Source organism: Homo sapiens, chromosome 2 (genome assembly GCF_000001405.40).
Source record: "Homo sapiens chromosome 2, GRCh38.p14 Primary Assembly".
In the NCBI taxonomy this organism is placed as follows: Eukaryota; Metazoa; Chordata; class Mammalia; order Primates; family Hominidae; genus Homo; species Homo sapiens.
This window is the reverse complement of record NC_000002.12, coordinates 18141667-19295099: the sequence shown is the minus strand read 5'-3', so window position 1 is coordinate 19295099 and position 1153433 is coordinate 18141667. Positions and strand designations below refer to the sequence as shown.

General features: G+C 38.8%; 3 protein-coding genes, 6 long non-coding RNA genes and 1 pseudogene across 28 annotated transcripts, besides 25 other annotated features; 6 read left to right on the top strand and 4 right to left on the bottom strand.

The window, feature by feature from the left end:
• Positions 65569 to 66768: an enhancer, noted in NCBI's record as "MED14-independent group 3 enhancer chr2:19428093-19429292 (GRCh37/hg19 assembly coordinates)". NCBI's record gives its function as "activates an origin of replication core promoter dependent on BRD2, BRD4, P300/CBP and CDK7 cofactors, and independent of MED14, by STARR-seq in HCT116 cells {active_cell/tissue: HCT116}" and the evidence as "EXISTENCE:reporter gene assay evidence [ECO:0000049][PMID:35650434]".
• Positions 65938 to 66484: an enhancer, noted in NCBI's record as "OCT4-NANOG hESC enhancer chr2:19428377-19428923 (GRCh37/hg19 assembly coordinates)". NCBI's record gives its function as "activates a minimal SCP1, AML or CMV promoter by ChIP-STARR-seq in naive and primed H9 embryonic stem cells {active_cell/tissue: H9 hESC(naive and primed)}" and the evidence as "EXISTENCE:reporter gene assay evidence [ECO:0000049][PMID:30033119]".
• Positions 90133 to 90632: an enhancer, noted in NCBI's record as "H3K27ac hESC enhancer chr2:19404229-19404728 (GRCh37/hg19 assembly coordinates)". NCBI's record gives its function as "activates a minimal SCP1, AML or CMV promoter by ChIP-STARR-seq in naive H9 embryonic stem cells {active_cell/tissue: H9 hESC(naive)}" and the evidence as "EXISTENCE:reporter gene assay evidence [ECO:0000049][PMID:30033119]".
• Positions 109343 to 109842: an enhancer, noted in NCBI's record as "H3K27ac hESC enhancer chr2:19385019-19385518 (GRCh37/hg19 assembly coordinates)". NCBI's record gives its function as "activates a minimal SCP1, AML or CMV promoter by ChIP-STARR-seq in naive H9 embryonic stem cells {active_cell/tissue: H9 hESC(naive)}" and the evidence as "EXISTENCE:reporter gene assay evidence [ECO:0000049][PMID:30033119]".
• Positions 109843 to 110344: an enhancer, noted in NCBI's record as "H3K27ac hESC enhancer chr2:19384517-19385018 (GRCh37/hg19 assembly coordinates)". NCBI's record gives its function as "activates a minimal SCP1, AML or CMV promoter by ChIP-STARR-seq in naive H9 embryonic stem cells {active_cell/tissue: H9 hESC(naive)}" and the evidence as "EXISTENCE:reporter gene assay evidence [ECO:0000049][PMID:30033119]".
• On the bottom strand, positions 194607 to 198274 carry LOC124907738 (uncharacterized). The gene is made up of 2 exons (XR_007086235.1): positions 197278 to 198274; positions 194607 to 195385 (listed from the first exon to the last, which is right to left on the bottom strand). It is a non-coding gene; the product is annotated as an uncharacterized LOC124907738 (long non-coding RNA).
• A 7469-nt stretch (positions 198275 to 205743) lies between these two features.
• On the bottom strand, positions 205744 to 734924 carry LOC105373456 (uncharacterized). Of its 13 annotated transcripts, XR_007086231.1 has the most exons (9): positions 734409 to 734924; positions 731074 to 731279; positions 650800 to 650930; positions 629985 to 630076; positions 615974 to 616091; positions 607907 to 608029; positions 606772 to 606891; positions 375723 to 375887; positions 351157 to 351251 (listed from the first exon to the last, which is right to left on the bottom strand). It is a non-coding gene; the product is annotated as an uncharacterized LOC105373456 (long non-coding RNA). The 13 variants fall into 13 exon arrangements; XR_007086234.1 differs by lacking the exons at positions 351157 to 351251; positions 607907 to 608029; positions 615974 to 616091; positions 629985 to 630076 and adding an exon at positions 205744 to 205863; XR_001739304.3 differs by lacking the exons at positions 607907 to 608029; positions 615974 to 616091; positions 629985 to 630076 and having other exon boundaries at positions 349643 to 351251.
• On the bottom strand, positions 210248 to 219265 carry LOC124907739 (uncharacterized). Its single transcript, XR_007086236.1, has 2 exons — positions 218834 to 219265; positions 210248 to 218537 (listed from the first exon to the last, which is right to left on the bottom strand). It is a non-coding gene; the product is annotated as an uncharacterized LOC124907739 (long non-coding RNA).
• Positions 216158 to 216452: a silencer, noted in NCBI's record as "tiled region #11737; HepG2 Repressive DNase matched - State 23:Low". NCBI's record gives its function as "represses a minimal TATA promoter and a strong SV40 promoter by Sharpr-MPRA in HepG2 cells {active_cell/tissue: HepG2}" and the evidence as "EXISTENCE:reporter gene assay evidence [ECO:0000049][PMID:27701403]".
• Positions 235225 to 235724: an enhancer, noted in NCBI's record as "NANOG-H3K27ac hESC enhancer chr2:19259137-19259636 (GRCh37/hg19 assembly coordinates)". NCBI's record gives its function as "activates a minimal SCP1, AML or CMV promoter by ChIP-STARR-seq in naive H9 embryonic stem cells {active_cell/tissue: H9 hESC(naive)}" and the evidence as "EXISTENCE:reporter gene assay evidence [ECO:0000049][PMID:30033119]".
• Positions 235725 to 236226: an enhancer, noted in NCBI's record as "NANOG-H3K27ac hESC enhancer chr2:19258635-19259136 (GRCh37/hg19 assembly coordinates)". NCBI's record gives its function as "activates a minimal SCP1, AML or CMV promoter by ChIP-STARR-seq in naive H9 embryonic stem cells {active_cell/tissue: H9 hESC(naive)}" and the evidence as "EXISTENCE:reporter gene assay evidence [ECO:0000049][PMID:30033119]".
• Positions 268129 to 308649, top strand: LINC01376 (long intergenic non-protein coding RNA 1376). Its single transcript, NR_135287.1, has 4 exons — positions 268129 to 268459; positions 272613 to 272766; positions 299736 to 299781; positions 307232 to 308649. It is a non-coding gene; the product is annotated as a long intergenic non-protein coding RNA 1376 (long non-coding RNA).
• Positions 517069 to 517838: an enhancer, noted in NCBI's record as "NANOG hESC enhancer chr2:18958528-18959297 (GRCh37/hg19 assembly coordinates)". NCBI's record gives its function as "activates a minimal SCP1, AML or CMV promoter by ChIP-STARR-seq in naive and primed H9 embryonic stem cells {active_cell/tissue: H9 hESC(naive and primed)}" and the evidence as "EXISTENCE:reporter gene assay evidence [ECO:0000049][PMID:30033119]".
• Positions 629173 to 630372: an enhancer, noted in NCBI's record as "CDK7 strongly-dependent group 2 enhancer chr2:18845994-18847193 (GRCh37/hg19 assembly coordinates)". NCBI's record gives its function as "activates an origin of replication core promoter dependent on BRD2, BRD4, P300/CBP, MED14 and CDK7 cofactors, with strong dependence on CDK7, by STARR-seq in HCT116 cells {active_cell/tissue: HCT116}" and the evidence as "EXISTENCE:reporter gene assay evidence [ECO:0000049][PMID:35650434]".
• Positions 651443 to 651737: a silencer, noted in NCBI's record as "tiled region #8729; HepG2 Repressive non-DNase unmatched - State 24:Quies". NCBI's record gives its function as "represses a minimal TATA promoter and a strong SV40 promoter by Sharpr-MPRA in HepG2 cells {active_cell/tissue: HepG2}" and the evidence as "EXISTENCE:reporter gene assay evidence [ECO:0000049][PMID:27701403]".
• Positions 654761 to 655261: an enhancer, noted in NCBI's record as "H3K4me1 hESC enhancer chr2:18821105-18821605 (GRCh37/hg19 assembly coordinates)". NCBI's record gives its function as "activates a minimal SCP1, AML or CMV promoter by ChIP-STARR-seq in primed H9 embryonic stem cells {active_cell/tissue: H9 hESC(primed)}" and the evidence as "EXISTENCE:reporter gene assay evidence [ECO:0000049][PMID:30033119]".
• Positions 655262 to 655762: an enhancer, noted in NCBI's record as "H3K4me1 hESC enhancer chr2:18820604-18821104 (GRCh37/hg19 assembly coordinates)". NCBI's record gives its function as "activates a minimal SCP1, AML or CMV promoter by ChIP-STARR-seq in primed H9 embryonic stem cells {active_cell/tissue: H9 hESC(primed)}" and the evidence as "EXISTENCE:reporter gene assay evidence [ECO:0000049][PMID:30033119]".
• On the top strand, positions 705531 to 732229 carry NT5C1B (5'-nucleotidase, cytosolic IB). 5 transcript variants are annotated; one of them, NM_001199086.2, is made up of 10 exons: positions 705531 to 705661; positions 707508 to 707597; positions 707978 to 708106; positions 708709 to 708846; positions 710122 to 710586; positions 710845 to 711012; positions 712103 to 712232; positions 718205 to 718327; positions 718732 to 718916; positions 730981 to 732229. In NM_001199086.2, exons 1-10 carry the CDS (start codon positions 705632 to 705634, stop codon positions 731302 to 731304), a joined length of 1782 nt encoding a protein of 593 aa, NP_001186015.1. In that variant the 5' UTR covers positions 705531 to 705631; the 3' UTR covers positions 731305 to 732229. The 5 variants fall into 5 exon arrangements, with proteins under 5 accessions (NP_001186015.1, NP_001002006.1, NP_001186017.1 ...); NM_001002006.3 differs by having other exon boundaries at positions 707927 to 708106; NM_001199088.2 differs by having other exon boundaries at positions 707927 to 708106; positions 708709 to 708852.
• Positions 705531 to 740377, top strand: NT5C1B-RDH14 (NT5C1B-RDH14 readthrough). Of its 2 annotated transcripts, NM_001199104.2 has the most exons (11): positions 705531 to 705661; positions 707508 to 707597; positions 707927 to 708106; positions 708709 to 708846; positions 710122 to 710586; positions 710845 to 711012; positions 712103 to 712232; positions 718205 to 718327; positions 718732 to 718916; positions 730981 to 731255; positions 739292 to 740377. In NM_001199104.2, the coding sequence occupies exons 1-11, from the start codon at positions 705632 to 705634 to the stop codon at positions 739314 to 739316; spliced, it is 1809 nt and encodes a 602-aa protein (NP_001186033.1). In that variant the 5' UTR covers positions 705531 to 705631; the 3' UTR covers positions 739317 to 740377. The 2 variants fall into 2 exon arrangements, with proteins under 2 accessions (NP_001186033.1, NP_001186032.1); NM_001199103.2 differs by lacking the exons at positions 707927 to 708106; positions 730981 to 731255 and having other exon boundaries at positions 708709 to 708852.
• Positions 711632 to 711733, top strand: RNU6-1215P (RNA, U6 small nuclear 1215, pseudogene; annotated as a pseudogene).
• Positions 734038 to 734257: an enhancer, noted in NCBI's record as "active region_15360". NCBI's record gives its function as "activates an Ori minimal core promoter by ATAC-STARR-seq in GM12878 lymphoblastoid cells {active_cell/tissue: GM12878}" and the evidence as "EXISTENCE:reporter gene assay evidence [ECO:0000049][PMID:35858748]".
• Positions 734268 to 734317: an enhancer, noted in NCBI's record as "active region_15359". NCBI's record gives its function as "activates an Ori minimal core promoter by ATAC-STARR-seq in GM12878 lymphoblastoid cells {active_cell/tissue: GM12878}" and the evidence as "EXISTENCE:reporter gene assay evidence [ECO:0000049][PMID:35858748]".
• Positions 734378 to 734427: an enhancer, noted in NCBI's record as "active region_15358". NCBI's record gives its function as "activates an Ori minimal core promoter by ATAC-STARR-seq in GM12878 lymphoblastoid cells {active_cell/tissue: GM12878}" and the evidence as "EXISTENCE:reporter gene assay evidence [ECO:0000049][PMID:35858748]".
• RDH14 (retinol dehydrogenase 14) lies at positions 734447 to 740377 on the top strand. The gene is made up of 2 exons (NM_020905.4): positions 734447 to 734920; positions 739292 to 740377. The coding sequence occupies exons 1-2, from the start codon at positions 734528 to 734530 to the stop codon at positions 739907 to 739909; spliced, it is 1011 nt and encodes a 336-aa protein (NP_065956.1). The 5' UTR covers positions 734447 to 734527; the 3' UTR covers positions 739910 to 740377.
• Positions 734518 to 735027: a silencer, noted in NCBI's record as "silent region_11196". NCBI's record gives its function as "represses an Ori minimal core promoter by ATAC-STARR-seq in GM12878 lymphoblastoid cells {active_cell/tissue: GM12878}" and the evidence as "EXISTENCE:reporter gene assay evidence [ECO:0000049][PMID:35858748]".
• Positions 735238 to 735287: an enhancer, noted in NCBI's record as "active region_15357". NCBI's record gives its function as "activates an Ori minimal core promoter by ATAC-STARR-seq in GM12878 lymphoblastoid cells {active_cell/tissue: GM12878}" and the evidence as "EXISTENCE:reporter gene assay evidence [ECO:0000049][PMID:35858748]".
• Positions 744283 to 744577: an enhancer, noted in NCBI's record as "tiled region #12735; K562 Activating DNase matched - State 7:EnhWF". NCBI's record gives its function as "activates a minimal TATA promoter and a strong SV40 promoter by Sharpr-MPRA in K562 cells {active_cell/tissue: K562}" and the evidence as "EXISTENCE:reporter gene assay evidence [ECO:0000049][PMID:27701403]".
• Positions 747956 to 748476: an enhancer, noted in NCBI's record as "NANOG hESC enhancer chr2:18727890-18728410 (GRCh37/hg19 assembly coordinates)". NCBI's record gives its function as "activates a minimal SCP1, AML or CMV promoter by ChIP-STARR-seq in primed H9 embryonic stem cells {active_cell/tissue: H9 hESC(primed)}" and the evidence as "EXISTENCE:reporter gene assay evidence [ECO:0000049][PMID:30033119]".
• Positions 758731 to 758931: a silencer, noted in NCBI's record as "peak3612 fragment used in MPRA reporter construct". NCBI's record gives its function as "represses an SCP1 promoter by STARR-seq MPRAs in K562 erythroleukemia cells {active_cell/tissue: K562}" and the evidence as "EXISTENCE:reporter gene assay evidence [ECO:0000049][PMID:32103011]".
• LOC105373454 (uncharacterized) lies at positions 759708 to 908559 on the bottom strand. The gene is made up of 8 exons (XR_001739302.1): positions 908339 to 908559; positions 907809 to 908074; positions 897329 to 897423; positions 891061 to 891169; positions 802433 to 802556; positions 793554 to 793641; positions 780502 to 780585; positions 759708 to 773758 (listed from the first exon to the last, which is right to left on the bottom strand). It is a non-coding gene; the product is annotated as an uncharacterized LOC105373454 (long non-coding RNA).
• Positions 838418 to 838994: an enhancer, noted in NCBI's record as "OCT4-NANOG hESC enhancer chr2:18637372-18637948 (GRCh37/hg19 assembly coordinates)". NCBI's record gives its function as "activates a minimal SCP1, AML or CMV promoter by ChIP-STARR-seq in primed H9 embryonic stem cells {active_cell/tissue: H9 hESC(primed)}" and the evidence as "EXISTENCE:reporter gene assay evidence [ECO:0000049][PMID:30033119]".
• Positions 842644 to 842908: a silencer, noted in NCBI's record as "fragment chr2:18633458-18633722 (GRCh37/hg19 assembly coordinates)". NCBI's record gives its function as "represses an EF-1alpha promoter that drives an FKBP-Casp9 reporter gene in an ReSE screen in HepG2 liver carcinoma cells {active_cell/tissue: HepG2}" and the evidence as "EXISTENCE:reporter gene assay evidence [ECO:0000049][PMID:32094911]".
• Positions 907178 to 907307: a silencer, noted in NCBI's record as "silent region_11195". NCBI's record gives its function as "represses an Ori minimal core promoter by ATAC-STARR-seq in GM12878 lymphoblastoid cells {active_cell/tissue: GM12878}" and the evidence as "EXISTENCE:reporter gene assay evidence [ECO:0000049][PMID:35858748]".
• Positions 962496 to 963132: an enhancer, noted in NCBI's record as "H3K27ac-H3K4me1 hESC enhancer chr2:18513234-18513870 (GRCh37/hg19 assembly coordinates)". NCBI's record gives its function as "activates a minimal SCP1, AML or CMV promoter by ChIP-STARR-seq in primed H9 embryonic stem cells {active_cell/tissue: H9 hESC(primed)}" and the evidence as "EXISTENCE:reporter gene assay evidence [ECO:0000049][PMID:30033119]".
• LOC105373451 (uncharacterized) lies at positions 983609 to 1022730 on the top strand. 3 transcript variants are annotated; one of them, XR_001739301.2, is made up of 4 exons: positions 983609 to 983738; positions 993316 to 993456; positions 1006985 to 1007159; positions 1022616 to 1022730. It is a non-coding gene; the product is annotated as an uncharacterized LOC105373451 (long non-coding RNA). The 3 variants fall into 3 exon arrangements; XR_939766.3 differs by lacking the exon at positions 1022616 to 1022730 and adding an exon at positions 1014239 to 1014431; XR_939765.3 differs by lacking the exon at positions 1022616 to 1022730 and having other exon boundaries at positions 1006985 to 1007766.
• The last annotated feature ends 130703 nt before the right edge of the window (positions 1022731 to 1153433 follow it).

Sequence of the window (1153433 nt, the reverse complement as noted above, 5' to 3'; positions counted from 1 at the left end):
CAAGCCCACTTAATCAGGCCAGCCACTGGGACTTTGAGAAAGACCAGTGTAATGTCACCTGACATGAGTGGGAAAGGGACCCTGAGTGGCTCCCAGGAGCTGTCTGTGCCATTATTAACTGCACATACCAGGATGAATTTGTGGGGACATGAAAAAGGACCAGGCTGGGAATGAAGATGTCTACCTCTTGGTCTAATCTCCTACTATTTGTAGGTCTTGGGATAATTTATTAACTTATTTGAGTGTGTTTTCTCATTTGTTTAATAAGGATAATAATACCAATGCCTTAGAATTATAGGTGGAGATATAAACTCACAATGTAGTGAACGCAAAAATATTTTGCAAAGATTACAAAATACTATATAAAGGATTAATTCATTCTATGTAACTTATTGACATTTAAATCCTTCCGAGATCTGTACACGGCATAATGAATTAGAGCAATGGTGGTCTTGGAGGTCATCTCATTCATAGCTCTAATTTTACATATAGGAAACTGAAGGACAGAAAAAGAGAGAAAGAAACTTGTCCACCGAGTAATATGGCATGCTAGTGCCAAAGCTAAAACTGGAACAAGGGGACTTGACTCCCCTAAGATACTCCCCTCCCCACTTTCATACAACAGTGGCTCTTATAGAAAAGGCATATAAATAGTTGAGTTCAACCAAAACAACTTCAGGCGTTGTTGAAATTCAAGGAGAATTAGGTGAGGATGTCAAGAGAATAAATTTTCAGGACAACCTACCTTTCTTGGCAGATTGATGACAAGCTCCACCCTTATAGGGAAGCATATTCTTCAAGGCTCCTGTCTCCATCATCTGAACTCACACATCATTGTAAGGCTTTGGGGACTCTCAGCACACAGGACTTTGAGTTGTTGGTCACTTACAGATAGATCTATGCTTTACCTCCCCGTTTGAAAGAAGGGAATGTGACTGTGATAAGGCCAACCTCTGAGGAAGGACTGGCTCTTAGCTTAGGAGGGTCCCATGTACATAATGTATCTTTTTCCATAATAGGAAGGGCTCTGAAGAGCAAAGTTGGGACAACTTTGTGCTGATGGCTCTTCCTTTCATTCCAGGTTCTGTTCTCCATAATGGACTTGTGGGTTAACCCAGCCCAAGAATCCCAGATTCATGCATCCTAGAGGCCATGCTATAAAATGCAACCAACAGTGGCTAGGCAGTAGGTTTATGGGGTAGTTGGTAGATGTTTTGGTTTTTCTGATGCCATTATAAATGGTATAGCTTTGAAGTTTTAAATTTTCCAGTTGTTTGCTGCTGGATATAGACATGCAATTGATTTTGGTACATTGACCTTATATTTGTGACTTAATTAAATCTACTAATTAGTTCTAGTAGATTTTTCTAGATTTCTTTCATATACCACCACTCTATTTGTTTGAAAATAAGAAGATTTTAATTATTTCTTTTTGATGTTTCTGTATTTCTTTTCTTGACTTTTAGCACTATCTAGAATCTCTAGTATAATGTTGAATAGAAGTTGTGAGAGTGGACATCCTTGCCTTCTTCCAGACTTTTGAAGGAAAATATTGACTGTTTCATCATTAAGTGTTATGTTGGTTGCTGGAATTTTTGAAGATTATCTCTTCTATTCCAAGATTGCCATTTTTTTCTAACATGAACCAATATTGAATTTCATTAAATATTTTTCTCTTATCTATAGAGATAACATATTTTTTTCCACCATTACGCTGTGAGGTGGTAAATAACCTTGATAGATTTATAAATGTTAATCTAACCTTGCATTTCGGGATAAACCACACTTGATTATTCTTATCTTTATTGTGTTTTGCAAAATTCTTTTAAATAATGCTTTATTTAAGATTTTCAGTATAAGTTCATGAAAACTATTGATCTGTATTTTTTTGGTGAAGATCTTATCAGATATTTTTATTTAAAGTACTGCTGGCATCACAAAATGAGTTAGGTATACTTCCCCCTCTTTTATCCTCTAAAATACTATGTTTAAGATCATCGTTATTTTTTTCCTTACATGTTTGGTAGATTTCACTAGAGAAGCCATCTGGGCCTGAAAATCCTTATAATTAAGAATGTTTTCAAACACAGCTAAGACTTTTAATTTTTTATTTCTTTCTGCACTATTTTGAAAAGTTGTACTTTTAAATGAATATGTCAATTTTCCCTACTTTGTAAAAATTTTTTGGAACAAAGTTGTTTGGAATATCCCCTTTCTATCTTTTTGAAATTTGTAGAATCTTTGTAATGTTTTCCCTTTCATTTCTGATATTGGTAAGTTTATATTCTCTCTGTTTTAATCTTGATCATTCTTGCTAGAGATTTATTAATTTTTGGCTTTGTTGATTTCTAAAATCTTTGCCTGTTAAATCTGTAAATTGATTTCTATTCTTCTACTAATTTTTCTCCCTTCTACTTTCTTAATGTTTAATGTGCTCTTTTTCTTGTTTCTCTCAGATTTTATTTGCCAAAAAGCATTTTTATTTCACTTTCATTTTTGAATGACATTTTCACTAGACAGTTTTTTCCCTTCCTTTAAACATTTTGAATTTATTATTCAATTGTCTTCTGGCTTTTGTTATTTCTGATTAGGTGGTGGGATTTGTGATAAGGAAATTTGGAAGGGAAATATATGGTTGTATGAATCAGCATGGTTCTAGAGTATGGGGATATTTCAATCCCATGACAATTTACCTCCCAATATGCCCTCTGTAGAGGGAATCTTAGTAATTGAGTAGACAAATGACCCAGTTCGTCGTTGTTGGCCAGCCTTCTCTTGGGCTCTGCAGTTCTGGCACAGGGGACTCATAAGCAGCATGAGCATGATGGCTGTCGTGGTGATTGTGCATGGACTTACAAACACGACTTCCTTCTACCAGGGCTGGTTTGGCTGCTGCCACTGCTGAGTACTCGATCTTCCAGCAGTGGATGTCAACACTGAGCAGTCACCATGGCATCATATTGTGGATTGGCTGTTGAGAGATTGCTAGCTGTCCATTTGGTAGTAGTTCAATAATAAACATAGAACTCCTTCAGTCACAGCAGGGGAAACAAATTGTCTTCAGTGCAACACTATCTATGGACTTGCTGAATGCCTGATCACCACCATGAATTATAGTGCTCCATTGCGTCAGGTCAGAACCTCTGAGAGGCTTTAGAAGAATGTGGGTAACAGGTTGTGCTGCTTATTCTCCACGTGTGTCTCCAGATAGAACTATTTTCTAATCTTCTCTCTTTGCTCTATTGCTCAGAAGGCTGACTCTTATTGACTGCTCCACTGGGACACTTTTCATCTTTCAGCTGGGTTTTGCCAAGTGCTGGCACCACCAGGAAATGGAGGGTAAGAAGGGAGAGATCTTAGGGCTTTCATTCCAGCTCCTCCCCTGACCCCCATCTCTCAGCTTCTGGTAGTGGCTATGTTTCTCTACATATGATAGCAGCTTCTGGATAATATGTTGAGAATAGACTCTAGGGAGGAAGGACACAGAAAAGAAATTTAGGAGAAATGATGTGGTACCTCTCTCATGTCTACAGTTCTACCTGGATTCTAGAAACCCCTTTCTCTTGGCCTTTTAGGGCCAGAGGTAATAATGGCCCTGGCTGTTGCTACCCCCAATAAACTACCATTTTGGAGTGTATCCCTCCCCAAATGACCTATTCAATAATGCTTTGATTGTGTTACCTTTTTCTGCTAGGACCCTGACTAACACTTAAGTCCAAAACAGAACATCAGGGCAAATTAAGAGCATGTTCCTAAAAGTCTCTGTTTGATGGTAGCTAATAGTAATAGTTAATATAGTTTATACCAACTATGTGTCAGTAACTACACTAAGATAGGCTTTTACATGAATTACCTAATTTAATATTTATAATCCCCCTTAAAACATAATTACTATAGTTCGTCTCTATTTTACAGATGAGGATACTGAGAGTATAAGTTATGAGAACTTGTGGGGTGGGAGCTAGTCCTGGGCGGCTGGGCTCCAGAGCCCTAACTCCATTCTTTAAACTATGCCACCTGACCAGGCAGCTGGCAAGTGCTTGAGAGCACAGACCTGGGAGCCAAACTGTCTGGATTTCAATATTGGACCTGCTATTTACTTGTTGGCTGACCTTGGACAGAGCTTTCTGTGCCTCAGTTTCATCATGTATAAAGTGGGAAGATAATTATTCCTGACTCCTAGGGTTGTGATGAGGATGAAATAAATATCAGTAAAGCACAAAGAACCCCACTTTGGATGTGGCGTATGTGCATAAATGTCCAGAGCATAGTGGTTCACAGCATCCAGGTCTACCTCTGGGTAGGTAGACCTGGTTTGAATACATGCCTTGCTATAGTCAATGTGTTAAAAGAGTGGAACTCTATATGGAACAAGAATTTAAAAAAATTATTTTCCCCACTATCTCTTCAAGGCCATTCAGTGGGCTATTTTGTCTTGTTTCTGGATAAAGCATTGGACAGGTCTCATATTTTCTGGTCACAGTCAGATAAGGAAAACCCTCTGTTCATTTTTAATCACAAAATAATCTCATTTTAGTAATTAATTTGTTTAGTCCTCTATAATACCCAAATCTTGAATTTCATTTTATATTGAAGTTTCTCCCCTTCCCCAACTCAATAATACTTCAGGCAGGGAAGCCTACAGTTGGGGGCGGTGGGCCTCGATGGTCTTCTTTCTTTCCTATTTTGCGCAACTCTTCCCTCCCACCAAACCCCCTCTCCCATGTGCTTTGGCTCCTCTAGGGGTAAAAAGGAGGGCATGGGAAAGAGTTAAGGAGAGAAAAAGGTGCTACTTGGTGAAGCTTGGCATGATCAAATATTGTTACCCTCAGGGCCTGGTGGACATTTGAAGCTTAGTCCTTTTCTTACAGAATGTTTCTTACAGAATGTTTTTGCAGATACCCCTATCCTGGGGATCAACTGCTGTTCTCTTAACACAGTTAAGAGGCCACTTACTACTTAATCACAATGTCTAGCTTTTCTTTAGCCTATCTTGCCAGCTTGCTTCCAGGAGGACATGAACATTATTATTATTGGGCATGAACATTATTATTTTTTAATGTAAATAAGAAAATTTGAATGTATAAAATAAACAGTGATTTCTATCCTTGAAAATACACTTGCTAAATCTTTAGTGGGTATTGACTGGTATTTTTGGTCATTAAGGCAATTCATTAGCCAACAGTGATTTCCAAGATCAGCCAGGTTCAAACCACATGCGTCTCTCTTTAACAGAGAAACTGCTTTTATTAATGCCTGATCATTTTCTTGTCAATGAAGTGGTGGGTGCCAGTGACTCATGACAAGTTACTGGTAGGCACAGATCAGGAATATTTCACCGTGACCTTTGATATGAATTTTTGGTACCCTACAAAGACAAAATATGTGTTTGCTGTTTGCAAAGGAATCCCAGACCTTTATGGGCACTAAGAACTCATAAAGCCAATGAGCCATATATATGAAAATGATCCTTGCATCTAGTCTTCAACAAGCCAGTATCTGCTAATCAGTTTGGGAAATAAATATGAGCAAGTAGGGCTTTGGGAGAGTGTGGTGTCTGTTGGTGACTGGGATTTCTCTTGAAATCATCTTGCCTTTCCTTATGCTTTCTCTATGGAAAGACCTGAGTGTCGTTCTAATTTGCTGAACAATAACAAAGTAGGTAGAACAGAAACAAAGGATTGAATGTAGGCTTTCAATTCCTAGTTTTCAAATTTTTAAGTTTTCAGTTATAATCAAAAGATACTTCATAGCACTGTATACTTTTGCTTTTACATATCACAGATGTGTAATAGAATGATTGACTACCAGAATGAGCATCTTGAATATTTACTGATATTTCTAAATCAAATTCAGATGTATTATAATACCACATCTTTTATTTCTTTTTCTTTGTATGTGATAGACTGGAAATGTTGACTCTCTCTCTCTCTCTCTCTCTCTCTCTCTCTGTGTGTGTTTATGAACACACACAGAGAGAGAGAGAGAGAGAGAGAGAGAGAAGGTCTGGTATGCAAGTTAATTCTGTTAAAAAGTTGGCACAGGTGGCTGGGTGCAGTGGCTCATGCCTGTAATTCCAGCACTTTGGGAGGCTGAGGCAGGCAGATCACCTGAGGTCAGAAGTCCGAGATCAGCTTGGCCAACATGGTGAAACCCTGTGTCTACTAAAAATACAAAAAATTAGCTGGCATGGTGGCGCGTGTCTATAGTTCCAGCTACTTGGGAGGCTGAGGCAGGAGAATCTCTTGACCCTGGGAGGCAGAGGTTGCAGTGAGCTGAGATCATGCCATTTCACTCCAGCCTGGGCAACAGAACAAGACACCGTCTCAATGGCAGTCTCAAAAAAAAAAAAAAAGTTGGCACAGGATTTCTTATGTGGCCTCTAATGTGACTAAGTCTGCCATTCAGACTTTCAACAAATATTCATTGTTTCTCACGTTCCAGAAACTTCACTAGTTTCTGGGCTGACACAGTTAATTAAATGCTGGTCCCCCCAGGTGCTTACATTAGAATGCAATCTCTTCCACTGTTGTGTATAGAGCATGGGCCTTGAAAATTATTCACTGTGATATACATTGATTCCCTATTCGGTGCCCAAACAATGAGATAATCCTTGTTTAAATGTTTTTTAGAACTTTCATTTGAAAGTGCTTTTTCATATAACATTTCTGTATGTGGAGAGCTTAGTTTTATGAGGAGTGGGGATTTTTCTTATGCAGATTTCCTTTGTAAATTTGGAGTCACTGATGAGGTGGCAAGGGTGGGAGATTTAGTGGATGATGGGAGATATATACAACTTCTTTGGAAGTTGCCAAAATCAATACAAACAAGATGTTTGCTATCACAGCTTTCAGAATTTGGATCCATAAAAGTATTGTGGTTTTGTCTAGGACCAAGAGGCACTGATTTTTATTTTACTATAATATTGCAGATTGCGCCATTGGCAACAGAACTTATCATACAATTCTTTTGGCAAGATAAAGTCTGGTTCTACTTCATTCTGAAGTTGGGTTGTCTATGGATTTGGGGTGGATTAGCTCCATTGGTGGGAGTCTAGGAACATTGAGACTTAGCTAAAACTCTGATTCCCAATTAGACATCAATCACTGCCACACAAAAGAAAAGGAGTTTCTTCTTCGCCAGTGGATGACACATAACATGGGCCACCATAGATAAATCATAGCTAAACCTCATCAAGGTTATAAGGAGGATGTGATTATTTGGTTTCTCCAATCACCTCTCCCAAAGGGATAATTCAACATATTTTACACGTTGACTTCGGCAGTATGGTTTTCAAAGTTTTTGTGAAGCAAACCTTGAAAGCATACTAGAGAAATACCTAGCAAAATCCAGATCCACTGGCAACTTCTGTCAGAGAGGGTGATTAAGTTTGACCCCAGGGGCTAACTCTGCCTTGGTTCTTCCTGAGAAAAGGAAACGGCATTCTTACAGTGCCAGAACTAGCATACTTATCATCAGGATATGATGATGGTCAGTATTTGGCTCTCCCATCCTGGATATCTTTTGTGAATCAAACCTATTTATACTGAGGAGGAGTGGAGTAGTGTTCAAGAAGCAGGCCTCTAGTGTCTACTTTTCCAAATGTTTCCCAAGGTTGTAGACATGCCCTCAGGCATGATTTTTTTCTCAAGCCCTCACAGTTTTTGCAGTTGTCTTGGGTTGAGAAAATGACATTACTCAGCCATAACCAGTTTCTTGCCAAGACCTTCCATAAAATGCATAATAAAGAAACATTTTAAAAACATGTTTATTTGGCCTTTCTTTTTGGTAGAGGAGACACTGAAGGCCTGATTTTTCCAGGAAGATAGGGAACAAGAGGGTGATGGTCTAATGGCCACACTGAATTGAGGTAGGTGGGAAGAACTAATAGATATAGATATTAAGAATTTGCAAAAGAAAGCAGGTAGTTTTTGGCACCAGAGAAGGGAATAGAAGACAAGTGAGAAGTTGGTATGCCATGTGTTCCTATTCAATGCAGTTCTATAGTCTATGGCAGGGCACTCAGGAGACAGAAGCCGGAGGGTGACTTATGGCAATGAAATACACGTTGACTTAGTAATGCCCATTGACTTTGCATGGGACAGGCTGTAGAGGGCTACAGTAGATGATGATATGATACTCTTTCATATATGTGTACACGCAGAGACACACACAATTTTTTGTTATTGTTCCAAACTAAATTATATGTTATGCAGTAAATATAGAGAAAAGATTCCTGGTTCAGACCTTACCAGCATGAATTACTTTGCAATCATTCCTCTGTGACTGATGATTCATTTTTATCATCTTCCAAAAAACAGCAACCATGCCCATACCCTATTGAGACAAGGCTAAGGGTATATAAGAGTATCTGCCATACCATTCCCCAGCCTGGGCCTAATCCAAGGATGCAAGCCACTCCCAATGTGGCATTTCATAAAAATTGCATGTGACACATGGAAGCCCCTCATTAGCAGGTGGTCCCATTGACCAGAATCCCAGCACAGAGGGTAGAAAAAAACTGCAAATGATGCCCCTGCTTCTTGGGTATGGTTTTCCAGAAGAAGCAAAAGCTGTCATTAGCCAGTTGATTCCTTTGTGGGATCCTCTGAAGGCTTGGTGTCCATTTTTTTACTGATCGGACCTAATTAATACCGTTAGGAATCACCACCTTCTCTTTTCACTACAGACTCATAAATCACACATATTCTGGATGGAGACAGTTAGAATTTGCCTATAGTAGGTGTGTGTTTGCTCTAGTGGCTCTTTCTCTCCGTGTGTGTGTGTGTGTGTGTGTGTGTGTGTGTGTGTTTTAAGCAGCTTACCCTCTGGCTTAGCTGAGGCCACAGTTTGAGGAAAGGACTTCTTGAGGAAGTGGAGGTAAGGCATTTAATCTGGAAGAGTTGTGGCTTCTTGGGCAATTACAATTTGTCTCCTAAGCATTTATGTTCATACACATGCTCGGATGTCATCAGTGGGCAGTCTAGGAGTATCCACCACTAGGCGCCATGATGAGAAAGTCTGGAGGTTTTTTGTCATCCTGTAGGCAGATTTTGCCTTTACACCCTAGGTGCCCATAAATGTGTCTCATTATTATAATTGTTTTTACAGGGGTACCAGTAGGCCAATTAGCTCCTCAGAGTGAGCCTCACCAGGCAGTACTGGCTGGGCAGGAAATCCCTGAAAAGTATGGTTGAGCCGGGGTGATGTGTCCTTGCCCTGGGAGACCTGGTTCTGAATCTACTGTTTAAAGACAATGGGAAAAGCAAGGCTAGCTTAATATCTGGACGCGTGGGCTTCTTTCTTTTAAAAACTTTTATTTTAGGTTCAGGGATGCATGTGCAGGTTTGTTATATAGGTAAACTCATGCACAAGGGTTTGTTGTACAGATTATTTCATCACTCAGGGACTAAGCCTAGTACCCAATAGTCTTTTTTTTCTGCTACTTCTCCCACCCTGTACCCTCAAGTAGGTCCCAGTGTTTGTTGTTCCCCTCTTCTTTGGGTCCAATTGTTCTCATCATTTAGCTTCCAGTAAGAACATGTGGTATTTGGTTTTCTGTTCCTGAGTTAGTTTGCTAAGCGTAATGGCCTCCAGCTCCATTCAAGTTCCTGGAAAAGAGATGATCTCATGCTTTTAATGGCTGCATAGTATTCCATGGTGTATATGTACCCCATTTCCTTTATCCAACCTACTGTTGATGGGCATTTATGTTGATTCCATGTTTTTGCTGTTGTGAATAGTGCTGCAATAAACATTCATGTGTACGTGTCTTTATAATAAAATGATTTATATTCCTTTGGGCATCTACCCAGTAATGGGATTGCTGGGTTGAATGGTAGTTCTGTCTTTAGCTCTTTGGGGAATTGCCACACTCCTTTCCGTAGTGGTGGAACTAATTTACACTCTAACCAACAGTGTATAAGTTTAGGCTTTTCTCTACAACCTTGTTAGCATCTGTTATTTTTTGACTTTTTAATAACAGCCATTCTGACTGGTGTAAGATCATATCTCATGGTTTTGATTTACATTTTTCTAATGATCAGTGATATTGAGCTTTTTTTTCATATGCTTTTTGGCCTTATGTATGTATTCTTTCGAAAAGTGCCTGTTTATTTCATGTCCTTTGCCCACTTTTTAATGGGTGGGGTTGTTTGATTTTTTTTTCTTGTAAATTTGTTTAAGTTCCTTTTAGAATCTGGCTATTGGACCTTTGTCAGATGCATAGTTGGCAAATATTTTCTCCCATTCTGTAGGTTGTCTGTTTACTCTGTTGATAGTTTCTTTTTCCGTGCAGAAGCTCTTTAGTTTAATTAGATCCCATTTGTCAATTTTGGCTTTTGTTGCAATTACTTTTGGCATCTTTGTCATGAAATCTTTGCCAATTTCTAGGTCCAGAATGGTATTGCCTAGATTGTCTTCCAGGGTTTTTATAGTTTTTGGTTTTACATTTAAGTCTTTAATCCATCTTGAGTTGATGTTTGTATATGGTGTAAAGAAGGGGTCTAGTTTCAATCTTCTGCCTATGGCTAGCCAGTTATCCAAATACCATTTATTGAATAGAGATTCGTTTCCCCATTGCTTGTTTTTGTCAGCTTTGTTGAAGATCATGTGGTTGTAGGTGTGCAGCCTTATTTCCAAAACCTCTATTCAGTTCCATCAGTCTGTGTATTTGTTTTTGTACTGTTACCACGCTCTTTCGGTTACTGTAGCCCTGTAGTTTAGTTTGAAATCAGGTAATGTGATACCTCCAGCTTTGTTCTTTTTGTATAGGATTACCTTGGCTATTTGGGCTCTTTTTGGGTTCCTTATGAATTTCAAAACAACTTTTTTCTGGTTCTGTGAAGAATGTCATTGGTAGTTTGGTAAGAATACCATTGAATCTGTTAATTGCTTTGGGCAATATGGCTGTTTTAACAATATTGATTCTCTCTATTCATGAGCATGGAATGTTTTTCCATTTATTTGTGTCATCTCTGGTTTCTTTGATCAGTGTTTTGTAATTCTTATTGTAGATATCTTTTACCTCCCCGATTAGCTGTATTTCTCAATATTTTCTTCTTTTTATGGAGGCCTGGGCTTCTTTACTTTGTGTCATGATCCTTTGTTAATCCACCTAAGAGAAGAGAATGCAGACACCAACCTACTTTGGATGACACAGGTGTGCAAACTAACTCTTTCCCCCTTCTTTCCTGACATATCTATGATGATCTTGGGCATGTTACCTAGGAAGAGTCAGGAGGGCAAACTGTAAAGTCCACCTTACAATAGTTCATTTCTTGAAAGAATTTTTATGCATGTATTTTGGACAAGCTCTCATAGAGTGGCTGACTCATTCATTATTCAGTTACTTTTTTCTTTTTTGGACAGATACTATCTGAAAGACAAGTCAAGCTTCTGAAAAGTGACTTCCAAATTATAAAACAATTTCTGATTTGAACAAAGTTGTACTTAGGAAAGCCCATTCTTTCTTGTCTTCTACCATACATCTTTGGGGAAGAAATGAGGAGCCAGTTGCCACATGGCCCAGCTCAGCCCAATCCATTTTGAAGCAGGTGCTCTGGATGAAAGAATAGCCAGAAATGAAGGCTGTGACCTGTGTAGTGCTATGACACACATACACATGGGATGCACTGGGGACTTGTTTTCCAAATAATGTGCCCTTTATCCCTCCTGACCAAGACAGGACTCTTGGGAAGATGCCTCCTTGAATACAATTAACATATGGAACACTTTGCTTCTGGACCATTGGTATTTTTGGGGTCATAGCAATTTGTATTGAGTGGGGAGGACTCATACCTTTGTAGGTGCAGACCAGAAGATCGACCCACTGATCTGCATTTATTAAGCAACTACAGCGAAGCAAGCAGCATGTGAAACATTGTGGGAGTGCATAGGCATGAGGCGCAAGGCATGAGTCTGCCTGCAGGTGGATAGGTCAGTCTGGAAAATAGATAAGTGAAAACAACTGTGCACGTACCTATTCAGTCCCTGGCAATAGAGAGGATGGATCAATGGAGATAGCAATGGTCAGGGATGACTTTGCAGGAAACTGGGTCCAAGGGTGGTAAAGGAATGAAACAGAAGAGAAGGACCTTGCCCCCTTATGCAGATGGGTAATGATGGAACATGGTGGGGCCTGAGATTCTCATCTGAAATCGGCACAAGCACCTAGTTTTCCAGGACAGTGTTCATCTGAGGGCTACCTTCCCTGCAGTGGCAGAAGAATGGCTTTAAAAATGAACATTGTGCTTTTTAACTGGGTGCTTTGCCTCCATGGGTTTAGAGAATTCCTAGGGATCAGAGACTCAGGAGCCACTCTTACTGCTCACCTTGAATTGCCACTTTTGAGCTTTCCAGGGTTTTCTTTGACCATTTCAATGACAAAAGAAAATTATCGTGGAGGTGGGAAGTATATTTTTAGAATAAAAGATATTTTAAAAATGAGACAAAACTGCAAAATTTTGAAATTTGACAGAAGCAGACAACATTCTCCATTCCTATGATAAAACTCTGTCCAGTTTCTTGGCCCTTTGAATACCACAGATAAGCTTCCGTTTCTGGCCAGAGGGGAAGGGGCTCATGCAGAGATCTGCAGAGGCTCAAAGTGACACCTGTGCAGAGGCTGCCAGTGCTGTGGTATTGCAGGCCCAGATTCCCTTCTTTTACCTTAATTAGCTGGACGTATAGGATTTGGCTCCAGAAAACCCAGTTTTTAATGCAAGCTTCGACCATCTTACTTGCTGTGTAACCTTATGGAAGTGAGTCCACCTCTCTGAGTATTTGTTTCCTCATTTGTACAACCAGCCTGAGCACTATCTAAACTCTCATAGGTTTCATGAGGTTGTTTGTTTTGTTTTGCTCTATTGTGGGTCAAGTTCAGTGAGAGAAGCCAGGTACAAGGAGTGGAGCTTGCAGTCGAATTAAAAAACAATCAAAGCAATAATTTTAATGCAACATGAGGAATGTGAGAAAAGTGTTAAAAGTGATTTAATAAATGCATATGTGCATAGTGTTCAATAAAGCCTGAGGGAAATATGTGGTGTAGGCAGAAACGACGAATCAGGCAAAGCTTATGTGAAGTGGTGCTTCATCTGAGGATGGAAGGTGAGGAGTCAGGTCAGGGAAACACAGTGGGAGGAACATCAATCTAGAGAAGCTTCAGTGTTTGGCTTATTTCACTTAGCACAATGTCCTGCAGGTTCATCCATCTTGCTGCAAATGGCAGGGTTTCCTTCTTTTTTTATGCCTGAATAATATTCCATTGCATATGTACACCGTATTTTCTATATCCATTCATCTGTTAATAGACTCATAGAAGCAGAGAGTAGAATGGTGGTTTTCCAGGTCTCGGGGCTGGAAAAAAAAGGGGCATATTGGTCAAAGGGTACAAAGTTTTAGTTATAAAATGAATAAGTTCTGGGGATCAAATGTACAACATGATGATTATAATTAATAATACTGCATTGTTTACTTGAAATTTGCTGAGAGTAGATCTTAAGTGCCCTCACCCACACATATGCACACACATGTTATAATTATGTGTGGGGAAGGATGTGTTAATTGCTAATAGTTTGCTTGTGGTGGTCATTACATAACATATACATATACCAAATCGTGTTGTACACTTTGAACATATACAATTTTTATTTGTCAATTATATCTTAATAACTCTGGAAAAAATAAAGAGAAGGTTCTGTCTGAATAAAAGTATAGAAATGTGGAGGCAGCTGGGCATGGCTGAAGCATACCATGAGGGTATAGGTGGGTGGGCGGGGTGGGAAGGTGTGTTGGTGGCTTGCCTCGTGGAGCAGGGCGTCAGACTCTGAAGACATCAAGCTTCTTCTCAGTCACATCTCTCCTGCCCAGCTTTTCTGAAATCTCACCATTCGCCCACACTCTCTAGCCACCTTCTCTGTCCTCTTTTCTTCAGAGAAGCTCTCACCATTGGAAATTAAATTTAACTTTTAATTTAAATGTCTTATTCAATGTACCAGAATTTCCAGGACACAGCTAAAGCAGTGTTAAGAGGGAAACTTACAGTATTAAATGCCCACATCAGGAAGCTGGAAAGATCCCAAATCGACACCCTAACATCACAATTAAAAGAGCTAGAGAAGCAAGAGCAAATAAATCCAAAAGCTTAACAGAACACAAAAGATAACTAAGATCAGAGCAGAACTGAAGGAGATAGAGATATGAAAAACCCTTCAAAAAAGCAAGGAATCCAGGAGCTGGTTTTTAAAAAACTTAACAAAATAAATAGACCACTCACTAGACTAATAAAGAAGAAAAGAGAGAAGAATCAAATAGACCCAATAAAAAAATGATAAAGGGGATATCACCACTGACCCCACAGAAATACAAACTACCATCAGAGAATACTATAAACACACTGTGCGAATAAACTAGAAAATCTAGAAGAAATGGATAAATTCCTGGATGTATAAACCCTCCAAAGACTAAACCAGGAAGAAGTCAAATCCCTGAATAGACCAATAACAAGTTCTGAAATTGAGGCAGTAATTAATAGCCTGCCAACCAAAAAAAGCCCAGTACCAGACGGATTCACAGCTGAATTCTACCAGAGATACAAAGAGGAGCTGGTAGAATTCAGAAATTATTCCAAACAATTGAAAAGGAAGGACTCCTCTCTAACTCATTTTATGAGGCCAACATCATCCTGATACCAAAACCTGGCAGAGATACAACAATAACAAAAAACTTCAAGCCAATATCCCTGATGAATGTCGATGTGAAAATCCTCAATAAAATACTGGCAAACCGAATCCAGCAGCACATTCAAAAACTTACACACCCCGATCAAGTTGGCTTCATCCCTGGGATGCAAGCCCTGTTCAACATATGCAAACCAATAAATGTAATCCATCACATAAACAAAATCAATGACAAAAACTACATGATCATCTCAACAGATGCAGAAAAGGCCTGTGATAAAGTTCAACATCCCTTCATGTTAAAAACTGTCAATGAACTAGGTATTGATTGAACATGCCTCAAAATAATAAGAGCTATTTATGGCCCAGCGCGGTGGCTCACACCTGTAATCCTGGCACTTTGGGAGGCTGAGTTGGGTGGATCACGAGGTCAGGAGATCAAGACCATGCTGGCTAACATGGTGAAACCCCATCTCTACTAAAAATACAAAAAAAAAAAAAAAAAATTAGCCGGCCGTGATAGCAGGCGCCTGTAGTCCCAGCCACTCGGGAGGCTGAGGCAGGAGAATGGCATGAATCCAGGAGGTGGAGCTTGCAGTGAGCCAAGATCGTGCCACTGCACTCCAGCCTGGGCAACAGAGTGAGACTCCATCTCAAAAAAAAAAAAAAAAAAAAAAAAAAGAGCTATTTATGACAAACAGCCAATATCATACTGAATGGGCAAAAACTGGAAGCATTCTCTTTGAAAACTGGCACAAGACAAGGATGCCCTCTCTCACTACTCCTATTCAACATAGTATTGGAAATTCTGGCCAGGGCAATCAGGCAAGAGAAAGAAATAAAGGATATTCAAATAGGAAGTCAAACTGTCTCTGTCTGCAAATAACGTGTTTCTGTATTTAGACAACCCCATTGTCTTGGCTCAAAAACTCCGTAAGCTGATAAGCAACTTCAGCAAAGTCTCAGGATACAACATCAGTTTGCCAAAATCACAAGCATTGCTATACACCAACAATAGACAAGCAGAGAGCCAAATCATGAATGATCTCTCATTCACAATTGCTACAAAGCGAATAAAATACCTAGGAATGTAGCTAATAGGAGATGTGAAGGACCTCTTCAAAAAGAACTACAAACCACTGCTGAAGGAAATAACAGAGAACACAAATGGAAAAATATTCTGTCCTCATGGATAGGATAAATCAATTTTGTGAAATTTCACAATCAATATTGTGAAAATGGTCATACTGCCCAAAGTAATTTACAGATTCAATGCTATTCTCATCAAATTACCATTGACATTCTTCACAGAGTTAAAAAAAAACTACTTTAAGTTTCATATGGAACCTAAAAAGAGCCTGTACAGCCAAGATGATCCTAAGCAAAAAGCAAAAAGAGCAAAGCTGCAGGCATCACGCTACCTGACTTCAAACTATACTGCAAGGCTATAGTAACCAAAACGGCATGGTACTGGTAACAAAACAGACATATAGACCAATGGAACAGAATGGAGACCTCAGAAATAACACCACACTTCTACAACCATCTGATCTTCGATGAACTGGACAAAAATAAGCAATGGGGAAAGGACTCCCTATTTAATAAATGATGCTGGGAAAACTGGCTAGCCATATGCACAAAACTGAAACTGGACTCCTTCTCTATACCTTATACAAAAATTAACTCAAGATGGATTAAAGACTTAAATGCAAAACCCCAAACCATAAAAACCCTGGAAGAAAACCTAGGCAATACCATTCAGGACATAGGCATGGGCAAAGACTTCCTGACAAAAATGCCAAAAACAATTGCAGCAAAAGCCAGAATTGACAAATAGGATCTAATTAAACTAACGAGCTTCTGCACAGAAAAAGAAACTATCATTGGAGTAAACAGGCAACCTACATAATGGGAGACAATTTTTGTAATCTACCCATCCAACAAAGATCTAATATCCAGAGTCTGCAAGGAACTTAAACAAATTTACAAGAAAAAAAAAACCCCATCAAAACGTAGGCAAAGGATATGAACAGACACTTCTCAAAAGAAGACATTTATGCATCCAACAAACATATGAAAAAAAGCTCAACATCACTGATCATTAGAGAAATGCAAATCAAAACCACAATGAGATACCATCACACACCAGGCAGAATGGTGATTATTAAAAAGTCAAGAAACAATAGATGCTGGTGAGGCTATGGAGAAATAGGAATGCTTTTATGCTGTTCTTGGGAATATAAATTAGTTCAAACATTGTGGAAGACAGTGCGGCGATTGCTCAAGGATCTAGAACCAGAAATACCATCTGACCCAGCATTCCCATTACTGGGTATATACCCAAAGGAATGTAAATCATTCTGCTATAAAGACAGATGCACACGTATGTTTATTGCAGCACTATTTACAATAGCAAAGACATGGAACCAACCCAAATACACATCAGTGATAGACTGGATAAAGAAAACATGGTACATATACTCCATGGAATACTATGCATCCATTAAAAGGAAAGAGATCATGTCCTTTGCAGGGACATGGATGAAGCAGGAAGCTGTCATTCTCAGCAAACTAACAAGGAACAGAAAACCAAACACTGCATGTTCTCACTTATAAGTGGGAGTTGAACGATGAGAACACATGGACACAGGGAGGTGAACGACATACACCAGGGCATGTCAGAGGGTAGGGGGAGAGGGGAGGGAGAGCATTAGGAAAATAGCTAATGCGTATGGGGCTTAAAACCTGATGGTGGGTTAATAGGTGCAGCCAATCACCATGGCACACATATACCTATGTAACAAACCTACATGTTCTGCACTTGTATCCTGGAACTAAAAGTAAATTTAAAAAAATTCTTATTCATAACTGAAAACAAAAATTAATTGTCTTCTTTACTAATGTCCCTCAGTGTCTGTACATGTAGTTTGGCATACAGGAGACACAATTATTCTCCTATGAAGACAGTATTATTGGGTGCCTACATCCTAGATTTTAAGAGATGCTCTAAGACACATAGTCAGTGTCCCTGGGTCTATTGTAGACAGGACAGGAAGCATTCACCTTGTCCTTTGCTGCAAAGCCCTTTGAGGTTAGAAACTGAATGTGTTTTAGGGAATGATAGAATAAATGTCTATTCCTCTTTTGGCTTCTGCAACGAAGAAAGGCAGAGGGGGAAGTGGTCAACTCATAGGACCTAAAGAGTAGATAAAAGGAATATATAGCCTCTCTATTTTTGTCACAGAGTCCTTTATGATTTTAGCAGTGGAATAGATGTCTGCTTTGAGCACCTGGTATGTCCTAAGGTTTGACATGCCTCCTTTACTCTGCCACATCGTAAAATGCCACAATGTGTTGGGTTAAAGTGGCTTCACCAGATGTATCCCAATTAAGTTCATTTCCACTTTCATTTGTAGTAGCTGCTACTGTCATATTTTATGCTTCCTTTGGGAAGGAATATACTGAAGGACTCAAGTGGCTGAGTCCTTGAATTTTCTGACCCCTCTGAAATTGCCAATTTATAATGGAATAAGAGAGGAAACATTTGGCATCTTTACTACTCCAAGAAAGTTGGTGGCACATACTTTCAATGAGAACTTTATCGAATTTCAATTACACCTGCCTTCTGTAATAATTGCAATCCTAGAAAACATGTTAATTGAGTCTTAGTTTTTCCATTGACTTTTTTCTGTGTGTGTGACAGTGTCTTGCTCTGTCATCCAGGCTGGAGTTCAATGGCGGAATCATAGCTCACTGCAGCCTCAAACACCTGGGCTCAAGCAATCCTCCACCTCAACCTCCTGAGTAGCTGGGACTACAGACACACACCACCACCCCTGGTTAATTTTTAATATTTTTTTTTTGTAGAGATGAGGTCCGACCATGTTGACCAAACTGGTCTTGAATTCCTGGCCTCAAGTGATCCTCTTTCCTCAGCCTCCCAAAGTGCTGGGACTACAGGCATGATGAGCCACAGTGCCTGACCTCCACTGACTTTTATTCAAATACTAGAGACTCGTTTTCTGTATCTCTAGTAACTCTTAAAGGCAGCTAGTGATGCTTAATGCTGACTCTTCCTCAGCCTTTCCCCTGGCCAAATAGCTAATGGCTTGTGATCTATTCTAGCAGAGAATTTAATGATGAGATTACATTCAGAGAAGGCATGGGGTTAGGGAATCCAACAGAGGCTCTGCACCCAGGGGTTTGTAACCATGGGAAACCATTAAACCTTGAAGTTTAGGAGGAGAAGAGCAGTAGTGTTACTGGACCTTGGTGAGAGCTGGAGCTGCAGCAGAGGAGCTAGGGCTGACATAGAAAGCAGCCAAAGCCAGAACCAAGAGGGGAATGCAATGCGAGGGTAAAAGTCTATACCCCAGCCTCTGTCTCTTCCTGTCCTTTGCTTTCCTGCTAGTGCCTCTCAATGACCAAAATGGAATGGAAGCTCCAGGGCAGAGAGCAGAAAGAAGGTCAGAGGATGACTGGGGACTGTGGCAAACAGAGGATAACCAGCTATGAGCATAAGCATGCATTAATATACCCAGAAGGTCCTACAATAGAACCTGGCAGTGAGTTCCTTTGTAAAATGAAAAGCTCCAAATATCTAAATAAATAAATTTATTCCTTCAAGAAACATGCATCAAGTGCCTTCTCTTGCTAAGATCTCTATTTGATGCTTGTAGATTTTACTTTGGGTTTTCGTTCAGTGACTTCTCTGCAGAGCTAAGCTAACCTGGATAATTTACAAAAATAACAGGGAATCTTCCGGGATTGCTTTAAAAAAATCTGGCCCCAGCTTTGAGGATGACCTTCATTTCTGTTGGTATTCCTCACATCTGGCCAGGTCTAGGCATTGTTTTGGTAAGTGACTGAAGTCTTGCCACATTCCAGGGGTCTCGAGTATAGGCTATGTTTGCATTTATTGGGCCCAGTCTTTGGTACTCTGCAGAGACTTGAAGAAAAAGAACCTCAACTCTCTGTCTGAGAACTTGTGAGCAACTCCAGTGATACCAGTGAGGAGAGAGCAGAGCTGGGGAAAGGTCTGGCTCAGATATTTCTAAGCTCATCCTTTGCCTGGGTGGAACTGTTTGACCGGCCACAAGGAACCTACTGAGAATTTGAAAGATTCCATCTCCCATACTAAGAGAGTATGTTTTGGGTCTCTTTTATGTTAAATGATGTTCATGTAATTCCTGGGTATTTTGCACCAACTGCTCGACATTTCTCAGTGGGTTTGTATAAGTTTCTCTAGGAATTGGTGAGGATTGTTTTTCACAGTGGGGGAAGAGTAGTAGGTACAATAATTGAAAAAAAAGTTAAGCTTGAAGAGATGTAGGAAATATTTAGACCAGCGTGTTTTTTTATGGATGGATAAATTGAGGGTCCCAGAGGGCTGGAAATTTGTACAGAGTCACATGGTAAGGATGAGGCCAGGCAGGGACACAAAGTGGGATAGAAATGGCTGAGAAGCAGGCTGGCTATTGCCAAGAGACTCAGCAGTGCTGCCGTGGAATCCACACTGCTCCTCATGGGGTGTGTTCACTGGAAGGTGAGGATTCCCAGAGTGCAAACAACCAAACAGGTGTGTGTGCTGTCCTTACAGGTTCTTGAGACTCCCCTTACCTGGACCACTCTCCATGAATACTCAGAGATGAGAAGAAAGTTCCCATGATATAGTTTAGAAACTGAACTTGAAAAAATGGAACATTGTTTAAACCCCTACATTATCAACTGTGTGAAGCTTGCAGGAGAGAAAGATCCTGAGATTCATGCCTAGTGACTCAGGCTGCTCCAAGATTTACAAACTCCACCACCAAACCAGCAGTCTGTGCTTGCAATAGTGGAATAAGAGCTAACATTTAGTGGGTATTCACCATGCACTGGTCATTATTTTAGGCAATTTCCATTGTTAACTAATTTAGTTCTCATGAATACCCTATGAGGTAGATACTAGTATTATTCCTGTTGTATAGATGAAGAACCTGAGCTCAGAGGTCAGGTGACATGTTCACAATCACAGAGTTAGTAAGTAACCCCACTGGAATTCAAATCTCAGTATTTAACTGCTCGGCCCATGTACTTGATCATGGAGCTCTAGTGCTTTCTTTTTGTTGTCTTACCACTACTATATCCATAAGGTGTATTTTGTTTTCTGAGGACCCTCCAGTGCATAGGTCCAAGTACTTCTGTCTATTTAAAAAAAATCAAGAGGAATAAGTTTCTGAGCTATTATCATTGAGTACATATGGAAACAAATAAGAGAACAATAGTTACTGGGGTTCACTTGAGGTGGGAAGGTAGGAGGAGGGTGAGGATAGAAAAACTACCTGTAGGGGGAGGGTGAAGATAGAAAACTACCTATCGGTGACTATACTCTCTACCTAGGTAATGAAATCTTTTGTATATCAGACCCAGTGACATGCAATTTACCCATGCAACAAACAGCACATGTACCCCCTGAAGTAAAAGCTGAAAAAGAATAAAACAAGAAAAAACAAAAGTTTCTGAGTTATCATCACTGAGTATTCTCTATGCCACACCAGTCTCCACCTATAAATGTATGGCTTCAAAGCCAGTATGCAGTTAGTCTAAACAGGCTTTCACCAGCCCCTTAACTGGACAGCTTTATGCAGTGTACAAATTTCATGTCTGAACAGCCCAGTTCAAAGTGTACTGGTTCGATGGCACAAGTAAAAGTTACTCAGTGTTCTTAGGCTCCCAAGAATCTTTCCAGGACTTTTCAGTAAGAACATTATTTAGTGATTATTAAAGTTTTGGAAAAGATAATTATAGTGAAGTTTCTTCTTATACAGCATTGATATCCAGTGTATCAATAATACCACGGTATTATTGTTTCTGTGTTATAGCTGGAGAAACAAAGACCCAGCAATGGAGATCAAAGGATTGTGAGTCAGCAACCTGCAGGTCCCATCCTGGATCTGCCTCTGCTCCAACTAGCTGGGTGACCATGGGCATGCCCTTTTCTCTCTGGGTTTCTATCTTACCATTTGTAACATATGAGGCTGACTTTGATCCCTGAGTTCTGTTCCAGTTCTGAAATCCCATGGCTTACTAAGATCAAAGCAAGTTGATTATTAATTGACGTGTTTTGTAGATGGAGGGCTCAAGAAGGACTTAGGTTGGCTTATAGAATTAAAATACACTTAAATCAGGATGGTTAAAAATAACAACATAATTAAAAATAATAAAAAGTGATGGAAAAGAGATGCTTCAGACACCAAGACTGAGTTAGTCACTGATGGTCTGTGCTATGTTTGGAATCCTAGAATCCTAGGATGTTGCAGCAGAAATCAACCCAAGAGAACATGGGCTATCCACATGCATCCCAGCTTCTTAAGTTTCTGCTCTGGAGCATTCTGCTAGTTAGAATATGCTACTTCCAAATGAACAGACTTGGGTATATCTTTCTGACTCACAGGATTGGTGAGTTCAGAGCATCCTGGCTGTTATAACATGAAAAGATTTGTTAGCTCCACCAGGAGTGGACTTTGTGTCTGATTTTCTACCTGCTGCTGTATCCATAGCAGCATTCCACTTTCTCCAGTGACAATGATTCTTCTCCATGTGGTATACAGACAGGAGTTTGTGTTATAGATAATTTTCTATAAATATAATCTTTCTTTGTTCTCTTAATTTCCTGGTGAAAAATTGGCAAAGGCGGTGTTATTTTCATAGTATATCTGAGTGAACAGGCCCAGAAACGTTGAGTATTTTGCCCAAAAGAGTGCACTAGCTAATTAGTGGAGAATTGCATCTGGGACCCAGTTTGTTGACCCTGGAGTGTCCAGTGCTTGCCTTGGGGCCATCACTATGGCCCGGGCCCCTGGTGACTCCAGAGTTCTAATGTTGTAGGACTTTCTCCTTACTTCAGCTAAAGATGGGGTCCTTGTCACACAGCCATGAAATATTAGGCTTACAGACACTTTGAAGAATGAGAAAAACATGGAATTTATTGGGCAAAGAAAAGCGGGGGTGGGGGGAGGGAGAAACAGGGACCTTCAGCAGGGTAAGACTCCTGCCAGTATATGCTTCCCACCTCGCAGATTGCATCCCAGATTCCGCCCAGGAAGAAGAGGAGCCAGGCTCCTCCTCACTGCAAATGGTGCAGACTTCTGTGGCACCACTCCAGTGCTCACTCCTCCCAGTGCAAAGGCTGGTTTGAGTTTTTCTGGGAACCCCTTTGCACTTGGCTGTCTCACTATGTTGATGTGTCAATGGTCCACTTATTGAGAAATAAAGCAGCTTGTTTAAGGTAGTCTGACCCTTATATGGCTCAGTGACTACCAGAGCGCACCTCTGGAAACAGAGTGCTGGTGGACTCCCCAGAATGTCTCCCTGCTGCAATGCAAGGGCTTGAGTTTGAATGGTATCTTCTCAGATTTTATTTTAAGCTCCGCAAGTATGTAAAGCTTTGTTATGTGCTGCACAGGTCTTGGAATTGAGACTGATGGTATTGTGAGAAAGCCAGAGTTTGAAGCAGGTTAAACCTTTCTGAGCACAGCAGGGGCTTTTCATCAAATTGAGCTGCAGGAAACCATTTAACTGGACCATATTGCTACTGAAAATGTCATCAATCAATCAACAAGTATTTCTTGAGACAGCAATGTGAGAATTCAATGAGATCATCTAAGTGACAGGTATGGGAAGGCAGCATAGTACAAAGAAAAGACAGGGACTTTAGAGACATTCAGAAGCAAGTTTGAAGACTGGCACCATAACTTATGAGCTATGTAAGCTTGGCCAAATCACCTAACCTCACTAAGCCTCAGTTTATTCATCTGTAAAATGGGCAAAATAGCTACTTCATCAGGCTTTTGGAAAGCACTTCTTTCCCATTAATTTTCTATTCCTTGTCCAACATTTAAAAAATTGGCCGGGAGTGGTGGCTCACACCTGTAATCCCAGCACTTTGGGAGGCTGAGGCGGGCAGATCACGAGGTCAAGAGATCGAGACCATCCTGGCTAATCTCTCAGATATACTGTGACCATCACTCAGATATACTATGAAAATAATACCACCTTTGCTAACTTTTCACCGGGGAATTAAAAGAACCAAGAGAGATTATATTTAGAGAAAATTGTCTATACCACAAACCCCTGTCTGTATGGTGAAACACTGTACAAAAAATACGAAAATTAGCTGGGTGTGGTGGCACACGCCTGTAGTCCCAGCTACTCGGGAGGCTGAGGCAGGAGAATGGCTTGAACCTGGGAAGCAGAGGTTGCAGGGAGCCGAGATCGAGCCATTGCACTCCAGCCTGAGTGACAGAGTGAGACTCTGTCTCAAAAAAAAAATTATAAAGTGATAAATCATTGATAATTGTCAGTTAATCATTTCTATGTACTTGGCATTGTGCAAGGTGATGAGAGACATAGGGAAGAGGGAAACATGACTTCCTTTCTTCTTATAGAGAAAAGATAATCCAACAAATAAGGAAAGATACAGGGAGAGAAGTGATTGAGGGTTAGCAACAAATTCATGGAAAAGATGAGGATGAAACTTGTTGGATGGATGAGAACATGCCATGATGAGGGAGATAGAAACTCCAGGTGAGCGAGATAGTAGAAGCAAAAGCTGAGGTATTTGTAGAATAGCATGAAGGCTAGTATAACCAGAAGGGACAGGAAATGAAGGAAAATAATGATAAATATTGCTCAATGAATGAGACAGGAAGAAGAGTATTTAAAGTTGGTCCACAAATTTAGACTTACTACACTACCCGGTACAGAATGTTTTTAGCTTTCAGGTTGAGTATTAAGCCTGGGGGCTGGAACAATGTCTTATCTCCTGTACTGAATTTTCATAAAGTTGTTAGCATAGAGCTAATTTTTAAGGGTGCTCAGTCGTCCTGTATGAGATAAGAAACAGGTGTTTTTGGAGGGCCAGCCTGGTAATCGTGTATGCAATGTAGACCGTCATACTAGACACCACATGACTAACCTGGGCCAAGGGAAGCAATTAATGAGGCCAAATGAAGTTTGTGTTTCCACATTGATTCAGGCTCACTGGAAATGATTTCATTGAAAGTTTTAAGTTATGCTTTTTTGAAAATACAAAAAGTGTATGTTTGTTGAAAAAACAACAATACAGAAGGTTCCCACTCATTTTATTCTCTTCCAGCCTCTGCCACTTTAAAAGGTTTGTTGTGTTCCCTTTCAGATTATTTTGTAGACCTGAAAATCCATACATAGCATACACTAATGAAAATATATACAGGCTGGGTGCAGTGGCTCACACCTGTAATCCCAGCACTTTGGGAGGCTGAGGCAGGTAGATCACCTGAGGTCAGGAGTTCGAGACCAGCCTGGCCAACATGGTGAAACCCTGTCTCTACTAAAAATACAGAGAAAAAAAACCATTAGTCGGGTGTGGTGGCGGGTGCCTGTAATCCCAGCTACTCAGGAGGCTGAGGCAGGAGAATTGCTTGAACCTGGGAGGTGGAGGTTGCAGTGAGCCGAGATCGCACCATTGCACTCCAGCCTGGGCAACAAGAGCAAAACTCTGTCTCAAAAAAAAAAAAAAAAAAAAGAAAAAAAATATATACATACATAACATATATACATAATATAAAATATATAAATAACTTAATATATGACTAAAATACATAACAATTTACATATAATCCTTTAAATCAGTTGTACTGAGGTATAATTTCCATAAAACAACATGCACTGATTATATTTTATATTTCTTTTTCTATTGATACATAATAGATGTATACAGTTTTGGGGTACATACAATAATTTAATATAATTTGTAAAGATCAAGTTAGCATACTTGGACTATCCATCACCCTAATATTTACCTTTTTTTAATGCTAGAACTATTCTGATTATTCTCTTCTAGCTATTTTGAAATATATAATAGATTATTCTAAATGATAATCAACCTACGGATCTATCTAACACCAGGTCTTACTGTTAGATAAGTGTTAGGTTTTCTTCTATCAAACCACATATTTATACCCATTCAGCAACTTCTCTTCATCTTCCCTACAATCCAACCCTTCCTGGCCTCTGATAACCACCAGTATATTCCCTGTCTTCATGAGGTCCACTTTTTTAGATCCCACATATAAGTAAAACATGTGATATTTGTCTTTCTGTGCTTAGTTTATTTTGTGTAACATAATGACTTCCAGTTTCACCCATGTTGCTGCATATGACAGGATTTTATTCTTTTTTCATGGCTGAATGATATTCCATTGTGTATATATACCACATTTTCTTTATCCATTAATCTGTTGATGAGCACTTAGGTTGATTCCATATTTTGGCTGTTCAGCATAGTGCTGAAATAAACATGGGAGTGCAGATGTCTTTTTGATATATTGATTTCCTTTCTTTTGTATACATACTCAGTAGTGGAATTGCTGGGTCATACAGTTCTATTTTTAGATTTTTGAGAAATCTCCATACTGTTTTCCATTTTGGCTGTACTAATTTATATTCTTTTCAGCAGTGTATGAGGTTTCCCCTTTCTCTGTATCCTCACCAGTGGCCATTATTGCCTTTCTTTTTGATACAAGCCACTGTAACTAGGATGAGATGATATCTTGTTGTAGTTTTGATTCACATTTCTCTGGTGATTACTAATGTTGAGCATTTTTTTGATATATCTGTTGGCTATTTGTATTTCTTTTGAGAAACATCTATTCAGATCTTTTGCCCATTTAAAAAATCAGATTATTTGTCTTTTTGCTATTGAATTGTTTGAACTCCTTATATATTCTGGTTATCAATCCCTTATCAGATGCATAGTTTGCAAATATTTTCTCCCTTTCTATGGGTTGTCTTTTCACATTGTTGATTGTTTTCTTTGCCATGCAGAAGCTATTTAGCTTGATGTAATCCCATTTGCCTATTTTTGCTTCTGTTGCCTATGCTTTTGAAATTTTACACAAAATAAAATCTTTGCCCAGACCAATGTCCTGGGGCATTTCCACAATGTTTTCTTCTAGCAGATTCATAGTTTCAGGTCTTAGATTTAAGTCTTTAATCCATTTTATTTGATTTTAGTGCATGATGAGAGATAGGGGCCTAGTTACATTCTTCTGCATATAGTTATCCAGTTTTTCCAGCAGCATTTATTAAAAAAAAACTTTCCTTTTTTCCATTCTATGTTCTAATACGCCTTTGTTGAAGATGAATTGGCTGTAAATACATGGGTTTATATTTGGGTTCTCTATTTTGTTCATTGGTCATCTATGTGTCTGTTTTTATGCCAGTACTGTGGTGAAAATGCTGATTTTAAATTTAGTGTTTGATGAATTTTGACAAATGTATATACTTCTATATAGTTTTAAAATATAAAAATTGGATCAGGCTATACATACTATTTTGCAACTTGCTTAGGCATTCAGTAATATGTCATGGACTTTTTTTCGTGACATTGACTTTTTAAAAATTATTGCATAGTTCCTTAGTATGGATTCCCCACTAACTTACTTAACCATTTTCTAATAGACGGATATTTAAATTCCCTTTAGTTTTCATAATTCAAATGGAGTAATAAAATGCTTTTACACTTACCTTTGACATGTTAACAAATATTTGTATAGACTGTATTCTTAGAAGTTGAATTGTTTAATCAAAATCTTTGAAATTTTTTAAAAAAGGTGCTGAAAAATTGCCTTCCAAAGAGATTATAACAATTTCAGCTCCTATAGTATGAGAGAACACTCTTTTCTTAAAATTTTTTGTAGTTTTGCATATTATCAAACTTTAATGTTTTGCCACTCTGATAGGTGAAAAATGATATGGAGCTGTTGTTTAAATTTGCATTTCCTAAATCACTAGAGAAGATGAGCTTTATTTATGTTTATTAAAGTTTATTTGTATTTTTTTCTGTAAATTGCCTGTTCTTACATTTTGACTATTTTCTACCTGTTTTTCTTATTGATTTTTATAATTCATTTTTTATTAGGTCATTTTTAGACCCTAGTAGGCATCCAAGTTAATATGCTATAGGATACCCTAGAGTGGTGACGGTCTAACTTTACCAGTATCACTCTGGGATCTTGTTAAGATGGAGTATCTGATGCACTGATCAGTATCTGTATTAGTATCACTTTGGGATCTTGTTAAGATGGAGTATTTGATGCAGTGGGTCAGGGAATGGGGTTGAGAGCCTTCATTTCTAACAAATTCCCAGGAACTTCCAGTGCTACTCCTCCACACACCCTACTTTGAGCAGCAAAGTCTTTGGGTTTATAAAAGTTTTGTCTGGCAGGATTCTATCATGCTCAAGGAGCAATCTGTGGTAGGTTTTTCTTTTGTTAAATAAAAGCTCTAGTAGTGATTGGATGAAAGTGATCTGTGTGGCAATAAGAAGCCATCTTAGTTGTGGAGATGACTGGAATTGCAGTCATTCTAGGGCACTGATGGGGTGCTGATATGGGGGGAGGATGGCCTTTGAATTTTGAGTTTAAGTCCAGTCTCTGCATACTTTTAGGTCCTGAGGCTTACAGTTTCCACCATCACATTTTTTTAAAAAAACAGGAAAGCAATCTCTGTTCTGGTTATTACAGTTTCTTTCTGAAGATCAAAGAATGATTGATATGCTTTTTAAACTCTAACAAATTAGGATATAGTAGTTATTGCACCTGTCCATGCCTTTGAGAATCTGAACAGCAAATATGAAGTACATGGAAACGCAGTCTGACCAAGGTGCACAGTGAAGCCACAGTTCTTGCCAAAGTTTTGTATCACTCCCCAAATTCTTACTTAGGCAAACTCTCTGATTTAGAGTTTGGATTGCCGCAGCATATCTGAACCACGTTGGACTTGACTTTCAGGTGACTACTTTGGAAGTTGTCCCCTCAGGACTTCCTGAATGTTTAGCTGCAGCAAATGTCAGATGTTGAACTCTGTGTATAATTCTCAAGCTAGGCCATTGTAGTCATGTTATCTGGATAACACACAGGCACATACACCCTGAGCTAAAATATAACTCCGAAATTACCATGACAATTATAATGCAAGTAAAATTTAGGGTATGGATTGGTTCAGTTGACTGTCTATGGCAGACAGTAGCAAGCTTTTCACTAACCTTGTTTCCTCCTCTTTCAGAACACACAGCTATACAACATTCCCCAGCCTTCTTTGCAGATGGATGATTAGGTCCTAACCAATGGATTATGAGTGGAAGTATGTGTGTCATTCTGGACTGAGATTTTTCAGAAGTGAATTTGCCCTTTCCACCCTCTGATCCCCTGTGTTCTGGCTGAATACTGAGGACTCTATGGCCCTAGCAGAGAACTGAGCATGTGGAAGGGTCAAAGGTCTCTGAATCCCATGTGGAAGGCCTGCCCACCAGTCTGTATCACCTATTTTGAACTTTATGTGAGAAAGTTATTTAGCATATTGTGTTTGACACAGTATATATTTTTGGGCTTGTTCATTATAGTAGAGTTACCATAAACTGATGCACGCTCTAATTTGTGTAAATCATTGGGATATTTTCTGATACCTAGCATAAACATTCCAGTTCCCTGAATGATCTGGGATATAGGACAGATAAGTAAAAGCAAAAAGGCGAGCAAGATACCCTCATGCAACTATGAATAGAGGGTTTTAGTTTGAGAAATGGAGCATTTGACATATGGAGGAACTTCTGGCTGTTCTTAATATCAAAACTTCATTGATTTGTCAATAATTGTTGTGAAACTGAGAAACCAGGCAGTGAGAAACAGTTAAAAATGCTCCATGTGATTCCTCCCCACCTCATCTCCCTTTAATTTCATTTTTTCTCCTTAGGCCTGGAACAAGATGGCTGTTTTTTGGAGAGTGAAACTGAGTGCAAGTCATGTAATGTTTCTGTATGATGTTTTTGGCAGTGATGATGAAAATTCTAGACTGAAATGATATTGCGTGAAGTCTGGACCAATTGCTGTGTTAAAGTAGAATGAATTTCCTCCCTTTCTGCTGTCTGGATCAATTTTGGGGGCAGTTAGAGAATTTAGCCTTTCAGTTGAAGCAACATATTGTACTGATAACATGCAAAAGTACAGTCAGTCTGATTGGACTCACTGGGCTTTTCCAACTTGCTGCTAATGTGATCATTAGGAGAGCTTCTGCAAAATAAATATAACTCACAGAGGTTTGTTAAGAAGGGTTCCAGATTCCATTGACCAACAGAGGAATGTTTAATACTCTACTATAAATAACAACAACAAAAAGATGCTATCCCCTCCCCTGAAAAAAAAAAAAAAACCTTGGAATTCTGAGTCCCACCTGTTAAATTATTTGTTCTTCTAAAGCCGCAGAAATGAAAGGCGTATGTTCAACATCATTTTGGACCCATTTTCTGTGGCGGGAAACCAAGGTAAACACATTTTTCCTGATGTAATTGTTGATATTAGTTCAGCTCATATGATGCAGGCATAGCTGTGTGAACCATTTTATTTGAACCTGTCCTCGGCTGGAGTTGGACACAATAGTGGGAAAGCCTAAAGCCACTATTCTGGGGCTCCGGATCTTTTAGGGAGCACCACGCCCAGACATTGCTGCTGTCAAGGTGTCCTTTGGATTCCTGGTCTTGGCTCTGTTTTCTTCTCATTTGTGTTTGGGAACATTCAGCTTATTTCCTCACATGGGTTATCTCTGATTTCTTATTTGTCTCATGCCTGGGCATTTTCATTCTCCTTTTCAAATTATACATAGATACATATATATGGTTGTTTACAGTTTTTTTCTCTTCCCCCTTTTTATCTTCTCCTCCAACTCTTTCCCCTCCTTTAATATAGTTAATAAACTAATATGTTTTCTTTTTCAAGATTCTCCATGCTTACATATTTACAACAAACACATTTGCTCACCTATATTTTCATTTTTTTGATGTCAGTTAAAAATCCTCTTTTCTTTATTCTTCTAGTTTAACAATAGTTCCCAGGCTAGCATATGGGTTTTGTTCTCAGGCTAGCCTCCCAAAGCACATTTAGCCTGTGCTATAGTTTATTCCTTTATTTGTTTATCCCACAAATATTTTTTGGACCACTTTGAGCCCACAATGGCCCAGACATTGTGGATACAAAGATAAAATTGGTACAGACCCTGATTTCTGGGAGTTACAAGTGTGTGTGCATAGTGCTGTGATAGAGAACTCAGAGAAGGGGCATCTGACCAACCTGGAGGGCTCAGACCCTGATGATACCACTGAGCTTACTGCTTTTCTGGAAGAACGTGTTCCCAACTCCAGTTTTGGCTCAAGGTGGGAAGAGGATTTGGCATGAGCAGGAGAGGGACTGTGATGCACGGGGTGAGACTCCTCCTGCCAAGGAGTCCTGGACAACTGTGGTAGTGGAAGAGATCAGATGGGCAATGGCTGTTGAGCACGAATTGTCTACAAGTCTTGCATTTGTAAATCAGGCACCTGACATGAGGATGTCTGTCCTGCATTGCCTGTGTGGTTACTTCACATGTGTCCTGACCTTCAAATCAGACTGTAACTGGACTGCACAGAGGAGACACATGAGGCTGTGTCTCATGTGTCTTATGCTTTTCCTGCAGCACATAACCATGTGGTCCTGGAGCAATTACATTAAATGCTTGTGCTGCTGACCAAAGAAATAGAAATAAAATTGTGAATGAACATTTACATATAAAGCTACATTTCCCATGGACTTTTCAATATGTTTTTTTGACATAGCTTCTAATAACAGAAATGTCTTTACTTGTGAAACATTTATAGATCACAAAATGTTTTCTAATACGTCATAGCATCTTCACAATGAACTTGGGAGGCAGACGTCTTTGTTAGTATCACTGTTTTACCCTAGTGTGAAACATCTGAAGCGTAGGCTTTTAATCCTTCAAGACAGAGGGGCGGTTGCTGGGAAGACCTGGGGCTCCAATTCTGGTCTTCTAGCTTCAGGGTGGGCTCTTCCCAGTGTGATTTGCTAAATTACACAAAAGTAGCTCAGAGAATGAGGCAGCTGTCATGGTCCTGATTTGGTGCAGCGTCTCTTAAACTTGTAGAAACTCAGCCTGCAGTGTCAGGGAGCTAGCCTTCACCACAGTGCGTGTGGACAGCTGCAACTGTGGGTGATGGGGGGCACTCACTGGGGCCCCAGAAAGCCGGGGATACAGCCATGGTCCCAGGCACCAGACTAGGATTGCAGTGCCAGGAATTTCACCGTTGGCAAAGCCATCTGTTGAGTTAAATGTTGCCTGCCTCAGTCTTCTGTTCAAACCAGAGATGTCTGTAAGAGGGGAAGATGATAAAGGTTGAAGTCACCAATTAATGTCCCAGCAGTATCAGTTGGGTTATAAATTACTCTCCTCTAGAGCCATAGGGAAATGATCTAGCCCTAAGGTGATACAAATTTGTTTGTTTGTTTTAGGAAGATTTTGGAGCCTACAATGTGATTCAGGAGAACAGAACAGTGGGCCACATTGGGGAAAGAAGTGGAAGGGGAGCTTGGGGGAAGATTTTGCTGCTTGATTCTTGTGCTCTTAGCCAGGAGGCTTTGAGGTCCATCTGATTTTGGACAACTGCTCCTTGGAGTGTCCCTCAAACATCATCTCCATGTTTCTGGGGCTGCTCTGGGAGAAAGCAAAGCAGGCAGGACTAGGACTTTCTTCCTGTTGAGGAGATGGGTGTCAGGCAGGCAGGAGGAAGCATAGAGCCTAGGTGTGTTCTGGGAGAGAAGGTAGCTGGGCTGTGGTTACTCTGGGGAAGCAACCACAGGTTTCTTGATTTTGGAAACAGGGCAGCCTCCTGTGCTGAAGTGTCTGATTCCCAGTATGGCAAGGTCACTTCGGTGCCAGTGGCCACCCCCAGGTTTGTAGGTGTGTCTGTTGTGGCAGGGGTTGGCAGCCATCCTCAGCCCACTGTGGACCCTACAGATACTCATAGGCTGCTTTTCCACTACTTTCAGGAAAAACAAATAATCCTCAGCACTGAAGTTCAAAGCCATGGTTCCTGCGTGTTCCTTAACATGACACAGGTGGGCCTTCATTGAAAACACCTTCAGCTCCTCCAGCTCAATTCTCATGAAAACAAACAGCGGTGCCCTTTGCCCAAGGTGGAAGAGGTGGCCGTGAAATCCTCATCAGCTTCCTGTATATTGCAGAACCTCAATCAGGCCGTGCTGCAGGGGTGAGGACCTGGTCGTCCACCTGGAGCTCACCAGGGGAAATAGGGGCAGTGTCCCGCAGGCAGTGAACTGGCACAGCACCCCTGCCCCTGACCCTCGCCATTGCCATTGTGATGGGGGAGGGGTCAGGGCCCCTCTGCACAGTCCAAGCCACAGCAAAATCTGGGAAGTCTCCTGGTCTTTGCCCAGGAAACAGCCTTCCTAGACAGGCTCTGAATTATTCACCTCTTCCCCTTCATATTACAACTGCCACTCAGACGTGAAGGTGCAGCACAAAGCTTCAGAAACAATGGAAGAAACTGAAATCAGGATCCTGACTCCTGCATGGGAAAGCTATAGCTGTGTGACTTTGTGCAAATCACACACCTGTTCTGTGTCTTGCGTCTGCATCTGTGAAATGCAGGTGAACCTAGCACTTACCTTTGAGGGCTCCTTGGAGAATTAAATGAATTAATTCATACAAAGGACTTAGAGAGATGTCCGGCACTGAGTAAACACTCAGTGCTAGCTGTTATGATGATGATTAAAGATAATCAAAGCTTGTGCTTTTTAATAGACAATTTTTTTTGGAACAGTTCTAGATTCACTACAAACTTGAGAGGAAGGTACAGTGATTTTTCATAGCCTCCCTACCTCCCCCCATCATCAACATCCCCCACCAGAGTGATATGTTTGCTACAACTGATGAACCTACATTGACATACCATCATCACTCAAAGTTCATAGTTTACATTAGGGTTCACTCTTGGTGCTGTGCATTCTATGGATTTGGACAAATGTATAATGCCAGGTACCCACAATTATAGTATCATACAAAATATTTTCACTGCCCTGAAAATTCTCCATGCTTCTCTTCTTTATCCCTCCTTCCCCGTAGCCGCAAGCAACTACTCATCTTTACAATCTCCATAGTTTCGCCTTTTCCAGAATGTTACATAGTTGGAATCACACAGCATGTAGCCTTTCAGATTAGCTTCTTTCTCTTAGTAATATGCACGTATGCCTCTTCCATGTCTTTTCATGGCTTGATAGCTCATTTATCTTTAGTACTGACTAATACTCTGTTGTCTGGATGTACCACAGTTTATTTATTCACATACTGAAGAACATCTTGGTTGCTTCCAAGTTTTGCCAGTCATGAAGAAATCTGCTATAAACATTGTATGCCTGTTTTTGGGTAGAAAGCCTTATTTTTTATTACATTAAACATGTAATATATGGAGTTTACCTCTGCCATTTCAGAGTGCCCAACACACAGCAGGATTGTTACTTGGTTTTCAACTCCTGACTCTTTTCCAAATGTCTAGTGCAGATTTCTGTGCCTAGGTGGGTAACAGTGGGAACTTCTGGGACCCCCAGCTGTTGGTCTGACCTTCATTCAGTATCCTTCTGGTCAGTCACATCTCTCATCTTTGCATTTGACTCTGCTCTTAATGCCAATGAATCTAAAAACTCAGACATAGCTTGTCCCTACATCTTTAGTGAGTTTGTTCATGCTTTCACAATAGTCTTGAATTTCAGGAAAAAAAGTATATCATTCAATGATGGCAACATAATGCTGCAGAGTTTGGTTACATAGAATATTCTGATGCATGAAAATGATGTGCAAATAAAAAAGTGATAAAGATGGTCAAAGATATACAGGAGGCACTACTGATAGAAATGAGTTTAAATTTAGGAAAAAGGGCAAATTTACTTAGGGAATAGAGGTGCTAGAAATCTATAATGAAATTGCCACATTACTCTTGAGTATACACAGATTGAAAGACTGTGAAGTGGTGATTGCAAATGTTCAGGGTTTTTTAATTATACTTTAAGTTTTAGGGTACATGTGCACACGTGCAGGTTTGTTACATATGTATACATGTGCCATGTTGGTGTGCTGCACCCATTAACTCGTCATTTACATTAGGTATATCTCCTAATTCTATCCCTCCCCCTCCCCCCACCCCACAACAGGCCCCAGTGTGTGATGTTCCCCTTCCTGTGTCCATGTGTCCTCATTGTTCAATTCCCATCTATAAGTGAGAACATGCAGTGTTCGGTTTTTTGTCCTTGCGATAGTTTGCTGAGAATGATGGTTTCCAGTTTCATCCATGTCCCTACAAAGGACATGAACTCATCCTTTTTTATGGCTGCATAGTATCCCATTGTGTATATGTGCCACATTTTCTTAATCCAGTCTATCATTGTTGGACATTTGGGTTGGTTCCAAGTCTTTGCTATTGTGAATAGTGCCACAATAAGCATACGTGTGCATGTGTCTTTATAGCAGCATGATTTATAATCCTTTGGGTATATACCCAGTAATGGGATGGCTGGGTCAAATGGTATTTCTAGTTCTAGATCCCTGAGGAATCGCCACACTGACTTCCACAATGGTTGAACTAGTTTATAGTCCCACCAACAGTGTAAAAGTGTTCCTATTTCTCCACATCCTCTCCAGCACCTGTTGTTCCCTGACTTTTTAATGATCACCATTCTAACTGGTGTGAGATGGTATCTCAATGTGGCTTTGATTTGCATTTCTCTGATGGCCAGTGATGATGAGCATGTTTTCATGTCTTTTGGCTGCATAGATGTCTTCTTTTGTGAAGGGTCTGTTCATATCCTACACCCACTTGTTGATGGGGTTGTTTGTTTTTTTCTTATAAATTTGTTTGAGTTCTTTGTAGATTCTGGATATTAGCCCTTTGTCAGATGAGTAGATTGCACAAATTTTCTCCCATTCTGTAGGTTGCCTGTTCACTCTGATGGTAGTTTCTTTTGCTGTTCAGAAGCTCTTTAGTTTAATTAGATCCCATTTGTCAATTTTGGCTTTCATTGCCATTGCTTTTGGTGTTTTAGACATGAAGTCCTTGCCCATGCCTATGTCCTGAATGTTATTGCCTAGGTTTTCTTCTAGGGTTTTTATGGTTTTAGGTCTAACATTCAAGTCTTTAATCCATCTTGAATTAATTTTTGTATAAGGTGTAAGGAAGGGATCCAGTTTCAGCTTTCTACATATGGCTAGCCAATTTTCCCAGAGACCAATGACTTTCTTCACAGAATTGGAAAAAACTACTTTAAAGTTCATATGGAACCAAAAAAGAGCCCTTATTGCCAAGTCAATCCTAAGCCAAAAGAACAAAGCTGGAGGCATCACGCTACCTGGCTTCAAACTATACTACAAGGCTACAGTAACCAAAACAGCATGGTACTGGTACCAAAACAGAGATATAGACCAATTGAACAGAACAGAGCCCTCAGAAATAATGCCACATATGTACAACTATCTGATCTTTGACAAATCTGACAAAAACAAGAAGTGGGGAAAGCGAATATTCAGTTTTGATGAAGTTGCTTTAAATGATTCGTTTGGAGATGAGGCTGAATTTTTAAAAATATCCAAACAATTTTAAGCAAAAAGAGCAGAAATAAATGCCTGAAAATTATGTATAGAAAAATAGAAAAAAGTAGGACAACTTTATCACCTCAAACCAAGAGTTTAATGAGATATATAAAGCTGCATTAAAAAGCTGAAAATTTGAGAAACTGCTCACATGATGCACCAAAATTTCCAGGAAGAGGAAAACTAGAGATAAGAATTTTCATTTGGCACAAATTTTCCTCTTGAACTACTTGTTTTCAATTAAATGATCAGTTACTCCCTGGAGTAACAATGATGTTAGACCCCTTGAGGTTGACTCTAGATCATTCCTTGGGAAAATGGCGGTGATCCCTTCTCACATGTGAGATGAGGCCAGTCTTACTGGATGGGCTTCCCAACAGCTTTCTCCTTCCCTTACACTGTGGCCTTGGGTAGGTCTCTTTTGCTTTAGGAGCTTTAATGCCTCTATCTGGGCAATGAGGAATGAGGGGATTTGACCACATATTCTTTGAGGGTCTTCTTCCCTTTTATGAGTTTTCAAACACTACTGTGCACCATCAATCTCAAAACAATTACCCAAGACATAATTTTAAAATTATTTTATTTCAGTAGTTTTTGAGAGACAGGTGGTTTCTGCTTACATGGATAAGTTCTCTAGTGGTGATTTCTGAGATTTTAGTGCAGGCATCACCTGAGCAGTGTACACTGTACCCAATATGTAGTCTTTTATCTCTCACCCCACTCCTCACCTTCCCCACCGACTCCCAAAAGTCCATTATATCACTCTTATGCCTCTACATTCTCATAGTTTAACTCCCACTTATAAGTGAGAAGATATGGTATTTGGTTTTCTATTCCTGAGTTACTTCACTTAGAATAATGGCCTCCAGTTTCATCCAAGTTGCTGCAAAAGGCATTATTTTGTTCTTTTTTTTATGGCTGAGTAGTATTCCCTGGTGTACATGTACCACATTTTATTGATCCATTCATTGGCCATTGGGCACTTAGGTTGGTTCCATATCTTTGCAATTGCGACTTGTGCTGCTATAAATATGCATGCACAGGTGTCTTTTTAATATAATGACTTCTTTTCTTTTGGGTAGATACCTAGTAGTGGGATTGCTGGATTGAATGGTAGTTCTACTTTTATTTCCTTAAGGAATCTCCATATCATTTTCCATAGTGGTTGTATTAATTTACATTCCTACCAGCAGTGTAAAAGTGTTCCCTTTTCACCACATCAATCCCAACAGCTATGGTTTTTTTGACATCTTAATTATGGCCATTCTTGCAGGAATAAGGTGGTATCTCATTGCGGTTTTAATTTGCCTTTCCCTGATGATTAGTGATGTTGAACGTTTTTTCATGTTTGTTGGATGTTCATATCTTCTTTTGAAAAATGTCTATTTGTGTCGTTTGCCCACTTTTTGATGGGATTATTATTATTATTTTTTCTAGCTTATTTGAGTTCCTTGTAGATTTCGGATACTAGTCTTTTGCCAAGACATGATTTTGTTAGTCACAAAGTTCCTTTGCCTTATTTCCTCCAGTCAAGGATCATCTTAATGATGAACTCACTAATGCCCAAGCTCAAAAGTGACAGAGAGGATTCTGGGGAGGTACACAGAGAGGCTTCTGATTGTGATCAAAAGAGGTGGCCCACATGTTGAAAATAGCAGAAAGTTTACTCATACAATAATCCCATAAATTGTAATAACTCCCATCAAAAACTGTAAAGGTTGAACTGCTCGTTATACTTTCATGCCCAGCCTTCAGACTGCCATTTTCTGATTGTTTTACCTCCACGGCTGTCCTTAACATACACTGTAACCAATTTTTACTTTGAAATAATCATATACCATTGTGTGTGCGTGTGTCCTGCTATCTGTACATCTCTTGTTCAAGGCAATGTTGAATTGTGCTTGTTTGAGTACATTAACATTTCCCTCTCAAATGGACTTATTTATAAAGCACAATATGTTATGCATAGGCTGACCACTTTATCCCTGTCTTAAAATGAGTGAAGTATATTGGGTGCATGGATAATGATCACTTTTAATTTTTCTTTTTCTCCTCTTTATGGCAGTGTCTGGCAACATTCCCCTATGATTTTATATTGAATGGAATAAACATGTTGTAGGGAGAAAGGGAAATTTGGGATGGAGGGTGATATGAGCAGTTACCCACTCCTTTGTGCAAAGAGAACACTATCCTTGCATCATACATTGAACAGCAGTTTACCAATGATGTCAATTTATTTTACAATGGCCTCAAAATGAGTAGGGATTATTATTCCTTTGAACATGTGAGAAAACAGAGGCCAAGAAAGTTACATTAACAGGTCAAGTATTTCCAACATATCCGTGTATGTAGGCATGAGCACACACTGAGTAATTTGTCCTGAACCACCCCTTTTCTAAGGAAGTCCTTCCTAATGTAATATATCCTGAAGGGCAGCTTCTAGGGCAAAGTAACATGATAGTAGATGGCAGTCTTCCAAGGAGTTACTGGTTTCCCTAGGTCTCTAGTTCCTTGCTTATGTGAGTATTAAGGCAAATTGAGTGGGATATTGCAGCACTGGGTTATCACTCACATGCTAACTTGCGTGGGAAAATGTCTCCCCTGCAAAGATTAATTAAGAATCAGTCCTTTGGAATTCTGTGCTTTAAAGTGAATTACTGGTGGTTTCTGTGAAGTTAAAGGGACAGACACTGCTTTTAATGGTTGTTAAATGGAAACTACAGAGGAGTGTAAGTGGGCGGTACAGCTGCATTTGTAAAAATTCAGGTTGTTTTTAATTAACACCACATGAAGCATCCAGCCACAGCATATTCCCCCAGTTCAATGATGTCTGTAGGTACTGGAGGCCAGAATTCTTAAAATTGCTTCCATGTTGTGCTAGATGCAGCAGTGATTGAGTACTATTGCTCAGGGCAATTGGGGTAATAGGAACCTCATCAGTTAGCTAAAGAGGTGTGGATAGGAGATTGGGGTAAAAAGGTCAAACCTGGTCCAAGGCTGGTTTCAGAGCCAGGTATCCCCACCTGGCAGTAACCAGGGAGTAAGGATTTACCCTTAACAACTCAGCTGGCCTCAAGCCTTCAAGGCCTGGAAAAGGAAAATGCTTCTGGGTTCACATGGCCAGGCAGGCTGGAGTCTAGACACAGGAGCACTGATCATTGCTTTTCCTTTCACAGATGAAGAACTCAAAAGGCACAAGGAGGTTACACCAGTTGTTCAAGGCATGGGGGGGTGGCCCACAATCCTGCTGCTGCTGCTCTTCCCTTCAGGTGGATGACTCAGTCTTTTCCACAAATTTAAGGTAGAAAAGGGTAGTCAGTTTTAATGCCATGCAGAGCAGACTCACTTTGCATTTATCATTGAAAAGTAGGAGGTCAAAGAATTGACAGTAGTTGAATAATCATTATACAGGCAGTCAAGCCTCACTGATTTGAATCAGTGGAGTGGGACTGGTCTGATTATAAAGATTTACAAGAAATGCATCTCAATAAATTTAGGATGCAATTAGGGTCAGATAAGTATGAGATAAGTGTAGGTAAAAAAGCATACTAAGTGAGTGTAAAAAGTCCTCCATGCTTTAAAGTTTTTTTTTTTTTTTTTTTTTTTAACTAGGTCAAGCACAACCCATGCTAGCTAGTTTACACTATTAATTTACTTCTCAGGTAGCTATTGCAAAGATAAATGTAAGCCTGGATTTTGCCCAACTTTTCAGAAATTTGGACTAGGGGAATCTGGACCAGGCTTGAAATGGTGTATGATAAAAGCAGGATTTCATTAGAGTGGGTCAAAAACTAGGGCTCTGAAATAAAGATAGGCATATGAAATTCAATTCAAAAATATTTAATGACATCTACTATGTGAAAAGCACAGGGCAAGGCTGTAAGGGGTATAGAGATGAAGCATATATAGAAAGCAACTTATACAGAGTGGATATAACCCTCACATATGCAACTGTGGTTAATGTGCATGGTAAGAATGGGAGACTGGGATGACCTGACTAGCCTTGGGTGCCTAAGGAGATGATGGGGAGCCAGGGAAAGTTTTTGATTAGGGGAACAACATGACCAGAGCTGTGGTTTTCTTTCTGAATATTTTAAGTTCCAGGGTACATGTGCAGAATGTGCAGGTTTGTTACATAGGTATACACATGCCATGGTGGTTTCCTGCACCCATCAACCCATCATCTACATTAGGTATTTCTCCTAATGCTATCCCTCCCCTAGCCCCCCACCCCTAAACAGGCCCCAGTGTGTGATGTTCCCCTCCCTGTGTCCATGTGTTCTCATTGTTCAGCTCCTACTTATGAGTGAGAACATGCGGTGTTTGGTTTTCTGTTCTTGTGTTAGTTTGCTGAGAATGATGGTTTCCAGCTTCATCCATGTCCCTGCAAAGGACATGAACTCATCCTTTTTATGGCTGCATAGTATTCCATGGTGTATATGTGTCACATTTTCTTTATCCAGTCTATTATTGATGGGCATTTGTGTGGTTCCAAGTCTTTGCCATTGTGAACAGTGCCACAGTAAACATGTGTGCATGTGTCTTTATAGTAGAATGATTTATAATCCTTTGGGTATATACCCAGTAATGGGATTGCTGGGTCAAATGGTATTTCTAGTTCTAGATCCTTGAGAAATCATCACACTGTCTTCCACAATGGTTGAACTAATTTACACTCCCACCGACAGTGTAAAAGTGTTCCTATTTCTCCACATCCTCTCCAGCATCTGTTGTTTCCTGACTTTTTTTTTTCTTTTCTTTGAGATGGAGTTTTGCTCAGTTGCTCAGGCTGGAGTGCAGTGGCGAGATCTCGGTTCACTGCAAGCTCTGCCTCCCAGGTTCACACCATTCTCCTGCCTCGGCCTCCCGAGTAGCTGGGTATACAGGCGCCCGCCACCATGCCCAGCTATTTTTTTTTTTTTTTTGTATTTTTAGTAGAGACGGGGTTTCACTGTGTTAGCCAGGATAGTCTCAATCTCCTGACCTTGTGCATTCTGCCTGCCTTGGCCTCCCAAAGTGCTGGGATTACAGGCGTGAGCCACCACACCCGGCCCTCCTGACTTTTTAATGATCACCATTCTAACTGGCGTGAGATGGTATCTCATTGTGGTTTTGACTTGTGTTTCCCTAATGACCAGTGATGATGAGCTTTTTTTCATCTTTGTTGGCTGCATACAGAATGGGAGAAAATTTTTGCAATCTATCCATCTGACAAAGGGCTAATATCCAGAATCTACAAAGAACTTAAACAAATTTACAAGAAGAAAACAACCCCATCAAAAAGTAGGTGAAGGATATAAAGAGACACTTCTCAAAGAAGACATTTACACAGCCAGAGCTGTGTTTTAAGAGCAGTCACAGATGTGAGAATCTGAACAGGCGGTTAAGGAATTGCTGCATTGTTTGAATGAAAAGCCTGGTCCAAGAATTATAAGCCATGGAAGTTAACTGGATGTGAAGAAAGGAAAAGGCCTCAAAAGAGGCCCTGAGACTTTCAGCCTGGGAGATTTGGCATGATGATAAGGGTCGGTCATGTAACCAGGGAGGGGACTGCATTGAAGACAGTTTTGGCTTTGGACATTTGACTGTGATCCCCGTGGGTTGCACAGTTGGAGACATGCAGTGCACTTGGTATATGGTCTTGACTTTGATGAAGCTGGATCTAAATTACAAATTTGAGAATCAGCTGCACAGAGGTAAGATATGAATGTGGGAATTAGAGGTAGAGAGTGAATAAAAGCAAAGAGCTGGGGTCTGAACAGTGGGTAATTAATCCTATGTTTAGAAAGTGGTACATGTGGTCTGTTTATTCTCTGTACCTCTAACTCTGACTGAGGATAAAAAAGGGACCAGTGAGTTTTTCTGCAACGAGTTATACGATTACGTGGTGCAGTCAATGACTACATTTCCTCTATGCTGACAGATTATCTTTAAATTACAATAAAAATGATCCTATGGTCATTCCCAGTTTTTGCTTTTCTTTTCTCTGTCTGTGCTAAATGCACTTTGGGCTCTTGATTTACTGTTAGAAATTTCCTGTGTAGTTTGGGGCCGAGAGTCAGGGGGTCAGGTTTTGGGATTTGAAACCCAAACAAATCTTTCCCTGCTTCCTACAGTACTCTCAAATTAATTTAGGGGTCAGAGGATATCCTGTGAAAATATCAAGAGGAACCTAGACTTTTGTTTCTGCGGGGATCTGAAAGAAACGCACATTTGAAGAAACGCATGAAGTTCATTCCAGGGTAGTCAAATTCTACTAATGACTGAGAACATTTATGTACCAACTATCAGAATCAATTTCTGAAATAAATATGTGAAAAGATAAGCATGCTTAACTTTACTGAAGAAGTTACAGAAGATGAGATGCAGTACAGGAAATCCAAGAACCCAGATCAAACATTAAAACATAAACAAAATAAGAAAATTTTATTTTGGCCCATCCAATTTAACTAATGTTTACCAAGTGCCTACTACACTTTTTGTGCTTTGACCACAAAAAACATAAAGCGTTACCAGAATGTGGATGGGTACTCTACAAAATTAGTCATGATTTCTGTTCTCAGGGAGTACACTAATGTGTGAACTTATATATAAATAACAACAATAGCAAAGACAACAATAAACCAACTGTAATGCAATGTAAAGTGAAATCAGTGGTGAGCTGAGTCAAAGAAGCACAGAGTATGAGGGGTGATACCATTAGTTCTGACTAGAGGATCAAGAAGGTTTTCTCGGGAGAGGTGGCCTTTGAGCGACATCCTTGAGGATAGTAATGGCAAGCACAGTAGTAGGTGGTGGTGGTGACGATGATGATGATGGTGAAAAGAGCAGCTGCCAATCACTAAATTCTTATGATTTACCTAGCTCTATATTGTTTGCTGAAGAACTTCTATGTTATTAATATTTTAACTGGTAAAGCACAGGAAGGGGATTTCAGATAATAAAAAGAATGGAATAAACATGTTTGTGTGTTGGTAGGTGTAGAACGGAGAGTCATTTGGTGTGTTCAAGGTCCACTGTGCATGGTGGGTTGTAGTACAAAATAAGATTGAAAGAGGAGTAGGAACCAGAGCAGCAAAAAGCTGCCAATGCTTTATGAATTACACAAGTCATACGTAGAGCTCTCTGGTTACTTGTGTGGAAAGTTGACCCCACTGAGCTAAGCAGGATGGGCTTGTGGTGTGTGCATCTGTCCTCTCAAACCGAATGAAATGCTCTCTGGCATTGCATAATCAGCAGCAAATCTTCCTCCTCAAGGCTTATGAAGAAAAGACCTTGAACCCAGTCTTCTGGTGGCTCTAGTAAAGACAGATTTGGTGACGGCCTAGAAGATTTCATTAACAAAGGATGGCCAATACATTACAATCAAAGAAAAAGCTGGGCATTGCTTTCTCAGATGATATGGTTCTTTTCCACTTTAATTCACATGATTCCTAAAGCATCTGGCTTTCCTCTATTTTATTTTAGGAATTCCATATATAACTAAAATAACCTACAAGCACCTCGACATTTTGCTAACAAAAAAAATACTTTTTATTATTTTTGAAATCAACTGATTCCACAGTTTAAAACACAGTGGGGAAAAAAAAGCCTATTCATGCTGTAGGTGTCTTTATGGGAAAAAATTCAGAGAATTCTGATAGCTCTGAAAGAGATAGGAAAACAGAAAAATAATGACCCCAGGGAAAGATATTATATTTTTAAAACAAGTTGAAATATCTTCAAGATACTAATTGTGGTCTCTTTCTTTAAAGTATGTGGTCATTTGGGGAATAGGGAGGGAATGCATGTGTGTGGCGGGAGGGTTTAATCAGCTTGATAAAGCTCCTCGGTTTATTCCAGTTGGGCTGAGTCCAGTTGAGATTAGGAAGGAACAGAAAGGTTTCTCTATAGAACAATTAGTGGGGTATGAGGAATATTCAGTTGTGGTTTTTAGTTTTCATAAATCTCAAGCAAAATGAAGAAATAACAATGACAAAATAAATACAACCAAACATTCAAAGACTCATATCTGCATTTTTACAAGATTTTGGAGACAGCAAAATCATATTTGGGACTCACTTCTCTGGACCCTGATATACAGTATGCTTGCTCTCAAATGTAGAATTCAGATTTCTTCCAAGGTCCCTGGGCATTCTAGGAGCAAAGGCACATTCAGATGCAGGGACCAGACCAGTTTCCTAAGTTTCCATGCATCCATGAGTTTTGGTTTATAGTGAAAAATGTTATCTTTAAAATTCCAGACATTTCTAGGCAAGCTGTTAGCATGAAAGTTGCTGTTTCTTCCCTTTCGAATTCACCTTGAAGCAAGCAACAGAATATGCAGAAAAGAGGAAAAGAAATCTTTATCAACATGAGTGAATAGTAAAGGGTGTCATCCACATGCTGGACAGTTGGGTATTTGGTTAGATGTAATGCAACCAGTATATAGTGGAATGAGCAAACTGTTGTAAAAATACTGAAATACTTTTATACTGGTTGTCATACAGGTACTTCCTGGAGTGTCTTGAGTGCTCTCATGCTGTCCTTGATATCCAGGTGGTTACCTCCTTTGGAAACCCTTGAGTCTCCCCATGGACCAGCAAATGACAAGATAATGCTTGGCAGAGTATAGTGATATCTAGAGTCTGACTTCAGTATTACAGTTAATGTTCATTCTAATTGTCCGAGCTGTTAAATTATAGTTTAAATGTCAGCACTCTTGATTTGACAGCTGAGATGGTGTATGAGGGAAGTATTATTGTTATTTAGTGTTTATCTTCCCAAAACAATATCTGCTTCTTTGTGAGAACTGCTTTCTGCCTACATCAAATATGAAGTTCTGATGGGGGATGACAAATAGCTCATTATTCCTTTGGCTACAGTAATTGGTTGGTTCAGGGATGGCCCTTTAACTCAAGCCAGGCCAATAAAATAATTTGTTGGTGTATTTGTTATTTTTTAACAGGAGCTGCCACTGTTAGGTTACAAAATAGAGGATACTGGAATTCTCCACAACAATGATCCTACCACATGAAGGAATTTGTCTAAAAATAAATAAATAAGTAAAGGTATACACCAGGAGAAGCAGAGTTAGAGATTCCAGGGAAGTCCTCAGAATGCTGAGTACCTGGGTCTAGTTGTTTATACAGATCCCATTCTGTCCCCATCCTTTCTGATCCTGTTATAGTTTGATTTGGATATTTGTTACTTTCAATAAAAAAGTCTTTACATAAGAAGTAAATGAGAGGGAATCCTAGGAGACCCCCTGTGAATACTCCAGGTGGAGAGGGCACTGGCCTCCATAGAGAGGCAACATTTGTTCCCCATGAGCAATGCAAGGAAGCACAGAGCATAGTTCCTGGTGGAAGTGGTCACACCTACCCAAGACATGGACATGGGTCCTGTGTCCCCCATCTGTGCTGAGATGGAGCTTTCAGCTGTAACTCAGATATGACGTCTTCTGCTTCCTGACTCCATATGCTAGGTATTTGGGTTGGTAATCTATTGTGGGGTTGTGTGGGCTTTTTTTTTTCCTGCTTTAATATCTTTAATCTGTGTGGAGTTTCTTCTATTAGTTTCTGCCAGAAAGATGCAGACCAGGTTTTCACAAATCCCAACTTAAATCCTGAATATGGAGCCAATGTCAGATAACATTGTCAACCTTATTGTGTGCTGGGTGCTGTAATTTGCATGCATTGCCTCATTTAATCCATGTAAGGATTTTATGAGGTAGTACTGATATTCCGACTATTTTACAGATGGAGAAACAGGTGAGGAAAGGCCACAGAGCTAAAAAGTGCTGGAGTCATAACTGGAACCCCAGCTATCTGACCCCTTATTTGTATTGTTACACTATGAATAAAGTTTTTAAAATATATATATTTTTAATAGAGAGTAGCCCCAAGAAAGCACTAAACTTCTGGAGCTTAATTTTCGGGGAAGCCTCCATTCTAACCTTGTCCATTCTGTTGCATTCCCCGTGAGCATCCTTAATCTAGTTTGAGCTGGGTTTTTGGCTATTTTCAACTTTCAACCCCAAAGTGCTTGGCTAAATAGAGAATGGAAGGAGACTTTGAAGGCTTGCATGAATACTTAAGGCAGAGAGGTGAACACCAGCTGCAAGGCAAAAGAAGGGAGATTTCTTCCTGCGAGCGGCTAGGCGAGGCAAGATGGCAGACCTCTGAGGGCCTTCTGCCTGTCAGGAGGTGGCTGAAATACCCTGACAGCTCAGAACTGTTTGCTTGAAGTAACTTCACTGTACGAAAATAAGAACATTTGAGAAAGTATTTGATGAGTATTCCAAACTCAGTAGGGGAGTAGAAGCAGTGAAGTAATGGGAGCAAATTATGTATACATGTGTTAAAACATTACATTATATCCCATAAATAGGTGCCGTTGTTATGTGTCAATTATTAAAAGAAAAAAAAAAAACCAAAGACTTTTTTTTTAAAAAAAAAAAAAAAAGGGAGAAAATCAATGTGAATAAATACTTTACCTGAAGTAATTTATGGAAAAATTAAAAATAACTTTTGAAACAGCAAATGGCTGACTTGACACTGTGGAAAACAATGAATGAAGAAACAGGAATTTGACAACAGAACTCTAAGGAAAAAGGAAAAGGAAAGAGATCAGGGAATGATAGCGATATAGAAACTAGATCTTGGAGACCAAAGTATGCACAGTACAAATTCCAAAAAGAGAAGACAGTAAAGATTTGGCAAGGATAAACATAAATAAATGACAGAAGAAAACTGCTGGGTGATAAAAATGGCAAGGAAATAGTAAAAAATGACAGAAAGAAAGACACATATAACAGACTTATACTACAAGGAAAAGTATCACTCAGATTAGTTTAAATTAAATTGAATGTTAATAAGAGACCTAGTCAAGGCAAAATAACAAAAGGATTAAAAATAAAATAATGGCCAGCAATATATCAGAAAACAAAACAGCGAAAGAAATCAGTTAGCTGACCTAGATCTCAGACAAAGTAGAAAATAAGACAAAACACTTTCTCCCCTCATCTCTGCTCACCCCCAGATAAAAAGCTTTCAAGGGGCCCATTCCAAAGGGTCAAAGAATTCATTCATATTGAAAATACGGGATCATGAATTTGTATGTTGTGAATAGCATAATATCCAATAGGTACTGCTCTAACTTAGAAATCGGAGGACAAATTAACAACAAAGCTGTGCTAGATTTAAATATAGCACTATCAATTTATTACAGTTTAAGTAGGCAATAATAAATGAAATAGGAAAACAGGAGTAAGTACCAAGGGAACTAGGGTAAAGAATGAGTTGAATTTTTATGTTAATGATCCACTTTACGTGCCTACAGATAGGGTACCTTCAAGTGTCCTCAGAATACTCATAAACATCGAATTACTCCTATTTTATGCCATAAAGAACATCTCAATAAGAAACACCAACGACCGAACAGAAAGTGTACTGATTACAGTGTCTAACCCAAAAGCTTTAATGAAAAATAACTCATAAAACATTGAGTTATTAGACAGGGCCCTAGGTGAACTCCTAGCCTCTGTTTAGATTGTCATGGCCTTGACTTAGAGGACAGGCATTTTGTACTCTGCGCTGTTGTAATTTTCACAACAAAGGAAACAATATGAAATAATATACCCCAGCAGGGGAGCATAGAAATTTACTGCAGGCAACTTCATGTTAGCTTTCAGAAAGAAGGAAATATATCAAATGATTAAAAAAAATAGAACTATGGAGTTAGAAAGGATGTTAAGTCATCATTCTGTCTGACTCTCATTTTACAGAGGAGGGAATAGAGACCCAGAGATGGTGAGGATGTGTGTCCCAGGTCGGGCAAATAAAACTTGGCTAGTGCCCGAGTCTTCTGGTGGGTTCTATATTCTGTTCCTTTCCTTGCTTTAGGAGTTTGTTATGAAGCGAGGATGGGCAGTACAATGCAGGTTTGGATCACATGATTGGTTCCAGATTTGAGTGACTGTGGTGTGCTCATTTGCCCCGCAGAGCTGAGACTGGCTGTCCCCAGAGCACTTCTTGGATCCGGAGCCTCTGCCCCTGTTGTGAGGGGAGTCAGAGCAATGTGGTTGTTATTACCAGAATCACAGGCTTTCCACCTCTGCCAGGTAACCTGCGAAACAACCTCTGACATCATTAAACGCTGAAATCACTGAACTGTAAACGTGTGTTAGCGGATGTTTTCTGGAACGCTCTCATGACCTCTTTTTGTTGAGGCTCATTTTGTTTTTATTCTTCCCCAGGATCTGACTGGCCTCTCCCCTTTCTGTCCTCCATCACCAGCACCCGGGATTCTGCCTCCTGTCTTTGCATGGTGTTGGGTCGAGCTCTGTCTGTTTCTAAGTCACACCGGGTGGGCAACTGCTTTTCCACATCACCGGGCCAAGTTATGTTTTCTTAATTGTCCGGCTGGACTGCAGTCGCTTACCAGGCCTTATTAACAGAGCAGAGAAAGCAGAGAAATAAAAGTCACACTCGCTTTTCGAGACTCAGCTGAACTAACTGCTTCGGGGGGACCTTGTTTCCAGCCATGAACTTATGAACTGAGGATTTTATGAAATCCAATCCTCATTGTTATTATAGCATAATCCTCTTGCAGTTATCCACCCAATTTTTCTGTAACAGTCACTTCTTCCTTCCTTTTCCTCTCAGGGGGCTCTGGGCATTTAGGCCAGGAACATCCATCTGCTGTTCCCCTCTTTCTGGTAAGATGCCAGGGGCCAAAGCTCATGGAAGCCCACCCAGCCTCTCAACTCTCAGTCATGAATGGGGTGTGATACCTGCAGAGCCCCTCTGGGGTGGAGGTAGGAGGATGCCTATTGAATAAGGTCTCTTCAACTTACTGCATTTTAGTTTTGGCATTTTCAAATGGGTACTTTGTGTTGAGAAATAAAAGCAAAGGGGGCTGGATGTGGTGGCTCACGCCTGTAATCCCAACATTTTGGGAGACCGAGGTGGGTGGATCACCTGAGGTCAGGAGTTCAGGACCAGCCTGGCCAACATGGTGAAACGTCATCTCTACAAAAACACAAAAATTTGCCTGGCATGGCGGCACACACCTGTAGACCCAGTTACTTGGGAGACTGAGGCAGGAGAATTGCTAGAACCCAGCGGGGGGAGGTTGCAGTGAGCAGAGATCGTACCACTGCACTCCAGCCTGGGCGATAGAGTAAGACTCTGTCTGGAAAAAAAAAAAAAAAAAGCAAAGGGCACTATGAGAAGAAGAGGTTGTAGAGATCATACCCTCCAGACTCCAATCCTTGTTTCAGTTTGCTATTTCTACATAGCAAATTACGTCAAAACATAATGGCTAAATAGTCACCATTTATTGGTTCTCGATTCTGATTTGGGCAGGGCTTAATGGAGCTGTCTCTTTCTGTGTCAGGTGGGTTTAATGGGAGCGTTGGTTTTCCTCCATGCATCCTCTCTCTCTCTCTCTCTCTGTGTGTGTGTGTGTGTGTGTGTGTGTGTGTGTGTGTGTGTGTGTGTGTGGTTGCCCACCATTTGCTTGTCTAACCTGAGTATCTTCTTCATGCGGAAAGTGGCTTCTGAGAGGCAGAAGCTCTGCCACATTCTGTGGGTAGAAGCCAGTCACAAGGTCAGCCCATCTTTTAGGGAAGGGCAAGTAGCCTTCATCTCTTGGTGGGAGAAATGGTTTGAACTTGCAGGAATGGGAGGGATGCTTGACACCCTCTTCATTGACAATCTACTGCACTCTGTTTTGAAGAGAGATGCAGTTGAACCCCCATAACACTGAGTGACTCGGCGTATTCGTAGCATAGTTGACTCTCCTGAGTACCAGCAGAAAAAAAGCTCACTTTTCCTACTTTGAGGAAAGAATTGAAATTCCCTCTCAGACTAATCTGAAAATATTAGGGAGTGAGAGGGTAGTAGTGATGGTGAAAGACAGGAGTGAGATGGAAAAGAGACATGTAGTTGGAGGAGCTCTGCCAGCCCATGACTCAGATCCATTAGCTAAATCCAGTTCATGTTTCCATGTGGACTTTTCATAAACCCCCCAGGGCTTATGTTTTTATGTTTGTTGAGTGACTATTGATAACACCACTTCACTAATACTGTTTTTAATCTAGAAATGTGTTGAGTAAGCACCAGAAAAGTGAAGCATTGAGGCTTCTCAGTCTTATACCCGAAGTCAAAAATATGACCATGATACTTTAACTGCAAAAAGTGGTGGTGAGATGAGGAGGCAATATCGTGCTAAAACAGGCTTGTGCAACATGGACAGTCGCTGCCGTGAACCCTGAGCTCAGTCACAGCAGCCTTCTGAGACTCCCGGAGGAGGTGCTAGAGTCTGGCTGTTTCTCTTTTTTCTTTTTTCATTGAGACGTGGTTTAGTAGAAAGTTGAGGGAGTTGGTTTGAGAATGGTATTTTGTGATATGTATTGTGTTTTACATACTTTTACAAGCTGCTTGCTTCTAGTCCAGAAAAGTAAAGGTGTCTATCAGCATGGACTTAGCTTGGAGTAAGGAGGTGTGAGGCTGGTGCACTGCTACTGGGTGGTGGCTCAGGGTTGGGGTCTTCCTATTTGTCCAGTCTGAAGTAGCAGGGAATCCCTATCTTATGCCTACTTTTCAGTGTTCTTGGGTGGTAGCAATGCACAGTTTTGGAAGTATAACAAGTAGTTCTCCTATTTTGGATAAAACTTAGTTCAGGCCATTACACCAATTATATAATAATTGATTCTAAAGACCTTGAAGTCAATAGCTAGATAGACTTCTTTGGTATAAATATTTCTCTGTACAGTACTTTGAGTAATTATTTAAGTTGGAGCATTATTAAAAACATGAAAGTATAAGGATTTATTCAGTTTGTGTTAAATATTTAACAAAGGCCCTGTAGTTACTATTTATCACTTGATTCTCTGAATCTTTGAGTACGTGAGCATCTGCTGTGAGACAATACCTGCCCAGCTCTTCAGGTGTACGCCCACACTAAAAAGTTACATAATGTTTTCCCAGTTGAAAAATTGGGAAGGTGGTGATGGTAAATGTGATAGATGAAGTAATAATGACTGGTGCTGACCTCATACTGGTGATTTTACTCTTTGGATTAGTTTCCCATGGCTGCTGTAACAAATTACCACTAACTTAGTGGCTTAAAACTGCACACATTTATTCTCTGACAGTTCTGGAGGTCAGAAGTCTAAAATGGATCAGCAGGGCTATGCTTCTCTGGAGGCCATGGAGCAAGATCCATTTCTCTGCCTTTTCCAGCTTCTAGAGGGTATCCATATTCCTTGTTTTGCATCCCCACGTCACTCCAGTAGCTTCTTCTAAAACTCCAGCACTCCTCCTGTCTCCCTCTTGTGAAGACCCTTGTGATTACATTGGGCCCACCTAAATACCCAATTTTATGATTCCTAACTTAATCATATCTTCAAAATCCCTTTGGCTGTTTAAGGCAGCAGAGTCACAGATTTTGGGGATTAGGGTGTGGATATCTTTGGGGAGGGAGACATTATTCTGTCTACCCCACTATTGATGTTTGAAACATTCAGATTCCATTAGTTGCAAACATCTACACAGTCTTTTCTACCACAATGTGGGTTTATTTCCATATGAAAAATTGTGTCAATATAATGGTAATTTTTAACTCAACATTTTGGTGTTAATATGCTGGACTGAAGTAATCATTTCACAATGTATATGTCTATCAAAATATAATATTGTACACCTTCAGTATATAAGATATTAACACAAAATAAAAGTAAAACATACCTATTGAGTACCAACCCCTCATAAAAAAAATAAAACAGCAATGAGAAACAAAACAAGGTGGAGCAAGCTTGAAGCTTGTTATCAGTTAAAGAGAAACACTTTGCAATATATGAAAACCTTAAGAAAAAAGCTAGAAATCCTGTATAATGCTTTATTTTGGGGCAAATATGGAATGATATGGTAGCTATAATAACATTGTACTTTCTTCTATTTTAAGCTATTTAGGGAAGCTATAACTGCAAATGAGGAAGCTGTGAATACACTTTCCTTAGTGTTAAAAATTAACTGATAAAGGGGGTTTAAAACTTGAATCATGGAGTTCATTTTGATTGAACTGATCTCTATTAAATGTAAATGCTCTTCAGGACCTATGCCTCAAAGGAATAAATTTAAGAAATTAAACTAAGTTAAATATGAAAATACATAAATCAGAGATGCAAAGGATGGAGTAATTGTGATCCTAGCTGCAAGTACCAGTGGCGATTTACCTCCTCTGTTATTGTATTTTTGATTGTTATTATTTTTTTTCGTGCCCTGGTTGAAATTTCATTTTTTGAGTGGTCTGCCCTTGACCTTATTTCTCCAAATCCCTGCTGCTTTTGATGTGAGCTTTTACAAAATGTGAGGTATATTGGGAACATATATATGACATTACAACTGATAATTCTTAATTTGAATTTCAAGTTCTAGTCAGTTCCCCTCACAGTAACAGATGCCATCCAAGCAACAATTGCTAACTTTGTTTCTCCCGAAAACCTCCATCAAATGGGGACACTTGCCTCCAGGAGAATGGGAGAGCATGTGCAAAATTGGGGAGGACTTAGAAAAGTTTTGTATAGGTAATGTTTGAGCTAATTAAAAAAATGAATAGGCATTATTTTGGTAAGAAAAGATGGGAGGAAGATTTAGAAAGGAGACTAAATCTCAATGAACATCTGTTGGATTCGTTCATAAATTTCTTAGAAAGCATGCAAGTTTGATGGTTTATATGTAACAAAATGGTTTTGTTGTTAAACTTGTTTATTGTATTCTGCTTAGCATCTTGTTGAGATGGACATTAGAGATCTCTAGGATCACAGAAATTTCATTTCCTTGGGAAAAGTGTGCACCAGGATCCTGATTAGGCCTGTGTTTTCCCATCCCAACCTGGCTGTCTGGCACTCACCTGCTAAGAGATCAGGATTGATTTAGAAAAAGCCATCACTCATAGGTGGGAATTGAACAATGAGAACACGTGGACACAGGAAGGGGGAACATCACACACTGGGGCCTGTTGTGGGGTCGGGGGAGGGGCGAAGGGATAGCATTAGGAGATATACTTAATGTTAAATGATGAGTTAATGGGTGCAGCACACCAACATGGCACATGTATACATATGTAACAAACCTACATGTTGTGCACATGTACCCTAAAACTTAAAGTATAATAAAAAAGAAAAAGAAAAAGGAAAAGCCACCTTCAGCACAAATGAAGCAAATCTGTGGGGTTGTCTGCATGGCCACAGGCCCTGGCTAGGAATTTAGGCTCTTTCCATTTGTACAAGAGCAGTTTCCTTTTAAGTTCATAATTGTTTATTCATAAACCTTGAGAGAGAGTGAAAGAAAGAGAGAACAGACTCAGACTCTGCCTGTAGTCTTCTCTTTATCCTGAGATTTCTTTGGGGTAAGATTAGCATGAAGGCCATTTTTTGCTATGGAGGCCAAGTAGACTCGGGAATGGGAAGTGATGCTGGGCACAGAGACCCCTGCCCCTCAAGGTTGGGGGAGGCCTTGACACAGCCCCTCCTGTCTGCCTTAGTTTGGAGAAGAGGCGGTACAAGGGTGAGAGGAGGTGAACTTTTGCTATGCAGAGAGACAAGTCAGACAATATGAGTTTTAATTGAAATCATATCCCCAGCATTTTACTTTTCAAAAGTTGTTAGCATGATCGAGGTTGCATTTTCTTGTGACGACTATTATTACTGTCATACTGACTGCTCTGGGCAGGGGCTGAAGGTTACATGTGGGCTAAGAACGCTGGGCTGCGTGGGAGGGGCTGGCAGACCCAGCCTCTCCATCCCCCAATGCTCCTCTGGAGCCAGGTTCCAAAAACCTCGCCTCTGGCTGTGGCTCTCTCTCTGGACACTGTGAATCCTTCTCTCAGGCTTATGGACCTCTTGAATCATCAGTGTCTTCCTCCATCCTGGGTGGCTGGATTGAGTTCTATGGCTCTTTGATCCAGGAGCAGACTTTTCTGTGAGAGTTTCTCTGCCTGAGAGCATATTCTTTGAGCTCTCCAAGGGTGCCATTCTGAGAGGGGCAGGCTGTAGCTTAACTAGGCCCCCCAACATTTACTATGTATTTGAATCTCTTGGGGATCTTGCTTAAATGTAGGTACTGATTCATTGGGTTTAGTATAGGGCTTAAGATTGTGCATTTTTAATAAGCTCCTAGGTGGATGCCAATGTGGCTGGTCCGAGGACCACACTTTGACTAGCGAAGACTTAGTGTATAGCTGAAAACCGAGTTGGATGAGGCTGCTCGGATGTGTATATTTTTTAGAAACGAAATCCAAGGAGAGAGAACTCAGGGGCTCTCTGTATTTGTGGAGTGCCTGGACCTTTGGTGCTATGTGGGGTGAAACCTATGAGAGGTGAGAAACATAACCCTGCTCCCTGCCCTCAGAGAGTGAAAGCCCTAGTTAGGAAGACAAGGCTGGCACACATGCAACAATCAATCACCTGTCATATTTTATTGCTGCTGAAGTGCCAAAAGCGGAGTACAGACTCCCGTGCTCTGATGTTGAAAGTAGCAGGCAGTCAGAGGGAGGAGGGGAATCGTGGTTCAAAGTGGGGTTTGCTCAGATGTGAGGGTGGTTAACTCAAAGCAGTCAGTGGAAAGGGTGATGCCATGCCAGGCGCGGTGGCTCATGGCAATAATCCCAGCACTTTGGGAGGCTGAGGCAGGCAGATCACTTGAGGCTAGAAGTTCCAGACCAGCCTGGCCAACATGGTGAAAACCCATCTCTATTAAAAATACAAAAATTAGCCAGGCATGGTGGTAGTATGCCTGTAGTCCCAGCTACTTGGGAGGCTGAGGCAGGAGAATCGCTTGAACCTGGGAGGTGGTGGTTGTAGTAAGCTGAGATTGGAAATTGCACCACTGCACTCCAACTTGGCTGACAGAGAGAGACCCTATCTTAAAAAAAAAAAAAAAAAAAAAAAAAAAAAGGTAATGCCCTTTTCACCTTGTTCGCCAGGACATTACTACTCTTATTTCCTGGTCCTGGGTGTCTCCAGTGGTTTCTTTATGCAGACTAAGTGACCAGGAGGAGGGAAAGGACGTCTTTACATTGCCTTGGCCTGTGCTCAGCCCTGTGGGGTACAACGAGGGAAATGTCCTTTTACCCAGGAATCCATTCAGCTAACATCTCCCGAGGGCCCCCTATATTCTAGGCAAAGCCTCTACAAGGTCATAGCTGTGTAGAAATGAGTAGACACTGTCCCCAACCTTTGGGAACTCAGGTTGGTGGAAATTAAATAACATGGCAGATCTGGTTATAGAGAAATTTGTTTCCTGTGAAAAACATGGAACTAAGGAATTCCTTACTATATAAGCAGTGATAGAATTTCTTCAAAATCAGTTCAGGAAAAAAGGATTAATCATTCTCAGTCAAGACATGTTTCTGATTGTTCTGACAGACTCTCTAAAAAAGAGCTCTCCAGAGTCCTCTCTCGCTTCTTTGGAGGTGGCTGTGTTTGGAGTAAAGTATCAGCGTGGCTCTCCAAGCCCCCCTGATTTTAGGATCCTTAGGAAAACCAAGTGTCATCAGTTTGTGCATACCTAAACAATTTAGTGGCTTTGCAGTGAGGTTGTGTAAGTTGGTGGGATGAGGTTATTTTCCAGGTTCAGGTGTCCTTGTGGCCATGGGCCATCCTGTAGCTTCTCTGGTAAGAAGCCACCTCTGACATAATCTGAAGCACAGGAGACAAGCATGAGCCATCGTGCTCACTAAATTAGTTTTTGAGAGGGGATGTTGCCTTAACCATCCTTGGAAGAAAAATACTGTTTCGTCATACTTTTCTTTAAAACGTTTTAGTACTGAAATGACTTTGAATACAATTACTAAGAAGTTCAAAATGTTTAATGGGGTCCGTGGCTGTCAAACTCAAATGCCTGTCACGTTGTCTTTCTAATGTGTACCGAACATTCCTGCCTGGAGTGAGAACCATGAGTGTTATTTTTTTGGCTTGGATCTTGGCAGGTGTGTAATGTGACTCCTGATAGCAGGACAGCAGATTACATTCTGCTATAAAACCATTTCTAAGGCTTTTGGCACCCAAACTGTTATTGCATGTCTGCAGGTGTTTAGTAATTGGATTAATGCAGAGCCGGAGGAATGTCTGCTCCCCGGCTCTGAGAAACATTGAGGAAAGACAAATTCATTTCGGAGAGTGACCTGGAATGCATGATGACAGGCCTGCGCTCACACATGAAGTCAGATCTAAGCCTGCACATTTCAAATGAACTGCTGTGAGCAGTCACCTTCCATAGGAAAGTTTATCCAAAGCTAAATACAATAACAATGGCCTTGTGAGTCAGGCGGGAAGGGGCTTCAGCATGGGTTTGATCCTCTTCCAAAAGCAACTCAGACAACTGGAGCTTAAGCCTTCCTATCATGCAACTCATGAACCCTACAATCCTAGGTGTTTAATAATAATAATTTCTTAAAGGCCTTGGTAAACAGAGGAGGATGCTAAGCCTCTCAGTGGAAGTGCAGAGACCACACTAGTATCCTGGATCATCGTGCCCTCACCCCTTAATTCCCACCTTGACTGTAAAGTTACAGATTTCACTGTGACAAGACCCCCGAAAACAGGCTTGGTAAAATGGCAAGCAGTGTTCACACCTCAAGGCAACCAGGTCCAGCGCCAAGAAGAAGTGGCTGCTCTCAGGGTAATTTTGTCATTCTGGCTAATTGAAGCTTATGCTCTCTTCTGAGAGCAAGAAGCTGAACTCTCAGAGGCTCCCATCTGAGTAGATAAAACCTAATGGTTTGGCCTTACAAACCAAACCTCTTTCTCAGCTTTACAACTCAGAAGGGAGGTGGACCATTTGGAGAGAGTCCAAGTAGAAGGAAGATAATAGTAAAAAGGCAAGTTTTGTGAAGAAAGGCAAAAGAATCAGCACTGCTTAGCTCAAATCCTAGAGGGGTAACTTGTAGTTCACAAATATTATTACAGTAGGTAGTGAGAGCAGAATGGGGACAGATGGGGGAGGATGAAAAACCAGTCATGGCATGCAGAGAAAGAGTTTGAAGCTGAGGGCTTATAAGACAGAGAAAATGAGAAGTTGGAGGAATTTGTGTGTGGAGGCAGGAGCGTGGCCCAAATGGCTACTCATTGAGTCATTATAACTTACTGGTCACAACTACATGCCGGTCCCTGAATGTGTGGGGTGTGCAAAGTGACCCAGATATATTTTTGAAGCAGGGGCCTGTCACTGTGATGTCCTGGAAGAGATGACCAGATGGCTCTGAGGTCCCATGGAGTGTTCCCATGGCCTGGGGCAGGGAAGAGGGCAGTGTGTCTGGGAAGGGGCTCCTCCCCTTTGGAAAACATAAGGCTCCTTGGCTGGGTTGACAGGTTCTAGCTGACACTCCAGTTGGCTTTCCAGCTGTCAGCCAGAAAAACATCTGGGTGAGCCCAAGGGCCATGTTGGGGAAGAAAGGGTCAGGTAGGTGGTGTGTATGAAGAGGGAAGGAAAGGTGGCCTATGAATAACAATCAAACAAACAAAACCAAACAGTAACAACAAAACTTTCAAATGAACCAGTGGTGTCTTGTGGGGCTTGGGCATCAAGGCTGTGTAGGAGGCAGTGAGGTGTCTTTGCCACTCAGCCAGTGCCTGGGGTGTTTGGGGCTGATAAGGGCAATCCTAGGGCAGGTCAGGAGAAGAGAAAGGGGCTGAGGGCTTGAGTGGGATGAGGCCGTCATCTCAGGGCCCAGGAGAAGGAAGTTCAGTGTGGATCACTGGAAAGCGTTGCAGGGCAGGAAGGATCAGGGGGAGCAGCTCTTAGTAGATCACAGCATAACTCCTAGAACAGGAGTTTACATTTTCTCAGTGGCAGAAAAGAGCTTGGATAATCAAGGTGGTAACAAGAGACCATAAGGACTAATGAGACTCCAAAAGCTTGATCTTAAATCCTCATTCAAAATTTGAAAATGAAATTATGAGACTGCTGTCTGAGGAACTCACTGAATGATCTTTGAAAAGTCCAGAGCTGCATAAACCCATAGGGTTAAACTAGAAAAGACTCTTAGAGGCTGGAAGCCCAACCCCATTTGTTTGCAGCTGAGGAAACAGAGAGAATGGGGTTTATCCCTAATCCCCCCATTAGCTGGGCTGACCTGGGACTACCCAGGACTCCTGAAAGGCTGTGGGATGGAGGATGTAAGTGGCGATGAGAGGGAAGCATAACTGCTGTGTGCTTATTTGTACACTGAAATGATCCCATCAACCAGAATATCTTAACTAAGCACATGCCAACTAAGTGCAAGGCATTGAGAAAGGTAGTGAGGTGTTCGATTAAGAGCTTCCAATTCTTTTGGGAGTAACAAGACATCTCTGGTGGAGAGAATAATACTCCACACCACATTAAGCCAGAATGGTACTTTTTGTTTGCATACACAATCTTACAAATTAGGAGGCTTACTAGCCCTCGTATCTTCCATTCTTATCCGAGCAATTATTCACGAACTTCATTTATGAAACCTAAAGGCTCAAGGTGGATTAAACAGTAAACCAAGAGCAGAATGCTTGATTGAATAAGGCCAGGAAGCATGCACACACTGCCCCTCAGCCTCCTCAAATATTATTCTAGAATATGGATTGCTTGATAATTCATTGGGTGGAGAGACCACTTTAGTGGGCATGGTCCTGGATGATTTTGAAGAGGAGCTCAGATAATACGTACGTGTGTGTGTGTGTGTGTGTGTGTGTGTGTGTGTGTGTGTGTATGTGTGTGTATGTATGTGGGTAGCCACAAGAGAAGAGGGAGAAAGTGAGAGAGATGAGAGAAGAGGAGACTCCACAAGGCATTCATAGGCTAGTTATTTGGTAAATCATGGTGTAGCTCCTACTTATGATGCATAAAAATGCATGATTGATATTGGTGGTATATGCTGATGTTTTCTTCACAAACACCTGGGGCCAGGCCATGAAAAGCAGAGGGGAATTACGTAAATTCCTTCAGCTGAGTGTCAGAAAACCTGAGTTCTCTCACCTTCCCAGTTTTGCTAGCTTTCTGTTGCCCTCATCCATGAATAGGGGTGTCTTAATAGACAGATAATTTAAACTTACAGCCAATAGTAATGCTGTGGCCAGGGAGCATCTGGATACCTTCTCAGCTCTGAGTCCAGACTTGTTTAGTGAGGGGAGTCAGGGTGCCCACGAATGGCTGGCAGGACTCCCTGGGCAGGAAGGAAGAGTGCCCTCATCAGACTCCTGTTCTTTGTCAACATTTTCCTTCAGCACCACCCTACCCTGGAAGCTCCTGAAAGAAAAGAGTCACTCTACACTCAAAATCTCTCCTTGTTTACAAGATATTTGGGGCACGGATGGAATTATTGCATCACAGGCCAATTTCTTCACCTCTTTTAAAAATTTTATCACGTGAAGCAGCATGCTGAAAGATCTCAATGCTACTGAAGATTGCAAAACCAAGTGGAGATTCATCTGTTTTGGAACTCTGTCAAAAGACTTTTCCATATACATTCCATTCCCTTCCACAGCTCACAGTGTACCTACCCTGTACTTTCAGAGCAGTGAGGCAGCTTCTTCACCTTTCTCAAGCCAGGGCAGGTCCTGACAAATTACTCTGTGTCAGGATCTTTCCAGGAGACATTTTCCCTGGTAAAATGCTCATGAAACTTCACTGATGTGGACAATCTCTGGTAACAAATCTGAATTGTCAAAGATAACAAAAGCCAAGAAAGCCAGTTGTATACCCAAACTAGACTAATAAATGCTTCCTGATTAATAGAGGGTTTTATGAAATATGTTTAAATAAGCAGATTGAATTGGATCATAATTAACATTACTTATATAATTCATAAAAATAGTTATTTCATTAAATCAGAAAGAAATTTCTACTTTGTTATCCTGTTTGTTTTGCTGATATTTTTAAATCAAAACCCTTTTTATTCAAAGATGTGGCACAGGTAAATTTTCAGCCAGACACTCAATTATCCAAATAACTGACATCTTTCTGCTCTCAGAAAAATGCTCTAGGAACACAGGCTGCTTGTTTCTCTCCTACCTTGGCCAGCAGAGCATGGCAGTGTAAAACACAGAAAATTGGCAAAACTCCATTTTCAATCTGTGTTAGAAACTGGGATCAATCTTGCTTCTCTTTCTCCCTTAAATAGAAATAAGAAATAAAAGAAACCCTTTATGTAAAATTGGATCTTGACATTCTCCAAAGGGTGGCAGCTCCTACATTGCAGATGAAAAGGGCTCAGTTTTCCCAGAGAATACTCTGAGAAAGGAAAGTCAAGGTGAATGAATGGCCTTCTCCTGTGAGTGCAAGAACTTCTCCTCAGCCACCTCCAAGAGGACAGAGGGGAGGCATCTGAAGGTTAGGGAACTGAGTCAGCAAGGGCCAAAGGGACATGACAACCAGAGAGGTTGGGAGTGGGAGCTTTTGCTGAAGTTTCTTTCGCTTGTGTCCTCCCTGGCAAGGGGCTTGGCAAGGCTTCCTGCTCTTCCTTCCCCCTTCTCCAAGCACTGAGAACAAGTCGAAAGAGGAAGCATCAGGGGAAGAAGATACTGAATAACTCCAAACTCAAGCACTGTTTGTTGGATTCATTGATTTACTCATTCATTATTCAAAAAGTATCAGGCATCCTCTGAGTGTCAGGTCCAAGGCCTAGGCTGGAAGTACAGAGATAAATGATTCACAATCACTGTCTCCAATATCCTCCCAGTCTATGGGCCCAAGGAGAAGCTTCATCTTGTCAACCATCTTGGCGTTCTGGCTGCATTTGTATTTGGGCTTCCTCACTCATTGTTGACTTACAGAATCAATCTTTTCCAGTGGATTAGGACCATTAATATCTTATAAGTTGAATAGAAACCAATGTAACCTGCATAAACAAGAGAACTTAGCTTTGGTTCTGCCTCAGGGCAGGCCTAGGGTAAGGCAAGTGGGAGGTATTTTGTACACAAAATTTAAGGAGGCTCTCACTATCAAGGTACTGTGAGTACAGGGTCTGCCTGGATATGGCAGGTTGACACTTTCTGTACCAGTCATTTAAATGCTCTGAGTCTCAGTTTTCTGTCTGTAAAACTGGGACAATACCCATATCATAGAGTTGTGGAAAATTTAGTAATATAATGTTTATGCAAGTACATTACAAACTATAAACAATACATATATACATTGGTTTTATCAATAGTAATAATTTTCCTTAATCATGACATTGATAATAACCATAACCAAAACATCCTTTGCAGTGAATGTAGCAGATTACATGGGAAAGTGGAAGACAGAAATGGAAGAATCTGGTCCTTCACCTTATAAGAGGCAAAAGTTAAATATAACACAGTAGTTAAGTATAGTAAGATTTTGAGCTATAGAGTCAGAGAGACTTGGATGTTAATCCCACCTCTGTCATTTACAAATGTTTAAACCAACCTCTAAAATTCACTTTCCTCATGTGTGAAAAGAGAATAATAATAACTCAGTTGTAGGGTTGTTATTGAGGATTAAATGAGATGATGTGTGTAACACTCTCACCATATCGCTTGATATTTAGAGAGCACTCCACAAATGTGAACTATTATTGTTACATGGAACTGTAACGAACCAGGTCCTGGTGCAGACTAGAATGTCTCTTGACTTTGCTTTTTACATTTTCCATAGCTGAAAGCATATTACAGAATTCTAAATTATAAGGATATTTTCCCTGCAGGCTTGATTTTAGGAAGAATTATGCTAAATATTGTTCTGCTTTTTCAAAGTTTATCCAGAATGACAGTTGTGGTGTATAATACCTGAAACTAGAGATTGGAACTTTTTCTTAAAAATAGGAACAGGAGGTCGGGTGTGGTGCCTCATGACTGTAATCCCAGCACTTTGGGAAGCTGAGGCGGGCAGATCACTTCAGGTCAGGAGTTCGAGACCAGCCTGATCAACATGGTGAAACCCCATCTCTAGTAAAAATACAAAATTAGCCAGGTGTGGTGGTGCATGCCTGTAATCCCAGCTATTCAGGAGGGCAAGGCAGGAGAATCGCTTGAATCCGGGAGGCAGAGGTTGCAGTGAGCCGAGATCACACCATTGCACTCCAGCCTGGGCAACAAGAGTGAAATTCTCAAAAGAAAAAAAAAAAAAAAGAACTGGAAACTACATTAATGAAATCAGGTTTTAATATTCTTATTAATTTAATAATTTCAATATTTACCTTAAATATTATTTTAAAATGGGAATTTCATTTGAAAAAAAATTTTTAGACAATGTCTTGCTATGTTGCCCAGGCTGGACTTTAACTCCTGGGCTTAAGCAATCCTCATGTCTCAGCCTCCTGAGTAGCTAGCTGGGACTACAAGGAATTTCAATATTTATTTTAAAAAACATGAAGAGTCTGTCATTGTCATGACCTGACTCCTGATTGCCACAGGCCCACTCTCTGCTTCATCCAGTGAGAGGAAGAATGACCTTTGTAACTCTTCTGTGAAGCTAAAAGTGAAAAGGAAAGATAAGCTTTGGTAACATTCTCTTACTTTTGAGAAACCATGAGCAGAAGTCAGAGGCATGAGCAGCGCTGGTCTGGGTCCCTTGCTGCAGGACTTGGCTGGTGCCTAGTGACAGGGAGGCCACATGGAGTACTGAGAATCAGGAATGGAAGAGAAGCATTGTCTCAGCCCCACTAGAAGGAACAGGCTTGGAACTAAGCAAGGCCCATTCCAGCCCTGGAAGAGGTCAAACAGAACATCCATAGGCTTAGGGAAAGACCTGACTATTCAAGAAAGGATGAGAAGCCTTCTCTAAGCAAGTATTTACTGAGCACCCAGTGACACCATCAGGACTTCAGGTATCATAGACACGATGGCCAGACCTTTAAGGAGCTTCTGGCTGGTATGAAGCCAAGAGTTCCGCACAGTACGCGGAAACTCACTTCTATAACGTAGACTTGCTGCTAGTCGTATGAGGATTCACAGGTAAACATGATCACATCTCACCAATTTGCCTCTTTCTGACCATATCTTATTCACTCATCTGTTGTCTATCAATTCCTGTTGCAGATGCCTAATCCAACTTCTGGCATAGAGAAGGCCCTTAGAGAAAAACATTGTGAATGAATGAATGAATGAATGAATGAATGAATGGGTGAGTGTGCTGGGTGTTGAATCAGGTCCTAGCCTTGATGTCCTAGGAAAGGGATTCTTGATGATGAGTTACAGGATTCTCTTTTACCAGGGAGAAGGGATCTTGGACACTAGGAATCTTTACTTATCCTTGAATGCTAGTTAATTAGGTCATTAGAGGGATGTTCTTTATTTCATAGGGTGCATTTCAATGCACAAAGAGGATCAAAGTTGAAGACTTTGGATTGTGTGCTATTAAAATATATGTGATAATTTTTTTCCCTTGAATTTAAGTTTAGAAATAAATGTGTCTCCAAAGATGGATTTAAATGTTTTGGATTTATAGGTATTAAACCAATGTACTTTCCCTTTTTTGTTGTTCAGAGTGCTTAAAACTTAAATCAGAGCCCAGCTGTTGTGCTAAACCTGTCTCAGTGCCTAATTCCATTGTCATTCTTACTTTACATTGCGTTTTTATCTTGGGATCATAGGATGGGTTTTCATGAAGCCCCCATATATTTGCAACAATTTCTGGGAAGAGAGGACATAGATATCAACATTTCCTTGGAAGGATTTGTGATTGTTCACAAAGTCCAAGAACCACAGGTTTAACTGATTTTCATTTTCAATGGTGATTCCCAGGACACACAAGCCTATAGTGACTGGTGAAGCTGAAGCAATAGATACTCAAGAGTAACTCTCTAGCTTATATCCCCCATTTTGTTACTGTGACCCCAATATCCTTACCCAACCCCTGTCTTACTTTGAAGGCAGGGTCCACAAAATACCAGTTGTACCAATGGCAGAGCTCAGCTGCCTCTCTCTTGCCCAGGGGTGAGATTCACTCTCTCCCACTATTTCCCGTAAGACCTTTGCAAGTCAAATACCTTACATCTTTTCATGCTATAAGCTGTGTGGGAAATGTGATGTACTTTCTGCTGCTCTCATTGCTTCTGAGAGCTGTATAATACTGTAGGGAGGCAGTCAGAAAAAAGCTGGAGTTCAAGAACTTCTAATGGAAACTTGGAAACAGTGCCAAAATCCAGTTTTCCTCCCTTGCTTTTCCTATTTGCAAAACAGCGTAGGAGATTGGGGCTAGTTGATTTCTAAGATAATGATGATTTTTCCCTTGACTCTTGACTTTTTTTTTTTTTTTTTTTTTTTGAGACAGTCTCACTCTGTTGCCCAGGCTGGAGTGCAGTGGCATGACCTCAGCTCACTCCAACCTCCATCTCCCGGCTTTGAGCAATTCTCCTGCCTCAGCCTCTCAAGTAGCTGGGATTACAGGTGCTTGCCACCATGCCTGACTAATTTTTGTGTTTTGAGTAGTGACAGAGTTTCACCATGTTGGCCAGGCTGGTCTCGAATTTCTGGCCTCAAGTGATCTACCCGCCTCGGCCTCCCAAAATGCTGGGATTGCAGGTGTGAGCCACCACACCTGGCCTTGAGTCCTACTTGCTGTTTCATTACTTGCTACCCAGAAAATTATCAATTTTTCTCATACCTCTTATCTCAAGTCTAAAATAAGAATGTCATTGTAAACTATCAATCCAGGGCAGGGGTGAAGATGGCTGGTGAGTGAGTAGTTAGCAATAATAATAACAGTGGAAAATGAAAGAGATTAAGTAATTTGCCCAGTGTCACAAAATAATGAGAAGCAGAGACCCAAACCCAGGCCTAGCTGACCCCCAAATCCATGCCCTGAAACACTTTGCAATACTACCAAGTGCAGAGGGGCATTTGCGAAGATCAATCATGGGATACAGGTTTGCCCTGAGTGATGACATCGCACATTAATCAAACTTCACTTGGGGGCAGGAACTGGATTCTAAAAGCAACCTGAAGGCTGCCAGAACTCGGAAGACAGAGTCACCTTCAATCTTTATGAAGCCAAGGGCACCAACTGAGCAATCTGGAAAGGACTTTTCTAGTTATTTCAAAGCTTAAATATGTAATAAAATTCTTGAAAATAGGAAATGCCAACCCTTTGTTCATATAGCTGTATTTTAAAAAATTATCCTAAGGATAGATTGAGAGGTGTACACAAAGTGAAACATACCCATGGTCACTTCAGTGAACATTTATAGTATCAAGAAAGATGAAATGAAGCCAGTGATCAACAAGAAGTTTGCACAAATACATACACATATACACAGTGGGACGTTAAGCAGACACTAAGCCCGTATGTGGAAGAGTACGTACAGACGGAGGAAAGTTTTCTTGTGATATTGCTAAGGAAAAAGGCAGGCTACAAAACAGTATTTATTTTTATTTCTTAAAAAATATATTCACAGCTTAAAAAATGGACTTGGGCAAATGTAATATTCACTTGCCCGGAGTGGTAAGACTCCAGGTGACTTTTGTTTTCCCCTTTGTGATTTCCCACTGTCTCTAATCTTTCTGTAATGAGCATGTATTACGTTTGTAGTCAGAAAAAATGTCTAATAAACATCATGTATTAAAGAAGCCAAATCCTGTCCCTGTAGCACTCAGCTCAGGAGTTATGCTGCTTTGTGGCCTCAGTGTCATACAGGATCTCTAGCCTTACAGGATTTCAGAGACTTACCCTCTAAGCTTCTGTCCTGAGGGCTCTGGCACTGGCCCTGAGCAAGTGCATTGGGTTGGAAGATAAGCTGAGTGTCACCTCTCCTGGATACAGGTAGTTACCCTTCTCTGCAAAGCCAGGTGACGGATCTGATCTCATGTACCAGACCCATTTCCCCTGAAGAAACTTCTTCCCCAACCCAGTGGACTGCCTTGTAAAGGGTGTCCCTTGTCTCCACTGGGTGGGCGTCTTTGTGCTACGGGATGTGGTGATTGTCAGCCTTTCCAGGGACTTCCTCAGGTCTTCAGGCAGGAGGCACTAGGCAGGCTAGGACAAGCTTGTGCTTGCCTGAATTTGCCCTGGCAACACTCAGGGCTCGGCTTTGCTCCATTGTCATGCATAAATAGCAGATAATCCTTTCAGAAGTAGGCAGGATTTAAGTCTTATAGTCACCTACCCAGAGGGAGCCATTGGCAGTGCTCAGCCCTCTCTGTGCTGTCTTGCTTAGGATGTGAGGGTGTTGGTTAGATAGGCTCAGTGTTGTAACCAGCAGTCCATGGACTCAGTGATTCTGAAGGGCAGCTGCCTGTCAACCTTTAAAAACATGGTCATCCCACTCTGAGATGACAAGAGCCACTCCTCTAGGTGAGTCCCTTCTATTTGTCGACACCATCTGGTTGGTGCCTGACCCCAGGGGCACTGGCCAAAATGTGGGGCTAGTTTGTGCTCACTCTAGGAGCTGAGGAGAAAGGTGGGCACCCTGAGCTGGAGAAAGGCTGCTTTCACAGTACTATGCCTGGGAGGACAAAACCCTGGACAGATTCAAGTGCAACTGCTTTTGCTCCTCTGACCTTGTGACCTGAATGGGGAAAAGTGCCTCTGTGAGCATTGTCGGCGGGTGGTGCAGGGAGAGGGCAACATTCAAAGCTCTGCTGTGCATGTGTTCCCTTGGTTTTCTTGCCTTTCTTTCTCCCCCTTTGAAATGAAAAATAAAGCCACCTGTCAAAGCTGGTGATATGTTCAGACCTGTAACCCACACAGATTCAGGAAGACTTCAAAGTGGAAACTCCTCGGATCTGATTACATTTCATCACAGATGGTAAATTTATGCCCTGAGCCCCCACCTCTGCTCTGACTTCTGTACTTTAAGCTGGTGAATAGAATATACAGTGGTGTTGTTTGCAGACTAATGAGTTAAATGCCATTTATTCTCTTAAACTTTAGAGACTATCTGGATTTCAACAGAGATGAAAATGAGACTTAGCTTTTTTTGTAGATTCCGGGCTCTGAAAGACATTTGCCTATTAGAAGATAAAACATTCCCTATCAGGGTGTCTGCCAACTTGATAGCACTTTAACTTGTAAAAATGGAAATAAAAATAGTGCATAAGTCACAGGGCTGTTATGAGCAATCATTAAGTTATTATGTGCAAAGCACTAGGAATACCGCCTGAGACAAATTAAGTGTGGTATATGAGTGAGGTATTGTTTTCCTGAGGCATCAGATACAGATGAGGCTGGAAAAAGGAAGGTGAGTCTGTGTGCTGACGATGTATCTGTAACTGTGTATGCCCCCTGTCTAGTAAACTCCACTGGCAGCCACTCCAGGCACACCATGACCTGACTCCAACTTAGCAAAAGGAGAAAGCCCTATGTCACATGGCTTGCTTCTGCAGCAATTTTACTCCAGAAAACACTGTCATGTCGCCTCCTCAGAGAAGACCTACCCAACTTTTGCTGTCTGTTATCTCTGAACTTATATAACACACATATTCAGGGCCATGGAATTTGGTCTTGGGATTGGACTGACTAAAAAAGTGCTGTTATTTGACTTATCCTATGAGGCTCTTTTTACTGCTTCTATGAGAGGAGCCCATGGGGCTTCTCTGTTGTTGCACAGATCTGTCAACTTCTGATTGTTGTTCAAGGCTCAGATAAAAAGCATTTATTAAGAAAAGAGTAGGAATGACTTGGAAGAGATGTTGGGCTCATTTTAGAACGTCTCCCCCCAAGGTTAAGCTGAGTAGCGCAGACCTGGGGAGCACTTCCCCATCCTGGCAAGGGAGAGTCTGTTACCTCATGTGCACAGAGCACTCATTTGTTTTCCAAATGGGTACAGCTAGCCCAGCAGGAGAGAACATTTCCCTCTGGTTCAGGGATGTTCCTTTGTTTCCTGCTCTGTCAGCTGTAAGGTTCAGGCAGCATCACGCCCCCACAGCCTCTCAGGGTACAAGGTGGGAGCTCTGGGTACATGCCTCTAGCTCATGAGTTGTTCCTGCCTGGCTCTTCCTCGGGCTGAGAAAGGATCCAAATGCAGTCTGGTTTGGTATTGAGTAGCTCCTCATGGCCACTTGACTACCGGCTAAAAAGCATCCCTAGAGAGAGCATTTCTAGGCTGTGCTCTTAGAGTAACTAAAGCTGTGTTAGGGGAATGTTTTCACATCAGGGTCCTAAGTTGGCTTTAGACTCCCATTGCTCTCTCCTCCTTTTCCTTTCTTTGTGGCACTTTCTACACAGATTAGAATCCTGTAAACATACTCTTTTAGACAATTGCTATTCCCACTGGCTCTTCAGCCAAGAATAGAGCATTCAACAGACATCTCCTGACTGCAGACTCTGCCCATGATCTCGAAGAAACAAAATAATTGCCGTCATCTTGGAGCTAACAGTCTCGTGGTGCAGACAGATATGTAAAGAGGGCAGAGTCCGTGGCAGTGGAGGTGTGTGCGGGATGGGGAGCTGGAAGGACCATGCTCTCCACAGGCTGCCTTCTCCAGCCTCCTCCAGGGGTGGCTTCCTTGTCTAATGGGAAACCGCCACAGCAGGGACCACCTCAGAAGGTGCCTTGGGGACACATAGATTCACCAGATGTAGACATCTTCTTTTTTGGGATTGATACTGGTATTAACTATGGCCTTCTCTCAGCTTTGAGGCTTTCAGAGAGGCCCTGTATCTCTACACTGAAACTTAGCCTGGTTCTTAATTTATCGGTCTTCTTCTGTGCACCTGGTCTTACTTCTCTCTGATTACCAGGTTAATTTAAACATCAAATGCTCTTAAGTTTTTTTTTTTTTTCTAGACTCCTCACCTTCTTACACCCATCCCAGCCCAACTTGCATGCAGTCTTCATAGCTTACTCATCCATCCTCAGCCTTTGCTTGACTTTTGGGAGGCACTGTCTATACCCTTCCTATAGAAACAGCCACTCCCATCCCAGGCCTGCCTCTGGTGTTGTGGTATCATAATGCCTTCAGTTTAAAATCCTGCTGAAATGCTCAGCACTTGTAAGAGAGCTCTCTTAGATTATGAATAATTTGGAACACAGATTGCTTCCCATATATTTTGGTGCCCCTTTCAAAGTCTAGAACAGTGGATTACGTGTGGTAGTTATTCAATATGTTTCTGTTTCTGATTGCTAATAATTTTACACACCTTATTTCTAAATCTGTCAATAAATACTGCTTGACCATATTACTCTTTCAAAATTAAAACAAACTCCTCACACACTTGTACACACAAGAATTACAATAGTTCCTGTTTATTGAATACTATGTGCCAGGCTGTAGATGACTTACATGCATCATTTTATTTTAACCCTTGTGATAACTCAGCAAAGTAAATATTATCTTTATAGTACAGATAAAGAAACTCTGGTTGTTGCAAGAGCCTGGATGAACGAAAATCTGTATGCCCACTGTTCATTCAATGATGATCTATGCCAATTGCCTAGTGTAAATGCCTCTGCCTGGGGGCAGTGGGATTTGGAAGGGATTTCATGGTGTATGAGAGGACAAGGGATTTTAGGACCCATGAGTCCCCCTGAATTGCAGAATTTTCTTTTTCTCTTTTGCAGTATTAAGCTTTAAGCAAAAGTTACTTTAAATAAAGTGATGACAATAAGAGGGTCATTTGGGTATTTTTACTCATCATGTGACTCAATATGGATTACTCAATATGGATTTAGCACAGCTGTATTTTAATAATCTAAGCCAGATTAAATGGATCCATGTTTGAAATGTGTATTTTATTTAACAATGTGTTACTTGCAGTACTTTAGATACAAGTGGGCTTCTAAGTTCCTGTTGAGGAAGCTGTGTGGATGTTCAATGAGCTACAGTTTTCACAAGATTTGTCTCTTCCAAATCTTATAAAAAAATAAGCTTCAGTAGCTCATGTGTTTCTCAAATAAATGAACACTAATCAAGTCACACAGTTCAGTTCATTTAGTTTTTAAAATAGCTCCATGCTATTTTACTTTAAAAATCTTAAGAGATTTCCTGAAGAGATCATTACCACCAAGTTGGTACTGACTTGTGGAGGCAATAAAACAAATAAAGTCATTAAAAATAATTTGAACAAAAGGAGTAACTTGATATCATGCCGTCTACCTTCGGTTAAAATGACATTTTAAAGTTCTCTTTCATCTTACTCAACAGATCTCTAAAAGAAAAAGATGTGATTAATAAATTATCCTCCATAAATCTTATGATAACTATTATAGTCTTTGGAGAATTATGAATCCACATCTGGAAAAAGTATTTTATATGCTACTGCCTGTAAAGCAGCATGCCATGCATTTTACAAGTGCACATTAGTAAGTAAAAATACGGTATGTTTTTTGTGTTCATCATTTTCCCCTCCAAAAGAAGTGTAAGCCTAGTTTATTTCATAATAAAGAGTGCTAATAAAGTTTATGTGAAGCTTGTTTTCTGCCCTTACTTTGGTGCTGATGCAGTTTTGGTAGGTTATTTGGAATGGGCTCTCTATGAGAACTCAAGGAAGCCTTCACTATAAGCTGACTTGGTTGGTGCCCTTAGAACCCCTGTGTGGGCAGAGGCCAGCTGGTCCAGAAACATCACAGGAGTAAGCAGAACACATAAGAACCACACACTTCACTTTTCTCATGTGCTTTTGAATTTGATCCCTTTTATACTATTTTAAATGCACAAGTCTCAGGAGCTAGTGATTCAAAATGCAAGGTTGGCTCATTTTTTGAATTAGGAATTTGATTAAACTTAAACATTGGTTAAATAAAACGAGCAAAGTACTTTGAGAGCCAACAATGATCCCTTGGAAATAGAAAATGTTTTTTCGTTTCCAAGCAGCTGTTTGCAATAAGAAATGGCTGGTGAAAGAGAAGGACGCAGTTAAGTGAAGGTAACCCCTCCAGGGTTTTATGGTGCTCTGTAGTCATGTGAGCACAGTCAGTGATAAATATCGCAATAGAGGTTTCAATGTGCCTGGTTTTATTTTCACGTGGATGCTTGAATACATTTCAACTCAAGTCACAGAATGCATTTAATGACTGTGGAAAAGCACGATCATAACATACACAAAAGCAACCTTAGAAAAAAGAGATGTATGAGTCTCATTTCTATAAGAATAACCTACAACAACCCATAACAAAAACACCTGTAAACCAAATTTTCTTTTGTTTGGATTTTGGAAAAGCAGCAGGCTATCTACTAAGTAAATACCAGGCCTTTGGGCTCTAGAAACTTTTAATGCATTTATCTTTTGGGCCTTGTTTCCAAACATTTAGAATTACCAGATAAAGGGCTTGTGATGCTGTTGCATAGTGAGGACCTTAAAGGTCACTGAGTCCAGCCCCATTACTTCACAGATGAGGAAGCTGAGGAGCAGAGTGAGAACCAATGACTCACGAAGACAGGATTAGGACCAGTGTTTCCTAAATTTAGGCCTCCCAACTCCTAATCACTCCAGTAGATTGAAAATACTTCTAATTTAAAATGGGGGCAGCATGTCATGTGAGGAGTGGGGTCTGCATTCCTTTAAGAGAATCATCAAAATACATTTTCTAGAATCCAGTGACATTTATTGACAAAGGCAATTGATAGTTCCATTCAAAGTGTCACGAAAACATCACCTGATTACTATGAGATAGGTAAATGTAGGTATCTTTGCTTCACTCAGGGAACACTGGGAAATAGTTTTATTGTTCTAAATTTCTAGAATTATTTCTACCAATAACTAGATGTGTGAGCTGGCATAATTCTCACAAAAGCTATGCCCCTAAATTTCTTCAATTTTAAAATAAAAACAGTAAAGATGATTGTAAAGCTACCTTTTAAATAAAAATATATGTTTTAAAAAGTTCCAGTAGGGGTCTTCTAATGTCCGTTTCCATTTCTAACCAGCGCCTATGGATGTGATGATATCAGGCATTGCTGTTTAACAAACCACTCCAGAACTTAGAGGCTTAAACTAGCAATCATTTATTGAGCTCTTGGTTCTGTGGGTTGCTGATTTGGTCTGGGCTCACTCATGTATCCTGATGAATGTACTTCTGAGGGTGAATGGGTTATTGGCTATTGGGGTGCTCATCTGGGCACATGGCTTCTTTTCTTATATAAGCTAGCCTGGGCTTCTTCACATCTTGGTTGCAAGTTCTAAGAGATGGAGTAGAGTTAATCAAGCCCTCTTGAGGCCTACACTTCAAACTGGCACACCATTATTTTTATGTCATTATATTGCCAAGTCACAAGACCAGGCAAATTCAAATAGAAGGAGAAAAAGACTCTTCCTATTGTTGAAAAGTCACAGTTCAAAGTCAAACTGACATAAATACAAAGACAAATGGAGACTTGTAATTATTTTTGCAATCTACAATAGTGGCTATTATTATTGAGAATACTATGTGTTCCATGAATCACTGGTAACAAAAACCTTGGATTTCATGAATCAGTATAAAAACAAAATATCATAGTGTGAGAAATACACACAAGTATTCAAATATTAGAAATTTTTGGTTAGAATAAATTAGAACATTTAAAACCAAATACCAATCACTCTCTATCCCCATTATTCTATATATAATTTTGATTTACTACCAAAACAATGTAGGAGGAGTATAATCTCAGACAAAAGAAATGGCAGTCTCTCACTAGTATTTTATATGCCTAGTTTATTGTCCTTATTTTCCTTACTGGTCTGCCAACTGGTGAAAACTTCATTAAGAGTGGCAGTGTTTCATGCTGTGAAATTTGAGGACCACTGACTGCCCTAGAGAGTATTTGTGCCAATGGTCAGGTGGTGAGCAGCTCCTCATGTATGGCTTTATATAAGCCTTCACTGTGAATCTGAGTTCCAGACACATCTCACCTACAGATTGGTTTGAGTAACACGGTGAAGGATGATTCCAAAGACCTGGCCCCATTGGGACCAGATTTAATTTGTTAAAATATCAAAGAACACATGTATCTCTCAGTCTAGTGGCTTAACAGTAAAGCTCAGTGCTTTGGCTCTATTCTTACCTGGACAGCTGGTGGGAGAAATAGGCCCTCAGAGAGCCTGGTTCTTACAAGGGTGCTGCATTCCCAAACTGAGAATTCTCCATTAAATATTTACTTGGTCAAACTTGAGTTTTTCTATCTGTAAAATGGGATAATAGATAACACTATTTTCATTGTATTTTTGTCAGTATTAATTAAAATAACACATGTAAAGTGCTTGAAACTATGCAAGGCTCATCGTAGGTGCTCAACAGAGCATTGGTTGGTTGGCTGGGTTTTAAAAAATGTTAATTTTTGCACAACATGCCTTCGTACCACAAAGTTGAGTATGATATGCCAAAGACTTTTTTTTTGCTTTAACTAAAATAGATTGTGTTAGGAAAAACATTCTAGCAAAATAAATATGAAATCATAGGCATATTTTATAAAAATGAGAACAAGTACTTATAACTGGAGATCTTTCTCACAAATATTTAAATAACATCAGTATCTACATAAATTAATCCTGGTTCTTTAAATAGCACTTACCTACCATGGATGCTTTATCATGGGGAAGGTGGGTTCCTTGGGCTTCTAAGATAGCCTAGACACTTTTGTGGAAATTAATTTGCTACTTTTTTTTTTTTTTTTTTTGCTACTAGCTTTTGTGACCACTACTCCAACCCCCTCCTTGCCAACAACTAATATATAAGGAACCACTTACAACTTCTCAATCAATGACTCCAATTTATCTTTTTTTAGTATGCACATCTTATTCTTATAGTTCTCTAGGGATATCAAGACAAGGAAATAAAACAGAATAATGTGATGACCTAGTTTGTATGAAGCCACTATTGATGGGTATGGTCTAAAGTTTGGTTTTGTTTCATCCCTACTACCAGCTTTTCTTACAGCTATAGCTTTCTTTATTCTTAATTGACATTAAACAGTCTGTTACCAACTATTGTTAAGACAAGTTAATATGCAGAACTGCTTCTTGGTTGCACGTTGGAGTTGTAAAATTTTCAATGATGCTAGAACTAACAAGACTTTAAAACCAAGACACAGTGATTTTTCAACAAGTCTATTTACATCATAGTCTGTGACCAAATTTTTCCTATTGCTTTTCTTATTAAGTTGGCTTCCTTTTTCTAAATAAGTGACTTCTGAGACCAACACACACGAACACACAGACACACACACACACACACACACACACACAGAGAGAGTCTCTGAACAACGAAAGTCCCTGCTACAGGTGGCCATCACAGGGCCTCACTTACACTAGTAACTTAACACAATGACTCTCTCCACATTGATTGGTGGTGATTGAGAAACCAGGACTGGTTTCTCACCTCTGTGGTTCCCCTGTGCTCCCAATTCTGTGATACGCTATATTAGCCCACCACTCTGGAAGGCTTCCAGAGCAATCGTTAATTCTATCTGTTATAGATAGAGTTAATTCTATCTGTGGCTACTTTAATGTCCTTTTAGCATCCCCGGAGTCGTAATTCTTGCCAAGAAAAATTGATCCCAAATTTTGCTGGAGCCAAAGAAACCACCTCAGTGGCTTTCTTAATGCTGTTGGTGTCAATGAATCTCCCTCCCCACTTCATACACACCTTTCTACATCCATGTTAAAAAGCCACCTGTGAATGTATGTGCATGTGCGCATGTGTGCCATTTCCTTATTTTTTTTCATTTGGAATATTATGTTTAAACTTGTCATTTAAAGCTTTTGCTAAAGCTATTTATTGTACCCACTATCCATCTGGAAAAATGAAGTTACAGTAGACCAATTGATAAACCTGAGAAAAATAGAGAGAGGAGGATGTTGTGAATAATAGTAATAACATTAACAGGACCATAATAAACTGTTAATTTCCTGAGCTAATTTTAAAAGCCTATGATTATGAGTATGAAAACTCACTTCTCTCTCTATTGAATTGAGAAAAGTCTGTGGATTATGGCAATCATATATGTCTGACCCTTCATTTGTATTTTTAAGCTTTGTTTGGCAAGCATCTCTTAGTATCATTTTATTTTTTTTACTTTACTTAGCAAAATAAATACCTTCATGATGAGGTGGCATGAAAATCCCTTACTATAAAGAAAACCAACCTTAAATACTATCCTTTTTGAAATGGAACTGACCTCCATGGAATAGAAAGAAGGAAGGCAATAAGAAAACAGAAATGCCTCCCTGAAACAGAACCCAGAATCTAAAACCAGTCATTCTCTTGAGGGTTGAAAATGTTTTCCTTCAAATTAAGTTAGACTTGTGTTTCTACCACTATAGTTTCAGCAATGGAAATTTGATAAGGATGGCCGTTGCTCTGTTCCCAGATGGTCCAGAAGATCTACAAGCCTCCCAAACAAACTGTTCACGTTCCTGAGCATCAATTCTCTAATAAAATTAGGTGCATTTCCAATAGTAACACTAACGATTGCTTGTTCAAACTTAATCTACAAATCTCCTGAAGTTAAATAGCACAACTCTGAATATATATATGTATTTTTTTCTAAAAATCAAAGTGTTCTATATGTGAGATAACTTGCATTTTTTTTGAAATATATATTGATAGTTGTGGGTAGGATTTTCAGGAAGAAGAAACAAGGAAGAGCCCAGCCTAGCAAAGGTTGGATGGGTAGAGTGAACAGCTTCTGACATGGCTCACAGTGATCTCTTTCTCCTGGTATTATTGCCCTTGGCAATCTCCTCTCCTTGAAGATAAGCTTGACTTGGTAACTTATTTCTAACAAATAGAATATGGAAAAAGTGACGTGATGTCACTTTCAGGATTAGGTTATTATGAAAGAATGTGACTTTCTACCTGCTAACCCTGTCTCTTCACCTCTTCTTGTGAGCTTGCTCTGATGAAGCAAGCCGCCATGTCATGACCTTCCCTGTGGAAAGGACCATGTGGCTAAGAACAGAAGGTGGTCTCTGGCCACCAGCCAGAGAATAATTGAGTGCCTCATCATAACAGTGCACAAGCAACTGAATTTTACTGACATCAATGTAATGAGCTTCGAAGCAGATTCTTCCTCACACAAGCTTTCAGGTGATACCACAGGCATGGCAGACACCTTAATTGCAGCCTGTGAGAGACTGAAGCAGAGGGCCCCGATACACTGCACCCATACTTATGATCCACAGAAATTGTGAGATAATGAATATGGGTTGTTTTAAGTCTTTGAGTTTTGGTGTAACTTGTTATGCAGCAATGGATATTGTATTAGGGTTCTCCAGAGAAACAGAACCAAGAGGATGTGATTACATACACACACACACACACACACACACACACACACACACACGAATATGATTTGTTATAAGGAATTGGTTCATGCAATTATGGAGGCTGGTGAGTACAAAGTCTTCAGTGTGGGCCAGCAGGCTACAGATCTAGCATTGCTGATAGTGGAGTTCCAGTCTGAAAGCCAGCAGGCAGAGACCTGACAGATGAAGACGGTGCAGATGAAGGTGGATACACAGATGGAGTCCAAAGACAGGCTGCTGGAGAATTCCCTCTTGCTTAGGAAGACCCACTTTTTTGTTCCATTCAGGATTTCAATCAATTGAATGAGGACTGCCCACATGATGGAGGAAATTTGCTTACTCACAGTTCACTTATTTAAATGATAATCTCATCCAGAAACACTCTCCAAGTTGACGCATAAAATTAGCCATCACAGATGTGAAGCTAGATCTTATAGGTGTCTTTTAGTGAAGCTGGGACACAACGCCCTGGGCAAGAGAGAGAGCACATTTCAGTTCTACAGCAGGCTGTAGTTTTAAAGAACCAGTGTTCCAGGAAGGAGGGTCTGACAGTGTTGTGTGAAGTTCAGAAACACAAGCCTCTGACCCCAGCAAAAGATGAGCTAAAAAGTCTAGTGACCACTCTAAGAAGAACCTCCTTACCATGTTGCAAACTATCTGAGGAGCAACAAGATTCAGGTCATCCAGTTTTCTTCTTAGTTATAAAATTAGTTATAGCTCAGCTCTCAGGTCATGGCAGATGATTTCAACAAATTGTTAAGAGAGCATATATACATGGAATGCCCACTTAGATATGAAAGAGCATATTACTAGCATTACTAGCCTTCCAGAAATCCATTGTATATCCTTACCTGGTCATAACTTTCTATCTTCCATGAGTTTTTATTAGATATTTCATAACCAATAAAATTTGGAGAGTATTCATTAAACTTCATGACTATGAATGTCAGTGGAACACAGAATGTGTATTGATTATTCTAGCTGTTTTAAGATGTTCCTTCTTAGCTAGATTCATTTTTTAGGAGTAAGGCTCTTGTTTCATTCTCTTTGGGGGAACCCATAGCCTTAAGCACAGGAACGATCATCTCATATGTGCCCTGACGGTACCCACAGGTGGCTGTGTGACAAGTGGGTAATGAGAGCAGTGTCCAAGCTCAGATGGAGATTTTCAGGAGGTAGGATGTTTTGGTGAGAGAATACATATACAGCTGGGCCCAAAGATCCCTCAGGGTCTTAGGTCTTTAGGGAAAATTGTCTAGCAGTAAAGAAAGAACTGTGAGCAGCCAGCCTAAAGCTGTATCTTGTATAGACAGAATTGGAATCATTGGAACTCAGACTTTCATAACTGTTTAAAGATAACAGCTGGTTTTAAGTGCTAAAATGTTCAGCAGCTAGGTTTGTGGCTATATTATGAAAGTTAACAGGCATCTGTACCAGAGTTTGCTTTAATTGGAGCTGTGTGTACATGCAAAGAGAGAGACAGAGAGAGAGAGAGAGATTGATTTAAACATAAGAGGCAGTTCTGAAGGTCACATAAGTGTAGTGGGAGCCTACTGTCCTGACTGCAGTATTTTACCAGGCGATGAAATTCTAGGCTTCATGGAAAATAGAATCTGAATTTCTTCTATAAATTGTAAGTGTTTGTTTCATTGTGGCCTGCTGGCACTAGGATTTGGTCTGTCAAGGGTATAATAAAAATGAACACAATGCCAAGAAAAACAAATGCTAAACAGGAGCCTGAGCAGGCTAAAATATGCAAACAAGCCAAGGGATCCCATCCCAGCAGCAGGGTAGGGAGCTTGGGGTGTTCAGGAGAGAGGAGCTCATTGGAGTGGAGTCAGTGGTATGATTGCAGCTTGCATGGTGAGGAAACTTGCACATCAGTCAGTGAGGCTCTTGGTGCATGTGTCCACCTGCAGGATTAGTTGAGATTAATGTGCATTGAAGTCCAGTTTCATCCTAAAGTTTCCAAGTGGAATCAGATTCCGATGCCAAGTTGCCTCAAAACAGATGGGCAAGACTTTTCCATGGAGAAAGAGCACCAAGGTGAAATGCCACATGTCAGGAGAAGGTATTTCAAACTTAATTCACAACAGGCAGAAACAATATAGAAGAATAAACTGGCCTGCAGAAATTTCTGGTGTGAATATTGAGAAGGAACCCAAAGTTCTGTTCTTAGAGAGATGATGCTCTCTGTCTGCTCTCTCAGGTTTCCAAAGTTCACCTGTTGTGAAATGCTAGCATTTGTTGCTGGAAATTGACACCGAAGAATGTTTTCACCCTCTGCAAAAAAACCACTGTTTTTATGAATTCAGTGTGAGACCAAATATGTCATCGCTTTTACTCAATGTTACAAAAAGGAGAATTTTTTCAGCTGTCTTTATTGGAACAGAGTGTGTTTTCACACTACTTTGTGTCAGTGTCTCCCATTTTAAGCTCTTGTTTTTATTGGATACTTCAAAATTTTCAGCCCAAACTGCACATATCCCAAACCCACTAGCTTATAGGCCAGATGACTGGGCCAGGGAATAGCCACTTATTCCCAGATTTACGTCAAAACTGATCGAAGTGAAGATCTAAACACACCACCTGCATAGTCTTCAGTCTTAGTTTGCTGGGACCCAGTTCATTCCCAAGTGTGGTTATAACTATAGGCTCCATTTTCATTAAATTCCAATACGTGTTATTTAGAACCTAAAAAAAGACTTTTCATCCCTCTGAATCCCTAATACGTGTGGTTTAGCATCACCAACTCTGCAAATCTGTCCTGTGACCACAAATGGAAGAAGGAACAGGTAGTGTTCACATGTGTGGAGGAGGAGATGCAGAAGAGATGGTGGCATGGACAGTATTTTGACATAGATGTTCAAAGAAAAAGAGTGTTAGAAATGTTGCTAAACGCCGGGCACAGTGGCTCATGCCTGTAATCCCAGCACTTTTAGAGGCGGAGGCGGGCAGATCACCTGAGGTCGGGAGTTCGAGACCAGCCCGGCCAACATGGTGAAACCACATCTCTACTAAAAATACAAAAATTAGCTGGGCGTGGTGGTGGCACCTGTAATATAGCTACTTGGGAGGCTGAGGCAGGAGAATCGCTTGAACCTGGAAGACAGAGGTTGCAGTGAGCCGAGGCTGTGCCATTGCACGCCAGCCTGGGTGACAAGAGCAAAACTCTGTCTCAAAAAATAAATAAATAAATAAATAAATAAAAATAAAAAAGGAATGTTGCTAGGACAAGTGAATGACTGGCAGAATGCCAAATGGAAATTACTACAAAATTTCATATGTACTCTAAACTCTAAAATAATTACAGATAGATTAATAAATGTAATATATAAAACCATAGACATCTTCCCTGCCCTGGAATTCATAATTTATAACTATTATGCATAATTACTAATTCTTAAAAACTATACACTTGTTAAAGGCAAGTATGGTACAATGAAAACTGGTCTTAGCTTTAGAAAATGTGGATTCTAATCTAACTTTATTATTTGTTAGCTGTGAAACTTCAGGTAAGTGACTTCACTTCTCTGTGTTTTAGTTTCCTCAGTAGTAAAACGGAGATAGCAGTAGTCACCTTGTAGCCATTGATATGATGACTCAATGATATAACCTGTGAGAAAGCATTTAGCACTGTGCCAGGCACATATAAGGCATTTAATAAATGTTATAAAAATGAACGAAAGTATGAAGTTGGCACTTATACGTGAGGTTAATATGGGATAAATATGTATGAATGGGAAAAGAACATATTTGAAAGTGGAATATTATGGCTGGGAATGTGGGCACAGTGATGGCTGAAAGTAAACAGAGCACGTGGCTTTTCAGAATGACTGTGCCTTTTGAGGGTGGAGATTATTCACCATGCTGTGTTTCCTTTCGTTCCTGGGGGCTGTTCCTTCATCTCAATCCACAGTGTGATAAACAGATGAATCTCTTTGAATGGAGTAAGCCAAGACATAACTGAACCCAAGCAAAATGACTCTTCAGCAGGGTTGGATTCCTCTGTTTTAAAAACATTCCAATGGCAGTATCTGGAATAGGCAAAGGGAAGATAGAAAGGTGGTCTCAAAGTGATGGCCAGCCCTGGTCACTCCTGTTTACCTCCCATTAATGATCTTTCTGGCCTGCTGCAAACAGCAGAGCACTAAGACGTCTTTCATCATGGAAGACTGAGGTCAGAGGTTCAAGGAGAGTAGCAGCTATTCAGTATTATATCGTGTAAGGGAGGCCAATATTTAAGGGAGGGACCTCTGCCTACTATACATTTGTTTTCACCATCAGTAACTTACCAAGCTCTGTCCTACCCACTTGTTCAGTTTGGAGATTCAACATTTATTTCTTTGGCCTTGGGTTGCTAGATTTTACTTGATAGATATCTTCAGTGTGCAAGACCCACTGTTATAACTGAGAGAAACTAATTAGCAATTCATTTCTGGCCTCAATTTGCACACACACTGCTCCTTTCACTGGAGTTTTGCCACTTTCTTTAAAGGTAAATTAAACTTAGCAAACTTTATCACGCGCCAGCTTGTGGAGGGCTCTGCTGTACACATGGTAGGCGATGACGAGGCACAGAGCTTGACCTCGATTCTCTCCTTAGAGTATGCAGTCTCATGAGAGATGTTTGGTTTCTTTCACGAGGCAGCTTGGTGGAAAAGCTTTCCATGAAGTGGTATAAGGGCTGCAGTCTACCAATGAGGAAACTGAGGCAGAACAAAAGAGGAGGCAAAGTCATTGCCAGAGAAAAGATGCTGAACATTATTTCAGACCTGTAAGTAAGACTGAGAGTGGAGGGAGGGGCAACTTACAAAGCTCAGGAGTCAGAAGGCAAAAGTGACAGGAGCTAGAATTCCCTTTTATGCAACCCTTGTATGTGTTCCAGGGAGATGTTAGGTGGCTGAATGAGGAATACAACATATTTTACCTGTGAAATGTTAAATAACTTTATTTTAGGACAATAATAGATCAGTTGTTCAGAAGTTATATTTTTATATTGGTAATTCCTAGATGATTTGTACAGACCAACATTCCTTCGGAAACTTTAGAAAGGGACAGATTCCTTGGAGTTTTAGAGATGAGGGAAGGCTTTCTGGAGGAGATTGAATTTGAACTTGGTCTTGAACTGAGTCTGAAAGAGGAGTGAAATTGGAGAATTAAAAAGAGGTGACGGAAATTGACTGCAGGGCTCTGTATTCTGTCTTCTGACAATTTCCTTATTTGCCTTGTTTTCCCTAAACACTGCAGCATTGAGTTTCTGTTGACAACTCCTCTGCTGAAAAACCACCCCTGGCCGGGTCTATGCCCACCTTCTCTCCCCCTGGCTGCTTGCCCCATTCCAGCCCATCAGTCCACTTGAACTCAGTATTTTAGGTCTTTCTTTACCTACCTCTCCAGGAAACTCCTTTCATCAGCACCACAGAGACAACCACTAAGTACCTTCCGGAGCCCAGAGATCTGCTTTTTTCATCACTTTGGGTCTTCCAGGTCTTTCACAACAGGTAACACCCAAATCCTTTCCTATATCCCAGATCTGTCTCCTGCAGCTCAAACACATACTTTTTGCTTTCCATGGACTTTATCCCCCCAGATAGCCTGCCAAATCATAAACCTCACCTGATCAGCCTCTTCCCTTCTGAGCCCGCAGTTCCTAATCTTTCACTCAGAAAGCACAGGTGCAATTTAGTCCATAGGCTTTTATTGAGCACCAAGTGTTTGCCTAGGCCTGCAGCAGAGGTGCATTAAAAACTCAGAGAGAGGTGCATGAATATGAAAGCCATGTGCTTGCATCTGATCCCCGTAGCAGCACCTGGATGCTAATAGGCAGGGCCAGTGTTACGAAGGACATTTTAGAAAAGGGAGGAATGAGTTGCAAGAAGGTTAAGTGACTCCCACAAGTCACAGAGCTTATCCTTGGCAAAGCCAGGACAGTGCACCAAGTCTTCTGACTCATGGTTCCATAGTCCTTCTCTGGCATGTTTTCCCCCCACCATCATGCTTCTGAACAACAAACCTTACCTATGGGATAGATCCTGATATTGTACTTATATTCTAGACATATTGAGGGTTAGAAAACTTCAGTAATTTGACCAAAGTTAGGTGATAAGTGGCTGTATTAGGCCATTCTTGCATTGCTATAAAGAAATACCTGAGACTGGGTAATTTATAAAGAAAAGAGGTTTACTCTGATGGTAGTTTCTTTTGCTGTGCAGAAGCTCCTTAGTTTAATTAGATTCCATTTGTCAATTTTGGCTTTTGTTGCCATTGCTTTTGGTGTTTTAGACATGAAGTCCTTGCCCATGCCTATGTCCTGAATGGTATTGCCTAGGTTTTCTCCTAGGGTTTTTGTGGTTTTTAGGTCTAACATTTAAGTCTTTAATCCATCTTGAATTAATTTTTGTATAAGGTGTAAGGAAGGGATCCAGCTTCAGCTTTCTACATATGACTAGCCAGTTTTCCCAGCACCATTAAATAGGGAATCATTTCCCCATTTCTTGTTTTTGTCAGGTTTGTCAAAGATCAGATACTTGTAGATGTATAGTATTATTTCTGAGGGCTCTGTTCTGTTCCATTGATCTATATCTCTGTTTTGGTACCAGTACCATGCTGTTTTGGTTACTGTAGCCTTGTAGTATAGTTTGAAGTCAGGTAGCGTGATGTCTCCAGCTTTGTTCTTTTGGCTTAGGATTGTCTTGGAAATGTGGGCTCTTTTTTGGTTCCATATGAACTTTAAGCAGTTTTTTCCAATTCTGTGAAGAAAGTCATTGGTAGCTTGATGGGGATGGCATTGAATCTATAAATTACCTTGGGCAGTATGGCCATTTTCATGATAATGATTCTTCCTATCCATGAGCATGGAATGTTCTTCCATTTGTTTGTATCCTCTTTTATTTCATTGAGCAGTGGTTTGTAGTTCTCCTTGAAGAGGTCCTTCACATCCCTTGTAAGTTGGATTCCTAGGTATTTTATTCTCTTTGAAGCAATTGTGAATGGGAATCCACTCATGATTTGGCTCTCTGTTTGTCTGTTATTGGTGTATAAGAATGCTTGTGATTTTTGCACATTGATTTTGTATCCTGAGACTTTGCTGAAGTTGCCTACCAGCTTAAGGAGATTTTGGGCTGAGATGATGGGGTTTTCTAGATATACAATCATGTCATCTGCAAACAGGGACAATTTGACTTCCTCTTTTCCTAATTGAATACCCTTTATTTCTTTCTCCTGTCTGACTGCCATGGCCAGAACTTCCAACACTATGTTGAATAGAAGTGGTGAGAGAGGGCATCCCTGTCTTGTGCCTGTTTTCAAAGAGAATGCTTCCAGTTTTTGCCCATTCAGTATGATATTGGCTGTGGGTTTGTCATAAATAGCTCTTATTATTTTGAGATACGTCCCATCAATACCTAATTTATTGAGATTTTTTAGCATGAAGCACTGTTGAATTTTGTCGAAGGCCTTTTGTGCATCTATTGAGATAATCACGTGGTTTTTATCTTTCATTCTGTTTATATGCTGGATTACATTTACAGATTTACACAGGCAACCTACAGAATAGGAGAAAATTTTTGCAATCTACTCATCTGACAAAGGGCTAATATCCAGTATCCAGAATCTACAAAGAACTCAAACAAATTTACAAGAAAAAAACAACCCCATCAACAAGTGGGTGAAGGATATGAACAGACACTTCTCAAAAGAAGACATTTATGCAGCCAACAGACACATGAAAAAATGCTCATCATCACTGGCCATCAGAGAAATGCAAATCAAAACCACAATGAGATACCATCTCACACCAGTTAGAATGGTGATCATTAAAAAGTCAGGAAACCACAGGTGCTGGAGAGGATGTGGAGGAATAGGAACACTTTTACACTGTTGGTGGGACTGTAAACTAGTTCAACCATTGTGGAAGTCAGTGTGGCGATTCCTCAGGGATCTAGAACTAGAAATACCATTTGACCCAGCCATCCCATTACTGGGTATATACCCAAAGGATTATAAATCATGCTGCTATAAAGGCACATGCACACGTATGTTTATTGGGGCACTATTCACAATAGCAAAGACTTGGAACCAACCCAAATGTCCATCAATGATAGACTGGATTAAGAAAATGTGGCACATATACACCATGGAATACTATGCAGCCATAAAAAAGGATGAGTTTATGTCCTCTGTAGGGACATAGATGAAGCTGGAAACCATCATTCTCAGCAAACTATCGCAAGGACAAAAAACCAAACACCGCATGTTCTCACTCATAGGTGTGAATTGAACAATGAGAACACTTGGACACAGGAAGGGGAACATCACATACTGGGGCCTGTTGTGGGGTGGGGGAAGGGGGAAGGGAAAGCATTAGGGAGATATACCTAATGTAAATGACTAGTTAATGGGTGCAGCACACCAACATGGCACATGTATACATATGTAACAAACCTGCACGTTGTGCACATGTATCCTAGAACTTAAAATGTAATAAAAAAAAAAAAAGAAAGGAGGTTTAATTGGCTCACAGTTCTGTAGGCTGCACAGAAAGCATGGTGCCAACATTAACTCAGCTTCTTGGGAGGCCACAGGGAGCTACAATCATGGTGGAAGACAAAGGGGAAGTAGGCACTTCACATGGCCTACTTCCCCTTTGGGAATAAGAGAGAGACAGAGACAGAGCGCGTCAGCAGGGAGGTATCACATACTTTTAAACAACCAGATCTTCTAAGAACTGACTATCACAAAGACAGCCCCAAGCCATGAGGGATCCACACCTCCCACCAGGCCCTACCTCCAGCATTGGGGATTACAATTCAACATGAGATTTGGGCAGGGACAAAAATCCAAACTATATAAGTGGTGGAGGTGGGACTTGAACCCAGAACAGAATGAGTGTAAAACTCATACTCATAATCATCATGTAATCCAGCTATGGTTACAGGAAGGGATTTTTTCCCTGTGACTTTGAGGCAGAATCTATACTCATCAATAGAAGACGGAGAGTCTTGCACTTGGTTTCATCATAAAGAGGAACTTGGTCACAGAGGAGCATCGAATAAGAAAATGGGCAACATTGTGGGACAATGAGTGCCCTATTAATGGGGGGCCTGTTTGTTGGACATGCTACAGAGTCCTGTATTGTGTGCGATGTTGGAATAAGCAGCTTCTGAGGTTTCTTGCAGTCTTGGCATTCGAAATGTTCACAAAGTCAGCACCTATCATGGAATTTGCCATAAATAAAAAAAGCTATGTTTAGAAGCTCAACTCAAGTATTCTGGAACTGGGAGATAGAAAAGTGATCTTCACTTTCAGGACAGTTCCTTGAAGGTTTAAGGATTTGTGACGAGTCACTTAGCTTACAAATGCCCATGGGTCCCACCGATAATACAAAATATATTCTCTACTCTATGTCTGTCTCCCTCTTTCTTATCCCCTTAGGGCTGCATTTAAGAATCATCCAAAGTGCACATTTTCTTTCCTCTTTCTCATAATAACCTTGTAAAAACTTCTTCAGAAAAGAAAAGAAGCTAATTTCACTCTATTGTGTCTTTAGGGCTGGGCTACCTGAGCTACTGCTCATTTTCCTGTTTGTTTTAGGGTCTGATGCAAGATGATTTTTAAATTCTGTATTGTAGGAATTTAGTTCTTAATATGTCAGCTCCATCCCACTGAGTGTTCCATCAACACACAACCCAGTTATCTGCAGGGACCTTGACCCCAGACGGGTAGTCCCAGATGGAAGCCAGGACATTGCTTCAGGAAGAACTATGAAAAATGCACATAAGATACAAAAATGTGGATTATGTGTGAAACAAACAAAAGCACCAGGCAATGTGGAATTTATGTCAACAAAAGCTTGGTGCAAGCTGTTGCTTGCTTCTAAGATGGAAACAGACTCTGGTGCCTGGGGAACAGTAGCAGAGAAGGACTTTCTGCACAAAAGTTGCAAAAACAAAAGGGATGACCTGTTTTGACGATAATTGCTTTCAGGTCTTAAGCGCTCCTCTTTTCTGCATTTACCTCTCCCAGCATTTATAGTGTAGCTGGAGACGTCACTGATTACTGAGCCAGTCTAAGCCATGAGGATGGAAATTGCTGACATTTGTAATGTTTTGACATATTCAAGAGAAGAGAAAAATAGTCCAAAGAGTGGGGCTGCCAATCTTGTTGATTATAAACCAACCTTATGACTGAATGAGGCATGGCAAGGTTCTCAGAAAGATTCATGCACTGGAATCTCAGGAACTGACATACATCATGCTCCAGTTACAGGTCAATTACAATAGTATGACAATTTTTGTTATAAAATTATATATTTAATATTCAACAGAATATACAAACACATACAGATGCTAATTTGTATGTACAATAAAATATACAATTAAATATGCAAACATGCAAGTACTATGTTGATGTATAGTATTACATATATTATAATTAATACATAGTTATATGATGTATAATTATGTTAACATATATTTACTATGAACATTCAATATACAAATATTATGCAATTATACAATTAAAATATAGTATATTTAATATATAATTGTTTGAATTACCGTGTTGGACCCCACATTCCAATTACAGTATTAAATCTGGTGATATTAAACTGCACAGACTTTAGGTGTTACCAGCCAAAAATATTATAAGTTCTGATTTCCAAGTTAGCTATAGAAATCCAAAATTATTCCCCCACTGAGGGATATTTCTAGGTAGGAGACAACCAATATATACAGTTTTTTAAAGCAAATTATTTTCAGTGACTTAACACAATTTCCTTGTTCCTCTATGGATTGCTGCTGGAGCCCCTGGCACCTAAGTGCCGCAAGCCACTGGGTCAGATATACAGATGTATTTGACAACTCTCCACTTGTGTGCTGGGCTGGGTTGGCTCTCAGCCACTCTGCTACCACAGAACTGCCTTCCTGAGGTGTTCTGGGGAGAAAGAGCCCCATGCAGTCCAACTGGCAAGTCTTTTGCATAAATATATCTCCCTTTACAAGGCTGATGAAATTTTGTGGCCCACTGGCCACAGCCTCAACCCAAATCCATGACCGCCACACACTCTCCTTCATGTGGGAGGTACCGCTCCTGTTCTTGCTTCTTTAGACGGCTCCCAAGGCACAGTGCAGCCTCGTAAAGGGAGATTGCGGGTGGCAATCTGCCAGGTCTGGCGAAATGAAGCACCAGAAAATAGAGTTCGCCTTTGTGGAGAATACTCCGTTTAATTCCATTTCATTTAATCCAATTCATATTTAGTGAGTGACAACTGTATGCCAGATTCTGTGGAACTGCCTGTAGCCTGGACTTATTTTAATTTTTTCCCATTTCTAAGTCTTGATTTCTTCATTTATCAGGGTGTTATTGATAGTAATATGCCTCCCTCAGGATTCCAGTGAGGTTCAATGAGAATGCATATGTAGGGTATCCACCCCATTGCCTGGCACATGGTGGGCACATAGTAAACAGCAAGATCTCAGAGGTATCCCTCCATTGACCCCTAAGAATCATTCCAGGCATGGACAGAAGATCTGTAGGGAGAGTCTCTGTAGGGAGCGATGTAGATCGCTCCTCAGGACCACATTCCCGCATTGATGCAGCTGGGTTATACTGCAAACTTCATAGTGCTATGGAGAAATTACATGAGAGGATGCCTGCAAAATGCTTAACTCATACTTAATGCCCAGTACATTTCATGTGGTGTTATTACTATTACCTATTTATCAGACTATCTAGCTATACATCTATCTACAAATTTACTTTGTTATTACTGATAATTTTTTTCTTTTTTTTTTTTTCTCAAGACAGAATCTCATTCTATCACCCAGGCTGGAGTGCAGTGGTGCAATTATAGCTCACTGAAGCCCTGACCTCCCAGACTCAAGCAATCTTCCTGCCTAAGCCTCCAAGTAGCTGGGACTACAAGTGTGTGCCACCATGCCCAGCTAATTTTTGTATTTTTTGTAGAGTTCAGGGTCCCACAATGTTGCCCATGCTGGTCTTGAACTCCTGGGCTCAGGTGATCCTCCTGCCTCAACCTCCCAAAGTGCTGGGATTACAGGCATATTTTCTTGGCTGGAAGCCTCTTGCATTCTGGAGGTCCAATAGTGCTTCTACACCTCTGTTGGAACTTCCTGGCTCCTGAAAGAGTTTGGTCATTCCTTCCTCCCTTCCACAAACATTTACTGAGCACCTGCTAACTTCCAGATACTTTGTTAAGCTCTTAGGTCCCGAAGAAAGATTGGGCCACCTGAACTGGTCACATGGCAGCACCCCTGACTTCTAAAAGGTTATGGTTTGCTTGGGAAGACAGAGAAGTTAACACATAATTTCAGCCCCATGTAATAAATGCAGGGGCAGAGGTCACCATGGGGTGATGTGAGAGGACAGAGCAGGGACATGCACTTTGCTATGGGTCTGCTGGAAGGGGTGGCCAGGGACAATTCCTGGCAGGGAGGGCTCAGCAATTGCATATTGAAGACAATATTTCTCAATTCTTGAGACCTAAGAATCACTATTCATGCTTCTGTTCTAGAAGCCCCAAAGGCCGTGGCTAATGACCAAAAATGTTTGTATTTTGCCAGCCAAATATGCTTGGAAGGCAGAAAAGTAGGCTGGGCTTTCTGAGTGAGTTTCATCCCCATGGGCAGAAACATATCCTGGCGTTCCCCATGGTCTTCAGAGTAGCACTCAGGTCTGTCCACGGAGGGACAAGCCTGCAAGTCTGATGCCACAGTGGCCAGGGCAAGGAAGTTCACGAAGCCCTAGGCAGGAAGTGATAACCAAAGATATAGAAAGCCAATTGGCCCTCCATTTCTGTTATCTGGTGTAGAAAGTAATGCTCTGGATACCAAGGTTGGCTTCTTAGTTAATGCTTTGACCAAAGGCCAGTAAATCTTCCTCATGATTGCAGCAACATTTTCAAGAACCCCGACTTAGAAGCCTGTGGTGCCATCCAGGCCTATGCCTGAGATGGAATCTGGATGTGCCCTGTACCACATTTCTCCTGTCCATTTCTTGTTACTGTATTTTCCTCTGGTCCTTAATATCTGTGCTAATTTTCTGTTCCATTTTGTTCTCCCTCAGGAAGCCCTGAAAGTAACTTCAAATCTCATGAAAAGCCAAACAGCTAGCTCAGCTTTGGGGGTTCACAAAGAAGCAAATATTAGCTTTCCAAAATGAGGCACACATTCACTTCTTAAACTTTCATGCATATAATGTTAGACCCCAAGAAGGTGGTCTCTGCCCACTTTGAGGGTTCAGAGACCCTTGAGAATATATGAGCACTGAGATCACAACAGTGAGTCAGTATATTTGGTGGGGAGGGAATGGCCCCAGCTCCTCAGTTTTACAGCTAAGTGATCTATACCACCTTACTCTGCTGAAACTGACTTCAAGAAGAGGCTAAATGAAACCAGTTCCTTCTGAAGGGGATAACTGAGAAATTGAAATGAATTTGTTCAGAAGGACCTAGGACCTTCCTTCTAGTACTCATTTTTAATAGTGATAAAACTAGGGATCAGTAAAATGGAAGTAGGAAAAGCAGAATTATGAAGCCCATTTACTTGTATTGTACAACTGTTGTAGCCATTTAACATCTGGCTTCTCATTTGACCTACCAAGAGTGATGGTGTGGAGTGCAGTAATGAGACCATCACCTCCATCCTTCAGATGAGGAGGCCACGTTTTAATACTGCTATAGGGCACAGTCAGGTGTATACAGCTTGTCAGTGTAGCAGAGCAAGATTTTAATTCAAGATTTTAATTCAAGCAGAGCGAGATTTTAATTCTCTGATACAAAGCTCAGTAGTGTTTCCAGGATATAACTTATCCAAAACACATTTATTGAGCAACTGCCATGGCCCTGGCCCTGGGCTGGGATGTGGGAGAAAGGAGACTCCTGAGAGGAATATTAGAGGCAGACATAGTAAGGGCCATGAGTGCAAATTCAGGTCATGGGGCTCAGAGCAGCAGTGACCATCTCAAACCAGGGATCAAGACAGGCTTCAAAGGAGAAGAGGTCCTTAACCTAGGCACTGAGGATGGTCAGAATTCAGGCAGGAATTAAGGAAGCAGTGCTTACCCAACAGGACATTAGGCAAACTCATCACTACAGGGGCATCTCTTATGTGGCATTGCACAGTGTCAGAGGGACAGACAGTGTTCAGATGGATGTGAAGGGGGCTCAAAAGACAGCTGTCTTTGTGGGGATTTGGCTCCGGTGTTGTCAGTATCCCTTGTTGGCCTCCTTCTCAGGCCTTGTCCTGTTTTGTCTCTGGTACAGGGTGGTTTGGGCTGCTGAGACGTGGCATGTTGCTGATACTGGTGACAGTGGCCCTGAGCACAGTGTGGCTTCCCCAGCCTAGGTTCACAGGATGTGCCTCTTCCTCCTTAGCACTTAGCTGAACACCGCGAGAGGAGGCTGTAGAGCAGCTCCCTGGCCTCGATGCTGCTGTCGGGAGAAACACCAACCTTTTAGCAGTTTGCAGAGGCTCTCTTTTATCTGGGCTGTTCTCAGATGTGAAGGACACAGAGCAGAAGATGTCTGAAGGCCTGGTTAGCAGGGGGTGAGGGAGAGGAGGAGGGGGAACTGAAATTCAAAGCCAAGACCCTCATCAGCACTGCTCTGTGGCAGCTCATCAGTTCTCCCTCTTCTCACCCGCATGGGAGCCCATGCAGGCCTGCTCTTGCCTGGCTCTGGCCTCTGCAGCATCTGTTAGCAATGAATAAAGAAGAGGTGGAGGGGAGCAGGGCTATGGGTGGGGGCAGGAGGAAGGTCTACTTAAACACAATGTGTTTGCTCACACACATAAAACCACAGGCCTCCTGGAGGCGAGCACCCCGCCAGGCCCCCCTCATTCTTGAATTTGTTATTAGGAACACGCAATCTAGGCCGGCCTCAGTCCTCATTTCTTACATAGCGAGGGGCTTGGGTAAGGAGGGTTAGTTCTTAGGGCCTTTCCTGGGCTGACATCCTGTGTCAGAGGTGAGAGGTTTGCTGGCATAGTTCTGAGAACTGACCAGTCCTCACTCAGGCACATGGTGCTGCAGGACACACAACATCTCTAGTCTGTGAAGGAGGCTGGGTCTTCTCTAGGCTCCACAGAGGGTGAAGCAGACATTCTGGAGAAAGGTTCCATACAGCCCACAGGGGACATCTGATTCTCCACCTTGGCAGGTAAGATCTCCAGGCTCTGATGTCAGCTTTCCCATTATTCTCATTAAGTGGCATCATGTTTATTTCAAAGTCATGACCTCCAGGAAAATAAGAGGGAACAAGAACACTGAAAATGTCCCGAAGCCCAAGTTCAGTCACTAGAATATTTCTGGAAGCTGGACTGTTAAAGGTGATATTATATATGGAATGAAACAGTTCCATTATTTCTCTTAGCAAGTGACTCCCCTTAGGAAATTATTGAGAGTAGGCAAAGAGTTGGAACCTCCCCAAAGTCCCTCAGGATTATGAAATGGGAAAAGGAAACAAAGGCCCATCCTGCCCCCTCCTTTCTGTGCTCCTGAGGAATGAGTGTCCTCTCACAGGCTGTGCAGCTTCTGTGCTGGCCCCATCCATAGCAGGGCTCATGGCTGGATCTGAGACCCTCTGCTGGCCTCATCCATGGCAGGACACATGGCTGGACCCAAGACCCTCTGCAGACCTTACAATGAGAGAATGAAGAAACACACCTCACCTCGGACTTCTCATGCTCTGATGATCTGGTGACCAAGTTCTGAGAGATTCTTGCCAGGGTTTCTATTTTTAAGACCCTCCACTGCCTTTGGGTGGTGAGTAGGTGAGAGATAGGAAGGAAGACGGGCAAAGAGGAGCAGAATGGAATAAGACAAGGGAGTTAACGGTGTGGACATTTTGTATATCTGATTCAGAATGAAGTGACGAACCCACCAGTAGGTAGACTGCACACGAGTAGAAGTTAAAGCAGGGCACAGGACAGGGACACTGGTGCAGGGGAAGCCCCAGGAGCATTGTGAAGGGATGTAGCTACATCTCAGTTTTTGGCAGGGCAGTGCTGACTGTCCCCCAACTACAGCCAAAGGGTCATCTTTGCTGAGCAAGTTAGATACCCTGTGCCCCTGTTATAAACTCTGGAAGTTCTGCCATCACTGACCCACTATTGTGACCCTAGAAATTAGCCTGTTTCTAGGGTCCCAAGTTTCCCGCATATCTCTAAATTGGAGATTCCATTACCCAGACCCCTCTGCAGCCTTGGGGATTAATGAAAGCCTTGTTCACAAATGTCTCGGAATCCATAAAGGTTTAGATCGATAATTAACAAGAAGGAGAAGGCATAAACATTTCAAATATATATCAACTCCCTAATCTATAACAGCCAATAAGTCTAAAAACTGAGTGGCCACAATTTCCCTCAGTGACAGGCAGCCCATGCACTTTCAAAAGTAATTCTTCATTAGGCATAAATTACCACTTGGGGAAACCTTCCACGGATGCCATGGCTGTGGATTTATTAAGTGAAAATGAAACTTTTAAATAAATATCTGGAACAAAAAATGTATTTCCCATCTAATCGGGCCATGAGGCGGGAGTGTTTAAAGTGCTGTGGAGGCTGGACTTTGAGAGCAGAAACCTGGGCACATTTCTTTAGAAGCCTTTTTGCTGAGTCAGTCACTGGCATGCCATCTCCCTCTCCAACTCCCCAAACACCTGGATCCTCCTGACATTAGCCAAGAGCAATAAGGGCAGAGAAGTCCCTAGGGGAGAGCCTTCCCAAACCCTTAGGGAATCTGATAGGTTCTGAGGCATCTTGTTTCTCTAGGAAGATCTTGATTTGGGATCCGCAGTCAGATTCTCAACCAGGGGACTTCATGTATCCACCTTCCCAGCCAAATGTTCCTGCCAGCTTGTCTTCCCCTTAAGGGCAGAAGAAGCCAGTTCATTTAGTTCCTACGAAATAATCCTCATGAGAGACCAAGGGAAAACAAAATGTGAGACGGAAGGAACACATCAAAAATCTAACCAGCTCCACAGATATTTGATGGCATTCCTGTAGTGCAGGCAGCAATGCTCAGTGAACACTATTTGTCTCTCCAGCAGTGATTCTAGCCCTTCCATATTGTGGAGCTTCCTACTTCCAGTTTCAGGGTCCTGATTACATGATATAGATCATGGTCATTCCTACATCTCTTGCTAGAGAATGGTGTAAAACTCAGCCTAAGCTAATCCACCATGGGGCCTTTCCTGTTGGCAATAATTTATCTAGAAATGGGCAAGAAACATACTTTCAAACCATGAGCTGTAAGAGGATACTTTCTCGGGGCTTTTGGTAAAAAATTTCCTTAGACAAAAGGAAAACTTCAAGGACACCTGGTCTATTGCTGCTGTTGACAATCATGAGGAAGTGTTGGTATTGATGGGTATCCTGTGATAGCAAAGGGAACTAGCCTTAGGATAAAGCTGAATCTATGGCAGAGAGAACAGTGATGAAACCTAAACTGGTCCTTTATGACCTTGTAGATGGACTAGGTTAATCTTCTTTTCCCTTTGGAAATTCAAATTATAACACTGGAGCTCTTCAAGTACTATGAGAGATGGGGTATCTCAGATCGTTGATCCTTCCAGCTTATTACTGGAGGAGATGTCATGGCTAGAAACAGTGACAGTTGCGCTGAAAACCAGCTTTTCACTGGGGAAGAGACTCAGAATCACATAAAAAGAAATTGTCTCCTCTAAGTAAAACTCTTTATAAGTTTCTTTTTTTTTAATATTTTACATTCTTTTTTTATTTTTTTATTTATTTTTATTTTTATTTTTTATACTTTAAGTTTTAGGTACATGTGCACATTGTGCGGGTTAGTTACATATGTAAACATGTGCCATGTTGGTGCGCTGCACCCACTAACTCGTCATCTAGCATTAGGTATATCTCCCAATGCTATCCTCCCCACTCCCCCCACTCTACCACAGGCCCCAGAGTGTGATATTCCCCTTCCTGTGTCCATGTGATCTCATTGTTCAATTCCCACCTATGAGTGAGAATATGCGGTGTTTGTTTTTTTTTGTTCTTGCGATAGTTTACTGAGAATGATGATTTCCAGTTTCATCCATGTCCCTACAAAGGACATGAACTCATCATTTTTTATGGCTACATAGTATTCCATGGTGTATATGTGCCACATTTTCTTAATCCAGTCTATCATTGTTGGACATTTGGGTTGGTTCCAAGTCTTTGCTATTGTGAATAATGCCGCAATAAACATACGTGTGCATGTGTCTTTATAGCAGCATGATTTATAGTCCTTTGGGTATATACCCAGTAATAAGTTTCTACCTAGAATATTCCTGAACAGTCTCCTAGGAAATACAGAAGGATATTCTTGTAAGCAGAAGCCAATCAAAAAACTTTAATGGTGCTGAAACCTTAGAGTATTCGCAAAATTGTAAATCTTATCTGGGTTCAAATAGATCATGTTATAGCTTTTTTTTTTTCACTTTCTGGTCTCAAAAATGGTGATAGTTGATGAATTCTTTTTCTTGTTCAGAGTCCCTAACATAATACCAAAGACCGGGATACTTCAACATGCCCATTTTCTTTAACATTTTCAAAGAAAATATTCAACAGCCTTCTAATTTTCAGAATTGCAGGTCATTCTGGATCAATTTCACCACATCCGAATCCCTTAAGGAGTAAAAACACTCACAATAAACTGGGATCTCAAGAAAACAATTAAATATATTGGAAGAAAACCTCTGTGGTTTTTCTGTAAAAAAAAACCCATTACTACACATATGAGGGTAATGTTGACTCCCTCACTGGGAAAACTAGCATTGAACCCTTCTGGTTTGTGTCTGTTATCCCCCTGGGTTGCATACTTTGCTTTTCTTCCCTCTGTGACTGACACTGATCCCTACTTGACATCATCTGCAATACTGTTGATTCAATCATGAATAGAAAACTGTGAAGCAGGCCATTACTTTTATTTTAGTTCAGTGGGTATTTTGGAGTCCTTTCTGTGTGCAAGACCCAGTGCTAGATGCTCAGACCTCAGAGTGAATATGATGTAGTCTTTGTTCCCACAGTCTAGCAAGGCAAATACATAAATATCATAAATATAAAAATTGAATACATATAATCTATGCTAGGATAGTGGAAACACAGAAGAAGCATAGTTAAGCCTGCTGGGGTATAATTTTGGTGCACTTCCATAAAGGGTATCCTGTTAAAGGATAAATTTAAATTGGTCAGAAAAAACTGAGTAAATTGTATTGTCCACATTTCTAGGCAAGCGGGGACTATTTTAGATGACATTGCAGGTTGAGCATTCCTAATCCAATAATCTGAATTTCAAAATGCTCAGAAATCTCAAACTTTTTGAGTGCCAGTATGAATCCATAGTGTACATTTTCACATCTACTTTGATGTGATGGGTCATAATCAAAATGCAGGTACACAACACAGCTCATTCAGTTTGCCATTGTTTGTTGTTGTTGTTGCCTAACAGCTGATTCAGGTTTTCTGGTGATGCTGCTGTGATGCTTAGTTACCCTGCACACATTACTTTTGCTCTCTATTAATAGTATGTCATATTTTTTACTATTAAGTACTTATGTGTATGTGTGAATAAGTGTAAGAAAGTGACTGTTTATGAGTAGCATATAAATTCAGAGTCAGAAATGATGGTGACACCAAGCAACCACAGATGGTTCACATGAGTGGCTGAGACGGTGATATCTTTGCTTTCTGATGTTTCAATGTACACAATTGCTTTATGCACAAAATTATTAGAAGTATTGTATAAAATTATCTTCGGGCTGTGTGTATAAGGTGTATATAAAACATAAATGAATTTCACGTTTAGACTTGGGTCTCATCACCAAGACATATTATTATGTATATGCAAATATTTCAACATTAAATAAAAATCTGAAATCTCAACTTCTGGTCTCAAGCATTTCTGAGAGGGAATACTCAACTTGTACTAAGTAAAAATCCACCTCAAAACTTAATGGATTAACAAAACAATATTGTAACAATTATTTTGAAAATAAATCTGCAAATTGAGCAGAGCTCAGCAAGAATGGTTTATCTATGTTCCGTGTGGCATCATCTGGGACAGCTCAACTAACAGCTGGAGCATCTGCTTCCAAGATGGTTCACTCACATGAATGACAACTTAATGCTGACTGTTGGCTAAGAGGTCAGCCACAGCTGTATACTGGGAGCCTCAGTTCTCCACTGTGGACCTCTCCACAGGCTGCTTGGGCTTCTTCCCAGCATGGTGGCTGGCTTCCAAGAGTGAACATCCCAAGTGAAAAAAGCAAAAGACAAAGATATTTTTATTACTTAGATTTGCTAGTCACATAATATTATTCCCACTGTTCTTTATTGATCAAAGCAGTCACAAGATCCTGCCAAGGTCCAAGGAAAGGAGATATAAATCCCATCACAAAATGAAAGAATTGTCAAAATCACATAATAAGAGAAACATGTGAATGGGAGATATTATTGTGGACTCTATGAAAACTCAATTTGTCAGAGTTTTATTTCATCCTTCCAATATGTTTACCTTTTATTTCCCTTTTTTGGGGTCTTATTGCATTAGCTAGAACTTCCAGTACAATGTTGAAAAGAAATGGTGAGAGGAGGACATCCTTGCCTTGTTCCTGATTTTAATAGAAAACTTTTGAGTTTCTCACTATTAAGTATGATGTTAGCTATAGGGTTTTTTTGGTAGATATTCTTTATTAAGTTGAGAAAGTTCACCTCTATTCCTAGTTTAGTAAGAATTTTTAAGAATCATGAATAATTGTTGGAATTTGTCAAATGCTTTTTCTGCATGTATTGATATGATCATGTGATTTTTCTTTTTAGCCTGTCGATGGGATTAATTACATTAATAGATTTTTAAATGATGAACTAGACTTACCTGCCTGGAGTAAATCCCACTTGGTCATGGTGTCTAATTTTTTGTATTCATTGTTGGATTTGATTGATTAACATTTTGTTGAGAATTTTTGCATCTGTGCTTATTAGATATAACATTCTGTAGTTTTCTTTTCTTGTAATGTCTTTATCTAATTTTGTATTGGGTTAACGCTGGCCTCATAGAATGAGTTAATAAGTGGTCCCTCTACTTCTATCCACCAAAAGAGATTTTAGAGAATTGGTATAATTTCTTGTTTTAATGTTTTCTGGAATTAGTTAGTGAACTCTAATGAGCCTGGTGTTTTCTGTTTTGAAATTATTGATTCAATTTCTTTAATAGATACAGGTTTATTTAGATTGTCTATATTTTTGTGTGTGCTGCTTTTGGCAGTTATATCTTTCAAGGAATTGGCCAATTTCACCTAGGTTGTCAAATATGTTGGCATAGAATTGTTCATGTTGTTCTTTTATTATCTTTTTGATATCCATGGGATCTGTAGTAATGTCTCCTCTTTTATTTCTATTTTTTTTTGATAATTTGTGTCCTCTCATTTATTTGATTAGTTAACTTGGTTAAAGACTTATCATTTAAAAAATATCTTCAGAGAGCCAGCTTTTGGTTTCTTTTCCTTGATTTTTCTCTTTTGATTTGTTGTTTTCAATTTCTTTGGATTCTGTTCTAATTTTTACTATTTCTTTTCTTGTGTTTACTTTGGATTTAACTTCCTTTTTATTCCTTAGTTTCCTGAAGTGAAATTTAGATTATTGATTTGAGATCTTTCTTCTTTTCTTATATGTGCATTCAATTTGTAAATTTGTTTCTAAGCCCTGCTTTCTGCTGCATCCCACAAATTTTGATAAGTTGTTTTAATTTAACTTTAATTTAAAATGTTTTTGAACTTTTTTCAGATTTCTTGTTTAACCTATGTGTTATTTAGAACTCTGTTGTTTAAACGCCATCTATTTTGAGGTCTGCTAGCTACCTTCCTATTAATAATTTGTAGTTTAACCTGGAGAAAACTAAACTTTTCAATCTGTTAGTATCTTTTGCCTTCCTTATGATATAATTTATTAGCACATTTAAAATTTTAGTTTCAGATTGATGTGAAAGTTTATTTTTCTCACATTCCCCTTTATATGTTTTCTTACTAAGAAGGTTTTTTGATGCGAATTCTTAGTGCTCTTGAACTTACAGGCCAGCCCCACATCGTCTAGTGGCATTTTGGCATCTCTTCTTTGTGGCAGAATTGTGGGAATTACATATCCCATCACTGAGCCAGCAGGTAGTATGGCTCTATTCTTGGTCTTTGTCTTTGTTTTCCTGCACCCTATGATCACTGTCTCCTATAAGCATAAGCCGTAGGTAGAATATGCAACAGCTTCTTTGGGCTTCAAGTTATGGTTTGGAACTTATTCAGTCTTTGATTTCAGACACTGAATCCAGCTTCAGTCTTCTAGTTTATATGGATCCATGTTCCTCCATGAGAATGGGAGTACTGACTATCACTGCTAGAGTCTGAATTGTGACAAAGAAGGTTTATGGCTCCAGTTGTGCTCTGTGCTTTGTACTGAAGTTCTATTTCTGTTCATGCTGATATTTGCTATTTGAGCCCAACTATGTCTTTTTGCATTTCTCTTATTATATTTAATTTGTCATTACTATATGTTGAAAGCTGATAAAGTGTACCAGATATAAACTTAATATGTCATCTTTGCCAGAAATCTTCTTATTTACTAAATGGAGAATTGAGGCTCAGAATGGAAATGTATCTTGACGAAGGCCTTAGAGTGATCTTGTCCTAGAGCCTGAGAGATACTCAGGTCTTCTGATTCCAAGCCCTGGGATTTTTCACTATTCCCAGGTGCTCAGAAACTGATACGAGGGAAAGGTCTCAGCATTGAGCTGCTTCCTGCCTTCTTGTAGGAATAAACTAGGAGTCAGAGGCAGCCACTGGGGGATTCAGTTGATGTTTCCTGATAAGCAGAGAAGATGTTTAACAGATTTCATCACTGCCAAGTTCATATCTGACTCAGAAATCTTTCTTTCAGCAAGCTGTCATGAGTCTGAGTTAAGCATCTCACCCAGAGTGTGCTGTGCCACATTCAGCAAGGGATCTTTGTGTTCACCAGAAAAACTAAAGCTCTCTAAATGGTATTTTCCATCTGGAGGCAACATAGCTTCCTTATAAAGAAGAAATAAGAAATAAAATTCATTTTTAATTTAAAATAGGCAAACATTTCATTGTGTGTTATACAAATAAATTAACACAAATGTCAACTGAAAAATGTCACTCAGCTTAAGGAAAAAATTTCCATGTCATTTGTGTTTGGGTAGGAAAGCAGTTCTTCAAAAGCTTGTTGCTGGCAAATGTCATCTGAGCAGAGACCCATTCCTTATACTATTGCATAGCTATGCAATTAAAGGCTACCAGACTCACTCAAGTATGCTATCACTTAAAAGTCTATAAAGATAAAATTATCAAGCAAATTGTTGTCTGAAATAAATGAAGATATTTTAATTAGAATATAAAGATAGATATTTATCTTCCTTGTGGTTACTTAACAAAATAAAAAAAAAAACCCAACCAGGGAAAAAAATGTTTTTGGTCCATCTAGCCATAGCAAATACTGCAGTCCCTCTAGCCATAGCAAATACTGCAGTCAGACCATGATATTAGAGTTTCTTCATGCCCCAGCTTGACTGTCTTAATGCACTGAGACTTCTTATACTTCTGCATTTGTGTGGCTTGTACCATGTCCCCTTGTACCCATGGCTTGTACCATGTACATATGACCCCTCTCTCCCTAATCCCCATAACCCCAAGTTCTAAACAAATCCCTATACACTTAGATATCCACCTCTACTTGCAAAATGTGCATTGGAAGATGATTTGTTAAGTTCTGTGCATTGTACCCTTCACATCTCTCATCACTCAGCCGTGATATAAGTAGGTATTCAGTCAACCGAATGCCAGAAGGAAGGTGGTTGCAGATAAAGGGCAGGCACAACCTCAGAAAGTTGTCATTACAGAACGTAGCTGCAGGAAGGGGGTATTTCCTCTGCTATGTTCCAAGATTAACACATGTAGCAGTTGACCAATGTGAACAGGCCAAGCAGAGGATGTTTAAAGGATCAAGTCAGTGTTTGTGTAATACTTTGAAGACAAAGGTGAAGATAATGAGCAAATTCTTATTATCACAAATAATCTAATAATTACTGTAATAATTATCCTCATTCAACCAGAGACCAGAAATAGAGATTTTCAAGTGTATTGAGTTTCATTAAGTATTACACATTCTACAGCTATAGTAGCACTCACTGTGAGAGGTAAAGCAGATTAAATAACCATGAACCACAAAGTCACTCTGCTCACTCCTCAGGTCTCAGATTGAGTTACCTTTCTCACACCTTGCAACCAAATTACACAGAGCAAAAAATGCACTAGAGGTGGGCTGAAAGGAGGCCAGAGAAGGGAGAGGGCAGGCTAGCTCCCAGTTTTTCCATCTCTGCATTGTCAAAAGATAAGTGAATATGTCTAATGAACCAGCTAATATCTTCGTGTTAAACTGACAGGTTGTTTCGACATCTTTAGACACAGCCAAACAAAGAATGAAAACAAACTGGTAGCCATGTTTGTAGTTCCTGATTATGGGCACAAAGCAACCAAACACACCTGCAAGAAGTGCTAAAATGTAGGCTTTGATGATAGCTTTGTTCAAGATCCTCATCAACCTCCTCACCTTCCATTAAATTTGTTGTGATAACGTAACTGTGGGGCATGTGTTGGTCCTGTCCAGATCAGAGTCAGACTCACATTTTACTCTCAAAAACAGGTGCTCAGCTGTAGCTGAAGTGCTCCATCACAGTCAGGTAGGTATGAGAGAATAACAGATGGGTTCCTAGGCATACACCATGCCAGGATTTAGAGACTAGGCCTGCATGTGGGAAGAGGTGATCAAATAATCAGGAGGCTTGATATTCTGCATTTAACCTAGTTTCCAAATCCCAGGGCTTGAAAACCTTGAATTTTAAAGATTAAGGGGAGTTTTGTGGCAGGCAGAGATATTCTACCTCATGGACTAGGGAGTAACGTTTGAAAATTTGATGTTATAGAGATGGTCTAAAAGAAATTTGAATCAATTAAGAGACAACAGTGCATTATATGTTAGGAAGGAAACTGTTATGGTCCGTTGTCTAGTCACAATGCAGTTCTACTCCAAAGGACCTCTTGGAGTCCACCTGAGGAAAAAACCCAAGGCTGGAAGGTTGGTGGTCTTGGCAGGTGTCCCTTCTCTGATGTGGCAAGAAAACCCGTGTTAGCAAGCATTAGCGCTACCTAAGACACAAGAGCCTGCTTTCCTCTCCTCTCTGCTTTCAGCCTTTCTGGATCATTCTTCCTGGAACACAGTCTGGGACCTTGCTTCAGGAACCTTTCCAACTTCTCTAAGATGGTCATCATCAAATACTCAAACACATGAGATCAGTGAGCTCTCAAGACTAAGCGACTGAAAGGGTCATATGGTTAAGAGGAGTGGAGGAAATAGCAACAGTTTTCCCAAATCACTGGAATTTTGGTCAAGAGACCTGGAATAAAGTCTCATCTGTGTCACCTAGAGCAAGTTATATGGGACTTCCTAAGAAGTAAAACAAAAACAAAAAACAAACTAACAAAAAACAGATGCAACAAAGCTTTTTTTTTTCTTCTTAACATGGAGTTAGCATAAAGGTAGAATGAGATGATCTTTTATTTCATAACTTTTTCTTTTGGTGTATTATTTAAAAATACCTTTCTATGCATGGATGATAAAGATAGTTTTCTATTTTTGTTATTTTGTTAAGAAGTTTTTGTTTTTTATATTTCGGTTTGTGTTTTAGTACTGTTTACACAAGGTTATTATTTTCCCCCATATGGATAGCCTATTGTGTTAATATCTTTCATATAATCAACTTTCTTAGTGATTTCTAATGTAATTTTTTGGTTATAAAGCACATCTTCATTAACATGCAGATTTCTTTCTGGGCTCTCTATTTTGTACATTTGTTATTCTCCTTTTGTGTAAATATATTCTTTTATAATTACTATAGCTCTAAGTAAGGTTTGGGTTCTAGTAGAAGTTATTCTTCCTAAAACTACCTCTTTCTTTTCCTCTTGGTTCTGTTTCATAGACTCTTTCCTTCTCTAATGATTTTTAACTCTTCTTAGATTTTTATCATAATTTATACATTTTAGAATTGATTGGAATGATTCCATTTCATTAAAATCTTATTGGAATTTTTATATGAATTGCATTTGATTTGCAGACTAATTTTGAGGAAAATTGATATTTTTACAAGATTGGGTTTTCCAAAAGTGAACATTATAATTTAATATACTTATTCTGGTTTTCTTTAATATCCTTTAAAATTTTTAATTATTTCATTGTAAATATCTGACACACTCCAGACTAATTTCTGGAATCTTTAAAAAATCATATTTTAATTGGTTACTGCTAATGGATAGAAAGAATATTGATTTATATTTGATGATCTTGTGCTCATCAAAATTGCTTGTAAGAATCAGGAGCCCAACAAGAAAAAGATACACTCAAATTAGGGTAATTTGAGAAGAGATTAGTAAAGGGATAATTTACAGAGGTGTGAGAGGGTATGTGAAATCTACTAGTGGTAATGCAGTAGGTCACGGCTAGGAATAGCAAGGATTCATTAGCACCTTTGTACCTGAAGGGACCAGAGGAAGGAGCGCAGGGAGACAAGAAGGTTCCTGTGGAGAAGTCTGCCTGACAGATGCTAAGACATTGGTGGAAGGGATCAGCTAGCCAGTGGTGAAGCAGAGTTGGGAGACTAACACCCTGTCCTCCCTTCTGATAGATCTCCTGCCTTTGCCCCTTTTCCTTCTCACCACCTGCCAAATACATTTGACGCTTATAGAAGTCAGTCTCCCAGGGCACTGAAAGAGTGAAGAGTAGAGAGTGGATGTGCAGGTGCAAATGAAAAATATTCCTGCTATTCCCGACATCTATTAGTTTTAGTATTTGTCTATAGATTTTCTTGTATTTACTAGATCGGCAATCATGACAGCATCAAATAACGATGTTGTTTCTATGAATCTTTCAACATATTCATTTTTTTTGTCTGATTTCACTAACTAGGTCCTCCCATATAATGTGAGCTGAAGATAGTGATAGTGTGTCAGTTTGTCTTGTCACTGACTTTAACGGGAGGACTTCTAAAATTTCAGCAGTAAGCAGGGTATTTACTTTAGTATGATTTTTGTTTTAGATTTATTTTATCATGTTAAGTAACATTGAGCTTCAGGTATACTGTACCTCAATCTGAGGAAAAGAGAAATGTTTGAAGTTTGATTTTTACAAGAATGGGTTCTATTGACACAACTCAACTCTTGTGATCTTATAAGTGAATGCATCTCCAAATCTAAATATATATATATAAATGTATAAAAGTATTTATTTAATACCAGCTGTATATACACAAGCTAACACCAAAAGCACTTTGTTTACTATAAAAATTCTAGAAATATTAGTTTTGATAATCTGAGTACGTACAGTCACATGACAATATATCTATTGGACATCCACCAAAATATCTGGTTTAAATGTTCAACTCTTTAATTAGTTGCAATTTATGCATAGTTAGTAAAGATATAATAATGACTTTGTCTACCCTTTAAAAAATGAACTATTGATGATTCATTTAACATAGATGAAAAACATCAGGTTCTCTTAATAACCTTGACTCATCTTTGCTCCTTTTTTTGTATCCGCCTATATTGGATATTGGAGTAGTATGCATCCTTCTTTAGATATGAGCTCCTTGGAGACAAGGACTTGTCTTATTTATTCCTGTATTTCTTATAGAACATTACACAGGGTTTTACATGCAATAGTAATGCATCTAACACTGGTTAAATAAATGAATGAATGGATACTGATGTCCTTTGTAGCATTGGTACTTTGGTTCAAATCTAGGGATGATGGAAGGTAGGCTTAAGGGACTATTACCACAAATGACTCCCAGCATCACGGGTGACCTGAGACAGGTTTCTGAAGAAATCTGCACATTCCATTCATTTTCACTAGTGTTAATGAAGAAAAAGAAAGGCTGGAGGGAAATTTGCACATTGAATCAATTAATAAAAAGATTGTATATAAGAAGTATCACGGGTTCTGTGTCTGGGCACTGCATACCCTCTATCCTAAATTATACTGAATAAATCTGTGGGTGAAAAAAACTTGAATGAATCTTTACTACAATTTCTCAGGTTCTAAATACTTATTCACCACTGTATTTAACATCAGCCACACTCTTTTTCTTGGCCTGCGTCTACATTTCTATGCACTTACTGTCTGGACGCACTTCTTAATTTTTAAACAAAGGCCTAGATAGGTACACATGCAGACACAGTATTAACAGAAGAAAAGCAGGAGCCATTTACAACTGGCACTTGTCCAGAACACAGACAGAGCCATGCCAGGGGCCGGAGGATTTTCAGTCTTCTCTGCTTATTGAAAACGGAATTGGAGAAAAGAGGCATTGCCGAGGCAGACAACCAGATAGAGTGGCTGCACCATCCGCAGGCTTGCTTCTGCCATACACCTTGTAAATTGATAACTTGGGATAAAATTTCCCAACCAGTAACTGGAAAAGAAGTGGGTTTTACAGCAAATCAAGTCAGGCTGGCAGCTTCCAATAAACAGAAAAAAGGTCATCTCTGTAACCTGGATAGGAAATCTCTGTCGGCTTTCCCCATCTCATCTTTAGCACAGATCTTCTATCATGTCAAGAGTTGACCTGGCCACTGCTTAGAAAATAATAATTGTATAATTAATGCATAAATCACATTTATTGAACACTTACCAGGTGCCAGTAACTGTGCTAATTGATTTATAAATATGATCTCATTTAATCTTCCCCAAAATCTCACTGTAATTATTTTGATTTCAGATAATAAAGCTAACACTCAGAGAACTTAAGTAATTTTCCTAACAATGCACAGCTAGTAAAGGGCAGAACCAGAGCCACGACTCAAGGTTAGTTTATCTGATGACAATGCCTGCTCTTCATAGTCTTCCTTCCACCTTCCCATTCCCAATTCTACCCCAGGTCACTCTCCCAGAATCCGCTGTACCCTCCACAGACTGTTAGCATAGTCCATCCAACAGTTTAATATGCTTAGTTGCTTAGATGGCTGCCAACCCACCAGGCTATGAACTCCTTGAATGCAGGAGTGAGTTCATCTCTGTCTCCCCACTGTGTAAGACAGTATCTGGTACAGAATGTGAACACAGGAATGATTTGATGACTGAGTAAGTAAATTACATAAACATCTGGTAAGGAGCTGCTTTGTTGAAGACCTCTCATTAGTTGCTTTACTGATAATTCCTACCCCTGTATGCAAAATGAAGTCACAAAATAGGATTCTTGTTTATTTTGAGATGTAGATGCTGCACCAGTGTTTTTTTTTTTTTTTTTTTTTTTTTGGTGGAACAAAAAATAAATGCATCAGCAGAAGAAAGTAAAATGTTCTCTTCAGGAATGGGTGATGCAGGAAAAGACTACAAGTTTAGAGTTAGGATCCTGAAGGACAGGTGGTCAGTCTGCAAGCATCAAATCAAAAAGGCTTGCTTCTCTCACCATCCAGAGCCCAGAGTGAGTTGGATCAATGTAAACGAAAAGCCACCTCTCAGGAAATAAGGCAGCTCCCCACAGACTGGGTGAAGTCGGCTTGCAGGACTTGGTCTCACTCTTTCTGAGAGAGTACCAGACAACAGGTCTGGTCTCCGAGTGTTCTCTTAGAAATGCAGCCATCACTGTGCAGCACACACTGAGGAGAAGCTATACCCTGATGGGATCAAAGAATATGGTCCAGGTTTTCAAAGACAGCTGAGAAGAAGGAACAAGCAACCCGGGTTGACTCTGTGGGCCCCCTGCATGGACCACACACAAGAGGATTCACACATACCTGGAGCTCCACCCACATGGGTTTAAGGTTTTTACCAGCTCCTTAGAGAGGAGACACTGGGGAGTGAGGCCAGTATTTACAGCATGTCATTCATCCTTTGTCCTCCATAAGGTCCCAGAGTAAACTCTATCAAGTTCCAATGCCGGAGTGTGTGTCCAATTATTCTTACCTGATCTTTAGTTAAAGAGCGAAAAGCTTTTCCAGATACGAACTGGATAGAGTCCATTAATTTACTGGAAAAGCCAAAGCAGTTAGGAAGCCCTTTTGGTAGGATCTTACCTGAAAGTTTTACATACTGATCAAAGACTTGGGGATCTACAGGAGTCTGTCCCCACCCACCCCAGATTGCTAAGAAGAATGGTATTTTAGGAGCACAGCAGGCTTGTGTAGAAATAATAGGAAAAATGGTAGACAAAGCTGCAGATAGAGACATACAAAGGTCTAACCTTTCCTAGTCAAGCCATTCATTTCTGTAGGTATCTTCCTGAGCTATCCTGAGTGTGCATTTCAGTGATGAATCCCAGATTGCTAGAAAGATGTGCCATATGTTTCTTGATATTCTAGTGGCCTCTATACTTAGAATAATACACATAATGTTGAGTAATAGGAAACTCTGGTTGCAATGCTTTGTAAGCGGTATGGTGGAACACATTGAGTGGACAGGTCCCTGAGAAAAGCCATTCAATATCTGTCATATCTGATAGCTACAATTGCCCATGGAAGCTCAGTATTCTGATATTCTGATGTCTTTTTTAAAAGTTAATTTCCTAAAAGGGCACGTAATATTACTAGGGGAGCCTCCTTTTCTGCTATGGAATCCCAGTAAAAGTGCACTTTTTATGATAATGTTAGTCACTGACAGGCACAGGTTAGGAAAGGTGAAATATTTTTAGATCAAATCACTAGGAAAGTATGTAAACCATAGGCTTTGGTATATGCACTTGAGTGCAGGCAGAGATGGAAATAAGGAATCTGTTGGCTCTTTATTCCTGATGAGTTCAGATTAAGTAATCATTCATCTCCATTAGTCACCCCCAACTCCCCCAACATACACACATGTGCCTACACACTGCTGTGCACACACAGGTCCAAGCCTGGTGCAAACATGGTTTCCCGTGTTCAGCCAGCAGCTTCCCACAGCTGGAATGGGGAACACCTGCATGGTGCTGCTTTGTGTCGGCTGCACTCACTCATAGGTGGCCTGGTTACCATCTGCATAGGTAAGGCCGACCAGACCTGGTCTATAACCACCAGCCCAGTTCCTACAGGCACAAAGTCAACCTGGACATAAAGCAGGCATCCTGCCATACCTGAGAGGCCTGCTTCATGTCCGTGGTTCTCTCTCACACAAAGAAGCCTATTTATTCCTCCCGCTCTCTTTCTTGATAGTCACATCTTCTCTTTGTTTTTAGTAGTTGAGTCATTCTGGGAGCTGGAGGGATAGGCTTGGGACTCAAAAATAAGTGGCTCTGTCACTGACTCATTCATTCATTTAAGAAACTGTTGTATACTGCTGTACACCAGGCTCTGCAGAGACAAACCTGCATAGAACTTCAGCCCTGACCTTCAGGGCCTCAGAGTCTAGTGGAAGAGACAAACTTGTAATCTCATAACTGCAGCCCAGTGTGATAGGAACCCTTAAATCAGTGCACATAAAGGATTTTGCAGGCATGAAAGAGAAAGCAACAGACTTCATCTGGAAGAGCTTGGGAAGATTTTACAGAAAACACTGTATCTGATGTGGGCATTGACAAAGACATAGGAGTTTGCTGGCTAGAGAAGTGGAGAAAGCTATAAAGTCACAAGTAAGAAACCACAATGCTGGTTTAGAAATGGCAGATCGGGGAATAAGAGGCAAAAGCAAATGATTTTACAATTGAATTAACTTAAAAATCAACAACTAGAAGACCTCAGGAAAATTCCCAAATATTTGGAAACTAAATAATATATTTATAAATAACTTGTGAGTCAAAGATGCAATCCAAAGAGAAAAGGAAGCATTTTGAACTGAATTGAAGTGAAAGTTAATATATCAAAATTTGTGGGAGACTGCTTAACCAGAAATTAGGGGGAATTTATAGCATTAAATGCCTCATAAAAGAAGAAAGGTCTCAAGTTTCCACCCTAAGAAGCAAGAAAAAGAAGAACAACTTAAACTCGAAGTAAGTAGAAAAAAAGAAAGAAAGATCAGAGCAGAAGTCAATGATATTAATATCAGAAAAACAGTAGAGAGAATCAGTGAGACCAAAAACAGTCTCTTTAAGAAGATTAATAAAATCAATCAACCTCTAGCCAGATTGATGAGCGTGAAAAATAGAGAAGGCACAAATTACAAATATAAGGAATGAGAAAGCTGGGATCAGTACAGATTCTACAGATATTAACAGTATAATAAGGGAATAGTATTAACAGGTTTATGTTAATAAATTCAGCAACTTAAATGAAATGGACAAATCTCTATAAAGATATGAACTACCAAAGCTCACTCAAGAATTATTAGATAATATAAACAGCCCTAGGTTTATTAAAGAAATTTAATTTGTAGTAAAAAAAGAACTTTTTTTTTTTCAGAGAAAACTCCCAGATGGTGTCACTGGTGAAATCTACCAAACATAAAAAAAAAATATGACCAGTTTTGCATACTCTCTTCTAGAAAATTTTGATGAGGAGAAACTATTATCCAACACATTCTGTGAGCTAGTAGTACTTTGATATGAAAGTCAGACAGAGACATCACAATAAAACTACAGACCAATGTTTCACGAACATATTTATGAAATTTCAAGCAAAAATTTAGTAAATTGAATATATCATGGCTAAGTGGACCTATCCAAGGAATGCAGAATTAGCATAATATTCAAAAATCAATGTAATCTATCGCATTAACATACCAAAAATTTTTAAAAATGGCAATCTCAATAAAAATAGACAATGCTTTTGAAAAAAATTTCCAACATGCATTCTTGATGAAAAAAATCTCTCAACCAATTAGAAACAGAAGAAAACTTTCTCAACTCCATAAAAAGTATCAAATTAAAAACTTTTAGTAAACACCATACTGGAAAAAGACTGAATATGTTCTCTCTAAGATCAGGAAGAAGACAAGAATGACAGCTTCAACCCCTTCTAATTAACTCTGTGCCAGAGATTGTAGCCAGTGCAATAAGGTAAAGAAAAAAAGTCACTGAGATTGAAAAGGAAAAAAATAATTCTACCTTTATTTTCAGATGACATGATCACCTATTAGAAAATTTGATGTAATCTGAAATCTCAATTAAGATGGCTGATAAGAGGCAGGACTAGCTTGCAGCTCTCGATCAGATGGATAGACCAGCGTGTGGAGACTCACATCATGAACTTTTGCTTCAAGAACTACTGTAGGAACATACCAGCAAAGCTGAGAGAACCCACAGACCCTTTGAAGGAACTTGATCACTGCTGTATGCTCCCTGGGACACCAAAAAACTGTGAGTCTGCTTGCTTTCTCAATGGGGAGGCTCGTGGTCTGGAGCAAGTTCTCAGCCCTGGTCACCGGCTGCCAAAAAATAGACTCAGTGCTGTTGGTGGGGCACTGTGGGAGTGAGACTGGCCTTTAGGACTGTGGGCTGTGTGGGAGCGGGGTGAGGCCTGTGACTACTGGCTTTTCCCCACTTCCCTGGTGAGCTGTATGACTCAGCAGAGGCAGCCATAATCCCTTTGGGAATATAACTTCACTGGACTTGGGGAACCATCCCCCATCCCCCACAGCAGCGGCAGCAAGCCCTGCCCAAGGAGGGGCTGAGCTCAGACCTGCCTATCCCTGCCCACACCTGACGGTCTTTCTCTACCCATCCTGGTAACCAAAGACAAAGGTCATAATCTCTTCAGAGTTCTATGGCCCTGCCCACCACCTGAGAAACCTGAATACTTAACCCGGTGTCCCTAGGGCAAGTTTGCATCCTACCTATATGACCACAGCTGATGTGCTCTTGAAGGTGCCACCTCTTGGCTGGAGGCCAACCAACACAAAACCAGTGCACTAAACAAAAACACAACCAAGGACCCTCACAGAGTCCACTTCACTCCCCTGCTATCACCACCGGAGCAGGTGCTGGTATCCATGGCTGCAAGACCTGAAGACAGATCACATCACAAGACATTTTTCAGACATTCCCCAGTACCAGCTCAGAGCCTGGTAGCTCCGCTGGGTGGCTAGACCCAGAAGAGAAAAAGACAATCACTATAGATTGGCTCTCAGGAAGCCCCATTCCTAGGAGAAGGGGAGGAACCACATCAAGGGAGCATCCAGTGGGACAAAAGAATCTAAATAGCAGCCCTTAAGTCCCAGATCTTCCCTCTGACATAGTCTATCCAAATGAGAAGGAACCAGAAAAACAATTCTGGTAATATGACAAAACAAGCTTCTTTAACACCACCCAAAATCGTACCACCTCACTAGCAATGGATCCGAACAATGACAAAATTTCTGAATTGCCAAAAAAAAAAGCATTCAGAAGGCTGACTATTAAGCTAATCAAGGAGGCACCAGAGAAAGGTGAAGTCCAACTTAAAGAAATCAGAAACATAATATAGGATACGAAAGGAAACTTCTTCAGTGAAATAGATAGCACAAATGAAAAATGATCACAACTTCTGGAAATCAAGGACACACTTAGACAAATGCAAAATGCACTGGAAAGTCTCAGCAATATAGTCAAACAAGCAGAAGAAAGAACTTCAGAGCTCAAAGACAAGGCTTTCAGATTAAAAAGAATTTTTTAAAACAAACGAGTCCTCCAAGAAATTTGGGACTATCTTAAATGTGCAAACCTAAGAATAATTCCTGAGGAAGAAGATAAATCTAAAAATTTAGAAAACAGCTTTGAGGGAATAATTGAGGAAACCTTCCCTGGCTTTGTTAGAGATCTAGACATCCAAATACAAGAAGCTCAAAGAACACCTGGGAAATTCATCGCAAAAAGATCATTGTCTAGACACATAGTCATTAGGTTATCTAAAGTCAAGACAAGGGAAAGAGTCTTAAGAGCTGTGAGGCAAAAGCATCAGGTAATCTGTAGAGGAAAACCTTTGAGGGTAACAGCAGATTTCTCAGCAGAAACCCTGCAAGCTAGAAGGGATTGGTGTCCTGTTTTTAGGCTCCTTAAAATAATTATCAGCCAAGAATTTTTTATCCATTGAAAGTAAGCTTCATACATGAAAGAAAGATGCAGTCTTTTCCAGGCAAACAAATGCTGAGTGCATCCACCACTACCAAGCCAGCACTAGAAGAACTGCTAATAGGAGCTTTACATCTTGAAACAAATCCACCAAAATAGAACTTCCTTAAAGTATAAATCCCACAGGATCTATATAACAACAACACAATGAAAAAACAAACAACGTATTCAGGCAAAATTAGCACAATGTATAGAATAGCACCTCACATCTCAATACTAACATTGAATGTTAATGGTCTAAATGTTCCATTAAAAGATACAGAATGGCAGAATAGATAATAATTCACCCACCAAGTTTCTGCTGTCTTCAGGAGACTCACCTAACACATAAAGACTCACATAAACTTAAGGTAAAGGGGTAGAAAAGGATATTGCATGTCAATGGACACCAAAAGCAAGCAGGAGTAACTATTCTTATATCAGACAAAACAAACTTTAAAGCAACAGCAGTTGAAAAGGACAAAGAGGGACATTATATAAGGATGAAAGGACTAGTCCAACAGGAAAATATCGCAATTCTAAATATATATGCACCTAACACTGGAACTCCCAAATTTGTAAGAAATTTACTGCTAGACCTAGTAAATGAGATAGACAGCAACACCATAATAGTGGGGGACTTTAATACTCCACTAACAGCACTGGACAGGTCATCAAGACAGAAAGTCAACAAAGAAACAATGGACTTAAACTATACCCTACAAGAAATGGACTCAAGAGATATTAGAAAACATTCTACCCAATAACCACAGAATATACACTCATTCATTAGCACATGGAACATTCTCCAAGATAGACCATATGATAGGCCACAAGACAAGTCTCAGTAAATTTAAGAAAATCAAAATTATATTAAGTACTCTCTTGGACCACAGAGGAATAGAATTGGAAATCAACTCCAAAAGGAACCCTGAAAACCATGAAAATACATGGAAATTAAATAACCTGCTCCTCAATAATTGTTGGGTCAACAATGAAATCAAGATGGAAATTTAAAAATTCCTTCAGCTGAACAATAATAGTGACACAATCTATCAAAACCTCTGGGATACAACAAAAGCAATGCTAAGAGGAAAGCTCATAGCATTAAATGCCCACATCAAAAAGTCTGAAAGAGCACAAATAGATCATCTAAGCTTACACTTCACGAAACTGGAGAAACAAGAACAATTGACCCCCAAACCCAGCAGAAGAAAAGAAATAACGAAGATCAAAGCAGAAGTAAATGAAATTGAAACAAAAATACAGTACATAAGATAAATGAAATAAAACCTGGTTATCTGAAAAGATAAATAAAATTGACAGGCCATTAGCTATATTAACCAAGAAGAGAGAAGATTCAAATAAGCTCAGTTAGAAATAAAGTGGGAGATATTGCAACTGATACCACAGAAATAGAAAAGATTATTCAAGGCTACTGTGAACAGCTTTATGCGCATAAACTAGAGAACCTAGAGGAGATAGATAAATAACTGGAAATATTCAACCCTCCTAAATTAAACCAGAAAGATGTGGAATCTCTGAATAGACAAATAACAAGCAGTGAGATCGAAATGGTATTTAGAAAATGGCCAATAAAAAAGTTCAGGACCAGATGGATTCACAACTGAATTCTATAAGACATTCAAAAGAATTGATACCAATCCTATTGACACTTTTCCAAAAGATAAAGAAAGAGGGAATCCTCCCTAAATCATTCTGTGAAGCCAGTATCACCCTATTACCAAATCCAGGGAAGAATATAACATAAAATGAAAACTGCAGACCAATATTCCTGATGAAAATAGATGCAAAAATCCTCAACAAAATGCTAGTGAACCAAATCCCACAGCACATCAAAAAGATAATCCACCGTGATTAAGTGGGTTGCATACCAGGGATGCAGGGACGGTTTAACATACATAAACCAATGAATGTGACACACCACACAAACAGAATTAAAAACAAAAATCACATGATCATGTCAATAGACACAGAAAAAGCATTTGACAAAATCCAGCATTGCTTTACGATTAAAACCCTCAGCAAAATTGGCATAGAAGGGACGTACATTAAGGTAATAAAAGCTATCTCTGACAAACCCACAGCCAATATTATACTGGATGGAGAAAAGGTGAAAGCATTCCCACTGATAACTGGAACAAGACAAGGATGTCCACTTTCACTACTTCTATTCAACATGGTACTGGAAGTCCTAGCCAGAGCAAACAGACAGAAAAAAATAAAGAGCATCCAAATCGGTAAAGAGGAAGTCAAACTGTCCTCTTTGCTGATAATATGATCGCATACCTAGAAAACTCTAAAGACTCATCTTAAAACCTCCTAGAACTGATGAATAAATTCAGCAAAATTTCAGGATACAAAATTAATGTACACAAATCAGTAGCTCTGCTATACACCGACAATGACCAAGCTGAGAATCAAATCAAGAACACCCAACCCCTTTCACAATAACTGCAAAAATAAAATAAAATACTTAGGAATATACCTAACCAAGGAGTTGAAAGAGATCTACAAGAAAAAGTACAAAACACTGCTGAAAGAAATCCTAGATGACACAAACAAATGGAAACACATCCCATGGTCCTGGATGGGTAGAATCAATATTTTGAAAATGACCATATTGCCAAAAGCAATCTACAAATTCAATGCAATTTCCATCAAAATACCACCATCATTCTTCACAGAACTAAGAAAAAGCAATCCTAAAATTCATATGGAACCAAAAAGTAGCCCACATAGCCAAAGCAAGACTAAGCAAAAAGAACAAATCTGGAGGCATCACTCTACCAGACTTCAAACTATACTGTAAGGCCATAGTCATCAAAACAGCATGGTACTGGTATAAAAATAGAGACATAGACCAATGGAACAGAATAGAGTACCCAGAAATAAAGCCAAGTACTTAGAGCCAACTGATCTTTGACAAAGCAAACACAAACATAAAATGGGGAAAGGACATGTAGAAGAATGAAACTGGATCCTCATATCTCACCTTGTACAAAAATCAACCCAAAATGAATCAAAAACTTAAATCTAAGACCTGAAACCATAAGGATTCTAGAAGATAACCCTGGAAAAATCCTTCTAGTTGCTGGCTTAGGCAAAGACTTCCAAGAACCAAAAAACCAAAGCAAATGTAAATGCAACAAAGAACCAAAAACCCAAAAGCAAATACAACAAAAACAAAGATAAATAGATGGGACTAAATTAAACTGAAAAGCTTCTGCACAGCCAAAGAAATAATCACAAGAGTTAACAGACAACTCACAGAGTGGGAGAAAATCTTCACAATCTAACGAGGGGTTAATATCCAGAATCTACAAGGAACTCAAACAAATCAGTAAGAAAAAAAAAAAAGAAAAAATAAACCCATCAAAAAATGGGCTAATGACATGAATATGTAATTCTCAAAAGAAGATATGCAAATGGCCAAAAAGCATATGGAAACATGCTCAATATCACTAACTATCATGGAAATGTAAATCAAAACTACAATGCAATACAACCTCACTCCAGCAAGAATGGCCAAAAAAAAAAAAAAAAAAAGATAGATAGATGTGGTAAAAAGGGAACATGTTTACACTGTTGGTGGGAATTTGAACTAGTACAACCACTATGGAAAACAGAGTGGAAATTTCTTAAAGAACTAAAAATAGATCTACCATTTGATCCAGCAATCCCACTCCTGGGTATCTACCCAGAGGAAAAGAAGTTATACGAAAAGGATAACTGCACATGCATGTTTATAGCAGCACAATTTGCAGTTTCCAAAATAGGGAACCAGCCCAAATTCCCATCAATCAACGAGTGGATAAAGAAAATTGCCATCAATCAATGAGTGGATAAAGAAAATTCCCATAAATCAATGAGTGGATAAAGAAAATTGCCATCAATCAATGAGTGGGTAAAGAAACCATGGAATACTATGGAACCATTAAAAGGAATGAAATAATGGCATTTGCAGCAACCTGGATGGAATTGGAGACTACTATTCTAAGTGAAGTAACTCGGGAATAAATAAAACAAACATCATATGTTCTCACCCATATTTGGGAGCTAAGCTATGAGTATGTAAAAGCATAAGAATGATACATTGGACATTGGGGACTCCAGAGAAAGGGTGGGGAGTGGTGAGGGATAAAAGACTACACATCGGGTACAGTGTACACTGCTCAGGTGATGAGTGCACCTAATCCTCAGAAATCACTACTGAATAACTTATTCATGTAACCAAACACCTCCGGTTACCCCAAAAACCTATTGAAATAAAAAAAATTTTAAATTAAAAGAAAGAAAAAAATAAGCACCCTTTTCTCCTGTTACAAAAAAAGAAAATTTAATGTAATCTACAAAATGGATAAACAAACTGGAACATCCAGACAACAGAATATTATTCTATATAAGACATGAGCTATTAAGCCATGAAAAGACAAGAAGGAAACTTAAATGCATTTTCCTAAGTGAAATAAGTCAAATGAAAATTCAACATGTGTATGTTTGCAACTATATGACATTCTGGAAAAGGCAAAACTATAAAGACAGCAAAAACATTTGTGGTTGCCAAGGGTTTTAGCTGGGTGTAGGAATAGAATGAGCAGGTGGAGCAAGGCATTTTTAGGTAAGTGAAACACTTTTGTGTGATACTGTAATGGTGGATACACGACATTATACATTTGCCAAAACTCACAGAATTGTACAACACCAAGTGTGAGTCCTAATGTAAGCTATGGACTTTAGTTAATAATAATGTATTGATATTGGTTTTCAGTTATAACAAATGTGCCTCACCAATGCAAGATGCAACTACAGGGTTAACAAGGTGGGGCAGTGAGGCTGAGATGAGGTGGAGAGGGTATATGGGAACTCTTCACTTTCTATTCAGTTTTTCTGTATACTTAAGATTGCTCTAAAATCAAGTCTCTGTCTATATATGTTTTAAATAGGGACTCACTGCAGAGTGATTTTAATCAGAACTGTGCGAAATTCAGACTCTGCAGGAGGGTCTGGAAGGGGAAACTAAAAGCAAGCACATCAAGTAGGAGGATATTGCCATAGTGAGTAGGCACTTGGGGCCTGAGTAGGATGGTAGCAGCTAGAAGGGACAGAAATAATGTGAGAAGGCTCCAAAGAATTAGGAGAGCCTAGTGACACCTTAGCTGTGACTGTGAAGAAGAGAGAAGCCAGGGTACATTAGTATTTGCAGACTTCTGATCTAGTCTTGGCTCAGATTCTGACACATTGTGTGAGCTCTGGCAAGCGACTTGGTATTTCTGGACCTTGATTATCTCAGGAATGCCCTGGAGGCATCACTCTCATGTACAGGCTCAAGATCCAACCATCAGAGCTGCCTGTCCGGTACACTAGCTATTAACTTCACATGGCTATTGCACACTGGAAGTGTGGCTAGTCTGAATTGAGATGTGCTGTTTGTGTGAAACAGTGCAAAAAGACTGCAAAGAAACAGTGCAAAATGGACTGAAAATGTCTTATTCATAATTTTTATATGGATAACATTTAAATTATAGTAGTTTGGATATATTACGTTAAAAAATACATATTATTAAATAAATGTCATCTGTTTCATTTTGCAGTTTTGATGTGACCGCTAGAAAATTCAAAATTACATACGTGGCTTGCAGTTGTGGCTGACCTTATATGTCTATTGCATAGCAGTGGCCTCTCTTCACCAGATGCTTTGTGTTCAGAAACATCTACAATTGGCCTGGAAAATGTTGTCTGCCTACACAGGGCCATGCCCCACTCTAGGATGGGAGTGGGATGGAGAGAGGCAGACCTGTTAGGCAAAGAGACCCTAAGATAACTTGGGACTCCCTGTGAGTCATTTTCCTACCCACTTAGGCGGTATATCCTGGAGAAATCCTTCCAAGTAGTAGTCCAATCGCAATTCCCCAGAATATCTAGAAGAAAAGGCCAGAATTTCTTTCTCAAATGCAGAGATAATCCCTCACAGTTCCTCCTTTCTTCTGCCTCCATGCAAAAATTAGCAATTTAAAGTGACCCAGGTGGCTGCTTCTCTCACCTCATCTCACCTTGAGACCTGGCAGTGAGAAAAACCACAAATGATAATTTCCATGTTGAACCAAGACTGATACCAACATGGAGAAAACTTCCTAGTCTCCCACCCGCTAGGAAGAAATCAGGCTTGAACCATATATGTTCTTAGTGGTCCTAGGACTCTGATGGTTTTTTCCAAGCACCTTAGGTGTGCAGTACCCAGATCACATATACCTGTACCTCTTACCTGTTCCAGGAACACCGTACTGTGCATATATCTTGCCTGTATCTATTTCATTTGTCCTTTCTTACGTTTCCTTTTTCACACCTGGCCCTCAGATAAAGACCCATGTAGTATCCATGTCCCCATATTTACAACCAATGAGACTCAGAAATGTAGTCATTGCCTGCTTTCATGAGTCCTGGCTCAGATCGAAAGTATTCAGTTCTCTAACATCATCAATGAAACCTGATATCCTTAGTCTGGTATTTAGCCTTTCATATAATGACTCAAGCCAATTTTCCTGATATATATCTCATTTCTCAGAAGAACAGGGTTTCGTCCTTCCCATCAGCAAATTCTTCAACATGTAGAAAAGAAACTTTGGCGTGTTAGCAGTCATGGAATGGCATGGCTGTAGAGGCCAAAGTGACCTGATACAGAAAAAAAAAACAAAAAAACTTGTCTGTGAAGTCTTCTGTTACATCTTAAACATTCATGCAAATTTTATGTTCCATTACACACACACACATACACACACACACAAACGTATTAAATTACCATTTAGGGAAATTGTTGCTTCAGGATGATGATCATGAATTCTTATATCCCTTGCACCTAGCCAAGCACTCCCAAGTGTAGGTATTACCTAATTTAAGGAAAAATGCACAACGGAAACTTCTACTTCAGCCAGTCTCGTTTCTTCAGCTAGGAAATATCTCTCAAGTTTTTCTGTTCCCACCCCCACCAGGAACTAGCTGGCATCTTAGAAGGCCTGAAGTATCTGAATTCCTTCTACCTATTTGAGTTCCAGTCAAGTTTTACTGCTTCCTGGCACCTTCCCTGACCACTCCATCAGGACATGGGTTTCTGCCTCCTTGAACTACTGCAACAGTGTCTCTGTCCCTCTTTGGTTCTTAGCTGCTAGATCATGGGCTGTGCAATTTTTTTATGTCTCCCTCACTGCAGCTTGAGGTTTGGAAAGGCAGGGCCCATGTCAGTCTTGTTCATAGTTATTCTTAGCACTTAGCACAGCGTCTGGCATATCATTGGTGCTCACTGAGGATTTAGTAAATTAGTGAGTGTTCAAATGGAAAATTTGATATTACTTCAGAGACTAACAATATCTTAAGGACAGCATCTGTCTTCCATGCCCTTGTTTTTCCTGCAGTCCATGACTAATAATCATTTGGTGTTTATGGGAGGGTGGGTGGATGTGTGGGCATGATAGATGGAGAGTTTGGATATTTGAAAGAATTACCAACCAGCTCAACTTATTTTCTTTACAAACATGTTACTAGAGTGAACCATTCTATATTTCGTATTTTATGTAGGGATATGTTTTAAAGTAGCTCTGTACTTTGATACTGCATTCTATCAGACTTGTATATAAGGCCATATTGTTGAGGGCTATTGAGAGATGGAGAAGCAGAGGATTCTTTGAAAAGCTGCATGAGAAAGAATTGTGGGTGGCAAAGGGACAACTAGGTGTAATTGCTAACAGGAAGAGACAGATGCTCTTCTCATTAGCATCATCAATATCTGTGCTGCTTGTATGATTTCAAAGCCTGTATGGAGAGTTTCCAATGGCATATTCACCATCAGGCTCTACATATGATGAGTAGAGAGGTAATATAACCACGGAGCAGAAATGAATTTCCAGCCTTTTTACAGTTCAGTGTGCATAATGGAGAACCTACAGATGTTAGAAAGAACAGAGAGGCCTGAGCAACGCATGCTCTCCTGAGAGAAGGGATGCATGGGTTTACAAACTAGTTCTAATCGGAAGATTATTGTTTGTGCTTTCTGTCATTTAAAGCTATTTACAGATTTGGATTCAAGAGTTTCTGTTCCATATTGAAGCATTTCCAGAAGCAGTGAGAAAAGTGATTGGGGAGGTAGAGAGTCATAGCGTGCAGGTATGGCAAGCAGACATGATTCCTAAATAAATTAATAAATTATTGCAGAAATTGCGATTCTCCAACATGTGCCAGTATTTGTCTCTTTGGCCATATGAGAACAGAGTAGGTTACTGAATTCATAATGTTAACCCTGGAGGAGACCTATCCAAGGTCTATTGCAAGTCAGGAGCCCACTGGGGACTCTAAGGCCAGGCTCTTCCCATGATGTCCTGGCAGGTACACATCCAGACTCTACCACCCTGTAATTTCTGCCCTAGTTTAATTTGGCATGGCCACTTTTTCCTAACTATAGTCTTTTTTCTACCACAGAGTTTAAGTAACACTGATACATAATCAAATAACCCGTAACCTTGGTACTTCAAGTATGATCTGAGGACTAGCAACCTTGGGTCACCTGGGAGTTGCAGGCTTTACTGAGGAACTCACAGATGATCAGAAGTGAAATTTAACATGACCCCCAAGTGACTCATATGCACTGTCCTCTAATGCTCTGCCCTCTAATGCTCTTCACTGGGCTGCTTCATTATAATGGCCATTCTGGGGTCCTTAGATTTCTAACACTTTAGTCTTAAATTATAACCCTATATCTTACCAGCAAACTTTTTGTTTGTTTGTTTCATCTTAGAGATTTCTTTTCCTAGCCCACTTCTGATAAGTGCTACCTTGCTTACTGGAGATGAGTCCTTCAAGGATTTGTGCATTCATAGAGAGTCACTTCACTTCTTTATCCACTTAATCCACATCTGATATTCGTGGCTTATTTTAATATTCCTAAAGATAACAGTTCTTAATTTCCTGAAGCTATGTTAAATTGTAGATCATGTCTTCTTAAAGTTGAAGACATTAGATTCAAATTATAATTTTGATGTTAAGAATAAACCTTTACAAAAACTATAAATGATAATATTTCCAATAGTAGGCCCTTCACAAAAACCTTTATGGGCCCTCACTGGGCAACCTTTTATAAACCAAAAAGACCAGAATAAGAAGTTTGTGTACCCACTTCCACCTCCAGACCCCTGCACAGAAAAATGTAACACACTGTGGGGTGAAATGAGCTGGTCTGTACTCTGGGAAAAAGTAGAAATATGGTGAAAATAAACAAACCTATCAGGCATTTAAAGCAGTTTTGGCAGAGGATTTTGTTTGTAATACAACATTGTTATAATAAACAAATGTGGATGAAGAGGGGCTTGATTAGACTTTTTATAGTTTCCAAATGTTCGTGAAAGGCAGTGTAAACTGGGTTTTGAATTAATCTACCTCCTCTATTATGCCTGTTCGGTTGCAATGAACTTGTGGTTTTTAAAATTATCCAGTTTGCTGGTAAGTTTAAAATTGTTCATCTAAAATTAAAGGAATGCAGCCTTCAGATTGAGACAGATGTCAATTCATATGCCAGGCCCAGCATTTACTAGTCCTGTGAACTTTGACAACTCAGTTTTCTCATCTGTGAAATGTAGAACTTCGTAACTGCTATATAGGGTTGTCTTGAACTTTAGAGAAAATGAATGCAAAATATCTGGGAAAGATATTTCCCTGGAAGACCAGGGAAAAATGTCTCTTGGTAACTTGACTTAGGAGTTAAGCTGCATAGCTGTCCCCAGCATAAAAATTAATCTTATCATTTAACTCTGTCAATAAGACAGATTTTAGAGTTACATTTCAGGAATATAGTGAGTCAAATAGACATCTATGGATTCCTGGAGGCCATGTTGTTACTACAAGATGATTCCCTGGTTTCAGCCTAAAACTCCAAAGGAGAAATATATCTTAATTTCCTTCCATGAATGCAATGGCTATTAACACAGGTCAAATTTCTTGCTAATGAGGATTTGTGGAGAAGTATCTGTGACCTCAGCATGGGACCAGTCAGACATTCATATGCCTAAGGTGTTTGAATGTCAGGTGTTCGTTGTCCAGCTGAGTTGCTGTACAGAAGAAGAGCTGCTGGTGTGGTACTTGGAAGTTGGACATGGCATATATTAGAGGACTTGGGAGGAAGCAGTGGGGAAATCAATAAGCTCTGTTCTACCCCGATCATCAGTAGATACTTAATATTTATTTTATGTGCTTACATATCTGTTAATGAAAACTTCTATAATTTTATTTAAAGAAAGCTTATAATTAAGGAGCAGACCATTGGCTGATATACTTTAGGTTCCTTATGTAGTGAAAACAATTGTGAAGTTAAGGTTTGTGGCTGGAAGTGAGTGAGCTTCAGGCAGAGAAGAGAGTCACACAAGTATTTCTTCACCTGGTTCTTATAGGTTGCATTAAAAATGAGGTTCACAATTGAAAAAATGTATTTCTAAAATGATTTATTTTACCCTACAAATGATAAAACCATTATTCAAACCATTTATGTTTATTTCTATGAAGTTACTTTTCTTTAATCAATTATTTATACTGAACATTTTTATTTTTTGTTTCTTACGTAGTTTGCCCTTCTTTGAAAAAATAAATTACATTAGAAAAATCAAAAAATATATTTTTTGTTGATATTTGTATATGATTCAAAAGCAGTTTCTTCAAATTGAAAAAACATTTACAGGTGCCATTACTTTCTGTATTCATATTCTTACTGATTTTAGTTTGATTTTAGATAAGTCTTTTAGGTATTAAGATAGAAATTTTTTTTCCTACCCATGCACCAAAGTCCCATACGGAAACTAGAATATTGACAAAAACATGCTATGAAATCCTCCTATCTCATCTCCTTATCTCTTCCCACTTAAGGTAACAGCCATCCTAATACTTTGTTGATTACACCTTTAACAATTTTTATTGTATGCATTTAAGGTGTACAACAAGATATTTTGATATATATAGATAGATAGATAGTAAAATGATTACTATAGTCAAGTAAGGTAACATTGACATCATCCACATATTTATTCATTTATAACTTTTTTGAAGTTATTATGCTTTTACATTTTTAAAAACATATACAAAGAGGTTAGGAAATACCTTTATCCCCTAGGAACATGTGATTCTTTCAGAAACATTCAATGCAATGTAAAACAATACTTAGGCTGGAGGAGATGTTCATCCTTGTTTTCTATTTAAATACTGAAATTTAATGTTTGGCAAGCAGTGGCATAAATCAAATTTTATGGCACTCTAAAAGCAGTTCTGCATCTTACGTGAGGAACCTGCTTTTAAATAAGAACATTATGTCATTTACCATCTAGAACTTGGGTAATTAGCCAATTCTAATAAAAGAATGCAGGGTTCATAACATGTTACATCTGAACTTGTTTTCCTATTGGTGCTGTACATAGCAAAATGATGCATTTTATGAGATAGAAGGTGGGTCCTTCTTGTTTCCTGACTATTATGAGTAATCAAACCAGGAAACAATGACTGGTGCTTTACTAGAGGGTAGACACTTAGTAAAGATCAAAGTAACTTGGATATGGGAAATCTATTAATCATTATTTTGTTATGATTGTTAATAGAACTTTTCTATGTGTGTTATCTACTTGGCTGATGACCTAGACCACAATGTAAATTTGACCAACTTAATCAATAAACATTTGCAAAGTTTTCAGTTTCTAAAAGCTCTTATTTTCATATTCACCTTTGGAAAACTACCTAGAATTTACATTGATGAATGGAAGAATTACCGCTATGAAGTAAACTATTTTGGTTACTGAAGAAAATGACCTACTTAGGTTATTGAACCAAGAATCTACCAACAAACTACTCTGATCTCTTTAAAACTTTCTCATTTTCATCAGATTTCTAGTTGTTGAGAAGAAAAGTAAAGATGTCAGGTCTCACCACACATAATGTAAAATATGTTCACCTTTTGCTATGGTTTGAATGAGTCCTTTCCAAAATTCTTGTGTTGAAACTTGATGACCAATGCAATAGTGTTAAGAAATGGTTCCTTTTAGAGGTGGTTGAGTCATGAGGGTTCCTCGCTTATTAATGGGATTAAGGTCCATGATGGTTAATGCTGTCAACTTGATTGGATTGAAGGATGCAAAGTTTTGATCCTGGGTGTGACTGTAAGGGCATTGCCAAAGGAGATTAGCATTTGAGTCAGTGGGCTGGGAAAGGCAGACTCACCCTTAATCTAAGTAAGCACAATTTAATCAGCTGCCAGTGCAGCCAGAATAAAAAGCAGGCAGAAGAACTTGAAAAGACTAGACTGGCTTAGCCTCCCAGCCTACATCTTTCTCTCATGCTGGAGGCTTCCTGCCCTCAAACATTGGACTTTCGCTTTGGGACTCAAACTGGCTTGCTTGCTCCTCAGCTCACAGACTGCCTATTGTGGACCTTGTGATCATGTGAGCTAATACTCCTTAATAAATTCATATATATATATATATGTATATATATATATCTCCTATTAGTTCTGTCCCTCTTGAGAACTCTAATACAAGGTCCTTATGAAAGAGGCATTTGCAGCAACATGAATAAGCCTGAAGGACGTTATGTTAAGTGAAATAAGACAGGCACAGAAAGACAAATATTGCATATTCTCACTCATGTGTGGGAGCTGAAATAGTAGATCTCATGGAGATAGAGAGTAGAATGGTGGGTACCAAAATTTGGGAAGGGTAGGTGGGAGGGGAGGATGAAGAGAGGTTGGTTAATGGGTAAAAAAATAAGGTTATATAGAAGAAACAATGGCCAACTCCATTGGCTCACACCTGTAATCCCAACACTTTGGGAGCCTAAGACAAGAAGATCATTTGAGCCCGGGAATCGAGACATGCCCAAGAAACACTGGGAGACCCTCTCCCTACAAAAAATAAAAAATTAGCGAGGCATGGTGGTGCACACTTCTAGTCCCAGCTACTTGGGAGGCTGAGACAAGAGGATCACTTGAGCCCCAGAGGTCAAGGCTGCAGTGGGCCATGATGGCGCTACTGTACTTCTGCCTGGATGACAGTCTCAAAAAAAAAAAGAAAAGAAAAGAAAAGAAAAAAGATACAATGAACAAGTTCTAGTGTTGATTAGCACAGTAGTGTGACTAAAGTTAACAATAATTAATTGTATATTTTGAAATAGCTAGAAAATAAGTTTTGGAATATTTCCAACATAAATAAATGATAAATATTTGAGGTGGTGGATATCTCAATTACCATTATTTGATCATTACACATTGTATGCATGTATCAAAATATCATATGTACCCCATAATTATGTTAAATTATGATGTTATCAACAACAACAAAAAAGCTCCACATAGTGTCCTGCCCTTTTCTCCCTTCTCTCCCATCTGCCAGGTTCCTTCACACAGTGCTCCTTCCCTCTATAGGATACAACAAAATGATATTTTGGAAGGGAATACCAGCCCCTCCCAAGGCACCAAATCTGGTGGCATCCCAGCTTCTGGAACTGTGAGAAAATAAAATTTGGTTCTTTATCAATTACCCAGTCTATGTTATTTTGTAATAGCAGCACAAATGGACTGCGGCATTTGCCTTTGTAAGAAAAATGATATGCCATGTTTGGGAACGTTCAAATACATGCTATAGAAGAGCAATTTAACAAATGACCTTTAGCTACATCAACCTGTTTTAATATATGCATGCTTTCACCTTACATATAACAAGCTGAAATAAAATATTCAGTGTGACACATTTATTGATAACCTCATTTTATTCATGGGGAAAAATTAAATTTTCAATGTAAAATTTTTCCTTTTGTAGAAAATAACTTACAAGAATTTTCAGCTTCTTATTTTGTTACAAAAAGCAATTGAAATGTAGATATTGGTAAAAGGATCTTAGAATAATTCTCCCATCTTAATAGAAGTTTTGTCTTGGTTTTGTCTGTCTTATTTCACAATCTTTTATAAAACTCTCCTGAATATCAACTGCAACTATTCCGGTTTGTGACTGGTGTCACAGCAAATTCAGGAACACATTTATTCCTGCTGGGGGCAGAGGGGAGGGGGGCCCAGAAAGGGAAGGAAAAGAACCTATGACTCAGCACTGATCAGTTCTACTATTTGGAAAATTAATATCTCAGGGATTGTTTTGTTTTCCAATCTGAGAGCAATCTGCTTTGTAGTTCTTACCTCTTAGTTTACCAAAATCCCTTTCAATTCCAAAAAGGCTAGTACTGACTCATCACAGAGACAGCATGAGGCCATATTGCTTTGTGAAATTTTCATTCTGACAATCATGTTTCCAGACTGGGCCTTTTTGCAATGCTAATTACACCATTACCACTCTGCAGGCTAACATTTCTGTGGCAGAATCCCATAAAAGTTTGCCGTGTGTATATATCATAAATGCTCATCAGCTAGTTGAGACACATGTCCACACAGAGAGGGAAACTGATGAGATTGTTATGCTCTCACTCCAGGTGATTATGAATAGTAGACACACAATTATTGGCAGGATGTTCATAGATAGATCATTTTGCATATGGTTGTGCTGATCCAAGGCATTGCATGCTTCTAACAGGCTTTAGAGATCCCCATGTATCCTGAGTTGTACTTTTGAGATGCCTATCTCACCTACACACTCCTCCTGACTTCCAGCCCCATATTTCTTTATATATTCATTAAAAAGCATATACTTCAGTTTTGATTCCAAATTTATAAAAAAAGCTATTATGTGCTATGTAATATTTTGAGATTTACTTCTCTGCTTGATTATATATTGCTATGATTTATTCATATAATTGCATATAGAGTTTATATGTTTTAACTGCTATAAGATATCCCATTGTGTAAATATATCACAATTTATCCATTGTATTATTAAAGAGCCTTGTAATATTTCCAGCTATTGATCTTATAAATTTCTTATATATGTTTTCTGCAGATATGTAAGAGTAGCTTTTGGACACTCACACACACATACACATGTACACACACCTAGGAATGGAATGGAATTGCTATGTAATAAAGGTGTTTGAATATCTAGTCTTACAAGAAAATAGAAACCTGTCTTCCAACAGTAATTTACACATCTATCAGCAATGTGAAATAGATTTCATTGATCCCATTCTCTCAAACACTGGATTTCTTGATTTTTGCCATTGAATGGTTGTAGATGATATCTCATTCAGATCTTGACTGCATTTCCCACATCCCTAATGAAATCAAACATTTCTCATATTTATTGGTCTTATGTAATTACTCATGTAAAATACCGTTCATGTCTTTTGCCTACTTTTCTTTTGAATTCTTTTCTTTTTTATTTCTAGAAGTTTATGTTTTTGATACTTACCCTAATGTCGGTTATGTATATTGCAGTATATTCTCCCAGTTTATAGCTTAGCATTCTGCTCTTTTAAAAAATGTTTTGCTATATACAGACATTTTAATTTTAATGTAAACAAAATTACCAATTGTCTTTATTATTAGCAACATGGTTATTTTAAGAAATCTTCCCCTACTTAAAGATTAGAACTACAGTTTTCATGTTATGTCAATTATATTAACGAATGTGTTAATTCATTAACTACAATGTTATACATGCAGGCTATAGAAAATGCATAATATACAGTTATCAAAAACCTCTCAACCTAGAGGGGAAATAAGCTCATGAATAGATGATTATGTAGAACATAAGTGTTATTTTATTACAACATGTTGTACACTCAGGGCAGAAGTATGCTTCCATAAGGCAGGATACTGTAAAGTAGATAACTTTTGTAGTTTTCTTTGTATCTATCCTAAAACTTTACTGAAACAGATAGGAGAATATAGTCCAATTATTTGTCTGTAAAAATATTTAAATACCACAAAATAATCTGCTAAGAATGGCTCAGAAAAAACTGACTGTATAACAACTTTTATGTACTTATTTCCTTGTGAGCTTGAAATTCCTCCTACCTTCATCCCATTCTCCACTGAGTATGTCTTGGGATCCTTATTTCTTTTTATTTTATTATTATTATACTTTAAGTTTTAGGGTACATGTGCACAATGTGCAGGTTAGTTACATATGTATACATGTGCCATGCTGGTGTTCTGCACCCATTAATTCATCATTTAGCATTAGGTATATCTCCTAAAGCTATCCCTCCCCCACTCCCCCCACCCCACAATAGTCCCCAGAGTGTGATGTTCCCCTTCCTGTGTCCATGTGTTCTCATTGTTCAATTCCCACCTATGAGTGAGAATATGCGGTGTTCGGTTTTTTATTCTTGCGATAGTTTACTGAGAATGATGATTTCCAATTTCGTCCATGTCCCTACAAAGGACATGAACTCATCATTTTTTATGGCTGCATAGTATTCCATGGTGTATATGTGCCACATTTTCTTAATCCTTTCTATCATTGTTGGACATTTGGTTTGGTTCCCAGTCTTTGCTATTGTGAATAGTGCCGCAATAAACATACGTGTGCATGTGTCTTTATAGCAGCATGATTTATAGTCCTTTGGGTATATACGCCGTAATGGGATGGTTGGGCCAAATGGTATTTCTAGTTCTAGATCCCTGAGGAATCGCCACACTGACTTCCACAATGGTTGAACTAGTTTACAGTCCCACCAACAGTGTAAAGGTGTTCCTATTTCTCCACATCCTCTCCAACACCTATTGTTTCCTGACTTTTTAATGATTGTCATTCTAACTGGTGTGAGATGGTATCTCATTGTGTTTTGATTTGCATTTCTCTGATGGCCAGTGATGGTGAGCATTTTTCATGTGTTTTTGGGCTGCATAAATGTCTTCTTTTGAGAAGTGTCTGTTCATATCCTTCGCCCACTTGTTGATGGGGTTGTTTGTTTTTTTCTTGTAAATTTGTTTGAGTTCATTGTAGATTCTGGATATTAGCCCTGTGTCAGATGAGTAGGTTGCAAAAATTTTCTCCCATTTTGTAGGTTGCCTGTTCACGCTGATGGTGGTTTCTTTTGCTGTGCAGAAGCTCTTTAGTTTAATTAGATCCCATTTGTCAATTTTGGCTTTTGTTGCCATTGCTTTTGGTGTTTTAGACATGAAGTCCTTGCCCATGCCTATGTCCTGAATGGTATTGCCTAGGTTTTCTTCTAGGGTTTTTATGGTTTTAGGTCTAACGTTTAAGTCTTTAATCCATCTTGAATTAATTGTTGTATAAGGTGTAAGGAAGGGATGCAGTTTCAGCTTTCTACATATGGCTAGCCAGTTTTCCCAGCACCATTTATTAAATAGGGAATCCTTTCCCCATTGCTTGTTTTTGTCAGGTTTGTCAAAGATCAGATAGTTGTAGATATGTGGTGTTATTTCTGAGGGCTCTGTTCTGTTCCATTGATCTATATCTCTGTTTTGGTACCAGCACCATGCTGTTTTGGTTACTGTAGCCTTGTAGTATAGTTTGAAGTCAGGTAGCATGATGCCTCTGGCTTTGTTCTTTTGGCTTAGGATTGACTTGGCGGTGCGGGCTCTTTTTTGGTTCCATATGAAATTTAAAGTAGTTTTTTCCAATTCTGTGAAGAAAGTCATTGGTAGCTTGATGGGGATGGCATTGAATCTATAAATTACCTTGGGCAGTATGGCCATTTTCACGATATTGATTCTTCCTACCCATGAGCATGGGATGTTCTTCCATTTGTTTGTATCCTCTTTTATTTCATTGAGCAGTGGTTTGTAGTTCTCCTTGAAGAGGTCCTTCATGTCCCTTATAAGTTGGATTCCAAGGTATTTTATTCTCTTTGAAGCAATTGTGAATGGGAGTTCACTCATGATTTGGCGCTTTGTTACTGGTATATAAGAATGCTTGTGATTTTTGTACATTGATTTTGTACCCTGAGACTTTGCTGAAGTTGCTTATCAGCTTAAGGAGATTTTGGGCTGAGACAATGGGGTTTTCTAGACATACAATCATGTCATCTGCAAACAGGGACAATTTGACTTCCTCTTTTCCTAATTGAATACCCTTTATTTCCTTCTCCTGCCTAATTGCCCTGGCCAGAAGTTCCATCACTATGTTGAATAGGAGTGGTGAGAGAGGGCATCCCTGTCTTGTGCCAGTTTTCAAAGGGAATGCTTCCAGTTTTTGCCCATTCAGTATGATATTGGCTGTGGGTTTGTCATAGATAGTTCTTATCATTTTGAGATACGTCCCATCAATACCTAATTTATTGAGAGTTTTTAGCATGAAGTGTTGTTGAATTTTGTCAAAGGCCTTTTCTGCATCTATTGAAATAATCATGTGGTTTTTGTCTTTGGTTCTGTTTATATGCTGGATTATATTTATTGATTTGCATATATTGAACCAGCCTTGCATCCCAGGGGTGAAGCCCACTTGATCATGGTGGATAAGCTTTTTGATGTGCTGCTGGATTCGGTTTGCCAGTATTTTATTGAGGATTTTTGCATCAATGTTCATCAGGGATATTGGTCTAAAATTCTCTATTTTGGTTGTGTCTCTGCCCGGCTTTGGTATCAGGATGATGCTGGCCTCATAAAATGAGTTAGGGAGGATTCCTTCTTTTTCTATTGATTGGAATAGTTTCAGAAGGAATGGTACCAGTTCCTCCTTGTACCTCTGGTAGAATTCGGCTGTGAATCCATCTGGTCCTGGACTCTTTTTGGTTGGTAAGCTATTGATTATTGCCACAATTTCAGAACCTGTTATTGGTCTATTCAGAGATTCAACTTCTTCCTGGTTTAGTCTTGGGAGGGTGTATGTGTCGAGGAATTTATCCATTTCTTCTAGATTTTCTAGTTTATTTGCGTAGAGGTGTTTGTAGTATTCTCTGATGGTAGTTTGTATTTCTGTGGGATTGGTGGTGATATCCCCTTTATCATTTTTTATTGCGTCTATTTGATTCTTCTCTCATTTCTTCTTTATTAGTCTTGCTAGCGGTCTATCAATTTTGTTGATCCTTTCAAAAAACCAGCTCCTGGATTCATTAATTTTTGAAGGGTTTTTTGTGTCTCTATTTCCTTCAGTTCTGCTCTGATTTTAGTTATTTCTTGCCTTCTGCTAGCTTTTGAATGTGTTTGCTCTTGCTTTTCTAGTTCTTTTAATTGTGATGTTAGGGTGTCAATTTTGGATCTTTCCTGCTTTCTCTTGTGGGCATTTAGTGGTATAAATTTCCCTCTACACACTGCTTTGAATGTGTCCCAGAGATTCTGGTATGTTGTGTCTTTGTTCTCGTTGGTTTCAAAGAACATCTTTATTTCTGCTTTCATTTTGTTATGTACCCAGTAGTCGCCCAGTGAATCTCGCTGATTGCTAGCACAGCAGTCTGAGATCAAACTGCAAGGCGGCAGCGAGGCTGGGGGAGGGGCACCCGCCATTGCCCAGGCTTGCTTAGGTAAACAAAGCAGGCGGGAAGCTGGAACCGGGTGGAGCCCACCACAGCTCAAGGAGGCCTACCTGCCTCTGTAGGCTCCACCTCTGGGGGCAGGGCACAGACAAACAAAAAGACAGCAGTAACCTCTGCAGACTTAAATGTCCCTGTCTGACAGCTTTGAAGAGAGCAGTGGTTCTCCCAGCACGCAGCTGGAGATCTGAGAACGGGCAGACTGCCTCCGCAAGTGGGTCCCTGACCCCTGACCACCGAGCAGCCTAACTGGGAGGCACCCCCCAGTAGGGGCAGACTGACACCTCACACGGCCGGGTACTCCTCTGAGACAAAACTTCCAGAGGGACGATCAGACAGCAGCATTCACGGTTCACAAAAATCCGCTGTTCCGCAATCTCCGCTGCTGATACCCACGCAAACAGGGTCTGGGGTGGACCTCTAGCAAACTCCAACAGACCTGCATCTGAGGGTCATGTCTGTTAGAAGGAAAACTAACAAACAGAAAGGACATCCACACCAAAAACCCATCTGTACATTACCATCATCAAAGACCAAAAGTAGATAAAACCACAAAGATGGGGAAAAAGCAGAGCAGAAAAACTGGAAACTCTAAAAAGCAGAGCGCCTCTCCTCCTCCAAAGGAACGCAGATCCTCACCAGCAACGGAACAAAGCTGGACGGAGAATGACTTTGACAAGTTGAGAGAAGAAGGCTTCAGATGATCAAACTACTCCGAGCTACAGGAGGAAATTCAAACCAAAGGCAAAGAAGTTGAAAACTTTGAAAAAAATTTAGAAGAATGTATAACTAGAATAACCAATACAGAGAAGTGCTTAAAGGACCTGATGGAGCTGAAAGCCAAGGCTCGAGAACTACATGAAGAATGCAGAAGCCTCAGGAGCCGATGCGATCAACTGGAAGAAAGGGTATCAGTGATGGAAGATGAAATGAATGAAATGAAGCGAGAAGGGAAGTTTAGAGAAAAAAGAATAAAAAGAAACGAACAAAGCCTCCAAGAAATATGGGACTATGTGAAAAGACCAAATCTACATCTGATTGGTGTACCTGAAAGTGACGGGGAGAATGGAACCAAATTGGAAAACACTCTGCAGGATATTATCCAGGAGAACTTCCCCAATCTAGCAAGGCAGGCCAACATTCAGATTCAGGAAATACAGAGAACGCCACAAAGATACTCCTCGAGAAGAGCAACTCCAAGACACATAATTGTCAGATTCACCAAAGTTGAAATGAAGGAAAAAATGTTAAGGGCAGCCAGAGAGAAAGGTCGGGTTACCCACAAAGGGAAGCCCATCAGACTAACAGCGGATCTCTCGGCAGAAACTCTACAAACCAGAAGAGAGTGGGGGCCAATATTCAACATTCTTAAAGAAAAGAATTTTCAACCCAGAATTTCATATCCAGCCAAACGAAGCTTCATAAGTGAAGGAGAAATAAAATCCTTTACAGACAAGCAAATGCTGAGAGATTTTGTCACTACCAGGCCTGGCCTAAAAGAACTCCTGAAGGAAGCACTAAACATGGAAAGGAACAGCTGGTACCAGCCACTGCAAAATCATGCCAAATTGTAAAGACCATCGAGGTTAGGAAGAAACTCCATCAACTAACGAGCAAAATAACCAGCTAACATCATAATGACAGGATCAAATTCACACATAACAATATTAACTTTAAATGTAAATGGACTAAATGCTCCAATTAAAAGACACAGACTGGCAAATTGGATAAAGAGTCAAGACCCATCAGTGTGCTGTATTCAGGAAACCCATCTCATGTGCAGAGACACACATAGCCTCAAAATAAAAGGATGGAGGAAGATCTACCAAGCAAATGGAAAACAAAAAAAGGCAGGGGTTGCAATCCTAGTCTCTGATAAAATAGACTTTAAACCAACAAAGATCAAAAGAGACAAAGAAGGCCATTACATCATGGTAAAGGGATCAATTCAACAAGAGGAGCTAACTATCCTAAATATATATGCACCCAATACAGGTGCACCCAGATTCATAAAGCAAGTCCTGAGTGACCTACAAAGAGACTTAGGCTCCCACACAATAATAATGGGAGACTTTAACACCCCACTGTCAACATTAGACAGATCAACGAGACAGAAAGTTAACAAGTATACCCAGGAATTGAACTCAGCTCTGCACCAAGCAGAGCTAATAGACATCTTCAGAACTCTCCACCCCAAATCAACAGAATATACATTTTTTTCAGCACCACACCACACCTATTCCAAAATTGACCACATAGTTGGAAGTAAAGCTCTCCTCAGCAGATGTAAAAGATCAGACATTATAACAAACTGTCTCTCAGACCACAGTGCAATCAAACTAGAACTCAGGATTAAGAAACTCACTCAAAACCACTCAACTACATGGAAACTGAACAACCTGCTCCTGAATGGGATCCTTATTTCTAGTCACACTGAATTCTTAGCTTTTGCCAATGCACTTGATCAAAGTGTAGGTTCTGAGTATGTAGTCTACATCCAACTATATCTATGCATGGCTTTGATTATATCAAGTATAGTTTGCAAAAAAATAACAACGTTGGAGGTTTCATACTTCTTGATTTCAGATTATACTACAAACCTATTGTAACCAAAACAGTATGGTATTGGCATAACAACAGACACATAGACTAATGGAAAAGAATAGAGCGCCCAGAAATAAACCCATGCATATATGGCCAACTGATCTTTGACAAAAACATCAAGAATACACAATGGAAAAAATCTCTTAAATAAGTGGTGCTGGGAAAACTGAATATCCACATGCAAAAGAATGAAATTGTACCCTTATTTTACACAGTACACAAAAATCAATTCGGAATAGATTAAAGACTTAAACATAAGACCTGAAACTATAAAACCTCTAGCAGAAAACATAGCGAAAAACTTCCTTGACGTTAGTCTTGGAAGCACATTTTTGAATATGCTGTGGAAAACACAGGCAATAAAAGCAAAAGAAAGCAAGTGGGATTACATCAAACTAAAACGTTTCTGCACAGTAAAGAAAACAGTCAACAAAATGAAAAGGCAACCTTTGGCATGGGAGAAAATATTTGTAAACCATATATCTGATAAAGAATTAATATTTAAAATAAATAATTTATATAATTAGTAAAAAACAGATAACCCTTTAAAAAGTGAGCAAAAGACCAGAATAGGCATTTTTCCAAAGAAGACATACAAATGGCCAACAGGTACCTGAAAAGAGACTCAAAATCACTAATGATCAGAAAAATGCAAATGAAAGCCACTATAAGATATTACTTCACACTTGTTAGAATTGTTATTATGAGAAAAAAAATGATCATAAGCATTGACAAGGATGTATAGAAAAGGGGTTCTTGGTACATTTCCACCAACAGTGAGAATGTTAAATTTATTATGCTAAATTTGTACAGCCATTATGGAGAACAGTGTGGGGATTCTTCCAAAAATTAAAAATAGAACTACCACATGACCCAGCAATATTACTTCTGAGTATTTATGCAAAGGAATTGAAATCAGAATCTCAAAGACACATCTGAACTACCATGTTCATTGCAGCATTATTCACAACAGTCAAGAGATGGATGTCAATAAAAAGATGAGTGGATAAATAAAAGGTCACATATATATGCAATTAAATATTATTCAGTCTTAAAAAGAAGGAAATCCTGACATTTGTGACAACATGGAAAAACCTGGAGGGCATTATGCTAAGTGAAATAAGCCAGACACCAAAAGACAAATACTGTATGATCTCACTTATATGTGGAATCCAAAATAGTCAAATTTATAGAAGCAGAGAGTAGAATGGTAGTTCTAAGGTAGGACTAAGGGAAAGGGGATTTGAGGAGATATTAGTCAAAGGGTACAAAGTTTCTGTCATGTAGGATGCATCAGTTCTGGAGAGCAAATGCATAACATGGTGACCCTAGGTAACAAATTATATCGAATACTTGAAATCTGCAAAGAGGGTAGACCTTAAGTGTTCCTGTCTCATATGCACACACACACAAATGGTAATACATGAGGTTATGGATATGAAAATTATCTTGATTTTTATGATTATTTCACAATTTACAAATATGTTAAATCATCCAGTTATAGACTTTAAATGTATACAATAAAAGTGTTAATTTGTAATACTTTGAATTTAGCTAGGAAGCTTTGTAGAAAAATACTTTCTATGCAACTGAGTGATGACAATGTAGTGTGTGAGAATTCATTGTATGTGTTATGATTCAACATCAAGCATTAGTTATTAGATAATTAGTTACTTAATGTCAACATCTAAAAATTATGGAGAGATGAAAACAAAAAAGCATGCCTTGGAAAACGCAAGTTGCCTTCTTTCTTAGTGAAATGATTGTTTTATTTTCTCTTCATGAAAAGGTTTGAGTTCTCTCTGGTGGCTTCTGCAGAATTGATATCATGTGTGATCTCTGAGAGAAGAGAACACTTTAAACCACCTATAGTGGGATGTTCCATGTTTCGCTTTAAGCTGGATTTGAAAATTGATACCCATGGCACAAAGAAATGCACATGATGATACAACTGTGGAACATCATTAAAATTACCCCAGGCAGCAACAGCTGTAGCCCTATATGCTGCACCACAGCTGGATATCCTTTGTGTTATATAGAGAGACAGGTATGCAGAGAGTAAATGGAACAAGAAGAAGGGTTACCTAACTCCCATGAGGTGATCAGAGACTGCATCTTGGAAGAGGTGAATTTTAAAGGATCAGTAAGAGTTAGCTTGATGAGGTGGAGGACAGTACACATGGGGCAACTACCCTACATAAATCCTATTGAGCTTTAAAGATGGCTTATTTCCTTTTGTGGCTTGGAAGACATTGATATCATTCCCCAATTAAAATCTGTGGTATGGCAGTATGTGGATCCTGCCACCATTACCAACACCACTGGAAACCACCCTGGTGGTTAGCATATGTAAATATATCTCATATACATTCATTCAAAACGACATTCATATCAGAATAGATCATTGCACACAAGGGACAAAGGGCAAACTCTAGCCACAGATTGTGTGCCAAGAGGGTGGTTTTCCAAATGATCCCCCAAGGTCTCTTTCCTTACCAAGGGCAAAGTGTTCCCATGCAGGGTTATGCCACACGTTTCCATTCGAGCAGATGGCAGAAAGGTTTGTCTGCAATGTGGAACTTGTTAAGGGGGAAGGCCTTCCTGATAGAGATCAAGAAGGCCGCTTTAATTTACTTAGTGGTGGGATGGTTTGTAAGTCATTCATGCTTGTGAGGATAATGCCTTTATAATGACTTGTAAGTAGATTGAGAGCCTCCAGAGTTAACTCACGGGAAAAGGCTGTTTATCTGCTGCTTAGGTTTCTGCTGAACACTGCAGACAATATATTCACTTCTTTTCCATGCCATTTAATGACATTTCACATATATATCATTTTTTGGTACTTTGTAAAAATATTATTTTGCCTGTCTGGGGAAGGGGTCAAACATCGTAAGAAGGTTAGCTTTGAGAGATGACTTGATGGTCTATGCACAATATCATCAAGACTAACCACCACCAAAATGATCACAATCACCACCACCCCAGGGGCGATGTTGTACAAGTGAGGACGCTTTCACTAGGTTATGCTGTGGTAACAAACAACTCCCAAATGTCAATCATTTAAGACAAGAAAATTTTATTTTTCTCTCATACAAAGTTCACTCTGCAAAACTCTCCAGAGTAGCTTTCCTCCATAGGTGGGTTCAGCATTCCAGGCCATTTGAGTCTTATGGAATCTCTATATTATCACACATTTCCATAATCTCCCAGGCAGGAAAACAGAGCACTGGATAGTTCTGTGCTGAAAATTAAATGCTCAATCCTGGATGTGGCACACATGTGTTCTGTCCAAACCCTGCTGGCCAGAACTAGTCATAGAGCTCCACCCAACTGCAAGCTTAGCTGTGAAGTTTAATCCTATCATACACTGAAAAGAGGAAGAAACTGGATAAAGGCAAGTATTACAGTCCACTTTAATACGAATTATTTTAAATTTTCAAAGTAACTTTATCCAGCAAAGGTTATGTGTTCATATTAAAGATGAGATGCAATGTGGATTAGGTGCTGAGAGCATAGGTTTTGAGTCAGTCTTGAACCCCCAATATATAATCTGTGGGGCTCAGGCAAGACAAAATTCCTAAACTTGTTTCACTTTTTGTTAAATTGGGATAAGGTTATACACCTTATAGAGATGGTTTGAGGCATACATGCAATAGATTAAATGGGTAGCATAGTTTCTGACACGTTAAGTGCTCTAAAAACTTTAGCTCATATTATTAAAAGGCAACTAATTATCAGATGTTAAGAAATATATGTCTAATGAGTGAGGGAATAATTCATCTCACATATTTCAATTGAACAAATCAACTCAGAAGGCACAAATTTTTACACTGGGTTCAAAACTCTCATTTCTCTAATTTCAAGGCTCTCCTTTTTCCCATTGTATCACAGTGCCTCTTGTGATATAGAATGAATTAGCAGGTTGGGCCCAATTTTTATGAACAGTCCCTCTCCCTAACCCAGCCTCTCCATTTCAGTCTGACTCTATGCATGAAAAGGACTTTGGTTTAATCACAATTGCTCAAACATTTGCAAGGAAGACAGGCGACATCCTATCTTGTGTCAGAAGATTTAGATTTAGTCCTAACTTTACTTAATGCCTATGCAACCTTAGTCAGTTACTTAAGTTCTCACCTATAAAATATAGCATAGTAGAAGTTTGTGTGTCATAAAAACATAACAGTAGAAGTTTCTGATCTGACTTCACAGGGATGTGGGGATCAAATAAATTGAGAGATTGAAAAATACTTTGAAATATCCAAGGGGCTGTAACAGTAGATGTTGCTGCTATCATGATTTAGGGACAGAAAGGTGTTCTATCTAGCAAAGAAGAACATAGCACAGAAAAACAGATTAGTGTAGGGCACATGGGTCTGCTTTTACCAGAAGGACATATAGTGAGAACAGTTACTTGTCCAAAAGTCCAGAACCCTTTAGACACTTAAGATATCCTGCCTGTCACCCAACCTGATTTGCTGCCTGCCTCTTAGCCAACTACTCAGATTGATTCTTTTTGAAAATAGATTCAATGTATATGATTAACATTAAAACTGTTCCTTTTTAGACACATTTTTCTTAGCATACAAAAGCATGACAAAAATTTGGACTTAGGCATAAATAAAAACATCTTCAAATATACCATTGGCAAAGACACTATTAAGAAAATTAAATGATAAGCTGCAGACTGGGAGAAAATATTTGCAAAACAATTATTTGACAAATATATGTTGTATCTGCCATATGCAAAGAACTTGTAAAACCAAAAAAAAAAAAAAAGTGAAGACAACCTCACTTTAAAAAATGAGGGTAGGGAGCATTCTGTAAAGCAACTTGGCAGTGTGTCCTGGCCTATAGTCCTCAACCTTGGTCCAAATAACTCTCTCTATATTAAAAAAAAAAGTAAAATAAATGAGAGTAAAGTATGCGGAAGATGCTTTAGCAAAGAAGATATATTAATGTCCAATATCACTTGAAAATATGTTCAATGTTGTTAACATTATTGTCAGAGAAATGCACATTAAAAACACATGATACATTCAAAATAGGTAAATTAATAACGAAAACATACTATATATATATATCAGCTTTTTCTGTTATCAGTAAAGCTTCCAGTCAACAGTGGTTACCTTTTTGGAAGTCGAAAGTTATATACAGCAGGTCTGGGCGTGATGGCTCACGCCTGTCATCTCAGCAGTTTGGGAGGCTGAGGCAGGATGATTGCTTGAGTACAGGAGTTTGAGACCAGCCTGGGGAACATAGCAAGACCTTGTGTTAAAAACAAAAAAAAAAAAGAAAAAAAAAGTTAGACACAAAGTTTCTACTGCTTAGGAGGTTAGCGCCCCTAATCTCTGCATTGTTCAAGGGTCAACTGTATTTTGTTTGTGGGTTTTCAAACAACTGTATACATTTGTCAAAATTTATTAAACCACGCACTTAAAATAAGCCAACTTAATTGTGTGTAAATGATACCTCAATAAAGCTGATTTAATAATAATAAAAACGATTCCCTCTACATAGAAGAGAGGGAATGAACTAATACTGACAAATCAACCAATACTGACAAATAAACTAATACTGATAAAAGTTCTTTTTCATGTTGGCCTGTGTGTAGCAAACCAGCCATAGACCAGGATAAAAAATTTGTCAGCATTATTTTTTTTCCAGGTATGTCATTTAGCTTTTTGTCTTTCCTCTTTTCTTTCCTCCTCTCTCCCCACCGCCTGCTTTTTTTTTTTTTTTTTTGAGTCAGGGTCTCTGTTGCCCAGACTGGAGTGCGATGGTGCGATCTCAGCTCACTGCAGCTTAGACCTCTAGGACGCAATTGATCTCCTGCGTCAGCCTCCCTAATAGGTGGGACTACAGGCCCAGCTAATTTTTCTAGGTTTTGTAGAGAAAGGGTCTCACTATGTCGCCTAGGCTGGTCTCAAACTCCTGGGCTTAAGTCATCCTCCTGCCTCAGCCTTCCAAAGTGCTGGGATTACAGATGTGAGTCATCGTGCCTAGACCTCTTGGGTCTCTTTTACATACCCCCATTATTATGCTATTTTTGAATAGTTCCCTATTTTCTGACACTTCAAGATGTTCCAGAATCATTTTTTATATAACTATCCCAGCCCTAGAACCAGCCATTTTTCCTTGGAGCCCTGGCTTCTTTTATTGAGAATAATATTAGAAATAAAAATCTAGATGTTAGATGTGATTATTGCTGTTGGAGTAGCATTTTATCTAGGCCCTGTCAGCTAACAGAGCAAGAAAATATATACATGCCTACTAACCTATGTATATCAACATATCTATAAAGATTTCTATGTGTGTCCATCTACATCTATATTAAGCTAAACATGAGTTCATACAGATGTCTCCAACTCTAACAATGTGGATCATTCTAGTCTTCTTCCCTTGCTTGTCAGTAACCTCCCACTCCATCACAATCCATTACTTGCTTGTTCAACTCCAGAATACTTACATACTGGTTTCAGAATTTTTAACCCATAGGCCTAGAGGAAAAAACTTCATCTATTAGAGTTCAGTGCTTATGTGCAGTACCTTTTACTTTAGTCTTACAAATGCCACTCATTTCCAAAGTTACTGTGGTTAGCACCTTTTTCTCCTATACCCTTTAGTGAGGTTATCTCATATATTTGTAATAAAGTCACCTGCTTTTGCCACAATACCTGCATCCCATTTTGGCATCTCATGATCAACTAGATTTTTTAAAATAAATTTACAAGCATTAAGTCTCACTCTTTGTGCTGTACATTTCTATGGGTATTGGCAAATGCATAGTATCACATCCCACCATTACTATTGTTGTAAAGATTTGTTTGACCTAAAAAATCCCCTACGCTTTATTCAATACTTCCTCCTTTCCAAACCCCTTGGCAACTCCGCTTGTGTTTACCATCTCTGTAGCTTTGTCTTTTCTAGAATGTCATATAATTGGAGTTATTCCATATGTAGCCTTTCCAGATTGTCTTTTTTTTTTTTTTCACTTAGCAATCTACATCTATGTTTCTGTATGGCTTGATGCTGTGTTACTTTTTATCACTGAATAATATTCCACTCCATGGATGTGCCACTGTTTATCTATTCACTGATTGAAGGACATCTTGGCTTACTTCCAGGTTTAGCAACTATAAATAAAGCTGCTGTAAACATTTGCATGCAGATTTTTGTGGATATGTTTTATTTAAATCAGATTGGTAAATACAGAGTAGATTGATTGCTGAATTTTATGGAAAGACTATATGTTTAGCTTTGTAAGAAACTGTCAAACTGTTTTCCAAAGTAGCTTACCATTTTCATTCCCACCAGCAATGAATGAGAGTTTCTGTTGCTCTGAATGCTCACCAGAAGTTAATATTGCCAGTTTTTTGAATTTTAGTTCTCCAGTAGGTATGTAGAGTTAGCTCATTGTTGTTTTAATTTGCATTTCCATAATGAAAAAATGATGTCGAACATTTTTTCATATGCTTTTATATATATATATATATTTACACATATATATGTATGTGTGTATATTTGGTGAAGTGTCTGTTCATATCTTTTGCTTATTTTTTAATTGGGTTTTTTAAAATTGTTGAGTTTTAAGAGTTCTTTGTATAGTTGGTATTCAAGTCCTTTATCAGATGTGTTTTGTGAATATATTTTTCCAGAGTATGATTTTTGATTCTCTGAACATTTTCATTCACAGAACAAAACCTTTTAATTTTAATAAAGTCAAACCTATCAATTTCTTCTTTCATAGATTATGCTTTTGGTATTGTACGTCATCATCAAAACCAAGGTCATATAGGTTTTATAAAATATTTTCTTCTAGAAGTTTTATAATTTCATATTTGTACATATAGGTCTATGATTAATTTTGAGTTAATTTTTGGGCAAAGTATAAGACGTGTGTCTAGATTTTTTCTTTGTGATATTTTATTCATTATCCATTTTCTATATTTGTCTTTACAATATAAGTTATGGAAATTGTTGATATAATCTGAGTATTACTTCTTTACCAGTTACGTGTTTTACAAATATTTTCTTCCAGCTGTAGTCTGTGAGTTGCTTTAAATTATTTTCTTGATTTCTTTTTATAATATACTCATTGGCATAATATTATTCACATACACAACTTCAGACACTATTCACATTGTATTTTACTGAACATCGCAATCCTGTGTACAGAAATTTTAAGCCTAATTTTACAGATGACGAATTAATAATTCTTGTCTTTATGATTAGACTTTTGTCTGATCTCTGAAATTCCTTTCTATTTTGAGAAAAAAAAAGTATCTTATTCTTTTTTCTTCTGAATTAAAAAATGTATTAACATTTAAAATATTATTACACATAAAGTTTATTTTTAAATAAAGTATCAGATAGAGATACTGTTCAATTTTTTTCCAATATGGATAAATAATTATTCCGACAACATTTATTACCTAGTCTCCGATTTTCCTGTTGATTGATGGTCACCTCTGATGTGTATGAATTTCCTTCACATGTGTTTGATGAGGCTTTTTCTTTTGGGTTTTGTTTTTTTATTTTGGCCCATTTCTCTAAATTTTCACCAACGAAATACCCTTATATTCACATTAAATACATTTAAAATTTCAAAATTTTAGTTGGGTGAGTTTCTACTTATACTTCTTAAGATTCATCTTGGTTCCTCTTTGTTGGGCAGATGCTACAGAAAACAGTATGGAGGTTCCTCAAAAAATTAGAATTAGGACTATTGTATGATCCAGTAATTTCACTTCTGAGTATTAATCAAAAGGAATTGAAATCAGGATTCTGAAGAGATGTTAATACTGCTGTGTTCAATACAGCACTATTCACGAATAGCCAAGATGTGGAAGCAACATAAATGTCTATTGACAGATAAATGGATAAAGAAAAAATACTATATACAAACAATGAAATACTGTTGAGCCTTTGAAAAGAAGAATTCTGAAATATGCAACAATATAGATGAACTTTGAGGACATTATGCTTAGTGAAATAAGCCAGACACAGAAAGACAAATATTTCAGGATTCTACTTTTATGAAGTCTGTAAAATAGTCAAATTCATAGAGTCAAAAAGTGTACTAGTGTACTGGTGGCTGCCAGAGGCAAGGAAGAGGGTAAAATGGGGTTGCTGTTGTGAAAGGAAAAGAAATCTCAGGACCCCTAAATCAGTAAACCAAAGGGAAGAGTCAAGCTGGGAACTGCGTTGAGCAAACTTGCCTCCCATTTTATTCCTAAATAAGATAGCTACAAAGATAAAAGAAAAAAAGGTACATACCTCCTCATAATTTGCCCACAAGGAAATTCCCTGTCATCCTCAAGATCTTTACCCAAAAACAGTTCTGTCGAATTTCACCCTGGCAATGTAAATTGATAACTTGTCTTCACAGTTGTAGGACAAAGGACAGAACTCAAAGTCATCCCTTTGCTCATCTGAGACAAATGCGTATCTGATTGCTTCCTTTGCCCTTGCATTTATGGAAAAATGCAGATTCATTCAGCCAGACTAATGCATACGTGACTATTCCTCTACCTTCCTCTCACATGTAAGTTGTGTATTCAGTGAAAGGCTCATCAAAGACTCAAAAGAATACAACCATTTGTCTATTACCTACCTATGACCTGGAAGCCCCTGTGATATGGTTTGGATCTGTGTCCGTACCCAAATCTCATGTTGAATTGTAATCCACAATGTTGGAGGTGGGGCCTGGTGGGAGACAAGTAAATCTAGAGGGCAGATTTCCCACCTGGTACTGTTCTTGTGGTAGTGAGTGAGTTCTTGTGAGACCTGGTAGTTTAAAAGTTTGTGGCACTTCCCCCTACTCTCTCTCTTGCTCTGACTACCGTCATGTAAGGGGTACCTGCTTCACTTTTGCCTCCTGTCATGATTGTAAGTTTCCTCAGGCCTCCTCAGAAGTTACGCAGACACCAGCATTGTGCTTCCTGTATAGCCTGTGGAAACGTGAGCCAATTAAACCTCTTTTCTTTATAAATTATCCAATCTCAGGTATTTATTTATAGCAGTGCAAGAATGGACTACTACAGAAAATTGGTACCAGAGAAGTGAGAAATAACCATAAAGATACCTGAAAATGTGGAAGCAGCTTTGGAACTAGGTAACAAACAGAGGCTGGAAGAGTGTGGAGGGCTCAGAAGAAGATAGGAAGGTGAGGGAAAATTTGAAAGTTCCTAAAGACTTGTTGAGTGTTGGTGACCAAAATACTAATAGTGATATGGACAATGAATTTCAGGCTGAGGTCTCTGATGGAAATGAGGAACTTACTGGGAACTGGAATAAATGTTTTGCTACGCTTTAGTGAGGAGCCTGGCTGCATTATGCCTCTAGATTTGAGATCTGTGGAACCTTTAACTTGAGAGAGGAAATTTAGAGTATCTAACAGAATAAATTTCTAAGCAGTAAAGCATTCAAGATATGGCCTGGATGCTTCTAATATCCTGCACTCATATGCATGAGCAAATAAATGACCTGAAACTGGAACTTATATTTAAAAAGGAAGCAGAGTGTAAAAGTCTGGAAAATTTGCAGCCTGGCCATGCAGTAGAAAAGAAAAGCCCATTTTCCTGGACAAAAAATTCAAGCAGGCTGTAGAAATTTGCATAAGTAATAAGGAGCCAAATGCTAATAGCCAAGACAATGGGGAAAAGGCCTCCAAGACATTTTGGAGATCTTTGTGGCAGCCCCTCCCTTCACAGGCCTGGAGGTATAGGAGGACTGAATGGTTTCATGGGCCAGTGCTAGCGCCCCACTGCCCTGAACAGCCTCGAGACACCACTTCTGCATCCAGGCCACTCTAGCTTTAGCTGTGGCTCAGAGGGGTCCAGGTACAGCTTGGGCCACTACTTTAGAGGGTGCAAGTCATAAGCCTTGGCTGCTTCCACATTGTGTTAAGCCTGCAAGTGCACAGAATGCAAGAGTAAAGGTTGGGAGCCTCTGTCTATATTTCAGAGGATGTATGGAAAAGCCTGGATGTCCAGGAAGAAGCGTGCTGCAAAGGTGGAACCCTCATGGGGAACATCTACTAAGGTAGTGTGGACGGGAGCCACTCCTGATGTGGAGGGGAGCCCCTGTGGGGTTGGAGCCCCCACACAGAGTCCCCACTGGAGCACCGCCAAGAGGAACTGTAAGAAGAGGGCCACCATCCTCCAAACCCCTGAATGATAGATCTACTGATGGCTTGCACCTTGCACCTGGAAAAGCCACAGGCACTCAATGCCAGCCCTTGAGGACAGCCTTGTGGACTGAACCCTGCAAACCACAGGGGTGGGGCTGTCCAAGGCCTTGGGGACTTGCCCCTTGCATCAGTGTGCTCTGGATGTGAGGCACGAAGTCAAAGGAGACCATTTGGAAACTTCAAGATTTAATGACTGACCTGCTGGGTTTCGGACTTGTGTGGGGACTATAGCCCTTTCTTTTGGCTGATTTCTTTCTTTTGGAATGGAAGCACTTACCCAGTATTTATACCCATTGTATCTTGGGAGTAATTAACTTGTTATTGATTTTACAGGTTCATAGGCAGAAGGGACCTGACTTGTCTCAGATGAGACTTTGGACTTTAGATTTTTGAGTTAATGCTAGAATGAGTTAAGACTTTTGGGTACTGCTCAGAAGGCATGATTGTATTTTGCAATGTGAGAAGGACATGAGATTTGGAAGGGGCCAGTGAGAGAATGATATGGTTTTGATCTGTGACCCTACCCGAAGCTCATGTTCAGTTGTAATCCCCAATGTTGTAGGGGGAGGCCTGGTGGGAGGTGACTGGATCATGGAGGTGGATTTCCCACTTGATGCTGTTCTTGTGGTAGTGAGTGAGTTCTTGTGAGATCTTGTTGTTTAAAAGTATATGGCACCTCCCACTACTCTCTCTCTTGCTCCTGTTCTGGCTATGTAAGATGTGCCTGGTTCTCCTTTGCCTTCTGTCATAATTGTAAGTTTCCTAAGGCCTCCCCAGGAGCTGAGCAGATGCTGCATCATGCTTCCTGTACAGACTACAGAACCGTGAGGCAATTAAACCCCTTTTCTTTGTAAATGACCCAGTTTCAGGTATTTCTTTGTAGCAGTCCAAGAATGGACTAATATGCCCTGCTTTGAGTTGTGCCCCCTTTCTGGACTGAACTTATGTACATGTTACACATATTGATTGATGTCTCATATCTCCTTAAAATGTGTAAAACCAAGCTGTACGCTGACCACCTTGAGCACATGTCATCAGGACCTCCTGAGGCCATTTCACAGGTACATTCTTTACCTAGGCAAAATAAACTTTCTAAATTGATTGAGACCTGTTCCAGATACTTTTGGTTCACACTGTTCAATGGACATAAAGTTTCAGTCAAAAAAGATGAATAAGCTCTAGATATCTGCTGTACAATGTTGTGCCTATTGTACCTATAGTAAACAGTTCTCATGTTAAATGTTCTAGCCAAAATAAAAAAATTAAACATTGAATTTTACTTATCAAGTTCCATTAAAAACAAATTGAATTTTTTTAGAATTGCATTGAATGTATAGATTAATTTGGGCAGAATTGCTATATTTCAGATTTTGAATATTTCCACCCATATATATGGTATATCTACCCATATGTTTTATTTTAATATTTTTCATGTTCCTTAATAATGTTTATTTTTTCTTTTCTGTAAATGTAGCACATATATATTATATATATTATATATTATATATTATATATTTTATATATATAATATATATATTATATATAATATATATTATATATAATATATATATATAATATATATATTTAAATCTATTCCTGGGTATCTTATAATGCTTGTTGCTGTTGTGAATAGTTTGTGTGTTTAAATTGATGGTTTCAAGCATGTAAGGAAAGTGTCCATTTTTATATATTTATCTTACAGCTAGCTAACTTGATTTACTCTTTTATCAGTTCTGATATTCTGTACATTTTTCTGCATGATTACCTCATCAGTCAAAAATGACATTGTTTTCTTTACTAATCTTTATTTTTAAGTTGTATTATGTAGTATTTTCAAGGACCACCTACAATGTTGAATAGAGGCAGTGATACCAAGCACATTTCTCTTGATTAAAAAATACTACTTCTAAAATGTCACTGGAAAATTGTATTAGCTATAGAGTTTATTAGAAACACTTTTCAAATTAAGGATATTATGTTCTATCACTAGTTTGCTAAAACGTTTGCACCAAAAATCAGGGTTTAACTCCTCTGCTACTTATTTTTTACATATGTTTCAACAGTAACAAACCTTTTCATCTTATAATGTGATGAATTATATTCAATCATATATTCTGTCCATAAATATTTATTGAGTATCTATCACTAGAATCAGGTATTAAAGAGAGCTAGGAAAATAGAAAATGGTAGTCAGAGAATTGAATGCATGCAGCTGAGATTGAATAGAGATTGCAATTACAGAAATGTAAATTCTGATATATAACCATGGGAATGAATGCCTGAGGTAGCATGGAGGACAAGATTATCTGAGGAGAGGTGTCCAAAGAATTAATGAATGTTGGGAGAATCATCTTAATATATATTTTGGAATCACTAAGAATTAAGATAGAAATAGCGTTGCATATACTGAACCAAGAACTATAATCATTAAGACATGAAGGGGCGTTAAGTAGATGATAGCAACAAGGAATTAAAGTGGTAGTGTAATCTGAGGCCACAAGGTTCAGAGCTGGGAGATTTAAGGGAGTAGGAAAGGAGAATGGCTTAAAAGTGGCAATAATAGACAAAGAGGATACATGTTCCTCCTCCAGTTAAGAGGGGTAGCTATGTGGAAACAGCATCTCAGGGGAGAGTCAAGTGGCTCTAAGAATAAGAAGATCAAGAACAGTTAGAGGAAGTTTTTTACATATAGGCAAATTTGCTAATAATTGACAGTGGATTCCAGAGATCATGGTAAAAGAAAATGTAAGAAATGAAGTGAGTTAAGGAGATGGGGATAGAATAGGAAATATTTAAAGGACCTATGGAGGTTAGAGAAAAGGAGCTGATGGTGACTCAGTGGTCTGGTCTTCTATAATAACAGTGTATAATGAGCATAACTGAGACTCCACAAGTACAACACAGAAAATGAGAAGGAGCCTATGTGTATTGGTGAGGTAAGGAGGGGTGCCTGTCTTGTTTCTATTTTGATCCTGTTAAAACGGACCAAAATGTCTGGGGGAGAATTGACTTAGTTCCACTTGGAGTCTGTCCTTCTCTGTGCTGGTGAGCCTCCTCTTGACTCCTGACCATGGAGGATAAAGTCTGAGGATACAGGGTGTGGCCATTTTTCCAATGAGTGGGGCCCAGTTTGGATCTCTATAGGTGAGAGTGGCCTGTGTCCCACATTCACGGCTGATGACAAAGAATGACTGGGGGAACTTAGTTTGCATCTACCATGAGGATGTCCTCTTGGCCTCTGAAAACTGTGGGATGAGAAAGGTAGAAAGATTTCTTTACTCTATATGAAGTATATCAGCATCTGTGTTAATAGTGGAAACTGTCTATAATTTTCTCTGGCTTTCATGTATCAGAATCAAGGTCATCCTAGCCTCATAAAACAAGTTGGGGAGAATTCCTTCTTTTATTGTTCTCTGGAATGGTTTGTGTAAGACAGGGCTTTTGTGTTCCTTGAAGGCGTAGTAAAAGTTGTCTATAAAACTGTTGGAGCCTGATGGTGTTGATATTTGGGTTTGTGGGAAGGGGAAGATATGAAAAGGTGGGGGTAGGGAGATGGATTTTTTTAAACTCCCAACCTAATTTCTTTAATAGATGATCAATTTCTCTAATATTTCTTTGCTTAGCCTTGATAATTTACTCATTTTTCTAAGAAATTGTTCATTGCATGTTTGTTTTCAAATTTATTGGCATAAAACTTTTTCTAACATTCTTTAAAGTTGGGGAAAAGTTTCTACTGTTCTACCATACCTGTAGTTTTATCCCTCTTTTTATCTTGTTTTTTCTTCTTTTTTTTTGACTAGCTTTGTGATGGATTTGACTATTTATTAGCCTTTCAAAGAATAATTTGATTATTATCAAATTATTTAGATTTACTGTTTTTCTCTTTTTTATTTTGTTTGTCTATATTATTTCCTTCCTCTAACTTTCTTTAGATTATCTTCTTAAATTGCACATTTAACTTACAGCATGTCATTCTTAATTTTGTATGTCTATATCTATATTTATTTGTAGGGACACATATCCCTGTAAGCATTGCTTTAGTTGCCTACTAAAAGTTTTATATATGATTATTTCAGCCTCTGTTTTTTTATTTCTTTTTTATTTCTGGCAGCTGGGCATTTGTCTTTCTTGTGAGCTCATTTGTATGTTTTCCATACTTTTCTGTTGGTAATATTTTATTTGTGGTTCCACAAATAAAATATATTTCAACCATGTTACTGAGATTGGAACACTAATATACTTCTTAGAGTTGATAATGATATATATATGTGTATCATTCTATGATATATACATATATGTATATAATATATGATATATAGATATATATCATATGTTACATATATTTATAATGATATATGTATCATTATCAACTCTAAGAAGTATATTAGTTTTCCAATCTCAGTAACATGGTGGAAACATTTTTTTTGATATATAATGTGATATGTATCATTATCAACTCTAAGAAGTATATTCATTATATATAGGACATATATATCATATCACATCAACTGTATATATGTATCATATCAATTTCAGCATATCTATCTATATATAGAACTAGGAGAAAAATAATACAGCATTAATATTGAGTTTTCTGAAAAATACGATCTCCAAGTCAAAGAATAAAAGTAAATGGATTTATCAATGGGGTATTTTAATGATCAGGCATTAAAAAGACAGACTTTTAAAATGATCAGTCTAAATTATAAGTCAAGCAGGTGGTAGCATTTTGATTTCTGCATCTGCAAACTGGGAATGAGAAAGTCTACTTCCTTGTAGTGAGGATAAAGTGAAAATGGTAGGGAAAATACTTTAAAAAGTAAGCACAATGTTACAACACAGCATATGAAAATTCTAGTTTCCAAGTACTTGGAGTCAGATATAATGAGATGTATGTCAATGTGTTTTGTAGACCATAGAGCAGTGATATGATATGATATGATTGATATGATATGATATGATATGATATGATATGATATGATATGATACACGATAGGGTTTGGTGGTGTCCCCATCCACTTCTCAGTTTGAATTGTAGCTCCTATAATTCCCATGTGTTGTGGGAGGGTCCTGGTGGGAGATAATTGAATCATGGGGGCAGTTTCCTTCATACTGTTCTTGTGGTAGTGAATAAGTCTCAAGAGATCTGACGATTTTATAAGGGATTTCCCCTTTTGCTTGATCCTCATTCTCTCTTGCCTTCTGCCATGATTGTGAGGCCTCCCCAGCCATGTGGAACTGTGAGTCCATTAGACCTCTTTCTCTTTATAAATTACCCATGCTGAGTATGTCTTTATCAACAGCATGCAAATGGACTAATACAATACACAACACGATTATTATTTTTAAGTACCTATTTCTAGAAAAAGTTATTTGAATCCTTTAAGTTTTTACACTCTAACAAAATTAGCATATTTAGAAAATGTACTAAACACTTTAAATGTTCCACTAGGTGACATCAATGGGAAAATGCTTGTGAACAAATTCAGGTAGGAAGGAATAAAGAGCTTGTTGTGTGAGAGGTGTCTATGAAGTTTCAGTCTTATTCCCTCTATCTAGGTATTGATTCAGGGCACTATCTTTTTTTTTCCTTTTTTTTTTTTTGAGATGGAGTCTCACTCTGTTGCCCAGGCTGGAGTGCAGTGTCATGATCTCAGCTCGCTGAAGCCTCTGCCTCCGGGGTTCAAGCAATTCTCCAGCCTCAGCCTCCCAAGTAGCTGGGATTACAGGCATGCACCACCATGCCCAGCTATTTATTTTTTTAGTTTTTAATTTTTAGTAGATATGGGGTTTTACCATGTTGACCAGGCTGGTCTCAAACTCCTGACCTCAGGTGATCTGCCTGCCTTGGCTTCACACCTGGAATTACAGATGTGAGCCGCTGCACCCAACCAGGGCACTACCTTTTAAAGGTTCTACCACATTCCTTTGTATGTCCTTGCTGACATTCATTTTCTTTACATTTTAACTATTATCAAATCATTTTTTTTCTTGGAAATAGACAGGTTATAAGTGATTAATCAAAATTATCAATGAAACCTAATATGTACACATAGATTGATAGAAGGGGGAATGTTTTATTTCTCCTCTTAAACTGAGGAATTTACTAGATGTGAGGTGTTTTAATCAAATTCTAAACCATAGCTATCTTTGCTTCCTGAATACAAAGTTCTAGTAATAAAGTAACTCAAAACTGACCCCCTCTCAAATGGATGATCCAAGTTATGACAGCTGATTCATCTCTTTTGATGCATAGAAGTTATTCTCTTCAGAGTCAGATGTGTACTCAGCATTCCTCTGCATTTTGGATATTATAATTTTCAAAAGAGTAATATAATGGTAATTACTTCTCTTGACAATTACTCACAAATAAATCACATGTATAGAGTTAAATGCCTTTCTATTTATTCTATTTTTACATCTGGACACAAGTTAAGTACTCCTCATGGTACCATAGCTTTTATGAAAAGATTTGTAAAAAATTTTCTGTGGCACTATTAGTCTGACTATCATGCATTCCTCTATTCATCAGTCAACAAATAAGGGTAGAAAAGTTATTATCCTTCCAGATCTGCTCCTAACCTTCATCCTACATGAAGCCTGCTCTGGTAATTCTAGTTTGCCGAAACCTCTCATTTGAGTATCTGTAGAGTCTCCTTGGGCACTGAACATGCCTGCCCTGGTTCCTCTCCTGAACTACTAGGGAATATCCAAGTGCTTATGCTGTTGATGTAGATCTGTGAAAAGGAAGCTTGCAAAATGTTAGGCTGCTGCTTCCCTGATGAGAATCAAAATAGCAATATATTTGCAAACATAAACTTCTGTCCATGAGATTTTGATATAATTACCATGAATCCCCTCCACACACTAATCCAAGTACTGTGGGAGGGCAGTGGTGTCTGCACATATGTTTGCAAATTTTCAAGGCCTCTGTTTTGTCCAAAAAGTTTTCACTGGAATTACTTGCATACACTGGATTTACTTGCATACACTGGATTCTCCATTCCACACTATTTTTCCCTATTCTTTTTCTTTTTATCTTATCTTAATATTCACCTAAACAGGGGACCCCCAATTCTTTCTCCCTGATATAATTTCCTAAATACCGTTATTTCTCTGTCATCTCCATCAGCCTCCTCCTTGACATAATCAAAAGACACAATTTTGGTAATAAAACAGTGTTGAACCAGTTTATCTTACAGCTCTGTCAGATAATTTCCATAGAATATAAAAATTCCTACTCCAGAAAATTCCCTTGGTCTTTTTCACCAACTAAGACTCCAGTTTCTCAATACGTTTCTCTGTAGCTTCCCACTCCTTCCCCAACGTCACTACCCTCCAGCAACTTCTCCACACCACTTTCCACTGGATCATGCAGAGCCCATTCCACATTCCCCTGCCTGAATTCCAGACTTAGTTCCTGATCTCTCTGTACTTATCCAAAAATACATTAATGTGCTCAGCTAAACAATGGTGAGTGTTATGCTTTTTCTCCTTCCCAATCAATCTCCAGGGAAAAGAACGAGGGCAGAGGGTTATTGCTTCCATGATATGGAATATGCCACCCTTCCTTCAGGGAAAATCATTATCTCTTCAGCACTGGGAGATGAATGGATCTTGGATGTTCATTCTGGAATAGTATCTGAAGATGGCCAAATCATATATGATAATTCTTCATTTCTAATTAGAGTAACCCTTCCTGATCTTTAAGCCTTAATTCCAGAGAAGGGTGTGTGTGTGTGTGTGTGTGTGTGTGTGTGTGTGTGTGTGTGTGTGAAAAGCAGGATTAAAGAAAGGAGGAGGCCAAAAGTGAGCTGACCATGAGACATTATAGAGTTATGATTATGACGTTTGGAGATGAACTTTCTGGCAATCACAGAAGCAAGGAAAACCTGGTGAGCTTCATCAACAGAACAGAGAAAATGCACTCATTCCTCAACAGATACACATTTTCTGAAATGTAATTGTAAAAATAACTTGCAATCAGATATGGTTGCATTTATTCTTGACAATAGTTTTACAACAAATTTTGAGCAGTTTCCATACAGCATCTGTTTTACTGACCCCCTCAGAAAAGCCAAAGAGATGGCATCATAGTATATCTTTGTGAAAGGCATACTGCTGTGGGTAAGGTAATTGGTTCAAGAAGTCTTCTAGTGACACCAAAGAAGGTGTAAATGGATTCAGAATTTGGTATCACTGAGACACTTCCCTCAGACAGAGGCTTGTGTACACAGGAATCTAAGTCTATTTGCTACAACATATGTTTGACCCTAACATGAGTCTGACTTGTATCTTATTTCATAGAGTTAAAATTCTTGGGAATTTAAATGATTCAGCCAAACTTATTCAGTTTCAGAATTCTGAGATTCTGAAGATTGTATAATATGTGGCAAGTTCTTGGTTAGACATTTCAATAACTGAACTTTTTGTTCTAACACTGATATCCTTTAGGGCTCCAGTAGGAAAAATTTAGGACTGGAGGAAACTAACATGCATGCAACAGGAATTACTCAGTAGGTGGAATCAGTCCTGTTAGCCCTATCTGTGCAGCCTCCAGTGGAAGACCCCTGTTTCTGTGTAGCTCAAGGCTGCGCTCAAGTTGGAGAGAAGATGATATAGGAGCATAACCAGCAAGCTCGGTGGGCTTGCAGGGACCCTGGGGAGCTCCTGATGGGAGCCGGCTGCCTCCGCGCTTACACAGCTGTAAGGCTCTTCATGTTCTTGGGCTGGCCTAGCACATGTGTGGCTTCAAAATGTTCAAACCTCAGGCCTCAAATAATCTTTTGTTCTGTTTTCCTGCTTTGTATGTTTGACTCAGTAGCTTTGTTTATTTTCATAAAGTATTTCCTTTTGGTTTGTGTTTCTTGGCATGGCCCAGTTTGGGATTTTCTACATGCAATCTTCTTGGGACCCCTTGCCATTCATAATGCCACACCTCCAGGAGGTCTGCAAGCTTTCAGATGATTTCCACTTCCTAAGGCTTGGGAGAGCACTAAGGACCATGATGCCTTCTCTTTTTGTACCTGAGGGGTGAGGGCTGTAGGGAACACAACTGTGTAGGGTCTGGAGCTTCCTCATTTACAGTGCAAGAGATGTACTCAAGCCAAAGAAATCTCATATTCTCATCTTCCAGCTGAACTTTTTTATCACTGATATTGGCAGTACTGACTCTTTGAAATTACAAGTTTTTTGACCTTATCTTTGGGGTCCTGCAACTAGTGGGTTCTTTAAAAGAAAGCCAGGCAGAAAGATAAGCTCTCACCAGCAGCCCCAAGTCCCAGAGAAAGCCTCAGCCTTTCTTTACATAGATCTACCAGCTTTTTTTCCCTTCCCCTGAGGAAAGACATAAAACCCTTTCCCCAAGATTGTCAACATTCCAAAGCAACTAGTCCTGCAGGTTCCCTGTGTGCAAATGGCCATTGCCCTTCTCTGGAGCTGAGCTCCAGGGTGGAAGCTCTTGGCTCCCTGAGCATCCCCTTCAAAGAGGAAAATACCAGTGCCTCCTGAACCAACAATGAGATATGTTTGACTAGTGGTGATGAAATGTCTTCTATAAACACTCCCTACCTTACCCACCTCCCCTTTCTAGGACTGATTCACCACTGAAATATTCGTGTCACCCAAGTTCAAGTACATGAAACCAAACCCTTTGGTGTCAGTTGTTCTTAAGTGCTGTAGAAAGCCACACAAACTTCACTGGCTAGGGAGGTAATTAAGCCAAAGCCAGCTGCTGGCCTCCAACAGGCCTTCGAGAACTACAAATGAGACCTGGGCCTGGGGCTTTCTGGGTCAGATCAATAGTGCCTGCTGGGAATCCATGTTGCACAGTGAATTACCCCCAAAAGTTCCTGGCCTTGCCCAGCCAGAATACATACTTTCAGCACAAGAAGAGATAGGACCAAGGCACCAACTAATGTGATTTTTGTCTTCTACCATCAGCAGACTATGTAATCTCATTATCTCAGGACCCTCTCCCTCAGAGCTTGGGATCCGAAATGAAGTTTAATTTTAAATTCTTATGTGAGTACAAGGCTTTTTTTTTTTTTTTTTTTTGACAAAGTCTCGCTCTGTTGCCAGGCTGGAGTGCAGTGGCAGGATCTTGGCTCACGGCAACCTCCGCCTCCTGGGTTCAAGCGGGCAACCTCTGCCTCCTGGGTTCAAGCGATTCTCCTGCCTCAGCCTCCTGAGTAGCTGGGACTACAGGCACACACCACCACGCCCAGCTAATTTTTGTATTTTTAGTAAAGATGTGGTTTCACCATGTTGGACAGGATGGTCTTGATCTCCTGACATCGTGATCTGCCTGCCTCGGCCTCCCAAAGTGCTGGGATTATAAGCATGAACCACCTCACCCAGCCTGAGTACAGAGCTTTTTACATATATTTTTAGAATAAAAATGACTGTAATGGGACTAGACTAATTATTTCCTTAGGGGAAATATATACATATATATATATACGTATATATATATGTGTATATATATACGTATATATATATATGTGTGTGTATATATATATGTATACATATATATATATATGAAGCACCCAATTTTTCTATATATTACAGGGGGCATTTTCAGCAGGAAGAGTGCCAGTATAAATCAAAACTCCCCTGGTTATGGAGAACACTGAACCCAAGCAAATTCTCCTGGGAGTCCCTAGTCATTGGGAAAGACACTATCCCTGAAGCAGGAGGAGTGATGACCCCCTTTCACAAACCTTAAATTTTATTTTCCCCTGAACACTATGTTAGATAAATCTTTACCTTCTCAGGAAAGTCTGTAGAAGTTCAGGTTATTTATGATCTAGCTACAGTATATTGTTTTTATTATTATAGTACTGAATGCTGCTGCAACTATATGTATTGAGCTGTTATTCTACCACAGATGTTATGCAACATAGACACTTTTAGGTGTAAATAAGCAAATTGGCATTTTCCAAGCTAGCGTTTTGAACCCTATTCTCAGGATGTCAATTAGGGTAATATGAAACAAAAACTTGTTATGTATTAAAATTGTTAGTAACAGCTGATGACAAGAACTTTAAAAGGTTTCTTTACCTTAGAATCTTCAATAACTGAGTGTGCATTGCAAATCTCCACCAGGGAGCCTTAGTGTGCTATATTTTCCAAATTTATTCTACAAAGTAACTTTATTTTTTCTTTTTTCAGGACTATTAACAACTCCTGAAATACTAAGCTATAGAACACAGTTTAGCAAAGTGGGTTAAGAAGAATTTCCTGTGATATAACTAAGCTAATTCAGCCAGTGTAGTTTAGCCTAGAAGGGGCTAGAAGATTGATAGAAGAAATCCGTATTTTAAAAATAATATTATTTATGGCCACTAAATAGAACATTTTAAAAACAGTGTCTTAAAAGAATTAATTTGTATGGACTGTCTAAGTAGCAAACAAGCAAACAAACAAACAAACAAACAAACACACACTCTGGCTATAGAACACTATTTTACTGGGCTTAATGTTGCTTGTGTGTGGCCCATGTCACCTTATGCCCTTTGGATTAGAAATACTTGTGTGGCTGACCTGGGAGATGGATCATCGAATATAAATTTACATGTGTAAGAACATCTGCTCTGAATTGTAAGGAGCTCACTTACAATTTCACCTTGGAAATATGACTTATTTGTAAGATGGCACTACCTGTAATGGAAAGCTAAACTTCCTACATCATGGGTGTGTAAGCAGATGTGTTCTCATTTAAGCTTTGCATTCCTTATCTACATTGGTCTAAATTAGTGAGGTGAGCCTATCCCCAGAGCTGACATGTGAATACAATGTGAGGAGAAAAACACTCCTTCTTCAGTGTTTCAGCCCTGTTTGCAGTTCCAATCACACCTTCTCATGTTACTGGTAAATCAGTCAAGCTCCTGGCCTGAGTTTGCAGCTCAGAGAAAGGCAACTTGTCCCTTGCTGAGCTAAGGGGCAGCCTCCAGGCTCCTTTTAATCTGATTGTTTTAATTCGATTTAATCTGCCCAGTAAATATTTTTCTTCAGCTGCAGAAAAGTGTAAATCAACCAAGTAGTTCATAATCTATGTACACAGTTAACAGAACTCACGCTGGCTGATGCAATGGGAGTTGATTTGCGTTTGCTTTTGCCAGGCAATCACCACAGTTCCCCACGGGGTAAGCATTTCATATGATGGTAATAACAGAAGCAGTACCTCACCCCATTATTAACTCCAATTCACTGATCAGTTACTATGTACTTGTAGCTTTCCGTTACCTTCATTATACTTGGGAAAGTAGGCATCGTTATCCCCATTTTACAGATGAGTTAAACGAGGTGCAGAAAGATTGAATGATGTGCCCAAGGTCTCCCCTAAGAGTTGGTGAAGCCAGCATTCAAACTCCAAGTATGCTCGATGCCAATACCTTTGCTCTTGCTGTTATACTACCACCATTCTGTCTATATAAAATGACACACACACAATTTTAACCTGTTCAGTTCTATGAGCTAACATCCTTGAGCTGACTCAATAGACTTGGCTGGGATTTGTTTTTTTAATGCCAAGCATCTGAGAATCAAGATCAAATTGGACCTTTCAAATTTCTTCCAAAATTCCCATGGAGACACAGACGACGATAATTCAAACATCTACTAACATTTAGTACTAACATCTAAATTTTATCCAGAACCTGGAGGCACTTGTGCAACTGCAAGACCATGAGCCTGTATAGAAGAACATCATCTGAGGCCTGCTTCTGTGATGTTTCTAGGGAAACTGAAAACCTGCACCCACTAAAGCAGGGAGGAAGACTATTTACCCATCAATCCAGAATAATCAAACCCTCATCACAGCTCAAGACCCCTCTGCTTCACAGGGGTTAGTGTTTGAAGCAACCAGGAGGGGGAGGGCTGAGCTGTGGCCTGGGTGTAGTGATGGAGAAGGATGTTGAGAAGGAGTAGGAGGAGTAAGTAAAAGTATGTTAAACATTTTACATGCAGGGAGAATCAAAGTTGACAGCAATAATAATAACAGCAATGTATTGAGTATACACATAAAATGATGCCTTTTCAAAGACATGCTTGTAAGTTTGACTCAGAGCTTAGAAAACTTAGCAAAGGAGTATTTTCTTTTTCCTTAGGGGATAAGAAGATTGATCTGAGGTCAGAAAAAATTGAGTTTGAGTCTCATTATGCTACTTTCTTTTTTGAGACGGAGTCTCACGCAGTTGCCCAGGCTTGAGTGCAGTGGCACCATCTCAGTTCACTGCAACCTCTGTCTCCCAGGTTCAAGCAGTTCTCGTGCCTTAACCTCCCAAGTAGCTGGGATTACAGGAACCTGCCATCAGACGCAGCTAATTTTTTTTTTTTTTTTTTTTTTTTGTGGAGATGGGGTTTCACCTTGTTGGCCAGGCTGGTCTCGAATTCCTGACCTCAAGTGATTCACCTACCTTGGCCTCCCAAAGTGCTGGGATTATTGGTGTGAGCCACTGTGCCTGGCCTCATTCTGATCTTTACTAGTTATGTGACTTTCACAAGTCATTTACCTTTCGTGAACCTCAGTTTACGGAACTGTCAAATGAGAATAATAATACCCATTTTCGAAGGATGCTGTAAGAATTAAATGAGGTAATACATAGAGTATTCATAGCCTGGCATTTTGCTATCATTTAAAACTGGCAGCAATAATAATATTTGAGGCCTTGTTCTTGTATTACAATTGGGCCACAAAACAATTTGTCAAGGTAAATAGAAGAAATAGACCCAGAGCCTGCACATGGCTACCAGCACAAAGGCTGTATTTAAATTGAAATAATTATTCTAGTCCTAGTTAATGCTTTTTCAATTATAGCTCCATGTTTTGTCTTGACTTTCTTAGACTGATAGATATATGTTTAAGAATATTTTTGAAAATCTTAAAAGTAATCATTAAAAGAATTAAAACCATATGTGTGCCTATTAAAGTTTGGGGAGATATAAAAGCAAAGACCTCCAACTTGAAAAAAGTAAAAGAAATATGAAAAATACATCCCAAATATAAAGTACACACACAGAAAAAAAGGTGACAGAAGAATAACACAAATTAATTGTTAAATAAAGACAAATGAGTTTAACATTCTTATTACAATACAGCCTCCTTTGGGGAACAAAAATAATATTAGTAAAACAAATGTCTGCTCTTTATAAGGGTAAATCTTGAAACAAAATGACAGAAGAATAGATCAGAATAGTAAGATGGGCAAAGATTTTTCCAGTAAATGCAAACAGAAGAGCTTAATGTTGGGTAAATTGATTGCATCTTGCAATTCTAATTTGTGTTCTGTCAGTTATAAATGAAGTTGGACATCTTTCATAAATTTTCCAGTTCAATTTTTTTCTTATAAACTTCCTGCTCACAATTCTTCCTCAATTTTCTATTGTATTTTTTGACTTTGTAACTGATTTATTAGAGTCCTCTATGTTAGTCCTTAATTGTATGTGTTTCAAAAAAATTTTCTCATTTGTCATTTGTCTTCGGACTTTCTCACAACAGTTTCTAAATTTATGTGCACAAGACTGTTTATCACAACTTATTTTTAATAATACGAACCTGAAGAATACTCTTCTATATAAATATTAGGGTCAACTTTCAACTTGCTTTTTTCACAAGAACCTCATGGGGCATATTAAAGAAATCATATTGAATCAACAGAATTATTTATGGAAAATTGATTTATATATGTTATTAAGTTTTTTCATCTGTGATTTACATATCAGTTTGTCATTTATTTCCAAGTATTTGTAGTTTCCATTAAAATTTGATCTTCAAACCACACACTATTTAGAATTGCTTTTTTGTTTTTTTGAAATTCCAAATGTATGAGATTTTGGGGAAGCATAGTTTATCACTTTTAATTTTATCAAATTTTAGTTACAGACAATGGTTTGTGCCTTATAAATTATTTGGTATTTATTGACATTCCTTATTGATTAATACTGTATTAGTTTTCTATTGCTGCATAACAAATCATCCCAAACTTCATAACCTAAAATGACACCCATTTATTAGCTCATATAGTTCTATAGTTCAGAAAACTGGCACAGAGCAGCTGAGTTCTCTGCTCATGGTCTCACAGTGCAGGAATTGTAGTATCAGCTGATCTTGTCTGGAGGCTCTGGGAAATAATCTGCTTCCAAGCTCATTCCTGTTGGTACAGTTCAGTTCTTTGTGGGTGTAGGACTGAGGTTCCTAGCTACATCTGCCAGCTATCAGCTGGAGATCACTCTTAGCTCCTAGAGGCCATATGCATGAAGAGCCTCATGACCCCATCCATCTTTAAAGCCAGCAACAGAAAATTTCTTTTGTATCAAATCATCTTCATACTTTGAATCTCTGGATTGTCCTGTTTCTGACCTCTAGACCCAGATTTAAAGGGCTCATGGAGCTGGGTCAAGCCCACTTGGATAATTTATCTATTTTAAGGTCAACTGATTTGGCGCCTTAATTACATCTGCAAAATCATTTTACAGCAGTACCAAGATTAGTGTTTGATTGAATAACTGGGTGTATGTACACCAGGTTTTGGGCTCTTGGAGGCCCTCTTAGAATTCTGCCTGCCATAGACGTGTGCTTGAAAAGCCTACATTTTATATATATACCGTGTTCAGTGTTTCATAAATGTCTATTTGATCAAACTTACTGTGACCTCAAATCTTCTATGTCCTTACAAATTGCACAGGTTTTAATGTGTCTGAAACAATGTTTATATTAATATCTTGACATTCATGAAAGTAGTGTAGTCAAATCAGTGAAATTTAAGACAGAGAAATTAGTGCCATTTAAGACACTTGCATTTTATCTCACAAATATATATATATTTTATCTCACAAATATATATATACATACATATATATATATATTTGTCTACACAGTTCTCTAAGAACTTAGGGAGAATCAATTCCTTCCTATTTCACAGATACATCAGATAATGATACTCTACTCTTGGGCATAGAAAGGTTGTTGCTTCACCAATTCCATTCTCCAATAACTCTAAAGCATCCTGCAGGATCCTCTTCAGTCATCTCTTCATATAATACCTGACCCCCAACATCTTATAGTCCTTCACTTATTTGTCGTCAATTCTTCCTCTCTCCTTCCTTCCTTTCCTCCTTCCCGTCTTCCCATAGTAAGCTTTTGTTACACACACACACACACACACATTTGTGAGCAGGTGCGTGTGTGAATCTTTAATTATATCTCCTCTTTTCTTATTCAGCTATACTATACTGCCTATGATTGGGTGTGAAGATTGGGAAGAAACATGTGTTTTAGGTTAACATTGTGTTCCTAGTATCCAGGATAGTTCCTGTTCCATAGTGCTGTTCAAATATTTGTTGAATTAGTAATGGATATTATTTATAAACAAATGGATAAATAGATAACTGTTTATAAAGTGTCCATGATGAGGCAAGGCTTTCATTCAATTATAATGACACTTAAGGTGTCATTATAATTTATAATTATAAATTATATATGTTTATAAGTTTATATCTCTGCTTTCCCCATTTGCCTATAGAATCTCTTCACTGCTGAAGTCATCCTAGTCTACAATATTACCAATTTCTTACCTGGATTACTGTAATAGTCTCCTCAGTGCTTTCCCTGCATTCTGGTTCCCTGGCTTCAAATCCATCCTCCATACAGCAGTCAAAGTGAGCTCTTAAAACTGTAAATCACATTATTTCACCACTATGCTTAAAACCTTTTTAAAAAAATAAAGTCTAAATTAATGTATAAGGGGCAACCGTACATACCAGTTTGCCTGGCACACTTCTATTTATGCTTACTATCCTAACATAAATCCTACTCCAAATGCCTAGATGTCAGTCTATGACCCATGGGTAAAATGTCTAGTTTTTGAGGACATCCTGAAACTGGCTTAAAGACTTAAATGGCCTGGCCCTTTAACATGTGCTTGGTATAGATATGAGTGAATTAGTGTTGGCTGGGGATTGCATGGCCTAGAGCTCCTTTTGGGTATCTTTGTTGTTTTTCAGCCTCACCTCTGCAAGAGCCTTTGTAACTGAGTAGCTGAATGATAGTAACACCCTGTTGATTTTTTTAGCTGTCCCCAGAGTAGTCTTTGTTCACACGCAGGGTGGGCAGCACTCATTGAACTCGATACATGTGAGCCACTTTGTTCAGCTTTGACAACATCCCAAAATTTTCCGCTATGTGTTCTTCTAAAAGTTGATAATATTTTTGACATGATTCCTAAATATATTGATCATTGATACTGATTGTTACCACTCATAGAACATTAGTGTCAGTGAAAAATCATACTTTATTTTATTTTATTAGCATATTAGCAGTGTAAGCATTTTTATTAAGACAGTAGTCTTTCCCTAGAGCACATCATGAAACAGTCAATACTTCCTTTGACCAAGGCTAGTACTTGAAAACATAACTCTTTAGGCTTAACATGTCTAGTTATCTAGCAGCTAGGTAAACAATGATCAGTTTGGGTTGAATATATAGGGTGCCAAGTATTAAATTGTTTGTTGTAAATATAATTTCTGAGCAAGAAAATCATGCCTCCTTCCTTGAGCATTTGAGATTTTAAGATAAAAATGACAGAGCTCCCTGCCTTATAAGACTTACAGCTTATAAAAAAGATAGCTTTTACAGACAAACATTGTAATAATATTCTAGAAAAAATGGCTTGCATGATGTCTGGCATACAGATGGCATTCAAATATGTACTACTTGAATAAATAAAATAAAGCATGCATGAGATATTAAATAAAAGTACAAAGATTGAGGGAAGCATAGCAGAAAGCACTTTCTGCATGGGAAGTTAGCAAAAGCATCACAAGCCATGGTTGCACGGAGACCGACCTCTGGAGCTTGTGTGTGAGCCGACTAGATGGAGAAGGCTGGAGAAGGTGTCCTGGGCAGGTGGAATTGCTTGGCAAATGTGTGGAGCTGTACTGAAAACAAAACCATGCATGGCATGTGCAGGAAGTTGAGTAGGAGTTCAATGATCTGGAAAGGGTCCTCAAAATTTCGTGGGTAATGTTTTATCAGGATGAGAAGTAATGGCTTTGACAGCACTGATGTCCATAATACAAGTTGATTGTGCTTCAGAATGTAGGCTATTGATATTTCTCCCTGGTCCATGCAGGATTCGATGACACACATTTATCACATTCACAAAAGCAGCTACCCTTGTTCTTGGAGCACCTAGTCCATAGGACTGCTAGACCACATGTACTCAAAGATGGGCCTCCCAAGATCATTGGGGAGCAAACGGCCCATCCTCCCTGGTAACTGTGGATGCCACTGGCTCTGGCTACTCCTAGTAAACTTCTCTTTTCTCGATGCTCCTGGATAATATGTAAGAACCAAAACTAAATGAGAGAGAGTGCGTGAGGTTGTTTGCCTGAGGCTAAGTCTGTGGCGCCTCTCTACTTCTTTGCAGTGTTTGTTTATAAGGTCATGTGAGGCAGGATGGTATAAAGGGAATGCTACTGAACATGTGGGTAAATCTAGAATCTGAATCCCAGCTTGGCTCGTGGCTAACTTTGTGATCTTGGGCAAATTACTTCCTTTCTTTGAATTTTGGTGCAGAGGCAATTTTTGAGGTTGCTGCTAGCTCTAATAGTTTAGGACCACATCATCCTATTGTGCCCCAGGTTGTCAGAATAACCAGGTTTTTTAGATGGTGGAGTCAGAATGGAGAAACAAGCAAACAACAAAAAAAATCTTAAGGAAAATTTTATGGGCAATATCTTATCTGGGTGAGGAAAGTAATGGCCTCGATAGTACTGCTGCCCATGATTCAAGCCAATTTTTTTTTTCCAAAAAGTACAGTATCAATAGCCCAGACAAACCACTAAATGCTGGTTAGCTGGGAGTTGGAAGAAACAAGACCTGAGTTAGATGGACATAGTCTGATGCCATAGGCTCATCTCTTCTGCAACTTTCACACAATCTCAGGCATCAAAGCTGTTTGCCTTTGAGTGAGAACAGCTTCCTCTCTAGGGGAACTTCTATTTGCTCACTATGTCCCAGAAAGCAAGAGAAAAACAAAAACAGCGGGACCACTCTTTGCTAACCCTTTGCTAGCACACCAGTCTTAAGAGGGTCAGAGTCTGGTAGCTCTGGTCTTCTCAGAGACTGCTTTAACAGAAATACCTCATGACCTGGGCAGGGCAGAGTGAACTGCAGCATTTCTCTGAAGGAAAGAGAAGGGGCCCCAGAGCTCCAGTATCATATCTAATAGAAAAATGTTCTGGGTGTGACGCTGTGTAGGAGGACTTGTTTCTGTGAGGGAGCCTTATGAAAAGACACACAGACTAAACGAGCAAACAAAAAAGTGGCAGACATGAATGTACTTCCTGCCACATTTTACACAACATGGAGGTACTTCCTGCCACATTTTACACAGAGATGAAAGTTGATTTTGAGAACACAAAGATATTACAGTAAATACTTTCATCTCTATAGTAACAAGAGTGAGAAAAATCATTAGGGTTATGTTTGTGTGTGTGTGTGTGTGTGTGTGTGTGTGTGTGTGTGTGTGGTATCTGGCTACTGTACTTTAACAATAATTCCTCTTGACATTATACAAGGTCAGCAAGTCACCTCAAGACCACCCTGCTCGAGGGTTTGCTTTCCACACAGGGCTGCATGGGCTCCCTCAGCTGAGAAATGTCACCCAGCACCTTTCATATTTATGGTGACTCATAAACAGGAAACCAGTCCTGTCCATGACATTGTAACTTTTTCATATCTCAAATCCTTTTATCAAAATGAAAACACACACACACACGCATGCATACACACACACACACACACACACACACACACACACACACCCCAAACAAAATAAGAGAACTTAGCTGCCTTCTGCTTTCTGGGCCAAAATAAATATTGCCAAATTAGTAAGGCATACTGAACAAATTAAGCGCTAAATGCAAATTTATCGACTGAAATCCAATGGCAGAGTCACCAAAGAGCTTACAGTGGTGGAGTGCAGCCCTGTAAGTAGGTGTTTGTGTTGGCGAGTCTCTGCAGAGGGACATGGGAACAGTAATATAAAAAGAGAGCATTTCTGTTACACCCAAGATGAACAGTTTGTTTTAGAAAGTTCAAGTAAACAGTGTCTAACATATATTCACTGAATTCAGAATCTCAGTTGCTAACAGGAGAGGGATGAAAAAAATAAGCTGGCAAAAATTTTTTAAAAATATCTCATTTGGAAATGTTCAAGTCAGCATCATAAATCATCTGATGAGATGGAGACGTTCCTCCTCATCTCTGAGCCATGAATAAGCCTCAACAGTGCTTCACAAAGGCAAACAAGAACTTCTCCCTGAAGGATATTTAAAACCTACAAAATAAGGAGAAGATTTATCCCAATATTTTCTAATGTCCCAAATGGAATATACATGATCCTTTAAAGTTATGGGCATCATTTATTATGTCAAAGTTTTAAAAGTTGTATACATATTGCCTTGTTTTGATGATTGATTTGGGAGGGGTTGAGGTAGAGAGTGGACATGTTTTTAAATGTGATCCTGTGATTGTGGACTCAATGACAGCCCTTCCTACACTGCTCAGGTTCTCTCATCTACTTTATTATGAAATACCCTAAGATGCAGAGAAACTCAGTAAGATCTCTGTTTGCATTAGATGCTTCTTCTTTAGCAAAGAGTTCCCACTTGTCTCGTCTTTGAAACTAGACAATTGAAGACACCATGATTCAGAGAAGTCTTTTATCACATACTACAAATTGAGAATAGAATGGGAACAGCATAGCATGTCAAGCCTAGAAGGATGTTTAGAACACTTTCTTTAACAGAGGAAAAATCTGTGCCAGAGAAAGTTCTAGAAGACTATTATTTTTATCTGCTGACTCTTAACCAAAGTGCTTTCTACATACCACTCTCCTCTCAAACACAGTTATTATTTAGAGGTTTTTTCTATAGATAATGTTCTCTTCCTACACACAGCAACACAGAGTAACAGAGTTAAATTTCTCCTTTTTCATGCCATATTTTGTTGCAAGAAAATCCAGCGGCCTTTTTCTGCAGAGGAGGAAATCAAGTCTAAACTCCTCAAGCGATTTGTGTTTTGAGGATACTCTTGGCCTTTGTTGGCCAAGACAGAGCACAAGTTTAGAAGTGGCAGTGCCAGGAAGACAGTGAGAAAACTGTGAAGCAGAAAAAAGTCCAGATATAACAACTTAAGAAAGGGAACTATATTAATATTTAGTGGGTGGGAATAAAAGTGACTTAGACATTATCTTCCCCAATATGACATTCCCTAAGAAATCAGCTAGTGTTACCTTTTCAAAAGTTAATTTATATTTTTTAAAATTAACACATTTATATTTATTTATCACGTACAACATAATGTTGTGAAATATGTATATACTATGAAATGGCTAAATCCAGCCAATTAATATATATATTACCTGACATACTTATTATTTTGTAGTGAGAACCCTTAACATCTAGTGTTACATTTTTTTAAAGTGTCTAGAGAGTCAAAGGAATGAGCATTAAATTGATTTAATTTATTTGCATATCACAATTTCAACAATCTAGAAACCAAGCAACTGTAATCTATAAAAAGCAGCAATACCTTCAGTTCAGGGACTCACACAGCATAGCAAACAACCTCGTAAGTGTAGCTTAATTTACCTGTGACACCCTGGATTCATCTTAGATTTATTTTTTTGATCAATAGTCTAGGTCAATAAACATCCACACACATACTTAGAAACCTATCCCTAGGAGTTCAGGAAAAACTTGAACTACTAAAAAAATAATTACAACAGAAGTTAAACAAAACTCTTTTAAACTGATTTAAATAAGAAGTAATATAAAAATAAGCATAGTGATTTTATTAATAATTATACTCATTAACAATATGTAAATTTCTTGGTGAAAATAACCAAAGTTTATTGTTATTGCAGTTCAATTCTCAGTCATGTCTCCTTCAGTGGAATATTAAACTAGGACCTCGCGTGGCCCTGGTTCTTGGTATAGAACCCACAGCCATCACCTTAGCTGGGTGGCCAATCCCTCCCCTCCACCTGAGCAAGGCAGCTCAGAGTGTCAGTCTGCTCCAGAATCGACCTGCTCCACCATCAAGGGATTGGGTCCTCCTGTCCTGCAGAAGATACAATGACTGTCACCTGTTGGTTATCGGCCAGTTTAAAGCAACAGGTGTCTTCCAATGTGTAGATGTTTAATGAATAAATATTAATTTTACTCTTTTCACATGGGTTGATCTGCCCTAGAATAATCTTGGGTTGCCTAATTCTTCCTACCTCAAAGGTTGATTGTTCAGATGAATTAAACTGTGAATATGAAAGTTTTGGGTAACCTCAGAGAACTACCAATTTGAGGAGATTGGTTATTAGTGTAGATACTCATGGAAATGCTGTGGCAAACTTAAAATCTGTGCTGACTTTGAAAGTGACACCATATGAAGTTATTTATAAGACATAGGGGGGTTTGTGTTTCAGGCCAGGTTTTGCTAAAGCAGTGAGCTGGGAGTAGAATGGACTAGGGGTTGAATAACCACCTTAGCCGCAAGGATGACCACCACTCATACAAAAGCAGTCTCCCAGGAGTGGCCTCCTTTTCAGCCTTACTCAATTAACAGCACTGTGCTGGGGCACTTGGCAAAGCACGGGGTCACTGGAGGGCTCCCTGGGAAGCACAGGTCCTGTGGGAAGTGAGCCAGGTCCTCACACCTGCCTCTTTCTCTGCCAGCACTCCTCTCTGTCTCCTTATAGACTTCTTCGCATTTCTTTTCAGAGTGTTCTATTTACACAGACACCATCCAAACTCATCATGCAAATCTTTGCACTCACTTAATCCAATGCCCAGCACATTTGAAGATGTAATAAATATCTAGACTAATCTTACTGAACTATCATTGTCAACATGGTTATCATCATCATTAGAATTTATTTAATCTTTACAACATTCTTTTCAGTTCCTTAATTAGGATAAATCCAAAGTTCATCTCATACATATAACTGGTAAATATGTTATTTACAGTTTGTCTTACATGACAGAGTCTATATTAACTGAACAATTTGATATCAGAGAATTCTCTCAGCATGGTGAAAATATTCCTTTTGTTGCTGCTATAAGTTTTGTTGAGATATCCTGAAATAAGGTAACAGGTATCTGGGCAGCTTTGTTCAGACAATGTTGCCTTGACCAGGCTGTTTTCTGTTGGGGGATGATCTACTGTCCAAGTGTGTGTATCTGGTCTTTCAAACTGTGTGGTGACCTCTTTAAGAGTATAAATCTTATCTCCTATTTCTGTACTCTTTTCCAGTATCTAACAAAAGACTTCACACTTAGTAAGTGTTCAGAAAAAACTCTGCAATAAATGAGGGAGCCTGAGAGCAGATGGGGTTTGGGTTGGACCAGCATTGTCTTCTGTTGAGCATAAAGACTGGTAATTCTGTAGGCCTCTCTACAGTCATACGTATCCATAAAACCCCATTTCTCCATACATGAAAACACACTCGACACAGCTGATGTGCATGCATCTCTCTACACACTCACACCTGTGCAGGCATGTGTATCCTAGTATCCCAGTATGCTCCGTTTCTGACATTCACTTCCTCTGCACTCAAAACAAGTCCCTACCCTGCCCACCACAAAGCCAGGCTCACAGCCAGGCACACTTTGTACACAGACACACGCCAACACAAACACATGCAAACTTATAAAGAGGCCAGCACTCGTGCACACACATGCTACACACATGCACACCTGCATATACTTCAGGTGTGTTTGAAGCTGAGACTGAAAGTTGGGAAGCACCCTGAATCCCTGCCTGTGTGGCAGTCACAACGTTATAAAATATGTCACACTAAAAAAAATTCTCTTTAGCCCCTGAGGATTGCAGGTTGACTTTAATGTTTTCAAGGACCCCGAATACTGACTCTTCTCTAACTTTGCTCAGGGCTAGTTCCTGAACAATACATAAATTGTATTGGAATTAACGAGAAGAATACACTGTGTTCTCTAAGTGCCTTTCGGAGTAGTGTCTCAAATGCTCAAGACAATATTACTATTGTCTCCAAAGCTCAAGCCTGTTGTTTTATCTTTGAGGAAGTTTATTCCTAGATAGAGATCTTCATAACACCAGCTGGATATGGAGACATCGACAGGCTGGGTAGCATTGTTGCCGCCTTATAAGAGCACCATTTTAAGAGCACCATTTAAAAACCAATGACTTTTCTCCTTAGCAATACAGCACTTGCCCTGCTCAGATCTGCCTTTCTGGGAAACCTCAGGCTTTAGGAATTGGCCCAGTTACTGGCAGGATCCACAGAGTTGTAAAGACCAATGGGAAGGGAAAGAGTTTAAACTTTAACTTCTTCAGACATCATGGTACCATCACGAAAATGAATCAGAAACACCCACTGAGAACATTTTTCACAGTCACTGTGCAGATGACAGAAGATAAGGAATGTTAGCAAAGGTGGAAAGTTCTGTACTGATAGCATCTTAGACCTGTGCGAATGGAGACAGTACTTCTCGGAAGTTTGCTGGGGAGTTCACATCACTTGTTTTCTTCTGACTTGCAGACTCAGAAAGAAAAACCTATTCCTAAATCACTCTTAAGAGAAATATTCTCCCCTCCCTCCTCCTAGTTTTGGAATGCTAAGCCTAAAGGGCCTCAACTTAATTCCTTTCTCTCTCTCTCTCTCTTTCACTCTCTCTCTCTTTAACAGGAGAAGAAAAACCAAGAACACAAAAAGAGAGGGGCTTATTCACAGTGACCTTATAATATAGGGGCCAAATTAAAACTTGAGCTCAAAGTCCCAGACTCTCATTTTAGGTTTTATTTTTATTTTTTCCTAATCAGGCAATGTTATTTTCCACTACTCATTTAATTCTCCCCCTTTACCAATGGGAATTAGCCATCTTTTCAGTGAAAATGGTTGTTGACTTGGCTTAATTTTGTGCTACAAGCTTTTAATTTACTATCACATTTACTGTAACGATTTGAATAGGGTTTTGATGAAATCTTAAGTGAATTTGGTGGGGGAGCAGTTAAAAATGAATTCGATTGGGATATTTAAAAAGTTTTTTTTTTTTTTTTCATTCTAGAGACCTGGGGGATTTTAGAACAGGGCTTTCAAGGTAATGAAGGAAGAGAATCTTCTTTGGACTTCTTTTTGCTCCAGATGCGGAGAAGGCAACTTCCCGGAGTCTCTACCAGTGAGAAGGCTACAGAATCATGGGCGTAAGTATGCATGGCTGGGCATATCCTGGGGTTTGCTGTCTTGTACCAAAGACCGGAAATCAAAGGCCACTTGAATTGTTAAGACACATCTGGCATGGAGTCATGTTGCTGTCTCCAGACTTGACCTGCCAGACTCTAGTCTCTGGGTAACACTTTTCTACCCACTGGCAGAGCTGAACAGGTTTTTGGAGGCCATCAGATCCAACCCATTTTGTAGGTGGAACAATTTAGGGCCATAGAAAGTGTGGTATTCAGAATAATCCCTTCACCTCCTCTACAAAGTTGTGCATGTCCTAATCCCCAGAGTCTGTGAATATAGCCAAAGAGAATTTGCAGGTGCAATTAAGTTAAGGATCTCGAGATGGGGAGATAACCCTGGATTATCTGGGGGGTCCAATGTAATCACAAGAGTCCTCATAAGTGGAAGAGGGAGGCAGGTGAATGAGAGTCAGAGAAGGAGAAGTAACTGCAGAAAGAAAGGTCAGAGGGTTTCGATTGCTGAGTGAAGATCACCAGCCAAGGAAATGAATTCTCCACTAGAACCTCCAGAAGGAATGCAGCCCAGCTGGCACTTTGATGGTATCCCCGTGAGACCCCTGTCAGACTTCTGATCTCTGGAACTCAAAGATGAATTTGTGTTGCTTTAAGCCACCAAATTTGTGATAGTTTCCTATGGCAGCAATAGAATACTAATACAGGTAGAAACAAGCAAAAGGGACAAGGACCTGCCTTCTTTCTTTTTCCTTTTGCCTGGAAACCATCTCTCCTCATGCCCTTTCTTTGCTTGGCCAACTTCTTTCCTCCTCGAGCCTTAGCTAAGGACGTGTTGTAGCAATGCGTCCCTCAGACTAGATTCAGATAGTTTCTCTGGGTTGTGCTTTTTCTATGAAGTTACTCACCACTGTGGACTGTACTGACTTGCACGTTCATCTCTCCCAGCATGCTGCAGAGTCCTTGTAGGCACGAACCAGGTCTTATTCATCTTCTGATCACAAACATCTAGTGCAGGAGAGCTTTGAGTCATTAGTTTTGAATGAATATGTCAGAGAGTAATGGAAAGCTGTTTTCAAACCCAGGTGTATTAGAGCTTTCTAGCTGGCATTAAAGAAGAATGCATGCATTTCTTCTGGGGTATTATTCTTGTCTTTCACTTTTTGCATCGCAAGAGAGCAAGTCCTTGAGATGACCTTGAAGCCTTTGAATCCAAGTGGATTGCCTGTGGGGTGACAGGACTTTGGGGACAGGCTCAGGATGGCTGATCCAAGGCAAGGCTTATGCCTTGAGCTCCTCAGGAAGGGGCGTCCTTGAACTTGTCACTGAGTTGTTACAGCTCCATGGACAAAATCTCTCTGTCTGAGGTGATAAACCAGTTTGCTAACATCCTCTCTGATCCCCAGAAAAATCAGGTCACCACCCCAAAAGGGAAGCTTTATTTCCAGAAGGCTGAGGAAATGCCAATGCCAGATATCACTTGGCAGTTCATGAATGGCTCCAAAAATCTGCCATGGGCTAATTGCAAATGTCTGTTCCTATATATGAAGATAAGCATGAACAAACATCTATCACCAGCTGCTGGTTCTTGGAACCAGTTGATTGACCTAGCAGAGTGGGTTATTTTGGAGAAGACAGTCCTGATGCCTTTTTTTTTTTTCTGGCTTCTTCTACGTTCCTCTGCAGGGTATATCCATGACACCAGCATGGACTTTTGCTGGCTCTCCCAGTGTCACGGACCCCAAGAAAATAATAGGGCTCATTCACCTTAGCTCTTCCATCTCGTAGAAGTAGGGCTGTTATTGTTACCCAGGTCCTTCACTTTAACCTCTGTGGATGTGGCTCTGACTTAGGTGCTAAAGTTGTGTGCACAGTCTGCCACCAGTGGAAGGCACCCTAGATATTGGTGGGATGGGAGCTCAAAGATCTGGAGGATGTGTCTTCTTTCTCAATATTTGTTTCCATTTTACAAATGAAAGACAATTTAGGCTTAAGCATATCATGCTGATTGCCTATAATACACTGCACTGGCTGTAGCCTTGGGAGAATGTCTGGCAAAGAAAAGGAGGCAAATATATACACAACCCCAAAACAAGGTGGTTATTTCATAGTGGGGCTTCTGTGGGACCTCCTTCTTCCCAAGGGTTGGCTAGAACAGTCATTTCCTGATATGGTTTGATTCTGTGTCCCCGCCCAAATATCATGTCAAATTGTAATCCCCAGTGTTGGAGGTAAGGCCTGGTGGGAGGTGACTGGATCATGGGGACAAATTTCCTCCTTTGGTGCTGTTCTCCTAATAGAGTTCTCATGAGATCTGGTTGTTTAAAAGTGTGTGACCCCTCTCCCCTTCTCTCTCTTACTCTTGCCCTGGCCATGTAAGATGTGCCTGCTTTCCCTTCGCCTTCCACCATGATTGTAAGTTTCCTAAGGCCTCCCCAGCCATGCTTTCTGTACAGCCTTCAGAACCATGTGCCAATTAAACCTCTTTTCTTTATAAATTATCCAGTCTCAGGTATTTCTTTAGAGCAATGCGGGAACAGACAAGTACATTTCCCCAGCCGGGTCTTCTAATGTATCACCACTTCTTGAGAACCTTGTGAAAAGGATTCAACAGTCAAGTGGGCTTAGAAAAAGCTGCATCTTATTTCTTTTGGAAATTTACAACACACCCTGAGAAGTCATATAGGACCAAACCCATCTAAATTTATCTCACAATGTTTTGAATATTGTTGCATGGAAACTTTCCCCTGCTGAATACCTGTTAATATATCATTTAATGAATGTTCAGCAGCTCTCATTTTGTGAAACCCCACATTTTGTGAAACCCTTCTCAGGGCTTCTTAGTGAGGTCAGTTTCTTTGCAGTGCTTTCTGAATGCTGCACGACTTACCATTTATGAAACAAGTGTCACAGATTAACCTCAGTTAATCCTCAAAGCAACTTTGAGGTAGGTACTAGTCATTCAATCACTAATTAATTAAATAATTCATATTTATTAGTTATCTACTATGGGCATGGCACCCAGGACAAGTTTGCTATTATCCCCATTTTATAGATGGAAAAACTGAGGCACAGAAAAGTTAAATAATCTATCCAGAGTGACATGATCTGCAGATGACAGAGCCAGAAACAAATTTCAGCTTCTTTGATTCCCCATCTTCTGTTGTTTTCGCTTTTCTGACTGCAGATAAGTCTGTAACTGTCAGCTTGCCCCAGTATCACTCTAGAAGTTCAGGAGAGGGGTCTTTGCTATAAGCCGAATCTAGATTCCTGCTCTGTCTCATCTTCCCCTGATGTTGTCTCTGCTTTCAGCTCTGAGGGTCTGCAGAGACTCAGAGCCCCGGCCACCTTTGTAGTTCCATACTCTGAAGACAGAGAGCAAGACAGAGGCCTTTGAATTCCTCTGCACTTGGCTGCTTCCTAGAAGAGACTCTCCCAGACACAAAGCTTTGGGACAATCATTCTAAAGGGTGCCCAGGCATGGTGGGCAAGGGTGGGAGGCCTTTGGACCTTGGAGTTTCCTGTGCTGTGGTCTAAGACCTGTTCAGTCAAGTCGAATTGTACCGGAATTGTGGAGTTTGTGTAGCGAGCCCACAGCCAGCTGTTTATTATTTTAAGAACTCTTGGTTGCTGCTCTTAGATATGGGGGTGGAGGGGGGCAAGCCTACTGTGCAGGGCGGCTGCCACATTCTTCTGGGAATGACAATGTTCCTCTGTGTGCTCTGCAGTGACCCCTCGGGCAGAGCTACTGCATTCCAGAACCCTATGCAGCCAGATGAACAGAAACTATTTTATCTCCTCAGTTATTGAAACAGAGTTGAAGATCTAGCAGTTGGACTTCTTTCCCTCATGTAGCCTTTATATAGGGAAGACCCCACTGGGGACTTGGGATTGTGACACTCATGGCTGTATCAGAGTAATAGGTCTGCATGCTCACACTATGCTCTGTGAAGCTCCCTCTTCTTTTCCTCACCTTTCAAAATGTGTCCCTGCTGGGTGCCCTGCAGTATGAATGTCTCAGTGTCCCACTGAAACATCTGTTATTACCCAATCGGGCTCAACACCCCTTCCAGCCATGTCCCAAGACGCTAGCGCTGAGTACTTTCAATGAAACAGAGCAATGTCCTCGAGCTGTAAATGCCTCCCAAAGACAATCGGACAGAACTTCATTGTTTTGGGGAAGAAGGCGCCTCACATAGTGGTCACATTGTGGTTACCAGGGCCTGATGATTAATCCACAGAGAGGATGTGCAGGAGAGAAGAGCTGGCATCATTCCTGTAGACGGAGATTCTTGAAAATTTCATGTCTCCAACTGAACATGTACATCAGAAACACAAGATTCCCATTGTAACAGTTTCTTTGGTGACCTTATTTTTCCATTTGTCAGTTGGCATATATGTAAGTACCTTTTGTCTCTGCCCAGGGATACTGTGTTCCTGAAGTATAAATGTTTTTACTCTTCAAAAATTTACATTGTGCTGACTACAATTATACTTCTAAAGATGCACACATATTGTGCTTTCTAAAATTTCTAAATCAGAAATGAAATATTGGGCAAATGGTGCATGTAGAAATTAACATATTCAGATACTGATCAATATGTATATATTTAGTACAAATATTAAATTCTTTTTAAAATCAAGTTTTCAAAAGCTCTGTGCCCAGATCTTTTGGGGTTACTCTAGGGGTTTCAAGCACTATCTGCCATGATTCTGTCCTCCACGATTCTGTCCTCCACATGATCACCACCGAGTGAAGAGGACTCATAAAGTGAGACAAACACTATACTCATAGGCAAACGCTGTATGAGAGGAGCTGAAACAGAAGAATACAATGATATCTGGTGGATGACAATTCGCTGCTCTGACAATACTGGTACTGGACCTTAGACAACTTCTTTGAGTTTCTGTTCCCTCTTCCAGATAAGTTTGCTCTGAAGAATAAATCATGAGATGTATGTATAACACGCTCTTTCTCAACCAGCCTGATGGAATAGCTGGTTAATAAACATTTGTTTTAGGATGGCATTGTGATTTTGGACTCCTATGAAATATTTTCAAACATAATCTTAGTAACTGTGCCCCTCAGGCCTCTTCGGAACAGCAGTAGCTGCCAGGTGGGCAATGGCAATGGGGATGAAGGTGGGGCTGGTGCAAGAGTCATTAGGAATTTGGTCATTGGTTGGATATCAGATTAGGGAGATGTGTCTCAGAGAGTTTGTGTTTCTACAGTGGACAGCTGGGCATCTAATCCAGCTCCTCCAATATCCCAATTAAATGTATGCTTCAGCTTTTGGGGAAACCCAGCCCAGAGTGCACTGCCTTCAGGTCTGTGTTCAGAAGCAAGCCTTCTGTCAAGGCGGAGTGGGATGAGCTGTTGCTTATTTTTATAACCTAACATCACACCAGACAGGGCTCAAGGCTCAGAAGACAAAGCAGAGAAAGTTGTGTCTCTTTGAATGTTGTGTCTCTTTGTTTTGAGCTCAAGGCCTTTTAATGCCATCAAATGTCTCCTTGTTCCCTTGTTGTGCAACAGGGCATGCAGCTCTGAATGGGACCTTTTATAATTGGAAATTCCATCACCGTTCCAGTTGCCCCTGATTCTCTTCCCTGCCAAGCAACATCCTCCAAGACTTTGAAGTTGCATGTTTGAAGGAAGCATAGCCCACCCACACCTCCCCACCCATGTTCCTGTCCACAGTGTCAGCTCAGACTCTGCAATAGAAGGGGGACCAGCTTCTGGCTGCCACATTTCAGGAGCTGGAGTCAGGGGGCCTGTGCTGTCCCATGATCCAGTGCTCCCTGTGCCTGGAACTGCCAAGGACAGTGCATTCAGAAGTTTCATCTGCAAGGAGGGGCCGGGCTTATCCTAAAGGGAATCCCTCCATGTCTCTGCTGGGTCCCAGTTTTAGAGAGGGCATTTCTGGGAGAGGCCAGCCTTATATACTGCAGACCCAAGTCCGTCCCAGGTCCTGCCCCAAGCATACAGTGTCTGCTTCACATGCAGCCCCTGCTTTTCTCATTTGTATGTGACCAGATTTCTGAAAAAATATCCATAGATGTTTTTCTGACACTTACAGAGCCATTGGACTAGAAATGCATCCAAACACAGTAATAGCTTTGTACCTAAGCAGGAGAGGAGGAAAGCACAACATTTATTAAGCACATACAATGTCAGTGGTTGATATTATATTTTACTTAATCATCACAAAAAAACACTTGGAGGCTATCTGCATTGTACAGATGAGGAAAGTGAAGATCAGAGACTGAGGATTTGTCCGTATTTTCATAGCTATTAAGTGAAAGAATGAGATTCAAAACCAGGTCTACTTAACTCAAAGATGGGCTCTTTCTTTTAGAGAATGATTATTTTCAGATCCTTTTCATACTGAGTCTGGTTATTAATAAGACTTCTCTTTTGGCCAGCTCCTTTAAAGATGTGTCTTGGGCAGACTCTTCCTAACTTGATATCCTCCCTCTGTGTCTTTTTCTTCCTGGTGCTCATCATTTCCCCAGCCCTCCTCAGATTCCAGGGCCCTTCGGATCTTCCTGCTTCTCCCTCAGGCCCCCAGCCAACATGTATTTGACATGCTCCATCCATGTTACATAGGCTTGAAGGACAGTTAGAGAAGCACCTTGTCTTGGTTCATGCAGGTTGCTATAGTAAAATACCATAAACTTGATGGCTTAAAAAACAATATAAATGTATTTCTCACAGTTCTGAAGGTTGGAAATCTAGGTTCGAGGGGCCAGCAGATTCAGCCTGTGGTGAGGGCCAGCTTTCTGAGGGACACCTTCTTGCTGTTTCCTCACATAGTAGCAGGGATGAATGCACTCCCTTGGGCTTCTCTTATAAGGGCACTGGTTCCATTTATGAGGGCTTGCTCTCATGATATAATCACCTTCTAAAGGCCCTAGCTCTTAATACCATTACCTTGTGGATGAGGATTTCAACATATGAGTTTGGGGATACACAGACAATCAACCATTGCATACCTCCTGTGTATATATTGTCTGAACTTAATAGGGTTTTAAAACCATCAGCCCAGAAGAAGGCTGTTGTAGAGTAGCGGTCCTGTTTGATTCAGTTTTATAGTCCTGGACTCCAACACAGTTCTGGGCCTTTGCATGATGATATGGTTTGGCTGTGTCCCCACCCAAATCTCATCTTGAATTCCCATGTGTTGTGGGAGGGACTAGTGGGAGGTAATTGAATCATGATGGTGGGTCCTTTCCATGCTGTTCTTGTGATAGTGAATAAGTCTCTCAAAATCTGATGGTTTTATAAAGAGGTGTTCCCCTGCTGCCACCCATGTAAGATGTGACTTGCTCCTCCTTGCCTTCCACCATGATTGTGAGGCCTCCCCAGCCACATGGAACTGTAAGTCCATTAAACCTCTTCCTTTTGTAAATTGGCCATTCTTGGGTATGTCTTCATCAGCATCATGAAAACAGACTAATACACTAAATCAGTACCAGTGGAGTGGGGCACTGCTGAAAAGATACCCAAAAATGTGGAAGTGACATTGGATCTGGGTAATAAGCAGAGGTTGGAACAGTTTGAAGGGATCAGAAGACAGGTAAATGTAGTAAAGTTTGGAACTCCCTAGAGACTTGTTGATTGGCTTTAACTGAAATGCTGATGATGATATAGACAATGAAATCCAGGCTGAGGTGGCCTCAAATGGAGATGAGAAACTTGTTGGAAACTGGAGCAAAGGTGACTCTTGTTATGTTTTAGCAAAGAGACTGGCAGCATTTTGCCCCTGCCCTAGAGATTTGTGGAATTTTGAACTTGAGAGAGATGATTTAGGGTATTGGGTGGGAGAAATTTCTAAGAGCAAAGCATTCAAGATGTGACTTACGTGCTGTTAAAGGCATTCAATTTTATAAGGGAAGCAGAGTATAAAAGTTTGGAAAATTTGCAGCCTGATAATGTGATAGAGATGAAAATCTCATTTTCTGAGGTGAAATTCAAGACTGCTACAGAAATTTGCATAAGTAACGAGAAGCCAAACGTTAATCCTCAAGACATTGGGGAAAATGTCTGCAAGGCCTGTCAGAAGTCTTCATGGCAGCCCTTCCCATCACAGACCCAGAGACCTAGGAGGAAAAAATGGTTTCATGGGCAGGACAGCAGGGGGCAGGCGCAGGTGCCCCATGCTGTGTGCAGCCTAGGGACTTGGTGCCTTGTGTCCCAGCTGCTCCAGCCTCAGCTAAAAGGGCCAAGGCACAGTTAAGGCTGTGGCTTCAGAGAGTGCAAGCCCCAAGCCTTGGCAGCTTCCATGTGGTGTGGAGCCTTTAGGTGCAAAGAACTGACGTTTGGGAATCTCTGCCTAGATTTCAGAAGATGTATGGAAACAAACACCTGGATATCCAGGCAGGAGGTTGCTGCAGAGGCAGCGCTCTCATGGAAAACCACTGCTAGGACAGTGCAGAAGGGAAATGTGGGGTTGGAGCCCCCACATACAGTTGCTGCTGAAGTACCGCCTAATGGAGCTGTGAGAAAAGGGCTACTGTTCCCCAGATCCTGGAATGGTATATCCACCAACAGCTTGCACTGTGTGCCTGGAAAAGCTGCAGACACTCAATGCCAGACCATGAAGGCAGCTGGGAGGAAGGCTGTACTCTGCAAAGCCACAGGAGTGGAGCTGCCCAAGACCATGAGAACCCACCTCTTGCATCAGTGTGGCCTGGATTTGAGACCTGGAATCAAAGGAGATCATTTTGGAGCTTTAAGATTTGACTGCCCTGCTGGATTTCAGACTTGCTTGAGGCCTGCAGCCCCTTTGTTTTGGCCAATTTCTCCCATTTGGAACAGATGTATTTTCCCAATGCCTGTACCCCCACTGTATCTAGGAAGTAACTTACTTGCTTTGATTTTACAGTCTCATAGGGAGAAAGGGGGACTGTTGGGAAGGCATGATTGGTTTTGAAGTGTGAGGACATGAGATTTGGAGGGGCCAGGGGTGGAATGATATGGTTTAGCTCTGTCCCCACCCAAATCTTATCTTGAATCCTCACGTGTTGTTGGAAGGACCCAGTGGGAGGTAACTGAATCATGGCAGTGGGTCCTTCCCATGCTGTTCTCGTGATAGTGAATAAGTCTCACAGGATCTGACGGTTTTATAAAGAGGAGTTTTCCTGCACAAACTCTCTCCTTGCCTGCTACCATCCAAGTAAGATGTGACTTGACTCCTCCTTACCTTCTGCCATGAATGTGAGGTTTCTCCAGCCATGTGGAACTGTAAGTCCATTAAACCTCTTTCTTCTGTAAATTGCCTAGTCTTGGGTATGTCTTTATCAGCAGCATGAAAATGGACTAATACACATGAATAAATGAATGAGTAGAACTTTAAGAAATTAGCCCAACTGCCGTGAATGAGCATTTGGGAATATCAGATATTTTTCCTTGCATCTATGAAATCACGTTATGTTGGTAGACACCTCACAAGCCTGTGCGCAGTATCCCAAAACATTAAACTTGTTCTTTTATAATTTTATTCAGCATTTTCTGAGCACCAACTCTTAGTCAGGTTATGCTGGAGGTGATATGGGTATGGAGAAATATAGGCCCTGTCCTCAGAAAGCTCACAATCCAAGTAGGAGGCAGACTTTATTTTTATGCAAGAAATAAGACATAAAGTAATAGACATCTGTCTCATTTGAGAAACAGATGTGGAAAGACTACCTGGATGAAATATCTCTTGAAAACAAGGATTTGGTGTGGTTATGATAAATAATTTTTGTGAAAGGGTGGAAAATGAGCATGTAGAATCAGTAGCAGCCTTGCGATGTTAGAGTTTGAAACTGTATAATTTTAATAGGAGAGTATACATGTGTGAGCATTGATAATTATATTTTACATTACAGAATGCTTCCACATATAGTATTTCAAATGCTTTACATGAATGAGCTCATTAGATCTTTGCTATCACTCTGAAGTAGGTTCTCTTATTATTCCCACACAACATAGGAGGAAACTGAAGGCAAAAGCCACACAGGAAGTCCGTGGTAGAGCTGGAATTCTAGCCCAGTCTCTGAACCCCCAGACACTTCTGCCTTTTAGAGATATGATGGAGTGTACTCTCTGGAAACCAGGGCTATCCTCTCTAAGTACAAGACACTCATGGAAGTGGTGGTCAAAGTGTAACCTCAAGCCCAGGCTTGAATCTTGGACTCACACTAATTCCTGATCCAGATGACAATGCCAGGAATGCAAGCATCATTGTGTTGGTCTGGATGGCTCATGGGATGGGTTCAGATTTTGTGTGTTCAACATTTAAGAGACATTGAATCTAGTGGAAACAGAGATTACATGGAAAATGACCTCACTAGCTAAGGGCTGAAGTTGAAAATGCCTGGCTTGAATTTTGGCTTCACCCCACCCTTTCTTCCTTTCTGGCTGCTTCTATGGCCATGTGGCCCAGTCCCAAGGCTGCTGCAGAGTAGCCTTCTGTGCTCAGGGTGGCAGCTCCTGGCAGCACTCTGTATCTACTCTGCTGTATGGAGGAGGAACTCCCAAATTTCAGTAGCAATATGCAAGATTATCCAAAGACCAGAGAGACTAAGGTAGAGGCATTTATAATATATAACCATGTTTTCCTGTATGAAAAAATTGGAAGAAAATGATGTGACTCATTGAAAATTTTCACTGAAAAGCCCAAATAATTGTAGGGGGTATGGCATTTCTATATCATACAGTATTTTTTCTTTTTTCTTTTTTTTGCCAAAAACTCATATATCTTCTCTACCAGCCTTGTGAAATAGGAAAGTATTCTTTTCCTTTATTGCATATGAGAAAACTGAAACTCAAACAGTGAGTAACAGGCAGAACCAAGCTTTCCAACTGGGATCTTTTTGACCTTTGGTTTAGTACTTTTCATCCTGGTTGGTGCTGCTTTTTCTGGTCTTCTGAATTCAAGCTGAATGCTTGGTCTCCTACTGTGAACTATGGTATTTAATTTATTTATAAGCAAGAATGATGTTCTGCCTGTATGCACTATTTTGACATTTTTGTTGTTAATGAATTCCACCTTACCGATTGGTCAATGACAATGCCATAGTAGTTTTTAAATATTTTGACTAGTCATTCTGTTTTTATGTAAATATTTAATATTTTCTATTACCCTACTTCAAAAAAGATTTATGATAGTCTATAAAAGTATCATAAAATGGTAAGATAATATTATTAGATGTTGATAAAGAAGCAAAAAGAAATACAAAGACAGAAAGATAAATTTTGGCAGAAATGAGACCAACATGAAAGTGTAAATCTTCATCTGAAACACTTCTTAGGGATGAGCCACTTACTAGATTCTAAACCTCCCAGGAGCCAAAGGCAGAAGAAGAGCTGATTTAGTATGTTATGTACTGTGTCTTTAAGAAAAAACAAAACTATGTGTGAAACAAAATCATCTTACTGAGCCCCCTCAAAAAGAGAACACTGTAATTTAATGAGTACCATTTCCACAATCTCTATAAAATACTCAGGACAATAATGAGCTTGAATGGGTCATTTCATAGGCTGCTTGAACCAAGAGGTAGGATGTCCAGCACCAGCCTCTATTTTGCCTTGAGTTGTTTTGTGACCTTCTGAGGCTACTTGCTTTGTCTCCCTTGTTAGATAATAATTTATCTAACATGTGATGCTTGATTCAAATTTTTCCTGAAAAATTACCAAACAATAACTTTTAAAAACTAGAAAAATAAAGGAGTTGAACTACAGTTAAGGAGGTGGGAACATAGTCCTGTTCGAAGTACATTTCTTACATGATTGGACTCCTTCCCCTTGCTATGCCAAAGACATGGGAAGCCAAATGTTTTTCATTACCCTCTGATTTAACAGGTGGAAAATCCTATGGACATTTGTAGAATCCTTGTCAACTTCAGACAGAAGTAGTCAGTGCAATTCTTACACCCATTCATTTTGTCATTCATTCATCCAGCTTTTTATTAGAAATGTATAGACTAGCATTATGTGATTGGCCCTGAGGACATAGAAACAGTTAAGTGCTACCCTGGAAGAGATTATGAATCAAAGAAGGAAACAGAAATACACAGGGAGAATCACAGGGTAATGAGGTAAGCATCGTAGCAGAGATACATACAATGTGGTGAGGAAAGGGGAGAAAAGAACCATTATCACCACCTGGGAAGCTAGGGATGGCTTCCTTTAAGACTTGATGGTTGATTCCAGTCTGGACATAAATTCCCCAAGAGGTTGAGGGTTAGAAGAAGATGATTTATGGTGTGAGAAACATATTAATTGCACAGCAGTGACCAAGAGTAGCAAATGTGTTTGGGCAACAGTAAGCATTTGAAGGATACAGGGTGGAGCTGCTCAAAGGTTTGGGAAGGCTTTTATTCAGTAGAGCTTTAGTACTAAAAGATTTAATATCAGACCACTTTTCCCATAAACCTGTTAAGAATCCATGTCTCTCATTACTACATTTTAAAAGAAAAAATTTACTAAACATATGGTTTATTTAAAGTTTAAGAAGGGGTTTTCTTATTTGTGTTTATTTGTATTCATTAAGGCTCTGAGAAAGAGAAAAAGCATCAGAAGCACAGAGAGTGTACTGGATCCATGCAGGACTGTTGGATGGCCATGAATCAAAGGCCTAAGCAAGTGACTGCCCATTTCCCCTTAGATATAATGCTTTAAGAAAAAAATTCAAGCAACGGCATATAATGTTACGTCTTCCATGATGCACTTCTCCCCTTGGTAAGGAGTGTTGGGCTTTAGTTTCGTGTTTTGGGCTTGCATCAACTCTACTCTGTATGATTAATATGAAGTTCAAATGGCCAAGAAAGAATGTGCTGCCTCCAATTCAGTTGCATAGGCATTCATCCCAAAACTGTATATTTGCAAAAGTCACACCATGAGTTAATTTTTTTTTAAAGCAGGAAAATCTCATTGCCAGAAGAATGAAGTGCCTTTGGATTTGTGATTCTATGAGCTACCCTCAAAGTGGGAGGAAAAGCAGAGCCTTTATAGCTATTAATAAGTGGTGTGTATTCTTGAGGTTGAGTTTAAAAACTTAAATCCATGCTGGAACTTAATAACCTCTGAAGATTTAGAACACATCATTCAACATTTTCAACTTCATCAGTAGCATTGGAATCAATATAAGTGCCAGGAGACTTGCTATATAAATAAATTTAAGAAGTCCAAAGAAATGAATGGACTGTAGATGTGTATAGCACAAATAATTGGCTGGATATACAAATTTAATTCTCCTTAAAATTTGGGGGTAAAGTCCTTTTCATTTGCCTTAGGATACAATTTTTCAAGCAGAATGAAAGAAGAGGGAGTCTTTTACTTACTGTCATAAGAGTTCCTAGACTCAGAGGTCTATGCTCATATCTCCTGTTTGCTAAAATTGGATTATCCAAGCCAACTGGTAGACCTAATATTGAGTTTCAGTCAGTTGCCTGAATTTGCCAGATCCCCAAAAGGACTCTGTCACAAGCTAAAGCTCATTAGCTAGCTTCCTTACTGCAATAGTAATTTTCTCTCATTCTATTTAAAGTAACCCTCACTCATGCCATGGTAAATGATTTTACATTGCACAAAATATGCTGAAGCATTCACATTTTGGCTGATCGCAAACCACACAGGAATAGGACTTTATTCTTAAGGAATAGTTTTTGCCTGCCCTGGGTCTTTGTTGCTCACTTTCAGCACTCTTTGCCAACTTAACATTCTCCAAGAAAGTGTAAATCCTACCACGGGAAAACGAGGTGTGGAATATGTGTCTTGGTTGATGACATCACCTTCTGGTTAGGGCTGTAAATTACATGAGCCTATGCATACAGATACTGGCTTCTAAGGTGCTAGGTTTTATAGCTGTATATTTTGAGCTTGGAAATTCATCATTTAAGGAATGGAGATGATCCCTTCTGCCCAGCAGAGAGCCATTCTGGGATCTTAAGGGAGTGCATTGGCCCAGAAGTCCAATGAATAGGAGGTTTTACATGTAACAAAGCTACTGATTTTGGCCAAATGCTTGTGATTGGCTTATTATAAGTCCCCATTATAAAATTCTGATAAAATAGCTAATGACTACATGTGCTACCTTACCCTCAGGAAGGGGCTACCCTCATTAAGTGATTTCAGGATCCCAAAGAAGGTCATTAAGCTAGTACATGCCTAAACATCTATCATAAGATAGTCTCCATACCTTATTGCCAATTCCCTTAGAAAGGACCACTGTTGAAGTCCCTTTTAGTGCACTAGTTATTAACTGTAAGTGATAGTGTCCTCAGGGGGACATTTGGGAAAGTCTGGGACATTTTTAGTTGTCACCACTGGAGAAAGAGGATGCTACTGGCATCTGGTGGGGAGAGGCCAGGAGTGCTGCTAAGAATCCTACAATGCACAGGACAGCACCCCTGTCACTCACAACAAAGAATTATCCAGCCCGAAATATCAACAGTGGTGAGACGGGGAACCCCTGTCTTAGTGTAAATGAGGGATGTGAGGGGTTTATTGAAGAGGGAAGATGGTAGACGGAAACAGCATGAGGAATATGGACCCTTGTGTGGAAAGTTAGGAAGCCCTAAGCACAGAGTCAGAACATAATGGAGTGTCTCATTCTACCGATGGTCAGCCCTAGACCTTTGCTGGAAAATTATAGTTTTCAGGATCTTTTTAGAGCTCAGAGAGAATGAAATGAAACAAAAAGTAGCATGGCCTCAGGTTCTATTCTGAGCTGGCAGAGTCCAGCAGAAAGATGTTTCAGTAGAGAGAATACAGAATGCAAGACCCAGGTGACAGGCCTGCAGCAACCCCAATGCAGTGAGGGCTGTCAGATTCCATGCAGAAAAACTGGACACACAAAATCTCTTCCCTAACTAGTTGTATGTTCTCTCTTTGTAGCAAACACAAATTATCAGTATTAATCTAGTCAGTTGTACATGGCATTCCAAACTAGTGGGAAGTATTGCGTTCTTCTTCTTCCTAGTTTGTGGATGATAGATTCAGAACTCTCAGATATCCATAGACCTCTCTAAGGAGTAACAGTGGATGAAGCATGGAGAACAACCATTTTCCCCAGGCAAATTCTCCAAAAGTGGTGCATATTCAATAGTTTTCAACAGAGGCTGATATGGCAGTTGTTTACTGGATCATGATAAGAAGATATTAGCAGAAGCAATGGAAAGCAAGGCTGGGAGACATGTGGAGAAGGTGTTTTTTGCAGGCTTGCTTCTCCCCACCTACTGAAAACACATGCCTGCTTCAAGACTTATTCTGTTGATAATTTAAACTTGTCCAAATCCCTATTGTCCCTGCAAAATTCTATCAGCGGCATCCATGGTGATGCGCCAACTTCTTCTTAAGCCAGATCATGCCATAGCTCTCTTTTTACTTCCTGTTTGTTCATAAAGAAACTGTCCAGACCTTCTTTGGTGTTTTTTGTTTTTTTTTTTTTTTTTTTTGCTCAGATGTCAGCTACATGAAGTCACATTGTAACCGCAAAGAGACTCTGTGCTTGTGCCGCTGCCTGGTGTTAACAAAGCTCTAATGCTGCTTGGCGTGAAGGAGGCTAGTCATTGTGGCCAAACTTCTGAGAGGTGCACGGGGCCAAATGTCGGACTGCCAATTAAGCAGCAAGGTGGAAAATTCTTGCCTTCCTTTTGGCTCAGATGAGCTGGCTGGGAAAGAAATTAAAATGAAACAGGCAATAAGAAGAGAGATTTTATTTTTAATGTATTTGAGTAGTATGAGAAGTGCAAACATTACTATCCTATTGATAACCACACATCGCACTCTCCACACACATACAGCACATGCACACATATGCAATGAAAGGACTCTAAGAAACTGTCTCTTTGGCATTCAGTTGCTAGAGCTCCAAGTTGAGCAAATCTGCTTAAGAAGAAAAGCAATTTACACCCCAGGTCAATGGCTTAACCTCTGTCCACATGGCCCTGTTAACACAATCTATCTTTGAGGATTCAGAGTGAATTATAGAGTCATAGAAATCTATTTTTAGCAATAATAGTAATTATACATATGCATAGTGATTTAACTATTACAGAGAATATACACATGCATTTTCTTGTTAGATCTTCACAACAACATCATTCCTTCATTCATTAAAGGTTTACTATGTGTCAGGCACTGGGTTCATGAGATTAACTGGGAAGTGAGATCAAATAATGTGGTTATAATCATACAACTTCTAAGTAGAACAACCTGCATGGAAACCTGCCTTCTAACCCTCAGTCACACATTTTTTCAACAAGCTATATATTACAATTTCTGCTTCCATTCATACTTGGCATTTAGCTTACGTAGGGCTGATGAGTGGAGCCTCTGACTTAATAAGACAGTGATCTTATGGCCCCCTTGTCCCACATGGGACAATTGTAGCCTAGTGAGGGTTCTTTAGGCTTTTCCCAGTGAATGTTTGTTTTTTTTTTTTTTTTTTGAGAGCTACTGCCTGTGGTTCTCAACATTTCATGCATATGGGTAAATAGTGGGAGTGGATGATTTTATTATATTTTACAAATGGCCAAATTCCACATTCAATATTCCATAGTTCTATGGGCAGATTTATTTATTTATTTGAGACAGGGTCTCACTTTGTCATCCAGGCTGGAGTACAGTGGTGTAATCTCGGCTCAATGCAACTTCCACCACCCCAGGTTCAAGCAATTCTCTCACATCAGCCTCCTGAGTAGCTGGAGTTACAGGCATGTGCCACCACACACGGCTAATTTTTATATTTATTTTTCTGTAGAGATGGGGTTTTGCCCTTTTGACCAGGCTAGTCTCTGACCTGAAGATATCCGCCTGTCTCAGCCTCCCAAAGTGCTGGGATTATAGGCGTGAGCCATCATGCCTGGCCAGCCATTATGCCCACTGAGATTTATTTTTGGTACAGTTTTTATAAGTAGGCTCTGCAAAAGGGAGATTGTTTTTATTTAGGAAAACTGAATACATCACAAATATGCTGTAGATATTTTGGCTCTTCAGTCCCTGAGATTTTACTTGGACTTGCTAATTTCAGGCCATGTTGACTCCAGGTTGCTTTTTTCACATACACACATCATCCTTTATTCTAAGAATTGAAGAGTTTCCTTTTAAGCCAAAGGCCTATTGAATGGGAAGTTTGGCCCATATTCCACATGTCTGAGTCCTAGCTCTAGAGTCAGTGATTAACATTTCTCTCCCCATCTCTCTCTCCCCACTTCCTCTTTCTTGTCTCCCTCTCTCTCTCTTTCTCCCCACTCATTCATTTATGTCATTCATCTATTAACTTATTCCAAATGTATTAAATGCACATGAATATTTATTGAGTACATATTCTGTGCCAGGTGCTGTAGCAGTCTCTTGAAGATTTAGCAGAAAACAAATTATCCAGTTCTTGGTATGTGATGAGTGTGTGTTTGTGTGTGTGTGTGTATGTGTGTCATGGGGCAAGGCGTCCCTGCATGTGTGTGCATGTGTCAATGTCAATGCATATGTGTGCACTGTCACCTGTATTACTGCTATAATTAATATACAAAAATTCTCAGTTTTGATGCCTCTTAGACCCAAAGTGTAAGAGGAAAACACCTCCTAGGGATATCTTTGGTTCCGATTTCTCTACAACTTTCCCACAATCTGTCCTATAATCAGTTCAACTTAGGAATTATTTTTACTTTCAGACGCATCTTTTCTGTCTTCTAACTTAGATTTATCAATAGATGATATGCTCACATTATTTTTGCTACTTGAAGCATAATTTAAATGACTAATCTCCAAATATTAGACTTCCCTTTCTTATCCTCCCAAGAATATATTGTAGTTAACACTTAATCTTGAAACAAAGAAACAAATAAAAGCTGTGCTGAGAAACACAAAACCAACTCAAAAACTGCCTGGTGAATGACTCCCTGACAGCTTTTTCTTTAGCTACGTGGTGGTAGCAGGTGTTTGGTCTGGATAACCAGGGAGTTCCCATACGTTATGCTAGTTTTCAATGTAGCTTCCAAACACGACTTTATGCTAATATCCAGGTAGATTGTAGCCAATGTCAGTGTCTTCCAGTTGCTCTGCCCAAGTGAAGCAGAGGCGTTCATTCCAGACCATTTCTCTGTGTTCCCGTCCATCCAGCTCCAGCCAGGGAGCTAGGCTGATTTTGAGGACAAACTACTGGCAATTGGCTTTCTGACTTCTGCAGTAATGCTTTTCTAACTATTTGTGCTTGGACCTTTTCTCTATTCAGTTAACTAACACATTCTGCCTAAAATAATCATCCTAACATTATTCTGTTTTTCCTGCTCACCCAAAATCTTCAGGTACCATCAAATCCATTAATTAGCCATATGCCACCTATGTATTAAGACTAGAATTGCCTTCTATTAGGAGAACATTAGCATACACTATGCTATTTTATCCACCAGTCTTGTGAGTTAGGCATTGGCTTCATACATATTTTAAAGAAAAAGAAAAAGCCATCAGCTAAAGCAGGCTCTGGACTCCATTTTATATCACCTTCTGTAAGATCCTCCACTGAGTTACAGCAAAGATGGAGAGGGAGGGCAAAGGTGTCCACTGAAGAACAAAAGAGCATGGGATAGGGGCTGTGTTGAGATCTTTCAGCATCCCAAGGGTAGCTCTGCATTGAGAAATTTTTGCAAGTTTGAGGACATGTGTTACTAACAGACACAGATGGGTAATGGCCTTGATGAGTGTGTAAACATCTAGAAGTGAGAAGTAAAAGCATACTCTAAGTTGGAGTCTGTACAGCACTAGATCATGTGCAGTTTGTTGTCAGAGTTTTAAGTTACAAGATTGAAGCATGAACTATTTTCTAGGCCTTCTTGCCGAGAACTAGGAAAGGAAATTAGGATGAAGCAGGGCTGCCTAATGTCCTGAGCTGTACCCTGTGAGTTCCTGAAGGGCTCTCCATTCCTGTGATGACAGATGCAATAGCTACATCCAACCAAGGCCGTCCTGGGGAGAACCATAGGCAGACAAGGTAACACAATGCTTAATAGCATGGGTTCAAATCCTGGCTCTGCCTCTTCCAAGGGATATGACTGCGCAGGTGAATCAACTTGTCTGGGCTTCCATTTCTTCCTCTATAAAATGTAAATAATAACCCGCTCAGGGAGTGTAATGAAGACTAAATCAGGTAATCTCTGTTAAGAACTAAGCAGAGCAATTGACATTACATGTTCAATTAATAGTTATTGAAAAACATTTTAAAATAATTTTAGATTCTATCTTAGATTCAGGGGATACATGTGCAGGTTGGTTTCTTGGGTATATTGTGGGATGCTGAGGTTTAGGGTATAATTGATCACATTAACCAAGTACTGAGCTTCGTACCCAATAATTAGTTTTTCAGCCCTTGCCTCATCCCTTTCTCCACCCTCTAGTAGTCCCCAGTGTCTACTGTTTCCATCTTTATGCCATGAATATCCATTGTTTAGCTCCCGCTTAAAGTAAGAACATGTGGTATTTGGTTTTCTGTTCCTGCATTAATTCACCAAGGATAATGGCCCCCAGGTGTATCCATATTGCTGCAAAGGACATGTATTTATTCTTTTTCATGACTACATAGTATTTCATCATGTAAATGTACCACATTTTCTTTATCCAGCCCACCATTGATGAACACACAGGTCGATTCCATGTCTTTGTTATTGTGAATAGTGCTGTGATGAACATGTGAGTGCATGTGTATTTTTGGTAGAATGATATATTTTCTTTTGAATATATACCCAGTGATGGGATTTCTCATTCAAATGGTAGTTCTGTTTTGAGTTCTTTGAGAAATCTTCAAGCTGCTTTCCACAGTGACTGAGCTAATTTACATTTTCACCAAAATTGTATAAGCTTTCCCTTTTCTCTTGCAGCCTTGCCAGCATGTGTTGTTGTGTTTTGAAAAACATTTTTAAAAGGCTGCCATATTTTACCACTGATGTACTCTTCTCTCATCCTGACTTAGGCTAGGGAGATGCTTTGGGAGACTTCACTTTGGTCTCTCATTCCTGGCCTACACACAGAAGTACACAGAACTGTCTCAGGCAAAACTGGTTGAAGCGGCAGTGGTCCTTTTTTTACAAGTTAGGAATTTGTTGGCTGGTATGGCTGGGAAAGACATGACTGCCTTGCAGAAAAAAGAAGCACTCAGGAGCCAGCATCCCTGGGCTGGACTCTGGGTCCTGAGGAGACAGGGATTTCCTCCACTGCTGTCTCTCATTTCTGCTGCCCCTGGTGTACTGGCCTTACTGTCTCCAATTGTAGGTGGGCTTTCTCCCCAGAGGAGGGAATGTGTTCATAGGTAGCCTCACATCAACAATTCTTGCAGAAGACAAAATAGGGTGTGATTTTTGATAATGAATTATTCAAGGTCCCAAAAAGAAAGTGGATGACTCTTTTCAACCAGAGTGATAAAAGGAAGGTTTAGTAAAGGAGCTATTTACAAAGGTGTGTGCAGGACGTAGGTAGGGTGACTCACCATCCAGTTTGCCCAAGACTGTTTTAGTACTGAGAGCCCTCTCATCCGAATGAGAGGATTTCACAACACTCCATTTCTGCGAAAAGTAGGGTGAGTGGCCATTCTAGGTAAGAAAAACACAAGAGGCTATGCACAAGAGGCTAGTAACAGCAGGGTTGTGGCCACCCCTACTCCTCAATTGACAAACGGAGGGAGCAGTTAATGGAACTTGGGAGGAGTGTGTTGTATTGAGGGGCCCACTGCAAGGAGCACTGGTCTTTGGTGAGGGACCCAAGCAGCCTAAGGCAGCCCTGAAAGAAGGAAGTCAGGGAGATAAAAGCCCTGAACTTGCTTTCCTTCTTTTCTCCCATCTTCAAGAGTTTCAATTTCAAATCAAAGAACATGCTGGAGTGTTGTCATGAAAAGCAGATTCAAAACTGGTCACTTAGTTCACTCATTTTACACCAGTTTAATGAATACCAGTAGGTCAAGTTCTATATTATGTGCTGGTGTTTAAACAAAGGCACCTATACCAGGAGCTAAGGTGGGGAACATGGAGCCCAAGATAGAGGTGGCTGTAGTGAAGAATAGGTGCATGGTATGATGGGTGAGGCCAGGTGGATTAGGCACCACTGAGGAAGAAATATCTGGAATTTATAGCTCTGGGTCCCTGGGATTATCTTCAGAAATGGTGTTTTGTGCATGTATTTCTTTTTAAGGTCTATACTCTGTTCCTGGGGCCATGACCTTCTTCTAATTCAAGATGCAGGCTGCCTCAGAACATAGCAACCAATGAGATTATTGCTTGTTGCTATCATCAATAGAATGCGTTAAGATTATATCTTGACTCCCAATATGTAATTACTACTGACACCCACTTCCTAACTCCCTCAGGATAGGTATGTTTTATATATTATATCATGTAATTTTCATGAAAAATTATGATAAACATATTTTCCTGGTTTAAGAGGCTCAGGGACTGGGTAATTTTTCCAAAGTTGTACCTAAACAAGGACAGGAATCCAGGACTGATTACCCCTCACATTCCTTCTCTTTTCATTGTATCAGCTCAACTCATTTAATTCATGCAAGATATAGATAAATACTATGCTAGGGTCCTGTTTGAATTTCTATGGCAGAAAAAGACAGAACCTGTGACATGACCCTATATCTGCTATGTAATTGATCAGGCAAGTATTAGTGAAAGGAACTACAGGATGTGGTAGGTCACCATGCAGCACATGGCCATTTCTGTGGCTGGAGCAATAGCAGGGGGTGTAATGGCATTCTCCTCCTGCAGTGCACCCCAGATGTCAGCACAAAGTAGGCAATTCCTGCAAACAGTCCCCTGGAGCCAGGGCCGAGGTCCTTGATTGTGGCTATCCTTCTCCTGCTAATGACTTTTTCAAGCTACTTTCCCTCTCTCTACCTCTGTTCCCTGATTGCTGGGGGCTTTTCCAACTCTTTTGCTCAACCTCATTAAGAAATGCATGGATATATTTTTCTATACCAGCATTTAAGTATTTCCCCCATGATCCGTAGGAATGGTTTCCTGGAAAGACTTTGCATGGATTTTCCACTGCCTGCTGCCCTTACTAGCACTTGGGAAACTGCTATTTTTTTCTTCCTGGTTGCATTTGCCACTTACCCTACTGAAAACAGAAATTAAGACTTTAGACAGCTGCTTACTACATAAAATTTTCAAATAAAATATTCCTATTATATTCTCTTAGGGAAAAAGTTCACTCGATTAGATTAGCAAAACTAACATAAATATGAAGTAATGCCAGTGGCTGCTTGCAGAAGGTGTTTTTAACTTTCCATTTGACTTAAGCGTCCAGTGCATTGAGGTGTCTGTGACACTCTGTTCTGTGTCACATTTGTGAGCAGGATGATGTTGTAATGCTCCCGTAATGGCTAATATTATGTTAATGGAGATGGATGCCAATGTGTACACATATATATTTAGTCAGGTGGAGGCATTCCCAACTTGTAATGTAATCTGTGTGGTTTAAGAATTCACACATAAAAATGGAACAAGGAGGATTCAGCTGTGATTCTGGACTCTGCCTTTGCCCTTGTAGGAATATTTGACATTATTCTCTCACAATGGCCATTTTTCACTCTCTTGAGGAGAAAACAAAAATACTCCAACTAAATTAATGAATGTTTAGAACTCCAGTTCAGTCTTTCAAAAGGTCTAGGATGGTGCTGGGGAGGTGAAGTTGTCTGTGAGGTGGGATGGCAGGTCACTTCTCCTGGATGTGGTCTACTTGGTCACAGCCACATGACACTGAGCAAAAGGGGTAAGTGGGACAATACCAGGATAATCCAGGGGATTAACCTACCTCCTTCACCTGTGTAAGCAAGAACAGAAAGATAAAGGATCAGGAGTAAAAGACTTACCTCTGCTGCAGACTTCTTAGGTGGCTTTGGAGGAATCACTAAACTTCTCAATTTTCTCATCTATCAAAAACTTGGGACCCTCTGCTGTGGCCTTCCTCTGAGTTGTTCAAATAAAACAATTCTGTGAAAGTGCTGGTATCAATGAAATGATTTACAAAATGATGGGATTATGTAAAACAGTGACTGAAGTGGATAACTGGAGCTTGCAGAGCCCTCTCTGACCCAAGGCCAGATGTTTGCGTAACCTCTCCCTGGGTCAGCAGGCCTATGCAACACTTCTGGAGGAGGCATCGTGCAACACCACCTTTCTGTTACAACCCCACCTCCAATTCCTATCTCAGCCATCTGCGGCATATCTGACATGTTTGAAGAGCAGACACCTCTTACCAGACACTTTCTTATAATGTTACAGGATCATAATTTTAAATTATAGAACACAGAATCCAATCATTTTTATAGTCAGTAAATCTCATGTGGAAGCAGAAATGCCTCCTGATGCACCAAAATGTCAGTCTCTGAAGGCTCCTTTCCCCATGTAGAGGATGCCATGGGAGTCAGTCTTCCTGGCTAGATTTTTTTCTTCTCCTGTGTGGCATGCCTTTATTCTTGCTAATCCTGATATTTGTCTTCCAAAGCCTTGCACGTAGGCATCATCTCTACAACTTCTGAGATTCACAGGCCATGTTTATATTTTGCATCATGGAGATGATAGATTTTTAAAATTTCCTCTGACTCTAACATTCACAGCCATATAACTTGGTAGAAGTCACCTAGTCCAGTCCGGGCCTGGGCCACCCTCATGAGAAGTCAGTGAGATGAGATTTTGTGATCTATAGAATAAAGGAGAAGATGGAATCTGGACACAAATTATACAGATAATTGAGGGTATTTTGACCAAGATAGCCCTTGCATCTGAGTGAAGAATCAGGAAGATTTTATGTCTGAATGAGTAACAGTTAATTTGGCCTTCTCATTCACTTTGTGTAGATGCATGCCTATATAAGTGAGATTCCAGGAGGCAAGCAGGTAGTTTTAGCTAGATTCAAGAAAGAACGTCCAACAGTGAGAATGAGGTGCAATTTCATGGGCTACATGAAAGGCAGGGCCCACTTTAACACAGGAATGGTTTGATGAGAGCTGTACAATCAGCTGGCAAAGATGTTATAGCTATAATTTTCATTGGGATAGAAAGTATTGGAGTAGAGGTTGAATCAAACATTCTAGGCAGTTGCTTGCAAGGCTGAGATATTTTCACTCACTAAATAGGTGGCCAGAGGAGTAGTTCTCTCTCAGAAACACACACACATGCCACCACCACCATCACCACCACAAGGCGCAGAAGCTTTGTACAAGTTCTAAAACTTAAAGCCTCTCCATAGAGATCAGACCCCTGCCCAGGAAAACACTGAACAATGGCAGATATTCAAGGGAATTTTGCTTATTGGTAATTAGCTAACTTGTTTGTCAGAAGACCAGTACGAAAGGAGGAAAGAAGACATCTTTGCAGGGGGAGGAGAGGGAGGGAAGATACAAGAAAACAACTAGGAGACACATTTTACCTTTTGGCCTTATTCAAACACTGTGTAGTGGGCCCCAGGAATCTAGTTCTGGAGCTAGTCCATCAAGTAAGCCTTCGAAAAGTTTGCACAAAAGATTCTTAAGTAAGCTCATAAATGTGACACCAAGCAAATACTTGGCAAAATTTAGCCAAGTCATAAAAAAAGTTGCTGGGGCCATACAGCAACATTACCTGAGCTGGAAAAAGCTTGTCTGTAGGGCTTCTCTACCCATAATTAGGGATCAGGTAAGTGACAGAGATTTCAAGCTTTATTTAATTTGGTCCTGGACCAGTTCTTTCTGGTCTCTAGACTCTTGTCATAAAGGGGAACCAATATAAAATAGGACAAGACCAAAGAAAACATGTGAACTTTTTATTATAGAAATGTGAACTTTTTATGGAAGAATCTGGCCTGATGTGAACACATCACTGCTGTGGAAGCTGGGCACTGGGCTCCAGGTCATGGGCTGTTCTTGGAATTATCTTGACTGCATTCTTCTCTCAATTATTTTGTTTGTAATTAAATAACTAGAATCTTCTATTCAGTCCCTGATCAGAAATGGTCACTGCCAGAGAAAGTAGATGTGGAGGATGGCTCAACCTGACATTATAAAAACCTGAGTATTAGTTTCTTAGGCTGCCGTAACAAAGTACCACAAACTGAGTGGCTTAAGTAACGCACATTTATCATCCAACAGCTCTGGAAGCTGGAAGTCTGAGATCTACATGTTGGCAGGGATGGTTCCTTTGAGGGGCTGTGAGGGAGCAGCTGTTTCATCCCTTTCACTGAATTCCTAGTGGTTTTCTGGAAGTCTCTGGTGTTCTTCGGCATGTTGAAGCAGCATCCTGGTCTCTGGCTTCATCTTCACATGATGTTCGCCTTGTGTGTGTCTATGTCCAAATTCCTCCTTCTCATAGAGGACACTGTCATCTTGGGTTAGGCCTTCCTAATGACCTCATTTTTACTTGATTACCTCTAAAAAATGCCTATCTCCAAATAAGGTCACATTGTGAGGTACTGCGGGTTAGAACATCACCATGTGAATTGGGGGTGTGGGAGGGGTACAGTTCCACCAATAACAACCTGATTTCTAAAGCCAAAACAGAAGGGAGATATTGTTCATTGAAGTTTTTAATCCTGTGGAAAGAAATAATTTACAAAGCCCTGGTGAAGATGATGATTATAGCACTTCAGAAGCACCACTTTAATAATCTACTTTTGTGTGTTATTAGGCTTATTGTTCATTGCCCCCTGTGTAAAAAGTCTCATTTGAGAAATTTATAGTATAGGTAATGCCAAGAAAGACCTAGGTTGACCTCATCCTTTTTGATAATAAGGACTAAGTAATTTACCACGTTTCATTTCTTTCTGAGGTTACCTTCTAGTAAATCTCAGAGCCAAACGTGGTACTCAGTCCTGGTTCCTTCATTTATTTCTCCCTCTTTTGTTGAACTTGGTTTTCAGTTCCTGTTTTTCTGCTTTTGCACGTGATCTTAATGTGCCTCTGGCCAGCTGTATCCCAGACTTACTGGAGAGAGATGGGTGCACTTTGATGCAGTGAAAAGACCAACCCCAATGTCACTACTGCCTCTTCTGCTTACAACTCCTGGAGCTACCATCCATTTATGTCCTTCTCAGTGAGGTTTGCCCAAGCATTTGGTAAACTATATCTTTCAATTTACCTCCAAGCTTCCATCTCCCTGCCAGAGCTTTTGAAAACAGTGGTTAACCCTGCTTAGAGCATGGAGCTGTTCACTCCCTTGAGTCAGATTTTTATTTGAAAAGAAATTCAGCCTTAATAGTGCAGTACCACAAAATACAAAAGCAACTTCTTTGTGTGACAAACAACAATGAATGAGCAAAATGTCCTGTTTGTGCTTAAACAATCTTTGGAGAAGACAGCTGTCGTTTCTCTGAGACAGGAGACATCTAAAATACAGGGAAACACACACACCACCACCACCACCACTAATACTAACAATAACAAACTATGAATTCATAGTTCAATGTTTTTTTGGGGTTCCTTTGTATCACACTGAGGGGATCATAAAATAAAATATTTGATTAAAATCTTTAATTTATGAATACCTCATTAGGCATCTGAAACTGGAATTTACCTCAAGAATTTTACTTGGGGTTTGACATTTTTTGAATCATAACATGGGATTGTGAAGTTTAGTCACTGTTGATTCAAGTTTGCGGACAACAATAAAATGAAGAGGCTTAGTTCTTAGCACATTGAATTAGGGATTCAAACTCTGTGTGTTTGTTCTGTGTTGCAAACTCATTTGTCCATTGGATTTTTAAGATCTAAATTGGTATTTAGCTACACCTATACCCTTTTCAGTTTATTAAAATTTATAAATCATATATTTTTATTTCTAGAAAGTCTTTTTGCTTGGTCTCTAAATGACTTGCTTTCAGAGTATATCTTATTTTTAAAGTTCTTTTTGAACTCTTGCATCTATTCAATGTCAGTAGAAGTCATCTCTTCTAAAGGCACATCCTTATCCCTGAAAATCCTTAAATATGTTGTTATAAATTTTTTTGCTTGCTCATTTTTCTCTATAATTAATTTCAGCAAAGGCACCATCAGGTTGGAAGGTCTGTGAAAGAGTAGGGAGCAAGAGAAGGGTGGAAGGCACAGCCATGTCTCCTCCCGTGAGCCAGCTGTGAGCATGCCAGACAACCTGACTCTGCTGCTGGGGCACTAACTGAAGGCCTCTCCACAGCTAGTCTCAGCCTAATAGAGTCAGTGCAGAGGCAATAGGACCCATTTGGCCTGGTCATATTCTAGGAGAATTGACAACCTGTAGCTTCAGTCATGTTTACACCTTCCAGAGAGGATGGTGGGAGAGAAAGGAAATCAGGAAGGCATGCTCAAGTTTCCATCATTTAAATCTCTGTCCAGATTTTGATGAGTTCCAGGAAAAAAAAAAATGGCAGCTGTGAATCGAAAGCATTTTGCACCATGTCAAAGTGGAGTTCATCTTAAAAAATGTATAAATATTCAACATCAAGACACCTACCTGCATAATTCTTTGTGCAAACAAATCAGAAGGAAAAAACTGCAGGCGATCATGTAGATAGGTACAGAAATGTCATTGTTAAGATTTAGGGGGACCAGCAATTCCTAACAAGAACCCTAACAAAAGTGGAAATAAAAAATGAAGATTAGTTATAGACAAAATTTGTTAATAGTTATATATAGTTAGTTATAACATATCAAATATTGAAATGTTAAAGCCATTTTCCATAAAATTAAGAACAAAATGCAGATGGCAGCTATATTTCTCATAAGAAATGCAGCTTTGGAGACGATTTCAACCTTCATAAGACCATAACATAAAATCATTTATAAAATGCTAAAGAAAAAAATCAAAGAATATGAAATCACCTGTGTCAGAAAATACTATTTGAATAAAAACAATTGCTAGCATGCTACATTAGTTTTCTATGCTGGGTAACAAATTATACAAATTTGGAGACTTGAAATGATATGTGGTTATTATCTCACAGTTTCTGTGGATCAGAGTACTGATATAGCTTATTCAATCCTCTGCTGAGGGTCTCATGAGACTACATTCCAGGTGTTAGTCAAGCTGTGTCCTCATCTATAGGCTCAACAGTGGAAGAAACTGCTTCCAAGATCACTCAAGTAGTTGCCAGAATGTATTTCCTTGTAGTTATTGACTATGGCAGCTTGCTACTTCAAAATAAGCAATGGAGAGAGAGAGAGAAAGAGAGAGAGAGAGAGAGAGAATGTCTAGAGTGAATTGACTAGTTAGACACAGTTTTATGTTATCTCACATGCTGAAGAGAGTGACACTTCATTGCCTTTGCAATTGGTCAGAAGCAGGTCACAGTTTCTGCCTATACTCAAGGAGAGGGGGTACATGAATACCAGGAGACAGGGACCATGAAGCCCATCTTAAAGTTCCATACCCCAGGAAAACAGTTTAGCAGTTACTTAAAAAGTTAAACAAAGGATTGTCATATGACCCAGCAATTCCACTTGTACATGCATACCCACAGCAACACTATTCATAATAGCCCAAAGTAAAGACAATCTGTATTAGTCAGGGTTCTCTAGAGGGACAGAACTAATAGGATATATGCATATATGAAGGGGAGTTTATTAAGAAATATTGACTCACACGATCACAAGGTGAACTCTCAAAATATGCCATCTACAAGGTAAGGAACAAGGAAGCCAGTCTGAGTCCCAAAACCTCGAAAGCAGGGAAGCCGACAGTGCAGCTTTCAGTCTGTGGCTGAAGGCCTGAGAGCCCCTGGCAAACCACTGGTGTAAAGTCCAAGAGCCCAAAAGCTGAAGAACTTGGAGTCTGATGTTCGTGGGCAGGAAGCATGCAGCACGGGAGAAAGATGAAGGCTGGAAGACTTAGCAAATCGGCCTCTCCCACCTTCTTCCACCTTCTTCTTCCTGCTTTACTCTAGCCGCACTGGCCGTTGATTGGATGGTGCCCACCCACACTGAAGGTGGGTCTGCCTCTCCCAGTCCATTGACACAATTATTAATCTCCTTTGGCAACACCCTCACAGACACACCCAGGAACAATACTTTGAATCCTTCAATCCAATCAGGTTGACACTTAATACTAAACATACACAATCCAAAGATCCATCAACTGATACATAGACAAAATGTGGTATGTACATACAATTATTCAGTCTTAAAGAATGAAGCAGTATAACATACTGCGACATAAAAGAACCTTGAAAACATCATGCTAGGTGAAAGAATCCAGTCACAACAGGCCATGTATAGTACAATTCTGTTTATATGAAATGTCTAGATCAGTCAAATCCATACAGAAAGAATGTAGATCAGTGACTAAGAGAGGTTGGGGTTGAGAGGAATTGTTCTGACTGACAATAAATACAGGTTTCTTTTCGGAATGAAGGAAACATCCTGGAATTAGATAGTGTTGATGGTTGCACAACGTAGTGAATATACTAAAAGCACTTAACTATTTGTACATCCTCTATGTGTATGTGTGTGTGTTTTTGTTTTTTTGTTTTTTTGTTTGTTTGTTTTTTTAGACAAATTCTCTCTCTCTTGCCCAGGCTGGAGTGTGCAGTGGTGCAATCTCGGCTCACTGCAACCTCCGCCTCCTGGATTCAAGCCATTCTCCTGCCTCAGCCTTCGGAGTAGCTGGAATTACAGGGGCATGCCACCACGTCCAGCTAATTTTGTATGTTTAGTAGAGATGAGGTTTCACCATGTTGGCCAGGCTGGTCTCAAACTCCTGAACTCAAGTGATCCGCACACTTCGGACTCCAAAGTGCTAGGATTACAGGCGTGAGCCACCGTGCCCAGCTTATTTGGACATCTTAAAACGTATGAAAACAAATGTTATGTTGTGTAAATTATATTTGAATTTTTTTAACAACTCTATACCACATACATGCCTAATTAATGTATACATATACAAAATTAACTTTTTTTTAAAACTTTAAGTTCTAGGGTACATGTGCACAACATGCAGGTTTGTTACATAGGTATGCATGTGCCATGTTAGTTTGCTGCACCCATCAACTCGTCATTTACATTAGATATTTGTCCTAATGCTATCCTTCCCCCAGCACCCCACCCCCCAACAGGCCCTGGTGTGTGATGTTCCCCTTCCTGTGTCCATGTGTTCTCATTGTTCAACTCCCACCTATGAGTGAGAACACGCAGTGTTTGGTTTTCTGTTCTTGTGATAGTTTGCTGAGAATTATGGTTTCCAGCTTCATCCATGTCCCTGCAAAGGACATAAACTCATCCTTTTTTATGGCTGCATAGTATTCCATGGGGGGTATATGTGCCACATTTTCTTAATCCAGTCTATCATTGATGGACATTTGGGTTGGTTCCAAGTCTTTGCTATTGTGAGTAGTGCTGCAATAAACATACGTGTGCATGTGTCTTTATAGTAGCATGATTCATAATCCTTTGGGCATATACCGAGTAATGGGATCACTGGGTCAAATGGTATTTCTAGTTCTAGATCCTTGAGGAGTCGCCATACTGTCTTCTACAATGGTTGAAGTAATTTACACTCCCATAAACACTGTAAAGGTGTTCCTATTTCTCCACACCCTCTCCAGCATCTGTTGTTTCCTGACTTTTTAATAATTGCCATTTTAACTGGCATAAGATGGTATCTCATTGTGGTTTTGATTTGTAATTCTCTGATGTACGAGTGATGATGAGCATTTTTTCATGTGTCTGTTGGCTGCATAAATGTCTTCTTTTGAGAAGTGTCTGTTCATATCCTTTGCCCACTTTTTGATGGAGTTGTTTTTTCTTGTAAATTTGTTTAAGTTCTTTGTATATTCTGTATATTAGCCCTTTGTCAGATGGGTAGATTGCAAAAATTTTCTCCCATTCTGTAGGTTGCCCATTCACTCTGATGGTAGTTTCTTTTGCTGTGCAGAAGCTCTTCAGTTTAATTAGATCTCATTTGTCAATTTTGGCTTTTGTTGCCATTGCTTTTTGTGTTTTAGTCATGAAGTCTTCACCCATGCCTATGTCCTGAATGGTATTGCCTCGGTTTTCTTCTAGGGTTTTTATGGTTTTGGGTCTTGAGTTAATTGTTGTATAGGGTATAAGGAAGGGATCCAGTTTCAGCTTTCTACATATGGCTGGCCGGTTTTCCCAGCACCATTTATTAAATAGGGGATCCTTTCCCTATTGCTTATTTTTGTCAGGTTTGTCAAAGATCTGATGGTTGTAGATGTGTGGTGTTATTTCTGAGGCCTCTGTTCTCTTCCATGGGTCTATATATCTGTTTTGGTACCAGTACCATGCTGTCTTGGTTACTGTAGCCTTGTAGTAACAAAGTTTGACAAACATTTTATTTAGTAACAAGTGGTAAAAATTGACAAAAAAAAAGTTTGAAGTCAGGTAACATGATGCCTCCAGCTTTGTTCTTTTGGCTTAGGATTGTCATGGCTATGTGGGCTATTTTTTGGTTCCATATGGAGTTTAATGTAGTTTTTCCAGTTCTGTGAAGAAAGTCATTGGTAGCTTGATGGGGATAGCATTGAATCTATAAATTACCTTGGGCAGTATGGCCATTTTCATGATATTGATTCTTCCTATCTATGAGCATGGAATGTTCTTCCATTTGTTTGTGTCCTCTTTTATTTCATTGAGCAGCAGTTTGCAGTTCTCCTTGAAGAGGTCCTTCATTTCCCTTGTAAGTTGGATTTCTAGGTATTTTATTCTCTTTGTAGCAATTGTGAATGGGAGTTTCACTCATGATTTGGCTCTCTGTTTGTCTGTTATTGGTGTATAGGAATGCTTGTGATTTTTGCACATTGATTTTGTATCGAGACTTTGCTGAAGCTGCTTATAAGCTTAAGGAGATTTGGGGCTGAGACAATGGGGTTTTCTAAATATACAATCATGTCGTCTGCAAACAGAGACAATGTGACTTCCTCTTTTCCTAATTGAATACCCTTTATTTCTTTCTTTTGCCTGATTACCCTGGCCAGAACTTCCAACACTATGTTGAATAGGAGTGGTGAGAGAGGTCATCCTTCTCTTGTGCAGGTTTTCAAAGGGAATGCTTCCAGTTTTTGCCCATTCAGTATGATATTGGCTGTGGGTTTGTCATAAATAGCTCTTATTATTTTGAGATACATTCTATCAATACCTTTTCTGCATCTATTGAGATAATCGTGTGGTTTTTGTCGTTGGTGGTTGGTTCTGTTTATGGGATGGATTACATTTATTGATTTGCGTATGTTGAACCAGCCTTGCATCTCAGGGATGAAGCCGACTTGATCGTGGTGGATAAGCTTTTTGATGTGCTGCTGGATTTGGTTTGCCAGTATTTTATTGTGGATTTTCGCATTGATGTTCATCAATCTCTTTTTTTTTGTTGTGTCTCTGCCAGGCTTTGGTATCAGGATAATGCTGGCCTCTTAAAATGAGTTAGGGAGGATTCCCTCTTTTTCTGTTGATTGGAATAGTTTCAGATGGAATGGTACTAGCTTCTCTTTGTACCTCTGGTAGAATTCGGCTGTGAATCCGTCTGGTCCTGGACTTGTTTTGTTGGTAGGCTATTAATTATTGCCTCAATTTCATAACCTGTTATTGGTCTATTCAGAGATTCAACTTCTTCCTGGTTTAGTCTTGGGAGGGTGTATATGTCCAGGAATTTGTCCATTTCTTCTAGATTGTCTAGTTTATTTGTATAGAGGTGTTTATCATATTCTCTGATGGTAGTTTGTATTTCTGTGGGATCGGTAGTGATATCCTCTTTATCATTTTTTATTGCTGTCTGTTTGATTCTTCTCTCTTTTCTTATTTATTAGTCTTGCTAGCAGTCTATCTATTTTGTTGATCTTTTCAAAAAACCAGCTCCTGGAATCACTGATTTTTTTTGAAGGGTTTTTTGTGTCTCTATCTCCTTCAATTCTGCTCTAATCTTAGTTATTTCTTGCCTTCTGCCAGCTTTTGAATTTGTTTGCTCTTGCTTCTCTAGTTCTTCTAATTGTGATGTTAGGGTGTCGATTTTATATCTTTCCTGCTTTCTCTTGTGGGCATTTAGTGCTATAAATTTTCCTCTACACACTGCTTTAAATGTGTCTCAGAGATTTTGGTATGTTGTGTCTTTGTTCTCATTGGTTTCAAAGAACATCTTTATTTTTGCCTTCATTTCGTTATTTGTCCAGTAGTCATTCAGGAGCAGGTTGTTCAGTTTCCATGTAGTTGTGTGGTTTTGAGTGAGTTTCTTAATCCTGAGTTCTAATTTGATTGCACTGTGGTCTGAGAGACAGTTTGTTGTGATGTCTGTTCTTTTACATTTGCTGAGGAGTGCTTTTCTTCCAATTATGTGGTCAATTTTAGGATAAGTGTGATGAGGTGCTGAAAAGAATGTATATTCTGTTGATTTGGGGTGGAGAGTTCTGTAGATGTCTATTAGGTCAGCTTGGTGCAGAGCTGAGTTCAAGTCCTGGATATCCTTGTTAACCTTCTGTCTTGTTGATCTGTCTAATATTGACAGTGGGTGTTAGAGTCTCCCATTATTATTGTGTGGGAGTCTAAGTCTCTTTGTAGGTCTCTAAGCACTTGCTTTTTGAATCAGGGTACTCCTGTATTGGGTGTATATATGTTTAGGATAGTTAGCTCTTTTTATTGAATTGATTTTTTGCCATTATTTAATGACCTTCCTTGTCTCTTTTGATCTTTGTTGGTTTAAATTCTGTTTTATCAGCGACTAGGATTGCAACGCCTGCTTTTTTTTTTTTTTTTTTTTGCTTTCCTTTTGCTTGGTAGATCTTCCTCCATCCCTTTATTTTGAGCCTATGTGTGTCTCTGCACGTGAGATGGGTCTCCGGATTACAGCACTCTGATGGGTCTTGACTCTTTATCCAATTTGCCAGTCTGGGTCTTTTAATTTGGGCATTTAGCCCATTTACATTTAAGGTTAATATTGTCATGTGTGAATTTGATCCTGTCATTATGATGTTAGCTGATTATTTTGCCCATTGATTGATGCAGTTTCTTTATAGCATCAATGGTCTTTATAATTTGGCATGTTTTGGAAGTGGCTGGCACCGGTTGTTCCTTTCCATGTTTAGTGCTTCGTTCAGGAGCTCTTGTAAGGCAGGCCTGGTGGTGACAAAATCTCTCAGCATTTCCTTGTCAGTAAAGGATTTTATTTTTCCTTCACTTATGAAGCTTAGTTTGGCTGGATATGAAATTATGGTTTGAAAATTCTTTTCCTTAAGAGTGTTGAATTGTGGCCCCCTCTCTCTTCTGGCTTGTAGGGTTTCTGCTGAGAGATCCACTGTTAGTCTGATGGGCTTCCCTTTGTGGGTAAGCCAAACTTTCTCCCTATCTGCCCTTAACATTTTTTCCTTCATTTCAACTTTGGTGAATCTGACAATTATGTGTCTTGGGGTTGCTCTTCTCAAGAATCTTTGTGGTGTTCTCTGTATTTCCTGAATTTGAATGTTGGCCTGCCTTGCTAGGTTGTGGAAGTTCTCCTGGATAATATCCTGAAGAGTATTTTCTAACTTGGTTCCATTTTCCCCGTCACTTCCAGGTACCCCAATTAAATGTAGATTTGGTCTTTTCACATAGTCCCATATTTCTTGGAGGCTTTGTTTTTTTTCACTCTTTCTTCTCTAATCTTGTCTTCTCACTTTATTTCATTTGATCTTCAATCACAGATACCCTTTCTTCCTCTTGATCGAATCAGCTATTGAAGCTTGTGCCTGCATCATGAAATTCTCGTGCTATGATTTTCAGCTCCATCAAGTCATTTAAGGTCTTCTCTACACTGTTTATTCTACTTAGCCATTCGTCTAACCTTTTTTCAAGGTTTTTAGCTTCCTTGTGATGGGTTAGAACAAGCTCCTTTAGCTTGAAGAAGTTTGTTTTTACTGATCTTCTGAAACCTACTTCTGTCAACTCGTCAAACTCATTCTCCCTCCAGTTTTGTTCTGTTGCTGGAGAGGAGCTGCATTCCTTTGGAGGAGAAGAGGTGCTATGGTGTTTAGAATTTTCAGCTTTTCTGCTCTGATTTCTCCCCATCTTTGTGGTTTTTATCTACCTTTGGTCTTTGATGTTGGTGACTTACAGATGGGGTTTGGTGTGGATGTCCTTTTTGTTGATGTTGATGCTATTCCTTTCTGTTTGTTAGTTTTCCTTCTAACAGGCCCCTCAGCTGCAGGTCTGTTGGAATTTTCTGGAGGTCCACACCAGACCCTGTTTGCCTGGGTATCACCAGCAGAGGCTGCAGAACAGCAAATATTTCAGAACCACAAATATTGTTGCCTGATTTTACCTCTGGAAATTTCATCCCAGAGGGGCACCCACCTGTATGAGGTGTCTGTCAGCCTCTACTGGGAGGTGTCTCCCAGTCATGCTACATGGGGGTCAGGGACCCACTTGAGGAGGCAGTCTGTCTGTTCTCAGAGCTCAAACGCTGTGCTGGGAGAACCACTGCTCTCTTCAGAGCTATCAGACAGGTATGTTTAAGTGTGCAGAAGTTGTCTGCTGCCTTTTGTTCAGCTATGCCCTGCCCAGAGAGGTGGAATCTAGAGAGGCAGTAGGCCTTGCTGAGCTGCGGTGGGCTCCACCCAGTTCGAGCTTCCCTGCAGCTTTGTTTACCTACTCAAGCCTCAACAATGGCAGATGCCCCACCCCCGCCAGGCTGCAGCCTTGCTGGTGGATCTCAGACTGCTGTGCTAGCAGTGAGCAAGGCTCCGTGGGCGTGGGACCTGCTGAGCCAGGCATGGGAGGGAATCTCCTTGTCTGCTGGTTGCAAAGACAATGGGAAAAGTGCAGTATTTGGGCAGAAGTGTACTGTTCCTCCAGGTACAGTCTGTCACAGCTTCCCTTGGCTAGGAAAGGGAAATCCCCCAACCCCTTGCACTTCCTGCATGAGGTGATGCCCCACCCTGCTTTGGCTCACCCTCCATGGGCTGCACCCACTGTCCCACCAGTCCCAGTGAGATGAACCAGGTACCTCATTTGGAAATGCAGAAATCTCTCGTCTTCTGTGTCGATCTCACTGGGAGCTGCAGACTGGAGCTGTTCCTATTTGGCCATCTTGGAAGCGACCTGGAAACTTCTATTCCAAAATTAACTTTTCAATATAATAGAAACATCCCATTAGAAATAAAGGAAAACTATATTCATAAGAGTAATAAAATGTTTAATTATCTATGATTCATTTTAACAAGAATAGGAAGATCTATGAAGAAAATGATAAGAAATAATAGTATCAAATACCAGTATTTACAAAATTGATGCTTAATACAAAATAACTAAAATCTTAATGAACTTTTAAAACTAGATACATATTTTTAAAGTCATTATGAAATAATCAATGTGTAAAAATAGCTAAGAAAATTATGATAAGAAAATTCCTGGAGAGTAAAACTTAATTTAAAAACTTCCTATAAACAAAATAGTGTGTTCTTGACCCATTTATTCAGTGGAACAGAATTAAAGGTTTTGAAATAGATTCAAGTAAAAATGAGAAGGTAATATGGTATTTTGTTTCAGTGGATAAAGAGTGTTTATTTAAAAAATGATTCAGATATACAGGCAAGATTAAAGCAAATTGAGGTCCTTTACCTCATATATATATGATATTTTATATATATTATATATGATATTTTATATATATGATATTATATATATCCATAGTCCATGTTGATTAAATATATAGGAAAAGAAGAAGGAAAAATGCATTAGAAAAAGCTAGGGGAAATATCTCATTACGGAAGGAAAGAAAGAAACTCGGGTAAAAACAATAGTAGATATTTCTGATCATAGTAGGTTAAATATGTATAATGATGGATATATATACTAACTATGTTATATAACAATATGCATTAACTATACACACAAATATATCAATATATATGTAAACTAAATGTTATTGACAGATGTGTATGCTTAAAAAATAGACAGATAATACATAAGTAGAAGTTTTTCTGACTTCTCAGACAGGAAAAGAGTTAATATTGCTAAAATCTTGAGAGTGTATTCAAGCCCATCAGAGAAAAACACAACTCAAAAGAAAAATGGACAGATGTGAATAGGAAAGTCAAAGAAGATTAATCCAAGCAGACTATACACATATTGAATGATGCCAACCCTCACTAGTATTGAGGGAAAGGCAAATTAAAGCAGCAATAAGATAATATTTTTCACCATTAGACTCTAAAAATTAAAGTGATCATACCCAGTAGTTATAACTTTTTGAAAAATACAACTCATTAGAGCACCTTTATTAACTCCAGAAATAGACTATATAAAATAGAAAGATTAGTTTAAAATCAGCACTGTGCTGGTAAGGGCAGCCACGATTCCAGAAACATTAATTGCTGGGTAGACTCATTACTGATTAGATAAGAAACCTCAAACACCATTAGACAATTGTGATTAAATGTATGTCGTTCTAATTGAATGCATTGTTTATTGCCTTCTACTGAATCAGCAGGTCACCTGCCTGTTTTGTATATTTGAAAAGGGCACATCCATGCAGATCTTAGGTTCCCTGTTGTATGACATACTCCTTCACCACCTTCAAATACTACCTTTTAGGTTATAACATTTAGAAAAGAAAGTGGCACTTCCACTTCACCTGCTCAGCAAGTGAATTCCTATAACATCTTGTAGAGTGATGAATAAACAATTATTAGAAAAAATATCACATGCTTTTCATTCAGCAATCCCACTTTGAGACTATCTTCTATGAAAATAGGAGCATCATATTTAAGGACGTTAATGGAAGCATTATTATTATTATTATTATTATTTTTGAGACTGAGTCTCACTCTGTCATCCAGGCTGGAGTGCAGTGGTGCAATTTCGGCTCACGGCAAACTCCGCCTCCCGGGTTCATGCCATTCTCCTGCCTCAGCCTCCCGAGTAGCTGGGACTACAGGTGCCCGCCACCACACCCGGCTAATTTTTTGTATTTTTAGTAGAGATGGGGTTTCACTGTGTTAGCCAGGATGGTCTCGATCTCCTGACCTTGTGATCCTCCCGCCTCGGCCTTACAAAGTGCTGGGATTACAGGCGTGAGACACCGCGCCCGGCCTGGAAGCATTATTTTTAATAGCAACATATTGGAAATATGAACACTCATCAGTAGTTGTGCTTTCAAGAATCATGTAATATCCATCACATAGAACATTATGCAGCTATCCAAAAAAATGATTCAGACCCTGTCATCCTAAATGGATGCCTGTAATGCTTAATGAAAGAAGCAAGTTATCTAGTATTTTCATTATTTTTGTAAAAATAAAACACAGCATAATGACTACACCAAATGCTTTCATCTGTGAATGTGTGGTCTAGCTATGTTCTTTCTCAGCCATGGGGAAGGGTGAGCACTGACCCTAACAGAGTATTGATATTTGTTGCCTTAAATCTGTAAGAAAAGTGAAATGGGAAGAGAGGGAAGTTATCTCCTTTTTTTGCTGTATCTTGCTTTCTTCTACCAGCTATAATGGGTTTGTGTTATTTTGCCGTACAAAGAAAGAAACAGAAAATGTAAAAGAACAGTATCTTTGGTTGGCTGATAACTTTTCCCAGTTATTTATGTACTTCTTTTTGTTTTGTAGTTCTTACTGCATTTAGATGTATTTTCAAAATGGAGCAGAGATAAATGTAAATTCTTTTTCTTTATTTGAACCAGAAGCCTAGATTTTGTTTTAAATAATCACTCTGGTCAAACTTCTATTATCTCCCACTTGGTGGGACAGAGCCCCTATGAATAAAATTAGCCCCATGTGGAGAAAGAAAGGGTGTTCTGAGTTGGGCTGGCCTGGCAGTAACTGAGAGAGGTTTGGGGAAATGCGATTGCACCAGGCAAAGACCTTTCAAGGACAATCAAAATTGAAAACTCGAGCAGACAAACCCTGTGTGGTTTTCCCAAACGTACTTGGAAAAGGAGAGGTGTCTTCCAGCCCAGGTCCTGGGCATGGCTTCTGTCTCACTCTGCAAGAGACATAAAAATTTCCCCACAAGCTGAGAGGACCTCAAGGCCTTTTCCCAGTATATGAAGTGTGATGGAGAGAAAATATTATTTTGGAACAAAGCCTTGGCATGTGTTGTTGGAAGAGCTTCTGTAGCATGAGAAATAATCTTTCTCTCTAAACATGTGAAATACTTCTCCAATAAAATCATTCAAGCCTAGAGTTTGTTGTTATTGTTTATTTTTCTGTTTTGGGGTAGTTAAACACTTTTTCCTTGATTGTTTTTTATTTAGGCTTTACATTCCAAGTTGAGTTTGTTTGCTAACAAAAAGGGTTTTCAGTTCACTTCATCAGTATTTCATATTTATTAGAAAAAACTAATATCCTTTGTAACATAGAGTTTTGTTTTCCCATTTTGGTTGTAATTCTGTCATATTTGCCTAGTTTTCAAAAAGTTTATATATAATTTGTTGTTGGTTATTTACAAAGTGTCATCTATTGTATTATTAGTTCTACTCTTTATTTCTAATTTATACACTGTTATGGTTAACTTAATTATTTTCTTTGTCCTACTATCCTTAGTAGTCTTTCATGGTTTTTAAAAATTCCAATTTATTTATTTTTGGCAATGAATGCATTAAATGCTACATATTGACCACTGATATAATTTTGGCTACTTAGTATTGGGAGAGTCATTTTCTAATTTTTTTCTCACTTTTATGTTTAGTGTCTCTGTGCTTCCTTGGCGGCTCAATTTGCTACTTGATGAAATATAAACTGCAGTAGGCCTGTCTTTCAGTCATGGTCTGTGGGCAATACCCTGAAAATGTCTTTATTTTGCTTCCATTCTTGAATCATGGTTTAACTGGTATACAGTTCTATGTTAAGATATATTGGCCAGACGCGGTGGCTCATGCCTGTAATCCCAGCACTTTGGGAGGCCGAGGCGGGCGGATCATGAGGTCAGGAGATCGAGACCATCCTGGGTAACGCGGTGAAACCCCGTCTCTACTAAAAATACAAAAAAATTAGCCGGGCGTGGTGGCGGGCGCCTGGAGTCCCAGCTACTGGGAAGGCTGAGGCAGGAGAATGGCGTGAACCCGGGAGGCGGAGCTTGCAGTGAGCCGAGATCACACTACTGTACTCCAGCCTGGGCGACAAAGCCAGGCACTGTCTAAAAAAAAGAAAAAAAAAAAAGATATATTTCGTCAGCACTTTGAAGTGATTTTTTTCATTGTCCTTTGAAATCCCTTGCTGCTGATGTGAAGTCCGCTAGTTTGCTGTTGGTTGGATTGTTTTCATTTGTAAGCAATCTCTTTTTCTACCCCTTTTAAAGCTTTTCTTTATTTCTTTTTCTTTTCAGAGATAAGGTCTCGCTCTGTGGCTATAGCTCACTGCAGCCTCAAATTCCTGCGCTCAAGTAATCCTCCCACCTCAGCTTCCCAAGTAGATGGGACTACAGGTATGTGCCACCAAGCCCAGCTCCTTTCTCAAGCTTTAAAACAACAACGAAAACAAACAAACAAAGGAAAAACCTTTGCATTGTGTAATTTAGATTTATTTTGTAACCATGTTGGATTAAGTATAATTTTTATACTGAGGACTCCTCTCTTTCTTTAAATCGGGGGAAAATAAAAACCAAAATAACGATAACAAAAAATTTTACAATGAGTAACAAATAATAAACCATGATAAAATAGCAACAAAAAACTAGTAAATACTAAATAGATGACTTTCAAAATTCTGTGTCTGAATTTAGTTGAAAAAAATCTCTTGGATTAAAGCAGAAATCATAAAGAAAATCATTTGAATGAAAACATGAGTATCAAAATTACATCCAACATTTTTGGCTTCATCTCATTTTTTAATTCTCTGTTTCTTGAATAGTCAGATATATTTTGGCATTTGCCTTTCTGTTATCCAATGTCTTTACTTTTTTTCCTTTTAACTCTCTCTGCCTCATTCTGAGAAATTTCCTCATGTCTAGATTGCATTTTGTGTGTGTGTGTGTTATATGTATTATATACTGTATTCTTTTTTTTTAATTTTATTATTATTATACTTTAAGTTTTAGGGTATACATGCAGGTTTGTTATATATGTATACATGTGCCATGTTGGTGTGCTGCACCCATTAACTCGTCATTTAGCATTAGGTATATCTCCTAATGCTATCCCTCCCCCCTCCCGCCACCCCACAACAGTCCCTGGTGTGTGATGTTCCCCTTCCTGTGTCCATGTGTTCTCATTGTTCAATTCCCACCTATGAGTGAGAACATGAGGTGTTTGGTTTTTTATCCTTGCGATAGTTTGCTGAGAATGACGGTTTCCAGTTTCATCCATGTCCCTACAAAGGACATGAACTCATCATTTTTTATGGCTGCATAGTATTCCATGGTGTATATGTGCCACATTTTCTTAATCCAGTCTATCGTTGTTGGACATTTAGGTTGGTTCCAAGTCTTTGCTATTGTGAATAGTGCCGCTATAAACATACGTGTGCATGTGTCTTTATAGCAGCATGATTTATAATCCTTTGGGTATATACCCAGTAATGGGATGGCTGGGTCAAATGGTATTTCTAGTTCTAGATCCCTGAGGAATCGCCACACTGACTTCCACAATGGTTGAACTAGTTTACAGTCCCACCAACAGTGTAAAAGTGTTCCTATTTCTCCACATCCTCTCCAGCACCTGTTGTTTCCTGACTTTTTAACGATCGCCATTCTAACTGGTGTCAGATGGTATCTCATTGTGGTTTTGATTTGTATTTCTTTCTCTGATGGCCAGTGATGATGAGCATTTTTTCATGTGTTTTTTGGCTGCATAAATGTCTTCTTTTGAGAAGTGTCTGTTCATATCCTTTGCCCACTTTTTGATGGGGTTGTTTGTTTTTATGAGTGAACTCCCATTCACAATTGCTTCAAAGAGAATAAAATACCTAGGAATCCACCTTACAAGGGATGTGAAGGACCTCTTCAAGGAGAACTACAAACCACTTCTCAATGATATAAAAGAGGATACAAACAAATGGAAGAACATTCCATGCTCATGGGTAGGAAGAATCAATATCGTGAAAATGGTCATACTGCCCAAGGTAATTTATAGATTCAATGCCATCCCCATCACGCTACCAATGACTTTCTTCACAGAATTGGAAAAAACTACTTTAAAGTTCATATGCAACCAAAAAAGAGCCTGCATCGCCAAGTCAATCCTAAGCCAAAAGAACAAAGCTGGAGGCATCACGCTACCTGACTTCAAACTATACTACAAGGCTACAGTAACCAAAACAGCATGGTACTGGTACCAAAACAGAGATATAGACCAATGGAACAGAACAGAGCCCTCAGAAATAATGCCACATATCTACAACTATCTGATCTTTGACAAACCTGACAAAAATAAGCAATGGGGAAAGGATTCCCTATTTAATAAATGGTACTGGGAAAACTGGCTAGCCATATGTAGAAAGCTGAAACTGGATCCCTTCCTTACAACTTATACAACAATTAATTCAAAATGGATTAAAGACTTACATGTTAGACCTAAAACCATCAAACCCTAGAAGAAAACCTAGACAATACCATTCAGGACATAGGCATGGGCGAGGACTTTATGTCTAAAACACCAAAAGCAATGGCAAGAAAAGCCAAAATTGACAAATGGGATCTAATTAAACTAAAGAGCTTCTGCACAGCAAAAGAAACTACCATCAGAGTGAACAGGCAACCTACAGAATGGGAGAAAATTTTTGCAACCTACTCATCTGACAAAGGGCTAATAATATCCAGAATCTACAATGAACTCAAACAAATTTACTAGACTGCATTTTTAAATTCAATTTTCATATTCAAATGCAGTGTCAAATTCCCTTCTTTCTTTCTTTCTTTTCTTTCCTTCCTTTCTTTCTTTCTCTCTCTCTCTCTCCTTCTTTCTTTCTTTCTTTCCTTCTTTCTTGTTTTTTTAAACAGAGTCTTGGTCCATTGCCAGGCTGGAGTGCAGTGGTGTGATCTCAGCTCACTGCAACCTCTGCCTCCTGGGCTCAAGCGATTCTCCTGCTTCAGCCTCCCAAGCAGCTGGGACTACCGGTGTCCACCAAAATACCTGGCTAGTTTTTGTATTTTTAGTAGAGACAGGTTTCACCATGTTGGCCAGGATGTTCTCGATCTCCTGATCTCGTGATCCGCCCGCCTCAGCCTCCCAAAGTGCTGGGATTACAGGAGTGAGCCACCACACTCGGCCAATTCCTCTCTTTTTTGTAGTGTACAGTTTAACCTGTCAATTAAGTCTTTTTAAAAATTTTAGTGACTCACTAGAATTTTCAAGTCTAGAAATCAATGCCACTTAATGCACATTGCTGTTAACTGTGTGAGCTTGGGTTAATCTCTTCTTCAGTTTTCTCATTTGTAAAATGGAGATAACACTAGTTTCTTCCTTAAGGAGTAACATGTTGCCATGATCAAATAAGTTAATATATGTAAGCTGTCTTTGAGATGCTTTAAGTAGGATAAATTATATATTTTTTACATTGCATAGAAATGAAAAGTTGAGTAGGTATATTTTGGGGGCTTACACTCTTTCCCTTCCACCTCTTCAGAGACCTTCTCATTATTTCCTGTAAGTTTTACAAAAGGATGATCTTAATTCTTTACCAGGCAAAAAAAAAAAAAAAAGCCATTTTTTGTTTATTTACCTTTTTTCAATACTTACAGAATATTTTATTCTAAAAAAAATTTTGTCTAGGTGAGGATTTCATTTAATGAGTTTTCCTTATTAATAGCTACCAATGTGTCTTGTCTTAATATCTTTTTCAAACAAGGAAAATTTCTTTTTGCTATACGTCTAATTGCTTTTTTTTTGCTATATTTTCTTCTTAATTTCTGTAAGCTTGTTTCTTCATCTATAAAATAGAGAAAAATGCTACCTACCTCACAGCATTGTCCTGAAAATTACTCATGATAAAGTATGGAAGGAGTCCAGCCCTGGGTGGCATTAACAAATCATATGCCTCCTTAATAACATGACCGAAAGGCATGGCACCACATTCTTAAAGGGGTCCTTGCTGTCTGTATTTCAAATATCTTCTTCTTCTAAATTTTCTCACATTTGAGTTCTTAAACAACAGAAAAAAACTGAGCAGAGGAACTGGCACATTGTTGACACTAAGTAAATGGTAGTTCTCCTAGTCCTTATTTTTATGAACTGGAATTCATACATTGTCTTTTTAGTATTCTTTCTATGTATCTGTCATCATTCTTACTATTTACATCTGTTTTTCTTCCTCTCCATATGATGCTGCTTTTCAGTTTTGTCTTTTATGTCGTTAATTCAACTCTGCTCACACTGCAGGGGGTGGGGGGTTGTGTGCTTTGTTTTGTTTTTAGTTTAGTTATATCATTAGAAAACCTTGGGCAGTCTCGTCTCTTTGCCTTCTGTCATGGTGTGCTCTTCCTGTCACAGTGGCACGCATTTCACTTCAAAAGCAATGTCCTTCTGCCCCTTTCAAAGCACACAAAAAAAGAGTTTCTGAACATTATGTTTCTTTGGAGGATTTTGTTTCTAAAGGATGAAATTGCTCCTTATCAGTAGGAAATGTTCTCGTATATCTTGAAATTAATAACCTCTCTCTTTTGCACTTGTGCCTGTCTAATCAATAGCTCTTATTTTAATATCATGTATTAAAGATTGCTTCCCATAGCACAGTCAACTTACCAGAGTGAGTTGAATATAGAACTCCTTGAAAAGGCAGCTGAAATTTTGTTTTTGGAGTTTACTTTTTCAATGTTTTTGTGACTTTCTGATAGAAGAAATTTAAAGTCTCATGATATAAATTATCATAAAGGGTAGTTTGGGTATAATTTCTAGGTGACATCGATTCTGTGATAATTATTTTTTGGCTGATTTATGTCAAGGGATACCCTGTTATCAGCAGAGATTTTCTCCTTTGGAGTAAAATTATACTTAAAGGCAATAGTCTACCCAAGCCTAAAATCTATTCAAAGGAAACTAGACTCAGGAAAATTGCCTGCATTTTCTATGCACCATCCTTGGTATGCTATTATTCAAATTACCTGTATACCCTTATGAGGACACAGCACACAGAATAAGCATACACTGTTTTCTCAAAGTTGTAATTACAAGCCTTAGGAGCTATCCTATAAACTAAATCTACATGATAAAGCTTTGGTTATCTTCCTATTAGTTATTGATTCCACTAATGGAAAAGAAATTGAGAATTTCTTTCCTTGGGTATTGAAATGAAATTCCTGAGTTCCGAAGTTGTTTTCTTTTAATTGGGAATGCAATGGACATAAAAATGCTCCTGAGAAGAGTGAGACTCCTTGAATATCTGAACTGAGGAAGGCTCTACAAGTCAAACAAACCTTAAGTCAAAGGGCTGTGGGCTTGTTCTGCCCGTGTGGTCCACTGTACTTTAATTATGGAAGTGGAAAAGTTGATATAAAAATATTTTTTTAAAGAGACCATTTTCTATATGGGTTAATTCAACTTTTGTGCCATCAATGAGCCCTGGGGCAGAAACTCATACCTGTGATGTGTCCAGCATCACAACAGGTTTTGCATAGATGGAAAGAGTGTAGCATCAGCACTGATCATGGTGAAAATGGACAATGGTGAGTGAAGTAAGCTCCAGGGTTTTAATCTGATAAGAAAAATATTATTAAACATTTAATTGGGGCCTATTTTTGTGTGAGGTACTTGCATAGATGTTAACCCACTTAGTCATTATGGGCATCCTGCGGGACAGGTATTGTTCTCTCTTATAAGTCAGGGAACTGAGGGTCTTTGGTTCAATAGAAAGCCACCTGGACTGGAGTTAGAAGTGACCAGATCTTTCACTTAATGGTGGAATGGCCTTGGGGAGGTTGCTTATTCTTGGTCATCATTGTGGACTTGGCCCTTATGACGCTGAAGGCCCTTCCAGCTCTGACACCAATGGTTCTAGTTTATTCCACTGCTTGCTAGTGTATTCCACACACAGGTCAAAGACATTGCTGGCAGACATTGTGTGTTCCTTCACGTTTATGTGATTGTGGTTTACAAATAAACTCATTCTTTGTGTATGCCAACTACTCTCTTTAGAATAGACCACAGCCCAATGCCCCACCAGGAGCTGGCTCAGAAAAAGCTCCAGAGGCTACTCATGGCTGGCTTGGAAACCCGTTCTCTGAAAGAAGCCAAAGAAAGATGCCAGTTTGCTCTGCAGGGGAGAAAAGGCCTCATATAGGGTGGGACACAGGCATTCTGTGCTACTCATTCTTTAAGACCAAAGGTAATGATCAACATGCTATTTTTGGTGCCAGCCATGGCCACTGGAGTCACTACTCATTAATACTATGAATGCAACCTTCATATCCATTATGCAGAAGATAAAGGCAGCCAATAGAGCCACAAGTGCTGACTGTGTGACTCAGGCTACAGAAGGAACTTCTGTAGGAAGGGCCAGCTGCTCCCTTCATAGAGACACTTGCACAACCAGGACTTTGTATCATTCTCACTATTCACATAAGACAATGTCTCTCATTTACAAACAGAGCAAGGCTTCTAAAACAGCAATCTTAGCAGCTATCAGTGCCCTAGGGACTATTTTATGAAAACTACTTTGTGAGCCCTATCTATATATTTACACTTTAAACATTAAATTTACTCACATGTAAGCTCTTGTAGAACACATTTGTATGACCTATCCAAAGAGATGTATAAACTATCTGATGAGGCTATTTACTTACTTTAATAAATGAAACGAAACACAAAATGCTTCGAAGACTTTAAAAAATATGAAAATCCCATCATTTCCAGCACCTCAGCAGATAAAATCAGGTGGCTAATCTGGATTTCTCAGCCAATTACTCTTATGTAATGGAGTTTCTGAGAGCCTTTCTCTGCATAGTCATATAAGAACAATATGCAATATCTGCATTTGCAGACTGCCTTTTTTTTGTTTTTGTTTGTTTGTTTTTTGAGACAGAGTCTCACTCTGTCGCCCAAGCTGGAATGCAGCAGCATGATCTCTGCTCACTGCAACTCCACCTCCTGGGTTCTCCTGCCTCAGCCTCCCGAGTAGCTGGGATTACAGGTGCCTGCCACCATGCCTGGCCAATTTTTGTATTTTTAGTAGAGACAGAGTTTCGCCATGTTGACCAGGCTGGTCTCGAACTCCTGACCTTAGGTGATCCGCCTGCCTCGGCCTCCCAAAGTACTGGGATTACAGGTGAAAGCCACCATGCCCAGCCTGCAGCCTGCCTTCTGACTGGCAGTAAGTTTGCAGGACCCCAGCAAAACATTCTTATAGGGACAACAAAAGTGGAAATATATTCCTTAGACACTTGAGAGTGACAGAGTGTGGTCATACTTGGTTTCAGAAATAAGATATTCTTCGTGATGAACAAGCATTAACATTTCATGCACAACAAAACCACTCAACTCTATACCCTCACCTATTTCCTATTGGTATCTTCTCCTTATACCACAGCAATCTATGCAGGATTCCTGGTTCTACTGATCAAGTAGCCTGATGAATTCCCCAAGTGTAAATATCAACAGTTAATAAATCAATTTTCTCTTTAATGGGATAGAGGAGATACTAGTTCTGTGCAACTGGATAAAGACATTCTACTTCACCAGAACTACCAGTTTAGTGATAAACTGGATAAAGGCATTATCCAAACACCCTTCTATGTGCTAGGTGCTTACTGAGACAGAATTTACTCTAAGAGTATTTGTGTGTAAAAAAATAGGCATGGACTGTGTTGCTTTTGCAATTTAATACCCATTTCACCTCAAATATATGGCAGAAAGAACTACAAAGTTGCAAATATAAAGCTTTCAAAAGCAAAACATATTCAATCTCCCTATCCCTCTATAAAAGACTGGAATTCTCCTCAGGCATCCTTTAGATACGCTATCTAGATTTTAAAGTGTCCTTTCAATCCTCTTGTTGAATGCTAACCCCAACCTTCAGGCTGCCCTCACTTCCGATGTGACAGCAACCCTACACCCCTATCCTGACAGAAGGATGGTGGCATTGCCAGGTCCCTATTTCTCCCCCACCTTAGCTGGACGGACATTGTTGCCTTTCAGAGCAGTCAGAGCTCATCATTGTGACCTGTTTTAATCTGACATGTGACTCTTCCACATTTACCAACTCCCCTACAACCTTTTCCTTCCCAGCATCTGTAGTGGCATTAACTTCCTGTTATTTCAGTAATTAAGATAGTCACTCCCAGACGAGATTACTTCACAATATCTGCAGTAGACAAAGGCTAAAAGAGGAATTCTCCTATATTCTAGAGAGGAAAATGATGCTTGACCTTTCAGAACAGAAATGATTGTGTGGGCAAAGGAAAAGATTACTAAAGTGAAGACATCACAGTATTTGGGTCCAGATGGGCTTGGTGTCAACCTCTTGCTCTACTGCTTAGAAGTCGTGAGACTTTAGAGAGATTATTCAACTTTTCTGAGACTTTGTTTCCCTATAGGCAAGCCAAAATAAAATGTCTCCTTGATAGGATTCTAGTGTGGAGTAGGAATTCTAAGTGTCAAATATCTTGCTTACTATAGGTCCTGATGTTTTTACAATCACAGTGATTATCATGGTGGTGATGGTGGAGGTGTTGGAGATGGAAGAGGTTCTGGTGGAGGCAGTAGTGAAGGAGGAAGGTATTGGTCAAGGAGTTGCTGTTGGTGGCGGTGAAAGTGGTAGAGGCGTCATCAGTGCAGTAGTGGTTATGATGTCTCCAAGTCACACATAGAGGAACCCCAAACTTCCAGGGAGATTTCTGAGAAGAGGCTTCAGTTAGTATGAGCTATGGGAAAATAGATTTTCCTTAATTTTCTAGGTAAGTAAACCTTGAATAATAGTGCAAAGTTAGCATGCAGAGTGAAGAGTGAATTCAAATTTGGATGCAGATTTCACTGTGCACATAATCATGTGATATTAGGAAAATGAAAGAAAAAATTTTCGAGGATGAAAACACCCATCTATCTTGAATGCTAAGTTTATATCACTTAATAATGGTAGGAACACAGGGAAAGAATTAGAGAGACATGTACCACACACACACAGGTAAATATACACACACAACTACACACACTCACCTACCTTCTTTTGTTCAATTAACATTAGGAAAGAAGTATTATCAATGCCATTTTACGGATAAGAAAGCTGAGGCTCAGAAAAGGCAGGGGGCACTGTAGGAGGCTTACAGGCTTTGGCATATGACAGATATTGCACTAATCCTTTGATTTCTATGTATCAGTTGTTTGACTTTATCTCTCACTCTCCTCAAACTGCAATTTCTTCATCTTTGATAATGATGCCAATAATTGTCTTGCAGAATTGCTATGAGGAATAAACAAGATATGTTTTTGGTCTACATCATTGGCAATGTCATATAAAGAATCTAACACAATACTTGTTATTGTGTTTAACAAAACACAATATAGAAAGTTTAACAAAAGTCCTGCTTTCCATTATTCATTCATTCACATTTTAATTTATTCTTCCATCCATCCATCTATCCATATATATATTTATATATATATAAAACAAGGTGAGGTCTCACTCTGTTGCCCAGGCTAGTTTTGAACTCCTGGGCTCAAGCTGTCCTCCCACCTCAGCCTCCCAATGTGCTAGAATTACAGGCATGAGCCACTGCTCCTGCCCTGGCCCCATCTATCCTGTAATCCATCCAGCTCGGCTATACTATATGAAAATTCAAGATCAGTTTTAGTCCATGCAAAGGCTCCAAAAATTGCATCAGTTGGAAATTTTGGATTTCAAGAATTATAAAACCTGGCCCAAATCTACATAGGAATTTTATTGCTTAATGTAACCGAAACATCCAACTGTAGGTCTAGCTTTAGGCAAGGCTGAACCATGGGTTCAACTGGTGTCTCTGTGACTCAGTTTCTTTCACCCCCATCTAACATAAAACCCTGTAAGCTGGCTTCTTTCTTGGTCAGACTCTCTTTTAATGATTACAAGATCAGTAGTTTCTGAATACACATACTCCCACTTTAAGTCCAGAACAAGGATAAGATTATTTTCACAACAATATAAAGCCCGGGATTTGACTTCCAGGCAGGATGATGGATCCATTTCTGAACCAGTCACTTGCACCAGTGAGATTGGTTACTCTGTTCAGCTTCAACCAGTTTCTGATTGCCCCTGAAGTATCTGAGGCAAGTCCCGCAAACCACATGCTCTGGAGAGGCAGGAGGATTGCTTGAGGCCAAGAGTTTGAGACCAGCCTGGACAACATAGTGAAAGCTTGTCCCTGCAAAAAATTCAAAAATTAGTTGGGCATGGTAGCATGCACCTGTGGTCCTAGCTACTTGGGAGGCTGAAGAAGGAGGATCACTGGAGTCCAGGAATTTGAAGTTTCAGTGAGCTATGATCGTGCCACTGCATACCAGCCTGGGTGACAGAGTGATACTGTCTCATTAAAAAAATTGTCTTCCTTTCTCCCTATCATGTTGTATAAAATTTCATCATTTGAGATTCACTCATTGAGAACTGTAAGCATTTTCCTGTTCAAGAGCCTCTGGTAAAATTTAAATACCTCATGGAGTTCTGTCTTCATCTTCCCATACTTTATTGACAAATTATTCCAATGCAGCTACAGTTAAACAGGATAAAAATAAAAGTTACCTCAGAGGAGAGTCATAAATGTTGCCAAGTTTGGTCCAATTTCTTTATATTGTTAACATTCAATAAGAAATAACCATTCTATCTGTCATTATCACTATTGTTATCATATACAGAACTCATACAATTCTCAGAGAAGCTGTGTTAAATAGATTAAATAGATTTTCCCACTTTACAGCTGAGAACAGAATGGGGGCTAAGTGAGCCTTAGGGTAACTTTCTGGTCACACGGCTAGTTGGAGGTATACACAGGAGTTGATTCCCCCTCTGTTTGAAGTTCAGGCCTTTGTTATTTTTGCTGCTTTACTCTTCTGATTGCCAAACTCCCCAAGCCAAACTTAACTTCCCAGGAAGAAGGCCCGGTCTGAGCAAGTGCCGAGCCAGCCACAGGGCAAGTGGCCTCTAAGTGCTTGTGATGTGAAACGATGAAAATCACTCACACCATGGATAAAGAACCTGCCTGGATCCAAATGTGGACACCTGAGAGTTCCTGGGACTTATAAAAGTGGAAGCCATTCTGTTTGCCCAGGCATCAAAGGATGCTAGAGTTACTACCATGCATAATCATCCCTTGTGCACCCACAAGTGCACATAGTGAAACCTTGCCCCTGCAAAAAATTCAAAAATTAGTTGGGCAGTTGGGTCCCTGCTCCAGAACCAGTCCTGAAAGAACCTTGAGGCAGCTTCCTAGGAGCCTTTGGCCAAGGCAGAAACACTGAGGGCTCCCTTCTCTGGAGTCTTGAAGTGGCACACAGATTCTAGTTCCTTTTGGCTGGGCAAGCCCCTGTGTTTGGCTTAGGGTGAAATGTATACCACACATCTGGCCACTGGAAAGCTGGGGAGGAACGGTGTGGTCAGTGGGGCTGCAAGGCCATTTCAGGGCGGTTAAGCTGGAGTAACCCGAGTATGGCAGGGCCTGAGTCATCCTGGACTCAGGAAGCTCCCACTTGGGCGGAGTCTGACACCTGAGCTCATCTGTGGCTTTGCCCTGGCTGGCCCTGCCCTGCCCCATCTTGTCCAGTACAGCTCAGCCCAGCCAGCCCAGGCTGGGTCCTGCTGGGTTCCAGCCTGAAGGAACTGAGCCCAAACTGCAGAGCCAGGAGCTCTGAGCAAAGGCAGTGATGTCAGCAAGGGTGGGGTATGATGTGTGCACAGCCCAGGGAGGTATCTGTTTCTGGGTCCATGTGTCCATGTATAAACCCACTATCCTTGTGTGCACCTCCCTGTGACTGTCTATGTGGACATTCTGGGCATCTATGCATATATTTGCGTGAATGCCTGTGGGTGTTGTTGGCTTATGTGTCTGGGCACATTTTCCCTGGGAAATAAGAGTATAATTGCCTTTGTCACAAAATTTGATTGGTTAAAAAGCAGCGGCTATAAAGAGGTTGAAAAAAAATCTCCCTTTTGTGTAAAGTCTCATGCCGAGGGCTGAGGGAGATTTAGGAGAGTGAAAAGAATCAGCCTTTAAACTTAGGAAATGCATAGTCACCTGGGTCAAACACTTGCCTAGGAAAACTGAGCTCCTGCTCCTAGGAATGTTTGTGCAGGACCTAGGACAAGATGTCAAGGAATGGCGGTCACTGTGGTCGAGGTTACCTGAGACATCAGCCTGGGGCAGGTTGGGATGGGGAGAAGAGAGTTGCATGGCAACGATTTATTCTTTTCTCCAAGTATTGACCCCCTTTGATAAATACAGAAATGTTGTTTCTTCCTTTCATAACATCAAAATCCAAGGTATTTTAAAAATGCCTCAAAGCAGTAGGGTGAAATGTTTTTGTTGTTACTGTTGCTGCTGTTGTTCCCCACCTCTGGCAAAATCACACAGACTAGTAACACTAAGATGGGACATCCTGGCATATGGTCCTTCCGGCTCCCTCGTGGGTCTCCTCCTTCCGACCTGGTGGTGCTTGCTGGTGTCTGAGAATGCTGCTCAGATTCAGTGTGGGATGGAATCAGGCAGCCTCCCACTTGGGCTAAGCCATCACGGGCCCCTGCTCTGAAAAAGGTGGATATGACTTAAGAGAAAGCCCCTCAACTGCAAATGAGGAATTCAGGACTCAGAGAACGGGAGTCACTGAGGATTAACAGGAAGTTTAGAGAATAAAATGAGATACTTGTGAAGACTCCTTGAAGAAAGGAAGAAGGATAAAAATAGGGAGGAAGAGGGAAAGAAAAGAGAAAGAGACAGAGAAAGAGAAAGAACAAATAACACCAGATAGTACTCTGATGACACATCTGGAGAAAGGGCTTGGGACCGCTTTCTGTATCTCAAGTTACTCTGTAGGCCCCCTAATCAACTTGGCTTGCACAGCCTGTGGTGTCTCATCTGTCTGCTTAGCACCCAATCCAATAATGATAAATTCATTACCAGAGCAATAACAGCCCCACCCCTGGTGCACCCTCTGTTGTTCTCTGATAAACACCAAGAACAGGCAAGAGCCTATGTTCACTTTATTCACCACTCCAAAAAAACTTGAGAAATTCCCTTGAGGTCTACCTCTTAGATATTGAATGGAATTTTACATCTGTTACACAGGGAGTTTCCGGAGAGGCACTCAAAGTGTCCCTTGTGGAACCAGACACAGAACCTTGGATCCCAAATGTACTCAGTGAATACTTAATAAATGCATGATCACTTAAGGCATCCCACCTAGAGAACTGCCACTTTAGCCTGACAACTCTTATAGATTAAAAGTAAGGCCCCAGATAGAACCCAGGAACCACTGCCACAAGATTGACCCTGGCATTGAGGGTGTTCAACATGGCATATTTCCAACTCTAATACAACTGCTGTAAGCCCCAGGGCTGTGTATTTAGTGCATGGGCACCTGCAGAAATAGCAGGGCTCTCCTTACTCTTTTCACATACTGTGCTCAGTCATCTTCAGTGAGCATTTGACTCTTGGTTTAGTTTAGAAGATATAAAAGTAATACAACTAAGCATATGGTCCTCCTAGTGACCCACATTCCATGGTGTGTAACAGTACCTTGGGCTTGGTGTGGACAGGCCATTAAAATTTCAGGAAGGTCGAATCACATGTGGGCTCCATCAGATTAATGAGGGAAAGTCTCCCATCTTCTGTTAGACATGGTTTCATGACACTCACAGAAAATGCAGGAAACACCTATCACTCTGTGGCCATCTGCATAACAGAGCAACCCAACTCTCTTGACCATTTGTTGATGGGTGAGTAGAGAACAGGCTTGGTGTTCTCTGGCCACCATGGTTAAAATAGGAAACCTCCCTGTACATTTAGACCAAGCTTCTGGAACCCGATAGAACAAAATGGTGCCAAGAACTTAGCAAAGAGAGATTGCCTAAAGCTCCCCAGCTTCTTAGAAAGCAAAACCGCCTATCACCATCTATCACCATAAATGGCCTGCCTGAACTGCTGGTGCCTCAGCCTGCACCATAATATTTTATTCAACTACCAATTCATTACACACACATCCTGAAAGCAAATAATGTTAATGTAAATAATTTGGGAAGCATTGTTCCATCTGTTGAAAATGTGCAGTAGTTGCTTTGCCCCTTGTCTAAACTGGGGCGGCTACTTTCAGGCAAGTTTGGGAGGTAAATGAACTGTCTGGATGCTTTTCTTGGCAGTCTTTCTTATTAGTGGGAGGTGGCAGTAACGAGAACATGAGGAAGACGGAAAGTGTTTACTTAAAGTCATGGCCAAATGGCTAGGGAGAGTTAAGATAAATCATAAGCTGTCAATGATGACAACTTCAGACTGCTACTAGTTCACTCCTGTTTATGGAGTTTCAGATGCTACATTTAGAATGTTGAGGAGTTTATTAAAGTCGTACTGGTAGAAGTTGCTGATTGTTTAGACGTCAATGTTTGAGGCAAGAGGCAGCACCTACCGAGACTAGGAATGATGAGTGTACAAAGCCCTTATCCAGCCATTCCAGGTGACCCTCTGCTTGGTGAATGGGTAACACTGACTCAAATTTCCCTTCAGAACTCAAACTATGGGCCAGGTGCAGTGGCTCATGTTTGTAATCCCAGCACTTTGAGAGGTTGAGGCAGGTGGATCACGAGGTCAGGAGATCGAGACCATCCTGGCTAACAAGGTGAAACCCCGTCTCTACTAAAATTACAAAAAATCAGCCAGGCGTGGTGGCAGGCACCTGTAGTCCCAGCTACTCGGGAGGCTGAGGCAGGAGAATGGCGTGAACCTGGGAGGCGGAGCTTGCAGTGAGCCGAGATTGCACCACTGCACTCCAGCCTGGGCAACAGAGCGAGCGAGACTCCGTCTCAAAAAAAAAAAAAAAACTCAAACTATGGATCAGCTTGGGCTTTCACTACCAAAAAATATTGAAGGGCCAAAGCCAAATGGATAAAAGAGCCTGGTTCTTTGCTTTTCTAATTGCATTTTTTGTTTGTTTCTTTTTCTTTTGAGATGGAGTCTTGCTCTGTCACCCAGGCTGGAGTGCAGTGGTGCAATTTTGGCTCAATACAACCTCTGCCTCCCAGGTTCAAGGGATTCCCCTGCCTTAGCCTCCCAAGTAGCTGGGACTACAGGCATGTGCCACCACATCCGGCTAATTTTTATATTTTTAGTAGAGATGGGGTTGGCCAAGCTGGTCTCGAACTCCTGACCTCATGTGATCCAACCACCTTGGCCTCCCAAAATGCTGGGATTACAGATGTGAGCCACTGTGCCTGGCCTCTAACTGCATTTCTTATCCAAGGCAGTCTTGCTTGGGTGTTGACTCTTGAATTGCAGCTTCGAGGTTGGTGAACGTGAACAAAAGGCCAGATTCTTCTGAGGTTAGCTAGTGTCCTCAATCAACAGTTTTTCCTCAAACTCCTCTCTGAATATATACCCAATCCAAAGATTTGGCTCTTGTGAACCTTCAGTGTTTATTTTACGAAACTGCAATGTCTTTCTCTGTTCTTTGAACTCCCTCATAGAAAGACTGTATGATCAGTGGCAAATGCAGAGAACGTGTACTTCTTTTGCACACAAGGGCAATGAAGAGCTGTAAAGTGCTCCTCCATGACTTGCATATTCCTTTTCTGTAAGTGTCTCTCAAACTTGTATTAAATGCTGGCCAGGGCCCAGAAGGGTCAAAACAATCACAGCAAAAAATGGTGAAGCTGTGATGATAGAAGCTTGTATAAATTATTGAAAAGGGTGAAGGTGGAGAGAGTTCAAATCTCTGAGGAATTTGGGAAAGATGGCACTTAATTGAGATTTTGGAGGTTGGGTAGGAGTTTTCCAGATGAACAAGGGAGGTATGGTTATTCCAGACAGAGGAAATGGCATGTGAAAAGGAAACAAAAAACATGCTCTGGTTGGAGAATTGCTTAGTAACTTAGTGTGCTTCGAGAATGATTTACAATGGACAGTGGTAGAAAGTGAATATGATAATTGATTGTAGGTTTTTAAGAATGGGAATAATGGGCAAAAGGAACAACAAAACAGCAGCATGGAAAACAAAATAACTTTCTACCTCTTCCTTTTGTCTGCACCAGAATACTGCCTTTCTTTCAAACATTTTGGAAAAGACAAAATCACCCAGAATTTCAAATCGTAGATTCTTTGGAAAGAGAAGATTGATTTCTTTCTTCAGAAGGAAATCAAACTAAAATAATCTGGGGTGTTTTATCAATAGGGTTAAAATTCTGTGTTTTCAAGTAGGAGAGATGAGGTTTGAAAAGAAAACAGGAGGTTTCAGACATAACCAGTAGCATGAAAAGTTAACGTGGGAAATCATAATGAAGGGGGTGGGAAGAGTTAGTTAGATGTATCTTCAGTACGCACCTCCCTCATCCCACCTGTTTTGAGTTGCACCAAATCTCCTTAAAAGATTATAGTTCTAACCGCCAGAACCTGTAAATGTGACCTCATTTGGAAACAGGGTCTTTGCAGAGATCAAGTTAAGATGAGATCATTAGGGTGAGCCCTAATCCAGTATGAATGTGTCCTAAGAAAAGGAAAAATCTGGACACAGAGACACACCCACACAGGGAGAATGCCATGTGAAAATGAAGGCAGAAATTATGGTGATACTTCTACAAACCAAGGAACGCCAAAGTTTGCCAGCAACCACCAGAAGCCAGGAAAGAGGCACAGAACAGACCCTTCCTCATGGCCCTCAGAGGAAACCAACACTGCCGACACCTTGATTTCAGATTTATAGCCTCCAGCAGTTTAAGAAAGTGAATTTCTCTTAAGCTTCCCAGTTTGTGGCACTCAGACCCAGACAACTAATACAGCATCAGACTGTGGACTCAGCTTTGAAACAGCCTTGCTGATGGGGAGAGAATTCAAGACAGATGGGAAATAAGCATCCAGGAGCCAAGAAGCATGGGGCCCTGGATGGTTCTGCGCAGCATAAGGTGACTGTACAGACCATGGCTGTCTATGTTAGGCCAGTACATGGCTATTTGATACTATTCAAAGGAAAATTGATTTTGTGATGATGAACCTGAAAGGGTTTTAGATGGATGAGTACTGTAGAGTTCAAATAAGTGTTTCATCAGGGATCAAAATAAGTTCTTTTTTGACTGAAAAGAAATATATACATATATATATAATTTTTAATACACACACATATTTATTTTAATATAGCTATCCGAGGAAATACATGGCATAGAATTTTAAGGTGTGTGCCTCAAAAGAGAAGGAATGATTATCCACTTTTTTCCCTAAAAGTTTAGTCACCAATATTAACACTGAGGAGACTGTAGAGGGTTTTAAACAGATGTGTTCATAAGTCATAAGGCATCAGCCTTATAAAACATAGCTACAAAACAAGGCATTGTTTCAATATCCATGTTAAAGCATGAACCCTGTCTGGCCATCTGCTGGAAGTGCTCTCTCCCCTCAAAATATCTGCAGGCATTTCTCAGACTTTCACCTTTTCTTCAACAATCCCCTTGCCTCTGCTCTGACCCTTCTCTGCGCTGGTATGTTCTTAGTGTCCTTCCTTAATAACAGCTGTTGAGAGTGTTATTCTGCTGGCACTGTCATCTCCATGCATGTCCACCTGGAATTCCCTCTTCCCTCCAGGCTCAGAAAGTGAATGCTCCTTTCTTTGGCTCTCCCAGCTCCACTGATAGCAGACTAAGATTTTAACAATACTTGCCAAAAGTCTAGGGGAAAGAGTAGTTCAACTTACAAAATAATGCAGGTATTCAAACCCCAATCTTGTCTTGATGGCACACCTCAGAGTCAAAGCCAGACTCCTCTCTGGTTCTGTATGGATGTCCTTCCTTGGTTCAGTTCTAAGGTGGCCCTAAAGTTGTTACCCCCAGGAGAAATCCTTCTCCCTGTTCACCAGTGAGTATCTCTTAGATCTCTGTGGAACAGACGTGGCAAGACACATAATCAACCACATATTTAACATTCATTCCGTCATTCAGCAAATATATATTAGATGCTGACAACAAGGAACAAGAGAGACAAACCTCCGTTCTTGTGAGACTTATGTTCTAGTGGGAGAAGAAAAAGCACAAGGAAACAAAGGGAAAACATTAGGGAATGTGGTTAGTGCTGCAAAGGAAATGGAAAGGTGGATACGTACAGGCACAGTATCCTAGGATGGAACAGGAAGGGGGAAAATGAATAACATTTTCTAAATTAACAAAATGACAACATTACATGGTAGCACAAGTATCACAAGTATCACAAGAAAGGTACTGATGGGGATGGAAAGAAAGAGAGTTCTCCCCGCTGTTTTACTGTGAAGCTGTGATTCTACGCAGACCTGCTCCCACTGGCCTTTCTCAGTGTCTTGTGAGATTTTGTGCTCATTTAACATAAAATATTGTGGTCCAAGGATAACAGTGCTTATTGTGCTTCTGCCCTCCCTCCCTTCCCTATAGATTAAGGATCATTTTCCTTTGTGGAGAGGAAATAGAGGAGAGTTCAGTCCTAAACCACAAGGGATACTTTAAGATGTTGACCAATCGTTTTTGCCAGTGCCCAGTGGCACATAGAGTATGTGCTTCTATAAACATGGATCTAGATGTATGCACTTACACACACACACACACACACACACACACACACACACATTTAGAGTGTAAAATAACATAAAAGCTAGAAAGCACATTTATATACATTTATGCATAACTAAGGAAACCCTCATTTTCTGGAACCTGTTAATGAGATCAGTTATAATAAATACATAATATATTTAATACAAAATGTAAGTACATATCCCTACAATTGTTTCAACTCAATAGTTGTTTTAACTCAGGTATCTAGCTACTTGGGGTGATCAAGCATATGATTAAGGTGATTATAAATTTTCATAAGAAAGAATGTTTTCTTTAGAAGGCAGAAGAATGTCTCACTGTGAAGAAGCTCCTGATCTTGACAATTATAAGAAAACTTTTAGACCGTGGTCTCCTATATTTCAAAATAAATGTGAGAGTAATTTTTTTTTTTGAGACAGTGTTTTGCTCTGTCGCCCAGGCTGGAGTGCAGTGGCACAATCATGGCTCACTGCAGCTTTGCCCTACCATCCTCAAGCAATCCTCCTGCCTCAGTCTCCTGAGTAGCTGGAACTACAGGCGCACACCACCAAACCCGACTAATTATTTTTACTTTTCTTTGTAGCGATGGGGTCTCACTATGTTGCCCAGGCTGGTCTCAAACTACAGTGGCTCAAACAATCCTTCCAGTACTGCCTCCCGAGGTGCTGGGATTATAAGCGTGAGCCACAGCACCTGGCCACAGAGTACATTTTAAATGTCTTAATAAAACGTGACAGGTAAGTGAAGTGATAGATACGTTAAATTGCTTGATTTAATCATTCTATATTGTATACATAAATCAAAACATCATGTTGTACCTCACAAATGTATACAATCATGGTTTGTCAATCAAAAATAATATTGAAAGAAAAATTATTTAGAGAATGCTACAAAGAACATGGTGAACAATGCTTGCTTGGCTCCGTTTGTATACAGAAAACATAGAGTAATTCAGTGTCTACTTTGAATATTTTTATGCAGGCCAAATTGCAATGGCTAATGAGACAAAAAAAATCAAGTGATTTCCAAAACCTGTTGTAATTAATTGTACAATTCTGGTATGAGAATCTCAGATTTTTTTTTTTTTTTTTTAATGACTGTAGCATAGACTCTGGACTTAGCCCAAGATCACATTTATTAGCTATGAGATAGATATGATTTGGCTCTGTGTCCCCACCCAAATCTCACCTTGAAATATAATAATCCCCGCGTGCCAAGGGCAGGACCAGATGCAGATAATTGAATCATGGGGGCAGTTTCCATCATGCCGTTCTCACGATAATGAGTGGGTCTCATGAGATCTGATGGGTTTATAAGAGGCATCCCCCTTCGCTCGGCACTCATTCTCTCTCCTGCTGCCCTGTGAAAGGGCACCTTCTGCCATGATTGTAAGTTTTCTGAGGCCTCCCCACCCCTGCAGAACTGTGAGTCAATTAAACCTCTTTCCTTTATAAATTACCCAGTGTCGGGTATTTCTTCGTAGCAGCGTGAGAACAGACTAATACAGAGATCTTGGTCAAATTAATCTTTCTGAGGCTCCTTTTTGATACCTGCATAGCTGTCACTGTGATTCTTGCTTGGATTCTCACACCCTGGGAGGGTCAGGATTGCTAGGCAAAGGTTAACAAGGGTTAGTATTATTATTATTTTTTTAACTTGAACCATTCAATGTATGGGCTGGGACCTGTGGGCTTCTTGCAATATCTTACTCTAAAAAAAGATGTACATGTGATGGTTGCAGGAGTTCCCGTATAAATTCCCCTCCAAGGTGCAAGGGACTCACAACTCTAGTATTAATGACGACAATAAAACAACAACCTCAAAATAAATAAAAGCCTTTCTTTCTCTTTTAACCAATCTTTGACTTGTACGGGGTTGGGGAAACAGTTTCTTCACCCTCTTGCCCTGTTCTTCACTTTTTCCTAAGAAACTGAGGTACTAAACTATGTTGGATTCTCTGCTGCTGGGGTGGTCCATATTCACTAGTGGGAAGTTCATCATAGGCTAAAATTTACTTTCTCCTTTAATCTTATGGCTAGATTGGTGACAGGGCCTTAGTTTAGCCATCTCTTCTTTTCTTCTTGTACTCAGGGTTTTATGCTGGAACACACACTCCCTCTCTATCTATCACTTAGACATTAGGTTCAGAAGATCTGTCTGCCTGATGACAGATAACTTTTTATAGAAGAGCTGTTTTTTATGGTAGAGTACATTTCATTTGTTTGTTGTCTTGTTTTAATAAAAGACCCTGTCTCTGAAATTTCTCCAGGTTAATTTTATTTCTTTTTCCATGCAATACTTTCCTTATTTATTACTTCTGTCTCCTGTTCCATGTGAGCAGCCCAAGGATGCTAAGATTCTAAGATAAGATATTTAATTTAGAGTTTGGTGGTCTGGACTGTGATCTGAGAGTATGCCATGTGTCCTAGGCAAATTACCAGAAAGTTCTGCATTTGTTTATTTGGCATTAGCCAGGCTAATAATGAAGCGGACTTTAATTTCTCATTTGCTGTGGTCCCTTGTTTTTATGGGGACATTACAGGAAAAAGCTGTGAGATTAAGGCAGGATTCATATGTTCCTGTTCCCCTGTCCCCAGGAAAATGCCATCTAATGTTATAAAATGTCATCCCTCTTTCTAAAACATCACTTTTCCATTGAGAATACAGCCATCAAAACTTTTTCTAGATTTGAAGCATATGCACAATTCTTTTCCAAATCTTTACTTAATTAACGTGCCAATACAGATGAAATTTGAATAATAATGAGGTAACAATACAGTTGGAAAGTACTTAGTTGTGGTCCCAGATACCAAGGCAATGAGATCTCGGCTGCGAAGTGTGTCATCAGCATCTGGCTTTCTGGGTTATGATGTGGTCAGGGATGTGTCTTCTGGCCCATTTTGGAGGCGCAAAAATGGTGATCCATGTTTGGATTTATGTGGAAGGGACAGTTCCACAGTATGGAAAAGGGGAGACAGTCCCAGGAAGCGTGAAGAGGAAAGGTCATTGGTAAGTCACTACTCTTTGCTCAGAGTCCCACAGCAAACAGCTCCTCTTGCTCAGGCAGGTGGCTGGATCTTCTGTCCCATCTCTCCCTTAGGTGAGGTCCTTGTTTTTCTTTGCCTTCGCTCCTTTTATACCAGCATGGCTCAGTGGCTCAGTGGCTCAGTGAGGCAAACTGAGGCAAGTTGAACTGTAAACAACCTGGAGCTTCTCAGATGAAAATTCCAGTTTCCTCTAAATTCTAGAGATTTTTCCTAATTAAATACAGTTAAGTAAGTCAATCGTGTGTGGATTTTCCCATCACTGTTTTATCCAGGCTCTTAAATGTGTCTTTTCCTCCCTACTTGTTTAATAACTTTAATCAATTTTACTGATCTTAGAATTTTTTGGGAAGTTAGAGGTAAAAAATTGGCAAAAATGTAGGCCAATTCATTTTAAATCTTAGTAGTTTATCAGGTAAAGACAAAACAAAACAAACAAAAAGAAAATAGGCTTAATAAAATGTGAAATTATTAAAATTCCTCATTTAATCCTTCCTTGTTCCCAGAAAGTCTAGGTAGAAAGCAGCTATCTTTGATGACAGAATGATAAAGAAACCCACCTTTCTCCCAACAATCCATAAACACCCTGAGGTAAGAAACCACCTCCTAATTCTCGATATATCCCTGGTACCTATCCCATGCCCTAACAACTTACAGGCAATTAGCAAATACTTTTTGAAATAACATACAGATGAAATGATTGACTAACAGACTGTGATTTCCCAATCGTTGGTTAACTATTTAAACTATATTTGAATCTCAAGTTTGCAAAAATGGGTTGCCCACTTATTATAAGTCCATCCATGGCCCCCTCTTAGTTTACTATATCTTCTGTTTTCTTCTTCACCCACCACCCTTTCATTTCCAAGTTTCCAAGTACATTAACCTCTCTGTCAACTTTCTTATCTAGAATAACTGTACTAGTTAGGGAACTGCTATCTATTGTTTCAAATAAACCTGAAACCTTGGTGGCTAACAAAGCTGAAATTTATTTTTTGTTCATTTAAAGTTCAGTGTGTATATGCGTGCATGTGTGTGTGTTTGTGTGTGTGCATACATGCATATGCAAATACATACATATGCATTTTGAAGCACTGGGGAGGGGCTGTTTCACACAGTCATCCAGGAACTTAGACCAAGGGAGATCTGCATCAATGCATGCTTTCCAAGGTTACCCAGAAAGAACAGAGAAAGTGGAGACTTGTGTAGATTTTTAGGAGCCAGGCTTAGAACAGGTTACATCATTCCTTCCTGTATCACCAGCCAAAACTCTGGTCCATGGCCACAGCTAACTGCAAGGCAGTCTGGGAAATGGGTTTGATGAACAGGAAGTCAGTCTCAGCTTAGAATTCTTTCAAAACATCATCTCTTTAATTTTCACAATACGGGTACAACCAGAAAAGTAGAATATGTTTTTGCTTTGATGGTGGTTAGAGGGTACACATATTTTTCTGAAGGTATGGAGAATACAATTAATTATGAAATGGTATTGGGCTCTAAATCTCATTTTATTTTTCTTTCACCACTGAAGATTCTTTTGCTATGGTAACATCTAGCACTTATATAAAGCACTTACTTATTATGTACCTCACACTGTTCTAAGCTCTTTGAATGGATACATTTATTTAATACTCATGACAACTCTGTAAAGAAACTAGTGTTAGAAATAGAGACTGTTATTTCTATTTTATAGATGAGGAAACTGTAAATAGTATAACCAGATTATGAACCCAAGAAACTCCAGAATAGCTCACTATACTCTTCATTCATAATTTATAAAAGACTCATCTGTAATCTCCTTTAGAGTTTTTACTTAATTTTCTTAGTTCTCTTTTGGGTGAGGCTTGTTTGATTATTATTTTCAAAGGTGTAGCTTTAGGTTTGATTAATCATGTCCATTGCTATTTATTGTGGTTTGTTTATTTTTTTTCTCCTTTTCTTTGCTATCTTATTAATTTGTTTATTTGGATTTACTCTGTTGCTCTTTGTCTAAATTTTGAATTTAGGTACTTAATACATTTGTTTCCATTTATCTCCTAATTTCTGATAAATAAATATGTTTACAGTTGTAAATTTCCCCCTACAGTCTGGTTTAGCTACATCCCAGAAATTTTTGCATATTATTTTGTCATTGTGATTTACCTTTTAGCACTTAATAATTTTCTTTATAGTTTCTGCTTTAATCTAGGAGTTTTGTAGTTAGTGGCTTATAGAAACAAGGGATTTGAAAGTCATCTGTTTATGATTAGTGAAAGCCAACTGTTTTATTATTGATTTCTGTTACTATTCTGTATTACTTATTATTGATTATAATTTTTTTGTGGGCCAATAGCTGATTTGTTTTGAAATGTTCATGATATTCTCCAAAATGATGTGCATTCTGCTTGTGTTGACTGTAGCATTTCTAAAGTTAACTCTTAGATAAATTGTATTTCACTGTAAAAATCCCTTTTTTGCTTTTTTAAAGTCTTGTTGATATATCAGATCTTGATAGGGTTGCATTAAAATATCCAACTACAATTTTTTATTCTCTCTCCATATTTTTATAAATTGTCTTGTTCTGTATTTTGAGGCTAGTGTATTAGGTTCATGTATATTTCTGATTACTATAGCTTCATGATCTCTTTTTCTTTTTATCAGAATGAGATGCTTTCCTTCATTTTAAAACCACATAAGAATTTTGTGCCTTAAATTTTCTTTTGTCTACGTGCCAAGACAACTCAATGAGGGAGGAATAGTCTTTTCAGCAAAGGGTGCTAAAACAACTGGATATTTACCTGTAAAATAATGAAGTTGGATGAATATCCCACATCATGTACAAACATTAATTCAAAATAGACCTTAGCCATAAATACAAAAATTAATTCAAAATAGACCTTAGCCATAAATACAAGAGCTAAAACTATAAAAATGGTTTTTATAGTTTTAAATGAAAAAAAACATAGGAGTCAATCTTCATGATTTTGGATTAGGCAGTTGTTTACTTTAGATTTAGTTGTTCGATATTCATAACATAGCATACTGGGATTTCTAGTTCATCACCTGTTTTTGTAAATCAAGTTTATTGATGGACAGCATGCTCATTCTCATTCATTTACTTTAGTCTAAGACTGCTTTCATGCTACAATGGTGGATTTGCATAGTTTAGATTGACCATACAAACCATAAGTTATAGATTATTTCTTACTTGGTCCTTTACAGAAAAAGTTTGTCAACCCTCCTGGTTTAGACAATATTAATAGTAATCTTCATAAAAGTTGTTCACCTTTTCTTCCTTATCTTCTTGTTTTCTCCTGGACTAATTCCTATTCTTGTTGAAGTAATTTTCTCCAAGAGTTTCTTCAAAGAGATCCTATGTGTGGTAAACATTCTAAAAACCTTAGATGACTAAAATTATTCTTATTTAGCCCTTAGATTTAAATACTGACTTACTTGGATTTGTAATTTCAGGGTCATTTTTTTTTGAAAATATTGCTTTATTGTCTTTTTCCTTCTGCTTCACTATTGAGAAATCTGATGATTCTTATTTTTTTGGAGAGGATTCACTTTTTTCTTTTGGAAAACCTCTCTTTTTGGTTACCTGAAATTTTAGAATAAATACCTAGTTAATTTTTTCACTGTTACTTACCATGTTTAAAACTCAACAAGCTTCTTTAATCTTTTCAGATTATTTTCTGGTGCATTTATTATAAATATCAACTACTTAGATCATCTATGTCACTTATCTTCTCTTATGTTTTCTTCTTGATCTTTTTTATCCCTTCTTTATGCCTTCTGGGAAACTATTTTGATCAGCAGTTTCTGTTTTGTTATTTCTTTTACCCACTGACATTTTAATTTCAGCAATTATATTTTCATACCCCAAATATCCAAGTGGTTCTTCTACAAAATACATTGGTTTCTTTTTCATGTTTTCAGTGTCCTTGTTTATTATGCCAAAACTATTTTATTGTGTTTACTTTCAATTCTTATCATCTTTTTATTTCATTAGTACTGCTTTCCTCTGGTAGCGATTGTGCCATCATTTCTTTTATTCTGTTTGGCATTCTCATATACCTTAAATATTCCATTTTTCATTTCCTTGCTGCTATCAGATATCATGTCTACTAATAGCTAACTGGAGGAAGAGTTAAGACAATAGACCCTTGCTTGTGTTCAAGGAGATTCAAAGGGTGGGGAGCATGCCTCAGGGTGGAGACCCTCTGGTGTTGCTATCAGGGCTCAATTGTTCTCTGCCCTTTTCCCTAGGGAATCTCTCAGTACCTCTGCCCTAATCTCTTCTCTCCTACGGAGGCAGTTAAGGTGGGGTGAGAAGAGGTGGGAGCAAGTAATGAGTTGGGGCTAGCTGCCCACCTTTAGCATAGCTGTTATATCCCTACCTCAGCCAACTGGCAGCTTCAGCTCTCCTGCTTTTCCTGGCTCAGGTACATTCCTATGCCATGACAACAGCAAGGCAGAATTTGCTCCCCCCCAGGGCAATGTGAGAGAGGGAGAAACAACACAACCCAAGATCTCTCCCAATCATCTCTGCCTCTGAAAAGATTTTGTCACAGTTTTTCAGTTTGTTTTTTGAGACTGGGTCTGTGACAATCAGTAACCGTATCCTTCTGGTCTTATTTCCAGAATTGAGTTTTGAGGGAGGGTGCCAGCAGTTTCTGCCAGTTTGCCTTTTTGTTTCTCTCCATAAAAATGGTTTGGTACATTTTTAATGCAACTATTCCACTTTAGGAACTTAGTTCTGGATGAGAAAAAATAGAAATTATAGCATTTTTATTTTATTTTTCATGCCTTGATTTTTATTACAAGGTGGCAAATGCTCATCATGTTAAACATTAGAAAATAAATATTTTAGATCAGCTGAAATTCCACTAACCAAGGAAAATTGAAATTACAACTGGATGAAGTTCATATTATAATTTTTGACTCTTGGTGTTTCTGGAGAAATTCTGTCAAAAATAACAGAGGTAAAGAATTTTCATTTATCATTCTTTTGGGTTCTAGAATAATCCTTTGGCTTATCCCATGGGCCTAGAAACCAAACTAGGGTGAACTGGGAGAATATGTAGAGCAAAGATCATTTGGGTAAATTGTCAACCTTTGAAGCACACAAAACATCTCCAAATCAATCTTAACAGTAATAGCATGGAAGGCACATGTGTTCCCTGTTGGCCACAGTATCTTCAGAACACCTTTCTTTTTGTAGACAAGTCCACAGAAACTTAAGCAAATAAGAATAATAACAAAAAAATGTGGTGAGAACATCAAAAGTGGCACAGAGTGGGAGGACTCTTAGAGAATATGAGAATCAATCAGCTGCAAATCCTGTTAATATGATCCTAGTGATATATGCAATAAATATTGTTTTAACAAAAAATTATCTTTTAACAGTTTTCAAAAGGTGAGAGAGGCAGTAGAGTACATATGTGAGGTTGTTGAGGAGGGAAGATTTTGGAGCAAGAGGTTATTCTTCATCCCTCAGGACAGAAAGACAATAGATAACACCTAAATGTGAACAATACAAAAATAAAAGAAATATTATCTAGCAAAACAGTTAGTTGAGCAGTACAGCTATGAGTTGGGAAACACAGGGCATGGATCTGCTGTTTTAATAAACCTTGTGATATTGACTTTTTAAATTCATGTACATGTTTTGTTTGGATAAAAACAATTGAATAAACAAGACCAAAAATAAATAAATAAATAAATAAATAAATAGCTTAAGGTAGTGGAAGAAAATGTAAGAGAATGTTTATGGGATCTTAGAGTGCTGAAGTCTTCCTAACAGAAAGGCAAATTATTTGTAAGACTTCCCTGACTGCCCTGTTTATAGTAAATCCTGTCCAGTTTGTCACATATGTAGCAATTTTATTTATGGTGCTCTGAAAATGAAGCTATTTTTTACTTTTAAGTTCTCATATCTATTACCTGAATATAAAATATGCTCAAATGGCATAAAGGGAAAATGGAAAACACACATACAAAACACACTGAAATGTAAATAAAAAACTGTGTTAATAACCAGATAAAAATCGAATGAAACCATGGATATGCTGTCTTGTCAATACCATTGGTAAAGGTGTGCATCTTCAATGGTAGTGCCATTATGGCTATAAGTGCAGAAAGTTTCTAGAAGTAGACTTGCTGGGACAAAGATATGGTACACACAACCAAAATGTTCTCCAAAGGTGTCAATACACACTTTCACAGTGATATCCAGATTATTTGTTGCCCAGACTGGAGTGCAGTGGTACAATCATGGCTCACTGCAGCCTCAACCTCCTGGGATCAAGCAATCCTCCCACCTCAGCCTGACAAGGTGAGCTGTGTGCCACCACACTCAGCTAAATTTTTAATTTTTTGTAGAGATAGGGTTTCACCATGTTGCCCAGGCTGGTCTAGAGCTCCTGGGCTCAAGTGATCCTCCTGCCTTGGCCTCTCAAAGTGTTGGGATTACCGATGTGAGCCACGGCACCCAGCCAAATATATGAGTTTATGATTGATTGATATACATGACCCCAAGTAGTATCTGCTATTTAAATATCACACTATACTTTCATTTTAAGAGTGATCACCTTATAATTAAGATATTTCTAGGAGTGTATGCTTTTTCTAAATAATAATCAGAGGGATAATCTCTCCCATCCACATATGTACGTAGAATGTTTCAAACTCATAGTAGTTTTTCATAAAATAAAGTCATTTACAAACTGCCATGCTAACTTATGATTTCCCTTTCAACTGGTATTGCTGGAGAAAGAACATTTTCTTTCTTCATACAACTATTTCTGGTATAATTCTTCCCTATCTCTTTTACAGATAGTTTTTCCATTGTAACAGATTCCTTTGACTTCAAACATGTCCTTCTTCTCTCCATACTCCACTGCTGTTGTCACTAATAAAGATTTTATGTCCCTCCGCTGCCTAGGAAATCTTGCTCTGGCCACTATAATGCAGACAAGGGAATGGTTTCAACTTTAAGATAGATCATATGATAGGAAAAAAAACAAGTATCAGTAAATTTAAGAAAATATAAATTATATCAAGTACTCTCTTAGACCATGGTGGAATAAAATTGGAAATCAACTCCAAAAGTAACCCTCAAAACTATGCACATACATGGAAATTAACCTCCTCTTGAATGATCACTGAGTAAACAATGAAATCAAGATGGAAATTTAAAAATTCTTTGTACTTGACTATAATAGTGATACAACCTATCAAAACCTCTGGAATATAGCAAAATCGGTGCTAAGAGAAAAGTTTGTAACATTAAATGCCTACATCAAAAAGTCTGAAAGAGTACAAATAAACAATCTGAGGTCACACCTCACAGAACTGGAGAACAAGAACAATCCAAACCTAGACCCAAAAGAAGAAAAGAAGTAAGGAAGATCAGATCAGGACTAAATGAAATTGAATAAAACAAACAATCAAAAAATAGAAAAGATAAATGAAATGAAATGCTGGTTCTTTGAAAAGACAAACAAAATTGATAGGCCGTTAGTGAGATTAACCAAGAAAAGAAGAGAGAAGATTCAAATAAGCTCAATTAGAAACAAAACGGTAGATATTGCTACTGGTAACACAGAAATAGAAAAGATTATTCAAGGCTACTATGAACACCATTAGGTGCATAAACTAGAAAACTTAGAGAAGATAGATAAATTCCTGAAAATATACACCCTTCCTAGATTAAACCAGGAAGATATAAAATCTCTGAACAGGCCAATAACATGCAGTGAGATTAAAATGGTAATAAAAAAAATTACCAACAAAAAAAGTTCAGCATTAGATGGATCCACAGCTGAATTCTATCAGACATTCAAAGAAGAATTGTTACCAATCCTATTGAGCTGTTCCAAAATATAGAGAAAGAGGGAATCCTCCCTAAATCATTCTGTGAAGCCAGTATCACCCTAATACCAAAACCAGGGAAGGACATAACAAAAAAAGAAAACTACAGACCAGTATCCCTGATTAAAATTGATGCAAAAATCCTCAACAAAATACTAGCTAACCAAATCCAACAGTATATCAAAAAGTTAATCCGCCGTGATCAAATGTGTTTCATACCATGGCTGCAGGGATGGTTTAACATGTGTAAGTCAATAAATGTGATACAGCACATAAACAGAATTAAAAACAAAAATCACATGATCATCTCAGTAGACACAGAAAAAGCATTTGACAAATCTAGCATTCCTTTATGATTAAAACCCTCAGCAAAATTAGCATAGAGGGGACATGCCTTAAGGTAATAAAAGCCATCTACCACAAACCCACAGTAAATATTGTACTGAACGGGCAAAAGTTGAAAGCATTCTCTCTGAGAACTGGAACAAGACAAGGATACCCACTTTCACCATTTCTATTCAACATAGTACTGAAAGTTCTAGCCAGAGCAATGAGACAAGAGAAAGAAATAAAGGGCATCTAAATCGAGAAAGAGGAAATTAAACTGTCACTGTTTGCTGATGATATAATTGTTTACCTAGAAAACCCTAAAGACTCATCCAAAAAGCTCCTAGAACTGGTAAATGAATTCAGCAAAGTTTCGGGATACAAAATTAATGTACACAAATCAATAGCTCTGCTATGCAACAACAATGACCAAGCTGAGAATCAAATCAAGAACTCAGCCACTTTCACAATAGCTGCAAAAAAATAAAATACTTAGGAGTATACCTAACCAAGGAGGTAAAAGAGCTCTATAAGGAAAACTATAAAATATTGCTGAAAGGAATCACAGATGACACAAATAAAAACACATCCATGCTCATGGATGGGTAGAATCAATACTGTGAAAATGATGATATTGCCAAAAGCAATCTATAAATTCAATGCAACTCCCATCAAAATAGCACCATCATTCTTCACAGAACTAAAAAAAAAAATCCTAAAATTCATATAGAACCAAAAAATGCGCACATAGCCAAAGCAAGACTAGGCAAAAAGAACAAATCTGGAGGCATCAATATTACCTGCCTTCAAACTATATTATAAGGCCATGTCACCAAAACAGCATGGTACTGGTCTAAAAATAGGCACATAGACCAAGGGAATGGCATAAAGAACCCAGAAATAAAGCCAAATACAGCCAACTGATCTTCCACAAAGCAAACACAAACATAAAGTGGGGAAAGGACACCCTATTCAAAAAATAGTGCTGGGATAGTTGGCAAGCCACATGTAGAAGAATGGAACTGGATCCTTGTCTCTCACTTTCTACAAAAATAAACTCAAGATGGATCAAAGACTTAAATCTAAGACCTGAAACCATAAAGATTCTAGAAGATAACATTGGAAAATCCCTTCTAGACATTGGCTTAGGCAAAGACTTCACGACCAAGAACCCAGAAGCAAATATAACAAAAAGAAGGACAAATAGATGGGACTTCACTAAAAAGCTTCTGCATAGCAAAAGAGATAATCAGCAGAGTTAAAAGACAACCCACAGAGTGGGAGAAAATCTTCACAACCTATACATCTGAGAAGGAACTAATATCCAAAATCTACAAAGAACTCAAACAAATCAGCAAGAAAAAAAAAAAAATCCCATCAAAAAGTGGGCTAAGGACATGAATAGACAATTCCGAAAAGAAGATATACAAATGGCCACAAGCATATGGAAAAATGCTCAACATCACTAATTATCAGGGAAATACAAATCAAAACCTACAATGCAATACCATCTCACTTCTGCAAGAATGGCTATAATAAAAAAATTTAAAAAAATAGATGTTGGCATGTATGTGATGAAAAGGGAACACTTTTACACTATTGGTGAGAATGTAAACTAGTACAACCACTATGGAAAACAGTGTGGAGGTTCCTGAAAGAACTAAAAGTAGATCTACCATTTGATCCAGCAATCCCACTACTAGGTATCTACCCAGAGGAAAAAAGTCATTATATGAAAGAGAGACTTGCACACATATGTTTATAGCACCACAATTTACAATTGTAAAAATATGGAACCAGCCCAGATGCCCAGTCAATGAGTGGATAAAGGAAATGTGATATGTATATATATATGATATATTTGTGAGATATATACGATATATATATAATAAATATATATGATATATATATATTATATATATATATGGCATTTGCAGCAACCCGAATGGAATTCGAGACTATTATTTTAAGTGAAGTAACTCAGGAATGGAAAACCAAACAGTGTATGTTCTCATTTGTATATGAGAGCTAAGCTATGAGGACACAAAAGCATAAGAATAATTCATTGGACTTTGGGGACTTCGGGGGAAGGGTGAGTGGTGGCGAGGGATAAAGAACTACACATTGGGTACAGTGTATACTGCTTGGGTGATGGGTGCACGAAAATCTCAGAATTCACCACTAAAAAACTTATTAATGTAACCAAACACCACCTGGTCCCCCAAGAACGTATTGAAATATAAAAATAAAAAATTGAAAAAAAAAAGACCAGATGACTAAATCCTGGACTGGATTCTAGATCAGAAAACAAAATGCTATGAAGGACAGCATTAGGACACTATACATATGGGACTACATGTTAGGTAATAATATTATATCAATGTTAAATGTAGTTAATTTTAAAATATAAAAATATAAGATCATTTTTTCAGAAGATAAAAATGGAAATCTTTAGGGGTAGAGAATTATATCTGCAACTTATTCTCAAATGGTTCAGCAAACAATAATATTGTAATATATAGTCAGAGAGAATATGCGTTAAAAACAAACATGAAAAAATGCTAATAATTGGTGAAGACAGATAAAGATCCTAGAGGTGTTTATTGCACTATTCTTGTAATTGCTTCTGTAGTTTTGAACTTTTTTCAGAATAAAATTTTTTTTTAAAATTAGAGAATCTAATGCTTATGATAGTCTAATGAGTTATTTGCTTTACTCTGTTCCTAGAGTAAATGTAAATTAACAAGCTATCTGTAAAACAATTGTCAATAAATGTTCAAGGACCTTACAATATTCATACTCTTAATCCAGATCATTGGGAGTTTATCCTAAGAGTCAGTTATGAAATATGGGGGATGGGGGGAAGTATAAAGAGAGGTATTCATGTTACATCATTTAATATATTAAAAATCTGGAAAATAAAAGTAATTCATTAAATTATGGTATATTTCTTAATAAGGCAATAGATTATCAACATATTAAGATTTTTATCCACATTAAAAATACTTGTGTTATGTTATTCTGTGTAAAGAGCCAATATCAAATTATGTATAATTATGATCCCAATGATATACAATTTTTCATAATAAAAACTGATATCCACCAAAATATGAATAATACTTATCCATGGTTGTGAATTATGAGTTATAATTTTCTTTATATTTGTCAATTTTGTTTTGTTTTGCTTTGTTCTGTAGAATAAGAGGGTGGAGCTCTGAGTTAAAGTCCAAGGGATCCCCAGCTAGTTTATGATAATCATCATGATCCTCTGTTTCATCGTCTTCCTCATTTCTTCTGTGATAAACTTTTAAAGATGTGCTTCTCCTACCGTTTGCTGAAGAGAAGACAAAACATGTAACTAGAGTTTCTGGGGTGAAAGGCTGAAGTTGACAGCTACATATTGAAAATACCTTGGAAGTCTTGATCTCTTTGCAAAATGCATGAGTTTATTTCTCATTCTATTTGATAACATTATCTATTGGTTTTAATATAAGAATAATATAGTTGTGTGAAAGTATATGGGAGTATACCATTTTACAAAATAAATTCTTGATTTTCAAATTAATATCCCGAGTCCCTAAACCAAATGAAAACAAAGTAGCTTCAAATAAATGAAGACATCACTGGTGATTGCCTAATTTCCTGCTTCGAATGACTTTCTTTCAGACTGAAATAAAGAACAAGTGGGTATACTTTCTCTAGAAAGGAGGAGTCTAGAAGGAAAAATCCCATGAGATTGGTGTTTAAAAAGGAAAATGCTACTAGGCACATGCAAGAAGGAAATATACTCTTTTATGAGAGGACAGAATTCTGTTTTAATGCAGAACAGTGGGATGTTCCTGGAGGTCACGTGACAAATTGGATCCTATGCAATAACCTATTTGGATCATCAGCACATGTTAAAAAAAATCCCACTGTGAATCTCAGATGAAAAGTTTTGCTAAAATCCAGAGTGCATGGGAGGAGATGATAGACTGGTAGAAAAACAAAGCCCAGAGGAGTGTCTTTAACTTGGTGCTGTGAGATTTACTGGGGCCCGACAGGGGTCAGACTTGAGGTCCTTCCTGTTCACAATCTATAAAAAATGATATAGATTGGTTAATTCTGCTGACACACAGAGCCAAGGGAGGCGTAGCCCTTCAAAAAAAAGTCAGTTAAACTCAGAGTGTTTGGGGCTATTCCCTTGGCCTGAAAATTCTCAGAAATTAGTTGAAGCTAGTTCGTCAGTGGTCACATTTGGGGGAGAATGTACGGCCTATAAAGTAAGTGTAGAAGACCCAATCAAAAGTTGTTTTTGGCACAAGAGGTAAAATTACATTAGTGTAACTTGAATTCCTGGATTGCTTTAGACAATGCCAAGATCTGGGACTCAATTTTAGATAAGGCAAGTTTCCCAGCCTCCTATTTCAGTCATGTCAAAAGAAAGTACAGCAAATGGGAATAGCGCACGTACATTTTTAGTGTGACAGAACATGTCACCTTCAGCTTGCGTCTGATGGCTGACCACAGAGGGGACTGGGACCTGGAATACACTGTGTTCTTCACAACAGACAACCCAGGAAATCGTAGCATGTAGACATTCTCATTTTATCCTTCCCTCCCACTTCATGAAGCCTCAGCAGAAATGCTATCTTTTTCCTGAAGAAGAAATGAGATGCATCCAAATTATTTGCTGTTTAGTATTGAATTTGTTCTTACAATTACAGAGGGGTGAGTGATTCATATAGGACGAAAGGCCCCCTACACTCATGATTTTTTCTGTGGTGCCCATTGCTTTCCTTCTCTCCAGACAAAACATTTTGTTTGGGGTTTACTATAGTGTTTGTTTTTATTTTAATATCAGTAGAAGGAAACTCTGAACACACAACCTTAATTGGAAAAATCTCTTTCCATAGTAAACTAGATTGTTGCACTGTTTAAACACAGCTAGTGAGGTCAGGTTTCTAAATATAGTGTTTTGGTGGAAGTCAGGGGCTTTCTAAGAGTTGAAGAGTTCTGTGACCTGGCTTATGGTTTTTGGAGTGGATTGTTTAGGTTAGAGGAGAGTCTAAAGCCATTTGAATTAGCAAGGTTTTAGGATTATGGATGGTGAAATTTCCCAAAGCAGTTTCAAGATTGAAGGTGGGGAGCCAGACTTCCTGCCAGGCTACAAAGGGGTGCTAAGCATGAGAAAATGGACTCCATAGAGTCTGGCAGATGATCGACATATGGATGAGGAGAGCTGGCTGGTGTCATGAGCCTCAATGAAGGAGAGTTATGTTCAGGAGGGTGGGAAAGCAAGGGTCTAGAAGCTGTCATGTAGGTGCATAAAATGTTTTTCAGTACCTCCTACAACAACCATGGGGCCGTGGGGGTCACATCAACACAAGCAACACCATCATCACAAGTCTGCAGGGTTCCAGAGACTATAGTGTAGGAGAAAGAACACTTTCTGGAATTTGAAGATATAGGAGAAATACAGTGGAGTGGTCTTTCCTAGGAATCCCATGGGAAGCACTGGGAGCTGGCCCGTGAAGGGAGAGGTGGCAGGATTAGGACGAAGGCCACAGGATGTACTGATAAAAACTCAGGAGACACTGCAATCCTGGGAGGTCTCAGGAAAGACCAGGAATTGAGAAACAGATCCACTTGAGTTTGAAGAGAACAAAGGAGCTAAGAGAAATGTAGTTAAATTTTTTGCAAATTATACTCTTCAGCTGGGCATGGTGGCTCATGCCTGTAATCCTAGCAACTCGGGAGGCTGAGGTGGAAGGATCACTTAAGCCCAGAAATTCGAGACTGCAGTGAGCCATGATCGTACCACTGTACTCCTGGCCTGGGGGACAGAGCAAGACCCTGTCTCAAAAAAATAATAAATTAATAAATAATTAAAAAGTCTTCTTAGTACTTGATGAACCTGAGAAATGGGAACTCCATTTCTGGTTAAGTGGTTGATTTCTAAACGTTCTCATTTAGATAACCTCATTCTTGTGTGAATTGGTCTTGTTTTCTGAACCTGGCTTTCCGATTAAAGCAAAATTGGGGTTCACTCCAGTGACATGAACACAAGACTTATATAATTTAGAGAATGTACACCATTTTGTAACAGCGCTGTCTTCCTTTTCAAGTCACGCTAAGGATGACGGCAAGGATGCTGTAGCACTTGGAAGGCCTCAGAGGAGGGGGAAGGAGCTGACTCTAAGAGTAAAAGGTTGAATGATTGTCAGGCGGGGGGCCAAGGAAAAGGGGAACACATCTGCCAACTCTCCACTCCCAGTCCAAGTGCTCCAACTTCCCATCCACCGCCAAGACACATTTTATTTTTCTGACATGAAATATGTATATAATTCTAGCCTGATTTTTTAAAGCACAAGCGGGTTGATTCTGTTTATGCCTCCCTTTACTCCCACCCAGTGCAAACATTGGCTTCCAGCCTGGGGATGACGTCAGGACCTAGCAAACAGAATCCAAGAGCCAGGAAGTAGATGGCTAAGTAAATATGCCCCCCAGTGCTGACATTTTTAACCAGGTAGGTGTAGAGGTGGAGGATCTGGATGGGAAGGCTCAAGCAAGGAAAACAGGTGGGAAAACAGCAACTAGCACTTAATGACTGATTTTTTGCTTGTAGTCTAAAGCCATTTGTCTGGTTTCCATATCTGAACTTCAAGCAGCATCTTCTGGACTTAGTTCTTGGTGGCTGGAGCAGGGAAAGTGTGGCCTCATTGAAATGGGATCAGGTTTCAGGATGTTTCATGTGTGTACCTGAAACACACAGCTTACCATCTTCATGAGCAAAGAGATTTATGTAAGAAAGGAGAGGTAATGTAAATTAAAGGAATTGAGCAATGGAAAATACGTGAGTCCATGAATTAACAGATGAACATTATTGAGCACTTCTGGTGCGCCAAGGCACATCCATACTGATAAAGGAAGCCACCTTGGCAATGTACCTTGTAGCTGTTATCTCATTTCATTTAATCCTCATGTGGCTGCAGGTCAGCAATGGGAAGAACACTTAAAGATATCACTCCCACTGCAGAAGGCAGGAATCCATGGCTTCAAAGATCTTGTGTCATTACTTGTTAACGTTCCTGAAACAATTATTAAATATTATGCAATGTTTCAATACTTCAGTGAGCAGAGTGGTTCTATTTTCTAAGGTTGTGTTCATTCCCAGCACCTAGATCATAATACATGTATTTTTATTACATGCATTTTTGAATGAAAAAATCGTTGATAATGAATGAAGGATTTATTTTCTCTGTTCTTGATTCTGAGAAACAGAAAAGAAGAATGTATGAATTCAGCTCAATTTATACTACTTAATTTTTGGTCTCAAAGAGCTGTAGGAAGGATGTTTATCCCAAACCAAAGCAAGACCTTCCTTTTTTTTTTTTTTTTTTTGACAGAGTCTCACTCTTTGTCACCCAGGCTGGAGTGCAATGGTGCGATCTCGGCTCACTGCAACCTCTGCCTCCCAGGCTCAAGCGGTTCTCCTACATCAGCCTCCCAAGTAGCTGGGATTACAGGCGCCCCCCACCACACCTGGCTAATTTTTGTATTTTTGGTAGAGATGGGGTTTCATTATCTTGGCCAGGCTGATCTCAAACTCCTGACTTCAGGTAATCTGCCCGCCTCGGCCTCCCAAAGTACTAGGATTACAGGCATGAGCTACCATGCCTGGCTGACCTTCCTTCTTTTAAGTGGCTGCTTTACTTTGTTGCTCCTTTATGTTGAGGTGCCAGAGTGCAAGTGTTGTTGAGTGCAAAGTGTTGTTGCTGTGGTCATTAGCTTCAGCATAGGAAATGGCATGTGCTCTTCCAGTAGCCCATGTTAGACCTCATCTAGAGAGAGATTTGACGTTTATGAAACTGAAAAAAAACAGTTAAATCTGTAAGAGATCCTTCACATGTTTGCTCTGGGTCTCTCTTCCCCTTTCTCCCTCTTTCTCTTTCCCTCTCTTAATCTATAACTCTATCTACTAATGTCTCTGTCTGTCTTAGAATGGAGACCTCAAATACCTTCCCTATTACTTTGCCCTGGGTAAGCTCAGAATCTGAAAAGAGTCTTTTTCATAGGTTATGACTCAAAACAGTATTTGTTATTATAAGAATCAAAACCAAAGAACATGCCCATGTAGGGATATGCCTCAAATTCAAGTTATTAATTAATTAATTAGCTGGGTTAATGTTGTGTATTTTTAATTCTCAGTTTTTCATGCCTCTGTGCATGCCCACAGGATATGCTGCCTTTTCACTGGACTGTTCCTTGTGCAACCTCCTCCTCAATTTTTGGCTCGTCTTATATCTATGTTTAGACGCCTGAGCTCATCACTATACTCTCCTTTCTCCAACTGTTGTTGGGTGCATTCCCATGCTCCTGACTGCAAGCTGGACAGTTATGGAGCCGGATTCTCACTAAATTAGGATGGTATCTAAATAGCAAAAGGGCTCTTCTCAGCCAGAACAAAATAATATCTTCTATTTTTAGCCATAATGAGGGAAGTTCTGGAGGATTGTAGCTAAATGTGAGATGATGCTTTATTAGGCTGATGGTCTAATACTATCTTCCATATATTATACTGTTCCCTTTTGAGATGTATTTTTTTTTTCTGTATAACACCAAGTATCACATCTCATCTTTCATACTCCATAACTTCAGGGGGCACATTCAAGCAGACTGCAATGAGAATGGTGCCCCCTGGAAGTTTGCAGGGCATACCCAAACAGCCATATGTGTGGCACATATTCCTAAAGTCATAGTACGTTAGCACTAAAATGGGAAGTATAAATAATGTACTTCAAATTCTACTTTTCACAGATAGAAACTGAGGTCCAGCAATGGAGGTTCTTACATATTTTCATATGGTTATTTATCCGGTGGCTGTATGAGTTCATGTGTAGACCACATATTGCCTTACAATTATTCACTCTTCACACATAATAGCATTTGATGGGGGCTAAACCTTTATTTACCATATAAAGTTATTTAAAAATATTTTCACTTTCATAAACTTATAAGATCCCCACTTCGGCCGGGCGCGGTGGCTCACGCCTGTAATCCCAGCACTTTGGGAGGCCAAGGTGGGCGGATCACGAGGTCAAGAGACTGAGACCATCCTGGCCAACATGGTGAAACCCCATCTCTACTAAAAATACAAAAATTAGCTGGGTGTGGTGGCGTGTGCCTGTAGTCCCAGCTATGAGGTGGGCTGAGGCAGGAGAATCTCTTGAACCTGGCAGGCAGAGGTTGCAGTGAGCCGAGATCACGCCACTACACTCCAGCCTGGTGATAGAGCGAGACTCTGCCTCAAAAAAAAGATCCCCACTTTCCGGCCCCACCAACACAGAAGTTTTCATAATTTAAAAGCCATTAATAATTGAAATAAAATCACAATTTTATTCCAAAATTTTTTGCATGAAAACATAAATACTCTTCCTAAGAAAGAGTTTGGGGTAGCATGAAATATACAAGTATAGACTTTAAAAAATTTCCTAAAAGAACACTCACGATTTTTTTTTTTTTTTAACAGAGGATGCAATCTTGGGCGAAACCTACTTTTTGGTTCCTGTCTACTAAACAGCATAAGCTTTATCTTTGATGCTTAGGTTATCCAGCAAAAGAGAGGTCCATAGCCCCCTGTGCTAGAAAGAGCATGGGCTGGGACTTAAAAGGCAGGTTTCCCTAGACTTGACTGTCTTGAGTTTCACTGTTTGACGCAGTTCATTTTATTTCCTTCCCTGGCCCATAGTTTACCAGTTTGTAAAAACAGGCTAGACTAGCTGATCCCTAAGGGTTCTTTTCATCTTTAATATCTTATAATTTATTTTTCTTGAATTAGGTAGAAGGTAAAGACAAATAGTTGTAATAGCACAGGATTCTGTGAAGATTAAATGATACCTACTGTAGGACGTCTAATTTTCAACCTTGCTGCCTATATTTCCTTTTAATGGGATCATTTTGCTCTACTATTCATAGCTAATATATGACTTCCTCTTTACAATCAACTAGTTTGATATACAGTGAAATCTCCTGGTTCCACCCTATCACTACCACCCCCACTTTCTAAATCTTGGAACTTCTTAGCCTTGAAGCAGTTTCTTGACTCCGAGCTGGGTATTTGTTTACTTGGTGTTTTCTATCATCTGGGAATTCTCATTCAGGACTCTCTGTTCTGTATTCATCCTCTCTCTGGTCTCTGTGCTCTTGGCCTCCTCGCTGATTATTCTCTTGCATGGTTTCTTTCCCTTTATGGCTCCGTTTTTTTTCATTTGTTTCATGTTGTTTGTGTCAGTATATTTAAGCTCGGGGTTGGTTTTTTTGGATCCTTTCTAACAAAACTTTGTTTATGTTTTCCTTTCTTTTTCTCCTTGCTAGATTATCTGTGCCTTTCCTGTAGTTTTATTCTATCAGCAACTGCAGAGAATTTGTTAGTGCAATTGAAGGTTTTCCCATTTGTTTACTGGAAACTTCCTTCTCACTCCAAGTCTTCTTATTCTTAGGAGATGTCACCTTCTATGTAATATCACTTGGATACTGAAAATTCTCCATGAACTGGAAGAATGTATGCTTCAGTGTGGTAAACAGAATTTCTAAAATGACCTCTTCCTCCCTGAGATATCCTGACATAATACCCTAAATTTGTAAATACGATGAAATATTCTTGTGATTTTGTGTTATGCTATATGGTACATGTATTAGGGGGTTTCAGAAAAAGAAACCTATGGGAGATATATATGTATATATACACACACCTATTCTTACACAGATAGGAAGAGAGAGAGAGACAGAGAGAGAGTCTTTATTGATTTCCTTGAAGCAAATAAGGAGGTTTAGAGAGTCTTTATTGATTTCCTTGAAGCAAATAAGGAGGTTTTTCTAAACCAAATGGAGTGTTGGATAAACAAACCACCTAAGGGAAGACAAAAAATATTTTGTGTACCTAGGACAACCATACCTTAAAGGAGATGTTTTCCCAATGTATGCAATAAATATGTTCCGTATTACAGTATTCATACCTAAGTTTATATCTCTAAATGAAAAACAGAAATATATATATTTTTTCAGTTGCAGGTGGCTTAAAGATATACTTATTTAAAGGATTTCAAACTGACCACTCACAGACTAAATACTGTTTGGCCTATACAAACTTTTAAAAATAGGAAAATGTACAAAAAGCCTGCACATGAACCCTTTAATCTATAATACAAGTTGAATTTTTTTTTAAAAAAGACATATTGCTTACAGCAAAATTTACACTAAGAAATTTGGTGGCGTGGCATGGGTTAGGAGACTTGTCCTTGCTGTCTGAACATACTATTTAATCTCTCTGTTACTCAGCTTTCTTATCGGTAAAATGAGTTGGTTAAACAAGATCAAGTGGTGCCAGCCCAAAAGCCTTCAAGGAGCAGGCAAGTGACATGAGAGAGTGAATAGACCAGGTGCAACACAAAAGTGAGTAATGGAACTACAACAATTGGAGCTGCACAAGCTGCTTCAAGGAGGCACCAGCCTGTTATTGTCATGGGGAGAAATGGGCACAGTGTTGCCAGATCTTTTGACTTTTCAAAAGAAGTTGATACCTGTTTATTATAAAGAATTTGCTGCTCAAGTAATTACAGAGGCTGAGAAGTCCCATGATCTGCTGCCTGCAAGCTGGAAACACAGGGAGTTGGTGCTGTTGTTCTGAGAACTGGAGGGTCAATGGCACAATTTCTAGTCGAGGGCAGAGGAGTGATGTCTCAGCACAAGCTGTCAGGCAGAGAGAGAATAAATTCTCCCTTCCTCCACCTTTTTGTTCTATTCAGGCTCTCACTGGATTGGATGAAGCTCACTCACATTGGGCAGGGTCACCTGCTTCACCTAGTCCACCAATTTAAATTTTGATATAATCTGGAAACACTCTCAAAGAAACACACAGAAATAATGTTTAATCTGGGAACCCTGTTTCCCAGTTCAGTGGAAACCATCACAATACATTTGCTTTTATAAATAATGAGTTATCCAAGTGGGCCTGATATAATCATGTGAGTCCTTAACAGCAGAGAGCTTTTTCCAGCTGGAGGCTGAAAGAGAAGTTGGAGGGATTTGAAGTGTGAGTCCTGAATAAACCCTGGCTGCTACAAAGATGGAGGGCCCTATAGAAAGCATGAAGGGGAATATGCGCAGCCTATAGGAGCAGAGAGAACCCCTGACTGGCAGCCAGCAGGGAAATGGGGACCTTATTCCAACAACCAGTAATCTAAGGTAACTAATTTGGCAACAACCTGGGTGAGTTTGGGAGTAATTTCTTCCCCAGAGTCCCTAGATGAGACCCCTGCCTGGCCAGCAAGACCCACTTTCTCCCATGAGACCCTAAGCAGAGAACCAAGTTACAATGTACTAGGACTCCGACTTACAGACACTGTGAGATAACAAATTTGTTATTTAAGCTTGTAAGTTTATGGTAATTTGTTACACAACAACAGACAACTAATATTCCCTGCTGTTGTGCTTCTTTGGTGCCTCTGCCCTCCTCCAAACACTGAGGGCAGGCAAAACTGCCAAGTAATCTATTAAAGTATTCTAATTTAGAATTGCAATATTGCTTTACTTGAAGAGAACGGAGAAGAGTCTATCACAGAGTTTTCCATAATCAGTTACCAGTACCTGAACTCCCTAAATCAGCAAATTATGCCCTAAACTCACTCAATGACACAATAGGTTGTTGGGTTGATGGATAAATTCTGAAAATTTGATTCAAACTCACACCTTCCTGAGTTAAATTGTCCATTTCTTTTCTCTTAGGGTATCTTCAAAACAGCTTATTGAGATAAGCAAGGCAGGAGTTTATTACCCCAATATTAAAGATGAGGAAATTGAGGTCCTGAGGGAACCTGGAGGCTCTCCCACAGTCGATCACTGAGAATCTGACACAAGCTGCACTCAAAAATGCTGCTGTGAAAGGTTACGAGTGTCAGTTACATGCATTTTACAATTTGTTATGGATGTTTTTGTACATGTTAATTTGTTTCATTATCAGGTATTATTATTAAGATAATTTCTATTTGGAAGTAAGGAAGCAATGTTAGAGAGTTTATATAATTTATCCAAAATCACAGCAGCTAGTAACTATGAGAGCTCACCTTAAAAATCTGTCCAATGCCTAGCCTTCCCTTTACCTGAAATAGCAAAAGACCTATTAGGGTGTTAGATCAAGCCCCAAATAATTTGTATCCTTCTTGAGTTAAGTTGGCCAGGCGGGCAAATCAAGACAGCTTAATTCTGTTTGATGGTAGGCTTCCTTCCCACTTTACCATGTCTGATATTAAAAGCTTTGCTTATGATTTTCACTGTGGCAAAGACCAAGGTATTCTCACATCTGTCCTATGTATATGTTTCAATGGTTGAACAGTCATGGGCCAATATTTGCTCATAGAATATCAAATCTACATGTACTTAGTGTGTCAAAAGACAGTTCTTTCAAAATTTTTAGGGTTAGGGAAGATAAAAGAAATGGGGGAAGTCTTGACAGATGATAGGAGGGGTGGGGGAGGGAGAGAGTGGGATGATGGTTCCAGGAATATGGAGAAACTTGGAGAAATGCCCAGAATTGGGAGTGGGAGTTAGGGAATGAGACCCAGAGAAAATAAGGGAGGTGATACAGACAGACTCAAAGTGTAAGGAGGCCTTGAATGTCAGGGCAGGAAGTTTGAAATTGATGATGGAGGGACAGAGGAGACAGAGAGACACGTAGGGAAGTGGGGAGTAGTGTTGTCACGGGAGCCCTGGGGGCCTGTCATGGGCATTAGGAGTCTGAGCAGGCTTGCAGGGGAAAGGAGAATTGGAAATTCTCCCGTGCCTCACAGATATATAAATAAAGCACAATAAGGACTATAATGAGGAAATAAATGTCATAAAAATGTTTGATAGCAGATGGAACATACAAACACAAAAAGATGCCAATAGCCTCCAGCCAAGAGAAATAAGGGAAGGAGCTCGGTCTAGGTGACCCCGAAGCTCTGTTTTAGCTTGCATATTCTGTAATTTCTATGCTTTGATTTATTGAATTTCACTAGTGTTTGCCAGCTACTGCCTATGTAGAAAGCACTATGCTGCACAGTACAGAGTGAGGAGTGAGAGGAAATGTGAGGTTGAATATAATCTAGTTCCCTGCTTGGAAGAAGATTTCTGTATATTGGGGGAGAAGACCCTGCAAACTGTATCACATTCCAGAGTGAGCAAGTGCCCTAAGAGGATTATACATATAATGGAAACCTCAACGGGAGGATGGGTGGACTTCAAGTCATCTGTGAAGGTGATGGTTTTAGACACAGGCAAACCCTATGTCTAGTAGTTCCCTACTAGACAAAGGAAAACCCATATCTAAAGGGGTAAGAAAAATGCTCTGGGTATAATAATTATGGTAAGCAGAATTCCAATCTGATCCCCAGTGAATCCCATCCTTGTATAAGCCCCTCCTCTTGACTGCAGATGGAACTCTAGGCTTGCTGTGTTAGAGGTGGTGGATGTCATTCCCGTAATTACGTTATGTTATATGGCAAAGGCGCGGCAATATTCACTCCTGTGTTTGTTTCTTTATATAAGACTCCATCTCAGCACAGTGGAGAGAGATTTCCTGCCACCTTTGAAGAAATCAGTTGCCATTTGTGAGAATTCCACTTGGCAAGGAAGTATGAGACCCTTTAGGAGTCAAGAGCATTCCCCAGCTGAAGACAACACAAAATAAAGACCTCAATCTTAACAACTCCAAGGAACTACATGCTGTTAGATTGGTGCAAAAGTTACTGTGGTTTTGTCATGAAAAGTATGGCAAAAACCGCAATTACTCTTTTTTTTTTTTTTTTTTGAGACAGAGTCTTGCTCTGCCGCCCAGGCTGGAGTGCAGTGGCGTGATCTCAGCTCACTGCAAGCTCCGTCTCCCAGGTTCACGCCATTCTTCTGCCTCAGCCTCCCGAGTAGCTGGGACTACAGGAGTCTGCCACCATGTCCGGCTAATTTTTTTGTGTTTTTAGTAGAGACAGCGTTTCACCGTGTTAGCCAGGATAGTCTCGATCTCCTGACCTCGTGATCCGCCCGCCTCGGCCTCCCAAAGTGCTGGGATTACAGGCGTGAGCCACCCAAACTGCAATTACTTTTGCACCAACCTAATAATACCAACAAGCAGATGAGCTTGGAAAACACTGCTGAACTCCAGAAAGGAAAGTAGCTCAGGGCATACCTAGAGTGTAGTCTTGCAAGACCATGAGCAGAGGATCCAGCTAACACATGCCTGGACTCTAGACCAGTGGACAGTGAGATAGTAAAGGGTTGTTTCTCAAGCCACCAAATTTGTGGTAATTTGTTGCACAGCAATAGAAATATAATACTATAAGCTATCAGGTTAAGTTTGAGCTCTGAGTACATATTGGGGGTTGGTGGGATGGAAGGCTGAAAAGATTGGGAAGAGACAATTTAGTCTAGTCCAAATTAGAATCTATGCACTGAATGTAGTCTTATTCAAATTAGAACTAAATGAAATTCAGTTTCATTTAGAAACTGAATGTTGGGAATGTTGGGAGACACCATGTGGACTACCATGTTCTGTGGTAATGGTCGTGGCATAGTTTGGGCAGTAAGAGGGAGACTGAATATTCACAAGCTGGTAGGAGTTGTCCCCATACTATCTTTCTGGCACTTGCCTGGCTTGTGCAAGTTTACAGCCATTGCCAGGATTTTCTATGGGGCTCCTCCACTTTCTTTGAAGCTGTTAAAGTCTCATAGCACAAGGTAGTGGAGAAGCACAAGGCAGGAATGAATTATGGCTAGACAGAAGTACCATAGAATTCTGGAAGTTTGAGGTGGGTAGAAGCCTAAAAGGCAGGTCTCCTGTTTCTCTCTATGATGCATGGCCCTTCTCTATAAAGTTTCTGATACATGTATATCCTCCCAAATTACTAACCGACGGCTCACTGCTGTGGAAAGACCGGATTGTTAAAGCACGTCAATCATGAGAAGCTTTATTAATCTGAGCTGTAATTTAATGAAATGGCAATTGTCAGAGGTGAGAGGTGCCTTTAAGATTATCAATTTAAAAGAGGAGAAAACAAGACCCATATAGGAGAAGGGAATTATACACAGTCCCATAGTCACTCGATAACAGGGCCAGATAAAACCAGCACCCCTTCTACCAGCAGCCCCTCATGTATGGAACTGACAAATCAAGGAGGAAGGATTTATTTAAACATTCTATTAGATAAAAATATGGCTGACTTTGCCTTTTGAAATTTATATCCAAACCCAACAATTATCCAAGCATTGCCATGGCTTACTAGAGAGAGCACTGTCAAGTTTGTTATGAGTACATATATCTTTCTGCCATCTGTTATTCTTGACTATTTCTACTTCCCTTTTTTTGTTTAGTATATATTTACTGCATAAATGTGCATCTTTTCTTTTAGAAAAGCAAGGCTAGCAGTAGGTTCATGTTTACTTCTAGGGTTGTCCTCTTAATATTAGGGGGTGACTGACGTCCCTTCTTATCTATGAGACATGCTTTTCTCTCTCTGGGCACAGCCCCCATTGGCTTCCTCTAAATTTCAAGTAGATGCTGAAAATAAAAATCTGCCAAGCACTTCAATTATAATTGCTCTCCAGAACCAGAGCAGCAGAATTGCACCACTAGAATGACACACGAATTTTGGAATGACAGTTGAGGAAATGATACAGCTCAGAATCACCCAACATAGGCACTCTTAACCACAAAGCAAGTTCTGTCTTTTATTTCCTCTGAAATTCTCCCATAGGGAAGACAGAGAGGAAGGAACAGGAAAGAGAAAAAGAGGAAAAAGGAGCATGGGAGGAAGGAAAATTGAGGAAGAGAGACACAGTAGAGTATTGAAATAAGAGAAAAGAAAGGGAACATATAATGTTAGATTTTTTTTCCCTGACTCAAAACATTAAAAGCAATTTATCAAGCTGTGTGTGCACCCAGACATATTTCCCTTGATTGGAATGCTGTGTCTACTTCAGTCTCACAACCAGCCACCCATTAAACACAGATTGATATCCTGGAAATTTGGGTGGAGGTTAGTGACTATCTTAAAATGAAGTGAAATTCCTGTAGCCAGGATGGCTGAGTGAAGCCCCTTGCATCCTACTGTAGGGTCTGTCCAAGGCTTCATCTGATAGGAAATGACAAATAGCCACTCTCCAATAGCAGAATTGCCCCCCTGAGAAGCATTCCTGGGAAAGAGCATAAAACCACAATCAAATGACCATGCTGCTTCCCATATTAAGTACACAGTGAGTGGTTCATGTGTGGGCTTTGGACAGAAGTCTAAATCTCCAGACAGACACTTGGACGGCTGTTGTTCCTAATGACTCCACTGGCCTTGACATGTGAGCAAGCAGGACATGTACCCATTAGAGGCAAATTTTTATTAGAGTGGCCATGCCAGGGATTATTAGGAACTTGTAAAGAATGTAATTACCACTTAAGCTGTATTCAGTTGAATATATTTTAACTATAATTGAAAACAAATGAATGCTTAACTGTATGGTTGGTTAGACCTCCATAACCACTGTTATCTTATTATTTACATTAATTAAAACAACATGCACTGGGATTTATTTGCAAGTGTGCAGTTACAATTCAATAAAGGCTTAAAACAGATTTCTTTATTTAGCGTTTGCTCTTGCAGCATTGGCTCAGTGTTGGCCAGTATGATTTTTGCCACAAACTCTTCTGATCCACTGAAATGAGAAAAGAGAGATGTGTATTTCTTTTCATTAAAATAAAATGAATCCTTTCAAAAAAGCATTTAAACTCATCAAGTTCTTTCTTTTCTTTAGTGTAACAGGAAGGCTACGAATGTTTGTGGCCACCTGACCACTTTAATCTTGATGATTTTCAAAAGAAATCAGCTTTCAGCTTTTGTTGATCATTACAAGTATTTGGGGCTTTGAACTACTGAGAGTATTGTATCTGTTTTTAAGCAAATGCAATCATCAAGAATCTCCTAGTATTTTTTTGCCTCATATTTGATGTTTTTTCCCAACATACTAGGAAAAAGTAATTTTAGGGGAGTTTTCTGTAATTATTTAACTTGCCTTCCGAGGAAACCTCTAAGAGCCTATATTGGAAATACTGGAGCTGACTCTAGCTCCCTTGTTCAATGCAATATTGGGACATGACTTTGTGTCCCTGGACTTTAATTTTGCAATCTGTAAAAATGGGGATAAAAACTTGGTCTTATCTACCTAGCAGGGCTATGTTGAGACTGCAGAAGATAGCACTGGAAGGGTGTTGAAATCTATCATGAATATCCCAGAGGTCAGGATCATGACCCATGGTCATCGCAGACCCATGAAGTTGGTCTTCATTGAAGGCAGCAAGAGTCTGACACTTAGTAAATGCTCAATTAATATTTCTTGAATAGTTTTATGGTATGCATCTTTACTGGTTATCAAGATACATTTAGGACAGGCAGAAATGAACCTCAACCTCAGCTGTGAGGATTTATGTAGTTTGAAAGAAGAGTGCATGTGTTTGCCACAGTGAGCTGCAGGAATGCCTCCTGAAGAGCATTCTGCAAGTGTCTTTTCCACTTGTCCTTCCACCAGTTTTCCTTGGTCTTGTTGTCACAGCTAGCTAACTAATTCTTTGGAAGCATTGCCCTTTTTCATTTTGCTTGTGGTCGTCAACCTTATTGTCAGTTTAAGGGACATCTTTGCTTAGCTAAACACAAACATCCATACATTCTTACATCTTCCAGCGACCATACGATGTGGCAGTGAGAGATGTGAACCTGAGGGCAGTGCCTGGAAGAAGAAGAAGATGTGCCACAGAGAGGACAGGAGCTCAGGATTTGAAATTCTTTAAAAGACTTTGTCATAAGATCCTGACAGAGATGGGGCAAAAGGGTATTTAATTTCAAGGAACCAAATTCTAGGAAATCAAAACTAGTTACAGATGAAGTTCTGGTAAATTATCCTTTATAAAACAACTACCAAATGGACATGGCAGACAAGATTTCATCAAACCTGATCCTTGTGTACTTTCCCACCTTGGTCAGTCATCACTCTCACCACCTCTTTACTCATGAGACACATATACTCTACATGTGAACAGGCAGCAATGTCCCTTTCTCTGAACATGTCATATTTTTATTCTTCTGTACCTTTGTACCTACTGTTATCTCTGCCTGGAATACCTAATTCCTGTCTCCCTTGGAAGCTCAGAGTTTTATGATGGTATAATTTCATGTCTGCCTCCTCCACAACCCATGAGCCTCTTGAGGGCAGAATCTCATCTCAATCATTTTTACACTTTTGAATCTCAGTCAGGTGCTGGCAGGGAGTGTTTATTTACTGAAGGCATATATGTCTTTGGTGTCTGATACAACTTTCTGTGAAGATGTGAATGTTCTAGATGTATGCTCTCTGGTCCAAGAGCCACTAGCCCTATGTGACTATTGAGCACTTGAAGTGTGGCTAGTGCAACTGAGGAGCTAAAGTTTTAATTTTAATAAATTTAAATAGTCACATGTGACTAGTGGCTGCTGCACTGGACAGCACAGCTATAGATGATAAAAGAATGGCCAAAAGAGAGTCTAAGAAATGCTGCTGACATTCTATGACAAGGGGACTTGGCATAAACCCAAATGAGTGAGACCAGAGATGAGAAAGGGCATCCTACTCAACCCCCACATTTCTCCCTCACGCGATACTGATCATGTAGTTCTGCAGCTGGCTTGGAAGCCAGAAGATGCCGGTATGCATAGCTATACTTTCTGTCCCTGACTTGACTCCACTCCTGAATGGTCAACACACTGTGTTTGGTTGGTGCCTGTAAAAAGAATCCTTTCCATAAAGTATGAAGAGGGCTTTGGAAAGGGAATCAAATTCAGTGGCGAGGGAGGGAATGAACTTAGAGTCCACTGAAGGAGCCCTTGTGATGCAAGGCAGTGCTGTAAGACCCTTCTCAGAGTGGAATTGCCTTGTCTTTGGCACACCATTCCTGAAAGGCCGGGAAGGGCCCAGCTCAGACAGGGAGACAGAGAATGTCTGGGTTGGGAAAGAGAAAGAGCACTGCAGGGTCACCAGTTGGAACAGACTGAAACCAAACCCAGCTGGAGGTCAGGCGACATGCTTTCCAGATGTCTCCCAGGGACTGACTCCCATTACTTTCTGCAAAAGAGCTGCTTGAAATAAAAGTGAAATCACCACAGCTCCATAGTCATGTCCTTGACTCCCTAACACTGCCCTTTCCTTGCTGGGGAGCATTTAAATGTTCATCACCTCAAGGGTTTCTGATCGTGGCTTCAGAAGATCTATGAGTCCCCAGAATGGTAGGTCAATTTTGTGTATATAAGTATGTTCCAGAAAAATGACTCAAAGCATTTGTAAAAAGTTCAAGATTTATAAATCAAAAGATTTAGAACTGCTGTTCTATTTTACATCCCACCTGCCCTGTCTCATATGAAGAACCCAAGGCTAAGAGAGCAAAAATGACATTTCCCAGGCCATGCACTGAGTCAGTGGCAGAACAAGAATGGAAGAGGAGAGACCAAAGGGTAGATCTCATAGCTCCTCATCAGAGATCCCATTCTCTCTTCCCCAGCAATCATCAGCACTTTTGGAAGTAGTTGGTCTACCTAATATGCACCCATCATGTCAACGTCAGCCTTGATTTCTCCAGTCTTCATAACATATCGTGAGAAACTTAGTTGCGCTTGGGTGAAATCCAGAGTGAAAGTCAGGTCTTCATGATTCCCAGTGGTCTCTGGGAACTGCAGAATTAACACAAATAATCTGTTCATTCTCAAAGCAACCAAATATTATCTGTAGTCTGAATAAATTACATTTTCCACATACAAATGAGTGCCTTAAAATGAATGCAGATGCTATTGAGATAAAACAAAATGCTAATTTATCTGAAGTTAATTTATTTCAAACAAAGCACTAAAAGTTAAATGACCACAATTGGGGCTACAAGCTTTGAAGTATTTTGATACCATAAAGGAATCCTCACACTCACAAAAGTATGAACCATTAAAGTACGTCTACTACATTTTCCTGATTTGGCAATGAATAAATAAAGTAAGTTCAAGTTTATTTCTCTATAACTAGTGTTTCAAATGTTTTTTCTATTCATTAAATCAAAAAAAGCTGTTGACATATCTCAAGTGATGGTGCCGTATCTCATAATCAGGGTCCCTAATGCTGCCAGGCATTCTCCATTTCATGGAGGCTGCTGCCACTTAGAAGAAGCACACAGGTTTCTGATTTTTAGGAATAGGATGTAGGTACCCCTAGGTATCATTCCTAGGGATATTGCCCGTATCTGTGTGTAGATGGGTTGAGATTATAATATCTTTTTCAAAACTGAGGACAAGTGGTACAGCTATGGATTGTAATGGGAAGGTGGCTCTGGGGTTGACTGGATCCCATTCTGCCAACTGCATGACGGGCAGACTGTCTCATCCTACGTCCTAGAAGGAAACAAATGGCCAGTGCAATCTTCCTGGTTTCCTTATAATAAAGACACCATTTATTATGCTCTCTGCTTTGTTTATTCTCACTGAGATTTTTCATAAATAAAAACAAACTTGTGGATTATACAGTTATGAATATGTAAAACATACTTGTTGGGACCCTCCAGTTGTCTCACATCATTGTTTTCTCCCAAAAGTCCTTAATTAAATTCTAGGTCAAATAAACCCAAGGGAATAAGACCACACATAGTACTTTAAACTGTGTTTTAGAAGATGATGGATTATGCCCTCACAGTAGCAGGTTCTTAAAGACATTTCAACTCAGGGTTGTTTGTTTAGACATCTAGAGACAGGCACCCCATTCTGCAACTAGAGCACAGAGGACCTCCTTCTGCCTGAGTTTTTGGAAGTGGACAGACAAGTGGCCCTGGTCCTGCTACAGGAGGCACACATGACATCTCCCCAAGAAGGCCATGGGGTTGCTTGCCAAAAGGAAGTGAACACCAGCAGGGACTGCAGGAGCAGCAGGAATTCTGTTATAAGGAAGCAGGCTCACTAGGAAAACACATGCAGGTCTTGCTGAGTTTATTTATAGAACCGAGTGGCTCACATGCACCAGACCTACTTCTTGCCCAACGTTGGCAGACATGACTCTCTAGTGTTTTACGTCCTCCAGAGTTAGCACAGGCTTTGGTGCTCTGTGTCCTTTTTTCCAGCCAATAGCCACCATCTTGTAATGTCACCATTTTCTCTACTATGATGCCACTACTCCTGTATCTCATGATGATTCCTTCAGTCATCCATTCCTCATCATAATGGATTTTCAGACTTTTTTCTCCAGAAAGTAGTTTTGACAGTGATCTGTGGGGCATAATCATGAATAGTTTGATTGCTAATGAGAAGGCCAAGAATATTATGTCATCAAGGTGAGTGAAGATGATGGGAGATGAAAAAGGGAACTCTATATCAGCCTACTTTAATGGACCCAATACTTACATGTGTTTTGAGAGTTGAGTTCCAGGTGTAAGAAGTTACCAGGGCCATATATGATTAGAGTTGGAAATAAGTTCTTCAAAAAGCACTTCACATCATGGGCTTTTCTGCTAATTTTTCTTGCTTTTTTCAACTACTAATCAAAGCCAGTAGGGATAGATAACTACTGATTCCATCCCTATCCAAAGCAGGATTTCATAATACCTGATTACAAATATACCCTGTACTTGATATACTCTTGGGATTTTTGCATTCCCCGAAATAGAGGAAAGAAGCTTACAATATCCACCCAATTTACAAAGAAAGAGACTAGTTTTGGGGGTTTAGAATGATATGGTTTGGACCAAAAGATATGATCAGTAAGTGTCATAAAAGCCATGTAAATCTGGAAGATGGTACTTTTACAGATGCCCGAAATAGTCCCAGCCCAGCAAACCCGGTTGATAATGAGTATCTTTTGTCAACAGAGGAGGCCTCCTGGAACTAATTCATAAAAAATAATTCACAGTGGACCAGATGCTTTCAACCACAGGATGTTGAGGATTTTTCACTATAGGTTGAACTTTTAGAAATAACATTTGTCAATGTTGTTTTTATAAGATGATTGATTATTTTAGTTAGCAAGTATTTAATGAACACCTACACTAGATGGATCAGTAACACAAACATGAAAACAGACTTAGTTTTGGGTATAAGGCCCACCCAGATTCAAATGGCTTCTAGGGAGCAAACTTGGTCATTGGTTGAAAGTTAATCCAACACAAAAATATCTTTCTGAACAAAATTTCTGTAAATACGAAAAAAATATAAACCCAGAATGATAGCAATGGAAACACAAATTTCAGTTTCTACAAAAATAGTTTTTTAAAGATCATAGAAGACGAGAAAATAAAAAAAATACTGGCATATTGGAATTGTATGGATAGTTTTTCTCATTTTATATTTAAAGAAACTTAGGCTCAGATAGAGAAGGGATTTTTTTGAAGTAACAGAGTAAAAAATTGAGTAAAATTCCAACTTTTTAACTCCAAGTCTAGCATGTTGCTCCTTTCTCTCCTAATCTTCATTCTTTTCCTATTGCCTTCCTGAGCTACTGGTAACAGTTTTGAGTTTCTTTGTACTGAGGCACTGACGAGGCCAGGAGAAAGTGCACAGGAAGTTATCATTTGCCTGCACATGAGCAACTAGGCTTTTTATTCCCTCAGTTGAAAATGCAGTCTGTTTTTTGGTTGGGTGACATAGCAATTAAAAAATTCTATATGACTAAACATTCTGGTCACCTCTACAGAGGATTATATTTCCCACATGTACTTTTCCACAGAAGCCATCACAGAGCTGTGGTGTGATTCTTTCTTCCCTTCCCTCCAGGTGTCTGTGTCTTTCTCACACATTGTAAGGAACAGGACAGTCCCTCTGATGCGCTGGTACCTGGCCGCCATGCAGATCATGAGGGGAGAGAAGCAGGCTGCTTCGGGGAATCCTGCCATAGAGGCTGGGTGGGAGAGAACAGGAGCTCAGATGTGAAGAACAGGGACAAGGGAGCAAGGTATAGCAGCACCAGCATTTTCAGAGTCAAGGCAAGAAACTGTGAGAAGCCCATCTTAGAAACCCTCTTCTCTGAGCTATCCCAGTAATGCAATTTTATTATACTATTGTGCCCTAAGATAACATTCTTCTACCACGAAGAGGGAGATTGACTATTTTATCAGTCATTAATTTTGGTAAGTATTTTTGAGTCTTATTCATATAATAAAAACTAGATGGAAAAACAGCTGGCAAATTGTATGTGTGTATGTGTGTGTATGATTTATCATATATATCACACATATGATATATAGTGATATATATTATATGTATGTATTATATATACCAGCAGATTTATATATGCTTATCGGTTCTGCTCAGCTTTCTGTTCCCACATGAGTGTGGAATTTATGTTGGGTTCTACAAAAGACAAACCTCCCCACTCAAAGCTTTTGCTCATTCTGGGATTCAAGAGAATTATAAACTACCAATGCAAGGCAAGGTTGGACAAATGGGCAAATGAAGAGTGCTGATAGAGACAGATCCTTGGGAGACTTTGCTATTGATGATTCCTGGACAGAGAGTCCCACCAGAGAACTTTTGCAGTGGCTGGTTTCAAACACCTCTGGTAGCTCCCACAATGACATGCACCTCTGTACTCTCACCCTGATCTCAGCATTGAGGCCTGAAAATACTTGCATTTTCTTTTCTTTAAGAACAAAGATAATCAGTCCTGTTTTTATTCACGTGTTTCTTCTTATTTTATCCCTTGCCAGGACCCCCTGAGGCAGATCCTAGGTAATTCTGGCAGTTGCAGGCTACCTCGGAATAGGGCTGTTTTTTGTTTGCTGTCTGGGTCAGGTCCCGACCAACTTTATGGAGGACCTTTATATTCTCATCCTGGGTTATCATGGAGTTCACAAAGAAGGAATACCTGGTGTTCTAAGAAAGTTATTCAGGAAAAGAAAGAACAGCATTGGTATTCATTTGCCAGATATATATTTATTAAAATAGGGCTTAGTGTTGGAAATAGAAAGAAATAGATAATCCCTGCTGTGGAGAGGCCCACGTTATGGTGGGAAAGCAGACATGGCAACAGGCAATCACAAAATGGCGTGCTGCTAGCAGACAGGTATGCATGCAGTATAATAGTAGCATAGAGAATAAAATCATCTCCCATGTGAGAAGGAGCCATAAAAGAGGTGAGAACTGAGTTGAGCTATAAGGAATAATCTAGGGTTCACCAATCTAGGAAAGGGTAAAAAATAAACAGACAAAAGACACAGCATATGCAATACTGCAGAATACATAATATAGTTAATCTATTACTCTAACTCAAGTGGGATAAGGTGTAGTTTATATTTCCCTCTGAAGCCATTGCAATTTTCCTTTCGCCTATTGGATTTATTGTTTGTTTTGAGAAATCAATAAATAGATAAGGAGGAAAGAATTAAGGGCAGAGCGGGATAGGGAGATAAATAAGAATAAAAGCAAATTTGCTAGACCCTTGCTTACATTATTACCACACGAAAAGACAGATGGGAAAAATCTCCTTCAAAGTCACTGATTCATTTGTGCCAACCCCTAGTAACACCTAGCAACTTCCTATTATTGAAATTGTGAAACTAAGCCTGGAATGGAACATTCTGTATCAGCCTTAGTCATTGATCCCATTGATTCAGCATGGTGCTTCATGGAATCCAAGAGATTGCCTAGAGCAGAATTCATTCTTTCTGTTTCCTCCAAAGTGCCAGCAAAGCATCTTCAAGTGGAGCCAGCTAATCTGAACAGCATTTGAGCATGCGGTGCTCCCATGAGTTACAAGTACGTGAATTACAGGCAAGATGTGCACACAGGGATAGACACCACTGACTCCAGGAGGCCCCCAAGGGAGGAAGACTTCTTGGTCCACCAAGTTTGGTAATACACCTGGATCCTTCAGCAATGGTATACAAAAGAACTCTCCCTGAAGCATAGGATCCTGAATGCAGCATTATTTATGGAAAGTGAGGCAGTACAACGAAGAACCTGGCCTCTTCCTTTCTCCTGGGCTCTGAGTACCTCCCTTGGGAAGGCTGTCCAATCATGGCAGTCAGAGGTTATGTGCAAGTGTTGTTTGAGGGGAGCAGCAAAGAGCCGACTGCAGGTGTGGGCATGCCCCCTCCTCCATCCTAGGCCTTCTGGAGAAGACTGCGCTTTCTGAGAAAGGCCTAATGAAAAGGATCAAGCTCACACAGAGGCCCTGCTGTGCAGGAAGATTGCTTCCAAGAAGCGATTCATTTTTAGTTTAACAACTGTGCGTTTGGTCCCCACACAATTTATCTTCATGCAAAATCACATACCTGTGTGCCAGATGTGCACAGCTGTATATGAGCAACTGCTGATCTATCTGTATCACATGCCAAGTGCCTGTTTCTTTAAATTAGGGTGGGTTGGGATTTGGGCCATGTGAAAATTTCATTTTGAAACCAGAAACCAAGCAAGCCCTGACTGTGGAGGGGCGGGGGCGGGGGGCGGGCGTTGAGCATAGCATGATGATGAACCAAGGTTGACTTAGTCTTTTCCAGGACCCCCCAGAAACTCCCCCCTTTCACGACCCCTAAAATTCAGCTGCATTCTAGGTCTGGAGAGGTTAGGCTATCTGGAGACTTAGTTCTGCCAAAGTGTGCGGCCCTTGTAAATGCCTGTGGTGAAACTGCAAAACCTCTGCCCAGCCCTCAGGAGCTCTTGAAGCAAAATAGAACTTGACATTTTTAGATGGTGTTTGAGTTTTTACCCTCTGGATTCAGAAGAAGCAAGACCACAGTACACAAAATGAAGGCTACTACCCCAGTAGCGGGGCATTGCAATCCACCCAAGAGCAGGAAACTGAAGTGATGAGGGGACCGTTCCTCTGGAAACCCACAGCTTTGCGTGCACTGAGGGATCCACAACAGAACACGTGGACGTTTCCCCTCTGGTCTTGCCTATTTGTGCTTTCATAGCCAAAGAAAGTCAATAGGAAAAGGAGACTCATCCATCATTTTGTCAGTTTATGACTTATTTTTGAGTATCCACTAATGCTAGGTGTCCAGGTAGATATCAACAGGAGGTAAAGGAGTATAGTGCTTGACCCATAATAAATATTCAATATATGTTATTTGCTGATAAGGTGATTGCAGATGTACTATTTTTTTTTTTAATTTTTGAGGACCTACCAGATGTCAGATACTATGCATAAAATCCCCTGTTAATTCTCACATCGCAACAAAGCAGGCAATATTACTCCTATTTTGCCAGTAGGAAAACTGAGGCTCAGAGAGGTTACAAAACTTAATTTTAAAAGTCATGTATCTCATACATGGTGGAGTTAGGCTTAAGATTTAGCTGTGTTTGATTTCAAATTCTGTCTTCGTTCCACCATGCTGCTGTTGTTTCTTCTCTAGCAGTTCTCAGAGCCTCAAGAGAAGGCTTTTCCCTCTAGGAGTGTACTGCATTTGCTCCTTCTGGCCTGGAGACCTGCCCCTTTAATAGGTAACCTGGATGAAAGACCCCAGAGCGACCTCCCCACAGTTACACCTCCTAGTTCCTTTCTGGTTCTCACATGGGCAGGCACTGATAAATCAGCTCACGGTACACAGGCTCAGTTTGAATTTCAACAACATTTTCTAAAAACAGTAACCAGATGCAATTCAAATCACATTTTGTCCACATAAGGAATCCATTCCAAGAAAAGTCAGAGGATGCGTCTCAGTCAGATGAGTGGCTTCTAATCTTCCCTGGCCTTGTTTTAGAACTCCAAGAAGAAATAATATCCAGATTAATTTTAGAGTTCAGTCATTGAATTTGGTCTCAGGAAAATTGCATATATAATTTAGTCTTATAACGATAACCCCGAGATCAAAGATCACTCAAGGGTAGTGATCCCTCTAGACACCTGTCACACTCAAAACAATTTCCTCTTTTCAGTTTAAAGAACTATTTCAGACTTTGTTTTCTCACAGGCTACTTTGAAGAAACAGGCCACCATCCTGGGAGTAAAACAGAGTTCTTCACGAATTACATCATTTATTTTTCAACAAATATTAACTTAATTTGGTTTAGTTTAATAAGAGCGCATGATCACAGATTTGATAACCAAATGGATTCCTTGACATAAACTTCAGTCCTGGTTTAGCTCTCTTCCAGGAAGAAAAACAAAGTCTCTCAAAGGTAATTGGTATATCACTCTTCCAAAGTGGGAAAAAAAAGAAAGGGTAGGCTTTCAATTTTCTTAAACATAAAACTCAAAATCCACATATAATAATAAACAAATGGTTTAAGGCATTTTATGTCATAAATGTCCTGCCATTATTTAGTTATGAATTTTCAGGTTCAGGAATTATGCTAAAACCCAAGAGTCATTATGGAATGTCTGCATATTTGATTTCCAAAGCTCCAGATAGGTTTTAATGTGTTCAATATTATACCACTGTACTCCCCAAACTATTTCTGTATCCTCAGAGACATGTCCTAATAGCAGGCCTCTGTGTCTTCTGCTTAGTGAAAAGTGTGAATAATAGCTCCAAAAAGAATATATATGTAATATATAGCTTTTTTTTTTTTTTTTACTTTAACATATGTTCCCACATAGCCAAATGATTCAACTCAGTACAGTTAACAACTTAGAAAGGGATTCATTGAATTTTCCAGGTCTCTTCATGGCCAGAGTTGCTTTGTAAGGAGACCCTAAATGTGGAATAATCAACATGTTAAAGTAATCTAGATGTTTATGATTTGATAACTCTTTAGTGCATTGTTTAACAACATGTTTTCAATTTACTTTCCTTCAAATAGCTCCAAATAACCCCGTGATTTTGGATGATTGATTATGGGAATGCTGCTTTCACTGTACATCCAAGGTAATTTTAAAATTACATCTTCTTTTCATTGTTAAGGGGTAAAATCATTTGCAGGTCTTGACATGATTTATCAGAGATAGAGGGACAAAGGGTCAGTCCTGGTCTCACTCTATTAGGACATTATTATGTGATCCCAGAAGGAAAGCATGCAGCTCTGTGGAAGCTGGGTTCTAGTTCCAACATGTCAATAATCAGTTCTGTGGCCCTAGAAAAGTCATCAACTTCCCCGGCCTCACTTTCCTTCCATTTGGAAACCAACAAAACAATTCAAATCAACACTTCTTCCCTAGAGATTGTGATTCATTGTAAGTGGAGATGGGCCCAGAAATCTGTATTTTCTGCTTAAGAACCTGTTGTTTATAACCAGATCGTTTGGAAAATACTAGATTAAATAGCTTCTAAGTCCAAGTCTAAAATTGTACAACTCTAGAACCAAGATTTTCTGTTCTCCAGACATTTTTTCTTTCAATATAACTATTCAATTTTGTAAAATTATTTATCCATCTTAATGACAATCTTACTTCACAGTGACTGATGCCTGTTTCTCTCAGACACTGTGCTCATGCTTGTATGGAAATAACCTGTTTAATCCTACTAAGAACTTCACACTCTCAGTATGTTAGTATGATTATTAATCCTAGACGCTGCAACAGACAAATTCCCCAATCTCAGGGGCTTAACAAAGTAAAGATGTATTTCCTGCATATGTAAAATCCTCCTTCACCTTGTAACTATACTGTCTCAAACACATGTTCTTTATGGGAAGAGAAAGACGGGGACGCTCTGAATGATACCTATCTTGACACTTCTGTTCACAGTTCATTGGTTAAAATATCATATAACCTGACGTAATTGAAAGGCAGGGAAATATAAAGGAACATATACACATCTGGTAAGCAAAATCATCCACAGTAGAGAAGCTAGATTTCACAGTTTAAGAAACTGCAGCTCAGGAAGGCCAATTAAGAGTAGGGTGGGACCGGCCGGGAGCGGTGGCTCACACCTGTAATTCCAGAACTTTGGGAGGCCGAGGCAGGCGGATCAGGAGGTCAGGAGATCAAGACCAACCTGGCTAACACAGTGAAACCCCGTCTCTACTAAAAATAGAAAAAATTAGCTGGGCATGGTGGCAGGCACCTGTAGTCCCAGCTACTTAGGAGACTGAGGCAGAAGAATGGCATGAACCCAGGAGGCAGAGCTTGCAGTGAGCCAAGATTGTGCCACTGCACTCCAGCCTGGGCGACAGAGTGAGTGAGACTCAGTCTCAAAAACAAAACAAACAAACAAACAAAAAAGAGTAGGGTGGGACCATACTTGAATGTCACCTGGCATTTCATACAAAAAAAGAAGGCAGAGTTTCCAAGAATAGAATGTATATTTTTCCTTAGAGAGAAGATTTATTTTTCAAATACATAACTAGAGAAATGATATTGTTAAAGTTGTCCTTGCTACTGTGTCTTTGCATGCTAAAATCAAAAGACATCTTTCTCCTTCAAGCCGGCAGATATTCCTAATAAGGGGCCATGGGGTCTGAGGAGATTGGCTTTGCTGTGGTCTACTGTGAGTGTGACTCACTCATGACAACGAAATAGGGATCTCCGGATGTCAAAAATCATTCTTTCACCTTAGCTTTCCCAAACCGTTCTCATCACAGATCATTTCTTCACAACTGAACCTGTGAAATAACAGCTTTGCCCACTCAGAGCACACCTGTCATAAACAGATACTGTTTTCTTTCTGTCAATATTTTGATGCTGAGAAACCTCTCAATAATTCAATGATGAATTTTAAGGGTGTGGAGGGACCCCAAGATCTGTGGCAACAGAATTCGGGATGATAGGTCTTGTGTTGGAGGAGCCTGTAGTCTGCAGCAAAACAAAAAAAAATCACAACAACAAAGAAACGGGGTGCTGCCATCGTCCGTGTACGTCTGAATTAAGGTGGCCTAGAGAAGGAAACAGGTACTTCCGCTGGCTTGAGGAGTCAGGAAGGGCAGGGGAGAGAGAGAGAAAGAGAGAGAGAGAGGATGATGATTGATACAGGTCTGCATGGATGAGGCGTCATCGGTCAGATATATGGAGTGGGGCAGGAGTTGGAATGCATTCCAGGGGAGGGGAGAACTTGAGCAGGAATGTTTAGGTATCAGAGAGTCTTAGCATTTGGGAGAATGCAGTGGGCAGGTGATGGCTAGAAATATGGCTTGAGCTAAAAGTTCAAAAATCTAAATGTCGTACAAAGGAGTTTGGTCTTTACTCTATGTGCATTGGAGGCATCTGAGGTTTTTAACCAGGGGATAAAATATGTGCTGTGGAAAGATCGTTTGTGTGTTCTGGAGAGATGGAATGCTGCACTTGCAGAGCATCTCTGGATAAATCTAAACAACAGTGTAACACTGACAGATAGTTAACTGTGCCCCAATATCTATCTTATTCTACTTATATATAATAATAGACATTTAAGCCAGGCATATGACTATTCAGAAGGAAGATGAATTTCTCAGGTTTCCTTACAGTTGGTATGGCCATGAAACTAAGTTCCAGCCAATGAGACTTCAGCTTAAAGATTGTGGCTGCTCCTGGATCTTTTTCTTAAAAGACCTCTGGCACACATGGAGGCATCTCTTGTCTTCTTGCTGCTACTTAGAATGCAAATGAGAGGTCTACCCATTTGGGCCACTTTTTGACAAGGCCAAGTTGAATTGAAAAGGCCAATTGATTTCTTCTTCATTGAATTGCTTTCCCACTTTTGTTAAAAGTCAGTTGGGCTTATATGTGGGGGTCTACTTTTGAGTTCTCTATTCTGTTCCATTGATCAATGTGTCTATCTCTCTGCAAAGAACACATTGTGTTAAACACGGTGATTATATAGTCTGCTTTTATGTCAGGTAGAGTAATTCCTCCCAACCTATCATTCTATCTCAAAACTCATGATCCATTTGAAGAAACACATCATAACCTAAAATACACATACATGTGTATGCACATATATGTGAAACATGTTTGATGAAAAACTTACATTGATTATTTGTGATATGGCCTAATTTTTTTCTAACTATACTATTGTATTCTATTTCATTCTATTTTTTCATTCAAACATACTGGTCATGATACACTAAAATGACTTCATTATCATCTAATGGATCTCTTGATCCGCAGTTTAAAAAACACTCCACTGGAAGGAGAGGGTAGTGCATATTGACCATAAATCCACCATATCCCCCATAGATGAAACCTATAGTGAAAGCCTCATTGGAGGTGGAACAAACAATGAAGTTGTCCCACTGCACATCAGGTTTCTTTCCACTTGGGAGAAGGGCTTGTAGGGGACATAAAGCCCATTTTTTGAGGATGTTCTCACCAGGAAAAAAATCTCCAGTCTCTAAATATGGGATTGGTTTTCTTTAAAAATAAAAAAAATGCTCAATAAGAAACTTAAAAACTGTAAAATGATATTCATTTTCATGCTAATCAGCAGACCAATTTTTCTTTACATATTGTCTTTTATCCTTATACTATACTGCTCTGAGTTATACGTTATAATTTCAATTTTCCATATGATGAAAATATAGATGCATAGAAGTTTAGTGATTTGCCCAGATTTGCACATCTGATAGGCAGCACAGGTCAGACTCAAATATGTGCCATGACCCCAAATCTCATGAATGAAAGTAAACTGAGACCTTCCATGTGGTCAAAAGTCAGGAGCCGGTAAAGGAGGGAGATGGACTCTTCCAGAGGGTTTGTAAGATTGTTCTGAAGATGACATAATAACTGCCGACATGGACCATGAAGCTGAGGGTGACACCCTGAGCTGCTTTCTTTTGGGTCTCCAAGAAAGCCTTCATGGAGTGGAGCCACCACACTAGCCCAGGACAGCTACAGCTGTTTTTCAACATGAGCAGAAAGAGAAATTTTTATCAGGTTTAAGCCACTGTTATTTTGGGTTTATGTTATTCACAGTGAATCTAATCCTAACTGATACAACCACTATCCTGCAAAAACGGTGGCAAAAAATATATATCACATATCCATCACATAAATCCACTTTTATAAGGAAATGAAGTCAAATTATTACCCCCAATAAAAAGGTGTTTCGCAACATGACCCAGGAAAGTAGAAGTAACATTTGTTCACTATTTTTCCCCGTCTCACAGCTCTCCTGGCCTCAGCGGATAAGTATATGAGAGCACAGTTTTCCTGGTGTCAGGATATGAAGATCCAGGGAACAAAGAACCTCAAAGAACAACACCTGGATTGTCAAGGTTTGGCCAGCAGTGCACTTTCTCCAACCTTACAGTCATACGCAAGGTGAAAAACTCTCTTGTTTTCTCTTTTCCTAAGTTTTCTAAAAGAAGAAAGAAAAGGGACAAAGACAGATAAGTGGAATTTAAGAAAAATGAAATATAAACAAACTACACTTTTCCCTGAACAGAAAAGCTCAATTAAGCAAAGACAGACAGAAGAGACATGTAGGATGCTAATTTGAACCATAGCCCCATGTCTAATGCTTTTAGCCAAGGAAAGAAGAGAAAAGCAAAAAAGAAATCTGAGTCAGAGGGAAGATGTCATGGTGAGTTTCAATGGGAAGAATTCCTTATTAATTCTAAAGAACACAAGGCAACATGGATTTAATTATACAAGTCAACCCACCCACATTCCTCCGCTGCCTTTCACACACATGGGCTTCTGAGGATGATGAAAGGTGGGTAGGGAGAAAGGGAAAAGGAAGCAGAGCACAGGATGGCTAGGGCCACTGAGAAGACAGCTCTACCCTAGAGCTCTGTGGCTGTGGCTTCACCCTTTCTAAACATGAGCGCCGCGTTGCCCAACTCCAGTTGCTGCAATAGCACCTGACCATGGCCTAGCAAATTCATTCACCTTGGGTCCGGGACACTTCTATGTTGTTCTATTTACTGTGAGGGGAATTTCTTAAGCCTTTGAGAAATGGAGAGGAGGATAGATAGGAGCTCAAAAAAAATCTCTCAGCTGCTTTTAATTTCCTATGGGAAACACAATGCAATCTCACCAAGTTTTTCACTAAGAGCAAGTCTCCATTAAAACTCCAAAGAGTTTAAATGTATTAGAAATTTGAAACACTGCTCAGGTTTTCCTGAAGTTTCCTTGGGACTTTTAACCTATACTCTCATCAATACCCCAATCTCTGCACCAGCAAAATCATTAAAAATGTCCCATAACCAAGACCCCATTGTTTCTTCCTGCTTTTTCTTTCACTTTCAGACAATACCTGTGAGAGTCCTAGCTGAGAGAGGCCCACTGACCGTTCTATGCTTTAGCTAACTATCTCTGGACAGTTTTAGACTTTTAAACTGAGGACATCCCACTTGGATAGAAAGCCGTGATGGAACTATGAAGTCACAGGGCATCAGCATGAGGGTTCAGTTGCCGATAACAAAACAAACAAACACCCACTCTAGCTGTCTCAAGCAAAAGGAATGTGATGCAGGGAACTGTGTGCTTAGAAAACCTTTGAAAGGCTTTAGGCAGACTTCCATGAAAGACTCTCAGAACAGCACCACCGAACTGGTCTGTCAAAGTAGCTACTTCATCTCAACCAATTTTTGAAAGGTGATTTTCAAAAATTTTTCAATGACTCATTTTTAAAAACTAAAATTATTTTGAGATAATTTTAGATTTTCATGCAAGTAAGTATTTAAGAAATAATATGGATTGCTGGCAAGATGGCCGAATAGGAACAGGTCCACTCTGCACCTCCCAGTGAGATCAACACAGAAGGCAGATGATTTCTGCATTTCCAACTGAGGTAACCAGTTCATCTCATTGGGACTGGTTGGACAGTGGATGTAGCCCATGGAGGGTGAGCTAAAGCAGGGCGGGGCGTTGCCTTACCTTGGAAGCACAAGGGGTTGGGGAGTTCTCTCCCCTACCCAAGGGAAGCTGTGAGGGACTGTGCCTGAGGAATGGAGCACTCTGGCCCAGATACTGCACTTTTCCCATAGTCTTCGCAACCCGCAGACCAGGAGATTCCCTCTGGTGTCTACACCACCAGAGCCCTGGGTTTCAAGCACAAAACTGGGCAACTGTTCTGGGCAGACACTGAACTAGCTGCAGGAGGTTTTTGTTTTTTTTTTTTCCCCATACCCCAGTGGTGCCTGGAATGTCAGAAAGACAGAATAGTTCACTCCCCTGGAAAGGGGGCTGAAGCCAGGGAGCCAAGTGGTCTGGTTTGGCAGGTCCCACCCCCACAGAGCCCAGCAAACTAAGATCCACTGACTTGAAATTCTCGTAGCCAGCACAACAGTCTGAGCTCGACCTGGGACACTCCAGCTTGGTGTGGGGAGGGGTGTCCGCCATTGCTGAGGCTTGAGTAGGTGGTTTTACTCTCATAGTGTAAACAAAGACAACTGGAAGTTTGAACTGGGCGGAGCCCACTGCAGCTCAGCAAGGCCACTGCCGCCAGACTGCCTCTCTGGGCAGGGCATCTCTGAAAAAACGGCAGCATCCCCAGACAGGGACTTATAGATAAAACCCCCATCTCCCTGGGACAGAGCTCCTGGGAGAAGGGGCAGCTGTGGGTGCAGCTTCAGCAGACTTAAATGTTTCTGCCTGCTGGCTCTGAAGAGAGCATGGATCTCCCAGCACAGCTTTTGAGCTCTGCTAAGGGTCAGACTGCCTCCTCAAGTGGGTCCCTGACCCCCGTGTATCCTATCTGGGGGACAACTCCCAGTAGGGGCTGACAGACACCTCATACAGGAGAGCTCTGGCTGACATCTGGCAGGTGCCCCTCTGGGACAAAGCTTTCAGAGGAAAGAACAGGCAACAATCTTTGCTATTCTGCAGCCTCTGCTTGTGACACCCAGGCAAACAGGGTCTGGAGTGGACCTCCAGAAAACTGCAGCAGACTTGCAGCAGAGGGGCCTGACTGTTAGAGACCCCATACAAAGGTCGCCAACATCAAAGACCAAAGGTAGATAAATCCACGAAGATGGGGAGAAACCAGCACCAAAAGGCTGAAAATTCCAAAAACCAGCTTCTCCTCCAAAGGATCACAACTCCTCGCCAGCAAGGGAACAAAACTGGACAGAGAATGAGTTTGATGAGTTGACAGAAGTAGGTTTCAGAAGGTGGGTAATAACAAACTCTTCCGAGTTAAAGGAGCATGTTCTAACCCAATGCAAGGAAGCTAAGAACCCTGAAAAAAGGTCAGATGAATTGCTAAGTAGAATAACCGGTTTAGAGAAGAACGTAAATGACCTGATGGAGCTGAAAAACAAAGCACAAGAACTTCGTGAAGCATTCACAAGTATCAATAGCTAAATCGATCAGGCAGAAGAAAGGATAAAAGAGATTGAAGAACAACTTAATGAAATAAAGCAAGAAGACAAGATTAGAGAAAAAAGAATGAAAAGCAATGAACAAAGGCTCCAAGAAATATGGGACTATGTGAAAAGACCAAATCTACTTTTGATTGGTGTACCTGAAAGTGACAGGGAGAATGGAACCAGGTTGGAAAACACTCTTCATGATATTATCCAGGAAAACTTCCCCAACCCAGTAGGATAGGCCAACATTCAAATTCAGGAAATAGAGAGAACACTACAAAGATACTCCTCGATAAGAGCAACCCCAAGACACATAATTGTCAGATTCACCAAGGTTGAAATGAAGGGAAAAAATGTTAAGGGCAGCCAGAGAGAAACATCGGATTACCCACAAAGGGAAGCCCATCAGACTAACAGCGGATCTCTCAGCAGAAACCCTACAAGCCAGAAGAGAGTGGGGGCCAATATTCAACATTCTTAAAGAAAAGAATTTTCAAACCAGAATTTCATATCCAGCCAAACTAAGCTTCAGAAGTGAAAGAGAAATAAAATCCTTTATAGACAAGCAAATGCTGAGAGATGTTTGTCACTACAAGGCCTGCCTTACAAGAGCTCCTGAAGGAAGCACTAAACATAGAAAGGAACAACCAATACCAACCACTGCAAAAACATGCCAAATTGTAAAGAAATTGCATAACTAATGGACAAAATAACCAGCTAGCATAATAATGATAGGATCAAATTCAGAAATAACAATATTAACATTAAATTTAAATGGGCTAAATGCCCCCAGTTAAAAGACACAGACTGGCAAATTGGATAAAGAGTCAAGATCCATTGGTGTGCTGTATTCAGGAGGCCCATCTCACATGCAAAGATACACATAGGCTCAAAATAAAGGGATGGAGGAATATTTACCAAGCAAGTGGAAAGCAAAACAAACAAACAAACAAAACAAACAAACAAAAACAGGAGTTGCAATCCTGGTCTCTGATAAAACAGACTTTAAACAAACAAAGATCGAAAGAGACAAAGAAGGGCATTATGTAATGGTAAAGGGATCAACGCAATAAGAAGAGCTAACTATCCTAAATATACATGCACCCAATACAGGAGCACCCAGATTCATAAAGCAAGTTATTAGAGACTTACAAAGAGACTTAGACTCCCACACAATAATAATGGGAGACTTTAACACTTCTGTCAATATTAGACAGATCAATGAGACAGGAAATTAACAAGGATATTCAGGACTTGAACTCAGCTCTGGATCAAGTGGACCTAATAGACATCTACAGAACTCTCCACCCCAAATCAACAGAACATACATTCTTCTCAGCACCTCATCGCACTTATTCTAAAATTGACCACATAATTGGAAATAAAACACTCCTCAGCAAATGCAAAAGCATGGAAATCATAACAAACAGTCTCTCAGACCACAGTGCAATCAAATTAGAACTCCAGGTTAAGAAACTCACTCAAAACTGCACAACTACACGGAAACTGAATAACGAGCTCCTGAATGAATACTGGGTAAATAATGAAATTAAGGCAGAAATAAATATGTTCTTTGAAACCGATGAGAACAAAGACACAATGTAACAGAATGTCTGGTACACATTTGAAGCAGTGTGTAGAGGGAAATTTATAGCACTAAATGCCCACAAGGGAAAGCAGGAAAGATCTAAAATCGACACCCTAATATCACAATTAAAAGAACTAGAGAAGCAAGAGCAAACAAATTCAAAAGCTAGCAGAAGACAAGAAATAACTAAGATCAGAGCCGAAATGAAGGAGATAGAGACACCAAAAAAACCTTCAAAAAATCAATGAATCCAAGAGCTGGTTTTTTGAAAAGATCAACAAAATATAGACCACTAGCCAGACTAATAAAGAAGAAAAGAGAGAAGAATCAAATAGACACAATAAAAAACGATAAAGGGGATATCACCACTGGTCCCACAGAAATACAAACTACCAACAGAGAATACTATAAACACTTCTACACAAATAAACTAGAAAATCTAGAAGAAACGGATAAATTCCAGGATGCATACACCCTCCCAAGTCTAAACCATGAAGAAGTCTAATCCCTGAATAGACCAATAAAAAGTTCTGAAATTGAGGCAGTAATTAGTAGCCTACCAACCAAAAAAAGTCCAGGACTAGACGGATTCACAGATGAATTCTACCAGAGATACAAAGAGGAACTGGTACCATTCCTTCTGAAACTATTCCAAACAACGGCAAAAGAGGGACTCCTCCCTAACTCATTTTATGAGGCCAGCATCATCCTGATAGCAAAACGTGGCAGAGACAAAACAAAAAAAGAAAATTTCAGGCCAATATCCCTCATAAACATCGATGCAAAAATCCTTAATAAAATACTGGCAAACAGAATCCAGCAGCATATCAAAAAGCTTATCCACCAGGATCAAGTCAGCTTCATCCCTGGGATGCAAGGCTGGTTCAGCATACACAAATCAATAAATGTAATCCATCACATAAACAGAACTAATGACAAAAACCACATGATTATCTCAATAGATGCAGAAAAGGCCTTTGACAAAATTCAACAGCCCTTCATGCTAAAAACTCTCAATAGACTAGGTATTGATGGAATGCATCTCGAAATGATAGGAGCTATTTATGACAAATCCACAGCCAATATCATACTGAATGGGCAAAAGCTGTAGGCATTCCCTTTGAAAACCAGCACAAGACAAGGATGCCCTCTCTCACTACTCCTATTCAACATAGTATTGGAAGTTCTGGCCAGAGCAATTAGGCAAGAGAGAGAAATAAAGAGTATTCAAATAGGAAAAGAGGAAGTCAAATTGTCTCTGTTTGTGGATACGTGATTGTATATTTAGAAGACCCCACTGTCTCAGCCCCAAATCTCCTTAAGCTGATAAGCAAATTCAGCAAAGTCTCAGGATACAAAATCAACGTACAAAAATCACAAGCATTCCTATATACCAATAACAGACAAACAGAGAGCCAAATCATGAGTGAAGTCCCATTCACAATTGCTACAAAGAGAATAAAATACCTAGGAATCCATCTTACACGGGATGTGGAGGACTTCTTCAAGGAGAACTATACACAACTGCTCATCGAAATAAAAGAGGACACAAACAAATGGAAGAACATTCCATGCTCATGAATAGGAAGAATCAATATCATGAAAATGGCCATACTGCCCAAGGTAATTTATAGGTACAATGCCATCCCCATCAAGCTACCAATGACTTTCTTCACAGAATTGGAAAAAACTATTTTAAACTTCACACTGAACCATAAAAGAGCCCGCATAGCCAAGACAATCCTAAGCAACAAGAACAAAGCCGGAGGCATCACGCTACCTGACTTCAAACTATACTACAAGGCTACAGTAACCAAAATAGCGTGGTACTGGTACCAAAACAGATCTATAGACCAATGGAACACAACAGAGGCCTCAGAAATAACACCACACATCTATAAGCATCTGATCTTTGACAAATCTGACAAAAACAAGCATTGGGGAAAGGATTCCCTATTCAATAAATGATGTTGGGAAAACCAGCTATCCATATGCAGAAAACTGAAACTGGACCCCTTCCTCACACCTTATAGAAAAATTAACTCAAGATGGATTAAAGACTTAAACATAAGACCTAAAAGCATAAAAATCCTAGAAGAAAACCTAGGCAATGCCATTGAGGACATAGGCATGGGCAAAGACTTCATGTCTAAAACACCAAAAGCAATGGCAACAAAAGCCAAAATTGACAAATGGGATCTAATTAAACTGAAGAGCTTCTGCACAGCAAAAGAAACTATCATCAGTGTGAAGAGAGTGAACAACCTACGGAATGGGAGAAAATTTTTGCAATCTATCCATCTGACAAAGGGCTAATATCCAGAATCTACAAAGAACTTAAACAAATTTACAAGAAAAAAAAAACAACCCCATCAAAAAGTGGGCAAAGGATATAAACAGACACTTCTGAAAAGAAGACATTTATGCAGCCAACAAACATACGAAAAGAAGCTCATCATCACTAGTCACTAGAGAAATGCAAATCAAAACCACAATGAGATATCATCTCACGCCAGTTAGAATGGCGATCATTAAAAATTCAGGAAATAACAGATGCTGGAGAGGCTGTGGAGAAATAGGGATGCTTTTATACTGTTGATGAGAGTGTAAAGTAGTTCAACCATTGTGGAAGACAGTGTGGCGATTCCTCTAGGATCTAGAACTAGAAATACCATTTGGCCCAGCAATCCCATTACTGGGTATATACCCAAAGGATTATAAATCATGCTACTATAAAGACACATGCGCACATATGTTTATTGTGGTACTATTCACAATAGCAAAGACTTGGAACCAACCCAAATGTCCATCAGTGATAGACTGGATAAAGAAAATGTGGCACATATACACCATGGAATACTATGCAGCCATAAAAAAGGATAAGTTCATGTCCTTTTCAGGGACATGGATGAAGCTGGAGAGCATCATTCTCAGCAAACTAACACAAGAACAGAAAATCAAGGACTGCATGTTCTCACTCATAAGTGGGAGTTGAACAATGAGAACACATGGACACAGGGAGGGGAACATCACACACTGGGAACATCACACTCTCGGGGTGTGGGGAGCTAGGGGAGGGATAGCATTAGGAAAAACCGAATGTAGGTGATGGGTTGATGGGTGCAGCAAACCACCATGGCACATGTATACCTATGTAACAAAACTGCACATTCTGCACATGCACCCCAGAACTTAAAGTATAATAAATAAAATAAAATAAAATAAAGAAATAATACAAGCTGGGTATGGTGGCTCACGCCTGTAATCCCAACATTTTGGGAGTCTGAGGCAGGCTGATCACCTGAAGTTGGGATTTCGAGACCAGCCTAACCAACATGGAGAAACCCTGTCTCTACTAAAAATACAAAATTAGCCAGGCATGGTGGCGCATGCCTGTAATCCTAGCTACTCTGGAGGCAGGATAATCGCTTGAACCTGGGAGGCGGAGGTTGCGGTGAGACGAGATTGTGTCATTGTACTCCAGCCTGGGGGACAAGAGCGAAACTCTGTCTCATAAAAAAAAAAAACAAAAAAAAAGAAAAAAAAAAAGAAAGAATACAGAAATTCTAGGCACTTTTTACTCTGTTTTCCCCAATGACAATGTCTTACAAAACCATAATACAACTATCACAACGAGGATATTGACATTGGTACTATCTACTTGTCTAATTCAAACTCCCCTGGTTTTAGTTGTACTTACGTGCATGTGTGTGTGTGTGTGTGTGTGTGTGTGTGTGTGTGTTTGTGTGTGTGTGTTTAGTTATTTGTAATTTTATCACTTGTTTAGATTTGTGTATCTGTTACCACAGTCAAGACATAGACCAGGCACCACGTTGGGCTCAAAAGCCAGGGATGACTATAAAGAATGGTAGTTCATAAGATGGCTCCGGAGATGATTTCTACTGGAATCCTGAGACAGTTTTTGCTGTGGCACTTTTTTTGTGATAATTATATAGCCTCCTTTCATAGCAATTTAGACTGAACTTCTGCCATGATTTTGGTGTCTGTATGTTTAAGATAAAGCTAATATTTAGTTATTTCTCCTGGTTTTATTTCATTTCTGGACTAATAATTATTGGCCCTTGTGCTTGGGTGCCAAAGGCTGTGACAGTGGAGACAGACTTCCTGCTCTGAATGGCTCATAGTAGGAAGAATCATTGTCATAGAACCCACTTTCTTTTTATTTTTACCCCCATGAAAGTATCAAATTTTGCTCATCTTGGCTCTCACCTGCTCCCTGGCTCCAGCCTCCCCAGAGTCTTGGTCCCATTGAATCCTCTAGGCTCATTCCTTCTCCAACAGCTTTTCCATTCCCATCCACCTTCGTGGAGCTTCCGAGTTCATTTTATTTCTCATAAAGAAATAACATATTCCAGCCCCGGCCAATCTTATTTTCCACCTCTTTCCAGGAGTCATGTATGAAAACTGCAAACTCTACTCAGAGTGTCCACTCCATGCCCTAAGAGTAGACATGACCATAGCAAGAGTGAGGAACATAGGAACAAAGAAGACACTGCAAAATAACAACTACAATTACTATGCCTGCTGTAGAAAACTTCTCTCCCCCAGTCACCACTGTCTCTTAAATTCAGTTATATCTTTCTTCAAGAGTAAGCTCAAAACTGCATTATCTAAGAATCTTTCTTTTATTTTTCCCACCCAATTTAGACTCTCATTTCATCTTGGACAATAACTATTTTATAAAGTTCCCTTCTGATTCCTACATTCCTCACATCACTATCTTGCTCAAAACCTATTAAGTCCTCACTGCTGAAAAGACTACCTCATTATTATGGCACTCAAGGCCCTCTTCAGTCTATGTTCAACTATTATTTGTAAGCTCATCTCAATAACTTTTCTGCAAACATCCTATGCTCCTTCATTACAAAAACACTTGCCATTTCCTATAATGTGCCATGAAATTTTGAATTATGGCTTTGTGCATTTTGATCCCTAAGGCTGAAAGTACCGTCATACTTTTCTGGCCAATAAAATCTTACCCCAAGATTACTCAAATGGCTCCTACTTAATGAGCCCTTTCCTGATTTACCTTTTCCTTCTTGATCCCTGTTGGGAACCTATAATCAACTGTGCTTTGACACATGCGGTAAATCAATTGTAATGTAGTCGGTGAGTATTTGATGCAGCCACTGAATAGTGAGCACAGGAATGAGGCTAGAGTATGGTTCATGTTTCTATCTGTAGAACCTCACACAGGTATGGAGGGGCACAATGGCAAGGATTAGGAAATATTCTGTTTAAACCAGAGAAATTCAGGAACATACTGCATGCTACTAGAATTTTTATTAAGATTTAGGTATCTGGAAGAAATGGTTTAAAGGAGGTCCGGGGATTGAGTATTGGGACCCTAGGTCACTGGGGTTACAATCTTGAAACAAAAGAAGGCAAAAATCTGCTTTAGTGTTTGAGGAAGTCCTAGAAATTAGTAAACTCATTTTGAACTGGAAGAGAATTAAGTAAGGTTCAGAGGCCCTATTTTGAAACACTGGAATTTCAGAGAAAAAAAATATGCTTGAGATGAAATACAGCAATTTCACTTGGCTATCCTTGAAGCAGATTCCTGATAACTCATTTCAAGTTTTTGTGTTGTTGGATGATAATACCTGAAAGCCCAGAAAGCCTTTTAAAAAATCTCATCAGTGACTATAATTCCTAGGATAACTATTCCAAGATTTGGGATACCTTTGAGTGATGGCAAAAACAAGAGTAATGGCAGTTCCAATGGCAAGAGCAGCTTTAGAGGTGGCAAGAGCAGCAGCAGATGGGCTTAGGGGCCCACAGGGAAACCAGCAGCAATGATGATTACCACCATTGACTGAACACCTACTGTGAGCATGAAAAGTTGCCAGATGCTTTATAGACATTATAGTTAACCTTCATAACTATAATTTAAAATATATATATATAATCCATATTTTGCAAATATAGACACTGTCTCAAAGTGAGGAGGTAACTTGCTTAGATTCATATTGTTAAGTAGTAGCAAAATTTGGATTCACTATTAAGCCCATGGTCTTCCTGCCACATTTTAATTTCTCTTAAAAGTGGGAATACTTGAAAGGACATATGTCCCAAGAAGTTTTAGAGTATAAAGATGCTGAGTGAAACTGTTGCTGTTGTTATTCATGTCAGAATCATTAAGGCTGTCACAGTCTTGGGATACCAGTAGGTCTAAAATAAGTGGTCGAACTAAACTGAAAGGAGCTTATACTAGTGCCGCAGTCTAATCCCACTATTTTCACCCACAATGTCTTTAGCAATCTTCTCTGCCTCCTTTAAAATTTATTTCCAGCATTCTTCACTTGGTGGGAGAAGTTCCCAGAGTTACCTCTCAAGAAGGAAAGTACCCATTAAATGTGCCACTGATTTTTTGAGGGTTGGAGGGAGGCTAACTAGAACCCATCAATGGTTAACCTCAACAAGAAGAGGAAAGAATGACTGTAGTTATTAATGTGGTTTAGACAAGTCTGGCTCAGCAAACTGGGAATCTGAGGCTAAGAAAAACAACAACAACAAACACATGCCCAGTACTGCCATTTTGTCCTCCGTTTCTCTGGGATCACTCCTGAATCACCCATAACCATCTTCCCTATGTTTCTACCAACCTCAGCAAAGAGCTCTTCAACCATTTCATGGATTTGGTCCACTCTATCATGACCACTTTTGCCATGGTCTTCTCTTGTTCACCTCCCCATCTTTTCATGGTCTGTTGGGGTCACTTGACTTTAGCCCCTCTCCTAGATTTTAGAACTATCCTTAATTGAAGATATATCAGATTCCATGATCTAACTCTTAGGTATTTTCTAGAAGAAAGTCTCTAAGAGTGAGGTGGATTTTAAGCTTACAATACATATGTTGATCTAGAGCTTACTTAAAAAAATTCTAAGCCTTTTCTAATATATATTTATGACAAAACTCCAGGACAAAATAAAGTGTAGAATTCTTATCATGAGTTGGTGCTAGTCATGGGAGCTGATAGCTTAAGTGGCCAACAGGTGGTCTCTTTTCACCAGCCATCATGCCAAACCCATCCATTGAGGGTATAGTTGGAAAAAAATCCCAACTGCAATCTCTTAGGCATTTCAGCATTCTGAGCACTAACAAAATAAGAGACTATAAAGATTCCTTGTGAACAATCCATACTTTAGGGCTAAGGGTTTCTAGGATTTTGGACAAGAGATGTCACTTTCAGAAGCCCTGGTAAGTTTGTGGATCTTTGAAAGTGAATTTGATCCTCTTTTCTTCATTCTAAGCAGTATTGGGATACATGGTACAAAGAGATGCTGCAGGGGACTTTTCAGAGAAACGTGATCATACCAAGGTGTCTTCTATCCTATCTTTACTGCTCCTGTCCTCCTCAGCCTCTCCAGTCCTTATTGTCTACTCCCCATGGTGTAGTCTGCTACTAATGCATTCTCTGAGCTTTTATTTTCAACAATTTTACTTGTATTTCCAACAATTAGCCGTCTTTTAAACAATTTTCCAATATTCACTTTCTACTCTGTAACATGGGTCCTCTGTTGCCTGTAATCTTTGGCAGTTTGGGGGCATGTCTGGCTCTAGTGTTCTACCTTCCTCAATCCAGCTTCAGTGAGTCAGCAGTTGATTATATTTTCTGAAGCCCGCCATGTCCCATGGACTTCAGTCCTGGTTCCAATTAAGCTTTGGTTTTCCAAATGGAAGATAACTCCTTATTTTAATATATCCTCCTGGCTACTTATGGGAGGGAGGTCGCAGAGCAGACATGGGAAGTTTTTAGGGGTAACATAAACAGAGGAGGCTACTGAGCCTTCTCTATTTACTGAGTTTCTGCAGGTCATTCTCTTTTAGCTGGCAGCATCTGTGAACTGGCCTTGCCTGCCATGCAGAAAGCTGACTTTTCTTGTACCAACCACACTTTTCTCCTTCATCTATTTACGGTTCACACACATTCTCAACCTAACCCTCCTGTTTTATATCATTTCACTCATCATCACTTCCACTCTTCCACTAAAAGACTTTCTGTTTACTTTTACCAAATCACATGATGTGAGATAAATGTTCAAATCCTTATTTATGGGCATTTAAAGATTGCAACACTCCTTTTACGAGGCAGCTATTTGATTCCAGTATGGATAAGCTACAAAGCTAGAGTTGGCCTCCATCGTGGCTTGCAAAATGAAGGGCACTGAAGTTATTTTTACTCATAAAAAGGTAAATAATGAGGCTCAGATCTGGAAACAAACAGAACCAGAGTGTACCCTGGAGAATGCCAGGATGGTCTATTGGAGTGACATCACTATAGCAGTACAGTCACACTGGGAGAATCAGTATAGATTCCCAAATTCTGCGAGCTGTTATCCAATTATATTGCCTAATCAAACTTGTCTACAGTAACAACACTTAAAACAAGTGCTAACATTTATTGAATGTTTAGGACAGTTCTAGCACTACACAGACATTTTTCATCTAATCCTTACAACTACCATTAGGAATAATTTCCATTCTACATATAAGGACACTAAAGCCCAAAGCAGTTATACCACTTGCCCCAGATCACACAGTCAGAAAATGGCAGAGCTGGGTGTGTTAGTCGGTTCTGAGTTGCTATAAATTAATATCCAAGACTGAGTAATTTATTAAGAAAAGAAGTTTATTTTGGCTCACAGTTCTGCAGGCTGTACAGAAAGCATGGTGCCACCATCTGCTTCTAGTGAGGGCCTCAGAGAGCTTACAATCATGGTGGAAGGCAAAGAGGAAGCTAGAGTACCACGTGGTGAGTGGGAGCAAGAGAGGACGAGGAGGAGGTGCCAAGGTCCTTTAAACAAGCAGCTCTCCTGTGAACTGATTACTATGAGGATGGCACCAAGCCATTTATAAGGGGTCCACCCCCATGACCCAAACATCTCCTACTAGGCCCCACCTCCAATACTGGGGATCACATTTCAATATGAGATTTGGAGGTAACACAACACTCAAGCCATATTACTTGGGTTAAAACCCAACCCTCTGGCTCCAGAGTCCCTGCCCTCAGCCACAGTGCTCTGCCACTTCTCCAAGGATAGGTCTCCATTCTGCTCCCTATACATGAGCCAGAGCTGTCACTCAAGGGAGCCATTTCTATTGCTTCACAGAGATTTCAGGATGCCTTTGCTCATGTTGAACTAAAATCTGCCTGCCCATAACTCTTCAGTTGGGTCTTTTTCTACCTTCAGATCCACCCAGAATATTTTGTTCTTGTTGTTTCTTATTTTCTTTTAACAACCTTTAGAGATTTGAAGATATAAATTGACTCTCCAATTCATACCTGAATATTATTTTTGTGGTTAGTGAAAACAATCTTATCCTGATAGAAAAACTGTTGCATTGAGTAATGAAACAGCTCTCTACCTTTCCAGCTAGTGGTTGGCAAAATAGGTCCACAATGGAGTGTAAGGTGCTTGAGGAGTAAGGCGATAAGCTTTGCTGATAAAAATTTATGTAGTTATCCACAGTGTTGTTTATATTAACCACAAATTATAAATAACCTGTGTCCAAAATAATGGAGTTTATAAATAGATTATAATTTATCCATGTGATAAAATACACATTAAAATTTATGTTTTCAAATTACACTTAAGGATGGGAAGTTCTCATAATAATGTTAATTTTGAAAAGTAGGATTTAAAACAATATTTAGAGTGTTGTCCCAGTTTTGAAAAAAACGTGAAAAGAAAAAAATACTAGTGATACATACAAAAATACATAGAATTCCTAGAAAAAAGAATGAAAAAATGCACCATTCTAGTAATAATGAATTATCTTTTATCTATTTTAATAAATACTCTGTGTATTTTCTAAATTTTCTAAAATGGCATTCATTACTTTCGAAGTCAATACATTGTTGGTGGTGGTGGTGTTGGTGGCGGTAATGTGTGTGTGTGTATGTGTGTTTAAAGATCACAGTGTGTCTAAGAATTACCCTCAGCTGAAGCTGGACTTGAAGATTTGGGAGAGGGGCAAATGACATTGGAATAGGGTGCTTCTACCATCCATTATGATCCCAATGTTTGGCCCTCAAATTGCTTTGAACTCCCATGTGCATTTAAGAACTCAGCAACCAGGATATAAGAGTGGCTGGGCCCTCTTCCCTCCTCCACACTCCGTCTCTTGTGCTGTGGTAGTGGATAATGTCAGTTAAATTTAAAGCTTAGATAAACAACAAATCTTGCATAAGACATACTTACATTTAAAAATTACTGATTATTTATCTAAAAATCAGATGTAGCTGGGAGTCCTCCATTTTAGCTGCTATATCTAGCAACCCTACCTGTAGATCCCTTCAGATGCCTTTTCAACATTTTTGTAAATATAAAAAATTCCCTCCTCTCCTTTACTGGTCCACCCTGGGAAGATTTCTTTATAAAATCACTCACCCAGGAGTCTTGCTTTTGGTGTTTCTGTGGAACTTGAACTCAGGAGAATCTTCTTCCCCTTTCCTGCCCCCATATCTCTTTTTCTATCTATTCAGCTCTCTCTCTTTCTTAGCATTTCTTGCTGGCATTTCTCCCTCTAAGCATTTCTCAAAAATTGCCCTCATTTACTTTTCTATGGATTATCTAAAAAATAAACATCCAATCGGGCGCGGTGGCTTACGCCTGTAATCCCGGCACTTTGGGAGGTCAGGGTGGGTGGATCACGAGGTCAGGAAATCGAGACCATCCTGGCTAACAAGGTGAAACCCCGTCTCTACTAAAAATATAAAAAATTAGCTGGGCGTGGTGGTGGGTGCCTGTAGTCCCAGCTACTGGGGAGGCTGAGGCAGGAGAATGGCATGAACCTGGGAGGCGGAGCTTGCAGTGAGCGGAGATCGCCGCCACTGCACTCCAGACTGGGTGACAGAGCGAGACTGTTTCAAAAAAACAAAAAAAACAAAAAAACAAAAAAACATCCACAGGATCTTCTCCAATGTGTAAACATATTACCAGTACAAATAGTAATCAAAACACAAAACTGACAAAGGATACAAATATAGAGTTGATAAAAATCTGTTGATAAGAGAAGAATCAAGTAGGCTATGAAATACAACCCAGGAAAACTGGCAATAATGGAAATAGTAACCACAAAAAATCCATGATTTTAGAAATGATACATGATGTTTGTTATTGACAAAAAATAGATACACCCTAATTGTATTACTTAGAGATAATTAACTGATCAGTTGAAAATAATTTAAAATGCAGATAAAAATGGAATATACAGATTAATAATTTAATCAGCTTGGATTTCACTCAAGAAAATGTTTCTTCAATGGAAATTCAACAGTGTTGACAAAATTCGGAAGGAAATAATTTTATTCGAAGACTTCAGGGTCAAAGTCAAGAGATAAAAATGTTATGCTCAAAGTGTTCTGTGTTGATGGACAATCTTGGCCAAGTTGTCAGCATAAACATAATGAAGCACGTGGAATCTGATTCTGCTGCCCAGGGAGGGATACTGAGGGAGAGGTGGGTGTGAGAGGGGGTTAGGCCATGCCATGGAGCCATAATGAAAGCTGATTTGTATTGGCCAGCAATGGAGTAATACATACTTTTGATCAATAGGAAAATTGTGGAACACTTACTAAGGTGTTGGACCCTATGCTAGACATGAGATCACCATCATCTCTGTGATCACATGAACTGTTTTCCCCACTTTATATATGAATATTGAGACTTAATGAGGTTAAATGGTGTTAAATTCACACAGCCAGAGACGTCTGACTGCAAAGCTGAGCTCTTAACACCTGTGCTTTGTGTCAGGCAATGTGTCTTCCCCATTCGTAGAGTGCCTCACTATGGGTGGACTTCAGTGTCAGGTGAAGGAGATTGAAATTAAATCTGTGGATGCTGGAGAGTGTTATGTGGAGTTCTGGAACCATATCATTCCTTTCTTAAGTTATTCTGGAAATAAGTGCAGGGTCAGGGGAAGACTAGAAGCAACGAGACCAACTTAAAATATTTTAATATTAAGAAATGACAAAGGCTTGACCCAACTGAGTGACAGTAGGGATGAAGTAGACAGGAAGTATAGAAATATACTGTGTGGGTGAAATTACCAGGGTTTGGTGGTTAACTAATGTAGGTCATGGAGGAATGGGGTCAAAAATGAATCCAGACTTAAATTTGAGTGGTTGGGAAGTTTTGCTGCAGAGAAAGGAGATTCACTGTAAGAATTTCAGACCCATACTGGTTGTCCCACCTAATCTTCCATTTGTATGTAAAATATATGAACTTCATAATTACAAGTTTAGGTGTGCAAACTATTGCCATCGTTATATTCTACAAGTTATCAATATAATTTTGAATTTTTTGTCCACAATTTGACTTCTTCAGTAAAACATAAATCTTTACATTATAGAAGAAACTTGATCAAATTCAGTTTTTTATTGTTGTTGTTTTGGTTAGGGGGAGCACTTCAGGTTGAAAATTTATTCCTCAGCAAGACTATTTTTCCTTCATTATCATTCTCCCTAGTGTTGAGACGAAATGGTAGCTCTGGTGTGAGATGCAGAGCAGTGCACGGGGGAGGGTGGGAATAAGTGGGAAAGTCAGAGACTTATGCAACTACAACCTTGTTTTGGTGGTGGGAGAGGTCGACTCATCTCCATCTTGGTCTAGGTCCTGTGGTACCATATTGGAATATTGTTGCTTTATCATTGTTAGATGCATGCACCTTCCTAATATTGGCCCACAGAGAGGGGGCCTGAGCTCCTATCAGTGGCAGCAAGGCCAGCCCACGTTTTGCTATGTGACCAGCCATCTAATCTACGTCACTGAAGCACACAGCCCTTGGCTCCCACTCCCTCTTGGAACACAGAAAATTAGATCCTAGCTCCTCTCTCCATGCCACCCAGGACCCGCAGAGCCTGGGGAGGCTGCTCGCTGACTTGTGTGCCTCACAGAGCCGCTGTGCCTGCTCAGGCATCATATGCTATCCAAAGCTTCTCTCCAACCCTTGCTTTCTTTTCAGCTATGCACCATTTTTTTTTCTGGGAGGAAGGTGAAGATGGCCATGAAATGCTCAGACTGATATGGGGAGTTTCTGTGTCTCTCTTTTCCCGGGAGCTTACTCAGGGTGGAAGGCAGGTCATAGGCCAATATCTAATCCAGTGACTTTCTCTAATCCTTCTTTCCTCCCCAGTTTGTGGGTGTCCAGATTGTCTGGGGTTAAGTGGAGAGGACAGGAGATCTGAATTCTTACAAACACATTTGCTTTGTACCTCTCTCTGTCTTTTAACATCAATGTTTTAAAATTTAACAGATAAGAATTGTCTCCTCTGCTCTCTGATCCCACCATGAGAAATAGTCCCTGTGATGAATGGTCTTAACTGTAAAAGTTGATGAGGGGTAAATAGAAGGAGAAAAAAAATGTTGCTTAATGTTTTACATTATGACATTTAACCACACAGTAGGTCAGCAGGTATAACAGGAACATCATAACAAGAATCTAGCTAGAACTCGACCAAAACTAAACCAAATCCAATGCAAACTTTTTTTTTTCTTGGCACACCTTCTGAATGTTGCTGTAGGCCAGAGGACAGAATAATGTAGAAAAACATCTTCTTCTTCCAATCTTAAGCTGATCATAATTTAGTTGGAAATAAATCTGAGATCGTAAATGGCAACAAAAAAAACAAAAACAGCTCAAGCAAACAGGCAATACTCACTAATGATGACTTTGGTGACATAGAGAAAAGGAATTGTCAGGAAAAAGAAGGGAAGCCATGGAAAGTGAATGTCCCTTTGCAGCCATTATTTTTCTAGGGTTGTAGTAGGGATACAAAGGCAGGGCAACAGTCCCCTTTCAGACATGACATGCTGGGGAGTAGGAATTAGTGAAGAGGAGATAACACCCTACTTAAAAGTTTAGTTGTCTTCCAGTTTCTTTGGGTCACTCAAGTCTCCACTGAATTGCTTGCTGTAAATAGAAAGATTTTTCTAGTTACACTTAAATGATAAAAATCTGGTTCAGCTGGCTGGATGACTATAAAAAATGTCATAGCAAACCACTTTAGGGCAAGCTTGAGAAGGTGAAATAGTGCAGATGCATGAAATGAAAATATCCATACATTCATTTATTTAATTTAGCAAAAAACTTCAGAGCACCTACTGTATTCCAGGCCTGTGTTAAGCAGTAGAATACAGAAACCAATAAAAAGGAGTATGCACTATCTAGATGCTCACTGTGAGGTAAAGGGACACACAGCAACCAGCTATGTTATATAAGATTATTCTATGGCCAAGGTATGTCATGGAAAGAGACCAGCTCTACCTAGCTGGGGATAGGGAAGGCATCACAAAGATAGCAGGAAATAATCAAATGTATCCTTTGAAGGGAAGAACATCTGGGAGTTAAAAAAGACTTTGATAAGGACCAGAGGCCAGAGAAAGCACAGCATGTTTAAGGAAATACCTAGACTTTACTGTGAGAGGACCTCAGAGAACTTTGCAGGAAGCAAATGGAAATGAGCCTGGAAAGTAGGCAGGGGTTGGATCATTAGGGACTCCTTAGCCCATCATATAAAATCAGGACATTATCCTTTGATGGAGGAGCACCATTGGCTGGTTTTTAGTGGGGAAAGCGTGACCAAATGTATCACATTTTAGAGAGAACACTTTAGTGCTATTGTGTTGAGTTAATTACAAGGAATCCACAGTGGAAACTGGAAGGCTGTTGTATACTATAGGAGAACTAAAATGGAGTCCAACCTAAACCAATAGGAGTGGGTGTGGAAGAAAGGGCAGGTTCAAGAGGTGGTGTGGTGTAGATCTAAGGAGTTAGGAGGTGCGCTAAGGCAAGGGGGGAATAAAGACGACGTCTAGGTTTTTGGCTCAAATGGGGAATAATAGAGTATACAGGATAGAGAGAAAGAGCATACAGGAGAGAGGAGGTTTCTAGGGGATTAGAGGATGGAAGTTCCATTTTAGACATGCCAAATTTGAGATGCCTGTGGGACATCAAAATGGAGATGTCTTACAGCTGTTTGATGTACAGGTCTGCAGCTCAGTAAAGAGGTCTGGGCAGATTTATATTTGGGAGTCATGTCTCTGAGACTGTGAATCAGTCCTGTCCAGAATGCTGATATTTATGAACTAAGAGAGAAGAAGGGTAGCCAGTGAAAGAGACTAAAAAGAATCAGAGGTATAGAATATGGAGCCTGATTACCAGGACACAAGGAAGGAGAGAGCATTAGGAAGAAGGGAATGGTTAGCATCGTCAAATTCTATAGCAAAGTCATACGGGACCATTGTAGTAAAGTCGGAGGGTGAAATGACTACTAGTGAGGGAGAGGCAGATTTTGCTCCAGCACGTGGGAGAGCTTTCTAGCCATCAATACTTCTAGTCCCCTGCATATAGCAAGCAATTGGTAAATATTTGCTTGAAATAAAGATTATTTAATGATGAAATTATTTGTCTGATGAGGACCACACAGGAGTTCATTAAGCAAAGGTGAGCTGCCCAAGTGACGGGGATGTTGTAAAAGGGATCCCTGCAATGGTTGGAGAGCTGTATAAACGCAGCCCTTTGACCAGTTTGGATGGCAAATGTTTGGTGTGAGTGTAGTGGTTTTGTTTTTGTTTTTCATTTTGAAATAAAATTACTTTGGCCAAATTAAGAGTGAAACCCAGGCCACTCCTTACTCATCATGCCATTTGATGTAATTCTTGTAACCCTTGTGTCATAATTTCCTCACCCATAAACTTGGGACATATCATCTCTCCTATCTACTCCCTCAGAGAATAAATGTGCTTGTTAAGTGTTCGGGAACATGAAGAAAAAAAAGAAGGGTAATGATACAGGACAGGTCTTGGAGGTCTAAGCTTGGCTTTGCTACTATTTTCCTAGGTTGACTTAGACAAACTAGTTTTTACATGTATAAAATGAAGGGGCTAGGCAAGATGTCGAAGATCTCTTCTGCCCCCAGTTTCTTTCAGGCTGTGATGTTCATTTCTTTGGCATAATCACCATTACCATCATTCCCAGGTTCACAGCACATGCAGGTGGAAAGGACTTTTTAAATGCACACTGGCTCAGGTGACCCCCAGTGCAGTCGAGTGATGGGAGTAGGGAGGAATCTCATTATTGTGTCCACTTTCCAGATGACATTGCGGCTCAATAAGGTCAACCATGACAGGCCTGGGGTCACAGAACTGACAAAGGCTGGAATGGAACCTTCAGCTCTGTTCTTTTCTCTCCAAAAACCATGCTCTGTCTACCTCCCTACAGCATTGTGTACTGATGTTTGGCATTATTATTATTCAACAGAAACCCTGGATTGATAAGGAAGGCGTCAATCCTGCCTTCAGAAGGCCCAACTTAGAGTCCAGTCTTAAGCCCTTGTTTCGTATTCAACATTGAGAAGGTCATTTTTCCATTGTGGAGATGCTCAATTTTTGCATATACAAAGAAGAGAGCCATTGCATCCTGCAGCTTCTGAAGGTCATGAAGAGGGTGAAATGAGATGAAGGAAGCAGACTGGGAATCACTGTGTACATTGCAGGGCCTGTGTTTCTGCAAGGTTTGCAGGCACATGGTACAGCTGATTGCACAGCGATTACAGTGCTTTTCAATGCTGTGGGGCTCAGCATGCCTGCGCTGGGAGGTGGTTCTCTCCCAATGGCTTGGGTAAAATACCCCTCAGAGGGGCTGCATTCTCCCTCCCTTTCAATCCAAATATTTAGCTTCAAGCCTGCTTCAGCTGTGCTTTGGCAAGAAGTGTTTTGGAGGAGGAGGCTGCTCTGAGGGGCCCTCCTTTGAAGCCCTGGATGTCCTACAGTGATATGGGGCCTTGGCCAAGCAAGTTGAGCTTTGAGGCCAGCAGCAGGTTTGAGACACTCCGGGGGCTGCTGACTTCAGCTGAGGGGGCTCAAAGCCCAGATCCCCACACAGCTGTGGACTCTCAAGGATCTCTCTCTCTCTCTCTTTCTCGGGCAGAGCTTCATGTGCATCTCAGCCAGCCCTGCAGCAGCCCTCAGCAGCCCTTCTGTGGGGCTGGGGTATCTGTTGCCCAGGAAATCACTGGGCTGAGGGTACAAGATGGGATCTTGGCTTTCTCAAAAGAAGAATGAATTATTATTATTGATTCCTCTGGCGGAACTCTTGGGGCTGGACTCACCATTACTCCCAGTGACCTACTTGGGAGATTTCTGTTTTTTGTTCCTGAAACCTTAGATTCTGAGAGCTGTTTCTACCAGGAGATACAGGACTCATTAACTTAAAGCTATGACCACTGCTGATCAATTTGGGCCCACTGTACCAGTAGACCAGCCGGCAAAGAAAATAGTTCATGCACTGGCAGTTGTAATATACCCTGATCATAAGGAGAAAGCATGGTTATTTCACAAAGAGGGTAGGGAAGGGTAGGAAGAATATTTACTTTTTCCTCAGGAGATGCTCTACTCCCTAAATAATTGAATTCCTATTGAATGTATTGAGAGAAGTTGGCACTTAGGTATTGAGAATGCTACCACCTATATTAGAATCAAGGGTAAGAAATAATTGGAGTGAAAGCAATGGAAGTTGAAGAGTAAGATCAATTGTACATATATGGAAGAGGAGTGTCTCCCCTTTAGGTCCAGGTGTGACTTGGCATTGTAGAAGGGCAGGAGGCAGAGGAAGGGGGATGTCCTTCTCTCCAATGGCTCTGCACTCCCTCATCTTTCCCAGAATAATTGGTTGTGAGGACAAAAATGATGTCACTATACCACACCATCTCCTTATTTGAGGCAATAAGGATTTGGGTGAACTTCAACTTACCATTATGATTGAGAGAAAGTGGAGAATCATTTGGGGAAACAAACTAAAAAAGCAGAAGTTTGTCGACTCAATGATTCATAGAATGGCCACTGCTTTATTTTCTATAGCTGGACATTTTCTCCTGTCTTTCTGTAAGATGCATGCCATGAATAGATTGATGTTCTTGGGGAAGAGTACCCATCTCAGAGGTGAAATCATTGATTAATGTTTTCCGGGGATATGTTTATCAGTGAATCTGCAATGGCTAGAGCAATTCCTGGCAACATGGGTACTCAGAAAATATTTGATGAGTAAATAGAAGGAAGAAAGGGAGAAAGGAAGGCAGGAAAGAAGAAAAGGTAGGGAAGTAAAGGTAGGGAAGGAGAGGTGAGAGGAGGGGAAGAGAGGGAAGCAAGGAGGCAGCAGAGTGGTAGGGAGAGAGAGAGAGAAGGGAGGGAGGGAGGGAAGGAAAGAACGAAGGAAGGGAGGGAGGGAAGGAAGGAAGGGAGGAAAGAAGGAAGGAAAGGAAGGAGGGAGAGAGGGAAGGAAGGAAGGAAAGAAGGAGGGAAGGAGGGAAGGAAGGAAGGAAAGGAAGGAGGGAGGGAAGGAAGGAAGGAAAGAAGGAAGGAACGAAAGGAAAGGAGGGAGGGAGGGAGACAGGGAGGGAGGAAGGAAGGAGGGGAGGAAGGAAGGAAAGGAGGGAGGGAGGAAGGAAGTAAAGAAGGAAGGAAGGAGTTTCTTACTTCTGGCTCATCAGATTTAGAGGTCACACTTGTGATACTATTCTGTGATAATGTATTTGGTATCCTGGAGGTGGGAAAAATTCATTTTTGTCTCATTAAATTTATAAAACCCATGGCTTTTGCCTAAGGGAAGAATTGTGTTTATAGAACGGTGAAGTGTTTCTAAGTAAATTGATCCTGTACGCAAAAGTGTGTAACAGTTTTGTTGACATCAGATTTTTACTATGGTAAGTTCAGAAAGTTGATGTTCCTTGACTGTCCCTCTTGGTCTGTTAGAGGCTTCTGTCACTCCCGTATCATAACTGAATCACTTTGTATTATTGCTCCTCCTCACATAAGACAGTTTACTTCTGCCTGTTCCTAAACAGCAAGAATTGAAAGAAAATGTGTAGACTTAGAAAAAGTATATACCCCCGAGGCACCTTTAAATGCATTTTTCCAAGGCATATCAAAATATCCTTGGAATTTGTTGTGAAAATTTGACCACATCCTAGTTAGCATGAGGTTAAAATTAACAGTAACATGTGTTTTAGGGATCTCAATTTGCAAAATATTAATAGAGTTCATGGGCAGTTAACTGCAATAAAGGGAGGAAATGAAGTTTATAGTGCAAGGCCCTGGGGATTTACAGCTTTCCCTACCCCTGAGCACTTTCATATCCCAGAACTCACATAAAGTGAGGAAGGCCATAAAAGGAACAAAGAAGGAAAGCTCAAGGTTGATGTCATAGGTCTCTTTCTCTTCCCTCCTGGGAGGACTTCCAGTGATTCCAGAGGTAGCCTCACTTAGCCTCAGTTTCCTCCTGCCCATTCAGAAATCCATGATTCACCCTGAGGTGCAAAAACAGGGACCTTCCGTGAGACTCATAGCATGCTGAAACATCAGAAAGGAGCCCTGATCAATTTCTTATCACTTCTGTGGAAATGTGATTCTTATTGCATTTTCATCTCAAGTTAAACTACTTAGGCATAAAAGAAATTTAAAAAAATGCATGGAAGACATTCCAGATTGAGAGTCAGTAGACATGGATTTATGCATTCTCTGCTTTTGACTCTCTTGTAACTTTAAGGAAATCACTACTTCCTTCTACATTTTTGCCTGCTCACCTAAACAGAAATAGTAGGGCTAGGGGATCTCTAGGGGCTCTTCCTGCTCTTTAGTCTGTAGTTTAATATGAATCTGACTTTTGTCCAGTGGGCTTTCTAAGGAAAACCTACTAAAGAATGATTATTGAATACAAGATTCAGATATTAGAGCCAGGAGAAGTCACTGCAAGCTAAAGTAATCACAATAGCAAGAAAGGTAGGCTTTATTTCAAAGGTGGGATGGAAATTGAATGATGTGAGAGGAAAGAGGTCATTCCAGGCAAAGAGAAGGCTTAGGGTAAAGGCTTGAGGTGTGAAGACACAAGGTCTAATTTGAAATTCAATGGAGAGCAAGGTAATTGGACCAAGTTGAAGAAGGAAACAAAAGAGGATGACCTCCACGGCCTTCCCAGGACTTCATCTGGGCCATTTCTGGGGCCACCTTCAGGGACACACTTCAGTGTAGTACATAGGAACATTTTTGGACTCAAAATGTCAAAATAGGTGGCATTTCTGATGAAGGCCCTACCGGTCTCGCTTGCCCAGCTAGTGCTCTTGTAGCTGAGACCTGACTTTCTCACTCCAGTTGGTAGCTGTCCTCATGTCAGTTCCTTTCACACTAGCTCCTCCACAGGCCTTTGCCATATTCACCTTCTGCTTCTAGAATGGGGGTCATTCTGCTTTCGAGAGAGCCTCCATGGAAAGAATCTGGGAGTGATGACTTTCCAGAGTGTTAACATACGAAATCTTCCACCCTCTTCATATTTTTTTTTTTTTTTTTTTTTGAGGTGGAGTCTTGCTCTGTCACCCAGGCTGGAGTGCAGTGGCGCAATCTCAGCTCACTGCAACCTCCGCCTCCAGGGTTCAAGCGATTCTCTTGCCTCAGCCTCCTGAGTAGCTGGGACAATAGGCACGTGCCACCACTCCCGGCTAATTTTTGTATTTTTAGTAGAGACAGGGTTTCACCATGTTGGTCAGGCTGGTCTTGAACCCCTGATCTCGTTATCTGCCCACTTGGGCTCCCAAAGTGTTGGGATTACAGGCGTGAGCCACTGTGCCTGGCCCCCTCTTCATATTCTTTTTTATTTTATTTTATTTTATTTTATTTTTATTTTTTTTTTGAGACAGAGTCTCGCTCTGTCGCCCAGGCCGGACTGCGGACTGCAGTGGCGCAATCTCGGCTCACTGCAAGCTCCGCTTCCCGGGTTCACACCATTCTCCTCTTCATATTCTTAAGGCTCAATCCTCTGAGCTTCCAGGAAGCCTAAGGGTACCCAGGACTCACACCATTTCTGCTCTTGGCAAAGTTATCAGGAGCTTTCCACCACTTCAATCTTTGGGAAGAGTGAAGTTCAGTGGAGCTCAGACTATCATGAACCCTTGTTAGTATCCATTGACTGGGTTTGATACCCAGGCACTCTCATTAGATTCTAATCACTTTTTGACACAGTGAGGTCTGAGGCTTAGTACTCTCCAGGTCACTCTGCTGACATCTCCACTCTCTCTGACCTTGTCACTAGAACTGGGATCTGGCCTTGTATTTTTCTTAGTCATGAACCCCTACTTTGTTAAGTGTCTCAGGCCCCCCAGGACCACAGTTCTCAGCTCATTTATCTGGGAGTATTAATATCCTGCCTTGTGCTTGCCTGGATTCTTTATCTGACTGGCAGGGGCTCTGGGATAGATCACCTTCTGAACTATGACCTAGGTTGCAACAGCCTCTCACACCTGTATCCTTAGGCTCATTTGTGTTGCATGCTTCAATTCCCCAAACATTCATCACACGTTCTTCTTACTTAAACTTGATTTCTCGTCCTTGATTTGTGAGCAGTTAGAGCAATAGCCCCCCACAGAAATATCAAAAGCTGTTTGTTGTTACAAAGACCTCATTCTACTCTCATTAAAGATGTTGGGAAAGAATCTCATGATGCTAGCTCATATTCTTGATGGGAATTATTTGATAACTACCTGATACAATTTTTTAGCCTCATAATCACTTGCTCTGAATCTCCAGAACACTGAGAAATTGAAGGAAATATGTAAGGGTTGTTTGTTCCTTTATTTGCTTATTTTAATTAAAGTCAGCATTTTCACAAAAGTTGTGGTCTTTTTAATTGTGCACACTTTGTGCCTTAGTTTATCTGTGTTCAGTTCCTGGCTAAAGATCATTTGTTTTCATAAGAATGTACATGTGTCTGAAGCATCAGAGCTACAGCCGCTGCTCCCACCCCATCCCTGCAGACTTCATCCTGCTCAGTCCAAGGCAAGGGAACTATCCACTGGCTCAGACCCATTATGAGAGAAATCTAGAATTGTCTTGCCTGCTAGTCCTGGGCCAAAAGGAAACTGAGGTAGCTCTTCAGTACACAAGAGTCTAATGGATGGCAGGTCTCTCAACCCCCACAAGCATGCCCACCACAGGCAGAAGATGCCCACTGCCATCCCTCACCAAGCCGACTGAACACTCACAATCTCATAGGACTGGTCAGTGCTGAGTTAATGGAACCCTTTTGGAGCCTATCAATGGGATTCCTCAATACATCCAACAAGGGCTTCTACACTTTTTCCTCATTCAAGACATACTGAGCTTTTATCCCTCAAATGAGCCCATGCAATTGGTGCCTGTATGGTCGACACACCTGACAGCAATAACTTAAGTCTACCCTGAGAATAACCCCATATAGCAGACGGACCTGACAACAATTATTTAAGAAATGAGGGTGCTCATGTGGAGGTTGCTGAGGAGAGGGTGCTAAGTGAGGATGTTATATAAACTGCATTTTTTTTTTTTTTTTGCCAGCAGTTGTGGTTCTCCTGTCCAGCCTGCCACCACTGGACCATCCCTGTATGTAAGTTCACCCAAATAAAACCATAGGCCTCTTTTGCTGGCTGTAGGTCTCTTCTCTAGCCTCTTGAACCCAGTGCCATCCCTACTGAAGTTATTAGGGGTCTGGCATGACAGTGTCACAGCATGCTTCAATGCCTGCAAAATAGACTGAGTCTTATGGTTTTGTCTCTGTTGAGTTTATTCTGATGATGGCAAGGTTCTTATCCTTTTCACTCATCCATAGTCGATGAGAAAGGCCATCCACAGGAGCTGACACCCCAAAGGGAGATCACCTATCACCCTAAATAACTCAGGTCTGGTCTCCCCAGCACAAGTGTCAATATGGGCAAAATTCCTTCTGACTCAAATCCCAAAGTCCTCCACATTTCTTGCTTATCCAGAAGATTCCCTTAAGCAGCCCAAAATCCTCTGAAGGGCTTGACATGTGCTGAGCTCCTGAAGGCTGTGGGTAAAGCCAACCATGGAGCTTCAGGGGGTGTTTGCATGCTGAGCAGGCTTAGCAGAGACACTGTACCAAGCAGTGTTTTTAGAGTGAAGAGGAATTTGAGTTTTTCTCATCTGGGACCAGGAAAGATTCTGATATGACCCAGAGGATTACAGTAAGAGAGACTTTTCAATAATGGGGTAAAGAGGAAATCAGACTGAGTTTGCAGGAGGCATCTTGGGGTTTTAATCCCTGCTCAACAACTTACCAACTCTGGGGCTATAAGCCATTTATTTCTCTTAGCCTTGATATCTTTATCAATTAAATAGAGATAATAATATGCATCTTGAGGAGTTACCCTGAGAATTACATGTGGCCATGGTTATAAAATATCTAAACAACATTTGGTACACAGTAAGTGCTCAATATATAGAAGCTATTTACTACAATAAAGGAGAGTTAAGGCAGGTTACTGGAATTACTTCATCATTTTCTCTAGATCTGAGAGATTCCAAAGGAGCTGATATAACCAGACATATGGCCTAGTCAGTTCTAGGAAAATCTATAACAAAACTCACTTTTCTTATGAGCTTCAGCAGAACTAAGAGAAATAACTGCTCCAAAGTTTGGAGAAGAGCAAAAGGCTGAATTCAGGACCTATTTGTCTTACAGACAAGTAGAAGCTCCCTACCGCATACCCAACACCGCATATGTGCACAGAGGTGCACAAACGCAAAGGTGCAGACACACATGCATACATGCACATATTCACATATGGAGCTCCCACTCCAAGACTGAGCTACCTCCCTTGCCCACTGTTCTTAAGCTCCTATGCTGTATCAAAGGAGAAGAAACTGATGTTTCAAGCTTGTTGAATTCTAACTCATCAAAATAGTTTGGGTTACCCCCTGTGCTACTTTACAAGGCACTTAGGCATTTTTTCATGGGGTTGGGAAATCATGTTTCATCAGTAATAAACAGGATCAACCCCCAAAGACTGAAGCTCAATTTCAAGCTCAGAACCCAGGAGGTCAGAGTGGATTCTATCACAGAAAATCACAAACTCCCTTTCCTCAGCAAAGCAAAACATATTCTGGGAGAAAGAGAGGAGGCTTAAAGTCAGGCACAGCAGTTTCTAATATTTTTCCACTTGACTTTTCTTAATTAGTGTTGACTAGCTTAATGAAGCAATTAAGGGGCTTATTTGCTTTTTAAAATCACATGTGAAATTTAAGAAACCTTGAAATAGAAGAAATATTTGTCCCCAAGATCTTACCCCACAAGGGATATCAGTTTGAATATTCTCCAACCACTAGAAAGTGAGAACAACCGACCCTGTTCTCCAAATGAGGCCCAAGCAAAACAGAAATCGCAGTAGCCGACTCTGCATGTAGAAATCCTCAGTAAGTGAATGGCTGCTTTTCAGATGTTATTTCTGAGACTTCCATGAAAACAACAATGATAATTAGCTTTTGATAATAAAGACATCTACCACTTATTGATTAATTATGAACTAACAATTGTGCTGCAGACACAATTAGATTATTTTAATATTTTCGTATATTATTTCAATTTAAATCTGTAAATTTTCCCTCCTCTTTTTACTAGAGTAAGAAAATAACGATTCACAGAGGGTGAATGGCATGGCCAGGGTCACACACCTGTCAGGACCTCGATTGAAACTTTTCTCATTCAGACACATGGTTTTCCCATGACATTTCACTTTCTTCCCTTGTGATAATTCTAAACCAGGGGAATTGTGGCTTAAGCACACCAAAGATCATTAAATAACTAAATTTGTGTGTGCATGTTTACACCTATATTTATATAAATAGCATATATAATAGTAAAAATTACATTATTTTAAATAATTATATCTAATTATCTGTATGACAAATAAGCCCCTAATAGATGGTATATTAATCATATGTTTATAGTTTTTTAAGTGATTTACATGTAATGATAAGCCTACATATCACAATTTGTAATTGATATAAACATAAATTGATAATAGTACAAATACATATACAATATATTAAATGTGATATGTATGTGACATATACGTGAGGCATACAAATCCATAATATGTAATACAGGCCATAATATAACATGACATATAAAACATATAATACATAATATTGTGATATATGTAATGTGTTTGTATAAAATACACAATACATGATATATAATACATGGAAATTATGTCTTTAATAATTGTGTATAATTACAGTATTATCAGAAATTTTGATAGAGGGTTAACGATTAGATTATTTTATATTTATTTTAATAAATATATCCTTAGAGGACATATTTATTTATTTTAATAACTATATCCTTAGAGGACAATATTCTATATTACAATATAACTCAATCAATAAATTTGATTATTAACTAATAATATTATGGAGTAATTAACTGGACTATCCAGAGTTTAATGTGTGCATCTGGCCATACACAAGTTCACATTTATTGCCTACCATGTGCTAGAAACAGTGCAAAGCACTTTACATATCACCTTTTTAAACCTTCCCACAAACCAGCAAGGTAGGTACCATTCACTGAAAAGAAATTGAGGCATATATCAGTTAAATATTCTTTTTTTTTTGTTTTTCCTTTAGGGGCACAGAGCTAGCAAAAGAGCCAGGAATCAACCCTTATTTTGTCTTATTCCAAATGATATAGTGTTTGTATTCTACCAAGTCAGATAAGTAGGTGGAGAAAAGACAAAGTGACAAAACACAGGAGGGACAAAGAGATTATGCCTTCATGCTTCCCTGCTCCTTGAAAATGTAGTATATGCCAAGTTTTCATTGATTCAGTGGGTAAGGCAAGGGACACTGGCCTGGTGCCAGTTCAACCACTCTTTCAGTCTCTTGTTTATTCAACAAGCTGTTCCACTGGGTCCTGGGGAAGAGGGAATTATTTGGGGTGGCAGCCCATGGCATATGTCCTGATGCAGCCCATGGCATATGTCCAAGCCCCTCCCAGTGTGACACTCTTGTGACCAGGGTCCATATGCTCATGGCACTCCCTTGGACTTGGCTATTTTTTTGTTGCCTCTGGGACTGCAGGCTAAATACTTGGCACTGAAAACATTGCCAGCAGCAGGACAGTTTGGGAGTACATCCCACATGGGCACTGAGTCAACAGTGCCAACAGGAGGAAAACATATGAGCCCGGGGAGATTTCTTAACTATCTGCCCAGTGGGGGAAATTGTTTATTTTCTACATATCTCCCAAAGAACCCATTTATGAGCTCCATTTGTGACTTCAAACAGGTAAGTTGGCAGAGACATGGCAGTGAAGATAAGATGATGACTAATTAATAGTCTTGCAACAGGTTTCAACACCCAGATCTACAACTACCATTATTTTTTTTCTTAACCACTAACATTTATTTTCAAATACAAACATGCTTCTAAGTATTTTTCTTAATACAGATAATAGTTTTATCTTGTTCCTGGCACGATTTCCTCTTCCCGATAGGGTTATAAATAGGGTATTCCATTTGGCAAGGGTCTTGTCCGTGGCATTGGAGAGACGATTCTATAGTTACTGTAACAAAACAGCACATAGTTGGCATATTTCTCCCCAAACTTTCCTAACATTTACACTGCCATCTGCATACTTTTCACTTGACTTCACTCTGAAAATTGACTGTTCCTCTGATACATACCAGAGACTTGGCTACTTGGACATTTGGAAAAAAAATAAAAGGAGCAAAACATGAAAAAGGAAGCATTCTTCCCATTTCTGATCCCAGGCATTCAATACTTGTAATAGTACAGTAGTTTGTAAGAGTGGTTTAAGGTAGCTTCCTTTAAGGTCAATTTTAATTTTAAGATTTTAGGATTCTGTGAATGAAGGGATAATTCATGAATATACTAATATCGATAACTGCTTTATTTTCCTGAGTTTATATGGCTAATTGCCTATATTCAAATATATATGTAGAAAAATGTGGGAGCAGTATGTGTGTGTAAGAAAACTCAAAAATGGGTCTTAAAAACACAATAAAGTTAAAATGGAAGATCCAGACCTAAAACCCTTTCCAAAGTTCTGCTCCCAACATTTCAAGTAAGTGTTAGATAATGCAAATTAGTTTTTAAGAGGATTAAGATGTTAGAACATAATATCTCTGGAAGTTCAAGGATTTCCATTGTTGTGAGACAAAAAATGCATAAGAATACAAATCTCCATAGTTTCGTCTTCCAGATAACCTGATAACCCCCACCAGTTGGGCTTCACTTTCTTTTCAGGTTTAAAAAAAGGAGGGGGAAGGTTTTGGTAATAGCTGCAGGAGTTATTGATGAATTGAGGATTCTCCAAAATGAGACTTTTAGAGAGATAGAATACACATAGCCCTTGCCTGAAGAACTGGATAAATCCACCCTGTCTTCATCAAACATGGTTAGCCCAGGCATCATTTGAATGAATGCGAAGGGAAAACTAACTTCTCGATGTTTTTTCTTGAAACTCTGCCTGTGCATTTGCTCATGTCATATGAGCACATAGAAGAGAAGCCAGGTCACTGAGTGAATATTGGCCCATAACACATTTTATGGAAGGCTATTTGGTGCCTAGTCACCCCCAGAATGTCTTCATATGAGGATTTACTGAGCCAAAAACAATTTAAGATTTATTTGAGAAGTCACCCAAGTGATGAGTCCATTTGTGGATACAAAGATATTAGTGATTAGAATGGTTGCATTGGAGATGAGAAGTTTCATTGCTGTTGCTGCTGTTGTTTTATTCTTTTTCTATGCTCTTATGCAAAATACTGTAGGAAAATAATTTTTTAACCAAGTTTAATGTGAGATTTTACTTGTGATTTTGATATTTTGATCCCAAGCCTTTGGGTAATCAAATACTTACAGTTGGAGAAGTCAAATTTTCTGTTTTTATTTTAACAATCGTTTTAGCTTATTGAATGAAGGAGTGGACACTGGCTAACTTTACAGAATATTTTATCCATAATTAAGAAATGAAGCTGAAATAAGAACATTGTTTCTCATGGGTTTAAAATAATACAGATAATGTATTTTAATTCCAAGTGCTTTGGAGATAAAAATTTGAGGGAGAATAAACCAGTACACACCTGCACACACACGCACACACACACACTCACACACACATTTACACACATATAGAAAAAAATACATTTTTAAGGCTTACCTACTTACATATATTGTGTTTAAATGAACATCCACTACATCCAACTCTTGTCGCTCTCATCCATCTTAGATATTTAATTTAACTATAACATTAACAGAGAGCTATGGTTGAGTTTGTAAGAAAATATCACATGCACAACATATATTTCTGTAAGGCATGATGCTGGGTTCTGGATGTTGACTGAGAGAAGAAAGAATGGACATCATTTTGACATTGGAAAAATTCATAAATTTGGTGGAGAACAAACATCTGTCATACAAGCTAAATGAGCATAAGTTGCATTTTAAACTCAGCAGTTCACAAATTTATCAGTCACAACCTTGGCATCTTCTTTGATTCCAACTTCCAATTAATCTATCTTATACTTTTCTCACCTTGGCCTCTCCAAATTATCTCAGTTCCTCTCCCCAGTCAGTCAGTGTCTACTTCCTGTGGGTAGATCTACAATTCTGTAATAACCTGTCACTCTATAATTCAAGTCTCTCTTGATTGGCACTGCCCAAAATGGTAGCCCCTAGCCACATCTGGCTTTTACATTAATATTAAAATTAAGTTAAACTTTCAGTTTTTTATTCAAACCAGTCACCTTTCAAGTGCCCAATAGCCACATATGACCCATGGCTGCTGTTGGTGGATGATGCTGGTATTTCTACTGGCTCAGAAAGCTCTGAGCTAGATCTGCGCTAAAGCAGTTTAAAGCTCGCTTGCCAGGCTCTGCTCCCTGTGGTTTCCTCAGGCAAGCGAGCCTCCAATAAGTTAAATTTTCATTGTTTTCTGCATATATTCTGAGCTTCATTGACTTGGGGGCTTTGCTATTTCCAAAGCTTCAAGAGTTCTTTTGAAATCCTGTTGTCATTCAAGGCCTAGAATAAAGAATTCTTTCCCCTTCTTTTAAGAAGCCTTTTCTAATCTTCCCAGTGAGAGCTTTGACTCCTCTGGAATCTGAGAGCACACTTTGTGTCTCAGCTGTGCTTCACTCAGAGCTCTGCTTCAGTGACAAGAGCTGGATGCAATGAATGTCCAGTCTTTCAAACACAGCATATGTGAGCAGATAAGCCTTAAAAAATTGTGAACTGCTGAGTTCAAAATGTAAGTCTTCAGAGGAATTTTTTTTTTTTTTGCTCCAGTAGCTGGTGATGCTATTTTTTTGAGGTCAGGGGAAGCATGAAATTTTCATATTTCATGACCTCTGGTTTTTCTTCTTCGTGTGTTTTATTTTACTTATTTATTTTTTAAAGTTTTGAGGACATTAAAGAGAAAATAAAAGAATAAAAAGGGGAGAAGGACACAATTGGTGACAAAATCTGAAGGTGAAAAGGGAGAAATAGAGTTACATCAACCATATATGAGGGAAGGATGGGGTTGCTGCACATTGTAGAATAAAGTCCTATAATTAAATTCTTTTTCTGCCAATTTGCTTTCTGGATCTATGTGAGTGAATTACTGTCACTAAACCTGTCATTTGTTTTTGTTTTATTTTATCTATAGAATAAAAATAGTAATGCTCACCACATAGGTTGTTGTAAATATCCCTTAAGGTAATATATGTAAAAGTCCCTCTTAAAAAAAAAAACAAAATGTCTCATACAAATGTGAGTGGTTGTTTACAGCAAGCTTCCAGAAAAGGAGGGTTTGGAATGGGGAGAAACACATGTTCTCCTGTCCCTTCACAAACCCACTTTCTTCTGACAAAGCTCTGCCGACTGATAAAGTTCCAGTAGGCTCTTTGTGAGCTATCCAGGGGGTTCTCTTTTTATCTCACAGAAATATTTATGTATCTACAAATTTCTATAATTTTTTTATTCCACCCTCCTTGGGATGTAGTTATGACTGTTGAATATTTACTTTTCAGACATTCCTTCTCCCTTTGAAGAAATCCACAAAAGAAAAAGCAAAATACTGACAAGTTTTCAAAGCCATGATTTACAGGAATGAATTCTGAAAAGCAAGTGGCTAACATCCGAGTTCATCATCAAATAATATTTCTAAAGCACCCTCTAGTGTCTGGCCCCAAGCCAGATGATTCAACGCCTGGAGAAGCTACAGACTTTTTAAAAGTAAAATAGACTCATGTCTGCTCATGAGAAGCAAGTCAGCGTCATTTAGGATGCCTTAGGAATGTCTCTCTAAATAAGGATTAAAAATGGATTGCTGTAGAAAAAGTAATACAAGTACAAACACTAATAATATTGAATGCAATTTAAATTCCATTTTAAAATAGATAATAGGGTTTAAAATAACATGTTGAAAATTACACTGGAATTAGCAAAATTTAAAATCTTAGGAAGAAAAATCCTAATTTGTATGTGAAAATGTTTTGAACTGAGGAAAATTAAGACTAGCAAGAGTAGATAGGGGTTGTCTAGTAGGAATGTTAGACCCATCAGCCATCTGATTATGCTGCGACTGATACTAGCGTGTAGTTTTCACCCAGTAAATTATCAAGTGGTGCAGTAGAAAAAGCATGGTATGTAGAATCATAAGACTCATAGTCTGGGGTCACCTCTACTACTCACTTGGCCATGTGGTTTGGAACACATCACAAAAGATTTATGAGCCTTCGCTTCTTCACATCTAAAATCGTGATTATTTTGCCAACTCCATGGAATTGTTTAGACTTTAGAGGATTACATAGGATACAATGGACTAGTTCCTTGAACAAGTACTTGCCCCCAAAATGTTACCATTTTTTCTGGTTGTGTGACTGATTTTGCAATCAGCAATTTAATAATAATGCATTCAACAGGTTTATAATATGCATTCAATGTGACTCTTGCATATATCTCATAAAAACAAATTTGAATATTTTTCTCATTTTATCACTCACATATCTTTGAGAATGGGATCATAGTTTTATTTTGATAATGAAGTAATAGAGTCAATTCCTGAACAGGCTAGTTGACTTTAATGAGAAATACCCATTTATTCACTCATTCATTTCATTTTCAACTCTTAAATCCATAATGGCCCCTTCACTAACTGCACTAACTGGGGTTCTTATATTAATAAGATGGACCAGATGCTTCTATCACCTCCAAAAAATCTTTGTAGGCAGAGCAATAAAGAGTACTGAATCATTTTAAGAAGTCGCATAGACAATGACTTTTGACCATGGAAGGACTGGGCTTGATCAAGCAAATTCTATTTCAAAGTTTTACTTGCAAGGTTATTTATTACTGTGTGGAATCTCACTCCTGTGGCTGGGGTCAAGAAAAATGGGGACACAGGTGTCTGCCTATTTGCACAGGCATTAAAAAGTGTTGTAAAATGAGCTTCAGCCTTTTAAGTTACTGTCTTCTTCTTTATAATAATAATCTTTTCCATTTTACAAGGTCTATATTATTTTTAGGTAAGAAAACACTGTAGAGTTCATGTTTTATTGTTCCTTGCAGTTATATAAATTATATTTGGCCAAAACAAATGTAATTCCTACTGTGTGAACTGGGAACCCAAAATGTTGATTTTCCTCAAGTTATAAACAATGTGAAGATATGTTATACTGGGTCACAATTTTCCAGAGCAGAGCAAAATATATAACTCAGTTTTAATAACAAAACTGCATATATCATTAAAGTTTCCTACTCCACACAGAATGTATTATATTACTCTGCCCAGCAAGAGACATCCTTTGTGTAGACCACAATTTCTAAAATACCATTTGATTGAATAGAAAACAGGTTAGCCATTTGTTAGTTTAAAAGAAAATATAATGGTTAAATGCTCATGGACATTCTGCTTTGTCTTTGCTAGTGAATATTAAATTTCTTCTCACTAAGTTTAAATGTCACAGATTTTGTAAACAACAAGGTCTGGGGGAAAACCATTATGACCCTTTTCTGACTATTAGATGAATCTTCATATTTTTAGCAACTTAGAAGCAGATGTCCTTTCCTTTGCAGCACCAATAAACCTTATTTACACATGTACTATATCAACTTCAAGACTTATTGTAATTATTTACGTACAAGTCTGCCTCCCCAAATAGACTTGCAACTTAACAAGGCAAAATCCAGACTGCATTATGTTTGTATTCTGGGCCCCTGGTTCAATGCCTACCACAAAGTTGGAGCGCTAGAAATACTAAGTAAAAGAATGTATGCTGAAAAATCACCACCAAATTGTTAATTTACCCACCCGCCTGTTCCTTTCAGAATAATTCCAAAATTTAGGAAACTGCAAGTACTATCTTTACAACACTGATAGGAATCAGGAAATATTTCCTTTATTAAAAACTCACAGATGGGACTATTAGCTAGTCTGTCCTGCTTATTTCACAGATGGGGATTTCAGGGACCAGAACAAGGAAGCTTCTTTACTCTTGCTATACCATAAAACTGATACCAATTATGTTTATGTGATATAAAAGTAGTACATGTTAATTCTAAACATTTTGACAAGTTCAAACATACATAAAGGAGCCAACAACCACATGAAAAGATAACTTGAAGAATCATTAAATGTAAATCAAAACCACAATGAGGTATTACCTCAAACGTATGAGGACAGCTAATATAAAGCAAAGCAGAAACCAGAAACTACCAAACGGTGAGTATGTGGAGAAACTGGAACCCTTGTGTGCTGTTAGCGGGCTTGTAAAATGGTGCAACTGCTATGGAATAATATGACAGTTCTTCCAAAAATTAAAAATAGAATCACGGCATGATCTAGTCATTTTACTTCTGGGTATATATCCAAGAGAATTGAAAGCAGGGTCTGGAAGAGGTATCTGCATGCCCTTGTTTATAGACGCAAAACCCAAATGTCCATCAGGGTATTAATGGACAAACAAAATAAGAAATGGAATCTTACCCAATCTTAAAACAGGAAGGTAATCTGTCACATTCTACAACATGGATGAACCTCGAGGACATTATTTTTAGTAAAACATTCCAGTCACAAAAAATCAAATGCTGTATGATTTCACTAATATGAGCTATCCAGATTAGTCAAATTCATAGAGACCGAAAATAAAATGTGATTTTCAGGGGCTACAGGGAGGCAGTACCGGGGAGTTGTTGAATGCGTGGAGTCTCAGTTTTGCAAAATAAAAATTTCTGGAAATATGTTGTGCCATAATGTGAATATACTGAACACTACTGAATATACACTTAAAAATGGTTAAGATAGTATTTTATTTTATATTATTCTTTCCACACTTAAAAATGTATAAAAATACACATAAAGGAAAAGTTTAAAAAATATATAAAATAACATCAGAAAAGGTATAATTAATATATTTAGTTGTTTTATGCCATATTTATATATTGGAGATCATATTATATAATAATATGCCTTATTTTTATAACAAACATAAGACAAAAACATTTTTAACTATCGAAATACCAACTTAAAAGGTTCAATGAGAGCTCATAATATGAATAAACCATAGTTTACTTAACCACATCCCAATATTTAAATTATCATACTTTTAAAAAATTATTTATTTATTTATTTATTTTTGAGATGGAGTCTCACTTTGTTGCCCAGGCTGGAGTGCAATGGTGCAATCTTGGCTAACTGCAACCTCCATCTCCTGAGTTCAAGCGATTCTCCTGCCTCAGCCTCCTTGAGACTACAGGTGTATGCCACCATGCCCGTCTAAGTTTCATATTTTTAGTAGAGATGAGGTTTCACCATGTTGGCCAGGCTGGCCTCAAACTCCTGACCTTAGGTGATCCACCTGCCCCAGCCTCCCAAAGTTCAGGGATTACAGGTGTGAGCCACCACGCTCGGACTAAATTATTGTACTTTTGTAAGTAATGTTTTATTTCCTATTTTTGTACATTTGTTGTCTACCTTTCTGATTAAGATAGAGTCTCAGAAGTGAAATTAAAGAATGAACATTTAAAACTATCTGCCATATATTGTGAAATTTAATATTGTTTTACTATTCATTGATAGAAGTAGGAGATGAATGGCTCTGTGCTATCACACCATCTTCTGCATTGAGTCTTCTTCGCTTTCTTATCATCGTCATCATGATTATCATCAATAAATTTGTAAGGAAGGAAACAGGACTGCTTATTGATTTTCATTTCTATGCTAGTTAGTAAAACTGATACAACTGAATGTACTTTCCAGTCACTTGTGTAAATTATTTTTTTACATTCAGATAGAGCATAAATTGATGAATATTTGAGACCGTCATGAAGAAACTTAATTTTTTATCTATCATATTGGGCTGCAAATATTTTTCCTAGCTTCACATCTATTTTTAAATTCTGTTTTGTAAGTATACAATTATAAATCTCTGTATAGAGACGTATTTAATTTATTTTTATTTAAATTTTTATTATTTGATTTTCAACTACGGTATAGACAATGATTTTGAGATTTAAGTGAACACCTCATGAAATATTTAGTAAAATTTTCAGTACTATATCTTGAAAAGTCTTGTAGGAGTTTGCATAGGACAGTTTAGGACCTACACGTGAAGTCTGAAATAACTGGTGCAACAACATCAATGGCAATCATAACGACAAAAACAAGAAAAAAAAAAAAAAACCTGTAGCTACATCTCTTTGAGTGTCTGCTTTGTGCCAGGCACTGAGTTGACTGATGTAACTCATCAGCTTAAATCATACAACAGCCTTATGAGGCACGTGCTATTATTATCACCATTTTTTTGCGGAGAATCCAAGAGGCATAGATATTTTATGTAATTTGCTACAATCACTCAGTGTTTAGTTGGAACTGAGTTTTGACTTCAGTCCATCTATCTTCAGAAATCTGGGGCTCTGTCACCACTGAGATATGTTGCCTCTAAAAGTTACTAAGCTGCCTCAAAATCTTTGCAGGATTCATTTAAGGACTTACTAAAATTGCCTTTATGTTTCTAGATGTTTTAGTTTTTTCCTTAATATTTTGGATTTTGCAATGCTTTTACTGTTTTTGGATGGCTTTTAATTTTTTCTCATTATATTTTCTTATTGATTACTTTTAGTATCCACACACTCTACTGAATTCTTACTAATGTTAAGTGGTTACAGTTAATTTTCTTGAGTTTTCTAGTTGTTATTTCTTATGGAAATTGTATTCCTACTTGTGTTCAATATCTTGTAGTAACAGCCACAAGTTCTAGAACCATTGAGTACTAAAGGGCAGAACATGTATGTGTGTTTTGTTTCTAAATATAATGGATATCATTTAGGTTTTCACAACTAGGCATAGTGACGGTTGTCAGGTTAGTAAAGTATTACTTATCATGTTTTATGTGTATTTTATATTTAAGATTTTCTCAATAAAAATAAAAGTTTTATTGTATTTAAAACCACTTGGCATTTTATTTAGATGATAATATACGATTTTTAACCCCCTTCTTTGTCTTACATAAAAAATAAAAATGGCATCTACATTTCCATGGCAATTGTCATACTCTAATCAGTTTTAAGCAGTTTACATGCATTTTCATACATCATCTTCACAAAAACCCTGTGCGGTAGGCACTGACATATTGTCTTTTCCAATTAACAGATGAGAGAACTGAAGCAAAGAATGGTTAGTGACCTGTACAAGGCTATATAATGAATTAAAGGAAGACCTGAGATTTAAGTCCAAAATTATCTGCCTCTAGAGCCAATGTTCCTAATCACTCAGACACATGAGGATACCAGTGGAGAGAGGTTTTGAGAAGTCCTCCAGAATTAAAACCTGTAACAGGGAGACAGAGAAGGCCACTGTATACATACCTACAAGAACTGGATGCAGCTTAACTCTAAAAGGAAAAAAAAATTAGTCTAGTAAGAGTGCTCACTTTTTGGAAATTGTCTCAGGGTACACTTTTATATGTCAAGGGTAAGTTTCTTGTATACCCATCCCCTTTTCTATCTCTTCATAATGGGCAGTAAGTGAGACATATAAAGGAAAAGATCAATTGTTTCGCCTGCTGATCAGAACTTCAGAACTGTCCTCTGATATTTTGAAATCAGGAACTCTGAGTGACCATGAGGAATCAGAGAGGAGGAAGGTTGCAGGCAAGGAGTGTCTAAGCAAGAAATTGGGCTCATGGATATGAGCATTCAGGTGCCAGCTCAGAGACCAGAGAAACACATTCCATGAGATATTATTCAAGAGATTTATTACAAGCAGGAGCTTTATACTGGTGGCCCTACTGATTTGCCCTCTCTTTAGAATGCTCTGCCTCTTTTGCAAAATATCAGAACTAGTTGCACCATATAGAAACAGTATATGTAATCAGACAAGCAGGGAATCTCAACTATGAAAAGGGAGAAGAAGGAAGTGACAGTCAGGAATCATCTAATGTATAAGGAAAACCACCAATGAGAAAGAGAATAACTGAAGAGCTAAGAGCAGAAGGAAATAAAGAATAAATATAAAAATAAATATAAAAACAGAAGGATACCTTCCTCTTGACATAGAAAATAAGAAATGGAATCAGACTAGAAGAAGTTTGTTTCTCCTAGTTAGTTCTCAGGATTAAAACATCTGGCCATGTGCCTGGCCATTCCTTTTTCCATTTTTTTCTCCTCTAAACATATTGAAGGCCAAACTATATTTTGAGGACTATGTTTAAGACACTAGGGAATGTTTAGAATGATTTTCATCATATGTGGTTAACGTTTTTGGAAGTTTTGGCTCTTAAATTCACAGGCTTTAGTTATTTGTAATATTGATCTGTAATAAATAGTCCACTTCTTCGTGATGGTAAATAAGTGACACATCACTCCGTTATACTTTTGTTGATTTGCACACTACTACGGGGAGTGTATTTTATTTAACAATGCAAAGAGTGTCCATGTTAAGTTTGTTTTGTTGCTATGTGTACTGTTTAGTCCCAGGATACCTTGAACTGGAAAGAAGCCCTGTTGAGGGACAGGATTACATAATTCTACCTTTTTGGTAAACTGTTTTGGGCCTCGGTGTCCCCAGCTCAGATATCTGTATATCAAGAGGCATGTGGATCTCGCATTGTTCATTCTGATTTGACCTTAAGCCAAAACCTTTTACAGAAGCCTGAGTCCTGGGGCTTCTTCCTGAGCAACCACCACTGTCATAGAAGTAGCCAATCCCTGCTTATTACTGCAACTCGTGTTGACAGGAAATGGGGTGCTGACCCTTTTCAAAAGAAAGGCAATGAAAAACTATTCCCCTGCAGGTGGAGTTTTCTGGCTCATGTATGGCTTAGAAATGAAATTAGCCATTGGAAATTTCATTCAGGTCAGTCCAAACACTACAAAGTACAACAAATGCAGACCTTTCCACATTTGGTAATCAAGTTCAATTTCTCTCCACATTATTCCTCTAAAGCAGACAACTGTGAAACCTGTATTAATTGCCTTCTGTGTACCCAGTTGCTGCCAGAGTTTACAGATACAGACCATCCCGAATGAGCTTTTACAGGGTTGTGAGCTAGTCTGGGAGACGAGAGTCACCCACACAAACTGCTCAGTGAACAGGCAGCGTATGACAGAGTGGCCAGCCATGTGGTTCAGACAATAGAGTTCAGAGCCAACAACAACTGCTAAGTGCATCGTAGAGCCAACTTCAAGAGAAATGGGAATATGACAAAATGGTATAAATAAGATGCCTGATTTGGATATTTCAACCTCCACTGTTTCCTTTCTTCCAACTTCAATTTCCCTGTAACAGATCAAAACCACTTTGTAGCAGTAATCACTTTAAAATGAATTTTAAACTAATAGGCTCCCACTCTAAAACAGTGTTCTTATTTTGGATGGATCCACCATCCATCCATCACCCTGACCCACTCCAGCAAAATGATGCATAATCCATCTCAGAGCTTTCTGCACATTGTTCCCCTGTTCAAACACATAAATGGCTTCCTACAGCCAACATCAATCAGCCTCTGCTTGGAGATCCATAGTCTCTCCAGCAGGGCCCTGCCTCACCCCGATTTGCAGCACAATGGCTTTTCCTTCAGGACCTCTTCAAGAATGTCCTCCACAACCCACCATACTGACTCCCTCATTCTGTGATCTCACGCGGTCATGCTAGTTTATGGAGTTGACGATGTACCTGATTTGATTGTTTCCTAAATGCAGGCCTTGTTTTGTCCAGTTGGATGACATTTTTCTCCAATACAGTCCTATGCAATGTGATTGGAACTATTTTTACTTTCCCTACAAGAGAGGGCACATGGTAGGTGTTTAATACATCTCCAAATTGTTAGCGTTAACTTCAGTGGAACTAGAGCGTATGGTAATTGTGAATGCAGGCCCAGGACTAGGGGTGGGCAAGTGAGGTGCTTAGCCTATAAAATTTAAGGTAGCACTCACTCTCAGCTGTGGACCCTGCACTTGTAGGACCCTGAGAGTGAGTGCCACCTTAAACTGTGTCCCAGATGCTTTGCTCCTCTTATCCCAGAAGCTGCCATAATTGGATGGTATTATGAAGCATGTTTGCAAAATCTATATTTCCACCATAGAAATAAACATTGACTTTGTTTCTCCCATAGCTATTCATAAACAAGATCCACATGTGTGTATGCATACCAAGAAGCTAATTCATCCACAATGGCCCTCTACAATGGTGACAAAAACATAAAAATAGTAGAGTTAAGATGCCACCTCCTCCCTCAACCTCAAAGAAGGTGTGGCTTTGGTGAAAAGAACTTGGCTCTGAGTCAGATCTAACTGGCATCAAAGCCTAACTTCACTCTTCGCTACCTAATCTTAACTGAACCTCTACATATTATTTGGCAAAGCTGTAGAATAATAATGAGAAGACACACACACAAAATAAATAAATAAAAGGAGGAGGGGGGAAAGAAAAGCAGAAAATAATCATAGATTTTTAAAATGAGGATTGATTAGAATTACATATAAGAAAACAGCACTAAATAGCACTTCGTTATTATTTTTGTTGTTGATAATTCTGGTTTGCTGTTTTGAGTGCACTCATAAAAACAGTTGCTCATGTATAGCATTCTATGCACATGTATCTCTAAATGCACATAAAAATCATAATATATATTAATGTACCCATACATAAATTGCTTACCTAATAATGCTAGTGAGAGATAAAATAGAAATTCTAGTCACTAAAGAAAATCAAATGTTGAATGGGGCCACTTAGAAAGTGTCTTTGGATTCTATGTTCTATGCAACAGGAACCATTTCTTTTATTGACCTTCAAATTGGGAGACATCAAAGTTAATGGCAGCATTGATACCATTAACAAAAACTGAAGACACAATAGGAGCAGAAGATATGGGGACAAAATGACACATTCAAGCTTGAATTGCTAGTAGCACCCAAAGCAAACAATGATTTCTCTGGGAACAAAATGGCACTAAAATGAAGTGGGTCATTTTCTTACCATTCATACCCAGGCAGTAAAATATATACCATCTATGCCATGATGTAAAACACTCACGTGCTTTCTGAAGCTGTTCCATTTAGATATCATGGTTATGTGTGTTGTGATGAACTTGGTAAATTCATAAAATAGTCTTCCAGTTGAGACCATTTCTACCATTAGGCATGATGTTTCCATGACTTATTCTGGCAAGAGTAGACTGGCATTGAATCAATAAATATGTATATAGGTAGCTTTGAACCACAAATGATCTTACGTAAATTAATAAGGCAATTGAGACTGTGTAGACCTGTTTTGAAAAATAATTCATAAGACCAAAATGGAAAATAATTGTAAAATATTTACTTCTGGCCACTACATTAGGGTTATATGTAATCAGGTCACTTCCCGGGGCCTAATGAACTATTAGCAGTGACACCAGAATTTGGATATAAAAGTTTTTACATAAGCAATTTGAAGAATGAATTCATTCGTTTTTCCAATGTCACTGAAAAGATATATATTTGCTCGTCTTTTATTTCTTATTTTTTTGCTTGAGTTGTTTTAATTCTTTTACTTGAGTGTCCTGAGAAGTTTTATGTATGCCAAATTCTGAGGCAGTGACATTAAAGAGAGGTTTAAACCTTATTCTAAGGACAGTGGCCTTTAAAATATGATTTGAAAGAGAAAAGAAAGGAACCAATGAAATGATCTAATATTAATACCCCATTAATAATGTAGTATTTAGGACAAGTAAGTAAAGCCAAATGTTAACCGAAATGTCTCCCAGTTGGGTCAGAGTCTGAACATCCCCCTGCAGTGTAAACACTCCAGCCTTGTGCCCAGGAATTACAATGTGGGCCAAGGACTAACTCACAGCTTTCGGTGCCCAATCAGCATGCAGTTAAAACAACTAAAATAACATGACATAAAGACACAAGACACGTTGAAAAACAAACTCTTACACACACATGACAAAGAAAAATACTTGATATTAAACAGCCCCAAATTATCTTCTATTAACAGCTCAATTCTATTGGTAGCCCACCACACTGATGGCTTGAAATCTTCCAGCACTCATTTAAGAGTCTCAGGGAGTCTGATTTACTTCTCAATGGCCCATTCATCCTTTGAACGTTTACTCTGTAGCCTGTGCAGTTATAACCTAAGCTGGATTTCATACATGAAAACTGACCTCCAGCACCCAATATTTTTGCCAAGTCTCAGTGAAGGCTCTTGGAATAATTTAGAGTTTGCCATAATGACAAGTTTAAGATTCAATTAATAAGTGTAGTAATTTATTTTTACTATGTTTGTAAAATGGCTTTAGCCCAACTAATTTCACTCCCCTTCACAGCCAAAAGGCCTAAGATAGCAACGATGATCCTCGCAGCAACACACAACAGGGCAGTTCGCTCTTGGTTGTTTAATGCCACGTCAAACACAAAGATTTCTACAGGACTCAGATGGAGACATTTCTCTCTTGCCTTAGTTTGGGCAAAAAATTGATGTCCTTCAGATAGCTGTAATGGATGGTGAGGACGGCAGAGAGTAATCAGGCCCAGCCCGAGGCAAATGCCAAAAGTTTCCCAGAAGGATAAATCTTGTTTCCTGCCTTACTTCACAGAATTAAGCCTTAAACAAGTCATGTTCTGTGGCTTGGATGCTGTGTTTATATCAGCTTTGGCTCCCTGGCTTGTGGTTGGGAACATTGTATTGGTCTGTAACTCAGGAAGGTTTTCCTGAAGCAAGAAATCACTATGTCGGTATCTTTATCTCCCATTCCATTTTATTTGTTCTATTAATACTGGCAAACGAGCTCTGAATGGTAAGTGGATTCATAGGAGACAGTGACATTGACCAGGTGCAGCTCGCAAAGCCAATGATTTAGCGCTCTGTTTCGGTAACCGTCTTTCCCAGGAGTTGTATGAAAGATGCCTCTTCATAAAGGATTTCGTTTTGGAAAATAATAACAGCACCTCATCTGTGCATGGCTCATTCTCGGTAGGTTCAGGAAAAAATCTTTTCTGTGGAGTTCAGGGTAGGCTGAGACCTTGTGGTCTCTCAGTGTCTTAAATGAAACCAAATCCTCTGGGGAGTGCATTCATTTATGGTTAGTAACAGGCGACTTCCTGTTTCGAAGCAAAATGGGCTTGAAGAGGCTTATAAAAAAGACTCAAAAGGTTTCTTGGACATCAAATGACTCTAGTAAAACATTTCGATGAGTTAAGTGTAAATGTACCAGCAGCATACGGATTAAATTCCCTTCTAAATAAACATTAACAGAGAACATGTTTGGCAAAATGCATTTTGAGTTTTGCAAAACTGAAAACATTTGAAAAAGGAGTGTGAGATATTTGATGAACTCAGAAAGCAGCCGGATTGCCCATCCCATACTTGAATATTGTCTTTGGATGTTCTGCAGATGTCAAATAAATTAGGATGCAGATATTAAGACCAATGTCTGCTGCAGAAATGATCAGCTGCCTGTCAGTTAGGATGGCGTTTTTGTGTATACCCTGTTCGTGTATGTGTGGCTGAACAGAGCCGTGGGGGACCTGTAACCCTTTCCTCACCTACAGGCATCCTCCCTTTCCTGGATTCAGTCCTGTAAGACCTTTTATTATTCACAGCTCTTCCATCTGTTTTGCTGCCTGTGAGATATTTTGGCTTCCAAAGAGGATTCCTGCTTTGCTATATATTTACAATGAAACTTTGGTGTCACCAGGCAGATGACAGCCTTGGCGTTGCTTGGGCCAAGGCCTTTTATCCAGAAGCCACTGTCCTCGTCAAGACTCTTATTATCTCTCACTATCTCTTTTTTCTGACATGCTCCCGAAACAAAATTTATGAATCCTTTGAGATGGTGGAAGTAACGACGGAACAGAAAAGATTAAGGGGAGAAACATTTTAAATGGGCCACCAACTACACTTGGTAACTATTAATAAATGTAGAAAAGAATCAAACGTTACTCTAAGGGTTGAGTTTTAGTGATCGTATCAATGGTGAAGCCACTGAATTAGAGAAGCACCTTTAGAAATCTTTTCCATTATTAAGTCTGATAGAGCAGGAAAGCACACCATTTGTATCCTTTTTATAAAGTATTTGACCCAGAATAACAAATAGTCATGTCACAGGGCAAATCTCATATGATTTGGATGCCATTACCTTGTAGTCTGTAACTACACTGACTTACGATCATTTTGGTTTTGAATGGTACTTGCAGAAAGTAGATTTGAAGAAAATTAACAGGCCAATACTCGGCAAGTATTATGTTGAAATATTTAAAAGATTAAAAGTTTAGCTCAGTGTATTTTGGCAAATAATATTATTTATAGATAAGTAATGACCCACTACCATACCAAAAATAATACAGACAATTAATATGCTACTCATTAAAATGTTTACTAAAGCCTTTATAGGGAGCACCCACTTCTCTTTTTGGAATTATTGAACAGCCAAACAACCGTCAGCATCTTCTCTTCTGCTATCTTCATGCATTCATTAAATGGTTTTCCATTAAGGCTGTGGTGAGACTGAGTCTGTTGACTTCATTTCTCTCTACTTTCAAATTACTCTACATATGGTTGCCAGAGTTTTCTTTCAAAAGGACTAGTCTTGTCATTCACCTGTTCAATAATCTTTGATGCCTACCAGGTGCCTCCAGAATAAAGCCCAAGTTCTTTAACTTGGTGTTCAAAACCCTCTGGTCTGGCCCTAATTCACATTTCAGTTCATGTTCCACCACCTCATAATCCGGTCATACCAGACAAATTCTCTATTCCCAGATTCCACATGTTCAATATGCTCTCATAGTATTTACCACTTCTTCTCAGCATTTTGCACACTTGTAAATATTTGCTAAATTATTTGTTTAAACAGAGTTTCCCCACTAAACTCCCAGTTAAGTGAGGGTGAGGGTTGTGTCTGCCTCATGTATTCTGTATCCCCAGGTTCCATCTTAGTGACTGGAACACAGTAGGTGCCCTGTGATGTCTGTGAACTCATGGAGCCACTTGTCTGTTTTCTTGTGGCACTGACTGTGTATTTATATTTTAGTACTTATGAATTCCATGTTTGTCTACCTGAATTTCCTACCACGATTCTTTGAGCCTAGAGGACAGAGACTGTGCCTTAATTTATTTCTGTATCCTTAGCACCTGGGGTAGTGCTTAGCACACCCTGAATACTCAATACATATTTGACAAAGTTAAACAAGAACATTTGCTGCACGTTCTAAAAAATCATCCCATTCCTTAGGTAAGCCTACAGGCATGACGACAATTTTGAGATGTAGCTCTCACTCCTGCATCAAAGGCAACATTCTAGGGCAGGCAAGTTATAGGTCATAGGCCAAGTCTGTCTGCCACCATCTCTTTTTGTAAATAATTTTATTGGAATATTCATTTTTTATATTGTCAATGTCTGCTTTCATACTACAATAGCAGGTTTGAATAATGGCAGAGACCAAGGACTTTGAAGGCCCCAAATATTTACTATTTGGTCCTTTATACATGAAGTTTGCTGACAACTGTATACACAAATAAGTATACTAATTGTATTTACTTTATATAGTGGTTATAAGCATTAAATTAAGTAACATCTATAAAATGCTTAGTACCATCTTTGGCACATATTAATTGCCAAACTGTTAGGTATCATCATCATTATAGTATCTTAATTATTTTCTAACAGTTACAAACATAGGGTAGAGCAGGCCAGTAGAAACTTGATACAGGCCATTCTAGAAGCAGGGATGGAAGAAGTCAAATCTAAGAGCTTGGCAATGAGGGAGAAGCAAAGTACAAAACAGACCTAGTGTCGATAGAAATGTCATTTGATATAAGTATATGACCATCATATACCCTGATGGTTTTATTATTACCCCCATTTTACAGATGAGAAACCTAAGACACCAAATCCTCGTCCATTTGTCACAGATGCTCAAGCTAGAAGTCATGGAGCTGACACTAGAAATCAGAACTTGAAAGGACTGTCCACATGAGAAAGAAACCGAAACAAGTCTGTTCCCTGTCCCAGGCAAACAATCATCAACTGGGCTAGGACGACCTGGGAGAAAGAATGACCAAAAACAACCAAAACCTCGCAAATCGTGGGAATCCAGAAAGGAAGCACTGACACTGAAATCAATCTCCTGACTAACAAACACATAAAGAGCTGATGAATGTCATTAGTGATTAGGGGAATACTAATCAAGACCACACTGAGGTATTATTTAACAAACAGATACATTTTGCAATTGGCACGTGTTTTAAAAGTCTGATATTGCCAAGTGTTTGAAAGGATAAATTGGAGGAAGATTTTAAACTTTGCTAATGGGATTGTAAAACTGGTGCAACTACTTTGGAAAACAGCTTTACGTGACCTTTTAAATTTGAACATTTATATATCTTATGGCACAACAAATACACTCTTAGATATGAACCCAACAACACTTGCACATACACGAGAGGGAATATGTGCGTGAATGTTCATGACAGCCTTATTTTTAACAGTTAAAGCCTAGGTACTCATCAACAGAAGAATTCACAAGGTCTCAGCAAAGGACTTTCACACAACAATCCAAACAAATGAAGGATAGCAATTGACAATATGGATTCACCTTAGTAATATAATATTAAGATATTAAGCAGAAGCTAAATAAGTCACTAATTTTTTCTTGTAGCATGGCATGATACATTTCTGTGAAGTTAAAAGCTATTGAACTAAATAAAGAACATATAGAGATGCAGTAAAAATATATAGAATTTTAAAGAATATATAGAGATGTAATAAAAATATAGCAAGAAAATGATGAACACAGGATTTAGAAAGCTAATTTCTTAGTATGTAGGAAAGCAATTTCAAGATCCAATTGAGCTGTGTTTCACAAGGGTGGCAGTTCATTTATTCCTTTATTCAGTCAACAAATAGTATTAAATATTTATATATTAAATGCTGTTAAATGATAAAAAGTATTAAGCACCGATTAGGTGTAAAGCACTGGGATAAGTATAAGGGTAGTAATGGAACAGACAAACATGACTTTTAACCTTCAAAAGGCTGTATTACAATGGGAGAAAGGTCCGGAGAAGACTAGGATTCAAAAAGTGTTTCTATCTTAATGAGGACAATAACATTCATCTTTGGAAATGGAAAGAAAGAGTCTTCCTAAATTTCTTCCTGTGTGTAATTGTAAGTTCAGCAGGACTTCTGTAAAACAAATCCAAGTTGATAATAAATAACAAATTCATAGATACCTGAGCATAGCATACCAAACCAACGCTCAGAAGATATATTTATAGAAAATATAAAGACATTGGTAACTACTTCACACCACTTACACATGGCTCCTCTTCCAGCACCATGAAATTGATTATTTTAATTGATGAATTTATTAATAAACACAGACTGAATCCCAACTATACATAAGTCCCTGTGCTTGAATTTGAATGGTCTTAAACAGTTGTTACTCAAACTTTAACAATATGCCCCAGCAGCAATGACTACAGAAGAGATTTGGTCTCAAATAGTACAGATTTGTGAGTTCATATGAAGCTATACAGCTGGCAAGGTTGACACAAGATATTTTCCTAATGACTCATGAAGGTGACAGGTTTGCATAAAGCATGACTCCTTGCAATTTATTTGGGAGAGTTGCTGATTGCTGCATGCTAAAAGCTCAAAATTCTAACTCTGGTTAATGAAAAGGTTAGAGCTGCTGAGTCTGACATGAAAGACCTGTGAACTACCCAGGCTAGGGGCATCCTCACTTTTTCCTGTGCACAACTCTGATTACTCTGTAGTTAGTCCTCACAACTTTCCCTTTGAACCTTACTCTCTTACCTACATAACTTCATTGTCACTAATTCCTGATATCTTTCTCACAAGTTTTCATCTTGATTTGACTTTACTTTCTGCTCACAGAAAAGAAACAGGTTAACTTCTTCTATTTCTTTGTTTGTTTTTATAAACTAACTATTGGATGAGACCAGCTTAATGCATCCCCCAACAATCTGTTCGCTAGGACCCACAAAGTAGGACTTAAGTTTATTGTTGAAATTACTGGTAAATTGGATTCCATGCTCCTATTGAGGGACTGCATCAAAGTGGGCACTACTAATTCAATTATCTGCTAATCCGAACAGAGGACCAGACCGAGAGCTGGAACCATGATAATAGGGCTTCCACGTTCTTCTGCAGAACAGCCTCAGGGAACTGTCCACACTGCCCAGGATGCCACCTCAGGGTGAAACATCCAAGATTTGCTAGTTAGTGAGGGACACTCATCAGTAAGAAGCTTTCTTTCTAATTTTAACCAGTTGTCAGTACATAAGACAGGAGGGAATCAGAACCTAACTGTGGCTGTAAGAATGGATGTTGTGCAGAAACCACGTGACTGGGAGAGTGAATCCCTCTATCAGGCAGGAAAAAATAATGCTCAAAAGGGAAGAGCCAAGGACTATTGGTCCACACTGTGAAAGAAGCAGTTTGTTTGTTTTGTGGGTGCGCTTTTCCCTCTGTAAACATGTTCTGAGGCCAAGTGATTGGTAAATGTTTTATAAACTGGAAGTATAAACACAGACATTCTCTTCCAAAAATGGATCTCTAGGACTTCCCTAGGGAACTCGCTCTTGTTTGTTCTAAATTCTGAACCTGGTTTTAATGAAAATGTTACACGTCTAATATTTGAGGTGGTAATCCTGACATCAAAGAGAAGAAATGTTGAAAAGGTTTTGAGACACCCTACCAAAAGCCATTTCTGCTTCTGTGAAGGACACTTAAATTACATGCCTTAATAAAGGAAGAAAAGAGACGAGTGTGTGTGTGTGTGTGTGTGTGTGTGTGTGTGTGTGTATGTGTGTGTGTGTGTTGGGGTGGGGAGAGCTGGTACTTTGAAGAGCATTCTCCTTTAACCACATGTTCTGAGGCCTCTGCTCATGCCAAGTGACAGTTCAGTTTTCAAAGTCATTGAAGTCATTGTTATGTGGTTCTATTTTTTTTCTCATGACACCTTTCCTCTAACCTGGTCATGAGTTGGTTTGAAAGAGCTATTTTGATAGAGCCCGGAAATATTAATAAAACATCTATACATTGAGTGTGTTGAATGCTTCACCAAATGGTGGACTTCTAAATAAATGGTCTCTCTGCAAATAAGATGGTTCTTCCCCTACCAATCTGCAGAGGACTGGCCTAGAATTTGGCTCCTAATACATCTGTTCTCAGTTCAAGAGCCCCTACTCTGCCCTCCTAAATGATATTATTCAGCTGGATAAGAAAATTACAATATTTAAACTGTCCTGGAAGAAGAACAATATGTTTGGGGAGAGCATGTAGTGTGTACTGCCAAGGGAATGTACTCAAGTGTTCAGAGACAATCCTTCCTTACACATCTTTCCAGAAGAGAGAGGGCAGAGACTCTACAGCCTCTTACGTAAACCTTGCCCTGTGCAAGGGTCCCCTGGGGTTTCCCTAGAGGGTCGTATTTGTGGAGAATGTCTATTTTTGGTTTATGAAACACATCCTTTGTCATTTGGCTTTGGATCATATGTACATATTGGGGGATCTCTGAGAACACACACAGCGTCTTGATAGTTTCTGTGCTTTTCAGTCAATTGGTGTTTAACTGCAGGCATCATCTCACCTCTGAGTTTTACATTTACTGAATCTGATATTGTGAACAATATATGTTTCCTGATTTCTCCCCCTCCCCTTCTTCTCCCTCCCAATTCAAATCAACACAGTGGAATTACCAAACTAAAGAAAAGAGGTTGGTCACTAGTCTTACCCTATAAGGAACCACCAACTAAAAGCTGAAATACAATTATCTCTTTTTCTCACTCTCACTACTCATAAAAAGATTAGGATATTTTTCCACTTTTCTCACTTATACCAGTGCTAGATTTGCAGTCTTCTCTTCCCGCCTTTCCTCTGGTGTCCTCTTCATTGAACTTAAACTCCATATTGATGACCACCCCTGCCCCCAACCCATTTATCCTCAGCCTCCTTAAATCTAGTGTATTTCAGCCAACTTCAAGCACAGCCACCCTTTGACTTTCATCAGTGAGTAAACACATGTCTACTTGTGAAAAACCATACAATGAACACCCCACTCTTCTGATTTAATCTATCTTTTTCAGACCTAATGCCAACAACCTAGCAAGAGTCCTTGATTTCTCCCAAATCTTAATCGCTTGCCTGTCTCTGTCTCAGCTGAAGATCCACAGACCATTATTCTGACTTCCTAAATATTCAAGGTTCCTACCTCTGTGCTTTAGCACAAATAGCCCCTACACGGGAATAATCTCTGTTTACACACTTCCTAGATATGTGTTAAGACCAAAACACAGTTGCCTTCACAAAGCCTCCTCCTATGTCTAGATGCCAGGTTTAACTTAGTCTTCCTTCTGCTCTTTACAGCACTGTGTTGCTTTGGTATAGTATATAGCTATACTTTGCTATTCAGTTAAGTCCTATCCATGGATACCAATTACAGCAAACAGGATGAGCTTGGTAAATGAGATGACATATGGGACACTGACTACGAGGTCTGTGAGGAGGACAGTGGAGTCTCACTCTGTCGGTTCCTTCATTCTTTGGCCAAATGTCAGCTTTTCATTGAGATCTACTTTGGCCCTTTTTGAAATCATAGCCCCACCAGAACACATGCTGATCCTCTTTCCCGGCCTTACTTTTTTTCTAGAGCATGTATCACTTCTTAACATATTATGTGATGTATCTTGTTATTGTATTTATTATTTATTTTCCCCCATTCACTTGGATGTGAACTCAACAAAGACAAGAATTTTGTCTGTTATGTTTACTGTTGTATCAGAAACCTCAGAATAAACCCTAGAACCAACAGAAGCTGCTTAGTAAATATTGGTCATTGTTGATAATATTGTGGTCAGTCGCATAGCTAGTGCATTTGAGACACAGAGAAGATCATTTTTTAGATCCATTTCCTCTGTATGACAAAATTATTTTAATTTATAGTCAGGAAATAAGGCAAATGATAATAAGAGCCAAAAACAGCAGATGCTGACTAATTTATTTCATTCATATATTTAATCATATTATTAAAAATATAAATATTACAGTTCAAAAAACCCAATTCTGCATAACTATTTATTTAACAGTTACTATATGTAACTAAGAGTTTGAACTTTGATTCTTTGGTTGCAGCCTGATATAAAAATATTGTGTAAATAATTATCTAACAACCAATAAATGAATTTTAAGAAAAACAAAATATCTTAAAAGGTACAATTAAGTCATGCCATTGATTAATGTTTGATTTTATGGACATATTCTTTAGTTTTGCAACAATTAACAATGTTAAAGAATAAAGTTTAGCTAGAAGATACAATTTAAATTCAGTAAAACATTTATATATTCATATGTGAACTAATGTGTACTTATCAAACAGAAATATCATGTCTCACTTCACAGTTCGTATTCTGACCATGGACTTAAATTTTTAAAATAAATAAATGAATGAATAAATAAATAAATACTCCAAGCAGTCACAGGACTGACTCAGATTTTGTCTCTTTTCCTTTAAAAGTCATGATTTTCACATAAACAGAATTAAAAGCAAAAATCATATGATTATCCCAATAGACATAGAAAAAGCTTTCAGTAAAATCCAAAATTCCTTCATGATAATAACTGTCAAGAAACTAGGTGTCAATGAGACCTCAAAATAATAAAAGCTATCTATGATAAACCCATAGCCAATATTATACTGAATGGAAAAAGTGGAAGCATTCTCCTGGAAAACTGAACAAGATAACACTCTCACCACAGCTCTTCAACATAGTACAGGGACTGCTAGCCAGAGTGATCAGGCAAGAGAAAGAAATAAAAAGCATCCAAATAGGAAAAGAAATAAAACTATCTGTCTTTGTGGATAATATGATTCTATACCTAGAAAACACTAAAGAATCTGCCAAAAAGCTCTGGAACTGATAAATGACTTAATTAAGTTTCAGGATACAAAACCCATATACAAAAGTCAGTAGCATTTCTATATACCAATAATATTCAAGCTGAGAGCCAAATCAAGAACATGATCCCATTTACAATAGCCACAAACACACACACATACAAACTTAGGAATACATCTAATGAAGGAGGTGAAAGATCTCTACAAGGGTAACTACAGAACACTGCTCAAAGAAATCACAGATTCACAAACAAATGGAAAAACATCCCATGCTCATGCATAGGAAGAACCAATATTGTTAAAATGGCCAGACTGCCCAAAGCAATCTGCAGATAAAATGCTGTTCCTATTAAACTACCAATGTCATTTTTCACAGAACTAGAAAAAGCTATCCTAAAATTCATATGGTATTGAAAAAAGAGCCCAAATAATCAAAGCAACCCTAAGTAAAAAACAAAAAAGAAAACTGGGGTTATCACATTACCCTACTTCCAACTATCCTACATGGCTGCAGTAACCAAAACAGCATGATACTGGTATAAAAACAGACACATAGACCAATGGAACAGAATAGAGAACCCAGAAATAAAGCAGCACACCTACAGTTATCTGATCTTTGACACAGTTGACACAAATTAGCAATGGGGAAAAGACTTCCTATTCAATAAATGGTGCTAGGATAACTGGCTAACCATATGCAGAATACTGAAACTGGACTCCTACCTTTCACCATATACAAAAATTAGCTCAAGATGGATTAAAGATTTAAATGTAAGACCTCAAACTACAAGAATCCTAGAAAAAAACTAGCAAATACCATTCTGGACATATCAACCTTGGGAAATAATTTATGACTAAGTCCTCAAAAGCAATTGCAACAAAAACAAAAATTGACAAGTGCGACCTAATTAAACTAAGCTTCTGTACAGCAAAAGAAATTATTAACAAGGCAAACAGACAGCATACAAAATGGGATAAAATATTCACAAACTAGATCTTAGTCCAACAAGGGTCTAATACCCAGAATCTAATAAGGAATTTATAAACTCAACAAGCACAAAACAACCTCATTAAAAAATGGGAAAAGGACATGAACAGACACTCCTCAAAAGAAGACACACATCTGGCCAACAAATGTTTGAAAAAACGATGTTCTACATCACTAATCAACAGAGAAATGAGAATCAAAACCACAATGAGGTATCATCTTATACCAGTAGGACTGACTATTATTATAATGTCAAAAAACAACAGATGCTGGCAAAGCTGTGGGAAAAAAAATGGACTGCTGGTGGGATTGTAAATTAATTTAGCCAGTGTGGAAAGTAGTTTGGAACTTTCTCAAAGAACTGAAAACAGAACCACCATTCAACCCAGCCATCCCGTTACTGGGTATATATTCAAAAGAAAACATATCATTCTACCAAAAAGACACATGCACTCACAAATTCATCACAGCATTATTTACAATAGCAAAGACATGGAATTAGATGCCCTGTATTTGATAAAGAAAATGTGGTACCTATATAACATGGAATACTATAAAGTCATAAAAAGAATGAATTCATGTCTCTTGCAGCAACATGGATGCAGCTGGAGGTCATTATCTTAAGTAAATTAATGCAGGAAAAGACAACCAAATGCCATATGTTTTCACTTATAAGTGAGGGTTAAACATAGGGTACTCATGGACATAAAGATGGCAACAGTAGAAACTGGGGACTACTGAAGGGGGGAGGAAAGAAGGGGAAAAAGGGTTGAAAAACTATCGATTGGGTACTATGCTCAGTTACCTGGGCAATGAGATCATTATTAATGCAACCTTAGCATCATGTAATATACCCAGATAAAACATTTGCATGTGTACTGACTCAATTTAAAATAAAAGTTAAAAAAATGTAAGAACATTGATTTTGTATCCTGAGACTTTGCTGAAGTTGCCTATCAGCTTAAGGAGATTTTGGGCTGAGACAATGGGGTTTTTTAAATATACAATCATGTCATCTGCAAACAGAGACAATTTGACTTCCTCTCTTCCCATTTGAATACTCTTCATTTCTTTCTCTTGCCTTATTGCCATGGCCAGAACTTCCAATACTATGTTGAATAGGAGTGGTGAGAGAGGGCATCCTTGTCTTGTGCCGGTTTTCAAAGGGAATGCTTCCAGCTTTTGCCCATTCAGTATGATATTGGCTGTGAGTTTGTCCCAGATAGTTCTTATTATTTTGAGATATGTTTAATCAATGCCTAGTTTATTGAGAGTTTTTAGCATGAAGGGGTGTTGAATTTTATCGAAGGCCTTTTCTGCATCTGTTGAGATAATCACGTGGTTTTTGTCATTGGTTCTGTTTATGTGATGGATTATGTTTATTGATTTGCATATGTTGAACCAGCCTTGCATCCCAGGGATGAAGCTGACTTGATCACGATGGATAAGCTTTTTATGTGCTGCTGGATTTGGTTTGCCAGTATTTTACTAAGGATTTTTGCATTGATGTTCATGAGGGATATTGGCCTGAAATTTTCTTTTTTTATTGGGTCTCTGCCAGGTTTTGGTATCAGGATATGCTGGCCTCATAAAATGAGTTAGGGAGGAGTCCATCTTTTTCTCTTGTTTGGAATAGTTTCAGAAGCAATGGTACCAGCTCCTCTTTGTACCTCTGGTAGAATTCAGCTGTGAATCCGTCTAGTCCTGGACTTTTTTTGGTTGGTAGGCTACTAATTACTGCCTCAATTTCAGAACTTGTTATTGGTCTATTCAGGGATTCGACTTCTTCCTGGTTTAGATTTGGGAGGGTGTATGTGTCCAGGAATTTATCCATTTCTTCTAGATTTTCAAGTTTATTTGTGTAGAGGTGTTTTTAGTATTCTCTGATGGTAGTTTGTATTTCTGTGGGATCAGTGGTAATATGCCCTTTATTATTTTTTATTGTGTCTATTTGATTCTTCTCTCTTTTCTTCTTTATTAGTCTGGCTAGCAGTCTATCTATTTTGTTAATCTTTTCAAAAAAACAACTCCTGGATTTCCTAGAAGAAAACCTAGGCAATATAGTTCAGGACACAGGCATTGGCAAAGAATACATGACTAAAACACCAAAAGGAATTCCAGCAAAAGCTAAAATTGACAAATAGGACCTAATTAAACTAAAGAAAAAAAAACCCATCATCAGAGTGTACAGGCAACCTACAGAATGGGAGAAAATTTTTGCCATCTATCCATCTGACAAAGAGCTAATATTCAGAATCTACAAGGAACTTAAACAAATGTATAAGAAAAAAATAAACAACCCCATCAAAAAGTGGGCAAAGGATATGAACAGACACTTTTCAAAAGAAGACATTCATGCAGCCAACAAACATATGAAAAGAAACTCATCGTCACCAGTCATTTGAGAAATGCAAATCAAAACCACAATGAGATACCATCTCACGCCAGTTAGAATGGCGATCATTAAAAAGTCAGGAAGCAACAGATGCTGGAGAGGATGTGGAGAAATAGGAATGCTTTTACACTGTTGGTGGGAGTGTCAATTAGTTCAACCATAGTGGAAGACAGTCTGGTGATTCCTCAAGGATTTAGAACTAGAAATACCATTTGACCCAGCAATCCCATTACTGGGTATATAACCAAAGGATGATACATCATTCTACTATAAAGACACATGCACACTTATATTTATTGCAGCACTATTCACAATAGCAAAGACTTGGAACCAATCCAAATGCCCATCAATGATAGACTAGATTAAGAAAATGTGGCACATATACACCATGGGATACTATGCAGCCATAAAAAAGGATGAGTTCATGTCCTTTGCAAGGACATGGATGAAGCTGGAAACCATCATTCTCAGCAAACTAACACAGGGACAGAAAACCAAACACTGCATGTTCTCACTCATAAGTGGCAGTTCAACAATGAGAACACATGGACACAGTGAGGGGAACATCACACACTGGGGCCTGTCAGGGGGTAAAGGGCCAAGGGAAGGATAGCATTTGGAGAAATACCTAATGTAGATGACGGGTTGATGGGTGCAGCAAACCAGCATGACACGTGTATACCTACGTAAGAAACCTGCATGTTCTGCACATGTATCCCAGAACTTAAAGTGCAATAAAAAAAGGCAATTAATAAGAAGCAAAAAAGGTAAGAAAAATCATGGGTTATCATTATTTATTTCAAATCAGCTATTTAAATGCAAGAATGGCTAGTACCACAGGAGATGGATACAAATTATACCTAAAATGAACTCCAACAATTCTGAGTTTCTATTCATAGATTTTCAAAACAAACACATATAGCTGAATGTATGTGTATCAACCCAACTTATAACTGAGTATTCTCTGAATTAAGGTACATGGAATGGAATGTTTATTCGAGGATAATTAATATAAATATGCACTTTTTAAGCTTTTAAATATAAATGGACTTCATAATATAATTATATATGTCATATATTTATTTTTAAATAGCTTTAAATATTTTATTTTATTTTAAGTAAATAAATATTAAATAATTGTTTTATAAATATTTTTAAAATTAAAAAACTTTTACAATATATATTCTGTATACCATACATGACTAATATGTATTAAACATTATATAACGTATTGTATATTTAATAAATACAAATTATAAATAATTATGAACATACACTTATATTTATATATGCAATATGTAATTTACATATAATTATATATGTATATATAATTAAAATCCAACAGTAATCACAGCAATTATTTAGAATTTGGACCCAGAGAATTTTTGCTTCAGGAAGGGGTATTTTATCACCATTGTAGCTTACAATTACTGGTACAAGGCAAGAATAAAAAGCATTATCTTTAAAAATGTTGTCTTAAAATTATCTACCGACAATGCCCACTCCTTTTCCTCTCTTGCTGTATCTAGTGCCCAGGTGCTCCATGAGCGTTGAACACATCCCACTGCCGAAAGTTGATAAAAGTGCAGAAGTTTTTAAGGAATGCATTTCAATGAAGTAAACTTTTCCTCTTTAAAGGCCCCAGGAAAGGCGTAGAAAGCAAGATGGTCATCCCATCAATTCAACCTCAGCCGTGCTGAGAGCCACGGTGGTCCTCACCCACGTAGAATCCGCGATGCGCTGCCCCTGCGCCGGCCCATTCTGGATCATCGCTTTTGTTCTCAGGAGGTCTTCCTGGCAGGTCAGGGATTCTCAGTGGGCACAGGCCCCGGGGTTCCTCAGGACATAGCTCTGGGCTTCTCTGTAGCCGCAGGGGCAGCCAGAGTTCTCAAGGCCCAGGACTATATTAGGAAATATATGCGCCAGGGGAACAACAAACATGTTTGTTTCTTCCAGCACAGTCTGCGCTGCTTATCTCAGACACCTCCCTTTCTTCAGCAGAAATCACAGCCCTGGGAGGAATGTTCCCTTCGGGTTTGGGAAGCTTTTACTCCATCTAAATGAGGTCTTGCCCTTGGTATTTGTGAAATCATTTCAAAAGGAATTATTTCTCTAAAGCCAATGGATAGTGTTTGAATTATTTCTCTGGGGCAGACAATCTTTAAAATATCAAATGAGAGCCTCCGTGTAAAGGAGGCATTCCTGAAGGTGAGCAAGATAGCTCTATTACCTGTCATTCATGTGCTTGAAGGACCATCAGCAGATGTCATCACAGATCTCCTAACCAATTTGGTTTGCTGTTAATCATTGTGCTGAGGGCAGTAAGAGTTCTGTGCCATTGGAGAGAGAGAAGACAGGGAGCATTTGAGTCCGTGTCTTTGCTCTGCTCATTATTTACAACCCTTGGTGCTTATACAATGCTCTAACCCAGGGGGCACGAGAGTCCACCCACCACAGCCCAGACACACCTCCTCCCCAGGACTCATTCTTCCCTGTTCCTTTCATGAAATCTGGCACAGCTCATGACTTTCCTTATGCACTTGCCGTTAATGAAAATTCCTTAATTTGCTTCTAGCCACAAAACAGTATTGTTTCCGTAAGTAAAATGTTAAGTCTTTTGTAGTAGTCAAAACTCCAAATTTCACTTAAAGTTATAGTTATCCTTTCCCAGCTTGGGCCTTTTGCAGGCAAGGCCTTGCAGTGGGAGAGGGAGTGTGGTGGGTGTCTTCTCTAGTTTCCTGCTTTCTGTGTGTACCCTTCTTCCTCTAGCTGAGAGCCAAGGCTACGGATTTCTTTCCCCAGGAATGGAGAGAGGAAAGAGATGTGAGGTAAATGGCAGGAAAGGCCTTATTCGACTGGTATTCTTGGATTTGCTGTCAATACTCTCTGGATTCTCTCTTCTGGATGCTTCTGTGGGATCTCTGGAGGGTCTTCTCCCATCACTAATGATCTCTCCTTGCAGTTCTCTTCCGGCTGGTCCTTAAAACCTCACATTTCAGCCTGAGGGCATCTGCAAGAAAACCTCCAGCCTCTGTCCTCAGAGCCTTCTTTCCCTCCAGGTGGCCTCTTGGGCAGGACTGAAGACAATACCAGGTTAATACGCTCTCCTGTAGCTCACACATAGTCTTGCTTGGGTTGCTTCACAACTTTCTCTAGAATGTTGTTCTTAAGATCTTTTGTCTGAAAGTCTTGGATGAAACAGAGACAGGATCCCATTTTAATACTATAATAACAATCCAGTTCATACTTGCCTACCAATTTTTAATTTACAAGTGCTTTGAAAGCCATCTATGTGTGAAGATGAAAACGTCAAATAAGGCAGCAAGAAGGCATAATTGAAAGAGTGATTCAGTGATACCAGATGTAACCTAGAGTAGGGAGCTTTTGTGTTGAGAGGGTGCTTGGGGCTCTGACACCTCTTGTTTTCTTCTAACCAAAATGCATGAAGGCCAAGAAAATTCCTATCTCCTAAGCCATGTAGCCCATTTAGATACTCTTGCAACACTGTGGCACAAATGAAGGGCATTGCATCACCTTCATTTTTAGATTCTACAGAGGTATTGTACCAGAAAGGGAACAGAGAAAGCTTTAGGAATATAGTCATGCATTGCTTAACAATGGAGATACATTCTGAGAAATGCATTGTTAGGCAATTTCATCCTTATGCAAGCATTACAGAGTGTACTTACACAAATTCAGATGGCATAGCCCACTACATGCCTAGGCTATATGGAAAAGCTCATTGCTTCTAGGCTGCAAACCTAGACAGCAGGTTACTGTACTGAATACTGTAGGCAATTATAACACAATGGTAAGCATTTGTGTATCTAAACATATCAAATATAGAAAAGGTACAGTAAAAATACAGTATAAAAGATAAAAAACTGTATGCTTGCATAGAGCACTTACTGTGAATGAAGTTTATAGGACTGGAAGTTGCTCTGAGTAAGTCAGTGAGTGGGTGGTGAGTGAATGTGAATACATAGGACACTAATGTACACTACTGTAGACTTTATTAACACTGTACATGTAGGCAACATTAAATTTATGAAAAAATTCTTTCTTCAGTAATAACATTAGTTTGTTGTAACTTTTTAAATTCATATACCTCTTAATTTTTTAACTCTTTGACTTTTGCAATAACACTTAGCTTAAAACACAAATACATTGTACAGTTGTACAAAAATATTTTCCTACTTTAAGTCCTTATTTTTAAGTATTTTTCTAAGTGTAATTTTTTTTCTATTTTTTAAAGCTTATTTGTTAAAAACTAAGATACACACACATGGTAGCTTAGGCCTACCTAGGTTCAGGATCATTAATATCATTGTCTTTCACCTCCACATCTGATTCCACTGGAAGGTCTCAGAGGCAATTACATACATGGTGCTAGCATCTCTTGTGACAACAATGCCTTTTTCTAGAACACTTCCTGAAGGACCTGCCTGCAGCTTTTTTACAGTTAACTTTTTGTTGTTGTAAGTAGGAGTACACTCTGAAATAATGATGAAAAACATAGTGTAGTAAATACATAAGCAGGTAACATAGGCATTTATCACCACTATCATCAAGTATTATGTACTGTATATAATTGTATGTGCTATATCTTTATATAATCGGTAGTGCAGGAGATCTGTCTACACCAGCATCACCACAAACACATGAGTAATGCATCATGCTATGATGTATGGCAGCTATGATGTCATTAGGTGATAGGAAATTTTCAGCTCCATTATCTTATGGAATAAGATATTGACATTGTCTATGCAGTTTGTCATTGACTAGTATGTCCTTATGTGTTGCATGGCTGTATAGGTGATGAAGTTATATTTTAAAGAATTGATGAAGGAAAATTACAAACAAAATTATGGACAACTTGGCAACCAATCAATCAGTTCAAATAAAATAATCCACAAAGATAAAAATAGTCATGACAATTCAGTGACTAACATGAGAAATTATGAATATTTGTAGGTATTCAAGAAGTACTCATTGATAGAAAATGAAGACCTGCATGAGAATAAGGACATAACTACAACTGAAACTTTTCTCTCCAAACTTTTTCTCTGCCTGGTAGGAGGTATTTGTTGTTAATCCCTCCATGACCTAGAGATCCTGAATGCCACTAAGCGTGGTACGTGCATACATTTTACCACATAAAGTTGCGTCTATGATTCTAGAATTATATGCCACAACAGGGTTCTAGGTCACTTCAAATCATCCTTCAATGGTCTTCAAAGTCTTGAGCTAAAATAATGCCTTCCAGCATTGCTCTGGAGAGTGGTCTGGCCAATATTTGCACATCATTACCTTATACTGACCAAATGAGGGATGCTGCTTATGAAAATTCACCTGAACATGTTCTAATCTTGTTTTCTTATGCTGCACCTTTGACACTTTCACAGAATTATTTTATCTGACTCTTAAAATGCCTTTATGAAGTATTAATATTTAAGATAAAATAACAAGGCTTATAAAGGTTAAATTATTTCCTCAAGATCATATCAAAGAGGCAGAGATGATCATATTTGTTCTTCTTTAATAATACCTCAATTATGCAGAATGTAATAAAAGAATTCAAAATAGAAACCTCCCCATCAATCATCTATTGAATTTTACAACTTTGTTACTCAAAGATTCCTGCTTCATAGATGAAAACGTGCTAAGTCACACAGCTGATAAGTGGGAGAAATCCTAACTCAGTCTAAAGCTTTCTCTACAGTATAATATTGCATTGTGTATATTTTTCTTTCTAAAAACATGTATATTTCTGTATTTAATTTTTATGTAACTTTAAAATTACACTTACTAAGAAATGCATAAATGTGGCTGTCACTTACTCCTAATCTCTTCCCTCTTACTTCCTCATTTAACCAGCCAGCAGCTTGAGCCACAAGACAGAATGAATTAAAAATCCAAAGTAAGTACTTTTTGTTTATATCAATTTCATTGCTGGCCCCAAAAATACAAACCAATATCAACAGTTTGAAATTACTGTGTTAACATTTTCTGTTTCTAAACTAAGCTAAACATCAGAGCAAATTGTATTGCAACACCGATTTGTTTTAATTCCAACTATAACTGAGATTCTTATCCAAGACATGTTAAACTTTCCCATAGTTACCCATATAATGAAGGAATGAAGTTCATGGACTATATTGGCTTACAAATTTGAGTAGAAGTGAAAAAAACTTATAATTTTTTTACAACTCAACAATCTTTTTTCCCTATTAAATTACTTTGCTCTGCCTCCGATAAAAAAAAATCATTATGTTTCATCCAGTGAACATTCCATTTTAGCTTACAATTTGTAGCAATAGCCCTCAGTGGAAATATATTAACAAGAAGATTTTTATAAAATTGATATTTAAAGATCCTATTATCAAATTTTATGGTAAAATAAAGAAAAATCTACATATACTCTACCCTTGTACAGACAGACAATAAAAAATCTAATCATCTAAAGTTTTTTTAATATCTCATGATATGGTAACTAAAGTTCTCCTTCAAATACAAGTTTACATGTTTTCCACCCTTACTCATTTTCTCAGGGGTCATTTAACTTTCTCCTGGCATAAAATTATACCCTTGGAAGGAAAATTTTCAAAAATTAGAAAAACTGCCTTTCGACTAAATCTATTCCTAGTTGGTTCTCATAGTCATATAGTTGTAAGTACACACTTTAATGCTAAACATGCTTATTAGAGGATCATATAAAATAGCAAAATCTGAAAACAAAATAAAATTTCAATAGAAAAGACTGATTAAATAAATTATGACAGAGCCTTACAATGAAATATTATTCACTACTTAAAAAAACCTATAAAAGATCTTTTTATGATCTGAGACATTGCTCATGAAATGGAGTTACTTTTCTTTTTCTTTTTTTTTTTTTTAAATTATACTTCCATTTCTGGGATACATGTGCAGAACATGCAGGTTTGTTACATAGGTACACCTGTGCCATGGTGGTTTGCTGCACCCATCAAACCGTCATCTACATTTCTCCTAATGCTGTCCCTCCCCTGGCACCCCTGACAGGCCCCAGTGTGTGATATTCCCCTCCCTGTGTCCATGTGTTCTCACTGTTCAAATCCCACTTATGAGTGAGAACATGTGGTGTTTGGTTTTCTGTTTCTGTGTTAGTTTGCTGAGAATGATGGTTTCCAGTTTCATCCATGTCCTTGCAAAGGACATGAACTCATCCTTTTTTTATGGCTGCATAGTATTCCCTGGTATATATAAGCCACATTTTCTTTATCCAGTCTATCATTGATGGATATTTGGGTTGGTTCCAAGTCTTTGCTATTGTGAATAGTGCTGCAATAAACATATGTGTGCATGTGTCTTTATAGCAGAATGATTTATCATCCTTTGGTTATATATCCAGTAATGGGATTGCTAGGTCAAATGGTATTTCTAGTTCTAGATCCTTGAAGAATCACCACACTGTCTTCCACAATGGTTGAACTAATTTATACTCCTACCAACAGTGTAAAAGCATTCCTGTTTCTCCACATCCTCTCCAGCATCTGCTGTTTCCTGACTTTTTAATGATTGCCATTCTAATTGCTGTGAGATGGTATCTCATCGTGGTTTTGATTTGCATTTCTCTAATGACCAGTGATGATGAGCTTTTTTTTCATATGTTTGTTGGCTGCATAAATGTCTTCTTCTAAGAAGAGTCTGTTCATATCCTTTGCCCACTTTTTGATGGGGTTGTTTATTTTTTTCTTGTAAATTTGTTTAGGTTTTTTGTAGATTCTGAATATCAGCCCTTTGTCAGATGGATAGATGGCAAAAGCTTTCTTACATTCTGTAGGTTGCCCGTTCACTCTAATGGTAGTTTCTTTTGTTGTGCTGAAGCTCTTTAGCTTAATTAGATCCCATTTGTCAATTTTGGCTTTTGTTGCCATTGCTTTTGGTGTTTTCCTCCTGAAGTCTTTGCCCATGCCTATGTCCTGAATGGTACTGCCTAGGTTTTCTTCTAGGGTTTTTATGGTCTTAGGTCTTAACGTTTACATCTTTAATTCATCTTAAGTTAATTTTTGTATAAGGTGTAAGGAAAGGGTCCAGTTTCAGTTATCTGCATATGGATAGCCAGTTTTCCCAACAGCATTTATTAAATAGGGAATCCTTTCCCCATTGCTTTTTTGGTCAGATTGATGAAACATAACTCAAAATAATAAGAGCTATTTATGACAAACCCTCAGCCAATATCGTACTAAATGGGCAAAAGCTGGAAGCATTCCCTTTGAAAACCGGCACAAGACAAGAATGCCCTCTCTCAACACTCCTATTCAACATAGTATTGGAAGTTCTGGCTAGGGCAATCAGGCAAGAGAAAGAAATAAGTGTTATTCAAATAGGAAGAGAGTAAGTCAAATTATCTCTGTCTGCAGATGACATGATTGTATATTTAGAAAACCCCATTGTCTCAGCCCAAAATCTCCTTAAGCTGATAAGCAACTTCAGCAAAGTCTCAGGATACAAAATCAATGTGCAAAAATCACAAGCATTCCTATACACCAATAATAGACAAACAGAGAGCCAAATCATGAGCAAATTCTCATTCACAATTGTTACAAAGAGAATAAAATACCTAGGAATACAACTTAGAAGGGATGTAAAGGACCTCTTCAAGAAAAACTAGAAACCATTGCTCAAGGAAATAAGAGAGGACACAAACAAATGGGAAAACATTCCATACTCATGGATAGGAAGAATCAATATCATGAAAATGGCCACGCTGCCCAAAGTAATTTATAGATTTAATGCTATTTCCATCAAGCTACCATTGACTTTCTTCACAGAATTAGAAAAAACTACATTAAATTTCATATGGAACCAAAAAGGAGCCTACATAGCCAAGACAATCCTAAGCAAAAAGAACAAAGTTGGAGGCATCACACTACCTGACTTCAAACTATACTACAAGGCTACAGTAACCAAAACAGCATGGTACTGGCACCAAAACAGATGTATAGACCAATGGAAGAGAAGACGGGCCTCAGAAATAACACCACACATCTACAACCATCTGATCTTTGAAATGGAGTTATTTTTTAAAACCTTATTATAAGAAACATATTACATGCTATCAGTTCCAAGATGCACATTTTCACCTCTTAACATTTCTAGAATCTGAATGCATCTTGAAATCCATGGTGTACAATTGTTGTAGGCCAGGTAGCAGTGGTGGCATCGTTGTTTTTACTGGCACATGTTTGAGCTTGGTTGCTATTTTTGGTGGAATGATTGGACAATGCCATTTCTCATTGTTTCAGTCAACAAACCATTTAAAGACAACTTGTGGAAGAAATACAAATCCTGGTTATTACTTAAAAATCTTACATCAACTCTTGCTTCTAACAGCGAAAAGTGTGCTAGCAACAAAGCTCACATAAAATGAAGGGCTAAAAGCTTTCCTCACTAAAACTGGAAGCAAGACAAGGATGCATATTCCCACCACTACTATTTAAAATAGGAATGGAAGTCTTAGCCAGTGTAACAAAGCCAGAATTAAAACAAAAAAGTCCCACATATTGAAAATAAAGAAATAAAAGTATCTCTATTTGCAGAAGGCATGATTATCTACATGAAAAATCTTTAAATATCTACAAGAAAAAATCCAGTTCCTTGAATGAATATGGTGGTCAAATAGGATCATAGAGTACAAGGAAAACCCATAAACATCAATCATATTTCTACTAGCATTAATAATAATTGGAATTCAACATTAAAAATTCAATGCTATTTGCAATAGCTCCTCCCAAAAACTTAGCTATAAATCTCACAAAATATGTATAAAATCTACATGCTGAGAAATGCAAAATACTGATGAAAAAATTAAAGAAGACCCATATAATTAGAAGACATATACGTTCATGTATTGAAAGACCCAGTATAGTGAAGATGTCAATTCCTCTCAAACTTGTCAATTGTTTTAAAACTATTTCAAGCAAAGTGTCAGAAGGTCTTTTTGTAGATATAGACAAGCTGATTCTAAATTTTATGTGGAAAGGCACAAGGATTAGAATAGCCAAAACAATTTTGGAAAAGAAAAATAAAATTGGGGTAGTCATTCTACCCAATTACAAGATTTACTCTAATGCTACAATATCTAACCTAGTGAAAATATAGACATATAAATAAATGAAACAGAATAGAGCCTCCAGAAATAGACCTGCTCCAATATGGTCAATCAATTTTTGACCAAGTTTTAAGACACAATTTAATAAAGAAAGAGTAGTCTTTTCAACAAATAGTGTTGGAACAATTAACATACATATGCAAAATATATACCTTAACATAATTTTTATACAAAAATTAACTCAAAATGAACCATGGGTACATATAAAATGTGAACCAATTAACCTTTTCTACTCTTTTTGTTCTGGAATAAATACTTTTAAAAAATGAACAAAAAGAGACGTTTAGGCAAGTGGGTTCTGATTGTCTTGATTTTGCAAAAGCAAAGAATCTTATCCATGGATATGATATGATGAGGTGATTTATTGAACTTGGAACTCCCTGAAGACAAATTTAATTCTTATTACTCACACCTATCCTCCCACCAGATAATTCTTCAAGATACACACATCAGGAATAATCTGCAAAGCAATAATCAACTTGGGATTATTTCTGGCAATTGTAAATGTATCACAGTTGGAGAATTAACCACAACATTTTTTTTAATGAATTGTTATCTTTATTGGGAAAGAGAATACTGCCTATGGCTTTGCCTTTTTAAAACTCTCAAATTCTGGGATGTGATGAGAAATCCAATATTTCAGAAAAGGTGTAACAACGCTAGTGGTGGATTTGCATTTGTTTTCTATCTCTGCCCCCTCGTGCACACACATTTCCACATGCGGGCTCTGGGAAACCAAAGGCAACCCTTCTCTTTCTGAACTCCATCAGTAATGACTCCAGTAACAATAACTGTCGGGGGCTGGAATAGTAAACATTTTGTAAAAGCAAATGGCTTCCAAATGTGCACTTTCTCCGTGAGCATGTCCCTTGTGAGCCTGACTCAGAAAGCCAGAGCAGGTAAAAGCACCAAGCCCAAAGTCTGATGACAGGATCAAGCAGCTGAAATCTGTGATGGGTAACCTCAATCCCATCTGCAATCTCTTCTCTCTTTCCACTGTAAGGTGAGTTTACTTGGCCTGTTGATTTGATCTATAAGACTGGCCCTTTATGAGTTTTGTGTACTGTGTTTATCCTGGGAACCATTTACAAAGCCACTAGGTATCTAAATATAACCTGGCCTACTGGCAGGGGGATTGCTAGGTGGAGGTGAGTAACTACTCAGCTCCCTTGACCTTTGGGTCTCCTATCTAGAAGAAAATATTTTAATTTTACTAAGACTTAGTATCTGTGTTTTCAGAATGGCCACTTAATCTCCGGAAATTAACACTATGACTAAATCAAGAGCCCCAAAGCTATTTATTTACTTGTTTTATGGGAACCCACAATATTATGTAATATTCATAAAATGCAATATATGCCACTAGATTTAAAAACAATGCTTTCAAAAATTTTGAGCATGTAATTAAGGAAAAGGGCAGTGATAAAAAATTATGTACCATTTTATTAAAGCACTCTATAATGGGGATGTCTGCATTAAATGGAAACCATATAGGAGGAGCACAATAGAAACTTTTATTGCTGGATAGTGGGATTATTAGTGATTTTTATTTTTTAGGTTACAGTCATGAACCAGATGATGACATTTTGGTCAACAACAGGCCACATGTATCACCCTGATTCCATAAGATTGCAATACTCTATTTTTATTGCTCCTTTTCTATGTTTAGACACGCAAATACTTATCATTGTGTTACAATGGCCTATGGTATTCAATACAGAAACATACTGTCCAGGGTTATAGCCTAGGAGCAATAGGCTATACTAAATAGGTAGGTGTGTAGTAGGCTATACCATCTAGGTTTGTACCACTACATTCTATAATGTTCACAGAATGACGAAACCACCTAATAATGCATTCCTCAGAACATATCCTCGTCATTGAGAGATGCATGACTATATTTACGTGTTGTCAATATTCTTGCCTAGAACGTAAATTTATTTATTTTTAAATCTTGAAAAGTAACACTTCAAAATATAACTATTATCTCTACATTTTGGAAATAGATCAGATTTTTATATCTTTCTATAGTGGGATCATTCTACTCTCCCTGTAGTTACAAGTTATCAATTAAAGATGTATTATTATTATTATTATTTTTATTTATTTATTTTTTTTTTGAGACAGAGTCTCGCTCTTTCGCCCAGGCTGGACTGCAGTGGCGCTGTCTTGGCTCACTGCGAGCTCCGCCTCCCGGGTTCACGCCATTCTCCTGCCTCAGCCTCCCGAGTAGCTGGGACTACAGGCGCCCGATACCACGCCCGGCTAATTTTTTTTTTTTTTTGTATTTTTAGTAGAGACGGGGTTTCACCGTGTTAGCCAGGATGGTCTCGATCTCCTGACCTCGTGATCCGCCCGCCTCGGCCTCCCAAAGTGCTGGGATTACAGGCGTGAGCCGCCGCGCCCGGCCAAGATGTATTATTTTATAATTAAAAAAACTAAACTAGAGGATTTTTATTGGCATCTTAGTGAATAGGAAAGTGGTTTTCTTTTGGGATGGAGTCTTGCTCTGTTGCCCAGGGTGGAGTGGAGTGGCGCGATCTCGGCTCACTGCAAGCTCTGCCTCCCTGGTTGACTCCATTCTCCTGCCTCAGCCTCCTGAGTAGCTGGGACTACAGGCGCCCGCCACCACGCCCGGCTAATTTTTTGTATTTTTTAGTAGAGATGGGGTTTCACCCTGTTAGCCAGGATGGTCTCGATCTCCTGACCTCGTGATCCACCCGTCTTGGCCTCCCAAAGTGCTGGGATTACAGGAGTGAGCCACCGTGCCTGGCCGGAAACTGTTTTATTTTATCTTATTAAATAATTATTTTAATCCTCCCCAAAATCACTTCCCTTGGCACATCCTGGCTTAGTGTCTTAGGGACTCTGGTGTTTGGGGTTGCTCCCTTTCAACTTTCTCCTTCATTCCTAGGGAATTTCCTTGTTTTCCCCTGCTGACAAAAAGTGTTCTGTGGAAACAAGGGGCCAGCTCAAGTTACAGAACTAAAAGGATTGTTTTAAAAAGCAGATAATTTCTCATCTAACTGCACAGCTTCTGGCCACCAGAGCAGCTGAATGAAGCTTGAAAAACTCAGGGACATCCAAAGGTGCTTGCAATAAGCAAAGCAAAACAGTGCACACTCCCCAGCCAGGGTCTCAAGGCCCCACAACGAACAGCTTCACCCAAGCCTGCAGCTGCTGGCTATTTTCTATGAGAGCTGGGACAAGACACACTGGGCCGGGACCTCTGCGTAACTTACACAGATGCTGAGCCTTTTGCAAAGTCTGCTGGACATACACCATCTTCAAAGAACCCCCACCCCATACATCCCTTTGAAGAACTTGCTTTACTCAGGACAAAATATCAAGATTCTTGCTGTTTAAATTTCACAGGAAGCCAAGGCACTGATAAATGAGAGCTCATCCATACATGTTTTCACTCTGTTACCTAAGAAACTATCTTCAAAACAGAAGTCCTCATAAATACTCTGGAGATGCATCAGACACTCTCCGGTGCTGCACGACACTGTGTATATTGTTTGGCAAGAGTTCATGGGGGAAGATAAACTAGCACATCTTGCCAGGATTCTATTACTCTTGACCCTGACCTTGGCTGGAGGCTGTTTCCAGTTACACTCCATCTTAAAGAAAGACAGCACCTACTCTTTCCCCGTTTCCCTCTTCTCTTCTGTTTTCAGTTTCCCCAAGCACAATGCCTCATTGGAGGGAAGAAATATTTGTTGGCTACTGCTTCTCATTCTTAGCTTTCTCATCTGAACACCAATACTCAAATGATATCATGAAACCTTTAGTAATGGAGGCTCACTTTTAGAAAGCACCTGATCTCTGCACAATATTGCTCACTGTGATTATTTTTTCCCCTGAGTCATGACTCAACTTAACTGTGCCCTCTCTGCAATATGAGGTTCCTCAGGTTCCAACGTATGGTCTACCAGGGTAGTATTTTCCATTCCTCACTCCCACCAGCTTAGGCTAGGTTCACTTCCGATACTCTCCAGGGGAAAAAATAAGTTTCCCATTGAGGTGGCACCATAAGCTACAAAGCCTGGGGAGACTCACGGGGAGTGGCCAAGGGCTTCATGCGCAGAATTTTTTCTATGTAGTAATTGTAACTGAAGCAGAATACTACAATTTTGAGAGGCTCAGGTTTAATAGTACCTTTAAAAGTGAAAATAATGGCTGTATTGGTCCATTCTTGCACTGTTATAAAGAAATATCTGACACTGGGTAATTTATAAAAAAGAGATTTGATTGTCTCACAGTTCTGCAGGCTGTATGGGAAGCACGATGCTGACATCTGCTTGGATTCTGAGGAGGTCTCAGGAAATTTACAAACGTGGCAAAAAATGAAGGGAAAGCAGGCTCATCTAAGGTGGCTGGAGCAGGAGGAAGGTGGCAGGAGGTGCTACACACTTTTAAACAACCAGATCTCAGGAGAATTCACTCACTATTACGAGAACAGCACCCAGTGGGAAATCTGCTCCCAAGATCCAATCACCTCCCACCAGGCCCTGCCTCCAATATTGGGCATTGCAATTCTACATGAGATTTCAGTGGGTATGCAGAGCCAAACCGTATCAATGGTTAATATTAATATTTATCGAGCAGTTACAATGTTTTTTTTTACCTGTATCTCATTTTATTCTAAAAATAATCCAATGTAGTAAGTATTATCCCAATTTCACTTATGAGAAAACAAAAGCTTGATGAGGATAAGTAATTGTCCTGTAGGAAATTAAATGGTAACTGATAAAACTTTCCCTATGTAGAGATACAAAAATCTAACCTAATTCTAGAATATAGAGATAACTGTTACATTGAGTGCTGCTGTTTTCAAGTCTTTTAAAAAAGTGTTCTAGACAAAAACTTGAGAACACATAAATAGTATGGAAAATAAAAATCCCTGGTAATCTCACCACCCAGTAATAAAAGTTGCCCCCACTTTTGTTTTTTTTTATCTATATATTGTTTCAGTTTAATGCAGACGTCCTTCATTATAGAGTGCAGTACTGACATGGTTCATAACTCTTACCACTGTCTTTTTCCTTAGTCACATCTTTAATATTTTTGAAAATATGATTCTTAAATTCAGCTGATACACATTTTATGACTAGTACATAATTTATTTACCTACTGTTCTCTTCTTGAGCATTCGGATTTTTGCTGGATTTTCACATAGTGACCAAACAGGTACATAAGAAATACTTCTACATATTTCTAATTATTTGCCAGAGTCTAGAGTGCTAACCATTTTTCTCTCCAGTAAAATAAGTAGGGCAGAGAATCTAAGCAGGATTAAGACCTTATATGAACAATACCAATTTGTGACACAATTAAGGTGTTTGAAATTTCCTTAGGTGGCCTACAGGAGCCTGCATTTGCCTAGACATCCACCTCAACAGATGGTGTCAATGTCTGCTAATATGACAGGCAAAGAATGGTTATCTCTAATTTTTTATAAATGTTTCTGGAATTAAATTTGTTTCCATATGTATTTTGAGTGTTTTAAACATCGCTCTTCATTTTCTGTTTCATTGTTTTGCCCATTTTATATAAGAAACTTTAAAAATTTATTTCTAAAGATACTTAGAATATTAATGTGTTAAGGTTAATCTTTGACAAAAATATTTTCCCAAGTTTCTGCCTTGGAGTTTTTGTATACAATATATGTTGATGGAATTTTTTTGTGTGATAAGATGTATCAATTTTATTATAATTTATTTATTTATTTATCTTGCTGTTATTTATTTGGTTGTCATTTTCTTTGTGTGTGTGCCTGTATGTGTGTAAAAAGCCTTCCATACTTCAAAATTGGGTACCTAGTTACTTATTTTTTTTCTAGTTTCTTCACAGGATTCTCTTTTTATATTTAATTTTATATTAATTTAAAATTAATAGTGACATATGAAATGAGTTAGAAGTTTAACTATATATTCTCCCCAACTAGTTGTCCTGTTTATTATTCCTGGTGAATAAAAATTAAGAAGAATGGATATCTATAAAACTCAGTCTTTTCATCCAGGGACAGGTGTTTTTTTTTTTCATTATTTTAAAATTGTTATTAAAGTTTTATTGTGTTCTTTGCACATTTTTGGCGGCTGAATATTTTGTAGGTGTTTTTATTGTTAGTACAAATAGACTATTTTCCAAATGTCTTCAAACTAATTTATGCATTTATATGAGAAAACTATTGATTTTGATTTTTTGTATTATTCTAATAACTGTAAGCTATTATTAATTCTACAAAATTTTAGTTGAATATCTCCTGAATTTTTGTTAATACTGTTTTTAATCTAGAAACCCAAGTTATTGTTGGTAAATACCTGTGTGTGTATGTGTGTTTATATGTATGTGTATTCTCTCAAAAGCAAATTCTGGTATTTGCTCTATGTATTATTACCAAATTTATAATTACTATTTAGCCTATACTCTATGCCTTCTGCTTCTAGCACTGAACACCATTACATTAATACTATATTAACTCCAATCTTGAATTATTAAATTGTAATCATTGTTCAGTCATTTTTAAAAGAAGGATATGTGAGAGGCATATTTTCTAAACCCTAACGTATCATAAAGAGAAAGAACTGTCTTTGTGGTCATCTATGATATGAACAAACTCTTTCCTTTTATAACTCCTTATCTGTGCATGTTGGAGTACAAATTCAATACAATAGAAGCAGAAAGCTGGGATAAAAATTTCAAGGCTAGTTGGATAAGAAAAGTGTTCAGTTGCACAGGAATGATAAGACAAATTATTTTTTATCTAGTAAATGAATCCAGTAGACTTCTTACATGGCTTCTGCTGTACATCAATTTTAAAGGTCAGGGCGGTGGTAGTACTCGTTAAATCTTAGAATATCTCCTAAATCCCCAGTTCTCTGGAGTTAGCTAAACCCAAACTGTTTAAGTCTCTGAGAACTTTTCAACCTAATTCTTTTTTTTTTTTTTTTTTTTTTTTTTTTTGACGGAGTCTTGCTTTGTCGCCCAGGCTGGAGTGCAGTGGCGTGATCTCGGCTCACTGCAAGCCCCGCCTCCCAGGTTCACCCCATTCTCCTGCCTCAGCCTCCCGAATAGCTGGGACCACAGGCGCCCACCACCACGCCCGGCTAATTTTTTGTATTTTTAGTAGAGACGAGGTTTCACCGTGTTAGCCAGGATGGTCTCGATCTCCTGACCTCATGATCCTCCCGCCTCGGCCTCCCAAAGTGCTGGGATTACAGGCGTGAGCCACCACGCCTGGCCCAACCTAATTCTTTAATAATAGTGACATCTCTAAAACAAAATTTGCTCACAGTCAGCAGTCAGTAATTTCTTCTTAGCCAGGGTAGAACTCTTTTATTGCACGCTCTAAAAAGATTATTTGTAAACATGACTGTATTATTCTGTGTTTTCAAAAGACAGGCAAAAAGATATTTGTATTTCTAGAGATAACCTCAGCCATGAAATAAGGTGCTATGTTTTTAAATAGTATATAATATATAATCAAATTATAAGCAATTTTAATTAGCTTTAGAAGTTAAAAATATTTTTTATCATTAAGAAACTATAGAATTGTCACCTTCTAAATGAAAAGAGATTCTATTAAAATTTTATGTTTTTAGTGAGAACACATGGGCACAGGGAAAGGAACAGCACACACTGGGTCCTGTCATGGGGTCGGGGGAGGGAGAGCATCGGGATAAATAGCTAATGCATGTGGGGCTTAATACCTCAGTGATGGGTTGATAGGTTCAGCAAACCACCATGGTACACGTTTACCTATGTAACAAAACTGCACATCCTGCACATGTTCCCTGGAACTTAAAATAAAATAAAACAAAAATAAAAAAAGAAAAATAAATGAAAAAGAAAATTTTAAAAAGTTAAAAAATTATGTTCTTGATACAGAGAAAAATCTTTAGTTTATTAGTTATTTTTACTCTTGCCATGTTTCTATAAAGGCAAGAAAATTAAGAACTGAAAAGCAAACATGGTCTATTTCTTTCATCACCCCACACTATATCTCTGTAATTTATTTCTATAATGCAGGAAGGGTACTAGGGAAGATGACAAGTATTATGAAAAGATATATACTGGCCAGGCACGGGGTCTCACGCCTGTAATCCCAGCACTTTGGGAGGCCCAGGTGGGCAGATCACGAGGTCAGGAGTTTGAGACCAGCCTGACCAACATAGTGAAACCACATCTTTATTAAAAATACAAAAATTAACCAGGCGTTAATCCCAGCTACTCAGGAGGCTGAGGCAGGAAAATCGCTTGAACCCAGGAGGCGGACCTTGCAGTGAGTCGAGATTGCTCCATTGCACTCCAGCCTGGGTGACAGAGCAAGACTTCATCTCAAAAGAAAAAAATATATATACATTATATATTATATATATTTTATATAATATATATTTTATATATTTTATATATTATATTATATATAAAGAGAGCAAGAAATTTCACATTCTTAAGAGAAATGTCACTAAGTATTGACAGAAAAAAAAACAAAAACTAAACTAGAATGTTAACGTTCAAACTAGTCTTAAGGAGATAAATCTACATAACCTTATTTTAAATCTGATTCTAGAATAGGATATATTAGGAGATATTGAATTAAAGAAAGAAAAAAATGTAGGGGTAGATCACACTTCAATTTACAATAGATAAAGTTGACTAATAAAGGAATGAGACTGTGCCTTAATGTCTACACATTAAGGTAGTCAAAACAATGCAAGATAAGAAAGTCCAAATAAGACTCAAGAATCCAGAAAGCATTTTATAAATGATAAACAAATTATTGGGGGAGGATAAAGAGTAGAAATGACATGGAGAAAACTAGCAGCCAATTAGGGAACAAAAAAAGGAAACCCCCACTTCATTCCTCACATCACAATACATTCAAATGGATCAAATAAAATGAAACAATAGGTATTATAAAATATACATGGATAAAAGTTTAGAGTGGTGAAGATGACTCTAAGCATGACATAAAATGCAAAATTGATTAAATTGGTAACTTAAATCATTAGAAACATAATGAAGTGAAAAGGCAAGTTGCAAACAGAAAAAAACATACGTGCATCATAGATGATCAAACATTGAGCTGATAAATACAAAATATAAACAACTCTTAAAAATCAAATGGCAAATAATTGACCTAGGAAAAATATGGACAAAGAATATAAAAAGGAAAGCACTGTGTAAGAAATACAACCAACCAATAGATACATAGAAAAAAGTCAACCTCCTTACTAGTAAAATAGATATAAATTAAAGTAACAATGAAATAATAGCATGTTTGACATAGAGACTGACAAAGATAATCAATTTTGCCAACATTTGATGTTGATAAGGATATCAGGAAAATACCCTTCTATTTACTGCTAGTAGGAACATAATACACATTATCTTTTTGAGTGGAAATTGGAGATATAAACCAAACAAATATCCATGATTTTTTATTCTATGCAACATGATGTTCATTGTAAATTATTTACATTTTCATACTAATAAAACGAGGAATAATCAATTGTCTAATAATAACAAATAAATCTTTTATGATACCATCATGCAATAGACTATTATGTCCCATTAAAAATGAGGAAAATAAGGTAGATCTTACGCATATACTCACATAAAAAATGCCCAAAATGTATTGTTAATTTAGAAATAAAAGGTTCCTAATAATACATTTTGTATAATTTTATTTCTTTTTTTTTTCTTGAGACGGATTTTCACTCTTGTCACCCAGGTTAGAGTGCCACGGCATGATCTCGGCTCACTGCAACCTCCACCTCCTGGGTTCAAGCGCTTCCCCTGCCTCCCCTTCCCTAGTAGCTGAGATTACAGGCTCCCACCACCATGCCCAGCTAATTTTTGTATTTTTAGTAGAGACGGGATTTCATCATGTTGGCCAGGGTGGTCTCAAACTCCTGACCTCAGATGATCCACCTGCCTTGGCCTCCCAAAGTGCTGGGATTACAGGTGTGAGCCACAACGCCTGGCCTGTATGATTTCTTTTCTGCTTTTTAAAAGTATTTATATTTTACAACTGCACTCACGACTCACCTCTTTCTCTTTCTTATCTCTTCTCTATCTCTCCATAGTCTGCATTGGAAATATCTGAAAAAACACCAAAATTTATCTGTGATTATTAGGGATATGTGATTTTAGTGGACTATCACCTTTAAATAATATATCGCTATATTTTATAACATTTTACTATGGGAAATATTTTTACTTAAAAATATCAAATATTTTAAAAGAAAACATTATTAAAAATATGTAGAAACATGGGAAATGAATATACTTCATTTGTTTTGGAGGCATATTTGGGATAATTGCTTTGTTTTTTCATTTACTGACATCTCCAATTGCTACAACCTCCTTTGTGTTATAAACCATGGAAGATGATTAATTGGAATCAACACCAACAGCTAACTTCCTTCTACTTGGCCTTATTGTTACTGTAAGGGTTGAAACCTAAAATGACATTCACAAATTCCTTGGCAGGTAAGCTTTCAGATGTCATTTAGCTTTGATCATTTAGATTTACTCATGTAAAATCTATGGACTTCCAAGCATTCAAACTGCAAGGATGATGATGAAGATGGTGATGATTACGATGGTGATGATTACGGTGGTGATGGTAATGGTGGTAATGACAGTTTTCTGCAGCAGCATCAGCAGATGTCCTAGTGATGAGTAGCTGCCTTCCTAAGAATTAACAGAATTTAGGTCATCCATTTTGCCACTTCTGGAGGTGGCAGCAGTAGTAGCAATTTCTCAATTCAGTGTTTCCCTGATAATAAAAGAGTCTCTGAGTTGCCCTGGGTCTGCTCAAGTCAGAGTCTGTTTCTTCAAACATTCAAAGGATTCTTCTAAGCTGGGTAATATCCACCAATGAGTCTCCTTGTTCTTAAACTAGAGTGTTGTCTAGTACCTAAGTTCTGATTGAGGTATTGTCAAATAAATAAGTGAAGAGATGAAAACATATAGAAAACAAATATAAAGCACCCGGGTAAAAATGAGCAAATATGAATCACTAGTGATACATTTCTATGGCTTCATAAAGTATATTCGATTGAGTCACTACTGACAACCTTTCTAGATGTATTTAAGTTATAGATTCTGGGATGTTTTTAAGTTACGCTTAAACCTTTCAATACCTACTTTTACTGTGTTCCACTTTGTTCCACTTTACAGAAATTACATTTTTACTAATTGAAAGCTTGTGGCAACCCTGCCTCAAGTCTGTCTGCATCATTTTTCAAACAGCATGTTCTCACTTCATGTCCTGTGCCACATTTTGGTAATTTTCACAATATTTCAAGCTTTTCATTATTACTATATCTGTTATGGTGCTCTGTGATCAGTGATGTTCAATGTTACTGTTATAATTGTTTTGGGGAAAAATGATCTATGCTCACATAAGTCTGCAAACTTAATTGATAAATGTTGTATATGTTATGGGTGCTCCATCAACAGGCTGTTCCCCCATCTCTTTCCCTCTCTGTGGGCCTTCCTATTTCATGAAACACAAACGTATTGAAATTAAGCAATTCAGTAATCTTAAAATGGCTTCTGAGTGTTCAAGTGAAAGGAAGACTTGCACATCTCTCACTTTAAATCAAAAACTATAAACAAATAAGCCTAGTGAGGAAGGCACATCAAAAGCCAAAATAGCTCAAATGTTAGGCCTCTTATGACAAACAGCCAAATTGTAAATTCAAAGGAAATGTTCCCATAGGAAATTAAATGTGCTACTTCAGTGAACAAATGACTATAAGAAAGCAAAACAGCCTTACTGCTAATATGGTAAAAAAAAAAAAAAATGTTTAAGTGGTCTAGATAGAAGATCAAACCAGCCACAACATTCTTTTAAACCAAAGCCCAAAGCCTAATCCAGAGCAAGGTTCTAACTCTCTTCAATTCCATGAAGACTGAGAGAGGTGAGGGAGCTGCAGAAGAAAACTTGGAAGCCAGCAGAGGTTGGTTCATGAGGTTTAAGGAAAGAAGCCATTCTCACAAAATAAAGTATAAGGTGAAGCAACAAATGCTGATATAGAGGCCATAGCAAGTTATCCAGAAAATCTAGCTAAGATTATTGATGAAGGTGGCTAAATAATAGATTTTTCAATGTGGATGAAACATCCTTATATTGGAATTTTCACAGCTAGAGAGGAGAAGTCAATGCTTGGTTTAGAAGCTTCAAAGAATAGGTTGATTCTCTTGTTTGGAGCTAATGTAGCTGGTGACTTTAAATTGAAGCCAATGTTCATTTATTATTCCAAAAGTTCTAGGGCCTTTAATAATTATGCTAAATCTACTCTGCCTGTGCTCTATAAATGGAACAACAAAGCCTGGATGACAGCACATCTGTCTACAGCATGATTTGCTGAATACATTAAGCCCATTGTTGAGATTAATACTCAGAAAAAAAAACTATTTCAAAATATCACTGCTCACTGACAATACACCTGGTTACTCAAGAGCTCTGATGGAGATGCACAAGGAGACTAATGCTGTTCTCATGCCTGCTAACACAACGTCCATTCTGCAACTCATGGATCAAGGGGTAATTTTGACTCTGAAGTCTTACTATTTAAAAAATATATTTTGTAAGGTGATAGTACCATAGATTGAGGTTTGCCACATTGATTGACTCTTCCTTTCACAAAAAATTCTCTGCAGCATGTGATGCTGTCTGATAGCATTGTAACCACAGTAGAATTTTTTTCAAAACAGAAGTCACTCCTCGCACATTCTGCTACTACTTTATCTAGCAGGTTTCTGTAATGTTCTTAATTCTTTGTTGTCATTTCAACAACGTTCACAGCATCTTCACCAGGAGTAGATTCCATCTCAAGAAACCACTTTCTCTGATCATCCATAAGAAGCTACTCCCCATCTGTTAAAGTTTTATCAAGAGATTCTTGCAATTCAGTCACATCTTCAGGCTCCATTTCTAATGTGAGTTTTCTTGCTGTTTCTACCACATCTGCAGTTACTTCTTTCATTGGGCCAACATAATAAGTTGTAGGGGAAAGTGTGATGGGGCTTCTTGTTCCCTCACTTCTAATAAATAGTTAAATGAAAAAGGCCTCCTCCCCTCCCTCCCTCATCCCTGAAAGCTGTCTTTTTTGAATGTGATGCCAGGATGCTCTGGCGTGTCTTATAACCATAAAGGAAGTCATTTTGAGGGCGAAAGGGGGAGAAAGCCAAACTATTCAGCCTTCTTCAATTGAGGTTCTGCTTTGGAATCACAGAACAAAGATGTGAATCTTTTCTTAATTCTCTCAAGAGTGATAGTAAATACTACCACTACAGATGCATAGAAGTTAATTAATTGCATGCAATAGATGCCTTAAGGCATTAGGGCTAAATTCTCTGGAGATCCAGTTGAGAAAAGCTCCATAATGAGTGGGATAATGGTACTCACTGTTATTATTCTGTATTTCTTTTCATGAAAAATAGTACATTTCCTTATTATTTAAGGTAATTAGAGGTGGGGTTTTCTGAAACTTGCAGCTGAAAGCAATTTAGCTCATATACCCCTTACCGTGAGATATAGTGAGTTTCACTTCACCTTTCTGTTTCCTCGTTGATGGACATGGCAGCTAATGTGAAGTCAGTAAGTATTTATTGTTAGCAAAGAAGTTTGACATCTTCAAAGTTATAAATCATGGCTCTGTTATAAGTTCCTTTTAGAAGGGTGATAATTTGTTAGGTTCATTCAGACCCTCAAATTTGAAAACATTTTATTCATCATTTAGAAAAACAAAACTAGATTGTCCTGAGCACTGTTAGGATGAATAAACTTTTAAGACTTAATGATTTAATAACTAGCCATGAGAATAATTCAGTCCCAACAATTGCTGACTGTTGACAGTGTAAGTATAAACATGACCTCCATTCATTCATTTGCTGACAGGCCTTCGGAAGCTTGAGGACATGAATGGCAAGTGTGTATCAAGCATGGGCCAATTTGTTTAAGTTGGACGTTGCCTTGAGGGAAGGACAGGGACAGTGTTTTCTCAGCAAAGTTTTTCACTTGCCTTACTGAGATGACGAAAGATACGTAGAAAACAGGAACCAGGAGGCTTTGTGGAAGCTAAGTTGATGAGATCACTGAACTAACCCTCGGTGTTACTTAGAATGGTCATCACTTTTCTTTAACACTGCTAAAGATTCTCCCCAGTGAAATTAGGCAAGAAAATAAAAAAGCATCCAGATTGAAAAAGAAGTAAATCTGTCTAGTCCCAGGTGACATGATGGTCTATGTAGAGGATTCGATGAAATATACTAAAATGAGCTATTAGAATGAGTGAGTTAGTAAACTTGCAGGGTACAAGATCAATACACAAAAACTAATTGTATTTCTACATACGGGCACTGAACAATTAAAAATTGAAGTAAAAATTTAACCATATCACCAAAATATGAAATACTAAGGGATAAATCTGACAAATAACATCCAAAATCTATATGCTGAAAACTTCCAAATATTGCTGAGAGAAATTTTAAAAGATCCTAATAAACGCAGAGATACACTGTGTTCATAATTTGAAAACTGAATATTGTTAAAATGCTAATTTTTCCCAAAATGACCTGTAGATTCAATGCAATTTCAATTAAACATATCGTTTTTGTTTGTTTGTTTTAATATAATTGGACAGGCTGATTCTACAATTCAAATAGAAATACAAAGGACCTATGTAGAAGAGCCAAAACAACTTTTTCAAAGATAAAAAAGTTGGAGGATTTACATTATCTGATTCCAAACCTTATTATAAAGCTACAGCAATTGAGACAGTGTAATATTTATCTAAATACAGACAAATGGAATAATAGAATAAAAGGGACCGGGCGTGGTGGCTCACGCCTGTAATCCCAACACTTTGGGCGGCCAAGGCAGGCAGATCTCGAGGTCAGGAGATTGAGACCATCCTGATCAAAATGGTGAAACCCCATCTCTACTAAACAACAACAACAACAACAACAAAATCAGCTGGGCGTGGTGGCGCCTGCCTGTAATACCAGCTACTCAGGAGGCTGAGGCAGGAGAACCGTTTGAACTTGGGAGGCGGAGGTTGCAGTGAGCCGAGATCTCGCCACTGCACTCCAGCCTGGTGACAGAGCAAGACTCTGTCTCAATTATAAAAAAAAAAGGAGATTCAGAAATAGGTCCACACATATATGTGTAACTTATTTTTCCACAAAGGTTCAAAGGCAATTCAGTGGGAAAAGAATATATTTTTTTAACCAATCAGAAAACTAAACAAAAAAGTTTCAATTCATACATTTAGCCATGCACAAAAATTAACTCAAAATTGATTTTATACCTTAATTTATAAATTAAAATCATAACTTTCAGATTAAAACACTGGAGAAAACTTTTGTGGTTTTGAGTACATTTAAGTTATTTCAAACATTGATAACTTGGGTTATTATTTAAGTTATTTCAAACATTTGATAACCTGGGTGTCATCAAAATTAAAAACCTCTCTTTTTGAGACACTGTTTAAAGATAAGGAAAACCACAAACTTGGAGAAAATATTTGATAAAGAACATATATCTGATAAAGAACTTGATTTCAAGTTTATAAAAAAGTTTCAAAATTCAATTATAAGGAAACAAGCAACTCAATACAAAATCTGAACAGATATTTTATTGATGAAGATGTACAAATAAAAATAAGCCCATGAAAAGATGTTCAATATTATGAATCATTAAAGAAAGGCAAATTAAAATGAAAATCAGATACCTACTAGAATGGCTAATAGGAAAAAGACTGATCATCTCAGGTGTTGAAAAGTATATGGAGGAACTCTCATTCAATGCTGGTGGTAATGTTACACAGAATAGCCATGTTGCAAAATAGTCTGGCAGCTTCTTAGTTAAAGATGCAGCTGCTATATGATTAAGTTATTATAGTCTTATGTATTTACTGAAGAGAAATAAAATTACATATCTATAGAAATACTTCAACACAAATGTTCACAGAAACTTTATAATAATCAAAAGTAGGCAACAACTCAAATATCCATCAACAAATAAATGGATAACAAATGTGGCATATCCATACCTTGAAATACTACTCACATAAAAGGAATGAACTATTGATACACTCAACAACATGGATAAACCTCAAAATAATTGTACGGAATGCAAAAAGATAGGCCGGCCAAAAAGAGTACATACTGTATTATTTCATATATATAACATTCTGGAAAAATGCAAGCTAACAATATCAGAAAGCATATTGGGGTTTACCTGGGGACATGAGCAGGAGTGGGGAGGGGAAGGAGAGAAGGATTACAAAGGAGTACAGTGAAATGTTTGTCGGTGATGAATATTCGAATATTCTTGTTGTCTTAATAGTGGCGATAAGTATACACACATGTTAAAATGTATCAGATTATACTATTTATGTCTAGGTTATAATGTATAAAATTATACTATTCATGTCTAGCTTATTTATGTCAATTACACCTCAATGAGTCTGTTAAAATAATTCAGAAGTGTGATGAGTCTTCATAAAGGGGAAGGTCAGAGTGCTACGGGAACATAAAATGTGGTAACTTCCTCTAGGCTCCTTCTCAGGGCACCTACCTAAACTGGTAACAGGCTACATAAGGTCTTGGGAGCTTTTTGAAAATCTGAGAAGGAATTTATATCAAGGAAACTAAAAGCCAAGTCAGTGACGGGAGATAACTTAAAAGCATCAGAAATAAGAAAGGTAGCACATTTAGAGTTTTTTTTCAGCTTTAATAAAAGTTATGTTAACAGCAACTTAATGAATCATGTTTTATAGCACATTTATTATTAGAAAAAAGAATCCCAGCCTCTATTATGTACTGAGTATTTGTATAGTCTCTGCATATACAGACATGAAATATGTCTATATATATATAAATATGCCTATATATATATGCCTCTCTCTCTCTCTCTCTCTCTCTCTCTCTCTCTCTCTCTCTCTATATATATATATATATATATATATAATCATTCCTAGATCTCTCTCTCTCTTATAGAGAGAGAGAGAGAGACAGAAAGAGAGAGCTAGGAATGATAATATGAACAATAATAATCAAACATTAGTAAATATTATTTAAATAGCATAAATATTTCATCAAGTCCTCTACATAGACCATCATGTCACCTGGGACTAGACAGATTTACTTCTTTTTCAATCTGGATGCTTTTTTATTTTCTTGCCTAATTTCACTGGGGAGAATCTTTAGCAGTGTTAAAGAAAAGTGATGACCATTCTAAGTAACACCGAGGGTTAGTTCAGTGATCTCATCAACTTAGCTTCCACAAAGCCTCCTGGTTCCTGTTTTCTACGTATCTTTCGTCATCTCAGTAAGGCAAGTGAAAAACTTTGCTGAGAAAACACTGTTCCTGCCCTTCCCTCAAGGCAACGTCCAACTTAAACAAATTGGCCCATGCTTGATACACACTTGCCATTCATGTCCTCAAGCTTCTGAAGGCCTGTCAGCAAATGAATGAATGGAGGTCATGATTATCCTTACACTGTCAACAGTCAGCAATTGTTGGGACTGAATTATTCTCATGGCTAGTTATTAAATAAATGCTATTATTTAAATAGCATAAAAAGTTGCACCACATTATAATTAGTGTTAATTAGGACAAGATTTCATCAGGGTTGCATGTAGCATGTGACATGTGCAGAAAATGGATTCAACAAGAGCACCTAGAGGTACTAAACTCAGAGGGATGGATTTACCTTAAATAAATTTCATATATATCAACATATATGGTAGACAGTGACTCATTGATTTACATTGAGAATTAAAATTTCTGAATGTGTAAGAATGCTTATGCTATCAGGTAAGCACATACTCTCCCAGGTTGGAAACAGCAAAATCATTTTTAGAATTTTGCTTTGAAAGAATGTAGCCAGAGCTGAGCGCAGAAAAAGATGAGTCTTTACTATAGAAACAGACCTATCAATGCTAAGTTCCAGTACATTTGAGCACCCTTTCCCCTGGACCACGAGGGAGTCATAAGTATGACAATTTTTTGTTTTCCTTTAAAAATCTGAAGTGAAGCATCTTTCTTCTGTGGGTGCATATTTTATTGGTGAAATCGTGTCCCCCAAATCCCTATACTGAAGTCCTAGACCCAGTACCCTACTGACCTACTGAGGTCACCCTCTGAGAAATAGGATTTTTGCTGATGATCACATTAAGATGTGGTCATTAGGATGAGCCCTAATTTAATATGGCATTTGAAGATGAAGGCAGGGATTGAAGTGATGCATCTATAAGCAAAGGATGTCAAAAATTGCCAGAAAATCACCAGAAGCCAGGAAAGAGTCATGGAACATATTCTCTTTCACAGCTCTTGGAAGGAATCAACACTGCTGATACCTTGATCTTAGACTTCTAGCTACCAGAACTGTGATAAAATAAATTTCTGTTGTTTCAGCCACCCAGTTTTTAGTATTTTGTTTACTTCAAACAAATACACAAAATTTCTTAGGCTGGTGCAACGTTTATGTCTAGTTTTTCTTTCTATGCCTAGACTACATCCTTCAATTAGATTTCTATACCTACTGCTATGGTTCAGAAGATACTCTGTCTCCTAGTCCCCTAAAAGGACTTCTGCAGAAATATCTCATCCACTCTGATTTAATTTTACTGGTTTAGCTCTTAGAGGTAGTGGTGGTTTTCCCATAAAAGTCATATTCGCTCACACTTGTATAATGCATTTATATAAAGCACTATTCTGGGAACAATCTGATTTTTCATTTGGCTACCCAAGTACCCTGTGAGATAAAAAGAATCCTACCATTCACACCTTATATCCAAATTGCAGGTGTTAACTTTAGACAAATTGAACAGAGTTTGAGCAAAGAATGATTCATGAATTGGGCAGCACCCAGAACCAGATGTTCAGGGAGCTCTACTCTGCAATGTGGGCAATGAATGTTTACACACAACAATGGAGGTAAAATGCAGAAATAGCTTGATTATTTACAGCTAGGCATTGCCTCATTTGGACATGATCTGATGAGCTGGCCTCATGTGATTGGCTGACACCCTTATGAGTGGCTGAGACCTGGCTGTTACAAAACATAGACTTTTAGTTGGCTTTCAATTTTTTTACATATAAAAAGGTTGCAGGGTTTTTTTTTGTTTTTTTTTTTTTGAGATGGAGTCTCACTCTATCGCCCAGGCTAGAGTGCAGTGGTACGATCTCGGCTCACTGCCACCTCCGCCTCCCAGGTTCAAGCGATTGTCCTGCCTCAGCCTCCTGAGTAGCTGGGATTACATGCACACGCCACCACGCCTGGCTAATTTTTGTATTTTTAGTAGAGACAGAGTTTCACTGTGTTAGTCAGGCTGTTCTCGAATTCCTGACCTTGTGATCTGCCCACCTCGGCCCCAAAGTGCTGGAATTACAGGCATGAGCCACCGAGCCTGGCCTTCTTTTTCCTTTTTTGAGACGGAGTTTCACCCTGTTGCCCAGGCTGGAGTGCAGTGGCGTGATCTCAGTGAGTTGGTTGCTCACTGCAACCTCTGCCTCCCAGGTTTAAGCGATTCTCCTGCCTCAATCTCCCGAGTAGCTGCAATTACAGGTGCCCACCCCATGCCTGACTAATTTTTGTATTTTTAGTAGAGATGGGTTTTACCATGTTGGCCAGGCTGGTCGCAGTTTCTTACCTAAGAATTTAAAGTAGGGAAATATCCCCAGGCCAATTATTTAATTCCTGCTTATTTAATTTAACATAGGCATCTTCATGTTAATTGGCTACAATGGCCAGATTCAAGTCAAAGAGATTTGATTTTCAAAAACAAGGCATAAAATACAATGGAGATATCAACAACTTAAGAACCCTACAGAGTATCTGACACAATGACCAAATGAAATAAGGGAAATATTGGAATTGAATTACTTTTTCATAATCACCAGCCACCTAAATTCTTGGGTATTGAGAACAACTTAAACATCCTTCTTTGATTTAGTTTTTTATAGAGATTCTTGAAAGTCCATTATCGCTTTTGATACTGACTGAGGTATTAGTATAGTTCATGCATTCACTCATTTACTCATCCATCAGCATTTACTAAATGCCTACTCTGTTCTAAGCATCATGCCAAGTGTTTTGTATTTAGTGGTGAGCCACACAGGCATGGTCCCCTCTTTCATGTTATACACTGTCTAATGGGAAAATGCTATTTAATTAATACACCATTATAAGTTGTGGTAAGCACTAGAAGGAAAAAAAAAAGACTCTGAGTGTTATTAGAAAGAATAATGTAAAACCAAATGCTTAAGTACTTTGTATTTTTACTAAACATATCAGTCAAGTAAAAGAGACCTAACAGAAAGTTTTAAAGAAGCAACAACACTGGGGAATGGGACATAATTTCAGAAAGAGCAATGCCTGGGCTGACCTCAGGAGCAATGGGATCCAGGTATGCTAAATATTGGATGCTGATACCAGTACTATTTATTTCCTCTTCTCTTGTCTATTTCTCTCTGTGTATCAACTCCATTCACTTCTATTCGAAATCTCCTTTGTCCATTCTGGTGTTTCTAGGCTTATATCTTCACAGATTGAAGGCAATGCATGACAAGGGCCTTCCTTGCTAGCTCTGGTTACTTGGTAGAAAAAGTCCCTAAGAAATACTCCAATGGGCTCAGAATGAGTGTTTCATTCTGAGGAGCTACCCTTTAATGGTAAAACCAGAACTTAAGTACAGGATACTGAAGAGTAGACAACACTAAAAGAAACTGCATAAAAACTCCAGTTAGCTTAAACAGCTTTCACTTAAGTATTTCCTTTAACAAGCTAGGCAGCAACTGTGAGCAAGAAAGAAACAATGAGGGAGGAAGCCATATGCCATTTGCTCAGGAATTGGCTGGACTCTCATTGCTTTGGCCTCCTTCTGTGCTCCGCCAGTGTTTCCCATCACATTCAGTGTATGCAAAGCCACAAGCAGCTCCGGAGCAATGCAGGGGGTTACTGCTCTCTTCACCCTGGCAGAGACTGGGCATACATACTAATTAGGATCCTGGGAGCTCTTGGGGTGCGTTACATTCCGCTGATTGGCAGTTGCAAACCTCATCTTCTGATTTGCCACAATCAAAGGTACATTAACTGGTACAGCATTGCCTACATGCATTGTTTACTACTCCTTAGCAGCACATTCATAACTTTTGGTATTTTCTAAAATACATTTATCATTTTGAGGTTCAGCACGTATTTATCTCTTTTGAGTGAAAGAACCATATGCTTGCCTGTAATGGGGTAAACACTTACAACTTTATACTTGTGAAAAATGTGTTTATAAGCACAGGTCCATGTTGGGCAGGAAAGCTTATTTGCTACTTTTAAGCACAGCAAACATGTTTTTTATTTACTTCTGTTGGAATGAGAGAGAACTGTCACAGCCAAGAGGAGCCTAAGGAGTCTGGACCACAGAATGGAATGTGACATCCTGGATGGGATTTCACATTACGCAAAAGCTAAGAACATCTGAATTTAGTATGGACATTAGCTAATAATAATGTGTCAATGTTGTTCATTGATTTTAATCAATGTACCATACTAATGTAAAATGTTAATAATTGGGAAAAATGGGAATGGCTCTGTGGGAACTTGCTGTGCTATCGGTACACATTCTATGTAAATCTGAAACTGTTATTTTTAAGAAATCGGAGATGAGGCATTCTTTATAAAAATTCATTTCACCTATCACAGTGAGTCACGTTGTATTCCCACCTACTCACCGAGGTCAGAGGGATTGGTTATTATGATTGAAAAGCAGAGAAAAGAAGGGAGCGGTCTTCTGAGTCCCACAAAACAGTAGCAATTACATTTGGTTACAGTCATGGGTATTTGAACACTGAATTTTCAATACCTTTGGTATTTGATATGAATTATTAATGGTGCACAGCTAAAATGTAATTTTTCACTGATAAACTGATGACAGAATTTGAGATTTTAAAAGTACCATTCAATAAATACAAATTGCTGTTATGTTTATCTCTAACTACATCTGTTTACAGAATACATAATAGCTCTTCTTTTCCTTATGTAATAATCCCAAGCTAAGAATCTTCATTCCCTCGTGGTTTTCTCATACTCTTTTCCTCCTCTGCTGTTCTTTTTGTCCCTTTTCTTTGACTCTTCCAGCAATATTTATTGAGCATTAGCTCTCTTACAGTCACTATGCTTAGGCACCATCAACTAATATATCACCAGTGGGAGAGATGCATGCAAACACAAAATGAATTCACTGTGCAAGGATAAATAAGACAGCTGTCTTTCTGTTTACAAAGGATCTTTCAATGGTTCTAGGTTAGAAGGACAGATTGGCACAAACTAATTATTGAAGAGAAAGTCTGCTATAGGGTAGGAAAAGTCAGAAGACCCACGTTGGCCATGCGGGTATGGAAGACTTGAGGTGAGGCCCATCCCCTTCCATGGCCCCAGCTTTCTCTTGGGGCCATGGGATGAAGATGCCTCCAGCTCAACATTTGGGTGTTTGACTATAAGGGCTAGGGGCTCTTTAAGATATATTTGCTCCATATGATATTTAAAGATTTCTAATTCTCCAAGGATTGGCCAAGGAGGGTTTTCCTGTTTTTCCAAGCTGCCCCGCAGAACATATTATACTGTCCAGAAATGATGTTTAAAGTTTCAATAGCTTCTGGTTCTCTGGGCCACATCACCTTGCAGTTGCCCTCAAATTGTTTCTGAATCACGTTTCCTCTGGCATGAAGCAGGAGCCCTCGGTTCACATTACTCCTTACAATGCACAGCGCTCTCACCCTGCTGCAGAGGAGCTTTAATGTCAGAATGAAAAATGATAAAGCATAAATGAAATAGCAACCACATGTTCTCCGCAGTGTGGCCCTGGGCCTGCATGGCCTTTCAAAGGAGGGAGTAAACCAATTTTGCAGCACTCAGTAACAGAGATAGAGCCTGCCGAAAGGGAAGACTGCCTCCACAATCCACAACCTGGGGGAAACTGGGGACAGGAAGGGTTGACTTGCTGGCCAGAGTCACCCCAGAAACTGCCACTGTATGTGGAGTGCAGTACAGTGAGGGAGATAAAAAATCAGTGGGGAATGGAGAAGGTAGAGGACTACATTCAAGTCTCTATTAGCTCAGTCTATCCAGTTGATTCTACACTTTGATTGTCACATCCTTCTTTCCTCCTTATTCCTAGCCTTTCTTGTTCTCAGTTGGGTTCCTGTGGTATCCTTCTGACTGTCTAATTACTACAAGTAAAGTGATTTTAAAAAAAAACTGAGCTTTTTATGTTCCCTTATAGTAAAACAAGTCTAGACTCCTTTACACAATTTAAAATTTCTTTATGATCTTACGTCTCTTTTCCTGAGACTTTTTCAGGACACACTCACCTTATGTCTTAACAAACTACTCACAGTTCTCTTGATATATCATGCTCACAGCTCTCTTGACATACCATGCTCATGCACTTTTGTGTCCTTGCCCATGCCTTTCCGCAGTCTGAGAAGTCTTTGCCTCACATTGACTGACTGAAGAATTAATACTTATTCTTTAAGGTTCAATTCAGACATCACCTACTCTGTGAAGCCTATCTGATAGCTGTTATAGAAAAATTGTACTTCCACAGCTCTCTGGATAAATGTGGTCCCTTCCGCATTTATTACAGCATTTATCTAATTATATATTGTAAATACTTATTTACAATTCTGTTCTTGGCTTAACACCATGTGCAACTCAAACACAGGAGCTCTTTTCTAAACCTTGTTGTCCAGTGGTGTACTGGGGCAAGATATACCACTTGCAAGGGCCAATTGTATGCATCTATCCTACCTCTAACTTCATTGACGGCATATTAGTAGTTCAAAATCAACCATAGTGAAATTTATAGTACAGAAATTGGCAAATACTACCAATCAGCCTCACCTCTCACCTCCCAAAAAACAATTGTGAAACATTTACTGGTATTCTTACATTCATCTTCACTGCTTACATTCATCTTCAAAACCTAGCACAGGTTCTGAAATAGTGTTTACCAAAAACTAAATGAGTAAGGATATAAATTAATGATCTAGAATCAATGAACTAATAAATGATCACATTAGTATCTACTTAGTCTCATCAGTGCTTTCATAATAAATTTTCATCTGTAAAAGGAGGACATCCTAACTACCTATACAGAGAATAGCAAGGTGAGATGGATGGGGAAATGTTGAAATACATAAATCACATCATGTATACAAATCACAAGGGATTCAAATTTGTTTCTTTATTTTCAATACCTGTGTAGGAATGCTGTCAAATAGGTGATGAATGAAGAGTTGAAGGGTGGTCTGAATCCTTCCTATAGGCCACATACTCTTATTTTCTCTCATCCATAGGCTTTAGGTGCCATCTGCAGCAATTTTCAGATCCTTATACTTCTAATAAATGAATCAAATTGCTTGCAATATATCCCATCATCTAGTTTTAAATAGCTTAACTCTTACTAAAGAAGTATATAAAATTAATGGCCTTTGAATCCTGTTTAATTTGTATTGACTCATCGCTATGAATCTCATGTGCTGTCCCCAATCACTTTCACCCCCACTTCAGCTTCAAAAACTAGATCTGATTGAATCTCAGCCTATTGCCAAAATCTAGAAAGAATTTTTATTTATTACAAGGCCTACAAAAATGTACTGAGAAAGATAATCTGGGATCTATTCTTGCTAGGCTTCTGAAACCAGATTGAGCATACTGGCATGAATAGTGCAAATGATCTTTTGTGCCTTCACCTGCATTTCCAACTTGGTTCAGGAAGAAAAGATCCAGAGAGCATAAATGCTGTCCCTCTACTGTGATGACTCCTGCTTTTTGACTACACCAGACTTTTTTCTACTCTTCTCCACACCTTTTTTTTAGGCTTTCCCTTTCTGAAACCATTTGGAGGGTGCAACTCTTTCCACAGGGTTAGACAGGAACTTCCTATGTGTATGAGTGGACATGGCTCAGTGGACAGGTAAGGGGTGTGAGTAAGGTTAGAGTTGGGTCATGTTACCCTTGAACCTGAAAGCCCTAGAAATGCCAGGATCTAAATGGCAGGGGAGAGAGTCATATACAGAGAGTTCAACTTTTTCTTTTTTCTAATTTACTTTAAAAGAAAGAATGAAAGGAAATATTCTATCTTGACAAGATTATGGGTAACATTGTTTTCTTTTTGAAAATTTGATAATTTATGTTACTTTTAATAAGTAACATAAATTTAAGACGCATTCTTTAAATAAGTATGAAACAGACACTTTTAACTTGAGGGCTAGAGGAGAATTATTCTGGCACATTGGAGTGGAGGGAGGTCTTTCCAGATATTCAACAGCAGGGCAAGGCGTTATGGACTGGTCTTCCCATTAAGAGGCCAAGTCAAAGCTTTAAGAAGCCAGGAGCCTTTTTCTTCTTGGCAAATTCTCAGGGGATCTACATAAACAGAGATGAGTGTGGGTCCTTGTCCTCAGTCTTCCATCGTTCATTGTGTGTGGTTCCCAGTTGAGAGCTGAAGGAGAAGCTAGCATCCCCAGAAAGCCTCTTTACCTCCTCTCTCTCTCTCTCACTCTATGACAGCCTTAAGATAAAGCATGAGATTTGCATTTGTCAAGGAAAGTAAGACTGTAGCTCAATAAGCGGCAAAACAGAAACTGCTAAGTATTTTTCCTCCAAGGGCAAGAGAGCATTTCAGTCTTTCCCTTTAGCATCCACAGAATATAGCACAGTTCCAGGCTTCTGGTAGTTTCTAAATTGAAGCACAAAAATGTACATTCATTTGTGTAAGAATAAACAGACTAAAGCCTAGGGCTTGCGTCTTTGGCACCTCTGAAAGTTGCTAATTGAAATATTACTGGAGCCACAGTATAAGGGGTGGGCCTGTGAAGGGCAGGGTAGAGTGCTGCATGGGAAAGTACAGTCTTGACAATGTGCCCAGGGAAGTTTAGAAACAGGAAACTTAGACACAGCCAGTTAAATATAATGCCAGGCTCTGAGCAGGAGAAACTTGGTTGGTGACTTTGTGAGTGGCACTCTATGACTCTACAAGCTACTGGGCAGTAGATATTATTAAAATTCTGAAAAGGAAGGTAGAATGGCTGGTCTTTATGTAAAAAAGCCAGTTGGCTATTACTTAAGCAAACAGTCAGGCAGGCTGGTGGATGGCTGTATTTCTTTAACTCCTGCTCCCTTTGACCTCTGTCTTTGGAGCCTGGTCAGAGGATCCGTGATACACATAGCTGAGGCTGGCCTTTGTACCTTGAGTGGCTAGATAGATGTGAGTGCACAGAGGTTCTAGTCTTTACTATTTCAATATTTCTACAGGCACCTCAGTCCCTTTTGAGAATTCAAAATTGGGGCTAGAAGTAAGAAAATTTATTTGCAGAAGCAACACAAAAATGTTCTACGGGCACTCTAGGATTATAGGTGATATAGTTTAGCTGTGTCCCCACCCAAATCTCATCTTGAATTCCCTCATGTTGTGAGAGGGACCCAGTGGGAGGTAATTGAATCATGGGGGCAGGTATTTCCCATGCTGTTCTCATGATCGCGAATAAGTATCACGTGATCTGATGGTTTTGAAAAGTGGATGTCTCCCTGCACAAGCTCTCTTTCTGCCTGCTGCCATCCATGTAAAACATGACTTGCTCCTCCTTGCCTTCTGCCATGATTGGGAGGATTCCCCAGCCACGTGGAACTGTCAGTCCAGTTAAACCTCTTTCCTTTCTAAATTGCCCAGTCTCAGGTATGTCTTTATTGGCAACATGAAAATGGACTAATACATCAGGTTTCCAATCTTTGTGCCCAGGTTCCCTAGGATGCCACAGCATATTTATAGGGAAGCCACAGGCTTTTAAATTTTCTTAACTGAAAAAATCAATTTCCAGGGGAACACAGCCAGGGACACTGGCATCTGTATTGCATCATGTGAACTACTGACTCAAGGTAGGGCACAGTTTTAACATTAGATTGTATCACATCCCTTTCAGTGATGCTATATTTTTGCAAATAACCAAAAATTGTTTTGGTGGTTGTGGATAAAAAGCACACACTGCATATAAATTAATGTGAAACAGGAAACAAGAGTGTCAGCATTCAAGCTGACTCCAAATTTTGTGGTTTCACAGGGTTCACTGAGTACACATCTCATTAGTGAGTAATTGTAGATTTTTTTTTTTAGTTTTTGAGATGGAATTTCGCTTTCGCCCAGGCTGGAGTGAAGTGGCGTGATCTCAGATCATTGCAACCTCTGCCCCCTGGGTTCAAATGATTCTCCTGCCTCAGCCTCCCGAGAAGCTGCGATTACAGGCATGCACAACCATGCCTGGCTAATTTTTGTATTTTTAGTAGAGACGGGCTTTTGCCATGTTGGCCAAGCTCTTCTTGAACTCCTGACCTCAGGTGATCCACCTGCTTTGGCTTCCCAAAGTGCTAAGATTACAGGCGTGAGCCATCGCACCCAGCCATAATTGTAGTTTTTAAAGAATGGAATAAAAATGTTTTTTCCCTTGTTATGTTCAGTATATTATTTTTTTTTCAAATGATTACAAAGGCATAAATGCCTATCAAGTTTTTTTGGAACTAACTACTTACTAAGGGGAAATATGTGTTAGTATGTTTTTGGTCTATGAGTACTGTGAAAAACTTATTGAGACACTTAAGGACACTGTCCTTCAAGAAAGTATGGTACTTTCTGTACTAGGCAAAGGTGGTTGGTGATCTTACAAAAGGACAACTCTCAAGATTCCTATTCTAGTTTAGGTTTCCTAGACCTGAGGGGATGAAGGAAGTAACTGGTTCCAGTAAGTATTTGACAAATATTTCTTGGTGAATATTTTCTCTGAACATTTATTGAGACAGGTACTAAACAAAACATTTGAAGTGCATTATCTCATTTAATTCTTAAAAATGTCGCAATGAAGTAGGTATTATATCTTACAGATGAAGAAACCAAAGCTCAAGAGGTTAACTGAATTTCGTAAGTCACGCAGCTAGTAAATGTCATTTGAACACAAAATGGTTTGACTTGAAGCTAGTGCTTTTTCCATCACACCACACTTTCCCCGAATGGATGGGTGGATGGCTGCTGGGACAAATCAAAGGCCTGGCGTTTCTGAACAGGAAGAATACTTTAAATGCCATGGAATAGTGGAGAGAGCTAGATTGGGTATTTTCTTGTGCGAAAAAAATAATCAATCAAATACTCTCCTTTAGCATACTGAATAAATAAAATCAGAATGCCTAATATATCTACATCGAATTCTGCAAAGTTTATCCTCTCTTTTGCCTTTCAAAAGTACAGAAGAACTATATTCTCTGTTACCACACAGTTAAGTCCTAAGGACTTAGTAAAGTCATAGGCTGGTCCAAGTTCAAAGAGGACAATCCCTTCAGCTCTGCATCTCCTTCATCTGACTAATACAGTCACAAACCACTGGTCCAAATGCTTGGGATGTTTGAGATATTTCTGCCACAATCAAGCATATCTATTTGCATAAAATATTTAGATATTAAATTTCTAATGCTAAAAAAAAATCCTTCAGAGCAGAAGTGTGTTTTTCTTAACCTCATTTGTTTTCGAAAAGAGAGAATGAGAAAGAAAAGAAATGCATCATGCTTTACATAAAGGAAATAGCTCCAGGCAAAGCTTGCTAAATATTTTAATGGTTTAAACATTCATTTTAGCAAGTTTTCTTTAATTTTCTTAACTTTGTTCCTTTTGAACTGGCTCAACCTTCATGTTTAATCCTTGGAGCTTTCAAGGAACAGCCCACAGAAAGTTATATACACAAATATAACAAACATTTCAAATAAAGCACAATGCATAAAACAGAGAACAGGAGAACTCTGACAACAGCTGCTAGATTTAACACTAATAGTTTTGAAAGATTTTGGCTTGAAGGTTAAGAGTATCTTATGACAATAAGCAGGCTTTGTATATAATGTCAACAGTCCCGTTGCAACATGTCCAGTTTTAATTTATTCTTTTTCATTTGTATAAGACAAATAATATAATTATGGATGTCTGGTTCATGACATTAAGTTTTAAGAAGTCCAAAATCAATCTTATTTTTCAGGAATAACACCTTTTTTAAATTTCTGGCCTATATGCTTGTAATGGTTTAGTCTAAACATGATAATATGCTCTAAGTCTTTATGCATTTATTTTATTTAAATGAGTGTTTGGTGCATCGGTGCTTCTGCGAGTGTGAAAGTGATTGAACTTTCCACCCAGTTTGCTTCTTCAGAGGGTATCATAACTGATACTCAGTCTAGAGATGGGAGTTGTGTGCAAGGACCTCCCTCCTGCCCCACTGACCCGGCACACAGAAGTTTTCAGAATCACCCTCTGGCCTGCCTCTGGCAAAAGCTCTGGCACCATCCCAGGCAGATCAGAAAGTTTTTACATACATTCACACATAGATAGAAACACACATGTGCATAAAACGCTCACATACACACACAGGCAATCTTGTAAGTAAGACTCTCTGTCAGTCTTGGCTTAAGATGTCAGGTCATAAATCTCAGAAGGGTGTTTCATAATTGATTAAACATTTAGAAGACACAAAATAAACAAAACACACAACTAGGCTGCTATATAGGAGGCAGATGAGAGTGAAGCATGGCTTTCAGAAGGAGGGAGGGTTCAGCATAGAGTTGAGGATGAGTTCCCTCTCATGAACACGTAAGTCAACAACAAATGCCCAGCAGGGCAGTACCACAGAGTGACATGGACTTCCTTCTGTGTTTGGGCTAAGAACACCAGCTCTCTCTCCACATTGAGGTGGGCTATACAACAGACCTGGTTTCTGTAGCTCAGAGTCCAGGTCAGGTGACAAAACCAGGCAAGCTCACAATTTTGGAGTCCTGCTCCCAAAGGCACACCTTGGCCTAGAGTGCTACTCTCTAGAAAAAATTCCACAGTTAAAAAAATAACACTAATAATATTTTTTAGTATATTCTGTGTGACAGGCACTGTAATGGGTGGTTTACTAATATTTTCTCACTGATTCTTCTCTGCCTTTCTATGAAACAGGTACTATTATCTCCATTTTGTATGTAAGAAAACTGAATTAATAAACTTTCCCAAATATATGGCAAATACCGTACACAAATTCAGATCTTTCTCCTTAAAAAATCTGCAGCAGTCGCTGTCATTCGAAGGATAAAAATGCCTGGGATTGGACAAATGACCTCATGCATGATGATGCGATTTTTTTCTTGGTTATATTGCCCTCCTATGGGAGTTCAAGATTGTCCCTTTTCACATGTTTTTCTACTCCGCGGCACTTTCTTGTGCAAGCATTAGAAGTACTCCCCTCCCCACACTTGCACTTCCATAAGTGCCTGCCAGTTAGTTGAGCCCACCCTGAAACAAACATGGGTACACATGCACACACGCACAGGTGTCTGTGCTAACCTCTGATATCTCATTAAACTAGTACTGAACATCAGGGAAGACTTAGACACTGCAGGATTCAACCCTCTCATTTTACTGATAAGTACACTGAAGGGACTGGTCTAAGAATAAAGAGGACACCATTTCACAGACATTCCCAGAGTCTTTATTTTTTATGCAGAGCCCTGTTTTGTTCAGGAGATAAGCAGAACAAATATGAGATCCATGCTCTCATTGGTTTGTAGTCAAGAAGAAATAGATAGGTGACCTCGGAATTGCAGCTCAGTGTGGTAAGTGCTTTTCCTAGGATAAAGGTCAAGTGCTAAGAGAGGAAGAGAGGGGCACTGGCACACAGTAGAAGCCTGCTACTCAGGTCTCCTATACCTCAGTCTTTTATTTAGATAGAAATGTAATAAAATTGCTGGTGGCCATTTTCAGCACTTGTAGAAATTGATGCTCTATGCTTATTTCTCTAGCAACAATGACCATGAAGGTGTCTATAGCCCCAGAATTGAGAAGTGCACTCGGCTCTGTTTCTGTAGCATGAAGGGACTTCTGATTTTACGTGGCACTTACCCTTTTGTCACCATACTATGAGCTTCTTGAGGGCAGCAATCATTTCTATGCATTGTATACCCAGGGTTAGCATCGGGCCTGGCACATGGAGAAGGTTCAATGTAAGTGTGTTGAACGAACAAAGGCCACGGTTAGATAGAAACTCAATATGGAAGAAGTGTTGCCTCTTTACACCACTCCCTTGGTCTGAAATGGCATCCACTGCACTGCATGAAGCCCAGGCTTCCATGCAGGATGCTTCCACAAGCCTGGGCAGCTGAAGTTTTAACTACTACTAGACTCTGGGGTCTCAAACATGATGGTTTCACTAAATCTACCCTCTTATTCCACTTTGAGGGACAGACAAGCCCCTATATGGCCAGAAACTAAGCCCAGGCACAGAATCAGCTTCACTGCAGAGCAAAGCTCCATCTTAATGCAAGCATTTTTGGGCAGTGTGGTATGTGGTGGGGGAGAGCGGCAGGCACCAGGATACTTAGGTAATCAGCTCAGCTCTGTCACTAACCATGTGTTAGTGACTCTGTGTGAGTTCCATGTGTGGAATTCACTCCACTTAATGTCCAAGATCAGCAAGATGAAGGAATTAGGTGAAAGATGGTTTCTATAGTCTTATGTCACTCTAACATCCTGTAGTTCCTGTAGTTAATTAGTCTGGGCAAAGATTTTATGACTAAAACCTCAAAAGGAAACACAACAAAAACAAAAACAGACAAATGAGACTTAAACTAAAAAGCTTCTGCACAGCAAAAGAAATAATTAAGAGTAAATCGATAACCTATAGAATGGGAGAAAATATTTGCAAACAATGCATCTCACAAAAGGCTAATACCAAGGATCTACTAGGAACTCAAAGAACTCAGCAAGAGAAAAATAGGTAACCCCATTAAAAAGTGGCCAAAGGACATGAACAGACATTTTTCAAAGGAAGACACAAAAGTGACCAACAAACATGAAGGAATGCTCAACATCACAAATCATCAGAGGAATGCAAATTAAAATTATAATTTTTTTTTGAGATGGAGTTTTACTCTGTTGCCCAGGCTGGAGTGCAGTGGAGTGATCTTGGCTCACTGCAATCTCTGCCTTCCGGGTTCAAGCGAGTCTCTGACTTCATCCTCCTGAATAGCTGGGATTACAGGGATCCACCACCGTGCCAGGATAATTTTTGTATTTTTAGTAGACACAGGGTTTCACCATGTTGGCCAGGCTGGTCTTGAACTCCTGATCTCAAGTGATCCACCTGCCTCAGCCTCCCAAAGTGCTGTTATTACAGGCATGAGCCACCATGCCCAGCCATGATATATATACACATATATATGTATATACATACATATGTGTATATATACCACACATACGTGTATATATATATACTCACACACATGTGTGTATACACACATATACGCACACGCGTGTGTATATATACACATATATGCACACACATATACGTATGTGTATATATACACACATATATATACACATTTTGTCCCAATATATTGAACTTTTATGCTTAAAGGCTGTGACTGATCACCCTATCCTACTACTCTTAAACAGAAGTATAAAATATATATTTCATAATATATATTATATACAAAAATTGAGATATGATTTTTAGTTATTTCTAGTATTTTTCTATATACACACACATATATATGCACATAGGTGTGTGTATTTTCTATATACACACACATATATATGTGTGTGTGTATATATATATATACATTTTTTTTTTCCTTTTTAAACTAGCCATTCTGATTGGTGCCAAAATACAACAGGAATCATTCTATCAAAAAGACACTTGTATGGTTATTGCAGCAGTATTCACAATAGCAAAGTCATGGAATCAGCCTAAGTGTCCATCAACGAATGTTTGGATAAAAACCATAGGTATGGAATACTACTTAGCCATAAAAAAGAATGTAATCATGTTTTTGCAGCAATATGGGTGGAACTGGAGGCCATTATCCTCAGTGAAATGACTCAGAAACAGAAAGTCAAAAAGCACATGCTCTCATTTCTAAGTGGGAGCTAAACAATGGGTACACATGGACACACAGAGTGGAATAATAGACACTGGAGACTCCAAAGATGGGAGGGCAAGAAGTAGGTGAGAGATGAAATGTTACCTATTGGATACAATGTACGGTGTTCAGATCATGGGTACACTAAAAGCCCAGACTTCACCATTATGCAATATATCCATGAACACAATTGCACTTGCACCCCAAACCCATAAAAATAAAACATTTAAAATATATACAAAAAATCCTAATTCTGCAGCCATGTCCCACTATCTTCTTACTGCCAGGCACTCTCTCCAAGACCCCAGGGATTTGTTTTACATGACCTTCCTCAGAGTGCCTTGATGGGAGCACGTAGGGGATTTTTGTCAAATGAGCCAAAATCTACATCTATGTTTAATCTTTTCCATTTTTTTAAGTTCACTGTTTTCATTCCTTTTCTTCTTTTTACATTTTCAACAAAATTTTATTTTTCATATACTGTATAAGTACGTATCAAAAATATTTATTTTTATTGATTGCATATGACTAACCTAAAAAATAACTCAAACCAGAAGAAAAACACTTAAAATACAGAAAAATACTAGAAATAACTAAAAATCATATCTCAATTTTTAGATATTCTTCTGTTTAAGAGTGGTAGGATAGGGTGATCAGTCACAGCCTTTAAGCATAAAAGTTCAATATATCGGGACAAAATGTTTTGGTGGATATAGAAAAGAAAGAGTTTTGAAAGAGAGAAAGGATTTATGAACATGTTTCAATTGTTTATTTCTTTTATTTTTTATTTTTTGAATGGAGTCTTGCTCTGTCGCCCAGGCTGGAGTGCAGTGGTGCGATCTTGGCTCACTGCAACCTCCACCTCCTGAGTTGAGGAGATTCTCTTGCCTCAGCCTCCCAAGTAGCTGGGACTACAGGTGTGCACCACCATGCCCAGTTAATTTTTGTATTTTTAGTAGAGATGGGGTTTCACCACATTGGCCAGGCTGGTCTCGAACTCCTGACCTCGTGATTCACTAGCCTCGGCCTCCCAAAGTGCTGGGGTTATAGGTTTGAGCCATGGTGCCTGGCCTTAAATGTTTAATAAATGTATATACCAAGTATATTTTTAAGGCTTTTAGTGGATGTCAAATTGTGAGTTTTAAGGTTCCAATGGATAAAATTCACTGAATAATTGGATTCTTCTAATGTTCACATTTTATTATCATATGCTGGCAGTTACATTCTTTAGAATGATTTAAATTTATAAAGAAACATTTTAGAAGAGTGCTAGGAAACAATGTAGGAGAGCACACAAATATTGCAACAATTCATGAAGATTTTAAAGGATTAAAACAGCTTAAAGACATTGTTGGTGACACTGTTTTTCTCTTGGAAGCCTTGGCTCTGTAGCTATTCCTTATGTTGTAGAGAGATTTCCACGTCTAAAAGCTTGCTAACACCACCATGGTTACTTGAAATGCATCTGCCCTGCTGCTTTTTTCTTATAGTGTTGCTCATCATTACACAAGCTGACATACTTATCAGAAAAGCACTTGGGTAGAAATGACAAAAGCTGGACTCAACTTACTTTAATAAATGTTCATGTAGGAAACGATGGAAGCTCACAAAATTAATGGAAGAGTTGTAGTAACTTCAGAGACAGTAGTCTCACCTCTTCCAGGATGCTGTCTTCACCACTTCTCCCCAGTGTCAGCTGTGTCTCCTGGTGTCAGCTTAATTCTCTCCTGTGTCCCTATAATGCAGAGGACATGGTTACCCTAGGTCTGTAATCATGAAATCCGTGATGATCCTCTTAGAAAGAAAAGGAATTTTTTCTACTTGATCTACTTAAGAGGGTCCTAGAGAAAACACTGATTGCTATGGCATGGATCATATTCCTGTTCCCACATCAATCACTCTCACTAGAGTTGTGGAACATTATTATTATCTGGATCTGAGTCCTATGCTCACATGGCCTCTTGAAAATGGGGTAATGGAACTGGAAGCATGCAAAAACTCATGGTTTCGATGAGGGAGGAGCAGATCCCAAAGAAAAGTTTTCTACTATCAAAACAAGGGAGCAAAAGTGCTGGACATATAGAAACAATAATTGCACATTACATATGATAATAATTACAGCATAATTTATGGACAGCTTAATGTATGTCAGGCTTTTACATATAATTGCATTTACATACAATTTCATTTCTTGTAACAAACATATGAAAAGATATTTCCCTTCATTCATTGATGAAGAAACTAAAGATTAAAAGGCTATGCTTGGCAGGGTGTGGTGGCTCATGTCTGTAATCCCAGCAGTTCAGAAAGCTGAGATAGGAGGATCATTTGAGCTCAGGAGTTTGAGACCAGCTTGGGAAATGTAGAGACACCCCTGCCTCTGCCAAAAAGTAAAAATAAAAAAATTAGCCAGGCATGGCAACATGTGTCATTAGTCCCTGTTACTTGAGAGGCTGAGGCAGAAGGATCACTTGAGCTCCAGATTGTAGTGAGCTATGATGATGCCACTGCTCTCCAGCCTGGGTGACAGAGCCAGACCCTGTCACACACATAAAAAAAGTTAGGCTGTATAGGAATTGCTATGGCTGTGGAGAAAGGTAGAAGAGTCACCCGTAGTTTGAGAAATATTTCTGGATGTCTTTGTTTGATACATCTAAGTAATTGCTCTGGAGGAAGATATAATACAATAAAATAAAAATTAATAAATTATATTGATTATGCATCAAATGAACATTAGAGAGGAGAGACATACAGATACTGATAGAATCAAAATCATGACTATTGAAAGAATATTTGAATCTCAAAAATAGTCTATAGTGCTAAAGCTACAAAAGCCTTTGGAAATTAAATCGCACCTTAAATAAGCACTCAAAAATGCTGAAATTAGATAAATTGCACAATTTGAAAATGGCAATTTAATAAATGGAATACTAAATTCAATATTTGCCTTAACTTTACCGGATATCATCTTTTAGCCACCATTTAGAGAAACTGACAAAATAACCATGAAAGAGAAGCAAGATATTATAGAAACAAAGATGATAAAATATTTGAAAAAATAATCATATTCCAAAGGAAATAGCTATGAAAATGTTTGATATACAAATATGTCACCACAGTTTGATGACATAAGGTAAAAATATAATTAATTTATGTGTATCCTGCAATTTAACCAAGAAAGTTTGCAAATCTCTATAAAGGTGAGCAAAATATCAAGTTTATAAATCAAGTTTATAAAGATAACATTCCAAAAAAGCTTTTGATGACCTATATCATAATATAGTTATTATATTAATATCTCAGATAAAAATATGGGTTAAAAAGTAATGCATGTAGTTACATATGTTCAGCTGAAGATGATAAAGGATTTGGTACCATGAACAATAGAACTGTTGGTTAAAAAAAAAAACTATTTATTGAGCTCAATCACCTAAAGGCTCTCTAATGAAAAGTTTTTGAAAATATGTGCTCATCGCCTCATCAAAATATAGTTACAAACAGGGTTATTATTTAGCTAGTGACACTGTATCAAAATAATGGTCACAAGTACAGTGTTGAAATGTCAATAATGAATTAGAAATTACAAGGATGATTCTATGAATAATTTGCATACCGGTTTATATCACTTGGTAAAAAGTCATAATACACAGTTTATTCACAGAATAAAAAGAGCATTTTAAAGCTTTTATTTCATATTTTGATTTTTTCACCCCATTAGTAGTAAAATGTTTTACTATTCTCTCAGCATTTATGGACAAAGAGTTAAGAGGACATAGAGACCCTTCTCAAGTCAGGTAAAGGCTAAGAGTATTTCCTGTAAAAAGAATCATTCAGATGGTTGAAAGATGGATCATTTCAACACAGGGTCAATAAAAGAGAATATTTCAGATAGAACAAACTCGTGAAATTTTGAATACACAAACTGATGACCGCTACCAAGCACAATAAGTTAGTATTAGAAGACCTTAAGGATATGAGTGGAAAACAAGGTCTGTCAACGTAGATTAGGATCAGATTGTTAGCATCTTTAGGGCCATATGGAGGCACAACATTCTTCTGGCTTTTGTTTATCCCTGATTATTTTTTCTTTAGGAGAATAGTGATATTCCTTATCTGTAAAATGGAATAAACAATTCCTTAAGAGTAATAATTTAATTATTTACAGGAAAGAACCTGACCGAAGGCTGGGTCTATTGTAGATGACTGAAAAATATTTTCTGGCATATAAAAAGTACTTTACCTAGCTAAAATATGTACAGTCTTTTTTCAAACTCACTGAAAACACCAGGATTGAGGGTTCAGTATTAACAGAAAAAATGTTGTAATTTCCCTAAAGAAGATATGCTCTATCTGTGTTAAATCTGTTCATTAACTTATTCCTCAGCATTAAAAATAATAACAAAGGAATGTTTCTGAAACTGATTATGCTTCCTTTTATTACTAAAAATACAAATTGCTAAATTCATCTCATTTTTGCATGACATGGTATACACAGCTTTGCTTCCATGTCTAGTCATGAAATTTTGCTGAGGTTCAGAGCACTTAGCTGGTTGTATATTTTTTGGCTCATATGAAATCCAAGGTAATGAGCTTTAACACTACAAAGGCTCTGGAATGCTTTCAAAAACATTTGCTTCCCACAAGACAAATTAGCTGAACCAAGCAATAAAATGTGACATTAAGCATTCAATACTCCCATTTTTATGTAGTCCCAGGTCAGCTCAAAATGACCCCATTGGGGGCATTTCTGTAATGCCCTTGCTCATGGTTCTACTAAAAACCTGTCTCTAAAAAGCTAATCAATAGTTATTTACGCCTTGTAGACCTCCAAAGAAAGTCTACCTCATAAATTGAACTCAAGGCATTTTGGAAGCTTCTGGACCTAATGCAGTTTATAAGGACCCTCTGTCAAGTGGACCACCATGCGTGCACATATAGATCTACATGTGTCTATGTACATTTGCAGTTTATCATTTTTACTTATTTGGTATTGTATCCTATGATCTTGAGGAAAATTCTAAAGTTGTGTAACAATTAGTGAGATCCTACTGATTTTAACATTTTTAAACAGTCATATTTAGACTGCCTAGTTTTTGAGTATCTTGTTTTTAGAATATGAGATGTGTTCATCTCACTTGGAGTGTCATATTCTATTCTAGGAAAAACATTTCTCTAGGCAAACTGTAGTGGGTCTAAACAAGAGAGGACAGGAGAGGGAAGAAAGATTAAAGCACATCTTACATGGAAGAGTTGTGAAGACTGGTGTGCCTAGAAGAAAAGAAAGTTGAAAGGTGGAGAGAAGAAAAGGAAGCCTCTGCATGTCTGCTACTGTTAGGTTAGAAGGGACCCCAGGGCTTTTAGATGAGGAGCAAGGAACAAAGCAATAGGGAGATAGGGTTTAGGTCAATATGAAAACGACCTTTCTAAAACAATGGTGCAAGAAAGAGTCAACTCTCCAAGTAGAAACTAGGTAAGAGTGATGTTTCAGACTCTTATCAGCCTTGGAATGAAACACCCCAGGGATCCTTACAGCACACAGCTTTGTCCTGCTTGTAGGGTTTCAGGATATCCTAAGCAACCCTGAGCTTCTCAATATGCAAAGCCTTCCATGCCCTAAGGATCCCAAGTTTTCTTTCATTCCCAAACCAGCTTTTTACTTTTGTAAAAGAGAAAGTTAAAAAGCCAAGGCATTAATTTTTAAAAATTCAAATTCACTTTAAGAAATTTTACCTTGACTATTTTTGAGAATTAAACAAATATTTATTCTAGAAAAACTGAGAAAATTGCTCAGTCAGCTTGGTGAACTCCCGCTTGTTTTATGGTCTGTCAAAATTATGGGTGCTTCCTCCTTGTAGGCTACTCTATACCTTGATTAATAGCAAAGAGAAAACTTCAAGACATTAAGGAACAGAATCTCCAATCAGCTTTTCGTGTCCTTTATTTTTTGGAAATGTACTATCCTGACAATTTACAGGAGCCTTCCGCACTTCTTTCACCCTCAGCTTGGAGCAATCCTAATAGTTCTAGGTCTTTAAGCTGACAGCTGTCATTTGTGCACAGGGGCAAAAACAGAGGAGCAGTCATGGCCCGTAGCCAAATTTTGATGGAGAATGTCAAGGCTGCCATTGCATCAAGGACTCCCCACTTTCCTTTTCTATTACAATGCTAAGAGCTGCTATTTAATTATGACCCCTTCTCCTGAAGAATTCTAGTGATGACCTCCATTTATTATGCAACTCATCATAGCACAGTTTTGCTTTTTCAGAGCTGCAAAGGTACCCGTTTCCCTAATCTACTGGGGGAACCAGAAAGAGGAATGTGCACATACTGATTACTCCCACTAAGTGCAATTGATATCTTATCTAAGAGCAGCAATCATGACTGCACCTGTTCTGGTGAAAACAAAAGAAAATGATTAGAGTAGTGCCACGGGGTCTCTGGCCCTTTTTGACACTGCTCTAAAGATTCCTTTGCAAAAATCTAATGGTCACAGTATCAGGGCAGTGGCACAAGTCAGAATTAAAGACTGAACAAGGAAAAATTGCCAAGAGATTAAGTAGAACTGCCAAAGAGCTGGAATAACAGCCAGGGCAGAGATGCAGAGATGACCCACAGGGGTGCAGGATAGGTTTTTTTTTGTTTTGTTTGTGTTTTTGTTTTTGAGACGGAGTCTCGCTCTGTCTCCCAGGCTGGAGTGCAGTGGCGCGATCTCGGCTCACTGCAAGCCCCGCCTCCCAGGTTCATGCCACTCTCCTGCCTCAGCCTCCTGAGTAGCTGGGACTACAGGCGCCCACCACCACACCGGCTATTTTTCTTTCTTTTTTTTTTTTTTTTTGTATTTTTAGCAGAGACAAGGTTTCACCGTGTTAGCCACCATGGTCTCGATCTTCTGACCTCGTGATCCACCTGCCTCGGCCTCCCAAAGTGTTGGGATTACAGGTGTGAGCCACCGCACCTGGCCAGGACTCCCCGTTTATGTCCTGCTGATTCTCTCATGGGGTGCTGTGGAGTTTCTGGCTCCTAGAGACCTTCAGCTCTCTTCTAAGTCAAAGGATCTCTGAAAGTCCATTCTAGGTCTAAGGCTTTACTTTCTCCAAGAGCTTTAAGTTATATATCAACCCACAGCAATTCTGAGTTCAAGAATCAACAAATCAGCCAACCACCAAACACACACAGTCTGTGTGTGTGGCACAAATTTAAAGCAGAGTCACTTTCTCCCCCTGTCTAGCCTAAAAGGAGGATAAGGCATGCACCTGCCGAAAGTTTCGATGATAGTCACCCCAGTCAGTGGATACATATCACCAGCATAGGCAGCAAATATGCCCATTTCACCCATGTTTTTAGCGAAGCTGGACAGGACCAAGTGGAGAGATTTGGAGGGACAACTCTTTGAACCAACATTCTGTTTGTCTGGTGGTTCTCAAATTTGTTTAGCTTGCCAATTACCAGGCAATTCTATAGGATGTTTCATGAAATACTAAAGAATGTTGATGCTCTATGTGTGTGAGTATGTGTGTATATATATATCATAAAATATTGTGTAACATATATCACTTTATATAGGATTGTGCTATATTACAAAGTGGTAGTTGTTTCCACAGTGTAAGAAAAAATTTGTCTTTAAAAATAAACTTAAAACTATGACTATGTTATGAGTGGCAGCCACTTAGGGGCAGCAAGATGAAGGCCAATGTAGTTTTCTGAAATGCAGAGGAAGATATTTACATTTATATATAATATATATGAAGATATTTACATTTGTATATATAATATACATATATCATTTAAAAATCAATAATTAAGTCAAACACTAAAATTTATAATATATAAAGGAAGATATTTACATTCATATACACATAATATATGTATATATATTATTGATTTAAGTATCAATAAGTCAAACACTAAAATTTATAATATATAAAGGAAGATATTTACATTCATATATACATAATATATGTATATATATTATTGATTTAAGTATCAATAATTAAGTCAAACACTAAAATTTAGGAGAGAGTTGAATATAAAATGAAACTTATTCTCTGATTTTGCTTGAGAAAGCAACTTTGAAGAAGCTTAAAAATACATCAATCTTCATCTTCTCCCTTCTTCCATGAAAATAAGTTTTTAAGAGCTATAAGGGCCCCTCCAGAGCTATTATAGGAGTGTTGCCTCACTCCTTGGCTTCCTAGCACACGTAGAGATGTAATTTTCATGTCCTGTTCCTCTGCTGACATTAATAATGTTCCCTTAACCACGTGAGGGCAGAGTATTATCTCGGCTCCACATGGAGCCAATGTTGGGAAGTTATAACCTGTTTCCTCAGCCTATTGTTTTCCCCTACTTGAGGGTCATACCGGCTGACAAGGTGGGGTCAGAATGTGTGCTACATACAGGATGAGGGGCATGGTTTTTGAGAATGAGGGCTGAGGCTTTCCCCAAGGTAGAGGGATTACTTTACATTGCTCTGGGCAGAGTAAGAGAAGGGAGTCAAAGGTGTGAGGACCTGTGTAAACACATTAGTCGCTCTCGTCTGGAGAATGTAAGGTGGCCTTGGCCATGAGATCTCTTTGTTAGCAGTCGCACGACAGTGGAGATCACTAAGGTTGCCTCATACTATTGTATTCACCAACACTCTGGGCCTTATTCTGATCTGTGCTCACCTCACCCTTCTCCTCACTCAGCACCCACCCCCCACAGCAACACACAGACACACACTCACACACCTAAACTGTCCCCTCACTCAGCACCCACCCCCCACACAAACACACACACACTCTCTCACACACACACGCACACCTCATCCTTCCCCTCACTCAGCACCCACCCCCCAACCAACACACATACACACTCACACACGCTCACACGCACACCTCAACCTTCCTCTCAGCACCCACCCCCACACTAACACACACACACACTCACACATATCCTTCCCCTCACTCAGCACCCACCCCCCACACCAACACACACACACACTCACACACCTCAACTTTCCCCTCACTCAGCACCCACCTCCCACACAAACACACACACATACACACCTCATCCTTCCCCTCACTCAGCACCCACCCCCCTCACCAACACACACACACTCACACATGCTCACACGCACACCTCAACCTTCCCCTCACTCAGCACCCACCCCCACCAACACACACACACGCTCACACACACACACACGCTCACACGCACACCTCAACCTTCCCCTCAGCTCCCACCCCCAACACACACACACTCACACACGCTCACACGCACACCTCATCCTTCCCCTCACTCAGCACCCACCCTTCTCACCAACACACACACACTCACACACTTACCTCACCGTTCTCACTCAGCACCCACCCCCACACCAACACACACACACACACATATATATAATCACACACTCACCTCACTCTTCCCCTCAGCACCCACCCCCTCACCAACACACGCACACACTCTCATACACACACACACACACACACACACTCAGCTCATCTTTCCCCTCAGCACCCACCTCCTCACTAACACACACACACACTCAACACACACACCACAGTGGGCTACAAACAATATTTGTTGATTTGGTTTACTGAATAATTAACCAACTGCAGATTACTTCCATTATATTAACTTAATGTCGTGTCTATTTGGTGTTGCTATAACAGAATACCAGAGGCTGGATAATTTATTTAAAAAAAAAAGAGACTTATTTAGCCCACATTCTTCAGGCTGGGAAGTAAAAGAAGCATGTTAGCAGCATTTCCTTGGCTTCTGGTGAGGACTTTCCATGCTGTGTCTTAAAATGCTGGAGAAGGTCAAAGGGAAAGCAGACATGTGCAAACACGCAAAACCCAAGGGGTGTCCTGGCTTTCTAACATCCCACTCTCAAGGGAACATCCCTGTGAAAACGAATCCATTTTCCCAAGAGCAAGAACTCACTCATTACCAAAAGAATGTCAGTGAGTCATTCATAAGACACCCGTCCCCATGACCCAACACCTCCCATTAGGCCCCACCTCCCAACATCACCAAATTGGTGATCACATTTCTGCTGAGTTTTAGGGAAGACAAACTCAAATTAAACCACATAATCACTTCCAGAATGTTTTCTGCGTGCAAAAATTCATCGAGGGTGCTATGATCTGAATGTTTGTGTCACTGGAAGGTTTATATGTTGAAATCCTGATTGCTAAGGTGATGGTCATAGGAGGTGGGGTCTTTGGAAGGTGATTAGGTCATGTGGGTCGAGTCCTCCCTCCATGAATGGGATTTGTTTCTATATAAAAGAGAGCACAGAGAGCCCATTTACCCCTTCTACCACCAAATCTGCAGGTGCCTTGATCTTGAACTTTCCAGCCTCCAGAATAATGAAAAATAAATTTCTGTTGCTTATAAGCTACTCAGCGTATGACATTTTGTCATAGCGGCAGAAATGGACTAAGACAGAGGGTAATACTAATTTTCAACATGATTAATTTAGGCACTATGAGTTTGTCTATTCAAAGAAAAGTAAGCTATATATAAAACTGATAACATTCATAATATATTTAAATTTTTCACAATGTTTTTTCATTATAGTAGTAAAAGTTAAACTTACTTAAAGTTATTTTCTCTCTTTTGCTTCATATGCTACTTTTCTTATTATAGTGTCTAAATTATTTATAATAATACATTATTCATCTGAAAATATCTTAGCTGAAAACTTCAACTGTAAGGAATATTACCATGATCCTACTTTGGTAAATATAGACATGTCATACATTTCTTGTAAGAATAAATTAAATATGCAGATGTTCTTCTACAGCATTTATTATTCCATGCCAGAGTTTATTGCTCCTTTATACTGCAAGAAACTTGATGGCATAGAATACATCTTAGTTTATTTTCAATCCCTTGGCCTTTTGCTTGCCTGTTGCATTGCAATGACAAATCAGTTTCTCAGGGATAAAATGCATTTCCAAAGTGATATGGTTTGGATCTGGGTCCCCACCAAATCTCATGTCAAAATGTAATCCCCACCGTTGGAGGTGGGGTCTGGTGGGAGGTGATTGGATCATGGGACCAGGTTTGTGATGAATGGTTTAGCATCATCCCACTTGGTACTGTCCTTGCAATAGTGAGTCCTAATGAGAGCTGGTCATTTAAAAGCGAGTAGTACCTCTCCCCTCTCTCACTTGCTCCTGCTCCTACTATGTAAGGCACCTGATTCCTCTTTGCCTTCCATGATCGGAAGTTTCCTGAGGCCTCCCCCAAAGCAGAAGTGCCTGTGCTTCCTGTACAGCCTGCAAAACTGTGAGCCAATTACAACTATTTTCTTTAAAAAATCACCCAGTCTCAGGGCGTTTGTTTATAGCAATGTGAGAACAGACTGAAGCAAAAAGTATACTTTGAGGGTAACCCTACTTAGGGGCATTGGCAAATACTGTTCAGAAAGTCCAAACATCCACAAACTTTAACAAAAGGGGTAGTCTAAGTGTTCTCTCCTCTCAAGCTCAGTTTTTCCATCATAGAATGGAAGATTTGGAGGATGTGATTTTTTTTTTCTAGAGATGGAGTCTCACTTTGTCACCCAAGTTGGAGTGCAGTGGCCCCATGATCTTGGCTCACTGCAACCTCCACCTCCCAGAGGTTCAAGCGATTCTCCTGCCTCAGCCTCCCAAGCAGCTGGGATTACAGGCACTTGCCACCATGCCCAGCTTTTTTTTTTTTTTTTTTTGTATTTTTAGTAGAGATGGGGTTTCACCATGTTGGCCAGGCTGGTCTCAAACTCCTGACGTCAGACGATCTGCCCGCCTCAGCCTCCCAAAGTGCTGGGATTACAGGCGTGAGCCACCGTGCCCAGCCAGAGGATGAGATCTTTAAGACCAGTTCCAACCCTGAATTTCAGTGACACTCTATATGCATTCTTTGTATGCTATGAGATAGCCATTAGGCAAAGTTCATTTTCCCTTAAACCTTACCCATGTGTCAGAGGTTCCTGAAAAGTGACATAGGTCCCTGTATCCACTTGGCACCACAAGACAACCATTATAATTGTGGGGTGCTATGGCCCTGTTCAGTCTCCACCACAGCTACCTGGAGAAGTTATTTCCACACCGTCCTGGCCAAACAAATCAGTCAGCCATTTCTGAGGGAGGCCAACCCCTGTAGTGTATCTCTGCCAGGCAGGCAGGCAGATGCCACCTTCTGACAAGGAGCTCCTGAGGTTTAGTAAGAGGAACTCCAGCTTCCAGACTCCTTGTTTTTGCCACTGTTCCCTTTCCTGCTCAGTCAAGTTTTCCTGCATGCCCTGCTCATGACCTAGAGGCAGGTCTCTTTCTTTGCCTTTTGCTTTTTGCTTCTGGATTATACTAATTTAATCTCATGAAGCTGATTTTTGCATTCAATTACTGTTTCTGTGCACCCTCAGCAATTATAACTCAGTTGTTCATTCAGAGAAGTCTTTGGGTTCTAACAGGCACCCCATGACTATTCAGAGCACAGGGAGACAGATATTCTAGACAGGCCCCAGCCCTATTCTAAAGAAAGGATGCATACATTTACAGATTGAAGGAGGGCAGACTGCATTTTACTGGTCCCTGCCTCTGACATATAAAATAAAAGAAGGTTCCTCATCTAACAGACCACATGGTAACTTTACAGGTATTATCTGTGAAGCTCTGTCCTTTCTTGCGGCATCCACCACACTGGAGCACAGATTTGCATCCTACATATGTCCTCTATCAAGGAGGTGGGGCTCGTTAATACTCAGTAATGTCTTATGAGGCTTTTTCTAAAGGCCTTCCATATCCTAGAAATTAGCAGAGGCAAATCTGCTTCTCATTATCCTGACAGTCAATCATTTATATCTTCTAACTTGGGTGAGAGTAGAATGCAAAAGAAAGTGAGCCATTTGGCATGTTATTAGCACTTCTCTGGAGTCAGTTAGGTCACTGCTCCTGTTTCCCCTATCCCACTGAACTGTCCCCTTTCCTGGGTAGCAAATTTAACTCACGTTGTTGAATTACTGACATTTTGACTATCAATATAGATGGTGCTATGGTTTGAAGATGGTTTGTCCTCACCAAAACTCTCGTTGAGGCTTTGTCCCTGATGTAACTATGTTGAGAGATGGTGGGATCTTTACTGGGTGTTTGTGTCACAAGGGATTGGCCCTCATGAAGGGATAAATGCAGTCTCATGGTAGTGAGTCAGTTTCTACTCTGTGAGAATGAATTAGTTCTTGAGATAAAGATGACAGTTGTTATAAGGCAAGGTTTCCTCTCATGTTTGATTATTGCACGTGCCCACTTCCTCTTACTTGTCCTCCACATTATAACACAGCATGAAGCCCTCACCAAAAGCTGACCAGTTGTAGCTGCCCAATCTTGGGACTCCCAGCCTCCAGAATTATGAGTCAAATAAACTTCTTTCCTTAACAATTTACCCACTCTCAGGTATTCTGTTACAGCAAAAGAAAACAGATTAAGACTTAAAGAAACAAACCCCGGAATCCACCCCTCTGCAACCCAAATGGTCTTTCTCAAATGAGTTTCATTATATGAGCTCCATTTTCTTCCAATTCTCCCAGTATCCTTAGGGGTTTCCCCTGTTCATCTACACATTCAACAATCAGTCTAGCAACATGTATGTAGAGCATTATTGGATGAGGATGACTTTCTCAAAAAAAGAATCTGCCATTAAATAAAACCACTTATTTTACATATTAGAAAATGTTCTTTATTATAGAATGGCTTTCTTTAAATTATGTACACACAAGATTGCACACAAACTTTTCTGTGAGCTGTATGTGTATATTTATGTGTTTGTATGTGTTTGTGTGTGTGTGTGTGAGAGAGAGAGAGAGAGAGAAAGAGAGAGGTTGGGGGAGTGGGAGAGCTTTGTAGAAGCTGCTTCCTCCACTGAGTTAGCACAGAGTTTAGGGAGGATTTTTGCATAAGGAGTGCAAGGTCGTGTAGAAAAGAAGAAATACAGACCTAGCTTCTAGCTTTTTTCAGACTCAAAGGTAGAGAGACAGTATGAGGTAGATCAAGATCAATGACATCTTTGGAAAATAAAGTTACTCTGAGGATGTCCAACTGGCCCCTGCACTGACATAAGGGCAGAAGAGTGGAAGGTTGATTTGGAACGTTGGGTTGGGTCCTGAAGTCTGAGATGCTGGAAGCTGTCCTATTGTAGCCCTCTGTGCTGGCTGGTATCCAGGAGGGATGGCAATGTGAATGGTACCTCAGGAGCCTGATCAGAATGGGTTCAGTGATCTGACCTGACTTACTCAACCCTAGAATTGTTGGATCATTAGCCCCATCCCTCACACACACACACACACACACATCTTGGAGAAGCACCTCAGTGAGGGCAAGGATCTGCAGGAGTTTTACCAATACCAGCCTCGCGAGCCTCAGGGCTTTAAATGTGAGCCTTGCTGATAGTGCTGCTTCAGCACAGGGACCTGACAGCATCTATGTGGTGAAGGGAGGCCATGTTTATTTGGGAGTTCAATACATTGATTAAGCATGATCCTAGAAAGGAGAAGCCAATTCATTTTAAAGAATCACAGTGGCCTGGGAAACTGCCCACTCTGATGTGCGGAGATGGCATGAGAAAAATGTCAGCCTGGCCACATCACTGCAGACATAGATGGTCCTGCCCTTGACTCTTTGGCCCACAGAACATTTCTTTATTAGGATCACTCGTTAAGGAAAAGTGTAGTCTCTGAAGAGGGCAACTCCTTATGGCACTTACCCTGATGGCATTAACACTCTTTCTGAAGGCATTTGTGTCATCCCACAGTCCAAAAATGCATGCTCTTAAATTATGCCCTCCGTAAAATGAGAAACAAGCACGACTCCCGTGTCAAACACTGGTATAATCACTTGTGAATTTCTGGAAAACCAAGTGACAGGGACCTGAGAGATTGGAATTTATTCTTATATGGGCATGTGGGAACCTGAGAATTACTCCCTGGGATACTGTTTCATGGACCCATTATTAATCAATAAAATAAATAGCTGATTTTTCATCAGAAACCATGGAGGTTAGAAGACAGTAGGGTGATACATTTAAAGTGTCAAAAGAAAACTAAAACTGCCAACCAAGAATTCTACATCCAGTAAAACTATCCTCAAAAATGAAGGAGAAATAGACATTTCTAGGTGGACAAAAGCTGACAGAGTTTGTTGCTAGTATTATAAAGGATTGTGTTTCTATATGCTAGCAAACTGTCTGAAAAGAAAATTAAGAAGGCAATCCTATTTATAAAAATACTGAAAAGGAATAAAATACTGAGCAATAAGTTTAACAAAGGAGGTGAAAGATTTGTACAGTAAAAACTAAAATACATTGATGAAAGAAATTAAAGAAGATACAAATAAAATACATCCTATGTTCATAGATTGGAAGACTTGATATTGTTAAAATTTCCATACTACCCAAACTGATCTACAGATTTAATATTATTTCCATAAAAATCCCAATGCCATTTTTTTACAGATATAGAAAAAAATCCTAAAATTCATGTGGAGCAGCAAAAGACCCAGAACAGCCAAAACAATCTTGAGAAACAGAACAAAGCAGGAGGCATCACACTTCCTGCTTTTAAAGTATGTTATAAAGCTACAGTAGGCATTATTATCTTATTACCCACTAGGTATTTTTAGATATTATCACCTATTAATAGGTATTATTAATATTTTAATAGGTCTTATTAGTAGGTAACATCTAATATTAATTATTGCATATTAATATTAATTATTACATATTATTACCTAACATCTCAAATGGTAAATTTGAAGGTCCCAGTTGTATTAGTTTACTATAACAAATCACCACAGATTAGTACCTTCAAATAATACACATGTGTTATAGTGTTGTAGGTCAGAAGTCTGAGGTGAGTCTCTGGGACTAAAATAAAGATAAAGGTAATGTTGCATTTTTCTCTGGAGGATCTAGGAGAGAGTTAATTTCTCTGCCTTTTTCATCTTCCAGAGGCTGACTGCATCCCTTGGTTCATGACCCCGTTCCTCCATCTTCAGAGCCAGCAATGGAGACACAAGCTCTTCTCACATCACATCACTCTCTGCTGTCTCCTCTTCCACTTTTAAGACTCTTGTGATTATATTGGGCCCAACCCAGGATATTCTTGTTATTTTAAAGTTAATTTCATTTGCTACTTTACCTAAGATATTCACAGGTTCCAGAGAGTAAAATATGGACATCTTTGGAGGCAGAGGCATATATTATTCTGCCTATACCATTTAAGCACTTTGTACCAGCCATTGGATTAGATATTGGGTTTACAAAGAGGAATAAATCTCAGGGGCTTCCCATTTTATGATATAAGCAAAAAATAAAATGATGCAGGGCAATGACAGAAATAATCACAGCATAGTATCAAAGTATCCATCCCAGCTTCTGTTGGAGGTGGGTGGTATAGTAGAAGGTTTTCTGAAAGAGGAGATATCTGGAATTAATTCCTAGGATTAATAAGTATCCACTGGGTAAAGAATAGGGCCTGCAAGTCACCCATTTCTCTAATGTGCCCCAAACATGGCAAATGTCCTTCCTCTATAACTCGGCTGATAAAGTCTCCTATAATTACAAGGCTGATGGCAGCTAAATGAGAACTTATTTAACATTTATTGATTTGCCAAATATATACTGAGGACCTATAATATGTGAGAACATATGCGGGCCATCAAAGCTGCAACAAGACAGAACATACAAGGTCTCTACATTTGTGGTGCTTATGGACCTGCAGAGGAAGCATGGAAGCATTCACCTGACAAACTACTTAGGAACTAGGCTTGTGAATCTGTCCAGAGAGGTGATGCTTTTCAGATCCCAAGTCTTACAGGAAGAGAACAAATCTCCCATCTCCCCGAATTCCTGATGAACAACAGATGCTACCCCTGAAGTTTGTCATCACAAACCAAAGCAAGAGAAAGTTCACAGCTCACTGACTTGGGTGTAGTTCTGGCTGAACAGCTCCCACACCTGTGACAGAGCTGCTGCCAACCACAGAAACCACTGCTTCACCCTGTTCATGACCCCAGGTCCTCCCATGGCACCACCCTCGAAAGTGGCCAGCTACTGGCCCTGCTTCTAATTCTGGAACTATTTTCTGTTCCAGGATCGTGGAGTTTTACAGGATCTCATGGGTTGTCACAGAAGCCTGGACATCATTTGCATGCTGTTTCCATTGGAAAATCCTCACGTATGACTTCTAACTGAATTATAATAATATTCTACAACATAACCATCCACAGGTTAGGGAAGGCCTGTAGGGACTTCAAGTACATTTCCTATAGAAAAAGCAAGTTCCAAAGAAGAGATATAATGAGAATAATATGAAAAATAATCACTTAAATGTAATAAAAGCTTTACGGTTTAAGATGAATATTTGGATTTTTCAAATCATTTGATCCTTACAGCCATCTTGCAAGGTGGGTATCATTTTTAGCTCCATTTGAAAGGTGAGAATCCTTAGGCACAGAGCGATGAAGTGACTAGGTCCAGATGATACTGCTGAGATTCAGGCACTTTACCCCAAAACCTTGCTTTTACCTCTCTGCTGTGAGAGAACATACAGCCACTTTCCTCCTCCGCACAAAGGAGCTCTTTCCAGCCTTTGTGGTCACCATCAGAGAAGTGGCAGTGGGGCAACTCATTCCCTGAGATGTCAGTGTCATTCTAGAATTGCAGCTTTTTGAAGCCCAATTTTGTTTCATCTGCTCAGTGAAGTCCTCTCCAGGCCCTCACCATCACAGACATTCATTCATGTCAAAGCCTTGGTCTCTTTGTTGCGGCCATTGTTTACACATTTGTGGGCAACAGACTTGCCTTTCCAATGGAATTCTTTTCATGAAGATGGTAGCCACAGTTGCCTTTGTTCATTGCTGGATCCTTAGGACCTCACCTAGTACTAGAACACTGTAGGCATTTAATACTTAATGTATAAAGAAATGATCTCTTTGAAGACAAAGTCATATTTTACGAACATTGGTTGTTTCCCAAGACCTAGGATAGTTCAGTGTTATTCACACTGGGAAGTTGCTGTTGACTGTTTCAAATGAGTGAATTAATGAATGAGGAGTGAGTGAATGGATAAATGAAAGTATAAGTGACTGAATCTATGAATAAATGTGGGAATGAAAAAGTGAACAAAATAAGCATGCAACTTCTGTTGGGATTGAGAATTGAGCTGTGAGTATAGTCCATGAGCAGGTGTTTGCAAGGAGAAGCGAATTCACCAGAATTCAGTCCTAATCAGGCCTCTTATTATGTCCTGTGAGACCCTTAATCATCTAGTATTCTGGAATTTCATGATTCAAACTTGTGTTATGGTAGAAATTCTACCTAAAAATGAAGGACATATTCTATCTGTATATTAAAGGAACCTACAAGTTCTTCATCTGAAAACTATACCTAAGCTCCCTTTAATCAAGTTTGAACATTATTCAGGTGACTGCATTACTTTTATTTACTTATAATCAAGTACCAAAGCTCTTGCAGCAAGCAGGATGGCAAATGGAAATAACAGGCACTTTTTTACATGTTCCTGCTCAAATCCAGTTCTGCCACTTATTAGCTGGGTGACCTTGGATGAGTTACTTAACCTCACTAAATCCCAATATCTTCGCTGTACAATCAACTCAAAGCTGTCAGAGTCACAGAATCATAATGAAGAATAAATGACTGAATATATGTAAACCACTAGGCATAAAGTCTGGGAAAGAATAGGTACTAAGCGAGTCTTTGCATCAATAGCCTGAACATCTATGTTGCCACACTACTATTTGCTTGATATGATTCTTCTTATTGGGAATTAGCCTATTCCCAATATTCAGTTCTAAATGTCCTTATAATACACGGGTAGCATTACAAATTGTGTGTGTGTGTGTGTGTGTGTGTGTGTGTGTGTGTGTGTGTGTGTTCAACTATTGAACTGTGGCCTTTAAGGCACAGAAACAAGCTGACTGTGGGGGTTTCCACTGAGTTCATGGGAGGTGAGCAGGAGGGGAGAGATAGCATCAGTAAATTTTCATATTTAGGATCCTGCTCTCTCCTGTGAAACTTGGGCTCTACCTCTGAGGAAGCAAAAGCTTTTCCACAGCAATGCTGCACAGTTAATGCTGATTAATTACAGCAGAATATTTTAGAAATATTAGTTGCTATGTATTATATTTATTAAAAAAACACATTCATACTAACAAGCAAGTCGCTGCTAAATGTGTAAGTTCACTTTTCTCCACCACAGGCCTTTAATTTGTTCTGAACACAAAGAGAGCAATGTCTTGGCAGATTTAGGAATTGAGAGTCCACTTTTCTTGCTGGTTGTTGGAATTAACTTGAGCAAGACCTTTCCCATCTAGAGAATTCAGGGAGTTAGAACCATAAGATATGCAGCCTTTTCTACTTCTCGATTTGTGAGAGTCTAGAACACCCAGGTCCCTGCTGTGTTTCTGCTCTTAGACCTTGAAGCCTTCCAGAGTAAAATTCCTAAATTGGCACAGACGAACCTTTTTGGCATCAAATGGCTCTTATGAAACAGCACACTGATGAATTAAATGAAATGATTCAGAAAAACACCGATTAAATTTCCCTTTAAATACTCAGGGGTTTAGAAATTAAGCAAAACTGCTTGGCACTATGCAGTCTGAATTTTAACAAACCCAAAATGTTTGAAAAATTATTCAAGATGTTTTGACAGAGAATGCCACTATGTTCATCTTTTTTTCCCTGACATCTGTTTTCATCCATAAAAGAGAAAACAGAATTGGGGTGACTAGCTGGTATCCCAGAAAGGACTTTCTCCTATCAAATGGAATAATCCACAGATCTCCTTCTAATACTCACTGGCTTTCTTGTTCTGTTGAAAAGTGATAGAGCTGGTTTGCTTGATTTCACAATTGAAGCAAAATAAAACTGAGTAACTATGAATAGCACAAAGTGATGACCCTAAACACTGAGGTCATTATTTTTAAAGGAAAAAAAAATAATTCCAATTACATGAATTGAATGTCTAATGTTGCCTGGCCTGAGCAGTAAATGCAATAAATGTGAAATACTCCCTCCTGCCTTCAGCCTACTGCCCCCAACATCACCACCAGCAGTCTGGGCCCCTGACCCTCACTCTCCTTCCCAAGGAGGGTTGTGCCATTTGGCAGGAAATAGAAAGACTCCTGAGAGAGCATGTGGTTGAGTAAAAAGAGTTCAGAATGAAGACTCAGAGGTCTCTGGGCTTCAGCTCCAAACCACCACTGCCTGGCTGGATTACCAGGAACAAGTCAGGTTTCATCCAGAAGGTGGCTGCCCTCAGTGACCCCTCCTAAAAAGTGCACAGGATTGGCAATCTCCAAGATAAGTCACCTCCAGTTCTGGAGCATTCTAAGATACTGTCAGGTTATGTTAATTGTACTTTCACAGATGGAGAGTATAGTTTTAAAACTTATACTGATAGACAAATGAGTCACTGATTTTCTAGTTTAATATAACTTTCCAAACAAATATTATCCCCTCACCCAAGTGAGAAACATATCCATGAGTGTATACACACATATCTATCATCAATCAATCTATCTATGTCTTTCTTCTCCATGGAACTATTGCTGATATCACTCATCTCATTTATCCAACTATTGAATTTTCTCATCTTACAATTTACAAAGTGTATTAGTTATCTTATCTTCTTCTCACAACTCTTAAATGGATCAATTAACTCTGTCTTCAAATAATGCTCAAGGAAACTGGTACTTCTCAAGGTGAATTCCCTAAGGTGATATAACTGATAAGTGGCAGGGCTGGGGCTGAGCCTAGGTCTCCTGATATTGGTCTTAAAACATTTTCCTTATAACTTGGGCTGGACTCATTCAATCATGGTCACAGTCTCTGAGGCTGCAAAGGGATATAAAAGGCCATATCTTTGGAGCCCTGGAGCCCTGGAGCAGCAGCAAGCCAGTAGGCTCTTTCCTGTGGTTTTTGTGACCCAGAGCCATTTGGATAATTACCAGGCTGAGATCGGTGAGGCGCAGCCATTCTTTGGCAACTCGGTAAAACAATGCAAGAGAAACAGTTTCCATTGTCTACTCCCAATTCCCCAAGCATGTCAGCAATGAAACTGGGCTGGTTCAGGGTTTCTCATGGCAATCACAGTAGATTTCAAGACTTAAAAGCCAAGTTCATGCTAGAGAAATGAGAAGCCACAACTTTTCACCCTTGCCATTTTATATGCTCTGTAAACTCCCTGTAACTGTGAAATCGGGAAGCTGTAAGGCACCCAAGAGACATCACTGAGCTAGCACTGGTGTTTCACAGCACATGGAGACTGATAACAAAGCCATGGAGATGAATATGCTGTAATAATGATTACAAACAGTCACCTTATAGATCAGATATTTATCTATTTATCATCAGTTATAGTCCAGAAAACCCTTGTATATTTGTTATATCACGTGGTCCTTCAAATAATCCTGTGAGGGAGAAAGGATAAGAATTTTCTTCCGACTTTACAGATGAGGAAGATGAGAATTGCAGAGTCTTGGGAAATGGTACCAACCCAGTCGCTTGGACTGGCAAGCATCCTTTCACCTCATCTCCCTCACTTGTCACAGCTGATCCATCACTGACTCCTTGCCCTCCCTCCACCAAAGTATGTATAAAATCCATCCACCTGTCTGTGTATTCCCTGCTACAGAACTAGTCAAAAGCCCATCTGCCCCTCTCTGACCCTATTGCAGCAATGTCCTAATTGGTCTCTCTGTGTTTTTCCCTGCTTTCTGAAATTCAGATGGAATCTAGGGTCCCTGGGTGGTGCTACACTGATCTCAGTGGGTATCTAGACTCTCAATAGAACCTGCCTGCCTTCCCCACTGCTCCCTTCTCTTCAGCTCACTCTCACATCTCTTCTCTTTGCTTTCTGTGCTCCAATTACATTGGACTTCTTTCAATTCTCAAACTTCCTGTGCTGTCTCCTGCCTTAAGGCCTTTCCACATGTCATTCTCTCTGTTGAAATGTCTTTCCTTGCCCCCTCCCCTACTCGCTCCCATTCCTCTTTGCCATAACTAGGTATCTTTCTGTCCTATTTTAATATTACTTTCTCTCTCATTTCCCTCTCACAAAATTGTAACTTGTATATAGCCCAGATCTTATTCAGAGTCTGACATGCATGCAATAGTGCTTAAATAGTATAATTTTTTCAGTGAATAAGAAAATGAATTAAGTCTCAGCAAAGGTCCAAATCCCAGGTCTTTACACCATCAGTTTAAGTTTTGCTCCAGCAAACATCTATTGATTTAAAATAACTGAATAGTACCTCTTGATTTAAAATTGCCAGGTGCCCTGATGGTCCATAAACACAGGCCAGCTTTCCACCTTTCTTTCCATACAGAGAAGCTTCTCTGGATTCCTTAGTCTTTTGCCCTAAAGAAATTGGCCTATATTCCAGAAAAGAAATGAGTAACCACTTTTCCTTATTCCTTGAGTCATGAACCAGTCAAAAGAAGCCAACTTTGTGGCCATTCCTCAAGCCAAAATTTCATTCAGCAAGGGGCTCTCTGAATATTGAGTATTTAGAACCCCAAAGTTCCTGGGCCATTAATGTTTCCTGATGCACCTTTTATAAAATGTGGGAATATAGGGAGATTTATGAGTTGCAGCAGCATCAGGGCTCTAAGTCATGGACATTCTGAACACCCAACTGGCTGAGCAGGGAGGACCCCAGCTCCCAGGCTGTTGCATGTGTCAGGACATTGAGCAGCAGACACTGCCATGGCAGAGCAGCCAGAGGCTCTGATTCAAAGCTGAGTCCATCTGTCCATCTAAGAGAATCTACGTCATCAGCCAAAGGTTAGCAGAATCTAGTCGCAAATCACTCAGTTTAATTCAGGGTATCTCAAATTCAGTGCTATTGATATTTTATACTGGATAATTCTTTCCTTTAGGGGGGCTACTCTGTGTACTGCAGGATGTTTAACAGCATCCTTGGCCCCTACCCACTAGATGCCAATAGTGAACCCTGTCCCCTGCCCCTCCATATGTGACAACATAAATGTCTCCAAACATTGTCAAGTTTTTTGGGGAGAAGGGGAATGATAATATCCTTTGGTTGTGAAGCACTGCTTTAATAGGACTTAAAACCTTGGGCAAGTTACTTAATGCATTTTTGTTTGACGAATTTTCACTCTTGTTGCCCAGGCTGGAGTGCAGTGGCACGATCTTGGCTCATTGCAACCTCCACCTCCTGGGTTCAAGCAATTCTCCTGCCTCAGTCTCCTGAGTAGCTGGGATCACAGGTGCGCACCACCATGCTTGGCCAATTTTTGTATTTTTTTAGTAGAGACGGGGTTTCACCATGTTGGCTAGGCTGGTCTCAAACTCCTGATCTCAGATGATCTGCCCAACTTGGCCTCCCAAAGTGCTGGGATTACAGGAATGTACCTAATGCATCTTATCTAATTTTTCTTATCAGGCAAAATAATAGAAAACAAAAGCATTAATCTATTTGTTAGAACTAATGGAAATATATGTGCGGTGTCTAGCCTAGGACTAGTGCAAAGTGGGTGCTCAGAAAATCTGGCTGAGTAAACTAATTCTTGCTTTGGGGAAAAAAAATAATTTGAGACTGTAAGACGAGAAGAAATGCCAGAGTCAGCTCCTGTGACTTCATACTGGAAACCTGCTGCCCCCCAAGTCCCATCTGCAATGACAGAAACTCCTATGAGGAAAGGAGTGTGAGCACATTTTGCTGAAGCTAAAGGATTTCACACATCCAGTTTATTTTGCAACAGAATCACATCTCTTTCAAGGCATTCTTTCTACCTGGCCTCCAGAAGACATTATTTGTATGTGTGGGCTGTTTGTTGGTGAGGGCAGCTGCTGTGGACAGTGTATTAGGAGGAGCTGTTCCCAAAGGAGGTCCAAGGTGGGTTTCATCGCAGAAAGGTAGCAATGCAAACAGAGGGGCAGCATGGGTAATATAGAAAGGTAAATGGCAGAGGCTTCAGAGGGAAGCAGAGTTGAGGTCAGAACCTCAGCCCTGCTCCTTGCTGTGTGAGCCTCATCATTCAACCACCTGAGCTTTGCGGTATTCATCCCAGGGATGTTGTCAGGAAATGGAATCATGCCTCAGGATTCAGCACAGTGCTGGAATCCAGCAATCACCTAATGAATGTAAGCATTAATAATAGCTACTATTCCTACATTAACTTTTACTGTTATTGTTTTATTGATATTATCACCATCATCATTATTGGCCAGAGTGGTTTTAAGTGCATTTCCTTTACTAAGTTCAAATCTGCTACCTCCTGGAGGCAGCAGGATCCATCTCCTTGATTCTGAAGGCTGTGAAACAGGCAGGCTGTTTTAGCCCACTTCTCTTTGAGAAGGGCTTGAGGCCCGTTTGGGGTAAAAATCTGTGTAGTTTCTCATCCCTGGACTTCAAAGTGGCTTTATCTCTCTTGGCAGGTTAGGCTACCAGGAATACTGAACATATTTCTGTCACACCCATTGCCAAGGTTGCAATTTGAGAAAACAAATAGGGATTTACAGATAGCAGCTTTCTTCTTCTTCTATTGATAGCCTGAGATAATTCATGGCTAGGTTTGGACAAATGCAAAAATGTGCATTTAGTTTGGATTTGGATTCATTCCTCATGAATATTAGTCATCTCAGCCCAAAATGCAAGCATTTCTCTGTTTCAACAGATGGGAAGATGTACTGTGAAATCATACTGTAGCACAGGGAGAAAACAAGAAGGCTGAAATTAAATTTAAGCATAAGTCTTGGCACAGTGGGATGAAGTGTGCATCGTCATATATTTCCCTACAAAATAAGGAATGTGCTTTTAGGTGTGGTTTACATTCTTGTAAAAACAATGGGATGGGAATATTTATCAACCATGTTTGCTTGCTGATTTAACTCCCTATAGGAGTGTTTTTATGCAGATAACTCTTCATGCAGAATTTCCTTTTACTGAATGCTCAAATCAGAGACTGGCTCAGAATCTGTCATGTTCTATTGATAATGATGAAAATATGATTCTGAGGCCCTGTTACTTTCCTGGTCCTCTTCTGCTTGTTGGCATTCCATGGCCTTTGGAGGTCACTTTTGGTGATTCCCACTATCATGGCAGAGACCAGACCAGTATTGGACAGCTGGTGGCCCTGGGGAAAGGAGGTGAAAGAAATGGGAGAGAAATATGAAAAAAAAATTTAAGAAAGAAAATGAAAGAAAGAATGAAAGAATTAAAGTGGGAGTACTTCAAGTTCATGTTTGTTCTGTTCCATCACACCGATTAATGGAATTTAATAAAATGCACGTATTAATTCCATTGATAAGTTTTTGTTAACTGTCTACTTTGTATCAGACACTGTGATAGGTACTGGGGTAAAAGTAAACTGTTATGATAACAAATCCAGAATCCACCTAACATTGAATAGATAAATACACAACTCTAGTTCCCATATTTTTTCTGAAGATTTTCATTAACTGGTGTGTCAATATGACAATAGCACAGTAATTCCTGCCCTCTAAAAATAAACAAAAGGCCATACAAGACATTGAAGTTCCTTTTATATCAAAGAATGACTTTTACCATAGTTTGGTTTAATGTTTTCCTATTAACATTGGAATTCACTGAATGCAAGCAAATCCGATGGACTATATCTAATAAGTTCTTAAGATAATGTTATTGATTATCTAGGAATTCTCATTGACTTTTCAGTGACAAAATACAGCTTCTCGAAAGTAATTCTGGTTAGAGATCACAAGAAAATTTTTCCAGAATAATAAATATACAGAACATTAGCCTTGTAATAGATTGTAGAGATTTGTTTTTTCTGAACACCACCTTCATTTATGGATGAGACAAATACAGTAACTGAAAGAGTCACTAAGGAATGATTTTATTGCAAGTATTTTTAAAAGGTAGATCAAACACAGCTAAATTTTGTCAAATACCTGTTATGTTCCCAGTTTAGTCACAGGCACATTTATAATACAATCCCTTTTAATCCTACTTAGGATACTGGGAGGCAAATACAATGTTTTCCATTTAACAGGTGAGAAAACAGAAGCTCAGAGAACATAAGTCCCTCATCCTGGGTCACACAGTTAATCTCCAGAATTCAAGTGAGAAGTTTCACTATCTGTTGTCGTAGTTAGTAAGAAATTGTACTACCTAAATTCTTTGAGTTACTTGTATATTTAATGAAAAATCTTTTATGAAACTATTTTGCCACTTAGCCTTTTATGCTAGAAATAGAATTGAGAAGATTTTTGCTATTTATATGATGTTTTAATTGAGAAATTCAAATATCGTTGGGAATAAAGTATCTTTATACTGGTAAAAAAAAAAAACATAAATGAAATAAAATATCAGATTGTACTTATTTATCAGGTTCCCAGGTTCTATATCAAATCATTGGCTAGATTGATTGCATAGTATTTGCTAATTCTTTTTAAAATATATTTTTAAATTCTTAAAAATAAATATTGAATAATAACTATAAAAAAAAAAGATGTCAGGGAAAACAGGAGTGAAAACAAGGTCACTTTTATAGCCTTTTAAAGAGGAAACTCAAAGCTTTTATAGCCCCAGCTTAGCTCTAACTGGGTGGGTAATTAGTCTCTATAACATGGTCTCACTATGCAGATACATGTGTGGAGTAAAACAGTTGTGCCCAGATGACTCTCCTCCACTCCAAGGCTGCTGTCTCAAAATTACTGGAGGTGATCATTTAAATATAGGTTCCTATTTCTGACCTCACAGATTTCAGCAATTTTGGAATGGCTCAAAAATCTTTATTTTATTTATAGCTCCTTCTGATATTCTGCTATTCAGCTTTGCAAAACAATTGATTGTGTTAAGAATATTCTACTTACACAAGATACTCTGTTCAACTACGAGGTTTTTTTAATCATATTAATTGTGGAGGCTTGGGAAAATCAAGTCAAATTTCTGAACTTTATACTCCACACTATAGATGGAGGGAAACTGAACCTTAATGATATCTGGGCCACCACCCAAGGCCACACTTCACAAGAGATTGTGTGTGTAAAAGTATTTTAAATTCTAAAGTTGTTTACAATGTCTATAATGTTAGTGGCTGCGCCAGCAACTCTGTAGGTAAGGAAGTAGTTTTGAGTGTCATATCATGTACTGTCCTTGGTACCTTACCTTCTCAACCATCAATGTTCATGATTGCTTGAAACAGAAGGTACAGAACTTTCTCTCTGTTGCATCTGCAAGGTTTCCAGGTCCCTTGTCCCCAACCCATAATCTCTGGTTTACCTTTCCTTGATTTCTGACTTTGTATTTAGTGCTTGTGCTCTGATTGCCTCCTAGGGCACGGTACTTCCTCTGGTTACCTGGTTACACCCTCATGCCTTGTCTTCACTCTGCAACCTGCAAAAATGAATTAGCCCCTCCCTCTTTCTAGCGGACATCTGGTTCCTGGAATTCCATTATAGACATAAGTTCTAGTATTCTGGTTGTTTGGAAGAAACAGAGAGCAATCATTCTGCAAGTTAAATATTAGTATCTGCTATTTAAAAATAAATGAGAAAAATGAGTCTCAGTGATAATAAATAACCTTCCCAAGCTCCGCAACTACTAGGTAGAACTGGGATTTGCAGCTGGGGCAAATCCCAGTTCAGTGTGGCCCTGAATTCTGAGATTGTTCTACTAAATGATTGTAGCTCCCGAGGCTCCCTGGAAAATGGAAACTTCAGAGAAGAAAGGATAAGACAAAGACTTACATCTTATTTTACTTTGCCACACATATTGATCTACTTCAGCAGTAGATGGATTACACTCTGCCTTTGAGGACCATCCTCATTTTGAGGAGTACTTTCAGTTGCTCAGATAAATTTTCTCCGCTCTAGTCTATGTGGTCTTTGCTCCTGAAGGGAAGACCCATTTTTCTGTTTACCACCAATTTCACAGACCACAGAATTCACCTAAAATAATTTGTCTGTGCTTTACCTATTTTTTTTCTAAGTCAACCTTTTGCTGCTCTTCTAAAAGTAGAGTGTTCTCGGGCCCAGGAATCTGAAGACAAAGGTTAAGAGTAATATGAATCATTTTCTTTTCTTTTATATCACTTTTTTATAGTTACTGTGTGAATCTTTGGTTATGCCTATCACTTGTATTTTCCTATTAGTTTATCCCCAAAGCTTAGGACAGAGCCTGGGATAAAATACTTGTTCAGTCAATAAATAAAGAGATTCTTTAAATTTTTTGTATCAACAATACAATTATGAGGCAGGTCAAGTTAGGAGAGTATGCTGGAAAACTCTTTGTCATATGCTATCTGGTTCAGTTGAACAAAGCGGTGGTTTCTAAGTGTAGCCCATTGGCCACAGTGACCAAACAGAAAATATTGCAGGGCTCTCACTTTTTACCAGGCTCTCTGCTTCGTGTTAAGGGAAGACAGCATCAATTAAATAAGGTATTTACAGGGCACATATATCACTGGTTATGAGATTAGATTGTACTTAAAGACCACCCACCCCAGAAGCTCTGTGCATTGGGTTTCAGCTCATAAGTAGGGTGGTTGGGTAATGGGGGAGACTTGGAATTAGGAGGTCAGAGGGAGTAGACATCAATATTAACTAGAGTGGCTATGAAAGGCTTTGCACCCAGAATAAGTAAGGGAAGAATTGGTGATAAGAATATGCTTGGCTTACAGCAAGAAAAAAACAAAACAAAACAAAACAAAAACCTGTCTTGCTACATGATGACTTTTGGTGAAAAACAAAACAAAACAAACAAAACTGTGAGATACCATTGAGGCACAAACCGAGAACTGAGGCTGAATTGTGAAAAGTGATTTCGGTTTTGTTTTCTTATGCCAGGCTAGAGTTCTGACCTTTGGAGCTCAAACTTAATTATTCTTTCCCCTAAGGAGAGGTCCTCATTGGCTTATTGTAGTGGGAGCAAAATTGATCTAACCATACATAACTTTTCCTGTGTTTAAAAGGCCTTTATGTTTCTTTCAACTCCTTAAATTTTCAAAGGGAGGGGAAAAAGCATGTTTAGTTGCTTAATATTTCTGTATATCTTAAAGGACCCTTCATATTTATCATCAGAGACACACCAAAGCACATTACAAGTAATGCAAGCCATCTGGTGCTTTGCAGGCCAAAATCAGTTGATGGTTTAAGAGTAAAAACCATCCTTTTGTTAACATTTTTCTGGAGCACATCACCAAAGAATGCATAGCCTCTCTCTGCATTTTTCAGAAAAGAACTGTCATCTTAGCTCCTTTCTTCGGGTTTCTAAGTACTTCTAGGATAGGCAGGATTGATCTGATTTCTTTTGATAACTCTTTCAAACCTGTCTAAATCACCTTCTGAATATCAGTGAAATGGTTTAAAATGTGTACTGTGGATCTCCAGGTCTACCCACTTAAATCGTATCTAATAAACTTGCGTAAGGTTAGCAAAACCTCCTTATCTGGGACATAGGCTAACCTGTGTCCTTTGGTCTAAGTCAAGCACTGGTGATTGGTAAAGTAACTCAGAATGACTACTAGAGATTTGGCATTTTCACTGATTCCTTCTATTTCAAAATTCTGATTGAGTCTCAATTCATGGATCTCATTCATTGAGAATGCTCACTAAAATTCAATAGAGACCTAAAGAATAAATGCCCTGTGTATCCAGCCACTTACCTACTCCCCAAAATCTCCATGCTCCTTCCTATATCTACATATTTACATGTATTGCCCCCAAGTAATTCAAGGCCCATCCAAAAGACTAGCTCCTTCAAAAACTCTATTTGATCCTACTTCACCACTCCCCTCCACCCTACTCTGGCTAGTTTATTTTGAATTACACATAGTTTTATTAAATTATATTATCAGACTGTGAGCTGTTTAAAAGGCCAGAACTATGCCTGATTAAATGCTACATCATCCAGCCTTGTTGCCATCATGGTAACGAGCATAATTCTGAAATGTCATTATGCCTATGCCTATGCCTAGTAAATCATAGGAAGAAAGTACATGCTTGCATAAAGAAAGATGGGTAACGAAATATATCTGAGTTGAATTTTTGTTATATACTTAGTTGTATCTTTGAAGAAAGGTATTATACAAAAGAAAAAATATTACTATCATGAATACAGCAGTTGAGTTTGGTGCATGTAAAATTTTCCCAGCAAAATACTTCTGGAGGTAAATCTTAGGTTGAAAATCTTGGATCTAAAAAGGCTTACCTCCAGCAGAACTTTGCTGGGAACATTTTACATGCACTAAACTCAATTATCTAATTTCATCTTCTCAACAATTCTGAGGAAGTGGTTACTATTCACGTATTACAGATGTGTAAACTGAAACGCAAAGTAGTTAAAATGCTGACTTGGAACTATATCAGTACTCATAAATTTAAATGCTTTGCTTTTCTCTCTGGTACAAGGAGTTAGCTGGAGAGGAAAAGGGCAAATAATATGACACAAGGTGCCAGAAAAGAACCCCTATACCATTATCTGTGCCCCTATCCTGCCCCTGATACGAGAAAACTATCAACTTTATGGAGGGAAGTAGTATGATTCTGTCTTAACCTCTAGCTTTTTCTTTGAGTTTGGGCCCTTCCTTTAAGGAGAGGGCCATGAACTCCCAGAGGTCCAAGAATTCCTCCTGCTCCTGGTCACTAGGCATGTCTTGGAGTAGGGATGATGGTGTATAAAACCCTACTGGCAAAGGAAAAAATATGACTCACGGTAACATGTTGATTTCCATTGGAGCAGCTGGAGAGAAACATGGTTTCTGCCAACATCCACTGACGTCTCTTTGTGCCAACCTCCCAAAATAGAAATCCCTGAGAGAAAACAGGAGCATCCCTCAGAAACACAAGAAGTCTGTCTGGGGTTTAGTTACATATAAAGATTATACACTGAGCATCTAGGCTTCTGCAGGCCCCGCCCTGTGCTGAATTCTCACCAGGACTCCCTTCTTCTGCCCTCAGTCATTCAGCAGCCAACAATGCTCTTGGTGATGGGTTTCTCTTAGAAATGCTTCCCATTCTAGAGAAATAAAGTACCACAAGCATGAAATTGACATTTTGGCAAGTAGTGCCATTTGCCACCTTTCATCTTCCCGCAGGTTTCATTTTATTTAAATTAAGTCTTTCTGGTGAACTGGGGCTATTAACCCACCAAAGTAAATAAGAACTACACACACCAAAGGTAAAACCTTAGGCAGAGACAATGGCATTGCTAGCTTATTTGCTATTCCAAGTGACATTTCCTCAGATGTTTGCCGCCCTGCTGTGCAAACATAGCTACACATGAAATAAAGTAAAAAGAAAAAAAAATTAAACAGCAGTTAGTGGTTGGATGTTATTTCCAGTTTGGAACCACTGACAGGCTAGCTATAGAAAACTCTTCCCTCTGTTATTACAAATAACAGTTTGTGGATGGTGAAAAGAAAACAGAACTGAATTTTCTTTTAACTTCAAGTACAGAAGCTAGTGTGCCTATCATTACCACCACATTACAATACATTATGGGAGAAGGTCATAGTAACTTTAGAGGGGTTATTTCCATCCATGTCTCTCATCCTCTCAAAATTGTTATACTGGGACCAGGCTGATGCCAAATGCAATGCTAAAGAAAACACACCAAGTTGAAGTGAGCTAATTAGAGAGAATAAGACAGAACCAAAAGGTCAATGCATAGGCCCCAATACTGAAACAGGTTTTTTGTTTTGTTTTGTTTTGATTTTTTTTGCCACAATGCACCCTGACAAAGCAGCGCAATAAACATCCCTGCTTCTCCACTTTCAGTTCTCCCTGTGTGCCCACTAATGATTTTCCTTTCTCCAAGGACCTATCCTTTATCTATCCTTTATCCAAGGACCATATTTGCGGTCATTGTCAATATCCATGGAATCAATCTAGCAGCAAATCAAATTCTTCCACCTCTGTCAATTCATAGAATTATGTTACTACCTCCTTGCACTGATGATGATGGTGATGATGATAGAAAATAATATCAATAAAACAGCTAATATTAGCAGTTTTCTACCTACCAGGGAATTTTCTTATTTAAACCACATAACTCTACAAGTTAGTGATTAGGTACTTTCTTTGTATTTTAGTTATGTGTCTAATTGCTGTCTTCAGATGGAATATACATGATGAAGGATCTGAGTTTACATAACCACAACCTTCAACCCTGTCCCTAGGTAGTCCCTAGTCAATGCAATGAAATAGAACAAATGTCCATGGGAGAGACTCACGTGTTTCAGAATACTTGGGGTATGGTGATCATATCTGCTCTAAATAACCAACAAAGATTACATCAAAACAATAAATATGCATAAAGAAACAAACAAAAAAGGCCAGACTATTAGAGTGTTGCTCGTTTACCTTGCGACTTGGCTGATCATCTTCAAGGGACATACAAGTAGACTAACATTTTCAAATGACTATAGCCTGATAATTTGTACTCAACTTATACACGTGGTTCCTGAATAAAGGATAATGGATAAGAATTGCCTTGAGTGAGAGACACAGTTCGAAGAGCTCATCACTATAATGTTTATCTCCATCTAATATTTTTTAGGAGTTGGAGGACATGACCTTGAGTCAAGGCCCTGAAGTTGGTATCACTCTTAGTAAATGGGCCACCACACATGATGGTACTCAGCTCCTCGTGGCCACAGCATCATTACTTAGGAGGCTTCTTCCAGTTTTTATTATTTTTTATTTTATCTATTTTGTTACTTTTTTTTAGATCATGCTCTCTCACCCAGGCTGGAGTGTAGTAGCGTGATCATGGCTTACTACAGCCTCAACCTTCCGGGCTCAAACAATCCTCCCACCTCAGCCTCCCAAGTAGCTGGGACGACAGGCACATGCCACCATGCCTAGCTAATTTTTGTATTATTATTATTATTATTATTATTTTGTAGAGATAGGGTTTCACCATGTTGTCCAGGCTGGTCCTGAACTCCTGGGCTCAAGAGCATCTTCCTCAGCCTCCCAAAGTCCTAGGATTACAGGCATAAGCCACTTGCTCTTCCAGTTTTTAGACGAAAAAGTTAACATAACTCTTTTTCTTTTTCCTCTATAAAATGGACTGAAGCAAACGAGGAGAACATAAAACAGAAACAGGTATGCTATTTTGATGAGTCTATGGAACACCTATAACTCCAAACCACAATGTATAAATAAGGGCCGCTAGGAGAAATAAAATGGTAATGACAGTAAGAGAGGATGCCAAAAAAGGCACCTAGCTTCAAAGACCTTGGGCCAGAGCCAGATGTGCATAATGATTATTTCTTTGAAAAGATACAAGAAGTATGCATAAACTCATTGTACAAGCCTCTTGGAATCCAGTTAGACTCTATGGCATACTAAGCAAACTATGGTTGGATAGCAAAGGAGCACTATCTTTGAAGAAGGAGAGGCCCATTGTGGGCAAGGTGCTAAAGAAAGAATGGCAATCGGCCAGGCGCGGTGGCTCACGCCTGTAGTCCCAGCTACTCGGGAGGCTGAGGCAGGAGAATGGCGTGAACCCGGGAGGCGGAGCTTGCAGTGAGCCGAGATCCCGCCACTGCACTCCAGCCTGGGCGACAGAGCGAGACTCCGTCTCAAAAAAAAAAAAGAAAGAATGGCAATCAAACAGCCCTGAAACTTAAAATTACCTCTGCGTGTGTGTGTGTGTGTGTGTGTGTGTGTGTGTGTGTGTGTCTCTGTCTCAGTCTCTCTCTCTCTCTCACACAAACACACAGACACACAAACACACATGCACACACACACACACACACACACACACACACATCTGAATCCTGTAACATCATGTAGTTTTACTGTAAGCAAAAGATGTTTTATTTTCTCCTGGCTTTTGTTTTTGCCCACAGGACCAACTCCATGAGTTAGTGTTGGTAAACAGACTCTCAAACTCCCTGCCTGCTACTCAGAAGAGCTTCCGTTCATCGTTTCTACCCACTCATCCCTTCTCCACAAAATTCTTTCATAAATATCTTGTTCAGAAAGAATTCCCTCTGTTCAAAGGTAATTTAAAAAACACAGTAACAAAAATAATTCAACTTGTCAAATCTATGAAACATATATTTTTAATTATAAAGAAAATGAGAAATTTAACTGGACAATAAAAAGATGGATGAAGGGCTTGGTGTGGTGGCTCATGCCTGTAATCCCAGCACTTTGGGAGACTGAGGCAGGTGGATCAGCTGAGGTCAGGAGTTCGAAACCATCCTGACCAACAAGGTGAAACCCCATCTCTACTAAAAATGGAAAAATCAGCTGGGCATGGTTGTAGGTGCCTGTAATGCCAGCTACTCAGAAAGGCGAAGATTGCAGTAAACCGAGATCGTGCCACTGCACTCCAGCCTGGGTGACAGAGCAAGACTGTCTCAAAAAGAAAAAGAAAAAAAAGATACATGAAGAACCACACCATAAAAAGTACACCATAAAGAAGCAGAAAATTTTGCCACGTATTTTCAACAAAATTTGAGAATTTAGAGGAAATAGGGCCTTTATGGGGGAAAAGTCCAATGTGGAGCTAGAGAGAAACAATGAGTAAAAGATTAGAACACCAAACTGTCAGAGGTAAGGGAAAACATGTAAGAGGTAAACAAAACATCAAAAGGAAGCAGAAAAGAAAAGAGTAGAAAGACTGCTTGAAAAAAAAAAAAGCAATAGCAATAATGACGGCAGGCTCAAAAAACCTGAACAAAATTATTTTTTTAAGATTTTGAAGGATTAATGGGAGGATGATAGGTGTGGGAAACCTACAAAGGGGTGATAATATATGCATAATTGGTGTCCCTGAAGAAAAATATAGAGCAATTGGAACAAGAACAAAATATTTTAAAACATACTTCAAGCTATTTTTTCTAAAATTTAGAAATACTTTAATCTCTACATTTAATAGGCACATCACGTTTTAAGAGGAAAACAATAAAGATCAATCAACGTGGATATATATCGTAGTATGTTCACAGATTCACACTATGTAGTAATTAATCCTGGAAGCATGTCCAAAAAAACAAATCAAATAATCTATAAATTGACAAAAGCAAATATTTGGCATTAACTGTGGCCACCCAGTTTCTGAATACCTTAGTACATCTAGGCAATTCTTCCCCACATTATCAGTCTTGTTGTGAAGTGCAGAGACCAATCCTAATTTGATGATGAGGAGTGAAAATGCTAGATACTCTCTTTCCCAGTCTTCCTTGTATTTAGGGCACAGCATGGTGATGTGGGATTCACCAATCAGTCACACTCATGTCATATCTTAACCCAGGAGATAGTAATGTGAGGGCGAGGGGTGAGGGAACTCTGTCTTTGGAAGTGGCCACAAGTGGTGGCTGGAAGGTCAGGTTTCTGGCACTGATACCTCAATCAAGTCTGGAAGTAGCAGTGGTGAAAATTGTAGTGTCTAGTACTTGGTAGCAGCCCTAACAGTTTCTTTTTTTGTTTGCCATAATATGCTGTTATTTTTGATCTTCGGATGCAGAGTTGAGCCAATTATGCTCCTCAGTTTATTTACTCTATGATCAGTTCATATACAGTAATTCTCTTATTTAAAATATGCATTCATTTCCTTTTACCTCCCAAGTAATTTCACTTATACTCTATATGTTACATTCTGTAAGATATATACCTATAATATAGATATCTGATATATAGATATCATATAGTATCTGATATATATCTTTATAATATAATATAGACATCTATATAGATATCTATAATATAGATATGTAGAGGCAGAGAGAGATATATTCATGTAAATTTAGTTTTGTTTTGGATGTATGTCATTTTAATTAATAAAATGATTTCAAGTTACAGATGTCATTCTGTATTTTTTGTTTTATTTTTTTAAATATACAACAGTTACACATGTTTATGGGGTATATGTCATATTTTGATACATGCATATGATGCGTAATGATCAAATCAAGGTAATTAGGATATCCATCATCTCAAGTATGTATTATACATTTGTGTTGGGAACATTCCTAATCCACTCTTCTAGCTATTTTGAAACATACAAAAAAAAATTGTTAACTATAGTAGGCCAATTGTGCTAATGAACAGTAGATCTTATTCCTCAATATAACTGAATTTTTGTATCCATTAACCAATACCTCTTTATCCCCTACCCACCACAACTTCTTCTAGCCTCTGATAACCATCTATTCACTAATTCCATGAGATCAATTTTTTAGCTCCCACATAGGAGTGAGAATAGGCAATATTTGTCTTTCTGTTACTGCCTTATTTCATTTAATATAATGACCTCCAGTTTCATCCATGTTGCTGCAAATGATAGGGTTTCATTATTTTTGTGGCAGAATAATATTCCATTGTGTATATATACACAGACAGACACACACACACACACACACACACACACACACACACACACACACACACATACCACATTTTTATCCATTCATTCGTTGATTCCATATCTTGGCTATTGTAAATAGCGCTGCAATGAACATGGGAGTGCTGCAGACATCTCTTCAACATATTGATTTCCTTTCTTTTGGCTCTGTACCCAGCAGTGGGAATGCTGAATCATAAGGTAGTTCAATTTTTAGTTTTCTCGAAGAAATTCTCTACTACTTTCCACAGTGGCTATATTAATTTACATTCCTACCCACACTGTAGGAGGGTTCCCCCTGCTGGTGCCCTCTCCAGCATTTGTTATTTTCTGTCTTTTTGACACATGCCATCTTAATTGCAGTATGATATTTCACTCATTCTGTTTTAACATGTTGTATCAGCACTGAGTTATGCGTCTTTATGCATGATGTTGTGCATGCATCTAGGTTTTTTTCTCTTATTCTAACTGCTGCATAGTATTCCACAGTGTGCACCCACTAGTTTTTGCCCATCTCTTTCCCCAATGAATGGATGTTATTTTCTACTGTGTACAGCTAAACAATGTTTCAATGCACACCCTAGTACATAATCTCTATGGACATCTGTGAGAATTTCACTGAGATATATGCCTAGCAACAGAATTGCTGAGTCATAGGGTATAAGTTGAGTTAATGTAACTAAAAACTGACAGGTTGCTTTCAGAAAAGCAGCAACAGTTACACGTGTACAAACAATACATAAAAATTCTCTACTGCTGCTAAAACTTGGCACTATGAAGCCTCTACTGCTGCTAAAACTTGGCACTATCAAGCTTTCTAAATTTTGCCAATCTGATGTGTGACAGTGATACTTATTTCTAGTTTTAATTTGCATTTCTTTAATAAACAATGTTATTCAGTATCTGTTCATATACATATTTATACCCATGGCTCACTTTTCTGTAGGATACTCTTTTTCTGATTGATTTAAATGATTTCCTTATATATCTTAGATTATCATCTCCTACACTTATATTCATTGTAAATATTTTCTCCCAATGTGCATGAAAATTCTGTCCAATGTTCTTCATTAAGCAGAAATATGTACATTTGCTGTAATCAAACCCATATTTTTCCTATTGTATGTGCTATTGGGTTTTGCTAAATACCACTACCCAAGGTCCAAAAGTATTGTACATATATTCTCTTCCATTAACTTTCTTGTTTTACTTTTTGAAGAAAAGTTTTAACTAATTTTTGCATACATTAAAGGATAAGGAACAAGTTGTATTTTTCTTCATAAAGTAAGGCTTTTTCCCAACGTCATTTTGTACAGCCTCTTTTTTCCTATTGATTTTAATATGCTCATTATATATTAAGTTACAATTTTCATTTATCTATGAATTCTGAGTTCTGTTCTATTGGTCTATTTGTCTGTTCTTATATCTGTACTTATATTTTTCTCATTATTTATTTGTAGTATGTTTTAATATCCAGCAGTGTAATTTCCCCTGCTTAACTCATTTTATAAAGATTAACTCGCCGGGCGCGGTGTCTCACGCCTGTAATCCCAGCACTTTGGGAGGCCGAGGCGGGCGAATCACGAGGTCAGGAGATGGAGACCATCCTGGCCAACACTGTGAAACCCCGTCTCTACTAAAAATACAAAAAAATTAGCCGGGCGTGGTGGCGGGCGCCTGTAGTCCCAACTACTCAGGAGGGTGAGGCGGGAGAATGGCGTCAACCCGGGAGGCAGAGCTTGCAGTGAGCCGCGATCGCACCACTGCACTCCAGCCTGGGAGACAGAGCGAGACTCCGTCACAAAAAAAAAAAAAAAAAAGATTAACTCAGCTATTTATTGATTTTTATTCTTCTATAGAAATTTTACCTTTAAAAATCATCCAAATGAAGAATAATTTCCTTTAAAACACTAACATTGGTCTCTATGTTGATTAGAATTGTATTGACTTGACTTATTAATTTGGAGAGAATGAAAGCATTATCTTCCCACTTATACAGAGTGTATTACTCAGGGTTCCCTAGAGGGACAGAACTGATATATATATATGTATATATATACATGTGTATATATATATATATGTGTGTATATATATGTATATATATACATACATATATATATATATCTCCTTAATAAACTCTCATCATGAGAGTTTATTAAGTATTAACTTACATGATAACAAGGTCCCACAATAGGCTGTCTGAAAGCTTGAGGAGCAAGGAGGGTCAGTCCGAGTCTCAAAACTGAAGAACTTGGAGTCCAATATTTGAGGACCAGAAGCATTTGGCACGGGAGAAAGATCTAGTTGGGAGGGTAGGCCAGTCTCACCTTTAGATATTTTTCTGCTTGCTTTATACTCACTTGCAGCTGATTAGATTGTGCCGACCAGATTAATGGTGGGTCTGCCTTCCCTAGTCCACTGACTCAAATGTTAAACTCCTTTGGCAACACTAGCACAGACACACCCAGGACCAGTAATTTGCATCCTTCCATCTAATCAAGTTGACACTCAGTATTAACCATCACAAGTCCAGCCCTTGTCAACCAGAAACCATACACATCTCCTGAGATCATACATAATCTTCAAATAAAGACAATAATAAGGTCATAATTATGCCTAACATAATACAACTATCCTTCGTACAACCAGAAACACACCAATTCCCAACCCAAATACTATTACATAAAGTTAACAATACTTAAATACTGATATGAAGTCAATAAATCTTATATCACATAATAAAGTAAAAGAAAATAAAATGAAGATATTTTCTTAGTACAAGTGTATATATGCACAAACATATTTTTAACAAAAAAGGAAGAAATGCTCATGACAGTTACACTCCTCATTTCTGCAGCTGGTCACGTGGTTGTAGCTGGTATTGATGACTACCTTCCTCTACTACCCATTCTGTATTCCCTTTGCCTTCAGCAAGCACCTCAGCAGGTCATGGCTTTTTTTTCCTAGTGGATTGATCCAAAACTTCATTCCTGAGGGGTCTGGACCATTTGTAGTACTGCCTGGACTGGGCAGTTGTAGTTTCCCATTGACCTTAATCAAAGGGCATGGTAATACTAACAGATGCCCTAATGGATCCCCTGTATTCCATGCATACCCTTCCTTACCTCTGTTAGGGAGTAGCAGGCTGATTTCATCTTGATAGTCCGGGTCAACCACCCCAGCCAACACTGTAACTCCCTTCTTAGCTTGTTGACTTAAAGGTAGGTGGAGCCCAAAGTGTCCAGGTGGCAATCTTAACTTCCAGTTTAATTGAATTGTTGTCTCCTGGTGGCAGCATTCCTCCCTCTGGAACTAAGACCTCTAAGCCAGCGGAATGCAGTGCTGCATGAGCAAGAATCAAAAATTTTGCTAGTGGATCGTTATGGGTGATGGTGAGTGGTGCCACTTCCACTTCTATCCCTTGATTCCTGAACCCATGAATCCTGGCTATGGGAGAAACAGTACCATATATTGGATGCTGATTCAGAGCATACACAGCCTTCTGGAACTTTGCCCCAGCCCTGCAAAGTATTGTCACGTAGTTTGCACTGGAATTGTGACTTCAAAAGGCCATTCCACCATTCTATGAATCCAGCTGCTTTAGAATGATGGGCAATGTGGTAAAACCAGTGAATTCCATGAGCATGAGCCCACTGTTGCACTTCTTTAGCCAAGGCAGAGGTAATGCTGTGTGGAATACCATGATGGTGGATAAGGCATTCTGTGAGTCCATGGATGGTAGTCTTGGCAGAAGCATTGTGTGCAGGATAGGCAAACCCATATCCTGAGTAATTGTCTATTCCAGTGAGGACAAACCTCTTCCCTTTCCATGATGGAAGAGGTCCAGTGTAATCAACCTGCCACCAGGTAGCTGGCTGATTACCCTGAGGAATGGTGTCGTATCGAGGGCTCAGCATAGGTCTTAGCTGCTGGCAAATTGGGCACTCAGCAATGGCCATAGACAGGTCAGCCTCGGTAAGTGGAAGTCCATGTTGCTGAGCCCATGTATAACCTCCATCCCTGCCACCATGGCCACTTTGTTCATGATACCATTGGGTGATGACAGGGGTGACTGGGGAAGGAGGCTGAGTGGTGTCCACAGAACGGGTCATCCTATCCACCTGATTATTAAAATCCTCCTCTGCTGAGGTCACCCATTGGTGAGCACTCACATGGGATAAAAATATCTTCACAGCTTTTGAGTACTCACAGAGGTCCATCCACATACTTCTTCCCCAAATTTCTTTGTCCCCAGTTTTTCAATCATGCTTCTTCCGAGTCCCTGACCATCCAGCCAAAGCACTGGCTACAGCTCATGAATCAGTACATAATCATACATCTGGCCATGTCTCCTTCCATGCAAAGTGCACAACCAGGTGCACTGCTCAGTGTTCTGCTCACTGGGAAAATTTCTCTTCACTACTGTCCTTCAGGGATGTCCTAGAAAGGGGCTGTAGTGCTGCATCTGTCCACTTTTGGGTGGTGCCTGCATATCGTACAGAACTATCTGTGAACCAGGCCCTAGTCTTCTTTTCCTCTGTCAACTGATCACAGGGAACTCCCCATGAGACCATCAGTGCAGGCTAGGGAAGAGAAGGCAGGGTGGCAGGAGTGGAGACCATGGGCATTTGAACAACTTCCTCATGTAACTTACTTGTGACTTCAGGACCTTCTTGAGCCTGATGACATATATATCACTTCTACTTGATGATGGAATGCTGCTGTGCATGACCCACTTTATAGCTAGATGGGTCAGAAAGCACCCAGTTCATGATAGGAAATTCAGGTCACCTGGTAACTTGATGACCCATAGTCCAACATTCAGTTTCCACCAAAGCCCAGTAACAGGCCAAGAGCTGTCTGTCAAAAGGAAAGTACTTATCTGCAGAAGATGGCAGGGCTTTGCTCCAAAATCCTAGAGGCCTCCACTATGATTCACCTATGGGGGGCCTGCCAAAGGCTCCAAAGAGCATCACTATCCGCCACTGACACCTCAAGCACTATTGGATCTGCTGGCTCTTATGGCTCATGTGTCAGAGCAGCTTGCACAGTAGCCTGGACCTCTTGCAGAGCCTTCTCCTGTTCTGGACGCCACTCAAAACTGGCAGCCTTTCAGGTCACTCGATAAATGGGCCAGAGTAACATGCCCAGATGAGGAATGTGCCTCTTTCTTGATTGTAGGAGGGGTCAAATGCAGCAACTTATCTTTCACCTTAGAAGGAATATCTCAACAGGCCCCACACCACTGGATCCCTAGAAATTTTACTGAGGTAGAAGTTCCCTGGATTATAGTCAGATTTATTTCCCATCCTCTGGCACACAAACGTCTCACCAATAAGTTCAGTGTGTTTGCTACTTCTTGCTTACTGGATCCAATCAGCATAATGTCATCAATGTAATAGACCAGTGTGATATCTTTGCAAAGCATTGGTCAAGGATGTATCTTCTGGATCCTCCCAGCTGGGATGAGCAGGTCTAAAGTGATTAATCCACTCCACCATCCCAAATTCTCTAAGCCTTTGGATCCTTTCCTCTACATTAAACTAAGGGAAATCAGGCATTTTCAGCTCACTCACAGTGGACCATCTTTTAATCCACATTTCAGCTAACCAAGCAAATACATTATTAGAACCTTTTTAACTCCCTGAGTTGCAACATTAAAAGCAGAGTCCCTATTTAGTGGGCCCAAATCGACAAATTCAGCCTAATCCAACTCTATGTTCTTTCCACCATTATCCCATACCCTTAATATCCATGCCCATGCCTGTTCTCCAGATTTCTGTTCATACAAATTAGAGAACTCAAGCAGTTCTTTTCAAGTGTGGTGCACCTTCTCATGGGTCACACTCTCAACCTCACCTCTAGCGGCCCGCTGGGACTTTCATCTAATTATAGGTCTAGAAGCAAACGGGGATGTTGGGGGTGGCTCCTGAAAAGAATCAACAATATTTTGCCTGGAAACTGCCTCAGGAGAGGCCATCACTGTGGCCTCAGGCAGCACAGGGTTTATCTCCTCAGATAAAGGTGGAAAGGCTGATGGCAGCATGGGTCAGGGAGGGGATGTTGCCACTACTGGGAATAGGAAGCTGTTTCTTCTGGCAAAAAAGGTTCATCAGAGTTTACAAACTCAGTGTCACCAGATTCACCAGCATCCTATGACACAACCCCATTCCAAGTTGAAGGGTCCCATTCTTTTCCAATCAATGCTCTCATTTTAACAGTAGACACCTCAACAGTAGGTGAGGCTGTGCATGCACCTTTCGTTGCAGGTCAGCCACTCACATGATAAGAGCGTGTGTCTGTTTTTCCACAATTTCAGCTGTTTCTCTACAGGAGATAAATTTAACTTCTTGGTTAAGTTTATTCCTAGGTATTTAAATTTTTGTAGCTATTGTAAATAGAATTACTTTCTTTATTTCTTTTTTAGATAGTTGACATACAGAAATGTTACTGGTTATTATATGTTGATTTTCTTTCCTGAAAGTTTACTGAATTCATTTACTAGTTGACAGTTACACTTTTTAGTGGAGTCTGTAGGGCTTTCTACATACAAGACTACATCATCTACTAAGAGGGAAATTTGACTTCCTTCTTTCCAACTTACATGATCTTTATAACTTTATCTTGCCTAAATGCTCTGGCTATAAATTCCAATGCTATATTGAAAAGAAAGGAGAGAAGGCACTCTCTTCAATAAATATTGCTGTGAAAACTGAATATCCATTTGCAAAGAATTAAAGTAGACCTCTATTGCTCACCATTTACGGAAACCAACTCAAAGTGAATTAAAAATTTAAATGCATGGCCCAAACTATAAGAAAAATAGAAGAAAACAGGAGAAACTCTTTATGACTGGTCTGGGGGAATCGTTTTTTTTTTTTTGGATAAGACCTCAAAAGCACAGGCAACAAAAGTAAAAATAGACAATGGAATTACATCAAGCTAAAAAGCTTCTGCACAGCAAAGCAAACAATCAACAGACTTCCATCAACTTCAACAATAGTGATGAGGCAGCCTACGGAGTGGTAGAAAATATTCACAAACTCTGCACCTGACAAGGGATTAATATCCAGAATATATAAAAGTTGGAGCTATATGAAGAGAACACATGGACATATAGAATAGAACAACACACAATGGGGTCTATCAGAGGGTGGAGGGTAGAAGGAGGGAAAGGATCAGAAAAAATAACTAAGAGGTACTAAGCGTTAATACCTGGGTAATGAAATAGTCTGTACTACAAATCCCTATGACACAGTTTAACTATGTAACAAACCTGCACATGTACCCCGAACTTAAATTAAAAGTCAAAAAAAGAAAAGAAATCTAAACAACTAAACAGCAAAATAATAATGATAATAAATTTTAAAATGGGCAAAAGATCTGCACAGACATTTCTCAAAAGAAGACATACAATGTCCAACAGGTATATGAAAAATGTTCAACATCACTAATAATCAGGGAGATGAAAATCAAATCCCCTATGAGATATCATCTCACTCTAGTTAGAATGGCTATTATCAAGAGCACAAAAAATGTAAAAACGCTGTTAAGGATGTGGAGAAAGGGAAACTTTTATTCATTGTTGATGGGAATGTAAATTAATATAGCCATTATATAAAACAGTATGAAGGTTCCTCAAAAATTAAAAATAGAACTGCTGTATGATTCAGTAATCCTATTACTAGATATATATTAGAAAAATAAAATCAGTGTGTCAAAGAGATATCTGCACTCTCATGTTTATTGCAGCATTATTCACAATAGTTGAGATATGAAATCAACCTTTGTCTAACAACAGATAAATTTTTGTTTAATTGTGGTATATATATATAATGGAATACTATCTAGTCATAAAAAGAATGAAATCCTGTCACTTGTGAAAATAGATGAACATGGAGGACATTATGTTAAAGAAAATAAGCCAGGTACAGAAAGACAAATGCTGCTTTCACTCATATGTGGAATCTAAAAGAGATGATCTCATGGACGTAAAGAGTAGAATAGTGGTTACCAGAGGCTGCGGAGAGGAGCAGGAAGCAGGAAATAGAGAGGGATTGGTAAACAGGTACAAAGTTACAATTTGAGAGGGGGGATAAATTCTGACATTCTATTGCATAGTAGGGTGAATATAGTTAACAATAATATATTGTGTGTGGTAATAAAATAGCCAATAGGAAGGATTTTGAATGTTCTCACTGCAAAGAAATGGCAAGTGTTTGAGGTGATGGATACATAAATTACCCTAATTTGATCATTACACAATGTAGTATACATGCATAGAAACATCACACTCTTCCCTGTAAATATGTAAAATTATTATGTATCAATTTTAATTTTGAAACTTAAAAAAACCCACCCTTCTTGTGTCCTTAAAATAGGTAAGCAATAGTTGCCCTTGCTATGTTCTTTCTAATCTATCACTTAATGATTAGTTAATATTTTAATAGCCATATTGAAGTATAATTGACATATAATAAATTTCACATATTTGAACTTCACATATTTAAACATATATTCTGGCTGGACAGGGTGGCTCACGCCTGTAATCCCAGCACTTTGGGAGGCCGAGGTGGGCGGATCATGAGGTCAGGAGATCGAGGCCATCCTGGCTAACATGATGAAACCCCGTCTCTACCAAAAAATACAAAAAATTAGCTGGGCATGGTGGTGGGCGCCTGTAGTCCCAGCTACTCGGGAGGCTAAGGCAGGAGAATGGCATGAACCCGAGAGGCGGAGCTTGAGTGAGCCGAGATCGCACCACTGCACTCCAGCCTGGGCGACAGAGCGAGACTCCGTCCGAAAAAAGATAAATAAATACATAAAAATAAACATATACTCTTTTTTTTTTTTTTTTTTTTTTTTTTTTTTTTTTTTTTTTTTTTTTGAGGCGGAGTTTCGCTCTGTCGCCCAGGCTGGAGTGCAGTGGCGCGATCTCGACTCACTGCAAGCTCCGCCTCCCGGGTTCACGCCATTCTCCTGCCTCAGCCTCCCGTGTAGCTGGGACTACAGGCGCGCGCCACCATGCCCGGCTACTTTTTGTATTTTTAGTAGAGACGGGGTTTCACCGTGTTAGCCAGGATGGTCTCGATCTCCTGACCTCGTGATCCGCCCGTCTCGGCCTCCCAAAGTGCTGGGATTACAGGCGTGAGCCACCGCGCCCGGCCAAAAAATAAACATATACTCTTGATACAAATTTTTATCAGATATATGATTGGCAAATACCTTCTCCAGTCTGTGGCCTATCTTTTCATTCTTTAAATTGTCTTTCAAAGAGCAGAAGGTTTTAATCTTGATAAAGTTTAATATACCATATATTTTTATTTATGGACTGTGCTTTTAGTGCTGTGTCAAAGAATTATTTGTCTAATCTGAGGTTACAAATACTCCCCTGTTCTTATCTATAAGTTTTATAGTTTTAGGTTTTATATAGAAACTTGCAATTCATTTAAATTGTTGCATGTTGTGTAAGCTATAAATTAGAATTCATTTTGTTTGTTGCATATGAATACCCAATTAATCCAGTACTGTTAGAGGGAAAAAATGCGACTATCCTTTCCACTCTGAATTGTCTTTGCACTTTTGTGAAAAATAAGTTGCTAATATAAGTGTGATTCTGTTTCTAGACTCTGTATTCTGTTCAATTATCTATTTGTTTATCTTTATGAAAATACTGGAGCACTTTTAAATGTATCTTTTAAATAAATCTTCAAGTAGTATTAATACTTCGACTAGATTTTTTTTTAAGTTTCACTATTCTAGGTCCTTTGAATTTGCATGTGAACGTCAGAATCATTTTGTCCATCTTATAAAAATGTCTGCTGAGATTTTGACTGAGTTTGCCTGAACATTGCAGATCAGTTTGAGGAAGACTGACGTCTTTAAAAACTTGTGTCTTCCGACCCATCACACAGTAAGTGCACCATTTAGGTCTTGATTTCAATTAGCATTTTTTTGCAGTTTTCAGTGAACATGACTTTTATACTTTTACAAGATTTATCTCTGTATATTTTATATTTTTGATGCTATGGTAAATGGTATTATTTTATTTTCAGGTTTTGATTGTTCCATGTTACTGTATAGAAATACAATGGATATTTGTATATTGATTTTGTATCTTGCAGCCTTTCTAGACTCACTTATTAGTGCTAGCATGTTTTTTGTAAATTCTGTAGGATTTTCTACGAAGATGACCATGTTGTTTACCAATAAAGATAATTTTATTTTTTTCTTCCTGATCTGGACGCATTTTTTTTTATTGCACTCGCTACAACCTCCAGTTGAATATAAGAATGAAAACAGACATCTTTACCTCAGTCCTGATATTAACAGAAGAGCACTGAGCTTTTCATCATTAAGAATGATAGTAGTTGTAGATTTTCCTCAGAGACCTTTATTAGGTTGAAAAAGTTTTATTCTATTGCTTGTTTGCTGAGAGTTTGTTTCCTTGCTTGTTTGGTTGGTTTTAATCAGGAATGGATGTTTGGTTTTTTTCAAAAGCTTTTTTGCGTTGTTCAGGAATACAGATCTTCCTTGGTAAATAAAAAAAAATCCATATTTAAAATTAAGCCCATTATCTTTTTTACGAGACACTGTATGTGTGAGGTAGTGTGTATGTATTTTCAATACAATCTTAATGGCTGTTTCTTGGTAATTATTTTTTCTACATTATTTCATATTTCCAAATTTCTGTCTTTCCTTTTATCCCCTTTTTCCTTCTTTCCTGCATTCCTGTAGATAACTAAAACTGTCTTCTCATAATTTAAAAAGCCATATATAAAAATATATTATATTTTTATTTTTGTGGTTATTGGACTGAACTTATGATAAATATATGTTTTATTTTGTCTTTGCATTGTCTCAATTTATCAAATACTTATTTCCTCTCAATGAAAAATACAAATATTTTATCTTCTTTCAATTTCCTTTGCCTATAGTATAAACCATTTCCTATAATATCTCCAAATAAAATAATAAAAATAGCATTTCAATTAAGTAAAGAAAGAATGATGTGTTTAATAAGTAGCATTGGTATAATTATCTAACCATCAGGGAAAAAAATAAAGTTAAATCCATATTATGCTTCACATAAAAATAAATTTCATATGAGTTAGAAATCTAAATGTAAAGGACATCAAGATACAGTTTATAAACTAAAATTGTTAAGGAGAATATTGATATTACTTCAAACTAGGGGATATATTTTAGCTAAACAGGAAATCAGAAATCATAAATGAAATCATGACATATTTCTTACATTCCACAAAATTTATTTTAAAATATGGCACAATTTATTTGCTTTATATTTTTACCATGTTCATTATTTACATTTTTATAAAACATTTCTAATTGCTTTTCTTTTAGTCTTGCTAGGAAAACAAATATATATTTTTGACACATAATTATTTTTGCTTATTCTATCAATTTAAATTAATATTTTTTTGAAAACATTTTTTTTTCAGCAGCACACTAACTTCCTGTACTGAGCTAGTAGTTTGTCATGAGATTTACTTTCATTATACCTTTCAGCTAATTCTAATGCACCTTGTACCTCATTTTATTTTTGTTGCTCACTCTTTAAAACTTATTTTCTTATGTCATCTAGAAATTTCCTGACAATAGTGTATGGTAAAATCGCTATAAAAGTTCGTTTTTGGTTGTTCACATATATTCTGATAACTTACTTGTGTATAGAACTCTAGATCTAAACCAATTTATTCTTAGAACTTGGAAGGAGTTCTTGGATTGTCTTCAAGCAACCATTATTGGTAATGAGAATTCTGATGCTAGTTTAATTTTCGTTCTCTGAAGTTATGTGCTTTTGCCTTCTGAGGATTTTCTCTGTCTTTTGTGTTGTGAAAAATGAAAAGCAGAATGAAAGAAATTCAATTGTGTGTGTGCATGTGTGTGTGTCTATGTTACCTTGTAAGCCTTTTGAATTGTTCTCTTTGTATTGGAAAACCACATCTTAGGCTGGGGTCGGTGGCTCACGCCTGTAATCCCAGCACTTTGGGGGGCTGAGGCGGGCGGATCACGAGGTCAGGAGATCGAGACCATCCTGGCCAACACGGTGAATCCCCGTCTCTACTAAAAACACAAAAAATTAGCCAGACATGGTGTCGGACGCCTGTAGTCCCAGCTACTCGGGAGGCTGAGGCAGGAGAATGGCCTGAACCCGGGAGGCAGAGCTTGCAGTGAGCAGAGATCACGCTGCTGCACTCCAGCCTGGGCAATGGAGTGAGACTCCGTCTCAAAAAAAAAAAAAAAAAAAAGGAAAAATCACATCTTACTACACCTCTGGTAAATTGGTTTCTATTAAGCATTTATTTAAATCTCATTCCATTTTTGTTCTCTAAAATTGTATTAAATATCAATTTTATTAGTATTCTGGATCTCTTACTTTATCATACTTATTAATTTTTACTCCCTTCTGTGAAATTTTATCAATTTTTGCTTTTACCTCTTCTGTTGAATTTTAAGCTTAGGCAGACTATTTTTAATTTCCAAGAGGCCCTTCATAATATTTCAGTTTTTCCTTTTGTTATCACAGTCTAGTCTTGTTTTGTAAAGGCAACAAGATTCCTGAATCTAATGGTTGTGATGTTTCAAAAGTTCACTATGTTCCCTAAATTATCCATTTTTGGTGGGGTTAATTGATCTTGACCTTAAAATTTTTTTTAATTCATTATCGCTATTTATTTTACTCATATTTCTGGTATGATGTTAGTTGTCTGCTATAGTCAGCAATGAAAGAGACTGTTGATTTTTGATATGTAGTTGGAATACTGTTCCTCTTATATGGCTTCCTCTTGATGCTCTTGATGAGCTAATTGGGAACTCTGGTGTAGTGACTGTCAACCAGAAGGCTTTACTGTAAGTCTACAATTAGCACTAACCTGGCTGTTACAGTATAAGTTCCCCAAGTGTCAGATGACAAAGGCCTTTCTTTAGGAGCTTTATCCTTCCTCAAGAGACAAGTTGTGTCATGTTGAAGTAGCGTACTCTTGGTTTTGTATTCTCTGTTTTGTTTGCCAGGCAGCTAGTTGCTCTCTGGGAAGGTGGTGGAGAGTATGAGAGCCAACAGGACTGCTGGTCTGAAGGTCACCTGTTCCTCTGTTTTAGGCCCCTATTTTGTACCCGCTAATTCTGAATGGGACTTCTCCCCTGTATTCTTCCATACAGATTGGCTTCTACCTCTTTCTGTGAGCCTACATGTTAGTGTGGAGAGCATTTAAATAAAATATACAAGTAAACAAATCAATAGGATTGTAATTTCAAACTGATTATTACTAGGACAGAAATAAAATAGGGTGATAAACATGGGGAAAGATACGACAGGCGACTTACGTTTTGCCTCAAAAAATGAAGACTCATTTTTAGAAGAATGATTTATAAAGAAATATAATGGAGATTCTGGATTTTTTGCTTTCATCAATGTTTCATATTATTTCCTGCACTGGTGAGGATGGACACCAAATGCAAACATCTTTCATTCAGGGCAACTGACTTAAACAGTTGTTTTTGAGACAGGGCATGAAATAAAGTATGCCTTTATATATAAATAAAAATAGTTTAAAGAAAATTAAAGTGGTTCTATAATGACTGTCAAAGGGTGGGGGCAGAGACAGAGGAACATTTAAACTTAATGGTAAACCTTTTTTAAAATTTAGTGATTACAAATAATTCATGTCTGTGTATAAAATGAGAACTTTGTATATGTCTACAACCATAGTTTCTGGCACCACGGGCTTTTGAAAATAATAAAACTAACATTGCATTACATTAAAACTATCCTATAAATCATACTTCTTATCAAATTGGATTGACCTTTCCTCTTGTTAGTCCAAATCAATGGGGTTTGACTAAATATCTGGAAATATATAGAAGAGACCAGATGTAAAAAGTCAAGAAACTAGCAAAACTCTAAACTTCATATAACTCCTGGACCAATTGTGAAGACTCAAGGGGAGAAGCAGTCTTCCTATAAGTGTCTGAAAAATGAGCCCACTGAGAAGATGGGGTGTTTAGAAAAGGCAGTGGGAGGCAGAAAGGAGAAAAGGGCATGGTCAAGAGCTTCACATTAGAATAGTAGTTTGAATGACATCAACATATTACTCAGGTTATGATTTAAAAGTGTGTGCATTGTCCATTTTTTTCCTCAACATTATCTGTTGCCACTTTATTTTTTTTTCTTTTCAGCTCTTATTGAGGTCTCTAGTTAGAAATAGAAGTATTTCCCAGTTTATGTTCCATGGAACACTAACTTTGCAGGAAGTTAGCATGTGCTGAGAAGCAGAAGCACACAAAGAGCTCTGTGACCATTATAAGTTTGGGAAATTATTTGTTAAATTGAAACGAATTTGCTTCCTGCAAAACCTCTCAGAATCTTTAGTATGCTAATGTGCACTGTGAATATATGAAGTGAGCACAGTGTATGTGCTGTTTCTTGAGCACACTGGGCCCTGAATGTTTTTGCATAACAACTTTTAGGGACTAGTGTTTCAATAAAGATACTTTATGTTATGCTGTTTTAATCACTCAGCTGTCAAGAAAGCTAGAGATCCGAGATTAAAATGTGGAATATGAGCCCAAATATTAAGATAAGTCTTTGTCTATTTGAAGGATTACTGTAGCATTTCAATTAGGCCAATATTTCTCAAACTACCTGTGATAGGGGTCCAATTTGGTTTGGTTTGTTTTGTTTTGCTAAATTACTAATTCATCTCTAATCAAACTTTTATAAAATCCAATAAAAACATATTACTCAGAAAATGAAAAAAGAACACACAAAATAAAACCCAGTTTTAACAATTAGATTCAACAGAAATAAAATTAGTCTGTGAAATTGCTATTGAAGTTTCCAAATTCAGATGCTCAATTTCTGTACTTAATCATTGCAAACCTACAAAAACAGTTTGCTGACTAGCACCAGTCCACATTACCAGTCGCACATGGAGTAGCTCTGAATTAGGGTACATGCATGCAAGAGGTATCGATATGGTAACCTACTGTTCTGAGTTTAGATAAAATGGATTTTCACAATTTTCCCCACTCATTGATGTGTGCAAATGGCAATCATGACAATGCCTTTGTGAGATGATATATTTTAAATGTAAACATTGGAACCAATGTTCCAATAAGGTTATCACAAAATACACTTTTTTCTTCCCACTTTCACCCATTCTACACACTAACAGAGTACCATAAAGATATATAGAAACCTCAAATTTGGATACTGACTTTTTATTATTTATTTAATTTAATTAATTAATTTATTTTTTGAGACAGAGTCTCGCTCTGTCACCCAGGCTGGAGTGCAGTGGCAAGATCTCGGCTCACTGCAAGCTCCACCTCCTGGGTTCACGCCATTCTCCTGCTCTCAGCCTCCCGAGTAGCTGGGACTACAGGCATCCACCACCACACCCGGCTAATTTTTTGTATTTTTAGTAGAGATGGGGTTTTACCATGTTAGCCAGGATGGTCTTGATCTCCTGACCTCGTGATCCGCCCGCCTCGGCCTCCCGAAGTGCTCGGATTACAGGCGTGAGCCACCGCGCCCGGCCAATACTGACTTTTTTTGTTTCTGTTATCCCAGTCACAGGATTCCCGTCAATGGACACTGCAACAGATTGTCTTGTCAACATTGATTTCCAGATCTTCAAATATCAGAGTGGGAATGAGTACCAGTTATGTGATTTGGCCACCCTGAAAATAACTCTATGCTAAATGTGAGCAGCTGGAGTTCAAAACTTGAATCAGATTTTTTTTTCAAATATCTGCTACTTGTGGTGTGTGTTGGAGGTGGGGGAAGTGAACACATGCTTATGTATGTATATGTGTTTATGAATATTTGTCTTGGGAGATACTCCTTAGCCCTATAAACTCATTTCCTTAGACCTTTTCTTTCTCTCTTTCTCTGTGCACCCCTCTTCAGGAGTCTGGATTCTTCCCTGCTTCATCATCAGTGATCTAGGTCTCCCAGTTCTCTTTCTCTTTAAATGCTAGGACTGATGCACTTCTAAATCTCTCGGAAGAGTTCCAATAATTTATTATGTTTTCTTGTTTGGGTGACCAATGACAGAGTATGATCCTAGACCTTTCCTCCTGCTATACCTCTTTCAAACTCCATCTCCTGTTTCTAGTACTTTAAATTTAAATTATCTTTGGTTGCAGATCTTAACTTCTGTCCTATAGGGGCAAGGAAAGGCAACATATCTGCCCAGGGCTGTTCAATTAATAGCTTTTGATGGAAACAATTTAGCTTTTATATGTTAGCAAATCATAATTTAAATGAAAGAACCAAAGGGTCTCAAGAGCTATGAAGAGGCAATTTCATATACTCTCTATTGGTTTTTCTCTTATTCCTGAAAGTAATACCAAATTGTCCATTCATATTTTTATTTGCATTTCTCATTCTGTACCCAGTTACCATCAGACTTCTAAAGGAAATTAAATAGCCTCAAGAAATAGTCCACTCACTGCTTTCTTTATATGATAGGAGGATGTCATGTTAACATTTTCAAAATAATATTAATATATATATTACCTCAAACAAATGAGCACTCCTATTTTAAGCATTATTTGTAGGAAGGAGAAGGAACAAATAATCATATATCATATGCTGAGCTCAGCCACATTTTTTCTTTTCTGAAAATCTTAAATGGACTAAGAAAATTTTAAACCAATAAATAATGATGAGAAATTGCTATTCTTTGTTCATATTTTACTCCTTGACTCAGTAACTTTAAATGGCATACACTGATCATCCCACTAAAATAATGGTAAAAGGGAGCATATCCTAAGTAAAAGGTGGGAGATATTTTGTCAATATTAAAATACGAATAAGGCATTTTTATTTTTAGAAAATCTCACAGTTTTTTTTTTTGCAAATACAAACATCTAATGAGAATATAAGCCCCTGCAGGAAAACAGCTGTTTTTTAATGCTCTGCTGCCTTCTTTGATCTCTGGGGTCCAGTTAGGTTACAAAGCACATCTTTATTAAGGATGCACAAAGCATCTGTATTAGTCCGTTTTCATACCACTTATAAAGACATACCCAAGACTGGGAAATTTACAAAAGAAAGAGGTTTTTTGGATTTACAGTTCCACGCTGCTGGGGAGGCCTCACAATCATGGTGGAAGGTGAAAGTCATGTCTCACATGGCAGCAGACAAGAGAAGAGCTTGTGCAGGGAAACTCCTCTGTTGAAAACCATCAGATCTCATGAGACTCATTCACTATCATGAGAACAGTGCAGGACCCACCCCCACAATTCAATCAACTCCCACAAGGTTCCTCCCACGACATTTGGAAATTGTGGGAGTTACAATTCAAGATGAGATTTGGGCAGTGACACAGCCTAACCATATCATTCTGCCCTTGGCCTCTCCCAAATCTCATATCCTCACATTTCAAAACCAACCATGCCTTCCCAATAGTCCCCTGAAGTCTTAACTCATTTCAGCATTAACTCAAAAGTTCACAGTCCAAAGTCTCATCTGAGACAAGCCAAGTCCCTTCCACCTACATAAAATCAAAAGCAAGTTAGTTACTTCCTAGATACAATGGGGGTACAGGCATTGCGTAAATACTGTTCCAAATGGGAGAAACTGGGCAAAACAAAGGAGCTACAGTCCCCATAAAAGTCTGAAATACAGCAGAACAGTAAAATCTTAAAGCTCCAAAATGATCTCCTTTGACTCCATGTCTTGCAGCCGAGTCATGTGGATGCAAGAGGTGGGTTCCCATGGTCTTGGGCAGCTCTGTCCTTGTGGCTCTGTAGGGTACAGCCTCCCTCCTAGCTGATTTCATGGGCTGGTATTGAGTATCTGTGGCTTTTCCAGGCACATGGTGCAAGCTGTTGGTGGATCTACCATTCTGGGGTCTGGAGGATGGTGGCCCTCTTCTCACAGCTCCACTAGGCAATGCCCCAGTAGGGACCCTGGGTGGGGACTCTACCCCACATTTCCCTTTCACACTGCCCTAGCAGAGGTTCTCTATGAGAGCCTTGCCCCTGCAGCAAACTTCTGCCTGGGCATCCAGGGGTTTTCATACATCCTCTGAAATCTAGGTAGAGGTTCCCAAACCCCAATTCTTGACTTCTGTGCACTCGCAGGCTCAACACCACATGCAAGCTGCCAAGGTTTGGGGCTTGCACCCTATGAAGCCATGGCCTGAGCTACACCTTGGCCCCTTTCAGCCATGGCTGGAGTGGCTGGGACACAGGGCACCAAGTCCCTAGGCTGCACAAAGCACAGGGACCCTGGACTTGGTCCACAAAACCAGTTTTTCCTCCTAGGCCTTCAGGCCTGTGATGGGAGGGACTGCCATGAAGACCTGTGGCATGCCCTGGAGATATTTTCTCCATTGTCTTGGGGATTAACATTTAGCTCATGGTTTACTTATGCAAATTTCTGCAGCCAGCTTGAATTTCACCTCAGAAAATTGGATTTTTCTTTCTATCACATTGTCAGGCTGCAAATTTTCCAAACTTTTATGCTCTGTTTTCCTTTTAAAACTGAATGCCTTTAACAGCACCCAAGTCACGTCTTTTTTCTTTTCTTTTTTTTTTTTTTTTTGAGACAGAGTCTCGCTCTGTTGCCCAGGCTGGAGTGCAGTGGCACGATCCCAGCTCACAGCAAGCTCCGCCTCCTGGGTTCACGCCATTCTCCTGCCTCAGCCTCCCAAGTAGCTGGGACTACAGGCACCCACCACCACGCCCGGCTAATTTTTTGTATTTTTAGTAGAGATGGGGTTTCACCATGTTAGCCAGGATGGTCTCGATCTCCTGACCTTGTGATCCGCCCACCTCGGCTTCCCAAAGTGTTGGGATTACAGGCGTGAGCCACTGCCAAGTCACCTCTTGAATGCTTTGCTGCTTACAAATTTCTTCTGCCAGATACCCTAAATCATCTTTCAAGTACAAAGTTCCATAAATCTCTAGGGCAGGGGCAAAATGTGGCCAGTCACTTTGTTAAAAGATAGTAAGACTCATGTTTGCTTCAGTTCTCAACAAGTTTCTCATCTCCATCTGAGACCACCTCAGCCTGGACCTTATTGTTCATGTCACTATTAGCATTTTTGTCAAAGCCATTCAACAAGTCTCTAGGAAGTTCCAACCTTTCCCACATTTTCCTGTCTTCTTCTGAGCCCTCCAAATTGTTCCAACCTCTGCCTGTTGCCCAGTTCTAAAGTTGCTTCCACATTTTTGGGTATCTTTTCAGCAACGCCCCACTCTACTGGTACAAATTTACTGTGTTAGTCCATTTTCAGGCTGCTGATAAAGACATACCCAAGAGTGGGCAATTCACAGAAGAAAGAGGTTTATTGGACTTACAGCTCCATGTGGCTGGGGAGGCCTCACAATCATGGTGGAAGGTGAAAGGCATATCTCAAATGGGAGCAGACAAGAGAAGAGAACTTGTGCAGGGAGACTCCCATTTTTAAAACCATCAGATCTCATGAGACTCATTCACCATCAGGAGAACGGCACAGGAAAGACCTGTCCCCATAATTCAATCACCTGACACCAAGTTCTTCCCATGACATATGGGAATTGTGGGAGTTACAGTTTCAAATGAGATTTGGGTGGGGACACAGCCAAACCATGACAGCATCCAAAATCAAAATCTCCTAAAATGTCATCAACCAGGAGAAGAAAGACTATAGACTTATTACCCACCTAACGAACCATGCACAACTTCCTTTAAGAAAAAAAATTAGCATTTTACCATCAACAAAACCATACCAGTTGGACTTCTCTCTGTCACAATAAGGTTGATAATCAGTGCTCTTTGCTTAGCAAGGCATGCAGACCTGACACGGTATCAGATACTGGTTCTGTATAATTGTTTCCTACTACTTTTGCACAGAATGCCAAAACAGCAACGGATAAAAGAATGTTAAGATATAGCGAAGCCATATATTTTAAATAGGGACACCCTGAATCTTGGGGTTTTTGTAGCTACTGTATTTCCCTCTGCCTAAATAACAAATGAAAGTCCTGTACTAGTCCAGAAAAAAAAAAAAAAGAGTGAAGCTGGGCACAGTGGCTCATGCCTGTGATCCCAGCACTTGGGAAGGCCGAGGTGGGCAGATCATGAGGTCAGGAGTTTGAGACCAGCCTGCCCAGCATGGTGAAACCCTGTCTCTACTAAAAATACAAAAAATTAGCCAAGCATGGTGGCACGTGATTGTAGTCCCAGCTACTTGGGAGGCTGAAGCAGGAGAATTGCTGGAGCCTGGCAGGTGGAGGTTGCAGTGCCACTGCACTCCAGCCTGGGCAACAGAGCGAGATTCCATCTCAAAAAAAAGAAAAGAAAAGAAAAGAATGTGATAGCTGGTACTTGGCTAATCCCTGGCTTAGCCCAGATATTTCATGACTGAGATGTGTTAATTCACATTATAATTGCATTAAAATCAGTGAGACCCATACTCCATACTCAAGGACAGGGTCCAAGAAGCCAATTAGTACTTGAGTACTGCTCAATGATTAACAGTACTCTGTTTGTGTGTGCTTGAAGTGGCGTGGGGGGCAAATACTGGGGTTACCAGGTTGGTTTGTATTTCTCTGTAAATTGGGGCCAGCTACCCAGTGGTCTGACCAACTAATGTGCATCTCATTTAATGTAACAATATACACTAAGACCTGTCAGGCCCCACTGTGGAAAATGAAGAACTGCACATTGTACCACTTCATATGGAAGTCTGCATATGGAACACTTTAAGGGTTCTTAAAAGACCCATTGGGGTTTCTAATTATTGTGAAACATCTCCTGGAATCCAGGGAGAGAAAGTTCTTGGCCGAATTACTTCTTCCATTTCAAATGTTCACTATGAAAATAATTGGATGATGAGATTTAGACAGAAACCGCTAATGAATTTTTTTAAGTCTCTTTTGCTTTTTAACGTACAGAAAATGAACATCTAAAATCAGCAAGCACGAAAGGAAAACAATATGGTGCAGTTCATTCTGAGGGTGGGATTGGAGGGGTTTCTTTTTTCTGACTTAAATGCTTGGTTTCCTGTGGTTACAAGTGGGGGGGATTTTTTTTCATTTTTTGGACATTATACAATCCTCTTGAAAATTGGACCAAGGGTTGTTTTTTTAAACTTCTGTTCTAACTTTCTTAACTCAAGCGAGCCTCCATTGTTCCTCCAGGATTACAGTTATTTCTTCAGAAGTAACTCTGACGTTAGAGAAACTTGCTTTAATCAAGCTTTAAAGTTATCTCCCCTTCCACATGCCCAACCAGAACGAGAGAAACTCCATCCTCTGAAACTACGAGCTGAGCTAGCATGCAACCAATTAGGAGCCATCACTTGAACCCAAGGCACAGAACATATTTGTTCAATTAAAACAAACAAATATGATTAGGAGTTTACAAAGTTGTACTTAGGAAAAGATGGATATCTCAAAAGAAACAATGGGTTAAGAAATCACGGCTGTGATAAAAGTAAGTTGCATGAAATCAGACAGGTGAACTTAACAAATGGGTACACGGGACTCAAACTCTGTGCAGAGCAATCAGGGTTTTGGGACTAAACGCGTCAAGCTTGCACTCTGCTGCCTGGAACTTGGAAGCTTTGTGCCAATACCCCCTATGGAGGCAATATTCCAGCTTGGGGACTTCATCTTTCTCTTCTCTTCACTTCTCCATGACATCTTAATTCACAGGAGTCAAGGAGGAGCTGATTTGATGCCATTCTTTCCTATTTTAAGCTCCACAAGTCTGAGGGTCTTGTGCTTTCTCTACTGTACTCTAGGTTAAGGCAGCCCTCCATCAGCAGTGGACTGGGAAGTGGATACTACTGTGTGCCACTGACCCATGAACATTTTCTTCAGTTGCCTCCAGTTTGGGATTGGTCATCAAGTACTGGATGGACTCTCTTCACTTTAACAGAATCAAAGCTCACGGTGGTATTTGCTTGATCAAACATTGGTCAAAATGTCCCTCTTTACCTGTTTTTTTTTTAATTAGGTAAAAGCCTAATGCAGTTTATATTTCTAAATCTCTTCTGTCTATATGTGGATTTCTACCAAATCTGCAACCATCAAACAGTAAGACTTTTACCAGATGTCCAATTAGCAGTGTTTAGATGTGGCATTTAAGTCAGAAAAAAGATATGATATAATTCCTGACCATAAAAATTGATTGTCTATTTTGAGGGGTGGTGGTGAAGATTTACGCAAATATTAACACACATTTATCTAATGCCTACAATCTGCACACTGATCACACAGCCCTTGAGAAATTACAATATTCAAACAGGCATACAAGTACTTAATGTTTGTACTACTGAGGTGCTATTTTGTTGTTTGTTTATTACTCTAAACATAGGGGATGTGTGAAAACTGTACATTTCAGCTGGCCAGCCAGTGTCCTTCCTGTTTCTGTTCTACATGCCAATGCAAGGGTCATATCCTCAGGATGGAATGCCTCATGTTTTTTTTCTCACCCCACATTTCCTGACCAGGTGTATTCAATAAGTTGCCATATCTAATAGATGTAGTTGCTGGAACTGTCAGGAGATCAACAAACATGTATTGCATACTTACTACATCCCAGGTTCTATTACATGTTCTAGGAAAAAGTTGTAAATAAAATAGATAACATTCTTGCCTTCCTGAAGATTACATGCAAGCACACACACACACACAGTGGAAGAGACAAGATGGCTGACTAGCCACAGCCAGGAAGAACTTCAGAGAGAACAAAACATCAAGTATACTGGTACCCTCTGAACAGATATTCCGAAAAAAAAGGCATTGAGAATAGAAAGAGAGAGAACACAGAGCCCAGGGCTGAAGGGGGAGGAAGCTGGGAACCCTGCATGGGGTTGCCAAGCACCAGGATGCATTCCTGCCCCCAAGTGTTTTCTAGGGAAGGGCTGAGTAAAATAGCTGTGAAGCAGCGTATTCTTACCATGGACCTCCAGGATACTAAGTGTAAGGGACCCCCAAAACCCCCATGGACATTTGAGTTTGTAGGGAGAACTGCCCAGAGAGCGGTGGAGACAGAACTCCAGACCACATGCAGCCTAGAGGGCTTGGCATGGGGATGGCTACAGTGGAGCATAGCCATGGGTGCCCATCCCCTGAAGTTTGCCATACTTCTCTAGGTGGCTTTAGCCTTTGTTATTTGCTAACCTGGAGACAGCAGGACTCTCTTGCCCATGGAATGGGACCGGTCTGATGTGAATGCCCTCCTGTCTGCTGGCCTCTCCCAGGGTCCCTGCTTTGCCATATCTGCTTGCAGCACAGCCTCCGCTTCCATGCCAAAGTGCTTGCCTACAGCCACCACCTTAACTCTCACTGGCAGCCTGTGCCCACCCATCAGAGTGCTTTTGCAGACAGACCACCACTGAGGTGCACTTGCCCACAGCCTACCCCCACCAACCCACCATTGCAAACACTCATGGGAACCTACCACCACTCCATTGTTGTGTGCATGCCTGCAGCTGCCCCACCACTGCACACTTGCCCATGGTCCCCCTGCCACCCTGTCAGTACACACTTTGCCACAGCCCCACCAGCCCATTTGTGCATACTTGCCTGCAGCCCGCATCCCTCACCACCCTGCCAGAACACAATCACCTGCAGTGCTCCTGCTGCAGCACACCATCCCATGGCCCACCAGCTGCCCCACCAGAGCACTTTTGCTGGAAAACCTGTCAGAGCATTGTTGCCATCGAACTGTGAACACATCAGCCCCTCCAGTGCAGCAGATGTTTGATTTTGAGGAGACTGACATCAAAATTGTGGGCCTGGCCCCAGCCTCCCAGGGTTAGAGCATGCATATTCTAGGAGTACTGAGCTGAGCCTTGGCCCCCTGAAAGCATCCAGAAATAAGGTCTGTCAACTAAACCCAATTTATACCACAGTCAAACCCTCAAGGGCATCAAAGAATATAAACGCAAAGAGCCCCATTCAAAGTACAACAACTTCAAAGATCAAAACAACATAAGCCCACACAGATGAGAAAGAAGTATCACAAGAATTTTGGCAACTCCAAAAGCCATACTGTTTTCTTACCTCCAAATGACTGCACTAGCTCCCCAGCAATGGTTCTTAGCCAGATTGAAATGGCTCAAATTATAGTTATAGAATTCAGAATCTGGATAGCAAGCAAGCTCAATGAGATACAGGAGAAGGTTGAAACCCAATCCAAAGAAAACAGCAAAATGATCCAAGAGTTGAAAGATGATACAGCCATCTTAAGAGAGAACCATACTGAACTTCTGGAAATGAAAATTTCACTACAGGAATTTCATAATATAATTGGAAGCCATAGTAACAGAATAGACCAAGCTGAGGAGACAATCTCAGAGCTCAAAGATCACTCCTTCAAATCAATACAAGCAGCCAAAATTTTTAAAAAAGAATTTTAAAAAATGAACAAAACCTCCAAGAAATATGGGATTAAGTAAACAGGCCACACCTACAACTCTATGCATTCCTAAGAGATGGAGAGAGAGCAAGCAACTTGGAAAACATATATGAAGATATTGCCCATGAAAATTTCCCCAACCTTGCTAGAGAGATTGACATGAAAGCTCAGGAAATTCAAAGAATTCCTGCAAAATACTACACCAGACGACTGTCTTCAAGACACATAATCATCAGACTTCCAAGGTCAACATAAAAGAAAATCTTAAAGGCAGCTAGAGATAAGGGGCAGGCCACATATAAAAGAAACTCCAACAGGTTAACAGTAGACCTTTCAAAAAAAACTTTCCAAGACAGAAGAGATCAGGTGCCTATATTCAGTATACATAAAGAAGAGAAATTTCAACCAGGAATTTCATATCCAGCCAAACTAAGCTTCATAAGCAAAAGAGAAATAAGATATTTTTCAGACAAGCACATGTTATGGGAATTCCTTACCACTAGACATGCCATAAAAGAGGTTATTAAGGAAGTGCTAAACATGGAAATAAAAGACTGATATCTGTCACCATGAAACACACTTAAGTACCTAACCCACTGACACTATAAAGCAACTATACAATCAAGGCTACATAACAACCAGCTAAAACACAATGACAGGATCATATCCTCACATACAAATATTTACAATGGGCTAAATGCCCCCATTTAAAAAGCACAGAGTGGCAAACTGAATAAAGATACAAGATCCAACTGTATGCTGTCTTCACGAGACCCATCTCACATGCAATGACACCTGCTGGCTCAAAGTAAAGAGATGAGGAAAGATCTATCAAGCAAATGGAAAATATAAAAGAGCAGAGATTGCTATTTTTATTTAAGACAAAATAGACTTTAAACCAACAATGATCAAAACGGACAAAGAAGAGCATTACATAATGATAAAGCATTCGATTCAACAAAAAGCCTTAACTATTCTGAATATATATGCACCCAACATTGGAGCACCCATATTCATAAAACAAGTTCTGAGAAACCTATGAATAGACTTACATAACTACACAATAATAGTGGGAGATGTAAACACCCCACTCACAATGTTAGACAAATTAATGAGACAGAATACTAACAGAGATATTTAGGACCTAAACTTGACATTTGACTAAGTGAATCTAACAGAGATCTACAGAATAGTCTTCCCAACAACAACAGAAGACACATTGTTCTTATCTGCACGCAGCACATAATCTAAGGTCGACTATGTGCTTGGCCATAAAGCAAGTCCCAACAAATTCAAAAAGCTGAAATCATACCAACCATACAGTTGGACCACAGCACAATATAAATAGAAAACAATACCAAGAAGATCTCTCAAAACCATAAAATTACATAGAAATTAAACAACCTACTCCTGAATGACTTTTGCATTAAGAATGAAATGAAAATAGAAATCAAGAAATTCCTTGAAACTAATGAGAACAAAGAAAAAACATAGCAGAATCTCTGAGACACAGCTGAAGCAGCATTAGGAGGAAAGTTTATAATGCTAAATGCCTACATCAAGAAATTAGAAAGATCTCAAACTAACAACCTAACATCACACCTAGAGGAACGAGAAAAACAAATGCAGTCCAACTCCATGGTAGCAGAAGCAAAGAAATAATCAAAATTAGAGCTGAACTGAATGAAATTCAGATGCAAAAATCCATACAAAAGATTAACAAAACAAAAAGCTGGTTATTAGAAAGAATAAGCAAGATTCATAGACTGCTAGCTAGATTAATAAAGAAAAAAGAGACAGGATCTAAACAAATACCATCAGAAATGACCAAAGTGGCATTACCACTGATCCCACAGAAATAAAAATAACCCTCAGCAATCAGACAAGAGAATGAAATAAAAGGCATCAAAAGAGAGGAAGAGGAAATCAAACCATCTCTCTTCACAGATAATATGATTCTATATCTAGAAAACCCCATAGTCTCTCCCCAAATGTGCCTAGAATGGATAAACTCCAGTAAAGTTTCAAAATGTAAAATAAATGTACAAAAATCCGTAGCATTGCTATACACCAATAACATCCACAACGAGAGCCAAATCAAGAATGCAATCTCATTCACAATAACCACAAAAAAGAATAAAATACCTAGGGGAATACAGCAAGTCAGGGAGGTAGAATATCTCAACAACAAGAATTACAAAATACTGCTGAAGGAAATCAGAGATGACACCAACAAAGGGAAAACCATTCCATGTTCATAAATAGGAGGAATAAATATTGTAAAATGGCCATACTCCCCAAAGAAATTTATAGATTCAATGCTATTCCTACAAAACTACCAATGTCACTTTTTACAGATCTTTTAAAAAATCTAAAATTCATATTGAAACAAATAAGAACTGGAATAGCCAAGGTGATCCTAAACTAAAAGAACAAAACTGGAGGCATCACACTACTGAACTTCAAACCACAGTAAATGGTTATAGTAACGAAAACGGCATGTAATGGTACAAAAATAGACACATAGACCAGTGTAACAGGTTAGAGAACCCCGAGGTAAAGCCGTACATCTACAACTATCTAATCTTTGAAAAAGTTGATAATAACAAGCAATAAGGAAAGAATTCACAATTCAGTAAATGTTTCTGGGGTAACTGGCTATCTATATGCAGAAGATTGAAACTGGACCCCAACTATTCACCATATACAAAAATCAACTCAAGAGAGATTAAAGACTTAAATTTAAGACCTAAAACTGTGTGTGTGTATATATATATAAAATCTAGGAGTTTACAGTTAAGAGGAAAACCTAGGAAATACCTTTCTCAACATAAGCCTTGGCAACAATTTTAGGACAAAATCTCCCAAAGCAACTGCAAAAATACCCCCAAAATAGACAAGTAGGACCTAATTAAACTAAAGAGCTTCTGCATACCAAAATAAACTATTAACAGAGTAAATAGACAGCCTACAGAATGAGAGAAAATACTTTCAAACTATGCATCCAACAAAGGTCTAATATCCAGAATCTGCAAGGAACTTAAATCAACAAGCAAAAACAAACAACTCCATTAAAAAATGGGCAAAGACATGAACAGACACTTCTCCAAAGAAGACATACATGTAGCCAACAAGCATATAAAAAAATGCTCAACATCACTAATCATTAGAGAAATGCAAATCAAAACCATAATAAAATACCATCTCACACCAGTCAGAATGGCTATTATTAATAACAGATGTTGATGAGGTTGTGGAGAAAAGAGAATGCTCATACACTGCTGGTGGGAATGTAAATTAGTTCAGCCACTGCAGAAAGTAGTTTAGATATTTCTCAAAGAACTTAAAACAGAACCACAATTTGATCTAGCAATCCCATTGCTGGGTACACACCCAGAGGAATATAAATCATTCCACCAAAAAGTCACATGTACTCCTATGTTCACTGCAGCACTATTCACAATAGCAAAGACATGGAATCAACCTAGATGTCCATCAGTGGTGGACTGGATGTACATCAGTGGTAGATGAAGAAAATGTGGTACATATACACCATGGAATACTATGCAGCCATAAAAATAATGAGATTATGTCCTTTGAAGCAACATGAATGCAGCTGGGGCCATTATACTAAGCCCATTAACACAGAAGCAGAAAACCAAATACTTCATGTTCTCACTTATAAGTGAGAGCTAAACACTGCGTACACATGGAGGCAAAGAGGGGAACAGAAGATGCAGGAGACTACTTGACGGGGGAGGATAAGAGGAGAGTGAGTGCTGAAAAACTAGCTATTAGTTACCTTGCTCAGCACCTAGGTGATGAAATCATTTGTACACTAAACCTCAGCAACACACAATCTACCCACATAACAAATCTGCACATATACTCCTGAACCTAAAATAAATACTGAAAAAGTAAAGGAAAGAGGCAACAAAGCTAAGTTAAATACATATATGTAGATATACACTATATATATATATGGTGTGTGTGTGTGTGTGTGTGTGTGTGTGTGTGTGTGTATACACAGTGGTAAGTGGTATGGGGAGAAAAAGTAAAGCAGAATAGAGGTAAAATGAGTGCATGAGAAGTTAAATACTTCAATTTACCTGCCTATTGAGTACCTACTATATTCTCTCCTAGGCTCTGGTTATACAATACTGACTAAAACAGAACAAAACAAAAAATCTCTTGTGAAAGTGCTTTATGTTCTAGAAGAAAACAGAATCTAGATAAATAAATAACTGAAACAGATAGCACATTCAATGATAATGAGTGCTGAGGATAAAAATAAGACAAGGCAAAGCTATAGGGAGTATTATGGTGAGGGCATCTTGGGTGCAACGTACTAAGAAGGTACCATTTGTACAAAGACAAACAGAGGTGAGCTATATGATAACTGGTAGAAGTACACAAAGAACATCCCCAGATGGCTTCAGATGTCAGCCTCTGAATGGGGAAGTGACATCTGTTCATTTTCTGTTTCACACAGAGCTTGAGTGTGCCAGAGTAGGAAATGGGGAGTAAGTATCTTGTCTTTTTGCATGTAGTCTTTTTTTCACTACCCTGACGAAGGTTTTTTTCCTTTTCTTAATACTCTTTATGCCTTACTGTGGGTGGAGATTCCTTTCAAATTTTGACATTTTTGTCAAAATCTTTAATTTTTATCATTGTACATGTTTTCATAGTATTTTATTAGGAAGTCAATAAAACACACACACACACACACACACACATCAACAACAGCTGTTGCCACCAAACACTGCATTGAATTATGAAATAATTTATTTAATCTTAAAAACAATCCTGCAAGATTTTCACCAAAAGCTCCAATTTTATAGGTGAGAAAACCTAGAAGAACTGTGAAATGAATCACCCAAGATTGGTCAAGTAATTCCACAAACTAGTTTGGTAAATGTGGGCATCTTTGGGACAGTGAAGTCTATGTTTTCCCTTCTATCCCATACAGCCTAGTGGCAGAGACTGCTAATTGCATGCTCAATGTTCATTTTCCCTCTTCATTCTTAGTAGCAAAAGTTCTGTATTATTGTGTATAGCAATGTAACCAGCTATGGAACATTTCTCAGGCTTTCTTGCATCTAGGAATAGCCAATGAGATGTGGGGAGAAGTTTCTGGGTAGAGATTGCAGAAATGCTCTGCAATCTGTAAGGGCCCTGACTCAGTTGGGAGGTGTGTTGTTTGTTCACTTGCTCTTCCTTTTTTTCTTCCTATAACATGGATGTAACAGCAAGACTTCCAAGCTGGCACCTTGTGATCTTGAGGATGGATATCATGTTTAAGGATAGTGCAGCAGAAACATGAAAGAGGCCTAGAACTTTGATGGTAGCATGCATCAACCACACTCTCCCTGGACTGTCTCCTTCCTGATTTCTTTTACTCAAGAGAAAAGAAATCTCCTAACAGGCTTAAAACACTGTTATTTCACATCAATCTCATCAACAGTCAAATGCAATCTTTAATTCATACAGTCCTCTCTATTGCATAATATACTATGATAGGAAGTGACATTTACTTTGCCAGGCCACATTTATGTAATAATTATTAAGAGCTCTTTGCTTCAAAAGCAAACAAACGTTCATATGGAATGCAGTGCTTGGTACATAAAATGTGTATATATATACATATTTGTATATATACATATATATACATATTTGTATATATACATATATATACATATTTGTATATATACATATATATACATATTTGTGAGATGGAGTCTCGCTCTGCCACCAGGCTGGAGTGCAATGGTGTGATTTCAGCTCACTGTAATCTCTGCCTCCCGGGTTCAAGCTATTCTCCTGCCTCAGCCTCCCGACTAGCTGGGATTACAGGCATGGGCCACCATGCCTGGCTAAGTTTTGCATTTTTTTAGTAGAGATAGGGTTTCACTATGTTGGCCAGGCTGGTCGTGAACTGAAATGTGTTTTTAGAACACCGTGTTGAATAAACAGAGTAGTAATATTTTATAGAAATAGATTTCCAAACCATCAGCTCTAGCATGACAGCAGGGCCTCACTTGAGAGTTACTGAGGCCTAACTGGCAAGTACAACAAAGACAGCTTGCTTAGACATGACCAAGATTCTTTGGCTAGAGGTGAGGGTTGCCCATATTCTTCTGTGTTAGCCTCAGCCTTTCTACTACTTTGATCATCTTTAATTCTCTATCCATGCTATCCCCCCTGTTCTAGCAAAAGGAGAATCACTGTGATAAAAATGTGTCAGGAATTTCAGTGTTATTGAAAGTTTTTGGAAGTAGAAAAATTTCAAAAATAAATTCTTTTGTTTTAGTTTTGCTTATTAAATGTCAAAAAACCTTGATGATTATGGACTTATGTTCACATAAAGCAAACTAACCACCTAAGAGTTTCTTTGCTTTCTTTGTCATTTGGTTCCAAATCAATAATTAACTATTATTGGTCTATAGATCCAACTGAATCTTTGTGAATGCCATGGTGAATTTAACTCTGCTGACATGACCTCTGTGAATAAGGCAGAAGCCAGAATGGCATCACACACTGGGAGTGGAGGATCTTCTCAAGGACTTAAAAGGCAGAGATCCATTCAACCTCTGGATAGAAGGCATTCTCAGCAAAGGACTCTAGCTCAGTTCTGTTTGACCAAAAGTAGGTGCTCTTATATTTTCCAAATCTGTCATTTGTATGCTTCAAATTAGTATTCAATGAACACCAGATATTTGAGTGTATGCAGGTGGAAAACAAATATGTTCCACTTAGACCCAAAGCCTGGGAGTACCTGGGGTTTGAACATCAGATAACACTTATGACCTCAGAATTGTAGGTGAGGAGGTAAGGGGAAAGGCAGTGGGATTGTTTGCATTCTCTACCTATGAACTTTTCCTTGTAAAGGTTCCCTCCTGGGTTCCCCTTCTACTCAAATTAGATTCAATCCAGCAAATATTACTGTAGGCTCATTATTGAAAAATATTGTTCTAGGCTAGGTGCTATGGTTGTTATGAAACTAAATCAGACTTGGACCCTATCCATTCCTCAAGATGCACTTTAAATCCTACATCTTCAGGGAAGCCTTTTAAATACTACAAATCAAATGTAGCCACTCACTCCTCTAAACTGTGATACTCTAGTACTGTAATTCTAAAATTATAGAATCAACATGTTCTGCTCAAGGTACTTAATTTAATGCAATCCAATAGAACATTAGGCAACATTTATGTTCTAGGCCCTGTGGAAAATTCTATGATAGAAAGGAAAATAAGACACAGTTCCTGCCCTCCAGGATCTATTCGTTTATTAGAAAAGAAAAATACATAAGCAATTGATTATAATCTTATGAAGTATCTATTCCACTACTTAAGACAAATGACCTAGAAGAATGCACAAAAAATGTGACATCCATTGGCATTGAGTGCACAACACCCATCTCCCCCTTATTCTTTAACAACAGATCTCCAAATTTTTTCAGAGCAGTGATGTGTCCAGCCTTAAGCGATGGGTTATAATCAATTTTGACCAATTATGATAATCCTGTTTCCTTGTTTTCCAGCCTTCCTTCAAAGCCTTTTTATACAATTCACATTCAGCCAGTGAGCCTAAAGGGAAAGTCAGTCATTTTGAAAGACTTGGTTGGCACAGGTCCTTTGCTCTTTCATCCTCTTCCAGCCTGAAGCACAAATGTGATGTTTGTGGGTGCAGCAGCCCTGATGGAGACCTGAGAGTTGGAGCATGTTGTCTGAAATTCAACATCCATCAGCAGATGGCATAGGAGGTCCCTCCAAGGGCGATTAATTTTGCCATACCTCAATTGGCTGTTTGTCCAGCATCATCCCAGCAGAGGAGGGTCTTCTCAAAATCATGCACACTCTTTCTTGATTTCTTTTAAAATCAAGACCCTAACCCTTGTCTTTGTGGGACAGGAAAATCATAAAGAAGTTGACACTTGCAAGATTAGAGCACTGAACTAAAGCCAGTGGTTACCCACCTCAGGCTTCTTGATTTATTAGAAAAATAAACCCCTTTTGGTGTAAACCCCTGCTGCTCACAGACTCTGTTACTTGCAGGATAAAACATTCCTGACTCATACCATGTGCCTAAATTATACTGCCTGAGGTGATTTGGGAAGAGGAGACTTGTTCAGCATCATATTCAAGAATTATTTACCACCTTAGTTGTCAATTATATCAATACTTATGTGTATAGGCCTCAAGTGCATTCTGAAAATGAAGGAGAAATCATGCTTCTTTATATCCCTTGACACTGCCTAGGACCGTTCTCCCTTCATTATAAATTTATCATCTATGCGTATTTCAGATTAGAAAAAGGAAAGGCAAGGAACCCAGATCACTAAGATTTCCTGTCCAGGCTCCAAAAGCGTTAACGTTTTGCTTTGCCTGCCTTCTCCTCAGAACCAATTGAGAAGTCGTACCTGTATATCGAGGCAGTGAGCCACCATAGTCCCCACATCCCAGTACCCTAGGGCTCCAGTGTGCAGAAAAGTATATGGCCAGCAGACAAGGAGAACCACGGCACTCAATATTTCCCACTAAGCTCATCAAGAATGAAAAATGGTAACTGCATTTAAAAATGTAGAGAATACAAAAAGCTGTGTTGAAGGATCCTGAACCTCATATTTCTCTCTAGCCATCGAGTTTTGTCCCATGGGCTTCCATTGGTGTAAGACTAACCATGTTCTGAGGAAATGGCACTTTGAGTTGAGCTCCAGTGAAGTCTGCACCAGCCTTCTGGTAATTGGCAGGGACGGATGCAGGAGTGTAGTTGAAACATCTTTAAGAAGTTTGCCTTTGGTGGCAAGGCCATGCTTGGAAGTCCCCATTTGACATATGTCAGTGTCTTGCTCTAACATGAACTTCACGGAATCTGACAATGGTAAAACAAAATCGGCCCCCAAGTCAAAGCTTACAATGTTGCACCCACTAGATAGAGCAATTCTTGATTATCCAACCCAAATATGCTTTTATATTTTTATTTTCCCCTTGATACTATCATGTGCATTTTGCTACTTAACTCTGGGTAGGAATCTGGGGATCTTTTTTCTTCACCAGCTTCAGCTACTTACTACACACATGGTTTTGAGTTTAAAGTCCTGTAAAGCTTTAAAACTCACTAACTCTACCATATACATAACTATTATTTTATTTCGTTAAAAAATTCAGATGATTTGAACATGTTTCGTCTGCAGAAATGAAGACTAGAATAGGCATGGCAGCGTTTTCATTTTGTGTCAAGCCCTCAGACTAAGAAATTAGTTAGTGATGACAGAGGGAGAAGCAAAAGCTTTAAATTTCTAAGTAAGGTAATAGCTACATATGAGAAAATGACTTAAAAGGTGGCTAAGAGCAACCATAATTATCCAAAGCCCTTATATGGCCAATTCCATGATACACATAATACCAAAGACCATGTTTTTACTGGTCTTGTTTGGAGACAAGTTGTGATAGCAACCATAAGCATATTATCTACCATTTATGTCACACTTATTGTCTGCCAGACACTGATTTCTGTTTTTCATGTATATTATATCTCCCCTCTAACTGTGAAAGTTATATATTTTTACCTTCATTTTAAGATTACAAAATTGAGACAATCTGCCTCCGGACCTCTAGATAGATGGATTTCAAAGCCAAGAATATTGGCCCCCAAACATATCACTATGTGACACTGGCTTTCAAATAAAAAGGCACTGGGGAATAATAACCAGTTAAAGTACTCATTGAAGATGCACTCATCCTGCTTAGAAATTCAGGTCTTTAGGCACCAGAGGTGACTTTACCAAAGACTGAGCTGTGAGCTTCCTGAATATGTATGGAATCTGCTACCACAGGCCCCACTTTGGGCCCCAGCAGGTATTTCTAATTATCCTGCCTCATTCCCCTACCAACTTAACTGCCTTCTGTAAAAGGGTGAAAGACGTTTGTAAAGAAGAACTAGACCACCCAAATCATTTATCTTGTAAGCTCCAAGAGGGCAGGGACTTTATTTTATTCTTTAATGACTTTCCCATAATTGGATGAGTGCCAGGCTCAAACTAGGTATCCAAAAACTACAGCACTTCATGAATGAATCAACAAATGACTCTGACACAGATTCTGTGGTCAGTACACCTGATCAGTCACATAGATACCCTCCTTGGTTTTATGTTGATACTAGATAAAGAAACCAGAGCCTCTTTCTTCAATAGAACATCTTTTACTTCTGCTTTACAAATGACACGGTCACAGTTCCTGATTGCAAAGTAAAAACAGATGTAAGATTGAAAGCTTTACATTCATAAGTAAGGTAATGGCTAAAAAATATGAAATTACTTAACAGATTTCTAAGAGCAATAATACTTACAAAAAATGCTTATATGGTCAATTCTATGATACATGTAATACCAAGGACAACATTTTCAAGATGACTAGGAGTATCAGGTCCTACACGTCCTTTCAGAAGACAGAAAGGATAGTTTAGGAATTAAGAGCATGGAGTTTGAAGCCACAATGTGCAACCATATGCTGGGATTTCAAGCATATTTTGAGTTTGGTCATATGATCACTGCCTCATTTACTAAAGAATGTATTGCTATCTTGGCCTGTTTCTCTTAGCTCTATTCAACTGACCTTCAAAGAGCATAGGCTGAGTCTTCAAGCAGACCTCAGTTAAATTCATACTCCATTACTTAATGGGAGGGTTTTCTCCTGTTTAAGATGGAGATAATATTACCAACTTCATATGATTAGAGAATCAAATGAAAGAGCCAATAGAACATGTCTGGGGCAGACAAGAAATCCAATAGTATTAAACAGAAACCTTGTTATCAAAGGCACTGCGCTCTGTATGTTTATGTATACCTAAATATTTTCTCTTGCTCGTAACATACAGACTTGGATTACAAAAATTAATTTTTAAAAAGTATCCTGTGATTTTAAATATTATATAATGTCAACATGTATAAAATGCATATTATGTATATATATCTATATGGGTAAATATAGATATATGTAAATATGGGTGTGTATATACAGTTTTATATACATATACAGTGATTACATACAGTATATATGGTGACTATATATACTGTATATACAGGGATTATATACACATGGACATATGTATGTATGTATGTATGTATGTAATAATTTACAGTTCTCTATATACCCTTCCTCAGTTCATAGTCCACTCTCTCCTAGGTATAACTACTTTCAAACCTTGGAAATATTTCTTCAGGCATTTATCTCACATTTTTAAACAACATATGTATGATTGGTCTCTTGACTTGTCTGTCTTAGATGTTATCCCCACATCCTCCTTTCATGGTAGATGAGAATTTGCTCTTTTCTACCCCACCTTTCCCATCCTCATTTTCTTGTTAAATTGTAATCTCAATGCTGTGCTTACCATTTAATGATTATCCCTTAAGTCCCTGGCTCACTCACTGTCTGTAAATTCTTGCAGGCCTTATATTTAGATGGTTTTATTCTGATAATTAATTGTGTTAAGTTACTTTGAATGAATTTAATTTCACATTATTCCTGGTCACAGAGGGTCTAAATGCATTGTACTTTGTAAAAAATAAATAAAACAATAATAGCATGAAGGTGTTTATTAACAAATATATATCAAGTTAGAGTTTTTAGAAATTTTTAGGGCTACATTCCAGATGGATAAAGTCATTCTTTACCTAGTGATTCTGGAAATGATTAAACTAACATATTTTCTTACCATAACATCAAAAATCTAGCTAATAATAGAATGATTTTTTTAATCTCTTATTATATCAATTATCCAGATAACAAAAATGTTCTAAGGTATTCACATAGATTTGAGTGTCTATTACTTGACAAATGCTTTCACACAAGTTTTTTATTTAATAACACATCCTTTTAATGTTAGTGTAATCATATCTCTTTAGGAGAAGAACTGAAGGCATAGAATGGATAATTAATTTCCTAAGGGCACAGTAAATCTGAGACCCAGGATTTGGATGGATTTTTGTTCCCAGGGCAAGCGCTTCATCTATACCATCACAGTGGACTTCTGTGCATTCTGCTTAAAATCCCTAAGCTATTATGACGGTATGACTGCAATGTGAGATAGTCCAGCTTACTCTACAAGGGGGTGAGTGTAGCAAGAAATGCTAACCAAAAGTGATCATAGTTTAGGGATCATGACAAGTCAATTTACCATATCTTCCCCAGTCACCACACAATTTTTTCTTATAGATACACGGGGGTCTATTGCCAAAATCTTCTCCTAAAGTTATCACACCACCCACCCAAACTCACCATAAGTAAGTCCCTTTCATTTGGTTAAACCCACTCTGCTTCCCTTTCCTTAGGGGCAAAGGAAATGACAGGCCATATTATTGGTGTCAGAGTAGTACATTCACTATGTCATAAGCCTTCTACCTCTTCCAAGATAGGATGCTCATCCTTGTTCAAATCATCTGGGAGTCTGTGACTATAGCCGCTCCCAGGATTGAGAATCTTTCATGGTTTTGCTCCCAAGTGATGTTTCTTTGTGTTCTCTGACTACCTGGATTCCGTCATTTTGTCTGCCTCAACATCCCACCAGCAGTTCAATAAATTTTTACTGAACTGAACAATAAATTTTTACTATGTTCCAAGCACTGTGCTAAACACTGAGAGGTAATATGATAGATGAGAAATAGATTTGTGATCTCAAGAAGCTTACAGTCAGATGATGGAGGAAAGTCTACGAATAGGCAATTCTAATGTTTTAGCCTGGGGTCTGGAACAGAAGTAAAGTGATGTCAAGTACTGCAGAGCAGGTGGGAACTGGCCACATGGAGAAGCAAGTGGTGAGGAAGCATCCGAAGACGGAGACACTGATCAGCACGGTCCAGAAGGAACTGTGCTGGTGCTACCTAACATGAGAGGTAGGGGGTTAGAGACAAGATTGGGACATGACAGGGCCCTTTTGTCTAGTGACTTACCTTACAGATCATGAGAAACCATTGAAATGTTTCATCAGGGGAGAGGATTAGATTTGCACTCTAGAGTGGCCACAATGGAGGAATATATCAAAGACTAATTGAGTTTAAAAAGACTGGAATGAAGTACAGAGACCAGCCTAGACAATGTTGTAGGCTTTTAAAGATCTGGCCTGGACTAGTGCAATAGCAGTGCAGAGTAAGATAAATGTTTGGATTTGGGAGAGATCTAGAACTGTCTCAATGTCTCTGAATTCTTATCCATCGTTTCGAGGGCTACTCATAGTCTGGGACCTCTGTCCCTACCTGCTGGTCGCTGCTGACCATGCCTAGTATGGACTTTGGGTGAATGGTCAATCTGTTCCCTAAAAGTTCCTAACACTGGGACTCCAGGCACCCAAACTTGCTACTGCCCAGGCCATTTGGAGTCTAAATTCATCCTGAAATTATTCTAAATTATGTGCACTGTTAGATTTTCCTTCATTTTTATGGCACCAAATCACTTATTTGCAATACAAAAAAAATTTAAAATGATCTTAAAACTTAAGTGTTTTCTTATGTTTGACCAAACTGTTTCGTCCACAGAGTTAAACCTGAATTAATGTGCGATATTAAAGACTAAAATGTTCTGTCACAGAGATATTAATGCATTTGATTACAAAGTGCTGGCTTAGACCCTTCTGGATGTAGATGCTTTGTATTACCATTCTGAAATCCAAACAGTTTGATTCTGGCTTCCAGGGTTACTAATTGTTATTATGGGACTGTATCTAAATTTTCCTCATGTTTTTGATGCAGAATCAATGACTGTGACTTGTATTTTCAACATGTAATGATCGAACTGAGTCTCTCAGTTATTTTTATCAATCCAGTTATATATATACCATATATCACCATTTTGTGCACTTTTAAACTCATCAAGAAGTTCCACTGGGACAGCAGCTGCTCCATTTAAAATGTTCAGAAATATCTCTGCCAGTTGAAAAAAAAACTAAGATTCAAAGACCTATTCAACCTTTTCACTGATATTTCAAAGCAACAGCTTATTTAATTAAAAGGAAACATTTAAAAATGAATATTTTTTTGCAGTATCTTAGCAACAGGTGATTGAACCCATGCCTAGAACAAAGTGTTGAGATTCTTCCAAAAGGACCACATACTAGTGATATCTTCCTTTTAACAAATGGAATAAATCTAATATTGTTTTGGACAAGCTGTACTGGATTGCATCATAATATGAAATCCTGACAACAAAGCCACAATAGGGGCAGTACATGCAGAGAGTAAAGACTGGGTCCTATAGATTCTTACAGCTTTTCAGGGAAAAAAGCACATACCATGAGCTCCTTTGTGCCCCGGCTTCAACTCAAGTATCTAAAGTGACAGTGATCAGGAAAGTTTATTCCTACAGTCCCTGGACATTCAAAACTCAACTGCACAGCAGAAAACTCCAAGGCAGAGAGCTGTCTCCATTCTTCATAGCCTACCCTAAGCTGGAGGTTCACTTAGAATCAGTGATTCTTAACATGTTTGAGAATTCAACGTAAGCCTCACTGTAGAAAATTGCACCTTTAAGATGCACATGAAAAGTATTTACATGATTTCTGAGGGATTTTAGAACTGGGTAAACCCAACGTTGATTTTCATAATTGTCCACAATTCCCTGGTTATAAATCCCTCTGTTCTATATTACCAGTCTCAGTGGAACCAGGAAGATGTGTGGTGACTGAGGTGCCTCGCTCTGAGGTTCTGTGCTCATGACAAACTGTAACTCATGCATTCATATGGGCAGAAAGTGGAGGGAGAATGTTAGAGTGTAAAGTCCCATTTATGTTAATTAAGGCGGAAGTGATTGTTTTCTTTTTTAAGGTGGTTCTGCCATTGGGCATTTACAAACTGATTGGCAGATGAAGTGTTAACCACTAAAGAAAACCTCCTTTTAAAAATTATAAGCAAAACAACTTTTAAGGTACTCTCAAGAATGTCTTCAGTAAAGGCCAGTTGTCCAGCTACATTTATAAGCAGTCCCAAGTATATAATAACAACCCATATATTTGCTGCAATAATGAGATTATATATGTGAAATATCTAATGTAGCATGGTAACGTACCAGTGCCCAGCATATTGTAGTAATCATTATTATAGTTACTGGATAGTATTTATAATCTTACAGTGTGATACAATTGCTAGCATCATTCCTGACTCAATTTAGGTAAAGCCAAAAGAGACCACACATTGAAATGGAGAACAATTTAAAATAGGTTTCAGGTCTGTTGGAATCTCTCCCTGACCAGAGGAAATCTAGCTCTTTTTAATTTTTATAATCATTCATCTGGCAAATATTTACCATTTTCAGAGTTCTAATTTATGCCAGGCACTGTGCTAGGTGCCAGAGATTTAAAACTTAGTAAAATGTGGTCTCTGACTTCAAGAGATATGTAATCCAGAGGGAGACAGAGGCACATAAATACATAATTGCAATAGTGTATGGAAAGTGAAAGAACACAAGGGGGATCAATCTAATCTGAGTTGGCAAGGGAGGTATCAGCTCAGTTTGCCCAGAAACAGAGACTGAGGCCATTGTGACCCCAGAGAGCCAGGACAGAGGAGAAGTCAGGAGAGAACAAATACAAAGATGAGAGGGCTCACTACCAATGTGGCAAGTTTTGTGATAAATAGGAATGATTGTTCTTTTTCTCATATCATCTTGAGAGAAAATATTAACTACCTGTTCTCAGAATAATAAGCAGGATAAGGGAAGGAAGAATAATTTTTCCACTGGCTTTTTTCTGTCCTGTCTCTCACTGGTAAAAATCCATTAACTCATGGCTTCCTTGGACTAGAGACCCCGGGGTCCAGTCAACCTCTCTCTGTCAGCTGGTGTCGTGCACAACACTCCTCAAACTATAGTGGAGACCAGAAGTGGCGAAATTGACACCGTAACTGTGGAACCAGCTCAAGCTCTTGCCCAGATCTTTAGTCTAGAAAGAACACATGGCCAAGATCCAGAGGGAAGGATAGGTATAGCTGCATGGATTCCGGGTGGTTCAATAATTGCATCTAGGACAAAGAGGAAAGAGGTTGCCTCTTAGAGACCATCAGAAGTTGCCAGGCATCAGGACTTGAGGGGGAACAGAGTATTTCATAGAAGAAAATTTCATGCTTTAACAAAGGTTGAGGTGAACAGAGCTCTAACCACAAGCACTGAGTGGAGAGCATATGAAACTCAGAGGAAGGGAAGCTCATAACCGGAGAGAACAGGTTGCCCCCTCCAGCAACTGTATCTGTGGGAAAGGACAGGAACAACCAGAGAACCTGAGGTATTTCCTCCTGTAGAAGCACTCTGCATCGAAAGTACATACTTTCCCTCTGGGGATGCAGATAACCCTTCCTCCCCTTTCTATTCCACCGCTGCCTGTTCTTGCATGCATGCATTCACTCCTCGAGCATCTATTCAGCTCTACCCACCAGGTGCCATCATAGGCATCTGGGGCACAGAGTGAATAGGTCACCCCTGAGGTCCACACATCTAGACTGTGACAGGCACATAAACAGTGCCTGGTGGTCAAGACGCCAGCAAAAAAATGATGGAGGCATAGAAGAGGGGCAAATTGTTCTCCTAAGGGGGTTAAAAATATGCTCGTCACATCAGAAAGGAGGTGCCCTGTAATCTGAGCCTTGAGCACAAAGGCTCAGTTTATCCTGCAGGGAAGACAAAGCCAAATATCCCCATCAGTGAGGCAGCACGTGGAAAACAGAAATGGGAGAGGCCAGACTCCGTGCAGAGGTGGGTTGGGGGTAGTCAGTGTCACTGGAGCTTGGGTCTCACCTCAAGTCAGAAGGGAGACAAGTGGCAGACCCGGCATAGTAATTCAGCACACCGCACTTCCACCAGACTTGTCTTTCTGCAAACCGCATGCTTCCCCGCCATGCCATTCAAATACCATTTCCAAAGCACTCCCTATTTCTAAGGTTAGGCATGGTGGTGCTACCCAAAAGGAAGAGACAGAGACTTTGTTCTTAGAAGACTATCCCATATAAACCCCCCACTCAGACAGCCATCTGTTGGAGAACTCTTTCCCACCCCAGCTCACCTGGAGGTCAGTGCATCAGAAATGTGCTTAGAGTCACAGCAGAGTTGGCAGCAGATAACACCTCCCTTTGCCTTTGATCTGCGGGCATGGGGATTGTCAGACTGTACATTTCCGCAAGTGATGAAAACACTAACAATACCTCAACCCCAAACCTTAACCCTGAACCACGGGGTTGATAACGTTCTCCAGAGCAAGCAAGGGCACAGTCTGGAGCCTAAGCCCAGTTGTTTGGAGAAAACCTTAAGTGCAGCCTGTCTGGGTTTTCACGTGCAAGCCACACTGGTGGTGCTGGGAATTTGCTCCTTTGCTGGCAGATGCCACATTTAAATGAAAGCTGTGTTACACACAGGGTAGGAAAAAATTTGAGAATGTTTGCTATTAAACTCAGGCTGACTGGCCCACCCGAAGCATGAAGACAATCTAAGGCCTCTAAGCTGGGAAGGAATCTTGGAAGGACGTCTCTAGGTCTTGGCATAACACAGGCTTTCTGGGCCTTGGTGACTTGTAGGTGCTTTGTAATGTAGCACATTTGCTATGCTGTTTAAATATGTATGTCCTGGGTACAGAAAGCTAATATCTGGAACAATAAGGTAATCCTATATGCTTTTCAATGGAAAACATGAGCAGAGGCTACTTGCTGCCAGGGTTCTGCCATTATTGCTTAATTCTGTCTTTCAGTTATGTGATATCTTTGAAGGCACATTTGGTTAAAACTGCATGGAGAAAATGAGCCACAAACAATATCCATTCTGCCTTTGAGAATCAGGAGGCCAATTAAGCGTTGTTTCATTTGCAACTCAAAGAAAGAACCAAGGAGAAGTTGTAGTTCTCTCAGGGAAGCATCCCTTCCTGATGTCTAGTCCTCACTGTGCCAAGCCTGCTGCATCATCTCTGATAGATAAGAACTGTGGGGAGAAATGAGGAAAGATGTGAGAGTGGAGGAAAAAGCTGAACTTTCTCAAATATTTCAAAAAGTACTTCATGGGAGGGAGAGGCTGAAACTCTTTTGCATATTAGAGGCAGAAGTCTCTCTTGGCTTAGGAGTGTAGCTTTCTGGGGACACAAATTTTGGAAGTATGTTTCAGTGAGGATGGAACAAATAGCTCAGTAGAAAATGAAATGAGTTGGGGTGGTGTTACAGGGAGACTGGGGGGTGAATCTGAGGACAAGCAGGTGCCCAGCAGACTTCTGAAGATAAGAGACTCTCAGCAACAAGTGCCGCCTGGTGTGACAGTAAGAGACACCTCAGCCCACCCAGGTTCCATTAGGCAGTGCTTGCTTACTTACAAATTCTCTGTTCTTTTATGCTTTCTACTGCTCATAGAGGCAGCATGGATTAGTACAAAGAGCCCAGACCCTGAACTTGGGGAATCCTTCTTTTATATTCTGGCTCTGCGTGTACATTGGGGTTAATTATTTATCCACCCTAACTGTCAGGTTTTTTATGTATAAAATTTGAGTAATGATCTTGAGCTTACAGGGTTGTTATAAGAAATCAAAATAACTTACATAAAATTGCCAAACACAGTATTTGATATAAACCTGCAATGCAACAAAGAGGCAGCTGTGTCAAGACACATGATGACTCCTAAAGAAGTAATCTAAAAATAATGCCAGATGAGGCCCTACGAGTACCCAACAGACAGAACTCCATTGACTTTTCTCTCACCCTCCAAACCTGCACTCCAGGTCAACTGCTCTCTCCTCCTTATCAGCTTGGAATAGGCTTCATCCTAAGTGGCCACAGCAGGATCTGACTGGCTCAGGTTAGTTCTTCAAGTCTTACTTCCTACACCAATTCCTCTGAGAAGCCTTCACTGATTCGCTAGGACAAGATGTTAAGTGACCATTTTCCATGTTCCTGACAGCACAGAATGTGTTATACTTTACTATGAGTTTATGTAACTTGGTCAGTTTCCTCCACCAGCCTGGGAGCTTACTAAGAATTTTGTCTTATTTATCTCTGCATCTCCCCCACCTTGGCTAATATAGAGTGATACAAAATACGCATTTCAGATATATCTGATGAGTGAATTAATGAATATATGAATTGATGAATAAATGAATAGTACTAAATGAATAACCATTTCCTCCATCTCCCAGCTTAAAGCTCAAACATTTGGTAGTTATGAACATGCCTTCCAGTGTTCTTGTTAACCATGAAAATACAAGCAAGTGAAGCCCTCTATAAACCACATCCCAAAGAAATGACAGAAATTTCACCTCTCTAAATGAACATTTATGGAAACACAGTCATAGAAACCACTGTCAGACTCAACCCTGTAAGCTCAAGATCATTACTCTAATTTTATACATAAAAAACCTGACTGTTAGGGTGGATAAATAATTCACCCCAATGTACACACAGAGCCAGAATATAAAAGAGGGATTCCCCAAGTTCAGTGTCTGGGCTCTTGGTACTAATCCATGCTGCCTCTATGAGCAGTAGAAAGCACAAAAGAACAGAAAGGAGCCTCCTGCCTTAAGAGTAGTTGAGTTGAAGTTATTGAGCAGCCAGAACTTCCTTACAGGGTGGAGGGCAGGGGGCACAGGTGTCTTCTTCCTCTCTCTAAATGCTTACAGCATCAGTTAGTTGGGCTTTTCATGGGACATTTCTATCTCAGAACAAAGTTTCAGAAGCTGCTCTTGCACTTGTTGGTCCAGCTACATTCTCAAGAAGATAAAGCATTCTCGGAAGAAACATCAAGGCCTACATATTGCGAGAAAGCAAAAAACAAAAAACAACAACAACAAAAAACAACAACAACAACAAAAAGAAAACACTCACCCAAATGACAATTGTGGTTAGTGTTTCCACAGAGGCATATGTAGTACCTTTTCCTTGGTCTCAGAAAAACATGGTTAACTGACTCAGCTATCTTGTTCTCTTGTCCCCATTACATTAAAACACTCCCCCAGTCTCTGAGGGAAGCCAGGATCTAAAGAAAATGGAAGCCTGGGAAGATACGCATCATTGTCGATATACAGATGGGAGTGGAAGGGGTGGGGTAAGAACAGAGGACAAGGAAAACCAGAGTCATTTCAATCACATTCCATTTTTGCCTTGCTAGAGAAATAAACATCCGGAAATGGAGAATCACAAGAAGTCTTTACACTTGTGTTCAGTCTTTTATCTATCACATTCATTGAGCCCTGACATGGCTTAACTGTCCAATACATGGGTCTAGAACAGTTTGTCTTAGGCCCAGGAGAACTGGAATCTAAGCAGGCTCTGCTGGGGATTGACAGAGGCCCCATAAACAACTAAATGCCCATTTTTTTTTCCCGAGTTAATTCACATGATACTTACTTAGAGAGCATAACTTTCGATTTTTCAACTAAATGGATTAGAGATTATTTCACCTAATTTTTAGATAAATTTACTATCCAATAATTGGCGGTGCTGGGCAACTCTTCGAATTGCTGAAAGGGAGAAACATTTGCTGTAAGATTTCTGTCTGAGCAGTGGAGAGTGAACCAGATTGTACTCTCTCTGCAGGCAGGCTGGCTTCCAAACAGGCAGACGAAGAACACTGAGTTGAATTTCTTTTCCCAACTCACCAGCAAGGTAAGTCCCTCCTCCTCCCAAGGAATAAGAGTAGAGAGCACAGAAGTGTGACAATGGTTAGAAGTCCTTCCATATAGAAATAGACTTTCCTCTGTGATGTCACTTATGGTCGCGCACATGTGCCTTGGGCTGGGAATGGTCTGCTGCTCCCCACAAAAGAGAAAAGCTTGTCCCACTCTGTTAGCTAGACCTGAGCATGATCATGATGAAATAGCAATCAATGGAGATGACACTTGTTGTTGGAGTATATCTATAAAAGCCAAACTAACCAGAATTCAGGCACATGTTCTTATTCAGCAAGGGAATCCTGCTCCTCTTATTCCATTATGAGAGCAAAAAGTGATCACAACAAAGTTAATTAATACCTGAAATTTACTTGGGATCATGGTAACTAGTTCTGGGCTGGTTCAACAAACATTTGTCTGCTTTCTTAGAACCTCTGAAGCTAAAATCAAATGCCATGAGTTTGAGGATTAAAATGACTGTACTCCAAGAATGGGTCTAACACAGACTTCATTAAAGATGTTTCTTACAGGTAACTTACTAAGACTGGACAATTAATAAATGTTTCAGATATATGTCCACAGTTTAAGATAGAATTGATGAAATGTATTATTTGTCACAAGGTTGATTAACAAATTATTCAAAATTTTCTGGCTTTAACTGCATTGTAATTTAAAACAAAGAAAATTGAGTCATGATTTCTGTCAGATAAATAAGTATATTATGCTCAAGCTTAAATAATCGTCTGTCTTAGCAAAGGGGTAAGATATTAGCAGTCAGTGATTAATTATTTTTTCTTCTAAAGGGTAAGGGAAGGAGATTCATATTCTGATCAGCTTGTTACTGATTTGTGGGAAGTGCCTGGTGTTCTTTCATCACGGGATGTGTCAGACATAAATGCCATTATAATTTACAATTAGTACTAATGTCTTCCAAATTATATTTAATGGAAAAGCCACTATGTTAGCTACAAATAATTTCTTTTTTAAAAGTTTGAAATGGATTTCAGTAAAGAAATGCATAGTTAAATTAATGGTGAGGAAAAAGCAATAAGTAAATCAACAGAACATGGGCGGATGGCAAAAGACAGTATATTTTGCTTATTTTTCCAACTGGGTTACACTTTTTATTCACATTCTACCTGTACTGGTTATTAGGTGATAGTGGTGGGGGGCGGCGCATGGAGGGATGAAGAGAGGATAAAAGGGACGAGACCTCATGCTAGCTGGACACCTTGCAAAATGCTTTAACAATTTTTTCTTTTAGTTCTTACAATAACCCTATGAAGTAGATCTGTTTCCCACTTTACAGAATAGCAAAGTGAGTATCATCGAGATTAAATCCATTAAGCAATTTATACCACCAGGGATGTAAGGAAGTGAAAATTAAACCTAAGCCCATTCAGCTTCAAACTGTCCACTGTCTCAGCAATGTTGTTGCTTCTCATTTTTCACAGCTGCTGGTACTGGACATTGAGCCTTTCAGAACTTCATGGGAACCCCTGTGGATGACCTAATACAGTGGTTCTGTGCTGAGGCCCAATAATTTACATTTCTAACAAGTTCCCACTTTGATAATCACTGACATAATTCAATCTTCATGTTTATAGATGAGGAAATTGAGGCCCAGATTGGAGAAGTGACTTGTCCAAAGTCAGACAACTCATCAGAGCCATTCAGTGTGTTCTTATTTCTAAACAGTTTATCAAAGTAAACTCTATCTCATATGGGGATGTGTATGTGTCTGTGTGTTTGAAGTGTATTGTCAATAGGTCTTTTTGTTTGTTTTTAATTCATGTCTAACGTCTTTAGGCTTCAAACCTGGGGCTTTCAATTTCAAATTTCACAGCATGGTCATTTTACAATGTGCTGTTTTCATGTTAAAAAGCACTGTTGTCATGCTGCCAAGATGCTAGCTCAGGTTTTGTCTTTATTTGTCCTTTATATGCTCTCTCTCTCTCTCTCTCTCTCCATATATATATATATATATATATATATAGATGCTTTTGGAAATGTGAGAAGAAATGCAAATGAGAACCCAGATCACAGGATTTTCAGGGAGAGACTCTGAGTATCACAGAGCAGACTTGGTCTCTCCACCACTGAACTCAATGCTAATCTAGATACAGTCTTTCCCCTTTCACACTGTGGGACTCTGGAGCTCTTGCCAGCAGCTGTCCTTATGCAGAAGAATGAGAAGCAACAACATTGCTGAGACAGTGGGCAGTTTGAAGCTGAATAGGCGTAGGTCCTGTGTCTTGAGTTTGTTATCTATTTGGAAGCAAAAGTCAAGTCAAGAAAAAATATCAGTTTAGACATGGTAAGTGTCATATTCATGGTAATCCCAGGGTCTATGAGAACAGAGAGGAAGGAGATTTAACCCAGGAGCTAGAGGAAGGGAATAACTCGGGTTATAATAGAAGGCTCTCTGGGAGAGGAGACTGTTGAAATCTTCATATTAAGTCCAATAAGGAAAGTATTAATTCTCCTATTTTACACAAGAAACTAAGTCCACAGCAAAATGTCCAAGTTCACAAACACACACACACACACACACAGCTTTTGAAATTTAAAGACAGATTTTCAGACTTACAAACTCCTATTTTATTTGATTTCGTGTTTCTGAAGTTCTTCATAATAAAGTGACTGTTAGGGGGACAATGGAGTCCTCCCCAAGCCCTGCCAAGGAGTAAAATTCCATCCTTATAGGTGAGGTGGTGGCAGGGGGTGGAGGCTCCAGTAGTCAATGAGGCAGTGGTGGCAGAGAGCTGAGGCCCAGGCATTCACCAGCAAGCTTATTAAACGTATCAGATGTCATCAGTACCTCCTTTATCCTTCTCACTTTGGACCTCACAGGCTGATAAGAAGGGGAAAGCGTTAGAACCCAGAAGTAAAACTGTGGCATGATTATAACCCTGACAGCCTCCCTCTAATGAGCTTCCCTGCAGATAGGGAGAGTGGAGAGTGCTTTGATCTTCAGGAGCAGCAAGCTGAAAGGACCACTGTTTGGAGCAAAGCCGTCTGATGGGGTCCAGTCTTCTAGTAATCAAAGTCACAAGCTACCATCTGAGCCATTTGTGAACCGCAGATAAGATTAGCTGCTCATTTGATATATCAACCACCACCATCAATGGAGGCTAATTGTATCTGAAATATGACCAGGGAAGTGTCAGCTCCTGGAGACAAGCATTTCCTTTATCCTGTGTTTGAAGCTGAGACAACATTTTTTGTTTGAAAACTTGAGCAAAACCTAACACATGCAGCATTTTTCTCCTTTTTTCCCCAGACACAAGATATGAGGAAATGTGGGGTTCTTTGAAATAGACATGAATCTGCATTTATGTTTTTACAAAGATTATGCATTATAGTGTGAGAGAATAGGCACCTTTTGGGTGGAAGACTGTAAAGTTCCAGGAATAATTGCACCACGGAATTACTTCGTAGCATCACAGTTAAAAAAGGAAAATGTCCCAGCTTTGGAAAACTGTATTCAGGAAGACCTGCTTTGAAATTCTAGAGTGTTGTGTGCTGTAGGAAAAGAAAACATGATTGGTCATTTGGAATTTAAAGGCACTTAAAAGGGCTGCATTTTTGCCTCAGAAGCTGGTGCAGCTGACAGCTTTACTTTCTTAGAATTTATTCCTATGTCAATAGAACTTGAGCTCAAAATGAATCATGGCCAGGCAACTTGCACAGCCCCTCTGCTCTGGCAAATGAAGAAAGCCCACTGTTAACTCCATGTCCACTGAAGATGGCTGTTTGCTCCTTAAAAGATTATCTATTCTTCTGTATTCTCCAGACACAGTATGGTGCAAGAGCCAGAAAATCTGGTTTCTTGTCTTCTGGGAATGGTTATGTGTGTGATTTTTGAGCCATTTTAGCCTTCCTCTTTTATGAAGGAGGGAAGAGAATTCCCCACTCTTACTTCACCCTGCTGCAGCTCGGGCTTCTCTATTTCCAGCCTCATCCACTATAGCTCTTAAATTGCTAGGCTGTCCCGGTATCCAGGCGGCTAGTCAAAGCTGCCTGAAAATGGCAAGGTATGATGAGAGGCACCTCATTAGGGCTCCTGAAATACATAGACCTAGAATAGCCCTGTGCAGTTGGGGTAAGAAAAGGAGGAGGGGAGGAAGACCTTTGAAAGAAGTAAGGAAATGTGTTGTTGCCTCCTCCCAAACTCTCAAGCTATGATGACCTTGGGGGAACTGCCTTCATTGACTTTCTTCTGCTACTCAGGATGAGCTGACACTCTGCCCTGCCAGCATCTGACAGCTCAGATGTAGAAACTACCTTCACAGTGCTGAAGACGGCAACCATAGTAGCAATGCTCCAGTAGCTCCTCCACAGGTCCAGCCCTTACAACCACAGAACATTACAGGTGGAAGGGTCTTTATAGATAATAAAATGTATCATGTGCTGTGAAAAGCATATTTTATTTCGTAGCACATTTAATTCTCATGCATCACCTCACACGAAGTTATAGCTATTATTTCTGCTCTAAAGATGAGGAAATTAAGATTCAAAAATGTTAATCAAGTTGCTTCAGGAATATACCTAGTAAGTTCCTGAGCTGGTATACAAAACCAGTTTTATTTGACTAATGGCAGAATTATCACTTTTTAATACAATGGAATAGATCACTTGGACCATTGTTCTAATTTTTAAAAAAGGTTCTGCAGCAAAAGATTCAACTGACCCTCTTCAATAACCCAATCTCAACCAGGCCCTAAAGTTCCATCTTAGTATCTAGTTTAAATGCCACCAATCTAGTTGAACTTAATAAGAGCACAGCTGTGAGATACCATGAAATGGAGATGTTAAGCTACCTTTCTCAAGTCCCATAATCAGTGGGACAGCTGGAGCTGGAACCCAGGACTCTTAATTCCTGGGCCAGTCCCCTGTGTGCTCTGCATTTGCTCCAAAGCACAAGGCAAATGTACTCTGTACCTGACACATGTTGGGAAGATGCCAACAGAGGATGCCAAGAGAAAATCTTTCTCTATCCAAGAGGATGACACAAAATATTGAGAACCAAGTGTAAATTTCCAATCATGAATGATGAATCATGAGCTTGCTTTCTGGAACACTCTATGATTCAGAATTACACATTCCCCAAGGACCTTAGATGGCTCAGGATTGCACAGTGTGACCTAATTATTAATTCTGTATACTACACCCTGAGGTTTGAGGTCGATAGTGCTTTGCTAGGTCCTGCCTGGTCTGTGAAGTCAGGGACACTGATTGTAGACAGAACCAGCAAGAAATCATGGGTGCCACACTCTGTGTCCTCCGGTCTTAAGGATTGAGATGGGCAGAAAGTGCCCTAGGATCAGGGGACATACAGATCCTTCCCTGTAGATCTCACCCTGTGGGTGAGAAAAAAGACTTGCCTCAGGCTGGGAAGCATTGCCCACTGCTCAAGAAGCTGTCCGAGGCCTCTTGCCCAAAAGCTATGGCCCTGCCAGTGCCATTTTAGGTTGCTCCAGGCAATATGGCCATATGTTTCTTGACCTCACTCAGACCTTCAGTTCTTAACTCTCTCAGCAGTGTTAGCTCTTATCTAAAAGAACCCTCTTTAGCCATTCCCAGCATTTTGATTCTCTGAAGTAGAATTTAATTCAGTTCCATAAGTGCTTGCAACAGGGACTCCGTGCTGTGGGCTCCAGGAAGCACAAGGGGCCTGTCTCTGGGCATCATAGGAGCACACTCTGAAGGTCAGACTCTCCTCAGAATTAAATTACTATGGACCAGAAATAGGAAAGGGACATAATTCCAACACTGCCTTGAAAGTCAGAAGGCCTGAATTCTAATTCTAGCTCAAGTCAACTGTCCCACTCTGGGCAAGTCTTTTTTTTTTTTTTTTTAATTCTCTGGATCTCATTTTCTACCTTTTAAAAATGAGGTGATACTTTAGCTTTTACTCTAAATCCATATAATTCTAAGTCTTTGCACTTTGTGTTCAGACAGCATTCTGAAAGAGGCTGATTCACAATAGGCACTGAAAGGACAACTACAAAGAGGCATTCTACAAAACACCTGACTGCTCCCCTTTAAACAGGCCAAGGTCACGGATGACAAGAAGGGAGCAAGAAACAGTTACAGATTGGAGGGGATGAAGGAGATATGATGCCTTAATGCAATGTGGGATCCTGATTGGGTCCTGGAACAGAAAATGGATATTTGCGGAAAAACTTGGTGTCTTAGTCCGTTTGGGCTGCTATAGCAAGACGCCATAGACTGGGTGATTTATAAATAGCATAAATTGATCACTTACAGTTCTGAAGGCTGGGAAGTTCAAGATCAAGGTGCCAGCAGATTTGGTGTCTTGTGAGGGCTGTACCCCATAGATGGCACCTTCTATGTGTCCTCACATGGCAAAAGAACATCAGGGGTTGGCAGCTCCCTCAGGCTTCTTTCAGAATGACACTAATCCCATCTGTGAGGGAAGAGCCATCCTGACCTAGTCACCTCCAAAGCCCCCACCTCTTAATACTGTCACCTTAGGGGTTGGGTTTCAAAACATGAATTTTGAAGGGACATGAACATTCAGACCATAGCACTGGTTAAAGTCTGTAAGCTTATAGTTTAGTTAGTTGTACTGTGTTGATACTAATTTATTTGTATTGATATCATGGTTGTATAACTATATTATATGTTAATATCAGAGGAAGCCAGGAGAAGTGTATATGGGAGCATTGTGTAGTATCTTTGCACTCTTCTTTAAATAAAAAATATTTTCAAACAAATTTAAAATAATAAAAATGTGGTTATATATTTTCTCAGAAAGTAGGAGCGTACATTTCTCAAGACCAGGGACCTTCTTTTCTCTTTCTGTATGTTCCTTAGTACTGCACATAGAGGTATCTTGCAGTAAGTTCTCAAAGAAATCTATATTAGAATTAAGTAGACCAAAAATGATTCACAACCAAATTTTAACCTGGGAAAAAGCAATGTGAAAGCTTGTGTCTGTTATAAGCAGTTAATATTGCAATTTTGGTATTTTTACAACTAAAACACAAAACAGTCCAGAAAAATACCATCATTTCCTGGCACCAAGGAAAAGAAATCTCTCCATGTTCAAGTCAGATAGCCAGACTGATTTAGGAAAACAAAAAGAAAAGAAAAAAAAATAACAAAAGATCAGATGGCTTTAAAAAAAAGAAATCATTGTTGCTATTTGGACTGAGCCAGAAGCTCCAGATAACAGTAACCACTAAAGCGGGGAGGGTGGGGGGGGAGGAAGAACAAAAAGCCTTGGAGCTCTCAATTTGTTTTTCATAAAAAATGAATTGCCCCCACCAAAATGTGCCTTGAAGAGTTAATTAAACAGCTGCCCTCATGGCTGATTCTGAGATGTTAGGAGCCCCCTGACAGGCTGCTGAACAAATGGGGCAATAAAGGTGTGGGTTGTTTGGCTTGATTGAAGAGTTTGAGTTTTTCACCCCTTAGTCTCCAAACCATCTGGAAGTGAGTCTGTGGAATGTGGGATGGCAGCCTCTCTGCCCTTATCTGCTGATAAGATTCTCAGCCTCAAACACGTGTACTAGAAAGGCAGGGAGCAAATATTTTAGACCTTAAACAACTTGCAAATCCTCCCTGTAAAGTGCATGCTGTGCTATAGCACAGAAGGAAGAAAAACCATCTTGCATTTTCCCCCTCTGTAGCCAGGGCTTTTGACATCAAAATGAGCAAACACTAAAGTTTCCCTAAAGGAAAACTGTTTTGGTCTTGACCGTTGAGTGTTACTGACCTTCTCTGAGTCTCCAAAACCCATAGGCTTTAAAGACAAAGCTCCTGAGAGTTGCCCAAGAATGAAACTGCCATAGAAAGAAGGTGTAATTCAGTGAAGAATTTGAGACTAAGGAACAATGTTTATGTTCTCAAGCTGAATCTTAAAAAACAAAAGTCTAAAGATGGCCTGCAGGTTACAACTTCACTGACAGAGAGTTCAGGTGTCTGATACCAGAAAGGTTTGACTGCTGATAAGGAAGAGTCTGGAAATTGTGAGTTTTGCTTTTAAAGCCTAAAAATCAGGCAGTATATATGCTGTGCGTACCTGCTGTGGTATGTGTATATGTGGTACAAGTTTGTGTGTGTGCATGTGTGTGTCAATGTCAAATTAAATTTAAACCAGACATAATAAAGAAAAAACACAATTAGATGAGGTAACATCTTGGGTGAGATACACACCACACACACAAGGACCGAAGGGACGCCATAGTTCAAAAGCACTTCGAGAATTCTGTTATTTAATCTTTCATACAGTCTTCTATTTTTGAGCTCCTAGTATGTTCCAGGCACTAAGTGGACTCTGGGAATACAGAGCCAGGTGATACAGTTAAGCCTTGCTCTCAAGGCATGCACAATCTAGAAGTACAGCCAAAGTAACCCAATGATTACAGGGCAGAGTGATAAGGGCCATGATAAGAGGAAGCTCAGATTGCCCTGTGAGGCCAGATGTGGGGTGGCAGTGAACAGGGAAAATAGCTAATGCATTGTTTGTTTTTCAAAACAGAAGATGTTTCTTCCCCTCTGGGCTCATCCCACCTCAGACTGATCTTTAAACTCAAATAAATAGGAAAGCTTTAATATTTGTGGAGTCACAAAAATACAATGACAAACTTGATCAAAATGTTCCTTCTCTCTAGTCTCAAAAATCTCAAGTTTACGCTGTTTGAATGACTAACAAAATTACTTTTTAACACAACAGAAAATCACCATTTAATTTCATTTACTCACTCGAATATTTTTTAAAGTATATACAGTTGGCCCTCTGTATCAGTGAGTTCCACATCATAGATTCAACTGACCTCAAGTCAAAAATATTTGAAAAAAATGAAAGGATGCAAGCATCTTTACTGAAGAGGTACAGATTTTTTTCTTATCATTATTCCCTAAATGCAGTATAACAACTATACTATTTACATAGTATGTCATTGTATTTAGGTATTATAAGTAACTTAGAGATGACTGAAAGAATATAGGAGGATGTGCATAGGTTATAGCAAATATGATGCCATTTCATGTCAGGGACTTGAGCATCCACAGATTTTGGTATCCACAAGAATCCTGGAACTAAATCCCCATGGATACCAAGGGATGACTTTATTCTGTGCAAAGTGTCAGTGCCCATGGTGTTAAAGAACACTGTCCCTTTGATCCTAACTCTTGAAAAAGGGCCCACTCTGGCCTTCTACATTTTATAAAACTTAATTGGTTTCATAAAAGAAAAGTTATCCTATTCCCACTTGTTGACAAAAACCAAAGTCATCATTTTTATCTACATCATCCTGCTAGAGGCAGAAGGGTTGTCTAAAGGCCTTATAACTAATTGCAAAGTAACACAATGATAATGATAGTCTCTTGGGCAAATTAATCTCACAAATATTTTGGCTCTGGCCAAACCAAACCAATGGAATTTCTTTATACATAGCTGTGATATTAACATAATGCCTTACTTGGCAAATAAACATTCAAACACAGCAGCCATGAAAGATCGACTTTAATAAGCTTATGTTGAAATAAATGATTCCTAGAAAATATGACAGTTCTTTAAGGACTTTGTGTCAGTACTCACACACAACAGCCCAACTTTCTCCTCCAAGTTTATAACTTTTTATATTATACTCTCAAAATACCCTCAAATGCCCAAAATAGATATTCTAAATTCCCTCTCTAGTTCTTCAAATATGAACTCTGCTGATTTTGCCAATTGTACTCCTAGATTTAGTTTCTCCGGTTAAGTGAGGAAGAGGCTTCTGCTTCCAGAGGTCAAACATTATCTTGATTTAGCAGGTTGGGCCCCTGAATCACTCCTATGCTCAGTAGCAAAGAATGCAGGCTGGGAAGGATTAATTACCAAAGCCAGTAATCCTGACTCCAACCTCCAAAAATATGAGGAAGTCCAAAAAAAATCTTGAAAGTGATTTGCAACATTCTGTTCAAATCAGTCTCATGAGTAATGTCACTTTGACACCTCTTACCCATGTAAACATAATTATCGCAGACATATCAGCTATTCTTTCTGAACCTTCTCCTTTTCACCCTGAGGCTCAATTTTCCCTCCTCTGAAAGAAGATCAACATAGTTCTACTAATAGCTTCTTCTTCAGTCTTCCTAGTGAAACAAGTACCCTGAAAGTGTAAGAATGCCAGTAGCTTGTTTTATGACAAGTCGTGTGTACTCCCACAGGCCTAGGAAAAGAATTAATTATGTATTTTGGTCTCGAGCCCAGGGGACATAGACAATCTTGGCAAGATCTCCTAAGTGGGATAAAACCCTGAAATTCCTGTCACTTCACATAAGTGAAATCTCAGTTTGTTAGGTGGTAACAGAGTGGAAATTCCTAGCTGACCATTAAAACTCCTAAATAGGTAGCAGTTTCTTTAATTTACTTTGATCTGGACTCAGTTGGCTAAAAGTTTGCTACAAGACCACATGTCTTCTGTATCACATGAGTAATCTTATGAATGAAATATTTATAGCTGAAGTTATTCACCCATTGAAAAGCCATTAGTGACTTTTATAAAGAGACACACACACACACACACACTTACATACACACACATATGTAAACATACAATATCAAACTCTAGCAGGTGACATGGTTTTGTATGTGTTAGAGATTGGCCTTGCCTAAGCAAGAATCCAAGGTTCACAATGCTAAAGGCATCTTAATATATCCCTCCAGTAATAAAAGTTCCATAAAATTATTGGAAAAATAGTGGGAAATGAGAAGAAAAACAGCATCTCACAATAAATGATATAAATAAATTTTATTCAGAATTTGGAGCCTAATACCATATGCCAGTGTCTAGGCATAAGTACAATTAAAATCCAAATAACTGAGAAGAAAATGTGTTAAAACAGCTGATATAGCAACAAATGTAATTGACAAGGGGTGCTAAAACCCTGAAGTTGATTACACACATGTACCCAATATGTGTCACATAGGGAATTTCTTTTTCCCTCACAACCAACCATCAGGGATTTTTAAAAAATAATATTATAACAAAGGAAGGACTTAATGAACTGCAGATTTGGAAACTTACATCCACATCCATGGTGTCCAGCTTGAAGTCTGGAAGGAGGCACACCCTGAGGCTTGATAGGAAGGAGGGCAAGCATGACTCTGTGCTTGCTCTGCCGTTCCCTTACACGGATCTGGAAACTAAACTTGAATGATTGTTACTGCAAGTACATTTGTTTTCTCCTTTAAGCTAGCATCGTACATATCTAAGATGATCTTTTCAACCCTCATTCCTCTGGACAAGGTGGAGTAGGAAAGCAGATTCGTTCTATAACCCCTTGGAAATCAGGGAGGCAGAGTAGGGATGTGGTAGGTGCTCCAGGTCACCCCGTCCTAAGTGATGGAGAGTTCCTTCCCCTATAGGCTCAAGGCTCAGTGTTCCCCAAACATAGGGAGCTGTGCTGCAGGGTCACCTGCAGCTGGAGCTCTCTTGTGGTACTCCCATGTTGTCCAGCACTTTCGGAGTCACCAAGAGAGACCCACTGCCCTTAGCATTGCATTCAAGTTCTTAACCAGTCACTCAAGCCTTTAGCTATAGCTAAACACTGCATCTGCCTCCTGCTCGAATCACTTCTATGCCTCTTCTAACCTGACTAAGCTGGTGTCCTTGCGTTCTGCAGAACATGCATGCATTTGTGGGGTCAATCTGCAGCTCGTGCCAGCACTGACCGAGGCACTGGGGATGCAATGATGAACAAAACAAGTCCTTTCTCTCAGGTGCATGTGTGGAGAGAAGCTAAGGGAAAGAAAGTCAGCACATAAACCAGTAAGTGAGTAGAAGTCAGCAGGCAGCAAGTGCTGGGAAACGCACTGCACAAAAGGAATTTCCAAGAGGTGGCAGAGGGAAGCTCCGTAAATAAAATTGTTAGAAAGGCCTCATTGTGGAGGCTTTCTCAGCAAAAACTTTATCTGAACAGAAGGAATAGTGAACACAAAGGCCCTGAGGTAGAAGTCAGGGCTGGCTTTTTCAAGGCACAGGAAGAAGCCCAATTTGGCTGAAGCAGTGAATGAAAAATTGAGAAGACATTTGAAACATGACAGGTCGGTAGAATTCTAAGATTTTCACTCTCTCTCCCTATGTACACACCCTGTGTAATCCCAGAAATATAAATGTAAAGCATTTTATTCCCATGATTAGGCTATATTCTACAAAACAGTTGACTTTTAACAAGGGAGATGATCTGGGTGGGCCTGACCTAATCACAGGAGCCCTTTGAAGTGGAGCATTTTCTTCAGCTGGTGGCAGAAGAGAAAGTCAGAGACTCAGAGCATGAGGATTCAGTGCACCATTGCTGGCCTGAAGATGGAGGAGACCACACAGTAAGGAGCTGAGAGTGACCCTTTGGCTGGCAGCCAGCAAGGAAACAAAAGTCTCAGTTCGACAACTTCCAGGAACTGATTTTTACCAATAGTAAGAATGAGCTAGGACTATTTACGATAGCAAAGACATGGAATCAACCCAAACGCCCATCAATGATAGACTGGTTAAAGAAAATGTGGTACACATACACCATCGAATACTATGCAGCCATAAAAAGGAATGAGATTATGTTCTTTGCAGGGACATGGGTGAAGCTAGAAGCCATCATCCTCAGCAAACTAACAGAGAAACAGAAAACAAAACACCACATGTTCTCACTCATAAGTGGGAGCTGAATGATGAGAATGCATGGACACAGGGAGGGGAACATCACACACCAGGAACAGTTTGGGGGTGGGTTCAGGAGGAGGGAGAGCATTAGGACAAATAGCTAATGCATGTGGGGCTTAAAACCTAGACAGGTTAATAGGTGCAATAAACCACCATGGCACAAGAAAACCTGCACATTCTGTGCCTGTATCCTGGAACTTAAAGTAAAAAAATTAATTAATTTTTTAAAAAAGAATGGCATAGGAAGTGGATTTTTCCCCAGAGGCTCCAGAAGAGAACTCAGTCCCACCAAGACCTGGATTTCAGGCTCATGATGCCTGTATTAGTCCCTTCTTGCACTGCTAGAAGGAAATACCTGAGACCGGGTAATTTGTAAAGAAAAGAGGTTTTATTGGCTCACAGTTTTGCTGTCTGTACAGGAAGCATAATGGCTTCTGCTTGGCTTCTGGGGAAGCCTCAGGGAACTTTTAATCATGGCAGAAGGCAAAGGGGGAGCAAGCACCTCACGTGGCTGTAGCAGGAAGAAAAGAGGCGAGAGGTGCCATGAGTGAGATCTCACGATCTCACTCATTATCACGAGAACAGCACCAAAGGGGTTGGTGTTCGACCATTCATGAGAAATGGCCCCATGATCCAATCACTTCCCAATGGGTCTCACCTCCAACATGGGGTATTAAAAGTGAACATGAGATTTGGGTGGGGACACAGACCCAAACCATAGCCATGCCCTAGAGAGAACCCAGCCATGCCGTGCTGTACCTCTGACATACCGAGCTGTGAGCTAATAAATGGCAGTTGCTTCATACTGCTCTGTTTGTGATCATTTGTTACACCATAAGAGAAAAGAGTAATAAAGTTGGAGGCGCAGATGGGGCCAGATGGTGCAAGTCCTCAACAGGACAAGATAAGAGTCTGGATTTTGTTTTCCTGATAAAGAACTTATTTGAGAGCTTTAAACAGGAGTCAGTAAAGTAGAAAGCGCATAACCAGGTTGTGCTTTGCAGAGAGCGCCCGGGCCGCTGGTGTAGAATAGGCAGAGGGCTGGAAAAACAGCCATGGGAGAGAACAGTCCAGGGTAGAGTTGTCTAAGTGAGGGATGGCAGTGCTGAGGTCTAGGGCTGTGGCAGAAGAGATGATGTCTTGGATCTGTTTGGAGGGAGAACTAGCAAAGATTCCAGATGGATTAATTTGTACGTGGAGTGGGGTGGGGGAAGACAAAAAAGAGAGGATTTGGGAATGATTCTGAGGTTTTTGGCTGAGATCTGAAAGAATGCTTGTGCCATTAGCTGAAATGGGCAACAACGGAGAATGGTCAGAGTGTGTGTGTATATGTGTGTGTGTGTGTGCACGTGTGTGCCATCATGCACAGGCCCACATGTGCAATCCAAGTACCTGTGGATGCTTTGTGCTTTCCTCTCTCTGCAGTTTTGCTCAAGCTTTCCTCTGTCCTAGAGCATCTTAATGCTGACCCCTGTCTGTTCCAAATACAGGCACCTATCAATAAGTCTTTTCTAGTCATCCACCCTAATGTGGCATTACTCTAGGCTCTCAGAATCTTACTTTGACTACCATCTAGTTAGTGCCTAACAATCTCAGAAAATTAGAAACATCATATTTCATGAAGTATTCATGACATCGTTAAGGTAACCACTGCCTTCGTCTGCCTGATTTTAACACTGGCAGTCTCATGTTCTGGGAAACCCCTCAGTCCCAGGCACACAGGGACAGCCAGGCACCCTAGATATCCCAAGGACCTCTCTCCTTCTCTCCAAGTGCCACATCACCTGTCCCTGGCTGCTCAGCTAAAAACAGCACACTAAATATAGCAGGTGCTTAGTAGTAACTAGCATATTTTGAAGATGATACTTTGTTCCTTCTGAAACTAATCAAGGCCAGAGGAGTGAGGTGGACCCTTTTTGCCATCATCCATCATCTTCTCTCCTTTTCTAATGTGGGAGACAGCAGCAGAAAGGTGACTTGGCATTGTTTTCCATATCCAAATCTGTTTTGTTTCTTTCTGATTATTTTTTGTTTTTTTTATTTTTACTTTTGGTTTGTTTTTAAAAATTACACACGTTTGAGCTTCTTTGAATGAGATTTAGTTCATCCCTCCCTTTTTCTATTTACTCAGTGGGCAATAATTCACAGGCTGAGTCTGAGAATGGGTTAATCCCTCTGCAGTCTGAGTATAGCTGAGTTTCCGCTCTTGGTTCAAATGCTAAGTGAACCTGCATAACCAGCTTCAGGTGCAGTTTAATATCTAGGCCACTGTTTATTTGTCAAAGGCCTTGCTGTGCACTCCTGTAGGTCAAAAGGTACAGAAATGAGAGGTGGCAGAGAGGTCAGCCCCCAGGGAACTGTGAAACAGCCAGGACTTCAGTAGGTTTGGCCATTAGCTCCCTGTGTGGCCTGGAGCAGGCCTCACAGTTCCTTGAGCTTTGGCCCATGGCATCTCCAAAGGCCTCCCCCCTCCCCACTCGCCTGATCTTACATAGGAGAAGTGAGCTCTAGGGAGAGGGGAAGGCCAAATCTCACTTGCACAAACAGTCACTCCTGGCTTGATCTCACTCAGCTTGTTCTGACGAGCAATCCCCAATATTTGTTGAGGATTTACTAGGTGGCGCTCTTTGTTAATTACCTCAATACATATCACATTTAACCTTCACATAACTCTACAGAATACTTATTATTCTGCTAATTTTTGGATGCTAAAAATAAGATGGAGAGTTTAAGGAATTTCCTCAAGCCACACAATGAGAAAGCACAAAGCTGGATGACCTCAAATTTCATACACACCATGTTTTACTGTTTTAGCTCTATTCTAGCTAATATGAATTAAAAGACAATGTCCAAGTACACTGAGACCTTAAAATAATATAAAATGGCACATATGTGATGCCAGCCATGCACCAATACTATACTAGATATCTTACATACATCATCATATTTGGTTTATGTCATTCTCACAACCATATTGCAAAGAAAATATTTCTATCCTCATTTCTTATGAAAGAAACTAACACTCAGGGAGTTAGAGTAATTAGCCCAAAGCCCCACATTCAAAATGTGATGAAGGAGAGCTGCGGTTTCTGTCTGAAACAAAGCTCATTCTCTTCCAGCGCGTCCTGTGGTCCCTACAGCACAGAGACCACAGATGAATGGGATCACGTGTGCTACAGTGTGGCAAGGAGACATGGCCAGTGGGGAAGAGCATGAAGGACACAGAGCCTATGGGAGACCAAAGCGTAAACCAATGGCAGTTGAGAAGAATGAGCTCATGACAAGCGGTATGAGCAGGAGGAGTGGAAATACATGGGGTGTAGGTGAGCACAGTGGGCTTTCCAGGCAGAAAAGAATCAGGTGCTTGTCTTGCAGTCAGCTCAATGCATGGCTCTCTCCCACTGTCATGCCCAAAGAAACTGCCTCCCCATCTCTTTCCATATATCCAGGATGAGATACCATCTTCTGAAAAAGGAAAATGAAACAAAGAAAGGGGTGCTGTCTTGCTGCCCTTTCTGATGACTAATCTTTTAAACACCTGACCCAGCACAAGCAGAAATGCAGGTCCAACATGAAATCAGAGGTGGTCCCAGACCTCTTCCCAGAAAAGCCTTGGTCCTTGTCCAGTGCAGAGCTAGTAACTCCACAGAGAATAAACAAAAAGAAACTACCAACAGAGTGAACAGGCAACCTATAGAATGGGAGAAAATTTTTACAATCTACCCATCTGACAAAGGGCTAATATCCAGAATCTACAATGAACTTAAACAAATTTACAAGAAAAAATCAAACAACCCCATCAAAAAGTGGGCAAAGGACATGAACAGATACTTCTCAAAAGAAGACATTTATGCAGCCAACAGACACATGAAAAAATGCTCATCATCACTGGCCATCAGAGAAATGCAAATCAAAACCACAATGAGATACCATCTCACACCAATTAGAATGGTGATCATTAAAAAGTCAGGAAACAACAGGTGCTGGAGAAGATGTGGAGAAATAGGAACACTTTTACACTGTTGGTGGGACTGTAAACCAGTTCAACCATTGTGGAAGACAGTGTGGTGATTCCTCAAGGATCTAGAAGTAGAAATACCATTTGACCCAGCCATCCCATTACTGGGTATACACCCAAAGGATTATAAATCATGCTGTTATAAAGACACATGCACACATATGTTTATTGTGGCACTATTCACAATAGCAAAGACCTGGAACCAACCCAAATGTCCATCAATGATAGACTGGATTAAGAAAATGTGGCACATATACACCATGGAATACTATGCAGCCACAAAAAATGATGAGTTCATGTCCTTTGTAGGGACATGGATGAAGCTGGAAACCATCATTCTCAGCAAACTATCACAAGGACAAAAAACCAAACACTTCATGTTCTCACTCATAGGTTGGAATTGAACAATGAGAACACTTGGACACAGGCTGGGGAACATCACACGGGGCTTGTTGTGGGGTGGGGGAAGTGGGGAGGGATAGCATTAGGAGGTATACCTAATGTAAATGACGAGTTAATGGGTGCAGCACACCAACATGGCACATGTATACATATGTAACAAACCTGCACATTGTGCACATGTACCCTAGAACTTAAAGTATAATTAAAAAAAAATGCACGTTCACAGGTTTTCCACACCAAGGAGTTTGTTATAGGTCTTTGCTATGTGGCTCTTGCGCTAGTAGAATTTTCCAAAATTCTTTAGAAAGAGTGGTTATTATTTTATTCCTTAGAGGCCAGCCCTTTTGTAGGGAGTGGGGAAGGAAGTACATTTATACTAATGAGATCAAGGCAGCTCATTTAAATGAGAAGGTAGATGTATTACCAAGACTTATGACCAACTATTTTTATAACTGATATGTCAGGAATGTGTCTCTATTCTATTAGGATGCTATCTCATATTCTGGTCAACCACTGTACTCACTGGATGCAATATATTTATTTAGAAGAGTAATTTAGTATTTGGAAGAGTAAATGAATTCGATGTTTTAAAAAAAATCACTCCAGCTTTCTCCACTCTGAAGCATTTTACTTAAGCCTGACATTACTACTGGGATTCTTGGCATTTAGTTTAAGGAAAAAAGTACAGTCAGGTGGTTTTGACCATTAATGCCCACTTGATTTGTACTAATATTCCTTGTTAAATGCCTAAAGAGACAGGAACGGTATGCCAACTCTTCTGAAATAGACCCTCTATCTTTCTCAGACATATGAATGGGATGTATCATTCATGACACATGTCATCTGGCATTTGGCACCATGAAGGCTAGGAACACAAGCAGTAACTCCTGACAGACTGTAATGCACACTCCAAGTTCCTGCCATCTTGCCTAAGGCCCTCAGTGCAGGGATGCTCTGGGGCAATTGCCTCCCCTCCTTCCTTTCCTCCCCCCATCAGCTTTCTTCTCCTCCAAATATCCCTTTCCTTCTCCTCTCTCCTTCTAGAGGAAGGAGAAAGCTGGATGACCTCAAATTTCATACACACCATGTTTTACCGTATTAGCTCTATTCTAGCTGCTACGGGATACAATATGAATTAAAAGACAATGTTCAAGTACACAGAGACTTCAGAATAATATAATGACACATATATGATACCAGCTATGCAGCAGTACTACACTAGATGTCTTATATACATCATCATATTTGATTTATGTCATTCTCACAACCATACTACAAAGAAAACATTTCTATCTTCATTTTTTATTAAAGAAACAAGCACTCAGGGAGTCTGAGTAATCAGCCCAAAGGCCCACATTCTGGTTTCTGTCTCTTCCTTTGAGAATGAGCTGGGCATTCCAGCCTTGCCTGGCTGCCCACCCGGTCCTGGCAAGATTATCTAAAACAATAACAGTATACATGTTTCAGTTTTTTGGGAAGTACACAGTCCACCCATATTTTGCCCCCTACCTGGAATTAAAATAAAAGCACTTTTTATTTTTCTAAAATAAAAGAGAATGAGAGAAAACAATAAATGCAAAGAAGTTACGTTTCTTGATTTTGAGATTAGCTTCTTCCTAGAAAAAACTTTGGTGGGGGCAGTCGAGGAAGTGGGAGGGAAATAAATCACAGGCATGAAGTGCTTCAAAGAAGAGGGGATAAAGAAGCAGAAAGGAAAAGCCAGAAAAAAAGAAAAGTGTAACTGAAAACAAGTACCAACTTGATAGATTAAAATTGAGAGATTTTTAATTTGAATTTTTTTAGTTTAATGAGATTAAAATTTTCACATTTACTACCTATTAGTATTTCTTTTTTACAAACTATCTCTATATTGTATGTACATTTTTCTACTGTCATTTTCATATTTCCCTTATGATTTATAATAGTTTATTTTGCCATATTTTGCAATTTTCTTCAAATGAGATATTTTTTCTTTCAATTTTGTTTATATTATTTTTATCTCAAGACTTAAATGTCTATATATTTAAATATTTTGATATTTCCTTTATTATTTTTGCCTTTGCCTTTATATTTACATAGGCTTTTTTCCCCTACAAGAACAGATAAATCTTCCTTTGTGTTTTTGGTACTTCATGTTTCTAATTTTATATTTAAATATTTACTCTTCCTGTAACTTTATTTCAGCATAGTACATGGCAGTGAAGAATTAGTTTTCTCTCCTACTGTGATGCAGAGCCTCCCAAGAGTTCATGCAGCACTCACATATGACTGTGCTCTAAATCAGCTCATGCTTATTTCTTTCACCAAAAATAAGATTGAAAGATATAGATTTCATATGTTGTAACAGAACAATTTATTTCTACTTCTATCAAGAATATAATAAGGATTTATTTGAAAGAAGTGAATCCTAAAATGTTCTAATTATTTTATAATTTACTGCTATTTGAAGAAAAAAAAGGTAAGGAATTTAAAATAATTTGCATTAACTCCCAGAAAAGCTTAAAAGTTGGCAAATCATTATTTCCTCTAGGATATCCTCTTCCTACTCAAAGTGTGATCTTTCAACCAGCAGCATTGTTATTATATGGGATCTTGCTATAATTGGAGACTCTCAGGCCCACCTCAGACCTACTGCACGGGGATCTGCAATGTTATGAGATCCTCAGGTGGCTCCTATACACACTGAATTCTGAGAAGTGCTGTTCTGTCTAACCCTTGGCTTTCTCAGTTTTCAAATGGGTCAACAGCAGACCTAATTAAGAAGCATGATTTCCACAGAGCCCTAAACATAGAACATAATATTTTCACACTGGGGAGAGAGGAAATTGAAAGAGAAAGGCTCAATATAACAGAAATCTCAGCTTCAGATTTCAACCTGCCAAAGTGTTCAAGGTTACAAGGAAATAACTGTTATTGCGGAAAGCTCCTGGAAAGAAAGCAGCACTGTATGCTCTTCAGGTCCACACATTAAGCCAACCTTCTTCACCAGATCCTCTTTCTGGTTCCTGCAGTTCCTCTGGGTGTTTAGAACACCCTCAGGCTGGGGGCATTTTGGCAATATGCTCTTAAATTAAAGATGCATATGCTCTATGATATCAGTCAGCAATTCTACTGGACATCAATTCTAGATAAATTCTTACATACCAGTACATAAAAGCATGTGCATTACAGCACTAGTTATAATAATAATTAGATACAACATAAATATCTGTAAACATGACAATGGACCCATAAATTGTGGTATGTTTATACAGAATGCTATACACCATTTTAAATAATGAACTTTGTACACCGATAGGGAAGATTCTCAAAAACATAATATCAAAAATACAGGGTTTTGAAACAATGTATAAAATTTAAAATTATTTACATAAAATTTTAAAACCTGCAAAATAACACTCTATAAAGTATGTGAATACCTATAGACAAAGAAGTATAAAATCACTCATGAGAATAATGAATGCTGAATTTACAATAATGGTTATCTCTGAGAAATGAGGGAGAGAATACAATTGGAGAAGGTACAGAGATGTTTTTACATTATTGCATATTTTTATCTTTATGTTGAAAATCTTTCATGATAGAGAAGAACAATTTAGGGAGGAAGAAGGCAATTTCTACCCGGAAAAAGAAAAGAAACAGAAGCAACTGAAAAAAACACCATAAAACTAAGTATTTATAGAATTTGAGAAGTTATGATTTTTAAAGTAATGAAACTTTTTGGGTTACTTTTTTTTTTTTTTTTTTTTTTGAGAGGGAGTCTCACTCTGTCGCCCAGGCTGGAGTGCAGTGGTGTGATCTCAGCTCACTGCAAGCTCCGCCTCCCGAGTTCATGCCATTCTCCTGCCTCAGCCTCCTGAGTAGCTGGGACTACAGGTGCCCGCCACCAGGCCCGGCTAATTTTTTGCATTTTTAGTAGAGACGGGGTTTCACCGTGTTAGCCAGGATGGTCTCGATCTCTTGTTGTCGTGATCTGCCCACCTCGGTCTCCCAAAGTGCTGGGATTACAGGTGTGAGCCACTGTGCCCAGCTTTGGGTTACTTTTAACCTAATAATAATTATGTTTTTCCAACTGAAGGATGATCAAAATACCTCCTAGTTCTTGGCTCTTACTTTCATTTACTCCTTGTATGAAAGAATCAATACTGATTCATGGAAATTTCTGTGAGTCAAAAAAGGCACAGTTGCTTCAAAATTCCTCCTGAGTTCACCACAGTTATAACCAATATCAGCATTTTCTCTTTGGTTTACATTGTCGGAAGTAAATACATATTAGGCTATTTTTTCATTAGGAAACAGATTCCATGCAGGTTGACAGCATGAATCTTGGACTGCAATTCAGTTATTTAGGAGCTATATGATGTTGAATGAGGTACTCAACTTCACTGAGCCTATGTGGAAATAATAGGTCATAGTGTTATTATTAGCATTAAATAAGATATATAAAATAGTACTCTATTTAGCTCACAATAATGTTCTATCTGTGATGGCTAATGATGATGATGATAGTAATAATTAAGACTGTGGCCAGCCTATGCTCTGTAAGTTTTCTTATATCCAGGACTGTAATATCCAAGGAGACACATAGTCTATTTTGTAAGGTAAATAAACAAGGCACCCAAATGAAATACTGTAGAGATATCGCTTTTGTTCAGATATAAAGACATGACGAGGAAAACAAATAGTGCTTTTTAACTCACTCCTCCTTTTAACTTCGAATACCTTTTTTTTCTTACTCCACCCCAAATACAAGTTCACTTGGGTTCTAATGAAAGATTTTCTGATTGACCTGCTATTAGTGTTTAGGAAAATTGATGAAAATACAAATTCTAAAATAAGAGTTTTAAAAATTTGAGCTTTGATTGCTTTTTTTAAACACAAACTCTCCACAAATAACTTAGGAAGTAGCAAATTAGGTTTTGCTCTGGGCGACATTGCCCCAGGTGCAAAGTTCTAAATACATTTATGAGATCATGAACTTTGTTAACCAACATCCATCCACCAACACCTACCCTCTACCCATAAACTCTTCTCAGCAACCATGAAAGAAGCTTGGGCTGGGCCTGGTGGCTCACGCTTGTAATCCCAGCACTTTGGGAGGCCAAGGAGGGCAGATCACGAGGTCAGGAGATAGAGACCATCCTGGCTAACATGATGAAACCCCGTCTCTACTAAAAACACAAAAAATAGGCCAGCGTAGTGGTGGGCGCCTGTAGTCCCCGCTACTTGGGAGGCTGAGGCAGGAGAATGGTGTGAACCCGGGAGGCAAAGCTTGCAGTGAGCCAAGATTGCGCCACTGCACTCCAGCTTGGGCGACAGAGTGAGACTCCATCTCAGAAAAAAAAAAAAAGAAAAAGAAAGAAATAAGCTTGTTATTGGCCGGTGCCAGCCCCTTGACTACAAATGGAGTGGTGAGTATGGATAGAATTGAAACACCAAGGGCACCATGATGGTGCCAGCTGGCCTAGAACTTCTCTTTATAGGATTTGTATTTTCATTAGTTGTCCTAAATACTGAGAGCAGATCAATCATGAAAATCCTTTGTTAGAATCCAAGTAAATCTGTATTTGTGATAGAGCAAGAAGGAAAGGTATTCAAAGCTAAAAGTGGGGATGAGTGAGTACTATTCATCTTTTCTGGCAGGTCTTTCCATCTGAACAAAAGCCAGATTTGCCTATAGGCTTGAGTGAGCCCTTTCCTCTATTTCTTCTCACCTTCTCCTTTACTGATCAATGGCCACATAATATTTTGTTCCCTACTCTTTCTCCTGCCTCACCCCACACTGATAGGTTTATCTCTGAAATGAATGAGTGAGAATTTTCCTACCCTTTACCCAGAATAGAAGGAAACTCTATAGGTGACAGTATGATATAATATCTCAGAGCTGCTCTTTGAGAGGGCAAATCAGGACATTCTCTTTTTGAAACTAAAGGCAGTAATGAACACTAGAAAAAAAACAGCACCCTTAGAAGAACTAAGTTGATCTTCACACCCAAGTTGTGATGCTTGCAAAGCCCCTCCCAACATGTAGCCAAAGGCGTTTGTGAAGATTCTGTAATCTTAGGGTGTTGGACAGCTCAGAAATGCAAGAATAGTGTATGCCTAGGAGAACAAGGGGCTCTCTCCAAGCAAAAGTGCTGTTGACATTGACTCTTCTCTACTGTTTTTGACAAAAGGGTTCTGAAAATGAAGGGCTCCTTCTATTTGCAAAACTGCCAAAAATTGTGCGTAATTGATGCTTCCCTGAGAAAATCACCATGAAAAAAGACCAAAACCCTCTTACAACAAAGTTAGACATGGCTCACAGAACTAGGAGAGAAGAGAAACTAAACGGGAATGGGAGTCCAAAAGCCAAATCCTCATGACTAGCAGCAGTGAGTTCAGTAGTGAGCACAGTGGTTCTTGGGGAGCAGGGAGGTGGAGATGGGGTAGGAGTGAGTATAAACCCCTGTTAATTCTAGCTGAGACTGGTTGTAGGAAAAGAATTGGAGAATGTGTCTAAAGCATAGACATAAGATACTTATTGAGAAATTAATGGATTCCCATACTGGAAAACATTTTATCCGTTTTTGTTCTGCTAAAATGAAGTAAACAGTTGTCAAGGATAAGGTGTCAAGCAGATTTCCTACAAATAAAGAGCTTTCCTAATAAATTATGTACCGAGTAAAAGGAATTGTATTTTACATGCTATGGCCTTGTTTCACAGTTTTACAGATTTCTTTAATCCTAACTATATTTTCCCAGGTTTTATATGAGCTGCTGACACTGGGTACTAGTGATGGCTGGTGAAACTGTACTTTTTCCAGGGTTTTAAATCTAGAAATGGTAGCTAGAGAGGAAGAAATGTAACTGCAAAGAGAATTGTGGCTACAGCTTTTATGATTCCAAGTAAAAATGAACATGTCTTGAAACTTTCAAAGTTCCCTTTTCTCCATAATTCTTCAGAATGATCTCATCAAGAAATGTGTTATCACTTCAAATTTTCAGAAGAAATGGAAGCAAATCATGATCACTTGAAAATTTGGGAGAAACTGATAAAGCAAGTTTGAAAGAGTCCGTTCAACATACATTAGGCATTCTTTGATTAAATCCATCCGTATTACCTAGAGAGTGTTAGGTCTTTTCCAAGATTTCTTTAAATGCTTTTTGAAGGCATTCCTTAATTCCAAAATGTTTAATGAAATAAAATGTTTCCTAGGTTTGAGATACTGAATATGATGCTACAGTTAGAAGGTACATATAGAAAAAGCAGATTTGGAAAGTTAAATTAAGTACATCTTTGTGGTGGTTTAAGAGTATTTTTCCAGCAAGGGCTACATGGTGGCTGGAAAGTGAGAACAAAAAATGAGCACCTCAGGCTCAGGTTCAGGCCTGAGTAATTCACTGGATAGTCCACCAACAAGCAGGAGATCAAGTTGGCTGAACTTGATAGCTTTTACAACAGCCAAACATTTAAATCAAAACCCCACATTTAGTATGTGTGAATGTGCCAGATTTTTGTGGGAAATTATTAGCACTTACTTCTAGGGGCACTCCTCTAGGGTGTCTTCCCTGGGACGATGGAAAGCCAGTAGAATAAAGACAAGAAGCCCAAGTCCAGATTCAGCTCTGGACTCAGTTGATGTATGACTTTGAGCAGGTCATTTCCTTTTAGACCTCCTTTTCCATGTCTATAAAATAAGAGGATAAGCATGATAATTTATAAGTTCCATCTAATTCTAAAGCTGCATGGCTGAAAAGAACGTCTTCATCTTGAAATTCAAATCAATGTAGTTCCCTCTTCCCTAGGAATCAGAGTTAAAGAGTCTCTGAAAATTAAAGCTAGAAAGAATCTGAGAAATCATCTAACCCAAATCCCCTCATCCTACTCATAAAGAAACTGACCACATGTGTTCATTGGCTTCACTCCCAGATGCCAGTAAAACATTTGGTTGTTTCGAGCAAGTGCAGAATGGAACTCCTGAATCTGAGAAATCTAGTTTCATGTTTTCTTACTTAGGAGTCATGTGATTCTACTATCAGAAAAAAAAAACACACATTCAAATTATAGTAGAAATAAGATATTCATGTAAAACTAAGATGAGGTTTTCAGCATCATAAAATTAAATATCCCTGCATATACCCCAAAGGCAGGACTTGGAAAGAAGCTAGGTAGTGCTTCAGCTATAAGGCTTATTGGCATACAGTCCTTGGGTCAGTTGGTGGACCATGGCTGAGAAGGAGTATCAATAGTAAAAAAGAAAAGTACCCTGAACCTACCTACATGTTAAAGAGGGTACCATGGAGCCAACAAGGAGGACATATGAGGATAGAAGGAAGAACAAGAAGCAAAGAGGAACAAAGCAGAGAGTGTAAGCCTATTACGGGAAGCACCAAAGGGACCAAATTCCTGTTCATTAGGAGCCAACCCCATCAGCCATTAGCAGATCAGTTGTAAAATTCAAGGTGAAGGTAGACAAAGGTGATTACAGTACATGGCTGTCCCCCAAAATCATTTTTTAAATCATGCTTTAAGAAGGTAATTGCCGTAACTACTATTATGGTATGATATTGTCTTTAAAAATATTTTGGTGTGAAATAATGTGGCAAGTGCCTGGGTCTTCTCTTACTAGCTGAAATATAAGTACCTTTGGGATTTTATTGATTATTGTATCACCAAAGACAGAGGCCTATTATATAGTGTATTCAATAAATGTTTGGTTCACTCTACAGCTGTCAAACACTGTTTAGTTGAAAGTAACAATATCATCAATCATTTCATTATATTACTGATGAAAGTTTATTTTTAAAAAAGTGTGCATTTTGTATAGTTTTCTAAGTGCTCATAAATCCCTATGGAATGTTGTGGGAACTGGATACTTCCGGAGATCTCTGGGTACAGAATGTTCAGCAATCCAAACTTATCTGCATTTATTAATATAATATGTGGCTTAATAATGTTACATACTCAGTTGAATAAAAAAAAAGTCCATCTTTGCATATTACAATAATTTTGTAGAATTCAAGATTCATTTATGTATGGCCTTCTGAATGTTTCCTACTTCTGAATATGACTATTGAAATTATATAGATAATGCCAGATACACAAGACTAAGAACTTCATTTGTATCCTGAAACCTCTTTATTGGATAACTATTCTGAGAAGATATTCATATTTATTAACAAATCATTTTACTCTTCAGAATATGAAGGCCTTTGGAGAAATTGTTCATTCTATTCCTCAAGGGCCACTGAATAATTATCTTTCTGCTTAAAAGAGAAAGATACATTTTCTATTCTTTTAGAGATCAGGATCATTCTTCCATTTACCCATTCTCTCATGCTTACTAAAATAATTTACTTACATTTGCTCATTCCCTCATCCTTCTAAAATCATTTACATACATGACAGATACAAAAAATTAATTAGGAAAAAAGGTAGAAAAAGGCCTCTGACTTCAAGGCGTTTATGTTATGAAAGTCAGAGAGATGAACAACATTGTCATATTTTCCTGAGTATCCTCCACAGTAACCAATACAAGCCTGAGTGTCAATAGTCACTTAGAAAACATTCACTAGCTGAATGAATCAATAAATGCAATTATGAAGGGTTGGATGTAGTGGACATATTTGGTCAATTAGCCACTAGAGGCTACATCTTGAGTGTGAAGGAGCCATATTTCAGATAAAGTAAAACCCAGCCCTGAATGATGTGTTTTTAAATTATGAGGTTTGTTTTCTCTAGAATGGTTTCATATTCATGAAGAGCCAGTCCATGGGATGTATTAGGAAATCCCTAGCATTTGAAGATAATTGGAGAGACTAACCAGGCATGAACCACTTCCAAAAGGAGTCCTCATGTACCTGTCAGAGCAGAATCCCAGGTAGGTGGAGAGGCCATGGGGTTTACCCAGCTTACCATTATCCATTCATGTTGGCATGTGCTAGGCATCTCCCATGCTCTCTTTAAGCACTGCTAAAGAGTCTCCTGTGTGCCCTTTCCCTAGCACGTAGGGACACAGTAGCACAGAGATATGAGTCAGTTGCTTTCTAACTACCCAAATCCTCCATCTATTCCTGTGTGGACCCTTCCTGGGATGGCTTATCTGGTTTTCACTTTATGTGAGACTGTAAAAGAAAACCAATCTTTGCTGAGGGCAGCAACAATCCCTGAAATGGCCTGCATGAGCTGCTGATTTTATAACACTGCTTTGCAGGGAAGGTGGTGAGACATGGACAACATGCTCATATCATGTAGTGTAATATTCAGGAAGCCCACAGTTTCTTCCAATGGAAGAACAAGAGGACCAGGTGACAGTAGAGGTACAAATTGAGCTGCTCAGCCAGAACCAAGTCAAGAGGATTCTCCAGCTTATTGAGGCTTTAGAACATTCCAGGCTGAATGGAATACAGTTAATCTTTACATCAAATCCAGTTCTACACTTAAAGATAAAAGTGTCACTCTTAAGTCAGCAGGCATTGATGTCTGGCAAGAAGCAAGGTAACACTCCAATGAAACACTGATTTTAAATCCTGAAAGCTACCCTCTCCCCTCCACTTCTCCAACCCAAGACTTGAGGTTTAAATAATTCATAACTGAATCAACTACAATTCATTCAGAGGCCACACTATGTTCCTTGACTTGATAATAACATAGCCATGGAGAGGTAGACCTTGAAAATTAGTCTTTCATTGGAATAAACACTCTCCAGGTATTTCTTATTCTTGTCATTGCAGCAAAGACTACGACACTCTCTGGGGAACAACAAAAAAAAACAATGGGACCACAGTCCTTTCCACAGATGTTCTGTGCCACTTCCCTCAACATCTACCAAGTTCCTGAGGCTCAAAATTGGCCTGGATTTTCTTCTATGATTCCATGAGATATCAACCATTGGGGCAAACTTGCTGAACTTACCACCCTGGGAAGATTATATGGGTGGTGAAGACACTGCAGGTATTTGTTTACTAATACCTTTTGTTTATGAATGTATGACTTGATGCAGGCATCATCAAACATTGACTTTTTCCCCCTAATATCTAAGATGCCAGCCCCTTGGGTTAAGCATTATCCTTTTATATATTTTACAAATTTGAAAGCTATGCCTTAGTGTGAATATTTTTATCTTGTTCATTTGACTGTGTGCTATATACCGGACATTGTCTATGTTTTATATATATCACCCCAAAGAACTTACAGATATCTTTTTTCTTTGATTATCAAATTGACGGTCAGAAAGGTAAAAGCAGAGCCAGCCTATGAGTCCAGGATTGTCCATTTACTAAACCTGCTGCTTTCCTTTTCCCATGAGGCAAGATAAAGAAAGGATGGGCCCCTTGACAGCTGTTGCCTGCAGAAAGAGACATGGTGAAAATATGGTAAAGAGATTCAGACCAGGGACATCTCAAGATAAATTTGGCCTAATGCCAATGCAAATGCTCAAGGATGCTGCAGAAGAGATTGTGTGTAGGGGGCAAATGCTCAGTTTTTCTGAAGGGCACTGACCATCAGGGAATAACAAAGAAATGGGATAGTAACAGGCTGGAGAGGAAACTGGCCAAGCCCACCAGACTCCATAAACTCTCACTAACTCCTCCATGAATACAGAGTCAATAACAGAACTAACCGCACACTATTGCCTTCATGTGAGCCCAGAGGATATTACTTTCTCCAGTCTTTCAACTATTTGAGAAATGTCTATTGTTAACAAGAATTCTATGCCCTCAGCTCTCTAGTATTGGGAATTAAGGAATTTACAAGCAGTGTTATTGGGAATATGCCTGAATATTTGGGTGTATGAACATAATCAAAAGAGAAATATTTTTATATAAAGGCATGTTTTAAAATCAATATATAAATATGTGCAATAATTTACGATTTGGTGTTCAGTATGAGTGTTGTTATATTCATTCAGGCTAGAACACAGTGATAGTTCAAGATAGTTGAATTGTCGCTTTTTAAAAGAGTTGTTTTTATACTCCTGTATTATAATTCTCCTTCACCCAGTTTACTGGTGAGATGCACCACAAGTAATTTGTTATTAATGGTAGGTAAAGTCTGAAATTTGTGAGTGATTTAATTTTAGAATCCTATAAATGAGTTCCAAGATAACCACTACAATAATGTCACTGTCATTCACTTGCTTTACAATATGCTTTCTCAAGTAAAAGAGAACAAAGGTAGAACTCAGGAACCCTTATATAACCTCAGGGGCATCCCATAGGAGTGTGTGATACATCCTCTGTTATGTTTGTAATGACGAAGAAGTTTCAAACTATTCCTCTAAAACACAGAGTATAAAGAAATACAATGTTTAGCTATCATTCTGCATTCCACATTTGCATGATCTCAGAATTACATTATATGTAGAAACACATGCTAGAACATATTTTTAAGGAAAACCTTTCAGTTCTCAATTTTTTCAATAAGGTCACCAAATATAAACAATGTTTATCAAAAATACATAAAAAATGCATTGACTTTTGGAAGAAAAATATGGAGATATTAACATTATAGATCATGTGAATGTGTCAATAACTTGACAATCTCTAAAAAAATTGTGTAAGTCTAAAAAGTTAGAACTTCATATGTAATGTCAACTTGCCAAGTTTAAACTGGAAATAAGGAGGTAGATGTATTTTCATATGTAGTAATCATAGGACATGTAACGCCCGTGTTCATTTGTGGATAAACAGGTAAAGCGTGCTAATATTCCTCTGAACAAACAACCATGAGAATTACCCTCTGAGAGAGCAAGGAATAGAGTGGTGCAAGGTGATGCTAGGGAGTCAAGTAAGGGCTGATGTGGAAGAGTCTTGAAAGCGTTATTAAGATTTGTCTTTTTCCTAAATCCAATGTGAAGACATTGGAGTATTTTAAGCAAGGTTTAACATGCTACAATTTTTATTTCAAATATATACTCTGGAGCTAATTAAAAGTAGATGTAGTTTGTAGTTAAGGAAGCATTTATAAAAGTCTAGGCAGTACATGTTATAATTGGGTGGTAGAAATAGTAAAATGTGGATGAAGCCGAAGTATATTAGGAGGTAAAACTGGAAGTTCCCAGTAAAGAATCAGTAATGTGGAGTATCAAAGACAGGGAGGGGTGGAGAATTACTCTTAAGTTTTTGGCTGGCACAACTCTAGGAAATGATGAAAGGGGTAAGGAACAATTTCAGATTTAGGGGAAAAATGGGTTGGGTTTCAGATATATAGAGCTTAGGATGTCTTAAAGACATCCAAGATGTAAAATGAATAGTTATTTCTAAAATCATGAGCTTAAGAGAGAGGTCTCAGTAGAGATGAGTATCAAGTCCCATTGTTCTGCCTAACCTCATACTAGTCCCATTCTGTTCTGATAACCGTAGCTTTATATTAAGTCTTGACATCAGTATTGTAAATTCTTCAACTTTGTTCATTGTTTTTGTTTTTTAAACTATTCTAGATCCTTTTCATATTCATACAAATTTTAGAATCACCTTTTCAATGTCTTCAGAAATAAAAAATCACCTTTGGAATTGGTTGGGATTACACTGAAACTATAGATGAACTTAGGGAAAATTTTAACACAATAGAATCTTTCTATTCAGGAAAATGATGTATTTTGCTATTTATTTAGAATGTTATATTTTTTCAGAAATGATTTATAGTTTACAGGGTACAGATTTACACATATTTTGTTAAATCTATCCGTATTTTATGTTTTTGATACTATTGCAAATGGTATTTTTAAATTTTCATTTCCAATTTTTAGTTGCTAGTATATGGAAATGAATTTTTAAAATATATGTTGACTTTGTATTCAAAGTCTTTGCTTATCTGCTTAAGTATTTTTTGTAGATTATTTTAAAAAATCATGTAAATACTTGATCATGTTATCTATGGAAGAAATACAGCTTAACTTTCTCTTTCTCTTATATTTGCATTTTATTTCTCTCTCTTGCCTTAATTACACTAGCCAGGGTCTCCAGTCAAACGTTGAATAGAAGTTGCCAAAAGATACACATTTGCCTTGTTCTTTATTTTAGGAAGAAATCAATGTTTGACCCTTATATATAATATTAGCTATAGACTTTTCATAGATTTCCTTTGTAAGATTGAGGAGATTCCTTCTATTGACGGCTTGTAGGGAGTTCCTAACCATGAATAGGAGTTGGTTTATCAAATATTTCCATATATTGAGATGACCATTTCTTCTTTACTTAGTTAATATTGTGTAAGACTGATTGATTTTAAAATGTGGAATCAACATTGCATTTCTGGAACAAGCCCTCTTAATCATGGCATGTTATCCTTTCTACATATAACTGTATTTTGTTAAATTTTTATTAAAGATTTTTATATCTACATTTGTGAGGCACATTGTTCTGCATTTTATTTCTTTGTTTTGTTGTCTGGTTTTGGTATTAAGATAATTCTTTCTAAAAATATATTAGGACATATTCCCTTTTCTTCTTTTTCTTCAAATAATTTATGTAAAATATGTGTGATTCCTTCATGAAATGTTTGGTAGAATTTACTTGTGAAGTCATTCAGGCCTGGAGTTTTTAAGAAAAGGTTTTAATAATTAATTTTATGTATTTTACAATTACAGGGTTACTCAACTTTTCTCTCCTTCTGAAAGTTTTGATAATTGTACTTTTCAATGAATTTGTACATTTCAATGAAATTTTAAATTTATTAGCCAAAATTATCCTTTTAAAGTCTATAGAATATGCGATATTAATCCTCCTGATATTGACAGTTTGTATTCTCTTTATCTCTCTATATCTTTTTGCTGTCATTGATTTTTTCTATTGTTAGGCCTTAGTCTATTTAACTGATATCACTTTTATCTTACTTCCTTATAATTACTTTGAGTTTAATTTGCTCTTATTTCCTTGATGTAGATACTCAGATTACTAACATTATATTTTTTTTAATTTAAGCATTTAAAGCTTTAAATCTCTCTGTAGACACTGCTTTATCTGTATCGCATAAATTTTGTAGGATGTGTTTTCATTTTTAAGATTTTAAATTTTCCTTGTGATTCTTCCACTGATGTATAATTAAGAAAGCGTTGTTCAGTTACAAACATTTGGGCATTTTTTATGACTTTTTGTTGTTGATTTCTAGATAAATTCTGTTGTGGCCAGAAAAGACGTTCTGTATGATTATAATTATTTTAAATGTATAGATAATTTGCTTATGATTGAAAGCACGATCTGTCTTGGCAAATGGTTCATGTGCACTTGTAAACATGTGTATCCTGGCATTATTGTGCAGAGTATTTTTAAATGTCAATTAGGTCAAGATGGTTGATAATGTCATTCAAATCTTATTCTTTTTCTGACTACTTGTTCAACTGATTTCTGAAAGAGGAGCGTTGAATTTCTTTTTCTTTTTTTTTTTTTTTCGAGACGGAGTCTTGCTCTGTCGCCCAGGCTGAAGTACAGTGGTGCGATCTCGGCTCACTGCAAGCTCTGCCTCCCGGGTTCAGGACATTCTCCTGCCTCTGCCTCCCCAGTAGCTGGGACTACAGGCGCCTGCAACCACGCCCGGCTAATTTTTTGTATTTTTAGTAGAGACAGGGTTTCACCGTGTTAGCCAGGACGGTCTCGATCTCCTGACCTCGTGATCCACCCGCCTCGGCCTCCCAAAATGCTGGGATTACAGGCGTGAGCCACCGCACCCAGCTTGAATTTCTACCTGTAATTATGATGTCTAGTTTTCATTTTAGTTTGATTATATATACATATGTATATATCTAAGATTATTCTGTCTTCTTGATAAACTGACTCTGTTATCATTATGAAATGCCCCCTTTAGGTCTGGTAATATTCCTTTTCGTGCAGTCTACTTTGCCTGGTATTGATTTAGAAATCCCATTCTTTTTTATTTTTTTATCAGTAATTGCCTGCCATTTTTTCATACTTATAATCTACTCCTTTACATTTAAAATGTGTTTATTGTAGAAAGCTTATGGTTTTACGTTATCCAATCTGACAATATCTGCCTTATAGTAGTCATCTTCATTTAAAAAAAATGATTTTGCTTACAGATTTTCTCCCCCCAGTACTTTAGAGAGGTTGTTTTGTTTTCTTCTCACTTGATTGTTCCTGACAAGAAGTCAGCAATTATTTTTATTTCTGTTCTCTTGTATTTAATATGTTTTTCCTGCCACATTCTTATTTTAGATTGCTTATTTATTAATGGTTTTCAACAATTTAATTATTATGCCTTAATGTGGTTTTCTTTGTGGTTATTGTGTTTGGGATTGGTTGAGTTTCTTGGATCTATGTGTTTATACTTTTCATCAAATTTAGAAATGCAATATGGTTATTTTTTCTTCAAATATTCTTACACCTCCTTTTTTTCTGTAATTCCAATTATACATATATTGGATTACGTATAATATAACCACAAGTCACCGGTTACTGAAAATATGTTAATTTTCATTTATGTTTTTTTTTATTCTCTCTTTTAGTTTGGTTAGTTGATATTGCTATGCCTTCAAGCTTACCAACTGTTTTTCCATTTGCAGTGTCTAATCTGCTAATTTCATCAAGAGTATTATTTTTATATATTATTACATTTTTTGCTCCAGAAATTGTTTATTTTTCTACATCAACTATTTATCTCCTTGTTATATTCACGTCTTCCTTTAGCTTTTGAGTATACTTCTAATAATTCTAATGTTTTTGTCTGCTAATCTTTTTTTTCCTGTGTTGATATCTAATGACTATTTTTTTTTTTTGCTTGTTATTGGTCAAACTATTCTGTTTTATTGCATGTATGGTAATTTTATCAGATTCTGGGAATTATAATGTTATGTTATTGAAAGTTTGGACTTAATTGTCTTATTTTGAAGAGTTTCAAACTTTGCTTTAGCAGAAAGTTAAGTACCTTGAAGGTCAGCTTGATTCTGTTAGGAATTTATAAAATGTTATTTGAATAAGTATAAAATAGCCTTTGCTCTAAGGCTCCATTAGTTTTACCAGTAATGTGTCTTTGTTGAACACTGGGTGTTAATCCGATGTTTCTTCACTTTGGCTCTTCAGAACTTAAACTTGTCCCAGCCCTGTGTGAGCTCTGGAAATTATTCATGTTATAGCTCCCTGGCTGTTCTTTACCCAACTTTTTGGGCATGTTACATTTTATGTACAGTTTAGTATTCAGCAAAGAGAATTAAGAGATCTTCAAAGCAAGTTACTACAGCTCTTCATCTGTGTATTAGTCAGCTCGGGCTGCCATACCAAAAATATTACAAACTGGATGGCTTAATTAACAGACTTATTTTCTCAGTTTTGTAGGCTAGAAGTTCATGATCAGGGTGCCAACATAATCAGGTTCTGCCGAGGGCTTTCTTTTTGGCTTGCAGATGGATAACTTCTTTCTGTGCACTCACATGACCTCTTGTTTGTGCATAAATGGTGAAGGAAAGCCAGCAACTTCTCTGTGTATAAGGGCACTAATGCCATTATGAGGATCCCATCCTCATGACTTCATCTAAACCTAATTACTTCCCAAAGGCCCCATCTCCATATTCCATTATATTGGGGATTAGAGCTTTGACATATAAATTTGGAGGGAAGTTCCTTCATTTTTGGTACTCTGTTTCACAAAATCCAATTGTCCCAGTCTCCTCAAGCTCTTCTATTTTCCTCTTTATTTCATTACAACCATCATGCTCTGCTTGGCTTTCCCCTTCCTGCATCATGTTCCAGTAAATGCCTCCTGGCATCAAGCTGGGAATGATCATAATGTATCACCTCCTCTTTCCCTTCTGTCATGCATCACAATACTGCACTTCCTGTTATGCATTGTCTCAAAGTAGTGTATATATATATACTTTAGTTGTTATGGTATTTACAGTAGGAGTGCACATCCGGTGGCAATTGTTTGAATTAGCAAGAAACAGAAGCCTGAACTATGTACTTTTGAAAGGAAAATATAAAATAAACTGGTAGAACCAATGATTTTGAGGAAAATTTATAATCAAAGTAACTTATTTGGGTAGAGTGGAAGAAAGATGGGTATAAGAATTCATTATTTTGGAAATTGAGTATTTATTAGTAGTGGCTCAGTGTCACAATTTGGTAAGGTTACTCCCTCTCTACTTGACAGACAAATGGCAAGAAAGTGGAAAAATACTAATCAGTTAATTGGTACTACTGTGAATATATATTTACATATTACTTCCTAAGATACATGTACATCCAATTATTTATTAATTCTGTTACGAAGCATTCACTGGATATCACCTATGGTTAAGACAAAAGGATATTAAAACTCAAAATTATAAACTTTACCTTATAGGTAGGATGAGGCTCTGGGAAGCAAATTAATCTTAGGAGAAGACATCAAAACTGAGTAGAATAGAACTTTGGGAGTAGAAGTTAGAAGTTATCCTACTTAATGCATTTGATGATTTTTAATAGAAATATTTTAGATAAAAATACTTTACTACATGTATAAACCTTTATATCTTTAGACAGTTGTGAGATTGCATACTATTGAGGGAAATAAACCAGTCCATCCATCTATTTCTCTGTCAATGCCTCATAAAAAATAGCTGGTTTATGTTTCAGACACAAGGCAAAACAAGAGTCCATGGAGTATTTTCCTTTCCAAAGTGTTCCAGAAAATTACAAGTTATATTATTTGGAATTGATTTCCATATTATCAAAGGTTCCCTGTTACCCAAGCATAAGCCAGAAAGGTGATACAACTTAGTGAGTCAGGCAGAATGGACTACAATCCTGGCTCTGTATCTGAGTAGTTCTGCAACTCTGGGAAAGTTGCTAATGAGGAAAAAGAAACAGCATACAGATGTAAGAAATATGGAGCAAAAATGTACACGAATAGTGGCTGAATGGCTAAATAGAGAAAAAGAGTCACAAGTTGTTTCTTGTTTCCAAGCTGGAAGCATTTGAGAATATTGGCACTGTAAAATAAGATAGAAGAAGGAGGTCTTAAGAAAAGTCAGAAAAAATTCTTAAGAAAAAATTCAATTGGAGTCATGCAGAATTTGAGATATAGGTAAATCTCAATGTTGGGCTGCCAGTGCCAGGTGGAGTTCTCAGGTAGACATTATATATTTGAAATTAAATACCGAAGCTCACAAGGGAAACTAGTTATTATACAAACATTTATTTAACCAACAATAGTCAAATACTTTTCCCACAGACACTGTGCCAAATGCTAGAGATTCAGAGTAAAACTCTCAGTCACTACCTTCAAGGAGCTCACCTTAATGGAACCAGGGATTTAGTTAAGACTGATTATGCTATCCCAAGTACCCCATGATTGGGGCTAAGATAGAGGTAGGGACACAGTGCTGTGGAAATGCCTAAGAAATGAGAGGTAAGGAATCAAAGTAGGCTTCCAGAGGAATTGAACTAAGTCTTGAAGAAATCAGAGTTTGCCAAGCAGAGAAGTGGAGGAAAGCCTTGTAGTCAGTAGAGGCAGGGTATATAAAAGTATAGCAGCTTCTGCCAGTATTACAGGCTCAGAAAAATCTTAAGGACGTGTATATAATTTCTGACAGCACAACATTCATCATTTTCCTCTTGCCTCACTGACCATTACATTTGTTACATATTGCTACCTTCCTCTCTGCTTTGCTCCTAACTGATGGTACTCTTTCCTGGGGGGCTTCTCTCCTCTGTCCTCATCCTCGTCCTAAGGGATCACATCTATGGCTTCACATATTTTCATGTTGACAACTTTTCACTGAGCTCTAGACCTTTACAATCCATTGATATATCCACACAACAACCCCCTCACAGAAGAAAGCAAAACAACAAAACACCTAATTTTCCTACGTTTTCCAAACCTACTCAAAGCCTACTCTTCCCCATAAACAGCAAAATAATCCGCCAATTATTCAAAACAAAAAATTAGGAGCCAACCATTATCCTTTTCTTTCCCCTGCCTCCTGCATCAAATCAATTAGTGCATCCTTATGACTTTTTCATATTTCCAAAATATCATAAAATACATCTATTCATCTCCATCTTTACTACGAATACTTTAGTCCTAGCTACCAACATCTCCCACTTGGACTATAGTAACAGCTTCCAAGCTGACTCCTGACAGACTCTCTTGCTCATATACAGTGATTTTTCTACTCAATTGTGACCATTGAGAGATTGCTTTCTCAGCCAGTGGGACAAAAACCACACCACAGAGAGTTCAGAAATAAGTGTTTAATGAAGATTTTTATTAAATAAGTGTTTAATGAAGACTTTTATTAAATACATGTTTAATGAAGAGTTCAGAAATAAGTGCTTAATGAAGAATTAGTTAATTTATTGATTAATTGAATTTGAGGAAAATTTGAACATTCATTTAGGAAGATGTCAAAGTATGAGTAGAAAGGGAAAAAATGAATACGCAAAATGATCATCGATAAAACTCAAATTCTAATGCACTGAAGGGAGGTGCGACGGCACCAGGGATAGGAAGGTAGGCTCTGGAACTAGGTGATTTTTGTTCATATATGAACAATATGACACCAGCAAATTATAAACCTTGCTAAGCCTCAATTTTCTCTTAAGGTAAATGGAATTGACTCATGGTTGTAAATGCGTAAAGGGCTATATCTATAAGTGTAAATGATCTATATGCGAAAAGGGCTTCACACAGAGCCTGGCACAAAGTAAATATAAGATTTTAACACTTTTTAAAAATTAATGTATAGATATACAGAGATGTTTTGAGGTAAAAATACTGTAGATCTTCAATCTCCTTTGTAAAGTAAAAGTCAAGATCATCTGTGAGGAGCAAATGCAGGTCTCGAAGAGTGAATAATAATAAGCAACTCTTAATTGACTATGCTATGTAAAATATAATACAATGTGAAATATCTCATATACATTTGTTATGCTTCCAATAACTCCATGAGGTCAATACCAATATTATTCCCCTTTATAGATTTTGAAATTGAAGCCAAAAAAGGTACAATAACTTCCCCAAAGTCACATAGATAATAAGTCAGGATTTGAACTTAAGTCTACAAAATTCTGTTCTCTAAATTGATGTACTGTATACCTAGCAATTCCCTAGGCTGCAGATATGAACGGACATGTCTCAAACCATATTATCATCACCACCTTTTCAACAAAATCAGAATAAGACAAAGATATTTTTATATTGCATTTGTTGATACCCCTCCTTTATTGAAACGTACTTTATACAACTAATAAAAGCAATCAGAGTGTCCCTCAGAGTTCCTTTGTAACAGATTTAGCCTGCCACAGAGCAGAAACTCAAATTCCACAGAGAAGACGAAAACATCCATCATCTTGAACCGTTACAACACTGGTGGCTGAGAGAGAAATCTGTAGAGGACAAGGATCCCAAGCAGATGACAATAAAGTTAACTTATTTTTTATAGGAAATGCTAAAATAAAAATTTCTTTTCAGAAGTCTCTTTTATACCTCAAGCATGTTCTAAATATTTGCTCTTCAGGTTTCTGTAAGAACTACCATGTCTTTGCACACAATACACAAAAATAACCCTAGCCTGACCTGGAGCTTTGGGGCCCAGAGGGTGATAAATCTGTTGGCCCCAATTTGGAGAGCAAAGTATTTTCTAAAGATCACAGTGCACTCCATGCACACAGGCCTACAAGTGCTTTCAGAGGTGCCCCCTAGTAAAATCGTGACCAGTGCTTTGATCTCAGGGTCTCTTTCTTTTTGTAACATGTCCGAATACCTGGGATTAGGAGGCAGGCTGGAGTCGGAGCAAAATTAAACAAACAGTAGAGAGTGACCAGCCAGGATGGCTTCAAGTGCTGAGGTCATGTGTTTGCCTCTCTACTTGCAGACCAAGGTGAAAAGTGCATCCCAAGCTCCGGCCAAATATGGTATATAAACAAACATGAAAGAAGGATTAGCTCTCTTGCCTGAGACTAATGGGGACACCAAATATCAATAGCTGATTTGTGACAACAAGACTAAGTCAATATTGGAACAAAAGATACTGGCTGTATTCAACTTGCCCTTAATCTCAGGTAAACTTGTACTAAGTTAAACAAGTATTCATTCCCCTGGCTACAACTCTGCCTGACTCGGAAGAACTACTGATGTAGAAGATACACACAAAACTCACCACTTGTTTCTTCTAATCAGATCCCTTTTTTCTCCTTTTCACTCAGACTCATGACAGATTGCTGTTTGCAGACCCTTTTGTCCTAATTCTAGTTCACCCAGCAAGAGCTCTGCATGGAGAAATGGACGCAGGCAGTGAGCTGCTCACTGTTCCACCCATGTCCTACATTCCCAACACAAGCAAAGAAGCATCAAGAGCAGGGTCCTCTGCAAGGGAAAAGATTGCTGATGCTGAAATTGCAACATGAAAATTTCCCTTCAGCTAACTGATGGAAGCTCGCAACTCCATGAGACACATGACCTCAAAGTTTATGAGTATTAGGGCTAACTCTGTCACAAAATGTCTTAAAGACTTTAAATTGTACTACAGATTCAAGACCTCCACATCAAAGTCTCTTATGAGTTGGTGGTGATAAGTGGCTAAATCCCAAGGCCCACAGTCTCTGCTCCTGAGACAGAGTTCATAAGATGTAAGAGTCCTAGACCAGCCTCTCCAATACACATCTATTCAACATATTTTGGTTTATTGGACCAACTTTTCTGCATAGAGTTTTTCCAAAAACTGCCAAAAGGAAAAAAAGAATTAAAGATTCAGGCATGTGCACTATTATCATCTACATTTTACAAATGAGAAACATGCTGGAGACCAGAAAATACATAAAGGATGACTCCAACCCACATGTCCATTGACTCTGGCTCCAGCTCCAGCAGCATGCTCAGGGTCTGCTGTGAGATCTCAGCACAAGTTTTCATTTCTCTGAACTTTAGCTCTTGCAGCAATAAAAGCTATGCTTAATATACATCCGGCAGTTCTGTAATGAGTAGTCAACAGAAAATGTGTGTTGGATACTTGGAAACAGCTCGTAACATAGAGATGAGTAAGTATCAAGTTCTCCTCTATTGTTTTCTTTCATAAGAAAAAAGGAGCTATATCCAGCACTATTTTCTGTGTCACCTCTTGTCACTGTACCTTTGCCTCCTATAGTTTTCCAACTATGTCCTTCTGAGATTTTATTTCACATTGTAGATGACATGCTAAATCATTTTAGAGAGATTATGCTGTTCTTTGGGAATATATATACATTCATGTCCCAAAGAATATATATATATGAACACATATATATGAACATATATATGAACACATATATGAACGTATAAATATATGAACGTATATATATGAACATATATATATGAATGTATATATATGAACGTGTATATATGAACGTAATATATATGAACGTGTATATATGAACATATATATAAAAAAGACCAAGAGAGGAAAGATGAGCCCCTTCCTGATGAAACAGTGACATGAATATATATATGAACATATATATATACTTATGAGCATATATATATACTTATGAGCATACATATATATACTTATGAGCATATATATATGTGTGTATATATATATATATATATATATTCATGTCACTATTTCACCAGGATGGGGCTCATCTTTCCTCTCTTGGTCTTTTTTACTTACCTGAGAGTTTGGGTCTTAGAGTTTTGATGAAGAATAAGGAGCTGATCCAGAAGAAACACGGGATGCTGCTCCCTGGGTCTGTACTGCATCCACAGTTGCTGAGGGATGACCCACTGGGAGTGTTCAGGGAGATTGGGAGAATTAAGTTAGAAGAGTGGAGTCTAACCCTCCTCTCATTTCATGAATGGGCAAATCATAGCAGAGATGAAAATAAACTTTCTGGGAATTCAGGACAATCCAGTGAACAGCTTCCTGTATGCTCTGATGTCAGAGGCACTAGGGAAACTTCCCATCACCTTCACACCAATAATAATAAAATATTCACACATAGAGTACTTGCATTAGTCCATTTTCACACTGCTATAAAGAACCATCTGAGACCGCATAATTCATAAAGAAAAGAGGTTTAATTCACTCACAATTCCACATAGCTGGGAAGGCCTGAGGAAACTTGAAATCATTGTGGAAGGAGAAGGGGAAGCAAGGCACGTCTTACATAGCAGCAGGAGAGAGACAGAGAGCGGGGAAGTGCCACACTTTTAAGCCATCAGATCTCATGAGAACTCACTCACTATCATGAGAATAGCATGGAGAAATCTGCCCCCATGATTCAATCACTTCACACCAGGTCCCTCCCCTGACACGTGGGGATTTTAGTTCCACATGAGATTCGAGTGGGGACACAGAGCCACCATTATTATCAGTACTTATTTTTAGGCAATTGACTAATTGCAACACATTCATTAAAAAGCACCATTTTGGCCTAGTGTTGAATGGCTGATTATTAACAGCAAAATTTGACTGGAAGCCAAGGCGGAAACCAAGTAACAATATTCATAGAGTGAACTTTTGAAATACAAGAATAAATCCGAAGTTTTATCAAAAAGAAAATATCATTGCAATGTTATCTTCAACATTTTATACTCAAATTTTAAAAGATTGATATAGTGTAGGAAAAATTATTTAACACTATCAGTTGCTGGATTTCTCTGGCATTCAGTATACTGCACATTTGCAACAATAAGCAGATGCTCATTTTCAACCAAGGTGAATAGAGTGAGATAGTTTTGGTCTGCTCTGCCAGTATAAGGCACTGTTGAAGTTAGACTTGCTAGCAAGTTATTAAGCTTTCCTTCTTATCAGGTTATAACTGACTGAAGTGAACATTGATCTCCTCTTCATCTTTCCTAAAGACATAGTCACTGAAGCCACCTCATGAGCCAAAAGCTCTGCACTTCTTTGAAGACGATGCTTCCTGAATATTTTGAGAAGCAGGCCTGAGGCTCTTGACCTTACTCAACATCATATGCATATTTAATCCTTGAAACAATCCTTTGAGTGAGTCATTATTTCTATTTTACCATGAAGAAATTAAGAATTAGAAATGTTAAGTGACTTAACTAAATCAGTAAACGGTGAGAATTTAAACCCAAGTGGTCTCAACTTTATGCACAATGCTACACTGTACTCCAAACAATTTTTTAACCAAACAGGCAATTGTTTATTGAATGCCTGCTATGTGTCTGGATTTACATTTACATATATTCATTAATTCTTACACAACAATTCAAAGTAACCATTCTTATGGCTACTTCACAAACGGCCTGAGAGCTAACCAATAACTAGTACAGTGGCAAACCCAGGATTTGAAGCCAAATATGTAAGTCTTAAATATACTTAAGTATACCCAGTATACTACCCTGTGTCTCACCCTTTTTAAACACACAGAAGATTCTTTCAATAATATTCAGCAATTATTATTGGGCTCTGATCATAATACCACATACTGGTAAAGTCCAAGGTCTAACATTTCCATAAGATGTAATGAGGTCTCATTCCACATGGAAACTTAGATTCATGTTGTCATTCAGGAAAAAAAAAATACACAATAACACAGCACATGAACACACACACAATACAGCAAAAAGTAGATTTAGATTAGCACAAAGAAACAAAAGAAAAGCTGGGGAGCAAGAAACCAACTGCTTAGGTCTTTGCCATTTTGCTCAGGGTCTCTTCAATAAGAGGAGGTGTGAGGTTAGAAGACAGAAGAGCCAACTTCATGGCAGTAGCCTCCAGCAGGCCAACCTCTTCTCTTCCATACACCTGGGATAGGCAAGGAGGCACCAAGGCAACTGAAGTTCGCTGCTGGGAATAGGCTGAAGTTAATCTCTTCCTGGCGATATTTGTTTTTACTGAAATATCTTCCCCCACTTCCAGTTAGCCAGTTTTCCATTATGTGAGTCAATGTGACAGTTTAAACCAACAGAAATATTGCTTTGTTCTCCTAAAGTGTGGGTTAAATGCAATGTTTAACATAATGAGCCCAAAGGGGAAAATGGTTCACAGTAAAGATAAATACTCCTCTTTAAAAGATTGACCCAATTAATAACTAGATGGTAAAAAGTTTGCAAACAAGGAAAGGGAAACAAGGTTTCTCTTTTTCTATTTTTTTAAAATTAAATCACAAGGTCTATTGTTTTTTCTTAAAGCCTGAATACTGATGTATTTCATACATTATGGCTATTTTCTTAAAGGAAAAATATAAAACTATTTTATTAACCACTGTTCCCCCATATTTACTGTAAGGTAAATAGCAGCCCTAGGTAACAGCTCTTTTTCTCCTAAATTACAACTTCCCCTTGCTCCCCTGAGACCTAACTAACTCCAGTTTGACAAAGATTGATCCTCAGTCGAGACTGAAGAAGTTATGCCTCTCACAATGCACTCTTCACTTTGCAGTTCACAGTGGCTGAATTCCAAATCCTACCCAAACTGCTCAGGAGTCATACTTTCACTATTCCCAGCAAAACCTAAACTTGTTTCTTAAGAAGGTTCTTGCTAACATTGCTTATTACAATGAGTTCTTGAATATTGCCTTTCTCTTAGCTAACAGCAGGCTGTGGGTTTAATTCTAAATGAATCAGAAACATATGGCTTGCCTTTTTCTTAATAGTACACTGGGTTTTTATAATTAAAGGAGAACAGTGCTACAGGCAAAGTAGGCTTTGAGAAGCTATTGGAAGGCAAACATTGAGTGGGATTGAGGATAGTCCATAAATGCAAAAGACAACCCCACTTGGCTTTGGATTTTGCAATCCTGAGCTACCAGGGAGAACACCAAACCCTTCATGGAAATTGTTAAGAGAACATTCATTCCACTTGCACTCTTTCTTCATTATTAGTTTTGTTTCTCATATTCATTGCCCGCTCCCCTGCTCCCAACCACACTTCTGGTTTCTTTATTAAGCTCTCCTTTCTTTTAAAAGTTAATACACTACAATTTGTTTAGAAGTTTCTTTATCCTAAGACCCATATAACATGAACGAGATGCCCCGTATCATATTAAGGGTGTGACCAAAGACTTGTCCCAAGATGATGTTTCATTAACTTCATTATTAAGCAATCTTAATGTCAATCTCTTCAAATACTCATGGGGACTTTATGCTGTTCTCTTCATCTTTCTGACATCTTTATCAGGTGCGAGTGCTTAAGTGAAAGAAAGAGGAGGGGGATATCCTGCACAGCTGGGCTGCAACGTGTCAATTGCAATCTGCCTTGGAGAAGTCACTTCATTCTTCTGAATCTCAGTTTTTTGCATCCACAACGTGGGAACAATCATAATGCTACATTAGAGGGCTGTGGTAAAGGTGAAATAAAATGGTGAATTAACAATTTTTTTAAAGTTGTATTCAGATTAATTTGAATTTGAGTTAAAACCAATTATCTTAGAGATGCTCCATATTTGAACATCTTTATGCTTTTCCTTAGATTTCGTTACATCATTTTGGAACATCAGTTTTCCTCATACAGACAGAAGCTGGATAAACCAAGTGTCTACTTGGTATATTTATTACCCAAATCCCTTTAAGTGGAATTCCCTTAAGAACTCCAACTCTTTCAAACTTCAGTCCTTCTGCGAGTCTCTGAACCAACCAACCAGATGTTAGAGACAGCCAAATGAAGTAAACATGAGGACAAAACCATCTTCTAAACTAGAGTTGGATATCCCTACCTTCCGTTTTTTAGTCTGTCACCTGCAAATCTTCCCCGACGAAGCACTCAGTCTGACATTCACCTATGGCCTTCCATGTGCCCCATGCTGAACTAGGACATTTTATATGTGCAGCCTTGTTTAACTGTATCTCCACCCAGTGTATGTTAGGTAAGTAGGAGTTGAGTCACACATCCAACCTAAACCAGGGATTCTGAGGGAATCCACACCTGACCCCCAGAATTCTAAAGCCAGAAATAAATCAAGCACTATATTGATTAGGACATAAGAACCATGTGGTGAGCTCCCACCTGCTGCCTGGGAACCTGAGGGCTGCTCCACTACATGGCTCCTTGGACTGTCTGTCTCAACAGTGTCCCTCCCCACTCAGACATTTGGGTAGTCTCTGGCCAGCACTCTGGGAAGGCCTGGCTCTGGAAAGGGTTAAGCCTCCAAGATGTAAGCCCGTGTCAAGTACTTTAGGCCAAGGGAAGCAAAAAGAATGGCAGAGACCAGCAATGGGGGTTCTGCATCAAAAAGGGCTACAATACCACACAGTGGAGGGGCCATGGAAGAGGCACTGGAAGCCCAGGGCACCTCCACATACTCGCTAAGTGACCACAGTGAAGAATCCGGAGTGAAGAATCATAACTGCCCCAACCTTGATAACTGTGCCACCTGGCCCCAGTCCCATCATTCTGAGATGAGCACAGTTCCCGTAAGTCTGAGCTGGGCACAGTTATCAAGGTGGGGTAAGTATGGAAACTGGGGCCAGATTCTTCTTTCTTGCAAAAGTCACTATTCCGGGGTTCACTTTCCTCATCCGTGAAATAGGTACGACAATCTCAGCCCTTCCTATCTTACATGGAAATGATGGAGGTTAAATAACATTTTAAAAACACTAAATATTTGCTTATGTGCAGTGTTGAGAATTACACAGATGCAATCACTGACCATCTGTGAGGTATCAGGATGGCAACAGGCCCTGGCTCTCCTTCCTGCAGTGGTAGATGAGGGACATCTCTAGACCAACCTCTGCACAGGCTTTCCTCTTCCTGATCTTTCCTAGGTCATGACGGTAACAGCCAGGTGCCCTCACTACCTTCCTTGACTAGACCCAGGGCCTCCTACCCTGGCCTCTGCTGAGAGTCTCCTCAGGGTGGAGCTGAGGGAGAGGCCAAAGGGCCTTCAGAAATTTCTCTCCAGAATGGGACAAGGCACTGCCTCCTCTCAGGACCAGGATAAATCACCACAGAAACAGGACTCATCAAATGAGGGCAAGGCAATCAGTTAAAGGGAATGCAAATCTGGAGGAATGGAAATAAAATGCAGCCAGGTGCAGCCACCAAAGAAACGATCAAAGGTATCCCATGGGAAGAAACATGGCTCACTGAAGAGAGGCACTATCGGAAAGCTCTTCCCTGCAGTGTTTATTAATCAGTGCCCTTGCATCCAGCGTACAATTATGAACGATTTATTGTATCCATGTTCAGAACACATAGGATATTATTCCAGATGGGATACAGCAGACAAGTTGAGAGCACAGGGATTAAAAGAAAGAAAAGAAAATGAGAAGAAAGAACAAATGTGAGAGTAGAGAAACAAGGCCCAAGAGAATAGAGAGAGATACCAATCCCCAGGAGAATGAAGTCACATTTTTTTGTGCAGAATGAAAGTTAAGCTGTGTCCATGGTTGACAGAAAACAAAATGCAGTAGCATAAACCATTTATTTTCTCACTTGCTTTCCCCCCTGGAACCTCACCAATAAAATTAGACTCCTGAGTTCAACCAAATCTCTGTGATCTCAAACTATGCTCCTTTGAAAAATACTATAGAAAAAAAAGCATGTGTGTATGTATCTGTGCATATGTGTGTACATCTGTATGCACGTGTAGTGTGTGCATGCATGTGTATGTGGGGCATGTGTATGTGTGCATGTGTGTGTGCCTGCATGGGGTGTGTGTGTGTGTGCACGCGCGCGCAGTGGGGCAGAGCAGCTCCCTTTCTAGGGTCTGGGCACACTTTGCTGCAGGAGCCTTTCCAGTAGGAAGACTCAGACAAGCAAGCCCAGCTCAGGTTTCATGAGGCTTCATCTTGTCTGAAGGCTGGTCACAGAGCAAAGTCGGGTATATTTCAGAGGCTGATTAAAGCTCTCACAAATGCCAGCTTCTATAGTTTCAATAACTATTAATTTAAAGAATATATTTGCCTGGAAAAAAAAAAGAAAAACATTGCAAACCATTCCTGTTTTATCGCCGAGAGGGTCCTTCCTCTGCACAGATTCTTTCCTTCATCATGAAGTGAGCAAGTCTGAGCTGGACAGTTATCAAGGTGGGGCAATTATAGGAACTGGGGCCAGCTTCTTCCAATTAGGTAACTGTGCACAGACCTTTGCCATGGTGACAGCAAAAAAACTACCGCTCAATCCCCCATTCCCACTGTTCAAGTGATAAATGACCCTCAGGCTTCTCTCCCCAAAGCCAAGCAAGGCCTGTCTCTGGACAAAGGCCAGGGAAAACAGAAAAAGATTTATAAGAGCCAAAAGCAGGGTGAAGAAGAGCTGCAGGGCATAGGGGAAAGACCAGTGAGAAAACATGGTGCGTTTTAGTAGCTGCATGTTACTTTATGAGGACTGGGTTGGGTCAGAGGGGGAGTTGGGGATCTGGCGAAGAATAAGTGGCCATAGTTAAATAGCCAGGCTGGGAGAGCTCTGTTGGCCCTGCTCTTTGGAAAGAGGGAGCTCCGGACTGCAAATCTCAGCCTGGCTCTTTCCTTCACCCCAGTTCTTTCTAAACAGACACCACTAAAGGAATGTATTTAAAACTAAGGAGACAAATGGAGACAGAGAAAGAGTGGTCATGTACTGCTGAGATTAAAAGGCATGATGGTACAATTAAAGATATTTACCAGAGAAATTTGAGCCCCATTACATGCTGGCGTACAGTATGTGAAGAAGAACTGTTTTATATCATTAAAGACAAAAACCAGGTCTATAGGTAAGCTTTAAGAACAATAAACATCCTGAATTCAAGAATAAGTCTGTCAAATGAAGGGATATTGATTTTGGAACAAGGAATATTATGTCAAACAACATTAGTTTAATTGATCTGAATTTAGTTTAAGTACTAAAAGCATTTATATACAAACAGCAAATGAAAATTAACTGCAGCTGAGTCTTGCTGCTTGTTCTCAGGGGTGCGGCGCGGATGAGAACCTGGCACCGAGGAGGCCTGGTTGGAGTCTTGAACACACGGAAGAGCTGGGGTTTCTTCCCAGCACGACAATGAGGAAGGCAATGTGCTTTCTCTCAGAGGTAGGAACATTTAACACTGGCCCTTGACTTCTCAAAATACACAAATACTGTTTCTTGCTCTGGAGGAATTCATAAGAGAACAGGGGTGAGACAAGGAATGAGTCAGTCCCTGAGTACAAGAGAGGCTTCTGGTCCGGAGGTGAGTGAATGAGACAGTCCCTCCTCTGCCTCTGACTGCTTGGCCCCATCTGAACCAATGTCTTAATAAAGCCTGCCTTTGCTCTGCACAGAGCTCTCCCTTTCAGCTGCTGCCAGGCCCTCGGAGACCCAGGTAGAGGTTCCAGGAAAGTCGGTGGGCATGGGGCCAGAGACAGGACAGGTTCTCAAGAAACAGTACCAGCTTTAGTCCCTCCATGAGGGTAAAATGGAGAAATAATTCAAGAGTGCCCAAACCCACTCCTTTCTTGTGTTCTTGTTTTCTACTAAGAAAAAGGAAAGAAAGGAAAGAGAGAAAAAAAGAAGGAAGGAAGGAAGAGAGAGAGACAGAGAAAAAAGAGAGAGAGAGAAAGCAAGCAAGCAAGCAGGGAGGGAGGGAGAGAGGGAAGGAAGGAGGGAAGGGGAAGGGGAAAGGGAAGGGGAGGAAGGAAGGAAAGAACCACTTTTTTTTTTTAAATCTCTTCCCACATTGATCCCATAGAACTCACTCTGGGATGGATCTTGAGAATGTTCAGGAAGGGCTCAGCGATAAACCCAGGGCAGAGATGCACATTTTCTATTTTGTTACTAAAACTTCGTGTGCAAAAATAAGCGTGGTTTGGGGTTAGGCAAGGGAAAAGCCAGTGAACCCTTTGGAAGTGCATCAACTTGTCATAGGTCCATGTGAATGGCTGAGGGTGTGAAGACTTCACTATGTGTCAGACTCATTATTTAATGTCCAGTCAGCTTAGGAGCCAACCATGTTTCCACTTTGTTTTCCAAAGGCCTGACAAAGGCCCTGGGGTGTTATTTTGTTTACATATTGCCACCTGTGTACTCTCTCTGAAAGCCAAATCTCCACTCCAAGATCAAAGGGCAGCTGAGTCTTGGACCATTAAGTGGAGCTGGAAGAAAGATCTCTCCACCTCCAGCCTTCAGCTTTCACTCAAACCACAGATTGTTCTATGTTGTAAGATTTATAGCTTTGCTTGTGAACATGATCACAAAAACCAACAGAAATAGCCTAAAGTCATGGTTCTCTATCTGTTCAGACCCTTGCCAAACACATCAAGTATGGTCTCAGGGTTTTCTTCGTAAAAGGACCTTTAGGTGAGCTCTGGAGATACCAGAGTTTCCAATCTCTGTTTTGATTTCCTCTTGAAATGCTTTTCTATTCATACTCATTTGAAACATTTTCCATCAAAATATTTTCCCCTGATGTTCTCAGTCATTATGGCCAGTGGAGGAGCAGACTGACACATGACCAGGATGACAGCCACCTGGGAAGACAGATGTCACTTGCTGAGGACAATGCAATAAGAAAGAGGACGCTGGTCAAGGCTGATGAAACATTCTGGGAACATTCACTCTGTGCAAGATACTATGGATACTATGTAGTTAGTGTTTTTTAGACTCGAAAGAACTAATATTCCTGGGATAATATTCATGTTATATTTGCTCATCAAATGTCTATTGAATACCTTTGATGTGCCAGGCCTTATGCAGAGCATGCATGAAGATCTGCACACATTCCCACCTTAGTCAAGAGGAGCAGGTGATTCCAGCATGCCTAGCTTATACCTGCTGAAACAGAGGTACACACAAGCTTCTAAAATAATCTTGAAGACAAAGCAATTTCTCTTCCAAGAAAGAAGAGGGGTTTGTCAAGTCTTAACCCAGAAGCCTACAAGCTGGGATGCATGGATGGGAAGAAAGGAGATGCCCTGAAGAGCGACCAGCAAGAATAAAAGCACACAGAGGGTGCCGATGATGTCTGCACCACGCTAAGGAATCAAGGATGTCAAATTGCAGGGACTGTAGTAGGAACCTGGCAAGAATCCTAGGCAGTCACACTCATGGCTTACTAACACTATTAAAATTGGTTTTCTTTCCCCTTGAGAGGCTATAATGGACTGAGAGGCAGATGGTCTTTGGTTTAAGTCAGTGTCCTCCATTTCTTAGAGGATCTTGGGTGCATCACTTAACCTCTCTAAACTCCAGCTTCCTCCTGTGACACATGCAGAAATGAACAGTTGTCCTACCTTTCCACGAAAGTAGAGATCTTGTGTGAGTAAGCCCTTACACAGACAGGCTAGGCTACAAGGGCCTTCAGTGATAAGACCCAGAGGGGCTCACACAGAGAAATGAAGTGAGAAGAAGTGTAAGACTTTCTCTGCCCTGAATTTAGGAAAAACTCCCAGTAGTTCTCCCCATATGATGCCGAGTAAGTCGCATCATTTCCCCAGGCTTTATTCTTCTCATCCACAAAAAAGGAGCGGAAGGCCAGGGTTCATTTTTAAGTTTTCTTCCAGTTTTAACGTCCAACGACAGAGTTTAAAGATCGTTGGGCAAAATTTTCAGATTCCTGAAGACTTTGTTTGAATCCACCTCCTGGAGTGTAACTGTTATATGTCTGAACATTACAAATTATGAAATATTAAATAAATATATGTGCATATACATAAACACATGTGAGTATATATAGACACACATGTATATATGTAACTCAATTGTTCCAGCCAGGGACATCCGTCCAATGCCTGGAGTTTCTCTTTTTCTTTCAGGATTCAGCATTTGGCCTAGTTCCAACGTATTCCCGAGTTTCTGAATCTTGTTCCCACAAAGATCTGTCTTCTCTCTCTGGTTGAAAGAAATGCATGCTGGGCATCCTGCCAAGCACTTGGAGGCCTCCTGGAATTCTGCTGTGACCCCTGGGGTGTGCCGCTTTCCTGTGTCACAGCTCTGGAGTAAGGAGGGAGGCCTACGGTGCCCTTGCTGTAGTTAAGTGTTAAATATTGGGGCATAAAAAGTGTACTCAGGCTCACAACTGAACTCTCCAGATCTGTCTCCAGAATCCCAGCCAACTGTGTCCTGAGGCATCCAGGGTCTATGGAGTAACCCACAGAAGGAAGAGGGGAACCCCTGAGCTCTTTCAGTCACCATCACTGATACTCTCTCTTATCCTGAAGCAGCCTTTCATTGTTTATAGAACACACATATACCCTTGACATGAAGTAAGTTAAAGCAGGTCTTTAGCATCCAAATAAGTACTTAATTCTTATGCCTGTGGTCCTAGGCGGGTAGTCTTTTGAGGAAATTTCCTCTTACTGAACTCTAGCAATGCTGAAAGTTCCCAGTTACACCCTGACTAGGAATATTTTATTCTCAGGTTTAAAGGACAGAAGGGACTAAAGTTGACCATTGGCAAAATGGGGAAAAACTAAAAGATGAGAGGACTGGATCCTCCTCTTTCATGCCCTGTCCACAGCAAGTTATCACTTCTACTTCTCTCATAGCCTTCTTCTGCCTCCTGGCAACAACTATTTTCAGAACACAATTTACTACCAATCTCTAAAGACCCTTGAAGCTCTGCCATTTTATGGTTTTATTTGTATTTCATCCAATTTCTTTTCAGGAGATGAGAAGCTTCGGTTTCAGAAATATCAGAGTCATTTTGGAGGAGAGATAAAGTTTTCCTTACCTGCACAGATTTTATGGGTGATATCTTTACAGGAACAGGCAGCATAGTGCTGCCCAGAGGGGCCACCAGGGAGCCTGACTCATTCTCCTCATACATAATACAAAGTGGTACAGGCCACAGGGAGGCACCAAGAAACTGAGCCAGCTTCTGGAGAGACACAACTTTTTTTATTGATGAATGTCTGTTCACAAACCAGGTATGTAATATGAACTTAAGGGTGAGAGGTATGAAGATAAATACGCTGTGGTTCCTGGAGTTAAGGAGTTTATTGTCTACTGGAGGAAATACGCACATGAACAGATAATTTCAATAAAATATTGTAAGTGATAAAACAGATGTAAGTAAGGATATTATGAGAGCACAGAGAAGGACCATTTAATCAATCTAGGAATTCAGAAAATATTTCTTGGCAGGGATAAAACCTGTTCGTGTCACATTTTAAGGGTGTCTTTTTGTTTGTAACAGTGTGTTCTTGTCCTTGGTCTTACAATGTCTTCACTCCATTCCTGTGTGGGAACCAGGGAAAGAACTGTTATCTCAACTGACAGATGGGCATATTAAGGCAGAGACAAAATAGATAAATGTGCATAGCTATTTAATGGTGGCAAAAGGGCAAACTTAGATGGTTTTTGTGCACTTGGGAAAAGTGTCAGTTGAATGGAGAATGGATGGGATAAAGGTGAGATTTCTAGAGAATTGTGGGCTTTGTACAAAAAGCTTAGTAAAAAGAAAAAAAGTACAGTTTTTGATAGCCTGAAATATTATAGCAGTATAATATTTCCTTCAACCAAAGCTATCTTCTATAGAAATGTATATCCTACGATTCAGAAAGACCATCTCACTTAAAATTTCAAGTTTGTGCTTGTTTCATGATTTGTGCTTTGCATATTCTGTTCCCTTTGCTTATAATTCACTTCTAGGCCAGGCATGGTGGCTCATACCTGTAATCCCAGCACTTTGGGAGACTGAGGTGGGAGCATCCCTTGAGTCCAGGAGTTTGAGACCAATCTCGGCAACATGGAGAAAACCCATCTCTACAAAAATTAGCTGGGCATGGTAGTGTGCACCTGTAGTCCCAGCTACTTAGGAGGCTGAAGCAGGAGGAGTGCTTGAGTCCAAGAGGTGGAGGCTGCAGTGAGCCGTGAATGTGCCACTGCACTCCAGCCTGGGTGACAGAGCAAGACCCTATCTCAACTAAAAAATAAAAATAAAAAGTAAAAAAAAAATGTACTTCACCACTTTTGCCTTCCTGGAATATTCTTGATCATTTTGAAGAGCACCAACACTACCCTGCTCCCAGTCCCATAAGCCCCATCAGTGCACATTCCTCGGATCTCATTCTAGGATAACTGCTTGCTCTTTAGGCCGTCTCTTTTCCCCACAGACAGTGAGGTTCATGAGAAAACAGTCTTATTCCATTTGCATTTATGTTCCTAGAACAAGTGGTAGGGACATAAATACAAATAGAATAAAATTGCTTCATCAGTGTTTAAATACATGAATAGATGAAGAAATGAATAAAAGCTAACAATTAATCTTAAAACATGGTGTCAGTGAATTGCAATTGCCTTCAACCTTAGCCCAAGGATATAGAGAGCTGGAAAAAGCAGCATTCAAGCAATGAAAAAAGGCCATGCTAACTTCAAATTCATGGCATTTTCCAAACCCATCACATAGCAGAGATCTGACACAATATGTAAGGAGAGATGGTGCCTGCAGGGAGAGAGAAGGTGTGAACATGTATTCACCTGGGACAGATACAATCGAAAGTCAATAATAAGAGTTCTGCTAGAATAGCTGACAACCTAGCATAGGCCGAGTGCGGGTTGGTGGGAAAGAGTAAACTTCTCTGTGTGGCGGGCGGTGGGAGTCACAGAAATTAGGTGAGTTCACAATATTTTCAGACTGTTCTGCATGGATTCCCCAGGTGCTCACTGAAAAGATCAAAAAGAACCCTAAGAAGAGTCTATCATGGTGCAGACCTGAGTGACAGGAACAGTGGCCACACAGGAAGGATGCTTCCCCTATATCCCCACTATGAAATAGAAGCCATTATCTGAGGGAGAAGGACAATACTATGGCCTTACAGCACAGCCCGCAATGCAGCTGAAGGAAGAAAAAAAGTGTGTAGGGGGAATCCTGTCCCTGGGGTGGAATAGAGTTAATGTGCTGATCCCCAACTGAACAGGGCAAGGGCAGAGGACAGAGAGGGCTACAGTGCTAAGACCCAGCGACTTGGGACAAACCTAAGACCAAGCTTTAATTAGAACAATAGAAATCACACCTCATCACCACTAAGCTAAGATGCTTGGAATAACAAGTAATGGAAGAATACTGCTAGAGAAAGATTAAAGAGGAAGAAGAGCTTGCAAAGAGAGCCTAAGACACACAAATAAGAACTATATCTCAGAATCATATAGATGTTCTGGTTAACCATCCCCATCCTAGACACAAATTGTCTCTAGAGAAATTTAAAGTACATGGCACACTGAGTGAAATCAAACCAAAAATAGTGGCACCTAAAACAATAGAATACATTTTCCTTTCAAGAGTAGATGGATCATTCACCAACTCGGCCTAGAACATTTCACTGGCAAATTCTAATAAACATTTAAGGAAATACTACTGTCATTATACACAACTTCTTACCCAATATAAAAGCAAAAAGAATTCTCTGTTCATTTAATAAGTCCAGGATTACCCTAATAAAAAAACTAAAAAAAAGCATTACAAGGAAACAATGCAATAGAAAAATATCTCTCATATAGAGTCAAGATAATAAAAAAGATAGAAAATTAAATCTAACAATACTTTTGAAAGGAAACTACATCTTGAAGTGGGAATTAATTATAGGAATTCAAGGCTGGTTCAACACTCAAAAATAAATCAATGGGATTCACTATATAAAAGACTAAGAAAGCAAAAGCATGTGTTTATCTCAATAGACAAAGAATAAAAAAAAGCACTCCACAAAATGCAACATCCAGTCATGAAAAAAACTCTCAACAAACTAGGAATTGAAGAGAATTACTTTAATCTAATAAAAGGCATCTACACAAAGTCTATGGCTGACAGTATACTTACTGGTGAGAATGAATGAATGCTTTATCCCTAAGATCAGGAAGAAGACAAATGTGTTCTCTCTCATCACTTTTATTCAGCATCACACTGGAAATCCATGAGGTACAATAATATAAATACAAAAAACAAAATAAAATTTAAAAAAGTCATGGAGATTAGAAATGGAGAAATAAAATATTTGCATAACCTCAAAGTATCTTCACTAAAATTAACTACAGTGGTAGTTTTAATACATGCTCACTAATTTTTGATAACCCCTTTTATTAGTTTTTTTTCTTGCTACATAGCAAATTACCACCAACTTAGCTGCTTAAAACAATAGCCACGTATTGTCTCTGAGTTATTTAGGTTTATAGTCTCCCCAGGGTCAGCTGGATTCTCAGTGTCTCACAGATTGAGGCTGATGTGTTAACTAGGCTGGGCTCCTATCTAAAAGCTGTGAGGAAAACATTGCTTTAACATTTACTAAGGTTGCTGACTGAATCCTGTTCCCTGTGGTGGTAGCACGGGTTACTTGTCTTCTTGTTGGCTACTGGGTACAGGTCACTCTGAGCTCCTAGAGGCTGCTCTCAGATCTTTCCAAGCACCTCCTCCACCTCATACATAAAAAGCCTCCCTTGTATCAACCTTCTCTCACATTTTAAACCTTTCATTCTGCTCCCTCCCCACAAAGCCCAAGAAATCACCCTGCTTTTAATGAGCTGAGTATGACTGAAGAATATAACCACTAGTAAGAAATGCTGGACCTAGAGTAGACATGGCAAACTTCTGAACTGTGAAATTTTGGGATATTTGGGAAATATTTTATCAATTAATCCAGTAAGTGTATAATTAGAACCCATTATGCACATAATTTTGTGCTGTCTCACAGCAGTTTGAGAAGCATGCACTCTGCCTTTTATCCTTTCCATTCCTCGTGTCCTCCCAATATAAGCCCTAATATCACCAAAGTACTACCCGCCCAACTTTCTCATCATGCCCCCTGAAGGAACCCTACTTCACTCAATTCCTAATATGGCATGATGGGCTTTTATGTCAGTAGTTTTCTTTACTAACCATTTTTTAGGACACCTCAAGGTAGTCAGGAAGTAATAAAATCACATTGTTTTTCTTCTCCTATTTTGGTGCTTCTGAATAGGTAGCTGAACTCAAAACAAGCCAATAGTGATGAGCATATAAGAATCCTTGTTGCAGGGGAACCACAGAGGACATGGCGCCAAGGAAGCTGTAGGCTTCAGGCAAGCCTTTCTCCTCTTGGACCTGAGGCTGGATGGTAGATGCTGAAGGAGGCAATGTGCCTCAGGGACCACCAGCACTAGGACAGACATAAGCTGTTGACTTCAGCCCTTCTATAGGCGATATGACACTATAGAATGATTTTTGACTTTGGGAGAAAGTATTGCATGCTACATGTTTTAAGACTGTAAATGTGGGATACAGTATGGTCAGCACACCCACAGGAGAAACAAAAATGAGGCTTGGAAGGAAGAAATTTGAACACTCACGGGTCCCAGATTGAGGGTCACTGCATGTTGCTCAAGGGCACTGGGGAAAGCACCAGTGTGGTCAGGAGGCAGCAGTCAGGAATGAGGGGAGCGCTTACACCACAGTCTTTACTGGGTTTTCCTCAGCAAAGGAAGACAGGGTAGAGTTAACAGTTTAGGACTGTCTGGTTTAAATAATTCTCAGGGCTCTAAGCTAAAGGGGTGGTCTTTAGTTGCCTGTTGCCTTGGTTTGGAATGATGAAGGCAGAGGAGTATTGCTTCTTGGGGTGTGTGGGCCAGAGGCTGGGCCTCTTGTCATCCCTAGGTATTGTCTAGTATTTTCCCAGACTGAAAAGTTTTTTAAGATGTCAGGACATCATCATATACAGTATATATATACAAATTTAATAATTTATATAATATTCTGAGATTATTCTTAAAAAGTTGTATAGCATATTAAAGAAACACAAATCATAGAAATTATTGACATGATAATTAAAATAGCTATGGATGCCTGGATTTCAGACTGCATTACATGTATATTGCAGTCATCTAAGGAATATGTAAAGTCTAGAAAACCCAACACCAATAGACACTAATTAGAATAGCAACTATCTTAAATGAATGCTTATTATGTGGTTTGCATTGGGTTAAGCACTTAATGTATATTCTTCTCATTTAGTCATTAAACAACATACATTTATTTATCCCCAACATAGTAGTGAGGAAGCCATGACTTAGGAAAGCTCATTATGGTGCCCAAAGCTATGCATTTGGTACATGGCCAAGCCAATATTCATAACCAGATCTGTTTAGCACCAGAGCTTTTGCACAAAAAGGAAATAAAACAAAATCCAAGACACACACATACAAAAGTTTCAGTAGCAATGTTGAAGCATCAATCAGGCAGCTTAATTTCTGCAGACCTATTATCAAAAAAGTGCAATGAGTGATTTCTATTAATACTTAAGCAACTCATGAAAGAATTTTAGTGCTAGGAAATTGCACATTCACTTTGAGCCAAATCTGGCCTTTATTAGGAGAATGTGCAATCAGAAAAGTCAAAAATCTCCTCCAAAAACAAGTTTAGTCTTCACCTTTTGAATGAAGACCCTGAAGAAGAGAACATGTCACAGTCTTACTGTTTACATTTCTTCAAATGAATGCCCTGCATTTTTCTGTAGTGTGACAAAGTCATGAAAGTAGAATGTTATGATTTCAGTTAGGAAGTGAATGATATCTCTGCTGTCTGCTTTCCTTCCTGTCCATCCTTTTGGATTCAAATTAAACAATCCTGTGTCTAAAACCCAAATGTATGAAAACAATGGTCAAAGTGAGTGAAACTTCCTAATGCTGAAAATATCACAAAGGAAAGGAAATAGAGAAAGCAATGAATGCAGACACAACATAAAAGATCATCCAGCCTGATACAGCTGTGTCATCTTCAGGTGGACACTGGAACAGATGAAACATTTGAGTGATAAGAGCAGAGAAGGAGGATATCCTGATGGATGAGTGTGAAGGCTGGAAATTTCCACCAAGGAAATGAGAAGATGTTATATTCCCTCTTTTGGGACTTCTCTTTGACCTCACTCTCTCTGACTTCCAACAGTGTGGTCTATTTGGTTTTCAGAGCTATTTGTTGATGGTGGAGCTGAAATAGAACTTGCTCTAGAGTTGGAAGGAAACAGGAAACAAAGGTCAGTGTACTGTCTCTTTCCCTAAACTTGTTTGGATCTGAGTCCAATGGCAGCTGAGCACTGGACCACAGAGAAAAGCTTTGACAGGACAGAGAGTTCCTTGGGAAAGTAACAATTTTAAAGATTTTTTTTAGCAGAAGGTGTGACGTACTTTATAGCTTTAGCAAATTACATATATATGTGTGTATGTGTGTGTAAATATGGATGTGCATATATATGCATACATACATAATATCACTTTATATTTGTTTTTCATTGATTAAAATCTTCAGTGTATTTCAGTGGAGGTCATGTATTATCCTATATAATTACACAATTTATACATATATTGAAACATCATACTGTACCCCTAGAAATATATGCAATTATTTTAAAATAAATAATGCCAGGACTCTAATAATTATATCTACCCTGAATGTATTAAGAAAGAAAACCAAAAAAATAGTTTGACTAACTGTAAGTTTAACCACAAATAAATCATAATATTGAGATCTGAACACTTAACATTAATGTCATGAAAGGTGCTATGAATGTCCATTATTGCACACTAGTGGACTGCAAGCTCTTGAAAGTTCTGAATTTCACTCACACCATATTAATAATTACACTCCCATAACTCAGAGAACCACATCAAATTCTTTGGATGATAATGGTGCTGGCTACATCACTGAAAAAGGCCTTTGATAAAGAACTGTTATAGATCCTAGAGACTCATTAGGCTTAAAAAAAATTTTGCTTTTTCTCACAAGACATTTATGCTCAAAGCTAATGTGTTTGTGGATCACACCACAAGTTTATTCTTAATGAACATTTTCTCTCATTTCCTTTACCACCTATCCTGCTCCACTTTTCACCTGAGCCAAGGGGCTAAACACACACTAATGAACACCCCCTACGTTTGTCTTTAAAAACATCAAATTGATGAGCAGACACCCCAAATCCTTCATTAAATGGGTCATAAACTGAAAGAGCTCTTTGATTATAATAAGATGGAAGATTTATTAACAAACATGTATTCAGCTAAATCATAGTATTGGCAGTTTTATGAGATTGTCTCTCCCCAGCAGACAGGTGGGGCCTGCAGGCTCCTGTGGCAACAAAAACACTGAGTCCGTTAGTGTAATACAGAATGATCTAATTACCGCCCAGCCAAGGGCTGCATGGGGGCTACAAGTTCAGAAAGTTTATTTGGGTTTGCTAGGTCCTGAATCTGAAAAGTTTACATGTACCACACTTTAAGGAACAAAACAAAAATATGTTAAATACAATGAAATAAACTATGATCTAACAGAAGGTATGTGGTCAAGTGACTTTACTAAAAACAGTAAGAATGAAAGAAGGAAGGAAGGAGAGGAGGGGAAGGAAGAAAAAAATCTTAGAAAATGCCAAGTCACTTGCAGGAAGTTTCTATTCTCCATGATTCTCTAGTAAAGATTCCTTAGACAATTGTTTAATGTGTAATGATTATTAGAAATGTGAAATGTAGAATATATTTGCCAAGTAATGTGCAAAAGTCATACTATATGATAAAAAAAGCACATAAAAATACTAAATTGCTAATAAGTGACATATTATTAGCTAGTTAAAAATTAAACATCTGTATATATCTTGAAAAAATTATACGTAAAAGTTATATTTATAATATTATATATCATTTGACTAAATGGGCAACTGGGCAGTTTCTGATAATTTTAGAGATTTAACATAGTGACATGCATCAATAGGGAGGTATACTCCCAAAATATAATGCCTAAAAAATCCTCTGAAAATATTTATCAAATTATCAACAGTATTGTAACACTACCAAAAATGCTGAGTTACTTTTTTTTTTTTTTTTTTTGACACGGAGTCTTGCTCTGTCGCCCAGGCTGGAGTGCAGTGGTGCAATCTCCGCTCACTGCAAGCTCCACCTCCCAGGTTCATGCCATCCTCCTGCCTCATGCTGAGTTACTTTTTATAGTAAAACATAATAACTATTGTGAACAATTACAGTAGCTCGTTTTCAATGGATTCATTTTCCTACAAGACATATTTTCCTTGAAGTGATTTTTGTAATCCAGAGTTATATTTTCTGTCCTAGTATACTTTCAAGTATACACTCCTTTTCATATTTGATATTTATTGACTATGCCTAAATACAGACAAATTCTCTAAACTAATAATTATAAGTGAAATTTATAATAAATGCCTTAGTTTAAAATGTGGCTTAAGCTAAAACATTTGGTACTTAAAGAAAATTTATATATTTCTTTGTAGATGTGAAAGTTGAAGAGTGATAGTAGCATAAAGAAGATTATGTTCTTAATGCTGCATTTAGTGAATATTGAATGGGGAAAAATTCTTAGACCCTTAGGACTGGAAAGGTCTATTCATAGGTTTTACTCTAACCCTCTTCCTATAGAAGTAGTTAGAAAAATTCAGATAATTTCCTCGAACATAGTTTCTATAAATGTAATATTTATTTTCCATCATATGTAAACAGGTGTGAAACCACAAAAGCCTCTGAGGGAAGTATCAGTCTTCTGATGTTAATAAAGATCTCTCTCATCATAAACTTGAAGAGAAAAGTATGGAGCTAAAGTAGTACTTGACATCAAATAATAGAAGAATATTCTTTGGAGTATGTTCGTGTAGCAAAAGAAAAAAAATCATTTTCAAGTATACAAATAATCATAATAGCTTTCATAGTTTGAGTACTAGTCACTACACCAAGCAGTGTAGTACAGTATCACATGCTTAAAGAATACGTAACAATACTAATCTTAAAACAAAATGCATTTAACTAGCCATTTCAACATTTGGATAAATTAGGATTATCAGAAGAAAATACTTTCTCGCATATATATATTCATTTTCATGGGGGCTTGATGAAGACAGTAGATGTACTTTATACCCTGCTTAAATCCCATTTTATCATTAAAACAGCAACAATAATAGTAATTACATTGATATTACAGACTTGCTGTGAGTAAAAAACAAGAGAACACAGCTTCTAAGCTGCTAATGATAAATAAGTTACTGATGGTTGTTACTGTTATGGCCCATGAGGGGCCATAATTGGGGGAGGGACCATTCACTGGGGGATGTTGGATAGACTAATTCAGGGCAGATTATTCTAGTCTTTGAAAATGGCAGACAGAAGCATATTCTGTGGGGCACTAGGGAGCCACTGAAAGGTTTTAGATAGGAACGTGTCAAGTTTAGAACTGAATTTCAGAAAGCTCATCCCAGTAATAGAATGAATTGGAAAATAATTACCATTAATCAGTAAATGATAAGGACTAATGGTGGTGATTTTTCTCAGTATTAATGCATTGAACCATGAAAATACGGTCACTAGATCATCTACTCATCTCTAATACGTCTAGCATGCCATAATTTGATAGTGCAATGGCCTCACAATACTTGTCACTTTATGAAGTGCCTGTACAGATGGTAAAGACGTGTTAAGGATGTTTTGCGCAAATCGTTTGTAGGATATACGACTTTAAAGCAAGACTACTGAATTCCTAATAAATAAGCCTTCTATTTCTAAATTAATGTAAAAAGCAATCCCTCTCAGATTCTACGTTTATTCTACTTTGGAAAGTGTCATGAAAACTAGCTTGCTTGCAAATCATTCAGATAAATCTGAATTCTCTCTCTCTCTTTTTAAATTGTGTTTCTTTTTAAATTGTGTTTCTTTTTGCAGAGAATGATTATCTGGCAATGATTATCATCGTACCCACTAACCTGGGTTCCTCGGGACTCAAAGTGCCTCTGAAAGCCAACTTCAAGCTCCAAGTTGAAAATATTGCCCTTTTTGAAAACATTTTAAAAATTCTGAAGGCATCTCTAACAGGATATATCTAAAAATGTTTGGTACAACAGCAACCTGGTTTGAAGATGTGCCAGCTGTTAATTGTTCTAGTTGAATCTCTCACTGGCCTAAAAAGAGGGAGCCTTGTTAGGCTTTGTTTCTCTGGCTTGACTTTTAAGTCCCTAAACTAGCTAGAGTCCTATTAAGCCAATTAACACAGCTGGGGGCCACTTAACAGCCTATCCTCTTATTCAGGACTTACATCCCCTATTTGACCTTACAACAACTACCATCCTCCATCAAATGCTTGATTCCAACAATTCAGACATAGGGACACCGATAAGGGAGAAGAAAGGTTTTCATTTCTGAAAGCAAGATGCCTGAGTCAATTTGTCCCAATTGTATCTGCACAAGGCCTATTATATGGACTGTGATTTGGAGGGATGAAAGCTGTGAACTCCCAGGTCACTTGTAAACCGATCACTCCCCAGCCTCTCCTCCTCCTGCTTTTAAGTGGTTTGAGGCTGGTAAATTGAAACCTGAAGAAACACAGAGCTCTGATCCCTGGGACCTCCAGAGCAAACCTGGACTTTGGCTGATTTGCTGTAGGAAGTAACTGCTTACTTACCCCATAATTAACACCACAAGCTGATCTTTGGAAGATAAAGTACAGAAGGTCAGACATAAGATCATCTAGAGAAGGATTTCACTAAAGCACTACTTTTAGCAGCTCTTGTGGCTACTTCATTCATGAAACAATGGGCTATAATTTCTAAAAATATTACTGTTCATAGAAATGAAAGAAAGAGTGAATTACACATCACTGAATATGACCTCAGTCAACTCCCCCTTGATTAATGAAGCCATAGCAAATGTCAACTCAATACTGTATTGAGATGTAAAACATTCAGTTTGCTCAGTGGCAAGTTAACTTAAACAATTTTAACTACCTTTTACAATTCTATATGCAAATTGATTTTTGTTCCCTGGTTAGAAATATTTACTGGCTTATCATTCCCCATCAAATAAAGTCTGAACCCCTTCTGAGCCTGCAGTCCTTAGGGACCTGGCTTCCTAACCATCTTTTTTGTAGCTGCCTCACTGTCATCCTCTCAGCCATATTCACCCCTTACAGTACAATGAATGCAGCTGAGTGTCACATCTCCACACTTCTCCATAGACTCTTCCTTTATTTACTGCCCTGTCTATAAGGCAAATTACTTCTCTTCCTCAAGATCCAGCTTAAGAGTTACTTTTGGGCAAAAACTTCTGTGTCTGTATCTGCATCATCATCCTTCTCTGTGAGTACTGTGGCTTGTACATATTGCATTCCTGTAACGGGAAATATTACACTATCCTGTAATTTGTGCCTCTATGAATATCAAATTCTGGGAATTGAATAAAGAGATAACATTATAGAAGAAATTATGTTCTAGTATCTTTGCTTCTCAAATAATCTGAAGTCAAGATCTATCTTCACCCATATTAACCTGTATCTAAGAATCAATGAAATTGGAGGCAGATAAGTTTCTTAATGGAGTAAAGACCACTAGGGTTCAATGAAATCCCATTCAATGATATTACTATTCATTCTTACCTAGTTTCTAAGTTAAAATCTCTTACCTGGGAATAAAGAGGCTTAAATTTCAGCTGTGACTCTCTCTGAACTGTTTCAAAATTCCTCTCTCCCTCTTTAACATTATCTTGTTTGTAGAATGTAGGAGTTAGATAGAATGTCTCTGAGGGTACTTTTCTACTACAAAATTTTATAATCCTAAAAATGTCCAGGTAGACCGAGTAACTGTAATATATATTTATGAAGTCTACACTCTGGGAGTATAGACAATTGAACTCATTAGCTTAATTATTGTAACTCCAGTGCTAATACAGTCAAAGTTTATGGCCCATCTGGGCAAGTTAGCTTGAACAAGGCAAAATGTTGGCTTCCTCAGACACCAACTGTACCCTTATCTCAACTGTCTCAAACTGTATTCTACTGGTCACAGAGGAGCCCAAGAGTGAGACTGTTCAGACCATATTCACTAAAACTGTTAAGAAGTCATATATAGCATGTATATGGTGCTGACCCCAGGTCAACAGCATCACTCTCATACACAAAGATTTAGTCCCTCTCACCCAATGCTTCTATGTTTGGACATCTATTACAAGGCAACAATATCCAAAATTTGACAAAACTTGACACCCAACAAAATTCTTTATAGCATTATAATATTAATAATAGAAAATAACCTAAATGTCCAAAAAAGGACATTGAAAGATTAATACATCAGGTATAGAAATGTGATGAAATATTACCAAGCCATTAAAATTATTAAAATCAGGATAAAAATCATAGAAACATAAATGTTAGGTTAGAAAAAAAGAATAAAATTGTCTTAGTGTGCCAATGAAAAGAGTCAAACTGTAAAATATTTGAAGAGATTTATTCTGAGCCAAATGTGAGTGACCAATGACCCATGACACAGCCCTCATGTGATCCTGAGAACATGTGCCCAAGGTGGTTTGGGTGTAGCCCACTTTTATACATGTTAGAGACATGAGACATCAATCAATATATGTAAGATATACATTGGTTAGCATTGGTCCAGTCCAGGAAGGCAGGGCAACATGAAGCAGGGTGGTAACAGGTGGGGGGCACTTTCAGGTTATAGGTAGCTTTAAAGATTTTTTGATTGGCAATTATTTGGAAGAGCTATTATCAATAGAAAGGAATGTCTGTGTTATGATAGGGGGTTGTAGAATCCAAGGTTTTATCATGCACATCAAGCCTCCAGGTAGCAGGCTTCAGAGAGACTAGATTATAAATATTTCTTATCAGACTTAAAGAGCTTGTTCTATCAGTAATCCTAAAAGGGAGAAGGGGATAATGAGGCATTTCCAGCTCTCCCTTAGCATCATGGCCTGAACTAGGTTTTCAGGTTAACTTCTGAATCACCTTGGCCAAAAGGAGGGGTCTACTTAGATGGCTGGAGGCCTTAGAATTTTATTTTTGGTTTACAAGAGAATGGTCACATGAACATGCAGAGAAAATATAAATGGAGACCTACAGTAAACTACTATATGTTATATCATTATAATAAAGCCCGGGGTGACTTTTGAAATCTTCTACCTAATTTTCAATATTTTCAAATGTTATATAAAAATATGTATTAATTTGATGATCAGAAAGAATGTGTTTTAATTAATTGGCAGCATTTATAAAGCTAAATTTATAATTTAGCAAATCAGTACTTTTTCAAATGGATTAAATATACCACCAGTCAAATATGAAAAACATTACATTTATGCAACAAACTGTAAAAAACAACTAATCAGGAAATCTAAATGCAATTTCTTTGATTGAATACACAAGCATGATAATGTTTAAATAGGCTAGAGAAACATTTTTTTTTTTTTTTTTCTGAGACAGAGTTTCACTCTTGTTGCCCAGGCTGGAGTGCAATGGCACCATCTCGGCTCACTGCAACCTCCACCTCCTGGATTCAAGCGATTCTCGAACTGCCTCAGGCCAGCCTCCTGAGTAGGTCGGATTACAGGCATGTTCCACCATGCCCAGCTGATTTTGTATTTTTAGTAGAAACAAGGTTTCTCCATGTTCATCAGGCTGGTCTTGAACTCCCAACTTCAGGTGATCCGCCCACCTCAGCCTCCCAAAGTGCTGAGATTACAGGCGTGAGCCACCGTGCCTGGCTGAGAAAACATTTTAAAACAAGTCTCAGAATGTTTCTTCATGTGCAATGTAAATTCATTTACAACCAAGAATCCGTGTTTCAAGTTTTTCTTTTTTTTTTTTTTTTTGAGATGGAGTCTTGTTCTGTCACCCAGGCTGGAGTGCAGTGGTGCAATCTCTGCTCACTGCAGCCTCCACCTCCCGGGTTCAAGCAATTCTCCTGCCTCAGCCTCCTGAGTAGCTGGGACTACAGGTTTGCGCTGCCATACCTGGCTAATTTTTGTATTTTTAGTAGAGACGGGGTTTCACCGTGTTGGTCAGGATGTTCTTGATCTACTGACCTCATGATCCGCCCGAGATCTCCTGACGCTGTGATCCTCCCAAAGTGCTGAGATTACAGGTGCCCAGCCCATGTATCAAGTATTAAAAACTTGTGATATATATTTATACTACAAATAGAAAACACTTCCAAAAGAATTGAACTTAAAATGATTTAGATAATCAAATATGCATGCAAGTCACTGTCTAGTGATGTAACTTGGTACAAATCCCTTCCTCTTTGAACTTCAGTTTTTAACTCATCAAAATCAGGGCCTCACTCAGGATATTCACTAAGTTTCCATCTACCTCTAAATTGCTGGTTTTCTAAGGGCTGTCATGCACTGGTTGAGGTGGTAGAGTAATAGGAGGTTTAGGAATATGTCCAGGAATGAAATTTAGCTTTCAAGCAGGTCCAAACAGAAAAGGATCTGAATAAAGAGAAAAGTGAGGGTCATGAGGAAGGAAGGGAGGAAAGGACAGAGGAAAAGAGAAAGACAAGAGAGAATGTTTTATAAGATGAAAGCGTTTAGTAAAATATCTCTCACGGAAGTTCCAGAATGAGAAAGTATGTAAGATTCAAGTTATGGAAACCTGAAGTGCTACAAAGTTCCATATCCATTCCCACTTTGTGGCATCTCCAAAAATGTCATTTTACCTCCCATTGGCAGCATCAGATCTTAAGGCCATGACATTATTCATGAAATTGAAAAAAATAAGGAACCCTAAATGAACAATGTATAGAGAATGAATAAATATTTCATTCAGTACAGATAAAAGATAATATTCAAACAATATTTGAGCCCTATCTCTGAGTTCACATGTCTCCCTGCGTGATCTCAAACTGAGGTTCCCACAGGAACCTCAAACTCAGCATTACCAAGCTGAAACTCATCTTCATGATACACCTACTTCTTCTCCCAGAATGTTTTGCTTCAATGGTACCTCTTTTTGCCTAGGCTCCAAAGCCACTACGGAATCATCCCACAGTCTCCTTCTAACTTATCTCTATAGTCTTATAAATACTGAGTGTATTAATTAACCCCTAAATATCTCTAGACTCAAATTCTTACTAGTCCCCTTCAAGTGTAGCATTTACCCGCAGGTTTTTAAGTGGTGTTCCCTCCAATATCACCTCTCTACCATCTACCTGCCCCACTGCTACTAGGTATCTTTCTAAAATGAGACTCTGACAACATAATCTCATATCTTTAAGTCCTTGAATAATTCTCCTTTATTTTATTCCCTTTAAAATAAACCAAACTCCTTAGAATGACATTAAAGGGTGATCAGAATATGGCTGTCTTTCCTGGCCTCTGTGTTATGAGTGAACCAAGGCCTTCTGCACTGGTGTCTCAGCATGTGTGCTTCTCTTCATTCTTTATTTTGAGATGGAGTCTCCCTCTATTGCCCAGGCTGGAGTGCAGTGGTGTGATCTAGGCTCACTGCAACCTCCACTTCTTGGGTTCAAGCAATACTTCTGCCTCAGCCTCCTGAGTAGCTCGGATTACAGGTGCGTGCCACCATGCCTGGCTAATTTTTGTATTTTCAGTAGAGACTGGGTGTCACCTTATTGGCCCAGCTGGTCTCGAATTTCTGACCTCATGATCTACCCACCCACACCTCAGCCTCCCAAAGTGCTGGGATTACAGGCGTGAGCCACCGCGCCCAGCCTCTCTTCATTCTTTAACTTCTACTTCAGAAATCACCTTCTCTGAGAAACTTTTTCTGACTCCACCAGATAGGATGTTTCTTTCCTGCATGCCCAAATGGCATTTAATGCTTTTCTACACTTATATTTCTCTAGCACTGATCACACTGTATTGTGATTATTTGTGTTCATGTGTGTCCTGTCACTGAAATGTAAGATCCTTGTGAACATGGATCTGAGTTGTGGAAGTCTTTGTAAACCCCAAATGTGTTCATTTTGTAAATAATCAGTAAATACTTGCTAAATGAATTAAGGGAATAACATCCTTTAAGGATATATAGATATAAAAGTTAGCAGTTAGAAATCCATGAGTAATGACATGTGTTGTTATTTCAATAGTTATATTTTGATCTTAAAAGATTGATTATGCCACGTATGCTGCTCCATTTCCTGGGGTCATCTCTGACTCCATTTCTTCAGTCAAGTTCAGTCAATCGTATCATGCAAGAAAACTTTGATATCACAAATCATTTGACGGTATCCAGTAAACTTTGCGATCTTGACATAGATTTATTTAATCAAGATTTGAATAAAGGGGAAATAAACATAGTGAAACACCCCTAGGTGTTTTCTTTGACTCTATTCTCCTTTCTTTATTGTTTTAGCCATTACTTCTATGTAAGAAATACTGGATATCAGTCTTTCCTTCTGTCACAATTCCCAGAATATTCTTTCCACTCTTCTGGAAGTATCTACCTGTCTCTACCATACAGAACCCAAAGTTAACACTGCTATATAGTACCATTATTTCCTGTGTCAACTAACTCTTCCTGTTGTATGTCTTATCTCTGTGAATGGCATTCCAGTTCACCTAGTCACTAAGAGTGTGCCAACCTTCTGTTTTAGTTTCTCTATCTTCCTTACTTCATGCTTACTAGGTAATTATTTAGTCATAGAATCTTTTTGTCACTATTCAAAATGTGTATCCCAGTCGTCTGCTCAGCTCTCCCTGTGTTGCCATCACTGGTTGAGGCCTTAATTTCACCTGGACTGCTTTGAGAACAATCTACGGGTTACACTGCTTCTTTCCCATCCTCCCATCTGTTTCTCAAACACCATCAACCCTTCCTTATGCTCGTATCAGATACTAAAATCTAGTACAATGTTGTCCAATAGAAATTACTGCACTGAGGCCGGGCGCGGTGTCTCATGCCTGTAATCCCAGCACTTTGGGAGGCCGAGGCAGGTGGATCATGAGGTCAGGAGATTGAGACCATCCTGGCTAACACGGTGAAACCCCGTCTCTACTAAAAATACAAAAAATCAGCCGGATGTGGTGGTGGGCGCCTGTAGTCCCAGTTACTTGGGAGGCTGAGGCAGGAGAATGGTGTGAACCTGGAAGGCAGAGCTTGCATTGAGCCGAGATTGCGCCACTGCACTCCAGCCTGGGTGGCAGAGCGAGACTCCATCTCAAAAAAAAAAAAAAAAAAAAAAAGATAGAAATTACTGCACTGATAGAAATGTTCTGTACTAATATGAGGTTCAAGGCACACATTGAACACTTGAAACGTAGTTATTTCAAATTGCAACTGGTGTAACTGAAGAACTGAATTTTAATTTTATTTTAATGTATTTAATTACAAATGAAACTACATGTGATTAGTGGCTACCATATTGAACAGCACAGATCTAGATCTAATCAGCCACTCTCTGATTCTATAATATTCAGTAATTCAATCGTATCCTAATGGTGAGAATGACATAAACTGAAAACTTATCAACTTGCCAACTTAAGATTCTTCAGGATCTGGTTCAACTTAAATGTCCATTCTGGTTTCCTGCTGTATCTTATCATGGACCCTATGATACAAACATAATGGGATGCTCATAATTTAAAAAAAATAACTTATATTTCCCCTGTGGGCCTTTGTTCTTCCTTTTGCTTGAAAGCTACAGGTTATTATTTTCATCTCCCAAAAGCTTGTCTATTCTTTAAGGCCCCAGAGGATAAAAAGTGCCATCTCCTCAATGAGCATCTTCCTCAACTGAGGGACTGCATGGACCCACGATACATTGTACCAGTGATACGGTTTGCCTTATACTTGTGCTGATTTTGCTTATTTCTTACTACAATTTTCTCCATTGGATTAGAAGGTCCTAAACTTGGTGTTTTTGCTGATTGAATTTGTAAATACATGACATCCCCTGTGATGCCTGGTTTCGAATATTTATAAACATTTATTGAATTTTATGACTTTGTAGGACAAGGAATATTTTCCTTGATAATCTTACTCCTTGGGCCTTTAGAAAAATTACACCAACATGGAATTTGTTTTAGGCAACTAAAACTGGGAACATTCACACACTGTGAAATTCAAGATACATTTTATGTCAAGAACCATAAAATGAGCAAAGCTCATAATCCTTTTGTACTTAAAACTTAAGTAGAAATTCATCAGTACTGTGCTTGTATCTCTGAAGAGAAGGAGTATCTCTAAGCTGGAAGTGAACGTGTACAAAGAATTCACTCCACAATATTATTTAATACCTGCTGTACGATCATTCCTGGGCTAGGTGTTCTAAGGCCAAAATGGAATGAGAAACACTTTCTAATTGAGGTGCTTAAAACTAAGCTGGATACATATGGCATGCACATATTAAAGACCAGCACAGAACAGTCTGGTTTAAATGGTGCTGATGCTCCGGTGAATGGGAAATCTTATTAACTTTCCTGGTCTCTGACCATCAGGAATTGGCCATGAATGACAAATTTGGATACTTTGGCCAAAAAGACAGAGGTTATAAACAAAGACTAAAATATATGAACAATAACAGAAGATAAGTGAACCAACTTGCATGAAGTGAAGGTGTTATGAAATATAAATATTGCAGATACTAGGAAAGAATTCACAGACCAAATTATGCAGGGCCTTGGCTCTTAGAATAAATAATGTAGACTCAGGCAGTGGGGAGCCTATGAAAGTAGGTGAGTAAAAGAGAAATAAAAAAATATAAAAGCACACAGAAGTGATTTCCCCCATTTAGCTTTAACTTTAAAATTAGGTCTCTCAGGACAGAGAGAATACAGTTAGGGAGCTCAATGAACCTGTCTTCCAGAAAAAAAAATTAACTGGTGGAAATTTAAAAACTATATATTGAAAGTCTCCAGAAATTGTTCCAAGGCCATACAGGAAATGGAGAGGCATTCAAGCAAGAAATTGTACCAACTTTCAGTAAGAATATGGAGAGTCTGTGGCATTTAGCTACAATCCACACCATTATTGCCCCGCCCTGCCAAACACACACCAGCTTGGTAGTATAGAAGCCCCATAGCTCAGGGCTTCGATAAGTACTGGTCTGTGGTTTCACCCCAGGAGGGGAAGGATGCTGGCATTTCTAATTCCCCAAGATCTCTGTGGTAGAAACGCTACTCCAGGACCAGGAGGCCAAGAATAATGGGCCCCCAAATGCCCTTGTCTCAGTTAGTTCATAGGATAAAAGTTCTACATCAGGAGGAGCTAGTACAGGAGACTATGATCTTCCTACTCATTCACCTACTTTATACTTACTTGTAGAGTTGGGGAACTTCAGGAAAAAAATGCATCCCATTCCCATCTTCAGTACAATGACTAACATGACAAGCTCTAGAGCTCTTTTCCTTTACGGTCTACTTCCTCTCTGGGTAGAAATACCACTATATTGAAGATCCACCCAGACACATCATAACAGAAGTTGAAAGCAAAGCAAGAGAAAATATTGAAAGTGGCAAGAACAAAAAAGGGCTTAGTACATATAAGGGAACCACAATAAGATTAATAGCTAAAATATCAGAAACAAAGTAGCCAGAAGGTAGGGGGAAAAATGTTGAAAGTTAAAATGTCAACCAAGAATCTTATATTCAGTAAAACTATCATTGAAAAACGAAGACAAAATAAAGATATTCCCAGGTAAACAAAAATTGAACGAATTTTTTGCTAGCAGACTTTTAATATGTAAAATACTAAAAGAAGTTCTTCAGGCTAAAAGCAGGAGATACCAGTTGGTAATTTTAATACATATGAAAAAGAAATATTAGTAGTGATAGTTTTGTAAAAAAAAAATAGTATAATTGCATATTTCTTCTCCTTTCTTCTCCTGACTGATTTAAAAAGCATAAGTCAACATGTAAATAATTTATATCATTGGGGCCAAAATACATAGAAATGTACTTATGTGACAATAATTAGTTATATTGACGTACAAAAATGACAACAGTTGGTAACTCAAACCCACAGAAAAAACTGCAAAGAACCAGGAAGGGTTGATAAGATAGTCAATTTAACAAACATTATACATATATATTTGCTATCCTTTCTTTGCTCAGATTATTTAAAGGATATAATAGTAATAACTATAACAATATATTTTAGATTTATAATATGTATCAACACGAGATACATGAAAGTAAAAGTTTTAAAAGGTAGGGAGAAAGTGGTGCTGTACTAGAGTACAGAATCTAAGAAGTTAAGATGCATATGGTAAACCTGAGATTAATCGCTAAGAAAATAACTAAAAAATATAATTAAACATCACTAAAGCAATTAAAATGTTACATTACATATAGGAGGAAAAAGCAAAATGGCACATGTAAATCCAGTCATATCAATAATTTGGACCCCAACCTCAAATCATATATAAACCAGCCCAAAATAAATTATATACCTAAGTATCAGTTACAACTATAAAATTATTATAATAAAGGAAATGATTCTATGTGAACTTGGGTTAAGGAAAGATTTCTTAAATATGAAACCACAGCAAAAGTGACAATGAAAATATAGACAAATTGGGCTACATAAATTTAAAATCTTTACAGTGCAAACTATGTCATAAAGAAAATGAAAAGACAACCCACAGAATAGGAGAAGATATTTTCAAATCTTATATATGACAATGAATTTGTATTCAGAATATACAAAAATGTCTTAAAACTCATTTATAAAAAGACAGATAACATATTTTTTAAATGGGAAAGAATTTGAATGGAAAATTCTCCAAAGACAATATAGAAATGGCCAATAAGCTTATGAAAAGATGCCCAACATCATTAGTTATTGGGTAAATACAAATCAAAACTGTAATGGGATATCACTTCCCATCCACTTGGATGGGTATAATAAAAAAGCCAGATGATGACAAGTATTGACAATGATGTGGAAAAAATGGAGCCCTCCTACATTGCCGACAAGAATGTAAAATGTTTGAGCCATGTTGATAAAGAGTTTGGCCCTAGCAAGTTAAACATAAAGTTATCATATGACCCAGAAATTCTACTTTTAGGTATATATCCAGGACAAATGAAAACATACAACTACATAAAAACTTGTATATGAATGTTCATAGCAACTTTACTTATATTAGCTAAAGAGTGGAAACAACCCAAAGGTCCCTCAACTGATGAATGGATAAAGAAAATGAGATATATCCATACAAAGGAATATTGTTTGACCATAAAATAAAATATTTTTACATAGTACAACATGGATGAATAAATGAAATAAACTAGTCAGACAAAAAACATATTGTTTGATTCCATTTATATAATATAATCAGAATAGAAAAATTTGTAGAGACAGAAAACAGATTAGCAGTTGCTTAGATCAGGAGCAGTAAGAACATGAAGTCAGGAATCAATGATATGAAGCCTCTTCTCCTGTGCTTATGGATCATTTTTATATCTTATTTGGAGAAATATCTATTCAGATCATTTGCTCATGTTTATCTGGTTTTCTTTTTTACTATTGAGTTCTGAGTGATCTTTTTATATTCCAGGTATAAGTCTCTTATTAGATATGTGATCCACAAAAATTTTTTTTCCAGTTTTGTGGATATCTTTTCATGTTCTTGATGTATTTTGAAACACAACATTTTTAACTTTGATGAAATTCAACATATCTCTTTTTTATTTTGTTGCTTGTGATTTTGGTGTTAAGCATTTATCCTTCTTAAAAAGAAAAGCAAGCATCTGGCTCTACGTGTCCCTTCTGTTTATAGAAATAATGCTGAAATATTAGTCTGACTCCAGCTGGATCCCAATGGAGACAGTGGTGCTATGGGGAGAGTACATCATTCTCTTTATGGAACTAATAGGTTTCTTGTCAGTAGGTCATGATTTAGTGAGTACCTCTCTAGTGCTGGGGAGAAAACAGCATTTTGGTAACATGGGGTAAAGAAAATTTTGCCCCAACGACAGCTTGACAGCTAGGAATGTGACTGTCACTTAGAGATTTATAATTTTAATCTTTTCATGACCCTCTATGAGCAAAATAATTCATTTGTTCTTTCCAGGACAGGGGTCCTGCCCACTCTCTCTCTTTCTTTCAAAACAAGATTCCCAATAGATAAAGCAAGACAGACCCTCCTTCTTTTTGACTTTCATGTGTCAGTCTCCTCTGTTCTCTAGTTCTCCACATTTAAGACCAAGTATAAGGTATTCAGGTTAGAACAAAATTAGATATTTAATATGTAAAACTGAGTAACTGACAAGAAGTTGTACTTATGCAACTAACAGTGTCTTTACAATTCTCAAATTAAAGTATTCTGCAGTCATACAGTCAGTTAATGGCAGGCATTGATTAAAATTCACCAAAATCTTGGTTCTCAGACTACAATGTCAGCAATCATGTATTAAAATGCAATTTAAAAAAATCCAAGCTACTTAACTTGGCTGACCTCATCTCCTGTCACTCTCCTTGTTATTCCCTCTGTTCCTGAAACATTGGTCTTCTTCTTGATCCTGGGACACACCAAGACGTCTCCTGTATTCAGATATATGCAGTGGCTATTCTCTCAGTCTGGAGGGATGCCTTCTGTCCCTGTCTATGTTGCCTAATTATAGGTGTCTCATCAGGGCTCGGATGAACAGTGAGAGGCAGGAATAGCGAAGATGGGTTTTTACCACTCCTTCCAGTGTGTTTCTATTCCCACCCAGGCTGTCCTAAACCTGTCAAGTTAAAGGCAGGACGTCAAGAAATGTAAACATCTCTCCCACATCAAGGAAGTTTCAGGCAAAAAGACAATCAGCATCTTAGACTGTTTAGCAACTTGAAGATGGTGAGTATTATCCTCATTAGAGCCTCCTATGTCTCCAGGCTGCCTCAAGTGTGAAGCTATTGATGAAGAGTAGACATAATCACTCTCTCAACCTCCCATAGTCATCAAACTGTTCTGTTCATAACACCACCAAACACTTGCATTTAGAAAGTGCCAGAATTCTTAAAGAATTCAAAAACTCTCAGAAAAAAATATTTTCTATGCAATAAAAGTCATAAAATGTGCAACACTCTTCCTTTTTTATGTCAGTATTTGGTTATGTAGAGAGGGTCCAATCATTGAAGATTATGTGTTTATATATGCATGAATTTGCATATATAAATTTATGTATTATATATTATTTTGAAATACACAAATTTAGTAAGTTTTAATATCAAAATAAAGCACAGAGCATGGTGAAGTTGGTGTGTTTAAAACTAATGTCTACTATAGATGATATCTTTTTCAATATTTCCAACTATTTTATTTATGTATTTATGTATGTATAGTTGACCTTTGAGCAACACTGGGAAAAGGGGCACGAACCTCCCTGGGCTGTTGAAAATCCATGTATAACTTTTGACTCTCCAAAAACTTAACTACTAATAGCCTACTGTTGACCAGAAGCCTTAGTGATAACACCAATAGTAGATTAACGCATATTTTACATGTTATATATTGCATTCTTAAACAAAGTAAGCTAGAGAAAAGAAAATGCTATTAAGAAAATCATAAGAAAGATATAATATATTTACTATTTATAAACTGTATGTGGATCATTATAAAATTCTTCATCTCCATAGTCTTCACATCGAATAGGCTGAGGAGAAGGAGAAAGAGGAAAGTTGCTCCTGTTGTCTCACAAGCAGCAGAGACAAAAGAAAAGCCACATGTAAGTGGACCCAGGCAGTTCAAACCCATATTGCTCAAGGGTCAACTATATTTCTTTAATATGTATTCATTATACATCTACTATGTGTTTGTCGTGCCCCAGGCATTAAAGAACACAATCAACAAACAAGATTAATATACTCATGGGGCTTACTTGCACTAGGGAATAGTAACAACAAAAAATGGATTGTGGTAAATGTTATGCTAAGAAAAGAAGTACGATGATGTGATAAAGAGACCCTGAGCATCATGTTAGCATTGCCTAGTCAAGGAGGAGCTCACAGAGAAGATGGCATTTAGGCTGAGACTGAGATCTAACTGACAAGAAACACCTATAATTAGGTAACATAGACAGGGACAGAAGGCATCCCTCCAGACTGAGAGAATAGCCACTGCATATATCTGAATATAGGAGACGTCTTGGTGTGTCCCAGGATCAAGAAGAAGACCAATGTTTCAGGAACAGAGGGAATAACAAGGAGAGTGACAGGAGATGAGGTAAGCCAAGTTAAGTAGCTTGGATTTTTTTAAATTGCATTTTAATACATGATTGCTGACATTGTAGTCTGAGAACCAAGATTTTGATGAATTTTAATCAATGCCTGCCATTAACTGACTGTATGACTGCAGAAGACTTATATCCTTTCTCTTGGCCTCAGAGCGACCTCAGCTGTGAAACAAAGAGATTGGATTAGAAAGCAGATGATCTATGAATTCCTTTTGAGTGCTAACATTCTATGATTCTAATCTTTGCCCTCAAAGATGAAGTTGAACACTCCCTTTTCTTAAAAGTACTGAGGCCCTTCTGTTAACTAGAGAAGTATAGCTCAGAGTATGCTGGTCATTTGCCCTGAATTGTAAAACTGCCAAGACTTAAGATAGGATGAGGAGCCAAAGATTGCATTTCCCCTGTTTTGTTGACATTTCTTACAAGACATATTTTCTGTGACTTTTCTTATTTTGCTCCTGTCTTTATTACTTTTCCAGTTTCTTACGAGTGCTTGATTAAAGCCCCTGTCTTCCCTACTTTCACCTCAACAAATAATAATTTTTTAAAAGGACAGAAAAGAAAGTATGAAAAAGGAAGTTATTAATTCTTTCCCTTATCCCAGGCACATTGGTTTTCCAAACTTTCCTTTGGAAATAAGATCCACTCATTTCTCTTTGTACAAAGGTGTTTGAAGATATAACGTAAATGTAAGCTTGAGCACCTTGTAGAAATTTCCAATTGGAAATATAAGCAATCAGCATAGTGATTTCCAGAGCCTGAAATGCACTGTGACCAAAGATTAGTTGGCTCTCACCATAAGTAATTTAGAAAGACCACTAAACCAACACTTCAATAGACTCATAGGGTTGCTAAATAAACAAGCAATACATGCACAAGATAAACCTTTTAACAGAACAGCTAAGAGATCTGGACTTTTAAAGAATATTTACCTTGGAACTGAGATAAAACCCAAGAATGAGTTTAAGGAAACAGACAGCACACAGAACACAGCCTCTCTTCAGTGGATCAAGAAGAGAAGAACGTTGTTTCTGATTTGTGGTATTTTTAGTTGCAGGGCTGTATTGATGCTATCTCTTTTCAGAGTCACATATGCTTTAGCAGGAAAAGAAACACTTATATTTAAATAACATACATATTTGTGAGTTTGTTATGTTGTGTAGTCTTTATTGTGCTTTAGGGGGCCAAAATACATTTGTCAGAAAACAAGTCTATTCTATTATGGAAAAGAAAATCTGACATACAGAAATTTTACTTTTAAGAAAACTATATATCCTATAAAGTTATTTTCAGGAAAACAAACCTTCTAGAAAAAAATATTGCTTAAGTTGCTAACAATGAGTCATTTGAGAAGTATTTTATTAAATAAAAGCATTTGACAACTGGGTTTAACACAGTTTTTTTAGTAATTAGCATTGTAAGCTTGGATAAGTTACTCAGCTTCTTTGAGCATCACCTGCAACTGCTAAATAAGGCAGTTGGATTAAGTGGCTTCAACTTGTAATTCAATGCTGAAATGCTGAAAATGTATTTTTAACACTACATATTACATTTGCATGGAGCATATGGTAAATATTTAATCAGTTAACCCACAATTTGGTAAAGAAAACTGAAACAGCGACACAATACTCTGCAAGTTAGGAAAGGGCATAATATATCCTGGAAGTAAATATTTAATCAGTTAAAAAACAATTTGGTAAAGAAAACTGAAAGAGCAAAACAATACTTTGCAAGTTAGGAAAGGGCGTAATTTATCCTGGAAGTATAATGGATAGAGTCCTGGAGATGTTATCGTAAAACTCTGGTTATTCCTCCTACTAGTCATAAAGAAATTTTGGAAAGATAATAAATTCTCTAGATCAAAATCTTATTTATGAAATAGGCATAACAGTATTTTCTTTTAATAACTATTGTGAACAATTAAGAACACAGGTACTGGAATCAGACAGTCATATTTTTAAAAATCTGCTTTTACCAGTTATGAGTTCTGTGATGTGGGAGCAATTTAATTTCCAATTGCCTTAATTTTCTCATCTGTAAAATGGAATGATACCAATACCAAAGCGAAAGAGTTGTAAGGAAAAGGTAAGAAAACACATGTGAAGCAATTAGAATAGCACTTAGCATTCAGTAAATGTTGGTGTTCAGTTATATTGTTATTACTAGAAATAGCTATGGTAGCAGCAGCAGTAGCAGTGGCATGTGAAAATCCAGGTACTAGGCAGAGAGAAATCAAAATGCTTTAAAGGCAAAGAAAATGTAGTCCTGTGGTCTGGAGTTATTAAAGATGGCTTGAGGATGGAACCACGGCTATGGGCAGATGTCAGTGAAGGGAGAAAAAGTCAAAAGGAAGACATTACAACCTGAGAGGACAGAATAATAAAAAAGTCGGAAGAGAAAACTCTAAGTGAGATTTCCCGGTAAAGATAGTAAAATAAATGTACATGCATATAGTCTTGCTTTTTTGTGAAATCCTAAGAAAATCACAAGGAAAAAAATGTTTTAAGGCATAAAACCATAAAAACAAAATAATAGAAGAAGAGAAAACAACAAAACTTTAGAATTGGTCGAGCAATTGGACTTATGCTAAATGACATAGAAGACATGAGCAATATGAATTCCAAGTTTGGAGTAAGAAAAGCTAAAATGTGACCAAATTTATGGCAGAAATCCCCACAACATTCAGAGGTTCTTCAGCACCAGGTGCCTCTAAGAGTAAAAATGAGAGTTGGGCTAAAAAGAGAATAATTCACTGAAGGCTTGCTTAAGAAACACCTCCTCAGATTCTCTTCTCAGGTTCAAACGATGGTATTATCTCGCTGAAATTAAAGAAATTATGTGCACCTTTTATATGCTAAGTGCTGAAATTCACCGTAATACCCCAGTCCCAGTCTAATCACTGCTAGGTCTCTAAAACACTGAAAATTAAACTAATATCCTGCAAGGAAAAGACTGGAATCTGAACAACCCAGTTGGCTTTCACTTCAGCAGCACATCTACTATACTTGCAATGAATAGTCCAAGCGGGCAGACATTAAGGGCTCAGCATTGAGGCTTCTTCCACAAAGGAGCCCATCAAAATCATCTCTACATTGAAGACTGTGGCTGACAAGTTCTACCACAGTACACAGAATTTCACATCAGCCTTTAAGGGCATCACTGTAAAAAATTACCAGATCATTCAAATAAATGCTAACATGAAAAATAGAGACCTAAATGCAAATAAAAAAGGACAAAAAAGCCACTCAGATATAATACGGGAAAAATGCAAGAAGGAAGTCAAAGTTATTAATACACAACATTCATAAAATAAGAACCGAAGCCCTTTACAAAAACAATTAATCTGACAATTTTAAAAAGAGTCTTGGAAATAAATATGAGAGCAGAAATAAAAACTTCAGTAGAAAGAGGGTTGCAACATAAAATTGGGAAAATTCCCTAAAAAGCAGGACCAGATGTCTAGGCAATGAAAAATAGGAGAGAACACAAAGAAAACTTAAAATCAGTTAGGTATTTTTAATATCCAAATAACAGGAGTTTCAGGAAGACAGCATTGATTAAACAAGAAGAAGAAGAAAGAAATCACAGTGGAAAACTACATTAAAATATATTCAGAATTGAAGCACATCAGTTGCCGAGTATCTGGCACAGTGAATGAAAACAGAATTATACCAAGATAGAGCAACATGAAATTGCAGAAAAGACCATACACATCTACAAAAAGAGAAATAAATAGTCACATACAAAGGATGAGGTATCAAAAATAGGGTTGAACTTCACAATAACAGAGCTAGAAGATATAAGACAATGCATCAAAGTCTTCAAATTCTGGGAGAAAATGAGCTGTGACATAAAATTCTATACCCAACCAAACTTTCAATTGAGTGGTACTAGAACAAAGACATTTTAAGACATGCCATAGTCTAAAAAATGTTATTTTTCATTATTCCTTTCTTATGAAACTACTGAGTGATGAGCTCTAGCAAAACAAGGAGATGATCAAAACAGAAGACATGGCTAAAACAAGAGGGAGTCTAACATGGGAAAAAGAAAGTCCCTAAGGTAACAAAGGCGATTGTAGGGCAATAGCTGTGCATGAAGCAGAGAAGACAGATCCACTAGGAGCACATGTTAAGAATTTTGATAAGATTTCTTCTGGAATATAAAATTAAAAGAATACTTGAAGATTTTGACAGTTCATGAAAAATTCGGGCTGGATTAGTGATATGTACAGAGAAAACTAAAGAAAGAAAAAAATCAAGTATTCATTCCAGAGGAAAGGAAAATTGCTCAGAAAAGAAAAAGAAACTATCATTTACTACACAGTTTATGATTTACCTAGTTATAATAGAGGAAACACTGAAAATGTATACAACCAAAATTATGATAACTATATTGGAGGGGCGGAAGAAATGAGAAGTGTGTGCAGACACATGTGTGAGGTCAATGGATAATGCCTAAACTGAAACATCTGTAAGTAGCATTGTATTTATCAATTCTTCTTAGCCTTGTTCAAGACATGGCACACACACACATAAATATAAGGCACACAGGAATAAATGCAAAAGGCTGATTGAGACTAGAGGCAACAGATGGGAACTCATACCACCTTGGGTTCCACCTGACCACCTCCAGGGAAGAGGGGACCAACATCTCCCCAAATCTGTAGCCTATTTGTTCCTTACTGTTTGAGAAGCTCTGATTTAGAGAGGGTGAGGTAAATACCAAAAGTATAAGTTAAATGAATAGGAAGTGATTTCCTCTGGAGAGAGATAGTAATGGGGTGGAGAAGAATGGGGGCAGAAATCTACTGTTTTTCATACAAATTTGTAGACCTATTTGACTTTTTAAACCATGTACATATATTACTTTAACTTTAAAAAGAAAACAAAATAAATTAAAAACCATAAACTATATTATAAAACTAAAGCTTGAACTAAATATAATGGCCAACACTGATTGAACATTTTTTAAATGCTTAAATGCCAGGCATATATTCATTTCCCCATTTGATTCTCATGACAAGGCAGCAAGCAATAATTATTGCTATTATACACATTTTTTTTATAGGGAGTCTTGCCCTGTTGCCCAGTCTGGAGTGTAATGGTGTGATCTTAGCTCACTGCAACTTTCACCTCCCAGGTTCAGGTGATTCTCCTGCCTCAGACTCCTGAGTAGCTGGGACTACAGGCGCATGCCACCATGCCTGGCTAATTTTTGTGTGTGTATATATATATATATATATATATTTTTTTTTTTTTAGTGGAGACAGGGTTTTGCCATGTTGGCCAGGCTGGTCTCAAACCCCTAACCTCACGTGATCTACCCGCCTCCCAAAGTGCTGGGATTACAGGTGTGATCCACTGTGCCTGGCCCTATTGTACATATTGTTAAAGAAGAAGAAATGTGGGGCAAGAGAAATTAAGTACATTGCCCATGTTGCTACACTAATAAATAACAAACTGGAGATCCAAAAAGACCTCTTCCATGTACCAGAGAGACCAAACTCCTAACCATCCTGCTGTGCCCTCTCTCAGGTGAGGTCAGGGCTGGTGGGGCCTGATTCTGGAGAACTTTGTATATCAGGCTAGACAAAGTCCCCTGAGTAGGCACTTTGGAAACAGTCTCTTCCAAAAATGTGTTCAAATGATATGTGTTCATATCAAACTGCTCAAGCCTAAAAAGAATAGAGTGTTCAAAACCAAGCCCCATCCCCTCCCCAGCGTTTCCATAGATCCTTTTCCATGATAGGACCTCACTGCCTCCCCTTGCCATATGGAAATGGTGTAGCACAGCTTTCTGTCTTTACTCAAGGAAGCCTCTTTCTATAGGGATGTAGTACTGTGATGATTGAACATGAAGGTTGAAAACAGAGACACAAACTTCCGTGGATGTTTAATGTTTTTAAACATCACTGCTATGTTTTGAATGTTTGTATTCCTCCAAAATTCATGTTGATACTTAATCCCCGATGCCATAGTATTAAGAGGCAGGGCCTTTACGAGGTGATTAAGTCATGAAGGCTGGGCCCTCGTGAGTGGAATTTGTGCGCTTGTAAGAGGGCATAAGAAAATCTGTTTGTTCTTTCTTTCCTCATCTGCCATGTGGAGAATGCAGCAAGAGCTGCCATTTATGAAGCAGAGAGTGAAACTTACCCAGACACCAAATCTGCCAGTGTCTTGATCTTGGACTTTGCAGTCTCCAGAACTGTGAGAAATAAATTTCTGTTGTTTATAAATTACCCAATCTAAGATATTTTGTTTTAGCAGCAGGATCAGACTAAGATAGTCACTATTGCTCAATATGTTTTCTAATATGAACTCTATTGTCTCATAAAATTCTTTTAGGTATATGCAAAGCGCATGTTCTAATCTAAAATTCAGTGGAAAAAAACTTTAAAAACATTGTTGGACACTTAAATTTAATGTAAAAATGACCCTGACTTGAAAATAGCTAACGCATGCAAGGTTTAATAGTTAGGTGATGGGCCAATGGGTGCGGCAAACCACTATGGCACATGTTTACCTATGTAACAAACCTGCGCATCCTGCAGGTGTACCCCAGAACTTAAATAAAATTAAAATGACCCTGATTTTAGCAACCATACCATTAGGAGGTTTTCTGTCATTTTTACTATTTTAAAGCTTTTCTGAATATTTACTTCCAGAAAAACTCTAATACACACACACAGCCACACACACACATACACCACCCCCACCCACCCACCCACCCACACACACACACACAAAGAAGCAGGAGGAAGTGAATAAGTTTTAAAAGGATAATAGCAAAGAGCTGTGCTAATCTCTAATCAAAAATATTTTATCAAAGAAAACTATTAGATGATTTAACCTAATCAATGAAATTTAATTGACTGGATATGCCTATTTCTGTACATGACTTCTGTTTCTGTACAAACCAGACATGTACACTTTTGTACCACAGATCTACCCAAAACCTTCCAGATGCCCCATGCTCATCACATATGCACACACACACACACACAACACACTCATACACAACGTTGATTATAGAGTAATTATCCCTGTGTAAATCTAGATTCCCTCTCAGAATCACATCTCATTTCACAGCAAGGGTTAGGCTGGCCCAATTTCATACTCTGAAGTTGGATTTCCCATAGCCAACCAAACAATTCTCCAACTGGCTTCTATCTCTTAACTCCCCCTCACTCACCACCATCCCACTATACACAGGATTCATTCTTGAGTTTTACAGAAAGAAGTTCCTTTTCTCTAGGAGATAAGTCATGAAAGGGTGATCATTAAAAACCTGACCTTTCTTGACTATAAAGACATTCATTTTACTTTCTTTTCTTAAAGAAGGATTTTATAATTTAAATATATAATATATATTAGTCATATATTATAAAGTTATATATAATATATTATATATATTATAAAGTTATATATAATATATTATATATATTATAAAGTTATATATAATATATAATATATTATATATTATAAAGTTATAATATATATTATATTATAAAGTGATACATAATATATAATCTATACACTACAAGTGATACATAATATATAATCTATACACTGCAAGTGATACATAATATATAATCTATACACTGCAAGTGATACATAATATATGATCTATACACTGCAAGTGATACATAATATATGACCTATACACTGCAAGTGATACATAATATATGACCTATACACTGCAAGTGATACATAATATATGACCTATACACTGCAAGTGATACATAATATATGACCTATACACTGCAAGTGATACATAATATATGACCTATACACTGCAAGTGATACATAATATATGACCTATACACTGCAAGTGATACATAATATATGATATATACACTGCAAGTGATACATAATATATGATATATATTATAAAGTTATATATAATATATGATATATATTATAAAGTTATATATAATATATGATATATATTATAAAGTTATATATAATATATGATATATATTATAAAGTTATATATAATATATATTATAAAGTTATATATAATATATGATATATATTATAAAGTTATATATAATATATGATATATATTATAAAGTTATATATAATATATGATATATATATTATAAAGTTATATATAATATATGATATATATATTATAGTTATATATAATATATGATATATATATTATAGTTATATATAATATATGATATATATTATAAAGTTATATATAATATATGATATATATATTATAAAGTTATATATTATATTATATATTATATATTATAAAGTTATATATAATATATAATATACATTATATATTATAAAGTTATATATAATATATAATATATAATATATAATATACATTATATATTATAAAGTTATATATAATATATATTATATATTATAAAGTTATATATAATATATAATATATATTATATATTATAAAGTTATATATAGTATATAATATATATTATATATTATAAAGTTATATATTATATATAGTATATAATATATATTATATATTATAAAGTTATATATAATATATATTATATATTATAAAGTTATATATAATATATATTATATATTATAAAGTTATATATAATATATATTATATATTATAAAGTTATATATAATATATATTATATATTATAAAGTTATATATAATATATATTATATATTATAAAGTTATATATAATATATATTATATATTATAAAGTTATATATAATATATATTATATATTATAAAGTTATATATAATATATATTATATATTATAAAGTTATATATAATATATATTATATATTATAAAGTTATATATAATATATATTATATATTATAAAGTTATATATAATATATATTATATATTATAAAGTTATATATAATATATATTATATATTATAAAGTTATATATATAATATATTAAATATATAACTTTAATCCACTCCATAGGGTTTCATGGAGGCTTCATCACACTCTTCCATTCCAAGGCTACACAAAATACTATCCAGGGCACTGATTTCTTCATGGATGTATTAAATAATAATACATTCATCCATTCAATCAGAAAGTGTTTAAGGAATACCTACTTAATAGTGTTTGAAAGAGAGACAAGAAATCAAGCAATGAGCCTACTGGTTTAATGTTGAAATGGAGGAAAACATGATGGTCTGGATGCCCAGTGGAAGAGGTCAGCACCTAACCTGGACTTACAGTGGGAGAAGCTAGAAAGGATGAGGGCGGGGGATGCTACTCATCATGGAAAAAGAATGGTCTGAGCAGGGAAGAAGAGAATTGTCTGTGCAAATGACCAGAGCCACAGACAGTATCTAGGAAACAAAAGACTATTCTGCTGAAGCAAACAAGGAAAAAGGGATGGGTCAGGGTTGGCTTGTGAGCTGTGAAGGCTGAAGATCTGAGCAGGCATCAATCACATAAGCCCTTAAAAGCTAATTTTAGTGGTAAAAAACCATTGGAGAGGTTTTAAAAGGGCAGTAACATGATCACATTAGCATTTTCAGAATTTCACTGATTCTTGGCATTAGCTGGGCACTTTGGAGGTCTATGCTATACTTAAAAAGCAATCAAACCCTGATTATAACAAATCTATTAACATTTAACTGGAGTTGGATAATGGTTGTGTAACACCTGGAGATCACAAAATATTTCCAAATATATTTGTATATTTTATCATCATAACTATCTATAAGGCTACTGTGATTTTCCAATTTTTAGCACAGGGAAAGCTAAGACTCAGAAAAATGAAGTAGACTCTTGGGACTTGCTTTTATCCATGCCAGTTACACCCTATCAATGCTTTGTTAGCAACCTACTGCTCTGGGCCAGACGGAAAGTTCATGTGCTCACTTGGACAGCTTGTAACAAACAGCATAAACAGACACTAAAAACAGAAGGGCCAGTTGCAGTAGACTGAAATTTATGACTTACAAGATGATCCTGGCTGGGTATGGTGGCTCATACCTGTAATCCCAGCATTTTGAGAGGCCGAGGCGGACGGGTTGCTTGAGGTCAGGAGTTTGAGAGCAGCCTGGCCAATGTGGTGAAACCTGGTCTCTAATAAAAATACAAAAATTGCTTGGGCATGGTAGCAGGTGCCTGTAAATCCCAGCTACTCGGGAGGCTGAGGCATGAGAATCACTTGAACCCAGGAGGTGGAAAGTTGCAGTGAGCTGAGATTGTGCCACCACACACCAGCCTGGGTGAGAGAGCGAGACTCAAAAAAAAAAAAAAAAAAAAAAAAAAAAGATGATCCAGTAAAAAATGAAAAGACATGAATCTGAAAACCAGAAGATCTTCAGGGATTTTGCAAAGGTCTTGTTGACTTAATAAGGCATTAGTAGTAGTACTAATACCCTGTAGGTACTAATGCCCGAGGCTTGTCTTTTCAAAAGTGTTTTCCATGATATTAATAGCTGTTTTACAAGGAAAAGAAAATCTCAGTCAAATACATTTGGAAAATGCCATTTTCACCTCTTCTTCTTCGAGAAACTCTTACAAACTTGACTAGGGAGATTCTTTTTGCTAGGAAGGCTGCTTACTATCTTGCAGGATACCATTATTATATAGAACGCTTGGGGGAGCATTTTCATAAGCAGTACAGAAGATTGTTGCAGTAACCACCCCACAATTGGTCAGGCTTCTCCTGACTGATGCACACTCTTGTGCATTCCTCTTCCACTTCATTTTGAGTTGGGCTAAGCGATTTGCTTTGGACAGTGGATATCAACAAAGACAGTAAGTGGGTATTTATTAAAAGCCCACCCACCAGGGCTTGACCTCTTGGATCTCTTTCCACGAATCCTCAAGCTGTGAAGAAGTCTGGGGTGAAAGACCAAGTAGAGAGAAAGAGCCCAGCCATCTCAGCCATGCAGGTGAGCCCAGCCTCCAGCCAACTGGCCTGGTGCATGTTAGTGGTTTGAGTGAGCCTAAGCAAACACAGAATTGTGACAAATAATAAATCATTGTTGTTTGACATCATTACTTTTGGAATGGTTTGCTATGTAGCTACAGGTAACTGATACAGACAGTTAAACGTCCAAGGATGGCAGTGGTCCAAGAACGAGGGCATTTGAGCTCTATTGTGAACTCTGTTCTTTGCCTCAGTTTCCTTATATGTAGAAAGAAAAAGTCACAATAGATAACATCTAACGAGCCTTTCAGCTTCAACCTTATGTTTAATGTAAAAGGTATGTATTCCATGAAAATGTTCTACTATTTTGGCATCTGTTTGACCCCAAACTGCAGAGCTTGAGCTTAACATATATCTTGCATGTGAAAAAAGAGAGCCACACTTGAGAACTGGCAAATCAGGCTCCCTGTCCCTTCGGCTGACTTAGCCCAGATGTTACAATCGACGTATCCAAGTCTGGAGCGTGATTCTTTGCAAAATCGGAGGTGAGGTGATGGGCCAAAGGTCACAGGCTCTTCGACTCCTCACTTTTCCAGGCTCAGTGACTCTGTCAGCAGCAGCACGACCCTGGTGCTCTGAGCAGGGTTTGTGTTTACAGTGCACAGGACAGAAGAGCAACAAAAACCACCCCAATTCCCAGCCAAGCTTTCTAGCTGTCCGGAAGGAATAGGAGTGTGGGATCACACTCTGTTTATTTGTGGTTCTTTTAAGCGATGTCCAGAGACCTACATTTCATGCTTGTTTGAAAGTGTGTACGTAACTGGGGAAGCTGTTAAGCAGCAGTTGGCCTTCACTCCAGTTATTTACTTATTTAGTTATATGTCAGCATGCAGTTTATTGAGTCATAATTCTTTTCAGTGCTCTATGGTGACCAGCATTTGAGGGCATCAGAAGAAAGTCTGTATCTCATATTTATAAATATTTACCAGGACATCATATTTGGATGCTTCTATTTCAATTATCACAGGATTTTCGTTTGCTTGTTCAAAAGGGCTTTCATTGGTAATATGAATTACAAAAGAGGAGGGATAAAAGAAAAAAGAAAAAATATATTTGTTTCAGAGGGAGGAAAAAAATAAATGTCATCCAAAACAAACTGAAGCAAATTCCTTAAAAGTGCTTAAAACTATTTTAAGATGTGCAGATTCTAAAAAGTGAGAAAAAACAATAATTCATAATTATTGCTTTTTACCACGAATATCTAACCTAATGTAGAAAAGTATAGTTTAATTGTGGGAGAAAAATCAAATTTTTGCTATTTTGCATTGTGTGCATTGGCAGCATAAAAAATTGTTCTTCAGGAAAAATAAAATTCTAAATCAAGGGAGAAGAAAGCAGAAAGCTAAATGAATGTAGGACCTCAAAGAAATGCTACGGTTGTTACTTTTCTAAGAACACTGTCAACTACAATCTACAAGCAACATTTTCTAACTTGTACAATGTTGTAGAAATGTGCAGGCGGGATAAGTCCCTCTAACTCCTTTTGCAATACCTACAAGAATTTCACTCAAAGATGAGGCATTTTCCTTTGGCTGCTTGAAGGTTTTTCTGTGCAATACAAGAAGGCAAAGGCAGGACGACTCAGCACACCCCATGCAGAAAGAAACGACTGGGTTAAGATTTGTGTTCTTACTCATCTCTCCTGTTCACCTTTGTTTACTGTAATTTGCAGAAAAGAGGGGGTACAAGAGAAGCTGAATGATGGGGGATACTCCTCTTTTCTGTCTACAAGAAAGCTGAGTTACACCTAGGAACCAGAGCTACCTCTTCTTGGTTTTTAGGAAAATAACCACTGAAGACAGAACTAAGGAAGAATCTGGAAAGGTGTGGTCACTTCCTTGGCTACATTCTAACACTCATTTTTATAACCATCACTAGCAATCAGTCTTAAGAGATAAAAGTTTATTTGGAAATTCAGTCAGCATGTTAACTGTGGTTGAAAGCAAATGACTCCCCCTTCTCTCATTTTGGCCAGAGATTTACACCCTTTCCAAGCCAGCCTGGTCTTATTTATGTAACTGCACGAGAGAGTGGCTTCAGGTTGCCTCTTAAAATAACAAACCTATTTGTGCCTTGTGGGGCTGGGCCCAGACAATTGAAGCAACTTAGACCAAAACAACTCAGGTAACCAGAAAGTAGGAACAGGCAGCTTCAAGAGGCTTTTACCAAGATGTCTCCCCTTTAAATAAGACAGCCTGGTCCTGAGTCTGATTACTTAGACCTCAGAGATACGTAGAATTCTAAGGGACCACCACATGGTCTGGGTTCTGAATTGTTTCAGGTGCTAAAGGCCTTGAAATATGGACACCATCTTAATACAAAGCGTCTGTTAAGTGACACAACAAACAGACAGAAATGCTTTTTCTGCTTATCCTGGTAGACATAGGCATTGTAAGTACACTTTGGTGTCAGTTTTTGCTCAAAAGTAACCCTCCCCAAATTCCAGATGTTACACTGTAATTAATGCACACACACATCCACCCATAGTCATATACATGATATGTATTAATACATTTCTGTTATATCAAGAGTTATCAACTATTCTTTGTTACCTTTCATAAACCCACATGAAATTTAGAAGGAGAATAATCAGTGCTGTGCATAATTTGCAAAGGAGCTTAGATGAGGTATCCTTGGCTTTTTTCTCAATTCCAATGTCAAATGTTAAGTAAATCGACATTTCAGAGAGGAGAATAAAATATATTTCAATTTCAGCTAGGATAATAATACCATCCCTTTCTATAAAAGAAGTCACAAAAACTTTCTTTCTCCACAGGCTGTTAAATGGCGCCCCCTTCCTGTCAGTGGTGAATCTAGTCAAGGAGAAATATATATATGCACACACACATATATATTTAAACTAGATACATAATAAACTAGAAACAAATAATAAACAAGAAATATATGTATATATATAAAGAATGCTAGAAGATGAAAGAGAGAGGTATCTCATCTTCTAGATTTCAAACTGTTAGAGTTTGAAATGAATACTGTAGAATCTCAAGTAGACCCTTTTTTAAACATACAAAATAAACTAAGATTCAAAGTGGGGAAAGGTCTTATCAATTTATTAAATTATTCAAACAATTTTTAAGCAGTAACTGTGTTAATCACTGGAGATAAAGAAGGGTCCTGATACCGAGGGAACTCAAAATCTCATAGCGGAGGCTATGGGACTAAACGTAAACCAATTATTCCAATACAGGCCAAAAAGTGCTATAGTTGAGATGTTTCTAAAGTGTTGTTATAGAAATACTAAGTTTGCCAGAGCAGTTTAACGAGAGCTATCTAACAAGTAAGTTAGACAAATCACTCACCTTTAACTAGATGGTTAAATGTTGACCGGGCATAAAAGGTGGAAAGAGAATTCTGGACAACTAAAATGGAATTTCAAATTCTTAAAGGTTTGGAAAACATGTTAGAATGAGGATCAAGTACTTCCGGGTGGCAGCTGTGTAAGATCCATATGAGTGAATAACAGAAGGAGCTGAGTCTTTCATGTAAGACTGCAGGGTTTCAACTTCAGAGTCATGGTGATCACAGTTCAGTATGCGCTGTTATAGCTCAGTGCTGTCCTTTTGTTCCATTCAATAATCAGATCAATTATATAAAAAAAGGTTATGAGAGGCCAATTCTATGTTAAGCCTTGGAGTGCAGAAAAAAGGCTTCAGAGGTATCTTTTCTCTACATAGCCACAATATGAAGGTGTTATAAATCCACAGCAAGAACAGGGCAGAAGGCAGGGTCCAACAACATGTTATATACAATGTATTATATAGGGTCTTCATAAAGAAATAGTGAAAGGACTATATAGGTCATCTGTTATGCAAATGGGAAAGGGAATATGAAAATACATATAAACCTAATTTTTTAACATAAGGAAACATGAGAAGGGTTAAAATAAACAAAATTTGTCACCTAGATAGCAGAGGAGCAGGAATGAAGGGGTGACACTCCTCTGAGTGTATAATTTTGTAGTTTGGACTTTGGGAAGCATAGTAGTATTCCACATAGTAAAAAATAAAATTAACAAAGATGGTAGGGAAAACCTCAAACTAAATGCAAAAGAAACAAATCCAATTGTATTTGAAATGAAGAAAATAATGTTCTCACTCATAAGTGGAAGTTGAACAATGAGAACACATGGACACAGGGAGGGGAACAATACACACCGGGGCCAGTCGGCGGCTGGGGTGAGAGGGGAGGGAGAGCTTAGGACAAATAGCTAATACATGCAGGGCTTAAAACCTAGATTGACGGGTTGATAGGTGCAGCAAACCATCATGGCACAAGTATACCTATGTAACAAACCTACATATTCTGCACTTGCATCCCGGAACTTAAGGTAAAATTTAAAAAAAAGAAAAAGAAAATAATCATACTGAAGAAAAAATAAAATGAATGCAAGCAACTATAGAAGACAGTATTGTTAATATATTACTTCAGTCTAGGAAATTGAACTAAAACAAATCTGCAACTCCCGAGTATGTTTTTAATATATAGTCATTTGGGTTCAGCAATTCTAAAACTAATTTTGCTATTGTAGAATAGAGTAAATGTGTTGATGTCATTGCGAGCCAAGACTCTCACTGTGGAAGAAGGATGACAGAAATATAGTAATGGAGGGAAAAAGGATATTAAGGGCATGACTGGTGCAATTGACAAAACGGAATATGCAATGCAGATGCAATAAAAAATGTATTATTGTTACATTTCCTAAATTTGGTAACTGTACAGTGGTTACATAAGTTTGTAACTTTTTATTTTAGAAAATACATATGAAGATCTTAAAAGGTAAAGGAGTACAATATATGTAAACTATTCTCAAATAGTTCAGAAAAATTACAAAATATGCACATGCATGAGTGTGCACACATGTACGCACATATATTAAAAGATTGTAATAAAGCAAATACGGTGAAATGTTAAAAACTGATGAATCTTGGTAAATTGTATACAGAAGTTTTCAGTAATATTTTTGCAAACTTTCTGCTAGGCTGAAGCTACTTCAAAATAAAATTTAAAAATAAACAAATCCATAGAAGATGTGTGACCAAGTTTCATCTAATGATGTGAGCAACATGTGCCCAGTTCTTTTAATTAGTCAGGCAGCAACAGGCTGGCAACTCCAAATTGTCCTTCAGCACTGAATGTGTGTGCACATTTAGAGCCACTTTTAACAAGCACATAACAAAAAATCCATATACCTCAATTCAAGCCCCTAAGGGTCATCCAGGTTAGAGAACTGGCCTTGATAACTATAATGCCACACTCCAAGTACGGTCTTGGTGACATCATGAGCAGGACAAACATCCTGAAGAAAAGGGTTCCAATAATGCCCCCCCCCCCCCGCAAAATGCCTTAGCTCAGGTGATCCCTAGACAACGTGTTTTTAGATGAGTTATGACATTAATGCTGAGTTCTCTTCCTTCATGGCCATCATATTCTATCTTAATGAATGCGAAATCAGACAGTAAGGAATGAGGAAAAACAAGGGCATGGTATTATAGCTTTGCAAGCTCTATTCACAGGACAAATTATTTTAAAAGTTCCACCCCTGCCCCGACCTTGTTTTTTGTTTTTTTGTGTCTGTGGTTTTGTTGTTGTTTGAGACAGGGTTTTGCTATGTTGTCCAGGCTGGTCTCAAACTCTTAGGCTTCAGCCATCTTCCCAGTCAGCCTCCCAAGTAGCTGGGACTATAAGCACATACCACCATTCTCAGCTATGCCTTGAAAGATTCTAAAGAGGTGATACTATGAGCCAGATAGAGTTCTGGAAATAGAGTCCAAGTAAATTTGAAGTATCATGACTGACAGTGTCACTAATATTGTATATATTGAATCCTAATATGCCAGATGGTTTTTCTTCATTTTACTTTATTTTTTTTCTTTGACACGAAGTCTCACTCTGTTGCCCAGGCTGAAGTGCAGTGGTGTGACCCTGGCTCACTGCAACTTCCGCCTCCCGAGTTAAAGTGATTCTCTTGCTTCAGCCTCCTGAGTAGCTGGGATTACAGGCACGTGCCACCACACCTGGCTAATTTTTGTATGTTTAGTAGAGATGGGGTTTCACCATGTTGGCGAGGCTGGTCTCAAACCCCTGACCTCAGGTGGTCCACCTACCTCGACCTCCCAAAGTGCTGGGATTACAGGTGTGAGCCACCGCGCCTGGCTGGTTTGCTTTCATATAGTACCTTTCAGTCTGCAGAATGCTCTCAGGCATACCATCTCTATAGCAATAATACTGTCAATAATAACCATAGCAGTTATTTATGAAGCATTTATCCCACAGGGATTACTCTTTTAAGTGCTTAACACATATCTCATTTAATTGTTATGATAATCCAGTAAATAATTATTGTTATTCTCATTTTATATGAAGCTCAGATACATTAAACAACTTGCCTGACATAACAGACAATAAGTGGCAGAGCTAGAAGTCAAACACAAGACTGGCATTAAAATCTAAGTTCTTGATCACAATGTTCCCCATAATGGCCTTATGAGTATCATTTCCATTATTCAAATAAAGAATTTGAGGCCCTAAAAAGTTGAAGTATTTATGTAAGGTTGGAATAGCCTAGTCCAGGTCATTTGACTCTGAATCTGACATCATTCCCATTCTGATGCTACAAGAATCACATAAAACACTGCATAGAAGGTGCTCAGTAAATTGTGAAATTTGTGAATATAAGAGGATTAGATATCATTACCTTTAAAAACTTCCTCAGTGCATCATGAGAGCAAGCAGCAGCTGGAATTAAAAGGAAAGCTGTGCTGCTCTGGAATTCAGTCTGGCAATAAGAAAGTTAAACATACACTTGCTATTTGACCTAGCAATCCCACTCCTAGGTATTTACCCAAGAGAAATGAAAATATATGCTCACATAAAAATCTGGATGGAAAAGTTTATTGCAGCTTTATTCATAACTGCCAAAAACTGGAAACAACCCAAATGTCTTTCATCTGGTGAATGGATAAACACACTGGAACATCCATTCAATGGAATAGTATTTAGCAATAAAATGAAGTGAATTACTGATGCATGTGACAATACGGATGAACCACAAATGCATTATTCTAAATGAAAGAAGCCACATTCAAAAATTCGCATACTGTATGATTCCCCTTATACGATATTGTAGAAGAGGCAAAATATAAGGATATAGAACAGCGGTAGCCAGGGCTGGGTGTGAAAAAAGTATATTAACTGCAAAGAAGGGTAAGGGAACTTTTTTAAGTGATAGAAATATTCACTATCTTCAACGATCTGGTGGTCACGTGATTGCATGCATTTTATTAAAAACCATAGGACTTTATTCATAAAAGGGGTAAATTTTATTGAATGTAAATTATACTCCAATAACCCTGACTCAAAATAAAAAAAAAAAAAAAAACAGATTCTCTAAGAGTTGGCCAAATAGGTTGATGGGCACATTTGGCATCCTTCTGGCTTACTGGAAACACCTTTCAAGAAGGCATCAATAGGCCAGGCATGGTGCGTAATGCCTGTAATCCCAGCGCACTTTGAGAAGCTGAGGCGGGAGGATTACTTGAGGCCAGGTGTTTGAAGCTGCAGTGAGTTCAGTAATCGCATGCCACTGCATGCCAGCCTAGGTGATAGAGAAAAACCCCATCTCAAAAAAAAAAAAAGAGGAAGCCATCAATACCCTAAAGATGGTTCATCAGAGCTTTCCCAGGCAATCCATGTTCACTGAAGTCTTGTATGGATACATCTCCACATAAGATTTTTGCTGTCTCCTGACCTACTTTCATTTCTTGATTTCTTTTGCATAATTTAGCACTAGTAAAAATGCAGTCTATGCTGAATCATTAATCTAAGTGGACCTGAAGATCACTCACCTGCTTTGTTCTTTTCCCTGAAACCAACCTGTGTGTCCTGTCCTATCTGGAACTCCCCTTCCTCTTTCCAGCCCCTCCTCATGTTTCAAGATCCAGCTTAGCTTTGCCTCCCTGACCATTTCAGCCCACATGAATTCATAAACTGTTCCAATTCCAACCATGTGTTCTTTTGGTTCTTACTCTGCTACTGTTTGGTTGCCTATAGCCTCTTCCCGTGACTCTCATATAGATACAATGTGGTAGGCCTTACTAGTGGTCACAAATCTCAATTTGTCTTCTTATTTTTGGAGACAAGATAGACTTCATTTCCAAGATATCTTTACAGTTAAGTGGAGTCATGTGACAGTGGCCAAGGGACTGTGAGAATTGACATATGTTGCTTCCAGAACAGAGCTCAGAAGAGAAAACGTGAAATAACAATGGACTTGTTTTCCCTGTTTCTGCAAGTGTGGAAGTCTCCTATTAAGAACGTAGACAGGAATACTCTGAATTATGGAAGTGCCACATGGAAGATAGGTTCTGTAGATTCATCTGGATCTTTTGTGAACTGTGTGGAGTCAACACAAACTTTCTTGTGATAAGCTGTCAAGATTTGGGTGTTGTCACTGCAGTATAACCTAGGCTATCCTAATACAAAGAAATAGCACAGAAACACAGATGGTGGGTTAAAATTCAATCCCATAGAAACCAACCAGAGAAAGAGATGGGTTTTTATCCCTGAAACTCCAGAGTGTAACATGCTGCCTGAAACATGCAGAGGAAGTAGGTTCTCAATAAATGCCTATTGAACTGAAGCTGTAACTCAGTATTTTAAATACTTTCTTGGTTTAGGAACCTCAGGGAGGTTCACAACAATTCATTTGCAATCTTTAAGTCCATCTCTTGATTTTGAAGGTAAGGAAACTGAACTTTTGAGACAGACAAATATTTGGCCAGTTCGTTTTGGCCACACAGCTAGTTAGAGCCAAACAAAAACCTCTCTTAATCCAGTAATCATTCCACAGCACACAGCTCTCAAGAACAGATTACAATAATTTGAGACGATTCTTACTTTAGCTTGTTATTCTCCTTCTCCTAAAATAATGAAAGCATATCTTGAAGAAATATTGCTTAGAAATCAGATGTTCTTTATGCTTTTATTTCCTTTCAAGTAGATTACTTTCAAATATATTTAGTATCTCTTTACTCAAGAGGGATGCTAGAAGTCCTCCTCATTTTATATAGCTTGAGTGAAACCAAATAATGTTAAATGTGCCTTAAAAATAGAAAAATAAACATATGCACACAAGCACCCACACAAAATATTCCTGTGTCTAAAATAAGCATTTATTATGTTTTATTTTAGGAACACCTGGGGTTTAGGCATCTAAGTAAATAAAAATAAATATGAGCTCAAATGAAAAGAACACAAGGTTTGAAGTCAGAAAAAGGGGGTCAGAATCCAATTCTGCTAATTTGATGTACATGGGTTTGAACATTACAATTCACTCCTTTGAAATATGAACATGATATAATCTTCCGTGCTTACTCCACAGAATTGTTGTGAGACACAAATGAAATAATACAATCAATATCATTTAAAATTAGCACATCCAAGGGAGAAAACAGGCTTCTCTCTCTCAGCAAAAGCAAATATTCCACTTAAGCAAACAGATAAATTTTCTTCACAGTACAATTTTGCATTTTCTCAAGACCGCTGTGTTGCTAATTGTTCATGTCAGACCAAAAAATACTTGTAATGCATCTCTCCATCGATGTACTTACATTCCAGCTAAATGCTACAGTTTGTGCTATCTTCAATTCTTCACCCCAGTCACAGGTGGGGAGTTCTCGCTTCTCATCAGGTGCTGTCTACACTCCCCACCCTGCTCCTTCTCTCCTGCCTATATGGGTTTTCATCAACCAGTGCAGGAAATCAGATGAGATTGCCCTTGCGGTGGACAGAAAGCTGGGGGCATTGGAGGGCCTCATGCAGGTTAGGAGAGATGTGAAGGAAATGCTGCAGTGTTGGGAGAATGGACGTTGATAGCACTGTAGGTGGGAAAGCTGGTCTGGATAATGTCCACAATATATTCCTGCTCCTGACATTGCTGGACGTATTCCTGTGTCACTTGGTGGGAAACTATTTTGTAGGCTCACCCTTCATTCAGCAAACCATGTTTTTGCAGCCCTTTGAACTGCAGTTGCTGGCTCCAGGATTCTGCCAGCACCGAGGACCTCAGTAGCTGCTTTTCCACCATCGCGGAGCTCCCAGTTAAGTCGCACTCCAGGCTCTCATGGCATAAATTAGGAACAGAAAAACCATGTTTTAACTCATGGCTCTGAAAAGCAATCAGTAGAGCCATGAGGCCTGCTTTGGCAAAGGTTCTCTCTCAGTGAGGGAAATAGGACAGCCCAGCCAATCAGTCTGCCGCTCATTTTCCAGCCCATGGAAGCGGAGCCACCAGTGGGCACTAGGCTGCCTGTTTTCAGTGGCTCTGCTCCCAAGCCTGTGGCAGCATCCTTGTTGTGATTTTGGCAAGCTCAGAAGAGTAGTGGGAGATGGCCGTTGCTAGTGTTCTCTAATTGGGAGGCTAACTGCTTGCCTTCCAGATTTACTGTTCCCAAGGTCTGAAGGACATGCAGCTTAGGTCCTGGCGAGTCGTGGATGGCTTTGTGTTACTGTTTGGAAACTTTTTATTATGTTCTGATGTAAGTGGTATGGGGGAGTCACTCCTTGAGATAACTCATCCTCTAAGTTTCAAAGGTGACACTGAACTTTCCCATTCTCTCCTATGTATGCACTGCCCATCAGTCATACAAATGCAACACCGACATCGGCAGGGGGGTGGGGCAGTGGCAGTACCACCAGTTTCCTCCGCCTCCTGCTCTTAAGCTTTGCTCTGAGCTGCACACAAATCCACAGCTCCGTTTTCCTTTCTTGGCCCTGGGCCCCTTCTCTCCGGCACTCTGTTTCAAAACATCACAAGCCACACAGGTGGTTTTTGTTGCACCACAGCTCGTATTCTTGACAGATCCTACATCTGCACATTAATACTCCTTGATGCCTCCAGCCTGAAACTTTCCCAGACACACTGGCCTAAGAGCCTCAGAAGCAATACATGAGGGGAACTAACGACATAGGAATTCCTTACTAGGTCTGAGGGTTGGGGGGTCGTGGTGTTTTAAACAAGAGAAGCTTCATGGTCATTTGGCTCAGAACTTCAAGGCATTTGACTATGTTAGTAGAAAATCACCCTCCTTTCAGAGCAATGAGTGCTTCAGGCAGGGCCCTGGGGCACCTCCAAGTTACTGTAATCATGAGGTATCACCATTGCCACAATTTCAATCACACAGTTAATGTTTTTTGAGTGAATATATGAATAAACAATAATAATAATTGTTAACATTTATTGGGTCCTTTCTATTTGTAAGGCACTGGTCTAAATTCAATAACATCTCTAATGCTCAAAACTTCCACATAAGGTAGGTACTAATTTACACACTTTACAGATAAGAAAACTGACTAACCAAATAAACAAATAATCTGACCTAAACCACACAGTTGGTTTAATGACAGAGCAAGGAACAGAATCTAGATTATGGGTTCCCAAGCCCAGGCTAGCTAACTCCATTTAATCATGCTGAACTCTTTAAAAAAGGGAGGGGTGGTGTGACAAACAGAACCAGGGTCTTGAAAATAAACTGCCCAAAACTTGATTTCCATACTGGAGTCTGTCTTCTAAGCCATTAGAACATTTCACTGGGTGGAAGAAACACTTTTCCCATTTTACTAGCATGCAGCAACAAAGAACAGGAAGAAAAGAATGTGGGTTGGAATGAGAGAAGAAAAGCTTCCCAGATTTAACAAGAAATAAAAAGTAGGGGGAAAAAATCATCTCCCAGGAAGGCTGGAAAGAAGAGAACAGCACCATCCCTAAGGATATGAAATAGATGAGTAGAGGGACTTTCAATAAATCAGAGATTTTGGAGACGACGGCCAATAAAAAGAAACACTGTGGAAGCAGCCCCTGAGTGTCCATTTCCTCCCTTTATTCTGAAATAACATGAATTTTAAGTATCACCAGAGATAAATTTACAATGATTCCAAAATGTTGTTTCTTTACATCTAGAATTATTTTGGCACTCACCCTGAGAAATTTGGTGGTGGTAAAATGTTGTCAGGATAGAGGAAGGGGGAGTTCGGATATATAGTGGGTCAACACAGGGTTCAAGCCATCCATCGGGACCTGACATCAAGCTGCAGAAGAATGAGCAGCGCAGGAGGGGCCTGGTGGACTGCCTGCTGGAGAAAAGTGACAGAGGGCCCAGCCAGCGGGCTTCTTGAGACAGCTGGAGGGCGGCCTGGGTCCAAAGCGCATGCCTAACCCATGACTTATGGAGGACCTGACTGGCCTGACCTCAGCATGATAAAGAATTGTGCTGGAACTGACCACAACCCTTTTTCTGGGCTTCAATTTCTGCCCTGAGGAGGGCCTCCACCACCCTCCCAGCATGATGAGGTTATGAACGATATCTGTGGATCTCAACCACAGGGAATGCTCTGGGAACATTCTCAGAACACACATCTTCAATCTCTTCCACTTGATTATCTAGTTTTGATTCCATCTACGGTTTGGGTGGATGGCTGAGAATAGAAAATCAGAGAGGGAAGTTTAACTCTGGTGAGTATAACATTCTGAAACATAGTTGTGAAACTGAATTTGATGTCTCTGCAGGGAGTTTGTAGGTACCCAAATACAGAAACGATCAAGCTAGTACTAACCAGTTGTTAGATAAATTCAATATTTCTGTTTATTTATTTCCACATCTTAACAGATAGATGAGTAATAATGTTAGTGTAAATGTTAATCATTTTAAATGTCCTTTTGGACATGTAATAAAAAGGTACTACGTGGAAATAACAAGCTATGAACTGTGCAGGGAGGTGTTGGCAAAACATATTATACTTAAGGCATTGCCCCTATTTTCCTGATAATTGCGATTTAGTTGAGAACAGACTGAAATGGATTTCATCACCTTGTAATGTTCCCATGAAAATCTTAGACCAGAAATGTAAAGCAGTGTGGGGTGACATGGAATAGGTAGAAGGTATCTAAGTGTTCTCACCATACAATAGACCTTCCTCAAATGCCTCCTTGGGTCTCCAAAGCATCTTAGTCTGTTCGAACCTCTGTAACAAAATACCATATACTGGCTGACATGTAAACAACAGAATTGTATTTCTCACAGTTCTAGAGGATGGAAGCCTGAGATCAAGGGATTTGGTCAGTTTGGTGTCTGGTGAAGCCCTTCTTCCTAGATGGCCATCTTTTCACTATAATCTCACATGGAAGAAGGAGTGAGGGATCTCTCTGGGGCTTCTTTCCAAAGGCACTAACCCCATTCATTAGGACTCCACCCTTATGACCTAATCACCCCCGAAAGGCTCCACCTCCTTATACCACACCATCAGTTTGGGGGTTGAGATTTCAACAAATGAATTTGGAGGAAACATAAACCTTCAGACCACAGCAACTAGGCATCTGAAGGAAAGGAAGAAGGAAGACAAATGTGTTCCAACGTCCAAGACACAAAGAGTTTTGCATCATAAAAACTGCATAGCATTCAGGGGACAGGGCAAAATGGCCAGGCTTGCCCCAGGTGGGGAGTCTAACAGGAGACCCATGCATGAAGTTGAAATCCCACTGGCCTATACTCTTTGTAGAAGGTTGAATGAGAAATAAACCACTGCCAAGAATAGAAGAGCAGGGAAACTTTACAGTCTGCATTGGCACTAGTGGAGGGGAAAAATTCATCCTGAGATTTTATAACCTCCACAGACCCTTCACAGGTTTGCCATCCAAATTTATGCCACCTGTGAGGTCTGAAAAATCTCAAATGGACAATTTAATTTAAAGTGGTCCTAGGCCAGCAGTGCCCCCCCAGGAAACTGGCAGAAGCAAACACAAATCATTTCTAGAGGAATAGTAATTCAACCCAGGTTTCAAAGAATTCCCACAGATAAAGTTCCAAGGAAAATGAGCAACTCACTGAAAAATAGAAAAACACACAGAAACAAGGCACCTTGAATGAAATGCAGGAGAGTCAGGTTACTGAATATATCAGATATTGTCATGACCAGAGAATATACAACTTTATTTACTTTGAAGAAATAGAGAAGCATAAAAATATAAACAAAAAATAAATGTAATTTTTAAATTGTAGGGATATTTTTTAAAGAAGCAAATAAAATATTAGAAATGAAGAGCTATAACGGTTGAAATTAAAAGCATACTGGATAGGTTAAATAGAAGATTAAAGTAGACAACATTGAGTGGCCTAGAAAATAGATTTAAAAGATAATGTGAAAAATGTGACCCAGAAAGACAAAGAGATAGAAAATAGGAAAAAGAAATTAAGAGCCAGAGCAGAGAGTGGGGAAAGCCAACAATTATTTAGTTATAGTTTTAGAAGGAGATAATAGAATGAAAATGAGCCAATATTTAATGACATTATGTTTGACAATTATCCAGACCCACGAAGGACACCAGTTCTCAGATCCAAGAAGCCCAATTAATTCGAAAAAGAATAAATATGAAATAAACTTCACACAAAGACATATTATAGTGAAGCCATGAGCATCAAAGAAAAATAGTCCTTAAAGCCAGTAGACAGCACGAACACATCACATAAATATCAATTAAACAGACGACTCATTTCACATTAGTATATATGGACATGAGAAGACAATGCAATGCCCTGAATGTTATGCCCAATGCAATTATTTTTTCAAGAATGAGAATAAAATTAAAACATTTTTTGGCATGATAAAATATGAAGTATACCACCAACATGTCTACACTAAAGGAAATTCTAAAAGAAAGAAAAGAAGAAGCAGGAAAGAATAGTGAGCAAAGAAATTATGAATAGTGAGTTAATCCAAACAAATACTATGTCAAAGTAATCATGTTTAATTTGTGGGGAAATACAACTAAAATATGGGACAACAGCTAGATATTAGTTGGAAGATAGGATAAGACAATTTAAGTAATTTATGCCTTGCTACTCCAAGCTTGTTCCAGAAGCTTTGACATCACTCAGGAGCTTATTAGAAATCCAGATTCTCAGACCCCACCCCAGATCTGCTGAATCAGAATCTGCATTATAACAAGATCCCCAGATTATTTGAATGTATTTTAAAGTTTGAGAATTTAAAGTTTGAAACTTTGTTAATATGCAAGTTAAGAAACTAGAGTAATCACTGAAAGCATAGGCATAGAGCATAACTTACAAACGGCAGGAAAAAAAAGTGATCCAATGAGGGGGAAAAAAACATGCACCAATGTTTGTAAGTCAGTACAGGCTAGTTACTTGATTCAAAAACTCCTCTTAAATCACAGGCTTAAAACAACAAAGGTTAATTTCTCACTCAAGCTGCATGCACATATTTTGCAAGTTGAAAAGGGAACCTCAGAGTCCAGATTTAACTAATTTCTTATACATTTGGGTTTAAATCAATAATCTGACCTTTTGAATTCTAATTATTTCTTTTAGCATGGAACTGTAAATAAAAATTTTCTTCATAATATGAAATGTCCTTATTTTGCCTTCATTTTTGAAGTTTATTTGTCTGGATATAGAATTCTAGGTTTCCATAAATTTTCTTTAGTGCTTTTTTTTTCATTATACTTTAAGTTCTGGGGTACATGTGCAGAACGTGCAGGTTTGTTACATAGGTATACATATGCCATGGTGGTTTGCTGCACCAATGAACCCGTCATCTACATTAGGTATTTATCATGCTATGCCTCCCCCAGCCTCCCTCCCCCCAACAGGCCCCAGTGTGTGATGTTCCCCTCCCTGTGTCCATGTGGTCTCATTGTTCAACTCCCACTTATGAGTGAGAACATGTGGTGTTTGGTTTTCTGTTCTTGTGTTAGTTTGCTAAGAATGATGGTTTCCAGCTTCATCTATGTCCCTGCAAAGTACAAGAACTCATTGTTTTTTAGGGCTGCAGAGTATTCCAAGGTGTATATGTGCCACAGTTTCTTAATCCAGTCTATCATTGATGGGCATTTGGGTGGGTTCCAAGTTTTTGCTATTGTGAACAGTGCTGCAACAAACATATGTGTGCATGTGTCTTTATAGTAGAATGACTTATAATCCTTTGGGTGTATACCCAGTAATGGGATCGCTGGGTCAAATGGTATTTTCAGTTCTAGATCCTTGAGGAATTGCCACACTGTCTTCCACAATAGTTGAACTAATTGACTACCGGGGAACCTGCCCCGATAGTCACATAGGTTCTTTTCTGTTTTCCCTAAGCATCGGCCGGCTTGAGAAATAAAGGGACAGAGTACAAAAGAGAGAAATTTTAAAGCTGGGCATCTGGGGGAGACATCACACGTCGGTAGGTTCCGTGATGCCCCACAAGCTGCAAAAAGCAGCAAGTTTTTATTAGGGATTTTCAAAAGGGGAGGGAGTGTGCGAATAGGTGTGGGTCACAGACATTAAGTACTTCACAAGGTAATAGAATATCACAAGGCAAATGGAGGCAGGGCGAGATCACAGGACCACAGGACCAGGGTGAAATTAAAATTGCTAATGAAGTTTTGGGCACCACTGTCATTGATAACATCTTATCAGGAGACAGGGTTTTAAGAGCAACTGGTCTGACCAAAATTTATTAGGCGGGAATTTCCTCTTCCTAATAAGCCTGGGAGTGCTATGGGAGACTGGGGTCTATTTCACCCCTACAGTCTACAGACCATAAAAGACGGGCATGCCCAGGGGGCCGTCTATAGGCCTATACCCCTAGGCACGTATTCTCTTTCCCAGGGATGTTTCTTGTTGAGAAAAAGAATTTAGTGATATTTCTCCCATTTGTTTTTGAAAGAAGAGAAATATGGCTCTGTTTCGCCCAGCTCACCGGTGGTCAGAGTTTAAGGTTATCTCTCTTATTTCCTGAACAATTGTTGTTATCCTGTTTTTTTTTAAGGTGCCCAGATTTCATATTGTTCAAAAACACATGCTCTATAATTTGTGCAGTTAATGCAATTATCACATGGTCCTGAGGTAACATACATCTTCCTCAACTGACAGGATTAAGAGATTAAAGTAAAGGCAGGCATAGGAAATCACAAGGGTATTGATTGGGGAAGTGATAAGTGTTCATGAAATCTTCACAATTTATGTTTAGAGATTGTAGTAAACACAGGCATAAGAAATTATAAAAGCATTAATCTGGGGAACTAATAAATGTCCATGAAATCTTCACAATCCACGTTTTTCTGCCATGGCTTCAGCCGGTCCGTTTGGGGTCCCTGACTTCCCACAACAATTTACACTCCCACCAACAATGTAAAAGCATTCCTATTACTCCACATCCTCTCCAGCATCTGTTGTTTCCTGACTTTTTAGTGATCACCATTCTAACTGGCATGAGATGGTGTCTCATTGTGGTTTTGATTTGCATTTCTCTAATGACCAGTGATGATGAGCATTTTTTCATATGTTTGTTGGCTGCATAAATGTCTTCTTTTGGGAAGTGTCTGTTCGTATCCTTCACCCACTTTTTGATGGGGTTGTTTTTCTCTTGTAAATTTGTTCAAGTTCTTTGTAGATTCTGGATATTAGCCCTTTGTCAGATGGATAGAGTTCAAAATTTTTTCCTATTCTGTAGATTGCCTATTCACTCTGATGATAGTTTCTTTTGCTATGCAGAAGGTCTGTAGCTTAATTAGATCCCATTTGTCTATTTTGGCTTTTGTTGCCATTGCCTTTGGTGTTTTAGTCATAAAGTCTTTGCCCATGCCTATGTCCTGAATGGTATTGCCTAAATTTTCTTCTAGGAGTTTTATGGTTTTAGGTCTTAAGTTTCAGTCTTTAATCTATCTTAATTTTTGTATAAGGCGTAGGAAGGGATTCAGTTTCAGCTTTCTGTATATAGCTAGCCAGTTTTCTCAACACCATTTATTAAATAGGGAATCCTTTCCCCATTGCTTGTTTTTGTCAGGTTTGTCAAAGATCAGATAGTTGTAGATGTGTGGTGTTAATTCTGAGGCCTCTGTTCTGTTCCATTGGTCTATATACATGTTTTGGTACCAGTACCATGCTGTTTTGGTTACTGTAGCCTTGTAGTATGGTCTGAAGTCAGGTAGCGTGATGCCTCCAGCTTTGTTCTTTTTGCCTAGGATTATCTTGGCTATGTGGGCTCTTTTTTGGCTCCATATGAAATTTAAAGTAGTTTTTTTCTAATTCTGTCAAGAAAGTCAATGGTAGCTTGATGGGGATAGCATTGAATGTATAAATTACTTTGAGCAGTACAGCCATTTTCACGACATTGATTATTCCTACCCATGAGCATGGAATGTTTTCCCATTTGTTTGTGTCCTCTCTGATTTCTTTGAGCAGTGGTTTGTAGTTATCCTTGAAGAGGTCCTTTACATCCCTTGTAAGTTGTATTCCTAGGTATTTAATTCTCTTTGTAGCAATTGTGAATGGGAGTTCACTCATGATTCGGCTCTCTGTTATTGGTGTATAGGAACACTTGTGATTTTTGCACATTTATTTTGTATCCTGAGACTTTGCTGAAGTTGCTTATCAGCTTAAGGAGATTTTGGGCTGAGATGATGGGGTTTTCTAAATATACAATCATGTCATCTGCAAACAGACACAATTTGACTTCCTCTCTTCCTATTCGAATACCTTTATTTCTTTTTCTTGCCTGATTGCCCTGGCCAGAGCTTCCAATACTATGTGGAATAGGAGTGGTGAGAGACGACATCCTTGTCTTGTGCCGGTTTTCAAAGGCAATGATTCCAGCTTTTGCCCATTCAGTATGATATTGGCTGTGGGTTTGTCATAAATAGCTCTTATTATTTTGAGGCATGTTCCATTAATACCTAGTTTATTGAGAGTTTTTAGCATGAAGGGCTGTTGAATTTTGTCAAAGGCCTTTTCTGCAACTACTGAAATAATCGCGTGGTTTTTGTCATTGGTTCTGTTTATGTGATGGGTTATGTTTATTGATTTGCGTATGTTGAACCAGCCTTGCATCCCAGGTATGAAGCCGACTTGATCGTGGTGGATAAGCTTTTTATGTGCTGCTGGATTCGGTTTGCCAGTATTTTATTGAAGATTTTTGCATCGATGTTCATCAGGGATATTGGCTTAAAATTTTCTTTTTTTGTTGTGTCTCTGCCAGATTTTGGTATCAGGATGATGCTGGCCTCATAAAATGAGTTAGGGAGGATTCCTGCTTTTTCCATTGTTTGGAATCATTTCAGAAGGAGTGGTACCAGCTCCTCTTTGTACCTTTGGTAGAATTCAGCTGTGAATCCGTTAAAATTTCAATTCATTGTTTTCAAGTTTGTATTACTCTTTTTGATAAGTTAGCAGTTTTCCTTACTGTATTACTGTTGCTCATTTGAAGGTAAAATGTATTTTTTTGGGCTGCCTTTAAGATGTCCTTCTGTCTTCTGTTTTCAGTAGTTTTACTATTCTGTGCCTGCATTTTTGTGTGTTTGTTAGCTTATTTATCTGTTTAGGGTTTGCAATTATTCTTGAACTATGCATCTTGATGGCTTCCATGAGTTTGGGACAATTCTTGACCATTATCTCTTCAAATGTTGTTTCCTCCATAATTTCTTTGCCTCTTCTGGGACTTCATTGTACAATATGTCAGATGTTTTCACCATGACCCAAGTGGCTTTTATGCAGTTTTATGTAGCTTACATCTTTTTCTTCTCTGTGTGCAGAGTGTGGATATTTGATAGTAACTTATCTTTCTTACTTATCCTCCCTTCTGATCTGGTTAATCTGATACTAAATCTGTATATTAAATTCATGGTTTTCCATTTTCATCAGGTGATTGTGTATATCCTAGTTCCCCCAGTGAAGTTCTTACTCTTGACATGTATTATTTTGATTATAGTAATCACTGTCATTTTAAAGTAGATGTCAAATAATAAATGGACCACTTGATTGGATTCTATTGTCTGTATTTTCTCTCGGTTTGGGTCATTTGGTCCTGTTTTGTGACATACTTCATGACTTTTTATTTAACATTAGACATTATGAATGAAAAATATGTAAAGATCATTCAAAATTTGATTTATCTTCCTCCAAAGAGGAAGTAGATTTGCTTGCTGGCAGGCATTTAGAATAGGTACAGATTATTATAATCCAGCCTGGGGTTGAACTGCTTCAAAGCTCAATTCCAGTTTTTATGAGGGCCGATCTATTTTGAGTTTGCCTTTGCTTCTGGTATGTATGCCTTGAGGGTTCTAACTGGAAGAAGGGGCTTTACCAGGCCTTTGTCTCTTTGGTAGAGCATGAATCCAACTTTTTTCTCCTCTGGTCCCATGAGATTCCAAAATGCTCTGCTCAATTAGCTGCTGCTTTCTGCTCAACTTTTTAGGCTCTTCACCCATGCCAAGAACAACAAATACCATTTTTTTTGTATAAATTTAAGGGGTACAAGTGCGATTTGGTTACATGACTATTTTGCATAGTATGAAGATGAAGTCTGGGCTTTTAGTGTACCTATCACCTGAATAGTATACATTGTACTTATTAAGTAATTTCTCATCATCCACCCTCTCCCATCCCCCAATCCTTCTGTGTCTCCAGTGTCTATCATTCCATACTTTATGTCCCTGTATGCACATTATTTAGTGCCCACTGATGAAAGAGAACATACAATATTTGTTTTTCTCTGTCTGAGTTTTTACTTAAGATAATGGCTTCCAGTTCCATCCATGTTACTACAGAAGGCATGATTTCATTCTTTTTCATGGTTGAATATTATTCTATTGTGTGTGTGTGTGCATGTGTGTGTGCATGTATGTGTGTATGTGTGTATCTCACATTTTCTTTACCCAATCATCTATTGATGGACACTGAGGTTGATTCCTTATCTTTTCAATTGTGAATAGTGCTGCAATAAACATAAAAATGCAGGTATCTTTTTATATGATGATTTATTTTCTTTTAGGTAGATACCCAGTAGTGGGACTGCTGAATTGAATGGCTGTTTTATTTTTAGTTATTTAAGAAATCTCCATACTGTTTCTTCATAGAGGCTGTACTAATTTACATTCCCACCAACAGCGTATAAGCATTCCCTTTTCTCTGCATCTTTGCCAACATCTGTTTTTTTATTTTTTTGTCTTTTTAATAATAGCCATTCTGGCTGGTGTAGGATAATATCTCATTGTGGTTTTAATTTGCATTTCTCTGATGATTACTGATGTTGAGCAATTTTCATGCTTGTTGGCCATCTGTATGTCTTCTTTTGAAAAATGTCTATTCATATCCTTCGCCCCCTTTTTAGTAAGGTTACACTGGGGAAAGGACATCCTTTTAAATAAATGGTGTTTGGGAAGTTGGATTGCCATATGTACATAAAATAATAAAACTGGACCCCATCTCTCATCATATATAAAAATCAACGAAAGATGGGTTAAAAACTTAAATGTAAGACCCAAAACTATAAAAAATACTAGAAGAAAACCTAGGGAAGACTCTTCTGTACATTGGTTTAGGCAAAGAATTCATGACCAAGGCCCCAAAAGCTCAAGCAACAAAAACAAAAATATACAAATGGGACTTAATTAAACAAAAAAGATTCTAAACAGCAAAAGAAAAGACAACGTACAGAATGGGAGAAAATATTTGCAAACTATGCATTGGACAGGGGAAAAATATCCAGAATTTATAAGAAAGCCAAAATCTCAACAAAAAAGAACAGAAAATATCTTGAGTAAAAAAAAAAATCAAAATTTTCAGTTCATCTCAGTGTACTTATTTACCTTCTTTCTAGATTCTGGGACCTTCTAGTCCTGGTTGCCTTAGTAGCTCTCCAGTACCTACATGGATATTTTTCTGCCTTCTCTAGATGTTCCTGGTTGGAGCCTTGGTATGCAACAAGCTACTCTATAATTATGGGAAAGAGAACTCCACATTTCATCTTTGAATTCAGAATCTTGTAAACATTCAATTATGATAGGAAAAGAGAAACATAAAAATTTACTTTGTACATACAAACACAGAACATTTAGTGCCCTGACATTCTGTGTGAATAGCAAAATGAATCTACTCTAGCAAAATTAAAAAAGGAAAAAAAAGCAAGCAAAATAATATGGTGTACTGGACACTTTTCTATGTGCTATGTGTGTATTATTTTACTTCTTGCTCATAATAATAATGTGAGGAAGAGCTATTGTTATCCTTATCTAATGATGAGAAAAGTAAGGCACAGAGAGTCTAAGCAACTTGCAAAATGTGACACACACACAGTCTGCAAGCTGAACAGCAGCACTGTATTGCTTCCCAATCCAAGAGATATAAGAAATGAATATGATAAAAGATAATAATAATAATAATAAGGAAACCTAGAGGAAATTAAGGGAATGTATTTGACATTGACAGTGACACTTGGGAGAGTATTTTTTAGAGCAGTGGTCCCCAACCTTTTTGGCCCCAGGGACCAATATCGTGGGAGACAATTTTTCCACAGATGTTGGGGGAGATGGATTTGGGATGAAACTGTTCTACCTCAGATCATCAGGCATTAGATCCTCATAAGGAGTGTACAAACTAGATGCCTCACATGTGCAGTTCACAATAGGGTCGTGCTCCTATCAGACTTGAATGCCTCTGCTAATCTGACAGGAGGAGGGGATCAGGGGATAATGTTCCCTAGCCTGCCAATCACCTTCTGCTGTGTGGCCTGTTCTTAACAGGCCATGGACCAGTACCGGTCCGTGGCCCAGGGTTTGAGGACCCCTGCTTTACAGGATAAAATTTTAGCGACAAAAAATTACATTTTTCTCTTTTTCTCTTCCTTTCATTCTTTCTTTTCTTTCTCTTTCTTTCTCTTCTCTTTCTCCTTCCTTCTCTTTCCTTCCTTCCTTCTTTCCCCTTCCTTTTCTTTTTTTTCTTTTCTTTCACAGGGCCTTGCTCCGTCCCCCAGGCTGGAATGCAGTGGCATGAACATAGCTCACTGCAGCTTCCACCTCCTGGGCTCAAGAGATCCTTTCACCTCAGCCTCCCAAGCAGCTGGGGCTACAGGCACAGGCCATCACACAAGGCTAATTTTTATACTTTTTGTAGGGATGGGGGTCTCATCATGTTGTCCAGACTGGTCTCAAACTCCTGGCCTCAAGTGATCCTCACACCTTGGCCTCTACAAGTGCTGGGATTCTAAGCATGAGCCACTGCGCCTAGCCTACCTTTTTTTTTTTTTTTTTTTTTTTTGAGATAGCGTCTCACTCTGTCAACTAGGCTGGAGTGTAGTGGCATGATCTCAGCTCACTGCAACCTCCACCTACTAGGTTCAAGCAATTCTCATGTCCCAGCCTCCTAAGTAGCTGGGATTATAGGTATGCACCACCACGTCCAGCTAATTTTTGTACTTTTAATAGACAGTGTTTCACCATGTTGGCCAGGCTGGTCTTGAACTCCTGACATCAAGTGATCCACCCGTGTCAGACTCACAGAGTGCATGAACCACCACACCTGTCCTGGAGCCTACTTTTAACTAGCTTCCCTCTCACAGAAGAAATAAAAACAAAATTGTTGATAAACATTAGAAGATAAGGGGGAAGACAAGGCAGGAGCTAGTTAAGTGTGCTAAGCTCCTCATCTTTTATGAAAGAGAATCAATAAATATTGTTTAAAGTTGGTAATTTTAGAAGTGGAAATAGAAGTACGTCATTTAAAATTATAATAACAACCAAAGAAAGTAAAAATAGAAGTCGTTTAAAAGCGTTTGCCTCTGGAGTGTGCAATGAAAAGAGAGTGGGGAGAAATGGGAGAGACACTTTATCTTTTTATTTCTTTCTCATCTGTTCTGATGCTTTGTATGCATTACAAATAGAAACTTAGCTACATATAAAGAGATAAATTACACTATATGTAGTGGAGGGAGATTTATATTCCATGGAGAGCATATCTTCTTGATTGTTCTTGGCCACATAGCAAAAAATAATAGCCACCCCCTGAGGAAAGCCTGTGGTACTGGCTGGTACCACCTGATGAGGGGGCTTCACAAGTTTTCCTAATTTTAGTCTAGTGTTAAAAAGCCCACATGTCCCAAGAAATAAGCCACATTGAACTATACTTGCTTTATCGATTATAAAGGTTATATTCTGGCCTTGACATTTTCACTTTTTTTGTTCTTGTTTTTGATTGGTTCAGAACTTGGTGGAAGAGAGGTGTGCTTTTTATGTGGGCCCCCGGCACATTCTAACATATTTAACAAGAAATATAATTGAGCATAAATTTGAAAGAGAGAAACAAGCACTGAATTACTTTACAACTTCTTAGCGTTTTTAAAATGTTGTAGGATGTTCAGAACCATTTGACACATTTCTTGAACTGAAACACAACATTTTTAGGTGGGGTGGAAGCAAATTTGGAACTTAAGAAATGGCCAAGCTTGTATTTCAATCTCTCTTCGTTATCCCATATCTCATGACTTAAAAGTGATTGGATAAAATAAAGATTTTTTTTTTTTTAAATCCAGTGTTGTGCAAAGTTTAAACTTCGCAGGTGAGGTCACAGGATTACTGAACCAAATCCTGTTTTGGGAGCTCACTCTTTGGCTTGAGAAGCTTTGTGGGTTTACAGCTTCATGCTTTCTCCTGTCACAAAAGCAAATCTTCTTCATTTGCATGGCAACTTCCCAGGGGAAAACCAGAAATTAGGACCTTGAGATCCCTTAGGTCCCAAAGCAAACTTGGAGATTCTGCTGTTTTTCTGCAACATGTTCTCCACTTTCCACATTTTCCACTTGTTTGCCAAGATGCTGAGAAATGGTAAAGCTGGGATGGGCCAACTCAGAGCAATCTGGCTTGACAGTCCACAACCTACGCTAAGGATGTGCATTTTACTCAACAGCTGTTTCTGTTTCACTCTAATTTGTTCAGGATTTGGTTGGGACCCCAGAGTTCACCTTTTGCAAAATATTTGTTAATTTTTGTTTTTAGCTGAGAAAATACCTTTTTCCCCTCCCAAGATGAGAACAATTTACTCTGGGATTGAAGATGGATTTGTATTATAGTTGCAGTGGAGATTTGTTCAATTGCTTCATAGCCATATACCCAATAGTCACTAATTCCTTTTAACAAGAAAATGGTAAACAGGTGGAGCTGAAATCATAGATAAATAAAGAGTCCTCTCCAATCCATTCAGCTGGGCCTTTGTAAAAGGAATTCCACCCAGCTGGTGGTGCACATGCTCAAACACATGAAGTATTTTTTTAAGCCAGCGTTGGAAATTATTGGAAATTAGGATAACAGGCTTATGAAATTCACTCATAAGACAGGACTCCAAAACAATCAGTATCATTTTGCTAATTGCCAAAACTCCTTTCTAGATATTGCCATCTTCATTTAGAAACTAATTCTTTTTAATTGAGGTATGTTGACAAATAAAAATTATATATTTTAAAGTGTATACTATGATGTTTTGATATGTACGTATACATTGTGAAAGCTAATTGGCATGACTCACATCGGTGCCATGTTAGTGTGCGTACTGACAACATTTAAGATCTGCTCTCAGCTAATTCTCTTGACAAATTCAAGTATACAATACATTATTATTCGCTCTGGTCACCATCAGTTCTCTAGAATTTACTCATAATTGAAATTTTGCACTCTTTGACCAATATCTCTGCTTTCTCCCCACTCCCCTGCCCCTGGTAACCACCATTCTCCTCTATGTTACTGTGAATTCAACTTTTTGTTTTGTTTTTTAGATTCCACATGTGAGATCAGGTAGTATTTATCTTTCTGTGTCTGACTTATTTCACATGCCATAACCGTTTCCCAGGTTCACACACGTTGTCACAAATGGCAGAATTTCTGTCCCTTCTTTTGTAAAGCTGAATAATATTCCATTGATATGTACATACACACACACCCCACATTTGTTATCCATTCATCTGTCACATAACATTTTTTTCTATATCTTGGCTATTGTGAATAATGCTGCAGTGAACACAGAAGTGCAAGTATCTCTTCTAGAGAGTGATTTTACTTTCTCAAGATATATACCCAGAAGTGGGGTTGCTGGATCATATAGTTGTTTTATTTTTAATTTTTTGGGAACTTTCATACTGTTTTCTAAAATGGCTGTACTAATATACATTCCCACCAGCACTGTATAAGGGTTCCCTTTTCTCCACATCCTTGCTAACACTTGCTATCTTTTAACTTTTTGATTGTTAGATCACCTCGCTTTGATCTTATAACAAAACCTCTAATATTATTGGTAGCAACTCTCTTCTATATTTTAAGTTGTTTTTGTTTTGTTTTTTTCTCTAATGAGAGGAGAAATGGCCTTTGTAATCCTTGCAGTCACAGTCATGGATCTGAAATTAACTTCTCTGAAATGTAGAAATTTTTTTTTCCTAAAAAGTATGTAATTCCGTGGGTCAGGCGCAGTGGCTCATGCCTGTAATCCCAGCACTGTGGGAGGCTGAGGTACGCGGATCACCTGAGGTCAGGAGTTTGAGACCAGCCTTACCAACACGGTGAAACTTCGTCTCTACTAAAAATACAAAAATTAGCCAGGTATGGTGGTAGGTGCCTGTAATCCCAGCTACTTGGGAGGCTGAGTTGAGAGAATCACTTGAACCTGGGAGGCAGAAATTGCAGTGTGCCAAGATTGCACTGCTGCACTCCAGCCTGGGTGACAGAGTGAGACTCCGTCTCAAAAAAAAAAAAAAAAGGATGTAATTCCTAAATTTGAAGAAAATATAACAAGACTATTGGTGAAGAAGATGCTCAAGCATATTCAATGAGACTCATATAGCCATGAGACCAAATCACAAGTCCATATAACTTGCCTTACCACTGTATTCAGTGTCAGGTTGCTACTTGTAAAGGACAATCTAATTCTTCTTTTAGATGGGTAGTATTTCATGGGCAGACACAAACACATGCATTCATTCACATAAACACATGGACATTATAGCTTCTTTCTTCCATGTCTAGTATGTATCCATAAGCAGTGTTATGTTTTGTTATTTTTGTTTTAACTCTTTGTTCATATATACATATATATGTGTATATATATATAATCTTAAACTTTCGAGTAACATTGAAACAAGTTTAATCAAAGCTTTATTATTAAAGAACACTCTATTATGATATTGTTCATTGTCCATGTAAGGTAACATATTCAACTGTCTTCTTAATTTGCTTTCTCTGCTTCCTGCAGACACCTACCGCACTGTTCCCAAACACTGGTCACTGAGACTCACAGTAATAAATATGCTCCATACTATGACTCTGCCCTCAAAACTGAAACCACAGTTTTATGAAATTATAGTTCTCTTTACTCTCTTTAATATCACGCTAGTATTTCTTGCTCAATTACGTGCCATTCTGGCCTACTTTATGTTTGTAACGAATGGTGGTAACAACCTGCAGCTTGGAAACTCCTTCCCCGTAGGATCTTTAATCTTTTCTTCTGCTCCTCTTAGATTGAATATTTAAGTAGCCCAAGCTACTCCAATCTATTATCTCATCCAGACCCCGAAGGATTCACTACCCAAGCTGCTAGGCTGAGAGGCAAGATTGTTCGAGTTCCCTCTATCTCCTTGACATCAAATTCTATCCTGGTGTCCCAAGGCTGGCTTGATCTTCAGTCCCACCCAGCATGGTCAAGCTCCATCCCATACTACCTTACACTAACCATGCAATGTCTCTCCCCCGCTGAACTATTATTTCCATTGACTCAGGAACTCTGATCAATTTGGCTTCAATTTTCCTCTCTTGCCCTTTCACCTCTCTTCTAACAGAGTCTTAGTCACCCAGTAGGTATTATGTTGGTTAAAGTTTTTTTTTTAATACTTAAGTAACCTTTGAAAATAGCACTAATGTATCGCACATATATCATGTTCCTCTAAGTTATATATTCAATTGAATAATATTTAATTCAATCTGTTCCCACAAATCCAATTTGACAAACAATTTGTGAGATTTCATTTCCAGATCTACTGAATCTCCAACAAAACAAACCTGCTTTCACTTTGAACTAAATGCTTCCAAACCTCCCGCTCTGCCTCTTCCTAGACTGACAGATGTATGACTAGGACACTCTCAGTCTTACATCAAATCATTAGTATGAAAACTTGCTGGCCCAAACACTGACACAACTGAAGAGAGGATCTTGAGCTGTTTATTCCACAACACTTTGTTTCCTTAATACCCCAAACTTGCCCTAAGCTCATTCCACGTCTTTTCCTCCCAGTTTCCTCTCTTCCCCTGTATTAGTCAGGGTTCTCTAGAGGGCCAGAACTAATCGGATATATGTATATATGAAAGGGAGTTTATTAAGGAGAATTGACTCAGCTTAGCTAGTCTGCTCTTTCATCTTCTCCTGCTTGCTTTATTCTAGCCACGCTGGCAGCTAATTAGATGGTACCCACCCAGAATGAGGGTGGGTCTGCCTCTCTCAGTCCACTGACTCAAATGTTAATCTCCTTTGGCAACACCCTCACAGACACACCCAGGAACAATACTTTGCATCCTTCAATCCAGTCAGGTTGACACTCAATATTAACCATCACATCCCCCTGTGCTGACTCTCCTGTCCATCCCCCACATCCCTCTGTGGAAGCTCTAGCCACTTCCTTCATGAGACCATCCCTGACCCGCAGTCCCCACTTACTCACATGTGCCTCTCTCTTACTTAACTTCTTTAAGTATCTTCTGTAGAGTTTACGCCCATTTCACTTATTCTCTGTGTTATAATTTATGAACCAACCTATTTTCCCCTAACCTCCCTCAACCTAACTACTCACACATCCCTAAGAGGTCACTAAGATAATGTATTTTTACATTACTTAGTTTTTCCAGAGCCTATTTCATAAAAATTATGGTAAAAGTATACACATCATAAAATTTACCATCTTAACCATTTTTGCATATACAGTTGAGCAGTATTAAGTACATTCATATTATGCAACCATCACTGCAATCCTTCTCCAGAATTATTTTGATCTTGCAAAACTGAAACTCTATACCCATTAAACAGCTTCCCATCTCCCTCTTCCCCTTTCCCTGCCATCTGCCATTCTATTTTACATCTCTACATATTTGACTATTCTAAACGTCTCATCTAAGTGAAATATAAAGTATTTGTATTTTGTGACTAGTTTGTCTCATTAAGCATGTCCTCAAGATTCATTCATGTTGTAGCGTGTGTCAGAATTGTCTTCCTTTTTAAGGCTGGGTAATATTCCATTTAATATGTATGTATCACATTTTGTTTATCTATTCATTTCTTTTCTTAAAAAATTATTTTGAGGTTTTATGGATATATCCATTCATTTGTCAGTGCACTCTTGGGTTGCTTCCACCTTTTGGCTATTACAAACAATGCTGATCAGAACATCAGTGTACAATATCTGTTCGAGTCCCTGTTTTTAATTCTTTGGGGTATAGACCAATAAGTGGAACTGCTGGATCATATGGTAATCCTATTTTTACTTTTTTGAGGAACTGCCATACTGTTTTTCAAAGTGGCTGCACTATTTTATATTCTTCCAGAGCCTTTGGAATGGTGGCTAGCACTGACGGCAGCTTAGTCAATTTAATTTAATTTTATCAAATCAAACCCATGAGTCACTCAAATTAAGATTGAAATGTACAATTATGTTGTTTTGAACTAAGGCTTAAAGGTTAAAAAACGGCATTAGTGTTTGTGACTTGTTTCCCTTTAGTAACCCATTAGTCTGAGTGTTATTTGTATCATTTCGAAAATGTAAGTCAGAAGAAACAAAATAGGGATATTCGTATTTCCCTGTATACATCTTACTGTATCTGTACTTAGTGAAGCATCTACCTTAATCAAATGACTAGTTAACACAGATCGGATCTAGAAAACTACCTCTCCCCAGGAGAATAGAAGCCTTGCTTGGGCAGTTCCAAACATGACCTAATACTGTACTCTCCATGCCCAGAGAAACTCTTCATTCTGCTATGTATCAATTACCGTCAAGCAATGGAAGAAAGTCTAAGTAAATTACAGTGCACTTGCAAAGTACAAAAGTTTGTGACTTTTGGAATAGCATTTGCAATGAATGTCATTTAATGATATGAGAAAAATTCCTATATTAATCATACTAGGTAAAAAATCAAAATATATTATTGTTCATACAATATGATCTCAATAGCACAAAAGAAAAAACCCTAAGCACAAAAAATAACCGGAACAAACCGTAACTAAATGTTAATGAATAATTTTATTCTGCCTATTTATACCTTATACATAGCCTCAATTCTCTTCAAATGAGTATTGCTTTTATAGTCATATAAAATACATATTTAAGAAAAATGCTATATGTAGGATTCATTGGAGCTGTGACAAAAGGCTGAATCCAAGGAAATACTCACCTTGGGCCTTCATTGTTGAATCAGAAAGAGAGTAGCCTGAGATTCTGAAGGAGCTGTCTCCCAGCAGCTGAGGAGTAACCTGAACAACCTGGGACAGCCAGTGGGAGAGAGCCAGGAGGGGCTGGTTGATGGCTGACTGACGTTTAGAAGTAAACGGGAAAAAGTTTTATCTGCATCCAACCTGCCCCACCATTGCATCCATTTACTCTCACCTCCCTCAGTAGCCAGGCCCTCAGCACAATCTCTCTTGCCTCCCCATCTCAGGTCCTTTATTCATGAAGACATGAAGACCAACTGACTCTGTGAGTCACCTCTGCATCTTAACAATCATCAATGTCTCAATCTAGACTCATGAATATCAGAGGATGGAATTCCAGGGGTCAGCATTTATTTACCCAAATATTTAATGAAAAGTCCACTAGTTGCCAAGCATCCACATCAGAGATGAAAAAATTCATCCAACTTCCTTTATGAACTCTTACTCTAGGCAGTAATGAAGACCCTGTTACAGGGGCTGGGGATATAACAGGGAACAAGATGAACAAAGCCCCTGTCCTTGTGGAGCTTGTAAACTTAGACCTTAGCCTTCTGTGAGCTACGTTCATTGGTATGTGCACCTTATTTTAGGTTCTGGTCAAGGAAAGACACAATTTTCTGACTCTAATTTAATTGCATTTAAGCAGTGGTCACAGTTAAATGAGATTAGCTGATTTGATAGAGGAGGGAAACCACAATTTTTATGGAATGATTGGAAAAGGTTTTAAACTAGCCTAATATTTCTTTGGTCATGGCTGAAGCCGAAGTTCAGGACTGAGAAGCATCTGAAATGTTTTTCTAGGCAGACAATCTGTTTAAGAGACTTCGCACATTCATTAAAGCAAACATCAGACTCTCCGCGCCACACCCTCAAAACTGGCAGAGAACTCTGAGCCAGACCCAGTAGGGCCTGACCCCTGAAAATGATGCTGTTCAGGCCCTCTGATATCAAAAATGCTTGTCAGGCCAGATTCATTTGCCAAATCATTCAACATGGACACACTTAACCTATGGTCCTACTTATGTAAACGATTTCATCCAAAAAGCAAATTTAAATGGAAACAGGCATGTTCTGTCTGTGTCTGTATATGTGTGGTGTGTGTGTGTGTGTGTGTGCATGTGCATGCACAGTCAGGATCTAACTCATTCTTATCCATAGCGCCTTGTGTATCTGCGACAAGTATATGGGTGCAGCTATAAACAATGGAGGAACTCTCAATTCCATGAGAGACCCAATTAGAAAAAATAACTTCTAAGCAGGCCAAGAAAAACAGCTAGAGGAAAGGAGGATAAAGGAAATTTAAGAGCATTTAGTGGTGCAGGAGGAGGCAGGGGGGAAAGAGGACGAGGGTGATTCCCAAGATTACGTCAGTCTACTTCCCTTGTAGTAGGCATTTTTCCTAAACAGAACACTTTGGCCCGTATTGTCAGAAGTCACAGAAAGAAGGTAAATAGCCAAGAATGTGTGACTTCATTGTGCAAAGAAAGGGTCTAGGGTGCCTGGGATATCCTGCTCTCTCATCTTACTGAAACTTCTTCAAGATCTCTTTTGAATTTTGGTGTTCTCACTGAGATAAAGCATGGAGAAAGCAGGGCCTGGATCTTATTACTTATTTTAGCTATTGTATAATGGTTCTGAAAGATTAACATACGTCATGCCCCTCTTCTAAGAATATATTACCTCATGTTTTAGGTGTCATGATTGTGTCAACTTTTACAGATAAACAAATAAAACCAAGAGTTTGAAAAACTTGTTCAAAATTAAGAGGCATGTAGTATAAAAGCTGGAATTCAATGCCCAGGTCTGGTCTTCTACACACCTTTGGGTATACAAATGCGCACAGTAAGTGATTAATAAATGATTGGATGCTGGCTGGAAGTATGAAATGGACAGCATTACAGCCAATAGGTACAGGATCCATCTTTTTCACACTCTAAATTGCATGCCCTGAGGGTAAGCTGGGCATCACTGGGATCACAGCAGAACAGAAAGTCCATACGTGACCCATGACAGAAACATTTCACTGGGACCATGAGGCCTGGGCTCTGGAAATAAACCACTGCTGGCTCTCTGCATGGCTTGGCAAATACCAGTTTATCTCCCAGGGTCTCTGTTTTCTTTTCTAGCAAATGAATGAAATTCCACTTCACTCTATAAATCTATTGAGAGGACCAAAGGAGATAAATATAAGAGAAGGTGCTTCTCATACCCCACATGGGACACAGCACCAGTAAAGAATGTGTCCTGACACTTGGGAACTAGTTTTATGTTCTTCTAACCTAACTGTTCTGATCGTTGTTCATTACTCTCTGCTGCTGGGGAGCTCAAACAATATTACTTTTAAGTAAAATGCAAAAAATTCACAGGGTATTAGAAAAAAGAAGTTGGGAAATACTGGCAGATTAGATGGAAAGTAGATCTCTGACTCACCATCTCTTCCAGAAAGATATCCAAATGCTTTCTCCTGATATCCAAGACCTTTCCAAATGCTCTTCCATGGAATTCATGCTCCAGTAATAACACACGACATGTAGTTCCTCCAACAGAGCAAACTCTCTCAGACCTCTGATCTCTTTCATTTGTGGCCAGAACACTGATGCCCCATTCTCTTTACTGTTTTGAAATTCAGTTCATGCGCTATTACTGTTAGGGACATTCTCTGCTCCCTCTTCAGTGCTCATGCATCACTTGTACCATTGCACAATTCCTGAGCATCCTCATCACCATTGCTACTAAGTTCTTCAAGGGCAGGAACTGTGCTTCTTTGATCTTGTTATTCCCAATGTTTGGCATAGGACCTAGAACTGTGGAGTCATATGGTAAATTTCTAGTCAAATAAACTGAATTAATATGTGTCCGCAGTACCTTGTATGGTCAGGAGACAGAAAAGGCTGTTTCGTTTGATGCTAAACAAATAATCTCAAGTGCAAAGTTTCATTATTTGCAAAGTAGTTTCCTAGCATCTAAGACAGTTTCCATTTATTTCATGTTAAACCAAAGGATCTCAACAATTTTATTAACTGGAGTTTCTGTAGCTACACTGTGAATTTACTGAAGATGGGAAACACATTTTATTAACTCATCAAATCACAGATTTTAAATAATGTTCATTGACTGAATGAATGAATAAATTTACTATATTCATTTCCACATCACCTCACAGAACCTAGCATGATGCTGAGCACATAATGGATGCTCAACAAATGACATCCAAATGAATGAGTAAACAAATGAATGTCTTTCTAATTTTTTTTTAACTGTAGTGACTAATAAAAAATGTGGCACATTGCTGCTTAAAGGCCCTTGTTTGAGGCATAGGAAAACTGAGATTCGAGAACTATCAAGTGAAAATCTGGCTACTTTTTCAGGGTTAAGACCCTTTTACAATACAAAGTGAAATATAAAAATATCTGCCAAATGTTTACATTTGTAAGTTTAAAGATGCTAGAAAAACATCATCAAAAGTAGCATCCAGGGTTGCTTAATCTCAAGATTGTCATGGTTATATACGGAGTGACATATTATTTGGCTATGATCTTGGTAGAGTTCCTAAGCTGATACATTTAATGAAGAGCATATTCAGATGTAGAATAGTTTTTATATAAATGACAGAAATAGTGCACTATGTTCAATGTCTACCCATTATGCCAAAACTCCTAAAAGCATTCCTTCCAACCAATCTCACTCTCCCCAAGAGCATAATTGGAGCCCATTAGAGTTCAGGACACAGAATTTTCTCTGTGATGTTTCACATATAAAAAGATTAGGCCATGAGAACCAAGTACAGTTAGATGAGTTCATCTTACCATGGCATTTTCCTGACCAAACAGTCAAACTAGCTCTCTCTTCCAGGAAACTCGTGATTAGATTTTGTTTAGGGAAAGTAGACTCTTTCGGGCTGAGCCTACTTGGCTGAACGGTACCTCACTCTCCCACTGGGGATAATGAACTAAAATGAAGAGTAAATTGGGTCTTCGAGGAACCTAGGTTCAAAGGTGAAGCCAAGGCAGGGCTTTGTGCATGGATACAGTTAGTCTCAGAAATGTTGAACCTCATAACTTCTCAAAACTATCCGCGTCCCAAAACCAAAGGCGCGTGACCCAGCTTCTCAGAGTTCTTGTTTAGCAGAAAAAATAAACACAGATAAAAATTCATCACCCCATAAACTTATACAAAACTCCAATAAAAACTACTTGAAGTAGACAAAATATAAAAAATGAGGAAAGCACTCTCTATTCATAATAATTTGATCCTCATTCTGATTTATTCCAATCTTAAACATAATTTATAAAAGACATACGCAGACCTCACCAGCAATGAAAAACAAATTAATGATATAGCTTATTACCCTTATAAATGTTAGTAATTTAAAAAGAAGAGTAGGCAATGTGGTCAAATGCATAGAAATGGGCCATCTCTCATATTGCTAGTACATGCAGTAAAGACGCACAAATAGGACAAAAGTGAATAACAGATAATAGAAGGGGAAGGAAGAAATGACCCTAGATTCATCATCAGAAAAAAATAATAATCTAACCAATAGGCACTCAATAATGGATACAAATTAATTAATATCCCTCCCATTTTCCCCTTTCTGTTCTTGTCTCCTCTTCCCCTCCCTCCTAGGTCTTATCCATCATCATCACCATCATCATCATCATCATCAAAAAAGAGCAGAGCAAATCCTCTGGGTCTCTTCACAGGGAAACCACCATTCACGAGAAATACAAATATGGTTTCTGTGGGATAAAGACACTGTTGGAAATTGTGTGGCACTTCATTGCCATGCTGTGTGCTGACATTAAATGTTTACTCATGTTTTTCTTAACATTTAAAAAAATTTAACCTTCTATCTCACAGATAATTTTAATCTCCTCCCCACCCCATTTCACTCACATTCTCAAACAATAAACCTTATCATCTTTTAATTCCATTCCAATTTATTGAAGCTTAATTTTACTAGAAAGATAATTTTACAGAGGTGAGATGCAGATTGTTTAAAAGAGTAGTATTGATGACTGTTTTTAAATCTGATATTTTAGAAATGCCCCTTAAATTGCCTTACTAGGTAACTCATCCTAATTATCTTCAGGAAGAGAGTGAGATGGAGGAGTAAGGGAGGCGAGAGGGAAATAGAACTGTTGTGTAATATGTATAAGTACCTGGTGCAGGCTAAGAATTCTACATATATGACCTTGGTTAGTTCCCATGTCAAGCGGAGGAGATTAGGGAGGCTCAGGAAGATTAGGTGGCCAGCTAGAAAGCAGGAAAGGCAGAGACCGAGTTGTTATGTTTCTGATACCAAAGCCTATTGCTTCTTTGCAACTTTGTCTTGCAGGGAAGTTCAAATTTTTCCCTGGAAGTTTAGATGATTGGAGCCTCTAAAACAAGCTGAGCCAGGTGTGAACATGCACACCTGTGGTCCCAGCTACTCAGGAGTCTGAAGCGGAAGGATTCTTTGAGACCAGGAGTTCAAGGCTGCAGTGAGCTATAATGGCACTCCAGCCTGGACTACAGCCTGGATGAGAGAGCAAGACCTCATATCTCTCTCTAAAAATAAAAATAAAAATAATAAAATAAACCCTAATAGACAAGACCGTGGACAGATAACAGGGAGAAAGACATACAAATTTATTGGGGGATGAGTATAGAAGTAAAATGATTTTCAGGAGAAATGAATGAAAGAAAAAGAGTTCTGGAACCCACTTTGGGCTCTGGGAAGTGAAGAGAGGACAGCAGGTCAAACTAAGTCTTGTCATGCAGTTAAAACCTCACAGGTAGCGGTGCTCAGAAAGACAAAGTATCTGTCAGACCCTGAAAGTGAGCCAATCAGTCCTAGATCCAGACTGAAGGTGGAGGGGGAGGCTGGAGTGGGAAGCAGAGCAAGCCAGGGTGTTCATTTTACCAATGCAGACTTTCTCTACAGACGCAAATCTCCCCCACAAAGGGCAGCTTTTAAGCTATTATTGTGTTACCATTCCCTCCTAATAGCCATCTTGAAATATGTCAAAGAAGGATATTTTGGGGTGAAATATTTTTTGTTTTCTTTAGTTGCTTATAGTTATCCTCCTCCAGGACACTGTTGTATTTAAATAAAGCAAACCATAAAAATAATTGTATATATTAAGGTATGCATTACATGAATATTACAACAGAAAAAAATAACTGGAATGCAGAAAACAACATACATGTCTAACAATAAGAAAATGATGGTATCCCAAAATGAACCACCATCAAAAGTAAGAATTCTGAAGAATTTACAATAACAGGAAAAATATTTGTATTAAAGTAATTGAAACATAAAATTGGCATGGTCGTGGTTACCAAGTAAAGGAAAGACATAACTCATCAGAAAAACAAGACTGGAAAGTAATTCGCCAAATGTCCATTATATTTGCCTTTGGATAATGATTATAGATGATTGTTTTCCTACTTTCTATATTTTCTTTATTGGCTAATTTTTATAGTTAGCATGTTTTATTGTTTATAGCAAAATACTTTCAATATATTATTTCTTTAGAAGAAACTTCAGTGGTTGAGGTAAATTATTTTTTTAAAAAAGCAGATTAGCATTTAGAGTTCAGGAATAATATGTCATGGACTATCTTTTTCCTGCTCATCCCCTTTATATGCAATGACATACTTTGGAAATAACTTAGCAGGCAATTATAAAAGTACTCTGAAAGGTAGTAAGATGATGATTGGTGGGATAAGGGAGTCACCATGAAAGGAAGAGGATGAAGAACAAATTATAATTTAAAGAGTTTACGTGAGCCCATATGAAGACAGCTGCCTGGAAGACTCAGACCCAAGTAACCGCAGATATGAGCTCCAATAAGCCTTTTTTAGAAGCAGGTTTTTAAAGGCAAAAAAAAAAAAAAAAAAAAAGTGGGGGAGGACAGGAGTGGACTGATACAAAGTTTTTTTGTCAGGAATTCTCATTGGTTTACAGAAATAACATTTATTAGTGATTGGCTATACATTGTTAAGCTGTGTGTGGTGTGGCATTGTTAGAGTAAAGCTACTTGTGGCAATAACAAGCAGTCTGAAGAGCTCAAAGGGGGAAGTAGGAAGTGTTTCCTATCTAGTTTTAATGTTTCTCTGGGTCTGAACACTTTAAAAGGCTCTTCAGATAAAAGTTCTTTCCTTTCCTCAAGGGTCTCAGGGATTAATAAATACCAACATGGTAACTTTCCTCCTGTTTATTCTGTTATCCCAGAATGGGTACCAGGGAGGCCTGTAACCCACAACCGCTAACCAAAACAAAACAATTAATCAAAGCAAAAAAAAAACGAGAAAAAGAAAAACGCAAAGAAAAGGACTCTTCTCTCTCTGACCAAAAGATCAGGGAAGAAAAGCCCAGTGGGGACTTGGGATTGTGGCAATGATGCCTAATCTACCTGCAGCAGCCACGCCACAAGATCTTGGGTAGCCAACCTATCCCTTGCCCACACCTGTCAGTGACAGCAGGCCAGTATTCCCAGCAGCAACAGAGCCTGGAGGGGCTGACACAACAGAGCCTGGAGGAGCTGAGACAACCCATACCTGCCAGCATTAGTGGACATGATAACAGGTAACAGCAATGTCAACTGAACATCTTGTGCAGGCCTACTAATATGGTTTGGCTGTGTCCCCACCCAAATCTCATCTTGAATTGTAGCTCCCATAATTCCGTGTCATGGTAGGGACCCAGTAGAAGGTAAATGAATCATGAAGGTGGGTCTTCTCCATGCTGTTCTCATGATAGTGAATAAGTTTCATGAAATCTGATGGCTGTATAAAGGAGAGTTCCCCTACATAAGCTGGCTTTGCCTGCTGCCATGTAAGACATGACTTTGCTCCTCCTTCGCCTTCTGCATGATTGTGAGGCCTCCCAAGCAATGTGGAACTGTGAGTCAATTAATCCTCTTTCCTTTATAAATTACCCAGTGTCAGGTAATTTATTAGCTGAGGCTAAATTTGCGGGTTATAGGCCTCCCTGGTACCCATACCTTGTGGCAATAATGCCCAATCTACCTGCAGCAGCCATGCCACAAGATCTTGGGTAGCCAACCTATCCCTTGCCCACACCTGTCAGTGACAGCAGGCCAGTATTTCCAGCAGCAACAGAACCTAGAGGGCCTGACACAACAGAGCCTTTTATTAGCTTTATTAGCAGCGTGAGAACAGACTAACATGTCAACTCATGCCCCACTCCAGAGCAAGAGATATGTCTCCCTGGTGCTCCAAAACCAGCTGCAGAGAGCCACCCAGACTCAGTAGCTCCTGGCTCTCTATGCAATGGCATAAAGTGGCACAGAACCAATATAATCTTTCCCTCCACCAAACTGATAGAGAGTCCTCCAGACACTGTAGCTATTGATCCTCTACCCAATGCCAGAAGGCAGCCTGGTAAGTCCTTTTTTCTCCAGTGGCACCAGCAGAAATAATGTAAGAAATTCACCAATATCAGATGGCCAGAAAACAAAACAGAATTTATTCTCTCCTACAGGTCTAGTACCTCCTCCCCATTATCTAACTTTGCTGGGTAGCTGAAATGAGCACCCTCAGCCCCTCAGGGAGCTCTCTCATGGATCCAGAGAAAACTTGAGCAGAGCCAAAAAAATGAAGCAGACAATAATAGCATTTCAAAGGCTCAGAAAACCAAATTATCATTGGAACCACAGCCCACAAAAGAATGTCAAAATTTACATGTTAAACCTAAAAGGAATGACTATCTGCTAAAATAGAAGATAAAAAATGGGATGAAGAACCTCTTAGCATAATATCCAAAATGTTCAAGATAGAATCAAATGTCATTTCTGATACCAAGAAACAGGAAAATTACAACTTGAATGAGAAAAAAAAAAAACAATGGACTGATACAAATACCAAGTTATGGGAAATTTCTGACAAGATTATAAAGCAGCAGCCACAATAAAATTGTTTTAACAAATAATTTTGAATTCCATTGGATCAAAAAAGAAAACCTTAGCAAAGAAACAGATGTTATAAAACAGGAGCAAACTAAAATTATTGAACTAAAAAAATCCAATAACTGAAATAAAAACCTGATGGATGTCCTCAATAGTACAGAGCAGATAACAGAGGACAGAATCAGCTAACTTGAAAACAGAACAATAGAATTTACTCAGTCTGCACAATGGAGAGAAAATAGATGGAAAAAATGAATAGAACATCAGGGACCTGTGTGACTGTAACAAAAGATCTAACTGTTGTATAATTGGAGTACCAAACCAAGAGGAGAAAGAATGTGAACCTAAACATATACTGAAAACAATGATAACTGAAAGCTTTCTGAATTTGGCGAAAGATATAAAACTACATATTCAAAAAACTGAGCAACCATAAATAATTAGAGAAATTATGGCTATAAATATCATACATAAATAGCTTAAAACTAAAGACAAACTTAAGAGCAAGCAGAGCAATAACGCATTATCTATAACAGCATACCGATTCTAATGAAAACATATTTCTCATTTGAAACCATGGAGTTCAGCAGGAAGCAGCACAGCATTTCTCAAGTGTTGAAAAAATACTGTCAAATATTTCTATATCTAGCTAAAGAACTCTTTAGAAATGAATGGGAAATAAAGACATTCTCAAATAAAATCAAAGAAATTTGTTTCTAGAAAAACTACCCTTAAAGAATGGCTAAATGAAGCTCTCAAAGCATAAAAGAAATTATCAAAAGAAGGTGTGGAACTTCAGAAAGGATATTTTTAAAAACAGAATAAAAAATAAGGGAAAATATAATGACTATTCTTCTCCACATGAGTTTTTAAAATTGTATTTGATGGTTGAAGCAAAAGTTATAATATTAGTTGTGTTGGTCAATAAATGTAGAGAAAATACTGATAAAATTACATTTAAAAAGTAGGGAAGATAAAGGGAGATAAAATGGAAGTAATTTTTCAATATTTCATTCAAAGAGTTACAATGACAATATTAGGAGTCTGTAATGAATGATATATAAAAGATCTTCAAAAACTTCATGTAAAACATATATTATAAAAAACCTGTGCATGGATATTAAAATATTTTTGCACAAAAATAAACTCATACTAACTTGCTATACCATGTCTGAACTGGATCTAGTTGGAGGCATTAAGAAAGATAAGTCATCATCTTATTAATCATTTCACCCCAACTGGATCTAGTTGGAGGCATTAAGAAAGATAAGTCAGCTTGAAAGGAGCCTCTATCAGGGCAAAATAAATTCTACTAAAATTGGTGCAAGACCGAACATCTAATTTACTGTGAACCTTGGAAGAATTGGGAAATCATTGAAAGATTATGAGAACAATGTCCCCCCAAAATAAGCAGTTTATAAACTGATATTCATTTTAAGAAGAGAAGAGATGATGTTGAAGATGAAGCCCACGGCAACACACCATCCATATCAATTTGAGAGAAAAAATTCATCTTGTTTGTGCCCTAATTGAAGATGACTGATGACTAACAGCAGAAACAATAGGAAACACCATAGACATCTCAACTGGTTTAGCTTACACAATTCTGACTGAAAAATTAAAGTTGAGCAAACTTCCTACTCAATAGGTACTAAAACCATTGCACCCGGACCAGCTGCAAACAAAGGCAGAACTTTCAATAGAATTTTTAAATAAATGAGATCAAGATCCTGAGAAATTTCTTTGAAGAAATGTAGCAAGAGATGAAACATGGCTTTACTGGCACAATTCTGAAGTCAAAACACAATCTAAGCAATGGTACTAAAAGGTGAAAATGGTCTAGTCCAAGGAAAAGTGGACTGGTCAAGAGCAAAAGTCATGGCAACAGTTTTTTTGCATGCTCAAGGCATTTTGCTTGTTGACTTTCTGGAGAGCCAAAGAACAATAACATCTGCTTACTATAAGAGTGTTTTGAGAAAGTTAGCCAAAGCTTTAGCAGAAAAATGCCCAGGAAAGCTTCACCAGAGAGTCCCTCCCAACCAGTTCAAAGGCCCTGCTCATTTCTCTCATCAAAAAAGGGCAATTTTGCAAGAGTTTCAGTGTGAAATCATGAAGCATCCACCTTACAGTCCTAATTTGGTTTCTTCTTTTTTTGTCTACGAATATTTTTTAAAAATTGTAAAGGGTACCCATATTTTCTCAGTTAATAATGTAAAAAAAAAAAAAAAACTGCATTGACAAGGTTAAGTTCCCAGACTCATCTTCAGTTCTTTAGGAATGGACTAAATGGCTGGTATCATTGCTTACAGAGGTGTCTTGAACTGGATGTAATAATGTTTATATTTTTTACTTATTTTTACTGTCATTTTTCCATGAACTTTTTGAAGTGCTCTCATATGTATGATACCTACAGTAACCATCAAGAAAGCTACAAAGTAATATATTTAACATAATATAAATAAAACAAGATGGGATAACCTAAAAATGCTTAACCCAGAGAAAGGCAAGAAAAGAGAAAAACAGAAATTACCGAAGAAACAAATAAAAAACCAAATAATACAATGGTAGACTTAAGCCCTAATATATCAATAATTACTTTAAATAAAATGGTCTCAATACATCAGAGAACAAAGATTGGCAGATTAAATATATATATAAGTAATATTTTTCATAAGAAACTTTCTTCAAGCAAAACGACACATGTAGGTCAAAGATAAAAAAGATAGAAAAATATCATGCTAATATTATTTTTAAAAACAGCAAGACTGGCTATATTAATACCAGATAAAGTAGACTTCACAGTGAAAAAAATTACTTGGTGAATAAAGGGGACATTTCAATGATCAATCTGGCCAAAACATAATGTTCTTAAATGTATGAATAAAACAACAGAGCTTTAAAATTAAAGTTGAGCAAAGTAAAATTATAACAATAACTTCATATGTTAATAAAGTGCTTTGCATTTACCAAGTGTTTTCATACACATTATAGCATTGGATTCTCAGGAAAATGCTCAGAGATAGGTGAGCAAACATTATTTTTTAAAAATTATTCTCAATAGATTTAAAATACAATGTGGTACCGAGAATCAAAGATATGTACATCATAATCCCTTGTATATTATGTTACATGACAAAGAGGAATTAATGTTGCAGATGAAATTAAGATATTAATTATTTGACCTTAAAATAAGGAGATAAATTATCCTGGATTACCTATGTGGGTCCTATGTGATATAATCACATAGGCCCTTACAATTTTAATGAAGCCAGAAGAGTGGTTCAGACGTATGCAGCAATGGAAGAAGAGGCAGGAGAAACTCAGAGCATAAGAAGAACTTGACCTGCCATCACTGGCTTTAAAGATGAAGAAGGAAGCCATGAACCAAGGAATACAGACAGCCTACAGAAGCTGGGGCTGGCAGTCACTCGACAGCAAGTAAATGAAGACCTCAAAATTACAGCCAAAAGGAACTGAATTCTGACAGCAACCAAAATGAACAAGGAAACAGATTCTCCCTCAGAGCCCCCAGACAGGAATACAGCCTTGCTGACACCTTGATTATAGCCCAGTGAGAACTGTCTTAGACTTCTGACCTGCAGAGCTGTGACAATAGATATGTGCTGTATTAAGCCACTAAATTTGTGGTAATTTATTAGTGCAACATAAGAAACTAATGCATACATGAAACAAAAATTGATAGAGCTGGACATATAAAAAGATAAATCCACAGTTATAGTTGGGACTTCAACACCCTACTCTCAGCAACCGATGGAGCCACTAGACAGAAAATTAGCAAAGATATAGAATAACTGAAAAAGACCATCAATTAACAGGATCTAAATGACATTTATTGAATACTCCACCCAACAGCAGAGTACACATTGTTCTCAAGTACTCATGAAATGTTCATTAAGATAGACTGTATCCTCACTCATAAAGCAAACATTTACAAACTTAGAGGAATTAAAATCCTATAAAACATTTTTTCCAACCATAATTGAATCAAAAGCAATAACAGAAAGATGACAGGAAAAGCCTCAAACACTTGGAAGTTTACAAACACACTTCTATACAACTCATGGGTCACAGAGAAAGTCTAAAATAAAATTTAAAATGCAAGCAATTGAATAAAATGAAAATAAAACATAACAAAATTTGTGGGATGCAGCTGAAGGAGGGCTGACACAGATATGTATAGCCCCAAATGCTTACATTAGAAAATGAGTAGAGTTCAAACTAATAACCAGGTATCTATCTTAAGAAACTAGAAAAGAAGAGCACAATAAAATAAAGCAAACAAGAAGGAAATGATAAAAATAAGAAGAGAAATCAATTAAATGTAAAACAGGAAAACTACATAAAAACAATCACTGAAAGCAAAACCTGATACTTGGAAAAAATCAATAAAATTGATTAAGCCTCTCACAAAATTGGCATAAAATATTTGCAAGCCACATATTGCATAAAGGGTTAGTGCTGTGTATTTCAAAGCTCAGCATCAAAACAACAAAAAGTCCAACTATGAAATGAGCAAAAAACATGAACGGACATTTTACTGAAGGAGACAGAGATGGCAAATAAAAAAGACTTTAACAAAGCTCATGTTACAATAATATTCTTAAGAAATAATGACTGAGCAACTTCAGTACATATTTTCACATACTTTTTATGTTCCTGACACAACAAACCATGAGAATGGCAACTGAGGTAGTCTCTGGCCTTCCTGTATTTAATTTCTATAAACAGATCAAACTAGAATTCCCAAACAGTTATCTCTAAACTTTAATTGTTGAATTCAGGGAGGTTCTCAAGTTGAAAAATTATTGATACATATTTTTAATTATGTAAAAAGAACTCCAATTTGATCCTGGTCTGTAGTAATGATTGGGCCTAAATATTTTAAGTTTAAGTTATTTGATTGAGGCCCTCTGATTGAGCCCCTCAAAGACACTGAAATGTAATAGCAGTTGACCAAGGAAACATTGAAATGTAATAGGAGTTGACCAAGGAAAGTCTTTCCCAATGGAAAGCTGGACAATGGCTAAGGCAATCTTATTAGAGCAGTCCAGAGCTATCAAAAACTTGTTCTTCCTGTGGGGTCCTTGGAATGCTTTCCATCCCTCCCTGGGTATTCCTTTTGGATGATTTTATTGGAAAACATTCACATTGATCTTTGGTTTATTCCATTGCTTCTCTAAGGAGCCAAAGTTAAAAAATGACCTTGAGCTCAAGTAACTTCTAATGTGTCACATCTGGAGGCAGGGAGATAAAGCTCTGTCTGTGGTTGAGAGAAGAAAAAATCCTGCCAAAGCATTGTTCTCAATGGTTTACTGATGAAAATGATAACAATAACTTCATCTGTTAATAAAGTGCTTTGCATTTACCAAGTGCTTTCATACACATTATAGCATTGGATTCTCAGGAAAATGCTCAGGGATAGGTGAGCAAACGTTATTTTTTAAAAATTATTCTCAAATGGAAAAAATAAGGCTCTAAAATATATGTACTTTTTCTAAACTGACCAGCAAGTGTTGCAGATAACACTTAAACTTCAAACCTGTTTTGTAACATTAAAAAAAAAATTAAGATACAAAATGTCATTTCACAGGCCAGCACCCTAAAGTCATTCATTCAAATTTATGAATTTTGACAATTGTGTCCATATGCATTTGCATTTTATATAAAAATCACAACTACAGAATTGTCTTATATATTTTGATATTTATTGTATAATAACAATCTGATCGAGTTGTGGCATGGTTCTTATAATTAGGTTGCCACTCTATAGGGTAAGGAATTATAATTTATCTCACCTTTATCTTACTATGCATGATTTTTTTCTTTGCTTGATTATTTACTTAGGATAAATTCTCAGATCTCTGAAACTTTGTCATAGAGTTTGAAGATTCCACATGTTTAGTGCTGTTAATTATCTCATTCTTCTCAAATAGACATAAAATTTTGCATTGAGACTGGCAATGTCTACATATACAACACAAGCTTATCATAATTCCAAGAATATTTAGAGTTACGATTTTTAAGTTGGCTACATATAAAGGTAAATCTTCCTTTTTTCACTTAACAGAAAATTTTATCTTTTTAACAATTAGCCCATTCTAGTTTGTCATATAATATTTTTAAAATTCATCTCCCAAGGTCTTGATAGTTTTCATAATTTGAATGAGCTACTTTATAATAAAACTTAGTTTCATAACTGATAAAGTTTCAGATTTTTATTTAGTTTTAGCTTTTTATTAGACAGATGTTTTTCGCTTCATTTTCTTCTGTAGCTTTGAGCAGCAGAATCCCCTCACTCCTATCTGTTTTCTGCTTCACTCTGATTGAACTTTATTCTAATGTTATAGCTCTATTTCTAATACATCTGAATATTTTTATAAAGAGTGTGGATCTAACTTTTTAAAATGTATGTTTTTTGTTTTAATGTATTTTATACAGACATAGAATTTAAACAGCAAAATAAATCTATGTGGCTTATTATAAAATATAAGGCCCCTGCTGATATCCTTTCAATATTTTTATTCTTCAGTGTTATGCACTGTTGACACTTGTAGCTATTTTTTCTTGGTATTAATCTCTCTATATATATGAAATGCTTACAAATAGCCATTCTTGATTTATCAGTTTTAGGCATAATCTATTGACTTCCCAAGATGGGACATACAGACTTAACTCTCTTTCTTCCTCCCACATTACTATACACATGCATGCCTCCAGACTTCTAACCCCCCGATAAAGTTACAATTTTATGTTGCTTAGACCAGTCTACTAAGGTTATGTAAATGCTATTTACAATTGAGCCATGCAGCAAGGTATAATTACTTTTCCTATCTTGCATAAATTTCCTTCTCCCTAGATTCAGTGGATGTGTTGTTTACTTTTATTTTCCTTGTTGCCTGTGTTATTATGACTAATTCACCCCTAAACTTTTCCCCAGTGTTCAAATACATCCAGTTTTCTATCTGCTTCATCTTCTTGGAAAACTTTTCTGACTTGCTCTAATCTGGACTGGTTACTCTCTAGGCCTATTACATAGTTTTATCCTAGTATTTCCTTTACTGTTCCTAGTAGTTAGGGTAGGCTGCAATGATAAACAGACTTCCAGAATAGAAAGTTATTTCCTGCTCACGAAACAATCCAAGATGGTGATCCTTGGTTAGTGGGTGCCTCTTCTCCATGTGGTGATTTATGGATCCAGGTTTTTATTTTTAATCTTGTGAATCTACCATCTACTGGGGCCTAGTCATAACCTGCATCCAGCTATCTTAAGGGGAGCCAGAAGAGGCAAAATCATTTGTTGAAAACAGTAGCAAGAAAGTAGCACAATCCATTCCATCCACAAGACAGTCCAGAGGCCACACTTTAATGCATGGGAGTTTGATGTGGAAGCTAAAGCAACTCCATCTTGGATGCTAATCTGCCACGTTGACTTCTGATTCACCTCTGTTCCAGGAAGGCCTCTAAGATTTCCAGTCTATCTGTTGTGCCTTGTGTAAGAACACATACTTATTGTAAACTCTTCCCTTAGGTCAAAACAATCTTGATGTTATCATACTTCAGGTGTCCTACACATTCCTTCTGAACCACATATACCCTTTCCCTATGGTATATAAGCCTCAGATCTGGGGTTAATGGCATGGGGACCCACTATCTCATCTCGTTGCCACTGGGGACAGCATGGCTTCTGTTTGTAAGGCCCTATTAAATATTTCTTACTAAAAAAATTGATTTGTCAGCCTCTTTCTTCTGCTTTTCAGTTTCCTCTAACTTTAGGGGTAGGTTTGCAGAGATCTGCCCACTGAAGAACGTTTGAGGACACAGGAGTTTGGAGATAGGGAAAGGAAAGTGATATTTACTAAATACTACAAATCGGTGCATATCATCATCGAGGGTATTCTTTTTACCACTTGCTACAGTGAGATCCTGTTTCCCAGATCATTTATCTTCTTTCTTGCTTTTACTTTCTAAGTTGGCAGAGAAAATCCTAAAGTAGCTTTCAGAGAAAAGGTAAGTAGGAGGCACATTTTTGGTAATATTGACTGTCCTAAAATGTCTTTATTCTACTCTCACATTTACTTGACAGTTTGAGTACACAATTCTAGATTGGGAAACATTTTTCCTAGAAGTTTTGAAGACATTGGTCTGTTTCTGCAGAGTCCAAAAGCATTCTATTCATAATCTTTAGTATATCTGATTTTTGTTTCCTCTCCAAAAGGTTCAGGATCTTATCTTGGGCACTGGCAGTATGAAATGACAGGATGTGCTCATATTTTAATCTATTTTGCTAGGCACTTCTTATAATTCTATAACTCATTCTCTCCAATTCTGGGAGATACTTATTGATTATTTTATGTTCCTTTTTTGTATTTTGTCTATTTAGAACTATAATTTCAAATATTGGCACTCCTGAGATAATCCTCTACCATTTTTTCTCTCCTATTTACCATTGCTGTTTGTTTTACTTTCTGAGAGAACATCTTAATGTTGGTTTCTAAAACTTCTATTTTAGAACTATTTTATTGTATTTTGTTTTTAATTTTCGGGACGTTTTTTCTTGAGTCATATTCTCCCTTTTTGAAGCACATTATTCTTGTTTCATTGATACAATATTGTCTCATAGCTACTTGGGAAATAATTGTGTTTTTAATTTTTTAGCTCTCTGTATAATCTGTTCCACCAACATTGTTATTTTCTGTTTATTTATGTTAGTCTCTAACTTTTAGGTTAGAGGTTTTGTTAAAATATCTGGTGATCTCTACAGGCTGGTTGGCACTTCTCAGCACTGTGTGTGCTTGTCAACTTTGGGCTTCACTTTAAAGAGTGATCTGACTGGGCTGTGACACTGAAGAAAGCATTGACTTTAGTCTTTTCTTACTGACCATTTACATTCTGCATAGAATAATCTTCAAGTATTTTAAGAAAAGCATAAGACAGGCTCTTTTGCTTTCTGAGAGCAGAGTGGGAGAAGAATGGTATGGGAGCACCTAACATTCAGTAGGCAAGCTTTAACTAAATCCCTCAATCTGCAATAAGATTTGCCTTCCTTCAAAATGTGTCTGATACTCCCAACCCAGAGACACTCAACTTTACCTCTCTAGAGAATAAACTTCCAGTCTTCTGCCAGGGTGAGGGACAACAACTCTTCCAGCTGCACAGAGGATGAGGAATCTGGTGATTTAACTGAGTCTAAAAAAATAATTGAATCCAACTTCCTGTTTTCAACAACCTCTTCATACACTCCATCCTGTCCTCTCCAGAGATACGTGGTGCTGACAATTTCTGAGCCTCTTGTGAGATCTGCGGTACAGATTGAGTAGCTGCTCAATTTTCTCCATTGCTGACTTAAGATTCAGTATTCTCAGGTCAGTTAAATGTCTTAGCACTCATCTTTTAATTTCTATCTTCCAAAAATTTGTTGCTAATGCAATTTCTCATTTCTTTTGTCCTTTTGCATTTTTATGCTTAGAAAATCTTTCAGTGCCTTACTAAAGAGTGGAGGTAATTGTATCAATCCTTGATCATCAACACAGAAATCTTTAATATAATTTTTCATTTTCAAAACTGCTATCTATCAGATCACCATTTAATGAAAAATCCTTAATTTCTTCTTGTTGGAAGGGTTCCTTGAAACATTAAATTAATTCTTTTTCTGGAATTCATACTCTAACAAACTGATCCATTTTTATACCAGTATCATAATGTGCAATATTTTGCTATTTTAGAATATATTATTATATCCAGTAGTTGCTCAGTACAAGCTAGTGCTCTCTCTTCCTTGCTTCATTTATTCAGGTAATCCATGTGGAAAGAACTCTGTTAAGACTCATCATGCAAGCAACTTGCCAATAATACCACATGTAGATTTTTTTGTTTGTTTTAAAAGATAGACGTGTTCTTAAAATTAGTTCCATTAATCATCCCTCTTCCAGGAACATGTCAGCCAAGAGTGTGTCTATTCCAGGCTTAAAGATTAGAAATCCCCTGGGCCGACAGTTTACCATGGAATAAGACCCATTCACTAAAGCCTAATCTTCTCCAATAGGAAACAAATATATAACTGCACACACACCTCCCTAAATCATATGTATCTTACTTAGATTGCTGCCTCTTTGAAGCACAGTGAGATTTACTGATTTAAAATATCAACGTAGTTTGTCAGACATGGACTTTAGCAATCTCAGTAACATCTCCTTACCATATTAAAGATTAAAACGTGAATCAGCTTTGTAAATTCCCAGGAAAATAAGGACTCTAGTGCCATTTCTGATTTCCTGGGGTTCTCCTTTATGGACATAGTCATTTAGTTTTTGCTTTAACAGACCTTCCTTATTGTGGAGATGAATTATAAAAATTGTCTTCTACACTGTTCTTCTTCAATACAAATATGTTACCAAGAGTAAGTAACATTTACACATATAGAACTAATTATTAATCCCATATAGATTTATTAAGGAAAAAAATGTTTTATTTGCCTTTACTACAATCCTTCTCCCATCCTATTTGGCAAATAAACATTAATCACATAATCTTCTTTGAGCTATAGCTAACACAACTATGCTCACTCACTAGACCAAGTAATTGCTATATCCTTCCAACGGCTTCTTAGTGCTAAAGCTCATTATCTGTAGCTATGATAGCCACTAAAATATATGGACCAGAACAAGGACTAATGGTTACATGAAAGAAAAACCCATAAGTCTCATAGTTGAGGTAGTGGCAAGGAAGATCAATAACTATGAAAAGAATTATGAGAAACAATGATTCCATATCTGTGAGAAATATTACCACATGTATTATACTCCTGGGGATGAGAATTCAATTGTTTCTAAAATAAATTTTTCTTAGTTTTAAATTTTTCTTTCTTACTCCAGGTCATATTCATCCTAGAGGTTGTGTGATTCTTAGCTTATTCATGGGATCACTCAGAGACATTAAAACAATGGTGTGAACTTATTGGAACATTTCCCTCCTAATCTCACTGGAAAAGTATAAAGTTTTTAATGGCCTACTTATGGTTCTCAAAAATTTGATTTAGGGTGGGAAATATTGGACTAAACTACTTTTTTTGCAGTCAAAATCACATACCAAAAAGAAGATAGTCTCTGAAAATTGGGAGCTTAGGGTCCAAAAATAAAATGTAATCCAAATGTTTACTAAGAGACTAGGCAGAGACAATATTCTCAGCCCACCCCACCCACTCACACTTCCACCAAAAGGAGATTCTCAATGAGACAGTTGCAAATGTTGATAGGACTAAGACTCATTAAAATAGGTGATCCTTGCAAGAACAAAGTTAAAATAAAGCAGCTAAAGTAAAAATCAAGGGGGCACTCAAGAATGACCTGGTCTTTTCCCCACAAATATGACTCCTCTCAAGTCCAGCTGTTTGATTTTGTTGACTTTGAAGACAGTCATCAGAGGATGAGTAACACCAACCCTTCCAGTTCAAGGTTTCTGAATTCTTTCCCTTTGGTCTTCACTTCAGAGGCATCCAAGAACAATACACATCCCAATCATCCTCTGGGCTATAGAGCCAAATCTAGACAGTATTCCATTTCAGGAAATGAGCTTCTTTTCCTCTGCCTTTTGCTCCTGCTTAGGCATACTTACCCAATGGGAAGAGATGATCAAAACATTTACATATGTTTGCCCAGTGTTTTTCACAAAAGGAAAAATAATCTTCTTCATTAAATAAAAAAAGCAGCAAACTTAATGAGAGTAGGTTTTCCCTGTCATGGTCATTTTCCCTGGCTTCTGCAACAGAGCTGACACAGGTATTTCTGACATTGTCTAGGTCCATTAACATAGCTATTTGGTAAACTGAATCATAAGAATCAGGGCCAGCTAATTTTGCACAGAGTCAATTTTAGTCTTGTGCTAAATTCCCCATTACAAAACCATTGCCAAAAAATAATGTGATTTATCTTTCAGGAAAGACTCGGGGTGGCAGGGAAGTGTAATGAGGAAACGGAGAAGGGTTTATATGAGTCAATTTTTGGAAAAGTCTGAACAAATAATAATCAAGCTAATGGCAACTAGCAGGATACACCCTAATGATTCTGGACAAGTAATGCCTTAGAACAAACATAAATAGATTGAGTTTTAAGGTTTTAATGTTTAAGGATTGACCTTCTAAATTAAACACACATATACGTACACACACACACACACACATCCAGTTTTTTAAATTAGTCATAGAATAACAAGAATCAATACATACATAAGAGATAAAGGTGAATTAAAGAAAAAGAGAGAGGCTCAACTTGGTTGAAATAGATGTAGATGCTTATCCCAGATCTCTAACCACCTGTTTAATGTTAGAAAAGTTATAAACTCTTTATACTACAGATTTTCTCATTTAGCAATTTGGTTTAGGAGAAGCGACAGGCTTCAAAGTTAAGTCTTTGCCACGCCACTTAGTAGCAGAAACTTTGGGCAAATTATTTAACTTACTATTGCCTTAGATTCCTTCTATATAAGTGGAGATATTAAACTTTATTGATTGTCATGGAGGAATAAATGAGATAATACTTGAAAGGGCCTTCTATGAACTTAAAAGCATGCAATGAATATTAAGTATATATGAGTGTGTTAACATACTACATATTCATATATCAATGATGGAAATACAGTATAGTTTTGGCATAAACCTTTTAAAAGGCAATTTGAATAAAGAGTAATAAAATATTTCGTACCAGTTGATTTATACATTTACATACGGGAATCTATTCCAAGAAAATAATCCAGTTTGAACAAAACTTTATTCATAAATGTGCATTACTTACAGTAGCCAGACAATTGGGCTAAGCCCTAATGTGCAATGGCAGGAGAACAGTACACCTGTATGATAGTAATTACACAATCTTTAAAATCTCGTGTTTTTAATAAACGTTAATTGGCATGAAAACGGAGATCGTAAAATTGTAAACACATTAGGATACAATTTACAACTCATGCATGATTTTGTGTGTGTATGCACACATACACACTCTCCAACAATGGAAGAAAGTATCTCAAATTATGGACAGTTTGGTTTTCTTTATGTGATATAGATTTATGGGTGACTTTTATTTATAGTAATTCATGAGTTACTTTTTAGAAAACTTGGATTACTTATTCACAGAAGAAATGTTACATAAAACATTGTAAATTTTCAATTTTATAATCTGTTAGGCAGTGAGGGGTCCGCTTTCCTCACCTTTGAAGGCCCAAGTAAGGAAATAAGTGAGAAAGAGCTTTGAGTAGGTAATAGGGAGCTACTGTTTCCTCCATTTATGTTTCCTTCATTTTTATTCCAGTCAGTGGTGTGGAGATTGCATGATTTGGAAAATGGTCTCTTTGTAGCTCAGTGTTTGTAAGCTATGGGCTGCAAATACAAATATACATCAATCACTGTGAGTTGACTGAATAAATTATATGTATTGTACATGTATGGGAAACTAATTTTTTCAAATACATTTACATGCAATTGTGGTTAATAAACTACAAGTCCATTTAAAATGGTTATCAAATTCATGGCAGAATTTTTAAAAATCAGAATGTATTCCAATAACATGACCAGGTGGAGTGTGTTTCCCCACCTAGCAATTGCAGCAGTCCCGTTTATCAGCGGGGGATACGTTTCACGACCCTTGGTGTATGCCTAAAACCATGGATGGTACCAAGCCCCATATATATTAAGCACAAATTTCTCTTTCTTCTTCAAAATTTCACACATAGAAGACTTCATTCTCGTGTAGATCATAGCAACCTCAGCATACATTTTTTCCCCCTATGTTGAGAACTTTTACATTTTTACACAAGGAATGCACCTTATGGCTTCTCTCTGGCATATCCAAATTGCCAGCATCACTACCCTTGCACTTTGGGGCTATCATGAAGTAAAATAAAGGTTACTTGAAACAAGCACAGCAATACTATGTCAGTCAGTTTGATAATGGAGAAGGCTACTAAGTGACTCACATGCAGAGGAGCATCAACAGTATGGAGATGCTAGACAAAGGGACGATTCACATCCAGGATGGGATGGAATGTGACAGCGAGATTTTGTCATGTTTCTCATAATTTAAAACCTATTAATTATTTCTGAAATTTTCTATTTAATATTTTTAGGTTGCTGTTGACTCCGGGTAACTAAAACCACAAAAAGTAAAACCATGAATAAGGTAGGACTATTGTATCTAACTGGGTGTCCTGCAATTCAATTCAATTCTGACACTAACTGAGGTTAGTGGAGACCCCACAGGTTAAGGACTTGACCCCATGCAACTGTCTTCCACTTCAGAAGCAAACCACAAGGAGTAGGTTGCCAGGTTATCCACGTCTGCTGACTTGGCTACAAATTAGAGGTTCCTATGACCCCCTTCTCAGGTTTGATTTGCTAGAATGGCTCAAAGAACCCAGGGAAACAATTTTACTTACCAGTGCTGATTTATTACAAGATTCTTTTTTGAGGATAGTATCATTAATTTAAGTTTTAATTTTTTTACTTTAATTTTTATCATATATATTTAAGGTACACATCATGATGTTTATATATATGTGTGTGTGTATATATATAATATATATATACACACACACATATATATGGAGTAAAATGATAACTATAGCCAAGCTAATTGACATATCCATCACTTCATGTTTTCTCTTGTTGTGGATAAGACAAGCCCAAATCCATTCTCTTAGCACATTTTCAGTATACAATACAGTATTGTTAACTACAGTCCTCATGCTGCTGCACATTAGATGTCTACATCTATTCATCCTGTATAACTGCAAGTGACCTACTCCTCCCTGTTTCCTCTGCTCCACCACTTGCTCCTGGTAATCACCATTCTATTCTCTGTTTCTATGCATTTGGTGTTTTTTTGTTGTTGTTGTTTTGGTTTGTTTTTTTTAAGATTCCACATAGAAATGAGATCATTCATGCAGTATTTTTCTTACGTCTGGCTTCTTTCATTTCATATAACCTCCTCCAGTTTTACCTATATTGTCACAAATAGTAGTATCTCTTTCTATTTTTTTTTAGACGAAGTCTCACTCTGTCACCCAGGCTGGAGTGCAGTAGCGCGATCTCGGCTCACTGCAACCTCTGCCTCCCGGGTTCAAGCGATTCTCCTGCTTCAGCCGCCTGAGTAGCTGGGACTACAGGTGCCCGCCACCATGCCCGACTAATTTTTGTATTTTAAACGGGGTTTCACCATGTTGTGCAGGAAGGTCTCGATCTCCTGACCTCATGATCTGCCTGCCTAGGCCTCCCAAAGTACTGGGATTACAGGTGTGAACCACCACGCCCAGCCCTCTTTCTCTTTTAAGATGGATGGATGGGTGGGTGGAGCCAAGATGGCTGAATAGAAACAGCTCCAGTCTACAGCTCCCAGCATGAGCGACACAGAAGACAGGTGATTTCTACATTTCCAACTGAGGTACCAGGTTCTTCTCACTGGGGAGTGTCAGCTAGTGGGTGCAGGACAGTGGGTGCAGTACACCGAGCATGAGCTGAAGCAGGGTGAGGCATCACCTCACCTGGAAAGTGCAAGGGGTCAGGGAATTCCCTTTCCTAGTCAAAGAAAGGGGTGACAGATGGCACCTGGAAAATCGGGTCACTCCCATCCTAATACTGCGCTTTTCCAATGGTCTTAGCAAACAGTACACCAGGAGATTATATCCAGCTCCTGGCTCGGGGGGGTCCTACGCCCATGGAGCCTCGCTCATTGCTAGCACAGCAGTCTGAGATCAAACTGAAAGGTGGCAGTGAGGCTGGGGGAGGGGCGCTCACCATTGCCGAGGCTTAAGTAGGTAAACAAAGTGGCCGGGAAGCTCAAACTAGGTGGCCCACTGCAGCTCAAGGAGGCCTGCCTGCCTGCCTCTCTAGACTCTGCCTCTGGGGGCAGGGCATAGCCAAACAAAAGGCAGCAGAAACCTCTGCAGACTTAAATGTCCCTGACTGACAACTTTGAAGAGAGCAGTGGTTCTCCCAGCACGCAGCTTGACATCTGAGAACGGACAGACTGCCTCCACAAGTGGGTCCCTAACCCCCAAGTAGCCTAACTGGGAGGCACCCCCCAGTAGGGGCAGACAGACACCTCACACGGCCAGGTACTCCTCTGAGACAAAACGTCCAGAGGAATGATCAGGCAGCAACATTTGCTGTTCACCAATATCCACTGTTCTGCAGCCTCTGCTGCTGATACCCAGGCAAACGGGGTCTGGAGTGGACCTCCAGTAAACTCCAACAGACCTGCAGCTGAGGGTCCTGACTGTTAGAAGGAAAACTAACAAACAGAAAGGACATCCACACCAAAAACCCATCTGTACATCACCATCCTCAAAGACCAAAGGTAGATAAAACCACAAAGATGGAGAAAAAACACAGCAGAAAAACTGGAAACTGTAAAAATCAGAGGGCCTCCATCCTCCAAAGTAATAGAGCTCCTCGCCAGCAACGGAACAAAGCTGGATGGAGAATGCCTTTGACGAGTTGAGAGAAGAAGGCTTCAGACAATCAAACTACTCTGAGCTAAAGGAAGAAGTTTGAACCCATGGCAAATAAGTTAAAAACCTTGAAAAAAATTAGACGAATGGCTAACTAGAAAAACCAATGCAGAGAAGTCCTTAAAGGATCTGATGGAGCTGAAAACCACGGCACGAGAACTATGTGACAAATGCACAAACCTCAGTAGCTGATTCGATCAATTGGAAGAAAGGGTATCAGTGATGGAAGATCAAATGAATGAAATGAAGCAAGAAGAGAAGTTTAGAGAAAAAAGAATAAAAAGAAACGAACAAAGCCTCCAAGAAATATGGGACTATGTGAAAAGACCAAATCTACGTCTGACTGGTGTACCTGAAAGTGACGGGGAGAATGGAACCAAGTTGGAAAACACTCTGCAGGATATTATGCAGGAGAACTTCCCCAATCTAGCAAGGCAAGCCAACATTCAAACTCAGGAAATACAGAGAACGCCACAAAGATACTCTTCAAGAAGAGCAACTCCAAGACACATAATTGTCAGATTCACCAAAGTAGAAATGAAGGAAAAAATGTTAAGGGCAGCCAGAGAGAAAGGTCAGGTTACCCACAAAGGGAAGCCCATCAGACTAACAGCTGATCTCTCGGCAGAAACTCTACAAGCCAGAAGAGAGTGGGGGCCAATATTCAACATTCTTAAAGGAAAGAATTTTCAACCCAGAATTTCATATCCAGCCAAACTAAGCTTCATAAGTGAAGGAGAAATAAAATACTTTACAGACAAGCAAATGCTGAGAGATTTTGTCACCACCCTGCCCTAAAAGAGCTCCTAAAGGAAGCACTAAACATGGAAAGGAACAACCGGTAACAGCCACTGCAAAAACATGCCAAATTGTGAAGACTATCGATGTTAGGAATAAACTGCATCAACTAACCAGCAAAATAACCAGCTAACATCATAATGACAGGATCAAATTCACACATAACAATATTGACCTTAAATGCAAATGGGCTAAATGCTCCAATTAAAAGGCACAGACTGGCAAATAGGATAAAGAGTCAAGACCCATCAGTGTGCTATACTCAGGAAACCCATCTCATGTGCAGAGACACACATAGGCTCAAAATAAAGGGATGGAGGAAGATCTACCAAGCAAATGGAAAACAAAAAAAGGCAGGGGTTGCAATCCTAGTCTCTGATAAAACAGACTTTAAACCAACAAAATCAAAAGAGACAAAGAAGGCCATTACATAATGGTAAAGGGATCAATTTAAGAAGAAGAGCTAACTATCCTAAATATATAGGCACCCAACACAGGAGCACCCAGATTCATAAAGCAAGTCCTTAGAGACCTATAAAGAGACTTAGACTCCCACACAATAATAATGGGAGACTTTAACACCCCACTGTCAACATTAGACAGATCAATGAGACAGAAAGTTAACAAGAATATTCAGGAATTGAACTCAGATCTGCACCAAGCAGACCTAATAGACATCTACAGAACTCTCCACCCCAAATCAACAGAATATACATTCTTTTCAGCACCACACCACACCTATTCCAAAATTGACCACATAGTTGGAAGTAAAGCACTCCTCAGCAAATGTAAAAGAACAGAAATTATAACAAACTGTCTCTCAGACCACAGTGCAATCAAACTAGAACTCAGGATTAAGAGACTCACTCAAATCCGCTCAACTACATGGAAACTGAACAACCTGCTCCTGAATGACTACTGGTTACATAACGAAATGAAGGCAGAAATAAAGATGTTCTTTGAAACCAACGAGAACAAAGACACAATATACCAGAATCTCTGGGACACATTCAAAGCAGTGTGTAAAGAGAAATTTATAGCACTAAATGTCCACAAGGGAAAGCAGGAAAGATCTAAAATTGACACCCTAACATCACAATTAAAAGAACTAGAGAAGCAAGAGCAAACACATTCAAAAGCTAGCAGAAGGCAAGAAATAACTAAAATCAGAGCAGAACTGAAGGAAATAGAGACACAAAAAAACCTTCAAAAAATCAATGAATCCAAGAGCTGGTTTTTTCAAAAGATCAACAAAGTTGATAGACTGCTAGCAAGACTAATAAAGAAGAAAAGAGAGAAGAATCAAATAGACGCAATAAAAAATGATAAAGGGGATATCACCACCGATCCCACAGAAATACAAACTACCATCAGAGAATACTATAAATATCTCTACGCAAATAAACTAGAAAATCTAGAAGAAATGGATACATTCCTCGACACATACACCCTCCCAAGACTAAACCAGGAAGAAGCTGAATCTCTGAATAGACCAATAACAGGCTCTGAAATTGAGGCAATAATTAATAGCTTACCAACCAAAAAAAGTCCAGGACCAGATGGATTCACAGCCAAATTCTACCAGAGGTACAAGGAGGAGCTGGTACCATTCCTTCTGAAACTATTCCAATCACCAGAAAAAGAGGGAATCCTCCCTAACTCATTTTATGAGGCCAGCATCATCCTGATACCAAAGCCTGGCAGAGACACAACCAAAAAAAAGAATTTTAGACCAATATCCCTGATGAACATCGATGCAAAAATCCTCAATAAAATACTGGCAAACCAAATCCAGCAGCACATCAAAAAGCTTATCCACCATGATCAAGTGGGCTTCATCCCTGGGATGCAAGGCTGGTTCAACATATGCAAATCAATAAACGTAATCCAGCATATAAACAGAACCAAAGACAAAAACCACATGATTATCTCAACAGATGCAGAAAAGGCCTTCGACAAAATTCAACAACACTTCATGCTAAAAACTCTCAATAAATTAGGTATTGATGGGATGTATCTCAAAATAATAAGAGCTATCTATGACAAACCCACAGCCAATATCATACTGAATGGGCAAAAACTGGAAGCATTCCCTTTGAAAACTGGCACAAGACAGGGATGCCCTCTCTCACCACTTCTATTCAACATAGTGTTGGAAGTTCTGGCCAGGGCAATCAGGCAGGAGAAGGAAATAAAGGGTATTCAATTAGGAAAAGAGGAAGTCAAATTGTCCCTGTTTGCAGACGACATGATTGTATACCTAGAAAACCCCATCCTCTCAGCCCAAAATCTCCTTAAGCTGATAAGCAACTTCAGCAAAGTCTCAGGATACAAAATCAATGTGCAAAAATCACAAGCATTCTTATACACCAATAACAGACAAACAGCCAAATCATGAGTGAACTCCCATTCACAATTGCTTCAAAGAGAATAAAATACCTAGGAATCCAACTTACAAGGGATGTGAAGGACCTCTTCAAGGAGAACTACAAACCACTGCTCAATGAAATAAAAGAGGATACAAACAAATGGAAGAACATTCCATGCTCATGGGTAGGAAGAATCAATATCGTGAAAATGGCCATACTGCCCAAGGTAATTTATAGATTCAATGCCATCCCCATCAAGCTACCAATGAATTTCTTCACAGAATTGGAAAAAACTACTTTAAAGTTCATAGGGAATCAAAAAAGAGCCCGCATTTCCAAGTCAATACTAAGCCAAAAGAACAAAGCTGGCGGCATCATGCTACCTGACTTCAAACTATACTACAAGGCTACAGTAACCAAAACAGCATGGTACTGGTACCAAAACAGAGATATAGACCAATGGAACAGAACAGAGCCCTCAGAAATAATGCCACATATCTACAACTATCTGATCTTTGACAAACCTGACAAAAACAAGAAATGGGGAAAGGATTCCCTATTTAATAAATGGTGCTGGGAAAACTGGCTAGCCATATGTAGAAAGAAGAAACTGGATACCTTCCTTACACCTTATACAAAAATTAATTCAAGATGGATTAAAGACTTAAATGTTAGACCTAAAACCATAAAAACTCTAGAAGAAAACCTTGGCAATACCATTCAGGACATAGGCATGGGCAAGGACTTCATGTCTAAAACACCAAAAGCAATGGTAACAAAAGCCAAAATTGACAAATGGGATCTAATTAAACTAAAGAGATTCTGCACAGCAAAAGAAACCACCATCAGAGTGAACAGGCAACCTACAGAATGGGAGAACATTTTTGCAATCTACTCATCTGACAAAGGGCTAATATCCAGAATCTACAAGGAACTCAAACAAATTTACAAGAAAAAAACAACCCCATCAACAAGTGGGCAAAGGATATGAACAGACACTTCTCAAAAGAAGACATTTATGCAGCCAAAAGACACATGAAAAAATGCTCATCATCACTGGCCATCAGAGAAATGCAAATCAAAACCACCATGAGATACCATCTCACACCAGTTAGAATGGTGATCATTAAAAAGTTAGGGAACAACAGGTGCTGGAGAGGATGTAGAGAAATAGGAACACTTTTACACTGTTGGTGGGACTGTAAACTAGTTCAACCATTGTGGAAGTCAGTGTGGCAATTCCTCAGGGATCTAGAACTAGAAATACCATTTGATCCAGCCATCCCATTACTGTGTATATACCCAAAGGATTATAAATCATGCTGTTATAAAGACACATGCACATGTATGTTTATTGAGGCACTATTCACAATAGCAAAGACTTGGAACCAACCCAAATGGCCAACAATGATAGACTGGATTAAGAAAATGTGGCACATATACACCATGGAATACTATGCAGCCATGAAAAAGGATGATTTCATGTCCTTTGTAGGGACATGGATGAAGCTAGAAACCACCATTCTCAGCAAACTATCGCAAGGACAAAAAACCAAACACCACATGTTCTCACTCATAGGTGGGATTGAACAATGAGAACACATGGACACAGGAAGGGGAACATCACACACTGGGTCCTGTTGTGGGGTGGGGGGAGGGGGGAGGGATAGCATTAGGAGATATACCTAATGCTAAATAACGAGTTAATGGGTGCAGCACACCAACATGGCACATGTATACATATGTAACAAACCTGCACAGTGTGCACATGTACCCTAAAACTTAAAGTACAATAATGAAAAAAAAAGATGGATGGATGGATGGATGGATAGACAGACAGATACCATTTTCTTTATCCATTTATCTATTGATGAACACTTACGTTGTTTCCTTATCTTGGCTATTGTGAATAAAGCTGTGATGCACATCAGAGTGTAGAAATGTCTACAAGGTGTTGATTCCATTAATTTGGGGCATATAATCAGAAAAGGAACCACTGGGTCACAAGAGTTTTAATTTTGACTCTCACCAACACTTGCTATCTCTTGTCTTTTTGATAATAGCCATGCTAACAGATGTGAAACTATATCTCATTGTGGTTTTTATATTTATCTGATGATTACTGATGGTGAGCACCTTTTCATATACCTGTTGGATATTTTTATGTGTTCAGAAAAATGTCCAGATTTTTGCTCATTTTTTAAACTTTTTTTTTGCTATTGTGTGACTTCCTTATATATTTTGGGAGTTAATCTCTTATCAGATGTATAGTTTGCAAATATTGTCTCCCAAACCATAAGCTGTCTTTTTCTTTTGCTATTTGGAGAACCTTTTTAGTTTGATATAGTCCCACTTATTTATTTTTGTTTTTATTCACTGAGCTTTTGTTGTGAAATCCAAAAACTAATTGCCAAGGGCAATGTCAAGAAGCTTTTCCTCTGTATATTTTCTTCCAGGAATTTTTACAGTTTTAGATCTTATACTGAGGTTTTTAATACATTTTGATTTGATTTTTGTGTAGGATACCATTTAAGGATCCAGTGTCATTCTTTTCATGTACATACCCAATTTTCCCATTTCCACTTGTTGAATCCTTTCACCATTTTTGCTTTATTGGTGGTCTTGTCAAAATTTAGTTGATTGTATATGCTTGGGTTTATTACTGAGTTCTCTATTCTGTTTCATCAGTCTTTGTGTCTGTTATTTTTTACAAAGGATATTTTAAAGGATACCAATCAACAGCCAGATGAAGGCATATATAGGGCAAGGTTTGGAAAAGTCCTGAGTGTAGGAACTTCTGTGCCCATGTACTTAGGGGTACACAACCCTTCTGGTACATGGACGTATTCTTGTTCACCATCCTTGAAGCTCTCTAAACCCTGTAGTTCAATACTTTTTATGGCAGCTTCATCACATAGGCATGATTGATTATTAATTTAATCTCTAGCCCCTTTCTCCTTCATGAAGGATGGGAAGTGGGGTGCAAATTCCAAGCTTCTAATCATGCTTGGTCTTTCTGTTGATAACAGTTACTTCATTCGAAAAAAAAATAAGATGCTTATATCACCCAGAACACTCCAAGGAACTAGGTGCCCTGTCTCAGGAACTGGGAACAAAGACCAAAATATATATTTCTTATTCTAAATCACGATATCATACCAGGCTTCTATAAAAGGTAGCAAAACCTGCTCTTTTACAGCCTTTTTGCAAATGAAAGGAAAAGAGCCAAGCATTTCCCAAGTGTTTTTCAAAAGATTTTGGAAATTTACACATTTATGTGATATCTCCCCATTTTTATAATCAAATAAATCAAATATAAAACACTGTGTGGGCCAACTCTGGGAGAGCCAAACTAAACACCCTGAGGCCAGGTCCAGCTAGCAAGCTGCCAGTTTGCTACCTCTGGCTGAGGATGCAGAATGGGGACTTGCGTGTATCTGCTGTGGCGCCCCCTTGCTGCCACCCTGGCTGCTTTCAATACGCTTTCAATATGCTGCAGGTGGGTGCTGACAGCGCGTGTGCTGATTCCAAAGCTGTAGAAGGGGTCTGAGTAGGGCCACTTTCCTGAAAAGCCCTTTGACTAGGGCAGTCCTTCTCCTCGAACTGTATCCTTATTAAATGTGTTCTGTGCCAGCTCTGAAGGGGACAGGAAAGAATCAGTTGGATGGGGAAGGATAGGATTCTCCAGGCAGAAGTAGTGTCACGCCAATCTCTGTCCCCAGTAGCGGAAGTTTGGGCACTTCCTCAAACTTCCTGAACCTCCCAGCTTAGGTCTCTGTCCCATACAGGAAGGGAAACTTACCTTCCTTCTGATACGAAATAGGGAGCATGCCTACAGTTCGGGGACACAATGTTGTCCCCGAATGTGCAATGTTGTCATGAACAAAAGCACATGCAGGAGGTGGGCATGCCAAGGTTCTTGTACCACCATTAAGACAGAGCCTTTATAGGATCCAGTGCCATCTCCTGAGAAACCCCAAAACTACAATTACACAGCTGGGACCATTCATCACTGTACCCTTGAGAGCAAAAAGAGAATTTGAAATTATAGTTGAAATGGGCAGAAAACTACTACTGTAAAATATTATTTCCAGAAATCCCAAATTGTCATAATTTGGCTTTCAACCTAAAAAGGGAAAAAAACAAAAAATATAACATCCCATGGCTTCAAAATTTCCTGCTACATTCCAGATGCCTCACAATGAAAAGAAAAAAATATATACACTTATATATATGTATATATACACACACACACACACTCACACTCTTTGGATTTGGATAACAGTGGCCTAGCTGATCTTGGCTTTCCTGACAGTTCATTAGAATACACTTTTCAAAATCCATATTAATATGCTAAATGGAACTTTGTTAGACAGAAAATTCCACAAGCCCACCTGGTCCCAGAGGTAGGTGTCAACGTGATTAAATTTCCCCAGAAAATCTGTGGGCTTATCCAAGGGCACCAGCCAGAACACCTGGGCATTTCTGGCCATTCCTAACCCAACTGAAATCCTAGCTGCATTCTGTGGAACTCTATAGGTAAGTAAAGCTTGCTGAAAAATGAGAGTTTCTTTCTGTGGTTACATTTTGTGTGGGGTTTACAAGGGTATATTCATCTTAACACTTTCCTTAAGTACTGGGCATCTGTTACCTCAAGGTACGTGTACCTGAGCATACGCTTTGTGTGAGGTGCTACGTATTTGTTAGAGCTACAAAAAAGACTAATCCCTGTCTTTAAAGAGCTCACAATCTAAAGAGTCCATGTCTTTAAAGAGCTCCTTTCTGATCCCAAGTTTCCCCTTCAGTAAATGTGGGAGCTGGATTAATATTTCTGAACTCACTTTCTGGAATTCTACAATGTAGTTTCAAAGGATTTTATAGCCAGCTTCTCAATGGCACCTGCCTCCCTTTTTTCAGGTGAAATATGGAGCACAGAACACATGTTGCAGCCCTGCAGAACAAGCAGAAGAGGGTAGCATAGGTCCCAGCTCAGGGCTTTGGGTTGGCCTCCTGCAGCGAGGATGGAAGGGTTCAACCTTGCCAGATTTATCTGTGATCCATCCACCCCACCATCCTGGAATCATTCTGTGGGCCATCTTGCTCCCCTCACATGTTTTTATCTTGAGAGAATATTTCAAGTCGCTGACAGCCTATTACTTTTAGATTTGCTTTGCTGTTGCTATTTGTGTCACAGTTTCATTGGCCATTTTTGAGCATTACTTTAAGTAGGAAGGTCACTAGTACCTGTGTTGGTGAGTGAAAGAGAAAGGCTAAATACATGGCTAGGAAACAGTAAAGGAAGAGTTGGAAAGATTAGCTATATAGATATCAAGAGCAACTTTGCAGAGAAACACATCATAGTAGTGCTACAAGATACTAGAGAACAAAAATCACTTGTCTTCACTTTGCTTAATTTTATCTGTAATAAAAATGTTATTTTAAATAACTTACACAGCTGAAAAGAATTCTGGGGTCCTTTAAACCATATTTTACACTCAAGAGTACAATAATAGAATTTTCCCACATGTAATATGCCCAAGTTTGGGGAGAGGCAGATCAAGATGTAATAGAAAGCTCCACAGATCACCCCCCACACAAGTACACCAAGTTAAGAACTATCTACACAGAAAAAAAACACATTCATAAGAACCAAAAATCAGGTGAGCACTCACAGTACCTGGTTTTAACTTCATATCACTGAAAGAGGCACTGAAGAAACAGGAAAACATTCCTGGATCACCAACTCCGCTCCCCGACCCCAGCAGTGGTGGTGTGGTGCAGAGAGCATCTCTGGGCACTGGGAGAAAGAAGAACACAGCAATTGTGAGGCATTAAACTCAGCTGTGTCCTGTTAGAGCCAAAGGGAAAACCAGATCAAACTCAGCTGCGGACTGCCCACAGAGGGAGCATTTAAACCAGCCTCAGCCAGAGGGAAATTGCCAATTTCAAAGGTCTGAAATTGAGTGTCCACAAGCCTCACCACCTACGGCCAAAGTGCTCTTGGTCTCTAAGTAAACTTGAAAGGCGGTCTAAGCCATAAAGACTGCAACTCATAGGCTAGTCCTAGGGCTGAACTAGGCTGACAGACCGTGAACTGGGGGGCATGTGACATACTGAGGTACCAGCTGGGGCAGCCAAGGGAGTGATGACATCACTCCGGCCCTAATGCCAGGCTGCACAGCTCATGGCTCCAAAAGAGACCCCTTCCTTCTGCTTGAGGTGAGGAAAAGGAAGAGTGTCTTGCGTCTTTTGGGGTATACACCTAAAAGCAGAATTGCTGAGTGATATAGAAATTCTATGATTAATATTTAGAAGCACTACCAAAGTGTTTTCCAAAGTGGCTGCACCATTTTCCATTCCCACCAGCACTGTATGAGGATTCCAATTTCTCCACAATCTTGTCAACACCTGTATCTCATTTAATTTTTGTTTAATTTTCACACAACCCTGCTAGATACAACTTCTATTATTAGAGACCTTAGTAGTAGGCTGAATACGTTGTCACCTGCCCAAATTTCACAGTGCACTTAGGTATGTTAGAGTCAAGATTCAAAATAGAAGGAAAGCCTGATTTCTGGCACTTGGATTATAGCTCTCTCATACAAAAACTTTAATTTAGAAGATAGGTTTCATCTGAGTGGCCTGGGTTGGATCTGAGTCGTCCTCACTTTACAACCACATGATCTCCCTATCAGTGGTTTTGGCTATTAATGAACTTCCCTCACTTTGTTAACCACATTTAAGTAGTGTAAAGGCACATTTAAAACATGATTTCTGTGAAGAATGAACACCAAACAGTAATGAAAGCCAACCTGTGATGAGTGCATACTATGTGCTCCACATTATGCCGAGTACTTAATGTTTTTTCTCATTTCATTTTCTCAGCTGCCTCATGAGGCAGGCCCTAATATTATTTCCATTTACATGTGAGTAATCTGAAAGGAAAAACAGTTCAGAAATGTTTCCGAGCTCATAAATGATAAGGCCAGGACATCTGTTTCCAGACATCACTATTACTACTGCCCCCCAAATTTTTGCCAAGATTTCTGCTCATAATGGTAACTATATAAGTGTGTCAGAATATGGACAAATGTGAATTAACCCAGAAATAAAACAGTAATATTATTAGCTGATGAGATTGTGGATGCTTTCCTTTGTCTTTCATTATTATTTTTTAAATTACCCTTAATGGTGCTATTAAATTCACACACATATACACACTCACACACACATTTGTGATTCTTTGGCCACATGCTTAGAAGTGGTCTCTTTCTTACTGGCTTTTCCTGACCCAAAATTTGCTATCATAGTGCCATACACAGAACATACAGTTTGGTCAAGCATAAAACAATTTGTTTTTTGTTTTGGGGGATGTTTTTGCCCATTGCCTGTAATCCCAGCACTCTGGGAGGCCGAGGTGGGCAGATCACAAGATTAGAAGATCGAGACCATCCTGGCTAACATCGTGAAACCCCATCTCTACGAAAATATAAAAAATTAGCCAGGCCTGGTGGGGCACACCTGTAGTACCAGCTACTTGGGAGGCTGAGGCAGGGGAATCCCTTGAACCTGGGAGGCGGAGGTTGCAGTGAGCCAAGATTGCACCACAGCACTCCAGCCTGGAGACAGACGAAACTCCACCTCAAAAAAACAAAAACAAAAACAAAACAAAAAAATAGAGACTTTTTTACCCTCATTATTTCCCTTTCCTTCTTTAACTTCAGAGGTGTGTAAGACAAACTCCATTACAGATATAGATGTGACTTGTCATCTTTGGACTCACTACATAACTTCTGTGCCTAGAATAGAAATTTGAATGCAGAATCATAGTTTTGCGATTGTTTAGTAAAGGTTATTATGAAATGAGTTCACAGTGGACTGGTTACCAACTTGTCTAAATCCAGGGAAACAGAATACATCCATATGCAACAAGTTACATGAAGCAGGTTTACCACTTACAGTAGGCAGCAATGAACAACAGAAGCCCAGGAGTCATTGGGAGCAGACCCTCCAAGGCTCAGAAAGCTGCCTGGGGTGGATGAAGTCTCAACTGTGTGTGTCCCACTTGCACCACAGATAAGGAACTCTGACAGACAGCAGGCTTAAGATTATATATACCCAGGGGTTACATGACAAGTGGGCTAAAACACTGAAAACATCCTGTTTTGGGGTGAGAAGAGGGGGCTGGATCAGAGCCCAGGCTATCGGGCTCCCCTTTTATCTGATAATGTTGTATTCCCAGCACAGTCTATAGTTATTCTTGAGAAATACATGCAAAAAAAAGAGGGGGCATGGTGGGAGGAACTGGATCAGTCTAAGGCCACCCAAAGAACTGTCCTGCAGTTATATATGTCCATAGTATTTTGAAACTGGGAGGTAATGCTGTTTATTTTCACAGGAAACCAAGCTGGCACTGTATGCTCCACGGCACCCATGAAAGAGAGCATGGAACAGGGAATAGAAAGCATTGAACAAACTTGGGCTTTAGAATCATCTGTGAAATGGGGATAAGACCACAGAGGATTATTATAAATCAAACAAAATATACAAACTGTTAAGCATTGTGGCTGGCAGATGGTTCTTAGAAAATGTTATTTATTACTAGGACTACCACTACCAGTAAGGCACCCTGTGTAATACCTAGAACTTTAAACATGCTTAGCTTCCGTTCTATGCCATCCTAGTAATGACATCTCTCTCCTCACAGCCAAAGGTGTCTGGATACCTTCTATTTCATTGGTAATTGTTTTACTGTAAATAGTTCCATCATCCACAAGCGGTTTTGCCCTCCTGCTAGCCCTAGAATTTATCTCAATAGGTCTACACGATGAACCCAAGTATCCACCTAGCAAGCTGGTGGCCCTGCTTTTCAGCAAAGAAAAAGCCCTCTCCAATCAGCCCTTGTCTAGGACCCCAGCAGATTCCTACCATTATTTGTTTCCAAGCATTTAGTTGATTCACAACATGCATTAAAGAACCAAATAGATCCCTAGAGTACAAAGATAGCCATTGTCCCTGGTATGCTTCTCCCTGCATCCAGCTGCTCTTTAGGCTCCACAAGTTCCAGAATGCCAAAACATTGCTCCTGACATATCACACCTGCTTCCAGGATGTGTCTCACCCCACACCAGCCTGGCTACAGCCACGGGCCCAGTTTCATGATTCTGTACTGCCCAGATGAACTCTTGTTGCTTGACTGGCTTTTATGGATGTAGCAAAGTCCATTTGGTTTTGTTTTAATAACATCCCAATAAAAGAGCTGGGAAATTAGATGCTAGGAATGACATTTAAATCCTCCACTTCCCTTTGCTGCAATAATGGCTTTCTTGATTATAAAGGAGATAAATTTTATTAAATTATATGAAGTTTTTCCATTCGAAAGCAATTAAAAAATGCTTTCAGTTCAGAATTACAAAACTATTTGCTTCAGATTCAAGGCTGACATTTTTATTGGCAATTTGAGTTATAACATGCTCAGCTCTGTGCCCATTCATTGATCCCTGATACTTCTGCCAACTCTTTATGGCTTTATGTGAAAGTACAGTGTTTAAGCCTCCTCTAAATTCATGAGCTGCCCCTGCTTCTGAAAAAGGCTCTCTCAGTGTCTCAACAACCCACAACCAGGGCTGATGTTTATTTAAAAACATCTGTTCCATCCTTTGTGGTATAACATACCAAAGTAGCCTGACATTTTAAATACTTTCTCTTTACACTTTGTGTCAAATAGTGAGAGAATGTAACTGCTTTTGTGATGAAAAACTGTTCAGGGCAATTACAAGATGATACAGTAAGTGGACTAAATGGTACCAAAAGTAATCAAAGGAAAACACTGGGATTAGCTCCACTTTTATGGAGATTCCTAGCTCCCCAAATATCTTCATGATTATGCTTTGTGTCTTAGTGCTTCCTAATTGATAATGAGAATAGTCCTTTGTTATTTAATTTTTTAGGATAAGAAAGTGAATTATTACTGTTAAAGTTTTTGGCAAATAAGGACAAGCAAAAAAAAAAAAAAAAAAAAAAACAACACTATCTCTATGTCTCTGATTGCTAGGTCCACCTGGCAGCCAGGGGTGGCCAGGAATTCTTTTAGTGCTACGGACCACTGATTCTTTTCATCACCATCCTGACTTGCCAGTGTTATATTCAGTGTAGAAGTGGATCAACAGCATAAGGAAATGCAGCGTTTTTTTTTTTAAACTTAAAGTGGATACAAATCACTTAACTACCAGAATATTGCCTAGACTCTGATCAACCTACTTTAAGATGGCTGTTTCTAGAAAAACAGGTGCTTCTAATATTTGAAAAGAAAGTTTCTATAAATAAACTAAACACATCTTCAACAAGATACACATACAGAAATGTAAAAAACTGTTTTATGTTATAGATTGGGCAAAAGTAAACTTTAGCCTCTATTGATAACAGATTCTAAATATCTTTAATTAGCAGAAAACCATAGGACTGAAGGTACCTGAACATTCTCTTAGACAAGATATCTGAAGCAAAGGAGACATTTAAAGGAGGTGAAAGTCAAAAAGGGTTAAATTTCCTGAGGAGAAATTTGACAGCTACAATACACCCAACATAGAAGAAACCACAGGTCTGTTTCCTAAGTAGGAAGAAGAACAGTTTCTCTGTGTTATTGAAAATTGGTTTCTGCAGTCACTGAACCACAGGATATCAGTGCCAGAGGAAGTCTTAGAACATTGCAGCAGCAAGAGGCACTGTCCTGCCCTGGCCAGGCTTGAGCTCTACCCTTTTCAATTATAGGTTTCAGTAGGAACCTCCTAACACCCCCTGCCCCGCCCGCCATTCATTCCACACACCTGGGATTCTGCTATCCCAGGGGTTATCGATCATGGGTTAGCACAAAAGCTCATAACCATACTCAAATGAATTATCTAAAAGCAGCCAAAAATGCAGGGCCTTAGGATATGCAGAAAGTAGATGCAACAGGGAAATGTTATTTGTGACCTTTTAATATTGTGGTTCACTTTAGTCTATAAATCTCCTTTTCTGATCGTACCAGCCTACCTTGTGACCACATGGGCCTTTGATTGCCCTCTTTATTAGCTTAGCAAATGGAGTGATGTGTGAGTTTCTGTCACAGTGCTGACTCTGTTACAAAGTGCAAAGGGAACTCCCACCCACCATGGACCAGGAGGCACCCTAATGCCAAAATCCATCTGTTTTATGGAAAGTCAACAGAAATGTTTTATCAAAAAGCACACATATAAATCTCTACTGCTGTCACTTTGTATTGGACCCTTCCACATTATATAACATGTCAAATCATTTGCCATCTTAAAATCAGAAACAAAAGAGAGAACCCAGACTCCTCCCTTGACCCACATCCCCTCTAGCCACCACCAGATTTCTATCCTTCTCTTTATAACACCATTAAGAAGAAATAGTCATAATCCTGATCCCTTCTTCTCTCCTCCCATTTTTTCTTATTCCTCTCCAATCAGGCTGTTTCCACAATCAACCAAAACAGCTACTTTCAACTGTCACCAACAAACGCCTTGTTGATGCTTGCTTACTGGCTGCTTTTATTCTCCAGTCTCTTTGTGTTCCTCCTGTCACCTTGCAACTTTTAAATGCTAAAGCATGTGAAAGCTCAGTCTTAAGATCTCATCCCTTTTCTTTCTACTCTGTCTTGCTTGGTGCTGCCAACCAGATCCACAGACTTAAACACCATCTACATGCTGTTGACTCTCGAAGTATAATGCCAGTCCAGATGTCATAGAACACTAGTCTCCAACGGTTTTCTTAACATTCTCGTCTGAATTCTAATAGAAGTTCCAAACTTAACCTGCTCATTTCCTACAACCAGTTTCTCCTACAGCATTCCTCATCTTAGGAAATAAAAATTCCATTCTTCAAGTTGTGGCAGCTCACTCTCACCCCCGTAAAATTAGAGTCAGCCTTGACTCCTTTCCTTCTTTCATACTTCATGTCCAATCTGTCAGCAAATTACTTTGACTCTACCACTGAAGTATTTCTAAAAACAAAGCACTTTTTGCCACCCTAGTTCAAGCAACCATCATTGCACACCCAGGTTTTTTCCAACACTCCTAACCGAACTTGCTTCCACACTTGATCCCAAATGTATATTTTTCACAAAGTGATCAAAGAGATCCTGTAAAACATATATTTAAATTATATCTTTAAATTATTATACAGTCAAATTGACTCCTTTTTTGCTGTTGAGTGTCAATATCTTGATACGCCTATGATCAAAATTCTCTAATGGCTTTCTGATGTCCCTATCCTGGCCCCCAAAACCCTGTGTGAGCTAGACTCCAATTACATCTCTCCACTTCCCAACTTCCTCACCTACCTCCTTTGCTCTGCCCTGGAACACTGTGGGCTTGCTGTTTCTTAAAACCCAAATCACTCTCTCACTTTTGCCTCTACTCTGCCTGCAATGCTTACCTTGTGAATATATGCCTCACTTAACATTTCACTCCCTCCAGGTTGTCTACTCAAATGGCATCTTATCAGGAAAGTTTCATGTGACCATCCTATCTAAAAAAAGGACCCCAACTCTGTGCCTTGCACTGTACTGTACTTTCTTTCACAACATTTATCACACCCCCTGGCTCACTACTTCTATTACCTATTTATTCATTTGTATATTTATTATCCATCTTTCCTTATCAGTACGCAAATTTAATGAGGGAGAACATTCGTTGTTCACTGTTACATCCCATTGTCTACAACAGTATGATTCATGTAGTAGTACTCAAATACATATTAAATCACTGAATCAATAAATCAATGAATGTTAGGCTTCGAAAGGACCACAGAGAACATCACATTAAATTGAGTTTATCACACATCTCTTACCCCGTTCAATTTGTCACACATTCCTCTAGGCACTAGGGAAGCAATAACATACAGGTCATTTACAGGACACTCTACTTTGCAAAGTTAAAAATTAGGCATGTCTTTTAATGTACAAATTTTGGAAGACATTTGAGTAAGGATAATGGAAAATTTCTACATGCTAGAGGAAATCTTAACTACTTACAATTTCCTATGTCCATGCACACATATATAGATACACACATAGGATTCTCTCATAGGAGAAACAGAAGGTATCTGAATGGGCAAGCTGCAATCACACATGACAACAATAAGGAGTAAGGATGGGTTCCAGGAAAGTTTCTATATGCTTACTGGTTAACTCTTCAGGTGAGAAAGGAGATTTGCAGCAAAGTAAGCAAAGGTTACTGTATTAGTTCATTCTCACGCTTTTATGAAGAAATACCTGAGACTTAGTAATTTATAAAGAAAATAGGTTTAATTGACTCACAGTTCCATAAAGCTGAGGAGGCCTCAAGAAACTTGCAATCATGGTGGAAAGGGAAGCAAGCACATCCTTCTTCATATGGCAGCAGCAAGGAGAAGTGCAGAGCAAAAGGGGGAAAAGCCCCTTATACAACCATCAGATCTCATGAGAACTCACTCACTATCATGAGAACAGCATGTGGGTAACTGCCCCATGATTAAATTACCTCCCACTAGGTCCCTCCCATGACACATGAGGATTATGGGAACTACAATTCAAGATGAGATTTGGGTGGGGACACAGCCAAAGCATATCAGTTACTATACATGGTAGACAATCATTTTCTGGTGTAAGGAAATCTGTGATAAATATTTATTTTAAAGAAACCTATTTTCTTTTAAACACAATGAGTGATTCAGATTATCCTCCGAATGACACTAGATACCACTCCCTATAAAAGACTCTACATTCGTGCCAGTGCAAGCTCTAGGAAAACAGGAACAAATTGGACAATGTACGTCTTTTTGAGGGCATTAAATCTTATATAACTTCATATATGAACACATAAACACACCTAATTTCTACTATCTTTCTTTGCATTTTCACAAGAATTCTCTTCTATATTGCTGCTCTACTCCAAGTACTGATGCTGCAAAACGAGATAATATAAATCATATGTTTTCATCAGTGGCACTAATGAAACTTCCAGATAAAGAGAGGTAAAATGTGACTATGTCAAGATTTCACAAGCAAGAACACCATATTTGAGACCTATTAAAGACATTACCGTATTTTTTAAAGTCTTCACCCGAGCTTTTAAATTCCCTTAGTTTTGGCTGCATAAGTCTAGGACTCAAATTTGGATCTGAAAACTACCTGCCATCTGAATTTGAGCAACATTTTTTAGCTTCTTTTCCTTTCTTCTCATAACTGGACATTGCCCATCCCTCATAAACCACAAGCTCATTATAAGAATAAAATAAAATAACACTGGTAAAGTGGCCAGCATAGTGCTAAGTATATAGTACCTGCTGAATACACATGTGTTCTCTCTTTCTCTTTCTTATATGAAACCTGCACTGCAATTCAGTATCAACCTCATTAAGTCAGTCTCACTAAAAGTGGAATAGATGATGTGTTACTTGCTCTCTAGTGAAGAAATTAATTGTGTGTGTATGTGTATTTGAGTATTCAATCCTCTAAACTTGATTATGCATCTATACAATCATATTTAGACTTTAGTTTTGTTCTAAAATGTTATGAATTTGTTCCCTCTCACTGGATATCCTTTCAGACTGAATAGTCCCTTCAACCAGACATTGGCATACAGAAGAATGGCCAGTTTCATAATCCAAATACTTTTTTTATGATTTGAGAAAGGGACAGAGAAGAAATTTAATTTGGCCTTTAGACAAGGCCATCTACCAATCTACCAGTTCATCCAGCCAGCCTCATCCTGTACCAAGCACTCTTGTTATGAACCCCTGCTCTCAACACCTGACTTCAATCCCACCAGGGACTACACCTTCCCCATCTTAGTCCTTATCACACCAACTGGGGATCTCCACTCAACTCACTTTACCTTGCAAAGGGAAACACAGAACAGTCCATATATTTTTTCCACTGTTTATTTCCCACAATGTCCCACAGTGAGATTCCAGAAAGGGAAAACTGCTTTGTATGTGATACAGCTTCTGGCCCTAAGAAACACATATGTAAATAAACATACATTTTCATTTCCATCTATCAGTCTCATAAAGAGTATTTAAAATTTCAGGTATCCAGTTTTTCTAATCAGCAATTCATGAGACACTTTGCAAATGTAATAGTATCCTAATGTTAAAAACCATATATAATTCAAATTATTTTCATAAAATTAACTTTATTAAAAAAGGCAAATTGGAAAGAATGGGAAAGAGAATTCTATTTTTAATATTGTTAATTTTCCCTTCTCTTTATACATTTAAGCAATTAAAATTGAAACATTCAATCTCCAAGATACAGATTGATTTTTAAATAAATGACAGTTTGTTAACTCTGCAAGTCTTTGCACTAAAAAAACTGCAGAACTTTCCTGTAGAAGCTTCAGCCTTAAGGCTGAAACACAGCTGCGGATTTTGGACAAATCCAGACTCTCTTCTAACATATTTCTGGTTAACAGAAAGTAAGAACATCAAATTTTAGCTTGGCAGCTCAGGAAAATGGTGACAAACTAGAGCCATTTATCAGATGGGTTTTGTTGACGTGACAAAAACAACAAAGAGGTGTCTATTAAAAAAATAAAATGCATGAACATCTACTATGTGCTATGCACTGCTAAACAATGTAATGTCTAACTATCAATTATTTTGATCACAGAACAATGCATAAGGATGCTATCATTTGTCATCTTTAAAACATTTCAGGTTTCTGTTGTTGTTGTTGTTGTTTGTTTTTTTCCCCAAGATGGCAGATGGAGGCATTGTTAGCACGCCTCTTCTACTTGGAAAGACACAGTAGTATGTAGAGATTCACAATGTTAGCTTTTTTCCAAGAAGAACCATGGGAATTTAACAGAAAAACTAAGAAGAAACCACAGACCCTTTGAAACAAATGGCAGGCAGTACCCTTCACTGTGAACCAGATAGAAAACTGTGAGTCTTCAGAGTGTGAGAAGAGGAGAGAGCCTCTGTGACACACACTCCCACAGGGGAGCCAGGAAATCCAGGTTAGGTAGAAAGGCCTTAACCCTACCTAGCACTGGAGCTGATTTAGTGAGTAGTAGGGAGTATATAAGAAGGAACAGCATTGGGACATGCTTTGTGTGCACTCCCAGAATCCAGCAGGGATGGAGGGAAGCCATTCTTGATCCTACTAGAGGACCTCTCGGAAGTCTGTCAGCTAACTCAGGCAGCGGTCAAAGGTTGAGAGAAGCTTCCAACTGAGATTTGTGATATAGTCTTGAGTGGGGATGCGCCCTGTTGGCCAGAACTGAAGAGCAAGTGGGAAGTGGCTACAGTCATGCACACAGGAGCTGAATGCCCCTACTTCATGGGCAGACCAGGAGAGGCGTGGCCTGAAAGCCACAGTTTCTGTCTTCGTCTGGAATGCTTATGGCCTGGGATAGTTCTGAGTTCTGAGTACAGGCTGCCTGGAACCCAGCTATCTGCTGCTAGCAGAACACTATGGGTGTGAGAACTGCCTTGACAAGTGTGTAGGAGCTGAATGGGGCATACTTCCACCTACTACACACCACTCCCTATGAGGATTATTTTGTGTATCTGAGGCAGCTGCACTTCTCTCTAGAACATTACCCCAGCAGCCAGAGAACTGCCATGTTAACACCACTGGGGCTGCAGCTTGCACACATATGTGGGGAGCCAGAGTATGATTGTCTGACCCAGCTCCCACCTGGCTTTGCCCCTCCAGCAGCCCTAGCAGCATAATACAATGGACAGGGATGTTTGGGAGCTCCATGACCATCCCCTCCACCCTCACCGCATTGCCCGAGACACCAGAGTACCTCCCCTGGGTAACATAAAGCAAGCATAAATTCCACAGCTACCACTGCAGATAGTGCTCCTTTGCAGGTTCCACCTCCTTGCTGGAAGCCACCCAGCAGAGCCCATTACAGCATCGTCAGGCACAATAGCATAGCACTTAGGAAGAAAAAAAATTTTGCATGACCTCAGGTATTGCCATTGCCTGCATCACCCTGCCTAACCAGGAGGTCTTGAGTTTGTCCATGAACCTAGTTCATTACTACTACTGCTGGAATTTGAGAAAGCCAATACATTAAGGCTACTGGTAATAAGGAAAATCTCAGAATCTCAGAGTATACGTCATTCCTCACCCTCCCCCAATGAGAGGTGGTGCTTGTACCTGCTACTGGGAGACTAGAAGACAGGTCACCTCATTGAGTCCCTTGCAGACATTCCCCAGCACCAGCCTAAATATGGCAGCCCCAGTGGGCAGCGAGACCCAGAATAGCAGCAGGATCCACAGTAGTCTGGTCTCAGGGACTGCTACTCCTAGAAAAAGGGGGAATGCATCACATTAAGGGAGCACTACATGGAACTGAAGAAACCAGGCTGTAGGTCTTCAGTCTCTGAACTTTCCTCTTGTGGGATGTTTCTTTCAGCCGAAGCAAAGGTGCAATGCTGGACTCAATGGGGAAAGTCTGCAATTCTACCCCAACAGTCAGGCAGCCTCAGTGTTCATGAAGGGTCTTAGAGAAGGAAACTTCTACCCCTCACCCACCACTGCAGACAGAGTTGGGGCTTCTCCCACGGGAGTTCAGCATGGATGCATCAGTAGATAGCCTTTCTAGAACACTTCAGGGTGACTGTATTTCCACAGGAGGAGTGTCCTCCAGGTTCAAGGTCACACAATCCCTATCTATGTGGAACATCAGCATTTCTGTAGATGAAAAGAGGTGCCTGTCTGACTGAATCACTGGAACACCAATTCAGGAGTGTGACTGGTGATTGCTTTCTTGCTGGTCTGGAAGGACAGCTGTGGTGGCTCCCTCACTTCCCCCTGAAAAGAACAGTGCATTTCACTGAGAGCTTCCCCAACTGCCTCTGTCAAGGCTGAGACCTCTGCCCACTTCTGCCCATCATTGGGGTATTGCATTTACCCATCTGTTTTAGCCACAGTCAGTTTTTACCTGTGGGCAACCCCTACGGGCCTAAATTTTGAACTGTTCAACCCAGCAAGTAAGATACTGGGGAAAAAAAAAGTTTAAAATGCACTCCACTGGGGAAGAAGATAAGCTTTATTAGACCTCTGGCATTCCAGCCCCACAGGAGACAGTGAACCTGCTCACATATCCAGTACATACCTACTATAACCAACATCTGAGAAAGCCATCATACAAAGATTCTCTATAACCAAGAACTCATACAGAGTTTCTGCCAATAAAAACACTCAGAGCCAACGTTAGGTGACAACAAACTATAAACATTAAAGTCGCATTCTCAAGTAGAAAAAAAATTTTTAAACCCAGTTGAATAAAAAACAAATTCAATTATAATTAGAAGAAATAGTCTACCCAAATGAGAAGAAACCAGAAAAATAATTCTGGCAATATGAAGAAAATAAAGATCTATTACACCCCCAAAAGATCACACTAGCTTTCCAGCAGTGGACCCAAGCCAAGATGAAAACTTTGAAACACTAGATAAATAATTCAAAAGGCTGATTATTACATTATTCAAGGAGATATAAGACAAAGGTGAAAAACAACATAAAAAACTTTGTTAAAAATTTGGGATATGAATGAAAAATTTTCTAAACAGATGACATTTAAAAAAACTCAATCAAAATTTCTGGAAATCAAAGACACATTTACAGAAATAAAAAAAATGTGGGAGGCCGAGATGGGTGGATCACAAGGTCAGGAGATCGAGACCATCCTGGATAACACAGTGAAACCCCATCTCTACTAAAAATACAAAAAAATTAGCCGGGCGTGGTGGCAGGCGCCTGTAGTCCCAGCTACTCAGGAGGCTGAGGCAGGAGAATGGCATGAACCCAGGAGGCGGAGCTTGCAGTGAGCTGAGATCATGCCACTGCACTCCAGCCTGGGCAACAGAGAGAGACACCATCTCAAAAAAAAAAAAAATGCAGTGGAAAATTTAAACAATGGACTAAACCAAGTAGAAGAAAGAATTTCAGAACTCAAAGGCAAGGCTTTTGAATTAACTCAATCAGGCAAAAATAATGAAAAAATAACTAAAATAAATTAACAAAGGTATCCAAGTAATATGGGATCATGTTAAACTGCCAAACCTAAGAATTATAGTCGTTCCTGAGAGAGAAGAAAAACCAAAATGTTTGGACAACCTATTTAAGTGAATAATTGAGGAAAACTTCCCTGGTCTTGATAGAGATTCAGACATCAAAACACAAGAAGCTCAAATAACTTGTGGGAGACTCATTGCAAAAAGGACATCACCAAGGCATATAGTCATCAGGCTATCTAAAATCAATCTGGAGGGAAGAACTCTAAGAGCAATGGGATAAAAGCATCAGATAACCTGCAAAAGAAAAACCTAACAGCAGACTAACAGCAGATTTCTCAGCAGAAACCTTCCAAGCCATAAGGGATTTGGATCACATCTTTAGTCTCCTTAAACAGAATCACTGTCAGTCAAGAATTTTGTCTCCAGAAAAACTAAGTTTCATAAATTAAGGAGAAAAATGTCTCTCCCAGATTAGCAAATACTGAAGGAATTTGTCAATACTTGACCAGTCCTACAAGAAATGTTAAAAGGACTTCTAAATCTTGAAACAAAAGGTTGACATACACCAGAAGAGAAATTCCTGAAAGCATAAAATTCAGAGGGCTTATAAAACAATAACACAATGATGAAAACAAAGTCACTAGGTAACAATTGACATAATGACTGGAACAGTATCTCACATCTCAATATTAACATTGAATGTTAAATGCTCCACTTAAAAGATACAGATTGGCAGAATGGATTTAAAAAACCACAAATCAAATATCTACTGTCTTCAGGAGACACACTTGATACATAAGGATTCTTATAGACTTCAGGTAAAGGGGTAGAAAAAGATATTTCACAGAAATGGAAACCAAAAGCGAGCAATAATAGCTACTTTTATATCAGATAAAACACATTTTAAAGCATCAACAGTAAAACAAAACAAAGAAGATCATTTTATAATGATAAAAAGATCAATTTAACAAGAAGTTATAGCAATCCTAAATATATATGCACCTAACTCCAGAGCTCCCAGATTTATAAAGCAATTACCACCAGACCTAGGAAAAGAAATAGGCAGTAACACAAAAATAGTGGGAGACACCAGCACTCTACTGACAATATTAGACAGATCATTGAGGCAGAAAGACAACAAACATTGGACTTATACTGCACTCTGGAACAAATAAATTTTAAAAAATCAAAATCATATCACATATCTTCTCAGACCACAGTGGAATAAAACTAGAAATAAATTTGAAAAGGAACCCTGAAAACTGTACAAATACATGGAAATTGAATGATATGCTTCTGAATGATTTCTTGGTTAACAATGAAATTAATAACATGAATGATAACAGTGATGAAAGTTATAAAAACCTCTGGGATACAGCAAAAGCACTGCTAAAAGGAAAGTTTATAGCACTAAATGACTACATTAAAAAAGTCTGAAAGATTACAAATTGACAACCTAACTTCACACCTCAAGGAATTAGAGGAATAAGAGCAAACCAAACCCAAAGGTAGCGAAAGAAAAGAAATAACGAAGATCAGAGCAGAACCAAAGAAAATTGAAATCAAAAAACCAAACAAAACAAAAAATCAATGAAATAAAAAGGTGGTTATCTGAAAAGATAAACAAAACTATCTATGTTCACCAGGAAATGAAGACAGAAGATTCAAATAAGCCCAATTAAAAATTAAAATGGAGACATTATAACTGATGCCACAGAAATACAAAAGAGGATTTGAGACTACTATAAATACCACAGCTCTCTGCACGCTAACTAGAAAATCCAGAGGAAATGGATAACCCTTGGAAACATACATCCCCCTTAACTTGAATCAGAAATAAACAGAAACACTTAACAGACCATAACAAGCAGTGAGATTGACTCAGGAATTTTTTAAAAATTTTAAAAATCTGACAAAAAAAGCCCAGAGCCAGACGGATTCACAAATTCTTCCAGACAAAGAAGAATTGGTACTAATTCTACTAAAACTATTCCAAAAGATGTAGGAGGGAATCCTTCCTAACTCATTCTATGAAGGCAGTATCACCATGATACAAAAGCCAGAAAAGAACATAACAAAAAAAGAAAATTACACACCAGTATCTCTTATGAATATATACACAAAATTTCTCAACAAAATAATAGCAAACTGAATTCAATGCACATCAAAAAAATTGACCATTATAAAGTGGGTTTTATTCCATGGATGATTCAACATATGCAGGTCAATAAATGTGATTCATCACATAAAAAGAATTTTTTTATTATACTTTACGTTTTAGGGTACATGTGCACAACGTGCAGGTTAGTTACATATGTATACATGTGCCATGTTGGTGTGCTGCACCCACCAACTCGTCATTTAACATTAGGTATATCTCCTAAAGCCATCCCTCCCCACTCCCCCCACCCCACAACAGGCCCCGGTGTGTGATGTTCCCCTTCCTGTGTCCATGTGTTCTCATTGTTCAGTTCCCACCTATCAGTGAGAACATGCGGTGTTTGGTTTTTTGTCCTTGCGATAGTTTTGGGTATATACCCAAAGGATTATAAATCATGCTGCTACAAAGACACATGCACACATATGTTTATTGCGGCACCATTCACAATAGCAAAGACTTGGAACCAAGCCAAATGTCCAACAATGATAGACTGGATTAAGAAAATTTGGCACATATACACCATGGAATATTATGCAGCCATAAAAATGATGAGTTCATGTCCTTTGTAGGGACATGGATGAAGCTGGAAACCATCATTCTCAGCAAACATAAAAAGAATTTAAAACAAAAAACATATGATCATCTCAATAGACAAAGAAAAGTCTTTGATAAAATCTGGCATTCCTCTATGATACAAACTCTCAACAAACTGGGCATAGAAGAAACATACCTAAAAATAGTAAAAGCCATACATGACAAACCCACAGCCAACATCATGCTGAATGGAGAAAAGTTGAAAGCATTCTCCCTGAGAACTGGAAGAAGACAAGGATCCCCACTTTCACCACTTCTTTTCAACATAGTACTGGAAGTCCTAGCCAGAACAATCAGGCAAGAAAAACAAAATAAATGGCATCCAAATTGGAAAAGAAAAAGTCAAACTATTGCTGTCTGCCAACGATAAAATCTTATACCTAGAAAACCCTCAAGACTCCTCCAAAAGAGTCCTAGATCTGATTAATGAATTCAGCAAAGCCTCAGATAACAAAACCAATGTACACAAGTCAGTAGCACTGCTATACACCAACAATGCCCAAGCTAAGCATCAAATTAAAAAGTATATACTAGGAATATACTTATCCAAAGAAATCAAAGCTCTCTACAAAAAAAAAACTATAAAACACTGCTGAGAGAAGTCATAAATGACACAAACAAATGGAAATACATTCCATGTTTATGAGTTGGAAGAATCAATTTCATAAGAATGACTATACTGCCCAGAGCAATCTACAGATTCAATGCAATTCCTATGAAAATACCAACATCATTTTTTATACTGCCCAAAGCAATTTACAGATTCAATGCAATTCCTATGAAAATACCAACATCATTAACAATTAAGATTGTTATTTCTAATTTCTAAAAAGAAAAAATAATATTTTTTGGTTTATAGGGAACCAAAAAAGAGCCCAAATAGCCAAAGCAATACTAAGCCAAAAGAATAAATCTGGAGGCATCATATTACCCAACTTCAAATTATACTACAAGGCTATAAATACCCAAACAGCACGGTACTGGTATAAAAGTAGACACATAGATCAATGGAACAGAATAGAGAATCTAGAAATAAATCCAAACATTTACAACCAATTGAGATTTGACAAAGCATACAAAAACATCAATTGGAGAAAGGACATCCTATTCAATTAATGGTTCTGGGAAGTTTGGATAGCTACATGTAGAAGAATGAAACTGCATCTCTATCTCTCACCATACACAAAAGTTAACTCAAGATGGATTCAAATATAAGACCTTAAACCACATAAATTCTGGAATGAAACCTAAGTAAAACTTCTGGACATTGGCCTAAGCAGAGAATTTATGACTAAGATCCCAAAAGCAAATGCTAACAAAAACAAAAATAAATAAGTGAGACCTTATTAAGCTAAAAAGCTGCACAGTGAAAGAAATAATCTTTTGAATAAACAGACAACCTGGGCCAGGCATGGTGGCTCACGCCTGTAATCACAGCACTTTGGGAGGCTGAGGCAGGTGGATCATGAGGTCAGGAGATGGAGATCATCCTGGCTAACACGGTGAAACTCCATCTCTACTAAAAATACAAAAAATTAGCTGAGCTGGTGGCACACACCTGTAGTCCCAGCTACTGAAGAGGCTGAGGCAAGACAATCGCTTGAACCCAGGAGGCGGAGGTTGCAGTGAGCCGAGATCACGCCACTGCACTCCAGCCTGGGTGATCCAGACAGAACGAGACACTGACTCAAAAACAAACAAACAAACAAACAAACAAACAAACAGACAACCTACAGAATGGGAGAAAATACTTGGAAATTATGCTACTGACAAAGGACTAATATCCAGAATCTACAAGGAACTCAAGCACGTCAGCAAGAAAACAACAAATAATCCCATTAAAAAGTGAGCAAAAGACGTGAATAGATATACAATGGCCAATAAAGATTTTTAAAAATGCTCAACATCACTAATCATCAAGGAAATGCAAATTAAAACAACAATGATATATCACCTTACCCCAGCCAGAATGACCATTATTAAAAAGTCAAAAACAATAGATGTTGGTGTGGATGTGGTGAAAAAGGAATGTTTATACACTGCTGGTGAGAATGTAAATTAGCACAACTCCTATGGAAAACAGTATGGAAATTTCTCAAAAAAACAAAAAGCAAATCTAACATTTCATCCAGCAATCACACTACTGGGTAGTTACCCCAAAGAAAAGAAGTCACTAAATAAAAAAGACAGCTACACGCATATGTTTATCACAGCATAATTCACAATTGCAAAGATATAGGATCAACCGAAATGCTCATTAACCGATGAGTGGATAAAGAAAATGTAGTATTCCATACCATGGAATACTACCTAGCCATAAAAATGTAGTATTCCATACCAATTCCATACCATGGAATACTACCTAGCCTTAAAAAGAATGAAATAATGTATCTTGCAGCAACTTGAATGGAACTGGAGACCGTTATTCTAAGAGAAGTAATTCAAAAATCAAAAACCAAATACTGCACGTTCTCCCTCATAAGTGGGCACTAAGCTATGGGTACATAAAGGCATACAGAGTGGTATAATGCACACTGGAGACTCAGAAGGGAGGAGGGTGGATGGGGAGTAAGGGAGGAAAAACGACCTGTTCGGTATAGTGTACACTATTTGGATGATGTGTACACTAAAACCTTAGACTTTGCCACTATACAATTCATCCAAGTAACAAAAAACCACTTGTAAAGCTATTGAAATAAAAACATTTTTAAAAAACCACTTCTGAGTTTACAAAGGACTTTCACAACCTACTAGTTCATTTCAAAGACTCTGTAGTACCTATTATGAAATACTTCTTGATTATGTTGATTCAAAAGACAAAAGATACTCCCAGATGTGCCTTATGCCGAGGTTCCCAATGGTCCTTTTAAAGCTCTGAAGTGTCTTAGGAGGAAGATAACATGCAATGTGTAAAAACATGATCAGAACAAAACAGTTGTTCTTTATAATAGTTGTATCTGAAAATGACAAGAAAGAGTTGAGTGAAAGCCAGTAAAACCAAATCACTGATCCAGGTACAAGAGGCATTTCAACCACACTTTCCGATTAAGTGAGCAATATTTTTTCCTCTATTTTTTCCTCAGGCTTAAATCAATAGGTATATAAGCTTCCAGGCTATTAAAAATATCAATTGGATTCATAAGGTTGTCCAAGAGAATCTGACCTCAGCACATTGAGAAGAAAATTAGCTCAAATGGACACCATATTTGGATTCTACCCTCAAAGAGGCACATGTTACACTCAGTGGGAATCGTGTGGGTGTTAGTGAGGGGAGAATTGTCCTGGAATAGTTATAAATACTTTCACAAATGAGAAAACTATTTCATTAAATGTTTGATTTCTACTAACAACTACAGCAGCCAGAATATTCCTCACTATACTTTATTTTTATTTTGTTAAATGGATAGGTGTCAAATAGAATATCTTTTATAATTTACTGAAAGTGTTTTTATTTTCTTAGTTGGTTCAACTAGCAGTAAATATCATTTAAAAAATAAGCAGTGAATAAGTTAGACTGATTATTGACAAGAAAAAATTACCTTTCCTATATTTTATTTTTGCGCATAAAGATTCGACTATTAACCAGATAGTTAAGTGATTTATTTACTTTGGTAACAAGCCAGGCAGAAATATTTAAATTCTACTCTTGGAAGTAAGAATTATCTAATCATTCACAAGCTCTTATAATAAAACATTTATCATGGGCCATTAATCCTTTAGGACTTATTTTCCATCCCATCGTTTCACTGGCACCTTGCTTTGAACATAGTCAAGTTTGGCTGCAATTTTTCCTTTTATCATATATCATAGTTACAGGATGAGATGCACCAAAGCTGGATTCCAAAAACCCTGCACTTTGCTTGAACTTTGCACATAGAAAATCAACTAGTGATTCCAGGGCTGAGACTCATTCAGGCTTGAGGCCTGAGATCGCACTTGGATCATGGAGTACCAAAAGTTTAGGGTTAGATGACAGGAAAAAAATATCTAGTTGCAACATTACCTCACAGAGGTTTAAAAGTAGGTTTTAAATTCACAGGATACTTGTATTAGTCAGTTCTCACACTGCTAATAAAGACATACCTGAGACTGGGTAATTTACAAAAAAAAGAAAAAAGAGGTTTGATGGACTCATGGTTCCACATGGCTGGGGAAGCCTCACAATCATGGCAGAAGGCAAACGAGGAGAAAGGCACCTCTTACATGGTGGCAGGCAAAAGAGATTGTGCAGGAGAACTCCCATTTATAAAACCATCAGATTTCATGAGACTTATTCACTACCACAAGAACAGTATAGGGGAAACTGCCCCCATGATTCAATTCAATCCACCTGGCCCCGCCCTTGACATGTGGGGATTATTACAATTCAAGGTGAGATTTGGGTGGGGACATAGCCAAACCATATCAGTACTATTCTGGTAGTCTTATGTACAGGGCTAAGTGAGGTGACCCTGGATACATTCCTCTTATCCACAACTCCCACCCCAGCCTGTTCACCTCTACTTTGCACTGTGAAGGCCTAGTAGCCCTTTCTTGAAATACCTAACTCACTGCAAGTAAAGTTCCTTGAATGTTTCTTGGGCCTAAATAATACCAACACATACCTGCAGTTTCCTATTTGATAGCAAACTACCTTTGCTCAAAAATTACTTAGACTGAAACAATACAACAAATATAAAAACAGATCTGCATCAAATAAAGCTTTTAATTGCTCAAAATAATAGTCAATTTTGCACTAAAAGAGGTAAGGAGGAAGGAAAAGATGATTGCACTAAAAGTAAGGAGTTGTGTTTTTAAATCAAATCTTGTGTCATTTAATAAAATTATACTACTCTGTCTCACAGTAATGTCACAAAACTTAAGCTAGTGTTCAATGAAACATTTTGTAAACTACAAAGTAGCAGGCATATATGCTATTATTTTAATAATTTATGGCAATAATCTTAAAGTTACAATTTATTGGGTACCACACCCAGATCTACACAAGCAACTGGAGAAACAATCTAATCGTAGAGCATATAGGCCAAATATAACCCCCCAAAATGCAAACTATAACAATTTTACAGATGAGAAAACAGGTTCACAAGAGATCAAGTGATTTGACCAAAGCCACAGAAGCACCAAATGGCAAGAGATGAAATTTAAGCTGCAATCTGCTTGCAAAAGAATCATTCATTCTTGTGTCTACACTAATGTGGTGCACTGCTTCCAAAGTTCAATTTCTCAAAGAGGCTAATGGGCCTGTCTCTATGGATATGCTAGCCAAGTACTGTAACAGAAAAGAAATCAAGTAGAGTGAGCTATTGCAGAAGCACAGAAGAAAATAAAACAAAACAAACAAACAAATACATACATACATAGTTGACACTTGAACAAAATGGATTTCAACCATTCAGGTCCACTCTAAGTGGATTTTTTTCAATAAAAGTTACACAGAGTGTTCTTGCCTCTCCTGACTCCCCTTCCACCTCCTCCACCTCTTCTTTTGCCACCCTTGAGACAAGAAGACGAACCCCTCCTCTTCCTTCTCCTTCTCAGTTACTCAACATGATGACAGCAAGAATGAAAACCTCCATAATGATCCACTTCCACTTAATGAATAGTAAGTATATTTGCTCTTCCTTATAATTATCTTCATAAGATTTTCTTTCCTCTAGCTCACTTTATTGTAAGAATATAGTATATAATATATGTAACATACAATATTCATGTTAATCAACTGTTTATATTATTAATAAGTCTTCCAGTCAAAAGTAGGGTGTTATTAACTAATATTTTAAGGAGTCAAAAGTTAACGTGTGGAGTGTTGACAACTTGGTAGAGAGGGGTCAGTGTTCCTAACCCTGAACCCTGGAGTTATTCAGGGATCAAGTGTGTATATCCACGTGGATTTTCCTTATGGAGGATAAACATTTGAGGAAATGTCATATATGAGAATTAGAATAAGCTAGAGATGCCATTAATAACACCATATTTCTTTTATTTTTTTCAATTTAGAAGACACAGTTGGATCTTTTTGTTTTCTTTCTAAAAATTATTATTATTTTGTAATTGACAAATTATAATTGCATATATTTATAGGGTACAATGTGATGTTATCATAAATGTATACAGCATTGTGTACTTCAAAATAGTTTGTTGTTTTTAAAACTGAACACAACTTACAACTGATTGTCAAAAGCAACTTGTTAGTAATTACTCAGAGTGATGATTGTGAGAGAGTTTTCATTGCTTGCTCATCTGTGAATACAGCTCAACTACAAGGTATCTGTTTATCATAAGTCATCTCTAGGTAGTCATTTTCACCGATACCATCACACACAATCAGATTTAAGCTTACATTTGTAACACCAATTGTTGCTTAAAATATTTGAAGATTAGGCCCGGCATGGTGGCTCAAGCCTGTAATCCCAGGACTTCGGGAGGCAGAGGTGGGTGGATCACGAGGTCAGTATATCAAAGCCATCATGGCTAACATGGTGAAACCCCGTCTCTACTAAAAATACAAAAAAAAATTAGCCGGGCGTGGTGGCAGGTGCCTGTAGTCCCAGCTACTCGGCAGGATAATGGCGTGAACGCGGGAGGCGGAGCTTGCAGTGAGCCAAGATCGTGCCACTGTACTCCTGGGCAACAGAGCGAGACTCCGTCTCAAAAAAAAAATTGATAATTATACTATAAAGCAACACTGAAAGAAAAGTATTTTTTGTTTGCTTAAAATGTAAGTAGATTGCTTGTCACATGTCAGACAATTCAACGAATGTCAGTAAAATTCTATAGTTTTCAAAATCAGCAAAGCTTTTTCATGCTAGAAAGACAGTGGGGACAGAGCAGTAGTTTGGGCCCAAGACAGGATGACAGACAGGTAAACAAACTAACTCCCAATCTCTTCTACACCCTCCCAGACACAAAGTACTGTCTTTCAAGCATCAGAAATTTGTCAGAAATGTTCTGGCTTCTCTCAAAAGAGACTACTAGACTTCCTGTGGGAGGTAATTCAATTGATGCAAAGAAAAAGGTAACTTGGTCTCCTATGACAAACCTCAAATTTTACTGTCAGTAGTAAAGGTGCTGTGTTAAGATAACAAGCAGGAGTTAAGAAAGGAGAATGTCACCTGGTATTCTCTATAATCCCTAGCGGCCAAATTGATTCAGAGAAAGTTTGGACTGCATACTTGCGGATTCACCTCAAATGTTGATGTTGAGCCTAAAGAGGAAATTAATAGTTATTATATGGATTCGAGTATATTAATGGTTAAACATATAATAAAAATGGCATATTTAAGCTATACCCCCCCATGTTATCATTAAATCTGGTGGTCAAGTTATCATTGTTGATGTCTTAGATTTGATGATGTATGATTAAAACTATAAAAGTGAATCATTATTGAGCACTTACCGGGCATTGTATTAAGCTTTTTAATTTGTATTATCTCCTTTAAATCTCACAAAACTATATGACAGGTATATTATTTTCATTTTGCAGGCAACAGAACTGAGATTCAGACACAGATAAAATCCATTTTTACCACTCTGCTGTTAAATGATTAAGCCAAAATGTTAGCCCAGGCCTCCCTGATGACGAGGTCCTTTCTCAATGACCACACTGCATGAATGAACCTGTTACTGCAAGACCACATCTGTCATCTGTCTAAAGAAGTTCCAAAAGTAAGAAAACATCTGCCCTTCTCAAGGTCATAAATGATCCTTTAAACACTGGAAAGGCTGAACTTTGGTGAGCTCTTCATTTCTAAGTACTCTTTCATTTCTAAGTACTATTTGCTGCACCTTTGATTAAACTCCTCTCTACAGACCGTGTGTTAAAAGTACATATGAGGCCTTCCTGTATATTTTTTCAGACACTCTAAGAGAGAATCTTGCTAAATGAAATGTGATATGCCCAAAGAAGCATCTCATGCCTTTTGACAGGGGCTTTTTAGGCACACGGTTTATGTCACTTTTGTTATCTATAACTCTTCTCTCCCAGAAGTTCTGATAATATAAAGTAGACAATAAAACAAAGTAGAACTATTTTTCAACTACCTCTCATCAGCAGCAGGTCATCCAATTCTAACCTGGCTAGACTGTACCATCTCACACTTCAATCTCAGCTTATCTGTAAAGTAGGGAGAGCCACACTTTCATCCCTTCAATTACTTTAATAAATTGGTCATTTAATAATATCAAAACCAGACATGTTCAAATGTCTGCATTCCCTGACACATTACAGATGTTTGTACTTCTGATTTCTGAGGGAAAGTGGCAATACAAAAAGCATCGGATTCCAATTTCTTTCTCCCTAGAGTAAGCTGCCTCTGCACATTACACACGTGTCATGCACTTCTACACTCGCACCACATATGCATTCACACATACACACATACATACACCACATCCTCTCTGTGCCACCCTTCCCCTAGCTGATGGAGAGATGAGGTTGACTGGAGTGGCAGCCCTTGTCTTTGCTATCTCAGGTTCTCTTGCCTGATTTCTTCAACAGGGAGCAAATTTTTCAAATAATGCATTGTATGAATTAATCTACAATGCCTAATTCCCAGGTCACCTAGCTAAAGATCTTACATGTCAGCAGACATTGTAGGCATTCCATTCATTCAGCAAATATTTTTTGAAGCATTCCTGGGTCCAAAACCCAGTGTAACTATCAACTACAAAAAGGATGCAAAAAAAAAAAAAAAAAACATGCTATTTCCACTGAGCACAATAGGAGTCTGCTTACTCCTGACAGCTTCACTTTTTCTAACCCACAGAGACAGAGGAGAAAAGCCAGGGGGAAGGCTGAGTGCAGCAATTTTATTCTTTTTAAGCTTATTATTTCCCAAACAAATACTTACTTTTATAAGCAATCTTCTTTTATATAAACACACAAAAAAAGTAGCTGTTAAATTTGCACTGTAAATGCCAGTGCAAACAACTGACTGTGGATTTCTTATCATTCTGAAAACTTTCATATATTTTGGGAGGGTCCAATACATAGCTTACAGATCCAAACTTTTTAAGACCAAGAGTTTGTATTATACTTATCAATTATTGATATGTAAGACACAGTAATATGTTTTTATGAGTTTGCATCATTCTCATTGTTGTGTGTATGTTAAGTCAATTCACCCAGTACTTTGAATTCTGTCTGGCTTTACATGGTTGGGAGGAATTATTAATGCGGAAATATCAGTCATATTTTGATTTTAGTAATTAAATTGTTATATTCAGAGGAAACCAGGGTTTGGCTTTTTCAATGCTGAGGTGACCCCAGGTTTAACGAGAGTTCATACCTGCATGTGTATTGGCAGCACACGAGGAACAGGAAATGACACAGGGTATTCTCCCAGTCTCCCAGGATGAGAATCTGGGAGTTGGCAGCATGGACTGCTCTCTTCCACAGGGAGATGTTTAAGAGCCCTGTAGGATCATCCAAAGACGCCTCTGAATCCACGTGTCCAAACTCTTTAGAACCCCATGGAGAAAGCCCAGCTTCCATTCACCCTCTCAGAGGCAACCAGGAAAGAGAATGGTACATTTCAGTCTCTCTTCTATAGAGGATATCACAGTATCAAAAAAAAGAAAAAAAGAAAGGAAAGAAGGAACGAAGGAAGGAAGGGAGGAAGGAAGGAAGGAACCTGTAACATGAAGTCATAAATAAAGCAAAAACTGAAGCCTGAAGCCTTGGAAACATATTCACACGCCTGAGCTGACAGGGCTCCAAAAACATGCAGAAAACAAGTCACTTTCAGCACATGTCTCCTGTGCTCTTGGACCTTAGAATCTAGTGGAATATACACACATGAATCATGGCAAGTATAATAAGTGTTGCCAAGGGGAAACATAAAATGAAGAAACTGAGGTCCTGAAATGGTCAAGAAACTGCCTCAATCCATCGAGTGTTTTGGTAGCAGAACCAGGAGCAGATTTCAGTCTCTGGCCCTGCAGTCTACTGCTCCATCCATCATGCCTACCCCAACTTTGTGTTGCTTGGTTTTATTGTTTTGTTGTGTAAGAGCCAAAACCAACATGAATCCCAAACTTTAGGATCCACATTTATTATTGGTTTGCTGACATTAACACAAAGCTTTGATTTCTTCCTAGAATTTCACCTTAAAATTCTATTTTCACCACATGACAGATCATAGTCACGGATGTCCTGGATGTATATTAGTGACAGAATAATTTTTCTTTCAAAACTAACTTATATCATTAAATACCCTTTTGTCACTTTAAAAAAAAAAAAGATGCATAAGCTCTGAATTTCATTTTTTCTTTTTTTTTTTTACTTATAAATTTTCACCGCAGCATGCAAACCCTGCCAGGATTGATGGATCAGATGTCCCTCTGTGGATGTGCCATCTCTCACTAGGCCAAACTCAGTGATCCACTCATTTCAACCTGCTTCCTGCTTCCCCCAACTGTCGTGTCCTTTTAAGAGTCCATGCATTGCTCGGTTGCTCTTTTTGCGTGGATTTTATTACCGGAGGAATATCTCCTCAATTTTCAAGACTTAGCACACATGTCACCTGTAAATTTCCCCTCTTGCCCCTTTGTAGCCTCATTCTTCCAAATATAGACTTCTAAGAAAACAATGTCAAAAATTATCTTTTACTTGTTTGTGTGCATGTTTGTTTTTCACATGAGACTACAAGCCCCTTGATGGCAAGATATACATCAAATTTACTTCTGTAAACTCAGAATTGAGCATAATAAATGTTGCTTGCTCAATAATAAATAAATGCTGCTAGGTAAGTAAATGATTGACCTAGGGCATTGCTGTTTTTACAGCAATATTACTGTATTTCAGATAGCCAAGCCTAAACTAAAAATCTCCTGTTGGCTGCAAAAAGAAAGAAGGAAATTGAGAGATAGAAAGAAAGAAATTGAAACAAAACTTTAGCCTGTCCAAACTCAATTCCATCCAGCCAACAGGATTAGACCTCTGTAAGAGATCTCAAAAAGTACATAAAGCAGCAACCCAGAAGGAAACTTTAAAAGATGAACAAAAATTTCCTCCAAGATTGAGAGAAGAGAGAAAATGTACACATATTGTCTTCCAGGGGTAACAACTATTTCTTTCTTTTTTTTTTGAGACGGAGTCTCACTCTGTTGCCCAGGCTGGAGTGCAGTGGCATGATCTTGGCTCACTGCAAGCTCCGCCTCCTGGGTTCACGCCATTCTCCTGCCTCAGCCTCCCGAGTAGCTGGGACTACAGGCGCCCGCCACGACGCCCGGCTAATTTTTTGAATTTTTAGTAGAGATGGGGTTTCACCCGTGTTAGCCAGGATGGTCTTGATCTCCTGACTTCATGATCTGCCCACCTCAGCCTCCCAAAGTTGTGGGATTACAGGCATGAGCTACCACGCCCAGCCAAGTAACAACTATTTCTAAACAGACAAGTTTAGAAAGCAGAGGAAGAGGAAAAAAGAGTGACAAGTGGTAATATGGTACATACATAGGTGTCTCAAGTCAAGGGACCTGTGTTCCACCATGATGATGACATATTCATTGGAAGTTACGGGATGGTTAATATTTTCATTTATCATTGCTCTCTCAGGCTTCTTTCCCTTTGAAGAAGCGCAATATGAGAGGGTTTATATCATTTCATTATTTTTCTATCTTCTTAAAAATTAAAATATCTGCATATTTGAATCTCTGTAAACAGAGAAAACTATAGAGCCCTTTCTTGGGGTTGAGTTAATCTTGCCCCGGATAAGATGTTAAAAGAAAGGTGATAATAGTCTGAGCTGATGACTTTGTTTATAGCTTTGCTGTTCCTAGAAAAAGACCACCTGCATTCTTCTTATATCAACACACAGATGGAGTCTAGTGAGAAGAGGCTCATGACCCAGAGTTGCAAATCTTTATCCTGTTACCAGCATTTTTTTTCAGGCCAGACAGTGGGCTGAAGTCTCTATTTGACTTATTCAAAAATCCTAGAATGGGAGTTATGATGAAACCTTTCAAAAAGCACATTTTTGCATAGCATATAAAGCCCTTTAATAATCCTTCCTTCCCTCTGAAATTAAAAGTATGTAAACCCCTGAGCATGGTGGTAGACCTGACCAGGAAGTGGAAGGCATCCTCCACCCAGCTACAGAGATCCTCAACTGAGAGGCTAAGGCTGGTCACATTGTTTGACATGAGGGTTAGTTTTCAGATAGTGAAATTTCAGTTGCCAGGTGCCAGAGGCAATTTATCAGACACTCATAAAATAAAGATCAAAAAGCCCATCCGTCTCCCAATGCATCTGGGATCTAGGAAGGAACACTCACAACCCTCAGTCCTTTAAACAGCTCTCACTTAAAGAGCTTGATGTTTATAATAACAAGAAAAGGAGAAAGGGGTCAGGTCAAATTCTGCTGAATAACAGGTGTTGTTGTAAGTTTTTTGTTCTCTTTTTTTTTTCTTAAAACGTAATCTAAAAGAATATTGAGCTGTTGCAGTGGATGCCCTCCATATGTATTTTTGTAACATCTGTGAACCAAAAATTTGACCTGAAAACCAGAAAATAAAAGCCCTTGAACATTTTTTAAAAAGCACTTAAAGTTTTTCCATGAAATATTCAATATATTGAATTAACTTAATGGAATCAAATATTTTAACAATGTTACAATAGACTGAAAAATGGTGTTATCTGAGACTTAAAGTGTATTTGGAACATAACAATTTGTGATGACAATAATTAATAACTAATGATAACACTTGCATGTATATGAGACTTTTTTTCATTATTCCCTTGAGAGACAAAGAGACAAGGAGGCTTGCCTGAGGTCACAGAACATGTGAGTGATAAAAACACGTAAGCCTAGGTCTTGGAACTCTAGATTCTGTGTTCTTACAACTGAGCCTTCCTGCAGCCTTTCTTGGAGATGCAGCTTTGCATTGGGCGGTCAGTGCCTCAGTGAAGTCGTCGGCTTCACTTCCCATTGAATTGAAATTATTACATCAAAACTTTTGGTTGTTAAAAGCCAATTTAGGGGCTGATATTCAATTAAGAAATCTTTATCTTACTGTAGTTTCAAACTGTAATATTTTTCCATTTTGTTAAGCAAATGGTATGATTTTACATTAGCAGCAGTGTATATTTTGCAACTAGTCATATTTCCCTTTTAGTGTTCACTGGACAAGCATTCAGTGCTAAATACATTGTCCACTAATGTTAGGCCTTGTAGTTTTAGGTATTTTCTTCTTCCCTGTTCCCATCTTCTCATCTTACCACTTTATGCTTTTTTTCCTTTCCCTTATGCCTTTTTTCTTTCTCTCTCTGTCTCTCTCTCTGTCTCTCTCCACTTCTCTCTTCTATTCCCCCTCCTCCTTCTCCTCATCCTTCTCCTCCTTCTCCTTCTCTTATCCTTCTTCTACTTCTTTCATTATACACGTTCATTCTTTTTGAATTATAAAAGAGGTAGAAAAGGAAGGAAGAGAGATAAGAAGACAAGGATGGAGGACAGGAGAGAAGGAGAGAGGAATGAAGACAGAAAGGCAAAAAGAGCAGGAATCTGGAAAAATATACCATGATGGAGAAAATAAGTAAAACATCAAGAAGATTAAAATTTAGTAGGGCAACCAAGGGTTAATTGAATGTAGGAGTTCAAGAATAATGAGAACAAAAGGAAATTAGGGAAATTGAAGCTCAAGAAGAAAAAGATGCTTATTATTTCTGGAAATAAATCCACCACCATTTATATTTCTAGTCTTTCAAATTTGTCTATTCAAAATTTTAATATTTTATATATTCAAAGAAATAACGTAATATCACAGATAGATGATAGATAAGCAGGTCAACAGATAAATGATAGATAGAAATATAGATTTAAGATTCTAGAAAAGGCTGAATAATCCCAGAATTTCATAAAAGAACAGAGGGGAATGGCGAAAATTACATCAATCCTCAATGGAAACAAGGCAGCTTCAGTGCCATGCCCTGACCTTGGAACGATGCTGATCCTGAAAGTTAGATCTGCAGACAACATTTCAGATATGTTTATTGGAGAAGAAGACAGTAAAACAGTAGATATCTGGCAAGCTTAGGCATTCATCGGTAGAACTAAGGTTCCAATTTGGCGAACAACAAAATATTATTTTCTGAGTGTTTTGGACACAAGAGAAAATAAATCAAAGATAGCTTGTCAGCTATCATCATCTGCTGGCCCTGTAACTCACACATGGGATCATAAATTCATGTGTTTGGGGAGGGAGATACTTGGAGGTTCCTAGGAAAGATGTTTTTCTTAGCTTAGAGCCCTTCCTAAATGTCATATTAATTTGGCCTCCTTGTGGAGACGGTACATCTTGAGGGTTTTGAGAACTATGCCCCCCCCAAATTCACACTTGCTAAGGAAATGGCAATTGAAGGCATGATGCTGATGGGTTTAAAATCAAGGGATTCCTGCTCAGTGGTTCGGAAGTAAATGAGTTTGGTGCTGCGATTTGTCATGCAGCATTAGGACCTGGCTTTTGCCAGTGGGGCCGAGGTGCAGGTGGAGCAGTTCTGAGCTAGCAGGTGGAGCCACACCAGAGGCAAGCCACTGAATAAGAATAAATCATCTGACTCAGAGCCTGACAGACACAAAATTAGTAGTCGTTTTGATAATGGGTCATTTTTGAGTTCAAAGATAATTTCACTGTCTTCAGCAGTCACCATTTCCAAAGACAGCCAAGACACAAATTTTGGGGGAAATCAAAAGTCATTTAGGAACACAGACTATTCCCCAAAATTGGAAAACTCGGATGACTTTAGTGATCTATGACATGGAGTGTAACCAAAATCCTCCCTGACTTGATTTCTATAAGCAATGAGCATATAGAGAGATCAAGGTAACCTAGTTAAGTCACTCGTTTATATTCTGATTTTGCATAACCTGTGATCATCACTATCAGAAATCATAACTTCACTGCTTTATATTTGTACAGTTCCCCATAGACTATTTTGTGTAGAATTGTGTTCCCCAAAAAGATACATTGAAGTGTTAACCTCTGCTAACTTAGAATGTGAACTTACTTGGAAATAGTTGTCTTTAATAATGTATTCAAGTTAAAATGGGGTGACGCTAGATTAGGGTGGGCCCTCAATCAATGACTATTGTACTTATAAGAAGATCCTAGGAAGACATGGGGACTCTAATACACACAGAGAGGGAAGATGGACATGGAAGACAGAAGCAGAATTTGAGGGATGTAACTGTAAGCCAAGAAATGCCAAGGATTTCCAGCGGCCACTGGAAGCTAGGAGAAAGGCATAGCCCAGATTCTACCCAAGAACCTTCACAAGGAGCCAGCCTGGCCAACACCTAGATTTAAGACTTCTATCCTCTAAAATTGTGAGAATAAATTTCTGATAGCTTAAGCTACAAAGTTTATGGTGCTTTATACTAGCAGCCCTGGGAAACTAATACATACACTATACAGCACACTGACATTGAACATCTGATGTGACTGTTTATGAAAAACTGGGGTAAACAGAATCATTGATGGCATCATCATCATTACCATGTCTTCATTTCTCATAGAATGACTTTGTGCTAGGCATTGAGCTGTCTTTCCACAAAAAATAAAAAGTATTAGTAGCTCCACTTTACAGAAATAGAATCTGAGGTTCATAAAAGTTCAGTAACATGGCCAAAGACACACTGCTAGTAAGTTGTAGAGCAAGAATTTGAACACACTTTCAGTCTAAATCAGAACCAAATGTTATTTATAGAACTCTTAATGTTAAATGTTATTATAGAACTCACCATGATAACAACTCAAAAGTTGGAAAGAAATTTAACAGATTATCTTATCCCTGCCTCCTCATTTTATAAATGAAGAAACTGAAGTCTCTGTGCAGAAGATAAATTTTACTTAGGAACACTACTCCACGATGCTAACACAGGTCTTTGTCTCCTCATTCCAATATACCATACTAAGGACATTTTATGCTATATTATGTATGCTACATTTATTAGGAGATTTGGGCAAATGTGAAAAAGCGCTGAGTAAGCAAATCTTTTGGCCCATCCTCCTCAGACAGAGCCAGATATAGGTCACACAGGGATTAATTCTGGAAGGTCTACACTGGTCACCTAGCTTCCTTGGGCCAATCATTCTTTCCTTGCTTTCTGACTTGAGATACATTGATATTTGTGTTCCACAGTTGTGTCCTTGGCTAGCATAAAGCAGCAGCCCCCACTGTTTCTCAGAAAAGGCACAAACACACCAGGCATATCAATGCATGGACCAAGCTGACATCCTGGCTTCAATGCCACAAGAGTGAGATGTTTTTGGATCATTAGGTGCTCTTGGTGTCACTTAACAGAGAACACCTTTTTCTCTGATCTACTTTCTGTCAAGAAGGTATGTTAGAACAACTTGGAGGCCAGAATGATCTATAGTGCTGAACTGCTGCATTGTTCTTCCAGCTCAGCGCATGTACAGAACTCTCCTTAGGACCACATAGGAAGGCACACATGTCAAGTGCTAAGGAAGCTCCCCATGCAAAGCTTTGACACCTGCAGCAAAACGTCACGTTCCCTTTCCTGTAGAGCATTCAGTTTTTCAAGAATCTTATATCTTTATTGTATTCATTAATAAAACTAATAGTTTTATTATTCTTAATTTTGACTTATTAATTCCACTACCAGAAAATAAGTAAATATAGCATAACGTATAATGACACAGACTTTAGGCTCAGATAGTTTTGGATTTGCTTACTGACCGTGTGGTCTTGGATGAACTGTTAATTTCCAAATACCAGGTTACTCATTTGTAAAAAGAAAATAGTAATTAGTTTAGAGGTTACTATGAGGATTAATTAATGTAACACATGTGAAGTACTTAGCAATATAATTAAAACACGAAATATAAATGTAAATGTTTATTATTATTATTATACAAGGAATATTTGAGAAAATTTCACAAAGCAAACCAAGCTTTATATGAAAAAATATTTGTTGCAATGTTATATAAGGCAAAATGGGAGACAGAAGAAATAATCTAATGGCCCAAAGTATGGGATTCGTTTAAAGTATTTAGTGTCAAGATCCATGTGTGTATGTGTTTTTTTTCTTGGAACATAAGATTGAACAAAACACTGCTCTTGACTTTGAAGATCTCAGGGTCTGGTTGGGAAGACAAACACACAGTTCAATATTTTGTTCTAATTAATAGAAGAAAATTAATTTGGGGATGGACATATAAACAGGATGTTATGGCCCAGAAGAATGATATCCAAAGCCCTTAACATGACATTTGGATAGAGAGATGGTTTAAGAAGAGAACAGATTATGCACCTGTTGAAGGCAGTCAAGCCCCGCCCATTTCTTGTAGTATTCAATACATAACTGTTGTTAAAAGAAATTTTTAAAGTATTTTGGGTGACCCAGAATAAGTTCATTTTTTTTGAATCAGGGACATTTCCAGCTTTAAAATCTATAAAGTAACTTTTTCCACCTTTAAGTAATGATTTCAAATGTGCCTGAAGCTCAAGAATTCTAATCTCAAAAATAAATATTTAATAAAATTTATTTCCATATAATCGCCGCTAACAAGAAACATATTTAGATTGCACCAAATGAACATCAAAATTAGAGACATTTCCTTAGCTTTAACCTCTAGAATAGCCAGGGGAGAAAAAAAACCACAGCAACACATTCAAATGAATGAATTCCATTTTTCCAATTTTGTGTCATATTCTATGTTTATGGTATCAAAATATAAAGAGGACACCACATTAATAGCCATTTCTAGGATTAAAACCATTTATATAATGCAATAATGAAGTGGATTTATTATAAATTTTACTAAGGTTCTGTTTGGGTTTAATGCCAGGAGAGCTCCCCTCTCCTACTCAATGTAGATAGTTTAACTTCAGCGAATGTACTAAAACTGATAGCATCCGCTCTTAAGATATAAGCTAGCACTATGTCTGCAGAATTGATAAGAAAATTATTTTCTCTAAAACAAAGCCAAAAGAAAAGATAAAAAAGGAAATGGCACACTTTATTCTTTATGTTTTTAGATGACAATTAAAGCCTTGGGATTAATTGTCTACCATTTGAGAGACCTCATTTTTTACAAAGTAAAGTTATCTTAGGAATTTCCTACTTCAAAACTGAGATGATGGTCTCAATTTAAAGTGTAAAATCTGTGTTTAAACCACACACCAATTTATTTTATTTTATTTTATTATTTTTATTTTTGAGACAGAGCCTTGCTCTGTCGCCCAGGCTGGAGTGCAATGGCGCGATCTCAGCTCACTGCAACCTCCGCCTCCTGGGTTCAAGCCATTCTCCTGCCTCGGCCTCCTGAATAGCTGGGATTACAGGCGCCTGCCACCACGCCTGGCTAATTTTTTGTATTTTTAGTAGAGACGGGGTTTCACTATGTTGGCCAGGGTGGTCTCGAACTCCTGACTTTGTGATCCGCCTGCCTCGGCCTCCCAAAGTGCTGGGCTTAGAGGTGTGAGCCACCGCACCCAGCCATCACACACTAATTTTTAAGACACGAGTTATAAACCAGCAACATACTGAAAAACAGATAGAAAATTGATTGCTAAATATCTCACCAATCCCTGTGTCTTTGCTTTGACGTTGTAAATCAATATCAGAAAGCGGATAATAAAATGCCTTTTCCTTAATTTTCTTTCACTTTGGGTATTTCCATTGTTAATATGTAGTATTAAGTCAGTCACATAGACACACACGTGCGCGCACACACACACACACAAATATATTATGATCTATGAACCCACCCTGTACTCCAGAATGCCAAATATAATGATTTCCAGGGCTCTTATATTCTCTCTCTACACTACATCAAGCCGTTTTTCTGCAGGATGGATGGGCAGAAAACTAGTATGAAAATGTCAACTTAAAGACAGTCAATAAAAGGGTAGTAAAAATTGTATTTGTATAATGGGCCAAATTGAAGCATCTAAAGGTCCCAGGAGACAACCCCATCCTATACACTGCTCCCCAAAGAATGACACTTTGGATAATTTGTATTTAATTTCTAGAATCAACTTCTATCTTTGTTGAAATGTAAAAACCCCAATTTTACAAGATTTCATCCCATTGTAAAAATAAGGGTCCAATAAATACGGATGCATTTTAAACAGAACATTAAGGAAAGCTAACAAGCACCGAGGAATCCTTCATTTCACAAAGCTAATAATTCCCACTATTTATCCCGAAAATCTTTGCTCATTCTTCTTCTCATTCATGTATTGCTTTTGTTATTTTCCTCTGCTCTAAAGATTTTTTTCTATTGAATTCATTTTTCTATTCTACAAATAATCACTGGTGACCCATTATGTCCATTTATGTACTAGTCACCACAGACAGAAATATGCATTTATACAAGCCAAGGTCCCTTTCTTCAAGCAACTCAGTTTAGTTAGGAAGGCACACAAGTAAACAGGCATTCATAACTCATACTTTATGCATTAGCTTCTAATATCATTGCCCAAAGCAAAGGACCAGAATTAGAAATTCTCCCACTCTTGGCTTCTGCCTTACTGATTCAATTAGCTTAAAAAATTGCTGAAACACTTAGCTCGTTTTTCATATTTTCCTAAGCATAATGGAACAATCTAGGCCTCACTCTATAAAAGGCTGTACAAGGTCTGATTTACCCCTGAGAAAAGTCAGGCCTAAAAGGCAGTAACATCTAGCCACCCAGCAGGAATGCTTTCAGGGTTGGATCATGTTTTTATTCTTGCAATGCACCATTTAAAAGCTACTGTGGTTTTCTGAAGTTCCATTTGTGGGGCATTAAACATGTGAGCATTCCTCTTTATACTGCATTATGCTACATTACACAACTATATTCCAAAGTTTTTACCTTTTCCTCCCTAAAATAAAAGGCAGCTAAGCTTCAGGGTAAAATGTTCACGGTACTGTATTTTAATACCCTGCTACTTTCAAGATGAAGCAAAATAGCCTCAGAACTGTATAGAAACCAGCCAACATTCCACAGCAAAATTTACTGTAAATACCTGATTTTGGTAAGGAATTCCTAATATAGCTGTTTGATTTAATCACTACAGGATACTACTTCCTCTGCAAAGATTTTCAAAACTTAAATAAACTTGGCATTCCCATCAGCTGTTTGTTTACAATAATATTTGACTTTTTTCCCTCCTTGGCAGGATTAATGACTTACATTAGAATTATACTTGCAAGGAAAGAATGACTTAATGTTTGCCATTTCATATCAAATTTGAAGTATATCAGCTAAAAGTAAATTTAACACAAAAGTCAATATGAAATGTGAAACTTCAGCCACTCTTGGATTATTCATGTTTTAAAAGCCATACAATCCGAATTTCTTTGTAGAACAACAGTAAAAACTGGAGCTGGAGGAAAACTTGGAGATCAAGTAGAACCAAATAATTTTACAAAGGACAAAACTGGAGGTCAAATAGGTTAAGTAACTGGCCCAAGGTAATAAAGCTCAGTCTTAGTCAAACCAAGACAAAATCCCAAGCCAATGATTCTCAGTCCAATAATTTTAATGGGTACCAGGGTACAATGATGATTTATACACATAGCACTGCACCCTTCTAGGCTATAGCCAGTAAGCAGAACTCTCACAGAGCCAGAGTCTTTGTCCACAACTTCATAGCACTTCTCAGGATCAAGCCCAAATCCCTAAAGCCCATATTAAAGGCAACTTATGTCTAGAAACCAAATGAAAAGGATCTGGAGCCTCCAGGGAGGGAGAAGATAAGCACAGTCCAAGGATGGTCCCTTTGGAACAGAACCGAAGTAAAAACCCAGGCATCCCCTTCGGCTCAGCGTGTTACCTGGCCTTTTCACCGTTAGGGGATCCTTCTCTTTGACAGGTCATTTCAGTTTCCCTAAAATCTATTGCAGCATAAAGAGAAGCTCATGGCAGAATGAACCATAGGATGGCGGCTTGGAGAACTGGAACAAAGCAGGAGGTGGGATTCAAACCAGTGCCCACCTACATCAGGCTTTAGTGTATGGCCTATTCTAAGTCCACACTAGAGCAAACCTCACTCTAGTGCTACTAATAATGAGAACAGATTCTACTAATGATGACCCAGACTTTCCTTGCCACAGTCCCCGTAAAGCATCCTTTATTCCACGTACTCAGACTTCTTCATCCTCCAGTGCTATATATATACTCCCATCTCCACAAATTGTGCAAGCAAAAATGTCTTTTTTTCCATATCCATTCACCAGAATTCACACTTCCTGTAAAATCCTTTGTATGTCTCTCTTCCTCCATGTGGCTTTCCCAATCTCTAAATCAAGCAGAATCTCTGAGTTTTGTTCCTATAGTATTTTTCTTTGTGCTTCTCTGTCACATTTAATGTCTTTTTTTTTCTTGGCAATAATTCCCATAGGAGAGTGTCCCAACTAGATCATAGAGGGGTGAGTCTGATTCACCTTTCTAATCTTTCAGTGTCTAGCACAATGCTTGGCACATGGTCTCCATAAACATTTGCTGAGTTGACTCTAGTTAACACACACTCTAGAATTACAGAACACTCTAGAATTACAGAAGCCCTAGGATTATTAATTGCTGATGCTAATCTTAGCATTTCTGGCACAGTAGCAATTTCACTTTATTCTCCTGCTCCTCTTTTCCTATCCTTTTTTTTATCTTATTATTATTATTTGTATTTTTATTCTGATCTTGATCAAGAGCTCAGAAAAGTACTGCCTATAAAACGTGTCAACATATATAGACAGGCTTGGCTGCTGTGTGAAGTGTACAGGTCTTGGCTCCATTTGGTACTGCATGAGATAGCATCTCCTCTCTTAAATCAACCAAGATCCTGAGTAGCAGAGAAAATCTCTGGCCATGCGTCTTTCTGCCATGGCAAATATAAATTATGCCTGCCCATTAAGTAAAGACATAAAGTAACCTTAAAAATGCAGGAAGCTATAAATTTCCCTGGAAATGTTTTAATCTCTCACTATCAGTTCTTCCTTGGATCACAATCAAAGTGTATCCTATTTTAAAAAGTCCTTATGGGTTTCTTCTTTAGCAGAATGCTTTGTTTCACATGAATGTCTGGGATGGAGCAAAAGCCATTTGTGTTTTAGTGTAACATCTCAGAAGGATATATTTCATTTTCTCAATTAAATTGTGACCCTCTATGAATTCATGTTCTGTTTCTGAGTAAAAGAACTTTGAGAAACAATGGCCATTTCACATAACAAAACTTGATCACAAAATATTATTGTGTAAAATTGTCCAAACAACTCTGCTAATACAGCTGTTCAAACATCTGGATTACTCCATCACAAAAATCTCTCTCCCTATGAGCCTTCTCCCAGGAGCATATCCTACACCAAGGTCTTTGTGATAAGTGATGACAGTAGACACACCAGTTCTCCAACTTAGAATCACTAGTTCCCTATTACTGCAATGAATAGAATCCTGTTTAGGAAGTACTCCTTTACTAGGATAAACAAAACTCACTTATTTATCTACAAAGAGAGCAAAATATTCAAACAAAATGCATTACTTACCATATTTACCCTGAAATAGATCTACATGTATGTGCGTATTTATATAAATTTACACATGTAGATGTATTTATTTATATATATTCACATATATTCACATCCCAACATCCAGACTATCTGTCAAGAGTCTCTTAATTCCTCATAACCTGGATGTGAACTTTACTGTAAAATAATCACATTTATATTTGGTTTCAAAAACCATTCATAAAATATTTTTAGTGTCTTATAAAGTATGTGGCTTGTATTATTATAAAAGGAAGAAGCATAAGTGAGACATTTTATAAAAATCATTTTGTAAGTGAGAAATTTATAAAAATCCAGCCTTGCATACACACACATTTCTATAAACTCAACAGAAGTGGGTCCCAAGTATTCTGAGGACAGCACAGAATGCAGGCTCATTGAAGGAAGGAACTAGGCCTATTTGGGTTCGTATTCATAGTACTTAGTCCAAAAATAATCGTGTACCTAAGTCTTTTGTGTCTGTTGGTTTTGATTTGTCACGTTGGTAGGTGAAGGTATATGTCCCTCTGACCACATTGTAGCCACTCAATCAGAAGACAACCCCTGGACAGGAAGTAGATAAACCAACTTTTGAAGTCAAATAAGAATGTGTCTGAAAGTGTTCTGGAGATATATAAAAGCACAGCCAATAGAAGATACTATTAAGAACATGGCTTAATATCTGGGTGAGAGGAATTAGAATAGTCATTGAACACATTTTCCTGATTCTGAAGCCTCGTGTGATATTCAGGTTTCATCTACAGCATGTTACAAAGCATGTAGGACAATAAAGTGGTGGTGGTGAGAAGCCTAAATAATTAAAAATTACTCTTTCCTGCAGTTCTGGGAAGGAAAGAGAAAAAGAAACTCAAGAACTTGAAGATCTTGCCAAAAATTCCATTGTGGAAGGAGGATACTGTCTCGAAAGCAGCGAGTGCCTCCCACTTCTCTCTGTTTTGATATACAACCCATCACCAACTTTGTTAAAACTATTTCTCATCTAATGCAACAATCTAAGGATCTAATCCCAACTAATTCTGGGTAAATGTCACGTCTTCTAGGGCAATTGAGAAAAGGACATTTCATTTGTAAGGCAGCATGAGCAAAAATGTCATCTGAAGGAGACTGGAAGGAAAAGTTAGAGAAGTTAGGCATTATAAATGAACATTACTTCTTCTTCTTCAATGTCTTAGAGGGAGAAGGAAAGAATCGGGGGCCAGATAAGGAGTCCAAGCCAGAGACACTATAGCATTTTACATCTTGAGGTTACCAGGAGGGGGCTGGGGGAGGCCAGCATGGAGGAGCAAAGCAAGTCTTAGGCCAAGTAGCATGGGGGAAATGTGTGAAGTTAGTCCTCAGAGGCTGTGGGCAAGAACAGAGAAAGAAAAGGGAGGCAGCCAGTGAAGGTGTCGAGGGCTACTTGAGAATATCAGATTTCTTCCCGAGAACAATGGGTCCCCATTCACAGTGACAGACTCTAAATCAAGAAGAAAGTAGAAATAGTAGGATAGACCACAGGGAGATTGCTACCAAGAGCCCTCTCTCTCCAGGCAAGATATGCTAGTTATTTTAAATTGTTTCAGTGCTGGAATGAAATACATTTGCAACCTTGGGAGATATAAAGCAAAAGGTAGAGGAAGTCTACATTTGGGAGTTGATTGAAGAGTAGAAAATGTAATTTTCAAGACTTGAATGTGGAGTTGGGGGAGAATGGAAGAAGAGGTTGCAGCTGGATGTGCCATTTGTTCAGAAGTCCCAAGTCCCAGAGGGAGATGTGTGCTGGAATTGGCTGTGATGAGCCAAGACTGTATCCACCAATCTCTGTGAGTTTAAGAGGAATTCAGAACATTCCAGGAGAAAGCATAATGAGTCTACAAACAGGGACCAGGGGACTCTACCAGTTTCACATCTCTCACTAAACATTCAAGGCATTGGAAAGTATTTGAGCCTGTTTTTCTCATCTAGTTGAGAAACGTGAATTGTAGCATGACAGTTCTCCTGCTATTAGGTCGCAAAGAATAAATGTTTCCCCTCTTTCCAGCTCTCAAAATTTAAGAAGTCTCTTCAGAACCTTGAGCAACAAATTCTAGGATATCTTTGTTTTTTATGTTTTAAGTTTCCAGCTCTTAAAAAATGCATGTTCTCCCAAGGAATCCAAACAGAATCCATATCTCTTTCTCACTTTGTGTGTCCCCCTCACAAATCTCTATGGCACAAACATGAACATAAATATAGGGCTGGAGCTGCTACTCTATATTTTCATGTCATTGAAAAGGCCTGTCCCAGAATTATGGAGTTCGCTGGTTTGCTGAGGACAACAATAATAATTGTAATGAAAAGACTGATAATGCTAGCATTTATTGAATGCAAGATATCATTCTAAGATATCAAGACATCCACATTTCATCCTTACAACAATCCTATGTGGTAGGCATATACATTTATTATTCATATTTATTTTGGGTTCACTGATTTCTTTTTTTTATGTAGGAGGTAGGAGGAAGGATGCAGAAGAAAATTACCTATAGGAAAAGCGTTGAGAAGGGTCTGCAGGGACTGAACCATAAAGTAGTGACACTGTTTTCATAGTTGGAAAGAAGTGGGCTACATTTGTAAGTACCTAGTGTGAGTTTTGCAATAAAACCTACCTTACCAATAAGCATGGTGGAATACTTAGTACTACTACTTAGTACATTCATACATGTCTCTACCATCTTGAGATTTCTGTATACACAGCATATGATCAGTTTTTATAAATCTACAGCTTAAAAAAAAAGATTCTTCTTGTTATAAGTACAGCATTTAAACACAAAACCAGCATGGGCCAGCCACATTCCAACTGAAGACCCAGAGAAAGAAAGGCCAGCAGCATAACTCTCAGCCCCTGCCCTGCTTGATGGAACTGATTGTCCTGGCAGTGTATTACTCCTATTTTACAAATGAGGAATCTGTGGCACAGAGAGAGTAAATAATTTGCTCAAGATCACAGACCAAGACTTGTACTTAAGAAGATTAGTGCGAGAACTAATAATATCAAACACTAGGTGATAACCTGTTAATTTCCATCTAAATGCAAAAGAGGCTCTTCAGGACTATGGAATAGAATGTCCTCTAAAATAAAGAGAAAAAAGCTTTCTTCATTTCCTAGGCATTTTCCTCTGAGTTCCCACAGTGGCAAACATTCTCTTACATTAACCTATGGGACATTGCCCCAAATATCCATTCAAATATCAGGTTCTCTGCTATCTGTGAGCCACTTAAGAGCAGTGAGCATATTTTTGGCTTCAGCATTCTTACAGTCTAGCATAGGGCTTTGCACATCATAGGTCTCTCTACATTTTGTTAAAGAAATTAGTACATTCAAGTCACCTTTTTTTTTTTTTTTTTTTTGAGACAGAGTCTTGCTCTGTCGCCCAGGCTGGAGTGCAGTTGTGCGATCTCGGCTCACTGCAATCTCCACCTCCCGGGTTCACGCCATTCTCCTGCCTCAGCCTCCCGAGGAGCTGGGACTACAGGCACCCACCACCACACCTGGCTAATTATTTTGTATTTTCAGTAGAGAAGGGGTTTCACTGAGTTAGTCAGGATGGTCTTGATCTCCTGATCTCGTGATCCGCCCACCTCGGCCTCCCCAAGTGCTGGGATTACAGGCATGAGCCACCATGCCTGGCTCAAGTCACATTATTTTTCAGCATTTTCTACATTCCTATTATTAGCTGTTCCTATGCTAAGCACTGTGGGTAACCAGCTGAGTTGGTTATAGCTCCTGCTTTCAATATTTGCAATATAATTGGAAAATTAGATGAGTAAATTGAAAAATTCACTAGAGAATCACAAAGTCCTTTGACAGAGTAAAATATGCAGTGTTAGGTGAACATAAAGAAATAGCATAAACCTAGCCTGAGGCTGTCAATGAAGCCTTCCTAAAAGAGGTTGTAAAAGACCCTCTGGGAATTATACCAACATCAGGGCCAGCATAGATATAGACCAGAAAAAACATGGGGACATTTGCACACTTTACAGTGATTGGATGCTGATGTTGCACAGGTTATGAGGCAGTCCATTGGAAAAGAATACTAAAATGCAACCAGAAGTCAAAATTAAAGGGCAGTGAATGTTCACAAATTAAATGTCCTCCCCAAAGATTATGAGGAGTCACTAGTATGTGGAAAGCAGGTAGTAAAATGGTGCTAGGAGAGATTATCCAACTTATGAGTCATCAACAAGAAAGCTGGCATGTTTTCTTGTTGAGAACATGTTGAGAGAAGAGGAAGAGAAAGGGCCTTTTAGGCATGGGGAGAAGGTTACAGCATGAGCAAAGTAGCCAAGAGCTAAACTGGAGGACAGGAAAGGGCAAAGGAATGGAAGGTATCACAGAGTGGCTATCACAGAGTGGAAGGTATCACTTTTGGCATTAGACAGAATTTATACAAACCTCAGCTCTTTCACGGAGTGCCTGTATGACTTTGGCCAACTTATTGACATACTGTGCCTCAGTTTCTCTTTCTGTGTCCTAAAAATAATATCACTGTATGAAATTGATATGAGGATTAACTAGCATATGAGATGTTCAACTAAAAAAGAAGGTAAGGATTTCCCTGTATTATGGTGACCAGACTTTACAAAAGAACAGATACATAATACAGAGAAGCCCTTATCTTTCCTTCCAGCTGAGCATACTGTATTATCTCATTTAATATCTTACATGGTTGGTGAAAGTCTTGTCATAGAACTCATGATACAATGAAGAGAGGCACTCTCTTTCATTACCAGCACCTGCCCCATCCCATTCAAAGTGCTTTTTGCTTTGTGTTGAACCCCTGGGTCCTGGGACTGCACCACCTGAGGTACCGAGGACCTCAGCTGGTTACTAAACCCACAATGCATCATCAGTACCGCACTCTAAGACACTCGGCACCACTCTGCAAAAATTCACTCACTGCTTATACCTCATTTGGGATTCTCACTTCAAGCAGTCTGTTACCAACCATCTGGATGAACCAGACAGCTATCAACCGTACTAGCAAGAAAATGTCAGAATTTTCAGTTTTATTAAATTGCTGTTCATTGGAAGAAATATTCATTTTCAACCCACACACACTCTTCACATTCCCAAGCACATCATTTTATTTATGTTTTTTAATGGTTTTTTGAAATTAGCCAGGCATGGTGGCACCCATTTCTAGTCCTAGCTACTTGGGGGGCTGAGGCAGGAGGACTGCTTGAGCCCCAGGAGTTCAAAGCTGCAGGCAGCTATGATTGTGCCACTGTACTCCAGCCTGGGTGACAGAATGAGAACCTCTCTCTTCAATAATAAATAAATAGCTTTTTGTTTCAATCACTATAAAAGTAATGAGGAAATTAAATAGACCTCTGGTTTTCCCAGCTCAGCTGCCTCACCTTAGGTGATGGGTTAATCTGTCTGTGGTCCCACAATTACCTGTTTACTCCTGGGCACATGGTATGCTAATAGGGCGAGCTGGTACACAATGGCTTCTCTGGCTTGGAGGAGAGGCTCTGCTTCTCACAAATCCATCCAGGAGGCTAATCTGGACTTTCCATGGATGATGGCTGGGAAGAAAGAAGAAATAGAGCAGAGAGACGCTTAGACCCCAGTCTGTCACTGTCTTTCACCAAAACTTGATTGGGCATTTCCTTTATCTGTGCTTTCAACAAGCAAACTTTAAGTACACAGTATGCTGTCTCAGCACACAAAACTTTTAATGATTTGCACTTATTAGGAGAAACCCCAGCCTTCATAGGATACCTAAACATTGTTACAAAATAGAGTCCAAAGTGCTAAAAGGTACTGAATAAAAGAGTGTCAAAATAGGAAAACACAAAAAGATAGCAAGAAAAACAGTGAACAACTACCTGGAATAATAAATTGTTACACTGAGTGCTTTACTGTGTTAGCTCACTTAATTATCATAACAATATTATTACAAATACACTATTATTACCCCCATTTTACATATGAAGAAGGTGAGGCTCAGGCCTTCAGACAGTTTTTACCCATGCACTTAAGGGACGACAAGAGTATAGGCTGTTGAGTCTATGCAGTCTGTGGATGGACTAGAGAAAGGATCCAGCAATACCTCACTTCACACAATCATCTAAATCTCCTGTAAGCAAAAAGGGGCCAGAACAAATCTAGCAAATTCCAAGATTAGTTTTCGGCTTCTGCTCTTCCATCCGAGGTCCTCATATGACACAGATTGACTGTAGTCTGAGGAATCGCAGACTTTAGAGAGAGCCCTTTGAGAATAAATTCCTGCTTCCTTCTTCTCCCTCTTGATGTCCACTGCCTTAGTCCAGGAAATCTTTACCTTTTGCCTGAATTATTGCAACAGCCTAGCTTCAAAAAAAAAACAATAAATTGCCCAGTTATCCTCCTGTGTCTTAATTCGAAAGTTGAACAGTTTTAAATTTTACAATAAAATTATAATTTATCTTGAGTTATTTTTTGTTATCCTATGGTATGAGGCAAGGATTGAAATTCGGGGGATTTTTATGTGAATAGTCAGTTTTTCTAGAACCATTTACAAAAACACTTTAATTTCCTCCTTTTAATTAACTTGGCACCTTTGTAAAAAAAAATCAGCTGGTTATGGATGTGTGGATATATTTCTGTTTTATTTGATATAGTTTTGGTACTTATGCTGATACTATACCATCTCTTGATTACTCTGTAGCTTCACAGTACAATTAGATGGAATAAGTCTTCTAACTTTTTTTTCCTTCTTTTTCTCTCTCTTCTTCCTCTCTTGCCTTCCTTCCTTCCTTTCCTTTTTTCTCTTTCTTTTTTAGTTGTTTTGAGACTTTTCTGATATCTCACGGTTACTGATTCTAATTTATCACTGTTGTGGCCAGAAACATATTCCATATGATTTCAGTTCCTTGAAATGTATTGTGATTTGTTTTGTGACCCTGCATATGGCGAATGTTTTATATCAACTTTAGAACAGAATACCTATTTTAAATGTTGGATGTGGTGTTTTATAATTGTCAATTATGGTCACATTGGTTGCTAATATTGTTCAAATCCTCTATATCCTTACTGAGTTTTATTTCAACTTGTTCTATCAATCTCTGAGAGAAGGTCTTAAAATTTTCCAACTGTAATTAGTTCTGTCAATTGTTGTTTTGTGTATTAACCATTTATTCATAAAGAGAAAATGAAGTTTCTCTCTTTATCTCTAGGAACTCTCCTATTCTTGAGACCCATTTTTTAATTAACAGTATAGTTTCACCAGCCTTCTTATGTTTATCATTTGCATGTTATATATTTTCCATTCTAATTCTTTCAATCTGTGTCTTAATATTTAAAGTTTGTTTAAATGGTTCATTTAAATGAATGGTTCGTTCTTTTGTGTCTCACACAAAGATCAGTTTTTAACAGTTTTTTGAAAAGCTTTGCCTCTGTATTCCTTCTTGCAGATTCAGGTGTTTATGAAGTATCATTTCACTTCAGCATGAAAGAACTTCCTTCAGTTTCTTATAGCACAGGTCTGCAGGAAACCAGTTAGCATTTGTCTATCTGTAAAGGCCATTATGTTCCTTCATTTTGAAGGATAATTTGCTAATATGTCATATCCTATGATATAATATTATATGATTCTGAACAAACTTTTTTTCCTGTCAGCACTTTAAAAATAGTCCAATGTGTTCTGGCCTGCATTGCTTCTGATGAGAAGCCAACTGATTCCTGCTTTTGGTCTCACACATGCAGTGTGTCCCTCCACAGTGTGTTTGCATGTGTACCAGGAGGCAGGAATAAGGCTAAACCAGTCTAAACTGTAGTTGATCTGCCTGGGTTTTATTGCAGAACTGGTTAGATGGTTTTGACTGGCTTCAAGTGATTTGAGCACAGGATTAGGGCTTTTAGCTCAATGTGGCTTAGAATCTGAGCATAGTCAGACTCTGAAGGACCCTTTAAGCTTTATAGCCCAGCGTGCAGATTTCTAAACCAGGGTGGTCTCTTCCTATTTTATAGCCTAGTGGCCAACTCTCTAAGTCACTGAGTTCTCTTTGAATTCTGGCCTCCTGGTCTGGGGTTTGGGGCCTCAGTATGTCCCTTCTCCCCTGATTCCCTTCCCCTAGCCTTCAGTGGACCTCTGAAGCACTTTCTACAAAGGTCTGCTGAACTGCAGAAGGCTGCCTCTCAGGTCTCCTGCCCCATCTACAGTTTTCTGCAAGCCTCTATTTTGCACTCAGCCAAAGCTCTGTATGCTCTGGATGAATCTCACTGCTTTCCTACTTGAACCCTAGCCTTCTATAAGCTGCTTCTGTGCACATGGGGAATGAAGGTTGTGCCTCAGAGTGATCTTCTTTAGCTCTTCTGACATCCCCCTAGCCTTCAGCCTGCTATGTCTCTGCTCCCCATGAATACCCATAGGTAAAGGTTAATAGGTAGGTAGAGACATTCTGTGACTGTGACTGGGGGTCCTCAGTATTCTGATCCTTATGCCAGGCCACATGTAGCCATTAAGAATCCATTAATTAAGTTTCCTCCATCAACATTCCTTATATCCCCAGAAGTTATGTTTTAACTTGTTCTATCTATTTCAACTTGTTCTATTTCAACTTGTTCTGCCAATATCTGAGAGAAGGTCTTAAAAGTCTCCAACAACAATTATGTCAATTGTTGTTTCATGTCAATTGTTGTTCATGTACTCATAAAGAGAAATTTTAAAATTTTCTAAATTTTCTTTCCATATCTTTTCCATCAACATGGAAAGAAAAAAATAAAACTGTGTGACGATCATACCATAGAACACTACACAGCACTGAAACTTCACAACTAGAGCTGCAGCTGTTTCTAACTGGCTATCTTGGCCCAGGAAGGGGGCCAAGATACCCAATTAAAACAGCTGCAGTCTGTGGCACTCATGGAGAGGAATGAAAGGGGCGAGTGAATGCAGCACCTTCACTGAAATATCTAGGTACTCACATTTGGATGATGAGAGAAACAACTCGAACTGCAGAAAATGAAGAAAAACAGGGTGGGGCGATGGCCTACCCAGGAGCAACAGGGAGCCAAGGGACCCCCCACCCCCAGCCAAGGGAAGTGGTGAGTGAATGCGCGACCCCCGGGAAACCACGCTTCTCCCACAGGATCTTTGCAACTCATAGATCAGGAGATCCCCTTGTGAGTCCATACGACCAGAGCCTTGGGTCTGACACACAGAGCTGTGGTGTGGAGTGTTGGCAGAGCAGCTGTACAGGCACACACAGAGACCCAGGAGCTTTACATACTCCAGTTCCAGGATTCCCAACAAAGGTGTCTGCAACTCAGGCAAGGCATGAGATACATACATACCCCTAGGAAGGTGGTTGAATCCAGATGGCTGAGCAGCGTCAGTCTGTGGGCTCTACTTCCATAGCACCTCACAAGGTAAGACCCACTGGCTTGGAATTCCAGCCAGCCACCGGCAACTAGGTGGAGCCTGCCTGAGACAGGATGGAGCCCCTGGTAGGAGGGGTGGGCTGCCATCTCTGCTGTTTGGTTGACTCAGCCATTCCAGCCTGCAAGCTTTGGAGAGTCCAAATAGTCCCGACGAGGAAGGGACCCCCCCAGCACAGCACAGCTGCTTTGCTAGAACGTGGCCAGGCCAGACTGCTTCTTTAAGGTGAATCCATCTGATCCATTCCTCCTCACTGGGTAGGACCTCCCAGCTGGGGCCTCCAGTTACCCCCAGATACATGTATTCTATGAACGGAGCTCTGATCTCTCCCTAGGAAGGAGTGTCCAGGGGCAGGGGAGGGCTGCCACCTTGGTTGTTTTGATGACTCAGCTGTTCCAGCCTGCAGGCTTTGCAGAGTCCAGGCAGACAGGGGCAGAGGTGGTTCCCCAGCATGGCGTGGCTGTTTTGTCTAGGTGTGACCAGGCTGCTTCTTTAAGTGGGGCCCTGATTCATTCTCTCCTCCTGGGGTGGGTCCTCCCAGCCAGAGCCTCTGGCTACCCCCACCCACGTTCTACAGCTGACAGAGTTCTAATTTCTCCCTGAAAGAGAGTGCCTGGGGGTCAGGTCAGGCCAGGCCACCGCCTTGGCTCTTTGTTTGGGCATCTCAGCTGGTCCAGCCTGTGGGCCTTGGTGAGCCCAAACAAATCAAGGGCTGAATGAGGATCCCCAATACAGCACAGACGCTCTAACAAAAAGTAGCCAGACTGCTTCTTTAAGCAGCTTCCTGATCCTATTCCTCCTGACTGGGTGAAACCCTGCAAATGGGGATTCCAGCCACCTTATACAGGTGCATTCAAGCTAGCAACAGGTCAGTAATACCCTGGGACGGAGATTCCAGAGGAAGGGGCAGGCTGTCATCTTTGTTATTTTTCGGCCTTCAGTGGTGAGACCTCCAGGTACAGGAAAAACCAACATGACTAGGGTCTGCAATGGACCCCCAGCAAACCACAGCTGCCCTATGGAAGAGTGGCCAGACTGTTAAAAGAGAAACAACAAAAACACAAAAACCCCATCCAAAGGTCAGCAACCTCAAAGATTGAAGGCAGATAAGCTCACAAAGATGAGAAAGAGGCCGGGCGTGGTGGCTCATGCCTGTAATCCCAGCACTTTGGGAGGCCGAGGCAGGCGGATCATGAGGTCAGGAGATCGAGACCATCCTGGCTAACATGGTGAAACCCCATCTCTACTAAAAAATACAAAAAAATTAGCTGGGTGTGGTGGCGGGTGCCTGTAGTCCCAGCTACTCGGGAGGCTGAGGCAGGAGAGTGGCATGAACCCAGGAGGCGGAGCTTGCAGTGAGCCGAGATCGCACAACTGCACTCCAGCCTGGGCAACAGAGCGAGACTCCATCTCAAAAAAAAAAAAAAAGCGAGAGAGAAAGAATCAGCCAAAAACACTGAAAATTCAAAAAGCCAGAGTGCCCCTTTTCCTCCAAATGATTGCAACACCTCTCCAGCAAGAGTACAGAACTGGGCTCAGGCTGAGATGGCTGAAATGACAGAAGCAGGCTTCAGAATGCAGATAAAAATGAACTTCACTGTATTAGGGTTCTCTAGGGGGACAGAACTAATAGGATAGATGTATATATAAAGGGGAGTTTATTATGGAGTATTGACTCACACGATCACAAGATTAGATCCCATGATAGGCCATCTGCAAGCTGACGAGTAAGGAAGCCAGTCCAAGTCCCAAAACCTCAAAAGTAGCGCAGCCTACAGTGAAACCTTCAGTCTGTGGCCGAAGATCCAAGAGTCCAAAAGCTGAAGAACTTGGGAGTCCAATGTTCAAGAGCAGGAAGCATCCAGCATGGGAGAAAGATGGAGGCCAGAACATTCAGCCAGTCTAGTCTTTGCACGTTTTTCTGCCTGCTTTTTATTCGGGCCATGCTGGCAGCTGATTTGATTGTGCCCACCCATATTGAGGGTGGGTGTGCCTTTCCCAGTCCACTGACTCAAATGTTAATCTTCTTTGGCAACACCCTCACAGACACACCCAGGAAGGATACTTTGCATCCTTCAATCACATCAAGTTGGCACTCAATATTAACCATCATACACACCAAGCTAAACAAGCATGTTGTAACCCAATGCAAGGAAGCTAAAAATCATGATAAAACAATGCAGCAGCTGACAGCAAAAATAGCCAATATAGAAAGGAACATAACTGTTTTGATAGAGCTGAAAAACCCACTACGAGAACTTCACAATGCAATCACAAGTATTAATAGCAGAATAGACCAACTGGAGGAAAGAATCTCAGAGCTTGAAGACTATCTTTTTGAAATAAGACAGTCAGACAAGAATAGAGGAAAAAAAAGAATGAAAATGAATGAACAAAACCTCCAAGAAATATGGGATTATGTAAAGAGACTGAATCTAAAACTGATTGGGGTACCTGAAAGAGAGGGAGAAGGGAACCAACGTGGAAAACGTACTTCCGGATATCATCCAGGAAAACTATACCAACCTAGTAAGACAGGCCAACATTAAAATTTAGGAAAAGCAGAACCCAGTAAGATACTCCATGAGAAGATCATCCCCAAAATACATAATCATCAGATTCTACAAAGTCGAAATGAAATAAAAAATGTTAAGGGCAGCCAGAGAGAAAGGCCAGGTCACCTACAAAGGGAAGCCCATCAGACTAGCAGCAGACCCCACAGCAGAAATTCTACAAGCCAGAAGAGACTCGAGGCCAATATTCATCATTCTTAAAGAAAAAAATTCCCAACACAGAATTCATATCCATAGAAACTAAGCTTCATAAGCAAAGGAGAAATAAGATCTTTTTCTGACAAGCAAATGCTGAGGGAATTTTTTACCACCAGACTTGCCTTACAAGAGCTCTTGGAGGAAGCACTCAATGTGGAGAGGAATAACCATTACCAGCAGCTGCAAAAACACACTGAAGTACACAGAGCAGAGACATTATGAAGCAACCACATAAACAAGTCTGCAAAATGAACAGCTAGCCTCATGATGAAAGGACCAAATCCACACATAATAATACTAACCTTAAATATAAATAAGCTAAATGCCCCCATTTAAAAGACACAGAATATCAAGCTGGATAAACAACCAAGACCCATTGGCATGCTGTCTTAAGAGACTCATCTCACATGCAAAGACACACATGGGCTCAAAATAAAGGCATGGAGAAAAATTTGCCAAGCAAATGGAAAATAGAAAAAAGCATGGGTTGCAATCCTAGATCAAAAAAGACCAAAAAAGACAAAGAAGGGCATTATATAATGGTAAAGGTTCAATTCAAGAAGAAGAGCTAGCTATCCTAAATATATATGCATCCAATACAGCAGCACCCAGATTCATGAAGCAAATTCTTGGAGATTTTCAAAGAGACTGAGACAACCACACAATAATAATGGGAGAATTTAACATCCCACTGACAATATTAGACAGATCATCATGACAGAAAATTAACAAAGATCTTCAAGATCAGAACTCAGGTCTCGATCAAGTGGGCCTGATAGATATCTATAGAACTCTCCACACCACATCCCCACTACAAAAAAAAAAAAAAAAAAAACCCAGAATATATAATCTTCTCATCACCACATAGCATTTACTCTAAAATTGATCACATATTTGGAAGTAAAACACTCCTCAGCAAATGCAAAAGAACTGAATTCATAACAAACAATCTCTCAGACCACAGTGCAATCAAATTAGAACTCAAGATTAAAAAATTTACTCAAAACCATACAACTACATGGAAATTGAACAATCTGCTCCTGAAAGATTTTTGGGTAAATAATGAAATTAAGGCAGAAATCAAGAGGTTCTTTGAAACTAATGAGAACAAAGATATAATGTACCAGAATCTGTAGGATGCAGCTAAAACAGTGTTAAGAGGCAAATTAATAGCACTAAATGCCTATATCAAAAAGCTAGAAAGATATCAAGTTAATGACCTAAAAACACAACTGAAAGAACTAGACAACCAAGAGCAAACAAACCCCAAAGCTAGCATAAGACAAGAAATAACCAATATCAGAGCTGAACTGAAGGAGATAGGGACACAAACAAAACCATTCAAAAGTCAATGAACACAGGAGCTGGTTTTTTGAAAAAATTAATAAGATAGATGCACTGCTATCTACACAAATAAAGAAAAAAAGAGAAAATATTCAAATAAACACAACTAGAAATGATAAGGGGGATATTACCACTGACTCCAAGGAAATACAAACCACCATCAGAGAATACTATAAACACCTCTATGCACATAAGCAAAAAAAAAAAAAAAAAAAAAATATATATATATATATACATATATATATATATATATATACATATATATATATATATATATATATATATATATATATATATATATATGAAATGGATAATTTCCTGGACACATATACCCTCCCAAGATTGAACCAGGAAGAAATTGAATCCCTGAATAGACCAATAACAAGTTCTGAAATTGATGCAGTAATAAAAGCCTACCAACCCCCCCCCAAAAAAAAAAAAAAAAAAAGCCACACAAAAGCCCAGGACCATACAGATTCACAGTTGAATTCTACCAGAGGTACAAAGAAGAGCTGGTACCATTTCTACTGAAACCATTCTAAAAAAATGAAAAGAAGGGACTCTTCTCTACCTCATTCTATGAAGCCAGCATCATGCTAATAACAAAACTGGACAGAGATACAACAACAACAACAAAAAGAAAACTTCAGGCCAATATCGTTGATGAACAGTGATGCAAAAATCCTCAACAAAATACTAGCAAACTGAATCCAGCAGCATATCAAAAAGGTTATGACCACAATCGAATAGGCTTCATCCCTGGGATGCAAGGCTGGTTCAACATAAACAAATCAATAAATGTGATTCATCACATAAACAGAACTAGAGACAAAAACCACATGATTATCTCAATAGATGCATAAAAGGCCTTTGATAAAATTCAACCTCCCTTTATGTTAAAAATTCTCAATAAACTAGATATTATAAACATACCTGAAAATAATAAGAGCCATATATGACAAACCCACAGCCAATATCATACTGAATGGGCAAAAGTTGGAAGCATTCCTCCTGAAAACCAGCATAAGACAAGATTGCCCTTTCTCATCACTCCTATTCAACATAGTATTGGAAGTTCTGGCAGGAAATTCAGACAAGAGAAAGAAATAAAGCATATTCAAATAGGAGGAGAGAAAGTCAAACTACCTTTGTTTGCATATGACATGATCCCATATATAGAAAACCCCACTGTCTCAGCCCAAAAGCTTCTTAAACTGATAAGCAACTTCAGCCAAGTCTCAGGATACAAAATCAATGTGCAAAAAATCACTAGCATTCCTATACAACAACAACAGGCAAGCCCAGGGCCAAATCACAAATGAATTCTCATTCACAATTGCCACAAAGAGAATAAAATACATAGGAATCCAGCTAACAAGGGAAGTGAAGGACCTCTTCACAAAGAACTGCAAACCACTGCTCAAAGAAATCAGAGATGATTTAGGGCCGGGCACGGTGGTTCACGCCTGTAATCCCAGCACTTTGGGAGGCCAAGGTGGGTGGATCACGAGGTCAGGAGTTCGAGACCAGCTTGACTGACATAGTGAAACCCCGTCTCTACTAAAAATACAAAAAAAAAAATTAGCTGGGCATGGTGGCAGCCACCTGTAATCCCAGCTACTCGGGAGGCTGAGGCAGGAGAATTGCTTGAACCTGGGAGGCAGAGATTGCAGTGAGCCGAGATCATGCCATTGCACTCCAGCCCGGCAACAGTGCGAGACTCTGTCTCAAAAAAAAAAAAAAAAAAAAAAAAAGTCAGAGATGACACAAACGAATGGAAAAACATTCCATGCTCATGGATAAGAAGAATCAATTATCATTAAAATGCCCATACTGCCCAAAACAATTTATAGATTTTATACTACTCCATCTCAAAAAAAAAAAAAAGAAGTCAGAGATAAACACAAATGAATGGAAAAACATTCCATGCTCATGGATAGGAAGAATCAATTATCACTAAAATGGCTATACTGCCCAAAAAAATTTATAGATTTTACGCTATTCTCATTAAACTAACGTTGACATTCTTCAAACAGAATTAGAAACTATTTTAAAATTCACATGGAACCAAAAAACAGCTTGAATAGCCAAGGCAATCTTAAGCAAAAAAAAACAAAGGTGGAGACATCCTGCTACCCAACTTCAAACTATACTTCAAGGCTACAGTAACCAAAATGGCATGGTACTGGTACAAGAACAGACACATAGACCAATGAAAAAGAATAGAGAACCCAGAGATAAGATCATGCACCTACAACCATCTGATCTTTAACAAACCTGACAAAAACAAGCAACAGGGAAAGGGTTCCCTATTTAACAAATGTTGCTGGTAGAACTGGCTAGCCATAATCAGAAAATTGAAACTGGACTCCTTCCTTACACCATATACAAAAACTAACTCAAGATGGATTAAAGACTTAAATGTAAAAACAAAAACTATAAAAAGCCTAGAAAAAAACCTGGGCAATACCATTCAGGACATAGGCATAGACAAAGATTTCATAACGAAGATGCCCAAAGCAAAATTGACAAATGGGATATAATTAAATTAAAGAGCTTCTGCACAGCAAAAGAAATCATCAAAAGAGTAACCAGATAACCTACAGAATGGGAGAAAATTTCCACAAACTATGCATCTGACAAAGGTCTAATATCCAGCATCTATAAGAAAATTAAATTTACAAAAAAAATTAAAAAGTGGGCAAAAGGACATGAACAGACATTTCTCAAAAGAAGACATATATGTGGCCAAAAAACATATAAAAAAAAAGCTCCACATCACTGATGGTTAGAGAAATGGAAATCAAAACCACAATGAGATACCATCTCACACCAGTCAGAAAAGCTATTATTAAAAAGTCAAAAAACAACAGATGCTGGCAAGGTTGTGGAGAAAAAGGAACACTTTTAGACTGTTGGTGGGAATTTAAACTAGTTTAACCATTGTGGAAGATGGTGTAGCAATTCCTCAAAGACCTAAAAACAGAACTACCATTTGACCCAGCAATCCCATTACTGGATATATACCCAAAAAAAATAGAAATCATTCTATTATAAAGATACATGCATGTGTATGTTCATTGCAGGACTACTCACAATAGCAAAGACATGAAATCAACCTAAATGATCATCAATGGTAGACTGGATAAATAAAAGGTGATACATATACACCATGGAATACTATGCAGCCATAAAATGAAATGAGATCATGTCCTTTGCAGGGACATGGTTCAAGCTGCAGGCCATTATTCTTAGCAAACTAACATAGGAAAAGAAAACCAAATACCACATGTTCCCTGGGCCTGGCCCAGGGAACCATTTTTTCCTCCTAGGCCTCTGAGCCTGTGATGGGAGGAGCTGCGTGAAGATCTCTGACATGCCCTGAAGATATTTTCCCCATTGTCTTGGTGATTAACATTTGGCTCCTCATTGCTTATGCAAATTTCCGCAGCCAGCTTGAATTTCTCCCCAGAAAATGGGTTTTTCTTTACTATCGCATTGTCAGGCTGAAAAATTTCAAAACTTTTATGCTCTGCTTCCTCTTGAATGCTTTGCCACTTAGAAATTTCTTCTGCCAGATACCCCAAATCATCTCTCTCAAGTTCAAAGTTCCACAGATCTCTACAGCAAGGTAAAATGCCTCCAGTCTCTTTGCTAAAGCATAACAAGAGCCACCTTTGCTCCAGTTCCCAACGAGTTCCTCATCTTCATCTGAGAGCACCTGAGGCTGGACTTCATTATCCATATCACTATCAACATTTTGGTCAAAGCCATTCAACAAGTCTCTAGGAAGTTCCAAACGTTCCCACACCTTCCTGTCTTCTGAGTCCTCCAAATACCTAGGAAGTTCCAAACTTTCTCACATTTTTCTATCTTCTTTGAGTCCTCCAAACTGTTCCAACCTCTGCCTGTTACCTAGTTCCAAAGTCACTTCCATATTTCTGGGTATCTTTACAGCAGCACCCCACTACCCAGTACCAATTTACTGTATTAGTCTGTTCTTATGCTTCTAATAAAGACATACCCAAGACTGGGTAATTTATAATGGAAAGAGATTTAATTGACTCACACTTCAGCACAGCTGGGTAGGCCTCAGGAAACTTATGGCAGAAGGGGAAGAAAACGTCCTTCTTCACATGGTGACAAGCAAGAGAGTGTGTATGTGCAGGGGAACTGCCCTTTATAAAACCATCAGATCTCATGAGACCTATTCAGTATCATAAGAACAGCATGGGAAAAACCCACCCCCATAATTCAATTACTTCCCACTGGGTCCTTCCCATGACACATGGGGATTATGGGAGCTACAATTCAAGATGAGATTTGGGTGGGGACACAGCCAAACCAATCAGTTCCCTTGAAGGTTCCTTGGGAAACCCACCTAGAGGCCTAGATACATGCAGTTCTGGAATTTGCTTTTGATAAGCTTAATTTTTCCTTGCAGCATTAAGCACTATTTCTCCAGTTTCATCTCTTCCTTCTCCTATCTGGAGTATTTTATTATCTAGGCAGAATAGTCTACTTCAGTTTTAGTTGTGCCAAGTTCTCTCAGCTCTTGGATGTTTTACACCCTGTTTTCTCTTTCTGGAAAGATTTCCACCACCTCCACCTAAATAATCTTTAGTTTCCTTCAAAGTTTTTCTATCTTGTTGGGAAGCCTGTTCTTTCACACTACTCCCTGTAAGCTGGGTTGGGTACACCTCCTGTAGGCTCCACAACTTCCTGTCCTTACAGAGTGCTAATCATCCAGAATTGTGACTTTCTCTTCACTTGCCTCCTTCGATAGACCTTAGACAATTCCTTGGAAGCAGGGAACCCAAGACATTCATCTCTGACCCTTAAGCATTTGAAGCACAGTAAGTGCTCCATAAATGTTTGGTAAATCAATGAGTGAATGAGTAAGGACTCCAAAGCACCCTGATAAATATGATGGCACCAGGTCTTTTAAAGGCTCATTTCCCTTGCACAATCAGAACTAAGACAAACAACCTGAAGTCCTCCACTCAGAAGAACAATAGCATGCCAAGCCCTCTGGCACAGTATGGTCAGCAAAGAGTGTGACTTCATGAGATTGGTGAAGACAGCTGTGGCTACCCAGTGGTCACTCTTCAAGTTCTCAACAGAGCCTCAACAAGTCTAAAAGGAAATACTATGCATTCACATTGCTCTCCTTTCATCATTGACTCATTCTTTCAACAGATATTTATTAGGTCCCTGGGCACTTTTCTAGTATGGAGATTCAACATCAGTGAACAACAAAACAGAATGCCCCTGTTCTCATTAAGCTTGCTCTTTAGTTGCAGAAATAGACAACAAAGCACAAGATAAAAGTCAGATGATAACAGGGCTATGAAGCACAAAAAAGCACAATGAGGGACTTAGGGTGGGGTGCCAGTCCTATGGATGGTGGTCAGGGAAGTCTGCTCTAACTGGGTGACACTTGAACAGAGAGCTGAAGGAAGTGTGGGGGGTGAGTCATGTGGACCTGCTGGGGCAGAGACCATAGGACAGAGGGAAGGATGGCCAAAGCCTGAGCAGGAGAATAAGAGCAAGGGGCCTGTGCAGTTAGAAAGTGGGGAGGGAGACTGGGGAGAGAGGCCGAAAAGAGGTCAAAATCTAGTCAGAGTGAGATCAGGAGGCCCTCAAAGGTTATGGTAGGACTTTAGATTTGTTCTCAGTTCATTCAATTCTGTAACTCTACTTCTTTCTAGAAAAAAAAAATAGTAATCATGCAAATTTGGACCATCCTGTGTCCAGACATTGTTTACTTACCTTCCCATCCTTAGATTTTCACAATTTCTTAATCTCAGAAGTACTGATATCAGCCAAGTAGAGGAAAACATGCAATTTTCCCTGGTACTCTTCTGGAGAAACTCTCAGCCAAGAAGTCACAGATGAATTCTTCAAATACCTCTGAATTGCATCCATGATGTGACTCATTATCACACAGATTTAGATGCAGGTGGCCAAATCATAGCCTTCAAAACTTATTTCCTTGAACTATAAATCAGGTATCAGTGGGGCTGTTCCAGCTGTTCCAGAAAATAGGGGTTGCCTAGAAAAATCTTGCTGTACATTTAACAGCTGTACATTGTCATTGCCCAAAACAGACTAACATTCAGATTTTGCATTTATATTTCAGCAATTCTGTATTTAAATATCAATCCTGCTAAGGTCCAGTTGTTGTTTCACTATGTTGTCATTAGACCTGAAGGAGAAAAAATAGCTTTTCAAATTATACTACGCAGCCATAAAAAGGAATGAATTAACAGCATTTGCAGTGACCTGTATGAGACTGGAGACTATTATTCTAAGTGAAGTAACTCAGGAATGGAAAACCAAACACTGTATGTTCGCAATGATATGTGGGAGCTAAGTTATGAGGATGCAAAGGCATGAGAATGATACAATGGATTTTGGGAACTTGTAGGGAAGAATTGGAGGGGGGCAAGGGATAAAAGACTACAGATATGGTTCAGTGTATACTGCTTCGGTGATGGGTGCACCAAAATCTCACAAATCACCACTAAAGAACTTACTCATGTAACCAAATACCACCTGTACCCCAAAAACTTATGGAAAAATAAAAAATATATGATAAAATAAATGAAGAATAAATCATTAGTGGATACATATTAAAAAAATTAGAACGTGGGTCTTCTTCTAGAAGCAGAAATACCTGAGTTCAAACCCAGCTCCACAGATTTATTATTTTCTATTCTCAGGGAAGTTTCATAACCTTTTTTCTTCAGTTAAATCATCTGCAAAATGGGAATACTAATAGCACACAACACATAGGGAGATAGGGAGGGTTAAATGTGCCCAGGCATAGTAGGCTATATATATACACACATATATATATATGTAGGTTTATATAATGTATGATTGTGTTTGAATCCTAAAAATATTGTTATTTATAAAAATTAAAAGCAATCTAGTCATTTATTTTCAAATTGAAATTAATTCCATTTTAAACATTTGATAACTTCCAATTTTCAAACTCCAAAGCCAATGTAATCATCAGCCTCCCTAGAAGACTGTTTATCTATAAATGAATAGTTTTGGAATGAATGATATCTAAGTATTCTCAATGAAACAACTGTATAATTCTAGTGATCCACCAAAGGAGTCTCTATCCACTTTCTATGATTTCAGTGAGGTGGGAGAGAACTGAGACTGTTCCTATGTATCCCCATCCCCATGTACCTCTGAGTGGGAGGAGGAGGAACAAAAGGGAAAGGCTAAATTATACAGTCACGTGAGATCCAGCACAGTTGGAAAATGGGGCAGTTATAAAATCTGAGATCCCATGGTTACCTTATTCCTCTAGCTTTTCAAACCAATAGAAGGTTCAAAAGTATACCCTGCTACAAACACACAGTTTGAAAAATAATTTTAATCCGCTTGATAGTTCTTCCTTATATAGTGACCTCAGTAGAAGTTTGGAAAAATGGACAGTCATCTTTGCTTTTCTCCTAAGACTTTTTTAACCTTTGCAGGTGACATCATGGGTACTTCTCAAAGGCTCAGGACTGCTAGCCCTTACCTTGTTCACAGAGTCCCAGAACTGATGCAAACTCAGAGTTCACTTTGAAATCTATCAACATCAACTGACTCCTTCAATAGTTCAGAAAATAATAAATGGCCCCCAAGATATGAGCATTTAGCAGTATGTTTGGCCTTGGAATCTTGTTAAGGCACACAACTTCCAAATGAGAATTTACAAATTCACCCAAAGTCTTTTGTTGATAACCACATGTGTACTCAACACAGAAGAAAATATAGTTGCAGAGACGACAGAAAAAGTAACAAATACATCTGCATTTATCAGCTCAGTAAGTATTCACCAAGCTCCTACCCTATGTCATGTACCAGAAGGTACAACAGTCATTTTTATAGTTAGAGAAAGGGTATCTACAATTATCTTACTTTTTTGTTTACTTGTCTTTTGCTATGCTGTCTACTAAAATAAAACCACCATGAGATTAAGGGCCATGTTTAGTATTTATAACAGACATGGTGGACAAACTATAGCTCACAGGCCAAATCTAGCCTATCACCTGTTTTTGTAAACAAAGTTATATCAGGAAATAGCAAACTTATTTGTTTATAAATTTTCTATAGCTGTTTTCATACTACACAGCAGAGTTGAGTAGTTGCAACAGAAAGTATGTCGACCACAAATCCTAAAATATTTACTGTATGGTCCTTTGGAGAACGCATTCTCTGAGATGACTTCTAGAAAAATACCTTATATACAGTAGGTACTCAATGACTTAGTTGGATGGATGGATGGATGGATGGATGAATGGCGGATGGATGGATGGGTGTATGGATGAATTGTTATATTTAATCTTCATAACAACTCAATTTCATGTAACTTTTAAGTGGTAGAGCTGAGATTTGAACCAACTTCAGTCAAACCTATGACCATTCTACTATGTCATATTTTCTTCCTAAAATAACTCTGATATGTTTAGTGCTCTATCACTTATAAGACATTATTCTATTCTTATTTGACCTTAGTGACAACTTTCTCAGAGAAGTATCGTCAGTGTCTTCCCATATTTAGATGAGGAAGCAGGCTCAAAAGGGCAGAGTACTTCATCCAGCATCACTCAGCTAGTAGAAGAAAGTCTGAACTGGGCCCATGCATTAGAGGCCTGTTTATTTTCACTTATCATCTGTGCTCCTGAGGGGTGTGAATTTATCTTATTTATCTTTATATCCTCAATGCCTAACATCATTTGTGACTCATGGTGAACACCCCATAAATAGTGCCTGAATGAATGTAATTCATTTTCGCACTTCACAGAAGATAACTAAATCATGCCAAATTAACTTGTACAAGATTGACCTAAGGTCAGTTGGAGAATGAGGCTCATTGGTCAGGCTCAGAGCCTGGCTGTGTTCTGGATCATTGTCTTAGTCCATTTTGCTGTTGCTATAGCAGAAGACCACAGATTGGGTGATTTATAAACAATAGAAGTGTATTTGGCTCATGGTTCTGGAGACTGGAAGTCCGAGATCTAGGGCCATAGCTTGTGAGGGCCTTCTTCCTGTGTCATCCCATGGTGGTAGTGCATAAGAGCATGTGAGCAAAAGAGGAAGGGGGGCCAAAGTCATCCTTTTATCAGGAACCCACTCCCATGATAACAGCATCAATCTATTCATGAAGGCAGACTCCTGATGACCTAATCACCTCTTAAAGGTCCCATCTTTCAACACTGTTGCCTTGGGGATTTTGTTTCCAGCACATGAAATGTAGGGGACACACTCAAACCATGGCACTCACAGATTCCACCATGCAGGACACAGTCTATTATCCCTAACTCCAAACTTATAAGAGAAAATGCATAACTAGAGATTATTTTCCAATTCAAAAAATACTCAAATCTTAAATAGATCTCTCTACTAATGTCAAGTGATTTTCCTTTAGGTTGCACATGCAACATCTACTTCGTTTGTAAAAATCTTGGACTAACAGATTTACATTTTTTTTAACGTATGCCACGTCTTCCTCCAAGAAGCAAGAGACACTCTGCAAACATTAAGCTTACAGTAAAGGATGAAATGTTTTATATAATGTACCTTTTTTGAAAACTACTATAGAGTTTGCAGGAAACATGATTAATTGCATAAAAATTGCTTCTATCTTTGGCTAACTAGCATCCGGCAATGAATCAACTCATCATAACTGGAGATAACATGTACCCTTAGTGTTCAAATTTCTTAAAGATGACACTATTGCAAGTGGAAATATTCCAAATTCTGAAATATTTCCACAGCAATAAAAACAGTTAAGACACAACAGGCGAGTAGGGACAGCATTGTTCTGAACAGAAAGACAGACATGGGAAATGTGTGCTGACAGATGAACAGATACATGGGCCCTTCTTAAAGGGTCTGGGACATCTCCCAGAATGGCATGCCTTCTTCAGGAGTCAATGATTCAAATCCCTTCCTATTTCTGAGATGTTAGCAGTCAAACGCTCTTTGTTCTCAGTTTGAGATTTTAGGATAAAAGCTAAAGTTAGAGTAGCTGCTCTGGACATTGGCCAAGTGTCACTTAATGCATTTCTATCTTTCTCTTTTCATCTCCTCTCCCAATCCTCCTCCTCCTCCTCCTTCCTTTCTCTCTTTTTAGAATTTTCCTAAATTTGTAATATTTTTACTCAGACCTGAAAAATTATATTATTAGCACATGATATTTAAGAACTCTTTTAAAATATTGTCAAAAAATAAGAACAAATGATCAAATACATGCCAATTTCTATATATCCATTATTATATTTCAATAACGTATTCTTACGGTGTCTAATCAACTTACACCCTGGGAACTGATTCCAAAATTCCATATTGCATTAATTTACAAAATTTACAGTGACCTCACTTTCCCTTCAGTGTATCTGCCCTTCCTTCTAGATTCCATTATCACTAGACTAAAAGAATCAAACCACTGTTTTGTAATAATAATCCCAATTCTCACCAACACAGTTAGTACAAGTAAACAAAAAGAAAGCATTTGCAAACAGATGTCAGGACGCTATTATTTGCTGAAGATCTAGCTCAGAAGATAACTAGATTTTTTGGTATATGAGGAACTATAAAATTTGCAACCTTTAAGAAAATTTTCATATTGAAATAGCAAAACCTACATTTCTAAGATGCCAGATATAATAGCATTCAAGAGGAATGGATTATTTTAAATATTTCTTTCAGTGTTCTGATTCAAGAAAGTCTTAATACGAAAAAAATGTGCTACTATATTAAATTATTCAAGTAAAATATGGAACACAAAAAAGACAATTTTTCTCCCAATTATATCATTCAGCTCATTCAGCCATGGGCTTTCTTAAAAATAACAGTAGACACTCTTGCATGTCTCTAGTCTTGATAGCATAAAAGCCTCTATTTTATTTATTTATTTATTTATTTATTTATTTATTTTTGAGACAGGGTCTTACTCTGTCTGCAAGCTGGAGTGCAGTGTCACTGTCAGGGCTCATTGCAGTCTATACCTTTCCTGGCTCAGGCGATTCTCCCACCTCAGCCTCCCGGGTAGCTGAGACTACAGGAGCATGCCACCACATCCAGCTAATTTTTGTATTTTTTGTACAGATGGGGTTTCATTATGTTTCCCAGACTGGTCTTGAACTTGTGGACTCAAGTGATCCGCTCATCTCAACCTCCTAAAGTGCTGAGATTACAGGAATGAACCATTGCACCCGGCCAATAGCCCTTTAAATAGGAGAATTGACAGACAGGAATTGTCTCTGGTTTTAGGTTTATCCAGTTATTTAGAGTATTGCTATTACTTGACATTAATCTCTTCTTTTAAGCTTTCATAGCACATAGACTAACCACATAGTGTATCTACTCATATTTTATAGTATAAAGGTCCTTCTGGTGAAAAACTGCACCTCTTCTCTGGTCATATTCAATAAAGTCCCATGCACTATAACTTCAAGGACTGGCTCACTACTGAGTACCCTCTGAGTGCTTCAGGAGAGCTCCCTAAATCAGTCAGTAGTGTGGGCAGGTTGTAGTCAATGGACAACTTGCCTAACTCAGTATGTCTGTTTGGTCCTAAAATTTATTAACTTTCACTAAAAACAAGGCTTTTTTGTTCTACTGGGATGAATCCACCCTTGAATGGGATAGTTGTGGTAATGGCTGAAATTGTTCACATTGAGTTTATTTTATCATTATAAGTTAACATTTTTGATATGACAACCATGCACTAGACACTCCACTACATAAAATATCTCCTTTAATCCTCGTAACAACTAGAAAGCTATAATCATTATCCCCATTTTGCTGATAAGGAAACTGAAACTTACAGAGTTTCAAGGTCATATAGCAAATAAATGTCTTCAATCCAGCTTTGCTGGATGGTATAACCTATTTTTTTTTTTTGTTTTGTTTTGCTTTTTGGTCTAATTCCTCACTGCCAATAATATTTAATGTATAAGCAATTATTTAGGTGGAAACAAAAAATAAAGTACACATAAAATGTATCTTTTATAATGTAGTTTAAATAGCCTTCCCTCTAACTTTAACCCTCATCTTGAGTTTATTAGAATCTTGCAGCAACAACACTGGGCCTGGGATTAGGAAAAAGAAAGTCTAGCCTTGACTTGATCACCAATTTACTGTGTAATCTTGGGAAAGCCACTTAACCTCTTTGTGCTGAAAAATAATGGGACTTGATTGTGTCATCTCTTAGATTACTCACCATTCTGAAATTCTATGAGCTGTCCATTGACTAAGAAAGATTTGTCTTTGTGAAAATATATACCATATCTCAGCTGCAATGGTCATGACTTTTCAAATTAATGAAATTTTAAGAAATGAGCATCATCTTGAAATATTAAGTCATGATTAAGAAAAACAGCCAAGTGAATGGCCTGACTCTAAAGATGGGAAGGACAAGACCTAGGGTATGCAGCAAACATTGTACTCAAGGTTTTTCACTAACACTTTATCAATTCTGAGATACGTCCCTTTATTTTCATTTTACACAAAAGGAAATTAGGCTCTTAGAGGTAAGATTTCTTATCTGAGGTTATGCAGCTAGTAAGGGGCACAGCAGGGACCTGGACACAGATCTTCTGACATTGTCCAAAGAGTAGCAGCTAATGTATTAGTTCCTACAGGATCAGAGCATAGTTCTCACTTTGTTAATAGAGTGAGACTCTCCGAGACCCTAAGACAACCTATACCCTTCAGGCTAACAGTTGTCCCATTCTTTTGGTAGTCTTTGGTCAGAATGCTTCTCTAAAGAGTAAAATCCCTCTCTGAAATCACAGACTGTCATAGGTGGAAGGAGTTCTGGAGGTCATATAGCTTAATGTTCTGTCTAAAATTAAGTTAGTAGGTGTTCTTTCTTGTGAAGTAACCTGGTATCCTTTTAACAGGATGTACATTTGAAATGTGCATTAAATAAGCCTCCTATGGTTTGAATGGAAAGAGTGGAGAAAAACATAACATTTATTTTAAAATAATAATAATAAAGGGGAACTCCATTAAAATGAAGGAAGATCCAAACTTAACACAGTGATTAGGAGCTCAAGCCTCAAAGACAGGCTGAACAGGGTTCAGGCCTTATACTGACAGTTAATAGTTGTGACAAAGTCAGCCATTTAATTTAAACTCAATAAGCCTCAGTCTCCACATCTGTGAAATGGGAATACAATATCTGCTTCTTGTATTACTATGAAGATTAAATGTGTTAATCCATGTAAACAGCTTTGAAGTGTCCAGAACACACATAAAAGCGGGCTATTATGCTTACTTCCCAATGAACTAAGGGAGAGAACATGAAACTGCAGCCATTACTTAGCTCTGAACTCCAAGGCCCACAGCCTTTCTCTCATATCCCCCACTGCCATCATTAAAAAAAAAAAAAATTGCATTTCACTGAGGACAAATTGACTCACGTGCTTTGACCAGTTATTCAGGTCTGAGCAGCAGTTGCATTAACAGCAAAACCTTTCAGAAAAAGACCAGGAAATATATTGTTACCAACCTCCCACTGTAAAGTGTCAGTATTCAACAAGAATCACTGCTGGATAGAAGGCATCATCACAGACCAGGTAGAAACCTATGCGACCTTTAATCAAAACATATTTGGCAAGAACCGAAAATGTCAGAAAATGAGGAGAGAAGAAAATAGGATAAGGTAAGAAATATGCTTGGGCCTCAGATAGAAATAAGATGGATGGTTAGTGATAGGGCTGTGCCAGAAATTGGTAGCATGGATGATTTGGCTCGGATGAACTTGTCTAAAACAATAACTCTTGTTTATGTGCATTTTTTACAACACTTTCCTTGGAAAACATGAAGGTTCTTAGCACAGTACCTCAAGTTCTTCCAAGGAACAATTATAACAAATAGTTTTAGAACTACAACAAGGTTGGCAAGGATGAGAGTAATCAGGGAACTACAAGGACAGTGGGCAGCGAAGGGAGAAATGGCACAGGAACAATAAACTCAGATGGATGGGAACACAAAGAGAGAGGAAAATCACTCCGATAGTGCTGCTCTTCCAAATATTTCCGAAAGGAACCAGTTATTTCTTGATTCTCCCCTCCAGCCTTCTTTCTATCACCTCTTCCTTTCACACCTCACATTAGGAGCATCTAGAGGGCAGGGATCATGTCTTTCATCCTTGTCTGCCTGACCATAGGAATTCAGTCGATGCTTGTTGAATGAATAATTAAAATCTAAGTAACTTCCATCATGTGGAAGTACCTAAACCTACAAGGTTACATTTTCCAGCTCCATCATTCTCATATACTACAAGTTAACATGGCTAAGGCTCATATTATTTTTCTAGGAGCATAAACAATGTGGTCATAAATCTTCTTCACATGTTCAGGGTGAGTAGCTATAGAAACAAGTTCTGTGCTGCTAATGGTCTCAATATCCTTGGACTAATTATTTAATCCTTCTTAATATCTGCTGCTCCTTATAAAACAATATTACTACAAATTATCTTGTTTAAAGTTTGAGAGGGAATACATGATCTTATGTCACTTTCCACCTAACAAGCCTGCTAAGCCCTCTGGGGTATTTAGTTGACTATTTTTAAAATAATGACATTTGCATAAAATTATATATAGGATTTTTCTTTGGGCATAGGAAAGAAGTCCAGCCTAGAATCTAAAGAAAACAAATGCTAGAGGCAAAAGGTAGTGTAGTTTATCAAAAAAGTCACTGAACAGAGAATTAAGACATTAGAGTTCTGCATATGTCTCAGCTTTAACTTGTCATGAAATGTTGGACACAGTTTCTGGACTTCTTTTTCATTATCTGTAAGTTAAAGTGGCTGGAATAACTTCAAAAGCTCCTTCACAGTTCTAAAACCGAAAGAGTGTGGTCATAATTTAATATGGGACCAAATTTACACTACACATACATACAATGCTCCTGAATAAGAAAGCATAGTATTTGTGCTATTTAAAATTAGCTATTACAAAAAAGATTTAACTTGATATCTGGGAAAAGAGATATCTAACAAAATAATACATAAAGGAGGAAAATAAAAATGAATTTGGATCTGATGGAATAAAAGAGGAAGGGAAAGATTTTGATGACTTTCCAAAACTGAAGTTAAGCCAAGTTGTTCAATGAAAGTTTAGCAATATTTATTCAAGATAAAAACTACAAGACTTGAACAAGTTGTCCTAATTTTAATACCAAATAGAGGCTTAAAATAGAAATTAACACAATTACTCCCACAAGATGAAGAAATTTTAAAAAATCATAATTTCAAGCAAATCAGTGCTAAGTGAATTACAGAAGATATTAAGTTATTTATGACAAAGAAACTGGTACGCCTAATACATATATTATAATTATTTCCTATAAAACACTTTGAAAAGATAAAATATGCTTGGTTTCTCAAAAAACATAAATATTTCTATAGTATTCTCAGAAAAATACATATTAAGTAGTGCTCTTGAATTATTTTGAGAAATCTAACAAACCCTCACTTAGCACTGGATCTATGGGGAAAAGTTTTAGTTTCTTAATAAAACAGAATTATAAATGGATTACCTGGTTATGGCCCATTTTTTAAGTTGAGCATTGTAAATATCAGGGAATATTATCCTATAAATCCATAAAAGGAATCCACTTAGAGTCTGGGTGCAGTGGCTCACGCCTGTAATCCCAGCACTTTGGGAGGCCGAGGTGGGTGGATCATGACGTCAGGAGATCAAGACCATCCTGGCTAACACGGTGAAACCCCGTCTCTACTAAAGAAATACAAAAAATTAGCTGGGCATGGTGGCGGGCGCCTGTAGTCCCAGCTACTTGGGAGGCTGAGGCAGGAGAATGGCGTGAACCCAGGAGGCAGAGCTTGCAGTGAGCTGAGATCGCGCCACTGCACTCCAGCCTGGGCGACAGAGCAAGACTCCGTCTCAAAAAAAAAAAAAAAAAGGAATCCAATTAGAACATAAAATCTCCCCTATCACAAAACCCAGTCTCCCTTCTAGCTGCAGACACATCTGGTACAATGTAAAACAGGAGAGCGAGCACATTCTTGTTGTTCGCTATCTCAGTTCTAAATCACCCTCATGGATCCCTTCCTTGAAGCTGATTCTCTACTGCCTTCCATCTTTCCGTGAAACTCACCATCATTTCCCCATTTTTATCCTTACCTTTCTCCTGAATTTGTCACTTATCCTGCCTTTTAGCATTCAACCTCGGTTTATCTCAACGACACTGTTCTTCTTATAATATGATTCCTCTGACTATCCTGAATTAGCATCCTTGAAGACTTCAGTTGGCCCCAAGACTGCCTGCTTCAGTGTACTCTATAGTTTGGGCTTCCAGGAGCTGTCCTTAGCCCATGAAAAAAAACAAAGTCAATATTTTTACAATATTCTGATAGGTAGGGTTTATAAACTGGTCTCAATCACATAATGTTGAAAATGCCTCATCAATGCCTGATTATTTAAAATGTTGACTAAACATATGAAAATAAGAGCATATTCGTGAGACAGGGTCATCAATTGTTGTTCATTTGGTCAATAAAGAATTACTAAACACCCACTACATATCAAGCACTGGGCCAGGTGCTGAAATCCAGTGGTGAATAAGATTCATGCCATGACCACAGACACTTTAAAATGTAGCAAGGACAAACTTTTGACAGGTAATTATAAGTTAGGTGAGGGTTCTGAAGTGGAAGTGCAAATACTATAGAAATGCATTTTAAAAGGAAACCTATCTTATCCTGGGATGCTAAAAATTCTAGGTAAGGGAGTAAGTCAAAAAGGGACGTTATAAATTACTCGATCTTGAAGACTCAACTTACAAATAATGTCATTATGAGCTGGAAAGAAAAAGTGACCAGCTTGCTTGGTGAATTAATGGCTAACTGGGTAATGGCTAACTTGATATACTAATCCCTCTACCTTGCTGTTTACTCTCCAAATGGAACCTTCCAAATAAAACAACAGGTTAAGAAGACTGCATTATAGAGACTGGTACATTGTAGGCAAACAATAAAAAAATGTTATGGTAAATGAATATTTAGCAACATTTAATTCAACTGAATAAAAATGTTATAATATAAAGAAAAGTAGTATGAAGTAAAATAAATGTTATTATACACTGACAACACAGGTATCCCTTCTGATAGTTTAGATTCAGTTAATCTTCGAAGGACCAGCTAATAATTAATTTTCTCCAAGAAACCTTAGTCTGGTTACAGAGAGCTTCTCAGTACTCCTGCCACCCTGACTATTTGTACCACTCCTCTGGCATTTGATGTTGGCGTGCATTGCTGTATTTTCATTTGTATACTGTTTTAAGCTTGAGTTCAGCAGGGACTTCATATCCATACTTTGTGCATAGCCTTTAGTGCTAAACAGTAATCAAGGAAATCATGTCTATGGTAGGCAAAAATCTAGAGTGGACTCTAAGATTCTTACCAGATCCCTGTTGTATACATCCTATATAATGTCCTACCATTGAGTTTGGTAAGAATTTTTGCATATGTAATTAAGGGACTTAATCAGTTGACTATGAATCAATCAAAAGGAATAGTATATAGGTGGGCCTGACCTAATCAAATTAGCTCTTTAAAAGAGACTACTAGCTTCAGATATTCTCTTGTTGAACTTGAAAGACCCACCATAGTTCTGCAGCTGCAAGGAAATGAATTCTGCCAATAGTCATGTGAGCTTAGAAAAGGACTCTGTACCTCGGATGTGACTGTAGTTCCTGCTAACACCTTGATTGCATCCTTGTGAGACTATGGGCAAAGGACATAGCTAAGCTGTGCCTGCTTTCTTGACCCACGAAACTATGAGATAATCAACGTGCATTGCTTAAGCCATTAGGTTCATGGCAAATTGTTATGTAGCAATAGAAAACTAACATAATATCTGTGCTGATTGTGCAAACCTGTGCAGGATGGCCTGGAAAGAGGGGAGCTGTTTCCTTCAAGCACACAGTGACAAATAGTATATTAGTCAGCTAGTGCTGCCTAACAAAATACCAGTATGGATGGCTTAAATCACAGAAATGTATCTTCTCAAATTTTGGAGGCAAGAAGTCCATGATCAAGGTGCCAGCCGGGTGGGTTTCTGGTGAGGCCTCATTCCTTGGCTAGCAGATGACCACTTTCTTGCTTTGTTCCCACATCATCTTTCCTCTGTGCAAAAGTGCAGACAGAATCTGTGAGACACTGAGAATCCAGCCGAGCCTGGGGAGACTATAGAGCTAAAAAACTCATTGTCCCTGTTGGCAGATGACATGACTGTATACCTAGAAAACACCATCGTCCCAGCCCAAAATCTCCTTAAGCTGATAAGCAACTTCAGCAAAGTCTCAGGATACAAAATCAATGTGCAAAAATCACAAGCATTCATATACACCAATAACAGACAAACAGAGAGCCAAATCATGAGTGAACTCCCATTCACAATTGCTTCAAAGAGAATAAAATACCTAGGAATCCAACTTACAAGGGATGTGAACGACCTCTTCTAGGAGAACTACAAACCACTGCTCAATGAAATAAAAGAGGATACAAACAAATGGAAGAACATTCCATGCTCATGGGTAGGAAGAATCAATATGGTGAAAATGGCCATACTGTCCAAGGTAATTTATAGATTCAATGCCATCCCCATCAAGCTACCAATGACTTTCTTCACAGAATTGGAAAAAACTATTTTAAAGTTCATAGGGAACCAAAAAAGAGCCCACATTGCCAAGTCAATCCTAAGCCAAAAGAACAACGCTGGAGGCATCACGCTACCTGACTTCAAACTATACTACAAGGATACAGTAACCAAAACAGCATGGTACTGGTACCAAAACAGAGATATAGACCAATGGAACAGAATAGAGCCCTGAGAAATAATGCCACATATCTGCAACTATCTGATCTTTGACAAACCTGACAAAAAGAAGAAATGGGGAAAGGATTCCCTATTTAATAAATGGTGCTGGGAAACTGGCTAGCCATATGTAGAAAGCTGAAACTGGATCCCTTCCTTACACCTTATATAAAAATTAATTCAAGATGGATTAAAGACTTAAATGTTAGACCTAAAACCATAAAAACCCTAGAAGAAAACCTAGGCATTACCATTCAGGACATAGGCATGGGCAAGGACTTCATGTCTAAAACACCAAAAGCAATGGCAACAAAAGCCAAAATTGACAAATGGAATCTAATTAAACTAAAGAGCTTCTGCACAGCAAAAGAAACCACCATCAGAGTGAACAGGCAGCCTACAGAATGGGAGAAAATTTTTGCAACCCACTCATCTGACAAAGGGCTAATATCCAGAATCTACAATGAACTCAAACAAATTTACAAGAAAAAAAACAAACAACCCCATCAACAAGTGGGCGAAGGATATGAACAGACACTTCTCAAAAGAAGACATTTATGCAGCCAAAAGACACATGAAAAAATGCTCATCATCACTGGCCATCAGAGAAATGCAAATCAAAACCACAATGAGATACCATCTCACACCAGTTAGAATGGTGATCATTAAAAAGTCAGGCAACAACAGGTACTGGAGAGGATGTGGAGAAAAAGGAACACTTTTACACTGTTGGTGGGACTGTAAACTAGTTCAACCATTGTGGAAGTTGGTGGGCGATTCCTCAGGGATCTAGAACTAGAAATACCATTTGACCCAGCCATCCCATTACTGGGTATATACCCAAAGGATTATAAATCATGCTGCTATAAAGACACATGCACACGTATGTTTATTGCGGCACTATTCACAATAGCAAAGACCTGGAACCAAGCCAAATGTCCAACAATGATAGACTGGATTAAGAAAATGTGGCACATATACACCATGGAATACTATGCAGCCATACAAAATGATGAGTTCATGTCCTTTGTAGGGACATGGATGAAGCTGGAAACCATCATTCTCAGCAAACTATCGCAAGGACAAAAAACCAAACACCAAATGTTATCACTCATAGGTGGGAATTGAACAATGAGAACACATGGACACAGGAAAGGGAACATCACACACCGGGGACTGTTGTGGGGTGGGGGGAGTGGGGAAGGATAGCATTAGGAGATATACCTAATGCTAAATGACGAGTTAATAGGTGCAGCACACCAACATGGCACATGTATACATATGTAACAAACCTGTACATTGTGCACATGTACCCTAAAACTTAAAGTACAATAATAATTTTTTTTAAAAGTGCAGACAGAAAGGGAGAGACGTGTTGTTTCTTCCTCCTTATAAGGACACAAGTGCTATTGATTTGGGGCCCTACCCTTGCAACTTCATCTAATCTTAATTGCCTCCCTAAGGGCTCTCTCTCCATATACAATTACGTTGCGGGTTAGAAGTTCAAAATATGAATTTGCGGGACACAGTTTAGTTCACAAACAATAGGTAATGCAAGTGGATGGTAGAGGTATGAATGGGTAGCGGAGGAAAAGGGACAGTGCCTGAAAAATGTATGAAGGAATAGTTGTCAGGGTGCTTACTTGGATATTGCTGATTTGGGTATCGAAATTCTTATTTAAATCTGAGTGCTTTACTAGGATATTGAAGATGAAGGAGGAATTCAAGCTGATGCAAAGTTTTCAGTCTTGGGGAGCTCCATCAGAAGAGATGTAACTGACCTAAAAGAAATCATTATTCCTTAGTGTGTGTTGTACTTTGTTTTGGAAGGAATTATCTAGGGTAGAAGTAGGACAAGAAATTTTGCTGAAATTAAGGAATCAATAAGTTAGACAAGTAGTTGTGTCTACTAGACAACCAGAAATCTTAATTCAAATGAGTGAGAAACTTACGGATTTTTCCATTTTTACTTTTTGTGTTATTCGTTTTTAAAATTATATAAAAATTGTATATATTTATCATATAAAACATGTTTTGAAATAGATATACATTGTGGAATATCTAAATTGAGCTAATTAACATATGGACTGCCTGACATATTTTTCATGTTTTGTGGTGAAAACACTTAAAATCTACTCTCATAGCAATTTTCAAGAATAGAGTACATTGTTATACTCACTATGTTGTACAATAAATTTTTTAATGTAACTTTGTTTTTTTTTTTTGTTTTTTTTCCTGTTGTTGCTGGTTGGTTCCCAGTAAAGAATCTACCTATTTTATTGTGCTTAGTACAGTTAAATGTGGAAAAGTTATCAAATATAAGTTTATTGAATTTTGGAATATTTCCTATAGCAGTTCCAAAGTATGTTTCATAAAACATAAGCCTCATGAAGCAATCTGTGACTAAAGGATTTTGTGTTTATTAGAAACTATAAGTCTCTGCCAGAGATCCTCAATGCCCATTATCTAATGAGAGATTCTAAGATCAATGAGAATAGTCAAGAATAGTGGTTCCACAACACACACTAGGGCCTGTCGGTTGTGGTGGGAGAGGAATGGGGGAAGGAGAGCATCAGGAAGAATAGCTAAAAGATGCTGGGCTTAATACCTAGGTGATGGGATGATCTGTACAGCAAACCACCATGGCACATGTTTACCCATGTAACAAACCTGCACATCCCGCACATGTACTCTAGAACTTAAAATAAAAATTGAAAAAAAAAAGAACAGGAGTTCCCAAATTTGGTTTCATAGCAGAATCACTTAGTGCTATTTACAAAAGCACAGATTAATAAGACCCACCCTAGGTTTCCTAACTCAGATCTCGGAGCTGGGTCTGAACACTTGTACATGTAAGTTTTCCTCAGGTAAATCTTAAGCAGGTGGGCAAGATGCTTCTCACACTTATTTTGTGCTTTGTCTTTCTATGACCATGATTAATTAAGCTATTCCTACTGGAGGCTGTCATTCCACAAAGGAGAAAACTAAGTTTTAAAAGAATTCATAAGTGACCCTGCCCCATTACCTCATACAAAATGATGGAGCACAATCCAGGACTGTCCAACTCCAAATCATGCTGTTTCCACTACACTAACTTCCTTCCAGAGTCTACAAAATCTCATATTTCATTCAGGAATCTCTGAATGTATTTAAAGAATATTTGCTTAGTAGCTACATATTTAGCTGCATTACATAAAAAGATGAGAATGCACAGTCTCTACTTCTAAGTAGCTTAGAGGTTAATTCAGGGAAAAACATAATAGTGAGTAGAGGAACAGAAAAGGAGGACTATGTATTAGTTAGGATTCTCCAAAGAAATAGAGCCAATAGGACATTTACAGACATACAGAAAGAGATTTATATGAGGAATTGGCTTATGTGATTGTGGAGGCTGAGAAGTCCCTCAATCCGTGGCATAGTTCCAGTCCAAACTCAAATGCCTGAGAACCAGGGAAGCCAATGGTATAAATCCCAGTCCAAGTCTGAAGACCCAAGACCAGGGCTTGAAGACTGAAGTCAAAGACCTTTGGGAGCTGCTAACTGCTAACACACAATTTGAACAATTTGAACAATTCAGCATTTAACTGATTAGCAGGTGACTAAGCATGACTTTATGGAAAGGGGATGTCCAAAGGCAAGAGAAGATGGGTGTTCTAGCTTAAGCAGAGACAACCATTTCACCCTTCCTCCCCCTTTTTGGTCTATTCAGACCCTCAAGAAAAGACCCCCAGTATACATCTTGGTGAGGGTGGATCTTCTTTACTCAGTCTAACCAGTTCAAAAGCTAATCTCTTCCAGAAACACTCTCACAGACACACCCTGAAATAATATTTTACCATCTATCTGGGCATTATTTAGCCCAGTCAAGTTGATACATAAATTAACTATTACAAAGGGGAAATATAACAAACAAAAATATGACTACGATAAAATGTAGTAAGTGGTTTTAGAGAGGTTCCAAGGAAATGCTTGGCCAGGAGAGTGGAAACAAAGTCTGATGTGTGAAGCAGGCGGTAGGATCTTAGCATTATTTGAATGAGACTAGAGGATCAGGAATGGCTTCTTTGAGAAAATGAAAGTGGTGGGTGTTTGACCTGGTTCTTACAGGCAACCACTCCTCTACCACTGATAGATGGCAGAACAGCACAATTAAAGAAAGCTCCCTCTCTTCCCTTCCCACCAGCACCTTCTAGGAATGTGGCTTCTGTCAGCATGGTCCATGTCCTCCGAATGACTGGCCTAGGAAGGCTCTCCAAGCAGGCATCAGAAACACACATGGAACCCTTTGGGTGGAAAATTCTGGGGCCTTAGGTACATTAAGTATGGTATAAAGTGCGGAAAATAGTAGCATATGTGCTTAGGAAGTACATATGCCTTTTGGTTTTAATGAGTTTGTGTCTTGTATGGAGAAGCATGGCTAAGAAATAGAGTGAGTTCTCTAAAGTATGGAAACTGGATTGTACAGAAAATAGTATCTTTTAGTGTCACAGTGTGGACCTCTTAGTGTCACAGACAGGATTTAACAGGAAGTTCTGGGATAAGGAGGAGGAGGCAAGGATAAAGGACAACATTCTTGACAGAGGGAACTAAATAAGTAAAATGTTGAGAGAGGGGTAGTAAAGGGAATGGTCAGAGATTGAGTAATTCAGAAGCTTGCTTATTGGAAGCAGAAAGTATACATAGTACTTGCTTCCTGGAGAGCTTTTCTTCTTATGCTCCTCTTCTAGTCTTTGCTTCCTGAAAACCTACTTGTTACGGGTTGAATTGTGTCCCTCCCAAAATGCATATAGTGAAGTTCTAACCCCCACTACCTCACAATGTGACCTCATTTGGAACTAGGGTAATTGCAGATGTTATTAGTTAAGATAAGGTCGTACTGAAGTAAGGTAAGCCTCTAGTTCAATATGACTGTTATCCTTATTAAAAGGGGAATTTAGACACAGAGACATGCACACAGAGAGAACGCCATATGAAGATAAAAGCAGAGGTTGAGATAATGCTTCTACAAGCCAAGAAATGTCGAAGGCTGCCAGCAAACCACCAAAGGCTAGGCAAGAGCATAGAACAGATTATCCCTCCCAGCCCCCAAAGGAGCTAACCCTTCTGATGCCTTTATGTCAGGTTTCCAGCCTCCAGAACAATGAGAAAATAAATTTCTGGTTTTATTAGATACTCAATTTGTGGTACTTTGTTATGACAGCCCTGGCAAACTAATATATCTTATCTCCCACTCATTCATCCAAATGGCAAATTCTCTAGGAAGCCTTTCTCTTGCCACCCTTTATAAACCTCATTCTTGCCTTCTCACTTTTGGACTCTCAGAGCACAGTGCTTTGCTTTCTTCCTACTCCTCTTATGATGGACACAGCACCCACTGTGTCACAGTTATGTGGGCACTTGTCTTCTCTTCCTGGTAGACCGTAAGTTCCTGGGGGCAATCAGTGATTGAGTCAGTTTCATCAACTTATCCCTGAAACTTGACACAGCACCTGGCACCTGGTATGTACTCAACACAAGTTTGTTGAATAGAAATGACCTAAAGGAAAAACACAGGGCAAAGCCTGTGACAATATGCTCTTGGTCAATGCTATGTAAACATCACTTTTTTTTTTTCAAATGAAGAGCTATCTTGAGGCTCAATTTTTGGCACCTGCTCTGTGACAGGCACTGTGATTGCCCCCACTGATGTAGAGATGAATTGGAACAGCCCATAAGTTAAAGAAACTGGCAGTCTAGTGAAGGAAACTTTTGAATAAACATTCACAATACAGTGTGGTAAGTAGCAGGTTAGGATGAAGCCCGGAATTAATTTATGGGAATCTCAAAGATGAAGTGCCAAACCCACTGGAGAATGGGGGTGAAGGGTGTGGGGAAGCAGTGACTAACCAGAGATGGCGACAGCAGAGCTAAGACCAGAAGCCTGGGCCTCCCTGCTCTCTTTTGGAGGTGGCTGCTAACACACAGGCCTAAATTGTTGATCTTAGCTTTCCCAGCAATGTTTATTTGAACAATTCAGCATTTCACTGAGTAGCAGGTGATTAAGCATGAATTTACGGAGAAGGGATCAGTAGGCGGCACAGTTAGAAAACAGTCACCGCCTGTAGTGAGTGGTTACCCCTACCAGGGCTGAGATCTGAAAAGTCAGCAGAAGGTATGGTTATAATGAGTTTGCAGCCGACTGGAATGCAAGTCAGCGAAGTGCAAGACTGAGGACAAGGAGCTGCCACTGGGAGCTGCTCACATGGAATTGACCGAGCACTTCAAAACAGCTCCTCGAGACACAGGGGCCATGGGTTCCTGACACTCAGAATAAACCCTTGCTTCCCTTATTCTTGTAATCTTAGAAGCTGCTCAATTTAGGATGCAATCGTATCATAAGGCAATGACCCCTCCTTCTGCCTCTATCCAAGTATATTGATGTGCTAGGGCTGCCATAACAAATTGTCACAGACTGGGTGTCTTAAACCACAGAAATTTATTCTCTCACAATTCTAGAGGCTGGAAGCTAGAGATCAAGATATCAGTAGGGTTGGTTTCCTCTGAGACCTCTCCCTTTAGCTTGCAGATAACCCTCTTCTTGCTATATCTCCACATGGTCTTCCCTCTGTGTCTGACTGTGTCCTAATCTCTTCCAAAGACCAAAGTCATATTAGAATAGGGACCACCCCTAATTACCATAATTAACATTAATTACCTTTTTAAAGGCCCTATCTCCAAACACAGTCTTGCTCTGGGGTACTGAGGGTTAGAGTTTCCACATATGAATTTTGAGAGGATACAACTCAGCCCAAAAAAACAGAATAAGTTCTGGAGAATGGAGCACCTTTGTTTTGTGTTAGACCAAGCTTTTGATGAGGAATCTCAGAATTTTCTGAGTGGGGACAGTCACCTCCCTAAAGAGTGTTACCATCCCTTCAGAAGAGGGGGGTGTTCTCTCAGATAACTAATGGGGCCTGGAAGGACAGGCTCCAAAGAAGGCAGAGGTAGACTGATGGAGATTAATTAAGTGTAAGCATCGGGGCCTGACATCATGAGCTCTGGAGACACAGAGTGTTCTGAGAGGGAAGGAGAAGCAAGAGCTTGAAATCTGGAATATTTCCTACAGCAGTCAGGAAGTATTTCAAGTTAAGCACTTCTGGTAAATTGGCAAGGAGGCTTCAGAAAAAGAGATCTGGATCTCCAAGGTCCTGAAAATCTGTTGTGATTTTGTTTCTCATTCTTAATATTCACTTTCATGCTTAATTTTATAATCATAACTTTCTGTTGTTTCCTTTAAGCTTCAGAATCCTCCAAAAACTCAATGTGCCCTGGGAATGAAGTTGAAACACATAAATTTCTTTCTCACAGTTCAGACATTAGAATTGTCTACAAATCTAAGATGGAGCACCAGAGTTAGGAGTGCTAAAAATGGTGTCTACTAAGAAGACGAAGCAAAGAGCTGGGAAGTGAAAAATTCATGCAAAATGTGTTTTGTCTCTAGACTTCTGCAGGATTGAGCTGATGAAACTCGTCTTCTGGTGCTGTCTACTTCTCCCAGACCAAAGCTATCTTTGAAGTGTTCACTCTTGGCCTGCTGTCCATACTAAAAAATTCGCCTGTAGAGAGGAGGAAAAAGGCTTTTATCAGAAAATACTTTAAAAGCCTATACAGTGATTTTAAAATGACCTTTAGCAGGAACTGAGAGACTCTTTTCCTAGCAAGCTGGAATTTCATCTCACCCAAACCATACCTTTGTAAATAAGATCAAAGTAAGACGTAGAGGACCACACAATTCATATTTACCAAAACTTGTATGACCCATGCTAATTAACAATCCCAGCTGCACAACCTCATTACACACCATCCAAACTGCCAAGATGAAAGGTCAAAGACTGCAAGATCTACACAACAAAAGCTGTAATGCCTTAAGGCAATGCTGGCAGTACCCAAAATTTCACTCTCCTCATGGTATTTGGTCTCTAAATGCCAGTCCTTCTAGCTAGTCTTCTAAATGCCAGTCCTTCTAACTATTCTTGGACAGTGAGCTTGTATTGCCGGTTTTACCTTGAGATAATTTGAGTTTGGAACTAGTTAAGAATTAAACATGAATGTCAGAAAGGTAAAGACCAGATATCAGATGTATTACTTAAAATCACTAGATAGGAGGGTATAAATTAAATGAAGTCACAATGAGCTCCTTAATATTGTCTTCAATTTTCAACATACTCATTAGCAGAATGAACAACTGCAGGCATGCCCAGCCAGGCAGAGTCTACCCTGGTAAGCTAACCACATGGCAAAAGTGCCTTCTGATGGATAGTTAGATCTGAAAGAAACAGAATTTAGAAGGAATTAACTCATACTTCCTGCTTTCAATCTTATCCATCAGATAAGTCAGATCTATCCCAAGGGGAAGAAGTGAGTAGAGGCAGGGAGGGCAAAAAAGACTAGCGGGGGGTCCCTGTGGCCAGAAGACGGAAACATAAAGCATAGAGTACATAGGCTTCCACAAGACTGGCAACAAGCAGCTCATGTCTTAAAGATACTTTGATCTTTCGATCAGGTAACTGCGCTTCCAGAAATAAATCCAAAGAAAATACCCAGTGATTCAAACAATTATGTACCAATATCCTCATTTTAACATTAGAACAGGAAAATACAAAACAAAACAAAAAGGAAAAAGAATATTATATCTTTATTAAAATGTTTCATAAATGCTTTTAATGAAATAAAATGGATACATGTTGTCATGATAAATTTCTAAAGGCAATAAAATTACATTATGACATAATCCCAACCTATTTTTAAAAGTTTTTCCACAAAAAAAACAGATAAAAAACATTATAGGCTTATTTTTAAAATATTATTATGTATTTTCTAAATGTTCTATAAAAAACATATATCATTTATATAATCAGGAAATAGTTTTATTTATCAAATTCCCCAGCTTACCCAATCTACTATGTTTATTATGTATATTAGTTTAATAAAATAAAGAATTTCATATTTAGGCATCAGTCTTCAATCATGCATTAAATAAAAACAAATGTTCTAAACATGTATAGCAAATTACCATATAGATAACAAATATCTATGTCTATATGAATATTCTCATTTTTCCACAATATAAAAGATAAAATACATATTTTTATTCTATTGATGCAATTCTCCTAAAAAAGAGGACAAATAACTAATATATCTATTGATTTCAGTGAACGTAATTAGTAATCAAATTATTGCCTTTGAACAACACAGCAATATCAACTTTTAATTATTCATGATTAGGGTTGCCAGATAAAATAAAGTATGTCCAATCACATTTGAATTTCAGATAATCAATATTTTTAAAATTATAAATGTGTCCTTTGCAATTTTTTAGAAGATCTATGTAATATTTGGAACATATTTGTACTAAGAAATTATCCATTTTTTATCTGAAGTACCAAATTTAACTGGCTATCATGTATTTTTATTTACTCAATCTAGCAACCCTATTCGTGATGTCATTTTTAAAAGCCACATTCTCTGCTCTGAATATCCATCACTCTAGTTCCAGCAGGGGCTAGAACAACTGAATTTACCAGAAACCAGTTCATCAAGCTAAGACTAGAGCTTTCTAATTCAGAGGGAAACACTCCCAGGGAGGACACTTAAAGAGATGCCAGGCTTGTAAAATTAGCTGTATATGCTCCATGTTAATTGCCTTTGCAGGCCTCTTCCTGTCCCTATCCTTGTTGCACAGTCCCAAATAAAACAAGAGCAGCAGGGAATCTAAGCGCCCTCATTTCCAAAGCAATCCTAATGAAATATGTGGGAGCCCAGAAATCCTCTCCCACTCTGAGAGCAGACCCAGCTGTATGGCTGCACAGTGAATAAAATGGAAAAGAGTTGAAGAGACTCTAGGAATATGACTTTCCAGCAAAAGGAAACCAGCAGAAACAAGATCTTTAGATAGAGACATTCTTTGCAGTGAGAAATAAGGAAAATAGGAGGTGAGTGGCATCCAGGAGGTAGCCAGATTATGCAGAAGGTGGCAAGCCCATTTTCACTCCAAGTATGAGGATCATTCATTGAAGGGCTGAGGGATGAGAAATGACATAGCATCATTTATATTTTACAAGGATCACTCTGGTTGCTACACGAGGAAGAGAATAAGTGATGGAGAGCAAGCTGAATTAAGAATTAGTGAGAGCATATAGGGTAGTTATTACATTAAGCTTAACTAAGAGATAATGGTGGACTAAAGTAAGAAAATAGCAATAGAGAAAAGACAGTATTGGTGGGATTCTGGATATATTCCAAAAGTAGAGTTGACATAACTAGTGGATGAATTTATGTGAAAGAAATCAGGTGGGGAGGCTGACTTCAAGGTTTTTGACTTGACAGACTGGGTGAATAGAAGTGTCACTTACTGAAATAAGGAATATTGGAGAAGATGCTGATTTGGAGGTAGAGATGGTGCTAGATATCAAAAAAAGTCTATTTTCAGTTTGTTCAATTGGGGATGCCAATTCAACATTCATGTGTAAATATTGTATAGGAAGTTGGGTTTCTGAGTCTGGAGTTAAAGAGCGAGTTCGGGTCTGAAGAAGTATCGATGACATTTAGAGCCAGTGCCATATATGCACACAAGGAATGACTATAGAAAGAGAGAAGTTGGTGGACAGATTATTGCATCTTTCAAAGCCACAGATGAGGTAGAGGGTTATGGATAGAAGATGCAACAAGAACAGCCAGTGATTTAGGGGGGAACCAAGAGCAAGTGGCCAGCAAGCCAAGCAAAGAAAAGTGACTCAAAGAAGAAGTGAACATCTGTGTCAAATGCTGCTATTAGGTAGAATAAGATGGGGGCCAAGGTTGACCAAAACTGTCCCAGTAGAAATGTCCCCTCTTAAAGTCTGAAGATATTTCAACAAACCTCTTCTGAGTTGTACTATGTGTCAAGCACCACACTAGGAACCAAGGACAGAGATCAGTGAGACATATCTCACTATAAAACTCCAGCAAGGTGGTTTCATAGTCTAGCAGAAAAACTGACAAGTAAATAGGAGCATGCTTGGCTCCTGCTGTTCAGTCACAAAAAGAGCTTAAGAGTCAAACTGATTAATTATACATCAAGTTCACCCTGCAACTGTCCTGCTTGCACAAAGTGAGGATGAGCACCATTGTCCAACAGTCTGAAATCAATGCCAATTAAATGCAAAACAAAAATAGGAATCATTCTCTCTGCATTCTAATTTTTGCAATTTAAATAGCCTTTACTTTCAAAAACTATTTGTGTATATACACACATACATACGTAAACACAAATATATGTATATGTTGCATTTCTTTGCAAAGCCGATGATACCCTTTTGTGTGTTTCTCATATTTTCTTTTAGCCCCATCTTTTGTAATACCATACCTCTATCACTTGCCTTAAGAGCCTGCGGAAAGCTTGTTTCCAGTCCTCTTCACCCAGTCCGGCCTCTCTGTTGAAATTTTCTTATCTATCTAGACTGATTGTCTCCAAACATACTGTAGCTGGAAGTTTCCATTTAACTAACTCTATAGTATACCCTAAGAAGCAGAGATCTGAAATAAATAACTCTTAGCCACTAAGAATAAGCTTCATTCTTTTTGCTTGTGTTTTTCACTGATACTGGCAAAAAAGGGCATTTTTTCCATAAAGAACAATGCTTGGAAGATCTTCAAGAAATTGAAAAGCTGTGTTTCCAACAGCAGGATTCTTGTAATGACAATTTGTAGATCAAGTCTGTTCTGCAAGAGGCTAAAAGTCTGGGCTTTCCACTGACATAGATGTCCACCTCCCTGTATTCTCCTTCCTTCATGTGAGTGCGAGGTGGAAAAGAATGTTTATCTTGGTGATCACTCTGTGCTCTAAGAGGGAAGCAACTAAACTAAGATGGTGCTGTCAAGCTACTTTCTCTTCAGAGAAATCAAAGAACTGTGCTTAAGGGGCAGGTAGTCATTTTAAGATGCATATGGTTTTGCATCTTAAAAGGACTACCTGCCTCTTAAGCACAGTACTGGGGAAGGATGTGGTCCAGAGTCAGAAACTGCAGTTGAGTCCCAGGGCTGCTACTTACTAGAATTACTCAAAGGAACCTTGGGCAAGGGTAGTGTGAATGACAGCTTCCTCATCTATAAAATTAAACCCTACCTACCTCTTAGGGCTATTGTAGGAGGATATAAATGAGATAATGTGAGTGAAATATTGCACAAACCATGTTGACCCCAATAAAAGCAAGCATTTACCACTGTGAGCTCCAGCTACAGAAAGTCAGTCTCAAGGGATCTTTCTCAAAGCATGGGCAAGAAATTATGATTTAAAAGTAATGTTTTTTCATATAAACATCTTTAGTGATATATATTTGCACCAAACAGATATGTGACTCTGAAAAAAAAATAGGACCTGGTATATTCAGTTTGTTTATTTTATACCACTCGTAAGGAATAGCAGAGTTCCTCTCCCCATAAAAGCTCTTTCTAATCAATAATACATTTAACCTCAACTTTAAAGAACGATTTAAATTAGCTTGTGATTCTCAAGTTCCTTCTTCCCGGAGAAGCTCTACAGAGTAACTTCCTAAATATTGCTTTTGTCTGGGCCAAATCAAACTGCAATGCCAGAAAGACACTACTGCACAGCTGCATTATATGACAGTGCCATCAAAACAAAATGGTGAAAACCAGAGCCATTTTTATTAATAACAGCAGAACCTAATTTCATTGGTTTTAATTTACCATTTTCATGTTTTACAATAACATTATCCAGATATAAATTGTTATGATGAGAAGCCATTCACTAGAGACCCCCCAAAAAAGTTATAACTCTGCTTTTTTAAAAAAAGACATTGCATATATCAGTGAAGGACACACTAATAAAGATTGGTCTGGAATATTTCTCTTTATGACAATTGACTTATCAGCAATAGTCACTGCAGCAGAGTTGGAAATTACATAATTGCCAGAAACTGTAGATATTTGACTTGGCAAGAACCCTAGGTTTATCTGATTTATTTTTGTAAGAATTGGGCCCCATGGATATTTAGAAATGTTTCATGAAAGAACAGTAGAATGTAAATGAAACAAGCAAAAATCCTCCTTTCAAAGGCTGCATTTAACTCCGTCGTCACTGTTGTGATAACACAAATAAACCAAAGACAAACCTTTGGTGATGGTGTTGGGCAAAAGCACTACTCTAAATTAAAACATTATGAGCTACTAACATCTGGACATTTTCTCCCTCTTCATAGTCATTCTCATCCATTTTCTGTGTGTTGTTTATCAGGGGGCAATGCAGAATGTGACACTGAGCCTCAGTACATATGCACAGTAACAAGGCCCACAAAACACACAGGGCCATATTCATGGGCTGGCATATCCTGACCTCTGTCTGCACTCTGTGAGGAGTCCGTCTATTGTTTACCAAGAGACAAGTGCTTTGCTAACCTCAAATTTTGTGCTCCTGCCTTTGTTTCTCCAGTGCCTGGCACAATGATTGATACAAAGTTCTCAATGAGCATTTTGCTATTGAATTAAAGCAAATGAAAAAGGTAGGCAGACTATGAAAAAATGAAATAACATAAAAGAAAGCAGTGAGGTAGAGTAATAAGAGACAGAACACAAAGACCTGGTTTCAAGTCCTAGTTCCAACATCAACTTGCTGCGTGACTTTAGATAACTTTTTCTTTCTAGGCCTCGGTTTCCTCATCTCATTTTACAAAAGTTCATCTTTTTTTTCTTTTTGAGACAGAGTCTCACTCTGTCACCCAGGTGGAGTGCAATGGCACGATCTCAGCTCACTGCAACCTCCGCCTCCCGGGTTCAAGCAATTCTCCTGCCTCAGCCTCCCAAGTAGCTGGGATTACAGGTGCCGGCCACCACGCCTGGCTAATTTTTTTGTATTTTTAGTAGAGATGGGGTTTCACCACATTGGCCAGGCTGGTCTTGAACTCCTGACCTCAGGTGATCTGCCTGCCTCGGCCTCCCAAAGTCCTGAGATTACAGGCATGAGTCACCATGCCCAGCCAAGTTCATTTTTCTTGATAGTATCTGAAATATTATCTATTCAATTAGCCCATATAAAGTCTGTTGTCCCCCCAGAAATGTCACACTTCCTCCCCAATACAATAAACTACATTTATATTCACCATTGCATTTACTTGATAAGTTCACTCATTTTGGTGATGTCCCTCTAGAGAATGTCACCTATTAGCTAACTTTTTGGCTGTGTTACCTCACAGCTCTGACATCATCTTATTTCTGATGTGCACCATCACATAGCAAAATGAAATTTAAGTTTTAAAGTTAAACTAGCCAGAGTTTGGATTCTAGTTCCATAATTTTCTCAGAAAGTTATTTAGCTTTTCTGAAATGTGCATCTGAAAATGAGATTACTATTTCCTTCATCACTGAGTTGTTGTAAGGCTTAAATAAGATAAATACATAATGTAGCCATCTAGCACCTAGCAGGTTCTCAATATATGTCATAGCTTATAATCTATCTGTTGCCACACAGATCCTATTGCAGAAATGCATGTATATTCCCCTTCGTTCCTATCTCACAGCTTCCCAGCCTGAGATCAGGCTTTAAAATGAGTGAGTTAAACAGATGCTAGAGACAGAGAAGGTCATTCATTTCATCAGTTAGTCACCCATCCTTCATTCCTTCAAAAACATTTATTGAGGCCTGTGATAAAGTATCAAAGTAAAAAGTACAATTAAGGGTTTCATGATGTCACAGGAGAGCCAGACATATAAAATGACAACTGAAATGTGGTGGAATATGTTTGAAAATAGAGGAACACACATGATGTTATTGGAGGAGCATCCAAACCTGTTAACAGCTGCCAATAGCTTGGCAGCTATTTCAAAACTCTCTTGTCTGCATTAATGAAAGAGCTGCGGCAATACCCAGATCTCCCTCTTGAGGCTATCTTTTAAAGCAAGATAAAAATTTAATAAAACATTGACTTCCTTCATAGAAATATATGAGCGGGATTTTAATTGAATAATTATTTCAGACACCTATGTATATACAAGAACTACATTAAAAAGTTCTTTTAATGAAAATATATAGAACTTGTAGGCTTTTCATTACCATAAAAATGTTCTTGAACACAAATATTTCAGATAGCCACAAGATCTTCACAGTATATTCAAAGTAAATGCAAACACAGAAAAGTTGGGTTGGAATTGAAGGTACCAATATAAACCCATAGTATTTAATGTCATAGACAGGCAGGTAGATAAAGAGGTATGGGAATAAGTGTGTGTGTGTGTGTGTGTGTGTGTGTGTGTGTATGTGTGTGTGTAAACCAGAGTTCCATCCACTGACAGGGCCTAGAAGCAAAAAGAACACTTAACACCTACATATCGACTTCTAAATACTATTGTTCACCAAAAAAACTAGAGCTGTGAAGAAATGGCTAATTCGAGGATGTGAGAGAAAAAGTACAAGACAAGTTTGGAAAATTTTGTTATTCTAGAAAGTAAAAAAGTGCTGAAAGAAACATGGGGACATTTCAAAAGCAAGGGAACCCACTTGACAGGGTCTCCAATGGCCAAATCTGGGACAATTTGAGCATCTGCATAAATCACAAACTATACCTACTGAATAAATAAGAACCTATGAGTCCATACTTACAGAAATGAGTAAATGTGAGAGAATAGGAAGTACTTTACTGAAATAGAATACCATCTAATTAACATAAAAGGAATAATGGAGCTAGGAAATCATCAATGGAAGCTAAAACTACTGATGAAAGTTTGGTCAGGATTTACACATTTCATCACAATTGCATATTACTTACACAGGGACAATTAGTAACTGAGAAACTTGGAGGGCACAAATTCAACCAAGTCACCAAATAATATTAGGACAACTTGACATTACCATCCGGAACGACACAACATCACTTCAGTGGCATTCCTGCCCCAAATCCATAACCTGAATCCAATAATAAGGAATTGTCAGAAAACCCCAAAGGAGGGACATACTACATAATATTTTGCTTATAATTTCCAAAAAGTCAAGGTCGGCTGGACACGGTGGCTCATACCTATAATTTCAGCACTTTGGGAGGCCGAGGTGGGCTGATCGGCTAAGCTCAGGAGTTCGAGAAAACATGGTGAAAATCCTCATCTTTACAAAAAATACAAAAATTAGCTGGACGTGGTGGCACATGCCTGTAGTCTCAGCTACTCGGGAGGCTGAGGTGGGAGGATCACCTGTGCCTGAAAGGTCAAGGCTGCAGTGAGCCATGATTGTGCCACTGCACTCCAGCATGGGCTACAGAGCGAGACTCTGTCTCAAAAAAAGAAAAAAAAAATCAAGGCTGAAGAAATATACCAGTGATAGAAGACTAAAGAGATGAAAACTAAATGCAACGTGTGATTCTGGATTTGATCCTAAACAGGGAAAATAATAACTTTAAAGAACCTTATATTGAAGCAGTTACCAAATGTGAATATAGACCATAGATTTGAGAATAATATTACATCAATGTTAATTTTCAAGTTTGTGATAGCTACACTATGGTTATGTAAGAGAGCATCCTTGTTTAATAAATGCACACTGAACTATTTATGAATAAAAGGGCACATTGACTACAATTTGTTCACAAACTAGAAAAAACATCTATGTAAGAGGAAGAAAGAAAAAAAGAGACAGAGAAATTGAGTGGAATAAAATATAAACAATTGGCAAATCTGAGTTAAACAAATCTAAGAATTCCTTTTTATAATTTAATTTCAAATTATCCTAAAATTCAACCCTGTATTATTTATTTATTAAATGAACATAATTCCTGTTGTCAGTTAATGGTCTAGTAGAGAGAAAGATATTTAAACAAACACATGAAACATCTTATCAGTAGAGATTTTTACTCTCAGCACAGTTGTGGCCTGAAATAAGAAGTGATTACCTCCGTTTGGGGAAGTCAGTGCACCTGGTGTTGAAGTTTGTATCAGAAGCGAGAAGGGCAGGAACTAGACAGTGAGCAGGATGAGGGTGCAGATACAAGAAACATTACAGAAGATAAATCAGCAAAACTCAGTGACCAAATGAACAGTTTCATGGTGGAGCCAGGAGAGGCTTTGCATGCCTCTCCAGTCCTGCTCAGGTAACAGAGCTCACTGGAATAAGAAACAGAGGACAAAGAAAAAATTTTGGAGGTAGATAATAAGTCCAGTTTTGGACATGTCAAGTTGTAGGTATTCCTGGGTCATCAGGGCAGCACTCATACCTATATTTACTTAGAATATCCTCTGCCAAGCTCTAAAGGGGACTAATCAATTACTGAATGTGTTTTGGCTGAAAGTTGGAAAAATTCAAATAGGCATAGTCTCATTAGAGCCCAGGGTTGATGGAGATAGATAGGATTGGGAGTCTCATTTTATGGTCCTAGAAAGTGCCTCCTCAAACCCTTGTCTACCCTATGACACAGAAAGTCTTTCTAATTGGGAACACATGATTTTTTACTCATTCTTTTATTCATTCAGGAAACATTTTGTTGAAACACTGTATTAAACACTGGGGATGCAGAGATGAATAATGCATAGGCTCTGTCCTTGAAAGGCGTTCACAGATTAGTGGAAAAGAAAAACATAAGAACAAGTAATTATAACTTGGCAGGCCTGGGGCTTAGGACAGAGAATGCACAGGGTGCCAAGGAAGGGCCCATGGTAAGACGCTAGACATGCAATGCAGCTGTGTGTCTGATTTTTACTGGTATTAAGGAAGTCAAGCCAAAAGATGCTAGAGAGAAACAGGATGTGACAGGGAGGAAAATGCAGCAATCTGTGATTAATTTGGGATCTTTCCTGAACTAGTGATTGGGAGGATGGTGGTCCTGGCCACAGAAACAGAAACATAGGAGTAAAAGCAAGCTTTTTAAAATTTTACTGGACAGGAAGAAGTGGGAAGCCAAAGGAACTAAGTGGAAAAGAAAACAAAGGTCATCGATGCCAAAGCCAAACGTTAAAAAACTGAAAAATGTCACTAGAGTGAATTCTATCCGTTTTCATCACCAAAAATACAGAATCCAAGCTGGTCCAGACTTGGGACTCTACTCTGAGCTGTGCTGCACTGAGGACATTGCTGACCTACATTTTGCAACAATATCGGGGTTTGGGGGACCTCTAGGAACAAGCTGCTCACTCCTCAAATATAATAGCAAACACACATATTTTCTCACCACTGATGGGGCTTTTGCCAGGAAATCACACAGACCCAAAATAAAAAACAGGCCAAAGGAAAACAAACAGACAAGACACACAGTCTGTCACCCATGGGGCACTGGGGTTCAGGGCAGGGCCCTCCCTAGGTGGTCACAGGGTCCAGATAAAACCCTACCCAGAGTGCCTGAAATATGTTTATGCAGGTGAACCGGGAGGCAGGGAACCTGGGAAGACGATGGTTACTGAGTGCCTGTCCTATGCCAGGCATTGTGCTTGATCCTTCACATTCCTCATTTCCTTTCTCTCTATGAAGTCACTATTATTATCATTCCTATTTTACAAATGAGGAAATGGGCTGTGAGGCTAAGCAACTCTCAGAGACACATAGGAAGTGGCAGCACTAATATGAAAAGCCACATCTGCAGAGTATGAAGATGTTTCTTTTCTTGGCAACATGTTGCCTGTCTCAAGGAGGTGAGCATGCCACTTGGGAGCTCCTGGTGCCTGAAAGCTCCTACAAGGACCACCCCCACACAAGAAATCCCTTGGTAACAATGCAGGCAAGGTGTGATTAACTGTGTGTACGTGCAGATGCCTTGAGCCTATTTGTTTGATTATTTTTCTTTCTTAAAAGCTACCTAATAGAGAAAGTCTCCTCATCCCCTCAGTCCCTTTCAGATCATAGGTTCTCCTAGCAAACTGATAAACTCCTGAAGAACCTAGGCCAGAAGTTATTTTCCTGCGTTGTTCTACTTAAGGCCTGGCCCTGGACAGCAGAAGCATTAGGACATCATACAGAACCAGTCAACACAAAGACAGCTTCTGTGAGATCCAAGACATGATCGCCTAAACACACCACGATTCCAGGTGCAGCAGCTTAAGTGCCTATGTAAGTCCTACTTAGCACCTGTTCATCTGGCTGGCGTGGAGCAGGAAACTGGATTATTTTCCCACTTTTGGATGAGGCATAGCACACTGATTAATGATGTGAGGGAGAATGAACCAAAGACAGGAGTTCTGCACACAAATGTCTTTCAGGAAAGCTATCACAGGCATGGGGAAAGAAAGGTGAGCATTGTAAGGAGGGGGTGGCAGACAGCATTTGGTTGATTAGGGTTTGGTTAATGCTGGTGAGTGTCGAACATTCCAATTCATGGCTATTACTAATGGGAGAAAGGGGTTATTTGTTAATTTTACTTACTAAAGTGAGTGTTGAAGGCAGGATGGAGGGGAAAAGGTGAACATGCACCATTTTGGCTAAGCCTAATAAAACGTGGAAAAAATTCCTCATGATTTTCTTAAAAAGAGGAAGACATCGATTGTGCACTGGCACCAAGCTCCCTTACCTTTATGAGGAAGTGGTCATCAATTTCCACTTAGCCTGCCCAGTTTTCAAGTCCTTTGGCCATCTTCCAAGTGACCTATTTCTTCGTTCATCATGCAGATTTTTGGTGGGATGTGTTATAAAGAACTTCCTGTGAACTTCCTAAGTGCTTTTCTTTGCATGACCACATTCGCGTTTCACAAAAAAATTGTAAGATGTGCATAGGCATTTAATTCCTATTTTACAGATGAGAAGATTGAACTTCAGAGCCCTAATCTATGCAAGTAAGTGGAACTTTTATTTTTCAAGACCTTATATTTTATAGAGCATCTTTACATTTGAGACTACCTTCCCCAGGATATTTTTAAAAATTCTTTTCTTAAAGTACAAGTGCTTTTTACTTTTTAAAAATTTTTTCCCAATCCATCAAAGGCGTTCTATCTAGTGTCCATGGACAGAGTTCTCTGGTGCTCTGACTCCATAGTGACCCTTGAATCATGTGGATGGTCAAGATGGACTGATTCAAGAACTATGAACTTCAAAGAAAACTTTTTTATTCGCTGATGACTTCTGAGAGACATGCTCACCTCTCTGGATAAGGTTCCCGGAACTTGTATTTTTCAGCTTTGACCTACATGAATGGAATGTTGATGTAACTGCCATCTGGGAAGAGGCCAGTAGATACACACTGACCTCTAGTCGATATTTTGGACAAGGGATTTTCACTTACCAGCATTTGGCAAGAGTATTCTGCATATGCACCATGAGCAGGGCCAAGCTCATGAGAAGCTGCTCCTTTATCATGATCTGAGACCTGTAGAGACTTTTAGAGTGATAGGGTTTGGCTGTGTCCCCATCCAAATTTCATGTTGAACTGTAGCTCCCACAATTCCCACGTCTTGTGGGAGGGACCCGGTGGGAGATAACTGAATCATGGAGGTGGTTTCCACATACTGTTCTCCTGGTAATGAATAAGTCTCACAAGATGTGATAGTTTTATAAAGCGCTTCCCCTTTCACTTGGCTTTCATTCTCTCTTGCCTGCCACCATGTAAGAAGTGCCTTTTGCCTTCTGCCATGATTGTGAGGCCTCCCCAGCCACATGGAACAGTGAGTCCATTAAGCCTCTTTTTCTTTGTAAATTGCCCAGTCTTGGGACTGTCTCATCAGCAGCATGAAAATAGGCTAATACATAGAGATACAGTCTCATTGGATGAAGCTCATACTTAGAAACTATAATGACTTTACTTATCCAATTTTTTGACTATCCAATTAATTACATAGGATTCCAGATTGGCCTATTGTTAAGATAGGTATAAAAGACCAGGCCACTGTAGAAGAGAAAGTATGATTAAACAACTGTCACTTCACAACTTCAGGCAAGTTGTTTCACTCTACACTGCTTGGTGATTAAAAAGTACTAAACAGTATAAAATGCAATGTGTCTAGCATGTACTCAAAAGTATTATTTCTTATTGTCCTTATTTTCTTAACATGAAGATTTCAAGCCACCCCATGGAAGCAGCATTCCAAGAAGATAGCCTTGGAAAGCACTGCAAGCCTTGGGAGCCCTGGGCTCAAGGACTCACATAATGTTATTTTCTCTGCATTATATTAGTTAAAGCATATCACAAGACAGAGCCAAATTCAAAAGATGGGAAATAGAATCCAGCTCCCAATGGGAACAGCTTCAAATTATTGTTCATGACTCAACTCACCATAGACCCTAACCACAAACCAGTACTTTGGGTCAAGCACATTATATGTGCTACCCATTTATTTCTTCCTAAAAACCCTCCAACTAGGTATAACACCCATTTCATAGACATAAAATAAAAAGATTTATTGAAGTTAAGTAACTAGCCTGATGTTAAGCAAGTGATCAGTAACAGAGTTGGTTTTAAAACTCAAATTTATTTGACCCCAAAACCAATACTGTTACTTTAGTATATGTAGAGACCAACCATGAAATACACTTCCATTTCTACAGAAAAGAACTAAGAAAGATATACCACTTTATCCTTGTGCTTACTTTTAGGACTATCCCAATGAAGACATCTTGAGTTTGTAAACTTTCTCTGAGGTGTCCATGTGCTCCTACATCTGTTCCATGCCCACATCAACAATCACAGACCTCAGAAAGGTGCAGGAGAAAGTACATAACTCCTCCAAAAATATCCACACACGCACATCCAGGGGACTTAGTGACAGGCTCTAACACATCCATACATGTTACATTTCCTAGTCTATACTTTTAAAAACAGAATATATCTTCAAATCAAGTGCCCATACTAGCCCCAGATAGTCCATATGCACTGAAACAGATAATGGTGGTCACCAATTTGCAAGCCTGGGTTTTATTTATTTAGTTCCCTATTTTGAGGATTCACTTAGGCAAAGTCAATTAAATGAGTGTGGAGGACAAAATTCTAAGATGATCCCTCCAAAGACCCTCACCTTTGTATAATTCCCTGCCCTGGGAATATGATGGGGCATCACTCCCATGATTATGTTATACATGGCAAGAAAGATTTTGTAGATATAATTGAGCTTACTCATTAGTTGGTTTTGAGTTAATAAAAAAGAGATTATCCCAGTGGGCATAACCTAATTATCTGAGCCCTTTAAAAGGAATTTTTTTCTGACGGATAGGATTCAGCACAAGGAAGATTCTCCACTAATGGGATGGAGGGGGCCATAGAGCAAGGGCCTGAGAGTGGCCTCTAGGAGCTGAGGGTGATTCCCTGGTTGACATCCAGCAACTTGGACTTCCGTCCTACAACTAGAAGAAACTGAATTCTGCCAACAACCCAGATGAGACTGGAAGTAGATTCTTCCCCAGAGCCTCCAGGTAACAGCTCAACATGGCTGACACCTTGATTTTACCTTTAACAGATTCTAAGCAAAGAACCCAGGTGAGCTTCCCCAGACTTTTAACCTAACAGAACTGTGTGATAACAAATGCACATTATTTTAAGCCAGTAAGTTAGTAGTAATTTGTTACATGGCCATGCAAAATTAATACAGCAAGCTGATCTAAGTGACAGGTGGAGATGATAAGAAAATGTGACCCTTTCCCCTTCTCCACAGCCTTTCTGTGAGCCTCAGGAATTATGCACCTATGCTGACTAATGTTAGGCCTGATATTTCCAAAACTATCCACCCCGTGACCTAGACTGAGTCCAGTGCTAATCACGTTAAATTTTCTAAGACAGTCTTGATTTGAAATATCACATTAGCCCACATATTATTAAAATCTGAAAGTGTAGTTACTGCTGCCATGGAGTATCTAGTTATTGGTTATAGGATCACAGCAATGATTTTTTTCAAAATTTTATATTCATAATTCACTAAAATATAATGATAACACCTATCTATTATTGTCAGGCACCTTATTATACTGTTAATAACCCTCACAGCCTGTATGAGAAGTAGATGTAACTTTTCCAATTTTGATGGCAACAAAACTGAAGTCTGGATGGAGTAAGTGATCCAAACATACAGACTAGCTAAGGTAAGATTTAAACCTAGGTCAGTCCTGCTCCAAAGTTCAGAACTCTACTGGGTAGTGATGCATTGATCTGTAAAATGGGTTATGAAGAAAGTAAATTAATGATTACTCAGGGCTGGGCAGGGGATGGGAAGATAGGGGTTGTATCTAGAAGATACTGAATTTATTTTGGGGATGTTGAAAATATGCTACAATTCATCTGTGTTTATAGTTGCATGACTACAAATATTTTAAGAACCATTGAATTGTACACTTTAAATGGGTGACTCGTATGGTGTGTTGATTATATCTCAATAAACCAGGATTTTTTTAAGGCAGTGAAAGTGTTTTGTTGGGGAAATCTAGATATATGAGGCTTGCAAAGGAGGCAAGGAATGGGAGAAAGACTCGGTCATGGAGTCTTGGATATCATACTAATTTGTTTCTTGGGGGAAAAAAGGGTTCTCCAGAAAGGGTTTTAAATAAGGGAGTGAAAGAATCTATTAGTGTTTTAGAAAGATCTCTTTAGTGGCTATATAACGATGGATTTAAGAAGGACACAATAGTACAGTTGAGGAGATTGGTGAGGAGACTCTTGCATAGCTCACTGGAAAAGATGAAGACTTGGCAAAAGCTAATGGAATGCAAGGGTGCCTGGTGTTTGAGAGACACTGCTGAGAAAAAAGACATGCAACTTGTAAGAACCTCAGATAAGGGAGAGAAAGGAATGTAAGACTGGGGTTTCTACCTTGGGAGTTCAGCTTCTTGAGCAGGTGCTGCCTCCCCTTTGTGGAATCTGGGAAACTGGACCCAAGGCAATGTGGGGAGAGGGAGGAAAGAAGGTAGGTACCTTAGAAATTCTACTGAGAGCCTAGGGCTCAGCCCTCCAGTCAAACACAAATGATACTGATACCTGGGTCTTACATTCAGAGATTCTAATTAAACTTGTCTGTGATTGTGACCTGGAAAGATCCGAGGCACTGGGATTTTTAAAAGCTCTCAGGTAATTGTAATGTGCAGCCAAGGATGTGAACCTACAACTTGGACAGTTCCTTTCCAGCTGAGGCAGTCAGAAAAGGACACAGATGTTGCTGGTGAACTGCTTACAGTCCAACCAATCAGACAGGGCCCTATTGAAAAAAGGTGAGGCTTTGTCTTGAGCATTGGAGTCTGACAGGCCCATTCTAGAGACTGTTTCACTAATGATAGTCTTTACTACAAGAAATAATATTTAAGATGGTAGAGGATTATTTGATGTTGTTCACATGAAGTCGATGGACCAGCTAGAGCTTACCTGTGAGTATGAAGAATTCCTAATTATTCTGGCTTAGTGATTATCAAAGTGTGGTGCTCAGTCCAGCAGTATCAGCTTTATCTGGGAACATGTTACACATTTAGGTTTTGGGCCCTATCCAAGTCTACTGAATCAGAAATTCCGGGGGGAGAGGCCCAAAAATTTGTGTGTATGTGTTTTTTAAAAAATTCATTAAACTTTTTAAAATTTTTGAAATAATTGTAGATTCATAGGCAGTTGCAAAAAAAAAAATACAGAATGATCCCATTACCCTTTGCCCAATTTAGACATCCTACAAAACTATAGTACAATATCACAGCCCAGGTGTTGACACTGATACAACCAAATAAAAAATACAGACTTTCCGTCACCACAGAGATCTTTCATGTTGCCCTTTTCTAGTTACACCCACTTAACTTCACCCACCTCGTCATGCTGGCAACCACTGACCTGTTCTCCATTCTATAATTGTTGTCATTTCAAGAATGTTATACAAATGAAATCATATAGTATATAACTCTTGGGGACTGGCTCTTTTTTTACCCAGCATAATTCTCTGTGGAGTCATTCATATTATTGTGTGTATCAATAGTTTGTTTCTCTGCATTGCTGATTAGTGTTCCATGGTATGAATGTGCCACAGTTTAACCATTCTCCTGTTGCAAAGTCACTTTAACAACCTCTCAGAGTAATGCACTGATGCACTCTCAGGCTTGAGAACCCCTGATCTCTAGAAAAAAAGCTTTAAAGGACAGGAAAGAAATACAGCACTCTTCTGGGTTTTCTTCCCATGCACTAACTTCATGGTCCTCCTCAAAGGCATAGGGAAATGACTTTTTAAAATTTCCACCATGGCCGGGTGCGGTGGCTCATGCCTGTAATCCCAGTACTTTGGAAGGCCAAGGCGGGTGGATCACCTGAGGTCAGAAGTTAGAGACCAGCCTGACCAACATGGTGAAACCCCATCTCTATCAGAAATACAAAAATTAGCCAGGCATGGTGGTACATGCCTGAAATCCCAGCTACTTGGGAGGCTGAGGCAGGAGAATCGCTTAAACCTGGGAAGTGGAGGTTGCAGTGAGCTGAGATCTTGCCATTGCACTCCAGCCTGAGTGACAGAGCAAGACTCTGTCTCAAAAAAAAAAAAAAATTCCACCACTACTGTTACCATAATATTCTGTATCCTGCTTATCACTGTTAAGTAAACGCATTTCTTAAAAGATTCATGTATTTATTCAACAAATATTTATGGAAGTACCTCCTAGTAACTATTCTAGGCAAGAAGAAAGCAGCAGTAGAAAAGATGTATAGGTCGCTTCTCACAAGCAGTTTTCGCTCCAGCGGGACCAGAAAAGACAATAAGCAAATAAACTCTTGTGAAACAAAGTCAGGTTGAAATAAATGTTATGATTGAAAATAAAGGGACATAAGGGTTAAAAGATGAAGGAAATGAGGTATCATTTTTAGTGACAGTCAGAGAAGTCCTCTCTGAGGAGACTGCTTGAGAGCAGAGTTAAAAAAATAAGGAATTAAGGCACGTGTATATATGGGCCGCTGCAGCAGATGGAGCAGCAAATTTAAAAGTCTTGCGACAAGAACATGCTTAACCCATTACATGGCTTGGATATTTGTCCCTTCCAAATCTTATGTTAAAAGATGACTCCCAATGTTGGAGGTGAGGCCTAGTGTGAGGTGTTTGGGTCATGAAGGTCAATCCCTAATGGATGGCTTTGTGCCTTCCCATGGTAATGAGTTACGAGGATATCTGACTGTTCAAAAGAATCTGGGACCTCCTCCCTTCTCTCTTGCTCCTGCTCTTGTCGTGTTACACATTTGCTCCTTCTTTGCCTTCTGTCATGATTGGGAAGCTTCCTGAGGCCTCGCCAGAAGCACATGCCAGCACTATGCTTCCTGTATAGTCTGCAGAACTGTGAGTCACATAAACCTCTGACTCAGGTCAGTTCATGCTTTTGCCTAGGCTTCCAGACTGTGGAGGAAGGGACTCCAGCCCACAGCCCTAGATTTGGGATGTCAGGCTTCCCTAAGTGAAGTCCTACCCATGAAACCTATAACAGAAGCCTCTGCTCTCTCCCTCGAAGGAGTGCTAAGAAGCCATAATGAGTTTATAATCCTGAATAGTAGAAATAAAACACCTAATTACAATGAGATGAAATTCACATTAGCTGCTCTGGCCCCAAACACAGCATACTAAGAAAATAAAGATGCTCTTGGTACTTAGGGGTGTGATTTTAATAGAAAAGGTAAGGTTCTCTGAAGTTACTCTGAAACGTATAGCACTTACAACTTTGATTGTCTACATAACTTATACAAATATTACACAATAACATCATAACCATGCAAAAACAAATGACCCCTGTACAAATTTTGGGTAGAATGCTGGGGGTTGGGTGTACAGTGGGGAGTAGGGGAGAGATGAAATAACTTAAACCCAGGCACTCTTACCTACAGCCTGAATGTTTTACTAACTAAAAGACTCCTTGGATAACTTAAATTAAAACCATCAACAACTTCCGATATTCAACCTTAGCTATCAACTTGTCCCATGAAAACAGGCTGGAAACCTGCCTCAGTCCTTGATGATTTCACCAGCTCAGGTTGGCATGGCACATGTCTCCTATCTAAAGCTTGGGTGAAGATAAAAGGAGAAAACTAAAATGGAGAACATGTTTAGATTCTGTAAACCAGAGTTAGGGGCTACTTTTTACAAATATCAATTCTATTTGTAACTGTATGTTTCCTGTTACTTGCCAAAATGAATCACAAACTCATTTGTGGACCCAATCATTTATCCATGTTCACTCTCCCAGACTTTGGGGGGCTTTCCTCAGATCTGGAAACTATTTTTGACAGCTGAGATTTTGTTCTAGACATGGAGTTTAGACTTGAGTTTGAGTTTAGCTTTAGTGTTTAAAGGGTTAAGGATGGGGCAGCCCAGGGTTAAGGGTTAAGGATGGGGCAGCAAAGGTAACATTCTACACTGAGTCTAGCCATGGGGAAGGGGCTTTGACAGTGTCTTCCTCAACAGGTTTTGCCATTGAAAGAAACATGAGACATTAAAGCTAAACTCAAACTCAAGTCTAAACTCCATGTCTGGAACAAAATCCCAGCTGTCAAAAATAGTCTCTAGATCTGAGAAAAGCCCTCCAAAGTCTGTCTGGCAGAATGAACATGGATAAATGATTGGATCCACAAATGACTTTGCCATTCATTTTGGCAGTACCAGGAAACAGACAGTCACAAATGGGATTAATATAATGAATGGCAGAGAAATGCTTAAAAAGATTTAAAAAGGAAGTGGTAATATTGATATTGCTACATATTGAACATTTGAACAATGTTTAGACATCAATTTCTGAAAACAAAGACAATGGCTATGAGCAGATACACTCAAAATGAAGAAACATTTATTTTTTGTTTTTTAAGAAAAGGTTAATCACATATTCATAGAGTCAGTTTGTTACTATGGAATCACATATGATGTCATAAATTTGACATTCTAAATGCAAAGCTAGACTGAGCAAGGGAAGTGACAGGAAATGGAGCTGGGGAGACAAAAATGTGGATAACAACAAAAGAATTTCAACAGGTAAAAAAATGAGTCAAACATCTCTCAAACAGAAAAAGGTGAGTGAACCGAGTGTCTTAGAATCTTGCCATGGGGCTGAAGAAATGTGGATATCAGTCCATCATTTGCCTCTGCAAAGGCTCTGCAATGATCAAATAATTTCAGATAATGGCTTCAGGTAGAGGAAAAGAGAAGGGAGAGAATAAAGGCAATGGAAAGAGTACAGAAAAGGGAAGAAGGAGAAATTTAAAAGAAATTAAGACAGCAAAGAAAGAGATTAAAAAACGTGTAGTATATAAATGATTCCAATAAGTCAGTATTCATTTAGCATATACTCATATGTTAGTAGTAAAAGGTAAAAACAGTGGCTGTCTTTGAAGAATGCATGGCCTAGTAGGAAAGACAATAGACAAAGGACAACTCATTGCTCCATAAAAGTATGTACAAAAGACACAAGGAACACAGGGCAATATTTCACTCTGGGAACTTCCCCCAGGTCACACTGAGCTGGGTTTCGAAGAACACAGGAGAGAAGAGGAGACCATAAGGAAATAAGGCTGGTGTATGCAGGCAAATACAAGTCACTTGGTATTAGTAGAACATAGTGATAAAGTATAGAGTGAAGGGCATGCAAGTAGCAGGTACACAGGAAAACATCATGAGGCTCCTGGTCAAACCAAGTGAAGAAAGTGTTTATCCAGGAATGAAGCATTACTAGATTTACATCTTGTAAATATTACTCTAAATAAATACGGTGGACAGATCTAGAAGTGGAGAGGATTTAAGGCCATGAAACCTGTTTGAAAGGCTATATTCTGAAAATGTAGTCCCAGGATGGTCAGAGACCTGGAACAAGGCAATGATAATAGAGATAGAAAAAAGGAACTGGATTCAAAATATCATTTGGAATTAGAAGTAAGAGGTATTATGGTGACTGCTATGTATGTGTATAAGGTGAGTGAGGGTTGATGAAAAGATTTTAAAATTAGTTCAGGAGTCATACAGCTATGCCATTCTCTCATGCAACTAACATTCTCATGCAACTAACATTGATGAGATTTTTCCTGCATGCAAGACACAGAGCATAAACGGATGAATATAGACTGCTCTAGTGGATCTTGGTCTAACTTAGAAGTTGTGCTCCTTAAACATATAAATAACACTAATCTTGATCACATTGCAGCTACTTACTTAGCATGAAACAGTTCAAATAATATTCCAATAAGTATCTCCTCCAAATGAAAATGAAAACATAAATATTTGAGTAGAGTTCCATAAAGTGAGTCATCTTCTTGTGCTCTTTTACTTGGTTTTCCCTATCTGTTGTTAATTTGTTGGTAAGAAATCCCTTTCCACTCTAGATCTATGAGTAATTAAATGATAGGAACAGAAGACATGACTTTCAATAAATTTGTATGAGATTAAGGTCCTTATATTTAGAAATCAAACTAATATTGGTGAGGCTAGAGCCACAAAAAGTTTGAGCTGTAGTGATGATGAAAACAAGAAAAAATTGAATTCTAAATGGCAAGGAAAAGTAAGTTCCATAAGTAGCAATCTTCAGAGTAATAGAAAAAAAAACAAACTTATTCTACATAAACAACTTCACAATTCTCTAATATTTCCCATGTTATCAGTCTTTAAACAATAAATGCTTTATATCTCAAATCTATGAACCAACAAATTTCTATATTAAAACTTGTTTATATAATTCTTTTTAATAAAATATGTGTTACCTTTTACTCATGCTTGTTAGAACAGGGGAAACTAAGGTCTAGAGTTTATACCTTTTTATATTGGCAAATAAATAAATTTTGTGTTTTCTTTATCCTTTTATTCTGAAAGCCAAAGTTCCTAATGCCCTGAGATTAAAAATTAATAAACATTCTTTGTTTCCTTGTCAAGAATGAGCCTGGAATGAGGTCCTCAAAAGAGAGTCTAGAAGCAGAAAAAAGAAAGGAATCTGACAAAACAGGAGTTCGTCTGAGCAATCAGGTGAGCTGATCTCTGTAGCAGAGGTGAGGAAATTAAGGAGCAGAAAGCATAATGGAAAATGTTAGGGGGCAGGGAGTTCTGGGAGAGAAGACCAAGCTGTTGAGAATTGTATTAAGGCGTCCCTAATGTCCTCATGAGAAGGTTAAGGAACTAGGAAAGGTTGGGCCCTGCCTTCCCCTCCATCCATACCCTAGTGTTCACTTCGAATGTGTGGAACCACAGCAGGCTCCTCTGCTCAGCCTACACAGGGGGGAGACTGGTCTTTGTTCAAATCAGGGAGGGGAGGGGGTCTGGCCATGGCATTGACCACTTTCTGCACAATCTTTCAGATGAGGCGTGCAGTCAATCCGAATCACTCGCTGAGATGTTGCCCCTTCCAGGGTCACTCGTCGTGTAGACGCTGCCTTTGTGCAGCTGAGGGAACAGCCCTTGGCCCCTGCCACACAATACGTATTTATATTCACATGTGCCTGTTGTGGGAGCAGGGCCAGCAGATCACCATGATGAGGGTGAGCAGAGATCACACTACCGATTCTGGAGGGGAACCACAGACAACCTGGGTGAGGGGAAGAATATGGCAAATAGAAACTCTTTTACTTTGCTGTTCCGGGGGGTCCTTCATTCTTGTTTCTCCTAAAAGAAAAGCTTGAGGGCTCCATTCCTTTTCAGCAGCTGCCTTAGAGTCCCCCTGCAACCTCAGTGGGGCACCAGTTGCCCTCACCTTTACAGTCTGGTAAAAAATGGTGGATATATTGTTTCAGCATCTGTTAACAGGCTTATCCTCGAGGGAAGAAGTGAGGAAAAGGGAGGAACAATGGTGAACCATACTAATATCCACATAAGAGGAGTCACAGTGAAAAAATATGTTTGCATCTTGGTTTTGGATGCTCTTTCAAGTGGACCCCCACATAGATGCTCCAAACAGAAGTGAGGACTAGACCAGAGTTAGAATAGTACAGAAGAGTTCAGGTTGAGTTAAGAGTCATTGAGGCCAGGGATCTTCTCACTGGGTGCTGCTATATTCAGCCTGACATGACTATTCTGCAGGCACACGTATAGAAGGAGTTGGTGATGGGGTTTTACACCGTTGGGTTTCTTCTTTCCATCACAGGGATCACAAGAATCATCACTGCGGAAGACAGACTCTCGAGGGTACCTTGTGCGCAGTCAATGGTCTAGAATATCCCGGAGCCCATCCACCAAGGCTCCATCCATAGATGAGCCTAGAAGCAGGAACACCAGTGCTAAGGTAGAGGTAAAGATGAAAGGGAGTAGTAGATGATAGAATAATAACAATGGTTAACATTTATTGATGCTTTCTACGTGCCAGGCCCTGTTTATGTGCTTTACATGTGTTAGCTAATTTAGCCCTTGGGAGAACTCCCTTCTGCCCGTAAATCCCATTTTGCCACTGAGAAACCTGAAGTACAGAGGGAACTTGTTTAAGGTTTCACATTAATAAGTGGTAGAGCTAGCATTAAAACCCAGGGGCTCCAGATCTAGAGGCTGCACACTTCCTCCTTCCTTCCTTCATTCAACAAATAGTAATTAACTGTGATTCTCAGAAGAGGGAAGGAAATAGTCACCACCAGAGAAAAAGAGTGTCAGATTGTGTGGGGCTTTGAGTTTTTAATTAGGCCTGACCACATAAGCAATTAAAAAAAAAAGTTAGTTTTGAGATTAAGATTTTGGAAGCAGAGCGAATGACCCAGACCCAGCCACTGGGAAAGCATGCATTCCTACCTAATTCATCATCTCTATCGGATTTGACTCAATCATCTAAACAAAAACATGCTTTTTTGAGTCATGTGTGAAACAATCTGAAATCATATATGGATACCTAATAACTTCTTGCTCACCTTAGTAAAGGAGTTTTTTCTCTAGAATGGCCCTTCCCTATTTGGGAAGATGATTCTATGTAACTGTGCTTCACCGGCACAAGGAGCTCTGAAGGCCCTGGGGAGATGCTCCAGTCTCCAGACAAGAGACTTTCCCAGCCATCACTACATCATTCACATGGGGAGCGGGGAGAGACATGCCCTGAGGTGCTATGTAGAGTGTTCTGGTGAGAATGTCTGGCCCACTTTGCTCATGGAGTTAACTGGAAGTCGCACACTAAGGCACTGGCCAAGCAAGATCCATTCTGCATGCCCTCTGTCCTACCTGCAGGCCTCTGACTGAGTAGGTATATGCCAAGCAGGGGACAGAACTTTGCAAACCATGTGTCAGCTGCCTAAGGGGGAGGAAGAGGACTGGGTCCTATCTACTCCAAACAAATAAAAACGTGTGAAATGCTTATGGGGAAGCTAGGGGAGAATGAAAGCAGACAGTCTCTGTGTCTGTTTAACAGAAATATCAAACAGCTGAGGCCTAGAAATGTCCGAGTCCCTTAAGCCCTACTTAAGGAGCTGAGATGAACCAGCACCCATCAAAGGTCTAGGAATGGAATAGGCAGAAGGGACAGATCCTTGACCGGAGATGGGCAGGCAGGCCTCGACTTCAGACGCCCATTGTCTTGCTGCAGCTCCCCAGCAGCTCCACGAGCTCCCGGACTCCATCCACCTCCCCAAGCCTGCATGACTCCTCACCGCCGCCGCTGTCCGGGCAGCCCTCGCTCCAGCCACCCGCGTCGCCCCAGCTGCCCCGGTCGCTGGACTCGCGGCCTCCCACGCCCCCAGAGCCCGATCCTGGCTCCCGGCGCAGCACCAAAATGCAAGAGAATCCGGAGGCCTGGGCCCAAGGCATCGTGCGGGAAATCCGCCAGACCCGGGACTCGCAGCCGCTGGAATATTCGCGCACGTCCCCCACCGAGTGGAAGTCCTCCAGCCAGCGCAGGGGGATCTACCCCGCCTCCACCCAGCTGGACCGCAACTCTCTGTCCGAGCAGCAGCAGCAGCAGCGGGAGGACGAGGACGACTACGAGGCTGCCTACTGGGCATCCATGAGGTCGTTCTACGAGAAGAACCCGAGCTGCTCGCGCCCCTGGCCGGTGAGCCAGCCCGCCGCCCCTGGCAGCCGGGGCGCCCTTCCTTGCAGCCTCTTCCAGCCGCCCTCCTCTCCACTGCGCAGGGAGGTCCTCCCGCTTCTCCTCCCCAAACTTCGGGGAGTCCCAGCCTCAGCTGTCTCCAGCATCCCGCTTCTCCAAGCAGGGGCCCGCTGTCCTACTCTCACCCTACCCTGGAGGAGCCCCAACCCTGTCCTCTTCGTGGCTATGTGACTATCCTCCCTTTGGCGTCCCTCTCTGCAGCCCAAACCCAAGAACGCCATCACCATTGCTCTCTCATCCTGCGCGCTCTTCAACATGGTGGACGGCAGGAAAATCTACGAGCAAGAGGGTCTGGAAAAGTACATGGAGTATCAGCTCACCAATGAGAACGTCATCCTGACCCCGGGCCCGGCGTTCCGCTTCGTCAAGGTATTCTGCAAGCTGTCTTTGGCCCGCCAGGACACTCGATGGCGAGGGAGGGACCCAGGCCAACCCTTGGGAGGGCATCCAATTTCCCAGATCATTCCTAGCCCACCCTTGTCATTCTTGTCTCCTTCTAGCTGACCCAGGTCAGTTTATGATTTCGCACAGGCTTCCAGACTGTGGAGGAAGGGACTCCAGCCCACAGCCCTAGATTTGGTATGTTAGTCTTCCCTAAGTGAAGTCCTAATCATGAGACTTGTAACAGAAACCTCTCTCCCTCGAAGGAGTGCTAAGAAGCCATAATGAGTTTATGATCCTGAGTAGTAGAAATAAAACGCCATATTACAGTGAAATGAAATTCACGTTAGCTCTTCTGGCCCCAAACATAGCATATTAAGAAAATAAAGATGCCCTTGGCACTTAGGAGTGTGACTTTAATAGAGAAGGTAAGGTTCTCTGAACTTACACTGAAATGTATAGCACTTACAACTTTGATCTGCTTATATAAATATTACACAATAACATCATAACCATGCAAAAACAAATGACACCTCTACAAGTTGTTGGTAGAATGTACTTATGAGACACAGTAAAAGCATGGGCAGGATACATGTTAATACATAAAGTACTCTGACAGAATATATACTAAAATTGGAACAAAAGAGAGACGATTTGCATGACCTCTGGGCAAGATGACATGCAGATTCATGAAGCAGTCCATATTTTTCAAAATAAAAAAAACAATCATTAGATGATCGATAAAAGCAGATTTTAAAAATCAAACATAGACAAAGCATAAAAGGGTTAGCCTGACCCTACTCTCTACCTGTCCCCCAGAGATAATTCTAGTGAACCCAAAGTGGAAACAATTTTCAACAAACATTACTCATGTATTGTGAACATTAACTGAGTTCCTATGAATGAGAGGTTGATAATACAGAAATGCATGGGATAAATCTTCCTTAAAGGAGCCAGAATCTCTCAGTGAAGATTCTTCAGAGCTTGAATTTGACTCTGATGAGATGCTTCCTCTCCGGCCTCCCCAGATCCACCCTGCCTGCCCCTCTTTACACACATTCATGTTTGTAACCTGCAGGCACTACAGTATGTCAATGCTAGACTCCGTGATCTATATCCTGATGAACAGGACTTATTTGATATTGTACTGATGACTAATAACCATGCCCAAGTGGGAGTGCGGCTTATAAACAGCGTCAATCACTACGGTAAGTAAAATAAATACCATGTGGAAGACCAGCTCTCCGCTCTGAAAGAGAGAAGCCATGTTATTTTGCTAACTGTGGCTTAACCAAATGCAGTGTCTTTGATACTGACACCCCCTTCTGCGCCAGGAATGTTTATTTGCCTATGTCAGAACAAGAGAGGCCATGTTCATTTTTAACTTCAGCACAGAGTTGGGCTCAAAGCTCTGGACTTAACTTGTCAAGTGTGAATTTCAAAGTCTTAATCCTAGGTCCTGCAATATATTTCTCTGTTGTATGTTTTTCACTTCTGAACTTGACTTCAAGAAGCCGTCAACCCAAAGGCTTTTACTGTGTGATCAAACTTCTTGCTCACCACAGATTTGTGTTAAAGGTTTAAAGGTTTTCACCTCTCCTTTCCACTCTTAAAATCTGATTGTCCCCGGCTGCTCTCTCTCCCCACACATAAAATAATTTACATAGAAAATTTGATTGATTCTAGTCTCTTCAGTGTTTCTATCAGTGTGTTGGGGACTTTAAGAGAAAGTTCCAACTTTTCCTATTATGGAACTACCTGAATTATTTCGGGCACAATTAGCCTATTTTCTAAATGGGTATGTGAAGTTAAAATAACATTTAAATTGGGCATATTTACAAATAATCGAGATATAAGTTATGAGTTTTACTTTATATTATTCTAACTATAAGGCTGGAATCATTGAAGCACATTTTAAATTTTTTTGCCTTTTAAAAGTGCAGTCTTCATAGTGTTATGAAGTAAAAAGAGAGAACATAAAAATTTAACATAGATGAGTGGCATATAGCAATCATCTAGTAAACAACAGCTAGTATTTAACAACACATAGCCTTAATTGATTTAGTAGGTGATTGAGGTCTATCTATCCCTCACCACGCTGACCTATCAAGGCTGGAAGCATAAGAAATCAGTTATTCACCTGTTAATTCTGCTGATGAACTGATTGTGTACAACCTTCTCATGCAGCCTTGTTCATGGAATAAAAATCTTTTGACCCAGAAGAGTTAGTTACTTCCTTCTCTGGGTACTGAAAGCAATTCGTATCTCCGTCTGCCAGGGTCTTTATTATAACAAATGTTTTACATGCCAGGCTCCTCAGTGAACTGTGATCTCCTTAAGAAGAGGGATGATGCTTTAATCATTTCTGGAGTCTCAGTGTCACCAAATAATTTCTGGGTGATGAAATTCATATGATTTAGGGATTTGTAGAATACACTTTTGTGCCACATATGCCCAATATTGACATAAGTGAAAAAATGAGAGCATTTTCTAATACCAAAGCAGATACTTCCACCAAGACAGTTAATGGACCTGACCTACTCTCTTGGTCCATACAGATGACAAACAACTAACTAGACACAGTATTCTGCTTTATATCATGTGCAGCTACCCAGTTTATCATATATCTAAAAAAAAAACCTCTGAATATTTTATCATATGAATAATCCTATACTTTATATAACTACTGTCACATTGTTGAACATGTTTTGCTTTTATAAATAACCCTAAACTGAGACCTTTCTGTAGAAATCGTTATCAGAATTTCAGAATATTCCTTTTTTTAAAAAAAAGGAATCTTAGGTCAAAAGGTACAAACCTGTTAAAAGCTCTTGATACATATTGCATATCATCAAATCACTTTCTAGACAGCTTGTACCAATGTACACTTTTACCCGTAGTATATGAAGGTGCATATTTTATAAACCTCTTACAAACAGCCAGTGTTTTTTTGTAATTGTTACTGATTTAAAAAAGCATTTGATGTTATATTAATGTTGAATGATGATAATTCACTGTTATATGGCTAAATCACATGTCATGAGGGTTTGGTGTAGAGATTACTTCATTACCTAGGTAATAAGCGTATTACCCAATAGGTAGTTTTTCAATCCTCATCCGCCTCCCACCCTCCACCCTCAAGTAGGCCCTATGTCTATTGCTCCCTTCTTTGTGTCCATGTGTACTCAATGTTTAGCTCCCACTTATAAGTGAGAACATGTGGTATCTGGTTTTCTGTTGCTGCATTAATTCACTTAGGATAATAGCCTCCAGCTCCATCCATGTTGCTTCAAAAAAGATGATCTCATTCTTTTTTATGGTTGTGTTCCATGGTATATATGCACTACATTTTGTTTATCCAGTCTATCATCAATGGGCATTTAGGTTGATTACATGTCTTTGCTATTGTGAATGGTCCTGCAATGAAGATATGTGTGCATATATTCTTTTTGTTTTTTTTGAGACGGAATTTTGCTCTTGTTGCCCAGGCTGGAGTGCAATAGTGCTATCTCGGCTCATGGCAACCTCTGCCTCCCAGGTTCAAGTGATTCTCCTGCCTCAGCCTCCCGAGTAGCTGGGATTACAGGCATGTGCCACCACGCCCGACTAATTTTGTATTTTTTTAGTAGAGACAGGGTTTCTCCATGTTGATCTGGCCAGTCTCAAACTCCCGACCTCAGATGATCTGCCCGCCTTGGCCTCCCAAACTGCTGGGATTACAGGCGTGAGCCACCATGCCCTGCCATGCATATATTCTTATGGTAGAACAATTTATATTCCTCTGGGTATATACCCAGCAATGGGATTGCTGGGTCAAATGATAATTCTGTTTAAAATTCGTTGAGAAATCTGCAATCTGCTTTCCACACCAGCTGAACTATTTTACACCCCCAAAAGCAGCATATAAGTGTTCGTTTTTAACCACAACCTCACCAGCAGGTCATTTTTTAACTTTTTAATAATAGCCATTCTGACCGGTATGAGATGATAATCTCATTGTGGTTTTGATTTGATTTTCTCTAATGATTAGTGAGGTTAAGCATTTTTTTCATACGCTTGTTGGCTGCATGTATGTCTTCTTTTGAGAAGTGTCTATTCATGTCATTTGCCCAGTTTTTAATGAGGTTTGTTTCTGCTTGTTAATCTGTTTAAATACCTCACAAATTCTGGATTTTTGACCTTTGTTAAATGCATAGTTTGAAAATATTTTCTTCCATTTTATAGGCTGTCTGTTTACTCTGTTGATAGTTTCTTTTGCTATGCAGAAGCTCTTTAGTTTAATTAGCTCCCATTTGTCAATTTTTTCTTGTTGTTGCAATTGCTTTTGGTGTCTTCATCATGAAATCTTTGCCAAAGCCTGTCCAGAATGGTATTTCCTAGGTTTTCCTCTAGGGCTTGGGCTTTGAGTTTTATGTTTAAGTCTTTAATCCATCTTGAGTTAATTTTTGTATCTGGTGAAAGAAAGGGGTCCCATTTCAATCTTTGGCATATAGCTAGCCAGTTATCCCAGCACCATTTATTGAATACAGAGTCCTTTCCCCATTGCATGTTTTTCTTGACTTGGTTGAAGATCAGATGGTTGTAGGTGTGTGGCTTTATTTCTGGGTTTTCTAACCTGTTCCATTGGTCTATGTGTCTGTTTTTATACCGGCACCATGCTGTTTTAGTTATTGTATCTTTGTAGTATAGTTTGAAGTTTGGTTATATAATACTTCCAGCTTTGTTCTTTTTGCTAAGTTTTGCTTTGGCTATTCCAGCTCTTTTTTGATTCCATGTGAATTTCCAAATAGTTTTTTCTAATTCTGTGAAAAATGTCATTGGTAGTTTGATAGGAATAGCATTGAATCTGTAAATTGCTTTGGGCAGTATGGCCATTTTAACAAAATTGATTCTTCCTATTCATGATCATGGGATGTTTTTCCATTTGTTTGTGCTGTCTTTGATTTTTTTTCCGCAGTGTTTTGTAATCCTTGTAGAGATTTTTCACCTCCATGGATAGCTGTATTCCTAGGTATTTTATTTTTGTGTGTGGTGATTGCAAATGGGATTGCATTCTTGATTTGGCTTTTAGCTTGAACATTGTTGGTATATAGAAATGCTACTGATTTTGCATATTAATTTTGTATCCTGAAACTGCTGAAGTTATTATCAGAGCTAGGAACTTTGGGGCAGAAACTATGGCATTTTCTAGGTGAAAAATCATATCATCTTCCAGTAGAGATAATCTGATTTCCTCTCTTTCTATTTTAATGTCTTTTGTCATTCTCTTGCCTGACTGCTCTGGCTAGGACTTCAAGGACTATGTTGAATACAAATGGTGAGAGTGGGCATCCTTGTCTGATTGCAGTTCTTCTAGCTTTTGCCCACTCAGTATGATGTTGGCTCTGGGTTTGTCATAGATGGCTCTTATTATTTTGAAGTATGTTCCTTTGATGCTGAGGGTTTTTTTGGGGAGGGGATTAACATGAAAGGATGTTAAATTTTATTGACAGCCTTTTTTGCATCTATTGAGATTATCATATAGTTTTTACTTTTAGTTCTGAACTAAAAGTTTAAGAACTTTTAGTTCTTTTTACTTTTATTTGATGAATCACATTTATTGATTTGTGTATGTTGAACCAACTATGCATCCTAGGAATAAAGCCTACTTGATCACAGTAGACTAGCTTTTTGATGTGCTGCTGGATTGGGTTTGGTAGTATTTTGTTGAGGACTTTTGCATCTGTGTTCATCAGGGATATTGGCCTGAAGTTTTCTTTTTTCTGTGTCTCTGCCAGGTTTTGGTATCAGAGTTATGTTGACCTAATAAAATGAGTCAGGGAGGAGTCTCTCCTCCATAATTTTTACAATAGTTTCAGTAGGATTCATACCAGTTCTTCTTATATGTCTGGTAAAATTTGGCTGAGGATCCATCTGGTCCAGGGCTGTTTATGGTTGATAGGCTTTTTATTACTGATTCAATTTAGAAACTTGTTATTGGTCAGTTCAGGGTTTCAGTTTCTTCCTGGTTCAATCTTGGGAGGTTATATTTTTCTAGGAATTTATCTATTTCTTCTAGGTTTTCTAGTTTCTATGCATAGAGGTGTCTGTAACAATCTCTGAGGGGTTTTTGTTTTGTTTTACTATTTCTGTGGGGTTGGTAGTAATGTCACTTGTGTCATTTCTGATTGTGTTTATTTGGATTTTTCTCTCTGTTTTTCTTTGTTAGTCTAGCTAGCAGTCTATCAATCTTATTTGTTCTTTCAAATAACAAACTTTTGGTTTTTTGATCTTTTGTATATTTTTTCCCATCTCAATTTCATTCAGTTCAGCTCTGATTATGGTTATTTCTTCTGTTAGCTCTAAGGTTAGTTTTTTTCTTTCTTTTTTTTTTCTAGTTTCTCTAGGTGTGATGTTATGTTGTTAATTTGTGATCTTTCTAACTTTCAATGAAGGTGTTTCGTGCTATAAACTCCCCTCTTAACAGTGTTTTAGCTATGTCCCAGAGATTCTGGTATGTTGTATCTTTATTATCATTAGCTTCAAATAATTTCTTGATTTCTGCCTTAATTTCATTGTTTACCCAAAAGTCATTCAGGAGCAGGTTGGTTGTTTACTTTCCATGTAATTGTATGGTTTTGAGATAGAGCCTTTTTTTTTTTTTTTTTTTTTTTGAGACAGAGTCTTGCTCTTTCACCAGGCTGGAGTGCAGTGGCGCGATCTCGAGAGCCACATCTTAATAGACCTTTACAGTTAGTGAGGAGGCTGTAGTTCAAGAAAAAGTACCCTGTTCTAGCCCAGACAAGAGTCAAACACTTGGGCTCAAGTCTGCTCTATGCATCTAAATCAGTGTGTTAGATAAGTCTTTATGTCTAACTTTCCTTTCCTGTAATGAAGATAATAATACCTTCAGTATGTTTGTGAGAATAAAATGGCATGATCTATGTGAATATACTATGCCCATAAACTGTAATGTACCAAATACAACCACTATTACATAAAATAGTTGAGGAATTTTAAATATTGGTACCATAAGATGATTTTTAAAGTTTATTTCTAAGGTAACTTTCCTTTAGGTTCACAAATAAAGCCAGTTGAATTTACAAATAAACTCAGTTATCTCTAAGGTAACTTTTACTTGGATTTACGGCATTTTGTCTTTAATCTCTGTCATAACAAAGTCTTTCTTGCCTGATAATAGGCTTACTGATTGACCGCTTCTGTCTGACCGGGGGAAAAGACCCCATTGGCTATTTGAAGGCATATCTTACCAACTTGTATATTGCTGCAGATTCTGAAAAAGTGCAAGAGGCAATACAAGAAGGTATTAGTCTGATTTTATTCCTCTAGTTAATAAAGAGGTTTACACTAATGGTGACTTACATTAAGTTTCGCATATGATTATGAGGCTTATGGTCTTGTTGGATATTCTTCTGAAGTTTTTCCACATGGGGCAACACTTAAGTCTGTCCTTTAGAGCTTTGACTTTCCTGGAAATGGACATCCTCAGTAATTGTCCTACAATCCATTTCACATGTTCCATCCCTATAGAAACAGAGGCAGTGCATAGACAACTGTTCTGAGGTCTGTGGTTGTGAAGAGGAGTTGAGCCATCAGGTAATAGCTAGAGAGAAAACATAAGGTCTGGGAGAATTTGTTTTTTTTAATGGTAGAAACTATAACTCATGGACCTGAGAAGAGTATTAATCAGTCTCCATGATCTATCAGGTATTGCCTCTGCGACAATGTTTGATGGAGCCAAAGACATGGCTTACTGTGACACTCAGCTCCGTGTAGCCTTTGATGGGGATGCTGTCCTCTTCTCTGATGAGTCTGAACATTTTACCAAGGAGCATGGGCTCGACAAATTCTTCCAGTATGATACATTATGTGAAAGTAAGCCTCTTGCTCAGGTAGGTTCAATGAGTGCTAATTAATTTTTATGTACTTATTTATTTTCTAATATATAAATATCAATATTGGTCCATTCTGATGAATGTTTAAGTTATTCTAGGCAGGGCACTCCTTCTTACTGTCTTATCTTTGGAGCTTTCTCTCTTTCTTTCATGAATGGCTCACTTTGATGCATTCACTGCTGACAACTTTATTTTTAATTTTCACATTATTTTATCTATCCTTTTGGAAATACTTGCATGATCTTCCCATGATAAGAAGTCTGCCCTCTCCCAATTGGGAGTAACAGGAAATACTGCTTATCAATAAGCCATTTCTACATAATAAATTCTCAAAATAGTAGGGTCATTTCCAATAGATTAGAGTAAGCATTTGTTGAATCTCTGTCCTTGACTTCAAACTCAAGAAAGGCATCGCTTAATTGAGAAAATATGCACAACTAAGAACTTGAATCAAATAATGATCCTCAAACAAGTGCAAATTATGAATATGTAATCAAACTGAAACTAAATATTTAGATTGTTTTGGATTAGTGCTGTTGAGTACCTTTCAATCCATCCATGAACTGAAGTGTTAAAATCAAGGTCGAAAATGAACAGAACCTATAACTTTTGAACAAAAGGAAATCTGAAATCAAAATGTCACTTAATCTGAATCTAAACTGATAGGTCTTTTAATTTTATTCTATCAATTTTCCCAAGAAATTTAATTGTTCTTTTTCTCAGTTCTTCCTGAACTTAAGTTAAACTTAAATATTGTTATTTTTATATAAATTCATAAAAGTATGAATAGACTAATTGAAAGTTGAAAAGTTTTTCTACTTAGTCACCTCTCATTAAAGCAAGCAATATTTAAACTATGGGAGTGTGTGTTCAACTTCATATTCTCTTTCTAAATAGCTCCTTTGGAAACCCTGACCTAGTGTTATAAAGTTCTGTATTAACAAAGCTTACTATTAAGAAAATTCTTTGTTATATTTTATATCAGTCTACTCTGCTGAAATTCAGAGCCTTTCACCATTATTGAAATGTGGAAATCCTCCATAAAAAGAACACTTAAACAAAAACACTTCAAAGAAAGCATTACTTCCAGACAAATGTTAAAGTAGTATTTTCCCATCTGAAGTAAATAATCTAAATTTCTTTTAGATTTTACATTTTTCAGTTCTTTTCTCATTTTGTACTTTGTTCTTTTTTTCAGCTTTATTGAGTTATATTTAATTTTTAAAAGTTGCACATATTTAATGTATACATTTTGATGAATTTGGACATATACATACACTCATGATACTGTCACTACAAATAAGGTAATAAACACATCCAGCACTCTCCTTGTCTTTTAAAATTTTTTTTGTATTGTGGTAAGAATACTTAGCATATGATCTATCCACTTAACAAGTTTTTAAGTGTACAATACCATATTGTTAACTATAGGCGCTACATTGTACAGCAGATCTCTAGAATTTATTCATCTTAGCAGATCTTCCAGGTCTCATCCATTTTGTTACAAATGGTAGTATTTCCTTCTTTTTAAAGGCTGACTAATATTATGTTGTGTCTTATCCCACATTTTCTCTATCCATTCCCCTGATGATGGACATTTGGGTTATTTCCAAATATTGGCCATTGTGAATAATGCTGTAGTAAATGCTGCAGTTTACATAGCTCTTTCAGATCCTGCTTTCATTTCTTTTGGATATATACTCAACAGTGGGATTACTGAATCATTTGGTAGTTGTTCTATTCTTAGTTTTTGGAAAAACTTCCATTCTGTTTTCTACAGTGGCTATACCATTTGACATTTCTGCCCACAGTGTATAAGGGTTCCACATTCTCTACATACTCCCCCAGCATTTGGTATCTTTGTTTTGTTTTGTCTTCTATAATAACCATCTTGACTGGTAAAATTTGATATTGGATTGTGGTTTTTATTTGGATTTCTCTGATGATTAATGTGTTGAGTACCTTTTCATATACCCATTGACATTTGTATGTGTTCTTTAGAGAAATGTCTATTCAAGTCCTTTGCCCATTTTTAACCAGCTTAATTTGTTTTTATTTTGCTGTTGAGTTGTAAGAATTCCTTGCATATTTTGGAAATTAACCCTTATCAGATGTATAGTTTGCAAATATTTTCTCCCATTCCATAGGGTGCCTTTTCACTCTGTTGTTTCCTTTGCTTTGCAGAAACTTTCTAGTTTTATGTATTCTCACTTATTTTGCTCCTTAAATTGCCTTTTTCTCCCATTAAACAATTAAAATTGTGAATCCCAACCCTACTTATTGCAGGAATACTCAACACATTTCTAGTATACATGCTTTCCTTTATTATGCAGTACTTCTGCCAGTTTAAAAAACATGCCATTTTTTTACATGAAAAAGATGATTTTCCATAAAGGCCAGAAGGCCTTGCTGGGTGTGTTCCACTGATGAGAAAGAATGTATGAGGTACAACTCCTACTGAAGACATTCAAGTATGTTGCTAGTAGGGTGTTGGTTTGGTCATGACAGTATCTTAATTTTGTCAAATGGAAGAGGTCTGAAACTCACCAGCAAATGGGACAGCTGGAGAGGATTAATTTAACAAGTCTGAATGTAGTTTATGAGCCTCCAATCTCCAATGTAGTACAGTGACAAGTAACTGATATCTCCTGATTTGATCCCTATCTCTTGTCTCACCATTCTGGAATAATGGTCTCTAAGTGTGTGTGTGTATGTTTGTGTGTGTGTGTGTGTGTATCAGAATTTTTGAGGTATATTTATATAGAGTAAAATTTATAATTTTAAGTGGATAATTTCATTTTAACAAATATATATAATTGTGAAATAACCACTAACATAAAAATACATACTCAACAGTTTCGTTAAATCACTAAATTCCCTCATGCCCCTTTGTAGTCATCCTAGTACCCTATCTCCACACCCCATCAACCACTGATTTCTTTTTCTATAGTTTTGCCTTTTCCAGGTGTCACATAAATGGAATCATACACGATGCAATCTGACTTCTTTTATTTATCATAGCATAATGCATGTCATTGCATGTATCAGTACTTGGCTCCTTTTTATTGCTGAGTAGTATTCTATTCTGTGGATGTACCACATTTTCTTTATTCATTTACCTGTTGAAGGAGTAGGTCATTTCTAGTCTTTGACATTTATAAATGAAGCTACTTTTAAACATTTGAATACAAACTTCTGTGTAAATATAAGATTTCATTTCATTTTTAAATACCTAGAAGTGGAATTGCTAGGTCATGTGATAAATAGTGTATGTTTTATTTGATGAGATACAGTAAAATTATTTTCCCAAACGACATAACATTTTGCATTTCTAAAAGCAATGCATGGTTTTGTTGCTTTGCATTGTTGCTGGCCTTTGGTAGTATTCAGTATTTTTCTTTTCTTTCTTTCTTTAAGCAATTTTAGTGTTGATAAAAAAATTATCTCATTGTAGTTTTGGCTTCATTTCTTTAATGACAAATGTTACTGAGCATCTTATCAGTGCTTTTTTCCATCACATATCTTCTTTGGTGAAGTACCTGTTCAAATATTTTCCTTATTTTATTGGGTTTTTGGTTTGTTATCAACTTCTGAGAGTTCCTCATATGTTTTGGATACTCATCCTTTATCAGGTGTGTGTTTTACAAATATCTTCTCTCAGCCTGTGCTTGTCTTTCATTCTAACATCTTTCAGTGCTTTTCAGTGAGCAGAAACTTATAATTTTGATGAAGTCAGATTTATCAATTTTTTCTCTTAGAAATTGTGCTTTTAATGTCATATATAAGAAATCTTTGCCTAATCCAAGGCCACAAGGATTATCTCCAGACTTTTTATATAGAAATTTTATGGTTTTAGGTTTCTTACTTAGGATTATCATCTATTTTGAGTCAATATGGTATTTGTGCAAAGCACAAGTTGTGGTTCATTTTTCCTCCTTATCCTAATTTCCTGGATATCTTAATTGTTCAAGCATTATTTGTTGAAAAGGGTGATTTTCTGCCTTGTTCCTTTAATACAGATATTCATCCCTTTATCAATATTACATTGTCTTGATTATTGTAGTTTTATAGTAGTTCTTTTTTTTTTTTTTTTTTTTGACAGAGTCTCGCTCTGTCGCCCAGTCTGGAATGCAATGGCATGATCTCGGCTCACTGCAACCTTCGCCTCCCGGGTTCAAGAGATTCTCCTGCCTCAGCTGCCCGAGTAGCTGTGACTATAGGCACCCACCACCACACCCAGTTAATTTTTGTATTTTTAGTAGAGAGTAAAATACCATATTGGCCAGGCTGGTCTCAAACTCCTGACCCGCCTCAGCCTCCCAAAGTGCTGGGATTACAGGCATGAGCCACTGCACCTGGCTATAGTATTTCTTAGGCCCAGGTGGTGTGAATACTTCAACTTTGTTAAAATTAACATATATATATATATATATATATATATATATATATATATATATATATACACACACACAGAGAGAAAGAGAGAGAGAGTACAGTCTGATTCCCTTGCACTTTCATATAGATTTAAGAAGTTTATTTCTGGGGGAAAAATTTTTACAAGAATTTTTTATTTTTATTTTATTTATAGCTAGATCTTGGGATAATAGATATCTTAACAATATTAAGTCTTTCTGTCCATGGACATGGTATTTCTCCTCTCCTCATTTATTTAGATCATTTAAATTTTTTTTTTAGTCTTTTGTAGGTTTTAGCACACAGATATTACATTTTTTTATTTATACCTATGCATTTTGTAATATTTTGGTACTATCATAAATGGTACTTTAAAAATCCTTACTGTCCGATTATTTATTGCTAATACATAGAATCACAATTGGTTTTTGTATTCTGCAACCTTGTTCAATTTCCTTGTTAGTTCTCGCAACAATTTTGTAGATTGAGATTTTCTAAGTCAACAATAATGTTGACTGTGACTAAAGACAGTTTTATTTCTGTGTTTCCATGCTGTATATCTGTTATTTATCATTCTTGCCTTTTTACCTTGCTAGTACATCCAGTACAATGTTCAGAACAGTGATGAGGGTGGACACCCTTGCCATATACCCAGATCTTAGAGGGACATCAATCTTTCACTCTTAACTGTTATCCATTGATCTTTTCTAGATGCCTTTTGTCAGGTTGAGGGAGCTACCTTCTCTTTCTAGCTGTTTGGGAGTTTTTATAATAAATGAAGGTTGAATTTTGACTAATGCCTGATTTGCATCTATTGAGAAAAAACATGTGGTTTCTCCCCTTTAGTCTGTTGTTATGTAAATTACATTAATGGATTTGTAAAAGCTGAGGCAGCTTTGCATTGTTGGTATTAATTCAAGTTGGTCATGTGGTATTATCCTTTTCATATATCGCTGAATCCAATTTGTTAATATTTTGTATTATTTATTCATTTATGTATTCATGTTCATCCTCTACAGTTTTCTTCTCTTGTAATATCTTAATCTGACTTTAGTAACAGGGTAGTACTAACCTCATAAAATGTGATACAAACTATTTAAAATGTTTGGTAGAATTTTTCAGAGACGCCATCTGAGTCTGGACTTTTTTCTTTGTTGGAAGGCTTTTAACTACTGATTCAATTATTTTGATAGCTATAGAACTTCCATTTTTCTTTTTCTTCCTTTTCTCATTCTTTTCTTCTGTTTATGAGCTTGCATTTTTCAAGGAATTTGTTCATTTAAATAACTGAATTTATGGACATAAACTCTTAGAGTGTTTTATTAATATGTTTTTAACATTTGTAGGATCCTTAGTGATGTGTCCCCACTTTTATTTCTGATACTAGTAATTTGTGTCTTTTCTTTTTTGTTGTTGTTTTTCTTGGTCAGTTTGGCCAGAAGTAAATCAATTTTCCTGAGCCAGCTGTTCCTAAGTTTTCAAATGTGGAAGCTGAGACTGTTAATTTGAAACCTCTCTTCTTTTCTAATATAAGCACTTAATGCTATAAATTTTCCTCTAAACACCGCTGTAGTTGCATCCCACAAATTTTGATAGATGATTTTTTTTTATTTAATTCAAAATATATTTTTTAAATTTCTCTGTAATTTCCTCTTTGAAGGAAATAGGTTAGAAGTAGGTTATTTAATTATCATATATTTGGAGTTTATTCAGATATCTTTCTATTGTTGAAACAAAGCTTAACTCTGTTGTGTTGTGATTAGAAAACATATTTTGTATCTCAATTATTTAAATTTGTTGTGGTATGTTTTATGCCAAGAATATGGTCTATCTTGATGAATATGTCATGTGTATTTGAAAAGAATATTCTGTTGTCATTAAGTATTCTATAAATGTCAATCAGATTATGTAAATTAATTCAGGTCATATTGCTTGGGTTTTCTATATTGTCAGTAATTTTCTGTCTACTTGCTTTATGTACTATTGAGAAGGCAATGTTGAAATCTCCAAATATATTTGAGAATTTATCTATTTATCCTTTCAATTTTATCAGTTTTGTATCATGTATTTTGAATCTCTGTTTTTAGGTGCCTACATATTTAGGATTATTATATTGTCTTAATCTTAATTAATATCTTTTCATTATGTAATATTCATCTGATACTCATATAATCACTCCAGCTTTTTTGGGGGGGCTAATGTTTGTATGATATGATTTTTCTATACTTTTATCTATGTCTTTATATTTAAATTGTGTTTATATTTAACTTATTTTTCTTATAGATATTACAGTTGGTGCTGCTATTTTATACAATCTGGCAATCCCTGTGTTTTAATTGCTGTTTTTAGGACATTTAAATTTAATGTGATCATTGCTTTGGTTGGATTAAAATCTACTATCTTCCTATGTTTTTTCTGTGTTCCAACTGTTCTTAGTCCCCTTTTTCTTTTCTTTTTTCCCCTATTTACTTACAGACTTATTGTGTGTTTTTACGTTCCATTTTATCTCCACTATTGGCTTATGACTCATTTAAAATTTTTTATTAGTTACGCTAGTGTTTACAATATACAACTTTAAGTAATCACAGTCTATTGTCAATGTTATACTCTACAACATCATATGTACTGTAAGAACCTTGCAACAACGAACTGCCAAACTCTGCCTCTCATGTTTTGTGCTACAGTTGTCATATATTATTTTATCTATTCTATAAACTCTCTATACTTTGCTACTGTGAACCTCAAAAATCTGAAACAGGTCTCAGTTAATTTAGAAAGTTTATTTTGACAAGGTTGAGGATACGCATGCATGGCACAGCCTCAGGAGGATCTGACGACATGTGCCCAAGGTGGTCAGAGCACAGTTTGGTTTTATTCATTTAAGGGAGATATGAGATATTAATCAACATATGTAACATGAACATTGGTTCGGTCTGGAAAGGCAGGACAGCTTGAAGCAAAGGTAGGAAGACTCCAAGCGGGTTTGAGTTTCTGATTAGCCTCTCCAAAGGAGGCAATCAGATATGTAGTTATCTCAGTGAGCATAGGGGTGACTTTGAATAGAATGGGAGGCAGGTTGTCTCTAAGCTGTTACAGGCTTGACTTTTCCCTTTAGCTTAGTGACCTGGGGACTGCAACATTTATTTTTCTTTTCCACTACTATTTCTGTTTTTGGCAATTAAATACCGTCTAGTAAATAAGGATGAGGCAAAAATATGTATTTCATATTCAAATTCCTTTTAATCATTTTCAGAGATCTTCCTTTCTTTGTGTAGATCAGGTTTTTCTCTGTTATCATATTCCTTCTGCCAGGAGATCTTTTGTTTTATTTTGTTTTGTTTAACATTTCATGTCGTACAAATCTACTGGTACTGAATCTCTGTTTTTCTTTGCCTAAAAAGTTTTAATCTTATTTAGTTTTTAAAACAATATTTTATTTTTACTGAATGTAGTATTCTGGGTTTACTGTGTGTTTCTCCCAGCACTTTAAAGATGCTCTTCCATTGTCTTCTCATTTGTATAGATTTTGATGACAAATGTTATGAATTTTGTATCTTTGGTCCTTAGTATGTAATGTGTCTGTTTTTGTCTGGCTGCCTTCATAATTGTCTATATTTCCTTTGGTTTGAATATGAGAGGGGAGTGTGTGTGTGTGTGTGTGTGTGTGTGTGTGTGTGTGTCCCACAGCATTTCAATGCTCTGCTCTTTTTTCCCCACTCTTTTTTTCTCTTTCTCTTTTCAGTTTGGGCAATTTCTATTGACCTGTCTTCAAGTTCACTCATTATTTCTTCAGCTGTGTTGAGTCTACTGACACATCCATTAGGCACTCTTTATATAGTTCCATTCAACTCTTTTCATTTCAATCTCTTTGCCAAAATTGCTAGTCTACTCATGTATGGTATCCACCTTTAAAGTAGACATTTAAAGATATTAATCACAGTTATTTTCAATTCCCTCTGTTATATTTGTGACACTTGGGTCATTACTAAGTCTAGTTCTTTTAATTTCTCCTAAAAGTAGATTGTTCATTTTGTTTTGTTCTGTTTTACTGTGGGACTAGCAATTATTGTGATAGATTGAATCAATCAAATCAGGTATTAAAGTTGTTTTAGGTTTTGTGGTTGCTATGGTTATCTTCATGGCACCACAGGATCCAAGTTTGTCTGGTATCAACTTTGTTCTTAGGGTGCAAACTGGCTTACCAGAGGGTTTTTCTCAAGATTTCTAGTCGACTTTCAGCAGCAGGCCTTCCCTGTGTGTCTGCTGCAGAGAAGGTCTCCTCATTCTTACCCCTTCCCAGCTATTTCTTCTATCTTCCTAGGGCTTAGGGATGAACATCCTGGATCTTGCCATGCCCCAGTGATAGCCAATATCTAATGGTACCAATCCTTGATAGTCTCTTATTCTCCCAAAGTTAGAATGTTTTCTTCTGTAACAGTGGATCTTTACTCATGCCCTGGAGGATAACAGTGTTTGAAGCTCTTCTAGCAGTCTAGGCTCTTTGTTCCTGAGGGTATAAGCAACTAGGGGGAGTTTTAGTCTTTGCCCCCAGTGGCAGCTGCTCCCCTCCTCCACACCTGTACCATCAAGGATGGCTTTATTCTATCACCCCACTGCCTGCAGTCTTTGTCATCAGCATCTAGTGAAGTCCATGGAGAAAAGCCTAAAAGAGAGTGTGTACTTCTTGTGCCTGTGGATCCTAGGGCTTCTATGCTCTCTCATTGGTGGACCCTAGTTCTTTGTCAATGTCTTTTTGAAATTACTTGAATTGCTTGTACTTGCTTGTATGGAAGCTGGTATAACTTTCTTCAACACTCTACCAAAAGTACACAGTTCTTGCACTCCATGTCTTCTTGAAGATGACTGTTTTTCCCTAGTTTTCATGCTAGGTGGTTACCCTGCAATCTCAGCTCTTTGATGGGCTCAAGAAAAGTTATTTTTTAGATTGGAGTTTTCTTGTTATTAGGGTGGGAGTAACAGTCTCTCCCTAGTATTTGCTTTTTGTAAGCTTCCCTAGTATTGTTATATTTTTATTGATAAATTATATGCTGTACTACTGTGCAAATGTATAAATTATAAAACATACCCCAATATAGAAGTAAAAGAGAATGAGATGGGTACTTGGTTTGAATGTGGTGACATAACTCAGCATTCTCTGTTTCTTCCATTTGGAAATCATCCAAAAACAGCAAGGGAAACTGTGCCCCTCTGTGTTTTAAAGACTAACTGCAATGAGGGTGGTTCCTGCCAACAGTCACTATGAGTTTTCTGCTTTTGTCATAAAAACAGTCCCAGTTTTTTCACCTATATGTATGGCCTCTTACCGTGAGAAAGCAAATTTACTTGTTTTTTTCTAAGATATACAACCTTAAAGAAAATTTAAGCAAATGGTTACACAATAAGTCATGTTTACAGAAAACTGTTTGTTTCCATGACAGCAAAGAAGGGAGCCTTTGAATCATGAAAACAAGTCAGTCTCCAAATACTACCCTTGACCTTCCCCTAGAAACCCACCAATTATCCCAAGAAAAACCAGTCTACTTCAGTATAAGTAATAATAAAAAGAGAGCTGACATTGAATACATTCAAAGATACTATGAGAAAAAGGCAGATTAAAAAAGAAAAAAATCTAATAACAGATGAAGAGCTCTTACAAGAAAAAGTTGACATAATACAGATAATTATGACTGAACATTTGCCATGACTTTTAAAGACTTAAAGCAAGATCATAAAGTAAAAATGCAATAGTCAAGGAAGACATGATAAAATGTGAAAGTTATAGAATGCTGTAAATCTTTCGTCCCTTCCAATAGAGTTATTACCCATCTGTTACTGTTAAAAATACAATTACATATAGAAAAATGACAGAAATAGATAACAGGTAAAGAAGACCCAGCATATGCCTAAGTAGAATCCCTGAAGAAAAACTTTAAAATCATGTTGGGGGAGGGGGACTGATGTTAAATATAAAGATGCAAATTAATGTAAAAATATAAATTAAAAACTGCTAAATTATCAAAGATGTTTATATATATTAAATGATTAAAATATTAAAGATTAAAAGCCCATATTGTATGACAGAGGTATAGAATCAAAATGACCATCACTGAGACATGGCCTAGTGAAATTACTGGGCTTCAAAATGAAGAAATAATTATCTGGGCTGCCTACTCATGTAAGTGATGGAAGAGGTGGCATGGCAATCAAGAGGCCCTCAAACTTCTCAAGAGCAGCATTCAAAAGCAAAAGACAGTGGAGCACTACTTATAAGATCTTGTGGAGAATCTTATATGTAAATCATGGATTCTATATCTAGCCAAAAGTTTATTCAAGGACAGAGGAAATAGATATATAGTTGAGAATATACTATATTCTCAGGGATTATTACCATAAGATGTTTTTGAGAAAATCAGTACTACAGGACAAATTTCGGCCAACATGCAGAGGACTAGAAGCACAAAGGCACAAATGGTCATATAATATACTTAACCATAGAATTAAAACTAAAACAACCGTACAAATGAACAAATTTGTATGATGTACAAATTATGTAACTAACAAAAAATGGAAAAATATGGGGAAAGAAGGTCTACGGAAGAAGTATGCTGGAATTTTCAGTTACAATAGCCAATCAAAGGATGAAATGTAAACTTGATAAACAGAAATAAAACAAAATGTAATAATGCAAAAGAAACACCAAGGAAAAGTAAATAAATGACTAAAATTAGATGGTGGAGAAGAAATAGAGGACTACAGAGACATTGAAGAAATGCCCTGCTTTCATTATTTCTCATTATGAAGAATAATAGATCTGGGATTCTTTTTAAAATAGAGGACTGAGGGTACTATAAAAGGTTATAGTTGTAAAGGTAATTTATAGAAGGAAATAATGTAAACCTTCTTAAATGTCAGAAGAACCACCCACACACAACTACAAAGAAGAAAGACACAGATTATTGAACAATCCTTTAAAAATTTTAAAACATGGAAAATGCAATAAAAACCATAAGACAGAAACAATCTCAAGTATGTTTGTAATATGAATAAATGTAAATGAACAAAAACTTAACTATTGTTTTAAAAAATAAGATTTTCAGGTTGTATCACATAGCAAAATCCAATTCTAGGCTCTGTACAAGAGATACTAAAACCAAGTGTTTGGAAAGGTTAAAAATGAAAGACACAGTTAGATTCAAGCCAAACAGCATTAAACTAGACAAAAGCATATACTTCATAAAGTTAAAATGCACAATTCACAAAAAGCAAATTAAAAGAGTAGTGCTTTGGTAACTAATTAGAGTTTATTTAGAGTGACCCTCTATTCCAGCTTACCATGGATAGTTTATGTCTGTTGTCCTGGCTTAAGTATTTATTGAACATTCTTTCATACCTAAAGTATATAGGTTTACATGTTAAATAATATGGTCATTTTAGGCACATTCCAGGAATGCAAGGATGGTTCTATATCAGAAAACATATTCACATAAATTCCTATCAAGTTTTAGCATTTTGCCATCAGCTTCATAACACTGCATGTCATGCTGTATTATATCCTTTGTATTGTATCGTATCATATAGGTCTCTGCTTTTTAGCATTCACTTTCTTTGGCTCACTGTATCACAGCTGTGATATATGTTCCTTTTACAGGGTCCCCTAAAAGGCTTTCTGGAAGATTTAGGCAGACTGCAAAAGAAGTTCTATGCCAAAAATGAACGGTTACTTTGTCCTATCAGGACCTACCTGGTTACAGCTAGGAGTGCAGCCAGTTCAGGCGCCCGTGTGCTGAAGACCCTTCGACGCTGGGGTCTAGAGATAGACGAAGCTCTTTTCCTTGCTGGAGCCCCCAAAAGTCCCATCTTGGTGAAGATCCGGCCCCACATCTTCTTTGATGACCACATGTTCCACATTGAAGGGGCACAGAGGTTAGGTTCCATCGCAGCTTATGGCTTTAATAAAAAATTCAGTAGTTAGGGGCAGGGAGGAGAAATAAAGTGGTGATAGTCTGGTGTTACAGAAGCCACTTCTTTTGGCTCTCTAGGATAATTAGATAGGTATTTCAGAAAATTGGACCTTAAAACTTTGCTTCTTTGGAAAGGTTTTCTCCTGATTTTTTGGAAAACCTTTTGAACCCTCAAGTTACCATCAAACTACTTCTCTTTGAACTACCAATACTGTTGAATGCCATTACACCTATCTCTGTGTAAGTCATAATGATGACTCTTTAGGATAAGTTTAGAACTTGAATATTTGCATGCTTAAGGCACTGTTTTAGAAGCTTACTTAGTTTTATAAACACTGCTCATTTTTGGATGTTTGTAGATAACAATGAATTGTTACCCATCAGCATTGTAGAATAGTGTCTTCAAAGGTAGAAGGAGTATGGTTAAGCACACTCTTGAAAACTGGAGCTTTGTATTCTGTGACTGCTATGGCTAGCTTTGTAACCAAAGCAAAATGAGAATTTCACTCTACCTGCATGAGTATAACAATTTTGATACTGCTCATTTAGAAATAAATCATCTGGTTGTTCCTCCAGGGTACTTTCTAAGATAAGCCTTAAACAGAAACCCCTAAGAAAGGTTCTCTGAAAATTATTTGGTGGGTTAAATGCCTCTGATCCACAGAGTTTCATATTTGAAGTCTCCGGCTTTGGGCCTGGCAGGCTGGCACATCCATATTTGTATGGAAAAAAAAAAAAAAGACCCTACGCTACCACTTCAAAAAGTGACATGAAGTGTAGTATCCTGGCCCTTCATTGTCATTCTCTCATGATTTTTGTTTTGTTTTCAACAAAAATTGGTTGGTCATTAAATATATCATATGTTAGGCACAGTGACCTGGTTATTTTCACATGTTACTTCATTTTCTTATCAAATTAAATGTTTGTGACATAGTATTATTATTACCTTCCTTTTTATCAATGAGGAGCCTAAGATTCAAAAAGATTAGACAGCTTGTTTAAGGATATGGAGCTAATAAGTGTTAAGACTAATTAGATTCAAATTCAAATCTTACTTCATAAGTTATAATGAGGTCTCTTTCCTCCCTTCCAAATAGAGTTATTAATTTCATGGCCTTTGGACCCATCTGGTACAGATTAATCATTTCATTAAGTTCCATGCATAAACTACACAGCAGTTACACTGCAGGTCTAAGGATTCCTCCCTCCTCTTTTCCTCCTACCCTCTCCTGCTCTCTCTACCTCCACCTTCATCTCTACTCCACCTGTACATATGTATTCCACCCCTGGCTCTAGATGAGAGAAGACCACAGCTGAAACACATCTTCTGATGCTCCCTAATTTTATGTAAACCAGTCCAAAATATATCAGTTGTGACATGTGACACTGAGTACCTACCATTTTGTAGGTGTCCTCCCATGCAAAGACCACAAGAGGTACGCAGACACAATCCTATCCTCTAGGAAACTTGAAACCTTAACAATCTGGTCAAGGAAGTCAAATGTGCAAACTCAAACAGCCAATACTAGAAGGCTGTTTGTCTTCAGTGCCAGTGAGGGTCACACATGACCCTGAGGGTCACACATGAAGGGAGCAGAGATCTTTATAGGCTGGAAGTGGTCAGGAAAGAAAGACTTGAGGTAGCCTGTGATTTTGATGGATGGGCAAGATGTGGATGGGTAGAAAGGACAATAAAGTGGAAACATATGCTGGGGGATCAATGAGTTTGAGTAGCAGCTTCAAATTGGGGATAGGGTGGTGTAGGACCACCTCTCATGATTCCTGTTCCTGGTGCCTTGTATAATCCCCAGTAAGAGTGCTCTTTCCCACCTCTGAGCTCCATTCTCATTACTCATAAGAAACCTCCTGGAATCCATCCCTTTTTCTTTGTATTCTGACTATTAGTTGCATGTTACATCCTTCCCAAATGTAAGGGAGTGGAAGATGGATTATCACAATTATTGGGGAGTTTGTCTCAAACGACACAAGCTGTGGTTCTTTTTCCTTGTCTGGAGAACCTGCAATGGGTGGAGGGTGGGAAGTGGGAGATCACAGTTCCAGAAAGTAAGCACCCTGAGAGCAGAAATGGTGTCCCATTTCTCTGTGGCTCTAACAGGGAACAGGCAGGGCCAGGCACATATTGGATGGAGAGGCAGACGAACGAATGAGTCTTTAAAAGTAGCTTGGTCTACAGCTATGAAGTTTGTAGCTTGAAGAAGGGTCCCTGTGACACTAACCCTGATATTAATGAGGCATTTTACAGTGAGCCAAGCACTTTGCCTTCCATCGTTGTGTGTAATAGTCCTATGGAGAGGGCAGGGAGGCATTTGTAAATGGCCTGCTCAGAAGCCTATATTTACAATAAGTCCAAGCTTTTCCCACTGTACCTCTGCCAGTGTGAAGATCATTTGAAGATGGCTTTCTTTTTTTTAATAGGGACCAATGACATAATGTCTTGTTCAGTGGTTCTCAAAGTGTGGTTCCCAGATCTGCAGCAGCAGCAGCACCTGGAAACTTGTTAAAAGTGCAAATTATCAGGCCCCATCCTGTACCTATTGAATTAGAAACTCTAATACTGGGGCCCTGGTTTTTTGTTTTCGTTTTGTTTCATTCCCCCACCCCGAACCCCCACCCCAAGTCCTCCAGGTGATTCTGATGTGCATTTAAGTTTGAGAACTACTCGACCATTCTATTTCCAACTGATTCATGTTGCTTAATTCTTTGTCTCATCTATGAAAAACAGTCCTACCTCAGACTTCAGCTTGTCAGGGCCCATTCCTCAGAAGGTGAATTGAACTGAATTTACAAGTCCCAAGAGCCCTCAAAGGAAAACACACGAAATGCCCTGAGGAGTGGCATTTGTAACAGGGCCTGTACAGAGATCTGTGATTCAAAGTACTCATCAGACATTCCCATGGGGAAGTCCGCCACTACTCTGGGATTTCAATACGTATGAACCCCAGCACCCTGAACACTGTGCTGGTTGCCCAGCCTCCATCATTAGGCTGGGAGGAGCTTCCACGGAGGGCGCAGGACCCAGGGCGCTGAACTCTCACAACCAATCAGGCGACCCCCCCAGAGGGAAACTACAAGTCCCAGCATGCCCCACGCGCACCGTCAGGGGCCGACCCGCCGCGCCCCAGCGTTCTCCGCGTACAGGTGGTCTCTTGGGTTCCGGTAAGGCGGCGGCTGCGGAACTCCCGTGGAGGGGCCGGTGGGCCCTCGGGCCTGACGATGGCAGTGGCCACTGCGGCGGCAGTACTGGCCGCTCTGGGCGGGGCGCTGTGGCTGGCGGCCCGCCGGTTCGTGGGGCCCAGGGTCCAGCGGCTGCGCAGAGGCGGGGACCCCGGCCTCATGCACGGGAAGACTGTGCTGATCACCGGGGCGAACAGCGGCCTGGGCCGCGCCACGGCCGCCGAGCTACTGCGCCTGGGAGCGCGGGTGATCATGGGCTGCCGGGACCGCGCGCGCGCCGAGGAGGCGGCGGGTCAGCTCCGCCGCGAGCTCCGCCAGGCCGCGGAGTGCGGCCCAGAGCCTGGCGTCAGCGGGGTGGGCGAGCTCATAGTCCGGGAGCTGGACCTCGCCTCGCTGCGCTCGGTGCGCGCCTTCTGCCAGGAAATGCTCCAGGTGTGGGCCTCGGGGGGCCGGGCTGGTGGGGAGGGCCTGGGCACGGTGTGGGAGGGGACTGCGGGCTGGGGCTGAGCCGCGAGGGACCGCCCTGGGGTTCAGGGTGTCACCTTGGGAACCGCTGAGGCTGAGAGGAGTCCAAAAAGCCACTTTGAGGCGGCCGGGAAGCTGCAGGGTTGAGAGGGAAAGAGAAACTAACTGGGAGGGCTGCCTTCTGTCCTCTAAGGATGTCGAAAAAGAAATGGGCCCAAGAGAAAAATAAATAAACCAGTTTCTGAACGTTTCATTTCGTTACGTGAGGACCGCCCCGAAGTAGATCCATGGCCTCTGAATTGTTTTTCCTGTGTCAGAAGTGAATTTGCACCAAGCTGTGTCTTCAGAACCCCTGAGCACTGGGGGAAGTTGCTAGCTAAGGACCTCATATCAGTCCTTTAAAAAAAGTTCTCCTTCCCCCGGCCTCTGCCCCTTTTCTGCTGGGGTAAGGAGCTCGCTGCCACCAGTAAACTCAGCACCATCCTTAACGGGACTGTGGCCTGATTTCCAAGTAGAATACATTTTGGAACCCAGTGGTCATGCTCCATACAGAGACAGGAATAAAAATAACACCCAGCATTATTGAAGATCTGTATGCCAGGAGCTGTGCCAAGCATTTCAGATTTTCCTTTTTGTCTTAAATGAAAATGAAGTGTCCTTGCCTATAACTGTCATTGAAGCTACACAGTAACCCTGTGGAGTAGGCATTATTATCATCCCTGTTTTACAACGCGAGGAAACTGAGGCATAGGAAGGCTAAGAAACTTGCTTGTGGTCTGTCTCCAGAACACTTGCTTTTAACCCTTGTTCTTTCCTCCTGCTGCCTGGCAGTGAGGTGTGAGGATTTCTTTGTGCAAATGGTAAGTAATTCCACATAAGTGGATGTTCTCCGTTGAGATTGAGGTAGAAGAGTTTCTTGCAGGGATAACTGGCATTCAGAGGGCATTTGTTCAGAAGAGTGAAATTTAAAATTAGCTGGGACAAGAAAGGTGCCTATATGACGTAGAGTCTCTTGAGTCTAGAGAAGAGGTTCCCAAATTTTCTCAGTAATTTTTTCATGATGCCCTTAGGCCAGAAATATTTCCCAGTTCATTTATTTAGAAAGTTTATTTTGCCAAGGTTAAGGATGCACCCGTGGCAGAACCTCAGGCGGTCCTGAGGACATGTGCCCAAGGTGGTCGGGGCACAGCTTGGTTTTATACATTTTAGGGAGACATGAGACATCAATCACATATGTAAGGTATACATTGGTTCTCCTGGAAAAGTGGGACAACTCGAAGTGGGGGCTTCCAGGTCATAGGTAGATGGGAGACAAAAGGTTGCATTCTTTTGGGTCTTTGATTAGCCTTTTACTGAATACAATTTACATGTGCAGGAGGGATAGAGGAATAATCACTTATGTCTTAGACTGGCTCAGTGAGTCTGCATTTTCACATAAACAATACGGCAGAGTCAGCAATCAGATAAGCATTTATCTCAGGTGAGCAGAAGGATGACTTTAGAGTTCTGTCTTTTGTTTGGCACTTGTGAAGATGAGCTATCAATTTATGAATACATTGCCAGGGTGAAATTCAACAGAAGTGTTTTAGGGTAAAGATCTTGAGGCCCATGTGGGCAAATTATGAGGGTGATATGTAGCTTCTTTTTCTTTGTAGCTATCTTATTTAGGAATAAAATGGGAGGCAGGTTTGTCTGAGGCAGTTCCCAGCTTGACTTTAACCTTTGACTTAGTGATTTTGGGTTCTGAGATTTATTTTCCTTTGACACAACCTAATAAGTAGTTATGTCCTAACAACTTAGTAGCTATTTGAGAAGATAACATAATTGAAAGAAAAAAATAATATGTTTATTTTGTTCTTAAACAGCCATAACTACTAATGGGAAATGTATCTCTGTTGGTCATTACACCAGTGTCTGAAACCTTGGAATCAGATTGGACACTTCCACCCTCATTTCCTGTTCTAGGTAGATTTTTAGCATTGTTCTTGTTTTTTATTACAGCAACTGCTAACAGCTGCTTAAAAGTCAGCTCCACAAAGAAATAATGTCATTGAAAGGAATATAGCACAATGTAATGTTCAAGCTGTGAACCACCTGGAGCTAGTAGTTTTGAGGTATTGAGCAAATATCACTGTGTTTCCCTCGAAAATTTAAAATATTCCACAACACCCTGAGAGTTTGCTGCAATGCTGTAGGCCACAGTTCGGGAGCTGTTGCAGAACTAGAGAGTTGGTTTTTTGTTTATTGCTAGTATTTAATTATGTGTAACACAGGTTAAGAAATAATACTCATCAGTGAGATTTTGGAAGCATTAAAGATGGATCTTTCTGTTCCTCTTTAAAATATAGATGGGGCTGGGTTTGCTTCTTTGGCACTTGAGGCAGAACTAATTAAAAAGTGAGGACACAAAGAGATAATTAAGTTGTCCTTGCTTCTAAGTAAGTATTTCTGTTCCTGCCTGGCTCTGAAGTTAAGTGACTATAATTAGAAGGAAAAAAAAATGGAAATGTAGATTTCCCACAGGTTGGTATTCTTGGTATTTATTTCATTTATCTCGTAGAATTTAAAAAAATAGTAAATGACAAAATTTTAAAATAACACAAGCCCAGCAAAGAATGCTGGATAACAAATGATTAATTCAGGAAAATCTTCCAAAGGATTTGTGAAAAAGAATACTCCTTTCTTTCCCCCATGAGTGAACTCTTGCCTTCTTTTTGAAGTTGACTATTGGAAAACCCAAAGATGCTTAGACAGGGCAGAATGAGAAATAGTTAATCCTCTGACAGGTGGGCTTCGATAACAGTTGTGAAATGTAACACATTTTTCTTTTCACTTATAGTTGGCAGAAGGGCCAGTGAAATTTGAAAGTTGACCTCATATTAATCATGGGTCATCACAGTGTCTTTACACTTGGAACATGTGCATTTCTTTGTCCATCAAAAGAAACAGAACAACCGAGAAAAGGCTAGAGAAGACCATCTTACATGATTTAAGGAATAAAAAGACTTCCCTATGAGAACAGTCTAAATTTTAGGACTTTAATTTGGAAAGATACAGAAGCATAAGTTCAGAGTATAAAATGTTGACTGTACAGATCTCCTAGAGTCCCCTTTACGCTGGATATTTTTATATTACCTGATTATTTTTTTCTTAATCTTTGATTATTCTTTATGAATCTCGATTTATTCATGATGTTCTCTCCAGTGTTAAGTTTGCATTTCTGACCTTTTCTATTGCTTGTTTCACTTTTAAGGAAATGACTTGAAGTTGTTCCACCCCCATGGTGCCATTTACCCTGAGAGAACTACAGAATAAAGCAACCATAAGTTTGCCCTTGGTGTTGATAACCAGTAGCTCTGGGAATAAACTATGCTTACCTGTTTTCTACAGCATATGGTCTGTCTAGCTTTCATTGCCTCTCTAGCTGTTTTGAAAATCCCAATTAGAAAGCCATGCCAGCTTACTAATTAAGAAAATAGGCCTTGGTGTCAAAGACTTCATCTTCAGATCTGATCTTATTTTGCTACTTAGGAGTTCTGATACTGGGCAAGTCACCTAGCCTGTGAGCTTCATTTGCTTATACAGTTGTTGGAATTAGATGTGGTGACATGCGAAAAGCACAAAGCCTGGCTCCTATCAAGCTTCTGCATCTATTTTTTTTTCTATTTTTCTCTCAATTATTGGAAGCTCATAGAAGCATTTTGGGATAGAATTTTAGTAGTTTGCAAGTATTTTTAAACATTTTATCATAGGTACACTTATAATTTTGATATGATCTCAGTATTAACCTGATAACTCCCAAATTGATATTTTCCTAGTTCAACTGAAATTAAAGGGAGAAATATGGGATTGTAGGAGTGCCTTGTCCTCAAATTGACTGTATTTCTGTTTTGAGAAAGATCTTGGTACTGATCACGTAGTCAACTTTCTAATGCAATGTTAAAGTTTATATATTTGTAAATGTTATTGTTATAAAAGCATAAAACCAGAAATTAAGTCTTAGATTTAGTTTCTACATCTTTTATTGGAAGATGACTGTAGATAAATATCTTTCTGTATATCATTTTAATAAATGAGAAAAAAGAGCTGTTGAATGAAAGATCATGAACATCAGTATTTATCTGAGGAACATCCTGCGGAGGAATCCCTTTCCCCATTTATTAAACACAAAATTGCCAGTGTTTCAAGTAGTTCTCTGATCGATAGACCAACAACTGAAATTAAATGCTTTTAGTCTCAAGTGCCCATTTTTATTAAAATGTAATTATCATGAACAGAAAAAGCAATACAAGGCGTGTGTTCTTAATAATTCTGCCATTCTCTTTTTGACATTTAAAGGAAGAGCCTAGGCTGGATGTCTTGATCAATAACGCAGGGATCTTCCAGTGCCCTTACATGAAGACTGAAGATGGGTTTGAGATGCAGTTCGGAGTGAACCATCTGGGGCACTTTCTACTCACCAATCTTCTCCTTGGACTCCTCAAAAGTTCAGCTCCCAGCAGGATTGTGGTAGTTTCTTCCAAACTTTATAAATACGGAGACATCAATTTTGATGACTTGAACAGTGAACAAAGCTATAATAAAAGCTTTTGTTATAGCCGGAGCAAACTGGCTAACATTCTTTTTACCAGGGAACTAGCCCGCCGCTTAGAAGGCACAAATGTCACCGTCAATGTGTTGCATCCTGGTATTGTACGGACAAATCTGGGGAGGCACATACACATTCCACTGTTGGTCAAACCACTCTTCAATTTGGTGTCATGGGCTTTTTTCAAAACTCCAGTAGAAGGTGCCCAGACTTCCATTTATTTGGCCTCTTCACCTGAGGTAGAAGGAGTGTCAGGAAGATACTTTGGGGATTGTAAAGAGGAAGAACTGTTGCCCAAAGCTATGGATGAATCTGTTGCAAGAAAACTCTGGGATATCAGTGAAGTGATGGTTGGCCTGCTAAAATAGGAACAAGGAGTAAAAGAGCTGTTTATAAAACTGCATATCAGTTATATCTGTGATCAGGAATGGTGTGGATTGAGAACTTGTTACTTGAAGAAAAAGAATTTTGATATTGGAATAGCCTGCTAAGAGGTACATGTGGGTATTTTGGAGTTACTGAAAAATTATTTTTGGGATAAGAGAATTTCAGCAAAGATGTTTTAAATATATATAGTAAGTATAATGAATAATAAGTACAATGAAAAATACAATTATATTGTAAAATTATAACTGGGCAAGCATGGATGACATATTAATATTTGTCAGAATTAAGTGACTCAAAGTGCTATCGAGAGGTTTTTCAAGTATCTTTGAGTTTCATGGCCAAAGTGTTAACTAGTTTTACTACAATGTTTGGTGTTTGTGTGGAAATTATCTGCCTGGTGTGTGCACACAAGTCTTACTTGGAATAAATTTACTGGTACAAATTCTTAACTGTGCATTTCTTTGGAGGCTTCACTGAATACAGTCCTTTATCATGTCACCATTAGCCTATGCTGATCTTGGTCTGCCCAGTCTCTTCTTGCCACGTATCTTGTACACTGCTCTGAGAGATAATATTCCTAAAACCCAAATCTATCACATTCCTGCTTAAAAAACAGTGGGTTTTGAGCCTTAAAAAAAAAAAAATTTGGCAGAATTCTTTCTTCAAAAGCGGTGTTTCACTGAAACGTAGAAGCTGGAGGGGGTAAAGCAGGTTATCGCAATGCTGCCAAGGTGGAGTCCCCCACGGCAATTCCTAAAGGGATTTCATAGAATATAGTGGTTTATAAACCACTTTTATTTAGACTAAAGATTAAACTGTTGAAGATAGAGTTGAGGCTCCATGAGACAGCACCATGCTTACCCTATACTCTCATACTCAGCACTGTTCAGTAGAACTTTGCAGTGAGGAAAGGAATACTCTGTGTTGTCTGATGTGATGGACTCTAGAAACATGGGATTATTAAGTACTTCAAATTCAACTGAGAACTGAATTTCTAATTATATGTAATGTTAATTTAAATAGGCACATGTCTAGCAACTGGTATCTTGGACAGTACATCTCTGGTCATCCCATCAGATAATCCAGTCCTGATTTTAGAACAGTCACCTACTCACTTGCTTTGGGCCTTTCTTTATATTGTTCTTTCAGTCTGGAATGCCATCTCCTTTTTCCTTGGAAATACGACTTACCCTTCAGGTTCCTTTCAAATGTGTTCCTTTCTCCAGCCCCCGTAGGCAGAGACAATTCTCTCTTCCTACTTTTTTTTTCCCCCTTGATCTTGGTACTTTTACTAGGAGTTTAGTGCACTAATTATTCATTCACAGGTTCAGTCAGATAATCAGAATAGAAATTCTCTAAGGAAAGGAGATTTATTTTATTATTAGCTTTCCTCCATCAAGAATCAAGTATAGTGCCCAGCACACAGTAAAAAATCAGTAAATAATGGTATGCATAAGAATAATTGAGCCCAAATAGGAATATTGCAGGCATCTGTGTTACAACATCAAAAGTATCTACTTAATTTTAATTATTTGTTTCACTATCTCATATCGGAAAAAGGAATTATAACACTAAAGTATAGACAGTTACACTGAATTTAATGACTATTTAGCCCAGGGATAATTCTTGGTTATTATTTTTAAGACCATTTATAATATCAGCTTATGAGTATCGGTTATTTTCAAGAATGGCAGGATCTTGGCATATCATGCAGAAGGTCTGTTTTCTGTTAGAGCATTGCCTTGTGAATTGGAGAAACAGTGTATCATCACAGGTGTGTCTCTGCAGGTGTAGTGGATATAGCTGCATCATATTCTTTGAAACATTGTATTTTTAAAAAGTAATCCTACAAAGAGACCTGCTGAACTTAGAAATATAGGCAGGAAATACACCAGAATGCAACTTGGAAAAATGGAAGCTAATAAATCTGTCCTACACCTCGACTTCATTAAAAGGGAGCCCCTTTTTTTCATTTAATACCATCTTTTCTGGCTGCATTTTGATACTTGATGCTTTTCAGGGGATTTGGACCTTTTGTAAGAGTTGAGCCTTTCAGAGTTCTTTTGTTTGTGGCACCATAATAAAATAGGATATATTAACTTATCATGATAGAAAGCTAGAAACTTACCTGGAAACACCAACTATTAAGGTAAAATGAGCTGCCATTTGGAAGATGTCCTTCGCACCACTGTGTTTGATGGAATTGAGGACTAAGAGCTCCAAAATGATGAGGTAGATTTTGAAGAAGTCCTTAACTTCCCCTCCTTCTTTCTCCCTTTTGCTGACTCACTTTAATCCATTTTACTGGGCAAAGAAATAAGTAAAAGGCAGTCCTGTTATTTTGGTATTGTTCTCACCCTCAGCAGTATATCAGAGGGGAAACTGTAATGTGCCAGATCATGGAAGAAATGAGTTGAAAGCCCATTTTCCATGCTGGTTCTCAGCTTCATTTTTTTTGAAAAATTGACTCGTGTTTCAAGCAGCTTATTCTGAGAAGGGTTGAGGTTGCTGGCCTTCTGTTTCAACTTTGCTCAGAGTAACTATTTTATATAGTGGGGTTCTAAGTAGGATTTAATTGGACAAGGGGCTTCACAGCTTAAACACACCACCACATTGGGTTTGACTAACAGCTCTACTGTGTAATGCTTCCTGTAACCTTGGCAAGTTACTTAACCTTTCCGAGCTATTATTTTTTTTGGCTCTATATTGAAATATAAGTGTCTACTTTAAAGGATTACTCAGTGAATGAAAGAGACAGACTAGGTAAAATGTTTAGCAAAGTGTCTGGCACATACAGGCACACATCCATTTCTCCTTCCACAATGCACATAATCATTACTATCCATTAGCAGTAATAGTAATTAGCGATGCTAATGGTTAGGCAAGTACATATCATGGAAACAAAACTCTAAACCAAGGGGCAGCAAACTTCATCTAAAAGGCCAGATTTCTTTTTATAATCTTTCAAAAATGTAAAGACCATTTGTAGCCAGTACATACCATACTATTGTACTTAAATGACTGGTACAGTCTTCCAGGCCCAATGTACTCACTTACTTGTTTACCTTTAAGACACCTTGTTTGAGAGTAGTTGTCGTATATGCTGTGACTCCTATTACTCTATAAGGCTGCTGTTGTTTTTCCATATTATTTCTAATGTTGTGGACAACTATTTGCTTGCAGACCAGGAAGCCTAAAGGGTATATTTTAAAAGTCTGTCTCCAGCTATAGATTCTGGTGTGAGGAAGAGCAGTTATCTGCCTTCAACTCCCTCCCCCTGACAAACTTGCTGGGCCTGGCCAGAGATCTGAGGGACTCTGTATTTGAATATTTAATTGATTCCAAATGTCCTATGGAACACTGAAGAGAGAACATGTTACTAATCACCCTTCAGGAGCTTGGCCCCCACAGACAGGTTCAGATGTTCCACAAGCCTTCTCTGGGCGATGGGGAGTTAAATTAGTTACAGGCTAACATGGAGAAAGGTAGTTTATTCCTAGAGGAAACTAAGACGGAATGCTTAGTTTTATGCAGACAGTAAGGAAAAGCTTTTGCTAAGCCAGATGTGTAATCAAAGTGCAGTGGAAGCACTTTTAAGCAACTACCATCTAAGAGATTTGCTGTAATAACTGATTCTCCATTCTTTTTTTCTAAAAAAAAAAAAAAAAACTAATGCACATAGCATGTGAAACTCTAGGCTGATAGGCTTTCTTCTAGCACACAACAGCCCTTCTGCTTCCTCTTGTTCTATTATATACTTAAGAGTGAGTTGTGTACCATTTGTTATTCACTTAGCAAATATTTATTGAGTACCTATTATGTAACCGGGCATTATTCTAGTTCTGGGCATGCAGGAGGCAACAAAGAAAACCCAACCCAATTTGTGCATGCATATGTCAACTGTGCTGGTTAATAATCACATTACAAATTATTAATCATACTGCAAGTCAATGAAATGTGAGTACAAAGAATTTATATGAAAAGTAGAAAAGTAGTTTTGTAAAAACTAAATGAAAGCAAGTCACTAAAAATTTACTGTTGACTAAAGTTTCAAAGCAACTATCAAATACTAAAAATAAATACAAAATTATAAAAGGAGTCTGTAGTTAGTGCTTTGCAAGTAACTTTAAACTTTGAGTCCATTTTAAGGGCAAAAAAGCTAGAAATCCGACTCTACTATTTAAGTGAATACAGGAATACCACAGAGATACTTCTGATTTTGTTCCAGATCACCACAATAAAGCAAATATTAAAGTGAGTTACACAAACTTTTTTGTTTCTCCATGCGTGTAAAAGTTATGTTTATACTATACTGTTGTCTATTAGGTGTATAAGACCATTATGTCTAAAAAACAATGTACATACCTTAATTTAAAAATACGTTTTTTGCTCAAAAACCTCTAACAATTATCTGAGCCATCAGTGAGTCATTATATTTTTTCTGGTGGAGGGTCTCACCTCGATGGCTGCTGACTTCAGGGTGGTGGTTGCTGAAGGCTGGGTTGGCTGGAGCAATGTCTGAAAATACAACAACAATGCAGGTTGCCAAATTGATAAGACTGTTCCTTCCATGAAATATTTATCTGTAGCATGTGGTGGTATTTACCCACAGTAGAACTTCCTTCAAAATTGAAGTCAATCCTATCAAACCCTATTGCTGCCTTCTCAACTAAGTTTATGTAATATTCCAAATCCTTTGCTTTCATTTCAGAAATGTTCACAACCTCTTCACCAGGAGTAGAGTCCATCTCCAGAAACCCACTTTCTTTGTTCATCCCTAAGAAACAATTCCTTATGTCTTTAAGTTTTATCATGAGATTGCAGCAGTTCACTCACATCTTTAGGCTCCACTTCCAATTATCTTGTGATTTTTACCTCATCTGTGTTTACTTCCTCCAAAGAAGGTTTGAACCCTCAAAGTCATCCATGAGGGTTGGACTCAGATTTTTTCAAATTTCTGTTAATGTTGATATTTTGACCTTCTCCTTTGAATTATGAATGTTCTTAATGGCATCTAGAATGGTTAATACTTTCGCAGAAGATTGTCAATTTATTTTGCCCAGATCCATCGGAGGAATAACTGTGGCAGCTTTAGCCCTAGGAAATGTTATTTCTTAAATAATAAGACTTTAAAGTCAAAATTACTCCTTAATCCATGGGCTGCAGACTAGATGTATCAGCAGACATGAAAACATTAATCGTTTTATACATCTCCATCAGAGTTCTTGGGTGACTATGTGCATTGTCAATGAGCAGTAATATTTTGAAAGGCATCTTTTCTAAGCAATAGGTCTTAACAGTGGACTTAAAATTTCAGTAAACCATGCTGTAAACAGATGTGCTGTCATCCAGACCTTGTTGTTCCCCTTATAGCACATAGGCAGAGTAGATTAAACATAATTCTTACAGGCCCTAGAATTTTTAGTATGGTAAATGTGCATTGACTTCAACTTAAAGTCACCAGCTGCATTAGCCCCAAACAAGAGAGTCAGACTGTCCTTTGAAGCTTTGTTTCCATGCATTGACTTCTCTCTAGCTATAAAAGCCTCAGATCGCATCTTCTTCCAATGGAAAGCTATTTTGTCTGCATTAAAAATCCGTTGCTTAGTGTATTAGTCCATTTTCATGCTGCTGATAAAGACGTACCCAAGGCTGGGCAATTTATAAAGAAAAAGAAGTTTAATGGACTCACAGTTCCACGTGGCTGGGGAGGCCTAACAATCATAGCAGAAGGTGAAAGGCATATCTTACATGGCTGCAGGGAAGAGAGAAAATGAGAGACAAGCAAAAGAGGTTTCCCCTTATAAACCCACCAGATCTCTTGAGACTTATTCACTACCATGAGAACAGCACAGGAAAGACCCATCCACATGATTCAATTACCTCCCACGGGTCCCTCCCACAACACATGGGAATTGTGGAAGCTACAATTCAAGATGAGATTTGAGTGGGGCACAGTCAAACCATATCACTTAGTGTGGCCACCTTCATCAATGTTCTTAGCTAGCTCTTCTGGATAACTTGCTGTAGCTTCTGCATTAGCACTTGCTGCTTCACCTTGCACTTTAATGTTGCAGAGATGGCTTCTTTCCCTAAACCTCATGAACCAACCTCTGCTAGCTTCAAACTTTTCTTCTGCAGCTTTCTCACCTCTCTCAACCCAGATAGAGTTGAGTTAGGGCCTTGCTCTGAATTAGGTTTTGGCTTTAGGGAATGTTGTGGCTGGTTTGATCTTAGAAGATCACTTTAGACAGCCCACTAAAACTTTCTCCATATCAGCAATATGAGGCTGTTTCACTTGCTTATCATTCATGTGTTTCCTGGAATTGCATGTTTAATTTCTTTCAAGAACTTTTCTTTGTGTTCATAACTTGGCCAACTGTTTGGCAGGAGAGGCCTCGCTTTTGGCCTTTCTTGGCTTTCAACATGCCTTCCTCACTAAGCTTAATAGTTCCTAGTTTTTGATTTAAATTGAGAGATGTGAGACTCTTTCTTTCACTTGAATGCTTAGTAGCCATTGTAGGATTATTAATTGACTTAATTTCAATATTGTTGTGTCTCAGGCAATGGGGAGGCCCAAGGAGAGGGAAAGAGATGTGGGAATGACCGGAGCAGTCAGAACACACACAACATTTATCAATTACATTTGCCATCTTATATGGGTGGGGCTTCTAGTGCCCCAGAACAATTACTAGGATAACATCAAAGATTACTGATTACAAATCACTATTACAGATAAAATAATAAAGTTTGAAATACATTTTTTTTTTGAGACGGAGTCTTGCTCTGTCGCCCAGGCTGGAGTGCAGTGGCACTATCTCAGCTCACTGCAAGCTCTGCCTCCTGGGCTCACGCCATTCTCCTGCCTCAGCCTCACGAGTAGCTGGAACTACAGGCGCCCACCACGACGCCTGGCTAATTTTTTATATTTTTAGTAGAGACGGGGTTTCACCGTGTTAGCCAGGATGGTCTTGATCTCCTGACCTCATGATCCACCCACCTCAGCCTCCCAAAGTGCTGGGATTACAGGCGTGAGCCACTGCACCCAGCCATAAAGTTTGAAATATTGCTAAGCATTACCAAAATATGACAGAGACATGAAGTGTGCACAAACCATTGAAAAAATGTCACCAATGGATTTGCTCCATGCAGGGATGCTAGAAACCTTCAGTTTGTTAAAAAAAAAAAAAAAATGCAGTACCTGCAAAGCACAGTCAAGTGAAGCATGATAAAACAAGGTATTCTTGAACAATGTAAGAAAATGAAATTCCAAGTGAGTCCATGCTCAAAAAGGAAAACAACGAAGATACCAGTTGAACCCGTAGCCTTATATTAGAAGATAGACAAAGAAATGAACATGTTATATGTTTTAAGTTCAAACATTTTGTGGTACATATAATTCATCTTTTTTATTTTCTGCTTTAATCAACTTTTTAAATGTAACCAACCAATTCAAAATAAGAATGCTTCTATTGTACAGCAGAGGTATCACTTCATATCAGAAGAGTTTTCGTTTGGAGGGATAGAAATAAATGTGTTCTGTGTCGTGAAGCATGTTTTTCCAAGGAGTTCTAATCTAAATTTGGGAATAGTTTTATTTTTTAAAATGCACCAGTATATTGAATTGATAACTTGATATATTTGGTCCTAAAGTGTTTTTGTAGCCAGTTCTTAAAATTTAGTTTCATCATCAGATTTGTTTCTCTCTCTCTCATTTTAAAATCTCCTATTAATTGTGATAAATATGTTTCTGAATGTTTATAATAAAGTTATTTTTCGTATGTCATTTTATATTTGGAAGTTGCCATGTTACATATGAACTATTCCAGGCTGGTTTGTCCTAAGTTGGGGGTTTTAGAGTCTATTAAAAACAAAAAAGTTTCTACCTTCCTTTATAATGTTGAACTTAAGCACTTGTACCTTCCTCTTTTTTCTTTTTGGTATAACCCACAGATGTAGATAGTTCTCCAGCTTTTGACAGAATGAAATTGGTTCTAAATCTTCCTAATAGCCCCCATTTTTGCTACTATGAGAGTAGTAAGGTGAATAAATAGTAGAATTTTAAGTTGTAAACAGATTCAAAACATTTTATCTGTGCAGGCATACATATATGTTGGCATTTTAGTTACATCTTGAAGTTATCCACATGGTTTGAGGAAATGTTGAGCACAGAAAAATATATAATTATTATTAGTTTGTGAAAAAAGCAGAGCGAGTTTCTGCCACCAACCCATGAAAGCACAGGAAATGGCTTTGTGTAGTAGGTGTTTGAGTCTAGGCATTCTGTTGACAGAAGTGGGTTCTACCCAGGGGTTTTGTGTTAATGTAATCAAACACTTCAGAGCTGCAGCCTAACAAGATCAAGTCCACCCACCTCAGAGTTTATCTTTAGCTCATCTGGAAGAGTTTATTTTAAACATTGAACATTGTTTGCTGCTGTTGAAATGAAAGTGAGAGAGTTACAAGCTTTCTTCCACTGCCATCTGGCAGGTTTACTGATGGATCGGGTTCTTTAATCCATGTAACCCTGTGTGTGGGAGCTATTGTCTTTGTGTTGATCATGCAGCTGGCTTGGCTGAACTTTAAAAAGCTTACATAAAGCTATCAAAAGCCATCCTATAGATAAATGAAGTTGAGGATGTTGCAAAAGTCACTGAGGCCTTTTTGGAGAAGGCTTGGATATATATTTTTCATTCTTCACTGAACACATATTTTGCATGTTCTCTTTATGAACTGGAAAAGAGGAAGATAACTGTATTTGGATATTTTGAAAGAAATAACTGAAGCTACCAAAAAAAATGATTATTCTTAATTAAGAAAAGTATTGTAGCATAGTAGAAAGGAAAGAAACAGCAGATTAGGGCGTCCATATTTCATTAAAGTAAATGTGGGATGTAAAAAGTCACATGTGTGTGCTCTTTTCTCGGTGGAGGTTTGTCTGGCTTTTTCTTCAGCCTACATATGGCATAGGGATGTTCAATGATACACTTATTACATACTTAATAATTAGCTATAGCATCCTTAGGTATAGTACTACACAGAATCTCATGTAGTATGCTACTAAGTATAATAATTTACAACCAACTCCAGGGCACAGTTTCAACCGTATTCTCAAATGCATACATACATCTGCATTAAGAGACTGCATGCAAAGAGTAGACTATGTGTAAGATAGGGTATCTTGCAAAAATTTTTATATTACATTTGTAGGAACATAAGACAAATGGAACATGAAATATCTTGGATATGGTCAATTGGTATTCAGTTTTCTTTCCTACCTACATCTAGAGTGCCCTTTTTTATCTTGCATGAGTTGGACAATTTAAAAACAAAAACAAACTACATTGCCTACATCAAGAATGAAAACCAGTTTCCAGCAAACATATACCCATGAAATTAGATGTTGAGGGGACAACTGAGCAGGCCTTTTTACCTATAGTTTTTGGCTATTTTCTGCTGGCAAGAAAGGCCATAGAAACAGAGTCAATTTTGTTTCGTTTTGTTTTCTTTGATAACAAGAGGCAATTGGGGCCGATTCTACAATGATTCCATGTTGACTCACCTCCTGATGGGTGTTGAGAGGAGGTTGCAGTCATGATGGTATCTTGATTCCAGTTCGCTGATGTTTAGATCCTAGTATGACACACATGATGCCATGTGTTTTAACTTTTATTTCCATTGGCAGTCTTTAGGTCTTACAACTTCCTGAAGGTGCAGATTTGGGCAGAAGTAGTACCTTCCCCTCGCAGGTCAGTTCTTGTGTATTCTTGGAGTCATTTCTATTTCTAGAACCTATGTCATTCTTCCAGGCCTTTCCATTATTTTATACATACCTACTTTAATGTTTTCTGTTCCTCCTTAAAATATCTGGGATGGATTCTGTTTCATATAACAAATATAATCTACCAGGATTGCTGACCAGAAAGGAAAAACATAAGTTGGTAATTAAAATCACTTTGCAAATGACCAAGCCATGGCATATATAGAAGGCACAAAGAAATTCGGTATTACTACTTGAAGGGCTGGGGGTGGGTTGGGGGAAGAGAGGCAATCAGTATGACATTTCTTTAATCACAATTGTACAATGTTGAAGCCTTAGCTTAGTAGCCTCAGATATTTGAATTTGTCAAAATATCTGTCAATAATGAGAAACCAACAAAAGAACAGGAAACTTTTCTTTGGGTAGCAAAATGTATCCCAATAAAGAAAATCCATTTGGGAAGCCAACTTATACTCAGAATCTTAATTAGTTCTTCTAGAATCAGAGCACAGGAAGTGACTTCTGAGACTGAATGTTTAGTGGCATTAGCAGTAATATCTGCATTAGGCCCATCCTTAAGCAGGAGATTTATGCTCTGGATGTGTCTCTTTAAGTGGGCCTTGTAATTATGTGTTCTGTTTTGCTGACTTTACTGCATCTGAGTGACATTTTTTTAAAAAAATATGTGTTTATCATTTAAATGTTTCTAGTCTAGCTGAGGAAACATTTTGTCTCTGCTGTATGACAGAGAAGTAGAAGGGGCCAAGTGAACCAGCCACATTCAAAGACACAGGTAAGGTAGAGGAAGATATTATTCTTCCTCTTCCAGTTGGAGACACTGACAGTTGAGAAAAATCTATATCAGGATATAGATATTCCTATATGAGAAATATGAGACTTCATTTCCTAATATGAGATTTCTGGTGAATAGATTAATTCATCACAGCTGTTTTCCATTTAGGAAAAATGTAATTAATACGAGGCTTCCTTCAGCAGCCAATGTGATTAGGACTGTAGAATGACTCGTGATGGATAATCCTGCATAAGTGTTTTGGGTAGTGTGAATGGATTAGAAAGACATTCATGACCGAATCCTTGGTTACCTTAGGAATATTTATTCCTGTGTTTATGCTGCAAAACAAGTCAGAGAAGTAGAGATAGGAAGGGACTCAAAGGTTAGTTGTGAGTGGCCAAGCACTAAACTGTGAGTACACTGAAAGCAGGAATCTGTTTGCACCTTTTCTGCATCCTGCTAACATCTGGAATGGGGCTATATCAATCACTCACAAAATATTAGGTTGACAAATTAATTAGTTAATTAATGACCTGAAAGCTCAGGTGTCTACCACATTACTGATGGTCAGGGTAGATGGGGCTGATTTGGCTGTCCTGGTAGATGGTCTCTCACTATACCCTAGGAAATGAGTTCCATCTTTATTGAAGAAAAGAGAGCTCTTCTGGCTTGTGAAGCCAATGCTGGATTCTTCTTTAACACTCGTATTGAACAGTCAAAACAGTAAGCATGAAAATGCCGTTAAGTAAGTGTGGCATTATTTTTGACAATGATAGTCAATGGTAATTGGGAATTAGTACAAGGAAAACTAGAATGTCTACAAAGAAAGCATACAGACAATCATAATCATCATCATCATCATCCTGCCACAAATTCCCCTGGAAATTTCTGTATAGTTCAGTCAAATTATTGACTCCATCTTCTAGTTCTTTCTGCAGATGCCTGTGTATTTTAGTAAGCAGCCTGTCTTCAGTTGACAGATGTGACTTGCTAAAGCCAACACAATTAATTTTGCCATATTTAGTATTAATTTACTCCAGCTGTTAATTAATTTTCAAATAAGTTTACACGTAGGAAAAAAACTAAAGAAGACTTATTTTCTTTTTAAAATAGTGCCACATTCTTGCAAATCCCTAAGACCATGGCTCATCAGTTAATAGAATAAAATAGGACATGTGATTAAACTCATTAGGGAAAATTCTTTCCAGAATAAAAACTACTATTTATTTGAGATAGTTTACATATATTATCTCTAATTCTTGTAACAACATTGTAAACTATTCTTATTCCTAATTTATAGATAAGGAAACAAGGCTTCAGAAAACTCAAGTGACTCATCTGCAGCCACGATTTGGACCAAAATCTTTAGAGTTTAGAACCTTTGGCTTTTTTACTCAACCAGCAGATCCTTCTTTTAGTGAACTAAAATGATGTACTTAGAAAAAGTTAAAATTTCCTCTGAAATCAAAACAATCTTAGATATTTAACTCTCGTATATGGTTATTATTCAAAATTTTTCTCTTTCATATATTCATTTTCTAGAGTGGACGTTATTTTAAACAAGATTATTTCTGCCTGATAGGTCAAGAATGCATTAAAAAAAAATTCAATGACTACTATATTTAGTTTCTCTGTCAACACAAGTTAATTGAAAAGGTTTCTGCATAATATCCCCAAGTGTAAATTATTTATCAGGGTGGTTAAATAACCCAGTGCCACTCTAGAGTGTTGGTTTCCTGCCAGAGGGATATATATCATCTTTCAGGGGTTTGGAGAAATTGCACAAACAATGAACATGTCTGAGTTAAATCACAATATGGTGATCAAAAGAACCATATTACAGTACCATATAGTAAATGCAACTATTTCTTTTGAAATGCAACCGTTTTAACTCTTCAACATCTGCTGAGAATTCAGTGATTAGACATAACTCTGAAAACCCACTAAAGACTCCAGATATTTAGTATAGCTTTCCCACTATACAACCAATAACACACTTGACATAGCAATATTATTTCATAAAAACTGTCTGAATAAAATTAGAGTTCACAGAGAAAATATTGTATTTTCCTTTTCAAAAACATTATTTAAGGGAATGTCAGCTTATAGACATGATGGGCTAAATTACTTTGACCAATTTTTATTCCAGAACAACTAGAAATTCTGGATGAAATTTAAATAGATTAGATAGATAGATAGATAGATAGATAGATAGATAGATAGATAGATACATAGATACATAGATACATAGATACATAGATAGATACATAGATAGATATCCATATGTCTACTTTTTTTCTTAAAAACATCATAATGCTACAAGCTGGTGAAAAATTTTTAGGTCAAAATCAAGCCAACATGAAGGTGAGAACCCTACCTAAAAGTTAAGAGAGAACGCAAAATCACTTTTACCCAGAGGGTATTTGTCTTCCTAGAAGAAACGACAATGAATGTGAACGTTTGTTTTGACTGCCTAGCACCTCAAGGACAACAGAAGTGAAAGTCTGCAAAACATCTGGGGTTTGATAGATACCCACACAGATTCACAATAAGCTGGATTCTGAAGGACTACGTGTTTATCTTAAGGTATGCATGAATTAACACTATTACACTCCTAACTCTCCCATGGAACAGGAGAGTTGCCTTAACACTGAGCAGAGAGGGTATGTATAAAAGGAAAAAAAGGAAAATCTTTCCCAGGAAGATTACAAGTTAAGCACTGGCCTCCATGCAGAAATACAAATGATTTTACCAGGGCAATCCAAGAAAGTTCAAATCATCGATTTGGCCTAAAATTGTTAGGGACTGATAGTATACTAAATGACTGGCAGGAAAAAACCCACATCTTCTTTGAGGAAAATAACTTCATAAAAAGGCTTGGGCAGCCCCTGTAAATAATTTTTTTAAGGGCAGTGAGTAGCACCAAGGATACAGGTACAGTTACCATGAGTGAGAATCAGCAACACTGATCCACATATTTCAGATATGGGAATTGTCAGACATAGAAAGAAAATAGAGAATAGGAACAGAGGCAATATTTCAGAAGATAATGAAAATTTTCTAGAATTGATGAAAAACAACAATTCACAGCTCCAAGAAGCCTAATTTTAAATAGAAACATTGAAAAGGCATATATTAAAAACTTGTGTGTACACATGAGTGGACATAAGATCCACAGATGTTCAGAGAAACTTTATTAATAATCGCCAAAACTTGGAAGCAACCTGCCCTTCAATAGGTGAACAATCATAAACTGTGATACATTCAATCAATAAAACAGGATTCCTTCTAACAAGAAAAATGTGCTATCAAGCTATAAAAATACAAGAAGGAACCTTAAATGAATGTTGCTAAGTGATAGAAGCCAAACTCAAAAAGCTTCATACTGTATGATTTGAACTATATGACATTCTGGAAAGGCAAAACTATGGAGACAGTTTAAAGATTAATGGTTGCCAGAAGTTGAGGGGAGGGAAGAATGAACAGGTAAAGTACAGACGATGTTTAGGTCATCGGAACTATTCTTTGTGGTATGACAATGGTAGATGCATATCAAAACCCATAGAAACTACTATACCAAAAGTGAATCCTATTTAGAAAAAAAACAATTCATACTAAGATACATCATAATGAAACTATAGACAACAGAAGGCAAAGAGAAGATCTTAAAAACCACAGAGAAAAAGAGAAAGATCATCATTAAAAGAGAGACAACTGATAAACAACTACCTTTTCACCAGCAATTATATAAGCCAGGAGAGAGGAATTAATCTAATGAATAAAAATAACTGCCAACTTAGAATTCTATATTCAGTTAAAATATATATCAAGAATAGATATGAAACAAAAATGTTAACAAAGGTACCCAAACTGAGAGAACTGGCCATAGCTGAACTATAACAAAGGACACTCTAAATGATTCACTTCAGTTTTAAGGAAAATAATTCCAGATGGAGGTTCTGAGACTTGTAAAATAAGCAAAACCAAAGAAAATATTAAGTAAAAATAAAACTGAAAATTATATTAGAAAATAATAATATAAAGTAATAAAGTAAAATGATGACTTATATCTGACAATATTTAGGTATAAGTCAGGAAGGGGTAAGTTGAGTTAAAGTATTCTAAATGTTTTCCATTGTCTAGAAATAATATAAAAGCAAAGATTGATATTAAAATTTACGTCAAGATTACATGATACAATTGAGAGTAGCCATTGAAATAACATTAAGATGGTATAATCTCCAAACTAAGAAAGCAGAAAATAACCAGAAAGATAAAAATAATCTTTCTGAAAAAAAAAGATAGTATCAGTCACAAAATAATGTGAGAGATTTAACCAAAACTGTATAGTTACAATAAATGTAACTGATTAAATACTTCTGTAAAAAGAAGAGATTTTAGACTTTTTAAAAGGTCTAATTTCATGCTGTTTCAAGACATGCATCTTAAATGTAAGTATGAGGATAGGTTGAAAATAAAAGAAAGAAAAAAGATACTTCAGGAAAACAGTAACCAATTGAATAACCAGTTATTCAATTAAGTTACTGAACTTATTCAACTATATTAAGACAAACTAGAACTTAAGCCAAAAACCATTAGCATAGAAAAAGAAGGTCACTTATGATAAGAAAAGTTTTAATTCACCAGGGAAATATAACAGTTTTACAAAAAATTGCAAGAATTTAACTGTATGAAAATTTAAAATTGTAGAGTCTCAAACGTACAAAACAAAAAGCAAAACTGTGTATCTTCAAGAAAAATAGGCATATCTACTGTCACAGTGGATTTTTAAAATGCATCTCTCTCAGTAATTGAGAAAGCAGACCAAGTATCAGTGAGCCTACAGATGGTTTGAACAACAATTTGAATAATAAAGTTGATGCAATGTATAGATACGGAACACTGTGCTCAACAACTCCAGGATACATCAAGTTTCAAGCACATGCAGAATTTCAAAATGTGACTTTCTATCGGAGTATAAACCAAGATTCAACATATATTATGGATTTAAGATTACATGGAATGTATTCTCTAGTCACAATTCAGCTAAAATAAACATCAGTAACTAAATAATAATTTGAAACTCTCATAAGTTTGAAAGAAGGGAAATATACTTCTAAATTATCATGGGTCATATAAGAAATCAAAATGGAAGTTGTTTTTGTTTTTGTTTGTTTTTGAGACTGAGTTTCACTCTTGTTGCCCAGGCTGGAGTGTAGTGGTGTGATCTCGGTTCACTGCAACCTCCACCTCCCAGATTCAAGTGATTCTCCTGCCTCAGGAGAGGCATGTGCCCCCACACCTGGCTAATTTTTGTATTTTTAGTAGAGACGCGGTTTCTCCATGTTGGTCAGGCTGGTCTCGAACTCCCAACCTCAGGTGGAAGTTTTAAAATATTTGGAAAAAAAAAAGATAATGAAATTATAGTCTTGAATAAATATATAAAAATAGAGCATAACTGGAAATCAATCATTTATGTGGTTATCTCCAGAAGTTAAAGAAAGTAGAGCAAAAACTAAAGGAAGGTTTAAAAAAAATTGAAAGCAAATGAAATGGTTCCTCTATTGCTAACCCTTCTGACACCAAATGTGTGGGGTACAGTTTTTCAATTCTCTGCAATCACCAGCTGGGAGTCCAATTATTCAATTATATTCTGACATTATCTATGAATAATTAATGTCAGACTCCGAGAGTTAAAGGCCCAGTCTCACAAGACCACTATCCCCTACAACTTAAGGCATTGATTCCAAGTAGCGGGTCCATAGGTTACCTACATTTTGTCCAACTTGGCCACAAATCACAGGTTTTCACCAACCTATCCTCAGGTTCAATAATCTGCTTACAGAGAGTGGATCATCCTTCCAGCACATGGATGCCTTCAGCAACCCAGAAGCTCTCTGAACCCCATTGTTAGGGGGTTTTACGGAGGCCCCATTATATAGGCATGATTGATTAAATTATTGTCCATTGGTGATTGAACTTAATCTCCAGTTCCTCTACCCTCGCCAGAGGCTGTGGAGTGAAACTATAAATTCCAACCCTCTGATCCTGTGGTATAACCTTTCATTATGAAGAGTTAATCCAATCAAATATTCAGCGGCTTAAGAAAAGTTGCAAGAAGTAGGTTGGTTAACATGCCCTGTTCCTTAGGGAGCACTCTGGGTTGCTGAGCCTCTTCCATCACATCCAACAGCAAGCTCTCTTTCTACTTTCCATTGACCAGGTCAGAAGCAGTCATACTTACTGGCTTATGGATGGTGCCCCATCTAAGACTGAGAAAACTGGCACATGCTTTGCAAGTGGCTTACTTCCTGAGAAGCATGTTGTTATTTTCCCTGGCTCCTTCTGGCATCTGTATCCTCTCATCAGCCTGCTTCATTTGATAATATTATAAGATCTCTCAGAAATGCTGTTCACGTCTGCCTATTTTAGCATTGTCTACTAATACAGAGGAAAGTAGTATATTTTGAGCAGTTTTTCGTGTATCAGGTGTAAACCTAGACAGTTATCTGTGATATAGATCAGTAACCATTTTAATGAGAAAATTGTTATACAAAAGTCAAGTCATTTGCTCACTACCATGCTGTTTGTAACTGAAGAAGCATAAGTTCAAACCCATCTCTGCACGCCACCCCAGAAATTCTAATTTAATCAACCTTGGGTGGGCCCCAGGCCTTGACTTATTTTTATGGGAATAATAAATGTTTTGAAGAAGCAGCCAGGATTGAGAATGTCTACATTAAGAAGCTCTCCTGAATAATGAAGAAAAAAAAATGAGCTTGATCTACGCCAGCTCTCAGGAAATGCATGATGTCTTTGAACAAGACTTACCCTTTGCCTGCATGCTTTCTTGCTTTCTTCTCTCACTCTGGCATCACCCTCTGATATCCCATTCCTGATATTTCTTTAGATTTGGAAGATGCCTTAACCAAAACATTTTAGATACATCACTAATGGTTTTCAACTTTTTCTACTATCTATATGTTACATTGGTACCCCTGAAACTTATGTATATGTTGAATTTAGACTTTCATGATCACTAATAAAAAAAAAGCTGTGTGAATTATCCCTAGGACATTTTTGGAGGCCAAAAGTTCTGTTTGACAGTGGCATGTATGTTGTGCAGTGTTTGTGGACTTACATGAATATTGACTGAATTTTATAATTTTTTAAAGAAAGGTTAAAATTTTAAAAAAGAAAGCGATACATCAATCTAAGTTTCATAATTCTAACACATTTGAGACTAAATTGCCAAGTAGTTGATACTCATTTTGTTGTTCCAGTTGAATGATTGAATAAATGAATGAATGAAATGAAATGCGTGTACTGAAAGCAAACAATTGATGACCTTAATGAACCTCAATATGCATTGGGCTTACACTCATTATTGTTGTGTTCAATTATAAAATACAATTTAAACAATTATTAAAGAATAGAAATAAAATGCTAAAAATATTTCTAAAAATAAAGGTTTTTATACAGAAATAGTAAGGTGTAATTAGAAATTTTGCAATTTATATTTATCTGGGACCAGCTTTTTCTTACAATATATCTGTATGCTTGTTCAACTTAAATATACTTGACTTTTATACACGTCTAAGAAATATATCATGTCTAGGAATAGGTGTCTGACTTTGGACTTTGATCTTTATAACACTTTATGAGGTAGGTATTATTAGCCCCTTCTACAGATGAGAAAACTGAGGCTTAGAGGGGGAAGGTGGCAACTGTTAATGAGTAGGGCTGGTGGCCAGTCTTAGGCTTCTACTCATTTACTTCTCATCCTGCAATCCCATAAGCTTTTAGGCCTTTTCCTCACTCAACTTTCATGAATCCCAATGAATGTGATCCAACAAATCCTAAAGAGAGACCCACCTTCTTCCCAGATATTTTTATTTTCATTTTCATTTTAAAGGCTGTTAAATATCCAGTGGAATGATTATCTACTGGTAGACTTTCAACAGCTATAAATTAAACTAGAAAAGTGGGTGGCTACTCCTAAATCTCACCTTTCTATACATTAATCCCAGTTATCAGAAAAAAAGAATCTCCTTGGTGAGAACAAAGCTCCAGCCTCTTCTGAGTAGAGGGTAACCTTTTTCAACTGATCACCATCATCTGAAGGGGCTTCAACAGAACTGCATAGTATCCCAGAATTAAATAAATTACACGTGTGGTTATAAGAAAGTTAAGCACTATTTATCCACATCATTAGTCATAGAAGTTCTCGTAGGGAGGAACAGCCCAGCCCCACAGGTCAGCCACTTCATGTTTCCCTAACACTTCCACTGTTTTTTAAACACCCGCTTCTTGATTTATGACTGTACTGTGGCCTCAGGCTGGGGCTAATAATGCAGCACGTACCACTCCCGATCAGAGTGACACACACATTTCCTCGCACCAATTTAAGTCATCCCATATGTGGGCTCTCGTCTTTTATGCTGCTATCTGGAAGTTCATGAAAACAGGTGACCTGTATTGCAAGCCAGGGACCTTTACTTCAACATGAAGACTTTCAGCAAACGATTCTTACTTCTCAGCTAAACTGCAGCCACTCAGTATTCTTGAAGCCTTTTAGCCTTTTTTCTACCTGCTCCTTATTTTCCTCCAATTGGGTCATTTACTTCCACTAGGAATGCTTTCCCTTATCCTCACCCAGTGTGAACAAGAATTATTTTTCACTTTCCTTACAAAATTGCTACCCAGGTGATGAGCTCCAGGTCACACACCACCACCACAGGAAGCCTTTCTCATTTCCACCTCTGTTGATCCCTTAGCACACTACTGCAAGTCATGGCCATGTTGTGTCTATACCTGGGTCAGATCCATATGTGTTTCTATGCCTGGCACATTTAGGCAACCAGAAAAAGTCAACTAACTATTTTGAAATTATCTATAAGTGTAAGTGTCTTTTATATTCTAGATATGTACTGAGTGCTAGTGATATATTGATTAATAAGACTGATTGGCCAGGTGTGGCGGCTCATGCCTATAATCCCAGCACACTGGGAGGCCAAGGTGGGTGGATCTCTTGAGGTCAGGAGTTCGAGACCAGCCTGGCCAACATAGTGAAACCCCATCTCTACTAAAAGTACAAAATAGCCAGGCGTGGTGGTGGGCACCTGTATTCCCAGCTACTCGAGAGGCTGAGGCAGGAGAATCGCTTGAACCCAAGAGGCAGAGGTTGCAGTGAACTGAGATTGCGCCACTGCACTCCAGCCTGGGCAACAGAGCGAGACTCTGTCTCAAATAAAAAAAAAAAATGACTGATTTTTTTTCCCCATCAAAGTACTCACAGTCTAGCAGATGTAGATAAACATACACATGCACAAAAAAGCTATAATGCAAAATGGTAGAGTCTATGGTAAACAGCTCAAAGTATAACTAAACTTGGTTCTTGGGAAGCTTTGGATAAGCATGTAATGTTGAGTTGGCCTGTGAAGCACGGGATCCTTGTGGGAGAAGGGGAAGAGATGTGTTGCAGGCTGTAGAAAAACATATGAGGAGGCACAGAGACGTGGCCTTGGTGTGGCAGGAGACTGAAGACGACAGAGGACCCTGGAGAGATGGATGAAATCAATATCGCAAAAGGTCTGAAGGGCATGTGGAGGAATGTAAAGGGGACCTAGACTTTTAGACAGTAGGGCAGATCAGAGCTTTCTTAGCATATGAATGGCACAGTTGGCACTGATTTCAGATAGATTACAATCACAAGGATAGGGTATATTAAAGTGGGGACGGTGGTGACAGACCAGCTAGTTAGGAGATTGGTACTCTGATCTAAGAAAGAGCTAGTCAGGGTTTCTGCCAGCCTCACAAAAATTGAGAGAAGTGATAGCTACTCTAGGAGAAGAATTGACAGCTCAGGAAATTTACCAGATGTGGGAAGTCAGTAAGAGAGTAGAGGCTAGAAAGATTTTAAATGGGATTAAAATAACAAAACTGATTCTTGGCCTTTGGCACGTAGGCATCCCCTTGGCACCTGGCCCACCCTGAAACAGGGCAGAAGAAACTCCAATAACCTCAGCCTTCTCTGGAAGACTTAATTTTCCCAGACCAGTCTGAGGAGAGACTAGAAAGTGACCACTGGTGCCAAAGGAAGGATCTATCTAGGCCTGAGGCAGCACAATGATTTCTCTTCATTCACTCATCTTGTTAATCCTTTCTTAATCAAACATTTATTAAGCAGCTTCCATCTGACCTCAAGTAACTTGGTGGAGGAAGTAGGAAAGTAGATTTTGTGGGATGAATTTTGTCCCTCTAAATTCATATGTTGAATCCCTAACCCTCACCTTAGAATGTGACTGCATTTGGAAATAAAGCCTTTAAAGAGGTAAATAAGTTAAAATGAAGCCATTAGGGTGGGCCCTCATGTAATCTGACTCATGTCTTTCTAAGAAAAGGACATTTAGACACACACAGAGATACCAGGGATGCACACAAAGAGGAAAGGCCAAGTGAAGACAGGGTGAAGCCGTGGAGAGAAGCCTCGGAAGGAACCGTCACTGTCGACACCTTGATCTTGGACTTCCAGCCTCTGGAACCATGAGAAAATACATTTCTATTAAGCCCCCCAGACTGTGCTATTTTGTTATGGCATTTCTAGCAAATGAACACAATGGATGACTACAATTTGTAGTGATGAATTTGATACAGTTGAAACCTGGTACAATGGGGCACAAAGGGAATCGTGATCAATTCAGCCCATGAGATCTAGGGGAGCAAGAAGTCCTCAAATGAGGTTCTGAAGGATGAGCAGGAATTTGCCAAGCAAAAATTGAAGGATGCCATCCTAGGCAGAGGAATTTCTGCTTTTGGCTCCGCAGTTTGTCGCTCCATATTAGTCCTGTCCATTCCCAGGGTCTGTTTGCCTCAGCTCTCTTCCAGCTAGACCCTATTTTCAAAAAGAGCACGAGCTCTGTTCTTTCTCGAGGCAACTCTCTGCTTTGCCTGATGCTGCTTGGCTACATCCCGAGCAAGCTGCCTTCAAGAGTTTGTAAAATCACTGCTGACAGCCACAGCCCACATGGCCCTGCCAGCACAGGCTCCTCCAAATGGCCCTTCATCCAGAGAGCATTGACCTAGTCTCATGGATTGGCCCTGCTTGAAACGCATGCCTTTTTGTGCACCACCATGACCAGGGAAATGGTGGTGTTCCCTGATTGCCAGGGCAGCCGGGGTGACCATAGCAACTCTGTGATTGCTGCTATCAGAACCACATGAAATGGGTTTAGGAAAGAGGAGCTCTCTTATCAAATGTAGAAGGAATACCAGGTAGACAAAAGCAGCAGCCGTTCATTGCAGTATTATTTTTACTGCCATTTAGAGAAGAGAAAACGGAGGCTTGGAGAAGAAGTGGCTTGTGAGCATTAAACATTCATTCATTAATTCAGCCATAAGTTATTAAGCACGTACTATATGTTAAGCACCATGCTAGGTCCTTGGAATCTATTAATGACTGAAACAAACAAACACTTCTAGTTTTATGTAGATTGAACTAGAGGGGAAAGTGGCATCCAAAAAAAATAAAATTTACAAATCAATTAATTGTATACCAAGAAGGTGATCAGGGAAAAAAATCAGGGAAGGAAAAGGGGTGCAGACAGAGATAGTAATAATTTCACAGGGTGAGTCTCATTAAGAAGTTTATATGTAGGCAGAGACATAAAGGAGGTGAACCCATTGGTTAGGCCAAGGAAGAAGCAATACAAGGGCCATCAAGTAGGAGCTGCGTCTGGCATTGTTGGAGGACAAGTAGCCAGGAGGACAATGTGGCTAGAGAAAAGTGAACAAGGTTAGCATATGAGTCAGGGTGATTGGAGCTTAACAGTTTTCACCTTAGGTGGCTTGGGTTTCTACTAAGAACTTAAAAGGACCTCAGGCCAGTGCTTCCAAGGACGTAGGCTGCCATTAAGGGAAGTGGGGAGCCATCGCAGGATTTTGAGCAGATCAGTACTTTGATCTGATTCAGAAGGATCACTCTGACTGCAGGGGTGAGAATGGACTTCTCCGTATTTTCAGTAGGAGAAGAAAGCACACAGCTTAAATCCAGCCCTGGCTTTCTCTGACTCCAGAATCTCAGCACTTATCCTGTGGTGTACAGGGAGGGCCTGGAGCCCTTGAGTGTGGAAACTTTTAGACAGCGAGACCCTGAGGACTTAGCAAGGCCTGTGTCCTGATAACCCCCATCTTCCTACCTCCAACCAGGTAGAGGGCATTTCCTAACCAGTATTTCATACCTAGAGAATCTTTCGAAAAGTCTCCTTGCCGACCCCCATCTCTGTGTCAATGAAGAGATTTTATGGGCTTGTTTAAGAACCCCATTTGCTTTTTATACAGATTTTTTTTCCCAGTCTCTTTTATACCCAAGTGATATTTTTAAATTAATTTCATTGAAAAAGATATAATTATGAAGCTTGCTTATATAAACTGTACATGCAAAGATTCTCCAAGCCTCTCCTTCAATGTAGAGCTCTTTTGTGGGCAAATGAAGCCTCCTTCTGGATTATATTTCTACGTCCAGGTTTGCATAATTATTATTGCTAAAAATGTATCCCTTTTCTTCAGGCCTAGCTCTCTAACCTTAGCAGGCAGGATGCTCCCAGAATTGGGCCGGCCCTCTGCAGAGGCCTGGATCTGAGGGAGGAGAGGTGGGCCAGGCAGAGGTAAGCAGGGAGAAGAAGGGCATCCCAGCTCTCTGAGGACTGACTGACCATTAGCGTTACCTTGGCTGAGTGGGGCTGAGCAGGGTATCTTCCTCTCTTCTGACACTGCATCACCAGCACCCTGTGAGGGAAGCTCAGGACCTCTGGAGTTGGGAGATACTTGGTGTGTGCGTAAAAGCAAAGGCTCTAGAGCCAGAGACCTGGGTTCCAGTCTCAATTCTTCCTTCACTAGCTGTGGGTCACCAGGCCAAGTGACTTAATCTCTCTAAACTTAACTCGTCAGTGTGCAATATGACTATATATGGGATAACATGTATAAACACTCAATGTGGGGCTTAGCACGGAGTAAGAACTCTGAATATTCACCATGTCAATATTCATTTAGATGCAAAAGATCTGAACTCAAGCCCACCCCTGTCCTTATAAAGCCCACCCCAGTCCTTTATAAACCTGGGCAAGTTACTCCCTCTTCTGAGTCATTTATGAAATGGAGTTAATGATTCCTGACTATCTTCCAGCATTATTTTGGAGTCTGTATGACATCATAAATGTGGAAGTACCTTGCACATTCTTATCGTTACAAAGCAAATAATCTCAAGGGCTTTGGACTTTCAGAAGCTTCTGATCTGGATAAACTGACAAAAAAAATATGCTTCACAGACTTGGCACAGTTATTTATAGCCTGGATCCCCTAAGCTGTAAAGTATTTCCTATGGGGGAGCATGCAACAGGACCCCTTGTTTTGGTTTTACTAATGAAACGGGTTTCATATGTTACCTGAGACCTGTAAGAACCACCTGAAACATCCTTGCCATCTACTGCCACTGCACTGCCAACATTTAGGATACGCTTACCCACTGCCATGTAGTTCAGGGGCAAGGGTGGGAAGAATTGAATAGCAGATGGGCAGAAGGCAGTAGAGTGAAAGTGAACGTCGGTACCAAAGAGACCTCCAAGGGAGTCGATGTCAGACAAGCACATGTAAAATCCCCTTCAGGTAGCTGGTGTTGCACAAGGGTGGAAAGAAATACAAAACCATAACCATAATGAAAATAGCTAAGGTTTTCAGAGGAAGGAGAACTCACTGGGGTCCGTATGAAAAGCCTTCCTGGAGAAAATCAGAACCGAGAGCAGCTGGAGTACTGGGAAAATAGAAGAGAACAGCAGGAAGGTACTAAAATCCGAGGCCATCTCTATCCTTTGGTTTTTTAGGACTAAGGGACGAGACTACTCTGGTGCTTTCAAGATAGCCCATCTGAAGGAGCCACTCCTGAGATTTAAAACTGCAAGAATGCTTTGGTCAGACCTGTGATCCAATGGGCTTCAGTGGGGGTTTGCAGGAGGCAGGACTTGTTGTCAGCCTTAATTTTGGTAAAAACACCCACTGCCCAACTCTTCGGCAATGAGTAGGAGAACAGCCCCTAACATTTATGAGCCCTTACCATGTGCCCTTAACACTTGTGTTAGTTGCAGGTTCTCCTTCATTTACAATGGGGTTATACTCGGATAAAACCATCATAAATTGAAAACATCCTAAGTCAAAAATGCTTATTTTCCACCAAATATTTTCGCTGTACAATGGTTTTGTCAGGACATAACTCCATCAATGTGTATCACTTTCGCACCACAGTAAAGTAAAAAAAAAAAAAAAAAAAAAAAAAAAGTAAGTGGAATTACTGTTAAGTCAGGAATCATCTGTAATTTCAGATTCACAGGAATGACATGATAAGGTCCTATTATTGTATTAATTATTTACTGCTATATAATGAATTACCACAAATTTTAGTGACTTAAAATAACACACATCTATTATCTCAAAGTTTCTGTGGGTCAGGAATCCAGGTATGTCTTGCCTGATTCCTTCAGCTCCAGGTCTCTCACACAGCTGCAATCAAGATATCAGCCAGCTCACAGTCACCTCATTTCAACTAGGGTAGGGTTCATTTCCAAGCACACTCAGTGGCTATTGGTAGGTCTTAGTTCCTTGCTGGCTGTTGGGCAGAGGATATCCTTGTTTCTTGCCATATAGACCTCTCAATATGGCAGCTTGCTTCCACATAAAGAGCAAGGAAGGGAGACAGCAAGATGGATTTAAATTGATTTCAGAGTCTTTTAAAACCTTATCTCACAAGTGACATCCTGTCACTTATGTGATATTCTCATTAATTACAAGGAAGTTACTAGGTCCACTCCATGAAGGGAATTGCACAAGAGTATGAATACCAAGAGGCTGGGATCTTTGGGGGGACACCTTAGAGGCCTTTCTACCATAAATATGATCTCCATTTTACACAAGAAGAAATGGAAGCTCAGAGAGTTTGGAGAACTTGCTTTAGGGTCTCATAGCTAATAAACTGGAAGGAGGATATGAATGTGGGTAACCTGAATCCAGAGTGCCAATGCCTTTCATCAGGATGCCCTCCAAATAGCATGAACTGTGCTGTGTGGAAGAAAGGCTTTCTTCTTCAGCTATTACCACTGCTGGGGGGGCTTGAGTTAAACCCAATTTATTGTGCCAGAGAATAATCTGTACATCTTGCCTGCCACAACTCAGATTCAGATAGCAATAATTGTGGCCCTGCTGGAGCACAGAGTAAAGCACTCATTAGAGAAAATCTTGGCCTTTGGAGGATGGAGACATAGAAAAAAAAAAAAAAAAACACTGAGTGCCTAGCTGGTGCCACCTCAGGGTCTTGGACTTTCATCCATGTGGGGAAGCATTATCCCCTTATTTTCATGGGGCTCTCTCTTCTCATTCAAGCTTCTGCTTCAGGTTTTTCTGTAACCTCTCCAACCTAAAACATCTGACATACCCATCCCTCTCTATTTTATTTTTTTGTTTTATTTTTATAGCATTTCTTCTGATTTGATGTCATTTTACTAATTTTGTGTTAAACTGATGATGCTCGGTCTTCTTGCACTGGAACATAAGCCTCACGGAAATCAGACCTAGTCTGTTTTATTTACCCTTATGCCCCTAGAACTGCATGCAGAAGGCTCTCAATGGATACTTGTGGATTGATTTGCCACATATATAGCAGACTAAGGGTTAATTGGTATTTAGGTTGTATAAATAATACATTCATAAGGAAGAGACAAATATCCAATGGAAAATCAACCAGAGATGTGAACAGGCATTTCCAGAAAAGGAATCCCGAAATGCAATGAGCTGGAGAGCCCCATTAGTAATCAGAAAAAGAAGATATAAATTTATTTCCAATTGACTAGCAAAAATTAAATGGTTTCACAACCAAGAATTATCAAAGCTAGTGATAAACACAAACACTCACATACTACTGGTGAAAATGTAAAGTGGTTCATCTACTTTAGAAAGCAATTTGGCAATATATAATTACATTAAAAATTAGCAGCCTGTATGGTCTGCAATTCCTCTTCCAGATGTATATTTTAGAGGAATTCTCAAAGATGTGTACAAGAAGACATGTGCAAGAATATTCATTACAGCATTGTTTTTAACAGTGAAAAGTTGGAAAACATTCAAACGTCCACCTATAAATAAATACAATGTACTATATATATAAATTATATTCAGCTGTTAAAAATAATGACCCAAACTATAATACAAATCTCAAAAACATGTTGACGTCCACTTCTGGTTCTGATGCAGTAGCTGTAGCAAACCACTGTTCTAGCTGAGAACAGTAAGAAAAACATTAAAAAAAAATTAATTGTCTTGAAGGCAGCAGAGAGCTGCTGAGGCAGCCAGGAGGTTAAGCTGCGTGCACAATTTTCTGAACTCCACTTTGATGCCTGCATTGGCTAATTCTTTGTGCAGGGGCCTGGGAAGCCTGGCAGAGGACAGTTGCTGAGAAATCTTAAGGCACTGAGCAGAGAAACATTGGAGTCTGCAACTGCCAAGGCACCTAGGACTCCAGGGGCCACAATGCCAGGGTGACTGTAGACTCAGGGAAATGACGCAATAGTCGATGGGCATCTAATTATAGAGATATCTGTAGCATGGTATTATTGGGAGAACTAATTAAAATGAATATGCCCAATGTGATGTCTTCTTGGCAGTGACTTTCCCTGCAGGAGGCAAGGTGGCATGATGAATGAGCCAAGGATGTCAGGATGGTGCATCTTTAAGAGATGCATCGCTGGGTAAATCCTATGTGAAATTGTCTAGAAGTAAAAGTTGTGAGTTTAAATCCCAATTCTAATCTTTCTTTTTTTGTTCCATTTCCTCCCCACAACTTCTATGTTACTTTGTATATTGTACCATATGGTAGAAAGTTGGAGGAATTTAAAAAGAGTCTGTAAAGTGCTCAAAATTGGAAATTACTTAAGTTTTCAAAATGCATAAAATTAATGAGAATTGCATAATAATCAATAGTGCTGAATTCATTTTAAGCTTTGTTTTCACTACTGCCCCATGGCAACGGTCTCTTTGTTAGCACGCACAAATCTGTCACCAGCCCATTCTGTTGTTTACCAAAAGGAGTTGGCAGGGGGTCATTTTTGTCACTACTCAGTGTTCTTATAATTAAATTTTTTTCTATATCTTATATCAATGTCACCCAAGGGTGCATTAAGTAGTGGAAATAGTGCTTTTGCTGAAAAACATTTCTGAGAATAAAAACATTAGGAAACAGGATTAGATGTGATAAAATACTATGATGAGGACCAAATATCTGCCAGGATAACTCGAGCAGTTGATTTAGGAAAACACTACAGATAACCTCATTGAACATGAAAAGCTCTATTAAACAGACATCTCTAAATTTTCAGAAAATCCTTATTGGCATATCCTATATTTATTGTTATAAAAGTAAGTTCAAAAGCAAAAACAAAAAAGTTACACTTTCTAATGGTACTTACAGATTTACAAGTCTCAAAAGTGAAATCTATCCTTCTTTACATTTGTGCCTGTAAGAAAATTAGCTTTGAATTATTCAAATGTGTAATTATGTGAAGTTTCCAGCAATGAATCATTTGTGTAGAAAGGGACTGTCTTGCACTGACCTCCACAGAAGCTCTCGTAGGCCATAGTTCTCTGTGGATGGCCCGTCTTCCTACCTAAAGACATCCTGAGAGCAGCATCCAACTCCCCCAGCCTGTGCCCTCCCAGCGCAGGGGCCAGGGAGGTTTCCCACAATCCTCTCTCCCCTAGGGCAGTTGTTGGGGGTCTGTGGGGCCAGGATTGCTCCCATACCTCCCAGAAACCTCACCCTGGGCCTAGGGGACAGGCCTAAGATTGCAGGGCTTCTGATGAGACTAATACAATGGGCTGGCTAAACCCTGAATAGTTAAAGTCTAGGAACTCGGTAAGGCGGTGAAAGCTCGGTGCAAATGACGGCTGCCTTCCAAGTCTTGATAATTTCAATACGTTTCTCAAACTTTGCAGAGAAGTCCGGCCTCTAGCCAGACTCTCACGATAACCCAAGGCAGCATCACCCTTGGATGTGCCTTTGCCTGGAGTCTCAGTCCCCAGAGCATGTGAAGCAGGTTGAAGGGTGGCAGACAGCATGGCCTAAATGCCACTAGGAGCAGGGGGCTTCAGCATCCCCGTCACAGCCTGTTTAACAAGTTCTCACTTTGGGCCTCAATTTCCTTACATGCAAAATGAAGCTTGCATTAGATTATTTCTGAAATTCCACCTTTTTTTTAATGGGCGTATGAAAATAAAAAGAAATTGACTATCCACCATCTCCCCCCAAAAAATTTGAACATAAATTTTACAACACACCAAACCCACAATAACCTTTCCTTCCCTTAGTGCTGATCCCTGCTACCTTGAGTTTAACAATGCTCAGAGACCTTTCCTGTGCTTTCTGTTTTATGATTTGAATATGACAGAGTCCAGAGGAAAGGAAGAAAATGTCTCCCTCTTCTCAGGACTATCCTTCTGTCTCCACCTCTCCAGCTGTGAAATGAGAATAACAATCACTACCATAAGGAAATACTTATCTCCAAGGGATATGGGGAAAGTTCATGAGATAATGGCGCCTGTAGCTGCCAGAGGAGGAGGAAGGGGAGCAGGAGTCCCTGACACCACCCCAAGGGGTGGTAGCTCTTTAAGGGTCACAGGGAATCGCTCCAGGGGCCCAGGTGGGAGCAAGATGGGAGTGTCAGGAGCGTAGATTTGCAGCTTGGTCTTATTATTACTATTGTTATTATTATTATTTTTTAACTTGCTGGGTTTTGGTTCCTTGCCTTTCCTTCTCCTGCTGGAAGATTCCGGAGTTAGAGACCCCAGGAACTCCTGTCTTGACATTCCCTTTTTCAGTACTTCTATTCCTGTCTTTGGGAACACTGTCAATATCCTGGCAAACCATTTGACATTTTTCCCCAGCAAAGCTGTTTCTGAGTCTGCATTCAAAGAGCAGACTTTCTTAAAATTAGAATTTGGTCCTGCTGCCCTTCAGCAATTTGAGGTATCCAATCCAGGGTTGAGACAGGCCAGTTTTATTTTTAGGTGTGGATAGTGCCTTGCTGTTCCCCACAGAGAATCTGAATCTTTTTGGCCTGTGGCCACACACTTATCCTCAAGGCCTCACCATGGCTGGGCTGTGTCAGCTCACACCTGAATCATTGCCTTAGCTGCTACCCAGTACCCTCCAATCTCTCGGTGCTTCATCCATCCCTCTGGGTGCCCTTCCGGCCCCAATACTTTTATCAGCAGCCTTCAGCACCTCCCTAGTCAAAGAATCAACTCACAGCTACCTATGCCACATCTGTCTGGGATTTTCAAATACAACACTTTGCTTTTTCATCCTGATGAGCTTTTGAGGGCGGTAGGCAGTCTTATTATTGTTTCAATCTTAAAAATTAGAAAAATGGGGTATAGAGAGTAGTTTGCCCCAACTCAGTGTTACAGATGGAAAGCCAGAGAGGAACCCTAGGACGACTGGATGGAAATATAGGGCTCTGTGTATGCTTGATGGGCTTTCTTCCTTTCTTGGTGATTTTCGGCCTTCACTGAGCATTAGAATCACATATAGAGGACTGAAAAATAATAATTGTTCCAACTCATTCCCCCAAATCCTGTCTGATTCAGCAGGTCTGGGGACTGGTATAGGCATTTTCAAAATGGTGAGACTGTGGTTCTTCCTAAATTGAAAACCACTATCCTCTCAAGTAAAGACCTAATCGTCTTTTCTAGCCTTACCTCCCATGTTATCCTTATCCAGATACCAACCTTGGGTCAGGCCAGGCTGGTAAATTCATTGTGTCCTGGATTTCTCTTGCTCTATCTGGCCTGTGCTCCTTTGTTTCTATGAGATCCTCTGCCTAGAATGTTCTTCCCAGTCCTCTATCCCTACCCAAGAATTCTCCTGCCAGGGTTCAATTCAATCCTGCCTTTTCCAGGAAGGCTGCCATGAATCTCCACGGCCATGGGGATTCGCCCTTCATGGAATCCTTAGTTTACTCATAGCCAGGAGGAATTATTTTGGCATTTATCATTTATTGCCTTATGTTGCTACAGATCTGTTTCATGGGTTACTCTTATCTCTGCAGAGGGACTGCAAGAGTCACAGAGAGTGTGAGAGAAGGCAGAAAGAATGAATAGAGGATTCAGAGTCAAGAGTCTTGGGTCTGACCCCTGACCCAGCCAACTATTGGTGACATGACCCCGAGCTGATCATGGTTTCCTTACTGTTATTTTTGCTATCATTTGTTCACTTTGTCTTAGAGTTTTAGTGGTCTTCATTCCAAAAAGAAAATAATGTAGGAAACCAACAATTTCAAGATTCTGTATCAAAAAGCACCTAGCAGCATTCCTGTAATCTCAGAAGCTCTCAGTATCTTGCAGGTCTCAATCTGAGACCTAAATCCAAGCCTTCTGTCCAATTCTGTTCTAATTATACCATACTAATGTGAAGACTTGGATTTTCTGAAAAAAACGCAACTTAAAAAATGTGATTTTTCGTCACATCCTAAATGCAAGGAAATCCCAGGTCTTCACCTGTAAATATGTGTCGAACTAAAGAATGAGCAAATGAAGCACAACTGGAGTTCTACAGGAAACACGCGAAGAGGAAAAAGAGAAGGAATGATCACACCTGACAAGGAAGGTCTGAAACGTCTTTGAAGATGTGACATTTAGCTGTTGAGGTTTTAGGACATAAATAATTTCTCTCTTCCTCTGAGGATTCAGAGTCAATTCAGTATGGGCACTAGGGCCAGAAGGAAGAAACTCAAACTATCAGTTGGTAACTCTGGATTGGAGAACAGGCCTCTTTCCCCTGCCTTTGCAGTATAAACCCTTATGAGGGCAGGGCCAGTCCCAGGCAGACGTTCTCACCCTTCCCACTACAGAGGGCATTACTCCTTCATGCCAGTCCTGCCCCCGTGGAGGGACTTGCCCTGAGCACGGGGCTTCATGACTGCCTCTAGACGGCAACCACAGGGAGAAAGTAAGTGGGAGCCAGGCAAGAAGCCCTTGATCTGCAGGCAGGAGGAGCCCTGAAGACGGAGGGATGGTGGAGCTGAGCTGGGTATGCTCAGGTTCTGATCCCAGTTACTCCTCTTCTCCTAGGAAGAGCGAGTCAAAGATGGAGTCAGGGGCTGGGAATGTTCCTCCATCTTTTCTCCTCCTAAAGAGAGTGGTGAAACTCTCGACTTTGCCTCTCCTCTCTGTGGAAATAGGAGGTACGGGTAAGCATTTCTCCCTAAAAATGGTCATGATGATAGCAGGCAGACATTTAAGGACAAAAAAGAATCAGAGGAAACTGTATGTATAAATTGTACATATGCATGCTTGATGTGTGAAAATGTGGAATATGTACATGGAAGGGGGTGCACCCTGGTGCATGAGGCCTGTGGTGCACAGAAGAAACTAGAAGAGAAGAAGGAAAAAATGATATTGCCAGATTTTGAGAGCCTCAAATTCCAGGCTTAGGAGTTTGACTTTGATCATCAGGCAGTGAAAATCTATGCCTTTTATTGGAAACATAACTCTAAAGCCTCTGCCTGCACCAGCATAGCAAGCAGAAAAACTGGCCTTAGCCACCCCCTCCACTTGACCTACTTGTGAGCAATCCTAGGTGGAGTCTCCTGGACTCCAGAATAAGATCATGCTGCACATTCACCTAAAATATATTGCAGGAATTCTGCAGCCAAATATCCTTGACATGAATACAGAAACAACAGAAATACAACAAGCAGATGACTGAGAATTGGACCCACTGGTGGGGATTTGGAGGTGGCAGAGTGCAGCCTGTGGAGTGTTTGGCCCTGAGGGTCACATCATTCTGAGGACAGGGCAGAGCTGCAGGTGAGCACTTAGTGAGGGTCAGAGGTAGCATGCAAACATGAGCTTTGGACTCATTAACTCAAGTAAGAAACAGCACTGGGGGAAATAAAGGCTGACCCATCAACAGAGGAATTATATTCAACTCTGGCGAGAACCACGCCAACAGTCCAAGCAATTTAAGAGATGTACTTAACTAGTGTGAGGAGGAGTCCTCTAATTTCTGTCTCCAAATTGGATAGCATGGACTCTTTACATTTATTCAGCACACTGCAGTGTGTGAAGCCCTTTCACATAACATTACTCATGAGTTGTCACAAACAGCTCTGTGAAGCAAGGAGAGCTAGGGGAGTACAATCCCCATTTTAGGAAACTGAAGCCATGAGTTCCATGAGGAGGTCTCAACTCAGGCCAGCTCTCCCTCTGGCTCCACTGTAACCTTGTGGTTTTATTGATGGGGGCTTTCCTTGAGGAAGAGGATGCAGGAGTTGATCTGGCTCATCAGTCTGTCCCCCTGTGGAGGTAGAGGCCTGCGCTAGAGAATATTGTTATGGTCCTTCATCCTGTAAGGTACCATCCACACGTACTATTTCCAAAGTGACTGAATTTGCTTAATCCAAAGTGGTTAAGTAGAATGACAAACAGAGATGGGGTGTTAAAATTAGGGTTAACTGACAAGATTAAGAACGTCCTATACTGCTAGATTTATTTTCCTCCTTTCCTGGTCTTTTAAATGGGCCTAAAATATATAAAAGTGGATACAGAGATACAAATTGGTAGCTCTAGGGCCAGAAGATGTTTAAACTAGTGTTTTAAAAAGCAATAGTTTGAACATCAAATTCAAGTCATGTACCTTCCAGTTTGACAAGGTTTGTACCATTCCCTATTGTCTTATATCAGACCCACTTTTATTCCTTCAGTCAGTCAACAACAACTATTTACTCTACGCCTGTTCTGAGCCGGGCGTTCCCCCATAACTACATTTTCATTACCTGCCTGGGCCCACAGACACTTGAATAACTGGTCTCCACCCTAGACCACAATCGAGGGGAGCTCATGTTTGACGAATGCTCCTTTATTCCTCTGAGCGTAACCTCCGTACCTGAAGTTTACATCACCTCGAAGCTAGGGTGTTGTAACTAATGTTCACCCTGGGTCTTCAGAGATTGGTTTTTCCAAAGACTCTGCTGCTTTTCCTTTTAAAATCCCAGAGCCAGAGGCAAATGGTAGGCATTCCTCTCCCCAGAGCCCAAATAGGTGGCTGAAACCTGGAAACTTTCAGGGACTTGCCAAAGGCCCCAAAGGTAGCAGGGAGGCCTCCCGGAACGACTGGTCCTCTTGATTCCAAGCCCAGAGGTAGATCTCCTGTCCTTGAGGGGCTTTGGTTTCAGACCCTGCCTGAGAGAACAAAAGAGACTTCAGTTGTCACATCGACACAGCCCCGAGCTGCTCTATTTTCTAACTTGGCTGGCTTTCCCCGTGTGCTGTTTCACATCAGATACCTCCTCCCCCCACTTTCCTTCAGATGATTGGTTGAAATTAAATATCCTGAAATTACATTGAAGGGGGGGGGCGCTAATACAAAATTTTAATCAAAATACAAGCTTAACAGTTCCCAGCCTTTGAAATGTGAAGCAGACACTGGGTCCGCAGGGATGCCCCGACATGTTCTCAGGTGTGAAGTTAGCCAAGGAAGGGGCCCATTCTCTGAACATGAGAATTGCAAGTAAACCAGCACATTGCAAACTCAGGATTTCCAAATGAGGCAGGGCCTTCTCTCCCTTTCCACAGCGTGCATGGGCAGGCTGGCCCAGAGGGAAGTTCTCACTGAAGACACTGGAGGAGAAAGGGTCCCTCGTGAAAGGGTCTGGGGGTTCTCCCTGCCCCACCTGGCTTTGATCCATAGGTATGCCATCCAGGGCCTGAAAGCTCAGGAAGGAAAGGACTGGATAAAGGAGCTTGCAGGGGAGGCAAAACCCCTGATATAGCAAGAGCCACTCTGATGGAATGAGGCAGACATCGGGCGCCCTCTGGTGGCACATGCCCCACCAGACAACACGGAGGCTTTCTCCCTGGATTAACTCTATAAATAGAAGGATGATTTATTAAACAGATTTGAGGCTCATTTGAAGCACTGGGCCATGATTGCTTCGGGGCTCAAATAAGGAGGTGCTTAGGACCCTGCCTCTTATGCAAACACCTGGACTCACTTAGCAAGTCACTAGCATGATCTACATTACAAGTGCATCGGACACTGTTGGCTCAGCCGTTCCCAGCCAGGAGATGCCAAATTCCTCATATATAAAAGGAGCTTTAGTAACTCAAGCAAAATAAGCACACTTTTCCCCCCACTGCCTTCCCAGAGACCTAGGCGGCAGAGTTTCTGTGAGGATACACAATACCTTGTTACAAACCATGTAATGTTTTAAAAAGTATCTATCTGACAGCCTTGGCTAAAGCCAGATCTTCTATCTCGATTACTTCAATATGTCACATCCATATCGCACCACAGCGTCCAAGCTTTCGGAGCCAAAGCCTCTCTGTCTTGTCCAACCTTCCCATCTGGAAGCAATGAGCTTAATATTCTGGCTCTCCCCCCGTAAAAGCTATGTCACAAAAAAAGTAGCAGCCTGTGAACTGCTTTAGCCCCCCAAGACACACCAGAGCTCCTCATTCTCTGCAGGCTCTGTTCAGTCACATTTTAAGGCCCTCCCCTGCTCCTCCCCTCCCTTGCTGCCCCTGTCTTCCAAACAGCCTGAGATGCTCAGCGCAGTACCAGGAGGACAGGAGTGAACTGACAATCATTTATACTTTAATCCTCCTTTACGACATTTTGAGGGATGCAGCTTAAAATATCATGGAGGCTGACAGACTCCCTCTGGAAAAATGTGTCTGCTAGAGAAGAAGCATTGCCTTACAAGGACCCTACTGTTTCTGGTGACCCATCAGAGACCCAGCTTTGAAGCCTGTCTTGTACCACGTCTCCCACTCACCTTACCTTCTCCAACACTGCCGGAAAGTTTCAGTTCATGGTGACAATGACCTTCCCTATTGCATGTGCCTTAGTCATTCATTGATTCACTTACTCATCCAATTTGGATTGACTACATGGCATGTCCCTTTCCATGTTCTCTGTTTCACTGCAATGTCAAATGAGTCCCTGGCTCCCAGGAGCCTGAGTCTGTGAGGGAGACCAACCCCACTCCAGAACCATCAGATGAGTGTTCCTCAAAGCATGTTTCATGGGTCACTGCTGCGTGGGAACCTTTTGGGTGCCTGTGAAGCGTGCCTACGTCGTGGCCCTTGCCCAGGCCTCCCAAAAGAGGATCACTGGACGCCAGGCTTAAGAATGTGCATGTTTAATAAAATTCTCCAATAAGTAATTTCTACACACATTAAAATCAAGAAACCCACCGAGTTAGGTCAGATGAAGCAGCAAATGATGTTGCGCAAAATGCGAAAAGAGACCGTGGGTACGGAAGACAGAACTTGGGCTTTGCCTGGAAATGATATAATGCCGCTGCTCGGTCCCAAGTCCCTAGGTTTTGGAAGATTGGTGTGAGTGGAAGTCACCCTCCAGCGGAGCACCTAGGACTTTGGCTCCTTGACTGTTCTCCTTCGCCTGGAAGCTTCTGGGGGCAGAGGCCAGCTTTCCTGTGTTGAGTTCTTGGGAAGGGCCTCTGTGTCCTGGAAGGGACTTGAAAGAGCAGCTCATCTAAGCTCTTCAGTTTGTAGGAAACACATCTAGCTGACCAAGGGAAAGTAGGCTGTTCGAGGTCACACAGTCACTCAAAACAAATTTATTTAGGCTAATTCTTTGGTTTGGAGACATCAATACTTGGGAAGAAGCCAAGCTCATGTTTCTTAAGGCCTGTATTCTCCAATGTCCTAACGCATTACCCATTCACTGAAAAAGAATACACTAAAGAGTTTTAAAAAGTGCTCATCCGAGAGGCATTTCACAGGCGGGGTTCAAGTGGCCCGGCTTCCACAGGCGATATGCACAAAACCTGCTTCCTGAAATGCCATTTGGTTGCACTGGAGTTAACCTCTTTTTGGTAAATTAGTTCATGACCTGGGAACAGTTAAATGAAACTGTAGGCACATCAAGAGGAGGTTATTTGTGTTCTGTCTTTTTTTAGCCCAAGTCTCTGATGTGTTTATTTGGAAGCTTGGCTCACGCTTACTATCCCACTACTTACGGTTAATCCTGTGTTTTCTTTGAGCTACCTTTAAAACCACGTCAAATGAAAAATACTGCCTGATTTTGAAGTGCGTGGTATTATAAAAAGAATCCCAAGGTTTATGATCTCAAATTTATTGTCAAATGTATTTACTTATCATTTTCCTTTTCTTTTCTTTTTTTTTTTCCTGACAGAATTCAGCCTAGAAGTTTTTCGTATGAGTCATGATGGAGCAGGGATGGGAGATGTTATATAGTGCTTCCTGGGGAACTCTGTGCTACCAAAGAGCTGCCCATAGAGAGTGTTCCTCAGTTACAGCCTCTTGAAAAGCAAGTTAGTTTCAAAGGGCAGGGACCACATCTGATTCACCCCTTTGCCATTAGTATCTAACACTGTGTTAGGCACTCAGGGGCATTCAGTATGTGTTGGCTGGATTAGTGGCCACTGAAATGAACATGAAGCCGGCGCTTCCTTTTTTGTTTTTATTGAAATGAGCTTTTAAAGAGCTGAAATAGGTTTGTTATTTTTTATATGTCCATGATACAAAAAGACTAACTTTTAGAAAATAAAATGTTCTTTTAAAAACAGTTTTATATTCAGTTAAATATTCTGAAAATGACTAAAATTGTATAAATATACACAGGTATCTGATGTTTGCTTTGTACTAGTTATAAAGCAAGATTCAAAAAAAGAAGGTGGCTTTTTATAACAATTTTTTAAAACTTAAATCTTTTCAGACATGGAATCAACCCAGGTGCCCATCAATGGTGGATTCAATTAAGTCAATGTGGTCCATATACACCATGGAGTACTACACAGCCATAAAAAAGAATGAAATCATTTCCTTTGCAGCAACATGGACACAGCTGGAAGCCATTATTCTAAGCAAACTAACGCAGAAACAGAAAAACCAAATACCACATATGCTCACTTATAAATGTAAGCTAAACATTGGGCACACATGGACATAAAGATAAGAACAATAGACACTGGAGAATACAAAAGTGGGGAGCAGGGTGGGGAGGGTGGAAACAAACTGTTGGGTACTGTGCTCAGTACTGAGTGACAGGATCAATTATACTCCAAACCTCAGCATTACACAACAAATCTTTGTAATAAACCTGCACATGTACCCCTGATTCTAAAATCAAAGTTGAAAAAGAAAAAGAAAACACCCCAAATCCTTTTCATCAGAACTGTTCTTTTTTACCTGTTTTAGGAATCAGGATTGGTTAATTTTGGACTTTGGAGTATTCTCAGTAGGACCTGGAGGAGCTACCATGTCCTCCACCAAGGCACTAGGAAAGTCAGCTTCTTGATGTTTAAGGATGAATCAGGTGGCAGAAATCATAGTGGCACCCCCAGCTGTCCCTCCTTCCTCAGCTCTGTGGCTTCTGTCATCTACAAAGGACTGTGGGTAGGATGTGAGGCAAGGATGAAAGATGGAAGAAGAGACAGAGGGGAAGAGAGAAGGGAATCCACCCACTTTCACTCTCTTTTCCCAGCCACCCTGGATACCAACACACATACGCTCAACATGGCATGTGAAGAGACACAAAACACTTTTGCTTTTGCAAGTTATACGATGGCTTTCACTATGTTCTCAACTAGAGTCATTCAAGGCTCATATTTTGAAGCTGCCAACACACCCTGTGATGGAGGAGAAAGAACATTGATAAATCTTAGTGGTTCCTTCAATGTCTGGCTGTCTTGTCCCATACCCCAAGACCTTGGGCTTAATTGCTCTATTTCGTTCTATACTTGTTTCCTGGGGTCTATCTCACCTCCCAATCAGACTACACACAAGCTCCAGAACCAAAATATGTGTTTCTCCCTTTCTCTGCCTAGCTCAGTGATGGGCACATTATAGATGCTTGCTAAATATTCAATAAATCCAAGAGATGCTCCATAGCCCAGACACACCCATCACCTTCTGTAAGAATTCTCTCCAGATTTCTCCAGGCAGGAGACAACCCGGATACCTCTGGGAGATTTAAACAGACTTTAGGAACCTGCAGAGCCATGTTTCCAGTTGACCTCTGAGCTAACTATAAATTTTGAGATAATGGTTAAAACCCACAAAGCTTCCTAGAAATGCCGCTAGACTACATTAGGCAGATTAAGAATCGCAAGATAAATATTTTGCACATTTCCTTCTATTTATCAAGACTCTGCCTTCTGGGGCTGTGGTATTTCAGATGACTCGACTCCTGCAGGGTTAAATCGACTCCATTTGGGTTCACTCTAAACAAGCTCACATTCCAGCCTTGCAGTCACATTCCTGACTCGCACACGCAGGGCCCTCAGCAGGCCTTAATGCACCTTTCACATCCGAACCGTCCATCAGACATTAATGTGACGGAGCCATCACCAGACAAGTTCATTTTGCCATTAATATCCTGGAATAAGAACGTCGAATATACACATCCTGAGATTTAATCTGTAAACAGAGCCCTGAGCGTCTGGGAGAAGGAGGTGTGTTTATACTTCGTTACTGCTACTTCCACCAAGTTAGGTGGGGCTATCTCTGGCACTAAGCAGAGATGTTTTCTCAATGGTTGGAGGGTAAAGTCTGAGACGACGTTTTGACCTGCAATGTCTGCACCCTGATGGCTGATCCTGGGAATGGAGTACCAGGGCTCTCCCAGTTGACAACAAACCTCATTCTGAGAGGCCCCAAATGCCAGGGACAGTGCAGTTGTGTTCGGCTAGTGTTTATCTCTGGCCACCTCTGCAGGAGACTCATGGGGATGACTCCCCTTCTTCCAGGAAATGACAAGGGTACAGAGACAAAGGCATCCTCTGTAGTCCCAAGATTCTAAACTCTGCTGTCAGCAGCCATCACTTCAGGGTGTAGGATCCAAAAGCAAATTTGAAAAGAGTTTAGTGATCATTTCTAAAGTATCAAAGTATGTGAGAGACTGACAGCTTGAGTTCCTCAGAACAAATAATTGCCAGCTTCATCTTTTCCTGCCTATGCCAAAAATTAGCCTGTCCCATTTACTGTAAGAGCAAAAGCTTCTGTTTCTTCTACCCAGTTCAGTGGGACTACAGTTACTGATTTAGGATTAGGAGACATTAGAAGAAAGGAAAACTTATTTTCTCAGAAGAAGAAGAAAGAAAAGAAGGAAGCAAAAAAAAAAACTGTTTGAAATAAGGGTAAAGCATTGCCTTAGAAACTGATTTTGAACAGATTTCCTTTCCTTAAGAGGAGAAGACTCAAACTGGCAGCTACAGAGCACACCCAGCTCGGAAGTATTTTGCTTGGCCCCATCAGGGTTGGCCTGGGGAGTCCCTTTGAAACAGAGGCATGCGTTTGGCTCTGAGAAACTTATTATTTCTACAGATTTGCCCTCTAACACCCAGAGGGAGACACAGTGAAGCCTGGGAAGGATGTTAACTCTTGGTGGCACTGTGGTGGCACTGTCTAGACAGAAGCAGGCCTGGGAAGGATCCAGTGCAGACAGTCACCTCTAATTGAGGGCAGGGGGTTATTTATCACTGCTCCCTCTGCTCCTGCTCCCACGCATGCCCTGATTGCCCCACTGCCAGCAACTCCCAACAGGTATCACACACATGCACACACCACACCCGCATGCACACACTTTCTCACTATTTGATATGGCAACAAGGAGTTGCAGCTGAGTGTGAGCAGTCTCCTTTTGTATAATATATGCTTTCAGTGTGCCATACTCACACACATTGACCTGCCTGGCCCTGTGGGCACTGGACTTTGTAAGCACCCTGACATCTGCTTTGTTTTATAGGGTCTAGAACTGTCTGTTCTTTCTTTACCTCTGGGAAGACTGGGACTTATGGTGCAGCCACCAGATAGGAGATCTGGTGCTGAGCCCCAGGCTGGGGCAGCAGGAAAACCACACCCAGTTACTTCCAGTCTGTTCTCTCTCACCAAGGTTCCCTGTCCCTCCAAGAACTAATGCACAGAAACTCTCTCACTGGTGGACACTCCATGGTTAATATTCTTCTCTTTTCTTCTGTGATCAAAAGAAATTCTGTTTCCTCATAGATGCTGGAAGTTCCCTATGGAGAAAAAAAATATTATTATTTCTCATCTTTTTGCACTCATGGGCTAAGAGCTTCTCAAACCCCAAGGGCTCTGCTCACAATCACCAAACGAAGGAAAAAGCAGCTGGAAATGCAGCCCGGAGATGTGTTCCCAGGAGTTGAGACTCTGGCTCCCGTAGATTGCACCTCACACACGCACACCCTGTCTGTCTGTGTGCATTTAGAGCACGTTCTCAAGATCGAGTCTGATTCTCACAACGACCCCAAGTAACCACAATGACAAGTGTGATGAGTTTCCCACAGTTCACAGAACAAGATGGGAAGAATGGTCCAGAATCATCCCACAGGTTAGTGGTGGGGCTGGGACAAAGAATCCTTTTGTCTGGTTTCCTCCATTATTCTTTGCCTTCTGCAATACAATATTTTACATATTAAGAATCCCAAATAAATCAAGTAATGCTATTTAACTTCAAGCTAAGGCTAAGGTAAAATAATTTCCTAATTAATTCTTTAGAAAATTGTACTAATAGCGTAAATGATTAGAGAGGATGAGAATGACCAGTGGTGGTGGTGGTGGTGGTGGTGGTGGTGGAGGAGTAGGAAAAGGTGGGGCAGGAAAAGCAGGTGATTTAGACACTGGAATCTTATCACTTGGAACTTTTTGGATTGCAATTGCATAGCTACGTTCACAGAAATTGGAGTAATAGCAATACTATGGGGACACAGGTTTTGGTACCTAGCAAGAACCAGATCCTGGGATTTGATCTAGCTCGTCGCATTTAATTTTTATAGCCTCACATCTGTGTGTGAAGGAGGCATTTATTATTATTCCCATATAACAAATAATTGTCATTTAGTTGTGGAATCCATTTTAACAGGCCAGAATGTATCAAGAGCCCTCTGAATATCTGAAATAGAACAACAATCAGACACAGAAAGACAAATACCACATGACCTCACTTATATGTGAAATCTAAAAAAAAAAAAAATCAAATTCACAGACGTAGAGAGTAGAAAGGTGGTTAGCAGAATCTGGGGAGGGGTGGGTTGGGAAAACAGAGATATTGGTCAGAGGGTACAAGTTTCAGTTAGACAGGAAGAATAAGTTTACAGATCTATTGTACAGCATGGTGACTATAGTTAACAAAATGCATTATTGGTCAACTGATGGTCACAGTCAATTAATAGTGCATCATGTGTATATATCAGGAGAAAAATAGATGCAGGGCACATAGTTAATATAATCTAATATCATAAACATATTTGTGTATATATATGTGTGTATTTATATACACATATGTGTGTATATGTATTTATATAACCCACATACATATTCAAACATGTGTCTATAAAATACCAAAACAACACTAGTAAAATAATGATTGGGTGTTTAATAATTTTCTCATTCATTTAATTTTATAAATTCACAAATAAATTTGTAGTTTTTATTATCATAAAAATTATAAAGCATGTAATCCCATCACTTTGGGAGGCCAAGGTGGGCCAATCACGAGGTCAAAAGATGGAGACCATCCTGGCCAACATGGTGAAACCCTGTCTCTACTAAAAATACAAAAATTAGCTGGGCGTGGTGGTGTGCGCCTGTAGTCCCAGCTGCTCGGGAGGCTGAGGCAGGAGAATCGCTTGAACCCAGGAGGCGGAGGTTGTAGTGAGCTGAGATCACACCACTGCACTCCAGCCTGGCAACAGAGTGAGGCTCTCTCTAAAAATAATAATAATAATAAATAGTAAAACTTATCTCACAAATGAATGACATAAGCTTCTTTCTGATACTGATTGTTAGAAATCCTGAAATCTATGTAAAACAGCCATCCTTTCCTCCAAGACCCCACGTGTCACTGGAGCCACAATATTGAGCTTACTCTAACATAGCTAAGATGTCAAGAAAGAAGACAATTTCAGCTTAAGTAGTGTGGCTGGTTAGGTTTTTTGAGTAAGTTCTCCTTCTGAAAATATCTGAAATGCTATCCAAAATATATTTTTATATAATAAACACAGAAGAGCTTATAATATAGTAAGAAATTATCTGGTCAAAATCTATGTAAAGGCAGGAAACCAGAGATGTAAGGGGACACTCATGGCCACATTTTCCTGAGAGTATTGGGCAAATCAGATTAAAATACAGAGTGTGGAAGCCACACACCAAAGGCCACGCTTTCCCAGGAGGAGAATCCGCTAAACAACATATGCCTGTAAAGCTGGGATCCAACCAAAAATAAATCTGTTTTGCCTAATACACCACAATAAACCTGTGTCTCTCCTTTCCTGCAGGGGCCACATAGAAATCTGCCTTGGTACTGAGAAAATAGTCTCTGAGAAGTTGTCACCACAAATTATCCCTAACACATACTGAGAGTCCAAATTCACAATAATTGTTAAAAATAATCTTCAGACCAGGCACGGTGGCTCATGCCTGTAATCCCAGCACTTTGGGAGGCCGAGGCGGGTGGATCAGGAGGTCAGGAGTTCGAGACCAGCCTGGCCAACATGGTGAAACTCCATCTCTACTAAAAATACAAAAAAATAGGAAGGCATGGTGGCAGGTGTCTGTAATCCCAGCTACTTGGGAGGCGGAGGCAGGAGAATTGCTTGAACCCGAGAGGCAGAGGTTGCAGTGAGCTGAGATCATTCCACTGCACTCTAGCATGGGCGACAGAGCAAGACTCCGTCTTGGGGAAACAAAAATAAAAAAATAAAAAATAAATCTTCAAACTGCGCAGATTCAAATTGCAGAGGCAAATATCAGTACTCTCTGGAGGAATGCACTATCATTCTATCCTTGAAGAAGGCCCAGAAATAATTTTCCAAATAAACGCAGCAGCTCACAGTCCAAAAAGAACAAGGAGACAATAAACCATAAGTAAGAAGCAGCAAACAAACAAACAAAGGCAACAGGCAAAGTTTTGCAAAGACCTAAGATACTAGAATTGTCAGACACAGTTTAATAAATAATTAACTATATTGTGTTTAAATACATTAAAAGGAAAGCTTTAAAAATCTGTGGAGTGGAAATCCACAAAAAATGACAGCAGATTTGACAAAAATTAGAAATTTTTCAAATAAAGAGACGATTAAAATTAAAAACTCAATGATCAGTTTTAACCATAGATTAGAGACAGCTAAAAAATAATTGGTAAATTGTAAAACAGATTCAGAATAAATCATCCAGATTATAACATAAACAAAGAGACCTATAATGTGATAGAGAAGTTATGAGACATAAAACATTAAGTGAAATGGTCTTAGCATATTTTCAGACTCCCAGAAGGAGGGCATAGATAACATGTTTAAAAAGAAATATCTGAAGATATAACAGTTTAGAAATTTCCAGAAATGGCAAAAGACATTAATTTAGAGACCCAAGGAATTCAATGAATCAGAAACAGAAAAAAATTAAAGAAAAGCCAAGTTAAACACATTATAGGAAAACTGGTGAACACCCCAGAGATAAAAAGCTGAAGCTTGGTGGTGTTGGTGGTGGTAATGGCAGGGCACTGAAGGGAAGCGTTGTCTTTAAGGCAATGATAGACGAACAGCTGACTTTTGAACTGCAGCAATTGAATCCAAAGAAATGGAATGATATCTTTATTTTGTGTGTTTGTGTGTGATGGGTGCTGTGAGGGGTACTGCTGTCCTCAAATTCTCTATCCAGAAAACACATCTCTCAGGAATGGGGGCAAAACTAAAACATTTTCAGGTAAATTAAACTATATATTTCTTAGCAGCTGACTCTCACTAAAAGAAATTCTGAAAAAAAAAATTTCAGGCAGAAGAAAACTGATGCCAGATTGAAGGTCTGAGCCATAGGATGGAATAAAAACAGAGAAAGTGGGAATATGTGAATATCTAACAACATCTGACTCTATTCAGATTGCTGTCACAAATTACCATAAAGTAGGTGGCTTGTAAACAATAGAAATTCATTTCTCACAGTTCTAGAGGGTGGGAAGTGCAAAATCAAGGCAGCACCAAATTTGGTGTCTGGGGAGGGCTCACTCTGTATTTCATACTTGGTGCTTTCCTGCTGTATCCTTACATAGCAGAAGGGGCTAGCTAGCTCTCTGGGGTATCTTTTTGTAAGGGCAGTAATCCCATTCACGAAGGCAGAGGTTTCATGAGCTAATCACCTCCCAAGAACTTCTAATACCTCCTTCTAACACTGTCACATTGGGCTTTCGATTTCAACATATTAATTTTGGGAGGGACACAAACATTCAGTCCATAGCAAGTACTGCCTATATAAACATTAAGATAATGTCTATGGGCATACAAGACAAAACTAAACATGTAAGTTAGAAAGCGGGTAACTAGAGCCAATGCAATCTAAAATTATTACACTGTGCAGAAAGGGTAAAAATGTTGATTAATTTCAGACTTTTATGAGTTTAGAGTTTATGCCTTAATTTCTATGGTAATTGCTAAAATAACAGAAACAGAGTGCATATTTACTAGAGGTTAAAAAAATAGAATGATAAAAACACTTCCCATCAAAGTTAAGACAGAAGAAGAAAACAATATAGAAGAACAAATAGAAAGGACAAAATTATATAAAAGATAAATCCATATATAACATACAATATAAATATAGAATAAATGTTCTAATTAAAAAATAAAGATTATTAGACAGATTAAAATATTCATGTGGAAGCTTTTTATAAGACACATATATAAACCATAAAGATACAAATAATTCAAAGTAGAAACATGAAAAATAAATACTGATCACCCACAGGAACTGCTATAGCTATACTAATACCGAACAAAATAGATTATAAGGCAATATGCATAAAATATAAATAGCATCACTTTATAATAATACATAATTTTATTTACTGAGAAAATATAACAACTCTAAATTTATAAATGTTCATTAATATAGCTTCAAATATAGTTTGCTAAAGTTGACAAAATTACCAGAAGAAATAAGTAAATTCAGAATCAGAGGAAGAAATCTTAACACACCTCTCTCAGTAGCTGATAAAAGTTCAGTCTCCTCTCTCTCAAAAAAAATAAAAATAAAAACCCTAAAAAATCAAAAAATAAATATTGGACACAATTTTTTAAACATTATATTATATATATTATATTTTTATTGTATGTTTTCTATGTTTAGATAAACAAATACCATTGTGTTACGATTTATTCAGCACAATTTTTAAAAGAACAGTTCATTATTTAAAAGATCTTGGCAACAAAAGTTGGAAGAAAATATCATTAAAAGAGGGTTTATATTAATAAAAAGCCTGCTACAAATATAATTAATGGTTGAAAGTTTTCCTTCTGAGTTTTGTACTGCGACAAGGAGGGCTATTGCTCCCCTTTTAAAAAATGATTATACTGAATATCATAAACAGTGGGATAAAGCAACAGAAAGACATCATACAAATGTTAAGAATTAGACAGAAACAAAATTGTCATTATTTACTGATGAAACAGCTGCATATGTGGAAATTCAAAAGAATCTGTAGACAAATTATAAGAAAGAAAAGTTTCTGGGATCTCATATTATATATATATTTAGCTAGTCAACAAATATATGATTTTTACAAAATATATATTGCATATATACATTATCATATATACATTATACATTACCATATTTATACATTATATATGTATATATATTTGCAGTAAGTCACTAGAAAATGAAATTTTAAATTATACAATTTATAATAACATCAAGAAATAGAAAATATCTAAACATAAATCTTGCAAAAGTTATGCAAAAGTTTTACAGAAAATATTGTGAAACTTAGATAAGAGTTATTGCAGAAGACTTAAGTAATTGGAAGAATATACTGTGTTTATGATATCTGGAAGACTTCATATTTTAAAAATGTTGATTCTTCCCAAATTGGCTTATAGGTTCAGTGCAATGTCAATCAAAATTCTAAAAGAGGGATGTGTGTGCGTGGAACTTGAAAAGTTGTTTATCATTTTTTTTTCTTCAGAGACAGGATCTTGCTCTGTCTCCCAGGCTGGAGTGCAGTGGCACAGTCATAACTCGCTGTGGCCTCAAACTCCTGGCCTCATGTGATCCTTCCACCTCAGCCTCCCAATGTACTGGGATTACAGAGGTGAACCACGGTGCCCAGTCTGACAAGTAGTTTTTAAATGTATATGGAAAAGCAAAAGGAGAAGAGTGACAAAGACATTCTAGAAAATAACAAATGAAGAGTATTTGCTTTAAAGGAAATAAATACTTTCTGTGAAGCTATAATAATTAAGACTGTGGTATTGGTTCAGGGCAAGGAAGTAGCAAACAGTACAACTCAAACAAAATTATGTACATATGAACCCTTGAACTGTGATAGAAGTTGCATTTTATTTCATTAAATGAAACATATTATTTTCAATAAATGATGCATAAGTATATTGACCAACAATATGGAAAAGTGAAATCAGACTGTTATCTCACTTGGTATGCAAAAATTGTTGCATGTCATTTAAATATCTAAGAGAGATGAAACTATATAAATGAAATAAAATTATATAAATGTTTTCTATAATAATATAAGAGAATATCTTCATGGTCTTGGAATAAAGAAGACAAAAATTTATATGAGTCATAAAAGAAACAACTAGTAATTTAACGTTATTAAAAATAAGAGCTTAGGGCTGGGCGCGGTGGCTCACGCCTGTAATCCCAGCACTTTGGGAGGCTGAGGCGGGTGGATCATGAGGTCAGGAGATCGAGACCATCCTGGCTAACACGGTGAAACCCCGTCTCTACTAAAAATACAAAAAATATTAGCCGGGCATGGTGGTGGGCGCCTGTAGTCCCAGCTACAGCGGGAGGCTGAGGCAGGAGAATGGCGTGAACCCGGGAGGCGGAGCTTGCAGTGGGCCGAGATCGTGCCACTGCACTCCAGCCTAGGTGACAGAGCGAGACTCCATCTCAAAAAAAAAAAAACTTCTATGTATCAAAGATATCAAAGTTAAAAAGATAACACTAAAAGTAAAACTACAAACCACTGAATTGAAAAGTATCTGCAGCACATACAACTGACAAATATCAGCCATCCAGAACATTTAAAGAACTACATACATCCTGAAGAAAAAAAGAAACAAATGAATACAAAAAGATAATGAAAAGATATGAACTGGTCTTTCTAAATTGGCCATAAGCTTATGAAAAGTGGTTTAACTTCAGTGGCAATCAGAGACATAAATATTGAAACCACAATGTGAAATTGAATGTCAAAAAATTTTAAAGTTGCATAATATTAACTTTGGTAAGATGTTTCACTCGTCGCTGGTTCGAGGGTAAATTGGTACAATCACTTGAGGAAACAGTTGGCATGATCTCTTGAAGATGGAGATTCATGTACTTTACGACCAGTCTTTCTAGACTTGCTGTATATACTATAGAAGCCTTTGTATATGCGCTCCAGAGGACACGTATGAGCATATTCGCAATAACTGAAACTGGAAGTAACCTAGCTGTTCCCCAGCAGTAGAATGGCTACCTGCATGACAGTTTCTTATACCAGGGTATTCTATACAGAAAATAAGATAAATGAACAGCAGCTGCGTACAATAACATAAGAAAAATCTCTAAACATAATGTTCAATAATGAACAAATCATGGGACTGTACATATATATTATATATATGCATATGTGTATATATAATATATATATGCATGTGTGTATATATATTATATATATGCATGTGTGTATATATATATAGCTGTGTGTGTGTGTGTGTGTGTGTGTGTATACAGTGATTCTTTTTGTAGGAAGTTGAAAAATAGCCTAAACTAAATAATGCTTTTGAGGAAAAATTTTAACAGCATTAAAGCTCAGGAAAACAAATAAATGATTATGATGATAGTTAGCATAGTGGTTACCCCTCTCGGATGAGAAGAGGATTACAATTGCATAGAGGCAGACACAGGGCTTCTGGGGTTCTGTAGGTGCCCCATTTCTTGACCTGGGTGCTGTTTTCACAAGAGTAGTTCTTTATAATCATTCATAGAGCTATACATATATATTTTATATATGTTTAAATATAAATTTTCGCTATCTGCAAATGTTTTGAATAAGGAAGAAAGGGAGGGAAAAAAGAAAAAGAGGGGGAAAGAGGAAGGGAAGAAGGAAGGGAGTTGGGCAGACTTAACTGACGCAAATGCCAGATCCATCCTCCCCCAGGGTTGGTATCCAAGCCATTGGGCTTTGCTTATTGTTTGGATGATTGCATCCACACCCGGTCTGGATACCTTCCTCTGGAACCTGATGGAGCCACCACTCCAAGTTGCCAGTGCAATGAAATTATCACATGTTGAATTTCATACTGACTTTAACCTTTCACCTGTGATCTAGATAAACTTCAAGCTGACAACGCCTTGGATTTCAAGAACTTAAGCCTGCACTTTGCTTCTATGAGGAACTGCCAATGTTTTGCCCTCAGGCAAAGAGGAAACCTGATTTCTTTCCCCTGACCATGTCTCAGAATGTCCAGTTCCAGCCGTTAAGATCTCTCCCCTGCTGCAATCTGCTAATTAAGAACATACTCTGTCACCTCTCTCGCTCTCCCTCTTCATCTTCCTCTCCCTTTCCCTCTTTTCCCCTCTCTCCACCTCATTTCTTAATTTTTCCCTCCTACTCTTCCTCCCTTTCATAACATTGCATCATTTCTGATTGTCCTGCTTTGTGATACAGTTCAGGGAGGTTTGACACAGAGAAGAACTGTCAGTTCTTTAATCACTTCTTTATTATCAAGATAGGGAGAGAAATGCCATTATCTTTCACAACTTCACTTTGTGGGACAGATGTATTTTTAGTAGGCTCCAGAGAACTGAAACAATTCTATACATTAACATAACTTCAAAATCAACCACTTTCTCATTGATACAATTTGGAAATAAACTGAAGTGGGTATAGTTTCTTGCTCTTCTGTCCCTCCCAGGGGACAACAATTAGTGAACCAACCACTCATATGGAACTCTCAATTGGCCACGTGAATAGAGTGAGTGGGTAAGTGTTCATGTTCCTAACACATATAAAATATAAAAAGAATTTAAGAATATTACAATCTATACATAGATATATTTCATTCTTAGGATCTGCTCTAGCTAAAATAAAAATGATAATCTACCTACTAATTATTAAGCCACTGTTATATATAAGGTACTATGATAGTTGCTTGCTATACACTATTTAATTTAATCTTCAATAGTTCTACATGTATGTATTGTTTCTTTGCAGACTGAAGTGAACTGAGCTTATAGTGCATATGGGAAAAGTTTCTGTATAGTTCAATCTGCATCTAATTTATGCATGGATGCTTAGCAACTGTCAGAAAAGCATTCTGAACACTCCTCCATGGGGTGAACATTAAAAGATTCTTTTCCTCAGGGATCTAGAACTAGAAATACCACTTGACCCAGCCATCCCATTACTGGGTATATACCCAAAGGATTATAAATCATGCTGCTATAAAGACACATGCACACATATGCTTATTGCGGCACTATTCACAATAGCAAAGACTTGGAACCAACCCAAATATCCAACAATGATAGACTAGATTAAGAAAATGTGGTGCATATACACCACGGAATACTATGCAGCCATAAAAATGATGAGTTCATATCCTTTGTAGGGATATGGATGAACCTGGAAACCATCATTCTCAGCAAACTATCGCAAGGACAAAAAACCAAACACCGCATGTTCTCACTCACAGGTGGGAATTGAACAATGAGAACACATGGACACAGGAAGGGGAACATCACACACTGGGGCCTGTTGTGGGGTGGGGGTAGGGGGGAGGGATAGCATTAGGAGATATACCTAATGTTAAATGACGAGTTAATGGGTGCAGCACACAAACATGGCACATGTATACATATGTAACAAATCTGCACGTTGTTCACATGTACCCTAAAACGTAAAGTATAACAAAAAAAAAAAAGATTCTTTTCCCTCAAACAGGAAATTTTACAATTGTGTCTTAGAGTTTTAACTAAGTCTGAAACATTAAACAAAAATGAAAATGTAAGAGATAGGATTGCATAAGTCACGGGGGCATCAAAGAGGATCGGGTGGTGGGAGTAGAAAGTGTGGAGATAAGATTCCTAAAATCATTGCATGATACCCTCAGAAACCACTAACAGTAACTTCCAGCCTCAGCAACTCCCTTTGCTTATCAATTTACAACATGGAAATGGGTACATCACTCAAAGTCTATGTAGCAAATATTCGTGTCAATGGTGCTTAAAAATTCTGTCATTTTTTCCCCAAAACCCCTACAGAGAATCTCCCACACTGAAAATTAAGCTCAAGGAAAGTTTTGCTTCTTGCAATTTAGCAGTTTTGAGTTTTTCGTGCATGGGCGCCACTCCACCCCATCCCACTCCATCCTAAATTGAGTTTGAGGCTTTTTTGTTTTCACTCTTGCATAACATGAAAACGAGTGAACACATTTTACTCAAAATTTCCATCTGCAAATCCCCTAAGTGGTGTGAAAAATCCTGGAAAATCTCAGAGCAAAAGAGGACGCTAGGAAAAATCAGGACAAGTGGAAACAGCAGTGAGGGATGTAACCTAATGTCTGTGTCAACACAACCAGTGTTGCTCAAAGACGTCCGCTCTGCAGTGAGGCTGGGCTGCTAGGTCAAAGCCATGGCTTATTTCTGTTTCACAGTGATGATCAGGAAGCACCTGCCCCCATCAACAACCCAACATGCCTCTCCATTGTCCAGATCCTATAAAAATGATGCCCCAAAAGCAGCATTGGCTCTAAAGTAAAAAAGAAAAATTGGAAAATTGACATCAATATGGTCAAACAGGTATGAAACAGAACATTATTTTAACTAGCAAATTAGAATTCACTTCATATAGAGATATATATACACATATATATTTGTATACATACATATATGCATATGTATGTGTATATGTAGAGAAATCCACAAATATGCATATGTAAATAATATTTAATTGAGATGTGAATACGTTTTAGTATGTCTGATATAGTGTGGCATGGGCCTCTTAAAATATGGTCTTTGAAAAGCCCTGCTCAGCTTGCAAACATTGCAATTTGTTATTCCCTCATTCAAATGGATAAAATTGCTAAGTATGTGTCACTTCAGTAAAGCCAAATAAAACTGCTATTATGCACGGTTCTTGAAAGTATATAACTTCCTTCAAAGAACACAAAAATGTAGTCGAGGAAGCCGGTCATTTTAAAACAAGAGAAATTATGGCATAATTTTAAAAAGATAATTAGCAAATGACAATATAAACAGGGGAGAGCGAAAAAGGTGATTCTGGAACTGCTATAGGAAAGACCACATGAAGAAGCTGGGTCTTGGGTTAGGTCTCAGAGTGGGGCTGAAGATGTGGGTAAAGGGGGAGGAGTATGTGCTAGCATCGAGGGAATGATGGGGCAGGCAGATGGGGGGTGTTGAGAGAGGGGCCACAGTCTCAATATCTTTAGTGAACTTGGCTGTGCACATTCATAAAGGATGCTGGGAAGAAGCTTTTACTGGTAAGATTCGTAATATTTAATTATGTAAGTGTTAGTTATGTAACATTTAATAGCTAAAATTTTCTCTGTCCACCTACAGAGTCAGGAGCACCAGTAGATTCTTGAGAGAGCAGCCAGTAATGGGCCAGCATCAAAGAAGCTGATGAGGGACTTTTTGCACCCCCACACCTAAAGCAAGAAGATATTGAGGGCCCAGACTAATTACTTCTTTATTCTATTCTGGGATGTCTTCAGAAATCCTTTCTTCGTGATGTGCAATGGATGCTATCATTTCAGTCACCATGATGTCGAAGTGGGAATCGATATTTGAGGGGAGGGAAATATCCCAACCCTGACCATCTACTGGTAAGACTAGCCTCTCTTGTGTTGGTGGGACTTTTATATTCCAAAGAAAGAGTTAAAAAATCAATCTGTGTTCTACGCTCCCACCACATTTTGCTTCTATTATTCTGTAACGGATACCTCCTTCCTTGTGTTAGCATTCAGTGCACACATGAATACCCCACGTTGCTCACATGTGGACAAGGCAGTGGTGTCAGAGATACTTCGTCTATCTCTGTATGCCCCATACCTAGCACAGGGTCTAGCCATTGGGAGGTGCTCAGTGAGAGGAATAAATGGGAAAAATATCATATGAATAAATAAAGACAACAAAACTGCACACTCCTACAAATGATGTCATATCTACATACATATATGCATACATTGAGAGAGAGAGAAAAAAGTGTTGAATTTCCAGAAGAGATATACTTTAAAAAATTTTTACAGATGAGCAGTAATGCTGGTTTCTTCACATTGCAGAAATTGTTATTGTGAACCACTGTTTCCAAATACCCACCTGAGTATAGAAATGAAACTTTGGTCCTAATAGCAGTAGTGGGTTTGTGTTTCTTGTTCTCAGATTACAGAAATAATGAGGTTAGTGTTGTGTGGAAGGAGAATTTTCAAAGAACACAACTGGGTCCAAATCTAGCACCCCCAAAGATTGCTTTTGTAATTTTAAAGTGAGTGTTCTCTTGGAGGATGAATTTCTCCTCTGCAAAACTAGAACATAATGATATCACTATTTACAGCAGTTGCTATGAGGATAATACACATGACAATACTCTGTTAATTGTTAAGCATTATAAAAATATAAGAGAAAAATACTGTGTTTGCCTCAAATTTAGAACTCCTTGCTTTTTAACACTCTGCAAAGCGTTGAATGGAAAGAAAAAGGAATATCCTACAGATTGAAAACCATGCAAAAGAATCCATGCCTTCATGGTTACCTCTCATCCAGAACATTCCCCCATATCCTGGCTGCAAACTCCATGGATTTCCGAAACAAAAGATGTTACTTTGTCTAACCTTTGACTCCTCTCTGATGAGGAAACAAAGCCTCAGTAAAGGAAAGTGGCTTCTCCAAGTTTAGAGAATGGGATCCCTCATAGGGGAATCTGAACATGCTCTGAATCCTAACTCACCTCTTTCTCCTGGGCCACGCTGTCCTCATGAGAAAATATGTCATGTTTCTGCATTTGAGGTTGTCCATGTTTTCCTTTATTCAGTTTCCTATGTGAACAAAAAGTATGGCTGAGGGTTTTGTGGGGAGGAAGTTGAGGCCAAACAATGTTCTTGCTTGTTTTTACAGCATGCACCATGAAATTAGGGTAATAGAGGTTGAGATGTTGTAGAACCTAACAGAAAGATGATAGGTTTTGGAATCAAGCCTGGGTTTGAATTCTGACTTTTACCCCGGTCCCATGCCCAACCCCCTAAGCACATACAGCTTACTCTGAAATCATGGGAAAGTTATTTAAATTTTGTAAGTTTTAGTTTCTTTTGTAAATGGAGGAAATTGATAGAAATCAAGAGTTGTGCTGTGGATAGTTAATTGAGCTCACATTTGCAAAGCACGTAACACAGTGCTTGGTTCACAGATAGTCAGTGGCGATGGCTATTTTCTTATAATAGTATGATTAAAGAGTTTTATGCTATAGTCCATGGTTCTCTGCTTTATCTAATAATGGGATAGTAAAACATTTCCTAGAATAGGGAGAAAAACAAAAGGAGACTATTAGATTTATATAAGCAATTTCATCTAATTTTGGCTAGTTCCTAAAATTAGTTTTTTTTTTAAGGCTGACCACTAAATGCTTTTATGATTATACAAAAGCACAGAAAGAGCACTTTGGATTAATAAATGCTTGTTAACAAGCTAGAAATATGAAACAAGATTTGTAGATGATATCACTACTATGGTAATGGTTTTCTACAAAACTCAGAAAAATTTAAAAATTTGACTATATGAATTAATATTCCACATGCATACAACACAAGAAATTTAATAGACACAAATTTATGATGATCAGTTTTGGACAAACTACCCAAAGATGAAGGGGAAGGATTACTTAAGTTGTTCCCAGAAAGCGTGGTGAACCACAATCTATCTGGGAGTTCACAACGTCACAGTGAAGCATTGCTACACACTCACTGGGATGTGTTCCAAGTGGCATGTCATATATAGCCCGTGAGGGAGAACGTTTCATCTACCTCATGCATTCTTTAGATACAAGCAACAGATTCAGGTATGGCCTGGCACTTACATGAAGAACAGCTATTATTCAGAGATGAGAAACAAATATGAACAGAAAGATGGAAAATAGTTGCTATATGAGACATATGAAGTCAGGTATAAGTTTTGGTTTGTAGCATCTGCTTTGAAGCAGCAAAGTATTTCTTTCTAGGGTCTTTGATTGACATTGCATATAACAATACTTTTCTTAGTGGATTGTTTAAAAATATGTTTGGCCGCACTTAACAACAAAGTTTCAGAAGCTCTAAGGATATACATATTTTGTTTATCTATTACACAGAAAAAGTAATTAGTTTGGGGTCAGTATGATAGCTCCGAGGTTATCAGAAATTTAGCCTAACTCTGTTTAAATTTTCTACTTCTTTCATACGTAGCTTCTTCCATCCTCAAGTTTACTTCATGTCATAAGATATGAGCTGCGGCCTGACCACTCCATACACATTTCAGGTAGCAGGAAGGAAGAAGGAGTTCAGTTGAGTCAGTCTTAGAGCTTTTGGGGAAGCTCTGCCCACACCTCTACTGCCTTGACTTGCGTTTTATAGATCATTGACCCCTAATAGCTGCAAAGGAGGCTGAGAAATTTCATATTTTATCTCTGCCCTTTGCTGCACTGAATAAAGTCAGGGGGGTGTTTTTAAAATAGAAGGGGAGAATGGGTATTACGTAGGCAACTAAGTCTGTTCTACAATTGTGCTTCCCAGCTAACATTCAAACTGGAACTTCACTGGTTGATGTGATTTCCTGAAGTCAGAGAGAAAATCTCTTTTACTTTTACAAAAAAAGTTGTATTCCTGAAAAACATTTAATACTGATTTACAGCTTGCAAAGAATCTTTATACATATGAGCTATTTGATTCTCACAGCAATCATGGACTGCAGAGAGAAAATGTAATAACGTACACACCATTGAATACTATGCAGCCATATAAAACAATGAGATCATGTCTTCTGCAGGGACACGGATGGAGCTGGAGGCCATTATCCTTAGCAAACTAACGCAGGAACAGAAGACAAAATACTACATGTTCTCATTTGTAAGTGGGAGGTAAATGATGAGAACACATGGACACATAGAGGAGAACAACACAAAATGGGTCCTATCAGAGGGTGGAGGGTGGGGTGAGAGAGAAGATCAGGAAAAATAACTAATGGGTACTAGGCTTAATACCTGGGTGTTGAAATTACCTGTACAAAAAACCCACATGACACAAGTTTACCTGTGTAACAAACCTGCATATGTACCCCTGAACTTAAAATAAAAGTTAAAAAAGGAAATATTTTGTGGATATCATCAAAGAATAAAATAAGCTTAGAAAAGCTTAACAAATTGCCAAAGGCTAACCAGTTAGTAAGTGGATGAAACAAGATTTAAACCAGATCTGACAGACTCCAAAGCCCACATTCTTTTGTTGGAAAATTGATTAACAAGCTGTCAAGTCCCCCTAATTATTTTTTAACTAGGAAGTTATGATTTTCCACTTATTCTATCCTTTATTTGTAGCCAACTATGTCTTTAAAAAAAAAAGGTTAGCAAAATCAAAGTTATTTAACTTAGGGTGGGCAAAGGAAGGAAAGGAAAGCAAAGAAGGAAAGGAAGCTAGCTCACATGTATTATTTACTAACTTCTTTTTAAACACATGACCTTATTCTACCCTTCCAGCAGCTGTGTTGAGTAGGTAATATTATTCCACTGATGAGGAAACTGAGATCAGAGAGGTGATGAAACTCTTGTGAGCTCATCCTGTCAGTAAGTGACAGATGAGGATTTTAGCACCACTCTTTTTGACTCCCTACCTGAACTTTAATTTATTAATATCTCAAATTATTTGAAAGGTTGTTTCCTGATTATTTATCCATATGGAGGTGTGCAATAATGAAGAGACAAAATAAAGTAAAAGCTATGTTAGTTGAACAGTAGAACTTCTGAATAATGAGAAGAAAATCAAACAAAGAATAACAGCCTGTAAATATTTGAAGTATTTATTACTGCCTCTTTAGGAAGATCTCAAATGGCCCTTTGTCCTAGCTGGTTTAAACATACATTTGTTTTAAAGAGGAACGGCCTATGGTTTTCTCAACTGACATTTTTTAGTTTTAGGTTCACAGTAATAATACGTAATACTGAATACTAATATATGACTAAGGTTACTAAATATTGCATGAGATATAATTATATATATACACACATACATATATATGTTATTTATCTTAAATTCAAATTTAATGGAGTTCCTATATTTTCATTTGCTAAGTCTAGCAATCCTATATGTGCCTATATGCATATGGCTTCATTTAATTCTTGCAACAGCTCTTGATAGGGTTAGATAAGGTTATGGATATCTAGGGAGGTTAATTTCAAGATCACACAATTACAATATGAGGATTCACATTCATATATGTCTGCCTCATAGTCTATGGTCATAACATATTTTCTCGAGGGTTGCAGATGAAAACAACCTTGACATTCTCTAACCATTAAATCATTTAACTATTTATTGATTATTCTAAAAGAGGAAAGGGAGCCCATGAAAGCTGTAAAGAATAAAAAATCTGCCTCCTGAACAAAGGCTAAAGTAGGTGATGCTTTTAATATCTTCCAGATCATTAAGAGAAGCAAAGAAATGTCCTTTTTGAGAATCATTAAAGCAGTAGTTCTCAACAGGGGGAGATTTTCACCCAGGGGAACATTTGGTGATATCTGGAGACATTTTTGGTTGTCACAATTGGAGGTACTACTGGAATCTAGTGGGTAGAAGCCAGGGATGCCAAACATCCTACAATGCACAGGTCAGCAGGTCAGCCTCCACAACAAAGAATTATCCAGTCCCCAAATGTCAATAGTGCTGAGTTTCAGAAACCCAAATTAAAATAATCTGTTGAGGTTTTAACATTTCTGTTTTTACTTTAAGATGCAGAACTGCATGCAGAGAGTTGGAGGGTGGAGGTTTGGGGGCTTCCATGAAGGGTGTCTATATTCCAAATAGTAAAAAAAAAAAAATACATATATATATATATATATATATTCCTGCATTCTATGGAATATGTAGGAGAAGCTGGCTGGAGCCCTTTGGAAACTGGCACCTAACAGTGTGCCCTCATCATCTTTAGAAATCAAAGCTGGTCTTTGCTGTGCTATCCTTCCTGTGTTTTCTGATGGTTCAGTTTTCTTCTTTGTGGTGATACTTGCATTGGTTATTGATAAGGTTTGGCTCTGTGTCCCCACCCAAATTTCGTATTGAATTGTAATCCCCACATGTTGAAGGAGAGACCTGGTGAGAGGTGAATTGATCATGGGGGGAGTTTCCCCCTTGCTTTTCTCATGACCATGAGTTCTCAGAAGATCTGATGGTTTAAAAGTGTTTGGCAGTTCCCCCTTCATGCGCTCTCTCTCTCTCCTGCTGTCACGAAAGATGTGCCTTGCTTCCCCATCACCTTCTGCCATGATTGTAAGTAAGTGTCCTGAGGCCTCCCGGCCTTGGGGAACTATGAGTCAATTAAACCTCTTTTCTTCCTAAATTACCTACTCTCAGGTAGTTCTTTATAGCAGTGTGAAAGGGGACTAATACAGTTATATGCAGACTATGCTGTGCACTGCAATTCTAATCAAAGTGTATCTTATTTTTGGACAACTCAGTTACAAAGGCCACACGTGAGTGAGCATGGAGGAAAGTTGAGACTCCAAGTGTCCCCCATCTGCATTTGACCCTTTTGTCCTTACACTCATACTGCCTCTCCAGATGTCCCTGTCTGTCTAAACGTTCGGGAAAAAGGGATTGTAACTAAACGACTGGATTAGCATAAAATGCATGGAGTTAAACTACCTTAAATTCAATCTCATTCAACTGATTTTCTCAGTATGTAACCATGGACAGTTTTTAAGAACCTCTGAACACCATATTTATTACCAGCAAAATGCAAATAATTATATTCATCTCACAGGGTTGTGGTAAGGATTATGGAAGATAAAATACCTTAGAGAAATTATTTTATAATTTAAAAAGCATCATTTAAACAGCTTAAAGTCGTTATAGACTATTTGCAAAGACGGTTTTAAAGCATATGTGTTAGGCTAAAGCAGCTATCCATGTTTGTAGTTTATTCATTCTATTGACAAACTCAATTTTATGTACCGTGATGTAGAGAGCATGCCCTCCCTCAACCAAAGGAACAGGACTATTTTGCTAAATGTGTTTGTTTAAACACTTTCTCCTTTTTTTGCTGGGTAGGTGGCAGGGAGAGCAAAGTAACTTTTTCTTCAAACAAATAAATGCAAGAAATACCCCCATTCTGGTTGACAGAACTTGGTAAACAATGGCTAGCTTTTAAATGTTGATGGCCTTAGGGTACAATTGAGTTTGAGTGGTGCCTTCAGCATCTCTTGACAGATGAGAATTTGTAAAGTGAGAAACACCAGACTGACCTTGGCTCTGTGTTACCAAACTCAAACAGACACGATTCTGAGTGGGAGAGCCACCCTCTTCCAAGGAGCTGAGCAGGGGTTCGGGTTCTAGTGCAAAACATTTCAGGGGCTGGATTCTTTAAAGTTTTTTTTTTTTTTTTTAAGTGGAGGTTTCCATAAGGGCTATATTAATTTCAGGATTCTCATTTTTTTCTGGTCCATGTCAGAGTTACAGAACACCCAGAACCAGAGGGAGGCTGATATTGAAAATGGAGAGACATGAGTAAAGAATAGAAAGACTTGCCTGAAGTCGGATCTAGATATCTTTTCTCTTTCCTTCCTGCCCACCCTGTTCCTCGCAACTTACCGTACTGTATTATTGTCTGTCTACTTTCATGTCCTCTTCCCCATGAGACTGTGAACCCCTTGGGGACAGGGAGTGAGTCTTTTTTATTCTTTAACCACAGCACTTTGCATGTAATGCCTATTATATAGTTTGAGCTCAATAAAGGAGGCAAGGGGAAGGGGAGGAAGGAAGGAAGGAAAGAAGGAAGGAAGGAAGGAGAAAAGAGAGGAAGGAAAAAAGGGAGGGGGAGGGAAGGAGAATGTAAGGAAGGAAGAGGTTAAAAATGAAAGAAAGAAAGGAATAAGGGAGGGAGGGAGGGCGGAAGGAAGGAAGGAAATAAAAGAGGGGCAAAAAGAAAGGAAAGGAGAAAAGGAGAGAAATAGGAAGGGGAAAGGAGAAAGGAAGAGGTGGCTTGATTAAATTTGATCTTGCACTAACAAGAGTAAAATGAAATTCTTCAATCCAATGAAGTTTGTCAGACAAATGGTTACTACCTTAAAAAAAGTTATCTCTCTATGAGAAAGCGTAAAACAAACTCTAGTTCTGCAGCAATTTCCCAGGACCTGGCTTAGCACCCTCAGGAACCTCATCCTTCTTGACTTTACCTTCCCACCCAACTCTCTTGGTCTCCTCATGAGCTCCCCTCAATTCCTTGCTTATTTGCCCTGGTGTATTGGCATTTATATTTCACTGTCCCCATTTGAATGTGGTGATCCAGTTCTGAATATGTCTGTAACCTGGCAGGAAACCCACAGGACAGTGCTCCCAACACCATCAGAGGTGCCTCTCTTATATCTCTGGGCATAAGGGCACACACTGGTGCTGTGCCCAGGTTCCTGGACACCAGAACCATGAACCCTGCCCCTCATAAAGGGAATTAGAGAATGATGTTTTCAAATAAGGCCCCATCACCAGACAAGACCTACAAAACACTGGCAGTACATTCCTGTATCAAGACACACCTGAAGCCAGCACAGACCCTGGATTCAATCTACATTTGCAGAAGTCAGTGAATTCTCCTTCTGCTTATGCCAAGGTTAATCAAGATGCCTTCACTAACTGACTGATAGCATGAGTGAAGCAACATTTGTCTGGCTTTGAAACTTAGGTTCCTTCTAAATGACAAGGCTGTTCCCACAAGGTTCCATCCCCAGGTCTCTCTGAGGGTGTTTTGGTGGGTTGTCAGGCACACTTGCCCTAGAAAAGCTGCAGAATTCCTCTCAATACTTCGGCAAGAACCGATCCATGATAAATGATTTGGATATTGGGCTTTCACTTAATACTTCTCTGGAATATTCCCTTGAAGCTGAATAACTAGCCATTGAAAAGCAACTGCCATATGCCATTCCGATGGCTCAGTTGAAGCAAATTAGTGAACTCTCCTAATTTTCAGCTGATTCAATCATGAATGGAAGTTATGAGTTGCTGTGAATTGAACACTAGATGTGCTATCTGTGTGGTTGGTATTTTACTTGCTTCTTGATGGGCACAAACTGTCAAGCCCAGGGTGTCTCTTTTACCAACTATCAGAGCCTACCACTAGATAGCTAGTATTAGCTTTAGTGTATCTGAAAAGCTTTCAGATGAAATAATAATAATAAACACATTTATCTGAAGGAAGCTCTAAAGCATACATAAATCTTTTTACGTAGACTAGGCTAAAGTAACAAAAAAAGTTTATATATGTATCATTCAATATGATAGGAGTTTATTTCTAAATAAGTTAATGGTTTCAGGTATGTCAGTGGTGAGGAAAGTGACTCTGCTCCATGGGGTCTTTCAAGAACTTTAGGATGATAGCAGCTCTGCAACCGTCAACGTGGTGCTTACAAAGTTACCATGGTGGGGCGGATGTGGTGACTCCAATTAGCTTTAAAGATTAAAAGGCATGGAGGAAGAAAAATGAGAGGTTTTAATGGGCCACAGCTGGAAGTGGCACTCATACTTTTATTGGCTGGGGCTTAGTCACATGGTCACTTCTAGCACAAGGGAATATGAGAGATGTAATTGAACTAGTTCCCTGCTCAGGAAAAATGGAAGAGTAGATTTTTATTGTACAGATGAAGTAAATTTCTGTTAAAGGCAAAAGAGAATTTGTTGATTTGTAGAGAAGCATTGGTTTCCCCAGGAAAATAAGAAACAGGAACATATTGTTTGGGGGTTAGGATGGGTGTAGTAGGAAGACAGGAGTAGGGGACCAAAAGAGAACGTGAGATGGTTGGAAAGTCCATCTCTGCCACCTTGTTCAAATGTCTGATCACCAGCTGGGAAGTAAGCATAGTCTCTAGGATTCTTATTGCCACACAGTGAAGGCAACTCCTCCTCTATAAGGTCTATGTAATTTGGTATCTCACTCACAATAAGAAATTGAAGTTGTAACTACGATCTAGAGAACCTTGCCATGCCTGGAGCCCATGAGAGAGGTCCAGTTGCAGAGACAGGATATTTCCAAGGGCAGTGGTGTTTTGTGATTTAGGAGTAAATGAGTAAGTGAGTAAGGAGGTCAAATCCAAGTTCAAAAAGAAAAGTTTGATTTAATAATTGAAAAATAGTCAAATGAATAATGGCAATCACCATAATGACTACATAGACCCTTAATATGTTCAAAAGCAGTGAGCTTTAAAAAATCTGCATGCATTGGATTTTTTCATCTTTCTCTACTGTTTTCATTCTAAAACCAAGACGTAGGTGGAAAATTTTATTAGCATCTGGGTGAGGCCCCGTGCCAGTCTTGAAATATTTCATTAATCATTGAGATTCTCACCCTCTTTTTTTTTTATTTTTTAGAACAATGACTCACCAATAGCTGCACAACAGTCAGGACAGAGGTAACTGAATTTTACATTTTTAAGCTCTGCTTCTTAAAAAAAATCTTCACTTCTGAAATATAAGACTGCTTTAAGTGAATATGTATGTGTTTATGAGAGAGAAGTGGGAAAAAGAAAATTAACTGCAATTGAGAAGTGATACTTATGTTTAAGATTTTCTTTCCTTTCCAGTTTTCCGTATTAGTCTTACCCACCTTTTCCCCTTGGGGAGAAGGAGTCCAGGGAGCTGCTGGAGGCACCTCTCATTGTTTGTACTTCACCACTTAATTGAAAGTACACTGGGTCACATACTCTCCCATACCTTTTATCCAGAATGTTCTGGAAAAAAACACAGTGAGAAGAGAAGAGGCAGAAAGAAGTACTTGGGAATCAAGAAAGAGGTGACGTGACAACCTCTCCCTTCACAGGAGACTCACTCTAACTGAATTTCTTGTCTGTCACAGCACATGTCCGGAAAATTTCATTTTAATTTGCCTCAGCTGGGACTACAGTTACTGTTTGAAAGAAAGAACAATCAACAAAGTACCTAGGAAAGAAGACATCTTGCAACACTCTTCAATTTCTTCTTAAATGCTTGGGGGAAACGTGAAAAATTTTGATAAATAGGAAAACAAAATTGTTGGCAATAAAATTAATAAACAGCTTATATTTTCTTCCTTTCAAATTTACTGAAGTTTTAATTAAGAGTTACACTTTCCTCTACATGTCATCAGCTCTCCCTGAAAAATTTACAGATTGATTGGCTTATTAGTAAATGGGCTAACATCTCCACACTCATATATAGACATATAGAATTGTGCTGTATAACATCCATACATGTGGGAAGACACTTTGTCTTTTTCCATCAGGTGGACCTGCTCGGAAGAAGGCATCCCTGGCCTCTGTCTTTTTTGACTCAGGTGATTGGGGGAGTTATTCTATTGAGTTTCCAGGGCTTACAGGCTCCTTCCTCTCCTGTAAGTCAGCGCACAGTCTGGCTTGCTCACCCAGGTCAGCAGCTGCAGGAAGAAGAAATGGAAACTCTCTTCATTGTCATCAAGTCTCTTCCTCTGCCAAAGAACAATTGATCCCTGCAACTTCTAGCAGAGGGAAGAGGCTTTCCAAGGACAGCAGAAGGAAGAGACAAACTAACCCAAATGATCAGCATCCCTCGGGACAGGGAGTTGTCCAGAAGCGAGCAGTAACAGGAGGGAGAGAGATGAGGGCAGTGGAGATGCAGGAGGAGCAGAATGTCCTGGGCTAGCCTTTTAGGGGCAGAAACCCAGGGGAGGTCTGAGAACCTCACTGAGATACTTCGACACTTATTGGGGCTCTTTTGGTAATATAATGTGATTTTATTCCTTTTTAAATATATTGCCTAACCTGTTATTGGAATCAAAGGAGATCTAATTCTAATTAAGCAATAAATCCTTAAGACAAAACTTGAAGAAGTAGCCACAGGGATAGTTAATCATCAATGGTCTTTGATGAGTACTACTTCAACTTTGGGGCTCACAGAAAAGCACTCGGAAATGTGCCCAGACTGTGCTGGGGCCAGGCATGTGAGCTGACCTCACACACGTGAAAGTGAAAAGGAATTAAATGGTTAAACAGGAACCCCTGAAATAAAGACCAAGTTTACTACTAACAAATTTTTTCTGAAAGGAATACTAAATCATGTACTTAACACAAGAAGAAAAATAAACCCAGAAGGAATGAGATCCAACAAGAAGTAATATGAGAAAAGATGATGGTAAAATATGGTGGTATGTCAAAATCATATCGACCACAAATATCAAAAATATTTGGGGAAGTTAACGTCAGAGTGTGATTTAATTACAAGGCAATCAAAACACAGAGGATGAGAGGAGGAAATTGAGAGGGAAATTAAAGCTTTCCAAGGTTCTTGTCTTATTTGGGAAGAGAATGAGATATTAATTTTAGAGTTGGTTAGAAAGGTATAAATTTAAGTTTTCATGTAACTTACTATTTTTCTTTTATTAAAAAAATCTCAAAAGCAATTATAGGATTAACACTGATTAATTCTGATTACTGAATACTTGGATGATTGACATTTTCTGCATCTTAAAACTGTTCACCAAATTTAAAAAAGAAAGAGTAAGGAATGGAAGAGAAAAAGAGAGAGAGTAAGGAATAGAAGAGAGAGAGAGAGACAGAGAGAGAGAAAGTCCCAAGTTATGGGGCAAACTGCTGAGCTTTGAGAGGAAGTTGTAGAACTATGTAAATAAAAAGAAGCCATTCTGAGGCTAACTGGAAAAAGAGAACAGTGACTTTGTATAGAACTGTTTGAAGGAAGCACATCTCTACGTAAATCAATCTATAAAGACAGTTCGTAGGGAAGAAAGGTAATTCCATGGGTAAAAGCTTAAGATTTTCTGTGTATAATAACAAGGAAATAATAAAGTAAGATGGCAGATGGAGAACAGAACCTAAGACAAGTAAGGGAAATCCAAAACAGACATGTTCTAGTACCTCCGACTCTAGCTAGGGGCTCCCTCAACAATTAAAATAAGCAGGATTTCAAACCTTGTATTAAAATTCCTGGTGTTTTACTTGAAATCAAGTGCACATATCACGACCATTCAAATTTCTGAGTTATGCCCAGTCTCACGTAGGACGAGGGCTCAGTTCTTCTCAGTGCTTTTGTCGTCTTCATAGTGTCCCAAGTTAAAAGTCTCTGCTGGTGGCTGGGTGCGGTGGCTCATGCCTGTAATCCCAGCACTTTGGGAGGCTGAGGCAGGTGGATCACGAGGTCAGGAGATCGAGACCATCCTGGCTAACACGATGAAACCCCGTCTCTACTAAAAATACAAAACAAAAAAAAAATAGCCAGGTGTGGTGGTGGGCGCCTGCAGTCCCAGCTACCCGGGAGGCTGAGGCAGGAGAATGGCGTGAACCTGGGAGGCGGAGCTTGCAGTGAGCCGAGATGGCGCCATTGCACTCCAGCCTGGGTGACAGAGCAAGACTCCGTCTCAAAAAAAAAAAAAAAAAAAAATCTCTGCTGGTTCTCCTCTAGATGGATACTAGGCCAAGGGAAGCTAGTTAACTATTCAGTTAGGTTCTGGTAGCAAGCGTATGCAGCCCATAAACCAATCAACTTGGCCATTCACTCCGATCTAACAGTGGATTTCTGACTGCATCTTTGTGTACAGGGTTACTACAGGCTAAACAGGCTAAGATGGGAGTGAGCACAGGAAGTGTGTGGCGCGGCCTTCCTGGGCATACTCCACATACTGCACGGAGAACACCTGAAAAATGCTTATGTGGTTGAGAATGACTTTCAAGCCTAAATATACTTTGCCTAATTAATCATTTAAAATGCAGTTTATATGAATAATAACAAATGACATTTTTAAAGAAGTTTACAGAGTGCCGTTATGAACGTGGTCTCTCTCAAATCTCCTAAAGGCTGTAAGACAGATACCTCTTGAGCCTTTCCCAGCAACTAGAATGTGGGGAAGGACCTTTTATAGGCCCTGCAACCCCTAGAACTGAACATCTTGGTCATCTATTAAACGTTTTCATTTTCGGCTTGTTACTTGTCTCCCCAGTTTTTTTCTTCCTCTGGTCAGGGTTTATTTGGCCAAAGTAGCCATCTATTGTTGCATCTTGGGATGCACTTGAAATAGTCCCTGCGCCCATCAGCCCATATATTATGAACACTGGGCTCTTGGTTGTCTTGTCCAGAGTGTGGCTTACAGCATAGCCTAGCCCAGGAATGAGCACACAGATTTCTATGAAGAATCCTTAGCTTTCTATGCTGATAGATTATTATTTTGGTCCTTGAAGGAATGGAAGGAGTAAAACTGGATATTCTATTGGTATGGTGAGTTTCATCTCTATAGAGATAAAGACTTAAATTTTCTCCTTGATCCTATAGTCTTGTTCTGTCTCTAGGGCTGCATGGATGGAAATATACTTTTTTCATTTTCTATTGAATCTGCTTTTAAAAACAGATTAAACAGGGTGGGAAGTTTATTTTTTCTATTTTTGGAAAAAGCATAGGATATTTTGTTTTGTGAATTCTTGGAAGATTGGTATTTAAGGCCTTTTTATCCATTTCTGGGAGATTTATAAAATTCAAATTCAATACAATTTTGAACACATTTAACAACTGAATTTATTCAGTTTATCTATGTGTTATGTTCATAAAAACAACTACACTTATATCTATTAATTTGTAATTTTTAAAGTACTTTCTTTGTGCAGTAGCTATTTCTGTTTCGATGACACCCACAGGGTGAACAGGAAAGAAAATAATTTATCTTTCCTGCTCACCCTGTGGGTATCATCGGAACAGAATGATAGAGAAGCTTAGAATCATTGAGATTAAGTCACTCGCTCAGGGACACATAGCTGGTAAGGGACTGGAAAGAATCTTTAGGCTCCTAACACAGTAGGCTTTCTCCTAAACTGCATCACCTTGTGAAAATATTTATGGAGATGTTAAAGGCCATTATATGGCAAAGGAGGCTAAAAGTGAGCAACATTTTGGCCATTTTCACACAGGGAAGCTTTTGGCCTTAGCTTCCTAAGCATTACCATTGTCCACAAAATAAACACTAGCCTCTAAATGTCCACTTAACCTGGCCACCCGGCAGGTAAGGCCTCACATGGCCCAGAACGCTTCCTCCACCTATTTGGGATTACCTCAAGGGGGACCCAACTAGACAATCTTGTTCTTCTAAATGAAGCCCTGGGGTGAAAGTGTCTAAGCACAGACTAAGTAAAGTAGCGTGGTAAAAAGGTGGGCACTGGCATCCCAAAAAACTTGGCTAGACACACTGAAGGAAAGGCCCCATAGACATGGTCTATACTATACTGGTCTGACCACCCCTTGAATAAGACAAACATTGAGCGTGTGTGTGTGTGTGTGTGTGTGTGTGTGTCTGTGTCTGTGTCTGTGTCTATGTGTGTACCAGACACATGCTTGGTGTTCCTTCATTTATCATTTTATTAATTCCTCTGGGAAGTAGGCATTGCCAACCCAATTTAGAGAGAAGGAAACTGAGACCTAGAAGTGTCTTGCTGAAAGACACACCCCTTATGAATGGCAGAGCTGTTAAACTAGAAACCGGGTCTGTCCAAATCTGAAGTTCATATTCAGACAGTTCATTTAGAGCTCAGTGGGAGGCAAAAGAGAATCATGGTTAAGGTCATGGTGAGGGAATACCTAGATGCTTTTCTGTTGAGGGAATGGCTTTTGATTGAACTTTTTCTTTTCAGGCTCAGGGGTACTGTGTGGAGTTGGAAGGGATGGAAGAATTAAATATCAGGGTAAAGGTATCCAGAGAAAATGGTTTCAATGGCTTATTTTATAGCCATGTCAAAGGTAATTGTGTCCCAGTATCTGTTTCACTACTTAACAGCACACTTTCAGGCAGATTGTTAAACATTATCCTATTAAGGCCAAATAGTCACTCTGTAGGAATGAAGTTTTGTACATATTCTTGTTCCCATAAGTTATTAGGAAGTTTAAAAATTGTCCATTACTCAGTGTGAATTGCCAAAAGGAAAGGCATAGAGCAATTTTTCATTTTTTTATTTGGAAATCAGCTTGGAACTGAAATGAATAAACAATGAAATGCATGTACTTTAGCCACTTTGGATGTTAGAGCTGGAACACAGGTGGGAAGTCACTGGCCCATCCCCTGTCTCTGGAAGGAGCTCTGGTTAAATAGACACAGGTCTGCCGTACTGCAGCTGTTCTCAAAGAGGGGCAATTTTGACCCTACCCCCCAGCCCCTAGGGAATATTCAGTAAAGTCTGGAGATATTTTTGGTTGTCACAATCAGAATGTGCTAGTGTCATTTAGCAAATAGAGGCCAGGGATGCTGCATGTGACCACACAGAACAGCCCTCCATAATAAAATATAGTCTGGCCCCAAATGTCAACATTGCCAAGGCTAAATTATCCTGCCTCACTGAGACAAAAAAATAGGGGCTACCCTTGGAGTAGATTAGTAGGATGCAGACACTCAATGTGCCCCTAACTCTCATGTCTATCACCTTCCAGGTATAATAGAACAAAGTTAGCAAAGAAGGAGACCAGGCTAATACTGGACCTAGAACGCATTATGCATTTTACTGTGCGCACTTCAACTTGAGCTCTGATCGATTTCCATGTGTTTCTGCAATGCCAGAAAATCTAGCCCTACTAAATCACTCCTCTTCAACATCGCCTGTCACAAAGCACTACCATTTACAACGCGCTTGAATTTCTAGCCAATAGGTCTGTGCAGAATGTACATCTTAAAAAAATAATGACATTCTGGACAGTGAGTTCCCAATCACAGCCTACTGCAGGAAATTAATAACTTCTCCGAGCAGCTGTTGTAACCACTGACTTCAAGAAATGATAGTGTAATATTAAACTGCAGATTACCATCTTTTGAGGGAAATAATCTCTTTAAAATTGTCCATTCTCTGGTTTTAATGAGAAAATTGGACATTGGAATATTGATGTCAGAATAACTAATTACTTCTCATAGTTTCCATTTCAGGTTACAAGGGTATTTCAGGATTTAAAATGTGTCTAATGCAATTCTGTATCCCCTGATTCAGATATTTGGGGATACTGAGGCAAAATTACTCATGAGCAGCAGAACAAAGGGTTAATGTGAGGGGTAGAAAGATGGCACCTTCTTAGCTATACCCTTTGACAGCCTCTATACTGCTTTGTCTGCTGCTTCAAGACAGACTCTGGGAGATAGCTGGGAGGCTGTGCTCTAGTTCCAGCTAGGCCTAGCATCACTTCTATCCAGAGACCTAAAGAGCATTTGAGGCATTCCATAGAGCTTTTAACAACAATTTGAGTCAACCCAAATGGAATATTCTGTCAGTTCTGGCAAACAAGATCACTGATTAGCAAGAGAAACCAATCTAATTCCCAAAGTTTACCCCACTACCAGGCACATGGGGATGGTCAGAGCATCAACGGAAGGGGACAGAACCCTGCACTGGCAGTTGGCACCTCTTCCCAGCTCTACTGCTGACCTGGATGCCTCTCCTATCTGCTCTGCGCAGTTCTGTCATGGTTCAATGAGCAGGCTTTTGTAGGTGTCACTGAGCCTCAGCCTTCATGCTCAGCCAATCCATGAGGCAGCAAGAGGACATGGGTCTGCAGCCTTAGGCTGTCTCTCGGTCTGTCTCAGGGAAACCTGGGGAAGGAGGGCTCAGTGCTGAGGCTCTCTGCGTGGCTCTGGCAACCCCTTGTAAAAGGCACACATTAAGCTTGTTCTGTGCAGTGATTTACAAATGAGAGATGGAAGGGAATGGGAACAGAGCTATGACAGAGGAGAGAATGGCACATGAGCAAAGGCGAAGTTTGCTGAGGGATGGCAAGCAGTTCAACCAGGTGTAGCAGATTGTATGTGGAGGAAAGAACAAGTGGCTGGGTTAAAAAAGTGGGTTGAAAAATCTGGGAAGCCAGATTGTAGAAAGTGTTGACTGCCCAGTGAAGGAGTTTGGGTTTTCCATTGTCTTCACCGGGCAGTCAAGGCATTTATATGACTTCACATTTACATGTTGACACCTCTGTCTCTTCAGCTATAGAGTGGGATCCTTGAAGTCAGAGGCCTGTTCTTTCCCCCCATCTCCAGGCCTCAGACAAGGCTGAGGTGGACAGGTGGTGGAGAATCCACTCTTTTGCTTTCAGATAGGGCTGCTGTAGGATAGCCCAGCCTCAGGTCTGTGCTGCAGTGTAAGCTGAGCTCCATAGTTTCATTAGGGAGCAAGGACTTGCACCGAGATCGCTACTCCAGCCAAGAAGCAGGTGAGATGACCATGGGACATCCCCACCTTCATTTGCTTCTGTAACTCTGAAGGTATTTTTCTTTCCTCATCTAAAAATCAGCTGCAAATGTGAGCCCAGGTACAGACATTATCAGGCTGGCTCACACCCAGATTAGGCTGGCACCTTTTTTTTCTGAAGTCTACTTCTAGAGCAGTATCAGTGTCCAATGTTATCAGGAGCTGCAGAGACTTGAGCCCCAATGCCTTTCCCAGGATGGAATCACAGGGCAGTTGTGTTGGGCAACAGGAAGAGAGCAGGATGGATAAGGAAGGAGGCCCTTGAGGCATCAGGCCAGAGAGGAGAAGTAAAACCATTGAGATATGTTTCCCTCTTTGTGTAATCAAAAGCAGGTTACTCTACTCTGAGCCACCAGTTCCTCAACTTTAAATAGGGATTACAAACCTACTTTGCAAGAATATTAGAAGAATTAAATAGAATCATATATACAACCTAGCATGGGGCCTGCTATCATGGACCCTACCTGCATGCCATGATGATATGCAAAAGGCATCTGCAGGCCTTCCTCAATCCATTAAGTTCAACACTTAATAATCAAATAGAACTTCCAGCCAAATCTGACTCTGGGTCCTCTAAATTCCACCTGATTTTATAGTCAGTTAACAGCAAGGGTGTCTCCCTTATTAGTGAAGCATAGGGGCCCTTTACAGCCTTTGTGTCCCTGAGTCCTTGGCTTCTAGCACAGTGCCTGTAGGCAGGACGTTACAAAATTATAATCCAAATCCAGTTTTTTTTTTAATTAAATGATTTCTATTTACAAAACAAGACTTTTTTTTCTGGGTTTTCTATTGACCACTCCACCCTGATTTTAAAATCTAAGGAGAAAATGACCCGTGACTCTGTGATTACCCCTCTCACTGGAGCTCTGTTAGGTTTGCAGAGTCTCTGCCAACTCCTAACATCTGGCACCTGACCTCACTCTTCCAGGATTCAGTTTCCTCATCTGTGATAGTCCCTTTCTGGTCTTGCAAAATGTGTTTCTGTGCCTTTTACAAGAACATGTTGGACTAAAGTTTCCAGGGACATAAACTGTCAGACCTGGATGGGGTGGGGGACCTCATGAGCATCTGGCTCAAGTTTCCTAACGTCCCTTGAGTCTCAGTTCTCTTTGAGAATTTGATGAAAGCGGTGACTGCTGAACCTAGAAAAAGGCACCAGAAGGCACAACGGTGGATGCAATCTCAGGGGTTTCGTGACTCTCCTAAAGCCCCTCTGAGGATCCCAGGCTAGGAACCCTTGGTCTAGGTTCAGAAACCAAGGCCCAGAGAGGGGAAGGCTTGTTCAAGGTCATCCAATAAGTGTGTGAATAAAACTTCAGCTCTTGTTGCACATTTTGCAGCGACTGTCTCTCATACATGCACACATGTCAGCATTACTGTCTGAAAGCATTTTTCATATATATTTTCTTACAGCAGCTCCATAAACTCATCTGAATTGGTATTATTACAAGTGTCTGAAATACATGGAGACCATAAGGACTCTGTAACTTCCCTAAAATTCAACAGTTAGGAGAGAGTACAGGTTGGACTTTAAATCTGGGAGTCCTGATTCAAACACATTTGCTCTCTGCCATGTCACAGTTCTGCAAACAACCTAGTGTAACCTTAGGGAGAGTGAAATAGAGGCAGAAAGTGGCTTGATAAAGAACCACAGGAACAATGCAGGTGGCTGATTAATCCAGACAGGGAGCATCTAGAAAGGCTTCATGGGCCTTGGATGGGATGGTACAAAGGGCAAGGAAGGTTTTGTCTGCCTGGAGGAATAGCATGGGCAACATTATTCCAGGTACAGTAAAAAAAAAGACAGAGACATAACTTCATCATGGGAATATGGAGGTGTGTGGAGAATAGCAGGTTTCCCAGTCAGTGAAGCTGTCAAAATAAACAAATGGAATCATTACTATTCTATCACTTTAGCAAGCACCACCATCAACACCCTAGCGGCTATTCTTCTGTATTTACATGGGGTAAACTAGTTTCCTATCCAGGATCCAAATGCACTTTACATAGTTATTTTCAGGGGGCTAAAGTTTGCTTTAATACTTCTTAGCAGGAGATCACTTGTTTCCTTTTTCTGAAATCTTTCCATACAGTAAGTACTTTATGAGGAGACAGCAATTTATTACAAAGGGTAATGAAGTTTTGTGTATTGAGTCATTCAAGTGTAGCCACCTGCTGGCAAAGATGACATTATATCTAGTTGATCTTCATAAAGTGTAAGAATGCTTCAAATATAAGTGTCTGTAGCTATATGATTGTGACAATTCTAGAGGTCAGCTTACCACAAAAGAGATTTGCCCCTGAGATCCTAGTGCCTGGAAAAGAAAGTTTTAGAATTAAGTGTAGTAAATTTTATAATGGTTGATCTTGTATATGTCCCAACACAATTTACTCAATTCCTCTAGAAGGAAGCATGGAGTTTTCTAGCCAGGAAAAAGCCCTATCTCTGGACACAGGACTCTTTCTCACCTCAGACTGCCTTTTAGGATGGGGGCATCCCATTTCCACCCTAAATACTCCAGAAACCTGTTGTTAGTTTTTAAGTGCACTCTATGCAAACTCATTTGTTTGGTTATTTGGCAATTCATTTATTCATTTCCTCATTTAACAAGTACTTACTGAACATGGCCACATGCCACCTTGGGAACACTTTGATGAGCAAGGTAGATGTGCTCCCTGCCTCCTGGTGCTTACCGTGCACCAGCAGCATTAAGCCCCAGGACTCTCCTGTGGATCTGAGGGCAATGAGGATCTTCTTGTTTCCTGTCTCCATTTTCATAATTTCTAGCCCTATTCTGATCTCCAAACCAGTGCTGGGCTCTAAGTTTGGCAAAGAGGGTCATCTGTCTTTGGAAGGTGTGGATAAGGGCAGAAAATCAGTGGCAGACTTATAAATGTATGAGACATCCTGTCCTCTTCTTCTCCTCAAGGTGACAATCTATCTAATCACCAGGACCCAAGGAAAGCCAGTACAGTTAGTGCTAGAAAAGGAATCCCTTCTTTCAGTGCTGGAATTGACAATATCATTGACCATGTGGTAAGGTAAGCTCCTCCCATCACCTAAAATATCAACTCAGTCTTTCTGGTGCTCTAACCCCTATCTGTTCTTAAGAGCCCAGTTATGTTTCTCACTCCACCAGGCCCCCTTTCCTGACACCCAGCTTTCTCCCAGCTCTCTCCTCTTATGAACTTCTATAGCCTTTGCCTGTGGTCCCCATAGAGATATGCTGCTTGTTTCTTTAGTCAGATTGCCAGATGCTTGTCTAAGGGGTCTTATCCCTTGTTCATATTGGAGAAAAAAAGCATGCAAAAAATTCTCTTTGACTTAAGTGTAAAGCCACTAGACTGTGGCTTCTTTGGAGGAGGCAGACTAACACAGTGCTTAAAAGAGTGATCTCTTGAGTTAGACTGCCTGGGTTCAAATCTTGCAACTATATGACTTTTAGTAAGCCAGTTAACCTTACTGTGCCTCAGTTTTCTCATCTGTGAAAGGGAAATGACAATAGTACTGACTCCTAGCATATTTGCAATAATTAAATTATTCAACCTAAGATAGAACAGTGCCTGAAACTTCAGTGAGCGTCAATAAAGTTATCATTACAGTCTCGTGCTTAAGGATAAGACATCGCTCAACAACACCCCGTAGAATTCTAAACAAATAGATGTAAATGGGAATTTAGAAGTAATATGATACAATCTCCTATCTGATCCTTAGAATTGATTGGTAAAAGAATAAGGAAATAAACCTAAGCCTTTAAAAATAATCTTAAAGGCCTTTGTGGATCTTTAAATACCAGCATATTAAAAGGAGCACAATAATTGGACTCGCGAGAATACTCACTCTTGAAACCTTTGGTCACCATATAAGCAGTTAGACCTTCCAGAGGCCGCCATTCTCTGAGAAGGCCCAAATTAGTCCTGGTGGAGAGACCATATGTAAAGGCCCTGAAACTATGTGAAGAGAGAGAGGGACAGAGGCCTAGCAAACCTCAACTGACATTCCTACAGACCCTTCTTTTCTAGATCCTGACCGCAACTGCAGGAGAGACCCTATGCCAGAACTGTCTAGTCCCTCTTTTCTCAAATTCCTCAGAACTGTGAGATATGACTCAGAAATTGTGAGATATAACAAAATGAGTGCTATTATTTTACATCACTAGGTTTTGTGATGATTTGTTAAACATCAATAGATAACCAGAACAGATTTTTATTTCTCAATTGAAATATTTCTTTCTTTTATTTCTCCCTCCAGGAGAGAATTCAGGAGAAGTTTCAGTCTGGTTAAAATGGCCACCTCTTCCCAGGTCCTTTGTACATTAGTGGGAGGGAAAAATGTCATTTTATCTTGTAAGAAATCAAATAGTGGACTTTCCCTCTACCGGAAAAACAAGGAGAATACATATACAAAATTATGCTTGCTTTAAATCGAATGCCATTGTGTCATAGTGGAGCATGGGAGAAAAAGTTGTGCTGTGTGACCCTGTGAAACACAAGGCTTGTATGCCCAACCTGGGGAGCAGTGACTCTTCTCGTTCTCAGCCAGGCAGTGGATTGAGCTTGATGCTCGTGGTGCCCGCTCTTCCACAAGCTTGGGCAAGGATCCCAATGAAGGCTCTGATGGTGATTGCGTGCTGCATTCCTCCTTGGACCCCTTTCCAGTATGATGAGCTCTAAGGAAGCAGCACATAAAGCAGCACAGGAAATGCAAGACATCTGTACTGGAGCCTGGGAACACTTTCCCCAGTCCCCTTGCTGGTGTGGTCCTGGCATGGAGCTGGGCCTCTGGAGAAATGAATTAAAGAAACAAGTCCAGTGGAGAACATGGGATTCCACTTCCATTCATCTTCCTTATTTTGCAAACACCGCATTCTGCAAATCCCATGCCAGTAAAGCTCTTGGATCAGCCCTCAAATTCTTCTGGATCCTTTAGGGAGGAGATGTCAGGGCTGGCCAAGAATCTAAGTGAAAACTGATGACAGAAGCTGACATTAATCAGCTACACAGTATGTTCTTCCCAGCAGGTTTCTTCCAATAAATCAAAGGCCAGCAAATCCGAGGGGTGTTTAGCCATGAGAGAGCAACTGTTTGCTGTTCGCTTTCCTTGCTAAAGATGATGAATCTAATGTTTAATTGAATCCAACACCGGTGGCCGTGGGAGTATTTGCCGTAGGTGTTGGGTGCACATACCATGTACAGTCACATTTCCTCACAGGCCAGGGGCTTTATCCAAGCGTCCCCCTGCTACTCGTGGTTCACCGTCTATATTGATGTTTTGTGGCCAAACAGAGTCACCACCCTATCTATGATCTGAAACAGACTCACTCTTTCAAATTGGAGTACTCAGGCTGTTTTGGTGACCAAACAATTTATTTTCCTTCCTGTAAGATCTAATTAAGATACTTAAAGATATTAATGTAATAATGTTTGTTTAAAATCCAACTCTTTCAACGTTAATATGTGTGGCAGCAGGAGTGCTGGATTCAAAGGACACGATAGCCTTGGGTCTGAGGCTTTGCCCTACCCATCCTACCCATGCTACCTGAACTACCTCATTTTGCCTCTCTGAGCCTCTTTTTTTAATCTCTAAACTAAGGATTGAAATCTATGCCATTGATTTGTGATAAAGATTAATGAAGAAAATGGCTTGTGGAGGCTGTTCTTATACTGAGAAATCACTATGAACATAAAGAATACAATTATTATGATTTGTATCATTAATAATACAGTATTTTCTAAGGAGCATGAAAAATGGTAGTGGTTCATATAGCAGGAAGTTCTGGAGGAGAAGCATGAGAAAAGCAAACCCTAGGGTCTCAATAAATCCAATACAAAACTCTCTTCTACGACAATATCTTGATGGAGATAAGATATTTACCTCCAAGGCAAGGCCCGTAACATATCTGTACTGGGCCCATAAATGGGACAATTATGAACAAAATAACTATTCCAGGATCAATTACTTGGATAATTAAGACAACAGTGTTACTTGTGTGTGAATGATAGTTTAATTACAAAGTTACTTTGCATAATTTTGGAAGGTAGACCTAGCTATGCTGTTATCATTCCGACTTTTTTAGTTTCCACCCCAAAAAGGTCTTGGTCTCAGTAAGAAAAGGAATGTGAAGTCTGGCATTTTTTTTAATCACAGGAAGAATACCTTTAATACAGTTTTTTTAAGGTCAGGGGTACATGTGCAGGCTGTGCAGGTTTGTTACGTAGGTAAACGTGTGCCATGGTGGTTTGCTGCACAGATCATCCCATCACCTAGGTATTAAGCCCAGCATCCATCAGCCATTCTTCCTGATGCTCTCCCTCCCCTAACATCCCCAGCTGAAAAGCCTCAGTGTATGTTGTTACCCCACCATGTGTACATGTGTTCTCATCATTCAACTCCCACTTACAAGTGAGAAAATGTAGTGTTTGGTTTTTCTGTTCCTGCATTAGTTTGTGAAGGATAATGGCTTTCAGCTCCATCCATGCCTGCAAAGGACACGATCTCATTCTTTTTATGGCTTCATAGTATTCCATGGCACATATGTACCACATTTAATGATTATCAAAATAATTAATACAGTATAAATTACTTATATTTATATTTTTAAACATTATTACATTTATTATGACATTACAGTGTTACAATTGTCCTAAAATAAGAAGGACAATTATCATACCCATCTACAGATTGAGAAACTGAAGTTCAGATAGAAAGCAATTTGCCTGAGGTCTCACAGATACCTGTGGCACCAGATCAGAATTTTCTGGAACAGAATTTTCTGACTCTTCATCAGATCTATATATGCCTTATGCTTTTAGTGATCATCTTATTTGAAAATGTAAAAACTTAGAATATCTAAATTGCTTAAGACAATTTTGTGACAGACATCAGTACTGTCAAGAATATCAGCCTAGACATCTCATAAAAATGTATCAAAGTACCCAGTATATAGGTCAGTACACCTACATCCAGATATTTATTAAAAATGATATGCATAAATACTTCTTCTCTTCACTTTCTCCTACAAGAATCAGTGTGACACAATGTTTACACACAAAATTTTAGAGTTGAACCGATTCAGGTCACTTACTAGTTCTGTTACTTTAAGGCCTTGATCTCTTCACATATAAAATAGAGCTAATATCGACCTAATCGGGCTATTGTGAGGATGAAATAAGCTAATCTAGCCTTGTCTCTGCCTGGTAATTTGGGTCTCAGCTCCAAGTTTACCCTATCAAGGGAGGCTTTTCCAAACTTCAGAAGCTGAATCTCCTCTCCCTCATTGTCCATTACTCTTGATGCCACCATGCTATTTTCTTTTTTGAAGTTTTTCCTGTCTAAATCTATGTGATTTGTTATTGAGTTTATTATTCATCTTTTTTCTCAAAACTGCAGGTCTTAAGTGAGGAAAAACTTGACTCTAAAGGACACTAGAATATAGTTAGGTACCAATTTGGGGGCACAATCCACATTGCATTGAATGTTTATAGCACCCCTGATATTGTGCAATGCTCAGTCTTTCCAGCCATATAAGTGGCAGCCCTGCTGTTTCACAATGGATGCTTAATTGGTCTTTATGTGCACAAAGTGCACAATAACATTAAACATATATTGCAGGCCAGGTTTTGTGATAAGGGCAAGGAATATAGAGAAGAATAAAACACAGCCTCCACTCTCCATAGGTTCATAGTCGGGCACTGAAATGTTTTATTATTCTATGGTTTTGAGATTCAAATGCAGCAGCAAGATAGCTAGCTTTATATAACTTTCTAAATATAGAACCTATTTGATACAAAACACCTTACTATTTTGTATCATTTGTATCATGATGATAATTACCATCATGATCAAACCAACATATGATTTCCCGACTCTGCTTCCTGCAAAGTTCTGTGTCAGTTGCCGTGGGCGCACAGAAATGACTAAAGCATAGTCCTAAATTTACTATATTCTACATGTGGTTAATATTTTAAGTTTTCACATTCATAGAGGATGAAAAAAATCCATGGCTTCATGATACCTAAAAGCTATAAGATAATGTGTTGGCTTATGCCTGGAGTACATATAAACCCAATGATCCAAGCAGTGGCATTTATTCCATTCCTTAACTAATGACCAAGTATAGAAAGGTCACTGTTTGCTTACAGTAGGTCCAGCGTAAGTATTTAGAATCTTATGTTGAAGTTCTGCAATCCAAACCTTCTTTTGATGAAGGCAGGTTGGTATTAGCAGAGGGGAGTGCATTTTTTCCTCGCACCCAGGTGGACACTTGCTCACGTTGCAAAATCAGTATCCTGCCACTTACCAATAATTATCTATCCTCCTCAGAGAGGCCAGATCCTCAAAAGCCATGGAAGCCAAGTTCAGTGGAATTGCCACCATGGCCAGCAACAAAGGCTGCTGTCAGTGTATGCGATAATCCACAGTAGTGGTGCTATAGCTGCTCACACTGCACAATTTATATAAAAGAACAAAGGACACAACCAAACTAGACTGTGCTTGTCATAAATTCCAATGACACATTCAAGGGCATTGAGAAATTGAGGGACAGCAATATCTTGAGAAATATTTTAATGCCTTGCTCAAAATTCTAACTCTCTTTCCCTGTTCTCTGATGCCTCCTTCCCAAGCCTTCCACAACTCTGAAACATGCCTGTCAGAGCTTCATTTTTCCTTAGTCCTCCCTCACATTAGTTCAGTCAATGTGGTACATTTTCAATTAATGTTTCACAGGTTTATACAAGGGACTTCAGAGACCACAATGTCTAGCCACTCAACTTACAAATGACCATCTAAGAGAAGAGTTGGCTCCAAGAAATGACACAGTCTTCTAGAAGACAGGCTTGCTTTTACAGGAATGTGAGAAACCTCTACTTTCTGAGAAGATAAATGAAGGAGGAGGAAGAGGATCTTGAATAAAAATCTGGAGCTTGTACAGATGTCCAAAAAACAGCAACTCACAGAATTACTTATGAGTCATGTAAATTCATATAGTAGTGAGTGAGTACGCCAAGTGAATGAACAGGTCCACATGTACTCCTGGGCTAAAGGCAGAGTATTAAAAAGATGAAACTTCCCTTCCCTTCCCTTCCCTTCCCTTCCCCCGCCTTCCCTCCTCTTACCTCCCCTTCTCTCCCCATGTCCCCTCCTCTCCTTTCTCCTCCTCTCCCTCTTCCCTTCCCCTCCCCTCCTCTTCTCCCCTTCTCTTCTTCTCTTCTTCTCTTCTCTTCCCTCTTCTCTTCTCCTCTCCTCTCCCCTCCCCTCTCCTCTCTTCTCTTTTCTCCTCTCTTCTCCTCTCCTTTCCTCTCTCTTTCTCTCTCTCTCTCTCTCTCCCCCACCATCATCACCACCACCGCCACCACCACCATCATCATCATCATACAAGCTATTAAAAGAGGAGTTAAGATACTGGTAGAGACAAATTGGAAATGTAATGATTTAAGCAGAGAAGACTAAGAGGGAATGTTCAAGAATGATGTCAGGATTAGGGAAATAGAAAGATAGAGGGTTGTCAGAGGGAATCAAAGTATTTCTCAAAACGAGGCCTGGTGAGCCAAAGAGAAATTAAATGAATATGCTGATGTTTAGTTTCCCAGCTTTACATAGGAAATTGAAGATGGTTTTGTGAAAGACAAGTGGGGAAAAGGTGAGCCTATAAACCATTATCCACTCAAAGTGTTGATTTAAAACACTTGCTTTTAAGCACACTAAGGATTCAATATGTATTTGTTAAAATTTGCAAAGTGATTTTTTCCCACAAATTGTTTGAACAAAATACCTTGAGGAATTGGAAACATGCCAAGCAGAAAAAAAAAAAGATATCCCACATAAAGGATACTTCTGGAATTTTACGGGCTATATGCCAGAAACTTCCCAACCAAAGAGGTCTTCTCTCCCCATCTCCCACCATTTTAGGCTGAGATGGCAGGGGACTGGGCCTTAGAGGCTGCAGAAAACAGAGGCCCTGGGGCTTGGCTTCAGAATATCTTATATGTATTTCCAGCACTAGGTTACCTTCGTATTGGTGGAAAAGTGAGGAAAGGAAAGTTGCAGACAAAGTTTCATCCTGACTTGAAATGTCCTTAAAAGGCAATGTTGATGAATTTTCCAAGTGTGTGGCCTATCTGAGTAACAGAGAAACATGTTTCTTTGTGGAGTACTTGGATATTCTTGAGATCTGGATCCAGGCTGGGAAAGATAAAGCACATGACTGAGGTTCATGCTTGGTTCACAGTGGATTTGTTCCCCTCCTGCTTCCTACCCTATTATCTGATGATATAGGATCCCCTGATGTCCTGTGGGGTCACAGAGTCTGCCATTTGGAAAAGGCTGCAAAATCCACTCTGTCCTAGGAGGCATAACTGTGTGAAGCACAGGGTGGAGTATGCAGGCATTTCCTCAATCCCTAAGGAGTGCAAATCAGGAGACCCCTCTTTGAGGCACCAAAGGAAAGGGAGAAAAAAGGATGGGAGAACTATCTAGGAAGAAATATGGGATGATCAAATTACTGTAGCTGGAAGAGTTATGAGGTTAGTAGTTCATTCCACCACCTCTTGTTTGTTTCCATACATGGAGGAGTGACTTTGATCCTTAGGGTAACTGCAGTGTGTATGGGAAAAGAGGAGGAGAAGTGGGGGTGAGCAGCTGCACCAGGTCTCTGGATCTCACTGGCCACTGCGGGCCAGCCTGGCTTACACAAGAGAACAGGAGAGGACAGTGTACCCAGTTCAGAGCATGCAGTGGTAGATCCTCAAAGAATGCCTGGAGGAAGGCTAGAAATGGAAAGGAATAGACAAATACAGAGAAGAATGGAGGGAGAAAAGGCAGAAGAGCAGAGACTAGTGTCTAAAGCGATGAGTGGAGAGAACAGTCTTCTGCATGCCTCACAGCTCTCTGCCTCTTCTCTTCTGTACCTATAAATAACGATAATACCTTAATTACCTTCTCCTTGTGATGCAGTTTCTAAGAGCTTTTAATGTACTTTCTCATGTTCCCCACAATGAGCAGGCTATAAAGGCAGCCTTTGCAATCTCATTTTATAAATTAGTATGTTGAGGCTCAGAAATGTTTAGGAGTCCCTGGAGTCACATAGCTAATAAGAGGAAAGACGGGTATTGCACCTCAGTTGTCACAATGAAAGGAGGGGAGGCAACAGTCATTTATCTAGAGATTCACCACAGTCGTTTCATGGCTCAGGACTTTCAGGGAGCAGCCAGGAAAAGAGAGACACATGGCGAGAGGTCTGCAGCAAGAAATTTGGACAAAAAGGCCAAAGAGACAAGAGGTTAAGGGGAGAGAGGTGTGAAGGAAAGAAAACACTCCATCTGTAGCCACAGCCTCTGCATCATCGTGTTTCACTTAACAGACTGTGTCCTGGACTGGGGAATGGATGAAAAGATAAACAACACCCACGCAGACTGACTAAGTCCTCTGAGACAGCAGCAGCATGGAGGGGAGCCACAAACAGATTCTCACCCAGGCCTTCCAGGGGTAAGAGGGGAGGAAGGTGCCTATGAGACCATCAGTCGGGGCCAGAGAGGGTAGGAGACAGGCTGGAATGTGCCAGCCTCTGTGCAGAAGTGGCATAAGAACAAGGAAAGAGTAAGCAGTGTGGCAGGTGTCTTTTCCTCATCAATCCTTCGTCCTCAGATCCCTGCTTGGCCACCCCTGAGACTCACATTCCTGAATGATTCAGTGTCATTATTGATTCCTGCTGTGAATTCACGGGATTGGAGGGGAGGAAAGATGACTTGAGCATAGCAGTCCTCCAAAAGCATGAATTTGGCCTAGTTAGCACCCAAAATGCTCTGCTCTTTGCAGCTTTCTGCACCCACAGGATTTTATTAGCTAGAACACCACCTATGCTATTGCATCTTTAATGTTTTCGTAAGAAAATGTTCATTATTTCAGCCAGTTATTCACTCGTGCAATAAACATATTTACATATTCCTTCACATATTCAACAAACATTATTGTGCAGCAGGCACCTTGCTAGAAATGAGAGGTGTCTAGCCTTGAAGGTCCCAGCCTTTTTGGAGAACACAGCCTGGTGAGAAATCCAGGCAAGTCAGGTAACAATTTCAATGTAGGTGCTGGGGAAGACCTGAGAGAAGCAAGTGCTGGTGGAGCTGTACTGAGCCAAGTTGGAGGCTGGGTAGTGGGTGGGAGGAGAGCCTGGGCAATCTAACAGGGGAGCCTAGAGGTGCCACAATCCTGTAGGAACCAGACTCCATCCCAAAGGTCACCCTTTAGTACCCAGAAAGTGGCCTTTGTCCTCATGGCTCTAGATGGCTAATAGAGCCCCAGCCATTACCTCTCCACATCATAACATAAGCATGAAAAACAAACTCAATGGATCGCATACTACTTGATAGTCCTAGGAATTAAGAAGTGTCTTCTTTCATGCTTATTTTTTAACCATCATTCATTTACAACCAGTAATATGTGAAAAATCCATCCTTCCCATGTGTTGGTGGGGTATGAAGTTACTTCTAAGGAGGTGAAGGGACTGGGGTTGGGGCACCTGGCACCTTCCACCTCTGATGAGTTGACACCACACCTGATTGCAGTCATGGTCCTTGATGACCTGGTTCCATTTGAGGCTGTAGCTACAGAGTTATATCCTTTCTCATTTTCCTGCCACTGCGTCTTTCTACTTAGAAAGAGTACGCAGCCCACAGCCTGGAAGGTGGTGTTATGGAAGCACTGAACATGGCTCCAGGAGTCCAGTGAACTTGGAGCAGGGCCCTTAGAAAGTTGTGTAATATGAGATAAGCCATTTCAATGTTGAACCTGTTTCTCGTAAAATCAGAGATGGCAATAATATCTGCCTGAAGATTTTTATGAACGTTAGATGCAAGTAAGTCTGACAAGTCATTCAATAAAAATAATAGTTTCCTTTCTTTCTTTCTTTTTTTTTTTTTTTAGGCAGAGTCTCTCTCTGTCACCCATCCTGGAGTGCAGTGGCTCGGCTGACTGCAACCTCTACCTCCCACGTTCAAGCAATTCTCCTGTCTCAGCCTCCCGAGTAGCTGGAACTACAGGCACCTGGATCACTCCCGCCTAATTTTTGTGTTTTTAGTAGAGACGAGGTTTTGCCATGTTGTCCAGGCTGGTCTCAGACTCCTGACCTCAGGTGATCCGCCCACCTCAGCCTCCCAAAGTGCTGGGATTACAGGCATGAGCCACCACGCCCGGCCTCTTTTTCTTTAAAGGGGTTTTCTTTTCCAAAATATTTGCAATCCTAGGAAATTTAGGGTCTCTTTAAAAAAAAAAAGGAGGGGGAAGTAACTCAACCACAAAAACTCTGTGCTGACCTGGATTTGAGGAAGACTCCATAACTAACAGCTCAAATTTCCTTCTCTCTTGGCTGACAGAATTGGAGGCAAGACCTGATACTTATCTACTTCCATCTGTTTCTGTGTGCAGACTTATTATAACGAGATGTTTCTATTCCAAAACAGTGGCCCCTTCTATACAAGTGTGCAAAACATTTCTCTAAATTTCCTAGTGTTTTGCTCTGAGGCTTCCAACTGCAAAATCAAGAAGTGCTGAAAAGATGGCTTTTTCCTGACTTATTTGCTGCGGGGCAGCCCCTGGGGAGAGCAGGGCTGAGAGACAAACCTGGGGTACGAATGTGATGCACAGAGCCCTTCCTTAGTTTCCAAGTCCCCCAGTATCCCAGCAACCCTTCCCTGAGCACATCCTCAGCTTGAGCCAGGTTGGCTTCTTCCGTGTTCCCTAAACGTAGCCTCTTTTCCCATCTGTGTGGTTTGGGTTTATCTCTCTGCTCTTTCTTCCCATCATTCTTTATTGAAGTCTTGTATCCAATTCAAATGCCCTCTTCTGAATTTCTCTGACTTCCCGACTGCCTAATTACACTCCCACACCTCAAAGACACCACAGCCCTTTCTTTGACCTCCTAAAGGGCATGGGTCACTTGCTCCCTGGTATCAGAGTTCTTGATATCCATAGCTGATGTGCTGGATGCTTCTCACATTGGGGTTAGGAGAAGTCATAGAGAGATTCCTGGGTGGGAGAATGGATTTGCACTCATAGATTATCCTATGTTTCTGCTTCTTCCTCTATGAGGGAAGACATTATATGAGTTAAGTCTTGAGCTTCTATGACATCAGCTTTGTAAATGAAATTCCTGCTGAGATACTCTTTGGCCACCATTTAAGTAAACTACTATTTTTTTGGTCCTTCAAGAGTAATCTCTCTCTGTACAACAGGGATCCCAACTTCAACCCCCACCCAAAGCCCTGCTTCCCATCTGTAGCTCCTACCCCTCACTCCCCACCCCATCTCCAAGCTTAAGCTGTGCTATGCTCTACAACTGGGGATAATAGAAGGGTGGGTCATGGAATCATCTGGACAGACTGAAGTCTTGAGCATTGCTCTGACGGGAAGAGCTTTCCACAGGCACAGGTGGGTACTGAGGAAGATTTGTTGACATCTGATAAAAGAAATCTGATGGGTCTGGCTTTCTTCTGACCCCTCTGGTTTCCAGGAGCCTCCATTCCTACAGGTCCGAACCTCTACTTAGAAACTGAGTGTTAGAAACTAAATGTTTGTGTCCTCCCCAGATTCTTAGGATGAAGCTGTAATCACCAATATGAGGACATTTATAGGTGGGGCATTTGGAAGGTAATTCGGTTTAGATGAGGTCATGAGGGTGGAGCCTCCATGATAGGAATGATTCTCTCCTAAGAAGAGGAAGAGGCCAGAACCCCTTCTCTCTCTACCATGTAAAGATACAGTGAGAAGGTGCCATCTGCAAACAAGGAAGAGGGCCCTCACCAGACACTAATTCCAAGGCACCTTCACCTTGGACTTCCCAGCCTTCAGAACTGTGAGAAATAAACGTCTCTTGTTTAAGCCACCCAGTCTATGGCATTTTGTGATAGCAGCCCCAGCTGGTTAAGATACTGAGGAAGCCTAAAAGCTGATACATATATTTACCCCAAGTTGCTTTTAGGGAAGGCATGTGGAATGCAAGTCTTGGCATAGAAGCCTACACACACTGGTTGGTGTAGCCTGACCTTCAATTATTGCTTATAGACATGGAACCCAAAATGTTAGATTCCAGGTTTTGGAATTCCAGGCTTTGGAATCTAACATTTTGGGTTCCATGCCTGTGAGCAATACGTTCATAGGAATGGCTCCTATACTAGAGTGAGCTGACAATCTTACTTTATAGAACATAATTTTTTCTTTTTTTGCAATTTTTCCTACTTCGAGAACAAATAAACCTGATATGCAATGAGCGTAGGTTTGTAGACAAACCTGTAACTTAAACCTCAAAACTGCCCAGTGAAATAAGTATTATGATCCTCATTTTACAGATGAGAAACCTGAGGCTTAGAGGAGTTATTTTCTCCAGCACCATACGGCAATCAAGTGTTAGATGGAACTGGGATAGAAATGCAAGTTTGTGTTCATCCAAATCCCTTGTTATTTCTAGTGTGATCCATGTCTGATTGTCAGTTTGGAGTGCTGATGTTTCTACAGACACCTGGTTCACATGACAAATCAGACAAAAGAAGTTCCCAGATCATTTTTAAATGACAACCAGGAACCATAAATGTCCAGCTTCAAAATCATGTAAGTATATTTTTTATTTATCCTTAGATTGATCAAATACTGACCACTTTTTCGTTTGACTTTTTATTACACAATACATGCATCTTTATCACGGCATCTATAACACTTGAGCACATTATATTACATGGCAGGCAGAGTTAGAAGAACATTCCACACAATAGGAGATCTCCTTGAGAGCAGAGATTATGATTTAGTCACCGATATCCACACCACCCTCAGATCCAGGCAAGGGTTGCCTGCCCCAGGCCCTAAACATCAGGCATCCTCACACTTTGCAGAAGATCCCTGGGAATTTTCTAAGTTCCCTTCTCGTGCCAATGATCACTCTGGGGCAGCAGTTTCATTTGGGTTAATGGAGTTGTTCTGGGGTCATGTGGCCTGACCTTGGTTTTAGGATTCTAGGAGGGGGTTTGGAAAGAGGATAGTTCCTGCTGGCCAGCATAACGTTTCTTTCATGGAATGGCATGAAATTAGTTTCCAGATGCTTCTGACATACTGATTTTTGGTGACTTAAGTAGTTTTTATAGAAAATTACTTGCCCAGAGGCCTACAGACCTAAGGGCATCTCCAACCCGCATGCACCAAGTGACTGTTCAGTAAATACTTGTTAAATCAATTAATAAATGGTTAAATGGTCTGTGAACACTTCAAAATAAATTGAAGGACGATTCTGGTATTTTCCTTATTGTGAAATTGGCCTAATTTAAGAGTCATTTTCCAAAGAAAAACTGTACAAAACTCATTCCACTAATTAGACTCAGTTTGGTGAATTGCTCCCAGAGTTAATGATAACATTGATACCAATTGGTCTCTTCAGAAAGTCATGCACTCTGTCAGTGTTAGCTAAATTCTCTGGGCTTTGGACATCAATGTTCTTGTATCCTAGACACATTCATTAAATGTATCTATACTCCTTAGTCATGGGAAACCTGGCATCTTTTGATAGCTGTCCTCCCTCCATGGCCACTACCCCAGGGTCATCAGGGAAGATCAGGGAAGTCCAAGGAAGCAAAAAACAAGCGCACACACACACACACACACACACACACACGAGCCTGATTTATCTCAATCTTGTTCAGGAACGAAACGGCTTTTTAAAAATTATTATTCCTACACTGATGTTAGAAATGAAATCTTCAAGAAAAATGACTTCTGGGCAGTGGAAATTCAGGTCCCAAGAGAGGAAGAAAATGAGATTTCTGTGCTGAGGGCTGAAGCCACCAAGATTGTGATATCTGATTGGCCAGTGTGTTATGTTTTGAGTGAGGCCTGACGAGAGCTGTATGTGAAACCATCATGTGATTCCATGGAAGATACCTCTCTTATTTCTTACTACGTGATTTCCAAAGGAATTGGGCCTCTTCTCAAAAATAACATGCTTCATATGAAATACAGATTCACTGGGACTTGGGAAAGTTATTTATGATCTTGGGTTTATGGCTTTAATAACTGATTCTCCAAGAGGGTGTCTGAAGAAGGAAAGCCCTATGGCTGAGGGCCAGCAAATTACACACCATGATGGAGGAGGAGGCCGCCGGTTCCTCTCTCATAGAGAGAGGGCTTGCCCTTACAGATGGCCTGAGCAACCAGCTTGTGTGCAGCCCCATGTTAAGTACTAAGTGTAGGCATACGAGACAGAGGTCCTAATCTTAAGGCCTTATAATAAAATTGCTATGACATGAGAACATCATGTCCATTTAAATTAGTATTTAATTCATACCATAAGAATTCAGTTCTCAGGAGGCTGAGAGCCTCAGAAAGATCTGGATTTAGACAGGGTATTTTGGGCAGGATGCTGAAGGTTGGATTTGTTTGTTAGGAATCTAGAACAGAATTAAGGAAAGCATTAGAATAAACAATATGAAGGAAAAAACAGATGGGAGAGTTCAAGTCATTTTTAAGCATAAAAAGGAGACAGCATGGGTTTGATGGGAAAGATTTAGAGTAGGTCAGTAGGAATTAAGGGTGAAAGGGTAGGTTTGCTAATTTTATTCTGCTTCAATGTTTCTGTTTTAAAAATTCATTGATAGTAGCAGTCTATATCTTTATTCATAATTATTGAGAATCTATCTCAAAAATATCAGAATTTATTCTACTTCCAGTGTGTATGCATGTGCAACATACATTGTGTGTATCCGTGAGCAGGTGTCAAGGGTCTGGTGTGTGATGTGTATTTGAGGGCATGGTAGGATGCAGCAATGTGACGTGTTCTGTGTGGATATGTATGTTTTATATGGAGGGGCCTTAGCTAAGCTGAACAGAAATGTGGCAGAATCTTCCATGTCACCAAGCTCTACCCAGTGGACTTAAAAGGCAGCCCAGTGTTTGAGAGAAGGACCCCCACTCCCCCCGACACCACCACAATATATGCCTTCTCAGGAGACAGCCTACCTTTGTTGAAAGACTATTTGGGAAACAATCAACTTTGGTAGGAAGGACATCCTAGCTTTATCCCACACTACAGTATAAATGATTTTATATTTCTGCTAAAATCAGAAACCAGAAGCAGGAGCCTAGTGATCTGACCCAATTATTTTGTTTTAAAGCTGTATACAATGGCACTAATGGCAAATTCAGGCAGTAACAATACAAAGACAGATCTAAGCTATGCTTTTGGACTCAGAGATTATCACACATTGTCCCTGCTCCTAGAGAACTTACTGACCAGTGGAGCAGACAAAACGAGCTCTAGTAAAATGCAGGAGGTGAGTAAAGGTGGAGATGGAGGTATAAGCTATATTCTGCAGGAATACAGAGAAAGACATAGGCTGGAGTCATAGGGAAAGTAATGTAAAATTTCTCAGCTGTGTTTGTAGGTTGAGTGGGGTGTTAAAGTTAGGAAAGATGTGGTAGGAAGGAAGATATTTCCAGCTCAAGGAACAGCATGAGCTGAGGTACAGAGTTCACAGGAAATGTGGAGGATTTGATGTAATCCAGGGCAATGAGGCGATGGGTGCATGGGACAGAGGTCAGCTGGGACAGCAGTGGGGCCACAGAGGTAGTTCAGGTTTGGCTTTTGGAAGACTTTTGGGGGTTGTCATAACTGGTATCCTCTGTCATATGGATCCTGGCCAAGAAGATGTAGTTGCTTGTACAATAAATATGAGGGAATTATAACATATAAACCAGGCAAATTGGATGTTGCCTCTTTTTAATTTTTCTACTGTTATTCCGTATGCTTAGCAAAGTCTTGTTTAAATCTTGAATATCAGCCATGCTATTAGAAAGTAAAGAAGGGTATGTGAGTCATGATCCTTCTTTCAGCAAATGCCAAAACTCTAACTCACCCCATAAATGGAAAATTCGGAGATGGGGCTGAAGGCACCGCTGGATCCAGAGGCTTTAACTAAGTTATTAAAATCTGTTTTAATAACTTTTTTATTAAATTATAAATAATTTTATAGTTATTGATATGGTTCAGCTGGTCCCCACCCAAATCTCATCTTGAGTTGTAGCTCTCATAATTCCCACCTGTTGTGGGAGGGACCCAGTGGGAGATAATTGAACCATGGGGACAATTTCCCCAATACTATTCTCATGGTAGTGAATAAGTCTCACGAGATCTGATGGTTTTATAAGGGGAAACCCCTTTCACTTGACTCTCATTCTGTCTTGTCTACTGTGATGTAAGATGTGCCTCTTGCCTCCTGCCATGATTGTAAGGCCTGATGAGCCATGTGAAACTATGAGTCCATTAAACCTCTCTTTCTTTACAAATTACCCAGTCTCTGGTATGTCTTTATCAGCAACGTGAAAATGGACTAATACACTTATGTATTTGTTTATTTTTACTTTATCCAGCAATTTTTCTTTTTATATTACTAAAGACAATAATCATAGAAGCGCTTAGAGAAAAAGTCGTATTTAGCTTTCAAGCCATTTAGGACAATGGCAGTTTCCAAGTGGTATGACCATGCTTCTCCCTTGAAAGCAGTAAGTTACTTAGAGAATACCTTAGAAAATGTTTGGATATTCCCTATAGGAACATTGTTCTTATAGGAAGAAGACCTTGCACACTGACTCCTAGCAGTATACGGCACTCTTTCCTAACAGACCACCCCCTTAGTATAGCAAGAGGGTTTTGTATAATGTGATCTAATTCACATCACAGTTTTCAGTAGTATGACTGTGTTATTATTGAATTATTAAAGGAAATATAGTGGTCTTGGTAAAAGATACTTTAAGCAAATACATGGAAGGTAGATTGCTGATTTAACAGAACAAAAATTAGTGTCTATATTATGACCTCAGACCAGCTAAGGACTCTAGAGAACAATGAACACCCCTAAGTAATCTTTCCTAGAATGTCTGGGAGATATCCAGGCTTCGGTGTCATGAGGTTAGAACAGAAAGCTTGTGTCATGAGGTTAGAACAGAAAGCTTGGCCGATGTTCTGAATTCATATTGATGGATTGTGAATGGCATGTTCTCCACAGAGACCTTCTTTGTAATTAAATAATCTTCTCTTTCTATTCTTGTATCTTCAAGAGATCATTGAGTAATTTACTCCCATGGACTCAATTGATCTTCAAGCTTTCTGGAGCAAATATTTTACATTTACTTGTGATTAATGTCCTTTTGTTCACACATTAAGGATGACATTTATTTATCTAAAATTTTTCCTCTCTTTTATGTAAATGTAGAAGTGCAGCCTCCTTGACTAGACAATCGCACATCTGAAAATTCTTTGTTTTGTTTTGTTAGAGACAGGCTTTCACTCTGTTTCCCCATGCTGGAGTGCAGTAGTGGTATGATCATAGCTCACAGCAGCCTGGAACTCCTGGGCTAAAGCCATCCTTCTGCCTCAGCTTTCTGAGTAGTTGGGATTGCAGGTGTGTGCCACCACAACAGGCTAATTTTTAACACATTTTTGTAGAGATCGGGTCTCACAATGTTTCCCAGGCCAGTCTTGAGCTCCTGGCCTCAAGAAATCCTCCAGCCTTGACCTCCCAAAGCTCTGGTATTACAGGTGTGTGAGCCATTGCACTTGGCCCGGAACATTTTTGAAGGCCAAATAATTGGAAGCATTTCACAGCTCTGCCTCATAGGTTAAAATGCCCTTTTTATCTGGGCATGGATTTCATTATTGTCCTTAAATTTATAAACAATATGCAAGGCTGGCTGGCAAGGTGGCCAAATAGGAACAGCTCCAGTCTGGAGCTCCCAGCGAGATCAATGCTGAAAGCAGGTGATTTCTGCATTCCTAACTGAGGTAACTGGCTCATCTCACTGGGACTGGTTAGACAGTGGGTGCAGCCCACAGAGGGCAAGCAGAAGCAGGGTGGGGCATCACCTCACCTGGGAAGCGCAAAGGGTCGGGAAACTTCCTCCCCTAGTCAAGGGAAGCCATGAGGGACAACGCCGTGAGGAACAGTGCATTCCGGCCCAGATACTGTGCTTTTCCCATGGTCTTCACAACCCACAGGAAAGGAGATTCCCTCTGGTACCTACACCACCAGGGCCCTGGGTTTCAAGCACGAAACTGGACCACAGCTTGGGAAAGCCGCTGTAGCCAGACTGCCTCTCTAGATTCCTCCTCTTTGGGCAGGGCATCTCTGAAACAAAGGCAGCAGCCCCAGTCAGGGGCTTATAGATAAAACTCCCATCTCCCTGGGACAGAGCACCTGGGGGAACAGGGTACAGCTTCAGCAGACTTAAACATTTCTGCCTGCCAGCTGTGAAGAGTGCAGCGGATCTCCCAGCACAGCGCTCAAACTCTGCTAAGGGACAGACTGCCTCCTCAAGTGGGTCCCTGACCCCCATGCCTCCTGACTGGGAGACACCTCCCAGCAGGGGTCAACAGGCACCTCATACAGGAGAGCTCCAACTGGCATCTGGTGGGTGCCCCTCTGGGATGAAGCTTCCAGAGGAAGGAACAGTCAGCAATCTCTGCTGTTCTGCAGCCTCTACTGGTAATACCCAGGCAAACAGGGTCTGGAGTGGACCTCCAGCAAACTCCAGCAGACCTGCATCAGAGGGGACTGTTAGAAGGAACACTAACAAACAGAAAAGAATAGTATCAACATCAATAAAACGGACCTCCACACCAAAACCCCATCCGAAGGTCACCAACATCAAAGACCAAAGGTAGGTAAACACATGAAGATGGAGAGAAATCAGCGCAAAAAGGCTGAAAATTGCAAAAACCAGAATGCCTCTTCTCCTTCAAAGGATTACAACTCCTCCCCAGCAAGGGAACAAAACTGGATGGAGAATGAGTTTAATGAATTGATAGAAGTGGGCTTCAGAAGGTAGGTAATAATGAACTCCTCCAACATAAAGGAGAATGTTCTAACCCAATGCAAGGAAGCTAACAACCTTGAAAAAAGGTTAGACAAATTGCTAACTAAAATAACCAGTTTAGAGAAGAACACAAATGACCTGATAAAGCTGAAAAACACATCATGAGAACTTCGTGAAGCATACACAAGTATCAATAGCCAAATCGACCAAGCGGAAGAAAGGATATCAGAGATTGAAGATCAACTTAATGAAATAAAGCGTGAAGGCAAGATTAGAGAAAAAAGAATGAAAAGGAATCAACAAAGCCTCCAAGAAATATGGGACTATACGGAAAGACCAAACCTATGTTTGATTGGTGTACCTGAAAGTGATGGGGAGAATGGAACCAAGTTGGAAAACACTTTTCAGGATATTATCCAGGAGGACTTCCCCAATGTAGCAAGACAGGCCAATATTCAAATTCAGAAAATACAGAAAACACCACAAAGATACTCCTCGAGAAGAGCAACCCCAAGACAGATAATCATCAGATTCACCAAGGTTGAAATGAAGGAGAAAATGTTAAGGGCAGCCAGAGAGAAAGGTTGGATTACCCACAAAGTGAATCCCATCAGACTAACAGCAGGTCTCTCTGCAGAAACCCTACAAGCCAGAAGAGAGTGGGGGCCAATATTCAACATTCTTAAAAAAAAGAATTTTCAACCCAGAATTTCATATCCAGCCAAACTAAGCATCATAAGTGAAGGAGAAATAAAACCCTTTACAGACAAGCAAATGCTGAGAGATTTTGTCACCACCAGGCCTGCCTTACAAGAGCTCCTGAAGAAAGCACTAAACATGGAAAGGAACAACTGGTACCAGCAACTGCAAAAACATACCAAATTGTAAAGACCATCATCCCTATGAAGAAAGTGCATCAACTAATGGGCAAAATAACCAAATAGCATCATAATGACAGGATCAAATTTATACATAACAATATTAACCTTAAATGTAAATGGGATAAATGCCCCAATTAAAAGACACAGACTGGCGAATTGGATAAAGATTCAAGACCCATTGGTGTGCTGTATTCAGCAGAACCATCTCACGTGCAAAAACACATATAGGCTCAAAATAAAGGGATGGAGGAATATTTACCAAGGAAATAGAAAGCAAAAAAATGCAGGGGTTGCATTCCTAATCTCTGATAAAACAGACTTTAAACCAACAAAGATCAAAAGAGACAAAGAAGGGCATTACATAATGGTAAAGAGATCAATGCAACAAGAAGAGCTAACTATCCTAAATATATATGCACCCAATACAGGAGAACCCAGATTCATAAAGCAAGTTCTCAGAGACCTACAAAGAGACTTAGACTCCAACACAATAATAGTGGGAGACTTTAACACCACACTGTCAATATTAGATCAATGAGACAGAAAATTAACAAGGATATTCAGGGCTTGAACTCAGCTCTGGACCAAACAAACCTCTTTAATTCTTTTTTCTACAGAACTCTCCACCCCAAATCAACAGAATATACATTCTTCTCAGCACCACATGGCACTTATTCTAAAATTGACCACATAATTGGAAGTAAAATGCTCCTCAGCAAAGGCAAAAGAAAAGAAATCATAACAAACAGTCTCTCAAATCACAGTGCAATCAAATTAGAACTTATGATTAAGAAACTCACTCAAAACCATACAACTACATGGAAATTGAACAAGCTGCTCCTGAATGACTACTGGGTAAATAACGAAATTAAGGCAGAAATATATAAGTTGTTTGAAACCAATGAGAACAGAGACACAATGTAACAGAATCTCTGGGACACAGCTAAAGCAGTGTTTAAAGGGAAATTTATATCACTAAATGCCCACAAGAGAAAGCAGGAAACATCCAAAATCGACACCCTAACATCACGATTAAAAGAACTGGAGAAGCAAGAGCAAACAGATTCAAAAGCTAGCAGAAGACAAGAAATAACTAAGATCAGAGCAGAACTGAAGGAGATAGAGATATGAAAAACCCTTCAAAAAAATCAATGAATCCAGGAGCTGGTTTTTTGAAAAGATCAACAAAATTGATAGACCACTAGCAAGACTAATAAAGAAGAAAAGAGAGAGGAATCAAATAGACACAATAAAAAAATGATAAAGGGAATATCACCACTGATTCCGCAGAAATACAAACTACCATCAGATAATACTATAAACACCTCTATGCAAATAAACTAGAATAGTAGAAGAAATGGATAAATTCCTGGACACATACGCCTTCCCAAGTCTAAACCAGGGAGAAGTCGAATCCCTGAATAGACCAGCAACAAGTTCTCAAATTGAGGCAGTAATTAATAGCCTACCAACCAAAAAAAATTCCAGGACCAGATGGATTCACAGCCGAATTCTACCAGAGGTACGAAGAGGAGCTGGTAGCATGCCTTCTGAAACTATTCCAAACAATAGAAAAAGAGAGAATCCTCCCTAACTCATTTTATGAGGCTAGCACCATCCTGATACCAAAACCTGGCAGAGACTCAACAAAAAAAGAAAATTTCAGGCCAATATCCCTGATGAACATTGATGCAAAAATCCTCAATAAAATACCGGCAAACTGAATCCAGCAGCACATTAAAAAGCTTATCCACCACTATCAAGTCAGCTTCATCCCTGGGATGCAAGGCTGGTTCAATATATGCAAATCAATCAATGTAATCCATCACATAAACAGAACCAATGACAAAAAACACATGATTTTCTCAATAGATGCAGAAAAGTCCTTCAACAAAATTCAACATCCCTTCATACTAAAAACTCTCAATAAACTAAGTATTGATGGAATGTATCTCAAAATAACAAGGGGTATTTATGACAAACCCACAGCCAATATCATACTAAATAGGCAAGAGCTGGAAGCATTCCCTTTGAAAACTGGCACAAAACAAGGATGCCCTCTCTCACCACTCCTATTCAATATAGTACTGGAATTTCTGCCCAGGGCAATCAGGCAGGAGAAAGAAATAAAGGGTATTCAATTAGGAAAAGAGGAAGTCAAATTGTCTCTGTTTGAAGATGACATCATTGTATATTTAGAAAACCCCATCGTCTTAGCCCAAAATCTCCTTAAGCTGATAAGCAACTTCAGCAAGGCCTCAGGATACAAAATCAATGTGAAAAAATCACAAGCATTCCTCTACCCCAGTAACAGACAAACAGAGAGTCAAATCATAAGTGAACTCCCATTCACAATTGCCACGAAGAGAATTAAATACCTAGGTATACAACTTACAAGGATTGTGAAGGACCTCCTCAAGGAGAATTACAAACCACTGCTCAAGGAAATAAGAGAGGACACAAACAAATGGAAGAATATTCCATGCTCATGCATAGGAAGAATCAATATCATGAAAATGGCCATACTGCCCAAAGTAATTTACAGTTTCAATGCTACCCTCATCAAGCTATCAATGACTTTCTTCACAGAATCAGAAAAAACTACTTTAAATTTCATATGGAACCAAACAAAGAGCCCGCATAGCCAAGACAATCCTAAGCAAAAAGAACAAAGCTGGAGGCATCATGCTACCTGACTTCAAACTATATTACAAGGCTACAGTAACAAAAACAGCATGGGGTACTTGTACAAAACAGATATATAGACCAATGGAACAGAACAGAGGCCTCAGAAATAATACCACACATCTACAACCATCTGATCTTTGACAAACCTGATAAAAACAAGCAATGGGGAAAGGATTCCCTATTTAACAAATGGTGTTGGGAAAACTGGCTAGCCATATGCAGAAAACTGAAACTGGACCCCTTCCTTACACCTTATACAAAAATTAACTCAAGGTGGATTAAAGACTGAGATGTAAGACCTAAAACCCTAGAAGAAAACCTAGGCAATACCATTCAGGACATAGGCATGGGCAAAGACTTCATGACTAAAACAAAAAGCAATGGCAACAAAACCCAAAATTGACAAATGGGATCTAATTAAACTAAAGAGCTTCTGCACAGCAAAAGAGACTATCAGAGTGAACAGGCAACCTACAGAATGGGAGCAAATTTTTGTAATCTATCCATCTGACAAAGGGCTAATATCCAGAATCTACAAAGAACTTGAGCAAAGTAACAAGAAAAAAACAAACAACCCCATCAAAAAGTGGGGGAAGGATATGAACAGACACTTCTCAAAAGAATACATTTATGCAGCCAACAAACATATGAAAAAAGCTCATCATCACTAGATTAGATTACAGAGTCATTAGAGAAATGCAAATCAAAACCACAATGAGATACCATCTCATGCCAGTTAGAAAGGTGATCATTAAAAAGTCAGGAAACAACAGATGCTGGAGAGGATGTGGAGAAATAGGAATACTTTTACATTGTTGGTGGGAGTAGAAATTAGTTCAACCATTGTGGAAGACAGTGTGGCAATTCCTCAAGGATCTAGAACCAGAAATGCCATTTGACCCAGCAATCCCATTAACGAGTATATACCCAAAGGATTATAAATCATTCTACTATAAAGACACATGCACACGTATGTTTATTGTGTCACTGTTCACAATAGCAAAGACTTGGAACCAACCCAAATGCTCATCAATGATAGACTGGATAAATAAAATGTGGCCCATATATACCATGGAGTACTATGCAGCCATAAAAAAGGATGAGTTCATGTCCTTTGCAGGGACATCGACGAAGCTGGAAACCATCATTCTCAGCAAACTAACACAAGAATAGAAAACCAAACACTACATGTTCTGATAAGTGGGAGTTGAACAATGAGAACACATGGACACAGGGAGGGGAACATCACACGCTAAGGCCTGTCATGGGTTGGGGGCTAGGGGAGGGATAGCATTAGGAGAAATACCTAATGTAGATGATGGGTTGATGGGTGCAGCAAACCACCATGGCACATGTATACCTATGTAACAAACCTGCACGTTATGCACATGTATCCCAGAACTTGAAGTAAAAGAAAAAAATTTAAAAATTTTATAAAAAATATGCTCTGAGAAGTGTATTTTTAAGAAGTGTATTCCTCTCATATTTTCCAATTTTAGATGAAACAAAAATTAAGAGGTATCTTACAATAACATGTGTTTTGGTCCAATGAATTATCAAAAGCTCAGCACACTTTAGTCAAGACCCTCCGTTTTCTTTGATTCAAAGCATATCCTTACTGAATGAATCATAAAAACAGGCTCATTAGTGTCTTTCTATCTAGTTATTTTTAATGCAAAGTGCTCTTAACATTGAGAACTAATACATATTTAATCTCTTACCAGTGGTAATTGTGAATCTAATTTTTAAATTTTTTTATTCAATGTGTTATTTAAAACAATTTCTTTCTAGATCAGTAAAGACATTGCTTTAGATAACTTTACATATGCAAACTTTTGCACAAGATTGTCTTTGATTATAATAAAATGCTCTGGAAACTTGCTACTCAAAAAATGGCTTAAAGACCAGGAGCATCAGCATCATTTGATGTCTTGTTAGAAATATAGAATCCCAGGCTTATCTCCAGAAATCAAAATCTGCATTTTAATAAGATCCCTGGATGACATATATGCACATGAAAATTCTACAACCACTTCTTTACAGCACCTTCTCTCCTGTGTCAAATACTACAAAACTGCAATGTAGAGATTCAAAAGAATGAAAGGAAACATAAAAGGTTTGAGATTTGGAATTGGGAAGAACTAGGTTCAAATCCTCGCTCAGTGGCTTTGAGTAAGTTACTGAGCCTCTTTGATATAAATTAACATTAACCAATTTCTGGAGCATACCAGGTGCTTAGTTAATGTTAGCTTTGTTTTTCCTCATTCTCACTTAAATCTAGGAACACTAATCCATTGGGCCTTGGATTATATGGTCTACACAATGTTTAGCAGTTAGTTAATAGTATTTATTATGAGCAGATAAACAAGGATTTGGTGTAACAAGCTACTAAGATTATAGGGTTAATTTGTCATTGCAGCGTAACTTAATCTGATATTGTTAGCACAAAATTGCTACCAAGAGTGAGGATCAGCCAAAAAAAAAAATAGTAAATTATGTAGCACTGGCTTACATGTCAGATGGTAGGCAGAGGCTCCTGAGGATAATATTCAAGGTGGAGGAAAATGGAGATTCACGGCATGCAGTGCAAAAATGTTTGGTAAAATAATTACCAATAGTGGTGTGGGAGGGAGATCAGAAATTTAATGAAGTTATGACTCTAGGAGATGGGGTGAGAAATGAGGATGTTAATAGTGTGCTGATAGTTGTGGCATTTAGCAAAGTATTTTAATAAAGAGATGAGCTCAGGAAATAATTGGCTGATTGAAATGAAAGAATAATGGGAAGAAAAGTCTGAGAAAGACCCTCAGCTCCCAAAGAGGGTATGCCACCCCATGCTTATATCAGAAGTAGCTGAGAAGGATAATAACGGGAAAACAAAGAACTAGCCAGAGGGCAGATCCATGGGCCTAAAAGAATAAATTAGGAAGCTGCTTCCAGAGAGCAAAATCAGGGCCTAATAAAGGAACAGTCTCCTTCCTCGGGTTAGGGGAACCCAGAGTATCTCCCAGATCTCAGAATTGTCCTTTCAGTTACTGATGAGTGGTCTCATTTTCCCTTCACCTGCATGGTGTATTTCTTATGATGATCTTATTTCATTATAGTATATGCCCCTGTTTCATTCTTGCATGTTTCCTTTTTAGGATATGAATCTTTGGAATGAGAGGAAAAAATTCCCAAACCTAATGCATGGGCTACCATTCATGCCCCCAATATCCTGGATGTTGACCTACTTGTGATGAATGGAGGAGACTTTGCATTTGCTATTGTGATTTCTATTGTGAACAATAGGTGTTTAATGTGTGGGGAAAAAAAGTGAGGCAATCATTCAATGACCAAAAGGGCAGATGTTGTTGACAATGCTAGTATTCACCATTTTTTTTTCCTTTCAAGTGCACAAGGAATTGCATTTATACTCTCACAACTGAGCAGGGCCATGGGACTGGTTCTGACCAAAGAAATATGAGCAGAAATAACAAGTGTCATTTCTTGGCTGAAACAGTGAAAAGCCCTTGTGAAACTATTTAATCTCTCTCCTTTGCTGCCACAAAGACCAGAGAAGGGAGCCTCGTTCTGCCCGGGTCCTTGAGCTGGTTAGAATCCATCTCTGACTTGTGTCGGACATGATGTGTAAGCAGATAAACATATTAATTCCTGAGACTTCTGGGATTAGTTTGTTACTACTGCACAATTTAATATGATTTTCATAAGCACAATGACCACTCCACAGAATCTTACAAAGTGTAATTACTCACCCAACTCAGGCTAAGCTATCAAAACTCCTAATAGATTATATTCTTTTCTTCTAGGTCCCTCCGCCTTTCAGATTTGCTTGTGGCACCACAGGCTACAGAGACTGCCACTGAGCATGAAGGATTGGCTTTACTTTCCCAGCTCTCTTCGATTTAACAAATCCAATCTGTTGTGCTAATTTTAAATCAAGAGATGCTGCAATATGAGTCATTAGGTTGTAATTGAGATATATCAACCAGGATTTGCCAAAACTGAGAAAACTGGGCCGACTGAAACATAATTCTTTGGCAGGAACAAAGTAAATACCACTCTAATCAGAGCGGACAACAAATACCACATATTTGCTCCCTGGCAATAGAGGTGACATGGATGGCAGGCAGGGGGCCTCAGAGTGCAGTGAGGTGGCCCTGTCAGCAAGGTGGGTGACTGGGGCACTTAGAATGAAGGAGTGATTTTGAAAATAAAGGAAAACAAACTCTGGGACAACTCCATCAGCCCATCAGTTGAGCAATCACTTAATGGGCATGTATTTATTACCTGTTATGTGTCAGCGTTAGCAATATCAGTGGACAGGGAAACATGATGTAAAGTTGTAAGGATGTTTTCAGACTGAATCACAGTCCATTTTCAACCAGAGGACAGAATTGTCTGCAAAGACCTCCTTGATTATTTATTCAAAGAATGGCAAATTTCTCTAGGGAAAAGAAATGAGATAGTTCCCTTCCAAGCTCACAGCTCACACAGCCCAAACGTTCTAAAGGCGACTTCAAGAACCTATTAGAGGAAAAAAGAACAAAAGAATGGGGTTCAATGCTTGCATTGTAAATATATTAGCAAAGGTCTGGACTTGCTTTACTCAGTAACCATCCAACTGGCAAAAGTCCGTGTGAAAGTGTGGTGACTTCAAGCTCTGCTTCCATGTCCAAGACCCAAAGTAAACTGAAAAGTAGAGGCTCGCTGCATCAACGTCAATGGACTAATATTATAACAGACGCAGGGCAGCTGTGATGCTGTTCCCTAGAGTTTTGTACCACATTGTGGCCCATCCCTTTTGAGACTGGGATACCATCCTAGGAAAACATCTTGCTTAGAGCAGTCCCAGGCTGGCTGAAGTCATTTCTACTTTTTCTTCTGCAGACTCTGAATATCCACCCACACATCAGCCCTTACTGAGCACCAGCTAAGGGCCCATCTCTGCTCCAGGTTGTAGAGAAGGACACCAACTTCTTGCTCCATGGGGCAAATGAGGAGAAGAGTTCTAAGTAGACATACAACCTTCAGGGACCATGGGAAAATAGAGTAGCGTAAGTGAGAAGTTTGCTAGTACAACTCATATTTCCGAAGCCACAGCCTGTTGATATCAGTTTCTTTGCTTTAATTTCATGTCTCCTCATTCTGGACGTGCTAGTATCTAAGTATGAATTGCCTTCCCCCCATTCTCTGTATTGAATCCTCACCTGTCATTCATTGTCCCACTCAATGCCACCTCTTCTATGACAGTTTCCTTCATTTTCCTAGTCAGAACTATCTGACCCTTTTCCTTCCCTCCTTCTGCTTTTTACTTGTTTTGTGTACCTCTAACTTCATTAGAATGTGAGCTTCTTTGGAGAGCACTCTCTGGGGTCCATGTTTCTATCACTGCTGTGTCTAAATGGTATTAATCAGAGCTCATTTGATGTGTTCAGTGCACTGTTGCCACCCTGGGCTGTCACCAGGAGATGCTCCCTACTGCCTGTGAAGTGGAGCCTCCCCTGACTGCACCTGGTACACAGGGCCCTTCATGCACGTGCTTTTCTAGGTCTGCATACTCTGCTTTATCTCTCTGCATATGCACACCTTCTTGTGGTGCCCTGCTGTCATTCATACCTGGTTATGATTTATGATGGTAAGTTGACCACCCAAAGATTTTAATTACATCCTTCCATAAACTTAAAAAAAATGCATAGGGTCCAGGGCTAAGTTTTATATGGCACCTGTTTACTCCTCCATTAGAAATCAAGGCAGTTCACTGTGACCATTTCAATGTAAAGTGCATGAGAGACTGAAGGATAAGTGATGAGTAGAGATAGAAACACAGGCAGCTGGATAATATGTATGAAGAAGCTAGTCCTCCTGGCCATGCCCTCCCCAAACCATCCTGTCTGCTGCCCTGGGCTGTCTCCTAGCAGGCAATCAGAGGAAAGTTTCCTCCAAGTCTCCTCTCCAATTATTCCTGCTTGGTATTCCTCCTTGGTGAGAATAACCCACAGATTATTCTCATATTTCCTACCTAGAAGATAGGCTGACACCAACCAAGTCACAATGTACTGTCAATTTACCCTGCCCTCCCCATGGGACTCCTGACATGCAGATCATGAGTAAATCAACTGTTTGTCAAACCAAGCAGTGGCCTGGCATGAAAGTCATCAATAGCAACAACATTCCCTGCTGACACCAACTCACCCAGGCCACGCCCGCAATAAGTGTTGAACAAACATGGAAAAGATATTGGTCTGATGGGGAGCCAAACTATTGGTTTGTCTGGAGAACCCATGCATCTTGATCTGGCCCTGGATCAAGGCTCCTTTGATTTAAAGGATCCAAAAGGCCACAAGTGGCCGACTGCTCCTCGATGCCCTGTTCTCTACCCCTCATACAGTTATTTCTCTTGCCTCTTCTCACTCCCTCTGACTGCCTCCAGACCCCTCCCCTTGCTGCCTTTCTCCCCTCTCTTCTTCTCCAGCTGGTGGATTCTGACTTGAAAGCACATGGTGGCTCCCAGTTTCAGAAGGGTTGCCATTCTCAGCCACCTTGACCTGTCATTAAGAAGCACAGGTAATCTGGTGAAACAACCTTGTAGTGAAACTAGTGATTTTTATATTCTTAGTTGTGGTCAACAAATTATTTACTGCATTTTTATAATGTTCCAGGCACTATTATGCCTTTTTGAAAACTATACCCTTATTTCTGGACCTGGGCTCTCTCACTTTGTTTCTACAGTTTCATTAAAAAAGTATTGATTGACTGCCTGTTTCATGCCTGGGTTTGTTATTGTTTCATATCACCCTACATTTCATTCCATGTCTAAGGTAAAATCAACCTCAGTTTACAGAACTAATTTATGGAATCAGTCTATTAGAAACAGATTCTATTACTGAAAATTATTTCAGGTGGAAGCAACAGAAACCTAATTCAACCAACTGAAGTTAAAAAAAATAATTAAAGGCAGGGGATATAGTGGGAGAATTCTGGAGTGGATTTTAGACTCAAAGGAAAAACTACTGGAATCTGGGAAGCTCAGTGAGCCCCTGGCCGGGACTCTGGACCCCAGCCATTGCTTCTCCTCTTCTCTGACCATTGGCTTCCTTGTCTCAGTCTCTTCTCTATGGTAAGAATTCTGGTTTCCAGCAGTTTTCAGTTCACACCCTGAGCCCACATTCAACAGGAAGGAGAGAACTGTGTCTTTAAATGTCAGTGTCCCATGCCCCACGGAAGGACTCTGATGGACTGGTTTCAGTCCCACGCCCACCTGAGCCACTTTGACCAGGAAGATGAGCACAGTAATTAGTCTGACCCGGTGCCCATGCCCACCCATATAGCAACAGAATGAGGTGGCAGGATGTATATGTGAGTCTCACCATTAGCTCATGTTTGCAGATGGAGAAGAGCAATAAGGTGGTTGGATCTCTAAGGGGATCCAGTAAGAATAAGAAGGGGGGAAATGTACGAGGTAGGCAAAAAATAACGTACATTCACTCTTTGTGTCAGTTCAGGTGCTCTGAGAAGCAGATACCAAAATGGAGCTTTGTGTGCATAAGATTTATTGGGGAAAACTCCTGTGAAGAAAAAAGGGAAAAGGAGCAGGAACAGGCAGGGGGAGTCTGCGGAGTGGGATGCAAATCTGATACCTGAAAAGGGAGAGTAGGGAGGAGGAGGAAGTGTGGTATAGGAAGAATTGAAGACTCCAGTGCAGTGCTGGAGTGCCAGCCAGACGACAGGGAGCCTGAGGGCACATTCTACTCATTAGAGAAGCCCTGTGTCGGGCAGGACTGCTGGGCTTGGCTCTTTAGCTCTGCTGTGCTCAGTCACTGGGAGCATCTCAGAAAGGATGTGGCCTTGGCAAGCATGCCACGGTGGGCATGGGGGTGCGGCAGCTTGGAGATATCAGCTTATCAATTCTTACCACAAATTTCCTCCTTAAGGAAGATCTGAGTGGCATGCTTCCATGGTTACCACACTGATCCCCAAAGAGGTCCAGGCATATGCTTAAGGCACATCACATGGTTAGGTCAGTGATGGAGCTGAGTCCTGAAGCCAGAATTTATAGTTTCTAGTCCCACAAACTTTCCACTGTGCCATACTTCCCCAAAGCAGATGCTCCTGTTTCCATGGGATCTTCTTTTTGTCTGGCCATGCTGCTTATATGCAGGAAAAAGAGCAAGTCTCATCCTAGGAAGGCTCACATTCTCAAGATACAGCCTGTTCAGGAGGCCAGAAGGGAAACTGGTCCAGCCAAAGCAGCAGGAACCATGAGAAGCCTCCCTTAGCTGGAAAGTGACATGTGAGCATGTTAAAAATATACCATTCTTTAGCTGGATGTCGCCATAAATCCTGAAATCTTGTCCAGCTAGAACAGACTATCCAGAGCCATAAAACAGTGACACAAACAACTCAATTCTGTTCTGTTTAAAAGTCCCTTAGGCATATTCTTCCTAAACACACAATCTTCCATCCAACTTGTCTCCACCTTGGAGTTAGATTTATAAACTTTAAATGACCAACTGGTTAGACAGCAGGAAATACATGAAGAATGACACAAGCACCTGTAGAGCTAAACATCCTGGTATTTGCCCCTTCACTGAACCAGGTGGGACTGTGTAGCAGTAGTCACACCCACCAGTGGGGCTGAGCCATAGCCCTGCCTCTGCCCACTAGCAGGAGCCAGCTGTCACATTGAGCATGGCAATGCACTGACAAGGAAAAACATCATTCTTTGTCATATGAGTTGGAATTCAAATTATAAGAAGAAATGCTACCATAGTGTCTGGCCAGTGTCCCTCATCTCTAAATATACCCGAGATCTGGAATTGTTCATGTACATAAATCATAGACTACTGAAGTAGCTCCTGATCCCTGAAATCACTTCAGTTCTCTGTTTTCCAACCATGGCCTTGTGGTGCTTTGAGCTAGTTTGTTGCCTGATGACCAAGGGTGAGGATGGGAAACGCTATCATGATAAAGAGAGTAAAAAGAAAGTGATGCTAGTACACACACAAACATATAGCTATAACACAAATATTACAGGGATATTCATCATTGATCCAGAAAACAATTATTTCCACATACCCAGATGTCCAGAAAATAGATGCTTTAAAAAACAAAAACGACGACAACAACAACAACAAAAAAAACAGGATGTCACTCTGTTGCCCAGGCTGGCCTGCTGTGGCACAATCACAGCTCACTGTAACCCTGGATCCTGGGCCCAAGTGATCCTCCTGCCTCAGCCTCCTGTGTAGCTGTACTACAGATGCATACCACCACATGTGGATGGTTTTTCTTACTTTTATTTTTTATTTGTAGAGATTGGCTCTACAAATGCTGCCCAGGCTTATCTTGAACTCCTGGTCTCAAGTGACCCTCCCTCTTTGCCTCCCAAAGTCCTGGGATTATAGGCGTGAACCACCATGCCTGGCCCTCTTGCATTACGTTGATTCCAAGTTAATGGTCAAATTAGAAATTTCCATTTAAAGGGGACCTTTAGGAACAGAACACCTTAGAGTACTCAGTGATAGCTGGCTGGCAGGCAAAGAAGGTGGAAGACAAGGTGAACTCAAACTCATACACAAGAGTTTAAGAAGCACTCAGATCTATTTATATAGAACAATAAACTTATTAAATTTATCTACAATAAATAGAATTTATTGTAGAACAAAGAGTCCTGAGCATTGTAATACTCCTTGGCACTTCTTATAGTGATGAAATGAATACTCTGAAATACCTACTATGAGAACCACTACTTCTAGTGATAATTACAATAGCTAAAGTGGGCAGAGTGCCTTCTATGTGACAAGTATCATTCTCTGAACATTCCATGTGCTACCTCATTTAATCCTCACAATTCTAAGGGTCAGGCATTATCATCCCCATTTTACCAATGGGGTAAGTGAGGCACAGATGGCTTAACTAATTTTCCAAGGCTACAGGATTACTGAAAGACTCTATTATATTCAACTAATCTTACTTCAGTTACAAATTAATTGTGCCAGTTATTTTAGATATTTGTCAGACCAAGATATTTTGAAATCATTCCTAACCTAACAGGCTGTAGTTCACTTTAACAAACATTTACTGAGTACATGCTTTGTGTCAATCATTGAGCCTGGTACCAGGGATCCAGAGACATGTAAGACTCAATTCTACTCTTCTTGTAGCTCATGATCTTGTGAGTGTCTCACGTGAGAAATCTGATTTGCTGACAATGCCAAGTTTTTCTGCCTAAGAGTGTGTGTGCGTGTGTGTGTGCACTAAAACTAACTCTTAGGTTAACTATTTTTTCTAAGGAAGGACACACAGGGTAAACAATTGTACTTGTTTGCATTTTTGTGTCTGTATAAGTTAATCCCACTTCATTTTATATAGCACTGTTTATTTTCTATAGCATTCAAATAAAATTTAAGAAAAAAAAAAGACGTTCAAGGAAGAAATGGGATAGCAAGCAACTTGAAGGGGGTCTCCAGTCCCACCACTGAGCAGACAGTGAGAAAGAGAAAGCCTGACACTGGCAAGACTGGAGTGTATGTGGCCTGGCCTGGAGCCTGGGTCCTAGCAGTTTATTCCTTTGGTAGGGACTTCTGCCATAGAGTAAACATCACGGAAAAAAGTAGAAGAGGCCATTTGAGCTAGAAGAAGAGGAAGAGTGAATTGTTTCCGCATTTCAGTACACATGCCTGGCAGATAAAAGCCACATCCCATGCACAGCCTGCAGCATGGGCAAGAAGAGCTTTTCATCTCAGCACAATGCTATTTCAAGGGCTAGAGCAAAGGTTTCTATCATGAGCCCATACTTCTGCCCAAGGGATCCATGAATAAAACTCAGTAGGTTCTTGGACTTGGGAGAGAAACAATACCTTTATTTTCTATAGTTTTAACTAAAATTTAGCATTTTCTCTCCTTATAAATGTAGACAATAAACCATGGGAGTATTAGCAGAACTTGTGACTTCTCACCAATAGGAGATATTACCCTATTGCATTACAATTGTTGCAGATATTTCAAAATATTTTAGCTTTATTGAGATATAATTGATATACAAAAATTGCACATGTCTTATGTATATATTTTGATGAGTTTAGGCATATTTTTACACCTGTGATGCCATAACCACAATCCAGGTATTAAACATATCCATCATTTCCAAAAATTTCCTTGTGTTGTTTTTGGTTTGTGGTGAGAATACAACATGGGATCTATCCTCCAATCCCACTTGTAGGTATATACCCGAAAGCGTTAGAATCAGGATCTCAAAGATACCTTTGCACTCCCATGTTCATTGCAGCATTATTCACACTAGTCAAGATAAGAAAACAACCAAACTACCCATAGAAAGATGAATGAACAAAGAAAATGTGGTATATAAACAAAATTTAATATTCTCCAGCTTAAAAAAATAAGAAAATCCTACTACTTGGGACACACATATGAACCCAGAGGACATTATGTGACATGAAATAAGCCAGTCACAGAAGGATAAATATTGCATGACTCCAGTTATATGAGATACCTAAAACTGTCAAACTCTTTGCAAAATCTCTAAACTGCTTTCCACAGTGGCTGAACTAATTTGTATTACCGCAAACCATATATAAGCATTCCCTTTTCTCTACAGCCTTGCCTGCATCTATTATTTTCGGACATTTTAATAATAGCTATTCTGACTTGTGTGAGATAGTATCTCACTGTGGTTTTGATTTGCATTTCTCTAATGATTAGTAATGTTAAGCATTTTTTCGTATTGATAGTCATGCATATGTCTTCTTTTTAGAATTGTCCATGTCCTTTGCCCATTTTTTAATGGGGCTGTTTGATTTTTTGCTTGTTGATTTGTTTAAGTTCCTGATAGATTCCGGATATTAGACTCTTGTCGGGTGCATAGCTTGCAAATATTTTCTCTTATCCTATAGGTTGTCTGTTTACTCTGTTGATAGTTTCTTTTGCTCTGCAGAAGCTCTTCATTTGATTTGGTCCCACTTGTCTATTTTGTTTTTGTTGCAATTGCGTTTGGAGACTTCCTCATGAAATCTGTGCCAAGGCCTATATCTGGAATGGTATGTCCTAGGTCTTTTAGGATTTTTAGAGTTTTAGGTCTTACATCTAAGTCTTTAATCTATCTTGAGTGGATTTTTGTGTATGGTGAAAGGTAGGGGTCTAGTTTCATTCTTCTGTCTGTGGCCAACCAGTTATCCCAACACCATTTATTGAATAGAGAGTTCTTTTCTCTTGCTTGTTATTATTGACTTTGTCACAGATCAGATGGCTGTAGGTGTGCAACTTTATATCTGGGTTCTCTAACTTGTTCTATTGGTCTATATGTCTGTTTTTGTACCAGTGTCATGCCATTTTGCTTACTGTAGCCTTGTAGTATAACTTGAAATCCAGTAGTGGAGATTTCTCAAAGAACTTAAAACAGAACTACCACTTGACCCAGCAATTCCATTACTGAGTATATATCCAAAGGAATATAAATAGTTCTACCAAAAAAAAAAACACATGCATGTGTATGTTTATCACAACACTACTCACAGTAGCAAAGACACAGAATTAACCTAGGTGTTAATCATCAACAGTGGAGTGGATGAAGAAAATGTGGTACATATACATTATGGAATAACATGCAGCCATAAAAAGAAATGAAATCATGTCCTTTGCAGCAACATGGACAGCAACTAAATAAGAAGCTCCCAGCATGTTTCTTAGGCATGCTAATGTAGAGTGACAAGGGAGATTAGATAACATCTTTATTGGGGAATAATATTACTAAAGAGAATGAGGAGAAAGAGCCAAAGCAAGAAACTTGCAAAGAGAATAGATAAAGAAATAGAAGGTTACAAGAATTAAGGAAGACGTTCCAAGAAGGGGGTAGTTGTCAAAGGCATTGAATGCCTCAGAGAGCGCAAATAAGATAATAAAGACAATCTGCACAGCTCTGAGACTTCAGGAAGCTGATCATTCCAGGCTGAGATGTGTATTTTGTCCTTTTTCAAAGAGGCCTGCTATGATCAAAGCTTTAGATCAATAATTATGTAGTAACATGGACATATTTTGAGTTTGAAAGGCTGCGCATATGGTGACCATTGACCAAGATGTCAGGAAGGAGGAGATACAGGCTTTGGGTGAAATGATAGAGCTGGTTTGGAATCCATTGTGTTTAAGGTATCTTTGAGATAATCAGGCATGGCTTTACAGAAATAATTAGTGCCCAGAAAGGAGGTTGAGTCTACAGTGTACAAATGAGGTTTCATCCTCCTGCATGTGGTATTGGGCTTCAAAGATGAATGAGATTGTCCAGAGAGAATGTGTGACTGGTGAAGAAATAGGAACCATTTGTGTGATTCAGACAAGAAATGTTTTTCATATGATCAGAGAAAAGGTCCAGGCTGATGGCCAGACAAAGGGACACAATGCAACAGTCACTGAGCTGGGCTGGAACTGTTGAAATCTCTGTTTGGGGTGTCTGTGGGTTTTGCACAACTCCTGCCTGCTTTGCCTGCCCTTAGTTACTTCACAGGATCCACTGGAGAGAGCTATGGGAAAAGTTGGCTTGGGTGTTACTCCCCCAGCCCCTCCCACTGATGGTTAGTTATTTCCCCCTTTGATTTCATTTCTTGGTAAAAGCCATCAGTTACACTTCAGGCAATCCCTGTAGTGTTATTTTGCTTCTTTTCTTGGCTCTTTTATCTCCAGATAAGAGACAGTACGTCCCCATAGACAATGGTGCTGCTTTTAGCCTCCCAGTGGACATCTCCCTTTCCACTAGCCCTGAGATGGAGACTTCAGGGAGAAGAAGAGAGTCTTGCACAATCATGATCAAATGTATGATTTATTTTAAGCTAACAAACAATTGTTCTGACTCCCTCAGGGGACAAATTCTAATATTTCCAAAAGAAAGTGGAGCCAGCACCACGGGCTGGCTCGTTGAGATGTACTGTAAATAGCTTCCAAATCGGGAGTAAAAAATGCAGCTCAGTTGGAAGGAGAGAAGACAAGGCCCAGAGAAATGGCCACGTTGGCTCATTATTTTTCTGAAGATGTCCATATTGGCACTGCTCAGCCCGATGTCGGCAGAACACATTTATTGCCTCACACAGCCAGCCTTTGTCATGTGGAATCAGTTGACATCTGGGGGCTGTTTCATGTTTCTCTTCTTCATCTGCCCTCACTCAAGTATTTGGAGACATCAGTTACTAAACCAAGCATGAAGAAAGCAATGCTAATTAGGTCATCCTCTATAGTGCAGTACACATGGTAAGGCTCTATTAAAATAAATAATGGAATAATTAATGAATTCATTAGCAAATTCATTTCCTGTCAGTTTGAGTCTCATCTGAGGGCTCGTTGCAGAGGTTGTTCCTAATTTCATTAAAGACAAGGACTTAAGCAGATCTGTGAAAATTTTCAGGATATCACATATTGGGGAAAATGATGATAGAATTTTTCTTTTACCCCTTTCTCATGTCATGGCAGGGATTGGGAGGGGAGCTGTTGTTAACCATCTCCTAATGTGAATATGTAAGGATGAGGGTTTGGCGGGTAGATGGATAGGTCTTCTAGCTAACAAAAGAGGAGGAAGGAGCATCCCAGGATGCTTCCCACGTAAGTCAAGAGCCAAGCACAATGGGGATCTGAATGGCAGCCAACATCAATTGTTGTATCATCTTGGCAATTCTTGGTGCAGAGACTTGTTTGTCCAAGGACTTGAAGTTTAAGGACAAGGCTGCAAACTCTAAAGGACTATGTCCATCATTAGCAACTATACAAGCTTAACCCTGAGTCAAATTTATTCCTGTCTTTGTGTCTGAATATAACCTCAGCTGGACCCTAATAGCTGTTTTTTACTCACACCTAGAAAATTACTCACTGAATTTTCCCCAACAGCTATTTAAAAGTGTCTCCATTCTTTCCAAATCCTTTACCAAACTCTGTCTTGATCATTTCCCAGAAGTATTTTAGATTGCCTTCTTTGCTAAGATTGAGGCCATCTGAGGATGAGGTCCTTTTCTCTCCACATAGCAGAAGAGAAGAAGTCTTTCTGCCGTCTCGCACCTTCCCTTCAACCTTAGAGAAAGTACTGCCCCTCCAAACCATGGTGACACAACCTCACTTATCCTCAGAATCCCCTCATTTCCACTTTCTCAGGGGCCTTACCCCAACAACTATTCCCCCCCTTTCTCCTTTTTCCTCTATCCTATATTAATCCAAATTTCTAAACATATTTATGCTGCTTTGACATTCTGGGGGGCCTAACTGGACAGGGAGAGACTGCCCCTCCCAGGGATAGCTAATCCCCAGAGACAATAAGCAACTGGCCTGCCAACACACCTCTCCCATGCAAACCAACCAGTCCTTAGAGGCCAGGCCCTTAACCTCCTTCTTTATCTAGCTTTCCCATACCAAACCAATATTTTCCCTGCCCTAAATCGACCCAGGAACCAACCATCCTATAGCCCAGAGCCTGCCGACATTATTCAAGAGCCAGTCCTAAGCTGTTTCCCTGCTCTGCTCGCCATTCCCACAGAAAACACAATAAAAGCACCGAGCCAAGCTTTCCCTGACAGTCCTGCCTTTGCTTCCTGACCAAACCTGGTGTGGGAACCGCGGCCCTATATGGTGTGGCCTGCTTCCTTCTCTTGAAAACCATAAGTAACAAACTTTTCTTTTAGTAGCAATGACCTCTCTGTGTCATCACTCAGTCGTCTCCATAGGCTAAAGCCTTGTGGGTGCATCTTAACACATCTCCCTCCCTCTTGTCTCCCTCTCTTTCTCCTTCTCTCTCTTCTTTTCTCTCAACCTCTTTGGTTCTTTCTCTTAATTTATTTTATATATTTCATTTGAAAATGTGATTGCTTTTGCAAAAAACAAACATTTAAAATTTTATTTCAAAATTGAAATAATATAGAAAATAGAATAATATTTTTAAATGCACCAGAAGATTTATGCTCCAGAGAAATACACTGATAATATTCTGGTGAACATCCCTCTAGACCTCTCTTTTGTATAGAAATATATATACACTGTATATATGTATGTATATATGTATATATTTCTAATAAATGGGATAATGCCACACGTCTCTCAAAAACATGTGGTTCATAGCTTTACATTTCAATAAATTGAGGTCTACTTCACTAGTTTTAGAAGCTAAAGATTTTAGGTGTAACAAAATGTACTTACCTAAATTATTCTATATTTTATTGTTATTTTTTATTAATTTAAGCAATAATGCAATAAACATATTCATTCATTCATATTTTCACATGTGTATATTTATCTTCTTAAATTCCCAAAAGTGAATTTGACAGGTCAAAGGGTATATTCCTTTTATATACTGATATGTATCCTAAAATTGAACACCAGAAAGACTATTGTATTTTGTATTTCATGTCCACTTCAATAGTTCATTCAAGTAATCGCTTCCCAACACTTCATAAAAATAGCATTTTCAATCTTCTTAATTAAGTTACCAAATACAGTTGGTTAAAAAACACCTCATTTTATTTGAATTTCTTAGTTAAGTTTTAATATGTTTTACTTTGTATATTGATCATTTCTATTTCTTATTTTATAAATTACTAATTCACATTATTTTTCTATTAGACTGTTTGTATTTTTAATTGTCATGTGAAAGTCTTAATGTACTCAGAAATTAACTATGGCAATCATATGACTGGCAAACATTCCCCTCTCTGTCATTTTTCTTTCAAACTTACTATCATTTGTTATATAAAAATTGTAACTTCTAATGCAGCCAAATTGATCAATATTTCCCTTTTTGGTTTCTAACTTTCTTGGAATTCTTATAATTTCTCCACTGCTACATTATAAAATATCTTCAGTGTTCCTATGGTTTCAAGTTTATGGTTAAGTCTTTGATCCATCTGGAGTTTAATCTGAGGCAATGGGTGAGTGCTGACTCTCTTTTCCTTTTTTCCTTCCTTTCCTTTTCAGGCACTGTGATTCTCCACCTTCAGAGTCATGTTGGCTCAAAACCTAAGGTCCATCTGAGATCCTTCCCTTCCATTTGTCCCACAGATCCAGGTAGTAACTTAACTGCAATGAACTTCCTAGGATTTTTCAGAGTTTATGAAGTGTTTTCACATATATTATCACAACCCTCCCCTCCTACCATACTTTCAATATCACACATACACAAACCTTGGCAACAGGGTTGAGAGGGAGGTCTGGACAAATTGTGAGTTACTCCAGGTAGCTCTAAGAGTGAGGAAAAAAATAAAGCTCATTTTAGAGTCTCTCTGACGCCAAAAGCCATACTCCTCTTATAACAACACATAACTTCTGAAGCCCGATCAATTCCTCTGTTGTACATCTACTCTATGCACCCCTTCTTCTCCAAACCAACTGCTCCAGTTGAAGTTTTATCATTGCTCAGCTGCATTTTTTTTTTCGGGATTCTCCACTGTCAGTTTATCCTACTCATGGTCTCAGACTAATCCTCCTAAATTATAGTTATGTTCACCTACTCAGAATCCTTCAGCCTCCTGAATCTGAGGGTCTTGCCTTGTACTGGGAACATTCAGGATGTGGCTTCAGCATGTCTTTCACCTTCTCCCGTTATTCCTCTACATGAACTGTGCCTTTTAGGGAAGCCGAAGATTTGCCAACACTCAAGCATGCCCCTTGCTATTCTATAGCCATGCCTTGTTTCCAGCCACTGCTTCCTTTTACAATCACCACTGCCTCTCCTTTCTTTCTTCCAACATCCTACCCTTTAAGACACAGCCCTAATTCTACATCCTTCATTACACCCTTCCTGGAAACTTCCAGTGAACATTTTATTCCTTTTCCCCTTTAACTTTCCACAGACCTTTCTCTGTGACTGTTTTATGATTCATAACTTTCTACTTTATAGTTCGTGCCAGTGTCTTACTTTCCTTATCAAACTGTCAACTTCTTGAGTTAACGGATTGCTGCTTCTTTATTTTTTTATCTCCCATTTCTCAATGCTTAGAACAATGACTGGCACAGGTAAATATTTGAAAAATAAAGTAATTAGTGAATAAATGTGTAAGTTAAAAAACGATGGAACAAAAAAATAAAATGAGTGGCTAACTTGATTCTTTGGGGAAGCGTCCATTTTCCAAAAGATTTTATGATTTTATCTCTGTTGCTTATTCCAGTACCACCAACACACACCCAGAAGGAGATCAAAGCCTGAAGTCCCACCAGTAGAATGTCATAGTTTCCATTTATTACTTTAATTTTTGCAAAATGTTGATGTCGCAAGGATCAATGGCCTACTTTTCTGAAAGAAATGCTCTGTCATCTATGATAAATAAAGGATCTGAAAAGGGAAAATTTTTCTTAAAGTTGCATATGGGATAGAACACATGCCACATACAGCTGCAGAAGTGGTAGCTTAAGGATAAAACAGGCCAATTGTGGGGAGTTGATCATTAAAATATGGACCCACCTGCCCTCAGAGGTCTACATATAAACCTTTCATCCTTGATGTCCTGCTCCCCACTCATGACACTCCAGCTACCTTTCCAGAGGAATGTGGCTCTGGGTCGACGGACTGCCCTGGAGACAGCAGAGTATGTGGCACATTCCAGCCAGCTCTCTGTCCAGGGAAGTCCTTCCTTGCCTGCTATAAGGAGAACATCTCTCAAAGAGCAGAAGCATAGTCACGTGACACATGGAAAGGACTGTAAGCTCAAAGGAAAACTGGTCAGTAACACCTTCTTGCCCCAAAGGCGAGGCATTACTTTAGAGAGGGCTGACTGCCAGTTTCTGAATAAATTGAATAAATCAGATTTCTGATGTTTAATAACAGATGTTCTGGCTACAACTCATGAAATCACTTAATATTACTTTATGCTGTGGTAATAAAAAAAAAAGTCATCTGGCTCCACTCGGCCCAGGTTACATATCTTCTCAAAGGGTCAAAATGATTTGATGCAGTTCTTGGATCAAAAGGACTAATGCTCCTGCGTGTTACAGGCTGCAGGCAGAGGTTGCTTCAAAAATGGGGCAGATGCTTTCCTAATACATGCGTTGCATCCAATGGCCTGAGATGTGCCTCTGACCCCCACAGACTTGCCCGAACTCAGGTCCTAGGAGAAGACGAATGCTCTCCAGGAGACTCACTTTTTCCACCCCTCCCAAATCTCACATCTGGCAGGGTGAACTTTTGAGAAAGGCTAAAATAGGCCGATTGACCCTGTTAGACGTGGCTGGCACGCTACCAGTGCTTTATCTCTACAGCCCTGAAGAGGAGCAAAAAAGTGGGAATGATTTGGCCTCTTGAACAAGCCTTGCAGATGAGTTTGGATTAATCTACTGAGGTAGGGAGCAAGGGAAAATGTGCCTGATGAAGCCTCATAATAAATCAAAGGGACTTGCAACATGGTTAGCTGGTGAAATTCCCAAGATGACTCAAATACTGAAATAACCAAGTTCATCAAGAAAAGTCTTCTAAAGAACATAACTAAAAAGTGAGGTGTTTCCTTATCCTCAGAAAAAATCTAAAATGAAAATTAAGCAAAGGCAAGTTCAGAGGGCTGAGAGAGATACTAGGATAACTGGAGCTTCATTTCATAAGCACATTGAAGGGCAATAAAAGGGAATCCATGGGGTACAAATAAAGGAACCATTGCTGCAGCTTCTCAAAGAGAGTCGTAATTCTTCCCCAGGAAATGATGTCGATACTTAGTAAAATAACAGGCAAATACTGAATAGCAACATAAATACCACAAAGGCTAATGAATTCTAGAGTGGTCACTGCGTGGACTCATAGAAACCTGGAGCCAAGAGTGCTAGGTAAACCTCATGGTTAAAATGTGTACAATAAGTAACAACTATATCCACACCAGTAAGGTTAAAAATGTCTGAGAATCAGAATGTCTGGCAAAGAAAGATTAGGAAGAATAGCCAATTCAACTCTCTTGATTACAAATTGAGACTCAGCAAGGAGAACCAGCTTACCAAGATCCTGGTGCTGGCCAATGGTAAAATGGGAAGTTAGATATAATCTAGTTTTATTTTCTCTGAGAGGCAGTATAATTTTATACTTTTCAACTTCAGTAAAATTTGCACATGTTAGACGAAATGCAACTGTACAACTTGTTCTGCTACTGTGAGCACATGATTTTGGAGTAAGAAAATCTATATATTTTTTACCTTCAGACATGCTATTTTGGAACTTGCAACCCAAGTTCTAACTGTCTTTGTGTCATTTTATCAAAAGCAAAGAGAGAGTTGAGCAACTTGTTTCAGAGAAGAACAAAAGTCAAGAAAGAAAACCACTATCTGAGACAGATGACTGAGAGTCAAGTTGAACTCGAGAATACTGAAAACTCCAGATACTCAAGGAAAAAAGAGAAAGGCAGGCCTATGTCTGTGAGAGGAAAGGGGATCTTACCGTGCTGAAAACCAACTTAAATCAAAATCCAATCTAATTGCAGGCATGTGACCTGATGATACCACCAATGTTATCATGATGGCATTTGTTGAATACTCACCATTTCTCGAGGACTCCAGTCAGCTCTAACACTCAGCAGCCTCTGCCTTCTACTCTTCTCTGAAATGACCAGAGACTAGGTGCAAGAAATAGTGCTGGGCACCAGTGCTGGTGAGCTAGGCTTGCATCTGTCTGGCTTTCCATATTCTAGGAGCTCAGAGCTGGAGGTGATGGGAGTGGGGTGGGCTGTGATACAAATTAGAAGACTATAAGGGCTGCCTCAGTTAGCACAGCAGGACTTTCAGAGGAGGTCAGAGCTGCTCCAGAGACTGGAACTTGGTGTTTGACAGAGGCTGATATAACTAATGTGCATTGACTTTGAAACAGAGTTCCCTGAATTAAAATTCTGGTTCTGCCACTAACTCCATATGAGGTCAAGGAAACTCCTTACTCTATTTCATTTACTTTAAAGCCACATTCTTTTCCCTATATTTTAAAATCTCTGAAATTCTGATATGCCTTATTAACAGTAGTAGCATCTTACAGTTATAATTGGCAGGCTTTTTTTTTTTTATTTCCTTAGGTGGCAGTACCATCTTAGTCAACTCAAGTTACTATAACAAAATGTCATAAACTGAAAGGCTTATAAACAGTAGGAATTTACTTTTCACAGTTCTGAGGGCTGGAATCTGAGATCAGGGTGTCCACATGGTTGGGTTCTTGTGAGGGCTCTACTCCAGATTGCACACAGCTGACTTCTGCTTGTATCCTTACATGATAGAAAGAGCACTAGCTAGCTCTCCAGCCTCTTCTTATAAGGGCACTAATCCCATTCATCAGGGCTACACCCTTTTGACCTAATTACCTGCTGGAGATTCCCACCTTCCACCAGATTGGGATTGGAATTTCAACATACGAATTTTTGGGGAAAACAAACATTCAGTCCATAGCACATGCCTTACAACTGTCAAATCCATTTAAGTTTAGCCTGAGGCTGCCTCCATAACTTGGTCCCTATATAACAAACTGCAATGTTATTTAGGAGTAAAACAAACAGCTCAGTTTCAGCCAATCACAGGCAGCCAACTCATCACACCATGCCCAAATAAGGCAGATACCTAGTAGTAACCAATCAAGTGATTTCTCTACTTGGCTTCTCTGTGTACCCTACAAAAGCTCCTGTTCACATTGCTGGGCAGAGGTCCCTCAACCTCTTCTGGTTCTGAGTGCTGCACGATTCATAAATCATTCTTTGCTCAAATAAAAGACTGCTAAATTTAATTTGCTAGCTGAGTGCAGTGGTTCACACCTGTAATCCTAACACTTTGGGAGGCTGAGGCGAGAGGATTACTTGAGGCCAGGAGTTTGAGAGCAGCCTGGGCAACACAGGGAGGCCCCATCTCTACAAAAAATATAAGAATTAGCCAGGTGTAGTGACACGTGGGGAGGATTGCTTGAGCCCGGGGGGTGGAAGCTGCAGTAAGCCATCATCATGGCACCAAATTCCATCCTGGGCGATAGAGTAAAACCCTGTCTCAAAGGAACATAAATGAATTTCATTTGCTAAATGTTTTCTATTAACACAACCAATGGCAATTTAGGTTTGGCAACATTATTGGTATTTATGATATTTTGTTTAGATGGACATATAGAAACCTGCTCAGAAATTTACTGCAAAGGTTAAATTAGATAACATTTTTAAAAACTTAGAAAAGTATCAGATATATAAGAATTGCCTCAAATGGTAAATGTAGATATTAAATAACTCCCCCTCTTGGCCACCTGACCCAGGCAGGATTGTCCCCAGTTCTTGGCTCACAAGGATTACCTGGGAAAGTAGAATAATAAAAATAGCGACTATTCACAATTGCTTATTTGTTGCCAGACAGTGCGCTCATTGACTTTATGAGCTTTATTCCACTTTCTCTTCACAAACCTCTTAGGATTCTATTATCTGCTTACCTGTCTAAGATCACACAGTTAATAGGAACACTCCATCTTGAATTGTTTCTTCATGACACCAAATTCATGCTTTTCACTATCAACTAGATGAGTACAAGTTGATTACTGCAAGCCCTGAAAACTCCAGGAATTATTCTATAGTCAGTATAGCAGACCTCTTCCTCTGGGCTCTACTATGTGTGGATAATGGACTTTTCTACCCAGCCTAGGAAACTGGATTAATATACTGGAGCAAAATCTCAGAAGCTGGTTGAGAACTACCCAGGTAATACAGCAAAGAATCTGCAAAGATGCCTAACTCTGACTCAACCCAAGATCATTCCTAGCTTCTGGTGCAAAGCTCCAACTATGACAACTTCAAGTAGAAGAAAAGGGGGGTGGGGAAACACCATCAGGGTCTTGTTACAACGGTTTGAACTCAAGCAATCTCACGATGGCTTCTCTGGGCCAAGGCCAACCGCAATGGTGTGTTCCTCACAAGTAGTCTTTTCCCATTTCTTGGACTCCCTGAGGTGTATTCAATAATGCACTCCTCATTCTGAAGCAGATGGAAAAGCGTTTAAAAAGGTGCCAGGTTTATTTATGGAAGCATGAGATTGAATTTAAGAGATGCTCTTTGCCAATATGAAATGTGAACTCTCAAAACAGGAAGTGTGCTTTACTGCCTATTTATTTTACTGCCGTATCAGCTGCCCAGAGCTGAAGAATCCTTCCTCTCAGGAATTATTTATTTTCTAACTTCTGAACCAAAACATCTTGACCATCAAAACTCAAGCTCCTTCCTGCCAGATTCCCAACTACAAACATGTGCCTCTCTGTCTTTCAGAGTGGATCTATCGAGGGTTTCCGTGAAAAACATTTTGAACTCATATTTTGTCCTGAATCTTCATTTTTATGTCCATGGAGAAGTTTCAAACAAATTAAGTCAAACTACAAAACATAATAAAAATTTTAAGTACCTTTTAGAATAATGCAGGGATTCTTGAATTTGCTCATGTATCCTAAGATACCCAATAGTTAATATTCTGTCATCATTTAATTGGTGAGAAGACGTTAATTGTTAAGAAAATGATTAATCATTTGAACTTATCACTATTACTTATGGTAATAAGGAAGAAGTCAACCATACTTTAGTGTGTTGTGCACTACCCAGTTCTCCTCCTGCACTGATAGTTTCACAACTTTGCAGAGTTGAAAGTTACTACTCTAGTCTTCATTAAATAGGCCCAAAATAATTTGCTAGAAACAGTTTTTAATATAAGTAGAAATAGCCTAACATATATGAAAGCACTAAACTGGAACTCAGAAAACTTGTTCTTATTCCAGGATCTATAGATTTCAGCCCTGGTGTGAGCATTTGTGCAAACTTCCCCTCTAAATGCCAGGTCTTCAAGGAGGCACAAGAGATATACATAAATAAAAAACAGGCTATGGGGAGAAGTGAATAATATAACAAAGGACAGAGCTGCTGTGTTAGAGTTCTTTTGGCTTTGAGGAGGAACCATCCCAGTCCAGTCCACAGTGAATACTTGTAAATAGATATGTTTTCACACATGGGCTTTACCTACAAACTTCAAATCCTTGAAACTCTAGGCAGAAGATATGTTACAATGGCGCCACCTTCTGGATACTGTCCAAAACACATATTTTCTTCATATTTTTCTCCCACTCAGAATTCCTCAATGGCTCCCTATTGTTGACAGAAGAGTCTAAAATCTTCAGCATTCAAGGCCTTTTATAATCTAGCACAAGTTTATGTTCAGGTCTCATCTACTGACACTCTACATGGGTAATCTGTGCTACTCGCCAGAATAAATTCAGAATTGTCTGCATTCTAATGTTCAAACCTAGCATTAATTCAATGCAGTTAAGCCAGAGAGAAACACAAAGCAGTTTAGGGGATTCAGGGCCAGAGTCTCAGTTCGAAAATGGCTAGCAGGTATGGGATGTCCCCATACCTACATTATGCAGGTCACTCAGTGCTCACAACAAGACAGCTCTTCTCTGTGGCTATTTAGAGGTTTAAATAGAAGCAAAGTTAGCCATAGATAAAACAGATTAAAGGACATAAGTACACACAAAAAATGTACATAATAAAAATAAATATAAGGAAACAGATGGCTAAATTCACAGATGATCAAAAATGCATGGTAAAGTCAAGCAATATTATGTTTGTCCATCAAACTTGTAAAGATTCTTTTCACACTGATGGTGATGCCATGTTGGTAAGGGCCCAGGAAATAGGCAACCTCATCAACTTCTGCAAGGCAGCATTGCTGGAGGGCAATCTGCAAACATTCAGCACAAGCTGAGAACTGTCCTTACATTATAATCCTGAAATTCTATTTTAAAACTTTACTTTAGGATATTATCATAGTTTTATACTAAGAAATATCTACTGGAATGGTAATTATCACTGCAACATTAATTATTATAGAGAAAACGTTGAAATAAGTTGCACGGCTAACCATAGGAGATTTAATATATTCATATAATAAATTTAAATAGTCATTAAAACTGTTATTATGGCAAAAGTGTCCATTACATGTCTATTGTTCATATTATGCTATTAAATGAAAAACAGATTAAAATCCAATGTATTCTGTCTGATTCTATTTTTGTTTTTTAAAATGCGTGCATAGAACGATAATCAGAATTACTACACAAGATCAGTGGTGTCTTATTCAGGTGGCAGCAGTATAAATTATTTTAGTTTTATTCTTTCTCAAATTTTAAAATGTATTATAATAAATCATATATTTCTTTTATAATCATACTAGTTTTAAGAAAGAAAATGATAATAAAAACCCAATAAAAGCAAGATGTCTATTAAGTGGTATCTGTATATAATATTCAATTTAACTGAATTCCGCTTGTCATGATTTTTGGTTTTGGTCAGTGCCTACCACAGCTCAAAGTCTCTGGGATACCTAATATTTCCTTCTTCACTACATCCAATGTGGGTGTGGGTGTGGTGAAATGGTACCTGAACAATAGCAAGTAAACCCTGTAACTGAACAAAGCCTTCTGCAAAGCAACATACACGCTTGTATAAAGAGCCAGAAAAATAGTTATGTGTTTGCACCTGATAATTCCATTATAAGGGGATTCCATTCTGACATAATTACCTTGAAAGAAGGCAAATATCCATGCTCAAAAATACTTATTGCTGAGTTATCATTAATAATGAAAAATTTGGAAACAATCTAAATATCCAGTAATAGGTAAATGGTTAAGTAGATCCAATGGAAACTGAAGTACTAATTAAAATAACTCTTATGGAAATGACATAGCAGGATGATATATGCCCATGGCATAATGTTAAGTGAAAATAAGTAGAACAAAATGCAGTTGGCTTCCTCTGATTATGAGTACGTAAAAATAAGTCTGCATGCAAAGAAAGAGGAGATGAAAATATGTAAAGAGAAGACATAACAATCAAAATTGTCTTGCATTTCATTGTTTTTCTTCTCGAAATGAAAGTCAGCTACGCTCTTTTTAGGTACTAAATCCCTGCCTCAAATGAGTGGCTAGAATGAAAATCCACAGTTGCCCAGTGCCATGAAAAATTATGAGAATCTGAAGGTTCGAGCAACAGCAGAAACACTTTGTGTCCACGACAGCTTCCTAAACAAGTCTGCTCAAGGAAAAACTCCATTCTCTGGTGGGTTTTTCAAAGGATGAGATTTGTCTGCTCAAACAAACTATTTTTTAACTCTGATGTCACAGAACAATATATAGGGCTCTAACCTTTATTCTACACCCGAATTGATTCAATGACTAGAGATTTTATAGCAGGAACTTGGATCTTCAGTTTATATAACTTAATCCCTTTGTAATTTTCTCTTATACAGAGACACCCTATTTTGGAGAGCAATGGACAAACCCTCCCTAAGTGACCCAGGGCATCCAGATCCAAACAAGGAAAGAGATTTAAAGAAAGAGACAAATTAGCCTTTAATAGAAGGAGGAATGAGCCAGCTCAGTGCCGCATTCTCTGGAACAGCAGATCCTCTAAGGACGTGGCTCCGCTCTCAAGGAGGTTGGCCTGGCAACTCATTTACACACTCCACTTGGGGGAAATTCTTTTCAGCACTAGCCAACATGCCGACCCAGGCTCCTTTGCCGAGCAGCCTTGAAAGCTTGCACACATTTAGAGAAAATACTTTCAAATGACTCTGGAGTTCTGCTTTATGTTTCATATTCCTTTGAACTTATTACCTCTTTACAATGTCTTGGACTATTAGTTTGGGAACATTTAAAGTTAATGACTATATGGAAAGTAAAACAACACTTTGATGTTGCCCAAGTCATTCATTTCTCTTTCATACACAGGAGGTTATAGAAGGGCTGGGTGATGCCAGACCAAGCCATTTCAGGAATAAATAACGTATTTGGGGGTCTATATAGATTGTTGCTCACGGGAAAATGAGAATAGATCAGCTCTGGAATGTCTAAGGGAACCAAGGCCATGATTAATGAGGGTCAACTTTAAAACCAGAGCACACACAGATAGGATTACTTCACACAGAGAGCAGAGTCTGTCTGACCCAGGCTACCCTAATGCAATCTCCTGAGGCACATCATTCACAAATCTTGCTGGTTTCAGGGATACACTGACAGTAAAAGAGATACAGAGAGAACTTCCTTTGGCCATAGGGAGACAGGACCAAAGTGCCATAAATGCAATGATGATGGCTATTAAGGCAAGTTGGTAAGTATTTCTAGAAGTTCAAAGTTGAAGTTTTGGTAAAGCACAGTATACTCTTGCAGATGCTAGTCATTGCTGCTACTTTTTTTTTTTACTTGTTTGTTTCTTATTTCTACAGATAAGAGCCTGGAAGCTGTTGTGAGATAGAGTTTCCTGTGGTATGTAAGACACTTAGAAGTGGAAATAGAGTCACAGGACCAGAGAGCCAAAAGAAGGGGGAGACCTGCTCATACTAGATTTCTTAGATGGCCCAGTATGAGTTTACCAAAGGAGAAATAGAAACCACTCACAAGAAATGGCCTTAATCTCTTCAAATAAACAACGAAGGAAAGCTGACCAAGGACAGAGACTCTAAAACACAAGAGGGACCCAAAAGGTATTCAGCAGAAATCCTAGAACACCATTCCTTATTCTCCTTTCCAAAACAGCTAAATGTGTATTTGCTGAAGGCAACTACATGTGTGGAGAACAATAAAATGATGTCTTCTTTCATGGAGCTTATGGAGTTAAAAGACCACAATTAATATATTTAAGCAATTGAGAACAAGAGACAACACTGCATCTGGGCATGGTGGCTCACACCTGTAATCCCAGCACTTTAGGAGACCAAGGCAGGAAGACCGCTTGAAGCTGGAGTTTGAGGCCAAGTTGGGCAAGAAATTGAGACCCTGTCTCTACAAATACATACATACACATATACCTATACATACATATATATATATATATATATATATATATATGAAAATTAGCCAGGCATGATGGCATGTGCCTGTAGTCCTAGCTACTCAAGAGGCTGAGGCTGGAGGATCACTTGAATCCAGGAGTTCAAAAAAGCTGTAGTGACCTACGATCACACCACTACACTCTAGACTGGGTGACAGAGAGTGAGATGCTGTTTCCAAAGAGAGAGAGAGAGAGACAACACTGCATTTGTTATTCAGTCATTGAATAAATATTTGTTAAGCATCTATTGTGTGCTTCGTATTGATCTAGACACTGGGACACAATGGTGAAAACACGGACAAGGTCCCAGTTCTCATGACATTTATATTCTAGTGTCTGTGTGGGGAAGAGATACATAATAAACAAGTAACAATAAATGAAGATGATTTTAGTTGTTAAGAGCAATAAAGAAAATGGAGAAGAGTGGCATGGTTGTGCTTGAATGATAGAGGATGAGTGAGGATGGAGTAATTTAGACTAAAGGATTGGAGGAATTCTCACTGAGAAAGTGATGCTTGAGCTAAGACTGCAAAGATAGACCTGTTAAGATAAACGAGAGTGTTTACAGGCAGGAAAACCATATGCAAGAGCCCTAAGGCTAACAATAACCTTATTTGTTCAGAAAACACAAAGAAAGCCATTGTGGTTGGGGCTTATATTGCAAGGAGGAGAAGGATGGAAGAAATTTTCAGAGAGGTCTATAGGGACATGGTCATATAAAGCCTTTTAGGTCAAGGTAAGGTGCCTCAATTTCATTTCAAGTGCAATGGGAAGACATTGGAGAGTTTTAGGCAAATGATTAACATTGTTCATGTTTGCAAGAGATCATAATTACTGCTCTGCCGAAAATAGATGGTGGAAGGAATGGGATAGAAGGAGGGGGACTAGTTAAGAGATAACACAATTCTTCAAGCAATAAATCATGTTGTTTTGGACAAGGTGCTACTAGTGATGTGGAGAGAATCCAGATATGTTTGGCAGTCGGGCCTACAGAACTTGCTGTGGAATTGAATAGTGGTGCCTTATACTGAGACAAGAGGCCCAGGCAGGAGCTGGCTTAGAAACGCCAACATAGTTTTGGGAGTCTTATGAAATCAGAATTGTGTGATTCTTACTGGTTCTGGTCGTCTGGAAGAGTTTCTAGAAGGTAAACCTGAGTTTGACCTGTCAGGATGGGTAGAATTTGAATACTTAGCGATGTGTTGCTGAGATTGATTTTAGAGTGACTAAAATTCGTTGCTTCATTACTTCACCAACTTCAGTCATTAGTGATTTATTTGGCCACATCAAATGTACTTTTACTGAACATATTTTTAAAAATTGAAGCCTCTTCTTTTTGTTCTTAAATATTTTTTTAAATACACATCATGCCAAGGCACCGATTGGGCTGGAGCTCCTTGAACACTGCACTGAGTTAAACGCCATCAGCCACCCTATTCTTAAAACCAATGCTGTGTGCCTTCGTTAGCACTCACCACCCTGAATCAAACGTTCTGTTGACTTGTCTTTGTCTTTCTCTCCCAATAGATTTTAAGTCCCTTGAGAGAGTGTAGCTAAAATATTTTTGTTTTGGTATTGTTTTAAGGAGATGTGAGACAAAATCATGTCAGTTTCATTACTGCCATCTTCAACCTTGTCTCACTTGGAGGCTGTTAGTGGCAGTGGATCCATAGGGGCCTGCAGGAATCTGAGTTCTTGCCTCCTCAGAAGAAAGAATCGGACAGAGGGGGATAAGGCAAAAAGAGAGTCTGAGGCAAGTTTCAGAGCAGGAATGGAAGTTTATTAAAAAGCTTTAGATCAGGAAGGAAAGGAAGTAAAGTATGCTTGGAAGAGGGCCAAGCGGGCAACTTGAGAGATCAAGTGCTCTATTTGACCTTTGACTTGGGGTTTTATACGTTGGCACACTTCCGGGGTCTTTTGTTGGGGTGGGCTGTCTGCATGCACAGTGGCCTACTAGCACTTGGGAGGGGAGCAAGCTCAGTTGGTGTGTTTATTGGAGTTGTACACACGCTCCATAGAGGCATTCTTTCCTGACAAGTCAAATGTTTCTAGGAGGTGATATACCAGTTAAACTCTGTCATTTTGCCTCTTAGCAAACATGTGTGAGCCCACTCACCCAGCTCCTGAGATCTTACTGGGAAGCTACTGGTTGCCAGTTTCAGGTTTTTCCTATCTATTAAGACATTGCCTTTCCCTGGCACCAACTGCAACCAATTATTATTTTAGAGAGGCAGTTAACAACCGCCTGACCATCACCTGATGGTCACCTGATATTCCTGGTGCGTGTGGTGGTGGGGACGAGGGGAGCCCTCTCCTGCTCTGCTCATGTCTGTCTAGTTACCTACTGTAACAAGACCATAGTATTGGGGACAGAGCTAGCACTCAGCAAAGACATGTTGAATAAATAATCCTTCACAAATCATCATCTCATGGTCTGAAGTTCTGGATTTCAATCTCTTGATTCCAATCTGTCTTGAGGTGAATGGTGAGTCCCCAAAAGCTGTGTTCACCTGAAGTCTGTGTGATCTGCTTTGTAAAAAGGGCCTTGCAGATGTAATTAAATTAAAGATCTTGAGATGAGATCATCCTGGATTACCTGGGTGGGCCCTAAATATTGTGTTGGTGCAAAAGTAATTGTGGTCTTTTCCATTGAAAGCAATGGCAAAAAACCGCAATTATTTTGTACCAATCTAATACAATGTTGTCCTTATGAGAAGAGGAGAAGACACAGAGAGAGAAGGTCATTTGAAGTCTGAGGCAGATGTTGGACTTACATTGCCACAAACCAAAGAACACCTGGGACCACCAGATGCTGAAATGGACAAGGAAAAATTCTGTCCTAGAGTCTTTTGAGGAAGCATGGCCCTGCCAACACCTTGATTTTGAACTTCTAGCCTTCAGAACAATTGGACGATGAATTTCTGTTGTTGAAGCCCCCAAATTTGTAGGAATTTGTTATGGCGGCCCTAGGAAGCTAATATACAATCTTCATGCCCAGCTCATTTTAGATCTCAGTGAGGAGCTTCCTGCCCTATTTAGCAGGAAGAGAACGGGGGCAAAATGGGTGAGGCACCTGGGGTGAAACATCTCAGGAGGCACTCAAGCACAGGCATGTCTCCTACTCCTGCAGTATCCGTGATTACATATGCAGGCTTTAAGAAATCAAGACAAAGAAAATACGGGTGTAACTTTGTCTTGAATTCTAAGTTCAAGTTACATCTACAGATCTATTTTCAAGCTGATAGACGTAAGACATTCTGATTGCAGTCAGAGTACCTCAGAATGCCCCAGAAATGTTCACGGTGGCCTCATGAGGGACAATAAACTGCAAGAGTGTCTATCCAAACAGTTGGCCAAATTTTTCAAACACTCGGACACCTCATTTTGAGAAGAAGAAAAAGGAAACAGTCTCAGCCTGAATAATAATTCTGTTACTATTACCCCCTAATTCTTCTGGGTGTGCCAGACATACATGGCAAGGAAGAGAGTTGGAGAGAAAGCAGGGATTTCTGAATGTGACAAATAGAAACCCAGAAAAGAGTTGCATAAAGAGAAAAATCATAGATGGAGCCCAGGAAGTTAACAGCATCCTCAGCCAGCATGGTTATCAATCCAAGTGGTGACTTGATCCTCCTTTGTTTTTCTCCCCTATCTGCTCCTTGATGACATAGAGTAACTGACTCCCATTTTAAGCCAATTAACCAGAAATGTAAGTTTCCATTTCTAGATTTTAAAATGTTAGAAATTCCTCTCTCTCAGTTGTAATGGAGCTAGAGTTGTTGTTTAAATCAAAGTTATGTTTTGTAAACAGCTACTCAAAGGAAAAAGAAAGCCAAACTTCTCTCCCTGAAGATTCCAACCAGTTAGGAAGACAGCAATATATAAAATGAGCCAGATGATCTAATCTCTAAGTGTTCCATACAAAGTTTTATATGGCTAATCTTTCACATCCAACTTTCAAAATGTCTCCAACTGGCTGACCAAGGAGAATTACATTTTTTTGCCCTTAAGTCCATGATTATGTGGCAGAAGGGAAGACCCTTATCTTTTGTCTTCAGTTTATTTTTTCAAGTTCTTTTTTTTTCATGAGGAGACTGTGTACAAGTAACTGTTGGGTTAAGTCATTGCTGTCCAGTGATGTGAGATTTCAAGTTGGTAGTGAGCAACAGGATATCTTCTGGAGCTAACACACTCATTTACAGATGAGCCAGCTGAGCCCCAGCATGAAGAAAAGACCTCTCAAGGTCATCAGAAAATCAGAGAAAAGGAAGACTTGTTGCACACCTCCTTTTGCTAGCATTTTATTCGATATGTTATCTGCATTTTTTATTTAAATCTCCTGATAGTCTTGTGAAGTGAGTATAATTATTGTCATGTTATAGGTGATAATCAATAATAAGATTCCAGGTTTGGAAATCTTGCAAAGTATTATCTTTGCAAAGTATTATCTTGCTTCATTTCCAGCCCCCTGTATGTGGTCCTTTCCTCATCTGTTCATCTATTCATTAAATTAAAACATCTTGTGTAGAAGACAAACTTTATGATTCCTGCCCTCTGATATTCACTCCTTGCATAGTTCCCTTCACTGAGTATGGGTGGGATCTGTGACTTGCTTGTAAACAGTAGAATATGGTCAAAGTGATGGGATATCACTCAATCATGTGATGTGATTATGTCACATTGTATGACTGTCTTGCTAGAAGACTGGCTCTAGAAACTTTCTCCCTTACTGACTTTAAAGATGTAAACCGTCATGTTGCAGAGGGTCTGTGAAGAAGACCACATGACAAGAAACTGCAGGTGGCTTCTTAGGGCTGAGAGTGGTCCCTGGGTGACAGCCAGCAAGAGGCCAAGACCATACTCCCACAACCATACAAGATGAATGCTGCTAACAACCTGAGTGAGCTGAAAAGCAGATTCTTCTCCAGTTGAGCCTTCACATGGCAACACAGCCTGACCTACATATTAAATTAAGCCTGTAGCAGAGAACCCAGTTAAGCTGTGTCTTGACTTGACGCACAGCAATTGTGAGAGAGTGAATGGGCATTGTTCTAAGATGCTACGTATATGGTAACTTGTTAACTCAGCATAGAAAAATAACACAACATCTATTATAACGCAGGTCCTGGAGATTCAAAAATCAGTAGCAGATTTCCTTTACCCTCAAGTTAGGGGCAGAAGAGATAAATAGGTAAACATTACATAGTTACAATGCACAGAAATAAATTCTATAAGCTTTTGTATAAAAGTTTGTGACAGTGGACAGGAAAGATGATGTGAGAAAGTTTTCTACCAGTACTTCCTTCTTCTCTCTCCAGCCCCCGAAGTCTCCTTTCTTTTTATCTCAACTTTCTCTTAAATTCTTCATTCCCACTGATAGGCCATGACTAATGACTCAAACTGACCTTTTATTCTTTGTGAGATACAGCAGAGAATGTGCTCATCAACCTCTGTGAGTTTCCTATCCTTTGGCATTCAGTATAGTACATTTTGTGGACTTTCTTAAGTTGGGTGGTGCCATGTGATTGAGTTCCAGACAATATTATTGTGGTATAGTAAAATGCACTATATTTGTGCCTGGCTCCTCAACTCTCATACAAGGTCTTTCACACCAAATGTAGAGGATGTGGTAGAAGACTTCATGGCCCTGGAAATGGAAGGACCCTGGGTTCCTAAACCTCTTTGTGGAAGCATGCCCATCATATAATCATCTCACTATAGTATGAGCAAGAAATAAACATTTATAGCATTAATCTACTGGGATTTGAGTTGTTTTCTACAGCAGTTATTCAGTAGGGGATACCAGTTAATTTCAACTAGTATCAAAGATAATTAAAGGGATGGGATCAATGGATAAAGACTTTTCATTGTGTTTAGCTATCTTTGAGATTTCCAGTATCCTACAGTTAAACCTCAGTTAACATATTTACTTCTGTATGACTCTGAGAGTGGGGACAAAGGTATGGAGGGACTTAGCTATTTATCATCTTGATCCAGGCAAGTAGCAAGGCCAGTGCTCCAACCTTTCCAACAGCATGGGCTCTCCCTCACTAGCAAATCTGTGGTCCAGGCTTCCCAGTTTATTTCTAGCTGGTTTCTAGGACTATACTTCAGGGGAAAAAGCTTTTCCAGGGGTTATTATAAGCTCTGGGAAAAGGGCCAGGATGTTTCATATTGTAATGGAAAATAATCTTTCTACCCTCAATCTGCACATTTTATTTAAGGTGTGAAAAATGCTTTCCCAGCTTCAGCCAAGAGCATTCAGGTCTCCATGGGGATATGGGCTAAGGAGGTGGAGGGCAATGATTAGGTGAGGGAGAGAACACTCCCTGCAGCAGTTTCCAGGGGAGCAGCAAGCACGTAGTCAAAGGAAAACAATACTTGACCTCCAGTCTTGCTCATAGTGCTTGTTTCTGCCTCACCCTGGTGCCCAGAAGTTTCAGCTCACACTTGGCCTGGAACCAGGGGGAACTGAGTGGAGGGGCAGTTTCTCTGTGGACTTGGAATTTATAAATCTGCAGTTCTCCCTCTAGAGGTTGATATTATCACCAGACCATGGGCCAGCAAGGACCGGGGGACCTGGTCAGGATTAGTCCTCGGAGGCAGTAGACCAGCACTCACAGATCCCCATCTTTGACAGCATTGGAGAAGCTAGAATTACATTATTTTTCAAAAGGACAAAGTAACAAAAGAGCTGGCTGACTGATATGTGCAGTAGGTAAATTTTTCATCTTTAGTAATTCTGGATCCTCATTCAATGATTTCATTTTTTTAGATATTTGTGATCAATATTACACCATTTCCCAACAGTGGTTTCCAGGTGAGTAGATAATTATACAACAGCTAAAAATACAAAGTCCATCAGATACAATGATATGATATTAGGGGGGTATTAATATGGCAATCTTTCTCTAGATCATGTTTAATATTTTTTAAAAATGTAAATGAATAATTAATAATGTTCTAAGAAATAAATATATATTTTAAAAGTGTGATTCCACTTAGGATCATTAACCTACATTTTTTAACCTTATGAAGTAAGATTGAATTTTTCTAAGATTTTAAAAATAAATTGAAGATACAGCTCCAGGTTACAGATCTATTTTACTTAGAAGAAACTGTAGCTGAGAGTGGTTACTTCACAAGTCCATGCTCTGCTGGGGGTAGCAGAGTTGGGATTTTTAAATTTAGGACAAACTACTTTCTTACTTGGATAAGTCAGTTGAAACTTCAGGGCTTCTTGTTCTTCAATGAAATGAAGTCCTATTATGGTATTCCACAATCACTCCAACATTCATCCCACTGAGGGAGTTTCTCCTCCTGGTCCACGTTGCTTTCCCTTCTTTCTAACATGAGGTGGGCACCTCTCATTTGAATATATAATCAGATACTACCTAGCTGCTTCATGAACATAGCTTTAACTAGATATGACTGGCACTTAATATGTCCACTGACAACTTATTTTGCCAAACACTCTGCAAGGCATTTTACAGGCATTATTTCAGTTGATCCTTACAACTAACTTGGGAAGAAAATATTATTAGCTCCATCTTACATGTGAGAAAACAGAGACTCATAGTGATTTAGTTACTTGCTGGAGATCATAGCTAGAAAGAGTAAATGCTGGAATCCACTGACTACACTCAGTAGCTAAAACCACTTTTATCCTTCTTAATTCCTTTATTCCTACTAATCTCTACATCTACTTCATCAGCTAATTCTGCTGACTCTACCTCAAAATAGATCCTGCATCTGAGCAATTCTTGCCATCTTCTCTAACACCCTAATTCAAATCACCTACATTTCTTGATTATTCAGAGAATTCATTCTCCACACAGCAACCAAACTGATCTTTAAAGAAGCACACCATGACAAAAACCCAAGAGTTTCCCATTTCTCTTAAAATGTATATTTTCTCATAGCCTATCATGTCCTTATGACTCAGCCCTTGGCTAAATGTATCATATTATAATAGTAAACAATCCTCCTGCTCTCAGCCTGCACATTTAACTTAAGGGATATGTTATGGGCTGAATTGTGCCTCCTTAAAATCCATGTTGAAGTCCTAACCCTCAATACTTTAGCATGTGACACTATTTGGACATAAGGCTTTTAATGGGGTAATTAAGGCAAAATGACACCATGTTGGTATTCCCTAGTCCAATATGGCTGGTTTTCTTATAAGAAGAGGAAATGAGGATACAGAAAACATAGACAGAGGAATGGCCGTGTGATGACACAGGGAGAAGGGAGCCATCTGCAAACCAAGGAGAGAGGCCTCAGAAGAAACCAACCCTGCTGACACTTCAATGTTGAACTTCTTCTAGTCTCCAGAACTGTGAGAAAATAAACTTCTATTGTTTAAGCCACCTCATCTGTGGTATTTTTTTATGGCAGCCCTTGCAAACTAATATAGTGTTAAAAACTGTTAACTCGGCTTCTACCAGGAGCACTCAGATCTCCATGGAGACCTGGTCTAAGTGGGTGGGGAGCAATCATGAGGATGAGAACCCTCCCTGACACAGCCCTTCCCTCAGCCATGAATGTCCTGCCTTCCTGGCCTACATTCTTTTCTTGAACTTAATCCATTCCTGCCTGTCTTTTCACTGGATGGTCACTCTGGCTACACAGCTTGGCACGGGTGTCTTTCTCTTTTAACTCAAGTACTGGAGGGTCTTTCTGCCCATCCTCAGTCACCCTCCCACCACTGTTTTATGCTTGACTTTCTTCCTAGCACTTGTCACCTGCCAATGTGATTGATGTGTTTATTTGCTTTACTGTTTCCCCTGAACAGTTTCATAAGAGCAGTGCCTGACTCCTCTGTAGCAGCTCATTGAATCTTTGTTGAATGACTAAATGGGTTTTCCTGGATTGGGCTCTAAGTTCCTCAAAGGCATATTTATAGCTTATTTATCTTTGTACTCCCATTTCCCAACATAAAACCTGTCACATAGTAAGTTCTCAATAAAAGCAAAATAAATTAAATGAAGTCACTAAAAACACTGCATGAATGTTGAATGAATGAAATGAAGATGTTTTATATACATACACACACACATACACACACATATATGGCATGCTTATAAGTCTCTTCCTTTTAGGCTTTGAAGTTAGAAAGAAATACGAGAAATACGTACAGAAAGGAAAAATCTGTTCTTAATAAACCACAATATTGAATTTTTGCCCAGAGTGTCAGTAGATGTGGAGTGAGGAAGTGATCTGGAAGGTCAGGGAGCCTGTCTCAGCCCTTTCCTAGTCACCAGCATCATCTCAGAATGTTCCTGGAACAATTTGCCAATCTCTCTTTGAAATTGGAAATTGATTAATTCCTTATTTCTAGTATAAAAAAGGAATCTGAACTCTAGAGAAGGACATCATTATGTTCATATATCTTAAAACACCATGAACACAAAAACACATGACTGACTTCTTGACTGTATCCATATCACTCGGCCACTTTAACTTCTATGAGAATCACTTAGTTGCTACTAACTTCAATTGTTGTTCATTTAAACCCCTCTTATATTTAGATACACTTTTGATGTACTCAGATTTGTGGTATGAAAAAGTAGGTTTAATGACTGTGGCAGAGACTAGAGAGGTGGTTGCCAACCCTGTTTCCCTTTTCTGGGCACACAGCTAGATCAGATTTTCTAGCTGTAGTCTAAAGATAATTAGGTCATATGATAGTTTCGGAGCAAAGAATATGATTAGAGCTGTCAGGTGTAACTTCTCAACTAACACAAGAGCCTCACTATATTCTCTCTCTCACTTCTTTTTCTATGGGGATCATAGAGGCCAAGTGACAATGATGTTAGTTCTATCAGATAGAATAGGTTTGGGTCCCAATTTGAGGGAACAGAAATTACAGCCTACAAGCCTTGGACTATGACACACCAGCAAGAAAACAAATTATTTTAAGTCTCTGATATTTTGGTATTATTTGTTATGTCAGTTTTGTGATACTTGTTTTTACTAATACAACGGCCTTAACAGAATTGCTTAGGTTGATTCAATTTAATGTCAGGAATTATATATCTTTTTATTTCAGTCTGTATTAAAAATCAATTGGAAGTTCCAATGCACATGTCTTCCTATCATGAATAATAGTAACATAATAAATGTCTTGGAATGTAATAAAATTATGTACTTTCAAAAATTTAATATTTTAAATATTTTTTATGTTTATAAATATATATGCAATTTTAGATTAAGTATGCATGGGATCCTGATTATTTTTAAATTATTAAGATAACTCATTTACTGGCTGGACCAGGAGATGCAGGGATATTAGGATTTTTTAACTTTAGTAGTATAGTAAAGTCAGACAGGAAATGCGATCTTAGTGTAATAGAGCTCCTAAAGTGTTGTCGTAGCCCATGCTACATCCTCTTACTGATGTCAACAACGTGATAAATGCTCATGATTGTAGGTCACTCTGTAGGTCACCCATGCACTTCTGTTCTCCATTAATGAGTTCTAAGATTACCTGGAATCAGTTGTTTTTATTCTCAAACCTGCTTGTGATAGTTTTATTTGCCATTATATTTATATAGTAAGATTGAAAGTTATCTAAGTGATAAAATATGAATGAAAAAGAATTATTGTTTAAATGAAAACTAGATAAAGGCAAGCTACTAAAAATAAATTTCAGTTAAATGGAGTAGGAGCAATACAAATACAAAAGATTGTGGGTGCAGGGAAGATGTATCAGTTCTCTTTTGCTGAGTAACTAACCAACAAAAATAGTTATGGCTTAAAACAATAGCAATTTATTTTCTTGATTATTCTGCAAATCAGTAATTTGGGTTGTGCTAAACAGCAATTCTTTCTGGGTCAGATTTGGCTGATCTTAGGTGGGAGGGCTTGCTAATATGTCTACAAAAAGCTAGTGGGTTGGCTGAGATCATATGGTCTCTCTCAACATGATCTTTTATCCTCCACAGGCTAGCCCAAGTTTTCACATGAGAGGTTTCAGAGTTCTAATAGCAAGAATGCAAGCCCTAATCCACTAGCGCATTTCAAGCCTATCAATATGATGTTTGCAGCTAATTGCACCATTAACCAAAGAAAATCATATGATATAGGCCTGTTGTCAGTATGAGAGAGGACTACCAAAAGGCGTGAATATTGAGAAATGAGAACAATTTGGGTAACAACTACAATCTGCCCACCAAAAAAGGACAACCAAGTAGTTCTTCACTTGAGTGACTTAACAAGTGTCTTTAATTTCTTGTTTCTTTTTAGAAAACCAAAAAAGCCCCAACCCTGAATATCATAGATTATATGAATTAGTTTGTGCCATATATATATATATATATATATATATATATATATATATAAAATTTCTTACTCAAAGCTGCTGATCCTGATTATGCAAAGCTTGTCTGCCATATTTATACTCTTGATGTACCATGGCAAAATTTCTGTAAACAGGGTTGAATAAATAGATGACAGAGAATACCTTATGTACCATTACACAAGTGAAAGGCGTACTTCAGACTTGGAATATACATTCACCAAATGTGAAAGACAATGGTTTACAAAGCTTACTATACAATGTAACCTTACCAAAATGATTTCTTTTATATTTTCTGTATTTAATTTTAAAAATTATGATAGTAATGTATGGTTGTTGAAACAATTGCTATAATATATAAGCATATTCAACACAAATTATCCCTTCTACCACCTTCATATTTACAGATATATTGAAATATTCCCAGTTGCTTTTTATTAAAATATAATACCATACATATTAGCCTACAAATTACTTTTTATACTTGGAAATATATCATAGATATTCCTATAAGTTTGTATCAGGAAACTGTGACTTTTTTCTAAAGTTTTATACTTATACTTACATTTTATATAAATGGTATCATATCCATGCTGGGTATTTTGTTTATTTCATTTCTATTTTTTATTGTGGTAAAATATATATAACATTAAATTTACTATTAGCTATTTTTAAATATTTAAATTTTTTAATTATCATGAATACATGATAGTTGTATATACTCGTGTTACATGTGATATTTTGATACAAGCATATAATGTGTAATGATCAAATCAGGTTGTTTGGGATATCTATCACCTCAAGCATTTATAATTTCTTTGTGTTAGGATCATTCCAGTCCCATCCTTTTAGTTATTTTGAAATATACAATAAATTATTGTTAATCATAGTTGCCCTATTGTGCTACCAAGCACTAAATCTTATTCCTTCTATCTAACTGTGTTTTTGTACCAATTAACCATCCATTCTATATTCCACCCCCCACTACTCTTCCCAACTGTTGGTAAACATTATTTCACTCTCTATTTCCATGTGTTCTTTATTTAGCTATCACATATGGGTGAGAACATGCAATATTTGTCTTCCTGTGCCTGGCTTATTTCACTTAACATAATGTCCTTCGGTTCCACATATGTTGTTGAAAATGACAGGATTTCATTCTTTTTCAGGTTGAATAATATTCCTGTGTATATGTACCACATTTTCTTTATGATGGACTCTTAAGATTGATTCCACATTTTGGCTATTGTGAATAGTGCTGCAATAAACATGGGAGTGCAAATGTCTCTTCAATATAGATTTCCTTTCTTTTGAATACACGCCCAGCACTGGGATGGCTGGATCATATGGTAGTTATATTTTTAGCTTTTGAGGAACCCCTAAACTATTCTTTATAATGGCTGAACAAACAATCCTGAGAAAACTGAACAAAGCTGTAGGTATTATATTACCAGACTTCAAATTATACTACAAAGCTAGAGTAACCAACACAGCATGTACTGCCAAACACACACACACACACACACACACACACACACACACACACACCAAGGGAACAGAATAGATAATCCAGAAATAAACTCATGCTTTTACAGTCATCTCATTTTTGACAAAGGCACCAATAACATACATTGGGGAAAAGGTAATCTCTTTAATAAATGCTGCTGGAGAAACTGGATACTCATACGCAGAATACAACTAGACCCCATCTCTCACTGTATACAAACAAATAAAATCAAAATGGACTAAAGACTTAAATTTAAAACCAGAAACTATAAAACTAGATATAAAACCACTAGGAGAAAACATTGGCAAAACTCTCTAGGACATTTGTATGGGCAACAATTTCTTTTACTAAGACTTCACAGCAACCAAAGCACATATGGACAAATGGGATCACATCAAGCTAAAAAGCTTCTGCACAGCAAAGGGAACAATCAACAAAATGAAGAGACAACCCACAGAATGGGAGAAAAGATTTGCAAACTACCCTTCTGACAAGGGATTAATAACCAGGATATATAAGGAAGCTAAACAACTTGATAGGAAAAAATAATCTAATTTGAAAATGGGCAAACAATCTGAACAAATATTTCTTAAAAGAAGACATACAAAGACCATAAGGTACATGAAAAAATGCTTAACATCAGTAATCGTCAGAGAACTGCAAATCAAAACTATAGTGAGATACTGTTTCATCCCATTTAAAATGGGTTATTCTATTTCCGAAAAAAAAAATCATTGGAATTTTGATAGAAATTGCACTAAACCTGTAGATTACTTTGGGTAGTATTGACATCTTGCCAATACTAATTATGTCTTTCAATCCATGACCATCGGCTTTCTTTCCATTTACTTATGTTTACTCTAATTTCTTTCCAAAATGTTTTGTCGTCTTCATTGTAAAAGTTACTCACTTCCTTGGTTAATTTAATTACTAAGTATTTTATACTTTTTGATGCTTTTGTAAATGGAATTGCTTTCTTCATTTTCTTTTTGGATTTTTCAGTATTATTGTATAGAAAGAAATTAACTTTTGTCTGTTAGCTTTGTATACTGCACATTGCCGAATTCACTTGTTAGTCTTAACATTATTGTGTATGCATGTGTATGTATATGGGTGTGTGTGTGATCTCTAGGATTTTTCACATACAAGTTTATATTATCTGTAAAGGAAAATAATTTTATTGCCTTCTTGCCAAGCTAGATATATTTTATTTCTTTTTATGGCCTAATTGCTCTGGCTAGGACTTCCAGTGCTATGTTGAACAGAGGTAGCGAAAGTGGGCCTATGTGCCTTGTTTCTGATCTTAGAGTACAGCTTTCAATCTTTCAGCATTGAGTATGATGTTTTCATTGCTGAGAGTTGTAATTGATTTTTTTTATCTTTCTCACTGGTTTCAAGATGTTCTCCTTGTCTTTTAGGTTTTGAAGTTTTACCAAAATGTGTCTTATGTAAATTTTAAAATTTATGTTGCTTGCCATATAATATTTCCTACATCTATGGACTCATATACTTAATCACTTATGGATAATTCTTGGCTTTTAAACATTCAAATATTGGCTATTTTTGATATCTCTAGTCTGTCTTTCTGGGACTCACAGTGGGTATATTTTAGATTTTTTTAAATATCTAAAATATTTTTATATTTTTCAATTCCTAATCTAACTACATCAGATTAATATTATCAGATTGTCTTCATTTCACTAATTATTTCTTTATTTCTCATCTTTACTTTGATTAACTCACCAAGTTTTTAACTTTAATCATAGATAAATAGGTAGAGGTAGATATTCATTGCATATATTTATTATATTACATATATAGCCATATATATCATGTAATGTATATTCCTAAGTATATTTTCAAATTCTAATTAGCTCATTTCCAGATATATCTAATATTTTGTCAGTTTTTTGATAGCTACCATTTTTTATGACTCCATCACTTGTTAATATTTTATACATAGTTATTTCATTTTTGTATTTGAAAATTTTAATAGTTTCATTGGTAGCTTTGGTTTGTCTTGTTCCATGTTGAATATAAGGCATCTGTGTATTTGTTTATTTTCATTCACTAGGATACAGGTGGATGTGTACATTGAGTTTTAACTCCAAAAGAAGTGCTCATAGATGTTATCGGAGTGCTTTAACCTGTGGGCCACACAGAAACATTGCTAGAGCTGTTTATCTTCCTGGTTACCAATTGAAGATCTATTTAGTAAAGAAGAAAAGATTGGGCTGGATTTGGGATTAGAATAGAGGCAAGGCATCCTTCCAGAATCTCTGAAATATAATAATTTGTCTAAAATGGCTTTTAAAGTCATTTACACCAGGTATAATGAATAAACATCATGAAGTAATAAAATACAAAGGAGAAATAAATATCTAAAAAATACTAAAAAAAGTGATACAAGTATTATAAGTAATATAAATTTTAAGCAATGAAATACTACTTTGTCTATAAAGCTAATACATTTTCGAAAGCTATAACATTCCTAGTGGTTATCAAAAACAGTGGGGAAGACTTACATAATGATATAAGATGCCCAAGATATTACATGAACTGAGCAAAGTACAGAGAAGTTTGTATCATAAGAACATACTTGTATAAGTTTTGAAAAGGGATCTCCATATATATGCAGATATGTTCTTTTTTTTTCTGAAGGATATTTAAGAAACTGTTAACAGTGATTACTATGGGGATGAAGAAATAGTGATGAGGAAATGATAAAAGGGAGATATTTTCTTTTTATGTATACATTTTCTAGTGTGCATAAATTTTGTTTGATGCTATATTTTGCATTTTAACTAAACTAATTTTTAAGAAAAAATAGAAAAAATACAAATAAACAACATGGGAACCAAAAGTCTATAACCATAGTTATGAAGGTTTTCTTCTAATTACAAGAAAGTATTGTATATTTTCCTACCTTTAAGCTTAAAAAATGTTTTAATAACTCATATATTATAATATTTAATGTTGGTAGAGGTGCTGTCTCTGCTGGTGGAAATAAAGACTTTTATCCACTTCCCTGAAGTTCAATTTATGATATGTAGTAAGAACATTAACAGTGTTCCTGAGCATCTAATTAATGGAAATAGTCATAAATTCATATAAATATTATGTCAAATGAAATATACATTTTAAAGCTATTTATATATAATAAACGGCAGATATGACCAAAAAGTTTAAACTAAGGAGGTGGTTAAACTACCAATGCTATCTCTAAATAATAACACAGTATGAAATTATAGCTTTTTCTAAGACCCTTTAAGGACATGGTAAAACATTCAGTATTTAACGCTAACTGACAAAATATCCAGCATGGAGGTTTTTGTATTTTTTTTTTTTTTTTCAGACAGAGTGTCGCCCTGTCACCCAGGCTGGAGTGCAATGGCGTGATCCTGGCTAACTGCAACCTCTGCCTGCCAGATTCTCCTGCTTCAGCATCCCGAGTTGCTGGGATTACAGGTGCATGTCACCACGCCCAACTAATTTTTTGTGTCTTTAGTAGAGACGGGGTTTCACCATGTTGGGCCAGGCTGGTCTCAAACTCCTGACCTCGTGATCCACCCGCCTGGGCCTCCCAAAGTGCTGGGATTACAGGTGTGAGCCACTGCGCCTGGCCCAGGATGGAGTTTTACATACCCTATAACACTAATTTTAATTTAACATGTAAAACAAAGTATGGAAGAAAATATATTCAATAATAATAGTAATTTTCTCTATGTCTATATGCTTATTCATTTCTATTTGGGTTTTGTTTTTGTTTCTTTTAAACTAGTTTTTCACATTTCACATTTTTAATAATGAATTTCTTTTATAATTAAAAAATTTAATAGTTAAAATAATCTAAGATCTAAATAATATGTATCATGTGTCCACACACACAAGTTAAGTTGGACATTTCACTGTTGCTTTCCATGTGGTACAGAATGTTTTTTGCAATGTTATAAACTACTGCTAAGCAATTTTCTCACCATTAGTTTAACTACGGTTACAATTGTTTGTGTCTGTAGCAATTCAATATAAATAGTTTTACAAAAATTGCAGGAAAATACCCCATAAGAATAGTGGTAGAAATGCTATTAAGATGTTGAATTATGTGTATTTTCTCTATTTAAAAAATCTTATTGTATGTTGCCATAGCATTTATAACGTCATATTTTATTAGAATAGAAAAATGATAGTATTCTAAAAGGTAAATAGCACTTAACCCAAAGATAATGTTTATAAGAAATTTTCTATGCTAACAAAATTTAGAATTTAACACTAGAAGTCTAGAATCAAACTAATATAATAAATTATCCTATCTTTATTAATAAATGTCTTGTTAATAAATTCAAATTTTTAATGTTGCTCCAATGTGAAGTACTGTCTCTATGGCAGTTCCAGTAGTACTAAGGATTAGCCTTTTAAAAATATTTATAAAATAGCCTACATCTTTAGGAGTCTCATAGCTCAGAGGAGAGGGACAGACAAATTGAAAAATGATTACCACCTAGTATGATCAAACACAAATATATCCTAACTAGAGAGGCAACAAAGAGAGTGCAGGGAAATTTTGAGGGGAGAAGAAGAGCTATTAAATAATTACTTTCAGGGGGCTGCAGTTAGGGTGGGACTGGAAGTTGCTTTTTGTTAAAGCTGCAATTGATATCAGTGTTTGGGTGGTATTTGCTGGACAGTCATTATTTCCAGAACTAGACCTCAAAATAAAAAAAGAGTTTGAAAAACAACAGAATTTTCTCATCTTTCTTAATTCCACTAATATGGCTAAGCACTTATTTTGAAAGAGATACAGAAACATGAGTCACCTGGAATAGGATCCACAGAGTGGACATACCCTCAATGCCCCTTTGCATTTCTTTCTCTGTTCTAACTTAGAAAAAAAAGAAAGAAAGAAAGAAAGAAAGAAAAAGAAAGACCTCAAAATTCTATGATAAGCCACATTTAAACAGTGTCAACTTCAGAAGACATCAGGAGGAAGCTGTGTGTCTCTCTTTTCCTAAACTGGAGGAAACTCACAGGACCCATGACTCATCTCAGACAGTGAAAGCTTCCTGGCAAGCATGCTTGCATTAGAACATGGGAGTGAGAGATGTTGGGATCCCTTGGCTTCCCTTCCCCTCAGTGACAAGCTATCCTCTTGAACTTACTGCATTCAAAGATGTTCTTTCTTATCGTTCATAGAAAATTTTACAACAGCCAAAGAGAAAATGTCTTAGACTCCACATTCATCAATAGTTTGCTTACATGGAAAATTGTATTTTATGAAAGGTGACTCATGTGTTTATGCAAGCATATCTAAGTATTCGTACTGTCCAATGTGGCAGTTAATGATAAATCCTTTGAACAAATGTGTTTTTGCATTTCTACACATGTAACACATAGAGTTGCAACTGAACTAATAATTTACATTTTCAGATGTTTAATCTTTCCTAGCTAATTGACTTCTTGGGCTGGGTCTTGGCTGAAATCTGCAGAGCCAAATTCTCCTACTGCCAAAGCTACTCCCTAGTAGGGTTAGAGACTTTTGGAAGTTGCATTACGATTTCTTCAGGCTTCCAGACTGACTGTTTTGAGAAGGGCTCATAACTACATTAGACAAGGCGATACATCTTTAAATCGGAATATTTTTTGACTTAAAATGAAAACATACATTAAGTTTCTTAAATAATGAACTGAAAATTCTCCTTTAAAAAAGAAGCTTAAAAATTCTTTCTATTCTAATTTGGTTGCTTTGAAATGTAAATACCTTTTTTTTAAAAAAAAACAAGCAAATTCCTTTATAGTACCAAATTACTCACTATGTTCCATGATGACTCATATTAACCCTAGAATCAGGAAAAAGCAATGTAGGATAGTGAAAATATGCATATTTTCATATATTTCTATGTCAAATTCCATTTCTATCACTTACCAACTATGTGTTTTGGGGAAATTTTTTAACCTCTCTGCTTCAACTTCCAAACAAGAAACTAGAAATTATATTTAGTGAGATAATATGTATAAAGAACTTATTTTAAAGCAAATACGTAACAAACAGTAACTATATTGACTTATACTGATAGTTAAAAATGTCATGTTTTAAGCTAATTGGAAAAATCTCAGGTATCAGAAAGCCATTAGGGAATGAGTTGTGTTATAGGGTTCAAACTTTTAAAAAATCATTATTTCAAATATAAATCTTTCTAAAATTGCTTTATATATTTTGTCCCTTCATTAGAATAATCTCATTCATTATAATCTAGTATTTTCTTAATAACTTAAAATTTTAGATTCTGCTATTTTCTAGGCTCTTCTGAGGTTTGCAAGGCGTTGCCCTTGCACTAAGTAACATTACATTGAGATGTAGCATTGTGTTTAACATTATTTTAAAAAATTGTTATTAGTAGTAATGAGACCTGAAAGAGCTATTTTTACTCCTAAAGCAGACAATCTTTCACTGAGAGAATGAAATGGGCATAGGGAAAAGCCTAGATATTACTATATGATGAAATTTAAAAATGTTCCAATTGAAAATATTTTGGGGGAAAGCTGTTCTGTATGTAATGACAGAACAGCTAGAATTTAAAGTTTCCAAAGTTTAAATTACACTCCAATATTTCAATTTAAAGAGAAAGATTATAAGCGAATGGTAATTTCTCTAATTGAGTTACCATAAATATTCCTCCAACAATGACAATATTTTACATTAATGTGCATGTTTATAAACAATACACTAAGTTCTTATTCTATTTAGCCCTATCAAGTTTCTATCTGAAAAATATTTTCTCACATTTTCTACGCAACCATTCCTTAAGATTACATAGAATGATGTACTTAGAGTTTAAAGACAGAGCAAAAAAACTTTTTGATTTTTCTGTTTTGCTTTTCTAAATTTCTTACCAAGAAATTTCTTATGATGAGAATCTGACCTAATACAATTATTTCCAAAAGGAGAAATTTTCTCTACATTTTCCAGTGATTTAATCAGAGTACATTGGCATATTCACTACTGCAAAAGCCAAGAAATCCTATATGGATTATCTCAGTGCCATAGAAATGAAAAACTAGAAGGTATTCAGACCATTATTTAGAGTGATTTACTTACTCAGTATGATCATATTTTCCAACTTCAAGCTTAGTTAAAAGCAACTTAATTTCAACATTTTACTGAAATACAAAGCCAGATTTTCTCACTGGCCAAAAGACATGGCCAGCTGGAATTATAGAGCCCATAGAGGACACTTTAATACCATTCGACCACAGAAATTTTGTTTAGAAAGTTTCCTCATCTACAAAGCTAGCTTTCTCAGGACCTTTCTTCTAATAAAGAAATAGATGAATCTAAGTTAGTATTGAAACATACACTAGACAAAGAACATTCCAATCACCCTGAGAAATAGAACTAAATTCACCCCTTCTCCTGGGGAAGATAAAATGTCAGTGTTTGAACTCAGGAAGTTATAGAAGCTTCCAGTGATATCATGGATTAACTTGCTTTGTGGCTTTGCTTTGAGCCTAAAGTCTTTGCTACTGGCCTAGGAATAAGTCCTGAGCCCCTTTAGCCACCACCTGGGTAAGGACAACAGTGAGTACCTGCATTAGTCAGGGTCCAATCACAAGACAGGAACTATGTGGAAATTTGAACAGAGGAAGTTTAATATAAAAATTACTAGCTATAACAGAGCGTTAAAGTAGTAAGGGATTGGCTAATAAGAGGTAAAGAGTGTGCTACAGAACACAGGTGTAGAAGAGCTAAGGAGCAACCACTATCCTCAGGGCTGAAAGAGAGAACCCTACCAAGAGCCTCTCACTCATTGCCCCAGGGCTGAGATCCAGACCTTGGTGGAGGGCATGGTTATGGATGGCAGAGAAGTTCTGCCACGCATACTCATCTATCCTCTAGGGTGCTGGGCAAAGGTGGTTTGCCTGAGACACTGTGCTACAAAATCACTTGCTGCTGAGTACTGAGGATAGCTGTGCAAGTGCTGGGGAAGTTGTCATACTCAAGGAGCCTGGTGCTGGGGACGCTGTGCACTGCAGGAGCCTGGTGCTGGGGAAACTGTGCATACTCAGGAGCCTGTTGCTGGAGAATACATGCACTGCAGAAGCCAGGCACTAAGGAAGCTGTGTGTCCTGCATGACCTAGGCATGCTGCAGGAGTCTGCTGAGAGAGCACACTAGAACTAGAAAAGACTATTGCTTCCTCCTAGAAGGACTTTTCCATGTCTCCTACTGACAAAAACTTAACATCATGCCAGACAGCAGGGGGAGTAATTATTTAAAAGGCTTACTTATATTTTTGCAAAGCAGATAACAAAGGGTAAATCTGAAGCTGACAGGTAATAAATTGATAACTGACAAAGAACCTCAGAGACGAAGCACCTTCTAATGTTATGCTGAGAGCCAGGTCACTGTCACCATGGGTGTGAGACCCTTTCTATATCCTGGGTGAAGCCTCAGTAGTTGATGCTCTGTGACTGCCCTCTTCCCCATGTGCCACTGAGTTATTCTTATGTTCCTAGGCTTCTCCTTTCCTCCTTTTACAAAAATGCTCGAACCTCTATCAGGAATAATGTGTTCAATGTCTGCCACTGTAAAAACAAAACAAAACAAAAAAACTTTTTTCTGTCTGGATTTATTTCAATCAAGTGAGAAACAGTGTACATGTATCATGCGCCTATTATGTGTCAGGCACTCTCAAAGGTACTTCTCTGTCTTGTTTTATCTTTAAAGAATGTAGGTATTTCAACCCCATTTAATAGAGGTTCATTAACATGGTTCAGATTAATCAGCTATTAACTATATGCTTAATGTTTTATGTGAATTTAATTATCCACTTATAAACTATGTAAATTTTGGAAAGTTAATTAAGCCTTTGATGCCTCAGTTTCCTTGTTTGTATAGTAGAGATAAGGGTAATATTGACCTCATACAGTTGTTGCAAGGATTAAATTAGATAATGGTCCAAAGTTCTCAAAACTATGCATTGCACATTATATGAGCTCAGTAAACACAAGGAAGTATAGTATTAGTGGTGGTGGTGATATAAGTTGCAGTAGTATTCAGGCCCAGATCTACAGACCTCTGAAGCTCATGATCCTTTTCTCATGCATTACTGCTAACCATTTTTTCCTTTTTTACACAATCAGTTTCTACAGAGTGTAGCTCTAATTCTAGAGGTCTGAAGCACATAAAGGACTCAGTGGATGGATGTTATGAGAAAACTGCGTTAACTCTACTAGGATAAGCATTTCAGAAATAGACATCATAAGAAATTGTCATGTCAATGAAGTTTGTATTCTAATATATCCCTATTCTCTCCTCTCATCTCCAATACATGCTCTCCATCTTTAAACCAGCTCTCAGGCTCTCGTTAGGCTGTGGGTCTCATGCCTGGTAAGAGCCAAGCTTATAATCTTATCTTGGATCCAGGAACAGTGAGATTAAAACCTATAGTAAATAAAAGATGTTCTGAGAAGCCCACTGCCTTTCCAGTAACAATGGGACAGTTCAAACCTTTGGCCATATTTGCCTCCTTCTTTCTTTCTTACCCTATACAACAAATAAGTTGAGGTTTCTAGTTTGGCAGTTTATTATTGGCAGGAAGGTTAAGCATAATCCTCAGATCTGCCTTTGGCAGGAATTATCCTGTAAGGTCAATATGAGCAGCTTTCAAAATGGCTGGTTCCAGTAAATCTTGTTACTATTGAAGCTCTAGGTTCAGTGTATCAACTCATAGAGATGTGTCCTATCTCTGCCACTTAGCAGGTATCTAGCCAAAAGGGTTACTTAATCACTCTGAGGCTCATTTGTTTATAATATATGAATAATAATAGTAACTACCTTAAAGGGTTTTGTGGACAAAGATTTATAAACTATTTACATTCACAGATATTTGCAACTGTGCCTAGACCACTGTAAAGTACTCATGATACAGGCCAGCTAGTTATTTTACAAACTATTTTTCTCCTCTGGAATATAAATCTAAACTACCATTCCAAACTTCCTTTATGTGTGGCCAAGGACTGAAAATTCAAAATGGACAGAAGTAACATATAGCACATCCAGGACTGACTTGTGAAAACCTCTTGTGTTATTTTCCATTCTCTTCCTCCATCTGCTAGCTGGATGTAGACATCCAGCAGAGGACGCCAAGGCCCTGGGATTGGTAGACACACAGATGGAAAGATGCTGGGCTCCGAAGCACTGCATGAAGGCTGCCTGCCAAATCCCCACATTGAAAATCATTTGAGTGAGTACATAGAACTCTACTGTATTAAGCTACTTAGGTTTTGGGCTTCTTTCTTAGAGCAATAATCAATGACATTCTGGAAAATGTTTAAGAATCAGCACTCTGAAAAATGATTCCTGATTTGTAGTGTTTGCCAATTTCCATGGTGTAAATACTCCCACCATGGCCAATTTCAAGTTACCAATGTGACATTACTGAATGTGGAGTTGCAAAAAGATGTGCATAATTAGTCCTCATGAGCTAGTGAGCACCAGCTCCAGGACACCATACTCAAAGTAATCATTTCGTGACTAATATTGCACTCAATAAATAGCAATGCTTGTTGCAGAGTTGTTATGTAAGTTAAACTTTAAAATAAATCTTAAGCCAGTAATAACTGATGGAATATAGGGATTTTTGTACTTACTGACCATAAATTGAAGTCTTTGTCTTGTAACCTGAATTCCTACTTCGGCCTGTTGCTGTTGTTTTATGTTTGTTTGCTTGTTTTTCCATATAAGTACTAATAGCATAAAAGAAAGTGAAAGAAAGAATTCAAATTCTGACCAATATATTCTGGCGCCACGGAACACATGGAAGGTAGTTTTCTCATATATATATTTCATGTATATTTCTCCTGAAAATATGCCAAAAATTACCTAACAAGGCAAATCAAATAAATGAACACTCTAAAGTCTTGAGACAACAAGGAAACAATTAGCCTATACTTTGCTGTCCTTCTGGATTAGCCTTTAGAATTTCTTCTTTTGTTTACCCTTCCTTCTGGAATTAAAAATTCATCAAGGATAAATAAGCTTCATCCATAAGGCATTATATCCTCTCTGTTGGTGCACAGGCCCTGGTCAGGTAGTAGATCTCCTTACAAATTTATCTTTTCATGGGTTTAACATAGGAAATGATCTGTTTGAATTAATTTATTTTTTTATAAAATATGGTTTTCAAAATGTTCAAATGCTGGTATTGTTATGTTAAACAGAACACTCTTATCTATTTGCACTTTTATGTTGGAAATGACCTGCATTGGTGTACTTTATTTTTTGGGGAGCCAAAGACAATCCTAAAGAGAAAACTGTATAATTTTTGTTGTATAGTCGTTCAATAAAAATCGCTTGTCATCCAGTAAAGTTTGTGATTTGCCTTGTATTTAAGAAAATAAACAAACCTACAAACATAGCATATTAAAGGGATCTACTCTCTTTTCCACCAACATCACATCATTCGCACAGGCTGTCACTGGGTTCTCCAGAAGGGGTGTGTGAATGTTAAGTGAACATCCAGACTGTTTTTGGGATGAGCCGCACTGAGGTTCTTCTCTGCGTCTGGGTGTCCACAGAGTCCACAAGTGTTTAGAAGAGGAGAGGATGAGCACTTAAAGGAGCGCCTGCAGCAGGCACCATCCCATGTGCAGCCTCAATCATTTCTCATAACTGTCTTATGCAAATGATAGTATTATTGCTATCTTATAAATGAAAGACTGAGATGAGAAAAAAAATAATACATCCCATGGTCGCAGAACTTAAAAGTATTGAGCAGGGATTTCAATGCAATTTTGTTAGATCTAAGGCCCATTCTCTTTATACCATACCACTCTTACATTCTCTAAAGCTAAAAAATCTCAATTAAAAAATGAATTCCAAAGAAAAGAGATGCAAAATTTCCTTTGACCAAGCAATTGTGAGAAAAATAAGTTATATATTTCCATGTAAAGTATAGTGTAGGTGGAAGTATACTTTAATATGCAGAGAGTTTTTCCTTAATAGGTAATTTAGAGAAACAACAAAACATTTAAATTTAAAAAAACACCAAAATTCTGATCAAATTATTTAATTTTAAAACAGATTCTTAGCTTTATAGCATACTCAGGTTTTCTTTAAATAACCAAATCTGTTAGTGTGTTGAAAACATTATTGTTGGCACAACTTTAATTAGTGAAGTTTTAATGAACACCCTTTACATATGCATCCTTGTGCATAAAATCACTTTATTAACTTGAAGAGTGCAAACTAATAGGCAGTTTTAAATGCCATTTATGATCAATTGTAAAAACAGATAAGAAAATGAAAATTCAGAGAGTTTAGGGAGGTTTTTCAGTCACACAGTTAATAAGTACTGGGCTTGGATTAGAAGCCAAATTAATCCAATACCAGAGCCCTTTAGCTTTACCATAGTGCACTTCCCAAACACAACAGCATCATCATTATTTTTATAATATTCTCAATGATAGAACAAGAATATCACCATCTTAACGAGACTGCACCATCTTAAAGTATCAAGTTTCCATTTCTCAGAACTGTCTGTTGACACTTGGCCAAACTGCAAATGTCAACGCTGACCATAGCTTCAACAGAACATAAGGGCCCTAACTGTAACAGAACAGCCAGCACTTTCCCAACCCCTCCCTAACAGAATCTTGCTTCAAAGCACACTTCTCCACCTGGCCCTTTAAAAAAGCCTCAGGCTGTAAGAAAAGTTTGCTCCTGACCCTGCCAGCCAGAAGCCCTTCTCAGATTTACTGTCAATAAACCTGTCTCAACTATAGATCTGCCTTCTTGCCTCTTCTTTCCTTAATCTTTCTATTCCAACACGCAACATACATATTTCCACTGCCCCATTTTAGTAATGGTGCCAGCAATAAACCCTCTGTCTTCATACTCTGGCTGAAGCCAATCTCCTCAAAACAAGAGCGGTAGAAAAGAGTTTCTACCGCTCTTCACCAAGGCCCATCTTTCCTTTACATCCTGCCTCCTCCACAGAACCTTCCTTGAATACATTAAACTACAAGAAACTCTTGTCTCTGGACTGCCTTGGTTTTATTTTACCCAAAATTTAATTTGTCATTCAAATTATTGCTTATATTAGTCATTATTCTATTTTTTTCCATTTTGAATTCTTAACGTGGATTGTATATTTAAATGTGTGCAGGACTGGTCACTGTATGAAATGTTCTACATCTTCTACAAGGAAGCATATAACACGGGGGTGCCGAGAGGGATTGTATTTACTCAGGTGCTCAAAAAACAAATGTTGAATGAATATTATCTAATTATTGGTGAATATTCTGGGTTATGAAATCATCAAGGGCACAACAGTCAATGCATACAGCATTAATTTAGTCACTGGTTCATAACAATAATTGAATTCCAGTGATGTGCCAGCCATTAAGCATAGATGCTGCTATGTATAAGTCATAAGAGGATTGGAGAATTCCAGGCAGTTATACAAGCTAGGCAAAACCCAATGCAGGCCTTAACTAAGGCAGTGTGCGGGAGGGTGGAGAAGAAAGCATAAACATGAAGAATTTCCTAGGCCTAATAACTGATCAGATAGTCAGAGTACAGGGCAGAAAACAGCTTAGGAAAACCCCCAAGTTTGTAGTCTGGGTCTCCAGACTAAACTAAAGTGATGATGAAGTACACGTAAAAAGCAGGGCTAATGGGATTGACCATTAGTTTAATTTAGGAAATACTGAGGATAGGACCCAAGGAATATCCAAATAGACCTAGATAGTCTTGATAATTGTAGAGCTGAACTTCTTTGGAGTGGCAAGCCTGAAATAAAGGTTTGAAGTCATCAATATATAGTTAGCAGTTAAAACTCTACAGGTGGATGAGATTGCACAGAACGAGTATGAAGGACCAAAGAAAAGTGAGTCTGGTAAGGGACTCAAGAGAACACGAATACTTAAGGAACAGGTAAAGAAAGAATTGTCAGAGAAAGAAACTAAGTAGGAACTTTAAAAACAAATAGTGGCAGAAGCAGGAAAAAGATGTCTTCCTCGACATTCATCTTTCTTATTCCACTCAATGGATGTTTAAAATTGTTTGCATTCTTCTCAACAGGGACACTACATTTGTACACCTCTAGGGGGTGCCATTTACATAGGATGCAATGTAAATGGCCCGTTCAGGGAACTGGCAGCTCTATGACCGTATGTTTTCCCCAACCCCTTTACCATTCGACTTCATGCTCATGAACAAGCATTTGTCTTAATTTACAGACATTAAGAACAAGCTTTCCACTCCCACTTCCCTCCCACTATCACCTCAACCTCTTCATCCACTTTAAAGAGGTTTCTTTAGGTCCTCTGCATATCATGGAAGCCAACTACTCTATTAACGCTTTCCCAATGATGCAGCCCAGTTCTGCATACAGTTTGTACAGAAATGCTATATTTATGGAAACAGCTGAAAAATGAAATATCGATATACCCCTAACAGTCATTTCTACAAAGGTGCTTTGTCAGTTCATTTGGGGCTTGCCATGATTGTGGTGTATTTCTTCTACTGTAATGATAAAATGTTCAAAAGGATCATCAGATAGAGAACTCTGTACGTGCTCTATATGAAAAGATGTTCCCTTAAAGATGCTGTTCTTAATGTGCAGTGTGAAATGCTTGCAGCTTTTATGATGTCTTAGATGGGAAACATGTTTTACTGCATACCAGAGTAGCAGACGTCAACTCACTCTTCAAATTGAGAACAGCTTTTCATTTTGTTCTGTTCAACAATTTCTGGGTCCTAATTCAACCCTTCCCTCCCTCCATCCTACCTCCCACTACCATGAATTTGTACTAGCAAAACAATGTCACAAGCTGCTGCTTCTAACAGCAAGGACAATATGTGCGAGGTGACAGGAGGAAGATTTTGGAGACAGGAATCTACCATGCTCTCTCTCCTTTTATATACTAAGAATAAAAAAGGGGAACTGGAAGGTGAAATATTTATTACCTCAACATTGCTGATTGAACGCAATCCACAGGAAACCCAGATGTCCAGAGAAGTAGATCAGAGAGGGAATATCATGGGCCTGTAGAGCCAAATTTTGATTTCTAGCCTCCTGTGTAAGTAAAAAAAAAAAAAAAAAATGACCATCTGTGAGGTTATTAAAACCCGATATGGGAGCATCTCTCACAATCCTCTTCCAAGTGCTACTTCCTTATTTTCTGATGACTAGTAAAACAAGTTTATTCCTTATAAACTTTACATATCACTGAAAGTTTCAATTTGATTTATATAAAATTTTGACATATTAGAATAAATTGGTGACTTTGTACTTCTTAGAGAAAAAAATTCAGATCTCATTTCATTTTGTAATTGAACACAAACTTTGAACCAAATACTATTAATATATCTTAAACACAAAGTTGATGGAGACTAAACATGGTATAACACAGACATTCTCTTTATAAATGTTCTCTGCTGGTGAAAGAGACTTTTGGTTTTGTTTTCAAAGAGAAGAGAGCCCACACTCTAAATGTAATCCTCAAAATTAGGAGGCCTGAGTTCTAATCCCAATCCCAAATCTGGATGAGTCTGTAACTTTCTGTACCCCATGCAATTCCACAAATGCAAAATAGGAAAGATATATTAAGTTTGCTCCAAAGAGCCATTACAAGCAGAGGTGAAGTAATTGGTGTGAATGTACATTGGTTTCCTCAAAGAATGGTGAAGAAATGCAAGACAATGAAAATTTTTTTTTGCAACAATGGATAATTATTTTCCTTCAGCTTTTTTAGATAGCCAAGTTTAAAGTCAGTGATGCCCATTTAAGAAGCAAAATCACAGAAACATTCAGGAAAATTTGGAATCAATTTATTTAAAGACATGTTCTCTGCAGCTGTTGTTCATTAGGATACTTTTATTGACGTGTCCAGAAATCTTTCCTAGTAGTTTAGGCATGTGGGGGCTTTGAGCCCTATGAAGTATAGCAAATTGCAGATGAATTGGTCCAGAAGTGTAGGTTTGCTTTAAAAAAAATGCTTTGTAAAATAGAATATTCTCAAGGGAGCGATTGGTTTGGGGGAGGGAAGTATGTACTGACACTTAAAAGATCCTTGACCTTCTGGAATGCACATCTAAACTTCTGCAACAGTAGCCCAAAAGGACTGAAACTCAGTGTCCAAAACCACTTTTAACAAAGCCAGGTTTCTCCAAGGATCCCAAACCAAACGATCCAGGGATAATTAGTTTATAATAAGGCAATATTTTTTTAAGAGACCTGTATTTTTTTTTTTTGAGCAGGCTTTGTTTTGGTGTAACACAAATTTTTCAGGTCTCAAGAAGTACAGGAGTTTGCCAGGTGAACTTGGAAAAAGGTGGAGAAGGGAAAAGAGGAATTTATTAGATGGACTAGCATATTCAAAGACATGGAGGCTCTGAATACAGAGCTATTTTGGAAGAACTATAATCATTAATTAATTTATTTATTTGTTCACTTATTCTTTATTCTTCACGCATATACTGAGCTCCTACTACATGCTGGGTACCACACCAGGTAACTGATACAATACATAACTGGCATCAAGCAATTGTGAATACAGTGGAAGAGATGGACATACAAATAATTTGAATATAGTGGGTTAAGATTTAGATGGAGAAAAGAATTAGTCCTTTTCTCAGTGGTGGAGAAAAGAGAAAGGAGAGGGGGAAAGGGGTGGTATCAGCAAGAAAAGACTTCCCAGGAAAATGTGGCACCTGAACTGTGTCCTGAAGAACAAAGAAAATGTAGCTATGTGGAAATTGGAAGGAAAGAGTCTTCCAGGTAGAGGATCAATATAAGGAAATGACCCAAAGCTAGAGAAAATTGGTGGGATGCAAAAATTACAAGTAGTCCTGGTTGGAGGTTTTAGTATGTGGGAAGGGGTGATGGTGGGGGCAATAGATGAGAGAAAAGGTGTGAAGATAAAGTAAATAGAAGAGACAGATGGGAAGGGGTGAAATCCCATACAGGGCCTTGAATGTCATAATCAGTTAAAGAATTTGGGTTTGAAATTGTATTGGAAGGCCTTTGGCAGGGGAGTATGTTGATTGAATTAGCTTTCAGGAAAGTCTCTCCCTAAAGGGTGGGGTAAGAACATCAGTGGGGAAGACCAGGGAAGGTTAGTGCTGAGCCTCTACATATGGGCTACAAAGTTAGAAGAAAGTTAGTGAGGCCCAAGCATCCATAGGACTTAGAGCTTTGCAGTATTTTCCTCTGGCCACTCCCACTGACTCTCCCTGAAGGCTCTGTCCACCATTCCTGGAGCTCATTATGATTATAGCACACGTCTGCCTGTTCATTTAAGTTGAACTATTTGAAAGGAGCAACTGTGTTGTAGTGGCTGCTTTGTTTCTGGGGCTTAGAGTCTTCAAGAGTAATTAGCGATAGGAGAAGTGGAAGTCACGGGAGGAATAGAGGTAGGCTGTGCACATAATAGGTGTTTGGAAATGCCTGCTGAAGTGAACTGATAACTCTCACGGGCATTCTCACTTGATAATGAGGCTTCAGAAAAGCAGGGACCTTGAAAAGAGACAAGATCTGGCTGTTATCTGATCCTGCTGAAGTGAAGGTAACATCTTCCTTTTTGGATTGTGACTGGATAATTAGATGTAATATATGAAAACGACAAGGCAGGTTTTTAGAACCTGAATACATTGTTGATTTTATTTGTAAATAAACAATGAGAAGAGATGATCAATCCCTTTCATCTCCCAGTTTCTGAAATAGGCTCTCCTCGACTCTCTACCTCTAGTAGCCCTGCTCTCCCATCTACTTCTCCACAGCTAATGACTTGTTTCCTGATTTACTAAAATATGAAAGTTATTACAGCAGAACTCATTTATCTTCCCACAACCCAAACCACCCAACCTCCTATATCAGTGCCCATACTCCCTGTCTTCATCCCGTCACCTGGGATGAAGTGTGCTTGTCTCTGTCTGAGGGCAACACCCTGACTTGTGCACTGGATCTCATCTCCATTGACTACTTGACAGTCCTGTAATTAATCTTTTTCCTGCACCATCAACTTTTCTTTCTCTACAGCATCATTTCCATCATCCTAGAATCACACTATAATATCTCCATCTTCAAAAACAAACAAAAAAAACTGTCTTTTGTCTTCAAATCCCCATGGGGCTAACACCTCATATCTGCTGTCATTCTTGAACGATTTTCTTAACTTCTTTCTCCTCATTCCTTCTCACCTCACTTTCTGTCCTTCATCTCTTCTAACTGGGATCCTGTCTTGCCATACCACTGAAGCTGCGGTTTTCAATCATCAATGCCCTCTGAGCTGTCAAATCCAACAGCTTCTTTAGTTTTTGCCTTGACCTCTCAGAAGCATTCAGAATAAATAAATTTTTGAAACTCTTTTTTCTGTTCTTACTTTCGTAAAGCCACTCTTTGCTGATTTTGCCCCCACCCCATACCTTGCTCCTTGTCAGTGACCTTTGCTGAATTATTCTCCTCCACCAAATCTTTAAATGAAAGAATACCCAATGCTAACTGACTGGTTCTCTTCTCTATTTGAGTTTTGGTGATTATATAGAGCCTATAGTCGCATATAAATTCTAGGTAATCTCATCCAGTCAACAGTTTGCAAAACTATCCCTTTGCTGATGGCTTCTACACTTATCTCTCCAGCAATGAAATCTCTCAATTGCCTACTTGACTTTTGTACTTAGAGGTGTAATGGGTATCTCAAAATTTGCAAGTTAAAAAAGAAAGAACTCTTTATTCATTCTCTTAAACCCAGTCCTTATTATCTCAGTAAATGACTCCTCCATATCTAATTGGTATCCTTGACCATTCTTTTACTCATCTGTGCAAACATTCCATGAGCAGGTTCCATATTTGTTCATTACTTTCTCCATCCAAAGATGCCATTCTAATTCATGTCCCTCCATCTCTCTCCTGGACCACTGTAATAACCTCTTAAATAGCATCCCCATCTACTTCCACTTCCTCATAATCCATACTCCATACAATTCCAAGAGTGATATTTTCAAAACTTAAATAAGCGATGTCTGTCCCAACCGTAAAGTTCTTTAGAGACATTTGATAGCACTTAGGATCAATCTCGTACCCTGGTGTAAATATCCTACTTCATCTGGCCCTGGACCAACTTCTTTCCTCCTTTAGGACTACTTGTAACCTTACCTCATACTCTAAGTCTCTTTCATTTCATGAAACACACAAAGCTCAGTGTTCCTCGTGGTTTTTCTGCATGCCTGGACCTTGACAGGGCTACCTCTTAGCCAAATGTCACTCAAAGACAGCCCATTGTGTTGATCACACCATCCTCTAACAGCTCTCTACATGGCAGCCTCATGTTATTTGCCCGTATTTACATTTATCTGACCACCCAACTCTCACCTAGGTTTTTTGTCCATCTTTTTACAACTATGTATCTTCAACACATAGAACAGTTCTGAGCACATAGTGGGGACTCAGAAATAAGTATTGAATGAGCCAACTGACCTTCTTTTTGGGCTAGAATGGACCTCTGAGATCAACTCAGCCCCGTAACCTCATTTTACAGATGAGGAAACTGAGGCCTAAAGAGGAATAGTTGTTTACTCAGAATCATTTGTTGGCAGTATGAAGGCTCTTTCCAGTTGATGCCATTAGAATCCTCTTTATTTGAAATAATACCAGAGCCCTGCATGTAAAACAACAATACACACAAACCCTATTCCATTTTCTGTGAAAGTGCCTCATGGGACAGGTCAGGTCTACATCCTGGTCTCAGCAATGAACTCTGATGGGAGGCATGTCTCCTAATAGGTAATCTCTAAAATTCCAAAAAGGCCTAAACAATAAAAAGCTAGGCTTCTGGAAGCCCTGGGCAACCATAGGTCTCAAAATGGGTAGATTCCACATTTATGTCAAGAGAGGACAAATGCTGAACTTTGTCAGAGTGATCGAAAACACATGTGTTGTCTTGCTTCATGTCCCAGGGAAGTTGGCTAAGACTTAGCTTTTAGTTTCCATTTCTTCCACCTTAAAAGACCAAACATGTGCACCCTGGCTGCATCCCAGACATTTGAGCAATATAAGGCTGGAGAGTTAGGGTCAAAAAGAAAAGCCTTGAATGTCAAAAGAAGGTGTTTGGCATTTTGAATTTCTTTTCTGTGAAGTCAGCAATCTGCCATTTAAAATTTAAAGCAGAAGAGATGTGACCAGGTCTATATTTCAACAGGATTATTCTGCCTATATTTGTGGAGGATGGATTGGAGGAAGATAAGATTGACAATGAGGGGGCCAACTAGAAAGTAGTTATTCTGATCTAAGCAAGAGATAAGAGGGAGTGAAGGGAGAAATGGCATTAGAAATAGAGGTAAGTGGACAGATTTGAGGTATAACCATACTCAGTACATCTGATTAATAGGACTTGATAATTTTTCCTTGTTTCCAGATGCAGCCATGAGTTAATTTCAGGCCAGTGAAAAGAAAGCGGAAACAATGTGTACAACTTTCAAATCATCTTCTCAAGGATTTCTATCCTGGGTTCTCTAGCCCTTTCTACTATCTAAAATTTTGTAGCAGCTAAGGCAATCTTAGAAGCCACATTTACAGAATGGCAATGCCTCCTTTTTATTTTCAAGTTTTTACATGAAAAGGAAACATCCTTCTCTTTTATTTAAATCCCTGTAGTTTTAGATTTTCTAATAACTTTTTCTTGAAACTTTGTGTTCCCTGTCTGTATTCTAACTTATCCTCTCATCCATTCCAACCCAGGCACAGGAGAAAGAGCATCTGCAAATCCTGAAGGGACAGTAGTAAGAGGGGTTCCTGCGAGGACTTTAAAGAGCCACTAAACACAGGAACCAGCAATTAAAGGCACTCCATGAAAACCTTGTTTTATAATTTCTTCAAGGAAAGTTGGAGAGGATGTTGTGAATTTTTGAAAGCTTAATAACATTCATATCCTTTGCTACACTTGTATTATTTAAGCCCAAATAATAAACCAGAGGTGTACACAAAGAGTACATAAAAGGGCATTTATTGCACTCTTATTTTTATTAGCAAAAAATCCCTGAAATCAACATATACACCTAACAACGTGCAATGACATGATTAAATAAATGTGATATATTTTTAAAGTGCGATACTCAGCACTCATTAGAATCATAATTCAGAAGAATACACAAGACTGTATTAGTCCATTCTCACATTGCTATAAGGAACTACCTGAGACTGCATAATTTATAAAGAAAAGAGGTTTAATTGACTCACAGTTACACAGGCTGTACCGGAAGCATGGCTGGGGGGCCTCAGGAAACTTACAATCATGGCAGAAGGTGAAGAGGAAGCAGACATGTCCTACATGGCTGGAGAAGGAGGAAGAGGGTGAAGAGGAAGGTGTTACACACTTTTAAACTACCAGGTCTCATGAGAACTCTCTCATTATCATGAGAACGCCCTGCAGGGTAGGGCTTTTAGCCAGAGCCTCTAGGAATCAATGTAATGGTACAATCACCACATTAAATAAATAAACCATCATTAACCATGATTCTCAGGGGATGGTTTGCATTCTGGAAAATTAATTTACTTTCTTCATTCACTCAGTAGATGTGTATGGAATGCCAGCTATATACCAGGCATGTTATAAGTGAGACAGAACAGTGATAAAAATGGCCAAAACCTCTGCCCTCATGGAGCTCACATTCTTGGAGTCTGGAGCAGACAATAGAAAGGTGAACACATAAAATATTCAGAATATAAGAAAGTGATAAGTGCTATGGAGAAAAATGGAGGAAGGCAGATCAGGAAGGGAACTAAGAAATGCCATGTTGAGAGGCAGGAGTTAGGAGTATAGGAGGGCTGTGTTATTTAAATAGCACAGTCACAGAAGGCCTCACTGATAAGGTGATAATTTACACAGAGATCTGGAAGAGGCAATTCTTATTGGCGCCTCAGTTTAAAAACAAAAGTCTTTTAGAAGTCCAGGTGTTATAGAAAACAAGGTATTACTTATATGATACTAATTTTCAATTTCACTAGTTTGCTGGGGACTGTATGCATTCTCTGATAGTTTCCCCATCTTCGCATAAATGTTTGGACTAGATGATGTCTGAGGACACTTCTGGCTCTTAAAGTTTCCGGTTTAAGCACAGGGGTGGAGATGGGGGATCATTCTGTGTTCCAACTATTAGACTCATACATTCATCCAACAAACATTAACCGAGAGCCAAATGTGTGCTGGGCTTGTAGACAGTACCGTTAACAAGGTTAGGAAGCTGATTCCACCTTCCAGAAGCTCCCAGTGGAATGAGGCAAACATGTTCATTGTGACTTGGAGGCTGTGCCTGCATTTCTCTGCTGCTGGCTGAGAAGCAAAGACTCTCTGCCCTCCGCTCCTCCAGCCATTCTGCACACTCATCCTAGGGAAGCCCAGGACCATCCATCACCCAGAGGCTAGGGCTGGGCACCACAGCCTCCCCAGGGCCCAGCCTCTCCCTTCAAGAGAAATGTTTCCTGGACGGGGGAACTGTCTCCGAGGCTGATGATGATGATGGATGGGCCAAGGAAAGCATTTTTCATCCTCAAGCAGCACACGTGTGCATTTTCACTCTGGGGCCAGGCTCTGGCTGGGATGCCTGCAGTTCCACGTTTTCTTAGCTGTTGTCACCTTCCCTCTTTCCTGACAAATGGACCCATTTCACAGCCTTAGTGACTCATGACTGCTTTAGGAAGTCTAGATTAACCTAGTGTGGCATAGGAGGAAAATGAAGACAATTATTTTTAACTTGACATCTTAAACCTCCATCTTCATCTTACCATGCCCCTGTGAAAAAATCTACAATGATTCTTTCTTGTGCTTGGGCTATGATCTAATATTCACTTCCATCTGGCTTAGACAATTCCAGCCTTCTCTCCCACTACTAAATTGTGCAGGCAGAACTCTATCTCCCAAACATGCCATGGATTTTTCTACGTTCACACCATATTCAAATGGTTTACTCCTACCAACCCCTTGCCCAACTATGAGACCTTCTCTGGGAAGCTGTCTCTGACTGCCCCAGGCCACTGTGATGTGTCCTTTGAGGGGTTACCCTGCACCAGCTGCACAAAGCCTGGGGTGCAGAGTGCTTTTTTTCAAAGATGAAAGTCTTAAATTGTCTGTGACTTCTGGGTCAGAGGAACCGTATCCTATCCATCCCCTCCCGGCCAACCGCACCAGGCCGGGTGCCCAGCACATGGAAGTTGTTGTATAAAATCTCATTAGCTGATTGATTCTTTCAGTGGTTCTCTCTAATTCCATCAGCAAGCTGGCAGAGGACCAGGTTTCATAGTTTAAGCCTTGATCAGCCTAAGATGAGACTATGTTTTACCAGCCCCAAGAACGTGATATAGGAACACCTGTGTCTGAACTCCTAGTTCAATGCTGATCAATAACTCCCTGAGTCAGGCATTTCTGATGCACAAAGAGCAACTTTCTAAACCAAAAACATCTCAGATTACTGGCTTTGCCACCAATTCTATTTTGCCTGTATAGATCTTCCTTAAATAATAGAGGCGTCTTTTTTTATGTCTGTAACTCTGCAAGCATTGTTTAAAAAACTCTACTTATAAGTATATAATTTAAAAAAGTTAAAGAATTTTCAGCATTTCTTCACAACAGCGGCTTTCAAACTCCAGGGTGAATCTGAATCACCTGGGGACTTGTTAAAGCACTGGTGTGCACCCGCCACTCCAGTTTTGGACTCAGTATTTCTGAGATGGGGCCTGATAATTTGTATTTCTAAAGAGTCTCAAGGCAATGAGGATGCTGCTGCTTACACGTTGAAAATCACTGCCCTATCCTAACACTTTTACTTCAAAATTTTTTTCCCAAGCACTTGTCTGCATGTTATTTTCCATAGTTATTATCCTAGTATATGAAATTTGTGCATTTTAATTTTTTTCTGAATTATAAAGAGTCTTCCCCCTGTCACCAAATAAAAGGACCTGTTGGAGTTTGGGGATAAGATGTCCCAAGAGGCACAATAAGAATTACTTAACTCTTCTACAAGGTGGAGCATTATTAAGAAAAATTTTTTTTTAACTTTTAGTTCAGGGAGGGGTACATGTGCAGGTTTTGTTATATAGGTAAACTTGTGTAATGGAGGTTTGATGTACAGATTATTTTGTCACCCAAACACTAAGCCTAGTATCTAATAGTTATTTTTTTTCTTCTCCTTTCTCTCCTCCCACCCTTCATCTTCTGGTAGGCACCAGTGTCTGTTGTTCCCCTCTATGTGTCCATGTGTCCTCATCATTTAGCTCCCACTTATGACAACATGCCGTATTTGGTTTTCTGTTCCTGCATTAGTTTGCTAAGAATAACGGCCTCTAGTTCCATCCACGTTTCTGCAAAGACATGATTTCATTCTTTTTTATGACTGCATCGTATTCCATAGTGTACATGAACCATGCTTGCTTTATCCAATCTGTCATTGATGGGCATTTAGGTTGATCCCATATCTTTGCTATTGTGAATAGTGCTGCAATGAACATATGCATGCATGCATCTTTATAGTAGAATGTTTTATATTATCTGGGTATATACCCAGTAATAAGAATGCTGAGTTGAATGGTAGTTCTGTTTTTAGCTCTTTAAGGAATCAAAACACTGCTTTCCAGAATGGTTGAACTAATTTGCAATTCCACCAACATTGTGTAAGTGTTCTGTTTTCTTCACAGCCTCTCCAGCTTGTTATTTTTTGACTTTTTCATAATAATCATTCTGACTGATGTGAGATGATATCTCATTGTGGTTTTGATTTGTATTTCTCTAACCATCAGTGATGTTGAGCTTTTATTCATATGATTTTTGGCCACATATATGTCTTCTTTTGAGAAGTGTCTGTTCATGTCCTTTGCCCACTTTTTGATGGGGTTGTTATTTCCCTTGTAAATTTGTTTAATTTCCTTATAGATACTGGATACTAGACCTTTGTCAGATGCATAGTTTGTGAAAATTTTCTCCCATTCTGTAGGTTTTCTGTTTACTCTTTTGTTAGCTTCTTTTGCTGTGCAGAAACTCTTTAGTTTAATTAGATCTCCATTTGTCAATTTTTGCTTTTGTTGCAATTGCTTTTGGCATCTTTGCCATGAAATCTTTGCTAGGTCCTATGTCTAGAATGATATTGCCTAGTCTTCCAGGGTTTTTGTAGCTTTTGGTTTTACGTTTAAGTCTTTAATCCTTCTTGAGTTGATGTTGTATATGGTGTAAGGAAGAGGTCCAGTTTCAATCTTCTGCACATGGCTAGCCAGTTAACCCAGCACCATTTATTCAATAGGGAGTCCTTTCCCCATTGCTTGTTTTTGTCAGTTTCATATAAGATCAGATTGGTGTAGTTGTGTGGCTTTATTTTTGGGATCTCTATTCTGTTCCATTGGTTTATGTGTTTGTTTTTGTACCAGTACCATGCTGCTTTGGTTACTGTAGCCCTGTAGTATAGTTTGAAATTGGGTAGCATAATGCCTCCTGCTTTGTTATTTTTGCTTAGGATTGCCTGGGTTATTTGGGCTCTTTTTTGTTTCATATGAATTTTGAAGTAGCTTTTTTCTAATTCTGTGAAGAATATCACTGGTAGTTTGATAGGAATAGCATCGAATCTATAAGTTGCTTTGGGCAGTATGGCCATTTTAACGATATTGATTCGTCCCATCTATAAGCATGGAATGTTTTTCCATTTGTGTTTGTATCATCTCTGATTTCTTTGAGCAGTGGTTTATAATTCTCATTGTAAAGATCTTTCACGGCCGGGCGCGGTGGCTCACGCCTGTAATCCCAGCACTTTGGGAGGCCGAGGCGGGCGGATCACGAGGTCAGGAGATCGAGACCATCCTGGGTAACACAGTGAAACCCCGTCTCTACTAAAAATACAAAAAATGGGGGCCTGTAGTCCCAGCTACTCGGGAGGCTGAGGCAGGAGAATGGCGTGAACCCGGGAGGCGGAGCTTGCAGTGAGCCGAGATCGCGCCACTGCACTCCAGCCTGGGCGACAGAGCGAGACTCCGTCTCAAAAAAAAAAAAAAAAAAAAGATCTTTCACCTCCCTAGTTAGCTGTATTCCTAGGTATTTTGTTCTTTTTGTGGCAATTGTGAATGGGTTTGTGTTCCTAATTTGGCTCTCAGCTTGGCAGTTGTTGGTATATAGGAACGGTGGTGACTTTTGTATGTTGATTTTGTATCCTGAAACCTTGCTGAAGTTGCTTCTCCGCTTAAGGAGCTTTGGGGCTGTGGCTATAGTATTTTCTAGATACAGAATCATGTTATCTGCAAACAGAGACAGTTTGACTTCCTCTGTTCCTATTTGGATGCATTTTATTTCTTTCCCTATCCTGATTGATCTGGCCAGGATTTCCAATACTATGTGGAATAGGAGTGGTAAGAGATGGCATCCTTGTCTTGTGCTGATTTTCAAGGGGAATGTTTCCAGCTTTTGCCCATTCCGTATGGTGTTGGCTGTGGATTTGTCATAAATAGTTCTTATTATTTTGAGGTTTGTTCCTTCAACACTAGTTTGTTGAGAGTTTTTAACATGAAGAGATTGAATTTTATCGAAATCCTTTTTTGTATCTATTGAGATGATCATGTGGATTTTGTCTTTAGTTCTGTTATGTGATGAATCACGTTTATTGATCTGCATAGGAAGAAGATATTTAGCCCAAAATGATTCAGTCAGGAAATCAAGTTGATCTGGTGTTAAAATTGTCCAGTTTTTTTCCAATGGTATATCTCCAGCTCCTGGAAAAGTGGCTGTCACCAGAAGGTATTCATTAAATATTTTTTGACTAAATTAATGAATTAAACAAACATTTTCTTCATATACTCTAGGTAACTTAGAGGTCTCTAGGAGGGGTGTTAAGTGTAGCAATTGGGGCTGGTTCCTGCAGCACTTGATGAATACTTTGCTTCAAAACAAGCCACTTCACAAAGAAGAATCATTAACAAGCTGCAGTTGGTTTTCATGTACTGCAAAGGATTTTTGTCTGTGATGGGTAAGCAAGAGGCCCATGTTCAACTCTCTCCTTTTCATAGTTATATAAGCAACCTGTGTCCACAGAGATGCTCTCTGTGGTTTATGTGTTCACTCATACTCTGTTACACATGGTTTCTTATTTTAAGTTAGAAACACTTGTGTGCATAGATCAGCTCAAAATCAGAAATTAAATGCAACATGGGAAGCACTGGTGGGGACCCAGCTTCCAAACATGTATTACATGAAAATAGTAAGACTTTTCTTTAATGTCAATTTAATTAAAGCAAATAAATTATGCAATGTTATTGGCTTATTCCACTGCCCTTTTACCAAAACAGAGTTCTCTGTGCACATAGTTTTTTTTTAACATTTAATCAATAAACCACAGTGATCTGAGCATCTGGCTCCCTTAATAAGGGGATTGTGGAAACCCTGGGCAGTAAATTAGATTTAAGAAAATTTCTAAAATGAGAGAAAATTACATTATAAATATGACATTAACATTCCAAGGCACCAGAACCTCCTTGAGACTGCAGAGTCCCTGAGCTAGGTAGGGATCTATACAGAGCACAGCAAATACTTAGATCACTCTTAAGATGTGGACGGTCAAACCTGTCAGGAATAGTAGCTTCATGCCAAATCTGCAGGAGCCCTTTCCCTTCTTGACCACTGGGCAGCTTCTTTGACAAACACCTTTTAGGGATTCTGAGAACATTTCACCCCCTGCCATCTCTTGGCAAAGAACAGCTGAATGCTAAAGGCATATTTTCTCAAAGTGCTTGTTAATGACTTGACTGTGGAATTACTTGCTGGGCTGCTGCTCTGGAGTGGTCATTACAATATTTCATTCTTCTTGCTTAATTTCAGGCTGTGCTTCCTCCATACATAAATACATCAAGCTATATAAAAACCAGAACTTTTATCTGCATACAGGGGTTTAGAGAGTTCGTTTCTCCTGCTCTGTAGGACAAGAAAAATCATTGTTTCCCGCTTTGATTTAGAGATTTGATTTATGCAGGTTTGCCTTTCAAGCTTCTGTTTCAGATGTGCTAACTCTCAGGTTTGTGTGCATTTGCTTGGATTTACTGACATGAGTTTAATTCCTGATTTACAACCTGCAGGCTTCAGATGAAGAATGAATTTTGATTTAGGGTAACACATTCTATATGGCTTCTATTTTCTACTCAGATTCAACTATTAGTTGGTTTTAGCACAAACTGAGTTATGGCTTTTCCTAAAAGGCCCTTTTTTGATTAAATTAAGATGGATTGAAAACCAAATCTTTCCCATATAACTACATGAAATAAAGTCCCTTCCTACAAGTCTGACTGACATGAAGTGGGGCCTCCAGAGAGAAGCTCCCCTGCTTCTGCACAGTTCTGCTGATTCGTGGCTGAGTATTGAAATCTTCTGGTTCTTCTCTCATGATCATAGGTTTGTTTCTTCATTTATCCATTTTCAAAACTCTTTGCAAAGATCTTTTACAGTCGTGTGTCACAGGATAAGCAGAAAAAGTTCTACGCCTTGTAATGTGTTGATGAACATCCAGTGTCCTGAATCACCCCAAACACACAAGACAAGTAAAACAACAACAACAAAAGAAACCCAGCAACACATGTAAGTCTTAATGTGCATATAATTTAGTATATTCTTCTATTTGGATCTTTGAGATATGCTCCTTAAAAGTTGGAAAGCTCTTGATGTATAATTAATAAAAGTGGTCTTTTCTCCAGTCTCACTTGGGTAACAGTTTCTTGAACTGATCAACCTTCAATCTGCCAAGGATCTCCATTTGCCTCAAAGATATTTATAACCATTATAGCAAAAATGTGAAGTGAAAGGAAAAGGTAACTTCTGATTCTATCTCAAAACTATAATTTAATGGCAAACCCCATCTTTAACATGGCCTGGGTGACTTAAATATAGAGTTTTTTGTTTGTTTTGTTTTGTTTTTTGTTTTTGTTGTTTTTAAGACAGGGTCTCACTTTGTCATGCGGGCAGTAGTGCAGTGGCCCAATCTTGGCTCATTGCAACCTCCGCCTCTGGGTTCAAGCAATTGTCCTGCCTCAGCCTCCCGAGTAGCTGGGGCTACAGGTGCATGCAACCACATCTGGTTAGTTTTGTATTTTTAGTAGAGACAGGGTTTCACTGTGTTGGCCACGCTGGTCTCAAACGCCTGATCCTCAAGTGATCTGCCCACCTTGGCCTCCCAAAGTGCTGGGATTATAGGTGTGAGCCACCGCATCCAACCAATGTAGGGTTTTACATAAGGAAGACTAATTGGCCTGGAAGAGGAAGAGGTGAGAACCTGCCCTTTGTGGCGATTATTGGGCAAAAAAGGGAGAAAGGAGAGCAGAGTGATCAAGCACTGGATGTTCTGAAGAAGGAACACAGACATATCAAGAAAGGGCTGGTGTGCCAGCAAAGGTATGGGATCAGAGCAAAGGCCAGGGTCAGGCCTTTGAGGCTTGAGCCAAGCAGTGTGGACCCAGACTCCAGCCGAGCAACTACTTTACAATCAGGAAGAGCAGAGGGTCGATATCACACCTCACAGATACCCTGCTCCCATAGCCATCAACACAAAATCACAAAGACACAGCCCTCTGCCATAAACTCAGCTACCAGCTTGGAGAAAAACAGAGGAAGAAAGAAAACACCCAAAAGCTGAGAGTTTATTTGGATTATTGACCAGAAAGAGAGTTATTTGAAGAGGCAGCTTTAATTATGCAAATGAACAGAATTGACCAGAGAGGGGCATATACAAAAGATGAAATCAGTTATCAAAGAACAGTAGATATATATTTTATTTGAATTTATTTATTTATTTACAACTCCAAATATGTTTGCAGCTTGTTATGATTATTGAAATGCACTAATCATTGTATCTGTGTATTAAATGACTTATTAAAATTACCTAGGGCTGGTGCAGCTTGTTTTGATTATTGAAATGCACTAATCATTGTATCTGTGTATTAAATGACTTATTAAAATTACCTAGGGCTGGTACAGCTTGCTGCAGATCCTCAGGAATATTTTAATATATTGATTGGTGTATCTATTATTTATGTAATGCACTATTTAATCACTTGGTTTCTTTTAATGGTTATTTTTATGCTAACCTTTTTATTTATTGCATGTGACACTAGTTTTCCAGTTATAAAAATGACATAAAGTTTCCTTTTAAAATTAAGTTTTTTAAAAAAGAGTTGATTTAAAAAAATATTTAATAAATAATAGTGCAAATGGATAGCAGACATAGCAACAATTATAAAGTTGGTATCAAAATGTCTGAAGTTTGAGAGGTGATACTCTAATGAAAATTATGGGATCTTCATCCACAAGGAAACTTGAAATGTGCACAAGCACCTAATAATCCTTTCGATAACTGGAAGCAACAGCACCAGGCTGGGCCCGTTAAGGGAAGGCTGATTGGTTAAGAAAATCATTCAAAGAATAAAGGGTACTCACATTGGAGCTCTTTTTATGTGCTGATGCTTTACATATATGGTTCTAATTTAACCTTTACAGCAGCTCTGTGATTACATTTTAAATGAGTACACCAAAGGCCTGAGAGTTAAGAGATGGATCCAAGTTCATGTAGCTAGTAAACAGCAAAGCTGAAATGTGAACCCTACTCCCTAAGAGCCAAGATATGTACTAAATCGAAGAGTTGAAGTTTGTCACTGAGATTCATTAAACAGCTATCCAAAACAAACAAACAACAACAAACAAACAAACAAAAACAGCTGTCCCAAGAGTAGTTGGGCCTATGTCTGTCTCCTTTCAGATTTCTCAAACCGCAACTGGATGTTGCTGCCCCAAGGGATGAAAAGGAGGAAGACAGTCCCTTAGCCAATAAGTAAAGAAGACGGCTCAGAGACCTTGACCTCTGAGACCGTGCCCGGGATGCACCTCAAATCACCAGGGTGTGACCGACCACTCATGGGCAAATAGCATGCGAGGTTTGTCTGTTGTGGTCATCCTGCGGCTAAACTAGAATCCTAGCCTGGGGAGAGTCAGCAGTAGTGTCTCTTAGTTTATAATTCATTAGAAAATGTCAATCCCCACTTCTTGGGATAGTTCAAGGGTATAGTGACAGGAATCTGAGTTGGCTACTGGTCGGTTAGGTCGTTGGTTTCACAAGCAAATGCTTCCCCCTAGTGGCTATGGCTGGTCATTGCATGTGCCTCCTCTCAGGACTCACTTCTGGAAAACTCTAAGGTGACTGTGCAATGTGGGTCACAAACAATTCTCCCTCACCTCCTACCCCCAGTAACTGCCCCACCCTGTAATATTCCTCAACAGTCCCTCTGTGCTTGCTGGACTGCCTTTGCGCCTCCTGCCCACCCTTCCCAAGGTATACTGGCTGCTTTCCAGACTTCCGGGTCCCCTCGTCCAGGACACTGGTTCTTCTCTCCTGTGCCTGGACCAGGCTGACAGCTCTTTCTGAGCATCTGCAGGCCCTGAAGCTTTGGGGACAGCGCCCTCTCCTGCTAACTTCAGTTTCACGCATGCAATTGACTCGCCCCCAAAACCGGATTGGAAAGTCTTCTCCAGACTTTCTATCCCTTAATGCAACCAGCCTAGAGAGGACTAGGCCTGTGGGTTAGAGGGATTTTATTAAATGCTGAACTCTTTTAGGAAGATGACTGAATCAGTCAAGGTTTTTCAGAGAGATAGAACCAATAAGCTAGAAAGAGACAGAGAGAGAGGAGAAATGATTAATTAAGGGAATTGGCTCACTTTGTAAGGAAGGCTGAGAGGTGTCACAACAGGCCGACTGCAAGCTGGAGAACCAGGAAAGGCAGTTGCATGGTTCAGTCCGGATATGAAGGCCTCAGAACCAAGGAAGCCGATGGTGTAACTCTCAGTCTCAGGCCAAAGGCCTGAAAGCTGGTGGGTGGTGGAGGTGGTAGGGACAGGGAATGCTGGTGTGAGTCCTACAGTCCAAAAGCCAGAGGAACTGGAATTCTGACATCCAAGGGCAGAAGGAGAAGGGCATCCAAGCTCTGGAAGAGAGAGAGAACAAATTCACCATTACGTTACCTTTTTTTTTTTTTTTTTTCCATCAGAGCCCTCAGTGGAGTGAATGGTGCCCCCACATTAGGTGAGGATGGCTCTCCCTTATTCAGTCCATTGATGCAAATGCCAGTCTCTCCTAGAAACATCCTCAGAGACACACTCAGAAATAAAGCTCTACCAGCTAGCTAGGTGTCCCTGAATACAGTCAAGCTGACACCTACAATTAACTATCACAATGACTAAGAAAGTACCTTGATTTCAGTAAGTCATCTTCTCAGACTCCTTTTGCAGCCGTACCCTGGGATCCTACAGGAAATAGAAGAGGAGAATTGTGTTTCTCTGAAACTCATCGCCTCTGCAGTATGACCCTGGGCTACACTTCCAGATAAATCTTCCCAAAACTATCAGCACTTACTCCAAGAACTCCAGCCCAAAGGAGCCAATCACTGCTTCCCACTTCACTGACACCCACCACCCCGTCTACTTGAACCCTCTTAATTTCCCAAACTTCTAATCATTCATCAAAGTTCAACTAAAATGCTTCCTGGTCCACAAAACTGTCATTATTCCCTAAGGCTTCAGCCTGAGATATTTCCCTCCTCCCATCTCCCTATTTGTTCTGAGACTTTCTTTAGAACAATTGTCACTTTATTACCACTACTGCTGCTATTGTTGCTATGGCTAATTCTACTCTTTACTCTTATTTCTTTTTAAATTTTATTTTAGGTTAAAGGGGTGCACCTGCAGGTTACCTGGGTATACTGCATGATGCTGAGATTTGAGGTATGAATTCCTGTCACCCAGGTACTTAGTACCCAATAATTTTTTGACCTTTGCCCCCTCCTTCCCACTCCCTCCAGTTTCTATTGCTGCTATCTTTATGTCCATGAGTACTCAGTGGCTAGCTCCCAGTTATAAGTGAAAACACGTGGTATTTGGTTTACTGTTCCTGCATTCATTCGCTTACAATAGTGGCCTCCAGCTGCATCCATGTGGCTGCAATGGACATTATTTCATTCTTTTTTATGGCTGCATAGTATTCCATGGTGCATATGTATCACATTTTCTTTTCCAATCCAAGCAAAGTCTACTCTTTATGGCTTTCCAGTGGTTGGCTGGAGGAAATAGGAAGACTATGAAGGAGTCAACCGTTCTGAGTGGGGACTAACCCTAACATAAAATTCAGGAAAACACTGGGCAGAATATGATTAATATTAGGAAAAAGAACATTGCCATAATAAGAATATATTCATGCTTATTGTGTGCCAAGTGTTAAGCAAAACATGGCTTACTTAATGGCTTCTTAAATATATTCCCCCAAACCCAATAGAACACGCATAAAAGACCCACTTTATAGTTAAGAAAGCTGAGGCTCCTAGAGATAAAGTAGCTATCAGCTAATTGTGGCCACAACAATGTGGGATAACAGCCACAGAACTTTACTGGCCTACAATGATCTGCCTTTATTTACTCATGGGACAGAAGGCTGAGGCTGGGCTGATCTCAGCTGGGTTTGGGTGTTAGTTTGCTAGGGTTGCCATAACACAACACCACAGGTTGGGTGGCTTAAACAACAGAAGTTGATATTCTCACAATTCTGGAGTCTGAGGGTTTAAGATTAAGGCCTGGCTGCCGGCTTGCTGTGTCCTCACCTGGTCCTTTCCCTGTGTGTCCAAATGTCCTCTTATAAGGATACCAGGCATATGGATTAGGGATTCTATTGGCCTCATTTTCACTGAATCACCTTGTTAAAGGCTCTATGTACAAATATAGTCACATTCTGAGGTACCGCGTTAGGGCTTCCACAGATGAAGTTGGTGGGGGTGGATGTAATTCAACCGTCGCAGTTGTTGGTGCGTTTGTGGAGAAGCTGATCCTTCATCCATCTGTGAATCAGCCGGAGGCTCTGCACCTACTTATTCATTAATTCATTCAACACATACTGAGGCCAATTGTGTGGAAGGAGCTCATGAGGTACAGGAGATATAATCGTAAATTACACAAACTTTCTATACTCTTGTAGCCTCATGGGGGATACAGACAATTGCAAAAGGTTATCTTAAGAAATAATAGAGTAACAAACACAAGCAGTGGGTATTAGAGTCTTAGATTTGGCTTCCTGCAGGAAGTGACACATTGGAGCTGGAGCCTCGCTCCCCACATAGAGAACAGAACAGAACACAACACACCTTCCTAGTATAAGGTAATGTGCTTGGGAAAATGTCTCATTCATGCTTACACCAGTATGATGCTTAGCATATGGACTAACACATAATAAGCAGTACTCAAAAAATATTGCCTAAAAAGACCACAGAATCAGTTTGGGAGGGATCAAGGACCCATTTTTAAGTTTTTTTTTTCCCTCTCTTGTTTATCTAGGTATCAAAGAAGAAGTAAGCACAAAAAAGAAGTTGTTAACAAGAAAAATTGGGCCTTTTATCTACCACACTGAGATTAAATAAATAAAACTGATTTGAAAAATAACTGAAAGTTATCAGATGAAAGTAGACACATAAAAATAAATACTATAACACTATCGGCACATATGGAAGACAGGCCTGATTTTTGTCCAAGAATCTGGCATTTTTCAAAAGTGACTCAAAATTAGGAAAACCAGAATCATAAATAAAAAGGCTGATAAACTTGTCTACATATTTTTTAAACTTTTGCATGGTAGCATACACACATACATACACACACACACCTGTGAGGTTGACATTTAAATAATAATTTTTTAAAAAATAATTGCAGCATATATGAAAAAAGAGTTATATTCCTAATCAAAGACCTTTCAGAAAATAACACCCAAAAGAAAAGTAGACAACTCAGTCTATACTAAAAAGAATGATAAAAAGTAAATGTATGATACATATAATAAAAATGTTAAGTCTCACTATGAATCCAAGATATGTAATTAAACACAAAAGACATACTTTATCATCTGCTGGGAAAAATTTAAAACATTGGAAATTGCCTCTTCCAATAGGTGTTGGTGGGAGTGTAAGTTGGTACAGCTTTCTAGAGGAGCATTTGATAATATATATCAATATGTGCAATGTTAATCACCTTGACAATTCTAGAATGTTCAGAGATAACTTGCCAAACTGCACCGATGTTGCACAAAAAGATTCATTGAATATTTATTACAAAAACTGAAACAAAGTATTTATCCGCAGGAGAACATTTATAGATTAAGTTTTTTAATAGATATAAAGTGAATCAAATTTTCTATTTATCCTTATACCAGTTTCTAAAATGTGTATCCTTTAAGGAATTTGTCAAATTCATCTAAGTTGGCAAATTTGTTTGTGACACAATATATTTGCTCATACTATTGTCTGGTTATCTGAGTAATCTCTTTAGGGTCTGTAGTCATGCTCTTTTATTCCTAATATTGGTAATTTCTATCTTCTCTCTTTTTTCCTGATCAGCCCAGGTTTTGGTTTCATTGTTTTTTTCTCTATTAAATTTCTGTACTCGATTGCATTGATTTTCCTATAATCTGTATCATTTATTTCTTTCTAATTATTTTGGGTTTAATTTACTCATCTGTTACTGGCTTCTTAAGGTAGAAGTTTAGAACAATGATTACAGACCTTTCTTTTTTTCTAATATGAATATTTAATGGTACAAATTTCCTCTAGACACCATTTTTTCTATCCCACAAATTTTGATATGTGTTTTCATTAGTATTCAAATCAAAAGTTTCTAGTTTCCCTTATAATTTTCATTTTGATCCATAGATTGTTTAAAAGTATATTGTGTTTTTTTAAAATAATATTTGGGGATTTTCTAGATATCTTGTTACTGGTTTCTAATTAGGTTCCATTGAAGTCATAGAAAATACTCCCTTTGATTTTAACCATTTAAAATTTATAGTTACTCGCATATGATCGTTCTCATAATTGTTTTATATGTTCTCAAAAAGAACGTGTATCTTGTTGGTTTATCACCCTCTGAATGTTGATAAAGACTGTTTGATACTGATCTTCAGGTGTTTGAGAACCTCATCAATTTTGTGTCTACTTGTTCTATCAGTTACTGAGAGGTGGCACCTTGAACATTTACCAGCAGTTCTGTGTGGAGTAATTTACTCAGCTTACAACTTGGTATTCCTTCTTTGCCTAGCCTCATGAAGTGTGACCCTATGTGTTTATAGCTTAATGTTTACCAAAAACTCAAGGAAGCCCCTTTGCAGATATCTGGACCTCTTTCTCTGCATAGCTTCCTTCTGTCCTGTATTCTGCCCTGGAAATTACCACCAACTCAGCCTCCCAGATTTCAAATACGTGTCTCGTCATCTGAGCGAGTCCACCGTGCTCCTGTAATCATTCTCACCTTGTGCTGCTGCCCAGAAAGTGCCTCCATACAGAAAGGCGGCGCCATCAGGGCTTACTTTGCCGATTTCCCTTGTCTCTGTGGTCCCAGTTTTATTCTGCCGGTTGTCTAATGTGTGAATGTAGTTATTTTATATATTTAAAAGCTCAGTTGTCTGGTTGTTTGCAGTGGAGGGAAAGTCTGGAACCAGGCATTCCCTCATAGCCAAAAGCTGAAGTTCCCAGTTGCCCGATATTAATATAGGATCACCAGTTTTACTTAGGTTAATATTGTTTAGTACATTCATTTTTCTAAATTTTTAATTTAAACCCTTCTCTGTCCTTATATTTCAGGGGTATTTTATTTAAACAGCACAGAGTTGAGGTTTTAAAAATACAGGCTGAAAGTCATTTTCTTTTAATGAAAGTAAGATCCATTTACATTTGTGGTAATTAATATTGTTCTTTGACGTTTTCAGTTTTGTTTGGAAAGCATTTTTTCCTTCTTTTGTATTTAATTTGTGCTTTTTCTAATTATACTTTTACTCCCTAAGCTAATTTAGTAGTTATGTTTTTGTAGCTATTTTTAGATAATTTCATATGCATACTTAACAAACTCTTAATTAATTAGCTGACCTTCCTCCTGAGTAAAACCAGTTTACTAGTTTTTTCTTTGACTAGCCTTTGACTAATCTTCCGGTTTAATCTATTATATTTTAAGTTTCATTTATATTTTTTCTAGATGTTCTATTTGGTTATTTTACAAATTTGCTTTAATATTCTCTTGTTACTTGCTCATATTTTCAAGTCTTTTTTATTACCAAAACATATTAAATATACTTATTTTACATCCTGCATTGGATATTCCAATTCAATTTCACAATCCCTTATGTGAGATTCTTCCATTAAAAAGTTCTGAAAATACAATTTCATTTTCATCAGGAGGGTAGACAATATCTGTTCATGAGCAAAATTCTAGCTGCATTGCCATAGGCTGTTTAAAGGCTGTGTTTCTAACCACTTTGTATATTCTGCTCTGATGTTTTTCATTATGTAGTATTGCTACAGACCCCATGCAAGCTCTTCTGGAACTACCATAAATAAACTCTATTACATTTCTGTAATCCCAAAAAGATTTGAATTTTGAACCATATCTAGTTCCAAAGATTTTTGTTAAACAAATGTAAACAGGCTTCTGGAATTCTTGTGGATCTAACACTATTATCTGTGGCTGCTGGCTGTTATTCATGGTAAATTATTTTATTTTCACCATGAGTTCACATTCTTTATAACTTCATCTTTGGGAATACTTTAAGGCTTGGGTTGAAGTTGCATTTTTCCAGAGAGAATTTCTGTCTGTTTCTTCCAGTTTCCTGGAACACTATCAATCAAGGCTAACTTTAATGCAAATTATCTGCTTGTGAGAAATGGTTTATGGTTATAAATTCTTAGGTTAAACCTTTTTTCCTGCAATGCTAACATTGAAATATGTGTGTTTCCTTGCCATCTTCTTCGGTGCTGTAGGTTTGTTTTTGTTTACCACAAAAAAATGTGTTTCTTTGGGGTCTCAACTTCATGTGGGCAATTCCTAGTTGACTCACCACCTTGAACGGGCTTTGGGTTTATTTCCTATTTTATGAACCACATGCAACCATAAAAATGGAAGTTTAAAGGCAACAGGGCTTGACCGATTCCCTGAAATAAAAGCTAGGATCAGCATTCACTTATCTCACTTCCTTTTGGGTTTCTAAGGAATTGTTACTTTCTTGCAGAATGAGCTAAAGGAAGAGATCTTTGTTTCCAACATATTACATGGATTTTTAAAAGTCATTTTTTCTTGGGGTGATGCCTTTGGGATACCTAGTGCATAATATTGCAGGAAACAGAATCCACCCCCACCTCCCACCCACCCTACATGGTTCCTTTTTCTCTTTCTGCTCTACTGGTCCTATGTTTGGCTTTTACCTGCATGATTTTTAGGTGGCTGCTATACGTCTAACAGTCTTTTGGGCATTGCAGGCAGGAAGGCATGGAAATGACAATGGAAAGAAAACAAAGTGTATTATTTTAGTATCTTCCTTTTTGTCAGGAAAACATTAGCTTTTCTAGAAGACTTCAACTGACAGTTCATTCACCAGAATTGTGCAACATGACCACCCTTGGTGCAAGCAAACTGAGAAATGAGCCAGACATGCTGCATTATGAAAAACGGGCTCTGTTAATAAAGAACTAGGGAATAGATATTGCAGTAGGAACCTGGAAATGTCTTCTGTTCCCTGGAATCATCAGAACAATAATTATAGTTTTTTTTTTTTGTTTTTTTTTTTACGCTGGGTTATACCCAGTGACAAATGAGCTATGATGTAAAACAGTGGTCCCCACCCTTTTCGGCACCAGGGACTGGTTTTGTGGAAGACAGTTTTTCCACAGATTGGGGGGTGAGTGGTTTCTGGATGAAACTGTTCCACCTCAGATCATCAGGCATTATTAGTTAGATTCTCATAAGGAGCACGTAACCTAGATCCCTCTCATGTGCAGTTTGCAATAGGGTTCAGGCTCCTGAGAAACTAATGCCTCCACTGATGTGACAGGAGGCGGAGCTCTAGGCGGTCATGTGAACGATGCGGAGTGGCTGTAAATACAGATTATGCTTCCCTCCCTCGCCTGCAGCTTACCTCCTGCTGTGCAGCCTGGTTCCTAACAGGCCACGCACTGGTACTGGTCCATGACCTGGGGGTTAGAGGCTCCTGATGTGAAAAATAGACAGATGATATAGAGATACAGAATCTCTCAACATTAGCCCTACTGACATTTTGGGTCAGGTCATTTTTTTTCTTGACAGGGACTGTCCTGTCAGGACCATAGGGTATTTAGCAGCGTCTCCTGTGGTCTCCACCCACTAGATGCCAGCAACACTCCCACTCCACGACAACCAAATATGTCTCAAGACATTGCCAAATATCTCCATGGAAGAAAAATCACTCCCAATTGAAAACCACCGATATACAGATACGGATGGACATTACATAGATGTAGATATGCATATGTAAATATGTGCACATATAACATGCCCAGGTGTGCACGTGCCTGCACACACACACACACACAAACACGTAAGATTTACTTGCTGTTCATCCCTAACACTAAGGTTGTAGCCTTTGGGGTTCCAGCTTTATGTAGGTCTCGAATTTTCACTGAAACTGTCTGAGGAAGGTACTATTATTATTCCCTGTTGACACTGATAAGCAAACTGAAGCTCTCAGAGATTGAGTAACTTGCCTAATACCACACAGCTAGTCATACTGTGGTGAGATGAGGCGGTGGTCTCTAGTCAGCTATGAACAATCTCTAAAACTTATATCTTTGATTTGGCTGAATCTTACCAACCTTACACCTTCCTGTTCCTCTTCACAATAGTTACCTGTTTATTCAGAATATTGCTGTTGCAGAGACTTCTGTAATGTTCTTCCTCTAACCCTTTATGTCATTTACATCATATGTCTGACCTTCTCTAATGCATCCTCTTGTGTAAAGACTTCCATTTCTCCAAGCTCAGCTCAAGTAACATCAAATGAAACCTAACACTGGAATGTAGACACCCTTCAACTAGAGATTTCATTAATTTTTAGATTCCATAGTTTCCTAACAAGACTCACTGAATAGATACTGTGTTACACAGTCCAGATCCCCACTTCAGGGCCAACATAGCCTGGTCTCAGCGTCTGGAAATATCAGCTGCTAATTTATAATGTGACCCTGACAGAAAATTGCACTTGACTTTAGGGAACTGGTTTGTCCAAGGTTATACACCTCACAGGAGCTCGCCCATGGCCAATAATTGGCCAATGCAGGGACACAAAGGCCCAGTCTCCCTTAATTTGGGACAATTCCAAAAGGCCATCTCAGCTCCAGAGCTCCCCATGAGACTGGCTGTGGCAGCAGTTCTAACTATGTTGTTATTCGGCTTCTCTTTCTGCACAATTCTGTCTGTGTAACTTCTTCATAGGTGCACCTTCTGAGAGTAATCACCCATAAACCATCTATATGCTACTCTTTGTTTCATAATGATCTCCAGATAATCCAATCAATCCAGTTGATGTCAGCGGTGGATCTAAGATGTGGACCAAAGAGAAATGGATGGAGCATCTGGTAGTTTGTGATACAGAAAAAACACAACTATCAATAAGCATACTGGTATTACATATTTTAAAATCATGTTGCACTTTCTAGTTGGAAATACATTCTTTTGCAAAATTTCTTATCAAACATCCATGAAGTCCTTGAAGGTTTGCAGAAATTCCTCCTAATTCCATGGAAGAGATGTGCATGGCTGTATCACCTATGCCAGTGTCCAGAATAAGAGCCATTCTCCTCCTGACTCCTCATCCTTGGCCTTTGCCTCCCTTCGAGGGTCTCCTGGCTCCACAGTCTTCTTCGGTGAAGAGTTACCCCTATCCAACAGCAGAGGGCAGCAAAGCCTATATTCTGACAACAGAGATTTCCTTGACAGGGATTTTCAGTCTCAGGGCAAATAATTTCAAAGAACTTTGTTACTGAAGACTAAAGCTAATTAAATTATCACTCTGGAGTGAAGATTACCCAGAATTAGTAAAAAACAAAATTTGCATATATTAAGTATACTGACTCCTGGAATAAACCCGAAAGCACAAGGGTAAATCAAACCCAAGATATCCAATAACCTCAGGGCCTCATCTGAAATCTCTGAACCCAGGAGTGAAAGGAATTTGAGGTGAGGCTGTGGCTCCATGAGCTTTCCATCCTCCTTCCATTCAGTCCATTTGTGCTCCTCCCCAACTGATTGGACAAACGCCACTAGGAAGCAAATGTGACAAATCACAGTCATGGCTCCAAATGACCTCAGGAAAGAAGGAAATGTTCCTATTCATAAACATGTCTCCCAATTTATTTAGCATTTTTTAAAAAGTATTTGAAAAATATTTTATAACTTTTCCATATTTGCTTTGCACAGATTTGCACAGATTTGAATACCTTGTATTTCCTTACTTCACTTGCAAACTATGTATTTTATTGAAACTGCATGTTTTAAAACTATGGCTGGTGTATAAAATACAATTGTCTTTTATTAATATCAGAAAAAAATATAAATTATTAATGTAAGCAATTTTTATAGTTTTTTTGGCTTTTCTGTGAAAACAATTATATTACTTGAAGTTAATGATAGTTTACTTTCTCCTTTCCAAACCTCGTACTCCTGCTTTGTCTTATACTAGTTTATTGGCTAGAACAACCAGTAAATGGTTAAAATAAGAGTGGATAGCTGGTATCCTTGTCTTTCCTCATATCTTTGGGGGAATACTTTTAGTATTTTATCATTGAGCATGATATTTTCTGAAGGAATTCTTTAAAATACATAATTTATCCATTCGTAAGAGATTAATAATGATAAAATGTTTAATGTCTTCAAATATTACTTTAAAATTCATTGTGATGATTCCACAGTTTTCTTCCCTCTGTTTCTTAGTATGATGCAGTAGGCACATCGTCCATGATCTCATCCCTGGCAGCTGTGAGTTTGTTAGCCCACATGGCAAAAGGAACTCTGCAGAAGGGATCAAGTTTAAAGATGTTGAGGTGGGGATATCATCCTGGGTGATAGAGGTGAGCCCCGTCTAATTACATGATCCTTAAAAATGGAAGAGGGCGGGAAAGAGTGGGTCAGAGAGATGCAGTATTGGACTAACCCACCATTGTTGGCTGGGAAGAAGGAGAAAGGAAACCATGAGCCAAGGAATGCCATGGCCTCCCAAAGCTGGAATCAGCACACAGTTTATGGCCAGTAAGAGAACAGAGACCTCGGTGCTACAGCCACAGGGTACTGGATTTTGCCAACAATCCGAATGACCAAGGAAACAAATTGTCCACTGCAGCCTCCAGAAAATAATTCAGCCTCGTCGGCACCCTCATTTTAGTGCAGTGAGGCCTCCATCTGACTTCTGAGCTTCAGAACTATAATATGATAAATTTTCAGGATTTATTACATCAGTAATGGAAAACTAATACACATGGCAAATCACATGAAAAGATTTTCTATTTTGAACCAACCTTACATTCTTGGAATAAAGACAGCTTGTCATAAAGTATTAATTATCAATTTGTTATACATCGTCCAATTCAGTTTGCCAAGAGTTTGTTTTGGATTTTCCTCTATCATTAGAAGTGGCCTGGCACTTTCTTTCCTTATACTGTTCTTTTCAGACGTTTCTATCAAAGCTATCCTGATCTCAGCGTTAGGGAGTGTTCTGTGTTACACATCCTAAAATTGGTTGCTGTGGGACTGCAATTCTTTCTTCTATCAAAGCTTTGTAGAATTAACCTGTTTATTCATTTGCACCCTGTTTGATCCTTGTGGGAAGACCTGAAGCACTGATTTAATTTTTTAATAGTTATAAAACCCTGCAGTTTTTCTATATATTCATAAGCCAGTTTTTATTATTTATTATTAGTATTCATTTTATTTGGCTGTATATGACAAAACAAAACAACTTTAAAAAACAGGCCCCTGCCCTTCAATGTATGTAGTTTCACTTACACAAGATAAATAAATTCTAGAGCTCTGCTCACAATATTGTGCCTACAATTAACAACATGGCATTGTGCACATAAACATTTGTTAATAGAGTAAATCTCATCTTAAATGTTCTTGTCATGATCAAAAAAATAAGGCTTAAATAAAATAGAAATTAATTTCTCCCTCACATAAACATAAACTCTCCAGGACTGGTATAGTAGCTTTGCGATGGGTAGAGCCCTAAGTTGTTTCTTCCATGTTTGCCCTAGAGTTTCCAGGATACACTCACAACCAATCTTAGTCCATTACAAGCATCACTATAGCACTTCCTGGGTAGTGCCAGTGCCTTGTAACAGAGTATTCTCAGTGTCTCTCTTTCATCCCCAATACCCTTGCTGTCATTTTTCTCATGTATTCGTATGCTATAATGATGCAACACATTGCTAGCTATTAATACTCTAAGGAATTAATTAAGAATGAGGAAAATAAAATATTTTATTTTACCTTCATTTATCCCTTCTCTGATTTTTTTTTTATTCTTTATGTGGACCCAGGTTTCTAACTTCCATAATTTCCCTTCTTTCTGAAGAACTTCTTTTAACATTCCTTTCAAGGCAAGTCTATTGCTCACAAATTCCCTCAGTTGCTGTTTGTCTGAGAAAGTCTTTATTGTTCCTTTACTTTTGAAGGAAAATTTCTATGGATAATAATTGTAGCTTGGTGGGTTATTGTCACACTTTAAATATTTCACTCCAGGCCGGGTGCGGTGGCTCACGCCTGTAATCCCAGCACTTTGGGAGGCCGAGGTGGGCAGATCAGAAGGCCAGGAGATCGAGACCATCCTGGCTAACACAGTGAAACCCTGTCTCTACTAAAAAATACAAAAAAATGAGCCGGATGTGGTGGCAGGCACCTGTAGTCCCAGCTACTCGGGAGGCTGAGGCAGGAGAATGGCGTGAACCTGGGAGGCAGAGGTTGCAGTGAGCCGAGATCGCGTCACCGCACTCCAACCTGGGCAACAGTGCAAGACTCTGTCTCAAAAAAAAAAAAAAAAATTTCACTCCACATTTTTCGTCCTTGAATGCTTCTTGAATAGAAGTCTTATGCGATTTGTATCCTTGTTTCTTTTAAATAAGGTGTTTTTATTTTAGGGCCACTTTCATGATTTTCTCTGTCTTTGGTTTTCTGTAATTTGTATATGGTATACCTAGCTATAGATCTTTCAGCATTTATCTTGCTTGGTGGTCTGTGAACTTTCTAGATTAGGGGTTGGGTGTCTGGCATTAATTTTGGAAAATTCTCGGGCATTATTAACTCAAATATTTCTTCTGTTTCTTTTTCTCTTTCTGGTATTCCCATTATATTCATGTGATATCTTTTGTAATTATCCCACAGTTATTGGATATTCTGTTCCATTTTTCATTTCTTTTTTCTCTTTGCATTTCAGTTTGACATCTTTTCAAGCTCACTGACTTTCTTCAGCCATGTCTAGCCTACTGATTAGCCTAGCAAATAAATTTTTAAAAGTCTTCTGTTACAGTGTTTATTTCTAGCATTTCCTTCTGATTCTTAAAGTGTCAATCTTGCTTCTTAGATTAACCATCTGTTCTTGCATATTGTCTGCTTTTCCATTAAAGCCCTTAGCATATGAGGGGACTTCAAAAGTTTATGGAAAATTTGAATTCAACAATAAAAATAAAAAATATAAGCTTTGTTTTCTAACATAAACTCCATCAAGGTCCAGACACTTTTGTAAGCAATGATACCGGCCACTTAGTCTATCAATAAAAAACTAAGGGCCCTGGGAATTTAACCATGCCAATGTAGTCTATTTACTTTTTTAATTGAAGAGAAATGGGTGCCCTTTATAGGTATTTTAAGAGTAGGAAGCAAAAATATGTCAGAAGGAGCCAAATAGAACTATAAGCTGGGTGCCTACAAATTTCCCATCAAAACCCTTGCAAAACTGCCCTTATTTGATGAGAGGAATGAGCATTGTCACTGTGGAGTAGCACTGCAGACAGTAGCATTGTCATGGTGGAGAAGGACTCTCTGGTGAAGCTTTCCCAAACTTTTTTTTTTTTTTTCTTGAAGCTTTGGCTAACTTTCTCAGAACATTCTCATAATAAGTAGATGTTATCATTATTTGGCCCTCCAGAAAGTAAGCAAGCAAAATGCCTTTAGTATCTCAAAAAATTGTTGCCACGACCTCTGCTCTTGACTGGCCCACTTTTGTTTTGACTGGACCATTTCCACCTCTTGGTAGCTATTGCTTTGATAGTCCTTGGTCTTCAAGATCATACTGGTAAAGCCATGTTTCTTCTCCTGTTACAGTTTGTCAAAAAATGCTTCAGGATCTTGATCTCATTTTTAAAAATCCATTGAATGCTCTGCTCTTACCGCAGCTAATTTGGGTGCAGTGGTTTTGGCAACCATCAAATAGAAACCTTGCAGAACTTTAATTTTTCAATCCCAATTGTGTAAGCTGAACCAATTGAGATGTCTATGGTGTCAGCTATTGTTTCTGCTGTTAATTGTCGGGCCTCTTCAATTAGGGTATGAATAAGATTAATTGTTTCCTCTCAAATTGATGTGGATGATCTGCTGTGGGCTTCATCCTCAACATTGTCTCATCCCTTTTTAAAATGAGTTGTCCATTTGTAAACTGTTTTCTTTGGAGTACTGTCCCCATAAACTTTTTGTAAAGCACTAGTGACTTCACCATTCTTCCACCAAAGCTTCACCATAGATTTGATGTTTATTCTTGCTTCAATTTTAGTAGAATTCATGTTGCTCTGATAGGGGCTCCTTTCAAACTGATTCTTATCCTTCTTCGAGTGCCTCAGGCTAGATCCTGTTCTGACATGTTGTAAAAAGCCATTATGAGTTTATTTTGGTACAGGCAATTTTTGGAATCCATGCACAGTTTTCTCATAATATGCATTTTTTGTGAGCTTTTTGAAGTCCCCTCATATTAAACATAGTTATCATAATTTCCCTATATAATGATTCCAAAAGCTGTCTCATCTCTAAGTCTGCTGCTTGCTTTCCCTCTTCTTGTGTTTTTCCTTGTCTTTCAGCATGCCTTGCAATTTTTAATTGAAAGTGGGCATGACATATTGGGTAATAGGAAATGAGGTTAATTAGGCTTTTAGTGTAAGGTTTTATGTTAATTTGGCAAGGAGCTTCAGTGTATTTATTTGTTGTAGTTTCAGGCTCCAGAGGTTTTGGTATCCTCCAGCTTCCTTGTATATTTTGTTTTTTTTTCTCCTCTGTTGTTTGGGTTTCCCTAAGAACTTCTTCATAAATACAGTCCATGGCTTGCTGTTCTCTGTTGTAATTCATTTTTATTATACTGGAGTCCTGTTTATGTTATGGTAAGCTGCTGAGAAAGAGAAGCATTGTATATTCTTATGATTAAATCTCAGTTTTTTAGTGGGCCTGAGTTTCCAGGCTGTGAGCTTTAGAAGCATTTCTTGGGCTTTTTTTTCCCACCCTTGCATGAGACAAGAAGGCTAGAGAGGTCGGAAAATGTCTAATTGCCTTTCCCCAAGATGTGAAGCAGTATATTGCCCTAGAGGACAGGCTATTGTTACACAGAATTCTCTGATAATATTTCAAAATGGCTTCTTTTTTGTTGGATGTATTTCAGAATGTATTTTTACCCACTCCTCCTGCCTGCAACATAGGAGATATTTCTCTGATCCTCACTTTGAGAACCTGGTGGGTGTTCTGGTGGCAAACCAACCACCCAACCACCCAACCACCTGTTAGGTGTTGGGGACCACCTAACACTGGGTTCTTTAGGAGCATTCAAGTATCAAGCTAGTATACTCTCTACCTTTAGCAATTCATGAAAATTATTGTTTAGGTGGTCCTACCAGTTACTGAGTGCAGTTCCTTCCACTCTTGGGCTAATCTTGGCTGTGGTTCTTCATATGTGCCAGTCTCTCCAAATGTCAGGGTAGTAGTTTGCCCTGTGATCTTAATCCTCTGATGGATCACAGAAATGACATGGATTTTTAGTTTGCTTGGCTTTTCTTCTTCTTGTGATGACTAGAGTGATGACTTCCAAACTGTTTACATGCTGAAGTTGAAATCAGAGGTCATACTTTTCCTATTCAATCTGACAATCTCTGTCATTTGATTGGAGTGTTCAGACCATTTATATTTAACGTGCTTATCCATGTGGTTGGGTTTAAATATATCATGTATAAATTTTTAAAATTTAAACCATGTCTTCTTTGCTCCTTTTTCCCCTTTTCTGACTTCTTTGAATAAATTATTTTTGTAATCAATTGTATCTCTGTCTTGGTTTATTAACTATACCTTATTGTTTATTATTTAGTGATTGCTCTAGGGATTACAGTATTGATATAAAATTTATCACATGCTAGCTTATAATATTTTACCACTTCACTTACCATGTAAGAGCATTACCACAATATAGTTCCATTTTCCCCTTTCCTTATCTTCTGTGCTATTATTGTCATTTAGTTTACTTTTACATATATTTTAAACCCTGTAATACACTGTTATTATTTTTAAGAAATTATCTTTTAAATAATTTTAAATGAGAAAAATATTTCTTATATTTATCAGTCTACTCAATATCTTTAGCACTCTTTATTCTTTTATATAAATTAGAGTTCCCTTTGACATCATATTTCTTCTTCCTAAAAATTTTCTTATATATTTCTGTAGTGTATATCTGCTAAAGTTGAATTTGCTAACCTTTTCCTTCCCTGAAAATAATTTTTCACCATTATGTTTGAAGAATATTATTCACTAGGTATTGAGTTCTATGTTGAAAATATTTTTTTTCTTTCAGCAGAAATATGTTATTCTATTGTCTTCTAGATTTTATAGTTTCTGGTGAGAGGACTGTGATTATTTTCAGTTTTGTTCCTCTTTATGTGTCTTTCTTCTAGTAACTTTTAATATTTTCTCCTTATTGCTACCTGTTTTTAGCAATTTGACTACAGAAGCTCTTTGACTTACAATGGGATTATGTCCTGATAAGGCCATCAAAAGTTGAAAATATTATACATTGAAAATTCATTTAATATATAGTAATTCCTCAGTATCTGTAGAGATTTGGTTCTGGGATTTCCTGCAAATATCAAAATCCACCAATACCCAAGTCCCTTATATAAAATGGGACAGCATTTGTCTACAACCTATGTTCATCCTCCTGTATACTTCAACTCATCCTTAAGTGACTTACAATACCTAATACAATACAAAGGCTGTTAAAATGGTTGTTATAAGATATTGTTTTATTTGTATTTTTTTGTTGCTGTAGTTTTTATTCTCTTTTATTTTTTCCCTAATATTTTGAAACCGTGGTTGGTTGGATCTGTGGATACAAATAATCACAGTTTAGCTTGGCCTTCCTAAAACATGCTCAGAAAACATACATCGGCTTACAGTTGAGCAAAATCAGATGGAAAGACAGTACACTGCAGAGCAGGAGTCATTTGCCCTCATGATCACATGGCTGACTGGGAGTTGTTGCTGCCTGCCACTGCCCTACATCATGAGAGGCTGTCACATTGCGTATATCTAGCCTGGAAAAGATCAAAATTCAAAAAATACAGTTTTCATTGAATGCATATCACTTTTGCACTATCGTAAAATTGAAAAATAATCATAAATGGAACCATCAAAAGTCAATGACTAGCTCAATTTTCAAAACGTGTTGTTTATGGCAGAAGGTACATCTGTTCGCAGTTAGTGCATTACTGCATGGTACCATTGTGTCCCTTTCTAAATACATGCTGATGTGTTTTTGCTCAATTATCTTTGACTGCAGCAGTTACCAACCAGCCTGTTATTTTCCCTAAAATAGAATAGGGTGAATACTCTTAACATTCCTCCCTATTTAATCAAGAGGTCATTAGCGGCTCCTGCATTAGACACTGGGTAAAAAGCTGGATATTCACTATTCTTTTATTTCTCTGAGGCCGTTAATTTAAGCTGAGGGGAGAATTACTGGTGTATGGAAAATACTGAACCAGGGAATTCTGTTACTGAGTTCCCCTGTAAATAAAAGAACATCTTTACTGTTTTCAGAACATACCTTATTCTTTCAAGAATGAGAATCCCCTTGGTTTTTGGATTTCATCCCATAGCCGTGAATCAGTTGCCGAGTTTGTTGAGAAGTGGGGGCAGCAATGCATCATCACCTCTTCTCTCTGATGAATAGATGTCTAGTTTACCCTGGATGGGCCCATTGCTGGGAAGTTGACTCATGTCTTTATTTCCTCAGTTCTGTTTGGAAGTTGGACCAGAGAAAACAATAGTAAAGAATGGTCATTTAATCTCTTCTCTAACTGACCATCTCTGCTCATCTACATAAGTTGAAATGCACTCCATATTACTATTTTTTGTTTTTTCCCCCGCCCTTTATGTGGTCTATCTAAGCTCTAGGCTTGTTACCTGCAAGCATAGGAGCATAGAGATATTAGTAGTAGCCCGCAGAAATATTTTTTCTTCACACTTACTTCAATTTTGAGTTTAAGGAGAGTTGTTCGTTGTTACCTTCAGGTCAGTCTCAATTTGATGTTAAAGATAAAGTAAGACCTCATCTGACAGATATTTTTCAGAAATTGTAGTATGAGATTAGGGACCTTTCCTAGTTTCAGCATAGCTGAGGTTTTCTTTCAATTTCATGTCTGTGTGCTGGACAGTGGAATATCTTGTAAATGTATGATTACTTTGTCACACTTGCTGGACAAAAAGTAAAGCCTTCCAAAATTCTTTTAAAAAAGAAATCAAATTCTTCAATTTCCTTATTTTCCTCTCCCATCAATGTAGCAAAGTGGGACTCAGGACACTTCTTGTCCCTCTCAAGTCTGTAGCTCTGAGTTCCTTTGGGGTAATTTGCCTTTTTCTGTAATTAAGTCAACATGATTACCCACCAGCAGCCTTTTCAAGGTTATCACTGCTGTAACATTGATATTTCCAAAGAGACTGAAATGTGAGAAAAAAATGGTCTTTAAGCAGACTCAAGAGAGATTTGAGATTCATTGTGCACATTAAAATGCAAATGTTTGTGAAATTCATTGTAAAAAAATGTACACTTCTATGTAATGCAATATTTAACACAACCAGTAGCAATACCCTCAGCACAGTGCAATTAAGAGCACATTCCAGAGGAATAGGTTCTTTTTTTCCACAAGTATAGAAACTTACTGATTAGATATGGAGGGTAAAATGAAATCAGTTTAGTGTGGTCAATTATAATGCATTCTTAAAAAAACACAACTTGTTGAGGTATGATTGACATACAAAAAGCCATACCTATTTAAGTATACAACCTGATGAGTTTGGAGATAAGTATACACCATGAAACCATCTTCACAAGCTATGCTGTAAACGTATCTATCACCTCCAAAAGTTTTCTTCTGCCCGCCTTAACAAATACTTTCTTGTAATTGATTCATTATGGTAAATTAAAGCTAAGAGAAAAATTTCCCTGAGTGAGCTGAAAATTTATTCCCTGCCTGTTAAACAACACGGATAGGGTAGTAAAATATGATTCTTCTAACTGCAATTCCATGGGGTCCTTGGACCCTATGGTCCTACTTATCACATCGCTGCATTGCATTTATGGTCCTTTAGATACATAGACAGAGATAGAGATAGAGATAGAGATAGAGAGAGATAGCTTAACTTTACCTCTAATATCCAGAATATGCTGAGTGTTCTTCCATCATCATTTAAAATCTAATCTGTGAAAAAAAAGAAAGATAATTTAGAAACGGGTATGCTTATTTCACCTTAGTTTAAAAGTTAAGCAGATCTTGAACAAAGGCAGCAATACCTATTGTCACTGATCAACCTCTCTGGAGTCTTTCAGCTCCTTCTCTTCAGTTGGCCTGCACTCTGGAAATCCATTCTGAGAAAGCAGCTGGCGAAAACAGGTGCCAAATCTGACTCATTTCTGAAGCTATAGATGTCAGGTGTGCATGAGGTTTCTTGTTGGTTTTGATGATTCCAGGGGAACTGGTCATCTGTGAGAACTACTTATCTATATTGTTTGCCTTCTAAATTTTCTGATTCAAATTGAAGTTTAATTTTTTAGGACCTTATATTAGTAAGAATCATTTTATGTATCTCAACTAACAACTCCTTTGGGACAGAAAATATATCTTATACTGTTTTATATTTCTAGTGCCCAGAAATAAATTCAGACTATTGTGGAGACTTTTCTGCCTATGTAATTAATCAATTAATTTATCTACATTTTGGCCTCCCTAAATCTCACTGTAAAGATGGAAAGTTAGCCACTAAGAAGCACAGGCCCATTATTTGTGGAAAAAGCCAAAGTTGGAGAAATATGCTGCTTTAGGAGTAGATTTTTCTAAGGTGGGCATGCTAAACAAACACAGAAACAGTTTGCCATAGAGGCAGATTGAGAAGGCAGACAATATTTTCTATAACAGAATTAATGTAATTCTAAAGTAGAATTGACAGATCACAGATCCTTACTGCTGCAGCAAGTCTCTGAGGTCATTGAGTCCATGAGGATTCATTAATTTATCAATAAGATGTTAACCTGTGCCAGGCATCTTGCAAGAATCAGAGATATTGGGATGAAGCAGAAATTATCCCTACCTTCAATGATCAGGGCAGTGTTATGGAAGGAGCAATGCATGGATCTGACCTATATAATGCTGCACACTGATGGCCAATGATGTGGCCAAAGGATCTGGCCTAAATTCCATCAACAGCAAACTATGAATTCTTAGACTTGTCTTATAATTCCTTTGAAACATGTTTACTTATTTGAAGAAGAAAAAATTTTAAAGAGGCTACAGAGATAGCTTAAGGTCAAAGACCAGGCAAGTGAGTGTGCCTCCTTTTTCCTGAGATCCCACTGAAATAAAAAAAATAAGTAAAATAAAAGAACAAAAAAGAACAAAAACAAAAAGAACAAAAAACAATAGTGATGAAGAGAAAGAACTGGAGGATAGAAATGTTATTTATATATAGTTGTAAGAATTCTAAAGAAAATTGGATATAAAATGAGGTGACAAATAAAACGGAAGGAGAATGTCCAGCAGATAATATACCACGAGAGCCGCCAGGGCAGTAGAAGCCCACCTACCCAAAGGACCTCAGAAAGGCACTGCATTCAGAGTCAGCATATGTGTTGCTTGGGGGAGGACAGAGGCAGGAATTAAAAGTTGAGTAGAAGACAGAAGGGGCAATTGAAGGTCAGTATATTGGACAGTTGAACAAAATGTGTTGTGGCTTTTCCTGCCCCACCCCTCCACAACCCACACCCGCTCCAGCCCACAGAAAACAGGCAGCCAATATCTAGCAAAAGGTAATACATGAGGTGGATATTTCTAACAAAATCAAATGGAATTCTTTGAATAATCTAATTCTTCTACCATAACTGTACAGAACCTAGACTAAAACCTTTTACTTTCTGATGTAGAATGGCCAGATTTCAGCCCTCTCAACCCATGGTTAGCATAATCATTAACATGTTCTACCTTGAGATCCTAGATGTAACTCCAATCCAGGTGAGAGCCCTAGCCAGGGAACTAACTTTAATGATGCTTAAAGAAAACCATCTCACAGAAGCAAAATAAATATGACATCAGATTTCATGTTGGAAAAATTGCAAATTAGAGGACAGTTGAACAACATCATTAAAATTCTAAAAAGAAAAACCTAGAATCCTTTACCCAATGAAAATACTTTCAAAAATGGAGGCAAAAGAAAGCCTTCAAAAACACAAAGGCTGAAGGAACTAATCACCAGCATATATATAATATAATAAATATTAAACTAAGTCTTTCAAGCAGAAGGAAAATAATATCGAATGGAAATTTGGTTCTGCGCAAAGGAGTAAAAAGTACCAGAAATAACTACATGAATAAATATAAATACTATTTTTCTTATTACTTAAATATATTCAAAAGATAATTGACCACTTAAAGCATAAGGAATAACAGTAATTTGGAATTTTTACTTGATCGATGTACAAGTAAAACATATGACACTAATAGCATAAAAAAGCAAGAAGGGAGAAACGGAGGCATGATGTCATAGGTCTTATACTAAAAGGTAAGTGGTGTACTACCACTGGAAGGTAGCTGTAAATTAAAGATAGTGCATTAGCCCATTCATGGTGCTATAACAAAAATACCAGAGACTGGGTGTCTTAACAATAGTAGAAATGTATTGCTCACAGTTCTAGAGTCTGGGAAATCCTAGATCAAAGGGTTGGCAGATTCGATGTCTGATGAGGGCCTACTTCCTGGTTCATAGCTGGACATCTTTTCACTGCATCCTCACATGGTGGAGGGCATGACCGAGCTCTCCAGGGTCTTTTGTTATAATATAAGGGCACTCATTCCATTCATGAGGGCTCTGTCTTCATGACTTAACCTTCTCCTAAAAGCCATACCTCTAAACACCATTACACTAGGGGTTAAAATTTCAACAAAAGGATTTCGAGTGGGCACCAACATTCAGTTCATAACACACATCTAATAGATGTGCTCATGAATGCTTCACACGTCCTCCTCCTGCTCTGGCCTTTACTTTGGGAGCATGAGTTATTGACTTTCCCCAGAACCACAGACAGGAGAGCAGCAATTCATCTGTCCTGCTGGCAGCTTGCACTGAAGGCAATGGCTGCCTCCACATTCTCTAGGTGACAGGCTATCACACATGGCTTTCATCTGATTCCCCTGCAAGATTTGGGCTGTGGAGAAATAGAATCTTTTATCCAGATATTTTAGTGCATAGAATTGTGTGTGATTAAATCATTTATCCAGAGCTTGTACCTAAAGCAGGCCCTGATATGAACCTAAACCTGTATTCTAGGCCTCCCCACATTCACCACATCGGGGTCTGATACTCCCACCACAGGGGGACTACTTTCTTTTTTATCATGCCTGTGAGTTCTTTGAAATCAAAAGCGGAATGTTATCCCTGGCTGGGGCTTTAGAGATCTAGTGTTACCCCCTTTTTTTTTTATTGCAACATAATATTTGTACATACTGATGGGGTACCTGTGATATGGAAGGGGGGCAGGGAAGTGCTGAGTAGAGAAAGGTGCCCTCCCTCGCTAGGGCTCCACCCCCGGGCCTGTGCCCATAGACCTAGGTTTGGACAGGCACTGCTGTTTTTGTGCCCAAGTGTTGCATTTTCTATGACCACCCTGGCCTGCCACACCCCCATCCTATGCCTATGAAAATCCTGGGGCCCTAGCAGGCACAGACATGAGCAGCTGGACATCAAGAAGAACAGACCAGTGGAAGAACACATAAGTGGTTGGATGTCGAGAGAAGCAGAGGGGCAGAAGAACACACTGGCAAACACCAGGAGACACTGGCAGTCACCAGCAGATGCCGGCAGGCCACCTATGGTGGGACAATGCAAAGTTTGGATGAAGACAGTTGGAGAAGAGCCGCTGCTGAGCATCCCGACTCCAGGGGAAGACCACCCCGACTCCAGGGGAAGACCACCCCACCTCTGGCTCCCATCCATCTGCTGAGAGCTACTTCCACCACTCAATAAAATCTTGAACTCATTCTCCAAGCCCACGTGTGATCCGATTTTTCCAGTACACTAAGGCAAGAACCCAGGGATACGGACAGCCCTCTGTCCTTGTGATAAGGCAGAGGGTCTAAACTGAGCTGATTAACAAAGCTGCCCACAGACAGCAAAACTAAAAGTGCACACGCCCCAGGAACTGTAAGCATTCACTTCCAGATGCCGCCATGAGGTCGGAGACCACACGCCTCACAACCTGCCCATCTGCATGCTCCCCTTAGAGGTTTGAGCAGCGGGGCACCAAAGAAGCGAGCCACACCCCCATCACACACCCTGTGAGGGGGATAAGGGAACTTTTCCCGTTTCACATATAATATTTTGTTACATGCATAGAATGTGTAGTGACCAAGTCAGGGTATTTAGGCTATCTATCACTGAGTGCATTTATCATTTCCGTGTGTTTGGAACATTTTAAATTCCAAACATTTGAGCTATTTTGAAATATAAAATACATTGTTGTTAACTATAGTCACCCAACTCTGCTACCAAAAATTAGGTCTTATTCCTGCTATCGAACTGTATATTTGTAACCACTAACCAGCCTCTCTCATCCTGCAAACACACCCTTCTTCACCTCATTTTACAAATGGAATTAGAAGAATAACAGGGTTAGGGACCTTGCTGAATGTACCTGAAGGTGAATGAATGTCAGCCTAGAACCAGTGATCCCTGATCTGTGGGCTGATGCTATGTCCGCGCTCCCTGACATTTACAGGACCAAGTGACCATGAACTCAGGACTATGAACCTCATCCAGGGACTCTCCCAATAGGCCCCGAACCCATAGGAATGACCCCCTTTCATTCAGCTTCTTCTAGTTCAAAGTACTTCTTGAGATTCCTTAGGATTTCTGTGAGCTGAGCTGTGTCATGGCTGCAAATTTTAACTGTACCAGACATAGTTCTTACTATGGTAAAAAGCAAACAGACATTTCCTATTATTGGTCTCCATAACCTTTCAAGAATCCAGACTGATAAATGTCCCTGGCTGTGGGAGGTGACTGACAGGCAGGAGCCTGGCAGCGCGTTGTCACAGGATGAATGACAGCTGAGGGCCTGTAACCTTTTCCGGTCATAATAGGGAGACAGAAATGAAAATGTTGTGTGGAGCACATCAGATTGTGATTCAGAGCAGGGAGGTAAGGACTAGGAGTCTATGGACTTGCAGAGGGAGATGAATAAAGATGGGTGCATGCACAGGACAGCAATTTTAGGCCCACCACATGCTGGGCATCATAAGGGGGATGAGATGGGAAGACGTGCATTTCTGTGAAGAGCTGATTGTCCCAGAAAAGTGGCATCAGCATTTCTATAGACTCAGCCATGGCACTGGTTGTTCATACATTTGTCATGTGATTTCCTTTAGGATAGAAACTATCTATCGTTCATGTAAAATTGACCTTGAACTCTGTAAGGAAGGTGGATGATGTCATCTGTCATATCATAACTCATTACAAAATATTAGTTTCAGGCTTTGTGTTAAGTGTTAGGGAGCAACAATGGTTGAGATAGATTCAAATATGTTCTTCACTCTCATAGAATTTACTTAGATAAGCAAGTATGAGTATGTGCATATGTGTGTGTACACTCATACATATATATGTTTACATGCATAAATGTGAGCTTAGTAAGTGCATAGCTTTCAACCAAATGATGTGTTGGGAGACCAGCCCAAAGATTTCAGCCAAGCAACATAATACACTGTGGTGGAATGAGCAAGGGCTTTGAAATGTGACCCTTGCCACTAACTGTTCACATCATTAGCGGGATTATTTAACTTTTTAGATTTCCCCCACCCTGTCCAACTTCCACACTTATCTATCCTATTGCAGGGTTATTGTGAAGGCAATGGGTGGGGTGTAATTTGCAGAGGGACATTTCAAGCAATAGTCATGGAACAGTGATGATTCTGTGGCTCCTCAAGATGTCCATGAAACTAAGACAATGTAGAGAGTATGTGCCATAGACACTGGCATGTGGCGGACCCCAAGAGCTTGGTAATGAGAAAATTATGATTACCTCTGGTACTTACACTGCAAAACCAATACACCATGGGTTATGCACAGTCATGCAGGGCCACCTTAAGAAAATAGAATACCTCCCAGGTGTAAAACTTCCAAAGGTACCAACATTTTATCAGAAGGTGCTGGTAAGCCTCCAAAGCATAACAAAAGTAAGGTCACCCAGGGACTGCCCTTAGGAGAAAGGACTTGAGATAGATAACATGGTTGTGGCCATCTCCACTCTGCCGGGGAGGAAAACCCCCAACACAGAGGTGGCCACTTCAGAGCTTGATGCTATTGCATTTCCAGATAATTTGCCTGAGTTTCCATATTATGAGTTCACTTATCTGATCTTTTATCAATTCTGCCTTCTACATTCCTCAAATGTATCCACTTCTACCTTCACCTTTGCCCCCACCATATTTCACGCCACCAGTGTTTCTCACCGCACCAGCTTCCTCACTTCTGTCTGTACTTCCAGGCCCACCCCCCGCCCATCTCCCTTCCAATAATTCCATGCACCACAGCCAGACAGATCGTTCTAAATCATGAATTTCTTGTTACTTTCCTGCTAAATCCCTTCAGATAGGTTTCCTATTATGTTCAGTATGCAATCTGAATACCCTGACGTGGTTAAAGGGCTTAATAGGCTGGCTCTGCCACACTCTGCAGTATCTATTCCAACCTGCTTTCCCCTCTGGATATAATCTCCTGCCACAGTGCACAAAGGCCTGCCTCCTTTATGGTGTACTCACCTTCCCTGCTTCTCAGGTGATCTGTTACACCGTCCTCAATTCTTCCTGTGAATATCGCTTTCCTGGGCTGGGTGCCCCTTCTATGTGCTCTCAGCTCCAGCACCTGCCTTCACGTCTGCCTTTTGCACATCAGATGGGACTGCTTGCTTGCTTTTGTGACTCACTGGCAAGGTGACTGTAATCCTTGTAAATGAAGAAACTGTGGCTTCCCCCTCTATGCTCCAGGTTCCCCATCTGAGAACTAGGAATGAGGACAGCAGTGAGTTCGCAGAGCTGTGATGAGAATCAAAAAAGCTAATGATCACAAAACACTTAGTTTCTGACAGAGAATAACTATGCGAGTGCTTATTTATATATAACATAAGAAATCACATACAGAGAATATAAAGTCATACTTTTGCATATAGTTATTATTACTATTACACTTCTTTTCCTGCTATAACTTTAGAATACTGTACAGTGCATGGCAAAAAGAAGTCTCAATAAATATTTGTTAAATAAGAAAATTAGTTTCATACATTCCATGTAACCATCTGATTTTTATTTGATTTCTTATGTCTCTTGATTACCAGGGGCAATTTAACCTTGCCAGGACCAAAAGCAAAACAAAACAAAACAAATAAACCAAAAAGAAAATCATCTTGTACAACTAACAACCATACTTTTCTAAACGCCACTAAATGGTCATTTTTGCTTTTGTATATTAGTCTCTTATAAGATCTGTTAGGGAGTCAGTCTCTCCAAGCCAGTTCAACTCTGGGAGTATTGAACTTGAAGGGCTGAGGATGCAATCATGTGTGCTGGTGAAATCACTAAAGGTAACACTGCTTTTCAAAGTTTTGGTTTTCTGAACTCTCAAGCCACTCCTCTTCCCAAATATCCCATTGTAAGCCTTCCTCAAACTTATTCCACAAGTACTTCCACATTCTCTCTCGCTCCCCTGTAAAAAGGGGGGAGGATGGAGAAAAATACAAAACAGACAACAGCTTCACTTTCTATACTACTCATTAGCTGAGATAGTTTGGAAGACAGGAGACTGCAGCGTTTGGGCAGCGGGAGGTGCAGGCCACGTGGTGGATCTCAGGGAGGCTGGCAGGAAGGTAAGAGCATGGCTGTTGGCCAGTGCAAGTGAATCCCAAATCCCAAACGAACTGGCTGTGGGCACTGGGCAATGATAATAGCCAACCTTATTGATCATTTTTCATCCTCTGGTGCAGTGTTAAAAACACTAAGCAGGGAGGTGGGGGGCTAATTTTTTTATTGTACTTATTTTTCTTCAAATAAACTTTATTGTTTATTTGAGAATATTAAATATTTGAGAATTACAGCATGACATTATGGGATACATGTAGGTACACAGACACTAAACATAAAAAGTAACTGAGACATTGAGAGCTTAATCACTATTCCAGAAATCAAAGAGCCAGTAAGAAGCAGAGCTGGGATTCAAAGCCAGGCAGCTTGACTATAGGGCTTGTACTCTTTACCAACAGTCTCTCAGTTTTCCTCTATCAAAAATGGGCCCATTACCCACATGCTATAGGATTTTTGTAATCATTACAGAAAATGAATATGGCAGGCACATAATAAACAGTGGCTACGTCAACCACCAACTCTGGGATCTCTAGCAATTTCCTTTGCTTCTGTGGTCTTCAGGTTTCCCGAGTACTTAATGAAAAGGATAGAGAAGTAACTCAGAATTCTGAGATTACAGCTTACATCTGCCCAAGAGCAATATGTTTCCCTCTTACTGAGGTGTCAGTCTACTGGCCCTCATCCTCTGAGGCATTTAAGCCTAAAGGCCAAACCTCCCCCATAGCCACCTATATCTCCAATTATAGCTTGTGAACTTAAATAGAGCCACTGCATACTCATCATTTTGATGGTTGCTTGCTAAGCTGTCTTTTAAGGTATGAAAAACTCAGAGTATAGAAAGAGGAATGAAAAAAGAATTACAAGATAGAGAGATGGACAACAGTCTCCAGCCATAGATTGATTAATGGTCCAACTTAAACTTGGAATTAGACAACCCACCGCATGGGCAAGAGAACTCATCTCCGAAGAATCTTCTAGCAAATCTGTCTAATTAAGGAACACCGATGACAAGCCAAGCCACATAGCTTTCATGGCCCTGACCCATGCTTGGGACTTCAGAAATGTCCTAACATCACTGGATACAAACATCACAGAAGTTCTTGTATGACTTTCTCTGCAGGTAGTATTGAATCTGGGAAAAAAGCATTCCAGAGTAGAACATTGTCCCAACCACCTGGTAACCTGGGTTGGCCCTGTCTCAGAGAAGACAAGGGAGATGGAGTTTGGGGCAAGATGCCATTTATCTGTTGTATTCTCAACCTCACCTCATCACCCACCCACCTAGGAGTGCCCTTGAATGGTTTCAACCCAAGTAAGACTGATTAAACTTTCTTTCCACAGCAAGGACAACCATACCTTCCAGATAGGAATATTCTCACTTTGTAGTTACGAGTTTTTTTCCTAGAAAAGAAGGATTCCTTTTAATTTTTGTGATAATTTTATGAATTTTTATGCTTCAGAGCTAAGGATCATTTCACTGTGACTTTCAGCAATATAATTTAATGATTTGGGGAATAATTGTTGCAGTTACTGGCAAAGAGTATAAGCCTTTTTTGCCTTATCGATGGATAATAAAGTTCCTCCCAATGTATGTATTTTCTTCTTTTTGGATACTTTGAATAAATCTCAAGGAAAGAACCCAGATTATAGCAGTAATTTCTCAGGTTTGCACAAAATTTCACCATATCCTATTTTATCTTTTTCTTCAGTAAAACAACACTAACTATGGGATGTGTTAGGTGAATGCAAGATGCACATATCTTAAAGTAATGAAGACAATCAATGTTGACTGCATGTTGGCTGGGCATGATGGCTCACGCCTGTAATCCCAGCACTTTGGGAGGCCAAGGCAGGTGGATCACCTGAGGTCAGGAATTCGGGACCAGCCTGACCAATATGGTGAAATTCCGTCTCTACTAAAAATACAAAAATTAGCTGAGGGTGGTGGCATGCACCTGTAGTCTCAGCTACTTGGGAGGCTGAGACAGGATAACTGCTTGAACCCAGGAGATGAAGGTTGCAGTGAGCCGAGATCATGCCACTGCACTCCAGCCTGGGCCACAGGGTGAGACTTTGTCTCCAAAAAAAAAATATATATATATATATAGAGAGAGAGAGAGAGAGAGACTGCATGTCTACACATGTTGGTGCATCAATGAAGCCTCATCTAATCTTTATAATAATCATGTAGAAGTGGAAAAAACTGCTACCTCCTTTTTGTAGATAGGAGAACGGAGGCTCAGAGAAGTGAGTTAACTTGTCCAAGGCCGCACAAGTTTGGGGCAAATTCAGGCTTGGAAGCAAGGTCTGTCACTTGGAAAGACCTTGCCCTTTTCCTTGCCCCAGTGAATGAATGGATACCTTGGTGCTGCATCTCCAAACACACGTCTCATGGGAGGCAGAGCAGGAAGATAAGATATGCATTCTGAGGCCTAGGGAAATCGTTGAGATTATGCCTCAGTGGAAAAAATAAAGGCTTGCATATGGTGGGTTGGTAATTGGTGAAGGAAATGAAGGTAAATGGACCACTAGGATGAAGGATACAGGGTCAGTTGCAGCAGGTTATACAATGATAAATAAATGTGCACAGGCCCCTCAAGAACTTGACAGTTATGATCCCAGGGAAAGGCTGGTGACTGAGGTCAGATTCCTCCAGTGTTTTGTGGTTTTGTTTTGTTTTTGTTTAACATCAAGGGTTCTATAAAAGTTAGAGAAAGTAGCTTTACTTCTCTTTACCACACATTTCCCTGAAGATCTCCAATTTAGGCTTGGTTTGGTGGCCCCTGAAAGGAAAGCACTTAGGAAGGGTGTTGGGAGGGGCATGAAGTTCTGGAAACAGGTGAATTTTATCTGATACGATGAGCCCTGTAATTCCATTGTTTTCTAAACTTGCTAAATTGACAAGGAGACTTACCCTCTCCACAGAGGCAGAAATAATTTATGACATCAATTTTACTACCTGGGTGGCTCTACATATCTTTATATAATGGCTCATATTGTCTTTGTAGATTTTTTTTTCCCTAGGGAACATTTTAATCTAGCTAGAGTAAATAATATCAATCACATTGCTCATATAATCGTTATTGGCTTGGGTCTTTTCTTTGATTAATTTCCAAATATTATTTCTATGCTGGAGGCAGCATAGAGGAGTAGAAATAACACTGGCCTGAAAATAAATTTAAGGTTAGAAGTCTGATTTCCTCAACAACAGACCCCAAACTTTCCATTCACTACCACACCTTTGGGTCAGCACTCTGCATAAAGTGCTTCACTCTCAGAAAAGGCATAACAGAGACATGAAATAAAGTGTGGCCCTGGAGCAGCCATCAGGGTTAGAAGTCTCCATCACCACTTCCTAGCTCTGTGACCTTGAGCACATTAGGGAACCTCTCCTTGCCTCTGTTCCTTAATCTGCAAAATGCTAACTGTAATGAAGCATATCTTCCTGGTTTATTGTAAGGATTTAATCAGAGAATTCATCAAAAAGTACTTTGGAGAGTACCTGTACCATGGTAGTGCTATAAAATGCTAACATTTATCATAATTACATCCTCCTTTCCATCCAAAAATGTTCCTCATGCACACTTAGCAAACTCCTGCAAATATTTCAAGTCTCAGCTAAAATGCCCCTTCCTCTAAAAACCCTTTCACAACCATCCCCTGCTTCTTCCCCAAAAGAAGTCATGCTTTCCTCTCTCTGATCCCTCCGATGGTAGTTTACTTATCCTTTCAGTCAGGAAATATTAACATAGCTGAGTGTGTGCAAGCACTGCTGCCATAGAGTTGTCAATAGGAAGGCACAGTCTCCACGGAGCTCACAACCTAGGAAGACATCACAGGCACAAAGGTTCCTTGCTCAGAGATGAGTCATTTCTCAAGCTGTATAAAATCCAGGGGCAGTCTCTGAGACCACATTAGCCATGTTTAGTTTTTCCTGTCTTTTTTTTCTTCATTCTGTTTCCTTTTCCCACTTTTCATTTTACTTTCTAGTTTTCCCTCCTCTCTTTTCTTCTCTTACCATTCTCTATTTTTCTCTTGTTTATTGTGGTTTTTTCCCTCTCTTTCTCTCTCTCCCTTTCTCTCTTTCAATGTGTGCTGTATGTGGGAGTAGAAGAACATTCAGGGAAGGCTTCCTGGAAGGGACAGTGTCTAAGCCAAGTCTTCCAGGCAGGGTGGGATTTAGATAATAAGTGGAGGAGTGGGTGGGATACAAATGGAAAGAAAGAAAGAGTCAGAAGGAACATCAAATGTGAGTCCCCTGAGAAGAAAGAATGAGAGGGAAAGTGTATGCATGCATGGCAAAACGTACCAAGTTTGGTAAGGTTGTCAACACCCCAAAGGTGTAGTGGGATTGGCAGGAGAGGCAGATTGTGAAACCCAGGTCATGGGAATTCAGGCTTTCTACGCTATGGTTGGATTCTCTTCTTGATGGGATGAGTTCTAAATTGGGGTTTTAAGGAATAAGGTGAACATGACAAGATTTGCATGTTAGAAAGATCACTATATCAGGGTGTAGGATGGGATTCAGGAGGCCAGATGGACATAAGGTGTTAAGGTATGCTACTAAAACAGTCCAAGCAAGAGATGTTGATGCTTCAAGGATGCCGGCAGGATGGAACAGTGGATAAACATGTAAGCGCCACTAAATCACTGGGTTCTAATTCTGGTGCAGCCATTCACAGATGCCAAATGAAAGGGCAACTGCCAATGTCCTACACTTTTAGCCAAATATCTTAGCATTCAAAAAAGGCTTTTGGTCCAGGTGGCCAACTCTTTAAAATAAAGATAAAAAGAATCCAAGATCTGCACAACACTCTATCATCAGATTTCATAGGTAAGAAACACAAGGCCTGCATATTTATTCATTTATTGTTTCAATATTGTACTGAAACCCAACTTTTTGACAGGCACTAGAAAAAAAAAAAAACAAGGTAATTTAAGGGTTAGAGCCTGATCAGGGTACATGTTTATACAGAATGGATAGAGAAGTTCCCTATAAATATAATAAATTTGATATTGATGGAAGTGGAGGAGACAGCAAGGCTAATGCTTGGGAGAAAACTGCTCCAGGCTGAAGGAACAGCAAGTGCAAAAGACCTGAGACAGGAATACGTGTGGTTCTTTAAGCAATAGCAAGGAGGCCAGCATGAGCTGTAGAGAGTAGCAGAATATGACTCAACGAAAGAGATGACAGGTTGTGAAGGGCATTAGAGGCCAGTGGCTTGGATTTATTTTCTACATGTGATGGGAAGCCATTATAGCAAAAAAAATCATATATTTTGATGTATGTTAATGAATTGCTTTGCCTGCTGTGTGGAAAATAGACCATAGCAGAGCAGAATGGAAAAAGGGAACTCACAGAGGAGATTATTATAGTGGCCAAAGGAGAAATTATGTTAGATTGACACAAACTACATTTATGTGTGGAAACAGTGAGAAGTGGTAGAATTCCAGATCTATGTTGAAGCTGGAACTGACAAAATTGGCTAATAGCATTGACATGGAATGGGGAAAAAAAGATAGAGGATTCAAGGATGATTCTAAGGTTGAGCCTGAGCAACTAGGTAAAATTGCTCTAAGTTGGGTAGGGTTCAGCTTACCTTTGGACATGATAAATAATTGACAATGTTGAATAGGTAGATGGGTGTGTGAATCGGGGGCTCAATGAAGAGGCTGAGAAAGCAGATGCAAATTTGGGAGTTATCAGCACATATCAAACCCCAGAACCCCATGTGAACAAAGATGAAGAAAAATTCCAAGGACTGAATCCGGGACTATCACAGCAGTTAGAGTTTAGAAAAATACATAAAATCTATCAAAAGTGACTGAGAAGCAGCAGCCAGCAGCAAGTGAAGACACAGAGGAGAGGGAAGAAAGTGTGTTAGGAAGGGAGTAGGTTTGGAAAATGTTGGTGTAAAATCAGCCTTTTCCCTTACTTTCCATACGTCACATAAAATCAAAAATGGAGAATGAAAAGAAAGCCATAAAGCACATATTTAATGGAAATAGCAGATAGTTATAACAACAAAATAGGCAAAACTGTGCCAAAAGCAATCGAGTATTGAACAGGGCTGTGGGAGAAAGCAGAAAGGTGAAACCCTTGATAGCATATCTTGGAAAGAGCCATCACAGGACACTTTGCTGGGATGCATAGCCTGGTCCCCAGGTGCAAATCCAGCAACGGGAGTGCTGCTGGTGCTGCTTCATCAAGAAACAGGTGGTAGAACTAAATGAGAAATCACACAAGAGGCACAAGGTAAAAGAGGAACTTTACATTTTGAACAGTTCTACAGATGCCTGTCTCTAATGAGTGGAAGGAAATAAAAGCTAAAAGAACTCACAAACAGTGGGCCCTAAGAAAATTTTGGTTAACCTGGAGTACTTCTCTGTTTCTTCACCATAAGCAGGTTGTCCAAGTAGCTGGTCCAGTAAAGAGTCAACTGCTTAAGATACATATGGAACCATAATAAGTGCTATAGATAAATAAAACAACAAAAAGATGAAAGAAACAGAGAAAGCACATGATATATAGAAAACATCCACCAGAAAAATATAGCCACAGAGATAAAAATTGTGATCAAACATTTTATTAGAATGTGGCTGATATCATAAATTGGCTAAATCAGTATTCACTCTTATTCCCTTCTAGCTTTTCTGGCTGGCTAAGAAACCACACAGTATAATTTCTCAGACTTGTAGCTCACGTTTTGCCTATGACAAAGATCCACTGAGGAAAATCACCACCTGAGATTTGGAAAAAAAAGAAACAGTGGAATCCACATATGGAGCACTGGTCTTCTGGCAAGCACGTGGATGGAGGGCACTGGTTCTGGGGCACCGGAGTGGAGATTCTAGTTCATAGTCTTCATTGCCCTGGGTGCTGAGTATGGGTGATAGCAGCAAACCATTCCTGCTAGGACACTGGGGATATGTGTTTGGGCATTGTCCCAGCTGCATTGCCCCTGGCAATGTGTAGTGTTCAAGCCTAGTTCACTAGCTCCTTAGGAGAGTTTGTGAGTTACCAAATACTCTTTAACAAACCCCTTTTGCTTTAATCATCTAGTACAAATTATTTTCTGTAGTTAAAGACACTGATCAATATTCACAAATTTTAAAAAAGAGAAAATTTAATGAAGCTATTTTAAAAATGTACAAAACAAAGTACACATTGGGGAATAGATAATGATACAACAAAAAGAGATAAAACATGAGCCGCACGCATCAAGAAGGAGGAGTGAAAAACATAAATGAAGGAAAAATTTAATATAAATTTAAATACATAAGTATATATATATACATATATATATGTATGTATATATATTTCTTGGTGTTGACTATTGAGTCAGTCTTTCCTTGAACTTATACATCTTTTAAATCTCTAGACATTGACATGTTTTGAACTGTAATTTTAAAAACCTGTTCTGCTTATTCATTTGAGTTTTCTTCTTAAGAGGCTCTAGTTACACATTGTAAAGTCCTAACCTGTATAACCATGTAGGGAAATATGTCTAGTTACGCATTGTAAAGTCCTAACCTGTATAACCACGTAGGGTCTATGTTGAAGACTTATTGCCTGTTTTTTATGGCTCTTTTGTTCTTTTATCTTTCTCTCTCTCTTTAGTGATATAGATCAGTTTCTCTTTAAAATATTAGTCATCATTCATCACTAGAAGAAGCAATACATTTAAAATATTCAAGAAAAAGATGTACAACATAAAAATGTTATATCCAGCCAAACTGTATTCAAGTATAAAAGCAAAATATAAATGTTTTTGTTTTTGTTTTTTGAGACAGAGTTTCGCTGCATCTCCTAGGCTGGAGTGCAGTGGCGCGATCTCGGCTCTCTGCAACCTCCGCCTCCTGGGTTCAAGTGATTCTCCTGCCTCAGCCTCCTGAGTAGCTGGGACTAAAGGCACGTGCCACCACACCCAGCTAATTTTTGTATTTTTAGTAGAGACAGGGTTTCACCATGTTGGCCAGGATGATCTCAAACTCCTGACCTCAAGTGATTCACCTGCCTCGGCCTCCCAAATTGCTGGGATTACAGGCATGAGCCACTGCGCCCTGCCCCACACGACTGTTTTTAAACATGAAACACATCAGAGAATTATTTCCATTAGTCCTCAAGGAAAATCCTAGATGACTAGCTTAATTTAACTAATAGATGAATAGGAAAAAATATAAAAATAGAATGTAAGCCAAGAATCAAGCAATTGGAGTCTAAGTATAGCTAACAGTATAAAAGTGAACACTGGGGTGATAATATACTCAAATTGTGGGGTGGAAGAGAGAAGGCAGAAAGTCAGAAACAAGGGATGTTTACTACTATTTAATTTGTTCATTATTATTTAACATTGTCCTAGGGGTTTTACCCAACATGATCAGACAAGATAAATACATTAAAAATATAAAAATTGAAGAGGAGGTGGTAAAATTATTCTTATTTACAGATATCATGATTAGGTATCTGAAAACTCTGAGAGAATCAATTGAAAACTACTACAAACAAAATAATTCAGTAATTGACCAGATACAAAATTAATATAGAGGAATTGGCAGCCTTTTATATAAACAGCAAAACAGAAAATGTCAGAAAAAATCCCAGTTTTTTCTGTTGATTGCAAAAATTAAAATACTTAGAAATAGCTTCAGGAATAATGTGTAAAACACATCAGGAGAAATACCTAATGTAGACGATGGGTTGATGAGTGCAGCAAACCACCATGGCACATATGTACCTATGTACCAAACATGCACATTCTGTACCTATATCCCAGAACTTAAAGTATAATTTAAAAAAATTATTAAACAGTGAAAGAAAAACCAAAACAAAACACTAGCGAAAGAAATCTTAGATGCTCCCAAGAAACCTGGCCTACCTAGAGAGCTTCATTCTCACTATGTGCTGCACCATTCCTTTCACCTTATCTGGACTCCACAAACACACTTTAAAAACCAATTATTCTGAGTCATTTAAGCCTCATAGAGGTCTCCTCTCTCACCCCTTCTTCTGGAATAATGTCTATTTCCCCTTCAGGTCTTGAGACAGACACTATATCATATTGAAAGCCATGCCTAGCCAATCAAGACTGTTTTAGGTATCCTGACACACAATGTATTTAAATTGCTTGTTTAACTATTTGTCTCTCATAATAGACTTTGAGCTCATCAAGGCAAGACCAAGTATGTTCAGCTGTGGCACCCTGGTGCCCAGCACAGAGCTAGTGCTCAATAAAATAATGGAAGGATAGAATAATATAGACATGGAGAAAGAACACTGACTGAAAGAGGACATGGAAATGTGAAAACAGTTTAATTTGATGAGACTGGGGTTGTAATGAGTTTTTTCTCTCTTTTGTTTCCCATAAATATTAATATATTTGCCCACTACAAGCAAATGAAAAGCATGGGGAAAAACACTAATGCATATATGCATACACAAATCTATTCCAAAACCAGTTTATCTCCCAATGAGACCCAAAACATATGTGATGTAAGTACTTTTACAGGTCATCAGGAGGAAACAGGAAAACATATGCAATAAAGACTAAGAAGAGACAGTAGGGTGAAGAGCAGTCAATAATGAATAAAGAAAATGTGGTACATTTATACCATAGAATACTATGCAGCCATAAAAAAGAACATGATCATGTCCTTTGCAGGAAAATGGATGGAGCCGGAGGCCACTAACCTTAGCAAACTAACACAGAAACAGAAAACCAAATACTACATGTTCTCACTTATAAATAGGAGCTAAATGATGAGAACACATGAACCCATAGAGGGGAACTCCACACACAGGGGCCTTTCAGAGGGTGGATGGTGGGAGGAGGGAGAGGATCAGGAAAAATAACTAATGGGCACTAAGCTTAATACCTGGGTGAGGAAATAATCTGTACAATTCCCAAGACACAAGTTTACCTATGTAACAAACCCACACTTTTACCCCTGAACTTAAAAGTTAAAAAGAAAAAGGAAAACAGTCAGTAAAAGACAAAGCTAATATTTATAAAATAAAAGTAACTAGCAGAAGACATCTTTTCAGAGCACATTGGAGTGAATAAAAGCCTCCTTTAAAAACAGTTGACAGGGAGCATTTATCTAACACATTAACTTCGGGCTATTACAGATGAAGGATTAAAGTTTTTAAAAATCAGTAATAATGTCCCTCATGCAATCAGGAAACAACTTAATATAGAATGATGCAAAACAAAAACAGCATGAAGAAGATTAGCAAATACCAGATGACACTAGAAATAAACCTTAGCTGGATTATAGCAGTCACACACAGCAAGATTCTTTTATTAAAAATCATTTTTCCATAGGTTATTGGGGTACATATGGTGTTCAGTGACATGAGTAGGTTCTTTAGTGATGATTTGTGAGATTTTGGTGCGCCCATCACCCGAGCAGCTTAAAGGTCTTGAGCTAAGATGGACTGAAAATTAACATCAGAGTTCCACCATATACCAACAGTTTGTATGGCATATAGTTACATTTTTGTGAACTGTAGTTTCTTTTCCAAAGCAGGACTCTAAAAATCCCGGTGTTGCATCCAAATGTTCCAAGTCAAATAATCCATTTAAATAACCTAATTGGATCCACTTACCTATGAATGGCCCCCATTGACTCTATCAAGACTGGTACCAGGTACCCAGACAGAGTAGAAGAGTGAAGACTCCAGTCCTGCATCACAACATAGCTAGACTTCCTGTTTGAATGTCGTGTTTGGTGTGCTGAGATTTGGAGCAGAATTTTAATTCATCCACTTACCATCTTTGACAAGTAACTCAACAACTCTGAAATCTCAAATTTTTCATCTGTGAAATCAGCATAATAATAGCTACCTCATAGGTGGTTTTGAGATTTAATTATGGTGCTATGTAGACTGTCTAACATACAGAGAAAACCAGATAAATGATAGCTACTATTCAGACCCAATCATCCAATAATTGCATAGTCTCTGTTAATATATCTTTATTGGACTTTGCATTTCAACATGGTCAGTGCCTGACAAGTGGTATTTCTACTGATTACTCTGAGGCTAGCCTGTTTGAATGTACTGCTAGTTCCGTGAGGAAAGGAATTTGTGTTTGTGTTATTCACTGCTGTATCTGCATCATTTAGAATGGTGCCTGGCACACAGTAGATTTCAAATACCACTGACTGAACAGTGATTCTCTGAATGAAGGCTTATGAGATATCTGTACATTCTCTGTGACACTCTTTCTCTGTCCCAGCAAATCTGGCAATTTTATCAATGTTATCTGTCATCCCATGTTCATTTACATTATATACACCCAGGAGGATGGCAGTCTTCTTAAAAGCTCACATACTTAAAAACATTCCTAATCAATTTAATTCTGAAAACTTCAGATGATTCCAGAGTTACAAGAGTGATTTATATTTCAATAGCCTAACTTGTTAATTTTTAAATCACCTATCTCTACAACTTTTGCAAATGAAGAAAGATATGCCATGAAAATATTAATCAAAAGAAAGCTGGTATAATTCTATTAATTTCAGAAAACATAGAATCCACAATAAGAAATATTAGAGATAAAAAACTCATTACATAGCCACAAATGCGTCAATTTTCCAAGAAGACATAATCCTAAATGTGTATACTTCTAATAGCTGAACTTCAAAAACTGATTTTAAAAAGAAGTACAGATCTCTAAAATTAGAGTTCAAACTTGCTCTCTCAATAATTTATAGAACAAGTAGAAATAAAGTAAGGTTATAGACAAACTATCAATCAGTTTGACCTAACTGATATTTATAGAACACTCCAATCCAACAATAGTAGAATATACATTCTTCTCAAGCGTGCATGGAATCTTCTCCAAGAAAGACTTAATCTGAATCATAAAACAATTCAACAAGTGTAAAAGAATAGAGACTATATATTTTCTTGAGTCACAATGAAATTAAACTGGAAATAAAAACAGAAACATAGCTGGGAAATTCCAAAATATTTAGAAATTAAATAAGACAATTCTAAATAATTCATAGGTTCAAAAAGAAGTTAACAGGGAAATTTTTAAATATTATAAATGAAATTTAAAAACATATCAAAATTTGTGGCATGCAGCTAAAGCAGTTCTTAGAGGGATATTTATATCACTAAATGTTTATTTTAAAACATTTACGTGACTCAAAACTAAAAATTATACAAAAAGGTGCATGCATTGAGATGTCCTTTTTTCAAACCTAACCTCTCCATCCATTTTTTTTTCCCATACCACCACTACCATCACCACTTTGCTCATAAAAGTAATGGTTTTTATTGGTTTCTGGCTTATTTTTTCCAGTGTTTCTTTTGCAAAATAATCAAATACATGTAACTATACTTACATTTTATCGTTTCTTATATAAAATGTAGCATCTTGTATACCCTTTTCTATACAAGAAGATAGTTTTTAATATTCAGTCTTCCTAGGAAAAGATTTATTTAAATAACTTTAAGAAATCTGTGACTGTGGTATATTACTTCATTGAACTCTCTGTGTTTTTTGGGACTAACCATGTTTAATTTAAATATAAGAAAAGTACATAGTTAAGGTTATGGTAAATATTAAAACAAATAATTGCATATAGAAGCATAATTCTAAACTATGAAATACTATTGAAATATACAATAGTCAGTGACATAAGAATAACTGACTTTTTAAAAGAATGCACATTTAAAATGAAAAAAGTAATTATCTGTTTTGAACTAGTTTAAGGAATAAAAGGGCATTTATCTACTCATGTAATTGTCTGATAGGTCAATGCTAGAATCTTTCTCCAGGATAACAGGAGCTGGAGACTTAAATAGTCTCCCCATACATCATATTAATAAATTTAGGACCTGTCCCTAGTACAGATAATAGGTTGGAGAGAAAAGTTAAGGTCGAGTGTTCATGAAGAATTTGGTTGTAGTGAAAAATTTACAGCATTTTAAGGTGCTGTTTGTTCTTCTTGATTTCTAACTTGGTAGATCAGTAATTTAAAATTCAACCTTTGATATATAGACCAATAACACATTCTTGATTTAAGGACAATAATCACTGCAGTTGTGAAAATAAACACCACTACTTATACTGCCTGGCAGGGTCTGCATTGTAAAACAAGCCTGAGTTGTGTTTATATTGCATTTGGATTGATGGGGAATGTGGCATTCATCTGCCAGGGGTCACTTCAGGCTTCCATGGCAGGAGGCCATATAATTTAAAAAATTAAAAAATTAAATTAAATTAAAAAGCCCCTGCAGATATTTGCTAGTACTGCTTGATACTCAGGAATTCAGGAATTGAATATTATAGGGTAAGGTGTGCTTTAAACACAATCTTAGGATTCTGCAGGCACAATGACAGAGGAAGAGACACGGGCCATGGAATATTCAGATGTGGAGCAGAATCTTAATTCATCGACTTATCACTATGCATCTTTGACAAGTAACTCACAACTCTGAAATCTCATATTTCTCATCTGTAAAATCAGTATAATGATATCTACCTCATAGGGTGGTTTCGAGGTTTAATTAAGGTGCTATGTAGAGTGTCTAACATACAAAGAAAGCCAGATAAATGATAGCTACTATTCAGACTCAGTCATCCGATAATTGCATAGTCTATGTTAATATATCTTTATTTGACTGTGCATTTCAACATGGCCAGTGCCTGACAAGTGATATTCATATTGATGACTCTGAGGCTAGCCTGTTAAGTCCCTAAGGGATTCTTAATCCACAAATAATAAATGGTGATGAAAAGGGTTTTAGCGCTAATGTATTTAATCAGTTTTTATTAGCATCACATTGATAAATTCAATGGGAATATCTCACAGTCTTATTTTACTGGCCTTCTCTGCAGCTTTTGACACTGTTCAAACTCTTTCTTGAATATTAGGGTTTTAAAATTTTAGTATGAATAACACATTTTCCCCAACCTCCCTAACTGGTCTTTCCAAATATTTTTGTGGGCAACACCTTTTTTTTTTACTTCTTAAATATTGGTTTTCCTTAGGCATCTTTCAGAAGACATCCCTTCTCACCTCACTAATCTTTTTAGACAATGTATTTCATTCCTATGACTTCACTTGTCATTTAAGTCATGGCCGCTGAGTAAGGCTGTGCAGTCTGTACACTGCCCGAAAGTGCTAGGCCAAGAGAGAGAGAGTGCTGGCAGAGATTCAGTCTGTGTTCTGCTTGCCAGGATGTGTACTCCAGGGCCAGTATTTACCTAGAGGAGGGCTTTTTCTAATTTATACAAAATTATTCCATATGTGAGCAACTGCCCTTTTCTAAATGACACTTACAAATTCATGCATGCACACACACACATACACATACGCACAGTGCAAATCTTTATACTTATATCAAGCTTTACAAATTTAACTGCCAGTGTGAATCTCCATCTGTATGAATCAAACTCCACATGACCTAAACTGAGCCAGTTCCTTCTTCACCCAACTTTACAGTTTCATCCATGTCCCCTATCTCTCTGGATAGAATTAATATCCACCAAATGCCTCAGCCAGAAATTTAAAGCTACATTTCACCGCTCCCACTCCCTTACTGTCAATATTGAATAACAGCAAACACTCTGCTGTCTGTACTGCCCAGACTGCCCTTCAGGACTTAAGTGCATATTTCTCCAAGTGGTAAGAATGCTGCCAGCTGAGAGCTTGCAGCCATCTGCCCTCTCCGGGATTTCCCCAACCCTAGAGCACTACCTCATCCAAGAGTACAGCGCATGCCCAGTGACTAGTTCTTGGAGAATTTAAAGGCCCAACTCTAGACAACTCTACCGGACCGTCCTAGCTCCAGAGCTCCCAGTGAATGCCTTATGTCTTCATTACAACCCCATTTCTCCCTCTCCATAGTTCTGCTTCCTTCTCTTTCCCCTCAGACATTGATCCCAAGAGCACTTTCAAATGACATTCTGCACACTCATGGTCTATGCCATCAACCATCCTCCAAGTGTCAGTGGGATATATTCATTCTCTCCATCCTTGCTATTACTTCCATATTTATGTCATCCTAATCCCTCACCTGGATGATAGCTGCTGCCTTTATCTTCTCATCTGTAATTTTCTCTGCTTGTAATCCACTGTCTACACTGTCAGAGTAATGATTTGATCATACACACACTACTTAATTCCTTAATTCTTTTCTGGAAGAGTGAAATCTATACTTCTTAACATAGCTTGGAAGATCCCTTCTGTTCTGGTCTCTACTGTTTACCAACCTCATCTTTCATTACTTACTTCATTTTGTTCCTATCTCTGACCATGCTCAACCATTTCTGGTATTTACCTACTTGTTTAATGTATCAAAATTTCTTTTGCCTTTCAGACTTTGTCCTTAAACTTGGTGACCTTTGCTTCCCACATCTCCCTCCATCTCTATTCCTTAAGCCATCCTTTTGCCTCCAGTGCAACCTGAGAACCTAAAGCCCAGCTAAATCTTATTAAAATCCTTTAAGTCTCAGAATTAATACTACTTGTTCTAGAAAATATTTTCTAAATCTTAGGAGACTAGATATATCATGTTCTCTCTGTGCTTCCATAGCATCCTGTACTTAGTCCTAAGAAGCACTATTGATATTGTATTGTGATAGACTTTTATATCTCTTAAATAATTTATGTTTTATCTCTCAATTCATTAAACTGGTCAATTATATTTACATTAATAGTGTGTCTAATGATAAACCTTTCTCTTACTCAAAGGATAAATATGAATAAATCATAAGATATATTTCAATGTGCTGTTGAATGTTGGTTAATTTTTTTTTCAAATTTTTATGTTGCTACTCTTTAAGCAACACTGCCTATTATTTTCTTTCCTTGTACATTCTCTGGTTTTAAAATCAAGATCATATCAATCATTTTAAATAAGATAGAAGCTATTTTATCTATCTCTATTTTCTACAACTGTACAAGGCAAGGTAAGTATTTTTTGTTCCTCGAATGTTTGATATAATTCTCTTATCTGGATATAGAAATGTTTGTGTATTTTTAATAGTGAGTGCAATTTACCTTAATATACACAGGCTTATTCATATTTTCAATTTTCCTTTGAATTTGTTTAAAGTTACAGTTTTCTGAAAATATTGTTTCACCTATGATTTGAAATTTTAATAGCACTACATGTTTACATATGTAACAAAACTGCCCATCCTGCATATATGCCCCCAAACTTAAAATAAAAGTTGGGAATTAAATTAAGAAAATGTGGCACATATACACCATGGAATACTATGCAGTCATGAAAAAAGATGAGTTCATGTCCTTTGCAGGGACATGGATGAAGCTGGAAACCATCATTCTCAGCAAACTATCGCAAGGACAAAAACCAAACACCGTATGTTCTCACTCATAGGTGGGAATTGAACAATAAGAACACGGGACACGGGAAGGGGAACATCGCACACCGGGGTCTGTCATGGGGTGGGGGGAGCGGGAAGGGACAGCATTAGGAGATATATGTAATGTAAATGACGAGTTAATGGGTGCAGCACACCAACATGGCGCGTGTATACATATGTAACAAACCTGCATGTTGTGCACATGTACCCTAGAACTTAAAGTATAATAATAATAAAAAAAAGTTGGAAATTAAAAAAGAAATTTAATGGCATTACGTTGTTAATAATAATCTCTAATTTTTCAGAAGTAAATCTTTGTTCTATCCAAGGTTATATTCTCCTTTTTAGATATAATTTTGTTCATTTGTGCTTTCTGTTTCATAACCAATCTTGCCAGCATTTTGCCTATTATTTGCCTTCTTAAAACATATCTTTTGTCTTTGTTGTTTGTTCCATCATTTTTTGTTTTCTATTAATTTTTGTACCTTTATGTTCTTTTGTTTTTATATTTTCTCTATTTTTATTATTCAAAATTTTAAATTGAACATTTATTACTTTTCAGCCATTCTTTTTTTACATCAGCATTTATAACTATAAATTTTCATCTAAATACTGCTTTAGTTGTATCCTACAAGCTATTTAGTGTTTTCATTTTCATTGTCTTAAGCATTTTCTAATTGCCATTATGATTTCTTATTTGACCTACATATAATTTCAGAGCCTGTTTTGATGTTTACGTATGTAATTTTTAATATTAATAATTGTTGGTTGAATATTTAAAATTTAATGTGATTGCATTTGTTACAAGTAAGGAGTCCAATCCAGACCCCAAGAGAGGATTCTTGGATCTTGTGTAAGAAAGAATTCAGGGCAAGTCCATAGAGTAAAGTGAAAGCAAGTTTATTAAGAAAGTAAAGGAATAAGAGAATGGCTACTCCACAGACCAGCCCCAAGGGCTGCTGGTTGCCCTTTTTTATGGTTATTTCTTGATGACATGGTAAACAAGGGGTGGATTATTCATGCCTCCCCTTTTTAGACCATATAGGGTAAGTTCTTGACATTGCCATGGCATTTGTAAACTGTCATGGCGCTGATGGGAGTACAGCAGTGAGGACAACCAGAGGTCACTCTCATCGCCATCTTGGTTTTGGCGGGTTTTAACCAGTTTCTTTACTGCAACCTGTTTTATCAGCCAGGCCTTTGGACCCGTATTTCATGCTGACCTCCTATCTCATCCTGTGACTTAGAATGCCTTCACTGCCTGGGAATGAAGCCCAGCAGGTCTGAGCCTCATTTTACCCAGCTCCTGTTTAAGATGGAGTTGCTCTGGTTCACATGCCTCTGACGCATTCAGAGAATATGGTAATAGATCTTAATTTGTATTAATTTGCTGCGTTTTTCTTAAAGAATGAAAATCTGGTCAATTTTTGTTAATCCTCATGTGGACTTGAGAAGAATGTATGTTCTACAAATTGTAGAATACAGATTTTGATAACTGTTGAGTACAGCTTATTAATCTTGTGGTTTAAATTTTGTTTGTATCCTTCCTATTTTTCTGTCTGCTTTATTAGATAGAAGTGTTAAAAATCTCCCATGATGGTAGTTAATTTATCAAATTTCTTTAGATATAGTGGCGTGTTTTACAGGTTTAAAATTTAAATTTTTTGTGAATTGTTCCTTTTAACATTAAGCTGGGATCATCTAGAGTCATGTGTTACTTAACAATGAGGATACATTCTGAGAAGTGTGTCCTTTGGAGATTTTTATTGTGTGAACATCATAGAGTGCATTTACACAAGCCAAGGTGGTATAGCCCACTACACACCCAAACTATATGGTATAGCCTATTGCTTCTAGGTTACAAACTTATACAGCATATTACTGTACTGAATACTGTAAGCAATTATAACATGATGATATTTGTGTATCTAAATATATCTAACCATAGAAAAGATACAGTACAAATATGGTATAAAAGATGAAAAATGCTACATCTGTAGGGCACTTACCATGAATAGAGCAGGTAGGGCTGGTGGTTGGAAGTTGCTCTGGGTAAAGTCAGTGAGTGAGTGGTGAGTAAATGTGAAGACCCTAGGACATTACCGTATACTACTGTAGACTTTGTAAACACTGCACACTTACTTAAGCTACACTAAATTTGTTTAGAAACAATTCCTCATTAATAAATTAACCTTAGCTGATGGTGACATTTTTACTTTATAAATTTTTCATTTTTTTAGCTTTTTGACTCTTGTAATAACACTTAGCTTAAAACACACATTGTAAAGCTGCAAAAATACTTTTGTTTATATTCTTATTATATAAGCTTTTTTATACTTTAAGTTTTTTATTTTTTTTAAACTTTTTTGTGAAAATTTGGAACATCAACATATACATTGGCCTAAGCCTCCACAGGGTCAGAATAATCAATTTCAGTGTATTCTACCTCCACATAGGCTCCATTATAATGTTATGAACTACCATTATATATGCGGTTTATCATTGACTGAAATGTCATTATAGGTTTCAAGACGGTATAGCCCTAATTAAAACTTTTACCTGTTCCATCTATTATATGCCATTAATAGTGAAATTGTATGGGTATGGTTTGGTTGGGTTAGTATTGTCCTAGTATATATTTTTATTAGCTTATTCATTCTTACAACTTCTTTTTACATTCTCTGTTTTCATGTTTTATATGTGTCTCTTTTAAACAACATATAGGTAATTCTTTTATTACTAATTGGCAATCACTGTCTTTTAACTGGTTAAGTATAGTCCATTTATCTTTATTATGATAACATATATTCCATCATATTCTGTACAATTTATTCTGTTTTTCCTTTGCTTCCCCATTTCTTAAATTCTCTTAAATTGTCTTTTAGTACCTCCTAGTTAGGCATACACCTATAAATAAAGCAATAGTTTTAAAAATAACCAATGAACAGAACAAAAAGTCTACTAAGTTATTCCTTTGCTAGCATTATCTAGAAGTACAACAGTAAGAAAATAACTTTTTGAAGAAAACATAGAAAACTTTTAAATATGTGTGTTTAATTAGATAATCTAGGTTATACTATACTAACAAATGAATTATTAAATATTATTTACTTAGAACTTGCTCATGCAAGTCCACTATGGGTCAATGAGGACTCTCCTTCATCAAAGATAGTGATAAAGGCTTTCCATTCCTGTGACATGCTATCTCAATACCTGAATATGGACATTGTTATATAGGTGAAGACTGAGTTGGAGACAACTCAGTTGAAGAACATGCACCAGCTTTTAATTGCCTTGGCTTGGACACACATCACCTCTACTCTCAGCCTACTGGCCATAACTAGTCATGAGCCACTCACCAAATTATGAAGGGAGTTGAGAATGTAGGGGAGCATATGGAATATTTGCAAGGCCTAAGTGTCTCTGTCATAAATACAGCATGAGTGGCTGAGATCACAGGAGGATGTTTTTGTCATTATAACCTTTGTATATCTTTAGCTTCTAGAATAATGCTTGATAGGTAGAAGGCCCCCAATTTATGCATATAAATAAGTAAGTGATTGATAGAATGAATAAATAATGAAAGATTGCTACATCAGAAAGAGCCCAACCTTAGAATGTGGAGATCTGATCTCAAGTTCCATCTCCATCACCACTGGATCCCTCTGGGCAGATTATTTAACTTTTGCTCTTTTCTTGCCTATCAGATAAGAGAAGTTATGATACTTTTATTTTACTCAAAAGGCTATAATAAAAATTCATTCATTGATTCATACACTCATTCATTCAACAGATATGCCTTAAGTTCCAATTGTTGGCCACACTTTGGAGAAGGAAATAGAGTCTACAACAATGTGCATTGAGGATAACAGCATTTGGTAGATTTGTTGTATGAATTTAATGAGAAAATAAAAAAATCTTAGCATTGTTTTTTTAAGAAGACTAAATAAATGTTCACTGTTTCATTGTTCTCTGAGCTTCCAGAAGTTTCTGCCATCTGACAATAGTAGGAGATTATGGGTAAACTGCAGAATCAATTTATGCTTCCTCCATATCAGAAAGTCAGATGAATCTCAAGAAATAACTAAACAATTGTGGCCAAGAAGCAATGTGATGTTTTTTCATATTCTTAAAATAAATTGAGTGATTCAAAAATTAAACATCATCATTTTCTGGGGTCATCACTGAGCACGAAATTTTAATTTGATCCTTGAAAGGAACCACCATATGTTCCATTTGAAGTCTGAGAAAACTGAATCCCTTCAGCATTGTCATAAATTGAGAATCAGGGGAGGTGCTATGTCAGAAATTGAGAGCACTGAGTCAAATTTTCCTCCTAAACAGCTTCCAACGTTAGTTAATTAGCCAAGTTCGAATTTAGGATAATTCTTTTTAATTGAAGAAAGTGGGTATTCACAAACTCTGCTTCAGTAATTGCAAGAAGAATGAATTGCCATAAAAATGTAAGAAAAGTGTTTCTCTCATTTTGTATGAATCTTATGTCTACCTCAATATATCAGTAAATTCAATATGAAATTTAAACTTGAAACCATCTACCAAGTTTCTCAGAGAACTTTATTACTACTTCAAAAAAACTAAATTAAATTTCTATTGTAGAATATTCTCTGATTTCCCACAATAATACCACTTTTCCAAAATCGTAATAAAGACACATTCCCATGGCTTTTTAAAATGTCTTTGTGAGTTATATGGAAGGCCTGCACATTTAGCTTATGCTTTGGATAATTCAAAATGAGTCATACAAAAAGTAGTCTTTTTCTCTGTGAAGATAAGAGTTTTGCTTGTAAATATTTATATTACTTTTGTCTCCAGTAATATCTGGAAACACTTGGACAGGATGTTAAAGAGATCTCTCAGCCTCTTTCTATACTTTGTCTTAAAATGCAGAAAATGCCAAAGGAACTTGTTTTTCTCTTAGAGGAAGTTTTAAACTGTTATTACAAAAAGAATACACTTCATTATTTTTAAAAATCAAGTGGTACAGGATGGTATAAAACAAACTGAGTAATTTCCTGCCTCTAACTGTAGTGTCACTAGAGGCAGCCACTGTCCTCACACTTTGTATAAAATAACAAAATATAAACATGTTTTCATGCATTGCATGATTTGCTTTTTTCACTTAATAACACATGCTCAACTTTTAAAAGTCAGCACTTATAGGTTTATAGCAATCTTTTAATGGGTTTAAATTATTCTGCTTAACAGTAATATTGTGACTTATTTAATTAATTTAGGTGAACATTTGGATAGTTTCCAGATATTGTTATTACTACAATGAATGCTGACCCCATATTTTGATTTTTACAAATTATGGCTAATTGTGCTGCACAAGTAGGCAAGGAAACACAAAGTCTAATATCTGCTCTTGTTTATTTGCTTACAACCAGTTCTGATATCTCAATCACTGGATGATCAAAATTTTTTTAATTAAATTTGCATAAACATTTATTACATAATTGTTTTCCTTGATTTTGTGAAAGTTTGTCACATATCTCATGGAAGTTTTCATCTGTACTCTTTTACAAAAAATAAAAATAAAATCAAGACAGTTAATGTACATGGCCAGCCTGGAAGTTCCAAGTTACTGAGATTATCAGAATGCAAATAAATGTGTTCTTTATCTTTTCTCACATTGTTTTGTAAAGTGAAGTGGTTAAAGTAATCAGTTTTTGGAGTGTGAAACATTGCATTAAGCCGTGGTTCTGCTGTTAACTGGCTATGTGGTTTAAAAAAATTACTTAATATTCCGAAACCTTGTTTTCTTCATTTCAAAATGTGGATGATTATAAAAACTAGTTTTATATGGACATAGGGATAGTGATAGGTTACAGAAGATATGCAAGTAAATCTAGCACAGAGTTTAGCACCTAGTAAGTGAATACTAAATCTTAGCTATCATCACCATCATCGTTGTCATCATCATCATCATTTTTTTTAATACATAAGATTCTTATTCTGTTCACCCTAAAATTTACTCTTCACCATCTACAAGATAAATCAGCCTTCACGCCTCTTAGCCTGACCTATCTTGTCTTTAATAACACATTTCCACTGTGTACCTCTAGCTTCATTTGCTACATATCACTGTCATTTCCTGAACCCAAATCATTCTCCCTCATATACATACTCCTATTTTACCCAAACTGTCCTCTTTTTCTTATGGCAAATTCATACTCAGCCTTGCGGTTTTCTCTCAATAATGTATTTGTTCTATTACTATGTGGGACAGTAGAGATGTAAAGTGAAGAAGGAGAAGGCAGATGTGTAAATTGGTGAGTACACTAAAGTGCACAATTGATGCATTGGAAGTCTGCTCTTGGAGCAATGGATCCACCAGTGTTGGAGTGGTCATTGGACTTGGTGGGGTGGGCAGAAAGCCAGAAAAAGTCTACATGGGAGAGATGCCTTTTGGATAGCAGTAGTTATTATCATAAACATAATATTTCTTTTGTAAAGATTTCCACAGACATATCTTAGAAAGGATTTTGTGGGGCAAGGATAAGCGATGGAAAATATTCCAAGCAGAGAGGTCTAAGTCAGCAAAATTATAAAAGCATAAACATTAGGTGCATGAAAGAATCTCAATAGAGGATGTGAGCAGTTGATGAGGAGGAAAGCACAGCCCAGATCTCAAGGGACTAGGTTTAAGTAATAAATTTTTACTGTGGACAATGAAATAAGTGATAAATTTTATGTAAGAAAGTAACTATTCAATGCTTAGGATTCTAATCACTCATCTCTCCCTACCTTCTACCCATTGGGCAAAAATCAGTTGAACAGACACAACTAAATGAAGACCAAAGAAAATTATCAGGTTTACCCACGGAACTATGGTAATGACTAAATAAGGGAAGGCTTTGGGCCTCCTCCCTCTATCCCCACATGTGGGACGTGAAATATGGGATGTGCACTGCTCAGTCCTCCACTATTAAGAACACTTACCCAGTCATCAACCTGGAACATGGAAAGCCTGCTTCTTGACCCCAGTTGCCACCAGAATGAAACCTACAGGAGAGCAGCAGGCTTCTGTTCTGCTTTTGACTTCAGGCCCTGAGCTCTGGCCCAGGGGTGCTCACTGCATGGGGGCAGGAAACAGAAGATAGCCCACTGCCCTACTGCAATAACCCATGAATCATCAAGAGGCACGTTTCAGCCTGTTTCCTTTGCATTTGAAGCAAAGCTGTTCTGCCTATAAGCAAGCATGTTTCAGTATGTGTCAGGCATTTACCATGAAACCAGTAAGAATAAGAGGTTTCTACCATGGGGAAGCATTAGTAAGTCGGGAAAGGAGTGAACTATTAGACCTCAGATCTTCCCTGATGGAACTGTCATCTCTGTGAAGTTCTCCTCTCCATGGACTGAAGAGAGGACAGGGATGGGAGAGGTGACTGCTCCCTCCATGAAGTGGCACAGATAGATTTGCTCCCCTTCCTTTCTGATGTCTTCCCTGACTCACCCAGAAAGTTTCAAGGTCCCTTTCCTCTCTGCACAAAGGACATCTCGTACAAACCACCACCTTTTAAGAACTTATTGTAGGATTCCTTCTTTTTTTATTTGCATTGTCTATATTATCTTAGACCAACAGTTCTTAATCCTTGGCAGGGAGGGGAGGAAGGGGTTGAAGATTTCTTTTGTATGTAATAAAAGAAGCCAAATTCCTCTTGTTCTCTCTTCCCTTTAGAGCCCATCCCCTAAAAAGCATACAAAAGCACTTTAGAAAGTTCACTGATAACTCTGAAACACCTCCTTAATTCATGTTAACCACACCCAAACTAGGCTGTGAGCTTTAAAAAGAAAAGGTAGAATTAACTTTTTAAACTCTAATCATCCACTACCATGTTTGACTCAGAGTAAGAGTTAAAGTAATATCCTTCAAACAAATAGTGCACAAGCAAAATAAAGTGCAAGTAATTCACTAGCTTCTATTGCCTGACACATTTCAATTTGAGGAACATTGTTTGAACTTCTGGTACTTACCAATGCTGTTCAAGTCTCACCCCATGCTCTACCCTATTTCCTCCAAAATAAACGATAAAAAATGAAATGCAATCAGAGTAAAGATCTCCTACCCTAGCCCTTTTATAAAAAGCAAGAATTGAGTTTAGAATGTGCTCTCCAGGGTTTTCAACATCAGCCATATGACAAATAAACCAATAGAAGGAAGAGATTAGTAAAAAATTGGGCAACTATTTCAAAGTGCCTACATTTTCTGAGATTTAAAAGAGCAAAATCTTACTAAGTGCTATTGCGACAAAATACTGCCATCATGATGATACTATGGAGTTAAAACAGATTTCAAAATGTGCATGTCACTTTATTATGCACAATATTATTTTAAAAGATATCAGTCTATGCTATGTAATCACAACATGAGTACATGAAGGGAATTTTAATTACAAACCCAAGGTCTTCAATTAGAAGAGATGAAAGGCAAGGGAGCCTGGGAGTTGGTTTTAGTGCTCAGCGCAGTGCATCTGAGAGGCAGTGAATAGGGAGACTGAGACACAGTCAGTGTCAGCCAGGGAGCAATACAAGAAGGCTTGTATTTGTCAGTTATTTTCTGTAGCTTCGTTGTCCCAAATGAGGCAAGCCAGTTTTGCTGGACATCCAACATCCCATTGATCCAAACAAATACCCAAGCCCAGTAAGCATCAAAGAGAGAAGAAATACTACTGGTAGTGAAGGTATAAGGAAACAAATGAAAGATATCATAGAACCCAAATAAGGAGGATTTACAGAAGAACTCAGATGTAAGAGAGGGAGCACATGCACCCCATGCTTGACTGCAAAGCTGCTCTGAGAAGTAAGCCCTACCCACCAAGTCCTTCTACAGAAGCTACAGAAAACTGACAAATACAAGCCTTCTTGTGCATGAGTAGCTTTTGGGAGGTGTGGAATTACATCAAAAATCTTTTTATCCTTCATCTTTATTTCTTGCATATCAGAAAATACTTTAATGATGACCTACTATGTGCTAAGCACTGTGGTGCACAAAACCCAGACTTGTACTCTCATGGAGCTTGCAGTTAAGTTGAGAAGACAGCTATTAACCAGATAGTCCCATGAATGAATCTATTGTTCCAAATTAAGATTAAACAAAACAATTCCTTGAGTGTATAAGTAAAGAAATATGACTTAGACTAGGTGCTCTGAAAAGTTACCCTCTAGAAGTAACACTTAATCTGAGAGCTGAAGGAGGAATAGGAGTAACCAGGAGAAGAGGGAGACAGGTTTTTCAGACAGAGAAAACAGCTTGTGTGAGAGCTATGTGTTGAGAGACGAGGTGAACAGTTCTAAGAGTTAAAGCCCTGATAGCCAGCCCTGCCACAGCACAAAATGAAGGCAAAATGTATATTAAAAATTAAATAGAATCACTACAACTCATCAGTATAGCCAATGACACTAATACTCATAATGATTATCATGTTGATAATAATAAATAGTACTATCAATTTTGTATACCTACTATATACTAGACCTTATGTTAGGTAATGGAAATACATACCATTTATTGCACAAACTTAACTGAAAAACAACATGTAGTTTGAGTATTGCCTTATACGCATCCCATCCTTCAAATAAAATGACAAAAAGAAAAACCCGAGTTATAGTTTCTGCCTTTTATCCCAATAATAAAACATTGGTTAAGAATATGCTTTTTAGGATGTTAACTATGTGTCATTCAATTTATTAAATAGGTCAGTATGGTTGAATCTTTATGAATTTTAAAAAGGAAAAAACATTGAAACTCTTGTATTTCTCGTGCTGAAGAGTTAATAAATTAGATAAAGAAAACTACTGACAGAAGAAAGTTGAAAAGAATACTCTAACTTATCTAAGAACCATTTTCTTATCATTAAAACAATTTTGCATAAAGGCTATTAAGTTTGTTATTGATTTTAGTACAGTAAAATAATAATGTTTATTCATTAATTACAAAAAATGTAAAATGTTCTGTAGCTATAAAGATCTGCCTTGAGGGTGAATGGCCAAAGCGTCAGTAACTAAATTCCTAGTAGTCCAGGATTTGAACTAACCTGAATTTTCATTTCATTGTACTCTACTTTTAAGAGAAAGATGCTATGGATACACAAAGAAGCTGTGACACTATTTTAGTTTACACTTTTTAAGCAAATTTCAATTACTCTACAAATATTTAGTATATGCAAGGTATTTTACTACATATGGTGGAGGACACAGATAATGAAAGACCTGTTCCCTACATTCAGGAACTTTATGATTGAGAACTACTACTTCTGATTAAGATGGAGCCACATGGGCTGGAGTCACATTCTTGTCTGAAACAATCTGAAGACCAAAATCACATGTGAACCAATTTCTGAACATTGTTCCTAAACTAACGAAGGACACTGATTTTTTGGGAAATAGGGGAAGTAATCCCTACCACTTCCTCAGCACACTGTGTTGGGATAGTTTCCAGGCCACACTGCAGGGAGTGAGGAACAAAGCAGAGTCCATTAGACTCCTTGAGTAGAGAGAATAAAGCTAAGATCCAGGGGAGACCAAGTCAACTAGAATTGCAGGACACAGGACCAGACAAATAGAGCTTCACAAATTGACAAATCCAGAAATCTGCAATTTCTTTGGCTTCATCAAAATGAAAAACTTCTGCTTTTGCAAGGAGGCTGTTAAGAATATTATAGACAAGCCACAGGTTGGGAGAAAACATTTGCAAAGAGTTTATCTGATGAAAGACTTCTATTCAAAAAATTTGAAAATTCACTAATAATAAAGCAAACAACTCAGTTTTAAAAATATGGAAATATTCCTTATAGATTCTGAATATTTCACCATTGTCAGATGCACAGTTTGTGAAGATTTTCCCCCAATCTGTAGGCTGTCTGTTCACTCTGTTGATAGTTCATTTTGCTTCACAGAAGCTCTTGAGTTTAATTAGGTCCCACTTATCAATTTTTGTTTTTGTTGCAATTGCTTTTGGAGATTTAGCCAAAAATTCTTTGCCAAGGTCAATGTCAAGAAGGGTATTGTCTAGCTTTTCTTCTAGGAATTTTACAGTTTGAGGTCTTACATTTAAGTCTTTAATCTATCTTGAGTTAATTTTTGTATGTTGAAAGGAAGGGACTCAGTTTCATTCTTCTCCATATGGCTAGCCAGTTATCCCAGCACCATTTATTGAAGAGAATCTTTCCCCATTGCTGGCTTTTGTCAGTTTTGTCAAAGATCATATGATTGTAGGTGTGTGGCTCTGTTTCTGGGTTCTCTATTCTGTTCCATTAATCTATGTGTCTGTTTTTGTACCAGTACTGATGGCAGCTGGGCACTGCCTCAAGAGGCTGCTGCCATCACACTGGCCACTGCAGGGAGGGCTTGAGGAGGAGGCACACAGCCCCCTGGGGCCACTGCAATGGGAACAGGCCACATCACCTGCTGGTAGGGGAGCAGCCCGCCAGGAGAGCAATGTGGTTGGGCAGAGAGGGGCCCTGAGGTGGAGCTAGGCCCCAGGTGGGGCTGCACTTGCACACAGAGCACAGGGCCCAGACCCAGGGCTTGGAGCTGGGGCCAAGATTGAGGAGCTGCACCCACTTCAGGAAACCAGCCAGTAGCGTGGGCAGGAGCCCTGACCCCCCCAGGCTAGGATGTGCCTGCTCCCACTGACTGGCCTCTCCCAACTTTCAGCACCTGCTTCCATCTCCGAGTGGGGCTGGGGCCAAGCTCAGGTGCTGTCACAGCCCGGCTGGGTGTGTGCATGCTTGGGCCCTGCTGCCACAGCCCCCTCCAGACTTTGGGCACCAACAAATGCGAGGGTGAGGGAAGCCAAGGAGGGGGGTGAGGGCGGCTTGGCCCTGGCCTGAAGGTGTCACTTGGTACGAGCAGCCTGGGCACTATGAATGATGGCAGAAGGCAGACGGGCTCCTAGGTGGAAGGGGACAGGTCCCCTCTGAGGCCCCAATTCAAGCCAGGGAGGGCCTGAAGGATGGAAGCTGGGCTGCCAGTCCCATGGACCAGATTGGGGACTTGTGGTGCCTTTTCTGGCCTGCCCATGGCCACCCATGGACCAACTGGCATGCACTTCCTCCCCTCTGAGGCCCACAGAAGTCCTGGGCTCAGCCAGAGCAGAGCAGAGGATGGAGAGATGATGGGATGACCAGCCGTAGAGAGGAGCCAAACACTCTAGGGCCTCCTCTCTGCTGAGAGCTGCAGAGATGATGGAATGACCTGCCTGCAGAGAGGAGCCAACCACTCTAGGGCCTCCTCTCTGCTGAGAGCTGTAGATGATAAGACAACTAGCTGGAGAGAGGAGCTCTCTCTGCTGAGAACTGAACACTTGTTGGGAGGACCTGCCTGCAGAGAGGAACTACCCTCTCTGCTAGGAGCTGAACGCTCATCGGGACACCCTGGCTATGGAGAAGAGCTGCCCACTGCTGGTCTTCTCTGAGTTGTTCTATTGCTCAATAAAGCTCCTCTTCATCTGAGTCCTTGTCCTGTGACCAGGAAGAATAAGGTATGCAAACAAGTGAAGGGTGAGCAAGATGAAGAGGAGCTTTATTGCCAAATTAGGTTAATCTAGACTAAAAAAGCTACTGTAACACAAACAGGGCTGAAACATGCCCCCTGCTCACCACATTGCAGGCAAACAGGAGGAGAGAAGAGCTGTGGCCCTAGCAGCTGGGCATGGTGGCTCACGCCTGTAATCTTAGCACTTTGGTACCCTGAGGTGGGAGGGTCACTTGAGGTCAGAAGTTCGAGACCAGACTAGGCAACATAGCAAGACCCTTGTCTCTACAAAACATTTAAAAATTAGCCAGGTGTGGGGGCATGCTCCTGTAGTCTCTACTACTCAGGAGGCTGAGGTGGGAGGATTGCTTGAGTACAACAGTTTGAGGTTATAGTGAGCCAGGTTTACATCACTGCACTTCAGCCTGGGTGACAGAGAAAGACCTTGTCTCTAATAAATAAATGAGAAATCCCCCATAGCTACAGATCCAGACTCATCATTTACAAACCCTGCTTCTGTCTAACTGCAGGAGTCAATTTTGCTATGCTTCTGTCACTACATAACAAGTATACTTCTTTCTCCAGTTTCCAATAACTTGTTCCTCATTTCTTTCTGAGTCCTCATCAGCAGTGTCCTCCAAATCTAGATTTCTACTAACAGTCTGTTCAAACGCTTTAATCTTTTTCATATTCCTCAATATGTCTTATTTTTATGTATTTGTTACAGCAGTATTCCACTTTCAGCTACCAGAATCTACATTCATTTTCTATTGCTGTGTAATATATTGCCATAAACTGAATAGCTTAAAACATACATTAATTATCACACACTTTCCATGCATCTGGACTCTGGGCATGACTTAACTGGGTCCCACAACAAAGTTGTAATCAAGACATTCATCAAGCTGCATTCTCATCTAGAGGCTTGACTGAGGAAGTATCTGCTTCCCAAATCATTTAAGGGTTTGGCAGAATTCAGTTCCTTGTAACTCCCTGACTAAGGGTCCTGGCTTTTTGCTGACTGGAGGGTAGAGGCCACCTTTAAGTCCTAGAGGCTGTCTACAATTCTTTGCCATGTGTGCCTCTCCAACATGACCAATTACTTCATCAAGATTGGAAGGGGAGTCTCTAGCTCTAGCCTGCTAAATACAGACTCACACAACATAATGCAATCACCAGAGTGACATCCCATCCCATCCTAATATTTCCTCTGTCATTTTCTACTGGTTAGAAACAAATCACAGGTACATTCAGGACTCAAGAAGAGAGGATTATGGAAAGGCATGAACACCTGGAGGTAGAGATTACTGGGAGTCATTTTAGGATCTGTTTGCTACTGGTAGAGTTCCTATCTTGGCTCCAACACTTTCCTTCTGTGTGAACTTGAAAAAGTTCTTAATTATACTGTGACTCAGTTTCCTCACTTGTAGAATGAGAAAAATATATATACATATATATGATAATTAAATGTGTATTCATGTAAACAGTATGAAAAATGGTGCAAACTTTGAATAGATTATAGCTATTAATATTATTGTAATTGACAAATAAGTAATAGAAAATCATCAACAGATTTAGAGTAAGGGGTGATATGATCAAAAATGAGATTTAGGAAGGTAGAAAGACAGCATAGCTGCCATGCATTTGAGATAAGGTGTGACAAAGCTTCTGGTAGGAATAGAGTCCCTGTGTTGGACATCCCCAGGAAGCGCTATTCATCCAGAATACAAAGTGAACATTGTTCCTTGTGGTTAAGCAATAGAGACACCCTGACAGGAGGCTCTACCAATAGCCAAGGTAAGGGTTAAAAAAATGGAAAATCAACGAATGAATGAATTTTTATAAATGTGCTATATCCATACAATTCATCCATAAAAAGGAAAGAAGTACTGATACAAGCTACTATATGGATGAACCTTGAAAACAGCATGCTAAGTGAAAGAAGCCAAACACACAAATCACAGATTGTATTAGTCCATTTATATGAAATATCTGGAATAAATAAACCCACAGAGACAGAAGGTGGATTAGTTGTTACCTGGGGCTGTGGGAAAGAAGGTAAGGGGAGTGGCTGCTTAATAGGTATGGAGCTTCCTTTTGGGATGACCATGTTTTTAAGTAGATAGAGATGATAACTATACAACATTGTGAATGTACTGAATGCCGCTGAATTGTATTCCTTTAAGTGGATTAAGTTACATAAATTTTACCTCCTTTTTCAAAAAGAAACCAACAAAAATGAAAAAAAAAGAAGCAGCAGCAATGAAGGCTTGAACTTGGGTATTAGCCATAGGAACAGGTGGAGGAAATGCATAAAATATATAGGGTAGGGGTAGAAACAAGAAAATGTTCAAGAAGTTGTTTGACAGACGGGCAGAAGCAGGCAAGACAGAGACGCTAGAGTTGACTTTGGGGCTTGGGGCTGTGTAACTCAGAATATGGATCAATGTCTCAGCCTTTAACAAGGCCTCAGGTCAGAGTTTTTGGGTTGAAAAAAAGAAACCTTTAAGGCTTCAACCCACTGTTATCTGATATTTAAAATCAATGCCAAGTAGTCATCTAATTTATACCAAGGAATATGATTTTTTTAAAAAGTGGGGCTGAGGCCAAATGTGACATAACAGCAAGAAATGTGATGGAAGAAAAATGTAAGGATAACTGTTAATCATATATCTACTTATAAGGTAGCTACTTGATACAGCAATTTGTATGCATCATCTCCTGGAAACCTTACAGCAACTTGTAAGTCATGTGAGGTAGACACCTGCTCTTTTTCTGCTCCTATTTTTCACTTGCTATTGAGGATCTGCTAGCCATTTTAATTCCATTTTTAACTCCATGTGATTTAAGTGGAACTAAGCCTTCCCACAACCCACTTTCAGACCTAGAAACCCATATCACGCAAGAGTACCCAATCCCCACTGATCATGGCCATAGTAACAGATTCATGAATGGTCAGAGCATCCAGCCAGAATGAAGTCTTTTATAGGTGTTGTGCTTGCCTGGTGAGTAGAAGGTATGCACTATTCCTCTAGGATGAATAGCTAAAAAGATAAAACTATATATGCCAACAGCCATCTTTCCTGCTATGTCTGGGAAGTCTACCTAAGAGTAAAATCAACCCACAGGAAAGTTTAGCCGAAAGATAAAAGGTCTCTACAGAATACTTATGACATTTGTTCATCCTCTAGACCCACCACCTGAAGCCAGACTATGCCTTGACTCTTCAGTTATAAAAGCAAACACATCAATTCTCTCTCCCCTATTAATTTTGCTTGAGCTCTATTTTCATCACTTGCTGATCTGGTCTGAAAAGCTGGAGTTCTGGCCAGGTCTTTGAGGTAGAAACGTAGCAAGAGCAAAAAGACACAGCTTCTCCTCCTGGCCAGAACTCCACTAAACTCGTTCTTTTTAGCTATTCCCACTATTCCTACTACTTCCTATTACAAATGCTATAACTATTACTACTAAAATACTACTCTTTTCACTACAACTATTACTACTAAAATTATATAACTATTATTACTAATAACACTTCTACTTCAACTAATCATAGAATTCTTGATTGAAAATGGAAAACATTGTGCTACTCACTTACATCTGCAATCTTTACAAAAGCCCTGAGATACTGTCACTGGCCTACTTACAGATGAGGAAAGTTGCACCCAATAGGCCAAATTCACAATGGTATTTTGAACCTGTGTTGAATGGCTCAGTGTGCTTCTTGTTGCTGACAACATATTGGTCTTTCTAAGGGAACTGGCTACCCACATCCCTGCCAAGTGACAGAGATGGACGGAATCACCATGGCTAGTATCACAAGACCTTCGTTCCATCATCCAACCATGATTGAATCAAGGATGGACACCTGATTCAAGGATGAAAAGTTAGCAACTACATAGAAACTTGCAGCCTTGCACACAAATGTAACAGGGCCTTTATCAGAAATTTACAGAAGCAAATAGCTGAAAAGCATTTAGCTATTGGTAGCGTCGGAAGCAGAAAGGATGCCCAGAGGTAAAGTTAAGACCAAGGCAAGCCTCCCTTGCAGGGAGGAATTATAAGGAAGCAAAAAATATGAATAACTAGAGGACACTCACTAGTCAGCAGAGAGTAGAGAATGAAATAGGTTCACAGACAGCAGAGATGCCATTACAAACAGAAAGCAGGCGGCCCTGAGGGAGCACAGAAGAATAGCTGGCTGCTGAAGTTGCTGTGGTTTCTGATGACTGTTGGTTTTGAATAATTCACTTTTATTTTTACAATTTGAGGTGTTTGAAGGAGATCACTGTTTCTTACAACTAAACAAACTTGGTTAGAATTCTCAGCGATGAGATGGAACATTGGGAACAGGAAAAGCAAATCATAGTGACATTAATAAAGATTTCACTTCAAAGTTAGTTGGAACTCCGCCCACCCCCGTCCACCAGTAGCTATCACAGGGAATAGTATTAGTAGCAGAGCTTTCTGTGGGCTAAGTATGCAGGTATGAAGTAGGGGGTCTTAAAGCAGCCAGGAAAGAGAGCCAAGCAAGTAACTTGTGAGCTTCCACAACTGTCCAAATACTGCCTTCAGTTTTTCTATGTAATGAGATGTCCTTGATGTTCATAAAAAATTCTACCAGATCTTAACCTGGGAAATGTATACCAGACTCTCTATAAAGCAGAAAATGGACCTTTAAAAAATTCAATAATCAGGGTCTGGAGGATATTATCCCATGAGTAATTCAAAAACACCAAACATCCTGAATGTCCATAGAACTTCAAATTCCACTTTTCAGTGGAGTTCTCCTGGATGCACGTTAAGCTTGAGCCTGTGCCAAAAGAACAAACTGAAATCATTCAGAGGGTGACATTGTGGAAGGGCAGGAGCAGACTTACTCCAAACGGACTCTAACTCCAAAAGGCACCAATGCCTTAGGTTATTAACTTCAGCTGAATCATTTTTATGCCATGTTTCTTACTCTAAGTTCTGTAAGGGGAAACCTTAGTACTCAACATGTCCTTTACCTCTTTTGCCTTTCCATTTACAGACACTCACCCCAGGGAAGAGTTATTTGGAAATATCCTTGCTCCCCAGGCATATGCAGGGAAAATATGTAGGGTGGGGAGTATTCAACAGCTGAGTGCTCTGCTGTAACACAAAGGCTGTCTGGGTGAAACATAGATTGGTTTTCTTGAGATTGGATCATTCCCTAAACAGAATTTCACTATATGAAAAGAGCAATGCATTCTCCTGTGACAGTCTGGACTAGGCAATAATATACTCTGTTGCCATGGTTTCAAAAATACTAGTGAAAGAAAGAAATAAGTATTTTGTGATGGATACAACACCTGCGTGTCAAACAAATATCTCAAAATTATTTGTGCAACTTGAGCATCAAGTTATAATAAGAGGAGAAAAAATAATAAATCAAAAAGGATTCTCTTCCCATAACTAATTTCTTATAATTTTTTTCAACAAAATGTCATTGTGTGGTATGTTTTTATCTATCGCTTTTTTATATGCATCTCTTTTAAATAGTTCTAAGTACTTAAATATGTACACTCTAAAATAAAGCAATAAGATCCATGAAATTGCATTATCATATCCTCCAAAAGAATTGAGGTGAGGTAAAGTTGAATTAGAGTGAGTTACAAGTACTAAATATGCTGCTTTTCATGGCAAAGTTATTTTGATATACACCTAAGTTTCAAATACACAGAGGAAAAGCAATCCAGTAATAGATTCCAGAGAACATATCCTGGTCAGAAACAGAACATTGCAAAGTCTCATTCCCAGTGAGGGTGGAGGGTAAGACGGGAGAGCAGTACTTAAAATTCTGCTTAAGGGAAGCATCATGCACTAGAAAACATTGTCTTCATCAAGAAGTGAAGTATCAAGGCCCAAATATGTCAGTGACTCAAATCAGAGAGGGGAAAAATCCTTCTTTAGGAGGAAGCAAATTAAGGGCTTTTAATTAGCCAATTTATTTGACGCTGACATAACACACCAGGGCTTAAAGTACTAGGGAGTGGAGAAAATATGAGAACATCATCAGTGGAAATATTTGTTTTATGGTTCTCCTCCACTTATGCCTCCCTAATTTCTGCTATTCTATTAAAAGGTCTTTAAGAGGGATGACTAAATCAAGGGGGCAAACCTTCAATATGTTGTTGGCATACCAATAATTATACTAACAACAATAATAACAGTAAATTTATTCACTGAACTGCTGAGCACCAAGGTAAGTGTTTACATTTCAGGGTCATTCATACCTCTGAAATATTCTACAAGGTGGAAATAATTATATCTGCTTTAAAGTTTTCAGTCTCATTGTGACTACACTAAAACTGTAAAGAATACATAAAACTGCTCACATCATCCCCGATCTCAAAGAATATAATATATAATAAGGTAAAGATGATATGTGTACATAGGATATCTAAAAAGTACAATCAATAAGAAAATTCTGGACCATAAACATAATAGTACGACAATAACTATGAATATTTTGTAGATCTTTGTTTGCTCTTGAGTCAGCAAAACTTCAGCTCAGACCTATCAGGCAAACACGTGTCTGCACTCTGTTCAGTAATGCTGACCAACTCATTCTTCCTCTCCACATCTCATTAAAGGCGGCTAATAAATACCCTTTCTCAGCATCTTGGATCATTTCTTTCAGAAGTATACATTATCTACATTTCATTTCACATCCATCAGATGGACGGGTTTTTTTTTTTTCAATTAATATAGTTGATGACCTCAAATTCACTCTTGAAAAGTCATTATGTTTTCTCTTGCCATTAAATAGATAATCAAAGGAAAGAGTGGTTTTATGTGATGTTCTGTCTCTTGTTTCGCTTTAATGTTCTTAGTTGATGCTCACAATACCTCATGAGTTTCATTTGAACAACTTTCAAATGTTCCATCTTATATGTTAAGAACTTTGTAGATTTTCTAGCCCCAGGTTTATATTTTATACATTGTGAAATTGATGAGTGCCTAATAAAGTCCTAGGTCGTGAACCTAGGTGTCATAAATTACTGTTCATCCACAATTCATCCAATATTTACTCAGGACCTATTATATGCTGAGTACTTGCTAAGGGCTGAGAATACAGTGGCAGACAACACAGCTTTGACTCTGTGTCCAGGTGCTTACAGCCTAGTATGAAATAGGAACAATTTGAATTGTATTTGAATACTATCTATCTGTACACATTATACATATATTTAAAGCTACTATGTTGATAACAAGAAGGTAATAGTCCTAATATAAGGTCTGTTACTTAAAGCATGTCTCTATGTGTCAGATTCTGTGATGTTATGTTTATTATCTTGTCTAATTCTTATAATAGTCATGTAAGACATTTACCACTTCTCCCATTTTATATATGAAGAACTTGAGACTTAGGTGGATCAAGCAACATGCTCATGGTCAAATAGATAATGACTGGAACGAATGCATGTCTAATTCCAAAGTCTGAATATTTCCACTGTACTATGCTTCTGAGATCTCTTAATGCTATATTTCTAATCTTCCCATGGATATTGATAAATAAAAGATACAGACTATGCCTATGGTCAAAAATAGTGACACCATGGCTGGGCGCAGTGGCTCACACCTGTAATCCCAGCACTTTGGGAGGCTGAGGCAGGTGGATCACGATGTCAAGAGTTCGAGACCAGCATGGCCAACATGGTGAAACCCCGTCTCTTCTAAGAACACAAAAATTAGCCAGGCTTGGTGGTGTATGCCTGTAATCCCAGCTACTCGGGAGGCTGAGGCAGGAGAATCGCTTGAACCTGGGAGGCAGAGGTTGCAGTGAGCCGAGATCATGCCACTGCACTCCAGCCTGGGCGACAGAGCAAGACTCTGTCTTGGGAAAAAAATAATAATAATGACACCAATGCTTCAGCACTTTAAAAACCACAACAATTAAAAAATGCATTTTGAGATGTTTGGGTCACTTGGCCAAGTTTTGAAAGTGCAAGCACTCTAGAGTTGGGGTGAAGCAGTGAACATGCAGGGTACCTCAATTCTTCCTAAAAGTGAATGGCAGGGTTATGTAATGGAAGAAACCACAGACTTGGTTTTAAATGTCAACTTTTTCCTTCTCTCATTACATAGCTTAGTCACGCTTCTTGCAAACTCATAGATTCAGTTTTCTCTGATATAAAAATGCAGTTTATGCCCCTTCTCTTAAAAGATTGTGGTGGATATTGAATGAGATCAGAAATGCATCATGCCTAATGTAATGCCAGGTATAGTGGACATGTAATAAGGGTTCATTCCCTAAACTGGGTCAATATATAAAATCAGAAGGCTATTAAAGATGGGTTGCACCAGAAGAAATGCTGTCACAGACGCTGGGAGTCATGTCTTCTGAATGATGACCTTATTCCTTTGAAGAACAATGGGCATAAAAAGGAGAAGTTGGAGTAGAATTAAAATTTTTAGCTGGATGAAATTATTTACATCCTTGCTTCTAACTAAGAAAGAAAAGCCCTGCTCTCCCTTTTAAAAGTAAAAAGGCAATATTAAAGGTGATAGGCAGAGGAGATAGGATAGTGTTAACCGTGACAGAGGACCTTCACCAGCACTCTTGACTTCACCATTTACCTATACATCTCATCTCTACCTCATCACAAAAGTAAGACTGGTCTTCTGATCGGAGTGTGCAAACAGCATGTGCAATGTCCAGTCCAGTTAGGGGCTGCAGAGGGGCCACAGCAACATCCCTGTCCCAGAATATCTCTGCCAGAATCTGTTCTTGAAAGGGAAGGTGAGTCCACTTTAGTAGTACAGAGTACAGTTATCTCACTCATTGTTCACAGTAGTACAGAGTACAGTTATCTCACTCATTGTTCACAGGCAAATCAGCCTCTTCCTCTTTCAGAATCCCCAAATATCTGTACTTTAAGAACTGAGATGGCTACAGAGCTGTCCTCTTACATACATAATGGGCATTTAGACATTAAAACAAGGACATGAAATAGATGAAGGATAAACTGAGGTTCCCTTCAGTCCACACAGCATCTCCTTATTTTGGGGCTCTCATTCTCAGGAGAAATTGACTTTTTTAAGTGTGACAGTTTACCAAGGAACTTGTATAAGCCAAACATGTATTATCTCTGAGCCACACACCAACTCTGCAGAGTAAACCTTATTTTAGATGAGGAAATGGAATCTCAAAGAAGTAACTACTCAAGTCACAAATAAATAATAAATGGGAGAGCTGAATTTGGAACACAAGCCTGTTTGAAGCCCATGCCAGGTCAACCTGGATCCCTCATCTGACTGGAAGCGAAGATACTTGATAGATCCTATTCACTGATAGATCTTCAGAGCCCGATATACTCCAAGTGAATTACTGCAGATTAATTTTATCGCTTGAGAGAATGGCAAATGCCAGACAACGGAGGTGGGTTGAGCCAAAGCACGAAGCTGAAACATGATTTCACTGAATGCTAAATATTAAGGCATTTGTATCCTTCTGTGTCCAACCCAGTAGTAACAGAGCCTCCTCATGAGCACATCAAAGCAGGACTCATTTGTACCTTTTATTAAATTCAAAAGCAAAACTAGAAGCTGAAAAATGCATTTCCCATGTTGAAAAATGCTTTTGCTTTACAACAGCCTGTTAATAAAACTGCACATTGTCTCAAAAGCCCCTGTGTAGACCTACCCAGTATGATTAAAAGAAATTTGGAGAACACAGGCAACATCTTTAAATATTTAAATGATTAAAATAAAAATTAAAAATGGATTTCCTTTCAATGAAAGGTTTTAAATTGAATCCATAAACCATGTTTGATTTCTTTCTTTTTTTTTTTTTTTTTGAGACGGAGTTTCGCTCTGTCGCCCAGGCTGGAGTGCAGTGGCGCGATCTCGACTCACTGCAAGCTCCGCCTCCCGGGTTCACGCCATTCTCCTGCCTCAGCCTTCCGTGTAGCTGGGACTACAGGCGCGCGCCACCATGCCCGGCTAATTTTTGTATTTTTAGTAGAGACGGGGTTTCACCGTGTTAGCCAGGATGGTCTCGATCTCCTGACCTCGTGATCCGCCCGTCTCGGCCTCCCAAAGTGCTGGGATTACAGGCGTGAGCCACCGCGCCCAGCCACCATGTTTGATTTCTAAAGCTAGCAGGAATGCATGTTAACTATTAAAGATGTTTAACGTGAAAATGTGTATTCAATAAAAAATAGATGACTCATTTTTATATGTGGTTTTCAATTTGTTTTGTTGGATCCAATCTTCTATTGGAAATGCAAGCAAACTACCTTAAGTTTTCAAAATCAATGAGTAATAGTAAGTTCCATCAATTTTAAAAGAGAAAGGAATCTGTTTCAATGTTATCTCCCTGGGTACAATAACTTTTAAGAATCAGCAAATAAATATTTTTTAGCAGTTACTCTGCATTTAGTTCCTTGCCAGGTGTTGTACATACTGCAGGAAAAAAAAAAAAAAAAAGGATAATATGGATCCCTGCAGGAGCCTGCACTTTAAATGAGAAGATGCAGGCTAAGATCTGAATCCTGAGTATAGTAAACACTACTTTAGGAGCCCAAAAAATGGTCTGTAATGAGAGATGATCTTGTTAAAGAAGATGCTGTGATATAAGAAGGTCTTGGATAGAGAAGCCAGATTGAGAGGTGATGGCTTCAGAAGGGTCATTTTTGTGCCACCTGGTCCTCCTGGGTAGAGACAGTTTATGTGGAACAGATCTTTAATCCTCTGTAAACCACAGGAGACAGAGCAGAAGCTCTGAGACACGTAAACACTGCTCAAAGAAGTTTCTCATCCTCACAAACAGCCTTCAGCAGTATGATGTGCCCACTTTGGTGTAGTAAGGATATGCCACTCCTCAACCTAAGGCAATTTGGCACTGTGAGAGAACACAAAAGAAGCATGGTTTAAACCTTAGATGCATAAAATTGTTTCCCTTTGAAAGGATTAGAAGACAACTTGGAATAATTTCTATTTCATGACTCACTCGTATGTAAACATATGTGTGTGCACACACACACACACACATACATACACACACAGTTTACAGGTACACATCCAAAAATCTAAAACTTCCTAAGTAGTGATTTCCAAAACTGTTCCATGACCTGTGCCAATCTGGCTATATAAATATCACTGGGGAAATATATAGTATATTCCTGAATATTCCTGGTCCAAACGCTGTAGAGCTGTAGAGTGGTGCTTTGGAGTTTGCGTTTTTTTATCAACAATCCTCAGGTTGTTTGGATTTAGCAAAGTTTAGGAGCCACTGCTCTATCTCTTCTTGAGTAGATAAGCCTCCACCTTTGTTGAAGCAATCCTATTAATGGAGTGTTCACTATGGCACAAGGTATTAGTGCTGACCATTTCAAATACATCAAAGAGTTTTCTATGTACACCACCAAATTTTGCAACTTTTACCTAGCAGCTTCATTTTAGGTCTGTGAAATAAGCCTGTTATTTACTTCATGAAAGTATTCATAAATTTTTATAATCAGTCAGATATTTTTATAATCACTTGATTCTTCTCTTCTTAAGCTGAACAGCCCCAGCCATTTTTAAATTTCCTGTGATAAGTAGTTTCCAGGGACTTCATCATCCTAGACACCTGACTGTGGGTAGCTGTGGTTTATTGGTATCTTTCTTCTCACTCACTCTATACTCTCTCCCAGGGTGATTTCATGCATATGACTTATTTATCACTAACTATGACTTGCAAATATTTATCTCTACCATAGCTCTCTCATACCCCAAAGGCCTACTAGAAATCCTTTCAGATGTATTTAATTCATCATGTCTAAAACTGAACTCATCATTTTTCCCCAAACTCATTCCTCCCCCTCCTCTTCCTCCTCTTCTTCCTGCTCCACCACCTCCCCATGCTTCTGCTTCTTCTCGCCTCCTCCTCTGTTCTTTTTCTGTTTCCTATCCAGAAACTAGAATCACCATCCACTTTGTTGCATGTCGGGCCCTGGGAGACCTCTGGGTCATTTCCTTCTTTCTCACCTCTTATGAAATAGGTGATCAAGTCCCATTTACTCTACCAACTAAATATTCTGAGTCATTATCCTTCATCCCCATCATTCCTGCTTAACTTTAGGCCTCAAAGAGAACAATATCTTAAATGTCCTTCCTAGCCCATCATGGTCACTCTATAATCAATTTCCCACACCGATACCAGAGATATTCCCGAAATGCAATGCAATCATGGCACTCTTCTGTTTACAACTGACTGAGAGATCTCAGTTACCAGACAAAGCCTAAGCTTCCTGGGGTGGCAAATAAGGTCCTCATTCTCTGGCCTCATCTTTCCTCAGGCTGCACATATTCTAGGCTTTAGAAACAGCTTTTCTAATATTCCTACTTTACTTTTATTTTCTCTCTCCCTTTTATCACACTGTTTCTTCTATGCCTTCCTCACCTATGGTTTGCTCAAGAAACTTCTACTCTCCCTTCAGAGCTCAACTCAGGCTTCTCCTCTCTCAGTAATCCTCCCTGTGCTTCCCTCCACTCTGAGTCGGGTTCTCCTTCAGGTTCCCATGGAACCCTGGGCTCCATCATGGCTTTTATTTTCACACCTGTCTTGCCCACTAAGTGGCGAACTCCCTAAGTCAAGGACCATTTGACGTTCATGTTTGTATTCCCGTTTACAGAGAATGTTCAAAGATGAAAACTAAAGTTTGTCTCTTCAATCCCAGGCCAACATTTTTTGTTCTATTCTTCAGGGTACCACCACCACCAGCTTGGGAAAATTTCTAAGATAAATACCCACATCCACTTGAAATACTAATAGCTGACAGCTACAAGACAGAATCTAGAGGAGTTTCCAAAAGCTCAAACAATGTAAACACCAGGAAATTTGTACATAGAGAGGAATATACAATATAAATAGTAACTTTCAAAAGCCTGAATCTCCTGACCTCAAGCCAGAAGTGCCACATACTGATTGCTGATAGGTAAGGAGGCCAGTTCCCAACATGAATGTCATTCAAGCCCAAGGGTGTAAAAGCTGTTGATTTTGATATATTGTTGACAAAGGGGTGGTTAGCTGGTGTCCCTGACCAGGCAGCATGTTGCCCAGTGCCCCAGAATGGCATAGGTTACATCTCACCTGACAGAGGGGTCTCCGCCCACAGGAACACAGGTCTGTGTGCAGAGCAGGGTCATTTTTCCAGTTGGCAGATGGTGCCATAGAAGCATCACAAAAAGCTTGCTCCAGGGCCTTAAATACAGCAAAATTAATTAAAACACGTTTTTAAGAAGTTCTGAAACAGTAAATTATGACAATTCATTTAAAAAAAAAAACTCACCTATATGGAAAAACAGATGGTAAATTTAAAAAGCAATTAAATTTGTTTTTTAAACTCACTAAATTTAAAGATTATGGACACGTATTAACTTATTTCTTCCTTTATTCTATTTTTTTTCAAATTCTGAATAAAATATTGCAAAATAAAACTAGCTCTGTAATGGACACCAGCAGACTGCTCACTCAACATTAATATTTCCTCATTTACGACATGAAAAGCCTGAGCTACAGTAACTCTCACACTGACACTAAGCTTATGTTTATATATTTAAAGCAAACTTGATTATAATAGCAAGGATTTATTTCATTAAGTGTGTCCTTTGTACCAGAAACATTTTAAGTGTTCAAATGCATTATTTCAATTAATCCCTATAATAGCTATTATCATAATTTCACAGATGAGTAAACTGAGGCAGAGAGAAAATATATTACATATGTTGTCCCAACTATTAAGTGGCTAGGCGGGGCTTTGACCACATAAGTTTTTTATTGTATTTTATTTTTTGAGACAGTCTCCCTCTGTCACCAAGGCTGGGTGCAGTGGCATGATCTCCACTCACTGCAACCTCTGCCTCCTGGGTTCAAGTGATTCTTCTGCCTCAGTCTCCCGAGTAGGTGGGACTACAGGCACGTGCCACCATGCCCAGCTAATTTTTTGCATTTTTAGTAGAAATGTGGTTTCACCGTGTTAGCCAGGATGGTCTCGATCTCCTGACCTCGTGATCCACCCATCTCAGCCTCCCAAAGTGCTGGGGTTACAGGTGTGAGACACTGCGCCGAGCCGACCACAGGATTTTTAACAAGAGAGGCTGCAGTCTTAGCCAACACCCTCTCCTACCCCAACCCCTTGCTTCTGATAACTCTAAAAACCAAAGCTAGCTGGTATGTGGTAGTTCCTATTGATCACTCTGCTAACGACCTGTCCAATAGCAAATTGGCCTATGCAAGAGCCACAACACACAAAACACATCAGCCCGAGCTTTCAGGTATAATTTTTTCCATCTTCTTCCACAATTTGTACTCACACTGTGAAACTGACCCAGGTAGTTCACCTACTTCACCAGCCTGTTGTCTAGATGTTGGTGGGAAATTTTTTTTTCAGTAGTAATATTTCAAAGCCTGACTTCTATCTCCTTTGGGAGGTTATTGATTTCTTAGGAGCATTAGTAATTTATAATCCTGAGCAAACTAGCAGAATTAAGGAAAAAAATTATTTCAATGCTCTTGGAAGAATCGATGAAACAGTTTAAGACATTGGAATGCAAATTTAAATATACTCACTTTACCCCTGAGTAGCTCATACCTTTAAGGGAAACATAAATGTAAGGAAATAAACATTTCCTGATGAGTCAAAACAAATATGTTTTCCTCATCTTTGCAGTTTCTCTGTGTTAAACGAATTAACCAAGGATGTTCTGAATATCAACTGCACTTAACAATAAGAAAGACACAGAAATGTCACACCCACCCTCCAAGGGGCTGACAGTGGGGGTGGCATCCTGTGATAGTTTGTACATAAAGGCTACAGCAAACTGTGGTGGAAAGGAAACCAGATTAGGAGTCCTGCGATTAGGGGTCTATTTACTATTTCTGTAAAGACTTTTGTAAACATGTAGACAGTGTGTATCTGAGTGGCATTGCCTTACCAACTCCAGGGACACGTTTGCAGTGGAACTCACTAACCTGGCTGGATTTTATTGAACACTTATGTCATGTCATCCTCATTGTCTGCCCCACCCAACAATCAAAACTTCACTACCAAAAATGACATTAGGGAAAGGCAAGCAGAAAACTTCTTGGCTAGTGAGAAGAATATTCAAAGGCAACAATAAGAATTGCATTTCTAAAATGATATAGTCCTTTGGCCACAAATGGATCTTATTCTCATTTTTGACTGTGAGATTTTAGGACTTGTACACAGTATGTATGTTCATCTGAGATGTTCTGCGAAATGGTAACCATAGCCACATGCTTCATACAGAGAAAGTTATTCAAGCGGCAGGATCCTCCTGTGCAAAATTACCAATGCTCATACCATTGTCTGTGAGAGTCAACTACAGGATATGTAGGAATGAAATCCCTTTAGAGGATTTGAGAACTGGTGGGATAATAATGAGGAGAGGCAGAGTCTAACCGTGGCTCAGTCACCAGGTGGACAGCATGAGAAGCCATTGGAATTTGTCTCTTTTATCTAAAAGGGATAACAACTTCTGGCCCACCTGCTCCATGAGCTGTAGGCAACTCCTACAGAAAGCCTCTTAATGGTCCTCCATGACTGTAGATTCCTCCCCTTCTGGTCCACCCTACACTTGCTGCCAGAGGAAGCATTTTGAAATGCACATTTACTGTGACTTGCTCTTGACTTTTTTCTGTTTCGTTTGTCTAGCTAATTTCTACTCATTTCTTAGGTTCAAGCTGAGACAACACTTCTTTCCAAAAGCCCCTTCTGGTCTCCCAAGTCTAAGTCTCTCCTGAGTGCTTCCACAGTATCCCATTCAAGGTACACAACCCACAATATTGGGTATGTTCATTTTCACAGCATGGAGAAAGTCCAGCTTCCATGGACTCCATGCTTGTGGTGGGCAGAGATGGTGCCTTTTTCTGCTTGTCACCAGAACCTGTCAGACACAAGGTTTATAGCTAACAATGTATGGATGTTCACAAGTCTGGAACTATTCTAAATGCTTTATATATAGTATCTTAAATTAATCTTACAATATTTTAATGTGAGTGCTATTCTTTTGTCAAATTTTCAAATGAGAAAACTGGAGCAATGAGAGGTTAAAAAACGGTTCCGTTGGTTGCAGAGCTTGCAGGTAGCAGAAAATGGATTTGAGCCCAAGTGGTTTGGATACAGGTTCTTCCTCCTAACCTCTACTCTTTGTCAAATGCAGAGTAGGGGTTCAAAGGAAGGACCCATGCTCAACAAATATTGGTAAAGGGAGGAATGAAGAAGGAAATAAATGAATTAATTAAAAACCTCCAATAGCATCTTATTATATTCAGGATAAATGAACCACTATCATGGCAAATACAATTCTGTGAAATCTTGCCTCGCTCATTCTCCAATCTCAGTTCTTGTCACTCATTAACATGGATCTTGAGCCCCAGTTATATACATCTTGCCTCTATGAGTTTTTCTTTTATTTATTTATTATTATACTTTAAGTTCTAGGGTACATGTGCACAATGTGCAGGTTTGTTACATATGTATATATGTGCCATATTGGTGTGCTGGGCCCATTAACTCATCATTTACATTAGGTATATCTCCGAATGCTATCCCTCCCCACTCCCCCAACCCCACAACAGGCCCCCTTCCTGTGTCCAAGTGTTCTCATTGTTCAATTCCCACCTATGAGTGAGAACATGCGGTGTTTGGTTTTTTGTCCTTGCGATAGTTTGCTGAGAATGATGGTTTCCAGCTTCATCCATGTCCCTACAAAGGACATGAACTCATCATTTTTTATGGCTGCATAGTATTCCATGGTGTATATGTGCCACATTTTCTTAATCCAGTCTATCATTGTTAGACATTTGGCTTGGTTCCAAGTCTTTGCTATTGTGAATAGTGCCCCAATAAACATACGTGTGCATGTGTCTTTATAGCAGCATGATTTATAATCCTTCGGGTTTATACCCAGTAATGGGATTGCTGGGTCAAATGCTATTTCTAGTTCTAGATCCCTGAGGAATCGCCACACTGACTTCCACAATGGTTGAACCAGTTTACGGTCCCACAAACAGTGTAAAAGTGTTCCTATTTCTCCACATCCTCTCCAGCACCTGTGGTTTCCTGAGTTTTTAATGATTGCCATTCTAACTGGTGTGAGATGGTATCTCATTGTGGTTTTGATTTGCATTTCTTTGATGGCCAGTGATGATAAGCATTTTTTCATGTATCTGTTAGCTGCATAAATGTCTTTTTTTGAGAAGTATCTGTTCATATCCTTGCCCACTTGTTGATGGGGTTGTTTTTTTCTTGTAAATTTGTTTGAGTTCATTGTAGATTCTGGATATTAACCCTTTGTCAGATGAGTAGATTGCAAAAATTTTCTCCCATTCTGTAGGTTGTCTGTTCACTCTGATGGTAGTTTCTTTTGCTGTGCAGAAGCTCTTTAGTTTAATGAGATCACATTTGTCAATTTTGGCTTTTGTTGCCATTGCTTTTGCTGTTTTAGGCATGAAGTCCTTGCCCATGCCTATGTCCTGAATGGTATTGCCGAGGTTTTCTTCTAGGGTTTTTATGGTTTTAGGTCTAACATTTAAGTCTTTAATCCATCTTGAATTAATTTTTCCATAAGGTATAAGGAAGGGATCCAGTTTCAGCTTTCTACATATGGCTAGCCAGTTTTCCCAGCACCATTTATTAAATAGGGAATCCTTTCCCCATTTCTTGTTTTTGTCAGGTTTGTCAAAGATCAGATAGTTGTAGATGTGTGATATTATTTCTGAGGGCTCTGTTCTGTTTCATTGGTCTATATCTCTGTTTTGGTACTAGTACCATGCTGTTTTGGTTACTGTAGCCTTGTAGTATAGTTTGAAGTCAGGTAGCTTGATGCCTCCAGCTTTGTTCTTTTGGCTTAGGATTGACATGGCAAAGCAGGTTAACTCTATTACCGGGATGCCCTTGTGACATCCTGACCAACTCTCACTCAGTTGATTTTATGTCTTTGAAGGAAGCCTGGGTTAGAATGCCATCTCCTGCACACCCACTGTCATGCTGTACCTAACTCTACCCTAACAACTTCTAGAAAGTTTGCAAATGTCTTTTTACTTATCTACTTCTTACAGAAGACTATGAGCTTCTCTGGGGCAGGGACTGTGTTGGACTAGTTTCTCTATCTTAGTTTCTAGCTTGATGTCTGGCACTAAAAGGCTCCAAAGAAATGCTTGCTGTGTGAATGAACTAAATGTTCTTTGTATATTTGCCTTCAAATTTCTCAATGTTCCTCTTTAATCATTACATGGTTGTGATGAAGTCCTTAAAGGATGCCTTCTCTAATCCCCCAACTCTCCGTCCAATGTGTACTGCCCATTAGGAGAGAGCCAGGAAGCAAGAAATGTCCTTGCTCCTGAGGAAAGGTAGAAAACCAGCACTGTTCTTAGGCCACTCAGGAGACAGATGTCAAGAGTTTCACTGGAGGGGTACTTAGTGAAAGAACAACCATGCATTTCCTTGAGTATCTATGTCCTTCAGGAGCAAGAGGAAGGTCACTCTGCCCCTGAACAATTACTTCTGGGGCATTCCTATGGTCATGAAAATAACCCTAACTGAGAACAAAACATTTCTTACAAAGATGAAAAGTAAAGCTTAATATATCATGTGAAAGCGAATTCAATTGCTTACTAATTCATAGTAAATAGCAAGGTCTCTTGGAAAAAAATTGTCAACTACAGGCCAATTATAATAGCACAAGAAGGTGCCAATTTACCAACTGAATGTTATATAATTGCACCATATTCCTCAAGATAGGTGCTATGACCCATTTACAGGTGAGGAAATGAAGCTCAGAAAGACTTAGCTTCTTGCCTGAGTCACACTGCAAGTCCAAACGTATCCACCTCAAAATCCTATGCTCTTTTCACTGCACCATGCTGCAAGATGCTCTGGAAAGGCGTCTGTGAGAAGGGAGAAGAAAACATGAGGCCACCAATCCATGAGAAGCCATGGAAGATGAGGAGGAATACTTCTGGCAGTGGAGGAAGAAAACTCACACACGTGAGTTGGGACTTTATCTCCAAGTTGTGCTAAGTTTAGTGTTTCACCCTGGAGGTATCCTACATCCAGGCTCTTTTCCCATATGTGGTTACTATGTAAGCCTGAGCCAAGGAAGCATCTCATACCAGCACACAGGAAAAGATACCCTGCTTCATCACAAAGGCCCAGATTGACAGGCATTGTCAGCAAAAGCAGGAGGCTGATTCTGAGTGTCTATCCTCTTTGCCCGGTGATGTCTTCAGGTTAAATTTGCTTCAAATACTTGTCTTCAGTCTTAAAGGACTCCGAAACAGTCCTGAGAGCAGCATACTACCCAGTTAGGACCAGGTTGCAAGGAATGGCACTTCTATTGCTATGATGACTGGTCTACCAATGTGGACATGAAAGGGTATGGGAAAGGCCAAGGGGTAAACAGGAGACATCTTAGCAGATCTTCAGCTATGTTGGGGTCCTGAACCCACACCTGCTACAGGGGCTGGGTATTGCAGGGCTCTCAGATCACATTTCCAAACCATGCAATAAAGGAGAAAAATACATGTGCTCTGGAGCTAAACATTTGCTTCTATCTAGGTTTGTATGCTTACTATTGTGATCTGAGGAACATCACCTAACCTCACTCTGTCTTAGCTATTCAACTACAAAAACAATTATTGGCAGGATTGTTGCAAAGGGAAACACACTGTAGGTACACAACATGCTTCAGATGTTTTATATTGTTTCCCAGTCCCAGAAATCTCCATGGAATAGAAATGCGCAATTACTCTTACATGCTAATGCCTGTAAGACAAGAGATAAGGAAATAAAGTGCATACATGTATCTCTCATCTCAGATCTGCCAAATGACATTGTAATTAATTGTATGCAAGCCTCTTTCACTCAGTGAACTGGGAGTTCTTTAAAGTTATAAGCTGTGCATATCTGTGTCCTAGGGCCTAGCACTAAGTCTGGCATGATGTGGATGCCAAATAAGTGTTTGATATATGAAAGTACAAATGAACCAAAGAACCAGTGATGCCATCTGGACCAGAGAAGGTCTGCCTCAGACTCGGGTCCCACACTGAGCACACCAAGCTTTGCCCTTCTGAAGGATAAATTGGGCTAGTACCAATTAGCTCACTAAACAAATATTTCTCCATTGAAGCACATGTTTGCTCTCCCATTTCACTCTGTATTTACTTATTCATAGCCCATAAAAAGCAGTTAGCTGGAAACATTCATGTTTCCTCATTACATTCCCCAAAGTGGGAGGTTGTTTTCCTCTCATGTAGCATTTTTCCAGTGTGTGAAAATCTCTGGCCTCAAAGCACACTTGTGGGAACCCATAATTGAGTCTGAGATCATCCAACAGCAGCAGAAAGCTCTTACAGCCCCGAGAGCCTCAGGGAGCCAGGAAGCTTACAGAACCTTGCTGAAAAACACGGGATCTATAGCTAAATCCAGAAAGCCCCCGGAGACCATTTGGACCAACCCCTCCCACAGGTGAGAAATAAAGAAAAGGGAAGCAGCCTTCGAAACCCTCTTATAAATGGCAAGATTTCAAGCCCTCTCTTTGCAACTGGCTTTTGTTTTTCATTGTTCACTCCAAACCTGCAACTTTTTCCGTTTTCAAATCACATTTTCTACTTACACCCACACTCTTATTACCCCAGTTGGAGACAGGGAAGTTTTCTTAGAATCTTTCCTCTTCTCCTTCCTACCCACTTCATCATCCAGTACTGTCCGTCCTTCTCCTTCATTGTCTCTTGTATCTTCCCTTGCTCTGGAATCTGCTGTCTTTCTACTACATCCATGAAGTGATGGGAGGGTCTGGAGATTTGACTTCACAAATATTCCATCCAGTATTCCTTTACATTCCCTCATATATCCTCCCTCCTGTGGACTCTTGAAACATCCCTCAGACACATCTGTCTGCCATTAGTCTTACCTCCTCTGATCGCACCTCACATCACCCCCAAAATCACCCTTTTAAAACTACTCAGGAAACTCTAATGCTTTCCTACGCCCTATAGCCAAGTCTTAAACTTCTCAACATTGCATCTGTCACTTTTAAACCTAGGCTTAATCTAATTTTTTTTTTTTTACTTCCCACCACTTCCCTCCATAGGCACACACCAGCATCTTCATGCTTCACACCTTCATGTGCTCTGCCCCTTCCCCAGATGATAAACCAACTCAGCCTTCTAGGCCCAGGTCAAATATCATCTCTTATTTTGTATCATTTTTAATCTTCATGCAGTTTTCAAATTGAGCTAGTATCTGAACCAAATCATTTAATTTCAAATTCTGTATTCTTTGTACTATTCTACAATTATCTCTGAGCAGTGACTTTGATAAAGTGTGGACCTTAGTAAAGAAATTCACTGCCTTCTAAAGATAGATTTATTGCAAAAAAAAAAAGTGTTGGTCAGATTAACACATGCCATATTAGGATCAAATTCTTGTGTTTGGAGGGAAGAATTTGTTATTATTTACTTAAAAGGTGTAAGTAGCAATATGCTGTTTTACGTAGTCAAGAATCAAGGAATTCCAGCCAAGATGGATTTGCCTTCAGATTGTGGCTTTTCAATTCAAATTTGATCATTCACTTTTATAATAGAAGTTGCCAGCCATGGATGCTGTGGGAGGAAAGAATGAATGGCTTAGCCAGACTCTTTACTGGGCACATGACTCTCCAAAAAAATCACTCCTTATTCTTGTCCTCAAAGAAACATGAGCCCAGCAGGAGATACAAAGAGTACCCAAACATGGTTCCAGCTTCATAAGCCTTCTTCCTGTTGTGTCTTCCATTGTCTTCCATTAACATTCAGATCAGAATTCAGTTAATCTACGCAGCCTCCGCCAGAGAGTTGGTTTTGTTTGCCATTTGTTTATTATTGAGTTTTCATATCTCCCAGCTAAGGTGCTGCTTCAGGTACATAATTCAGATTAGTCCTTTGGCCAAGTGAACTCTTGGGTGAAATTTGTCCCTTATCACTGAACACAGCATGGCCGGGTTTGTTCGGAAAGGTATGGCTGCTCCTTCAGGGGAATCCCAGCATGTCACAATATGCCAAATATTGTGAAAGAAGAAAGGGAAAAAGAGACTAGGAAGAAAATATCAGCACTTATAAACAGAGAAAAGATATTTTAGATATTTAAATACTATAAATCACATATGGTGCCTAAAAGCTATATGGATGTTTATTATTCAGTTCAGAAACTTGTGCATAGTTGTATTTACATTCAACTTGAAATTCAGTTTTTATTACCCCAATTCTTGGTCTAAACATGTGCCATGGCTCATAAATATTTGTTCTATGAACACATAGTACTGTTGTAGAAATAAATAAACATTCAGTTCAGAATTCAGTTAATCTAAGCAGCCTCCCCCAGAGAGTTGGTTTTGTTTGCCATTTGTTTATTATTGAGTTTTCACATCTCCCAGCTAAGGTGCTGCTTCAGGTACATAATTCAGATTAGTCCCTTGGCCAACATTTCAACCTCTGGTGATTTTGAAATAAAGTTGGCACAGCCCAGATGGCTAGCTTTGGATTGAGTCTTCTTGCTGAGTATAGAATCATTGTTTTGTAGAATGTCCCTTATATTTGGCCATTCTTGCACTGCTCTAGAGAAATACTTGAGACTGGGTAATTTATAAGAAAAGAAGTTTAATTGCCTCACAGTTCTGCAGGCTGTACAGGAAGCATAGTGGCATCTGCTCCTGGGGAGGTCTCAGGAAGCTTCCAATCATGGTGGAAGGTGAAGAAGGTGCAGATGTCTCACATGGCAGAGCAGGAGCAAGACAGAGAGAGTCAGGGAGGAGTTGCCACAAACTTTTGAATGACCAGATCTCACAAGAACTCACTATTGGGACAACAGCATCAACCCATGAGGGATCTGCCCATGTGATCCAAACACCTCCCACCAGGCCCCAGCTCCAGTACTGGGGATTACAATTCAACATGAGATATGGGTGGGGACAAATATTCAATCTATATCATCCCCTAATTGATGGTCAGTCTGTACAATACCACCAAATACCTAAGGGATGTTTTTCTCTGGGAAGCTTCAAGTAACTGAAAGAAAAGTATATCTGGAGCTGAGCTGCTGAAATCTTCATGATGTTTCTTCTTTATGGTTCCTTCTTAGTGACTAATAACTTCTGTTAGATGTTCATAGAAAAAAAAGCAGAATTATTATTACTAATGTTATTGTGAATAACTGTACTGATCCTTACTTTTTGGAGACTCAAAAAATTATGATGAGTAGAGCTAATTTCCTTTCCCTTGTGGGAGCAGGACTTAGTGACTTGTACCTAATGAATAGAGTACAGAAAGGGAAAAATAGTAACTTTACAGTTACTGTAGTTACAGTTACCAAGAAATCTGGTAGATACCACCTTAACTAAGAAAAGTTGCCATTTCCAGTGATAAGTCATGTTGATATCATGTATTCTTTGATATGATATGATGAGAAGTGTACCTTACCACTGTGGTATTCTTTCAAAAAGCTATAAACCCCAGTAAATAATGAGTAAGCAACAGACAAACACAACTGAGAAGCATTCTACAAAATACTAAACTAGCACCCTTCAAAAGTAATAAGGTCATGAAAAACAAGGCTAAGAAACAATCAAACTGGGGTAGACTGCGGAGACATAATAACTAAATGCAACATGGTAGCCTTGAATGGATCCTGGAAGAGAAATAGGACGTTAGTGGAAATACTAATGACATCAAATAAATACTAATGATATTGAATAAGGTTTATAATTTAGTTAATATTGTTATGCTACTGTTTATTCGATTTTATGAATGCACCTTTGTTTTATAAGATGGTAACATTAAATGAAGCTGAGTAGAGTGTATAGGAACTCTGTCCTATCTTTACAACTCTTCTGTAAATCTAAAATTATTTCAAAATTAAAAGTTTAAATAAGTCACAGTGAGTAATTATAATTATTTTCTCCATTTTATAAATATAAAAAACTGCTTGCTCAAGACAATGAAAAAAACAAGCCACAGATTGGGAGAAAATATTTGCAAAATACTTATCTGATAATGGACTGTTATCCAAAATATACAAACAACTCTTAAAACTCAACAATGAAAACCAAAAAATCTGATTAAAAAATGAAAATAGGTTAAGGATGTGACAGATGCTTTACCAATAAAGACATAGATGGAAAATAGGAATATGAAAACATGTTCCACATCATATAACTGTAAATTAAAGCAACAATGAGATACAACAGCACACCAATTAGAATGGCCTGTATTTAGAACGCTGACATCAAATGCTGGTGAGAATGTGAAGCAACAGGAACTCTCATTTATTGTTATTGGGAATGCAAAATGATACAGCACTTTGGCAGTTTCTTACAATACTAACCACATTTCAACCATATAATCAAGCAATTGTGCTTCTTGGTGTTTATCCAAATGAGTTGAAAACAAATCCATAGAAAAACTGCACACAGGTGTTGATAGCAGCTTTATTCACAATTTTCAAGACTTGGAAGCAACCAATATGTCTTTCAGTAGATGAATAGATAAATAAACTGTGGCACATCCAGGCAATGAAACATTATCCAGCCCTGAAAAGAAATGAGCTATCAAGCCATGAAGACATGGAGGAACTTAAAATGCATATTATTAAGGAAAGGAAGCCAACTTGAAAAGGCTACATACTGTATGATTCTGATTCTGTAACATTCTGGAGAAGGCAAAACTTGTAACAATAAAAAGATTTAGTGGTTGCCAGAGATTAGGGGGTAGAAAGGGATGCATAGAGCACAGAGGACTACTTATGCCGTGAAGTGATTCAGTATGATACTAAGATGGTGGATGCATGTCATTATACCTTTGTTGAAACCCATAGGATGTATAACACCAAGAGTGAACCATAATGTAAACTATGGACTTTGGATGACAATGATGTGTCAATGTAGGTCCATCAACTGTGGGGGATGTTGGTAGTTGGGGAGGCTGTATGGGTGAGAAGGAGGTATATTAATCTGTTTTCATGCTGCTGATAAAGACATACCGGAGACTGGGCAATTTACAAAAGAAAGAGGCTTAATTGGACTCACAGTTCCACGTGGCTGAGGAGGCTTCACAATCATGGGAGAAAGCAAGATGGAGCAAGTCACATCTTGTGTGGATGGTGGCAGGCAAAGAGAGAATGAGCTTGTGCAGGAGAACTCCTCTTTTTAAAACCATCAGATCTTGTGAGACTTATTCACTATTATGAGAACAGCAGAGGAAAGACTTGCCCTCATGATTCAATCACCTCCCACTGGGTCCCTCCCATAACATGTGAAAATTCAAGATGAGATTTGTGTGGGGACACAGCCAAACCATATCAGGAGGGTACAGGGAATATATGAGAACTCTCTGTACTTGCAGCTCATTTTTGCTATGAACCTAAATATGCTCCAAAAATTAAAGTTAAAAAAAAAACCTCTGCTTCCTAGATATCGCAAATCTTATATGTGTGCCTGAATGCCATAAGCAAGTCAAACGCAGCATGCCCCAAACTGAACTCATCATCTAATATGTCTCTACCACTCTTCAATTTCTGATTTGCATTAATGGCCTAATAATCTACCCAGGGCTCAAAATTAATTCTCCACTCCTCTCATTCTGTGCCTTGAATCTATCAGTCACAATATCCTGTTGAATTCAATCTTGTATATATCTTTCAGATCAAACTTTCTCTTTTCATTTTCCTGGCACTGTACTAAAAACAATTCTTCACTCTAGCTCTGCTATCTTCCAATCTGCCCTCCACCTTGTCTTCAGAGTGGCCTTCCAGAAAGCAGTATGATTAGCTTCCTCCCTGCATCATAACCTCCAGACCCACTCCACTACCCACAGAATAGGACCAGGGTAGGCCTACAACTGCCACCAACCCTTTGTTCCATCCCTGAGGAGCTTAATAGTGATTCTTGCCAATGCCAGGCCCAGTCCTACCTTCTACCTCTGTACCTGCTGGTCTCTCAGTTCTGAGTTCTTTTCCTTCCTCCCACAGGCATAGCCCTCGCTATCCTTCAAGCCAATACTCAGATCTCTCCTCCTCTGAGAAGCTTCCCCTACTAGCCTCTAACTCCCTGCAGTGTGAGATGATGTCTTCTTTGGGCGCACATAGCATTTTGCTGGCACTTGCAAAAACATCATGTTCGAATTATTGTGCTCAGTTATGTGCCTGTCCAATGACATGATGAGATCTTCACCAGCATAACCCTGTCTTATTCAACTTCATATAGCCCAGTGCCTGGCATTCATCTAGGCCTAATGCTTCAAGATTTCCACTAAACTTTTTATTACTGAGAAATTGAAAGCCATCGCACAGGGCAGCATCGTTATGTGTAGGTGGCAAACTGGTGTCCATGTGATTGTGAGTGAATGCACAGTATAAGATACCCTTATTGACAGACATATGTGTTTTTACTTCAATTTACCCATGTCAATGCTGGTATGTATCACTCTTCCTTTAACCATCATGATTCATTTATTCATCCATCCATTTGTTCATATTTGTTTTAGAAATGGTGGTCCTTGAATGAGGCATACTTTTTTTTTTTCCAGAAACTACAGGTAAAGTAAATTTTACTCTTTCTTTAGGTTTCTCCCAGGATGCGATTTGTAAATAAATGATCACATGCTCTTTACTTGTGAAAGCAATGAGAATATTCAAGATTTGAGCTTCAGCTGGTTCTTGATTAGGTTTGACAACTGCGTCCTAAAATTCTCTTCCATGAAGAATGAATGCAGTGTTTATGGCAGACAACCATCCTAGCCAAGAAAAATTTGAATAATGCAAGTATTGCATAATCATGTTATTTGTATCCCTTGACAGCAGAATTTACAATGCCTCATTTAATGAGAAATTGAATGGAAGATGTGTTTGAAAAATTAATCCATTTTAATAATATATGGCACTGATATTGGCCGTGTCTGTCAGGTTTTATACCTATAAACTAAGAGCCCATGAATATCAATTACAGTAAAAAATAATGAGATATGTATTATTTCCCTAAGGAAATTACTTTTAAAAATATGCATTCTGACACTCTCAAGATTAATTACACAATTATGCAGTTCCAAAGTGTAATCAGTGAAATTCTAAGCAGCAGTGAGAATGAGTATTTATATTTACTAAAAACTCAGAAGCCTCACTTCTGATGAAACTTTACAAAGTCACTGAAGTTTAGAGACTATGGCATTCCAATAAAAATACTTATCAATCTTTTATCTAGCAAAGTCTGGGGATTGGGGGTAATTTAACAGTAGCAAAGAAATAATGATTAGAACACTGCAAAATACACTGAGTCAAAACAAAGGCTGAATATTAAAGAACCAAAAGAAACAAGGTTTTTCACCAAAGGGAGGCTAGAAAAATAGATTTAAGAAGAAAATTCATTTCTGGAAATGTTTTTACAATGCTTAATAGAAGTGCTACTTTGGAAAGGCCGACATCGAGGTGAATAAACTGGGATAGAAATCATAAGTGAGAAATTAGCTTTGAGGCTCAAGAGTTTCCCACTCAGTCCCTGTAGTTCTGAGAGCCCAGGTCAGAAAGTTATACAAAACACAGCCTAAGTAGATTAATAGCATCTTGGGGCCCCACTAGCACCCCTGAGATTCCCATAATGTCTCAATGAGAGATCACCTCTTCTGCAGAGATGAAGCTCATCACATCTCACTGGAGCTAATTTCAAAGTCAAGCAGCTCTGATTATTTAGAAAGGCCTTCAGTACATTAAGCAGTATCAGAATTATCTGCTCCTATTAATCACCATTCCTAGCTCCTTTGTCTAAGACTATTCAGCCATTATTTGAAGACAGCTACCATGCTTCCCTTCCCTCCTCTGCTCCCAGGCTTCTGTTCTCCAGGCCAAAACACTTCAATTTCTTATTTCCAACATGTAATTTACTTTTCACTTATTTCCCAAAAATCTAAAATTTTTAGAGAGCAAAGGCCTTGTCCTATTCATCCAGCTATCACCAAACCAGTTTCTGGCACCCAGTATACTTTCCGTAAATGATATTCAGACAAATAGCTTTGTTTCCTTTCAGTAACCAGGTCCATCTCCTGTGATTTTATTGTTCATAAAATTAGGTTCATAGACATTGTTCTGTCTGTACGTCAACTTCAAGCTTATATAAAAGGACAATAAGGCATAAATAATTCACATAAACTCCTCAAAATTAGGATGAAAGAGGCTCAAGGGTTTGGGGAAGAGAGCAGTCAATACTACCCTCAAGAGAATCAAAACAAACATTAACCTCTCAGAAAGAGTCAGGCTGGAGAGAGACACCAAGAGAACTTGGTAAGTCCTTGGTGAGAACTTGGGAGCACACTTTTGCATGTTTATATTCCTTTACCATATGTTCTCCTACAAAGCTTATAATGTAGGGCAGCAAGAAAGAACATGTGTAGAGTATCACATCTCACTCTGTAGGCTCATCTTAGTTATAAAACCTCTCATAGAGAAGAGAGGAAGTTGGAGCAGTCAATGGAAATGAAGGAGAGGCTTCCCAGGCCTGAGCATAGGGAGGCTGACTTGGACATGGAAGGAGCCCTAATACTTAGAAAAGGAAACACTAGTGTGAGTGTTCCTGACAAAAAGCTTAATAAGAAAATATATATTATAGAAAATATAGAAAATATATAGAAAAAATATAGAAAATATATATTATATCATATTATAGTTTCATGTTTCATGGACATGTAATTGGGATCATAGGGCTTGTTTTAGATCAGTTTAATATAGCCAATAGTCTTGGCCTTCCAGAAGGATCGATGGAGGCTGGTGGCCAAAAACTCCAGGCCATATTATTGGCCTCCCTCTTAGCTGACCCTGCTTTTGAACAGGACTGTTCTGTCCCTCAACCTTCCCTGTCTATCAGCAAATGATAAAGAGAATTTTCTGTGCCAGGAACAATGTCATGGAGGCCTAAAAGATGAAATCCCCTGTGCTTAATGTTCCTCCCAAGGTAAGGCCTGGAGCTCCAAAGGGCATTGACCTGTTCTTGGTTTTTCACCCTATATAGGTGACAAGTACCTTAAAAGTAGGCAACGACATTTATTCTACTCTTATGCCGTTCTGAAAACCTAGAATACCAATTAGCACTCAGCTTCTGACTCACACTTTTTAAGATTTTGTAGTTGGTTAAAGTAAAATGACAGTAACTGAAGCACACAACACATTATAAACATTGGTCATAATTACATCTACATACTGAATTATCTATACAATTAAATAAATTATATAGCACTGATACTTGTTCATGAGGAACCTAGAATACTTGCTTACACATATTAGTGGTACATATTTATTTGTTAAAATCATCAGAATCCATTTTGTGCACATAACACTACTAAGAAATAGGAAGGAGTAAGAAAAATAACAGTCTTACCTTAATAAATTTATTACATATATTATCACAAAAGTGATGCAACCAAGGCTGCTACAAAGCAGATTGTTTTATTTTATACATTCTTTAAATGTATAAGTATGTTTCTGAATAAGTCTATTTAGAAATAAAAATATATATTTCAAAGATTCTGGAAAACCAGTGATATGCAAGATATCACCTATTCATTCTAGATCAAACATTAACCAGAGTCTATAATCAATGTAAGGAAACAAAATATTTTGCATATTTCTAGACTGGCAATAACTTGATTTTTAAAGTTTTTATTCATGACGTGGTTATATGCAAGAGCTGGTGGTTAGAAGACAATTAATGTCTTGATAAATATACTTGCCATCCATTCTAGATCAAAGTCATGAACATCTGGATAAAGCTTCACTTGGTCTGAAAATGAATCAGATAATGTTAAAGTATCCAAAATATTGACTTAATCACATCTGTTATTTTATGAGGATGGACAGGAAAGAAATTTAATGCTGATACTAGCATAATAATTTGGGGATTTTTTAAAATACGAAAAGATGAGTTGTCAGAATAGAGACTACAATGGCTGGAGCCCTCTCTAAGAAGATATTATAAACATAGCTTTCTTAAAGATCCCAACCTAACAAAAATTTTATGTATCTACATTTCTAGAAGATACAGAATGCCAAATATTCCAATGTAAGGATGGTCCTGAGAAAAAAGATCCTTGGAAGTCTTTAGAGTGGTAATCATATGCCAATGTCCCTGCTGAGAGATGGTATAACCTCATGTTGAACAGCTGCTGTTAGAGTGGTAAGAACATAATTCCCTAATGGCTTATCATCTACCTTGTGGGTTTTTCTGGAAGTAAACCAAGGCATCAAACTGAAACTCAGGAGACTGAGAATGTAACTAAATAGTTATAGGTCACTAATGTGAAGTCAAACATGGACACCGGAGATGGGCTGTAATTGATCTCAAGGATCTATGTCACATGAACCAGTTTTTCCTTTCAAGTCCAAGGTACTATGGTGGGAAAGAACCATGACGAGGTCTGGGAATCAAGCATCCTTTATTTTTATCTTGGCTCTGATACTAAGCAGCCTTTTGATATTGGCAAATCAATTCATTTTATTGAGTTTGTCTTCCAAAAATATGGAGAATCTCCTTACTTGAATCACTGTTTTTGTGAAGCTCCAGCAACACTGTGGGTGAAAGTGTTGTGCCCCTGTGAGACAGCATTGTATAACAGGGAAAGATGACATGGTCCTGATTCTAAATAAGGACAACGACTTTCCATATTTATGAATCAATCAGAGACACCCATACATGAAGGCAGAAAAATAGATGAGAAGCTCAGATGCAATATTCCTGCAGAAAAAAATGCTGCAGCATTGTGAGGTTTCAACACGCAGATTCTAGAGCTGGTATTTTGGTTGCTGTTATTCAACCTACAAAGGATTTATTTCCCTTTACTGAATTCACAGGTTAGGCCATATAAGTCAGATCTGCTTCTCTTGAGATGAAGATGCTGGCCCCGATCTGTCTGTTTACATAATGCCTTATGTGTTGTTTCCCCTAACATAACCTCACATGCAATGATTTGCCACAGAACAAAGTGTGCAGTATGCAGAGCAAGGATGGTTTTTTCTAGTCCACACAGGAGAACAATAAAATCCAATTAATTTAAATCAATTAAAGCGAAATATCTTAGTATCTTCTAGGTACCTCACACTGCTGAGTGTTATTGGACATAAAAGATGCACAACAATGCCTGTTGACCACAGTCTATCTGAAAAGGCAAGAAGCTAAATGTGCTGTATAGTAAGCAACTTACTCTGCAAGTTAAGCTGCACTCTCTGTGCAACGTTTAACAAGGTATCTTTCCTGACTAAGTCGTACAAACAGAAACAACAGGAAAGATGTCTGTTAAAAGTTGCACACGGAATCGATGATGAGTTAGGATAAGGACCAATATCTCCTAACCATCAGGCTAGTGTTCTTGTCACTACTTCACACAGAGTTCATGTTCAGTATACCTTTAACAGATGGCTCTGCAGCTTTTTTTTTTTCTACATTCAGAAGAGATCTTCTTTTACAACAGAAAAGACCTATTGTAGTTCATAAAATTGGATAATCCAAAACGTGTTTATCAATAGTACTAGAAACATGCAAAATTCAGTCTGTTTTTATTTAAATCAGTAATCCATGTATTACCAGCTACCAACAAGGCTATGTCTGAGGCTTTAAAGGATGAGTAGAATTTTCTACAGGAAAAAAAAATTAGGGAAAAGCATATTGAGAAAGTGTGGGGATACATTTGCAGATCAGATTTACACTGCTATTAAATGCAAAAGTGAGTGCTTTGGCTGCTGTTCATTCGTAAGTGTGTGCACAAGCCTAGACAGGGCGACGTACAGGCTTCATGAAATATGCATAAGCCATCGCCTAATTTCCTTACAACGATTATGCAACTATTTCAAAGGTATTGTTCAGGCGTTCTAACAGCGTTTATTCCTACAAAGCCTGTATTTGTTTCATGAGCTTTTATGCGTAATTATTTTGATGGACTTACCCTAGAGTTAGTTCCCTTTATATTATTTTACTATTGTACTCATTTTTCATTCACCCCACAACAACACTGTCCTCATTTAATCTTTGTGAATTCAGAAAGTTTAGGTTGAATTATTTTCCCTTTCCTTTAGAAAAGTAGTCTTACAGATAAGACACTCCTTGAGTAACACCAAAGGCATCTCAGCCACCAGCATTCCAGAAATTTCTGCAGGCTGATTACACATTGACAGAAGCAGACAGACTTCCTCTTGTCCTGGCTCATAACTGTTTGACCTCAGGAGATAACCTAAACTGGGTCAGGCTCATTTTGAGAAAATAAAGATTCAATGTTTCAATGTGTAGGCTGGACATGGTGACTCAAGCCTGTAATCCCAGAACTTTGGGAGGCCAATGTGGGAAGACGGCTTAAGGCCAGGAGTTTGAGATCAGCCTGGGCAACATAAAAAGACCCTATCTTTCCAAAATATTTTGAAAAAATTAGCTGAATGTGATGGTGTGCACCTGTACTCCTGGCTACTTGGGAAGCTGAGGCAGAAGGACCACTTTAGCCCCAGAGTTTCAGACTGCAGTGGGCAATGATCATTCCACTGCACTCCAGCCTGGGTGACAGAGTAAAACCCTGTCTTCAAAAAAAGAAAAAAAGATTCAATGTACGTATAAATATAATTTTTATTACAAGGCAAAGTGTTTTTAAACAACCAAATATAGCTGGTAATAAGTTACTTTCTCAGTAATGTCTTTCCTCCATTCTCTATAAAAGTGCACATTTCTCCTTTTTCAATTTGGTTAAACTGCATGCTTATTTTTGCCTATGCAGATACAACCTTTCCTCTTTTTTTGTTTATTTTATCTTCTATGAGTAGAAAGGCAATGAGATTTGAAATCATAAGTGGGACTGAATACTAATAATGTGACCATGAAAAAGTTATTTTAAGCCTTCACTTCCTCACTCGTAAACATATAATCGACAGCTTGTAAAAGTATTATGTGTGTGTTCACTTGTATATATACACACATATATATACACACATATATCATATATGTATGAACAAAATATTTACCACACATTTTGGGGGGAGGATGGAATGAGATAGTACAGTGGGTTGCTTAATATACGTTAGTCTTTCTCCTTCTCAACTCTGAAACTTAGACTGATCAATTGGACATATTATATAATATCTCTGCAGATAATCTTTTTGTTGTTGCTGCTATTTAGTACCAAATCAACATCCATGTTACCATGGATGAAAATCACTGTCATTGGTCCTGAAATATTATCATCAAAGTCATGACTTGTAGAATTATGTCCAAAGAGAGAATAAAAAAGGTCAAGATGATTAAGTAAATATATGTAAAGATTTTCTCATAGACCCAACCAACAACTTTGTAGCTATATTAAACTAAAGTCAATATAACATGATCCCACATTAATAGAAGTATAGCATTACTCAAATTGTTATGAAGATAAAGAACTTACTACTCTCCACAGCAGCCTGTTACATTGTTGAATATCTATTATTATTATTACAAAAATATTTATGTTCACTGAGTCCTATAACATTACTGTAAACCTGTGCTATGCCTTCTGGGGGCACATTAGCTCAATTCATGCTTCACAGGTTCATCTAGATATGATAGCTTTGGCAAAATGTATTAATAAGATTATTCATAAGAACATAAGCAAAGCAGATGCAGAAAGATTAAAAATAACATTATGACTACGAAGCATTTTAAAAGGGCTACATAATTTTACCACATGTATTACAGAGCAAAAGAAAAAGAGAGTGAGAGATGGAGAAGGCAAAATAGGAGAATTTAATAAGATACCTGTAATGTATCAAAACCGATTTCAGATGTCAACTCTTTAGTCCAATCTTCTCACAATATTTCAGAGTCCATCACTCTCTCCTCTGATTTCATCTGGAATTTTCTAGTTTTTCCTGCTATAGGCTTATTGCCTAGTGTACTAATAAGCTGTTTTCTATTTCTTTCATCTCACTGGACTGTGCCAGGCTCCAGGACAGAGACAGGTTCTTATTTTTCCCTTTTTAGGAACTCACTCTTGATTGAATGAGTAAATTCGACATCCAGGGAGGAAACTATCAGTACAGGGAGGGAGGTGCTTCTGCATAATCATATGTATTCCACATGCTGGATGTGTTGGGCGGGGTTACATCTAAAGAGGGAGAATGCATGCATGCCTTCTCTGGCCCTTTTGATTTTGATATGCTCAGGAAGAGGATACTATTATAATCACCAAGCGTTTCTATTCGAATTCCTCAATAAATACTACGACAATTTTATTTTATGAAATGGAAAGGATGTACATTTAAGCAAGAAATTGTATTGCAGAAAGATCAGGACCCAGGAAATATACATTTTTCTCTTCTCTGGATTTAGCTACATTTGCCTGTTTAACACTATAATTTCTCTGTGGTAGTAGAATACACTCTTCAGTTTTTCTATTATTCTTTCTAGGTTAACAGTATCAGTACTGAAATAATTTCTCGTTAACAGATACCTTGGTTATATATATTTTCTCCTCTTTGAATATTTGTCTAAAAATCTCTGTGTTTGCAAGAAGTCTCTGCTTAGTTTTTTACTTTTGACACACTGAAGTGTGTATGTGTATATATTACGTGTGTACATATAAACCCACAAATATATCAGTTATTATATAATACACATCCATTATATATCAAATATATTATGTGTATATATGCATATATATTTATACATATATTAGTATATATTAGTATACATATATACATGTATACATGTGTATATATACATATACTATACTATATATACACTATACTATACAATATATAGTGTATATATATACTATATATAGTATATATATACACTATATATAGTATATATATACACTATATATAGTATACATATATACTATATATAGTATACTATATATACTATATAGAGTATATATAGTATACTATATATAGTATAGTGTATACTATATGTATACTATGTACACTATACTATATATAGAATACATAGTATATATACTGTATATATAGTATACTATATATACTGTATATACTGTATATACAGTATACTGTATATACTGTATATATAGTATACTGTATATACTGTATATATAGTATACTGTATATACTGTATATATAGTATACTGTATGTATACGATGCATACTATATATACTGTATATATGTATACGATGCATACATATATATACTATATATGTATACGATGCATACATATATACTATATATGTATACGATGCATACATATATACTATATATGTATACGATGCATACATATATACTATATATGTATACGATGCATACATATATACTATATATGTATACGATGTATACATATATACTATATATGTATACGATGTATACTATGTATGTATACTATGTATACTATGTATGTATACTATGTATACTATGTATACATATATACTATATATGTATATTATGTATAGTATACTATATATACTATATATAGTATATGTAGTATTCTATACATGTATAGTACATGTAGTATTCTATACATGTATAGTACATGTAGTATTCTATACATGTATAGTACATGTAGTATTCTATACATGTATAGTATATGTAGTATTCTATACATGTATAGTATATGTAGTATTCTATACATGTATAGTATATGTAGTATACTATACATGTATACTATATGTAGTATAGTATACATGTATACTATATGTAGTATAGTATACATGTATACTATATGTAGTATACATATAGACTATATATACTGTGTACATACTATATATGTATACTATATATACTATATATACATACTATGTATACTATATATACAATATACTATATATACAATATACTATATATACTATATAGTATATATACTATATATACAATATACTATATATACTATATAGTATATATACTATATAATATACTATATATACTATATAGTATACTATACATACTATATAGTATATATACTATATATACTACATAGTATATATACTATATATACTGTATATATAATATATATGTATACTATATATACATATATAGTATATATAATATACTATATATACAGTGTATATAGTATACACTACTATATACAGTGTATATAGTATACACTACTATATACAGTGTATATAGTATACACTACTATATACAGTGTATATAGTATACACTACTATATACAGTGTATATAGTATACACTACTATATACAGTGTATATAGTATACACTACTATATACAGTGTATATAGTATACACTACTATATACAGTGTATATAGTATACACTACTATATACAGTGTATATAGTATACACTACTATATACAGTGTATATAGTATACACTATATACACTATAGTATACACTATATACACTATAGTATACACTATATACACTATATATAGTATACTATATATACACTATATAATATATATAGTATAATAGTATAAGATACTATATAACATATTATATATTATACTATATATAATATATAATATATTATATATTTATATTTTTATAATATATAAATATTATATTTTAAAAATATATATTATAAAATATTTATTATATTTTATATTATATATAAAATAATTATAATATATATATTATAAAATATATATTATAAAATATTTAAAAATATATAATATAAAAATATATATTTTATAATATATAATTATATTATATTATATAATATATAATATAATATATAATATATAATAGTATAATATACTATAATATACATATAATATATAGTATAATATAATATAATATATATTATATATAATATATATACTATATACACTATATATAGTTTATATATACTATACATACACTATATATAGTATGTAGTATATATAGTATACTATATATAGTATATAGTATATAGTATATATAGTATACTATATATAGTGTGTTTCTATAGTATACATATATTGTATACTATATAGTATACTATACTGTATAGTATACTATAGAGTATATATATACTGTATATACAGTATGTAGACTATATATACTATACATACTACATATACTCTAGATATACTATATATGTATACTATATATAGTATACGCATACTATATATGTATACTATATATACTATATAGTATACGCACACTATATATGTATACTATATATACTATATAGTATACGCACACTATATATACTATATAGTATACGCACACTATATATACTATATAGTATACGCACACTATATATACTATATAGTATACGCACACTATATATACTATATAGTATACGCACACTATATATACTATATAGTATAGGTATACTATATATGTATACTGTATATACTATATAGTATATATATAGTACATATACTATATAGTATATTTATACTATATATGGTGTACTATATATACACTATAGTATACTACATATATAGTATATATGTACTATGCATACTATATACTATATATAAATATGTAGTATACTATACATTTTATATTATATATTATATATTATACATTATTATATACTATATATATTATATATGTGTATATTATATGTGTATATGTATACACATACATACATTATATATTAGTATACTATATACACTATAACATGTATAGTATACTATACTGTTATCCACACATATATCCATTATATATATATAAAATATATATTATGGGTATATATAGTATTACGGTGACACATATGCATATATACATACATACATACAACATACCTATCCAAACCTAAAACACCAAATAGAATGAAAACAAAAATGTTTTAATATATTAGTATTTTTCAAATCTTACTATTTTATTCAAGAAAAGATAAATAGAATTGATTAAAGATTATAATGAGTCACTCGAGTGTCAATAATAGAAGCAAAGTGCAAATTATAATAATTCCACTTTTAAATGAAAAAGGGCACATCTGAGCAATAAATTATATTGTAGAAGGACCAGGACCTCCATATTAATTTTTTTTCTATTCCAAGCATGACACTCCACTCTGCTGACATTTATGAATAGACCATCGCCAATTGTGACATTTCTATGTTGTGTGTCACACAGACACTTATCTTTATAATCACTTTTCAGGAGAAACTGTTCAATATGATAGTTTGAGAAAATGGTATGTACATCGGGGGCAGTAATTCTGGTGAGGCAGACACAAAAGCAAAACAAAATTACATACATTCTTAATTTTTTCTCATATATGAATGATTAATTTCTTAAATAACACACCGGAATCCTGTCCTTATATGTCATTCCTTTTCTACATATGGTAGAAAGGTTGTAAAAAGCACAACATTTTGGAGTAAGAATAGTATGTTTAATATATATGAGGGTACTAAAATGTTTTGTGTAAATCGAATTCTGATTTCTACGGACTTGCATTGCCATCTTAAGGCTTTGAGATTTTCACCAAAGCCCACTCTTCAGGAGCACAGCCAACTGGCCTTAAACTAGTTGTGAGGGGGCAGGATCAGCTTAAAATTAGTCAGCAAAATACTTATCAAGAGCACAAAAAGACCATGAGGGACCGTCCATGGTCCTCTAGGAATTAAAAATGTTTGTATTGTGGGAGAGATGTTAGTGTAGGGCCCCAAATTCACAAACAATGGAAGATGAGGATTAGAGCCAACTTATTTCTCACTTTGGTAAGGAAAACAGCTGCTGCTACACAGGAAGATTCTGTCAAAGCAAAGGAAATAAGAACCTAAGAAAATAAGAAGATAGTTTGTTAAAAGATCTGGGTACCCCTGGAACCTTTATCAGCTGGCTGTGTGACCATAGGCAAGTCACTTCCTCTCTCTGGGCTTCTTGCTGGTCCCCAAGATGGCTTCCAGTTCCTCATAACAATATACGAGTTCCAAATTATTCCCAGTATATGTCCTGGCCAAATATGAATCCTGACCCTGTGTAGGAGAATTCTAGGGCCTGAACAAGTCATTGACTCATTGTTAATGCTTAGTATCAGTGGTTTGCAGAGATTTGGTAAGAAGCAGAAATAATATGTGTGAAGCCCCAGCCACAGTGCTTGGCACTTTACTGGCAATGATAGATGCTCATACTATCACTTATTACCAGCAACCTCAAAGTCAGCACAATATGTGCCTCAAAGTCAGCAAATAATTATGTGTTATTATTTAAACGCAATGATTAATAAAAGTATCCACGTATGGTAGAATTCACTGATAAATTTTCCACTGAAAAAGGGATACTCTGACATAAACAGTTACTTGACTATTGACTTGCCTTTCAGCCAAAAATAATTTAGCTCAATTTTAAAAATAATTTTACCTCATATTTGTGTAGCACTTCACAAATGCCAAGAATATTATCTCACATGACAACCCAATAAGATAGAATAGGTATTTATATCTCCAGATTATAGACAAGTAAATAATGGCTCAGATTGATTTCTTCAAGGTCACATGAGTAGCAAAAGGCCAGGATGGGGCTAACATTGAAATCTCTGGACTCTGATATAGCATTTATTTATTCACATTAAGACTTCTAGCTTTTGTTGCCTGATGTCTACTTTTCTTGTTTTTGCCTATATGCATAAAAACAAAGATTAAGTATAATGACCATCTTACCTGATCTGAAAATAAAGTGGCTATGTACACAGTAGTTTAATTCACAACAATAAATCACCATGCACACGCACACAAACACATACATTTTACTCTAATATCAGAAGATAATAAAAGAAATTAGTTATTTTACCTAGGTTCTTTTTTTGTTGAAACATAAAGATGATTTCTTATTAGACAGCTTACTGTAATGTCAAATGACAGTGTGTTTATTACTGACATTTTATAAGACGTTTAACCATTTGCATGAGAAGCTGCTTCAGCCCAAGCAAAACTGGAAATAGAATACATCTTCCATAAAAAGAAAGGTCACAATTGGATATTCACCAGAGTAATTTAAATTTTTTAATACCATGGTGCAGCTAAGGTGACAGCAGAAAGTTGTAGGTGTAAGAAAAAAATAATTCCTTTACCCTGCAGAATTCAGAAGAAAATGACCAAATACTTCAGTGGAAAATTGAGGGAGGATTATCACCCCTCCACACCATGTAAAGTACAGTTATTATTCATGCTGAATTACATAGTTATCACAATCTAGCACACAGTACTGTTGCTGATAATCAGAGTACAAAGAGACTAAAGGTAATTAGGAGCTACCATATAAATCATTTTGAAGCACAGATGAATTATCCTCTTTTGTTTCTTAAGTTATTGGTCAGTGTTCAAGGTATTATAAGTTTGTAGAGTTTATTTTTTTTATTTCTATATAATATTTTATTCAAAGAGTAGAAGTTATTTTCCTTAAGAAAATAGTCCTGAATTTTTTTCCCATTGTGGTTCATTTGTTTTTGCTTTTGAGTTACACAACATATTGCAAACAGTGACACTGTGATTTATAATAAGATATACGTATGTATGTACATGTATGTATGGTCTTCTCCATGTTTCCTGGCACAGATCCCTAAAACCCTTGAAATCTCTAAAGTGTGAGTGCCTCTTTTATGCTAGTGAGATGGTTTATGGCTGGTAGCTTCAGGATGGGGCTCATAGTCAGAAAAACCAAGGCATGATTTGGGAGTTGAGACTTCCACCTCCACTCTCCAGCCTCCAGGGAAGAGAAAGGAGCTGAGGTTTAAATTAATCACCAATGACCAATGATTTACTCCATCATGCCTAAGAAATGAATGCTTCATAAAAACCTAAATAACTAGATTTGGAGAGCTTCCAGATAGCTGAATATGTGGAAGTTCCTGGAGAGTGGTGCACCCAGAGAGGGTATGGAAGCTTTGCACACCCCATCGCATACCTTGCCCTGTGTATCTCTTCATCTGGATGACCATCTGTATACACTGTAATGTCCTATGTAATAAACTAGGAAACAAAGCTAAGTGTTTCCCTGTGAATTCTGTGAGCTTTCCCAGCAAATTAATTGAACCCAAGGAGAAGGCAATTGGAGCCCCAGTTTATAGCTGGTCAGTCAGAAGTATAGGTGACAACCTACTACTTGCATTTGGCATTTGAATTGGGTGAAAGCCTTGTGGAGCTGAGCCTTTAGCCTGTGGGATCTGCCACTATGTCCATGTAGACAGTGCCAGAATATAATTAAATTATAAGACACTGAGTGGGTGTCCACTGGAGAATTGGAAGAAATCTCTATACACATTTTGTTGACCAGAAGTGGGATGTTGTGTTGAATATTGTTTAACTGTGTGTGAGAATAGGAAAAACATGTTGGTTGTTCTTGTATCTCTTTCACAAGCATGTGGTCAAAAGCATTATGCAGAGATTACAGCAAGATGTTTATGTGCTAACAATCCAAATCTGCAGGCACATGAGTTCCTCAGCAGAGTCACCACACAGACTTGGGTGTACAGAATTGGACCCAACTTAAAGTCCAGTCTGTAATGACCAATGTCTGCTACTAAAAAGAGAGAAGCAAAGCCTTATAAAAGAATCAATTTTTATCTAACCCACACAGAAATTGATCAAAACTGACCAATGCTGGTTAAAGATCATTGGCTAGGTTAGAAGCTCAAAGTCACTCTTCTCTACATTTGGGGCTTATAATAATGTCTGCTAAGAAGGTTACTTTGCTCCTTATCTGGAGGAAACACACAGAAAGTAAAGATAATGTGAATCTCTAAATGTACACATACACACACTCATAATTACATCCCATGAGACAAGAAGAGTAAATTTTTAGAAACTATGATTTGTAGATATATTTTCTCTATGAGCTTATGGTAACAGATAGTGATAGGAAATAGAAAATTCTTGTTCATATTCTTTTTTAAAAGGAAAAATGACATTAAGTCCAGAAAGTCAGAATGAATGACCCATTTTAAATGTACTGATCTAGATTTCTATAGGAGTAGCTTAGTTATGATTATATAGTCTTCCTAAGAGATTTTTTAAAGAATGAGTGTGAGTTAAGTGAGATCTTCAGTGGTGAGATTATTTATACTTAACTGGTGGAAATATAAACTCCAGGAGCCAACCTGAAACACCTTCCAGCATCTCTCCACCTTATTCTTACCTCCCTCTAGTTTCCTATGTGACCATGGACTCTTGCATAAGTCCAAACACACCAGTAGCTCATCTAAAGCCTGGGAATTACTGGTCTCCCACCGTTGACAAGGCTGCAGCTCCTTAGAATGACTGACTGCTTCACAGTGGTCAGATCCCAACTCCTTGATAGGTATCAGCCCTTCTGGAAATACTATATCATAGTCTGTAGAATTGCACAGTAAATCGAATGCATCGTAAATCCCACACATAGTCTCTGTTTTACTAAAAATTAATAATATATTTGTACTTATTTGTTAATAAGTAACATTTGTTCTTAAAATCTACCCATTTCAAGTCAGGAAAAGTTCAAAAAGACATGGAACCTAAGCTATTGTGTCTCTCTTGCTACACTTGTAATTTCATACAAATGATTTAAGAATCCAGATAATATAATCTATAAAAGGAGAAAATGTTGAATACACATTAAGCAACTATTGACAAAAGTATTATTTTAGTATACGTGTCAATCTGAAAATTAAATATACCAATAAGGTCAGTTTTCTGAAAGGAAATTAGGTTGAGCAAGAGCTACATATAAGAGGAAAAAGGTCCTACTGTGAAATGGCCACAGTGAGGAAGGAATCCTAGGATCACAGGCTAACAAGGCTATGGGTCACCATGACAAGGTCCAATATATGCAGCAGATGGATCTTTCTCTCTCTCTCTCTCTCTCTCTCTTTCTCCCCCTCTCCCCTCCTCCACTCTCAGTTGTGGAAATGCATAAATATTTCCCTCTCCTAAATCCAAGAGAATAGAAGATGAGATAGAGATAAAGTCACTAAGCCAAAAAGTACAGAGTGTGATAAAAGAAATGAGAAATATCAAGTAAAAAAAAGTCCTTCTACTGGCCCAGGAATTAAAAGTCCCAAACACGAACTGCACAAAGGCTTCCCAGATATCAGCAGCACCACGTGGCCATATCTCAAAGCTTAACTCACTACTCTTGTAGAGAAGATTAAATCTTCATTTTGGGAGTCACTGAGAAACAGAAACATGAAACCCAACATGTTTAATTTTCTAAATGATAGGAACGTTATAAACCACAACTGCATTTGGTCTTTCCCTCTCAGTCTCCTCAAAGCATTTCTACCTTCACTGAGCTTCTGAACACAGTCGAAGTGGTTGCATACAGCTCCTCAATGAACACCGTTGACAACTTCAACTTCCCGATATGCTAAGACTAGCCTAGCCCACATGGAGGGAAGGTTCTATCCCAGCTTCTGACACTGCTACCTGATACTCTGAAATACTCTTTTCCCCTTTAACTCTTGGAATTGCTGATTGCAATATTGTTGGTGTGTCACTGATGGAGTCTCTCCTTGGCCAAATTTTAGTTGGGCTTCTCTGAATCCTCTTTCCAACTCAGTCCTAACTTTTGGACTTCTGTGTCCTTCTTTTTATCACTTAATTTTAGCAAGACTCCTGTTGGTCAGTTCAGCCAGAATCTCTTCTTACCCCGGATGTTTCTTCTTAAGAATTTTCCATGCACTGACCCCACTCTGCTCCTTGTCTATAAATTCTCGTTTTTTCTTGTATTCAGAGTTTAGCCCAATCTCTCTCTCCTATTGCAAAACTCCATTGCTGCAATCCCTATACCTATTGCGATAATCCTGAATAAAAAGCTTGCTTTAATGTTTTAACAAGTGTCATAAATAATCTTTTTTCTTTAACATCTTCTCTAGGTTAAAGCCCTGACCCCTGCCATTCACTATGGGAGAAGACAGCAACAGCTTTTCTGCCCCACTGGTGTTCTCTAGGGCTTTCTGACCCAGGTCCTCATCAGCGCAGTCCCTAGCGTTGAGCCCAGCAACCCTAGGATCAAGGCCTTGAAAGACAAGGTTTTGGGATCTCCCAAAGGTAATTGGGATGTTTGGCATTGTTTGCATATTAGTCTAGAAAACCTCACATACATCACTTGCTCCAGCACAGATTACACTTCTTAAAAAAGACCCGAAAAGAACATCAGGATATTAAAACACAAAACGCAACACAACTGTATGTGAATTTCTGTGCTCAAGAGAACATAGTGAAAATTAATGTTGTGATCTTTCTGAGCACATATCTTTTGCCAACAATGTTTCTTCAACCACTGTTAACTAAATCCAAGGACCTATTACATCGCAAATGGAAGATTAAAGAGAGTTTTTTTCTAAGCAGATTTGTTGTACTCTTGCAAGGCAATCTCTTGCTCAATAGAATTGTTTATCTATGGAAAAATATTTTACTTTGAGCAAACCTCCCTCAAAGACCCTAACATAACTACTCTCTGATAGCCATTTTAGAGACACATTGAGCAAAAGATTCACAGTAACAGGAAGTTCATGAAATTACTCCTTTAGCACAATAAATTGTTCAAAACAATTCTAATATATTGAAGAGTTAAACTTCCTCAGATATTACAATTATAAAGATTACAGAAAAGTATTTTATATATATAGTTATCTAAGATTCTTTCTGTGGGTGGAGGGAGAAGTGGTATCAATTTGCACTGTGTACAGATAAGTTCAAGATTTGAGCATCTTCTAATCTTATTTAATAAACTAGTCAATATTGACATAGTCTCATGACAGGATTAGGCAGCATTGCTTAAAATAAACAGGTATCAATCTTGAAAACTAGAGAAACCCTTCAGAATCATTCTATTTAACTCCAAGAGCAGTGCCAAGTACCACATGGAAGGAGAGCTCTCTTGCATATTATTAATAACTACTCAAGTAGTGGAAGAACACCTGAGCTATGTACAGCACTGGATGGAAGCAGCAGATTCATAAACAGCACAAAGAATCACCCCTGTTATCCAGGAACTCACTCCACAAGGGGGGTTGAAACCTTAGACAGGCAGAGGCCAATCCAGGTGATGTGAGACTGCAGCATATTCTATTTTGAGGATTCTTTTAAAAATTAAGAGTAAAAAACTAAATATAAGAATGAATATTTATTGAGATAAGAAAAACAAATTATGAATTTTAAAAGAACTGACAAATACTATAAATATCATACCATTCAGAAATGTCAACATACTAGTTTTATTAAATAACTGCCTAGTGCCTCTATGATTTTTTTCCTTGCATTTTCTGGCTACATGTGTTTTTATCACCGCTTTGTGCAGAGTTTGTAAAATAATTTTACATGAAGAGAATAGAATATAATTCTTTCATTTTGTATGATTAAACAAAAATTGTTTAATTAGTTAACTGAATTGTATAAACACAACTTCATATATACATGTATTTGCTGTTTGTAGGACGGCAACAGGTTTGTGCCATACAAACACAGAAATTCTAGTATATTCTGATAAATTTACACAATTCCTATCAAAAAAAGCAATTTATCTTCCTTTTTTTATTATTTTTTAAATTATACTTTAAGTTCTGGGGTACATGTGCAGAATGTGCAGGTTTGTTACATAGGTATACACATGCCATGGTGGTTTGCTGCACCCATCAACCCGTCATCTACATTAAGTATTTCTCCTAATGCTATCCCTCCCCTAGACCCCACCTCACAACAGGCCCCAGTGTGTGATGTTCCCGTCTGTGTCCATGTGTTCTCATTGTTCAACTCATTTATGAGTGAGAACATACAGTGTTTGGTTTTCTGTCCTTGTGTTAGTTTGCTGAGAATGACGGTTTCCAGCTTCATTCATGTCCCTGCAAAGGGCATGAATGCATCCTTTTTTATGGCTGCATAGTATTCCATGGTGAATATGTGCCACATTTTCTTAATCCAGTCTATCATTGATGGGCACTTGGATTGGTTCCAAGTCTTTGCTATTGTGAACAGTGCCACAATAAACATATCTGTGCATGTGTCTTTATAGTAGCATGATTTATAATCCTTTGGGTATATATCCAGTAATGGGATTGTTGGGTCAAATGGTATTTCTGGTTCTAGATCCTTGAGGAATCGTCACACTGTCTTCCACAATGGTTGAACTAAGTAACACTCCCACAAACAGTGTAAAACAGTTCCTATTTCTCCACATCCTCTCCAGCATCTGTTGTTTTCTGACTTTTTAATGATCGCCATTCTCATTGGCATGAGATGGTATCTCATTGTGGTTTTGATTTGCATTTCTCCAATGACCAGTGATGATGAGCCTTCTTTCATATGTTTGTTGGCTGCATAAATATCTTCTTTTGAGAATTGTCTGTTCATATCCTTTGCCCACTTTTTGATGGGGTTGTTTTTTTCTTGTAAATCTATTTAAGTTTTTTGTAGATTCTGGATATTAGCCCTTTGTCAGATGGATAGATTGCAAAAATATTCTCACATTCTGTAGGTTGCCTGTTCACTCTGATGATAGTTTCTTTTGCTGTGCAGAAGCTCTTTAGTTTAATCAGATCCCAATGGTCTATTTTGGCTTTTGTTGCCACTGCTTTTGGTGTTTTAGTCATGAAGTCTTTGCCCATGCCTATGTCCTGAATGGTATTGCCCAAGTTTTCCTCTAAGGATTTTATGGTTTTAGGTCTTAAGTCTTTAATCCATGTTGAGTTAATTTTTGTATAAGGTGTAAGGAAGGGATCCAGTTTCAGCTTTCTGCATATGGCCAGCCAGTTTTCCCAACACCATTTATTAAATAGGGAATCCTTTCCCCATTGCTTGTTTTTGTCAGGTTTGTCAAAGATCAGATGGTTGTAGATGTATGGCGTTATTTCTGAGGCCTCTGTTCTGTTCCATTGGTCTATGTATCTATTTTGGTACCAGTACCGTGCTGTTTTTGTTACTGTAGCCTTGTAGTATAGTCTGAAATCAGGTAGTGTGATGCCTCCAGCTTTGTTCTTTTTGCTTAGGATTGTTTTGGCTATGTGGGCTCTTTTTTTGGTTTCATATGAAATTTAAAGTAGTCTTTTCCAATTCTGTGAAGAAAGTCAATGGTAGCTTGATTGGGATAGCACTGAATCTATAAATTACTTTGGGCAGTATGGCCATTTTCATGATATTGATTCTTCCTATCCATGAGCATGGAATGTTTTTCCATTTGTTTGTGTCCTCTCTTATTTCCTTGAGCAGTGGTTTGTAGTTCTCCTTGAAGAGGTCCTTCACATCCCTTATCTTCCATTTATAATTGTATATGTTACATTATTGGGAACATTCTTGACAGAAGAGAATTCCCATTTGACTAAGGCATCAAAGTAAACTGATAACTTTACTTGAAATTTCATACATCTGGCTAAAGGAAAAATTTTCCACTGACTCACTTCTGGTTTCATCATTTGCAATTTTCTTTATTGTCTACCAATGTCGGGCACCTCCAGACAAGCTCATGTCACAATGCAAGCCTGGCTCTGCCTAGTGTGCCAGGAAACTAAGTAACTCAGCATACTGATTAGGGGAGAGTTTCTAGAAACTGTTGCTACACTGGATGACCACCAATATACTGTAAGCCATGTAAACATGTCCCACTAAATCCAAACTAAACATATCCCCAACTTTTCGTCAGCCAAAACCCGGTGACGTTCAGCCAACACTTCCAATGCCACCCAGGATAGAGGAGATGTCAGAGTGAAAAGGATTCATGGCTTTACCTGATTGCATTCCTACAAACAGCAAATACATGTATATATGAAGTTGGGTTTATACAATTCAGTTATCAACTAATAAAAAAATGTTGTTCAGTCATACAAAATGAGGATTATATGCTATTCTCCTCATGTAAAATTATTTTACAAACTCTACACAAAGATGTGATAAAAACACATGTAGCCAGAAAATAATAGAGGCACTAGGATTTCTTTTTCTTTTTTTCTTTTCTTTTTTTTTTTTTTTTTGAGATAGAGTCTCACTCTGCCACCCTGGATGGAGTGCAGTGGCGCAATCTCGACTCATTGAAACCTCTGCCTCCCAGGTTCAAGCGATTCTCATGTCTCACCCTCCTGAGTAACTGGGGTTACAGGCACCTGCCACCATGCCAGACTAATTGTATTTTTAGTAGAGACGGGGTTTCACCATGTTGGCCAGGCTGGTCTCGAACGCCTGACCTCAGGTGATCTGCCCACCTTGGCATCCCAAAATGCTGGGATTACAGGTGTGAGCCACCGTGCCTGGCCAACGTTTCTTATATTTATACGTTTTACAAAAATAGACCTACATTAATTCATTGCTAGCACCCCTCCTGGAACCAGGAGAGGGACCTCTGCAGGTGAGGGGACTTGAAGCATAAACTTCATTAATATCAAGATTATCAGACTCTACAAGCTGGAGAACACCAACAGACTCCTGCATCCAGGAGCTCAGAGGAGGACAGTTCTTTATGGATGGTATTAATGAGAAAGAGTTCCCAAAAGAAATTCTCTTTAGCTGGCCTTTAAGAATAGAAAGTGTTTTATAGTGAGGAATAGAAAGTAAAATACGCTCCAGGCCAGGAACATAGCCATAGCAAAGTTTGGTGTTAGAATTGAATAGAAAGTATTTTTTTTTTTCGAGAGGGAGTCTTGCTCAGCTGCCCAGGCTGGAGTGCAGTGGCGTGATCTCGGCTCACTGCAAGCTCCGCCTCCCGAGTTCACACCATTCTCCTGCCTCAGCCTCCCGAGTAGCTGGGACTACAGGCGCCTGCCACCACGCCCAGCTAATTTTTTTTTGTATTTTTAGTAGAGATGGGGTTTCACCGTGTTAGCCAGGATGGTCTCTAACTCCTTACCTCGTGATCCACCTGCCTCAGCCTCCCAAAGTGCTGGGATAGAACTGAATAGGAAGTATTTTAGTTGGAGTAATAGGAAAGTCAGGAATCAAAATACAATTTTGGAAAAATTAAGATTTGTCCCTTGCATGAACAAAATCTAACACTTTCTGTGTGTTGGCCACATAATTCATTTCCTGTGTTAGCTATACATCACTTTGTTTCTGTGATTTGCCTGTGCCCATAAAACTACATTCACATTATCTCTGTGCTACATTTCAGTATCTAAAGTGGCCACCAGAAGACACTGGTCAGGGCTGTCAAAATGTTGCACGTACCGTGGTCTTGGGCTACCAGTATATCACTCTAGCAAAGAGATCTTCTCTTGGTTTGTACCATATACTTAATGAGCACATCTTCTTTCTTTTTTTGCTTTTTCTTTTTTACCAATCTGAGGTCTAAGAATCTTGAGTGACACAGAAAGTTGATTTTTTTCTCTTACTTTATACGCTGAAGTCCACTTCTGTTGGTTTCTCCATTTACGTGTGGGTAAATGTGTTGTGACGTCTTGTCACCAAAAAAAGCCAGCTAATCTTATCTCCCATGCACTTGCTCTTTTGAATAAGGAGTGAGGAGTCCTCTGGATAATTTCTCCCAATGACGGCAAGCTTTTGTAGAGGGCTTGCTACTTGTCCCACTCTGTATGTGCTGCTTTACATGTTTCATTGACTCATTGTGATTCTGAAGGTAGATATTATCTCTATTTTATGTAAAAAGTTAATTTTGTGCTTTACATAACCTGAGAGCTAGGCCAGGCCACAGAGTCTGGGATGGGTTAAAAAAAATCTATAACATGAATGCCCTCAGGTGCTCCACTCAGAAGGGGAACATGAGCCAGCCCTACTGCTTGAGATCAGAGATTCCATTGAGGTTTCCCCACTCACAGAAGGAGGCTGAGAAAACTGCTGCCAACTACAGGCAAGGATATACCTTTATGCAAGCTACCTGGTGATCAGGAAGTGAACCAAGCCTCTTACACATGACCATCTGTGATATCCTCTATGTCACTAAAATGGCAGCTCAGACTGGACTACAGGACTAAAGACTCAGTAGAAGCAAATGTAAAATTGCTAGGAAGTGAGAATTGAGCACTAAAAAAAGGAGAATATATATATATTCCTACCAAAATTAGCTCACAAATCAAAATTCTAAAACAATGTAAAAAAATTTAAATGTATAAAAGATAGGCAAATATCAACAATTGGAACATTGATTACTCCAGAGATAGTACATTTTGTGGAACAATCTAAGTAATACTATAAAATAAATAGGTTTAGAATGTCCACTGAAACAGAGTAAGAAGTATGAAAGAATGAAAGGCAGAAATAAAACAAGAACATACAGATAAATTAGGGAAATAAAAATATGTATGTAAAGACAACTCAGTAAATGGGATGAACTCTAGACTGAACACAAAGAGAGTATCAGTGAATTAGAAGTGTGCTAATGAATGCACCCAGGTTAGGCCACGGAGTCACAGAGGAAATAAGATTAAAGTGTTTTGTTTCCCTCCACTTATATGACAACTCCCACCTGACTTCTCTACCTTACTACCTTCACAGCTCTCACCCTGTCCCTTATAAACCCACCTCTAATCTTGGAAGACTAAAGAGCTGAAAAGAAAGAAAAAAACAAACTTGGTTTTTCATGCATGCTCCATGAACGAGAAGGTTTTGTAGAAGGGAGTAAGTGCAGACACCAGACTGAGCACAGGGACAGAGAGCAGACCCTGTAGACCCTATCAAGAAGGCAGCATAGAAGAGAGCCCTGAGTGCCTTGGGAATGGGTGGGAGTGAGGGTGTTTGAGGACATTATGCCCGGAATCTAGCACTTGCACCTTCTTATTTGGGGTCTTAAAATTAATGCGGGCTAAGCTGATGCTAGGGCGTGGGAGGTAAGAGGTGAGACTGGCACTGAAGAGGAAAGTATTTTCCTAATTTTTAACTTTGCTCTGTATGCCCTTTATTTAATGTGCTTTCACAAATGCCCTATTTCTTATCCTGTAGCTGAGCTAATCATTGCTTATTTCTGGGAGATGTAAGCAGGCCTCTGTCTAACAGAGGGGCCTGAAAGGAGAGAAGGGGCCCAAGTGCCAAGACAAAGACGGGCTCTCTAAATCCAGGAAGGATAAGCACAGCTCCCCAAAGCCTTTCTCCCTTTTTTGGTCCAGCTTGCAGGGAGTCTCAATAACATTATTGGAATATTAGCAGTTACAGCTGGCCACTCTACAACCAACTTGTCATTCTATTTCCCGAAGGAGGCTGATTTCACACAAAGGACCACGGACTGGTAGTCAGAAGACCTGAGTTCTGTTCCCAGCTCCAACACACATTGCAGCAAGACCGTGGTCAAATCACTTGCTGTTTCTGAGACTTATTTTCTTGCTCTGTAAAAATGAATCAGTGAACTAAATCATCTGAAGTGATCTCCCCTGACCAGCTCCCTCAGCCCTCACCAACAAAAAACTAATGTCCATGATACAACACTATTGCTATTACATTATTCAATTAATCTTAGTGTGCTTAATTGAAAGACAATAATAACTTTCTCCTAAAACTGGGGCAAAAACTGCATTAGGTAATTAACTAAACTGCTTGCCTAGAACATAGCAGGTGTTCAATAATAGGTTTTTACTATTTGCACTTATTTGTTAATGAGAAAGAGAACTAAAATCTTGTATTAAAAAGTTGTACTTTGGCTGGGTGCAGTGGCTTACACCTGTAATCCCAGCACTTTGGGAGGCCAAGGCAGGCGGATCACGAGGTTAGGAGATCAAGACCATCCTGGCTATCAGGGTGAAACCCTGTCTCTACTAAAAATACAAAAAATTAGCTGGACATCGTAGCATAGCTGTAGTCCCAGCTACTTGAGAGGCTGAGGCAGAAGAATGGTGTGAACCCGGGAGGCGGAGCTTGCAGTGAGCTAAGGTAGCGCCATTGCACTCAAGCCTGGGCGATAGAGCGAGACTCCATCTCAAAAAAAAAGTTGTACTTTAGCCTTCCAGGAACTCGGAAATTGAAGACATAAGAGCTTGATTACAGAAGAGGAGTCCAAAAGCAGTGACAGCTTTGTTAAGGGGTGGGCCTAGACCAGGCAAGATGCTCAGCGTGGCTTGGATTAATGAAACAAGTCTCAGGCTAGAGGTCAAAGTATCTTAGAGATACTATAAGTTCTGGAGGGTGGGGTTAAAAGTAACCCCCTACAGGGTCAAGTTTTTAGGCTTCCGATAGGGTTTGGCTGTGTCCCTACCCAAATCTCATCTTGAATTGTAACTCCCATAATCCCCACATGTCACAGGTGGGACAAGTGGGAGGTAATTGAATCATGGGGGTGAGTCTTTCCTGTGCTGTTCTTGGATAGTGAATAAGTCTCAGGAGATATGATGGTTTTATAAAGGGGAGCTCCCCTGCACATGCCCTCTTGCCTGCTGCCATGTAAGATGTGACTTTGTTCTTCCTTTGCCTTCTGCCATGATTATGAGGCCTCCCCAGCCATGTGGAACTGTAAGTCAATTAAACTTCTTTCCTTTGAAAATTACCCAGTCTCAGATATGTCTTTAATAGCAGTGTGAGAATAGACTAATACAGCTTCCCAAGAAAGAAGGCTTTTGTATTGTCTGATATCTATCTACCATTGTATCTATATTTCTAGCAGTATGTTTCTGTATAACTTATATATAAATATATTAGTATTTATTATATATAATATATAAAGTATTTATTCATATAAATATATAATTTTCCCATCTCTCTATCTCCAAAAGGCCCAAATTTCTACCCATCTCCCATGTTTCTAAATCTACTCTCCACAGCACTGACCAGGCTGAGCTCTTTGGCTGTAATCAGTGGGTGTGAGCGAAGTAAATTAGCATTGCTATATTATGAAAAAAAAAATAATTTTACAATTATAGAGCAACACTATTCTCTCAAAACTCTCCCAACTTCCTCTTCTCCTGCCAAAACCAAAAACAACATAAACACATCCAAAACCTCACGCCTCACTTTGATAAAAATAGAAATAGGCTTCACAATGATTATACATAACCAATTATTCTGGGTTTACCATTTTTTATTGTGCTAGAAATGTTCTTTTTATAGTCAAATAAAGATAATTTTTGCAGCATCCTCTATTTCCCCAAAAAAACAAAACTGATTGAGTCTGGGTTACAAAACAGAACCTGGGGGCTGTCTCGTTTTATTTGTAAGCTTAGCATAAGAAATAAAAGCCATGTGATATGCTCACACATCTCAGGTTAGGATTCTTTGATCTGTGTATGTTGGATTTTATATACTCATACTACAAATAAAGTATCTTCTAAATAAATATCAAGAAATTCCAGTCTCCTTGAATATTTGTTGGACTGTTCTGTCTGCTCTCTGAATATTCAAGGAGTAGGAAAGTAGTTATTTCTCTAGCAGCCACTATGGTATTTTCTCAAACCTAAGGCATAAGATTTTCCTTTCACATTTTCATGTTTTTTAAATCAGAAGTATCTTTATAGTCAATCTATAAAGTTTATCTATATAAAGTCCTTTTTCTGCCTTCTCCATCCTCTTGTAAATTAATAAATTCTGAGACTGTCATATAAAATATGGTACTTTAGAATGTTGAAAACACAACCAAATGATTGCATATGTTTTTGATTTGACTTTATGAAGCAGGTATATGTATCCCCATTCTAAAGAAAGAGAAACCAAGATACATTGTGCTTCAATAACTTACCCGAGATAATTTACCCAAAGGCACACAAGCTATGTGGGGACACTCATAATTGGAATTTGCTTCTGTCTGCTTCCTATTGTAGTTCAGCCACATTAAAATGTAGAAAAAGGCAGAGAGTAGATGTCTTCCAGAAAGACTGCAGCTGGGACATTTGCCCTCTAAAAATAAGAGACCCTATTTGTTATCCTTGTTTTTTGCTTTCCCCAATATCAAAATTAGCTGGAATAATTGTGAAATGCATACAAAGTGATTTCAATTTTTTTAATTATTCCATAATAAGAAAGTTATTTTTATTGGCCATTTTATTGTATATTTTTAACTGATTAGTAGGACATATGAGAGACCAGTGACTAAACACCTTCCTGAGAATAAATGCTGCCATGTTGCTATAGAATGCTGTGACTATAGTTTAGACTTCCCTGGTAGAAAAGCAGGTGACAACATCACACCACATTCCAGGTACTAAGAAGATGGTATAACAGCTGCTGAGTCTTACGTTTCATTCCTATTTGGGTGCAAACTATTCCCCCTAAGCAGCTACCCATATCAGTCAACTCTTTTTCCTGAAATCAACAATACACGTAAACATCTCCCTAAAATGCTAATTTAGTTGCTGCTGATGCTACTGCAAAGCACAGTGCATTCACTGACTTCATTAACTGAGTAATCAGGGAAATCGAGTGTCAATAACTCAAGCACAGATTTTGTGTAATAAAATTATTGTTTAATTCTGTAGATCTCAGTTTTTCTGTCCTCATTGCAGAAGGATGTAAGTACATTTTCAGTCTGTAATCTAGCGTCATAAGCTGTCCCAGAAGAACCCATTTTGATTGAAAAAAATACCTTCTCCCTGTAAACATTAGCCTTTAAAAATAAAAAATAAAATGTTGCTAGATTGGGGGCCAATTATCCTGATAATTATCTAATTGATGTAAATGTATTCACCCTAAGTGTGTAATAACAAAATGTCACTTAAGTATTTTGAAAGATCTTGTGTAATTTCATTATTTATAGGATAACCAAAGGAGGAAAAGTAATTAAATGTTTATAAGTCCTGGGCATATATTGTCAGGGAATGGGGGTGGAATTCAGGGCAGAAATTGAGAGCATCAAGTATCTCAGGGCCCCAGGGCACAGATCTGTTTATTCCCAGTGAGATCCAATATTCAAGGTTGAAAATCCTCTTGGGAGAGAGATTATAATATTAACTCAATAAGAGAAAAATCTTCTCCTGGGCTGTGATGTAGAGAACAGAGCACTGAGTACTTGGAATAGGTTAGCGCAGGGGAAGAAACACTCAGACAGGGAAAATAGTAAAAGGGGTCAGCCAGAGCCACAATATGAGTGACTGCAAGGAACAAGCAAACCATGTTACCTGCTATCCTTCAGGCAGAGACAAGGGAGAAGTTTCTTCTCTCTCTCTTCTCTGCTGAAGTCAGACCCTGCAGCAGTCCATCAACAGGGTCTCAATTGAGGTCTGAAGAACGGGGTGAATGAAGGGTCAAAGAATAGGTTTGTCAACACTGCCAGATCACTGGCTTCAATGTGCTCTTCCATTTGGACATTCTGATGACTAACGCGCATATTCAATATTCATCAATCAATGAACACCCAGGATGCTGAGCTAGTGCTGAGTGTTTTCTGTTCAGTTTCCTAAAACCAGATGCTCAGGCATATGGAGATTAATTAGCATTACTGTCATCAGGCCTGCTTGTCACAGTCACTGTTGGTGGCTTTAGCCTTAGTTTAATAAAAACCATGAAAGACCCATGTTTACACTAGGGATCGAGATTTTTTTTCTCTATTAACAGCAATTATCCTACAGAAAATTCAAATTAATCAAGAGTCAGAGATGAATAAATAGTAACATTATTGGCATTTTCAAAGAAAATGATTTGTGCCTATGCATATAGGATCAGAGATGGGAGAGTTGCTAATCAAAACAACAAAAGTCCAATATAGGCTGGCATCATATTCCATTTCATTGAAAAAAATAAAATAAAATATAGCTAAAGGAGATTAATTTCACTCAGACAATCTAGCTACTAAATGGCTTAAACAGAATTTTAATGCAGAACTGTTTAATCCATGCGATAACTAAAAATCCAATATCCTATTATTAGAGGTCCTATATTGGAAGGAATAAAGGCTAAAAACTTCCCAAATTTGAAGAAAGATATATATCTAAGAATTTAATAAGCTGAGAGAAACTTAAGTAAGATAAGCCTTAAAAAAATCCATGCTAAGACACATTGTAGTTAAATTTCTGAACACTGAAATCAAAGACATTAGCTTGAAAGCAGCCAGACGGAAGTAAAGCATTATCTATAGAGAAATACAAATCAGGATGACAGTAGATTTTTCATCTGAAACAATGAAGGACAGAAGGAAATGGCACAATGTTTTTCAAGTACTGAAAGAAAAGAACTGCCAACTGTAAATTCTATAACTGGCAAAACTATTTTTCAAGAATGAAGGGAGAATAAATGCTTTCTCATATGAAGAAAAGGTAAAATAATTTGTCACTTAACAGACGTACCCTTACAGAAAGACTAAAGAAAATTCTTTAAAATTATAAAAAAGAGAAATCTTAGAGTGTCAAAATAGTCAAATATGAGAAATGAGAAAAAATAGTAATGAAAATAACCGAAATATTGCTTGATATGGTTTGGCTCTGTGTCCCCACCCAAATCTCATCTCAAATTGTAATCCCTGCGTGTCAGAGGAAGGGCCTGGTAGGAGGTGATTGGATTATGGAGGCAGATATCTCCCTTGCCATTCTCATGATAATAAGTGAGTTCTCATGAGATCTGATGGTTTTAAAGTGTGGCATTTCCCCCCTTGCTCTCTCTCTCTCCTGCCACCATGTGAGATGTGCCTTGCTTCCCCTTAGCCTTATGTCATGATTGTAAGTTTCCTGAGGCTCCCCCAGACATGTAAAACTGTGAGTCAATTAAACATCTCTTCTTCATAAATTACTCAGTCTCAGGAAGTTCTTTATAGCAGTGTGAAAATGGACTAATACATTGCTAGTCACAATAGACTATTCTCTTGATGAGTTTTCTCAATCTTATTTGAGGAATTAAACAAAAATCATAATGAATCTGTACTCATCAGCTCAGGCTGCCATAAAAAATACCATAGACTAGATGACTTAAACAACTGGAATTTATTTTCTCACAGTTCTGATGACTGGAAAATTCAAGATTAAGTTTCTGGCAAGGTTCAGTTTTTTGGTGAGGATTCTCTTCCTGGCTTGCCAATGGCCAACTTCTCCCTCTGTCCTCATTTTGCCTTTCAAAGGTGTGTACTTGCAGAGGAAGAGGAAGCACTCATTGGTGTCTTTCTTTGTAAAGACATTAAGCCTTTTAGATTGAGGCCCTGCCCTGATGACCTCAATTATAAACTTAATTATAGACACTATCTCCAAATAGAGGTGACCTTTGAATAATATCTGGGCTTCCAGAACTCTGGTGCAGTTGAAAATCCATGTATAACTTTTGGCTCCCCAAAAAGTTAACTCCTAAGAACCTACTACTGGCCCAAATCCTTACCAGTAACATAAAGAGTGATTAGTTTGTATTTTGTATGTTATATACATTATATACTATATGTGTTACAGTAAAGTAAGCTAGAGAAAACAAAATGTTACTAAGAAAAATATAAGAAAGTGCAAATATATTTACTGTTTATTAAGTGGAAGTGAATTATAAAAGTATTCATTTTTGTCATCTTCACATTGAGTAGGCTGAGAAAGAAGAGAAAGAGGAGGAGTTGGTCTTGCTGTCTTGGGGTACTTTATGGTAATAAATAATAAAATATACTACTATCTATATAGACTTTATACATTCATGACACATTTTTTTCTTAAATTTTTAATAGTTTTAGGCTATGGGATTTATCTGCTTTTTTTTCAAATTTTTGAAAATCTCCCAAAAACCTTTAAAAATATTTATTGAAAAAAATCTGCATGTAAATGGACCCAGGTGGTTCAAACTCATGTTCTTCAAGGGTCAACTGTATAGCCATACTGGGTGTTAGGGCTTCAACATACGAATTTGGAGGGAAACACAAGCATTCAGTCCATAACACCATCTGAAACTCAAGACAATGGTATTTCAGTAGTGAGGATGGTAAAGTGACCCAAATGGAAGTGAGACTTTCATGCTACACTCAAAGTGATAAAATGTTGATATCAATCGACTATAAGACATACAGAGAAATATATGTATATCTGTATATATAGTAATACCAAGAGCAACCATTACAAAATTATACCAAGCAATGTACTAAAAGATATGTTAAATAAATCAAAATAAATTCCTTAAAATATTCAAGTATCTCACAGGAATAAATGATAAATAAAACAGAAACCAACAAAGAAAACAAATAATAAAACGGCTTATTTAAGCCCTAGTAAATTTAAATGTACATAATCTAAATACACCAATTAAAAAACAATAATTGGCAGAGAGAATAAAAAAATAAAAGCTGCAAATATGAAGTGGCCCTTAAAAGGAGAAGGGGCCTTTAGTGGGGAGATTATAAAGGCAGGTTAAAAACAAACACACACGAATCTAATCCAGTCTTTGCTCTAACGTCTACCTTCTATTGTCTCTCTGGAACCAAGCTGAGTATGCCTGAGTATCTAAAATTGTTATTTCAAATAAGGACTCAGACTAAAACTTGAACAACTTATACTCTGCTGCATCAATTGGTAGTTGCTCTAATAAATAAAGATTGAATGCTCCGGCTGTTCAAATAAGACATTAAAGCACTCCACTCAAAAACAATTGATTGGTTGACTTGATATTTGTGATGGTTAATTTTGCCAACTTGACTGGGTTAAGAGAAACCTGGATTCCTAATAAAATGTTATATCTGAGTATGTCTGTGAGAGTGTTTCCAGAAAAGATTAGCAATTGAATCACTAGACTGAGTAAACAAGATCTGCCATCACCAGTGTGGGCAGGCATCATCCAATTCATGAGGGCTGAGACAGAATGCAAATTCAGAGGAAGGGAAAATTGACTCTCCTCTCTTCTGGAGCTTGGTCACCTATCTTCTCCTGCCCTAGGGTGTCAGAATTCCAAGTTCTCCAGCCTTGGGATTCCAGGACTTATACTAGCATCTCCCTCCAGCCACACCCAACCAATTACATCACTGGCTTTCCCAGTTCTCCAGCTTGCAGACAGCATATCCTGGGACTTCTTGGCCTTCATAATTACCTGAGTCAATTCCCATAAAACAATCTCTTCTTATATATCTAGATATGAAGGGGCTTCAAAAAGTTTGTGGAAAAATGAGGTTAAAAGGTAAAAATAGTATATGAACTTTATTTCTCAACATAAACTTCATCAAGGTCAAGATATTTTCATAAACAATGACCAGACATTTAGTCCATACCTAAAGAACTTAGGGTCCTGGGATTTTAATCACGTAAATGACGTCTTTTTCACGTTATTAAGTCAAGAAAAATGGGTTCTCTTTACAGATTTCTTAAGATTAGGAAACAAAAGGAAGTCAGAAGGAGCCATATCAGAACTGTAAGGTGGATGTCTAATAATTTCCTGTTGAAACTCTTGCAAAAATGACTTTATTTAATGAGAAAAATGAGCAGGAGCATTGCCACTCTGGTGAAGCTTTTTGGTGCATTTTTCTGTTAAAACTTTGGCTAACTTTGTCAAAGCACTATCATAATAAGTCAGTGTTCTTGTTCTTTGGCCCTCCATAAAGTCAACAAGCAAAAATGCCTTGTGCATCCCCCAAAAAAACTGTTGTCATAGCATTTGCTCACGACTGGTCCATTTTTGCTTTGACTGGACCACTTCCACCCCTTGGTGGTTATTGTTTTGATTATGCTTTATCTTCAGGATTGTACTGGTAAAGCCATGTTTCATTTCTTGTTACAGTTTTTCAAAGAAAACCTTTAGAATCTTTATCCCAATGGCAGCCGCGGGTTGTTTGGTTCAGCCACTGCCATCACACCGGCCACTGCAGGGAGGGCACATGGAGGAGGCAGAGAGCACCACCCCCATCCCCTAGCCAGCCACCCAGAGGGCCGCCACAATGGGACTGGGCTAGGTCACATACCAGGTAAGGGGGAGCTCCAGGCCACCCCTGAACACCAGGGCCACAGGGGAAGCTCACCGCAACGTCGCCCCTGCCCTGGATGCAAGGACCTGGAGCCCCAGCCCCAGGCTGTGAGGGGGCGTGGCCGGGTGCTGTGCTCCCTTGAGCCCCCGGGAGCCAGGGACAAGCAGGAGCCCTGCCTTTTCCAAGCTGGCAGGGTGGGAGCTCCCCAGGTGAAACTGCAGCCGCCCAAGCCCCCAAGTCAGTGGCTGCAGACCAGACCCCGGCCTCTTGCTACACGGAGCAGGCAGGAGCCCCGCCCACACCCCTGGCAGATGAAGTCGCCCAAACTGGAACTGCAGACCCAGGCAGTCCCGCACTCTTGGGGGACCTGGGAAGGCGCCCCTGCCCTTGCAGGCTCAGAGGTGCCTGCTCCCACTGCCTGGCCTCTCCCAACTCCTGGCACTCACTCCAATTTCGGAGTGCAGTTCCGGCCAACCCCAGGTGATATGACAGTTTGGCTGGGTGGGGACACACTTGGGGCAGTGCTGACATGCCGGCCCCTTGCCGCCTCAGCCCCCTCCAAACTTTGGGCACCAACGAGCACTGGAGGGGAAGCTGATGGGGGGGGCTGAGGGTAGCTGAGTGCTGGCCTGAAGTTGTCCCTTGGTGCCAGCAGCCTGAATGCCATGGATGACTGCAGGAGGCAAACAGGCTCCTGGGCAAAAGGGGGTGGGTCCCCAGCGAAGCCCCACCTTCAGGCCCCTGGAGCAGGTGACCAATGAACCAATCAGCAGGTCCGGGGCAGCTGCCCATGGACCAATCAGCATGCACTTCTACCCCACCTCCGTGGTCCATAAAAGCCCTGGGCTCAGCGGGAGCAGGGTGGAGGAGGGCTGGAGAGACATCGGGAGGACCAGTTGCAGAGAGGAGCTATCCTCTCAAGGGCCTCCTTTCTGCTGAGAGCCCAACACTGGATGAGATGACTAGAGAGGAGCTACCCACTGCGTTTCTCCTCTGAGCTGTTGTAACACTCAACAAAGCTTCTCTTCATCTTGTTCACCTCCCACTTGTCTACATACCTCATTCCTGGACACAGGACAAGACCTTGGGCAAAGGTGCCACCAGCCACAGAAGTTTCTGGCCAGAAAAGCAACACCCCAAAGATCCCATAACAGTCCCACTTGACTGAAGTTTCCATTGAAAGCTGTGCTCTTGTCTGCCACTGATCTGGGTGCATTGTTTTGGCATTCATCAAGTGGAAAGTTTGCTCAACTTTAATTTTTCATTCAGAATTGTATAAGCTGAATCAATTGAGATGTTATAATGCTGACTACTGTTTCTGCTGTTAATCATTAGTCCTCCTCAATTAGGACATTAATAAGATTAATTCATCTCAAATTGATGTGGATAGTGTACATCTTCAACATCATCTCATCCCTTCTGAAAATGAGTTATCCATTTGGAAACTGCTGATTTTGGTGGGGGGAAGGGATGGTTCCCTTTAACTTTTTGTAAAGCATCAGTAATTTCACCATTCTTCCAGCCCTCTTCACCATAAATCTGATGTTTGTTCTTGCTTCAATTTTAGCAGAAATCATTTTGCTCTAATAGGGACTCTTTTCAAACTGATACTTTAACCTTCTTAGTGCCTTAAACTAGATCCTATTTAGACATAACATGTTAGTATAATTTATTGCAGTCCAAAAAATGTTGACATCCATGCAGTTTTTTTTATATATAACATGCATTTTCCATGAACTCTTTGAAGACGCCTCGTGTGTGTGTGTGTGTGTGTGTGTGTGTGTGTGTGTGTGTGTATCTAATTGGTTCTATTTTTTTAATGGGGAAAATAACCCTAAGACAATACTCAAACACAACTGATATGACATGTTTCTCAATTGCCCTATAATAATTATTTCAGAGCCTACTGATACAACTTTCAAGATTTTCATTCCTCTCTTGCCTCAAATAAGGTAGTGCATATGTAAGAAGGCACACCATAGTACACCAGGATCAGCAACATCAGCCTTTGAGACACCTCAGGGTCAGCATGCCCACAAGGGGACAATATGAAAAAGTCACACAGCAGATCATCTCAGTGGAATGATGGCACTGTAGAAACCTACCAAGGTGCAAGTAAATTTGTCATACTTTGAAATTAAAAAGATTACTGTTAGTATCCAAGCAGGCAAAAAAGAAATTCAATAATTATTTAATTACTTTATACCCTGAGAGCATTTAACAGCTTTGAAAACAAAGTTTAAAATATTCACACAAATGTGAAGTATTCCAAGGGTAATAATTAGAATTTTTCATGTCTTTTATGAATACTTTTCCAGAAGAAAAGTGTAACTTCTGACATTCTTAAGAAATGAAGTGGTGAGCTAGGAGCTAAAAGGAGGCATTTGAACCTAAAGGTTGCATAAAGTAGTAATTTAGTACACTAGAGGAAAAAATAAGGGAACTCAGGATTCAATCTTAACTCTTCCTCTAAATCACTGTGAAACACTGGTCAAGTCACTCAATCTCTCCAGACCATGAAGAAAAGTAGCAATAAGGGCATTCTGAAAATCGATGGATGGAAGTGCCTTTTGATACATCAGGAGAAAATGCCTACCAGAGCATTTATATTTTTATAGCAAAATCAAAAGAAATATAGGCATTTTTTTTCTCCACAGATCTCTCAGAGCCAAAAAATATCCCTAACTGACGATGGCAAGGCAGGTTGTAATGTGCAGTAATAGATATCCAGATGGACACTTTGGCAGTGAGCTGAGAAATGGCCCAGAAATGGAGCCCCCAGACGTTCCCCACAGGAGGACTCCAGCCACTGTGAGTGTCACAGGAGGTGCATTTCCAGAAGGTTGTATTGTCTGAGAAGACAAAAAGTGGTTCTCACAATCAAAAATGAGTTAATGTGACAATATTTAAATACAGAGATTATTTACTGCTTTCTCCTTTAGACTTAACTAACATTGAGTTTCCTCTCTATGAGACTGTCGACAGCTTTCTGAATACTAATGGGAAGACTGGTGTCTAAAATCAGAATTAAAAAGCTTGAGTATCGCTTTTTGACTACTCATTTTTTTACATTCCACAGTTAGATCAGTTATATCATGTTCAGAAGTGGAAAATAAAAGAAAAGGCTAATGATTTCATCAAGGCTGAATTCTCTTATTTATTTATTTATTTATTTATTTTTATTGAGGTGGGGGTCTCACTATGTTGCCCAGCCTGGTCTCAAACTCCTGAGTTCAAGGGATCTGCCTGCCTTGGCCTGCCAATGTGTTAGGATTTTATGCGTGAACCTCCTTGCCCGGCCAAGGCTGAATTCTCTATGATCTGTCAGTGACAAATTTTATCTTTCATGCTTCTCTTCATCAAATAATTTTCCTTCCTTCTTAAGAAATCAGAGATATTTATTTTGGTACTGACCAAATATTTAAAAGCAAAAATTAATCACTTGGTAACTTACACCATTTTTTAGAGGCCATTTTTGGACTTCAGCGTTTTGATTAAGTCTAGGTCCTAAGATTTGGTCAAAGTCACTTAATCTCTCAAGACAATGTTCAGCACAGTCACGAAAAGGTGATTCTGGTTGCACCACTACTATCCACAGACTGAGTAACCCGGACTAATCCCTTAGCTTCTTAGTGTAACACATGCTATAGTTTTTGGTTACATATGAGCTGTTGGAGAAGTCGAGAGTCACAGGTTAAACTGAAACATGAGAAATAAAAACAATCCCAGCAATGAAGTTTCCTCAATGCCTTGTTGATGTGGGATGACTCAGTCTTTACTAGGTATGCCAGCTTGTCCTGGACCTTAGGGACTAAGGTCACTAATAAAAAACACAACTGTTTGTCTATAGGAATTTCTGATTGTGGAGCAGGATGAAGAGGATGAACATTACTGAGCAACATGTTTAGAAATTAGCTATTATCCCCCATTTTACAGATAAGAAAAATTGTGCTGAAAGAATTTAAATAACTTTTTCAAGACTACTCTGCTGGCAAGTGGCAGACGAAGAGTAAATTACAAACTACAGTGACAACATTATTTTCTGAGTATCATACTGCCTCTTTCCGCTAAGGCCCAATCAGTACCACAAAAATCACTCACCATCCTTGGGAAAAAATTAATTCACCTTCTGGCCAAAGGAATACAGAGTTAAATAAATGTAGTAAGAAAATTGCACTTGTAAAGTAAGGGAACTAATCATTGAATTAGTAATTATAACAACAATTTTCATTATTATTATTTTTTAGGCAGAGTCTTGCTCTATCATCCAGGCTGCAGTACAATGGTGCAATCACAGCTCACTGCAGCCTCCACCTCCTGAGCTCAAGCGATCTTCCTGCTTTCCCTCCTCCAGAGTAGCTAGGACTAAAGGCATGCACCACCATGCCCAAATAATTTTTTCTCTCTCTTTTTTTTTTTTGGTAGACATGAGGCCTCTTTATGTTGCCCAGGCTGATCTTGAACTCCTGAGCCCAAGCAATCCTCCCACTTCAGCCTACCAAGTTGGATTAGAAGCATGAGCCACCACTCCTGGCCAGTAATTATTGTTGAGTCTCTGTTAATATGTAAGAAAGTGACTACAGTATTTAAAACACACAAATTACACTGGGTGCAGTGACTCATGCCTGTAATCCCAACACTTTGGGAGGCCAAGACAGGATGATCGCTTGAGTCCAGGAGTTTAAGACCAACTTGGGCAAAATAGTGGGAACCTATCTCTACAAAAATTTTTAAAAATTAGCCAAGCATGGTGGTGCATGTCTGTGGTCCCAGCTACTTGGGAGCTTGAGGTGGGAGGATAGCTAGAGCCTAGAATATTGAGATTGCATAAGTCGTGATTGTACCACTGCACTCCAGCCTGGGCAACAGAGTGAGACTCTGACACACACACACACACATGCACACACACACACAGAGAGAAAAATCATTGCGTATAACAAACATTTATAGTCTGAAAGAAAAATCCAGAACATGCACTCACTTAAACAATTCTTTTAAATGATGAGGAAGTCAGGGGATCTAGACTTGAATAAACTCCATTAATTCAAGTCTCTCTTCAAACGTCACCTCTTCAGAGTCACTGTCTAAATACCCTCATTATGCTGCATTGCATTACCTACTATTCTTCTCCAGAGTGTGCATCTGTATAGGTATCTATGTGTTTATTTGTCTGTCTGTGATGGTTAATATTGAGTGTCAACTTGATTGGATTGAAGGATGCAAAGTATTGTTCCTGGGTGTGTCTGTGAGGATGTTGCCAAAGGAGATTAACATTTGAGTCAGTGGACTAGAAGAGGCAGACCCACCCTCGATCTGGGTGGGCAGCTGCCAGCGCGGCTAGAATGAAGCAGGCAGAAGAACGTGGAAGGACTAGACTTGCCAAGTTTTCTGGCTTTCATCTTTCTCCCATGCTGGATGCTTCCTGCCCTCAAACATCAGATGCCAAGTTCTTCAGCTTTTGGACTCTTGGACTTAACACCAACGATTTGGCACGGGCTCTCACGTCTTCAACCACAGACTGAAGCCTGCACTCTCAGCTTCCCTGCTTTTGAGGTTTTGGGACTCGGACTGGCTTCCTTGCTCCTCATCTGGCAGATGGTCCATTGTGGGACTTTACCTTGCGATCCTGTGACTCAATACTCCTTAATAAACTCGCCTTTATATATACATCTATCCTATTAGTTCTGTCCCTCTAGGGAACACTGACTAATACACTCACTAAAACGGAAGCTCCATGAGGGCAGGTTCTTTGTTTTGTGTTGCTCTCCATTATTGTCTCAGTCCTAGAAAAGAATCTGGCAGTGTAGTTGGCACTTAATGAATATTTGTGGACTGAATAATTGAGTAAATGAAGGAGACTCGCTTTCTCCCTAGGAGTCCTACAGATCGTGGCTGCAACTACCCTGCTGGCCTCCAGGGGTGCTGACCCCCTCCTTTAAACTTTTACCCCAGAAGAAATTCTGGTCAATGTTTAATTCTCTGCAGCACAGCTGAGATCAGCCAGGAACAATTAAATAACCCTCTACTAAATGCTTTGGAATTTTAAAAAGGGAATTAAATATGCCGGCGTGTGACTAGATAATTAGATAACAAATCTAGCTGTCTCTCCAAAACCCACAGGCCCAATACCATCTTCAGGAGGCTCAGAAAAGATGAGAGAGATCTCAAATTCTGCTTTGTCATACTTGTGCTTTTTTTCTCTTCCTTCTGCTTTTCTCTGTCCTCCTGCCCCACTCTGCACATAGGCCCACAGATGCAGGCACACTTCCAGAGAAGAAAAGCCACAATGTGTGCCACCACATACATGTTCATGAAAGCATGTTAGCTTGGATTTAGGAGAATGCAGCCTAGTGTGATTTTAGGACACTAGGAAAGACTTATCTGAGTCCCTGTTCCTGAAATAGTTATAATAAGGGATGATCTCTAGACCTCATGTGAAAGCTGCATCTCAGAGGACAAGTTCCTTGTGAGGAGAGAACATAACAAGCACAGCCAGAGGCAGAGGTGACCGGTGATTGACCATGCCACAAGTGGCGTGGTGATGACTGTGGCAGATTGTAACCTTCCAAAAATATTTTCCACAGTACCTCCAACCCTGTGTATTTTCCTAGAATATTTCCTTCTCATCTATCAACAGGTAGAGTTTCATACTCCTCTCTTTCAATGAGTGTGTTCATGCCTTGCTTATAACCAGTCAAATGCACCAGAAATTATACTGAGTGACTTGTGAAGCTGGATCATAAAAGGCAATGTAGCTTCCATCTTGCTAGATAGGATAATCATTTTGAAAGACTTCAGCCTCCATGTAAGAAATCCAATTGGCCTGAAACTACCATGCTGTGAAGTCCAACTTAGACCACAGTTGGGGAGACTCTGAGATGAACTGAACAGAGAGAGATGCTTGGCCAGCACCAGACAGCTCCAGAAAGCAAAGCGCACCTAGTCTTCCAAATTTGGGGTATTTATTCTACACTCCAACCAAATCACCCATAACTTGGTGACAGAAGTTGCAGATGATAATCCTGCTGCCTTAATCCATTTGGCTTCATCTTGGCACTCCTTATAGCTGTGGCTGGCAGGATGAATGCTGTTAGTCTGGCTTCCAGCAAGAAGTGGGCACCAAAGGAAGCAGGGAATGTTCTCCTGTGAGTGGGGTTCATCCTAGACTATACATGTCTTGTTTCCAGCTGCACAGTCTTCCATCTCAGACAAAGCTTATTAGATATAAAATTGGTGATGACTTAGATGGAAGACAGTGCAGTTCATCCTGCCAGCCACAGCTATAAGACACACCCTTTATGGTATTCTTCACTGTGAGAGCAAGTCATTCCCCAGTTCCCACAATTTCACACAATGTTAACTTTACCCCTGACAAGATAGACTTGTGTCCTCACCTGCCAGTATATGGATAGTTAAGATTCCACAGGCTGTGTTTTTAATCTTCAGATTGGCCATATTTGGAAGCTGCCACAGAATAGGCTTACTTGAAAAAAAATGTAACAATTCAATGTAAATATTTTTTTAATAAGCACAAAAGAAAAAGCCATTGGGACTCAATATCTTAAGATAATCTGGCTGAAATCCAGTTAGAATTTGGAATGTGCATAAATTTTCCTTGGCACTTGCATGTATTTTTCAAAATAAAGTTGGATATTTTTTCACTTTTTCAGACCCACCCAGCTCCATTTTTCTGACTCTTTCATTACAGCCTCTTCCATCTCAGTAGACCGGCTTTACCATGCATAGCACAGTTAGCACATGAGAACATAAATTCCTCATGTACACAAGTGACTGACTTAATGATGTTTTTCTGCTTTTGCCATTCTTAAAAACAAACATAAATGGAGCTAATGCTTACAGACCTCCCTGCTAGATATAATTTACCTATATGGTATTTACTTCAATGGGCACCCCCTGGCCACCCCATTCACACACATATCAGTCCTTCCTTATCTACTTTTTGTCACCTTGTCCTATGCTACAACAAAAATATACTGATGGTAATTACATTCTCTTTTAAAAATGGTTAGTCCTCTGAAAGCATATTTGGTTTTAATACATAAAGGTGAAATAGTCATCTTATTACTATTCCAACAAGAGTTGACCATACTGAAGAGATGAGAATTTTAATTTGGGAAGATGAGAAGATAGGAATTTGAAAGCATGAAGTGGTTGGAGGTAAAGAGACAAGCCGGGACATGGCATAGCACAGTACAGGGTATAGCACTCTGTGTGCACCAGGAAATGGGTGAGAATTCAAATAGTTGGAATGAGAAGAGGTTAAAAAAATACACATTTTCTACTGAAAAGTAGACCTGAAAAAGAAGGAGGATTCTTCCTTTCTTCCACTTACATATTTATGCCTCCTACTACACTGTAAGCCTATACGACATGGCTCCAACCTCCATGACCTAGGTCTTAGGATACCCCAACTATGAGAAAAGTTCAGTAACATACTGTGGGCTACAGAGATCTGTGTACATCATCCTGGAAATCCACACATCATCTACACCATTTCTAACAGGATATACTTTATGAATTCCAATTGACTGAGAAAAACACAATACTTTAAAATCATTTTGAAATTATTTACACATTTCCCTATTCAGTCCTCAAAAGTTACCAAACCAAAGGCAAAAGCCAAAACAACAAAATTCCAGATATCCAAACATGGCCCATGACAATATATGATATGAAACACAGGCATGACAACATCAAATGTCACATAGCTCATAAAATCAAGAGAAGAGGTATTTTATATTCTCAGTCTATTTAGTGAATTTTTTAAATTTTTGTAGAGATGGGAGTCTTGCTTTGTTGCTCAGGCTGGTCTTGAACTCCTGGCTTCAAGCAATCCTCCTGCCTCAGCCTCCCAGAGTGCTGGGATTATAGGTGTGAGCCACCACACTTGGCCCCTAATTTAATCAGAATTTCTACATACCAAATTTGCACTCAAATTTAGATGACATACAAATTTCTATTTAAAAAATAATTTCTGAATAGGTCACTTAATAAAGAGAAGAGATTGGCCAAAAACAAAACAAACAATAACTTTCACTCTAAATCAGCAATCTTCACTCTTTAAAAAAATTAAAATAAATGGCATAATTTTTAGTAAAACAGTTTTGAGGAAACTGAATTGCCAACATAAGGAAAGTGCTCTCTGTTTTTCTGCTTTAAGTTTATTACTAAACTAATTATTCAATCTGATCCTAAAGAAAAAAAAAACTCACTCTTTGCTGTTAATCCAAATTTAAATTTTCATAAAAAGTACGTTGGAGGTTAGAATCAATTTGGTGTTACGTTTTCGTGTCTTTATAACATGGCATAAATACAAAAGCTGTAATATCAAGTTTATAAAAACAGCAATGTTGCTGATGTTTGAAATTTAATATGTTACTAAAACAAGGTAATTTGCAATCTCTAAGGCATATAAAAATGCAGTTTTCTGAATGTTTCTTCCTCTATCTGCTCTCACTCAAGTACACATTCCAAGATAGTGTTCTCATTTTTCTGATGAGATCATTAAAAACAGAGCTTAGCAGTAGCACCCAGAACAGGAAACGCCAACTCTTTTGACAGCAAAGGGTTAAGTCAACTGATTTTTTTCTGTCAAGAGCCAGAGAAATACTTGATATTCTTAGTTGCGTTTCTGTAATAGTTAACAAATTACATGACAAAAACCTGACTATATAAATCTATTGGTCTAACTACGTATTTGTAACTTTTATAGTAGTCCAGCCCTTTCGTTACTTTCCCTCCTTGTGCTCTTAAAGCCAGCCTTGCAGATCTGCCGAGAAAACAAATCCCATTTTTTTCTTTAGAATAGCCTTCCCCATTCCTCAAAATGGAACTGAGGAAATCAGCGTTCCTTATTAGATTCCTAGCTTCAGTTTTTATCCACGGCTGGGAAAGGGTGCTACTGCCAAACGTTCTGGTACTTAGAGTCGGGATGCACAAATTCAACCACCGACTTATCAATGCAGCCGCCTATGTATTGCAATTGGCCGTTACCTTAAGCACTGAGCCACCCGGGTTTAGTTCAGCCATTTCAAGAAGTATATTTAACATCGGTAGTTCTGCTTTATTAAAATGCAGCAGAGGTATTCTTCTGTCCCTTCCGTTTATAGTTCTCTGAGAGAGTTCTATTTTTTGGTTTTGTTTTGTGTTTTCTTTTGCATTTTGTATCTTGTATTTATCCCTGAACATGTTTTGTACTTTTTTTTTTTTTAAGAAAAGGAATTCTTTTGTGTATATATAGATACTTGCAAGATATACTGTAGTCAACGTTCGGTTCCTCGAAAGGTCTTGCTGCTGTCAGGTGTTATGCACTCCATCCATCATAACTGTATGAAACACATTTCATATGTAAATAAACATGGGACATTTGGCCCTTGTGAAAAAAAAATAAAAAATAAAAACAGAGCTTATGGGTGGAAGTGGTCTATCATGTTACAGGCCCTGATATAGCACCTTTCCCACTTTCCTATTAAAATGCCCATTGTAGGCCGGGTGCGGTAGCTCCACCTGTAATTCCAAACTTTGGGAGACTGAGGCAGGCGGATCACTTGAGCCTAGGAGTCCAAGACCAGTCTGGCCATGGCCAGTATGGCAAAACCCTGTCTCTACTAAAAAATGCAAATATTAGCTAGGCATGGTGGTGCACCGCCTGCAATCCCAGCTACTTGGGAGGCTGAGGCACAAAAATCGCTTGAACTTGGGAGGCAGAGGTTGCAGTGAGCTGAGTTTGCTCCACTGTACTCCAGGCTGGGCAACAGAGTGAGACTGTAGACATTATAGACAAAGTTATAACTTTGAATACTGAGGAGTGTAGGTAAGCAATAAACAAAACCATTAATTCAGGCATTAGCACATATTTGTGAAAGTCGGCTATGTGTCAGGCACCATGGAGATGATGGGAATACAGAGTTGGGGAGACATAGTTGCTGCCCTCAGGCAGCTGCCATCTAGGAAAGGACAGCAAACCCTGGTGCCTTGGGGGAAGGTCCACTAAATGAAGCTATAAGACAACTGTTTGAGAGAAACCCATGTTCTGAAACAGCCGAATTATGCCAGCCAGGAATTAGCTGTGAATATAATTCCAATCCACTCCATTGGCCTAGCTCTATGTAAAACTGGAAATCAGGAAACTATTCCCTTATTATGAAGATTCTTTTTTTATAAGTAGGGTTTATTCTTTCTCCTCTCAATCCATCACCATCTACATCCACTTACAGATTGCAGTTCTGCTGTGTAACAATGTTTGGGGTAGAAGAAATACCATCAGGTGTGGTCATGGCCAATAGAGTGCTACAGGTGAACTCTGGATGTAAGACCAGCTGAGATTATAGGTGAAATCAGAGCTATAAATTGTCGCAGATACATTTAGTTATTCTTTTGAGACTGAGTCTCGCTCTGTCACCCAGTCTGGAGTGCAGTGGCGCGATCTCAGCTCACTCACTGCAACCTCTTCCTCCTGGGTTCACGCCGTTCTCCTGCCTCAGCCTCCCAAGTAGTTGGGACTACAGGCACCTGCCACCACTCCCGGCTAATTTTTGTATTTTTAGTAGAGACGGGGTTTCACTGTGTTAACCAGGATGATCTCGATCTTCTGACCTCGTGATCCACCCACCTCAGCCTCCCAAAGTGCTGGGATTACAGGTGTGAGCTCCCGTGCCCGGCCCAGTTATTCTTAAATATGGTATTGTTCACCAGTTGCATCACAATTACTTGGGAAACCTTTAAGAAATGCAATCCAAGTCTTACCTCCAGAGATTAAAATTCAGTCAAGATGAGATGGGATCTGGGAAATTACTTACTACTTAGGTTCTTCAAGGGATTCTGAGGAACAGTCTGATTTGGAAAGTGTTGCCCTGGAGATGGACATTCTTTACTCAAGTAAGGAAACGAGGTCATGTCGGCAGTCTATCAGGGCTGCACAAAATGAGGAACGGTAAGAAAGTAAAACTTGGCTAGGGACTTAGTACGGTAATTCAGACACAAGACTTAAAGCTATTCTGGGATCTATAAGCATGCAAGTGGATGGAGAAGGTCAAGGGAAATCTATGTCTTTTTTAAATTGACAGACACCAGGTCTTGAGAGATTTCTCCTCATTGACAGATGAGAAAACAAAGAATTATTGCCAACTTAGAGCGCACACGCACGTGCATGTGGGTACACACACACGCATTCTGCCACATAAGGAGAGAAATACCCTGAAAGTGGAGAGGAAAACTCAACCTCAGAAAAACAAAAACTTTTCCATAATAAACAGAATATGTCATAAAATATAGGCTTTGACTCAATAGAATATAAAGAAACATGACTTCCATAAAACATAGATAGAAAGTCATAAGGGGTTGAGTTGTTAAACTGAAAGTTGAGTTAAAATGGGACCAAGGAAAATTAGATTAAAAATAACTGAAAGCACATGTACAAAATTGAAATTTTTTTTGAAAATTGGGCAAAGCAGAATCTACATTCCCTAAAGTTGAAAACATGCGGAAGGAAAGTTTTATAGGTCTTTGGTCCAAGATGCAGATCAAAGAGCAAAGATGATGATGATGAAAGAAGAGAGGATAAATAGCAAATAGAGTACACTGAGATCAAAGTTTGTAATAGGTTTATTGGAAACTAAAAATATATAAAAGAAAAAAACATAATAGGAGAAAGTATTCCTTTATCTGAAAAAAACCACTTTCTATTGAAAGGAATCTTCCTTGTAGAGAGCAAAAGAAGGGAAAAGATCCTTACTCTTAGACTTTGTGTGGTAATGAGGGTAAATGGACATAATAGTGTCAAAATATCATATTGAAAAAGCTAAAAACATGATTCATAATATTACAGAATAAACATATGTCAACTAACTAATAAGGGACTTGGCGAGATAATAAATCTGGTTCACAGGAGAATTCAAGAAAATGAATATATAGAATCTCTGAAAAATAAATGCTGGACAATAACTGCTGGGTTAGAAATATAAGTACTTAATAATTGACAGAACAATAAAGCTTCAACATTTGGGTTTATCTTTTCTAATGCACAGAAATGTTTTCATCTCTGTAGGACAATATCCACAATGTGAGCTGTAATTTCATGATACTGTGGCCCTAATCAATCATATATAAGAAGTCAAACAAATGATTATACCCCAAAAGGTGAAACGGTCCTTGGGTAGGTCTGTTAAACAATGCTCTAGTATTTTGAAAGGACATGCAGTCACCTTTTTCACTTATTTCCAAGTTTTGGATAAATTTTCTTAACCCTAGTGATTATAAATAATCTCTAAAGGTTCTTGTTGATCCCAAAAAGGCTAGCTTTCTTGTGTTTTGGCCTGATTAATTTACCAACAAAAAATGTGGCAACGCATTAGTATCCATGTCATAAATCCAGCATCATAATGTGTTGAGTAACTGCTAAGGACAGAAGATTAACTTCTGACTGGAGGCTTCATAATGATAACAGTAGACTTTTAAAAGCCTCTATTATTCCGACTTCTATTCTGAGGCTAAGAAACCAAACCCCAAAAATTTATCTTTATCCTATTTCACCTGCATCACCTACAAATGTAGGTGAATTCCTCTTTTCCTGAGGTCCCCAAAATCATCTACAATGTTTGGTCTGCCAGGAAGTGACCTTCCTTTTCACCTGTAAGGCTGGAATGCTATCAGCCATAGAACAGGCACCAGGAGAGATTCCAGAAAGGACTTCATGAGCCCTGGTCCCACACTTCTTAAATATGATTGATTAGGGCCACAGTATTATGAAATTATAGCTCACATTGTAGATTTTTGTCCTATAGAGATGAAGTAGAGTCTTATTTCTTAATGGTGAGTTTGTCATAACTAATCAAATTAGATTCATTTTCAAATATGACCGGCCAGATATAGCCTCTATGGTAAAATAAGGTTTTTAATGAACCTTCAAAAATTACTATATTGCCATTTTACAAGTAAAGAGACCCAGTAAAACTATTTGTTTGTGAATTCTTAGTAATCAGGAAGAATACAATTTTATTTTTTAAAGTTTTTATTTCTGTTGTCTGCTCAATGCAGGGTTCAAGATAAATAAAAAAGAAAGATAAAGGGCCACCTCATATTCCCATTAAAATATGAATGTTAAAAACAATGTTGATGATATTCCAGGACAAATAACCACAATTTGTTTGCTGTCATAAATTAATTTAGTTCTGTGTAATTAATTCTTGTTTTGCTGGATCTTTGCAGTCTGCTCTTATAAAGTAATCTGCTTTAGACTATAAAGAGGCCTGAAAATATGGCATGTCTCCTGGTGCTTGGGACAATTGTCTAAGCAATGTTAGTTTTGAACCTATATCCACATCTATTCTTTGAAGTATAAATAGTTAAGAGTATTTGACATGGTCCTTACCAGAAGACTCTAAAACTGTCCATCTTTGGACAACTGAAGATTTCATTTCTATTCTATAGCTTATAAGAGAGCCTCAGACAAGCATGACAGGAAAGTACAACTAGTTGATGATAAGAATAAATAGCACAGTAACCAAAAGGATCAGAATGAGAGTAAAATTATCTTTCAGAGTATACCATACACAACTATTCCATAAGAATTTGATTAATATTTATCCTGTGGGAGAAGACATATATGAACCCTGGATGGCTTGACAAATCTCCAGGACCTTTTGATTCTTCCTGAAAATGGTACAGTCTCTAATATATTTACATTAATTAACTTTTATCTGAACAAAATTAACCAGCAGTTACATATGGAAAGAGAATCTTCACTTTTTCACTTGACATTCACCCTGCAGCATTTCCATAATGTTGAGCCATCTTAAAAACATGAAGCATATATAACAAACATAATTATAAGGTAAAACAACAAGTTTCTGTGTTTTTCACAGGCTCTCTGGGAAACATGGAAGATGGTTCAGTTGCAAAAGACACCTTTGATTTTTTTTCTGAATTTAGTGTTGGAACTTGGAAAAATAAGATCAACATGGTTAATAGAGGAGAGACTTAGCCATTTATTTATTTGGTCACTTATTATTTGGTTGCTTAAAATTTGTCCATCAACTGATGAATAGATGAACCACATGTGGTATATCCATACAATGGAACATTATTTGGCCACAAAAAGGAATAAATACTGATATATGCTCCAATATGGATAAACCCTGAAAACTTATGCTAAGTGAAAGAAGTCAGTCACAAAAGATCACATACTGTATGATTCCATTTACATAAAGTGTTCATAATAAGAAAATACATAGAGAAAAATTAGATTAGTTGTTGCCATTGTTTGGAGTCAGGGAGGAATAAGGAGTGACTGCTACTGGGAATGGGGTTTCTTTCTGCAGTGAAGAGATACTCTGAAGTTAAGTCATGGTGGTAGTCGCACAGCTCTCTCAATATACTAAAAAACACTCCATTATACATTTTAAAAGGCTAAATTTTATAATATATGAATTATATATCAATAAAGCCTTTTTTTAAAAAATCACGTAATAAATATTAGTTCCACTATTTCTTTCATTTCCCTGTACATTATATAGCTAACAATGAGAGAGTTATATATGTCTTGTCAAAAAGGGTCATGGAAGAATCATAAGATCATTGTGTAGGGTTTTAGGTGGATAGTAATTTTTTACAGTCCCATATTAACATGAAAAACTGCCTGTATGTGTGTATGGAAAGTGTGACGTGTGGTGTGTGTGGTATCTTTTAGTGTGTTTATTATGAAGTCACAAATTTTTACTTTTTAAAATTTTCATGAACAATATCTGGATGCAAAATTATAAAATTCTGGAATCATTTAAAAAAAGAGGGGGGAAGCAGAACAGAATGTAAAAGTGGCATTCATTTCCCTGGTTACAAAGTTAGTTATTTTCCAGATTCATCAATAACTTGAGTATCAAAAATGGCTTATCCAATTACATTTTAGAAACGTTTAAAAAAAAAAATCACAATTTTTTTTATTAATAGAGACAGGGTTTTGCCATGTTGCCCAGGCTGATCCTGAACACCTGAGCTCAAGCAACCCACCCACCTCAGCCTCCCAAAGTGCTGGCATTACAGGCGTGAGCCACCATATCCAGCCTAAATTTTTTGAGTTTGAAATACTATTCTGTCATTCAAATCATTAAAGTGAAAAGAACAAAGCAAAAAATTATCAAGAAAAACAAGAATTACAAAGAAAAACTAAAAATCAGAAAGCCAGGGCAAGATGATTGAAACAAGACCAAACATGTCAGCAATTACAATAATTTAAATAGTTTAAGCTCTATTTTAAAAATCAAATATCTTACATCAAATTAAAAAATACACATTACTTATGAGATACACTTCATAAGAGAAAGCTAAAGCAAAAGTATAAATAGGCAAAAGCAAATATAAAGACAACAGTAGTGATAATATTAAACAACATTCAATACATTTAAGATATTAAGCAATAGAGCAGAGAGTTAGTTAATACTAATTAGTAGCTCTGTTCACAACTAAAACATGAGTCATAAGCTTCTATGTGAGAAATAGCATAGTTTTGAAATAAGGTACCTTCCTAAGTTTAAAAGATAAAAACTAATCAAAATGCACATATTGAGGAAGATTTTTGCATGCTACTCATAGTCCATCCCATGGCTATCAATAATTTGAAGTACATAATAAGATGTAATCAGTAGGTACCTACTGGATGCTGTGCTTTACAAAAATATGCATCCAAGTGTCCATGAAATATTTATAAAAATTGATTGAACACTAGCTGGAATAAAACAAAGCAATTCAATTATCAATAAACTCTGAAAGACAGATATTGTAGAGAATACATTCTAACAATGTGGTCAAACAAGTTTTAAATAAAAAGTCCAAGTGCTGAGGAATACTAAAATATTCCTATAAATTATTATTAGGCAAAAGAGGAAAATCGGTGTAAAATAATTTAGAAAACAAAAGGAATGCTAATTTTCTAATTTTATAGACGGGAACTTAAGCTATACTCAGAAGCAAACATATTAGAAAGAGTGAAAGAGAGAGAAGTGAGATGAGGAAGGGAGGTGTACTAGTCCGTTTTCACGCAACTGATAAAAACATATCTGAGTGGGCAATTTACAAAAGAAAGAGATTTAATAAGCTTAGAGTTCCATATGGCTGGGAAGGCCTCACAATGACGGCAGAAGGTGAAAGGCAAGTCTCACATGGCAGCAGACAAGAGAAGAGAACTTACGCAGGGAAACTCTCCTTTCTAAAACCATCAGATCTCATGATATTCATTCACTATCATCAGAACAGCGCCAGAAAGATCTGTCCCCATAATTCAATCACCTCCCACTGGGTTCCTCCCATGACATATGGGAATTGTGGGAGTTAGAATTCAAAATAATATTTGGGTGGGGACACAGCCAAACCATATCATTCCACTCTGGCCCCTCCCAAATTTCATATCCTCACATTTCAAAACCAATCATTCCTTCCCAAAAGTCCCCTAAAGTCTTAACTCATTTCAGCATTAACTCAGAAGTCCAGTCTAAAGTCCAAAGTCTCATCCAAGACAAGGCAAGTCCCTTCCTTCTATGATCCTGTAAAATCAAAGCAAGTTCATTACTTCCTAGGTACAATGGGGGTACAGGTATTGGGTAAATACAGCCATTCCAAATGGGAGAAATTGGCCAAAGCAAAGGGGCTACAGGCCCCATGCAAGTCTGATATCCAGCAGGGCAGTCAAATCTTAAAGCTCCAAAATCATCTCCTGTGACTCCATGTCTCACATCCAGGTCACATTGATGCAAGAGGTGGGTTCCCATGGTCTTGGGCAGCTCCACCCCTGTGGCTTTGCAGGGTACAGCCTCCCTCCTGGCTGCCTCACTGGCTAGCATTGAGTATCTGTGGCTTTTCCAGTCTCACAGTGCAAGCTGCTGGTGGATCTACCACTCTGGGGTCTGGAGGACAGTGGCCCCTCTTCTCACACCTCCGCTAGGTGGTGTCCCATTTGGGACTCTGTGTGGGGGCTCTGCCCCCACATTTGCCTTCTGCACTGCCCTAACAGAGGTTCTCCATGAGGGCCCCGACCCTGCAGCAAATTTCTGCATGGGCGTCCAGACATTTTCATACATCTTCTGAAATCTAGGGGGAGGTTCCCAAGCCCCAATTCTTAACTTTTGGGCACTCGCAGGCTCAACACCATGTGGAAGCTGCCCGGGCTTGGTGCTTGCACCTTCTGAAGCTATGGCCTGAGCTCTACATTGGCCCCTTTCAGCCAGGCCTGGAGCAGCTGGGACGTAGAGCATCAAGTCCCTAGGCTGCACACTGCACAGGGACCCTGGGCCTCGCCCACAAAACCACTTTTTCCTTTTAGGCCTTTGGGCCTGTGATAAAAGGGGCTGCTGTGAAGACCTCTGACATGCCCTGGAGACATTTTCCCCATTGTATTAGGGAATAACATTCAGCTTCTTGTTACTTATGTAAATTTCTGCAGCCAGCTTGAATTTCTCCTCAGGTAATGGAATTTTCTTTTCTATTGCAATGTCAGGCTGCACATTTTTCAAATTCTTAGGCTCTGCTTCCCTTATAAAATTGAATGCCTTTAACAGCACCCAAGTCATCTCTTGAATGCTTTGCTGCTTAGAAATTTCTTCCGTTAGATACCCTAAATCATCTCTCTCAATTTCAAAGTTCCACAAATCTCTAGGACAGGGGCAAAATGCCACCAGTCTCTTTGCTAAAACATAACAAGAGTCACCTTTGCTCCAGTTCCCAACAAGTTCCTCATCTCCATCTGAGACCGCCTCAGCCTGGATTTCATTGTCCATATCATTATTAGGATTTTGGCCAAAGCCATTCAACAAGTCTCTAGGGAGTTCCAAACTTTCCCACATTTTCCTGTCTTCTGAGCCCTCCAGTCTGTTCCAACCTTGGCCTGTTATCCATTTCCAAAGTCACTTCCACATTTTTGGATATCTTTTCAGCAGCGCCCCACTCTACTGGTACCAATTTATTGTATTAGTCCATTTTCATGCCGCTAATAAAGACGTACATGGGACTGTCAACTTACAAAATAAAGAAGTTTAATGGACTTACATTTCCATGTGGCTGGGAAGGCCTCAAAATCATGGTGAAAGGTGAAAGGCAGTCTCACATGGCAGCAGACAAGAGAACAGAGCTGGTGCAGGGAAACACTTCTTTTTAAAACCATCAGATCTTGGGAGACTCATTCACTATCATGAGAACAGTGCAGGAATGAATCGCCCCCATAATTCAATCATTTCTCACTGGGTTCCTCTCACAACACGTAGGAATTGTGGGAGTTACAATTCAAGATGAGATATGAGTGGGGACACAGCCAAACCATATCAGGAGGGAAAGAGGGAAGGGAAGAAAATAGAAAGAAAGAGGCTAGATGTTAAACTTAAGAAGTCGTAATCAAGACCACTGCCACCACTAAGTTAAATAACTACATAGGTGAAGTCCTAAGAAAAATAGAGGTGAAAAATAAAAATAAGTTAAAATTAATACATTTAAAATAATATACTTTATTTTTAAAACTCAAGAGCTTGTGAGAGAGGAGGAAGAAAGAAACCCATCAGGCAGGGAGTTAGGGTGGGTCCTCAGCAAAACTCCAAACCCAGAACTGCCTGAAAATCAAGCTGCAGGTTCTGGATAAAAAAAGAGCCTGTGTCCCTGAATGGTAAATGCCTACTCTGTGAACCCAGGTGAACAAATTCCACTCCTCTTTTGGACACATTTCTCTCTCCTTGGCACACCTTTGTCTCATTGCACTCGTTTCCTCCTGATATCTTTCACCTATTTTATATATACCTATCTTTCTGTGACTTTGTTTACATGAAGTGGAACATCACTCTAGTCCCTGACTGTGGCAGGCCAAGCCTTCACTTCAGCCTCTGACTGGTCCTGGGCCAAGGTCCTGGACCAAGGCTTCACCTCTGCCTCCAACTGATTCTTTCTACTATCATGTCCCTCTCTGAGTGGTGCTTTCTCCAAATTGGCCTGCAGACCAGTCAGCACACTCCTCCCTCTTTCCAGCCCATTGAAAACCCCCCAAAAGCCCTGCAGTCAGCAACCCTCTGTCGCGTCCCCTCTTCTTGCTGAGAGCTTTCCTGTCGCCTAATACATCCAAATCTGCCTTACTCACTCTCCAATGTCTGCGTGGCTTATTCTTCTTGGTTATGGAACAAGAACCTGGAGCTTACTAGTGGTGGGAGTAAAAGAGCTGTAATACTCCCTCCTACTTGCCAAACAACAGGAGTGAAAAAGCTGCAACATTTTTTACTTTGAGTAAATAACAAAAGTAGAACTACAGCTCTGGCAAATTTAATTCAGGAAAAAAATGTTCATTAAAATAAAATTTGATGAAAGTCACAGAGCAAAATGTGGAAGTGAAATGAGGCACTGTGACATAAGCTGCATATCCATGTGGATTATGGGCTCTTATGGGAAAACCCTTTCTAATCTATTTCTTAGCTCTCCACATGATACGGTTTGGCTCTGTGTCCCCACCCAAATCTCATCTCGAATTATAATCCCTATGTGTTGAGGGAGTGACCTGGTGGGAGGTGACTGAATCATGGGGGCAGTTTCCTCCATGTGGTTCTCATGATAGTGAGTGAGTTGCCACAACAGCTGATAGTTTTAGAGTGTGGCACATCCCCCCTCATGCTTGCTCACACTGTTTCTCTCTCTCCCCTCCCCCTTCTCTCCTGCTGCCCTGTGAAGGTGCCTGCTTCCCCTTCACCATCTGCCATGATTTTAAGTCTCCTGAGGCCTCCTTAGCCATGTGGAAATGTTAGTCAAATAAACCTCTTCATAAATTACTCATTCACAGGTAGTTCTTTATAGCGTGAAAATGAACTAAAACACCACATAACACTGAATAGATTTAAAAATAAAACAGATACAAATCCATTTTTCACATGGCCTCCCTTTTGTTAGAACACAAAACAGAAGTGTTTACCAATATCTTTTTTTTTGCTAACAACAAAGGTATTTCTTAGCTTTTTTAATACACTTAGCAATTGGGAAATCTTTTGGTTTCCTACAGTTATCAATTCTGTTGAGTCCTGAAGAGTATCATCTGCTGACTGCCTTATTTGGCAAGCTGAGACTCTGCCTTGTTCTTCTCACGGGATATAGATTATGATTAATAATGGATCAGTTTTTTTGCATAATGCATCATTTATAGTTACTAAAGAAGAGCTTTTCAGAAGAAATACAATCAGAAGCAAGTTATTCAGCAGGTATGAAACAAGTATTTTCAGTCCCAGTGGTAATATATTGTAACCTGTCTTGAAACACTAGACCTAGTGGAAAGTCAAATGGTAGGGCCTCCTAATCGTATTTTTATTGAGGTGTATTAGGTTAAAATTAAAATCCAGTCTAACTTTTACAAAGAAAAGAGCAAGATTGCAAAACATCAGCCTGTACTCTTAGAGGAAAGTGGAAAGATGGGTTCCAAACCAGGCCAATCTCGACTGTTGGCTTACCAAGTCATAAGACCTCTGTTAATACCTGTGTCAGGCTGGACCCTGGAATGGTCCCCCAAACATAGGTCCTGATTCAACTTACTCCCCTCAAAAACTAGGCAGCTCAACAGTGTGGGAAAAGCAAGTGTTCCCAACCTTAGAACAGAACATCAGAACTTAGTCAAGCTTGTGAGGGGATTACGATTCTTCATATACATATCTTGAATACTTTAATGAATAAACATCATTTCCATGGCTAAATTAATGAACAGCATGAAAATAAAACATGTTATAACTCATTCCATTGCTAATAGGGATTTAGATCCTGAGAATTAAAAACAGAAATAAGTGCCCCAGATGATCACCTGTATCAACTGATAACATCTAAGCAACTTGGTCACCATTTCTAAAGTGTATTTGTTTGGTTTTCGTTTTCAGTTTGTTTATTTGCTTTACCCAAGAATTCCCTTCAGGTGTAGCCAGAGACTAGAAATTGGAAACATTCAGTTCTAAGGAGCTCTGAACTTGGTAGCTTGTGTTGTCCTTAATTCCTAAAGAAAAGAGTAAGCATGATTTATAAAGATGACCTCTTTCTGGAAACTGCCATCAATGAGAGGAGCACTGTTAATATGTCAAACCAGCATTCTGCCATGGAATTCAGGAGTCAATCAATTCTTTCTGTGTTGTCCAATATGATAACCACTAGCCATACAAATTTAAATTTGAATTAATCTAAACAGCTTTAGTCAAATTTAAAGTCAAAATTCTGTTTCTTAGTCACATTAGCCACACCTTAACTGTTCAATAGCCACACAGCTACCATATTAGACAGTACTGATATAAAACATTTTCATTATAAAAGAAAATTCCACTGAAGCTCTATTGTAGATGCAGAAATAGAAGTAGGCCTGGGCTTGCCTGGATGCTCAAGACCTTTGATGTCCCTGGATCTTACTCACTTATCTGACATCTGGCTTTGTCCCTGAACCACTAAGCTGATGGTACAGTGAACACACACAAGAACCTGGCAGGGATTAGTAGTTTCTAATTTCTTCACCACTAATGATGAACTATTGTTTTCCCTCCTATGGGCACTGTGAGTTTTAAAAATTGGCCCAGCTTCCTGTGATATGTTTCCCCATTCTATTCAATAATGGATAATCACTGGTTAGAGAGAAGGCATTGTTCCATGCCAGACTCATACCATTCTTCCTTCATACTCTTTTTCCAGGCTAGAATGCCCTTCCCAGTCTGCCCAGGTTTCAAACATCATTTTAGGACCAATTGCTTCCCAAAGCCTTCCCCAACCAATGGGCACCCCGTTGCATTCTCTCTGCCAATGCACTGTGGCACTTATACCTAGAAAATGCAGTATACTGTGTTTCTTCAAAAGGTGGTAGGACTCACTAATAGTGAACTGTATACTGCCTCTTCATCCCCACACTACTTTCATATCTCTTTAGATTGATATGTAAACTTTTCCATCAATAGGGAGCATTTATTTGTTTGGGTAAACTGTCAATGTTACTTTTGGGGAAAAGGCACCAAAAATCCACATACAAAGGTCCTGTTGACCTACATCTTGGTATTTGGATGCCCAGATTTCTAAGATTCCCTGAAGTTTTCTGTGACATGGGCTTTTCTCATTGCCATCCAGTGAGACTCCTGTAGTAGAGAACGGGGCTCTTACTCAAAGATTTAACAAAAATTTATGACCCCCTACCCTACCCACACATATACAAAATCTATCTTAAGTAAGTAATAAATGAATAAAATGTCTCTAGAATATATGCAATGCATCTCTAGGTCCCTGAACACCTTGCACCTGCTATTACTGCTATCACTACAACAATAACAACAGCCGTAGTGCCAAACCTTAGCAGCCAGAGACTACCAGCCACAAATCTGCTGTCTGGCAGATCAGATTAATTGATTCAACAGTGAGGGAGGGCAATCCAGATACCATGAGGGAGGAGGAAAACGTCTTTTTTAAGGTGTGAGATCCTGATGAAAGGCTTTAAGGGAGATCTAAAGGAAGCAGGAATTAATTCTGGCTTGGTTGCTTATCCTGAGGCTGGACTAAGAAAAACAGAGATTGACTAGGAATTAGGTCATGAGGCAAAGGTAACATGGTATTGTTTGGATGTTCGCCACCTCCAAATCTCATGGTGAAATGTGACTTCCAATGTTGAAGGTGGGGCCTGCTGGGAGGTGTTGGATCGCGGGGGCAGATCCCTCATGAACGGTTTAGCACCACGGTCCTTGGTGATTAGTGAGTTCTCACTCCATTAGTTCAAAAAATAGCTGATGGTTTAAAAGAGCCGGGCAGTGCTTTTCTTTTAAAAGAGCCTTCCTCTTTCTCTTGCTCCTGCCTTCACCATGTGACACACCTGCTCCCCTTTCATTTTCCACCATGATTGTATGCTTCCTGAGGCCTTTACCATGAGCAGATGCTGGCACCATGCATCCTGGATAGCCTGCAGAACAGAGAGCCACTTACAACTTTTTTCTCTATAAATTGCCCAATCTCAGGTATTCCTTTAGAGCAATGCGAAAACAGTCTAACACAGTCATCTAGCGATTGGATATCCCCGATAATATTAGGGAATTTCAAGATGGGTCTCAGGGAGTCATAGGTAGGAAAGCTGTAACCACTCAAAGAAGAGGTTATTATGAATTCTACAGCTGCTGTTTGACCTGGGGAGGAACAGTGGTTTTTGTTAATTTTTTAGCTGGATTTTTCTATGTCTGACCTTCCAGCCCCAGGAACAGCCTGAATTAATTTTCACTCTTTCATCTTGAACAGCTTTTTCACTCTTTCAAGTGTTAACTTTTACTTAGCATTAGCTATGCGTCAGGCATTAATCAGAGGGCCTTTTATCTAATCCTAGCCACATTCTATAAAGTAGGTACTATTATTACCCATACGTAATTTAAATAAGGGAAAGTTGAGGTTCAGAGTGTTTAAGTAACCCGTCTATAGTTACCCAGCAAGAAAGTGGCAGGCTGGAATTCAAATAAGCTGTGTGTTTTCAGTCTGCATTGTCACCCATAATGCAGTACTGATATAAACAAACACAGCAGTGCGTGGCAGGGAACAATGGGGGAAATGTTGGCAAGCAGGAAAGAAACCGCAAAGTCCTTTATATTTTTTTCCATAGCCAAATTGTCAGCCAGGTTATTTTGAAAGTATTAACTTCCAGGTATTTTTAGACATTGTGCTAAGACCTCCTAGATAAGTTCATAGATCTAATAGACCTTCTGTCCTAGTGTTTCCAGTTTTTGAATGATAAAATCAGGCTGCCTCAGGGAAGCTACAAAGGGTGAGGTTTGTTTTTTTCTTTTCTTTTCTATTTATTTATTTATTTATTTATTTATTTATTTATTTATTTAGATGGAGTCTTGCTCTGTGCCCAGGATGGAGTACAGTGTCATTATCTTGGCTCACTGCAAGTCCACCTCACGGGTTCATGCCATTCTCTTGCCTCAGCTTCCCGAAAGGGTGAGGTTTTATAGTGGCACTTAAGGGATTTATGGAAAACAGAAGGTATGTGTGTTCTGTAATTTTTCATTCATAGTTCCATAGTAAAGCTATTTTTTTTTTGTTTCTACTTCACTGCCCAAGAGATTAAATGGGTTCTGAAATAAGAGGTTTAGTACCTGATAACACTGCCTGGTTTTCCAGTCATGATAAAAATTATTTTTAGCTCTGATGGTGGGGAATGCTAGAAAGAGTCACTCAACTGCACTGGTTTTAGCAATGCTTCAACTCCTTCTAGTCCACCTTCATTGTGTTTATCTGTTTTCTAGCTAGTTAATGTCAGGGAGGCTTCATCTAGATCTTTAGAGCCCACTGATCTTATCCGGGGTGACTGCTTGCACTTGAGCTCTTAACCCCAAACGAGTCTTCTAAAGTCAATAGTAAAAACCCTACACACACTGATGTGTGTGTGTTAAACTTGGGTCTCCTGAACACATGGTAGCATCCTCATATCCCACAGAGGAGCCTGATTCTCTAGGTCTTTTCTTTCTGAAGGCTTGGAAGTACCAGTTTCATAGAATGCAGACAACAGTCCACAGCAAAATTTGGGACCCTAAATTCACGTGCAAATTAAGTTTCACTTTTGCAGGAATAACACTACACTACATGAATACGTTGTTAAATAGAACCAGATTTGGGAAAATACTTAGTTTGCTTTATCCCTAGTTTAAATATGACTTGGGGGAAAAAAGGCTCAAAAACATAGCAAGTCTTGATTAAGACCAGAATTCTACATGTTAAAAGCATAATACTAGAATTCTGTTTTCTTTTACCAACAGAACCATTGAAAAATGGTTAGAAAAAAACTAGTGTTGTCACTTTTTTCCTAGAGGGTGGGTTATTTTGTACTCCATGTTTGTTTTTCCCTACTAAAGGCTCCTGGCATTTCTATTCTGGTCTCCTACACCATTTGCTTCTGCCAAATCAATTTATGAATTTGGTCTAACTATTTTTTATGCTGATTAAAAAGTTGACAACACAACTATACAAAATAAATTATTTTATTTCCCTCTGTGATAATGTTGTCCGCCTGGAAGATGCTTAATTAATGATCTGGGTCTCTTCAAAAATGCTCTGACCTTGTGAAGTTTACATACATCTGTTAACACACTCAAGTGGGTTCACCGATGGATCAGCCTTTTGACTTTGGCTGCTTGTAATGAAGGACATGGGCAGCATGTGACCCCTTTGGAGAAGTGCAAGAATTTGGAGAGTGTGAGAGTAACCCTAGTTGCTCTATACATGGCAGTAGGATGGAAGGAAGCATGATTTTCCATATCTATAACAGCAGGTGCCTCCTGCCTCAAGGGTTGGCTTAAGCTGTGTTGTGAGATGAGGCATTCCACTAGCTGAGGACCTTTAAAACAAAAAGCAATGCTTAAGCGAAACCCCAAACCAATTAGGAGGGAGGCATAGGAACCAACATATGCACCCAGGTAACTGTAATGAGAAGCCAACCACTCTGAGAACTATTGCTGTGCAGCATCAGTGGGCCCCAAAATTCCAAATAAATACCAAGGCTCACATGTCCCCATTGGGACAAGAAAAAAAAACAGGTGCTTGCAGAATTAGAGCCAGAACCAGAGAGAGAACATCCTTCCCAAAGGGACCTCAAAGAGTCCCACGGTGACCTCCACTGCTGAGCTGGCTCCACATTGGCCAAGTCACATCAGACCCTTCACTCTTGGAGGTGGAGTTGGTCCCAATGTGCAAAGTCTCCCTCAGTCACCCTGCCTTGGGATGAGCTCAGAAAGCTGCAGCTGCTGCTTCCAGCCAACTCCCCAGGGGAAATGACAAAGCTTCATATGTCATCTCCTAGCTCTGCTGTGGAAACCCTTTCCTTAATTATGTATTGATCTAGCTTTCCTGATATTTTTTAAAAGAAACATATGTTCCCTATAAATATATGAAAAAAATATTAAATTCAGATACTTTTAGAAAGAGCCACATCATGAACTCAAATAAACAAAAGAAAATTAATATTTTAAAATTCTGATATGTTTCATTTGATTTTTTAAAATATAAAGGCTACTTGTAATTCTTGCTAAGATGCTGAACAAGCATGGGCTGCTAGTTCTTTCCTCCAGTATCAACTCCAGAAAAACAACACAGGAGAGGGAAATTTTTATCTGCTAAACCAATATAAAAACCTTAAGAGACCAAAGGCTTTCATGAGCTGGTGTGTGTGCATGGAGGCAGGAAGAGGGCACGACAGGGGCAAGCCTGAAAAAGGAGCCTCTTGACACAGCAGGAGGAGTAGAGATTGGAGGGAAGCCATCTGCTGTCTGTCCCCTGCATTGCCTTGATGTGAGAGCCAGTCTCCCAACAACTGATTTACCCATATGACACTAATACTCTAAAGTGAAGCCAGCACAGAGAACCATCGCTGTAGACTCACAGTGGGCACCCACATCCCAAATGAATGTCAAGCTCACACATCCCCATCAGGACCAGGAAACCAGAGGCTGCATTATTACAATCAGAAGCAAGAAAAGAATGCTCTTTTAAAGAGGGACCTCTTCATTGCCTTGCCTGTTCTCCCTCTACATTCAGTAAAGCTCATCTGTGTAACCAATATTAAATAAGTGTGGAATGATGGTAATTTTCTGTTACTAAAAATCTATATTGCAGTGACCATTATTACTATACAAATATCTTTGTCAACTTTTACAAATTTTTTTGTAAGAAAAATGCCCTAAAATGTATTTGTTGAATCAAAGAACATAGTGGTTTTTAATTTTAATGTATACTGCCCTGTAGGAAAATTTAATCAATTATATTCTTACTGTCGGTGTAGAGAATACCTATTTTCTCTTATACCTACTGACTAAAATTTAGTATTACCAGCCTTTAAATTTTGCTATTTGGTAAGCAAGACATTATCTTTTAAATATTCATTCCTCTGATAATGCTGTTGTTGAGCTGTGTGTTTTTAAATATAAAATATATGTTCATGTCTTTTGCCCATTTTCTATTTGGCCATTTTTTAATTGATCTGTAGGTAGATTTTATACGTTATGCATATTGTCCCTTTATCTATCACATATTTTTAGAAAATTTTCCCTGTTTGAAATTAGTCTTTCTTTAATATGGTATCCTCTGTCATACCCAGGGTGCTGATCCAACAATTTGAGTGGCCTGTCTCTCCATCCTTCACTTCTCTCAGGACATGTATGGTTGTGTGGCTCTTGTTCACTCTCCCTGTCATCCTCCTGAAAGTTTTTTGTTGTTGTTCATTCTCCTGCAGGCCAGCCTGTGGATGAATCTCTGCTTAAGTCATGGAACAGATGCAGGCCCAGCTGTTCCACTGAAGATTTTCTGTTAAGAGCTGATTCCAGAAGCTACTGGGCAGCATGTTATGTTGAGCTCATTCTAGGAAATGGTACCAAAGATGTTTAGATGGTGGCATCTAAAACCCAACCACTAGCTGTCAGGCACAGGCTGCATGCACAGATCTTCATGCAGACTTCCATGGAGCTCTAACAGAATAGACTCAATATGATTTTTTTTAATACATTAGCACTATTGCTATTTCTGTAAGCCTGGAATTTTCTCTAGACCAAGAACCTCAATAAGTCCTAATGTCTCAAAGAAAAATGGTGTTTGACAAGGTATTACCACTTAGCACACTTAAACATTATTAATTGTAATAGTCCATGAATAAGCCTGTAAAATCTTAAAGAGAAGTTGATATATGTGGAAAGTGAAAAAGACCTCATTAAAGCTGATTCTTTTAGCAACTCACATAACCTGGCACAAATTAGATAACTGCTATTGAAATAAAGGATTCAAATAATCCAATGACACTTCAGAAGGTGTATTAGCCCAGTCTTGCATTGCTATAAAGAAATACCTGAGGTCAGGCGTGGTGGCTCATGCCTGTAATCCCAACACTTTGGTAGGCTGAGGTGGGCAGATCACGAGGTCAGGAGTCTGAGACCAGCCTGACCAACATGGTGAAAACCTGTCTCTACTGAAGATACAAAAAATTAGCCAGGCATGGTGGTGCGTGCCTGTAATCCCAGTCACTCAGGAGGCTGAGGCAGGAGAATCGCTGGAACCTGGGAGGTGGAGGTTACAGTGAGCCAAGATCGTGCCACTGCACTCCAGCCTGGGCAACAGAGAGAGACTCAGAAAGAAAAAGAAAGAAAGAAAGAAAGAAAGAAAGAAAGAAAGAAAGAAAGAAAGAAAGAAAGGAAGGAAGGAAGGAAGGAAGGAAGGAAGGAAGGAAGGAAGGAAGGAAGGAAGGAAGGGAGACTCAAAAGTGGATAATTGGATAATTCATAAGAAAAGAGGATTAATTGGCTCATGGTTCTATAAGCTTTACAGGAAGCATGGCAGCATCTGCTTCTGGGAAGGCTTTGAGGAGCTTTTACTCTTTTACTCATGGCAGAAGGCAAAGTGGGGGCAGGCATCTTACATGACAGGAGCAGGAGCAAGAGAGAGCATGAAAGGGAGGTGTCACACACAGTTAAACAACCAGATCTCATGAGAACCCACTCATTATCAAAAGGACAGTACCAAGAGGATGGTGTTAAACCATTCATGAGAAATCTGTCCCCATGATCCAATCACCAGGCCCCACCTCCAACACTGGGGATTACAATTCGACATAAGATTTGGTGCAGACGCAAATCCAAACCATATCAGAAGATAGAGATCAATGTTTGTCACAAAGAGGCTAAAATCCCAGTTATATAACAGTACAACATAGATAACAAATAAGCCTTCCACTGTCATAAGCAACTTAAAAGAGATTACTGTAAGTTTTAAGCATATATATGTGATATATATGTGTGATACACAAACGTGACCACTGTATGACAATATTATGATAGACTTAGAGGCTTAAAACAACACATATTTATTATTTCAGTTTCTGTGAGTCGAGAATCCAGGTAGGCTTAACTGAGACCTCTGTTTCAGGTTTTCTCTCAGATCAGCTTGGTCAGGGCTGGGTTTCATCTGCAAGTTCAAGTCAGAAAGGAACTTCTTCTGTGCTCACTCAAGTTGCTGGCTGAATTTGCTCCTTGAGGGTTGTTGGACTGAGGTCCTGAGTTCCTCACTGGCTATTGGCTAAAGAGCCCTCATATTTTCTTATCATACTGAGCTCTCCAACATGGCAGCTCACTTATCAAAGCAATAGAGAGACTGCTACCAAGATCTAAGCTATAAATTTCTTAAAATCTGATCATGAAAGTAACATCCTATCATCTTTTCCAATTTCAATTGATGAGAAGCAACTAATGAGAAGTTGCTAGGACAGCCCATAAGGTCTTGAGTCCTTAAATACATTCTTGAGATAGGTCATTAGGGGCCATGATAGACGTCACCCACCATAGCCCTCCCCCAAATAATCATAATTTATTACCTGTTTTATTTTCTTCATTGCTTTTATCACTACCAAGAATTATGTTATTTATGTGTCCACTTATTTACTATCTGTCTTTCATCACTAACCAGCTAATACGTTAAAGATATGAATCTCAACCTTGGAGGTTACTGCTGTATCCCCTGTGCCTAGAATAATACTGGATACTTGTTTGGCACTCAAAAAATGTTTATAGAATGTATAAATGAATGAAGAAATGAATACTATTAATGAATACATAGCTACTTTCAGTAATTGCTTATTATACAATACTGACATGAAAGCCTATAGTATGTGTCAATGCCATAGGCTTTGCTCTGGCAGAATGTCAAACTCCCTTGCATCTGTTTGCTCCTTTCACTTTGGGCTTAGTATGACCTACCTACAAAACCTTGATCATCTCTTTCCTTCCATGGATTCATATATTTATGTGTGTAGAATTTTACAAGGTCAAAATGAAGTAAAACTTAGTTTTACTAGTTCATAGGGATTTTACAAAGTGAGAATGAAGTAAACCTTCACTCTGATGGATGCTTCAGAGCTTTAGCTTTGCTAAAACTCAAAGGAGAACTTTAAATACATCAGCAGCATGGGAAACAGAAAGAAAATTGGACTAGACACTGGAGTCCTGTGTTATCACTTATGGACAAGTCAGTTTTGAATTATGATAGTGGACACTCAGAAATCAGAAGAAAGAAGAGTAAAATTACCAATAAAAGAAACAGATGTAATCCCAGCACTTGGGGAGCCTGAAGTGGGTGAATCACAAGGTCAAGAGATGGAGACCATCCTGGCTAACATCCAGTGAAACCCCATCTCTACTAAAAATACAAAAAAAAAAAAAAAATAGCCAGGTGTGGTGGCATGTGCCTGTAGTCCCAGCTACTTGGGAGGCTGAGGCAGGAGAATCGCTTGAACCCAGGAGGTAGAGGTTGCAGTGAGTTAAGATTGCGCCACTGCATTCCGACAGAGCAACACTCCTTCTAAAAAAAAAAGAAAAAGAAAAAAGAAAACCAAAAGCCAGGCAACCTCCTTAAAACAAAACAAAACAAAAAGATGAATTTTTGTAAGAGAGGCAATAGAGCTTCTTGGGAAAACTGGAGTTTAGGGCCAAATTCTTCTTCTACTACTCTTGGGCTGATATATCATTGGGAAAACTTGTCAAACTGTAGTCTCCTTTCCTTATCTGTAATAAAAGGATTGTCATACGTAACGGAGCAGTGTGAGGGTTAGAGCAAAGAACAGAGTCACTGGTTTACATTAATGATATGAGTCCAATTCTTTTTAAAAATATTGAGCAATGCAGTGAAGGGGGCAAGCATCACCTCACACTGAGTTGGAAATAGTCCCTCAATAGCAGACATCAAAAAATAGCATGATACCTGGCTGGGCGTGGTGGCTCACGCCTGTAATCCCAGCACTTTGGGAGGCCGACGCAGGTGGATCACCTGAGGTCAGGAGTTCAAGATCAGCCTGGCCAATGTGGTGAAACCCCGTTCTCTACTAAAAAAATTAGCCAGGTATGGTGGTGCATGCCTGTAATCCCAGGTACTTGGGAGGCTGTGGCAGGAGAATCACTTGAACCCAGGAGGCGGAAATTGCAGTGAGCTGAGATCGCATCATTGTACTCCAGCCTGGGCAAGAAGAGTGAAATTCCATCCCAAACAAACAAACAAACAAACAAACAAAAAAGAGCATGATACCAGAGGAAAGAAGAACTCCCTCCCACCAAAATGGGTCTGAAACTAGGTCCTAGCTGAGTATCCCAAAGAAAGATCAGTGAGCTTCACTGGGAGAAGCCAGGAAGCAGAAATGATGGGAAGTGGGCAGAATTTGACCACTGTCACCTGACTGAGTGTAGGGTCTATGCCTGATTTGCTTCTCTATTCTTTTCAGTGCCTCACACATAAAAGACCCTAGTAATTGAATTGTTTAAAGGATTCATTCCACCCAGAACATCCTTCAGGCCAAACGACTTCTATATAGTGCATCCTATTCCCATTATAACTGATCTCTGTATAGATCATTATGGAGATCTATTAACTCATTGAGTTAGTATCTCTGAGTCAATTTTTAGCGCTAGATATGTCGTCAATATAAAAGTTGCTTTAAGGGAAAGGCCATTTTTTTCTGGCTATTTCTTTGTCCTCTTCTAAACAGTAAGTTCCATGAGGGCAGGGACTATATATGTCTTGTTCACTAGCATTTCCCCAGCACAAGAACTAGCGTATGGTAGGTACTCCATAAATGTTTGTTAAATTAGTGAGTGAACTAATGAATAAGTGAATGGCATGTGTTAAAAATACATTTGACACTTATTATGATTTAGAACGTCAAAGGATTTAGCAGACTAACTATAGCTGTGCTGTCTTAGGCTAAAGCAGCCACAGAGAGAGCGTTAGATAAAAGGACCATGATTTTTACTCTGTTTGCGCTGCTTTTGTCCTCTAAAAAGGACTTCCCACTTTCCTTTGCCTGGCTAACTCCTATTTGTTTTTTAAGCATCCTTTCTGAAGAATAAAACCAATAAAAGTGAAAGTAGTTGATCTCACAGATACCCACATGGCCTTGTTAAGTTGCATTTTTAGAAAGGAGAAACTTTAACCAGCTTAATGGTTCTGAATTCTTTAAGTCTTTAGTGTAAAGCCTGTTTGCACTTAATGTCTGAAGTGATTTAGGAATTCTGCTATTATTACTTGAAGTAATGTTACATTAATTAAGGTTACATTAATTTCTTATATAAATCTTGGCCATTGTTCTTCTAAAGCCAATTAAAAGTATTATTTCTTTAAAAAATTATGCTATGAAATATACCACATACACAAAGTACTGTATCCAGTGAAATGTATTTGGACACTCACATTTCTACTTCTTATCCTATTTTATTAAGGTGCCAAAGTTGATTTACTTATTCTTCATTTAATGGACTTTTGTATCATTTCGAGAGTTTTGCTATAACAAGCAGTGGTTCTTTCCATGAATATTCCTTTACGTTTCTTCTGAGGTTATATGTAACAGCTTCCCCAAAGTGCATGCCTATGTGTGGAATTCCTTGGTTATAGGAAATAAACATACTCCAATAACTAGAATATGCTAAATGATTTTCAAAAGTACTTTCAATGTCCAATAGTATATGTGAATTCCCACATTTCCACATCTTTGCAAGACTTGGCATTTGCTATTTCATTTTTGACAAACTGGTAAGGGTAATATTTTATCCTTAAATATTTCTTTGAAAGGGCAAGTTTCAAAGAAAAAAACTAACAAAATACCTAAGTATTTAATAAAATTATTTAATCTGTAATTATCAAAATTATTTAGAATTCAATCAAATTCTTTTGAAATTTTTTCATACATAGCCATATCAACTTTAGGTGAACATCAAGTATTTTCTTAAAGGACCATGGCTTAAGGACTTTGGCCCATGCTGGGAATGGTTTTCCCAAAAGATTATCAAGAAAAGATAAAAAATTCTGTGAATTCCCTCCTCCCATAGAAACAAAACAAAACAAAAGAAAGTGTTCAGGGCGTCATCTCCAACTCCATCAGGAGTCTGACTTCTGTGCTCTGCTTATTCCGTTCTCCTCTCGAGAACAATGCAGCCAGTGGCAAAGAGTTCCGTATCTGGGCCAGACTTTCTGGATTTGATTCCTGGCTTTACCACTTAACAGCTGTCAGCCCATGGGCAAACGCCTCAGTGCCCTCATTTGCAAAATGGGGAAGAGAATAAAGCCTATATCAAAAGTTTGTTGTGAATATTAATTAGTTAATAAATGTAAGGCATTTGTAGAGGACCCAGCAATAGTAAACATTTGATACATTTAGCTCTGTACAAGCTTACTAATACTATTAGTTGGCATTTGCTATTTTGCAGTAAAAACATCTCTACTGTTTTTGCCACCTCCATTAGACTATGAGTCCAGACACTATGTGTTTTGTTTGTTGTTGTTGTTTTTTAACCTATAAATGGCACTATATTCAGAGTCTGACACAGAGGAGATGTTCAGTCATGATTTGACTACATAATTATAAGAAACACAGTTAAATGCCTATAATTGCACCTAGTCCTAAGTTCCCCAGATACTTGATATAAAAACATTTGTTTACATTTGGTAGTTTTCCCAAATAACCACCGTGGAATTTGGGAAAGTCTAGAATCTTTATACCATCTTAGAGAACTGAAATTTCATTCACTGAAAGTCAACCAGTAATATAATTTTCCTAAAGTCAAATAAAAGTCAAGAAAAGACTTCAGGTTTAAGAAAGAGTACAGAACAGTGCTTCTCTTAGGATCGCATGAACACTAAAGGAATAAAAAGATCCAACTCAGCATTACAACTGAAAGAAGGGGGTGAGTATCAACAAAAGAGATAAGCTAATGTACTTCTGGAACACAAAAAGCAGGTTAAGCTTATTGATTGACAAAATAGAGTAGCACAAGCCAATGTGCAGAAGGTCGGCAGAGATGATGTCAGTGAAGACTGAGGAGGCACCCTACCCTACAGAGCAAAACCCTGCAGAAGAGGCAGACATAAAAATGGAGAGCATGGGAGGAAAAAAAGGCTAAAAAGTGGTTAATTGTCATTCTGAGGAGCTGACTCCCTCTTTACCTACCTTCCTACACCTCTTAAACATACAATTGAAAACTAGCCCAATGTTTACCCCAAGACACAAAGAAAATTCTTTAAAAAAAACCCTTTAAATTATTATCTTCATATAATGTCTTAGGCCAGTCTCCAAGGGAAATAGGCTTGAGAGAGATTTGCCTGGTCCCAAATGACGGGAGTGAACAAGTAAGAGAAGCAGGATTGAACAGAAAAAAAAGTTAAAAAGTGATACAACTGCAACAGACACTTCAGATAACCCTAGGAGGTGCTCAGGGGTTGGAATGGTCCTTCAGCTATTTCTAGAATTAAAGCAAGAAGCCAGCTCTATACCGAACCCAACCCCACCCCCACCCCCATTGATCAGTTATTGGATTCAGGCTACCCATGGAGGAGGTTTGTATAATTCCCAAGAAAGGACTCACAAGCAACACTGAGCAGCAGGGTGTAGAGGAATGAGTGCCTCCCTATTGGAAGGGGAATCTGGGTGGCAGAACAGAGCATCCATCACACACATAAATTTCAAAAGCCACTATAAAATAAGAACGTGATGACATATTGGTATAAGACAAAAACAGTGAGAAAGAAGAAAAAAGTTAATTAAAAATTAATTTAATGTAGTTTAAAAGAAAAATAAAGTGCTTACTGAGTAAAAATCATTCTGCAGAAGCATGTACATGTAAAGGCAAGAAATCTCAAATGAAGAATAAAAAGACCAATATAAGCAAAACTACCAAAGACAAAATAATTTAAATCAGCTGGGCACAGTGGCTCACGCCTGTAATCCCAGCACTTTGGGAGGCAGAGGTGGGTGGATTACTTGAGGTCGGGAGTTCAAGACCAGCCTGGGCAACATGGCAAAACCCCGTCTCTACTAACAATACAAAAATTAGCCGGGCATGGTGGTGCATGCCTGCAATCCCAGCTACTCGAGAGGCTGAGGCACGAGAATCACTTGAACCCAGAAGGTGGAGGTTGCAGTCAGCCAAGATCGTGCCACTGCACTCCAGTCTGGGCAACAGAGCGAGACCGTCCCCCCCAAAAAAATAAAAAAATAAATAAAAAATAAAAAATAAAAAGTTTAAATGAAGAGCACTAAGATTTGAGAAACAGAGAACAAAGAAAAAGAATGAAAAGAAATTAGCAAATACAAGCAAAATGGCGGGACGCAGTGGCTCACGCCTATAATCCCAGCACTTTGGGAGGCCAAGGCAGGCAGGTCATAAAGTCAGGAGTTTGAGACCAGCCTGGCCAATATGCTGAAACCCCGTCTCTACTAAAAATACAAAAATTAGCTGGGCCTGGTGGCTTATGCCTGTAACCCCAGCTACCTGGGAGTCTGAGGCAGAAGAATTGCTTGAACCGCGGAGGTGGAGGTTGCAGTGAGCCAAGATCACGCCACTGCACTCCAGCCTGGGCAACAGAGTGAGACGCCGTCTCAAAAAAAAAAAAAAAAAAAAAAAAAGAATTTGCAGAAATGAAGAAAACAAATTAAAGGGGCCTACCAATTAATACATAAGATTTTAAATGCAAAATTCATACACACACATGCTTGTAAAATTTCAGAACACCAAGAATAAAGAGAAGATCCTAAAATTTTGTGTATTTGTGGGGGAAAGTGGGTAGGGAAGGGGTACAGATAGGAAAACAAAAAAGCTTGCATAGACAAAAGAGTCATCATGCTGGCATCTAGTTTATCACCAGCAATGCCTTCACATCATTAAAGGAACCTAGAATTTTATTCCAGACAATATATGAAAATAAGCTCAGAATAAAAATGTTTTCAGATATGAAGGGTTTCAGAAAATTTTCCTCTCACAAATTATTTAATAGGAAGTTGCTTAAATATATGCTCCAGGAAAGTAAGGGGATAAGCCAAGAAAGAGAAAGAATGAGATTCAGAATCCAACCCAAGCCAGCAATAAAGAGAAGGCAGGCCTACAAAGAGTCAGTACAGACTGGAGTGGCACCACGTCAGAACCAGGACCTCCCACCAAGAGGGGAGTCCTAGGTTAAAGAATTTTACTGAAATGTTGGCAAAATTTAATATTGTTATAAAGTCAGACAATGCTAGACCCTTTTAAAAGGCAATTGAAAACAACAGGAAGAAAAAACTAAATGGCCAAACAAGAAGCAAATTAAGTCATCGTACTCAGGCTCTGCAGTGAATAGTTTTATTTAGTCAATAAAATAAATGCATTTTATTGATTTTAAACTTTTAGAATGACCCTCTGGACAAAGCACAGAAGACTTAACTAGGGTTACAAAGCAGAATGTAAAAGTTGAAAATTTAAGAGTAAAGGTGAAGATAAGAGAAGTGGGTCAGTGTGAGTGGGAAAAAGATGAAATATGGGCTTCTCATATCCTCATCCCCCAAGTGGGCAGTCAAGAGATACTATCAAAAGTGATTAAACAAGAAACACAATTTTAAAGATATTAAAATAGTTAACTAATAAAAATACTAAAAATATTGATATAAGAACATGGCAATGAAGGGGGTGTGTGTCTCGGATTATTGCAATAGATAAATCCTCATTAGAAAGTCAATAGTGAATGTCTAAGGTTAATATATCAATTAATGACTACATATGCATGTTGTTTTAAAACGTGGCAGAAACTCCAGAAGAACCCAAAACAGAAGTGCTTTAAAGTATTTATTTCTTGGATGTACAGGTGGTAATAGGTCAAAATGTGGCAGTGGATTATTACTTATAAGGTCAAATGTACCTGTTTGACCATGAAAATATATTACTTTCATATAGTTGCAAATAGGTGATTGAGATAATAATAAATAGAAGAGAGAGAGAGAGATGATAGATAGGTGGATGGATAGATAGATAATAGATAAGAGTCAGAATAGAAAGCCGGGAGAATAATTAATTTATAGAGTTGTTCTACTTCTTTCCATCAGTTTAAAATTATTGTGAGTAACTTTCAATTGAAGACAGGATCCAAAAAAATGGAAAAAAAAATCCTACCATTTTAACAGTTACATTTTTAACCAGAAGACAATGCAATACAACAAATATTTATGGAACACTTCCTGTGAGCTAAAAACAGAGCTAATGTCTATAAGGATATGAATATAAATAAGGCATAGGCCCTGCCCTCAAATTCACTTATTAGTTTTTTGTAAAGGGAATAACAGGTTTACAGATAAGTAAAGTAAAATATGGAATTAAAAGTCTCATAAATAATGACAACAATAACAAGACACTAATGGGAATTCAAAAAAAGAACATTCATCACAAGTGAAAAGCAATGAGGTTCTCAGGGAAGGCTCAGTCTTAGAAATTGAAAGACAGGACATAGAGTCCAGTTCTACTGGAAAACAAAATGCATTAATCAACCTGAGAAAAGAAAGAGTAGAATGAATTCAAATTTAAGAGACTCTTGAGTGCCAGACAGCTCATACTTTATCCTGTATTTACTGAATGTGTTTTAGTAAATGGAAGGGTGTCAGAAAATGTACCAGTTAAAATAGGGTTGGTTATGCTGCAGTTACAGACAAGACCCAAACTTTTGTAGTTTACAAAAATAAAGGCTTATTTTATGTGCATGCTAAATGTTCATTATGGTTTGGCAGGGAGGCTTTTGCTTATTGCAATCACCCAGGGTCTCAGTCTAAGAAGCAGTCACATCTCAAACACCACTGTTCATCAAGGAAATAAGAGCTCTTCGGGGTTTGCACTGTCAAGTAAAATTTCAGCCCAGAAAGGATACATGTTACTCCTGCTCTCATCTCATTGGCCAGAAATAATTAGAGCGTCCCATCCAAACATAAGAGGCCAAGAAGAGCAATCCTACCTGGAGTGGAAGAGAGATGGAAATTTTTAGGGAAATATCACTAATGACTACGACAATGAGTATGGGAATGAGAAGAATTATGATCAAAGTTGTGCCTTAGTAAGACAATTGTATTAGTCAAGATATATTCTATAGCATAGTTTTGTATTCATTAGGCCAAAGTTTTTTATTCAATTAAATTAGATGGGTTATTCATGCTAGCTAGCTGACTCAATGTGAAACACTGCCCTTTATACAGCAAAGAATGTTATCAGCCTAGGGATCTAGAGTAAACACCCACCAGGACTTAAGAGAGGTAGACTACAAAGCCAGAGAAGTTTTTCTGTTTGTTTGTTTTTATTTATTTAGCCCAGTTTCCCAAAACTTTGATGGTCAGCCCCACTGAGGAAATTCATAGATTTTTAAAATTGTTTTTGCCATCAAGTAAGTTAACAAGTAACTCTGAGATAAAGAACATGTGTTTAGAGCTAGCTTACAAAGGACAAAATCAAAATATTGAGAAAAAAAGTACCAACTTTCAGCCAGAGCTGATTTGTCTGTATCAGAGTCAAAAGGACTTTGAAAACTATAGTATGTTTAGCTTGGATTTTGACCAAATTATCTCTGTCATATTGCCCCGTTTTCCCGAAGCAAGGTCCATAGATCACTGCAGAAGTTTTAAACCATTATTTGAATTGAGACAGACTTCCACAAAGTGAGTACTTATCTGTAACTCACTAGTGCTGATGGTCACAGGAAGACATGGCAAAGAAAGACGCAATGGATCATTACATTCAATGAAAAAAAAAATTTAGTGAGTCTTATTTGAGAAAAACTCTTTGGATTAAAAAGGTAAGTCCTAACTTTCTTCCTATAAGTGATTTTTAAAGGACAGGCATTTCTTAGTCATTTTTCACTGTCTGTGTCACAGTTTCTTTATTTTTTATTAAGAACAAAATGATGAGCAATGTATTAAAAAGAAATGTTAATTTATATATCTGAAATTATGCTTCACTTCTTACATCATTTTCGACATGAATAACTCCCTTTACTTATGACATGAAAGCAGGTTTGGCTAGAATTTCTTGTTAAGACAATTATAAATACTACCCATCACTGAAAACAATAAATACCAAGGACACTCAGATTGATGAAGCCATCAGTGTTAATACAGTAGGGATGCTAAAAATAAGACTGTTAAGGCTGTCAGCATCTATTTTTTTCACCCTAATTGCAACAAATTCACAAAATGGTAAAGAATTTAACAATCAAACTATCATTTCAACATTATATCATTTAACTACTTTGTAATTCTATGCACTTACTTTATAATGGCAATTCCAAAGCACTTTAGTATATACTTTTTAATACTTTGCAAAATGCTTTCCGTATTTTTTGAGATAAGATCACAGTACCCTTGGAATAGTGGTTTGAATTCTGGATTCAAAAGAAAAACTGGAATATCAAGTAAACAATATATTCAAATAAAACTATTGTGGGATAAACATTTTTTTCTTCAAAGGCTTCAGATAAATTAAGACATAAAATACACACATCTGTGGCCAATTGATGGCTGTTAAGAACAAATGGCATTGAAGACTATAGGTTTTAGGGTCAGTAAAATATCCCATCCATGGTTTAGGAGCTATTAAATTACTTAACATTTTCAAGATTTAGGTTCTTCATTTGTAAGACAGGGATAATAATATCTATTTAACAATTAACTAAAATGAATGAAAAATTTTATATAAAACATGTATTACAGGGCTTAAACATGGTACATAGACAATAATGTATTAATAATTTTTAACCGACGTGGTCTTATAAGGAAAAACCATTTCACCCCCTTGTAAAGTATGAGAAAATGTTGATATAAAGTAATCCCAGGTCACATAACCCTCAGAGAAGTTGATGCCACTTGGTAAATATACCAAACGTATAAAATGTTCTGGATAGAAACAACATAGATGAGATATTCTTCCTCCTGTATAAAATACAGGTGTGGACACCAAAGAAAACAGTAAATTTTGAGGCAGAGGGATGTTTGGTGATATTGACCAACTTGTGAGATTAATAAAGGAAGTGATAGTGTGCAGAGGGGCTATACACAGAAATTATTCTCAGGAAAGAGGTATGTGGGAAAAGAAAAATTTTATTTAGAAGATGTACTGTGCCAAAGTTGTTTCTTAAATATTAATGAAACTGATATTTCCAACAAAGCCAGTAATTTTTATGGAACAATTTAATTTGAATAGGTAAAATGTATTTAAAATGGGGAAAGAAGTCAATTTTTAATATTTTTATATTCTACCCAGTTTTACTCCAAAGCTGCATGATTTTCTATCCCTACAGCAAAAATAAACTGCATATAAATTGGACTTCATCAAAATTAAAACATTTGTCAAAGGCGGCTTTCATTATTTTGAGGAAAGTTGCTTCAATGCCTAGTTTGTTGAGGATTTTTAACATGAAGAGATGTCGAATTTTATCAGAAGTCTTTCCTGTATCTATAGAGATGATTGTGTGCTTTTGTTTTTGTATAGTAAATCACATATATTGATTTGTGTTTGTTGAAGCAATCTTGCATCCCTGGGATAAAAACTACTTGATGGTGGTGGATTAGCATTTACATGTGCTTCTCGATTCAGTTTGCTGGTATTTCATTGAAGATCATTGCATCTCTGTTCAAAGTTCATCAGGGATATTGGCCTGAAGTTTTCTCTCCAGTTGTGTCTCTGCCAAGTTTTGGTATCAGGATGATGCTGGTCTCATAGAATGAGTTGGGGAGGAGTTCTTCCCTTCAATTATTTGGAATAGTTTCAGTAAGAAAGAATGGTACCAGCTATTCTTTATACATCTAATATAATTTGGTGGTAAATCTATCTGTGAATTCACCTTTTTCTTGTTGGTAGGCTTTTTATTACTGATTCAATTTTGGGACTCTTTATTGGTTTGTTTAGGGATTCAATTTCTTCCTGATGCAATCTTGGAAAGTTGTATGTTTCCAGGAATTTATCCATTCTTCTAGGTGTTCTACTTTGTGTGCATAGATGTCTTTATAGTGTTCTCTAAGAGCTTTTTTTCTACTTCTGTGGGGCCAGTGGTAATGTCCCCTTTGTCATTTCTGATTGTATTTATTTGGATCTTCTCCCTATTTTTCTTTATTAGTCTAGCTAGCTGTCCATCAATCTTATTCATTTTTTTCAAAAAACCAACTCCTGGATTTGTTAATCTTTTGTATGATTTTGTGTATCAGTTTCTTTTATTTCAGCTCTGATTTTGGTTATTCCTTGTCTTCTGTTAGCTTTAAGGTCGGTTTTTCTCCTGTTCTCTAGTTCCTCTAGGTATGCTGTTAATTTTAGATATTTCTAACTTTTTGATGTGGGTATTTAGCACTATAAACTTCCCTGTTAACACTCATTTAGATTTGTCCTAGAGATTCTAGTATATTTTATCTTTGTTCTCATTAGTTTCAAAGAATTTTTCGATTTCAAAATGAGAGCCATCTATGACAAACCCACAGCCAACATCATACTGAATGAACAAAAGCTGGAAGCATTCCCCTTGAGAACTGGAACAAAACAAGGATGCCCACTCTCACCACTCCTTTTTTTGGCGGGGGGGTGGAGAAAATCTCACTCTGTCACCCAGGCTGGAATGCAGTGGCGTGATCTCAATCACTGCAGCCTCCATCTCCCATGCTTAAGCGATTCTCCTGTCTCAGTCTCCCAAGTAGCTGGAGTTACATGCATGTGCCACTGTGCCTGGCTAATTTTTGTATTTTTAGTTGAGATGAAGTTTCACCATGTTGTCCATGCTGGTCTCGAACTCCTGACCTCAAGTGATCATCCGCCTTGGCCTCCCAAAATGCTGGAACTATAGGTGTGAGCCACTGCACCCAGCCTCATCACTCCTATTTAACATAGTACTGAAAGTCCTAGCCAGAGCAATCGTGTAAGAGAAAGAAATAAAAGGCCTCCACATAGAAAGAAAGGAAGTCAAACTATCTCTGTTTGCAGACAATATGATTCGCTATCTAGAAAACCCCATAATCTCTGCCCAAAACTCCTAGATTGGATGAAGAACTTCAGCAAGATTTCAGGATACAAAAATCAATGTACAGAATTCAGTAGCAATTCTATACATGAACAACATTCAAGCTGAGAGCCAAATAAACGGTGTAATTCCATTCACAGTAGCAAAATAATAATAAAAAAATACCTAGGAATACAGGTAAACAGGGAGATGAAAGATCTCTACAATTAGAATTATAAAACACTGCTCAAAGAAATCAGAGATGACACAAACAAATGGAAAAACATTCCATGTTCATGGATAGGAAAAGCTGACAAAAAGAAGTGATGGGAAAAGGACTCCCTATTCAATAAATGGTGCTGGGATAACTGTCTAGCCATATGCAGAAGATTAAAGCTGGATCCCTATCTAACATGATATACAAGATAGATTAGAGTCTAAGATGTAAAACCTAAAACTATAAAAACCCTGGAAGATAACCTTGGAAATATCATTCTTGACATAGGCTTCAGCAAAGATTTTACGATGAAAATGCCAAAAGCAATTACAACAAAAACAAACATGGACAATTGTGACCTAATTAAACTAAAGAACTCCTGCACAGCAAAAGAAACTATCAATAGAGTAAACAGACAACCTACAGAATGGGAGAAAATATTCACAAACTATGCATCCAACGAAGGTATAACATCCAGAATACACAAGAAACTTAATTTAACAGACAAAAAAACAACCACATTAAAAAATGGGCAAATACGGGCCAGGCACGGTGGCTTACCCTTGTAAGCCCAGCACTTTGGGAGGCTGAGGTGGGCAGATCACCTGAGGTCAGGAGTTCAAGACCAGCCTGGCCAACATGGTGAAACCTCATCTCTGCTAAAAATACAAAATTAGCTTGGTGTGGTGGTGCATGCCTGTAATCCCAGCTACTGAGAAGGCTGAGGCAGGAGAATCACTTGAACCTGGGAGGCAGAGGTTGCAGTGAGCCAAGATCACATTACTACACTCCAGCCTGGGTGACAGAGCAAGACTCCATCTCAAAAAATAAAGGCCGGCCAGGCACAGTAGCTCATGCCTGTAATTGTAGCACTTTGGGAGGCCAAGGCAGGTGGATTGCCTGAGCTCAGGAGTTCAAGATCAGCCTGGGCAACACAGTAAAACCCTGTCTCTACTAAAATGCAAAAGAAATTAGCCGGGCATGGTGATGTGCACCTGTAGTCCCAGCTACTCAGGAGGCTGAGGCAGGAGAATTGCTTGAACCAGAAGGTGGAGGTTGCAGTGAGCTGAGATCATGCCACTGCACTCCAGACTGGGTGACAGAGTGAGACTCCAACTCTACAAAAAAAAAAAAAAAAAAAAAAAAAAAAAAAAAAGACCAGGGTAGGGGTGCAGGCAAAGGACACGAACAGACACTTTTCAAAAGAAGACATACACATGGCCAAAAAGCATATGAAAAACTGCTCAACATCACAAATCATTAGAGAATTATTTTAATGCAAATTGAAACCACGATGATATACTATCTCACGCCAATCAGAATTGCTATTATCAAAAAGTCAATGTATTTAATATTAGTCCATTTTCCCAGTGCTATAAAGATACTACTCAAGACTGGGTAATTTATTTTAAAAAATGATGTTTAATTGACTCACAGTTCCACAAGGCTGGGGCAGGCTCAGTAAACCTACAATCATGGCAGAAGAGGAAACAGGCATGTCTTACATGACAGCAAGCAAGAGAACGTGTGAAGGAAGCAAAGGGGGAAGAGCCCCTTATAAAACCATCAGATCTGATGATAATTCATTCACTATTATGAGAACAGCATGGATAAAACTGCCCCCCATGATTCAATAACCTCTCATCAGCTCCCTCCCTTAACATGTGGGGATAAGGGGGATTACAATTCAAGATAAGATTTAGCTGAGGACACAGAGCCAAACCATATCATTCTACCCCTGCTTTCTCCCAAATCTCATGTCCTCACATTTCAAAACACAATCATGCCTTCCCAATAGTCCCCCAAAGTCTTAACTTATGCCAACATTAACTCAGAAGTCCAAGTCCAAAGTCTCATCCACCTTTGGCAAGTCCCTTCTACTTAGGAGCCTGTAAAATCAAAAGCAAGTTACTTCCAAGACACAATGGGAGATATAAAATGGGGCACAGGCATTGGGTAAATACACCCAACTGGCTAAAACAAAGGGGCTACAGGCCCCATCCAAGTTTGAAATCCAGTGGGGTATTTATTAAATCTTAAAGCTCCAAAATAATCTCCTTTGACTCCATGTCTCACATCCAGGTCACGCTGATGCAAAAAGTAGTCTCCCACAGTCTTGGACAGCTCCACGCATGTGGCTTTGCAGGATTCAGCCCACCTCCTGGCTGCTTTCACGGGCTGGCATTGAGTGTTTGCAGCTTTTCCAGGTGCATGGTGTAAGCTGTCAGTGGATCTATCATTCTGGGATTTGGAGGAGGGTGGCCCTCTTCTCACAGCTCCACTAGGCAGTGCCCCAGTGGGAAATCTGTGTTGGGGCTCTGAGCCCACATTTGCCTTCTGCACTGCCCTAGCAGAGGTTATTCATAAGGGCTCTGCCCCTGCAGCAAACTTCTGCCTGGACATCAGGCATTTCCATACAACCTCTGAAATATAGGTGGAGGTTCCCAAACCTCAATTCTTGACTTCTGTGAACCCCAAAGCCTAACCCTACATGGAAGCTGCCAAGGCTTGGGGCTTGCAGTGTCTGAAGCAATGGTCTGAGCTGTATGTTGTCCCCTTTTAGCCATGGCTGGGATGCAGGGCACCAAGTTCTGAGGCCACACAGAGCCCAGCCCAAGAAACCGTTTTTCCCTCCTAAGCCTCAGGTCTGTGATGGCAGCAGCTGCCATGAAGTTCTCTGTCAGACCCCAGAGACATTTTCCCCATTTTCTTGGTGATTAACATTTGGCTCCTCATTACTTATTCAAATTTCTGCAGCAAGCTTGAAGTCCCCCCGCCAGAAAATGGGTTTTTCTTTTCTATCGCATCATCAGGCTGCAAGCTTTCCAGACTTTTATGCTCAACTTCCCCTGTAAACATAAGTTCCAATTTCAAACCATTTATTTGTGAATGCATAACATTGAATGCTTTCAGAATAATCCAGATCACATCTTGAATGCTTTGTTGCTTAGAAATTTCTTCTGCTAGATACTCTAAATCATCTCTCTCAAGTTCAAAGTTCCACAGATCTCTAGGGCAGGGGCACAATGCCGCCAGTCTCTTCACTAAAGCATAGCAAGAGTGACCTTTGCTCCAGTTCCCAATAAGTTCCTCATCTCCATCTGAGACCACTCAGCCTGGACTTCATTGTCTACATCATTATCAGCATTTTGGTCAAAACCATTGAACAAGTCTCTGGGAAGTTTCACACTTTCGCACATCTTCCTGTCTTCTTTTGAGCCCTCCAAACTGTTCCAAACTCTGCATGTTACCCAGTTCAAAAGTCACTTCCATATTTTCAGATATCTTTATAGCAGTGCCCCACTCTCCATGGTACCAGTTTCCATTATTAGTTTGTTTTCACACTGCTATAAAGAAATACCAAGACTGTGTAATTTATAAAGAAAAGAGGTTTAATTGACTCATGGTTTTCAATGGCTGGGGAGGCCTCAGGAAACTTACAATCCTGTGGAAAGGGAAGCAGGCATGTTTTACATGACAACAGATGGGAGAGTGTGTCCTGGAAGCAAAGCAGGAAGAGCCCCTTATAAAACCATCAGATCTGGTGAGAACTCACTCACTATCATGAGAAGAGCATGGGGGAAACTACCCCCATAATCCAATGACCTCCCAAGGGGTCCCTCCCTCAACACATGGGGATAATGGGGATTACAATTCGAGATGAGATATGCGTGTGAATTCAGCCAAACCATATCAGTCAAAACATAATAAATGCTGGTGATGTTGCAGAAAAAAAGGAACACTTATATACTGCTGGTGGGAATGAAATTAGTCCAGGTACTGTGGAAAGCTGTGTAGCAGTTTCTCAAAGAACTTAAAACAGGGGTACTATTTGACAGCAATCCCATTATTGGGTAGATACCCAAAGGATTATAAATCATTCTACCATAAAGACTCATGTACACATATGTTCACTGTAGCACTATTCACAATAGCAAAGGCATGGAATCAACGTTAATGCCCATCCACAGAAAACTGAATAAAGAAAATGTGGTACATATACACCATGGAATACTATGCAGCCATAAAAAAGAATGAGATCATGTCCCTTGCAGCAACATGGATTATGGCTGGAGGCTATAATCCTAAGCAACCTAATGCAGGAATAGAAAACCAAATATTGCGTGTTCTCATGTATAAGTGGGAGCTAAACATTAAATACACAAAGACACAAAGAAGAGAACAATAAACACCAGGGCTACTTGAAGGTGGATGATGGGAGGAGGGAAAGGACTGAAAAACTACCTATGGGGTACCATGCTTATTACCTATGTGATAAAATAATCTGTACACCAAACCCCCATGACACACAATTTACTTATGTAAGAAACTTGCACATGTAAATAAAATAACATAAACCTGAACCTAAAACAAAAGTTTTAGAAAAAGATTAATTACATTGTACAACAGAGTAAAAGTTGACACTGCATAAAAATGAATCATTTTATTCCTAAAGCCTCAACCACCCCTGGAATCTTCTTTCTCTCCCAGCTCAATAAACAAAGCCTGAACATATTCTCTCAACTGTCAGCAGAATCTTAAATATTGTTCTGAAATTCACAAAACAGAACATAAATGTTTTAATTAAAAACAGGGATAGGGAAACTTTCTTTTTTATACCCTCCTCTTAAACAGGAAGCAGATGAATGTTCTTTTTCTAAAATTCACTGAATATGTAGAAAAAAATTAGCAGATGAGTTTGAAACAGAAGCAAAATTCTGGGAAACTTGTACTATCACAATAGCAAATAAATTACCTGCTGAGTTCTTATGTGCAAAAATATATAAATAAATAAATGATTTTGAAATTCAAAACACATTATCACAATGAAAATATAAGCCACAGAGTATAAGAAAATATTTGCAAATGATATATCTGATAAAGGACTTGTTCCAGAATATATAAAAATCTCTCATAACCCAATACTAAAAAGACAAATGACCTAAGTTTAAAATTGGCAAAATATTTGAATATACATTTCATTAAAGGAGATATACAAATGATTAGCTAATAAGCACATAAAATATGCTCAATATCATTAGTTATTAGAGAAATGAAAATTAAAACAATGAGATGTCATATTAGTAAATATGTATGATAATAAAATCACAGGCCATAACAAGTGTTGGCAAAGATATGGGAGAATGTGGAGAAACTGGAACAATATATAATACTCATAGACATGTAAATGGTGCAGCCACTTTAGAAAATGGTTTGTAGGGGCTGGGCGCGGTGGCTCACGCCTGTAATCCCAGCACTTTGGGAGGCCTAGGCAGACGGATCACAAGGTCAGGAGATCAAGACCATCCTGGCTAACACGGTGAAACCCTGTCTCTACTAAAAATACAAAAAATTAGCCGGGCGTGGTGGTGGGCGCCTGTAGTCCCAGCTACTTGGGAGGCTGAGGCAGGAGAATGGCATGAACGCAAGAGGCAGAGCTTGCAGTGAGCTGAGATTGTGCCACTGCACTCCAGCCTGAGCAACAGAGCAAGACTCTGTCTCAAAAAAAAAAAAAAAAAAGAAAGAAAATGGTTTGTCTGTTTCTTAAAATACTAAACACAGATTTATCATATAATTCAGGAGTTCCACTCTTAGCTATATACCCAAGAGAAATAAAAACAAATGCCCACAAAAAGACATTCTATTCAAATATCCATTGTAGCATTATTTGTAATGACCAAGAAGCAGAAACAATCCAAATATCCATTGACAATAGAACTCTCTGTGATGATGGAAATGTTTTGCTACTTGCTGTCTCCAGTATGGTAGTGCCTAGGCACATGTGGCTGCTAAGCACTTCAACTGTGGATTAGTGATATTGTAGAACTGATTTTTTTATTTTATCTCAATTTAAAATTAAATAGTGATACATAGCTAATGGATAGCATATTTAACATCACAACTCGAGACTAATCCAAAACACTGATGTTCTTTTCAGACACTTACCCAATCACTAACCTCAAAGCTGTTTATGATCATAAATGTTAACAAGATGGTCCTTCTTACATTCACTCAGCAAACATTTATGAAACTCCTCCTATGTGTAAGATGCACTTGATAATACAAAGATAAATGGGACATGATACCGCTCTTCAAGGAACTTATAGTCTAGTAAGGAAAATAATCGTGCACAAGTAGACAAATTATAAGTAGGAAATAGTACCTCAAAAGAGGACTTAGACATGTGTTAGTAATCCAACATAGGGAAAATCATTTCCAGCCTACAAACTGAAAAATCCTGAAAAGTTTGGAAGACACAAAGTTGACTAGGGTCTTAAAGATGAGTTACAGATAGTCTCAATGAGGAAGGAAGGGCATTTGTGGCTAAGGGACTTCCTGAAAGAGAGAAGGGCACAGATAGTGCTGGTTGAAGATCAGTCACTTTAGATTGTTTAAAAAAAAAGGCATCGCAAAAACCCTACTCATTCCCCCAAGCTCTTCAAACCCTGACAGTGAAAGTAGTTATTTTATAGATTCTCAGTGCATCATATTAGGAGATATAGCATGCAGGTTTGTCCCATTAGTGGTGACGGTAACTTTGAACACTTGCCTAAGGAAGTGTCCACCAGGCTTCCCCACTCTAAAGTCACTATTTTCCCTTTATAATTAATAGTAAATTTAAGAGACACTTTTAGACTATATATTCTGCTCCTTACCAAATGGTCACCTACAGTTTTAGTGTTAATTAATGAATCTTGCCCAAATCAATTATTATGCTTGCAAAATAATGATTTTTAAATCTCCATCATTGTATCCACATGTAATAGTATTTTATTAGGACCACAGAGGCTCATGGTAAGAGAGTTTTTTTTTCTCTCATTCATTTTTATACTCATTTTTTATTTCAATATAGACTCATGGATCCTTTGCAATAGATTATAGTCCATTGTTATTATCAATTTTGATGCTCAAATTGTCTCAGATTTGGCCAGAAGAGGCATCTTGAAGTTGGCTTTTGATTTTTTCTGACATTTCTTCATTCCTTTTTGAACTCTTCATTACCCTCTGGCATGAAATGTTCCTTATTCATATTCTGTTCTCTCTGCCTTGGAATAAGCCATTTTTCCAAGGACTCCTGGTTATATTTAGTGAGAAAAGGTACTTAAAAACATATTTTTAAAAACTTACGAATTAGACTTGATGTTTTTAATACATGCCATGTACTACTTTTTAACAGAGAGTTTCTGCTAACAGTACCATTAATCCCCACTCTTCTGATAAAGGAAAGTGTGCTACTCTGAACTTTGGGAAGACACAACTCCTTCCAAGCCACCAGCTCAAGAGGAGAGGAGAAAAATCATAGACAAATACAGTAGCAGATACTCCCAAAACAAGTTCTTGGTGATACAAAGGTGATATTATAAACAGAGGGCCACTTCATCCCTCCTCTCAGAAAAGAAATGGGAGATCAGAAAAAAATGTGCCAGGAGCAAGTGCTACCATCTTGGTGGCTAAAAACAGAGCCACTATCATCTAATGTGCTGGTCCCTCCATTGTGACAGGGTCAGAAGGAGTGACGTGCCCCTTTGTACAATTAATGCCATGCTCATGGTCAAAATTATATTGAGAACAAATATACAGCATCCTCATTTGTAACAAGACTATTGCCTACAAGAGAACATAAATGTTCCTCCAGATAAAATATGTTGCTTTTAGTCATGGCAAGAGGAAACCAGCCTCAAATCTCCAGAGTGGAGAGACTAGATGTGATCTGAAATCCCTGTTACCTTCCCCAGGTGAGGCAACAGAATTAAAGACTTTGCCTGCCAAATCTAGGCAGGAGAAAGCTACTATTTACATGTCGATTGACATCAGATGACTTACATTCACAAGCCCTCTGATGGGATGTTTTTCAGTATGGGAATGGGGACAGACTCTGAAGAATGGCTGAGGTACTGCACAAGGAAGATGAAGAAGTTAAAAGTGAGAAAGAGATCTGGAATCCTACTTGAGACACCCACTAAAGACCTGGAAGAGTGAGCCCTTCCCTACTAGAACAAAGTTTAAGTCTTAGTTTCCAGTTTGCTTCAATTGCTCTGGAAAAGCTCAGTGAAACAAGTGCTTCAACCTTCATTGTATTTCAATATGTTTTGGGCCTAAATGAGATATCTGAGTGGCAACCTCTGTACTCCAAGGGTCCTCTCCTGTACAGTACTAGGTGGAACCATTGACAGCAGAACCTTCTTCAAGCACAGGGGAATCAAAAGAACAACTTCTCCAATTTCTCACAGACAGTAAGAAACACTACCAGGACCCTGTTTCACCTGGATTACATATGTCTGTTTCTCCCAAAATAGCATCTCTGATGTGTAATTGTGTACACACCTGCAGGTGACTGCCCAGGCTTTTACCCCCATTTTGTCTGCATTCCATCCCCCTTTTCTTTAGCCCTACAAATGGGTCCATTAGATCACAACCTAGCAGAGCTGGGGGGCCTAGTGCATTATTGATACAGATGGAGGTAACACAGACTACTGTTGCAGGGTATTTGACATTCTTCTCTCATTTATATGCTTAGCATTAAACTTTCCCCTAACATCCAACCCTACACGCTGACTTCCTACCTTGACCATTTCTTTTAGATCTTCAGAATCTCCCAAGCTGAAATTATTACTTGCTTCCTAAATCTAGTCCTACATCTGTTTGCCCAAGTTGTTCAGGCAAAAACAAAAAACAAAAAAAGGATCTTAAGTTTGCCTTAATCAGCCATCAAGTCTAATCAGCCATGAAGTCTCCTTCATATCTCTGGAATTTCTTCTTTTCTCCCTATCCTCCATGGTGTCGCTGGTGGTTCGTGCCCTCATCATCTCTCATCTGTTCTGCTTATTTGGACCTGGCCCATTTGAATAAACCTGCTCGAGAAATAGATTCTGGAACAAAAAATATACAATAATAATAACAATCCTTCATCAGCCTCTCCACTCTGGAATTTGTCCATACTTCTTGTTTCTGCCAGTTCTGCTGACATTTTTTGCACTAATCTCTGTGATTTACTCACTGACATGTGTTGGTCCAAGTTTTGTCTCCCAGTTTACATGTGGAATGCTTCCAGTTTCGACCACCCATCTACAGCATATTACACAGAATCAGCTCAGGAATCACACTTGGACATGACCTGAGAATCTTCCTCTAGCACCATGAGCTTTACTGGGTAACAGGCCCTGTGTGGCCGCCATCCATCTCTGTAGGACCTACCAGTAAGCCCCAGTCTTTGCCAAAGAAAGGAGTCAGAAGTTCTCCACCTTTAGTCTCTCTCATCCCCAAAACATTGATGGTAGTATTTATAACTAATATCTGTGCCGTGCTTTGTAGTTTAAATCTAACTTAAATTCCTTGAAAATCCTCCCAAATTCTCCTACACTGCTATAAGAATCTTTCCAAAACACAAATCTGATCATATCATGTTACTGCTGGCTCCTAGTGGCATGGGAGATGAAAGACATGCTAAGCTTGTCATTTAGGGGTGTCCACTATCAAATTGTCTTTGAGCTGTATCTCCCCTTAATTCTAATCACATTAAGTTATGATGTCTTATTTCCTAAATTCACAAAGATCTCTTGTACCTCTTTCTATGCCTGCCATTCCTTTTTCTTGAATTTTCAGGTTGGAGCAAATGTAATTGTGGTTAATGGCAAAAAAAAATGCAATTACATTTGCACCAACCAAACAACATTCCCCTTACCTTTTCACAGTAATTGCTTCAGTTTAGCTTCAAAGGACACCAACCTCCTAAAACAGTAAACATCTTCCTTCTCTACATTTAGTATCTTCCAGTTTTGATTTGCTCATTAGGCTCCTTGTTCTTCCCAGTAACCTTCTTTAGGAAAGAGACAAAGTCTCTTTCATTCCTGTCTCCAGCATTTGGCATGCACTAGGTGCTCAGTAATAATACTGCTAGGAGGAAGACTGAGGGGAATTCTGTTAACTCAATAAAATAACAAAGAAAAGGAAACTATCAACAGATCAATGCACACGATGTTTTCACTTCAAAGATCAAATTATAATTGTATTTTAAGTGTTTCCAATCACTCTTTAAGCAGCACAGGAATGGGTTATTGCCTTACTCTGAGTTTCATAAAATACAACTGTTCTACCTGAAAATTCCTTTGATTTGTTAAAAAAAATAGTTTTATTTAAAATAAGGAATAAGAAATGATTTCCTAATAGAAGCATTATCCAATCCACTTGTTTATGTTTAATCCAGAACTTATTTTCCTCTGAAAGGCATGACAACAAGATTGAAGATTTGCTGCAATGAAATACTGGTGCAACACTTTATTTCCTCAGTCATTTTGATGTAGACAGGCCACATTGAAATACCCTTGGAGAATCATTTCAGGGTATTTGATATAAAAGAAGTCATTGTACCTCTAAATAATATATCTACATCACTGCAGCTCAGGTTTTAAAGATAATAACTATGCCATAGGTAGCAAGTATATTCATTTCCAGTCATTTTTTCACAAAAGAGGTAAGGAAACATTCTTTTTCAACTTCAGATACCCAGCAAAATCTGCTGATGATTGTCATACCTGTTCAAGACATCATAACCAGGTGATGAGGTCATCAGATTGATGTCCATCAATCGGTGCAATTTGAGCTCAGAAGGTCTAAAGATTGATCACGACAAAACATTGCACAAATTGCCTCCCTAATGTTTCATGGGAAGCTGAGAATTGGTAAAGGATCACTTCTACCTAAGCCCATAAATCTAATCTCAAAATATAGATTCAGAATATTCCCTCTTAAGCAAGAAAGTATGGGCATTCATTACACGGCCTTGCCCCTCACATATATACTCGGAGACATCCCAAATCACAGAATGACAGTATGAAAAATTATTTTTCTAATAGTTGCCATTGGAGTAACTACTTTGTGCTAGACATAGTGATAAATATTGTTTTCAGTTGTGAGTAATCCTCATAGAAACAACGAGGTAGGCATGATTATACTTGTTTTATAGATAAAGTTACAAGCTCAGGAGAGGTTAAATAATCTGAGAAGATTCACACTATTAGCAAAAGTGGGAAATCAGGAATCAATCCCAGATCTGTCCGATCTCAAAGCCCTAGCTCCAATATCAGCAGCCCTTCAAAATTCCCTTCATCTGGGTCTTCTGGAAGAAATACACGCTGTTGTCCACATGAAGACTCAGGCTTTGGTTTCCACATTCCTAGTTTTGGTTACAAGGGTTTAGAAGAGACTTAGGCCTGACTATGTTGAATCATTGAACTTAAACGTGAACCCAACTGCCCGGCTATCATGTTGTCAATTTTATTAGTAAAGAAGAACCTAGAAACTATCATTTCTGGCAATGTGGCAGATTAGTGACCCTGAAAAAAAAAAAACAAACTTTCCCATTGAAAACAGCTAAAAATGCTGGTAGAGACAGAGATAGAGAGACAGAGACCTAGAGAGAGAGAGAATCAGGGAAATTAGGACTCCACAAACCATAATATGACTGTGGAAATCTAAGAGACAAGACCATGTCAAAGTTATCTTACACCTGGCTGTAATCTTGAACTTTATATTCATTTTATGAATTATACATATATATATATAAATACACACGCACACACACACACACACACACACACACACACACAGTCATCCCTTGGTATCCATGGGGAATTAGGTTCCAAGAGTCTCCCTCTACCTCTGCAAATACCAAACTCTGTGGATGTTCAAATCCCTTATATAAAATGGCTAGGTATTTGCATATAACCTAGGAACATTCTCCCATGTACTTTACATTATCTCTCGATTACCTGTAATATCTAATACAATGTAAATGCTGTGTAGTTGTTATCCTGTGTTATTTAGGGGATGACGATAAGAAAAAAATATCTGCACATGTTCAGTACAGACACAACCATTCTTTTTAAAAAATATTTTCAATCTGTGGTTGGTTTAATCAGCAGACACAGAACCCACAGATATGAAGAGCCAGCTGTATATACTAATTTACATATATAAATATATGAATTTTTATATATTCGAAGTGTAAAGAGAATAATAAAAAGACAATCTCAGAGTGGAGTTCAGCGGCAATCTAGCTATCATCATCAAAATAACAATTTGGGCTTATACACAGCAGATTGAATATATATGCATTTACCTCTTCTTCCTCCTGAAGCAATGAGAAAATGGCATTAAATGAATAAAAATAAACATTGTATGAGAGTTTTTTTTTTTGTTGAGACTGAGTCTCACCCTGTCACCCAGGCTGGAGTGCAGTGGTGTGATCTTGGCTTACTGCAACCTCTGCCTCCTGGGTTCAAGCGATTCTTCTGCCTCAGCCTCCCAAGTAGCTGGGACTACAGGTGTATGCCACCACGCCAGGCTAATTTTTGTATTTTTAGTAGAGATGGGGTTTTGCCTTGTTGGCCAGGCTGGTCTTGAACTTCTGACCTCAGGTGATCCACCCACCTCGGCCTCCTAAAGTGCTGGGATTACAGGCTGGAGCCACCGCGTCCGGCCAGATTTTTTGTTTTGTTTTGAGATGGAGTCTCACTCTATAGCCCAGGCTGGAGTGCAACGGCACTGTTAGCCTACTGCAACCTCTGTCTCCTGGGTTCAAGCAATTCTCCTGTCTCAGCCTCCCGAGTAGCTGGGATTACAGGCGCCCACCACCACGGCCGGCTACTTTTTTTGTATATATTTTTAGTAGAGATGGGGTTTTACCATGTTGGCCAGGCTGGTCTTGAACTCCTGACCTCAGGTGATCCGCCTGCCTCGGCCTCCCAAAGTGCTGAGATTACAGGCATGAGCCACAGCGCCCGCCCCGCCTCCCACTCCTTTTTTTTTTTTAATTCGAAGAAGGAAGTATACAAGTGAGTGGGGTAAATAACACAACCATGAGGCACAAATAGAAACTTAGGTGCCAGTAGAGAGCATAGAACAAGAACCAGTGAGGTGTTCTGGGAGAGCTCAGTATTTGGAGGCAGCAAGTGTCTCTGAAGGGTTACTTGGGAGGCTAAAACCAGAAGGGCTTTTCCTAATTGCGGGTCCCATCTCCTTGTTTCTTCTTACATCTCATAACCTTTTAATTTTATAGCAGACACTGTGTTAAAAAACAGTGGCATCTGAAGAATACTAAAGTTTTGAGGATTTTCATTGATTTGTTTCTTTTAGGTCATTTTTATCTCCTCCCGAAGAATACAAACTCTTTCCTATTTTGGCAGCTGAAGCAATTAGGTAGTCATTTGGATTTTGCCAGAAGTCAGTTTGATCTGGAACTGGATTTCAGCATTAACAGGATTAAACTCATCTCTTTTCAGCCCAGTCCCACTGCGAGTGCACAGTTGTGTGTGTGTGTGTGTGTGTGTGTGTGTGTGTGTGTGTGTGTGGTGGGGAGGGGAGAGGGTTTGGGGTGTTGAATCTCTTTGATATTATTCATGTTTGAGTCAGGAGGAGGTGAGCTGAGATTCCACCTTTGGATTTAACATAGGAGGTCCCAGTTCCAGACACAATGAGAATATGCGAGACTTCATGAATTCTTTCTGTGTCTCAGCTTCTCTTTCACTGCCCTGCTAAAGTAAAATTTAGAGGCGAGCAGGGAGAGATTTCAGGCCACAAAAATATTATTGTGTTTGAGGTACTCCAGTTTCAATCTATCTTGGGTACATCAACCATCACCCACAGTACAGCTTGCCTCTTCCAGCCAGGCAAAGCCTCTGGCAGGCTTCTTGTTCCTCCAGCCTCCAGGCAGCTGCCACAGCCCACTACTCACCTTTGAAGGGCTTCTCTCTGTGAAAGTCAATTCATTTAGGTTTCCTCTTGTCCGCTAATTCTCAGTTGTCTCACAGAAAGCATAATTATTATTTTGTCTTTTCTTTTTTTCTTAGTATTACCACAAGAGTGAAGATCTTTTCTATTTATTTACATGCAAACTAAAATCAAAACCTACTTTTTCAGGTTAAATTTTCACCTCACCTTGATAAAATATTTACTCTAAGTCAGACTTCTTCTAGGTCACATGAACATTAGTTGATTATATAGTAAAGATTTTGTTCTCAATCACAAAGAAAATTTTATTGTTAGTCCATAGTTTATTCGATTCCTCTTTTAAAAAATAATGTGATAGTCCAGTATGTTTCTCTATTACTGATGTCTGAAAGAAGTCTCATTCAATTGTTTTCCCATGCAAAGAATTGAGTCATGTAACCACTAATTTCCTTAACTACTAAAAGAAACATCTTTCTGTTAGCCTTCCAGAACAGAGGATTTATATATGGCAAGCCAACTTATTAATCTATGTAAACAACGAAAGCACATTTATTTATGAGTTTTATTTCTTCCATTCTAAAATATCTGGCATAATACAAAACAGTGTTGAGTAGTAATATAAATGGAAAATCAGTCTAAATTTTGAAAAATTATAAGTCAAGCAACTTTTTAAATAATGAGCAAGTTCAGATTATTCATGGGTATGCACAGATTCTCAATAACTATTAATAATATATTGACAAATAGAGATATTATGCTTTTCTTCATTAATAAATATAAAAAATGAGTTGTGGCATGCCATTGACACAAACTGTTCCCTTTTGCAAATATATCTACTATTAGTCTATTTCTCAAACCTGCTTTTTATTGACTGTGCTAAATAACTCAAATTCAGTTTATTGGGCTCATTGTGTTTCCTACACAGACCTCAGCATTGCATATTATTATTTAAAAGAAATAAATACCCTCAATATACCCTAGTTGATGAAAATGGTGATTTTGCTAGAAAACATTGAGTTTTACCCATAAATTTTGGCTTTGGTATATTTAATCAATATGAACAACCAGTCTATCAATAAAAAGCTTTTTAACTGGGAGATGTTTTGCTCTACCATGAATGCAGGGTACTATTCAAAAGACAAAAAATGTTTCCAGTCTCTTTGACTTCAGATTAATTTAAATTTTGTGTTCTGATAATAATCAAATCGGCTTTTTGTTGCTTTTTGCAGAAAAAGTACTAAGATCACTATAGTTCCCCTCTTCCTCATCACAGCTTTTTTCTATCTCAAAATAGCCCCCTCTTTAGCAAACTGGGTAAAAACTGCAACAACAGGTCACCGGGGCTGCGGGCACCGCGTAGGAGTGAGAGGGCAAGATCTGGCATCATCGCGGTTCTCACAGCGGCTGATGCCTTCTCCTGTTTCTCTTTCGGGTATCTTTCCCTCCTCCAACCCAATCTTTTGACACTGAGCAGTACTATAGGGTTGCTGCAACAGATCATGTTAAAAGGAGCACTGAAAAGAGAGATCAGTTTGAAGAATAGATCGCTGGGCCAGACACGGTGGCTCATGTGTGTAATCCCAGCACTTTGGGAGGCCGAGGCGGGTGGATCTCCCGAGGTCAGGAGTTTGAGACCAGCCTGACCAATATGGTGAAACCTCCTCTCTACTAAAAATACAAAAATTAGCTGGGCATGGTGGTGGGCGCCTGTAATCCCCAGCTACTCGGGAGGCTGAGGCAGGAGAATTGCTTGAACCCGGGAGGTGGAGGTTGCAGTGAGCCGAGATCGTGCCACTGCACTCCAGCCTGGGCGACAGAGTAAGACTCTGTCTCACGAAACAAAGAAGGAAGGAAGGAAAGAAGGAAGGAAGGAAGGAAGAAAAGAAAAGAAAGGAAAAGAAAGAAAAAGAAAGAAAGATCACTGGATGAGTGGGTGGGGGCGATCCATTTATCCTTTATTTCCTCTAGCACCTTAGGTCCATCGGCATAAAGCTACCTTTCCTTATCCTTATCTCCTACCACTTCTCTTTATGTACCTGGGGTTCCAGAGAAGCTGAACAGCTTTAATTAGGGATGATCCCTAATTATCCGTCCTTCCTGTGTATTTTGACCACAAAGCATTTTGGTTTCACTACTTTCAGTAAACAATCAAGGTTCAATCAACAGTGCCTTATTCCCTTTTGATCTTCCTATATCACTTTTTTTCTGTTTTTTAAGTAATTTTAGTCATATCTTTACTTCCTACGAGCTCTTTCAGAGCAGGAACCATAGGATAGACGCGTCTATATTCCAGGACACCTATAAGATGCTCAGCGAGGACACCTATAAAGTGCTCAGCGAGCATCCATACAATGAAAGAGTAAAGGAACACAGTACTTTGAAAACAAAAACATATTTAGCACCCTAGAAAACTAAGGCAGTTAAAAATTTCATTATTTAAAAATAGTTTATTTAATCTCACCAAAGACTTGAAGTCTGAACAGAGAAAAAATAATTTTAACCACATGAACCCTTAATGTCTCCAAAAAAAAAAAAAAAAAAAAAAAAGGAGGAGGAGGAGGAAGAGAAAGAAGGTAGGATATGAGCAGGAGGAAACTGAAACGAAAAGATGTTAGTTATGTAGTCGCAGCTGATGCAATTATTTGGGATGTGGAGGTGGGTCTTGTCGTGAAGCAGAAGAATTTAACACTAAATAAATGTATTCAACTAACTGGAATGATGATCAAAATGCTTTCTCTTTGCCTGGCAATCATCTGAGAATGGCATTATAGTGAGTAGCTTAAGGAAGGGGATGCCCAGTCACTGATTCTCTAATTGCACATATTGATTATGACCAAGACTGCTTACTTACTGATGGGAAGGAGCCGTTTGGAAATACTGTAACTCCAGTGTAGTTTTGCAGAGCAGAGCTATGCCTTGGTATCGCAGTCCAAGGAAATAGAAATTTCACATTAGAGTTTGAAAGAACCCATGGATCCTCACATTTTCATTACATTTTAGAGTTTATGGCAGAGAACTTAGTTTTACTTTCTTTAGAACATCTCTTTGGACTCAACTCTCTCATCCATTTTCTGGTTAGTGCTTATAACTATCAGATTAGAAACAACACATCCCAAGAAAAATTACCTGTCCTGGAGTTGAATTTTGCAGCACTAATATGTACCCCTAAAACACATCCTTACTAAAACATTTAACATTTTAATTTCCTTTAAAAGAAGAAGCCAGTGAAATGTTGAGCTTGGTGTTTAGCTATCCTTTTGAGAAAGAAAATCTAATTTGGAGTGTGATTGTACCAAACTACAAAGAGTGATGTAAAAACCTTCCTGCGAACAAAGGAGACACTGCACTGGCTGAGCACACACTGCACTGCAGGTGTTGAGCTTCATAGGTCATATTTCACCCATTTTCTTCCCTTTTAGTCTTTTATTCTCAAAATATGCTTCTGAAGTCAACAGTAATATACTCATTTGTATAAATCCCCATTTGTATAATTTATTGTTTGTATAACAGTAAAATTAAATTCAGGTTTGAAGTTATATGCTCAAAATCATAAAATTTGCAAATCATAGACCAGAGATTTGAACTTGTATCTTTCTGACAGCAAATTCCCTGTTCCTTGTACTACATTGTAGTGACAAGAACACTGTCTTAAGGGGGACAGGTAGAAAGAGGTCTCCAGTAAGGGAGAAAGTGTTTTAGGGTGAGGAGTTGGGGGCTCTAAAAATACCCTTTAATTTAACCCAGTGCCACCCAGGGTGGCTCCCAGTTGGAACATTCCTCCTTATATTCATGGCCAGCATTCATGAAACAGGGCTGTCACATAAGTGGTACTTAAGTAAACCAAAGGCAGGTAATGCCTCCTCTTGATCCCAGAGAACGCTGCACGATACTCTTTTATATAAAATTTGTACATTGTACTTCCATACGTAGGGTCATATGATGGTTACATGTCAGAGCCCTATAATTACACTAATTTGATTCAAATCCCAGTTCCAAAAATCCCTAGATACGTTATCTCAGAAAAGTCATTTAAGACCTTTGAAGCCTCTGTTTTCTCATCTCTAAAAGAGAAGTAATCTCAGAACCGATTATCAGGACTATTATCAGAATTAAATGAAATGGTTCATGTCCAGCACCAGTGAAATGTTTAGCACATAGTAAGTACTTAAAGAATGTTTGTGTATTGTGTAGAAGGCTGTGTGTACACTGAGGATAACAATATTAATCTGGTCTTCTATTTATAGGCTTGGTATGTATGTAAAGAGCAGCCAGTGGCAATTTGTAAAGTGCCTATGTATTTCTGGACATGACATTATTTTTATATAAAAGACTAATAAGATATTTTCTTAAGGGCCTCTTTACTACCTGTCACATGGGATTTGCTGGTAATTAACTCTGTGTATATGGCTAAATGATTCTTGAGACATAGCGATTAGAAATCATTAAATAAGACTAAAATCAAAATGGGAATAAAAACAGGCTCAGAAACAAGGCTACATCTAAGGTAAGAGCAAACTGTAAAAATATTAATTTGCAAACAGATCTTTGATGGTTAGGAATCCATCTTACAGGTGTCTAGATACTCTGAACTTTTCTCTTATGACTAAGAAATCAGGAAAGCTTTTAAGGAATTTCTCTCTGAGTTGTCAAAAATTTTAATAGATACCACTACCACTATGTTAGCTCATACGACACACTATACTTAGTGTGCTTTTGACTTTGACAGTGTTTTCGAGCATAAAATGTGATGCATCATATCTAAATATCTTAATCAGCTGAAATGAAATTACTTTAAATTCCCCCAGGAGCTTATTTTTTAATGGCTTTGGGACTAAAATTAGCTTTAATTCAATAGCATATATGTTCATCAATTTGCCAAAGAGACTGTAGAGAGAGGTGGAGGGAAAGAGAAGGAACAGACCAACTTTATGATCTGCTGCCACATGACTTTGAGGTAGAGTGTCTGATGCTAAGACCAATTCTGTTTCCACTAAACCTGATGACTTCCCCAGGCCAGGGTGCTGAAGTTCTTTAAGCTTTAGGATTACAGAAGGCTTATCATTACAGCCATAAATCATAGCAGTAAGAGAATGAAAAGATGTCCTAGTGGAATTCAATTGGATTAAAGAAACAAATAGACCTGAGGCATGTTTGTACAGCTGCATGAGTTACTCATAACAAAGGACTGTCTAGCCTTAGGATCAGCCTGGACTAATTTGGCAGTGGAATTGAGATGCTGTTGAGTTTGCACTGGTCTAGCCGCTCTGTGAGATTAATGAGTAGTCATCATCGATCACATCTGTTTATGCAATCATTTAAATACAATGCATTTGAGCTAATCAGAATTCCCAATCTCCCCAAGCCTGAAACAGCCCAAGTTGGAAAGTATTAATAGGGAAGTTGTCATAATACTGACTGCCCTCTTGGTCAGGACAGCTCAGCCAAGGCTGGTTCTTCACAGTTCTGAAAAGAAGTCATATGACAAACTGGACTTCACAGTGCATCCTGCGTTAGACATTTGTAACATCCTGCCATAGCCTTGATGCAAAAATAGGGCTACAGAGACACTGAGAACACGAGAATTACCTATTCCAGGTATCAGTCCTGGAAAGGACAGCCAGGATGCTCAGGTGACAGTAGGCATGTGGGAGGAGAGATGGTCACAATCTCCATTATGCCCTTGCTCAGGTAAGCTGAAAATAGCAGCAGGAAGTCTGGACTTTGAGCAGATGCTCCAGAGTTAGATTGTTGTTGCCCATTGTACTAGGAAATCAATACATATGCAATAAGGCTCTGAGTAGTGGCCAAGGGGATGAAATGGGACCCAAGCCAAGAAAAGAGGGATTGACAAAAACTTGGATGGGGCTGGGTGTGGTGATTCACACTTGTAATCTCAGCACTTTCGGAGGCAGAGGCAGGCGGATCACTTGAGGTCAGGAGTTTCAGACCAGCCTGGACAACATAGCGAAACTCCATCTCTACTAAAAATACAAAAATTAGCCAGGTGTGGTGGCACATGCCTGTAATCCCAGCTACTCAGAAGGCTGAGGCATGAGAATTGCTTTAACCCGGGAAGCAGAGATTGCAGTGAGCCGATATCGTGCCCATAACCCCACTGTGGGCTGAGCATCTGTTTACAACTACAGAAGTGTTCCAAGGCAGACAATTTGCCTATGGACATGGCCCACGGCCACCTACAGGATGGAGACTCATTGGTTGTCCATGGTTCATCCTTGAAACAGTTAGACACTCCCCAGAGTCCAGTTGAAAGAAAAGAGGTATTATTGATGCCACATGGGAGGTTATATTTGTGACTGAATGACTGGACCAATGACTGTCAGATTTTAAGTCCTTGACTCTAGATTGGGGAGTCAGCTGGGGTGGGAAAACCCTGTTCTCATGCATCCTTCTTTTAGGAAGCCCTGAGGCTACAACAGATGGCCTGAAGCCTTCAGAAGGATTAAGCTCAGGCAGAGCCTTACATCTACTGTTTGAAGAATTATAAATTCGTGTGACTTTCTCCCACTTCAGCATCACTTCCAAAGATGATAGTACATATCAGTTTAAAATAAACTGGCCTCCATATGCTATAGTAGAAAGAACATAAACTTTGTAATCAGGTAGACCCAAGTTGAGGTATTGGCTTTGCTACTTCCTGGATAGGTACTGAAGCTGAATCTAATTATTTTCTACAATGTATTCTGTGTACAGATAAAATGCATTGATGATTAAATGAAGGGAGAATTATTTTCTAATCTGAAAAATATATAATACTTCTACATTACTTGTGAGAATTAAGTAATATAGTTAGTATGAATAACCAATAAATATTCACTTTCTTTTTTATCATATTGTGTTGTCTATACAAGAATACTATATTTATGATATTTTTATTGGATTCAACAATAGAAAGTATTTTGACTTAATCTGAATCATGGGATAATTGATGCAACAAGAATAAGTGGTGAAATGAAAAAAATCCTCAATAAAATATTAGCAAACAGAATCCAACAGTGTAGAAAAAGAATTATAAATGATGGCCAAGTAAGATTTGTCTTATGGTATGCAAGATTGATTCAACATTTGAAAATTTATTAATGTAATCTATCACTTCAATGGGCTAAAGAAGAAAAATTACATAACTATAGCAATAGATGCAATAAAAGGCATTTGACAAAATCCAACATCCATTTAGGATGAAAATGATTGACTAACTAGAAATAGATGAGAGCTTTCTCAATTCAATAAAGAATATCTACAATAAACCTTCGGCTATCATTATCTTTAATGGTGAGAAACTAGAAGCTTTCCCAATAAGATCAGTAATAAGACAAGAATGTACCCTCTCACCATTCCTTTTTAACATCATACTGGAAGCCCTAACTAATGCAATAAGACAAGAAAAGGAGGAAAAAGGTATACAGGCAGGAAAGGAAGAAGTAAGATTGTCTTTATTCATAGATGACATAAAAATCTAGGTGGAAAATCTGAAATAATCAACAAAAATAATTTCTGGAACTAATAAGTAATTATAGCAATGTTTCATGATATAAGGTTAATATGCAAAAGTAAATCATTTTCCTATATACCAACAATGAACAAGTAGAATTTAAAATTAAAAACATAATGCCATTTACTTTAGCACCTCCAAAAATGAAATACTTAGATTTAACCCTAACATAACATATACAAGATCTATTTTTCTCATATGTAAGAAAAATTCCAAAACTCTGATGAAAGAAACCAGAGAAGAACTACAAAAATGAAAAGCTATTTCATGTTCGTGGATTGGAAGATTCAATATCATCAAGATGTCATTTCTCAATTTTATCAATAAATTCAATGCATTCTCAATCAAAGTCTCAGCAAGTTATTTTGTGGATATTGACAAAGCATCTACAGTTATATAGAGAACAAGAGACTCAAAATAGCCAACACAATATTAAAGCAGAAAGAGAAAGTGAAAGGATTGATACCCCCAACTTTGAGGGGGTACAGTAATCTAGACAGTATGGTATTAATGGAAGAATAAATACTTCAATATAATTGAATAAAGAGTCCAGAAATAAATCCACATGAATATAGTCAATTGATCTTTGGCAAAGGAGCAAAGACAACGTAATGGAGAAAAGATAGTCTTCTTGAGAAATGGTGCTGCAACAACTAGACATTCACATGCTAAAGAGTGAAACCAGACACAGGCCTTATACTATTTATAAAAATTAACCCCAAATGGATTGTAGGCTTAAATGTAAAACAGAAAACTATAAAACTTTTAGAAGGTAACAGTATAAAATCTAGATGACCTGAGTATGGCAATGACATTTTAGCTACAACATTAAGGACACAATCCGTGAAAGAAGTAACTGATAAACTGGACTTTATTGAAATTTAAAATTTCTACTTGGCAGAAGACACTGTCAAGAAAATAAGGAGGCAAGCCACAAACTGAGAGAAAGCATTTGCAAAAGACATAGCTGATTAGCTATTATCCAAAATATACAAATAATTCTTAAAACTCAACAAAAAGATGAACAACTTAACTTAAAAAAATGGGGGCAAAAGACCTGAAGAGACACCTCACCAAAGAAGATATACAAATGGAAAGTAAGTCTATGAAAAGATGCTCCATATTATGAAATACAAATCAAACAATGAGATACCATCACATCCCTATTGGAATGGTCAAAATTCAGAAAACTGACACTACCACATACTGGTGAAGATGTAGAGCATTAGAAACTCTCATTCGTTGCTGGTGGGAATGCAAAATGGTACAGCCACTTTGGAAGACAGTTTGGCAGTTTCTGACAAAACCAAACATAATCTTACCATATAATCCAGCAATTGCACTCTGTAGTTTCTATCCAAATGAATTGAGAACCTATGTCCACAAAAAAAACAACCTGCATATGGGTGTTTATAGAATCTTGATTTATAATTGCCAAAAATTGACAGCATCCAAAATGCCCTTCAGTAGATAAATGAATAAATAAACTGTGGCACATCCAGACTCTGGAATATTATTTAGCAATACAAAGAAATGAGGGCCAGGCGAGGTGGCTCATGCCTATAATCAGGTCTTTGGGGTACCAAGGTGGGAGGATTGCTTGAGCCCAGGAGTTCAAGACCTGCCTGGGCAACATACTGATACCTGGTTTCTACCAAACATAAACAAAATTATCCAGGCATGGTGGTGTGCACCTGTAGTCACAGCTACTTGGGAGGCTGAGGTGGGAGGATTGCTTGAGTCTAGGAATTCAAGGCTGCAGTGAGCCAATATTACACCACTGCACTCCAGCCTGGGCAATAGAGTGACAAAATGAGACTCTGTCAAGGAAGAAGGGAAGAAAGGAAAGAGGAAAGGAAGGAAGGAAGGGAAGGAAGGAGGGAGGGAGGGAAGGAGGAAGGAGGGAGTGAGGGAAGGAGGGAGGGAGGGAGGAGGTGTCAAGACATGAGACAATATCGAGAAATCTTACATGCACATTGCTAAGTAAAAGAAGTCAAGCTGAAAAGGTAACATACTGTACAATTCCAACCGTATGACATTCTGGAAAAGGCAAAACTATAGAGATACTTGCAAGGTTGTGGGAGGAGGAAGGTATGAATAGGTAAAGAATAGAGGACTTTCATTGCAGTAAAACTATTCTGCATGATACTATAATGGTAGAAACATATCATTATACATTTGTCCAAGCTCATAGAACGTACAACTCCAAGAACGAACTCCAACGTAAAGTATAAACTTTGGGTGATAATGATGTATCACAGGTTTATCAGTTGCAAGACATGTACCACTATGGTGCAGGATGTTGACAGTGGAGGAAGCTGTGCTTGTGTGGGGAAAAGGGGTATATGAGAATTGTCTCTCCTTTCTGCTAAATTTTGTTGAGAACCTACAATTGCTCTAAAATAATAAAGTCTATTAAATGTTTTAACTTAATCTTAATTTTAATTTAAAAATAAAATAAATGATGTTATTCACCATTACTGCCCCAGACGTTCATCCTAACTGCAAAGTATGAAGGCAATGTTGAATCACAGATTTTCTTGGCTTGTTATTTTACATCGCTAACTTGGTTTTGACATTAACAGTTAGCATCCAAAACAATCTTAACCATCAGGAATATGACTTAGCCCTACAATTCAGGGACCATAAGGAAAACATTTTCAAGTTGTGTTAATGTAGGTCTCACTACAATGAATCTCTTAAACCAATATCTCACTAAAATCAGAGAATATTTCTAGAACTCTCAAATAAATAGCAATAAGACTATGCATAATTGCATAGAAGTCAGTCTAAAATGCAACAAAAATGAACACCATAGTTGACATTGAACCAATATAATGAGTTGTTGGCCAATAAGCCTGAAACTCTTCTGTGAGCTGAGATGGAACAGCCACAAGTTGCTTGAACATTGTTTGAAAATGAGATTGTCATGTTTTCTGAGTCTCCAAAAGGAAAATAGACACATATGACAAATACTGAAGAGAAGACTCATCCAATTATTCTCTAATAGTTGATGTATGGCTGCATCCTTGCTCTGTGCCTCATCAGCTGAAGATTCCAGGCATGTAGTCCAGTTGCTAAGAATGTGGGTTCTGTAGTCAGACACATTGGGGTTCCAAACCTTTGGAAGTATATTGCTTAGTTTTTCTGAAAGGGGAATAATACCTACTTAACTTGATTGTTGTGAAATTCAGTAAGACCATATATATATATTTAGCATCATGCTTCAAACAAAGATATATTACGTTGAAAAATATTAGGTTTAGAGACACATATCTGTCTATTTCTATATTCCTCATACATCGTTCATTCATTCATGTGTATATTCATTCATTTATTCAGTCAGCCAGACACACACAGATTGACCTAATTATTTTACCACAAAGCACTAAACAAATATTCACTGTGTGCCAACCACTGTGCTAGGGACTAAGAGAGATATAGAATGTTGTTTTAGTCCGTTTTCACACTGCTGATAAAGACATATCTGAGACTGAGAATAAAAAGAGGTTTAATTGGACTTACATTTCCACATTGCTGGGGAGGCCTTAGAATCATGGCGGGAGGCAAAAGGCACTTCTTACACGGTGGCAGCAAGAGAAAATGAGGAAGATGCAAATGCAGAAACCCCTGATAAAACCATGAGACTTGTTCACTACCATGAGAACAGTATGGGAGAGATGGCCCCCATGATTCAAATTACCTCTCACAGGATGCCTCCCACAACATGTGGGAATTATGGGAGTACAACTCAAGATAAGATTTGGGTGAGGACACACATTCCACCCCTGGCCCCTCCAAATCTCATGTCCTCACATTTCAAAACCAATCATGACTTCCCAAAAGTACCTTAAAATCTTAACTCATTTCAGCATTAACCCAAATGTCCACAGTCCAAAGTCTCATCTGAGACAAGGCAATTCCCTTCCACCTATGAGCCTGTAAAATCAAAAGCAAGCTAGTTACTTTATAGATACAATGGTGGTACTGGTATTGGGTAAATACAGTTGTTCCAAATGGGAGAAACTGGCCAAAACAAAGGGGCTACAGGACCCACGCAAGTCCAAAATCCAGCAGGGCAGTCAAATTTTAAAGCTCCGAAATGATCTCCTTTGACTCCAGATCTCACATATAGGTCATACTGATGCAAGAGATAGGTTCCCATGGTCTTGGGCAGCTCCTCCTCTGTGGCTTTGCAGGGTACAGCCTCCCTCCTGTCTGCCTTCATGAACTGGTGAGTGTCTGCGGCTTTTCCAGGTGCACAGGGCAAGCTGTAGGTGGATCTACCATTCTGGGGTTTGGAGGATGGTGGCCCTCTTCTTACAACCCCACTAGGCAGTGCCCCAGTAGGGACTCTGTGTGGAGGCTCTGTCCCCACATTTCTCTTCCACACTGCCCTAGCAAAGGGTCTCCATGAGGGCCCCGACCCTGCAGCAATCTTCTTCCTGGGCATCCAGGCATTTCTATACATCTTCTGAAATCTAAGTGAAGATCCCAAAACCCCAATTCTTGACTTCTGTGCACCCACAGGCTCAACACCATGTGGGAACAGCTAAGGCTTGGGGCTTGCACCCTCTGAATCCACAGCCCAAGCTCTATATTGGCCACTTTCAGCCACAGCTGGAGTGGCTGGGACGCAGCACATCAAGTCCCTACACTGCACACAGCACAGGGATCCTGGGTCCTGCTCATGAAACTATTTTTTCCTCCTAGACCTCCAGGTCTGTGATGGAAGAGACTTCCACAAAGGTCTCTGATGTGCCCTGGAGACATTTTCCCCACTGTCTTGTGGATTAGTATTTGGCTCCTCATTACTTATGCAAATATCTTCAGCTGGCTTGAATTTCTCCTCAGAAAATGGGATTTTCTTTTTTATTGCATTGTCAGGCTGCAAATTTTCCAAACCTTTATGCTCTGCTTCCCTTTTAAAACTGAATGCCTTTAGCAGCACCTAAGTCACATCTTGAATGCTTTGCTGCTTAGAAATTTCTTCCGCCAGATACCCTAAATCATTTCTCTCAATTTCAAAATTCCGCAAATGTCTAGGGCAGGGGCAAAATGCTGCCAGCCTCTTTGCTAAAACATAACAAGGGTCACCTTTGCTCCAATTCCCAACAAGTTCCTCATCTCCATCTGAGACCACCTCAGCCTGGATTTCATTGTACATATCATTATCAGTATTTTTGTCAAAGCCAATCAACAAGTCTCTAGGAAGTTCCATACTTTCCACATTTTCCTGTCTTCTTCTGAGCCCTCCAAACTGTTCCATCCTCTGCCTGTTACCCAGTTCCAAAGTCACTTCCACGTTTTTGGGCATCTTTTCAGCAATGCCCCACTCTACTGGTACCAATTTACTGTATTAGTCCATTTTCATGCTGCTGATAAAGACATACCAGAGACTGGGAAGAAAAAGAGGTCTAATTGGACTTACAGACTCACATAAGGCCTCAGAGTCATGGCGGGAGGTGAAAGGCACTTCTTACATGGTGGCAGCAAGATAAAATGAGGAAGATGCAAAAGTAGAAACCCTTGATAAAACCATCAGGTTTCATAAGACTTGTTCACTACCATGAGAACAGTATAGGGGAAACGGGCCCCCATGATTCAAATTATCTCCTACTGGGTCCCTCCCACAACACGTGGGAATTATGAGAGTACAATTCAAGATGAGATTTGGGTGAAGACACACAACCAAACAATATCAAATGTTATTAAGGATTTCTACAAGCTTAATAGAAGACTAGGATATGAGCACAAATAATAATAATACAAAGTACAAGGTATTAAATGGCACAGACTGCACTAATTGAAATGCATTGGATGAAAGACAGAAGTCACTTTAGCAGGGTAATCAGGACAGTCTTCACAGAGGAGATGCTATTTCAGCAAAAGCTTGAAAAAGGAGTTGAAATTGGACTTTCAGAGATGAAGAGAACAAGGGGTTCTCAGACAATCTGCTGCTCTTCCTCTTGCAAATAACCCCACTGCCATGAAATTCTCAATCCACAGCATTTAAGAGCTGCCCTCCTCTCATCTTACTATGAAAAAACTGACACCCAGAAAGAGGAGTTAGCCCCAGCTTATAAGGTTGGTTAGTGGCAAGTCCAAGCTGAAAATCCAGATAGCCTGACTCCCATCCCAGAAATCATCTGCTCCTCATTAATACTCACTGAATAGCCAGTACCTGCTTAATGTCCTGTTTAGATATTCATTTTCCACATGTCTAACTTAGCAGAGCTAAATTATAGCAGAACCTGACCACCAATAACTTTGTTTGCATTTGGCATAAACACAGATATATGGATGGTGCTGGAGTCTGGTCTAAGTTGAAATATGGTGGTCACTCATGCAAATTATATAATAACTCCCCATCACTGCTCCAATATTTATCCTTGATCTCAGTATTGGATTAATTCCACCCACAGCTGTTTTCCCTATAAATGTTCTTATTTGATTCCATCAATATTCAGATGTTGCTCTTATACTAGCAAAATCAGACACTGGAAAGATACTCAACTTTATGGTTTTTTTTAACCTTGAGGCTAAATGAGTGGATGGATGAATAGATCTTTTGCATCACTTATTAATAACAGACAGAGAACCATGGCCCTCAAAGAAGCAGAAGGATCAACAGCCAAGCATGGGGAAAATAATAGATCTCTGGCATTCTGAAAGGTTTGACAAGAATCCAGTAGATGAGCAGGCAACAAGTGAAGTGTCCTGGTCATCTGACAAATTACAAAGAGACTAATTTGGAGAGAAAGGCAGGTAAAGGTCCAGATCCAACAGTCTTTCTTAGGAATCTGAAGAAGGAAGAGGCAACATGGGAGTTTGCCCTCCAATGCCAGATATGAATAAATACAAAGAAATTTAATTTCCCCACATTTTTCCTCTGTTGCCTTTCCCATCCTGGTCAAAGCTAAACTAATAATTGCAGGTCAACATGCATTAAAAATCAGAGGCTGGTTGTAGTTCTTTGATTCCATTTTGCTGGTCCTTCCATTCAAAGGACCACATTGGGGTAAGATCCAAGATGCATGCTGAGTTTGGTAATGAACCAGAGCAGCTGGCCTCATGGCCTGCTTTAGGCTGAGGCCCAGTTACCTAATAACAAGTGCTCTACACAGTTCAGATGGTCAGAATTCTCTGCATTTGGCTTTTACGCCAAATCTCAGCTAATAATAATGTGCTGTTCACTTCTGTTTTCCCTAACTCCCTGAAAGCATGTCTCCCTGGGGAACCCATGAGGAGCAGTGGATGTGATCCAGGCACAATGCAGGTATTCTTGGAATCACAGGTCATTACAACATCAATGTATTCAAAACTCCATTCATTTTGTTTTCAAATGTAAGCGATACCTAGATATCTGACTTTTAATGTTCTGCCACTTTCCAGAAATATAAATTTGAGACATTAACTAATATATAAAGATCATAAGAAAAACGAGGTTATGGGGTTGTTTTAAAAGTCAAATGAGTTAGCAGAAGTGAATTTAGTTTATAAATTGTAAAGAAATGTGCAAATATGTCATGTTGTATAAAAGATAATGACTTAGGGGCCAAAGAGGAATGTTTTAAGTACATCTGGTCCTTAGAAGCAACTTAGTTCTCTGTGCTAAATTTCAAGGCCCACATCTGTGAAATGGGTTAAATAATACCTTCCTAGAAAGATTGTGCTAAGTTTAGATAAAATAATATTTGTAAAGTATATGAAACCCATTGTCATTTCCCTATGGTTCTTTTTATTACTGTATATGCTATTCTTTTAATTACTTCTGCTATATTAGCATTGGAGGAGTAAGGATGATCAGCAGTAACGACAGAACTATGCTTCTTTGACAGGGGCTGTCTTTAGAACAGGCTGTCTTCTGAGTTTATTGCACCAGGCTGGGGGCACAGACAGCATCAGACCCATATCTGTGAGGTACAAAAAAAGAGGCCCACAGTAGAGCCCAACTTTGCACCAGCATCAACAGAAATCTTTCCCCGCTGTTCTGGGTCTCCCTTGAGGTCTTTGCATGGAAGTAGCCCTCTCCCACAGGCACATTCAGCAAATCATAGGACTTCTGGAAGGCTGAAATCCCCTGTCACAGCTCCAGCATGACTGTGCAGCTGTGCTTGGGCCCTACCATGGACCTAGCATTGTTTAGCTTTAAATGCATCACTGTCCTCAGCCAGGCACTGGCTCTGAAGTGAGAAATGTCCAATATTCATAAAACACAGCCAGGGCCCAGCAAAGCCAAATGCACCCTTTACAGTAATTACGCCTCAGCAAAAAGAGCTCTATGGCTAAGGATTTGACCTCTCAGCTTGGAAAGGCAGGAACAGATCAGTGACCCCAACCTGTGAACTGGAGCACTGACATGGATAAGCAGGTAGACCGGTACCGCCCCCCCACCTCTCTCTGGACTTGCACAAGTAATAAAAAAGACAATTGCTGCTCAAGAAATGAAATGACAGCTCATCTCAGAACTTTCTCAGCTGATCAGTTGCTCACTCCTATATGTACTAAGTGCTCAGCACAGTGCTAGAAGGGTAAAAAGCCTGTGTTCAAGGAGATGACTATCGAGCTTATATTTTGCTTGAAGAGTATTCACCAGGCAGCGTTTTATCTTGGCATGCTTTTAATTTTTACCCATGAACTTAACCATCTAAATTCAAATTGCTAGGCAATGTTTCACCTTACTTCTCTACTTCTTTCCATGGATTCTAAAGAACAAAAACAAACTATGCATAAGTTCTGTATATTGTCTTACAAATCAGGAGATTTCATCCCTGTTCTTTCACCATCTGATTATGTAACCTAGAGCAAATTACATCCTTTCTCCAGGCCTTTGTCCTTATATGAAAATTCAGGGATGTGTATTAGCAATCTTTAAGGACCTATTGAGGACCACGGTACTAGAAGTCTTCCAACAGAATCACTCCTATAGACTTAGACCTCTCCCACCTCCTTCCCAACCAAAGGCTAGCTTTCTGACTGGTGGACTAAAATGATACTTCAAAGAATCATTCTGGTTGCTAAGCTGCTGAGAATTTTAAGAATCAAGCTAGAAATACTAATAAGACCAATGACATTTCATACAAAGCCTTTGAATAGTGCTTTATCTCCTTCAATGTATTACAACACTCATTGATCCATTCTATCCACGGTGAACCAGAGTAATACATTTAATTAGTGACATGCGGGAGAAGCCAGTCTGCTGCAAACTGAGGGTTATAAAACCACTGTTAAGTGTATATTAAAATCCTAACTGTGCCAGCTGCTGTAGACAGCCATAATTGGGCTTTACTTTCCTTCTGTGCCTAATGTGGCCCCTGCACATATGAGCCCAGGCAAGGCAGAACAGACAAATCCATAAATACTTGGGCTTTGCTGCAATCCAAAAAGGTTTACAGAAAGTCATGAAAAGAAAAGCTGTTGATTTCTAGTGAGTCCTCCCCTCTCTGGGCCTCAGTTTCTTCATCTGTGAATTGAGGCAGGTATAAACCTCTTAGGTCTGTCTCTGTTTACCATCTAAGATCGCTCACCACATCACACCATCCATAATTTAGGCGAACTTCTTTTCTCTCTTCTTACCTCCCACCCAGATAAATAGAGGAGTAGATGGCAGCCCACATTTTGACTGAGGCCAGGAAGGGGTCAGCAAAGGCATTTTATGAAGTAGAAAGAGCATTAGACTTTGATCAGGAGTGCTGGGTGTCTCGATGCAACCTGGACTGAATAACAAGCATCATTTATTGAATGACGAATAGTTCCTGTGTGTCTGCACTGCACTATTTGCTTTAACTCTCACAACAGCTTTGAGAGGTAGGTGTTGTTAACCCCATTTTACAAGTGAGAAAACCAAAGCTCAGAAATGCTAAATAACTTGTTCAAGAACTCAGAACTGGTAAGCAGCAGAGCCAGAACTGTAAACACCTCATCTTCTTGTTATTTCTTTCTGCACCTCATTTTCTCCCTCATGGAATGAATTGATTTAAATCTACTTTATTAGATAAGTTAATAATTAAATCAGAAAAAAATAGAAAAAGATTTTGAGGAAACATAAATCCAAGGAGAAATGTTTATGTCCTATAAAAGGAAAGTAAGTCCCCAAACAGGTGGATAAATTTCCTGAAGTCCTCACATTCAGTGTCAGAGCTCTAATAAAAATTCATCCCTACAAGGCTGGGGTACAGTATGGGACCAGAGCTGCTGGAAAACTCTCCTGGATACCCTCTGGTTCCCACGGCTCTGGTTTTCCTTTCCCGCCAGGTGGCCAAGGCAGCAAGACACAACGTTCCTCTCGAGTTGTTTTGTCTCAGCACTCTCGTGTTTTCTCAGCCTCGTTCATTCTGAACACAAACTAGAATGAAGCTGGATGTCACTTTTTTACTCTAAGAAACATCCACAGAAATATGTACATTTTGATCTTTCCTGCAGAACAATATAACCTAGAACTCTAAAATGAAAGGTGGAAACAAATCCACACATTTGTTAAAGGAAGTGATATACAGCTGCAAACTCTTGAAAAATCTTATACCTGCTGGCTTTGAAATCACTGTTTGACTTGACTAATGGTGTAAAGTAACCAAACTTTCAGCTCCACCCATAACTAATTAGTGTGGTACTTTATGGTCTGCAATGGTTTTTGCATGTACTCTTTCATTTAATTATTACAAAGCTCTCTCACACTGGAGATATTTTATTTTCCAGTGACAAATCGAGCATGTACAGAAGTGAGTGATTTGCTCCAAATCCCATCTCTAGTAAATGATTGAGCCGCCCAAGAATACAGGTCTTCTAACTCCATGCATCACCACATCACTCCTTGAGCCCGCAGTTCTTCAACTGCAAACTTCCATGACAGACCGCTAATTCTCTACCAAACTGGAATTATTGCATGAGACATTCAAAGTCTCCTTGAAAGAGAAAGTGTCCTCCCTTCTCCTCCAAGCTCAAACATTCGTTATCAACCTTGCTGACATGAGGGCCATAATCTAGACACTCCGTGGAGGAAAGCTCTAAGGACTCTGCCTCCTCGATGGCTGTAGAATCACCATTTAAACAGCCTTGGTGCTCCTCTTCCTGGCTTTTTTTTTTTACTTGGGAAATAAATACATATCTTGTGTAAGTCTCCAATTTATGGATTTCTATCATTCACTGTTAAATACCTAACTGATATACCTGCCTCACAGGATTCTTATCAAGATTAGAAGATAATCCATGTCAATAGATTTCAAATGTAGATAGAATGTATTTCCCTATCACCTGAGTCCTGCTGTATATCTACATGTGTAGGTATATGTGTGTATGTATGCATGTGTGTGTGTGTGTGTGTGTGTCTATTTATAAGCTGTTATAAAGTATTTTATACAACCTCACCGTGACTTCTAAAAGTCAAGGACTTTGTATTATTACTCTCTGTGTCACAGGTGCCAAGCATACTGCCTGCAACCAAGCATCTTCATGAATTGAAAATGTACCCTGAAGGGAGTATATATAAAGTGTAAGAGTTGGTGCAAATGCAAAGACTTAGAACATCATTGTTATTTTAGGATACTGCGAACTGAACCTAAGAAAATCTAAAATAAACAAAATATCACCTTCTCCATGATTTCTGTAACAAGGAACAGTTATTGTGACTGCATGGATAAATGTTATGTATTTCATCTTAGTCATTGAACTGATTCTATTTCAAATGTAAATGTGTAATCTAATACAAACACAAAGTAATTTGAGACTAATTACTCTTTCTTCTTAATGCAGAGCAGAGAAGCAGCTCTATGATCCAAAATACTGGACAGACCATCCCAGTAACTATTTACAGCCCATGGATAGCAAAGAAAAGAAGTAGGTAACACCCACTTTAAAGAATGTCTCCGTGTATCTGGATGACTAAGCATTGGGATCTGAATTATAGCAAGCCTTCTGTATTAAAGATATATATATATTGGCTGGGCATGGTGGCTCATGTTGTATTCCCAGCACTTTGGGAGGCAGAGGCAGGTGGATGGCTTGAGGTCAGGAGTTCGAGATCAGCCTGGACAACATGGTGAAACCCCATCTCTACCAAAAATACAAAAATTAGCTGGGCATCATGGTGCATGCCTGTAATCCCAGCTGCTCAGGAGGCTGAGGCAGGAGAATCTCTTGAACCCAGGAGACGGAAGTTGCAGTAAGCCAAGAACATGCCACTGCACAGCAACCTGGGTGACAGAGCGAGACTTCATTAAAAAAAAAAAGAGAGAGAGATACATATCATATGTCCCTGCACTCAAGAAAATTAGTGTATATATCAGCATGTAAATAACCACATCCAATAAGATTACTATTGTATTGAGTACATAGGCAGAATAAAAAAGTGGCAAATGTATTTACCTGGTAAAGAAAGAGAAACTTCATAGAGAAGCATTTGAATCGAGATTTGACAGTGACGAAAGGTTTCCTTATGGACAGAGTAGGGGGACATTCCTGGAATACAGAATACTATGGGCAAGGTTTGGATTAGAGAGGGGATAAGACTTTAACTAAAAAATGTGAGAAAGCCTTGAACATTTAGGGAACCAAGTTACCAAGTTAGATCATATGATCTTCCTCTCCTGATACATGCGAAGTTTTTTCCTTGGGTTAAGGCAATCCCTAGAGATCCATAAAGTTGGGAGTTAATGGGTTTCTTGCTTATGTTAGGTACAGGCTGATAAAGGGAAGTGAGAAAACTGAAATGTTTGTGCCTCATCAAGTTTTTTCCTAAACCTGTGGTGGAGAAATATAAGTAACCAAGAAGCTCTGGTACTCTCACAGAGGCTTAATCTTCTTTACTTCTTCAGACATTTATGATGTATTCTTCCCATTCCAAATGTTTACCAGGTGTGTAAAGTCAAGAAAATCTAAATGCCAGGAGTTCAGAACAAATGGGGAAATGGCACCCTCAGAAAATGGTTAACTTTCCAGTAAGTATTTTATTTTAGACTTCTAGTGGATTTTTTAAAATTACTGTATTTCTGTATTGAAAAATTATGGCTACATTTTATAACAAATTTAAAAACAGAAGAAAATAATAGATGAAACCACCAAAGGCTCTCTGAGAAGAATAAGAAATCTAATCACCAGGCCAGAGGATACCTCATTTTGACATCAATAATTTATCCCAACTATACTTACCCCACATTTTAAACATAGTATAAATCTTTAATCTTCAGGTTTCAATAATTTAGATTTAATTCATTAGTTTACAGAAATATCCAAAATAAAATGTTGACCAAAAAACAGTTGTACACACAAGCACTTAAGAAGGACAGAAAGTTAAGGGAAGAAATCTTTTCCCCCCATTTCTTACAGAGTTGATGAGTAAGCACAGAAAATGATAAGAAAGAGTTCTGGGAAAATATTACAGAGTAGAAGTAAAAGTATCCTTTCCCTTTTCTCTGTGATCATACTTCTGCTATCTCTTTTCCAACATCTGTAAATAATTTATGTATATAAAAATAGAAAAGCAATATATTGTATATATACATATATATGTAATGTACATACAAATAAGAGAGGAGGAATTCACAAACAGCAAAGTGATCTTTCTGAGTTGAAAATGTAACTGCCCAATGTGTTCTTCTTGCCCACTGCCTAGATAGAGCTGATTCATCAAGACAGGGGAATTGCAATAAGAATACTGTACACATCAAACAAAGCAGTGCAATGGGTAAACCATTAGGACCTCTGTACAGTCACAGGGCAGTCAACCAACTTCAAAAGTGGAGCGAGGCAGGGGAAGTCTGAGGCCACTGCTCTGCCATTGAGTCACACACTGACCTTGAGTTTCTGATCTCAGCTACCCAACTGATGTCTTTATTTAGGGGAAAGTTTTATTTTTTTCTCAGAAACTAGAAGGCTAACACACAAATCAGGCCCTAGGTACTCAGTTATTGATCAGTCCAAGCTGATCAATTGTATCATTGGCTGCTTCAGTGGCACTTTCAATTGCTATCAACTAAGAAGGGAATGTAAAGCCCAAAATTGACTGGACTTCAGTCTTCAGAGAAAATCTGAAACTGGCTTCTCAGGTTTCAACATCCGTGGCCATTCCACTAACAGATACTAGGAAGATGAGATAGCAGAGCTGAAATTACATATATTGCCTTAGAAAATCAAAGATCCAGGAGAAAAGAACAATTCTGTTTTATATCTGTGACAGACATCTCAATATCTCTGTTGGCTGAGGATGTGCCATTTAGCCAGTTATAACAGCCTACTCTCATCATAACAGAGTAAGGCAGAGGTGTCATCCATAGAATGAAAGACTTTCAGACTACTGCAAACATCTACTAAGCATATTTGAAGCATAAAGGAAAACAACATGTAATTTCCTTTCAGATTCCTCTGAAGAAAACTTGTATAGGATAAAGGATTTATCTTCGACTTCTTGAAAGGATGTAATTTACAATAAAAAATTATATATTGGTGAGGTGGAATTTAGGACAAGTGGATAAAACAAATGAGACAAATTTCGACTCAATATGAGAAGCTTCTAACCTGCAAGCTGCCTACCAATGGGATGGAGATGCAGTCATTGTGCAATGTTCACGCTGAAGCAGAACGACCTTTCAGGGGTGATTTGCCCCACTTGCAGGTCATTCTCAAGTGTGATTCAGTAATGTTTTCTTCCAATCTTTAAGACTATATAATTTCCTTAAATTCCTTTGAGGAGGATCAGGTAATAAACACAAAATATTGCTCATACCTAAATGATTGCAATTTCCATTTTCACTCTGTCTCCCCTATAAATTTATTTGACATCTTTTACTATGTGAATTTAATAACATTTCATTTAACAAATAAGAACCCTGATTCCTCATCATTCTATGACCCCAATGATATGCAAAAAAACAGAAACCAACAAATGTAGTTTATATTTTAAATGCACTTGGGTTCAGTTTCAAGAGAGTCCTTGAAGTGTACTGTTGGCAGATTTGGTTTTGCAAACACACGTCTCTCTGAGGAAGGTGAACAGTAGATTGTGTTTCTCAAGAGACCCTGCTGATTTTTGTTTCCAACTGAAAAATGTAAATTCTTTTCATTCAACTCTTAGAAATTTTTTGAATTCTTCAATTTCTCACAGATGGTTCCAAACTCATTTCTTTCAGGAGAAACTTCAGAAAAAGACAATCACAGGGGACATCATTTTTTATGAGGACTAATGAGACATTGTCAATAATGTAGGCTGTAGTCCCGGGAAGAATAGCATGAGAGAAAAATTAAAGATCAACAGCATTCATTATCTTCAAAATGGTCTCTCTTCCAAATAAAAGGAACACAATTATGCAGAATAAAGTTTAATATTTTCAAATGCTGCTCAAATTTTCAAATGTAGAGATACGCTTGTTGTATTAGTCCATTCTCATGCTGCTAATAAAGACATACCTGAGACTGGGTAATTTATAAAGGAAAGAGGTTTAATTGTCTCACAGATCAGCATGGCTGGGAGCCCTCAGGAAACTTACAATCATGGTGGAAGGGAAAGCAAACACATCCTTCTTCATATGGCAGCAGCAAGGAGAAGAATGAGTGCCCAGTGATGGCATACTTATAAAACATATAAGGTTTTATAAAACCATCAGATCTTGTGAGAACTCACTATCACGAGAACACGATGGGGGAAACTACCCCATGATTCATTTATCCCCACCTCATCTCTCCCAACACACATGGGGATTATGGGAACTACAATTCAGGATGAGATTTGGGTGGGGACACAGCCAACCCACATCACTTGTTTGTGAGTCTGAGTTTATAGGCCAGAGTACAAACTGGAGTACAAATTCTGCCAATGGCAGTAGATTTTCCTTTTCAGGTTCATGTCATGCTCCCTGAATTCTGATAATCACAAAGGCCTGACCCAGGAGGAATTTTATGGTAAAGACCCTGTCTGCTGAGAGATGGTGTTGGAGAAATGGCTGCCACTCTTAGGATAGTTTACATCATCCTATTCTCCCTCACATTCAAGGAAAGAGAAAAAAAATGGTGGGTAATGATTTCTATTTTAATCATTTGGTGCAATTTTTAAATGAGGAAACCTATATTCCCCTATGAAATGCATGCTCTTTCCAAAAAACTTTTTCATCCAAGCAATACCCTGATAGACCCAGTCACTCCTGTCTTAGTCGATTCAGGCTGTTAAAACAAAGTATTATAGACTGGGTGGCTTATAAACCACAGAAATTTATTCTTATGAGTTCTGCAGACTAGAAGTCCAAGATCAGGGTGCCAGCATGGTCAGGTTCTGGTAAGGGCCCTCTGCTGGGTTGCAGACTGTTGACTTCTCATTGTATCCTACAGGTGGGAAAAAAAATATCAAGAGAGCTCTCTGGGGCCTCTTTAATCAGGGCACTAATTGCATTCATGAGGGCTCAACTCTCTCTCATGACCTAATCAACTCCCAAAGGCTCCTCCTAATACCATCAGCTTAGGGGTGAGGATTTCAAGGTATAAACTTCAGGGGATACAAACATGCAGTCATAATGCCTTATTTACAGAAAATGTGTTTGTACCTTTCCATTTTAATATAGGCAGCCTAAATATGTAAAAGAAATGAATTTAGACCTAAAAATACTCATACTTTATGGTTTAGTGATATCCCTCTATATTCATTTATTTAGTTTTCAAAACAATTCTGTAAGTAGCTTTTATGAAGTTGCCAGTGATAACAGAACACTTGAAGACTTGTCTAAGATTTAATAGCTATTAAATGGCATCACCAGAACCAGTCTCTGACTTCCTAACCCACCCTGTTTCTCTTCTAGCCCTGGGTGGAATCATAGTGTTAAGAATCAGATATGGAAACTTTCTTACCCATGTATTAATTTAGCTGATCTGAATGCTCTCCTTTAGGAAGATTTTCAGCATTTCTCTAGACTTGAAGGCTTTTATAAGGGTAAGAAACTCAAAAGTAATAAAGTAGACTCCTTTCACACTAAAAATGATTTCTGACACCATCTAGCATTCCTGTCATATTTCTCAATGTGTCCTGAGAAGTGACCAGCAGGTAAGTTAATGCTTATATGTTTCATAGGGAAGTTGGTAGCAACCAAGTAAATTGAATCCAAGTGAAAGCCTGTTTATTCATTATTCACAAATTCAAATGGTATCTTTTATGGTTGGCAGCCTATGAAACTCATTCTGGTCTCATTTCTTTTTTATTTTTGTTTATTTTCATTTCCCAAAATAAATCCATAACTTTGGAATTATCAGATACACAATAGCTTAGCTAATGATGAACTGATCTGTAAACTACAACTGTCCTCATCCTAAGTAATTATTTCACTTGAAATGGAAATGGATTTACCTTGAGGGTTGTGCAGACCCTTAGAAAAATGCAGGAGACCTCACATTTTCTCTATTTTCCAGCATAGGATGAGCTACAGCCTGCAAACTGCAACAGGGAATCATGTGGGGTGGAATCTGCACAGATGACAGTTTCACACTGGTGGACCTGACAGATGACACACTTATTAATATCATTAACACTGAGCAGCTAACTATTCCAGCCCTTCCTAAAGAATTTAAGAGTGCTCAAAATTCTGAAACCCTCTGAAACAAGGGCATTTAGAGATATGACTTTTCTAAGTATACAGGTATTGCATGGCTCATTCAAAACCCTGACCTCACACTCTTGGAAGCTGTAACTAGTTGATTTCCACTTCAGCCTGCCCTGGATTCTGAGGTCAATACTGGAGGCAGTTGGAAGGGTATGTAGAGTCCGTAAAGTGTAGTGGCATTTGCTATGGAGTATGATGGAAACAACTCATGGGTCCAGCTTTTTTTGACCATCTTCTTTATTCTGCTCCAAATCAATGCATGTAAAGGTTCCGGCTTCCTGTTCCTCTATGACTAACATCCTGAACTCCAATTTCTTCCCAAGCCCTTCCCTGCCTTACCTACCAACTCCCTCTCTATAAAAATTATGTTCTCTGTCCCTGAACAAAATATTTTTATGGCTACATCTCTTATATCAATTACTCTCTGGTACAACCTCTGCAAAATTCTTAATTAGTGATATTTCTACTTTGTTCATCTGTCCCGCCTGTCTTGTTTCTCACTACACTAATCACCTAATTTGTGACAAAACTTCAAACTCATGTCCTTTCATGCCTGAATCTAGAAGAAAAGCAAGCAAGCAAGCAAGAGCCTCTGAGACATGACTTCTTCCTTTTTCAGAGCTCCTCAAATGTCACCATAAGATTCAAGTGAAAATTCTGGGCCAAATTTTAGGTGAGATATTCAGACAACAAACATGGTTTAGTAGCATTGGGCTCCCCATTCAGAGCCTCCAGCATTTTGAGTTTGAACACAGTGGTACTTTGTATTGAACTATGGATATGATTAAGAAATAAGTAACAGTGTGTGGTCCTGTTTTTTTTCCAGGTAAATCACTTATTGCCAGGAAGCATTTCACCTGTTCAATACTTAGATGGAAGAGGGATGCAATATCCCATTTCCATCATTGACGTCTGTCAATCAACTATGACAAATTTCATAAATTATCCTCAAGCCTCTAATCTTAATTTTCTTCCAAATCCAAGAAGCAATATGATTACCACTCTTCTTTTCCTAGCGTTTTAGTGTTCCAAATAACTCCATAAACAAGAGGTACTGAAAAAAAATCTGTGTCACGGGGATATAGATCCCCTTAATGGAAATGTATACTTAACCTTGAATATTTAATCTTCAAACCGTTCAATCAACCATGAATTATCCACTGTAAAATACATTGGGCTTTGAGCTTATCTGATTTCACTTTACATTATGAGCTGATGTTATACATACCCTCCAGAGAACTGCCCTTTCCCTCCTAGGTACCTTCAGCCTCCCTGGGTCTCTTTTCTCTCTGAGAGGATGGATTTTTTGGGTGGTGGGGGTGCTTTAGATTTTTTGGCCGACCCAGAGAATATCAAAGGAGAAAGAGTCCTTGGAGATCTTCCAAATATGACTCCTCATTTCTTAGATAAGGAAACAAAGATAAGGGAAAAGTGAAGGATCCAATGCTACTCAGCCAGAACACAGATCACTCGACTCCCAACTAATTATGCCAGCAGTAGGTGCTGAGTTTCTTTTCTTTACCAGGCATTGCCCTGGGTTTTGTGAATATAAAAAACAGTCCTTGACTTCCAGCAGCCTGTGCACACCACTGCCTCCTCCTTGAAGTTCAGATGCATCATTTAAGGTATTTGCCTTAACTCAAATTATATTTTCTTAAGAAGCTTCTGGAAGCTTTTCATTTTATCAGCCTCAGAGGACAATCTCACCAGACTGAAAACTAAATGCCTGTTTACTAAGCCAAGTGGTTGAGACCTTGAGGAAGAGCAAAAGGACAACCCCCCTGAATGTGCACATTGACCTTGTCCTCCCAGCAGCCCTGCAGTCAATGGCTATGATTTAGTCTGGAGCATCTGCCAGATCCAGATTAGGGAGACCCTCCTTTTCACTTCCATAATACCCCCTGTGCTTACTTGATTTGTGGGTATATGTATCTGTCTCTTCCATTAGACTCGAGCTTCTCCAGGATGTAATTATGCATTCTACCCATAATGCTTAGCATGGTGCCAGGCACTTAGTAGGTTCATGCTAAATAATTTTCAAATCCATTAATATTCATATATTTAAATTAGCTTGGCATGGCATGGCTAGGAAACAAGTGCTAGGAAAAGGGATTTAGAGGCTGTGAATTTGCTCTTCATCCTGTAGTTTCTCTGAAAGTGCTTTTGGCCCTGTCACTTTTCAGTCCCTACCTACAATCAGCACGTGCAGGACAGTCACCTTTTGGCAAGGAAGGCAAGTTGTCCCTCACCTGGGATCCCTGCCCCCTCTGCACCTAGAGCACACAGCTGCAGCTGTGTTTCTGCACCTGCGGAATCCAAAGCTGTGTGCACAGTCCCAGAGCAATGCAGGCAAAGTTGCACAGGAAAGAAACATTAACACATTCTGTCACAATGTAAAGTTAACTTTACATTCATGGTGGGGAAAAGTAATAGAAAGGTTTTCAAGCATAAAAGGATCTTCTACTTCAACTACAAAAAAAAAAAAAAAGAAGAAAAAGAAGAAGAAAAATGCCTCACAAACAACATCTTCCCTTGGACATCAAATTGCTCTGCTGACAGGATTCTTAATCAAAAAGTCCAAAGAAGAAAGATGAGTGGAATTTACAAAGATTCAGCCAGAGAGAATAAATGAAGACATTTGCTGTGCTTCTGTAGGTGAAAAAAAGATGGCAGATACTCACGACTCTGTTCTGGAGGCTCTGGAACTTGTTATTGGATCAATTACTCTGAGTCCCCAGACACACTGACCTGAGCAGCATCAGTGTTCCCCAGGACATGGGCTGTTATCAGTAGGATTTCCGCTGTGCATGCTGATTAGAGGAGATGGTGACCAAGAGGCCCTGAACGGTGGACAGCAGCCCCCTCTGCCTGGAAGCCTTTGATACCATGGAGCATCACCTAAGTTCTGCATTCTCAATTATAACCAAGTTAAATTACTTTATGTATTTATTAAATCACTATTTAGAAACTTACTGTGAGTCATACTTGGCTTCAAACACCTCTGCCTGCCATGAGAAAACTCTGAGCATGAAGAAAATGTTTATTTACTATAAAACTTTGGCATTTTAGGCTGCAGACATCTGTTGCCAGAAAGAATAAAGAAAGAAAATGAAGGAGGAGGGAAGAGAAGATTCAGTAACTTCTTGAGCTGGTATGATTGCCTAACCCTGTGAGGGAATAGCAGGTATTTGACGTGAGGCTCAAAATAAAAGCAATTGCATTTTGCTTCTGCTTATGTTTCTTCCAGAGTTCTTTGCAAACATTCCAAAATTCTGATGTGAAAGTCATGACACCCCACTAGGATGAATGCAGCTTTCAGCGCATAGATTATTTTCTTTTTTATTGATGCATAATGGATGTGCATATTACATAGTAGATTTTTAATCCACAGTGGTTGCTATGCCATGACTTGATTGGGTTTACAAAGCATAATTTTTCTTCCAAGTCTCATCAAATCAGCTCACTTCCTCTGGCTCCCTGATTACATAGATGTCATTATGCCAAGACTCTCAATAGGGCTGGAAAACCAACACACACAGCCCTATATATATTAACTGCCATAAGTCCCAACAAAAAGGATGATGTAACCAATAAAAAGTCACAGTGGCTCTGGCCAGCTCCTCATGGTTGGGCCTCAGCAAACTCACAGAAGGAGCAGGCTGCAAGCAAAACACTAGGGATAGGAAGATGAGTGGGACCCACGCCTGACTTGGCGAGCTCATAGCCTAGTGTGAAGAAGGGAAATGTGAACTAGACATGCAACAGATAACACCCATAAAACCCAAAAAGAATCATAACACAGGAGGGCATGTTGTGGGTAGTCCAAGTACAGGCTAAGTAATTCTGTGTGTAGTGGTGAGGTGGGGTAGTAGGAAGTGTTCTAGAAAAAAGGCAGCATTTCAGTTAGAACCTGAAATATGTGTTGAAGTTCACGTTAAGGAAAGAAGTGGAAGGGTGTTTCTATCGGTCAGACTCTCAATAGGAAGCAAATGGAAATCTCAAAATGGGATTATTTGAGAGAAGGCATTGCAAAAAGACAACTTCAAAAAGTGTGAATGAAAGAAATCACAGTAACCAAGTTAAAATGCAGTAACGCATGGCTGGTAGAAGCTGCACTATCACCAACCCTAGGCTAGAAAGGATGCAGTTATCAAAACCCAAAAAGAGGGAATCATGTAGAATTGGACACTTGGAAGGCAACAGTGACCACCTAGTCAAGGGACAAGGAAGTCTGAGGTGACCTTCTGGGGTGAGAGCTGGAGATGCATACTGTGACCTCACTCTCTTCCTTCTAATCACTTACATGGGTCACCGCATTGGCCAAGCCCATGTGGAAGCCAGAAGACAAAGAGCAAGGCAACCCACTGACATCATCCATGCAGTCCAGCCTCTCCACGTGGAGAGTGTAGTGGAGAAGGCTAGACAGTAAGTCTGGAGGGGCCAACAAAGATTTCTGTCCAGGGTTGGCCAAAGTCACAGGATGAGCAAAGACCTGACTCAGGAGAGGTTGAGCATGTTAACCCACAGAGCTGTTAGATGGGAGGTGAGACACCCCTCCTTCCCCAGACTGGAGCCAGCTGTGAAAGTCTTCACTCCAGCCTTAGGAAAGTGGCATTACCTCATCAGGTGCAAGCCGTGAGACTCCGCTCCTTGATGCTCAGTTCCCACTTTGAGCCCCACCACAATTGCGGTGCTTCCTCCTCCTACCCCTCACCCTCTCCTGCCTTGGCCCTCTTCCCCTGCTCCAAGACCTATATCAGAGATTGGTGAAGAGAGCCAGGCAGGCTGTGGATCTTAGTGTCAGTTTCCTGAACCTACTTTCCACAGCCTGGGTTGAGAGCATCATTGGGAGCTGACCCAGACCTGGAAGTGTCATTGATAACAGTAATAATATCACAGGCCTTGTTGTGTTTCATCCCTTATCTGCGGCCTCTACCCCAAGCTAGAGCCACTACATCCCAACTTTAGCTCAATCATAACTCAGATTCCATCCTGATATCAAAAGTGTGGATTTATTCTGTGAGTTCCTTCTCTGATAGTCAGCTTCCTGGTCCATTCCCTTCCTAGCTCTAGAGCCTGCCTTGCTCAGGAATCTACCCAATGACACCGCATATCAGGAGAATAAGACCCAAGAGAGACACTTTCAGGAGAAATAACACACAATAATGAAAGTGCACTATAGATTCTATACTATGTCTGGGCCAGTACTAAGCGCTAAACTACTATTTATTTTGCATTTCCACTTAAGTAGCATTTCCTTGCAGAAGCAAATTGTAGGTCTAACTTAATTATCCAACTCACCAGTCTAAATCAATTATCTTTTGCATATTCTCTAACAGAGCCAGTTTCCTTTCCTTCAGAGCCCTTATTGCAGACTGGACTACCATGCACCGCTGTACAGTTTATGTCCCGCACAACTTCACAGAACACCATTTTCATAGAATATGATATAAATGGCTCCCCTTGGAGTTGTGCAGTACACAACTTGCACAGCCATAGGCACTGGTCCCTCTCACAATGCAATCACACAGTCATTAGCATGATTTTTTAAATTAATGTCTAGCTTTCTCACTAGTCTGCAAACTCTATGAGAATCCTGGCTCTCAGTACTCATGAGACAGTGTCTAGCACATAGCTGGCACTCTATTAATGGTTAATTAATATTTACCAAAACCTCTGAAACAAAAACTTTACAGATTAAAAGCTAAGGTTCAGACAGTGTAAGTAGCGTGCCCAAGTTCAGCGTTGAAATTAGACTTCAAGTTCAAAACTGTATAGTACATGCGTTTTCCATTGTTCCATGCGATCTCCAAAATATAGTGGAATGGTATAGTGTGAAATATGGCTGGAGAAAAAAATGGAGATCAGTTAGAATGACAATTATTAAAAAGTCAGGAAACAACAGAGGATGCTGGAGAGGATGTGGAGAAATAGGAACGCTTTTACACTGTTGGTGGGAATGTAAATTAGTTCAACCATTGAAGAAGACAGTGTGGTGATTCCTCAAGGATCTAGAACTAGAAATGCCATTTGACCCAGCAATCCCATTACTGGGTATATACCCAAAGGATTATAAATCATTCTACTATAAAGACACGTGCACATGTATGTTTATTGCAGCGCTGTTCACAATAGCAAAGACTTGGAACCAACCCAAATGCCCATTAGTGACAGACTGGATAAAGAAAACATGGCACACATATACCATGAATACTATGCAGCCATAAAAGAGGATGAGTTCATGTCCTTTGGAGGGACATGAATACAGCTGGAAACTGTCATTCTCAGCAAACTAACACAAGAACAGAAAACCAAACACCACATGTTCTCACTCATAAGTGGGTGTTGAACAATGAGAATACATGGACACAGGGAGGGCAACATCACACACCAGGGCCTGTCAGGGGGTTGGGAGCTAGGGGAGGGATAGCATTAGGAGAAATACCTAATGTAGATGATGGGTTGATGGGTGCAGCAAACCACCATGTCATGGGTATACCTATGTAACAAACCTGCACATTCTGCACATGTACCCCAGAACTCAAAGTATAATTTAAAAAAAGAAAGAAAAAATGGAGATCAATTAATATGATATCAAGAGAGACTGATGCCCTACTTGACCTTCAGCTAGCACTGGCTCAGCATGAGCCACTCATGTAGTTTTTACGATCCCCAACAATTACAGCATCCTGTCCAGCCTTCCTGCCCTGTCAATAAAGAGGAAATAGTCAGATACTGAGAGAAATAAGTCAGAGTCTTGTCGTCCAATGATTTCCAACGCAACAACAGCCTCTGGCCTGCCTTCCTCATTACCTTCCCACCATGGCCAAAGAGGGCATTGCCAGCTTGGACCCCTTTGTCTTCCTTGCACACAGTCTCCCACCCTGCTGTGCCTGCTGCCTCTGTGAGTGCACTGGAGCTGCCCTGCCTCTGGCCTCTCTGCCTTTCTCTGCAGTGAGGAGGATGGAAGGCTTCTCTGTTCCTCAAAATTACAGAAATCCCCAAAAGCTCAGTTAGAGTTTATGGGCTGCCAGTAGATCCTTACAAAGCCCATTTTTCCACATGTCACTGACTCAGGAGACTCAGACTTGTAGGCACTGTGAAGTTGATATACATGATGTCAACATATCTTCATTTGTTTCAGGGATTTTCCATGATGAAGTAAAAAAACACAATTGTACACTAAGAATTTATGATGCAGTTTTTATCAGCCTCTGTGGTAAACAGTTTGCTTTTCTACATGGCTGGCTACAGACATTTTGCTCATTAACGTGCACTTGGTCTGGCAGATTTTTATATGATTTTTTTAATAAAAGCAAACAGAAACAGGTTCTACTTTAGAAATGTGCACTCAGGCAGGTACAAGTCATTTGCACAAAAGTCAATGAGCCTCTGAATGTTGAGCCCCTGAAATCCCTTTCCTCCCTGACTGCCTTTTGCTACAGCTCTTCTGAAATGAGCCATGAGCCTTGAGGCAGTGAGTCTCCAGGTGTGTGGAAATGTATGAAGCTACACTGTTGATAAGCCTCCATCAATCCCCAGGCAAGTACATTCTTAACGAGCTGAATACAAAATTCATTTTTACTAAGAAATATGAGCAACTTTTCTGATTCTTACACATTCCTTCATTGAAGGCTCTGTACAAGTATTCATCAGCATAGAATTCCTTAAAAATTTGACCCTAGGTGCACAAAGCAGGCTACTTTCTGCCTATGTAGGCCAGGCAGTGTCTGTGCATTGAAGAACACTGGCATCATATACTTGGTTCATGCAGCTCTTAAAGGAAACTATTTAATCTCTGGAAATGTTCTAGTCTGATAAAAGTTTATAGAGATAGAGTTACTCTGACCCCCCTCTAATTATTACCAAAAAATAACAGAAGGAAAAATCAATGATCCAGAACACAAGAGACTTGAGTTCCAGTCTTGGATTAGTAGTTTACTAATCATTATCACCTTGGGTAAGTTAAAACCTGCATTGGTTTCATTGCGCTTCTCTGAACAATGACAATAATACCACAACATACCTAATTATGGTTGTTTTAAGTATCGAGATAAAACAGGTAGAGAAGCTTAGGGATCTAAGAAAGGTTATAATAACCATCAGTGTTGCTCTCTGAAAATTGTGGAGTTACCACCGGATGGAAAATAGACTATGTCCTGCAGTTATGCATTTCTTTAAATATTTGGTTTTAATATGTCCTGACAACTTTCTAATAACCCCTCAAGAATCAGGTAGCACACTGATGAGCACAATGGGTAGGGAGGAAGTGGTGTAAGACAGATATGATGGCCCATTATGTGGGATGTTATAAGTGTGGTGAAGAATTTGGATTTTTTTTTTTGAGATGGAGTCTTACTCTGTTGCCCAGCCTGCAGTGCAATGGTGCAATCTCAGCTCACTGCAACCTCTGCCTCCCAGGTTCAAGCAATTCTCCTGCTTCAGCCTCCTGAGTAGCTGGGATTACAGGCACACACCACTACACCCAGCTATTTTTTTCTATTTTTAGTAGAGACGGGGTTTCATCATGTTGGCCAGGCTGGTCTTGAACTCCTGACATAGGTAATCCACCCACCTCAGCCTCCCAAAGTGCTGGGATTACAGGCATGAGCCACTGCACCCTGCCAAGAATTTGGATCTTATCCCTAGGGCAGTGGAAAGCCACCAGAGGTTTCTGGGAAGACTGAGATCTCTGCTCTGGTCTACCTGTTAAAAGACCACTGGAATGACTGTGTAGAACACATGCTGTCTTGGAAGGCTTTTGCAGGAGTGCAAGCAAAGGATTAGAATGGCTTGAAGGAAAGAGGAATTTGGAATGTGCTTTGGAGGTGAGTTGACAAAGATTTGTTGGTAGATTAGATGTAACACGTGAGGGAACAGGAAAAATAAATTACCTCTAGATGGTACTTTAGCAGCTAGGTGAATACAAATGTCATTTATTGTAATGGGGGATGCTAGAGGAAGGAATCAGTTTGGGGTTGAAATAGAAAATCCTGTCTTGGCCATGTTAATTTTGAAAAGCCTAGTAGACTTCCAACCGCCCTGAGCTACTTACTAGTGTCACCCCTGCTGATCATTGAGAATAACTGTGAAAATGAAAAAAAAAAATCATGCTTCACTGCTGGGATCTGCATCAACTTAAGAAAAATAAAAGTTCACTGGAAAGAGAGCTTAAAATACGCCACAACTTCATTACCCTTTTTTAGTTTGGGTGTCAGAAACCCAATGGCAACTTATTTTATTAAACAGAAAAATGGATTAGCTCTTCAAATGGAAAAAGTCTAAGCAACACATTGCCGGATCCAAGCACTTAAAAGACATCTCAGAAATCTGACTGTCAGTTTAGCTTTCCATATGTTATCTCCATTGTTAGGCAGGATTTCTCAAGAGACAGCTCTCACGCTGTCTCTCTAGGGCAGTGGAAAGATTGCTCAGGGTCAATTCTAATTTTACTTCTTACCAGCTTAGCAGCTCCAGAGAGAAAAGAGAAACTTTTTCCCAATAGTATCAAAATGTCACTGCCAGTCCTGAGCTCCTTACCATCTCCAGAGCAGACATCAGCTCCTTACAAACCACACAAACTGAGAGGGAATTAGAGGTGCTTTGACCAGAAAAAAAAAACTACTCTTGGATCAGAATAAATAACAGAAGGCCACTAAAAAGCTTATAGAAATAACTGAAGTTTTAACAGCAACAAAAAGAAAACATATTGTTTCATACAACTTTGCTAACACTACATAAAATTTGTGATTTATCTCACAACATATGTGACAGTAATCAAGCTGGAAGATTTATTTCATTTCTTACTCAAGAAAAGTGATTGCTGTTGCCACACACTAAAATCAACTCCATCTAAGTAAATAATCTGATGTGAAATTATGGTAGAAAAACTACTACCAAAGATCTGTCAGTTCTTTGAATGGACACCTTTCTAAATTTTGAAACAAGAAAAGAAAACAGAAAATGTCAGCTTAAGAATTTATACCTTTTAGAACAACCAAATAAAAATCCAAACAGTTGGCTGGGGAACACAGGTGCATTCAGAATTCTTTCCTGTGTCCACTCATTAACCTAACATTTGCTAAGTGACTACCCAGTTCAGGAACTGTGAGCTAGCCCAGGCTGCCAAACAAAGCAGGCAACCTCCCTTCTCCAGGTCAGACCATATTTTATTTTGATCTCCATGAAAACCTAATCTTAACACATGCAGAGAGTGAGAGGGGTTAAAGGGTTTGATTCACCCTTTGTTTCTTATTAATTTCAGAGTCCAAATATAAACCACAATGCTTTAACCCCCTGCCCAAGGGCACCTGTCTTCACCCATCAAAATAGTCTTGGGGATCCCGGAGCCAGTATACAACCAGCTAACCTGGCAATGGTGTCAGGTGGCAAAAGGATTCTCCCTGGCCTTCAGCGACACCCTGTCGTGACAACTTAAGTCATCCCCTCCAAAGAGATGAAGGTTCTTATTGTTCTTGTTTCATTCAGGGACACAGCAAAGAATGTATGATGAGACTCAATTACAATGTTCTTGGACTCTACTCCAAATGGTGGTAAAGAAGATTTTCCCTATTCTTTTATAGAAATTGCAAGTTCTCATCCCTCATTGCAACACAGGTATCAGGTAATATCATCTGCTTCCTCTGACAAGAAAAAAACTTTTGCCTGCAGGTGCTAGGGGTCTTAGCCCCATATTGGAGATTTTCTCTAGGAAATTTTGTCTAGGAAGATTTCCTGTTCTCACAACATTTTTGAGTGTCTTTAACAACATTTTTGAGTGTCTTTAATGTGTCCCCAGTCACTTCATATTTTTCTCAAGAAATTAGCAATCCTGTACAGGAGACAGACATGTAGCATATGGTAAAATATAGTGTGGTAAATTAAACAATAGACTATACATTAGTAACAGACAAGGTCTTGCTAGGTAAATAGCAAGTGTGACCAAGGAAATGTTAGTATTCAATTTTATAAAGAGGAATCTCTCTGCCTACACTGACTCATCTGGTTCATATCGAAATATCTAGATCCTGATAGACAAACCAGAAAAAATATATGAGTAGATAATTCATACCTGAGAAAGACAAATGGTAGACAAACACAGAAAATGTTCAACTTCTAACTACCAGAGAAGTAACAAGTTTGAAATGAGGTATTACTTGACACTTAAAAATGTAAATATGAGATCCAAGGCTGGTGAGAGTTGTGTTGTAATGCTTTAAAAACCCTTTTTGTATAATTTTATTTAATATAAAGAGACAAATTCAATGTCCTCAAAATTCAGCTACTGAGGATTTAACCTAAGGAAATGTTTTCAATCTATACATAAATATATTCAATAAAGAATAAGAATTATTTTAATAGTAAAAAATGGAAGTAGTTTGCACATAAATAATATTAGATAAATTTTATAGTTATTTTTCTGGTCATTAAGATTACAGAAATAAAGGCTAAATAAAAATTAAGTAAGTAAACTCTTCTGTGATTTTGATCATTCAGACACTTATCAACTGAGGGTAATTATTGGAGATTCATGGAGCTGCCACTAGAGGGAGTGCTAACCAAGAGTTGGGTCTAAGTACCATGGCATCTGAAGCATGCTGGTGTCTTAGGGGCCCAAACACAGGAGAAAGAGGAAATCAAAAGATAGTAACGGTAAGTACAGAAATTAGAAAGTCATTTCCACAGGGAATCAGAGAACTCAGAAAATAACTTAATAATTATCAAAGGTATCTCTCCCCAAGGAAAGAAATGTTTCCTGGTACCTTTCTCACTCAGCTTCTGGGAGCCCTTCATGAAGGCGATTCCTGCCAGTTGACCTTGATGTGCCATCTGTGATCTCCTTGGTTAGAGACTGTGTTGTTGGTTAGTGGTATCTTCTTCCCTCAATGAACTACTTTTTTTTTCTTACATCACCATCATTCAATGAAAAACAGTGGAATCCCTGGATAGTTAAATGTGTGCTGAAAAGAACTCTGCTAAATTATGTGGATCTTTCCAATTTGCTCCTTGGAACTTTGTGGCTGCATTGAGTGAACCAGAAGGATTATGTTTGCATAAGACAACTGCCGAGGAGGAAAAGGGGGAAATAATGGCAGGTGGAGATGGACATAGTCCATGCACAGGGGACTGCGATGGGGAAACCTAAGAGTTTGGAGGTTAGATCATTCTCTGAGAGCTAAGAAGACCGTTAAGTGTTGGAGCCATGTAAAATTGCATTTAAATGTCAATGCTCCCTTTAATTGTCAGAGCTCAGGCAAGTCACTTTACCTCTCTCTTTGCCTTCATTTCCTCCCCTGTAAAAATACTTCCCGACACTCAGAGAGATAGAAAGTAGAAGGATGGTTACCAGAAGCTAAGAAGGGCAGTAGTGGGGCACGGGGAGGGGAGTGGGGATTAATGGGTACAAAACTATGGTTAGAGACCGGATGCCGTGGCTCATGCCTGTAATCCCAGCACTTTGCGAGGCCAAGGCGGGTAGATGACGAAGTCAGGAGATCGTGACCATCCTGGCTAACACAGTGAAACCCTGTCTCTCGAGGCGGGCAGATCACGAGGTCAGGAGATCGAGACCATCCTGGCTAACACGGTGAAACCCTGTCTCTACTAAAAATACAAAAAATTAGCCGGGCATGGTGGCAGGCGCCTGTAGTCCCAGCTATTTGGGAGGCTGAGGCAGGAGAATGGCATGAACCTGAGAGGCGGAGCTTGCAGTGAGCCGAGATCACTGCCACTGCACTCCAGCCTGGGTGACAGAGTGAAACTCTGTCTCAAAAAAAAAAAAAAAAAAAAAAAATTAGCTGGGCCTGGTGGTGGGCGCCTGTAGTCCCAGTTACTTGGGAGGCTGAGGTAGGAGAATGGCGTGAACCCGGGAGGTGGAGCTTGCAGTGAGCCGAGATAGTACCACTGCACTCCAGCCTGGGTGACAGAGCGAGACTCCATCGCAAAAAACAAACAAACAAAAAATTATGGTTAGAAGGAATAAATGAGATCTAGCATTTGATAGCACAACAGGGTGACTATAGTCAATAGCAATTTAATTGTACATTTTTAAATAGCTGAAAGAGTATAATTGGATTGTTTGTAACCTAAAAGATAAATGCTTGAGGTGATGGATATCCCATTTACCCTGGTGTGATTATTGCTCATTGCATGCTTGTATCAAAATATCTCATATACCCCATAAATATATAAAATATATACACCTAGTATGTAATAACAAAAATGAAAAAAATATACCTCCCAGCGTTTGAGAATAAAAATTAACAGTAATAATTATGAAGCAATGTTTCAGATTCTTACGTAGCCTTATTGATTTACAAATGCTTGCTACAAACACCCAGCTACTGGTTTAACAGTTTATCTTATGTCTCTATTATCTTCAAATTAGAGGCCAGATCTGGATGGGTCCAGCTGGTGGGGCATGGATGACAAGGAGAAAAGAGCATCTGAGAAGGGCATATTGGCAGCCAAGTGAGATGCTGACAATGAATATATAAGACAGCTGCAGTGCAGGACTACTTAGAGTAAGAAGCAAAAAGGAGGTCATCTCAGAGTCATGACGAATGGGTCAAATTATATTTTCTTTGAGCTGATAATAAGAATGAGAAATGTGTGGTTAGGAATGATTTCTATCATAGATGAGATTTTTAAAAATTGTACTTAGCATGCTAAGTTTCTGCTTTCTGGTGTACCCATTTATGGAAATACCTATCTGTTATTGCTCCCACAAGAGGAGTCATCAGAACAGATGTTACTCTAACATTTATGAGCTGAGAGTTGGATATTGTGTTTAACTTTGATAGTTTTCATGTATCACCAAATGGAATCTCACTTTTTCAGAGTTAACTTCATCCAACACGATTCATTTTAAAAGAACAGAAATTTCCATTGTTTTTACAATTGTTGCTATTGTTTTAATTAACATTTTAATTTAAGTGGGCACATTTCACATATGGAACTCAATTCTCTTTCCAGTAGCCTAAGGGTTCTTAAACTGATGAGAAAAATCAAATCTATTTAATGTGGACAGGATTAAAGAGCTGTTACAATAATATTTTCCCAAGGGCTTTTGGTAAATTTAAAATATTAATTCTGGTTTTATCATATATATACATATTTTTTGAAATATATTTGGTAAATATATAAATTATGTTAAATAATAAATGGCAAGATGTATCTAAAAAAGGTTGTGTAGCATTAAGATTTATATAAAATGAAACATATGAAATGTAATATAAATACATACAACATAATGCCCTACATCTACTGCCCACCTACTTTGCAAACACTGCACTAGCCACTATAAGAGGAGGGTTACGCCAAATATTAAGAGGCTATTAAAAAACAAACATAATCAAGTAAGTTTGAGAAACATGAAGTTAAACAGAGTTAGAGCTCCCTTTTTAAAATTTTTTTCATAAGTTATTGGGGTACAAGTGGCATTTGGTTACATGAGTAAGTTCTTTCATGGTGATTTATGAGATTTTGGTGCACCCATCACCCAAGCAGTATGCACTGCACCATATTTGTAGTCTTTTACCCCTTGCTCCCCTCTCACTCTTCCCTCCAAGTCTACAAAGTCCATTGTATCATTCTTATGCCTTTGCGTCCTCATAGCTTAGCTCCCACATATCAGTGAGAACGTACAATGTTTGGTTTTCCATTCCTGAGTTACTTCACTTAGAATAATAGTCTCCAGTCTTACCCAGGTCATTGCAAATGCTGTTAATTCATTCCTTTTTATGGCTGAGTAGTATTCCATCATATATATATACTACAGTTTCTTTATCCACTCATTGATTTATGGTCATTTGGGTGGGTTCCACTATTTTGCAATTGTGGATTGTGCTGCTATAAAAATGCATGTGCAAGTATCTTTTTCAAATAATGACTTATTTTCCTCTAGGTAGATACGCAGTAGTGGGATTGCTGGATCAAATGGTAGTTCTACTTTTAGTTCTTTAAGGAATCTCCGCACTGTTTTCCATGGTGGCTATACTAGTTTACATTCCCACCAGCAATGTAGAAGTGTTCCCTGATCACCGCATCCACTCCAACATCTACTGATATTTTATTTTTTGATTATGGCCATTCTTGCAGGAGTAAGGTGGTATTGCATTGTGGTTTTGATTTGCATTTCCTTAATCATTAGTGATGTTGATCATTTTTTCATATGCTTGTTGGCCATTTGTATATCTTCTTTTGAAAATTGTCTATTCATGTCCTTAGCCCACTTTTTGATGGGACTGTCTTTTTTTACTGATTTGAGTTCATTGCAGATTCTGGATATTAATCCTTTGACAGACATATAGATTGTGAAGATTTTCTTCTACCTAGCTTTTCAGTGCATTCAGTGAGTTAATGCGAGTTGGAAAGCACTTAGAGAGGCCATAGTGAGTGTGCAACATTTCCCAAGCTTATTATATCATGGACCATTTCTCCCTGGAGGAGCATATTTTGGGACCAGGGTTTGGCAAATGATATACTGGGAACTCGCACTGCAAAGGATACCACAATGGTGAAATCACAGTCTCCTTCCACCGGAGGCTCATAGAGTAGATGATGAGACAAAGACCCAAATAACTATAATAAGAAGAAACTGCAAATATTCTAAGATACAAAGTTCTGAGTTCATCTCCCTGCAACATTTATTAAACATAAATGTAAGAGAACTGAGTTGATATTTTTTCAAGTTTGGATTACAAATTGTCTTTATTAGACTACCATTGAGGCAGGATATGGTGGCTCACACCTGTAATTCCAACACTTCGGGAGGCCAAGGTGGGAGGATCGCTTGAGCCCACTAGTTTGAGACCACCCTGGGCAACATAGAGAGACCCTGTTTCTACAAAAAATTTAAAAGTTAGCCAGGCATGGTGGCATGCACCAGTGGTCTCAGCTATTCAGGAAATCGAGGCAGGAGAATCGCTTGAGCCTAGAAAGTCAAGGCTGCAAGAGCCATGTTCGCACCACTGTACTCCAGCCTGGGTGACAGAGAAAGACCCTGTCTAAAGTAAATAAAGAAATGAATGAACTGCCATTGACTCTCTGCCAAGCATTTTACAAATATAATCTCACAAAAATATCTACAAGGAGAAAATTATTTTCTTTACTTTTCCTGAAACCGATGGTGAAAGAATTATAGTGTCCAGATTAGTCTTATACATCTGGTCCCCACAAGACCTAGGATTTGTTGCTGTGTCTGCCTGACTCCAGAGCTAGAGCTCTATCCATGCCCACCTGTAAAATGCTACTATTTTTCCATAAATTACACTTGCATAATTGAAGAATTACTGAATTATATGAAAGTTCAAAAATACCAAGAAATAATATTGAACCATTCAGGCAAGATCAAACGAAAATGCCTTTGCACTAAAGTTTAATGTTTAACTGTAAAAACAAAATAGAAGAAAACCTTTAAGTTCTATTTTCCAATGAAATACCTAAACAAGGAAAAAGGGAAGGCCATATTAATATAGTGATAGTCTGCTAATAGGAGAAAGAGAGAAGTAAAATGCACATATCAATGAGAGCCTAGTTCTATGTCCAGTCACCTTTCCAAACCTTGATCAAATTATTTTAATGTTTTTCACTTCTATGGTCTATTTGCTCTTTTTGAATACCAGCATCATATCTGAGTTTGGAATACCTATTTCTTTTCAGCTTATTCTCAAATAGAATAATTCATGAGATAACCTCACATATAGATTTCAAGTGTGCACTATGCCCATTTGCCTCTGCTAGGTCAGAATTTCAGTAACTTTGTTCATCAAGAGACTGGAAATCTAAATGTTAAATGTCTCCAACCACTCAAAGTCTATGCTTTAGTTTCTATGCTTCCAGTCCTGCTTCAGTTGATTAGGTTCAAAGTGGATGAAGGGGGTAAAAATTAAGGATTTGGGCATGGAAAGATTAATGGTACTTCAGTAGTCTTTACTGAATTAGAATTATAAATCTCCATTCAAAGCTAGCTTTCTTAATATGTTTGTAGCTACCACAGAGGTATTGTTTAAGATCTGCACTGGGAATGTATAAACTTCTATCCAAAATAATATGACTACAATGAGACCACAAATTCTAGTTCAGTGTTTCACACACAAACATACAAAGACACATAATCCTCTTAAAAATATGAGATTTAAAATTTTTGACCACAGCAAAGGATGTTTTATGGTTTTTCAAGCTGCCTAAATGTGAAATAAAACCAATATTAAAATATTGTAAAAAAAAAATCTAAAACCAATCAATCCGCAGTCAATAGCTTTTCGGTTCAATACTTTTCTAGAACCAGAGTAGGTTGTGGTGAAAGGAAGCTGAGAAAAAAGGGAATGAATTTAGCTTGAAAATTTGCTAAGATAACAAATTACCATATTCTCCAGAAACTTCACTGAAAATTAGCATTCTAGCCTTGATCCAGGGGAGGAAAAATGTACCACAGCTGCTTTATACACATCTATGTCTGTGTTCAGTAAAATATGTTAGGTACTTTAAATCTGCTTATGTAATGTTGGCAAACAGATATTTTCCCCATATTACAAATGTAAATGCTAATATAAAATTGATGCAAACTTTAGCTGAGGCATTATAGATCTTTGTGGTCTCCATTTCTGTGTGAATCCCTCTACATTTAGCTTCTCTGGGAGATATTTACAATCTCAGCTTCAACCAATGGGTGGCATCATGTGGCCTGCAATTGTGCCAAGGAAAATCAGCTAGAAAAATGCATTTTTTCTCCTGCTCAGTTAATTAAGAGGATAAGTAAATACCCAAAACATTGCAAAGAGCATGCTCCAAGGCTCACCTTCAACTTTACTTTTCCTGGGAAGCTGCCTCCTTCTTTTCACTTAATCTTAGCCAAAAGGCCGAGAAACGATGCTTCCTTCTTTTCTAAAGCTTTACCATTTTTCTAAAATTCTTAGATCTCTTTTTCCCCCAGACTCATTTATTCCTTATAGTCTACTCTCAAACCATTTCATGCGTGTCAGTTGTGCCCTCCCAGCTTCACTGGACATTCAAAGCTTCATCACTGTATTCTTAACCAGAGTCCTCCGTGCTACCTAGAACAGTCCTGGATGCATACGAGTCTCTGATGGCTGCTTTTTGGTTGATTCTCTACCCCAAGTTCCCTATCAAAAAGGAAGTCTCCCTACTCCTACAATCCCCACACACACATACAGAGGCAATCTAGCCTCCAGAAGAAGGTATTTCCCCATCACTTTTTTAAAATGTAGCACTGAAGTTAGATTTGGGGAGCATTCATGACGTGTCACTTTTATTTGTTGCATAGGTCACAGGTGTGTTTCATATGCTTATAGTGTGTGCACAGGTGCATACAAACACACACATTTCTTTTAGCATTCATGATGTCTAGACAGCATGTCCACCTTTGTAACTAAGCCCTGGTTTTCATCTTAAAGGAAAAGATCTTAGAAAAACACTAAACCAGAATTGTATTTTCCACCTAAAAACCATTCATTGTTTGGAAATCATCTCTCTCATCTCCCCATTCTGCTCATGATGCAAGTGCAGTCTCACGGCCTACACTTAGCTTATGGGCTCCATTCCAGACACGAGCTGACTCACCATACCCTTTCTGTTTGTAATTAATTTAAGAGAAATTTATCACACTTGAAATAACTAACAGAGAGAGCCAAAATCATTTGAACGACAGTGTTCTGGTTCTGTAGAAATAACAAATCTGACCCAAACAAAGATCAGGAATTAGGGATCCAGATGCCACATATCATCAGAGCCCTAGACCTCCAATTTTCATTTCCTGTCTTAATTTGCTGGCTGATCAAAGGAAAGTCCTCCACCCTGAACAGCCAAGAGGGTTCCTGGTATGCAGCTCAGCACTTCAGGCTCCACAAGTGGGTCAAGAGCCAGGTTCTTTTCTTGACTCCATTCCAGGGGTCAAGTGTTGCGCCCACCAGTGACTACTCAGCAAAGGATAAGAAAAAAGAAGGCAAATCACAGAGAATCTGAAGCCCGACAAATTGGAACCCATCTCTCCTGCGGCATTCAGTACCTTGCTGTAATATTTATACTGAGCTTGCTCTGTGCCAGGCATTGTTTCAAGTGCTTCACACATATTAACTCATCTAGACCTCATAACAACCCTATGAGGAAGGTGACATTACATTTGAAGGAACTGAGACACATAATATTGAAACCACATGGCAAGGGTCCATGGCAGAGGTGAGATTTGAATCCAGGCCCACTGGCTCCAGAGCCTGGCCCTTAACCGTCACACTTAAGTGGCTAAATAAATCCATGTGGTTTGGAGGAGAGAAAGCTGGTCAAATAGAGATCCAATCTCTATCTGGATCCAATCCTGTTGCAACCACACTACGAATTCAGAGAGCAGATGATAGAATTATACATTTTTAATAGCTTTCTTTGTCCAAGATAAAGACCCTTACTAGGGTATTCTTGAAAAATAATGAGGCCTTGCTCAGTTGTGGAGCCACAAGTGCTGGCTTGCATAGCACTGGCATTCCTGGCTGGCCAGGGTGGAGGGCTTTCTTCTGATAAGCCAGCAAATCAAGACAAGAAATGAATATCAGAAAGCCCAGCCCCTCTCACAGACTTCTTGTTCTCCACCTACCCTCAGGAGCTTCCATGGCCCTAGTAGGGATTGGCACCAAGCCAAGCTCAGATTCCCACCCCTCCTCTCCATTCCAAGCATGTGCACAATTGCTGTTCAGGGTGCAGGGTACAAGTGTTGATAGAGCTGGGCTTTTTCTCTTAACACGTGGCATTAGAATCCACCTAGCAGTCCATGTGGGAAAGTACTCAGGCATCACTGCAACACCTCTTAATTACTCTCTGCCTACAGCCAAAATGTCATCAAATGATGTCAGTGCAATCTCCGAACAATCTTTTCAACTATTACCCATTTTTCACCTCCTAGGCCACTGCTCTGGTGCAGGTTCTCACCATCTCTCACCCAAATTCCTGTAACAGCCTCTTTACCCACCTTCAAGCATCAGTTCAGCCCTCTAGGCCATCCTCCATACAGTATCAGGTGGCCTTTCTGAAATGCAAATTTCGTCATGTAACTCCAAGCAAAAAATTCCTGAAGTGGCTCTCACAGACCTACAGGGAAAAAAATAAAAATAAAAATTTATTAGCATAGCATATCATGCTTTTAAGTTACTTAACAATATGCTGACATTTGTAGAGTTTACAAAACATTTCACATCTGTTTTCTCACTGTATTAGTCCATTTTCACACTGTTGATAAAGACATACCCAAGACTGGGAAGTAAAAGAGTTTTAATTGGACTTATATTTCCAGATGGCTGGGGAGGCCTCAGAATCATGGTGGGAAGAAAAAGGTACTTCTTACATGGCAATGGCAAGAGAAAATGAGGAAGAAGCAACAGTGGAAACCCCTGATAAACCCATCAGATCTTGTAAGACTTATTCACTATCACCAGAATAGCACAGGAAATACCAGCCCCCATGATTCAATTACCTCCCGCTGGATCCCTCCCACAACACATGGGACTTCTGGGAGATAAAAATTCAGATTTGGGTGGGGGTATAGCCAAACCATATCACTCACTTAATCCTCCCAAGAACATGGCAGCCCCTAGCGTGCCCTGTGGCCACTCCCCATAGTGTGCTGTTTTGCCAGCTGCAACAAGCTACTTGCCATTCAACCTGTTGGTCCTGTTCTTTGCATATGCTCTTTTGCATATGCTGTTATGATTTTTAATCTAGAATGCTTTTTATATTCTCCATCTTATGAAAAAAATGCAAATCATTTTCCCCTTCTGCTGTCTCCCTTTATCCTTTGTTTCTATTAACACCTAGCACTGTCCCGCCCATTTAGCACCTTCAAAGTGCTCTCTTACCCTGTACCCAGGGGCTGGAAAACTATGTGCTGAAGACCAAATCTGACTCACTGCCTGTTTATGTAAATAAAGTTTTATTGGAACACAGCCATACTCTTTCACTTCCTGTTGTCTATGGCTACTTTCACACTATATCCAGAGTAAAATAGCTGCAACAGAGGAGGGGTCCTAAAAGCCTAAAATGTTTAATATCTGGGCCTTTACAGAAACCATTTGACAACCCTTGCTCTGCTTCACTCATGAGATCAACCTAATGCCCTGGGAGTTCCAGGAGCCAAGCCAATGGGGTTGTACTGGGACCATATGTCCCAGCTCTGGCTCCAGGCGAGCAGCCTGAGAAGCAGATTGTCCCACTGGCAAGTGGTATATTTTTCTCATGAGATTAGGCTGCCAAAATGATCCTGATACATTGATTTTAGGTGACTCAAACACATCAGACAAAAGATGAGTTTGGGGTTTTGACTTACCAACAACCCCGTCTGTGTCCTGAGCCACACGTGCAGTTTGTGTACTGCCTGCCATGCTGCTGTGTTTATGCTATGGTGCTTCCTATGGTCTACAACACCCAAGAGAAGTGGGTATGGTGGTGAGCAACACTTACCCTCGTCCCCAACCACTGCACTCCCTAAACCTGGTTCCGAGAGGAGCTTCCCACTCCCACCACAGGCTCTGCGCCACATGCCAGGCAGTCCTTTGTGAGTGGCCATTCTCATTTCTTCTGAGGGCTTTCCAGACTGTGGCTCTGCAATCCTTTGATCAATGTCCCTTCTTGCCTCTATCCAATGTGGTAACTTCATGCTCTCCCTGTTAGTTTGGTTGGTCTCTCAAGCCAGGAAGGGTGAGAAGCAGTAATTTCTAAAAGAAATAGGACCATTCTTCCTTCTGTGTATTTTCCACTGGTGGCAGTACGTGGAAGACAAGGGTATGGTCAACATTCTGAAAGAGATCAAATTCGATTTTGCTGGCAAGATGGTCGAATAGGAACAGCTCTGGTCCGCATCTCCCAGTGAGATCAATGCAGAAGGTGGGTGATTTCTGCATTTCCAACTGAGGTACATGGTTCATCTCTCTCGGAGTGGTTGGACAGTGGGTGCAGCCCACGGAGGGCAAGCTGAAGCAGGGTGGGATGTCACCTCACCCAGGAAGCACAAGGGGTCGGGGAATTTCCCTCCCCTAGCCAGGGGAAGCCATGAGGGATGTGAGGGGCTGTGCCATGAGGAATGGTGCACTCCTGCCCAGATACTGTGCTTTTCCCATGGTCTTTGCAACCTGCAGACCAGGAGATTCCCTCCAGTGCCTACAGCACAAAACTGGGCAGCCATTTGGGCAGACACCGAGCTAGCTGCAAGAGTTTTTTTTGTTTCGTTTTGTTTTTTGTTTTTTTCATACCCCAGTGGCGCCTGGAATGTCAATGAGACAGAACCATTCACTCCCCTGGAAAGAGGGCTGAAGCCAGGGAGCCAAGTGGTCTGGCTTGGCCGGTCCCACCCCCTTGGAGCCCAGCAAGCTAATATCCATTGGCTTGAAATTGTCGCTGCCAGCACAGCAGTCTGAAGTTGACCTGGGACGCTTGAGCTTGGTAGAGGGAGGGGTGTCCGCCATTCCTGAGGCTTGAGTAGTTGGTTTTACCCTCACAGTGTAAACACAGCTGCCAGGAAGTTCAAACTTGGTGGAGCCCACCGCAGCTCAGCAAGTTCGCTGTGGCCAGGCTGCCTCTCTAGATTCCTCCTCTCTGGGCAGGGCATCTCTTAAAAAAAGGCAGCAGCCCCAGTCACAGAATTATAGATAAAACCCCCATCTCCCTGGGACAGAGCACCTGGGGGAAGGGGTGGCTGTGGGTGCAGCTACAGCAGACTTAAATGTCCCAGCCTGACAGCTCTGAAGAGAGCAGCAGATCTTCCAGTACAGCATTCGAGCTCTGATAAGGGTCAGACTGCCTCCTCAAGTGGATCCCTGACCCTTGTATATCCTGACTGGGAGATACCTCCCAATAGGGGCTGACAGACACCTCATAGAGGAAAGCTCTAGCTGGTATCTGGCAGGTGCCCCTCTGGGACGAAGCTTCCAGAGGAAGGAACAAGCAGCAATCTTTGTTGTTCTGCAGCCTCTGCTGGTGATACCCGGGCAAAAAGGATATGGAGTAGACCTCCAGCAAACTCCAGCAGACCTGCAGCAGAGGGGCTTGACTGTTAGAAGGAAAACTAACAAACAGAAAGGAATAACATCAACATCAACAAAAAGGATGTCCATTCAGAGACTCCATCTGAAGGTCACCAATATTAGAGACCAAAGGTAGATAAATCCATGAAGATGGGGAGAAACCAGCGCAAAAAGGCTGAAAACTCCCAAAACGAGAACACCTCTTCCCCTCCAAAGGATCACAACTCCTCACCAGCAAGAGAACAAAACTGGACAGAGAATGAGTTTGATGAATTGACAGAAGTAGGTTTCAGAAGGTGGGTAATGACAAACTCCTTCAAGCTAAAGGAGCACGTTATAATGCAGTGCAAGGAAGCTAAGAACCTTGAAGAAAGGTTAGGTGAATTGCTAAGTAGAATAACCAGTGTAGAGAGGACCATAAATGACCTGATGGAGCTGAAAAATAGAGCATCAGAACTTTGTGAAGCATACACAAATATCAGTAGCTGAATTGATCAAGGGGAAGAAAGGATATCAGAGATCAAAGATCAACTTAATGAAATAAAGCAAGAAGACAAGACTAGAGGAAAAAGAAATGAAAAGAAATGAACAATGCCTCCAAGAAATACGGGACTGTGTGAAAGACCAAATCTACATTTGATTGGTGTACCTGAAAGTGACAAGGAGAATGGAACCAAGTTGGGAAACACCCTTCAGGATATTATCCAGGAGAACTTCCTAGCAAGTCAGGCCAACATTCAAATTCAGGAAATACAGAGAACACCACAAAAATACTCCTTGAGAAGAGCAACCCCAAGACACATAATTGTCAGATTCACAAAGGGTGAAATAAAGGAAAAAATATTAAGGGCAGCCAGAGAGAAAGGTCAGATCACCGGTAAAGGGAAGCCCATCAGACTAACAGCGGATCTCTTGGCAGAAACCCCACAAGCCAGAAGAGAGTGGGGGCCAATATTCAACATTCTTAAAGAAAAGAATTTTCAACCCAGAATTTCATATCCAGCCAAACTAAGCTTCATAAGTGAAGGAGAAATAAAATCCTTTACAGACAAGCAAATGCTGAGAGATTTTGTCACCACCAGGCCTGCCTTACAAGAGCTCCTGAAGGAAGCAATAAAAGGAACAGTTGGTACCAACCGCTGCATAAACATACCAAATTGTAAACACCATCAACATTATGAAGAAACAACATCAACTAAGAGGCAAAATAACCAGCTAGCATCACAATGACAGGATCAAATTCACACATAACAATATTAACCTTAAATGTAAATGGGCTAAATGCCCCAGTAAAAAGACGCAGACTGGCAAATTGGATAGAGTCAAGACCCATCAGTGTGCTGTATTCAGGAGACACATCTCACATGCAAAGATACACATAGGCTCAAAATAAAGGGATGGAGGAATATTTACCAAGCAAATGGACAGCAACAGAAACCAGTGGTTGCAATCCTAGTCTCTGATAAAACAGGCTTTAAATCAACAAAGATCAAAAGAGGCAAAGAAGGACACTACATACTGGTAACAGATGAATTCAACATATATCCTAAATATATATGCACCCAATACAGGAGCACCCAGATTCATAAAGCAAGTTCTTAAAGACCTACAAAGAGACTTAGACTCACACACAATAATAGTGGGAGACTTTAACACCCCACTGTCAATATTAGACAGATCAACAAGACAGAAAATTAACAAAGATATTCAGGACTTGAACTCAGCTCTGGACCAAGCAGACCTGATAGACATCTACAGAACTCTCCACCACAAATCAACAGAATATACATTCTTCTCAGCACCACATTGCACTTATTCTAAAATTGACCACATAATTGGAAGTAAAACACTCCTCAACCAATGCAAAAGAATGGAAATCATAACAAACAGTCTCCCAGACCACAGTGTAATGAAATTAGAACTCAGGATTAAGAAACCACTCAAAACCGCACAACTACATGGAAACTGAACAACCTGCTCCTGAGCGACTACTGGGTACATAACGAAATGAAGGCAGAAATAAAGATGTTCTTTGAAACCAATGAGAACAAAGACACAATGTGCCAGAATCTCTGGGACACATTTAAAGCTGTGTTTAGAGGGAAATTTATAGCACTAAATGCCCACAAGAGAAAGCAGGAAAGATCTAAAATTGACACCCTAACATCACAATTAAAAGAACTAGAGAAGCAAGAGCAAACAAATTCAAAAGCTAGCAGAAGACAAGAAATAACTAAGATCAGAGCAGAACTGAAGCAGACAGAGACACAAAAATTCCTTCCAAAAATCAATGAATCCAGGAGCTGGTTTTTTAAAAAGATCAACAAAATTGATAGACCACTAGACAGACTAATAAAGAAGAAAAGAGAGAAGAATCAAATAGACACAAAAAAATGATAAAGAGGGTATCACCACTGATCCCACAGAAATACAAACTACCATCAGAGAATACTGTAAACACGTCTATGCAAATAAACTAAAAAATCTAGAAGAAATGGATCAATTACTGGACACATACACCCTCCCAAGACTAAACCAGGAAGAAGTCGAATCCCTGAATAGACCAATAACAAGTTCTGAAATTGAGGCAGTAATTAATAGCCTACCAACCAAAAATAGTCCAGGACCAGACGGATTCACAGCTGAATTCTACCAGAGGTACAAAGAGGAGCTGGTACCATTCCTTCTGAAACTATTCCAAACAACAGAAAAAGAGGGAATCCTCTCTAACTCATTTTATGAGGCCGGCATCATCCTGATACCAAAGCCTGACAGAGACACAACAAAAAAAGAGAATTTCAGGCCAATATGTCTGATGAACATCGATGCAAAAATCCTCAATAAAATACCGACAAACAAAATCCAGCAGCACATCAAAAAGCTTATCCATCACGATCAAGTCAGCTTCATCCCTGGGATGCAAGGCTGGTTAAACATATGCAAATCATTAAATGTAATCCATCATATAAACAGAACCAATGAAAAAACCACATGATTATCTCAATAGATGCAGAAAATGCCTTTGACAAAATTCAATACCCCTTCATGCTAAAAACTCTCAATAAACTAGGCATTGATGGAACACATCTCAAAATAATAAGAGCTATTTATGACAAACCCACAGCCAATATCATACTGAATGGACAAAAGCTGGAAGCATTCCCTTTGAAAACCAGCACAAGACAAGGATGCCCTCTCTCACCACTCCTATTCAACATAGTATTGGAAGTTCTGGCCAGGGCAATCAGGCAAGAGGAGAAATAAAGGGTACTCAAACAGACAAAGAGGAAGTCAAATTGTCTCTGTTTGCAGATGACATGATTGTATATTTAGAAAACCCCATCGTCTCAGCCCAAAATCTCCTTAAGCTGATAAGCAACTTCAGCAAAGCCTCAGGATACAAAGTCAATGTGCAAAAATCACAAGCATTCCCATACACCAATAAGAGACAAACAGAGAGCCAAATCATGAGTGAACTCCCATTCACAATTGCTACAAAGAGAATAAAATACCTGGGAATCCAGCTTACAAGGGATGTGAAGGACCTCTTCAAGGAGAACTACAAACCACTGCTCAAGGAAATAAGAGAGGACACAATCAAATGGAAAAACATTTCACGCTCATGGATAGGAAGAATCGATATTGTGAAAATGGCCATACTGCCCAAAGTAATTTATAGATTCAATGCTATCCCTATCAAGCTACCATTGACTTTCTTCACAGAATTGGAAAAAACTACTTTAAATTTCATATGGAAGCAAAAACAAGCCCGCATAGCCCAGACAATCCTAAGGAAAAAGAACAAAGCTAGAGGCATCATGCTACCTGACTTCAATCTGCAAGGCTATAGTAACCAAAATAGCATGGTACTGGTACCAAAACAGATATATAGATCAATGGAACAGAACAGAGGCCTCAGAAATAACACCACACATCTAAAACCATCTGATCTTTGACAAACCTGACTAAAAGAAGCAATGGGGAAAGGATTCCCTATTTAATAAATGGTGTTGGGAAAACTGGCTAGCCATATGCAGAAAGTTGAAACTGGATCCGTTCCTTACACCTTATACAAAATTAACTCAGGATGGATGAAAGACCTAAATGCAAGACCTAAAACCATAAAAACCCTAGAAGAAATTCTAGGCAATACCATTCAGGACATAGGCATGGGCAAAGACTTCATGACTAAAACTCCAAAAGCAGTGGCAACAAAAGCCAAAATTCACAAATGGGATCTAATTAAACTAAAGAGTTTCTGCACAGCAAAAGAAACTATCATCAGAGTGAGCAGGCAATTTACAGAATGGGAGAAAATTTTTGCAATCTATCTATCTGACAAAGGGCTAATATCCAGAATCTACAAGGAACTTAAACAAATTTACAAGAAAAAAACAAACAACCCATCAAAAAGTGGGCCCACGATATGAACAGACACTTCTCAAAAGAAGACATTTATGTAGCCAACAAACATTTGAAAAAAAAGCTCATCATCACTGGTCATTAGAGAAATACAAATCAAAACCACATTGAGATACCATCTCATGCCAGTTTGAATGGTGGTCATTAAAAAGTCAGGAAACAACAGATGCCGGAGAGGGTGTGGAGAAATAGGAACGATTTACACTGTTGGTGAGAATGTAAATTAGTTCATCCATCGTGGAAGACAGTGGGTGATTCCTGAAGGATCTAGAACTAGAAATACCATTTGACCCAGCAATCCCATTATAGTGTTTATACCCAAAGGATTATAAATCATTCTACTATAAAGACACATGCACACATACATTTATCGCAGCACTGTTCACAATAGCAAAGACTTAGAACCAACCCAAATGTCCATCAATGATTGACTGGATAAAGAAAATGTGGCACATATACACTATTGAATACTATGCAGCCATAAAAAAGGATAAGTTCAAGTCCTTTGCAGGGACATGGATGAAGCTGGAAACCCTCATTATGAGCAAACTATCACAAGAACAGAAAACCAAACACCACATGTTCTCACTCATAAGTGGGAGTTGAACAATGAGAACACATGGACATGGGACAGGGTGGGGGCATCACACACTGGGGCCTGTCGTGGGGTGGGGGGTAGGGGAGGGATAGCATTAGGAGAAATACCTAATGTAGATGATGGGTTGATGGGTGCAGCAAACAACTATGGCACGTGTATACCTGTGTAACAAACCTGCACATTCTGCACATGTACCCCAGAACTCAAAGTATAATAAAAAAAAAGATAGAATAAAATAAAAAAGAAAGAGATCAAATTATAGGAGGGCAGTGATTAAGACATGCTTGTAAAATGTATCATTCTATATTTGTGCTAAAATTCCAATATGCAAATTTGACATGACAGAAAACAAATTATCATTCACATTGTTTGGCATTATTTGAGTGAGACTTGCATTGGTGATCGTCATCAAAAGTGCTCAGTACCAACCTTTATGAATCACCACTAGCCAGTCTTCAGAAACAGCACAATGGATGGATGAGGCAGTGTCTGCCATGAGTAACGATGGGTCCAAGTCCTACATAAACTGTATTAGGAAACTGCAGAGATAAAATGTTCTGTATTGTTTCAATACAAGCATATTCTGAAGAGTCACGGCATGGTGACTAACAAGAGCATCGTTGTCTTTTTCTCATGGTTGGAAGATACAAAATCAGCCCGGAATGGCACATTTGACAAAGAACTTGAGGAGTCAGTTCCTAGATGGAAGAGAAAGAGATGGTGCATGGAAATGAAGAAGGATCTTTACAAGCACTGATTGTACAATAAAAAATATGTAAGTACCTTTTGCCTACTGATAGTTCAAATTTTTTATCAATAAACCACTGGATCTAGCATGGGACCATTAATTTTTAATACATTTTTTATCAAATTGTTTATATAGACAGTGGCCTCACAAAATAATTATTTGCATGTGCTCACTCTGAGGTGATCCTCTGGCCAGGGAAATGTCATACTCTGGTAGATCGGGGTAGGTCAAATGTCCTAAACCCAGGCCAGGAAAGTGCAGTCAACTGCATCCAAATTGCAGAGACTGAGAGTGAGAAAGGAGTAGTTTCTCAAAAGAAAATGAAGCTACTATTCCAGGGCTGGGAAAACAGACCAAGCACAAGCTAAAATCAATAGATGTTCACCCCACCCCATGTAGGGTGAGTTAGTGTCATTTCTCTCCTACATGAGAAACCAAGAATGGACAAGTTGGGCCATTTGTCCAACACTCCATAGCAAGTCAGTCAAGAGACAGGACCTAAATTAAATCTAACAAATTAACTCTGCAACTAGCTGAGATCATCTACATTTGGCAATCACTGATCAAATCCAGGGCTTTAGATCTGGCAAGGGCTTGGTGTCAGATGTGGAGTAATTCTAGCTCCTTCATTTGCTAGTTGTATGATATTGAACAAATTAACCTCTCTGAATCTGTCCCTTTAGGTATAAAATTTGGAATAATAATAATGCCCTTGCAGCACTGACATTATTATTTAAAAACAACGCACATAAAGAATTAAACCTAGTATACCATTAACAACTGTGGCAGATATAAAGGATAGATATTATTGTATTTTATTTCTTTTTAACAGACTTGAAAATATCATGTCCTATGTGCCAGATGCTGTTCAAAATGTATCATGAATATTAACTCATTTGATGAGGTAGTGCATCCTCATTTTATAAATAAGGAAACTAAGGCCCAGAGATTTTTAGTGACTCACTCAAGGTCACAAGCTAATGAATGGGTGTCAGGCTTCAAACCCAGGCAGTCTTTCACTGTCACTAAACTCCACTGTCTCCAAGGAAAAGGTAGTTATTATTATCATTCAATAAGTGGTAGCATTTTATTGCCATTATTATTATAGATGAGAAAACTGAAATCTAGGGGCATTAAAATAGAAGTGAAGCTAAAAATAAATCCTGGGTCTAATGCTTCCCAGTCCACTGCCCTTTAAATCTGCTGCACCATTTCCTACTGAGAAGAGAATTACATAAAGGAGAAGTAGTAAGATCATGTATCTTCTGACAAATGAGATCTTTTACGCAATATATCAGGTATTATCAGGGAGAACAAGATTTTTTGTTCCATAATAGACTCTAATTGTGTGTAAAGCAGAAGGAAAAAGTGAGTGAACGTTTCCTTGTTTCTGGATGGAAACAAGAAACACTATAGAAGTTCAAAGTTCCCATGGGTTTGAGAGTCACAGTGCCAGTTCATAAAAACAGCAGTATCATGATTCCATTTCAAAAGCACAAACGTGACTCCAGAGGATTGTTAATGTCTGAAGAGGATTAAAGAATGTGCTGTGGAGAAGAGGCTGCAGTTTTGGAAGTTAGTGTCGGTCCTCAGATCTCTAGGGAGACAGTTGTAGCAGTGCAGCTGCTTCCTTGAGATTGAGATGAAGGAGTCACAAACTCGACGCAAAAATCCCCAGGGCCAGGCCCGCTTTCAGTATTTTCCTAGAGTTTTACTTCTGCCTACTCTGGAGAAACTCCTCCTCCTCTGAGGCTCATTTAGACTATGGTATAAATCAGGAGTAGGTAAACTTTCTCTAAAGGGCCAGATACAAGTATTCCAGGCTTTGAGAGATCTACAATCCTGGTCCCAGCTACTCAACTCTGCCATTGTAGCAACAGCTCCCATGGACAATGCATGATACAATCAAGAGTGGCTGTGTTCCAGTAATCCTTGTTTACAACACAGACAGTGGGCTCGATTTGGCCTGTGGATTGTAATCCCCTGACGCCTGGCATGAATCCTTTTCCCATGTGGATTCTGCCCACTAACTCCTGAACCTCCTTTCATAGTCACCAGGAGCTTTCTTGCTGGGCTCATGGTCATTAGTCTGAGACTCCACTACACGCCAAGCACTAGGCTTCCCTCCTTCCGCAGCGATGACCATCAACACCACCCAGTGTCTTGACCCACTCAGGTTCATTCATTTCCAATACACCTTAAACACTCACCCCGCAGTACTGACAGTAACCAGTCATTTGGCCTGTGATTCCTAAACTACCCCAGTCTGGTCACAAACCCTGAACCTTCCAATTTCCTTACTTCCCACTTCATCTTTCCAATCCCAGCATACTGTGCTGCTCTGTCCAACACAGTAGTCACTACTACATGGGACTGTAGAGCATTTAAAATCTGATTAGTATCAATTGGGATGTGCTGTAAGTATAAAATACACACCAGATTTCTAAGGCTTAGTATGAAAAAAAGAAGAGAAAATATGTGATTAACCAATTTTATATCAATTACATGTTTAAACTATATTTTCGATATGTTAGCCAAGTAGAGTATATGATTAAAATTTATATAAACTCTCTTATAATGTGTTGTAGAAAATTTTAAAATAGCTGCATGGTGGCTTGCATTTGTGACTTGCATTAAATTTGTATTGGGCAGCACTGTCCTAGATGTCTCCCTTTTTCTCCAAATCATCAGGCCACACTCATCTGCTCCACTGTTTCCCTGTTTATCCTAGGACCTATGACATGTCACTGCAAACACTTCTGCACGAGGACCTCAAAGCTCTCACTCCATTGTTCTTCTTCCATAGTTACCATACTTACCCACTGCAAAACAACCAGCCACCATCTGTGCTTTTGCAATGTGGAGCACTAGAGAATTAAAACTGCCCAGCTCTGCAGAGAATTGAGCCATCTCAGGATCACAGCTTTGACCTGTATTGGACTTGTAGTATGGCCAGTTTTTTCTTTCTCTTACTCCATGTCAGCATCAGCTTTTACTTTGGATAGTCTCTAATACTCTTTCAAATCATATCTCCAGCCGTTTTCTTACAGCAGTACTCCAGTCTAAGACACACTGACTCCCCTCTTCAGTTCACAGCTCCAAATCCTGTATCCTTCCTACAAGGCCCAGTTCAAATTTCTCTTAGGCAGTGAAGTCCTCCCTGTTGACTGCAGACCATGAGTTGGCCTGCTCTGAACTGCTACAGCACCAATTCTCTGCAAGATGTATTTGGATCCTTGGGAAGCAAGTTATTCCTTTATACCTTTCCATGTGTACATCTTCGAGAAAACTCAATTGCTAATCCCCTGAAGGTAAGGGCTTCTGATTTACATATTCATTGGCTGGTCAGAATGCAGAGGACAAAATAGAAGTCCAGAAAGACTGATTTGTCAAAATAGTAGGGCTGGATTCAAAATATGTTTAAGAAATGTAGTTGACACAATATGCAAATCAAAAAGCAAGTAGAAAAAAATACAGAGGTGGGGAGTGTCTAGTTCCATTAAAAATATCGAACATGGTCCCAGGACTGTTGAGGGTGTGGAATTGAAGTTGTCATGCCACTAAAAGCCTGGCTTAGAAGACAATGATGGCCTGGAGCCCTGACACGGGAACAACTTTTCAAACATCTCAGTCCAAGGAATCTAGGATCTCACTTACAAAAGCATTAGTCCTCTCACTCCTGCTGGTAGGAGAGTAAGTCGTTAAAACCTTTCCAGAAACTAATAGGTCCATAAACAGCCTTACAAATGTTCAGGAGTTTTATTTCAGGGAGTCCATCTGTTTTTTTTTTTTTTTTTTTTTTTTTTTTGAGACGGAGTCTCGCTCTGTCGCCCAGGCTGGAGTGCAGTGGCACGATCTCGGCTCACTGCAAGCTCCACCTCCTGAGTTCACGCCATTCTCCTGCCTCAGCCTCCAAAGTAGCTGGGACTACAGGCGCCCGCCACCATGCCCGGCTAATTTTTTGTATTTTTTAGTAGAAACGGGGTTTCACCGTGTTAGCCAGGATGGTCTCGATCTCCTGACCTTGTAATCCACCCGCCTCGGCCTCCCAAAGTGGAGATTCTATCTTAAAGAAATACTCAAGTATACAGACAAAGATTTATGTGCAAAATGTTCATCAAAATAACAGTGAAAACTGAAACAAACTAGAACTTCCATATTAGGGGAATAGCCAGCAAACCATAATATATGCATGTAAAGAATACTGAAGATATGCATAAGGAAAGACTCAAACCTAGTTAGTAGATACTTATATGAGCCTGAAAAAAACACAGGATGCATACTAAGTCAGTTACCTGGGGAAAAGGTGATGTGAAGAGAGGAGGCAGTGAGGGTGAAAAGAGAAGGAAATGAGAGGTGAGCAAAATTAACAAAGAACCCTGAATTCCCAAAAAAAGTATGTATAATATCATATTATTGATATATTTTTGATATATATAAAAGTATATGTGTATATATATATATATATATAGAGAGAGAGAGAGAGACATTTTTAAAATAAAAGGTCACAAAACAAGAGTAAAGAAAATCATACAAAAAGTAAGTAGGAGTTGTCCTGTATATTGGAATTATTAATAAATTTTTCATTCACAATTTCTGTATTTTCCAAATTTTTGACAATGAGCATGTATCATGTTGATAATAGAGCTAGAAATGAATAAAAGAAAACTAAGTTAAATCAGATATGAACCCAAACCATGCCCATTCTTTCAGTATACAGAGAAGCTAAAATCAGCCATAATTGGAATTATCTCCAAGAAAGCAAAACTTTTAAACTGTTTATAACTAGTGATCCCTAGAAATAATATGATCTTCCAGAGGTTCTGGCATTTCATAGTACTCTACTGAGCAACAGATTTAAATAATGTAGATTTTACAATTAAAAAAAACCTTTTTTATTTCCAGTAAATTAAAGGGGAGTTAAGGAATAGAAGCAGGGCCACTCTGAGCAGTGTGCTCAGCTAGAATCCAGTCAGCCCCCACCCTCCCTTGACTCTGACAGCCACCAGTATTCTGTTCTCTTGGCCACAGTGGACACAGTGAATGGGTCGGAAATCACAGCCTGGGGCAGTCCAGGCAACCTTCTCCAGCAGATAATGGGACTTACACACAGCTCTGACAGGGACTAGCAAGGCCCCAAGGCTCTCAGCTCTCACTGGAGAACCTGAAGTCAGTTCCAGAAGGGGAAGACTGAGGCAGCCTAAATTAGATTCAAATTGCTCTGATTTCATATCCTTCTTAAAACATTCAAAACCAAGAGTTCCGAAAGTATGGTGCCCAGACACGCAGCATCAATATTATCTGGGAACTTGCTAGAAATGCAAGTGCTTGGCCCCACCCTAGACATGCAAAATCAGAAACACTGCAAGTGGACCCATCAATCTGTGTTTTAACAAGCCCAGCAGGGGATTCTGGTGCTTGATAAAGGCTGAGAACCACTAACGTGGTTTGGTGGCTTTGGACAATTTCCTAACCCCTCTAAACCCCAGTTTTCCTCACTGGCAAACTGAAGATAATAAAACCTAACCTCAAAGTCCTGTAAGGATGATGGATGTAAAGCACACTGCACAAAAGAACACTCAATAAATTACATCATCGTGTTCTCCCTCAGGACTCTTAAAAATTCTATACCCTCTCTGCAAAATTTCAACTTTTTTCTCTTTAGTACACTTAATTCTTTGCCTGATGGAAACAAGGAATAAGCATCTCTGTTAGATTGAACAAAATAATATATTGGACACAGGTAAGTAGATAGAACATCCTGCTAAGAATATTTCATTTTACGAAAGAAAGTGGTATGATAAGGTGGAAAGGACCCTGGACCAGATGTGAGGAAATTGTGTTCCAGCTCCAACTCTGTGTGTGTCGAGAAATTTGGAATTATGTAACCCAGGGTTCAAATCCTACCTCTGCCATCACAGTAACATAGCGGGTATGTTTCGAGCACCTCACATGCTCCTGCACATCACACTGCTGGTCAGAATGTATGAGGTGGCACCTGTTTCCTGCCCTTTATCCTATTTGTTAATCTTTGTAAGGAGGAAAAAGATAATGGGCAGGTTTTATCAGGGAGGTATTGTCCCCTACACTCCTCTCTTTTCAGGTGGTGCTTTTCATCTTAACTCCTTTTTCCCGACTTTCCTGCATGTGACGTCCATCAGCTTTGCAAATGGCAGGCTTGCCCAAAGTTCCTCTGCTCCCCAAATTCAAACATCAGGGAATGTCCCTGCCCCTACACAGCTTCTATCAATCAGAAGGACAGCTGTACCCGATACTCAGATTAACCAGTTAAAATCATGGTCAGAGACCTTTAGCCTTCAGTGGCAGTTTTCTGTTCTCCAGATACTCTACAACTGGCCCAGATGCCGCATCGTTGAACATTCATGACTATGTTTGTGACAAGAAATGGGCACGCTCAGTGGGACTCTGCTGTCACCAAGGCCATCATACCCCTAAACCCCATCTTCACTGATAGGAATAGTTGTCCCTGGTGCATTCATTCCCTACAGCTGCTGTAACAAAGTACCACAAACTTGGTGGTTAAAACAGCACAATGTTCTGGGGATCAAAAGTCTCATATCAGTTTCAGAGGCCTGAAATCAAGGCACCTGCAGGGCCCTGCTCCCTCTGGAGGCTCCAAGGGCAAATCATTTCTGTGCCTTTCTCAGCTTCTAGAGCTGCATTTCTTGCATAACTGGCCTGTGGCTCCTCCCTCCATCCTCTAAGCCAGTGGTGTAGCATCTGACTTCAGTCTTCATGTTGCCTTTTACATCTTGTGATGGTTAATATAGAGTGTCAACTTGATTGGATTGAAGGATGCAAAGCATTGTTCCTGGGTGTGTCTGTGAGGGTGTTGCCAAAGGAGATTAACATTTGAGTCAGTGAACTGGGAGAGGTAGACCCATCCTCAGTCAGGGCGGGCACCATCTAATCACCTGCCAGCACAGCTAGAATAAAGCAGGTAGAAGAACGTGTAAAGACTAGACTGGCTGAGTCTTCTGGCCTTCATCTTTCTCCTGTGCTGGACGCTTCCTGCCCTTGAACATCAGACTTCAAGTTCTTCAGCTTTTAGACTCTTGGACTTTACACCAGTGATTTGCCAGGGGCTCTCGGGCCTTCAGCCACAGACTGAAGGCTGCACTGCCGGCTTCTCTGCTTTTGCGGTTTTGGGACTCATACTGGCTTCCTGGCTCATCAGCTTGCACATGGCTTACTGTGGGACTTCACCTTGTGATTGTGTGAGTCAGTCCTCCTAATAAACTCCCCTTCACATATTCATCTATCCAATTAGTTCTGCCCCTTTAGAGAACCATGACTAATACACACCTGTAGTCAAACTTCTCTCTGCCTCCCTTTTACAAGGACAATGTGATTCTATTTAGGGCCTATCTGGATAATCCAGGATAATCTCCCCATCTCAAGATCCCTAACTTGATCACATCTACAAAGTCCCTCTTGCCAAAAAGGTAGCATTTGTAAGTTGCAGGAACTAGGACTTGGATATTGCTGGAGGCCATTAGTCAGCCAACTACATTTGGTAACAAATGTCTGTTCTGTTAAAATGAGAAATCTCCTCTCCATTAAGTGACAAGTAGTTGTGAATGTTACTTTTACTTCCACTGAGTCCATAAAGGGGAAGCTTTACACTCTTGGCTTCCCATGGTAAAAAACATTCCTTAACATCTGGGCAGGCTTGAGTGGCAAGGCAGGTGCAGCCCTTTCCCATCTGCTCTCATGCCAGGTTTTCTGCCTTGAAAACAGGGTTAATGAAGCCTTGTCACAGCAAACAAAATTAGACAATGTGTCATAAGGACCTATTCCAGGGCTTGTAGACAATAAACACTGTCTCTCTCATTTGCCTTCCTGGCCTCTAATTTCTGTCTGTTGAAGACAGAGGTTGTTCAAGATGACCTCTAGGACCCAGCAGACCTGACACCGTGTCACTATAACCCCTCAGAAGATGGGGATGCCTTGCCCCTCTGCCCTCATTCTTTACAAGACACAATACATTGCCAGCCTGGCCCCTTCTATATTCCAATTGCACCTGTCACAGGGCCTGAGGTGACATCCTTCTTTCCAAGATCATAGGCTGACTTCTGTGTTAGCCTTCTTCTCTCTTTTCCTTTCTTCTCCTTCCTCCTCTGATCTTCTAGTCTCAGAAGTATTTGAAAGAGGAAGAGTAGAGATCTCTACTTCCATTCTTACGAGGGTTTTAAAAAACAAATTTTAAATGAAAAATCAACCAGCTTGAATAGGTAGATTGGCCGGCTAGAGATATGTTGTGTTTTTGCTTTGTTCTTTTTTCTGCCTTTCTGCTGATGCAACTCAAGCTATTCATAATTTTGGAAACTGATAGCACACACTTCAACAGAGAGACTACAGTGAGGAACAAATCATTTGTATTAAGTTGCATAAACTCTATCTTCCAGAACATCATCCTTATCTGTCCTCACAACGCTCAAGCTTAACTAGATGCTGAGGATCTTCTGGCTGCAAGGGATGAAATCAGGGCTTACCATATATTTCCTACATATCAAAAAGATACCTACACTCATAAGTCTATTGCAGCACTATTCACCATAGCAAAGATATAGAATCAATAGATTAATGGATAAAGAAAATCTGGTACATATACACAATGGAATCCTACCCAGCAATAAGAAAGAATAAAATAATATTCTTTTGCAGCAACATAGATGGAACTGGAGGCCTTTTTCTTAAGTGAAGCAACTCCAAAACAGAAATCCTTGTAATCTTCAATCCTGCCACCTAAATAACATGATCCTCATTTGTAAATGAGGACACAAGACTCAGAGTCATTAAAATACTTGTTCAGGACCCTACAGCTTAGTAAATGCAACATATGAATTGCTGTGGGTGCAAAAGCAGCAGATGGAGAGTCACAAGGCCAAGGCTCCACTCAGCTTCCCCACTCAGTCAGTGTGTGGCCATAGGAAGACCACTCTCCCTTTGGGACCCAGTTTTCTGTTCTGACTTTGCTCAGGGTGATCTCCAGGTCTCCTTCATAACCAGGGCTCCACAGTTATAATTCTATTATGATATGATGCAAACACAGAAAGAGAAAGGAAAAAAACACAGATCTACCTCAGGAACCCTCAGAAAATTTTTACTATGCATATCCCAGCCACCTCCCAGGGGATCTAGGGGAAAAAATGATTATACGCTATCTGCCTCCTAGGCTCAGAGGTACTAGGAGTATTTAAGGCAATAGGAAAATTAAAAGAAGGAAGGTTGAGAATGAAAATGTTGAGAACGGAGAAGAGAACAGAGAATAGAAAGGCCAAGAAACATGAAGAAAGGCCTTTACCAGGTCAGGGAGAGCCTGCAGCCCTGGCTACTCAGAACCCTCCCTAGAGCTAGCAGTGCTCTGACCTTAGAGCAAAGTCAGAGGTGTCTGTCTGGGTCTTCTCATGCCCATAAACAGGCATGCACACATATACACACATACACATGCACACAATCATAAAGACATTAATTCTATATAAACAGATTTCATATTAACTGGCAATCTTGTTTCTGAGACATGCTTTACAAATGATAGCAAAATGCATTTGTAAATTCTCCATGGGGGCAGAGCACTCTGTCCCTGGCTGCAGCAGTGGCAAATCAGACTGTGTCAAGAGAAGGCCTTGGTCATGGTAGAGTCGCCCAGCTGCCCAGGCCACATACACTCGCACCCTCCTCCCTCAGATAAGCAGGGACCTGTGACCTGCCTTCACTGGCTATCATGGAGAGGAAAATAGGAAGTGGGCAACCCATTCACCACATTAGGAGTGAGAATAGCCATGTTGACCAGGGTAGGGCTAAGTTCATGTTAAAGATCCTGTATGAGTTTGCTGGGGCTGCCTTAACAGAGTACCACAAACTGAATGACTTATACAAGAGAGATTCAATGTCTAAAGGTTCTGGAGGCCAGAAGTCCAAAATCAGGTTGTCGGCAGGGCTATGCCCCCTCTGAAGGTGCTGGGGAAGGGTATGTGCCAAGCCTCTCTCCAACCTTTTGGTAGTTCCTTGGCTTTGTGGCAGAATTCTAATCTTCACATGACGTTCCCCTGTGTGCATATCTCTGAGTCCAACCTTCCCTCTTTAATAAGAACACCAGTCATATTGGATTAAGAGTCCACCTCCTTAACTAATTATATCTGAAATGAGCCTTGATATGGTTTGGATCTGTGTCCCCACACAAATCTCATATTGCATTGTAATCCCCGGTGTTGGATGTAGGGACTGGTGGAAGGTGATTGCATCATAGAGATGGATTTCTCATGAAATGGTTTAGCACCATCCTCTTGATGCTGTTCACAAGATGGTGAATGAGTTCTCACGAGATCTGGTTGTTTAAATGTGTGGCACCTCTCCCTTCACTCTTTCTCTTGCTCCTGCTTCCACCATATGAGACATCTGTTGCCCCTCTGCTTTCCACCATGACGAGAAGCTTGATGGGGCCTCCTTAGAAGAAGCCACTGTGCTGCCTGTACAACCTGTGGAACCATGAGCCAACTAAATCTCTTCTTTTTAAATTATCCAGTCTCAGATATTTCTCCACAGCATTGCAAGAACGAACTAATAGAAGCCTGTTTCCAAATAAGGTCACATCCTGGGGTACTGGGGGTTAGGACTTCAACATCAATAATTTTAGGAGGATCCACTTCAACCCATAACAAATACCTTCCAAGGAATACAAACCACAACCCAGTTCTCTAACATAGGAAATAGAAGTTGCACTGGCTGATTTCTAAGGGCCATTTCAGCAGGATCATTTTACAATTTTATCTGGAGGCAGAATTCTATCACAAATTCTGCATATTACAATTATGTGGAGAAGCTTCTGAAAAACACCATCTCTGCCTTAGACCAATTAACCAGGCTTTCTAGGGGTGGGTAGAGTCTGGACATTTTAAGCCCCTAAGTGATTCTAATACATTTTGAGAACTACTTGTCTATAATATTTCCCAAGAACAGGCTGAGATTACATGGTAGGAGTCCAAACTATCATCCCATGCAAAATACACAAACTTAACCTTTTTCCACATAGGAATATATATAACAAAAGTAGTCACAAATGCTCATTATAGATAAGAAAGTAGCTATAATTCTGAGGCCAACCCCTAGAGTTTCAATCAAAATTCCTATTTTAGTGATAATGTGGAGTAGGTATCACTTTTTAAGACTCTCTGGCTGAGTTTAGTCTCCTTTGTCCTCGCCTGTTTCCTGGTAACGTAACATTGGTCCTATGTCCCTTTGATTGCATTTTAATTGACTGTCCTCCCCATAGGCAGTGTGCTCCCTAAGGGTTAGGTCTGTGCCTTAGTCATCATTCTAACAATTATGCCTGATACATGCATAGGAGATATTTTTGCATGAATAAATGAGTGAATTAATCAATGTGAAGACTCAGGATGGAAAGTTCAAAGCAAGAAAATTGCTTTAGTCATTTGGAAGCTTAGTCCTTTGGACTATATTGCTATAGTCATTTGGAAGAATAGCATATTTGCCATTTTGCCAATAAAGTGTTTATTTAATTTTATGACTTTGATTGAAACAATCCTCATTTGACACCAAAGTTAAGAACATAGTGAGTTCTGCTCTCTTCTTGTAAGACTATGGTTTCTAGCAAAAATACTCTACAAAGCAAATGAGTCAAGGCATCAGACACTTTTTCTAGAGACTAGTAGCTTTCTCCTTTGGAAATAAAGTAAGACCTCAGAGATTTATGGGAAATCACGAAGGATGTAAAGCAGAATTGCTTGTCAGGCAATATATTGCCATGATTTGAATATCCCTTCCAAAACTCATGTTGAAGCTTAATCCTCTAGGTGGCAGTATTGAGAAGTGGGCCTTTAAGGGCTCTGCCCTCATGAAAGAATCAATCCACTTACGAATTAACGGATTAATGGGTTAATGTATTATTGGGTTATCATGAAAATGGAACTGGTGCCTTTATAAGAAAAAAAAGAAATACCTGAGCTAGCACATTACATGCTTAGACCCTTCACCATGTGATAACCTGAACCACCTCAGGACTCTACAGAGAGTCCCCCACAAGCAAGAAGGTGCTTACCAGATGGCCCTTCAACCTTGGACTTCTCAGCCTCTAGAGTAATAAGAAATAAATGCATTTTCTTTATAAATTACCCAGGTTCAGGTGTTCTGTTATAAGCAACAGAAAACTGATTAAGACATATAAGTACGCAGAAAAGTTCTTACACAAAACAGAATTACACACATTACTACTTCCTGGGAATCCAAATGAATGACTCTATAATATGACAGAGGCCTTTACACAAATCTTCTTATGGCCTCATAGCTTTCTCTTCTAAAAGGGAGGTCCCAGTAACACAGGGCAATAATTATGCTTATTTTGCAGGAAACTGAAATGTAGAGATACTTAAAAATGCAAAGTTTTATCTAAGTAAATTCATATTCACTGAATACCTGCTATATCCCATGCATGGTGTTTTGGAGAGAAAATAGAAGTTAAAATAGGGCCCTTGACTTAAAGGAAATTTCTTTCTAACATGGGAGAAAAAAACACTAAATAGTTATTATATCAGACAGGATATTATCTCTGCAGCAAAATGCTCTCAAAAAAGCATGATAGCAGGTTAAAATGAAGATAATAGCCAGAAGATGATGGGAAAGTGATATTGGAGCAGATGTCTAAAAAGGATCAAGTTTTGATAGGTATGTGGAAGAGATCCTAATAAACGAAGAAAAATCAAGGCAAGAATAGAGGTAGGAATTACCATCATCAGGGAAGGGTGACCCACTCAGTTTCCCAAAGTGTGAAAATAAATGAGGGAGATAATCATGGGAAGGCAGTTTCAGAGCAAATCTCTAAGGGCCCTGAAAGCTTAAGAAGTTCGACATTAACTTTGAAGGCAACTGGCAACCATGGAATATTTTGAGAAAGTTCTTATAACTGAAGCAACACTAAAAGAAGATTAATCTTTCAATAAAAGTTTAGGATATAATTTAAAAAGGAAAAATGGAAGCAAAAACCAAGTATGATAGATGAACTCAATTATAATGTTGGGGAGAAGATGGAAAAGAAAACACAGGCCAGAGCCACATGACAAAGAATTGATTAACAGTTCCTGTCCCTGATGGCATCTGAGCACATGCATTCGTGTCTCTGTCTTCCAGAGGGCCCCTGGAATAAAAGTAAGTGAATATGCCTATAGGAGCAAAGGTATCTGAAGAGAAAACTAATCTGCCAATAAAATGGAGAAAACCAACTACCTTATGAAACGATTACTTCAGATCTCCAGTCATTAGAAAGACACTACCAGCATGAAGAAGGAAGATCAAGATAAATAGAGAGAATAACTGATCCCATGAAAATAAAGATAGTTCAGAATATTAAAAAGAAAAGCTGCTTTAACTAGGATTCTCAAAGAAATTCTAGAAGGTAGTACAGGATGGTATAAAATTGCAATAGAGAATAAGAAATAATTCTAGGAATTTCAACATCAAGTCAAGAAAAGCTCCAGATAATAAGGCAGAAAAAAATTAAAAATTTAAGAAAACATTGAGATATATAGAAGATTAATTTAGGAGGTTGTAATTAGACATTTTAATTAGGAAGCAGAGATACTATGTATTATGGGATAAGAGACTTGATGTAGGTATTAAATCTTACCCAACTGCAGAAAGAACTTGTAGGGGAAATTAAAATCTAGAAGAGGATCTTGAAGACAAGAGCAGTCAACCTGAGAAGAAGCTAACCACGCTCAGCCATCAAAACAAGACTTCAGAGGAAAGGATCTTGGAGAGGTGTCTGGGTAACTGGGCCTCCACTTTGCTCCTTGGCTGCACTACTAGTGAGTCTGCTGCCATGTGTCTGGGTGTGGGCTTGGGGCCACTGTAGGTGACAGAGTCAATGATCAGGAGAAAGAGCTGGGGACATAGCAGAAGAGAGCAAGAAAAAGGTGGAACCTACAGACAGAGAGTCTGTCTGTCACCACAGCTAAGCACAACAGCCCTCAGAGGGCAATGCTAGTGCTTTATGTCAGCCTTCCAAGTCTCAAGTAACTCCTCATTTGGCCAAATCTAACCCAGAACGCGCAAGGGAAGGGGATTCTAAGAAACGAATTCCAACTTAACCACTGAGATCCAAAATCTGCTCAATAAAAGTTTGAAAAAGAACACAGAAAAAAGAATTGAGAAAATTATCACTGGAGTGAAAGAGGGGAAAAGAGAGACACACGTCTTCAGATTAGAAGGCACAACAAAGACAAACTCGGTTGTATTTTTCAAAGACCCACACCTAAAACACTTTTGTTAAATTTTGAAATACCAGTGATAATCAGAAGCTCATAAATGCTTCCAGAAAAACAAATTATATAAAAATATATAATTTGTTTGAAGGACTTTCACTAAATGTCTTATCACAAATACCAAGGACCATAAGACAAAATGGCTTGGAAGCTAGGGTTCTACACTCCAAGTGCAAGGGCCAAGGAGGTCATTTTCACGGCAAATATCAAGATATCAGTAAGCTTATTTTCAAAATACCCTTTCTGAAGAAGTTGCATGAGTGGATTTTCTAATATAATAGTACTAAGTCCAAAAAAAGAGAAAGATATGAGATATTTCAAATATGTCAGCCATGTGTAGATTAAAAATAGCTCCATATGACAGCTCTGCAACAGGACTAGAAAATTATCAGTTTAAATTAAAACAGGAAATCAGTGAGCTCCACAAATCCATCTTCTCAAAAAGTAGACACTTTCTAAGTAACAGGTGAAATTATTAAAGGCATACATTATTTTAATAAAATGGTGAAGAAAGCATGTTTTTTCTCTTAAGAAAAAAAGGCAATAGGAAATTATGTTGAAAAAGCCATTGTTCAAACATGAAACAAACTGAAAATACTAGATTATAATAAAAGAAAAACTATTTGACCTAGGTGTTAGAACTGTTCCGTTCCCCTTTAAATAACAAACAGGCCATAGATAAGGAAATATAACTCCAGTACATTATGGGGGTCTGCACTGAACAATATTTAGGTAAAAATACTAGTACATTATTTCTATTTTTATTTAGATATATTATATAAAGATACAAATATAATCAAGTAAATGAAACAAACTATCAAAAGTTGGGGAGGAAAGGAGAAATAAAAATGCACATTCACTGAGTATCCTCATCTTTCCTGGCAAGGGAAAAAGATATAGATTGTAAGACCAGGGCCAGGCACATACAAATAGGACCACAAATATTTATTAGATAAATGACGCATCCAAGAAATAATGGTAAAAGTCAATGTGTTATTTAGGATTAGGGTCAAAATTACTTTAAAGATTAAAAATTGAAATAATTAGTGTTTCCCAGTTCTAGTAAGTAGAACTGGAGTGGAGAAAACTATTGTTTTCATTCCAAGCACTTTCACGCTATTATATTTTCATCATGTGCATGAAATAAGACATCATGTGCATAATGAAAATATAAACTTTAAACAAATTAAAGGAGATGATTTTGATTACCATACTATGTTTGTATAAAATAATTATTTGCTATTTAGAAAACACATTGAAGTATTTAGGCATAAAAATGCATATGTCTGCAATGTACTCTTAAAGTCACCAGAAAATATATAGTGTGAATATGAAGAAAGAAAAGAGAGAGAAACCATGAATGATAACATTTTAAGAATATGGATTGAAGCCTCATTATCCAGAAATTCTTCGTATTACTTTTGTAACTTTTCTGTAAGCCTGAAATTATATCAAAATAAAAAATAAGAGCAAAAAATAAATAATTGTTTAAATATGTTAGGAAGGCATAGTGATGTTTTAACTTCTTGTTAAGGATATAGTTTAGAAAAATATCTAGCATCTTTGGATGCCCTTCAGTCTTTAAATATAATTCAAAAACATTACAACTTATAGAATAACCTTTAGTTAAACATAGAAGAAGGGTTTTGAATATCTCTATATATTTTCAAATCCTGATATAGATAGGTATGATAAATATATGTAATGTATATTATGTACACATTTATATATCATATGTATGCAAAAATACAAAATACTTTAAATTATATTCACATTAACTTAATTCTCAGCAATGACCTTAAGAAAAATAGAGTATTTTAACAACCTTTTGATTATTACATTGTTTCAAATTCTGATGCAGAATGTATAAGAACACACAAAGTAACTAAATGCATCTCTGGAACATGAACAAAAAGCAAATAAATTATTGTAGAAGGACCTTTTAAGTTGAAATATTTGAAATGTAATAGTTACTCTCCAAGTGATTTGAAAGTGGCTGGGTGACTTGTATGGATCAAAGATTATACTTGGCTTCCTGAAAAAAAAAAAATCAATTAAACCAGATGGGGTGGGGGAATCTGTGAAACAGATTATAAAGAAGAAACAGGTCCCTTCCAAGATGGCCGAATAGGAACAGCTCCAGTTTGCAGCTCCCAGCATGATGCACAGAGATGATGGGTGATTTCTGCATTTCCAACTGAGGTACCTGGTTCATCTCATTGGGACTGGTTGGACAGCGGGTGCAGCCCACGGAGGGCGAGCCAAAGCAGGGCAGGGCATCGCCTCACCTGGGAAGTGCAAGGGGTCGGGGGATTTCCCTTTCCTAGCCAAGGGAAGCCATGACAGACTGTACGTGGAAAAATGGGACACTCCTGCCCAAATACTGCGCTTCTTTGATGGGCTTAGCAAACAGCACACCAGGAGAGTATATCCCATGCCTGGCTTGATGGGTCTCATGCCCAAGAAGCTTTGCTCACTTCTAGTGCAGCAGTCTGAGATCGATCTGCGAGGCAGCAGGGGGAGGATCATCTGCCATTGCTGAGGCTTCAGTAGGTAAACAAAGTGGGCAGGGAAGCTTGAACTGGGTGGAGCCCACTGCAGCTCAGCAAGGCCTGCTGCCTATGTAGGTTCCACCTCTGGGGGCAGGGCATAGCTGAACAGAAGATAGCAGAAACTTCTGCAGACTTAAATGTCCTTGTCTGACAGCTCTGAAGAGAGCAGTGTTCCTCTAAGCATGGTGTTTGAGCTCTAAGAACAGACAGACTGCCTCCTCAAGTGGGTCCCTGAACCCTGTGTAGCCTAACTGGGAGACACCTCCCAGTAGGGGTTGACTGACACCTCATACAGCTGGGTGCCCCTCTGGGACAAAGCTTCCAGAGGAAGGATCAGGCTCCAAGATTTGCTGTTCTGCAATATTTGCTGTTCTGCAGCCTCCGCTGGTGATACCCAGGCAAACAGCATCGGGAATGGACCTCCAGCAAACTCCAACAGACCTGCAGCTGAAGGACAGGACTGTTAGAAGGAAAACTAACTAATAGAAAGGAATAGCATCAATATCAACAAAAAGGACATCCACACCCAAACCCTGTATGTAGGTCACCAACATCAAACACTAAAGGTAGATAAAACCACAACGATGGGGAGAAATCAGAGCAGAAAAGCTGAAAATTCTAAAAACCAGAGCAACTCTTCTCCTCCAAAGGATCGCAGCTCCTCACCAGCAACGGAACAAAGCTGGACAGAGAATGACTTTGACGAGTTGACAGAAGTAGGCTTCAGAAGGTCGATAATAACAAACTTCTCTGAGCTAAAGGAGGATGTTCGAACCCATCACAAGGTAGCTAAAAAACTTGAAAAGGGATTAGATGAATGGCTAACTAGAATAAACAGTGTAGAGAAGACCTTAAATGACCTGATGGAGCTGAAAACGATGGCACGAGAACTACATGAAACATGCACAAGCTTCAATAGCCGATTTGATCAAGTGGAAGAAAGGGTATCAGTGATTGAAGATCAAATTAATGAAACAAAGCAAGAAGAGGAGTTTAGAGAAAAAATAGTAAAAAGAAATGAACAAAGCCTCCAAGAAACATGGGACTATGTGAAAACACCAAATCTACATTTGACTGGTGTACCTGAAAGTGACGGGGAGAATGGAACCAAGCTGGAAAACACTCTGCAGGATATTATCCAGGAGAACATCCCCAACCCAGCAAGGTAGGCCAACATTCAAATTCAGGAAATACAGAGAACACTACAAAGATACTCCTTGAGAAGAGCAACCCCAAGACACATGATTGTCAGATTCACCAAGGTTGAAATAAAGGAAAAAAATGTTAAAGGCAGCCAGAGAGAAAGGTTGGGTTACCCACAAAGGGAAGCCTATCAGACTAACAGTGGATCTCTTAGCAGAAACCCTACAAGCCAGAAGAGAGTGGGGGCCAATATTCAACATGCTTAAAGAAAAGAATTTTCAACCCAGAATTTCATATCCAGCCAAACTAAGCTTCATAAGCAAAGGAGAAATACAATCCTTTACAGATAAGCAAATGCTGAGAGATTTTGTTACTACCAGGCCTGCCTTACAAGAGCTCCTGAAGGAAGCACTAAACATGGAAAGGAACAACTAGTATCAGCCACTGCAAAAAACATGCCAAATTGTAAAGACCATTGATTCTAGGAAGAAATTGCATCAACTAATGAGCAAAATAACCAGCTAACATCATAATGACAGGATCAAATTCACACATAACAATATTAACCTTAAATGTTAGTGGGCTAAATGCTCCAATTAAAAGACACAGACTGGCAAATTGGATAAAGAGTCAAGACCCATCAGTGTGCTGTATTCAGGAAACCCATCTCATGTGCAGAGACACACCTAGGCTCAAAATAAAGGGATGGAGGAAGATCTACCAAGCAAATGGACAGCAAAAGAAATCAGTGGTTACAATCCTAGTCTCTGATAAAACAGACTTTAAAACAACAAAGATCAAAAGAGACAAAGAAGGCCATTACATAATGGTAAAGGGATCAATTCAACAAGAAGATCTAACTATCCTAAATATATATGCACCCAATACAGGAGCACCCAGATTCATAAAGCAAGTTCTTAGAGATCTACAAAGAGACTTAGACTCCCACACAATAATAATGAGAGACTTTAACACCTCACTGTCAAAATTAGACAGATCAATGAGACAGAAGATTAACAAGGATATCCAGGTCTTGAACTAAGCTCTGCCCCAAGCAGACCTAATAGACATCTACAGAACTCTTTACCCCAAATCAACAGAATATACATTCTTCTCAGCACCACATCACACTTATTCCAAAATTGACCACATAGTTGGATGTAAAGCACTCCTCAGCAAATGTAAAAGAGCAGAAATCACAACAAACTGTCTCTCAGATCACAATGGAATCAAATTAGAACTCAGGATTAAGAAACTCACTCAAAACCACACAACTACATGAAACTGAACAACCTGCTCCTGAATGACTACTCGGTACATAACGAAATGAAGGCAGAAATAAAGATGTTCTTTGAAACCAATGAGAACAAAGACACAACATACCAGAAAATCTGGGACACATTTAAAGCAGTGTGTAGAGGGAAATTTATAGCACTAAATGCCCACAGGAGAAAGCAGGAAAGATCTAAAATCGACACCCTAACATCACAATTAAAAGAACTAGAGAAGCAAGAGCAAACAAAATCAAAAGCTAGCAGAAGGCAAGAAATAACTAAGATCAGAGCAGAACTGAAGCAGAGAGAGACATGAAAAGTCCTTCAAAAAAATCAATGAATCCAGGAGCTGGCTTTCTGAAAAGATCAACAAAATTGATAGACCACTAGCAAGACTAATAAAGAAGAAAACAGAGAAAAATCAAATAGTTGAAAAAAAAATGATAAAGGGGATATCACCACCAATCCCGCAGAAATACAAACTACCATCAGAGAATACAGTAAACAATTCTACACAAATAAACTAGAAAATCTAGAAGAAATGGAAAATTCCTGGACACATACACCCTCCCAAGACTAACCCATGAAGTTGAATCTCTGAATAGACTAATAGCAGGCTCTGTAATTGAGGCAATACCAACCAAAAATAGTCCAGAACCAGACGGATTCACAGCTGAATTCTACAAGAAGTACAAAGAGGAGTTGGTAGCATTCCTTCTGAAACTATTCCAAACAATAGAAAAAGAGGGAATCCTCCCTAAC

What these genes read in the sequence shown, in the direction of transcription:
- RDH14 (NM_020905.4), top strand. Translation starts at nt 734,528, where the DNA reads ATGGCAGTGGCCACTGCGGCGGCAGTACTGGCCGCTCTGGGCGGGGCG. An exon ending in TCTGCCAGGAAATGCTCCAG is followed by an intron (nt 734,921 to 739,291) that starts GTGTGGGCCTCG and finishes TGACATTTAAAG; the next exon opens with GAAGAGCCTAGGCTGGATGT.
- NT5C1B-RDH14 (NM_001199103.2), top strand. Translation starts at nt 705,632, where the DNA reads ATGAGTCAAACATCTCTCAAACAGAAAAAG. An exon ending in CGGCGTTCCGCTTCGTCAAG is followed by an intron (nt 711,013 to 712,102) that starts GTATTCTGCAAG and finishes TGTAACCTGCAG; the next exon opens with GCACTACAGTATGTCAATGC. An exon ending in AAAGTAAGCCTCTTGCTCAG is followed by an intron (nt 718,917 to 739,291) that starts GTAGGTTCAATG and finishes TGACATTTAAAG; the next exon opens with GAAGAGCCTAGGCTGGATGT.
- NT5C1B (NM_001199087.2), top strand. Translation starts at nt 705,632, where the DNA reads ATGAGTCAAACATCTCTCAAACAGAAAAAG. An exon ending in GCTGCTCGCGCCCCTGGCCG is followed by an intron (nt 710,587 to 710,844) that starts GTGAGCCAGCCC and finishes CCCTCTCTGCAG; the next exon opens with CCCAAACCCAAGAACGCCAT. An exon ending in CGGCGTTCCGCTTCGTCAAG is followed by an intron (nt 711,013 to 712,102) that starts GTATTCTGCAAG and finishes TGTAACCTGCAG; the next exon opens with GCACTACAGTATGTCAATGC.